The 1,079,847-nt window shown below is 53.9% G+C and overlaps 336 protein-coding genes across 336 annotated transcripts; 175 read left to right on the forward strand and 161 right to left on the reverse strand.

Moving 5' to 3' along the window:
- Positions 1-3,070: 3,070 nt before the first annotated feature.
- Positions 3,071-4,810, forward strand: JN550_000001 (uncharacterized protein; the record flags this gene model as incomplete). The annotated part of the gene is made up of 1 exon (XM_049308145.1): positions 3,071-4,810. One exon carries the CDS (start codon positions 3,071-3,073, stop codon positions 4,808-4,810), a length of 1,740 nt encoding a protein of 579 aa, XP_049177290.1.
- Positions 4,811-6,027: 1,217 nt separating this feature from the next.
- On the reverse strand, positions 6,028-7,382 carry JN550_000002 (uncharacterized protein; the record flags this gene model as incomplete). The annotated part of the gene is made up of 2 exons (XM_049313235.1): positions 6,028-6,435; positions 6,498-7,382. The coding sequence occupies 2 exons, from the start codon at positions 7,380-7,382 to the stop codon at positions 6,028-6,030; spliced, it is 1,293 nt and encodes a 430-aa protein (XP_049177291.1).
- Positions 7,383-8,988: 1,606 nt separating this feature from the next.
- On the reverse strand, positions 8,989-10,437 carry JN550_000003 (uncharacterized protein; the record flags this gene model as incomplete). The annotated part of the gene is made up of 1 exon (XM_049314338.1): positions 8,989-10,437. The coding sequence occupies one exon, from the start codon at positions 10,435-10,437 to the stop codon at positions 8,989-8,991; it is 1,449 nt and encodes a 482-aa protein (XP_049177292.1).
- A 962-nt stretch (positions 10,438-11,399) lies between these two features.
- JN550_000004 (uncharacterized protein) lies at positions 11,400-16,016 on the reverse strand (the record flags this gene model as incomplete). Its single annotated transcript, XM_049315444.1, has 3 exons — positions 11,400-15,630; positions 15,725-15,877; positions 15,955-16,016. The coding sequence occupies 3 exons, from the start codon at positions 16,014-16,016 to the stop codon at positions 11,400-11,402; spliced, it is 4,446 nt and encodes a 1,481-aa protein (XP_049177293.1).
- Positions 16,017-17,448: 1,432 nt separating this feature from the next.
- Positions 17,449-18,665, forward strand: JN550_000005 (uncharacterized protein; the record flags this gene model as incomplete). Its single annotated transcript, XM_049316549.1, has 2 exons — positions 17,449-18,406; positions 18,553-18,665. The coding sequence occupies 2 exons, from the start codon at positions 17,449-17,451 to the stop codon at positions 18,663-18,665; spliced, it is 1,071 nt and encodes a 356-aa protein (XP_049177294.1).
- Positions 18,666-21,965: 3,300 nt separating this feature from the next.
- JN550_000006 (uncharacterized protein) lies at positions 21,966-23,803 on the forward strand (the record flags this gene model as incomplete). The annotated part of the gene is made up of 4 exons (XM_049317655.1): positions 21,966-22,079; positions 22,216-22,702; positions 22,772-23,523; positions 23,579-23,803. The coding sequence occupies 4 exons, from the start codon at positions 21,966-21,968 to the stop codon at positions 23,801-23,803; spliced, it is 1,578 nt and encodes a 525-aa protein (XP_049177295.1).
- Positions 23,804-24,984: 1,181 nt separating this feature from the next.
- JN550_000007 (uncharacterized protein) lies at positions 24,985-29,579 on the forward strand (the record flags this gene model as incomplete). Its single annotated transcript, XM_049318760.1, has 3 exons — positions 24,985-25,778; positions 25,836-28,355; positions 28,409-29,579. The coding sequence occupies 3 exons, from the start codon at positions 24,985-24,987 to the stop codon at positions 29,577-29,579; spliced, it is 4,485 nt and encodes a 1,494-aa protein (XP_049177296.1).
- An 833-nt stretch (positions 29,580-30,412) lies between these two features.
- On the reverse strand, positions 30,413-32,560 carry JN550_000008 (uncharacterized protein; the record flags this gene model as incomplete). Its single annotated transcript, XM_049319866.1, has 1 exon — positions 30,413-32,560. The coding sequence occupies one exon, from the start codon at positions 32,558-32,560 to the stop codon at positions 30,413-30,415; it is 2,148 nt and encodes a 715-aa protein (XP_049177297.1).
- Positions 32,561-33,785: 1,225 nt separating this feature from the next.
- JN550_000009 (uncharacterized protein) lies at positions 33,786-36,184 on the reverse strand (the record flags this gene model as incomplete). The annotated part of the gene is made up of 3 exons (XM_049320970.1): positions 33,786-35,653; positions 35,713-35,968; positions 36,074-36,184. 3 exons carry the CDS (start codon positions 36,182-36,184, stop codon positions 33,786-33,788), a joined length of 2,235 nt encoding a protein of 744 aa, XP_049177298.1.
- A 2,731-nt stretch (positions 36,185-38,915) lies between these two features.
- Positions 38,916-40,711, reverse strand: JN550_000010 (uncharacterized protein; the record flags this gene model as incomplete). The annotated part of the gene is made up of 2 exons (XM_049308146.1): positions 38,916-40,481; positions 40,544-40,711. 2 exons carry the CDS (start codon positions 40,709-40,711, stop codon positions 38,916-38,918), a joined length of 1,734 nt encoding a protein of 577 aa, XP_049177299.1.
- A 1,968-nt stretch (positions 40,712-42,679) lies between these two features.
- Positions 42,680-45,456, reverse strand: JN550_000011 (uncharacterized protein; the record flags this gene model as incomplete). The annotated part of the gene is made up of 4 exons (XM_049309251.1): positions 42,680-42,727; positions 42,786-43,180; positions 43,233-44,241; positions 44,344-45,456. 4 exons carry the CDS (start codon positions 45,454-45,456, stop codon positions 42,680-42,682), a joined length of 2,565 nt encoding a protein of 854 aa, XP_049177300.1.
- A 6,388-nt stretch (positions 45,457-51,844) lies between these two features.
- On the forward strand, positions 51,845-53,504 carry JN550_000012 (uncharacterized protein; the record flags this gene model as incomplete). Its single annotated transcript, XM_049310356.1, has 3 exons — positions 51,845-52,546; positions 52,601-52,738; positions 52,788-53,504. 3 exons carry the CDS (start codon positions 51,845-51,847, stop codon positions 53,502-53,504), a joined length of 1,557 nt encoding a protein of 518 aa, XP_049177301.1.
- Positions 53,505-55,363: 1,859 nt separating this feature from the next.
- JN550_000013 (uncharacterized protein) lies at positions 55,364-57,386 on the forward strand (the record flags this gene model as incomplete). The annotated part of the gene is made up of 4 exons (XM_049311461.1): positions 55,364-55,536; positions 55,590-56,388; positions 56,564-57,000; positions 57,134-57,386. The coding sequence occupies 4 exons, from the start codon at positions 55,364-55,366 to the stop codon at positions 57,384-57,386; spliced, it is 1,662 nt and encodes a 553-aa protein (XP_049177302.1).
- A 932-nt stretch (positions 57,387-58,318) lies between these two features.
- Positions 58,319-61,103, forward strand: JN550_000014 (uncharacterized protein; the record flags this gene model as incomplete). The annotated part of the gene is made up of 3 exons (XM_049312562.1): positions 58,319-59,595; positions 59,676-59,991; positions 60,048-61,103. The coding sequence occupies 3 exons, from the start codon at positions 58,319-58,321 to the stop codon at positions 61,101-61,103; spliced, it is 2,649 nt and encodes an 882-aa protein (XP_049177303.1).
- A 307-nt stretch (positions 61,104-61,410) lies between these two features.
- On the reverse strand, positions 61,411-64,641 carry JN550_000015 (uncharacterized protein; the record flags this gene model as incomplete). The annotated part of the gene is made up of 6 exons (XM_049312681.1): positions 61,411-61,497; positions 61,553-62,547; positions 62,600-62,692; positions 62,750-63,318; positions 63,420-64,008; positions 64,062-64,641. The coding sequence occupies 6 exons, from the start codon at positions 64,639-64,641 to the stop codon at positions 61,411-61,413; spliced, it is 2,913 nt and encodes a 970-aa protein (XP_049177304.1).
- Positions 64,642-65,154: 513 nt separating this feature from the next.
- JN550_000016 (uncharacterized protein) lies at positions 65,155-66,099 on the forward strand (the record flags this gene model as incomplete). The annotated part of the gene is made up of 2 exons (XM_049312792.1): positions 65,155-65,479; positions 65,549-66,099. 2 exons carry the CDS (start codon positions 65,155-65,157, stop codon positions 66,097-66,099), a joined length of 876 nt encoding a protein of 291 aa, XP_049177305.1.
- Positions 66,100-66,689: 590 nt separating this feature from the next.
- On the forward strand, positions 66,690-67,789 carry JN550_000017 (uncharacterized protein; the record flags this gene model as incomplete). The annotated part of the gene is made up of 2 exons (XM_049312903.1): positions 66,690-66,894; positions 66,981-67,789. The coding sequence occupies 2 exons, from the start codon at positions 66,690-66,692 to the stop codon at positions 67,787-67,789; spliced, it is 1,014 nt and encodes a 337-aa protein (XP_049177306.1).
- Positions 67,790-68,178: 389 nt separating this feature from the next.
- On the reverse strand, positions 68,179-70,245 carry JN550_000018 (uncharacterized protein; the record flags this gene model as incomplete). Its single annotated transcript, XM_049313014.1, has 1 exon — positions 68,179-70,245. One exon carries the CDS (start codon positions 70,243-70,245, stop codon positions 68,179-68,181), a length of 2,067 nt encoding a protein of 688 aa, XP_049177307.1.
- A 5,540-nt stretch (positions 70,246-75,785) lies between these two features.
- On the forward strand, positions 75,786-79,808 carry JN550_000019 (uncharacterized protein; the record flags this gene model as incomplete). The annotated part of the gene is made up of 4 exons (XM_049313124.1): positions 75,786-75,819; positions 75,946-76,162; positions 76,377-79,489; positions 79,540-79,808. 4 exons carry the CDS (start codon positions 75,786-75,788, stop codon positions 79,806-79,808), a joined length of 3,633 nt encoding a protein of 1,210 aa, XP_049177308.1.
- Positions 79,809-80,768: 960 nt separating this feature from the next.
- JN550_000020 (uncharacterized protein) lies at positions 80,769-81,572 on the forward strand (the record flags this gene model as incomplete). Its single annotated transcript, XM_049313236.1, has 1 exon — positions 80,769-81,572. One exon carries the CDS (start codon positions 80,769-80,771, stop codon positions 81,570-81,572), a length of 804 nt encoding a protein of 267 aa, XP_049177309.1.
- A 601-nt stretch (positions 81,573-82,173) lies between these two features.
- JN550_000021 (uncharacterized protein) lies at positions 82,174-82,701 on the reverse strand (the record flags this gene model as incomplete). The annotated part of the gene is made up of 2 exons (XM_049313347.1): positions 82,174-82,634; positions 82,689-82,701. The coding sequence occupies 2 exons, from the start codon at positions 82,699-82,701 to the stop codon at positions 82,174-82,176; spliced, it is 474 nt and encodes a 157-aa protein (XP_049177310.1).
- A 991-nt stretch (positions 82,702-83,692) lies between these two features.
- Positions 83,693-86,770, forward strand: JN550_000022 (uncharacterized protein; the record flags this gene model as incomplete). Its single annotated transcript, XM_049313457.1, has 2 exons — positions 83,693-83,863; positions 83,942-86,770. The coding sequence occupies 2 exons, from the start codon at positions 83,693-83,695 to the stop codon at positions 86,768-86,770; spliced, it is 3,000 nt and encodes a 999-aa protein (XP_049177311.1).
- Positions 86,771-88,698: 1,928 nt separating this feature from the next.
- Positions 88,699-90,033, forward strand: JN550_000023 (uncharacterized protein; the record flags this gene model as incomplete). Its single annotated transcript, XM_049313567.1, has 3 exons — positions 88,699-88,734; positions 88,876-89,777; positions 89,886-90,033. 3 exons carry the CDS (start codon positions 88,699-88,701, stop codon positions 90,031-90,033), a joined length of 1,086 nt encoding a protein of 361 aa, XP_049177312.1.
- A 3,682-nt stretch (positions 90,034-93,715) lies between these two features.
- Positions 93,716-94,850, forward strand: JN550_000024 (uncharacterized protein; the record flags this gene model as incomplete). The annotated part of the gene is made up of 2 exons (XM_049313678.1): positions 93,716-94,670; positions 94,729-94,850. 2 exons carry the CDS (start codon positions 93,716-93,718, stop codon positions 94,848-94,850), a joined length of 1,077 nt encoding a protein of 358 aa, XP_049177313.1.
- A 4,828-nt stretch (positions 94,851-99,678) lies between these two features.
- On the reverse strand, positions 99,679-101,136 carry JN550_000025 (uncharacterized protein; the record flags this gene model as incomplete). Its single annotated transcript, XM_049313789.1, has 3 exons — positions 99,679-99,896; positions 99,946-101,013; positions 101,067-101,136. The coding sequence occupies 3 exons, from the start codon at positions 101,134-101,136 to the stop codon at positions 99,679-99,681; spliced, it is 1,356 nt and encodes a 451-aa protein (XP_049177314.1).
- Positions 101,137-101,672: 536 nt separating this feature from the next.
- On the reverse strand, positions 101,673-104,313 carry JN550_000026 (uncharacterized protein; the record flags this gene model as incomplete). The annotated part of the gene is made up of 7 exons (XM_049313900.1): positions 101,673-101,872; positions 101,961-102,233; positions 102,294-102,497; positions 102,592-102,834; positions 102,990-103,260; positions 103,317-103,483; positions 103,542-104,313. The coding sequence occupies 7 exons, from the start codon at positions 104,311-104,313 to the stop codon at positions 101,673-101,675; spliced, it is 2,130 nt and encodes a 709-aa protein (XP_049177315.1).
- A 587-nt stretch (positions 104,314-104,900) lies between these two features.
- JN550_000027 (uncharacterized protein) lies at positions 104,901-106,995 on the forward strand (the record flags this gene model as incomplete). Its single annotated transcript, XM_049314008.1, has 4 exons — positions 104,901-105,100; positions 105,151-105,469; positions 105,516-106,095; positions 106,154-106,995. The coding sequence occupies 4 exons, from the start codon at positions 104,901-104,903 to the stop codon at positions 106,993-106,995; spliced, it is 1,941 nt and encodes a 646-aa protein (XP_049177316.1).
- A 1,995-nt stretch (positions 106,996-108,990) lies between these two features.
- On the forward strand, positions 108,991-110,159 carry JN550_000028 (uncharacterized protein; the record flags this gene model as incomplete). The annotated part of the gene is made up of 2 exons (XM_049314118.1): positions 108,991-109,228; positions 109,282-110,159. The coding sequence occupies 2 exons, from the start codon at positions 108,991-108,993 to the stop codon at positions 110,157-110,159; spliced, it is 1,116 nt and encodes a 371-aa protein (XP_049177317.1).
- Positions 110,160-112,660: 2,501 nt separating this feature from the next.
- JN550_000029 (uncharacterized protein) lies at positions 112,661-116,818 on the reverse strand (the record flags this gene model as incomplete). The annotated part of the gene is made up of 14 exons (XM_049314339.1): positions 112,661-113,226; positions 113,277-113,401; positions 113,460-113,743; positions 113,818-114,396; positions 114,454-114,498; positions 114,616-114,679; positions 114,737-115,142; positions 115,198-115,350; positions 115,407-115,556; positions 115,615-115,815; positions 115,881-115,885; positions 115,939-116,169; positions 116,232-116,371; positions 116,492-116,818. The coding sequence occupies 14 exons, from the start codon at positions 116,816-116,818 to the stop codon at positions 112,661-112,663; spliced, it is 3,276 nt and encodes a 1,091-aa protein (XP_049177318.1).
- Positions 116,819-117,831: 1,013 nt separating this feature from the next.
- JN550_000030 (uncharacterized protein) lies at positions 117,832-119,772 on the forward strand (the record flags this gene model as incomplete). The annotated part of the gene is made up of 1 exon (XM_049314450.1): positions 117,832-119,772. The coding sequence occupies one exon, from the start codon at positions 117,832-117,834 to the stop codon at positions 119,770-119,772; it is 1,941 nt and encodes a 646-aa protein (XP_049177319.1).
- Positions 119,773-120,380: 608 nt separating this feature from the next.
- On the forward strand, positions 120,381-122,189 carry JN550_000031 (uncharacterized protein; the record flags this gene model as incomplete). The annotated part of the gene is made up of 1 exon (XM_049314561.1): positions 120,381-122,189. The coding sequence occupies one exon, from the start codon at positions 120,381-120,383 to the stop codon at positions 122,187-122,189; it is 1,809 nt and encodes a 602-aa protein (XP_049177320.1).
- Positions 122,190-122,737: 548 nt separating this feature from the next.
- JN550_000032 (uncharacterized protein) lies at positions 122,738-123,739 on the reverse strand (the record flags this gene model as incomplete). The annotated part of the gene is made up of 2 exons (XM_049314671.1): positions 122,738-122,869; positions 122,939-123,739. The coding sequence occupies 2 exons, from the start codon at positions 123,737-123,739 to the stop codon at positions 122,738-122,740; spliced, it is 933 nt and encodes a 310-aa protein (XP_049177321.1).
- A 1,149-nt stretch (positions 123,740-124,888) lies between these two features.
- JN550_000033 (uncharacterized protein) lies at positions 124,889-126,475 on the forward strand (the record flags this gene model as incomplete). Its single annotated transcript, XM_049314781.1, has 1 exon — positions 124,889-126,475. The coding sequence occupies one exon, from the start codon at positions 124,889-124,891 to the stop codon at positions 126,473-126,475; it is 1,587 nt and encodes a 528-aa protein (XP_049177322.1).
- A 2,244-nt stretch (positions 126,476-128,719) lies between these two features.
- JN550_000034 (uncharacterized protein) lies at positions 128,720-130,659 on the forward strand (the record flags this gene model as incomplete). Its single annotated transcript, XM_049314891.1, has 3 exons — positions 128,720-129,181; positions 129,308-129,389; positions 129,449-130,659. The coding sequence occupies 3 exons, from the start codon at positions 128,720-128,722 to the stop codon at positions 130,657-130,659; spliced, it is 1,755 nt and encodes a 584-aa protein (XP_049177323.1).
- A 945-nt stretch (positions 130,660-131,604) lies between these two features.
- Positions 131,605-133,272, reverse strand: JN550_000035 (uncharacterized protein; the record flags this gene model as incomplete). Its single annotated transcript, XM_049315001.1, has 1 exon — positions 131,605-133,272. One exon carries the CDS (start codon positions 133,270-133,272, stop codon positions 131,605-131,607), a length of 1,668 nt encoding a protein of 555 aa, XP_049177324.1.
- Positions 133,273-134,929: 1,657 nt separating this feature from the next.
- On the reverse strand, positions 134,930-135,265 carry JN550_000036 (uncharacterized protein; the record flags this gene model as incomplete). The annotated part of the gene is made up of 2 exons (XM_049315112.1): positions 134,930-135,136; positions 135,191-135,265. The coding sequence occupies 2 exons, from the start codon at positions 135,263-135,265 to the stop codon at positions 134,930-134,932; spliced, it is 282 nt and encodes a 93-aa protein (XP_049177325.1).
- A 771-nt stretch (positions 135,266-136,036) lies between these two features.
- On the forward strand, positions 136,037-136,579 carry JN550_000037 (uncharacterized protein; the record flags this gene model as incomplete). The annotated part of the gene is made up of 2 exons (XM_049315223.1): positions 136,037-136,085; positions 136,155-136,579. The coding sequence occupies 2 exons, from the start codon at positions 136,037-136,039 to the stop codon at positions 136,577-136,579; spliced, it is 474 nt and encodes a 157-aa protein (XP_049177326.1).
- Positions 136,580-136,960: 381 nt separating this feature from the next.
- Positions 136,961-137,989, forward strand: JN550_000038 (uncharacterized protein; the record flags this gene model as incomplete). The annotated part of the gene is made up of 1 exon (XM_049315333.1): positions 136,961-137,989. The coding sequence occupies one exon, from the start codon at positions 136,961-136,963 to the stop codon at positions 137,987-137,989; it is 1,029 nt and encodes a 342-aa protein (XP_049177327.1).
- Positions 137,990-140,657: 2,668 nt separating this feature from the next.
- JN550_000039 (uncharacterized protein) lies at positions 140,658-141,709 on the reverse strand (the record flags this gene model as incomplete). Its single annotated transcript, XM_049315445.1, has 2 exons — positions 140,658-141,413; positions 141,470-141,709. 2 exons carry the CDS (start codon positions 141,707-141,709, stop codon positions 140,658-140,660), a joined length of 996 nt encoding a protein of 331 aa, XP_049177328.1.
- Positions 141,710-142,821: 1,112 nt separating this feature from the next.
- Positions 142,822-145,988, reverse strand: JN550_000040 (uncharacterized protein; the record flags this gene model as incomplete). Its single annotated transcript, XM_049315556.1, has 2 exons — positions 142,822-144,690; positions 144,861-145,988. 2 exons carry the CDS (start codon positions 145,986-145,988, stop codon positions 142,822-142,824), a joined length of 2,997 nt encoding a protein of 998 aa, XP_049177329.1.
- A 9,253-nt stretch (positions 145,989-155,241) lies between these two features.
- JN550_000041 (uncharacterized protein) lies at positions 155,242-157,908 on the forward strand (the record flags this gene model as incomplete). The annotated part of the gene is made up of 1 exon (XM_049315666.1): positions 155,242-157,908. One exon carries the CDS (start codon positions 155,242-155,244, stop codon positions 157,906-157,908), a length of 2,667 nt encoding a protein of 888 aa, XP_049177330.1.
- A 1,308-nt stretch (positions 157,909-159,216) lies between these two features.
- Positions 159,217-160,667, reverse strand: JN550_000042 (uncharacterized protein; the record flags this gene model as incomplete). Its single annotated transcript, XM_049315776.1, has 3 exons — positions 159,217-159,452; positions 159,534-160,330; positions 160,423-160,667. 3 exons carry the CDS (start codon positions 160,665-160,667, stop codon positions 159,217-159,219), a joined length of 1,278 nt encoding a protein of 425 aa, XP_049177331.1.
- A 1,673-nt stretch (positions 160,668-162,340) lies between these two features.
- On the reverse strand, positions 162,341-163,665 carry JN550_000043 (uncharacterized protein; the record flags this gene model as incomplete). The annotated part of the gene is made up of 3 exons (XM_049315887.1): positions 162,341-162,478; positions 162,548-163,176; positions 163,260-163,665. The coding sequence occupies 3 exons, from the start codon at positions 163,663-163,665 to the stop codon at positions 162,341-162,343; spliced, it is 1,173 nt and encodes a 390-aa protein (XP_049177332.1).
- A 2,990-nt stretch (positions 163,666-166,655) lies between these two features.
- On the reverse strand, positions 166,656-168,506 carry JN550_000044 (uncharacterized protein; the record flags this gene model as incomplete). The annotated part of the gene is made up of 1 exon (XM_049315997.1): positions 166,656-168,506. The coding sequence occupies one exon, from the start codon at positions 168,504-168,506 to the stop codon at positions 166,656-166,658; it is 1,851 nt and encodes a 616-aa protein (XP_049177333.1).
- A 784-nt stretch (positions 168,507-169,290) lies between these two features.
- On the forward strand, positions 169,291-170,480 carry JN550_000045 (uncharacterized protein; the record flags this gene model as incomplete). The annotated part of the gene is made up of 2 exons (XM_049316108.1): positions 169,291-169,349; positions 169,451-170,480. 2 exons carry the CDS (start codon positions 169,291-169,293, stop codon positions 170,478-170,480), a joined length of 1,089 nt encoding a protein of 362 aa, XP_049177334.1.
- Positions 170,481-170,801: 321 nt separating this feature from the next.
- JN550_000046 (uncharacterized protein) lies at positions 170,802-173,943 on the reverse strand (the record flags this gene model as incomplete). The annotated part of the gene is made up of 7 exons (XM_049316219.1): positions 170,802-171,436; positions 171,526-171,698; positions 171,769-171,779; positions 171,834-171,878; positions 172,246-172,301; positions 172,531-173,484; positions 173,748-173,943. 7 exons carry the CDS (start codon positions 173,941-173,943, stop codon positions 170,802-170,804), a joined length of 2,070 nt encoding a protein of 689 aa, XP_049177335.1.
- Positions 173,944-174,510: 567 nt separating this feature from the next.
- JN550_000047 (uncharacterized protein) lies at positions 174,511-175,370 on the forward strand (the record flags this gene model as incomplete). Its single annotated transcript, XM_049316328.1, has 3 exons — positions 174,511-174,528; positions 174,606-174,777; positions 174,841-175,370. 3 exons carry the CDS (start codon positions 174,511-174,513, stop codon positions 175,368-175,370), a joined length of 720 nt encoding a protein of 239 aa, XP_049177336.1.
- Positions 175,371-175,753: 383 nt separating this feature from the next.
- Positions 175,754-177,031, forward strand: JN550_000048 (uncharacterized protein; the record flags this gene model as incomplete). Its single annotated transcript, XM_049316438.1, has 1 exon — positions 175,754-177,031. The coding sequence occupies one exon, from the start codon at positions 175,754-175,756 to the stop codon at positions 177,029-177,031; it is 1,278 nt and encodes a 425-aa protein (XP_049177337.1).
- Positions 177,032-177,671: 640 nt separating this feature from the next.
- Positions 177,672-180,035, forward strand: JN550_000049 (uncharacterized protein; the record flags this gene model as incomplete). Its single annotated transcript, XM_049316550.1, has 1 exon — positions 177,672-180,035. The coding sequence occupies one exon, from the start codon at positions 177,672-177,674 to the stop codon at positions 180,033-180,035; it is 2,364 nt and encodes a 787-aa protein (XP_049177338.1).
- An 84-nt stretch (positions 180,036-180,119) lies between these two features.
- Positions 180,120-181,098, reverse strand: JN550_000050 (uncharacterized protein; the record flags this gene model as incomplete). Its single annotated transcript, XM_049316660.1, has 2 exons — positions 180,120-180,744; positions 180,911-181,098. 2 exons carry the CDS (start codon positions 181,096-181,098, stop codon positions 180,120-180,122), a joined length of 813 nt encoding a protein of 270 aa, XP_049177339.1.
- A 1,174-nt stretch (positions 181,099-182,272) lies between these two features.
- JN550_000051 (uncharacterized protein) lies at positions 182,273-184,915 on the reverse strand (the record flags this gene model as incomplete). Its single annotated transcript, XM_049316771.1, has 1 exon — positions 182,273-184,915. The coding sequence occupies one exon, from the start codon at positions 184,913-184,915 to the stop codon at positions 182,273-182,275; it is 2,643 nt and encodes an 880-aa protein (XP_049177340.1).
- Positions 184,916-185,994: 1,079 nt separating this feature from the next.
- On the reverse strand, positions 185,995-187,235 carry JN550_000052 (uncharacterized protein; the record flags this gene model as incomplete). Its single annotated transcript, XM_049316882.1, has 3 exons — positions 185,995-186,645; positions 186,725-186,806; positions 186,892-187,235. 3 exons carry the CDS (start codon positions 187,233-187,235, stop codon positions 185,995-185,997), a joined length of 1,077 nt encoding a protein of 358 aa, XP_049177341.1.
- Positions 187,236-189,040: 1,805 nt separating this feature from the next.
- JN550_000053 (uncharacterized protein) lies at positions 189,041-190,575 on the reverse strand (the record flags this gene model as incomplete). Its single annotated transcript, XM_049316992.1, has 2 exons — positions 189,041-189,815; positions 190,013-190,575. 2 exons carry the CDS (start codon positions 190,573-190,575, stop codon positions 189,041-189,043), a joined length of 1,338 nt encoding a protein of 445 aa, XP_049177342.1.
- A 5,425-nt stretch (positions 190,576-196,000) lies between these two features.
- Positions 196,001-196,792, reverse strand: JN550_000054 (uncharacterized protein; the record flags this gene model as incomplete). Its single annotated transcript, XM_049317103.1, has 2 exons — positions 196,001-196,535; positions 196,749-196,792. 2 exons carry the CDS (start codon positions 196,790-196,792, stop codon positions 196,001-196,003), a joined length of 579 nt encoding a protein of 192 aa, XP_049177343.1.
- A 69-nt stretch (positions 196,793-196,861) lies between these two features.
- Positions 196,862-197,497, forward strand: JN550_000055 (uncharacterized protein; the record flags this gene model as incomplete). The annotated part of the gene is made up of 1 exon (XM_049317214.1): positions 196,862-197,497. The coding sequence occupies one exon, from the start codon at positions 196,862-196,864 to the stop codon at positions 197,495-197,497; it is 636 nt and encodes a 211-aa protein (XP_049177344.1).
- A 1,573-nt stretch (positions 197,498-199,070) lies between these two features.
- Positions 199,071-203,643, reverse strand: JN550_000056 (uncharacterized protein; the record flags this gene model as incomplete). The annotated part of the gene is made up of 4 exons (XM_049317325.1): positions 199,071-200,816; positions 200,871-203,123; positions 203,178-203,281; positions 203,349-203,643. 4 exons carry the CDS (start codon positions 203,641-203,643, stop codon positions 199,071-199,073), a joined length of 4,398 nt encoding a protein of 1,465 aa, XP_049177345.1.
- A 497-nt stretch (positions 203,644-204,140) lies between these two features.
- JN550_000057 (uncharacterized protein) lies at positions 204,141-206,105 on the forward strand (the record flags this gene model as incomplete). Its single annotated transcript, XM_049317435.1, has 1 exon — positions 204,141-206,105. One exon carries the CDS (start codon positions 204,141-204,143, stop codon positions 206,103-206,105), a length of 1,965 nt encoding a protein of 654 aa, XP_049177346.1.
- Positions 206,106-206,689: 584 nt separating this feature from the next.
- JN550_000058 (uncharacterized protein) lies at positions 206,690-207,487 on the forward strand (the record flags this gene model as incomplete). Its single annotated transcript, XM_049317546.1, has 1 exon — positions 206,690-207,487. One exon carries the CDS (start codon positions 206,690-206,692, stop codon positions 207,485-207,487), a length of 798 nt encoding a protein of 265 aa, XP_049177347.1.
- Positions 207,488-208,469: 982 nt separating this feature from the next.
- JN550_000059 (uncharacterized protein) lies at positions 208,470-213,762 on the forward strand (the record flags this gene model as incomplete). Its single annotated transcript, XM_049317656.1, has 5 exons — positions 208,470-208,784; positions 208,870-209,676; positions 209,741-212,867; positions 213,011-213,079; positions 213,437-213,762. 5 exons carry the CDS (start codon positions 208,470-208,472, stop codon positions 213,760-213,762), a joined length of 4,644 nt encoding a protein of 1,547 aa, XP_049177348.1.
- Positions 213,763-222,381: 8,619 nt separating this feature from the next.
- Positions 222,382-224,330, forward strand: JN550_000060 (uncharacterized protein; the record flags this gene model as incomplete). The annotated part of the gene is made up of 5 exons (XM_049317767.1): positions 222,382-222,498; positions 222,558-222,735; positions 222,794-223,213; positions 223,267-223,503; positions 223,555-224,330. 5 exons carry the CDS (start codon positions 222,382-222,384, stop codon positions 224,328-224,330), a joined length of 1,728 nt encoding a protein of 575 aa, XP_049177349.1.
- A 3,506-nt stretch (positions 224,331-227,836) lies between these two features.
- JN550_000061 (uncharacterized protein) lies at positions 227,837-229,325 on the reverse strand (the record flags this gene model as incomplete). The annotated part of the gene is made up of 6 exons (XM_049317877.1): positions 227,837-228,020; positions 228,074-228,470; positions 228,562-228,804; positions 228,854-228,979; positions 229,096-229,243; positions 229,299-229,325. 6 exons carry the CDS (start codon positions 229,323-229,325, stop codon positions 227,837-227,839), a joined length of 1,125 nt encoding a protein of 374 aa, XP_049177350.1.
- A 1,291-nt stretch (positions 229,326-230,616) lies between these two features.
- JN550_000062 (uncharacterized protein) lies at positions 230,617-231,827 on the reverse strand (the record flags this gene model as incomplete). The annotated part of the gene is made up of 4 exons (XM_049317987.1): positions 230,617-230,902; positions 230,957-231,207; positions 231,293-231,530; positions 231,715-231,827. 4 exons carry the CDS (start codon positions 231,825-231,827, stop codon positions 230,617-230,619), a joined length of 888 nt encoding a protein of 295 aa, XP_049177351.1.
- Positions 231,828-232,176: 349 nt separating this feature from the next.
- JN550_000063 (uncharacterized protein) lies at positions 232,177-235,458 on the forward strand (the record flags this gene model as incomplete). The annotated part of the gene is made up of 2 exons (XM_049318098.1): positions 232,177-232,221; positions 232,279-235,458. 2 exons carry the CDS (start codon positions 232,177-232,179, stop codon positions 235,456-235,458), a joined length of 3,225 nt encoding a protein of 1,074 aa, XP_049177352.1.
- Positions 235,459-239,888: 4,430 nt separating this feature from the next.
- Positions 239,889-241,631, forward strand: JN550_000064 (uncharacterized protein; the record flags this gene model as incomplete). Its single annotated transcript, XM_049318208.1, has 3 exons — positions 239,889-240,033; positions 240,102-241,339; positions 241,395-241,631. The coding sequence occupies 3 exons, from the start codon at positions 239,889-239,891 to the stop codon at positions 241,629-241,631; spliced, it is 1,620 nt and encodes a 539-aa protein (XP_049177353.1).
- Positions 241,632-242,043: 412 nt separating this feature from the next.
- Positions 242,044-246,714, forward strand: JN550_000065 (uncharacterized protein; the record flags this gene model as incomplete). The annotated part of the gene is made up of 8 exons (XM_049318317.1): positions 242,044-242,251; positions 242,522-242,532; positions 242,591-242,620; positions 242,691-242,749; positions 242,986-243,260; positions 243,322-244,290; positions 244,347-244,444; positions 244,495-246,714. 8 exons carry the CDS (start codon positions 242,044-242,046, stop codon positions 246,712-246,714), a joined length of 3,870 nt encoding a protein of 1,289 aa, XP_049177354.1.
- Positions 246,715-247,196: 482 nt separating this feature from the next.
- On the reverse strand, positions 247,197-249,350 carry JN550_000066 (uncharacterized protein; the record flags this gene model as incomplete). Its single annotated transcript, XM_049318428.1, has 3 exons — positions 247,197-248,503; positions 248,555-248,608; positions 248,666-249,350. 3 exons carry the CDS (start codon positions 249,348-249,350, stop codon positions 247,197-247,199), a joined length of 2,046 nt encoding a protein of 681 aa, XP_049177355.1.
- A 2,004-nt stretch (positions 249,351-251,354) lies between these two features.
- Positions 251,355-253,448, forward strand: JN550_000067 (uncharacterized protein; the record flags this gene model as incomplete). Its single annotated transcript, XM_049318539.1, has 2 exons — positions 251,355-251,397; positions 251,473-253,448. The coding sequence occupies 2 exons, from the start codon at positions 251,355-251,357 to the stop codon at positions 253,446-253,448; spliced, it is 2,019 nt and encodes a 672-aa protein (XP_049177356.1).
- Positions 253,449-254,220: 772 nt separating this feature from the next.
- On the forward strand, positions 254,221-255,299 carry JN550_000068 (uncharacterized protein; the record flags this gene model as incomplete). The annotated part of the gene is made up of 3 exons (XM_049318650.1): positions 254,221-254,350; positions 254,555-254,967; positions 255,054-255,299. The coding sequence occupies 3 exons, from the start codon at positions 254,221-254,223 to the stop codon at positions 255,297-255,299; spliced, it is 789 nt and encodes a 262-aa protein (XP_049177357.1).
- Positions 255,300-255,732: 433 nt separating this feature from the next.
- Positions 255,733-256,068, reverse strand: JN550_000069 (uncharacterized protein; the record flags this gene model as incomplete). The annotated part of the gene is made up of 1 exon (XM_049318761.1): positions 255,733-256,068. One exon carries the CDS (start codon positions 256,066-256,068, stop codon positions 255,733-255,735), a length of 336 nt encoding a protein of 111 aa, XP_049177358.1.
- A 1,577-nt stretch (positions 256,069-257,645) lies between these two features.
- On the reverse strand, positions 257,646-258,411 carry JN550_000070 (uncharacterized protein; the record flags this gene model as incomplete). Its single annotated transcript, XM_049318871.1, has 2 exons — positions 257,646-258,109; positions 258,171-258,411. 2 exons carry the CDS (start codon positions 258,409-258,411, stop codon positions 257,646-257,648), a joined length of 705 nt encoding a protein of 234 aa, XP_049177359.1.
- Positions 258,412-259,140: 729 nt separating this feature from the next.
- Positions 259,141-260,337, reverse strand: JN550_000071 (uncharacterized protein; the record flags this gene model as incomplete). The annotated part of the gene is made up of 3 exons (XM_049318982.1): positions 259,141-260,041; positions 260,092-260,177; positions 260,239-260,337. 3 exons carry the CDS (start codon positions 260,335-260,337, stop codon positions 259,141-259,143), a joined length of 1,086 nt encoding a protein of 361 aa, XP_049177360.1.
- Positions 260,338-261,195: 858 nt separating this feature from the next.
- On the reverse strand, positions 261,196-263,074 carry JN550_000072 (uncharacterized protein; the record flags this gene model as incomplete). The annotated part of the gene is made up of 5 exons (XM_049319092.1): positions 261,196-261,435; positions 261,496-262,572; positions 262,644-262,693; positions 262,794-262,878; positions 263,039-263,074. 5 exons carry the CDS (start codon positions 263,072-263,074, stop codon positions 261,196-261,198), a joined length of 1,488 nt encoding a protein of 495 aa, XP_049177361.1.
- A 2,636-nt stretch (positions 263,075-265,710) lies between these two features.
- On the forward strand, positions 265,711-267,795 carry JN550_000073 (uncharacterized protein; the record flags this gene model as incomplete). The annotated part of the gene is made up of 4 exons (XM_049319203.1): positions 265,711-265,944; positions 266,023-266,192; positions 266,246-266,375; positions 266,473-267,795. The coding sequence occupies 4 exons, from the start codon at positions 265,711-265,713 to the stop codon at positions 267,793-267,795; spliced, it is 1,857 nt and encodes a 618-aa protein (XP_049177362.1).
- A 596-nt stretch (positions 267,796-268,391) lies between these two features.
- Positions 268,392-269,054, reverse strand: JN550_000074 (uncharacterized protein; the record flags this gene model as incomplete). Its single annotated transcript, XM_049319314.1, has 2 exons — positions 268,392-268,562; positions 268,683-269,054. 2 exons carry the CDS (start codon positions 269,052-269,054, stop codon positions 268,392-268,394), a joined length of 543 nt encoding a protein of 180 aa, XP_049177363.1.
- A 782-nt stretch (positions 269,055-269,836) lies between these two features.
- JN550_000075 (uncharacterized protein) lies at positions 269,837-271,354 on the reverse strand (the record flags this gene model as incomplete). Its single annotated transcript, XM_049319424.1, has 4 exons — positions 269,837-270,345; positions 270,414-270,868; positions 270,940-271,073; positions 271,211-271,354. The coding sequence occupies 4 exons, from the start codon at positions 271,352-271,354 to the stop codon at positions 269,837-269,839; spliced, it is 1,242 nt and encodes a 413-aa protein (XP_049177364.1).
- Positions 271,355-272,813: 1,459 nt separating this feature from the next.
- On the reverse strand, positions 272,814-274,175 carry JN550_000076 (uncharacterized protein; the record flags this gene model as incomplete). Its single annotated transcript, XM_049319535.1, has 1 exon — positions 272,814-274,175. One exon carries the CDS (start codon positions 274,173-274,175, stop codon positions 272,814-272,816), a length of 1,362 nt encoding a protein of 453 aa, XP_049177365.1.
- An 8,067-nt stretch (positions 274,176-282,242) lies between these two features.
- On the forward strand, positions 282,243-282,892 carry JN550_000077 (uncharacterized protein; the record flags this gene model as incomplete). The annotated part of the gene is made up of 2 exons (XM_049319646.1): positions 282,243-282,478; positions 282,535-282,892. 2 exons carry the CDS (start codon positions 282,243-282,245, stop codon positions 282,890-282,892), a joined length of 594 nt encoding a protein of 197 aa, XP_049177366.1.
- A 931-nt stretch (positions 282,893-283,823) lies between these two features.
- Positions 283,824-286,506, forward strand: JN550_000078 (uncharacterized protein; the record flags this gene model as incomplete). Its single annotated transcript, XM_049319755.1, has 3 exons — positions 283,824-284,447; positions 284,495-286,395; positions 286,449-286,506. The coding sequence occupies 3 exons, from the start codon at positions 283,824-283,826 to the stop codon at positions 286,504-286,506; spliced, it is 2,583 nt and encodes an 860-aa protein (XP_049177367.1).
- A 2,115-nt stretch (positions 286,507-288,621) lies between these two features.
- JN550_000079 (uncharacterized protein) lies at positions 288,622-291,431 on the reverse strand (the record flags this gene model as incomplete). The annotated part of the gene is made up of 5 exons (XM_049319867.1): positions 288,622-289,654; positions 289,707-289,877; positions 289,935-290,410; positions 290,473-290,761; positions 291,175-291,431. The coding sequence occupies 5 exons, from the start codon at positions 291,429-291,431 to the stop codon at positions 288,622-288,624; spliced, it is 2,226 nt and encodes a 741-aa protein (XP_049177368.1).
- A 488-nt stretch (positions 291,432-291,919) lies between these two features.
- On the forward strand, positions 291,920-293,380 carry JN550_000080 (uncharacterized protein; the record flags this gene model as incomplete). The annotated part of the gene is made up of 3 exons (XM_049319977.1): positions 291,920-292,414; positions 292,464-293,165; positions 293,225-293,380. 3 exons carry the CDS (start codon positions 291,920-291,922, stop codon positions 293,378-293,380), a joined length of 1,353 nt encoding a protein of 450 aa, XP_049177369.1.
- Positions 293,381-297,250: 3,870 nt separating this feature from the next.
- On the forward strand, positions 297,251-300,386 carry JN550_000081 (uncharacterized protein; the record flags this gene model as incomplete). The annotated part of the gene is made up of 3 exons (XM_049320088.1): positions 297,251-297,433; positions 297,572-300,188; positions 300,244-300,386. 3 exons carry the CDS (start codon positions 297,251-297,253, stop codon positions 300,384-300,386), a joined length of 2,943 nt encoding a protein of 980 aa, XP_049177370.1.
- A 4,866-nt stretch (positions 300,387-305,252) lies between these two features.
- Positions 305,253-308,005, forward strand: JN550_000082 (uncharacterized protein; the record flags this gene model as incomplete). The annotated part of the gene is made up of 3 exons (XM_049320198.1): positions 305,253-305,424; positions 305,742-305,897; positions 305,994-308,005. The coding sequence occupies 3 exons, from the start codon at positions 305,253-305,255 to the stop codon at positions 308,003-308,005; spliced, it is 2,340 nt and encodes a 779-aa protein (XP_049177371.1).
- Positions 308,006-309,337: 1,332 nt separating this feature from the next.
- On the forward strand, positions 309,338-311,265 carry JN550_000083 (uncharacterized protein; the record flags this gene model as incomplete). The annotated part of the gene is made up of 4 exons (XM_049320309.1): positions 309,338-309,842; positions 309,892-310,014; positions 310,071-310,326; positions 310,392-311,265. The coding sequence occupies 4 exons, from the start codon at positions 309,338-309,340 to the stop codon at positions 311,263-311,265; spliced, it is 1,758 nt and encodes a 585-aa protein (XP_049177372.1).
- A 389-nt stretch (positions 311,266-311,654) lies between these two features.
- On the reverse strand, positions 311,655-312,341 carry JN550_000084 (uncharacterized protein; the record flags this gene model as incomplete). The annotated part of the gene is made up of 1 exon (XM_049320419.1): positions 311,655-312,341. The coding sequence occupies one exon, from the start codon at positions 312,339-312,341 to the stop codon at positions 311,655-311,657; it is 687 nt and encodes a 228-aa protein (XP_049177373.1).
- Positions 312,342-312,982: 641 nt separating this feature from the next.
- On the forward strand, positions 312,983-315,937 carry JN550_000085 (uncharacterized protein; the record flags this gene model as incomplete). Its single annotated transcript, XM_049320529.1, has 2 exons — positions 312,983-313,404; positions 313,477-315,937. The coding sequence occupies 2 exons, from the start codon at positions 312,983-312,985 to the stop codon at positions 315,935-315,937; spliced, it is 2,883 nt and encodes a 960-aa protein (XP_049177374.1).
- A 1,568-nt stretch (positions 315,938-317,505) lies between these two features.
- JN550_000086 (uncharacterized protein) lies at positions 317,506-318,699 on the forward strand (the record flags this gene model as incomplete). Its single annotated transcript, XM_049320639.1, has 5 exons — positions 317,506-317,712; positions 317,820-317,966; positions 318,151-318,274; positions 318,324-318,428; positions 318,548-318,699. The coding sequence occupies 5 exons, from the start codon at positions 317,506-317,508 to the stop codon at positions 318,697-318,699; spliced, it is 735 nt and encodes a 244-aa protein (XP_049177375.1).
- Positions 318,700-319,378: 679 nt separating this feature from the next.
- JN550_000087 (uncharacterized protein) lies at positions 319,379-321,615 on the reverse strand (the record flags this gene model as incomplete). Its single annotated transcript, XM_049320750.1, has 10 exons — positions 319,379-319,504; positions 319,629-319,777; positions 319,830-319,886; positions 319,941-320,094; positions 320,182-320,712; positions 320,764-320,905; positions 320,956-320,997; positions 321,057-321,106; positions 321,233-321,268; positions 321,346-321,615. The coding sequence occupies 10 exons, from the start codon at positions 321,613-321,615 to the stop codon at positions 319,379-319,381; spliced, it is 1,557 nt and encodes a 518-aa protein (XP_049177376.1).
- Positions 321,616-324,573: 2,958 nt separating this feature from the next.
- On the forward strand, positions 324,574-325,186 carry JN550_000088 (uncharacterized protein; the record flags this gene model as incomplete). The annotated part of the gene is made up of 3 exons (XM_049320861.1): positions 324,574-324,595; positions 324,761-324,929; positions 325,003-325,186. 3 exons carry the CDS (start codon positions 324,574-324,576, stop codon positions 325,184-325,186), a joined length of 375 nt encoding a protein of 124 aa, XP_049177377.1.
- Positions 325,187-325,337: 151 nt separating this feature from the next.
- Positions 325,338-326,784, forward strand: JN550_000089 (uncharacterized protein; the record flags this gene model as incomplete). Its single annotated transcript, XM_049320971.1, has 6 exons — positions 325,338-325,461; positions 325,557-325,664; positions 325,734-325,836; positions 325,889-326,066; positions 326,119-326,159; positions 326,223-326,784. The coding sequence occupies 6 exons, from the start codon at positions 325,338-325,340 to the stop codon at positions 326,782-326,784; spliced, it is 1,116 nt and encodes a 371-aa protein (XP_049177378.1).
- Positions 326,785-327,968: 1,184 nt separating this feature from the next.
- On the forward strand, positions 327,969-328,940 carry JN550_000090 (uncharacterized protein; the record flags this gene model as incomplete). The annotated part of the gene is made up of 2 exons (XM_049321082.1): positions 327,969-328,103; positions 328,155-328,940. The coding sequence occupies 2 exons, from the start codon at positions 327,969-327,971 to the stop codon at positions 328,938-328,940; spliced, it is 921 nt and encodes a 306-aa protein (XP_049177379.1).
- Positions 328,941-329,050: 110 nt separating this feature from the next.
- On the reverse strand, positions 329,051-330,061 carry JN550_000091 (uncharacterized protein; the record flags this gene model as incomplete). Its single annotated transcript, XM_049321193.1, has 1 exon — positions 329,051-330,061. The coding sequence occupies one exon, from the start codon at positions 330,059-330,061 to the stop codon at positions 329,051-329,053; it is 1,011 nt and encodes a 336-aa protein (XP_049177380.1).
- Positions 330,062-330,497: 436 nt separating this feature from the next.
- JN550_000092 (uncharacterized protein) lies at positions 330,498-337,256 on the forward strand (the record flags this gene model as incomplete). Its single annotated transcript, XM_049321303.1, has 13 exons — positions 330,498-330,581; positions 330,750-330,867; positions 330,947-331,065; positions 331,120-331,177; positions 331,228-331,905; positions 331,954-332,055; positions 332,109-332,327; positions 333,320-334,088; positions 334,140-334,380; positions 334,436-334,498; positions 334,555-334,830; positions 334,881-335,063; positions 335,112-337,256. 13 exons carry the CDS (start codon positions 330,498-330,500, stop codon positions 337,254-337,256), a joined length of 5,055 nt encoding a protein of 1,684 aa, XP_049177381.1.
- A 775-nt stretch (positions 337,257-338,031) lies between these two features.
- JN550_000093 (uncharacterized protein) lies at positions 338,032-341,419 on the forward strand (the record flags this gene model as incomplete). The annotated part of the gene is made up of 4 exons (XM_049321414.1): positions 338,032-338,352; positions 338,414-338,585; positions 338,796-338,944; positions 338,990-341,419. The coding sequence occupies 4 exons, from the start codon at positions 338,032-338,034 to the stop codon at positions 341,417-341,419; spliced, it is 3,072 nt and encodes a 1,023-aa protein (XP_049177382.1).
- Positions 341,420-342,577: 1,158 nt separating this feature from the next.
- Positions 342,578-343,175, forward strand: JN550_000094 (uncharacterized protein; the record flags this gene model as incomplete). Its single annotated transcript, XM_049321525.1, has 2 exons — positions 342,578-342,856; positions 342,942-343,175. 2 exons carry the CDS (start codon positions 342,578-342,580, stop codon positions 343,173-343,175), a joined length of 513 nt encoding a protein of 170 aa, XP_049177383.1.
- A 4,963-nt stretch (positions 343,176-348,138) lies between these two features.
- On the forward strand, positions 348,139-351,742 carry JN550_000095 (uncharacterized protein; the record flags this gene model as incomplete). The annotated part of the gene is made up of 12 exons (XM_049321745.1): positions 348,139-348,334; positions 348,591-348,718; positions 348,775-348,942; positions 348,993-349,115; positions 349,169-349,454; positions 349,515-349,749; positions 349,844-350,131; positions 350,186-350,380; positions 350,436-350,483; positions 350,540-351,409; positions 351,459-351,589; positions 351,636-351,742. 12 exons carry the CDS (start codon positions 348,139-348,141, stop codon positions 351,740-351,742), a joined length of 2,775 nt encoding a protein of 924 aa, XP_049177384.1.
- Positions 351,743-352,036: 294 nt separating this feature from the next.
- JN550_000096 (uncharacterized protein) lies at positions 352,037-353,851 on the reverse strand (the record flags this gene model as incomplete). The annotated part of the gene is made up of 5 exons (XM_049321855.1): positions 352,037-352,094; positions 352,147-352,201; positions 352,255-352,398; positions 352,457-353,525; positions 353,579-353,851. The coding sequence occupies 5 exons, from the start codon at positions 353,849-353,851 to the stop codon at positions 352,037-352,039; spliced, it is 1,599 nt and encodes a 532-aa protein (XP_049177385.1).
- A 669-nt stretch (positions 353,852-354,520) lies between these two features.
- On the forward strand, positions 354,521-356,119 carry JN550_000097 (uncharacterized protein; the record flags this gene model as incomplete). Its single annotated transcript, XM_049321965.1, has 4 exons — positions 354,521-354,646; positions 354,696-354,799; positions 354,860-355,907; positions 355,967-356,119. The coding sequence occupies 4 exons, from the start codon at positions 354,521-354,523 to the stop codon at positions 356,117-356,119; spliced, it is 1,431 nt and encodes a 476-aa protein (XP_049177386.1).
- Positions 356,120-357,122: 1,003 nt separating this feature from the next.
- JN550_000098 (uncharacterized protein) lies at positions 357,123-357,691 on the forward strand (the record flags this gene model as incomplete). The annotated part of the gene is made up of 4 exons (XM_049308147.1): positions 357,123-357,284; positions 357,339-357,421; positions 357,472-357,577; positions 357,632-357,691. The coding sequence occupies 4 exons, from the start codon at positions 357,123-357,125 to the stop codon at positions 357,689-357,691; spliced, it is 411 nt and encodes a 136-aa protein (XP_049177387.1).
- Positions 357,692-358,465: 774 nt separating this feature from the next.
- Positions 358,466-359,362, forward strand: JN550_000099 (uncharacterized protein; the record flags this gene model as incomplete). Its single annotated transcript, XM_049308258.1, has 7 exons — positions 358,466-358,468; positions 358,533-358,589; positions 358,647-358,662; positions 358,719-358,847; positions 358,920-358,936; positions 359,042-359,237; positions 359,295-359,362. The coding sequence occupies 7 exons, from the start codon at positions 358,466-358,468 to the stop codon at positions 359,360-359,362; spliced, it is 486 nt and encodes a 161-aa protein (XP_049177388.1).
- A 232-nt stretch (positions 359,363-359,594) lies between these two features.
- Positions 359,595-360,917, reverse strand: JN550_000100 (uncharacterized protein; the record flags this gene model as incomplete). Its single annotated transcript, XM_049308368.1, has 2 exons — positions 359,595-360,103; positions 360,161-360,917. 2 exons carry the CDS (start codon positions 360,915-360,917, stop codon positions 359,595-359,597), a joined length of 1,266 nt encoding a protein of 421 aa, XP_049177389.1.
- A 3,842-nt stretch (positions 360,918-364,759) lies between these two features.
- JN550_000101 (uncharacterized protein) lies at positions 364,760-367,980 on the forward strand (the record flags this gene model as incomplete). The annotated part of the gene is made up of 5 exons (XM_049308479.1): positions 364,760-365,209; positions 365,270-365,543; positions 365,601-365,698; positions 365,749-366,150; positions 366,208-367,980. 5 exons carry the CDS (start codon positions 364,760-364,762, stop codon positions 367,978-367,980), a joined length of 2,997 nt encoding a protein of 998 aa, XP_049177390.1.
- Positions 367,981-368,417: 437 nt separating this feature from the next.
- Positions 368,418-369,285, reverse strand: JN550_000102 (uncharacterized protein; the record flags this gene model as incomplete). Its single annotated transcript, XM_049308590.1, has 2 exons — positions 368,418-368,825; positions 368,908-369,285. 2 exons carry the CDS (start codon positions 369,283-369,285, stop codon positions 368,418-368,420), a joined length of 786 nt encoding a protein of 261 aa, XP_049177391.1.
- A 1,499-nt stretch (positions 369,286-370,784) lies between these two features.
- JN550_000103 (uncharacterized protein) lies at positions 370,785-371,684 on the reverse strand (the record flags this gene model as incomplete). Its single annotated transcript, XM_049308698.1, has 1 exon — positions 370,785-371,684. One exon carries the CDS (start codon positions 371,682-371,684, stop codon positions 370,785-370,787), a length of 900 nt encoding a protein of 299 aa, XP_049177392.1.
- Positions 371,685-372,443: 759 nt separating this feature from the next.
- JN550_000104 (uncharacterized protein) lies at positions 372,444-373,145 on the reverse strand (the record flags this gene model as incomplete). The annotated part of the gene is made up of 1 exon (XM_049308809.1): positions 372,444-373,145. One exon carries the CDS (start codon positions 373,143-373,145, stop codon positions 372,444-372,446), a length of 702 nt encoding a protein of 233 aa, XP_049177393.1.
- Positions 373,146-374,753: 1,608 nt separating this feature from the next.
- Positions 374,754-376,178, reverse strand: JN550_000105 (uncharacterized protein; the record flags this gene model as incomplete). The annotated part of the gene is made up of 3 exons (XM_049308919.1): positions 374,754-375,736; positions 375,804-375,937; positions 376,015-376,178. 3 exons carry the CDS (start codon positions 376,176-376,178, stop codon positions 374,754-374,756), a joined length of 1,281 nt encoding a protein of 426 aa, XP_049177394.1.
- An 867-nt stretch (positions 376,179-377,045) lies between these two features.
- Positions 377,046-381,084, forward strand: JN550_000106 (uncharacterized protein; the record flags this gene model as incomplete). Its single annotated transcript, XM_049309030.1, has 3 exons — positions 377,046-377,486; positions 377,546-378,617; positions 378,758-381,084. 3 exons carry the CDS (start codon positions 377,046-377,048, stop codon positions 381,082-381,084), a joined length of 3,840 nt encoding a protein of 1,279 aa, XP_049177395.1.
- Positions 381,085-382,275: 1,191 nt separating this feature from the next.
- On the reverse strand, positions 382,276-383,417 carry JN550_000107 (uncharacterized protein; the record flags this gene model as incomplete). Its single annotated transcript, XM_049309141.1, has 2 exons — positions 382,276-383,279; positions 383,336-383,417. 2 exons carry the CDS (start codon positions 383,415-383,417, stop codon positions 382,276-382,278), a joined length of 1,086 nt encoding a protein of 361 aa, XP_049177396.1.
- A 4,571-nt stretch (positions 383,418-387,988) lies between these two features.
- JN550_000108 (uncharacterized protein) lies at positions 387,989-388,509 on the forward strand (the record flags this gene model as incomplete). The annotated part of the gene is made up of 2 exons (XM_049309252.1): positions 387,989-388,064; positions 388,193-388,509. 2 exons carry the CDS (start codon positions 387,989-387,991, stop codon positions 388,507-388,509), a joined length of 393 nt encoding a protein of 130 aa, XP_049177397.1.
- Positions 388,510-389,778: 1,269 nt separating this feature from the next.
- JN550_000109 (uncharacterized protein) lies at positions 389,779-390,839 on the forward strand (the record flags this gene model as incomplete). Its single annotated transcript, XM_049309363.1, has 2 exons — positions 389,779-389,916; positions 390,003-390,839. 2 exons carry the CDS (start codon positions 389,779-389,781, stop codon positions 390,837-390,839), a joined length of 975 nt encoding a protein of 324 aa, XP_049177398.1.
- Positions 390,840-391,206: 367 nt separating this feature from the next.
- Positions 391,207-392,326, reverse strand: JN550_000110 (uncharacterized protein; the record flags this gene model as incomplete). The annotated part of the gene is made up of 2 exons (XM_049309474.1): positions 391,207-391,380; positions 391,445-392,326. 2 exons carry the CDS (start codon positions 392,324-392,326, stop codon positions 391,207-391,209), a joined length of 1,056 nt encoding a protein of 351 aa, XP_049177399.1.
- A 5,773-nt stretch (positions 392,327-398,099) lies between these two features.
- JN550_000111 (uncharacterized protein) lies at positions 398,100-398,720 on the forward strand (the record flags this gene model as incomplete). Its single annotated transcript, XM_049309584.1, has 1 exon — positions 398,100-398,720. One exon carries the CDS (start codon positions 398,100-398,102, stop codon positions 398,718-398,720), a length of 621 nt encoding a protein of 206 aa, XP_049177400.1.
- A 481-nt stretch (positions 398,721-399,201) lies between these two features.
- Positions 399,202-401,179, forward strand: JN550_000112 (uncharacterized protein; the record flags this gene model as incomplete). Its single annotated transcript, XM_049309694.1, has 3 exons — positions 399,202-399,318; positions 399,365-400,547; positions 400,605-401,179. 3 exons carry the CDS (start codon positions 399,202-399,204, stop codon positions 401,177-401,179), a joined length of 1,875 nt encoding a protein of 624 aa, XP_049177401.1.
- Positions 401,180-402,238: 1,059 nt separating this feature from the next.
- Positions 402,239-402,710, forward strand: JN550_000113 (uncharacterized protein; the record flags this gene model as incomplete). The annotated part of the gene is made up of 2 exons (XM_049309804.1): positions 402,239-402,459; positions 402,527-402,710. The coding sequence occupies 2 exons, from the start codon at positions 402,239-402,241 to the stop codon at positions 402,708-402,710; spliced, it is 405 nt and encodes a 134-aa protein (XP_049177402.1).
- A 928-nt stretch (positions 402,711-403,638) lies between these two features.
- JN550_000114 (uncharacterized protein) lies at positions 403,639-406,015 on the forward strand (the record flags this gene model as incomplete). The annotated part of the gene is made up of 2 exons (XM_049309915.1): positions 403,639-403,678; positions 403,821-406,015. 2 exons carry the CDS (start codon positions 403,639-403,641, stop codon positions 406,013-406,015), a joined length of 2,235 nt encoding a protein of 744 aa, XP_049177403.1.
- Positions 406,016-407,302: 1,287 nt separating this feature from the next.
- Positions 407,303-413,132, reverse strand: JN550_000115 (uncharacterized protein; the record flags this gene model as incomplete). Its single annotated transcript, XM_049310024.1, has 2 exons — positions 407,303-407,548; positions 407,682-413,132. The coding sequence occupies 2 exons, from the start codon at positions 413,130-413,132 to the stop codon at positions 407,303-407,305; spliced, it is 5,697 nt and encodes a 1,898-aa protein (XP_049177404.1).
- Positions 413,133-414,963: 1,831 nt separating this feature from the next.
- JN550_000116 (uncharacterized protein) lies at positions 414,964-416,637 on the forward strand (the record flags this gene model as incomplete). The annotated part of the gene is made up of 3 exons (XM_049310135.1): positions 414,964-415,250; positions 415,314-415,389; positions 415,453-416,637. The coding sequence occupies 3 exons, from the start codon at positions 414,964-414,966 to the stop codon at positions 416,635-416,637; spliced, it is 1,548 nt and encodes a 515-aa protein (XP_049177405.1).
- Positions 416,638-417,353: 716 nt separating this feature from the next.
- JN550_000117 (uncharacterized protein) lies at positions 417,354-419,577 on the reverse strand (the record flags this gene model as incomplete). Its single annotated transcript, XM_049310246.1, has 3 exons — positions 417,354-417,591; positions 417,653-418,814; positions 418,896-419,577. 3 exons carry the CDS (start codon positions 419,575-419,577, stop codon positions 417,354-417,356), a joined length of 2,082 nt encoding a protein of 693 aa, XP_049177406.1.
- Positions 419,578-422,110: 2,533 nt separating this feature from the next.
- On the reverse strand, positions 422,111-423,096 carry JN550_000118 (uncharacterized protein; the record flags this gene model as incomplete). The annotated part of the gene is made up of 3 exons (XM_049310357.1): positions 422,111-422,538; positions 422,599-423,031; positions 423,094-423,096. 3 exons carry the CDS (start codon positions 423,094-423,096, stop codon positions 422,111-422,113), a joined length of 864 nt encoding a protein of 287 aa, XP_049177407.1.
- Positions 423,097-425,132: 2,036 nt separating this feature from the next.
- Positions 425,133-427,771, forward strand: JN550_000119 (uncharacterized protein; the record flags this gene model as incomplete). The annotated part of the gene is made up of 2 exons (XM_049310468.1): positions 425,133-425,996; positions 426,059-427,771. The coding sequence occupies 2 exons, from the start codon at positions 425,133-425,135 to the stop codon at positions 427,769-427,771; spliced, it is 2,577 nt and encodes an 858-aa protein (XP_049177408.1).
- A 1,014-nt stretch (positions 427,772-428,785) lies between these two features.
- JN550_000120 (uncharacterized protein) lies at positions 428,786-429,869 on the reverse strand (the record flags this gene model as incomplete). Its single annotated transcript, XM_049310579.1, has 3 exons — positions 428,786-428,863; positions 428,975-429,589; positions 429,705-429,869. The coding sequence occupies 3 exons, from the start codon at positions 429,867-429,869 to the stop codon at positions 428,786-428,788; spliced, it is 858 nt and encodes a 285-aa protein (XP_049177409.1).
- A 386-nt stretch (positions 429,870-430,255) lies between these two features.
- On the forward strand, positions 430,256-430,504 carry JN550_000121 (uncharacterized protein; the record flags this gene model as incomplete). Its single annotated transcript, XM_049310687.1, has 1 exon — positions 430,256-430,504. One exon carries the CDS (start codon positions 430,256-430,258, stop codon positions 430,502-430,504), a length of 249 nt encoding a protein of 82 aa, XP_049177410.1.
- Positions 430,505-430,643: 139 nt separating this feature from the next.
- Positions 430,644-431,216, reverse strand: JN550_000122 (uncharacterized protein; the record flags this gene model as incomplete). The annotated part of the gene is made up of 3 exons (XM_049310798.1): positions 430,644-430,809; positions 430,914-431,062; positions 431,121-431,216. 3 exons carry the CDS (start codon positions 431,214-431,216, stop codon positions 430,644-430,646), a joined length of 411 nt encoding a protein of 136 aa, XP_049177411.1.
- A 2,206-nt stretch (positions 431,217-433,422) lies between these two features.
- Positions 433,423-434,041, reverse strand: JN550_000123 (uncharacterized protein; the record flags this gene model as incomplete). The annotated part of the gene is made up of 3 exons (XM_049310908.1): positions 433,423-433,459; positions 433,516-433,911; positions 433,998-434,041. 3 exons carry the CDS (start codon positions 434,039-434,041, stop codon positions 433,423-433,425), a joined length of 477 nt encoding a protein of 158 aa, XP_049177412.1.
- A 505-nt stretch (positions 434,042-434,546) lies between these two features.
- JN550_000124 (uncharacterized protein) lies at positions 434,547-436,100 on the forward strand (the record flags this gene model as incomplete). Its single annotated transcript, XM_049311019.1, has 1 exon — positions 434,547-436,100. One exon carries the CDS (start codon positions 434,547-434,549, stop codon positions 436,098-436,100), a length of 1,554 nt encoding a protein of 517 aa, XP_049177413.1.
- Positions 436,101-436,810: 710 nt separating this feature from the next.
- JN550_000125 (uncharacterized protein) lies at positions 436,811-438,082 on the forward strand (the record flags this gene model as incomplete). Its single annotated transcript, XM_049311129.1, has 1 exon — positions 436,811-438,082. The coding sequence occupies one exon, from the start codon at positions 436,811-436,813 to the stop codon at positions 438,080-438,082; it is 1,272 nt and encodes a 423-aa protein (XP_049177414.1).
- A 25-nt stretch (positions 438,083-438,107) lies between these two features.
- JN550_000126 (uncharacterized protein) lies at positions 438,108-439,790 on the forward strand (the record flags this gene model as incomplete). Its single annotated transcript, XM_049311239.1, has 1 exon — positions 438,108-439,790. The coding sequence occupies one exon, from the start codon at positions 438,108-438,110 to the stop codon at positions 439,788-439,790; it is 1,683 nt and encodes a 560-aa protein (XP_049177415.1).
- A 457-nt stretch (positions 439,791-440,247) lies between these two features.
- Positions 440,248-440,907, reverse strand: JN550_000127 (uncharacterized protein; the record flags this gene model as incomplete). The annotated part of the gene is made up of 1 exon (XM_049311350.1): positions 440,248-440,907. One exon carries the CDS (start codon positions 440,905-440,907, stop codon positions 440,248-440,250), a length of 660 nt encoding a protein of 219 aa, XP_049177416.1.
- Positions 440,908-442,178: 1,271 nt separating this feature from the next.
- Positions 442,179-442,676, forward strand: JN550_000128 (uncharacterized protein; the record flags this gene model as incomplete). Its single annotated transcript, XM_049311462.1, has 2 exons — positions 442,179-442,616; positions 442,674-442,676. The coding sequence occupies 2 exons, from the start codon at positions 442,179-442,181 to the stop codon at positions 442,674-442,676; spliced, it is 441 nt and encodes a 146-aa protein (XP_049177417.1).
- A 2,284-nt stretch (positions 442,677-444,960) lies between these two features.
- On the forward strand, positions 444,961-446,756 carry JN550_000129 (uncharacterized protein; the record flags this gene model as incomplete). Its single annotated transcript, XM_049311571.1, has 3 exons — positions 444,961-445,096; positions 445,168-445,566; positions 445,663-446,756. 3 exons carry the CDS (start codon positions 444,961-444,963, stop codon positions 446,754-446,756), a joined length of 1,629 nt encoding a protein of 542 aa, XP_049177418.1.
- A 1,604-nt stretch (positions 446,757-448,360) lies between these two features.
- On the reverse strand, positions 448,361-449,806 carry JN550_000130 (uncharacterized protein; the record flags this gene model as incomplete). Its single annotated transcript, XM_049311681.1, has 6 exons — positions 448,361-448,940; positions 448,995-449,052; positions 449,123-449,227; positions 449,302-449,457; positions 449,550-449,568; positions 449,789-449,806. The coding sequence occupies 6 exons, from the start codon at positions 449,804-449,806 to the stop codon at positions 448,361-448,363; spliced, it is 936 nt and encodes a 311-aa protein (XP_049177419.1).
- A 5,253-nt stretch (positions 449,807-455,059) lies between these two features.
- On the reverse strand, positions 455,060-456,393 carry JN550_000131 (uncharacterized protein; the record flags this gene model as incomplete). Its single annotated transcript, XM_049311792.1, has 3 exons — positions 455,060-455,383; positions 455,494-456,135; positions 456,259-456,393. 3 exons carry the CDS (start codon positions 456,391-456,393, stop codon positions 455,060-455,062), a joined length of 1,101 nt encoding a protein of 366 aa, XP_049177420.1.
- A 4,094-nt stretch (positions 456,394-460,487) lies between these two features.
- On the reverse strand, positions 460,488-462,296 carry JN550_000132 (uncharacterized protein; the record flags this gene model as incomplete). The annotated part of the gene is made up of 1 exon (XM_049311903.1): positions 460,488-462,296. The coding sequence occupies one exon, from the start codon at positions 462,294-462,296 to the stop codon at positions 460,488-460,490; it is 1,809 nt and encodes a 602-aa protein (XP_049177421.1).
- Positions 462,297-462,908: 612 nt separating this feature from the next.
- JN550_000133 (uncharacterized protein) lies at positions 462,909-464,607 on the reverse strand (the record flags this gene model as incomplete). Its single annotated transcript, XM_049312013.1, has 4 exons — positions 462,909-463,135; positions 463,188-464,199; positions 464,254-464,294; positions 464,349-464,607. The coding sequence occupies 4 exons, from the start codon at positions 464,605-464,607 to the stop codon at positions 462,909-462,911; spliced, it is 1,539 nt and encodes a 512-aa protein (XP_049177422.1).
- Positions 464,608-466,274: 1,667 nt separating this feature from the next.
- JN550_000134 (uncharacterized protein) lies at positions 466,275-468,179 on the forward strand (the record flags this gene model as incomplete). Its single annotated transcript, XM_049312124.1, has 2 exons — positions 466,275-466,463; positions 466,524-468,179. The coding sequence occupies 2 exons, from the start codon at positions 466,275-466,277 to the stop codon at positions 468,177-468,179; spliced, it is 1,845 nt and encodes a 614-aa protein (XP_049177423.1).
- A 538-nt stretch (positions 468,180-468,717) lies between these two features.
- JN550_000135 (uncharacterized protein) lies at positions 468,718-469,824 on the reverse strand (the record flags this gene model as incomplete). Its single annotated transcript, XM_049312235.1, has 1 exon — positions 468,718-469,824. The coding sequence occupies one exon, from the start codon at positions 469,822-469,824 to the stop codon at positions 468,718-468,720; it is 1,107 nt and encodes a 368-aa protein (XP_049177424.1).
- Positions 469,825-471,943: 2,119 nt separating this feature from the next.
- JN550_000136 (uncharacterized protein) lies at positions 471,944-473,626 on the forward strand (the record flags this gene model as incomplete). Its single annotated transcript, XM_049312345.1, has 3 exons — positions 471,944-472,007; positions 472,069-472,199; positions 472,268-473,626. The coding sequence occupies 3 exons, from the start codon at positions 471,944-471,946 to the stop codon at positions 473,624-473,626; spliced, it is 1,554 nt and encodes a 517-aa protein (XP_049177425.1).
- A 2,383-nt stretch (positions 473,627-476,009) lies between these two features.
- Positions 476,010-477,293, reverse strand: JN550_000137 (uncharacterized protein; the record flags this gene model as incomplete). Its single annotated transcript, XM_049312451.1, has 3 exons — positions 476,010-476,855; positions 476,908-477,185; positions 477,236-477,293. The coding sequence occupies 3 exons, from the start codon at positions 477,291-477,293 to the stop codon at positions 476,010-476,012; spliced, it is 1,182 nt and encodes a 393-aa protein (XP_049177426.1).
- Positions 477,294-479,801: 2,508 nt separating this feature from the next.
- Positions 479,802-480,320, forward strand: JN550_000138 (uncharacterized protein; the record flags this gene model as incomplete). The annotated part of the gene is made up of 1 exon (XM_049312563.1): positions 479,802-480,320. One exon carries the CDS (start codon positions 479,802-479,804, stop codon positions 480,318-480,320), a length of 519 nt encoding a protein of 172 aa, XP_049177427.1.
- Positions 480,321-480,807: 487 nt separating this feature from the next.
- JN550_000139 (uncharacterized protein) lies at positions 480,808-481,572 on the reverse strand (the record flags this gene model as incomplete). The annotated part of the gene is made up of 2 exons (XM_049312582.1): positions 480,808-481,251; positions 481,312-481,572. 2 exons carry the CDS (start codon positions 481,570-481,572, stop codon positions 480,808-480,810), a joined length of 705 nt encoding a protein of 234 aa, XP_049177428.1.
- A 2,358-nt stretch (positions 481,573-483,930) lies between these two features.
- JN550_000140 (uncharacterized protein) lies at positions 483,931-484,694 on the forward strand (the record flags this gene model as incomplete). The annotated part of the gene is made up of 2 exons (XM_049312593.1): positions 483,931-484,519; positions 484,582-484,694. 2 exons carry the CDS (start codon positions 483,931-483,933, stop codon positions 484,692-484,694), a joined length of 702 nt encoding a protein of 233 aa, XP_049177429.1.
- Positions 484,695-492,813: 8,119 nt separating this feature from the next.
- On the forward strand, positions 492,814-496,236 carry JN550_000141 (uncharacterized protein; the record flags this gene model as incomplete). The annotated part of the gene is made up of 2 exons (XM_049312604.1): positions 492,814-493,955; positions 494,013-496,236. 2 exons carry the CDS (start codon positions 492,814-492,816, stop codon positions 496,234-496,236), a joined length of 3,366 nt encoding a protein of 1,121 aa, XP_049177430.1.
- Positions 496,237-497,970: 1,734 nt separating this feature from the next.
- On the reverse strand, positions 497,971-499,935 carry JN550_000142 (uncharacterized protein; the record flags this gene model as incomplete). The annotated part of the gene is made up of 1 exon (XM_049312615.1): positions 497,971-499,935. One exon carries the CDS (start codon positions 499,933-499,935, stop codon positions 497,971-497,973), a length of 1,965 nt encoding a protein of 654 aa, XP_049177431.1.
- Positions 499,936-501,954: 2,019 nt separating this feature from the next.
- Positions 501,955-503,056, reverse strand: JN550_000143 (uncharacterized protein; the record flags this gene model as incomplete). Its single annotated transcript, XM_049312626.1, has 4 exons — positions 501,955-502,104; positions 502,158-502,701; positions 502,752-502,833; positions 502,894-503,056. 4 exons carry the CDS (start codon positions 503,054-503,056, stop codon positions 501,955-501,957), a joined length of 939 nt encoding a protein of 312 aa, XP_049177432.1.
- Positions 503,057-503,876: 820 nt separating this feature from the next.
- JN550_000144 (uncharacterized protein) lies at positions 503,877-504,586 on the forward strand (the record flags this gene model as incomplete). Its single annotated transcript, XM_049312637.1, has 2 exons — positions 503,877-504,000; positions 504,075-504,586. The coding sequence occupies 2 exons, from the start codon at positions 503,877-503,879 to the stop codon at positions 504,584-504,586; spliced, it is 636 nt and encodes a 211-aa protein (XP_049177433.1).
- Positions 504,587-504,722: 136 nt separating this feature from the next.
- On the reverse strand, positions 504,723-505,202 carry JN550_000145 (uncharacterized protein; the record flags this gene model as incomplete). The annotated part of the gene is made up of 1 exon (XM_049312648.1): positions 504,723-505,202. One exon carries the CDS (start codon positions 505,200-505,202, stop codon positions 504,723-504,725), a length of 480 nt encoding a protein of 159 aa, XP_049177434.1.
- A 1,094-nt stretch (positions 505,203-506,296) lies between these two features.
- JN550_000146 (uncharacterized protein) lies at positions 506,297-508,834 on the forward strand (the record flags this gene model as incomplete). The annotated part of the gene is made up of 2 exons (XM_049312659.1): positions 506,297-508,702; positions 508,760-508,834. The coding sequence occupies 2 exons, from the start codon at positions 506,297-506,299 to the stop codon at positions 508,832-508,834; spliced, it is 2,481 nt and encodes an 826-aa protein (XP_049177435.1).
- A 1,288-nt stretch (positions 508,835-510,122) lies between these two features.
- JN550_000147 (uncharacterized protein) lies at positions 510,123-510,768 on the forward strand (the record flags this gene model as incomplete). The annotated part of the gene is made up of 3 exons (XM_049312670.1): positions 510,123-510,132; positions 510,388-510,525; positions 510,605-510,768. The coding sequence occupies 3 exons, from the start codon at positions 510,123-510,125 to the stop codon at positions 510,766-510,768; spliced, it is 312 nt and encodes a 103-aa protein (XP_049177436.1).
- Positions 510,769-511,362: 594 nt separating this feature from the next.
- JN550_000148 (uncharacterized protein) lies at positions 511,363-512,114 on the reverse strand (the record flags this gene model as incomplete). Its single annotated transcript, XM_049312682.1, has 2 exons — positions 511,363-511,708; positions 511,930-512,114. 2 exons carry the CDS (start codon positions 512,112-512,114, stop codon positions 511,363-511,365), a joined length of 531 nt encoding a protein of 176 aa, XP_049177437.1.
- A 265-nt stretch (positions 512,115-512,379) lies between these two features.
- Positions 512,380-513,255, forward strand: JN550_000149 (uncharacterized protein; the record flags this gene model as incomplete). Its single annotated transcript, XM_049312693.1, has 3 exons — positions 512,380-512,736; positions 512,799-513,063; positions 513,203-513,255. The coding sequence occupies 3 exons, from the start codon at positions 512,380-512,382 to the stop codon at positions 513,253-513,255; spliced, it is 675 nt and encodes a 224-aa protein (XP_049177438.1).
- Positions 513,256-513,837: 582 nt separating this feature from the next.
- On the reverse strand, positions 513,838-514,629 carry JN550_000150 (uncharacterized protein; the record flags this gene model as incomplete). The annotated part of the gene is made up of 3 exons (XM_049312704.1): positions 513,838-514,237; positions 514,334-514,461; positions 514,564-514,629. 3 exons carry the CDS (start codon positions 514,627-514,629, stop codon positions 513,838-513,840), a joined length of 594 nt encoding a protein of 197 aa, XP_049177439.1.
- Positions 514,630-515,186: 557 nt separating this feature from the next.
- On the forward strand, positions 515,187-517,944 carry JN550_000151 (uncharacterized protein; the record flags this gene model as incomplete). Its single annotated transcript, XM_049312715.1, has 2 exons — positions 515,187-515,531; positions 515,599-517,944. 2 exons carry the CDS (start codon positions 515,187-515,189, stop codon positions 517,942-517,944), a joined length of 2,691 nt encoding a protein of 896 aa, XP_049177440.1.
- Positions 517,945-522,861: 4,917 nt separating this feature from the next.
- JN550_000152 (uncharacterized protein) lies at positions 522,862-525,901 on the reverse strand (the record flags this gene model as incomplete). Its single annotated transcript, XM_049312726.1, has 6 exons — positions 522,862-523,816; positions 523,952-524,855; positions 524,910-525,207; positions 525,263-525,612; positions 525,678-525,787; positions 525,864-525,901. The coding sequence occupies 6 exons, from the start codon at positions 525,899-525,901 to the stop codon at positions 522,862-522,864; spliced, it is 2,655 nt and encodes an 884-aa protein (XP_049177441.1).
- A 125-nt stretch (positions 525,902-526,026) lies between these two features.
- Positions 526,027-526,311, reverse strand: JN550_000153 (uncharacterized protein; the record flags this gene model as incomplete). The annotated part of the gene is made up of 1 exon (XM_049312737.1): positions 526,027-526,311. One exon carries the CDS (start codon positions 526,309-526,311, stop codon positions 526,027-526,029), a length of 285 nt encoding a protein of 94 aa, XP_049177442.1.
- A 603-nt stretch (positions 526,312-526,914) lies between these two features.
- Positions 526,915-528,468, forward strand: JN550_000154 (uncharacterized protein; the record flags this gene model as incomplete). The annotated part of the gene is made up of 2 exons (XM_049312748.1): positions 526,915-527,274; positions 527,329-528,468. The coding sequence occupies 2 exons, from the start codon at positions 526,915-526,917 to the stop codon at positions 528,466-528,468; spliced, it is 1,500 nt and encodes a 499-aa protein (XP_049177443.1).
- A 240-nt stretch (positions 528,469-528,708) lies between these two features.
- JN550_000155 (uncharacterized protein) lies at positions 528,709-529,919 on the forward strand (the record flags this gene model as incomplete). The annotated part of the gene is made up of 3 exons (XM_049312759.1): positions 528,709-528,983; positions 529,229-529,513; positions 529,604-529,919. The coding sequence occupies 3 exons, from the start codon at positions 528,709-528,711 to the stop codon at positions 529,917-529,919; spliced, it is 876 nt and encodes a 291-aa protein (XP_049177444.1).
- A 3,365-nt stretch (positions 529,920-533,284) lies between these two features.
- On the forward strand, positions 533,285-534,831 carry JN550_000156 (uncharacterized protein; the record flags this gene model as incomplete). Its single annotated transcript, XM_049312770.1, has 4 exons — positions 533,285-533,347; positions 533,407-533,589; positions 533,853-534,614; positions 534,694-534,831. The coding sequence occupies 4 exons, from the start codon at positions 533,285-533,287 to the stop codon at positions 534,829-534,831; spliced, it is 1,146 nt and encodes a 381-aa protein (XP_049177445.1).
- A 220-nt stretch (positions 534,832-535,051) lies between these two features.
- JN550_000157 (uncharacterized protein) lies at positions 535,052-536,070 on the reverse strand (the record flags this gene model as incomplete). The annotated part of the gene is made up of 2 exons (XM_049312781.1): positions 535,052-535,714; positions 535,855-536,070. 2 exons carry the CDS (start codon positions 536,068-536,070, stop codon positions 535,052-535,054), a joined length of 879 nt encoding a protein of 292 aa, XP_049177446.1.
- Positions 536,071-537,216: 1,146 nt separating this feature from the next.
- On the forward strand, positions 537,217-539,988 carry JN550_000158 (uncharacterized protein; the record flags this gene model as incomplete). The annotated part of the gene is made up of 1 exon (XM_049312793.1): positions 537,217-539,988. One exon carries the CDS (start codon positions 537,217-537,219, stop codon positions 539,986-539,988), a length of 2,772 nt encoding a protein of 923 aa, XP_049177447.1.
- A 784-nt stretch (positions 539,989-540,772) lies between these two features.
- On the forward strand, positions 540,773-542,440 carry JN550_000159 (uncharacterized protein; the record flags this gene model as incomplete). The annotated part of the gene is made up of 1 exon (XM_049312804.1): positions 540,773-542,440. One exon carries the CDS (start codon positions 540,773-540,775, stop codon positions 542,438-542,440), a length of 1,668 nt encoding a protein of 555 aa, XP_049177448.1.
- Positions 542,441-542,963: 523 nt separating this feature from the next.
- JN550_000160 (uncharacterized protein) lies at positions 542,964-544,046 on the reverse strand (the record flags this gene model as incomplete). The annotated part of the gene is made up of 1 exon (XM_049312815.1): positions 542,964-544,046. One exon carries the CDS (start codon positions 544,044-544,046, stop codon positions 542,964-542,966), a length of 1,083 nt encoding a protein of 360 aa, XP_049177449.1.
- A 1,692-nt stretch (positions 544,047-545,738) lies between these two features.
- Positions 545,739-547,115, reverse strand: JN550_000161 (uncharacterized protein; the record flags this gene model as incomplete). Its single annotated transcript, XM_049312826.1, has 4 exons — positions 545,739-546,493; positions 546,547-546,619; positions 546,675-546,925; positions 546,989-547,115. The coding sequence occupies 4 exons, from the start codon at positions 547,113-547,115 to the stop codon at positions 545,739-545,741; spliced, it is 1,206 nt and encodes a 401-aa protein (XP_049177450.1).
- An 850-nt stretch (positions 547,116-547,965) lies between these two features.
- On the reverse strand, positions 547,966-549,861 carry JN550_000162 (uncharacterized protein; the record flags this gene model as incomplete). Its single annotated transcript, XM_049312837.1, has 3 exons — positions 547,966-549,168; positions 549,246-549,691; positions 549,837-549,861. 3 exons carry the CDS (start codon positions 549,859-549,861, stop codon positions 547,966-547,968), a joined length of 1,674 nt encoding a protein of 557 aa, XP_049177451.1.
- Positions 549,862-550,393: 532 nt separating this feature from the next.
- JN550_000163 (uncharacterized protein) lies at positions 550,394-551,440 on the forward strand (the record flags this gene model as incomplete). Its single annotated transcript, XM_049312848.1, has 3 exons — positions 550,394-550,678; positions 550,733-551,101; positions 551,168-551,440. The coding sequence occupies 3 exons, from the start codon at positions 550,394-550,396 to the stop codon at positions 551,438-551,440; spliced, it is 927 nt and encodes a 308-aa protein (XP_049177452.1).
- Positions 551,441-552,413: 973 nt separating this feature from the next.
- On the reverse strand, positions 552,414-553,946 carry JN550_000164 (uncharacterized protein; the record flags this gene model as incomplete). Its single annotated transcript, XM_049312859.1, has 2 exons — positions 552,414-553,045; positions 553,127-553,946. 2 exons carry the CDS (start codon positions 553,944-553,946, stop codon positions 552,414-552,416), a joined length of 1,452 nt encoding a protein of 483 aa, XP_049177453.1.
- Positions 553,947-555,139: 1,193 nt separating this feature from the next.
- Positions 555,140-556,345, forward strand: JN550_000165 (uncharacterized protein; the record flags this gene model as incomplete). The annotated part of the gene is made up of 1 exon (XM_049312870.1): positions 555,140-556,345. One exon carries the CDS (start codon positions 555,140-555,142, stop codon positions 556,343-556,345), a length of 1,206 nt encoding a protein of 401 aa, XP_049177454.1.
- A 57-nt stretch (positions 556,346-556,402) lies between these two features.
- On the reverse strand, positions 556,403-557,107 carry JN550_000166 (uncharacterized protein; the record flags this gene model as incomplete). Its single annotated transcript, XM_049312881.1, has 1 exon — positions 556,403-557,107. The coding sequence occupies one exon, from the start codon at positions 557,105-557,107 to the stop codon at positions 556,403-556,405; it is 705 nt and encodes a 234-aa protein (XP_049177455.1).
- A 498-nt stretch (positions 557,108-557,605) lies between these two features.
- JN550_000167 (uncharacterized protein) lies at positions 557,606-563,908 on the forward strand (the record flags this gene model as incomplete). Its single annotated transcript, XM_049312892.1, has 1 exon — positions 557,606-563,908. One exon carries the CDS (start codon positions 557,606-557,608, stop codon positions 563,906-563,908), a length of 6,303 nt encoding a protein of 2,100 aa, XP_049177456.1.
- Positions 563,909-564,807: 899 nt separating this feature from the next.
- On the forward strand, positions 564,808-567,989 carry JN550_000168 (uncharacterized protein; the record flags this gene model as incomplete). The annotated part of the gene is made up of 6 exons (XM_049312904.1): positions 564,808-565,062; positions 565,137-565,444; positions 565,495-565,524; positions 565,584-566,823; positions 566,873-567,430; positions 567,486-567,989. 6 exons carry the CDS (start codon positions 564,808-564,810, stop codon positions 567,987-567,989), a joined length of 2,895 nt encoding a protein of 964 aa, XP_049177457.1.
- A 12,312-nt stretch (positions 567,990-580,301) lies between these two features.
- Positions 580,302-581,684, forward strand: JN550_000169 (uncharacterized protein; the record flags this gene model as incomplete). Its single annotated transcript, XM_049312915.1, has 4 exons — positions 580,302-580,442; positions 580,494-581,082; positions 581,290-581,334; positions 581,422-581,684. The coding sequence occupies 4 exons, from the start codon at positions 580,302-580,304 to the stop codon at positions 581,682-581,684; spliced, it is 1,038 nt and encodes a 345-aa protein (XP_049177458.1).
- A 4,004-nt stretch (positions 581,685-585,688) lies between these two features.
- Positions 585,689-588,534, forward strand: JN550_000170 (uncharacterized protein; the record flags this gene model as incomplete). Its single annotated transcript, XM_049312926.1, has 6 exons — positions 585,689-585,732; positions 585,792-586,304; positions 586,360-586,576; positions 586,626-586,928; positions 587,121-587,465; positions 587,515-588,534. The coding sequence occupies 6 exons, from the start codon at positions 585,689-585,691 to the stop codon at positions 588,532-588,534; spliced, it is 2,442 nt and encodes an 813-aa protein (XP_049177459.1).
- An 858-nt stretch (positions 588,535-589,392) lies between these two features.
- Positions 589,393-590,551, reverse strand: JN550_000171 (uncharacterized protein; the record flags this gene model as incomplete). Its single annotated transcript, XM_049312937.1, has 3 exons — positions 589,393-589,742; positions 589,796-590,134; positions 590,260-590,551. The coding sequence occupies 3 exons, from the start codon at positions 590,549-590,551 to the stop codon at positions 589,393-589,395; spliced, it is 981 nt and encodes a 326-aa protein (XP_049177460.1).
- Positions 590,552-591,166: 615 nt separating this feature from the next.
- On the reverse strand, positions 591,167-592,765 carry JN550_000172 (uncharacterized protein; the record flags this gene model as incomplete). The annotated part of the gene is made up of 4 exons (XM_049312948.1): positions 591,167-591,332; positions 591,635-591,674; positions 591,739-592,292; positions 592,347-592,765. 4 exons carry the CDS (start codon positions 592,763-592,765, stop codon positions 591,167-591,169), a joined length of 1,179 nt encoding a protein of 392 aa, XP_049177461.1.
- A 2,139-nt stretch (positions 592,766-594,904) lies between these two features.
- Positions 594,905-598,143, reverse strand: JN550_000173 (uncharacterized protein; the record flags this gene model as incomplete). Its single annotated transcript, XM_049312959.1, has 5 exons — positions 594,905-594,944; positions 595,011-595,215; positions 595,277-597,746; positions 597,806-597,992; positions 598,064-598,143. 5 exons carry the CDS (start codon positions 598,141-598,143, stop codon positions 594,905-594,907), a joined length of 2,982 nt encoding a protein of 993 aa, XP_049177462.1.
- Positions 598,144-599,640: 1,497 nt separating this feature from the next.
- JN550_000174 (uncharacterized protein) lies at positions 599,641-600,654 on the reverse strand (the record flags this gene model as incomplete). Its single annotated transcript, XM_049312970.1, has 3 exons — positions 599,641-600,223; positions 600,295-600,362; positions 600,430-600,654. 3 exons carry the CDS (start codon positions 600,652-600,654, stop codon positions 599,641-599,643), a joined length of 876 nt encoding a protein of 291 aa, XP_049177463.1.
- Positions 600,655-601,221: 567 nt separating this feature from the next.
- JN550_000175 (uncharacterized protein) lies at positions 601,222-603,174 on the forward strand (the record flags this gene model as incomplete). Its single annotated transcript, XM_049312981.1, has 1 exon — positions 601,222-603,174. The coding sequence occupies one exon, from the start codon at positions 601,222-601,224 to the stop codon at positions 603,172-603,174; it is 1,953 nt and encodes a 650-aa protein (XP_049177464.1).
- Positions 603,175-605,853: 2,679 nt separating this feature from the next.
- JN550_000176 (uncharacterized protein) lies at positions 605,854-607,706 on the forward strand (the record flags this gene model as incomplete). The annotated part of the gene is made up of 6 exons (XM_049312992.1): positions 605,854-605,949; positions 606,036-606,171; positions 606,286-606,530; positions 606,587-606,969; positions 607,022-607,089; positions 607,198-607,706. 6 exons carry the CDS (start codon positions 605,854-605,856, stop codon positions 607,704-607,706), a joined length of 1,437 nt encoding a protein of 478 aa, XP_049177465.1.
- Positions 607,707-609,739: 2,033 nt separating this feature from the next.
- On the reverse strand, positions 609,740-610,949 carry JN550_000177 (uncharacterized protein; the record flags this gene model as incomplete). The annotated part of the gene is made up of 2 exons (XM_049313003.1): positions 609,740-610,776; positions 610,892-610,949. The coding sequence occupies 2 exons, from the start codon at positions 610,947-610,949 to the stop codon at positions 609,740-609,742; spliced, it is 1,095 nt and encodes a 364-aa protein (XP_049177466.1).
- Positions 610,950-613,745: 2,796 nt separating this feature from the next.
- JN550_000178 (uncharacterized protein) lies at positions 613,746-615,980 on the reverse strand (the record flags this gene model as incomplete). The annotated part of the gene is made up of 6 exons (XM_049313015.1): positions 613,746-613,905; positions 613,962-615,327; positions 615,380-615,481; positions 615,535-615,610; positions 615,667-615,729; positions 615,789-615,980. 6 exons carry the CDS (start codon positions 615,978-615,980, stop codon positions 613,746-613,748), a joined length of 1,959 nt encoding a protein of 652 aa, XP_049177467.1.
- A 924-nt stretch (positions 615,981-616,904) lies between these two features.
- JN550_000179 (uncharacterized protein) lies at positions 616,905-618,038 on the reverse strand (the record flags this gene model as incomplete). Its single annotated transcript, XM_049313026.1, has 2 exons — positions 616,905-616,936; positions 616,994-618,038. 2 exons carry the CDS (start codon positions 618,036-618,038, stop codon positions 616,905-616,907), a joined length of 1,077 nt encoding a protein of 358 aa, XP_049177468.1.
- Positions 618,039-618,516: 478 nt separating this feature from the next.
- JN550_000180 (uncharacterized protein) lies at positions 618,517-619,745 on the reverse strand (the record flags this gene model as incomplete). The annotated part of the gene is made up of 2 exons (XM_049313037.1): positions 618,517-619,499; positions 619,589-619,745. 2 exons carry the CDS (start codon positions 619,743-619,745, stop codon positions 618,517-618,519), a joined length of 1,140 nt encoding a protein of 379 aa, XP_049177469.1.
- Positions 619,746-620,332: 587 nt separating this feature from the next.
- JN550_000181 (uncharacterized protein) lies at positions 620,333-622,257 on the forward strand (the record flags this gene model as incomplete). The annotated part of the gene is made up of 3 exons (XM_049313048.1): positions 620,333-620,457; positions 620,515-620,617; positions 620,674-622,257. 3 exons carry the CDS (start codon positions 620,333-620,335, stop codon positions 622,255-622,257), a joined length of 1,812 nt encoding a protein of 603 aa, XP_049177470.1.
- Positions 622,258-622,468: 211 nt separating this feature from the next.
- On the reverse strand, positions 622,469-623,407 carry JN550_000182 (uncharacterized protein; the record flags this gene model as incomplete). Its single annotated transcript, XM_049313059.1, has 2 exons — positions 622,469-623,188; positions 623,252-623,407. The coding sequence occupies 2 exons, from the start codon at positions 623,405-623,407 to the stop codon at positions 622,469-622,471; spliced, it is 876 nt and encodes a 291-aa protein (XP_049177471.1).
- A 1,017-nt stretch (positions 623,408-624,424) lies between these two features.
- JN550_000183 (uncharacterized protein) lies at positions 624,425-625,608 on the forward strand (the record flags this gene model as incomplete). Its single annotated transcript, XM_049313069.1, has 4 exons — positions 624,425-625,195; positions 625,249-625,312; positions 625,375-625,526; positions 625,585-625,608. The coding sequence occupies 4 exons, from the start codon at positions 624,425-624,427 to the stop codon at positions 625,606-625,608; spliced, it is 1,011 nt and encodes a 336-aa protein (XP_049177472.1).
- Positions 625,609-625,950: 342 nt separating this feature from the next.
- Positions 625,951-626,949, reverse strand: JN550_000184 (uncharacterized protein; the record flags this gene model as incomplete). The annotated part of the gene is made up of 1 exon (XM_049313080.1): positions 625,951-626,949. One exon carries the CDS (start codon positions 626,947-626,949, stop codon positions 625,951-625,953), a length of 999 nt encoding a protein of 332 aa, XP_049177473.1.
- A 1,016-nt stretch (positions 626,950-627,965) lies between these two features.
- Positions 627,966-629,434, forward strand: JN550_000185 (uncharacterized protein; the record flags this gene model as incomplete). Its single annotated transcript, XM_049313091.1, has 2 exons — positions 627,966-628,173; positions 628,224-629,434. The coding sequence occupies 2 exons, from the start codon at positions 627,966-627,968 to the stop codon at positions 629,432-629,434; spliced, it is 1,419 nt and encodes a 472-aa protein (XP_049177474.1).
- A 2,674-nt stretch (positions 629,435-632,108) lies between these two features.
- On the forward strand, positions 632,109-635,798 carry JN550_000186 (uncharacterized protein; the record flags this gene model as incomplete). Its single annotated transcript, XM_049313102.1, has 2 exons — positions 632,109-634,703; positions 634,755-635,798. The coding sequence occupies 2 exons, from the start codon at positions 632,109-632,111 to the stop codon at positions 635,796-635,798; spliced, it is 3,639 nt and encodes a 1,212-aa protein (XP_049177475.1).
- Positions 635,799-637,398: 1,600 nt separating this feature from the next.
- JN550_000187 (uncharacterized protein) lies at positions 637,399-638,847 on the reverse strand (the record flags this gene model as incomplete). The annotated part of the gene is made up of 3 exons (XM_049313113.1): positions 637,399-637,861; positions 637,917-638,043; positions 638,100-638,847. 3 exons carry the CDS (start codon positions 638,845-638,847, stop codon positions 637,399-637,401), a joined length of 1,338 nt encoding a protein of 445 aa, XP_049177476.1.
- A 1,798-nt stretch (positions 638,848-640,645) lies between these two features.
- Positions 640,646-642,018, reverse strand: JN550_000188 (uncharacterized protein; the record flags this gene model as incomplete). The annotated part of the gene is made up of 2 exons (XM_049313125.1): positions 640,646-641,839; positions 641,890-642,018. The coding sequence occupies 2 exons, from the start codon at positions 642,016-642,018 to the stop codon at positions 640,646-640,648; spliced, it is 1,323 nt and encodes a 440-aa protein (XP_049177477.1).
- A 5,053-nt stretch (positions 642,019-647,071) lies between these two features.
- Positions 647,072-648,658, forward strand: JN550_000189 (uncharacterized protein; the record flags this gene model as incomplete). Its single annotated transcript, XM_049313136.1, has 1 exon — positions 647,072-648,658. One exon carries the CDS (start codon positions 647,072-647,074, stop codon positions 648,656-648,658), a length of 1,587 nt encoding a protein of 528 aa, XP_049177478.1.
- Positions 648,659-648,866: 208 nt separating this feature from the next.
- JN550_000190 (uncharacterized protein) lies at positions 648,867-652,510 on the reverse strand (the record flags this gene model as incomplete). The annotated part of the gene is made up of 5 exons (XM_049313147.1): positions 648,867-650,180; positions 650,244-650,566; positions 650,626-650,919; positions 650,973-651,439; positions 651,495-652,510. 5 exons carry the CDS (start codon positions 652,508-652,510, stop codon positions 648,867-648,869), a joined length of 3,414 nt encoding a protein of 1,137 aa, XP_049177479.1.
- Positions 652,511-657,126: 4,616 nt separating this feature from the next.
- Positions 657,127-659,973, forward strand: JN550_000191 (uncharacterized protein; the record flags this gene model as incomplete). The annotated part of the gene is made up of 3 exons (XM_049313158.1): positions 657,127-657,534; positions 657,622-657,954; positions 658,018-659,973. 3 exons carry the CDS (start codon positions 657,127-657,129, stop codon positions 659,971-659,973), a joined length of 2,697 nt encoding a protein of 898 aa, XP_049177480.1.
- A 733-nt stretch (positions 659,974-660,706) lies between these two features.
- On the reverse strand, positions 660,707-661,881 carry JN550_000192 (uncharacterized protein; the record flags this gene model as incomplete). The annotated part of the gene is made up of 2 exons (XM_049313169.1): positions 660,707-661,101; positions 661,185-661,881. The coding sequence occupies 2 exons, from the start codon at positions 661,879-661,881 to the stop codon at positions 660,707-660,709; spliced, it is 1,092 nt and encodes a 363-aa protein (XP_049177481.1).
- Positions 661,882-662,482: 601 nt separating this feature from the next.
- Positions 662,483-665,342, forward strand: JN550_000193 (uncharacterized protein; the record flags this gene model as incomplete). Its single annotated transcript, XM_049313180.1, has 4 exons — positions 662,483-662,538; positions 662,604-663,932; positions 663,985-664,687; positions 664,806-665,342. The coding sequence occupies 4 exons, from the start codon at positions 662,483-662,485 to the stop codon at positions 665,340-665,342; spliced, it is 2,625 nt and encodes an 874-aa protein (XP_049177482.1).
- A 761-nt stretch (positions 665,343-666,103) lies between these two features.
- On the forward strand, positions 666,104-667,027 carry JN550_000194 (uncharacterized protein; the record flags this gene model as incomplete). Its single annotated transcript, XM_049313191.1, has 1 exon — positions 666,104-667,027. The coding sequence occupies one exon, from the start codon at positions 666,104-666,106 to the stop codon at positions 667,025-667,027; it is 924 nt and encodes a 307-aa protein (XP_049177483.1).
- A 695-nt stretch (positions 667,028-667,722) lies between these two features.
- Positions 667,723-668,227, reverse strand: JN550_000195 (uncharacterized protein; the record flags this gene model as incomplete). The annotated part of the gene is made up of 2 exons (XM_049313202.1): positions 667,723-668,036; positions 668,089-668,227. 2 exons carry the CDS (start codon positions 668,225-668,227, stop codon positions 667,723-667,725), a joined length of 453 nt encoding a protein of 150 aa, XP_049177484.1.
- Positions 668,228-671,357: 3,130 nt separating this feature from the next.
- Positions 671,358-672,376, forward strand: JN550_000196 (uncharacterized protein; the record flags this gene model as incomplete). The annotated part of the gene is made up of 3 exons (XM_049313213.1): positions 671,358-671,390; positions 671,457-671,876; positions 671,930-672,376. The coding sequence occupies 3 exons, from the start codon at positions 671,358-671,360 to the stop codon at positions 672,374-672,376; spliced, it is 900 nt and encodes a 299-aa protein (XP_049177485.1).
- A 2,211-nt stretch (positions 672,377-674,587) lies between these two features.
- On the forward strand, positions 674,588-676,348 carry JN550_000197 (uncharacterized protein; the record flags this gene model as incomplete). The annotated part of the gene is made up of 3 exons (XM_049313224.1): positions 674,588-674,719; positions 674,794-675,708; positions 675,764-676,348. 3 exons carry the CDS (start codon positions 674,588-674,590, stop codon positions 676,346-676,348), a joined length of 1,632 nt encoding a protein of 543 aa, XP_049177486.1.
- A 246-nt stretch (positions 676,349-676,594) lies between these two features.
- JN550_000198 (uncharacterized protein) lies at positions 676,595-677,947 on the reverse strand (the record flags this gene model as incomplete). The annotated part of the gene is made up of 1 exon (XM_049313237.1): positions 676,595-677,947. The coding sequence occupies one exon, from the start codon at positions 677,945-677,947 to the stop codon at positions 676,595-676,597; it is 1,353 nt and encodes a 450-aa protein (XP_049177487.1).
- Positions 677,948-678,955: 1,008 nt separating this feature from the next.
- Positions 678,956-680,533, forward strand: JN550_000199 (uncharacterized protein; the record flags this gene model as incomplete). Its single annotated transcript, XM_049313248.1, has 1 exon — positions 678,956-680,533. One exon carries the CDS (start codon positions 678,956-678,958, stop codon positions 680,531-680,533), a length of 1,578 nt encoding a protein of 525 aa, XP_049177488.1.
- Positions 680,534-681,148: 615 nt separating this feature from the next.
- Positions 681,149-683,131, forward strand: JN550_000200 (uncharacterized protein; the record flags this gene model as incomplete). Its single annotated transcript, XM_049313259.1, has 2 exons — positions 681,149-681,427; positions 681,491-683,131. The coding sequence occupies 2 exons, from the start codon at positions 681,149-681,151 to the stop codon at positions 683,129-683,131; spliced, it is 1,920 nt and encodes a 639-aa protein (XP_049177489.1).
- A 520-nt stretch (positions 683,132-683,651) lies between these two features.
- JN550_000201 (uncharacterized protein) lies at positions 683,652-685,885 on the reverse strand (the record flags this gene model as incomplete). Its single annotated transcript, XM_049313270.1, has 4 exons — positions 683,652-683,654; positions 683,709-683,773; positions 683,830-683,923; positions 683,996-685,885. 4 exons carry the CDS (start codon positions 685,883-685,885, stop codon positions 683,652-683,654), a joined length of 2,052 nt encoding a protein of 683 aa, XP_049177490.1.
- A 1,181-nt stretch (positions 685,886-687,066) lies between these two features.
- Positions 687,067-688,266, reverse strand: JN550_000202 (uncharacterized protein; the record flags this gene model as incomplete). The annotated part of the gene is made up of 1 exon (XM_049313281.1): positions 687,067-688,266. The coding sequence occupies one exon, from the start codon at positions 688,264-688,266 to the stop codon at positions 687,067-687,069; it is 1,200 nt and encodes a 399-aa protein (XP_049177491.1).
- A 1,320-nt stretch (positions 688,267-689,586) lies between these two features.
- Positions 689,587-691,512, forward strand: JN550_000203 (uncharacterized protein; the record flags this gene model as incomplete). The annotated part of the gene is made up of 1 exon (XM_049313292.1): positions 689,587-691,512. One exon carries the CDS (start codon positions 689,587-689,589, stop codon positions 691,510-691,512), a length of 1,926 nt encoding a protein of 641 aa, XP_049177492.1.
- Positions 691,513-691,793: 281 nt separating this feature from the next.
- JN550_000204 (uncharacterized protein) lies at positions 691,794-692,876 on the reverse strand (the record flags this gene model as incomplete). The annotated part of the gene is made up of 1 exon (XM_049313303.1): positions 691,794-692,876. The coding sequence occupies one exon, from the start codon at positions 692,874-692,876 to the stop codon at positions 691,794-691,796; it is 1,083 nt and encodes a 360-aa protein (XP_049177493.1).
- Positions 692,877-693,300: 424 nt separating this feature from the next.
- On the reverse strand, positions 693,301-694,078 carry JN550_000205 (uncharacterized protein; the record flags this gene model as incomplete). The annotated part of the gene is made up of 2 exons (XM_049313314.1): positions 693,301-693,971; positions 694,021-694,078. The coding sequence occupies 2 exons, from the start codon at positions 694,076-694,078 to the stop codon at positions 693,301-693,303; spliced, it is 729 nt and encodes a 242-aa protein (XP_049177494.1).
- A 719-nt stretch (positions 694,079-694,797) lies between these two features.
- JN550_000206 (uncharacterized protein) lies at positions 694,798-695,379 on the reverse strand (the record flags this gene model as incomplete). Its single annotated transcript, XM_049313325.1, has 1 exon — positions 694,798-695,379. One exon carries the CDS (start codon positions 695,377-695,379, stop codon positions 694,798-694,800), a length of 582 nt encoding a protein of 193 aa, XP_049177495.1.
- A 699-nt stretch (positions 695,380-696,078) lies between these two features.
- On the reverse strand, positions 696,079-696,714 carry JN550_000207 (uncharacterized protein; the record flags this gene model as incomplete). The annotated part of the gene is made up of 1 exon (XM_049313336.1): positions 696,079-696,714. One exon carries the CDS (start codon positions 696,712-696,714, stop codon positions 696,079-696,081), a length of 636 nt encoding a protein of 211 aa, XP_049177496.1.
- An 846-nt stretch (positions 696,715-697,560) lies between these two features.
- JN550_000208 (uncharacterized protein) lies at positions 697,561-698,415 on the reverse strand (the record flags this gene model as incomplete). Its single annotated transcript, XM_049313348.1, has 1 exon — positions 697,561-698,415. The coding sequence occupies one exon, from the start codon at positions 698,413-698,415 to the stop codon at positions 697,561-697,563; it is 855 nt and encodes a 284-aa protein (XP_049177497.1).
- Positions 698,416-699,122: 707 nt separating this feature from the next.
- Positions 699,123-701,507, forward strand: JN550_000209 (uncharacterized protein; the record flags this gene model as incomplete). The annotated part of the gene is made up of 5 exons (XM_049313359.1): positions 699,123-699,374; positions 699,430-700,239; positions 700,293-700,365; positions 700,419-700,683; positions 700,733-701,507. The coding sequence occupies 5 exons, from the start codon at positions 699,123-699,125 to the stop codon at positions 701,505-701,507; spliced, it is 2,175 nt and encodes a 724-aa protein (XP_049177498.1).
- A 288-nt stretch (positions 701,508-701,795) lies between these two features.
- JN550_000210 (uncharacterized protein) lies at positions 701,796-703,205 on the reverse strand (the record flags this gene model as incomplete). Its single annotated transcript, XM_049313370.1, has 3 exons — positions 701,796-702,274; positions 702,363-702,867; positions 702,933-703,205. The coding sequence occupies 3 exons, from the start codon at positions 703,203-703,205 to the stop codon at positions 701,796-701,798; spliced, it is 1,257 nt and encodes a 418-aa protein (XP_049177499.1).
- Positions 703,206-704,149: 944 nt separating this feature from the next.
- JN550_000211 (uncharacterized protein) lies at positions 704,150-705,103 on the forward strand (the record flags this gene model as incomplete). The annotated part of the gene is made up of 1 exon (XM_049313381.1): positions 704,150-705,103. One exon carries the CDS (start codon positions 704,150-704,152, stop codon positions 705,101-705,103), a length of 954 nt encoding a protein of 317 aa, XP_049177500.1.
- Positions 705,104-705,870: 767 nt separating this feature from the next.
- On the reverse strand, positions 705,871-707,256 carry JN550_000212 (uncharacterized protein; the record flags this gene model as incomplete). Its single annotated transcript, XM_049313392.1, has 1 exon — positions 705,871-707,256. One exon carries the CDS (start codon positions 707,254-707,256, stop codon positions 705,871-705,873), a length of 1,386 nt encoding a protein of 461 aa, XP_049177501.1.
- Positions 707,257-708,245: 989 nt separating this feature from the next.
- On the forward strand, positions 708,246-709,671 carry JN550_000213 (uncharacterized protein; the record flags this gene model as incomplete). Its single annotated transcript, XM_049313403.1, has 3 exons — positions 708,246-708,740; positions 708,802-708,877; positions 708,932-709,671. 3 exons carry the CDS (start codon positions 708,246-708,248, stop codon positions 709,669-709,671), a joined length of 1,311 nt encoding a protein of 436 aa, XP_049177502.1.
- Positions 709,672-709,826: 155 nt separating this feature from the next.
- Positions 709,827-711,634, reverse strand: JN550_000214 (uncharacterized protein; the record flags this gene model as incomplete). Its single annotated transcript, XM_049313414.1, has 3 exons — positions 709,827-710,503; positions 710,571-711,298; positions 711,555-711,634. 3 exons carry the CDS (start codon positions 711,632-711,634, stop codon positions 709,827-709,829), a joined length of 1,485 nt encoding a protein of 494 aa, XP_049177503.1.
- Positions 711,635-712,544: 910 nt separating this feature from the next.
- JN550_000215 (uncharacterized protein) lies at positions 712,545-713,683 on the reverse strand (the record flags this gene model as incomplete). The annotated part of the gene is made up of 3 exons (XM_049313425.1): positions 712,545-712,797; positions 712,849-713,498; positions 713,672-713,683. 3 exons carry the CDS (start codon positions 713,681-713,683, stop codon positions 712,545-712,547), a joined length of 915 nt encoding a protein of 304 aa, XP_049177504.1.
- A 1,178-nt stretch (positions 713,684-714,861) lies between these two features.
- Positions 714,862-716,721, reverse strand: JN550_000216 (uncharacterized protein; the record flags this gene model as incomplete). Its single annotated transcript, XM_049313436.1, has 3 exons — positions 714,862-715,342; positions 715,389-715,849; positions 715,924-716,721. The coding sequence occupies 3 exons, from the start codon at positions 716,719-716,721 to the stop codon at positions 714,862-714,864; spliced, it is 1,740 nt and encodes a 579-aa protein (XP_049177505.1).
- An 835-nt stretch (positions 716,722-717,556) lies between these two features.
- JN550_000217 (uncharacterized protein) lies at positions 717,557-719,304 on the reverse strand (the record flags this gene model as incomplete). Its single annotated transcript, XM_049313447.1, has 3 exons — positions 717,557-718,294; positions 718,409-718,658; positions 718,724-719,304. The coding sequence occupies 3 exons, from the start codon at positions 719,302-719,304 to the stop codon at positions 717,557-717,559; spliced, it is 1,569 nt and encodes a 522-aa protein (XP_049177506.1).
- A 920-nt stretch (positions 719,305-720,224) lies between these two features.
- On the reverse strand, positions 720,225-723,526 carry JN550_000218 (uncharacterized protein; the record flags this gene model as incomplete). Its single annotated transcript, XM_049313458.1, has 2 exons — positions 720,225-720,660; positions 720,753-723,526. The coding sequence occupies 2 exons, from the start codon at positions 723,524-723,526 to the stop codon at positions 720,225-720,227; spliced, it is 3,210 nt and encodes a 1,069-aa protein (XP_049177507.1).
- Positions 723,527-726,176: 2,650 nt separating this feature from the next.
- JN550_000219 (uncharacterized protein) lies at positions 726,177-727,709 on the forward strand (the record flags this gene model as incomplete). The annotated part of the gene is made up of 2 exons (XM_049313469.1): positions 726,177-726,727; positions 726,785-727,709. The coding sequence occupies 2 exons, from the start codon at positions 726,177-726,179 to the stop codon at positions 727,707-727,709; spliced, it is 1,476 nt and encodes a 491-aa protein (XP_049177508.1).
- Positions 727,710-728,017: 308 nt separating this feature from the next.
- Positions 728,018-728,745, reverse strand: JN550_000220 (uncharacterized protein; the record flags this gene model as incomplete). Its single annotated transcript, XM_049313480.1, has 2 exons — positions 728,018-728,574; positions 728,661-728,745. The coding sequence occupies 2 exons, from the start codon at positions 728,743-728,745 to the stop codon at positions 728,018-728,020; spliced, it is 642 nt and encodes a 213-aa protein (XP_049177509.1).
- Positions 728,746-729,896: 1,151 nt separating this feature from the next.
- Positions 729,897-731,434, reverse strand: JN550_000221 (uncharacterized protein; the record flags this gene model as incomplete). Its single annotated transcript, XM_049313491.1, has 3 exons — positions 729,897-730,692; positions 730,749-731,178; positions 731,251-731,434. The coding sequence occupies 3 exons, from the start codon at positions 731,432-731,434 to the stop codon at positions 729,897-729,899; spliced, it is 1,410 nt and encodes a 469-aa protein (XP_049177510.1).
- An 821-nt stretch (positions 731,435-732,255) lies between these two features.
- On the reverse strand, positions 732,256-733,358 carry JN550_000222 (uncharacterized protein; the record flags this gene model as incomplete). The annotated part of the gene is made up of 4 exons (XM_049313501.1): positions 732,256-732,394; positions 732,452-732,856; positions 732,926-733,202; positions 733,253-733,358. 4 exons carry the CDS (start codon positions 733,356-733,358, stop codon positions 732,256-732,258), a joined length of 927 nt encoding a protein of 308 aa, XP_049177511.1.
- Positions 733,359-734,019: 661 nt separating this feature from the next.
- JN550_000223 (uncharacterized protein) lies at positions 734,020-735,228 on the forward strand (the record flags this gene model as incomplete). Its single annotated transcript, XM_049313512.1, has 3 exons — positions 734,020-734,070; positions 734,128-734,571; positions 734,632-735,228. The coding sequence occupies 3 exons, from the start codon at positions 734,020-734,022 to the stop codon at positions 735,226-735,228; spliced, it is 1,092 nt and encodes a 363-aa protein (XP_049177512.1).
- Positions 735,229-736,293: 1,065 nt separating this feature from the next.
- JN550_000224 (uncharacterized protein) lies at positions 736,294-736,859 on the forward strand (the record flags this gene model as incomplete). The annotated part of the gene is made up of 2 exons (XM_049313523.1): positions 736,294-736,392; positions 736,470-736,859. The coding sequence occupies 2 exons, from the start codon at positions 736,294-736,296 to the stop codon at positions 736,857-736,859; spliced, it is 489 nt and encodes a 162-aa protein (XP_049177513.1).
- A 749-nt stretch (positions 736,860-737,608) lies between these two features.
- JN550_000225 (uncharacterized protein) lies at positions 737,609-742,168 on the forward strand (the record flags this gene model as incomplete). Its single annotated transcript, XM_049313534.1, has 7 exons — positions 737,609-737,637; positions 737,693-738,315; positions 738,368-739,386; positions 739,661-739,766; positions 739,838-741,279; positions 741,357-741,848; positions 742,106-742,168. The coding sequence occupies 7 exons, from the start codon at positions 737,609-737,611 to the stop codon at positions 742,166-742,168; spliced, it is 3,774 nt and encodes a 1,257-aa protein (XP_049177514.1).
- Positions 742,169-742,357: 189 nt separating this feature from the next.
- Positions 742,358-743,213, reverse strand: JN550_000226 (uncharacterized protein; the record flags this gene model as incomplete). Its single annotated transcript, XM_049313545.1, has 2 exons — positions 742,358-743,097; positions 743,156-743,213. The coding sequence occupies 2 exons, from the start codon at positions 743,211-743,213 to the stop codon at positions 742,358-742,360; spliced, it is 798 nt and encodes a 265-aa protein (XP_049177515.1).
- A 437-nt stretch (positions 743,214-743,650) lies between these two features.
- On the forward strand, positions 743,651-746,671 carry JN550_000227 (uncharacterized protein; the record flags this gene model as incomplete). Its single annotated transcript, XM_049313556.1, has 6 exons — positions 743,651-743,798; positions 743,989-744,306; positions 744,357-744,611; positions 744,866-745,901; positions 745,956-746,371; positions 746,424-746,671. 6 exons carry the CDS (start codon positions 743,651-743,653, stop codon positions 746,669-746,671), a joined length of 2,421 nt encoding a protein of 806 aa, XP_049177516.1.
- A 1,536-nt stretch (positions 746,672-748,207) lies between these two features.
- JN550_000228 (uncharacterized protein) lies at positions 748,208-749,128 on the forward strand (the record flags this gene model as incomplete). Its single annotated transcript, XM_049313568.1, has 1 exon — positions 748,208-749,128. The coding sequence occupies one exon, from the start codon at positions 748,208-748,210 to the stop codon at positions 749,126-749,128; it is 921 nt and encodes a 306-aa protein (XP_049177517.1).
- A 3,572-nt stretch (positions 749,129-752,700) lies between these two features.
- On the forward strand, positions 752,701-754,980 carry JN550_000229 (uncharacterized protein; the record flags this gene model as incomplete). The annotated part of the gene is made up of 1 exon (XM_049313579.1): positions 752,701-754,980. One exon carries the CDS (start codon positions 752,701-752,703, stop codon positions 754,978-754,980), a length of 2,280 nt encoding a protein of 759 aa, XP_049177518.1.
- Positions 754,981-755,924: 944 nt separating this feature from the next.
- Positions 755,925-756,749, forward strand: JN550_000230 (uncharacterized protein; the record flags this gene model as incomplete). The annotated part of the gene is made up of 2 exons (XM_049313590.1): positions 755,925-756,270; positions 756,493-756,749. 2 exons carry the CDS (start codon positions 755,925-755,927, stop codon positions 756,747-756,749), a joined length of 603 nt encoding a protein of 200 aa, XP_049177519.1.
- A 2,104-nt stretch (positions 756,750-758,853) lies between these two features.
- Positions 758,854-760,416, reverse strand: JN550_000231 (uncharacterized protein; the record flags this gene model as incomplete). The annotated part of the gene is made up of 2 exons (XM_049313601.1): positions 758,854-758,985; positions 759,046-760,416. The coding sequence occupies 2 exons, from the start codon at positions 760,414-760,416 to the stop codon at positions 758,854-758,856; spliced, it is 1,503 nt and encodes a 500-aa protein (XP_049177520.1).
- A 6,091-nt stretch (positions 760,417-766,507) lies between these two features.
- Positions 766,508-769,182, reverse strand: JN550_000232 (uncharacterized protein; the record flags this gene model as incomplete). The annotated part of the gene is made up of 7 exons (XM_049313612.1): positions 766,508-767,344; positions 767,397-767,534; positions 767,592-768,004; positions 768,072-768,474; positions 768,539-768,685; positions 768,765-768,843; positions 768,986-769,182. The coding sequence occupies 7 exons, from the start codon at positions 769,180-769,182 to the stop codon at positions 766,508-766,510; spliced, it is 2,214 nt and encodes a 737-aa protein (XP_049177521.1).
- Positions 769,183-769,204: 22 nt separating this feature from the next.
- On the forward strand, positions 769,205-769,550 carry JN550_000233 (uncharacterized protein; the record flags this gene model as incomplete). The annotated part of the gene is made up of 2 exons (XM_049313623.1): positions 769,205-769,286; positions 769,372-769,550. The coding sequence occupies 2 exons, from the start codon at positions 769,205-769,207 to the stop codon at positions 769,548-769,550; spliced, it is 261 nt and encodes an 86-aa protein (XP_049177522.1).
- Positions 769,551-770,250: 700 nt separating this feature from the next.
- On the forward strand, positions 770,251-771,050 carry JN550_000234 (uncharacterized protein; the record flags this gene model as incomplete). Its single annotated transcript, XM_049313634.1, has 3 exons — positions 770,251-770,293; positions 770,415-770,819; positions 770,947-771,050. The coding sequence occupies 3 exons, from the start codon at positions 770,251-770,253 to the stop codon at positions 771,048-771,050; spliced, it is 552 nt and encodes a 183-aa protein (XP_049177523.1).
- A 520-nt stretch (positions 771,051-771,570) lies between these two features.
- JN550_000235 (uncharacterized protein) lies at positions 771,571-773,348 on the reverse strand (the record flags this gene model as incomplete). The annotated part of the gene is made up of 3 exons (XM_049313645.1): positions 771,571-772,658; positions 772,717-773,126; positions 773,191-773,348. The coding sequence occupies 3 exons, from the start codon at positions 773,346-773,348 to the stop codon at positions 771,571-771,573; spliced, it is 1,656 nt and encodes a 551-aa protein (XP_049177524.1).
- Positions 773,349-774,132: 784 nt separating this feature from the next.
- JN550_000236 (uncharacterized protein) lies at positions 774,133-775,048 on the forward strand (the record flags this gene model as incomplete). The annotated part of the gene is made up of 3 exons (XM_049313656.1): positions 774,133-774,235; positions 774,413-774,799; positions 774,861-775,048. 3 exons carry the CDS (start codon positions 774,133-774,135, stop codon positions 775,046-775,048), a joined length of 678 nt encoding a protein of 225 aa, XP_049177525.1.
- Positions 775,049-776,783: 1,735 nt separating this feature from the next.
- Positions 776,784-778,847, forward strand: JN550_000237 (uncharacterized protein; the record flags this gene model as incomplete). Its single annotated transcript, XM_049313667.1, has 5 exons — positions 776,784-778,351; positions 778,410-778,438; positions 778,489-778,556; positions 778,614-778,671; positions 778,744-778,847. The coding sequence occupies 5 exons, from the start codon at positions 776,784-776,786 to the stop codon at positions 778,845-778,847; spliced, it is 1,827 nt and encodes a 608-aa protein (XP_049177526.1).
- A 1,990-nt stretch (positions 778,848-780,837) lies between these two features.
- On the reverse strand, positions 780,838-782,256 carry JN550_000238 (uncharacterized protein; the record flags this gene model as incomplete). The annotated part of the gene is made up of 2 exons (XM_049313679.1): positions 780,838-781,927; positions 782,003-782,256. The coding sequence occupies 2 exons, from the start codon at positions 782,254-782,256 to the stop codon at positions 780,838-780,840; spliced, it is 1,344 nt and encodes a 447-aa protein (XP_049177527.1).
- Positions 782,257-786,386: 4,130 nt separating this feature from the next.
- JN550_000239 (uncharacterized protein) lies at positions 786,387-786,842 on the reverse strand (the record flags this gene model as incomplete). The annotated part of the gene is made up of 2 exons (XM_049313690.1): positions 786,387-786,713; positions 786,795-786,842. The coding sequence occupies 2 exons, from the start codon at positions 786,840-786,842 to the stop codon at positions 786,387-786,389; spliced, it is 375 nt and encodes a 124-aa protein (XP_049177528.1).
- Positions 786,843-787,815: 973 nt separating this feature from the next.
- JN550_000240 (uncharacterized protein) lies at positions 787,816-788,466 on the forward strand (the record flags this gene model as incomplete). Its single annotated transcript, XM_049313701.1, has 4 exons — positions 787,816-787,992; positions 788,062-788,153; positions 788,211-788,287; positions 788,336-788,466. The coding sequence occupies 4 exons, from the start codon at positions 787,816-787,818 to the stop codon at positions 788,464-788,466; spliced, it is 477 nt and encodes a 158-aa protein (XP_049177529.1).
- A 153-nt stretch (positions 788,467-788,619) lies between these two features.
- On the reverse strand, positions 788,620-789,355 carry JN550_000241 (uncharacterized protein; the record flags this gene model as incomplete). The annotated part of the gene is made up of 5 exons (XM_049313712.1): positions 788,620-788,631; positions 788,688-788,834; positions 788,932-789,078; positions 789,199-789,260; positions 789,313-789,355. 5 exons carry the CDS (start codon positions 789,353-789,355, stop codon positions 788,620-788,622), a joined length of 411 nt encoding a protein of 136 aa, XP_049177530.1.
- Positions 789,356-789,702: 347 nt separating this feature from the next.
- JN550_000242 (uncharacterized protein) lies at positions 789,703-790,220 on the forward strand (the record flags this gene model as incomplete). The annotated part of the gene is made up of 2 exons (XM_049313723.1): positions 789,703-790,011; positions 790,074-790,220. The coding sequence occupies 2 exons, from the start codon at positions 789,703-789,705 to the stop codon at positions 790,218-790,220; spliced, it is 456 nt and encodes a 151-aa protein (XP_049177531.1).
- Positions 790,221-790,646: 426 nt separating this feature from the next.
- Positions 790,647-791,535, reverse strand: JN550_000243 (uncharacterized protein; the record flags this gene model as incomplete). The annotated part of the gene is made up of 2 exons (XM_049313734.1): positions 790,647-791,087; positions 791,161-791,535. The coding sequence occupies 2 exons, from the start codon at positions 791,533-791,535 to the stop codon at positions 790,647-790,649; spliced, it is 816 nt and encodes a 271-aa protein (XP_049177532.1).
- Positions 791,536-792,622: 1,087 nt separating this feature from the next.
- JN550_000244 (uncharacterized protein) lies at positions 792,623-796,138 on the forward strand (the record flags this gene model as incomplete). Its single annotated transcript, XM_049313745.1, has 4 exons — positions 792,623-792,666; positions 792,800-792,931; positions 792,988-793,877; positions 793,944-796,138. The coding sequence occupies 4 exons, from the start codon at positions 792,623-792,625 to the stop codon at positions 796,136-796,138; spliced, it is 3,261 nt and encodes a 1,086-aa protein (XP_049177533.1).
- A 1,364-nt stretch (positions 796,139-797,502) lies between these two features.
- Positions 797,503-798,989, reverse strand: JN550_000245 (uncharacterized protein; the record flags this gene model as incomplete). The annotated part of the gene is made up of 4 exons (XM_049313756.1): positions 797,503-797,539; positions 797,655-798,156; positions 798,225-798,683; positions 798,938-798,989. 4 exons carry the CDS (start codon positions 798,987-798,989, stop codon positions 797,503-797,505), a joined length of 1,050 nt encoding a protein of 349 aa, XP_049177534.1.
- Positions 798,990-800,510: 1,521 nt separating this feature from the next.
- On the reverse strand, positions 800,511-801,704 carry JN550_000246 (uncharacterized protein; the record flags this gene model as incomplete). Its single annotated transcript, XM_049313767.1, has 4 exons — positions 800,511-800,636; positions 800,693-801,282; positions 801,589-801,625; positions 801,693-801,704. The coding sequence occupies 4 exons, from the start codon at positions 801,702-801,704 to the stop codon at positions 800,511-800,513; spliced, it is 765 nt and encodes a 254-aa protein (XP_049177535.1).
- A 795-nt stretch (positions 801,705-802,499) lies between these two features.
- Positions 802,500-803,724, forward strand: JN550_000247 (uncharacterized protein; the record flags this gene model as incomplete). Its single annotated transcript, XM_049313778.1, has 4 exons — positions 802,500-802,542; positions 802,622-802,749; positions 802,857-803,372; positions 803,449-803,724. 4 exons carry the CDS (start codon positions 802,500-802,502, stop codon positions 803,722-803,724), a joined length of 963 nt encoding a protein of 320 aa, XP_049177536.1.
- Positions 803,725-805,214: 1,490 nt separating this feature from the next.
- JN550_000248 (uncharacterized protein) lies at positions 805,215-808,018 on the reverse strand (the record flags this gene model as incomplete). The annotated part of the gene is made up of 4 exons (XM_049313790.1): positions 805,215-806,026; positions 806,080-806,978; positions 807,041-807,240; positions 807,299-808,018. The coding sequence occupies 4 exons, from the start codon at positions 808,016-808,018 to the stop codon at positions 805,215-805,217; spliced, it is 2,631 nt and encodes an 876-aa protein (XP_049177537.1).
- A 2,752-nt stretch (positions 808,019-810,770) lies between these two features.
- JN550_000249 (uncharacterized protein) lies at positions 810,771-811,154 on the forward strand (the record flags this gene model as incomplete). The annotated part of the gene is made up of 1 exon (XM_049313801.1): positions 810,771-811,154. One exon carries the CDS (start codon positions 810,771-810,773, stop codon positions 811,152-811,154), a length of 384 nt encoding a protein of 127 aa, XP_049177538.1.
- A 480-nt stretch (positions 811,155-811,634) lies between these two features.
- Positions 811,635-813,009, reverse strand: JN550_000250 (uncharacterized protein; the record flags this gene model as incomplete). The annotated part of the gene is made up of 4 exons (XM_049313812.1): positions 811,635-812,038; positions 812,137-812,443; positions 812,499-812,745; positions 812,804-813,009. The coding sequence occupies 4 exons, from the start codon at positions 813,007-813,009 to the stop codon at positions 811,635-811,637; spliced, it is 1,164 nt and encodes a 387-aa protein (XP_049177539.1).
- Positions 813,010-814,415: 1,406 nt separating this feature from the next.
- On the forward strand, positions 814,416-815,858 carry JN550_000251 (uncharacterized protein; the record flags this gene model as incomplete). The annotated part of the gene is made up of 6 exons (XM_049313823.1): positions 814,416-814,622; positions 814,692-814,929; positions 814,985-815,125; positions 815,184-815,301; positions 815,362-815,430; positions 815,579-815,858. The coding sequence occupies 6 exons, from the start codon at positions 814,416-814,418 to the stop codon at positions 815,856-815,858; spliced, it is 1,053 nt and encodes a 350-aa protein (XP_049177540.1).
- A 1,077-nt stretch (positions 815,859-816,935) lies between these two features.
- Positions 816,936-818,635, reverse strand: JN550_000252 (uncharacterized protein; the record flags this gene model as incomplete). The annotated part of the gene is made up of 5 exons (XM_049313834.1): positions 816,936-817,144; positions 817,196-817,328; positions 817,389-818,036; positions 818,110-818,205; positions 818,264-818,635. The coding sequence occupies 5 exons, from the start codon at positions 818,633-818,635 to the stop codon at positions 816,936-816,938; spliced, it is 1,458 nt and encodes a 485-aa protein (XP_049177541.1).
- A 3,092-nt stretch (positions 818,636-821,727) lies between these two features.
- Positions 821,728-823,042, forward strand: JN550_000253 (uncharacterized protein; the record flags this gene model as incomplete). Its single annotated transcript, XM_049313845.1, has 3 exons — positions 821,728-821,787; positions 821,836-821,979; positions 822,035-823,042. The coding sequence occupies 3 exons, from the start codon at positions 821,728-821,730 to the stop codon at positions 823,040-823,042; spliced, it is 1,212 nt and encodes a 403-aa protein (XP_049177542.1).
- A 5,564-nt stretch (positions 823,043-828,606) lies between these two features.
- JN550_000254 (uncharacterized protein) lies at positions 828,607-829,903 on the reverse strand (the record flags this gene model as incomplete). The annotated part of the gene is made up of 2 exons (XM_049313856.1): positions 828,607-829,367; positions 829,423-829,903. The coding sequence occupies 2 exons, from the start codon at positions 829,901-829,903 to the stop codon at positions 828,607-828,609; spliced, it is 1,242 nt and encodes a 413-aa protein (XP_049177543.1).
- A 1,616-nt stretch (positions 829,904-831,519) lies between these two features.
- Positions 831,520-832,865, reverse strand: JN550_000255 (uncharacterized protein; the record flags this gene model as incomplete). The annotated part of the gene is made up of 2 exons (XM_049313867.1): positions 831,520-832,560; positions 832,623-832,865. 2 exons carry the CDS (start codon positions 832,863-832,865, stop codon positions 831,520-831,522), a joined length of 1,284 nt encoding a protein of 427 aa, XP_049177544.1.
- Positions 832,866-834,981: 2,116 nt separating this feature from the next.
- On the reverse strand, positions 834,982-836,961 carry JN550_000256 (uncharacterized protein; the record flags this gene model as incomplete). The annotated part of the gene is made up of 1 exon (XM_049313878.1): positions 834,982-836,961. The coding sequence occupies one exon, from the start codon at positions 836,959-836,961 to the stop codon at positions 834,982-834,984; it is 1,980 nt and encodes a 659-aa protein (XP_049177545.1).
- Positions 836,962-838,539: 1,578 nt separating this feature from the next.
- On the reverse strand, positions 838,540-842,945 carry JN550_000257 (uncharacterized protein; the record flags this gene model as incomplete). The annotated part of the gene is made up of 2 exons (XM_049313889.1): positions 838,540-839,036; positions 839,090-842,945. The coding sequence occupies 2 exons, from the start codon at positions 842,943-842,945 to the stop codon at positions 838,540-838,542; spliced, it is 4,353 nt and encodes a 1,450-aa protein (XP_049177546.1).
- Positions 842,946-843,796: 851 nt separating this feature from the next.
- Positions 843,797-846,356, forward strand: JN550_000258 (uncharacterized protein; the record flags this gene model as incomplete). The annotated part of the gene is made up of 2 exons (XM_049313901.1): positions 843,797-845,935; positions 845,988-846,356. 2 exons carry the CDS (start codon positions 843,797-843,799, stop codon positions 846,354-846,356), a joined length of 2,508 nt encoding a protein of 835 aa, XP_049177547.1.
- Positions 846,357-851,422: 5,066 nt separating this feature from the next.
- On the forward strand, positions 851,423-856,071 carry JN550_000259 (uncharacterized protein; the record flags this gene model as incomplete). Its single annotated transcript, XM_049313912.1, has 3 exons — positions 851,423-851,977; positions 852,032-855,900; positions 855,966-856,071. The coding sequence occupies 3 exons, from the start codon at positions 851,423-851,425 to the stop codon at positions 856,069-856,071; spliced, it is 4,530 nt and encodes a 1,509-aa protein (XP_049177548.1).
- Positions 856,072-858,630: 2,559 nt separating this feature from the next.
- On the reverse strand, positions 858,631-859,292 carry JN550_000260 (uncharacterized protein; the record flags this gene model as incomplete). Its single annotated transcript, XM_049313923.1, has 2 exons — positions 858,631-859,092; positions 859,197-859,292. 2 exons carry the CDS (start codon positions 859,290-859,292, stop codon positions 858,631-858,633), a joined length of 558 nt encoding a protein of 185 aa, XP_049177549.1.
- A 62-nt stretch (positions 859,293-859,354) lies between these two features.
- JN550_000261 (uncharacterized protein) lies at positions 859,355-860,469 on the forward strand (the record flags this gene model as incomplete). Its single annotated transcript, XM_049313933.1, has 3 exons — positions 859,355-860,059; positions 860,123-860,286; positions 860,331-860,469. 3 exons carry the CDS (start codon positions 859,355-859,357, stop codon positions 860,467-860,469), a joined length of 1,008 nt encoding a protein of 335 aa, XP_049177550.1.
- A 397-nt stretch (positions 860,470-860,866) lies between these two features.
- On the reverse strand, positions 860,867-863,234 carry JN550_000262 (uncharacterized protein; the record flags this gene model as incomplete). Its single annotated transcript, XM_049313943.1, has 8 exons — positions 860,867-860,907; positions 860,957-861,033; positions 861,089-861,487; positions 861,537-861,822; positions 861,896-862,344; positions 862,617-862,666; positions 862,717-862,892; positions 862,958-863,234. The coding sequence occupies 8 exons, from the start codon at positions 863,232-863,234 to the stop codon at positions 860,867-860,869; spliced, it is 1,755 nt and encodes a 584-aa protein (XP_049177551.1).
- A 1,052-nt stretch (positions 863,235-864,286) lies between these two features.
- JN550_000263 (uncharacterized protein) lies at positions 864,287-866,640 on the reverse strand (the record flags this gene model as incomplete). Its single annotated transcript, XM_049313954.1, has 4 exons — positions 864,287-864,301; positions 864,356-864,828; positions 864,881-866,085; positions 866,144-866,640. 4 exons carry the CDS (start codon positions 866,638-866,640, stop codon positions 864,287-864,289), a joined length of 2,190 nt encoding a protein of 729 aa, XP_049177552.1.
- A 612-nt stretch (positions 866,641-867,252) lies between these two features.
- Positions 867,253-868,020, forward strand: JN550_000264 (uncharacterized protein; the record flags this gene model as incomplete). Its single annotated transcript, XM_049313964.1, has 4 exons — positions 867,253-867,299; positions 867,369-867,402; positions 867,482-867,773; positions 867,854-868,020. The coding sequence occupies 4 exons, from the start codon at positions 867,253-867,255 to the stop codon at positions 868,018-868,020; spliced, it is 540 nt and encodes a 179-aa protein (XP_049177553.1).
- Positions 868,021-868,362: 342 nt separating this feature from the next.
- JN550_000265 (uncharacterized protein) lies at positions 868,363-868,812 on the reverse strand (the record flags this gene model as incomplete). The annotated part of the gene is made up of 1 exon (XM_049313975.1): positions 868,363-868,812. The coding sequence occupies one exon, from the start codon at positions 868,810-868,812 to the stop codon at positions 868,363-868,365; it is 450 nt and encodes a 149-aa protein (XP_049177554.1).
- A 1,456-nt stretch (positions 868,813-870,268) lies between these two features.
- JN550_000266 (uncharacterized protein) lies at positions 870,269-871,503 on the reverse strand (the record flags this gene model as incomplete). Its single annotated transcript, XM_049313986.1, has 4 exons — positions 870,269-870,681; positions 870,750-870,973; positions 871,026-871,090; positions 871,144-871,503. 4 exons carry the CDS (start codon positions 871,501-871,503, stop codon positions 870,269-870,271), a joined length of 1,062 nt encoding a protein of 353 aa, XP_049177555.1.
- Positions 871,504-872,124: 621 nt separating this feature from the next.
- JN550_000267 (uncharacterized protein) lies at positions 872,125-874,389 on the forward strand (the record flags this gene model as incomplete). The annotated part of the gene is made up of 6 exons (XM_049313997.1): positions 872,125-872,205; positions 872,260-872,457; positions 872,513-872,691; positions 872,740-872,909; positions 872,964-874,282; positions 874,351-874,389. 6 exons carry the CDS (start codon positions 872,125-872,127, stop codon positions 874,387-874,389), a joined length of 1,986 nt encoding a protein of 661 aa, XP_049177556.1.
- A 3,153-nt stretch (positions 874,390-877,542) lies between these two features.
- JN550_000268 (uncharacterized protein) lies at positions 877,543-878,628 on the forward strand (the record flags this gene model as incomplete). Its single annotated transcript, XM_049314009.1, has 1 exon — positions 877,543-878,628. One exon carries the CDS (start codon positions 877,543-877,545, stop codon positions 878,626-878,628), a length of 1,086 nt encoding a protein of 361 aa, XP_049177557.1.
- A 1,715-nt stretch (positions 878,629-880,343) lies between these two features.
- On the reverse strand, positions 880,344-883,316 carry JN550_000269 (uncharacterized protein; the record flags this gene model as incomplete). Its single annotated transcript, XM_049314020.1, has 1 exon — positions 880,344-883,316. One exon carries the CDS (start codon positions 883,314-883,316, stop codon positions 880,344-880,346), a length of 2,973 nt encoding a protein of 990 aa, XP_049177558.1.
- A 1,855-nt stretch (positions 883,317-885,171) lies between these two features.
- On the reverse strand, positions 885,172-886,716 carry JN550_000270 (uncharacterized protein; the record flags this gene model as incomplete). Its single annotated transcript, XM_049314031.1, has 1 exon — positions 885,172-886,716. One exon carries the CDS (start codon positions 886,714-886,716, stop codon positions 885,172-885,174), a length of 1,545 nt encoding a protein of 514 aa, XP_049177559.1.
- A 745-nt stretch (positions 886,717-887,461) lies between these two features.
- Positions 887,462-889,586, reverse strand: JN550_000271 (uncharacterized protein; the record flags this gene model as incomplete). Its single annotated transcript, XM_049314042.1, has 6 exons — positions 887,462-887,950; positions 888,008-888,600; positions 888,672-888,853; positions 888,914-888,975; positions 889,246-889,317; positions 889,500-889,586. The coding sequence occupies 6 exons, from the start codon at positions 889,584-889,586 to the stop codon at positions 887,462-887,464; spliced, it is 1,485 nt and encodes a 494-aa protein (XP_049177560.1).
- Positions 889,587-890,487: 901 nt separating this feature from the next.
- On the reverse strand, positions 890,488-892,149 carry JN550_000272 (uncharacterized protein; the record flags this gene model as incomplete). Its single annotated transcript, XM_049314053.1, has 5 exons — positions 890,488-890,515; positions 890,571-890,945; positions 891,004-891,257; positions 891,316-891,707; positions 891,762-892,149. The coding sequence occupies 5 exons, from the start codon at positions 892,147-892,149 to the stop codon at positions 890,488-890,490; spliced, it is 1,437 nt and encodes a 478-aa protein (XP_049177561.1).
- Positions 892,150-894,795: 2,646 nt separating this feature from the next.
- Positions 894,796-895,872, reverse strand: JN550_000273 (uncharacterized protein; the record flags this gene model as incomplete). The annotated part of the gene is made up of 3 exons (XM_049314064.1): positions 894,796-895,558; positions 895,621-895,715; positions 895,777-895,872. 3 exons carry the CDS (start codon positions 895,870-895,872, stop codon positions 894,796-894,798), a joined length of 954 nt encoding a protein of 317 aa, XP_049177562.1.
- A 943-nt stretch (positions 895,873-896,815) lies between these two features.
- Positions 896,816-897,198, forward strand: JN550_000274 (uncharacterized protein; the record flags this gene model as incomplete). Its single annotated transcript, XM_049314075.1, has 2 exons — positions 896,816-896,899; positions 897,040-897,198. 2 exons carry the CDS (start codon positions 896,816-896,818, stop codon positions 897,196-897,198), a joined length of 243 nt encoding a protein of 80 aa, XP_049177563.1.
- A 234-nt stretch (positions 897,199-897,432) lies between these two features.
- Positions 897,433-898,851, reverse strand: JN550_000275 (uncharacterized protein; the record flags this gene model as incomplete). The annotated part of the gene is made up of 1 exon (XM_049314086.1): positions 897,433-898,851. The coding sequence occupies one exon, from the start codon at positions 898,849-898,851 to the stop codon at positions 897,433-897,435; it is 1,419 nt and encodes a 472-aa protein (XP_049177564.1).
- Positions 898,852-899,032: 181 nt separating this feature from the next.
- JN550_000276 (uncharacterized protein) lies at positions 899,033-900,124 on the forward strand (the record flags this gene model as incomplete). The annotated part of the gene is made up of 1 exon (XM_049314097.1): positions 899,033-900,124. The coding sequence occupies one exon, from the start codon at positions 899,033-899,035 to the stop codon at positions 900,122-900,124; it is 1,092 nt and encodes a 363-aa protein (XP_049177565.1).
- A 2,099-nt stretch (positions 900,125-902,223) lies between these two features.
- Positions 902,224-903,291, reverse strand: JN550_000277 (uncharacterized protein; the record flags this gene model as incomplete). The annotated part of the gene is made up of 5 exons (XM_049314119.1): positions 902,224-902,317; positions 902,397-902,895; positions 903,025-903,065; positions 903,119-903,197; positions 903,258-903,291. The coding sequence occupies 5 exons, from the start codon at positions 903,289-903,291 to the stop codon at positions 902,224-902,226; spliced, it is 747 nt and encodes a 248-aa protein (XP_049177566.1).
- A 399-nt stretch (positions 903,292-903,690) lies between these two features.
- JN550_000278 (uncharacterized protein) lies at positions 903,691-904,672 on the forward strand (the record flags this gene model as incomplete). The annotated part of the gene is made up of 2 exons (XM_049314130.1): positions 903,691-903,781; positions 903,831-904,672. 2 exons carry the CDS (start codon positions 903,691-903,693, stop codon positions 904,670-904,672), a joined length of 933 nt encoding a protein of 310 aa, XP_049177567.1.
- A 363-nt stretch (positions 904,673-905,035) lies between these two features.
- On the reverse strand, positions 905,036-906,581 carry JN550_000279 (uncharacterized protein; the record flags this gene model as incomplete). Its single annotated transcript, XM_049314141.1, has 4 exons — positions 905,036-906,225; positions 906,284-906,331; positions 906,391-906,447; positions 906,500-906,581. The coding sequence occupies 4 exons, from the start codon at positions 906,579-906,581 to the stop codon at positions 905,036-905,038; spliced, it is 1,377 nt and encodes a 458-aa protein (XP_049177568.1).
- Positions 906,582-908,456: 1,875 nt separating this feature from the next.
- JN550_000280 (uncharacterized protein) lies at positions 908,457-909,506 on the forward strand (the record flags this gene model as incomplete). Its single annotated transcript, XM_049314152.1, has 2 exons — positions 908,457-909,069; positions 909,211-909,506. The coding sequence occupies 2 exons, from the start codon at positions 908,457-908,459 to the stop codon at positions 909,504-909,506; spliced, it is 909 nt and encodes a 302-aa protein (XP_049177569.1).
- Positions 909,507-912,845: 3,339 nt separating this feature from the next.
- Positions 912,846-914,849, forward strand: JN550_000281 (uncharacterized protein; the record flags this gene model as incomplete). Its single annotated transcript, XM_049314163.1, has 1 exon — positions 912,846-914,849. The coding sequence occupies one exon, from the start codon at positions 912,846-912,848 to the stop codon at positions 914,847-914,849; it is 2,004 nt and encodes a 667-aa protein (XP_049177570.1).
- Positions 914,850-915,422: 573 nt separating this feature from the next.
- JN550_000282 (uncharacterized protein) lies at positions 915,423-917,840 on the reverse strand (the record flags this gene model as incomplete). Its single annotated transcript, XM_049314174.1, has 2 exons — positions 915,423-915,740; positions 915,906-917,840. The coding sequence occupies 2 exons, from the start codon at positions 917,838-917,840 to the stop codon at positions 915,423-915,425; spliced, it is 2,253 nt and encodes a 750-aa protein (XP_049177571.1).
- Positions 917,841-922,297: 4,457 nt separating this feature from the next.
- Positions 922,298-926,316, forward strand: JN550_000283 (uncharacterized protein; the record flags this gene model as incomplete). The annotated part of the gene is made up of 6 exons (XM_049314195.1): positions 922,298-924,426; positions 924,679-924,769; positions 924,976-925,304; positions 925,363-925,809; positions 925,867-926,029; positions 926,086-926,316. 6 exons carry the CDS (start codon positions 922,298-922,300, stop codon positions 926,314-926,316), a joined length of 3,390 nt encoding a protein of 1,129 aa, XP_049177572.1.
- A 1,825-nt stretch (positions 926,317-928,141) lies between these two features.
- JN550_000284 (uncharacterized protein) lies at positions 928,142-931,701 on the reverse strand (the record flags this gene model as incomplete). The annotated part of the gene is made up of 2 exons (XM_049314206.1): positions 928,142-931,403; positions 931,463-931,701. The coding sequence occupies 2 exons, from the start codon at positions 931,699-931,701 to the stop codon at positions 928,142-928,144; spliced, it is 3,501 nt and encodes a 1,166-aa protein (XP_049177573.1).
- Positions 931,702-936,873: 5,172 nt separating this feature from the next.
- Positions 936,874-938,610, reverse strand: JN550_000285 (uncharacterized protein; the record flags this gene model as incomplete). The annotated part of the gene is made up of 2 exons (XM_049314217.1): positions 936,874-937,755; positions 938,203-938,610. The coding sequence occupies 2 exons, from the start codon at positions 938,608-938,610 to the stop codon at positions 936,874-936,876; spliced, it is 1,290 nt and encodes a 429-aa protein (XP_049177574.1).
- A 473-nt stretch (positions 938,611-939,083) lies between these two features.
- On the reverse strand, positions 939,084-942,064 carry JN550_000286 (uncharacterized protein; the record flags this gene model as incomplete). Its single annotated transcript, XM_049314228.1, has 2 exons — positions 939,084-939,168; positions 939,234-942,064. The coding sequence occupies 2 exons, from the start codon at positions 942,062-942,064 to the stop codon at positions 939,084-939,086; spliced, it is 2,916 nt and encodes a 971-aa protein (XP_049177575.1).
- An 825-nt stretch (positions 942,065-942,889) lies between these two features.
- Positions 942,890-944,835, reverse strand: JN550_000287 (uncharacterized protein; the record flags this gene model as incomplete). The annotated part of the gene is made up of 3 exons (XM_049314239.1): positions 942,890-943,978; positions 944,137-944,338; positions 944,399-944,835. The coding sequence occupies 3 exons, from the start codon at positions 944,833-944,835 to the stop codon at positions 942,890-942,892; spliced, it is 1,728 nt and encodes a 575-aa protein (XP_049177576.1).
- A 1,793-nt stretch (positions 944,836-946,628) lies between these two features.
- Positions 946,629-948,071, reverse strand: JN550_000288 (uncharacterized protein; the record flags this gene model as incomplete). Its single annotated transcript, XM_049314250.1, has 4 exons — positions 946,629-947,188; positions 947,240-947,775; positions 947,845-947,980; positions 948,041-948,071. The coding sequence occupies 4 exons, from the start codon at positions 948,069-948,071 to the stop codon at positions 946,629-946,631; spliced, it is 1,263 nt and encodes a 420-aa protein (XP_049177577.1).
- Positions 948,072-951,245: 3,174 nt separating this feature from the next.
- On the forward strand, positions 951,246-952,497 carry JN550_000289 (uncharacterized protein; the record flags this gene model as incomplete). The annotated part of the gene is made up of 3 exons (XM_049314261.1): positions 951,246-952,145; positions 952,201-952,391; positions 952,446-952,497. The coding sequence occupies 3 exons, from the start codon at positions 951,246-951,248 to the stop codon at positions 952,495-952,497; spliced, it is 1,143 nt and encodes a 380-aa protein (XP_049177578.1).
- A 916-nt stretch (positions 952,498-953,413) lies between these two features.
- Positions 953,414-954,403, forward strand: JN550_000290 (uncharacterized protein; the record flags this gene model as incomplete). The annotated part of the gene is made up of 1 exon (XM_049314272.1): positions 953,414-954,403. One exon carries the CDS (start codon positions 953,414-953,416, stop codon positions 954,401-954,403), a length of 990 nt encoding a protein of 329 aa, XP_049177579.1.
- A 427-nt stretch (positions 954,404-954,830) lies between these two features.
- JN550_000291 (uncharacterized protein) lies at positions 954,831-956,468 on the forward strand (the record flags this gene model as incomplete). Its single annotated transcript, XM_049314283.1, has 6 exons — positions 954,831-954,989; positions 955,049-955,264; positions 955,438-955,583; positions 955,710-955,800; positions 955,866-956,119; positions 956,168-956,468. 6 exons carry the CDS (start codon positions 954,831-954,833, stop codon positions 956,466-956,468), a joined length of 1,167 nt encoding a protein of 388 aa, XP_049177580.1.
- Positions 956,469-957,524: 1,056 nt separating this feature from the next.
- Positions 957,525-959,662, forward strand: JN550_000292 (uncharacterized protein; the record flags this gene model as incomplete). The annotated part of the gene is made up of 4 exons (XM_049314294.1): positions 957,525-957,630; positions 957,727-958,046; positions 958,112-959,518; positions 959,567-959,662. The coding sequence occupies 4 exons, from the start codon at positions 957,525-957,527 to the stop codon at positions 959,660-959,662; spliced, it is 1,929 nt and encodes a 642-aa protein (XP_049177581.1).
- Positions 959,663-960,006: 344 nt separating this feature from the next.
- Positions 960,007-961,528, reverse strand: JN550_000293 (uncharacterized protein; the record flags this gene model as incomplete). Its single annotated transcript, XM_049314305.1, has 4 exons — positions 960,007-960,375; positions 960,476-961,131; positions 961,296-961,363; positions 961,440-961,528. The coding sequence occupies 4 exons, from the start codon at positions 961,526-961,528 to the stop codon at positions 960,007-960,009; spliced, it is 1,182 nt and encodes a 393-aa protein (XP_049177582.1).
- A 1,364-nt stretch (positions 961,529-962,892) lies between these two features.
- JN550_000294 (uncharacterized protein) lies at positions 962,893-964,538 on the reverse strand (the record flags this gene model as incomplete). Its single annotated transcript, XM_049314316.1, has 2 exons — positions 962,893-963,749; positions 963,803-964,538. 2 exons carry the CDS (start codon positions 964,536-964,538, stop codon positions 962,893-962,895), a joined length of 1,593 nt encoding a protein of 530 aa, XP_049177583.1.
- Positions 964,539-965,645: 1,107 nt separating this feature from the next.
- On the reverse strand, positions 965,646-966,859 carry JN550_000295 (uncharacterized protein; the record flags this gene model as incomplete). The annotated part of the gene is made up of 4 exons (XM_049314327.1): positions 965,646-965,865; positions 965,951-966,352; positions 966,418-966,501; positions 966,561-966,859. 4 exons carry the CDS (start codon positions 966,857-966,859, stop codon positions 965,646-965,648), a joined length of 1,005 nt encoding a protein of 334 aa, XP_049177584.1.
- Positions 966,860-968,107: 1,248 nt separating this feature from the next.
- On the forward strand, positions 968,108-969,204 carry JN550_000296 (uncharacterized protein; the record flags this gene model as incomplete). The annotated part of the gene is made up of 3 exons (XM_049314340.1): positions 968,108-968,159; positions 968,215-968,814; positions 968,882-969,204. 3 exons carry the CDS (start codon positions 968,108-968,110, stop codon positions 969,202-969,204), a joined length of 975 nt encoding a protein of 324 aa, XP_049177585.1.
- A 3,033-nt stretch (positions 969,205-972,237) lies between these two features.
- Positions 972,238-973,134, reverse strand: JN550_000297 (uncharacterized protein; the record flags this gene model as incomplete). The annotated part of the gene is made up of 6 exons (XM_049314351.1): positions 972,238-972,380; positions 972,442-972,492; positions 972,643-972,776; positions 972,837-972,970; positions 973,039-973,051; positions 973,109-973,134. 6 exons carry the CDS (start codon positions 973,132-973,134, stop codon positions 972,238-972,240), a joined length of 501 nt encoding a protein of 166 aa, XP_049177586.1.
- A 2,379-nt stretch (positions 973,135-975,513) lies between these two features.
- On the forward strand, positions 975,514-976,995 carry JN550_000298 (uncharacterized protein; the record flags this gene model as incomplete). The annotated part of the gene is made up of 2 exons (XM_049314362.1): positions 975,514-975,708; positions 975,763-976,995. The coding sequence occupies 2 exons, from the start codon at positions 975,514-975,516 to the stop codon at positions 976,993-976,995; spliced, it is 1,428 nt and encodes a 475-aa protein (XP_049177587.1).
- Positions 976,996-978,564: 1,569 nt separating this feature from the next.
- Positions 978,565-978,960, forward strand: JN550_000299 (uncharacterized protein; the record flags this gene model as incomplete). Its single annotated transcript, XM_049314373.1, has 1 exon — positions 978,565-978,960. The coding sequence occupies one exon, from the start codon at positions 978,565-978,567 to the stop codon at positions 978,958-978,960; it is 396 nt and encodes a 131-aa protein (XP_049177588.1).
- Positions 978,961-979,974: 1,014 nt separating this feature from the next.
- JN550_000300 (uncharacterized protein) lies at positions 979,975-980,941 on the forward strand (the record flags this gene model as incomplete). The annotated part of the gene is made up of 2 exons (XM_049314384.1): positions 979,975-980,689; positions 980,748-980,941. 2 exons carry the CDS (start codon positions 979,975-979,977, stop codon positions 980,939-980,941), a joined length of 909 nt encoding a protein of 302 aa, XP_049177589.1.
- Positions 980,942-982,912: 1,971 nt separating this feature from the next.
- On the forward strand, positions 982,913-983,817 carry JN550_000301 (uncharacterized protein; the record flags this gene model as incomplete). The annotated part of the gene is made up of 2 exons (XM_049314395.1): positions 982,913-982,936; positions 982,990-983,817. The coding sequence occupies 2 exons, from the start codon at positions 982,913-982,915 to the stop codon at positions 983,815-983,817; spliced, it is 852 nt and encodes a 283-aa protein (XP_049177590.1).
- A 596-nt stretch (positions 983,818-984,413) lies between these two features.
- JN550_000302 (uncharacterized protein) lies at positions 984,414-986,568 on the forward strand (the record flags this gene model as incomplete). The annotated part of the gene is made up of 2 exons (XM_049314406.1): positions 984,414-984,724; positions 984,780-986,568. 2 exons carry the CDS (start codon positions 984,414-984,416, stop codon positions 986,566-986,568), a joined length of 2,100 nt encoding a protein of 699 aa, XP_049177591.1.
- A 1,632-nt stretch (positions 986,569-988,200) lies between these two features.
- On the forward strand, positions 988,201-990,153 carry JN550_000303 (uncharacterized protein; the record flags this gene model as incomplete). Its single annotated transcript, XM_049314417.1, has 8 exons — positions 988,201-988,453; positions 988,522-988,610; positions 988,665-988,758; positions 988,811-989,312; positions 989,368-989,534; positions 989,592-989,719; positions 989,777-989,913; positions 989,979-990,153. 8 exons carry the CDS (start codon positions 988,201-988,203, stop codon positions 990,151-990,153), a joined length of 1,545 nt encoding a protein of 514 aa, XP_049177592.1.
- A 652-nt stretch (positions 990,154-990,805) lies between these two features.
- On the forward strand, positions 990,806-992,091 carry JN550_000304 (uncharacterized protein; the record flags this gene model as incomplete). The annotated part of the gene is made up of 3 exons (XM_049314428.1): positions 990,806-990,901; positions 990,959-991,915; positions 991,975-992,091. The coding sequence occupies 3 exons, from the start codon at positions 990,806-990,808 to the stop codon at positions 992,089-992,091; spliced, it is 1,170 nt and encodes a 389-aa protein (XP_049177593.1).
- A 252-nt stretch (positions 992,092-992,343) lies between these two features.
- JN550_000305 (uncharacterized protein) lies at positions 992,344-993,227 on the reverse strand (the record flags this gene model as incomplete). The annotated part of the gene is made up of 2 exons (XM_049314439.1): positions 992,344-992,571; positions 992,652-993,227. 2 exons carry the CDS (start codon positions 993,225-993,227, stop codon positions 992,344-992,346), a joined length of 804 nt encoding a protein of 267 aa, XP_049177594.1.
- Positions 993,228-993,748: 521 nt separating this feature from the next.
- JN550_000306 (uncharacterized protein) lies at positions 993,749-995,237 on the forward strand (the record flags this gene model as incomplete). The annotated part of the gene is made up of 3 exons (XM_049314451.1): positions 993,749-994,192; positions 994,252-994,522; positions 994,573-995,237. The coding sequence occupies 3 exons, from the start codon at positions 993,749-993,751 to the stop codon at positions 995,235-995,237; spliced, it is 1,380 nt and encodes a 459-aa protein (XP_049177595.1).
- Positions 995,238-996,224: 987 nt separating this feature from the next.
- On the forward strand, positions 996,225-996,989 carry JN550_000307 (uncharacterized protein; the record flags this gene model as incomplete). The annotated part of the gene is made up of 1 exon (XM_049314462.1): positions 996,225-996,989. One exon carries the CDS (start codon positions 996,225-996,227, stop codon positions 996,987-996,989), a length of 765 nt encoding a protein of 254 aa, XP_049177596.1.
- Positions 996,990-997,353: 364 nt separating this feature from the next.
- Positions 997,354-997,994, reverse strand: JN550_000308 (uncharacterized protein; the record flags this gene model as incomplete). Its single annotated transcript, XM_049314473.1, has 2 exons — positions 997,354-997,691; positions 997,778-997,994. The coding sequence occupies 2 exons, from the start codon at positions 997,992-997,994 to the stop codon at positions 997,354-997,356; spliced, it is 555 nt and encodes a 184-aa protein (XP_049177597.1).
- A 301-nt stretch (positions 997,995-998,295) lies between these two features.
- Positions 998,296-1,000,335, forward strand: JN550_000309 (uncharacterized protein; the record flags this gene model as incomplete). The annotated part of the gene is made up of 1 exon (XM_049314484.1): positions 998,296-1,000,335. One exon carries the CDS (start codon positions 998,296-998,298, stop codon positions 1,000,333-1,000,335), a length of 2,040 nt encoding a protein of 679 aa, XP_049177598.1.
- Positions 1,000,336-1,001,211: 876 nt separating this feature from the next.
- JN550_000310 (uncharacterized protein) lies at positions 1,001,212-1,002,319 on the forward strand (the record flags this gene model as incomplete). Its single annotated transcript, XM_049314495.1, has 2 exons — positions 1,001,212-1,002,036; positions 1,002,095-1,002,319. 2 exons carry the CDS (start codon positions 1,001,212-1,001,214, stop codon positions 1,002,317-1,002,319), a joined length of 1,050 nt encoding a protein of 349 aa, XP_049177599.1.
- Positions 1,002,320-1,002,732: 413 nt separating this feature from the next.
- On the reverse strand, positions 1,002,733-1,003,616 carry JN550_000311 (uncharacterized protein; the record flags this gene model as incomplete). The annotated part of the gene is made up of 3 exons (XM_049314506.1): positions 1,002,733-1,003,330; positions 1,003,446-1,003,496; positions 1,003,561-1,003,616. The coding sequence occupies 3 exons, from the start codon at positions 1,003,614-1,003,616 to the stop codon at positions 1,002,733-1,002,735; spliced, it is 705 nt and encodes a 234-aa protein (XP_049177600.1).
- Positions 1,003,617-1,005,785: 2,169 nt separating this feature from the next.
- On the forward strand, positions 1,005,786-1,013,802 carry JN550_000312 (uncharacterized protein; the record flags this gene model as incomplete). Its single annotated transcript, XM_049314517.1, has 6 exons — positions 1,005,786-1,006,473; positions 1,006,524-1,006,692; positions 1,006,745-1,009,469; positions 1,009,522-1,013,536; positions 1,013,593-1,013,646; positions 1,013,714-1,013,802. 6 exons carry the CDS (start codon positions 1,005,786-1,005,788, stop codon positions 1,013,800-1,013,802), a joined length of 7,740 nt encoding a protein of 2,579 aa, XP_049177601.1.
- Positions 1,013,803-1,016,526: 2,724 nt separating this feature from the next.
- Positions 1,016,527-1,018,167, forward strand: JN550_000313 (uncharacterized protein; the record flags this gene model as incomplete). The annotated part of the gene is made up of 1 exon (XM_049314528.1): positions 1,016,527-1,018,167. The coding sequence occupies one exon, from the start codon at positions 1,016,527-1,016,529 to the stop codon at positions 1,018,165-1,018,167; it is 1,641 nt and encodes a 546-aa protein (XP_049177602.1).
- A 275-nt stretch (positions 1,018,168-1,018,442) lies between these two features.
- On the reverse strand, positions 1,018,443-1,019,621 carry JN550_000314 (uncharacterized protein; the record flags this gene model as incomplete). The annotated part of the gene is made up of 1 exon (XM_049314539.1): positions 1,018,443-1,019,621. The coding sequence occupies one exon, from the start codon at positions 1,019,619-1,019,621 to the stop codon at positions 1,018,443-1,018,445; it is 1,179 nt and encodes a 392-aa protein (XP_049177603.1).
- A 797-nt stretch (positions 1,019,622-1,020,418) lies between these two features.
- On the forward strand, positions 1,020,419-1,023,055 carry JN550_000315 (uncharacterized protein; the record flags this gene model as incomplete). The annotated part of the gene is made up of 3 exons (XM_049314550.1): positions 1,020,419-1,020,441; positions 1,020,499-1,022,803; positions 1,022,936-1,023,055. The coding sequence occupies 3 exons, from the start codon at positions 1,020,419-1,020,421 to the stop codon at positions 1,023,053-1,023,055; spliced, it is 2,448 nt and encodes an 815-aa protein (XP_049177604.1).
- A 545-nt stretch (positions 1,023,056-1,023,600) lies between these two features.
- On the reverse strand, positions 1,023,601-1,024,363 carry JN550_000316 (uncharacterized protein; the record flags this gene model as incomplete). The annotated part of the gene is made up of 2 exons (XM_049314562.1): positions 1,023,601-1,024,164; positions 1,024,313-1,024,363. 2 exons carry the CDS (start codon positions 1,024,361-1,024,363, stop codon positions 1,023,601-1,023,603), a joined length of 615 nt encoding a protein of 204 aa, XP_049177605.1.
- Positions 1,024,364-1,027,709: 3,346 nt separating this feature from the next.
- Positions 1,027,710-1,028,327, forward strand: JN550_000317 (uncharacterized protein; the record flags this gene model as incomplete). Its single annotated transcript, XM_049314573.1, has 2 exons — positions 1,027,710-1,028,121; positions 1,028,182-1,028,327. The coding sequence occupies 2 exons, from the start codon at positions 1,027,710-1,027,712 to the stop codon at positions 1,028,325-1,028,327; spliced, it is 558 nt and encodes a 185-aa protein (XP_049177606.1).
- Positions 1,028,328-1,030,209: 1,882 nt separating this feature from the next.
- On the forward strand, positions 1,030,210-1,031,503 carry JN550_000318 (uncharacterized protein; the record flags this gene model as incomplete). The annotated part of the gene is made up of 4 exons (XM_049314584.1): positions 1,030,210-1,030,324; positions 1,030,381-1,030,731; positions 1,030,827-1,031,128; positions 1,031,456-1,031,503. 4 exons carry the CDS (start codon positions 1,030,210-1,030,212, stop codon positions 1,031,501-1,031,503), a joined length of 816 nt encoding a protein of 271 aa, XP_049177607.1.
- A 605-nt stretch (positions 1,031,504-1,032,108) lies between these two features.
- On the reverse strand, positions 1,032,109-1,033,242 carry JN550_000319 (uncharacterized protein; the record flags this gene model as incomplete). The annotated part of the gene is made up of 1 exon (XM_049314595.1): positions 1,032,109-1,033,242. One exon carries the CDS (start codon positions 1,033,240-1,033,242, stop codon positions 1,032,109-1,032,111), a length of 1,134 nt encoding a protein of 377 aa, XP_049177608.1.
- A 773-nt stretch (positions 1,033,243-1,034,015) lies between these two features.
- JN550_000320 (uncharacterized protein) lies at positions 1,034,016-1,035,138 on the forward strand (the record flags this gene model as incomplete). The annotated part of the gene is made up of 3 exons (XM_049314606.1): positions 1,034,016-1,034,057; positions 1,034,110-1,034,939; positions 1,035,006-1,035,138. The coding sequence occupies 3 exons, from the start codon at positions 1,034,016-1,034,018 to the stop codon at positions 1,035,136-1,035,138; spliced, it is 1,005 nt and encodes a 334-aa protein (XP_049177609.1).
- A 535-nt stretch (positions 1,035,139-1,035,673) lies between these two features.
- JN550_000321 (uncharacterized protein) lies at positions 1,035,674-1,036,843 on the forward strand (the record flags this gene model as incomplete). The annotated part of the gene is made up of 1 exon (XM_049314616.1): positions 1,035,674-1,036,843. The coding sequence occupies one exon, from the start codon at positions 1,035,674-1,035,676 to the stop codon at positions 1,036,841-1,036,843; it is 1,170 nt and encodes a 389-aa protein (XP_049177610.1).
- A 241-nt stretch (positions 1,036,844-1,037,084) lies between these two features.
- JN550_000322 (uncharacterized protein) lies at positions 1,037,085-1,037,834 on the reverse strand (the record flags this gene model as incomplete). Its single annotated transcript, XM_049314627.1, has 2 exons — positions 1,037,085-1,037,530; positions 1,037,612-1,037,834. 2 exons carry the CDS (start codon positions 1,037,832-1,037,834, stop codon positions 1,037,085-1,037,087), a joined length of 669 nt encoding a protein of 222 aa, XP_049177611.1.
- A 1,235-nt stretch (positions 1,037,835-1,039,069) lies between these two features.
- JN550_000323 (uncharacterized protein) lies at positions 1,039,070-1,040,134 on the forward strand (the record flags this gene model as incomplete). Its single annotated transcript, XM_049314638.1, has 1 exon — positions 1,039,070-1,040,134. The coding sequence occupies one exon, from the start codon at positions 1,039,070-1,039,072 to the stop codon at positions 1,040,132-1,040,134; it is 1,065 nt and encodes a 354-aa protein (XP_049177612.1).
- A 2,491-nt stretch (positions 1,040,135-1,042,625) lies between these two features.
- On the forward strand, positions 1,042,626-1,043,988 carry JN550_000324 (uncharacterized protein; the record flags this gene model as incomplete). The annotated part of the gene is made up of 4 exons (XM_049314649.1): positions 1,042,626-1,042,821; positions 1,042,885-1,042,947; positions 1,043,007-1,043,454; positions 1,043,538-1,043,988. The coding sequence occupies 4 exons, from the start codon at positions 1,042,626-1,042,628 to the stop codon at positions 1,043,986-1,043,988; spliced, it is 1,158 nt and encodes a 385-aa protein (XP_049177613.1).
- A 4,166-nt stretch (positions 1,043,989-1,048,154) lies between these two features.
- On the forward strand, positions 1,048,155-1,049,702 carry JN550_000325 (uncharacterized protein; the record flags this gene model as incomplete). Its single annotated transcript, XM_049314660.1, has 1 exon — positions 1,048,155-1,049,702. One exon carries the CDS (start codon positions 1,048,155-1,048,157, stop codon positions 1,049,700-1,049,702), a length of 1,548 nt encoding a protein of 515 aa, XP_049177614.1.
- A 4,441-nt stretch (positions 1,049,703-1,054,143) lies between these two features.
- Positions 1,054,144-1,055,631, forward strand: JN550_000326 (uncharacterized protein; the record flags this gene model as incomplete). Its single annotated transcript, XM_049314672.1, has 4 exons — positions 1,054,144-1,054,422; positions 1,054,487-1,054,783; positions 1,054,930-1,055,478; positions 1,055,533-1,055,631. The coding sequence occupies 4 exons, from the start codon at positions 1,054,144-1,054,146 to the stop codon at positions 1,055,629-1,055,631; spliced, it is 1,224 nt and encodes a 407-aa protein (XP_049177615.1).
- A 986-nt stretch (positions 1,055,632-1,056,617) lies between these two features.
- On the forward strand, positions 1,056,618-1,057,689 carry JN550_000327 (uncharacterized protein; the record flags this gene model as incomplete). The annotated part of the gene is made up of 3 exons (XM_049314682.1): positions 1,056,618-1,057,137; positions 1,057,185-1,057,603; positions 1,057,651-1,057,689. 3 exons carry the CDS (start codon positions 1,056,618-1,056,620, stop codon positions 1,057,687-1,057,689), a joined length of 978 nt encoding a protein of 325 aa, XP_049177616.1.
- An 840-nt stretch (positions 1,057,690-1,058,529) lies between these two features.
- Positions 1,058,530-1,059,662, forward strand: JN550_000328 (uncharacterized protein; the record flags this gene model as incomplete). The annotated part of the gene is made up of 6 exons (XM_049314693.1): positions 1,058,530-1,058,824; positions 1,058,885-1,059,114; positions 1,059,166-1,059,255; positions 1,059,341-1,059,413; positions 1,059,493-1,059,529; positions 1,059,593-1,059,662. The coding sequence occupies 6 exons, from the start codon at positions 1,058,530-1,058,532 to the stop codon at positions 1,059,660-1,059,662; spliced, it is 795 nt and encodes a 264-aa protein (XP_049177617.1).
- A 736-nt stretch (positions 1,059,663-1,060,398) lies between these two features.
- JN550_000329 (uncharacterized protein) lies at positions 1,060,399-1,061,783 on the forward strand (the record flags this gene model as incomplete). The annotated part of the gene is made up of 3 exons (XM_049314704.1): positions 1,060,399-1,060,866; positions 1,061,002-1,061,415; positions 1,061,526-1,061,783. 3 exons carry the CDS (start codon positions 1,060,399-1,060,401, stop codon positions 1,061,781-1,061,783), a joined length of 1,140 nt encoding a protein of 379 aa, XP_049177618.1.
- A 689-nt stretch (positions 1,061,784-1,062,472) lies between these two features.
- On the forward strand, positions 1,062,473-1,064,359 carry JN550_000330 (uncharacterized protein; the record flags this gene model as incomplete). The annotated part of the gene is made up of 3 exons (XM_049314715.1): positions 1,062,473-1,062,551; positions 1,062,610-1,062,688; positions 1,062,742-1,064,359. The coding sequence occupies 3 exons, from the start codon at positions 1,062,473-1,062,475 to the stop codon at positions 1,064,357-1,064,359; spliced, it is 1,776 nt and encodes a 591-aa protein (XP_049177619.1).
- Positions 1,064,360-1,064,686: 327 nt separating this feature from the next.
- On the forward strand, positions 1,064,687-1,066,180 carry JN550_000331 (uncharacterized protein; the record flags this gene model as incomplete). The annotated part of the gene is made up of 1 exon (XM_049314726.1): positions 1,064,687-1,066,180. The coding sequence occupies one exon, from the start codon at positions 1,064,687-1,064,689 to the stop codon at positions 1,066,178-1,066,180; it is 1,494 nt and encodes a 497-aa protein (XP_049177620.1).
- A 203-nt stretch (positions 1,066,181-1,066,383) lies between these two features.
- JN550_000332 (uncharacterized protein) lies at positions 1,066,384-1,068,001 on the reverse strand (the record flags this gene model as incomplete). Its single annotated transcript, XM_049314737.1, has 4 exons — positions 1,066,384-1,067,497; positions 1,067,565-1,067,608; positions 1,067,660-1,067,806; positions 1,067,864-1,068,001. 4 exons carry the CDS (start codon positions 1,067,999-1,068,001, stop codon positions 1,066,384-1,066,386), a joined length of 1,443 nt encoding a protein of 480 aa, XP_049177621.1.
- Positions 1,068,002-1,069,576: 1,575 nt separating this feature from the next.
- Positions 1,069,577-1,071,291, reverse strand: JN550_000333 (uncharacterized protein; the record flags this gene model as incomplete). The annotated part of the gene is made up of 3 exons (XM_049314748.1): positions 1,069,577-1,070,550; positions 1,070,608-1,070,673; positions 1,070,724-1,071,291. The coding sequence occupies 3 exons, from the start codon at positions 1,071,289-1,071,291 to the stop codon at positions 1,069,577-1,069,579; spliced, it is 1,608 nt and encodes a 535-aa protein (XP_049177622.1).
- A 1,016-nt stretch (positions 1,071,292-1,072,307) lies between these two features.
- On the forward strand, positions 1,072,308-1,074,211 carry JN550_000334 (uncharacterized protein; the record flags this gene model as incomplete). The annotated part of the gene is made up of 5 exons (XM_049314759.1): positions 1,072,308-1,072,812; positions 1,072,863-1,073,377; positions 1,073,436-1,073,757; positions 1,073,807-1,073,949; positions 1,074,023-1,074,211. 5 exons carry the CDS (start codon positions 1,072,308-1,072,310, stop codon positions 1,074,209-1,074,211), a joined length of 1,674 nt encoding a protein of 557 aa, XP_049177623.1.
- Positions 1,074,212-1,074,599: 388 nt separating this feature from the next.
- JN550_000335 (uncharacterized protein) lies at positions 1,074,600-1,076,489 on the reverse strand (the record flags this gene model as incomplete). Its single annotated transcript, XM_049314770.1, has 4 exons — positions 1,074,600-1,075,415; positions 1,075,495-1,075,510; positions 1,075,642-1,076,169; positions 1,076,218-1,076,489. 4 exons carry the CDS (start codon positions 1,076,487-1,076,489, stop codon positions 1,074,600-1,074,602), a joined length of 1,632 nt encoding a protein of 543 aa, XP_049177624.1.
- An 871-nt stretch (positions 1,076,490-1,077,360) lies between these two features.
- On the reverse strand, positions 1,077,361-1,079,623 carry JN550_000336 (uncharacterized protein; the record flags this gene model as incomplete). Its single annotated transcript, XM_049314782.1, has 5 exons — positions 1,077,361-1,077,541; positions 1,077,603-1,077,657; positions 1,077,766-1,078,769; positions 1,078,835-1,079,202; positions 1,079,357-1,079,623. The coding sequence occupies 5 exons, from the start codon at positions 1,079,621-1,079,623 to the stop codon at positions 1,077,361-1,077,363; spliced, it is 1,875 nt and encodes a 624-aa protein (XP_049177625.1).
- Between the last annotated feature and the right edge of the window lie 224 nt (positions 1,079,624-1,079,847).

Genomic DNA, 1,079,847 nt, shown 5'->3' on the forward strand with positions numbered 1-1,079,847 from the left:
CCCAATATCCACGCAATGAAGATAAAGAGCAAGTATACTGCCTAGTACGAAACAAGCATTTTGCTCCCTGTGGCAATGCTGGACTTGGACTATTCATCCTTTGCACACAAAGTGCTGAATTTTTCCAACGGGCGGCGTAATGTTCTGATCATAGATGGCGGCAGGATTGGAAATACTCAACGTGAGCCTTCGTTGATGAGGCTCCTGTATATCCTCCTGTTTCATAGGATCTCGGCCGAACCCACTTCTCCCAATATATTATTTGTAGCAATCCATTCGGTATACAGGCTGTGTGCGGAAGAGGAGAACAGCCGTACCTCCTACCCATGAAAGCTGCATAGACTCCAGTGCGTTGCGCGAAATGGGAGGGTGTTCACTTCTGATTACAAAGGCTCTGCGATGCAGAGTATCAAACAGTGACAAGCTGCACTAAGTCGTGCCATGTCGATAGTAAAGATAGTTTGCGGGATACGAACTCAAAACGCATGTGCCATGTGAGCGCAAACTACCACTGAATCAATCTAGTGAGACTAATGGCTGGGCGCATTTCTCGATTGAGTGAGTCTAATGAAGCTATCATTCCAAGACAGCGTGGCGCCATGCATACCCACACGCACTCGGCCGAGTATGTATAGAATAAAGGGCCATATGGCAGGCGAAAGGGGTTCCCAGGATACTTTGCGAAATGTTGAAGAGGCTACGACCCAGAGTTAGAAGATTGAGACCGCGGCGGCGCATAGATACAACACTGAGCCGATGTTGGCAGGCTTGGAGATCCATAACGTCTGTTTAAGCGTCATAGGTGAGGCTGAAAACGCATTTAGGGATGGGTTAGGTGATTTTGACCTGCTAATAAGTTAGCGGCTACCGGCATAGGACCATACCGAGGTGCCGGGTGGTGCGCAGGCGGACGGCAAGTTGACGAGCCGAGAGAGTCGGTCTGCCCCAGAGATTGCCCGTGGCAGACGCGTTCGCTAGTACGGTCCAGCAAGCTGGTCACGAAGGATGCTGTCTCAGCGAATAGGATAGCGTGGTGCGGCGAATTGTCCAAGTCTATGAGCTCATGTCCCAGGGTGGAGTCATTTCTACCCATTCGCACGCATTCGCACAGAGGAGGACCCGCGGGATAATACCCAATACTGCCCAGCGTCGATTGACTGTCGATTTGCCGTGCTCACCCGAAGTCCGCTCATCGATAGCAGGCTGCTTGGATCAGAGTTGCCCGGCCGCTAGTCACAGTCTCAAGAGTTAACGGGCCTGCCAATGCTCAGCTGGAGATGTACCGGTACCCTCCCTGAAAGCGGCCTGTTATCCTACTCGAGAGCAAGCCACTCTCTGCCGAAGAGCTCGTGCCCTGGGCTGTACGCGGTGCATTATCAGGTTGCGCGTCGAGCCCCAGTACGGCAAGTCGTTCTGGCAAGTCTGGACAGAGAGATGCAAATGAAAACACTGAGGACTTGTCCTGTGGCAGCTGTGAGACAAAACCCAGGTGGGCGCCTTGGCAAGGGAGGGTCCCCTGCGACCACAAGTCGTGACGCATTCGAAAGGTCCCTGCAAATTCTAGAATATCCAGCGCCTTAGCTGTCCCACTGCACGCACGCAAACTCTATATTCAATCCCCTCGCGCCTGATTATCCTTCTGTCCTGTGTGGGCTGCCCTCCTTTGCTGTTCAAGCAAACTCTCCCACCTATTGAGCCAACCCGTCCTGATCTCCAACATCCTACTGGTAAATGCCAGCACTCAGATAGTCAGTATCTGCCCCTAACTTAGGTTTCTGAGATGAACACGAGTTAGTCGTGTATGATCTTGGCTGGACCCCACACGGCAAGCTACGTCAGAGTCTGAATGCGCGGGGCCTTAATGTGTTCCTGGGAACGCCGCACTCAAGCAGGACACTTTTACGTCCGGTACACGGCATGTCAGCTGTGTTGCTAGCTGAAGAAGCCTGGGCCACCATGTCCCGTGGTATTATGAAAGTTTTTGGCTCTTTCGAGGTACAGCAGCTCTCTGAGCGCACAACTCGCAGGCTGTAACTTTTCTGTCCTGGGCCGGTTGGGGATCTGGCGCTGGACGTTTTCAATTAGATGTGTCAATTACAGTAGTAGATACCCTTGAAATTGGCACCTGCAGCAACCATGAACTATAAACTAGTTATCTGACACCAAAACACCCAAGCTAGATCCAAGGGTCCTGCACTACTGGAACTGTGGTTGAAGCGGCTCGGGAAGCACGCTCAAGACTCGCTCGCATTTTGGACATGGCAAGAGCTTGCCAATTGCCAGATGCCAGGCCTGCCCATTACTTGCAGCGTGTGTTGTGTCTCCTACGGCGGCGTAGGGGGCCCCCTTGGGCCCTTGGGGGGACACAGACAGTTCCAGGTTAGTGGCATCGAGATCGCCGTCTCTTGCTCCCCCCGTCGTCGGCCAATGGCAACCTGGTGCCGTCTGCAACAGTGGCCGTTGAGGTACCAGTACTGACGCAGACCATTTCTAGCTCGCTTAAAGGATGGGACCAGACCCCTCCACACCTCTCAGTCGGGACGCACCACTTGATCTGCGGATACATGTATGATGACCTCCTACATCTCTGCCTGTCAAACTCGGTCCTGCGCGGCTGAGCTCCAATTCCTCCCTCCAGCAGCTTGTTCACTAAACGCTATTAGGCGTCCGAGTCCCGCTCCTTCCAATCAGAGTCGTCGCCGTCACTTGCATCTTCTGCGGACACGAATAGCATCACACCTAATGACACCGACGACGCCTACATGATCTCCCGTGCGCCGTCCTCCGTACTGCAATCACTCACTGGCAGCTACATCCGAGGCCAACATCTGTTGAACCACGCCTGATACCACACTCACCTCCTCCAGGCCTGGCCCAATAGCTCCCTTGGATCATTTTCAATCATTTCCCTGAAGCACTCTGGTATAAGCCTGCATGCGCCCGCAACTACCTCCTAGGAAAGTTATATACCGACGGCAAGACAGCTTCGCAGTTGTCCGCCGAGAGAGAGCCACAAATCGCTCCAGAACTACCTCCTCCCAGCAACGGGTTGGGTGCTAGATTTACTTTCATGTCCTCACTCCAGACTGACACGAGCCCGACCATACCTGCACCATCGACGCCGTCTGACGGCCCAACTTCGCGCTCGCACTCCGAGAAGGGCGACTCCCCGGCCAGTCATCCGGCCGGGCTCGATAGTACTGCGTCTCCCGCCGAGCTACTGTTGAGCGCCACCAAGGATGCTCGACAGATCATAAGGCTGGTGCAATGCAGCACATGCTCCCGTATACTGCGAGACCCCATCACGCTGCCATGCGGGCAGACATTGTGCAAGACATGTATCCCCGAGACGCACCTACGGACCAACATCTCCTGGCCTGCCACCGCGAACCGGTTACAGGGGTTCAACTGTCCCTTTGAGGATTGTAGGAAGGAGCATGCCATTGGGGACTGCAGTGTTGATGTTACGTTAAACAAGGTTCTGGACATTGTGCGGACAGCTGTTGAACAAGCGCGGGCTCTCACGGAGGGCGCCGCGGTTTCCACACATGTTGCGATTCAGAATCCTTGGGAAGTTGCCGGACTTCCCACCTTGGAGGAGAAGGACGCCTTGTCGCAGGTGGTGAGAGGTGGCCGGATCGTGTCGACTTACACGCTGGCCGAAACCGGAAGCTTGAGATATGAGTGCGAGGTATCGTATACCGCCGTCGGCGCATCTGAGGAGGAAGTCACCCAGATCGATTCAGATGCTTTCTTAAGATTGAAAGAGTGCGTACGGACGGAGATGGACTGCCAAATATGCTACGCCCTATATCTGGACCCGTTCACTACCACATGTGGCCACACTTTTTGCCGGCACTGTATACACCAAGTGCTTAGCAGTTCGGAGCATTGTCCCATATGCCGGAGGGCTCTGCTCATCCAGCGACAAGTAAACTCGGCTTCGGCACCCGCCAACGCCCGTCTGACAAGGATGATCAACGGCTTCTGGGCGGACGTCGTTTCGGTACGAGCAGAGACGGTTCGAGCTGAGCGGCAGGCGGAACTGGTCGGCGAGTATGACATACCGATCTTTGTGTGCACACTGGCGTTTCCCGCTATGCCAACATTCTTACACGTTTTTGAACCACGATATCGTCTCATGATGCGACGTGTCGTCGACGCAGATAGAACCTTCGGAATGGTACGTCCCGAGAGACCCTCGGTTGCCGGAGGTGCCCCTTTCAGCGAGATCGGAACTCTGCTGCGCATAGTCAACATCGAATTCTTCCCGGACGGCCGGAGTCTACTGGAAACGGTCGGGGTATCGCGGTTCAGGGTCACTCGCCATGGCGTCTTGGATGGGTACGTCGTTGGCCAGGTCGAGCAGATCGATGATGTCGGCCTGGCCGAAGAGGAAGCCATGGAGATTTCGGAGACAATGCGCGGACAGGGTGTGCAAGACTTCACGCAACGAGGCGAGCGGGAAGCCTCGGCGACACCGCTGTCACCGCAGTCGCCCGCAACTCCGACTCACTCAACAGTGCTCACCCTCGCAGACCTAGACACGAAGTCGACCCGCGACTTGCTGGACATCGGCATCGGCTTCGTCACCAGGATGCGTGGGCAGAGCGTCTCGTGGCTCGCAGGCCGGGTCCTGGCCGTGTTCGGGGAGTGCCCGACCGACCCGACACTCTTCCCCTGGTGGTTCGCCAGCGTGCTCCCCGTCAGCGACGACGAAAAGTGCCGCCTCCTGGGCACATCCAGCGTCCGGCAGCGCATGAAGATCTGCTGCCGGTGGATTGTCGAGTGGGAGTCAAGCAGATGGTGAGCATTTTCCTCGATGCTCCTCTCCGGACACGCACAAAACCCACACACAATCCAAATCCTCTTGTTTGTCTTTCCTAATATAAACTCGTGTGGGGCATGGATCTCTATCCGAGAGAGACCCCCTTCCCCCCTTACCTTGAAAACCATCATCCCGCTACGAACACTTTGCATTGACGGAATGAAAAACCCTCCAGGTCCGTTTCAGATTGTCTTGTTTTATGACTCGCCCTCGTCGCGGGGCTCGTTTTCCTGGGCATCGCTTTTGTCATGACCCCAGATTCCTAGATTTGGGACGGAAGAAGAAGAAGAAGAAGATAGTGGGAGGAAAAGAAAAGAAAATTTATCCCCTTGGCTGGTGGGGGGGAAACCTCATATATCGCATGGCGTTCTTGGGCGGGATGGGAAATCTCTTGCTGCATTTCAAACATGATCTCGATCATCATACTAGTGATACCAACATCGGCGGAATTCTTCTCGTTTTTTATATTCCTGTCACTTTTGTCGATTTTATCTGCTGTCCTCCTGTTCCTTAGATCAGCCAGTGGCCTGCGGTTTGCGCCGTCTACTGGATCTTCTCCGTATTCTGCTTCTCTTGTGGCATAGTTACATAGCATCGCATCTCGGGCGGGCCAAATTTGTGGCCCCCTCGTCAATCGAGATCTTGTCACCTCGTACCCATCGACGGCCAATTGCATATTCAGAGATTAAGATATGATAATATTGTAGCCCAGGTCCGTACAACAGGCTTGGGAACCTGTTAGATATAAAATCATGTTCCCCCACAATTTACGGGAAACCGCTGACAATGATCATTAGTAGATCGAAGAGGCATGCTTCCCATTCATAACCATAACTGGGAGCTCCATATGCAGTCATGGCAGACTCTTGACCCAAGTCCCCGAGTTTTGTCCCTGAATGCCACCAGACTAAGGAGTCGGTACAGATCGAGCTATACCAAATGCAACAACATGAATTGGGTATAATTCCCTTGATGCAATCCCAACCCGCAGGTCCCAATTTTCAATGTTTGTCAAGCCAGTTCCATAACCATGCACACACAGACCATAACACACACTGTCCATGTCCCAGAAGAATGCAGTTTTTGAAGCACATGCCTAGCCCTGAAATACAGGCCGGGTACCCGCGATACACACACACACACCCTATCGGCCTTCGTTCGCTCTTTCTTTCTTGCTTTCCTCCTCCTCGGGACGGTCATCAGCCGGCCTTTTGCTCGGCCCAGCGCCCCTTGATGGTGCCGGACTGGTTCATGGCCAGCCGGCGCCCGATGTTGCCGAAGCAGACGCAGCAGCAGAACAGGATGCTGAGCATCCAGATGCCCGTCTCGACCGTCTCCTGGCTGGCCAGGCCGCCGAGGATCATAGTCGGCGACGACCCCAGGGGCGTGGCCGATGCGTTGGTGGCGTAGCTGTCGAAGGGCCCGTGGCCGGCGGGCGTGGGCACCATGTCGGGCTTGAGGCCCAGCAGGATGGCCGACCCGGCGAGGCCGACGGCCGCCGACAGCAGGAAGCCCGGTTTGGACCGGTCGATGAGGTACCACAAACAAGGGTTGACCAGAGCCAGGGCCAGGGACACCTGGAGCGTCGAGGTCCATTGGAGCTTGCGCTGGAGATATATTGGTCAGTCCACAGTTATCCGGAACGTCAGAAGAGCGGGGGAAAACGTACGAGGGCAAAAACAATGCCGACAAAAGCCCCGATTCCTCTGATGGCCAAGGACCAGTCGGTCCCTTGTGGGCTGTCCTCGGCTTCCTCAGAGCCCATTGAGTGGTCGACGGCCGATTCCGTCTCGTCGTCCTGCCCGAATACACCCTCCCACACGCCGTCGAACCAGGGGAGCAGAGCCCCCATGACCACGCCCGAGACGCCCCAGAAAGCCAGGTACCTCGCATCCGGCACTATCGGCGGCTCTGCTTCATCGATCTGGAGGCCGCGGAACCTGTGACTGTCTTGGAACCTGGCCACCAACGCGCCGTACAGCATGCCCAGCCCGAACAGCAGGAGGCCCCTGATGCCGACGTGGAAGACCACGGCGGGCCTGGACAGCGGTGGCGGTCGCTGGGGCGGGTGCAGCGAGGACCGCCGCCGCATGTGTCTCCCCCGCTCCTTCTGGACCTCGTACATGGGCTCGTCGGCGCGCAGCTTCTTGGCGGGGGTCTCGGCGCCGGTGCCCCAGGGCGTCGAGGGCTCGTCCTGGTCTGCGTAGAACCTGTCCTTGCCGTACGTGGTCGGGGAGTAGATGCCGAACAGCGTCGAGCTGGTGAGGTTCAGGTACGACTGGGCGCGGCTGATGCTGGTCGAGGGCGAGCCCGGCAGGGAGTCGAACCGCGGGGTGCCCTCCCGCGGGTCGAGGAGCCGCCGGTTGAGGGAGTCGAGGTTCAGCCCGCCGCCCGAGGTGCGCGCCGGGGGGTGCGGCGGCGGCGGCTCCGGCTGTGACTGCTCCTCCTGCGCTTCGCCTTCGTCCTCGGGGGGTGTTGGCCCCATGAGGTTGATGTTGAACGGACGGCGAGGGATGGGCCGCAGTATATGGGGGCTGTCTTGGCTGGCAGACATGGCGAACGGGGTTGATATTCGTGTTTCGTCAAAGCCTTCCAGGTTGTGTCTAGCTAGGGGCGGACGGCACAAGCACGACCAGCAATCGCTACGCTAGATGCTGTGGAGAGTTCGGCCAAAGCTGCTTCGATGTTGGGTATACGCATTCAGAGATGGAGCTTGGGCGGTTCGGACGAGGGAGCGCAGCACTAATATACCACCGCAGGGCCGAATACCGTGCTGTCGGAAAGATATTGGTTCCTGTCTGGTTCCCAGGCTGAGCTCAGAGCTTGTTTTGGCTGCTACCAAGGCAGCACGCAAACTCTAAGAACGCCACGCACGCCCGCTGTTCGTCTTCGGCGGGTACAGAGTTTCGAGGGGAGCTGAGATGGAAGAGGAGGTCGAAGGGGGAGAGGTTGAGGTGGACCCTGGAACGGGATGTGTTGTAATAGAAGGTGCAGGAGATTTGAATTCCGAGATTGGACAGGCGGACGCTGGTGTGTGTAAGACAGGAAAAGCCATGGAACTGCAGCCAGCTCCTCTCGTTGTCGACAGACTCGACCAGATAGATGAACACACGCACATACAGACACACACACACTACTTACATACACACAGGTCCACGTAGCAGTGGCTCCGCATTGGACGTTTCTGCTTCGGTGCCTCGTGCGAGGAAAGGCGTCTTCCCCATGCAGGTGAGAAGTCGAGCTGCTGCCGGCTGCAGTAGCTCGGCGCCCCAGGGTGGAGTCTCGTGTGCCCCCCGGCGCCAGTTGAGCAGTCTCCCCGCGGACCGGGCTGCCACGATTGCCTCTGGGCTGACAATGCCCTGATCTTTCAGTGGTCCAATCCGCCGTGACCCCTCGCCCTTCCTGGCTCCGGCGGGTGCCCTTCAGGCGTTTCGCCGGCGGCTGGGCCCCCCCCCCTCCCCAACTCCACCCCCTTGTTCTTTGTTTCCCCCCCTCTCTCCCCCTCAAACCCCTGTGCTTGCTTGTCTGGCTCGGGATTTTTTTTGCCTGTCACGCCGCCAACTGTGGACGATAGAAGGAGATCACATGCCGCGGGACCGCTGGAGCGATCAGCGCGAGCAGCGCCGGCGGCCCCCGGTTGCAGGTCTTGCCTGCTTGCCTGCAGGCTTGCTTGCAGGTCTTGCTCGCACATCTCAACAGAAAATCCAATCTCGTGCAACCCGCATGACTGGCCCTTCGCGCCCACCGATTCGCATCGCCTATCCCCACACTCCAAGACACGGCCTGAGCAGTGTGGCCGCATCTCGTGTCCATTGGCTGCGTCGTGCCATTTCCCGGTGCCATTGCTCGTGTGTCGTTCCGTCCAAACGTTGGCCGGCCATGCAAGATGCAATGCATTGCCAGGCGCCGCTTTTTGCCGTACTTACTGTCGCATCTGGCTGTCGATCGGACGACACGACACGATCTCAAGTCGGGATGCGATCAATAATAACACGGCATCTCTTGAGCTCGATTCATACCCACAATTGCAATACTGGTGGATACCTTTGACTATAAGATGCATATCACGGGTATTTCCTAAAAGCGGCAGTAGAGAGACACTGTTTGGCAAGACGACAGTCATGGTATAGTCAATTATTATATATCCCCAAAGTATATTCTTATTCGTCGTCATCCTCCTCGTCTTCGTCTTCGTCCTGGTCGTCCGCCTCGTCATCGTCACTGGACACGTCCTCGAACTCATCCTCGCTTTCCTCCACTCCCTCGGGTCTGGGTATCATCACGAAAGCCTCCAAGCACGTTATCCTGTTCTGCGTCTCATATGTCCCCAGCGACTTGCCAACCCGCTTCGCCTCCTTGCCCTTCTTGGCCTTGTTCAGCTCGCCCACGCTGGTCTTGAAGATCCGGATCTTGCCGTCGCTGCTGCCGCAGGTAAAGTAGAGCGACTCCGGGTCGTGCGATGGCCTCAGCACCGAGAAGTCCTTGATCCGCCCCTGCACGCCCGCTTCCTTGCCGCCCATCTGCGCCACGAACTTCGCGACTTGTAATTGTGGTGCCTTCTTGTCGCCTGAGGACTTGCTCTCCATCAGATCCTCTGGGCTGGTGGAGAAGAACATGATCCTGCCGTCTTCGGTTGCGACGGCGAGCAGGACAGACTCTTCATCGTCCGTAGTGATGTAGCAGAACTCGTGTATCTTGGTCTTGTGGTCCGGCATGACCCGGCATTTCGAGGTGCCGTCCATGCCAAAGACCAGGATATCTCTGTCGAACCCCACACAGAACTCGTCACCGTTCTGCGAAGGGTGCCACAGGATCGACCTGCCCTCGCCGGACGAATGCCTCGCCTCCCCAATCTCCTGCAGGATATCCCGGCCAAAGTTCAGAACACCCGCCTTCCTGGCCGTCATGAGGTTCCAGAGACGCATGCTTCGCTCGCCCTTGCTGACGCTGATCATGAGCTTCATGCTCGGGTGCACCGCGAAATCGTTCACGCCCGCCGGGGTGGCGCCCAGTGCCGCCGTGTCTCCGCTAGGCCGCCCGAGCGGCTTCGGTATCGGGACCTTGATGCTGCTGAGCAGCGTCATGTCTCTTATGCGCGTGACGCCGATCGTAGAGTCCTCCGAGGCAGAGATGAGCTTCGACTTGGTCGGGAAGGAGAGCTTGGTGACGGTGGACGAGTGGTGCAGCAGCGTGCCGACTTCTCGGTTCCTGGGGTTCTCGAGGATCTTGCGCGGGGCTATCACGGACAGCAAGTCCTTGTCCTGCTTCTTCGGTGGGTGTGCTGAGATGTTGAAGACGTTGATCCGTTCGTCGGTGCTCCCCGTGGCCAGCATCACCTTCTGGCCCTTGCCGGGCTCGGGCGCCGACACGGGGGAGAGGGCGAGACATCGTATTGCCGAGTTGTGAGCGTTGAAGAGGAACGTGTCGGCGAACTCGACCTCGTCGTCGGGGGAGACGGTCGCGGTGACGCCGTGCAGCACCCGGTCGTAGGAGCCGGCTACTATCTGGATCGTGAACGGCTCTGCTGCCGTCTTTGACTTTTTCGTGACGGCGGGCTCCTCTTTCGCCGCGGCGCCCGAAGGCTCGGCTCTCTTTCGTTTGCTGCCCATTGCTCGTATAAGCCTCGTAAAGAAACCGCTTGTTTATACAATGGCGGTGGAAAAAGTGGTATAACTACGGGCAGATGCTGCTTATGAGAAAAGTCGGGCGGCCGCCAGTGCTCGGAGTTGAGCAGTCAACCACGACCAAAAAAAAGTTGGAGAGTGGGGCGGCCAGAATTCTGCCGCTCACCGATAAGCACTTATCAGTAGCGGGCAACCTATAGCCCCCGTCACCTCCAAGACCTCCACACTTTGTACCTAGGTGCTTAATATGTATATAGTCAAGCAGGTCTGTATGATCGGACACCCAGTATCACGGGCCGGACCAGGTTGCCCAACCCGGTAAGTTGGCGTTCGCAGCTCCTAGACGAGTGCTATCATAGCTATGGGCTTACGGCAAGGTCACCTAGTACATCGCAACTTCGATTGTGTGCAATTAAATATTTTGTATTCATATGTGTTACGAGGTCTCCGTGGAGGCCCTGGAGTAGAGCAGTCTTGTGGCTACTACTCGGGTCAATCCTGCCTAGTGAAAGTAGAATTTGTAGGATCCCGACTTTCTCGGGTCCCCCTTCCGTCGCTTCGGGGCCTTGTTCCACGGACAGCACGCATGCTGCCCTCGGTAGCGCGTTTCGCTACTCCCAAAACTTGCTGCTCTCCAGTCTCGGCAAAATGCAATCGCTCTTTTAAGGCTGTCGATACAAGTGACAATGCGAATACACTGCTCCATAATCATAATTCGTCAACAACCGTACTTCATGGTACCGTAATCCTAGTCTGCCGTGAGACTTCGCAGTGCGCCCTGTTCTAGAACCTATAGGCTCGCGAGGGATTGCGCTGCCGGCTCCAGAGTGACAGTGTAGGTAAGTCGTGGCTGAGTTTTCCGCCAACCGAGAGGTAACAAGCGTCTCAGTAGACATTTGACTCGTCTTGCTCTCTCAGAGTACGGGGCTACCCATGTATGCTTTGCATCACTTTGGCATTGTCGGCACGGGTGGCGTCGCACTGCCAGCACTCGAGTTACGTTGATGTTGCTGTTGCTGTTGGTGCTGCTGCTGTTGGGCTTGCTGCTGCTGTTGGGCTTGGGCGCTGGCCGCAGCTTGAGCCTGGGCTTGCTGCTGTGCTCTTAGCAACTGGGCGTATTGGTGAGGACCATGGGCTATCGCTGTCTGGGCCTGCCCTCCCGCTGCCGCGTTCATTGCAGACTGCGCCAGATTATTTTGACGGTTCTGGAGCAGCTGGGTCGCCATTTGACGCACTACGTCTTGCGGCGTATTCGGATGTGTTGCTCGAATGTGACTTTCAATGCTCTGTAGCTGCGAAACAAATGTCTGGTGGATCTGGGGAGTCATGGTTGGGTTTGGTCTGGGCGACCCAGACTGACCCGCAGGCATGTTGAGTCCTGCGGCAGGTGGAGTAGACAGCCCTCCAGAATTCGATGCCCCGTTGAACTGAGCCATGATGGCTTGCGCGTTGTTCATGTAGCTCTTCTGGTTGACCCCATTGGCCACGGCTGCTGCTCGCATGGCAGCTGGCGGGGACGTCTGGAGAGCCGGGCTGCCTTGCTGCGGTGTATGCGTCTGTTGTTGCTGTGCTTGCCTCATCTGCACCGCCTGGCGCTGTTGCTCCGAGATACGCTGCGCCTGTATGACAAGGTTGAGGTCGGGTTGCGTGGGTATCGTCATCCTTGCTTGTCCGTTGACTACGGGCATCTGCACTTGGCCGCTGTTGTTTACCGTCATAGGCGGGACTAGGCCACCGGCAACGTGGCCCTGAGCCGCGTTGCCGTTTGGCGTTCCCTGCATCGGTACCCGCGGTCGGGCTTGTCCATTCATTGCCATCTGGTTGGCGGCGTTGACACGGTTGACACCAGCGAGAGGATGGGTAGCTCCCATCTGCGGGGCGTTTTGCGGCATCGGTGTGTTCTGTCCGTTGGCCATTTGGGCAGCTGGGCCTTGCTGCGCTCTGGCTTGCATCACGGCCTGCGTCTGAGGGTTAGCATTGCTTGACGATCCATTAGTGGTAGCTCGTACTCGGCGCTGTGCTTCCATGCGCTGTTGCTGGTGCTGTGCCATCCGCTCCGCCAGTTTCTCCGCCATCGCTTGATCCCGCTCCCAACGCATGATGGAGTATTCCCGTGGTGTCTTGATAGAGCCGACTCTTGGCTGCGGTTGCTCTTGTTGTTTCCGCATCTGCGCGAGGTTGGCAGCGTGTTGCTGTTTCTGGAGGTGTGTCTCTCGTTTCTTGGCCAGCTTTCTCATGGCATCGATCATTGTGAGATGCTTCTGGTTACGGCGGCGTTCGACCTTGACCGGCAGTGACAACCGCCGGCGAACGATAGGTGTCGCCGGTGCAGGCGTAGGTGCAGTCTGACCGGCTTGCTGTTGTTGCTGCGCTTGTTGGGTCAAAGCATTCGCATTTTGCTGGCGGATAATTGCCTGAGCAGAGTCGATGCGGTTCTGCCACAGCTTGAAGTACTGGGTCTTTTGCATGTCGTGCGGTAAACCCTCGAGCATGACCCACCGCTCAAAGCATTCCCAGGGCGTCCGCCTCTCCGCGCCTGATGCAAACGATGATTTGCTAGAAAGCATACTGGAAATCAAAGACCAGTTATACGAAAACTCGCGAACCAGCGACTTCAGCTCGTCGTCTTCACCCACCGTCCACTGAGAACAGCTACGCGATTCGTAGAAACTCTGGAACGGCATGGTATGCTCATTTGGCGGTCGGAATTGATGACCGGCATGCAGCCTGTCTCGCATGGGTTTGTTCTCGGGTTGGAACAACGCTACGTTCGGGTTCTGAGGTCCAAGTCGGAATGGGGTGCTTGGCTGATCAAACAGTGCTTCCTCGTCCTCGTCCTCTTGGAGATACTGGTAACGACTCCGCTTCCTCGGTGGCTCGTTCGATACCAGCTCCATGCGGCCTTGCACATATTTGCTCAAAGGCAAGGCTTCCCGCTTCCAATGAGCATCAGGATCGTACTTGGGTGCAACGACATCCGACTCCGGCACTTTCAGTGGAGATCCATAGAGTGGCAACTCGTCTAGCAATCTATCTGTGTTTGGAGAAGGATTGAGCCCAAATACCACTTCGTCTGGGTCCAGTGTGAAGATGGCCGAAGGCGCCACCGTGTCCAGGAAAGCGTCCGAAGGCTCATCGTCATGTTCTAAGGGCGAGTCGGTGTCCGCTGAAGAAATCAGATCTGGAGTTGCATGATTCTCCGGTGCATGTACCTCATCGACTTCCATGTCGACGTCCCGGTCAAACACTACGTCCCCATCGAGCCATCGTCCCCGGGGAGGATTTTGTGGAATGACAGCATTCACCTGCAGCTCTGCCCGTTCTTCAGGGTAGGCTACCCACTCGGCGCATGCGTACGCTAGATTCCGGGCAATTGTCGATTTCCACTTCCGTTCTTGACGAAAATCGGTTCTCATCCATTTCATTTCTTGCAACATCACGTCCCAGTGAGAGGCTTGTCTCGTCGGTTCGGGGCATCTTTTGGGTTGCCTCAAGGACCACTTGTCGTGCTGTTGGAGACCATAGACAACTTTGAGCACCTTGCAAGCCTGGTTTTCTTGAATCTGCATGTAGGCATCGGGTGTTGAAACTGTCTTATGTGCGTGGTGCAATATCTGATGCAATGGCTTCATCCATTTTGTTCCATTGGAGAACCCCTGGATGAAAAGAGGCGTGAAGTAATCATCTGTAGGCAGAGCGCCGGCGGACTTGGGGCGACTCGAAATCACAGACTTATCTGAATCAGTAGCTGCTTGGGGTTGCTTGCCAAAGATCACACCAGATAACCTGCTCTTCTCCTTTAATCTGGACTTATCGGTGAAACTACGCCCTCGCGGTCTCGGAGACTGCGAGGTTGGAGTGATAGGTATCAGAGAACTTGGGTCAGCCTCAGACTGAGTGGGTACCGACAAACCCTTTGGAGGTTCGCCCGAAAGTATCTCTGCGACCGACTTCTGCCTGATGGTTCCCGTGGATACTCGCGTGCGAGCTCTCTCTGCAACCACGGGTGTAGAGACCTTGGGCCCATCCGAGGGTACTCGGTTGGCGTTGTCCACAGTCTTTTGCCCGGCGCCTGCCTCAGGTTGAGGTTTAGGGGCTGGCGTTGCAGAAGCAGTCGCAGCTATTTCGGCCTTTGGAGCAGCAGTGGAGTTGGCGGTCGGTAGAGTCGCCTTCGCTGGCGGCGGAACGTCAGGTAGATGCGGCTTCTCGCCGTTCGGCTTGGCGGGTCGAGGCAATGCCGGAGAACCAACGGTGGAGGGTTGGGTATTTGCGGCACTGGCTGAATCGCGGAGGAGTTGTGCCTCTACCTCCTTGGAGGTGGAAGTCAGGCTTGCAACCTCCTCTGCAGGAGGTTCTTTGCGCTGTGGCTGACTACTGAGTTTCACGTCTCCTGGCCTCTCTTCCACCCGCAGGCCGTCACGATCGGGGCTCGTTGTGGTTGATGTTTCCAGTACAGCTGGCGTAGTGGCCGTTTGAGCAGTAGAACTGGGCGATGACAGAGTATCTACCGGTCGTGAGTCTTGGGCAGCGTTGATGGACAGGCCACCGTTGACCTGTGAACTATGCACTTCATCCACTTCCATTCTCTGAGACTCGGGCTCACCCTCTGCGCGTGCGGCTTCCTTCTCCGTCTTTTGAGACCCATCGATCCTCGGCTGCCCTATTTCGATAGTACTGGCTGCAGGCACGGGTGCAGTTACAGCAGGTGTAGGCTGGGCAGGCCGAGGACGCACGTTTATCTGCGAAGCGACTGGAGGTGCCGAGTTCTCAGGCTGCACAAGGTCTCCATTTTGCCTGACACCTTGCGGTTGGCCTGGGGCTTCCCGAGTTCCTGACTGTTGCGGCGCTGGACGCGTCGAACCATCCGAGACATCCGTAGGTTGAGGCTGTTGAATGATAGCGTCGGATGCTGTGGTGGTTGGTTTCGGAGTTGCAGGCGCTTCGGTCTTTGGCGGTGGAATCGAAACTGGTGTTTGCTGAACCTCTATAGGCGCGTTGTGCTTTTCTGCGGGTGGTGCTGGCTTCGTAGGCTTCGATGCATCGCGCACCACGGGCTTTGCAGACGGTGTTGTCGCATTTTTGTTGACCGAAGACTGCCCGCCGGAGTGAGATAGCTTGAAGGCATCAGATCGAAGCCGGGGCCGCGGCGGAATGTTCAATTCATTAAGTCTGCGTCCCCTAGTGCACAAGTTAGCGACGCCCTGATTGCGCGACGCGTCGACGGCACGCTTTCATGGCATGAAAAATACAGATACAGGCAGAGCAGACTTACTGTAAGATGTCGCACCCCTCAAGAAACTTGATTTCGGCGGTGTTGGCGGGCGACGCGTCGGTGATTGCGAGATTGAAATTTGGGAGGCCATCTGCAGTGGTTGCGACCGCAAACAGCTCCTTCAACTTGCGTTTCCGCGACGTGGCAATTGACCTGGGCATCGTCAGCACGCCGAATCGCACATCGTTGGGATCGGAAAAGCGCGCTCTACAAGATGGCATAGGACTCACCTGCATTCATCCCGCTTTGATTGAAGGAGTCGCGTGCGGTCGGCGGGCACGACCTCAGTCATAGCATCGGCGACAGCAACATCCGCTTTTTGTGGAAGCGGATGATGCAGATCAATCTTAATGGGCCTCGGGGAGATGGAATACGGTGTTTTTGGCGATGGAAAGGCCGGTGTTGAGGTGGTGGATTGACGAGATGGGCCGTCGAGTCTGAGTTTTCAAGCACCGAAAATCGTGATGTGATGCTGCTACAGTACGACACAGCGTCGATAGGGAAGTCCTGGCACCATGGGCAGGCCCTCTGCTCGCTGTAGGCTGCAAATTTGTCGGGTTAGCCTGCACGCCGCTAAGCTACGTGCCTCTTAGGCCCAGCCAAGGTCAGGTCAAGGCAAAGTAACTCCCTTGGGCATCGGATTTCAGCAGGGAGTCGCGGTACGTACTCCACTCCAGATTGTCCATGGGGGTCGCTAGAGTGCTGCCCCTCATCACCCTGGGCTTGCCTGGGGCACCGAAATGCAGGCCGCAGGAGCTGCTCGCCCCCCTACTGGACAGCTGCAGAACGCGTTATCTTACGATAAGCCACCACGCTAGGAGGAAATGGGGGAAACGGGCTTTGCATGCGCATCCGAGGTGGTATGATGGGTCAACCGAAGGCCATGATGGTATCATGACCGCACAGCGTACAGACAGTATGAGATCTGGCCCTGAGGTCGTGGAGACAGCCTGCCTACCTCGTGGCATCTACCGGGGCAAGAGGGCTGACAGATCAGCGCTCCAGGCTTCACTCAGCTCGCGAACCAAGCTGAGTAAAAGGGACCAAACCTTAGATACGGAAATGACTCGGCCATCGAGCCCTGTCGGTGAGGCGACCTGACAGGCTCCTGCAGCATTCAGGCAAGGAATACTATGGGTAGCAGGAGAGGGCACATGGTTTCTTTCCAGATACTGTCGACGAGTCTGTCGCAAGGTCGGAGCGTGTGGTGCGATGTCTTCATACTAGCCGGGCGAGACCAGGCATGGCATGGCTGGCTGAACGTAGCCAGACGATATGGGGAGAGCCCAGATGGATAGACCCAGGAGCTACAGGGCTTCGTCCTTCAAATCCCCTGGACCTGAAAACGCGCCGTGTAGATGACCGAGAACTTGAGAATGCATAGCTTGCAGAGCAAGCCGGAGAGTGTTGCAAGTTGGGAGGTGATATGGTTGCTGAGATCTGAGCCTCCCTTTGTGCGCATGTGAGCTGTGAGCTCGACAGCGCTCGAGAGCTCCAACTCTAACTAACAAAGTCGGTGTAAGTCAAGCCACATCAATCAACAGCCAAGCCCCATCCAATGACTAAGCTTTTCTTTCCGCCACACTAGTGCCAGTAGGCGCCAACTTTCGTCCGAGTGACAACTGCGGCTGGGTTCTGGGTCGTCATCTGCCTCTTTTTGCTGCCATGTTGTCGCCCATCTGAATGCTGGATGCGATCACCCAATCCACCCATACGCCTCCCAAATGTCAGAACCAACGTCTGCGTCGCCGGCGCCACGGATTGCCATCAGGTTTGGCGCTCCGTCGTCCTCATCAAAGCCACCAAACGGTTCGAAACGCCCGGCACAGTCGCAGCCACCATCTACGCTCGGCAAACGCCCTCGACCACATGCCCTGAACCAAGACTCGGATTCCGACGACGATGACAGCTCTCATGGCAGGCACGAAGTAGTGACGTCGTTTGGCGACAAAGGCGCTGTCAACGACGTCAAACGGAGAGAAGCGAAAGCTGCTCGGGACGCACAAAAGCCCTTGACAATCGCATGCCAGGCAAATCGCGACTGGAAGGCAGAGACTCGGGCTCAGCGGGGTGAGCTTTTGCCCCACGAGCGCGAGAACCGTTTCAAGGGTCAGAATCAGGAGACAGAACCTGCGGACCAGGACAAGGGAATCAAGTGGGGTCTTACTGTGACCAAGAAAGCTTCCGGCGACGAACAACCTATCACCGAGGCCAACGACGAGTCCCCTACAGACCAGGAAGGAGACCGACGAGCGGAGCCGGCTGGTCAGCAACACGCGCAGAACGTTGACCAGGATGCCATAGACGCTCTACTCGGGAAGGATAACGGAAAGAAAAGGAAGCTGGTCATCTCGGAAGATGATGCGTTGAAGCGTGATTACAGTGCCGTTGGCGAAGTCTCAACCCTGGAGGAATACGACCAGATACCAGATGGCGAGTTTGGCCTGGCTATGCTTCGTGGCATGGGCTACGACGGCAAGAACCAAGGATCGAAACCCAAAGAGGTCCGCCGAAGGCCAGCCCTCCTAGGGCTCGGAGCCAAGGAGGACGAAGAGATCAAGAAGGCCGAGCTTGCCAAGAAGTATGGACATCGCGAGCGCCGACCGCGCCTAGACGAATATCGAAGGGACAAGGAAAAGGAGCGCCAGCAGCGAGAAGAGCGGCACTCATCCAGTTACAAGAGTGAGCGTGAGCGAGACCGAAGAAGCCACAGTCATAGGAGGCATGATGATCGAGATCGTGATAGAGACCGACATCGAGATCGGGACCGGGATAGGGATGGTGGACGATATCACGACAGGCACTCAAGACGTTGACGAATTAACCAGAACATGGCCACGCTGGACCAAAGGCTCTACCTTCTGCACGCTCGCCTGCCGCTTTGCCCAGTATGAGAGACACCGTCATCAGACAGTCTGTTATTCCTGTGTACGGCGGATAACTTTCACGTATTCGGTTCAAGATGTGAGGTAACACAATCCCACTTCAACGAATAGTCACTTTAGTACTAATTCATGACTGAATGAAGACAACCCACCAGATCTCCAATTATCTCCTTGGGGCAACGCCCCTGGACATGGCTCCTTCTAGCTAGTACCCTGCATGATCTGTGTTGGACGTAGTCTCAACCACCCTGCAACTAACACCCGGGTGACCTTCGTCAGGAACTTTGCAAGCAGACCCCAATACCTTCACTCCCTCGTCTAGCACCCGAACCTGCGATAGAGGCAGTCTTACATATAGGTGATCGGAGATGAACTGATCCACCACTGTTCTCTTGAAGTGTATTGCTTTCACCTGAAGTCGAAAAAGAAAGTCCAGCTCCCCTTGGTTTCTTCTCCTCGGCTCTGGCAGCCGATAGACTGCCGAGAAGAAACAGGCTAAGCAAAGCCCGGCCCAAAGCAGCGCGGGTTTGGCAGCCCAAATCTCAAGAGGATGCACTGAGCTTGAACGGGTTCAAGATCACGCTGAAGATTCATGCATCTGTCAGCTGGATACCTCTGCTCAGTTCTGCTCAGGGATATACAACCTACCGCAAAATTGTAACATATCCTAGCGAGCGCGACGGTGGGTGCTCTTAGCCGGTCTGAAGGGATTTTTGTCACGATACTGTAGCAACACGGACCGACTGAAGTATCATATACAACGATGTAAAGCGCCAACTGGAGCCTTGTCACCATACGTAGACCTGGAGTATACAACCGGGTGACTTACCAACACAAGCAATGGCCAACGGGACCTTGGTTCCTTCACCGAACCCAGGAAGACCGATGACGAATAAGAGCACGCGCAACATTACAACCCTGAACACATGTACGGTTCGCCGGTCAGCTTGATTTATGAGAAACGAAGCAGCAACTGCTCCTCCTGCACCAAGGACCAGGCCAAGCAAGGCTATTGTAAATGAGCTCTCTTCGCTCAGTCCGGCTTTCTGGGAGAAAAGGGGCGCAAAGGCGATTAAATTCGATCCGCATAGCGACTGACTTATCCACGTCCCGCCACTGATCTCAGTACGCCGCCTGTTGACACCCTGTAGGCATTCCTTGTAAGTGCCCAGCGTTTCTTTAACCTTTATCCACGCAGTATGTGACTGTCTGCCTTAAGTCTTATCTATTATCTTCATTTTGTTCTATAAGTGTTGTCTGTTTTATGAAGTCCAACCCCCTGTCAATATCCTCAGGCTCATAATCAGAGGTTTGTTCGTTCTTGGCGAATACCAGAATCAAGTTGAAGGCAATCATCAAGGCTAGGGGTGCCATCATAGTGAGCTTGTAGCCGATCGTCTGCGTTGCAAGGCCAGCAACAGATAGGCCTATGATCTGTCTAATCTGAGCCCCTGAGAATAAAGCAGTGTGCCATCCCTCTGGCACCTCATACTGGTCCAGCCCAAGGGGATCTTTCGCGCCTTTTGATATTAGTATTCCGGATTGTTGCTGTAGTGCGTCAATATACGTTATAAAGTACGCTCATAATTCGGTGCACCTTAAAGCAGGAAAGGCATAAAAGCCCGACAGGAGGGCCGGGTCAAAGCCTTCCATCATTATAGCAAGCGTGAAGACGATGGACCAAAGGACTACTTCGCTGAGAGAGGCTTGAATACTTGGCTTGATATATAAGTCTATGATTCACCAGTGCGGAAGATATATAAACACCAAGTTGTTGAGCTCTAAGACTTAAAGCTTCTTAATTCTACTTCTCGGCTCTACTACGTGATCTCGAGTTTGTCCAATCCCCCACCCGGGTTACTGGTCAACACCTTGAATATGTCTATGATAATGCTGTGCTTGAGTACGGGTGTTGGGGCTAGCGACTTGGTGTCTACGAATGAAGTTACGCGAGAGCTACCTAGGTGACCGTGACACGGCCCTCAAGGTTACATGGGTTGCTCAACGGCCTGGGAACATCGAACCTTGAGATTTTAATCTCGTTAGTTCCATTAAGGGGCATTGATAGGATCTGCGTTCAAGAGAACCAATTGCGAAAAGGAATAAGACTTTCGGTCCAGCCACTTCCAGAAATGACACTTGCGAAAGGGCGGAGTGCGCAAACCTTGCAATGAAGTATTGCCAGTCTGCCAGTCTGGGGTGCAGCCAGAAATGACAGCCAGTGATCTCAGCGTTGACGTTCAGATACGCAGATGTGTCGTTGCAGTCCCCCAGTTCTCTAGCATCCCGGCTGCTGTGGTGGCTATGGGTCAACTCTCTCTCCACAAGCCTGGGCACTAGTACGACTCGACCAAACCAAGTGCCAACTATGCCATCGAAAGGGGAACACCATAATTACGTGGCAGCTTTTGCAGACAGGCAAGGCAGTTCACGAAACTAAGATCTGGGGCTCGAAGTCTCGAAAGACATGTTCACGGAAACAATATGCCCCGGTACCAAAACTATGCTACAAAGCTTTGGGAGAAATCGGTGATATACTGTGCTGTATGTAGTGTTGGATAACGCCCATCTCTAGCCGCTAAGAAAGCCAGTGCCATCGAACAAGAGATTGCACCTTGGCAAGAGGACAGATATTCAGCGGCCCCTGAGTCTAATGGACTGTACTGTAGCTACCTTGTTACAGCACAGTAGTAGGTAATCCGACGGCCCGCTTTTATCTTATCTGGCTCTACTGTGCATTCAGACCTGTCGTTTCGACCCTCTACACTAAGTCGGGAGTCTGCGTGTTGGGTGAGGCCCAGTTTGGTACATGTCAGTAGACACCTTGGCTGGCTAGAAGAGTCACAGCTAGACACGGCAAGACTCGCATGCCGAACGGATGCAACAGATACTGATCATTGTACGCTGTGCTGGCCACTTGGCGGCATGGGTGCAATAGTAAACAATGTGATTTTGGCAGCGTGCCTCGTACCAGCATCTGCTGAAGATTCAGGGGGGTTTGGGCTTTCCAGCACGTGCATTACCAGTGTTCGTTGTCGACTCTGAAGCGGCGGAGCTAACGGCAATTCGCCAACTGGTCGCCTGGCGGATCGGCGTCCCATTGGCTCCCAGGGCGTCCCCCCAAATGGAGCCTCAGGGTCTCCAGCGGCGCCCAGCCACTCACACACGCCAATTCGAAGATTGAAACGTAAACCCAGGGCAGGGCCGAGGCGGTCAAAAGTGCGAACCCAAGACGGTGCGCTATCTCCCCCCCAAAGACGCAAGTGTCCTCAACACACTTTTCCCCCTCCTCGACATCTGCAAACTTAGCCAACGCTGCAGGCTGAGCGGACGAGGAGAGAACAACGCCCCTCAACATGTCGAAGCCCGTGAGCACCAACGGGAGCGAGTCCGAGTTCGAGTTCGTCGAGACTCCCAAGGCTCCCACCCCCACCGAGAAGCCCTTCGACTGCGGTGTGCGAACTACGTCGGTAAGGTTCACCCCATTCTTCTTCTTGACGGCAGCGGCCCAGCCCTTGGCCTTGGGGGAGTCGGCTTATGCGTCTCTCTCTACTCGGCCTCTGCCTCTTTGTGTACTTCAGACGCGCTGACTGCCGGGCCAAACAGTACCCAGCCATCAAGAATGGCCCCCTCCCCGCCGACTCTGCCAGCAATGACAGCTTCTCCAACACCCTCCTCTTCTCCCTGCTCGGCGGCGTGCCGCTGTGGCTCTCGTGGAAGGTCGGAGGAGGCCTGAAGACGGCCATCTTCTTCGCCCTCTTCACCAGCATCCCCATCCTCGCCGGCTTCTGGATCACCGTCTCGGCCGTCTCCCCCCGCAAGAACGAGAAGGCCAAGTACCCCGGCCGCCCCGTCGAGCACTACCTCACCTTCAAGAAGCAGTCCGACCGCGCCAAGTACCATGGAAAGAACAGAATCCCTCTCGAGACCTTCTACGAGATGTACTTTGACGGCGACGTCGACTTCAACGGCGACTGCCTCGAGGCCCTGGAGTACCGACACGACTGGGCCAGCTTCCGCTTCACCTGGGGACTGTGCAAGTTCTTCCTGTTTGGCATGATGCCCGAAGTCATCATGCACAGCCGATCTCAAGGTCCGTCCCTAACTGACGCCTGTTCGTTCTCCGTTCTTGGGCCCCTTTGCTGACTTTGATCTTCTCTAGACGAGGAGCAGGTCCGTGACCACTACGACCGCGGTGATGACTTCTACGGTTGGTTCTTGGGCCCCCGTATGATCTACACCTCCGGTGTCATCAGCGACATCGAGCAGGAGGAGAGCTTGGAGCAGCTCCAGGACAACAAGCTGGCCATCGTCTGCGAGAAGATCGAGCTCAAGGAGGGCGAGTCTCTCCTGGACATCGGCTGCGGTTGGGGTACCCTGGCCCGCTTTGCCAGTGTCAACTTTGGCGCTCGCGCGACTGGTATCACTCTCGGCCGCAACCAGACTGCCTGGGGTAACAAGGCTCTCCGCAACGCCGGCATCCCCGAGGAGCAGAGCAACATTCTGTGCATGGACTACCGTGACATCCCCGTTCCCGAGGGCGGTTACGACAAGATCACCTGTCTGGAGATGGCTGAGCACGTCGGTGTCCGCAAGTTCCAGGGCTTCCTGAAGCAGGTCAACGAGATGATGAACGACGACGGTACCTTCTTCCTCCAGATTGCCGGTCTGCGCAAGCCGTGGCAGTACGACGACCTGATCTGGGGTCTGTTCATGAACAAGTACATCTTCCCCGGTGCCGACGCCTCGACCCCTCTCGGATTCTTCGTGGACAAGCTCGAGGGTGCCGGCTGGGAGATCAAGAGCATCGACACCATCGGTGTCCACTACTCCGCCACTCTCTGGCGCTGGTACAGAAACTGGCTGGCCAACAAGGACAAGGTCATTGCCAAGTACGGCAACCGCTGGTACCGAGTAAGTAGCAGCCTCACATCCCCCGCAAGACTTTGGCACTGACCCCGGCGCCTAGATTTGGGAGTACTTCCTTGCCTCGTCGACCATCATCTCCCGCCAGGGTAGCGCAACCTGCTACCAGATTGTGCTGGTCAAGAACATCAACTCGACCCACCGTGTCGAGGGTATTCCTAGCCAGTACGGACTGAGCGGAGCCCTCAACGCGGCCAAGGGCAAGATGGACTTTGCCGCTTGGGCCAAGAAGAACGCGGACCAGTTCCCCACTAGCAGCACGGCCTAGGTGAACGATGATTTCTAGATGGAGGTTTCCTGCTCGCACGGATGTGTGAGTTGGGGACACTGTCAGACACTTGTCAGACACAACGTAGTGTGGTTGTAGTAGCAATTGTTGTACTACTACGAGTCAATTGCGCAGCGCAGCTATACGAGGATGCGCGCGTGTTGCAGGAGATGTTCGATCGGAGGGGGAGTAATGGCAGATGTTGCTATAACGTGGAGTTTGAGGGGCGGCCTGCAAAAGTGCATTACCTATCCGGGGCGGAATAAGGGGGCGGGTTGCTTGAAAATAGAGAGTATTAATGATTTATAGAGAAAAGCAGCCCGCAGTGGGTGGTGTGTAATTTTGCCTTGCCTCCTCGAGTCTCTGGAGAGATGACGTCGTTACGTAATTGGTGAAGCAGAATCGACAGTAGAATGGAACAGGTGAACAGCAGCAGTTGTAGTCAGCAGTACTGGATGATCTAACATCCCCATGGGTGCACAGTTTTGTAGGACACTCACAGCAACCTGAAGGGTCCAACCAGGCTGGTGGTGGTTGGAGGTGTACGAGTTACTCCCGTCCATATTGAGTGCACTGTATACAAGCAATGGCTGGGGTGCTGCAACAGCTGCCTTAACTAACCCCTGAGCGCCAATGAGGTAACCCAAGGGAGGAGGGCCAGGGGGTTGTAGGCTCAGGTCGCTGTCGGCCCGTGCTCTTTGCATGCTAGTTCGCTTTGGGAGCTCTCTGATCCTGTCTCATGATGCCCGACTTCCGACTCGGCCCAGCCTCCAGCCAGGCGCGCGCATCCACTTTCAGGTTCCAGCTTGCCAGCTTGGGGAGTTTTGGGCCCCCCAGAGACAGAGCCCCCCCAAGAGACAGAGCCCACCGAAGCGCCCCAAGAGCCCAGAGCCCAGAGACGGCCTGGCAAGCCAGCCAACGAGCAGTGGAAGTGGGCAGCGAAATTGACCCCAAGCCACTCCTTGCCCGACTGCAGGTGGCTAGTTAGAGGAGCTTCGTCATCTGCACCAGACCTGCACCAGCACCTGCACTGCACAACGCCCTCCACATTCATTCACACTCTTTCCCTTTGCCTCCATCGCCATTGAGGAGCCTTGTCGCTCCACGCGTGCTTTTCCCTTCTGACCCCGACAGTCCCTCAGGAGTGCATCTGGTGTTGGACCACCCCGTCGCCAGTCATCATGTACTCCAATTCAAACTCGTATCTGGGCGGCAACACCCTGCGACCCGGGCCTCAGCAGTATGGCAGCTCCTTCGGCATGGGCCAGCAGCAGCCCCAACAGCAGCAGGGACAGCCGGGACAGCAACAGAGCCCATTCGCGCCCCAGCCGACGGGCTTCGGCCAGTCTCCCTTGAGCCAGCAGTACACGGGCTTCCCGGGCCAGCAGGGCATGATGCAGCCGCAGGCCACCGGAATGCCTCAACAGCAGGGCATGATGCAATCGCAGCCCACGGGCATGCCTCAGCAGCAGCCGGGCCAGCAGGGCCTACAGCCGCAGTACACCGGCTTCCCAGGCCAGCCGCAACCCCAGCAGAGCTTCCAGACCGGTGCGCCGCCGATGCCACAGATTCCCCAGCAGTACCAGCAGCAGTTCAACCAGCAGCAGCAGCAACAGCAGCAACAGCAGCAGCAGCAGCCCCAGAACAGCTTCTCCCCGGGGGGCCAGGCGCCGCCGACCATCCCGCCCCCTCCGGCCAAGCCCATGGCCGCCCAACCGACCGGCTTCAGTGCCATGGCCGCATCGTTCAAGACGGGCGGCGCCCAGGCCCAGCCCACGGGGCGCCGAGCCGAGAAGAAGCCGGCCAACAAGATCCCCAACATCCGTCTGTCGTTCATCACGGCACAGGACCAGTCCAAGTTCGAGACCCTCTTCAAGTCGGCTGTCGGCGACGGCCAGACCACAATGTCTGGAGAAAAAGCTAGGGATCTGCTCATGAGGTCCAGACTGGATGGTGATGCCCTGTCACACATTTGGTACGTGCTTCTTGTTCTGGCCACAAGACCTGGGCAACTTCTAACATAAACCCGCAGGACCCTTGCAGACACGACGCGATCAGGAGAGCTGCATTTCCCCGAGTTTGCTCTGGCCATGTACCTGTGCAATCTGAAGCTTGTCGGGAAGACCTTGCCTCCGAACTTGCCCGACAACATCAAGAACGAGGTGTCGAGCATGGTGGACATAATCAACTTCAGTATCGCCGACGATGCCGCTGCCTCTGGGCCTAGCGCAACCAACGCGCCGGACTTTACTGGGCAGAACACGGCCAACACGCCGACTATCCAGCAGCCCCAGCCGCAGCACTCGAACTCGCAGCTCCTGAGTGCGCAGATGACGGGATACCCCGGCCCACAACTCGGTTCCCAGCCCACTGGGTTCCCGGGCCAGAACCAGGGCATGCAGTCGCAGCAAACCGGCTTCCCTGGGATGAACAACCCGCAAGCCACTGGGTATAATGGTCCGCGGCCACCAATGCCTCCTATGCCCACCGGCTTTGCGGGTGGTCTGGGTGCTCCGGCAGCTCCCCTGAACGCACAGCCAACCGGCAGGCCGGGGCAGTGGGGGTTGGTCAACGCACCGGCCAGCGGCTTGCCCAATATTGACGCCCTGCAAGCTCGTATGATGCCCCAGCAAGGCCGCGAGCAGCAGGACTACACCACTGCCGGCTTGTCAGGAAATGCTGTTATTCCCTGGGCCATTACGAAGGACGAGAAGAAGCGTTACGACGAATTGTTCCGCGCATGGGACGGCCTGCACAAGGGTTACATCGGAGGCGACCAAGCTATCGAAATCATGGGGCAGAGTGGTTTGGACAAGCCTGACCTGGAGAGAATCTGGACTCTCGCGGATAATGGGAACAAGGGCCGCCTTGACCTCGACGAGTTCGCCGTCGGCATGCATCTTATCTACAGAAAACTTAACGGCTACCCCATCCCCCACCAGCTTCCCGCCGAGTTGGTACCTCCGTCTACGCGAAACTTCAACAGCGCTTTGGGCACAATGAAGGGAATGCTGAACCAGGAAGCCGAATATCGAAAGTCTTCCGGCGCTTCATTGTTGCCTCAGAAGACCGGAGTGAGCTATCTCAAGAGTCACTCGCTACGTGGCGGGCCTGCCGGTGGGCGGAAGGATGCCACAGTGTTCAAGAACAATGACGACGATGTCGGCTATAAATCCAGTGCTCGCCGCAGGATGGCTGCAGGATCTCCACGGCCTGAGTCGCCCGCCTCGGTGGCGTCCAATGACGATCTAACCCTCGATCAGCTACGGAAAAAGATTCGAGAAAAGCAAGTTCTCCTGGATGCTATGGACTTCAAGGACGAGTCTGCGCTGGAAGAGGACGACATCCTGGACAGAAGAGACCGACGCGAAGCTGAAGAGCTGTATCGCAGAATCCGACGCATCCAAGAAGATATCGATGGTCATCCCGATGCTGCCTTGGCAAGCGGCGATTCGGAGGCTGAGAAGAGATCGCTCAACCGCCAGCTCCAGAACCTGACCGACAAGATCCCTCAGGTCGCATCCGAGGTTCGCCGGGTTGAGAAGGCCATCGCTGATGCGAAACTCGAACTTTTCCGTCTCAAGGATGCCAAGGCTCACCCAGGAAGTGCCTCCAACATTGTCGGAACTGGTCCTGGCGGTTCCATCACCGAGTCGGACCGTCTCAAGGCTAGGGCCAAGGCTATGATGCAGCAGCGTACGGCTGCTCTCACTGGCAAGAAGATCGATGTTGGCACCGAAGATCTGGATGCGCCTAAGCGATTGGAGGAGGAGAACATCAAGGTCAGAAACGAGAAAGAGAACAATGAACGCATGGTACGCGACGTAGAGGACAGCGTCGGCGAATTTGCCCGTGGCATCGAGGACACCCTCAAAGAAGGGACCAAGACTTCTGCCAACGAACACGAGAAGCGCCGTTGGGAAGATGCTTTGGGTGTTGAAGATGAGGTGCGAGACTTCATCTTCGACCTGCAACGCTCCAGCCGTGCTGCTCGCATCCGCACTCAGGACCGCAGCGGAGGTCGACAGGCCACTGCTGAACCAGTCAAGGCCGAGGCTCCTCCCCGATTCGACAGCCCGAGCTCAACGTCTCGTACTGCTACGCCCCCGGCTGCATCTGCTGCCGGTGGTGGGTCTTACTCGTCATACAAGACACCAGAGGAGCGTGCTGCCTTCATTAAGCAACAAGCTGAGCAGCGCATGGCCGAGCGTCTTGCTGCTCTTGGAATCAAGGCTCCTACGAAGTCCGGCGAGACTGCAGCCCAGCGTATGGAGCGCGAGAAAGCCGAGCGTGCTGCTAAGCTCCGCCAGGCAGAGGAGGAGGATGCTCGCCGTGAGAGCGAGCGACAGGCCAGGATCGCCGAGGAGCAGGGTGTTGCTCCACCGGCACCCAAGACTGAGAACAAGAAGCCACCGCCCCCGCCTTCAAGAAAGGGCAAGGCCGATGATGGTGCCGCAAGACAGGCTGCCGAGGACGAGACCGCCAAGAAGGCCGAGCACGATCGTCTTGAGAAAGAACAGGAAGAGGAAAGAAAAGCTACCCAGGAGCTAGAGTAAGTCACCCATACTTTTCAGCTTAGTTGAGCAACAAATTGACAAGAACCAGGGCACAAGCAAGAGAGCAAGAAGATGAGCTCGCAAAGGAGCGCAACGCCGCTTCGGATCGTCTCAAGGCCCTCGAGGAGCAGGTCCGCCAAGGCAAGATCAAGAAGGAGGAAGAGAAGAAGAGAAAGAAGGCTGCTATGGCAGAGGCCAAGGAGAAGGAGGCCAAGCTAGCGGCACAACGGGCTGAGATTGAAGCCGCACGCCAGCGCGAGCTGGAACTCCAGCGCCAGCTTGAAGCCATGGAAGGCGAAGACTCCTCTTCAGATGACGACGAGGGCCCTCAACAGATTACACCCCAGGCCTCCACACCTACCCACGGTGGCAGCCAGTTGGGCAGCCAGGAGTTGGAGCGCAAGGCCTCGCCACCTCCGGCGTCTCCCGTGCCTACCGTTGTGACTAGCCCGCCCGCCCCTGAGGCCGAAAGCCGCAACCCCTATTTCCGCATGATGTCTTCGGACTCGACCGCATCCGGGGCTACACCCTCGACTTCGGTCGCCTCGCCGCCTGCTCCTCCCGCAGCGCAGCCCGAGGTCTCCACCAACCCTTTCCACCGGATGACACAGGACAAGGCCGCGGCTCCTGCCGCCCCTGCCGCCCCTGTCATGCCCCAGCCAACTGGTAACTTCTCCCGCAAGCGTCCCGACACCGACGATGAGTGGGGTTCGGATAACGAGGAAGAAGAAGACTCGGACGACGACCGCCCTGCCGCTGGCGCCGCCCAGCTGGCCTCCCTCCTCTTTGGTTCCATGGGCCCTCCCCGGCCGCTGTCTGCTGCCGGAAACAAGTCCGAGACTGCCTCGCCTGCCGCCCAGTCCCCAGCGTTCGCACCCCCTCCGGCAAGCCCGCCCCCGTCGGCCCCGGCTGGAGACGCCCCTGGTGCACCTCCGCCGCCCCCGCCACCCATGCCGGAGTCGAGCCCCTCGGCTCCCCCTCCCCCTCCTCCCATGCCCCCGACCGGCGCTCCGGCTGCTCCGCCGCCGCCGCCTCCCATTCCCGGCATGGCTCCTCCGCCTCCACCTCCGCCGCCACCCGCCGGCGATGTGCCAGCTCCGCCATCCGGCGGCGGCCGGCCGTCCGGGTTCCTGGGTGAGATCCAGATGGGCAAGTCGCTCAAGAAGACGGTCACGAAGGACAGGAGCGTCTCGGCCACCGCCGGGCGCGTTCTGGACTAAAGGTGCGGAGCCGTCGGCAGGTGTTAGCGAGACGGGGAAAGGAAGGACGGGACTGCTTTCCGTGCCGAAGGCAGCGTGGTGTGCAAGCGAGAGGGGCATTGTAATGATGAGTGTGTCTGGATGTCGTATATGTACCTGGGTAGCCCGGGTCTTTTAGCACGGGCTTCCCCCTCTTTTAGATAGGTGACCTCGCTACTTCAATACAAGTGGTGGCGTCGTAGTTTGAGTTTGATATTCATTTTTATTTCCCATAATGGCAGTTTTCCACGCTATCGCACTTGACGTGCTGTGAATGAAACGCCTCTCAACCTCTCATATGTTTACGAGGGAAGCAGAGTAATTCACGTATCGACTATATATCTCTCTATTCAGGCCACAGCTAATGAACCGCTAGTCGAAGTGTCATGGCTTACTACGCTTTCATGCCATAAGACTGAGTTCAGTTCAAATATTCAAAACAAAACTACCACCCTTTGTCAGGGCAAAGAGTCCTGTGCTCATCGCGACTCTCTCGGGGACGTGATGGATCGATATGAAAACAGGGAGAGGTCAAGGCAGCATCAGGTACGCACTGAAAAACTGAAGTGGGATAGGACTGCGGGTAACCCTTTGAGCAACCCCGGGACCCAACTCGAGGGAGGTCCTCTGAACAGTCGGTAACTGAATTGGTATCTATAATTCTCAGCGTACCGCCCATATACACGCACGACTATATAACTGGGTCTTATGCACAATTGCCGTCCTTCGCGCGGGTGACAGCCCCCGTCAGCATCAACCATCAACCATCGCCATCTAAGCACTAGTTTCATCCACCGTCTCCGCGTGCTTTTGTCTCAATGGTGCTTCCTCCCCCTGCCCTTCACCTTGGGCGGCTCCATGACCCTGAGGCCCTTGGCGCTCGCCCACACGCTGTCCATGACCTTCTGGGGGATCTTGCGGCCGCGGAGCCGCTGGTCGATGAGCCACATGCCGACGACGAACTCGGCCTTGTCCAGCACGCCGCGGCCCTGCAGGTCGACCAGGTCCCAGACCTCGGCCAGCTCGTCAAAGGGCAGCCGGCTGCGCGACCAGACGTCGCGCACCACGACGTTGGCGACGTAGTTGTTGCCGCTGCCGCTGCCGTTGCCGTTGCCGCTGCCGCTGCTGTTGTTCGCCGGCGTGCCGTTGCGCGAGCTGCTCGAGCTGGACTCGGGCGACGACAGGGCGACGAGCAGGCCGCGGTTGCTGGCCCACACGCCCTCGTACCGCTTGCGCTCGCGGGGCGTGATCTCCTCGCGCCAGCGGCGGCGCGCCCCCTCGTGGTGCGAGTGCTTGGACTTCTGCAGCGGCTTCTTGCGGTGGCGCGACTTGTTGCGGCGCGTCTCCTCGTCGTCGGACTTGGTGGTGGGCTGGCGCAGCGTCTGCCGCATGTGGAACGGGGGGTTGTGCTTGCGCGAGGGGAGCAGCGGGGGCGGGGAGCTGGCCGGCAGGGAGGTCGGGGTGGCGCGCGACGACGCGAGGATCCCGGCCATGGTCGCGTCCGTCAGGGAGCTGAGGGCCAGGTTCGACGAGGACGCCTGGCTGCGTCGGGGAGGCGGCGGGACCGGGTTCCGCCGCTTGGGCACGATGTCGATGGGCAGGCTCTGGGCCGAGGCGGGACGGGCCTGGCGCCGCAGCTCGTGTATTGGGGCACGCGAGCGGCCTCGCTCGGGCGACCCGGGCTCAGGCGACTGGGCTGAAGACGCCGAGACGAAGGTGTCGTTGGAGGACGCCGTCGAAACCTTGCGCAGCGGCATCACCGGAGACCTCGGTTCGCTCCTGAGTGTGATAGGAGAGATGCTATGGATAGACTGAGGGCGTGGCTTTGGCTTCACAGCCGGTGGAGGCGGCTTCTTTGAAGTGACCTTGGGCCCCTTGCCCGGCGGCGCCTCTGGACGTACCATCTTATGAGACGCCGCTCTTCTAGGCTGCGGTGACAGGATGACAGTATTGGCCCTGCTAATAGGCCGTGGCGGGGTGACAGCTCGCGGCTTGCTCTTCGCTACAGCCTGGGTGGACTCTCGCTTCTCGAGCTCCGGCCGCGAGGCTCTCGGGACCGGCGGCGTGGGAAGCCGCCTCTTTGATTCTATAGCTGTCACAGCTGATCGCCCTGAGGTATGGTGTCTAACCTCAATAGAAGAACTCGGTGGGGAGGCTGCTCCCTCCCACGCCACACCGCCCCCAAGCCGTGATGGCGATAAATCCGGCTGCTTGGCGGGGGACGCAGGTCTCTGTGGTGTAACCGGGCGTAACTTGGGTCCTCTCTTAATCGGGTCCGTGTCGACCCCATCGCCCTTCTTCTCGAACATGGAGATGAGGGAGTTCGCCGGCGGTATCGACGTCGTATCCGTCAGATCCAGGCTCGCAACCGAGCTAGCCGCGCTCTGCGCTCCCACGCTGTTCTTCCGCCTGATCCGCGTGGCCGCGTGCTGGGCGTACGGGTGGACCTGCGGTAGCTGGCTCGGGCTGGGACTGGCCGACCTGCTGGCGGCGAGGGTGGCAGCGATGAACGAGGGCGAGGAGCGAGGGTCGGCGGCCATGTTGGACTTGCCGGGCGGCTTGAGGAATGCGGCGTTCTGGCCCTGGAGGCTCTGAACGGTCGGGGGCGGCTGGGCGTGGTGCAGCTGGGCCAGTCGCTGGCTGACAGTCCCGTGATGCACGTCGTGGCCGTAGCTGCCATCCTGCACGCTGCCGCCGGTCGTCTGGCGGCTGATGGCCCTCGAGGCGTTCTGTGCGCGGGAGGGCGAGCGCGAGAGGCTGTGGTCGCGTGAGGCCGAGGCAGCGGCGATCAGGGCGCCATTGTTCCGCAGGACGGTGGTGCTGGACTTGGGAGACGGGCCCGTCCGCTGGAAGGCGAGAGAGGCGCCCCTCAAGGCCGTCTGGTAGGCAGCGCCATCGTGGGCAGGAGAGGAGGAGTTGGGAAGGCGGCGGCTCGGGGTACTAGGGGTGCCTGGCTGGTGCATGGAGTTGCAGAAAGGCGCGAGTGGCCGCCGTGGAATGGGTTCCGAGGTGGATTGAAATCATCTAAGCGCACGATGCCGCAGGTCGGACGTTTGGACGTTTGGACGTTTGCGAGACACGGGACAGGAGCTCAGGCGCGCGGTTTCTAGTTGCAGTGCATACGGTTGCCGGCTGACGAGATTCGCGGCATTGTTTTGCAATGGTCCAACAAAGTGGCTCGTCTTGTTTCGCCCGTTGGAGGGTCGTATCAGTAAGGCTGAGACACACCCGTGGACCAGATCCCACGCTGATCCATTACGCTATGCGGGTTCAAGGTCGCTTCGGGACGCGGGCGGTGCGCTAGGCCATGCCATCTAAAGTGAACTTGACACTCGTCTGCAGGGGTGGCCGCAGGAACTGGAGGCCCCTCCAGTTACTCCGTAACTTAGCAGGTCTGGCCTGTCTGGGTTTCCACTCGTGTGCTGAAATGAACTACTGTCCATGTAGTTATGATGTAAGCCAATGACCTCCATACCGTTCCCAGGCTTACGTCGAGGCCTTCGTAATCCTCCAGGGAAGGGCCTCCAGACTCACACTATCCACCACGTGGATGGCACTCGTTCAGCAGCGCGTCAGACATTATATGCGTAGAAATTTTGTCAATTGGGTGACTTTTGATACACAAGCATCTAGCAATCAGGTATGTGCCTCTCAAAACGCCGTGACCGGACGCCGACATATGAGCTTTCCTTCTCCCCCCTTGTCCACCAACAACCATTCTTCGCCGCCGCTGCCCCCCTTTGAGTTATTATCTGACGAGAAAAGTCCATACGGCTGAATAGAGTGCAGCCGACACAGGCAGGCCATATAAAAAGGGAGAGAGATTCCCTTTCGAATGCAGGCCAGGCCGTCAAAGCTGGCCGAGACGCAGTCTTCAGGCCAGCCCAAGGCCCACAACCTTTCTTCTAGCCTTGCGGCACCAGAGTACTATGCAATAAGAGAAGAGAAAAGTACAGGAACAGAACAGAGCCATCCATGTGCAAGAGCCGAGTATAAAATAGAGACAGAAAAAAAAAATGAAAGGATCCAACTCGGTCGAGTCGTCGCCCGCTAATAACGCCGTAGACGGGAATCATCCAAGCATGAGACATGAGCTGTGCTCGTCATCGTGAGAACGTGCCAAACATGAATGACTTAGGAACTTCGTGATTCGTCCAGGAACGGCGTCTCGATCAGCACCGAAATACATTAGAACGCGTCTTCGTCAGTCCACTCGCTCCCCGAGATGATCCGGTTGCCCTCGACATCCACCGTGCCGTGGCCAGCATGCGACATGGCCGGGGGAATGCCTCGCATCCGCTTGGATTGACTTGACTGCAGGCGGGAGTACTGGTCCTCGGGCGTGATGCGCTTGCCATGTGCCGCTCGCACCTTGGCATAGTACATGTCAGAGGCGTCAATTTCCGGCTCCGAGGCGTCGTCGTACGTCTCCCAGTTTTCCGATCCCGAGATCACCGTCGAAGTATTGGAAATTTGCCTCGGCGGAGGAGCTTGAGGATAGTCGGGACGGCCAACTTGCCGTACAGACCCATGAGAAACGTACGAGTCGTGTGACCGCGGGCGACCGTAGTCCTGGTCAGAATACCGGTCGTCGTACACATCCTCGGGCTCTATAGGGCGAATGATGACGCTTGAGCCAAGGCCCATCCGCTTATAGGGGTTGGCGGGGGTCTCAAGGGCCGGCGCCTGCACGAGCTCTCTCATCTTAGGCGGGGGAGCTCGCGTCAGTGGTGGTCCGGGTCGCAATGTGCCGCCCATGCGGGACTCGGGCCTTACCCTCTCGGGGGAGTTGCCGCCATGCTGCAGGTTGGAGAGAGGTGCGCGGACAGGGACCCGCGACGGGCTTTTGAGGCTTGCCGGCTGGTTTGACGGTGGGGCGCGCCTGATGGTACCATTGCCGTTGAAGTTGGCTGTGGGCGTCTTGGACCTTGGGAGAGTACCGGCTCTGCTTGCGGTGCTGTTCGCTCGGCTCGGTGGAGCTGCCGGCGCCTTCTTCGTGGTTGGAGGCGGTCCGGCTGGCGTCTTTGACCTCGGGCCTGGGACAGCCCGTCCCTCGGCTTCCTCTAGGACGTCCAGATAACGCTCTCCGTGGACAAGGAATGGACGGCCAAACTCGTCCTCCCAGCACTCGAGCATGCTACGGAGTTCGGCTGCGACTTTGGGCAACTCCTTTGCGATCCTCTTTCGCATCTTCTCCTCGCGCAGAAGCTTGCCGGGATCTCGCTTCTCTCCCTTCTGGCCGCGCATCATGAGACGCGATGCATCCTGGCTGGATGCTTGGAGCTCATCACGGTCATGGACCAGAGTGCGATGCTTGTCGACGAGGGCCAGCGTGGGGGCGCGTTGTTCCCTCAGGGCTTCCAGCCGACCAATCTCGCGCTCATGAGCCTCGAGCAGGGCGTCACTGTAAACATCCGAAAACGCCGGGGTGAAGTCCAGCATCTCGTCTTCAGAGAAGTACAGGGCATCCCAGAGCCCCTGCAGCTTGTCTCGGGCGTCCTCGACAAACAGGTGAAGGTTCTGGCGCTTGAGCTCCTTTAGACGCCCCAACTCGTCCTCGAACTCATTGATTTGCCGGACGCCACAGCCTCGGTTGCCATTCAGGAACGCCTTACGTTCCGATTCTTCGATGCCAAGCTTCTCCCATAGCCCCTCTACAGCTTGCTTCAGGTCCTTGAGACGCTTCTCTCGGTTTTTCTTCTCATCGGCCAGCTTATCTCGCTTGCCCCTTAGTCTGGCGATGTCCTCTGCATGCAGACCGAGCTGCTCAGGTGAGTCGCGATAGTACTTGACAATGCCAGCGTCAGTCTGGGCTTGTGGCGTGCCCAACTCAGCCCAAAGCTGAATAATGTTTTCCGAGAGAGCCTTGACTGTGGCTATGCGGCGGGTATACTCCTCGTAGACTCGGGTGAACTCATCGTCCAGCTTGTCTACATAGGAGGGCGAGAGATCAAAAGTAGGGGGAAGAGACTGGTTGGGCCCAGTCGGGGGAAGGGCAATCCTGACAAACGACGGCTCAAGATGGGATGAGTACGACTCGAGCGCTTGAACAAGTTCTAAGACGGATGTTAGCCTGGGCTGCCTAAGTTCGAGTGCGAATATGGGGTCAACATACTCTTGACTTGCTCGAACCTCTCGCGGTGCAGGCGGGTTACTTGTGTGTGCTTCTCCTTAAGCACCATCAAGCACCGCGACAGGGGATACGTGATCTTCAGGTCGCCCTCGCGGGTGTGGGACTCTGCATCGTCCAAGGACGTCTCCATCTGGCGAATGACGGTGATGATGCGGTTGGCCTCATCGACCAGTTCATCCTTCTCGGCCGTGACGGCCTTGACTTGGTTGTTCAGCGTCTCTGACAGAGCCGAGAACAGCTAACGGTGCGCAGCAGCGGGTTAGCATGTGGAGCTGTACAGAAGCAGGCGAGTGGGCGAGGATGATGACGTGCAGTAGGCTGCATATCGGGTAGCATTACACACCTCTGTCTCGCGGGCTTCGCGATCATGGTTCGGCACGCCAATCTCGTCGAAGAGGCCATGCAACTGGCCGATGATGGTGTTGACTTGTTGCGAAAGATAGCCTGCGTCCATGTTTGGGAGCTGCTATCGCGCAGCGCAACGTGTGTAGAGAGCGAGGCTGTGTCTGTGTGTGTTTCTCTTGGTCGCTTCCCGGTGTTATCCAGCGACTGGGAACATGTGGTGGGAAGTTGCGCGGGGTCCAAGATGCGGTATGTGGGTGACAGGCGACGAGTCCGCAGGTTGGTATCGCCGTCGTCGTTGTGGATAGTCTGGCGTCGCAAGTTGTGGGTTGCCGACGGAGGCGGTGCGGAGCGGATCGAGTAGTTTAGGGGTGTCAGGAGATGGTCAGGCTGCGGTGATGCATCTCAGACGGGACAAGGAAGGACAAAAAACACACACCCGGCCTTCACAGATAGGCGCGACTGCGACTGCGACTGCGATTGCGAGGCGAGGCGAAGGAAAGAGGGAGGTGAAGCTATTCCGGCGCAATGCTACGATCCAAGCTCGATGGAGGGGTGGTGAGAGGCAGATGAGCTCGAGGCGAGGCAGACGGCATCAACAATAGCAGGGCTGGGCTATTAATTTTGGCGAGCGCCTTTCCCATTGCGAGAGTCCGATGCGTCGCAGACCGGGAAGCCGTCGCCACGGCAACCGATAAGTTGGCTGTGGCTCCTGTGGAGCGCGCGTCCTCTCACGCTCTCACGCTTATTTTAGAGCACTGCACAGCACACAGCTGGCTGGAGCTTTGGAGCTGGCTGGTTGGCTGGCTGGCTGGCGCCCCAATGCCTGCAAATGCCTGCAATGCTCCTCGCCATGCCCGTCCAGCCCGTGTTTCACCTCCGCCGCCTACCCCGCTGTTCCACTCTCGATAACAAATCGACGCCAGGCCAGACTTGCGAGACGCTGCCCGCCGCCCGCTGCCCAATCAGGACTGCCCAACGACCCAGAAATGGCCTCATCCCATCCTCACGAATCCTCATCAATCCTTGCGCCGCGTCGATGGCTCGCAGGAAATCCTGGAAGCCCGTGCGGGCGACGCATGGAATATCCCGTCTTGCCGTCCCTCTCGCGCGCTATCCTATGGGGGATGTCCAGTAGGAGATCCACGATGTGTATGGGGTAGTTGCTTATTGCCATGATGATCCTTGAATGTTTACCACCCCATCTTGGCCGTCCGTCGAGCTTTTGGCTGGGGGCTGCTTCGTGTGCACCAACAGCCAAGCGGCATGCGACTGCGACTGCGACTGCAACTGCATAACGTTTCGACGGCGTTCGGCCAGCTCGATGCGTCCGCCATGCTATAGCCAAAGCAAAGTCCTGCGTCTGTAGCGCATTCATCCCAGCATTCAGTGAATGCGCCACTCACAAGACACGGCAGTTTTGCACGCATCAACATTCTGCTGTTGACTTTGCCTCGGTCGTGCGGCAACGTAGGACTCTCTTACCTTGTGACACAATCCACTTACCTTTCCCCGTAAGCTTCGTGATCACCACAAACCACGTCCCAGCTTCGCCACTTCTTTGAGGTGCTCTGCCGTAACCCTTCAGGTTCACTATGTAGGTTTGAGGTCTGAGCCAGGCACTCCTCACTTAAACACGTATGATACACGTACCCAAGAGACGGTGGCACATGAAATAATTCACCAACTCAACACCTGTGTTTTCCGGAATATGGGATTCAGGTGGCCCAGCTCGAGATGGATACGAAAATTCTCTACAACATACTTGGTAGTGAATTATCACGGAGCAAACGCCGTTGGTGATGTATATAGTATAGGAGCAAGACTGGGTTCGTCAACTGCTGGTCGCAGGCCGACTCACTTCTAGTCATCAAGGAAGCTTCCAAACCATATCTCAGTTTTCAAAGGGACTCGCGAATTCAATGGACCTCCATGAACCGCCCGGAATTCCTAGCCAAGTTGCAACTTTCCAGCCCCACGGCAAAGCCTTTACGTCCCTACTGTAATGGCACTGGGCCAACCAAGCAGCACCCCCCAACAGGTAGCACACTACAGACAGCATCGGCGGTCCTTTTAGATCCGACGACGGTGCGTGACGGTGAACCGAGCCAACACGCACTCAAGTCGAGGATCACGACACTGGCAAGCCGACCCTCTGTCTAGCTATGGACCCAGGCCAGAACGGATTGGCCCAGCGTATCTGCGTATGGTGGAGCAATCAGCTCTAAGTGGTGGTTCATCGACACTCACATGTGTGTAGCTCTCTTTTCGAGATGTATCCAGGGAGATTAAAAGTGTTTGTCCATAGCGGGCCCGTCCCGAGTTCCTGTATATCGAGAGATGGTTTGCATAGTCTCAGAAGCATCGACAACAAACTGACCGATTGTCTCGTCATCCTCTATTCCTGCGGCAAACTCACCAGGATCTGGTCTAGCCCACTTGCTAAGAACTCGTTGCGGTTTCCAATGACAATGCTCCCATCGCTTACATCAAATAAGGAGGCACTTCGGATATCGGTATCATCTGCCATTTCCCGTACATCTTGTTAGCCTCATAGTCGTAGTTGCTTATCAACTATTTGCGCGGCGCCGGGTTTGCACTATATCGGCGTTATTGCAGCCCACTATACAACTTCATCGCATTGGTGCATAACAGCCCCGGGCTATATCATATAGCCGTCCGGGACAGACGAAGTAGAAGCAGCTACGCCGATTTGATGAATCCAGGAATGGGGCGCTGCCACTCTAATACCCAACGCCAAATCATGGCAAAAATCGCTTCCTTATGGTACTGTGTGAATTTCTAATTTGTTTTGAGTGGCCAAAGTATATCTACACTGGTATCTATCCACAAACGAGCTCCTCGCTCGTGAGGCCTTTCTGCTTGTCGTCCATCTTGGGCTCCTTGACGCCATCTGTGCCGTCTGGCGCGGGCAGTTCCTGCTCGGCCGCAGTCTTGCCGGCCGACCCCGCTGCCGCGGCCGCTGCTGCCTCCTCTTCCTCCAGCTTCTTCTTGTCCTTCTTGCTCAGGCTCAGGGCGCCCTTGGCCAGTGCCTCCTTGGGCAGCGGTCGGATGATGGGCTGGGCCACCCACCACGGCCGCTTGCACGCCTTCACCGTGGCGGCCGAGCTCTCGGGATCCTCTTCGGCGCCCGCGTCTTCCGCCGCGACGGCCTCGGAGGTGGCCGGTTGCGTCTCGGGCTCCTCCTCGGCGCTCTTGCCGCCGGTCTTCTCGTACTCGATCAGGCCCTCGGCGACCCGGCGCTCTACCATCTCGAGCACGTTCTCGAAAGCAGCCACGTCTCCGGGGCGGCTCTTGGCGAGGGCGTCCCGAATATCCGTGTGCTTGGAGATGAAGTGCCGTAGGACGTGGAATAAATGAGGACGCATGGCTACCAGGTTGGGGTCGACGCATCTCTCCAGCCTGGGACCGCCGTCCTTCTTCCTCTTCTTCCTTGCCGGGCCTTCCTCTGCTTCTTCGGCACCACCAGACTCGCGGAGCCAGCCTTCGTCGTCACCAACAACGAACAATGGTCTTCTGGTGGGTGGATCATGCTGTAGGACATATTTATGGATGATGTCCATGTAACGCCTGAAGACGGCATCGACCCGATAACCGCCCTTTCCATCTTTCCCACGCCAGTACTCCCTGCCTTCTTCACCCTCGGCAGGCGGCTTGGCGAAGATGGATGGATCACTGAGGTTGCCCTCGGCGCTCATGATCGCATCGGCACCAGTGGCTTCCAAGCACTTTTCGATGTCTCCGTACTGCAGAATGTTGCCGTTGGCGAAGATGACGGTCTCCTTGGGCAGGTTTTCTCTCAGGTAACGTATGTAGCTCCAGTCGGCAACGCCCGTCAGGTGGCCCTTCTGTTCCCTTCTCCGGCCGTGAACAGTAATGATGCTGGCGCCAGCAGCCAGCACATTCTTGGCATAGGCTAGCGTCTTCTCCTTGTCTTCGAGGATCCTGATCTTGGCCGTAACGGGGACGGGCAGGCTGACGTGCAGTGTGTTGATGAGCTTGTAGATGAGCTCCTGGTCTTCTTGCAAGAATGCGCCATAGTGACCCTTCCGCGCAATGCCCTGAGGGCAGCCCAGGTTCAGATCGACAGCATCACAGTAGGGTGCGGCATGCTGGGCAGCGGCCAGGAGGTGGGCCGGTTCGTTGGCGCAGAACTGTACGGTGAGGGGACGATCGAAGGCGGTGTTCCCGTCGAGCCAGGGCGCGGTGTCTACTGGGGGCTCAGGTTCGCCCTTCTTGACGGGCGGCGCTGGCCGCGTGGCCTGGAAATGCGACTCTCGATATTTGGTGGTCTCCTCGAAGAGACGGGCGTGGAACATGGGCGTGTACGCAAGCAGCTTTGCGTTCTCGGCCGGGGTCATAAAGGATCGTGTGAGCATGCGCCAGGCCTGCGGGTTTGGTTAGTGGTCCGCCTGCGTTTTGCGATGACCTTGGCCGGGAGAAGACGTACGAACTCGGATTGGTCGACCATGGGGGCGACGACAAACTTGGGACTGCCGATGCTCTCGTAGAAAGCGCGGCCGTGGAGCTTGGGTTTGGTCGCCATGGCCACTGCTCCAGGCGACGGCGCCGCTGTGGTCGCCGCCGCAGTCGTGGTTGGGGTGCTCGAAGAAGCCATGCGGGCGTAGCCTCTGACCACCAGAAATCCCCAGCCTGGAGACCTCCAGCACCGTGACCCTTGGCGCGCGATATCCAGCGTGAACGAGGCGCTTCCTGCGGTGGCGAGCGCAGTTCTGTGCTGTAGCTCGGAGCGGTGGAATTCGGGACCTTGGGGGACTTTTTCTCTCAGAGCGCCGCCGCTCCAGGTCCGGATTCCCAAAAATTTGGTAGGGGTCCCTGTTAGCGTTGGACAGGGCGCGGCGGAAAGTTAGATAGGCGCAGATGCGGGAGATGCTAGGAGCGCCATCTCGCAGCCTTGCATAATCTTGACAAGGCTGGATGATCTGCAGGACCGTCGTCCGGATTCGGCCGCCGTCAGCTTAGTGTCATGGGAAGCCTATCGCACCATCAGGGCCCGGACTTAGCGCATCGCTACTGGCCTGCCGTCTCCCGCCAAGGCGCACCAAGCCCGCAGGCCAGCTTCCCTAATAGCTCCCGTACCACAATACCCAAGTTGAGTTGACCTCTGAAGAAGTAGGTCCCTAGTGTGCCACCTGTTCGTTGAGGAGGGGATGCCCTATAACGATGGAAGATTTCGAGACAGCCACAGCCAGGCAGACGTTGCCTCGCGCTGCGGTCCGCTAGGCTAGCCTCTCTGCAGCTCTCCTGCAAGCTCGTCAATGGAAGAAGTTGGTGGTGCCATCCAAGTCTCCGCGCCCGTGGCCGAACGGGACTGAAGGGGAACCCTGACTACAGAAAGAAAAGCAATCCAAGCTAGAGGGGGACACGCCTCGTATTGGCGGACAAGTACCAGTACTCAAACCCACGCTGGACCACAAGCGCGACCCCACGCAATGCCAGTGAAAACAACGCACCTGACTTTCCACTTTGCCCTCCATGCGGACCATCGCGAAGCAGGCGTTGGATCTAAACAGATGGGCCGAGTCGTTTGGTCCAACGGCTGTGCATCCATCTTACGAGCTCCGCCAAGTTTCAGCAAACCTTGTCGACTCTGATTCCGACGTCGCGGCTCGCCATTCACATGCTCAGAGAAGAATCCATCAGCGAATGTCCTTGTGTGTGTATAGAGCAGTCCTCTCTTTATGCTAAGTTACGTATTACTCTCACGCTGTCGCTTTGCCAAAATATTGCTAGAAAGAGCCCGCCACAAAGCTCCAAAATGAAAAGACGCTTTCTTCCCCCAAGAAAATCCACATCCCAGATACAAGTACATCCAGTCGCCGCCTGTCGTGAGCATGCTATGACATGATTGCCGTCCCAGCTTGTGGGTTTCTTTCGCCTGCAGCGCCAATTTCGCTTGCAGTGGAAATATTCCTAGTCTAACCATCTGAAGAGCTGCTTCTTGGTGCGAAACTAGTGAACCCCCCTTGGTGCAGTTGCACCCACACACTTCCATTGTGCTGCAAGGTCTAAGCCTATCGGGTGCGATATTCCCCTCGGTTGCTGAGCACCCCTCCTCGTGGTGCGTGATAACGCCATGTATCATTCCCGTATTCCGTGCAACCGTGGAACCGGGTTTAGATAAGCCAACGTTGTGCGACTGTATCGTGACCAGTGAGGAGAACCGAAGCCGATTGAAAAATCCTGTCATGACAGCTTCAGGAACTGCACGATTTTTTTTTTATCGGGCCAAAGCATTCATTCCGTGCTTGCGAGTCAGTTCACTCACTCCATGAAACAAAAATCTATCTTGGATCGAGGGACTGCTGCATGAGCACAGGGCGTGAGAATCTACGACCGAAGTTGTGGTGTGTTGAGTGTGTAGATTCGACAGACAGAATGCAATCGACCATACAGCCATTGGCCGGTTCGAGAGACTGAGCCGAAGTGCGGAATGAACAAATAATTGGAAACGCCGTTGACACCTTACTATGCTGACCCAGTCCAACGCCTTCAGAGTATAAGAAGAGTCTGTCGAAAATACATGATTGCCAGGCTGAAATATGACTGAAAATGCTCGTAGTCATCAGAAAAAGTGCGTGTAGATTTTGGACGTCTCGTGAACTTCCATTTCCTAACCCGAGAGTAAGCAAGGTTGCGAGAGACTAGAATAATTGGCATCGGCGACTTACCATCTTGAAGCTATTGAGTTCTTCCTTGATTTGCTGAGCCAGCATTGGAGTCAGACGATTGCATGTGGCAATTTCTCCTCGTCGGTCGTACTCTTGCGGCGGCCAGGTGTCGTGGAATATCAGGCGAGGGCTAAAGGTAGCATTCCGTTTCCCGAGTCCTCCCTGAGGTGTTCCGGGAGCGCTCTTGCTGTCTTGTCGAAGTCGCAACGCCGACATGAAGTAGTCTTCATTCCCGATGGTGACCGACCCATTCCGCCTGTGGCCCTGAGCTTCTTCGCCGGGCGTGCTCGGTGCACTTGAGCTCGGCGAATCGCTAACATTGGGAATCATAGGAAGCTCAAAGGTAGGCGGTGTCTTGCCGGTTTGCGGCGAAGGACTGGGTGAATTGCTGCGGGCTGCGTCATGTTAGACTTCACTATCCCAATCTTGATCATCTTGTTGACTTACTCTTGAGAATGCCTTTCCTGATGGCACCGAGAACTTCGGCCCGCTCCTTCTCGCCACCAACAATGCTCTTTCTCGCATTTGAATCCGTCCCGGAGCTGCCAAGACGTTCAGACGTCAGGCTGTCCACGTGCACAGCATCCTTTGCATCTAGCGAGTTTCGCTCCAAACGAGGAAAGCCGGTCCCTCCCATGTGTTGACCCAAGTCGGCGTTCGAGTTCACGTTGACGCGCTCCCTCTCGGCTTCCACCGTAATCATGGAGACGGTGGCTTGGCTGGCCTCGGGTGTTGCAACTTCACCGATGGGGGCCCCGATGATCGACTTCGGTCGGAACAGTCCCACAAGAGAGCGACCGCCCTTCTTCATGCCTTTGCCCATCTTTCTTAACATGATCGATGCAGAAGAGGCTGTGGAAGAGATGGACAGGTTGTCGGTTGAACCAGCAAAGATCTTGGTTCCGGAGTAGATACTGTTACCAAGACCGCTGGCCTCCTGCTTCTGGGCGATTCGGGCCTGTTCCTGCTCATACAGATCATCGGCATCGGGCTCCTTTCGCAATTTTGCCGGGTCATTGTGTGCAGAAGTCTTTCCATCATCGTCCTGGTCGGCTGCCTTCTTGAAGTCGGCAGCACTGCCAAAGGAAAATGCTCGACGAAGACGCGAGGTTTTGCCTTTGGGACGGCCACCCTTCTCGTTGATAGCGGCGAGCTGCTTGGCTGCGGGGCTGCTGGCGACGGTAGAACCGTGGGACGAGCCCGAGGGTTTGGCTGGCGACGAGGCGGCAGCCTTGCCCGACGACGGCCTGTTTACATTGTCCGATGCCATGGTTGCCGGCTTAGACAACGGCGACGGGGTGAGCACACGCTTCGCAGCTTCCGACGACGAGCTCCTCGGCGGTACATTCACCGACTTGGGAGCATCCGCCTTGTTGGACTTTTCATCCGTGGAGTTCGTGACGGCGGAGGCGGGGCTGGTTGTGGGGACGACTGTATTGGGGTTTCGATTGGTAGACTGGAATGGGACAATGCATCAGTACAGCGAGGGGATGTGACAGGGGCGGATGATTGGACAATCGACCGGCTGGCCTGCTTGATTGCGATTGGGGGCACTTACCGAAGACGGCCGAGAGTTGCTGCTTCTACTCGAAACAAGGCTTTCAGAACTGCCATTCCGGGTATGGGCAGTGGTGGCGTGGTTGACGGTCAGCGTGTTTCTGCTGTCGGGCACAGCAGCAGGCGCGGGAACGGGAACAACCCGTGGTGCAGCCTTCTGGTGCTTATCAGGAATGCTAAACCTCTTTCCACGGAGTGCATCTTCCGTTTGCTGCTTGAACTCTTGCGGGGTCAGGGGCGTGGGATAATCGGAAGAATCAAATGAGTGCATGCTACGCCGGCGCATCCTCTTCAGCTCCTCGTCCGTGGGCTGGCGCGGGACAACCATGTCGTCTACCGCCATCCCAGGTATATAGGTGCTGTGCGGTCTCGGTGCCAGCGTTGCTGAGTTTCTAGGGATAGGTGCCAAGTTGGGCATGGCGCGAGGGTTGTACAGATGAACGACAGTTGCCATGCCCGAACCTGAAGGCAACGCAGAGCCTGATCCCTGTGACTGTGACGACTGGCTAGACGAAGAGTCCGTGGCAGACGCTGTCCGCGGTGATGTTCGTCGGTACCTCTCAGGCGCGGCTTTCCCGCTCACCACCTGAGCAAACGTCAGCTGACCAGCTGCACTCCCGTGGGTCGATGACTGTTGTCCAGTGGCAAGTGATGGTAGTGACATGTCGTCTCTGGAGGCTCCATGCCTCACAGCTGGCGCCATCCTGGCATTGCTTGGCAGGTTGTTTGTGGAGGCGGTGGTCTGGTACTGCGGGCGGGCGGCCACGAGAGAACCTCCCATTTGCATGGTCGGCAGACTGGGGGTGGATGTTGTTCTGAGAGCGCCGTAGGTCTGCCACTGCCCGCCATTTCCCAGGGCAGGCGTGGATGTGAAGGCGTATGGCTGCACTGGCCCCCCAGATATGCCTCTATAGCTGGTCTGGCCCCCGACTGCTCCAGGAACACCGTAAGAACTATTCCGGTGCACCTGGGGGTTTGCCCCATACTGCTGGCCAGGCTGTGGTTGAGAATGTTGGGAGTGTCCCGGCATGATTCCGGATGCCGAGCTTGGTCTGGTCTGAAGCAGAGTAATTGTTCCTGTCTGTTGAGGAAACGTCTGGATCATAGCAGCCATGATCAGACGAGACAGACTTCCGGGTGATTGGTAGGATGAAGGATCACTCTCTAGAACAGCTTCGAAACAAGTTGGTGCGAATAAGGAACCTGGGTTGGAAATCAGACCAAGAGGGAATCCCTAAATTGGGCTGCGATTGTTTTTGTAGGCAGGTCGAACGAACGCGGTAGTCCTATTCGCTGTGTGGTCAGTTCTCAGTTGCACAGTCTCAGTGGAAGAAATGAAGAATAGGATCACAAGCGACGCTGACACAGATATCAATGCATGCCATCGGTGATTGACACGACGACAGCCGCCATCTACAGTTATTCTTATAAGGAAGGCTGCGAAACGGGGGGATGCCCACCTTTGAATATGGCCCAATACAACGATGTTCAATGGCAAGGCTCGGTCGGGAAAGATGGTGGTTCGTGACGAAATAAGAGAAAGCGATTGAAGTTGCTGGATTTGAAATCGAAGGACGCCTGCGACCAGGGGGAGATTAAAACGAGTGGTGATTTTTGCCGAAAGCAGTCCACTGCTACCGTAGAGAGCTTCTTTTTGCTTGCCGGGTGTCGAGTATCTCTCACGACGAGCCGGTGTCGAAGATGGCAAAGAATCGGGGCCGAGAGGGGGGGAGGGCGATGTTCCAGTGCCACAGAAGGACACGATGAAAGGTGCACTTTTGCCTAGGAGAACATTGAGGCTGGTGGTTCACGTCCGAATGCTTCTTTCGGGCCAACGAGAGCAGGATGATGTTTTCGAGTTCTTTTTTGTATCTTTTTTTTGTCTTCTGGGTTTCCCCTTCCCTCGCGAGGGTTTTGTGAAGAGATGAATGGCGAGGGCCGTCGGGGTGGGTGTTGGAAAGGTCTGAGACAGACGCAGCAACAAGAAAGGGGGGGGGAGACGAGGATATCAGCCGCGGAAAATAAAAAAGGGAGCGGCGAACAGGAATCTCGGACTTTAGCGGGAGAATTAAGGAGGAACCATACGAGGATGATATGTACTAGGAAATAAGGGCAGAAAGAATGGGAGGGGAAAGAGGGAAGATAGGGCTGGGGGAAGGATGGGGTGACGATGAGGGTATTCCAAGGTGTCGAGTGGTGGAAAGGATGGGACGGGAGGCAGGTGAAGGGCGATTGGGAAGACAGACGATGCTTTGAGATTCCGACGGGAAGGCGAGAGGACTAGAGGCGGCTTAGTGAGTTGGGCCAGGACGACTGTGCGCGCTCAGTCTCCTCCTTCAGTGGGATGGGATGGGACGGAAGGGGGATGGGATCCAATATGGGATGGGGAGGGATGCATAGGACCCTACCTCCTACCCTTTACTCACCTAGTACACTGAGCTACCTACCTAGACAGGACCCGGCACGCTCGCTCCACAGCCGTTCGTGCTGCTCGGGGCCGGGGGGTCGATGATCAGGGGAGAGGCTACTGAGGCTCTGGTGGGTTAACGCCCGCGATGCGCTAACAGCCAAGGAGAAACCACCTGCTGAGAGCGCTGTGGAGGCCCTGCGTGCGCTAGAACGGTGCGCTGAAGCAGTCTCTGGGCCCCCAGGGAGCAGCGCTGGACCCGGACGCGGGGGAGCAGGCCCGACCAAGAACAGCCAGCGAGACGACCCAGGTTAGTTGGGTGTTTGGGTGCCACAGTGCCATGGCTCCAGGCCCCCCAGCTCCTGGTCCAGGTACCGCGACCTTTGCCCTTGCCTGGCCTGCTGCGCGCTATCGCTGTACTCTGCATTGGCCAGCAGATTCTAGCAGCGCGCCGCGTACTCTGGCCTGCTCCAGTCCGTGCTCATTGGCCGCCCATGCCTGTGGGATAACAACAGGCGTATGGGTCGCGCTAGGGCGCCATTGGACAGGTCGAAACGGTGGCGGTCGACAGGCATTGATCACGGTCGCGCTACATTGATCAATTGTCGCGCTAGACAAGCAATGTGCAGGGGGTTTACGCGGCTGCTTGACGAAATGCGATGCATTTCATTTCTCTGCCACCACTCCACTGGACCTTTCTCGGCCTGCATTGATTCAAGAACACGAGAACGGTGTGTCGTGTTTGTTGTTGTCGTTTTAGGATGCCATCTCTTTCGAGCTTTCGACTCTCACCGCTGCAGCACATCTACTGACTGCCCGTGGAATGGATTGCTGCCGTCGAGACTGAAGACTGTGCCAATGTGCCGGTTGACAGTGTGCTTCTCTGCCTCCTCTTTTCGCTGGCCAGTGCTTTCGGTCTACATAGTGATTGCAGGGTACCGGGTACATATTTACTGGATTCCCATGACGTCTTACCAGCAGCTCTGAATTCTAAATTTCTATGACAGCTTGGAGCTTCTGGATGTCGATGACTGAAATGGCTCTGGCGTGTCGGACTCTTTCTAAACCCCGACTGCATCCCGTCTGGGTAGCCTCGGTCGCATCCACACGCGTGGCCGAAATCTGGCATCACTGCCCCAAGTGGAAACTTTCAAGTACGTGGCCGAATTGATCGACTTGCTCTGGTAGAGCAGAAGAAGACGGCGACGAACAGTGACAGTAGGTATCCCGGTGGCATTGTACTGTAACGGGCAGAGAGCCAAGAGGTCGGCCTTGTCGTCCAAGACTGCATGCAATTCGAACTCTCTTGGTCGCTTGGCTATCCTGTCGGCGGGAAAAAAAAGTCCAAAGGGCAGATCAGGGGTCCAAGATTACGGGTTAGCTCCGCTTTATGCATTTAGAGCGTGGCTTGTCACCCATCCCCTGTCCTCCCCTTGCAAATGGGATGATGGAACTACTGCAGAACCTCAGGAGAATTTAATGCTGAGTAAACAGCCATTCCAATGCTGCGGCTAATTCAAATCTGTTGAGCAGTTCCCGTGGCATCTTGGTTGCTTGCTTGTTTGGGGCGCCTGCAGGCTGTGATCTCGTGCAGCAGCTCTGGCCAGTGGCCAGTCGCGAGCAACGCTCCAAGAGATCCTTTGGAGCGCCTTCAGATGCCCATTCGACGATCTCACGACTCCACCCTGCAGGCACAGAGATTGTCCAAGTTGGAACTCCGGATCTGCAGTGGCCTGAGCTTCGTTGAACGAGATTGAGGGGGCGGATGGCGCTGCCAACTTTAGAAGCCGTTCCGATTTCAAACAGACCAGTCCTTGGAGAAGGGGACGCGAATGTTTTACATTGGCTCTTGTTCTTTCCCTACAGTACATGATGTGCCAATACGGATGGTTTTCACGGTGCATTCATCGCTTGCTGCAATCCAGAAGCGTTTGACGACGCTACTAAAAGTGCCCGCTGCGCTGTATGCAACGCATGTGCATAAATTGCACGTTTCGGGCCATTCGTGCAGCAAGATTGAAAATCGAGTTTATCTGTAAACTCTCTGCTTCCCCATAAAAGCATGGGTGCCCCCGACTGCTCAAAAAGTTGTTCTCGTGGCAAGCTGCCCAGTATCCAAGATTCCAAGCTGCCATCTCGAGAAGATCTGTGGTCATTTCTGTCAGCGGTGAGCGGTGATCGGCAAGAATCATCTCGTATCGTTAACAAGGCAATGATGTGCTACGTAAGGTAGGTAGGTACTCATACATACTTGCCTTTTTGTTTATTTTTGTGTTTGTCCAACCACAAATACTCCCGCCTGAATGCGCGCTAACGTTCGAAATAACTGACGCAGCGTCCCTGCAACATCACATGCTCTACGATGCAGATGTTTCCCGCAATGGTTGAGGACCACACTGTGATTCATCGATTCTTCCCTACCATTACACTTCATTTCGTACTGCTGTCTTTCTTTTGCAGCCAGTCTTGGATCAAGTGATAAAAGAGTTCCCTCCGCCGAGCGATCTGGATCTATACTTTTGCCGAGAAAGACTCAGGTGGGTTGTCTCCAGAATATGATTATTTAATTTGAGGCCACGGACTCTTCACTGTACTATGTAGTTGCGACCCCTGTCTTGATGAAAGACGTATACGTACATACATAGGTAGATGCCTCGTCCCCGCTACACAAGGCAAAGACTTGTCTTCAAGGGTGTGCTTTCTCATTTCGTCTCATTTTGCTTATTCGGCTGAACTACGCCTGTCAACACCTTTTGAGGCAGAGCTAGCCTGCTAGGATGTAAGCAGCAAATATCTTCGGTTTTCCGGTGACGATGTCATCCCGGAGAAGGTGATGCAATAGCAGACGGACACATGGTCTACACGGACGCTCGGAGGTGGCGATAAGGCGCATACTCTATCGGCTGGGAACACGACTTGATTTTGTGCATTAAAGCATAGTGCAATGTAACAATAAGCCGGGCAGGATAGCAGAAATGGCATATTGTCTCCGCGCCAGCCCCTCACCCACACAGCACGGGTTTTCTGATTATTGTACCGCAGTGTTCGTCGCGACAAGACTCCCTACCCGGACTCCGGCAATGCTATCACCGACCCTTTGGTTCGGCTAACATCGAGATAAAGTAAGCCCTCATGCAATCTTGGAAACATGTCTTCCCAGTCATGCCCAACTCGGATCACTTCCACTTGCGATGGTCACAGCCTCGTTTACTCTGGAGACGCGTTCGCGCACATACTGTTGACGAGTTGGAAGAGACAGCGGGGGGTGTGAAAAAGCTTTAGGACAGTCTTCAATGGGCTGGTATACGGTATAGGGAACTCCTAAGTAAGACAGAACCTTGTTCAGATTCAAACATTACACAACGCTCTCCATGGATAGTTCAGGCCTTGATCTGAATTCTGACAAGGGCGGCAGAGTTCGATGTCACGCATTAATTTCAGTTGTCACTCAAGTAGGTCACTGAGGCTATCCTTGTAGGTGAGCTGCACGAGCCTCACGACGGCTTACACCCAAGCGCCATCATAAAAGAAATTTCAAGGCCGCCGTTTCGGGAGCTGTAGAATACTGCGTTGTGAGAATCTGTGCTTTGAAACATGTCCAAGCCTCGCAATCGAAGACCAATGTCGGCTTTTGACTTGCATCTGACATTACCGTGGACAGTCGTCTATCACGTTGTCCTCAGGCGGTGAGGTTGCCAGCCGATATATCCAGACATCGAGTGGAAACAGACGCGGTAAAGATGGCAACGTATGGTTTACCGCTGTTGAAGAAGCCACTGCGCTCCTCCTGCTGTGCCGAGCCTCGCATTGCCCGAAGTTGTACATCGAGATGTAGCGGGCCCGAAGCGGGCTCTTTGGCCAGTTTTCCTACTGCACGGCAGACGCGGTCTCTTCTCTTGCAGGTAGCTATATCCCTGGCAGCACATTCCTGTTCGCCAGCTGCAGAATAGACTTTGGAGTGGTCCCGGGTTTATTGGCACACGTCGCCAACGCGAAAATAATGGGACGTCTTCGGTGTCTCAGATGACCGTCCCGATGGTCAGGTGCCAGCACATCTTTCAGGACACACGAGGAAGTATTGAGTCAGGCACTCAGGCACGATCGGATTTTGGGAAGAATCTAGATCCCCTCCCTTGCAGATTATAGTTCGATCCTCGGGGGCCGAACCCGTGGTTAGCTATAGTTAATCCAAGCCATAGGAGCCCTTCATAGGCTGACCTACAGACGAGGCTCTACCAAGCCGATTCCCAGGGCAGTGCAACAGCCCTAAGTTGATACACTTTGTCACACAGCAGGGCTAGACTAGAGGTTTGTGGAAACCCATGGGAATTGGGTTTCTAACAATCAGGCCTCGCAGCTGATGGGACGTTTCAGAACAAGCCTATCTACTTATGGGGCCGAGAGTTTTGACCACTAAGTGCCGTGTTCAGAATGAAAGGCACCAACGGCGGAATTTCCGGTTGACCTTTCATATTTGCATCCTCTCTCGAGTCAATCGCCAAGATGAGCACTACTGTGGTACGGTAAGTCGCATCCACTCGGCCCTCGAAGTGGAGTCGCACCGGCGAAGTTTCACGGCTTCAACGCCGGCACCCGAGTGAGCACATGCCGAGTTGCCATACCCCTCACGATTACAGAGCACTGCACTCCAAACTCCTGACGCGATATCCCTGCCCCAAGAGCGAGTCCAGAGTAAAGCTCTGTGTTCGCTTCTGTCGCTTCTCGGCAGCAAAAGCCAAACACACGGTCTTGATCCGACCCCTGCCCCCACCACAGGTGGCAAGACTAGTCTGTTGCCTAAGAGCTGAAAGAAAGTCAGCAGGTCCGGCATCGTGCGCATGGCTAGGGTTGCCTTCAATATCTGACCCGCGAGAAAATTCGGCCTTCGGTGCTTACTTACAAACTAATGTGATATACCAACTATACTCAATCTTAATTACTTCCGGTATCGATACTTTAGAGCTACATAGACATACAAGCAGCTCTCCCTGGCTGCCCACCAGCACTAGCCGCGGTCCCGCTTATCCACTATATCGTTCACGCCCGCCTCCTCGACCTTGAGTTCGACACTCTCATATAAATCTGCCAAGCGGGCATGGTCGGTGTCCCTCGAAGCAAGGGGTGTCAGACATGTCTACAGAGGAGGACAAAGTGTGATGAGACCCGGCCCGCCTGTCGTAACTGTGTGAAGTATGGTGTCGTGTGCCCAGGGTACGACCGCGAGCTCAAGTTTGTGGCCGGCAAGCATGTTGTGAGGCCACGCGGGAGGCGGCAGCCAAGAGGTGGCGCCTCCTTGCCGAGTGCCGCAGACGCCAGGCGGTCTCGGCCGGGTACCGACGCTGCGATCCCGGGCAGTCAGGATGCTGTACCCGCAGAGCAGCCTCCTCAAGACGGCGCCGTGGTCGGAAGCCCGGCGCTTCCCATTCGTGAGAGGATCCAGTCGGTGCTTGGACGGGCCCGCTCCATGCCCTATACCCCGAGGCATAACACGGCTCTCTTTGTGGGCACGTTGATGGATTCGCTGCGGCATGCTCAGCCCAAGGATGAGTCTGTTGCCTTCGGGACTTGGATCTATAGCGTAGCGGGTCGCGTAGACAATTCATCTGCCCTAGATACCGCAATATGCACTTTCACGCTTCATCTCCTTGGTAAAATACACCAAGATGAACAAGTCATTGCACAGTCGCGGACGCTCTATGGACAATCCCTATGGTGTCTGCAGAGATCACTGAATCATCCACAAGAATGGAGAACTCCTGAGACTCTAGGTGCTTCAATGATTCTCTGTCTCTTCGAGGTAATGTTGCGCCCTATACTAAGAACACAGATAGCCCTTTGCTAAGAGTCGCAGCTTTTTGCAGGAACGTCCGCGCCCAACAGCTGGATGACCCACGCTACTGGAGTTGGCCGACTTATACAGCTCAGGGGGCCCAGAGCCTACGAAGGGGATTTTGAAAGAGATTTTCTGCTCTCCTTCCGCCCCATCATCGTAAGTCGAACTCCCTTCGACCAAGTGAGGCCGAATATTAATCTCATAGATAATGAATGCTCTTTTCCTGGGCCAAGATTGTTTCCTGGCAGAACGCCCTTGGCAAGCCGTCATAGTCCACAAACCAAAAGTGAGTAGTAGAACGATTGGCGGCTCAACGTTCGCCAGGGATAGTCTCAGCATTGTCGACCGGTATTTCCAGCTGTTGGCTAAACTCCCTTCCATTCTACGTCATGGATACGCGTTGCGGGAGGCTCGTCAGTGTGGAATGCCAATCGATGTCACCAGAGCTATATTGCTCGCCCAAAGGGCTGAAGAAATCCACAGTGACTTCCTAGTTTGGTATCCTACAATGCTGGCCATGAACCCAGTCCCAATTGAGGTACCTAGTACTGACCCCTTTTCTATCTTCCCGACCGTCTTGCAGTTCACCCACCCTTGGTTTGGTTCGCTGCACATGGGATATTGGGCATCCATGCTTGTCCTCCAAGAGACGTTAAATGTCTGCGGGTACCACATCAACTACACGGAAAGCAATCGAATCCTTATGCTCAACATCCTCAGGTCCATCGAGACTGTCAGTAAGGGTTTCATGGGTGCGTACCGATGTGGCTACAGCATCAGGATTGCGGTGGAGTTTGCGGATGACACTCAAAAGGCCTGGATCGCCATGTGGCTTCATCGCTTGGAGAAGACTTATGCAGCCACGAGTATGAAAAGCTTTCCCCTCGGACTTGAGGAGGAAGGACACCACACTGGACCTTGAAACAGCCCTTGGGTATAAGATGAGAATTTATATCATACCCTTTACTTGAGACGTATGCAACCGTCTCCCTTCGTATTTGGGTCTGCAGGAATCATAGCTTTCAATGCCCAACTCGAGCCAATGGCAATTTCAAGAAACACTAGACCTACAATCGTTCACCCAAATGCCTTCACAGCATGCATCCATCCCACCTTAGGGTTTTACATCTTGATACGTTTATCGTAGATTGGACCTGCAGTCTGGGTAGTAGCTAGGGTCTATCAAGCACATGCATTGTGACGCGACTCCTCCATTCCCAAAAATATATATATATATATATATATATATATATATATAAGAAATAAAATACAAAGGAGCATATATCAGTTAGCCCAAGTATCATGAGCATTGACTGTGTGAATACTCCTCCACTAGACGGCCGCAACATGGAGCCAAACAGCTCCATTATTATGCCGACTCGTTGTTTCCTGGGTGGAGATCGCTAGACTTCTTCACTCAATTGCAATATAGATCTCGAGGTGCCAACGTCCCCTTGCGGGATTAAGAGTCAGAAACTAAGGGATGCGAGGTACTGGATAGGGAACGCTACACTTGTCAAAGTGTAACAAGAAGATCAAGACGCATATAGGAAACTCGAGAGTGGCAAGAGATCTGGGTTAAACCACTCAGCGAAACAACTGCTCTCTCATCCGTAAGGTTAGATGGTGAAGAAGTCCAGGTTTTACGTTTGCGACTGTGTGTTCCAACTCGCAGCTGGTTGGAAGAATGGGACTATGAAGGCAAGTCATGGCCTGGTTGCTCGCGAATTTCATGGTAGAAGTGCTCGTCTCTGTCGCCAGTCCCAGTATCGTTTGAAGAAGGCGATGATTATCGGAAGTCTCGGGCCACAACTAAATTTTGTCATGCTGCTGTAACCCTCTATCCGGGAACAATACACCAGCTCTCCACTCTCTCTAGATACTTCACCACTAGTTTTAGGCTGTGAACTTCATGAGCGTAAAAATCCCGCGCCTCGCCGCTGTTGCACGCCCTAAGGAAAAGGCGTTATCTGTGTTTATACTGGACCACGGAGCCTGGGAGCTTATCCACAGCAGGCTGAGAGATCAACAGGATATTTTGCCTTCGTGGGCAGATTTCCCGATCATGTATGACAATTCGGGTTTTGAGCATACCACGATGGCAATCCGAAGCGCGATTCGGTCCGTTGACACAAGTCTGACCGGAGTGACTCGTTGTGAAACACTGCATTCCTCCACCTCTCCGCGCTTTAGCGGATGGAGAAAGGTGGGAGAAGGACCGATTGTCCCCAGAAAGATGTCGGTTTTGTTCTCTGGAGATTGGCGGTGCCGCAAAAGCTCGTCTCTGGGGGAGGACGGTTGTGGAGTCTGGAGATAATGGGCGGAGGTGACGTACGGTGAGACGGACCCATTATGACGTTGCTGGGCGTCTTCTTCCCCCGATCGGGATCCGCCTTAGGCACGGGGTCCGGGGCTACCGGGGCGCCTCCAGACTCTCCAGCCTACCACGATAGCCCCCACCACCAATCGCGTCTCGCGACTCACGACTCACGACTGTGCCTTTGGTCAGGCCCAGGAAAATTTGCCGTTTTGGCTTTGTGCTATGCCGGGATGGATTCCATGTCAGTTCCCTATGTGGCATGGGTCGCTTCCCGCCTTGGAAGGATCCATTCCCATGGAACCTGAGCCGCAAGCCAAAGGTCATGACGACAGACCGATGTACAGCCAGAATTCCTACTTTCTTTAAAGGGACCGCAGCCGGCACTTCAAATTGAGTTCGGTTTAGTTTCGACCTGTGTAATTTTTCCATCTCATCTCGGAAAGGAAAAAAAGTTGCCCATCATGTTGGGCATGAGATCCCATATCGAGTTTCACGACTCTAATCCCTCCGAGGCTGAGAAGCCTAGACATATCGATGGACCGGAGGCATCACTCGACTATTCCCCGCTGCCACGCTTTACTGGACGCTCACTGGCAATGGGTGCCTTAGTATCCATGGGCGGCTTAATCTTTGGGTTGGTCTAAGATCTATTCTGGAAAGGGTTTCGTGTTCTAACGGGTGTAACAGATACGACACTGGTCAGATTTCTGGTTTCTTGGAAATGCCAGATTTCTTGAGCCGATTTGGCGAGCTTGACAGCGATGGTGTCACGTATCACTTCACTAACGTCAGGTCTGGTCTCGTTGTCGGTCTTCTGTCAATTGGTACGCTCGTTGGTGCACTCGTCTCTGCGCCCATTGCCGATAAGATTGGCCGACGTATATCCATCTGCTTGTGGTGTCTTGTCGTCTCTGTCGGTTTTGTTATCCAAGTTGCCGCTATAACCTCGTGGGAACAGATCATGATAGGCAGATTAGTGGCTGGCTTTGGTGTTGGCGCACTAAGCTTGCTCGTCCCGATGTACCAAGCCGAGACAGCGCCCCCGTGGATCCGTGGCGCTCTGGTGTGCACCTATCAACTATTCATCACACTCGGCATCTTCCTGGCTGCTTGTTTCAACTATGGAACATACACGCACCAGAAAGACAACGCTTCATCGTGGCGCATCGTCGTTGGCTTGGGATGGATTTGGACGTTGATCCTTGGTGTGGGAATTCTGGCTTTCAACGAAACCCCACGATTCGATTATCGCCGGGGAAGAATCGATCAAGCAAAGCAAACGCTTATGCGGGTCTATGGCGCGCCGGCGAACCACTACGCCATCCATGTGCAACTCGAGGAGATTGCCAGCAAACTCCGTGCTGAGACGCAAGCCAAATCGGGGATTTTCGAAATGTTCAAGGCACCACGGATGACCTATCGTATCATCCTCGGCGTGCTTCTGCAGATGTTTCAGCAACTGACAGGCGCCAACTTCTTTTTCTACGTGCGTACTCCCAGTATCCTGTTTTGTCTGTTTTCTCTAGATGCTGTGTCGATGGCTGCGGTTGGAGTCATGTGGGATTTTAACTAGGCTTTCGACACATCTAACACAAGTGTCGACGATTATCTTCTGCACAAAATAGTGAAAGATGGAAGACTAACGTATACCCTTTCTACAGTACGGAACCACGATTTTCGCATCGGTTCAGATCAGTTCTTTTGTAACTCAGATGATCTTGAACGGCATCAACTTTGGCGTTACGTTTATCGGACTGTACCTCGTTGAGCATTACGGACGGCGAAAGTCGCTCATTGTTGGCAGTGTATGGATGTTTGCCTGCTTTATGGTCTTTGCATCGGTTGGCCACTTCCTTTTGGATCAGGAGACACCGACAAACACACCCACGGCTGGTATAATTCTGATCGTCTTTGCTTGTATCTTTGTCCTGGGCTACGCAACTACTTGGGGTCCCATGGTTTGGACTCTGATCGCCGAGTTATACCCATCGAGATACCGTGCGAGAGCAATGGCACTTGCCACCGCCAGCAACTGGACCTGGAACTTTCTTATCGCATTCTTCTCGCCCTTTATCACCTCTGCGATCGACTTCCGATAGTGAGTTACGCTCCGAGTCCCTGTTTTGCTACTTTGGGCATTCCCATTCGCACGGTCTAGAAATCTGTGCCCCTTTGAGTCTAATGTTTACAAACTTGTCTGGGGAATAGTTTACTGACTTTGTGTACTTTAGTGGTTATGTCTTTGCCGCATGTAACTTGGTCGCTGGCGCGATGGTCTATTTCTTTGTCCTCGAAGGCCAGGGGCGGTCACTGGAGGAAATCGACACCATGTATGTTGAGCATGTTAAGCCCACCAAGTCATCGCAGTGGGAGCCACCGTCACCAGAAGAAATGGCTAGAATACGCAGAGAGGCGGGTACAGAAGTTGATGCCCCACCTGTCAACGAGGGCAGTACTTATAGTGGGGAGACTGCGGGCAGGTGATTGATTATTGAGGAACCTGGGCTTCCAACCGCAAACAGCAGAAGTTTGATATCAAGATAGATCATTATCGAAGAAAAAATGAATAAAAATCATAAAATGAGATAACTAGGGCCGTTGTGAAAAACGTCGCATCCTCGGGGATTGACAGTATCCGGCGTAAATCGATTAAAACAAGAAAGTCTCGACAGTTGAGGAGTATTACTACATCTCGATACTGTTAACGTGTTAATATATTGGATGACATATTAAATTTATAGGCGCTTACACCCAGGTGTCCGAGATGGAACTAGAGAGGCTTTATGTCAGTTTGTACACCTCAATAATGTACATTTCATGTCGCCATAAACAATGTGTTAATACTGAAAATTATGAATCGTCTGTCATCTTTTAGACCATCAGGCTCATCCTAAAACAGGGAGTAATTATTTATTTACTGCAAGGAACTTTGAAGCCCGTTGTGCTAGGGCCAAGGATTGCGCGTAGCCCACATTTGCTCTATTGGAGGTTGGTACGATGCCTGCTGCCCCGTTACACTGTTGGAAAGCAATCAAGGGACATTGCATTCATGCCTATTGAATCCTTGCTGTAAGCACCAATGGTCGTTTGACAACGAAACTAGGCAGAGCGGCTGAAATAGAAAGTGGACTGTCGTCAGCGGATAGTCGGCTTGATCTGTCGCTCTCATTGGACACCAGTACGACGGCGTGTTTGATCCTGCATTGGGGGCGGAAACTGACCGAACAGGAGGCTGGCGCCTATGTGCCACAAGGCTTCAGGAGTCCGCATAAATGGGACTCAGTTTGCTTCAAGGTGATGATAATATAGATGCTCTCGTATGGACTCTTTTCATGGTGTCAGTCAGACTTGACTATAGAATTGCAGAAACTATTTATTGATACCCTTTGGCGAGGCTAAATCCAGTCCCGCCTATAATGGAGGTATTCGGAGGTCCGCCCCCACCTCTGCCTATTGGCCCTATGCCGTCCAAGAAGGGCAAGAAAACTCCCCAAGAGGTCTTGTCCGAGTTCTGGGAAAAGTTTCACACGAAGAAGCCCGGCAAGGTAACTTCGATCTTCCCGCGCAGTCTCTATCAGAACATCCTCCCCCCAACCCACCCGGCTGGGGCTAGGTCATCTCGCAATGCCCGCGAGAGCTACGAGGCGGCAGCCAAGGAGTGCCGCGAAAAGGTCAAGCGCATCATCCGGGAATGTGAGCGTACCAATGAGAAGTTCACAGACCCGGATTTCGACATCGAGCGGGACGATGACAACAACTGCCTGAATGGCCTCGTCAGGGACAGCGGGAGCTCTACTAATGAAGCTCCCGTGTCCCAGCCGGCCGTAAGTGCTTGGGATGTCAAGAATAGCCTCGAGACTCTCGCGCAAAGTCAGGTGCTCGGCGGTAGCGGTCGGATCCACGTGGATGCCAATGCACTGAGCCGAATCATGGCCTCTGATTCGAATAACTACTATGACGGCGTATCTGCTGGCGAGTATTATAGCCCGGGATCTGTGCACCGTGTCGACTGGATCTTCGAATCGCCCCAGTTCTCCGTGGGTGGTTTCTCCAGCACCGATATCAAGCAAGGCGCAAACGGCGATTGCTGGTGGCTTGCTGCCGTGGCCACGATTGCGCACCGCAAAGACCTCATGAACAAGGTCTGCGTTGCCAGGGACGAGGAGTGTGGCGTGTACGGCTTCGTGTTCCAAAGAGACGGCGAGTGGCTTTCGACTGTCATTGATGATAATCTGTACCTGAAATCGCCCGACTTTGATGCGTACGGCGACATGTATGACGCCACCGGCAGGAAAGCGAAGAAGCACAGGAAGGCAGAGCAGACAGGCTCAGACGCGCTCTACTTTGCTCGCTGCGAGGACCCCAATGAGACTTGGCTGCCCTTGCTGGAGAAAGCTTACGCCAAGATCCACGGCGACTACGAGGCGATCTCCGGCGGGTGGCCAGGTGAAGCTGTAGAAGACATGACTGGAGGCGTTACAACCACTATTGCGTCTAACCGTGTTCTCAGAAAAGACAAGCTTTGGAAGGAGCTTGTGAACAGTGATGGCGAGTTTGTCTTTGCTCTAGCTGCATTCGGAACCGGTTGGGACTGGCAGAAGAGCGGACTAGCGCTCGGACATGCCTATAGCATCCTCGAAGCCCGCGAAGAAGTGGATGAAGACGGCAACAAAGTTCGCCTTGTGAAGATTCGGTAAGTCAACTATTGGAACAACCACATCCCCCTTCGTGGGAAACAATACCCCAGTGTATTTGGCTGATATGAGTGACTAGCAATCCTTGGGGAGAGCGAGCTTGGAATGGAGTTGGCGAATGGAATGGCCCTTGGTCGGATGGCTCTAGAGAATGGACGCCGTATTGGCTCAAGAAGATAGGCCACACATTCGGCGACGACGGAATTTTCTGGATGTCCTATAAGGACATGCTGGAGACTTTCATGTTTCTCCACCGCACACGCCTATTCGATGAGAAATGGACCGTTGTTCAACAGTGGACAAGCGCCAATGTCTCATGGGTTACCGGCTACCTGCGGAACAAGTTTGAAATCGAAGTCAAGAAGGCCGGGCCAGTGATCATTGTCCTGACCCAAGTAAGTGTTGCCCTTCCGCCTCTAGCGTTCTTGCTCCTGCTGACTTAAGTAACTAGCTGGATGAGCGGTATTTCCGTGGTTTCCAAGGAGAATACTATTTTGAGCTCCACTTCATCCTCCAAGAGGTCGGTGCTGCAGCTAGCGACCACATCTGCCGTGTTCGCCCTGTACACAAGTGGGAGAACCGCTCCGTGACCTGTGAAGTCGAGCTCGAACCCGGAAAGTACGAGGTACTCCCCAAGATCACTGCAACTCGCGAAAGTTCGTCCAAGCCTGTTGAAGATATCGTCAAGGAGTATGCGGACAAGAATCCCCAGAAGCTGCGACAAGTGGGCATGGCCTATGATCTAGCCCACGCCAAGGGCGGCCTGCCCAACGAAGACGATCTTCTTGAAAAGAAGAAGGCCGACGAGAAGCGGAAGAAAGAAGAAGAGAAGCGTAAGAGAAAGGTCAAAGCTAAGCGTCGAAAGGCTGTCGGCAAGGCCGCCGAGGCTTTGGCGTCAGCTGCGGATGCCATGAAGGAGATTGCCCAGTCCGACTCCACTGAGGGCAAGAAGGATGCCAAATCTAGCGAGGAGCAGACTGGGTCCAATGACAAGGAAAAGCCTGATGTGGCGGGTGGACCAACGACGGAACCAAAGGAGCAAGCTGTTCAAGAACCCAAGTCTGCGGCGGATTCGAAGCCAAATCCTACACCCTCGAGCAGACCGACTTCGTCAACGCCTGCCCTGGAGTCAAATAAAGAGGAGCCACCGGCTACGTCAAGTGGCCTGAAAGATGCGCCTCTGCCTCCCGATAACAAGGACGACCCCAAAGAATCCGAAGCCAAAGAGTCTGATCTGAAGGAAGAAGCGGATGGCGTGGAAGAGAAAGACGAGAAGAAGAATGATAACGTCGACGACGGGGATGAAGAAGAATCTGAATCCGAGTCAGAGTCGGAATCAGATGACGATGACGACGACCAGAATGCCAACCCCTGGAACGCTGTAGCCGTAGTCGGACTGCGGGTCTACGCCCGCGATCCTGAGGTTAGCATTACCCTGAAGGCTGCCACTACAGAAGAGGCTACGACCTTGGTAGTAGAGGGACAACCCGCAGGCGCTACCATCTGAGAAGGAGGACAGGGCAGTAACGTTCATGAAGTGTAATGAATGATGGACAGTGTCTTATGATGATGTAGACATGTCATAATCTCAACTCTCGGACCAGGATCCTTCAGTAGCTCCTATATCTAAGTCACGAATCCCTGTTCGATAATTATATACTACTATGTAATAAGTGTGACGAGCCCTCTTCAGTGATAACTCAGATCAGGATTCGCCCGGATATTACACTTACACCGGCATTCGGGAACAGGACACTCGACATGCCTCGTGAACCACTGCCTTGCATGGTCCAGATGGGTTACATGCTCGCACTTCAAACAGAATGTCGGGAACCGAGCAGCCACTCGCTTCTCGGGATCAACGGGTACGCCAGGCCTGTCACTTCGGGGGACGCCGACCACTTCCAAGCACACAACACACCGGGGCAAGTGGCGGCCACAGTTCGGACAACTCACGCCGGCGTTGATGTTGGTCGCCATCAGAGGATTTCTCTGGCTTGAAGCTGGCGGCGGGCCATTCCCAGTCTTGGTCAATTCGTACTCAGCATCGCAGTACACACAGCGGAGTGCTATCTGCCGGGAAGAGGGCTTGACGGTAGGCACACCGTCCCGTTTGCTTCGCTTCGTACTCTCCACCTCAAATTTGGTCCGCTGGAAAAACGCCTTGTGTCGTTGCAGGTAGGCCCGATATGCATTTCTCCAGACAAGGCAACGATAGTCGTCGATGTAACGTGGCGCACATATTGAGAGGACGAGCGTTGCCGTCTGAACATCATTGAACTTTTCGATGTACGTGGCAAAGATATCTACTAGCTTGTCCGTTATGCCAGTAAGAATTATGCCCTCAATGTCGCCAGTGTGCATGGCTTTGGTGACTTGCTTATCCAGCCACTTCGTAAGTTTGTCATCGTCAAAGTAGCGGAAAGCCACGAATGTCCGCTCTCTGAGCGGCAATGACTCCTGATTGGCTATGATTTCCCAATCGCCAGTAGCAATGAGAGACGAAATGGCACGCAGGTAAGGGTCAGTCTTGGATGCAACGGCGTCGTCGAAATCAAGCTGCTCTTTGGCGAGACCAGCATCTCCCCTTCCGACCAGTTGTAAAGCCAAGGACACAAACAGGAGCTCAGGGTACTCTGTGCTTGCTTTCTTCAGTAGCTGAATAGCCTGGTCGGTATTTCCTTGAAACAATGCGTGCGCCGTGGCCATCGTGTGCCAAGATGAGTTCCGTTCGGATGCTGGTGTTTTCGCATAGTCACTCAAGGCTGTCTGCGACGTTCTTCCCAATCCGCATATCCTTATGCAAGCTTGTCGATGCGAAGGCCATTTTGTCTCCGCCCCGTCGTACTTGGGCAGTCTCAGCTTTTGGCTAATGGTCTGCAGACAACGTTCCCATGTTCTTCGATCAGGAATTGCCACCCCTTCTGTTAATCGCGTTGATGCTTCTTCGCCTTTGATTTGATTAGCACACAAACAAAAATGCAGTACTGGGCAAGGAATTACCGAGATCGTTGGCCCAGATGGTTCGAGCACCCATGTAACTCAAGTCCAAGCCCTGGGCAGTCATGTCGCCGTCAGTAGCGTCCCGTTCGGCTCCTATACATGTATCAGAACCACGAGCCATGAGATATGGTCAAACGGGAAAATACGAACCAGCAACCCAGTCCCATAAGTCCCGCAGCCATGGATCGTCCGAGACAACATCCCTATTGATCGTGAAATCAAACAGGTATCTGCTGTTAGCGCGGAACAAAGCAACGTGATCCAGTATTATCTGGGCCTGCTGAGGAAATCCTCGAGTATCTAGGCCTGATGTCAAGAGCTTCTCATGCAATTGCCGATTAGAAGGCGGCGCGGATCGTCCTGATAGCAGGTCATCCATGCTCTGCGTCAAGTCTTCAATACTCTCATGCTGTCGATCTTTCTGAGACTGTGACTTAGACGACCTCAAGTTATTTTTCGAGAAGCTGCGCAAGTCTTGTAGTTTCTGCGCAATAGAAGTCCCCTTACTAATCGATTCAGGTAACATTTCCGTGGTGGCAATGGCATCTTGGACAAGATCTCGAGGTGTCGTACTGGGCTGGATAGCTTTCTGTATAAGCTCGTCGACGTCCACCTTGTGCTCTCCAAAAATGGGTATGTCAGAGAGCGCTTGCTGGACCAACATAGGGCCTAACATGGTGGGTTCCTGTTGTTGTTCAAAACGCATCAGGCCATGATAGCTGCTGCCTTCTGTTAAAAGTTAGTCGCTCATGATAATTTTCCTAGATGGAAAGGAAGTCTACCTTCGAGCCCCCGATATGGTGCTTGCCACGGAACTAACTTGTATATATGATCTGTGGAATTTGTAGGCTTCTCAAGAATGTCGAAAGCGCCATTGGCACGGAGTACTAAAGCACGAGGTTTGAGCGCTGGTGATTCAAGCGTGACCCAATCAAAGGACACTATCCGATCGTTCTTCTTGTCCTGACTGGAATGGTTCAGATCGAGCTCGTACGATCTCCTGGCTTGCAAGAGTTCAGGGCTGCCTTCAAATTCGACTTCGCTTGTTGTGAATTCTTTCTGCGTATCGATGACGCGGAGTTGCCCAGTCCGCGACAGTACTGCGAGTGAACCTCTTTGATCCCGACAAAACCTCAACGACCGGATCAGAGAGTGCTTATCTTCAAACTGCTCGGGTCGAACATCGATTGCTTTGTCGATCCTTAAGGATGCTCCCCAGGGCAAGTGATCGTTGTCTAGTGCGTCAACATAGACTTGTGACGATAACTGGCGTGACATGGCTCGACGATCCCATATAATCACGCCAGGGTGATCCAAGGCGGATGACGCAAAGTAGTTCTGATCAGCATAGTCAATGGCTAGGTTGTTATTCAGCCTCGTTTGATAGTTGATCACCGATCCATGTGGGTCTTCGTGGGATAGTCAGTAACGAAACGCCCAGACATATGACGGGTGAAGGTACCTCGCAGATCATAGACACGTATGCCCTGATTCTTGATGCCAACAGCTAGGGTTTGAGGGCTGTCTTCGAAAAATTTAACGCTCGATACAGCCACGCTTGGCTCCAGGCGCTGGTAAGGCTCCAAGATGGTCGAGTTATCCAGAGGGAATCCAGGGGTGTTGGGGTCCAAGGACGACACCCGGTTCACATCCCAAATGTGCAGACACTGGTCGTTGCGGACTCGCTCCAACCCAACGGCAAGCAGATTCCCCGTGTTAAAGGCTACTGCATGACAAAGACGTGAGACCCGCAAGTTGAGCTCCATGTAGGCATTCGAATTGTCATCGATCCTCAGCAGGTTGACAATACCGGATGCCGTGCCAACAGCCACAAGGCCAGGAATGGATGGCGACCAGTCGTAGGTGGTCAACGGAGGGAAGTCATCGTGCTTGGACAACTTCTTGAAGTCGAATCGCCCATGTTGTGCGTGACCCGTCGGTTCGTAAACCTGCACAACACGGTGGGTCAGGTTGACGTGTAGGAAATTATTGTACGCCGGATTTGGGGACCATTTGATGAGACCTGGCTCCGGGCGGTCCATCGCCGTTGTGAGCTGCCCCCTGGCAGCAGCGGCAGAGTTAGCAGCAGGATGTCGTCGCTCTTATCATTTGTGCACCTGGTCAACCTTGAAGTGAGAGGCGTGGGTCGGAATAGCTTATGTGATGAGGGTGCCGACACGCAACACGCAGAGAGCAGCACAAATGTATCAAGAATCCGCAAGCTTGGCGACTCCCAGTCTAGGACTCATACTCAGCTCCATGTTACGAGCGTTACGTGCATACTCAAGTGAGCAGTGATGCGGGTCGCGTTGAATCAAGTCAGTCCTCATTGGCCATCTCTCGGCTCTTGAGCACTTCAGCTGGCGCTCAGCTGGTCGACATCTGTGAGAAGGGTGGGGTTGGTATCGTTATCGGCGCCAACTTTCTTATCAGGCCCGCCTGCTCCATCTTTTTTTTCTATCCGTCAAGTTGCCCAAGCGCAATTCGACATTTCCAAAAACGAATCACCCCCAGCAGGTCGAACAGCACCCTCCGAGGGTTTACGGCACGCAACCATGGGCTTTTCAAAGCGAAAGTTCTCGGACTTCAAGACGGAACCTGTGGAGGGCGGCGAGACCGAAGCGCGCGACAACGATGGGTTCAAACGACAGAAGAGCAAACATGTGAAGAAGGTCAAAGCCAAACCCGACAATCTCAACTGGGTGAAGAAGCGAGCGAGAACCATAGAGCGGCGGTTCCGAACCGGGCAGAACCTCCCGGCGGACGCGAAGAATGACATGGAGCGAGAACTGGTCCACCACAAGCAGAAGATTGCCGAGGCCGAGGAGGAGAAGAAGACCAAGCAGATGATCAAGAAATACCACATGGTCCGCTTTTTCGGTATGTTACTCGCTTACCTCGCAAATTAGCAACTCAGTCACGGATACAGTCTTCTGACATACTGCACAGAGAGAAAGAAGGCCGATCGACTGGCCAAGCAAATCGAAAAGCAGATTGAGCAATCGAAGGACCCCGAGGAGATCAAGAAGTTGAAGGACGATCTACACATAGCGCAGATCGATAGTCTCTACGCCAAGTTCTTTCCATACCGCGAGCGATATGTCAGTCTTTATCCCGTGGCGGCGACTCAAGGTGGCGAGGAGGCAGAGACCGCAAGCTCTGCCGCGAAGGCCCTCAAGACCGACAGACCAAAGCTCTGGGCAACTGTAGAGAAACTGTCCAAGAAGGGCGTCCCGGCACTTATCGAGTTCAGGGATCGCAAACTGGGAAGCGATTCCCGAAGCAAGGCACCCAAGGAACGACCCTCGAAACACTCGTTTGCGGCCAAGGCCGAGGCCTTGAAGGCCAAGAGCTCTCTCATCGCTGGACCCTCCACCACCAAGGCCGGCGAAGGGAGAATGGCGCTCAAAAACCCAAAGAACTCAAAGCGTGCAGCTGAGTCATCCGATGATAACGATAGCGACAGCGACGGCGGGTTCTTTGAGGCGGACGATGAATGAACGTGAGAACCGGCATGGAGTCAAGCTTTGATACCCCTTAGAATAAAGCAGCATTTCCGTCGGCTCATGCGAGCTGCTTCGAAAACGCCGCGAATGCGTGGTTTCGTCCTCTGGTCCGAGGAGGCAAAAGACAATTGCGTTGGAGCATTGATGATTACAAAAGAGACATAGCAAGGAACATTTCAATGAAGGGCTGCCCATGGGGTTGCTTTTGCATCAGGCTCGGAGTCTAGATCTGCTTTGAAGGCGTTGCTGTTCAAGATATGATTACTTTTTTTGCCCCCTCTTCAGTATCTTGCCCACTTCTGTATCGCTACGCAATCCAATACACTGGAGTTTTTACACCTGCAAGCCGAGCCTCACTCAATTTTATTGGTTCTTGGTGTGCACTCTTGCCATCTCTCACTTCTGCATCTCAAAGGCACCTTTTGCCTTGCTGTAGGTCGCCTTTGCGGAGGGTCGGTCGCAAGAGCTGCCCCGCCCACGCAAGTTGTATAAACCTCCTCCTCTCTCTTCTTCCCGCCCGACATCAGACTTCGCCTCGAGGGCTCTACAGAGTAGGCAATAATAGTGAATCTGCCTCAGCTACCATGGCCGTCCCGTCGAATATCTACCAGGACGTCATCAATTGGGCCCTCGCCCAGCAAGGGCACGAGGCGGCCAACGGCAGTCCCGTCACCCTACCTCCAGCACAAAGAAGGGCGCTCCTCGACTTACACCAGCTCACCAGACCTGCATCGGCCATCCCGACCGAGCCTGAAATCGGTGATACCAACTGGGTTGGCTTGCTCTTTCGTAAGTCGTTCTGAACTGCGTCGGATTGCGTCAGAAGTCCGACCGACACATTCTCTGCTATTCCCAATCACTGACAAGCCTCGCAGGCTACCGCCAGGCCAACCCACTGACCCCTGGCTCGGCAGACCCGCACGACATGGCCTTCATTGACGAGCCTGTCGAGCACTCGCCGGCCCCGCGCTGGGCATGCTACGTCTCGATCGCGGAGAGCGACGGGCCGTTTCCGGGCCCCGCCGGCGGCCTGGACCCGGCGACCGGTGCAACGCCGTCTTTTGCCCGCAAGATGAACGCCAAGCAGTATGCCGCCCGGTGCGCCGCCGAGTGGCTGATGGCCCAGAACCTGATGCCCTCGAACGGGAGGGACGTCAAGTTCCCGCGACCGACGGCACCTGCCAGGGAGAGCCCCGGCGCGATGGAGGAAGAGGGGGGGATGTCGTCGGATTCGTCCTCGCCATCTGTCTCGGCGTCCGTCTCTGCTCCGTCGCCAGGAGGAGCAGGAGGAGAAGTAGGAGGGGCAGGGGGCGGCGCAACGTTAAATCCCAAGAACACTACACCCCCGGTATTCTTCGATGACGTCGATGGCGACGAGCCGCGATCGACACAACTGGTTTCGGACCTGTGCCAGACGCTCGGCTGGAGCCCGCCTTCGTACAAGCTTCTGCAGGAGGGAACGAGCGGCTACTGGTCTGGCTACCCGATCTCTGACGATATCAACTACCGGCGATTCCCGCAGAACCTAGGCTACGTCAGCAACGTCCTGGGCAAAGAGAACGCCAGGGAGAAGATTGCCGATGCGGTACTTGGGGAGCTGCGGAAGATGGTGACCAAAAGGCAGGCCACGATGCCTAAGTTCACGCCGACTGAGGATGGTTCCTATCGGAGATTGAGTCATTAGAATGATGGCAAGCGCGAGTTCAAGGCCGTGGGAGGAGACTCTAAGAAAGTAGGTTGATACATGGACATCAACGATGGCAGCTCTCAGTGCTATAGGTTGCTATACCGTGAGCTTTATGCACACCTGAGGCGCGGGAGCATAGCACTCGTGACTCGGGAATGCAAATCCAGTGACAAAAGACATCAGCGGGAAATAGGATATGAATATGTTCATGTTCGTCAGGTACATCGTGAATCTGTATGATCGAAAGCCCTTCGTATACACGCGAAGCAGCACCAAGAAAACTGACCGCTCCCGAACGCCCCAGGTGCCGAAAATGGCAAATGCCTTCGCCCTACCATGCAATAGAAAAACGCCAATATCCGACATGACAGTCATACATAAGAAGCTCACATGATCGCGCAGGATGATGCTACCGTTCTTGCCCGGCGCCGTCCTGCGCCCGTGCCTCCCTCTTCCTCATCCGCATGCAACATCTGGGCCTCCCGTGCTCTGCGTCTCCTCCGGCGGTAGCCCGCTCCCGTCACGCCCGCCTCCTCGATCGCTTGCATGTAGTCTGCCCACTTTCGCTCCAAGCGTCCTGCCGAGGCGAAGTCCCCTCGCAGGACTCGCTGGGTATGCTGGTCAACAGTCTGCTGCCAACCGTAGAAGCACTTAAGCCCGATGATCTCCGTGGGGTATGTAGTCGAGTTACCAGAGGGTTGTCTGATCTCGGCATTCCACGAAAGCACTTCGCGGATACCCGTCCACGTGATCATCTGGCAATCATATACAACCAGGCGAAGGCCAATCCGTGGCCGTGAATCCCGACATGAGGTGCGGCTGGCACGAGACCGGACCATGGCGGCTGCTTCCGCCAGAACAAGGTCCCCAATGCGGGTGTTATCCATATCAACACTCTGGAGGCTCACACAGCTTTTGATAACAGGAAGCATGCCCGTGTCGCTGAGGTTCTCGCAGTAGCTGACAGACAGATGTTCCAATGTCGAAGCGCAAGGTGCCTTAGCCAAATGCTGAGATAGAAGGTCATTGGTAAGCTCTGACAAGTCCTCCAGCTCCAGGTGAGTAAGGCGCGGTGCGCTAGCAAGTATAGGCTCGAGCGCTGAATCTGTCACCTGCGAACACCCACTCAGCTGCAGGCCTTCTAGGTCAGGGACCATGTAACCGAGCGTTTCAATACCCCGATTGGTGAGGTGACGACACCGACTGAGATTGAGGTGCCGCAGCTTCCTAGCTGGCACAATAGGCCTGTTTGACAGAATGTCGATTTGGGGATCGACGCCGTGAATCATGACCTTCAGAGCATCGTCTGTGAGATCGACACAGCCATTCAAGACCAACCTCTCCAGACGGTTGGTCTCAAATATGGCCTTAGCAACATCAAGACTGTCGAAACCCTTGATTTCGCCGGCTCGCACATCCCTGAGTTTGGGACAGCCGAGGATAACCATCTTGACTCCACGTGCGTCCATGTGCTTGCACCAAGAAACGTTGAATGTCTCCAGCTGCGGGCAGTGTTGGGAGATGATCTTGCAAGTGCTGTTGGACACAGCAGGCAACCCGGTGAGGTTCAGATTGGCCAGCTTTTCGTTGGCTTTGATGAGGCTGTGAAGTGTTGACTTTTGAAAGTTGCGGCAGCCCTCCAGCGTTGCGTTGATCAGGTTTCTACAAGCCTTGGCAAGGACCTCGGCCCTCTTATAATGCTCGACTTGGATGCACCCACGCAGGTTTAGATCTTTAACAAACGGACCGGCAGCCACAATGATTTTAGCCAGAGATTCGGCCGGGATGTCCTGATGAAAGTCCGAGGCATCGAGCATCGTCCACAGTTGGCCATCAAAGCAGTAGGTGTGAAACTCCTTGCTCACGCGAGAAGCCCTTACAAGCTCTTTCGGGTGAAGATACGAAAATATATGTAACCGGATTTCGTCAGGCATATTTGCCCAAAAGTCGTACAGGGGCTTGCGAGCCGTGCCGGATCGGGATCGTGTCTTGAGCTCGGGAGGTAGGCCAACGGTGGCCGGGGTCAAACAGGGAGTCGACGCATTGTCAACCTTTCGAATGGCGAGTCGAGTTTCTATGCCTTCAAACGCGGGAAACTCAACTGTCGGACTGCCAGGAATGGACGGTTGCCCGTTGGAGTAGTAGCTGGGAGTAGAGGTCCCAGGGGTGTATTGGGCGAATGGCGAAGTTGCTGCTAAACTGACACATGACAGACTGCCCCGTGTGCTATACGGAGAGCTCGAAGAACGTGCGCGTCCAATTTGTGCCAGCGAAGGGGAAGAGGAAATTCTCTGAATGCCGCGAAGAAGCCTCTGTCGTCGCCTTTCTTTGGGCGCTTCTTCAAAACGGACTTCTTCGAAGGGCGCTGCAGCTGTCTCATGTATAGAACTAGGCGGGGTAGTCGACGACGATGATGTCGTCGTCGTCGTCGTTTCTACCAGTGTCTCGGCCATGGTTGGGTCTGCCGCTCGCGGCCTCGTCAATCAAGGTGAAAATAGAACCGGGTGCATACAAGAGCAAAGACCAGCGCTCGTGTTGATCGATCAGCAAGGGCAGTATGGCAAGGCCGTACCTGTAAAGCTCTGTTGCTGTACGAATCCGTCTGGAGCTTCAAAGGTGGCTGCAGATGCGGGGCGTATTCGAAGATGGGGAACAAGCTCAAGCTTGATCACAAGACGTACGTGGACGTCAATTGTGTAGAGGTTGGAACATCACAGAGTAAGGTTAAGGGCCAGAAATTTTGCCTGATACACACTCCTGCTCGCTAGTCGACGGTTCTGACTTGTGAGTAGGTGATGTAGCGAGTGTGGGCCGACTTGGTACCAAGATGGCGGGATGGCTTGGGGAGTAAACGACTGCAGGGCCCCGAGTGCGAGAGCTCGATGGGTTGGGGAGACTCTTCCCTCTCACGTTCTCAATCAAATCCGAGGGGCAGGTTGGCCAGCTTAAACCTGGGGCGAGGCCGCCGAACTGGGCCAAAAGATTTCCTGTTTAGCGGCTACCTAAGACTTCCCGGTCAGCGTTGACTCGTGTCAAGTGTAGGTGAGAACGGGCATAGCGATGCGTTTGACTAACAGTAAACTTTCGGGTTCGCTGGGTCCAGTAGCTAGTCGTAACCCATTCGGTTGCATCTCCAGGACGCGCGCCTTTCTTTCGGGATCAAGTTCCAAACACGAGAGCTGTGCATCTCACGGCTAAGAGCCCGGTTTTGATAATCGGGAAAAGCACAACTCTTATGAGCGTCGCTCGTGAACCATAAGATCAGTCTCATCTGACCACCCGACCCCCCGGCCGAGGGACTCCTTATCAATGAGGAGCACGACTTTATCGGCACGAGCACAGGCGGGACCCACCCACCCACCGAGCTACGAGACCCTGGGATCTTGGCGCCACTACTCCACGCTGCCCATCCCTGTCTCTGTTTGCCCGTTGGGTCTTTGGTTGCGTGCTTTCTTGACTATCTTGGAGTCAAACATAGTCCTGACCGACCTTTTCTCGTCCGGTTCGACACTTGGCATTAACACTCGGGCGGCTCAGGTAGGTATTAAGGGATTTATTTGCTTTGGTAGGTTATTCGTGGCACGCTACTTGATAGTCGGACCCAGTATTGGTGCTGCACTGGCTCTGGCTGTACCCAGGTGCTGGCGAACGACGGTGGAGAGCGTCGGCTGAATGGCAGGCTGTGCAGGTTGCGCAGCTTGTTGGTTGGGTTTGTTCTGTTGGCCAACACAGCCGGAGACGCTGCAACTCCCGATTCCTCACCAAGGGACTATGATTGAAGCACGACGAGATGGCGCTGTTCTGGACCACTCTACGCCACAATGTACATGATCCGACCAGCTGGGTTGCTTCGTTATATCGAGTAAGCGGCACGTAGCGCCGATATGCTGCAGCAAACGCATGGGAGCATGGCATATTACCCGAAGCGTTCACGGTCAGCCTCTAGGTCAGAGACCCCTTTCAACCCCAGCCCCGAACCCCCGGGTTCCAGTGCTCTTGGCTGCGAGAGCTGAGTTTCTCCGCCAGGCGAATACGCATGATGGGGACTCTAATGCGTTTTCTCCGTACCTTAAGTTACTCAAGTATGCAGTAGGCTCCTAGGCTAACGACAGGCCATCGAGTGCGACTCTGCATAGCGTTGCAGAAGCCCAAGGGCAATTGACGGTCCCTTCGTACATACTGCGCTACTCAATAGCCCCAAGGGTCAATCATACGCGCCACGCGCCACGCGCACACTCCTACCACACTTCGCTAAAGGGCACCCAATACCCGTTATCAGGAAACGCCATTCTTCGCTACATTCGGAATGCAGCTCAGAAGGTTCCTAATTAATTATGCACTTCTCCCGCTTGGTTTGCTTCCAGGCCTCAGCCCAATCCGGGGCGGACATGTCAAAATTGTTCTTGCTTACCCTTATCCTGTTGACGCTCCAGGCCTCGTCGAACCCCGCCAAGAGGTTGCGTGACGATCAACGGGCGGGTGCCCGGCAGCAGGGGTCTCTCCACTTTCTCTTAAGCGACCGCGACCTGCCTGCTCCACAAGGTGTCTTGACCCCAACCCGAAGAGAGGGGAAGAGGGGCAGCGCAGCGCAAATGCGTCTTCGGAGGTACGGGACGTACATACCCGTCGCGATATGTACTCCATTCCCTCCCCAAAATTGCGGCACGGTCCCGAGAGGAAACAACATCCAGTGTCTTGCGATCCTACTACAGTGTAGGACTGGATGGGACGTGGGAGACGCTAGGGGCAGCAAATCTTATCATCTCTCGTCACCTCTTAGACCACTCCCTGACATCTTATCCAGTGGGGTAGCCCTGCTGACGATGGCCAGTTGTACACCTGGGCGGGAGATCAGGACCACGTGCACCAGGTTGCACTACCAGCTGACAAGATGCATATAAGTCACAAGGAATCCCAACTTGGTGATACACGCAAAATCATCCATCAAAAACGCCAGCACAAACTTCGGACAACCAATGCGAAGACTAACATTAACCAGTGGCAGCTCAGAAGCTGGGTGTCGTTGTGTCTGTATGCCTTGACCCATTGAGGGCAGTGCATTTAAGAAGGAGCCCTTCTCATGACTCGCAAATGGTGCAATCCCCCGTTGCGCGCCAAACAAGATGTACGCAACTGACTCTCGCACTTCAGGATTTGACATCATAGCGGATTGAATGTCTACTACATTTGTCAAAGTCGGGCGGGAGGGCCCAGTACTAACTACCAGGGTGTCGGTAAGCATTCCGACAGCTTGTTAGATATCGTCAAAGATCAAACCGAGTACGAGGTTCTTCCCCGTGCCTGTTGCGTGGATTCTCCGTCCTACAGTAGCACCCGGTTTTAAGTGGACGTTGACCTCGTATTTGATTACCGCTAGCAGCAAGGAGAATCGAGCTTAGAGATGACCGAAGTAGACCCTAAAGATATGGCGTTTGTTTTCGCTTTAAAGTTATCCTGAGCGATATAATCATCGCTATGGGCACTTCCTTTTCGACAGATCTTGGTTGAAACGGAAAAGTCGCTGGATACCATGGTAAAAGTAGTTAGTTCCAAGTTGCGAGTCATGAACCTTTAACTTATAGCAAATTCCCTAACCACTATAAGACGAGCCGGTCAATCAGCCACTCACATGAGTCTCAATTTCTCTGTGAATTTCCAATTTCTATCCGGCGAGTAATTACCAGTGACTAGTGAACGATCTGACGTTGGGTGTAGAACCGCGTTGGTCAATATTGTATAGGGAGTATATGATCTTGCAATGTAGTTCGAATAGATTTGCGGCTGTCGTATTTAAGCTCCTTGCAGGTCTTCCTAGATTTAGGGCGTGCTCTTTTCTTTCCACCTTTACTGGATCCGCTTCGAGATTTCATACCAGTAAGACAGATCACATCAGCAATGTACTCTACGCAAGACCCTCGAATAGACTGTAGGCCATGTTGTCTCATTCAAACCTATCTAGGCGTCGTCCAACTCTTACCAGCTAGACGAGCCACATGCATTGATTTCTGCTCTCCACATTCGTTCTTAACCTATGGAACAGACCAAGTCTTCAAAATTCGGTGCGCAGGCTATGCCAATGCCACACCTTCTCTTAAACTGTCCAGCAACTTTAGGTGAAGCTGAAGGTATGATGATGTGTGATCTGCAACAGTGAGATGTTACGCATGCTCTGATGAAAAGTCCAGTGAATGAATCCTAGGAGCCATCGCATAACCTGCTAAGCTTATAAGTTCTTGTCGGTGACTCGAGATATGAGTACGGATTGTTGTGAGTGTGAGCCAGTATAAACGTTCCCTGCCGGCCTACAAGCTGCTTTAGGAAGTTTTAGGTAATCGAGCAGGAGTTGATTGGATCCGGTCGATGCCCGCACCGGCCGGCGTCGATTGCCCTCAACTTTCGGGTATGATTTTCTGTTCTTATACTCTACCTGTGGTGGCCCCGGCGATCCATTACTCCAAACAGCAAAAGAGGGAAGCCGAGCTGCTTTGGAAACAACCCCCACTCTTCACGATATCCGGCCGCGGGTAATGATGCGTGACACTGCAGGCTTGCTGCAAGTCTCCGCAATCAGGCCATTGGGATGCTACAATCACGGCCCATGATGCTCTAACAAGTGGGTCGCGGAACTCGCGTTCGCGATCCTACTGGCGAGATGCCCTCCAAGAAGCTTGCAGCACGGAGAGATATTGTACGAAGAGCACTTCTCTTGTCACAAGCGAAGCAGCAGCAGCAGCTCTTGGCGTTCAACAGGCTGTGGAGAAACTCGGACCTGATTAGTTTCGCGGATGGGCGGAGAGTGCAGTCTTCCGAATGCTAGCAGTGACATCATAAGCCTCAAGCTGACAGTTCAATTGTCAAGATTCGTACAATATCCCAGGTCGCAAGTGCAGCGAAAGGATGCCTTCGACGCAACTACATGTTTTGTTGTTTGACATGGCGAAGATTCAGCCCCAGCAAATACGAGTCTGCAAATTTCCGTCCTTGAGACTTAAAGTGAGTTCCACCTCAATTTGTCAATCCAATCATGGACAATCCTTGTCTTTTCCAAGTGGTCACTGGCTGGTGGGTAGTTTCACCCCCACTACGGGCGGGAGTTGTACAGGAACAGAGACATGAAGTCCTATCGTCTCGAAATTGTGTCCCCGTCCATAGTGTTTATGAGACTTTTGGCAATTTTGCGTTTCCCGAATGGCCGCTCCATTGGTTTTTGGCTATTATTTCTTATTTTAATGTGTATGTCGTTGAAGAGACGCCACTCAGTGCCGCGTCTGCATACCAGGCGGGCGCCGTGACTCTACATGAGCCTAGCGGTGTCAGTTTGGAACAACTCCCGGCGGTATCCCGCTTCCTGGTCTACTTCAATTCTGTGAATGCCAGTCACGGGGCACATGTAGCAAGGTGTCCGCAACCACTTTTCATATCAGCTAACTTTCTATTCAATCGCCGCAGCACTGGCAATAAGAACTTGACTCTGCTCCTGAGTAGTTAGTTGCAGAGTCCCTTCTAACGGGACCGAGCGCAATAGAGACACTTGCTACCTTGGCCAAGAACGGCCCACCAGGGTTCCCCAGCTTTTTTTCGCCTCGATTTTAGTCCAGTCACTGGCGCTGGGCACCCAACTTTTGAAGAAAAGAAAGGCATTCATTTCAATCACATCCTCGAAGGCAACTCAAATGGTCATTGGCAGCCCGAGCCTACCGCCCTCCCCCCGTGTGTCAGCTCCAACATCAGGCGACAGCTTCCCGTGATCGCTCCAACGTACGAGCCTGCTTCGCTTCACCTGATCCCTCCGAGTCAACCCCCCCAGGTCACGCCGCAACCCCGCGCGCGACGCCCTGCTAAACCATCGGCGGCCTTCTGAAGCACCGAGTCCCAAGTCGAGTCGCGAGCTCGCCAGCACCGGAGCCTTGTCCGTGGCAACATCCTCAGCGAGCCTGTCCAGCTTCCCTCCACGTCTCGCCCGGCACCGTGACCACGACCATCGCCATCAATTATGAAAAATAATCATGGTGGATATCAGGAACACGGTGAGTCTTCAGAAGAGCCACGACTCGGGCGCATACGACCCAGACGCGAGCCGCCCCTCTTCTCTTGCAGCTGCTTCCGCCGCGGTCACAGGACGAGTCCGTACTGACCCAACCCTCTGACAAAAGCCGCCGATGCCGACGACAACACATATCACGATGGGGAGCCGCCCCGTGGACGCGGCCGGAGCAAGCTCTCCCCCGCGCTCCAGATCCCCAAGAACCGTAGCACCGGGAACCTTGCCGTGGTGTCTGAGGCATCAGAGCCGCAGCAATCGACGTCGCGGATCAGATTCTCGCTAGATGCTGGGTCAGGTGCTAACGCCGACTATGATTCAATCACAAGGTATGAAGTCACTTACTGCGTGCTGGGGATGATTGCTTCTTGTACCTCGCGACCTATCTCACCTCGCACACGGCTTGCATGTCACATGCTGTTAGATCCCTCGTCTCTGCCTAGCTTACCCTGCTTACGCATATGTTACACCTACTATCCTCAGTGCTGCGCGTACACAGTGACCCTTGTAGACGCGGGAGTCAGTATTAATCCTTCTGGTTAGATCTCCCCTCGTAACAGACCATGACCACGGGCTCGGCCTGTCCGGTCTGCGCCGCATTCGCCAGAACCATCCGATCCGCGCACCGACACTGCCATCTTCCGCCGCGTCTTCTCGAAGCCCTTCCACCAGTCTCGCGAGGTCTACCTCGATGGTGATGCTGCCATCTGGCCATCAGATGCCATTGTCGCCAGGGCCATCGTCTCCCAACTTTACAGAGGACCTCACACGTTTCCCGTCAGAGTCGCTACACTCGTTTTCCTTCGCACACCAATCCGAAGACTTTATACAGAACCGCCAGAGTGTACTCAAACGCTCCATAGAGTTTATGAAAGACCGCATGGGATGGGCCGTCTCGTCGAATGCTGCACTCGCCAGTGCTCAAGCCAGAGTGACTGGCGATGTCGAGACACAAACCATGCTCGATCTCTTGGCAAGAGCACAACTGATTGGTGCTGGAAACCTCCCACATGGAGAGTCGGCTTTTGTTCCTGGGCCTCTCACTGGGCCTGCCGAGATGTCTGCCGACAACGTCTTCGAGAGAGACTTCATTCCGAGGACGAGCAGTCCGGATTCATACTCGACAGCAATGCTTTCCCCGACTAATACGAGGGAATCCCACCCAGGGAGTCTGGCGGCGGAGAACAGAATAGATGAGAATTTAGCTGTCTCGCCCAGTTCAAGATATTTGCAAGTTGTAAAGGACCAGCCAGGTTCTGAAGAGTCTTCGAGGGCGTCGACGAACGAGAGTGGGACAACGGCAAAGTCCTCGCCGCCAGCATCGGTCAAACCCAGCTTGAAGAGGACCTATACAGACGTGGCACCAATGACGATGCAGCAGAAGCTGATGGACGCCATGTCTCAACCGTTTGTCACTGGTCAGCCAGGCATATACCCTGATTCGCTGGTATCCCCGACTCTGCCCACACAGCTTGGCTCGTCACTTAATGTTCCCGGGGCCATCGGTCCCGCTGTGCATGGCCATTCAACCCGGTGGGTGCCGGCGGCTCAGGCTATCTTCACCACAGAGGCCAAACCGCCATGGACCATTCTCGCCGCAAACGATCTCGCATGTCTGGTCTTCGGTGTCACTAAGGCCGAGGTACGGAAGATGGGCATTCTTGAAGTTGTGCAAGAAGAGCGCCGGGCATGGTTAGAGAACAAGCTCACAGGTTCTGATGTTGACGAGATGGTGCAGCCGCCTGCCCAAAGGGAGGCCCCTTCGCCACCCCAGGCCTCGAGTGGCTCTGCTTTCCTCGGAGGCAGGGGAGGCATCACAGCTCAGCTATTGAGCAAGCCAAACTCGAGAACGCAGCCACCCAAGGCTCCCGAACGTCGGGCACAAACCGTCCATAATGCGGATTTGACTCCTTCGAAGTCCCGTGTAGGTTCACACCATAATAGCACGAAATCCAGGGGCGTCTTGCTTTGTGGAGACGTAGTACCAATTCAGAAGCGCAATGGGGCCACAGGCGCTGCTAGTATATGGGTCAAGGAGAAGCGAGTTGGACTAATCTGGGTGCTGGAAGAAATCCACGAGGATGTCGCGTTCCTAACTCTAGATGAAGACGGCATGGTGACCAAAATCACTGGCGAGACCGTCCCCATCTGGGGAGAGAACACCCCTCAGGGTGGTATCGATGTGGGAAAGCTCATAACACGTATTCCGCGCCAAGGAATCGATCCACGAGAAGGTGCCATTGACTATGCTCAGATTGCAAGGCGAAAATATTTTACTTGCCGCAACAGTAGCAAGATCAACATCCCTGCAACGATTTCTCAGACAAGAGGGCAGACCGAGCTACGTGTTTCAAGCTATCCACATATTGCCGGCATTGTGGTCGTTGAAACAGCGTCTCTGAAGATCAAGAGCTCAAACTCGGTGTTCTGCGGAGCGCTGTTTGGCTACGAAAAGCCCGACGGCCTTCCCATCAATTCTCTGATACCCGATTTCGATAGGATTCTGAAGATACTCACCGAACAAGAAGGTGTCGACCTTCACGATGGTATTGTTATCCCCGAGCACAACTTCAGGAGAGCTGCGGCTTTCTTTGCCATTCGGGAGGGTAGGCCTGATGCCGCAACAAACTTCCTGAATCCAGAGGGTCTGCCCGCTAAGCACCGTGATGGTACTGAACTCAAAATCGATCTCCAGATGAGAGTAGTAAAGAGTGAGAAACAATCGGCACACGACTCAGGGGCAAGCGACGATGAATTATCCCCAATAGAAGAAGCGGTTTCTCAAAAGGAATCCGAGATGGTGTTCGCGTTGTGGATAACCTATTCAAGACATCTTCACGTTCCAAGGACTGCCTCTATCATTCCCAGCTCACCAATTATGTCTGGTGCAGCTACACCTCTACACCAGCCCTCTCCAGGCCAAACACCAGCACACACGCCCCAAGAAGTGGCGTCTGATTCCGACGAACCTCGAAAGGTCTCGACAGCGTCCGCATTGACGCAACAGCTCAAAGACGTGGCCAAGAATGCAGTAGGGAGGATTACTGGCTCTACAAAAGCCGACGAAAAGACTGTGCAATCTGCCTCCAAGCCAGCCGAAGCACCGAAAGGGAAAAAGACGATCAACGATTTCGTGATCCTAGAAGATATGGGCCAAGGAGCGTACGGTCAGGTCAAACTCGCTCGTTACAAGCATAACGGAGGTCGGAAAGTCGTTCTGAAGTACGTGACTAAACGACGCATCCTGGTGGACACCTGGACGCGAGATCGCCGCCTGGGTACCATTCCCCTGGAGATTCACGTTCTCAACTATCTCCGACGGGAGGACTTGAAGCACCCGAACATCGTCGAAATGGAAGACTTTTTCGAGGATGAGACGAACTACTACATCGAAATGGCGCCTCACGGCCTGCCTGGGATGGATTTATTTGACTACATTGAGCTTCGAGCCAACATGGAAGAAGACGAATGCCGCAGCATATTCGTACAGGTTGCAAAGGCTGTGCATCACCTGCACACGAAGGCGACTGTGGTGCACCGAGACATTAAAGACGAGAACGTTATTCTTGATGGCGAGGGTCACATCAAGCTTATTGACTTCGGCAGCGCAGCTTATATCAAAAGTGGGCCTTTCGATGTTTTCGTGGGCACGATTGGTGAGTCCCTTGGCATAGCAGTTGAGTCTATCACTCTAACAAACGTACAGATTATGCGGCTCCCGAAGTCCTCGCAGGCAAACCGTATGGAGGTAAAGAACAAGATGTGTGGGCTCTGGGCATTCTGCTCTACACTATCATTTACAAAGAGAACCCGTTTTACAGCATTGACGAGATAATGGATCGTGATCTGCGGGTACCATATACGATCAGCGACGACAGCATCGATCTCATCCGTTGCATGCTCAATCGTGACGTATCCCAGCGGTTCAATATCGAGCAAGTCATGAAGCACCCTTGGTGCCAGGTGGAGGAATAGAAGGTCTATTGGACCTCGAAAGGCAACAACGAGGTGCGATGGGAACAGTTGGGTGGGATACTCGGGTAATGAAGGAATTCGGTAGTTGGTGGCGATGAGTGGTGACGAATATTGGGGCAGGTACTCATGGAGAAGAGATTTGGCGCGTGATACCCTCGAACAGCAATCTGCACTTCAGCGAATACGAGATCCTGCAAAGTAGAACAGCAAAAAGACTTTGGGAGTCGGCATGTAGTGTTTCTGGCACGGAGTTATAGAAGATCGGGACCGGCTGCATACTTGAGCATCATGGGTAGACTGCAAATGTTGCATTATGTCCATAAATGAGTTGGGTGGCGGAAGTATAGATTTACGATATACAACGCAACTACCAACCAACAATAAGAAGTTGAGACCTCACTGTAAAAGCGCTAGTGTCATTAAGAAGAGGATATCTCTAGCGAATGACTGTCGAATCAGACAATGGACTTAACGATCGTAGCCTACATGGAGAAAGCAAATACTATTGTACTTGTTATTCCAAGGGTATTAAATCACGTAATGACTGCTCAAGGGAAACCTCACGTGGCCCAAGAGGCTATCTAGGCCGTAGACAAGATTTCTTTGTGCATACGCAACATTGCATGCATTGTATCTCACGGAAAATCAAGGAATCAGAGGGGCTGTGTATCATTGTCTAAGTTTGGTACCTAACGAATTCAACGGAATTGACTGGAAGTGACGCGCCAGTAATTCGTGCACTAACAAAGCCGGCATTTGGAACAAAACATTGTGAGGTATTTGGTTCAACGCCGTTGTTGAGCGTCTGAATACAAAGTCCGGTGTCTGGCCTCGTCTAGCCCTCCATACAGAGAAGCGCTTCAGATATCCACTTCAACTGATACGTGTGCTCAGACACATCAAGTACATACCGAGTTCAGGAAACTCGGTGGCTTACTTTCGCTTTGGCTGACATTTGACATGGCTCCTATGGCTGCGATCAAGTTCATTGTAAAGAGGCAGGATGTGGAGCCACATGGCGTCGCATCGCCTCCTGCAACGGACAACACGATGCTGATCGTTGGCATCGTACTTACCGTCGTTGCCGTAGCTATGTTCTGCGGGCTCTGGGCCTGCTGGCACAAGAAGAAGAAGAAGGCATTGGAAAAGTCCAAGGCTTCGAGCGCCAGACGTGCAACGCACCACCGCCACCATGACCGGTCATCGTCGCGCCCACACAGCAGCTCACCGAAGGGTTCGTCCAAGGACCGCAAAGAGAGAACGAAGGCGACCCGCCCCTTCCCGGTCAAGCCGTCTGGCAATCATGTCATGCGATCTGTTGAGGATAAAGGTAGGTCCGACAAATCGGGCAGCCCCAAGCGCGACCCCAAGCCTGCCAACGCTCCTAAGGAAGCTGGCCCCTACGACCAGTCGGGAGACGACTTCGTGGAAACGGGACACACCGCCCCAGCACCTATCCCGGTCGTTCACGCACAGATCTTGACATCCCCCGAGAAAGGTGAGTACAAGTTCGGGGCGGACGACCGAGAGGTTCGCCGCAAGCCGAGGTTTGACCCAACTTCTATCGAGAGGCAGGTTGTCGACGATGAGCCCACCGCGATCCGAATGTCGCTCGATAGCGACGATGACGAAGGGGAGGAGGAGACAGAGGTGGACTATGAGGCGGAAATGGCTGCACTGAGACAGATAACGCTGCCCGAGATTCCCCGCGTGGCAAGTCTTGAGGGGGAGGACCGCAAGGGCAAGAAGGCAGCCCGTGAGTAAGACGGGCATAGTGTGAGGTAAGACTCGGAGGGATATTATCAGATGCTACTGGCTAGTATGATAGCTATCCAACGTTCCTGAGGTAGTATATTCATAGTTTTATGCATGACACCTCCCCCTCACCGAACAAATCATGTGAATTGGTTGAAGTAGAACAAGCAGCACTCACGAGATATTCTTTGGCTGCTTTAAAAGCACTAATATTGATCCGCTCCCGTTTGTATTCTGCACCTTCGTTCCGGCTCGAGACTCTATCTTTTCCACAGTAGGTCATTTCAATTTCAGCGTCATAAGTCCTCCAGTCAAGATGAACAAGTAGGAATAAATCATTATTATGGCGCACAAATATCGACAGTTGGGAGAATGGCTGGTCTTTGTCATTCGTCCAAGGTGTCTCCAAGTAGTTTTCTGCTTGTAGCTGTATCGTCCTTGGTGAGTAATTATCAGCCATCCACGAGCTTTCTCGGTTCATCAGCGCCGGCGGTCTTCGGCTCTTAAGGGGAAAACATAGGTTGGAGAAAGAAATATGCTTACACTATTACTGTTGTCTCTCCATTCATAATCTCCTTGTTCCATTTGCCATTAGTGATATCAGTGAGATTTACAGGAGCCCAGACCAAAGCGGCGGGCTGAACCAGTCGCAAACGACCTGCTTGACGGGGACGTTACACCTGACGGTGAAGACGAGACTATGTTCGTCCACCTCCAGGAAGCCTCGGCCGCCGTGCCCTTCGATGACCTGGAAGCCCTCCTGGCGGAGTACGTGTTTGGAGGCACTGTCGTACCAAGGGTCCTCTGCTAGCAGCTTGACCATGTTGCCGGTCTTCAGCCTGAGAACCTCAGCCATCGTCACTGCGGCAGCGTGCTGTGTGGTGGAGCTGAACCTCTGATTGTTTGGATTATCGTTGTCGAGACAGTGGAGGTCATACGTGAGGGACACCGGACCGAAGCAGACGATCTTGTTGGTCTCCCGCGGGACTGGTGCTTCCATGAGCTTCTGTTTCAGCTCGGCACATCTGGTGCTGGTCTCCCACACACTGTCTTCCGCTCCTGGTAGAATCTCTGCACTTGCTGTGGGTCCATGTCTGCGGTGAGCCCTTTGCTAAAGACTCTTACGGTAAGAGGACATGATTCCTGCAGCAACTTTGGAGACATATGGCTCCAATTGAAGTGCTGGTAGAGATTGAAACCCACCAAAGAAACGCTGTGAATCTAGTAAGCCGACCTTTCTGTTTGGAGGAGTCGTTCACCTTTGGGTGTTCCCTTCTGTACTCAATGTCATATAGTTCTTTGAAGGGGTCGTAAGCCTCTGGGGAGGCCGTTCTGTACTCTTCGCTATATAGCTGTTTGAATTTCTCTTACGCTTTCGCGTTTCTGCACTTTTTATCTTCCTCCTCTTCCGCCAGGCCTCCTTGCGTAGAAAGGGATTGAGCTTGGTCGACTACATCCATCATCGTACCAGGGACTGGGGATTTTAGGGCGAACTCAGTCTTGCTAATTCACAGATACTGAGTTTGATATCAACGTTGTGCTGGCAAAAAGGAGACTAGACCAAGACCGAGAAGAAGTTACGGAATATACAGTGAGGGAGTTGCTTGCTAACCTGGTGAGCGACTTGCAAAACTAAGGCAACCGGCCCATCGCTTCAAGGGGTGAGGTCATCTTGAAAAAGCCGCCCCACCAGCCAGCTCTTTCCGTCACAACCTGCTGCTTTCCTGCGTCAAGTGTCTGGCGCCTCTACGATTCATCTGCAAGTGTATATGAGTATACGTTATAAACCCTCAACCAGCCAATCTAAAGCCACAGCAGTGACCATTATTGTTATCCTTGCTGCTGTATTGGAGATACAGGAGCTGAGTGCATGATGGGACAGCCGGAGACCGCGCAGCATGCTCCATGTAAACGGAATGCGTATGCACTTGAGAGACCTCTCGTCTTGAATTTAGTTAACACAGATTACATGGAGTGTGCAGAATGCTTGCTGCACCGCACGGTCCCCTTTCATACCCCACCAAGCCAATGCGGGCCAGGTAATGCGACGTTGTCATCTACAAACGGCTTACACAGACGACCATCTCCGGCAAGAACCAGCTGTGAAAGGTGCCGAATACCACTTCCAGATGGCGGGCCACAATGCCTACCTCACGTACAAGCGTGAGACGGCAGAGCTTCTGTACTGGGTCATCCAGGCGTCCAACAGCATCATCCAGAAGACTGGTGCTGAAGATGAAGATGGCTTAAGCTTGCTGAACACCACTGGCAAGACTACGGTTTACGGCCTGGTATCTATGGTACGTCGGACATCGACCCTTTTATGAACCGATACACATTTGGCTGTCCGGACGGCATGAGTGCTCACAATGTCGCAGGCCAAGCTCATCGCAGAGCATATCGGAAGGCAGACAGTCCCGCCCATCGTATACCGCTTGTTCAAATCCGTCATCAAAGCGCGCGAGGAGGCCCACGAAGCCTTTAAGCAGCTGGCGGCTGAGAACTCTGACCCAGAGGTCAAGAAGAACAACGCGTCGCACAAGCACTTCATCGATGCCCTCAAGGAGGCCTTCAAGGCATTGGGCGGTGAATCAGAGACTGCGAAGAGGGAAGCTGACGCCGGCTCCCTCCACGAGGCTCAAGCGGCTGAGACTAATATAATTCTCCTGGCCAACAAGTTTGCCTCTCTGAACCTTGGGACAGTCAATGACGAGGCGCAGGACGATGCAGAAGCTGCCAGTGATGCATCTGACGGCCCCGCGGCTGCGCAGAGGCCCCAGAAGAAGTATTCTGGTAAAGGCAAGAAAGGCAAACGCGGCAAGAAACCCAAGCAGAAGCAGAAAAAACAAGTCGCCAACGAGCCGCCTCTTGTCGGCGTGCCGATTGAAAGCTACCGCATCATCGCGGACAAGGAAGGCATCATGACGGACTACCTGATGGCCACCTACGCACTAGCCCGGGAGTGGATTGATCTTCGAGGCTTCATGCAGAAGACCTGGCGCCAGGTTGCATACGATGGCCTCAATGCCGCGGTCGCTGGTACACTTAGCAACGTGGCTGTATCCATGTTGAAACGATCGGAGCTAGCCATGCACCTCGACTTTCCGGGCCATGATTCTTTCCACACGATCATGAACACCATCACGCGTGGGGATGTGGAGAAGATACAAGGAAACTTCAAGCTACGGTTGATCAAGTATTATAAAGCCCAAGCTCAAACCCGCGTGGAAGAGGCGGCGCTTGATGTCAAGGAGCAGTTGATGATACACACCTACAATGATCTTCTTGACTTTGTGGCCGATTACCAGAAGACACGCAGTGGAAAGCCAACTAAGTCCATGCTTGCCGAGATACAGAACTGGGACCCTACTTTCAATTTGCAGCAGGCAACCCCCGAGCAGAGACTGAAATGGCGCCGGTCTTACACCATCAACTGGCTTTATGATCTTGTCAACCTCTTTTCGTCAGTTGTTGTTCAACGCAACACTCTCAAGGGCCAGAACTGGGCTCTTGAGAAGGTTGACTGGTCTGAAGACGGTCCGTGGAGCGTACATAGAAGACTCTTTGGCCTGAATGAGTTCGCTGGTTGGGTCACCTCCCTCGCCACGCAAAAGCAGGGCACGGATGTCCGCAATAAAGTCCAGCCTCATTCCATATTTCAGCTTCAGTGTATCGTCGACTCGTTGATGGTCTCCCGCGGGTTCTCCACAAGCACTTTCAGAGGCCACGTAATGAGACCACCGGCGCACCAGTTTCGACCAAGACGCGATGTGGACCTGTTTCTAGATCGTGAAAACGAGCGGGGTGGTTCTGGATTTCTGCAGGCAGTCGACATTCTGGAGCAATTGTTCGAGAGGGATGCCCAAACGCATGGAAACCCAAAACGCCACACTAAACACATGGAAGTTCTCAAGATAGCACAACAGGACTTTATCGATTGGCTAGGGGAGTCCAAGTATGGGTACGTTCTGAAATCAATTCCGCCTTCTCAGTTTAGCAACTCAAACGCAAACGGGCTTTGGGAATACTCACCCTTCTTATGTGGCTTGGGGCTGATGGAGGGCCTCGAGATCTCGTACTTGTTTGGTATGATGATCTGGGATCGGATCCCAGAGCCGTTTCTGCTAATTCACCTTCACAACATGCTTGTACAAAGAGGCTACATTGCTCAACCCGTCGGCTTGTACGCGAGCCTACAGAGTCTTTTCACGGACGCCTTTTTCATTGACGGCAAAGTTCCAACCTCCAACTTTCTGGAAGCCTTAGTAGCCAAAGTCGATGCGTACAACACCGCCCGTGCCAGAGCCACACAACAGGCCGCAAGGAGGTCAAATGCCCAGGCCAGTGACGTCCATGGAATGCTAGACGTGAACGCGAATAAGTTTTTCAAGACACCTACTACTCTGGTGTCGTACCGCAAGGCGGACTGGAATTACGAGCGCGTTGCAGACAGTGACATCAAGCCGATCAGCATGCTGGCGATGCTTCGCGTAGCGCAGACAGAACTCGTCGTCGACCCAGAGACCGGCAAGTTACGGCCTGCCGAGACAGAGTTGACCAGTCGTATGCGCGCTGCCAAGCTGAGTGAAGAGATACTGGCGGGTATGTCATCAATGGTCCGCCGGATGAACAACAAGAATCACGAGGATCCTGCCATGATGGCGAGATTTGCTGCCATGGCAGAGCCAGGCTATATGACGGAGTCCGGTGGGCTACGTGAGCTCAGCAAGAAACTCAAGACGGGCGGCCAGGCCGGGTCTGAGAGCAAAGTTCAGCACGAGGAGCTGGACTTGGACGGCGTTGACGTACTTGAGTTCCTCAAGTGGGACATCCACGCCGACGTGTGCGGGCGCGAGCCGCTGTCGAGCCTCAATTTTGTCTGGGTGACGGCCCGCTTCTTCATACAGTTCATGCAGATGGAGGATGAGCTGCGGAAGCTGCGGAACCCGACGTACGTCCGGGCGTACGAGGTCGACCCGACGCTGATGCGGGAAAAGAGGCTCAGCCTCGCGGTAGGTGCCCTGCGTGGCGGCGACGAGCAGTGTCTGCGCATCATGGCGGAGCAGTTCCAGAACCCCCGCGCGGGCTTCATGGACCACATCTACTGGAAGGACTTGGAGACGGAGCTCAAGACGGACAAGGAGATTCCACGAAAGGAGGACGATGAGTTTAATGATCAAGCGGACACGGCCTGTTCCGTTATGTAGATATAACGATACTACATGGTAAATAATGTGAAAATAGTGACGAAAAGCTCAATATTGCTGGACTTCAGCCTTCTCCCTCAAGGATTTCCTTCGTAGGTTTGGGTTACAGTGTCGCGCTGGTTGTGCCAACGATATGGTGGGGTTGCGTCATATAAACCTTTATACATGAGATGATTGATACTTTATGATTGATTCCAAATCTGATATTGGGAGTGGTTTGTATGACACGGGTCGAAGTTATGGAAACGCTTGAATAGGTCACTGCGAGCCTCATGAGGCCGTCTTCGCCACGCTATCACCGAAAGGGTAATCACCCACTCTCGCTACGGAGTAAGTTAGAGTCTGTCTACCATTTTATCCATAGGAGAGAACACTTGACCCCGAGTTTCCTAATATATGTGTTTCTTCTCCTTATACTTAATACTACCTGTAGGCGCCTGCGAAGCCTCTCCGTGCGTTCACTCCCGTGTTCCATATTTGCGATTAGACCTCGTAGCAACATGAAAATGCTTCTTCGCAGGGTTAAGTCAAGTCTGACCCTTCAAAATGCTAACCTCATGTTCGCTTTTCGCGCTCAGGGCCATCATCTCACCGTCCCCAACCAAGAAAAAAAAATAAAAGAAATAAAAGACCATCCAAAGATGCAAAAACATACAACACCGGGTATTCGCTGGTGGTCACCCACCCAACTACTAATCCAGCGGTTACCAGTTTATCTATGGGAGAGCGGACGGGATCCCGAGTTCTCTAGTACCTATGGTCGTATGTGCTTGGTTAGTTTCTATTTAGGGTAGAAGTAAGCACTTCTCTTGTGTCTATATCCTTCTTGCAATCTACCTTTCGTTATCTATACTTGCGGATAGGTCTCAGGTGTTTATTCTGTAGCAACTAGTGAACTCTTCTTTGCAGAAAGGTGTCGAGAATATGTTGCAGAGTATCACTCCCGTGTCTCGGTGGTGATGCGCCAGCGTGGCATATTTTTCATCCCTTGCTTCGTGGAGGTCGGCTGACCATTCTGATGCGAAGTACTAGTACTTGCAAGGGGACTGCCGTAATTTGAGCTTAGGTAGAGCAGCATATTTCAAGACGGCTGTATGCAAGCCGCCTTGGTTGAATATTGCCCCTAATGGCAACCTGAGTGATTGCTGCCTCTTCGTCGTGGCTTCATTCAGCCGTGTTCATTTACGGAAAAGCGACAATCCACCGGTATCCAGCCATGTGTGGTCAATTGGAGGAAGGGATCTTTCCTTCAAACTCACGAACATTGAATCGAGGCATTTCATGCATATCCCATCAAGGTGTGTAGGTGTGTTTACGATGAAACTGTGCCGCAGATTGCAATTTGCCTCAACCTTCTCGTGGTGTTAGGCCAAATCAGAAATCCCTGCACACTCTTCATTTGGGAACACTTCCTCCTCCTTTGAGGTTTCTGCGATCCATACTGTTTTCAATTGCAGATTGAACATGCTGTACGAGTATAACCACTCGTGATTGAACACGACGTTGTGCTAAGGTTTCTTCAACGGATACCTGCATCAAGCAATTTCGTCTGGATGCTGATTGGTCGAGCATAGAATCTGGAGAGCCGAGGTCAAGCGGCACGTGAGCAGAGGGTCTCTCTGGTGGCCTATCAGATATCAAGGATGCTGCTCCCCTTGATCTGCCCCAATGTTCACTCAACACAATAGACAGGGGCGGAGCTGAGTGACTCGCGCGCAACTGACCTGCAGATCAACGAACGCTTGAAAAGAAAAGTCGCAGTGCCGTGTCCGACAAGGATTGCCCAAGCAAATCTCACAAACGTCCATCACTGGTGACATTGGACTCAGTCGCTCGTCCATACCCTCGCAAGATCATCATCCATATCCGAAAGGTGACGAAAGCCGCGAAGAGGTCTCCCGCGCTTTGACAGCGCCCCTGCATTTCCGATGCCGCTCGAGTTCATCTATGTGACTCGTCATGGGGTAAGACGCCAATTAGAGTTTGGAGGCCAGCATTGCTATTCAGCCGCAAGTCACGCCTTCTGGGCTTAGCACTCTTATCTGGCAGCCCCTCATGCAAAAATCATGTCAAGAATTAGCTGGATCTGAGCTGACTTCCGTCAGTTCCGTCCTGCTTTCACTGTTGATCCGGCATCAGGAACCTATACGACTGCGATTCTTTCCCCAACGGGTGTGCCTACAGATCCTCCCCTGACCTCGTATGGTGTCGAGCAGGCCAATGAGCTGGCACAGCGTCTTTTGAAACTTGACCCGCCCATCGGACGGATCTACTCTAGTCCCTACTATCGATGCTTGCAGACGATAAACCCGTTCGTGGCAAAGTACAATGAGACCTCGGAGACAGTGTCAAACTCTAAAGCGCATCTGGCAGCGATTCGTGTAGAGAAAGGTATTGGCGAGTGGTTTGGCCTAGCACCATGGAATCACCCAGCATCTGCACCCCTGAGCAAGCTGCAGGAGCTCTTCCCGGACATCGATGCGAACTATGTCTCTCAAGTTACGCCTCCAAGCCATGGGGAGTCTCTGTCAGAGCTGCACGACCGGGTCGCCAGCGCTATGGATGCGATCATCGCTCAGTGCGACAAGGAGGGTATCAGAGCTATCGTACTGAGTAGTCACGCAGCTGTGGTTATTGCCTTGGGCCGAGTATTGACTGGACGCATGCCCGAACATGTGGAGGAGGAAGACTTCGCCGCCTTCACCTGCGGCCTAAGCATCTACCGACGTCGCAATAGCCACAGTGGACGTCAGACAGATACTTCGGAACGGCAACCGATGGCAGCTCCAGATCGCTTAGCTGACGATTCTGCGATCTCAGGGATCACGCAGATGTCAGGGGCGGGAGCTGCTGCCGGAGCAGATATGCAAGCTGCAGGCACCAGCGATCATCCGTCGGGGTGCAGTCCGGGGCCCAGTTGGAGGGGAGGCTTAGGGGTTCAGGGCGGCTGGGATTGCGAGTTGGACTCGGATTGTTCGTTCCTGAAAGGAGGACCAGAGAGAGGCTGGTGAGTGATTGCGTTGCCCCCTTGGCGGTTCCCCCGGCGACACATTGCTTCTTCGGCTACAACTCGCCTAATTCTGCGATGAACGTATGATTTCTGACTAGCACAAAGGCGATTTTCCGGGGACGAGTCCTTCAGCGCCGTCGGCCGGCAAAACCTAGCAGGGTCCAACGCTGGCCTCGGCGTTGATGTCGAGGTACCGAAATCCGAGCGTAGGGGTAAACACGATCAACCCATTGTGGACAGCTCCAAACTCTGAGTAGGACGTCCGAATTTTGGATTGAAACATCAGACCACTCTCAAGGACAGGTCATCTCTTCATGCAGTGTCTCCAGAGTATGTTTTACCTGTTGTTCTCGGAGGATGATACATACCTTCAAGAGACGACCTCGGGAGCTATACAAGTGGTGCCACTATTCTCTACACCCTCCCAACTACGGCTCACTAGGTGATCGTGTAACAGCGTTATACGAACCGGTTCGTGTACGCTAAGATGGGTTAGTCTAGTTATACGTGCCGAACTTGCGCCAACTGTTGCTGAGTCTGGCCGGTTTAGAGTCCGTCTTCTATCAAAATAATGTTCTGCATGTCTCAGCCACTCTGTCACCGATGCCCCCTGATCACCCCGAGTACCCAGCTACAGTGATGCAAGATCGGGCGGTCCTGCAGCTTTGTGAAAAACAAATGAAGACCACCTTGGCCTGATTAGGCGTTACCCTGCAGGACCGGACTCTGGTGTTGACTTTGATCCATCTCAGCCTCGCGCATCAGGACCAATCAACCCAGATCAGCGTTGTCTCTCGCACTCTCGCTCACGAATGCGCTCTACGAACTTAGAGTTCAGTCCGGGTATTGGTATCTAGACAAGCAGACAAGCCAGATTGACAAGCTCAAAGAGCTTGCGTACCGTGGCTGCGAGACGTAATGGGCCAAGATCAACTTGGAGAACCCTGTATGTTTCAAGTCACGTAGGACGGGCTACTACTCGTCATAACGACTAGATCCAGATGACGATCGGTTCACTCAGCCGTCTCCTCAAAGTCGGAGCCGACCGTTCAGCTAGATATAAGAAGCTGCTTGCACGAGCCCTCATTGGCCAAATATATAAAAGCGTTCCCCGAAAAGAAATATAGCCCCTTTGACGTTGTACAAAACGCCTGCAAGGCCGCGGTCGTGCTGAACCGTAACCGCGTTGAGTTAGATCTAGAAGCAGCTTATGTAGTTGACCCAACGATAAACACATAGGAGGAGTGCGGCTCCTCCGTGAATCGTCATGATTGTGCGAACGGGGTTGCCAAAAGTCCGCGAAAAGCAGCGCGCAGGCCATGAGGCCCTCAGCACTTCAAGGCCTCCCAATAAACTTTGATAGTGGCATAAGGTTGAGATCTACTCGAGCTGTGCCGTACACCAAATCGAGAACTGATTTCCGAGCTGTCAAGGTCCGTGACCTCCAGAAACAGAAGCACAGCGGCCCCTAGGGTGCACGCCGTGACGGACAGGGTCGGCGGATCTGGGCGGGGGTGTTTTCTGGACGGACAATCTTCAGGCCTTGGCAATGCACCACCATGCTGATAGTCACATCTGCCATGTCACCTCGACATGCACGTCCAGCATAACTTCAACCAGGCGTGACATGCTCCCGCCAGCAGCCCTTCCCGTTCACGGGAACATGAGCATTCGGCAGGGCTCGCCATAGACAAAGGACAACCCAAGGTAGGTAGAGGGTCAAGCTGCAGCGCACCTCCTGCACAATGGCCTACATCAAGCGTTACGTACGACGATCAGCCTCGTTGCTTTTGTTCCGCCCTAGACTCTAATGTGTCAGGGTCGGAGTTGACGGACGACTAGCGCCCGGGGTGAGGTGACTCTGTTGTCCCCAAAGTTTGCCATTGTGCAAGCCAAGGACAGCGACTCGGAAAACGGAAAAATTGGGCGTCGCCTGCATAAAGTGTTGGGGTCCGCGGCTCAGGCCCTGCTCAACCTGTTTATTTGTCGCCTGGCTGCCGAAATTCTGCAAGGAATGTATGGGGACTCCTGTGTACAAGGTTCTGGTAGCCGACCAACCACCCACTTCGCGCCGGCCCGAGAAGGGAGGGTCAGCGAGTGAGGCCAGTCAAGACTGGTCAGAATGCCCATCCCTCCCCCCCTCTCGCTGCTCGGGCGACCCAATCGCCGCCCAGGCCCTCCTCTACCGCCGCGCTTGACGATACCCCGGGCTTGCCAGGAGCAAACAAACATGCTTACCGCGCGCCATTGTGCTGTGTTGGCCATCCAAGCCCCTCGCCGTGGCTCAGGACCAACCTAGCCATCTTGCCTCCTGGAGCCCGCGGCTCGGCTACGAGGCCACGGCTGTGAATGGAGGCTCTGACGCCGTGCTCGGCTGTGGTTGGGGCGGCCACTCGGCCTGGCAGGTTTCTGTCTGAGTTACCTTACCCTGACCTCTGTAGCCCAGGGATTTTTGTCGTGTTTTTTTCGGACCAACAGCAGATCTGTCAGATCATATCATATACTGCATAACGCTCCACAACGGCGCAGCGCCTCCTTGGACAGAACTGCACGCCCGCCGGCGACTGTGCCCCCTCTCCGCTGGCCATGCCTGCCATCTCCATGAATATCCGGCTCCCTGATTGGCCGCTTCGACCCAACTGCTTGGAAACCACTCACGGTGGTTTTCTGTAATCACACAATCAATGAAGAATGCTTGCCACAGTGTCAACCCACCGCCGAAAGGATCATGATTGCAATGCGCTGTCCTGCCGGTGGCGAGCAGGGCTTTCCCCCCCCCCCCATCAGTCTGGCCACCGAGCGGACGACGGAGCAACTCGTCGTGAAATCTACCTATCCATCCAGCGACTCCATCATGGCTCCTCCAGCTAATGCGAGGTATACATTGTGGTACATGCGGCCCCTTGGGGCTAGGCGATTTGTGCTAGTCAATTGTGCTCGAATAAGCATGCAGGAGCGGCCACTACCTGACAGATAAAGTTGTCAGTTTTGAGACACTGTATTCAGTATGCCGACCTGGATGGGATAGTCCAGGGTCACCCTCGAACCAGACCCCCCTTGCAGCCATGATGTGGGACCACCTGGCGCTCTGCCTCGCCCGTATATCGCCATTGGGGACTTTACCCTTTCTCCTATGCTGATTGCGTTGGCGGTACGAATACATTCCTTCCCCCCGCTCCCCACCCGTCAGTGGCCTTCACTTATACTGAACATGTCTTGGACCCTAGTGTACCAGGTGGCTGCTTCTCGAACGCCTCTTGCACTATCGCTGCTGTATGTATCTCGACGGCCTGCTGGCCTAGGTACCTTGTTGCTGTCCTTTGTATCGCGGCTTGTGGAGCCCAGAAGCCCAGAAGCCATTGCATAAGGCTCTCATCGCCGCACACTACCAGCACCCCGGGGTTCGCCTTCTGCTTGTCTGCAAGAAACCATCTTTCGAGTCACAACCATCCTCTTCGGGTTGATCTGGTCCTCTCCTGCTCGGGACGCCGTTGGTATATTAGACATTGTGGATTGACAGACCCCACATCGCTACCTTGGTCGACTTACACTGGTCATCCTGTTCATAAATAAGCTGGCACCTGTTTCTTCATTACCACGATTGGCGCTCCATCCTGTCTAAGTCTATTCACTCTGTCTTCACACACTCGCAGAACCCAGGAAGCAACTCTAGTTCCGGGCAACTCGACAACGTGATTATATACGACGACTTCCCAAGGACGATGGCAACAGCGGCCGCCCCTCTGACCACAACGCAACCTCTTGCTCTACATTTCCGTCACTCAGAGACTCGAAACATGTACAGCGCCGGTTGTTCAACGCCAAAACAAAGATGGCACGGTAGCTCTGTATCGGCTACCACCGCGGAACCATCACTGCGCTCGCCAACGACGTCTTGCTGCTCGCATGACTCCTTCACAGAATCAGAAGTGACAATGTCAACCGCGCCATCATCGCCACCTCGCTCCCCTCTACGGAAGAGCGAGCCCATGGAGGCTCAACTACAAAGAGTGCCGTGGAGAAGACCGTCGCTCCAGCCTGACGCGACTCCAGCCGCGGGGATCGCGAAACTACCACCCATGATGCGCCGGGCGTCAGCAGAAAGTGTTCTACCTGGTCTCAGCAGTATCCTCAATGTCCCGCGCACCACGGTCACACAAGCGCCAAATCTGCAGAGCCCTCCAACACATTACACATACAGCACATCCCCGGAGCCCTCGGCTTGCGCAGACTACGTTCTGTCGCGATACCATGGCGATCTAGGTGACGATGATCCGATTACTGGCTTCTTGAATGAACAACGACGGAGACAAAGCAGGGATGGCCGGCAGTGGAGAGAAAGCCCGTTGCCAGAAGCTCTTCATCCTCCTGCACTTGCACGCCGATTGCACATCAAGGTTGAATATCCGCAGCCGAGTCCCAGTCGGAGCCCTGGCTACGACCATCGGCTAGTCAACCACGCCCGGAAAGCTGACTCCTTAAGGCATATCCGACATGGAGGCATCCGGAAGAAGCCCAAGGACACACCTCACTGCAACAAGAGGTACACTAGGGAGCAGATGGACTTCATCAGGTACCTCAAGGTTGACGTCATTCTCACCTGGAATGAGATCGCACACCAAGTTCAGCAGTACTTTCCGGACAGTGAGTTTGAGCGTGGCACCCAAGGAGTGCAAGGAGTATACTATCGGCAGAACAAGAACTTGCCGGTTGTCGACCTTGAGACGAACGCTCTCAAGTATCTGCCAAACGGTCACATTGACCGTTGGGAGAAGAAGTGTCGAGACCAACCAGACAAGAAGGTCTATGGGCTCATCAACATCTGGCCAGAGGTTGCCCTAACCTACCCTTGGGTCAAGGAGGAGCATAAACAACTAGCTGCTAAACTAGGTACGAACCCTCATTCTTATTGATCAAATAAGCTCCTTGGAATTAACTCGCAATGCAGCACCCAGACGATGTGGAGAACGCGAAGATGCGTATAGGCACGCAGTCGACAATGGTCTCTGGAAGGAGACATTGCCAGAGAATGAATGCGCGTGCTGCTGCTACCAGAAGCGCGAAAAATGATCTCTCGACAGCTGATACATGTCGCGCATTCCATCACTCAACAAGTCGACAATAGATGTACAACATGCTTTTTTTTTTTTTTTTTTTTTTTTTTTTTTTTTTTTTTTTTTTTTTTTTGGCGCGGTCCTCTTCAGGAAGAGCCACCGTTTGCGCGGTTCCCTCATCATCAATACTACCCCTCGCATCTGAGATTGGCTCTCAGTATACTCACCAGCAACGGATCTTTGCAATACTGGATATTATACACGCTATCAGGCTGTGCCTCATAGCAGCTGCTATCACTTTTGGCGGGTGCTATCCATTTAACACTATTTTCAAAAAGAAAATTAGGATACCGTGAGTCGTTGTATCGACGGCAACTCAAGACTTGTGTGTATTTCAAAGGCGTTATCCCGGGCATTATGTTACAAGGTTGGAGAAGCAAGGCGTTTAAAGCTCCCAAGGGAAGCTGGTGGTTGGAAAAACAGAACCCCCAAGACAGTTGCACTTGGTGCCTGTCACTCATTGTATATGTGAAATCTGCACATAGCTGGACGAAAATAAATAGCGAGCCAATTAACCATTTCAATACATATGCGAAATAGTCATGATGATGGTTCCCGGGGCAAATCTACTGAATGTGGTATTCGGCGAGGGTTCCCAAACCCAGGCCAGCGATGACTGGGGTACGGGTACAACACCCGGAATAATACCAGTTTTCCAATATTTTCATGGCCAACACACGGATTGAGAAGTCTAAGCCGCTTTGCTCTCTCCCTTCGGCCCGGGGCATAGTCACCAGAAGTACGGTAGCCGCTGGGCCGGGCGAGCAGGCATCTCGGGTCCAAATTATCATGGACCAGGGTTACCATGGCGCAATGTCCTATCGAGCGATGTCCGGGGTGTCATTGCTCCAGAATCTGCACCATGGTTGTGTGTTTGGGGACCAACACTCCAAAGAGGGCTGGTAGCAGTGTTCCCCCTGTGATGCCTCATATCTGCACCACCTAAGCGCGAGCAGAAGGCACCACGGATGCCTACAGCCCACAGGGACGATTGGTTGGTCTCGATCGAATAATGCCTCCCAGGGTACAATACTCCATCTTGCTAGTCAAATGGACCCCTCCGTGAAATCCACTTATTTGCTGACCACCCCCGGCGTTGCCTGAGCAGGCAGATCTCGGTTTGGCACATGTAGAGGGAACCTCTAAGCTTATTTCAGGTGTCTCTTGAACTTTCAAGCCATCTGTCGTCTCCGTCAGATTGTGTACGTCGAAGGTGATGTGTCCAGTCCTCTCTTTAACGCTAGTACGCAGATCTCACAGGTCCAACTCTAAGCATCACCTTTTTTTCGAATGCGGGAACGAAACAACGCCATCGCTTCTTGTCGACACCATACTTTCAAGACTGCATCTTGCAACTACGGCGAAGCAACCGCCCAGCGGGAATACTAACTAAGGTGGCAGAAATGGCGCGCATGACGTTCAGGCCGCCTCACCCCACAAGCCGACACGACCAGAGTTATCGAGCCGCATGACAGTCCTTAGATGTATACCTCCCGCGAGTCAGATTCGGCGGACGAGCAAGACATGCTTGTGCACTAATGACTATGCTGTCTCCGATAACCCGTATCTACTAAAGCGCTCGCTGCCAGGTGAGACATTGCGACCCCGACAGGCTAGTGGTGGCGCCGTCTGTTGGCCGGTCGGGCCAGATCTGCCCACAATGGCGCCGGAGAGACATTCCCCTATTCTATACTTGACGGTGCGGCGGAGGCCCAAAAGATATGTCACACTAAGGCGAGACAAGACCTCTGATCGCATCCTATAGCCGGACATTTTAACTTCAGGAGTGCTTGCGTCCAAATTGAGGGGACTCAGAGAGAGGATACCCTCACGGTAACCTTCGACCCTGAGACATAGTCTAAACACCTCGTCGAGGTGGTGACAAGTTACGATTACTAGATACTTGTTGCGTTTCGAGACCTCACAATCAAGACCGTCACATCCACCCAGGCTCTAGTGACACTCCACGTCATCAGCCCTTCCTGCAGGCCTAAGGTCTGCATAGCTACTCCTATCGTGCTTGACTTACACCATCGCGACGCACTGCGACACTACGCACCACACATCGTAGCTTTCGTACTGAAACAAGACAATGGTTTAATCTCGTTACCAAATGATCACTCTTTTATTACTCTCCCCTTTTGCCGCCAGAACCGAAGCCGTCATCGTGAATGGCCCGGTGGCCCCCTGAGTCGTGACGGACAATCTGCAGCCTCGTCCTCTCTCCTCCTGTTTCGCACAAACGTTGCTCCTCTGCAACGTTGTTGACGACTACCAACTGTATAAACTCATTGACTCGGTTGACGCCCATGTAACCATTTGCGGTGATTTGCGCAAGCGTGTACGTAGCTACCTCAAGAGGCCTCTCGGTACTCAGGACAGGGGGAGGCGTGAGGAGCAGTACAACGCGGAAAAATGACATGTAGACCTGGCACTCCGCTGCTACTCCACCCAACTCATAGTTTCTGACAGCGATGGAGACCTATTTCCAAGCAGATTCTATGTTACTACTTGAGAACGATTTATCACCGCAGACCAACATGCAACACTTTTTCAATATCCACCTATGTGTTCCCTTGCGTTCGAGTAATCCCTGAACGGCATATTTACAAGCGAAGGTAGAATTCAACTCCCGTCGGGAGGAGAAGAGAACATGGTGTTAGTCTAAGAAAATTTACAAGGCGTAGCCAACAACCAACCTCTTATTTCTTGCGTAGCCACATGTGACTCAAACAACTTTTGACCTTCATTTAACTTTGACACAGGGCCAAAATGTATCCTGCTACGAAGACAATATTTCTGCAAGTCAAGACCTGTGACCTCTGGTATCTTGTTATCATGCACAAGCAATGTGAAACTTAGCCGTGACCAGAGATATGTACGTCGCGAATGATCATCGCGATATCTACACGGACCCTTGGATATCATTTATCCCTTTGGGATGGAGGTCCACCAACGAACAACGCCTTGTTGTATGTCCCATCAAGGCAAAGTCCCCTCAATACCGAATGCAGCTCATCTTGATGGAAATTTGCCTGTGAGCTGCCGACCCTACTTCCCTGTCTCAATGGCCACCAAGGAACCAACAAATAGCCGAGATGAGGCCTGGAGGAACTGTGCGTACGGACTCCTCTAAATGTTTCTCCGTCGCAAAATATTGCCAGAGACATTGCCACACCTGGGTCTTCAGCCCAAGCCGTTCTTCACAATGGCGCTCCCGTCAGCCCGTTCAGGAGCCCATCGAGCCCACACAACAACACGCGCACACACGCTCCCTGGTACGCCTCGCGCTACCTACCAACAGCGACCTAAGCGCAGAGGGCGCGATGCCTGTCAATCCGGACGAGCAGTCCTAAGCGCACCTCCCTTGCTGCCCGTTATCCGCGCAGAAGGCCTCGTCGGTCAGCCTGGACTGTCGGCAGTCACACGCTACGCTTGGCAAGCCTGTGCTCCATACCCAACGACACGGTTCAGTTCCCCCCTTACGCAGCATCTTGACGTGTGCTAGGCCCTTGTCACCCAGCACATGATACGTCCTGTCACACTCACCAGCCTTTACCCGAAGGGCAGAAAGGGAGCACGTTGAGGTTTCTTTGACGAAATTGCCTCTCTGGGTCGCAGAGGGTTGTCTGGGTACCAGCGGATACTTGTCGACGCGGTGGCGTTGTGTTTGCCTGCTGCGGATTTGCAGGCACTCTCACGAGACCTCTGTAGTAATCATTAGAGTTTGGGGTGTGTTGTCTGCGCTGGCAAGGAATTGTTGAGGATTCCTTCCTTCACGCCCCCTCCCTCCCCCTTCTGAAAAGGAGGGCAGATGTATCTACAGTACATAGCGGGACAAGGTGAAGACTCGAGACGTCGAGACATTCTGTATGCAGACAGAATGTCCACACGCCCCCTCCTTGTGCCTCTGCGTGCCTCGCAAGCGGGTTTCGATGTATTCTTGGAAGGAGGTCGCAACCAATGAGACCGCCCAGCCCGCCCATTTCATGACTTCGCGTCCAATGTAGGCTAAACCGGGGCGAACTCCGGACAAGGCGTTACATACAAGGTGCGCCGATGAAAGTTCAAGACTGAGATCTGCATGCGCAGTACCCGTTCCAGAGGATGCAGATGCCCTCATTCGTCGTCTTCGTGACCTGCGTATCTGTACCCCTTCTATGCCTGTGTACCCCTGAGACGCCGGCGTTCAGCCTCAGGTATGCGTTGTTCACGAAGGCTTCCAGTTTCCTGCAGCCAGGCGGGTTCGAAATGTCACGGGAAGATTCGTCAAACTCTGTCTGCGTCAGAGACCCATACCTGTTTCGTGAGCCGAGGATTCTCGGGTTTGCAGACTGGTTCAAGACATTTCTCGGCAAAGCGACATCGAAGGAGAAAGGGGACTTCCTTCGACAGGAGAAGATGAGACATCCAGACATCGTGATCGCACTAAAGATTCGCAAGCAGACACCGTATCATACATGATTCATGGGCAATAACTACGCAATAAACCTCTTACCACAATGGCCAGCTCGTTTTATAGAGCACTTCAGCTTGGTTTTGTGATTATGGACGGCATAGAGGCCCCCTCACCAGAGGATCACTGCCTGGTCTCATTGGGCACCCAGTGATATGACCTTGAATACACATTGGCCTCGCCATGGTCGTGGATGGAGCACATACAGAACTTCTGCACTGAGGCATCTAAAAGGCGCTCAACTGTATAGTACGAGGCAATCGTTGAGACTGAAATTTTAAAACAGCCTTGACCCTCAAATCATATCAGCCACATGGAAGCTGGTCGATCAAAGATGTCGTCTAACGCGGCCATCCCTCCCTACGAAAGACTTGAAGCCGTCCTTATCGGTCGAGTCTTCATCAGGGCTACTGTCTAGATAGCCGTTGACATCATACTCCTCAAGATCAGAGGCATTGCCAGTTCTGTAGGCATAAGCATTGTGTCCAAACTCATCGTCGGAGGCCACCTCTTCGTCAGGATAGTCGGCCGTGTAATAGTTTTCGGCTGTTTGCAAGTTAGTCAAGGCACACGCAGATGTCACCCAGAGGCCTACCATTTTCGTCTTCCTGCTCTTCCGCCCACTCGTCTTCGCTGTCGCTGTTTTCTCCGTAGAAGAACTCCAGATCCGGCTCCTCGTCAAACACTAGCAAGCCGATGCTTTGTGGCGCTACCTGCTGCTTCTCCATGGTACTAACGGGCACACGAACATAGGTCTCGATGATATACTCGTCGTCATCGGTATCACTAGCACCGACAGCGGGCGTAGCTGTTTCTTGATCAACCTGATTCACTTGGGCCTCTCCGGGATGCCGCTCGGCGTATCTCTTGGCCGGGGCTTTCGGCTTGAATCTAGATGGCGACTGCGGGGCCTGCCGGGCCTGTGATACAGCATATTTTGGTTGACGCGCTGCTTTCTCTCTTCTCTGATTCTCTTCCTCAGCACGCTGAAGGTTCAGTCCTATCTGTTCCATGGCGAAAGCATTCATGTCAGCGGTCAACTGATCCAAGTCGACATTCCATCGGTTCGTCATGCTGGCAGGCAACTCGGCCTTCTTGGGCGTGTCAGTCCCCCGAGCCTCTTTTGCCAGTCCGGGCTTCTTGAGCTTCTTGGAATCGGTCGTGTCTACTTCCATATCCCCTGGTTGGGCAGATTGCTGCACAGAAGGCGGGGGTTCGGCCGAGGAGTCTCTCGAGACGTGCTCATTGAGCCCACGTGCAACGCTCCTGATGGTGGTGGAAGGCAATCTCTTGATCTTGCGCTCAACGAACAGTGCAGGCGCTGCGCGTTTCTTGGAGACGCCGCCATGGTTGCGTTGGCTTGGGTAGTTCGAAGTGGCTAGCATCATGTCGGCTCTTGACATATGGAAACGCCGCTGCTCTGTCGGAGAGATAGGCGCACCAGCGGCGTTGCCTGGCGGCGCCGAGTCCTTCCCATTGCCCTCCTTTCTCGCTTCGAGGGTGTTTTTGTCCCTGGGACTCTGGAATGTGGTGTCATCTTGCAGGGGGGCGGACGTATGAATGATGGGTCGCTGGACAGAGGGAATGTCGGCGAATGCGGCCTCCTGCTTCTGGCGCTGGTACACAAAGGCCTCGGTAAAATGGCGCTTGTGCTCTTGGACGCCTAGGTGAAAGCTGTCAGTTGAAGCGGCGGCCGTTGCCGTGGATGCGACTCACGGAGGAATGAGACGGGCTCGTCCTCTGTCGCTTTGCGCTTGACGCGAATGAGCTGAGGGGGGAGCGACATTGTGATTCTGTGCGGACAGCACCGGTCCAGCGGATTGTTTATCTGCACAGAATGAGGCGCCCTGATCTTCCGCCGCTTGTTGGGCAAGCCAGGCGCAAGATGTAGATGTCGGTTCGCGATGCCGCAAACGGAGGATGATGTAATTCGTGCATCGCACTCAAGGCCTTCTACCTAGGTATTTTTTAGAGGAGCATCATTGCGCCCCGCATGGCTGGCCTCCCTCCAATCAGAACCCGCTTCTAGGACAGCGCCAATACTACTGTAGCTACAAGTTACTGCCCTGCTTCACGGTAACGGGCGGTCAACGGCCGACAACAAATATTTCATGCTGCCATACTGGTCTCCCACAGGACCTCACATCTCTTGGGAGCATAGTACACTATGTTGTGTTCACCAATGCATAATGATGGGAATGCAATGCTTGCAGTGCGTCAGCGTCCGCTAGTCCATTCCTGGTCCTCAACGCCATAAGGAGTATTCGAGCCCCCAAAATCTTTCTTCATTATGTATCACACATAGCATCAACTAACGTCACGTTACTGTTTATAACCATCGAGCCTGGCATACGTCCTTTCCGCCCTCTTTGCCTCGTCACCCATATGTAGTTCTTCCAGATATTTCTTGAAGCTTTGCGACATCTCTAGGATCGGCTTGAAGTGTGCATCTGTCACACGGATCCTGCCATCTTCGTCTTTTTCTCCGTCGTATTCTGCCAGAGCTACTGCTGTTTGAAAAGCTGTTTCTCCATGGTTAGTTGACATCCGCTGAACGTGTTGGGGAGGCAAAGATGTTCCAAGACCAACTTAGGGGCTTCCCAGACTTACCATTGCGGATTTCTCTTCCGTTCCACTTGACTGCTTTGACCTTGACACTCTCAATGTATTCTTTGGCAGCTATAGTCAAGCGGATGGAGCTCCGCCGCTCGCGGTCTAATCGGTCCATGAAGGTCTTCCAAATCTTCTGCCGCTGGTTGTCATCGAAATCCGAATAGTACAACTGAAGATGAACTCTTGAGATGAAGGCATCATCGAATGTTCCGACCCGGTTCGTTGTCAGAAACAGGATACCGTTGTAGTACTCAAGTGCTCGTAGAAAGGCTGGGTAGATAATTGTCAGTGCCACTCCTGGTTCGCTAGTTGGGACCATATTTGGATTACCTGCGACCAAGCTGTTCCTAATCAAGTTGTCAGATGTCCTTTGCTCCATGAAAACGTCAGCCTCGTCGATCAGTAACACGGCCCCCCAACTTTTTGCTAACTTGAAGTTCTTTGTCAAGTTTGCTTCTACTCGGACCGGGTCCGTGCCAATATCGCTCGAGGTCAGAACCATCAGCGGTCGTCTGGTGAATGCCGCGATACATTCTGGCATTATCGGATAAGTTAGCCTCTCGGCCATAGAACGTGCAGAATCATTTTCATGCGTTTTTGAAACAGGAATTAAAGCGTTCAGGCTTACCGGCAGTACAAGTTTTCCCGACACCGGGCTTCCCATGAAGCAACAGAACCAGACCTTGACCCTTCCCTTTGACAAAGTCGGCAGCCCACATGTCCCTTAGCATCTCGTTGCCATCTTTATCGATCCTCGCGAAACTTTTGGCGAGAGCTTTGAGTGTTTTCTTCCGGTCCTCTTCCATGACTAGGTTGTTGATCATGTCCTCATCAAACTTTGGTTCTGCCAAGTTCTTGACGTGCAACGTTTCTAGACTAGATCAGCTGAATGATCGTAGATAGAACGAGATAATTTCCATGTACTCAGGGGAGGTGACGAAAAGTTGAAGCGCCGCCGTTGTCTCCACCGTTCTTGCTCCGGTTCTCCAACATAAAGCATTTGAAATATATATATTGTACACTTACCCCAGTGGCGGGTTGCGAAAATGAATGCCATGACCTCGTACTGGCACAAAAGGTATTGATGGGAAGTCAACTGTTCTTCTAGCGTGATGTAATTGTACTTGCTGAAGGCAGATGCTGGTTTTCCTCGCGCTGTTGGCTTGTATTGGCGGCAGAAGGAGCACACACAATCAGTCGCCCAATTTCGACAGTCATCATCTCCCATCAACACCGGTCTATCATATCCACGCTCCATGTATTGGGCTGCGAGGTCTATCATCACAAGACCTTCGACCTGTAATACTTTGTCAGCGGACCTGGAAGCCTTTATCGTGATAAAACAGAACTCACTTCGTTGTAAGGAAAATCACAACTTGTGCCCTTGTGATACTTGCATTGCTTTTGAAGAAGTTCCCAATATACCTTGCCGTATTGATATTGTTGAGCCACAGCTCCCTCTCCACTTGTAAGAGACTCCTCGCTTAGGTCTTCATCCGATACAAGCCGATGACGGATACCTTCTTCCCCATCAAACTTGGCCACAATCAATATGCTGATATCTTCCCAGAAAACTACCATCATAGCATAAGTCCCAATATATAATCTCCCATTGTTCTGGTCGATCGCCGAAGGTTCCACCAACGACCGAGTGTATGACTTTAGCAGACTTATCAGTAGCATCCGACAAGTCCACCAAGACTGTGGTGCCGGGCTTCATGGCTACCCATGCATAATCGAAAGTGTAGAAGCCATTCCTGTTACGCTCTTGCTCAGCGCGCACATCCTTCATGATGTTGTCGTCAAGAAATTTCAGGAGAATGCCCAAATGTTCGTCTGCATCCTTCTCTCGGATGCACATGTCGCTAGCTTTTTTGTTGGCGCAAGTGGTTCGAAATGCGGTCAGCTCATCGTAATGGTGGACAAGCACCGGGTATGGCCAGTATACATCTACAAAGTCGCCGGCGAGATTTTGCGATGGGTAGTATTTAACAACTGATTGCAAGGCATTGATGATGGCCGGCGAGTAGATGTTCATGCGGAAAGTAGGTGCCGAAAATGTTGTCAGGGGCGGGGCCTCGTCTGTTGAACTCCAGGATGAATATCTGTAGCTTGTCTTATAAGTTCCGACTACTTCGAACACGGGAACATTGGGTTCTGCTTCTAAACTTCCAACGGTGAAGTCGTCCACATTCTGGCTGTTGATGAGTCCATCCGTGTCAGCATGGCGATGTTCCACTCGATACCTCACCCAAGCTCTACGCCTGTTAGAAGCAGTAACATTGAGGATGTGACCCGTATCTCCGCTCTCTGCCCCCAAGGTTGTGTTCTCCGGTCGGCTTTCACACATGGTGGTCATAAATCAGGTCAATACGACACCAGCGGCCAAGAAGATGTCGATGCTGCAACTTTATACCTCCACTAGGAGAGAAATGGTGAATGCTAAAGACGTGGCCCCTATAAGCCCAGGTCAATGTCCTTTGATGCCGAGTAAATATACTCATTCGGGGACGCGAGGCTGGGAAAATCCCCGCCCTGTCCGGCTCTTATTCTGACAGGAGCAGGCTCGCCAGTCCAAAAATAGCAGGCCAGCAGCAGGCTGTATGCAGTCAAGCATCATCAGCCAGTGGTACTTCTCTCTTCATTTGGCTCGGATGAGCTGAGAAATGATACTCACTTCGCCATTCTTAGCCGGCCCAATAGGACTACGGAACTGTCAAGTGATGATGCAGTAAGACTGCGAATGGTTTGGGTCCCATAGTCAAGAAGGCAACCTCAAGGCTGCGTTGTCGCCTAGTTTCCAATGTAACAGAGAGGTGTGCCATTGCAGCCCCCATGGAAACAAGCCAGCGTTTTCTTGCGGATTGCATTACTGACTCAACTTGTGGGATCGCAGCCCAAAGACATACTTGCAAGTCTTATTGCCAGGAAGACATCATGAGCAGCGCTCTTGAAAGGCAATCAAACAGGCTCACCCGAGCCCACAGCCTCGATGCAGCGCAAAATTTGGATCTTGACAGCGATGGTTATGCCCTGGGTCAGGTTCTCAGACAGGGGAGCAGTGGCGAGAGCCAAGTATATCTGGCGGATCCCTGGCGTAGGTTCTACGAATGGGAAGAGCCACCGCCCGAGCATAAGTACGTAGAGGTGATCAGCTCGAGGGTGACGCGTGGCTGACATTATGTAGAGATCCGCTGACGCAGGTCATCTCGACTGAAGCGAAAATGCTCATTAATAAATGGATACATTTTCGTGACCAATGCCCCAAGGACGATCAGCTAGATCTTGAAGACTATGAGCCCAATATGGAGAGTGTTCTCCTGATGGTGGAGAGGATGAACAGTCGATGGAACAGCGATAGAGAGTCCGGAAAAGGAGGCAAGACCAAGAAATTATTCCACAGTGCTTGTGAGACATTGGACGCACATAGCTCAATCATGAAGATGCTTCCTAATGGGAATGAATATGTATCAATCTTCACAGGAGCATTGAACACTGTCATCCAGGTATGCCAATCTGCCACAAGCTCCGACGCATCTAATTCCCCTCCAGGCGAGTGTGAACCATGAGAGCATTGCGGGAATTCTGTCAGAAGCGCTGGATGCTTCACTCCGGAATCGTGTCATTGATTGCAACCTCGACCTGGAAATATTCAAAACAGAGGAGATGCTCAAGCTTGTCGCCGATTTGTATGCTTCACTGTTTGCATTACTATCCGATATCATGGACTGGCTCATGCTCAAATGGCATAAACGAATGCTAAGGTCTTTCAATGAGAAGTGTGGCAAGAAGTTTGAGGGCATGATAGAACATGTCAAAGTTAAGGCAGACAATGTTAAGCGCAAGGCGGAACAGAGTTCTCGTGCTGAGGGGAGAGTCACCAGGCTGCTAGCAGAAAGAACTCTTCTCGAGACCCAGCAGATGCGGCTCGACTTAAGAATTGGAAGAGAAGGAGAAGCGAGGCGATTGGCCGAGCTCACGAACAAGGCCGATCGTCTAAGTCAACAGACTTCCCAAGACATGATTGATAGACGGGAGCAGTCAAGCAAGATCGACCAGATCCATTCCTATCTCATAGCTCTCTTGCAATCCAACGCGGGTGCTTATATCATTTCCCAAGAGAACGACAGCGGTAAGCCAAGTACAGCTACTACATCAATCATGTAAGACTAACATCAGAACGGTTGTAGGATTGCCATCCAGCGTCTCAGCGCAGCTCCTCATGGCTTCTGGTCACTTAAATGTGGCCAAAGGCATCGCGGAGATGCCCACAAGTCGCTATATGGCCGACGACGTAGCCATCAACTCCGCCCAACTCGAAGACTATTTCTCTCGCGACCGCGTGCGGCTGCCTCACGATCCTCAAGGGCCTATAGTCGCATCGCAGGAGACAATTCGGCGGCTCGTCGAGTTTACCGGGGAGAAGTCGCCTCATACACTCTGGATTGACGGATCAGCAATGCGTGCAGATGACACGAGCAACCCACTAACGGCAGTGTCGATGAAATTCATTCATCTAAACGCACAATTTGGAGTGCCCGTAATATCATATTTCTGCCAGCTAAGCCGCAGTGGAGGGTTGCTTCCGGGGAACACGAGAGAAATGCAAGGTCTGATTGCCCTCTGCTACTCATTGACTCGCCAAATGATTGAGCTCTTGCTATCGACCTTCGAGAGCAATGCGGACTTTTCCGGGGAACGTTTCGCGCGCCTGGATGGCACAGCAAGCTCGTGGGAAGAGTGGGTGGCGCTGTTCGGAGACCTGGTGGAAGAGATGCCCAACAGGTTGTTCTGTGTCATAGATGGCGTTCACCTGGTCGATGATCGGAGCACAGAGAACTATATGGGGGAGTTGATCACGGTGCTGGCGAACGAGAGGCTACGAGTCCTGTTCACCACGACTGGCCGCTCTCCAACTCTACGGCGGGAGATTGGAAAAATCAACACACTTTCTCTGAACATGAATCAGTTCTCGCGTGGCGGAAGACTCAATGTCAAATCCTTCGGGCCAGAAGTACAGCAAGGAAGATAAATAATATAGCGTCACGCTGGGCCTCAAACAGATAAATGCCAAGTATTAAGCGTTAAGTTGTGTTGTCGAGTCGTAGCAACAGGCACTCGCAGCTTTGAGCATCGCGCTTATGGGACTAGTACCCATCGGCCTACTATAGTCGGTTGTGACGGATCGCATTGTCAGCCCAAGACGGCTCGTATAGTACGTAGTTGTATGAATCAACATTGGGCTGCGCTGGAAATACAGGTAGTCCGTCGTCCCGTACTAACACCTGGACCTGAGCGAACTGTTCACCAATTAGTGAACAACTCTCTCAGTATGTTTTACATGACGGCGGCATTTGTTGCCATCTGCCCGAGCAGATAAGAGGGGCAGAATCAGATACCGGAGCTCGAGGCCCAGCCCAGCGTTAAGCTCCCCCCTTTGTCTTCAGAGCTCCCCATGGAGTCTAGACCCCTCCATCACTGCAGCCACCGCAAGCGCTGATCTGCCGTCTTTCGCTCCGCTGCCGTAGGGATTTCGGGAGCAGTGTCATATCACATTGAGTTCACTCTAGCGTGGCGCTGATCCAATCGGACACATCAGCAGCAGCATTTGAGACAGAGCCACTGGCGTGTCTAGTACCTGTGCTGGATAGAGGGCTGGAGCTTGGAGGCGAGCTCTAGCTCAAGTTAGGTACCTAGCGCACGCTTCTTGCGGGGTAGACACCCCTCCACATGGTACCCAGGTGCCCACTTATATCCATCTTTAGCTGGCAGGCTCATCGGTCTCCGTCAGAACATGCCTATACCTTCCGTCAATGCGTTTCTTTCTGGGAAAGCTGGTGACAATTGACAGCATCTCAGCTCTGCCTGTGTCTCTGCACCGCTGTCAAGAGCCGGATTTCTTGGACAGGGCATAGTTGAAGGTGCAGAGCAACCCGGAGCTCCCACTCCCATCCCTGTCTGACACCCTTTCTTACTTTAACCATCTTTCCTAGCGCTACATCATGCAGTTCGGCGTCGTCGGCGTCGATGGCCCGGATGGCTCGTACCGCCACTCTTCCCAGTCTCGCCAGGTTTCCGGGCTTTTCTTGGACGGTTTGAGCGCCATTGGGCGCTCAAGTCACCGCAGAGCCTACCACCTTCATGCAAGCAGGCTCGAACTGCACAGCTTTCTTTTACCTTACGTTCGGTTGACATCATCCCAAAGATAAGGGCGCAGGACTGAGTGGGCTCTTGCAAGGTAAGGGCCAGAACGTGTGGCGAGATCCCCTCGTCCCTCGTCCCTCATCCCTCGCAGCTGCCCCCAAAGTGTGACAACGGCACACTGTTAGAATGCCTATGGTCTTGTTCGCCAGCGCTAGTCTGGTCGTTCTTCAGCACGTAGTTAAAAGGCTGATTTGGAGGCTAAGAAGCGCGATGGATGCGTCAGCCCTGTGAGACTGATGGTGTGACGAAATCATCCGTGCCTTGTTGAGCCTGGAATACGTTGATACTTATCTTGAACCTTGCCCTGCCGGTTCATCTTTCCTCCTCAACATTGGAAAGAATTGTTCGGTCGATTTGCTTCAGATGAATGCAATTCGCCGCATTCACCCTTGATATCGAACCATTATTGCCCAGGCAAAAGCTTGTCCACGCAACCTCACTCCGGGACCGCCGGCTTCTCTACCACACCTCTCATCTACAACCGGTTTCCGCCGAGTAATTGAGCAGCACGTTGTTAAGCCTGCATACCAAAAGCTGCCAGCCAGCGTTACAACAGATGCCCGAGACACGAGATCAAGACTCTGCTACTTCATTTTCGAGTGTCACACTGGGCGCTAAGCACAAGCTTCCTTGACCAGTTGACGCTATCGTTGTAGATTTGCTGAAGGAATGACGTTGTCCTGAACAGACTGCCAGAAAACCGTTCCACCGGCGCTCCAGGCCCAGCAGAATTCAGACCGTCACAGTACATCCGCGTGTTGCCTCGTGTCCTGTCTCGACAAGCCAAATACGATCCCTGTTCCACCAACGAATTCCAAGTACGATGCCTCAGCGACAAATCACCATCACCTACCAACGCCCCGGTACGCATCCGCCAATCTTCGTGGCAGGTACCTTCACAGATCCAGCATGGAAACCACAAGAGATGACCCACATAGTTGATGAGCATGGTGAAAACAAATTCGAGAGCACTGTCTCCGTCCAAGAGGGAGCTGAGGTGCTATATAAATTTCGCATTGGGCACGGCGATTGGTGGGCTTGTGACGAAGGGGTTGATACGGGTACCTATTCTTTTTCGCCCTATACGGATGAAAGCTAACGAACCGGAATGCAGTTAGCGACGGCCAAGGAAATGTGAACAACGTGATGCGAATTGAATCTGCAGGTTCCGACGACCAAGACTTCGATGATGTATATGACGATGACGTAGAAGAACCCGGATGCCCTCTGTTTGCCTACGAATCCGTTGGCAGCCAAGAAGCATATCCTCTCTCATCACAAGGCAAACCTTTCAAAGGTGGCCGGTCCCTTGCACCGGACGACCTGTCTCCCTTTTCTGCTCAACGCAACCCTAGCATGGGGAGTGGTAACCGTGATGTCGACCACAATGACCCGCGGGTGGAAGTATTCCCCAATCGAGACCGTCGGTCTATTGTGGAAGCTTTGCTACAACTCCAGAACATCATGCCCGAAGACGAGTCATCTCTCGACATCCCGCCGCCGTCGCCTGTGGTCTCCTCCGGATCCTACGTACTTACTTCCGGTGGACCCCAAGCCGAATCCAAAAGACTCAGCGTGCCTAGGACGTCGCTTGGGTCCATGAACTCGGAACGTTCGCAAGCCTCCCTCGAATCCATCCAAGAAGCTGCCGAGGACGACTCTGCTCGACAACACCAAAACGGATCTGCCATCTACGAGGACTCGGCAAGTAAAGGCGGCATCCCTACTGTAAAGCTCGAAACCCCTGCGGGTGAAGGTCCCGACGTCTCACTAAGTTCTGGCAGCAGCAAGGACGACGAACCCGACAGCCAGTTGCGCCGGCGCAACATTAAGGATCCCCACGAGCGGCCCGTCTCGGCTGCCTCCATGAACTCCTTGCACGAGGTCAGCAGGGGTGGCAACTGGCTTCAGTCCTTCTTACGCGTCATCTTTGTGGACTGGATTGGTGGATTCTTCTCGAATCTTTTCTTCGGCAACAAGCCAAAGGCGTAAGCCATGCACCCGTTTTCTTCATTTTGATTCCTTAGCGTTTGGCCTGGAGGTACATGGAGTTCGGCCGTTAACTGTCTCCCTAGTCTTTTTGCTCTTTGCACTTTAGCATTGCTTGGCGGTGTGTTTTGGAAGGCGTCGAGGGATGGTCAACAAGCTGTAATCCCCTGGTTGAGAACATTAGTATATCAATGATTCGATAGAGGCTGTACGGCACCGTCCGAATTAGTACATCCTTCATGTCAGTTCCGGGTTCGAGGGGATACTCAGCCTAAGTGATCTCAGCCATGCAAAGCGGATATTGATAACATGTAGAGAGCTTGATGTAATGAGACAGAATGCATCTCGAGTGGTTGATGGTGGCAAAGATCTCAACTGTAAAGCCCTACGACTAAACGTCCTTATCTAATTAGCATTGAACATCCGCTTACAGCTAGCCGAGACTTTAGTAACATCGCCGCCGGTTTGATACGATATCGAGCATGTCCACGTATGGTGAACGCTCAGTGTAGAGTCTTTCTTTCGACTACTAACACGAGAATCCTCGAGCGCTGTCCCACGAATGATAGACGTAGAAAATGTGATCGGTTGATGGCGGACCTTGATAGTTAGTGTACGGTGTCATGGTGTAGTGATCCCTTGTATTTTATTTTCTCTGGGTGTAGCGGGAGTAGTTCCATCGACGAGCCGGCGACTACGAGCTGTGAGTTCGTGCAGCAGACTGGAGTATTAACCGCCTGGTATGAGCTCTTATGACCTCCCCCTCGTATTGAGAAGTAGTAGGGATTCGACAACGAAGATTGTGATTTGCTGGATGACATCCGAGTACGATCGTTCTCTTAGATACCTAATGAAAGTATTAACCAAGTGGGCTTCGTTTGTCGGCTAAACAAGCTCTGGACGATGTCCAAGATGGCTCTGAAGGCCCCTTGTTTGGTATGTACTGACGTGTGGTAAGGGTTCTCGATTTTCTACAAAAGCCAGAGTGATAAGAGGCCCGTGTGAGAGGATGTCGCCCGTTTCGAGAATTTCACCCAAGTGTAGGGATCGAATAAACAGCGAAGGAACAATTGGATTCTACTATCCTTCTGGTGAATTGCAGTACTATCAGGAATTACAGGGCAAGTTGACTAAGGAAAGAAAAAAAATCTACCATAAGCTCGGTTAATAAACGCTTGGACGCGCCCGTATTCGATAGCAGCACAAATAGTGCCCTATTCTTCTTCACCCTGCACCACTTAATCAACACTGCTGTCCGATACTGCGAAGATCGGCCACACCCCACCTTCAACTCACACCAAACAAGCCCATCACCAGTCACAACCAACCGAAGATGGCCGATGGCAGTGTAGATGATGCCCTGATCAAGGCGATCGCAGGCGTCGGTCTGACAACATACACCACCGAGGCCTACCCCTTGGGCCAGGTGAAAGATTGGGATCGAGTCCACAAGCGTATGAAAGCCCTTGGCTACACCGCTGACATGACGGCGTACCAGTGAGTAGTGCAAGATGCGGCGCAAAGCCAAAGAACCCTACTGACTGGTGGTTTCCTTGAAGAGCCCGATGGAGCCGTTACTGGCGTAAGGTATTGAAGCCCAGACTTGATGCCAACCCCTACGACCTCAATGCTGGCACCCAAGGGGAGCACCTGCTCACCCTGGCTGGCCTCGATTCCTCAGCCGACACTTCTGGTGCCGTTTCTGGTGATGCCTCCACCTCTGGCGATGCCGCCCTTGAGCCTGCTCTTGATGGTACCGCTCCTACTTTCCTCCCTGCTGCCGGTAGGTTATTTCTATTGTCCTTCGTTTTCCTCCCAATTCTTCTGATAACCCTAGGTCAACCCAGTCCTCCAATCTTTGAAATATCATCCAAAACTCAGAGGAAAAACAAACAATGTAAGCTAACACAAGGAATTTCCATAGACGTTGGAACCCTCCCTCCCGCCACCCCTGCCTCCTTGCCCATCGCAGGCCCCGAGACCCCTCTTGGTGCACCGTTTGGTGAGTACGACCATCTGATGGCCGTCCACCAGGAAGCGGAGTTTTGGATGTCTCAGGACCCATCCCGTTTGGAGCAGGAACTGATGAATCGAGAAACATCTCTCGCCGCAGTGGCCGTGGCAAAGGGCAGACAAGCTGGGGAGGATAATTCTGGTCATGTCGCGGCGCGGGTAGGAAGCTTGATTTACAATGTTTCGGAAAACCTATGGTACTAGCTACTGTTGATTGAGGGGAGGGTTCTGTTCGAGGATGGTTTTAAGGAAACTTGCGCAGCATTGAGTGTCGCCGACTATACAATGAGAGGGTGTTGTCTCATTGGCCAGTCGCGTCGCGCTAGCAATAAAGGGACTGACACTATTGGTTCGCGCCCACTCACGCGCGACCCAATGAGCGTGATGGCCTGCACGGGTCCGTGCGCTAGGAAGAATCGCAGTTTTTAATTCGGTCTGCAAACCCTTTGACAAAAACTCTACGGAGTGATCATGAGGAATTTCCTGATGACTTAGTCCAGCTCCTTGCCAATCTGGTCAAACTCATACCGCCACTCGTTAACCTTCTCGGCCTTCTTAAATGGATCAAAGTTCATGGCCTCGCTGTCCACAAACACACTCTGGCCCAGCTCCAGCGTCCCCTTGCCAAGCTGCTTTCCGCGCTTGCTGTTCGCATACTCAGCGCTGTCATTACCGCGGCCCCGTTCCTCCCACACGCTGATCCTGAAGCGCGCGCCGGGTCGGAAGAAGAAGCCCGAGCCGCGCATCTTTCCACTGCGTGTCTCACTTGTGACGACATCATACCCCTTTTCCGGTGGAGACAAAGAGTCTCCAGCTGAGGTGGGAGCGGGGGCATTGTGGTGTGAGTGCGCGATGATCGCGCCGTGTTTGCTTGCAATCTCGCTGTTGGGTGGGAAGGGCTGCATGGGGGCCTCGTAGACGTCCTCGAGCAGTAGGACCAGTGGCTTCGACCAGAAATCCTTATCTGTCTCTCCTTCGAGCTCTAGCTTGCATCTACCGGCTGAAAGCTGGGTATTGGGAGCCTTGACTATGACATGATCTATGTTCGCCTCGGATGCTGGTGCCAAGGTTAGTACGAGCGGCAGTCGCTGTTGCTGGAAGCCTTACCGGTGCCGTATAGGTAAAAAGGCATGCACTTTGCAGGGTAGTCCTTGAGCCGCCATCGTGAGTTTAGGGGTCGACTGACCACTGTGGCCGTCACGGTAACACTGATGTTCTTGAGTATAATCCCACTGTTTCACGGGTCACTGATCAGCCACTGTACATACAACGATGCAGGTTCATACTCACGATTCCTTCGTCATAATCTGACCCTTGAAAGTGCCGTTGTTCTTGACAATGTCTTGCATGTAGGTCTTGTGCTGAGTGACGAGCATCATGGGCTCTGTGGGGTTGGAGTTCTTCATCTCGAGGTACTTCTCCCGCGACTTATTGTCAAATGTGGCTGAGACAATGAGTTGTTGACGGTGATTCGCAACGTGAAACATCGGTAGGTGGACGAGGTAGATCTGTTCTATACCTTGGATGAGAAAACTGTGGAAATCTTCACCCAACTCATTGCGTTTGCGAACAATCTGTACCAGAGTTCCAATTAGCACTTGCAATCTTGATACATACATGGGCAGAACTTAAGATATGGGGCATTAACCTTTGTTTTAGCCTCGACTGTATCATAGAATGTTTTGGCCAGCCGGTTGATGAAATTGCCGTCTGTAGGAAACGGAGACATGACAACGTTTCGCAAGACCATGAGGTCCTGGGTACTGTCCTCGAGTCCAAGTCTCTTCATGAAGTGCTTCTTACATTTTCCATAGAGCTCGTCGGAGAATTCGGTGGAGGTCAAGTAAAGAGGGATCTTAGTTGGGTCATCCGTGGGACTGTCAACAGATAGCTCCTCGATGACTCGTTGCATGAGGTAGTTGGCTTCTTCCACATCTTCATTGAGTTTACCATTCGCGTGACGGAAGTTGAGGGCAAAGGCGTTGATGTTGAGATCAGAACCCAGGTCGCGCATGAGCTTCATGGCCTTTTGGTCGTCCGGTCGAGACTGATCATCTAAGACAATCTGGGAATTGCTCTTCTGGAGAATATCGCGCCGGATTCGAGCCTTTTCAGCTTCAACACTTTCCGGGGTAAATCCTTCAACAAGCTCCGAGGGCAGTTCGTTGAAAGGCACACATATGAAAGGGCTGGAAGAATCGGTTAAGGCGGCCCATTCTGCGGAAAGCTAGATTTCGCACAATCTTAGTTGCAGTCCAAATACTGTGAGAGAGCATCAGCTTACACGTGTGCAGGTCCAAGTTACTTCAGCGAGTAGAGTGCCATAGCCCTAATGTAAGCTGTCAGTATGTAATTTCCTGCGGACAACGATTCAACCATAGTCCTTCAACATGGCATGATACCAGAACGGCACTGTGACGAACTAAGGAGAAGGACGGCAAAGTACCTTCTGGTCAAGGCCAATCGTCTTGTTGGAAAGCCAAGCGGACATTGCCGCTGCTCCTGGCTTACTGTGAGGTGTTAACAGTGAACAAAATCTTCGTGACGGCATGCTCTTAGGACTTTACCTTCCCTCTACGCCGTAAATTCCGATGCTCGTGACCGAGCCTCGGGAAAGATAAGGACTAGTCCACGTAACTAGGAAGCGCATGCGCCCATCCCTATAGCACAAACCTCCCGCCGGATACGGAATGTAACCAGCCTTGTGTGGGTCGACAGTGATGGAATCTGCGAAACGCATTGCGTATAAGTCCTCTTGCGTCTGTGCCCTCAAACTTGCGTCGGGTACAAAGCCGTCGGCACTACCCATCTCAGTTGGCAGGTTGATCACATCTCCCGGGTGATACTCCTTTGGCAGCATGGAACAGAAGTAGCCGCCCCAGGCGGCATCGGCGTGGACGAGGAACGAGAGTCCCTTGGCCTGGAACTGCTTGCGCAGCGCCAGGATGGAGGACAACGGGTCAACAGCACCCTCTATTATCGAGTAAGGGTCAGCGACGCGTGAATGCAAGTATTTGGTGGCATTTACCCTCAGTTGAGCCGATGATGGCGACGACTGCGTAAACGGGGTGCTCCTCTTGGAGATTCTTCTCGAGTGACTTTTCCAGCTCTTCGAGGTCGACACGTGCTGCATTGTCAACCGGAACACCCACCACATTATCGGACCCAATACCGCAGATTGCTATCATTGGAGAGATCAGTCACATTCGGGTCATGTGTCACTACAGCGATACGTACCAGCACCCTTGGGCCAACTGTAGTGCCTCGTGGTTGCCAACATGTACTGTGCAGGCTTGCCGTTGGTATACTCCTGTTCTAGTACATCCTTGCCAGTAGACTGGATGGTGAACTTGTTCATGACGCTCGAGAGGAAAGAGTTAGAAATGCCTCGGGGGAGTCAGCCTGGTAGAACTCGGCGGAAGTCTCATTACAATGAAAGCCGTACCGTGTTCCTGGTATAATCTATCCGGCAGGTCCAGCACATCCGTCGGTTTGAGATTAAGCAACTCCCAGTTCGAAAGCTCAGAGAAGAGTTTCTGCTGGCCTTTGCAGGTTTCCACGTAGAACCTGGAGCTCAGAAAATCCAGCGGTTGGCCATCTTTCATAGCCTCGCGCAGGGAAACAGGATAGAACTTGAGATTCCGGGCTTGAGTCAAGAATGCAGTCAGTACAATCGTATAATGGGTGCAGCGTCATGAAAATACTACGCACCAACCCTATAATAGTTAGCATGCCTCCTTCATGGTATGTGACTAGCAAGCAGACATACCAGATAGACTCCAGATTGGCAACGGTCCCATCACAAGTGACGTGCCCCCAACCCGTTGGGGTCTCAAGGTTGTCCTCATCGATGTTATAGCCGAAAAGTTCGCAGAGCTGCTCACCAACTTCAATCTCAGCCACTGTCGACAGAGGACTAGCCTCCAGCGCGACGTTGTTGGGATTGTAGATCATGGTCATGAAGTAGCCGAGCAGTGACGCCATGCTCATGTCGGTGCACCTAGTAAATATTGAATTAGTCATTTCGTCAGACAATGTCAGTTGCGCCGACGGTTGACTGACATGTGGGCCTCGTATCGTGGTGACCAAAATGGGATAGATGTACGTCCGAGGATATTGGCTGCCTTCTGGACAGCTCTGCTGAGCTTGTCCATCGACTTCCGGAATGCAGGGGTCTTTTGCACATCTTCGTTGATGAATTTCTAGTTGTGTGTTAGCATCGAAATACCCAGGCTGGAAGTGAGCTATGAAAGCAGATCAGGGCACATGGATAGAGACCCAATGCTCATAGGACCAGGACGGAAATCTGAGGTCAACCATACCCCGTCACAAGGGAAATATTTGGTACGAGCTAACCGAAGCTCTTCAAGGATGGTGCGGATATTCCGTTCAAAGTAGGGAAGGTTCTCGGCCTGAGGGCCGATGAAATAGGAACTGATGATCTGATGAGAAACATCTTCATGGGTGGCTTTCTCGTTCCAACAGGTGTTGTCTGGACACACAGCAGTGACATCCGACGAGGTTGAGCCTGAGCGATCGAGTGGCTCCTGTGGTTTGACTTGGTCGACTTGGGCGGCAGGCTCGGCTTTCTTCGAATGCAAAGCCAGAGGCCCCAAGTCAAAGCTAGGGATTTGGACTTGTGCAGACATGGTAATATTAGCTGTGTAACTATAGGAGTAGCCAGTATTGCAAGGATAAACAATGAAAAAGAAGTAACCTACAGCCGGTCTACCTGCTTATATAGACATTGACGCAAGAAAGACTATTCAGTTGCGGGTCCATATTTGATCTTACCACGATGTCCCGCATTACATGCGAGGTAAAGATCCGCTCTTTTACACAATTCCTTCACCGGCCTCGACGCGATGAAATCATACTTGACGTTGAGTGATGTACGAGGCACTGTGTGCTCTTAGTTGACGGTAAGACAATGGTGCACCTTGCAGGTAATGTGCCGCAGATCCGATGTTGAGGCTCCCTTATTGGTGCCCAGGTTGACCCTCAAGCGGAAAACCGGTGAGACATAATTCTCTAGATGCAGTGGAATGTGGTGATTCTGGAGTTCAAGAAAGCCACACAAGCGGGGCTCATACTCCAAGAGAAAGCAATCAATGTTCAGGTAGAGATGTGAAGTTCTATGGCTGACTGGATGTTGCGAACTCCGTATCGCAAGGCTTACCGCAAGCCCTCAGGTAAAGCCATCTCAAGCTGTTGCGGATATTAAGGCTTGCCTTAACGAGGACCGTTACTGCAGAAAAGGACGATGAAATAGATGTGGACTATACCGAAGGGGCCGTCGTGGCTTGCGGGAACAACCGTTGTGGATATGTGGATTGCGCAGTGAGACGGGAATACAGCAACCGGTAAGACACGGAAGCTACTGCACAACAGCAGAATTACCTCCGGTATTCACTTGAGATCGTGTTCACAGACATTGACCGATGACAAGGCTCATGCGAGATGCGTGTCTCGTTTGCCATTGCCCGATTGGAGGTTACATGGCAACCCGAGTGCTGCCAATCGGCGTCAGGGAGATGCTAGGTTGTCCCTTTGTAGACTCTCATAGCAACTTAGCGGCGACACGCCAAGAGGAAAGCTCGGCGCGCGCTAGACCGCGGGAAGCGCACAGGCCATGGCACCTAAATTGTACGTCATTAGCGCCATGTGCGCGTTATGCTGGGTGCCAAATTTTCTGAGGCGCAAGGCTCGCTGCAGAAGCGGCATCTGCACCATATTGGAGCAGCCAGCAAACAGCAAGATGCGGCCTCTCCTATCAACGCGGATATGCCCCCTGTGCTTGTTCACGACGGGCTCGCGGACAGCACCGGCTCTGTGCCAGCCATGGGCCACACAACGGTCCTATGCCGTGGCCCGAGGCGCCTGGAAGGGCGGCCGCTCCTCCAGCCCATCCCGCATGGTGCTCTCCGATGATGTGAGCAGACCTGCTGCCGCACGAGACGGCCGAGGCCGAGACAGCGAAAAGGCGAGGAGGCGCCCCGGGCCGTTCGGCGGCATGAACCAGACTGAGTTCAGAGGCAGAGACAGGTCTCCCGGCGCCGCGCCGAGGTCCCAGGGCAGCCAGGGCGGTCAGAACAGGGACAGGGGCAAGAAGGACGAGCGGCGAACGAAGGCCATGAAGATGCAGAGCTCACTGGCCACGGTCTCGTACGGCCACAGGACACGGATGAAGGCCAACATTAGCGACGTCGAGTCCTTCGACCAGTTTGAGCTTCTACCGGACGTGAAGAGGGCCGTGACCGACGAGGTCCTCAAGGGCATGACCGACATCAAGCCGACGCCCGTCCAGCGACTTGCGATCCCCGCCCTGCTCGGCCAGTACACCGGGAGAGGACCCAAACCCAAGGCCAACCCCGGGCGACAGGAGTTCCTGCTCGCTGCAGAGACCGGCTCGGGCAAGACTCTTGCGTATCTTGCCCCTGCTGTCCACGCGTTGAAGCAGGCCGAGGCGGCGGATCCAGAGATCGCCAAGTATCGTGAATACTTTGCCCAGCAGAGGGAGGCCATGCAGGCCCCCGACTATACCGGCCCTCGCGAGTTCGAACCCCACCCAACGGCTGCGAGGCCGAAGGTGGTCGTCCTGGTCCCTTCAGCGGAACTCGTTGACCAGATCGGCGCCGTAGCAAAGTCACTGTCGCACGTTGCCAAGTTCAAGTCCGTCACGCTGTCGGCCAACAAGTCGGCCGCCGTGATTGAGCGGGGCATATACAGCCCCGGCGGCGTTGACTTGGTGGTCACTACGCCTCACCTGCTGTCCTCCATTGCAGATTCCGACCCTAATATCCTCTCCCGGGTCAGCCATCTCGTGGTTGACGAGGCCGACTCCCTGTTCGACCGAAGCTTCTCGGCCGTGACCACAGCCATTTTGGACCGCGCACTACCCTCCATTAAGCAACTGGTATTGTGCTCGGCCACGATCCCCAAGAGACTGGACAACTACATGGTCACGCAGTTCCCGGACATGGTACGCATCACGACGCCTAACCTGCATGCTATTCCTCGCCGTGTCCAATTGGGCGTGGTCGACGTATCCAAGGACCCCTACCGCAACAACAAGAACCTTGCATGTGCAGATGCCATCTGGAGCATCGGCAAAGATGCGGCGCGACACGAGACTTCTGTTCCTGGTGAGATCGACGTGAAGCGCATCATGGTTTTTGTCAACGAACGTGAGAAGACGCAGGAGGTAGCCGAGTACTTGGTGTCCAAAGGCATCGACGCCGTGGCCCTGCACCGAGATACTTCGGAGCAGCGGCAGTCGGAGATGCTAGGCTCGTTCACAACGACAGAGCCCATGAAGGCGGCCATCGAGGTGTCCCAGGTCCCGGCAGGCAAGCGATCGTTGCCCAACACCAAGGTCATTGTGGCGACAGATCTCGCGTCCCGAGGCATCGACACGCTCGCAGTGCGCCATGTAATTCTATATGATGTACCACACACTACGATTGATTTCATCCACCGACTCGGTCGGGCGGGGCGCATGGGCAGGAGAGGCAGGGGCGTTGTGTTGGTCGGCAAAGACGACCGACGGGATATCGTCGCTGAGGTTAGAGAGAGCATGTTCATGGGACAGGCGCTGATTTAATCCATGGCCAGCGGATTTGGCAATTCTGTATAACACTGTACGACGTACGCATGGAGGGGAAAATTGTATTATACCAAACAGCGACATAATGTAAGTTAGTATAGACTACATAGACAGATCAGAGATGACGATATCTCTCCTCATGGCAGCCCTAATCGACCTCGAAACAAGCACTCGCCGGCCATCTAGTGCGACAGTTCAAACATGAGATCAGAAGCCAAATATAATGACGAATTGTACCTACATTTGGTATCCTGTGCGAGGACGACCTAGAGCACTCAAGCGAGGGAGGGACAGACCAGACTTGTATCAAACAGAAATAAGTGGGGGCAGGTCCATCGCGACGGGGGGTTATGGTCGTTATTCGGGGTAGCTCTGGTCTCCAAAAACGCGCGACGCGTCAAGGTCCCCATCTGCCCATCTAGCCCGTCCTCCCCTGCCGGCCATGTTTTTCCCTCCCACCCCGACCATATCACAGCCTACAGGACACCGCTGAACGAGCATTGCAGCTGATCACGCAGCTCGCAGTACTTCTTGTTGTTGTGCGATTTGCACGAAATTTGTGCCCCGTCAATTAATCTTCTGCATCTCCCGCCACCGAACCCGCGATGCCGCGCCCAAAGAGGACCCGGGTCGCGTCAACGCGCGCAACCCGCAGCACCAAACAAGCCTCGCCCGAACCCGCGCCTCAGCATGTGCCAGACGCCAACGTCGAGACTGTCGACGCAAGCGAAGGCGGAAATACCGGGCACAGTCTACGCAGAGGAACACGACGTAGCTCCTCGCGAGCAGCTTCCATGACCTCGGCTCAAGCATCAGCACTGCTCGTGTCGCGAAAGAAGCGCGACTCGGCTATGGACCGCCTGGAGAACATGACGTCTACATCTACTGGAAACACAAACACTGCCGACGACGATGACGACGACATTGACGACACTGAGAGCTCCATCGAGCTGGAAATGGGACGTCGCGGGGTCGCGGCAACGCCTGCACATGGACGTTTGAACGAGGTCTCGGGCCTGGATATGGATGACGACATGTTTGACGACCTGAACACGACCTTTGACGACACAGCTCCCCCCGCGAGCGCCTTGAGATCACACGACACCTCGACGCTGTCTATCAGTCACTTCAAGCGTCGACCGCGTGCCGCCAGCTTCCTGAGCAGGGACGACGGACCTCTGCGACCAAGCAGTCGAGCCGGTCCCAACACCCCCGGCATCAGCTCCACCTTCAACATTGGTGTCTTCAAGAGGAGAGCGCGAGAGCCAAGTATTCTCGGAACGGCGCAGAAGCCACGGGCAGAGAGACCTGTGCTGCAGAGCGAGACTGGCGACAAGTCGGACGAAGACCCCGAAGAGGAAGAGGAACAGGAACAGGAGCCGGCAGCAGGCGATGAATTCGAGCCAGAGGCCGAGGGCACGCCACTGCGGCGATCCACCAGGCGATCAGCAGCAGCTGATGCCAACGACGAAGCTCTTCAGACTTCTAGTGTCAACCCACGGAAGCGCAAATCCACGGACGCGCACCAGCAGAGACCAAGGTCGTCTCCCTACGTTGAGAACAACGGTGCTGCAGCAGAAGAGACTGAGGAAGAGGTCCTGTCATCTTCGCCTTCGTTGCCGCGCGTACTGGACGCCCTTGACAGGCCCACGACGCCTTTCAATGACGAGGGCATTGCGCCCCCCGAGAGCAGTGGCTCTGAAAGCGAGGCCGATGTCTGGCCGCCTCTGCAGTCGCTCGCCAAGGGTCGCTCGCGCCGGCCCGCGCCTGTGCTGCGCAGAACTCCCGTCCGCGACGACAGCGGCTCCGACATGTCCTCACCGCCGTCCTTGACCTACTCGCCGAACTACGGTGAGCCGTCGTCGCCGCCTCAACGGGCAGCCAGGCAGACGCGCAGAGCCGCATCCAAGTCCGAACCCAAAATCACCACGGCGGATCTGCAGGGACTGCTGCCCCGCCGCCGCTACAGGAGTGCTAGGAACGATTCCGCAGAGGACTCGGATGCCGAGGTCGACACGGCCGGTCTGGGGGATGACGACGACGAGCTGTCCCACCTCGACGTCAGGACCCGTCGACGGCCAGCACGGCCGCTCTCGCGCGCCGCCACCGGCAACCAGAGCGCCACCCGAGGCCGGTCCACACAGCAGAAGGGCAAGACCCCAGCCTCGGCCAACCCGTCCCGGACCTACGGGCGCTCGTCGGACAAGGAGAACCTCGATGACGAGGAGGCCGGCTCGGACGCGGGCACGGCTGCCGGCCCCGACGACGACGGCGCCTCCGAGAACAGCGAGGACATGGTGGCACGGGTGGGTGAGGAGCTCAAGAACGCCGCACGAAAGTTTGCCGAGGTGGATCGATGGGAGCTCGAATACGAGGAGGTGACGCAGAGCAGCTCGCCTCGGGACGCGAGGTAGCAACGCTTGCGTGTGAATAATTGATGCAGAATAGGGGCAACATTTGATGATTTGACAAGGGTCTTCGCTGGCTTATGTTTGGAGGGGAGTGAAAAATGCCTGGACTGTGAGTGTGGCTCTATGGCTTTTGGCCTTGGTGTTGGTCGGTGGTTCAGAGAACGATTAGGGGTCGGACAGACGTGGTGGATCCTAGGGATGTTGTTTCGCGTACCATTGATACCTCGATGCTTCTTCAATCGAAGTCGTCTATTTGCTCTCTTCCAAGTCTACACTCCTGCTCATGCTTTCTTCCTGGCATAGATTTTGTGATTTCATATCTCAATAGCCGTGTCATGCCCTCATAAAATATCCCAAAACGCCAGCCTTCCTCGATGCTCTAAAGAAACCGTGACACCAGCCATGCAGAACCGGCTCTGTCATTCATTCTACCAGCCATGGGACGGGCACTTGTCAAGTGCCTCCCAGTGTTCTGGTGAAATCTCTAGCACAACGCCTCGCACAATGGGGCTGTCATGGGGAAAAGAACGACAATAATTCATTCCAAACTCCTACGACGTCGCCAATGAAACGCTCTCCATCTTGTAATCCACCACCTTCAGCTCGCGAAGTTCTGCGACCTTGTTGGCATCGCGTAGCGCAACAGTGATCTCATCAGGTCTCAAGCCCGACATGAGAAGTCCCTAATCACCACATAAAGTCAGCGTCTCGGTCTTTCGATTTAAATTGCATACCACTGAGAGAGAACTCACCCTCTTGATGTCCTCGAAGCTGGCCTCCCGAGCCGTGTACTCGCGCATGACCTCGTCGGTGGCAAAGTCGACGTAGACGCGCGTGTCGCGGATGCGGACCAGGACGTTGTCGAGGCGCATGAAGAGGCGGGCCAGCAGCAGCATGCGGCGCTCGTGCACGCGCGTCTTGACGCTGAGCACGCTGATGCCGTTGTCGTCCAGCTCGCTCTCGTACAGCATGACGTCGTCGAAGAACAGGATCGGGTCGCGCCGCTTGAGCAGCTCCAGCGGGATCTGCCGCCCGCTGCCGCCCGCCGCCGGGTCCTCGTCCACGAAGCTTGTCCTCCTCCTCTCCCCGTTCGCGGCTTCCCCTGATCCCTCCGCCGCCACCGCCACCACGGTGCCCCGGTACGTCGTCGAGTAGCTCCAGTCGAAGGGCTTGACGACCTCCTTGACGCCGCTGATCTCGCGCGTGGCGCTCCAGTCGCGGGCGTAGCTGACCTGCAGCATGGACTCGCCCGTCTTGTCGACGGCGTCGAGGGCGTCGCGGGCGGTGAACTCGATGCGCCAGCCCGAGGGCGCGTGGGCGACGGCCACCAGGTTGTCGCCGAAGATCATCTCGGGGATGGGGATGCCGACGTCGGCGGCCATGGCGTCGATGGGGCCCGCCTTGGAGATGGGCAGCTTGCGCGTGCTGATCTCGAAGCGGCCCTGCCGGTGCGTCGTCGTCGCGCTTGCTAGCGAGGCCGGCGACGGGTACGGCTCCTGCGCCGACGTGATGTGGCCCGGCGGCCCCATGGTCGTGGGTGCCGGGATGGACATGGCGGGCGGGCCGTCGGTGGGTCGGTCTGTCGATCAGGTTGGTTCAAAGAGGTTCCCTTTGAGAGCGAACAATCCTCGAGGGAATCGTAGGCGAGGTCGTGACGTTGGCGAGAAAGAAGTTGGGCTGCTCGATCGGACGCTCTTCGTCTGTGGTGGGGGAGGGGCAGTCAATAAGAGGAGTGAGAGCTTTGACTCTGAGGTTGCGAAACCCCGGTGCTGCGGCGGCTGGGTTCCACTTTTCCCAAGAGCTTATGTGGGTCTGCCTATTGGCTTCCTAAGGTAGGTATGCTCAGCCAGTCAGTGTCAAGGGAGGTGCAAGTGTGACATAGTCCTCGGATATTGGAAGCCAAGACTGGGCGCATCCATTCTTTCTGACGGGCTCAAAAGACACGGGGAAATAGTTTCAATTGCACATGGGTAAACTCAAGGTAGCTATAGGCGGCCTTACGCACGACTTGAAACAACGAGCATTTGGGAAAGGGGAGCGGTGACAACAGAGTAACAGGCCTCACATAATCGATAGAACCCAGAGATCGATTTGGTCTAAGTAGTAGGATTGGTAAAGTGCCCCTGCGCTTAAACTTCCTGTACAGGAGAATTATCGACCTCGACGTTGTACATACAGCTTCTATCGGGGAAAGACCTGAGAGGATATATATAATAACCATTCCACACCCAAGTGTTTCAATCTACAAGACCAACAATTCATTTCTATTCTTGTTGAATGTTTTATCCAGAGCGTTTCGCATCCTATACTTTCATACCATTGCCGCGATCTACGGTTGTTGTTCTATAGTTCGGTTTATCGTTGAAGTGCTCTCCGCTTCACCAACCGTTCGGCCAGTCAAGCCCACAAAGCCCAGGATGAACCTCTGTTCTTCGAGAGCTCCGTTTGAGGGAAACGCGCGACAACACCAGCCCTTAGCCAATAGCCCGCTGCTGATGCAGAGACCCGGCTGCAACCCCGGCGCTATGATCTTTTCGCCACCCAGTCGAGATGATCGAGCATCGGTCAGCGCGCACTGGAGATCACGGCCTTACATAACTCTGCTGAACCCACTGCATTCGAATGAAATAAATTCAAATGCCTTGCATTACTCTGAGATATTTGGCAACTTGCTCCCGTCAACACTACAGAGAGCCAACGAGATGAGCCCGATCGTGCCGGAGACGTTCCAACTTGGCGATATGGATATAGCTGCTGTACAACCCTTCATGGATTTCATGTCTCCTCCAGAGTGCTTTTGTCAATTCGCTTCGGCCAGAGAAGCCTCTTCCGCTCGGGGGCTACATTTCGAGCTATATACCTCCAAGAGAGAAGATGGAACCACAGTTGCTCTGCTCCAAAGGGAGCGTCTGACCCGGTCCAGTATGTTTGGGCGAGAGAGACTGTCATTCGGTGAGGTGGCTAGAGAATGGAGTATCGATTTCGACCCTAGGATCCAGCCGTCAGAGAATCTTGAACGTCTACTAAGCCTAGCCTCGAGGCTGCGTCAATTTGCTACCATCTTTACACCGGGCCCTGACGTTCTCGCGCCGCTATTGAAATTCCACGTCAACGCTACCAAATTGGACGCGGTTCTTCAGATGAACCAAGTCTATTTACTGCAGAGTTCTAGCCAGGAACTTGTCCCTGACCGGCAAACCCAGTTCAGGGACGAGATCTTCTATCGTTGCCTGTACATCTACTCCTTTCAGAACTACACGCAGTACGGGCTCACGGCGCAGCACGTCCAGGGCAGCAACCGATATTTTCCATGCCTCGGCCCCAACATCACGTTGGGCTGCTGGATATACGAAATGGGTATCCTGGAGGAGCCAGTTGACGCCCATTTCGCTAGCAACGGCCTGGTCCAGATGCACGGCTTCGGCACCGGGGAGATCCGGTGGCTCCAGAACAACCGCAACCCCACAGAGCGACGGGAGCAGCTGGATACTCTCGAGAAGTACCACATCCTCAGGGCCTGGCTCGGGGAGCCAGCCGTCGCGGATCTCGCCGAGCAGCTGCGCTATTGCTGTCTAACTATCCGCGACTCGAAGGCCGCCGGCAACTGGGGAAACACGGAAAACAACAGGGCAAGGTATCGGAGGCTGTGCGCAGTCCGCGTGCGCGAGTTCAAGATCGCCAAGATCATGGCTGAGCGCATCTGGGACGAGGTCGACGAGACCCGGGGGACACGACGCTCGCGACCCCTTCTGAGGGAACGTGTGGTCTCGCACGACGGGAGGGTCGTGACCATCTCGGGAGGATGGAAGAACCTGCAAATGGAGGACAAAAGCCGCCTGCTGGGCGGGCCGACGGAGTATCATACATGTCACCCGGAGTTCGCGGCTCTGAGTCAGTTCTGGCTGCAGGAGGCAGTAGTCGCGGCTGCACCGGCTCCGACGGAACCGCTCACAGAGCCACCGTCTACACCGGCCCGTATGCTGGTACCGGAGGATCCGGTCATGGCGGTGCCTCGTTTGACACTTTCGGATTCCACACAGTCTACAGAAATTACAGTTCGTGAGCATGGAATACACAGGGGACCCTGGGATCCCGGAGTCGTCGGGTTCATGAAACGTCCTCGTTCACTTCCTACGTTCCCGCCCTCCCCAGCATATCAGGTCCTTCGACAGACGCTCAGACGGGTCGACGAAATGGACAAGAGGCGTGTGCGGGAGAAGAGTCCTCTATGCCCTATGGGACAGTTCATGTATCGCAGGCCAGTGACGTTACAGCGAAATCCATCTTGAACTTTTTCTTTTGGAATGTATTTACTCGTTGGAGTAGCGTCGGTTCATAGCACCTCAGCGATTGTACTTCGCTCTTGATAGCCAATTTAGAAGTGATTGAGAACCAACTGAAGATGCAGCATAGTAAGAATGTCTCAATATTGTGTTGCGCGAGAGTGGCCATCCCAGAAAGCCAAGCTTCCACAAGAAGGACTGCCTCCATCTGCCGAGACTTGAGCCTTTGCGCCAAGGGCGGAGCGAGCCAAGAGTACTGCCTTTCCGACGTCCACTTCTTGGCACAGATATGCCAAGGACTCTTGGCCAGCCTGACTTGGGAGTCTACTCTGGGTTCACGTTTCGTTGGAGCAGACTCCTTTTCCCTTGGCCGTCCGCTCCGTAACATCATCCTATTTCGCTTGGCACAATATACAAGACCTCTGGGCACGGGACAACGGCAATCGCCAGTGCCAATAATTGCTTGTTACCTATTTGCCCCTTGGGATAAGCTTCATGAGCATCTGAGAACTCGGCGTTGCATGATCTCGATGCTTAGGATGAGTGGACCGATATCCAACGAAACCAGTAAACTGCGGTACAGCACAAGCACGGCGTCCTTAACGAGGCCTGGCTATGTTACACATCATCAGCAGCTTTGATAGACAATCAACTATGACGACACATGCAAGGGCGACCCGAGCTATGAAACCCTAAATCATGGCCAGAGGTTGTCGCAGGGCCGCTGTCTTCTCATTCTCAAAGAAGCTGTGCCCGCAAGTCCCAAGCAAGGTCATTGGATAGTTGAAGACGTGCCAGTGCGCGCCGCACTTATAGTAGCACTTATTCTGAAAGCAAGAGGCCTAGCGGTGGGAAAACCATGGGAGAACCATTGGCCTCACCGTAGCTCAGGTGCGTCATTAACAAACATACCGTCACCTACACAGATTCGTATGTCAGCACGAGTGTACGTCCCGGTTCGATATATCGCACACAGGCAAATCACAATTACATGCGACTGTACAAGTTAGCGACGGTTAACTGCGCGTTTCGCTTCTGCATCTGAACAAAAGGCGACACAACGGTTGAACACTCATCCACAAACTGACTCTGGAAATGCAGTGTGTAAGAGTGCCAAGTCAACGCTCGCCCCCCCTTGAGGTGCACTGCCACCAGCGCCAAGGATTTCCGCTCGCTGTCCGCCGTTGCTCCAGCTGCCAAGTAAGTTGCCAAGCGAGAGCCGAGCTGTCGACTATTGTGGAAGCATTGCAGACGACCATCCAGTCTTTATAGACTTGCGAAGTCGACAGGACACGATTTCGACTGGTCAGACAAACCAAGGAGACGAGCTTGCAGGAAGACAAAAAGACGACTTTCGGTAACTGATTCGGTGTCCGTCGCCGCGAATTGTGCAAGTATTCCCTCAATGCCGCGCTGTTATTAGTCTTCCCCCTTCCTCGCCGACCAGACGGGCAGGTGAGCGTTTGGGGCGATTCTCCGGCTGAAGCCAAGAAGCCAAGAAATCCCGGAGCCAAGAAAACGAGGAGCCAAGAGAGGGCCAAGACAGCCAAGGAGTGCTCCGCCTCAGCACCGTTTGGCATTGGGAGACAGCCAAGTATCATCGTGTCGCTGCTTTATGAAGCCAGATTACTGTGGTATTTCAATCAGCTGATCAGCCTATTGTCGGTTTCGTCAAGGTCTCATGCTCCTTGCGATCCGGAGCTCTGCAGCAACGAAATCGCACAAATAGCCCGGAAGGACAGCACACGGGGGAGAATGATAAAGGTGGGAAAGCCAAGCTGACTCTGTTCGCATTGGCATCGGAGAGGGATCGCGGACGCTCGCCTGCTGAGCGTTTTAAACCGGGGCCAAGGGTCTTGGCGGGCGGGGAGCGGTACTTTTCCGCCACCAGAAGTTGTGTGTCGGGCCATGTACAGAGTCTTGGCATTTCAGAAATCCAATGAAATCCGAACGCCAAGGCCTTGGCAGTCTTGGCAGAAACTTTCCGCTGATTGTCATGAGTTTGAATGCCATTTTAAGGAGACCAGAGCCCCTTCAACGGGGGCGCGTCTCTCTCCCTCTTGCAAAGTTTGCAGAAGCCGTGAATAATCCATCGTTATCCCATTATTTTTAATTCCATTATTGGATTTGTTGTTCCATCGGGCACTGGAAAAGGCCATCATCCATCACCCGTCCCCCATCGGCATTTACCGCGGCCTTGCACTTACCAGGTACCAGGTCTTGGCACCACCCCAACTCCACTGCTACGCCATGTCTTCGACAGCTGAGAGCAACCCGCCATCTGGCGAGAGCTCCACGTCAAGTGGCACAACACCAGCACCCTCAACAGCAACCACCGCCACCACCGGATCTCAGACGAGCTCAACGGCTGCGCCTGCCACCACCGCGGCGCCTGCTGCCGCTTCTACTGCTGCCGCGCCGGCGGCATCGTCCTCGTCCTCGGATGAGACCCTTGTCTGCCGCTGGGGAAGCTGTAACGACCGCTTCACTGCCGCTGAGTCGCTCTACGAGCACATCTGCGAACGCCATGTAGGCCGCAAGAGCACAAACAACCTCAATCTTACCTGCCAGTGGAACTCGTGTCGCACCACTACCGTCAAGCGCGACCATATCACCTCCCACATCCGTGTGCACGTTCCCCTCAAGCCGCACAAGTGCGACTTCTGCGGCAAGTCGTTCAAGCGTCCCCAGGACCTGAAGAAGCATGTCAAGGTAAGTTGAAACCAAGACTCACCTCCATCTCGTGTTATACAAAACACAAAACACCGCAAGAACGAAGGACTCTTTGGCAGTCGTTTCCAACGAAGAGCGAACAAACGACTAACTCGAGTGCTCTAGACTCACGCAGATGACTCTGTCTTGGTCCGCTCTCCTGACCAGCACGCCGGACTAGGCGGCGGCTACAGAACCCAGGCCAAAGGTATGTCACAGTTCGGTTTGACGCCCCCAGATTTCCTTCGAGGCTAATTTCGCCTCCAGCTCCCTCCAGCTACTATGATCACAATGGCCAGATCCGTACTAACTCGGCTGCCTTTGGCCAGCCACACCAAAACGGCCATCCTAGCAGCTACTACCAGCACCAGGCGCCCTCGTTCGGCGGTCCCATGTACTACCAGCCCCTGGGCAGCCGTGGTGACCACCACATTGGCTACAACACGGCTGCTGCTGAGTACGACAGCCGCAAGCGCACCTACGATGTGCTGAACGAGTTCTTTGGAGATGCTAAGCGCCGTCACCTGGACCCGGCCTCGTACGCACAGGTTGGCCAGCGCCTCATGCCGCTGCACGGCGCCCTCCCCATTCACACCGGATCCCTGGCCACCGAGTACATGCCGGCGTCTGTTGCCGTCGGTGGTGGTGGCGGCGGTGCTGGTGCTCACGACCCTTACGCCCAGCACTACTCCCTGCCTCCCATGCCCAGCATTCGCACCAAGAGCGATCTCGTCCAGATCGACCAGATCCTGGAGCAAATGCAGAGCACTGTCTATGAGAACTCGAACACCGCCGCTGCCGCCGGAGTCCACCAGCCTGGCTCGCACTACATTCCTCTGGGCTTCAGACACAGCCACTCGCCACCTCACACGACTGGTGCGTCGCAGTCGGCGTTGCCCGCCTACTCCCAGGCGGCTGTGGCATCCCCCCTGACCGCTGTGTCCTCCACCCACTCCAATGGCACCCCTGCCGTCACTCCGCCTAGCAGCAACCTGTCCTACACATCTGGACACTCGCCCAGCGCGTCCTCGTCTGGTCTGTCGCCAACTTCGCGCCACAGCTCGACAGCCTCCCAGCTGTACCCCACACTGCCAGCCGTGACCTCGGGCTACCCCGGCCAGTCCGCCACCTCGACTCTGGGTCCTACCTTTGACCCTGACCCTCGTCGTCGTTACTCTGGCGGCATGCTGCAGCGCGCCAACGCCGGGCCCAGACAGCTGGAGGACCGTGACAGCACTCCCAAGCCTTCCGAGTCCGTCGTCAGCTCGCCGTCTGCTGACTCCGAGTCCGGTGGTGAGGACCAAGTGTACGAGTCTTGGCTGGAGAACATCCGTGTGATTGAGTACTTGCGCGAGTACGTCATCGACCGCCTCAAGCGCGAGGACTACGATGCCGACTCCCCTGCCTCGTCGGACTCCATGGACGTCGACTCGCCCCCAAGACAGCCTGCTTATCCTACCCTTCCGTTGGACGCGTGAACCGCTAAGGGAAAAGATGACTTCTCTTTTGGGGTCTCTAGGGCATTTCATGTACATACGTAACTTATCTTTGGAGCGGCGTTCTGGGCGGATGAATCTCTTGACATGCGATATCATCGTTATGCACTGAATGTGGTTTTAACGCGGGGATGAAATGAGGCAACGAGTCTGTAGTTTCTTATAGGAAATCAAAATTCCCCATGATGTACATGATCATAATATGCAGAGTCCACGATGCACAAGTGCATAAAGACTTACACGCCAAGCTTATTACATGTCACGATTATTTCTGTCTCGATCGCCCTGGTTGAACGGGGGCGGCAAGGCAAATGCGGGATTCTTCTGAAGAAAAGTTTATGTGTTTTGCGATTGTTTTTGCGTAATCCTACTCTGGCTATTTCTAGTATTCCTTCGTGTATGAACCTCACTTCGTTCTTTCGGGCTTTCGATGGTAGGAGAGAAGATACGACATATATTCGTGTGCGGAAGGAGAAAAGGGAGGTTTCAAATAAGGAGTCAAAACGGCCTTTGTAGTAAAATTGTGTGTCAGATCATGACCTCCGTGGGCATCCATGCTGCGTGACATTGCTATTGCTGTCCTGTTGTTGCCAGCGGGCGCTGCAAAAGACACACGTTCCGTTGCGTGGCGTCTCTTTTGTGTCCTCTTGGCTTGCTTCTTGACGCTAACCGCGTCCCGTGTATATTCTCTGCAGCGCTTTTTCAGGACGCAACCTGCAACCCATGATGCTTGCTTGGTCGGCCATGATCCTTTTTTGAAGGATCTGCCATCCGGTTCAAAGGGTTGACCGGACGGCGCTGTTGCTGGTGCTGATCAAGAATCGGCAACCGTGGCACGTGTATAACCACGGAAGAACCAGATTCTTGAATGTTTGTGGCCTAGGCGTTTTTGGACACTTTTGGCGTACTGAAAGCGCCTCGAGGGCTCTAATGGGTTTGCCATCCGTTTGTGTCGGCCGTTGCGCTGCCTGCTTCTGCTCGGCACCGGGCGCACATACACCATCCGCCTAAGCTCCCACGAGCCCATTCTCTTCGCTCGTGGACCGGCAAGGTTACGTCGCAATAGTGATTTAAAATTTCCTCTCCTTTCTTAATCCCGCCGGGCTTGTCGCCAACGACCCGTTTCTCCCGTGCAGTAAGGATCATGCGCCCCGCCCATTCCCAAGTGACATTGGGATCACAATCATGGTTCGCCAAGCACCAGAAGGGGTGCACAGCAGCTACATCGGGTCTTCCGTCGCGGGGGTTCTTTCGAGCCGAAGCTGTGCCTCTAAACTTGCTGTAAAGTGTATTTAAAACCCACAGGTCGTATTGCTCCGCATTGGCAAATATATCAATGTCCATCTTCTCTAGAATGTGGAGAGGGGTTTCGATGTTGAACTGGAAAGAGAATGGCAAGGTCCATTCTGGCGGTGGTCCGGCGTTGGGCGACAAGTCGATCTCGTTCTCCTTGGAAGATACAAAGTCCCCCCATATGTACTTGATTTGACTCACATCCAAAGGATGTATCTCCTGGTGTGCCGCCATGGCGAGAATTCGGGCTAGCAGGAGCAGGTGAAGAGCCTCATCCGCGTCTTTGGCCTCGGTATCCTTGGCTATGGAGTCAACGTCCTTCTCGCAAACGGCAGGATGGTAGAGGTTTTGCGCCTTATCAAAACAGTATTGGCTGCAGAATACGGTGTCGTAGCACTCGGGGCAATTAATCGCCTGTGATTCGCTGCCTAGGGGTGGAAGCTCCTCACTGCATGCATCGCAAACTGATTCCTTCAGGCGATTGTTGGCAGTGACAAGTGAGTACTCCTCGAGCACAGTCTCTCCAGCTGCAATGTCCTCCTTCGCAAAGACACCAAGTTGTTTGCAGGTTGGGATGATCTCGTAGCCATCTGTATCGCTGGCCGATTCGAGCAGTATCGGCAAGGTGGCCACTTGGACCGCACACTTTGGAGCCATTGTTGACAACTCTTTGTTCAGGAAATCGAGCGACTCCTGCGCGAATCGGTCTGGCTCGTGGGTGTTCCATGGATAGACCTCACGCCGAACCATACCCCACTCCGGAAGCCGGCTCGGATCATTGAGACTCTGCGGCGCTCGGCGCTGAGCGACAGTTTGAATATAGCCACGGACATTAAGAAGCTCCTGATTTTCTGGGGCCAACGCAAGCCCACGTGCGCAGAAGGTATACGCGCTCTTCAAGCAGCCGACCAGAAGCAGACCCAGGCTGAGGACCTGGTAGGAGCGGACGGAACCTATGAGGGCGAGAATGTTTGCGTCCAGGACAGTTTCGCTGCCAACCATCTGGCTCAAAAGGCCATGGTCAAGAGCAGCCGGGAAGGGCGCATCGCGGTACCTCTGCAGGGCTTCCAGCGCCTGTTCGTGATACTCGAAGCTCTCGTCACGGACTTCATCGGTAAGTAGCAAGGCTCGGTACGCATCCCCGGCAGCGAGATCAGGGTAACCCAGGTCGGCATGTACAATAGCTCGGTTGAGGTAGACAATGAAATCGTAGGGACTCTGGCTGAGCTGGTCCGTCAGCTGCTGTCGCGCCGACAGGAGAGCCTCAACGCGAGACGCATCCTCCTGTGACGAGTCGTCCATCGTATGACAGTGAGCTCGTGGGAGATTCAACAGTCAACAGTCGAGCCGCCAGCCGAACGACGATCTTGTGCTCATCCCAGTTCGTCTTGGAAGTCGCAAGGATGGGAATGCGGTTATCTCCCCGCGTCGTACGCTAGGCCCAAGGGAGGAATGGTATTGGAGTAGGAAAGAAGGTACACGGAGCGAGAGAGAGAGAGAGGGAGAGGGAGAGAGAGGGACCTCCGATGGGCGTAGATCAATCCTCCAGTGAGAACGGCAATGGCTGCAAATGGTCAAGGTGACGTTTCCGGGAAATGTGTCCAACGGATAGTCGAGCCTGCAGACTCTTGCGTCGTTGCTCAGTACTGGGAGACGCGAAGAGGGGCACGAGGTCGCTTGAGCCTTGTGGTGGTGGGAACTCGACCGTGGGGCCCTCGGAAGCGCCGCTGAAAATGCGACAAAAATCTGCGGCGGGCAGACGTCCTCGACCACGCGGGATCGGGAAAAGGGTGCGAGAATGGCGTTTCCCAACGACACAAGATGGGAAATCTTAGTTCGAGGCCAGGTTTCTGCCCAGGTAGGGGGGAGGGGCCTAGACGCGGACTGTTTGTGGGAAAGCTGACAGGTCCAGGGACTCCAGGGCCAGCCTTCCAAGGTTGCGGACGCTCTTGCAGGTCCCCTGATTCGCAGTTGGACCCTTGGTGCTTCCGCGAATTTTCAGGGTCTCCAGGAGGGGTTCGGGGTCCACGCCCGTGCCAATCAGTGGCGCTGATGGCTGCGCTCCGGGCCTCTGCCTGCGTGCCCCATCCCTGCGCCGCTGTTATTAGGGTTTCCTCGTCACGGTAGCACGCCTATTTCACTTGCCGATGGGCTTTTGTCTGCTCGACGCCGTCGATCGGCTGCCATGCGACCAGACCTCCCTCCTGATTTCGTTGCAGGGTACGTCTAGGCCTTGACGTCATGGCTGCGCATAGACTACCTAGGTATCTATGGTGCCCCAGCTTCACATACGGTAGTGTCGTCGGCGATATTCAAGAATGCAGTGCTTCTCAGAGCCATCGGGCTTTATGTAGCATGGCGATCACGGCTCATATAAATCCAGGTTACTTATTGCACGTATGTACATACTGGCGTCACTCGTACTGTAGATCAGATGGAAGAGGCACTTTGAGTTTGCGGGAGTCCGCCTACTGGCAGCTGGCTTCGGTTACAAGGGTAGCAACCAGCGTGGTGGTGCGATTTTCAGGAGTGTGCATTGCTTTTACGTTTCAAGTCACCATCCTGCCCACGTGGTATGATTTGACAATTTTCCTCTCGTCTCCAGGGCTATTGTTGAGGGTGTGACATACAGGAACTGAACGTGCGCCCCGGAGACGCGAGCAAGGGGGGCTTGTCGTTCTGCCACACGCGCGGAGTAAAGGCACTGTCACTGATTCGCTCAAGACACTAGACGCTGCAGTGCACCAATATACGGCATGCACACCTGCCAAATTACAGGTTCAATCAGGAGCCCTGCGTTGAGTTACCCGGGCTGCGATGGCACGGTGCAAGACAAACGATCCAATATCGTTGTTGACAATGGAGATCTGCCAATACCCTATCAAATCATTTCCCTCCCTGCCATCCCATTTCTCCCAAATGCCTTGTCGAGAATCAGATACCATACGACGTCGAGGTTCTACTCGGGCTTCTTGCTGGCAGTACCCTCTTTCACCATGCCTTCGCAGCCTGTGACCTTGCCAGCGACTTCCTCCACCTTGCCGAATCCCTGTGTTGCCGGGTCGCGAGTCTCACTGGCTGCTTTCATAACGTCGGCACCGTGGGCCTTTGCCTGCTCGCCCGAACTTTTCCAAGCATGTGATCCGGTCAAGTCTCCAATGGTCGCCTGAATGTCTGTGGTAAGTGTTTGATCTTGCGAGGCGGTCCAGCATTCACGTACCTGTGCAGCGCCCTTGACATACTCGGCGTGGCCGCCAACTAGACTGGGCTGCTGGGTGTTGCTGTTCTGAGACATGTTGAGTTGATGGCCTGGGGTTAGCTTAATAGTATAATAGACAGTGGCTTGTGATTTACTTGAATCTTTACAATAGTGGAACACATTCAACAGTATAACTACCTGGTTTATCTCGCCCGCTCTGTGTCTTTATTGCACTTGCTCGGTTGGGTGTTGTGGTCATGACGTAGACGCTATGACGTCACGAGTCTGGGGAAGGTCTTACATGAGGGGACAGCTCCGAAGCACAGGACGGAATGGGTGCTTAGGTGCAATGGAACGACGGCAGTAAAACCAACACGCAATGGAGTTGTTCGTGAGAGTGAGATGTTGTCTTGACAGTCTCCCGATTGTTTACTTGGTGTCCTGTGAACTACCACGATGTCAGTATACTGTTGAGCAGCCAATGGAGCTATCTGTGCCTGACCGCCGGGCCACCTCTGACGTGCAGTGTAACATGCTTAACACTTAAGTTGACATGTCCTGGGAGCTATCACCTCGCAGATCGCGCCTTTCCGTGACAGGTGGGATGGTTCTACGCCTTGGGCTCCTCCATTAACCAATCCCAGAGGGCCGGGTGAGCATGTATGATCATCTACAGATAGCCCAAGCTAATGAAGGCTGATGATGTAAATTCGGAGCTTACGCCGTTCCCCCACAGGGGTGTGTGGGCGGCTTAAAGAATGGAACATCGCCTGCAACGATCAACTGTTTGCGCTTCCTCCTTAGCAATTCCCTCAACAATCCATCTACCCATACGTCCTAACTATCGTGTCGCATCCATCAATCACGATGTCGTCTACCATCGGACTCAACTACCCGGTCTTGGCACCCCTGCTGCGTAAGTCGCTCTAGATCACTGAACTGCTGCCATCGCTCTTCCGTCCGCTGACAGCTCTCTGCTCTCCAGCCGTCACAGGAACCTTCGCTGTCCCCTTCACAGCCTACTTCTCTTGGCTGAGCCTGCGCGTCGTGCGCCACCGTGTCAACGACGAGCACTACCTCGGCGACAACTCGGCAAAGGTCGCCGACGCATCGTCGCAGAAGACCAACAAGCTATACCTGTCCAGCCGCGCTCACGCCAACTTTGCCGAGAACGTGCCTCTTGCCTTTGCTCTGGCTGCCGTCGCCGAGCTCAACGGCGGAAACCGCAAGATCTTGACCAGTGCCTTGAGCGCGCTGCTGGCATTCCGCATTCTTCACACTGAGCTAGGCATCGTGAAGCCCGAGGGTATGGGCTTGGGACGGCCTATCGGATACTTCGGCACCATCGGCACCATGTTGGGATTGGCCGGCTATGCTGCCTTCTTGGTCCGGGGATACTGGGGAGTATAAAAGTGTTGTGCTTCATGGCGAATGCAGACATACAAAAACTATAGTATAGCAGTGTATAATTACCTGAGCGCATGATATCTCAAAAATTGTAGTTAACAATTCCATCACCGCGACTCTTGTCTGTTTTCTATGATTGATATGCGAGAACATCAAACGAGATTCCAATGCGCATATCTTAAGGATTGTCTGATGATTTTACCAAGGGGCATAAAAGTATATCAAGCCTGCTGGGACGACTTAGCGACAAGGCAGGCAGCTGCTGATTGAGTGAGCCAACCCCTGCACGTTTTAGTGCAGATGCGCCCCAAAATTTAGAGCTCGAACGCTAGAGTGCGCAACCGTACGTTCTACAAATTCCACCCATCACCGAGACCACGCACCATGTCTGCAGATCCGCTCATAGACGACGAGTACGCCTCGGAAGAGGACTCGGACTTTGCGCCAGATGCTGCGGTCGCGAACGATGCGTCAGAAGCCTCAGAATCCGAGGACGATAGCGCCCCCGCCCCCGGCGCGGCTGCCAAGCGGAAACGCGCCGCGGGCGACACTGCCGACAACGACGACGGCTACGACAACTCGGGAGACGAGGCAATCATCACAAAAGGCAAGAAGCGCCAAAGGAAGAAGGAGAAGCGGAAAGATGGCGCTGGCGATGACGATGACGACGGCGGTGAGGGCGGCCTCGTCAAGACGAGAAGCATGCGGGCGAACGAGAAGGCCGAACGCAAAGTGGCTGCCGTCACTGGGCCTGTGACTGTCGATGTCGACGATCTCTGGGCGAAGATGATGGCAGGTCCGGTCGTGCCATCCAAAGAGGATCCAGAGAACCCAGCAGCCAGCCAGCCAGCGGCGCCGGGCGGCCTGGAGGATCACAACAAGGATGCAGAAGCACCGCGGCCCGAGAAGCAGGCTGAGAAGGAGCCTTCAGATATGATCAAGATAAAGCGGACTTACAACTTCGCCGGGAAGGTGCACACGGAGGAGAAGATCGTACCGCGAGACTCGGCGGAAGCCAAGGTCTATCTGGCATCGCTCGGCGAGAACGCCGAGGACGCGCTCGCGCTCGATGCCGAAGACGACGAGCCCACGAAGCGCAAGCCGCGCAAGGCCTTTCGTTCCATCTTCGAGCCCGTCTCGGACCTGGGCCTGTCCCAGCGTTCGGACCTGAACCTGGGCATGGCGGTCCGGCTACAGATGCGCGAGCAGGCCAAGGCCAAGAAGCTCAACGTCGTCGAGAAGAGCCGCATGGACTGGGCCGGCTTCGTCGACAAGGAGGGGATCAAGGACGAGCTCGAGCTGGCCGGGAAGTCGAAGCAGTCCTTCGCCCACCGCCAGGACTTCCTGGCCAGGGTCGAGGCCAAGAGGGAGGAAGACGCGCGCAAAGCACGAATGGCGGGGCGCGTTGTGTAGCGCGTTGTATCAACTTTTCAACTGGCACTTGTACGGTATTGATTTGCATTTGGATGAGATATGTTGCATTGCTTCGGCGTTCAGGAGGGACAAATCCAGGGATCAGCCATAGAGAAAGCTGTTTTGTGTCTCAACGAGACGCTTACGTTCATGGAGTCCGGGATGGTGCTACGACATTACCAATTATCAAGGTTTTCAGACGATATCTTACTGAAGTTGAGCGTACTAAACGACAACCTCAAGCTAGGTATATACAACGCTGGTTTCTCGCAAAGAACCTTTGTGAAAGTCTTGTGTCCACTCAATCCAAATTGCTGTTAGCAGAATGAGTGTCCCGAACGGTGAACGCATAGACGGCCACCAGCTGAGTATGATTCAAGACGACCAGCTCAGTAAATTAGATTCCCCAACACTTTGTCTTTCCCATAACTCGGCATGGGTGGTGCAACTTGAAGCCAACAGTTTCCGCAGGAGTTGTATGCATCCTCAGTAACCCCTTGAACCCAAGTGGGATGTGAATGTTGACCCGCTTGTGTTTTGTATCTATGCTGAAGCGGAGCCAGCAGGTTGAAGAGATCGATCCCGTCTTTGCTGGACTTGTTCATTCCATCAGACGCTGACTCTTAAGGCTTCGCGAGTTTCACAGGCCAGTAAAGATTCTCTGCAGCGTCGGGCGTCTGGCTCATGCGCGCGCGACCTAATTCACCAATGAGACTGAGCCTCATATGTAGACTATTGTTTCTTTTATATCCCCCCCCTCTAGGCAGCCAGCGGGCAGGTAAACTCTCCTATGCTCAACCTCTTGAGGTCACCTGGTGTATGGACGCCAGCTCACACATGCTTCTCAGGGCACGGGCAGTGCTGAATCGATGACCAAAATCCAGAGCTGGCTGTCAGATTGCTTGGAAAACCACCCCCATTGCGGTGGAGGGGATGATCGACCTCTTCCGAATCGCGTCCTCGAGATCATCGACTCCAACTCCGGCACCGTGCGACTGATCGATAGCAGGCACATGCAGGGTAGATACGCAGCCCTCAGCCATCGATGGAGAACCTTGACAAAGTTTGTGTCTCTCGAGAGACACAACGAGGCAGAGTACAGAGAAAACAGAGGCCGTGGCATGTGTTGTACCCACTCCTCCAGCAGTTCATCCTCGTGACTGGTTGGCTTGGCCTGCGGTATATTTGGATTGACTGCTTATGCATCGTCCAGGATGACCAGGAAGATTGGAACACCGAAGCAGCAACGATGACTGCGGTCTACGAGAACGCGTATCTCACAATCATGGGAAATCGAGGCAAACTTGGGGATGATCTCTTCAGCAACCCCCGGCCGAACGCCGCTAGAGAGAATTACCATCCGGTTCAAGACCCGGTCTCCAATAACCTCGATTTTGGGCATCTTGGAAACCCCCTATTACGTCGGGGTTGGACGTTTCAGGAACGAGCTCTGTCGAGTCGACTCCTTCACTTCACTGACAATGAGATCCTGTGGGAGTGCATAGAGGATTGTCGGTGCCAATGCGGCTACGATCGACATCAAATGCACGGAGGTGCGACTCGTAGCATATTTACACGTGAATGGCGGGAACTGGTAAGTGAATACAGCGGCATGCAGCTCTCCTTCCTGACCGACCGCCTGCCCGGCATAGCAGGGATTGCAAGGGGATATGCAGCGCGTCATGGGAAGACATACCTAGCTGGCCTGTGGCGGGAATCGATCTCTCGTGATTTACTATGGTACAGATACGGGCAACCCAAATTACGGCCGAACCCGCGCTCTGGGCCTACGTGGTCGTGGTCTTCGATATCTAACGAGGTCGATTTCTATAACCGGTCAGACTCGTTGAGTCTTGTAGGATTGATTCATTTCAATTTCGAGCGTGTGGCTGGTGGTGATACTTACAGTCAACCGCGGAGAGCCTTGCTTACATTAGCAGCGCCCATGGCCTTCGGGACCTTTGCTGGATATGACAGCGTATGGATAGGCCAGCGCAAATTAGACTTCACCGAAGACTACAATCTGGTCCAGTCCCGAAGTGGAGACAATGTCGGTGTAGGAGATGCCATTGCCATTTTTGTAGTACTACGGCGTTCTGATTTAAAATACATGGCTCTTGCTCTTAGACCTGTTAATAGCGGCAACTGCTTCGAAAGAATTGGCATTTTCTTTGGACTCGAGGGCAGCGAGTGGGAGCGTTTACCAAGATCAAGGTGTAACTTGATCTGACAGCCTGATTTCATTGGTAGCATCGATCTTGCAAGTAGGATCATGACCTCAACTGAACACTACTAGCCTAGGCAGCAACTACTGGTGCAAAACTACGGAGAAATATTCAGTGATAGTGCAATCTTTGCATGGTACTTGGACACTGTTATTGCACGGCTAGACCCCTGGTTGAGATGAATGAAATTTTACCTGGCTCAACCATACGAATGTAAAGTAGATCTAAGAAGAAGTCCGTGTACCATCTCTCGAGTCACATTAGGCTCTGAGCGTCACCATCGAGTCGATTTCTATAGGTTTTTCATGCTCACATGCGCGGTCGAGGTTATATCGCGTTTGGTGTCTCTTGAGAAGAGCTCACGAACGACTATCAAGTCTCAAAGGACAACCTTGCAGGTAGTTGGCCTAGAACGATGCCGTTGTCTATTAATGGTAGTTTCGTTACGCTGCAGTTTTCCCTCCAGTCTTCTTGCCCCCTCGGCCACGACCTGCGCCGCCCTGTGCTCTCTTCCCTTGCGGCACCTTCGCGACAACACTTGGCGGCAGGTCGGCAACCTTCTCGCCATCCTTCCACAGCTCGCCAACGCCTTGCCTGCGCCCCCGAACCTCCTTAAAGTACTTCAGGGGTACGACACCATCGGCGTTGCCCTCGGTCAAGACCACGCCATTCGAGCTCAACCACCATTTCATCTCGCCATCGTTGATGCTCTTTGCCACATCAACGAAGACCAACAGCTCGGCATCGTTTCTCATGCCGCTGATAACCTTGGGCTGGCCTTGCTCCTTGGCAGCATCGGCGGCCGCCTCATCGCCGGCGTCATGAACTTGTGATTCCTTGGCGTCCTTGGAAATTTCTTGCCTGTCTTCAGGAATTCCAGTGCCAAAATGAACGTGCGTACGGGTCATCTTCTTCAGCCCACCGCTCTCGACGATCTGGGGCCAGAAGGCGAAGTAGGTACCGTGAACGACGACCTCTGGGATGTTGTCAAGGGTGATAGGTGTGTGCAAGCCCTCGCTCTCCAGCTTGATGCTGTGGCCCTGGTTGGCACGGATGAGCCAATCCGCTGGGTTGGTAGACTCGGGGTCATCTGAGCCTGGGGCGGGCTTCATGCTGAAGCGCTGCTTGGCGTTATCTGTTACCGCAGCCTTGATCTCCGCGAATGTTGGCTTGAGTGAGCGGATGCGTTGCCATTGAAGCTGCAATGTGTTAGTAATGTGATCATATTCTCGTCATAGTAGACTGGACAACTGACCACCTTGTCCAAGCCGGCGAAACCCTCTGCGTCCAGCTCGACCCCAGCGTCCGCGGCCTGGTGCCGCAACAGCTTCGACAGCGCCTTGCTGATGATCATCTCTCTGTTCTGCTCGCCTCCGCCACGGCCACCTCCACCACCCCGTTTGCCCGCGGCACCACCACCGCCACCGCGGCCCTTGCCCTTGAGGGCGAGGGACTCCAGGCGCTCAGCTGTATCCTCGTACGCCCCGTCAGCCATCTTGGCGCACGCACGATGAATTACGGAACTGATAGTCTGAAGCGGACGTTGAGAATATGACCGAGACGGGGAAATCGCCCTGTACACCGAGGTGCAAACAGCTGGTCTGATGAGGGGACGAATGGTCAAAAGCGGCAGCGAGGCCAGCTGTTTGGTCGTGAATGTGTGGAACTTAGGACTAGGGTGGTACAAGAAATCCCTGTGAAGACCTAGATCCCAAATCGAATGGGGATTTGGTAACTTGTGAATGTTGGCTCCCTGGGCTAGGTGACTTTTGAGGTTGGCCGTTTGAGATGCCCAAGTGAGCGTTGGTACAAAAATGCTGAACTAGTGCGCCGCACGTATCCGCTTCAATTGTGGGTGGAAGGCGCAAACGCAGACCAGACTGCCCCCAGCCGGCCTGACTCATTCATTCACTCGACTCATTCATAACACAGTACCTAGACATTCATGGAATCATTCTGTATCACACTGCATCATATAGCACTATTTAAAACTGCGCATCAAGCTACAGTGGCGATATGAAAGATAAGCACCAACACATAAAATGAAAGGTTCTCGATGTATACACCCAAGCTAAGTAGTTATACATTACTGCCTATCGCCCAGACTTGTAATCACAGTACAGTTCATACCTCAACACTTGTGCCGCCATCAGCAGAGAGTCCGCGATGAAGCATGACAGAAAATGCCGGGTCCAGTATCCATTTGAGGCTGAGAAGTCCCTCTCCGCATGTGAGTGCAGATGCATCTTCTCATTTTCTTCTTCAGTGCTGTACTTGATATTCCTAGCCCCCTTGTAACTCATGAAGGGTGTCTGGCTGCCTCGCGATATTCCACGCTCCTTCAAATGTCAGATTTCGTATGCACCCGTTCCGAATAATATACAAAGTGACGATGATTGTCGACGCTGGTACTCCATGAAAAAGGTAAGAAATATATACGGGGATTCGCAAGTGCGAGGGTATTTGAGGTGGAAAGGGAGTAATACAAAACTCCGAGAAATCGACAAGCACAACTCCTTCTCATGCATAAACATCGACCTTGTCGAAAGTGCGCTGAAAGCAGTCTATCAAGTACAAGAACATGGCCGTAAGATGTCGTGATAATCGTTATCGGTAGCTCCCCGTCTGCGCCATCATGGAGCTATTCGTCAACGTGCTGTCGCGATTCGTTCGCTTGCTCAGACTGTCCGAGCGGCTCAGCATGCTGTTATTCGACAGGGTGAACTGCCGCTGGCCGCGGTCTTCTGCCAATTTCTGGGCAACATTGTTGGTGTTGGACTCTCGATCTGGTGTTGTTCTCTCGATATACCGTCGTGCTGTGAGACTGCTCGGAGCAGACGGCTGTACGAGGCGTGTATTTTGGGTTGAGGTTGTCTGCCGTCGCCTCGGCAGAGCTGACGAACCCATGGACGTGGTCTCAATAGACGGCAAAGCAACTTCGGGCCTGAAATCGCGCGCAACTGGGACCCTGGGGCTGGTAAGCTCGGTTACAGCGCGAGAAGGCGCTCTGAAGCGGAAAGTTGAGTCTTCGTCCTCTTGATCCACAGTTCCCCTGCGGGTGCGCAATAGGGCCGAGGATCTGCGGCCCGGTGCCTCCTCTGGTTCCTCCGTACCAGCCCGGCGTGTTCTGAGCAGCAGAGACGACTTCCGTCCAGCTTGTTCCTCTGGATCCTCGGTCCCGGCTCTCCGCGTCCGAGGGATTAGGAGTGACGTCCGACGACCTGTCCCCTCGGTCGGAGTGGGCGGCATTTGATAAGTCAAGCGAGTGCTAGGGCTCGGAAGCGCGCTAGAAAGAAGCATGCTATTGCGCCTCTCCTCGAGTCGGGTCATTGCTCGGGGACTAACTGCAGCAGATGCCGGACTTCGATCGACGAGTGCGGCGCTCGGGCGGCGTTGCGCAGCGATACCAGAGAACCTTGTGATCGTAGGGCTGGTGGGTTCTTCCTTGGGCGCAGGAGCTCTGCTCTCTTGCGGTTTGATTTGAGCAGCGTTCTCGCTGAGAGCCAGGCACAGCTCCGTCAAGTTGCGGCAGATGCTTTCGGCTTTTCGCCTGAGCTGTCGATCAGTGACGGCCGAGCCGCCAACGTTGCTCGCTGCACTAGATACCGGGCCGGGTTGCCCAATGGTACCAATCATGGTCGACAAATTCATAGCATCATTGGCTGCGGACTCCAAAGCGCTATACACGTCAGGGGCTAGGAACGGTCTGGACTTGGTTATGGCCGAGCGGAGTAGAGGTTGGCCTTCCTTTTGGGTTACAGAGGATACGGTGCTGGCTGCATCAGCTTGCGGCGCATTGCTCCCAGAACCGCGCTTAGGGGAGGCGGACATGGTTGTCGCATTTGTCGTGGCGGTTGGGGGTCGTTCGTCTGTGGCGTGAGATATCGCTGCGCCTGACGTAGGAGGTAGCTTGCCCGTAAGCTCAAGTCGACGCATCCGTGATTTCAGATCCTCCAGCTCGTCCCACACTGTCGATGGCGCCGCTGTCGAGGCCGAAGACTCCGTGTGATGGTCACCCTGATGGTTATCGGGCTTTGGAGGGTCCGTTGACTTGGGAACCAGGGGGGATGAATTATACAAGCGTCCTTGGTTGTACGCAGACCCGGCGGGTTGCTTCATGGACGACATTCGGGATGGGAGTGCAGACCCGCCATCTGTAATGGACTGCCTCCTACGGCTATAGGCAGAACTTGACTCCGGTGTACCATCTTGAAAAGTCAGGGACCTAGGTGTTAATGGTGACGCTCTCAAGCCGAAGGCTCTGGGTTTCGTATCCTCCGTAGCCTTGTCCCCGGTAGCACCCCGAAATGTGAAGGGACGTGCCAACCTTTCACTAGACTGATCATCTCCTGCAGTTCTAGACTTGACTGTTGCCTGGTCAGACAACCGGCGCGATACCTGGGGCGGGGACATGGGTTGGTAGGAAGGGATAACGGAGGAGAGTGGTCGACGATGGTTGGATCTGACGATCCGCGACTGTTCAGCGTTAGCAGATGCACACTTAATAGAGTGATCAATTCTTTCAAGATGTCTTCGTCACACGAATTTGTCGGCCTTGGCAACAGGCGCTCGAGATGCTCAGCATCAAAAGCATTCCGAACCGCATCGCGCGGAGGGGAGAAATAGGAGGTTTGACGATTACTTACCACTGCAGATGGTGGTTCAGGCTCTTCGCGTGCCATCCTGAGAAATATATCTCCGCTGTCGTCGTCTAGACGATCCACGGCAGAGTCAGGCGGCGTAAATCGGGAGGGCTCGTCGTCTTGCCTGCCTTCCAAGGCTCTTAACGTACGGTCGCGGTGGTTGGGGTCACCGAACCGGTCGTCGTAATTAGTTGGTGATCGCAGGTTCATGTCGAGACCCAGAGACTTTCTGTCGCCCGAGGATCTGAAAGACCGGATCGGAGGAATAGAAGCTGTGACGCCTGAAGAGGTGGACGGGGCGGCGGGCGGCCGGAAGGATATGGGCGGGCGTCTCGCTACCGAGCTTCTCTTCTCATTTGAGTCCGTCCTCTGAATAGACTTGGGCAAAAGTAGTTCCCGCTGGCCCTGTGCCCACTCCTTGGTGACGTCGTCTACGGGTGTTGCGGCCAGGCTGTCGTGCGATTGCCGCTCGTCCTTGGTGGCAGACGTCGACTCGCTGTAGGAGGGCGCGCGTCTCTGCTGCGACCGCGCCGGCACTATGGTGGTTGTGGACTCTGAAGCTGCTGGATTTCGTGCGATCGCGAGCGCCAGGGTCGAGTCCAGGGAAGTGGATCGCTTAGGGTTGCCGGGATGCGTTGCGGACGTGGTTGTCTTGGATGAAGTCTGAAATGTCAATGCCCGAGACCTGTCAGGGCTTGGTTCTGGCGACGCGTCGGCAGCGCTGTTGGGGGGTTCGGCATCAATGGCAGCTGAAGACAGCTCAGGTGAGACACGAACGCGGTTGTTATGAGGCGCTGTCGTCGGTGTGGATTGCTTCTGTGTCGCGTCGAGTGCTTCTGCTGATGGATCCGTGCCAGGTGAGACAAATGACGGTGGGACCGGGTGGTTCTGGTCCTGGCTCTGGTTCAGGTTCAGGTTCAGGTTCAGGTTCAGGCTCTGGGTCTGGTCCGGGGTAAGCAGCGGCGGGAGCGCCAGCTTCTCCTTTCTCAAATCAGCGAAGCGAAAGGTCGGCAACTTGGAGGGATTGTGACTTTGGCGATGGTTGTGGTAGTTGGTCGAGGAGGGTGTAAAGTCGAAGCGCAGGCCTGTGTCCTGCGTCGTTGTGACATGGTTATTAGGTGTTTCCGCCATGGTCAAGGTCGCTTGTGTTTCCAGTCAAACGACGGCCGTCAATGCCAATGGGCCCCCCCGGAAGCTGTGCCCACCACTTCAAAACTTTTGGATGGCCTGCTCTTCCGCGCTTCTTTCGCCCTGCGATTCTCCTTGTTCCGCTCTTGTCAGTGGAGTTTTGGGGAGATTCTTTTCTGCTTTGCCGTCGGTCTGAGTTGGGTTTGTTCCCAGCAACATCCATGTGCAAGTTTCGGCCTCGGCGTCCGGCGTTCGTGCGAAGCTCCAGGCCAGGTCAGGTCGATGATGGGAGCATGAACCTCGCTGCGGGAGCAGATCAGACGAGCTGGGAATTTCAAATCGGTTGCCCGTCACAAAAGGTGCAGAGGCTAGTCTGTCCGAATCAGCGCTCAACAACCAAATAAATTGGAAAGAGTGCAAATACTCCAAGGGGAAAGTGTCGAGTTGTTCTGCTTCCTTCGAGTCCTGCGAGTCGGGCTGGGATGCATGGGTAGCTGGCTACTGGTAGGTCACGACACCGCTGGTGGACGGGGCGAGGGGCCTGGGAAATCCACTATCACCGTGTTGGTCAAGGTCAACGGTCTCTCGTCTCCTTCCTGGGCCTGGTCAAGGGCGGGTTCCAACTAGCTAGCTAGCACTTCACTTACGGCCACCGGTTCATTTGCAGATGGCTGGGGGGATTGGGTGGTGACGGGCGAGTTCGACAGGGGATCATGTAAGTTGAAAGTGACATGTACGGGGTATTCCTGCAGTGATGAGGCACGTTTTCCACGGCCGCAGATGCACCTCCACGCGAAGAGTGATTTCATTTATAACTCTGCTGAGAGCAGCCAACCATCCACACGCCGGATCAATCAGTCAGTCAGTCGGTCGGTCGGTGCACATCACCCAGCCCGTCTCCCCAATGCCAACCACCACCACATGGGCAAAGCGCGTGGGGATACACCGGGCCCGCGAGCGACGCTACGCAGCCGACGTGGACCTCGCTCGTCCGTCGTTCGGACAATATTCCAGGCTGGCTAGCCTATGGGATAGCTTGACCTGGCTTGAGCTTAACTGAATGAGGATACCTCTCGAGAACCCAAAGATAGCGGTGAACCATCGGACTGTGTGGTGGTCTACAGTAGGTTCTGCAGAGACTGATTATAACATCATGGTCCGATCTCCCTCATAACTAACATGACATGGTCTTCAAGTTGGGATGGAAGGTGAGGAGACGAAAAGCCCAAACCACAAAGTGAGGCCGGGTATAATGCCATTGGACATCTCAAGAGCCCATCGGAGACGCTAGTTAAACGGTAGCCGCTGTTCTCGGGAGGCTGGGTTCAAGCGAAGGCACGCTTTGACAAGCCTTGGGAGTCCTGAAGGAGGCTCTTCCTGTACAGCGACTTGCACACAACAGGAATAGAGCAATTCCAGTATCTAGGCCCAGCGCCATCCATTCCGCATTCTACCATCTGTGGGACCATTGTAAGCTGTGCTCGTTACGGGGCATCCAGCTCGCGACCAGGATCGGCTTGTCTTATTGCTAGTATTGCCCTTGCTTGTAGAGCACCCGCACGGCCACAAATGTGATTTCTGAGCGGATAGAATGCCGTTCGAAACTCGGCATGGAAGACAAAGAAAAGGAAGATTTTCTTTAGTATCCGAGACATGGTCTTGGACCCTACGCCGGGCATCACAGATTTTTAGCAGCCATTAGCTGCAGACTCGAGCTTGCAGTGCATACATGGTGCGACCGGCCGAACAAGTATCGAAAGGTTGATCTCGCTTGTGGCTGTTTAGCTGCATGCCTGCAGCTACTGGCGCACAATCGCACTGCCAATCACCAATTGGCACCCGCCCGCAACCCCAAGGTGATAGCCAGATCGCTTCTGCAGGTCATCAGGGGCAATGCAGATTTCAATAAGGGAGACATCACCAAGTGGATACGTCCAGTCGACGTAAGGACGCTGCTGTATCGCGCCTTGCACCTTGCGAAGCCCCTGACTTCCTGATCTCGGCGACACGAGGTAGTGCCATGCAGGCAGGTCGAGAGTAATTCCCGATGTCCTAGGGCTGCTGAAATGTCGTCGCGCCCACTTCAGAAGTTTCTTGGTTGTCATGCATCATCACTTCCCGCGTCCACGTAATCTTTGGGAATGGAACGATGGGACATCCCGCAGCTCCGGATGTCGTCTTCGGTCGTTCGGGCCCTGGTCTAATCCTTGTCATGCGGTTCGGAAAGGGTAATATTAGAAGCGTATCATGAAAGTTAAAAGAACTGGAAGGAGTCTGCTCATCAGCGAGAGCCGCAACGTACCATCAATACTCCGTCCGAACCCGTGTGCTAGCGGGGTTGTAGGGATCCAGTGGAGAGTCGAAACATCGCTCTCTGTGTTAGTCGGAATTATATACGATTGGGCCTTGATCGCAAATGCTATACTATACTAGAACGGCCGACATTACTTTCGTCGTGGAAAATACAAGTAATCACTATATCAATACTGATGCAAGAGGAGCTTTCATTGAGTTCATTCACTATGTCTGCAGCGAAAGAACTTCGTAGCAGACACTGGGTTGGGAGACCGAGCCCTTGTGCACAAGTCATAGAACGTCAAATATCTACAACGTAATCCAACTTACGTAGAAATAGAGTTGCGTGCCCGAATGTAATTTCTTACACATCTCCCTTTGGTACGCTTTTAGCACTCTATATCCATAATGCACTGTCACTCAAGGTCGAACAGTGCAATCAAAAGGGCTTTACTGCCACATTGAGAGGGACAACAGCTCCCAGCGGAACAACGCATAGACTCATGTTGCGATGGCATCTTCGGCAGTTTCAAGAACATCTTGCCAGATATCGTAAGTGTACCTCTGTGGCTACCATACGGTGGCTGCATCGATCTCAATTGACTAAAGTCTACACGCAATGCAATTCGTTCCTTGCCGATCGAGTTCACGAGATCATCACGTATTTTCGACACGCGAGAGAGCCGGTCTTGTCCCCCAATTCCATCTCCATCTCGGCACGCTTTCTGCCTCCATACGGTACATTTCTGCGTCCAAGGAACCAGGAGTCAGTCTACGCCGGGTTGCAACATGTCACTCTCAAGTTCATAGCCACCAGCCTCGATATCCACCTGACATGGCATGCATGGTTACAGGCACTATGCCATGAACAGATTTAAGTGTATACGAACTAGTTAAAAACTCAGCTAGCTCAGAAACATCTAGTTCTGGTCTTGCAGGCACGGTATTGCATCCATAACAGCTAAAGTGCAGTCAAACCAACTGAGTTCCTTTGCCACTTACGGTGATCTACGCTGGCATCGTTGTCTCCCCCATGTGACTTCCACAAGTCACCTAGAGACATGTTAATCTACACATTGTCTTGTACCGCAATGTATCTCCTAGTGTATAATTGTCGCATCAGGAATGCGCTTCGTGGTTGTTTCACGGTAGAGCCAAGACGAGCGTTATAGATTATTAATTACGTCGAGTGGTCTTTAAACTGGACGGTTGGCCGAGACCACGGTGGTGCCGTCCTTTCGTCGGGGTACCTCGTGTATGGCCTCAAGAGCTTTTCCAGCTTGGTGTTGCTTGCCATCTAACGTCAATAATTACTCGACTGGCACTGAAGGGGGATCAAATCCGCATCAGCGTATCATATTGGAGATCGCCCCAAAGCACAGTGAATATAGCCCGGTCATAAAATGTGGTTATGTTATTGAGCTAACGGTACCTCTTGTTTCGTGAAGTGCGGTGTTTGGGCTCGACTTACATGATCATTTTCGCTGACTTTAGCGAGTCAGAAGGCCATGACATCCGCGGCAGTGTGAGAGGAGCCAGAGCTTGGGCAAAATCTCCATTAAGAGGTGCCACGGACTAGAAGAGTAAAATTATTCAATGTAATGCCACAGATGTTGAGCCGTCCGGGCACTCAATAATATTCTAGTGTAGCCTTGGAGCTCACAGCGCATAGTTGGAAGCATAATATGTCTAGTAATGTGGTGTGCCTGACTTTAATTGTATGATCGTACGCGGACATCGATGAAGCGTTGGACAAAGCAACGGTCTAGGTACATGAGGTATGCTTTGGAAGACCAGTTCCACCCACCACTCTCACATTATTGGAAACCGGTGCGAAGATTCCGGTGGATTAGAACCACTACTTGGAAGACTATGGAGCCCGGGAATAAGAGGTGAGCCTCCGGGTTGTAAACAGAAATGCCGTTATATAGAATTTAGAAGCCACGCTGCTGCTACTGATTCAAGGCCTTGACCCAGTTTCTTGAATGCGAATCAGTCATTCTTTAAACCTGGATCCAGTCTGTCGGTATCCGCTGCGGGCCATGACTCTTAAGAACCGATCGGAGGTGAATCCGGCAGCCTCTTAGTGCGCTCTACCCGATCTCAGGGAGGCCGAGCAGTAAGTCGCCCCCTGCTAGAGGCTTTATTATTATGAAGTGGATAGGTTACTGCCGATGCTAGATCTTAAACTCTCTTTTTTTTTTTTTTTTAACTGTCTGGTGTTAATTTATCGCCCCTGGCCGGTGAACTTCCCGGACATGATAGCTTGGAAGGAGTGCTTGATGCTAAATATATAGATCGTGTAGCCTTGGCGAGTCATTCTAGCAGACAACGAAAATAGGTGCGAACGGGGTTGCAGTAAACCGCTGGCCCGTCTGGTATTGTGGCATCATTTGCAATGTTTTCCAAGCTTTCTTGGTCTACTTCGGATATGTGGCTAGGCAACCAAGCTCGATCTTGGACAGGGATGGGCGGAGCAAATGGTTTCAAGAATCCGCTTCGGGATGCGGAGAGAGTGTACACAAAGCGAACGGCCGGCGGATAGATGAACACGTATTCTACAAGGCAAATTGATATTTACACCGGCTTAGGGCGCTGCTTAACATATCTCAAGGGAGGAGGAGGGCTTTCGTAGTGCATTGATGCTCGAGTTGAGCATCTCAGCTGAGACGGCGCTCTTCATGCGCGGTCGTCTTGCAGCGCACGTGAACCAGTATGAGGCATACTCTACCCCACAGCGTCGGACATTAACGATCGCTTTCGCATCTTGCAGCAAAGGATGAGCAGGGAGACACCGGAAGGTCGAGCTTGCTGCCTCCGTCTCCGAGGGGCTGACTTCGTCGTCGAGATGAGACGGGTCTGGGGAAATAGCCCGAGACCAGGTGCTACTATTGGAGATGCGAACCCAAGGGCTACGTACGAGCTACGGCATCCGTCAACAATAACAAGCACGATCCTCTGGCGTACACGTCTCGAGAAGACGGCCCCGGCCAAGAAACAATACGTACGTGTGTATATATCTTTAGAAGTTGCGTGCGCATGAACTCGGCCAGGCTGCATGCAATACCTACGTGGTCAAGCTCGCGTCGAGTTGAGCCGCATCCCACGGACCACCACGACCATTTGCTGACAAGAACTGGGTGATGCGGAACTTGTCTTGTTGCAGTTGGGATGAAAGGAGCGAGCGCTAGCAGGGCGCTAGCGGTAGCGGTGAATCGAGGGGCCCTGGGGCCCAACCGTGGACATGGGAATTGTGGGACGGGCTGTTTCAGATTCCTGCCAAGAGCGCGACTCAAAATAGAAGGAGCCACCGACGCGACCACGTCCGCTTTCGGCCTAGTGCCTGCAGGTCGTGATCTCCACTAGTCGACATTTGTCCCATGCCCAGGTGCCACGGTGCTCACTGCCAAACTGCTACGCAATTGACCTGCATCAAGGCAGCAAGGTTTTCGAGGGCCGAGCTGTCTGTTTTCGGAATCTGTACGGCGCCGTGTATGTCTTGAGAGGTGCGTTGTTTCAGTGTCAGGTTTAAACAACGACGCACCGTGTCTAACAAGTCTGGTTCACCAGCCTTGGACCCCTGACATACTACTGACAAGCCGGGTGGTACGTATCACGTCCACAGGGGCCATGGTCGCCAGATGTCAAAAGTTGGAAGCCGTGCCGTGGTCGTAGAGCCAACCGCGGTTGTTTCGTTTCAAAAATTACTACTCCGTACCTCGAGGCATGCAGGCAGCCTTGTGCAATGTTGACGTTGGGCCTGGTCAGGGTCGGCGAGAGATGCGGCTCCTCTAATCTAAACATGAGACAGACGCTGAACGTAAAACGACACTCTCAACATAACGATGTCACGTTGTTGCTGGGTTTGGGTATTCTCCACATGAGTAACGCGAGCACGGGGCGACGTGACTCCATCTTGCTGGAGTAGGTTTGTATCAAATCCGGGGTTGTGTTGTCCAGCCACCTTTCGGAGGGTTTTGCTATCGTCATCAAAATAGCGTTTCTTCTGGCCGCATGCGAGGTTGCTGTGTCACGGCAAGCGGCGAAGGATTCAGCGAAGTTAGTCCTTTGGTTGCTGGATTTGACGGAGTCCGTCCTTCGCGCAAATGCTAGGAAGGTGATCCAAGGAGCCAAGGACAAGGGACGGAGAGCATTCGGCGATAAGTAGGGATCCGAAGTGCATGTTTACTTGGATGCTGGTTGAGGATACTCGGTGCACTATTACCGTTCCTGACATTATAGTCTTACCAAGCACGGCCATTGTGGTAACATCGCCGAATTAAGGGACTATCGAGCAAACTGTCTTTTCTCGCGTTGCATTGAAGAGTTATGTTACTGGGTCATGGCATAACACATGTTAGATTGTGTCCTCGTCTGAGCTTTGCTAACACGAACGCCCTGTCAACCAGGGAGCGCAGAGGTGGACAATGCGAGAACAGGGCGATCGAGACTATCCATAGCACAGACCTCTCCATGAACAATGACAGCAAGGTTCGGGTGGAAACGTGCAGACAACGTGGAATTTTTTGACGCGACAGCAAGGCTGAACTGACGTAAGTCAATTGATGCTCTTGCTATCCCACATATTTCGAATGGTATGAACCTCGGATTGTTCGTATATCTAATTGTCAACTGTTCCATCTCCGGGCGATCGACTGTATACGGATTGCCCCGATTGGCGACCTCGAAGCCCCATAGATGGCAAATCTGACAATAAAATGCTCTTCCATATCGCCCCAACATCCCAGCACCCAGCTACATAAGTACCTGAGAGTGTACCTACCCTAGTTAGATCTGCACGTGTAAGCCCAACGTGAAGTGCAGTATGAACCAGGCTTTGGCTTCCCTTCTCGACACATGTCAGAACCGGGCTCGTTGGTGCCTCGAGCGTACTGTACTCCCCGTAGACGAAGCCTGAGATCCGTGATAAAACCACGACCCTTCTGCAGCTCGCTCACCATTGTTGTCTGTCGTGGTCTGGACGTTGACCACGTCGCCCGTCGCCGGTGGCTCGACTATAGCGCAACGTCGGCCACTATTAGCAGAGGTTCCTAGTCGACAAACCCCAGCGGCCCAGGTGGTGCTAAATTAGCGATCGGAAAGAGGACCCAGAGGCCAACGCGGCGAATCTCCAGTACGGCCTCGACGGTGCGATTCTGCAAGGAATGCTCGGGCTATCCTACATTGGCGCGGGACGCTGATTGGCGACTCGAAATTATCAGCTGCACGACCGGGTTTGGCGAGGGGCCCGTGATTGGCGGGCTTCGCGCTGGCGGCGATCTATTCTTAGAAGGACTATACCCGTCGCTCGTTTCGCAAACACCAACCCACAAGGGGCCACGGACCAGTCACAAGCACGCGGGCAGGCGGGCAGGGCCAGTTGCTGTGCGAGCCTGGCGCAACTGTCCACCCACACAGCTGCCCGCTCGCCGCTCTGCGCTGCAGCGCGGTAGCAGTTGCAGCAGCGGCGGCAGGGTTCCTGTCTCGGTCGTCTAGGCAGTTGCTGGCCACTGGAGGGGCTTGCTCGATCCACCCGGGCAGCCCTGAGCAACTGAGGGGGGCAGATGGTTCACAAGCTGACCGGACGGCGGACGAACTCGAACTTATGGCTGGTCCATGGATGCCATGGATGCCATGGGTGGGCGCGCGGGCGCTGCTCGCTGCTCGCTAATGACTGACGCTGCCAGCCTGCTGCTACGTGCACCCTCTGCCGTCCGCCGCGGCGCTCGCACTGCCAGGGCCTCACGGCCTCGGGGCCTCTGGGCCTCCTGTGGGTACTCGCAGGTCCCTGACACAGCCATTGTCCGCGGAGGCTGTACCCCAGCTGTACCGGCTATTGTCGTCTGGCCCTAGCAAATCCCAGCGCCGGGGGAGAGAATGGCGGGACGTGATTGATTGATTCAGAGGGGAGCGAACCTGTCCTCAGGCGCCAGGCGCTCGCCCGCCGCCGCCCACAGTCCACAGTCCACAGTCCACAGTTCCAGAGTCCTCCCACCACAGTGGACTGGACAATCCGACCACCCACACACCCCCCCCCCTCCTCACACTCTCCCTCGCCCACACCCCCCAATTCCCTTGTCAACCCCCCCCCCAGGTAGGTGCCTCTCTTCGACTCTTGTCTCTCTGGCTGTCCAGTGTCTCTTGTCATTTTGTCGGGACTTGGGACCCAACCGCTTCTTTCTCCCTCCCCTCAACACCGCACACATTCTTGACGGCCGTCTGTATCGCCAACCGCCGCACTGCCTACTGCCTCCCGCCAGCATTTCAATTCTTCCCTTGTATCTATTATGGGATTTGCAGTCAAGAGCATGTGCTGACACCCAATGGCCGCCGTCCGATAGTTGTTGTTTGGAAACGAGACACTCTTACCCGCCGCCGCCCTTCTCCATTCAACCCATACATTCCGCTTCACACTCATTCATTCTCTTTTACCGCCTCCTCTGGCTTTCCTTTCCCGGTCTTTATCAACGTCACCAAACCGTCGCAAACACCCACCCCTCGACAGGAGCGTTGTTACCGATCAACACGCAGCCGAATCCGTATTACTGTGCGCCTGTGCCAGCAGCGCAAGCCGTGTGTCGGGTCTCTCACGTCCAGTAATACTCCCGCGAGAAGTTGTGCAGGCGAAAGAGAGAGGGATCATCGACCGGTCTCTTGTTTGCTACCGTCAGCCCAGCCCTGACGGACGAGCAGAGGGAATAGCAGTCCCGAGGAGACGACAGGATTCAGCAGCGCTGTCCACCTTTCTGGCTTTGACTGCCACCAACAACACCACCATTACCTCCGCCGATTCCAGACCATTGCAATTGCCGTGGTCTTCTCTGATTGAAAGAAACATTCGCAGTACTGGTTCCGCGAGGCCATCCGACTGGGAGAGGGGAAGCAGGCAAACGAACAAGAAGTTTCGTGGGAGTTTGCCGTGGTGAAAGAGCAAGGAGACTTAATACTTGGAAGAAAAAACATGCCGTCTGCCGCAGCTCGACGACTGTATGAGGACCAAATACCCTCGTTCATGTCCATAATAGACCCCGACTCAGAAAACTACGACGACACGGCCGGAATCATTCCCGTGGTGGACTCCAAGTTTATGGCGATGGATTCGACGTATGGTGTGCCGCCTTTCCCAGGCCAGACACCGCAGCTTTCGCAGCATCTCTCCGCTATGCCTGCCGACGCCTTACACCGGCACCACGACAGCACTTCGACACATAACTCTGCTGACTCGTCACCTACGACAACCCTGACCACAGACACATCTTCGTTGTCAGATCCGTCACCGTCCTCATCCCCAGACTCGCCAGTCAATCTGATACCACTGAACAACTACCCGGGAACTACTTTTGGCAGCCTCTCGACCACCATGAACACACTTACTGTGAACGAGCCTAGTGCCAACAACCACTTTCAGCGACCAATGACATCGCCCTCACCAAGGCGACGCAACATGAAGGGTCTCTCGATACAGCCTCCGTTTGCAGCTTCGCTTTCCACGACCCTGGTCTCAGAACCTTCCTCGCCCTCCTTCATCAAGCCCAAGATTCCAGGCATGAAGCGCAAGCCAAGTCAGTTGAGTCTCAAGACTGACACTCAAGGGTTGAACATCCGCCCGACGACCATCGAGGCACCAGGTTCGCCGAGTGTTGTGCCTATCTTGCAGCGGCGAGCACTCAAACACTCGACTTCATCGCCGCACATGCTCTCTGGCATGAAGTCGGCGACATTCGGTCCTGCTGGTGGAATGACCTTTCCTACTCTCTCCGAGAGAGGACAGTCGGGCTTGTCCGAGGTCCTTCGACCCTCCAGACTCAACAGCTCGGGCAGTAGCAGCAACAACAATAGCAATAACAACCGGGTATCGCTCATCATGGAAGAAGACTCGTCTCCAATCCGAGCTCAGCATGCAAGCTGTGCCGCCATGGATTTTGAGCCCTTCCGTGACGAGAGCGAGGCCAACGAGGACCAAAAGTCGCCTGGGTACCCTGACGGGCCGATCGCCATATACGATGATAACGTGTACCTGTATCTCGAACCGACAGCGGACGAGGCAGCCAAGTTTGACGTTGTGATTAACGTCGCGCGGGAGGTTCACAACCCCTTTGACGACACTTTCGGCAAACGCAGGGCGTCAGATGTAGAGTCCCCGATACCAGACACTGCTCTCACAACTGATAGCTTTGCCACTGCCTTTGAATACCCCATGGAAGACCGCGTTGAGACGCCTACCACTCCGAAGGCAGCCAATACTCTGAAGGAACCCGAGTACATTCACATGCCCTGGGACCACAACACAGATATCGCGACTGATTTGATGAGCCTCTGTGAGACGATTGAGAAGCGGACGAAGGAAGGCAAGAAGGTACTCGTACATTGCCAGCAGGGTGCTAGCCGATCCGCCAGTTTGATCATCGCATACGGCCTCTACCAGAACCCGGGCATCAGTGTGAACGACGCCTACTATCGCGCCCAAACCAAGAGTCGTTGGATCAGCCCGAACATGAGGCTTATGTATTGCCTGCAAGATTTCCAGAAGGAGGTGATGAAGAAAAGGTTACCACGATCAGCTGCGGGCCCACGAAGCGGGAGAAGTCCTACAAAGCATCGGCTTACCTTGTCTGCCGATGCTATCGAGATCAAACCTAAGGAGCCTCTCTCTGCTCCACTACCCGAAGAAAGTCCCAAGGATGCGCAGGCAACCAGTCCGCAACGCAGCCCGCAACATTCCCGCGGAAAGTCGACCCCCAACTTGGAGGCAATTTCGCCTGGTCCTTCGTCCGCCCCATCGAGCTTTTCGTGGTCTGAGCAGGACGTCAACAAATCGGCTGGAGAGCCTGGCAAGTTCAATCTGGACAAGCTGTTGAACCCGCCCAGGTTTTTCGAGTCCGAGTCGGAAGAAACATTCCCACCACGTGGATCATCTTTCTTCAAAGCTCCTCCGTCTCCCGGTTTAAAACCACCGGCGACCTCCCTAGGATTTACGCAAGCCCCGAAGCTCAGCTTCAACTCGGTTCCGTCACTGGCATTCCAGCCCCCTCCATCTCCCGGCTTCCCGTCCATGTCCCAGGGTTTCAAACCCCCGCCGTCGCCTGGATTTCCTCCCGTCTCTCAGAGCTTCAGACCTCCTCCATCGCCGGGTTTCCCACCTGTATCGCAGAGCTTTAGACCCCCGCCGTCGCCTGGTTTCCCCCCCGTCTCCCAGGAGTTCAAGCCTCCGCCTTCACCCGGGTTTGGGGCGCATCGGTTCGGGAACGGCCCGCAAAGTTTTGGTTTCTCGAGTCTAAACTTCGGCAGTATGGAAGCCTCGCTCGACAGCCAACTGCATGAGTCCGCTCAGCAGGATGTCCACGTCACCCGTGCCCTGCCTGACGACGATGCCTTGATGTCACCAAGAGCTGAGACTATGACAAACAATCCCTTGCATGACTCATTTGGCGAAATGGCGGGTATGAAGTTCGTGGAGGTGCCACCGACCCCTAACGAGGAGCAACTCGGCTTATTCTCGCCACGTGAGACCATGTTTCCTAGGGACCCTTTCTACCCCTTTGGGAGACCAACCCAGGTCACGGATCCCAGGAGTCCTCCGACCAAAGGAGAGACTCCCATTGTGCGATCAATCGACGAGGTGTTATAGGCGACCATCGTCAAGCCATTACATCATGAGCGTATGAATTTTACGATAATAACCCTACGATTCTTATGCCTTCGAAGTGTAGCGACGTGTCTCGGCTCACGAGCAACCTGCGAAGGCGAGATATTTGATTTCAGATCCATCTTTGCCGAGATATCTACTGGCGTTTCTTACTTGGACTGGCGGTCTCCAGCCTTGGACAACAACTTGGCCAGGATCGCGGAGTTGACCTACCGCACTTGCGACGTCTTTTCCGCAATGCCAGTTTAGCAACGTCCCACACCCTAATCAGGGCGCATTACCAAACTAAAACCAACCTTTTCTTTGTCAAGATCCCGACGACCATGTCTTGTCGATATTCCTTTGGTTCATCTTTTCTCTCTCGTTCCTGCGAGCATAGCACAGCATTGTGGGGGACCCACGGCGAAACCGGATACCCCGGAGATGGCTCTGAGTTTTATCACGATCATCCATTGTGCGAAAAGGGGGCGTCTTGGACGTGATGGGGAGTGGTTCTTTTTTCTTTTCCAATTTAGCAGGCAAGGGCGTTCTATCTACGCACCCAAACCGTGGGTCAGAAATGTGTAATTTACAAAGGCATCCGAAAAATATGCCCCGGGGGGACGGCCGAAAGAACAAGGGCACAGAAGGTGCAAGGCGTGTAGGCGAGGAGAGGCCAAGATCAACAGGGGAAGGGGAAGAGGAGCTCTTGGGCCCGATGGCTGTACATAATGTAGAGGATGCGGATTCGATACGAAATCAGACTGGCGACCGTGCAATCGATGCGGCGTCTTTCGATACACAAATACCCGTGTGTTCCTATCTCTCGTGCAAGTGAATGAATTGAATGACTGAACCAACGAAGGGGCTGCCGGATATTTGCTAAACGTAGTAAGTCCAATACCGAGTTGCCCAGCAAAAGAGCTCCGCAGATTCTCAAAAAGTTCCTAATGCCTCTGTGAGCCTTGGGGTGAACGGGACGAGGAAAAGGGGGCGTCAAGGGCCAAGGACCAGTCGTATCAAAGACGACTATCTGGCCCATACAGTAGCAAATTATCAAGATGCCGGTGGTTTCGACTATATTGGTCTTTTCCGAATGTTTTTCTTTTATTCTTGATGTGTCGCTTACAGACAGGATCACCGTGATAAATAGCGTGTCTTCTACATGACATTGACACACATCATCTGCCCCCGGAAAGCGGAGGGAGCGTGGAGCGTGCCCATAGCTTGTGCATCTGTTTCCACTTCTAGTTGTGCTTCTTCGGCTCGGCCCCGCTATCTCTATATAGGCCTGTTCTTCCCCCCGGTATGCTACGACTCCTTCTTGCCCTCGACGGCGCGCCGCTTGGCGTCCTCCTTGGCCAGCTTCTCCTGGCGCGCAATGGCAGCCTCGACACCGATGCCGCCAAAGACAAGGCCGACGCCCAGGAGCTGCATCTGGCTCAGCTTGTGGCCAAAGGCCACGACGGACAGGATCATGGTGAACATCTTGCGCGTGACGGTGACCGTCACTAGGAGGACCGACGAGAAGGTGGACAGGGTGTAGACTGGGAGATCTCCTGTGTTAGTGGAAACTGTCTCTGGGGCAGAGGGGTCTGGGGGAAAAGGGAAGGCGGAAAAAGACGTACAGATGAATACCTGGCCGACGGCACCACAGGCGGCGAAGCCCAGCACGTCGGTCCAGACCTTGGGGTGGCGGGCCATGAAGGCCAGGGCCTCGCGCAGCTCGCCGGCGTTGCCGGTGACGTCCATGCCGAGCCACTCGCCGACGCCGGTGTGGACGAGCCAGGGGCTGACGACCAGGTAGGCGGCGGTGACGGCGGTGCTCATGATGTTGTTGGCGCACATCATCTGGGGGCCCGAGTAGGGGCGGAAGGCGCCGAAGATGTAGTCCTGGGTGCTGTTGGTGAGGCCGTCGAACAGCAGGTTGATGGCCAGCAGCAGCATGCCCCAGGGCACGTTGCGCTCGTGCTCCGGGGTCGCGTGCTTGCGGCCCTTCTTGCCCGAGTGCAGCGTGAAGACGGCGACGCCCGCCGTCACGGCCGCCACCACCAGGTACTTGTACAGCGGGTAGCGCTTGCGGAAGATGGTGATGTGCAGGAACATGACGGGCAGCAGCTTGCACGACTTGGCCAGCAGGAACGTGATGTAGTCGATGTGGGCCAGGCTGGCGTAGCCAAAGGGCGAGGCGAGCGACTGGGTCAGGGCGACGAGGACCAGGGGCCCGAGGATGCGGCGCGAGGGGAAGATGGGCGGGATGGCCGACCCCCGCGGCGTGCTGAAGTAGAGGTAGATGGCGCCCGTGGTCGCGGCGAAGAGCGACTGGATCGTGTTGAGGAAGACGGGGTACTTGAAGACCTCGGTCGCGCCGGGAGGGCCGTGAGGCGTCGTGGTGAGGCGCTCCTGCAGGAAGGCCCAGGTCAAGCTGGCGAAGAGATCATGTTAGCCTACGGGCCGATTCTGCCACGGAACCTGTTGTACGTGGTATGGGCTGGGGTAGGGGGGGAAGGCACATACAAGGAGCCATAGATACCGGCGACGGCGATGACGAGCTGCACGATGCCGGCCTCGGCGCGGTCTGCCGTCGCCGGGGCGCTCCTGCTTTCACGCAGGGCGCCGTTCCCTTTGCCGTTGCCATTGGCTACGGTCTCGTCGGCCACATCGAAGCTGACCTTGCGCTTCGCCGGGGTCCCAGTCTGGCGCGTGACATACTCCGACGACGGTTGGCGCTCGACCGGTCTGGCTTGCTTTGTGCGGGCCATTTATCTGGCGCCAGGCGAGGAGGACGACGAGGAAGACGATGTGCACCCGGGTATGACGAAGTTGCAGGTGTGGGAAGTAGTATGTAAGGAAAGGAGTGGGTATAGATAGAGAAGCAACAAAATATGAAGAGAAAAGAGAATACAAAAGCAAGTCGTGGGCCGAACGTGTATCAACAGTTAATGCGAAGGAGTGTGAGACAGGAATCGAAGAGAAGCCCCGGATGTCCTAGAGGCAGAATGGACCCTGAGATGGTCATCATAATTAACTTAAGCTCTGGATGCGCGCCGTTGATGACAGATTGGCACTGGCAGAATCTCGCAGATGACATCCCGAGCCCCAAATCGAGAGGCCGCTACCGAAGGCGGTGACAAGGGGGTGCACAGGGGGGGAGGGGGGGGGGGATGAGGTCCTGTGAGGGGCTAAACGTGGCCCACGACAGGGGGCACGTTAGTGGGCTGGGGCCGGCGATGGGGGGGTCCACGGGCACCCGTGGTTTGCGTGGGACTCGTGCAGCATGAGGTACTGTAGCTAGGCACCGCCTTAGACCCCTAACTACCTAGGTACGACTTAAGTAGATAGCTTCAAAGTCAGTTGCCGACCTACCTTGCCTACTACTGCCAGGTACCATGCACTGCAACTTACTACGGACGGCCAATTCATGTACGTGTGTGTATGCACCAGAGGAAGACCAAAGGGGGACAGAAAGTAAAGTCGTTCGGCTCGTGGGTCTTCAATTGTCATAAGCTCTGATTTTGCCTGATAGATAACCCCCCTTCCCCAGCGTCATTCATTCCTTAGGAGAGTTCCAGCTGCAGCCAGCCTCAAAGAGTTAATTGTAGGCGACTATCTGTTTCTGTTCAGGCCAATCGGAACCACCTGCCGCCGAGCTTCCAGGGAAGCCTCTCCGTCATTTGTCGTGGTAAACATGGTCTTCAGGTCCAAGGTGAGAAGCGTATGTGACGGGTGCAAAGCGGCACTATCCGACTAGAGGAATACCGTCTCGCTATTTATTTAGTGACAGTATTGTAGTCCGGCGCTGGGGGGTCGGCCCACCCAACGTCTGCGACTGGGAGAGAGGGAGAGGAGGAGATGAACCAAGACCTTGGCAGAGCTCCAATGTCGTGAAAAGAAATAGAGAGGCTGAGAGATGGTGGTGCCGGGCGCAATTTGGGCGCCGTGCAACGAGATTGGGTCGTTTCTCGTCCAGAGGGAGAGAGAGAGGAGGAGAGAGAAGTTGCGTGGTGAGTTTTCGTGCGTCGTTCCCGGTCAAGCATCGAGCCCACCAATGTGCGTCCGTACGCCAGGCAAGTCTGGCGCTGCTGCTCTAGCTCCAGCAACAGAAGAGGACCGTGTGCGGTTGCCTTGATGGTGAAGATGACGACGGGGGTGATGATGGTGATGACTGTGGCTGGGGATGATTAAGAAAAGGCGTAGTGAGAGAGAAGGCAGTCTCGGCGGACTGGTTTTGGGAAAATAAAAAACAAGAAACTTTGTCATCGTCACGTCGTGTCGTAGAGACCTCCCATAATCAGAGGTCAGCCTTGCGGCAAGTCAGATCTGGTGTTTCGTCGCCAAATCCGACCAACATTAGGAAATACTCCGACAGATGTACCAAATTCTACTGCACCCCATCGCCATCAAGGCGAGAGGCCGGGCGAGCAAATGCTGGCATTTACTCGGGTGATTGGGCCTGGCTCCGTCGCATCTTCTCCGCCTCGAGGTTCTCGTAGAGGAGGAACAGGGCCGACTCGTTGGCCTTGGCCGTTCCCATGATGGTGAACATGCGCTCTCCCGTCTCATCATGAGGTGCCTATGTACACGGTGTCAGTCTCGTCTGCTACAACGGATTTCATTTCAAGTGTCGGTCGCGCAATCTTACCTTTGCGATCGAGATACGGGCACCCGAGGTCTTGCGGATCTCTGTAATCTTGCTGCCGGCGCGACCAATGATGCAGCCAACCATGTCGGCGGGGATGCTGATGTTCTGCGTCTGGATCTCCTCGCCGTTCTCGTCGTGCGTCGGGGGCCCTTGGCGATCCCGGTTGCCCGCGTCCGAGTCTGAGCGGCGGTACGGTCGAGAGCCAGCGCCGTTGCTGAAGTCGGCACCGTTCCCAGTGCGCGTGACACGGGGGCCACCATAGTCGCCTCTGGATGAGTAGCCGTATCCTCCTACCCCGCCGACAGGGCCAGCGCCAGCGGCAGGAGGCGAAGCGGCACCACCACCAAGGGACCCCGCACCGCCCGGTTGGGTGCGGACAACAGGATTGTACAGCACAGTGCCGGTGCCGCGCTGCCAGTCGTCGACCAGGCATTTGCAGATCTCCCAGATGGCGCGCTGGATGCCCTCGGGCGTCCCCTGCACCTCGACGATTCTCTCGGTCGATTGCGGGAGCATTTCCTTCTGTGCCACCATGCGGACGCCGGACGAATCTTGGATGTGCTTGATCTTGAGGCCCTGCCGGCCGATGATGGTGCCCATCTGGTTGTGCGAGATGAGGAGCTTGATGGCTAGATGAGTAGACAGGTTAGCGACGCGATCGGGGGGTGGCGCCCCGGCACTGGGCCGAGCGGGAGGGGAGCTTGTCGCATACGATGTGTGCCGTTATTCTGGATAACTCCACCCATGCCCATGGCGGGCGCACCCTCGAGCAGGGCGCGGGCGACGATGGCATAGGCCCTCGAGATGGCCTCGCATCCTCCAGTAATAGTCAGGACGCGATCGTGCACACCCTGGACGACCTTGCTCACGCCGGCCTTGACGCCGGTCTCGTCGCGCAGGTCGGCGACGTTCTTGCCTCCCTTGCCGATGATGACACCGGCCTCCTTGGACGAGACAATGGCGCGCAGGGTCAGGTTGGCGACGGCGTACTCCTCGTCCGTCTTGGGCGCGGGCTGGCCGTCGGGGCCCAGGCCGAGATCGCCGTCGAGCTTGAGGTTGTCGAGGCCCTGGTCGAGCTCGGTCTCGCCGTTGGGCGGGAGGTCTTGGGGAGCGGACATGATGGGAGAAAGAGGGGAGACGGTGGGTGGGGAGAAGTTGGGAGGATGCGGGATGGAGTGGAGGGACGGGTGGGTGGAGGAGAGCGGCCGTCGTCAGTCAATTCACGGAAATGATGTTGGCGATGGCGGGGTGTGTGTGGGTGCTTGGGTGCTGTTGTTGTTTGGCGGCAGCGGGGGAGGGGAGGTGGGAGGTGGGAACTAAAGTTAGGTAGAGACGGGGGACGGGGACGGAGACGCGAGAGGTAGAGGTGGAAGGGGGAGGGAGAGAGAGCGAGAGAGAGAGAGAGAGAGGTGTGAAGTGGGAAGAGAAGGGAGGAGGAGACTTTGGAGACGGTTGGAGCGACTTGGACGGTTGGGAAAGCTCGTTTCGACGTCTGTGAGTGGTGAGTGGTGAGTGGTGCGTGGGCGCATTTTGAATGGAGAGTGATGCGCCAGTAGCAGCATCCCATCCCAGATCCCAATCCCAATCCCAATCCCATCCATCCCATACCACGGCTGCTAGTCAAACTAGCCACTGCCGTGAAAGACGGGCAAAAATAAAATACAAAATCACCACATCCAGTGCTACTCAGGCACCTGCCTGCCTAGCTCTCGAAAGCCTTCTTGCTGAATCAACGCCGTCAGGATTTGTCGTCCATCAGTCATGTAGCACATTCAACTTGGACCTAGATAGTCATCGGGTGACGGTGGTTCGGTCGTATTCGGGCCAAACTGTATACCAAGTCACTATGTGTATATTGCCATTCCCAGTCCGCCAGTCAGCACTTGACTTGACTTGACCTGACCTGCGGTTCACTCCGGGCCTGCTTATAGAGCCGTGCTACGTTGGGGGCCGATTGCGCTCCAAAGGAGACAAGGGCGCAAGTCGGCCACCGAGCGTGATGCTATCTCGCACCACTTAAGCCGTGGAGAGCATCATGCCATCGACCTGAAGATCTGCTGCACCGGCCTGGAGAAATGGACGAGGCAGAGATAATCGAAAAGTGGGCTACCATGTGCGGTGCTAACAATCTTAGCGCGAACGATGGACTACAGGACAGGGACGCAGTCGTATCCCTGGTACGGAGTGGGCGTCCTTACACCCTTCTATCAACCGACAGGTATTCCTGCAGAGTTCATTGCCTACAGAAATGCATTGGGACAGAGCGGCAGTCTTATTTTCAAGCTTCTCGGGGTTGACAACCGGTCTTGCAATTCTCTACTTCACTTTGATAGTCCCTGATACAAGACCAGACAATCATGATTCTCGGTACATGGTGGAGTACAGGGTGCGACAGAGATGGCCCGGCGCAAAAGCAATGACGCCAACAGAAACATGGGCAGTCGCATTGTCATAGACCCCCCGCGGGTACGTTCTCGGACAGGTCGGTTTGCCAACCTGACCTGATGAACCGCACATTCGAGGATCGCCTGCAGCCCACGTTCGGAGGCTGGCGACCTCAAGAGCTGAACACATGGGCGTCGGAGCTGGGACCGTTGCGATAGGCGGTCAGAAGCTTCCCCCCTCCCCTCCCTGCCCCATGACAGGAACGTCCCCAGTGGTTGCACGGGTGGTGCTGGTGCAGCGAAGCTTGTGTGGGGAGCTCTGCAGGATGCGACGACGCCGTTCTGCTGTGTCCCGTTCTCATCGGTCGTCTCGGGGTCCCCTGGTCGTTCGGCTCTCCCTGCCTGCCTTGCAACTAGGTATCGGTCGCTTTGATGCGGTTTGTCAACCGATACCAGGACCACCACCCCAGCCCTCAAAATACTCTGCAGTGACTAAACCCGGGCGGGGTTGCCACGCATATCAACCCACGGACGGCACATTGCATGCGGCAGTACATTCTTGGATACACATACCTACATGTGCAGCGTCTCATATGATCACTGGGTCTTGTCCCGCTCTTTAGCTGTTTTGCTGCGAAGAGCAGAAGCGGCGGCATATCTCACCACGCGGGAGGAAACAGGGGTGCTAACTTATATCCTAGTCTCGCCCTCAAGCTATACTCGATGAGAACAGCTTCTATACAGTTGCGGTGCCGTTCAACACGGATCAGCGCCGATGAAGTTTGTAAGCCGACATCCGGTTAGCAGGCCCATCCTCTGTCAGATTTAGGCTTCATATCTCGCATCAGCCAAATGCAGCTTCTTGGTTTGCCAGAAAAGCCATTGTCCAATCATCCCGTAATTTTGGGAACAGTCGTGTCTGGCATCGCTATTGGCAGAGCAGCGTCCAATGATCAAGTCGATCGGTACGACCACCGACAGCATCATACACACTTACGTATTTAGAACTTCATTTGTTGTAGCCTGGGCAGAATTGAGTTGTGTTCTCAAAAATGTTTCGCTCCTGGTGTAGATATACAGATGTTTGGATTCGCGGTGCTCGACCATCAACGGGGCCGAACGACTAGAAGCATGCTCTCGGCCATTAGTCGACGCAGCACTTAACGCTACAGAGTCTATGAGGACACTGCGAAGTCAAGGCGATGGTACACTGACAGGTCGGCGAGCTACAAGGTCAAGTACCTGAACCTCTACACACATTTGCCAGAGGAGCACGAACGGTGGAATCATGTGCCAGCAGTTCCTATTGGCCAAACACATGTGTCTTCGGCTGGTCGACTACATACTATGCATGCAGGTGGGGCCAAGAACGATCCACAAACGGACTATGCGCAGTCTTCACCATTCCAGAGCATACCCAGCGGCGGGAGATCCGTCCAGTGCAACCCAACACCAAACTATGAAGAGTGGGCTGATCCCAGTCCCTCTTCGTCACGCACAAGACATCGGCGTGCTGCCACAGAAAACCGCAATCACCAACGACCACTCGTTCAGGCCTAGAGCCTTACACCCGGCCATTATATGTACGAATACGCAATATGCGCCTTGCGCATGTACTGCCTACCTTTGCAATGCGGTCATGTGTTCCTGCCTCCATGCTGACAAGTCCAGTCTATCTAAGTGTCTCTACGTTGAGGGAAGGGGAGTCGCGACTTGATTCGGACTCATCGCTGTCGTAAATCGTTCTCATGCTTGAGCCAGAACCGCTTACACGCAGTGTGACCCCAGTGATCTGTCCACCACTCGCCAAAGCTGTCCTCGACGCTGAAATCGATGCGCGGAAGGCGCTCGTCGCGTTTGAGCCCACAAATGATGCAAGCCTTTGGGGCGGTGAGGACGCCCTTTGCCATCTGGATCTGTATGTTTTCCCGCAGCTCGGGGATCTTGAGTTGCTGCGAAGTGTCCTTGATGGTAGAATTCGCCGCAGCCACCGACGACCGAAGGCGGCCGACATGCTCTTTCCAGAGGTCGAGTATGTCGCCTGCCTCGCGATCCTCCCTAGCTGCTTGCGTCTTGTCAACACCAGCAAGTTTCATCCCTTTGCTGCCAGCTGCCGAGATTGACATGCTCTGGGACAGAAATTTGTCTCGATGCCACCGCTGTTTTCGTCCGGCAATGACGCGACCAGCGACGGTTGCGAGAACCAGGTAGCCTCGTAGGAACTCGATGGTTTTTGGATCAGATAGAATTCGATTCTTAATGGAGAATGCCTGTCCGCCTACGGGCTTAAAGAGTGATTCGTTTGCCTGGCCAAGCAGTTGCGGAAATATGGACAAAAGAACCGACGGTGGCGGAACGTTGATAGGAGGTGCCTTGCTCTCATCTTCTTTGGTCGGCAAGTCACCTGTTATATCTGCCGAATCCCATGCCCAGGATGAGTCTGTGTCATGGGCCGCAACAGAAGCAGGCTGCGGCTTAGTAGATGTAGCAGGTGGCTGATCGTCGAATGCATCCCAATCCCAGTTGTCACCAGTGGCCTTGGTTTGTTTGTTCACGGTCTGTGGCTTCTCAGGGAGATCATCGAAGGAAGCCCAGTCATCTTCCATCTTGTTACTCCCGGCAGAACCTTGGTCTATCGTCGGCCACGCGGTAACAGGCGATGTAATGGGGTTGTCACTTGACGGCGCTTTGGGTTCAGTAGGTGTGTGCAGCGCCAGCCCTGGAAATGGGTTTCTTTCTTGAAATGACGGGGACCTTGGCGCCCTCGGATACGACGACGTCGGCTCGCTCAAGGTGAGACCAGACAACATGTCGGCCGGGGGCTTGTGAGCGGTTGCTGGCGGAGTAAACAGATCTTCAGACATGATGTCCTTGGGAGGCTGTGCAGGCGAGGCAACAGTCTCAAACTCTCCGAAGTCGTCATCATCATCGCTGGCCCCTACATCTTGTCCGTCAAATTCGTCGGCATCAAATAGCACATTTGGGTCCGCTTTGACAGGCTTGGTCTGAGGCTTGGGCTTCAGCGGCGGCTTCGGCTCAGATAGGTTCGTCCTTTGTGTGTTTGTTTGCTGTTGGGCGAAGGACTGGCGCATCCAAGGTGGCGATCTCACTTCTTCAGGCAGAGCATTGGCGCCGGGGAGGTCGATGAGGTTGTTCGTCATTAGCTCAATGGTCGGGGCCCTCACTATCCGGGTTCTTTGTATGGCCGGATGCTGGGGCGGCTGTTGACTCGTCGGCACGTCGACATTGGGTGCTGGCTTGGACGCAGGCTCTGCTGTCTCAAAGTCGCCCCAGCCATCCTCATCTTCACCATCGTCACCCAAGGTGTTCTTCGCTGCGGGTTGACTTGGCACACCGCCAGTTGAGAGACCGCCCCACGGGTCGTTGGCTACCGACTGCGGCAGTGAAGGCCATGGCTGGGTCTGTTGACTGGCTGTGTTCGAGAGGGTAGAGCCAAGGAAGGAGAAGGGATCGGTAGCCGTCGAGGCGGGCAAAGGAGACGGCTTGGGTGGTTGCGCCTGGTTGGGCTTTGGAGGCGGGGGATCGTCAAAAGCAGCGAAGAGGTCGGCCGACATGTTGCTGGTTCACACGGCGTCTACGTAGGATATAGAAAGCATGATCAGGCTTGCCTCTACAGGGGCTGTGGATGCACCCGTGGGGTTGTCGTCGGGAGCTGAGGTCGCGAAACGGGACGACTTATCTTTCTTTTTCGGTTGTTTACCGGATTGGGCGGGCTTGACGGGGGCAAGGTGGCATTGATTGATCGGCCTGATCACCGGAAGCTTGCAACGTTCTAGCGCCGCGACGGCCAGAACCCAGCCGAGACCCAGCGCGGCCCAGCGTGGCCCAGCAGTCTGAAATCCAACGACAGCCAACCAAGCTTCCCCGCAAAGAGTCGCTGCGCAGGCCCGCCGGACTTGGCCCCCGGGCGCACTTTGGTTGCATGGCATGACATGACATGGGACGTGGGGCAGTCGCTGGCGCGTCATGAAGTCATTTTCAGGGCACATGGGCACTTGGATTCCAGCGCATCCAGTGCCGCGGCTGGAAGCGGGCGCGGCGCAAAACTCGACATAGGCCGACCAACCAACCTTTGCCATCGCTGGGAGCTCACCTCCAAAAAAATCCCTCCACAACAATGACTCTTCTTCGATCGTAAAGCTTGCTCCGGCCAGTCTGTCTATTTCCATGCATATGCATATGCAATAATATTATCCTCATACATTTTTGACCAGCTTCTACGAGCCCACTTTCTGTCTTCTGGAGGGACTTCACCAAAACGCTTTTAGCTGTCGAGGCGCATCTCTCTGGCCGTCCTTTGGCCTTGCTCACCCTGCTCACCCCAGGCCGGCTGTCAAAATGGCACCCCCAACAGGGCCATTGAATCTGGATGTCGAGGCCATCTCCGGCATATGCGGGTGAGTAGAATTCCATCTTTCCAGGGGAATGCGTGGTAGCTCCGAACAGACGCAATATTCTGCCCCAGTCAATTTGGCCGTGCTGATCATTTCCTCCCCAGTTCCATCTCTATCGCAGCATGGGTTGTGGTCTTCAGCCCACAGATCCTCGAGAACTTCCGCCGGAGCTCAGCTGACGGCCTTTCGCTGCAATTCATCATAGCATGGTTATTGGGCGATGTCTTCAATATTCTGGGCGCCGTCTTTCAGGGCGTCTTGCCCACCATGCTCATCCTCGCCATCTACTACACGATTGCCGACGTGGTGCTGCTGGCCCAGTGCTTCTACTACCGGGGCTTTACTTGGAAGGACGAGGTTGTGCCTCCTCCCCCCAAGCCCGCGAGGGTGCTTGTAACAGGCGAGCCAAATGAAAGGACGGGCTTGCTTGATGGGCATGGGCCCCTTGCCCATGAGCGTGAGAGGAGAGGCAGTGGCCAGAGTTGGACCCATTTCTCCCCAGCTGTGCCCATGCTGCCCGAAGAACCTACTACACCTCCGCCCGTGTCCACCCGCCTGCAGGTCGTCTTCAGGAATGCAGTCGCCATTCTGATGGTCTGCGTGGCCGGCGTGGCTGGCTGGTACCTGAGCCGCCGCTATGCAAGCAGTGGCCCTTCTACTCCCGCCGAAGAGAATCTCCCTCAGTTCGACACCTTGGGCCAGGTTTTTGGCTGGCTTTGTGCTGTACTTTATCTTGGTTCCCGCCTGCCCCAGCTGATCCTCAATTGGCGGCGCAAGTCTGTTGAGGGAGTTTCCATGCTGTTCTTCCTCTTCGCTTGCCTGGGAAACCTTACCTATGTCCTATCTATATTGGCCTATGAGCCAACCTGTGCTCGGCCGAACCGCTGCCGCCCCGGCGAAGTCGGCAAAATCTACGGGCGGTACATACTTGTGAACCTCTCGTGGTTGGCTGGCAGTTTCGGTACCCTGCTTCTCGACCTGGCCATCTTCGCCCAGTTCTTCATCTACAGCTCAGAAGGTTCCGTAGACCAAGACGACGACGACGAAGGTTTCGAGGATGAGGAGAGCAGCATCGACGAAGACCGCTGGGATCAGCGTCCCGTGCTTCAGCGTCTGGGATCTGGACATACTTGAAACATCCCATCAATTTACAGTTCACGAAATATCTACGGCGTCGGTTTGCTTCCGCCAGGGGACCATTGTCTGGCATCAGCTGTGCTAGCTTCGCATTGGGATTTGGGTCGGTAAAAAAAGGGAGAGATATGCATATTTGGGCGGCGTTGTGCAGGAAAACCAAAATATCAAAAGAGAACCTCAGATACCGTATATACTTACACTTTGTCGCACACTATCCATCTTTACACAGGATTGGATCCTGCGACTACTCAACAGGTTCCTATACATGGGTCACCAGCACCCAATCAGATATAAACCAATACAGCTAAATTTGTGTGGCTACCATTTGCTCTGCACATTATCTAGAGGACTCGTCGTTGGATCCCACGTGCAAGGCGCATACTCTGTCGTCTCCAACGTCGCCATATCTTCTTCGGACAGCTCGAAGTCGTAGATTTGAGCATTCTCCCGGATCCTCGACGTGGTGACGCTCTTGGGCAACGGAATGTAGCCCTTCTGCAGCGACCATCGCAGCAGAACCTGCGCCCCGGTCTTCCCGTGCTTCTCCGCCAGCCGCTGCAGAGCAGGCTCGCCCCAGCGCTCCCCCCTCACCAGCGGGCAGTAGGCCTGGATGGCGACACCGTGCGCCCGCGCCCACGACACGATGTCGTTGCGCGGCAGCCACGGGTGGATCTCCCACTGGCCCACGGACACGACGCCGCCGCCGCCCGGGCGCTCGGCCTCCAGCTCGGCCATGTGCCGCGAGAGCTCCTGCAGGTGGTGCACCCCGTAGTTGCTGACGCCGATGCTGCGCACCTTGCCCGCCTCCACCGCCTCCACCAGGCCCTTCCACGCGCCCTTGCGCGCCGCCGACCCCCCGTACGGCGCGTGCAGGAGCATCAGGTCGATGTGGCCCAGCCCCGTCAGCCGGAGCGTCTCGTCGACGGTGGCCTTGGCGCTCTCGTAGGACATTCCTGCACCATGTCGTGTCTGATTAGTATACGACCCTTTCTGCAAGAGGAGTCGGGAGGATTTAGCCTGAGGGTAACTGTTGACTACATACCCTTGGTGCGGACCTTGGACGTAAAGAAGACCTCAGATCTGGGGATCTTCGAGGCCAAGGCTCGTATGCCACTGCCGCATGGCTCTTCGTTCCGGTACGCCGCAGCCGAGTCGACGTGTCGGTAGCCGGCCTCTAGGGCGTCCTTGACACAACGTTCGGCCTCTTCCGCCGGTCTTGTGTGGTCTGGGTTTAGCTATATGTCCCCTAGGTATTCTGACCTCCAATGAGGTTGGGAAAGCTTACGTTTGGTACACCTAATTTGATTCAGTACATTGGCGCCAAGTAGATTAAGACATTCTCTCACTTACGCCAAAGCCCAGCAGCGGGATCTCATAGCCGCTGGCTAGCTTGACCTTGGATTCCAACGTGAATTTTGACATTTTCCTGGTTTCCGGGCCGTATTAGTCAACTTTAGAGAACCAAGGTTTCGACAAGAGAGAGAAAGAGAGCGTGATAGAAGTTCTAGAGTTACACAAGCTTCTCATTCGAACGAAGGCGTTCTCGGCGTTAAGATGCGAAGTGGATAGGCCCACCTTTGGCTAAACACCCGAGCTGGACTGCGTGCGGGGCTAACAAGGCCTTTATAAGCCTGACGAATACTGCAAGCTGCGGAGATGGGCTTCATGAAGCATGCCGGGGTGTTTCTTGTCCTTCGGCAGTTGTAGTTCTCGACATTACGGTCGGGCAAAGGTGAGATGATTCTGATAACGAACGACTTACGTCATCGAGGGGCACTGGGCCCTTGTAGGTCAAGGCTATAAACATGTGAAATTTGGCTATACACAAGTCAGTGACGCCAATTGCGAACAAAGGACTGTGATATTTCATCAAAATGTATTTATTCATAGTCCGATAGTATCATTCCTGAGACGGTGCATCGTAAAATGACTTTTCTGATGGAATCCCTATAGCACGATCACTGAACTCATAAGAAGCCCAGATGTTTCCAGACAAAGCTGCTCCCCCCAAGCAGAGCAGTGATACCAGTGTATACAATCAACGCACCATAGCCACTTCCAAACCCGGCGCTCACACGACCAACCCAGGTGCTACCTCCCGTCAACAGCAAGCCGCTCAGGGGGCCTGACGCGATGTTTCCGATGCCGCGGCCCACGCACAACCAACCAAAGACCATGGTCGGGTCAACGTACTGACCAGTTACCTCGCCTTGGCGGGTCATCTCCTTCATGATCGCAGGCCAGATGGTCGTCCAGCACCCGGCAAAGAGACCGTATACAACACAGAACACATACAGCACCGGAAGCGACGAGGACAGGCCCCAGAGCAGAAACACGCCTACTGCGGCACCCATCGTAGAGATTATGATACAAGTAGTAGTGTGGAGTCTATCGGTCATTGAGCCCATGGCAACTGACCCAACAGTCGAAGCTATGTTGACAAGCAGCACGGTAAGCGCCGACAAGAAGGTTGAGGCGTCAAACTCCATCCGTGCGTACGAGGGGAGATAGATGGCCGGCAGGAAATACCCCGTGGCCTGGACTGTGTTAGCGACCTGGTGCAGGGCGAAGAACCTTGTGAGGACGTAGCGCATATCGAACGGCCTGGTATGGGCCGCCGCCGCGACGGGGAGCCTGGGCCTGACGAAGAAGGCGAGCGGGAACGAGGCGGCGAACAGGATGCCGGCCCAGATGCGCATCGTGGCGCGGAAGCCGTAGGCATCCAGGAGCGACCCGAGCAGCAGCGGCAGTACGACGCCGCCGAACCCGGCCGCGCTCCACATGATGCCGTACGCCAGGCCCTTGCGCGCCGCGAACCACTCGTCGATGTACAGCACGCACGGCGTGTAGGCGAAGCACCCGCCGATCCCGAACAGCACCCCCTGCGTGGCGACCAGCTGCGGCACCGTCGTGCAGAACGAGCTCAGGGCTATCGTGAGCGCGGCCGCGAAGAGCCCGGCCTGCGTGAACCAGCGGGCCTGCCGGGCGTAGAGCCGGCAGACTATTATCACGATGGGAGTCCCTATATACATGGTTCCCTGGCCCCAGTTAGACTGATTGGTCTTTTCTAACTCCATAGGAAGAGAATGGATATAATTCACCAGTGTGGATGTACCGATCACGGCAATATTCCCTGCCCCCACGAATGGTTCATGGGTGCTATAGTAATCTTGGAAGACTCCGAATGAGAAGCCAAAGCCTAGCTTTCGGCTCAATCAAAGGCTCAGGCGTCAGGCACTGTGTGGTGTATTGAAGATGGCTTACCCCATACAAGCGCCTCGACGACCCAACATGCCGCCAAGAAGAGCCATGCATCCTTGCCCGAGTCCACTGGAGGCAGAGTGAATTCTTGACGGGAGCTCTCGGTTCCGTTGCTCTGTCCATGGCCAATTTGGGCTTCTGGAGGAGCTATTAAGGGCCCGTTGCCCGTTGAAACAAGCTCGACCACAACTTGGTTCATATTGGCAATCTATACAAGATCAGACCTATTAAGATTTCGCTTGGTACTGGGGCCTTCAGTTCCTTCTCTTGCAAGTGTTCAGGTGTTTTTTTAAGTGCTTGGAAGAGCCGCTGTTACCCTAGCGCTGGCCTGCGCCTTTCGAACGACAGCTAAAAGACGGCCCACCTTACCTACACCAGCTGGAGGTGAGCGAAAGGGCTGTCCCGTCGGTTCTGCTGCGGTTACGGGACCGTACCATATTCCATTTATGGACCACTATATCCTCAATCACTGGCGTTGGAGCAAGCATGGATCCATGTATTGATGTGGGTATGTTCTTTTGCATCTATTTTCAGCCGCACTGACAGTCTTGAAAGCGTACAAGGCCAGACCAATAAAGTCTATTTAGTTGACTAACACATGTCTAAATCCTAAATGGTTGACCTGTTCCGGATTCGTGGCCCGCAGAGCCGGACGAAGGGCTTACAGAGCTGCGAAAGTCGCATCATTACTGGCAACCACAGGGGAGCGCAGGCGGGTCAAATCCTATAGAGTTGGGGACGTCGGTTCATCATCGGGAATGACACAATGCTACAGGGAGGAAGGGTATATACAAAGTTGGGGAAGTCGGGTCATCATCGGCAATGACACAATGGCACATGGGGGGTTGACATCGTATAAAGATTGACGTGACCGACATCACCGCTCGCTCCAGAGAAGCTGCTTGGTCACAATACTATTACCCGGTCAACTCGGTGTCAGCTAGGATGGATGTGACCCATGATTCTTTCGAACTGGAAGCTCCTGCTGGGACGGATATCTGGAAAAAGCCGCCTAGCACCGACGTATGGAACGGTACAGCACCATAGCTCATGTGGTTCTTCCCATATGGACAGATCTTGTACTAATGCGGACCAGCACCAATAACCCGGGCGTCATCTGGCCTCCTTCAGAAATTCCAGTCCGCCCGTGTGACGTTCTGGGCCGACTGGACGGAACGCTACGATCAAGCAGGCCTGCTCCTGGCGCTTCAGCGCACGTCGTCCACCACCTCCCCCTCCCCGGTGGAGAAGTGGGTGAAGACGGGCATCGAGTTCTACAACGGCAAGCCGCACCTCAGCACGGTCGGGTGTGACCGTTGGGCCGATTGGAGCATCTTGCCCCTCACCGAGGGGAAGACCGAAAAGGGGGTGACGCTCGAGGTCGTGCGCGAGAGCGACGAGAACGGCAAGAGCGCTTGGATCTATCAAGTGATTCTCGATGGCGCCGGCAACGTAAAGGAGAAGCTGCCGCTTAGAGAGATTTGCTGGATCTTTGCAGACGAAGATGAGAAAGGAGGCGAAGAGTGGGTTCTCGATGTTAGCCCACTAGTTGCGAGGCCGGAAAAGTCAGCTAAGGAGTCATTGAAAGCCAGATTTGACGAATTTGAGGTCAAATGGCTGGTTTGAGTATGGTGTAAGGCCTATGTGATCTCATGGAAATGGGGACATTCTACACGTAATGACTAGTGCGGTACTACCCGCTGTTTGTTCCACTGCGCTTCTCCGTAGGCAGTCCACTATCTCTCCATACGAGATGCTTGCGAACTTCCAACTTCTGAAAATAATGTAATCAGAATTATTGTGTCAATTTGCTGACCGACTTCCTTGGTAATCGTGAAGGAGTATAGTAACACGGCCGGACCGGCAGTTGCGAGGTCAGCTGGCAAGCCTGTGCTCCTTCTCGGGCCAAACACCTCGGTCCGGCATGACCTGAAATCTTGTGGCGACTTACAACTATTGGGACCCGTGAATCAACACTGCCTCCGAGACAATGCTCAGATAAACCCGTCATGGACAGAATCCCCTTGGAGATTCTACATCTCGTCTGCTCGAAGCTCGACCTAGAAGATGTCTACCCGTTTCGCCTCATAAACAGACGGTGTGCAGAGGTAGGCGCGAGCCGGACGTTTGAGGAGGTCGTCTTCTACCTACACCCAGACGACTTTCAGCAGCTTCGAAACATTGCGCAGAACTATCCTCATTATGTGAAGTCCCTCATCTGCAAGAACACGATTCTGAAAGATGGGGTGACTTTCCAGGAATTTGAGCGGAGCTTCAATGTTGACTCTGGAGGCCGTAAAAGGCGTGTCGCCCCGTCCATGAGCCAGGAGCGGCTTCGTGAAGAGTACGCAAAGTACATTTCGAGCTGGAAAGACCAGGACGGCTGGCTGAAGGATGGCGACGACATTGGGTATTTGGCAGAGGTCATATCGAACTTTACCCAGCTCAAGTCTATCTATCCAATAGCGAGCGGCCGCTTTGCGGTGCTTCCCGGGAAGAGCCCCTTTGACCAGATCTTGTCAATATTTCATACCGAGGCACAGCCCATCGGCTGCCGGCCTATGGCTTTGCTCTTGTCAGGTCTCCGGAACTCGGAGGCCCGATTGGAAACCATCCATGCGAGAAATACGAACCCTTTATTCTTCGACATGTACTCTGAGCTCCTGCAGCAACCCATAGCGGCCCTCTGCTGTCTGAAATGCCTCGAACTCTTTCTATCCGAGAAAACCACACCTATGGAGCTACGCCCCTTTAAACTTTTCCTCACAGGCCTTCCACTCCTCGAGGTATTGAGTGTCGAGTTTTACTCGCCAGTAAACTTGGCGGACGCCATCCCTCTGGGCTACACGTGGAAACACCTGCGCAGCCTAGCACTGAGAGGCTTTTTGGGCGAACAGGAGGAGTTTGTGGAAATCACAGACCGCCACAGGAGCACTTTGAAAGAACTCTGTCTGGGCCATTTCGTGCTCAAGTTTACGTCATTTCGGGGCCTATTACTCCATATCCGGGAGAATTTGCAACTGGATTACGCATGCATATGTGGCATCATCTGTGGCACCCAAAAGAATGGCGAATCTGAAGGCTGGCTTATCGGCCATCCATACGACCGAGCTGGCCCTGAGAACAGATGGGTTTCCATCAGTGCCTACTGTTGTAACAAGGGCTCGCCAGGGGGAGAACCGTGCCCAGATCGACCCAGCTTGAAGTGGTTCGATGAGTACGATGACTATGATGCCGAGGCAATACTGCACTATAACCCAGAATTCACCGCGTGGGCACTGGCCTGAGTACTACCTACGCCTTTGGAACAGGTGCCAAAGGGAGAGATGGAGAACGGGTATTCAGCATGTGGGCAGTTCGGGATACACGCCAGGGCTTCAGCCGACTGCACATAGGCTTGAGGATTCACGCCAAGGCAAGCATGCCATGCTCTCTGTGTATGCTGGAAGCATTGGTCGGTTTGACCGGAGTCACCGCCTTAAACGGATGTTCAGTCTCTCGGGAGACAGCCAGCAGATTTTCAGAGGTGCATCGCGCCATACTTCCCAATTCGATCTTTACCCATTCTCGCAGTCCAATATCGGCCTTCTGAGGTCGCGAAGACTACTATTGTATTGAGCAAGTCATGTATTAGTGGGTGAGACTACAAATCGATGCAATATGGCCTGGTGCTTGCAATTACTGTGGTCAGAGGGCTCAGCTGGCCGCCAGCCGCCCACCAAGCTACATGAACCCCACTAGGCGTGTTGTCTGCAGTGCAGTGGTCAAGCAACCAATAGTTCCGTGTCAACTATTTGTCCTCAGAGTCCAACTACACAAGTAAATCGTCGAGCATCCATGCCTTGACAAGCTCCGAATGCTACCAATGCGCAAGAACCAGTGTTGCTCTTGACCCATCCGTCCCATACCAACCTCAAGGTCGCCAAAATGGCTGCGCCCGACACCTCCAACTTGACCACGTCTTCTCAAGTCTTCGAGACCTACACGCTCCCCCAGATCCGCGCGATCCACAAGTCGCTCCATGTCCAGATCGACGAGAAGGCTGCGCGCCTGCGCACACAGGTCGGCAACAGCTACCGTGAGCTGCTGGGAACCGCCGATACCATTGTGCAGATGCGCCAGGATATGAGCAATGTGCAGCACTCGTTGGGGCGCATGGGCGGTACGTGCGGACGCACTGTCGTAGAAGGCAAGGTGACTGGGCTGGGCAGGTTCCGCGGTCGCGAAGCTGTCGAGACGGAGATGGGGGAGGTTGCTAGGGTGAAGCTGCTGGAAGCCTCTGCGTTGGCTGTGGCACGGCTGTTGAGAGGCGGCAAGGAGGGCAGAGGCGAGAGACTGGTCCTTGCGGCCAAGGTCCTCGTCTTGATCCGTCTCTTGATCGCGAGCTTTGGCACATTGACCACAGTGGATCACAGCCTTCGGGTCTCAATTGAGGCCGCAAAGAAGACGCAGCGAGCTTTGAAGAGCAGACTGCTGCGAGGCATTGGGAAGATCCTTGACAACATCAGTAGCGAGGTCCAGCAAAGCGACATCTTGAAGGCACTATGCGCCTATAGTCTGACAGAGAATTATGGGGCAAAAGACGTGCTGCAGCACTTCCTGCGTGTCAGAGCAGAGGCAATGGTGCTCGAGTTCGATATCGAGGAGCACGAGAGGGACAGGGGTACGGCAAATGTCCTGCGAGGCCTGGATCTGTATACACGAACTCTCTTGGACGTCCAAGCATTGGTCCCATCGAAGCTTGCCGACGCTCTTGCCAGCCTCAAGAAGATCCCATTGCTGACCGACGAGTCACTAAGGACACTCGAAGGTCTGCGCCTGGACGTCTACGAAAAGTGGTGTGGAGAAGATATCCAATATTTCACCCCTTTCATACGCCATGACGACCTGGATGGCAAGCAAGCCAAGTCAATGCTCACGAATTGGGCCAAGAAAGGAGGCGAGACTCTTCTCGAAGGACTCACCAAGACGCTCGGCCACGTGACTGAGTTCAAGGCGATTGTGGATTTGCGGACAAGCGTGTTGCAACACTGGATAAGGGATGGCGGAAAGGCAAGAGGCTTTGATCCGTCGGTCATGCTCGATGGTCTGAGAAGTTCCATCAACACACGATTGCTCGACGTGATAGATACCAAAGTCTCCAAACTCCGCCTTGTCGGTTCCGAGGTCGCAGCTACCCTTGGCACATGGCAATCTGCAACATCCGGTGTATACCAAAGCCTATGGGATGAGCAGATGCTAGAAATGGATGTAGCAAGTGGTGCACCGCAAGTCACTCACGAAGTTCTATCCCGTCTATATGGCAAGAATGACGTAGTGTCTCGGGCGGTCACAAGCTACGAATCCTGGTATCATCTCATTGACGATGTTGGAGAAGTCGTCGAGCAGCTGCGACGTCAAAGATGGGACAACGATGTGGAAGAAATCGAGGACGAGGAGACGATTGAGGCTCGTCAAGAGCTTCTCAGCAAAAACGACCCAAAGGCAATCGAGATTCAACTGAACAAGGCTCTATCTAAAGCTTACCAAAGCCTGGACGAACAAGTCAGCGAGGTCTGGGCCCAGCACAAGGAGGGTGCTAATAATGGCGAAATCGCCATGTATCTGCTGAGAGTCGTGAGAAGCATTCGCGGCCAGTTGCCAAAACTTGAGACCGTCAAGGCGTTTGGCCTGAACAGTGTCTCCTCTCTACACGAGTCAATAGTGGCACATGTTGTGGCGGCTCCTCTTGAGCAGTTCACTAGCAGCGCCCTGACCAAGGCAAAAGTCACTGGCCGAGGACTTTGGGAAGGCGAACCTGCTCTGCCCTCCCAACCATCACCCGGTTCCTTCAGGCTGCTGCGCAATCTAGTCACATCCATGAGCGACGCAGGTTTAGATCTATGGAGCCCGGCGGCTGTTGCTTTGCTAAAGCAAACGTTTGGTGCTCGGCTGAGTGACGCGTGGCGAAGCAAGCTGGAGGCAACAGCAAAGCCTCAAGATGTTAACACTTCGTCAGACGGGGCGGGCGACGACGATGAGGACCGTGCAGAACAGAAGGCTGAAGAAGAAGTCAAACAAAACTCTACGGAGTCTGATGGAAACAAGGATCTCCTAGTACAGTGGCTGTACGATATCTACCTACTCCAAGTCTATCTAGGCACTCCCCAGGACGCTAATGAGAGTTGCGCAAAGTTGGCTGAGGAGGTCTTTGAAAAGACCGGCCTCCAGAAGGGAGCCAAAGAGCGCATGATCAAGACATCACAGGACTACTGGAAGAGAACAAGCCTCCTGTTTGGACTTCTTGCATGATACCCGGGACTGACGAGAACACGAACGTATGAGCTTCCATAGACGTCGTTAATAATCAAATGCCTGCTGCCAACACACTCCTCTTTACAACTTGTGACGCTTCTTCCCGCTCGCAATCTTGGCGAACTCCTCCTGCGGCACGCCGCTCATGAACCTGCCCAGCCCAGCAAACACCTCGTTCGTGTTCTGCAGGTCCAGCACGTCCCTCTCGGGCCGGCGGATCAGGGCCTTGATGCCCGTCAGGCTGTCGCCGATCAGGTGCTCGCCCAGGCGGTCGTCGATCTCGCGCAACACGAGCTCGCGGAACTTTGCGTCCTCGCCCTTGGCGCAGTCGAAGATCTTGTTGACGAAGCCCGTCGCCAGCAGCTCGTCGCTGGGGATGCGCTTGCTCATGATGAGGGCCTCGTTGGCCTTGCTGATGCCGAGGCGCTGCACCAGGGCGCGGCTGGCGCCGCCCTCGGCCACCAGGCCCAGCGACGAGAAGGGCGTCAGCAGGAAGGCGTGCGGCGCCGCGTACACAAAGTCGGCAAACGACACCAGCGCCGCCGACAGCCCGATCACCGGCCCGTTCAGCCCCACCACCAGGATCTTGGGGTGCGTGTAGAAGGCCTGCGTCGCGTTCAGGTTGTTGGCCACGAACGACCGCATCCACTCAAAGTACGGGTCCGAGCCCTCGGGCACGCTCTTGCCGAACGAGACGTCGGCGCCTCTGTTGTCGGGGGACCGAGTGCCACGTCAGCCGAGTTCATTATATACATTGATTGAATCGTCTGGTGGGATTTTCTGGGGTATTCTCGAAGAGGGAAAGACCAATATGTTGAAAAGGTCGACGGGGGAGGAGAGCTTTCATGGGTTGGTGCTGGGACTATACTCACGCGGAAAAGTAGCGGCCCTTGCCCGTCAGGAACGTGATGTAGACCTCGTCGTGGGTCGCGATCTCGCGCAGGATCTGCGACAGCTCAAAGTACTGCAGGCCCGAGAGCGCGTTCAGCTTCTTCTCGTTGGTGATGGTCACGATGGCCACCCGCCCCGTGTACTCGACCGAGAACGCTTCCGAAGGCATTCTATCTGTGGATCTGTGCCTGTACGTATGGATGTATACTTGGGTGTGGTTTTGTTTTTGCCGGCTGAGTGTGCCACCGTATATTTCCTCACTTGTAGCGTTGTGAGATGGCAATATCAATTGTGACAAGAGCTCCCCGATTGGAAACTTTCTGTTCAGCCGCCGACTTGGATCGTACAATAAAGTACCCTGGACTTGGGAGCGTGGGACAGTAGGCTATCGCAACTAGACGTAAGCGACCCCCTGGGTTTCTTCAACCCGATGTGAAAGAGCCTCGGCTCCTCCAGGTGGAGACGGTCCAAACTGCGGGCGCGGTGGCCTACCCCAGCTTGTCGAATATGCGGAGTCTCGGATCGTTACCCCACGATCCTAGTTGTCCCTAGGTACGTGTTTTGGGGAAGGCTGCTTGGAGGCGGTGCAATTGTCCAATCACGCTTACTAGCTCCAGCAATAGCAATAGTACCATGGCGTAGGATTCACGATGTCTGCTAGTCCTTTCCAGCAGCGACAACGTCCCTGCGATGCCTGCCGAGCAGCCGCATTATTGGACCCGCTCGGCTTAGGGGGCCTCTATACTAATAACTCGGGAGCACTTGGTCAAGGCATCTATATGGAACGTCAACCTGTCAGAGTTTAGATACATGCGTGCTTCTCCGGCGCTGTTTGATCCTTTAAAATTGCGCCATAGACTCGGCACGGCTATATATAATATAACCCACATACCAAGTTGAAACAAGACTTGCAGAAAGCTCCCCAACAAGAGAGCGTCTGTGGGAGACGGTCACAATCTACTTCCCAAGACTTGCCCAGTTACAAGCAATTCACTTGGATTTCTACACACAACTGCTACTATAGTAAGAACCTAGCTCACTCAATAGAGGCGGCTCCGAATCGCATTCAATAAGCCATGAAACCAAACCGATGTATAATCTAGAGCAAGGCCCCATCCATCAAACTCCACAGTATGACTGGCCGTGTTAGCCGTCTCAATGAAACTCCATCCCCCTGCTAGAGCAAGAAACAAAAAAAAGTCCGGCGTTGTCTGGGTATATCAGCTGTATAGGATAGCCGGACGCCGAGACATCTGCTGGTGCAGAACGATTGCGTGCCACCGTTCCAGCGCATGGCCACGCCCTCAGGCCCCTTCAGTAATGTACACTTGCCTCCGACCTGATCACATCTTCACGCCCCGTGAGGTCACCTCGCCGCGCCCGCCGATGTTGAGCAGCACACGACAGTCCGGGCAGTACCACTTGGTGGTGCGTGCCGGGATCTCGGTCAGTCCCACGCACTCGAGGTGGAACCACTCCTGTTTGCAGTTCTGTACGGGTTGTTCAGTCAGTTTGGGCCTCTTACGTGCTCTGGTTGCAGGAGCGGCAGCAGCGGATGTAGACAAAGTAGACATGGACGAAGACAAAGAAGATGAGGAGTTGCCGGCGGTCTTGCTCACATCAACGTTATCGCACTGGATCATGGTGCCGAAGCTGACCCCGTTGCAGATGCAGTATCTCGGTTCGTTGGGGTCAATCACGTTGCCGTCGTCGTCCACCTCGACTTCGGCGTCCTGTTCGACTTGTTGGCTCTGGGCATTCTTCTTGATCCGAGGTCGCTTGCGGGGTGCCGCCTTGCGCTTTCCGACGGCGCTGGTGCCGCCCGACGTCGTGCTCACGACACCCGGTGCCGGTCGCTTGGAACGCTTGCTGGGCTGGCGGAGCTCGGGAGCTGGTGTGTTTCGCGCGGTACTAGTGCGTCGAGGTCTATCAGCTGCCAGCGTCATGGGCGGCTCAACACTACTGGCTTTACCACGAGAGGCTGGCCGCCGTGTGTTCATTGAAGGTTGGTCCAGGCTGGGTGTGGTCACGGGTGTGCTAGGCCGAGATGCACTGGACGGCTTCGCATTAGTAGCAATAGGCTGTAGGTTCTTTTGAGCATCCTTCCTGGTTTCCCTCTTGCCGAGACTGTTAGTAGGCGGAGGTACGGGGGTGACAGTAGTAGGTTTGGGAGGAGGAACCGGCGTTGTGGCCGGCGGCTTGGTAGGAACCGTCGTAGTCACTGTGCTGGCTTGGGGAGGGACAGGACTTGTGCCTGAAGAAGGTGAAGCATTGGGTCTGGCGGAAGCGGCTGATCCTTCCGCGGTGGGTTGCACAGGAACGGGTACAGGCGTGGTAGACGTGACATGCGCAGAAGCAGCCTGGCCGACATGGGGCGGAGGAATCGGCGTCTCAACCGGAGGCGGCACTGACGTCGGCCTGGGTGTGAGCTGGGGAGGCGGAACAGGCGTCTCCGTCTTGGTGCGCTTCAGCTGGGGCTTCGCAGGTGGGTTGGCCCCGGACGCTGTGTTCTCGGGAGCCTCGGTCTTGATCTCGGGCTGGCCAGGCTCTGACGCCGAGTCACGCTTGCGCTTCTTGGACTTGGACTTGCCGGAAGCCTTGTTCTGAGATGATGACTGTGTGTTTGGTTGCGAGGACGGCTCCGTCTCTGCGACGCTCTCCGCGACCGAAGGGCTGGCCTCGTGGCTGAAAAACATTCTAGCACGCTCCGCCATCTTCCTGGCGGATTCTTCTGCCTCCTCGACGGCCTGCTTCGCCAGCTGCTCCCTCTTGAGCTTCTTAGCCTCGTTCAGCTTCATGCCGCGGTTGCTGAGCTTCACCTCTTCAGCCCCCAGCGCCTCAGAGCTGATGGCTCCCACGGGGGGATGCTGAGTACCAGATGCAGCGTCGGTGACGGGGGTGGGCAGGGCAGGCTCGAAAGGTTTGCCTTCTTCCTTGGCCTTCTGCATGGCAGCCCTGTAGGCCTCGACGCCGCGTCCGAGTGTCTTCAGCTCCCGGGCAATCATAGTGTCACTGGGGTTCCAGACAGCGTTCTTCTTCATGCGCTTCCTGAGCTTGGCCAGCTCGTAGGGCGTGAGCTGGAGCCAAGGGGCGTCCGGACCACCAAGCACAGCGTTCTCGGGAGGCGGCTGAAGCTTGGCCAGGGCGGAGCTGGTGGAGGGGATGGGCATGCCGTCGTTGAGCAGCTGGCGAGGCTGGCGAGGGGGCTTGGGGATCTTTTGCTTGGGGACCTTGGAGCTTTTGATGAGCTTGATGCGAGGCGCCGGGGTGGTCCTCGGCGGCGAATCGGACATGTCATCCTCGGAACTCTCCTCGCTGGACGAGGTGTAGGCGTTGAAGTCGACCTCGTAGGGAGCCAGGACCTCGCCGGGGACGGTGATCCTGGGCGGCTGGCGAACCCTTTGGCCGTTCTTGTCGAGGCGCAGGGCGACCTTGGGGGTGCGGCTCATCTGCGGCGACCGCGTCTGCGTCGGGCTCTTCTGCTCCTCGGTGGGATAGTTGTCGCGCATGTGCTGGAGCTTGGCGAGGATGGTCTTGGCCCGGTTGACGTGCCGGTTGACATAGTCGGCCATGCGCTGGGCCTCGGACCAGGACGAGGTGCGCGAGCTCACAGCCTGGCTCAGGTTCTCGGAGATGTCGGCGCGCAGCTGGACGGGGTCGGCGCGCTGGTCGAGGGGGAGGGCGGGCAGCTTGCCCCATTGCGTGGTGAGGTCGTGGACGAGGCTGGAGGCGTCGATGTAGGACTGGTCCAGCTTGCCGATCAGGGTCAAGCTGCGGTTGACGTCGGCGGGCAGGTACTCGGTGAAGTCAAGGTAGTCGGTGACGGTGGCCTGGGCATCCGGGTCGGCGCGCATGCTGAGCGACTCGAGCGGGTTGTTGGGGGGCAGCGGGGGCGCGGCGGCCGTCTTGGTGGTGGGCGAGACGGGGTGGTCGTCGTCCACCGGCCTCGCGCCGCCATTCGCGTTTGCATCCGCAGCAGTCGCCATTGTTGCTGGTGGGAATCACAGAGTCCAGAGCGGCGACGTTATCATGGTGGCCTGCAGACACCCGTGGCCAGAGGCGCGCAGCACAGCTCGGTCCCAGCGCGACGGCGAGGTGTGAGGGGCCACGGCGACCGAGCGACAACGAGGAAGAGGAGGAGGTCGATCTCGTGGATGGAAGCCGTCGATGACTGATCGCTAACCTGGCAGGCTTGCGAACAGCTCGTTCGTTTGATGGGGGCGAGCTGCAACGCGCGCAAGGACCGTCGATTGACTGGAGTTGTCGCAACCGCGTTCCCGTCGTTCCATGTGCCAAGCTTTGGTGGGCCCCCTGCCTGTGCTAATGGGCATCAACGGTCAGTCGACCCCGGCGCGGCTAAACCACGGTCCTCTCCCGTGACACTTGCAACGTCTTACAGCCAACAGCCAACGTCCATACTACATACACCTAAGTTAGGTACCGTGTAGTTTATGTAGGTCGTCAGAATGAGCTCTTACATGCACACCAAGTATAGATGATAAAGGAAAAAAAAAATTCAGTTTCAGCAGCTTTTGAATTCCAGGTTGTTGCCGCCGCATTACTCATGAGATAATATCTGCGTAGATCCTGCCCCCATGCTGAAGCACCCCAGACTCCAGACTTAAACATGTAATCTCTAGAGCCCACCCTTAGGACTCGCCAGCTCATTCTATACGACCCGTCCATGTACCAATAAACAACAAGTGTAACAAGTGTAACATTATGTTATGTTAAATGGTTTTTTCTTATTTATTACTTGTATGAGGTCTCCACGCAATGAAATCAAACCAGTGGTATCGTGCCTCCATCCAGCCTGCCCAGAACTCCTCCGTTCCAAGAATTACTAAAGCCAACCTTTGCTTTTGAGGCAGCTAAATTTGCCTTTCTAGGTTCCGCTATACATACAGCACCCGACATGCGATTCCTTCTTGCGGGACATAGTCTTTGCGAGAAAGCCAACTGACGAACAGCATCTTCCGAGGTGGATATCCTCTCGTGAGGTCAAATGATGCATTTGGGCCCTTGCCCGCCCTCAGAACAGCACTCATTCTTTTCGTACTGCAATTTACTCGCTTCCGACAGCACCGAGACCCAACCCCGTGATGGCGGCTGCGATGACCCAGACCGAAGCCCACGCCATGGCACCCTTGGTCTCGGCCCCGGCCACGGTAAGAGAGGTCTGAAGCGTCGTGCTGACCCCAGTCACGATCATGATGGTGGCCGTGCGCTTGATGATCATCTTGGCCCTCTTGCTCCATCCCCAGAAGTTCCACGACACGGTCTCCTTCAGCGATGCGTTGGCAGGATCGAAATCCCTGGGCTTCTCGTTCTCCTCGGCTTCCGCAGGGGTGAAGATGAAGAAGGTGGCCGCGAAGCCGAGCGTCACCGTGACAGGGAGGAGGTTGACGTAGGTGCTCTCGTGCGCGGCCGCGATCGATGGCAGACTGTCGAAGTAGACAATCATGGCCGTGGGCAGGTAGGTCGCGTACGCCGCGAAGAGGGTCACGGTGTAGATGGCGCCCGACAGGAGGGATGTCAACAGCTGGATCGGCTTGTCCGTCAAGAGGTCGGCATTGTGCGCTTGCGATGGATCCCTGTGCGCGTCCGAGAGAGGACGGAGCAGCCTGAAGGGCAGGTAGGTGGCAAAAGTCTCGATCGCAAGCGTCAGGAGCAGGGCGGAAGGCGGCGTGTTGTAGAAAGCCGCCAAGAGATACAACTTCGGGATAGTCAGTTCAAGTTCTGCGTCTGACGCGTGACGCGAGAAGCTTCTGGCTCTGCTGTAGATTCAGACTTACCGGCGGGCCATGCGACAACAAATTGAGCGCCGCAAGATCATAGCCATCGTAATTACCAAACCAGCCAAGGCCTAGTTCGATACTGCAGTTCAAGATCACACGTTAGCCCTTCAGAACTGATGATAAGAGGCCCGGCGAACGCGACCAGAAGAAAGGGCAAGACTTACACCTTCCAGCCCACCAGCGCGCCCAGCTCGGCCCAGGTGTCCAGGCTCCTCGCATGCGCGGCCAGCACGGCCTTGGTATAGGGGTGCGTGATCGAGTACAGAATGGCCGACGTCGCGATGTTCAGCACGACGACCAGCGGGAACTGGACCGGGGCCGGCAGTTTCGACTTGGCTGCGGCGGCCGCTGCGCCCTTGCTCTTCACCGGCACGCCGACGGTCGGGCTCTCGACCTTGGTGATGGAGTAGACGGTCGGCGAGGACGGCGCGGTGCCGCGCTCCTCGGAGCGGGTCGAGGCAGGCTCGGCCGGCCCGGCCGCGGGCTTGTCCTGTCGTCGGGTGCGCATGGTTGCTTCGCGTTGCTGGATAGCTCGGGGACGAAAAATAACCCACGTCGATGGGTGCTGCAGCAGTTTCTTGGCCGTTGGTGTGCGGCAGAGGGAGATGGGGGAGATGGGAGGTCCAAGGCGCGGGAGGCCGGGCGATGCAAAGGGGTGGGTGGGTTGTTGGGCCTTGGTCGAGTGCACTTTTGTTTACAAAACTCTGCAGCAGCAGAGCGATGCGATGCGATGACGGTAGGACAGGGACGTCAATAGTGGATTTGCAAGGGCTGCAGGCGGCAGGCGGCAGCGGCGGGCGTGGGGAGCTCCTATGGGTCCTGGGCGCTAGAGGGCAGCACTCATGGGGCCGTGACGTCGCTTACTTATGTAGCACCTACCTAGGTACGGAGGTAGGTATTAGTGCTCCTCTGAACCCCCTGCTGTATCTGAGGTACCGCACCAATAGCAAGAGACAGACAGGTCGAGTCGCGACTGGGAACGACGACACCCAGCATCCTCGAACCAAATTGTCCCAGCTGGGGGCTGTCTGTTCTCCAGGTTGCTAGGGATTGGCGAGGCTGCCAGGCTGTCAGGCTGCTACCAACCGCAACCTCTCTTCTGATGCCCCGAGATCGTATGGCAGAAGGACCCAGATTCTGCCCTACCTAGGTAGTTATGTACCTGAGCTACAGCTATAAGGCTGAGGCTGCTGTAGACTCCCAGCGATTGGTTCCCTTCCACGAACTTCCTGATCCATCATCGCTTTCCAGCTTGCTACAGCAAGGTTGTCTTGACTCTCGCGTCTCCGTTCTCTAGCACCGATGATCGTCGGCCTGGCTCCCCCCCTGGCGGCGTGCAAGCGTGCTCCAAGCTGCCCCTCGAGTGCACCACGCACCCCACACAACGTGTCGAACAGCACCCGTCCGCCCGCGCGATCGTCCTGATGCTTTCTTTTCCCAGCAGGTCGTTCAGCCCAGTTGACGTTACCTCTCGTCCCAGCTAGTCGGTTTCATTTTAACCTTGGTGACGTCCCTCGCGCACCCCCAGATCGATCGATTGGCTGCATTGAAAAGAGGTAGAAAGCCTCACTGCCCGCCTGCCTGCCTCCCGGTCTGATTCCTTCAAGCCACCCTCCTCCCTTCTTCATGGCTGCCATATTTCTACGCTGTGCAGACGCCTCAGATGCGTCGAGTCGTCCCCCGAGACTTGACGCGTAGAGGCTCCATGCATATCAGTTGGATCTGACGCTAGATCGCTTGCCTTGCCCTTGAGCATGTTTGTGCCTACCTGTTCCCGGCTGACGTACTGGGCTTGCCCGTCCCAGACTTCGCCGGCATTCTGGACTACTTGACTATACATCCATCCCGAGGTCAAGGCAAATCACCAAGACTGAGCACAGGTAATACGGGGTGCGTTTTTAATCGTTTGATTTCATTTGATTCATACAGAGGGCAAAGGAGCGTCATGTCCTGTATTAGGCCTCCTTCTCGTTTGCCTCGTAAACCCTTGGCCGGATTTAGTCTGAATATTCTTATTCGGGCGTTTGCTCGACGCTTCCCCCGAATCCTCACTTTAACCTCGTGGACTGTGCTTCTTCTGCCCGTTCCTGTTCTCTTTCTTTTTCTTGAAGTGTCAAGCCCGGGCCCGGAAGTTATCCACTCTTCGGTGCTGAGGTTTCGGTAGCGGAGCGAACCACCACATTTACAAGGTTGGTATATAGGTTGGTGTCAAACAAAGGAAACAACAAAGGCCAAGAGTACGTTCATGTCGTTCGTTCCGCGTAGCAGGCTAGGGGCCACGTGGAGCAGCGAGGCGTCGAATCAGACGTGAGTTCACTCCTCCATACGGCCGAACACGCCGTCGTCGTCGTCCTCGCTGCGGACACGGGAACGTCTGTCGTCCTCGTCGTCATCCATCTCGCTGTCTTCCATCTTCACATCTTCAGTGTGACGGAATTCGCCGCGAGTGAAACTCTCGGGCATCTGTCGTGCCGAGTAGCTGTTCAGGAAGCTTGTGCTGGTGAAGGCCGCTTGGTCGAGGTATTGAGCAGGCAATGGTGGGACAGGCGGGGCGTCCTCTGGGAGCCTCGAGTCCCGAGGTCCTCCGCTGCTGCCGAAGCTGCAACTAAGCAGTTCTACGGCGGCCGCAAGGTCCTGATCTTCCTGGCCAGACCCGCCAAGTCCGGACGATGGAGGGCGGCGATCCGTGCTGCCGTGGCGGTTGTGGCCAAATCCGGCGCCGTTAGGGATGCTGCCGGCCTGAGAGCCATTCCATGCGCCAGATTGGTACGATCGCGAGTAGCCGCTGCCGTTGCTGTACCTCTTGGGTGCGTTGCGGTAGGCAAAGCCGCCGTGGTAAGCCTCAGCTTGAGGCGGCGGCGTTGTGTCGGCTGAGCTACGACCATCGAACTGGTCCGAGTATCCCGACGCAGCTGGAGATCCAGCAGACTCCGGTTCACTGGCAAAATCGCGCGCAGAGTCCGGAGGAGTGGAACCGTCCTTGATGTTCATCTGCACCAACACGGATGCAGCTTCCAGGAGCTGGACCTGTTGGTGCTTGGAGATAAGCAGCTTGGACGTGTACGACCACTCGGGAGTATGCTCCCACCTGGCCAGCAAATCGTCAACACATGAATTCCTTCGGAACGGGTGCAAGCTTAAGGGGGTGGTGGTTCGGTGTGGGGTCATCAGATATGATCCATCGGTCTTCACTTGGAGCCCGCAAGGATGTATATGAGACATCACCCAGCAGCCGGGACGGGAGATACGAAGGAGGAGGAAGTGAGCAAGGAAAAGGGCACCAACAAATGCTTGGTCAAGCAACTGCTGTGCTTGTATGCTTTCCCGCACTTGTCGCAGCGAAGCTCGATGCGGTTGCTCTTCTTGCCCTCCTTAGCCAAGGGTTGGCCGTCACTAGCACGGCGAACGCGGGCCTTCTGGGGGTCGTTCTCGCCTTCCTCGGCCGACATCTCGTTCGAGTCATCGTCGATGGCGCTCTCCTGCCCCTCCGGCTTTCCGGTCATGACGAACTTGTGCGTGGGCATGCTTGCGGGCGGGGAGGGCAGGCTGCCGGCCATGGACGACCTGGCAGCTACCGACTTGCGGCGCGAGCTGATGGCCATGGGGAGCGGAGTCATCTTGTCACCAGCCTCGGTCAGGGCGGCGGCCACGGCTGCCACATTGGCGGCGTTGGTTATGCTCTTGCGGCGGCTGACGCGGTGGGAGGCATTGAGGGCACCGGACAGAGCCGAGTGGGCGTGGGAGTGGGAGCTGTTGCGCGAGTGCGACGGTAGGCGTGTGGCACCTAGGGGGTTCGTAGAGCCTGATATCGATTGACGGTGGAGCAACGGCCTCGTCGATGTTGACATTTCCTGTAGAGAAGACGAGGGTGATCAGCAATGCTTGCTCTGTTCCTGGAAGCGTAAATCGCGCCGGGGTTCGGGAGGGTGACGGGGGGAAGACTGTAAGCAAGCAGCAGGTTACCTTTGAAGAGGCCATTCCCAGGTGGAGGTGATAGACCCAATGCGGTCCTTAAGGCGGTCTTTATACAAGCAGCCGCTGGCGAGTCGAGCAAGAGCAAGTAGCGAAGCTGCAGGAAGCAAGCAAAGACGGTTGCGAGCGAGATACAAGCACGAGAGGGATCAGGTAGGTGGAGGAGGAGGCATGTGTGGTGCAAGTGTAAGGCGTGATGTGGTGTGGTGTGGAAATTGGGAGACCCGGGCTTAGGTCAGGTCAGGTGTGTAAGTGGTGGTAGAGCAGAGCGTGGTGTGAGGGAAAAGGCCGCCCGCCAGAACAGGTCAATAGAATAAATTATTTTTTTTAAACCCTGAGGATCGGGAACTTGCTAAGGTCGCCAGAGGAATTGGGAACAAAGGTCAAGTGGCCCGACTGCGCCTTCGTAGTCCCAGAGGCCAGCGCGAGCGAGCGGGCGTGGATGGAAAGTGTGTCTTGTCTGCCTCCCCCCAGAGGCCAGGCCAAGCCAAGCAAGCGATCAAGGAGGGGGTGTGACTCGAGAGAGAGGGGGGGAGTTGCGTTGCCAAATGGAAATGGAAGTGGAGGGAAGCCCGGGACAGGTGGACGGGGGGGGGGGGGGGACAGAGGGCAGCACGTCCATCCTGGCAAGTCGCAGCCAGTCTAGTCCGCTGTGGGCGGCATCTTGCCTTTACTGTGGTAGTCTGCTGGCCTGCCTGCCACGCCAGACACCGGTCCTCGCTCCCTGGGAGTGCTCCACGCGCCGATGCTGGCTGGCCTGGCTGGGTCTCTTCACTTTCAGCACGCACTGATGACCGTTCGCCCATCCACATGTCTATAATAAGTAAGGACGGCCTGCGCGCCGCCCGATACACGGTGCGCGCGGCACCGACGACAACTGTCCTGCGCTTGGCCCTCACCTGGGCACGCTCTGCCTGGGCGTGTAGCTCAAGCTTTCGGTCCGGCGCCAGGAACAGGAATCCACCGATCAGTTGATGCGACAGCGCGTGGAAGGCCACGGAAGCGCCAGCGACTATGTACACATAGTTAGTAGAACGAGTAAGATTTGTCCAGCTGCCCAGGGCAGTCAGCCATCAGTCATGAGCCATACGGCTCCAACACTGGGCTGTAGGTCCTGACGAATTTCCCCGTCCCCATCCCATCCCATCCCCAATAGCTGGGATCCGCCTGATAGGCATTTTAGGGCTCTCGACCGCGCTGCTCCTGTATGATGAGTCGTTGCCTCCCTTATCTCCCCGGCTTCCTTGTGGGGGAGGATAGGGGCACGTGAATCGGACCAAGCGCAGTGCTCTCTGCTTTGCCCTAATCAGGCTGAACGTGGTGCTTTGCTTTCTGCCTTTGGAAATTGGGACATGAGATGATCGAGAAGGCCTCTCGCGCGCCTCGAGGGCAACCTGCAATGGAAAGCCGTGTGTGAGACGACCATTGTTTGACCTGCCTTGGATGGAGCAAGGAGCCAGGAAGGGTCGGGAATAATGGATGTGCAAGCGATCGGGCAGGGCCCCCGGACAGTTGGTCGCATCGCATCGCATAAGCTACAGTCCATACATACCATCGTGGCTTTCCCCAGGTTACTTTCCCATGTCCATAAAATAGAGGCGCGCCGCGAAAGATGTGCAGCCTTGCACAAAGTGCGTACCTTGTCGGACTAGTGAACTGCACCGTGGTGGCCCTCGATAGGGTTAGGGGACAAAGCAAGATGCCCCAGCACATGCCGCTGGAGCCCTGTCTGTACTTCTCAATGGCCTTGCGTCAAATTGGGACAGCTCGGAAATGTCGACGTGTGTTGTCCTCGATCTCCTGTCATTTGTCGAGAGCGGATATTAAAGAAGCGCTCGCTATAGCCGTCTGCATTCGACGCGGAGTCGTGTTGGACAGTTGGACGGTCATTGTCCACGAACGGTTGGTTGGAGCGATGGCTAGGTTCCATGAGGTATGTGCTGTACACAGTAAAGAGGAACATGGACAGTATCACCTGTGACTTGGTTACTGTCCAGCAGGTGTTGGGCCCGTGGACTGCCATTGGCTGAACGCTCAGAGGGCGTTGAATGCTGAGAGGGGTGGAGGTGTCCCGAGAGAGGAGGTCCACAGATTCCACTGCCCACTGCCACAACCTCGAGTACGGTACGTACATTCGTCGTATCGGCGCGTTCATTGCCGCTCTCCTCCTCCTCCTCCCGTCAGACCACATTTTCGGTCGTGTATACATACCGTACCTCAAGTAACCTTGCACTTCGACAGGAAATATTGGGTCACAATGTTTGATGAGTTGGTTTCTACCCTCCTCTCCTGATTCTGGGCTCGGCCACCCTTACTAGCCGCTCGCTGGCTGGCCTGGATAATTACGCGAATGTGGAAGTACGAAACTACTGTGTATTATGCCTACCACCTGATGTTGCCAATCTATTAATGATTTCGGCGCGTCTCTTGGTAGCGTGCCTGGCTGGACACATGCCTGGGGGGGCCTGGGAGGTCCGTCCTTTTGCCCTGCGGGATACTAGAGGTAGCCCCCACCAGCTGCACGAAAGGGTCGGGGCGGCATAGCAAGATGCCCCGACATGTTTCTGCAAGAAAGAATGCCGAAACTTGAAACTTTGAAGCTGCTGAGACAATGGTGTTGTTTTTCTCTCCTGGTCACAGTGTTGGACTCGGATCATGGTCTAGGTAGGTATCATGGTTCCTCGAGCTGCTGCCAGGCACGTCCAGACGCACGCCGTCGAACAAGGTCAAGGATTCGTGAAGTGAGGAGGGGTAGCAGAGCGGAGCAAGCATCTAACTCACTGTACTTGTTGATGCGACCTCAGAATTTCGTGCGACGATACCTAGCTCCCCACAACCAAGATACGCTGGTGATCGTTGCGATATGGGGATTTCAATAGTTCCGGATTCCCTGCTCGGATCCCCGTTAGAGCATCCCGTCTTCGGCACTCGACTGCTCAAATCATCAGTTTCAATACATACCGTCGAGCCTGCCTGGCCGTCTTCAGCTCCCCAGCAGCAGTCGCGTCGTCCGAGGCGTGTCTTTTGGGGTTTGCCCAGCTGATGAGAACCACAGCATGTACAGTATGTACGTACACAATTCTCACAGGGCAGTCAGCAGATCAGTTGACTATTCCTCCTGCAGGTACTCTGACTTTATGCGTGGCCCCTAGGCTGCATTTGGTTGAATTGACCACAACCCCAGCGGCCACAGGGAACTTATGCACGAAAATTGTATCCACACCCTCGAGGACATCACGAGTCCCATGCCCATTGGACGAATGGAAAGGAGGGGTTAATTCCCTTAGCTCGATTTCGTGCGCCAGCTTTATGTTGGTTCCCTCCACACCAAGAAGACAGCTCAAAATTTGGCAGCTCTCCCAATTGCGAATGTTCCAAAAATACGAATCAACGTCCATTGAGAGGCAATAAAGCATGGGGTGTCGCTCTCGAGGAAGAGATGGGGGATTCAAAAGTTTCATGATCCGACATTTATCGAACACTAACCGATTCCTTCAGGTCGACAGTGCGCGCGTATAATAAATGCAGCTCCCACATGTAGCCGAGACTGGGTGCCGGATATATTTGTGTACATGGCCAGCCTTCGCTTGTAGGCAGCACAAAGATTGAACCGATTGATCTGGACCACGAGATCGTCCGTCCATTGATGTGGTACGAACAGTTACACACCATCAATCATGTTCTACCTGACCGGGAGGGTCTACACACATCACGCGGCCTTCCCGTGGCCTTACCAAATCCCCGGATACGTTGACTACTGCACCTAATCATGCGATGGACTCTTCCGAAGCAAGGCGCCTTCCGATCTCGAACTAATCTGCCCGCCAGTTTGTCAGGAACTCTATCTATGAACTGGCCCAGTAGATGGTCCCTACGGTGAGGCGCTCGTTTGGCATTGCCGTCAGCACTCAACTCCGATGTTGCCACTTGCTTCCTTTCACGGGTCCTGTTTCGGCCCTCTCATCAGACCTGAGGATTGCGGGTCCGCCAATTTGGAGGTGGTGGCACTCTACTCTTGCGTATCTGGGTATCGATGACTTGTTGGTCTTACACAGTATGCCGGCCTTCTGATACCATCACGATCTAGGCAAGCTACGTGCCGCAAGTGAAGTATCCATAGAAGGCACGAGCATGCACTTGTCATCAATGGCTTATGTGGCTACTTGGGTCGGCGCCGGACCGAGAGAACTACCCCGCGGCCCTCCCCGGCCGCATCGTCGTGATAGAAATTGTGCTTGGTTCCAGTTGAGAGAGACACCGTCTGATGGTGCCGTGACTACTGGCTACCAAGACCCGTAGTTGCATACCAGACAGCTGGATATGGGTCAACCGTCTGACTTGTCGGTTTCGGCGCGTTCCCAAGGAGTAAGGTCGGCCACGAAATGGATACTGCCAAATCGGTGACTGGAAGCATTATTGAACTTTGACGTCATCCTGACGGATACCTCGCAGAAATCGCCAATTGCGCATAGATCGGGTCTCTGCAACCTGGTCCCGGACTCCGGGTCGATTCGAGGACGTATCCATTGCGTTCGCTTGTCTGCTCGGCGGCCTGGACCTGAACGCGTGGTGCTTATGCGCCGTGGTGCGCAGTTTACAACAGGCAGAACGCGTCGAAACCCTAAGCGGTCCAGACCATTTGATCAACACTTGCAATACCGAACGTGCCGGATTTGTGATCTTGAGACTTGACAGCTACCCAGTAAACCTAGGTAGCTGGCCAGGGCGTCGACACCCCAGTCAACGGCCCCCAGGCGTTTTTCCCAGTTTCACAAAAATAGCACCATTCAGAGGCGGCATCTGCGGGCTGGGGTCACGGTTCCTGGCATCAAACGATCAACACTGCCCTACCCGCCCTGCAAGATACATAAATGCCGGTTTGGGCCGGTGTATCAAGTTGGCAGCGATCTGACTCGGCAAAACAATGAACCCAAACTGCCCCGAACGGACAATGTGAGCGTGGTGGCTTGAAGGTCAGTAAGCGCTGGCCAAACAATAACAATAATAAGCAGCTGTGTTCTTCGGTGCTTACTGTAATCCGGCGCCTCTGGGCGCGGATTACTGTGTACAGCCTTGATATCCCAGGTCTTGGCTGGCGCTCTTGTGGGCTTGTGCTGCCCCAGATCCCTGGGTAGAGTAAACTTAAGGTTGTCTGGCTGTTGAGCAAATTTAATGCTCTCGACCTGCAATTCGCTGCAGGTACGCACCTACGAGAGAAAGCTGAGTTTCAAGCTATTCCCGTGGTTAATTGGGGCCCAAATATTTCCCGTTGAATATCAATTTGGGTACCTCGTCGCACACTCATGTTTGGGACTCCTTCTCACGAACTCTGTATTTAATTAAGGGACATAGCCCTTCCGGAAAACCAGCTGGAAGAAGTTCACACACGCAACTGTCAGCGGGCTTCCTACTGCCAAAGGTGTCTTGATAGCACTGGAGACCAGACGATCGTGATCGAGCCGCGTGGTTCAAGGAATCCCCATGCTCGCTGTTAAATGATTCTATCCTCACACCCTGCCCTAAATGGGCCGTCCGCAAGACATCGTGAGCGGTGACCAGCCTCCAAGCCGTGTCGGTCACGCCTGGTCTGGCGGCCGCCAAAAACTCACGAACTTGACCCACAGTGGAGATGTCGAAACCCAAGAGCCCCTCGATGACGTCGCCGGCCAGTTCCGCGGGTAGAGTGGCCTCAAGCTGTAGACAGCCGAGACCGAGATCCGAACTACAGCCCGCTAGGTTACCCTCGGGCCTTGCTGTGCCCTCGAGAACTTGTCGAGACATGGGATTGTCGAATTGTGCATTATGGATAGTTGTGCTAGTGCCGTGATCGCCGGTTCTGGAGATCCTGTTAGTAGTTTCAAGCCAACGTGACACTCTAGCTACAGTAGCAGGCACGCACTCGCCTGGAACGGGGGGTGCCAGCCGACCCCGCGAGGTCTTGGCGCAACGCTCCTGATTATAGCAGGATAGCTGTAGCGAAAGGAAAAGGGAGCTTCACAGTTGCTTGACAACTTCTAGAGCAAAGCAGAATATCAAACAAGAGTCTTACCTACCAGTTTCCCACCTGCGACTACCCTCATTGGCGACATACATATCCCAGCTTCAAGCCGTAACTTGACCTCGCCGCCGCTCCCCAGCCCGGTCAACCCCTCCCTGCACGCAATGGCCGATGCCTATCGCAAAGTAGGCCGTGGCGGCGCCGGCAACTTTTACTCCAAGCAGGATATCGAACAGGCCGCCAAGTCGACGTCCCCATCGGACCTCGAGGCCCAGAAGCCCGCTCCCCCGGCCGACGAGCCGCCCTCCGACCCGGCGCAACCCCCGGCCCCGGGACCCCCGTCCTCCAGCACCCCGGCCTACGCGCGCACCGGCCGCGGCGGCGCCGGGAACTACGTCGACTCCTCGACCGCCGCGGCGGCCTCGGCCGGCATCTCGTCGCAGGCGCAGGCGCGGCCCGCCACCGTCCACACGACGGGCAACCAGTCGTTCGCCCAGCCGACCACCGGCAGCGGCAACACCACCGGCGGCGGTCCCGTCTTCTCCACCAGCACGGAGCGGCCCCCCAGGACAGGTGGCGGCCTGACGGGCCGCGGGGGCGCGGGCAACTGGACCGCGGACGAGAGCCAGCGGGTCTTCGACGAGGAGCAGGACCGCAAGCGCCGCGAGGCCCTCGACGCCAAGGTCTTCGACGACGTGCGCGCCGGCCTGCAGGAGCCTGGGCGCGCGCACACGAGGGTGCACCCCCACCGAGGGGTGCCCGGGAAGGGGGCGGGACAGGGAGGATTCGAAGATATCTGAGAGTGCGGCGAGTAGCCCGGACCTTTGAGGCGTGCCGTTGGGCGGGAAAGGTGGGTAGTCGGATGATGAAAGAGATGGAATATAGGCGCAGGATCTCCTGCCTTATAGCTAGCAGCTGCCGCGCTCGGGCAATTTGGAAGGGGTGTAAGTTTTGCAAGAGGAGGAATGCTTGCAGGTCAGACAGTTGCTCTTCGCTTTTCCTATCACTGCGTATGGACTCTTGGGGCACAGCCTTGTGCTTAGCAACCAGGCTATAAGGAATGAATGAAACGTTGTACGAATATGTAGTAAATTAGATGGTATACGAGCGTGGCGTGAATAAACAAACAAACTTCGAGACTTGCTTGGGACGATCCCTGGACAGTTCTGCGCTGTGCTTGTGCGTTAGAATAGCACGCCTCTATATGGACACAGTATATGACGATCTTGAAGGCACAAGTACTTAGATGGTGCTGCCGACTTTATCACTCCCACACATTTCCAATACCCTTGTATGTAATTGAAGCAGCAGGGCCCGTACTAAAGTGATATCATCCAGAACTTCAAGGAGTATGTGGAAAGAAATGTGATTCGGTTGGCTACTATTCGATTAGCATTAACGAGGTTCTTTTACCTAAAGCATGGAACTCTCTCAATGCTATATTTCTAACGCAGGCACGTACACCATCACTGGCTCAGGTCCTGCAATGGTAAACACTTATACCGGAACAACTAGCAATCCCATCACGGCGGGGAGAGCTCGGTAGCGCCTATGGGTTGTTTGTTGGCAATATATACAGGCTATAAGAATGTGAATGCCCCCCCCTCTTTGATATTTTCCTACGAAGGTCAGGAAATCCTAAGAACGTCACTGATCCCGAAGAGTCCCTATTATCTGGAGGCTTTCCGCCTTGATCAAAGCTCCATCCGGGCCGTGCTGAGCAAGCGATGAGGCTGAGCGCCTAGTGACCCGGTTTCCGGCGCATCATAATGGAAATGATATGGCCCAGACGAGACACCTCGAGACATCGTTCCACGGCAGAGTTTAGGTCCTCCAAATGATGATTTGCTCGGTAGTTGTAAGCGTACCAGACTACGCCCGTTCAAGTGCCCCATTTGCTGTAACCGCTGATTGCTTACCTCCTGGTATGGGACGAGCTGGTTCCGAGGCAGACTATACTGTCCGAATGTCTGACAAAGGTGCTGCTGAGAAAATACAATAGAGCCCAACATTGTTCACATAGAAGGGTCATCGAATGCATCAAGGGATACTGGGTTTGGCATGAGTTCGACACCTCCAGACAAGAAACCCTGGCAACTCCATCATTTTAGGTACGGGAAGAGCATCGTCGCGACATACGAACACGACAATGGGAAGTTTCAGTGTGAATGCGTATAATTCATCATTATATCTCGATGCCATGCCAAACACCATACGCCAACCCAATATTACAGGTGCAATGAAGCCAATAATCCATCCATCCAGCGCTCAACGGATATCCAGCCATGATTCATACTCTCTGACCAAGACATGACATCCTTTGGTCCATCATCCATCCATCCATCCATCCATCCATCCAAGCTACTGCGCGGCTCATGAGGCAACAAAACCGAGCTTTCCAAACAAGGTGTCCATGGCGACCCATCTGCGTCCACACTTGTCTAGGTACTTCTCCACGCAGCTCTGAACGGTTCCGAACCTCGCCTGGTTGTGCACCGCGAGCGCAAGCATCATCTCCTTGTCCGCCTCGGGCAGCTTCTCCGCGCCGTCACCGGCACCTTCGCCGTTCTTCACCTTGGCCTTGGCCTTCTCCACGTCCCAGAGGCTCGCGAAGTACACCAGCTGGTTGTACACGTCCCTCTCGCCGAACTCGTACCGCATCCTGCCGAGGCAGCCAGAAGCCAGGCCCTTGGGTCCAAGACATCGGTGCCCGTAGACGCTCATCTGACGAGTGCGGGCACCACACGACGAGTCATCGCAGACCAGCCAGCCTTCGTAGTAGCGCGCTGTCTGCTTGCGGATGGCGGCCTCAACCTGCGCAACGATGCTGAGGTTAGGGATGACTGCAGAGCATGCAGCACAGCAGACACCCTGAGGTGTAATGTTCTTGCTGCCAAGCAGGCCCTCGAACGTGGATGAAGTGCGACATTTGCGGCAGCGCAGCTGGAGACGGGCACAATCACTAAAGCGGATAGAGTCGGGGATTTGCGACTCTAGAGGGTGGATCTCGAGGTCGTTGCTGTTTTGGCCGTGAGAAGAAGAGTTGTTGGCGTACCGTCGCACGTCAAGCCCGAGCTGCTCAGCTAGCTGCGACGTAGATGTGCCGGTGATATTTGCACACAGACGCTCCACAGGAGGGAATATCTGCTTGCCAATATACCATTCAACATCAACCTTGAGCCCCGAATCGTTCTTCATGACGTCCTGAGGGGTGTAGGCTCGCTTGGCTACGGGCTCAGATGTCGACTTGCTATCGCCCGTGACGACGTACGATATCACGTCGCCACGGCGGACGTTCTTGCCTCTGGCGATTTCTCGCAGGGCTACTTGCACCTGAGGCATCGAGTCGGCGTTGGGGTATTCCTTTGGCGCCTTGCCAAGCTGTGTGAAAATGATGTACTTCTGCACGGGAATCGTATGTTCGCGCATCTTGGCTGAAATCTCACGCAGATATTCGTGAATACGCTGGATGGAGACTTCTGTGTCGTCACCAGAGAGAATGTCGTTCAGAATACGCGATGAGATTTCCTTGGACAGGCCACAGTACTCTCGGCGCTTCATGTCCAGACCCTTGACTTCCATCTTCTCCTCCCATTTGCCACCGGGTACCTCGATCAGGTTAATGGCGGCGTACTTCTTCTTGGCTTGTAACAAGATGCGGCGGAAGATGTTGTCGATATCAATCTCAAGAAGTCGGTATCTCTCGTTAACGGCCTTCTTGAACTCCTGACCAACCTTGAGCGCATCCGCTACGGAGTTGACGTTGGCGTTGATCATCACAGAGTCGGTGTCACCGTAGATGACCTGGAGGGAATTGGACTCGGCCAAGTCCTTTGTGCTGCGCAGAATCTCTCGACCCTTGAAGGTTGTGAGAACTGCAAGAGGGCGAGCGTAGAATCGGGACTTGGTATAACCAAGACATCCGTACATGGAATTGGCAGTAAGTTTCAGGGCAAGCTGCTTGATATCCCAGGTTGCAAGCTGCTCAGGGGTGGCATTCTTATCCTTCATGTTGGACTTGACAGCTCTACGACGGCTGACCAATGTCGCAATGAGCTTTGGGAGAATGCCCTGCGTTTGATCGGTTGGCACCTCAGGAACAGCGTCGTCATCGTCAGACTAGAAGACCCGTTAGAAACCTTTTCCACTGACAATCACTAGCGGCCAACTTACCATTCCAGCTCGATCAACGGTCGTGAAGCAAATATTGTACTCCTGGATGATGGACGGATATAGGGAGTTGAAGTCCATGACGAGGACAAACTTGTCATAAAGACCCTTCTCCGGCTCAAAAACTAGACCTCCCTTGTACTTGTCCTTCTTTTTGGTGTCACTGGCCTCTTCCTCATTCTCATCGTCGGCCTTGACTTTGCCCCTGAAGACTTGCTTGTCCGGAACGATATACTTGTTGCGGTGGAACTCGTGCAGCAAAATGTATTCGTTTCGCTCAGCACGAGTACCAGTCAGGGTTCGTGCCCAGGAGTTGCCCGCCAAATTGGTGAGCACCTTGGTCAAAGGAAGTATCTGGGTTCTTAGGGCAAGAGCCGCAATATAGTGTGTGTCAGCCTCCATGTGTGTGATGTAGTCCATCAGACCGGTCTTCTCCGTTGCCCATGTCTTGAGAGCCGCCTCATTGTCAACGTCTCTTCGTTTTTCTCCACCGAGGTAGAGACTGCACATCTCCGTCAAACTCCAAGATTGACACTTGAACATGACGGATTTTCCTGCATCATTGGCGAGATCACACAACAGACGGCCGGCGATGATCTGGCGCTCGGCGAAGACGTTTCCGCCAACCTTGCCTATGGATTGCGGCCATACACTTCTTCGCAACCGTCCGAGACGAGACCACTGCGGAGTTTTTCTTTCGTGCAACCGGTTGAGCAAGATGCTGTAGTCAACACCCTCGAGCTGGTGCCCCATTATGACATCAGGATCTACAACGTCAACTTGAGCCAAGAAGAAAGAGAGAATCTCGGCCTCTTGTTTCATGAGCTTGATCAAGCCCTTCTTTCGCTCCTTGGCCAGCTTCTCGAAACCAAGCGGGAACGATGCACCATTTGGTCTGATCAGAGTGAATGTTCGACAAGGCAGTTTCTCAGCCGGCGTAGTGTCGCTTAGGAGGACATTTTCGTAGATACGGGCGCTGATCGAGAGGATTTCTTGTTTGTTGTCCTTGGCGTTGAACGTGGTGCGCATCGCCACACTCATCATGGTCAATGGGGGAGCATCTAGGTTATCTGACTCGCTCATGGACGAGACCATGTTGGGATGTTCAACCAATACTTCCAACTTGGCGTGCGACGCATTCTTGATGGCGCCAAAGTCGGCGTCCTTGATCTTCAGCCAGCAGGGACCCTTGATGTCCTTCCACAGAACAAACTGCTCAAACAAGGCGGTGTTGGTGCCGAAGATGTGGGAGAAGGTCTCACCAGTGGTCTCTGGTGCAATCTGAGGCTTGTTGTAGGGATAGAAGAGTTTGAGGTACTGGCCCTCCTTGGGTATGTCGGGCAATTCAAAAGCATACTTTCTGGTGCACGCCTTGATCTTGTGCATGCCAACGTTCATCTTGGTCATGATCTCGTCCACCTCGGAATAGACATCCATCATCTCGACCTCGTCATCTGTAATAACGCCGCCCCGCTTGCGATGTTGGCGTGGCAGGAAGTACAGTTTCCGAAGGATGTTGTCGACTTTGACGAAACAGCTTACGTACGACTTTGTCTTCTTGTTCAAGACTTTGCCGAACAGACACAGACTACCGTTCGCCTCGGTGTAATCGGTCCAGAAGAAGTTGAGGCTGCCATCCTCCTCGATCGCGTCCTTGTAGTCCATCTTGCCGATGGATCGAGTCTCAGTAGCAGGGGAGCTCACGACATTGAGTTTGCTGGTTAGGTCGTTCCATGACGATGCGTCGACAGAAGTCTCTGGCGCCTTCGCCGGGGAACTGTTGGCCGGAGAAGGATATGGGTCTGGCTTCACTAGCTTCTTGATCGGCCTCGAGGCAGACATGTTGACACTGGCGGCATTGATGGTGCCGGCGTGGGCGACCTCCATGATATCGTCATCCTCGTCTTCTACAGGCTCGGTCTTAACTTGAATCTTGCGTTCAAAGGCCTTTGCGGTCGGCGATGAAGGTGCGGGTTCCGGATCGCTCATGGGGACGTCTGCCGAAGGGGGCAGGGGCAGGTCGTCGTCCATTGGCGCCATGAAGTCGTCGCCGTCGAAGGCATCGGGTGACGGCAAGGAAGGCTCTGTTATCTTTGCTTTCTTGCTGGCTGGCTGGCGGACTGGGGACAGGACGCGGGCTTTCCTCCTTTCCGGGGTGATCTTCTTCTGAGCGCGCGATACGGGGGCAGGGATGTTGGCGTCGACCTCGCCGAGGAGGTCAGCCAGAAACTGGTCGTCGGCCTCGGTCTTGACAGCCTGTGTAGGATCTGTTAGCTAGGCACTTGTCTTGCCGCGGAGTACAGGCGGTACCTTTGGCTTCGGCTGTGGGGCGGTGCGGCCTTTCATGAAGTACTCGCTGATGTCGCGGTCATTCGCGTCTTTCTTGGCCTTGTCTTCCTCGCGCTTGCGCTTGTCTGCTCGTGGTCAGTAGGGCAATGATCAGAGAGGCTGAAGAAGAGGTCTCTGCTCTGGCGGACGTACCTGTCTTGCGGTCGTGGCCACCAAGGACGCGTTCGTCCTCGCTGTCGCTGCCATAGTGGTGAACGCGGTCCCAGTCCTCGCGGCCGTCGTCGGCATAGCCCTCGCCATTGTCGTCGACGACGAAATCGTCCTGGTTCAGACGATCACGGACGATCTTCTTGTACTGATTCTCGTCGACCTCCTCGTAGAGGTCCTGCTCCTGCTCGACCTCGTAGGCATCGAAGGCTTTCTTGCCCGAGGCCTTGAGGGCCTTGAGCTCGGCGAGCTTGGCGCGTCTGCTGGCAACCTTGGACATGGCGGGCGTCTTTTGGATATTCAGTTCCAAGTGAAGAGGCAGATATCACCAGGAACCGACCATGGCCTGTCGGGCAGAAGTAGTCCAATCTGATCAATTGGTGTAAAGTGTGATGTTGTCGGGTGTCAGTCAACGGGTGACGAGGGGAGCTAGCTCTTTCAATTTAGCAACGAGGCGGGAGGGAAGACGCGGGCGCGGGCGCGGGCGCGGACGCGTGTTGGACGCGCTGGGGACCCGCGAACCCCTGTCGCTCCTCTAACCACAACCTGGAACCTAATTGACACCGACTTCCAGTGGGCCCGGGATCTGCTACAGGTGGTACCTAGGTTGTGGCCGGGCGGGGCCAGTGCCAACGTTGTCAGTGGCCACACCCGATAAGCCAGCCCGATAGCGCGACAGCTCCTGATTAGGAGGGAAAAAAAGTCGTCCCAGCACCTTTGCGATCTGGTGCTTTACAACAAGGAATCCGCAGTCATTCTTGCACTGCTCCCAACATCATGCTCACCTGCCGCGCCTGTACACGGCGGGCTCTGGCCTCCCTCCTGGAGGCTGCTTTGCCTGCAGAACCCCGAGCGACGTCGCTGCGCCCGCCTGTCTCGTGGACGTCTTCGCCTGCTCCAGCGAGGACATATGCCACGACTGCCACGACTGCCACGACTGCTGCCCCCGCGAATGAATCCAGCTTTCGAGACCTAGACCTCAAAGATGGCCGGCCCAAAGTCCCTGGCAAGAAGCCGAAGCGCACAGTCTCCAAGTCCACAGAGTGGGCCGTAAATAAGCAGCTCGAGTACATCGACGATCCCTATCACATTGCGAAAGAGGTCGAGAGGACACTGGCCCGGGATCGCCTGGAAGAGGCCACCCTCCTCGTCCACAAGGCGAGCAAGACTGCTCAGGTCCCTGTCAGTTGGAACCATCTTATCGACTACCAGATGCGGAAACACCGCCTGCATGCCGCCATCAAGCTCTACAACGACATGAAGAAGCGCGGCCAGTTGCCCACCGCCCAGACATACACCGTTATATTCCGGGGCTGCGCCGCCTCTCCCCATTCCAAGCTCGCCGTCAGCGAGGCGCAACGCATCTACAACAACATGATCGCCAGCGAGCGCATCACTCCGAATGTTGTCCACATGAATGCTGTACTGCACGTCTGCGCCCGAGCTCAAGACTTTGACACCATGTTTACAGTGCTCAAGACGGCCGACAACAAGCTGCGCAGTCCGAACAACCTCACATTCACCACCGTACTCAACGCTCTGCGTGCCAGCGTCAGCGGTTCCAAGGACCGGGACGCCACCGAGAAAGATGTGGCACAGGCCAAGACCCAGACCGTACAGCGAGCCAAGACGATATGGGACGATGTCATGGCCAAGTGGCGCTCCGCCAGCATGTTCGTGGATGAAGAGCTCGTATGCGCCATGGGCAGAATCCTTTTGCTGGGAAGTTACCACGATAACAACGACATCTTCTCCCTGATCGAGCAGACCATGAATATCCCAAAAGAGCCAGAGCAGCTTAGCAGTCTGGCGTGGAAAGGAGTCAAGGACGACAGCCCATCCGCGCCTCCCCCCGAGGGCGATAGCACGCCATCCACGAAGGCTGTCTCTCGAATTGACGCGAGGCCTTCCGGCAGTTCCAAAGCATTCGCGCGACCCGGCAAAAACTCGCTTTCACTGGTTATGACTGCCATCCACAACACTGGGAAGGCTAATTTGGCACGCCGCTACTGGATCATCTTCACCAAGAACCATGGTGTCGTCCCCGATGCAGAGAACTGGCGTGCCTTGTTTCGAGCCCTCTGCCGCGGCAAGAGTAGTACCAAGGCTGTTGAGTACCTGTCCGAGGTACCCAAGCAGATGACAACCCCGAGTATCTTTCAGTATGCCATGACTACTTGCCTGCGAGACAACCTCAACAGGTCCGCTTTCAACAACGCCACAGGCATACTCGAGATCATGCTGACCTCGCTTCGTATCCCGGACCTATACGTCTTGCGCACCTACCTGCGCGTTGCTTATGCCAACAAGCGCTTCTTCGAGGAGACCGCCCAAAAGGACCCTGAAAAGGCCAAGTTGATGTGGGGACGTCAGATGTGCACCGCTCTCGAGAATCTGTGGGAGCCTTACCAGATCGTCGCCAAGCAGTTCTCCCTCCGCAAACTAGATTCTCTCGCGGATAGAAATGTCGTGGACGACGCAGACCGCGTGGCCTGGGAAAAAGAAAAGGCACAGATCGCGGACCTGGCCGCTCTGGCGAGGAAGATGATCGCAGCGCACGATCGCATCATATTTGACAACATGGCCCCTGTTGATGTCGCCAAGAGGATCGCTCCTAGGAGGAACCTCTTGAATCGGTTTGTGGTGAGATACTTTGAAGATCGGGCGAAGTTTGAGCCGTCCTTCAATCGCAAGACCGAGGAGGACAGTATGGCGTTGGAGACGGAATCATTTTCATCATAGCATAAAGTGGATCAGCGGGCGTCACGCCCGTGTATATTATTGTAACTGACAAACGGTATATACACCTGTACAAATACGTATCTATCCCTTCTCCCCACATTGACGCGGGACAGAGATGAAGTCGAAAATATATTCTTCTCAGATTCAACCTCAGATGTACTCATTCGCTTAAGTGTTTATTCAGCGGATATCAAACCCTTTGAGACCTTGCTAAAGATGATGACAAGCATCGCTATATTGATTTGTGGTATGACGCGCCCGCATAAAACAGACACATCAAGCCGGGGCGGCGGGGTCACAGCAGAAATACGAAATACGGACGTTCTTCAGCCTCACTCACCGAGACTGCTGCACGTGGATGAAATCGGGCGCCCAGAGATAGTTTGCAATCCACCAAATCGCACGTATAAGAGCTCAGGGCTACCCGCGGCGAGTCCTCGAAGCCCATTTCAATCTGTAGCTACATCTGTCTCTTTACTGAAGGGTTGACGGAGTTGATGTTTTGGAAAATATAATAATTTGACGCCTTGAAGATTTCGAGTACTGACCTGTACACAACTTCTCCTCTCTCAGCGCTGGGCACCATGGAAGCAGCGAAATACTCAGCGTCCAGCAAATTTGCAACCCTGTCTCTGAGCAAGTCCGACCGCATCCGTTTCCTCGCATTCCCGGAGCCCATCTGCCGCCAGGCCGAGCCGGTGCTCCGGCGTGCCTGGCCCCCGGGGATCAAGGCCGAAGGCCTGTACGCCGGGTCCTACGAGTACCAGCTGAAGGGTCGGCCGTGGGGAATGATGGGCAAGTCCGAGGCGATCGGCTCGCGGGTGCTGCTGCGCGACATCCTGGCCTTCCTGTACGGCCGCGGCTGGGTCCTGGCCACGGCCATCAACCTCAGCGAGAAGATCGGGTCCAAGGACACGCTGCTGTTCCGGGACGCAGCGGCCGGACGGGGGACGGACCACCCGCCGGCGCTGCCCGCGGTGGACTGGCTGGTCGTGCAGTTCTACCACTCCAAGACGATCTATTTGCACGGGGTCGGCGCCGATGGCGACGCGGCCGAGCAGCAGCCTATGCTAAAGGCGTTCCGCGAGATGCTGGCGAGCACGGGCTACCTGGACAAGGGCGGGTGGAGTCACGATGCGTACGAGTTCGTCCTCCAGGGCCGGCCCTGGCGGTGCCACGGCGAGAAGTCCATGAAGGCGCGCGAGCTCCTGCTGGGCATCATGGGGGTGCTAGACGGGCACGGGTGGGAGCCGTACGGCACCATCCGGCAGAGGACCGACTCGGACGATTGGAGGCATTGCGACTCGTGGTATCTGATCCGGAAGACGGGGAAAGGCTGCGAGGGTTTGATTGGTGATCACACTGTCGGTGAGGGCGCATAGGCACTTACATTGATTTCTAAGGCACAATCCTGGGCGGCGGGGAGGCTTGGTCTTGGCGGCTCTATACTACCTAGTATACATGACTAATAACGTTGTTTGAACTGGAGCACAGGTCCCTAACTAACGCAGCCGACATCAGCCAGTCGCCAGTCTCCGACGGCTTGGGGAATTCGTCGCATTGTACTGTGTACAGTAGTTGCACTTCTTCCCGAGCACTTGGTAGCTTCTGGCGGAACAGGAGCAGACGGAGAAGATTTCAAACAGCGTGCGATAGAGTTCAACGTGTCTCTCCCTGTGACGGTGTGAAACCTGGCGGTCTTGATTGGCCGCTGGATAAGTTGAACAGAGGGCTGCAGCCGATGCATTGGCGCTGCAGATGCGCGCGATAAGGTAAGCCGAACCCTGCAACCAAAGGTGGGGTTACGGGATCACCCAAACAGCTCTCCTGTCCCTATGCTAGGTAAGCTGTGCTGTGGAAAGTTCCAGTGTCTCCCCCTCTGTTGCGTATGTCCCTGGGTGCCTGCGCGCAGGTCCACGAGTGTTACCCGTTCTGCCGTTCCAAGAGGATCGATGAGGGTCTGCGTCTTGGTCAACCCCGAGGGATTCCATGGACTGGTCATTGAAATTGCTGGAATTGGCCAGTGACGTGTTAGTTCGCGCAGTGCTGACAAAGGATCCTCGGGGCCTTCGGCGATAAGTGGCTAACTACTCCGTAGGTGCTAGTTAGTGAGCATAGTAGTGGAAGCGGTACGGCAAGGGTGCGGCTGCAGGCCGACGCGAGCTTCCCTCACCCAAAACACTTCCCCCAGAGAAAAAAAACCCCCCAAGGACGACATCATCAACAGTAGGATCGCCTCTGTCCGCGTCGCTGTCACAAAATTCCGCCACAAACCCTCCCGATCGCGCAATCTTCCTTCTCCCGCACGAACCCCCCTATTATGAGCCGCGTGGTCGTCCGTCCCTGCAGCAGCTAACTCTGGTCATGCGATTCAGTGACCATTCGCAGCAGGTCCTACACTCGACCGGCTCCTTCACCGGATACCGGCCGCAACACCACCAGCTCGGCCACGGCTACCTGAGCGCCTCGGAGCGCTTCGTCCAGCCGCTATGCGGTAACGAGGAGGGCTGGGGCCCGCTGAGCCCCTTCCGCTACGACTTTACGCCCTGCTTCATCGACGTCTGGGTCTCGCTGGTCGCCGCCTTCGGCATCGTCTGCGGAGCTCTGGCGCTCTGGTATGTCCTGAGGAAGTCCAAGGCTGCCGACGTGCCCAAGGACTGGCACTTCTGGACCAAGCAAGTGAGTCGTCTTCCCCCCTCCGACAACGACCCGGCACTGCCAGAGTAGAAGAATTACCGGGTTCTGACAGCCTTTGTCCGCTTAGACACTTCTGGTTGCCGTTATCGCCGATATCGTCGCCCAGCTCGTTATTCAGATCATCAACCTCCCCGGCATTTGGTACGGCGATTTTCGAGTCCTGACTACCTTCTTGACTTTCCTCTCTCTCGGTGTCGTTTTCGCGATCCAATGGGTCGAGCATGCCCGGTCCCGAAACGCCAATGGCGTTGTGTTGTTCTACTGGCTGTTTCTGCTGCTGGCATACGCCGTCAAGCTCCGATCCCTGGTCTCTCAGCAGATTTACATTACCAATCTCCCATACTTCGTAACCTACACTGTTGGCTTCGGGTTGTCGGTGGCCGAATTCCTCTTTGAGTGGCTATGGCCAAAGCGAGCCAGTGCATACGAAGCATTGGTGGATGACGAGGGGATCGAGTGTCCCGCCGAGTACGCGACCATCTTTTCCCGGCTTGCTTTCTCATGGATGACCCCCATGATGAGATATGGTTACAAAGAGTATCTCACCGAGGAAGACCTATGGGGCCTTGGACCAAACGACAAGTCATCCACGACTGGCGAACAATTCGACAAGGCATGGAAGTACGAGCTGAAGCACCGGAAACACCCATCCTTATGGATTGCTCTTTTCAGGTCCTACGGTGGCCCTTACCTCGTCGCCACTGTCTTCAAGGTGTTCAACGACCTGTCGGCCTTTGCCCAGCCTCAGTTGCTGCGTTTTCTCATCTCGTTCGTCGATTCTTACCGGGAGGGGAATGAGCCCCAGCCCGTGATAAAGGGTGCTTCCATTGCAATTGCCATGTTTCTTGTTGCCTGTCTACAGACGAGCATGATTGTGAGTGCATCATGAACCCAAAATTATAGAGACTGGAATCTGGACCTTGGCTAACGCAGTGCAGCATCAATACTTTCAGCTTGCATTCGTTACTGGCATGCGGATCAAGGCTGGACTGACCTCAGCGATCTACAAGAAGGCCTTGAAGCTCTCAAACGAGGGTAGATCTTCCAAGACGACTGGCGATATTGTCAACTACATGGCCGTCGATGCTCAGCGCCTTCAGGACTTGACTCAGTTCGCCCAGCAAGTATGGTCTGCCCCGTTTCAGATCATCATCTGCATGGTTTCTCTGTACCAGTTGGTCGGATGGTCTATGCTCGCGGGCATCGGTGTCATGATCATCATGATTCCAATCAATGGGTTCATTGCCAGATTTATGAAGCGTCTGCAAAAGCAGCAGATGAAGAACAAGGATGCTCGCAGCCGCCTGATTGCCGAGATCATCAACAACATGAAGAGCATCAAGTTGTATGCGTGGGGCACTGCCTTCATGAACAAGCTTAATCACGTTAGAAATGACCAGGAGCTCCACAACCTTCGGAAGATTGGAGCTGGTCAGGCAGTTGCCAACTTTACTTGGTCTACGACGCCGTTCTTGGTGTCCTGCTCAACCTTCGCTGTCTTTGTTTGGACTCGTGATGTCCCGTTGACCACGGACATCGTCTTCCCTGCGCTCACCTTATTCAACTTGCTCACGTTCCCTCTGGCAGTCCTTCCCATGGTCATTACGTCAATAATCGAGGCGTCGGTGGCTGTAGGTCGACTGACAGAGTATCTCACGGCCGAGGAAATCCAGCCTGACGCCATTGAAATTGGCCCGGCAGCTGAGGAACGTGGGGAGGAGACGGTCGTCATCCAGGATGGCAACTTCTCTTGGAACCGTCATGAGTCAAAGAGCGTCCTCAGGGATATCCACTTCGTTGCGCACAAAGGAGAATTGACCTGTGTTGTTGGCAGGGTAGGGTCCGGAAAGTCATCCCTCCTACAGAGCGTTCTGGGTGACCTATGGAAAGAGAAGGGTGAGGTGAGAGTCAAGGGCAACGTAGCCTATGTGGCTCAGCAACCATGGATCATGAATGCTACGGTCAAAGAGAACATCATCTTTGGTCACAGATATGATTCCAACTTCTACGAAAAGACCGTCAAAGCCTGCGCTCTCCTCGACGACTTCGTCCAACTTCCTGACGGAGATGAGACAGTCGTGGGAGAACGAGGTATCTCGCTGAGCGGAGGCCAAAAAGCACGTGTCGCGCTTGCTCGAGGCGTTTACGCACGCGCTGATATCTATCTGTTGGATGACGTTCTATCCGCAGTCGACTCTCACGTCGGCCGACATATCATCGACAATGTCTTGGGCTCTAAGGGGCTTTTAAGCTCTAAGTGCCGTATCTTGGCCACCAATGCGATCTCAGTTCTGACTTCTGCAGACTACATCTATCAATTAAGGGATGGAGAAATTGTCGAGAAGGGTACATTCCCGCAGTTGATCGCCATGAAGGGAGGTATTTCGGATCTCATCAAATCAACCGGCCAAGATTCAGGCCCAGCGTCGGAAGATGCCAGTCCTGAAGGGTCTTCAAGCGAGGCTTCCTCGACATACATCGAGCCAGATGCAGCCAGGGACAAGGAAGAAATCGAGGAAGCCCAAGAAAATGTACCTGAACTGGCTCCCATCAAGACTGGTGCATCGTCAAGCATGCAGAAGCGAAGCGGTAGTATGTCAACTCTTCGACGCGCGAGTGCAGCCAGTTTCAAAGGCCCGCGCGGTAAGCTCTCTGATGAGGAGGATCCCAGCAGCAAGACGAGGCAGGCCAAGGAGCACTCTGAGCAAGGCAAGGTCAAATGGGATGTCTACCTTGAGTACGCCAAAACGAGCAATCTCTTTGCAGTCATTATCTACCTGGGCACCTTGATTGCAGCACAGACCGCGCAAATTGCTGGCGGCTTCTGGTTGAAAGATTGGGCGGAGAGAAACGACGCAGCTGGCGGTAACCCTGAGGTCGGGAAGTACCTTGGCATCTACTTTGCCATCGGAGTTGGCTCGTCTGCCCTGACTGTAATTCAGACCCTCATCCTTTGGATCTTCTGCTCTATCGAAGCCTCCAGGAAACTGCACGAGAGAATGGCAACGGCTATCTTCAGATCGCCAATGTCTTTCTTTGACACTACCCCTGCTGGCCGAATCCTGAACCGGTTTTCTAGCGACATCTACCGCTTGGATGAGGTTCTCGCGCGCACCTTCAACATGCTCTTCGTTAATCTCGCGCGCTCGGGCTTCACTCTAGCCGTCATCTCTGTTACTACGCCCGCTTTCGTAGCGCTGATCTTTCCTCTGGGTGCGGTGTACTACTGGGTCCAGCGATACTACTTGAGAACATCACGAGAACTCAAGCGATTGGACAGTGTCAGTCGCAGTCCCATCTATGCCCACTTCCAAGAGTCACTTGGAGGAATCAGCACCATCCGGGCATACCGACAGACAGACAGGTTTGAGCTTGAGAACGAGTGGCGAGTCGACTCCAACCTGCGTGCTTACTATCCGTCAATTAGCGCGAACAGATGGTTGGCTATTCGCTTGGAATTTATCGGGGCCATCATCATTCTTGCAGCTGCGGGATTCGCAGTCATCTCCGTGAGCAACTACAGCGGCATCACCGGCGGCTCGGTCGGCTTGGCCATGTCGTATGCTCTTCAGATTACCACGTCGCTCAATTGGATTGTGCGTCAGACCGTGGAGGTGGAGACCAATATTGTGTCTGTAGAACGTGTTCTTGAATATGCACGCCTCCCGAGTGAAGCTCCTGAGATTATTCACCGACACCGACCGCCTGTGGCATGGCCTGCAAATGGCGCTGTCCAGTTCCACAACTACAGCACACGTTACCGAGCTGGCCTGGACCTGGTGTTGAAGAACATTAATTTGGACATCAAGTCGCATGAGAAAATCGGTGTGGTGGGACGGACTGGTGCAGGAAAGTCGTCATTGACACTTTCGCTCTTCCGTCTCATCGAGCCGGATACAGGCAATATCAGCATCGACGATCTGAACACGTCGACAATCGGCTTGCTGGATCTCCGAAGGCGGCTTGCCATCATTCCACAAGACGCGGCTCTTTTCGAGGGTACTGTTCGGGACAACCTGGACCCTGGCCACGTACACGACGACACGGAGTTATGGAGCGTTCTAGGTACGTGGGTTACACAATGCTGACAGACCCAAAAATTACCCGCAGGACGGGAAGAGCACATGCTCTCGCTTAGCTGATTGTCAAAGCCCATTCGCATTTTGCCGTCTCACTAGTTCTAATAGCTAACGCATTTCTACACGCAGAACACGCTCGACTCAAGGACCATGTGGCCACCATGGACGGAGGACTGGAGGCTAAAATAAACGAAGGAGGTGAGTCTTGAATTTTGATATGCTGCGCTTGTCGTCGGCTTGTCTGTCACAACTCCATTTCCCATCGTATTCTCGGGTATCTGCATGCTTGTTCGTGGTTGCATGGGCTGCAAGTGACACCAATACTGGCTATCTTGGCCATTTACCTCCGGTGGCTGATCTGCTTGTGTCTGCAATCTTCGCCGAGACCCTGCATGATCTTCGCCGCATGCACCTACATCGTGAAGATGGCAGCGCACATCCTCCCAACCGATTTTCTACATCAACACCAAACCACATTGTTGCCCCCCATCCTCTACCCAATTGCCGCAGCCCAGCGCATATGCATGTTGAGCCTAATCTGATCCTCAATCACAGGTTCGAACCTATCACAGGGCCAGCGCCAGCTTATATCCTTGGCTCGTGCCATGCTCACGCCGTCCAACATCTTGGTCCTGGATGAGGCAACCGCAGCCGTAGACGTCGAGACGGACGCCGCACTGCAGACCACGCTGCGCAGCCCGCTATTCGCTCACCGTACCATAATCACCGTGGCTCACCGCATCAACACGATCCTGGACTCGGACCGTGTCGTGGTCCTCGACAAGGGTGAGGTCGTGGAATTCGACACCCCTCAGGAGTTGATCAAGCGCAAGGGCATTTTCTACGGCTTGGTCAAGCAGTCTGGTCTTGATACGGAATAGATTGCTCCTCCCGAGCTGGAACAGATGTCAACAACGGTGTGAGGCACCAAATGTACTCCGAGGAATTGTAGCCTCCATGCCTAGGTAGATAGCTGCGGCACTGTGGAAGAGGGAAGGAAAATAGACACAATAGAATAACACGCCTGAATGTGCATATTAACTATACACCCCGATGAGACTGAAAAGCATGGCGACGATGCATTGCTAAGTACACAGGTTGGCATACTCAGTTATTGACCAGTATACAGGTAGGTCTGCGCCGAGTCGCGAAAACACCTTTGTAGAAGGTTTTCTGCTATACCCGTGGTCCAGCACTCATTTCCAAGAGATGACTGAGCTGCGGCAGTCCACTCTAAACCTGATCGTGTGCCAAGCTATTCCTACCAATCCCTAAAGTGTATGCATGCCCTCCAGCGAGGCAATGGCAGCCTCGCTGCAGACAGGGGTATGCGGCATGTCAGCCCGTCGTCTGAAAGTACAGACGTGTGCCGTGTTTCCTCCAAATCACCAGATGGCTTCCGCCGGCTCAAGACGGCATTCCTACCCTCCTCATAGACATGTTGCGTCCCATCCGTCAATGGATGCCTTCTCTTATCTACAAGGGATGGCTGGGCCCAGCCAGGTAGCAGTCTGTGCCGCCCGGACTTGGCCGACTATGCTGGGACCGAATATAAGCTCACGTGTGAGAATGCCGTGATGTGGGTGGTGTCGTGATATGCACCAAAATAGCAGCAACGGCACCGAGCACCGCAGAGCAAGCATCCTCCGCATGTCATTATCTGCATCTAAATTGCTAACTGATACTGATGTAGCTTTGTGTGTAAGTATGAAACGGCGCACAGCCGAGGCGGCTTCAATGATGACGGCATCCCTTCCTTCACCAAGAAACGTAATCGTCCTCCAAATGGGCAGATGGCGGAGGAGCCAGGTGTCGCGCAACGTCGATGGCCACTTGGCCATTCTCAACAAGTGCGCTCCAGACGAATGAATAACCCTGGGACTCTGGATAGGCCATCATTTTCCTGCTCCGTGTGCTCCTTTGGATTTGCTGAGATTATGGGTAAGATGCAGAGTGTCACATAGTCTAGACCCTTTACCTCCTGGTGCCGTTCGGTCTGTGACTGCAACGGTAATGCAACGTCATCAGGCGCCAGGACTTGTTTCCTGGCAAGACGGCGTCAGTATCACTCGCCGCCCGGGGGGAAATTGCAATCACATCACAACACAGCCGATGGCGGATGTCCGGGTTCCGCTTCATGTCAACATTGTGTGTGTGTGTGTGTGGTGGGCAGGGCGGGCAGGTCTGGTGCAACGTGAGACAACGAGGAGCTAGCTCGAAATAGGGGATCATGCGGGTTGTTTTCCCTACGACACGCCAAAGGGGGCCGAGCAAGAGCGCCAGAATGCTTGTGTGTCGTTGTTGCGTTACTCAGCTTCCATCGAATGTCCCCTCCTTCTGGCTGCCGGCTAGATACATCTGCGTGCGGCATGCGCCAAACGGGAGGGTGGGTGAGGAGGAAAAGGGTGTATATGTTCCAGCGTTGTAATGGAGGGGCGCCACCCATGTAGGGTAACACATTGCGGGGACGAATCAGCATCGACTGCTGTTCCGCGTGGGTTTTGCGAGGCATAAATAGTTGCACCGCGGAGCAAGATGCGCGAGGAAGGAGATGTCGGCCATGTAGGATTGTGTCGAGCGGCAGTTGTTTGTTGTACTTGCCCCTTGGGTATATCCGGGTATATCACCGTGTTCCAATGGACTGTGGTCCAAGTAAGCTTTGATTCACCAGGAAACTTTGAATAGTACCACGCATTATTGGGCCTAGGAGGCATAGCTCGCCCTTGGTTGGACGATCTGATTACTAACGTCCGTCGGTGCTCTTTTCTTCGGAAAACATGGCAAGGACACAGGTTGCTATGATAGGCTCTTTGGTGTTCAGCTCCAGGCCAACGACCTTGATACTCCCTGACGCCACGGTCGTACTAACTAAAACGTCGGAGTGCGTCGCGGAGTGTGGGCTAAGACATAGATTATGCATAGAAGATCGAAAAGGGACTGGGCTGTCAGCACTTGAGTCCCTTCTGCATATGTTTGTGTTACCTGACTTCTGCCAGGAGGGGTTTAGATGGCAAAAGGACGAAACTTATTCATTTCGCTCAACGTCGAAACGGGGCTAAGACAGCCGTATGGACGGAGCTTGGGAATATAACAAGACTTAATGGGACGGGATCGGCATCCTAAATCATGGCGCCGTCGCGGAAACTGTGCAAGAAAGAGCACGTCGTGACGAGACGCCTTGCCAGGAGGGGCTTTCCCTGTAACTATTGAGGACTGGCTAGGGCAGGGAGCTTGTTGATGATACCGAGCAGGGTATTTCAACCGTTCGCGTTGCGCTTGGGCTGGGTGGCTTGGTGCTGAACACACACTCGCGCAGATCATCGGCCTTCAATGTTACCCCAGAAGCTCCAAAACGGGAATAACACAGGGCGCCCCCAATGCAATGTTGAAGGCATGGCTAGTCGAAGCCGGCCCGGTTCGCGACTCGGAGAACGTACCGAAGAGCTTCAATAGCGGACTTGATCTGCTTCGAAACCTGCAGTAGCCGGAAACCGTCTACACTTGCCATGCCATGCCAAGGCAAAGACGCGGGTTGCGAAAAGCGGCAGCTACCCCGGGCTGAGATCTTAGTACTGTGTATGGTACACGTTCACGGGACCAGAGCTCGGCCAAAAGTCCCTTGATCGAGTTGGCTGGCTGTGAGCAATACCGTATCACGGTTCGAGCGACGGCAGCGCTTGTTCTGTTATCTTGGCCCTTGCATCTGGCTCTGCCAGATCCATGGCATGCATATGTCAACGCAAGGTCGTGCGTGAGAAAGTCGGCTTCGCTGGCAAGGGTTGCGTGCGGCGCAGTTGCCGAAAGGCAAATACACGTTTCGAAATGACAACGTGACACTGGCCATCCGCCATGTGGATCGCCGCCTGCGAACTGGAGGATACCATACGGCCCACGGTAGCTTGGGCTTTCAGCCCTCTCTGTCGGTCGCATCCTGCTGTGACGTCCAGAAATAGAGTTGGTTAGGGGGTGTCAGCCGCGCAAGCAAGTACCTGACCCGGGAAGTTGGGTCGCCCGCAATGGACCGAGCGACTCCGTCCAACTTGGTGTAAGTCCAGTGCTGGCAAACATTGCTCTCTGCCTCGCTGGCCCGGCATGGGCACTGCCTAGCTCTGCAGTAGTTGCAAGCCTGTCCTGAGCGCAGCCAAAATGCTGCCTGCGAGTCACCCAACAGGACTTCCACCGCTGTCGCCGGAACGGCCGGAATTGCTTGCCTTGACGGGCCCACGTCTCTGCATGCTGCTATCACCAAGTTAATTATTGAACGGGGCAAGCCTGGCCAGACACAGAGCGTGGAAACGGGCCCGACGGGGAACTTTGGCGACGTCAAAAGTTCGTGATCCCTAATTCTGAATGTGGTTAGTGGGGACAACCAAGAAACCCAACAGTCTGGGTCTGGTAGGAGCTGCCGCTGAAACTCGCCCAAATAGGTACGAAAGCCTCTCGTGCATGTTTAATCGCCCAGAGTCCTGGGTTTCCACGCAGTACCAGTTCGTGAACCCTGGAACCTCATTAGTAACCCGAGGTCACTGGCCGCCAAGACAAACCAGCGACGATGTCAGTACTTAGCGCAGCTTGTAGCAACGGACAGTCTGTTGTGCCAGCGTTCAGAGTATATTTAAAAATTCGAGTCGAGCCAACTCGAATTGTTCCATCACCAGTCCAGAATTTTTGCCTAGCGAGGACTGATCTTCTCCGTAGAGATCAATAATTCGATAGATTACACAGGTAGTATCACCAAGAGGCAATGGGCAATACGATACTCTCCATCTCTCCACTCTGTAAGGTCCGTCAGAACGAAATCGAGGGCAAGGTGGGCCTACGCTTGGCTCCTGTGTGTCAACATCCGCTGAGGCAACCAGAGTCGTCAATACCCAGGTTCTCCGTGATACCAGGCACTACGCAAACCACCTTTTATGCTGTGTAGCAAACAAGCCATGAACGTGGATGGCTTCCTCACGTCACGACCGCTGCCACTCGGATCCAAAGACTTGATGCGGGTCAGAGCACACTGTTAGGCAGCTATGAGAGGAGAGATCAAGATGGGAATCTTTTTGGGGGGACGGAGTCGACAACCGGTACGCAAACAGTTTAAATGAGATGCAGTGTCTTCTTCTTTCGGTTGTCCGGTATTGGCAGAACATTGTTAGAAAGCCGATGGATTATCGACAACTTCTGAATCAGCAGCAACTGTGCAAAGACCTGCTGGTTCATCCCAATCTCTCGAAACCCGGACGACGATGAGGCTAGTTCTGTCTCAATCAGGACGGAATTTCGTGCCTGTTACAGAGACCACCGCCTTGTCCCCCGGACGGAGAAATTGAACATGATGATACTAGGGCCTGCCTTTCAAAGTGGGCAGCCTGGCATATATAAAGATTCAGCTTAAGGCCCGCGGTGTGACGGCGTGATTTGTAACGAGGTGTGAGTGTGATGGGAGTGGTCTGACAAGGTCTCTAGCCTGTCATCGCAAATAACGATGTGCTCCGCAATGGTGAAGTGAACCAGAGACGAGCGCAAGTTGGAACCGTGCTAAGGCGGTATCCGCGTGGGGGAACCGTAGCGGCATTCATCATGACATCCGTGCTTCCGGAGCAGCTTCATGACTGCAAGGGCCCCTGAAACGGTAGTGACAAAGGCATCAAGCTAATGTAGAGGGCTGGTTCAGGCTCTCATAAGCCATTGGCCAGCCAGCCTTCACGGGTCTGAATAGGGCCCAGCATCAGTGGTGATAACCCCTGAACCCAGAGGCGGTTGAGACGGCTCTGCTTGAAATTTGCTAACTTCAGAAGTGTTGGTAGGAGAACCTAACGACATCTGTGAGTGAATACTGGCCTCAATCACAAGTGCACTCACCAATTCAAACGTATGAATATTCCCGCGTCACAAATTACTTACCTTCGAAACAAACATTCAAGAGTAGATAAAATGTATCGATGTCATGCCACTTCCATGCAACCGTATCGCGTGCTGGATCTGCGATGGCGGGTTGCCATATTACAATGTCACACGCAAGCCTATCTATGACCCCCACCCAAGCAAAGATACAGGCTTTCGGCCCCCAGCTCGTCAGGCGTCGAAAGGATACGCAGACTGGTATTTGATATCGTTGCCGTGTGAGTGTTTCCTTGATGCAGTTCAAGTGACTTCGGCAGTGTCGAGCGGATCATGGTTCGGATTCGAGTTAAGCACGCGGTGGCAAGCATGCTCTCCCGTAGCATGATACAGGATTACACAAATACTCGACAGCTCCACTTGCCGGCGCAGTCAAGGTGCAACAACCCCTCGGGACTTTTATGAGACTTGTATCGCTACACGAACCGTCGGCCATGCCATGCTTCGCGATATCTCAACGTTACTGAGCAGCAGGAGATGTCGCTATAGCAGCCAAACTCCTTAGACGGTAGGCTGGTGACAAGTCAGCGAACTCCATCACGATCGCAACCGATGTCGCACTCATAACTGGGTAGCCATGCGTGTACTCCAACGAGTCACATGGCAGGCGGGGTTCATCTCCTCTGCAGGTGCTTTCTAGGCCATGCGCTTTACGGTGAATTGTGCAGTAAATCCAGAGGGGTGTGACCCCCGGACGGTACTACCTGATCTAGATCTCGGGTACCCCATAGTTAACCCCTTGAGGTTAACAAGGATTCCCGGAAACTAAAGCAGACAACTGGGACACGCTGGCTGAGTGGCTCCGACGAAGCCAGAGGCCCTGTAGATTGAATACTAATCAGAGTTTCGAAAGTGCCGGGTTTTATACCTGGTATTGTGTCAAGGTTTCAACCACTATACATAGTAATTGCCCAGGTACACCGATGACTTATACAACTCTAGAGCGGGGCAGCCTGTGCTGTGGGTGCTATGTACCTAGATACGCACACAAATCGCCATCGAAACAGCTGAGAAAGAGCCGGCGAGGGCAAAAAGCAAAAACTGCTGGAAACATGTGGGCATCGCTTATTCCTCCAAGCATCGCTTAGAGGGCGCATGCAGCGAGCACTGCCTGTTCAAGAGGTTGCTGAAACTTCATTTCACCTAGTAGTCATCTCTCTCTCTGGGAGTCCTCCCATAACTGACTCGTCCGTCACGGCGATAGAGAAGAATGCACAGACTGGTAAGTGTGGCGCCTGTTTCTTCTCTCTAGCAAACGGGCGGTAGGACCGCCCAGAGGACTGGGCTGGCTGGCTGGCTGGCTTAGTTCAGCGCCGTCTTCTCCATCCACTAGCAACTAGCAACCCGCTGGCCTACCCGAGCCCACGCTCTCCAAGACTTCATTTCAGTCCACAGTCGCGCACTAGACCCCTTGTCACTGACATGGGTGAGTTCCCACACATCATGCACTTCATCACTGGTCTTTACTTTTCTTGCTTGCTTTTTCTGTGCTTCCGTCCCAGTGCCCCCCTCGCAAACTGCCTCCCACCATTCACTGTCCCGAGCTTGCCCATTTGCTGATCGTCGGCGCAAGCGAGGCGGGTACTTGATAGATTTGCGGATCCCCAACGAGGGCGTCGAGCGATCGTAGAATACGTGACAAGATACCAAACGGGGCAAAACTGCTTGCCAACATTCATGGCTTAGAAGATGAGATTCTCCGTAGTCCTCGCGAGGCCAACTCGTCGAAACGAATTACATTACGTGGATAACTGAGAGATAGCACAGATACTGCGACGCTGCTGCATGGCTACCCGCTACCAAGACGTGATGTGGCCTACCTCCCTGCCATGCCCATGGAGTACTGGTGTCCCTTGTACACTGTCCTCCTTGCTCGCGCAGGACAAAAACACCATGGCCCTGTCGGCCGCCTGGCCTGCGAAAAGCGAAACCTACGGCGTACATAGCTACTGCGGCACCCACACAGCCCTCCCCAGCCTGTGAATCACTCGAGACTGGAGTAATGTCGCTCCCCTTCCAGCTAATCGAGGACCGGGAGGGGGGGCAGGGGTCTTTCCTATTGCTCCCACCAATCCCTGCAACTGTTTCCGTACGGAGTACATCATAGGCGAGGTACTTGTCCGCCAGTGGGAACTACGACACACAGTGGCTCTCCACCACAGCTGTCCAACAAATATCTAGCAGACCCTTTCTTTTTCCTACTTCATCTAGAACGTATTAATGGATTGGGTAAGCGCGATTCGTGGCTGTCTTGACGAGTCGCTGCAACGTATTCCTCCGGTCCAGTAGTTCATTTTCCCACCTCTTCGTTCAGATGGACGTTTGCCTCCACACAGGGCCCTCCACCATATAGTTCTATCAACCTCTGAAGATACTACTCTGAAGGGGTGTGTGACAAGACTCGCAGTTCACCGGTCCTTGGATTTGACACTCGAAGCTCAGAGGCTGCTCGTTCTGCACCGCAGTCGCCAGCGAACTTCCCCGGTATCATATCTCGACAGGCCGTTGGCCTGTAACTACCCGCCCAGCCGACGCAATCACTTTTCTTGGATGCTGTGCTGGGGGACGCCGCCCACAACCTGAGGTCTGACTGGAGCTCCTCGTTGAGCCCTCGTGCTCCAGAACACGAAACTCCCACCGGGCTTGTTCTTCTGGCTCCGAGACAGCTTTGCTATCTCATCGCAAGACGAGCGCAGGCATTTCGCTGATGTCTCAGGATCGTGCAAAATTCACAGAGGGCTTTGAGGTCCTGTTCCGTGCAATCCTTGCGCCTGGGTGTTAGTATTGTGTGGGACTCCCCTGCGAATCTGCTCAAGCCATATTACGACCTTCGACCTCTGACAACACCTATATTGGCTTCTTTGTTCCTGCTGGCGCCGTCTCCACCTGGTTCCTCATAGCTCGCCATACCAGGCGCCGTATACTTGCTGAGACCTTACCACGTCGTTTGGCGCTGTCCCGTCTGCACCAACCTCGCCGCGAAGCAGGCTCCCGCAGCCGTCTGTCAACAAAGAAATCTCGTCTCGTCTTATTGCCATCAACCTCGATGTGCGTTCTGCATGCCTGCTGGGATTCTCCACCGTGTTAACTAAATACGACTACCTCCCGGTAGCCATTCGATTCGTCGACACAGAGGAAGTACGTCCAGACTCCCACGTTTCCTTCTACAGTCACCCTTGCACATATACCGAAGTCTGCCACACGCGGACCAGCATCTCACGGCATGGACCAGTGACCATTATTACATGACGACCTGCCAGTTCTCTCTTTTTTTCCAGTTTTCGGACCTTGCACATCCTCCACCACCAATCGAATCATCTACCTCTGTTCTCAGCCAAGAGCTTTGTCTCACACACACTGACCTCAGCAATACGACAGGCTACAACAGCGAGGATCCTATAATTTATATAGGAAGGGTAAGAGTGGAGGTTTCCAAGAAATTTGCTACGTTTCGGTGGCTGACATGGTCAGGAACGTGCCCTTGCGGCTCCGCTGCATGCCATCGCTCATTTACACATTACCAGCACCTGGGAGAGAAAATAACTGATAGGATTGACCGGCTCAAGCCGTGAGACGTGGACAGGGAGAACCTGTCACAAATTTCCGATATGGGACAGCAAGACAGGTTCAGTAGAGAAAGCTACGCTTGGGGTTGGGAGAATCGCATGCAGCCTGTCGAAGGCAGTACACATCAACAGTTCGTACCAAGAGAAGGTCGTCCTCTTGTGAGTTGATCTGGCTTTTCTTCGTTTCAGACCAAGGGTACTGACATGAACTGGTCAAGCCTATCCATCAAGCACTCCGAGAGTACGCCGGCATTGATGCCACGGACTTTTTCGTTGCTGCATTCAGGCCAGAGGGAGTGGTCACCTTTTCTTCGCCTGGAACACTATCACAAGAGCAGATCGATAGATTTTTCTTACCCAAAGAGTACCAAAAATGCCGGTCATCCTCTACGTCTGGTGAGTACCTCCGTTTCAGTAATTTGCTCCACACTCGTCTAACGTTGAGAAGTACCAGTCAGTCTGAACGATGAGCCGCGAATCCCATTTCGCCGCCCCGGTCAAGGTATCGAGGCCTTCGATGACTACAGCCCTCAAAAACCAGCAAGAAAGCGATTGAGGCAGACCAGCAACCGCCTTGACGGCAAACTGGGTGAAGAGGACATTCCGACCGCTGTCGTTACGAAAAAGAGATCTATCGAAGTTGGGAATGCCGCACAATTGCAGGAATTTTACGAACTGAGGTTCAGAAACTGTCAGCAGTCTGCTTGCAAGCTCATCGCGAAGGCTTGGATCAAGGCAGTCGAGCCTAAGAAGCAGTCTACCCATCCTTATACAGGAAAGGACGAGAAGGCACCAGGCTGGTGGCCCGAGCCCTGGGGTGAGCTCAGAGATCAGAAAGTCCGACACAAGGAGCCAGACCATCTTTACAAAAAAGGTAATCTTGGTTTTAAACACTCGAGAGGGACTCAGACTAAACAGATTTCATAGAGCGGGTCCACCTTCTTTGCCATATCCTGCGACTGGTGATGCAACCCAACGAGTACCAGCACAGAGACATCAGGAAACTGCAATTGAACATCGCGAAGTTGGAGGAGGTTACTAATGAGGCTCTGTCTTCATGGTTTGCAGATTCCACCAATCCCGGAAATCGCCAGAAGAAGCCGTATCTGAAGGAGATTTTCAAGGTAGCTCACCAGGAGGAGAGGTTCCTTGCTGGTGGGATAGGTACCTAACCTCTCCTTCTTATTTGGTTGAGGCGTGACTAACACTATCCAGACGCTAAGACGAAAATCCATGTCATGTCTGATGAAAGAGTCGCCGAAGGATACGCATCTGACAACGAGGACAGCAGCCCGTCAAGAATTGATGAAGACCAGGAACGAAAGACCTCTTCTAGGAGTATGACGCCTTCCAGAGGATCTATTCAGAATATGGTACCATACGGCAATGTTCATGGCCCTTTAGACCACCCAGACAACCACATGCAAGGATCGTCTTACGTAGGCGACATGGTCATGAGAGGGCAACACTTTAGCCAGCCGGTCATGGGCTCTGATATTCACACGGGGCAACACAGCTACAGCGACGTAGGTAATATGCCTGTTGCAGCACCGCTCAATTCTGCTGGATCGATGCCGCTCTCCGAAATATACACAAGCACCCATGATACTGGAAGGAGGCCATCGATACCCAACTCTCATTCAGACTTCAACACACCAACGACGCCTGGCGTGTACTCACCGTGGACTTCTGGTGCTTCGGCTCCAAACAATACTTCGATATATTCTGTGCCTGGCCAGCACTCCAGCGCTCACAACTCGTACGGACAAGCGAATGCGCCTATGGCCCAGACTCAATCTTGGTTTGATTACGGAGATGGTATACCAAGAGGCCATGATCTGGGCCATCCGAATGTGCTGAGAGGTGTAGGTCCGGGTACAATGCCTCACCAATCAGGGTATTCGGACTACATGCATCAGAGTGGAAGACCGGGACAAGGGCCTGACATGAAGCAAGAAGCTCAAGTTCTCGCGCGGAACATACTCCAGTAAGCGGAGACAGCTTCTGTTGGTTATGTCAGCCGAATACAGCATAGTGGTCTGTATTCTTCATGAGCCAAAGATGCTGGCGTATAATAAATATTTCCTGGCATGAGCTCGCCATGGACGGATATATGGACTGGAGATATACCGAGGACAAATCGATGATATGTGCGAACTATTACAACACTTTCCGGACGATGAAACTGTCGTATGTTCATCACATATGTTTCTCAGTTGGATGGAAACTCGACCTTCTACAACTTCTTTACTACGCATTATAACATTCAGGCGGTGGCTTCAGTGCTCCTCTTGGTCCTCATTCATCACGGTGCTGTTGGTTGGTCTCTATAGAACGATATAAAGCGACATGAAAAGACACGGATGTCGTGGGTTAGGCGGTGGCGAGGCATTTCTACTTTCCCTTTTTCTTTTGTCTACCTGGTGAGAAGGGTTTTCGCTTCTTTGCTTTGCCAAGCCAGCGGTCTTTCAAGGCTTGGCTCGGCGAGTGTGCGTGTCCCCAGGTCTTTCCAACGAGAAACGAAAAGCATCACACACGGCGGGCGGTTACGTGCTTCGAGTATGATACCACACATTGGGTAACTCGACTCTATTTGCATAGTTGGTGGTTATTGTCTTCTGCGTCAAGGGTCATTGGTGGTTTTCTGATTTATTTGCCTTTATTTACCCTGTTTCCAAGCTCCGGCTTGTCAAGGGCGGAGTAGACCTCGAAGGCGAAGCACAAGGTGGCTGTTTGGATTACTTCGTTTTGAGCTCATGCTGTTACGATCATGTCTTTTTCCTTACCGTCGCTACATTAATGTTATTGAGGTATCAAGTGTCTTCCACCAATCAGCGCTTCTGCCATTTGAACACGGGAGAACTCGAAAGCGTTCTCCTTGATTCGTGCTTTATGTTGCCGACTCGTGGTTGTATCTGGATCAGGCCACGGACTGGCGTCCGAGAGACGGCCCGGGAAGAGAAAGCGGTCGTTCGTCCGAAGTTGAGATATCATATCTTACCTGGCTCACTTGACGAGTGCATTCTCTGGGCGTTGCAATACATCCAAGTACATCGCGGCACCGTGAGAACCACAGTGCCATAATGAGGAACCCTGTAAGCCTTTATTCGATGGATAATGACGTCTGAGTACTTGGCCGGCGTGAGCCCAGACGCATGCACGTTTTCAGATGCTGTGCATATCTTCAACCTGTCAAACAGACAAGAGGCAACGCCGGAGCGAGCAAACACCCGATGCATGCGCTGGGTTGGTGGGCGTAGGGTAGGGTTGCCCAGTTCTGATCTATCATGCGTTTCTGCCTTTATGGGCCGTCCCGCAAGGCTGTCTGCAGTGAATGCAACCCTATCTGTACCATAGTATCTTGGGTCTCTCCGGGATGTCCTTTCCGTTCCCGTCCGCCCGGGTGCCTGTCTCTTCCCACGATGCCCTGCCCCCTGGTTTCGCTAGATTGCCAACGACCTACCCCTGCTCGGGAGATGACCTGACGATGGTGGACGAATTGGCTCTGTTCAATTGTGTGTGCAAGTCAGAGAAATACTCAAAACGGTAGCCAGTTCCAGGCAAGAGGCCCTGGTTTCTCTCGCGACCCATGCGCGGCCCTGTCACATTTCACATTATGCAGTTGTATATCTGTCTCCTTTGGCAATAGAGGGGGGCACGTTTGCGGGGCAGACGACAGGCCATTCGTCGCCTACATACCTAGTCGGCTGCAGCTCGTATGAGAGAGTTTTCCAATACATAAGACCCATATGCCCGCAGGATGGCGACCGGAACCTTGGGTTTCCCGGGCGTCTGGCTATGATCTTGGAGACATCTAAGATGATCGATCTGACTAGTCGTTTTCTTCGATGTCCCCTTCCCTCAGAAGCGTGGAAGCGAGCTTCACATGCAGCGCTCTCATCCTTGGCCCCCGGTACTTCTGCGTCGAACAGAAACTTGTTTGCATGCAGCTCGTTGTCGGTCTAGAATATTGACCGTGCCAACGTTTTGCCAACTCTGCATCGCGTAGGCGCACAGGAGTGAGACGTTGCGCACTCGTTGTCATCGAGGATGGAGAAGCGCATACCTTGCCCTTGTTGGCCATCCCGCTTGAAAGCGGTTCCACATACCAGATCATCCTATTAGTTACTAGCTTGGGACAGGGGCAAAGAGGTTTTCTGCAGCGGGAGTTGAGTTCCGGGGCGCAATCCCCGTTTTTACTTCTTGGTCGCATTTGCATACTATTCCGTGACCTGGCTGGTATTGGCCAATTCACCCCTCAACTAAGCTAAGTGGTTCCCAGTAACCTGGTCAGCAGACCTCTCAACGAGTGGGCTGCAGACATAGCTCAAAGATGACGAGGAAGCTCTCATTGTGTCATGGTGCTAGCCTCGTGCTATTTCCTATGCAGCATAGGTGGCATGCAAATCAGCGGCCCTTGGTTAGGTTCTCTTGGAGTTCAAGATAGACCTGCGGCGCTGTCAAGATTGGAGGAATGCATGGGATCCACCTATGGTACAACTATACATCTGTAGAAGGGTCTAATTAATGATGATTACGTTGCCGGCTGAGATTGCGTCCGGGAGCGCATACAACTTCCAACGTAATTGATTCTCTTAAAACAATGACAGACTGAGATGATATCCATAATTGCTGCAACGATCTTTCGCAAACGTACCTTGAACTTTTCCTTTTGCCTCTGAGTGACATGGGGAGCATTGATTCTCGTCAGTCGCCTCTATGCGAGTATGATGCAGGTTGAGAGACTGATCGGACCACGGGCTGGAGACACATTCTGTGGTACCCTTGCTATTATCTGCATCGAAGCATATCTGAATTATTACTGTGGTTCACACGACCATGTCGAGACGCATCGTGAGTCGTGGCTTAATCCTTGACAGCCAGAATGTACGATGTTACAGTATATCAGTGCATAAGGCGGTGACCGGCCGCAGCTGCCAACGCCCTCCAGACTTGGCGTCGAGATACCTCTGGACTAAGTACCGGATGGACAGAGCCAAGTTCGCCTACGGAATTCTAACCAGAGTGGGTTTGCGGATACGCCTCACACCAGAAGTGTTTGTTTTGCTCCGAAATAGGTGTTTGTCTCTGCTGAATTGCCCGAGGCATACATGACTTGGCGACTTCTCATGACTTGCTGCATATCAAACCCTGTCTAGATGTTTATATACCTCTCCCCACCTTATAAGCTCTCATGTAAAGGAACCTACTCGCGATTTTCGAGTTTTCCTGGGGTTATGGTTCAGGAGGTAGGTTGTTCCCCGTAGGTAGTGTCACTTTGGACGTTTTGTATGGCCGTGCTGTGTCAAAGACGTGGACGCGAGCTTCAGAAACTGCTGGCTGTGCCACATATTCATGCCAATTCCTACTGCATCACATTTTGTTACGGTGCTTTCAACTTCTTGGATGTTTATAATTGTTTTAGCTGTATGAAATGAAGTCTTGCAGTCCAGTTGAAGCTGCGCTTGTCTGCTTCGTTGGCCTCGCCGTGCTGAAGTCATGAATTTCCACCTCCTTCGGTCAGTGGAACGAACCGCATCAAACATTTTTGGCCGAGTGGTTGCGACGAAATAATCTGGTCTGACATGGCCATCATATCTGCGCTCATCGACTCGTCGGGTACTGTCGAAAACTGAGAGTAGACATCTACCAACAACGTCTTCATCTCGGCAAGTGCCAGACTGCGCACTATATTAGTTTTTAGTATATAATGAAATATTGCTCAGGAACTTACTGCTTGCCGACACACCCGCGGCCGCCACTGGCAAACGCGAAGAACATTCGTTTCCTGTCTGCATCTCCAGTCTCTTCAAGCCATCTGTCCGGATTGAATCGGTCGGGCTCCGGGAACACCTTCTCGTCGATACGATGAATCGAGTAGGGCTGGGTGCTGACAATTGTTGCCTCAGGGACGAAATAGCCGTCAATAGTACGCCCTCCGCTTGGAACATATCGAGGGAGTGACATAGGAATCGCAGGAAAGCATCGCAGTCCTTCAAGCACCACGGCGTCAAGATATGGCAGCTTGTCCGGGCTCACACCTTCATTTGATCGAATTTCCTCTTGAAGCCGCTTCTGAACATGGAGCGATGATGGTTGCGAGATTTCCCACATAAGAAAACAAAGCGCGTCTGAAAACTCGTGTTAAAAATACAATTATGATTTAGAGAGGGTTGAGACTCCATTTCTATACGAAGGGATGGGCATTGCGCGTTTACTTACCTCCGGTGGTATCAATACCTGCGGCCATATGATCTAGGCATTCCGCGGCCATATCCATCTGTTCCATGTTGTATGTTTTCTCCTGCATCCGGCTTAGTAGAGTGAAGGGAGCAGGTTCCGTTTTAGAACTGGCATTCAGAACTAGATCATCCGCCAATGGCGTCTCTCGCGGTTTGGCAAAGAGCGATAACACGTTTCCAATTAGGCCATGTAGGGTAGGGTTGTAGTATTTAATCAGACGATCTATAATTGTCAGAACAATTATCGAGAACGGGGTGTTTCTCTTGCTCACTTTGAAGGCTATCATCGAAGGTGACCTGCCTCATGATCTCTTCATCTTCAGTGCTCCGAAGGGAATCGGATCCGTAAGGATGAAAGAGATGATGGGTTATGCAGTCGAATGCATATGAGTGAAGGCCTACAAATCGTGTAAGCATGATCGTCAGTATTGGGAATTGACAATAATCAGGTTTCCTCACAGATCTAACCAGCTATGTCAGTTAAGATACCAAGCATAATTATTGAAGGTATTACATACGAATAAGTCCAAGGTGCCTCCGACAGACTGCGAGCAACGGTCAATGAATCTGTTGGATCGTTCTTTGATGCCTTCCACGGATGCAGAGCGCATGACGTTCGTATTGGCGTAGCGATCGGCAAGTACGCGTTTTCTCTTCGCGTGCTATATAGAGCCGTATTAACAAGATGAAAACCTACCGATCACTCATTGCACTTACATCGGTCTTATTGAGAGTGCTGAACATTGTTCTGAGAACTCAAGGGTTAGCCGTAGGCCGTTCCACGATTCCTTAGGGAGCAAGTGTGTATACCTCCTGCCGTATACTCGAAATAGGTTGTAGAATTCTGTTTTATCATAACCGCTGCCTCCCGAACCATAAATCTCTTTTACACCTTCCATGGAAGCAAAGGAGACCTCATTCGGCGCTATTCGAACAACTGGCCCATAGGTTTGATGCAGCTGGTGGATATCTGGGGAGCAACTTCGGTCAGTATCACGATTATGACTTAGTCTCGACTCCACTGGCACTTCCGTTTGTTCTCTGTGTTGTTAAGGTAGGACGCATAGCCCCTCAACCTTGAGCCGAATCCAAGGGAGTACGCAGTGTATTGTAGACTCACATCTGGTCCGATTGGCCTGAAACTCGTGCCACTTGAGTACCCATGATATAAATAGTGAGTGCCTTGGTCCTGGTATTCTTCTGAGAGGAGATGAAAGGCCTGACCAGACCAAAGTCGCCACAATGATTGATAGCAAACCCACTGCGGAATAGGGGTTTATGAGGGCCATGTTCGACAGAATTGACAGGGCGATAGATCTTATCCGGAAGTTCCTACCACCTCACCAGCCAGTACAGGACTCAGAAAGCCTGGCAAGATGAAGCTACGACTCCTACAGCGCCTGGTTGGAAACAGTGAACCCTCAGCTGGTTCTGGTGCGAGTATCGGAGGGCTAAGTCATAGAGCTGACTCGATCTCGGCTTATCAGTGAGGAGACACGGGCATTGGGCGGGGTGGCTGCTGTGGGGCGGGTATACCCACTAGCACCAGCTACGAAAGAGGCTCGGAACCGCCAGTGATAATCTGATTGTTAATAATCAGAGGCATACTTAGCAGACTGCCAAGTCTACTAAAAATGTAAGTTGGAGGCTCCATTGAAATTACGTATCAACAAGTGTGCTGAAGAAATGGTCAAAGTCACACAATCTTGACACGCGCCCTTCGTCTGTCAATGTCGAGATTATAAGGTCTACTGATTGATATACTCCGGCGCCGCGGCACGATGATGCGTTTCTCTTTGAGAATGTTAATGGAACGTGGATCTCGACACGTCGTCATATCGATGAGCTCTATAATAACACCCAGGGCCTCTGAGTGTGAGCGTCAAAAGTCTGGTATAGAGGCTATCATTCTCATCGAGATAGCAAACGAATGACTGCAAATTATTGATCTAAGTGACGCCTATCACGAGGGCGATGTTTGACCTAGGGGACTTCTATATATAGCAGCAGAATTGCATGAAGATTTACTCCAGGTTCATAGACTGGTTTTGAGAAATTCGACCACTGTCTTGGTGAGCCATTTCTCTGAATTCGGCTGTTCAACTCTGTGATTAGCCCCAGGTATGCAACCTGACAAGTCGCTGGCAACCCCTGAACGACACATCGCTTTCCACTCATCAATCAATTTGACCTTTTCAACTGACGGCGGAATATACTCGTCTTCACCAGACTGAAGGATGAGAAGTGGCTTATTAATTCTCTGCCAGTAGGGACCAGCAACCTCCTTGGGGAGATCAGGAGAAAAATAGTTGTCCTCGCCACTATTGGTTTTCAAAGGTCAGTACTCGGTCGTTCAGGCATGAAGATGAACTTACTCGGTAGCCGCAAGGGCATACCAGCGATGGACAGAGATAGGACCGAACCCTTTGATGACATGTTCTATAGGCATGCGCTCGTGGGCTTTTCCAGAAGCGATCAAGTCCCTGGCTATTTGGATGCTCTTGTCCAGCCCGTCTTTGCCCATCTCTAGCTCGAGCGCTCCCCGATCAGCAACAGGTGCCTGAAGAATCAAGGCATCGACTGGAGCATTCTCTGTGTAGGAAGGAGAAGTGTACTCCATAATGTCCTTAAGGTAGCGTTAGCTTTGGCGTGTCAGAGCGACCTAAGGGCCTTTCTTTGGTCGTCTGATACTCAAGGTTACTGGCACTTACCTGACAACCGGTAGAATGGCCCATCAACACAATTTTCTCCTTACCAATACCTCGGAGGTACTTGACAAGTGCGGATATATCGGCGACGTCATCTGCCAAGCGAGCGAAACCGAAGCCAGAGAAGGAGCTTGTTAGCCTGAACTCGAAGACAGAAAACCCCAGCTCTGCAGATTCTTCAAGTGCTTTCGCGATAGCTCGAGGATAGGGAACCGTGTGTGGCCCGTCACCTAGTCCACCGCTGAAAGATTCAACATTAGCATTCGATCTCGTACCGAGTTATGGGAGGACGAAGATAGGATCAAGAGGTTGCCAGGACCTGGTGTTATTCTGAGGTGAGGATACGCTAGTGCGACTGCGCACTACTCATCTGCTTTGATAATAGAAGGGGGACAGAAAGGATGAGATGCCAAATGATTACGTACATGAATACGAAGGCATTCTTGGCAGAGGGCAGGCCAAGCTCATAGGCACAAGCGTGTGCCGTAGGTGACGGAAAGGGATGCACCGTAGTGGTGAACGCAGCGGATGATGTCATGTTCGAGGGTTTGGAGTTGGGGAGCCTATACTTTCACCCAATGTGAAAACGATAAAACCGCGAAGAGACTAGAGACTATATAAAAGATGTCTCAATTGCGCCAACCAATGTTATTTTGTTTTCGCCGGCAGATTCACAGATGCTCAGGCACGGGACGCCTAAATCAGCTTGTGGGATGGCGGTCCGGAGAATTTAGTGGAGACGAACTTGCACCCGCATTTACGGAGCGCGCATTCGCCGTGGTGACTCAGGCCGCAATTCATCCGCTGCCGAACCCAGCAGCGCCGAAGCCTACACAGGTTTCCACCACCACCTTGACCTTCTGGTGCCATGATGGTGTTGCATTAAGATGTCTTCCACGTCATCCTCGGCCCGGACTGATTTTTTCAAAGAGGTATGCCACCTTATACGGTGCAATCTTTTGGGAGCGACCCACTGAATTTGTGAGCAGCTCAAACCGAGATGCGTTGCCATCAACGATCTTGCCGTTCGCTCGTCGGACAGGAGGGCAAGCGCCAGGCAGCTATTGGTCGTGACCGAGGACCTCTCGAATGTCCTGCTTGATCAGGTCAAACGAGATCCATCCATCTTGGATGAGAAGATTGCGGATTACGTATCCTTCCCGCTCTCTAATATTCTGAGGAACCATCAGGATTTCCCGATACGGCTCACCGAGCTCACCATCAAGTGCATGGGAATTCTGATTCAGCAAGGCTGGAAAGGGAAAATTTCCAAAGAGCTCTCTCAGCAGCTCCTCATTTTCCTCACCTACGTTATTGGCGGTGTTCCAGGGTCGACGCGAGCGGAACCAGTCCCCGAGGAGACGACAGTAGAAGCCTTGAAAGCCCTTACGGCTCTCATCACGGCTTCGAGCTCCTCAATATCCGGAGCAAAATCCCTTGTGGAAGACAAAAACCTTCCCGCCCTAAGCCACACGATAACTGTCGTCCTAGACACCATCACTGATGGTGAGAGTACGAATATCCAAGTTGAAGCACTCAAGACACTAGGCGCTACGTTTGCAGGGCTCAAGGAGCCCGAATCACTTGCAAATTTTCTACCAGGAGTAGTTTCTTCGCTCAGCAAACTCCTCACCCCGCCTTCGGCTTGGAAACATCCTAGGAAAGTCCTTGAAGGAGGTGTTGCAGTGCTGAGGAGCGTTCTCGTCGGTATTTTAGGAGATGTCAAGGTCACTGGCCTTCTGAAGAAGGTGGCCAAAGTCGACGAAAGTGCAGAGAATGAAGGCCAAGTGTTTACTGAGGCCTGGCTTAAAGCCACAACTGAGCAGATCAAGGTTGCTCTTTCTAGTGTGCTGAAACTGCGCGTCCACAAATCTGAGGATGTAAAGGCCGCCCTGGAAAGATTCTGCATCGCCTTATTGGATGAATGTCATCGATCACTCGCAACATGCGCTCCGATTCTCGTCGAAACAGCCATGATGCTTACTCCAGACACTGAAAATAGGTCCTTGATAAGTGCAGGCCTGAGTACGGACCTTTCAGACCTCACGAGCATCTACCCAGAGCTTGTTGATACGGTTAAAACCACAGTTTACAACTGGGTCACGAGTTTACCGCGCATCACACAATCAAGCGACGAAGAGGCAAAGCAGCAAGCGATCCGCAATCTGCTCAAAGGACAACGTTTCATGAACACGCTTAGGATCGACTCATCCACCTTGAGTAACTCTCTCGCCACCTCCCTTAGGGACAGTGTAGCTTCTTTGCTTGCCTCGTACGACAGTTCCAGCAGCTTGGCTGAGGTTTTGCCCTCAAATGAGATAGTATTGCAAGCTGGTGGTACTGAGAAGTTGGGTGACTCTCGCCAGTTCCGACCACTCCTCATGGACCACACGAATCAACGATCTACACGCGCTGAGCTGACAGCTCTTATATCTGGGAGCGGTGCTCTCCTGTACCATGGAAGACTCGCAAGAGATATGCTTGACTACTTACGGGAATCTGCTGGCATCACTCAGATCGCCTCATACTGGCTAGCCTTCGAGCTCGTAAAATCAGGTCTGGAACAGTCTTCGGACCTCGATGAGTTTCTTGACTTTGGCTCGATGGGTGATTCCACCGCGCAACATGATGAGCTCCTTCAGGAGTTGTACGCATTTTCAGTGTCAATCCTCGATTCAACAGAAGAAGCGGAGGGTGTTGACTGGAGGGCCCAGTCACTAGCCCTTGAGGTTGCAGCTTACACGGCGTCAAGACTGAGTGTCGACTTTCGCCCTGAACTGATCGATATCCTGTACCCGATTGCAACATACCTAGGCTCCAGGACCCCTCAGCTGCGAGAACATGCTGTGGTAGCTCTCAACAGCATTGCTGCATCGTGTGGGTATTCCAATGTTGCAGACCTCGTTATCGACAACGTCGACTACATGCTGAATTCCATCTCACTAAGACTGAACACCTTTGATATTTCCCCAGCCTCGACGCAGGTGCTGCAGATGATGATCCGGCTCACCGGTCCCAAGCTGGTTCCCTTCATGGACGATGTAGTCGCTTCGATTTTCAGTGCACTAGAGAACTACCACGGGTATCCTCTGTTTGTGGAAAGTCTCTTCAATGTGCTGGCTGAGGTTGTGAACCAAGGTGCCAAATCGGATCTCCTACTCATCGATGATGGCTCAAAGAAGGCCGCGGACCATCAGAAGACGGCGCCGAATATAGCAAGGATTGAGGACATCAGTCAGTTTCTAGAGTCTCGTTCAGAGAGGAAAAGAAAGAGACTTGAAGAGGACGATATCGAATTAACCAGCCATCCAAAGAAGCCGTGGAAGGCTATGGCTGATGGAACAGAGCAAGAAGACGATGACGATGACGATGGCGACGAGGCAGGGCAGCAAGTTGAGAAGAAGCCGCCACCAAAAACCCCAACATATATGCTGCTCGCACGGATTACAGATCTCACGCAGCATTACCTTACGTCGCCCTCGCCGACGCTGCGGAAATCACTCCTTGACCTGCTCGCAAAGGTGTGTCCTGCACTTTCACCCGACGAGGAGGCTTTCCTGCCTATCGTCAATGCCATATGGCCCGTCTTGCTGTCGCGTCTATATGACCCTGAACCGTTCGTCGTGGTAGCAGCTTGCGACGCGCTCACTGCGCTCTGCAGCAGCGCCGGGGATTTCCTCAGTACCAGAATCAAGACCGAATGGTGGGATAGCCTTGGCAAGTGGTGTGTGAAAGCGAAAGCAAGTGCGGTGCAGAGATCACGACCTGGTCGAAGTGCTCGACCGAGCCAACCTACCTCAAAGAGCAATAGCCTCGTGATCCCTATCAGATCAGCAGATGGGCTCCAAGCAAAAGAGTCGCTGCAAAGGGGGGATGGAACACTGGTCTCGGAAACTGGAGCATTGGGAGAATTTACTCAGGTTGCACAAGTCTGGGAAGCAGTCCAGAAATTCCTTGTCGGCATCGTAAGATACGTTCGAGTTGACGACGATGTCTTTGACCAGGTTCTTGGCTTAATTAGCGACAGCCTGGCGCACCAGTCGGAAGCCAGGAAAGCATTCGACGCCGTTAACGCGGACGCAGTATGGCTGGCCATGTACGAGGCTGGAAGGGTACAATTGGAGGAGCGCCGTCCGACATCCCAGCGGGTCGCGTTCGTAGAAGTGTAATCGAAATGACCAATGCCCTCGCTTGCAGACCCTGTATTCTAACCACGACGACGATCGTACTGTACTGTACTGTACGTTGATCCTTCGTAGCAGTCGCCTACCCAAAATGTGTAATCATAATGCCATGAGGTAACATCAACAACTCTATCTTGGACCCAGTAATTCGAGACCCATCCGCCCATTGTTCTTCCAAGACTGGCTCTGGAGACGCAATGGGTCATCTTACTTAACGCGCGCCGGTGGATGATCCCCGCGAGCTAGCGACACGCTGGGCGACCCAGGCAGGCCAGGGACCAACGGTGCTGGGCTGCTAAGCTGAGAGCGGCAGGCAAAGCCGCTCCAGGGTGTAGGGACACGCCTCAAGTCGACACACAAGGTTTTCAGCTCTGGCGAGCGTTCAAGCTTTGACCGGCTCGGTGGCCCAAGAGGTTTAGTGCGGTCTTGGAGAGCTTGATAGGCGAAATACACGTCCCCAAAAGCTGCCGAGGCCGTCACGGCGGAAGCTAGCAAATAGGCTGCTTTCTAGAACACTTCGACGCAATCCTCCCTTCCCACACACACACAAACTCTCTCAGTAGACTGACGACGGGGGGGGGGGGGGGGGCTTGTCGCGCCTTCAGCCCAGGATTGGCTGCAGTCCACCACGTCAGAAGTGTGTCGCGTGCCAATCTTAAGCTTTGAGGGGGCGAGTCGTGACAGCCAACCGCGTGCTCTGCGCACGTGCAAGTCACTATTGCGCTCTTTTTGACAGTCCAGTCTGCATGCTATAGTCTGGTTCCAGCAGTTGGTGCGAAATGAGGCATCCTGCCGAGCCAAGGAGTCCAGACTGCCCTGAGTGTAGGAATATTGATGAGATGCCTACTCTGCGCGGCTTCCCAAGAGTTTCCAAGACACTTGGCACCCTTAGGGATTACCTCTGCCCAAAGGACCCCGCATCTCGTTTCGTTTCACAGGCGCTGTGCTGCTGTCGTATGCTCCTAAGCTTCACATCCCGGGCCTTTGCCCTTTCTTGGGTGAACAAGCATTCGATTCCTCCTGCGAAGGGGCCCTGGTCTGCCCGACGCATGCGGAAGTCAAGCTCAACATGCAGCTAGGGGTTTCTTGGGGTGCTTGACTCGAGACTAACAGGCCCCGGGCCGGGTAGCGGTCGTCTCTTCCTGTTAGGCGCTGCAGTAGTATGGGGCTCACTTGCGTTTTGACTAGAGGGAAGGCGAAGTAGCTCCTGACGGCCAACTCAGCTGAGGAGGTCCGAGTAACGTTGTCGATGTTGAGAAACCGAATGCGGGAGTGCAACAATGCGGCGAAAATGGCTGTTCTGATGGCCCTAACCTGCCGTGAACCACCCGGTAGGTGTTTCTACCATCTCGGCAGGTTGGGATCCCTCGCGCTTAGGCCAGATAACGAACACTGTCTCTATAGGGAAATGGTGATTGCGGCTGTCATATACGGGAGCTACTCTAAACACGATGGGGACTATCTCGTCGTGGACTTATTACAGACAACTCTACGTTAGCATCATCAGTGGACAACAATGACGCTGGGCCCGCTGAAATCGACCCATCGACCCATCAACCCCAGACTGACAATGCTGACAATGTGGGCATTTGTCAACGAATGTCTCTCGTAATAGCTCGGGAGCCGATAAGACGGTATCCATAACGATGTCCGTTATAATGATCCCACGATCTTTATCGTCCGCTTGCGTCAGCGTTGTACGTTTTACTTGCCCCCACGATGTGTTTTGTTGTTTTCAGCCGTCAGATAAGCCCTGTTAGCAACTTCAAACGCACTTGAATAGTCAACGGTTTGCATCGGCAACACCGAATATGAAGAAGCTAGGTAATCGAGGGATTGGATATCGGATAAACGCGGATCTCGGTAGAGACAATAACGCGGCGCAAGATAGAAGCTAAGGCCCACGTCGTTGATGCGTTCTCGGTGTTATCCAACGCCACCATGAGACAAGTAAAAGCACCGGCCCCAGGGTGGCTTCGTTTTTGCGAAACATGCGTTCTCTATCGAGACAAGGCTAATTATAAACATACCTGGCCCGTCCGATAGTCTACGGATCTAGCGTCTGGGGAACGAGATACGTATTCCTGGGAAACAGGCGAGTTGCCAAGCTATACTCGTTGTAAACGGAGGCTTATACTCCCTGCTGGGATGGCCGATGCTGTCGCCAGAGTGCCGACAAGCTACGGCAAGCCAGCGGTTTGGTCCGGTCTGCTCTGCCCTGCACTTGCATGCGGGAGGATGAGGAAAGGATTTCATCGTGATCTTGAGGAATCACACCACTTCGTTCAAGAGGGAATAACGAATAAGACTGGCAGACCCAACCAGTCGGTATCCACTTGCACCCAATCTGCGCTCTTTCAAGACAACCTGGTACCAGTACATAGGAGCATGAGCGTCAGACGCGCAGATGCTGGGGATGCAACTCCTGAACCAGCAATATTCTAGAAGCGCTAGAAGCCTGATCCGAGGCAGCCCAAGAAGGGGGCACATGCGCATTAGATTGGACGATGAGGGCTGTGGTTCATATACCTGCCCCGCTCGCGAGACTTTGGAGGGTTGCTCTGCATAGTGAATGGGTGGTGGGTGGCAACTGATCCTGGCCTTGTGGCTGGCGGGTGCTGTACGCCGCGATACAGGCAGAACGGGCTTTGAGGGGCTTACTACGTACAGCTAGAGTCGTCTCTCGCTTTCGGCAGCCTATCAGGGGGACGCAATCAAAGCTCCGAAGCCTTGGAAGCTTTGGAGTCCCATACTATTGGTAAAGGGCCAAGCCGGCCGCATTGCAACTGGGATAGCAACCCGTAACGAAGGGCTCTCCGCTGGTGGAAGGTCCCCCAACTGCAGATGGCTCGATTCCCTCTTTAGTAGGTTAGGCCGCAGGTAATGAGCGGCCGCCAACTCTAACGACAAAGGATTCGGGGGAATGGCTCGAGACTTGGCGTTCCCAGCAATATGGCGCAACGTCGTAGTCCTGCACGAGTTGAGCAGATCCGGTCGGCGGAATCTTTCCAATTAGGAAACAGAGGAGAAGACGGACCATTTCCAGAACGCCCTGGGCGTGGTGAGATCTGGAACCCTGAGAAACGACGCTCACGCGATTCAAGGCGATCGCCCAGCGCGCCGTGGCCAGTTAAGCATAGCCAAGGCGTATAGCACGCATCGCTCCAGCACAGACCGAGTCTTGTGTCTCGTGCCCGCATCTGCCCACGTCGTGAGATCTCTGCCAGCCGTTAGATACATACATAAACCACAGATTGCCGTAGGAGCCGTAGGTAGGCATGTGTGTACGGATTGAGTGGATGGCGATCACTGGCGACCACAATCGCAGTACAGACTCCAGTCAGACAGCAATGATGCTTACTGTGTCGGCGGACAGGATCCCTCAAGGCAGCCCAGGGTGCGATGCACGAAACTGGCGTCCAGCTCTCGGTGGGTACAGGGGTGCCAGGGAGCCTTGTCCGCGCGCCGTCCGCCCACCTTCCCCATTGGTCTGGGCGGCTTATCAGTACGCTAGGGACAAGGGCGATGGGGCTAGCGCAGCTTGTGGGCCCGTGTATCACCGAAAACCCGCTAAACGGTGGCAGGGGCTGTCACTGGCTCGGCCGGATCTGGGGTTGGCCACCCAATCACCCGCGCCCCAAAGATCGAGACTCTCGAGGGGGGCCACCAGGTCCGTCTGCGGTGGGTTGCGCGGAGCGACCGCGCCTCGACTATCAGCATCTTGATCGTTTCGCTAGGCCTTAGCTGGCAGCATGGTCGGGGAGCCGCTGCGCTCGAGACTCGCCGTGCTTGACTGGTGCAAGCAGGCTAACCAAGGCGAGCTGCCGTCGAGCGCTGTAATAAGCTGTTGTCATCACTATCACGTCGAACGTTACTAAGTTATGGCACATGCGTCTCCTCCTGTGGCGGCCGGGCGTCTTGTCAGTCGTGATGGGACCGCACCACATCTAGTCAGCCGGCCAGCCCAGCCCAGCCTGGGAGGCTGCCCGGGGGTCGTTGTCTGAAGCGAAGGACTTCCCAGTAATATTGTCCCTACACCATGTCTGCAAGTACCGCCCAATCACGGACTTCAGATGTGCAATTGTACTAGTACGGGAGACCCTGGGCGATATTGAAATGCAGGTCGTGCTACGATTCTGCGGTAGCTCCGTTGGCTCCCCGTCCCGCAGCATGGGCGTTTTCGAGAAGCCAGAGCTGGGTAGTCCCTAGAGCGATCTTCGAGGAGGCTGCTGCTGCTGCTGCTGTGAATGGCACACCCGCGCCCTCGTATATATCCTTGAGACACCTCCCACCCACATCCGCTCCGGCCTCTCGTCCTTTCCCCTCCTACATCTGCCTCAACCCATACCGAGTCGCAGACTGCGCCGATCTCTTCCCATTCGCGCGCGTGCCTCTTGACGAGAGCAAGACTCAACATGTCGGACCTCGAGAAGAACAGCAAGGCGGTTGACCCGCACCTCTACACCAATGAGCCGGTGGACGAGGAGGTCGGTGTCACCAAGAGGGGTGAGCCCTTGAAGAAGGACCTCAAGAGCAGACACATGCAGATGATTGCCATCGGTACGAATCCCTCGCCGCCCACCGTGGCCGTCTGTTCTCAACGCCGTTTCTAACCCGACTGCTTTTAGGTGGTGCCATTGGTGCTGGTCTCTTCATCGGTTCTGGTAGCGCTCTGAGAAACGGTGGTCCCGCCTCGCTGGTCATCTGTTATCTCATCGTCGGTTTCATGCTTCTGTTCACCATGCAGGCCCTGGCCGAGATGGCTGTTCTGTACCCCGTCAACGGTGCCTTCTACACTTACATTGTCCGATTCGTCGACCCTTCGTGGGGTTTTGCCATGGGTATCGACTACGCCTTGTCCTGGCTCACTGTCTTGCCCTTCGAGTTGACTGCCGCGAGTTTGACGATTCGGTTCTGGAGAGAAGACGTCAACGTCGCCGTCTGGATTACCGTCTTCTTGGTCGTTCTGATTATCATCCAGTTCTTCGGTGTCCGTGGCTACGGTGAGGTTGAGTTCATTCTCTCCGTCATCAAGATTGCCGCCTGTACCGGTTTCATCATCTTCGGTATCGTCTACAACTGTGGCGGTGTTGGCGACAAGGGTTACATTGGTGCCAAGTACTGGTACGACCCTGGTGCTTTCAACAACGGCTTCAACGGATTTGCTGGTGTCTTCACCGTCGCCGCCTTCGCCTTCGCCGGTACCGAGCTGAGCGGTCTGGCTGCCGCCGAATCTGAGAACCCCCGCAAGGCCATCCCCCAGGCCACCAAGCAGGTGTTCTGGCGTATCCTGTTCTTCTACGTCCTGAACCTCTTCATCCTCGGACTTGTCATGCCCTACAACGATGAGCGTCTCAAGAACGCCAGTGGCTCCAACTCGCGGTACTCACCCTTCGTCCTGGCCATCCAGGACGCCGGCGTTGATGTCCTCCCGTCCATCTTCAACGCTGTCATCACCATCTCCGTCATCAGTGTTGCCAACTCTTGTACCTACGGTTCTACCCGTACCCTCCAGGCCATGTCTGAGCGTGGTATGGCTCCCGCCTTCCTTGCCTACATTGACAAGGCCGGACGGCCTCTCTGGTGTGTCGTTCTCCAGCTCGCCTTCGGTCTGCTGGCCTACATTGGTGTTGCTGGAAACCAGGGTGACATCTTCACCTGGCTGCTGGCTCTGTCCGGTCTGTCGTACTTCTTCGTCTGGGGCTCCATCTGCCTGGCTCACATTCGATTCCGTGCTGGCTGGAAGGCCCAGGGCTACACCTTGGCCCAGCTCCCTTACAAGGCTCCCCTCGGTATCTGGGGTAGCGCTATGGGCTTGACTATCACCATTCTGGCCATCATGGCTACTTTCTACACCTCTCTCTACGTAAGTTTTCTACAAGCAGAGTCATCTATTGGACGAGTACTGACATTTACTGCAGCCGAGCACCGACGCTGAGCCCGATGCCGAGTACTTCTTCTCCCAATTCCTCGCCGCTTTCGTCGTCCTATTCCTGTACATCTTCTGGAAGGTCTACACCCGCGACTGGAGATTCTTTGTCAAGGCCCACGAGATGGACCTCAAGTCTGGAGCTCGCATCTTGGAGCCGACCGACGAGCCCATGCCCGTCAAGACCTGGGCCAACCTTCCCATGCGTGCGGTTCGCGCCCTGTTCTAAGGGATTTAGACAGACGCCACGCCTGTGAGAAATATCAGTGGCCCTCCCGATGGAGGAGTATACATAGTGTATAGATTTTGCACGATTTTGCGTCGCACTTCGATGCAGTCAACCATGATACCAGTACAACTTGGTTGTGCCTATCTAGCTTCCTTTTGAGATACCAAATAATCTTTTCCACCAAACAATTCACTCTTCTTCGTACGCGGGCGACCGATTTTAACTTGTGATTACTACACGTATACCTTCTGACACGGGGGACACTATCCAAGCAGATACGAGGACCAACTCTTGGCCACCCTGAACCGAAAGCCACGTTTGGTGCTTCTTGTCATTGTCTGGAGGAATCATTGTTGGCTTGACTCATGCTCACTAGGTAGGGCGGCTGCATGACAACGGCACAGGGCCAAACATGGAAACACCTGAGCCTGCTCTTCTTCAGCGCGCTGAGATGTGCGGACAGTATGCTAAACTCGACAAGACCACAGGCGTGACGCGATGTGCAACGTTGATACAAGCAAATAGGCCAAGCGCCGAGGTTTGCACTATGCACTTGGCGGAAAGCCTTGGAAACTGGCAGGTCTTGTCCGTGGGCGGAGTCGGAAACATGGGATCAACAGGTTGGTTTGAAGACGGGTAGCCTTGGCAAATGCACAGATTCCAGTCCGTGGGATCGGTCTTGGCAGCCAAAATGGAATGCAAACGCCCAGTACGTCGCAATGTAAGCGAGCTGCCCGTTCGACTTGGTAAATGCACAATAGCATTGTCCGAGATGAATGGCATGAAGCAGTCGAGGAGAGAGCGGCATAGTTGCCAAAATTCAGCCTCGGACTACTTTTGGTGTCATGGTACAAAGTCCCAAACCCACTTGAGTATTGTTCCAAATAAAGCAGCGACGCCTGTACGTATTTAGTATATTACGTGGAAACATTTTACTGAGTATACTCACCCCTAACTAGTTGAGTCTCTGCGATGAGACAGGAACATTGGTGAGACCCCGTAACTTGTGAGCATGGTGGGGTTAATGGTGGACTTGTCCCCACTAACCCGTTATAACAGCGTTACTCATGCGGTATCGCAGCAGGCCGGTTCTTTGACACGACCTTCTCATGGAGGCGGTAGGAAACGAAATGGGGAGTTGAGAAAACCCGCCCTGTGTGTATGCAAACTCTGGACAGTTTGTTGCTGCAACAAATGGGCTATAATAAGTACGCAGTGGCACCAGCAGGATTTGTCCTGTGCAGTGCACCGGCTGAGCCACTGTTTGGCTGTGCCCCAGAATTGGATGGGACTCACTACCGGTACTCACTGTGTAGAGAGGTGTCGGCCACCGCCAAAGGGGGCCCCGCCCAAGGTTTTTCCGGCTGGTCTTGATTGCGGTAACTCCTGAGGATTGGCGTCGCGAGATTGACGACATTGGACTGCAGCCCAGCTTGGAGCGCCGCGCTGCCTGTTCGACTCCCTCTCTTGTGGTACGGTCCCGTCGTTGCTCCATCTGCAGCATCAGCCTTGTCGCCGTCTCTGCCCGCTCGCTCCAACATGCAACGACGGCCCTGATTCTCGCCATTGCCGAAGCGTCTCTCGTCTCTCGTCTCCCCGATGCCGTCACCCCCCGATTAGGGACAGACTGTAGACCCCCCCCTGCTGCCAACTTCACCTATCGCCCCGTCCCACTCCCAACCGACGACAGATAGGCTCCAGCTCGAACCTCGCGCCCGCCGCACGTATCGAGACACAACACCAGCCGCTGACATGGCTCAGTACGGGGGCGCGATGCCAATGGCCGCTCCTCGCGCTGGCCAGCCGGCTGCCTACTCCAACCCTCTGCCCATGCACGCCCCAACGGCCCCGGCCGGCACCTTCTCGCCCGGCACCAAGATCCAGGTTGGCGACCATCGGGTCGTGATCCAGAAGTACCTGTCCGAGGGCGGCTTTGCGCACGTCTACCTGGTCAAGATGCCCAAGTCCGTCGACGGCACCGACCTGGCCGTGCTCAAGAGGGTCGCCGTTCCCGACAGGGACACGCTGCGCGGCATGAGGACCGAGGTCGAGACCATGAAGCGCCTGAAGGGCCACCGCCCCATTGTCACCTACATCGACTCGCATGCGTCCGAGCTGAAGGGCGGCGGCTACGAGGTCTTTCTCCTCATGGAATACTGTGACGGAGGCGGCCTGATCGACTTCATGAACACCCGGCTGCAGCACCGCCTCACCGAACCCGAGATCCTCAACATCTTCACCGATATCGCCGAGGGCGTGGCATGCATGCACTACCTCGAGCCCCCGCTGCTGCATAGGGATTTGAAGGTCGAGAACGTTCTGATCACCATGGTCGGGTCCAGAAGGAAATTCAAGCTCTGTGATTTTGGCTCGGCCGCAGCCCCCAAACCTGCGCCGCAGAGCATAGTCGAGTGTCGGCTGATGGACGAGGACGTGCAACGACACACAACTATGCAGTACCGCAGCCCAGAGATGATCGATGTCTATCGAAAACTGCCGATCGACGAGAAATCCGACATTTGGGCTCTGGGTGTTCTCCTATACAAGCTCTGCTACTATACTACCCCCTTTGAGGATCAGGGGCAGCTGGCAATTCTAAACGCAAGCTACAAGTTCCCTAGCTATCCTGCCTTTTCTGATAAGTTAAAACGACTGATAGGTGAGTTCACGTACTCATGAAGACACGTTTGACGGCCAGCGCTAACAGCCCACCAGCCTCAATGCTGCAAGAAAACCAGTATTCGAGACCTAACATTTACCAAGTACTGCGCGAGGGCTGCGCACTGCAGGGCCGCGAAGTACCAGTACAAGATGTTCGTCATTCTGCATGCTGCATCGTAGTCCATTTACTAACATGTTTCAGATTTACTCCAATCGGTCGAAGTCTGACCCCAGGGGGCAAGATACGCACCCTGGCCCAGACCAGAAGGGGAAGAGCACACCTGTCGTTGGTGCCGTGTTCTCGCCGCCGCCACAACAGGAGCAGAAGATCCCGGAGGTTGTGCCTATGAGACGGGGAAGACTGCCAGCCGCTTCGAACCAGCCTCAACCCCAAGCCCAGCCTAAACCGCAGGCTTCTAGGCCGAGTCCATCCCCAATGAGGGTGACCAATGGAGACCCATTCGCTGCACTGGATTCAAAATCGGCTATCAAGGTCAACACCGACGAGCTCTCGTCGAGATTTCCCACCTTGGACCAGTTTGCAATCTTGCATGATCAGGGCGCCAAATTTGAGTTTGACAGCCCGGTATCACCGCCAGGCGACTTCAATCAGCGGGTGAAGGACAAGGCAGTAGACGATGCATTTGCCAGTGCTCCAGTATCCCAACCAGCGCAAAGGCAATCTGCTGACCTCAGTCGGGTCAAGTCGCTTGCAAATGCAGCCGAGCTGCAAAAGGCGTCGCCGCCGCCTGGTTCCGTGAACAAACCAGCATCTGCTCCTCCTAAACCTGACGGTACAGCTATGAGCCGTGCCTCAGCTATTATTTCAAACAACCCTGAACTGCAAGCTATCGCGTCACCTCCACCGCAATCGATCCAGGCGACTCCTAGCCGGCCGTCCATGGTTTCCACTGGTACCATGACAAGCACCCCGCCACCTCAAGAGATTCCTACACGGGACTATCCACCTATATATCGCTTCCCTTCTTCGGATCATCACCGATCGTCAAGTCTGCCAAGGCAGCCGGAGACGCCTGGTTCAGGACACCCTTTCAGAGTTGGAACGCCACAGCAGCAAAGACCTGGCGCAACCCAACGTGTCTCGTCATTCCAGTCCCCCGCAGGCCACGCCCGGCAGCCGTCATCGTCGAGGCCATCGCTTGAAGGTGGTCGCCCGAGTGCCGATCTACTGGATCCGCTCACGAAGTCGTCTTCCCAATCAGGACGTCCCAGACCTGCTAGTACGTACCTGGAGTCCAACCTGGACTTCTTGCGGGAAAAAGAAGCGGCGCCCCGGCCTTTGCGATCTCCCGGCCTCACCGGCACCAAGTTTCCGGAGAAAGCAGCGTCCCCGGCTTTGGAGCCTCAGGAAGACCCCATCGAGTCCAACGTTGAATTCCTTCGGTCAATGGAGGAGACAGACAACAGGAAGAGAGATAAGAGTAGCAAACATGGAAAGAAGTCTAGCCTCAGCTCTCTGTCTGGGACCAAAAACATACTGGCCAGCAGGTTTGGCGATGCTTTCAAGAGATTTGAAGGCAGTGGTAACAATCCACCACCAGCACGCACACCGTCGCCTCTGAAGGATCTGGAACGCCGTGATTTGACGCCCATAGCTGGGTCCGAGGCAACAGATAGCAAGAGTGATGATGGTAGGTTACTCGGCGATCAGGAGGAAATGACCCCTGAGATGCGGAGAGATCTTGAGGCGCAAGCCCTGGCGGAAGAGGAGCGGCGCGTCGAGGCAGCTGCAGCAGAATATCGCCAGCGCATGGCACAGCGCGGTGGCGGCAGCTCCGCCCCTCCGCCGAGGAGCATTGGCGGTGTCTCGCGCGCCGTCAGCATCCAGAACAGGGTGCAGAACCTTCTCAGCGAGAGCCAGAAGCCCCCGGCCGTACCCAAAACCGCAGAGGGATATGGCCGCTTCACGGACGCGGCATCGGCTGCGAGCCGCGTCGACAAGGCCTTGCCGGAACTGCCGCGGAAGCCCGTCGGCATCAGCCGTGGTGCCGCGCCACCCGCGAAACCAGCCACCAGCTCCGTCGACGCGATGGCGAGGGCGAGGCACACGAGCTCCATGCCGGCTGCCATACCGGACGCGTCGTCGAACAGCCGACCCGCTCTTCCGCCCAAGCCGAGCGCGCCACCAAAGCCCACGCATCTCAACAACATCCCCACCGGGGGCAGGAGGTCCCCGTCCAAGCCGCAGCAGCTGCAGCAGCAGCAGCGGCCGCCGGCCCTACCCGTAAACACGGAGCAGCTGGTCGGCGTCGGGCTTCCCGGGCGGCCGACCCTCGACATGAGCCCCCAGGAGAAGGAGGACTACCTCCGGGACTTCAGCAAGCGGTTCCCGAGCCTCAGCGCCATCGAGATGGTGGAGCGCGACCTGGGGGCCGAGGCGGAGCGGAAGGGCGGCCGGTGAAGCAACGAGAAAAGGTCCATAGATAATGAACCGGAAAAAAGAGAAGAAGAAACGCCTAGGTCTGGATAGAGAAGGAGACACTCTAGAGACGCACAGCCGCACTCCGGTTGTGATGCAGTTGACTTCACGTCCCCTCACCCTGTCGCGGGCGGCGAGGAACACCCGGGGGCTTTACATCTAGAACTAGATACGGAGTGGCGGGCATTTCGCGGCCTTGTGCTGGTTGTATAATCTGGAGAAGAATAGAATTGAAAGCATTCAAAATCACAATGAGGCGTGTCCTCATGAATTGGTGAAACCCCTCTGGGCGTTGGGTGAAAGTAAGAGAAATGCAATCCATATGAATGTGGCTGTAGGCTCCTGCTGAGGATCCAAGCTCTATGATGCTCCTTACCAACCCCGGCATGTGTAGCCCACCATATCTACATGTTATTCATGCAATCCCGACAATAGAATTGCATCATCATGACGCATCTGCGATTCTAGTACTCCAAACCCGTGCCAAAGCTGGTGCTCCTAGCCAGCGTGGCGCGCTTCATGCCGTCCCGGCCCGTCGTGGTGCTCTTCCTCCTGTCCAGGCCCGGGCGGCCGGCCGCGGGCCCGTCGCCCGCCTCGACGGCGGCCACGACCTCGGCGGGCGGGATGTCGTCGTCGATGCGGTAGATGAAGTAGGTGGCGATGAGCACGAAGATGCCGCCGAGCGCGAAGACGATGCCGATGCTGTGGTCGCCGGGGACGCCGCGGGGCTTCTGGAAGATGCGGAAGACGACGCTGGAGCCGACGGTGGCGAGCATCTGGGGCGCGGCGATGGCCATGTTGTGGATGCCGAGAATCACGCCGGCCTTGTCCACCTCCTCCTCGTCGCCGTGCAGGCGGCGCTCCTGGTCGAGGAGCGCTTCCGTCTCGCCGTCCGCGGCCGGGGCCCGGCCCGCGGCGTGGAGCTGGGACTTTCTCCTGGCGCGTATGATGGCGTCGCGGCGGCTGACCTCGGCGCTGATGATGGCCCACGGCGCCCAGAGGGTGAGAGCCCAGGTGATTCCCACGAGCCCGATGAGCACGGTCGCTGCCTCGACGGTGCGGACGAGGACGGCGCAAAACATGGCGACTACGAAGATGAGGTTGGACAAGATCCACGCCCAGCGCAGCGTAAACCCCGGGATGACCAGGTAGTCGAGCCAGGTCTTCTTTTCCGACTTGTGATCGTCCGTGACGCCACCGGGTCCCTCACCTGGCACGCCGTTCGTGATCGGAGCTTCGTAGGTTGGCGCGATGAAGAAAGGTAATAGCACGTTAGTCGCCAAACTCGTCAATGCGAATATCAGCAACGCAAACGTGCCAACGCGTGTTCCCCTCTCGTACAAGTCGTCCAGCTCTTCGGGTGTCATGTGTGGATTTTCCTCCAGATACGGCTCGATGTATATCTCGCTGATGTAGGATGACGTATAGAAGAGCATGGGGAAGAACCCAATCCATGCAAAGAACTGGACAGTACAGACCTTGGCGACCTGAGGCGGCAGGCGTTTGATGGAAGTGAAGATGGTGCGGAAGAAGGCAATAACGCCAGGCTGATTCTTTGGTGGTGGCCCATCAAGTCGAGGATCTCTCTCCTTCACCAGTATTGTGCTGAGCAGGACCGTCCCACAGAGTGCGATGCTAGCTATCGAGCAGAGCACCTTGAACTGAGTGTTGCCGAGCCACCATACATACTTGGGGAGATTGACAAAGCCAAAGCAGTAGCCAAGTATGTTTCCCACACCCACAATCCTGCTGGCCATAGAGTTGGCTTGTTCTGATGCGGATGTTAGTCAGAGTTGTGCTCAGAATGCCTGGTCTGACTTACCCTGCTGATGGACAGGTGCGCAGTCCACAATGAAGGCTCGAATTGCAGCCTGAACTGAAGTTGAGAATTAGACATTAGGCTTGGAAGGTGGGTTTCCAAAGAACGACATACCAGTGTTGATTGCAAAATCCAGGATGTATACCCAGAGAACGGCCACCACGATGATGGTCACTTTGGCACCCTCGCTCTTTGGGTCAGTGCCAAACAGGCCGAGGAGCCCTCCGACAATCTCCTTGGTCCAAGCAAGAAACATCAGCGAGATGGAAGTAGCAAGAGCACCGCCTAGCATGAAGGGTTTGCGTCTGCCCCAAGGTACCCGGCAGTTGTCGCTTCGCATACCAACGTAGGGCTGCACAAGTGTCCCGCTGAGTGGCCCGGCTATCCACACCAGAGCCATCAGGGACTTGCTCAAGCCAAGAGACAGCAGGTACGGTGAGCCATTCGATAACTCAACGGACCATGCAATCTGTAGGCCACCGATGCTGATCGTCAGTAGGATAATGTACCACAGGCTCTTTGTAGACTGCCCATCATCCTCTGTCTGCGCGTCAGGCACACCATGCCGCTCGGGGCTGGCGGTGGGTGCTGATGCCCCTAACAGACGCGTCTGCTCGTCATAGCCATCTGGACCGAGATGTACCGGGGTTTCCTGCTGCAGTGTGCTGCTGCCCGACAGACTCACGGCGCCATCGCTGTTCGAATCGGGTCGAAAATCGCCGTTTCTGTACTTGGGCGACGGAGGTTCGCGGCTTGAGGCAGAGGAGGAAGAGGAGGAGCTCGACAGTGACGACGTCATGCCACTGTGGTGTAGGTACGCAATGCGTCTGTCCCCTGGAATGGTGCTCTGTCGGGAGGGTGCGGAAGCTGCGAGCAGAGTTGCTCGAGGAGATGATCGAGGATAGGATCGAATACTCGGTCGAGTCTATTAGACTCACTCGGGTTTGGACGTGGGGTATCTTGGTCGTGATAAGCTGTCTCGTCCCGAACCAGATTGAGTTGGCAGGTAACGATAAAGTAGGTTGACACTATCTTAGCGCACAGGTATGGGAAGCCGATCGTCACCCAGGCAGTATGGATGCACGCCAGAAGTATAACCCAGTAACCAGCTGGCTGTACGCAGGGGGTGGACGGTGTTACGCTTGAAGGCAACGGCGAGAAGTCAAAAGTGTTGAACTCGTAAAGATCACTGTTGAGATGTATGATTGAATATTCAGAATTTCCCTATGGGGTTTTTTGGTTGATATCTCGAGACGTCAGGCGGTCGAGTCAAAGGGTGCCACGAGACCCAAGGTTGGAGTAGAGGGGCCACGCGATATCGTGGGGTTGGAAGTTGGTGTCATGGCCTTCCCCAGGATTGGGGAGCTGACAGGAGCGAGGCTGAGCTCACTCGCGAAACATGGGAGGAATACCTATATCACCAGATGTGGCTGAGGAGTGCGGTTGAGGGCAAGGCGGTGCCCTGCATTCTTCCGGCGCACCTCAATCGCAAGAAGCCATCTTGCCTCGGAGTCTGGCATCGTCATGGCCAACATGGAATTTGATGCTGCCATTACATCAGTGCTAACTGGGGCATGCAGGTACGGAAGCTCGGGGGTCCCGTCCCCATGGTGGGTTGGAGGGGGGGTCGGCAGTCGGTAGCACATGGACAGAGTGCTCCCCCTTCCGCGGCAGCCTGGCATTCGACGCTTAGACGCGGGTACAGTACAGACCTCTCTGAACTTGCTCTGCTCTCTCTCCCTCTCTTGATAGAGACAAGGCTGACAAGACTTAAGCCGACGAACATTACTTTGTAGGCCCTCTATTTGAGGAGGACGCAGATGCTTTTCTTGTGCCGCAACGTCATGTGTTTTGTAGTCTACTCTATTACCGTAGTAAATGGCTAACTGATAACTCGCAACTTTAAGCAAGACTTGCGTCTTATTAGGTCCCTACCCTGGTGTAACCACTAACCAACTGGCATCTCCTATCCACGCGATGGCACGTCTTGTCCCGCTTCGTCTCCAGCGCCGCTCTAACATGACCCGGCAAGCATCCTTGTTCAGCACGTCCGTGTCGCCAGAGTGCAGCGTTGATCGCGTCGAAATGAAGCCGATGGGGTGTTTCATGGTGAAAAGTAATCAGTGAAACAAGCATTAAATAGTCGGGGTCTGGGTAGCTTGGCTACATGCACGCCACAGAGCTGGGAGGGATGGACTGGTCCACGGCTCTACACAGTCCATACGGCAGACGACGAGAAGAGGCCCAGCACTTGGCCAGCAGACAGGGGGCCTGCTATGTCCAGTCCAGCAGTGTCAGTGACAGCGTTATCGATAACCGCTCCACGACCCGAAGGGCAGGCCTAGCAGGCCTCAGCAGGCATCTGATCTCTCATCTCAACCTGGAAGCCTGGTCTCGGGTGTGGCGGCGCAGGCCCGCAGGTTGGCAGGCAGGAGAGGTGTCAACTAGTTAGTCCCTACTTTTAGAACCGGGTCTGCCGCAACCACCTGCAGGCCGACCAAGGCCCAAGACTGCACAGCTTCCGGACGTAGATGATAGCTGGCAAGACGACTTCGAGCCCAGCTCCGAATGCGCATATTTCCCTGGGCAACCACCGAACCAACCCAGCGCCGCGCATCGTTGCTCGCGACCGAGCCCAGCCCACGCGCCGAATTCCCGCCCTCGCAATTGATGTCATTTCCGTCCTGACATGCCACACCCTGCCCGCGTCGCATCGAGACCTTCCTCAGGCTTCACCATCTGAAGGACAAAGGACTCCCCCTCCCACCCCTTGGAAGCCCTGGAGGGCAGCAGGAGCACCACTATGCTGTCAACCATCACCAACGCGGCGGTGCAGCACCTCGCCCGTATGTCGTCCCGACGGTCGCCCTGGCGCCGTGTTGCGCTGCACCAACTCTCATGCTAACATAAACCCATCGCAGGCCGCGCCGACGACGACGACTCAGACCCAGGCGGCGACCATGCCGAGCAGGAAGTCGAGGCATCATGGGCCTTGTTCATCCTGCTGATGCTGCTGATCATATCCTTCTTCACGAGCTACATGCTGCAGCAGAAGAAGGTCCAGGCCGTACACGAGACCGTCATCTCCATCTTTGCCGGCATGACGGTCGGCTTGCTTCTCCGAGTCACGACCGGCCACTCCCTGCAGCAGCTCGTCAGTTTCGACTACCAGATCTTCTTCAACCTGCTGCTCCCGCCCATCATCCTGAACTCGGGCTACGAGCTCCACCAGGCCAACTTCTTCCGGAACATCGGCGTCATCCTGACCTTTGCCTTTGCCGGCACTTTCCTCTCCGCCGTCGTCATTGGCGTGCTGGTCTGGCTGTACACCCGGCTGCCTCTCGAGGGGCTTGAGCTGAACTTTGTCGACGCCATCTCTGTCGGCGCAACGCTGTCGGCCACCGACCCCGTCACCATCCTGGCCATCTTCAACACCTACAAGGTCGATCCGAAGCTGTACACCATCATCTTTGGCGAGTCCATCCTCAACGATGCCATCGCCATCGTCATCTTCGAGACGGCTCAGGGCTACAAGAGCGGCACGGATTCCTACGGCTTCTTCAGCTTCATCGAAGGTGTCGGCATCTTCATGCTCTCCTTCTTCGGCAGCTTGCTCATTGGCGTCCTGGTTGGCGTCGGCACCGCTCTCATCCTCAAGTTCACCTACGTGAGGCGCTACCCCCAGATCGAGAGCTCTCTGGTGGTCTTGATCGCATACGCGACTTACTTCCTGGCACAAGCGCTGCCCAAGATGTCTGGTATCGTGTCTCTGCTGTTCTGCGGCATCACGTTGAAGCACTACGCCTACTTCAATATGTCGAGACGGACACAGCTCAGTACCAAGTATATTTTCCAGGTCCTGGCTCAGTTGTCCGAGAACTTTATCTTTATCTATCTGGGTCTATCGCTGTTTACAGACACCGACCTGCGATTTCAACCCCTCTTGATTATTGTCACCGTGATCTCGGTCTGTGCCGCAAGATATGTTGCCGTCTTCCCCCTGTCCAAGGCCATCAATTGGTTCATCCGCTATAGGGCACGGCGCCGGAACGAGACCGTCAGCGACGAGCTGCCTCATAACTATCAGGCAATGTTGTTTTGGGCCGGCTTGCGTGGTGCTGTCGGCGTGGCTTTGGCTGCTTTGCTGGTGGGAGAGAAATCATATGCCCTGAAGGCGACTGTCCTAGTCGTCGTCGTGCTCACCGTCATCATTTTCGGAGGTACCACTGCCCGGATGCTGGAAATCCTCGGCATTCGTACTGGCGTGGTGGATGAAGTCGACAGCGATGACGAGTTCGACATTGAAGCCGCTCCTGGTGGCTCGTATTATAAACGCTCGGGGACGGGTATTGGCTACACACCACGGGCACGCAACGGCTCGGTTGGCCTGTCCAGGATGAAGTCCAAGAACGAACCCGAGCGTGGCAGCTATGTCTCCGGGCACCACTCACCATCATTCAGTGGTGGGGTCCGGCCATCGAGCTTGAGCCGAAAGGGCTCGCGTATCCAGGTGTCCGGCGACGAAGCGGAGCGGACCGATCTTTTGGGCGGCCGCAGCGGCAGCATGACGGAAGATTCCGATTTTGGCAGTGATGTTGATACCTCAGACCTACCGCCGCCGGCGCGTAGGCCGCGGCCCAGGAGGAAATCGAGTCCCATGCTCACCCCTAGCGGGACCTCCGAGGGTGACAGCGACGGCGTGTTTGCCTATCCAACGTCGGGTCACCGGGATTCCCAGCCAGTGTCCGCGTCTACAGCCATCAGACAGCTGTTTACGGCGCAAGACCCTCAGGCGTTATTCCGCCAGCTGGACGAAGACTTTATCAAGCCCAAGCTGTTGCTAGACGGATCCGGGGGTCCGAGAGGGAATGGAGAGGGAGGCTCAGGGTCGAGCTAGATTTTTAAGGTTTGGGTGCATGTTCAATATAATAGGACCATATCAAATAAAGTCGAATGCAGTATTATATACTTAGCTACCGGCGCTATATTAGAACACCCCGTGCGAGTCTTTCGGCAGTGCATTAGTAACCTTCAGGTCGATTCCAGCGGCGCCCTTGAGCCTCAGACATTCAAGGCTTCTGCATTGCTAAGCAGGTACGTGTTAGCTTTTTCAAAGTCAGGGCTCTGGTCAATGCTACTTTTGAGCCTGCACGCATCTTGTTTTTTGTATCCTGGGACTACAACGCATACCGCTACCTGAACATGGATGCTTACAGGTCTCTCTACCTATAACAGGCTAATTAGGAGGCCCCAGCCCATCTCCCCATTCTCAATCTAAGTGCGCCTCTGTTGCGGCAAGCGGAGGCTGCAGTCCGCGGTTCTCTAATACTACGCACCGCGAAGTCCAAGAATCACGTTTGCTGCCCGCGGTCCGCCCTGCCTGCCCTATATTGCATCTGGCCCTGGCTTAGATCCGTGGCCATACCAGGATGGGGTCCCTGGTGGCACTCCTGCATCGAGGGTCTATTCGGATTGGCAATGCTTATTACCCCTCGGCGAGTTGCGACAGCTTGAGCTGAGGGCGTATATAATGGACACCAGAGACCCGGGTTGCTCCCACCTCCGTTGCGAAGGCTTGTTCCCTCTTCTCGTTGTAGTGCCTGGGGAAAATCTGGTGCTCGTTAGTCTCCTTGCTCGTTCAGAATCGTCCTGTAAATCGTTATCTGAAGATGAAGTCGGCTCTGCTGCTCGCCCCCCTCGCCCACGCGGCCGTCATTTGGGATGGCCGCTTCAACGACTTCAGTTCGGCGGCTGACCTCAACAAGTGGAGTTGGTCGAATCAAGTCGGACCTTATCAGTGTGAGTCTTTGGACTGTTCTATTTCCTGATACATGCCGCTGGGGTAATAAATTGGAGATTGGGGGCATAATGATGGCTAGAGGGCAAGATATCAGAAGTGTAGCCCTAGACATCTACGCACGGGTTTGCCTCATATAGTAGGAAAGGGCATTACGTGCAGGAGTACCGGTCCAGCTCTCCTATGCTGACTAACCCCTTCTACAGACTATATCCACGGGTCCGGCAGCGTGGACAAGTACATCAACCTCAGCGCCGACTACAAGAACCCGAACGACACGGTGAGCAAGCAGGGGGCGCGCTTCACGCTGGACTCGACGGCCTTCTGGAACGGGCAGAACATGCGGCGCACCGAGCTGATCCCGCAGACGACGGCCGGCATCAACAAGGGAAAGGTCTGGTACCACTTCAGCCTGATGCGCAAGGATACCAACGCCCCCAGCCCCAACCGCGAGCACCAGATCTGCTTCTTCGAGAGCCACTTCGTCGAGCTCAAGTACGGCTGGATCAGCGGCGAGCAGGGCACCAGCAACCCGAACCTCCAGTTCATGATCAGCCAGAACTCCAAGTGGAAGACGGAGTGGAAGGCGGGCGTTTGGCACAACGTTGCCTTTGAGGTTGTGAGTATTTCTGCTGAATCCTTGTCCCGTTTAAATAAGCAGTGCTCGGAAACTCCCCAACGCAAGTCTCAGCTGGCTGACCACAGTTGCCTTCCCCCAACCAGGACTTCTCCGGCAACAAGGTGGGCTTCTGGCACTCGGAGGGCGGGGCGCCGCTCAAGCAGGAGGTGGCGCCGCAGTCGGCCTCGACGTCGTCCAACGGCGCCGACTGGCACCTGGGCGTGCTGGAGCTGCCACGGTCCGGCTACAGCGACTCGACCGAGGATTTCTACTTCTCGGGCGTCTACATCGAGGACGGGTCCCTGACCACGACCATCGGCGGGCCGAAATAAGCGACGACTGGCTGCCGTGGGAAACCCCAGGAGTGTATGGAACGGATGAAGAGGGCAGAGTGAAGGTAACGTTCGCACGGTAAATGTGTGGAAGGAGGGAGGGAGATTTACACGTATAGCATATGAGACGCGATCAGTCATGTAGATAGTTCAGGTAAGCATGGGAAAGTATATATGAGAATCGAAAACCCGTCCATGAGTCCCTTGCTCATCCCAGTGGGTTGGCAACTGAACCTCCGGCCCCTGGTCTTATTCTGCCTGCTTCTTGCAAGTAATACAATGACAGCAGTCCAAATTCCGCCCTGCAGTATCCTTTCTTGACGCTATTAGAAATATTGGACAATTCCTTAGCTGTTTATCTCAGGTATACCAGTCCACCTGATATAGCACCACGGACTATACCTGGATACCCTCTCCTATTACACTACAGAACTCAGCCTGCCGTGCATGACCCCAGATGCGTCACCGTCTCGCCAGGCAGCGGTCCTCGCGAGATGTCCCAGCCCGTGACGCCGGCCCAGTAGTGGCACCAGATGGACCCATTACTGCAGTAGCTCAAGTCGCAGTGCTTTGTGAAGGACGTTGCCAACGTTGTTGGGTTTGGGGCAGGAGTCACCGGAGCCGTTGTTGCAGGGGTTGGCGGTGGAGGTGGCGCCGCCTCGGCCGTCGCTGGCACGGAGGCCTGGACCGTGGTCGTGTGTGTGATGGTGACCGTGATCAAGGCGAGCGCCGTCGGGCTGAATGTGAGGAAGAACAAGAGTATCAGCATGATTTGTTTCTTGTTTCCTCCTTGGTGTAGTTCTAACGACAGGTGGAGTTTGCAAGATGCTCATAAGACTTCGACAAGTATCTCCGTGCTAATCTTTTATTTTCAGAGTTAGTATCTGGAATATCTGAATCGCATCTTTCGGTATAAGCCAACATAGAAGGTACGCTGACAAGAACCGCCGACTGCTCTTATATCACGAGACGGCCCACTCTGGAGGTGGTTCGGGCCGTCGTCAGCACGTGGAACACAATGTGCTATCAAACACATCCTGCATGTTTGCTACAGGCTCGTGGCCTTTCCGCTCCCAGCCAGGGGCCTCTCTTCCGTGACTCGAGCAAACACAAAGGGGCACGAGAGAATACGAGGCGGACCTAATCTTAGATATGGGTCGATCGACTCTTCGTTATCTTGTGGAGTCAGATACAGAGCGGTGTCCATCCATTCCTGGAGAATCTAGAAGAGAGATGGATCGTTACACAAGGGCATTCGTCTCCCGTATTATGAATGTGTACCTCATTGAAAGAAGATGTTTGTCAAGTTACGTAATGTATTCGCAACCCATTGAAAGGTCGTGGAACTTAGACCTGGCGAATCTTGATCATGAGACCCGATCAAGTGGTACTCGGAGCTATTCAGATTAGAAAACGTCTGATGTAGAGGAGCACAGGCGAGTCCTGACAAGGGAAAAGAAAGAAAGAGATTAGAGCATAACCGCAGCCCTTCGGAGATTTGTACAACAGGTCAGAAACTACGTCTATAGCCTCGGATACAGCAACTTGAAAGTGTGAGTTAGACATCGGTTTGGTCTTGGAGGTATCCTCCTGATATATCTGTGGCATACGTTCAGATTATTGCCGTTGTAAGTAATTACTGTTGACGATTAACCGGGCCGAATCCATATATCTTGGATCATTGTGCCCATCCTTCACCCTTTCTCGATGAGGCTTCATCCATGGTTCAATGTACCACCGTTGGGTCAAACAAGAAGTCTCTTCGGAAATGATACTAGTCTTCGGTTGTCCAAAGTTAAGCATATTATCACCACGTGCTTCCAATCTTGAAGACGCGTCCACAGAACGGTATCAGGGCCGGGGAGGAGAAAAGAACTACTCTTGAGCAGCGAACAAGAAGAGTAATCGTTAGACTGCCCAACGTGTGATCCTCATATTTTATTTTTTTTATTTTCTTATAGGAATTAAGTAGAGTGCTACTAAGTTGCTAAAGTAATAGGATGTGAGTGATGCAGCAGATGAAGTTCGTGGTGGACACAAAGTATTACCAGATTTGTCAGCTCATGAAACCCTCGAGATTAGCGTTCATCTGGACGTTCATACAAAATATAGCCCTTGAAACACCTAGAATCAGTATATCACTGTTACCTCTGATTGAGGTCAACTTCCTCAGATCATGCTGGTCGAAAGGAAAAAGCCTGTATTGTAATAATCTAGCCCTAAACGAGAGTGGTATACTAAGGTCCCACCACAATGTTCTGCTTCCCGCTAGCACAAAACCCTGACTCTAGTGAACGAAAGACCACGAATAGTAGTAACTGCCACCTTGGCCTTTTCCTAGCGGCCTTAGGAGCTGAGCCTCAGCGCCATGTCCTTGTCCTCTGAATCTGTAAGTATCGACTCCTCTGACCACTGGTCCACAACGCTCGCTTTACCCAGGGATACTACCGAGATACTATCCTCTTGGTGAGGCTTGGCGCTGTCGTAGCCTGGCGTTGCAAACGTGATAGCTGGGTGATCTTCGGGCGCTTCCGACTGCTTCAGCGTGATGAAAACCGGTCGCCGCACTCGGAGAGATGTCTCGAGGATCTTGTCTATCCAATGAATTGGTACGCGCCACGTGTCTTTGGACGTGGGAATCGAAGTGGGAGTAGCATTGCAAGGGGCATCGGTTCGGCAGGGTATGGGACTGTCTGACCGAGGAAGCTCTTTTCTGTGCTCGCTTGGCCGCTTGATGATCCTGACCGGTTTCCGAATGGGCGGTGGCGCGGCTGTATCGGTGAGGATTTCGTCAAGACCGTATCGCGTCTCTGGTTGAGTTGTCAGTCCAGAATGCATGCCAACACGAGAGAGAGAGATGAAGTGATTTACGAAACATCTTGAAGCTATCATCATTGCGAAACTCAAGCTGCGGCAATGTGACAGGCTTTATGGGTTGAGCCGGAGGATCGGCGACACTTGGGGGATCTGAGAGACTGGTGGACGTAGATCTCCGGGGAATGAGGGAGTCGATAGAAGTGTTGGAGCTTCTCTTTGACGATGCTCTGCTCGAAAGCGTCTTGAATTTACGACGGAACGACCCGACGAGCCCGGAATGCTTTTTGGTATCCATGCTTGCGGAAACACGATTCAAGAAAGTGCCAAATGATGTTTGTTGCAGACGAGAAATGGCCGAGGCCGGTTGAGTGGTAGACGTGGCTTGGGATGGCTCTGTCACTGCTCTATGATATGTGACAACAGGGAAGGGGCGATCCAGCCAGCTGTAATTTCAGTCGATGATAGCGATATCATAATGATAAAGTCTTATGCTGGCAGGAGGCACATGGTCTTGTTTGGTGCCGACGCCGCCTACTCTCAATGCTATCTAACGTGCCTCTTTCGCGGGTCTTGGGCCTGGGTTGAAGACTCAGAATTGGTCATCCTACTATATAACTTTTAGTCGGCCGGTTCTGTCCACAGAGGTAAGCACCTGGCAAAATCATATAGAGTGCAAATAGATGGAATATCTAGTTGAAGATTTGTGGTCTGTTTCGAGCTAGGAAACCAGAAAGACACTCTCCGGCTCGGGACTTTGATGAATAACCCCGTGACCACCACAAATGCGTCTCATACAAGTTGAATAAGATGTGGCCTATTCGTTACCCTTTTCGACTATATCTATTTCCCCCCTTGGCCAGTAACTAATCCACATTGTATTTTCCGGTAGGCTGTCTCAGGAACTACTGATCGCCTTCAATTGACCATGAAAGCCAATTCTTTTTCAGTAACGACTCCCAGTCGAGTGCCCAACCGACCATGCGCCCACAGCTGAACCACTCCATGATCCAGATCCTCCCCCCTTTCACACCCTCATGTTCACCCAGCTGCCCAGCCACCGCCAGCTCTGCGCGACGCGGCCCACGCCCTCGAGCACGTCCCGGACGCGGCCGTTGGGGTCCTCGAGCCGGTGGCCCTCGAACTCGACGAAGAAGACGTACTGGAAGGGCTCGATCAGGCTGGGCCGGCTGTTGATGCTGGTCAGGTTCAGCCCGCCCTGGCGGAAGCACTCGAGCACGCCCGCCAGCGCCCCGGGCGCCGTGTGCGGCACCGTGAACGAGGCCAGCGACTTGGTCTTGCGCCCCGCCGGCCGCCTCCACCACGCATCGCCGGCATCATCGCCGGCGGCATCAGCATCGGCACCCAGCTTCCTCAGGACGAAGAACCGCGTCGTGTTGTCGTCGCGGTCCTCGATGTCGCGCGCCAGGAACCCGAGCCCGTTGGCCTCGCCGGCCAGCGCACTGCTGATGGCGGCGCTGGTCCCGGAGGCGTCCGTGGCCGCGAGCTCGGCGGCCCGGCTCGTCGAGCTGACGTCGATGGTCTCGATGCCCCGGAGGTGCGCGCCCATGAAGCGCGTGCACTGGCCCCAGGCCTGCGGGTGGCTGTAGATGCGCTGGACGTGGGCGAGGCTCGCCAGCGGCTGTCCCTTCGGACCCGCTGGCAGCGAGGACGACTCGGGACCCGCACCGTCTGCAGCGGCAGCGTTGGGAAGGCGGCCTAGGAGGCAGTGGTGCACGTCCAGGTACGCCTCGCCGCACACGGAGAGGTCGCCGTACCGGCCCTCGCGGTCCGCGAAGTGGTCCAGGGTGAAGACCACGGAGCCGTTGGTCGAGTTCTCAAACGGGACCACGCCGTAGGCGGCGCGGCCGGACTGGGTGGTCTCGAAGACATCTGTTGTTCGCCGTCCCCAGTCGTGAGCCCGACCACTCAGAGGAATAGTACAAAGGAGTGAAAGATCAGAAATCTTCTCACGCACGCAGCGTGGAGCAGGAGGCACATACCCTTGATAGTCACGACAGGCAGCAGCTCGTACCTATCGGGCGAGAAGGTCTGCATTGCCGCCTGATGCAATGCGTTAGCTAGGAGTGTCCATGGGAGTATAGGATGAGCGGGCATGGCGTACCTGGTGTGTATAAGATGTGACGGGACCAAGGAAACAGACGACCGGTTTCGAGCCCTGTGTGGCGGTCTCGCCCTCTGCTCCCTGCTGGCTCGCTTCCATCATGACTAGGCCTTGCGATTATCCAGCTCTCGGGTGGTTTCAATTGCTTGCATGGAATCCACGTTGAGTTCTACGAGGAATGAAACGTACTTAGAGGGGGATTTAGAAAGTTGCAACTGCGATTCCGGACTAGGCCCACCCTAAGTCGGCGCCCTATGAACGACTTTGACAACTAGGTACGATTGGCCTCACCTCCTCGCCCTTTTGCACCTTCAGATCGACTGGGATTACCCTCATGCACCCCCTCCTGCTCTGCATTAGTTGATTGGATAGGAGTTTTCTTCTTTCACACCTGGGTTGCGTCTATGAGGTCGTTGGCATTGCAGCCTTTCGCTCGATGTGGTTGTACTACTGACATGGAGTGTAATTACTTATATTAGCCGCGGAAGCCGTTAAAGAAAATCTCGTCTATATTATTGAGAGGACTCCATTGCATGTAGTGTTTCACGTATGTTGGCTTCCAGGAAGATGTTGAGAGGGAATCGCAGAGTAGACGACATAACAAACGAGCGACTTTTTTTTTTCATGTGATCAATCTACCGAGTACGTTAAGGCAAAATCTGACGAATTGACTTGCTCCCTCGAGTCCTACGTCCACGAAGAATACGAAGACAACCTCAACCTGAGGTGGTTCGTGGCTAGGAATCCTTGACTAAATGGAAGCAGACCAAACACTATCAAAACCTCCCCCTCCGAGCTCCGACACAACGAAAGGCCCCATAGCGAACTCAGGGTCTTGATTTCCGGTAGCACCCGGAAAGTATCTTCTCGATCTGACGAGAAGTACAGTTAGCCTGTGTTCTGTGCTACTCATCATACAGAGAATGGACTTACCTCCTTTCGAGCTGTTGAATCAACTCAAGATGCCGTCATCATATCGCGAAGCGGGCTGGGTCGGGCAACCTGTTTAGCCGTGTGCAGAGAGGTCGCTGGCCCCGTCTTGAGCTGGCGCCGCTCTTTGAAGGACAGATGTTCTGCCTTTGGCTCTGACGTGGGTACGGGGCTGGGCGGCGGCGGACACTCGGTCCCTTTGCCAACAGGTGCCGGCTTTGATGCGATGGCTTGAGTCTGTCCCTCGGTAGAGTCGAGGGCATCAAACTGTCAATCGTCGTAGTAGTCATCATCGTCGTCTACTTCGGCTAACTGCTCGAAGTTCACCTTGTAGCGGAGAATGCCGCCAATGCCACCGAAACCCTTGACGAACTGGTTACCCTCGGTCGACCGATCCGAGACGAACTCCAGATTCGTTCCAAAGTCCTTGTAGTGTTCGGCGATCCACTCGATGAAGGAATCCTGGGAGACGACTTCCATCTCCTGACCAGTCTCCTTGTCCATGAACTGCTCACGGTTCTGCTCCTGCTGCTTGGTGACGTGGAGCTGGATCTCACTTCCATTGCTGTCCTTCAGGACCCAGCGAGTAATTTCCAGGTTCTCGAAAACAATCAGGGTCTCGACAGCACCAAGCTCCAGAGCCTTGAGCGTATCCTCAATACCGTAGCAGACCTTGCCGGTATCTTGGCTGATCTCCTCGAAGTACTTGCCAATCAGCTTCTTCTCCTGGATGAACTTGACGTTGCCCAGGGTCTCGGAGGACAACTCGATGGCCTGGTTGAATCCGTTCTCGCCGCCGTACGAGACGTCGACGACCTTGATGACCTTGGTGGCCAGACGGTTGTCGAACATGTCGGAGGCATTCAGGTCGTTCTTGAAATCGGCCGAACCAGCCAGGATGATACCGGCGACGTTGACCTTGTCGTTGGTGATGAAGTTCTGCACGGCCAACTCGGCGACCTTGCGGACGTAGTTGTGTCGCTTTTCCTCTCGCAGACGGGCGAAACGCAGGGCGGACTGACCACCACGGCCGTGCTTCTTGGGGAGATCGACGGAGAACTTGTGGACGACGTCTCTGGTGTTGCCGCTGAGGGTACCGAACAGGGCGCCGTTTCCGTCCATGACGATGAAACCGAACTTCTGGTCCGACTCGAGCAGCTCGGCCAAGGCCTCGGTGTGGAACTTGTTGTCACAGAGGTACAGGGACGTGTTGATGGGCTTGAAGGGCTCGAAGTCGATGTTGACCTTTCGCTCCTTGCCTTCCGAGGTCAAGATTTCACCACAGTAGACGACGAGGCCATTGGGAGGGACCTTGTTGTAGAGCTTGAGTCTCTGTTGGGTCGAGGTGATGGCCGAGAGCACGGACTGTCTGTTGACACGCGACTTGATGTTCGAGGCAGTACCCTGTAGGGAGCGTTAGTCAGCCGGGAGCGGTTCGCAGGGCCGGTTGGATCGTGGCAAGGACGACAACATACGTATTCTTCTGCCAACATCTTGGCCGCTCGGGAGACCTGATCCTTGGGAGCTGTACACTGAAGTCAGTCTTTGACCGCCCCTCATTCTGCTCACGAGGCGCGCATGGGCAGGCATGGCGGGGTAAGGGAGAGAGGGCCGCGGAGACGTACGGATAATGAGCGAAATCATGGAGGTGCCGTTACCACGGGCCGCCTCGAGGCGTTTGATCAGCTTCTTCACCTTCCATATCTCAATCTGTGGGCATCGCCGAGGTCAGCTACGGTTCAGTCGAGCGCAGGTGGGCGTGTTGCCCGGGCTGGGCTGGGCAGCTAGCCTGGGTGCAGGGCGGGGTGACGTCTCTGGGTGTGTTTTTGGTGCAGAGAGGAGCCGGAAGACAGCGCTGGGAAACACTCACGTTCTTCTCCGCCTCGCTTGCTTGGGCGTCACTCATGGTGGGCTACTTTGCAAAGAGCGATCGATTCGAAAATGAAAGTAAGAAGTAAAAGGAGAGGATTGGCAAACAACGCTCCCTTGGGCAGAAACCAACGCAGGCGTCGGTCGGGAGTGGAATTTTTGGCAGGAATTAAAATGGACTCGGTTCGTGGTGGAGGTCGCAAGAGCCAGGTGCGCTTTTGGTCGGGGGGGTCGCGCGTGTGAAATTCACCCCGTACCCTGGCGCTGGGGCGGGCAGAAGCCTGGCAGCTAATGGCAGGCTGGCAGGCTGGCAGGCCGTCAGGTTGCAATAGCGTCACTCGCTGGGGGGTCAACGCCGCAACATTTCGCCGCCCGCACACGCCCAGCGGTGACAAGCACCACCTGGGCATGGAATTCTCTCGCCCGCCCGACTCGCCCCGGCCCCACGACTCAGCACTCGGCGCTGACTCCCGAGTTCCGTCTCACTCACTCACTCACTCAATCCGTCCCTGAACCTTGGAACCCATCGAGCCATTCACTTCATTTACTATCCAGCGCAGGCAAGACAGGCAGCCAGGATGTGACTGGAGGTGGTCGCAGAAGCTGCGGCGCAGAGTTGGGTTGTGACTCTTCTGAAGAATCAGAAAATACAGCCTAGACGAGCCACGGCTGTGGCAGAATCCAACTGTGACACCGACCCGGCGGAGTCATCCAAAGAAGCCCCTTCAGTCTAGTTTCTTATCCTTAGGCTCAACACAAGGTCGCAGTTCAGCGGACATCGACGTTACGCTGGGAGCGCTGGGGCAATGAAGAATCCCCATCGCGTCCTCCAAGCTGATTCGGCTTGATTGGGTGGCAGATGGACTCAGCGTCTCGCGGGTCGGCCTCAGGCCCAAAATCTAAAAGTGGCGTTGCATGGCCCGTGCCGTGGTTCTTTTCTTTTGGGTGGCGCCAAACGGGCAAGGCGCTTGAGCCTTGGCCTCCACCTCAATTCTCACAACAACACTCTGGTCCGCCCTCGCCGAGTCACGTCCGGTCCCTCGCCGCTCGTCTACCCCAGCACTCATGCCCTCGACTCCGCGTTGCTGCAAGTCAATGGGCACACTTTTTCCTGATCACTGACAGGTCGTGCATTTACTGAGCTCGTTTTACAGTTCCTGCACGCAGCATCATGCATACGCTCGCAGCCCAGAAGTGCCTTGCAGTTCAGACTGCGCCGCCGGCTTGATTGAAATGCCCGTGTTCTGCTTGTCGAAGCGCAGCTTTATCAAAGTGTGGGTGTGGATATCCATTTTACAAGGTTGGTTGGTGTCTTGACACCTTTGCCGTGTTGGTCAGGCACGCAGGAGTGACCAGTGTCCGCAACACCCAGAATAGTCTCCGGACACTTCTGCCACGGGAGATCCGATGTCTTACGGACTGCAGGGCCTGGCTTAAGATGGACGATGTACCACGAGCACAGGACCATCTGCGAAGAAACACTGCTCACTTGAGAGGAGCCTGGCGGCGATTCGGTCATCCTGGCTGCCAGGCACTATCGACTGCCCGAGCCAGTATCAGAGGACGCAGCGCCATGAGATGACAGACATGGGCTTATTTGCACCCATGTGGAAAATCCAAGGCTTCGGAAAAGACCGGTTTGCAGTGCCTTCATGGGCTCAGGCTGCCAGGCTTTGTGCGCGCTACTCGAAGTCCCCGGTCGACGCAGAGCGGGGGAGCAGAGCAGTTCTCAACTTCGCTCAGAACGCTGTTTGGAAAGGCTTCGGTCTTGGTGATGACTTCATTTCGGGAGTTGCCGATCAAATCCTCAGGGCTGGGCTGGGGTGCTGTGCCAATCCGCGGTGGAGCATATGGCGCGCAAGCACGTGGACGGCAATCATTCTACCCTGCTAAGAGCAGGACACCCACGTTGGGACACCACCTATTTCGCGGGAATGAGAGCATTGGTTTCTGCAGGTTCTTGATGCGTGGCAGAGGTATTTGGGTTTGTCCCTTCTGGCGGTGGTGGTCAGCCATCTTTTGGGACTACCACTGGGTGTGGCGCAGGCTCTATCTGAGGCGCCCGAGTTCACCACCTCTTCTCTGTCCGACAACATGTTTTCGGGCTTTCGCAGCGCAATCCAGCCGAGCCATTATGGCGCAAAATGATTGTGAAGGCTGGTTACAGGTGAGTTTTTGACTCCCGTGGGGTCTGTACGCTGCCTTGCTTGGCTGCGGATAATGGGGGAGAGAGGTGAGGCCTGCACGAGCCACTATCCCTGGCCCCAAGAACGCGGAGGACCAATGTATCAACGGTTGTGACGAGCTTTGATATGAGGTTTGATAGATGGACGAAGGGTTTTCGAGCCTCTGTCTTCCATGGATCAGGTGTAGAGACCGAGCGGTCTCCAACGCGGTCTGGGCAGTGACTTGGGGTCTCTGGGACGTCTGCCGTAGTTGCCTAGTAGTTTTTATATCTTTACCTATCAAAGTCATCTCATGCCCGATATGCGGCTCGTGGCCAGGGGTGCCCGTGGCTTTTAGTGCGGCCCAATTTGTGTGGGTGACTGCCGGTCGCCCTGGAGCCGTTCACCTCGCACCTGGACCTTACTCTGACCTCCACACTCCACATCCACCAAGACTTGACCTGCCCGGCCGTCCACCTCACAACCACCCCCATTGCACCTCGACAAAATGGCCGACGACGAGTCTAGCGAGCTGTCGTCGCTCTCCTCCTTGTCTCCTGCCCCGTCCGACGATGAGAACGACGTCGAGCTGAAGCAGGACAAGGGCATCCTCAAGTTCTTCCACAAGCTGCCCAAGGGCTCCAAGCCAGCGGCCGTGGCCAGAGAGCCCTCCCCTCCGCCGCGCAAGAGGTCGCCCTCACCACCTCATGACTATGTCCTGGCGGACAACCCGGCCATCGCGGTATGTAGCCACGCCAGAGGCGCGTCGAAAACGCGAAATGTCGCGTAGGTTCGCGATGCTAACCTGACTTACATGCAGTTCATTGTCATGTTCCGAAGCCGCTTCAACGACGCCTTCCCCAAATCGCTTTCCAACTTCGGGCCACAAGAACTCGAGCGCGATGTCACGGAATCCGTTCCCGGCGACCGTGCCGAGCATTTCCTCTGCGCAGTGCTGGGCCTGCTGCTGAACCGCAAGCAAGATGTCAAGTATGACGCAATGATCCGCCCAACTTCGACTTGCCGGTAGCTAACTGGTACAGACCTGGCCATTACAACCGAGCTCTGGAAGACGCCATATCTACACACAAGAGCCAATGGCCCAAGGATTGGCAGGACAAGAACCCACTGTCCGGCGGCGCGACTTTCACCTCGATGAACCCAACCGAACGAGTACGTACATGACTGCTCCTGTCTCCCACCAATTTCTCTTTCGCTACTCCTCCCCACCGTTGCAAAAAATCTCTGGTAGCTTACAATCGTGCTTCAGATCACACTATTGCGAACGCTCGTCTTGTGGAGTCTGTCCTCATCCGATGCAGTCAAGGGCATCATCAACCAATCCTACAAGGGAAACCGGCACGACGACGACCTGAACCAGCCCCTCTCGGTCCAGCCGTGGGGCTCTGATAGCGACAAGCGCAGGTACTTCCTCATCGAGGGCCTGGACGACACAAACTTCCGGGTCTATCGTGAAAGCAACCCTGCCGGTTTCAATAGAACGTGGTGGAGCGTCGCGGGAAGCATCGAGGAGCTCAATGCTCTCGTCGACAAGCTCCAGGTGCAAGATACCGGTCCCAAGGCCAAGAAGCTGGCGCAGAAGATGCTGGCTGCTATTCCCCGGTTTGAGGCATCGGAGGAGAAGCGCAAGAGGCGCGAGTACCGCCAGATGCAGCGCGAGCGTTTCAAACGCCCCGAGCCGGGTTTCTCCATGTACGAGGGAAGGACGAGGGGCAAGCGCATGAAGTACACATACTCGGACGACGAGGACTTCTTGACAGACTCTACCGGTGTGCGACGCTCGGCGCGCAACACCGGGACCAACACCCCCGCTGAGCCGTCCGGACCAGTCACGACGGCGAGCGGACGCCAGATCAAGGCTCCGTCCCGTATGACAGTAGATGCATCCAACAACATTGTGACCACCGAACCCGACCAGGATCAGTCATCCACTAGGGCTGCCTCAAATCGTGGGTCGTCCAAGGAGTCCTCCGTAGGGCCTACAGGTCGCCCGCGCCGTAGTGCAGCCGTCAACCACGGCACCAATGGCTGGTCGGCATCGCGCAGCAGGAGGGGCTACAACTCCATGGACGAGGACGAGGACGACAGCGAGCCTGATCTGGGCGATGACGAAGAGGAGGACCACGTGCCCGACGAGAGCGAGGAAGAAGAGGAGTTCGACGAGGACGAGGACATGGCAGACGACGACAACGACTTGGAGGACAGTCCCAAGAGTATGGTAGTCAAGTTGAAGGTGCCGGGCAAAGACGGGCCCAAGATCGATCTCGACAAGTTTCGGTACAATGGTTCTGAAGCGAAGGCCTCATCCAAGGCGCAGGCTGAACCTGACTCGGAACCAGAAAAGGAAGAGAAGACCGAGGACTCCATCTCCGTTGCGCCCAAGAAGCAGAGGACCCCTGAGCCCCAGCCCTCGGGGACCATCGCATCTTCACTGGACCCTGCCCACCGACCGCCCTTGACTCCTTCTGCTGCTGCTCTGCAATCCAAGAGTCTGGCTTATAGGGAGAGCCCAGACAAACTGCAAGGCGCAGCGGCGGTACCGCCAGCAGTGCCCTCGCAAGCTGGAGACTGAAACCTGGTGGTTTGTTGACCGTCAAATCAACTACGAAGGTGCATTGGCGTTGTTGCGTGTATGGTCGTGTGCTTCTTGTGTTCGGGGGTGTGTTGTGGCGTTTTTGGACGGCCCTGAAGGTCATGGCCTTGCCAAAGGGAAGGAAAAGATATCATGAATGATTAGAAGCGGCAGGGGAAGGGATCACCGCTGAGTTACGCTTATAATTTGCTTGCTAGACAAGGGGTGTAGTACATTATCTGTGATGTACGCTGCGCGTGCTGCCTCCCGGGCACAGGATCTCTGACAAGATCGTCAGACATACACGCCCTCTTGGCATGCTATAGTACAAATAGGTGACAGATTCAGTCTATCTATCAGACCCCGTGCCCACCCTAACGAATTCGTTTGCTGTATTCGCACCTCCTATTTCCGAAGTGCTCTGAACTCGTAACATTGTGTTCATGTATCCTCGCCACTGCTGTGGTCCTCTGTAGCCAGCCCGCGCATATATCAAGCGTGACGCCTCCTCGGATTGCCACCCTCTTGGTAGTCCTCACAACACACTGAGGCTGGTCTTGTTCACCCTTTCGTCTCCCAGATTAAACACCCCCCGCTCACGCCGCCTTGGCCTTCTTCGGCGGTATGGGCCAGTTGTTGACGCTGTACCACCACCGCCGCAGGCGGGCCCCGGCCGACCCGCCGCTGTACTGCGCGTTGCGGTTCCAGAACTGCCAGCCGCAGATGGCCAGGTTGTACAGGACGCCCTGCGCGAGCGGCATCATGACCTGGTTTGTTGCGGGTTTGTCAGTTTACTAGTTTCTCTTCTTTCGGCGCTCCCGTCCGAAGGGAGGGGAGGGAAGGGAGCTAGACATAGGAAGGAGGTAGGGAAAAAAAGAGACACCAACCTGATCTCGCACCGTGATCCACACCACCCGCCCCCAGCCCTCGGCGTCCTGTATCGAGTGCAGGTAGCTCTGCTCGAAGCGCAGGTCGGGCATGGGCGGGAAGCTGGTGCGGCGGCGGTGGGGGCGCAGCACGCTGATGGGGATCTCGTCGTCCTCGTCGTCTGATATCGCGGCTACATCGTCGTCGTGCTCATGGTCGTCATCCGGGCCGTGGTGCTGCCGGCGCCCGCGCTGGTACTCGGCCGCGGTCGAGGCGCGCACGGGTTCCTTGGCCGAGGCCGACGTCGACGGGTTGGCGTCGTGGTGCGGCGACGGGTCGCGCTTGATGTGCGCCGTCTGGATCGTCTCGGCGATCTGTGTTGGGATGGACATGGTGGGAGCTGCTGCTGCTGTTGCCGTAGCTCTGTGCGGATTCCTCGTGCCTAGTCCTGCTCTGCCCGCCTTTGAAGTGACCGAGTGTCGGTGAGGCGGTGTGGCGAGGAGATCAAGAAGGTTGATGGATCGTGGTGCAGTTGGATGGATGGTTGCACGAATGCCCCGAGCGCGGCGGTGGTTAGCGAGTGCTGGGCCTGGGGGAAGCTTGGATCATGGATGCGGCATGAGGTCAGTAGCGCCCGGGGTCGCGCAGCTGACGGACAGCTGGACCATGCCTAACCAGCTTGACTACGAGCCAAACCACTGTATAGTCTTCGTATGTAACACGTAGTCAGGTTGATTATGTGTATTAATTGCCGCGTGATTGTATTACTCGTCAGACTATGGCTACTGAAACCTTTATAAGCCCTTGATTCGCATACCATTTCACTTCTTGATTATCACCGACAGAGACCAGGTGGCATCTCCAGAGCCAAAGGTGGCCCCCTCTGCTTGACAGAAATTTCAATTATTGGGTGCAGTACGCGTTCTATCTGCTATAGACTTCGCATATCATGGGAGACAAATGAGAAGTATCAGCTTCCAGTGATTTCGCTCTAGAGACACAGTGTTCTGAAGCCGTCGTTTCATCTTCACTCGGATCGAGCCCAAGGTCTTACACAGCTATAGGCGATGTGCTTTAAACAAGTCTTGATTCCTACCAACAAGACCAATTCCGTTCCCCACCTTCTAAATATGATACAGGAGAGTGACTATACGAAATTGAGACGCCGCATTTCTTAGTTGAAGTAGAAGTTCTCATCGGGCGTTCTGCCACGGATGAACTGGGGCTCGGTGCCCTTGACGTAGATGTCCTCGTACAGAATCTGGGGGGTCGTGTCGGGCACGGCCATGGCCTCGGCAGCGGCCACCTCGTCGTTGACGTGCTTGCGGGCCTCCTTGTCGATCGACTTGAGCTCCTCCTCGGTGACGACGGACCAGTCCAGCATCTTGGTCTTGAGGCCGGCGATGGGGTCGTTGGTCGAGCGCATGCGCTGGATCTCCTCACGGGTTCTGTAGGTGGTACCGGGGTCGGACATGGAGTGACCACCATATCTGTAGGTGACGTACTCGAGGACGAGGGGGCCGTTGTCGTTGGTAGTCCACTGCTTTCCGTACTGGACGGCGGCCTTGACGGCGAGGACGTCCATACCGTTGACCTTGAGACCGGGGATGTACTGGCCACGCTTGTAGTAGTCCGTCAGGGCAGACGAACGGGCGGCGGCAGTACCCATACCATACTTGTTGTCTAGCCGGAGTTGTCAGCAAAAATGTGATGGGAGATGTCACGGGGCGCAATGTTTCGGGGAAACTCACTCTCGCAACCGAAGAGCGCGGGCAGGTTCCAGAGCTTGGCCATGTTGAAAGCCTCAAAGACCTGGCCCTGGTTGCTGGCTCCGTCACCGTACAGGATAACGGTGGCCTGCTTGCGGCCGGTGTACTTGTGTGCGAAAGCCAGACCGGCGCCGACGGGGACCTGGGCACCGACGATACCGTTTCCACCGTAGAAGCCCTTGGAGAACATGTGCATGGAGCCACCCTTGCCGTAGGCAATACCCTCGCGGCGGCCCAGCAGCTCACCGATGATGGATCGGACGGTGGCGCCGCGCATCAGGGCGTAACCGTGGCATCGGTAGGCTGTGATAACGTCGTCCTCCTTGTTCAGGGCGTGCTCGATACCGGTGGCGACGGCCTCCTGGCCGGTGGACAAGTGGCAGAAACCTCGGATCTTCTTCTCCTTGTATAGTCTGTCGGCGGCCATCTCCATTTGTCTGCGATACCTGGTCAGCTCCGGCGCCGGTGGAAAACCCCCCCTCATCTGCCCGTCGCGGTTAGTGCGTACCTGGTGACCACCATGTCGTAGTACATCTGCTTGAGCTCCTTCTTGGTGACATCGAGGGTATAGGGCGGGGGGTCGAGCTCGTAGGTCTCGAAGCTCTCGTCGCTCAGGTTGACCTGGAAGGGCTTATCGTCTTCCTACACAAGGGGGGAGGCGTACACGGTCAGCATGCTCGAGTCTCTCTCAGGGGAAATGGTCGGCGAAGAGGGGGCCCAATTGCGACAAGGCTGAGCCTCGTGACAGCTGGATTCGAAGGGGCGCGTGGCGTGCATACCTCCGGGACGCCCTTCTCGAGCGAGGCTGATGCGGCATCGGTGGTGACGGATCTGAAGGCGGCGACGGTGGGAGCGCGGGCGGCACGAGCAGCGCGCAGCGACGGGGCCGCAGCCCGCGGTACCCTCAAGGCACGAGAGAACATGATGTGCGGCCGGCGGTGGGATGAGGGCGGACGGAGGGCAGGACGACGAAGGGGGAGGGGGCAGAGATGAGGTGAGAGGGAATTGAAGCTGCTCTGCTTTGGGATTTGGATATGGGGTTCCTCCGAAGCCAGCAACAAATTAATTTGTCGTTGGGATTTTCGCTGGGAGGGTACGGAGGTACATGGCCGCCAAATCGCTCCTTGGCTCCGAGATTTCCCTCACCAAGCAGCCAGCCGCCCGATCCCCGAACGGGCTTAGCCCCTCGGAGCTTTGGTGGATCTCCCCTTAGCTTGTTGGGTGCGAGAGAAAAAAAAATAATAAGGCCGACGACAAAGACAAGAGAACGTGAATTGATTCCAGGCAATCAAGGCAATCAATTCAGCCTTCAGCCCTGCCAAGCACTTACAATCTTTCTCTCATTGACTCTGATAAGAGGTTCAGTTGTGCCCCTTACGCATAGCCGAATGAGTGAGTGAGTGAGTGGGTGGGTGAGCAGTTTCCGTGACCCAGCATTCCTGCTTCAGACCGTCCCTATGCACCCAGACGGCCAGCCGGTTTACCAGCTCCCTATCTGGCCGATTGACCAAGTTGGCATTTCATTGGTCGCAGGGCTGACGGGTCACCAAGTCAGGGTTCCGAAAGCAGGGGTCACCTTCCCAACCCCAGTCCAGTCTCGATAGGATTCTGGTGCCACTTCCTCAAGTCAAATCGAAATGCCTGGTTTATCCTCAGTTACTTGTTTATGATCGTAAAGAGGCCGAGTTGCCACAGCCAAGTTCTGACGTTTTGTGTGCGCCTGGAAGGCATTCAGGCGCTTCCTCTAAACGCCTCTGAGATGGCCCCCCAAACCGGGAACTGCCGAGTCTCTGCACGTCTATCACAAAGATCACGAGTGCGTCAATTCTCGTTGCTGCGGGCACAGGTCGAAACAGGTAGGTGTAAACAGACTTGTTGGTCAATTCGACGAGCAAGGGTGCACGCCAGGCATATACTCCCTTCATCGACTCGATCCTAGCAAACGAGCCGGTTGTATATGTATCCCTTGGCCATCCCATCATAAAAAGACATTAGAACGAACTCACTCTAGCGAGCGATAGCCAGTCCGTGTTCTGAAATCCAAACCGTCGTCGGCCCTCACCAGGACGCGAAGGTCCTTGGCTCAGAGCAGCAGTAGAAACAAAGCTCTGATGACCCCCTTTTTTTACCTCTTGTACCCCCTTGAACCATGATGCCAACCAGATCTTGACCAATGCCGAATATTCTTGCCGCTGAGACAACGCCGCCATCTCTTGCCCATTCTAAAATTCACCCATGGTATACTATCCGTTGTAAAGCACCCGCCAGGTATATATAATCCTTTCAAAACGCCTCGCTATCATCCATCATGCCCCTTCGTGTAATAACTTGGCAGGTATGCCGGAGCAACCGTGAACATCTGTTCCAGACTGGTTTTCCCCATTACGATTTTCTGTGCTTCTTGCGCCTGCCGCCCGACGATCCGCCGTCGTCATGGTCGTCATAGTCGTCGTCGCTCTCATCACGGTCGTTTTTGGAGCCACCCTTCTCATTCCCCTTCTTGATCGAGATGAGACAGCCCTGCTCCTTGAGTCTCTTGGTCAGCGGTGTGCTGGCCTGCATCCCAGGAAAGTCCTTGGCATTGTAAACGGTAAACACGCTGCTCATGGCCTCTGCACGAACTGGGTGTTTGGACCCCGGGACATGGTTGGTGGGGTCCAAGATGAGCAGCGAGAACTTGAGCCGAAATGATCCTGGTGTTCGGCACGAAAGATCTGGAAAGCAGAAGAAACTCCCCTCCTCCCCGTTTTCATCAGTCCCAACGAATGATGACGCGACCAGACTTCCCATGAGCCTCCTTTGCTGCCGGTAGTCCTCGGGCATCAGGGAGCAGTCCACATCGCCGTTCTCGCTCCAGATGGTGCAGTGCATCACGGCAAATAGGCTCCGGAATCTCTCGCCCCGTTCCTCGGGCGTTACGCTGGGGTCGTCGATCTTGAGCTGCACAATGGGTGGCGGATCTATGACCCGACGGTCTCTCTCGCCGAAACCGCAGGACCTGGCTGCTGCTGGCTGCTGGCGGACCGTGATACTATACTGCTGTCTCCCGATCGAAGCAGTCGGCGACGGAGACGGCGCCATCGGCGCTTTGGAGAGGCTCCTAGAGCTGGGCCTCGGTTCCCCACTGAGAAGATCTGATATCTTCATCCTCTCGGGCGGTCGGGTATCTGACCTTGGCGACCAGACTGTGTTTGGAGGCGTTGTGGTCTGGGGCGACTGTTCGTGCCGCACATCTCTATTTCTATATGCCGGATTTGGTCTTACTTGATGAGGGTCGGGATATGCTCGTGGCGATTCTGGAGGGAATTCCGTATGTGGTCGCGTGGGAGGATGGATTCTGGGTAACTGGGATGAACTCTGTTCCCTCACCAGCTGACGGAGTCTCAGAGACTCAGACATCTCTTCTGACCGATCGCCCGTAGCCGATAAGTTACCTGGAGACATCCGGGGAGGTCTGTCCTCTCTATATCGGTTGATAAGAGTCGACGCAGCATATGGCTCACTGGTAGGCGTCGGCAACTGTGGAGCCGCACGGTGACTATAGGCCGATGTCGTAACGTAATGATCAGGATAGGAGCTTTGCTTGCTGGCGATCTCCTGAGAATTTGCTGGATATCTCCCAGTCACGAGACTGGACGGCGGAGGGAGTCGCACGCCCGGACTGGGACGCTCTTGTGGATAGTATCTGCCATGGTAAGATTCGGGGCCCCAAGCATTAAGCGGTCTCGTCATGGGATCGCCCATCCTATGACCAAATCCGTGCTGTAAAGTGTCTACCGCGATTGCTGACATGAATGCCGTTGTGCTGGAGGAAGGGTGGAGAGGAAGGTGTATATGATGGTCGTCCTCGAGTTGCCTTCCGATAGGTAACTCCGGCAAAGCAACCCGCAGCTGACTGTGCAGATACCGGCTACCGACAGCGTGGTAGAGCTGCTGAATTGTCCAAAAAGCAAATGGTGGCTGAGACAGTAACGTCGACAGGCGGCAAAGATCGATGTGCCGCCAAGCGTCGCCCACACTGAAGCTTCAAAGCTAGGTGCTATACTCAGACCGGTCAGGGCGATTCACGTTCGCTCGGTCCAATGGTGTAGCAGAGGGGTTCAAGGTTATGCAACGCCTGAAAACCTGGAAGCGGGCGCTGCAGCACCTGTGTACGTGCTTGGTGGGATCTTAACGGAGTGTGGTACGTCTCTCCCAGTTAGCCCTTGCAAGACATGCCAGCCACGGTGACGGGTGATGGGTGTCTCCTTGTGACTGTGTGTTGCTGAAATACTCATAGGAAAGTTGGGTTGGGCTGACACACCAGGATAGAGAGTCGGTGGGGCGCTGCATAGGTTTTATCTTGAGGAGATTGGAAGTATAAGACCAAAACGCGAAATTTGATATTATATCAAATCAGCGGGGTATGGTACTTTGAATACTTGGTAGATTTCTCAGCTGCTGTGACGCCCGGGACATGGGCTACCGTGTTCCCGGCCGAATCCCACTGATCTGATCAGCGCCAGCAGATGCCCCTCGCTGCAGCAGTACAGGGTCGCCAGCCCAGTCGCGAACCACGGATGGGTGGCGGACCAGGGTCATGCCTTGTGGTCGGTGCTTGTATCGATGTACAGAGTGGTACATTGAGGCATGGCGAAAAGTTTATGTACGCGCCTCTGATGAACAGGAATAGGCCTCCCTTCACATCGTCCCAAGTGGCGGGACCGAACGCGATCCAGGAGACCGGTCGACGGGATGAGGCGTCAGGCCCATTGGTACTGACTTCTTCTGCTGACGACGCCCGTTCGTGGGTGGTCTCATGGGGGTGAAAAGTTCAGAGGCTATTCGGCCCCCCATGTCTCGCCATCGTACATGGCAGCTGCACCGTCCACAAGCGAGCCTGGCATTGTGACACGGTGAGCCCATAAGTTACATTGCAAAATGTTGAACCCGAGTATCTGGACCCAGTCGAGCCCTGGGGGGTGTGGTGTTCATTCCCGCTTCCTGGAAGCGGGCTAGGCGAACTATGGGGCATGGCATGCGGAGCACAACCTCAAACAGTCCCGCATCAACGTTAAATTCATCCTGCTTTCTTCCACCTCTTCCTCATTGATTCATGTTAAATATCCGTGCCGCCTCTCGATGCCGGAACGGTCATTTCTCTGCCCAGAAGGGATATACGGTGCTCCTTATGCTCTGAGCACTGCAGAATCAATGCTACCGTGACCTGTGCCATCTGGAACATCCTCTTCGTCATGTGTCGTATATTCTGCCCACAGACTCTCGGTGCGCGTGCGGAAGGCTTCGTGTATGAATCGTCTGCCGTTGGTTTCGTACACCTAGGTAGGCCGTTTTACCGGAGGAGGCCTTGATCGACAAGTTCGGATGACAGTCAGCCTAGACCCTGCCCGCACCGTACGGGAGCCAGTGAATTACTAACTTAGAAAGAAGCACCTCACACGCGGATCTACAGCATCCTCGGGTACAACTTGGCATTCAATGTCATAGTCCCCACTCACAGCTTGGGCGTGCTATAGCGGACTGCGCATCGCGCCCAAAGAATCGAGGATGTTCCCGGCCGGGGCACTGGCCTTTTCTGGCAAGTCTGGCTCTCCTATACCTGCAGTGGACTTATTTGAGGGTCGCTAAGGACTTGGGCGAGAGACCTGTACCCTATTGTCCCTACCGAACTACATGTCACTGTGCGAAATCGGGATGCCAATAGCAAACTCACGATTGCACACCACCGGTGATCCAGGCCCTTGGCCCATCTAGAGATGGTGAAAGCCCGGGTACTGCCAGGTCACTACAGGCGAGGGATCCCTTGAAAGATGGCGACGCTCTGTTCCACGGCGCTCTCTACGTGGCTCGGAGGAACGAAGCTTGGACGGTAGCATTCGCTGCCGCCGTGACATTGTTGTGGGGCTGCATCAATGCCAGCAACAAGTGCTCAAACTCGACATTGTGACTTAGCAATCACCCATAAGCTCAAGTGCCCAGCAACCTTCGCATTGCTTTTCTGGTTGGAAGGTCAGCGTCAGAGCAGCGCCTGCACGATGCCTTCGAAAGGCACGATTCTGCGCTTTGGGGCTTGGATTAAACTCTTAAGAAACGGCTAGTCGCATCGGACGGCAGTTCGCATCCTGGACGCCTGAAGTTGCCTACTATGTACATCTTGCGGGGACATCCGTTGTAACTAACATGCGTCGACAATTCCACAATCACTGGTTTCGCTGGTTACTTGAATTTGGGGAAACAGCAGAATGATGATTCTAACGTCTCAAGGAGCTGGTGTTCCACTTGAACCTGGGTTTTCTTTTCCACCTCCTCTGTCTGAACAAGGGCTCCTGGTGAGCTGTCATTCTCGGGAGGTTTGGCGATGACAGGGACGACAGGGGTCAGGACGCAGGGAGGACTCCCAGCTAACGCCATCGAGATTTGGATGAGATTGGGCGCTGTGTGTGCAAGGGGGCCTGTCGTGTGCTGCACAATACTACCCTGATTCCGGGTTTACTCTTTCGTACATTGAACGCCCCTAAGCCTACGTTGATCAGAGGTTCAGAACTTGCTCAACATACTCTTGCCTCTCTATTAGACATAATGGTGGTAGCAAGCCTCTTTGCTTGGAGATGCAAATAGTCGCCAGTTCATCATTTGCTGGCTCCTGTCATCGTAACTGGTTGGTCAAAATGTGCTGGGCTACGGGAGGTAATTCTTGGGCGACTACGCTGTCAGTCAACCACACCAAAGCAGCCCTTTGCGAATATGAGCTTCCAAATCAAAGTGTCGATGAATGTCTAGATCCATACAAGGTCGCAGTCTAATCAATATATCCTAATCTGGAAAACCATCAACTCTTTAGTTGTCATAGACACTAGTAAATGCAAGAACCCATATATCAATTCAACCCCAAGACTCAGCTCCAAGTTACATATGTGGCATGAGTTCAAGATGGCCAAGTGAACGGAGCCGTACCGAATCTATGTAGCCTCCGTATTACACAACATTCGAAGATGGACTGGTGATAATTTATTTCTGCAGCCCGCGTATGCGAAGATACCAGAACATTAACGATGGCTCAAACACGGCAAGCTAAAAGGACCACCACGGGAAAAGTCACATGGCACACAGCTCATCCTAGCTACGGCACGGGTCGGATCCGGACGCTTTGTGCGTTGACAGTGCTACATAGTAGGCTCCATCTTTACATCTACATGCGCGTGTTACCCCCTGCCCAACTGCCGCGCGACTGTCTTTAGAACGCAGCACTCCCATCATACGATGGCCCCGTTGAACGTAAGCTTGGGGAAAGATCCGCAAGCCTCTTTCGATAGTTCGGGACAAAAAGCTGGATGCCGATTATGTACGCTCATCGATGCAATCAACCATATGCAGAAGAGCTGGACCAGTGGCATCAATGCGAAGTACCCTACAGGCTTGGATTCAAGATTTAAGTTCAGATCTGGCAGAAGACAGCGAGGCGTCTTGAGTGCTGTGGATGGCCAAGCGAATCAAAAATTCCCCGATGAGGATGTAACTGCCGATGATGGGGATCGGCTCAACATCCGCCCACAGAACTCCACAAGGAACTTTTGACAAGCCCGTGCAATTCCAGCTTGGAGAAGCCAACTAAGATGTCCAACAACCGGGACGAACCATAGTTGGCAGAGGTTTCACTCAGACCCACGCCGGTTAAAATGTTTCTTGCTCGGGTGTTCAGAGCCCCCTGTTGGGGATCCAGTAGTCAGAATCCCGCGTCCCGCCCATCCTTGCAAGACGCCAGTCATTGGGGCTGCTTGCATGGGCAGCAGACTATGGGACCCACTTGCCGCGTGCTATAATAATACCCGGCTCTCTATACCCTCCCCTAGGAGGATTCGAGTCGGGTGCAAAGCCCTGCACGCAAATCAGAATCTGTTCCGAGTTTGAAGCAAAAGCGGACGTCAGGATTCTTTGATCTTCGGTTGGTGCATAGGTTCGCCAGCCCGTGTCATTTGCCGCAAATGATGGAGGGACATTTGGCTCCGTAAGGCGCTCTCTGGAGGGAAGGCATAAACTTTGGATAATAGTTTGTTTCATGTCCATGCAGAATCCTGGGCTCTTTCACACTTCTTGGTTTCCCAACTACGCAAGACGCTACAGGAGAATATTGTCTACTCTCTCGATGTCTGAAATCTCCGACTTCTCGGAGCCCCAGCCGAGCAGCCCAGCGATACTGCAACGGTGTGAGCCCGCTGGAAATGATATGTCATTTTTCTCCCGGCAAACCACTAGCGGACTTGTTCTTGAGCTATTGTTACGATATAGTCAGGAACGGTAACATCAGAGGCGGGCCTCGTGGGCTTCGTCAAATGCTACACATGGCCTGCCATCAACAACCCATGATTGACGCATGCAACTCGACAAGCCATCCACGGTGATCACTCTGTGAGCTCTTGACCCATGACGACCAGAGAATGGACCCCAACCGTACCAGGTTCATGCAAATCAGGCTCCGCAAAAACCTTAAGATAACTCCTTCCACATATTACCCCGACACCACACAATCCACACTTCCACACTTCCAACGATCTACTAACCTGATCGAATGATCGTAGCGGACACGTCGGGATTAGTGTCATCCGGATTTAAAGAGTAGGTGAAGACGACGGTGGCTAATTCGGCCTGACTGCTACCAAAATGAGACACAACGCTTGTCCTGGTTGTAGGATATCAACGGGATGCGTCTGGGTGAAACCGTGTGAACCTAGTCAGAGATATTCTCGAATGTCGATCCTGAAAATCGAACTCTGCACAGTGTTATGACTACGATGGTCTCTTAATCTTGTCTCAGTCGTTCTTCTACAATTCGTCAACGATTCGCTCTGAACACGGACAGTTCATCCCAAGTCTCGCAGATCAATGATAGACGTAGATCAAACACCTGACTATATGGATGGCTTGATGCAAGCTTTTAGCCTCTCTCGGATTTGACACTTCCGCTTCCCGCCATTCTTCTAGAATGTTGAAAAGTGTCATTTCAGACGGCAATTCCAAGGAAGTGCATGCTTCAGATGCTCGCGACTACGTAAAACTTGACGCCGGGTAAAACGGAGGTATCACGTTGTTGTTCAGCGACTCGCAGGCTCCAAATATCTCGTCTGACAAGCCACAGGTTGATTGATTACTTTGCCTTTGCGGAGTCCAGATAACCCGGCGGCTTCATATCGGACTGATCCTGTCGCCGTCTAGCGAGCCCACTCGGCAGCACTCGCTTGAGCCGGCCAGCGACGAGGCGTCGACCCCGATTCCAGGAAATGGCCTCGCTGGGGCAAAGTCGTAACGGCCCATTTCCCGCCAGAGAGCCCCTTGCCTACACCCACAATCTCCTCAGGCGAATGGCACCTGACGCGCCTGATCCGCACGCCTGGCAGAGGTCGATATTGAGGGTCCCCCTTCGCTTGCCTGGAACTTCCCGGGCACCCTACGAGCTCGCGCCTGCATCTGCCAGGGCCGTACGTCAGCCTGCAACGTTACGGCACTGTATACCCGGTATTGGGCCCTGGTTTAGTTATTGCAGCTTCGTTTATTCCCTTAAGGCGGTATCTGTGCAATCGTGTACTGTGAGTTCACACGTGCTGCATGTTCCCAAGTCATTGAGCTACATTGCTGACTCGATTCCAAGATTTAGCATTGTTATAGTCCATTTTGCAGTACATTTTGCGTAGCTGGCGCATGGAACATCGGAGAATACTCTTTAGTAGCACAACAAGGCCAATTGTGAGTTTACTTCACGTATTGGTACCAGAGGTACAGTCCCCAGGCACGGTCGCGACTGCAAGGACGGCACCGAGACCGCAACCTCCTAAGGGTCCTGGAACTTTCCATATTGAAAACGGGCCACTGGGAAAATTCAGTTTCTCGGCACTCAAAACATAAAGGGCTTCATATATCCAACAATGCCGCTGATAACCTCCAATATGACGTGAGAGCTACGAGCCTCTGCATTGTGCGCCTAATGAAAAGTGGCGTTGCCGATAGTGAGTTCCCCCTATATCGGCATCTATAGTGAGAAAATACTGACAACTTAGCCCGGTGGTACGTAAGAAAACGGCTTCGGAAATGAGGGCAAGAAACATCTGAGACGCGACGCGTTGCCGCTTCCCGGGAAGGGGCAGTCCCCTATTCTCCCGACCTCGGCAGGAATCCAGGGACGAGACTGGGTAAAGGCCACGGGTGTCACACGTCCGTCTCGCGACATCTGGAGGAGACTTCAGGCCTTCTTCAAGGTTTGCCGAGCCTCGCTGAACAAAAGGCTCTTCTCCTTTTGCCTCGTCAGCAATACCCGGGCCACATGTAGCCATGCCCCTCTCGCCTCCGGGCGTACCTGTCTATCATGTTCCTCCAAGTTCCTATATGACGCGCGACAAGGCATACAGATCGATAATGGGGAGTACTTCGACTGTATATTGACGGGACTCTATTCGAGACTCGGCTACCAGCTGACACAAGTCGCCGCAGCGTCGGGAGCATTATGACACGCCAGACCTTGTACCTCTCGTCGTAAAACACCGAAGCACGCCAAATATCCTTGCCTAAGAGTACGGGAGAGCAGGGCGACTTTGGCGAAACGGCAATTTTTTCCCTGATGGAATAGTAACACCGACAAGCTGAGTTAGGCCAGATGATCTGAATGTCGGCTGGAAGGGAGGTTTCTCTCTATCAATGCCGAGATGTACTCCTTTAGAAAGGACAACCTAGATGCTCTTGACTATGCCGTAGCAACGCTTGGAGTGCTCACATATAGATCTCAATATCCGGCAAGGCAACATCTCACTGGACTTTGCTCTTATCGTTAACCTTAATCTTAACACGCAAATCAGTCAGCAGCCGGAAACCTTCCGGTTCCCTCCGGCGTTGATTCTCTCTTGGTATGAGAGCTCTCGGTAGCTCATGTCTAAACAGGTCTGCGTCATGGGATAGAAAGAAAGCCCTACGAATTTATTCGGTGGTCGTGCAAGGTTGCAGGGCATCATGTTTCACGGCTTTAACGTTTGATGTGTCCGAAAAGTTTTCGTAAGAACAGTCATTATGGAGAATATACTATACTTTCTGTCTCGAAAACCTCCACATCAGAGGGAGGCGGACTTTCCGCTTAGTCTACACCGCAGGAAAAACACTAATCAAGCTGACAGAAAGACAGGACTTAGACTACAAAGAGCAAATCTCTACCCCTCTAGTGTGCAACATGAACTCAAAGCAATGCTGTCATGTTGCAGAATTTTCGCAATACCAAATGCGCTTGAGTAAGTTGTTACTTAGCATGTTATCCACAGGCATGATGTGCTCACGCACCGAGTTGGTACAGCCAAGACTGGTCTGAGTATAGGGTGGAGACGATCGCGTTGGGACTTACTCACTAGGGGAACCCACTTGCAGAGCCGCCGGAGCATTTGGTGCGCGATTGGGATCGGATTGCATCATGGCTTCTTCAGGTCGCTACAAATCAACTGGAGATTTTGGGAAATTGATTGCAACACTGGTTGCAATCGGGATGGCAAGCCTAGATCTTGTCATCGGAATGTAGCAGACCTGTTAGGCCACTCGGGCGCGTATGAGATAATTGGAGATATGATTTCATCATGAAGTCAAGTAAAAGTCAGAAGCTATACTGATGCCAACCAACCTCCATGACGTACCCTACATTGTCGAAGCGCATATATATAACTTCATAAAGCCGGTCAAAGTCAATTGGGCTCGTTTCAGACCCATATTCTCCCGCCAGCACACTTTCAAAGCTATCAAAACACACGAAATATTTCAACCGCTGACCAATACATACACATACACAAAATGGCGCCCGGAGATAAACTGCGCAATATTGCCGAGCAGGCTGAGCGTGACCTCAACACCTACGAAGCGAAGACGGGCCACAGGTCAACCGCTACCGACGATGCCGGTGTCGACACTCGAGTTGAGCAGAAGTTCCCTGGTGCGGAAGTCCGATACGGCGATGACTTGAGCACAAACCGTGGTTACAACAAGAGAATTCCTCCCGAGGAGGGAGGTGACCTGGATGCCCGTGGAAGGTGAGTTTCGGTTTTCTCTGTGAAATACCACAAGCATATGCTAAGAATGCTCAAAGACAAACCCGTGGCGAGCACTTCGAAGGTCACGGTGGCCCTGACGACAAGTTTGCGGACCAGGCTCGTGACTTCGGCGGTGAACAGACGTACGACCCTAGCGGAAGGCATCAACCACAATACGAGTACAGCGCCCAAGAATCCTCCGTCCCCGTTGGGCACTCTGGTCGCGATGTGATGCCCCAAGGCAAGGAGGCAGCCCAATCCAACATGCAGAGCAAGGGCATGCCGCGAGGGAAGCAGCAGTTCAAGGGCTCAGATTACTACACTCCGGAGTCTGTCCCTGGATCCATCTCTGCGGAGGGATATGAGGCGCCTGAGTCGACCACCCAGGCATCTCGTGAGTCGGAGCAGTTCTAGATGGATTATCTCTCCGAAACTTGTATTATAGTGCTAGGCAGAGAAGCTAGGCATTGTGACAATGTAATGAAACTAGTCAAGTCATTTGTAACCATGGTGCTTGTTCTCACGGATTTGGATGTGATAATTCGTCCAGAATTATGTCGAGCAATTTGACACTCTGGCAAGTCGTGTCATATATACAGGCGGCTTTCTTCGACGGTTGATATCAAGTGGCGGGTTCAGCGGGTGTTCCCACCGATAAGTGGAATATACACAATACTTTCGTCTCGTAATGGATAAACCTGGGGAGCATTCCGTCGATGGGTTCAACATATAAAGGTACATTGGGGTGGGAGGTTTAGTGCAGAGAAGTGAACTCAAACATCGGCTTCGTCATATGATAGGTACAGGGCCCATTGAAAATGACAATACTCGTTCAAAGAGGCGCGAACAGCTCTTGGTGCCCAAAATGGTGTAAAACTGCTGTTCATGCTAGATGATAGCAAGTCGAACACATCAGGACAAAGGGGTCACGATTGTTCTGAAAAGCGCGCCGACAGGTAGATAGACAATTCACCTGGACAGCCTTGTAAGTTAACCTACATTAGCGACGTCGGGTCGTCGTTGGTGGTGATGGGAGGGGCACGCCATTAGTTAAGTGCAGTGCCTCCCCCGCGTCGGATGGCTCCAGGGCTGTGTCCAGCAGCAAATCGGACTTAAGCGCGACTGGGCCGACGCGCGCTACAGGCGGCTTGCATCATCATGGAGAGATAAAGCTCCCGGAGCTCGTTCACCTCGCTCGGTAGCTTCTACTAAGGTAGTAAGCTGATAACCGGCATTCGCGATAGAATTGAACGCCTGCCAACCTCTGGGCGCCCCCGAGAAAGCCGTCGGTCTACATTCGCTCCAAGGTCCGTGTGACACTGTTGCATGGCCTGCCATCAAGTCCATGCCTCCACCTCCATCCTCGATATCGCCACAGAACGGATCGGCCAGTGCTTCAGGAGCCCAGTCGAGGCACAAGTCGGCTGGCGGCGTCCTCCCGCATAAACGACCACCGTCCGAAAGCAGGCCGTCCACCCAAGACTCCAAACGCCTCAAGGACAACGTCGCCCCGAGCCCCGCGGCTGCTCTCAGGATGAGCAAAGTCCAGGGCAAACGACCCGAACCCGTCGATCTGATCGACCTGACCAAACCCTCCGGTCCCTCCGGTCCCTCTCTCCCCCAGCGCGGCACAAAGAAGCTCGTCATCAAGAACCTGCGGACCGCCTCCAGGACGAGCGACCTCGAGGACTTCTACCGGAAGACATGGGCCGATTTAGACGCAGCCTTGAAGGCATTCTTTGCCAGGCAGCTGCCGAACAAGCCGCTCGAAACCATATATAGGGGTGTAGAGAACATCTGCATGCGCGGGGAGCCAGAGTCGAGAAAGCTGTACGAATTTCTGAGGCAAAAATGTGAGGCGTACCTGAACGAGGATATGGCAAAGGCCATCAAGAGCCAAGCCGGGGCCTCCAACATCGAAGTTCTGCGCAGTGTTCACAAATACTGGGTGATCTGGGGCCAACAATCGGTAGGTTCCTCAACGCTCGGATAGTCCCAGCCGCTCACAGGATCCAGGCTATGATTAGATCCACCTTCAGTTTCCTCGACAGGACATTTCTCTTGAAGTTCAAGGACCTGCAAATGATCAATGACATGGCAATAACCCTATTCAGGAGGATGGTTTTCCTGTCTTCCAAATTCGGCCCAACCGTTCTGGCAGGTATGTGCGATCTCATCGACTACGATCGGAGGGGAGATTCCCGTTTTGATGCCTCGTTACTGCGTGAGTCTGTGTCGATGCTTCACGTGCTCAACATCTACGGCAAGTCATTCGAGCCTCGCTTTCTGGAGACGTCCAGGGCCTACTTCGAAGAATTTGCGGAGGAGCAAAGCGCATCGTCGTTGAAGTCGTATATCTCTGCTTGCAAGCGATTGCTGGCTGCGGAAGACTTCAGATGCAACGCCTACAATTTTGACAGTTTATCGAAGCGGCAACTTATGCTTGACGCCCACACCTTGTTGATTGAAAGCTACTCCGAAAAGCTGCTCGACAGCGGCAGCGTAAGCAAGTTACTGGATGAACAAGATGTTGAGTCCATGCAGGCGTTATACGAGCTATTGCGGCTGTCGGCCATACAGAAGCGGCTAAGGGGTCCGTGGGAAGAGTATATAAGAAAGGCAGGCGCCGCTATCGTCAACGATACTGACAGGGGGGATGAAATGGTGGTTCGGCTGCTCGAGTTCCGAAGAGCCTTGGACATCATGGTGCGGGATGCCTTCAACCAAGACGAAGATTTCACATACGGCCTGAGAGAGGCATTTGGAGGCTTCATCAATGACAAGAAGATCCTATCTGCCTGGAAGACCGGAACTTCCAAGGTGGGCGAGATGATAGCCAAGTATATCGACTTGTTGCTTAGAGGCGGTCTCAAAACCATTCCGAAGTCGTTACTATCGGATCTCAAGGACCGAGCTGCAGCTGAGAAGAGTGGTCAAGCGAGCACAGGAGACGAAGACGCAGAGCTCGACAGACAGCTTGACCAGGCTCTGGAACTGTTCAGATTCATCGAGGGCAAAGACGTCTTTGAGGCCTTCTACAAACAGGACCTGGCTCGCCGGCTCTTGATGAACCGCAGTGCCAGTGCAGATGCCGAACGAAGCATGCTCACCAAGCTCAAGAGCGAATGCGGTTCTAGTTTCACCCACAACCTTGAGCAAATGTTCAAGGACAAGGAGCTTGCGCGTGAGGAGATGAACGCCTACAAATCCTACCGAGAAAACACTGGCCGCGACAAGAGTTCCGTGGACCTTAACGTTGATATATTATCTGCTGCGGCTTGGCCTACGTATCCGGATTCACGTATTGGCTTGCCCTCGGAGGTCGCGAAACAGATCGAGCAGTTCGAATCATACTACACCGGCAAACATACGGGACGGAGACTGACATGGAAACATTCGTTGGCGCATTGCACTGTGAAGGCGAAATTCAACAAAGGTTCGAAGGAACTTCTCGTCAGCGCGTTTCAGGCTATCGTCCTCGAGCTGTTCAATCAGGTTGAAGACAACCCGGATGGATTTCTTTCCTATTCTCAAATCTCTGAAGCGTCAGGCTTGACCGGAAAGGACCTGGACCGCACACTGCAGTCATTAGCGTGTGGCAAAGCCCGTGTGCTCACCAAGCACCCCAAAGGCAAGGACGTCAAGAACACCGATACGTTCACTGTCAACAAGGCGTTTACAGATCCAAAGTATCGGGTGAAGATCAACCAGATCCAGCTCAAGGAGACAAAAGAGGAGAACGAGGCGACACACCAGAAGGTCGCCGTCGACAGGCAGTTCGAGACTCAGGCGGCCATCGTCCGCATCATGAAGAGCCGCAAGAACATGACACACGCCAACCTGGTGGCAGAGGTCATCAACCAGACGAAGAGCCGTGGCGCGGTTGATACAGCTGAGATCAAGAAGAATATTGAGAAGTACGTGGCCCTCCGCATTTTTGTTGTGATGCCGATTTACTGACCAGCTGCAGGCTTATTGAGAAGGACTACCTCGAGAGAGATGGCAACTCTTACGAGTACTTGGCATAATGCTACCGGGCCGGCTGTTGCTTGTTGGCTGTTGTGGAGATCACGAGTTTTATGAACGACGGGCTACAAACAAAGGAGTCTGTGCCTAGTCAGCATGTGAAAGGGCAATCCTTTGCGATATGCGATAGATGGAAATGCAACTATATAATCATACCGAATAAAGCAACATGTTGGAATGTTCAATCCTCCAAATCTATGATTACTGATCAACATAAAGCTGGCTACGATGGTGGAACTCCGATCCCATGACATGGTGCTTCGGGGGAGCTTGTAATCACTGGATATTCTAATCATTTATGTTGGAACGTGACAGGCCTATGGTGGCTCATGGACTGAAATTGGGCGATTGCCTTTGTTGACTTCAAGTTGTTGGTTATCATGTCCAAGCTCACCAAACAATGAACAAAGGAGCCCTTTGCGACTGATCTCACTGGTGAGCTAATAACCGGAATCATACCATTTTCTGGGTAGCATGACCCTATCAGAGCGGGTCAGGTGGTGGAATGACCGTATGCCAGGAAGACGCGGCGTTGTCGAAATGTTTTCCATCCACAAGGCGTTTGGTGTCATTGGGCGCAGCTATAACTATATTAAGGTGTGAAATCGGCTTCAACTTGCCTCCTTGTCTACATTGGATGAGAGCAAGAATTATCCTCTTATATGTCTTTCCTCATGTACAGTTCGATATTCGTCTCTACCTCTACAGACCCTTTTCGGCAAGCATACTCATAAGTGTGGATAGCGGAGGCATAAATCCAAACGCAAGAAGTGTGAGTAACCCACGTCGGAACCCATAGCTGGACAATCAACTCCTTTTACCGAGGGAACATTTGAGGAACAAATGGGGAAACCTGACCGGAAGAACAGACATCCTGCGTTCCGCAGTAGACCACCGGTGCAATACCAGGCGAATGGTGGTGAGCAGAAACGATAGAACACTCTTGAAATACCGCGCAGAACTTTGCCATCCCGTAGAAATACCACGGCAACTGAGCAACGATTCGTCGCGCCACATGCAGCGTTCAAGGAATGTGCGTGGGTCCATTTATCCTTCGGACGTTTATAAGGAACATCCATCACCAAATCGAACTAGAGAGAGGCCCATGTCAAGAAGCCAGAAGGCTAACGAATCATCTCATTTTGGTGCGCATTACGATCAGAGAGATCACGCTGTAGAGGACTAACAACGGCCCATGTCAGAAAGTGAGATCGATGAGGAGACGCCCTATTATGGAGTGCAGCGCCGTCAAGTAGTTCAACCGAGGGAGGACCGGCAACGGCAGATATCTAAGTCAGAACTAGCCCGCGAGCACCATCCGGTAGGCGTTGGATCTCCACATCCACATCATCGGGAGACTTCAAGCCCTTATCTTCGAGGATTCGTGGAAGTCCCTCGAAATTATGTGTCGAATGTAAGATATCCTACCTATCTCATCACAACACTCACCTAACAATCAAAGGCCTCAATTAGACAGTCAGGATCTGGAGATGACGAATCGACATTCTCTATAGCGATGACTTCGGATGTAACAAGTGACTATTCTGATGCTGAAAGATCAACAATTTCAACAGTGACGGGGTCAGTCGCGTCATATCAGCACGGCAGACTTCCACGCAATTCGTCACACGGACAACAAACTATACCCCGCGGTCGTCGCATTGAAGCGGCCCCTTCGCAGGCATATTTTGGTTCAGGGGACTATGTAACCACAGATAATGGTATGCGAGCACCTACTTCTGAACACGGAACAGTTGGACATTCCAGGCGACATGGGCGTCAGGATGAAAAACAATCGCTGACTCTCAGAGAACAATACCTTCAGCGCTCTGGATCTGATTTGGATGAAACCGAGTATTTGTATGAAACCGAAGATGAAGAACAGCGTCAGCCTTTTGAGATTAACTGCAACGGAGTTAGAATTACGACTAGAAAATTTTCAATGCGTATTTAGCCTGAGAAAGTCATATCAACACCGCGCATACGCAAAGCTGGACTAGTGCCTCTCGGGAGGGAAGACACGGGGTTGAACTGTGGAGGAAGACTGTATTCGAAAATAGATAAATTAATTAAAATTCTAGGTAGTGATCAAGACCAGACTCAGCTAACTGGCCTGGTCAGTAGATACCTGTTTCCCAGACACGGATCTCTCCGGCCTTTCGGTCGTCATCTGTGAACAGACCATTCCATTCGCTCCAAGTCTGCTTCAACGTAACACCTTTGTCTGCCCCTGGACCCGCTGGCCCGAAGTAGGTCCTCAGCGCGTCCTCAATGCCTTCGAAACCAATGATGTAGCGTGGCAGCTCCTCGCCCTTTCCGCCGGTAGGCCATAGCTCATTGGCCAGGAAGCCCACCTTGTCGGCGTCGAATCGCCAGCCTTCATCGACGTAGGCAGCTCTCTCAGGCGAACCTGGAGCGGTGTGGAGCGGTGGCTCACAGGTCAATGCCCTTGCCCTGAGGGCCGGATAGATCAGGTGCGAGCGCCACGGTGTGGTGTGGCACGGAGTGAGGAACAACGCGAATAGTTCGAGCGGCTCCGCTGTCTCGTTCTTGAACAAGAAAGGTGTCGCGACTGTCATGTTCTCTGGGTGAATCCTCTCGAATTCGCCGCGCAGGTAACTCATCACAGATATTGGCGCAGCTGCATGGAAATACGACAGGTAGGAGGCAATGATGAGATTGACAAGTAGTCCCAGGACGAGGAGAGGCTTTCTTCGTGCGCCGATCGGGCCATTTGCAGTTGGAATCCCGCCTTCCTCAGGTTGGGTGAAGAACGAAGTGATATGTGGAGCAGCCAGGATATGGAGAATGGGTATGAGGGGATAGATGAAGCGAACTTCTTTATGGACGATGAAAGACAAGGTAGAGATGGTTATCAAAACCGCGAAGCTTAGGGCCTTGAGAGCGTTCTTGGTTGTGACCGAGTGGAGAGCAGCCTCAGGTACTGACCACAGACCCAGAACCGCAAAAGGGGTTATGGTGGTGCAAGACAAGGTGATGCCTTGCGAGAGGTAGTAGTGCCAGTCATTTTGGCCATAGAAAATGGCCAAAGATTGAGAAATGTTGTAATACAACGTATTCAAGGGCGGAAAGGTCCATTCGCCAAAGTATTGCTTATCGGCATACAATGACAGCCCCAACACGAGAGACCTAATCGGGTGAGTTATGTTCACCAGAGCGTGCATAACATGGATGGACTTACCCGCAAAGAAGAGCCTCCCTTATGAGAACGAAAATCGTATTCCCAGTCAGTGGTGAGACTCCATCAAGTGTAAGCCTGGTCACAGCAAGGGTCCCCACGGCGAGCCAGATCAGGACGTTCGTGGGACGCAGCAGAACCGCCAGTGTCGCAAATATGATGGACAGGCGGAGGCTATAGTGTGTGTTAGCGTAATACTTGTCGTGTCGGCCAAGAGGAGTTTCATATTACCTATTGACAGAACCCCTTTTCTTGAAGACCTCTGGAGATCCTGCATTCCCCGGACTCTGACCTTGGGTGCCAAGCAACTCCCAAGGAAAGTAGAAAAGTGCAGCTATGGTCAAGGTACCCTCCAGAGAGTTAGAGAAGGTCCTTGTAGAGCAATACCATTGCCAGGGGTTCACAATGCTCATGACTAGCTGCAGGAGACGGTTAGGGTGGTTCTTCTCGATTGGGTAGTGGGAAACGTCACTTGCCACAGACCAGGCAGAAGCAGTGTTCTGTCCGAATAGCCTCTCGCCAAGCCTCCAGGCAAACCAGTCACTCAAGGCAGCAAAGCCAGCTTGCATGACCTTGGGTACTGCCAGGAAAGCATAGGCCCCGTAGTGAGCAGGCATGGGGATTGAGGAGACATAGTTTCCCATGATGGTGTAGCCAACCGCGAAGACGCCAGGATGAAGCGAGGAGCGCAGTTGGTTCTGCCATTCCTACGCGATTGTTAGATGATGCGATGGGTGTGTCATGATGTGAGGTTCCCCTGATGACATACCCAGGTCATCCAGGCACCACTATCTGGCCCGAATACCATCTGCCATGCCGGCTCGAGGGCTTGGAAGTACTCATCAGGCTGGAAGAAGGTACGAACACACAGCGCATTGATGAGGCGTATAGCGAACAACACAGCGAGCGCATCTTTGAGCTGTGAAGCTACTGCGTTTTGCCGCATTGGACATGCTGGCGCGTCTTGGGCTTGGTCTGGGGCGGCGGCAGACACGCCCTGAACCACACCTTCAGTGGCATCCTCCTTGACCATTTTCTTGACGAGAGCTACAAGCGAGCTGCGAAGTTGGACAATGAGAAAGAATAGGAGAGTCCCCGTAGATAAGTCTCGTCGCAATCATTGAACGTCTCGAGCTATCGCCTTCAATGAACGGTTTGGACTGGTTGCTTGATTGGTCTTCGCCAATCTAGTGCTCGGTACGTACCGGACACCGGCGGACCTGCGCAACTGGGGCGCCGCGACTAATCTAACCCCAGGCAGGCCTGAGGCTGACAAGCACTGGAGCTGGAGGCCAGCTGGAACAGGGAGTGGGCCCCCACTTCGGCTCAGCACTCCCACAAGGGGGTTTGGGGGCCGCCCGAGGGGCACTTTCGACCGAAATCGCCCAGGCGTTGACGAACACCAACGCCAACGGGGTCTGGCCAGCCCTATCCACCCTATCCAGCGGCGTCCGCAGTGTCAGGGTGTCACCTGGGCAGTGTCAGTCGAGGCCGCATGTGCTCCGTCCAGACAGATGGACTCCGCGCTGCTTTCTCGTCCAACATGACAATACCCGGGCTCTGATTGGTCTGCCGCAGGCTGGCTCCAAGGCATATCCGCCCCTCGGGTTGCGACTCCGTGCCGTATGCCGTATGCCGCCCGCCGTAGCCCGCCGCGCTTTCCTTCTCCCCAGGGCCGATGAGCTGGTCGAGCGACCAAGGCGGTCTCCCGACATGCATTCCCATCATCGTATGAGGCGGCGGCAAGCCTCCGAGTTAGGAACAAAAACGCTTCCTTGTTTTCACGGACTACCCACGCGGCCGCTTTGCTTCGGCTTCCAGGTTGCATGTGACCTGGTCCGCTACGTCAAGCTCCTACGAATTGCCCTCCTCCGATTGCAGGAGCCGCATCGACTTGCACTTAGAGGCTTAGTGGCCGGCCGTCTTCCCACGCAATGCACGCTTGGCCAGTGTATTATTACCTAAAGTTCACCCCGCCTACAGCCGATTCTCTCCCTTTCCCTCGACCGTTATAATCGACAGCAGCAACTTGAGGTCGTCTGGAGATCCTGCATCGTATCACCACCTGTCTGCTGCCTCTTGCCCATGGCCTGTTGCCCAAGAGAATACCACATCTTCGTATACCTTGCTACTGTAGCCTCAATTGACACCAACGCTCCCACCTGAGCACCCCGCCATCCCACCATCACCACCACCACCACCACCACCAAACCAACATGGCACCCCACGCTGACGAGACCTCCCGCAACGGGTCGTCTGCCTCCTCCAGGTATCATGCCTCCTCGACCAAGGGTGCAATTGACGCCGAGCAGAAGTTTGCCGCTCACAATTACCACCCTCTGCCTGTCGTCTTCTCACGTGCCTCAGGTGTCGACGTTTGGGATCCCGAGGGCAAGCAGTACCTCGACTTCCTGTCCGCCTACAGCGCCGTGAACCAGGGCCACTGCCACCCTGAGCTCGTCAAGGCCCTCACAGAGCAGGCCGGCCGATTGACGCTGAGCTCGCGCGCCTTCTACAACGATGTCTTCCCCAAGTGGGCCGAGAAGGTCCAGCAGATGTTCGGCTACGACATGGTACTGCCCATGAACACCGGAGCCGAGGCCGTCGAGACCGCCATCAAGATTGCTCGCAAGTGGGCCTACAAGGTCAAGGGAGTCCCCCAGGGCAAGGCCTTGGTATTTGGCGTCGAGGAAAACTTCCACGGCCGAACGGTAAGTTTCATCGCAGCCCCCGCGGAGAACTGATCCTGATATATTATAGATGACTGCTGTCACCCTTTCTACTGATCCCGAGTCCAAGGACAACTACGGTCCTTATATTCCCAACATTGGCGCCATCTCCCCCTCGACCGGCAAGCCCATCCGATACAACAACTTGAAGGATCTCGAGGAAGTGTTCGAGGCGCATGGCAAGGAGACTGCTGCCTTCATCGTCGAGCCCATCCAGGGTGAAGCAGGTGTCGTCGTCCCTGACGCCCATTACCTGGCCAAGGTCCAAGACCTGTGCAAGAAGCACAATGTTCTATTGATCTGCGACGAGATCCAGACCGGCATCGGCCGTACCGGAAGGATGCTGTGCTCCGAGTGGGCAGGGATCAAGCCTGACATGGTCACTCTCGGCAAGGCCATCTCCGGCGGCCTCTACCCCGTGAGTGCGGTTCTCAGCAGCAAGGAGATTATGCTGGTCGTTGAGCCTGGTACCCATGGATCGACCTATGGCGGAAACCCCCTGGGTTGCGCAGTCTCCATCCGTGCCCTGGAAATCATGGAGGAGGAGCAACTGACTCAAAAGGCCGAGAAGCTGGGCAACATTTTCCGCGAGGGAATTGCCGCCTTCAACTCGCCGCTCGTCAGCCTCGTCCGTGGCAAGGGCTTGCTCAATGCCGTTGTCATTGACGAATCGCAGGCCAACGGCCACTCGGCCTGGGACCTCTGCATCCTGCTCAAGGAGAAGGGCCTTCTGGTACGTAGGAATGAATTTGATTGGTAGTATGCAAGATGTGAGACTGACTGGCGCTATAGGCTAAACCAACTCACGGTAACATTATCCGTTTCGCACCGCCACTAGTCATCTCTGAGGCTCAACTGCGAAAGGCGATCGGCATTATTGGCGAGGCCCTTCACGAGCTCCCTAAAATGAAGCAGCACGAAGATGTCCACGTCAACATTGACAACTGAGTCCAGCTGCTTTCATTTCGTGTTCCCAATGAGAAGTGCGCAGTAGTGGCAGGCAAAGGAACGGTCCGGCTATGCTCTGATCGGAATTGCCTAATCAGAGTAGGGCTTACATGATCGGACACAAGCTGGGTGCTATGCAGCGAGGCTATCAGGCCCTGGACGAGGTTGGTGGTGTAGACCCAACACCTACCAACAGGGTCCCCTCCACCCTGCCTGGCACAACAGTGTGGTAGCCTAGGGGAAATATTGGTCGGTGTGGGATGTTGGCCGCCGGCTTGTCATGTGTGTACTCTGTTGTTGGCCAGAAACTGATGTCTTGGGCCCAATGCTTTCAGGTGCAAGGTTCTGGAGTAGCTGGCATGTTCACAATGGTCGAATTGGCCTATCTAGTGCAGAATTGACATCCCAATGCTATACACGATGATCAGGACCTGATTGGGAGGCCCGCAAGACCCTGGCAGTCTCGGGTCTGGACTTTTTACTGAATGTGGCACTCCGGACGTCTGTGCCTTTCTGTATGGCTATCTGGCCGCATGCCGGATGCATGCCCCCATGCATGTCGCGTCGCCCGGTGACTGTTTGCCTACATGCTCGGAAACAGACGTGGCTGCATGGACAGCGCTAGGCAGGCTGGTGAATAAGGTGGAACTGTTGCCGGCTGTGTCGATCTTGTCAGAGTTCCCGCCTGTCAGATCCCGAAGCAAATGACGGGCGGTTTCGAGGTTGTGGTGTGACTTGTGTATATAATAGGACTTTTTGCGATATCGAGCTGTTGGCTCGAGGTGGACCTGCAACACCTACGCAAGCTGATCAAGGTTCTAGTGAGGGTAAGAGTGTTCCTGTCCGGCAACGGGCACATGCACGGCGCCAGGGGCAGTCTTTTCGGTGTGTACCTCCAGGGCGTTTTTGCCTTTTCATAGACCTGCAGAAGCTCCAAAGCCAAAGAACTTGCCAATCATGATGACCCATCAAAACCCCAGTTTGCCTGATCAGGCTGTAACAGAGCCCGCGGACGTCACCATGGTTCCTCAAATCCGCATTCATCGCATCAGGCCAGCAGGTTTGGGTTGGGAAGCTGGGTTTATGCAACATAATCTAACTTGTGCACAATGGATCACGTCAAGCAAGATACGACAACCGCAATCGGCCATATGCACCTATTCTTAGGACTGTGCATCGTTTCGCTAGCCTCCATACACAGACAGAGTGGTTCACACTCGGCTGTCCTGTCCTGTCCTGTCCTGTCCTACACCCGATATCCTGTAGGCAGACAAACCTGCACACCAACAACAAAATCGCGGGGAACCCCTAGAGCTCCGATAAGGGAAAAGTAGGGGACCTGCTCAAGGTGGGTTACAATCCACTCCGTTTCAAGTGATGGAGGGAGCAAATCGAGGGAATCACGGACAAGCGCTAAATGCGCTGGCTGGTCCTCTATAGTTCAGAATGCATGTATGTGCCACCTAATCATGTAGGTACCGCTGTATCCTTATACAGTACATACATATGTGCATATCGGCGGGTCCTTATCTTGCGATCATCTATCTACTGCGCATACTGTATCTTATCGTCAAGCACCGTCCTCCCCAGTTGGGGTGTCTGAGACCAGTATAGACAAAGGCTCTTTTGTTGCAAGAGACTCGCAATAAGACAGGCGTCATAGCAACGTGCTCCTGTCTTCATTCCAGAAGGTCTCGTGGAATTCATGACGTTTTTGGCACCTGTATTATTCTAGGTTTGAGCCGCCTCTTGTCATCTGAAAGAACAACCTCCCCCAGAAGCACTGACGAAACAATGGAAGTGTAAAAGGACGTGGAGGTACCGACTAGTCGGGGCTAGCGCAACGGTATCGGACTCAGCTGTCATATGACAGATCTTAGCTAGCACTGCTCTTGGTGCCCATGGTGCCATTCGGCCGTCCGCGGGTGGGAGAGCAACGTGGGTGACCTGCTTGGGCCCCGAGCGCTTATGGACATACGAGCTCGCGCCGTCTTGTTGATCGCCTGCGATAGTCAGTCCACCACGGAGCACCCTGACGACGCAGCCTGAGGAGCCATGCACGGATCTCGGTGACTCACGGCCTCACAAAGCGATCGTCTTGCTGGTACGGGACATGCAGATGCAACATGGCCAACAAGGCCCAAGTGGAGAAGAGCGAGATCTGGGAAGTACATGGCAGCTTGGTAGCGGCTAGCTAACCTCAGACGGGGCTCAAGGGCTCTCCTCAGCCATGCACAAAAGCGGTAGCTCATCCACCGGATGTGGTGAGGCGATGCAGGGTTTCCGCCGGCGTCATGCTGTAACTGGACGTTATCGGACCTAGAGTGCCTGGACTCGCAGCTCTTATCGCGGCGTCCCTTGTCCCCCCCAAGGCGCCCCCCAGGTGGCCCCCCGTCCCGTCCAATGCGCGGCCCAGACTGCACTTGACCTGGGCCCAGCGAGGGGACGTGTCACGCATGTCACGAGCCACGAGCAACAATGCATTGGGACTGGGTTGGATGGGTGAATCAAATCAATGAATCGAACATCTGGACAGTCTGGTGCACTTGTTCAGGACTGTGGTGAGGGAATGAGTACGAGAGTCCTGCCCAACAACCAGGAAGTCAACCAGTCGCCCAGTCCGCCTGGAGGTCCTATTACCCACTTTCACGTCGTCCCCTTCCCCATCCATGGATCCAGCCCATCGAACCCCCATCCCATCACTTGCCGCCTCATCACGTCTTCTCTTCTCATCGCCCGGTCATCTGATACGATACCTACTCCAGCACGACCCAGCTTAGGCCCAGCTGCTGCCGTCGCCCCGTCGCTTTCCTCATCTCTTCTTCTTATCACCTCATCGCCGCCTTTATTCTTCTCCCATTCCCTCGAACCCGCTCTGTTTAACATCTTGGACGCTTCTTCGTTGTACATCTTCCTGTTCTTTTCCTGCTCTTTGGAGACCCTCTCCCCCCCAGCCATCTTCGTCGACTCATCGAAAGTAGTCGCTTAACGGGGGTTTGCTTTGTGTCATCGCCGAGTCATTCAGTTGATATCGGACAGCCAACCACAGCTTGCTACCCTCCACCCTGAGGACGGCCTGGCACCTGCAGCTCCCAGCTCTGACACTAGAACGACCACCACCCAACGGCCCAGTATCGTCGGTGGATCATCTGCTGGCCCCCAGTCGCATATCACGTACAGTCAACCCCTTCCCATCTCTCGCGCCTGCCCTTCCCGACCCAGGCATCATTTGCGTCCCCGGGCTCGAGTCGAGAGCTTTTTCACTTTCTCGGTGTCTCGACAACCTTTCAGGCCTGCCCTGTAGCACCATCCCCGCCTTTTCTCAAGGTTCCCTCGACCGTACCCAGGTCGCCTCCAACTTTGAACCTATCGGATACCTGCCGCCCGGGTGCTGTTGTAAGTACCATCATCCACTTCCCAACCAGCCGCTCTCGCCAACACCCAGGTGCGCACTTCCTTCTTGCAGCCTCCTCCGGGTAGCCTGCTTTCCATTCAACTGCCTGGCGGCTTCTGCCTCGTATATAGTGGCCTACCAAGTGGGCGACGCCGCGGCAGCTGCCAAACGTGTGCTTGGCAGCGCTCCTCTCTCGACCACCCCAGCTCCCGCCAGACCTACATATCCTCACTACCTACTAATACCGAACCGCCCTGCAGGACCCTGAACAACCTCAACGGCACTCAATCTCATCGCACGCTTTGGTGGAATAGACTGGCATCCAGTCTTCATCTCACCTACCTCTATTCTGATACGCCGGAACTTCCGAGAGCTTACATGATACCTCGAATCGCATCGCCGTCTTCGATCCCCTTATAAGCCCCCGGGCTCCGAGACCAAGCTTCCTGTCCAAGTCAACCATCCCACAGGAAGCCATGGCCGATCGACATTCATCAGCGTCGTCGTCCCGGCGGACGCGGACTGGCGATGGCGCCATCGGCCAGTTCATTATCGGCTCCGAGATTGGTAAAGGCAGCTTTGCGCAGGTCTATATGGGAAAGCATCAGGTCCGAAACCCCGTTCCTCGTCGTCCTACCCTCTGGAGCACAGTCGCTGCTGTTCTTGCCGAGCTTCACAGCTTGTATGGCTGAGCTCGCATGCCTGCGACCTCTGACCGCTATTCCTCCCATCAACTCGAGCTTTGAGTCATCGTTTCGCCATCCCAAGTAGGCTTTGCTGACTATTGTTTACCACAGACTTCTGGCGCTGCTGTCGCTATCAAATCTGTTGAACTCGGCCGGTTGAACAAAAAGCTGAAGGAGAATCTCTATAGTGAGATCAACATTCTCAAGAAGCTCCGCCATCCCCATATAGTCGCCCTTCATGACTGCCTTGAATCGTCGACTCACATCAACCTCATCATGGAGTATTGCGAGCTGGGTGATCTCTCCCTGTTCATAAAAAAGAGGGAGAAGTTAGTCACGCATCCCGCCACTTGCGATATGGCCCGAAAGTACCCCAGCGTGCCAAATGCTGGCCTCAACGAGGTCGTCATTCGGCATTTTCTCAAGCAGCTTGCTTCTGCATTACGTTTCCTCCGGGAGGGAAACTTCGTACATCGCGACGTCAAACCACAGAATCTACTGCTCCTTCCATCGGTGCAGTACAGGGAGAGCAATAAGGACGCGCGACCTGTGCTCAGTGCCAGCCAAGATTCGTTGATCCCGGCGGTTGGCCTGGAGTCCTTGCCGATGTTGAAGCTGGCAGATTTCGGCTTTGCCCGCGTTCTTCCCTCGACATCTCTAGCCGAAACCCTTTGTGGTTCGCCGCTATACATGGCACCCGAGATTCTACGTTACGAGCGGTACGATGCCAAGGCCGATCTGTGGTCTGTGGGCACGGTCTTATACGAGATGGTTTCCGGCAAGCCACCTTTCAGGGCAAGTAATCATGTTGAACTGCTGAGAAAGATCGAAAATGCCGAGGATCAGATCAAATTTTCGAGAGATTGCCAGGTCAGTTCAGATCTTAAGGGGTTGATTCGTGGCCTATTGAAGCGGCAGCCGGTGGAGCGGATGAGCTTCGAGAACTTTTTCAACCATACCGTTGTCACGGAACAGATACCTGGCCTGGTTGAGGATGATGTCCCCAAAGTGCAGAGGACATTGTCCAAGACTGAGAGCCGAAACGTCAACAAGAGCGATGAACCGCGTCCGGCACGGCGCCTGTCTTTCCGTCGTCGCGATTACATGACTGATCAAGGTCCCGAGCCTGGCCCTTCACCCCCACGCGAAAAGCCGTTAAGGTCTTCGCCCTTGGCCAGCCCCGCTGAGTTTCCTGGTGACGAACCCGCGAAGCCTGTATCACGCGTGTCTCGCTCACCACGGGATGACATTGCCCCTGGTCTCGGCATCCGACGGCCGCAGCCAGTACCTTCAACATCAGCCCCAACAGGGCCCGCGCTTCTAGGAGAAAGACGCCGACGTGGACTCTCCAACGTATCTTTGACCAACCATCCACGTGAGGGGGCAACCCCGTCATCTTCAGCACCCAAGGAGTATGCTACTAAAGGCAAAGGCCGGGGTGGTGCACTAGACGAGGGGGAGGAAGTCGCTCAAGATATCGCTTTTATGAGAGACTATGTGGTAGTTGAGAAGAGGCATGTCGAGGTCAACGCTTTTGCCGACCAGTTGGCAGCTCAGGGCGCGCAGGCTCAAGCTATGTCACCCAAAGCTGGTCAAATCGTTCGTAGGGCAACACAACAAGGTGTACCTACGTCCACGACAGGCGCCATTCCGGCGGAGCGATCCAAAGCCCTACAAATTGCCCAGGGCGTCCGTCCGGACCCTTACAGACGAGGCTCATACGACAAGAACCTTTCCGGTAGTCCAAAGTCGACAACTTCAGTCATCTCCAAAGCCATTCAAGATGCGAGTCTGAGACTGTTTGGCTTCAAGTACCCAGCTCACCTTCTTGGCAAAGGCGCCTCTCCGCCGCATTTGTATAACCCCTTCCCGGTTTACCCGACGCCGAACGCTAACCCGGGACTGCTTACTGATGGCCGCCAAAGCGGAGTTATCGACGAGGACGCACGAGTAGCGCAATGTATCGAGGACTTTGCCACTCGCAGTGATGTTGTATGGGGCTTTGCGGAAGTAAAGTATAAGCAGCTAGTTCCCATGGCTCCATCACAAGATCATCTCCTCGGCGGCGCACCAGCAGACCAGCTTACTTCGGATGATGACGACGGTCTCACCGTGGAGGCTGTGGTGGTACTCTCCGAGGAAGCATTGGTACTTTATGTGAAGGCGTTGTCCCTGCTTGCCAAGTCAATGGACATTGCCAGCATCTGGTGGGGACGAAAGGCTAGGGGCGACCCCATGACTGCCCGTGACCATATTGCTACGCAGAATATCGTCTCACGAATCAACTCAGCGGTTCAGTGGGTGCGCAGACGCTTCAACGAGACTCTAGAGAAGGCTGAAATCGTGAGGTTGAAGTTAGTCGAGGCACAGAAGCAGCTACCAGAGGACCACCCAAGCCATCCTAACAACAACCAGCAAGAAAAAGCGGCAACGAGCACGTCGAGTGCAGAAGGCATAGTCCTTACTGCCGGCCTCAGCGCTGAAAAGCTAATGTATGAGCGAGCACTGGAGATGAGTCGCGCCGCGGCGATCAACGAGATCGCGAACGAAGATCTTAATGGTTGCGAACTCTCATATATTACTGCTATTCGCATGCTTGAGGCTGTACTGGACAACGATGAAGATTTGTCCAAACGGAAGATCACCAGCAACACCAAAGAACAGCGTGACCTCATTCGTGAAGGGGCGTCGGAAATGAATCAGGACGACCAACAGGCTGTTCATAAGAGTGAGCCCCCCATCCATCAAATCACACCCTGAATGCACGCTAAATTTTCTTCCAGTGATACAAATGATTACCACTAGATTGACGAGCCTTCGCAAGAAGATGCAGATGATTGCCAATGCGTCTCAGGTTCAACAGCACAGCCTGCCTCGGAAACGAAGCGGTGACATCACGTCGCGAAGTGCTCCCAAGCACACATGATGCATATAGCCTCTCCTTTACGACTCACGAAGATACGCATAAGATTGCATTACTACTGCTCCAGGCCCCGCGGCTTTTGGGTGATCTGGTTGGTTTGGTTTACTGGAGTTAGACCTGAGCCAACCTTTCACAAATTATTTCCCAGGGGGGGCATTCATGGTCAGGCGTTTGGATGGGGAATTGGGGTTGGGATTTTATTTGTTTTGTTTGTTTTCCTCTTTGCCTTGTTAATCTTATACCAGCGAACTCGCTTGGATGTCGTGAAGTCGCCTCACGATTGGCGACCAGATCATTACTGATCAGCTGTTACGACAACTGAGGTTCGTGTTCATACGGACCTTTGGGGGAAGCTGTACTTTTGTGCCCTAACGGCAAAGGGCAGAGGCGTTTCCGGCACTTGGAGGGCAGCGAGGCAAAGGTCCACAGTACCGTCCGCACAGCTTGGCCTGATGATGGCGCCGTCGTGATTGCCAGGGGATTTGTTTGAATTCGCCAAATACCCCATTTTGGAAGCGTTCAAGTCTTCAGATAACTGGAGTACTTCAGATACGTTTATTTGGTGCCCGAGGAGAGGACCGGGTTTTCCTTGCCAATGCCAACTTAAGCCGGTGGCTGCTACAGTTGAGCATTTAAGGAGTTTTGCAGGGAACTCAGGGATCTGGGTTCGGTCTGGGCGTCTCTCTTCCTGAACTTACTGCCTTCTCTTCCTCAGCATCACATCGTTGTGTGTCTAGCTGGTTTTTATTGATGGACCCTTGGGCCAGAAGACATGAGAGGAGAAGGCAAAGGGTATCTGCTATTCGTACGCGATAGAGGAGAAGAGCACAGCCTACATAGTCCACTCCACGATAGTGGATAAATTGAAAGAAAGTAAAAACGGCAATTGGTACCACCTATTTGGCATGTGCATGACAGACAGGCTGGACTTCTGAGGCTCCATATTGCATGCATATGATGTATACGGCTACCCAGAACCGTGGACTGGCCTACTTACGAACGTCATGGTACACTAAACCCTAGGCCGTGATGGTACTTCACTTCAAGTCATTGAGTATCTAGGTTGCTTGCGCCGAGTATTTCCAGGGTTGGGGCATCTTCAAAGAACTGATAAGGCTGGCATGTCTCTCTCTCTCTCTCTCTCCACATCCACCCCGTATCTGCACGAACGGCGTCGTCTGTTGCAATGCCATGCCAAGAACCCAAGCAGGCGACGTCTAACTTTTGTTTGCCTTGCCCGTGGAGGTTGCGGTGGCGAAAAAGGCAGCGGGGGCCGCGGGGGTTGAAGAAGCAGGTAGTAGCTATTAGGTTGCGCGACCTTGCATGACCTGACATGCCCATCCCGCATAGCTTATAGCTAATTATAGGAACTATTCGTTCACGGTGCAGGAAGAGCAGGAACAACAGGAAGCGAGTGAGTAGGTAGCATGTGGGTAAGGAGCAGCACGGTGAACCCCGGGGAAAGGGTTCGCATGTCGCGCCGCGTGGACTCGTGGACTGCTGCTCTCAGCCGCCCAAAGGAACAGGCGGCGCAAACGAATTGCACATTGTCAAGGCAGGGTCATCTGTAATTTCGGTCAGTTGGCCCATTTCTGACCAGAGATGCCTCTCCCGTAACAAGGGGACGCTTGCACGCCTGCAATCCGCCTCGTCACAACCCAGCCGGCTCTGTCGGGCCTATGGCCAGGGGGGAAGAACCCATACCCGCCGTCGTGACAGCGAATGGGAAGCTTGGTTAGTCAACACATGCAGCGCAGGGTCTAGTTTTCAGTTATTCCAGAAGCTGGTCACAGCTGCAGGCGAGGAGGGGAGGAGGGCGGATGGGCAGTTGTGCAGGGCGCAGACGTCATTTCGCAGCTGCAGCTTGTGACCCCTGGTCACACACCTGGGCCTACACATACACACACACACACACACACACACACACACACACACACGCACGGCTTTGGCCGAGCGTGGATCTCGAGGATGCAAGCAAAAGCTGGCAGACGGGCAGACGGGCAGGCCTGTCGTGACTTGGCAGTCTAGGTAGCAATGACGCAGCACCGCTGGATGTGCCCTTTTGAGGGGTTTCTTTCTATAAACAGTAGGCCCACCGTAGGCTGCGAGGACAGATCTGTGCAGGCACAAGTGCCTATTTGCATCGGAGTCCTTCCAAGTCAGGGCCGCCTCAGGTACCATTGGCGGCGGAATATCAAGGGTATTTGCCTGCTTGGTTGCGTACGCATGGCGGTTAGGATGTGTGCGCGAGAGACCATGTGGGGCTGCGGGAAGTGGGCTCGGTGGTTTTCTTGGAAAGGAGCTTGGTTGGGGTATAAGTTAGGTTAGGGACTGAAGCTCGGATCTGCCAGGGCCATACAGCATGGCATATGGCATGGCAGGTCAGGGTTGGTGGCAGGTGTGTGGTGCAAAGTTATGTGGGCATGGCATCGAAAGCCAGTCATCGCAGGCTTCAGGCGTCAATGTTCATCCCCTAATAAGTCTGTCTACTGTGACTTCCATGGCAAACCACGGCGCAGCCAAAGGCTGAGAAATGCCGAGCGAATGTCGAGAGCCGTGTTGGAAGTTCTAGGCCTTTAAGCGTCGAGTGATCCCCGACCTTTTGTACCTGATCTGGCGGGATCGACGCGATGCAGAGATTATCAACGGGCTAGAACTCTGCCATCCCAGTCGACACGATGACACGATGGAGCTGTGTGTGATGCACTGTGACCAGGAGCGCCAAAGCGCCAGACAGATGGGTAAGGTTTCGAGTTTTTCTGGAGTCTGCGGGAGAAGAACAGAAAGAGGCACGGATTGCCCATAACCAACCAGTAACAAAGTGCAGCGCCGCCGAGAAACAAAGGACACGAAAGAGTCGCCGCGAGCTTGCCCTGCTGTCAGTCAGCCTTATTGGGGACCAGCGGGAGCACCGTTGAACTTTGCCAGAGGTAGCGCCTCCAAGCATTCGGTGACAGCCAGGGGTTACAGGACGAGCTTCATTCTCCCCAAGGCCCAAGGTGCAACAAAGACGTAAGTCGCCGTGAGACAGCCAGGAGCCCGCAAGCAGCACGTAGTATGATTCTTTGATAACCTACCTTTCACCTGGGACACTTCCAGGTTCCATTACCTTTGAGGCGGTTTAGTTGGCGGTGGCCGAAAGGGGGGAGGGGGATAGCGCGGCGGGCAGGGGAAACCGGCAACGTTTGTCCTAATAGGCGTTTCTTGTCGGTCGCCAGGCTTGAAACAGTCGCTGATCTTCAGGGGAGGCCTGTGGCGGCCGGGAGCTGGGCGACCTGGACGGGTGGACCTCAAGGGGTCGACGGCCCACGTCGTAGAATTGAGTTTGGGCCTAGCAAGAAGCAAGAAGCAAGATGGCACTGGGCAGAGCAGTCAGTGAGCGATGAAACCTCAAGGTTCGCACATACATACACGACGGAGTCTCTCGTCCCCGGCGAAGCTTCCCACGGCAGGTTGAGTTGTGCTGGGCCCGGAACTTCGCTTTGGGCCCAGGGGTGGGAAACAGTTGGATGCGTCCAGTCCTAGGCCCAGCACGCTTGACCCCTGTCGGCTTGGCTCCAAAGCCACATGATGAAAGGCAGAGGAAGCAGCACTGGGGACGGGGGGACATCGACTTCTGGGACCGTCCTCCCGCTGCTGAGGCAAGTTTACAGTGTAGTATGTATGGTAAGGTAGCTAGTTGTGTACGGAGTACTGTAGCTGTGCAGCAGTAAGACCTGCATCGTATCGGCTGGGCATACATGATACCTAGGTAGTAGACACACACCGGAAAACCTGGGGGGGTGGCCCAGTCATTACCTGCACCTAGGTGGTCTGTTACATCGCTGGAGGTCTCTTTTGACCCCTGGGCCTAGGGCCTGCCTGGGGCCTGGGAGGTGTGCAGGCGGGCGAGCAGGAAGTAGCGAAAAGGCTCCAGGTCCCGACGTCAAAGGGCCCTGGGCCTGGACTTGGGGCTGGCTGGGGGGTGGGCGGCCTGGGGCTTTGGGCCTTTTCTCTCTTCTCTTCTCTCTCTCTTCTCGGTATGGCGGGCTGACGGATAGTTACCTACCAGTCTGGTGTCACTCGATCCATCCGTCCACCCACCTGCACCCAACCCCATCCCGTCCACTCATCATCTTCTACCTTCTCCGGCAGCTTCACCTCGCCCATCTGCCCATTCCCCCCTCCAACCCACGACGACAGCCTCGGGGGCCCAGCTAATGTAATCAATCCAATCAACCAGACCCTTCTCCATCAGCCAACCAGCACCCAGGCAGGCAGCCGGCCCAGTCAATCAAACCGCATGTGGCGCTGACGTCCCCAAATTTGGTCCCAAAATAGTCGCGGGCGGGATATCCACTCCATCGATCACATTACCTACTGTATCGCAACAACCCAGGCCAAGGCCGTTTCGATTCGCTGCCGATCACCGCCAGGGGAGTCGCAGCGCTGGCCCAGCCCTTTTCCCTCTTGCGCCCAGGACTCCAGTCTCCAGCAGGCCTAAGTCCCTCTGGCGTGTCCATCCGCGCTGCACTGGCCCTCACCTCGTCCACCTGGTCATCCATTGCCTTGGTCTGTCTAAGTTAGTCGACTGGCTTAGGTCCAACTGGGTCGGTACGGTACGGCATCTGCTCCCGCGCACAGAGCAACAACAACACCACCGCCGCCAGCCCGCCACTTGTCGCAACTCATCGCACCGCCGTCGTGTGCCTCCAACGCTGCTCCTGCGCAGTCCTCCTGCTGTCATTCCGTCCACACCACGCCACCCCGCGACGGCCCATCGCAGCGCCCCCGACAACCCTCGCTCCGCCCGCCCGCCCGTCCAGCGAAGCGACGACAGTCTAACCCCGTCGCCGCGGTCGCCCGCGCGTCCCCGTCATCGTTTCCGCCATGACGTCCGCTGCCACCCCCTCGAAGCCTCCACCGCACCACCCCGCCAGCCCGCCGCAACAGCAGCAGCATGCCTCGCCCTCGAATGCCCAGTCGCCCCCGAGCAAGCGGGATCTGAAGTCATGGTGGAAGCGCTTCCAGGTCCAGTCGTCGAAACACCAAGAAGCCCAAGGTAAGGCTCTCCCGGCACGTACACCACCTGACTCCACCCTGAGGCCAATGTCGATCGTGAACGTTGGAGCCGGGGCAAGGTGCCTTGATTGCGGTTGTGAAGGCATTCCGGAGCAGGCAGGACCGGCCGTGACTAGCACTTTCAGTGCGCCAGGCTTGGGTTTGCTCGCACAAAGAGCCTGCCTGACGGGCATTGTCGTGGGAGGTCCTGTCTCTTGTCATAGCCTAAGCCTGCGTGCGACGGATCATGGTCTCCTGCTAGTCAAACCGCAAAGCACGTAAATCAAATCAGAAGCATGGCTAATCTCCTCGGTGCAGAATCAAGGCCTCAAGGCATATTCGGTGTCCCGCTGCGGCAGAGCATCACCTATGCAAATGTAGCCATTTCGCTGGTTGATGATGACGGCAAGAGCTATATCTACGGCTATGTGCCTATTGTTGTTGCCAAATGCGGTGTCTTCCTGAAGGAAAAAGGTGCGTCGAACCCGGACGAGGAGAGCAAGTAACAGGACTCTGTTCTCGCTCGCTCTATTGACTGTTCTGGTGCCCGATGGCTAATTCATCCCACAGCCACCGGCATAGAGGGTATATTTCGCCTGAGCGGTTCGGAGAAGCGTATCAAGGAACTGAAACTTGCATTCGACTCGCCTGACCGATATGGCAAGGGGCTTGTCTGGGATGGTTACACGGTGCACGATGCGGCTAACGTTCTTCGGCGCTACCTGAACGACCTTCCTGAGCCCGTAGTACCCCTTGATCTCTATGAGAAGTTCCGCGCCCCCTTGAAGGGAAACACCAGACAGGCAGTGGGCGACGCCGAGGGTGCACAGCTGGCGGAGAACTTCAACGAAGAGGAGGCCATTGACAAGTACCAGGAACTGATCAAGATTCTTCCTCCGTTGAACCGACAGCTACTTCTCTACATCCTCGATCTGCTTGCCGTCTTTGCTGCCAAGGCCGACGAGAATCGCATGACAGCACAGAACTTGGCTGCCATCTTCCAACCGGGGATGCTCTCACATCCCAACCACGCCATGGCCCCCGAAGAATACCGTCTGAATCAATGCGTCATCATCTTCTTGATTGAAAACCAGGACCACTTTCTGATTGGAATGCAAGGGACGGCCGCCGATGAGAAGACACAACGGGACATCTTGAAGGGTACGCCACCGGTGATAGTGGCGCCGGCGACGCCAAGCAAAAGCCGCAGCTCAGGAGTTACCAGGTCCGCGTCAAACGCAAGTGCTGGCGCGGAAAGTGTCAGCAGAGATGGCAAGATTCGCCGGAACCGGTCTGTGTCGTCAAGGCATTCACGACACTCCAATGGTGCTTCCACCCCCGGCAGCCCTGCTCTGGCAGCCACCCCGGGCAGTGGTCTGGGTAGAAGCAATACCGTTCCGTCCAAAAAGTCGCCTCACATCGCCTCCTCACGCTTTCAACGGGACGAGTCCCCAAACGTAACCGTGGCACCGGCCTCCCCATCACCTGCCGGCTCGACGGTAGTCCCTCCGCCAACTGTGACCGAAGAGCCAGCCCACTCAACCGAGCAAACACCCGCTCCTGCCTCCGCTGCACAACCTGCGGTAACTCACTTGGCACCGGGGCCCAATGCCGCAGGGAGAAGCCAAGATAAACTCTTGGATCCAGCCTCGGCTGCGGAAGTCACCACACCGTCGAAGGAGAGGACCCTTCCCAGTTTATTCAACCTTTCGCCAGCTTCCGACGCCGATAAAAGGCAGCCAAATAAGCTTCGGAAGAAGCGGATACCAGGTAGTGCTAATCCTAGTGCACAAAGCTCTACCGTGTCCCTCACTCATTCTGGAGCCGTTTCGCCTGCTTTAGAAGCGTCTAATCCAATGGAGAGGGCGGTTCAGCCTGAGCCTACAGTGCCTGAGCACAGCTCCTTGGCAGAGACGCCCACGCCCTCGGAACCCACGCCGAAGGCGTCGGCAGGCCCTTCTGAGAGTACATTGCCAGCATCTCAACCGGAAGGCAGCAGGACGCTGAAACCAAAAGCTTCACCAACCACGTCTCTGCACTCATCATTCAATGAAGGCTCCGATCTCGATCAGGTAGATGACCAGCTTCCAGGTCCTAGTGGGGATCAGCCCGAGAAGGAAAGGAAACGACGCTGGAGAATTTCCCGGAGGAAAGAGGATATTCCGGGCATGTCAGCACCCATAGGCGCCAACAGCCATGCAGAGGCGAGCACGTCGACGATTGGGAGTGGTGGGCACCGGCCTCGAAAAAGCTGGACAGGAGAATCGTCTGATGCCGCGATTGCTTTGGCCGAGAGCGAGTCTGCAGGCAAAGATAGCAAAGATGAACCACGGGGTCCTCTCGGATGGATCAAGACAAAGTACCGGGAGGCAAAGGACAATGTTGACCAGAAGCGGACAAAATCACCGCCTGAAGAACACAGCCACAAGTTCTTGCCTCGACGGGGTAAGAGTATCGACATCAAGCGGAACCAGGAACAGGGTCAAGGTGCGGATTCGAATACGGAGCCACACAACGTACCTCTACCAACATCACCGCCCCCGGTACCAATGACGCACGAGGAGAAGTCAAAGGCTCCGTAGAAAGGGACTATATCATGGGGCTGTGGATTATGACACGGGATATGGGTTGAACGATGGCAAATGGCGGATTTGGATGAGTTGAATGATGTATCCGATTCCGACAGCGATTGCGAAGGGTTTGAGGTCTTTTCTCTTTTTCTTGTTTTTGAAAAGGGAGAATCAAAAGGGATTCAATAATGTTATTTTGTTTCGAAAGACAATTCACCCAATTTTGGAGTCTTAGGGAATTTACCAATCAGTACAGAGAGGATGGAAAGAGAGAAAACGGGAAGCGGGTCACTCACTTGATGGATACCCCCTTTACATCGGCTCGTCACTACATCACTACAATGTTGTAATGTCATTTACCCCTTCATGTTTGTTTCGGCCTGGAGTGACTTCAGGCCACTCTACTACAAGACCCCAGCTTGGAGCCGTTGAGTTGTACTGGGCATAGCATTGTAGAGCCAAGATCAGACGGGTGCTGCCTTCTAGTCGGGTCTTTTACTGCTTTCTTCCAGATGGAGACGAAGGTTCAATACAAAGGCGGATTTTCAGACCGTCTTCAAGTCCCTTGAGAAATACGTCCGAGGCCTTGCCTTACACAGGTTATTCGTTAGAACTAGTGAAGTACAGAAGTTTCAACCAACGATAGCACCATCTTGCGCGACAGACGCTCTTGCACCGTCATACTTAGGGAAAAATTCTAGCCATTTTCGAATGTCTTCTGATTCTCACCATAAAGGAAAACGGTATTGATCTACACTGTCACAGGATTGTCAGCACAGTAAATGATAGTAGACTCTTAAGTTAAGGTTGGGCGCCAAGTCACACTAAGAGCCATGCTAGCCGTCGTATTTCGCATTCGTCGTTTGCGGGATAGACGTCCCGCCCGGTGCCCGCATCTGAGGTTGGTGCTACTGCATCTGTGGTTGGCACAAACTCTCCAAGCAGAGGAGACTCATGGCGCGTTCCAAGGCTTAGCATTGATGGCATATTGAGTAGTATGTCACGAAGTGGCTTGGACTCCAATGCGAAAAATACGGCCCAATGGCGACACATGAAAGAATTCAGATCGTCACTGTTGATGCTGATTTCCTCTCTAGAGTATGCCTCGAGGCTGTGTTAGCTCGTCGCATTCCTCGTACTCGATTGAAGGCACCAATCTCCAATAACTTGAGCCACGGAATAATCGATTCAATATCATCATCTAGGGTGGCATGATCCATTACACGGCAGCCTCAAGTTGCAGTATATATATTCAGTCAATACTCTCACTGATGGCCGTTGAGAGTGCAAGGAGAACTCCTCTTATTAATGCAGTAGTGGAGAAAGTCTTTGATTGTCGCCATTATGTATACTACAACAATACTATCTTCTTTGATACTTCTTGGCAATGCCGTTGCCATTGACTGTCGGCCGCCAGGTCCAGTCGTGCCCAAGCCGAGAAATCTCCACGCGAATGAGCTCTTCGCCCAAGCCACGGCCAACTTAACCGGCGCTCTGGAGTCGGCGCTGAACGGCGCTATAGTGGCCGGGTGGCCTGTGGAAAATACCTCCTTCTCTATCGGCCTCGTCTCCTGGGACCAGCCTGAGAAAGCCGTCCCGACTTGGGAATACCACCATCTAGCCCCAACCAACGTAAACGGCACCAAGCATCTCACCAGAGACTCCCAGTACCTCATCGGGTCCATCTCCAAAGTCTTTACAGACTATATCCTGCTGCAGAGTGGGCTGGAGCTGGACAGCCCCATAACCGAGTACTTATCCGTGCTCCAAGATGAGGCGAACTTGATACACTGGAGGAATATCACGTTGCGACATCTTGCAAGCCAAGTTGCCGGTATCCCGCCAAACTGTAGGTCGGCGACTTGATATTCGAAATTATGCGACTGACTGATTTACAGATGGGTTCTCAGAATACTATTATCTCAAAGAGTATTTTGTAGCCCTTGGTTTCCCTCTGTTGCCCGATAGTGACTATCCGCCATGCGGCGTCCTGGAACTCAATGGAGGGTGCACCAAAGATCGTGCGTTACTTGATATTAACCATATTGCGGTATGTACTAACTCAAAGAAATGACAGAGTTCTTCCAGGGGATGTTGAGTTCCTACCCGGTTGCTGCCCCTGAGTCGCGACCCGTCTATTCCAATATCGCGTTCAACTTAATTGTATACGCGATTCAGGAACAGACGGGCCAAAACTACACGGAGCTATTGCGAGATTTCGTCACCACGCCACTGGGTCTGTCGAACACCATGGTGAGTCCCGGAGATGATAGTAAGGCTGTTATTCCTCCAGTGGATAATTCTTGGGGCAGCGACTATGGAGACAATGCACCGTAAGTCAGACACTTTTACATGAAGGCGGAGAAGAAGATGACCTGACATAACTTGCAATCAACAGAGGCGGCGGATTGGTATCCTCTCTCTCAGACCTCTCCATCTTCATTCGAGGAATCCTAGACCACAGCATCCTTGAAAGCGAGACAGAAGTCCTGCAGTGGCTCAAGCCGAGTTCCAGCACCGGCTCCCCCAGCTCCCTCGTCGGGATGCCGTGGGAGATCTACCGGACGCAGGAATTGACACCCGCGCACCCACACACGATCGACATCTACGCCAAAGCGGGCTCGGCGTACGGCTACCAGTCGCACATGGCCGTGATCGACGAGTACGGCGTGGCCGTGGTAGTCCTGACGGCCGGGTCTGCCAAGGCCACCGACATCATCTACGGCACGGTGCTCTCGACGCTCATCCCGGCCATTGACGAGATAGCCCGGTCACAGGCCGCGCAGTACACGGGCAGCTTCGTCAGCGTCGCCGATGGCGGAGTCAACGCCACGTTGGTCCAGGACGACGACAGCCTCGTGCTGGCGGGCCTGCGACGCAACGGCACCGATGTGCTCGAGGGGCTGTTCGAGATCAACCGGGTGGCCATCGGCGGGTTCCTGAACGTCGAGCCCTCGCGGGCGCGGCTGTACCCCGTCGGGGTCGAGGCGCCAGGCTCGCGCCCGCGGCCCGACGGCTCGAACGGGACCGTCGTCCTGCAGGACTGGCGCGTCGACTGGGTGTTCGAGATGCGGTCCGACTCAGAGCTGCCCGGCGCGGCGCTGACCGCGGGCGACTGCCTGACGTGGACGCTGGCGGACTGGATTCACTACGGCTCGGAGCCGCTCGACCGCGTCGTGTTCGTGCTGGACCCGCAGACCCGGCAGGTCCTGGGTGTTGAGGTGCCTTTCATTCGCTCCGGTGTCCTGGGGAAGAGTGAAAGCGGTGACTAGACTACGAGCGGCACTACCTAGACCCGGACGACGGGGCGTTTATTATAGGCATGTAGTTTGCATAGGTATAATTATAGGTTCAAAGGAAGAATTCAAAATTTAAAGTATTTCAAAGTGTACGTAGAATATCGGTCTCGTAAATAAGATTTCAGGTGTGTAAGTGAATTTGGTTAGTTTGGATTCACTGTTCTTCCCATTCATCAACTTATAGGCAGTGGAATTTACTAGACCGGCACACGATTAAGACGTAGAGAATTTGCATCAAACCTCTGGAACTCAAGCGCTCATTAGCTTGGACATGATGGAGCATTTGTTATGGTCGCACGTAGCCGGAGTCCGTTGCATCGCGATCTTGATGAGTATGGTCTACACCTCCCTTGTGATGGAAACTACGGGAGATGACTTTTGTACCCCGCCTCAATGAGACGGCACCCTGCTTGCCAAACATCATCTGGAATGTCTTGGTGTATCTGAAATCCCCTTGCTGGGTAGTCTCGAATACGTATGAGATCACCGACCATGATATTGATCACCAGTCCCTTGGGGTTGTTCTGATTTGGATACTCCTCCCACTCGAACTGCGGTGACGTGACGACGATTCTGGTGTCTTCGTCGGGCCACTGCTTCTTGAATGTAGCGTATGTTCTCCGCTCCATGTAGGGCTTCTGGACCAAAATAAAAGACTTCAGGCGAAGACCTTTGCTGGAAAGAAGTTGCCACGTGAAGCGGACATTCTCGCCCGTGTTGGTGGACGCAGGCTCGGTAAGAATCTTGTCAGATGGGACGCCCAGAGTCCGAGCGCGGTCTGCAAAGACCTCCGCCTCTGGTCTATCAAAGCGGCCCTGGGTCAGCCTTCCAGTGCCGCCCGAGAAGATGAGGTACTCTCCGTGACCATCCATGAAGAGTTGCGCGGCTCGGTCCGCGACCCGAAGGTCCAGACTGCAGAGGCAGAACACAGCATCGACAGGAGATGCCAACGGCATACGCATTCGGTGATAGTCATATACCACCTTGGCGTCCCGTTCGATAGGAGAAGAGCCCCCTTCGAGATCCTTTTCTTCCACTATTTCGCCCATGATCCCTTTTATTCACAGGCTGAGTGCTTTTGTACTTGAGTAAAGATACAGGCGCCGTTTGGAATGGAACTCCTCGGGGATGGTCCTATGTCGCGAGCCTTCAGTGTTATGCCCAAGGTAACGAACGATACTAAACTGCCTCACGGGTACATATCCCTACAAGAATTGATGAGTCAAGCGAGAAGGGGTCGTCGCCGGTGTTGTCATCAATTTCCAGCCTTTGCAATGAGTACTCTATGGGTATCCATTCTTTCGTGATAGCAGCCCGCACAGGCTTTACTCTGCAAAGTAAAACCGTCAAATCTCAGTGCTGCCTTTAGGAAACGCGCCGTGCCGCATGGCCCGTGCATTCCCTCAACAGCCTTAGCGCCGAGGTGTGAGGACGCCAAGCCCCCGTGGGCTTAGCTATCTGCCAGTTGTATTCTCGGGTGGTACACCCTGAGTGTAGGCTGTGCTGCCCAATACTTTTGCTTATGCCTCTGCTGCGAATCGCGGATTCCTTCAATGTGGTCCACACTAGACGCTGCCCATTGCCAATACCTTTTGAGATACATTTGCCGAGGAAGTCTCTGCGTGGGCGGACACTGCTCCTACCCGCTTGCAAGCCTATATCCCTATATCGTATCGTAGTGCTGTACATCATGGCTGAAGCATTGGCAGCTATTGGGCTCGCAAGCAACATTCTACAATTCGTCGAGGTTGGCATCACAGCAGTGCGGTCTGCACATAAGCTTTACAAAGGTGCCGATGACCTGTCCAAGGCAGACAAGGAGCTGGAGCTGCTCACGCGAAACGTAAAGTTGACTCTCCATCGGATCCAACACAATGCACATGTCAAACTTCCTGACGATCTACGGGCGCTGATCACGATTTGTGGTCCGCTCGCAGATGAACTCCTCAGTCTCCTAGATAATCTAAAGATTGACCCTGAAAAGGACAAGAGGGTTGAGAGCATGAAGAAGACCTTCAAGGCCTACCGAACACGGCATGAAATCAAGGACCTTTCTGAGCGTATTGAGAAAATCCGCATTCGCATTTGTGATCATATGAACGTCGAGTTCATGTATGTGTATAGGCCTAGCTGCATGGATTTTGTGGGTTTGGGACTTCTTCGGCTGACATTCGTTGCGTTCAGGACAAACCTTGTTTGCAAGGAGGTCAATGTTCTCGTCTTTGAGGACGAACAAGCCAAGTTGCAGAGGACTGCATGGTCTATCACTGATCTTGCAACCGAACGGCCTTGGGAGGCAGTTGACGACAGCAACACGGACAGTCAGCTCATGTCCAACGTTCCGGCTCGAGCACCAACTTCGTCCCGCGGGCATTCAAATCTGAACGGCAAGCAGCTGACTGGTCGCGAATCTAGAAAACTTGCAGTTCATGGCCCGACATTCGGCGAAGGTGTGCGGCAGGCTTTTCAAGATGACAGACCCCAAGGCTTCCATGACTTGGTTCGCCTTACAGCAGAGTTCTCCTCCCAATTACGTTTCCACCGGCCCGCTAATCGAGTACTGAGAAGTCTACATTTTAATGAGATCAAAGAGCGTCAAGCCGATGTAACTTCAGCATACAAGAATACCTTTGAGTGGATATTCGACGATGGTTCTACTGTGACATTCCACGAATGGCTTCGCTCCTCGAAGGATGATGGTGTTTACTGGATTGCGGGGGATCCTGGGTCAGGGAAGTCCACGTTGATGAAGTTCCTATTGAACCACCAAGGGACAACTCGGATCCTGGATGAATGGGCTGGGAAAACCCACTTGGCAACAGGGAACGTCATCCAAGTCGGACACTTCTTTTGGTCGGCTGGTACCTCGGTACAAAAGTCACAAGAGGGTTTGTTCAGGACGCTCTTGTTCCAAATCTTTCTGAAGCGGCCGAAGCTAATCCCTAAACTTTGCCCTCAAAGCTGGGCAGATGACGAATTGGCCGGCACGTTCCAAACATGGACAAGGAGTGAACTTTTTGCCACCATGAAGAGATTAACTGAAATCCTCAGTCCAGACTGTCGAATATGCATGTTTATTGACGGTCTCGACGAATACTATGGCAACCACAAGGAGCTTATCGACGTCCTCCGTGAGATAGGATCCTCGCCCTATCTGAAAATATGCGTCTCGAGCAGGCCGTGGATAGAATTCCGGAATGCTTTCGAACGAGGTCGATGGAAACTTCAAGTGCAAGATCTAACACAGAGAGATATTCGCAATTTTGTTACGGGCCAATTCGATTCTGTGGAGATTGTTGAGCTGCCTGAGGATGACGATTCTTGGACAACAGAGGCTTTGATTGAGGAGATCTGTAGAAGAGCTCAGGGCGTCTTTCTGTGGGTCTTTCTCGTGACCAGGTCTCTGATTAGAGGAGCAGGAAACGGCGACAACATGCGCGATCTCCAAAAACGTCTGAACGAGCTGCCAACCGACCTGGAGAAGTACTTCGAAGTCATGTTTGACTCCATCGAGGACTTATACCGGCAGCGGACGGCAAGGATATTCAGCAGCCTAGTCCACGTCGACACGACCTTACCCATTCTCATCTTCCACTTCTTTGACGTGGAGGAACATTGCCCTGATTATGCCTACCGGAAGGACAAGATCAAACCTATGACCGAAAGCCAGGTGCTTCGGATCGTGAAGCCTAAAAGGCACCAGCTCATTGCACAATGTAGAGATCTCCTGAAACTCTCCGTCGATCAACATGAGCCGGCTATGCTCAGGGACCGTGCAGGCTTCTTGCATCGAACGGTCTGGGATTTCCTCAGAACGGAAAATATGACACAACTGCTGAGCCATCGATCCGGGCCGGGTTTTGAACCCCGCCTCTCCCTATCCAACGCATTTCTCGCCATGTGCAAGATCATACCTCACGAGTGGGTTTCAAGTGGTTTGATACAAATGAGTCGCATCATGCGCTTTGTTCTTGGCGCCGTATCGTACTCACAACAGCTCGAAGCGATGAATGACTGCGCCGATGAGCCCATGCTTGACGAGCTGCAATCAACCGTGAAGGTGCTGGTATCTTCGACGAGCTGGCAAAGGTTTACCCCAACCGAAATGCATATCCTTTCTATCGAGGATCTGGCCGTGCGCTGTGGTTTGTACCACTATATCGGCCTGAAAGTTCCCAAAGCGACAGCCAAAGACAGGGCTCGCCTCCTCCACCAGGCTCTACGTCCTTCACTGAACGTTCACGGAGAAGGGGGGCTCATCACTTCTGCAGGCACTGGCATCGACTTGAAAATGCTCCGCTTGCTCCTCGATCTCGGCGTCTCTCCAAATGTTCCGTCCGCTGGCGCGAGGTCTGTCTGGGAACTATTCATAACGGAAGTCAGTTCGGCTGCGACTGGTTCTGGGTCACCCCAAGGAGCATCCACGTTCGAGGCTTGCAGGCTGATGCTCTCCCATGGAGCGGACAGGATTGTAACTATCAACAATTCGGAGATCGATGTCACTCAGTTCTTGCGCGATCGATTTCCAGACCAAGAGCAGTACATACCGGGGCCGTGCAATGACAGTCACAGCGATGATCAAGGCGTAGCATCAGGCTTAGTGAGCGCTCTCGGCTCTCTTATGAAGGGGATGTGGGGATATTGATGATTTCATATATATCCTGAGGATTTGCCAGGGTTTCATGATATACCTTTCTGTATTTATATAAATATGTATGCATACGAATCCTGAGATATTAACACACGTACATCTCCACACTTTTATGGGTACACCTAGCTGATGTTACACTTGGACTGCGTACTTACTGCATATTCAGCCTCTCATGACATCGAATGTTAGCAAGTGTCGGGAAAGAAGGCCTAGGTATCCAAGGGCCGAGCAGTCATATGTGTGGTGTTCACAATTATCACAGCATGGCAGATACCAAGGCAAACAGAACTGGAACGCCAGTGTGAACGGTAGCTTTCTTCTTCGGGATTCCCTCTGCGAACTTCTACACGGAGTTATCTATGTATGCTGAGCTAGTCTAGGGCATTACATCAGCATTGTCTTACTAATATAAACGTCATCCCGACGATAACTTGCATAAGTATAACATACTTGAAGACGGGGTTTACCATATGGCCGTGGGGTTAATTATAGTAGACTCCCGCAGGCCCCGTACGCCCCGCGGAGTAGCCCGGCTAGTGGACCAAGTTGCTCGAGATCTACATCACAATTCCAAGTATCTCTAATGCGAATGGGGCCCACACAAGGTTTAGAGTTAGCTCGGGGTAAGAAAAGTCCCATAATTGCGGGCAAATACTCCGAGACATTGGCTCGTCCTCGGGTTATCGACATGCCAGCTTGCGATACATGGACTACATGATGTACAAGTACCTCCCGTTGAAGAGCAAGCTCCCGAGAGATCCTTTGCCCGTCAACTTTGAACGGTGCTCTTGAGATTTGCATCTTTGCTCTGAAGATGGGATTGTGGAAGCACAGCCTTCAAGGCAATGCCTTGGTCTTCGCCATCACTGCAGCATCATGCCAGGCCATTCTCCTACTGGGTTACGATCAGGGTAAGTGGTAGTTGACTTGCCCATGGTTTCCCCCCTATAAAGACGAATAATCCATCCAGAGACATCACCTCTGGCAATATCAGGGCGTGATGGCCGGTATCATCGGGGCGAATAATCGCTACGGAGTCGACTTCAACAACCCAAACGCCGACATGCAAGGCACATCACGGCGCTGTATGACATCGGTTGTGTCCTGGGGTCAATCATCTGCTACTTTGTCTGTGAGCGTCTTGGAAGGCGCACTATGCTCATGTTGGGAGGGTTCATCATGATCATCGGCGCGGCCATCTCAGGGTCCTCGTTCACGGTCGCCCAGCTGATCACGGGGCGAATCATTACAGGCGTCGGCAACGGCATGAACTCGTCCACAGCCCCTGTCTATTAGAGCGAGTGCTCGCCTGCAAGGATTCGGGGAGCCCTGTCGACGCATCAAGGCACTGTCACGATTCTGGGCGTCGTCATCGCCTATTGGACCGACTACGGCACTGCGGCGTATGATATAGGGTTTTAATGGCGCTTCCCTCTTGCCTTCCAGGCCGTGTTCGCCTTGTTTCTGATTCTCCAGATAGTCGGACTCCCGGAGACACCACGATGGCCGGTTGCACATGACCGCACGAGGAAGCCTGATCTGTCATCGCGGCCATCACGGCCATGCCGGAGGACGATGCACAAGTGTCGCAGGTCCTGCTGGACATCCAGTCTGGGCTCGAAGAGGAACACAAGGGCGGCCCTGTCAGATTCAAAGAGCTGTTGGCATGGGGTCCAGAGCAGAACCTGCGGCGAATGCTGTTTACGATATCAGTGCAACCCGGCCAGCAATCTAGTGGCTCGAATACGTCGGTACTCCCAACATCTCGTGTATTTCACTTTCTTGCTATATCCCAGATGCTTCTAGTTGAAGCTATATAACCTAAATTTACGACTAAATAGAGGAAGAGAAAACTAACAGTGTTTGCGCTCTCCAGTATGCTCCGACAATATTTGAAGGAAGCATGGGATTGAACAGAAACCTCTTCCTCATCCTCGGAGGCGCAGCCCAGATTACATACCTGATTGGAAGCGCGATCCCCATTTTCTTAATGGACCGCTATGGGCGGCGAATCTTGCTGATGGTCTGTTCGGCGGGCTTCTGTTTCTGTTTCTTCATGGTCGCTATACTACTGTCTTTGGGAACGACTGGGCCGGCCTACGGGGCTACCGCGTTCATCTTCCTGTTTTAGCTGTTCTATGGAATCGAGTGGCTGCCGGCCAGATTCTCCAATATACCCTGTGATCATGTCCGCTCATGGTAGGCAGATCCCCTGGTTTCATCCCAGCGAGATCAACACGGCGAGAGTCAGAGCTAGGATGCAATCGATTGCTTCTGGCTGGAATTGGATGGCCATTTTCGCTGTGGTGAAGATCAACCCGACTGCTTTCGGTAAGTTGATTACCATACCGCAGAGAGCAGCTCACTTAAGATTTCCCAGAGAATATCGGATGGAAGACATTTATCATATTCGCCATCCTGAATGCCCTTTTTATCCCAATGGTCTACGTCCTCTACCCTGAAACTAAAGGTCTCGAGTTAGAGGGTACGTGTTATCGAATACTCCGGTGTTACATTCACTGCCCGTGGAACACAGACAAGTGTGTGCAAGATCACAGGGCTATCCCATACAAATGGTAATAGTTGCTAACCATCTCTATACAGATATTCCATTGCTATTCCATAAGGGCGGCGTCACTGGTGGTCTTCTCAGCTCTCGCGGCAGGGCTGAGACTCCGGGCCGGCATGCACAGGAAACCAACATCGACGACAAACAGGGAGGGGTTATGGATGAGGTGGAGAGCGTAATTCGATAGCTTGTAAGGAGCATGGGCAAAGGCTAAAGAAGATATACACAGCCCAGTAATGTTAAAATATGTGATATGATGTGCCATGTTACAACGCTCGAGGGAGACAGATTCCCGTAACTCTTGGGTATTCCCAGTCTGCTTACCTGATTCTTTGCCGATCACAATGTAGCTTGGAGTCGAATTGGTTAGCAAAGTAAATTCGTTTCCAATGTCATTCAGTGACAGGAAATGTTATAGGCGTGAAGAAGGCAATGGAGGAAACTGCGGAGGAGGGGTCGTGATCTGTGTGAGAGTTAGGTCTGTGAAGTAAGTCAGCTTGAACTGCAGGATTCTTTGAAAGCAAAAGTTGCAAGGCAAAGCGAGACAGCTGGTGCCTGGGTTTGCGTCAGAAGCATCCACTGGATGCATTGCAGGGCAGTTGATCTTGAGAAGACCACTTGCAAGTGTGTCTTCTCTTTCATTACTATGCTGACACAATGATTGTTGATCATAGGCCGCCGTGAGTGAACCCAATTCCCGAATACCAGAAATCCAAGTATTGTACTCTTCCATCTCCTAATCCGTGTACTCGTAGGTTCGTACTCCCGTCCCAAGTGGTATATCCGATTCGTGCCCTTGTTATCAGCAGTTGCTCTTTAGTTGCATCCCCAATCGTAAGCCACAATATATGATAGCAGCATATCTCCTAGATGCCATTACTTTTGCACTGGAATACAGATCCAACTGTGCCAGCCTCGAATTCTAGGATGATGCCCTCCACGGAGGCATATGTTCCAACTGTTAGGAAGAATATTCCAGTAAGAATAATGACCTAATGTAGTTAGCGACCATGGTTGTACATTTGGATCATAGGTTCAAAGCGTCCCGTATTTGAAGATCATAGGTCGAGTGATGCAACAAACAACGCACGGCAAGGAATCTACAGATATACTCACAATATTCAGGATACCCTCGAACCACCCACGTATAGAGCGATCCTTGACGAGTGCGACAGAGCCGTCTGCCTTCCGCATGCGGAAATAAGCAACGCCCCAGAAGATGAAGCCGAAGAACGAGTCGAACAGTGACGACATCAAGGACAAGACTAGTGAAAAGTCAGTAGGCTATACCTCTACCAAGAATATGGTAATACTAACGTGAGGAGAAGAAGGGAATCACTTCCGCAATGATATAGGCGAGAATCCAGGTAGCCACTGTCTTTCTGTTAGCTGCAATCGACGCAAGGATGGGGAGTCAGTTAAACTTACGCAAAATCAATGCCCAACTTCCCCAACCGACCAAAGTGTGCTCATTCTTGTGACGAGAATTCTGGAAAATTCGGAAGAATATAAATCGGGCCGAGACCGACGCATACAGGACTCCGAGGAAGATCAGAGTGGGTATCATGAACGAAAACGAGACCTGCAGTTGATTAGTATAACTGTTGTTGCAAAGGGTAACACTACCAGATCCACATTAACCAGGAGTGTGTTCTGGAGAGCTGCTGACCTTCTTGTACAAGTCCTCGAGCGAGCCAAACGCTGGAGCAGTCATGTACTGATTGCCCACGTAAGCATAGACTACTGCGCCCACAACGCTAAAGACTAGAATCTCGAGAATGGTGCAAGCCCACAGAGCCTTGGGGAAATCTCTCGGGTCCTTCATTTCGGCGATGAAGCTGGGTAGGGTAATTTGTCCGATAAATGTGTAGCTGATGTTCAAGAATGCATTGAGCCCTGAGACAAAAGTAGTTCCAGCAACTGGCACTGCTGTCACAATGGGTGCACCGAGCGCTTCGGTGAAACCAGCAGGTTGAGATTGAATAGCGGCAAAGATCGTGGCAAGAATAACGGAGATGAAGGTGAAGATGGCCGACGCGGTTCCCAGCTTCGAGAGCATGTCGAATGTTCGCGGAAGGGAGCAAACCCAGGAGATGATAGCCATGATGATGCCGAATGAGACAGTCTGGCAATTGACACCCGAAGGATCAACACCAGCCATCGTGTTGATATATTTCGCCCCCACAAGAACATGAAGGCCCTGATGTTGGTCAGAAAATACTGTACATAGGCAAGTACTGGGGCGACTCACTTGGATGAACGTGTTGTTCAGGATGAACATAACAGCAGTAAAGTACCATGCCCATTTCTGGCCCCAGAAAAGCATTTGACCAATGTCGCAGACATCGCGGACTTCAGGATGCCTCAAGCAGAACTCCCACAGGATAAGAGAACTGAATACAACGTTAGAGTATACCGGCAGGGCTCGAAACAGGTCACATACGTGTAGAGTACCAGCAAAGCCTGAACAGCTGTGAGGATAAGTCTAATGTTCAAGTCAGCATAGCGTCCTTCGACTCGATACCAGGAATGGGGCTGTCTCACCCAGGTACAAGGCCCAAAATACTGTAGGACCATGGAAAGCTCATGATAGCCTATCGGCGCGTTAGCTCGTCCTGGTGGCAACCGGTCGCATACTCGAATTGCGACACCTCAAACGTGCACAGCGGTGCGCAACATCAAGCGCGCTCGATTTCTGTAGAAAGCCAAGAAATCCTTACCAAACAGATGTATTCGGAGAATAGCAATGCGGCCGTCTGTGAGATTCCCTGTTAGCGCATGCCAATGTGCTTGGCTCCCGTCTGGGCAGCCGTGAGGCTCAGATCAGTCGAACCTTCTGCCAACTACAGGTGCGATACTGGATGGCGCAGTCGGCCTCGCTCTCTTTTTGCTTGAGGAGGATCTCATCGCTGCTCAGGTCGCTCTCCGAGCCGCCGGATGAGCCAATGGGCGCGACGACTGGGGCGATTCGCGGTCCGATCTTGACACCCGGGCCGCCGAACCAAGCGGACCAGCCTCGAGGGATCGTAGGTTCGGGGTCGAAATCGGCTCCACGCTCGTCGGGGACCGTCTTGGGCGGGTCGGACGCATTATCGAATGCCATGTCGGGGGAGTGGTTATTTCGGATGGCCGAAATAGGACCAGTGGCAAAAGGTCGAGAGCAAGTAAAACCACCAGGCAATTGAGAGTACGGGATGTGGATGTATTAGTGTAATATGACCGGACACTACTACACAAGGGCCAATGTGGCAGGAGATCGGAGACTGGCGAGGTAGTAAAAGGTGAAGCTTGGGAAATCTACAAGCGCGCGCAAAGCCTGGGACACAGCGAACTTTAAGAGATCGCCAGCCATCGTGCTACATACCCGCATCAGAAGTGACGCGCAGGGTTGTCTATTGCCCTGGTACGTAAGTCAGCCCGCAGAAACTCGGTCTAGCCGTGGACTGCAGGATCTTCAGACTGGGATCCGACATTTCCTCAGCCTCGTAGCACCGCAATCACGCAAGGCACGTTAAGGCACATTGATCGTAGCGTTGATGACTAGCACCGCCAAGTCGGGATTCGCCAGCAGTCCAATAGTGGAAAATGCTTGTCGAAGCTTGTCAATTCACGAGGCTGTGACACAGAGAAATCTGGCACAGATAGACTTTCGACGATGACGTGCTGGAACCTTGTGGGGGGTCATCCAATCGCTTGTCGAGGACTCAGGACACTACCAAACTGCGGCACAGTAGTTGTGACGGTTGAGCATGCTGGGATAAGATGTGGCGCATCGGATTGTTAGGATACACCATCCCTTAGTCGAGATACTAGCGGGCTGTAGCAGGGGCGGATGGTGACGTTTGGCGGCAGTGAGAGAACAGGTTTGCGAGTCAAATGAGGCCGAGCGGCCGGGATCAGATGCTAGTACTATGTACCTGGCGTGCAATTTGTTCCCGGCTGTTTTGGCTGCTGCGCGATTCTCAACGTCCTATGTACGGGCTGCCTGGTTGTTGTATTGATATTGGTGTGTACGGTTATTTAGGTTGAGCCTCTCTGAAGGACATTAACTAAACTGGAACGTCATGAATACTATTCACATAGCGCCGATAATTTGAGTCTCGACAATGAAGACTACCTAGGTATGGTCTTCGGAATTCGGTGCCGGTAGTCGGTCCACTTCTCTGAACCTGGTATTTATGGAGCAGCTGTATTCGATCAAATACGACCTCCACAATATTTACCACTCAACTGGAAAGTCGTGAACGATGATCTCAAGCAAATCGATGCAACCAGCATAAACAGTTCTGAGTAGACAGCGCCTGCTTACGGAGTTTATCTAGGTGCCTTGCCCACATCACTGCAACCTCAACGGACGGTGCAGAATACAGCGCTGAAAGAAGCCCATGTGGATTTTTGAATTATTATATTAAAATTTGCAAGGACGACAGGGCATCCAGGTGGAAGCACTCAACAACCGAGTATCAACGTATAGACACTACATGGTATTGAACGAAGCAAATTGACTCAATCACTACAAATGCCCAGTTGATGAGATGAGTGGCAGACGGCCTCAACTACATTGGACCTGCGATTTCCCCACACGAGACTGCCTCCTTTTCTTGCGGCTCCGTATCCTGCTCGCTTAATGACTGCAGCTGCAAGGACGCTGGGTTGTTACTGTAATATGAGACGTTTCTTTCCAGGCCGTTTCCAGGCCGTGCATGCAACAGAGGCGCAGTGTCTTTGAATCGGTACATCACTAACGCTGAAGGCGGGATTCCGCTCTCCCTACGACAGGTGTAACCTCAAGTAACCGATGTCTCCGGACACCATCATGAGAAAGCCACAAAATCAAGCATCAGCTGAGCAGCCCAGAACCACGGCGGCTATCCTGTATTGGCAAGTGCACACCACAGACAAATCGTTGGCGCAAGAGCCACTCAGCCACCGTCCTTCCCGCACGAGCCGTTCCCCGCATTTGATCTCGGGGGGGCTTACAGCCATCATTCCTGTTGGCTGACGCCAAAATTTGGGGATGGCGGGGAACCGCGGGCGCTGGATCCTGCTGAAAAACCTCGCTGCTCGGATTGGGTCAAATCGCTCTGTATCGTGAACGTTCGTGGGCAAGGTTCTGTGTCACAGTATGGCGGCTTGCGGTCTAGACTCGCTGATCTACAATGAAGGCAGACACGACTCTGGCGGCTACCCAAATTTCATGCTATCTTTAAGTATTACCCGCGGCCATGGGAATTGTGATCGTGTAGCAGCTTAGACGACTACCGCGGGCCAAGCTCTGGGTGGGCAGCTAGTAGTGATCTACAACTAGAAGGCCTTGGGGTCGGCAGTAGCTTCTTTGCTCCCTGCCTACCCAGGTAGCCCCTAGAAACGCATGCATTGGAGCTACTCGGTTACTGATGGTCCCAAAATCCTGAGCAAGCGCGGGCTACATAGGTAATGACTGTAAAATTGGATTGTCGCGTGCCGCCCACCGAAGTCCAAAGCCGCCGAACACCGCTTACAACAGAGCTCCGGTAAGGAACCGTGTGGAGAAGCAATGTATGGATTCGGCAAAGTGGTCAGCGCCGGTACCTTGCAAGAATGGGTCAGGACCGCGAGATCGGCATCTGTGTCAACTCGCTCGCGTCAGATGTCCAGAGATAGAATGTGAAATCGTGAAAGCAGATGAACGAGACTCCCAAGCTCGGGCTGAGGAGGGTGATATGTGTTGTGCATTGCTTCGTACTGGGCGTATGGCGTCTGGCAGAGTGACTGTCAGGCGTTGCGCTGATCTGCAGGGCCCTAGAAAGTACCTGGAGTTAACGTTCAACTTTGGCTCGCCATTCGCGTGCAAGGGTCCCAACGTCCCCGTAACGCCGAGGTCTCCTGCCTGGATCTAACTCCCTCCAGCCGCCGATCCGGACTCCGACAGCGACCTGCCAGCGTCCTGCCAGCGTATTAATAAAGTCTTCGTGACATACGGCGCTCCCTTGGTCAGACGCTTACCTTTGTCAAATTGCCGCCTTGTTTCTGTGTTTCTGCTGCCGTTGCTTTGCGCTTGGCTTCGACTCGATCAGGCAAGATGTTGAGTAAAGCTTCCAAAGGTACGTGTGCGTGCTCCTTTTAGGCTGGCGTTGCACCGTGTGTTGCTTAAACAGTCGCATGTTCAACGATACGATCGCTGTGACTCGATTCGTACGAACAACATTGCGCAAAGCCATCGCCGTGCCACATCTTTCCTCCCGCCGCATGCTAACCGCTTTTCCTAGCCAAAGTCGTGGACGACAAGGTAGAAAATGGGGGTCCCATCAGCGGGAACAATACCTACCATCCCGGGGTTGGCGATGGTGTCGAGGATGTCGAGTTCGACGAGCTCCATGTTGTGTGCCCCCCTCACACAACAGAGCGGAAAATTGTCTCTCGCATCGACCTCCGCCTGTAAGATGACATACCCTACTGTCAGCCAGTCCATCGACAAACGACCGCTAACATGTTTTTTGCCCCCCGAAAGAATGCCATTCATTTGCATCATGTATCTTTTGGCATTTTTGGACCGAGTCAATATCGCAAATGCCAAGTCTTTTTCGCTGGTGGCTGATCTTGGCCTGACTGGCACGGAGTACAACACGGGTACGGTGCCTGGCCTCGACTTGGTCTACGAGACTGAACGTAGCACTCAAACTGACCCTGATTAGCTTTGACCATGTTCTTCATACCATACGTCTGCTTCGAGATACCTAGTAACATCCTTTTGAAACGACTGTCACCTAGAATATGATAAGTATAGCCCTTGCTCCAACTCTTGCTCAATCCTCTAACCGTCCGTGAACGCTCCCAGGCTGCATGATGGGTTTCGGTATTGTATCAGTCTGCCAAGGCCTTGTGCAGAACTACTCTGGACTTTTGGCAACAAGATTTTTCCTGGGCTTGTTTGAGACAGGAATGTTTCCGGGTTGCTTCTATTTGCTAGGTGAGTCGCGGTCCATTCAAGTCGAGGTGAAGAGCTGTCTTGCGCTGTGCTGGCTGCAAGCTCGAGGCACTTAGCTGACTTTGTTTGACATCCAGGCATGTGGTATAGGCGCAGTGAAGCACAGAAGCGTTACAGTCTGTTCTTCTCATCCACGAGTCTCGCAGGAGCCTTCGGCGGACTGCTGGCGTCCGCAATAGGCAAGAGTGAGTTTAACAGTCTTTTCAAAACGAATCGAAAATCCTGTCCAGGCCCTAATCATACGTGCATCGCAGTGGACGGAGTCGCCGGATATCATGGTTGGCGGTGGATCTTCATTCTTGAAGGGTGCCTCACAGTTGTGGTTGCGTTCATCTTCTTCTTCACGTTCCCATCCTTGTAGGTGTACAAGATCCATCGGTTCGACAAACAGTTGCTGACTATAGGCCAGCCCTGAACAAGCCCTCTGGCTCCAAGAAGACGAGCGTAATTATGTCAAGGCCCGACTGCAAGCAGATCAAGGACGCAGTGCCGCCGAACGCAAAGTCGGCTTCCGAGATGCCTTGACAGTCATGAAGGACTATCGCGTTTGGCTCGGTGGCTTGATGTATTTTGGCTTGATTGTCCCGGTAAGCTTTCTGAAGAGCACTTCGGCGGTCTTAGCTGACAAACTATTTTCAGGCGTACGGGTACGCTTTCTTTGCACCACAAATCATCAAAACGTACGTCCTTCTTGTGACGCGAAATTGCAAGATGTATGAGATGATCACTTACACTGAGACCAGGTACAATTACGACGCAATCCAAACCCAGCTGCACTCTGTGCCTCCTTGGGCCGTTTCATTCTGCTTCTCACTTATCATCGCCGCCTTTTCGGACTGGTTCCGGCACCGTGCTGCTTTCGCTATTGTTCCACTTTGCCTTTCCATTACCGGCTTTGGCATTCTCTTGTCGGTCCATAATAACACCAACCTTCAATATGGCGCGCTATTCTTGGTTGTTATGGGGACGTACGGCGCGATGCCCATCATTGTCTGCTGGTTCAACATGAATCTAGGTGGGCACCACAGACGGTCGATTGGAACTGCCTGGCAGGTTGGTTTCGGAAACATTGGCGGCATCATTGCCACCTACGCCTTCCTGGACACGGACGCTCCATATTACAGAAAGGGATATGCCATCTCTATCGCCTTCACCGCGCTAAGTGGGTGTGCCTCAGTCGCTTATCTCGCCGCTTTGATGATCGAGAACAGAAGGAGAGCCAAGTCCGTCAGGAATGTTGGGTTATCAGAATACGAGAAGACGGAACTTGGAGATCTGAACCCTGAGTTCAAGTACATGTTGTAGGCAATGGCCGAGGTGATGCCACTGGACTTCAGCTAGAACATGGGCCATACGTTCTGTTATGAGAAGTTCGAGATAAGGAATGCAAAAACGGACGAGCAGGTGCAGCAGGATCTCATCATAGGTCTTACTTGTAACAAATGCTTTGCCCCTGCCCTGATCTTTCCGACGCAAAGCGCCTCCACCCGAGCCCAAAGATGCCACGCCGTAAGCGCTTACACAACCGATCTACAATATTGCCCACACAAGCCACCACTACGAAACTGAGTTTACTTTCCATAACATGCTGTGACATTGTGGTTATCTTGCAATTCAGACTGGCCTAGACAAGATTCAGCCGCGCTCATCTATCAAGGGGGCTTGTTGCATCTACACGAATACCTGTGAGGATCTGTCAAGTCATAATCTGTAAAACGTATGTCTCCAATTGTGAATGGTTAAATGTAGCCAAAGCCGGGCAAGATCATCGCGCAAATCGGTCCCACAACGTCATAACGTGTTTTGACATTCTTGACGTTCAGCCTTACGTGGTGCGTGGTTGCGTGGGTCTTCACTATACATTTACCATAGTATAGCAGAAGTTGATTTATGCTCCATGCACTGACGGTGGCAAGCTCCCGGGCCTTAGGCTCCGGCAGCCAGCCGTCGGCACCCCGCAAAACAGTCCCGTCATCGGCAGCGTCTGTCCCGAGGCTCTCCACCAGCCGATCCAGCGGCGCTATTCCCGTGGTATGCCCCCACCTGTTGCACCTGTGAATGATGTTGTTATCCTGCTGTTCTGAGACTCTATATAGCATTAAACCTTCAATCTCGAGTCTAAAATATATTCCAAAGTCCAAGAAGCCAAAGACCATTATGTCGTGAGAATCCCATAGCATGACGTAGCTTATCATCCGTGAGGCGGACCCTCCGATGGGAAAATTACCAAGCAGTCCAGTTATCTCCACAACTGCGAGGCGCTCGAGGCGGCTTTTGGACCCGCGTCTGATGAATCGCCCCTCCCGAACATATTTCGAGGCTGCCGATTCCGAGAACGGAGCGGCGGAGTTGTAGACTGCCGGACTATATATACCATCGGCTGCCTCGGTAGAGTTATCTCCTAAGTCATTGCACGTTTCCGGTCGCGACTCAGTCACTATCCTCGACACCAGTACCTCAGCTCCCTTCAGCAACGTAAAAAAGACGAAATGGCACAGGCTAAGGGCGCAGCGAAGCTCCGACAGTGGCTTTCCGACCCGGACAAGATTGTCGTTGCCCCTGGTGTTCACGATGGTCTTACGGCACGGATGGCCCTGAGCGTTGGCTTTGATGCTTTGTACATGGTAAGAAGTATCATTGTGCCAACCCGCGAACTGCACGCTAACTCTGGGTAGACCGGCGCTGGCACAGCTGTTTCGCGCCTCGGCCAACCGGACCTCGGCCTTACGAGCGTTGACGACATGGCCACCAATGCCGGCATGATCGCCGGACTGGACCGGGACGTTCCGGTCATTGCAGACGCAGACACTGGTTTCGGCGGCCCGTTGATGGTCGCCCGCACGACGGAAAAGTACATCCTCCAGGGCGTCGCCGGCTTCCACCTTGAGGACCAGATCACCACCAAGCGGTGCGGCCATCTGCTCGGCAAGGAGCTGGTCGACGTCAACACGTACACGGCACGCATCAAGGCCGCCGCACACGCCCGTGAGCGCATGGGCCAGGATATCGTCATCATCGCACGGACGGACGCCCTGCAGTCCCTGGGCTACGACGAGGCCATCCTCAGGCTCAAGGCCGCAGTTGCGGCTGGCGCCGACGTGGCCTTCTTGGAAGGTATGGACAGCAAGGAGCAGATGTCGAAGGTGGTGAAGGAGCTGGCCCCGACGCCGTGCTTCTTGAACATGGTCGGAGGCGGCGTGACGCCGCTGATCAACTCCAAGGAGGCAAAGGAGCTCGGTTTCAAGATCGTCATCTGGCCCATGGTCGGCATGACCTCGGTCTACCTGGCCACGCGGGAGTTCTGTAGGGAACTGAAGGAGACGGGCGAGATCAAGGATCGCCACGATAAGGATGGGAAGATTGACGGCGGCGTGAGAGACGTTTTCGAAGTCTGCGGGCTGTCGAAATGCAGCGAGTTTGACAAAGAGATGGGTGGCTCCAGCTTTCTTAAGGGTGCTTGAAGGAGCCGTCACGCAACATTAAATTAAGTAAAAGATACCACAAACAAAAACAATGAAGTAAATATAACTTTCGAAAGTCACCAGCTACTCATGTGACGTGGTACCTTGTTTCATTGATTATCCGCAATCGTTCCAAGAGTTAGATCCAAATTGACATCATAGGAGTGACCAGCAACCCCTATATCGGGCAGTACTAATAGTCTTAGCGGGGGAGCGTGAGTATTGTTGTTTTCATCCATCAATGGTCCCAGGAGACTTTCGATCTCCTCAAGCTGTGGCGGTAACTCTGGAATAGCCAAACCTCTCAGGTTTTCGATATCTTTTCTGGCAATGGACAGCTCCTTGGGAAGACAGCGATCCCTTTGTTCCATGAGGGACTTTCTTGTTGCCGCTGCACGTTTCCACGAACCGTTTACTCTCTCGTTAGCATACGCCACCGCATGATCCCTACGCACGACGACGATCTGGTCCACTGCAGAAGATTCATCCACAAAGACTGCAGCGTCGAGAAGCCCTTCATACGAATCGGCATGCACCTTCGTTGGTGTCAGTCGCGGAGGCAAATTTCGTGACCCCGCCTCTGGCAGTCGCTCGTAGAACCGTGTGAGAATGCCAAGGCGACTAAGACCCTCAGGCACAGCCATGATGGCTACCTCTACTCTGTACCCGGCATCATGGAAAGCTTGAGCCAAATCGGCGAAGTCCGCCGGGTTTCTGCAGGCCGACTCGAGGAGGACGTCTATACCTCGGCCGATGGCATGCTCTGCCGCCATAGCGAGCCAGCGGCGTGCATCAGTACCCGTGGCGGGAGATGCCAAAGCCGGCGCTTCTACCACGAGACGTGGATAGGCCGGGTGATATGTTTTGTAGGTGTCGGCTATAAAATGCGCCGGCTGCCCACGGTGAGATTGCATGACCACCTTGATCGCCGGTGCTGTACGGGTCTTGCCGGCGCCGGTCTGACCCACCACGAAAACGGCAACCGGCTTGATGTTTCCATCGGTGGTTTTCGAGCTCCCGAGTGAGCCAAGTTCAGCCGGTACGATATCTCGATCAAATATTCGCTGCGACTCTGCAATAGGAAGTACATATGAATGCGGGTCAGATTTAGCCGCTGCCATCATTTGCTAAGACTTCTGGAATTCCGCTTTCGAAGAGTCAAACAGTCGGAACCCCGCTGTCTTTGATGATACCCATTCAGACGACGAATCTTATCAAGTCCCTGTGATGCTTGCGATAGTTGGACTCACTTGTTGATGATGAGAAAAGATGGTTACTAAGGAAGTTGCCGAGCATTCGGGTTCACTAATGTCGCGCTGTCATGCAGGCGCGGGGGCAGGAAATCAATTCTTCCTGCATCTCCTCTGCACAAAAGAGGAAAGGTTCCTATTTCCATACTCCATGCTCCGAGCACCAAGTAAGTTTCCTCATTGAAGGACTACTTCCTTGATTCTTCCGTGGAAACCGGCGAGGGAACTTCGTCATAAAATTAAAACTTTGTTGAGGTACTGGCAGGTCGTCCTTGTCGTCCCGATGGGGAATTTTGAAAGTATCAACATGGTGGGTACCCTGGCTCAGACAGATCTCCTATGGAGGATACCGCCATGCGACGAATACGATACCAAGGCACATAATATTCTGGTATAGAGGAGATAATATGGGAGATGCCTGCCCAAAGGTTGATCAAAAGAGGTTGCCCATTTGGTTGGTTCTTGACCAACGACTTCGACGTACCCGGTATGAGACTTTACGCTACCAGCAGATAGACATTACGGCTGCGTGTTTGTCCAGGAGCTGAGGCCATTGCAGTGCAATACCACGGCTTTGTATTACTTCCGTGTTTTGCGGTGGTGTGACCGCATTCGAAGGCACCGAGAAGCCTGTAGAACACGGGGTTTGAAGGAAGTTCGTCGCCTTCCGATATATGGTAAGCAATAAGCAAGTAAAGAGGCAGAGCACCAACGAGACTCGGCTACCCCGCGTGGGCGACAGGCTAACCCTCACAGGGCTCCCCGTTACGAATTTTAGCATCGAAGAGGATGACAGTAATGTCACAATTGAATGGTCCCATTTCAACAATGTGCGGTCTGTTGACACTGGAAATTACCATAGATACTATTGGCTTGTGAGTGCTCTTTTACTGGTGGGCGATATACCGGTTGCTGAACACAAACTACAGGGGCCAGATCCAACTTGGCCAAATCGAAGACTTGGTATCCGCTTCAGCTCTCGTGCCGGTAAGAAGCGCCAACCTCGTACAACTAAGACCGTTACTAATATATACCAGACGCTGAAGATTTCAGGACTAGTCTAAGTTCAAACAGCTACCCACCCCCAGATTGCATCCACTTGTCAGATGCACATTATCTCGTCCCAACTCGGATTGGGAATCAGGTTCTTCGCAATCTTTCTCGACTCCCAGATATACGCATGATAGATCGGGAGGAGTTAGATGAATACGAGGCAAATCCAGATGAGGAGCCTGAGTTTGTGTCTTGCTTTACCAGCGTCCGGGATCAACAGGAACTTAACGTCGGCGCGCAAGCAAGGGGCATCCCCATGCCTGAAATGCACACCCTCTATCTAGTGCGCAAGTCACTAACGAGGAAAATTCCGAAGCTCATTAGTAAGCCTCTTGGTCTGGTTTTTGAAAAAGATCTGAAAGTACGCATTAGCGGATTGGAGTCAGTGGCCTATGAGGCCACGGAGCGACTGAATGGGCCACCCGAGGAGAAAACCGCTCGTAAAATTCGAAAAAGGCGCTGCTTTGACCATGACCTCGACATGAGCATCCCCCCCGGAGCTTTGACCTCGGTGGATGATGGTTCCAGATTGTTGATCATCGACGACGGCGATCGCGCGAAAGCTGACGGGGCTGCTGGCATCTTGAATTTCCTGAAATGGTTGACAGGCTGGCAAGTGCGTCTGTTATGTCACGTGTCGGGCATACAGTGCTTTATGAAACGTACGTTGGGAGTTCTTAAGAGAGAGAGAACTAAAGAGCTCGGACAAGGCCTACTGTTAATCTGGGAGGACTCTGAAAGAGGCGAGCGGTGGGTCACAATGCATCCCGACAAGGCCAATTCCGGATCAAAACGTTGGATGCATGGCAAATGTAGGTGTTCCAGTTGACGTTCGATCATTGATACTGACCAAGACCTGTTGAAGTATGGCCGGTCCCTGTGCGAAGCAGCGACAGCCACGAATTGACTTGCGACTTCACTGTCTCACACTTTTGGAAGTGCGAAGGACTTGACATAGCTCACTTTGCGGATGAGAGACATTCGAGCTCTAGTAGGGCCAGCTCACGAGAAACAAGTTCATCGACTCAAGAAGAAGACAATTCGGAATACATGAAATTCCGCATCAAATTTTGTGGTGTTGATGGTAAGTCTTCCCTTCTGGCCTGATGGAGACGTAATTCTTACACTAGCCTCAATAGAGTACAGATTCTTCCGGAACTTGGATATGAAATGATATCAAGTAGATAGTCAGTTGATCGTCTTTGTCTAGAGACTCTAAAGAATATAGATGTGTACATCAAGCTTTGTGGGCGAGTCAGAGCTCAATAGCGGGTGCCTGAAGGATGGGTAGTTTAATATCCATTTCAAATCTCACTGACTCTTGGGTTATGATGGCTCGCTTCCTAACGCTGGGGAATTTGTTTTCTAAAGAATCTCCCTTCGTGGCGAGTGCGTTTGTCACGGAACGTAGGTATCGTTATCCCCCCAACTGAGGTTGGTACAGAGTACCACCGTGTGTATTAGTAGTGCGCCTTGTTTTGCCCAGTCCAACGCAAAGAATTGTCAAGCCTGCATGTTGTGGTTCGCATGCACTGCCCCGCCAAACACCACGAGGGGGGTGCGCCACCACCATCATCCATATATGTACGTCACAGACCTAGCCCCTGTGTACAGCAGGTGGGCACTGGAAACCTGGGGATGTTCAAGCACGCACTTTACACTGCCTACTCAGTATTCCGTAGTTTAAGTACGTAGATGGTATAGGGGCCAGCCCTGCGAATAAACCCGGTAATACGCCTATGTTCTAGCATTTGATACCCATACAAATCTGTTCAGGAGGCTGCTCATGCTTGGCTACTCTGCACCTCGGAACCATTGCGGACCGGGCCAAATTAGGCACAATTTGTGCTGGTAAAATGTGATACGCATGCTCGACTCATCATGTGGGCGCCACTGTAGATCAAGTTTAAATAGGTGATGCTGACCAAATCCTTGGCTCACCGAAAACCTTCGGAGGGGTTATTTACGCACAGATGAGTGCCCAGACAACGACCTTTTTTGATTCGCAGCGTATTTCGGAAAGAATGAATGGCACCCATGGGAGTTACCGGCAAGTTTGAACGATGATAATCTTAGATATCTACCAGTGCCTTGCATATGCGGGATTCATCGCCGCCTTGCTTTGGCTCCAGGCATTTAGAAACCAACGAAGAGATCGCGCTCGAGCACAGTACCGCGAGCCTGAGAAGGCAATCCCACGACGCAACGATCCGCAAGCGTTTCAAGACAAAAGCGATACGCCTGTAACAGGCGAAATACTTCATAAGACATGGCCACTTAAACAACAGAGTACACTGGAGCTTGAAAAGGGCCTGCTGATTCATGGCGAGAAGGAAGAGCCGCAAAATCCAGCGTCCGAGGCCAAAGGTGGGAGACTACCTCACGACATAGAAAATGATCCTCCAACTTCGGGGATTGAGCCTCAGAATACAGAACAACGGTGTGCAGTAGACCCAAATTCTGCCGCCGCTGAAAAGTTGCCGCCTGTCTCTGTGACATTGCGTCTGCGTAACCTACCAGCGTCCATGACGAAGCTGGAGCTTGGTAAGGTTCTTGCACAACTGTGGCCAGTAGAAGATCACGGCAACACAGCCGAAGCAAGTAGCCGTCTTCTCAGAGTGTCATTGATCCCGTCAGTCGAAGCCAAGGGTTTGGCTCACAGGCAAACTGCTACCGTCTGCCTTGCTCAGCCTCGCCCGCGGCTGGAAGCACACCTGAAGAAAGTAGTAGGTTTCCTTGAAGGCGAGGTTCAGATACGACATGCAGGACACAATCATGAAATCTTCGTTGACGACCATTTTCACGGCTTGACGCCGCTCTACTCGCGTGGAAATCGACATATTGAGTAAAAGCCATGTTCCCCCCTTTCTTTCGGACGACAATGACGCATGTAAAGCATTGTAGCTGTTACAGGATGGCATGGCAGAGCCTTCTGGTCTTGGAAACCTGCCGATGCTGGACACATGTGGCTCCGCGACTGGTTGGGGCCGGACCTAAGCAACCAGAATTGTCTAGCTCGGGTATACACTTACGGCTATCCATCGCAGGTTGCTGCAAGCGACAGTGACGCGAGCGTCCGAGACTATGGCCAGACCTTGCTGCATCATCTTGTGGCTGCACGATCAGGCGATATCAAAGTCAGTAGGACGTCATCTCTTCGTTGTGAAAGGGCAGCGCTCATATCATATCCAGGCTGGACATAGTACACCTTTGGTATTCATTGGCCATAGCCTGGGAGGCCTAGTTATCAAACAGGTGGCTTCCTACTACTCTATCATTCTTCCGTATCATACTTATGAATTTCATTGCAGGCCTTGAAAGACGCAGCGCAGAGTGTTAAACCAGCTGAAAAGGATGTTGCACAATCTTTGCTTGGGTGTATCATGTTCGGTGTACCAAACTTGGGAATGCACAACGGGTCACTGCTTCCGATGACTGAGGGTCGCCCAAACGAGACTTTCGCGCGGACTCTTGGTGTTGAATCCCACTATCTCCCGGTACTGGACGAAGACTTCTCCATCCAGTTCACTCAGCAAAAAGTACCGATGATCGCGATCTATGAGACTTTGGATAGCCCATCTGTCATAGTGAGTTCCTGAGCTTGTTTTCATTTGGATGCACACTAATGATCCAAAAGAAGAAGGGTCTTAAATGGTCGCGCACTGGGCCCAAAGTCCGCAGTGTCTCCCGAACGTCTGCTTGCAGCCGAAGCACTGAACAGGTCCCGTCACACACTGACCATTCCGACTTGGCGAAATTCAAGAATCCGTATAGTGAAGTCTATCAGACTGTTGTAGCGAGAATAATTGAATTCTCACAGGTGAGGTGCACCATGAGGGTGCCAAGTCTAGCGCTAACAAATGTGTAGCGTCGCGTGCGCAATTCCATATCGCACATTGGGGTGCCGTCTTCCCTAGACAGACATTTCCTGGGGAGAGATTCGGTACTCGCAGAGATAGAAGATTGTCTCGTGTCAGCCGAGGGCCCCCAGGTTTTTGTTCTTGTCGGCACTGGCGGAATGGGTAAAACCCAGATTGCCCTTAAGCACATCTCGATGCGGTCAGATATGTATAGTCGAGTGCTCTGGATTCGATCTGACACAGAACAAAACTTGAAGGAAAGCTTTGAAGGTTTCGCGGTAGCTCTGGGCTTGTCTCACGATAATGATTGTACGCAAGCTGTATTGCGGCACCTTGCGAGTACTGGACAAAAGTTCTTGTTGGTATATGACAACCTCGATGATGCGGCACTTGTACGAACAATTGGAGACAGTCACCGCAATCTTTGGTTGGCAGATTGCAGAGTTATGATCACCACCAGAAACAGGGAGTACCTTACTTTTCAAACAGAGCATTGCAATTTGGAGCCGCTTCAACGCTCCGATGCCTACACTCTACTTGGTAGGCTCCTTGCTGGTGGGAGGACCAATCCATATGGGAAATCGTCAGCACTGGAGGATATCTGCACTGCTTTGGGTAATCTGCCGCTGGGAATCCAGCAAGCAGCAGCATACTTAAATTACAGCGAAATGGACCCTAGCACTTATCTCAATCAGCTGAGAAGAGACCCAGGCCTCACACTAAAATATGTCGGTAGATGGTGGCCTTACAAGTTGACTCTGTTGGAAGCCTGGGAGACAAGTCTAGCACAGGTTTGTCAGCAAACATATGCAAGCAAATGGTTCTCACTGTGCTCTCTACTCGACAAGCAAATACCCACCCGCATCTTCGATTTATCACGCCGGCGCTTGTCCAGGGACCCGGGCGCACTCGACGATGATCTTCGTCAGCAGATCGATTGGCTGTATTCTGTGCCAGAGTTTAAGTCATGGTCGGCTGACTGCTTACGGAACCACTTACTGCCACTCACTGGTCTTTCGTTAGTGAAGGCCCGCGAACAGGACGGGGGCACGTTGTTTGACTTATATCCACTTATACGGGAATGGGCGAGGCTTCGATTAGCGCCGGCAGAGAAGCGCCATTATCTCATTCAAGCAGCGGTCCTATTGCAGTATTGTCTCGAGGAGCTCGCCTACGATGTGCAGTCCGAACAAGACCAGAGTACGGCATTTCTGAACCAACGGTGGTTACTGCCGCATGTTCATTCCTGCATTGAGTTCTCAACCCGTTATCTCGGAATTGACATCGCTAAAGTGATTCCACTGCAGTCCTCTGCTGCTTTTGCAATGCTGTTGATACACGAGAGCAAGTATGCTTTGGCACAATCTATGCTGGAGAAAGCTCTTCCCAGTGTGCCACTCTATCAACCACGAGAGCTCGTAGCTCGCCGGGTGCTGGCATTAGCACTTCGGAGACAGGACAAGTTGGAAGACGCCTTGAAAATTCAGCAAGTGGTTGTGCAGGAAATGACGTCAAATTCGACCTTGCCCCAGTCTCAGCTTGAGGACGTGCTGCTTGCGGAAGAAGAACTTGCAACTATCTACCGCGACCTGAAAAGGTATGATATTGCATGTGCTATTCAGATAGGAGTTGTCCAGAGGTCTGACAGCCATTTTGGGGCCAACCACCTGCGAAGCCTCCACGGACAGGCTTGCCTGGCCACGATTCTTTCAAGAACCCGACGGTACGTTGAGGCCGCCGACATTGAAAGCCGAATCTTGGAAGTCTATGAAACCATGTATCCCGACAGACCAGAGATATTTACGAAGAAAAGAAATCTTGCCGTGTCTTACTACAACCTCGACAGATTTGATGATGCTGTCGAATTGGAGTGCGACGTTCTTAATGGCATACGAGATCTGTACGGGGACGATCATTTGGAGACGGCCGCTGCAATGCATAACCTGGGCGCAACGTATTTTGAGCTTGGGCATATGCGGGAAGCCAAATCGCATTTGTCGAACGCCCTCTCCATCAGGCGCATAACCTTGGGCGAGTCTCATAGGCGTACTCTCAAAACAGCGGAACTTCTCAAGAGGGCAGAAACGCATGATGTGGCGCATCACCTACCGAAAGAGTTAAGGTCTCTGCAACGAGACTCAGGCATTGGATAACGACCACAGCAGATCAATCCGAATGCATTGCACTGCTCGTGATTGCATTGTATTAACTCGCCCGGAAACCTGCTCGTAGGCACTCTGAATCGATCAACCAGAGCTTATGGTGCAGGCGAATTCGCCTCAAAGCCTGCATACAGTAGCAACGCATGATCACACGTCAGACCCCAATCGTTTGCTTATTGGGCAGCCTAAATGCTTGCGTCGCACACCCTGTCAGTGTGCTTCAATCGATTCGGAGAACACAACACAGGATGTCATCCTCCAATCCTTCAAGCGCCATGTCTAAGATACGCAGACATATAAGGCTATGTGATGTCAATTAGACAATCTTTCACGGTCAACTCAACAACCGTCACATCTTCAAGTACTTGCTACCAAGTAATTTCACTCAGAATGGCAGGCGACACATCTTCAAAGGAAACCAAGAAACCGCCTCCGAAGGATGGCTCTGAGACTCAGGAGCGTAGCTAATTGGCCGGGTATGTTCCCCCACCCTCGATCGACATCTTTTCGGAGCTGATTGGCCATGATGACAGCATGACTTGCTGCCACATTTCGCCCGGGAGTGGCTGTGTTGTATGTCTAGATGCCTTGTCACCGGTGTGTGCTCAGAGAGTTGTGTGACACTGGTTAGCGGCAGATGGGTTTGCCAAAATTATGCCTTGCACGGTCTATGTGTTTTATATTGGGGTTCGTGGTCAACCTGTATCAGGAAGAATGTCTAGGAAAAACTCTTCGAACTTCTCGCATCGTCTGTAGATCTGCTATCATGACGGTAATACAGACTCAAGTCCTTCCTTCTACATCTTTCCATCTTGCATTAGAAAACTACTCGCGGAGTCAAGACAAGAACAATGTCCTCGGATTCCGGGAGTGCTCGCTTCAAGATGTACTCGACGAGATTACTCAAGTTGAAAGCTTACACGAGGAGAAATGGGTTTCTAAGTACCGTATCAGGTCTCGGCTGAATCATCTCATCAGCTTTGTGGATCGGTATGCCAAGGCTGTTGACTGCCTTGTACAGACTGCGAATGGATCTGGTGTCAACCCAGCGGCATTCATCTGGGGGCTTTTGCGGGTGCTTCTAGAAGTAAGCGGAATATACTTGATCAAATACAGTTACCGTCCGATAATTGACATATCCGTAACAGACGGCTTCCTCAGCAGTCAAGTACTTCGCAAGCCTCATGGACCTGCTGGAGGATCTGGGCAGAGCAGCGTCGCTTTACACGCAGTACGACAATATGTATTCACATCATCCACGGTTCCAAAATGCACTTGTGAATGTGTATGTGGATATCATGCTTGTCCTGCAGAAGGCCCGTAAGATGTTTAGCAAAAGCAGTATGTGTTTGCCGCTCCCTCAAATCCAAAATTGCGTTGTGTCTTTGAGAGGCGTATCCCCATACAAAATGCAGGCGCCGTAGTCAACAAACTTTGCTGTTTTTGTACTGCAACATCGACTTAACCCTAGCTGATCATTGGTAGAGTATTCCATGCTGTTGAGGTGCTTCAAAACCAATTTCGAAATAGATTTCAGGGATGATATTGTCCTCGTCAAACGACACTTGTCCTCCCTCGAGCAAGAGACAACTCTCGCACATCGCTCGGAGGTTCATATACTTGCACTGGCCACTAAACAAGCAGTTATCGTCCCTGAAACTGACTCTAATATTGTTGAGGTAATAGCATACATACCGAACACGATATCGACTAACAGCGCCCAGAAAGTGACACGATGGCTTGCGCCGATAGATTGCTACAGTCGGCTCGATGATATCACTGCGACACGAGATACAGGATCGGGAACTTGGCTGTTAGAGAACGAAACATACTCGGAGTGGAAGAACAGCTTCTCGGAGCCTATTATTTGGATCACAGGGCAGCCCGGTATTGGCAAGACAGTCTTGAGCTCCACTATTATAACCAACAACAGACGCCAGGACTCAAACCTAAACTCGATAGTGGGATTCTTCCATTGTGATGCGGGCAACGCACGTGCAAAAACTGCCAATGATGTCCTGTCCAACATAATCTTCCAGATCCTCGAGGGCTTAAGATCGAAAGATGGATCTATTGATTTGCCGCAGTGCATCGTGAGATCTTATCATCGGTCAACGACGTTCGGCCGACAGTCTATAACCAACGACGACTCCCCTGGAGATCTGCTGCTCGAGCTTGTTCCTGAAAACGCGCAGCTTATACTGATAATAGATGGGATCGACGAGCTGGACAACCCCGAAGAGTTAATAATGGTACTAGATGGCCTTGTACTTCAAACCACCAGGATACAAATCGCGTTTCTGGGGCGAGAGCTTCCACAATTTGAACAGCATGTTGGCTCAAAACCTCACATCAGGATATCAACAGACGCCTCTCAGCACGATATAGCCTCTTATGTCGCTAGGAATTCAGGAATAATACCGGTGGATGATGATCATTTAAGGCAGGAGATTGTCAAAGAGATCACCTCACGGGCTGAGGGTATGTTTCTTTGGGCGCACCTCGTACTAGAAGACATCTCTACATCTACAAGCATCACTTCCTTGAAAGGCACGATGCGGCATTGTCCCGCTGGGCTCGACGCGATATATGCACGATTCTTGGATAAACTGGCTTCTCAGACGCGGCATCGACGCACACTGGCTTCAGACATCTTAAATTGGATATGCTGTGCAGCTCGGCCATTGACGCTGAACGAATTGGAGGCAGCACTCTCCACGAGCGTCACAAAGGGAATTGTTGATGATGACGACAAGCCGTTTCGCAGAACTATACTTGACATCTGTGGGCCATTTATTGCCATCTCACCAGGTAGCAATCTCATCCGACCGGTTCATCACTCATTCCGAGAATATATGCTAGGCCCTAGGATGACCATGTCCTTAAATGATGAGGCAAAGAAATTTTTGATCGTCCAACGACAAGCCCATGCACAATTGGCTATTCGCTGCCTGATATACTCTCAATTAAGGCTGCCAAGCGAACTTGGGAGGAATGATGAGCCGGGCAGCTTCTATCGATACGCTATCAATACGTGGTGCCACCATGCGCTCTCAAGCGACTACGACGAAGCTCTGGAGCAGCGGATTTTGAACTTTCTTTCAATAGATAAACAGCGACAGACATGGCTGTATTGGATGCTTTTCAAGTCACACGAACCATTCCCGTTCGCGAAAGTTATCTGGTTGCAGAAGTTCCTGGCAGAGTGGTTGGCAAATGGCAAGGAAACAAAACCCAGAGATCCCGAGTGGAGCGGAAAGGATTGGTCAATCAATACATTATCGCTTATCTTGGATGTTCCGGATGACACATTCGAAGTCACGTACTTTGGAAAGATGATGGTAATAAGGGATCTTGCTAGGAGACTTAACCATACCAAACAACTCTCTGCAGCTGTGGATCTCTTAGAAAAGCTTCAATCAACAGAAAAGGACTACCAAACAGAGGGAGCCATCAAGACCATGCTACTTCTGAACTCACTTGGAATCTTGTACGACCAACAGGGGCGCTTTGACCTAGCGATCCACACGCATCGGGAAGCTCTTGCAATCCAAACATTCCATCTGGGAGAATCACACCCAAAGTCCCTCTGGAGCCTCAACGAGATGGGACGAATGTACCGCCACCTTGGCTTGCTCGAAGAATCCGAAAAGATGCACTCACGTGCCTTGGAACACTTATCAATCGCCCTTCCTGACGACCATCCGGAGATGATCTGGACCATAAACACCCTTGCCACCACCCTGAGGAAGATGCGGCGGCCTGAGGAGGCTCTCAAACTACACATGAAAGCATATGAAGCGCGAGCAAGAAGCCTCGGTGACTTACACGTGCATACTTTGTGGTCGGCTGGAGACGTAGCCAAATGCTATCGTGACCAGAACCTTGCTCACGACGCGCTGGAGTGGTACCGCAAGGCCTACAACGGTCGTTCAAGGACGCTAGGGCCCGAGCATCCCGATACACTATGGTCGATGAACGACCTGGGAAACGTGCTACAGGAACTTGGCAGAAGCACTGAGGCATACGACACACAAACGCGCGCGCGTGAAGCGCAGAAAAGAGTCTTGGGAGTCGACCACGAGCATACAATGTGGACCATGAAAAAGGTTAAGTGCTTCCGTAATGAACTGAGAATGGTTGACTGTGGTTAAGTGAAGTCATAGGGGACGGTATTAAGACTCGATGGAGGGATTGGGGACCCTGTATTATATGCTCAAAGACATAGTATAGCTGGCGAGGAAACATCTAAATACGCAAATGGTACAGTTTGAAACGAAATAGTTCTAAATTAGGGTATTAGGTTTAAAGACGTAGCGGATTCCCTGTGGATAGCAGCGAGCTTGAAAGGAGTGAATCTGGTACAGAGGGATGGAATACGGAGAGTATCCATTAGAAGGCAGCGCAAAGCCCAAACTAGGTTGGCCGTCTACGATGAAACCTCGCGGCAGACGAAGTTACCCCGTGACTCTCACCCTAGGAATCGAACTTGTACGAATGAGTTTTTGACGAAACGGGGCTTCGACCGAAGAATACAGTGTTCAGACTCATATTTCTATGATGCGATGCTATAGGTGGTCTTAGCTCATCCTCATCGTTGTGCGTTTCGCGATTGGATACTCAATTTCTTTGGTTATGCACCACGGCTTCGAGTTTTCTGGAAGCTGTAAAGTTTGAAACCCACACAAACCTGAGAAACACCTAGTATGAGATTTGACACGATTTTACTACCGACCCTTGGCAATATTACGTGGCTGAAGCATTGAAACTCTATTTACGAGTGGATCCAGTAGGGGAGCTGATGTTTCGTGAATAAAACGAGGCTAGCTTAGTCAACAGCCTTGTTTTGAGCTTGTTTGTTCCTTTGGTACCTCAGCATAATGATGGTCTTGGCAAAGCTTGGCAAATGGATCTCAAGACAGTCGCCTGCCTTGTCACATCGCCTCAGCTGGATGTGCCCATACTTCTGCATTTAGATGCGGGGGGTCAATACAGGCTATATCCAGGTTTCAAATCTAAGCGAGCAACAATTAAGGTTAAGTATTCCCAAGGACCGAACCACTTGCCCCTTGCCAGAGCTTGCTCTGCGACTCAGGGACTCTAGTACTCGCGTATACCAGCCTACTATACAGCGGCCACATCAACAGCATGTTCTTGCTTGAGCCCAGATTGATATAAAAGGTCCACGTTGGACACGCCTGACAATGGCTTCGAAATCCCAATCACCATCTCCACTCAATCAAGTTCACAATCTTCCTTAAAGACTTTCCTCGACGAGTGCTCCCGTAGGCCACAGCAAACCCGGCTCCAAAATGGTTGTCAAAGTCAAATTCGTCTTCATCGTGGCCTCTGCCATTGCCGTCCAGGCACTAGTAACACCCAGTTCAACTTCTGAGGCAGATGCAGCTCGACATCTGCTCAAGCGAGAATCCCCTTCCACCCTACAAGTCTTCAACGGAAAGAAGCCCGATGGAGACCGTGTGGAGAAGGATAATCCGGTAGCTGGTGACGTGCTGACAGACGACCTCGACTGCGGCACCATCTCAGTAACTATCAACAAAGCAAACGACGCTCAATGCAACTTCCAGTTGGTAGGTACACCCCGCCCCCATATTGATATGTCATAAAGCGATCATTGCAAGAGCTCGGTTAAGCTGACACCCTGTGAACTACAAGCCCAACAATCTTGTGGCAGGAACTACGTACACCGGCTCGCCCGCAGCGGGCTTCTTTGGGCTCTCCGTCGCCGGCGGCTGTTCTGGCCGGTTGGTCGAGATCGCAAGGAACTGCGACTCCTGCACAACCTTGGGTGAGAATTTCAATGGCCTGGACTGTGTGGGTAAGGCTGGCGGCATAAAGAACGATGTGAATTTGTGCATCTCGGGAACGACGAATTTGGTAGCATGTTAAGGCGATCACGCAGTGTCAGTTGTATGGCGGGCATTAAGCAGCGATAGCAGTGAAGATAGATGGCGAGCTGATAGGAATAGATGGTGGTGTACGCGTTCTGCAAATTGGACAGGTGTCAAAAATGCCATTTACGGCGATAAAATGGTAGTAATCACTCATTTTTCTTGGGCTGGAATAGTTCGCTATATACGACCCTTGCTCACTTAGCCAATTCTTCTGTTGGATTTTAGCTGACTTTGGCTTTTCTTACAACATCATACTAACTTGATCTCTATCTTGAAGAGCAGGAATTTTCCGAGGTTTGCACCGGAGAGCCTATCTTATAGGTATGCCATTAGACATACATGGGGAATGAGAAGCCAGCGCCTCAAAGAATCAAGAAAATACGTACTCGATAGTCCGAGGTCAGCAACACTTGCTATACCATACATCGCTGATACCTCTGCAGGCTTTTGGTACGGAAAAGATTGCACAGCATATAACGCAGTATTACTTCTCTTGTATACCCTCCTGCGATGTCAAGTTGAATCAGAGACAAGGGCGTCCTATTCCGGAATGATGACTTTCGTCCATAGCACATCACATCACACAGCGCCTATGGCCAAGTCTTCCGAAAATCTTGTCATAAAGTCATTATCTTTCTCGTCTCTCAAAAAAAAAAGCTTTGAGCCGTATCAACAACTTTCGTCCATCGATCACGGTGAGTCTATACCAGCGGTCTCTCTAGCGGATTGCCAGAGGTCCATGAGTCGTCGTCGTCACCGTCTTCTTCTATATCATTAAATTGTGCAAAACGAGTATTGACATACTTCGCGTCCGCCTTGAGTGCCGCGTAGATTGGGCCGATGATTTGTGTGATAGGCCCGCTCTTCGAGGATCGAGCTTTCAGTGCTTGAAGCTCTGATCCAATGATCCACCATATGAATGGCGTTTTGTGGTGTATTTTGAAATACGTTGATGCTCTCAGCAGATCCTACTGCGTGTGTTGATTGCCTGAATTCCCAATGCTCAAAATGTCCCTGACAGTGCCGGAGAATCCATCTGGCTGAATGGACCGGAACAACTCAAATGCTTGCCATACCTTGGCTTCGAAGGACAGTTTATCGTTTGACATTGCTTCCATAGTCTTGCTATGAAAATTGCCGAGGTTATTCTGCAGCATTTTCATTCCGTGAGCCACGCGACGATTATTTGCGATGCGGAGTTCATTGAACTTGTCGAAATACAACGCCAAATCTTTATCCCAGTGTCCGCATTGCTGGCCTTGAATCATGCTGTGCAGTCGCGCGAGCTCAGCTTCAACCGCAGGTACCATCACGCAGAACTTGAGATAGTCAATGATATGCGTTGGCCGTCCCTTTCCTGTCCATACCTCGGACTTGTAGTGCGGTTTTGGCGGTTCTGCTTTTTGGCGTAGGAGCTGCTTTTTGAAGAGACTGAAATCCTTGTTTGTAAAATCAATTCCTTGCTTCTCTTGATCGACAAGGTTGCTAAGCATAGTACTCAACCGTACTGCAACATCGTCGCTTACCGACTTGCGCTGGTAACAAAGGTTCTCCTTGAATGCCGTACATCGCGCTAAAAGCGTTGGTTGCATATTGAAATCGAAGCCCGTTTCTAGGAATGCCGATGTTGCCTCGCTTCCGTGCTTCTCAATCAAGGCCTGGTACTTCTCGGTTCGCTTTGTCAAAACCCCGTCGTGGAACAGGTCTGGGCCCGTTGGGACAGGTGCTGAAACAAAATTTCGGACGATATTATCATCCCAGCAAACCCAAGCCTTGTCTCCATCGTAGTCACCACCGCTTAACTTATCCGCAAGAGGAATACGTCCATTCATCGGGAAGACAATGACATCCTTTAGGAATCCCAATTCGGGTTTAAATACAGCCCTCACTTTCTGAACGTCACTTACAAAATGTGCTGGCGATCGAGCGACAAGAACGTCCATGCCGTGCAGGAAAGTCGCAGAAAAGCCCGATAAGGTATCTTGGAAGTTCGACGAAAATCCAAGATGCACCTGATCCTCGGCAAGGATCCCTTCAAAGTCAATGACCATCAGAGCGTAAACGGAACGCCCTACTTTGATATTCATACGGGTCTTCAACTCCTCACATTTCTCTTTGCAAAGTCTCCAGGTGGTATCCCAGAGAAACTTCTGTCTCAACGGTTCAAACCCGCCAGCGAGCAAAAATTGGACCCGGTCCTCCTCAGATCTAGGAAGACTTCCTAGCCGAGGGATTTCGCCGCTCTTTAATCGATCAAGCCGCCGTGAGGTTGACTTTCGGTCGACCCAGAGCCAACACTGTAGAGGGTCTTGCAACGCAGCGCGTTGAGCGTTGATCTCCTCATTGAGAGTCTCGGTAAGTAGTCTACCAATGTAATTTTTGAGTGCTTCCTTAGCCTCGCGGTTCGGAGCTCGATCTTCAAGGATTGGCAGAAATTGTGTGTTCAGCGAGGCAGGCTCGAGAGCTTTAGGCCAGCTGCTAACCTCGAAGGTGCGGTGATCCTCGTCTTGAAGGTTACATTTCCACTTCCGCTGGGATGGGTATGTTTCAATCCATATGTCGTCACTCTGATCGGCCACATCACGAACCCAAACACCTTTCGCACTTCCAATTCGACCTTGGAACGCAGAAGGTGTATCCGATAGACCAAGGATGCCACTAACCTTTCTTGCAAGAGCTGGCGACATTCGGCCGATGCCATCGTTCATCACCTTCCCACTTGGGGAGCTTACGTCACCAAGCATATGACGAATCTGACCCGGCTTCAGCACGACTGTGGGCGAAGTACGGCTGAGCCCAAGGGTTATTCTAGAGAATAACTTGAGAACGGGCTGATCTGGGTTATTTGATGGTTCCAGAAGCCATTCAATGAGCTCCTTCACGGTCATTTGCGTATGAGAATCTACCGGCTCCCCTTTCAAGGAGCAGGACTTTGTGGTACCATGGAAGTCGTTTCCATCTTCAGCAAACAAGTACAGTCTGTCTTTCACTGTTGCTCTCGGTTCGGGCTCATACCGTTCGCTTTTATTTGTGGACCTTTTGGTCACTGTTTCTCGGTATGAGCGGATTGCAAATGACGCCCACAGACGACCGAGCAAGGGGTGGCGCTTAGTATGAACCCAACGTCTAATATGAACAACCGCATCATTTGAGAGCGTTTTGAGCTGCGGGATATTCTGCTGGTCAATCGTGGGAACGGTCATCTTGATGAACCTATCCGGGCTAAACCGACGACTGAGCCTGTAAGTATTGTCGATCTTAAGAGGATGCAAATCTAGGAGGAAGAATGGCCCTGAAGCAGATGAAGATAGCTCCAGAGACATGGTCAATGAAACAGCCCTCGGGCCATCAAAGAAGTTGCCCAGCGCTGCATCCCAAGCCCGCGGGTCGGATTTTTCAGGTAGAGAATCAACACAGAGCCTGGTGCGAAGGACATCCCAGAGTTGTTTCTGGTCCCTCCAAGATGTATCGTATTCGAGATCAAACTCCAGAGGGTCAAGTTTGCAGTGCAAGAGGACCCGAACCACTTCCCAAATGATGGCAAACGGGGCGTCAGATAGCGAAGAAGGTAGCCGAGCTACGGCGGTCAGCACAGATACATCACAGATATAGGTGTCCTTACTTACGCCAAGAAGCGTCCAGGCGGTCATCGAGCTCTATGAAAGCGGATTGCTGTTTGTGGCCAGTCTTTTTATTACACTGATCCAAGCCTGCTGGATCCTGCTCCGAAACCAGGCTGCTCAAGTTGGAGTAGGGATAGGTTGGGGAGCTCCTATCAAGATAGCGGCGGACATTATCATGCAACTCTTGGTTGTTTTCAAACTGGTCAAAGGATTCCGTGAGGGCCTGGATAGAACCTGATGATATGGGAAATGAATCCTGTGTAGTACGCCGCCGGCGGCCCGGCGCTTGATATCTGGCTTTCTCTTGCGTGCCGGCCTCGACAGTCGTCTGTGTCCCATGGGAAAATCGTGGAGGCGCGTCAGTATCAGAGAAGACGACTGTCTCCCGGCTTGAGTCTGTGGAGAGGCCATAGAAACTGCGGTTCCGGGGCCTATGGGGTTCCGAGTACGGGGCCTCGGGGGGAGAGTACCCAGAGGTGATGCTTTTTGGGCGCTTCGTCGTTAAGGTATTATGGTCCCAATCATTCGAAGGACGTTTTGGTCGTGGTTGTGGGATGATCGGCAGAGATTTCTCGATAGGTACAGTAGTGCGACCGTTCCTCAGGGTCATGCCAGGACTGTTCGGGTTGAACTCATTGAGAACGTCCTCAAAGAGTTTCCGCAGATCCTGTTTCTCCACTGCATTGGTCGCTTTGGGCAGGCCTGTGACGGAAGGGGTAACATCGAGCTCGCCTCCTGGCTTATGAACCCATTTTTTGGAAACCAAGATGGCGCGGTCACGATAGGTTTGGAGGGCCGTGTCCAGAGTCTTGTGGAAGTAAAGAATCCGAGTCTTGTTGAAGAGCCGGTAATCCTCATCTCGAGACTGTCGTGACTTCATGGGCGACTGGAGAGTTTGCGCCCTTTCCGGAACCCGCAGTCCCAAACCATACGTCTCAGAGACAAGCTGGAAGGTTTTTGCTATAGGAAGGTATGAATCGAGAGCGTTGATCCTTCGGTCTTTGCTTGGTGTTACCGGGTCCATGGCTGCAGTGGCCTATGAACCCCGACTCTAGGGATTCATCCGCGATCAAATACCGTACTATGCAGGGGAGGCCTATCACCGGTAAGTTTACACGTATGCATTGCAGGCACATGATATGCACCTTTGATACTTGGAGTCAATTGGATGGATTGCCACCCGCAACGACCACCAGGAACTTCACTGGCGTAACTCGGCCCGAAGAAGAAGCAAGCACGGAGAGGGAGAGATAGGGCTTGAGACGCTGGTTGTCGACCCGCATCCAATGGCAGAAGCCTTGGCGGCTGCAGCGACTGAGACGAGAGTAACACGAGATGGACGCGAGCGAAGCACAAGCAAAGGACCGTTTTGCTGCTCGAGTCGAAACTGGAGCTGGACGACGAAGAGGACGAATGGGTTGGATGGACGGAGAGGGAGGGGTCACGTCTGGCGTTACCCTCGGGAGAGTGGATGGGCCTGCAGTTTGTAGTCAATTGGATACGGACGCTGAAGACAGGGAGCTGAGGGTGGGTGAGTGCAACCAGAGCCCACTGCAGAGCCACCTACAGAGCCAGAGCCAGGTTGTCTCTGGTGCCGCAACCGCTAAAGTCGAACGGCTGCTCCCGCCCGCCTGCCACTAAAAGTGTAACTGGGTGGCACCTAACGTACCCGACCCCCAGCTGCCGGGCTACCCAGGTTAGGTAACTACCCACGCACCCAGGTCCACGGGGTACCTAACCTAGGTATCTGGAGCCCAGGGGACGGGGCCGGATTAACAATTTCACAGCTCCCGACGATGGACCTCAGGACCTCATTCGAAAGTTCGGCATGCTCGGCGTTGGAGCTCCACCACACCCGGCCACTCGTTCGCCTCACATCCGCCCCGCAACCGCTCCAGATGCTGGTCTAATGGGAGTTGCGCACTTCGGTCTTCGCTGAGACTTCGGCATTCCATCTCGAATCTCTTACAGCTGCAGCCGTGCCCGGCTCGAAACTCTCAACCAGGCCAAGGAAGTCTCTCCGTTAAGCACGGGGACCCGATTGCGATTGAGCCTCTGGCTCGCAGCATACGCGCGGTTCCTAGCCCTGCCACCCGCTTGACCGCCAAGCGGGGCAGCCGCATGCCCGTCCGAGGCAGAGTCGCCGGAGAACCTTTGTGTCCATGTCGAAGGCTCAAGACATCGATCAGGTCCCTGTAGAGGATCTGACCCCGGAAGAAGCTAGTCGCATTATACACTCACACCGCAAGGTCCGATATGGTGAGTGGTTCGATTTCTCATCTGCCGGTGGCCCGCCCATGCGGCTCCCGCGTGTTAGTTGCTCGGATGTGACCATGGACGAGTCGTATTGCATTGTACTATACAGTGCACAAGCGGGACTCCTGCTGATAAAGGGAACCCTACAGGGACCGCGTGCTGGCCTTGCCGCCAGCGGAAGGTCAAATGCGACAATCAACAGCCTTGCGAGAACTGTGTGAAGAGAGAGCACCCGCAGCTTTGCTCTTACAAGCCAAATCGTTCCAATGCCGCCAAGTCTGGTTCCATCGATGCTGGGTCTGTTCAGGGAAAGAAACGGCCCCATTCCCCTGATAGCAGCGTCGATTATGATCATGGAAACGACCACCAGCCGTCCGGCTGGCCGCGAGCACTAGGTACGTTTGTTGTCGTGTCTTATACTTGACCGACGTTGTAACTCAGACGATGCCATCCAGACCAGTCAGAATCTGGAGAGATCCCTCGTTATATTGGGCAGAACAGTATCCCCGCCATTCTAAGAGATCAGCCGTCCCCAATCGAAGCCAAGAACGGCATTGATATTCGGCGAGACATGCGTCCAATTTGGGGTTTGGACAACTCTGCCCCCTTTCCTCTCATGTCTACACATCACCTTGATAAGATGACTCGGGACATCTCCGCTGAGCTGCCGTCGGACCGTGAAATTTTAAAGTAAGTTACTGCCCGTGTTCAGCTCAGCTCCAGCCAGAGCGCCTATTTTCAAGTTGGCATTAGGCACGCACCAGCTGATTCAAGGTGCCCACAGGCTTTTCAAAACCTACAAGGAGGTGCCACATCCCTTCTGGGGATTCGTCATTGACGTAGAAGATCTTGAGTCTCGACTGATGATCTATCTTGAAGAACGAGCTAGGCACGCAAAAGACAATACGCCCACTGCCCGGCCAGTGTCGGCATCCTGGCTTGCTATCCTGTTTGCTGTCCTGGCTGTTGGCTCTCAATATCACGATTCACCTTACCATATCAGAACAAGGGATTCGCAGAAGTACATTCAAGTCTCCGTCCACTTCCTTCGGCTTGGCAATTTCTTGCTTCGGTTAGTGGCGTTTGGGTCGTGTGTACTCAAAAATTGTACTGATCGTTCTTGCAGGCCTAATCTTGACTCCATCCAAGCCCTCTTGATGACTAGTTTCGTTTTACTAAATGACATGAAAGCAGAAGGCTCGTGGGCCCTCCTCGCACTGACTTGTCGCCTGGCCCAATCACTTGGACTTCATCGCGGTTCTTCACAAGAGGTTAGCTCCACTGAGCTCTCTTTGAAGGACTATGTTCGGAGAAAGCTCTGGTATAATCCCAATCTTCCACTGCTCAAGTTCATTCGGTCCGCTAATCCGAAAAAGGTGGACGTGCCAGTGGCATGACACACTTACCTCCCTGTCTTTTGACCGGTAGGTGGATACCTCGAAATGAATAAATCGTTTGTAGCTCGCTAATGGCGTCGCAGTCCAAACATGACCAACATTCCCTGCTGCCCGATTCCGCTGTCTCCAAGTGCAACGGTTCAGGGCCTCTCTTATCTTGAGGCCATGTATCACCTCTGCCAATTAATATCAGAGAAGCTGAACCCAGATGCCGTTGCTTCTGCATCGTATGACACGATCGTAGACAACTGCTCACGCGCGCTTTCCCTTCGAGAGAAGGTGTACCCCCAGCTGCGAAACAAGGAAGCTTTGAAGACAGCTGTGGATCGGCTACAACATTACGCACTTCGACTGCACACAGCTTTCGTTGTCTCTGTCTGTTGTCGGCCAGCTCTACGGAGCGATTGCAATACTCTCACTGCAGGCGAAAAGAAGGCCTTATCCGATAAGTGCAAGATCAATCTTACCGAGACAGTCCGCATGTTTCTGGCCATGCACAACATCTCTGTTATCCCAACTCGTAGCTGGGCTTTCACTTACCACGGGCTGTCATCAGCCGTCCTACTTGGCTTGCTCTGCGAGGCCAAGGCAGATTCTGAAGTCCGCCGACTACAGGGTGACCTGATATACGCGCTTTCCGCAGCTGCTGCCAAAGATAGGTCGAGTCCTCCACCAGGGCACATATTCGTGAGCGACAAAGACATTGAGCTATCTGGCCCTCTTTCGAGAGCTTTGACGGCTTTGAAGCATATCTATGATTACGGATCATTGAATGGCCTTTCCGGTCTCAAAAGCGAAGTGCCATCTGGTTCTAGGACTCCGACGGCATCTGTTCAGGCTGCACCTCAGGCAAACGCTCAGCAGAGAATGCAATCCGCACTCGATCCGCATCAAGATGCAGCTCTTGCCATGACAGCACTCCAGAACGGCTCAAATATACCTGATTTCTCAACGTAAGGAGGTTCTTGCAGATCAAGGCAACTAGTTCTGACAGTCTATCAGGAATTTACCTTATCAAGCGTCCCTACAACAGCCAATGAATATGCACGGGATGCCTGATATGTCGCAAATCGACCCTGCAACCTATATGTCGAACATGTCTCCGATGGACCTCTACGACTCGATTTTCTGGGGTATGTCACTCATTCCGTAATGCTCGCATCGCTAACGACGGCGCAGAATCACCAGATCCTTTCTACACGGGAACGGATTTGATGAATTTTGATATTCTGGGGCAACCACCGCCAGATCAACCTCAACAACAATTTTATCCACCTGGGTTTTGATTCTGCCCTGCACATAGTATACTACAATTGAATTTTGTCGGGCTGAGATATGGAGTATGTATGGTGTTGGTGTCGGGCATTTACAGCGGGAACAAAATTTTCACGAGATTGAAGAGAGCGTATCTGAGCAATCTTCGGACAGATTTCGCACGTCCGAGCTGGTGATGGAATTTGATATGGTGAATTGAGATGACACCTCCAAGAAATGCATAGTGCTTATGGACAAATTGTTCCCAAGGTGATCGATCATATAGATAATCGGGCTGCTGATAAGGGAACCCAAGTTGTTTAACATCAGGATAATGTGTCCAACATAGTCTTGACCATTGCGACAACTTTCTCTTCTTCGAGCCTGTAGCAGGAGGTCAGTAATCAGCTAAAACATGTTTCAAGGGAGACCGTACCTCCTGCCAACCAATTGCAAGTTGATTGGCATTCCGTGAACAGCATCTGGATTATCTACGATAGTTAGCACAGCTCACAAGCGTATATCATTTGGACCAGTAACTCACATTCCGCCTGTATTGTTCTGTCAAGATCTGTCATAGGCTTATATGAATCCCCAGTGGGTTTGTCAATGCTCTTGTCAACCAGAACGCCTGAGGGAAAGGATATGCACGAGTAATCCAAAACGTTATACACGCCAGTGTAGCCAACTTTAAACAAGCGGTCAGTAGGTGAACATGAGGTTCATGCTGGCCAACATTGACTTACCATGCCTAAATTTGCCGTTTTCCACGCTGCTATAGGGTGTGGTGGGACATAAGATCGCGTCGATGCCCGCCTTATTCCAGCGATCGAGATACCGCTTTTGAAACTCGACACGATCCAGGTGGAGCTGCCACATTTCCGAAGTGCCGAGCTCTTCAGCAACTTCGTATGCGCCCATCTCGGTCCTCCAGGGCTCACCGGAGCGCTCCAGCTCCTTGCGGATTGCCTTTCCTCCGTCGGCCACGAACATCCGGTCGAGTAAACGAGCGCCTGTTTGCTGGTCCTCCGACGACCACACGGTGATCTCATGCCCTGCCGCCCGTAATTTCTCGACAGCCTCCTTGAGCGCGCGAGTCACCGGTGGCGTTGGAAGAGCCATGCCATCATCCCACATAACGGCGATTTTGAGGGTCTTCGGTAGCTCAACATCCCGCCACGGGACAGGCAAGCACCGCGGGTCTGCGAGCCAGGGTTCCGCGCCGACGACTGTTTTGCAGTAGAACTCGAGATCGTCCAAAGTCCGCGTCATGGGCCCGTTCACGCTCTGCACGGCCTCTTGGCCCGGCATGCCAGACCGGCACCGCAGCGTCGGGAAGCGGCCAAAACTCGGCCGGAGCGTGAAGATGCCAGTGCATGCCGCCGGGATGCGCAGCGAGCCCCCTATGTCTGTGCCCACGCCCCAAGGACTGCCGCGGAACGTGATCAGGGCCGACTCTCCGCCGGAGGACCCTCCGCTAGTTACCTTCCGGTTGAGGGGATTTACCGTGCGGCCAAAGACATTGTTCACGGATTCAGCAATCATCATGGCCGTCGGCACGTTGGTCTTGACGTAAAAGACGGCACCGGCTTCACGCAGCAGGTCCGCCAGCACAGACTCATAAGTTGCCGCATCGCCAATATGGCTCACGAAGCCTACCGTGGAGTCGAGGCCGACAAGGTGGAAGTTGTCCTTAAGCGAGATAGGGAGCCCATGTAGTGGTCCGACAGGTTTTCCCGTTCGTGCAAGGTGCTCGTCAAGTTTCTTGGCAGTCTCCAGGCCACGAGCGAAGCAGGTCTCGGAGAGGCAGTTTGTCTATGCTCGGCTATTAGTTACCGAGTAGAACGCAAGTGTGGAGAGGGGCATACCAGCTGATGCGCCGCCGCAGCGCGCTTGCAGAAAGCCCGTGTTACGGTCTCAGATTTGAGTTCGCCAGAAGCAAGTTTGGGCAATAACTCCAAGGCATTGGAGTTGGTGATGGCCAGCTCCTCGGGAGTAAACCACCCCGATGCCTCGGGGAAGCCAGTCACATCGTCTACAGAGTCGGCCGGCAATAGGTCTTCAGGGATGACCCATTCAGGAGGAATCGAGTCCTTGAGGGTCTGGCGCTTCTTGGCCGCGATCTCTTCCCAATTTGCCATGATAAAAAAAACTCCTTGAACTTCTGAGCGAATAGGCTTTCTGCGTAACTCGTACACTTTTGATATAGCTTGGCCCTGGGGTCCTTGCATTACCAACCATCTATATACCCCAATTCTAAGTAACTAGGCCCCCGGCATGGCATCATCGGCCCCGTCCGATGCTTGCCGCTAAGGGCATAATGAATTCATGGTCCAATCCCCGCACCGGACTTGGCGCGCTTCATCCATCGTTGGGAAAATGCGCTCCGACAACCGGTGGTTCACCATATCCGGTAACCCATCAGGACCGAGTCAACATCTGGTGGGGAACCCTTGAATCCCCCGGATCCATAAGCGGAGACGTTGCGACAAGCTTATCTATCAAACCTCACTTTTTGGAAGCCTTATCTACGCGATCTGCAGGCCTCTGGAATGAGCTGACGACAAACCATCGGTTCATCGGGCTTGGTAGAGCCATTTCGGAACAGAAAACAACTGGTCGCCAGGACCCTTATCGCAAGCGACTAGGTTCCTTGTCCAACAGCCATACCGTAATGTCATGACATAAATCGGTGCGGTATCCCTCGAAGACTCGCTACCATCGCGGCCGATTCTTGAACGTGCAGCAGCTCGGACCCGCTACCTTAGCAGGACAATACTCTCCCTTACAGTCATCTTCCGACTGCCATCATGGCGGCCAGGTCCAAACTCAGGGAATACTTCCATACGGAGTACCAGCCTGGAGAACGGAAACTGGTCCAGAAGATAGATTTCTTCATATTGACATTCTGCTGCTTGAGCTACTTCACCAACTACGTAGGTATATGACAAAAATGATGAGAGCAGTCGTTGACCCTTTGGATAGCTTGACCGGTCAAATCTCAGCAATGCATATGTGTCTGGGATGAAGGAGGACCTTGGCTTCGTTGGAGACCAGCTTAACCAGATAAATACCTGCTTCACTGTCGGGTATGTTAGCGGTCATTGTCACCTACCCTTGCTGTACTTTGACTGACATGTTTCTGATAGATATGTCATTGGGCAAATTCCAGCAAACCTGTCCCTGCATTATGTGAAGCCACGGCTATTCTTCCCCTCGATGATGGTGATTTGGGCTTGCCTCACGATGGTGACAGCCTCGGTCCATCGTCCGGAGTCCATCATGGCAATTCGATTCTTCCAGGGTATAGCAGAGGCCACGACGTTTGTTGGAACGCACTACATCCTCGGCTCCTGGTACACCGAGCGTGAGCTTGGCAAGCGAAGCGGAATCTTTACTGCGTCAGGCCTTGCCGGAACCATGATTGGAGGATTCATCCAAACCGGGATCTACTCTTCGCTCCATAACAAGCACGGTTTGACTGGTTGGCGCTGGCTGTTCATCGTTGACGGTTTGATCACTATCCCGGTGGCGATTTACGGCTACATCTTTTTTCCCGACACGCCACAAACAACAACCGCCTTTTATTTGACTGATTCAGAGAAGACTCTGGCACTAGCTCGTGTGCCTAAGGTTGAAGAAAAGTCTCCCATCACCTGGAGCTTTGCAAAGAAGGTGCTCACTTCATGGTACTGGTGGGGATTCGTAGTCCTCTGGATCATCGCGGGCGAAACCGAGTCTTTCAGTACCAACACTTTGCTGGCCTTATACATGAAGAGCCACCCGACGAACAAGTATACCGTAACGCAACTGAACAACTATCCCACGGGGGTTCCAGCGGTCGGCATCATCTCGACGATTGTCTGGGCTACACTGACTGACTTCTTAAATGGGAAACGTTATTTGGTCGGGTACTTCATCGGCGCTACGGGAGTCATAACTTCTGCCATGATTCTCGCAGCCTCGAAGGACCCAACCAACCCAGCTTCCACTGCAACGGTATTTGGTGCTTACTACTGGGCCGGCGCAGTCTACGCATGCCAAGCCACCTTTTTCGCCTGGTGCAATGATGCCATGAGATACGAGGACCCTGTATATCGTGGGGTTGTTCTTGCTGGCATGAATGTCGGGTCCAACGCTGTGAACGCATGGTGGTCGATCATCTTCTATGGCGCATCAATGGCGCCATGGTTTAACGTAAGTCTCCTTCATCCTGAGTTCTCATCAGCTCACACTAATCATGGCATTCTTGACAGCGAGGCATGTGGGCAATGATTGCTTGCTCCATCGCCTTAGCGATCTGGACGGGCGGGCTATCATATCTAACGGGCAAAAATGAGAAGAGGCGGAGAGCAGAGCAGGATAACCTGGTACAGGAGGACGGGAAGGTCATCTATGAACAAGCATAAAAGCCAATCAGCGTTAAGAAGGTATTTCCCTCATGTTACTAGCACTTGGTTAGCTATTCCCAAAGCTGATTATAAGTCAATGTTCCAACGAGTCACACCGTATAGCGCAGCTAGTAAAGAATGATTGCTTAAACCCACTGATTGGGTACTGATCCATCTCGGCAACCACTTCGCGATCCATGTCAGAGGATCGAAAGTCCTTTATATTCGATAAACAAACATTTGTGCGGCAATTTCTCACTAGCTATCGCTGTTTTTCCACGTAGGATGACCAGCCGTTCTGTAGGGGTACAGAAGTGGTGCCATTCGGCGTAGGTGGCGTGGCCACTGCGAAGAACCGACAGGTACGCTAGTTGGCCTCCGAACAATAGTTTCAGCACTGTTCAGGGAAGAAGCCGCCAAAAGCACAGCGCAGAGACCCTGCCCCGCGCCAATTATGGCCCATCGGGCAATATTGTACTCTGGCGTTCGATGGGTGTTGAATTAGTCTACCTAAGTAGATGACTGATTTCTCTGATGCCGAAAGATCAGTCGCCTGCGTATTGAAGCTAGTTACTCAGCCTCCTGAAGCACCTTAATCCGTCCGCTCTACGGCTATGGATTAGGCATCGGCAGAGGTGCTTGTCGTACAGCAAGGCGGGATACGAAGCTCCATGGCCAACTGACTTTCGCAACGAATCAGGTAATTTTGTGGTTCAGAAGCTCGGGTTGGGAAACCAGGTTCTCTGTGTCGATCATCCGGCAGCGACGGGATGACCTCACAACTAGGCCCGGAACCTCGTATCTACCGGTGCCCGTTGCGCGTCTATGTAACGCTATGAATGAGCAGGATTTGGCGTGACCAGGGCAGTTTAACAACTACATATACCCCAAGAAGTCACTTCTCCTCCATTCGCTAGCTGGTCCATATCTCCTTGGCTAGGCATCACCTGAACATCACCTATATCGTCTTGTTCACAATTTGGCTCTAGGTTGATCACACCAAACCCAACGTAAGGTCGAGATGGGTTTCTTCAAGACTCTTGCATGTGCTGCTCTCGCAGCAATCCCCATAACTTCCGCCTACATCAATAACCTGAGTTCTCCTGACACTGCGGTCGCCGGCAGCAAAATCACGGCAACCCTCACTACGTCTATCTACGTACAGAACTTCATTGATTATTCTGTAAGCGTATCCTAGTCCTAATGCGTTAGCTCTCTTCGGGCTAACAAGCGTTAGATTATCTGGGGTCTTGCTCCAGCCGCCTGGGACTGCGGTGAAACTATCTGCATTGGGCAGCAGATCGACTACACGTCAATCTAGTAAGCATTAGTATTGCCCGATGGTCAGGAGGTGTTCTAACCTTCTTCAGCCCTGGTTCAGTCCCATTGAATAGCTTCACTGTCAACCTCACAATTCCTGACAGCATTTCTGCGGGTGACTACAAGCTCGTGGCAGCTGTTCCTTACTTGGTTGGCGTAAGTAACTTTCTGTCCAAGATCATTGCTCGACAATTCTCACATCACCAACAGGCTTCAGGTACCATTGGGACCAATGCTTTCTACACCAACCTAACTGTCGCCGCTGCTTAGTGTCGATATCTCTGTGCGTGATACAAAGAGACGGGTGCCGCAGATTTAGGAGTATCACCTACAACATTGCATAACGGAAGGCATTGGCTGTGAGTTACTTTGATGTTATATCTCTCGAGGTCAATTGATGTTTCTTATCGCCCATTTGACTCTGGGCCATTGAAATTGCTGGAAATTCCACTGCGGCCAAGTTCCAGGTGCCCTTCAGGAGGTTTTCCACTCCTCACGCTAGCACGAGCAAATGAAGCTATCCTGCATTAATATTTGAGTGCGGGCGGGTCCCATTGAAAGTGTGCCTGCCCCTTTTCACCCACCCACACTTGATGTCGGCAGCGATAGTCCGGCAACAGCGTACGCAGTGGTGACGGATGAACCAATATCTCTAGCATTTTAGGTCCCAATTAGCTCTTGGCGCGGCGCTTTTGATGTGCGAAGCCTTCAAATCGAATTAAGAGCACTATTCCCACTGCGTCCTCTCTTGGCGCTTGCGTGTACCAGGGTGAGGACCGACGGGGCGGGGTGGAGAGGCCACTGCGGGCCCGTGTCAACCCTCGTGTTGATCATGCAGTTCGCTCAGAGCGATGCCCAGGAGATTGTTTCATCCACGGGACGAGCTTGCTGTCAAACCGGCTCCCCCTTGCACATAAGTATCGCGCTCACCACGGCTTGTCGAAATTTGTTCATCGTTCATTGTCTCGTCCGAGGAGCCGGTAACGCCTTAGATCGTCGCACGAAAGCGTCCTGAACAACCCCGCAAGCAGAAAAGCTGAGAAGATGGTGGGTTCAGCAACTCACCGTGGTACTGATACGGGACATGCAGCCAGCTAACTCGCATGCGCAGGCTCGTGAATTGTCCCCAGAAGAAATTCAAGTCTTCAAAGACCTCTTTGATTCATACGTAAGGGTTCACCACCACGTTTCTCCATCTACGGCTTGAGCGCTGACTGCTACCTAGGATCCCGACAAAGATGGTAGGCTTCTTTCCAGGGCTTCTGTAATCAAGGGATCTTTCTAACAATCCAGGAAGGCAGCATCACAGTCGAAGAGTTCGCCAAAGTGATGTCCTCGGCTCCAGGAAAGCAACCCACTCAAGCAGAAGTAGAGCAGATCATCAAGGAAGTTGATCTTGATGGTGACGGAACCATTAACTTCAACGGTAAGATTGTACACCACAATAAGAACTTTCGCTTTAATATCTGGACCTAAAATGCTAACTCTCTTTTACCAGAATTCATCACCATGATGGTATGGCACTCCCAGAGTTCCAATTTCCGTCTCTGAGTTACTTCCGATGTTGCCACAAGACGTATATCTTTGGACAAGAAAAGCTGACCTCTGATTGTCGCACAGACGGGACAACCTTACCCTCCCAAGGACGAGGAAGATGCCGAATATTCCAAAGCATGGAAGGAATATGAGCCGTCTCTAAACGGTTCGATTACTGCAAGCCAGTTCCGGCAACTCATGAACGGACTGGGAGACCCGGTCACTGATGTCGAGGTTGAGCAGCTGCTCAACAATGTTGATGGCGAAGGGAAACTGTCCTGTAAGCATTTACGCGCTGGATCGTCGAAGAAGAAAAAAACAGGCTGACCATGCTTAGACAAGGATTATGTTCATTTCATGAAGAACAGGAACATCGAAGACGATATCGTGAGCGGATACCAATGATAAATGCCAATAGATTCATGTCTCGCATCTTGAGCTGAGTTTAGATTATGAATACAACTTTCTAGACATGTACCATGAGGACTTGAGTTACCGAATCTGGCGATATCAATGCAATTCTATGAGGTCAAGTCACCCGTCTCCAGCGCGAACCTTGCAACTTATTCCTATCTATTTTCTTCTACCTCTATCTTGTACTTGGTACCGTATCATGCCGGCTTTCATTGTGGCGATCTCAGCTAAGGCCAATAGATGTATGCGTTTCTGAGGGTTTCTGCTTGCCAGGCGATGGTTTTGAATGCTCTACCGAGTCTCTCGGTTCCGCCGGAGCATATTCTGCTTCAGAAGATTCAATCAGAGCAGGGGTCCGCTCAAGATCGTCTTCCAAATCATTCGAAGGAAGCTGACGTGCCCGGCGGCGCTCCATCCTGCGCCGCCAAGGCTTGTAAAGAAAGACTGAACCAAGTCCAACCACGAGAAACAAGCCACATATGCTGCCTCCGATAATCTCGAAGTTGTCTCCGATTGCACTCACCCCATCCCAGAAGCTGCCTTCGGGCTCCGCTACGTTTTGCGCAAGCGATAGCACCTGAACTATCCCTATAAATGCGGATACAAAGACCGTGATGCCGGTCAGAACGATCGAGTAATACAGGATGGCGACAGTGTCTCGTGCGAAGGCCTTGGACGTGTATAGCGCCATCATCAAGGCACCATCAGTAGTATCCAGCATACACATACCAGCTGTGTTTGTCAGCCTTGAGACATTACGAAAAAGCTGCGAGGATAGGCTCAACTTACCGGTGAAGAGCAGGGGGAAGATGAGGATGATCCACAAGCTCGTTCCTTGTGCTCCCTGGATGCTGGCGATTCCCAGCACGGCAATTTCGGAACTCGTATCGAACCCCAGACCAAAGAGAACACCCAAGGGATACATTTTCCACGGTCGATCCACGATACGAAACAGCTTGCGGAAGATCGTAGCCATGAAACCAGCGCCTTCCAGTTGCAGATTTGCAGCTGCTTCATCTCCGTCCGTGGAACCCGCTGCATCGTGTGGATAAGGCTGGTTCAAAACCTGACGCAACCGCTTCACCAGGCGGTACAGCACCCAGCCATTTCCGAGGGAGAGCAAGATCAAGAATGCCGCACTAACACTTGTGCCGATGATGCCGCCGATGTATTCGAAGTTGTCAAACCGATCGCGCAGTGCTCCCGAAGTAGCTGCCACCACAATACAGGTGATGATCACGATTGTTGAATGACCCAGGCTGAAGAACGTGCCTACTGTAACTGGGCGTTGGCCAGAGGCGATCAAGCGCCGCGTCATGAGGTCGATGGCGGAAATGTGGTCAGCATCAAGCGCGTGTCTCAACCCCAGGGTATAAGACAGCACAGCTGGTGAAATCATGGATGGGTAGTAGTGCAAGACCACGCCCACTGCCGCCCATACCACCGCATTCGCCAACACCAGAAGCGCGATCACTCGAATAACAGGCAAAGGCAATGCCTTCGCCCGGGCTAAGGGGCCGAGGCCCGGAAGCTCTAGGCGGGGCATTTCTGGGGACGCCGCACCGTGATCGTTTCGAGTTGGCAGTAATATAAGTCTTACGGTCTATGCCATTCCGCCCTCGAAACATTCAGAGAAAAGCACGTTCAGGCATCTAAAAATTCCACTGACTTGAGGTTATTTTCGAGCAAAAATTTATTGCGTGCTCTGCAACCCCTCCTCGTACCCCACAGCCACATGCAGCTTCGTCGACCAAGGTGCCGCTATTAAACGTTTCCCGCAGGCTAGTACACATGTAGGCGTAGACGCTGCAGATAAGATGATAACGTTCTGCCATGGTATTACACGCCGGAACGATTCGAAACGCTTTATTGGCCGATGAACATACAGTTGATATTAATCTCTGTGCAGTAGGCAAGCCAGGCAGAATGCATGTTATTTGAATTGGGCTTCGAAGCTTGGTCAGGGACTTGTCAGGTCCGCCACGTTCATCGGGAGGCCTTAGGCCCTTGACAAATCAGATCACAGGAGTAATGGGAAAAGTTGTGTATACTCACTCGCCAGTGTATATTTTCGAGTTACACAACCATTTATATATCAGATGGCTGAAATTAAGGTGATCAACTGACACGTTACCATGATTCATATTACGACGGCTACGAGGAAAAAAAGTTAGTACCTTAACTTGCCATGAGGCGGATGAGCTTCATGGCAATCACGCTCAACCAAGGCTTATTTAACATATACGGAGGGGGATATGTGCGACTAGTTAACCACCAGCAACCCCGTTAGCTATTAGACGATATAGCTCAGACTGTGCTCTTGTATGCCAAGCAAGTTCGCGCAACCTCAAATCTACGTAGTATAATGGAAGAATGCTGGTGCCGCACTCGGAATTGTTCACCTCTATACGCTACGCGCCTATCTCAGGAAGATAGTGGCGCGGTCGTGACGCTTACAAAGTGTGATTCGATGAGTCAGTTGCTCATGCAGCGTCGATTTCTGAGTAAGTCGTTGCATCGGCAAATCCCTTGGGCCAACGGCGTTACCGACTACGGATGTCTAAAACATGTCGCAGACCCGGCGTTACCGGCCGGCTGGGTGCTGACCGTCAACTATCAGACCGAACGGTTGAAAATCCCATACGGGGGTTTCATTTCCAGAAGACGATGGCGTGGCGATCTGAAGATCGCCATCTTGAACCTTATTGGATAGTCCGAAGTGTACCTGTCGCCATGGTGGTCCATGCCGGTGGAGAAACCAAGCTTTAAGTGAGCCGGATTATCGGCATTGATGGCGGGCTACTGTGACAGCTTCCGGAAATCTTGCGTACCAGCCAGCCCTGTTGAAAAGGCAGCGTAGGCAACACTGGCTTTCAAGCACCCGCGTGTCGATATGCTTCAAGGCAACAAGGCGTGTACTATCAAACACAAGGCCCACTAGCCCTGTAGCCTTGGGCTGGATATGTCTTTGGGGGTATTTGACATTCGCGATGATTTTTATGCGGCTTTCTCGGTGATCGAAAGGGTCTCCGTCTCTGGCGACGCTGGGGCGCATGGCTCTGCGGTGTCTCGGTTCTGATGAGACACTCCTTATCATCCCTATCTCTGGGGCACTCAATTAGCAAAGATCGGCTAGGGGTCCATCCACGCCGATTGAGGAGGATGCACGATGGAGCTGTAAACTAGACCCACGCCGCCACGGAAGTACCTTCCCCAGACCTTTACCCATGGCTACTGGCAGCCCCCCAGTTGCCCAGCGCATCGCACCACGTATCCATGAATCAGTCCCAACTCGCCCTCACCGGGACCACGAGTTGCAGATAGCTGGCAATCGGTCGGGACGTGGGGAATGCCACTCGCTCGAGGTGCAGAAACACGTCTGCAGCTCGCGGAGGACCTGATTTGTTGTGGTTCGTGTAAGCAGGTCGGATGGGTTCATGAAGCCAAGGCCAATACAGCAAGAGGATGACTGAGCCGTGTCCTACAGTCGAGTAGGCACTGGCTTCCAGCGTTTCGGACCACTCGGCTGCAGGCTGCCATCAGGCTACTGGTCCATCTCCCCACCAGATGAGGCGGCCGCAATTGTGCGGCTGGCGGCTCTCCGCGTGTCTCCACGCAACCGCGCCTCGAGTCGTGCGCACGTCCGGTTCGCCATCTGTGAAGGTGAACCTCTCTCGCATCCCACGTTTCGAACGCAGAGTGGCCAAAGCAGACTCGCGCAGATATATACCGTAGTACGGTATGTGTGCTGCATAGCAAATCATGTGTGTGTGGAGGGGTTGCTCGGAGTATGCAGCGTAGAGTATGGGGAGCATGTGCCGACGTCGAAGTGAGGACGGCATATCGTCCACCAACAGACCTTCTGCATGCAGTAGCCAACCCGCAGCAGAGACAAGATCAGGCACAGGGAGCAGAGCGCAACTGTCCTTCTGTTGTGGCTGTGGTTAATACACTCTGCGATGCATCTGCCACTCTGGCCAAGTTGAATTCATAGCTGTCTACAAGGCAGCACTAGCACTGCCTTCGCCATCCCTACCCCGAGAAAAAGTCTATATCGCATTGAAAGGCAACCAGGCTGCGCCGAACTGAGTCGCGGCCAAGCTTGCCAGGCTGGGGGTGGTGTGCCGCCTGACTTTGAAGGACACGGCGTTGGGGGCCGAGACTGCCAAAGCCAATGACGATCCCCCAAGCAAGGCCTTATCGGGGACAATTGCGCGATGTGGTCAGCAAGCTTACATACGTGCGGACGCAGCTCATTGTTGACAAATTAATTGCTCTGTTGGACGATCCATCTGACCGTTTCGAATCATTGAACTGCGGCGTGGATCAATTCGCGAAAGACACAGACGGTGAATGCTCTGTGCTGCTCGAGCGCTGTTCTGGTGAGGTTCTCGCCAGTCGGTGAAACACTCCAGCGGGGACACACGGTGCAGATTACCACATCTCGTGCCCCCGAATCCCCAGTGATTGAAGGCCCGGCCCCCCGACCGTGGCGAGGACCCTGAATTCTCGAAATGGAAAAACAACGAATCCAGCCCTGCGTTTAGTGGTACGAGGTTCCCACCCGGGGGCCGGGGCCAGCTTATCCCCCCCAACCGAATCAAGCGACAGGCCCGCCAATGCGCCACGGGTCGGGCGCGACAGGGGTCTCCTGACAGCGTGCAGGCGTGCCTCTCCCAAAACAGCGCTTGCCATGCAGGGTCGCACGGGGTCACAACTGTTCAGTACCACGACTATTGCGCTGATCCAGGGTCCACGGGTGCTGTTGGCTTCCCTAGCTTACACCTCGACTCTCTCCACGGTACCAGTGGCCACGGCCCCGGCGAGATCGCCTCGTTGCGCCATCCCTCCATCGCCAATCACGGCCGGGATATGGCTGTCTGGATCCGGCTTCGCTTGTTCTCCTATCAGTACTGGCCTGGCCTCTTATACCTAGTCATTCCGCCCTCTCCAAAGTCGGTGAGTTTTGGTCCTCTCGCATTTCCTCCTCTTGATGTGTATGCCTTCCTCCACATCCCCTGCCTTCTTTCAAACGTTCTTGCTTTGAGGGAACCAACCCATTGGTTCTGTGCCTATCTTTAAACTTGTAGAGTTACCGTTCAAGACTGCGGGCCACTGTATCTTGCTTTGAGCCTGCCGAGGTTGTCAACAACCCGTTCTTGGACTGTGTGTGAATACTCGTATAAGGTGAGCTCCCCAGCCTTGTTGTCGAGCAGTCCTTGCTGCCTTGTTCTGCACCCACGATCTTAGTCGTTGGACCATCGCTGGTTCTGGTCTTATCAGTAACACTGGCGCTAACAACGAGCCAAGCCCGCAGTCCTTCGCTATCTCATCAGTCGAACGATTTATACCAAACGCCCCAGACTTTCATTACGAACGCGACGAATCATGCCTCGCCCACGCTCCCGGAGAGAGATCTCTGACTACAGCTCCTCGGACTCTGAGGAGGAGATTCCACGTAGAACGACCAGGCCCAAAACGAGAAAGAACCTTGATGCATTCGGATACAGCTCCTCGTCCGGATCCGAGGACGACAGAAATCGGAAATCGGCCGGCTCGAACACCAACCAGAACCAGAAGAAGAAGAAGAAGCGCAAGCCTAGCCCCCAGCGGAGCATCAACAGAATTTGGAGACACTTTGCCGCAAAGAAGTTTACCAAGGCGCTTTCTATCTTGCCCTTCGACCCAGTGCCATTGCCGACCAACCAAGACCGACCAAATGAGTTGCTTAGCGCAGGATACGAGCGCGCTGTTGAAGAGTGCAGACGGAAAGTGAAGAAAATCATTCAAGAATGCCGGAGGGTGAACACAAGATACCGAGATCCTGGTTGGGACATTGTAAGTTTAAATCTACAAACCTTGGGTTATAGAGAAGACAGCATTGACAATACCATCCAGGACTGGGACTTGAAAATGGTTAAGGGCAATTGTCTCAACTATCTCGGTTCCAACAAGTTCGACATTGCTGGACCTCGTCTTAGCTCAAGCACGTCGATTCCCAAATCTGTCAAGCGTGTCCATGAAATTTACCCCAATCCGACATTCATGGAAGACTTGGACGCGGGCGATGTGAAACAGGGCAATCTTGGCAACTGCTGGCTGATTGCAAGTTTGAGCGCCTTGGCTAACGTAGAGGACGGCATCAAGAGAATGTGTGTGGAGTACGATACTCGTAAGCCTATCGCATAGACCTGTTTAGGCTTGGTGCAGCTGCTAATGACCGAGCTAGGCATTGGAATATATGGGTTTGTCTTCTATCGCGATGGAGAATGGGTCTACTCTATCGTCGACGACAAGCTTTTCCTGACCTCTCCAAACTGGGATTCGGTAAGCCCCTCGGTGTCCACAAATCGAGCAGCCGCTAATTCGATGCATAGCCAAGTCTCCAACGTGATCTGCTGTCGCAGATTGACCGTGAAAATGAGGACGCCGAACAGGTCTACCGTAAGACATATCAAACCGGGTCCAAGGCACTCTTCTTTGGCTCGAACAAGAACCAGAACGAGACCTGGGTCCCACTGATCGAGAAGGCTTTTGCAAAAGTCCACGGCGACTTTTCTTCCTTGATTGGTGGTTGGATTGGTGAAGGCCTGGAAGATCTCAGTGGTGGTGTGACTACCGAGCTCCTTGGCAGTGACATCCTAGACTTGGACGGTTTCTGGGAGAATGATCTGTGCAAGGTAAACCAGGAGTTCATGTTTGGTTGCTCCACCGGCCTGCTTGACGGCGGGTATGGCGAGAGAAATGGCATCCGAGAAGGCCATGCTTACGTTGTTATGGTGGGTGTTCCCATAAATGTGCAGTAACGTTGATAGCACCCACTAACTTTTGCATAGGACGCAAGAACTTTGAAGAATGGAGAGCGCCTTGTCAAATTGAGGAACCCTTGGGGTAAGCTCAAGAAAGGCATCTGGGATGGCCCATGGTCCGATGGCTCCAAGGAGTGGACCAACGAAGCCAAGGAAGAGCTCGGGCATCAGTTTGGCAACGACTCGGTCTTCTGGATCAGGTACGAAGACCTGCTTCGGAAGTTCCAACACTTCGATCGCACCCGTCTCTTCAGAGATCCCGATTGGCGTTGTTGCCAAAGATGGATCGGTGTTGATGTGCCGTGGAAGCCTCAGTACAACGAGAAGTTTCACATCACTTTGACCAAGGAGTCACCTTTGGTTCTCGTCCTGTCTCAGCTGGACAACAGGTACTACAAGGGTCTCCACGGTCAATATAGCTTCCGGTTGCATTTCCGTCTTCACGAGCAGGGGCGACCCGAGTCTGAGGACTACATTGTCAGATCCCACGGAAACTACCTCATGGATCGCTCGGTATCGATCGAGCTGCCGTGCATGGAGCCAGGAAAATACTCGGTCTTCGTCAGTGTAGTTGGTGAGAGAGACACTGACGTCTCTACCGTCGAAGATGTCGTTAAGCGTGAGTGCAAGAAACGACAGGAACACGACAAGCTTGCCTCGGTTGGATACGCCTACGACCTCGCACACGCCAAGGGAGTTGCACATCTGGAGCAAGTCGCTCAACTTCGCAAGCAGTCTGATGCAAAGAAGGCCAGCTCTTCGAGGAAGCAGGAGCGTCGCAAGCTTTGGGAGAAGCGCCACCTCAACCGCGACATCTCCAAGAAGCAACAGAAGAAGAATTCCGAGAAGCGCGACCGTAACCGCGAAGCCCGTGAAGCTGAGCGCAAGAAGAAAGAAGAAGCGGAAGCCGCTGTGCGCAAGAAGGAAGAGGAAGCTGAGGCTGCCGAGCGCAAGAAGAAAGAAGAGGCCGAGGAAGCTGAACGGAAGAAGCAGGAGGCAGAGAAGCCCCAAGACAAGGCTGTCCAGACCGACAAGAATGATGCGTCTGCAGAGAACTCTCACACCAAGGCCGACTCGTCTAGCTCTGGCCAAGATGCTGCAAAGAGTGAAGAAACCAAGGATTCGCAGGCAGCCGGCCAAGAAGAGCAGACGAAGCCTGAGGATAAGCTGGCCGAGGCCAAGTCTGCCCCTCCACCTCCTCCCTCAGAGACCAAGCGCGACTACTCGTCAGACAATGATTCTTCTGATAGTCCTGTTTCGGACTGGGAGGAGCTCTACAGCAGCGACGACATGTCGAAGAAGCCTCGCATGGCGCCACCTCCACCTCCGCCTGCTAACAACGACAAGACCGTGGAGACTGACGACGAAGCTGGCCTGCCGGATCCCTGGAATGCCATCTGCATTGTTGGTTTCCGAGTCTACTCCAAGGATGAAAACTTGGACCTACGCGTTGTGATCGAAGGCGGTGAGCTCGCCGAGGGCGGTATGGGTGAGAAGGGTGCGCAGGACATCGACAACGCCCAGATCAACGCTGCCGGCGAGCGGGAGAAGAACAACGAGAACGAGAAGGTCAAGGACGAGGTCGAGATCATCGACGGCGCCCCCGTTGTCAGGGCGAAGGTGCAGCCTGAAGAGAACACCGAGAAGGCGGACGCGAACATCGCCGACGATAATAAGCCGGATGCTCCAGAGTATGATGTCCAGTCTATCAACTCGGACGAGTCCTCCAGTCCTGTGCCAACCCCGGGTGAAGAACACGACGACCCGAGTCAGAATTGCACCCCACAGGGAGTGTCATAGACACTATGGCAAGAACACGAAATGCCACATTAGATCTGCTTCTCATCGTTTTGATGTTTTTTATGACGAGAGCATCGCGCAGCGAAGAAGATTGACTAGAGATCAGTTCGCTAGATTCTGTTTTACCCGGCGTACTAATACGTCTTGCTTTTATTACGGGCATTTTCACGATGGTGGTTCTTGAATTTGGGCAGAGTTCGATCACGGTTGCTTTATGGTCTGCAGATTTGGCGATACCTTTCGTTTGGACATCATGACAAGAGAATTTGCCTTTGATATATACTACAGACTAGATCTGAGAATAACAGAACACCCCATACCTATATTGAACAGCCAGAAGGTTAAAGACAGTGACACTTCAGATTCTCCGAGAAAACAAAACTTGGCAGTGAGCCACGCCGCCTGGATATCAACACCATCAAGTCAGATAATCACAGTCACATCTTTAACTCCCGGCCCATCCTCATACCAGACCCAAGAACGGGCTCATCAATCCATTCCAGGATTCGCTGCCATATGATTTGACCTTCATGCTCTGATTCTATCTGAGCATCAAGCTTGGCCCAGGACTTTTCGTCCAATGCATCAAATCCGTACCACCGCATTGAATCATGCATCCGCAGTCTCGCTGTCTGTGCATCCTTCTCAGGATGCCCCTGCAGAGTCAGGATGGAATTCTTCTCGTTGATGAGAACCTGATTCTCAAAAGCTAGTTGCCGAAAGCCCTTCCCTGGCAAGGCGACTTCGCGCCTGTGATGTTGATGAATGGACAGCACGCCACTGCTGGTGGCGTGGGGGAAGAACTGCCTCCCCGCGTCCGTGAGCTCGATCGTGGTCACGCCCATCTCAGAATCTAGTCAGCCCCAACCTCTCTCAATGTACCAAACTGGCTGGCAAAAGCATCTTCTCGGGAGGTAGATGACTTACCTCTGGTACATCCATGTCGGCGATCTCACCACCGAAGACCCGGGCAATAGTTTGGTGACCCCAGCAGATACCAAGCACCTTCTTATTAGGATGTCGCAGGACCAGTTCACGCAGGAAATCATGCAGCTTCAAGATCCAAGGGTGGGACCTCCTCGCATCGACGTTGGCGCCCCCAAAGACGATCAGATCGAACGATGCCGGGTCTGGGAACTCACCCTTGTTGGCGGGCTCGAAGAAACTGAGCTCGGCGTCCGGCGCGACCGCGGATATCGTCCTGACATAAGATGCCTGTATCGCGGGCAGGAATCTCGACTTATACGAGTTGAGGAGGATAGCGATGCTCAACGGCCTTGGTGGTGCCGGTGGGACGGAAGACATAACGCTAGCAATGCAAGTAAACAAACCCCCACAAGAAACTCAAGTCTCACTATACACGGCGAGCCTTCATGAAGATGTCTGTTGAAGACACTTCTGCGATATGGTGATTGTTGAAGACGGTGTGCGGTACCGTGTCCACGCGTGCTGCTGATGGAGAAAAGGTCACGAAGTCCGAAACTCAGCTGTCTCATGACGACGTTGGCGCCTTCGCAGCGCTAGGACCACGCTGGGCGCCATCCCGGCCCGCTGTCCAATCGGCACCTGAACAGTTCAGCGCATCAATAAACTAGGATCATACCGGCCTAACCATGCGAAAACAAGTACTCTATGTACTTTGGGAATTTATTAATGTGAACTTGACTTCTGTAAAGACCTGTTCACAGCATTGACTCCGGCTTTGACTAGATATGTTCACTACTACTTAATTGATGTTAAAAGAACGAGAAACTGACTAGAATCAAGTATATCCATAATCTTCTCTCAGCCTCGACTTTGCTGGGAGTATTCTTGGGGAGTAGTCCCTGTGTGTATGCCGCCGCCGCCGATACCCTTGGCACGCCTTGTTCTTATGCGAGCTCGCGTCGTTACACGAACCTCGAGTGGCCAGACATGGACAATGGTTGATTGAGCCGGTCGCTTCCATCTCGAAGCAGAGCACGTCCTCCTCTTGTGCAAGCTTATCGCGGATGTATACAACCTTGATGAACTGGTTGGCCGGTACAAGGAGACCGTAGTGCGCAGTCAAAATATCTCTATACTCGTCGCTGGTTAAGCATGGAACCCAATTCGTAGGCTGGCAATCACAGCAGCCGGTCGCTATCGGAATCCTGTCGCTGATAATTCTGTCGAAGTTGTGGTTAATTTAGAAGTCCTTGGTTGATTATATCTTCTAGTTGAGCGCCGTCTATCTCGTGCGCTGCCCTGAGGCTGCTGACCGCCGTCCGAGGCACGTTAGGCACCTGACTGAGAAAGCCTGCTATCTGAGACTTCTGCTCTTGCATTGTCTTGCCAAAGTCATTTTGAAGCAGACCGCTCTTCGCACCCCGTGGAGAGCTCACAACAACGTCCCCAGGACGAAGTCAGTCGATATAGCGCAAATCAAGCCAACAGTGTACCCAATAGGATCAGTCATGCTTAATATTGAAAGACGAGCTGGCGACAGTATGGATGCTTATTGTCGTACATACGGTAGGTTAGGTGCAGGCAGAGAGAGTTAGGTGTTGTAAAGGCTGAATCTTGCTTCCTTAGCCGTTAGACAGCCAGGAATGCAATTATAGATCCCCGGGGCCTGGTTGTAGCCAGCGGTCCATCATAGCACTTATGCTATTATAACGACGAGAACGTGGTTGTCACCAGCATTACTCCTCAGCAGGGCTGTCCAATCCCCAATCCGCTGTTTATCATCCGCTGGTTTAACCCAATGAGATATGCCTTACTGCCAGCCTCAGGAAGACGGCGGCACAGATTAGGCCAACTTATCAATACTCCTCGAGGTGTAGTTACAAGCAGCTCCAAAGGCTCTCAAGGTTGTCCCGCAATTGAATTTGCTTCCACCCTGGCGCAGTAAGCTTGGTTGTCCCCTCGCCCAGACTGACCGAGATACGACAACCGCCTTTCGAAATCACCTCTGCCTCTGTTGGCAGGCGATTTTTGTTGCAATGTCTAACATCTGGCTCAATGGCGATGGAGTTGATACGACTGAGTATCCACTCAAAGTCCTCTGGGTCTCGGCATTTGCTTTCTATCTTGGGAAAGTTGACGTTCAAGAAGGTATTGTCGGGAAGATACGGTTCTCCAATATCTAGGACTCGACTTGTGAGAAATTCGGCCAGTTCTGTGTAGACTACACTACTTTCTGGGATTGCAGTAGTGTTCCAGGGTAAGTCGGCTTCTGAAGCCCCTGAGAAGGCGAGAGCTGGGAGGAATAGTGCCTCGGCCGCATACGCAGCAGCACCTATGGTACCAGAGGAAAGGACCTGTGAACCCAATGTCGTACCACTGTGAGGTCCGGAGATAACGAGATCGGCCCGCTTCCCAAACCAGAAGTTCTCTACGATACGTGTGACAGCAACCCTCAGAGACGTGATGGGAAAAGAATTTACCCAATACAAACGTTGCTGAGTCTTATTTTCCCCAAATGTCTCAGGAACTTGAGGCGATACTGTGCAACTATTGAAGTGGCAGCTTTCGAGACGGGTTCTTGGTTGTTCATCACGAGAACCTGATCCTGTCTTGTTTTCTGCTGGTGCTACGAGGACCAGATCATGTCCCGAAGCTTTGAGAGCGTTAAAGAGCGATCTAAGGTAGAGCGCGGCCCAACCATCCTCATTGGTTTGCAAGATGCGATAACCGTGTGCGATGAGTAGAGAGAGTGTCAGTAGGGCGATTTGGGGACGCATTGTGACATTGGTTGGTCTGGATACAGGAGTCGGATATTTGTGTGCAGAAGTGAATTCAAATATATCCTCCTGTCCAAATTGGCTTGGCCAGCTGCCCTTATGTGTCTATTTACTTGCGCAGGTCTTTAGACTTTGGCGGAATTCACCACAAGCAACTTAACGTTTGGTATGCCGAACAAAATTGCGCGTTACCGACGAAAGAATTCAAGAAGCATTCATTCAACTGAGGAAAAGAAAAGCTTGACTCGAGATTGCAGTAATAAAATGCCAAACTGCAGAGCATCTACATAGGTATTTTCGCAGGGTTATGCCAACATGATACCAGCTTATTGATACCTTGACCCGTTCCATAGTACACTCCTCGACCGGGGCGCAAATTTCAACGTGGAAGGGGGAGAATACGGCAGTGCTCTATAGTCTGCTTCTTCAGAAGAGCACGAGAAGACTTTAGAGATGCTTCTAGAGGGCCATCCCACGCTAGGCCGTAGGCTAGGGGACTACGGCAATCTTTTCACGATCAGAACATCTGCATGACACGTCTGCCTACTCTGTGCAACTATGGGTCGATATTTCTCCCTGAGAAGCTTGCAGACATGCTAATGCGGTCCGTCTCCCTGCTAAAACGTAGAGAAATTCGAGTGCCGCTTCTGGCCTCGTGTCGATCTGTGTAGCAAGACAATGTCTTCTCGAGCCTAATCAGGTGCTCCGAACACAGCATAGCATATCCGTAATGCGTGTATGCCGATTGCCTGTCAGAGTCTATGGCCTGCGAGCCAAAGCAATGCAGCTAAAACCAAGGTTCTCCCCTCCGTCATCCGCATTCAACTTGATGATTCTCTTGATGCCCATGTCAAGTGCTCGCGGACTGAGAACGTCCTCGTCATCGGAAAGACTTCCTCTCTCTAGAGGACCATTTCTCGACCCTTCAAGCTCCCAGAGCTTCCCACCGCTCTTGACAAAACTCACAAAATGCCCACCATCACGCCCATCCGTCGGATCCGCATAGCTGTCGCCAGCCTGCTCGACCGACTTGTGAGCAAGTTCGAATGGCTCGCTGTTATACAGCATTTCGGCGCGTTTGGTCATATCCAGCGGAATGGCAAGGCTCCGGATCGCCGCGAGATCTGAATCATGCCTGATAAAGTCGACGGCCGGACCGTTGATCAAGCTATGGAGCACCCCGATCGAGCCGCAGGCGTGGCCGATGGTCTGCTTGAACCAGATGACTGGCTCGTCAGGGCCAGAGCCAGTGTAGGGTTCTTTGTTAGCATCCTCAGCCTTGCGACTCCGATCCCAAGCTGGTGTAAGTGGAATGATAACCAGCAAGGCCATGACAGGTCGAGGGATATGTGCGAGTAGTTCGGGTTCATCCAAGGAATAGACGTCGTAGAATTGGAGCTCGGACGATAGACCCAATTTCGTTGCCAATTGGTTCATTACATCGGGGTTATTCTCTGCCATTTGCGATAAGTTTCTATTCAAAGGTAAGTGGTCCATGAGGGCTAAGGTCTCTTACCAAGCATTACCCATGTCTTCCCTTCCATTTTGGAGAACAATAGATGGAAATGTCGAAAAGTCAGAAATGTTGGCAGGAAGGAGATGGTGTAGAGATTTCAGGATCCAATATTTCAGAGCTCTCACAAAATAGGGTACCCGACAAAAGCTATGAGAAGATCAAAGACTACCAATGCAGGAAGCTGGATGTCGTGATACAAGCGGACGTACTGTGCTGGCGGGGCGATATTTATCCGCGCCGGTCTCCGCCTTGATGCCTTGAGTTTGCCTTGAGTTTACGCAAGGCCTTCTTCAGATACCCAAAAATGGTCCGTGTGCCTCCCTAGATTGGCATGGTGCATTTGAATATAAAATGGTCTGTGAAGGAGAGGTGGCGAAAGGGGGAGGGCTCGCCTTAAGGTTGTTTCTGATTTAGGTATAATTGATTTGGGACCGGGGTTTGTATAGCGTATAACATGTATGGCGTGAGTGTGGCGCGTATTAAGGGCGGGAGGAGAATTGTGTTTAAATTGGGTATAATAAAGCTTGGTGTAGACGCTAGGGGTGGAGCGCCGGCGCCAGCCTAGTTAACATTCATACCACCCCACAGCAGACACCATCGTTCTAGGCTGTATAGGCTCGAGAATACGCTGTTGAGAGATATTCGGTGATTACTCGAGGTTCCTCGCATGTTTGCATCGTGGTTCGTGGTCCCACAGCAAACATAACTTTGGATGATTGGACTAAATTATTTGTAGAGATAGCTTTACGGAGTGGTCAATCTGGTTGACCCGTATTCATTGATTGGCTCCGAATCGTCAGTATGAATAAGTAGGATACGTATACCAACAAGTCTAGGGCTGGGTCTCAAACATTATTGCTCTATTTGGCGGTCGTGGGGTGCCGAGCCTTTGGCAAGCACGAGGCCTGGGCCGTGACAATCCCCGGACGACGACTTGGGATTGACCAACACATCATGACCTGGGATCAACGCTGAATGATCGACATCCTCCTTATGATCGCTTTCGTATCGTGCTATGCTCTTACAGTCTTGCAATACTTGTTGAAGCGAAGTATAACCAAATTTCCCACCAGCCTACTTCTGCCTCTTTCACATACCTGGATTTTCCCCCGTTGGTTAATTGGCCATCTGGAGAAATCAGACTACATTATTACATCGCCTTCCGCATTGTTGTGATTGGTGCTGATTGGTGCCTCCATGTAAGAATCAACTAGCACTCAAGTATCATTGCACCGTGCGAAGGAAAATGCAAAGAAGGAAATCACAACGCATGATCACATGGGAATTCCTCGTATCCCCTGAAGCGTGCTGAAGCAAAATGAGAGAAAGTCTGTTGGCGTTGCATTTACACGTTCATCTAAGACCCCAGATTTGTCAACAATACCGTAGTCGCTGCATCAGAGTGTCGAATATGTTGCCAATAGCGGCGCTGGCATTGAGCAAGCGCCTTCGAACTCTCCTCGCTTAAGTTTATATGCTGTATTTATGGTGAAATCTATGGTCTGCTGAGGCGATAATGTTCCCTTTCAAATGCTTCATATACACGCTGATTATCATCGAGCTCGATCCTTGAAATGTGCTTGTACTACACGATCCAGAACATTGATGAATGTTTGGACGTCTTGAAGGTTATTGTAGTGGACCAGGCTCACACGAAGCACACCGTCCTCACCCAGTCCAAGGACGTCATGCACCGGTCTGAGAGAATAAGCGCTCCCTGCCAAGATACGGCATGGTGACGACTCGTGAATTATTTTGGCGATCACCTTGGAGGGCACTCCGTTGACTGTGAACGAAACAAGAGACACTCGAAGCTTCGGATCGGACGACTTTTCGCCGTAAAGGGTGAACCATTCCGGGTGTGAATTAAGGTATTCAAGCAGAGGCCGGACAAGGACTACCTCATGTGCAATGATGTTATCCCAACCGATGCGCTGAATGTACCGTACTATCTCAAGTACACCATCCTCGAACTCGAAGCAGTTTGTTCCCAGGCGGACTTTGACGTCAAGGGGTGTGGGATCGATATGGTAATGATTCAGACTCGTCATGTATCGTTGCTGTACGGAGCTGCGGGCGTACACTTGCGCGAAGTGCGGCCCGAACAACTTGTACCAGCTGAAGAAGTAGAAGTCAACGTCCATTGCTTTGACATCAATGGGCCGGTGAGGAGCCCATGCTACTCCGTCAACCGAGAGCATGGCACCCGGAATCGTGTGGACAACATCTGCAACTGCACGAATGTCATGGATGGTACCGAATATGTTTGATACATGGCCACAAGCGACAAGTCTAGTCTTGGGGGAAAGCAGCGGTTTCAGAGTCTCGATGCTGAGTTTGGCAGCAGTATCGCCTTTCCCACCAGGCGGTGGCCACCATTTTATTTCGATGCCCAAGGAGCGTGCAAGAGCCACCCACGATGTCACGCCGGCTTCATGACACAATTCAGAAACAATCATTTCCGAGTCGGAATTGAGCAACGGACGCAAGGAGGTAGTCACATTGCGAATGAGGCCACTGGTCGAGGGTCCGAAAGCTGCACAGGGCTGTCAGATAGCGTTTTGGCATACATTGCAATCTTGCTGATGCCAGCTACAACGTACCAATTTCGTCGGGCTCGGCGTTCATGAAAGCTGCCAGTTCCACGTACTTCGACTTCCGCTGGTCAATGTAAAGCTGGCTGATTGTATCACCACCGATGAAGTCAAGTTGATAGGTTGACATAGCGTTTGCGATGCTGACTTAATCATTAGCTCCGCCTCCGGCTTCTAGGTGTGGACTATGTACACTGAAAGGTAAATGAACCATACTTACGCCTTGACAGCGCCTTCATACACCAAGCTACCTGTGGCGTTATTGAGAGGAATCCTCTCTCCCCGCAAAGCTGGAAAGTGTTGTCGAACGCTCTCGACATCGTAGGGGACCGTTGCGGGGTGTATGCGACGATCATCATCACGTCTGGAGACATCGGCCGTCATGGTGGCGAAGGGTTATTTAGAGAGGTACAAGAGTGATGGGCAATTATTACCACATGGGCACGTTCTTCTAGAGACGCAGGCTGACTATATATGCGTGTTTCGTACTTCCAAAAAGCGAAGGTCAGAGCATTGGGTTGCAGATCGCCAATCTGTAGCATCCATGAAGCCTTTGACGAGATCCGGGACCTGATTTCATGCTGGCAGTCTGTCCAATATCTCCGTTTGTTGTAAGCTGACCTTGCAGGGCTGATCTTGCAGGAAGTTGTGTAAGCTGATCTTGCAGGTATGATAGCTGCGCTGCTTTGCCTTTACGTGTCTTCCTGAAAAGCAGGCCGTTCATTGCGCAGCCTGCAATCGCGACATGAAATGAGACTATACCGCGAAAGTGGGGAATATCTAATCCTTGTCTGAGGTTTGCTAAGCTTTCAGTATCCCTGTACCTTATGTACTGCCCTTGCAGGAAGGGATGTAAGCTGCTGACCTTGCAGGCAGGGATGTAAGCTGTCGGCACCTCGTCATGGGCGCCACCTGCTGCACATGAAGTTGCTCATGATACTAGTCGAACTTGGCAGCCTTTCATTCTCATCGAGCAATAGCCCGGCGTTGTCCTTGACTTTTACTCGCTTCAGTAAAGACCCAAGATAGGTGGGGCTGTGTCTGTTGAAAGAGTTTGCTGTGGTAAGAAAGGTAAGTCGGACTCACTCCTGATATTATCAGTGTCGATGCCGGGCACAGGTATTACTGTTGTCTGCCCACCTCAACTCAGACCGGCTCTCCCTCGTATTCTATTGACCACACGAAATAGTGCCACAATCCCCCTCTTTCAGTCTTTTTGTTTTGTTGTGGAGACTAAAGATCAGAACAATCATGCCGTCCTCGATTGCCATCACGGTGCCCTCAAAGAGCACGCTGGATGTCTTCTGTTCAACCAACAAGGTTTCGCCGGCATCAATAGTAAAGCTAGCGTTTGCAACAGTGGTTCATCGATACTTCGATCTTCCCGAGTTCACCTGCGCCGAAGTTCTTTCAAAAGACCATGATGACCACACACGCGACACAATAATCAGGAGCCGGCAGGTGCAATACGTCCCAGAGCTCGCCTCTACCACCTCAATCCGCGCGGCTTTCTCTCTCAGAGAGACAGACCTGCCGTCCGACAATGACTTGGCGCCGCTCCTGGTCAATCTTACTCTCGCTGCAACGCCAAACGGCGGACTGCTCGCCAATAAGCCCACAGCAAGCCTCGTCCTCACGAAAATTGTTTTCACTCCAATGGAGGCATTATGTTCTAGCCTTGCTGCACAGAAAGTAAGTTGCCTGGGGATATAGAGCTCCTCAAATGCGTCTCGCTGACCAAGTCTTTATAGAACGGCCAAGGCCTTGTTGTATGCTTTGACGAAGTGTCACTGTCGGCACATATGCTCTACAATATCGATCAAGTCTCTGAATTTATGGCCACAGGGTTCGCGGACGCCTTTTCTGCATCTCTTCAATGCATATCCTCCATCCCAATCGATACGGTCATTGCAGACTTGGATATCTGCGGAGCGCAAAGCCGAGCAACTATATCCAAGTGGAACCAGCATTCCACAAGTGTTCACAATAAACTGCTCCATGACTTGGTAGGACAGGGTTTCATCCACAAGCCTGATGCAATAGCCATTCTATCCTGGGATGGGCAAATGTCGTATTCGGAGCTGGATAAGCGCTCTTCTGCCCTTGCAGCATATCTCATGGACACGTATGATTTGAAGCTGGGTAAAAAAGTGGCTATATGCTTCGAGAAATGTACCTGGGCCATCGTTTCCATGCTGGCAATACTCAAAGCTGGAGCGGCATATTGCTGTCTCGATCCGAGCCATCCACGCGCCCGTCACGATTCCATTATCCACACGCTCAAAGCACCGCTCGTACTCACGTCTACTCTATACGAAGGCTGTTTTGATGGGCACTGCGTGTTGGTCCCGACTGTGGAGCTTGTCCGCCAACAACGTCACTACCGGCCAACAAACGTCCAGCCGAGCGATATATGCATCGTGGCCTTCACTTCCGGTAGCACTGGAAATCCCAAAGGCATCGTGCATACACACAACTCTCTGGTCACGGGTATTATTTCCAATGCCACTCCGCAGTATCTCGATCGGGAAGGTGTTTCAACCTATCAGTGGTCGAGTTTCACCTTCGATGTCAGCATGATAGAGATCTATGCACCTTTGATCTATGGCGGACGGATTTGTATTCCCTCAGACGAAGAGCGCCTCAACAATGTGGAGGAGAGCATGAATCGAATGGCCGTCAACTGGGCCTACTTCACTCCATCCTTTGCGCGCTTATTCGCACAGTATAACCTTCCCAGTCTGCAGACCTTGCTCATGGGAGGCGAGGTCGTTACTTCCGATGATATCAATGCGTGGAACGATCGCGTCAAGGTCATTCATTGTAAGTTCTTGGTGGGGACATGTACCCCTTTTTCCATTTTCGCACCATTCTCAAGAAAGCGTCATACGTAGTTCTAGAACTCCAGAAGAAGGTTTTGATTGTCGCAATATAGACCTGCTCTGCTAACCGCCGAAATCCAGCATATGGACCGGCCGAGTCGGCTACTTTTTTCCTGGCCGAGTTCAATGGTCCTTGCCCCAAAATTGTACCTATCGGACCAGCCCCTAACACATATGCTTGGATCGTGGACCCTGACAATCCTGAGCTTCTGTCGCCTCTAGGTGCAATCGGAGAGATGCTCTATGAGGGCCCTGGTCTCCTGAAAGAATATCTCGGGGACCCCAAGAAGACGAAGGAAGTCTTAATCGACGCCCCTTCGTGGAGGCGGAATCTTGATGCTCCGGCCTCGTTGTTCAAGCTCTACAAAAGCGGTGATCTTGTGCGCTATCTGCCTGATGGTACAATGATGTATATTGGACGGAAAGACACGATGGTCAAAGTGAGAGGACAGAAGCTCGAAGTCGAAGAAGTAGAATCGGTCATACGCAAAAGCCTAGGTCGATCAAGGCAATTGGCTGTCGACGTGGTCTCGTCGGTTGAGAAGGATCAACAGGTTGATGCAAATATCAAATCGAGGCTTCCAATAACTGGTGATGTCGCCGTTGACTTGGTGGAATTGCACGATAGTGGACCCAGGCTGGTAGCGTTCCTAAAATGCTCAGAGGATCGAGATTTGGGTGGAAACAACAACGGCGGAGGCTCTGGTACGCTTCAGTCGAGCTCTGTATCGGATGAGAAGTTGAGCATACTGATTGCCCAAATCCGCTCTCGTCTCAACGAGACTCTGCCTGAATATATGGTTCCTCGGATATACATACCTCTCGCCACGCTTCCAATCAATTCGAATGGAAAGGTCGACCGTAAGAAGCTCAAGGAGCATGCTCGGAGCCTTTCGACAAGCGAGCTGTTCAAGTACACTGAATCTGGTTCGAGCGAGGAAGTCCTGACCGAGATACCCCAGGATGATACAGTCGCGCTCGAGGTCAGTGAGATACTTGTCAATGTCCTCCGCAGGCCAGAGTCAAAGGGAGAGAGTCCTCTAAAGGGAAAGAATGCCACATTGGAAAATTTAGGCCTCGACTCGCTACGAACTGTTTCACTTGCAAGGTCAATTAACGATTTTTATGGCCTCAACATCCCAGTCAAGACTTTTAGGAGGGCCAACCTGAACGTTCGGGATATCGCCGAGATTGTACGCAGCTGGGACCAGGTTGTCCCGCAATCTGAAGAACAAGCCAGAGCGGCCAATATCTTGCAAGACATCGAGGAGCTTGACAAAGAAATGGCAGAAGTGCAGCCCAACCAACACGTCCTGCCAAAGATAAGGTTGCAAACAGGTAAAAGTGTGGTATTCTTGACAGGGGCGACGGGTTTCCTTGGCAGCCAAATCCTTCGACAGCTGCTGGCTCTTGCCAGCGTATCGAAAGTGATCGTGCTAGTTCGGGCGAGAGATGCCAGTGTCGGCTTTCAACGGATCGTGGCAGCCGGCACCACCGCTAGATGGTGGTCACCTGCGCTGGCAAGCCGTGTTGAAGTCTGGCCAGGAGACCTTGCACAGCCGCGGCTGGGTGTTTCCATGGATCAGTGGGCACGCCTCGAGGGCACATGTGTCCAGGAGTCAGAAGGAGTCACCGCCATCATACATAACGGAGCCGTTGTGAACTGGTCCTCGAGCTATGAGCGACTGCGTGTGACGAACGTCCTCAGCACTATGCAACTCTTGAAGCTCGCGTTGGTGGGATCTGGACCCCTGCAACACTTCACCTACATCTCGGGCGGCGATATGCACCTTTCAGAGATCGCAGTAAGAGACGACTCCTCTCATCTCTCATCCGCAAACGGCTATTCGCAATCCAAATTTGCATCTGGTGTTCTAGTTGATCGGTGCATGGCTCGGGCTCCCGCTGGCCAGCGTATCAACACGGTCAAGCCCGGCATTATCATCGGAACAGCGACCGAAGGTATCGCTAACACAGATGACTTCATCTGGCGGCTAGTCGCAGGGGCATGTGAAGCCGGGGCCTTCGTTGATGGCGAGCAGGACGCGATAGTTTCCCTCGCGGGGGCAGATCATGTCGCGCAACGCATCATCCATGCGTGCCTCGGTAGCCAATGCGAGCGCGATAGCGCACCCGAGGCTCTGAAAATGACTGAAGGAATCCCCGTGCGCGAATTCTGGAGGGTAGTCTCGGAGGGTACTGGACTGAAGCTGCGCGCGATAGACTCCGACGAGTGGCTCCGGGTGGTGAACGCGAATGTGTCCCGGCAAGGGTCTTCACATCTCCTCTGGCCTGTCATGGAATGGGTGGAACAGCGCAAAGGAAGAATCGGCGATGCCCGTCTGACGATGTGTAACGCAAGCAGCTGCAGTGGTCACTGTCTCGATCCGGGTTATATCGCAGCATGAATCTTGCCCGCCAGGAAGTTTCCAACTTTTTAGCATTAATCGTTCGCAAACATGATCCTTACCAAGGCCGGAGCGGCCAGGAGCTAGAGATTTACAATGCAACACGTTAGCGTCACATCGATGTAAACAGGGGTATAATTATCCTATTTGCGCCTCATTGAAGCAACGAGTTTGAGTACACAACTAGTCAGGACAGAAACAGCATCATACATATAATCCCAGAATTTAACTGTCATTCTTGCACAATGACTAAAAGCAAGACCGTAGATTCGATAGTAAGCAATACTGAAAGAAATGTCTAAATGTAATGGTTTTCGCTGTGACATCTGAATTTTGCAGTACATATACGCTGTGTTGTGGTAATCGGATAGAGCTTTCAATTACAGTCATTGACAAGGACAAAAACTTGACGAGTTGCACAGTCAAAATCGGGTCAATCTGCCATCACATACACACATGTATTTCAGGCCATTGGTGGTCACCCGGCCGGGCAGAGTGGACCGTACAGCTCACCGCTTATTTTCGAAGCATATCAGTTGCCTTTTATGAACCGCCTTCACATTTGAACTGAATTCTAATTAAGGAACTTGACAACCAGGCCTTTTTTTCCATGATTTCTGGGCTTTTTATCTCTATTCTCGGCAGGCACACATTCTATATGGACTTGGAGGTGGTCTGCTATATACGCTGAGCATGGGCTCAACCCTGACTGCGGCAATCCGCTTCCAAATTCTGCTGGGTGCCGGGTAGGGTATTTTCACACAAGCCCCAGTCATTGTCGCACATGCGGCATCAAGGCTGGAGGATATCCCAGCCTTTACGGCAACGGTTCTGTTTGGGCAACTCCCGCTAACCGCATGCTTCTCATAATGACTCGGCTCCCTTCGCAGTTTTCCATACGACTGGCGGCGCTGTCTGCATATCAAGTAGCCGGTCTATCTTTTAGAACCAGCTGATTGTCAGCCTACAGAGGCTAGTTCCTGTTCTACTGTATTCGATCAGTACTGTGTATAATGGAGTAAAAGCCCTCTTGTTCTTCCTGACCAAACGAATGAACGCCAAGGAGACCCGGAGCAACGCCAAGACAAGACAGAAAAAGAGTTGTGACTACAGGAAAAGGAAGAGAAAGACCTTTGAAATCTAATCAGCACGAATAAAGTCTCTGATAGGTCTTCCCATGACAGGATTGCCTTAGACAGCCGGGGCAGGGCTCGGACCCTTGGCGTACGGACCCTTGTGCGCCTTGGTATGCACATTTGCGCCGTGACCCAGCAGCAGGACGACGCCGGCCTCAAACCCACGGTCGATGGCCATATGCAGCGGACTCCACCCCGCATCGTCGCAGGCGTTGATGTCACAAGACCGGGCGGCGCTTTTCTCAGAGTAGTAATCCAGCAGCACTTCGAGGGCGCTGTGTCGGCGGCACAGCACAGCCCAGTGCAGACTCGAGCGGCTCTCGTTGTCGGTATCGCCAATACGCGCTCCATGGGCCAGCAACGTCCGCATGGAACCGACGTGGTCGCACATAGTAGCGTGCATCAGTGGCGTGCGGCCGTCGCTGTCCTTGTCGTTGGCATTGCTGTGATGCTGCAGGAGCAGCCGCAATATCCGCTCGTTCCCCTTCTGCGCTGCAATGTGCAACGAGCCAACGCTGCCGAGATGGCGAGGTCTGGCATGCTCGTACGGCGCCGGATTTAGGCCGTCGTCGAGCCAAGGTGTGGCCGATTTGCCTGTGGTAGTCAGGGCCGTGGCGGCGCTATCATTCCACGCGCTGGCCGTTCCGCCCACCAAGTCGGGGGTGGACGTTGTGTCGGCGGCGGCGACGCTTGACAGCAGCTGCACTAGGTAGTCCTCGCTAGCAAAGGCCGTATTAGGCTGGTTCTCAAAAGCTAAGAGGCTAGCAAAGTTGACCTCTTCAATGGGTGGCGGGTTTGTAGGCTGCCCATGGGGTTCGTGGTTTGGGTCGACGACGGCAGGTGTAGCCGATTTGCTCCATGCGCTGGCCGCGTCGGGGCCCAGGTAGTCCTCACCCGCAAATGCTGCATCAGGCTGGTGCGTGAAAGCCAAGAGGCTAGTAAAGGTGGCCTCTCCAATGGGCTGGGGGTCGATGCTTGAATCGACGACAGCAGGGGCCGCCAGTGGAGACGAGCCACACGCAGCACGGCTCGTGGCCGCCAGATTCTGGTCTCTTTTTTCTGTAACGCCTGTCAACCCAGGCAATGCCTACCTACAAGTATGGCGGTGGACTCACGGCGGAACTTCCTCTGGGCGATGCGGTTCTGGTGCCGGCGGCGGTCCACCGGGTTCGTAGGCGGCTGGATTGTGAATTCCATGACGTCGGCCTGGTGGGCACCCAATTCCGTAGGGAGGCCACCAACAAGATTCAGGAGCGTAGGTATTCAGTTCGACTTGGGTGAGGTCCGGGGACTGACAGGTCAATTATTGGGTTTGTTTAAAGACCGGCAGCCTCCCACCGGCTCTAGCAGGCTCGCACACGCGGTTCAAAGCCGTGTCTTGGCGAACGGCAGGCTGCCTCGTTGACCGATCTCAAGTGGAGGAGCATGTAGAATTCAGTGTCATGTCCGTCTGTCTCTATCAGCAAAGAGGGGCAAGCAAACGGTCGCAGCACCCGGGGGTCAGCAAATTGCACCATCCGGTCGGCATGGAATTGTTAGCATGCATCCCATCGGCTCTTCTAATATAAAAAGTGGTGGGAGGATGTGGGCCGCCTAGTGCAGAAACCCCCCTGCACGTAGTATGACGATCGAGTATGGGGTTGAGACCCTGGTGCAGTTGAGGTGAGATGAGATTCGGCATCCAGTTCATCGACATCCTGCCGCTCTTGTTACCGTCCTTGGAGCAGAAAACATACCGCGCAAGCGAGTGATAAAACAGCGCTTTACTAAAGCCCCGGGTTATTATATACTCAATACTCTGTAAAAGTGGTTTTAACGAGTAGTCATAAGTTAATAAATGGTTAGGTCCTTGAACCCCTATTCAACCGACGCAAGATGTCGATATACCAAATTGTTGGTGCAAGTCCTGTTAAGAGTTGAGGCTGGTGGCTCTATCCATAAAGGGTATACCGTTGAAGCCCAAAAGGTTCCTACGCTTTGACACGAACCAAATACTAGAAGATATCCAATCAGATAATTACAACTTACTATTATTCCTAGAAAAGTCTCTTTTCCCTCGCTATTATCGGCCTTCCTATACCAATAAGTACTGGACAGTGCTTTTTGCTTCTATGGGAGCCTGTCCGTGTCAACGGTAGAAATTCTCAGAGTTTCAACGGTAGTTACGGCATCTTACGATCTGATCGCGAGTTGTTCGGGTTCCCACTTTCGACTTAATAGTTACGTAACTTGCAAATAAGCTTTTTCTTGCTGCACAAAAGGCGGGAGATACATTCCGACCTGTGCCTCCGGGGGAGACGGATCAGCCGCGATTGGCTGTCATGATTAGAGTTCTGCTCAGTCCGGCAATGCTCATGTCGATCTCACGGGAGGAGCCGTCGGCTAGCCTAGTGGCCATGCAACCTCGACAGGGCTCGACTCATGACTCGAGCATCCTTGTAAGCTCGCCAGCATCGCGCGACAGTTGTACCGATAGCCGAAGAACCACCTTCCTTGATTCTACATGATACGCAGGCAAAGCCTATCGTATGACTTTATGGTCACCAATGCCTTACTAACCGATGTGGTTTGAGATCTGCTGGGCGCTCCCTGACCCAAAGTGCATCTTGGGACTCATTCGGCTTCAAGCACGGTAGTGCATTCCTGGTAACTAATGTCGGAGCAGTAAGAGATCTGATGCTATGTCGAGCGAATATCAATTGTCATGGAGCATATTATTTAAGTATACTAACATTTCCCATCACCTGGAAGTTGTTGCATTCTCCCTAGATCCCTGCGTCCAATTACAGTATCCCCTCCGCGACTTTTTCGTTGATTTTCTTATGATTTTCCTCGTTGCGGTCGAATGTTTCCGGTTTTCATACTTGTTGGTGCCGGCAAACGTTTGGAGGTAACCTATACCCACCTGACTTGCCAAGGGTACCTCAAACACACAAGAGGAGTGTGTAAAAAATACTATCAGTCATCGAGCAGCGGGAGCACTTATCCAGTTTCGATCGTTACCTTAATAGTTGCAGCTGTGGCGCCTGCTATATCCTTCCAAGATGCTGTCCGGCTGAACCAGTCTACCTCGATCTCGCTGGCACAGGCCGCAAATAGTTTCCGCTTCCCATTGGCATCGGCGCAGACTTCTACGCAGCTAGGGCTAATCAGCCTATCCATCGTTGACTTAGACCTAGCTCATCCATCCCTAGTCTGTGCAAGGTCAGTTTTTACAAGACAACCATCAAAACAATTCACGGTATAGGCCGTCTTGCCGTCCGAGCACCTGTGGAACCTGTCGCAAGCTGACAGTACATCCGCCACCATCTCCACCCAAATTATGCGTAGCGGCTTGTTGGATCGCTTTGAGTGGCATATGGTACCCGTCGTATTGATTCCGCACTGAAATTCGAGTACCACAAATAGCCACCGTCAATATCCAACCGGTCGACGCCAGATACCACATTTCTATCCGAAGGCTATACCGAGCTCTTGTCCGTGAGCAGGGCCGAGCTTCGGCACATCTTCGTGTGTAGACTTAAACTTATGACATTTATTGCCCGGATCTGCGACTAAGATGGCATTCTCGTTGACCGGGCAGAGTCCAAGTGGTATGCCAGTATTCCGTACCTCACCCTGCCTAATCGCTGCCGTGTATCTCGCTCGTTTACGTCCAGGTGTCAGGAACAAAACCCGCTCCACCTATATCCGGCCGGATCACTAAGATCGGAAGTGAGGACGGTATAGAGATCGCGTTGAGTAATGCGTAGTAAGATGTGTGGCCCGGCCTCAGGGCTTTCAGGATCGAGGTCGTAGCACGCGGGCGCGTTTGGGCAAGTTATTAATATATGTTTATTCGGGCAGAATGCCAAGGACTCGTACCACCCATCCTGCTGCAGCTCCGTGATAAGGATAACGCCCACGACGGGGTCATCACTGGTCAAGATCGTTCCGGTACCAGGAAACTTGACTATTGGTAGCGTATGAGGGTGGAAAGGTTGCAATGATTGGCGATAAGGGCTGAGTAGCAGCGGTTGAAACCCCAAGTAGACGGTGCCAAGGCCGTCGCCGCAAGGCAACTGGCAGTGGCTAATACCCACCCACGCTGATCAGCTGGATAATCGCCGCTGGTAGTAGTGTGCCGGGATGCTCAAATCGCTAAGGCGCCCCGCGCGTCGAGGCCCTTAACCAATGCTTAGTGATACAAATCATACTCGGCGGGCAGCGCTGGGAAGGCGACAAGTTGCATCTTCCTTCACTGCTGGTGTACACGCAGTCATAAAGGGATAGTCGGCCGTCAGCCTCCCGACCCGGGACCCGCTTTAAGCAGCACGACGCGTGTCTCGACGGACTCCGAGCCGAAATGGAACTCACTGCCCACCAGCGTTGCGAGTCCCTCATTATATTCCGGGTACGCTCCGTGGACGAACCATGAAGGCGATGTCAGTAAAACCAGAAGCAGCACGGCCACTGTTTGCGAGTCAGGGTCATGTGGCTCCTGAGTTGATTGGACCTTTCCTATAGGTTTGTCACCGTCGATGTACTCGAAGGTTATTCAGCAAAGTCGAAGAGATTGGCTCAGCTGAGTGTTTAGGTTCGCGCTAGGGCTTGTACCGTAGCCGCGACAAGTACCAAAGCAAGCGAATGCCAACCTCGCTGCATGCAACTTGAAATCGGAAATGCAGGGGGGTTTCATTTGCAAAAAGGCGCATCGATTCGTCCGATTCACAGATTGTCGAGTTTCCAAGCCAGGATACCGCTAAAAACTCAGATACTTGGAACGGGTCCACACGGACCAGCTTCCGTTAGAGCATAAAAGTACTGGCCAATTTTTATTGAATGGACCCGCCGGTAATAGCGAGGGAGATAGGGTACTATCTTAGGTATAGGAGGCAGCTTCCTCCATTTGATTGGACATGCTGTATTACTTGGTCCGTGAAGACCCGTTCCAAGTTTCTGAGCTTCACCGGTTCCTATAGTAGTGCTCATGTCCGGTAAGATGTCACATCAATAATGCAACATAGTCACACGGGTTGCATGCCACTGTCTGCAAGTACTTTCATCTTTCTCCGGGGCGGCACAACCGCCGCATACGTAGGAAAGACCAGGAAAGGGCTCAAACAGCGTCCGAAGAGCCCTTTACAAAGCCCAAGGCTAGTTGCAAAAGACTGGGTGCGACCCACTACGGGGTACGAGTTACAGTAACTACAGACTGGCTCGCTCGAGATTGCCCCGAGCCCCAGATTTGGCGAGGTTAATCGGGCCTGAGGGACCCCACTATTCAGACTCCGAAGTTGCATATAATGTTGTTGACATACTAGTCGCACTCACTGCGACTCAACGCTTTCTGACTGGTCCGCGGGAGGAAGATCTGCTACCATAAGGGGAGTTCAAGACTGTCGATCTTCGTTGCGTCCTTTTCCATGGAATGTTGAACTACCAACTGGGAACGTATCTGCGTCCTGACAAGCGGGATTCGAATGCGGGATCAGCCGGGCGCTTGTCTCTGACTGTGTTGTAAATCGGCTGAAAGTTTGAATGAACGCTGGAAGTCCCGCCAATACGGCAACTATTGGCTATTAGCACAGGTTTTATGGTATTTCTTACTTATGAAACCTGCCGGCAGGAACGTATGGCTCGGCACATCTGTAAATGAGAAGAGTTGGAGAGTTGCGCCACGTAAGAGAGTTACGTGGCGCAATCACGAGGAGTTTCCTAGCAAGTGGCCCGCTGAGTCCGTCATCCCAGCGTTCCGTACTTTCTTGCAAAGACATCTGAATATCTGCATGGAGGTGGCGCGGAACATCTTGGCTGTCATCTGGACCGGGTTGGAGCTCCCGGCCTGCGCGCTGGTAGGACGTTGTTCGTCTCGAGCCGACGAGATCAGACCCAACTATATCCGCCGCCGCCCATAAAGAAGCTAGCGTCTGGTAAGCAGAAGCGCGGGTAGCCACACACGGACTTTAGAGTGATCAATATACTCTCCCAAGGCGCTCCAGGTGGCCTCAAGGTGGAGGATCGTGAGCATCCTGGCAAGTCCGTTCCGAATTACAGCGAATCTCCCACCGAAGCTGGCGTCTATGTGAGCGACAGCCTGGCCCAGCCGATCAATTATTATCTGCGTGCCTGCGTGCACCAGGTTGTGTCACCGATTCTCATGCAGGACAAGGCCTCAAACGCTCTCCTCGAGAGGTGCTTCCCCATCCCCACGTTCGACAATTCTGTCTTCCATAGCAGCGTCGGGCCTTTCGAAAAGTACGTTTTGTCCGAAAGCGAGCGGCAGTACGGAGAATTGAAAGCACTGTAGCTGCACAGAAAGCGGGATGCAGAAATTGTACGAGACTGCAATCTACTAGATGCATCTTGCCGTTGGTCTGGCTCTGCTGAATAAATCCAGGCCATTTGTTCCTAGGTCTTTAACGGTCTAGTTCGGCTTCATCTATAAGGGCCCTGGCCTTCGACACATTCAGTTAGAATGACCTCGGCCAGGTTTATCATTCTTGCAAAAGCAAATAGTTTCCCAATAGCTTAGACGAGTGAAATCTCCCCAAGATCGCGTGGCTGCACAGCATGATTTGCGTGGTGTCCCTTGCAGCATATATATCAGCTTAACAAAGCTTCCCTTATAATCCGTCGACAAGTTTCCTCTATTCAAAAAGCAACCATTACTGTCCATAAATGCATGTATGCCAAATAATGTAGAACGGAGAAAGGAGAGCGGACGAGGAGCCTGAATTCTGCGCCGCGCTTTCTCAGTTGAAAAAAAAAAAGTTGAAAAAAAAAAAAAAAAAAAAAAAAAAAAAAAAAAAAACCTCGGCTCTCTTTCTTTGGCGATGAAACAGGTTATTTGGATGATTCAAATCCTGGGCCAATCTCCGGGAAGCTACTCGGAGGAGGACCAGATGGTTGTCTGTATCATATACAATTCACATTGGATCATCGCAAACCCGCTGGAAGAGCATCCTCGAAATCCCGTGCACTAGGCCGGCGGGCAGCTCTTCGCTGAAGACCCTTCAACCTTAAGAGAAAACCGTGAGGCACTGTCTAGACTTCTCCATCGGCATCGATAGGGTCTTGAGATCCAAATCAGCAACCTCCAGAACCACGCAGAAACCGACGACGATATCCAGTTCTACAATTTTGACAGATAGGAAAGGAATTGGTAGCAAAACTTGAGGCAACTGCCTATAAAGAAGTTTTGTGCGTGGATTGAGAGGATCCCTTGCCATATACAGGAGCCGATTCTACTTGAGCGTGGCAACGAATACTTGAAAGGACGGCCAATTCGTGCTAACAAGCCCAATACATAATGGACAGATCCATCAGGGAACTCAATCGTGGACAAAAATAGGTCTGGTTGGGTGCAAATGAATAAGTAACTACAATTAGTCAACTCAAGGTGTTGTGGTCCATCAAGTCACGGTTCATTTGCACAGGTGGCGGCCAACTGACGATGTAGTCCCTGCTGTGCTGACGGCTGGATACTTTTGGTAGCGTTCTCCGTAACTTGGCCTAGGACGCCTATTCCATTCGCACCACTCACATCATCGACTCCAGGTAGCAACTTTCAGCCGCCATGGCCGACATGTTCCATATACGCGCACCATCAAACCTCCCGAGCCTGGTGAAGTCGGCATTTTCCAAGGCAAAGGCCAGTGGCGATTTGACGTACTACCCCACACGGGTTGCGCTCTTGGAACTGAGCTCGATACCCGTACGTTGCCCATAGACCGCAGCAGGCGTAAACTTGTTGTCCCTGCCGATGAATGTGCACTTACAGTATGATGACTCCCTGTGTAGTTCCAACTGCGCTTCTCCCCATCCCTGGCCTCCAAGCCAAAGGCACCCAAGCCCAAGGAGCCTGGTGCCAAGCCCTTCAACCCCTTCGAGAACCCCCTTCCGTCTATGACGGTCTCGGAGTTGCCCCCTTCCCACGCTTTAGTTCTGAACAAGTTCGCAATAGTACCGGAACACTTTATCCTCATCACTAAGTCGGCAAAGCCGCAGACCCACGTGCTAGAGCAGGACGACATCGCAGCGACGTATGCCTGCATCAAGGCGTACCGCGATAACGGGAAAGAGTTATTCGCATTTTTCAACTCTGGCCCGCACTCAGGCGCCAGTCAGCCCCATAGACATCTTCAACTCCTGCCTGTCGACGAGATGAGAGCTGGGCTTGAAGACATCAAGGGGGAGCCGCAATGGGGCATTCTTGCAGAGGAGGTTCAGAGGCGGACGAGCGACCTGCCTTTTGCTGTCCTCACTGAAACTATAGCTCCAGAAATGGCACCTGAGGAACTTCACAGAAAGTACTTGAGTCTGTATAGGCGGGCCGTGAATCTGGTACTCCCGAATAGCGACGCACCTGCGGAAGGTGAGGCAAAGATCAGCTATAACATGGCCATGACGAGCACGACGTTGGCTGTATGCCCTAGGCGTGCCGAGGGGGCCTCGATACAAAGCAAGACTGGGGATGATGCCGGTTTCGTGGCTCTCAATGGAACGCTACTTGCCGGTACTGCCTTGGTAAAGAATGAGTCGGAGTGGGATGCCCTCAGAGAAAGTCCGGAGAAGCTACTCGGCGTGCTCAACCAGATCGGCATTCCATCTCATGATACGATCAATGGCAACTTGTGAGGTGCAAGTAAGAAGCTTGTTACGAAAGGGAATTAGACTATGGACTACCTAGACTCAAAGTGTAGACCGAGCGGTCAGGAGATGTTGTTTCCCCTGCCAGAAACTCTTGAGACGAGAAAAGGAACGCCGACTTTACCAACAATGCTAGACAAAAACAAAATTGAATGGGTTGTCCCCACGTAAGTACAGTCGCGTCTTTTCCTTTACAAGTAAGGCCTTTCCACAAGTCATCCATGATCGTCATGCTATGCTCCATACTCGTACATTCATGTCCGAAGCCATCATGGCGTGTGGCCCTCGACACACTTTAGCTTGCCATGGAGATATGATCGGATCTTCTTTCTCCAGTGTTGATGGCTTGTTGTGCTTACTCTCCTTGGTCAACGAGCTCGTCCCATCGCCGGCGGCAAGTCGCGTTGCCGAATTGGTACGAGCCACCATGGGTGGTGATGTACTCGGAAACCTGCTTCCAGGGGATCTTGCTCGGCGTGACATCCTCGCCCTTGGCGAACTTTCGCACAGCCTTCTTGAGAAGGCGAATCTGTTGCGTACAAGAGTCAGCAAGGACACCACGATGAAAGTGATGTGTGAGACGAGAGACTTACATCTGTGTCGGTCCACTCGGGCTTGCGAACTCTCGCTTCCTTGTTCTTGGTCAGGGTTCGAAAGCGGCCGCGCAGTGTCGACTCGGCCTCTGTGAAGCCGCCCTTGCGTCGTATCTCCTTGTAAGTCATACCAGCCAGCTTGGAGTCGACAAGGAACTTGTCCTTCTTGTTGCGCTCAATGGCTTGGGGCGGCAGTTCTGCAGCTGGCGACTCGACCACAGCACTGCGTGCAGGTTTGGGCTTGATTTCGACCAGACTTTTGGGGTGGCAGGTCAAGGCCTGCTGCTCTGCGGGCTGATTCTGGCGCGACGAGCCTCTGCTTCTAGCCGACGGAGCTGGTACGTCGGTGTTGCTTGATTTTCTCGGCTTGTCTGGAAGCTGCTTGCGACCCTTGGCGTTGAGTCTCTTGGATGAAGAAGTCGGAACGGTCGGCAGGTAGGACTGGTCGAAGGATGATGAGCTCGATAGCTGGCTATCGCTAGCAGAATAGAGTGCGGCATGTACCGACTCGGATGAGGATGTCGGGGCAGGGGAAGGGTTGATGCGGAGAACCTTGGGTGATACGGTTGAGGGGCAAGAGATGATCATGTCTGAGGGTCTGGCATGGTTCAACATGGGAGTATCAAGGCTCATCGAGGCCATGGCGTCCGATGCTCCGGACGACGAGAAGCTGCTGTATGCAGTGCCGGCGGGACTGACACGGGGGTTGCCCGGAGCGGCATCCGGCAGGTAGGACATTCCCTGGTTAGAAGACCAGCCGTTGCCGGCCAGGTCATGCTGCAAGCCCAGGTAGTTGGCAGTAGAAGTGTCGCCAAAAATGGCCGGCATTGAGTACTGGCTGGGGTAGTCGTTGTCGAAAGTAAAATGGGGAGGGGAATACATGTTGGTGTGAGCTGTCTGGAACGTGGGCCAATACATGTGCTGAGAGGTGCTGTTGTTGTTGTTGCCGCTGCTGTTGCTTTCTGCAGTTCCTTTGTTGAGGAGTTGATGGTCCAGATGGTTATTATGGGTGTGACTCGGATCCGCTGTCCGTCCTGAGACAACATAGCCGCCTGGTGTTTGATGGGCTGTGTGGTTAGGCGCCGGCAGGCCGTCGAACACGGGGAAGTAGTCACCGCTGTACATGTCTTCGGTCTGTACCGTCTCTGCGGTCAGTTCATCATTGCAAAGAGGGTTTTCTAAGGCGATCCCATGACATGTTGGAGGAGTGATTCAGGCTAGAGCGGGGGGCTTTTGACATCGGATGATACGTACGAGATAATTCTCATCGCCGCCATCGATGACTTGAGGTACACACTGTCCTGTCTCCATCATCACTTGTCCTCGGTGAAGTGTGAAGTGGTGTCGGACTTCGCTGTGATGTCGTGGTTCTTGTGCTTGATGCTGGTGTAGGCCGTGGGTCTGGACTTGGCGAGGGCAATGAGACAAGGCTTTACTCCAAGCCCTTAGATCTTGTGGTGTGAGATGATTGAGATGGCCGGAGAGGAGATTCTCTGCAAGCTGTTGCCTTCTTCTGGTCCTGTCTTGCTGCCTCTGTCGCAGCTGAGACCTAAGCTCACCTACAGCTCCAGTATTCACCTCAATGTTGTTGCAATTATTCAAGCAGCCGAGCTGTCCACCCCGCAATGAATAATCGTCCCATACATTATGAACTTGGGGCTGGGTCTCGCAGATAAACATTGTGACCCTTAACCTTGATCAAGATCCAGTTCAGTGCCTCCTGCGCGTCTGTCTTCTGGCAGGGTTCAGTTTGTATCTGCAAGCTGTGGTCTAGCTTGGCGTTGCAGTCGTTCCCCCCCTTTCGCGCCGCAATATTCGCCTCTACTACTGCTTTATTCCCGTCTCCCACAGTTTGTTCCGATCGATTGTCAGGCAGTAGACCAACGAGATGAGAAGCGAGACTTCACCGCTGATTCTCTTCACTTCCGAACAAGGCCTTGGCCAGCCAAGGAATACCGATGCCGATGGTACCGAGGACCCGCTCTTGAAGGTTGAAAGGGGAGATGTTGGGTAGACACACAGTCGGCACCTTGAGACCTGGCGGTCAGGAACCGCAGGTGATGTTGCAGCAGATTTGGTGCGGGTTCCCGTTAGGCTGGGAGTCACGAACTGGTTTCCGGATGATCTGGAGTGTTACAGCTGGGCAGCATGAACAGGCTTGGGGAGGGAGTCAAGGTTGGGCTCCGAGTGGCGACACTACCACGATAGCAACTAGCTATTGATCTGTGAGCAAGGACAGTTGCAACGAATCTCTGGAAGTTGGCCACTCACGCAGAATTCTGGACAGGAAGGATGACCACGGTTATATCTCTTGTTGTCAAGCAGCACGACTTACAAGAGCAAGGACAACGCAGAAAATATACACTAGATACTGTATATTGTTCCAAAAGGTGTTCTGATGATGGAATAAAGTTTCAAGATGCAAGCAAGCTTTAGACATAATCATCTCCATCTCAGCTCGATCTCTTCGATATATTCTGTTCCTCAGGAAAACCCGCCATTGTCCTTTTCCGAGTCCCGCCCCAACCACAAGATACCCGCAGTTTCCGTCACCAGAAGAGTTCAATGAGTGGGTAGATATGGGGAAGTGGAGGCTCGGGAAGGCAGGTCTTTCTGAATTCGTCCCATGATTGCCCAATGTGTCCGGACAGAGCCGTCGAGTAATCTTGTCTCCCGCTTCACCTGATCGTACATGGGTCTTGACAGCAAAGTTGAACAGCCAGAAAGATGATTCGAAACGTCAAGTTTTTTGCTATATCGCATTACGTCGAAAGTCTATCACATATGACATCTGCGGCTCTTCTTGAAAACGGTAGCGAGACACCATTGACGGCAGGATGGGCAACTGATATGATTGGTTCCCGCAATGAATGCAAACCATATGAAGCGCGACCCTATGGGCTTAGCTAAGGTGCGTTGCAGAATGCGTGCCAAGCCCTTCAGAGGGGGTTCTGGAGGTCACAAGATCATTGCAGCCGCCGTCACTGCAAGGCTGCAAGTAAGCAACGTGTGGTCGAGTGTTTGGTACCATATACATCCCATTAGATAGCCCCCACCATGTCCGTCTTTGAGCCGCAGACAGCCAAGCATCTTAACGTCGTTAGGTATTGGCTTAAAAAAAGGCGGCCTGTTGCAGAATGATGTATCTTATTGGTTCTCTTCCCTTCGAATCTACACAGATCCTGGTGGAGTATGCTCTCCGCAATCCGGGAAGCTGCTCACTGCCAACATCCCATGACTTTCTGGGCCTGTCGTTGGTCCAAAGAGTAGAGACTTGCTTGACTTCCGAGACAAGGACGTGGATTGAAGTGGGTTGAAATTTGGGCAGATACACGCTTGTCTTGGTACCGATCAGCAGGGTAAGATACTCGCAATATCGTACGAGGCCGTTGCCTCTAAGGCTCTACCTCTACCATGCTCCATCCTCTTTGCGCGGATCCGATCCGTGGCACTTGGGAGAAAATGACAAAACTATGAGATATCATATTGATAGATGATGATCTTCGACAAGGTTTATCCTAGATTCTAGATCCATATCACTATATGCCGGCAGGGGTCCGCACCAACCGACTACCCGTTTGGGCTCTACACATGTAACCCGTTCTGCACATGCATGAGCTGCGGGGGCCAAACTGGGTTGCTACCACAGATTGAGCTGCCAGGTAATTTGACGTTGGAATCTGACGTGCGAACACTGCAGGTTGTATGCAAGCTGGGTCCAGGCCAGTACCTACGTCGACAGGGCAGACTTTGTCCACAACGCGGCATATTCCGAGTGGAAATTGCTAAATCCTGGAGATAGGCTGGATAAATCACCTCTGTTGGGTTTGCGTTGGAGCAATGACGGGAATGACTGCGATAATCTCGGCTCCTTCGGAAAGCTATTCAGAAGCGACATTGACTTGGATGTTTTGCTAGGTCAGATACGCCATACTTTGGCTTGAAGAGAAAAGTCTTCAGCACTTGGACGAAGACATGCACGTCATCTCCGTTATGTCCCTCAGCCAATAACCAACGAGCCGGTAGGGTTGCATATGCACATGTAGCATATGTATTGGCTGCGTGAACAGCTGGCGAGTGGCGACGCCAAGTTCGTTTCCGTCACTTGCTCTGCAGTTCTAGGCGCAACACAGTCGAAGATGTTCGTTTGAGACAAGTCATATTTGCTGCCGATGACGGAACCAAGTATACAAACCGCTGGGAACTTGGGTGTATGTGTGTCCTTATTGGTTCATGGTAGGTAGACAGCCATACTCAAGGCGATGGCTGTGCACGGAGTCGACGGCCTGGTGACCTCGGCGGCATGGCTGGATCTACAGCAAATCTGGCCAGCACGGGACCTGTCATATGTTTGACAGCTGCTTCTCGATGCAATGACACACTAGCACATCTGGATAATCCTGGCTGCATAATACTGTAGTTCGGCATCCTTGCTCTTATTGCAGGTCCATCTCCTTCTATTCTTGTACGGTTCCACTAGGGTGATCTGTATTCAGAAACGCGACAGTGACGTGGGCATAGTATTATGATTTGTATCTTATAATGCATACTTGCGACCACAAAATCAAAGTCCCATGGACACCTTGTGAGATAACGGGCAATGAGAAATTAAATACGGGTATGGAACCGCCGTCGAATATCTACACGTAACGCTCTGATGCCTTTCAAGTGCCCACTCAGATTTAGCGTCCCAACACGTTTATATGAGGCAGAATTCAACACGTATCTGCAGCTTGATCCTTTCGAGGAACCGACTTTCGCGTAATTATGAGAGATCCTGTTAGAACAAGAGATCGGACTCCTTTGTGTATCGCAAATGATATATCATTTCAATAAACAAATAGACCCAGCAGGCTGTTCATCTGCTTTGTTTGCATCGATGCGAATGATCCTGCTCTCCAGCCCAATGCCCATGTCGGGAGATATTTGCCCAAAGGTGTAACACTGGCATGTCGCTTTTTGCTTGTTTTTCATTTTCATCATCTTTCTCTGAGGCCCCTCCGGAATATCTCTATGCTGTGGGTGGCACGGGAAAGACTCTGCAGTTAGGAGACCACGGAGGACACCAGTAGGTGGAAATGAGTTACATTTATCCACTGCCAGTTTGGGACGGGACATATGATTGGATATGCTCTGAGGGGAACTCTATTTGCTTTACTCGGGTTTTCAATTCCACAATGTGAGATACTCATCACCTTTAGGACTCCAGGCAGCTGGTGGCAATTAACGCTCTAGACGAAAGACCTCCCACTATGTAATCGTCAATCTGCAGGTTGTTTAGAGGTAAAAGTGCCGGACGAGGGTGTTGCATTTATCAGATAGCTTGTTGAGCCCACTCTCCATCTCGCTTAGGTCAGTGCTTGTGATAGTCAGTTCGGGTCCCGATTTACATGAGATACTTGATCAGGGATGCAATCCGATACCGAGCTAGAGTCGCCGTACAAGTGGCATCCCCTAGGACTTACTTGCACATTTGGCTGAGCAACGATTATTGTGCACAAGTGGTCGAATTTCATATCGCTCTCCTCTCCATTCCTTGGGCTAGTCCAATCGGGATCTTGGACATTCCCTTTCAGTGCTATGAAGTACTCCATGTCTCGCGGACTAAGCTACACAGCAGTAGCACAAATAGCAACTACATGTTGCGATAGATACGTCACTTCAGTGCTGGCTGACTGAAACACAAGTCACTGCCACGGTTATCACTTTGATTGCGACTATGAAACCTACTCGCTTCTCAAACGTATAATGAAGACGCCACCACTGCATAGGACAGAAACTTTCACACCTTATGAGCAGCCGGAGCACAGTTTTCTGACAAAGCAATTCAGGCTTTCGCTCGTCTTCATTGTGTGGTAACTGGCGTGGTATGTGCTATTCGCCCTTTCCTAGCTGGGCTATGATTACTGACCCAGCTGCTCATAGTCTGCCGAGTGTCGATTCAATGGTACTCCCGATCAGATCGTTAAAGGACTGCAGTATGTATCTGCGTTACGATAGCCTATATCAGTAAGTTTCAAGTATCTCATCATTTTCAGTAAGCCTTAAAATATTGCGGCCAACACAATGAAGGCTGGAGAGCTGGTTGCGCAACCTTCTTACTCTCGCACGCTCTCGTGACACACTATGCAATGAACAAGACACGTTTTGGTCACTGTGACCTCGCCATAGATGCAGGGCTTTCCACCCGAAGGGGTAGAATTGTATTTTCAATCGTGTTCCCTCGACAACTCATCTTTGGATATCTTGAAGACGAACACTGCATAGCTAATTGTCAGTGTCCACTCAGCGTAATCTCTAACACCGTGGTCACCTACCCAATGGCATCGTCGACTTTCAGTACTTTAGCGGCATCGAACACGGCCTTTTCCCCGGCACAAATAACCCAATATTCTCCAGTAAGTCCACAGGACTGTGATGTGCACCGGCATGACCTCTGGTGTCCAGCCTTCCCCAATGGCGCCGACTGCTTTGCTGGAGACTTCTACGCGGACTGTTCTTCCGAATTCTATCGTCCGTCATGTTTTCCGCCTCAATATACAGAGATCTACAGCTCGGAAGGGCTCTAGTGTAGTCCCATGACTAGGTGGTCTGGTCATATCTATACTGACCTACAACCAGCAGATTACTTATAATACGCATTCCCTGGCACGGCATGTGCGGACGGCTGGACTGCGGCCTGCACGGTGACGGTATGCATAGAGGCAGCCAACTCGACGCAGACGTGGTGCTGTCCCAAGAGCTACGACGCTGGACGAGCGTTGGTGAAGCGATACTATCTACTGATGGCAACGTGCGCGTCTGTGCGAGTGCGATCGCCTGGAAGGAGGTCATATGGGTTAATTCGGAGGCGAATCTTTCATTATGGTCTCCCGGTCCCCTTGATGCGTTGGCAACGTCGTTCCACACGACGCTGCCATCGCTGACTGCGCTCCGTCCTGTATTCCCTCTCTCAGGCGAGACAATCCCTCCCGCTACCATTACCAGGGCACATCTGGCTGGGGCAATTGCCGGAGGAGTGGCCGGGTTTCTCCTGCTCATCGCTGTCGCTGTCTCTATGCGGCAGCAGGCACTTGTTAGACGGGAAAGGCAAACTTGCGAGTTCACGTATGAAAGGGCATTAGCACCAGGCGAGAGCCATGCCATGAGCGGGGAGAGAGGATTAGTGTTGGATTTGACGGGAAAGCTGAGCCACATGCGAGCGAGGTGCCCGAGCTGCCAGAACGATCGGAAAGACAGCATGAACTTCATGCTTACTCCAGACCGCATACCATAATGTTGGGCAGGGGTCGCCAGTGGTCGCCAAGCCCAGTGAAATGGAGGCGTGAAGCACTTCCTTAGAGTCGCTTTGTATGATCCTTGGCGGGCGCCCACCATGCACCGAGAGGAGACCTATGGCAGAATCCTTCGGTATTTAGTATAGAGCATGACTAGAGGATATTTATACGGCAGTCGTTCGTATCACCAACCTTGTGGTGAAGTGCAGCGGCAGTTGTTGTTCTTGTTGGTAGATCTCCGTAAGCATTGTGTGCAGCTACGGCGTATACCCCGGATTATGACATCAGGCTAGCGTCGGCGCGATGCAACGCCCACGTACCGTAGTACCTACACCCCCCTGCAGAAACGCCAAGCGAGAGCTCCCCTTGTGACAAAGATAAGCGTCACAAGGCTCAGTGACGACTTGACCTCGCCCGTCTGGAGCACGTCCCTGTGGCACTTGTTCTCCCAAGTCCAAGTTCACAAACCCACCATACACAATGGTGAGTGCGATATACCCGCTACCTCATGCTGCCGGGCTTCTACGCTCTTCAACAGCCTGCTACAAGATGCTCGCCCTGCGGAAGCTGCTCCCAGCCTCCCCGTCGCTAGGGCACGTGAGCAATGCTGGGAGGACCGAGAGCTGACCAGAGACATTCCCAGGCTTCCGCAACGACTCCGCTGTTAGCAGACGACCGGCGCCGGTTGTCTGCCGACTCGGCAATGTCCGACTCCGAAGACGATGCCCTCCGCGGCGACGCCCCTTCCACCCACTCCGGCCGGTCGTGGCACCTCCGACTGCGCGAGACCCTGATCTTCATCTGGGCGCTTCTCGCCACCGCCGGGGTGCTCATCCTGGCCGTCTGGATGTCCCACAAGTCGCAGACCAACCTCGAGAAGCCCAGCGGCAAGCGGAACCTGATCTTCATGGTCTCGGACGGCATGGGCCCCGCCTCGCTCTCGCTCACACGGTCCTTCCGGCAGTACACCGAGGGCCTGGAGTTCGGGGATACCTTGACCCTGGACAAGCACTTCTGGGGCAGCAGTCGCACCCGCAGCGCCTCATCCCTGGTTACAGATTCGGCCGCCGGGGCCACAGCCTTCAGCTGCGCCCGGAAGAGCTACAACGGCGCCATCTCCATGCTGCCAGATCAGACTCCCTGCGGCACAGTCCTGGAGGCTGCCAAGCGAGCTGGTTTCATGACCGGCCTCGTAGTGACGACCGACATCACCGACGCGACCCCCGCTTGCTTCTCGGCGCACGTGGACGTGCGCGAGCAGGAGGACGAGATCGCGCTCCAGCAGGTCGGCGAGGGTCCTCTCGGTCGAGTGGTGGATTTGATGTTCGGTGGCGGAAGATGCCATTTCCTCCCCAACACCACTCAGGGGAGTTGCCGAGCCGACGACATTGATGTCGTGGGCATTGCTCAGGAGAAGCACGAGTTCACCTACGTCGATGACCGTGCTGGATTCGACGAGTTCTGGGAGGGCAGAAGCGACGTCCCCCTCCCAATGCTAGGACTCTTTGCGCCCACCGACATTCCTTTCGAGCTAGACCGCCGCAACATGGACGATGTGTACCCGAGCTTGAGTGAGATGGCCAAGACCGCCATTAAGGCCCTGGAGAAGGCGACGGCCAACAGCGACAAGGGATTCTTTCTCATGATTGAAGGCAGCAGGATTGACCATGCAGGCCACATCAACGACCCGGCCGCTCAGGTTCGAGAGGTCCTCGAGTACGACAAGGCATTCAAAATTGTTGTAGATTATCTGGAAGAGAGCAAGACACCGGGCGTTTTGGTTGCAACAAGTGACCATGAGACTGGTGGCCTCTCCGTTGCCAGACGTAAGTAATCTTTTCAAGCCGTCTTGTCTTCGTTTTTGTTGCTGACTTCTTCTCCAGAGCTCACCCCAGAGTACCCGGATTACCTGTGGTATCCTGCCGTTCTGGCCAATGCCTCGTCATCTTCGCTATATCTTGCACACAAACTACATGAACATTTGGCATCACTTCCCGCAAGCGACGCGCAATCAGATAAAGATCTCAAGACTTACATCAAAGAGTTGATTGTTTCAGATTTGGGCATTCTGGATGCCTCGGACGAAGAGGTTTCCACGATTGCCAAGTACCCGGTGGCCGCGCAACCGTTGTTTGCGAGGATGGTCAGCACTCGCGCGCAGATTGGCTGGAGCACCCACGGCCATTCAGCCGTAGATGTCAACATCTACAGCTCGGGCGGGCCTGGCACAGACGCAATCAGAGGAAACGTTGAGAACACAGACGTCGGCAAGTTTTTGCGAGAATATATCGATGTAGACGTCGACGCCATCACTCTGGAGCTGCGGGAGAAGATGGAGCGTAGACCGAAGACCACCGCGGCTGCGGCTGCCAAGGTTGAGAGTTTGGGGCAGGACCATTGGGCCAGTCATGAGGATATGGTCCGGCACCTGGAGCAGGAGGGAGTCGAGCTGTTTTGAGAGTCTTCTGTTTTCATCTCGTTGTGAATCCCAAGGTCGCATTGCATTCGAGGAACGGCTCCTCCAGGCTGGCACGGGTGGTTAATGGGCAGGCTCTTGGAAATCATATGTTCATGCATTGTTCTCTCCCCGGGCACGGTCTGGATAATAGCCGCGTACATAAGATACCCAATCCATGGTAGTGTTTGAACAATGGTTCTGCAACGTAGCGCAGCGACAAATGTTAATCCTGCGTCAGAAAGTTCCAGGCTTGCGCCTCTAAGGGGCAATCTACCCAGCTATACGTTTTGCCAACGTTCCAAAAAGTCGCAATCAGTGGGCGGCAAACAGAGACAAATGGCATCAAACTCTTGCAACGGATACAGTCACCACTGGGATGGGATCTCTGTGCCACCCTTCTTCTTTTCTCTGTTCTTCTTCTATCGAAATCTAAGTCGTGATATTGCTCTTAGCTCATCATATCTTGCCTGGTATTCCCACCGAGAATCTGGCAATGGGCGCGTGGTGGGCATAAACAATCAGTTGTTAGTCCAACTCCTATATACAGTCGCTCTCCCATCAATCAATGATAGACAAGCGATTGCTCGCTGGCCTCCTGGGGTGGAATGTGAAGAATGTTTCCAGAGGGGAAAACTCTCTTCGGAACTGGAAGCTGTTTGGACACGTCGGCCGGCTGCCGGATGTTCTCACCACATAGTCTGCCTCTTTACCAAACATCCCGGAGTCGTCCGTGACACCGTCGTATATAGCCCCAGTTCCCATCTCCGGCAGGCTTTATACTGACTGACACATACATCGGAATGACGAAGATTCACCAAGATTTTGCCTAACTCGTGAGCCTATCGTCTTCTATTCATCTACCGTGTATCAACAGTTATACCGCTCGCCTTTGCACTTTAGGAACTCTCTGGCACCGTCTAGCCTGCGTCAAGCACGGAACGGCGAACTGCTGGATGTAGCCTACCTTGAGATTTTGGCAGAGGATCTGGTAGGACACGGCAGGCACATGGCGCTACTCCTTGGATATCCAACTCTACCATAGCCGGCAAAATTTGTATCATGTGCTGGTTTGTTCTACAACACGCACTCTGCGGTCACCACGAGCCGAAGCTTTTGGCAGGACCGTCGTGCCGCCCTATATTCGAACAGCTCCAGCGCATCCACGACGCGATTTCCGGGACGCCGGGCTCAGTTCCGCAGACAGATATTCAGATCCCGTTCCAGATGGACCCACGGACGTGTGAGCCTAATGCAGGAAACACGGTGGTTGTGGGGATGTGGTAAGTTCGACGTGCTCCCCTTTCGCAAGAGGGTGTGTACAAGGCACTCATGCCCGCGTGTTGACAGGTGCGGCTGGGAGTGCCGCAACACGTTCGATCCCATGGGCGTGATCGAAGGCATGGGTATGCGGTGGTCCCACTCGGAATTGCTGGAGGGCGGAGGGGAGGAAGTCGTCAGTGCTCATGCCGGGATGGGAGAGCCGGGGGCTAGGTTTGGGGAGCCCAGGCTGGGCATTGGCTGGCGGGATTGAGTTCCTAAAAAAGGCCTTTCGTTCTGGTTGAGTGAGTATCGGATTGTATTATCGACACGTTCAAGGCAGATGAGGGCAGACTTGGGAGTTGTAGACTGCGTCTTGGGCATAAACAGGACGGATAGACATAGTTGTACATAGCAGATCGAGGTGCACATATTAGATAGCGTGGTTTTAATACGTTTCTGCTGCAGAAGATTTTGACCATTTTCGCGGTATAAAAGGATAGCATTTTGACCATATTTCGTATACAGCTATGTTGAAAGAGGCGGCAACTTATATTAGACATGTACCACCTTGACCAGACACCTTTGACCCGGGGTGCAACATCTTTGCAGACCCAAAGAAAGAATTTCGATGTGTAATTGATTTGACATGACAGAGGATAGTTGGAAGTTCAGCGTAACGGAGATCGCAGATGGTTACAATCATGAGCACGAGATACTCGATACATGGAGACTCTCAGGTCTGGAGCTCCATCTACAGGACCTTGAAGCAGGTAGGTAGGTAGGTATCCTTGGAAAGCTAATCCCCAGTGGGGTAGGTTGCTAAGTTTACTAGAGCTTGGGTCTCCAGGCGCCACAATTGGACGGATGGGGCGGGAATGCAGGGGGGCCTACTTCCGGGCTAGGCCGGTATGGGCATTGGGGTCCGCTGGACGGCAGCGCTTGGATTGACGAAGCGCAGGGCTGCCCGTCTGTAGTCTGCGGTCTGCGGTCTGTGGTCTGCGGTCTGCGGCTCGGCTGGATTGCGCCTCCATTCGGTTGGTGGTGAGAACGAGAAAGAATCCGGCGGCCAGGACAAACCAGGTTTTCGCGACAGGACCGTCCGTCGTCCTCACTCAACACATACCAGATGCTGCTGTGACAGCCACCAGCCGCGTTGCACAGTATCACACACCCACACATCCAGCCGTACAACCGTCATCATGGTCGGCAAAGTCAGCGAGCGCGTCCTCCTGCGGGAAGGTGAGTTGGTCCCCAGCGTCGTTGTCGGTTTTCTCTATCGCAATCTGCGCTGCCACCTCGGTCGCGGTATTGTTCGATAGGCGGCCTGACGCCCCCTTGCTACATACGCATGTGAGAATGGCTGCTTACTGGTGGTATCCAGGGCTCGAGCGAACCGACAATGGCATGAAGCTCACCAACTGGCCCGATGTGTCTGCCATCAACCAGAAGAACTACTACACCGACTACATGAAGCGCGATGACCAGGTTCTCGCCCTCAGACTCCAGGCCGAAGCTGCCCGCGACCGCCTGGTGCAGAACGCCAAGGATCGCGACCGCGCCCTGGCACGGAACGGCCACGCCGAGGTGCCCATTGCCCTGCCCGAGGCCGACGCCGAGCAAGACGAAGGCGCTGCCACGGCCCCCGATGGATCTGCCGACGGCCTGCTCGACCCGAACAAGATCATCGTCATCCACCCCGGCAGTCAGAACCTGAGGATAGGCTTTGCCGGCGATGCCCTGCCCAGGACCATCCCCACCACCCTGGCCACCAGGTTCCCCCAGACCGAGTCCGAGATGTACGAGGCCCTGCCGCGCCGCAAGTTCGAGGGCAAGAACCAAGACGAGATCCACGGCGACGAGTGGGCCAAGAGATACCAGAAGCAGTGCGGCGACCTCAAGACCGACATGCGCGCCAACAAGCGCAAGGTCCTCCCCAACTCCAAGGAGCTGGTCGTCAACTACAACCGGAGGACGGAGCCCGAGAAGATACCAACCCACAACGACCCCCTGCAGATTGAGTGGACCGACCTCAACACGCTCGAGGACCCCGACTCGCCCGCCTCGGCCTTCCTTGGCCAGGCTGCCCTCAGGGTCCCGGACGACTCGAATCCCAAGTTCAAGCTGTGGTGGCCCATCCAGCACGGCTGGCTGAACGAGGACGAGTACTCCACCCAGGAGCATCTATACGATGACCTCGAAACCCTTCTCGACAAGGCCATCAGAGAGGAGCTGGGTTTGACCAAGAACAGCGTGTGGAAGAACTACAGCTGTGTTTTCGTCATCCCGGATCTCTACGACAAGCGTTACGTCGAGGCCGTGCTCAAATCATGTATGACCTGGTTCGAGTTCAGCCGGATATGCTTCATCCAGGAGAGCATGGCTGCCAGCTTCGGCGCCGGCTATACGCAGGCCTGTGTGGTTGATATTGGCGCCCAGAAGACATCTATCGCCTGCGTGGAGGACGGGCTCATGCTCGAGGACTCGCGCATCAACATGAAGTACGGCGGCTTCGACGTGACCGAGACGTTCATCAAGATGATGCTATACGACAATTTCCCCTACCAGGAGATTAACCTGCGGAGGCGTTATGACTTCCTCCTCGCCGAGGAACTCAAGATCAAGCACTGCACCATGTCCCAGGCCGACATATCCGTGCAGCTCTACCAGTTCCACCTCCGCGCCCCTAATCAACCAACCCACAAGTACCAGTTCAAGACCTACGATGAAGTCATATTGGCACCCATGGGCTTCTATGATCCCACCATCTTTGATAACAGTACAAAGCTCCGCGGCCGCCGGAAACTGATCGACCGTTCGTATAATGCCTACGACGTTGAGGTGCCAGACGACCCGCAATCGGCGGCTCAGTTCGCCATTCTCGCCCTGGTGCAGCCGTCTGTGGCCTCATCAGGAGCAGCCACGAACGGCTTCCAACCCTCGGCTTCAGACCCCAACCTCGCCACTCCCAGCAAGGAGAAGACTCAGCCTTTCAACTTCCTCTCGCGGAACGAGGGCACCCCCATGGGCTCGAAGGCCGCCTCGCCCGCCCCAGAAGGCGCTTCAACCCCCGTACCACCGCCTTTCCTGTTTGGCACCAACGGGACCGTCACTGGCGCCGGCTCTCCAGCACCGCCCGGCGCGTCGCCCGCGCCGCCACCGCCGGGCATGTTTGTCGACCCGCAAGCGCGGACAGCCAAGCAGATCGCGGCGGAGCGGGACTCGGTCCTGCCCGTGGCGCCGCTGGACATCGCCATCCTGACGTCGATCCAGAACGCGGCGCGGGGCGACGAGAAGAAGCTGCGCGAGTTCCTCGGCAGCATCATGGTCATCGGCGGCGGCGCCAAGACCCCGGGCTTCACCCAGGTGCTCGAGGAGCGCCTGCGCGCCAAGCGGCCCGACCTCTTCGACCGCATCCTCGTGTCGCGCAGCGCCCGCGACATGGACGAGCAGGTCGTCACCTGGAAGGGCGCCAGCGTCTTCGCCAAGCTGCCCACCAACGACAGCTGGATCACCCCCTTCGAGTTCGAGCGCCTCGGCTGCAGGGTCCTGCACCACAAGGTCCTGTGGGCCTGGTAGACGGCCTGCTGTGAAGGGGACATAGAGCCCTGCGTCCAAACCACGGCAAACTGCTCTCGCGAATGACCCGCCGAGTATACAGGGCTGCGGACTTTACTCGTGCTGGATGCCATTTGGTGGTTGGTCGTCGGTGTTATTGGGGCCAAGGCACCGCGTCCTCGGGCGTGGCGCCTGGCGTTCTGATTTTGATTTTCCTGGAGCCTCTCTCTATCTAGATGCGAGTGCTTTGTTCCATGGCGTTGGTAGGAAGAGGAACGGCGATTTGGCCCTGCCCATCACACGAGGGCAAACACTGACAGAGATTGGGCACGGGAGGGTTTTTCCTGGTTGACTGCTTGGGATCTGCGGCAACGCCCGCTTGTAGACGACAAAAGGAGTAATAAAATGATGTGGCAAATTCGTCAAGCCTTCTGACATACCTACCATACAGTAGAGATTACCATGAGCGTTTTTCGAACCGTGGCTTTCTTGAGCGTTAGCTCTTGGGCTACACTATGCGGCCTTCAAACGTCCCATGCCGTCTGCGAGGCGTTTCATGGAACTATGTCCGATGATGTGACCGCGCCGTGGGTCTACACACTCAAGGAAGCCGAGGAAAGTGAAGGAGGCAAGGCATGCATACACCCAGGGGAAGTTGCGTGTGTCGCTTATTGTGGTCATCAGTCACAGACATTCAAAATCCACCCCAACCGTAGTAAATGTGCAATTTTCATTTCCTCGATTGCCGCGTGCACGCGCATGCAAGGCAGGCCATCTCAAGCTCAACGCCAATGCATCGTAGTAGACTATACTATCTCGCATTGGCTGCAGCAGTAGATCAGCCCCTCCTAGAATCCAGAGGAAAAGTACCTGTACGTCCCAAAGAGCCAGTGTGCTCTGTATATCTACAATCCGTGCCATTTTTTTGTGTCTCTTTTCTTTTTCTCTTCCATCCCTGCCTGTACATCATTGCCTGCTCCTTTACCCACTGCTCTAGGCTGACTTTTCTCTTTTTTGTCCTGTTTCCCATGTCCAAACATGGGGTTGTGTATAGGCCCTCATCAATGACGCCCGTCAAAGAAACCGAGGCAAAATTGCAAATCGCAAACTCGCAAAATCCGTTGGTCTGCCGTTGGGTATCTTGTGAAAAACATGCGTGAATGCTGGAAAAAGAGGAACGCCTTGAGCCACCGTGAAACGCCTAACGATGCTGTGTAAATGAACCGAAAATAATCAGACTTTGGGCCTATACGCCGTGCCATCCTGCTCCGGGATTAGACGAAAATCCAACTGCAACGATTGCGAAGATTAAAGAAAGGGGTTCTTCGCCCGCCTTGGTGCAGTAAACGACGGTCCAGGTGACATAGATGATGAGGGAGCATGTCTGCCTTGGCTCGCAACCGCTTCTCTAGCCCAGGTTGGCAATCGAGGCTCCTTGCCTCTAACGTCTCTACGTTCTCTGAGCTCCTGTAAGGCGACCTGGTCGTCGTCTTTGTGTGATTTGCGCTTCGAGGGTTCTCCTTCGTTGGTAGCGGGAGTGTCTCGGGGTGCGTTCTGTTTTTCCCAATTTCGTCAGTCAGATGTGTGGTCCATAATATCACAGGTTTGGTGTCCAGGTGTATTAGGTAACCCCCCGCTAAAGGACGGGGAAGAAAGGACAACGCAAATGATTGTACGGTGTACATACTTCAGCTTCTGGATCAGACTGAACGGCCGGCTGTGTTGCTGGCTGACCATCTGTATGAGCCTGAGATTGATTCTGTGGTCTAGATTGAGCCTGAGGCTGCTCCTGCGATTGGGATTGAGTGCAAGTGCCCGGCTTGTTTCCTATGTGTTGCGTAACAGTGGCCGACAAGCTGGCAGTGTTTATTTGAGTTTGTTCATGGCCAAACTCGAAAGAACGCCACTGTTCATCTGACATATTGTCACAACGCTGTCTCAGTTCATTGATGGCGCGGGGGTTGCATGAAGCAAGGACCGGAGGATATATTTTCCCGTCCACAATCGCCTCGACGAAACGGTGTGACTTGGCGTTGTCTACCAAAGCCCATTTGACCTGTGATAGCTGATCACGATCTTGGTCGCTTGCAAACTGGTTTATGACAGCGGCAACGTTGTGGGCTGTCTGTCGCCTCCGGTTCTTCTCTGGTTCATCTGCTGCGCTAGCCGAGAACATTCTCCCAAGCTCTCCCTTAAATGCTTGGGGGCTATCCCAAAAACCCGACGGAAGGTTACCGTGGTTCTGATCTTGAAGCTGGCGAACATGGGTGGAAGGGCCAAGAATAGGCTGCACTGCTCCAGCCTGGAATGATGGATGTGGTGCACCTGTCAAGTTCCTCACCTGTGCCGTGTGCTGTGTTATGTTTGAAGACCTACCAAGTGATTTATGACCACTAATGTGGTCAGGCACACCATTCGAGGGGACAAGCGGCGTGTGGCCGTCGACCTGGTTCGGTACCCCGTTTGACAGTGCGCTTGAACTAGGTGCAGAAGCTACTGGGAGGAATCCTGGGCCAACAGGCAGGCTTACGTCCACCAGGGGGTCCAAAGCCTTGCCAGTAATGCGAGCCTTGTGCTCAGCAATGAGTCTCTGGGCTTCAGCTTGTTCCTCCTGAGTCAAGTTCTCTTCTTCCAAGTTTTCTTCCTCAAAAGTATCTGCCATGACAATCGAGCGGATGCCCTGACCCAACTCGGAATCGAGCACACTGTCAAGTACCTTGTCTTTGCCTCTGAAAGGATCAAGATCTTTCTGCAACGGGGTCTCTGGCTTCGCAAACAGCTCACTGAACTTCTGGCCTCTGGGTATCGGGTTCTTCTTGTCGACGACGCGCTGAGCGAGTTGCATCTTGAAGACACCGTTCGAGTGCAATTTCTCCTCAAATGTGCCACCGCAAATGAATTTATACACGAAGACAGGCTTCGTCTGGCCAAGGCGGAACGCGCGTCCAACCGCCTGCTGTTCATGCTGGGGGTTGAACTTGAAGTCGAATATGATTACCCGATTGGCTCCAGTGATGTTCAGGCCCATGCCTCCAGCTGTCGTTGAGATCAAGAAAACGACCGAGGTTTTCTGGTTAAATTCCTTGACCATGGACTGACGTAAGCCCATTTGCGTTCTCCCATCCAGTCGATGACATTCAAACCTGTGGCGTCTAATAACCTGCTCGAGGTAATCGAGAGTCGATATCGATTGAGAAAAGACGAGGACGCTGTCGCCTTGTTTCCGGCATTCCTCAAGGATCGCAACGAGAAGAGGTATTTTCCATGACTTGTTCTCATGTTCAGTAGACTTGATTGCAGTATGGGGTATCTTGGACAGTGCTTCGCCAACGAGCTGAGACGGCAACCTGACCCCCGCTGTCAGTTCGTCTTGGACTTCTTTGTTGTCCCTTTCTTGCACCATGCGTTGACGGAAGCATGCGGGATGGTTGCAGAGTAAAGTAAGCACCCCCAGAGTAGCAAAGAGCTTTGCTGTGGTGGTCTCATACATGCCCTGTGCTATGTATGCCTCATAGTGCTCAAATTGCATGTCTGTCAATGGAACAGAGATGACGAACTCTACTTTGGGAGGCAGTTCATCTTTCAGTGAATGGATCGTTCTTCGATGAACCTTGGGTGCAACGGTCTCCTTCAGCGATCTCAGCTTCACCAGCGCCTTCCTTCGATCATAAGGCGTGCTGTCGACCGTCAGTCCAGTTTCAATGGGTATAGCGTAGTCGTGTCGGAACTCTCTCAGATTTGAAAGGTAATTGGGCGCAACCCAATTGATCATGGAATGGTATTCCTGAACGTTGTTGGCCAGGGGTGAGCCTGTCAACGCAATGCGAATTTGCGTCCTGAACTTCTCGGTGACCTGGTGAACTTTTGAGTTTGGGTTCTTCAGCATATGTGCCTCGTCTGCTACCACTACATTCGGACTTTCCAAGAGCGTTTCCGCGAGGGATGGAGTGTTCAACAAGGATTTAAACATTTGATAGCCGATCACCAGTATGCCACCATGATCGGACCAATCGTCAACGATGTCGTGTCGCCCCTGCTTGTTATGCTTTGAATGAATAGTGAAGAATTCTCCCAAGTGGTGACCGGACTCATTGGTCCAGATGAGTAGTTCGTCCATCCAGTTCTCCACGAGACTAGGAGGAGCGAGAATCAGAGTTCTGGACTCCTTAAGATCATCCGGAATCTGAGAGGACACTGCCGGATTATTGGAGGCGGCAGAGTCGGCGATTGCCATGAGCAGAGTGATGATCTGCATGGTCTTGCCAAGTCCCATGGTATGAGCAAGAAGACAGCCTTGTCGAACCTGAGCGTCAATAACGACTTGATTCCACAAAAATCGAACTCCCGAGATCTGATGATCCTTGATGTGGGCCGCGATATTATCAGGGACATACACGAAAGCTTGGTCGTCCTCTTTGCTCTCGTTGATGATGAGACGGCTCCTCTGGCTGACAGTAGGACCAAGGAGTGCAATCTTGGCTCGCATCGCCTCTCTCCGTTCGGCTTGTTCCTTGACACGTTGGACGTCGCTTTCTCTGAGACTCATAGCGGCCTTATTCCGGACAATAACCGGTTTCCGCTTCTTTGCTTTTGAGCGGCCAGCAGCTTCACCCTTCTCGTCGAGTTCAAAATCAGAGTCTTGCAGCCCGTCTGAAGAGGCTGTCCGACGTGTATCCTTTCGGTCTGCTTCATTGGTAACAGACACTTCGTTGACGGGGACTTTGCTCAGCTGGTAAGAAAGGGACAGGTCACGGAGAAAGTGAACGAATTCAGTAAATTGATCACGCATCTCCTTCAGTTCGTGCTTGCGCGAGGCTTGAAGGTGAGCAAACCATTGTCTCCAATGACTTGGCTTCTGTCCGAGAAATGTGTCCCAAAGCTTGATAATGAGCAGTCCATGGAAGATATCCTTCTCCTTATCACTCTGGAACGGGGCTTTGGGCAACTTGTCTGCCTCAAGAGCCTGGAGAATACAACCTCCCCATAGGTCGTCTACGTCCCAGGCGGCGAAGGAAAGAATTGAGTCCCGGTATTCAGTGGCGTTATTCAACTCTTCATGAACCAATCTCTTCGATTTGCTCAATCCTTTCAGTTGCATGGGTGAGAGCTCGAGAAACGGAAGTCGCTGGAAGGAAAGGCGCTTTGCCGACGTGGACAGGTTTCGTGAAGCGCTGCTTTGACGAGAGACCTGTTTGCCTTTCTCAGGAGTGACGAGATCAATGACTGTAATGTTCTTCTTCCGCCCCTTGTCCGCTGGTGTACCTTTGGAGGAGGATGGCTCCTCTTTGACCAGTGGCTCCAGCTGGGTGAGATCAATAAACTCAGCGGCGTCGGGCACAGTCCTGTTGCTAGCGCTGGCCATAGGTGTATCGAAGTCAGTCCTCTTGGCTGTGTTCTGGCTGGGCGTCAACTTGACACCGTTCGGTTTGCTTGTCGCATCACTTTGTACATCGGGTTGGAAAGGTCGATCGGTCATGGGTTCGTCTCGTGAGGACTCTTCATGACTGCGAGAGCCAGGCGTCCTTGCAGACTCTGTCACACCGATGCCAGCCATGGGCTCAACAGGCGCATCATCACCAGCGTCGAGCATGGACGTGTCTTGGCTTTCCGGATCATCGTCTACAATGAAGTTTCTCAGATGGTAGTCCTCGGTGTCAGAATCACTGGTCAAGATCTCTTCATCATCTCCGGCAGTTGGACGTTCCCGGTTCGCCTTGGGCTTGCGAGGGGCTTGGGGAAGTTTCTTGGGCTCGGTTGGGGACTTCAACATTCCAAGCATCCACGTAGTGTGCTGGAGGTCCTCGACGGTCTGATCAAAAATTCCACTAATCTTTCTGATCTCTGCCTCGGTCGCCCACTGCTGATGAACAATCTCTCTTCGATACTTCTCCATGCGCTCCTCGTACTCTTGTAGAAGCCGGGTCTGTCGACTGATGGCGAGTTTAAGGCCTTGTCTGCGAGCCCTGTTCCAGATGCGGTTGGCTCTGCGCTCGAGCTTCGGTAGCTTGTCTTCTGTCCAAGCAGACTTCCTCTCCGAGATGATCTGATCCAAAACAGCGCCTTTTTGTTCGTCGCTGAGTGCCTTGTTGCGTGTATGGGCATTCTTCCGCTCGTCTTCTTCTTTCTGGATCTCGTTCCAGGTGTCCGAGTCGTATTCATCATCAGACTCGCCGTAGGCGGGTAAAACATTGTAGTGCTCGGGATCGTGGCTGCCCGGAACCATGTCTGCCTTGGCAGGCCGGAAGGTATGCTGCCATTTGGCAAGCCGGCGCTTCAGCAGACGGCCACGCTGGCGGCGTCGTCCCTGTGGCTCTGGCTCTGCGACGAACACAAATGTTTGGTCCTCTTGGGACAGAGGCTCGGCATCGAAGTCAATCTCATAGATATCAGCTCGGTTGAAGACATCAGTGCCTAGGTAACCGCCGGCTAGCTTGCTTGAACTGGTTGTTTCTGCCGGCACGACCTCCGACACGAGATTGCCGACTGGCATGGTACGAATAGCATCAGCACTGACATCGCTGGAGAGAGAGATTGGAGCAATTCGGCGCTTCTTGCGGACGGGCGGCGCGTCTAGGTTTGTGCCAGCGTCGGTGCTAGACCCGCCAGTAGTGGTCAATGGTAGAGCTGTCGGGATGTGGGAGGACCCAGGTCTTGATACTGTAGGCGTGGCAGTCCGTCGTGCAGCAGTCGATATCGCCGACTCAAAAGCCAGGGCTGGCGGAGTGCTGTAGACGGATTCCCCGTCGTCGTCCCTGCGCTCGTCGGCAAGCTTTCTCTTCCGGCTCTCTTGGTCGAGCGGTTCGATGTCGTCATCCGACTCGTCGGAGTCGTGGTTTCGTCGCAGCTTGAAGATCTTGTACTTGCGGCTGCGGCGGCGCCACTGTGTGATGGCGGACCGGATCGTCTCCTTGTGCTTGATGGCTTTGACGCCGAGATCGGTATAGAAGTCCGGCGCGTCGGACCCCGCACCGAGGAATGTCTCGCCGTCTACCTCATTGTCGCGAAGGCTGGCTTCGAGTCGCTCGAGGTTGGGCAGCTTCGGGGGCTGGCTGGGCGGGTTCCACGATCGAGTGTCGGTACACAGCTCCTGCACCACCTTGTCGGTGTCCCAATCCCAAGGATCAGACGAGTCCGGCATTGTGTCGGCGAGTAAACTTCTTCGTGGACGACATTCACTTGGATCCCTAGTAGAGCTGCGGTTCGTGGGAGTCAGTAAGGCGCATGGGTGCGAGTTGGATCACAAGTGTGGATGAACGAATGGAGAGACTGTAACGCGGGATGAACACGTCGGAACGCAAGCAGGCCGCAGCTGCGTGAAAGATCTGAGGAACTGAGTGCCTTAACAAGGAAGCCTGTGCTTGTGAATATAGAGAGGTTTTCTGCGATGTGCCCTTGATCCCCGTCGCCGAACGCCTGCGGTGTGCGCAGCAGTTGCTTTTCGAGCGTGAACGTCGGGAACAAGGGCGGGGGCGGGATTCTGGACTGTTGGGTTCGTAGCAGAACAGGCGATGGGTTCGTGAGGATGCTCGAGTGCGGAAGCAGAGTGTGTGTGTAAAGGTAAAGTGAGCCTGAATCGGCGACGCCGGGTTTGTGGTGAAGGGAAAAGTGAAGCCTAAGGGTCGCGTCAAGCAAGGCGGGGGGAAACAACAGCTGAGCTTCGATTGTGGCCGCAGGTTTCTATCGAGCTCCGTAGTGGCCAATGAATCAAGCTTGCATTCGAATAATCACTCGTACGCGGGCGGGCTCGAGCGATCGTAAAGGCATCAATGGCGACGCAGAGTCTCCCAAAACACCAAAGGACAGCATCGGTCGTCGCTCCGCAGTTGGCTGGAAACCGGGGCTGGACGTTTGTTATACTGTGCGCGAGCGAATGACAATCAGCTATTCGGGCGGAGTCATGTCATAAGGCATGCGCACGAAGGAGCGAGGGCCAGTGTCGGGAGGCCAAAGTGACGGTTCTATAAAGCACCATATCTTCAAGCGCTTCGACAACTCCCCTCGATTCGAGATGGAAAATGCTGCCGTGTGCAGGCCGGCGGCGCAAAGGCGATGTCTCTCTTTGGTCGAGCTTGACGTCGGAAGCCTTGGGGGTCCTTGGGGGCTAGAGCGCAGCAGTACGCGCCGAGCGGCAGCGGGGCGCGACACAAGCGAGCCGCTAAACTAGCGTGTCCCCACGTGATGGGAGCCGCCCTGGCCAGCGAGCAAGCAAGGGTCTGCCAGGGTCGAAGCGTGCTGTCCGTCGTCACAGGGGAGCATACTCTAGGTGGGGGCGGGGTAGTTTTTTTCGTCGACTGTGGTGTTCAGACAAGAGACCATCTAGAAGCAGTCGAGAGGATAACAACAAGTCCTGGGCTACCACACATGAACCTGTGACTGCTCTTTTTCACATCATCTACCTACCCTCACCCATAGGTCCATATGACAAAGGAACTCTCCCAGGGCCTCTTCCATGGTCTCGATTGGAACTACCTTTTTTCCGCTTCAGAAACAGTACTTAGAGTGACGCAATAGGACCATAATATATTCTTCCTCTGTCTACGCACCTGTGAATGATTCATGTCCGTCAATGCTTTATGTGCACTTCACGAGTTACCTCTGCGACATCCATGGATGTTCTTGAGGTTCTCCAACGACCACCAACCTAGCATCATACAAGCTTGGTAATCACGATCCCGCGGAATATTCGGGACTGCCCGACCAAGCTCCGTGATCGCGTCAACGGGCCTCAAGTGGGGCAGAGAGCTTTCTCAGATCGACTCGACCACCTGAGTCGCATCGTGAATAGAGCGCTTCTAATAAGACTTCGACTATTAAGACTAGGAGGTTCCCCGCGTGTTCGTCTCGACTGCCATTATAGACAAGGGTGTGCAGACAGTCAGACATAAGCTATCTTTGCACACTCCGTTTCAAGTCGCCTTCTGTCTCTCGGCCCCTCTCTCGTGTCCCAAGACATATATATACGAGCGACCATGGCAGCATACCCGCCCGAGATTACGGGCCCCGAGAGTGAGCGGCTCACCGAGGTCGTCAAGGACTGGTCCATAGCACATGGCCTCACTGTGCGCCCGCCTCCCGCCGTTCTTGCCGCAGACGCAGACCCGGGGAACATTCTGGCAACAGCCGTCCCGGTCACCCTGTTCCCCAGCCCCTTTCCGCGTGTGTGTTTCGAGCAGGGCGTTCACGTCCAGAAGACCTACAACGAGCTGTATGCGTCGATAAGTCAAGACGAGGAGTTCTTGACTCAGATCGTCAAGGAGTAGGTTTCATACCCCCTCGAAGTCATGTCCTATACATCAACAGTATTCTAACAGCGTCACAGGATTGGGAATAGTGATGAGTTCACACAAGCACTGTGGAAGGTGCACTTGCGAGTCAAGGAAGAAGGCTACGTTCAAGTAGGCAGTACCCTATTCGGAGAGAAGGGGTAGTTCTATGCATATCTAACCATATTACCCCAGAACCTTTCCCTTGGCCTTTTCAGGTCGGACTACATGGTGCACCAAGAGTCGGCCAGCTCCCACCCGCAGGTCAAGCAGGTCGAGTTCAACACGATCGCCGCGTCCTTCGGCGGGCTGTCGGCGCAGACCTCGCAGCTGCACAAGTACCTGTCGTCGGCCGAGTACCCGCTGCTCTCGGCATCGTCCATCGGCAAAGGCCACCTGACGCTGCCGGACAACAAGAGCGTGCGCGGCCTGGCCGCAGGCATCCGCCACGCCTTCACGGCGTACGGCGAGTCCACCACCGGCCACCCCAAGTGCGTCGTGTTCCTGGTCCAGGGCGGCGAGCGCAACATCTTCGACCAGAAGCACCTGGAGTACGAGGTGGCGGGCCCGCCGCAGTCGGTGCCCGTGTTCCGGCTGCCGTTCGCGCAGGCGACGCAGCACACGCGGCTGGCCGACGGCGGCCCGGGCCGCCAGCTCCTGTACACGCCGCCGCAGCTGCCGCACCTGACGTTCGAGGTGGCGGTCGTGTACATGCGGTGCGGGTACGGGCCGGACGACTACCCGGACGCGGGGGCCTGGGAGGCGCGGTACCAGATCGAGCGGTCGGCGGCCATCAAGTGCCCGTCGGTGCTGACGCAGGTGGCGGGGACCAAGAAGGTGCAGCAGGTGCTGGCGACGCCGGTGGGCGCGGGCCAGGCGCCGGTGCTGCACCGGTTCCTGTCGCCGGCGTCGCACGCGGCGCTGGGCGACCTCGAGGCCACCTTCACCAACATCTACCCGCTGGACACGTCGGCGGCGGGCCGCAAGGCGCGCGAGCTGGCGCTGGACCCGGAGCAGTGCAAGCGGTACGTGCTGAAGCCGCAGCGCGAGGGCGGCGGCAACAACGTCTACCGCGCCGCGATCCCGGGCTTCCTGCGCTCCATCCCCGAGTCGCACTGGGACGCCCACATTCTGATGGAGCTGATCACGCCGCCGGCCGTGCGCAACACCATCCTGCGGAACGGGGCGCTGGAGAGCGGCGGCGTCATCTGCGAGCTGGGCATCTACGGCACGTGTCTTTGGGACCAGCGCGAGCGCGAGGGACGGGGCGTGCGTCACAATGAGATGGCCGGGTACCTGCTGAGGACCAAGGGGGATCAGAGTGAGGAGGGCGGTGTTGCCGCCGGGTTCGGGTGTATGGACAGCATCGCGCTGGTATGATTCGATGCTTCACGATAGCAGGATAAAGTATCAAGTATACACAAGCGGAAGGCTGGGAAGACATATTCATCGAACCTTGACAAGGAGCAAGGGCCGGCAGTGAATGAGATGTTTGATGATGTTCCAAGTCTACATGAATCTATCCGTTGAGTTATCAATTCCAAGCACTCACTGACCATGCAGCCTACAACGTCTGGCCCACCAACCACACCCCCCACAGGCCATGAGTCTCATTACCCCAAGGTTCTACGGATGTCAAGATTCGTAGAACTCCCAAAACGCCTGTAAATGATGATCTGTCGTGTCGGTGTGGATCTGATGAATGAAATCTATCCGCCCTAGCTCTTTTCAATCCACTGTCGCTTACATGACGTGAGAACTTCAGCCCATGCTCATGCAAATGCTGGTTGTCCCGAGCAAGTCGAGATCACTGACTAGGAAAACACGGCAACACACGTATACACAGCCACCAGCAGTATAACCACCGTCACCGCAAGTGGTCGAGGGAGGAAAACCAAAGCGGCCAAGACAAACATACCCCACCTCCGCAATTGTGTGACCCGACCGTCAAGATCGGTGTTGCGAGACGAGGCGTTGCGATCCGGACTTGTATCCGACGCCGCGTGCCTATGGCCGCCACGACGTCTACGCGAGCCTCGCGCCTTCCTTGGCTTCCGGTTCCGGGCCACACCCTCGTCGTTTTCGGACTCGGATTGTCAACCAAACTGGAATCCCTGGAAGCCTCCAGGGTATCCACCAGCTGATCGACCGCCGGTCGAGAAACGAGCACCAGGGAATCCGCCGCCGCCACCGCCGCCGAAAGAGGCGCCTCCGTTCATCATGCTAAACAAGATTTCGGGGTCGATGCCGCCCATGCCGCCGCCCATGCCGCCGCCAGAGAACATGTCCGATGGGTCGATGAGATCCTCGCCACTATCGTAACGAGCTCGCTTCCTATGAGGTGGTTAGTACAAGAATGTCACACGGTTTTTACCACGCCCAGGGTGCAACGTACTGAGAATCGCTCAATGTTTCGTAAGCTTCACCAATATCCTTGAAGCGTTCAGCGGCAGCTTCGTCGCCAGGGTTCTTGTCCGGGTGGTGAACGATGGCGGCCTTGCGGTAGGCCTTCTTGATGGCATTATCATCAGCGTCCTTAGCAACGCCAAGAATCTTGTAGTAGTCCTTGCGTTGACTCTTCTTCAGCTCAAGCTCAGCATTGCGAATCTCCTTCGCAATGTTGCGATCCTCGGGGTCCATCTCCTGAACAGACTTCCATTCCCGAGCCGCATCTTCCCAACGCTCCGCCTGGCCCAGAGCATTCGCCTTGGTTTTGCGGGCTTTGAGATAGCTGGCGTCCAGGCTGATGGCCTTGTCGCAATCGGCGATAGCCTCATCGTATTGCTTGAGCCTCAGACGACAAAGTGCACGGTTCTGGAAGAGCTTCGAGTTGGTACCTCGGTTGGTAGGGTCGACTTCCAGAGCTTGAGTATACTTGTCGAAAGCAGCTTGCCAGCGGCCTGCCTTGTAGTCTGTGTTGCCTTCTTCCTTCATGCGATCCAGCTTCTGGACAATTCTGAGCCATTTAACGGCGTCCCTGAAATCGGGGTCGCCACTTAATGCCTTGCGGAAGTGCTGGATGGCCTTGTCGTTCTCGCCTTGCGCATAGAGCGCACGGCCCCGCAGAACCAAAGCTTCGGGGTCCTGGCTGTTTTGTCTCAAAAGGGACATGGCGGCGTTCTGAGCCTCGCCCAAGGAGTTGACTCCTCCCATCTTAAGGTATGCTGAGCCCCTCATCAATTGCCATTTGCGAGGCTTGGGAGCGCCGAGGCCTAGGAATCTCTCAGCCTGGTCCAGGGCGTGCAGCACCATGGAGCCTGACGTCCCAGATTCGAGAGCGCTTTCGGCGGCCTTGATGTGGTTCTGCATCTCCTTTGCGGGTGCCACATCCTTCGCCGAGGGAGGCGGCTGAATGCGACTAAAGGTTGTCAGGGCTTCCTCTGGCCGTCCCAGGCTGGTGTAGATGCGGGCGAGTCGCAGCAGAAACTTGGCGTTGGAGGGATCAAGGTCGACCGCCCGGGAGCAGTCTTCCAATGCAGCTGCGTACTGGCCATTGGACATGTAAGCTGCAGCGCGGTTGCTCAGGTAGGTAGCAGAGTCAGGCATCAACTCGACAGCTAGCAGTACAGTTAGTGATGACCTCATCACCTACGCGGAGAACGGACAGTCGACCGTGGATAAAGAGACAGGATACATACCTTTGGAGTACTGCACAATGGCATTTTTGTAATCCTTCTCCTTGAAGAATTTGTTGCCGGCGTTCTTGTATGCCTCAGCCTCGTCGGCGGCTGAGGGCACGGGGCTGGAGGGGTTGGACCGATGAGGGGGTGGGACGGGCCCCTCGCCGTTTGTGGGCGTCTTTCTGCCATTCGTCGGCGAGCTCACGGGGACGGTGAAGCCGTTGGGCTGCTGCTGCTGCTGCTGCTGCGGTGGAGAGGACGGCGGGGCGGCCGAGGGCTCCCGGTCGACGTCCATCTTGTCCATGGAGCTGCGGTTGCTCATGTTGGACAGAGCAGAGAGGCGCTTGTACTCGTCGGGGTGGAGATTGAGGGGGTGAGTGTTAGGGTCGTGCTTCTTGCGGCGCGAGGACGACGACGACGAAGAATCGGGGGCGTGTTTGCCAAAGGACCGGGAGCTGCGCGGCTTGGAGGGCGGCTGCTCCCTCGATGCGGGCGACGATGCGGGCGATGCGGGTCGGGCAGATTTTCTGGGCGAGTCCCGTTCCCTGTCCCTCTTTGGGGCGGCGGGCGAGGAGTGGGTAGCACTGGGCTGCTTGACGGGAGAGGGGGGCTCTGAGCCGTGACGAGGGTTGCGGTTCTCGTCGTTCTCGCCGGTCGCGTGCTTTTTGGGGGACGAGGATTTCTTTGAAAAGAAGTTCATTTGGGGAACGCAGCGGATGGCAGGCAAACTTTTGGTTTAAGGCCGACTCCGATCCTCCAGATGTTCCCACACCACCGGCGGCTGATAGCGCAAGACCCAGCGGTAGGGTTGTGTCTAGGAAACGCCCCCAGTCCGTCCGGGTACGGTGCCAAAAAAGTTCAGCGCACGCCGTGCGTGGGCGCAAGGTTCGCTAGCTGGGCTGGAAAATGGCACTCAGGCGACGATTTCCATGTGCATGAGTCGCTGTCCGCGGATAGTGGTCGCAAGAATAGTGTACCTACTGTAGGCAGGCAGAGAGAAAAAAAGCAGACCGGCACGAGACAGTGTCCTGTATCTTTTTGACTCAGGTTGGAGTGAGACCTGTGGCGTGCGACTTAAGCTGCCTCCCAGCTTGATTCTTCAGCCAGACGAACAGGTGCGTGGCTCTATACCTGGGTACGGGTAGGCTCAAGATGAATATCCCCAACCGCTGCAATGAGTGTCTGAGATCACGGCTGCGACGAGACGAGTCTACTGTAGGTGCGGACCCAAAGTACTGCACTTCCTGCGTCTTGCTTTCTCGCCGGCACTGGACGGGGCGTTGCGATTTAGCACGGCGCGACTTCCGCACTGCGAGAGGGACCGTCGGTCGCAACTCTTAGTCAGAGTTGCTCTGAGCGTTGGTCTCTGGGCCGGGAGCTAGAGGGTAGAGAGGACGTTGGTTGCAGTGGGCATCCAAGGAATAGGCTTTGGGACTGGGACCCGACAAAAGGCAACTGAGGACAGGATGAGGCCCGAGGCGCGGAGTGGGAACAGGGAGATAGACTGATGTGTACGAGTTCCTGTGAGATAGATGGGAGGAGAGGAGCAAGCGCTTGTCAACGGTCCGGACAGCTGGAGAGATATTGGGCAATGTGACAGACTGCCTATCCTCCTCGAGCTGTTATTATTCCGATTCATCAGCGAGCATACTCCCCATGCACAACAGTTGTGATGTGCTGTTCACGGGGAGCTTTTTTTTTTGTGAAATTTGCGGCGTCGCCATTCGAGGTCGCGGGTACTTTCACCCCAGGCGACTGCAGACTGCCAATCCAGGTCTCGAGTACTTGTAGCCAACCCCCACAGACGAGGTTCAATATCCAAACAGAAGAGCGGTTCGTCCAATAGACACAGGCAATTTTTGTTCTCTACATGGCGCTGCGTCTAGAGGTGCAGAGCAGTGTCCTCAGTGGTTGTTCGGGCTGTACCGCACTGCTGAGACCCATAGTGGCCATCCAATCGACCCCGTTACTACAGAAATCGGGGAGGCTGAACCTGCATTGGGACGACGCTGCGGTGCGTTGTGCATTTCGATCAGCCCAAGCCTCTCGCCGGCGATGGTGCTCCGATGCTGTGTGTGCCAACTGCCCCGTTCAACCCTTTCCATTTGTGACATGCCAAGCAGGCATGGTCCTCCAAGGGTCGCTCCGCAGCCTCCGACGGGCGGCAGCACAGGCACTGCCTTGTCTCCCACGGGCCAAGATCGTCGAATTGTGAAAAGGCAGAGGGCTCATGGTCCCATGTTTCTCGAAGCTTCTGTGGGGGGCGATTGAGTGATCAGCTTGACGCTCGGGCCAGTATAGCCCTCCAAGGTAGGGGATCACTAGAGATGACGTTGGACAAGACGCGGACACGGCCAGCGATCCACAATAATGGCAAATGTGCAATTAGCGAGCGTGATCCTTTGGAGTGCCAGGATCTGGTTACTTTATGAAACAATCCTAAGCGCCAAGTGTGGTTGGTATACTCCGCTACATCTCGAAAAACATTTCAGTAGACAGCGGCTTTCTGCTTGTGTCAAGAGAAGCGTCCAACTATTTAGTGACCATTTCTACAACCTCCGCAAGACAACACCACTCGACACGATTCATTCTGCAGTTGATGGTTTGGGTTCCTTGGTCTCTCGGCTGGGAATGTGATTCGAGGGCCAGTTATATAGGTTGTCGATGGCTCGCTTACGCACGCCAGCCAATGAGGAACATGGAAGATCCAACTAGCCATCAAACACCACCAGCCTCTTGCGTGGCAGGACCTCCCACCTACCCCTACAGTCCTACTGTTGGCGATATGCTTTGCTTTCATGAAAGGCTCTCCGGCCCTTCGCCTATCTCGGTGTGCAATGAGCAAAAGTGTCGCATGTCTCATATTGTGGAAGTTTGGAGTGACTTTATGTCACAATGTCGACCAATGGCTTGCATAATGCTGTGCAACGGATCACGATGGACTACATGTTCTCCAAGACAGTGCGTTGGTGCAAGTATGCTCGTGAATGTGCTCATATATAATGTACAGGCGGCGCAGTGGCGCAAGCGGTTATCGTACTGCTCGACCTTGTGCTCAATCACACCCTTTCAGTCGCGTCTCGTTGCGCTGAGAACATCTAACTCCATTAATTCAGACCGCCCGATGCCAAACCTTCTACCCGCCAGTGATGTCTCATTCATGACGCTCATGCACGCTCGTCAACCAGATTGTTTGACCGACTCCCCAACGCCTTCCGAGTGTGTGCAAATCATTATTCTTCGTCTGACGAGGACCGCTCATTCGCCGCAGGTTCTGCTGGGCCGTTTCCACCTACGATCGAGTTGACAAAATCTTGGTATTTGAAAACCTCGCCTCTCTTTCCGAGACCCCCAGCCATCGCGCTTTTGCTGAATGCTCTCCGGCCACTAAAGCCAGCCATGATCTTCTCCACCTCAATCGCCGAGAGCGCTCTCTCGCCTGGCTCGGGTGCGGTATTGAGGAGAGCATCTCGCAGCTCGGCAAGGTCGACCTGGCCACTGTCGTCGTCGTCAAAGGCTGAGAATGCGGATAATAATTCGGCGCTCGGCGACATGGCGGCAAGGGTGTTTGCTATGTTGTTCAGGAATACCGCGAGGGTCATTGTTTGAGGGCTGCCAGCTGGGAAGAACTGCGATATTTCGGATTGACTCGACGAAAGGCCTTGAGGGGAACTTGTCAGAAGAGCTGGGCGGGCCACAAGGACAAGAGAAGTTCGCATACCTAGTTGGTTCATCATGTCGGCCACGTCTTCTCTATTGACGACTCCGTCACTATCCCTATCCAGGATTTGGAAGCCGTCTCTCAGCACTTGAAGCTGGGCAGGCTTCAGATGTGACAATGCATTGCCGCCTGCGATGGACTGTGCTGCTGGCTGCGTTCGGATATGCGCCGGTGATCCCAATGGTTGGGATGCCATTGTGTCGGACTTGCCAAAGGTACGGGACCGCGAGGTCTCGGGCGATAGGGGCGTAGAAGAGGGGGGGTCGTTTGCGAAGCGCGACGGTGTCCGGAGAGGGCCAGGTCTCGAGGGCGAGGCGGGTGGTGTAGACTGTCGTATTGGCGATACCGCAGCTGGGGATTCGGGTCTGCGAAAGGGAGAACTTCGTGGCGATCCGTAGCCCAGAGGAGAAGGTTTGTATCCGGCTTGCATGGCCTAAATAATGAAAGAGCGCCTTAGTATATTTGGCATGAAAAGCTCCACTGAAGTGCCCGTACCATGATGTAAGCTGTTTGGGGATGTTGCGACTAGGCGCTTTGGTCAACGACCCAGTGTAAACAAACGGGTGGGAGGAGGTGTCAATCGTGCAGATACGATCCGGTGGGCGACCTTGGAGTCACAAAGTGCACTCTTGCTCATATAGTGATTTCTGCTATCGTCGGCATGCAAAATAGAGAGGTGCAGAGCTTAAGGCTGTGTTGGAGGCTGTCGGGGATGCGTGTTTGGCGATGATAGAGCAAAGCGATAGGCCGAGATAAACACAGCGGCCAGGCAACGGCAACCCGTCGTCGGACTGGTGGGAAACGTGGCGAGCACGGATCACCCCTGTAATCTGGGGTCGATTCTGGGGGCCGAAGCGCCATGAGAGTCCGTGCCCTGACGGCTTGGCGCCGATTCAGGGGACGGAGACCCTGAGGTTCGAGGGTCTTGTGAGCCTTGCAAGTCGTGCCTGGCCTGTTCGCGCCGGTGCCTGCGATGAGTAAGTGTACCTTGGATATATAGAAAACATATAAAGATGCCTCTGATTTCAGTGATTCCGCTCAGTGGACTACTCCATACCGTTTGTCTTTGCCAGATATTGGATGAGCTTGGAGATGGAGCAGGCACGGGCGATTCCACAAGATGGTCGAATACCGCAGCGTAGGATTCAGCTGCGCACGCACTGTTGCGGAGGGCATGCCTGTGCTGGAGGCGATAGCTCGCTTTCTTCTTGCTCCTCGCGGTCATCTCACAAACCCGAGCATCAGGCTAAACGTGAGCACGCAAGCTCTTAGCGCAGCCCTCCAGGTGCCGGATCGCCAAGCAGGCAACTTCTAGTTCTCGCAGTAGTCGCCCATTCCAGTGGTAGCGAAGGCAGCCCCTGAAAGAGCGTCGTCCAGAGTGGGTGTGCTAACTGTGGATGTAGGCATGTGGGTGAGTGTGCGTGTGTGACATGCACCACATCCCACCCACACCACCAAATCCCGCCTAAGTTAGCGCTTGGCGCTAGAATGACGAGATTCAATTCCCCAAATTGGACTGTAACCTTTTCGCCAGCCATCGAGACCAGTGGCAGAACTTAGAAGCCTTCCAAGAGTCTTCCATTTCAATCGTTACAGATACCTAGCCCAGCCTTGGAGTCAGGGGGGCCCCTCATCACAGAAACGATCTTGTCTCCCCCCCCAAGGAAGGGTACGCCAGATTACCCACTCACTGACGAATGATCCCGCCTGGTCCTTACTGTACAGCAGTGTCGTCCTGTTTGGTCTTGCCAATCGCACATACAGACAGACACCTGGACCTGTTCAAATCCGACTGAGGCAAGTGTTCGACGGGTGATCCACCCGTTCTCCTTCAAAACTACCGGTCCCATCTCCAAGAAAGCCAGCCGGAAAAGGATGGCTGCGTAGCAGATCATGTCTCGCGTCCCCAGTCTGACGGTGCCCCTCAACACACCAAGTACCCCGTATCTCCTATCGGCTTTTTAATTTTTGTTTCATCCCACTGGCCGCCCCCTGGCACATTACATGAACACCGCCAGGAGAACGACGGGATTGTTCGACGAGACGAGAGGCGAAGAGCAAGGCGAACTTGCAGGCAGTATAAATTATAACCACAGTACGTACGTGCTTGATGAATCATAGCCCGAGAGCGTGCCGCTCCAGGAACCAGACGTTCAGAGCCCACTCGCCTTGCCCGCCAACGGCAACGAAACGCGCCGATCTCGAAACCCCCTTTACATGGGCACAAGCGCCCTCCAATTGACTTTCCCACTCGACGAGGTGCGCTCAGCGCTGCACTTATCACGGTGACACGAGAGCCTGGGCGCCTCGCAACCACATTCTTTCCACCCGGCAAGCCAGAACTCGAACATTTCTCTGGAAACGTCAGGCCCACGCGGATCTGCATCTTCCCAGTCACAAATCTTGGGCAATCCTGCGGATACGACAGTATCAGACGCACATACGGAACCGGCCCCATCCCCCGCCGTCGACCGTCCCTCCACTCGCCCTCGCCCTGGCCCTGGGCTTGGAAGGGCCGTCCCTGAACCTAGAATATGACTTCGATATCTGGCGGTCTGCCATACCACCTGAGCAGGACCAACACCGGCCAATCTCTCGCCAACGTCCAGTCCAATGGCTCGTCTGGGCCGGTGAACCCTCGCGCATCACTCTCGTCCTTCCCGTCTTCACGGTCGCCCTCGCAGATGTCGCACCACTCGCGACCTTCCCGGTCACCGCAGCCGCCTCTGCAGGTCGACACAGATCGTACGTCGGACCCGAGCTCAAAGTCGAACAAGACCTCGTCCATTGGCAGCCGCACGGCCGCATCATCACAGCACTCGTCGCTCTCGGCGCCCAAGCGGTACAACCCCGACGCACATCCACCCAGGAAACTGCGATCCCAGTATCCTCGAGGTTCCAACGAGAATCATGTCGAGTACATTCTGGTGGCGTCTTTCGACATTGACCGGGGCCCGGTCATGGAGCACCAATTCCCTGTTGCCATAACCGGTGACGAGCACATGTTGGCAGAGTTGATGTTACCAGACCAGGCGCATGCACGCAACCAGGACTGGACAATCTTTTTTCTACACAAGGACACTACCCAAGAGGAGGACGAAGAAGAGGCGAAGAGACGAAAGGCACGGAGAGAAAGAAGAAAACGGAGACGGGATCGGGCCGCTGGGATCATTGGCGAGGATGACGAGGACACAATCAACGAGGGCGACGATGAAGAAGATGATGATGATCAGTATGATGACGACACAAGTGACGAGGAGCCAGAAGGCGGCGAGGGGCCGCCTCTCGTATACGTGCTCAACCTGGTCAACACCAAACACGACAAGACGGTGAAGCGAGGCGCAATAGTAAAAGCTATGGCGATATGCACACGGCACCCATTCCTGCATATATACAAGGTCAGTGGGAATCGTCTCAGGATCCCCTCACTCGGACCGTGAAATTGCTGACCCAAAGACAGCCCCTGTTATTACTTGCGCTCGAAGAATACTTCAAATCTCCAGTCCCAGAGACCTTGTCTTTGCTATACGATGCAGTCAACAACATGGATCTCTCCCTCATGCCGAAGTTGAGCATCCTTGAGAGACACCTGCTGCTGGCAAGCGACAACAAGGATCTTTTTGTAGAGAAATTCGCCCAGATGATTGAGATGCGCATGGCTGAGGACAAGGCGGGCCAGGTCACGGAGCCGTTTGATGCGAGTAGGAGCCCACCAAAACGACCTGGAATATCCCGGGCTGGAACAAAGGCACACCTCGAGGCCGCCTCTGGCTACTCGATACCCCGCGACACCCACGAGTTTGAGAGCAAGGTGCTTTACAAGGGGATCCCTATCCCCGTCAAGGTCCCTACGGCCGTCATGCCAGAGACGGTGGGAGACTTTTCCATCATCAAGCTGATCCAGACGTTCTCGGAACCGCATGCAAAATCGCCCCAACCCTTCCCGGTCCACCCTCATCTCACCACAAATGGTCCTAACACCCACCCAGTCATTGTCCTGGCCAACGCTCTGCTGACTCAGAAGAGGATCATTTTTCTGGGTCATAACATGCCCTCGGGAGATGTTGCTGAGGCGGTTCTTGCGGCTTGTGCTCTGGCATCAGGCGGTATACTGAGGGGTTTCACGAGACACGCATTCCCATACACAGATCTGACAAAGATCGACGACTTACTGAAGGTTCCGGGCTTCATCGCGGGAGTCACGAACCCAACCTTTGAGCTTCATCCAGAATGGTGGGACGTCCTTTGCGATATTCCCAGCGGACGTGTCAAGATCAGCAGCAAAATCGAGAATGCACCCATCACTGAAGGTCTTGTGTACTTTCAACAACAGCATCCTGCTTTTGCCAACCTGATTGGTGGCTCGTCAGCCTCCTCTACCGACCTGACTGGCGATGCTGCTTTTATGAACGATATCTTGAAGGGCATCGGGTCGCGACAGGGCGAACGAGTCATTCGCGCGAAATGGCGAGACTGGGTGGTTAAATTCACTAGGATAGCCGCGGCGTTCGAGGAGAGCGTCTATGGCGCTAGCGCACTATACATCGGCGGTGACGACGTCGAGAACAATTCCATCGGTCTTAGCGGCCACGGCTATGTGTGGGCGGACGAAACAGCCAAGCACAAGGAGCTTGCGGGCAATGTCTGTAGGATCGAGGGGTGGAGAAACACACGGAGCTACTACAGCTTCATCCAGGTAAGACTCGGTCCCATACGCCATACCCTGGGAGATGAGGCTAACGTGGAAGCAAAGGACCTTGCCCAGATCTACACGATAAAACCCCTGAAGGGCCTTGACTTGCACCATATGCATGACCGCTTGCGCACCCAGAAGCTCACTCCGACCCAAAGCCGCGAGATCTATATGGCGTTCGCGAAGCACGTCTTCTCGTACGATGAGACCTGCCTCCTACTAACCGTGGCCCCCGAGTCGCACGCCGGCCTCTTCTACCTCGCCCTTGGCCTGTTCCACCGAGACAAAGACGTGCGCATCAAGACGACGGATCTCCTGGAGCGCATCAGCGAGCACGAGGCCGGCCAGCACTGGTGGAAGGGTCTCAGCAAGTTCGAGAAGCTGGCGTACCACCGCATCAGGCGGGAGGCCGAAGCTGAGATGCGGAGCAAACTGGAGAAGGAGGGGCTCAGCCCAGAGGTTGAGAAGAGAATCAGTTAAGGGGGAGAAAGAAATGAGGACATTAATGGCGGAGGCCAGCAAGTAGACGATGCGGTGGTTCGCACGCACGACGAGGGACGAAGTCCACACACACACACACACAGAGAGAGAGAGAGAGAGAGCAGAGGTGTCATGGAAGTAAAGACGCAACATGTGTGTTTTGCGCCAGACAAGTCTTTTCAATCTGTCAACTAGATATCCCCCCTTCACAGGCTGTTTTTGTTTTGGTTTTTGCCCTGCTTGGCTACCTCGCATTGAGGGTTGTTGTTCATGGATTTCCCGCCTAGCTAGCTTTTGCTTTGATCACGTACGTTCCCCCGTTTGGATGCATTACCGTTCCTCTTATGCAGAACGGTCGGCGTTTAGCTTCATGCCGCATTGTGGTTCGCATTCATTCATAGGCAAGAAAGACAGAAGAAACCAGTTTTAATCTTGTGGCTACATCTGGAGCTCTCTCAACTCTTTGATTTGCGTGACCACCCCAAGACTTTGTCCTTTTTCACATGTAGAAATTGGTTGATGCCGAAGTCTGGGATGCCAGTGTGGCGGATGGTAAAACACCATAAAAACCATGATACTGGTCAAGACGAGAGACAGGGGCCAGGGTGTTGATCTGCCTTTTCTTTTCCGTATTGAATATGGTTTCTCTCTCTCTCGCTACTCGACTACACGACAGATGACCTTCCAGTGGAATTAAATCACACCAACAATCTCAAGATCATTCTAGCCCGTAGTCGTCTTCCCCGCTGTGCTGCTCCCGATGTACGCAAAAACGCCCAGCCCGTAAGTCTTTATTTCTGCACCGGATGCTCGATCACACGCATACCGTCCCAAGAGTATATGTTACCAAACCATTTATCGACATGCGATCATACACCGCACACCGCAAGCAGCGCTCGTCCAGGTTTATACCTCGGCCACCCCATATCACGCTTGAGACTGTGTCCCCCTCGTCCCCGGGGAGTGTCAGCAGAGCCAACGAGGCATTCCTGCCGACATTGTCCTCGAGACGTCTTACAACAGGTACTTGGCAGCGTGCTTGACGTGATCGGCGGCAAAGGTGGAGATGAAGAAGTATGAGTGGTCGTAGTCCTGTGGATAAGAAACACACGAGTTTGTTAGTCTGACCGAGACACGCCTCTCGCCCTTCGTCTAGTAGGAAGAGAGAGGAGGGATGAATTGAGTCAAGGAACAAAAACTCACCTCCTGGTATCTGACCTCTACGCCCTTAACGCCGGCCTCCTTGACGGCCTTCTCCAGGTTCTCGGGCAGCAGCTGGCCCTGCTTGTAGAAGTTGTCGCCGGTGCCGACGTCGATGAGCGCGGGGACCTCCTTGCCGGCCCAGCCCTTGACGAGCTCGGTGGCGTCGTGCTTGGCCCACTCGTCGCGCTGGTCCTTGCCGAGGTAGCCGCCGAAGGCCTTCTCGCCCCAGGGGCAGCGGCTGGGGTTGGAGATGGGCGCGAGGGCGCTGACGCTGCGGTACTTGCCCGGGTTCTTGAGGAACAGGGTCAGGGCGCCGTGGCCGCCCATGCTGTGGCCGGTGATGCTGACGCGCGCGGCGTCCAGCCGGTCGCCGAACTCGGCGAAGATGGCCTCCGGCAGCTCCCGCGTCACGTAGCTCTCCATCTGGTAGTGCTTGCTCCACGGCTCCTGCGTCGCGTTGACGTAGAAGCCCGCGCCCGCGCCAAAGTCCCAGCTGTCCGTCTCGCCCGGCAGGTCGGCCCCACGCGGCGACGTGTCCGGGTACAGCACCGCGATGCCCGCCTCCGAGGCCGCGGCGTGGAAGAAGCCCTTCTCGGAGCAGTTCTGCGGCGTGCACTACGGGCGTTGATGTTAGCCGGCGGGGGGGGGGGGGGGGGGTTTTTTTTCTTCGGATACCCTGTGTGGGCCCTGCAATAGAAGGCACGGGAAGAACATGGAGGGAAATACTCACGGTCAGGCCCGACAGGAAGATGAGTACGGGGACCTTCTTGGTCTTAGACGCGGGAGGAAGGTACAAATTGACGTCCATGGGCGTCTTCGTGGACGAGGACTCGTGGGAGAGCTTCAGCAGCTTCCCGCCGAAGGTGGCGATCGTGGCCTTTGTCTCGAACGGCATCTTGAAAAGTGTGCTGGTGTGAACGAATCGATGAGAAGTGGTAAACGGCTGGGGAAAGAGTCGGACAGCCTGGCGCATATAATGATTTGCGATTGGGCCAACAAGGTACCGGTTGTCGGGTAAGGCTGGAATATAGCAAGGGCGAGAGCTCTATAAAGCTACGGTTCGGTTACCAGTTCAGTAGTTGTCGCCAAGAAAGGCACTACAGCGATCAGGTGGCGGAGTGGTCAATTATATTAGTGGCGTACACCTTGGATATGTACAGAAGAAAGCCGGGAACGACGGAGATGTCTCGTCGACTTTATGAATGCTCCACGACGACGGCATCAGCACCTCATTTGCTCTTTTTCCCCTCCCGGCAGATACAGGCGTTAGTTTACCCCGCCATGAAGCTCCCGCCTGGCGCCCCTGGGAGATACCAGACAGCTGAGGACCCCACCAACAGCGCCCGCCGGGACTGGCGTCATAGGGCCGCCAACGCCGAACCCCCGAAGCTCGTCCTCCTAGCGCTCCCGAGCTCCAATTCCGACGCCCTGGGCTGGGCCTTGGCTGCCCATGTAGTTAAGAAAGAGCCGAGCTTTCCCTTGCGGGAGCTTGCCGACATTTGCGCATCGCAGAGGACCAGGAATCGTTGATTCATATCAGACATGCAGTGCTTAGCCCCATCCCTTAAAACAAACCGCAACGCCGGGGTTTTGCCAATTAATCTGTTGCCTGTCTCATTATCGTGTACATGCGCATATCGTCGTAACAGCTGGGAAGCTGGAAATAACTTCAAGCTTTGGTCGTGGCCGTCGCGGTCTGGTTCAGTTGGCAGCGGAACGACTGGATCAAGTGGTCCCACTGTATCGAGCTGAGGTCGTACTTGACGGGGCTGTTGAAGTCGACAGCGCCGAAGGTGCAGCCCGTCGGCGACGTGCAGATCGATGCGCAGTTTCCTCTGTTTTGTCGCATGCCATGTCAGTCAAAGCTCGCCCTCTTGACGCTCAGAAACAGGCGGGCAGTAATGGACCGCGCGTGAGTAAGTGGCTTGGTAAAACTTACACCTTGGGGAAGCAGAAGAAGTTGTCACCATCCGGTGCAAACGTCGATGCGTTGCCAGACAGATCTGTGGGCAGGTCGTGGCATTCATCCAGCGTGTATTTCTCGTAGTGGCATGTCCCGGTTGCGTTTGCGCCCTGGCAGATGAGGACCTAGTTACGAATGTCAGCAACGACAAGACCCTGACTGTGAGGGTAGATATCTGCTTACACCGCCGACGTCTCTCTTCGCCACAGTCTCCATCGGTGCTGCTGACACCGAGGCAGCTACGGTGAGCAGGCCAGTGAACGTCGTGAGGAGCTGCATGGTTGCTGCTTTGTACGAGTACGTCGAGTTCTGGAGGATATGTGATTCGCTACTTGTCAAGCACGAATGCCTTAGGTCGTTCAGAGAAATATGGTGAAGGCGCTGCGATTCGGAATAGGTTGATACGGTCAGACTTCAAAGGGAAGGGGTTTCTGAGGAATGCAGATCTATTTGTATATGTTGCGTTGTATTCACTGAGGTGCTGCCGTGAGTGAGACCTTGGGAATAAGTAACACAAGATTTGCCTTTTATAAACTTAGGTACTTGAGTAGTCAGCGGCCCGAAAAGCAAGATGACGGGCTGTGAGGCATACGACATAACACGCCTGCCATGCCACTCAACGACGTCTCCATATTGGTGGTCCCCGAGGGCCATACCCTGGTGAATCCATCTACAAAAAGCGCCCGAAGGAATACAACAGACCAACAAGACATCATCGTCGTGGGACCGCAGCCTGCAAGGCGTGGGCCTGGGCCGTTTAGCAGCGGTCCAAGCCACCCCAACCTTTTCGCCTGTATAACAGAGGAGGTCTAGCGAATCAGAGACGGCCTGTCGCCGCCCAAGGGGTGGTTGGAACCTGGTCGCCAGGGCTCCCTGTGAGAGGCGGGCAGCTGCATGCGCAAGCCCGTCAGCACGCGGGATCGCTGCAACGGCCGCCGGCGTGCGCGGTCCCCATTGGCGGGCGCCGGCAGCTCCTGCTCGCTTCCTGGCGGTCAGAATAGAGTCGGATCTCGTGTTCGAGGCAGACAATCTGCATCGTTGCTATAGCGTGCTGCATGCTCTCTATTCTTCTCTACGACCATCTTTGCCGTATCACCGTTTCTGCTACCATACGTGCTTTGCCCACCTCTACTGCAACAAAGTGCCGACGCGCAATTATGTCATCTTCACGGTCCCCCTAATGAGCAGCGCTGATGTTTCATTTGACACAGGCTAGACGTCATGGCCCGTCCAGGGCGCTGCGGTGATTAGCTTGCTGATGGACACTTTCTCAGCCTACTGTGTAGTTTAATCGTCTGATATGCGCTGTCCAGCGTCGCAATTGGCTCGTGGGTCACAACCAGCCAACCACCCCAACTCAGCAATACGAGGATCATCACTTGCCTGAATACTTAGAGTTAGACACTCTGGCACACGCCGATCGTCGGGTTCAAGGTTGTTGGGATGCGACAACAATGGTCGGACAGCATACAGCACAGTGATCACGGGTCATTTGATTGCAATCTCGTAGATGCGGATCAATGGGACTCCTGGCTAAGAATGTCTTGGTGGAATAATTGTCCGCTAGGTCCCGGCATGATGTGAGAGAGTCCGCGCAAAAGACCGACGCGAGCACAGCCGTCAAAACCAAGTGGCTTTATTAGGGAAGGATCCTTCGTCAGCAAGGGAGCTGCAATCATCGTGTATGGACTCTCCAGAGGATCCATTGTCCTACGACAAGTTTGGCTGCCTGCTGACCCTGGATCTCCTCTACTACTTGGCTCCACAGGTTGTGGATCATTCACAGGCATGGCCTTATACCAACCAGGCTATAGATCGCATGCTCCTACATTAATGCCCGGACTTGTCTCCGATAGGTGAGCTGCAGCTTGTAAATGCTCCAATGAGTAGGCCAGGTGCGCAATACAATTGTTCACAATAACCTGAAAATAATAACAGGAGGGTATATTTGTGATGATTTGATTTATTGCAGTGCAACCATGAGCGGGCCTCCAAACTCCAATGCATTGTGGCTCTATACTCGCCCCGGTCCAGTGCTTGGTTGGCGACAGTGTACGGGCAGATGGCTCGAAAGCTAAGAGTTCGACGATCCAGGTGCAAACCCGCTTCTCTTTCTGCTCCCGGGCCGTACCATTTCGAATTAGAAACAACTGCATCTAGCAGAAGTGCAGAGCTTGGGTCGTGTTGAGCACAATTGACCAAGTCCCGATTTACCAGAGCCCATTCTGGTGCTGCGGGCACCGCCTTGTTGTTTGACATTGTGGCGTCGTATATGAGGCAATCGCTGGTATAATTTGAGCAGATGCACGCGGTAGCAAGTCGGGAAATCTGATATATTCCGAGAAGCAACCAAAAGAACGAACGCCACGCTTGATGCACTTTTCTGTCTCATATCCACTTGGCCTCTTCCAGTGGCCGGGGGACAAGACATTGATCGCTTGACATCCCGCGGTGACCCTGGAGGGGCGCTACTAAATAGCCTTCCTCATTGCAACAACTCCTCGCAAGTCCAGTCCTCGTAGCTGTAATTAATTCCGGTCAGTATCAGAGGAGCACTGTAGGGGCGTAATGGACGTACAACCCGTCGGGCATGTATCGCCGGACGATGAGGGGGATCTTCTTCTCCCGCAGCTCCTTGATGGCGATCTGGAGGGGGTCTGTCTCGCCTTCGAGGTCGACGAGGACGGGTGCGTTCATGCTGATCTGCAGGGCGCGGGTGCCCAAGATACGGGCCTTCTCGTACTTTGTCATGTACGGAGTCGTTATCCGCTCCTCGTTGGGGATCTTCTTGTCCTTGTGGGCCTTCTCGGCGGGCTTCTGGCGGTTGGCGGCGGCCGAGGGGTCGCCCGAGATGACAATGTTCTCCTCCTCCTCGGCGGCGCGCGACTTGCCGTACTCGTCTTCGTCGACGGGGGCCTCATCCTCGAAGTCATCTATGGGCTCATCCTCTTCCTGGTCGAACATGGGCTCGTCCCTGCGATGTTGATGTGTCAGCCCCTCGCTGTGGACCTGGGCGTATGTTTTGTGCAGGCCTCATCCTTCAGATTGGGGGGAACTTACGCGCCCACGTCCTCTCTGTCGTCATCACCGCCGTAGTCAGACATCTTGACAGTGCCCTGGTGGTCTGCGAAGTCGGGTGCGTCCTATGGGGCCTGGGCACAGCGGTCGTGGTGGGCTGCGGGAGGGTGGTTGAGAGAGGCTGATAGACGGAATGCAAAATTTCAGTTCGGCCTTCAGCCTTGCGCATGCGGGCGGATGAAGGAAAGAAAGAAACTGGACAACACGACCGGGGTGTGGCGGGTGGGCGGCTCTGATTGGCCGGGCTCCCCATCTCTGATCGGCCCACTAAAATTTTCCAGAAATTGGGCAGGCTAGTGGTGAATTTATTCGGCAGGACCCTGTGAGGCCGGGCCATCGTCGTCCATGCTCGCATGAAATTTACCGGCACCGCTGAATGGTTTTCTCGTCTGCATGTCTCCTTGCCTCTTGCCTGCACGGATTTCTCTCGTCGAGTTGGCCCCCTGTTCTCCTCTCTAGACGCTGTCCTGCGAGCGAGTGCACTATAATATGATAGCCTGATCCTGATCCATCACGGCGACATTCGGCACCATGAAGCGAAAGGCGGGCGACGAGGACCACGCTCGGCCCAAGCGAGGCCGCCTTGACACCTCGGACGACTATCCCGACATCGTCGACCAGGACGATGCAAACGACTCGGACTATTCCGACCACGACAATGCCTCCTCGTCGGCAAACACTGCCCACACCCCGCTCACCCCCATGTCTGGCATGTCCCCAAGCAAGCCCAGATTCCCTTCCGACCTCAAAACCATCCGATGCACCTGGCCCGGCTGTGAGAAGGCCTTCAACCGCCCAGCCCGCCTGACCGCCCACCTGCGCTCCCACACCAACGAGCGGCCCTTCAAGTGCGCCGAGCCCGGCTGTGACAAGGCATACATTGAGGAGAAACACCTGAAGCAGCACACCAAGAGCGTCCACTCCACTGAACGCCAGTATACTTGCCAGCAGCCGGGTTGCGGCAAGAGCTTCCTGACGAGCACTCGCCTGAACCGCCACCAGCTCGTCCACGAGGGCCAGGAACGCTTCCGGTGCCGTGACTTTCCGCCCTGCAGCGAGTCCTTCCGCAAGCACACCACCCTTCAACGCCATATCCGCGCCGCTCATCTCAACGCACCCGCCTTCCAATGTACGCTTGACGACTGCAAGGCTGGCTTCGATACGGCCAATTCATTGAAGCGGCACATTGAGCGAGAACACGGCGACAAGAAGTTCTACTGCGAGGACTGCAGCCAGGGGACGGGCGCCGACGCCAGCGGCGCCCAAGTCGGTTTCCCGACTTTGGAGCTCCTCCAGCACCATGTGCGGAAAGCGCACATCAGCTGTACCTTCTGCGACCGTAGCTTCTCCACCAGAGACGAGATGGAGGGCCATATAGAGGCTGAACACTCCAAGCACACCCTTGACGACCGCAAGAAGTTCACATGCACCTGGGAGGCATGCGGCAAGTCCTTCGTCAAGCAGTCCAACCTCGCAGCCCATGTGCGAAGCGTACATGAGGGAGTACGATTCGTATGTGGCCGAGTGGATGTCAGTGGCGTTGAAGACTTGGCCGACTGGCCTCTATCCGATGGCTGTGGTGATAGTTTCACTACCAAGGGCAACTTGGAGAAACACATTCGCCATGTGCACAAACGCATTCCGCGTCCCCTGTCGGACAAACCTGAGAAGAGACTCCCTCAAGATGCCCTCGGCCAACTTACTGGTACAAGCGACGTGGCTCGGCGTACCATACCCTGTTCTTGGCAAGGTTGTTCGCACAAGTTCGCCCAGTTGGCCGATATGCAGGATCATCTTCAGACCCACTTCGAGCAGACTCTGGGATCAGATCTCGCGGAGGACTTCGCCATGCCGACTATCTCCGAGTCAGGCATGATCGATTTCAGCTTGCCTTCGCCATTTGGTAGCCACCCTGTCACTCCTGGACTAGGTGAGGAATGGGGCTACGCCCCGGTCGAGGAGGGCTTCCCGGTTCCTGAGTACTTCCCCGTTGCTGAGCGGGAGTGGATGCACGACGAGGCCGAGATGAGACAGCTCATTGGGCCCGGTGAGCTTGATGGCTTCATCGACCCTGCTCTGAGATAGACAACGACGGTGGAGGGTAGTATAGCGACCCGGATGAAAATTTGCATGGATGGCGTTCTTGGTTCAGCATGGCGAAGCAATTCAATTTTCGGAGAATGACTGAGAGATCACGATGATATGTAAGATATGGCAACTAAAGGTAACCAAAAGTACTGATACCCTTTGCTTTCGGGTATAGATAGAGAGACACAAAAAGGATGGCAGGCCAGGACTAAGACTACTCTATAGACCTTCGATCTTGCTGAATGAAATGGCTACAAAACAACATGAGTAAATCTTCGACATCAATTGATTCAAAGTCCAATGTCAACCGAAAAGATGGCCACGATAACGAAAGTTACGAAAGAGATATAGTGAAGAGTACGATGACTACTCCCTGTCATCGAAAAGCATGAACGACAACTGTTATGTAATCTTGAAGCCGTGCTTCGGGGCTGAGCATGCTGTCAGATGAGGAGGGGCATTGCATTTCGGTCAGGGCTAATTGCCAATGATCAGCCTTGCATTTGATGTATGCAGACGAAGAGCTACGGCATCGAGAAGACCGTCCGACGAAGTCTTTGGTTCGCCCGGCGCTGGACGATACGGCGCAGACCATAATCTGCGCAGCAAAAGGCCGGTGTGTTGCCCCTTAGATAAGAGAGTAGACAAAAAGGACCAGTCTCCGAACTGCACCATCGAGGTTGCTGAACACTGTGCCGACTGTGATGATGGAGCCTCTCACAGCATTGTGGGTCGCAAGCAGTGTCATCACTTTTGTGGACTTCGGCGGCAAGCTGGTGTCAAACACCAGGAAACTATACAGGTCGGCCACCGGGATGTTGAGCTCGGCTATCGATGTCGAAGTTTTGACAATGGATCTCATGACTATCTCGCACGGCCTGCGAAGACAACTACCAGAGCACCGTATTTTGTCTGACTCCACCTCATCCAACGGTCGGAAGAGGTCTCTAGAGGATGAGGCCCTCGATGATCTCTGTGTTCGATGTGTCAGTATTGCACAAATCCTCTCGAATCGCCTTGGGCGGCCAAAAGTCGAGCCTCGCAAAGAGAGTGAAGAAGTAGGGGAGCCCACCACAGGCCGGCTGAAAGGGTTGGAAGTCGAGCTCCCGGATGACCCTGCAACAGTTCAAGACCCGCACGGCGGGAACATGCTCTCGAAGCTACGACACAAGTCGACGCGTGCAATAACAGGATTCGATGATACTGCTGCGGATGAGCGACCGAAATCGAGACGGTTCAGAAAATGGGACAGTTTCCGCAAGGCACTGGAGAGTGTATGGAGCAAGCACGAAATAGACGTGCTTGCTGCTACCCTACGAGACTTTCGAAGTGAGATAGAATTTCGCATCCTTGTCTCTTTCCGGTACTTTTCTCCTTTTTCTCTTCCCATTGTTTCATTCCCTATCTACTCGCTAGGACTGAAATATGTTCAGAGAATCATTGAACGGCCTCGCTGCCCAGCAAACCGACACGTCGTGACAGCTTGCTCGTCTACGCGGTTGATACTCGACGCTTTTCTCACAACAAGAGACTCTTTTTCCACGGAGCTGCTTGTTCAAGCTGAGACATTGATCAAGATACAGGAAGCGCAGAATGACTGGCGAGTGGAAGCGGGCAGGCAGAAACTCGAGAGGCTTACCCATGGGGACCTCAAGCCGACTGGCACGCTAGAATCTCCTAAAGGAACGAATGCTTCCAGCATCCAAGCCTCTGAGATACATCCAAAGGACTTGGAAGTGGAACAGCAACTACGATTGCTCATGGTGGAGAATGGGGTACTTGGGAGCCTGGCGTTCGCCACCATGGCGGAACGTCGACAGAGTCTGGAGCAGTGGAAATGGGGAGCAGAGATCACAACGTGGCCTTCTGAGGTCGTTACTATTCGACATTTTACAGAACCACCGCGATCTCATCCCCAGTATACTACCCGGGGCCTGGGAACATTGGTCCGCCCGCGCAACAGCAGTCATATCCAGTAGACTGCCTCCCGACTCGCCCTTCTTAATGGCCGAACCGGCGCCACCTACTATACCCTTTCTGAAACAGGCGTTCCTCAAGCTCCTCGAGGCACTTGGAGGAAAAGCCAGAGTGTGTCTGTTTATGGATGGGCTGGATGAGTACGCCCGTGAGCACCTGGACATGATCAACTTATTTCGCAGCTGCGCCAGACTGCCTTATGTCAAGCTCTGCCTATCCAGTCGGCCATTGACTGTCTTCGAACAAGCATTTTCGGCACTTCCTAGAATGAAATTGCAGAACTTTACTAAGGGTGACATACGCCACTACGTCAAATCTAACTTATATGGCCACCCTCACATGGAGCAGCTATCGAGGAGGTACCCTAAGCACGGGCCGCAGTTGCCTAATGAGATTGTGGAAAAGTCTATGGGCGTGTTCTTATGGGTAAAACTTGTTGTGAGATCCTTGCTGCAAGGCTTGTGTGACTTCAACCGTATATCGGACCTCAAGAAACGGGTGCAGTATCTCCCCGAAGATCTCGAGGCCCTTTCCGCTCATATCTTGAGGAACATTGACCCATTATACCACGCTCAGGCCTCAAGAATCTTCCAGATCGTGCGCCTGGCCCAGAGACACTCACCCGACCGGGTCACACTGCTCAATCTCTCCTGGGCCGACGACGAAGAAGACGAGTGGGCCGAAGCCGCCCCAATGCAGCCACTCCCCGAAGATGACATATCGTTCCGCTGTGAGACGACGGATGCCCGATTGAAGAGCGTCTGCGCCGGCCTTCTGGAATCCAACGATGTCCGCTTCTCAGATTTAAGGCCAGATGTGTGGGATGGGCTCATCTCCCGAACATCAGGGACTGGGTTTAGTCCACACCTCGCGATGCTGAAATCAAGCATCTTGCACTTGAAAGCCCTAGATACCAGCTTCCGCTTACCAAGACATGCAACGGAAGATACGGAACACTGCTTGTCGTGGCTGGACATGAGAATCATCGCCGAGGCGTTGCAATATGCCAAAGTCGCCGAAGACGATCTGGGAGTGGAATTCCCCGGATTGCTAGATCAGCTGGACATTGTTGCTTCGCAGCAGTGGTTTGTATTGAATAAGTCTGCCGTGCACTGGTCGTATGGCATTGATCTCCCAGGCATCAAGCCAATTGGAAAAGCGAGCACGTTCTACGAGGTCGCCAAGTGCATGGGCCTGGAGCACTATACCAGGCTCAAATACGAAACGGCTGAGATTGTTGACCAGCAGGTGAACCAGCACCTACTCATGCAATCTATTCCGTTTACATCGGGGGTTGGCAATCCTCAGACATACTGCCCCGACCTCGAGCGGATGCGCTATGCGCTTCGGAACGGCACGAGTCCTAATTTGAGCCCGAGTGGGATCACACCTTGGGAAGCAGTCCTCCTCGACGCGACAGAGTGCTTTCATACGAGGCCTCACAGTTTTGCCAACCAACTGTTGCCATCACCTTGGGAGCAGGTGGCTGCCTCTTGGGCGTGTATTATCAGGCTGTTCGCAGAATACGGGGCAGACCCGACTTTAGTGACCAGAAGACACCCCAGGCTTCCCGGTCATCCACGGCTGACGCCAAACGACGTAGCCGAGACTCTTTTCCCCGAATTCCTAGCCACAGAATCTGCAGAAGTGAGCAGATTATTGAGCGAAGCGAGGAGGAGAGCAAAGGACAGGCTTGACCATAAAGCATAGAGCTCACGAAGTCACAATGCTGGTAACAAAGGCCCCATCGCGAGTAGCGATAACTCGTTGGGGAACAATGAGTAAGCGGAGAAGGAAAGTATCGGCTCTGAGCAAGGGGTTGGACCCATCAGGTGGATGTTGTCTTGGTTCAGAATTTCGGCAATCCACTGAGTAGCATCTGCGGAGTTGCTCTTGCAACCTAGCGGATGCTATAGCGGTCAGAATGCCTTCACTCGCTTTCAGGCCACAGATCCGGGCAAGAATAAACACAACATTTCACAATTACCAAAAGAGCAAAAGCCGTTGGCTAGTCGAAGACTAACGATGATCATCAATTCCCATTGCCCTGCTACTATTCAAAGTCTAATTTTTGTGTGCGTATATACATACAGTAGCACACTACAAATCACCACCCTCTTGAGAAGGCCTTGGGCACAGGTGCGGCATCCGTAAACTTACCGGACATTCAAACCCTCTCGAAAGCCTCCTCGTGTTCCCAGCTCCCAACTCTCAGCGTCCTTGACGGAGAGCGCAGAACCTGAGCGTCCTCGTCATAGTAATCCACAACCAGCCAGCCGCTGCCGGATCCCAACGTCTCTTCTGCTGGACTCAGGAGAACCATGGGTGTTTCAACATACGGCGATTCCTGGAGATGATGCTCGTCGATGGACGCGTCGCTCGGCGCCCCTTCGACCTCGGTGCGGGGTGACATGACGTCTTCGTCAAGCAACGGGACGTGTTTTCTCGGAACCAGGATGCGCGGGGTGCACTCCTCCATATCCAGCTCGTCTACCACCAGCGGCGCGCGTCCATACTCACCCCCGACCGCACGGGGCCGCGGCCCAACCATGGCGTCCTCACGTTGGAATGTAGGCAAAAGACGGTCCTCGCCGGCCGGCCGGCGCCGTGGCACGAGTTCCTCTGCAAAATTCTGGCTGGCGTTCTGGTTCTTCGCCTGTGGTGAGGACACGCTGCCTTCGGACTGCACTTGCAGGGATTGTAGGCGCTTCTTAGTCCTGGAAGAGTGGGAGGGGGTGGTTTCGGCATCCTTGCCGGTACGCTCACGGGCCTCGAGGACCATTTTCATCATCTCCTCGTAGCTAGAGGTTGCTTTGCTGCTGGCCATATCGATACGATAAAGTACAAGAATCGATAGTCTTAACCTCAAGCGAAAATCTTTCGAGTGTTGATTGCTGTGTTTAAACTTACAGGTATCAAAATCAGATTTCGACTCCGATTCTTGCCTTGATTGTTATGAATGTTTTGTTTGCTGTGATAGGGAGCAGTCTCCAACTGTAGCAGGATCTAGAAACCGCTTATATACTTGCTCTTCCTTTGTCTCTCATGGGACATAGGATAGTAAACATAAGATTATTGTTGAGCATAATGGTCATTCAAGCCGCGTAACCGGTCACTTGACGCATCTGGACTGTTTCTTTGATTACGACCGGACCGTAGGAAAGACACATTGACTCGTTGCAGGGCCTGGGAACAATGACACCAGGCTTAGGATTATACTGCATTGAAAGAGTGGGAGTATGATGTACATGGACGTAGCGAGCATTATCAATATCCTGAGACGATATTGTAATCGTAGCTCCTTTACTCGTTGAGACAAAGCTCAGCATGCTCCCAAGAGCTTATGATATCATGGAAACCAGTTCTCAAATTCAAACATATTTTATTGTATAGTACGTTCACGGGATGTGGCTAGAGTGCATAGATGCTCCATGAGTGGCTACCCACCATCCATATTCAGTCAGATAGCAGGGCTGCCCTACAACCGAAGGGATCGTTCTCTTTCCGCATCAAGTGCTTACCGTATAATCCTATTTACATACGCATTCTTACCAAAATATCATCTTAATCTCAATCTTCTCCCCACACTTTTCCTAATAGCCAATGATAAGTTCGTGATCCTTCCTGTGGATATGCCAAGATTGTGCTACGCATTGGATCGGGTTGGGCTTATATGGTAGGGGAGTGAGGCAGGATCTCCGTTTCCATCATTCACCGCCGCTTTGTTATTGCCCGCAAGCGAGCTCCATAGCTCGAAAAGGTAAGCTATTGGAATCTGGGCATACTATGCAGAAGTCGACTGTAGCTTTGACGTGTGGAACATACGGTGCTTATGCTTACACATTTTGTAAGGTTTGCAAGGGCCACGGCCGAGAGTCAGCTTATACGAGCTGTGCAGGACTCAGCTCGAAAAGTCAACAGCCCAATCACCGTGAAAAGCATGAGCAAATACTCCACGATTCATATACAATCTGCAGTCCAGACGAACTCATTATTTCTTTTACACTCCGCCAAATGTTATATAAAGTGTGCCAGTTCTCCCCCAGGACTTTCATAAGTCTTGTTCACTCCCATCAATTGAGCTGCTCGCTATAAACCATGCTATATCCCCAAATCCTCCTCGGCCTCGCCGCCACCGCCTCGGCCATCGATGCCTACTTCCACTTAGGCGGCGACTGCGACGGCCCGGCGACTCTCTGCAAGGACTTGAACCCTGGTGTCTGCTGCACCTCGTCCGGAAGCAATACCGTCGGCTACCGCGGTATTCCAACCGACTGGAGGCTCTCCATGACCGCCTACTTTGGCGGCGGATGCTCCATTGTTGCATACACAAACCCCGCCGTCAATACAAACTATGTTTGCATCAGGCCTTTTTCTGGGGACCCCCCCTTCACTGGGACCAGATATTTCTTTGATTCCAAGAAACGGGCCGAGGACGAGCCGTGCACGTCAACGCAGAAGCCAGACGAGTTGATACTGGCGGACGGAACCAGATATAACATTGCTGGCTTGGAGGACAATGTTCTCAACCAATTGGTATGCTATCTTTCTCTAACTTACATCTTGATGACATTTTGAGCTAATAAGCCACAGTAAGCAATTTACATCTCTTCCGAAATACCCAAGAGGACAAGAGATACATATCAGTCATATCTATCCCACGTTCTTATCTCAGATCTGCTGTACGTTTTATTAATCGATATTGTCTAGGATTGAATATGCACGCAACGGAACTGGGAAAGTGGATATTCCAGAGCAATTCCAAGCCCTCCAAATCTAGAGATAGCTAGAGTATACAAACGGTAACGCGCGCAATGGTAAAATTGGTTGTGCAGGTACGCCAGAATAAAACACAGCGGAATCCCCAACTAGGCTGCAGGTAGGAAGACGGATCTGCAGATGGTCGACCAGAATATAGCGAGGGAATTGTGCTAACGCATTTGGAGTATAAGAGGCCCTTACGGTGACCGCTTCAGGGCTGTGGTAGCCTTCATCGGCGTGTCAGGATTGGTGTTAAGTTTCGAATGGTCAGGCGGCCAGTTGCGGGATTATCTTGGAAAGAGAAGCCACAATTAAGTGAAATGATCAACTGAGCTTGCCAAGCAACATATAATTTAACTGATTAGCTCAATCTGCAACACTTTTCACGTCCTTCAACTTGTTGCAACGCAACATCCTCTTATCTGTGCCGTTCATCAGCAGTCTCCGAGCTCAAGTTATAAGCTGCCCTTATGTATACAGAAAACAGAGTGCTTCTTCAACCCTCGGGGTACGGACACTACCAAGGTTCATACAGCTGGAGTCTTACGGAAGCGGCGAAGGTAATTCTCGAAACCCTATGCATACCATGCATCCTCCTGACAAAGGACAGATGTTTTGCGAGTTCAACAACTTTGGGCGATGGCAAGATATCATCAAGAAGGTGGATGCAGGCACTGTAATAGAGATCATCGAGCATGCCTGTGACAATTATATAATTACTCCAAGGGGCACGCACATGGAGTATTTCTCCAGTACCTGCAGCTCTATATAGACATAAAAGACCACTATATGGACAGGAATGGCTCCATGGCGATCAAGAACGAACAGCATCTGTCTTCTTGCGAGATCTGTAACCTCGCGCGCCAGATAGATACGAAGATGGACAACACGGCAAGGGTGGGACAAGGTATGTGCCTTGTACTACTTCCAAAACGGCCAGACCTCCTCGCCTTCCTCGTAAAGAAGACGAGTTGTCTCGACTAGTTCGGCGATGAGAGGCCAGTGCTCGAGGATTGGACCTCTAAGTACTGCCAACCAACCGTGGCAAACGACCACTTTCAGGACGATTACGCGGAGGCGAATGAGCGTGCCGAGTGTGCCGGTCACCGTATTATGTACGAACGTCCTAAATATAAGTGCCAAGTGGAGCTGTGACCTTGAATGACTCCACGGATCACGTTGAATCGGTCCATGCAGCCTCACTCCGAGACCTCAGCGCAGGTCAAGTATAGGCCCAAGCTCAGAAGGGCATGGGTTGTCGGCCACGAAGTCGTCCCAGTCACGCGGCAGGAGAGCCAGCGCCACCAGCGTGAAGGTGGACGTAACCAGCCGATGGACCAGGCCGCAGCCCTGTAGCCGCGACTTCTGGAGCAGTATGGGATCAAGGAAATAGCGGGCCTAATGGCTGTGTAGGCTTCGTCGGCTTCTTCATTAACCAAAAGAGACACACGATCTCGTAGAAATTCAACGAGAAGGCCAATATTGACGCAAAGTATATCGCCGCTGAGTGGCAGCGCGCGCTATGCTTGACAATACCCAAAACGAGAAATGCAAAATATTTGATTGGTTGCTATGGAACACTAGTAGCATCAGCCTAGACAGCGCCTTTCGCGCAACGCAGACAAGCCTAGAGGACTGCCATATTGCTATTAATAAGCACTTCCTTGCAACCTTATTTTTATGTTTATTTTATTCTGTGTACGATAAGTCAAGGTAACCCAGCAAACCGCCAAGATTCGCTTAGGGTGGGTTGACCCGTCGCACCCACCGAGTCGCTTAGCAATGCATCAACTTCTGTTAATGAGAGGGAGCACGGAGCCAATGGCGATCAACCAAACTAAGCATTTAGAGAAGGTAGCCCCGGTACATGCTCGTATTCAGCCATCCCGCTCGTAACACGACCTCCGCAGTTACATTTTCCAAGATCATCGAACACAGGCGGTTGTTGTTAGCGTAGAATTCAAGGGGCGCGCCCAGCATACATCAAAACCATGTAAAAGTCGTCCCTTTAAAGCAGATACTTCAGTTTCCAAGGCCTTTGACGCGGCCCTTCCGAGTTGACTCTACATTGGACTGAAGTTGCTGGGGGTTGGATCCTATTCTCTATAATATTTTCAAGATGCATATACCATCTGCTATTATCTTGGGTCTTCTGGGCCAGGCCACGAGCTCATATGTTTGGCCGTCCAAGTATGACCACTTGGAAGATCTACTGGCCATGCACTCTGGCTATTTGAGATTTGGGTTTTCGGACTGTTAGTTGGCTGCTTCTGCTTTCCCTGTGACGCTTTCCCCTACAGCTTGCTAACTTTGACTTTGCGCGAAGTGGTTGTGCCGTGTGGGTTTGGCTCAGGTTTGCCCGGCGTTCAAAATGCAGCAGAATGGGTTCGCTCGGTATTCCATGACATCGCCACGTTTGATGCGTCCACCGGCGTAGGGGGCCTTGATGCATCTCTCCAGTTCGAGCTCGACAGACCGGAAAACGTTGGGTCTGCGTTCAACAACACTTTTGCGGCTATGTATGATTTCATCACGCCACAGTCCTCAGTGTCAGACCTGCTCGCCCTTAGTCTCGTGGCCGCATTGGCCGCGTGCGATGGACCAAAAGTCCCTCTTCGTGCAGGCCGCGTGGATGCAACAGAGGCGGGCCCGGCTGGCGTCCCCAAGCCAGAGGATGACCTTGAGAGCACCCGAAAGGCATTTCTCAGAGCTGGATTCAACGATGGTAAGCTTCTTCAACCTTGCGGCTGTCTTGCTTTCTCTCCGTCCCTGCTTCTCTGGATATACGCATGTCACTGAAAATACTAATTCTGTAAAATAGAGGACATGATTACGATGGTAGCTTGCGGCCACAGTCTCGGCAACGTTCATAGCGTCAACTTCCCGGAGTTGGTTTCTGGCGAGGCCACGGAGGAGAACGTTGCGCCGTTCGACTCCTCGCCCACAAATTTTGACAACACAGTGGTAACGGAGTATCTTGACGACAGCACGTCAAACCCACTCATAGTCGGGGCCAATGACACAATGAAGTCAGACAAGCGCGTTTTCGGTGCCGATGGCAACGCAACCATGTCCGCCCTTGCTGACCCCGCCAACTTCCAGGCCAAATGTGCCGATATCTTCGAGCGCATGCTCGACACTGTTCCATCGACAGTCACCCTGAGTGATCCGATAGAGATCGTCGATGTGAAGCCTTACATCGATCCTCTGCACTTGCAAGAGGATGGTTCCGTCTTGCTGCAGGGGCGCGTCAGAGTGCGGAACAACCCAGAACTGAAGATCAACGGCGACGACCTTGAGGTGTCTCTTAGCTACCGGGACCTCTCCGGGGCCAGCATCTCAGAGCCCGTCGTAGCTAACCGAGCCCGCGCAAGAGGTGGGCAGTCGTTTGGATTCTGGGACAATACGTTCACCTGGTTTGAATTCTCCCAGTCCCTCAACGCCACTGCGTCCATCCGCGACTTCGACATTCATCTTAAGACCCCGTCAAGTGGCGCTCTGTTGGTGCTGGACAACGAAGGCACTGGAGGCTATGCCGTGACGTCCGATCTGTTGTATCAACAACCGGAATCTTGCCTCATCAACAATGGGGCAGCAATGGCTTTATCCGTGACTGCGGCTCTGCGGAACGACCTGGTGGATGCTAACAGCCCACCCGTTCTGCACCTCGCTCACCGTGTTGCTCGACCTGGAGTGATGCTCCCAAGATTGCAGCTTGAGACGATCGCCTTTGAGCCGATTCCCGGCGTGGAGAAGAGCGGGTATCAATATTTCCGGGCCAACGCGACCGTTGAGGCGAGTGGTTGGAGTACAACTTTCGACATCGAGGCCGGGGCGGGTGCAGGCGGGAAAGTACATCGTCTTGAATTGTTGAAAACCAACGCGCTGTCAGATACATGTGGATCGATATCTTAGAAGAGTCGCGGAAAGTAAATAAACAGTCCACCATCCATTTGTCCATTCACCTCTTGCATGCTGTTACCTAACAGTGATATTCCTTCTCCAGACCTCGTCTCAACAACTTGTGCCAAGGATCAGCACTTTCCTAGCAAGAGTGAAAGGCGCTTTGCAATCATTTCTTTCTCTCCTGCAACCGATTCAATCGTCTGGAAATATCGTCAAAATATCTACACAACAATCATTAATCTGCTCCGCCGTGAACTTCCAGGACGAATCTGATTCCCGTGGTTGGTCAGTAGGTAACTTAGCAACGAGACATTCAACCGCCCAATAGCAATGTAGAAGGCCGTTGCGGCACCGCATCGGGGCGAGGGAAGCAGTCCTGTGGGTCTCCGTGAGTCCTTTAATGCCATCGGCGTTCAGTATCGCAGGCTACAATGCCACCAAGGGCATGGTCTTCCGCTTTGCCACTGACAAGACGGATCCGCTCTCCAGTTTATCTAGGTGAGATCGGCCGGGATCCCGAGTGATCTAGGAGGCATAGTCAGTCGTATGCGATGGTAAGAGTGCGAGGGCCCAGTTTTATATGCATAACCACTCACCAAGCAACGGCGCGTATACTCAACTCGAGCGGCTGGTCCGCATCCCAGGAAAGGAAACCTCTCAAAATAAATTGACTTAAACCGCCACCGTGACACAGAAGTCATTGAACTCCAGTGACTTCAGCTTGTTGAGTTTCGTGATCGCAAGTTTCTCTCGTCTTCACAGACGTCGAGTTTCTCGATCATCGCTCGGCAGCATATGGACACGGCCCGATTGGCTCAGCGGTAGAGCGCCTCACTAGTAATGAGGAGGCGATCGGTTCGACTCCGATATTGGGCATAGTAGCTCCTGGCCAAGCCAGGAGATTGGTTGGTTTTTTGCCCATTGAAACTCGGAAAAGCTTGCAGTATACGCGATAATCCCGAGGGGATCCCATGTGGTTAATTTTTGCTGGCCCTGAAGTGGCGTTACTCTCTGACTTCCCGCCAATGAGCCCAGTCCACGCGCGTACAGGTTTATACGCAAGCTGGCCCTAAGACAGAAGCGACGCAGACTTTAGGGAGCAGAGTACCAGCGATCTACGGCCCGGGATTAATTCGTAGCTAGCAAATCAAGAGTCGAATGACTTTGGTTTCGGCTATACTTCAGTATCAAATTACAGGCAAATAACAATAACAAAACACTTGACGAGGCCTGTGATATCCTCAAGTTGTTCTTCACAGAGGATATTTGAATGCCGACCGGATTGAGGGAATTTTGCGATCAATTGACAAGCCGTGAGAGACTCTACCGTACAATGCAAACGAAAATGGCCTCCTGAACGGCCAACCATTTTTTTCCACACCAGGCTCGGGTAGTCAGAGGAAGGAAACTTTTTCTCATTTCTTCAGAGGAACCTCCGGACCTCTCATATGCTGCACGTGGCCGGGTTCGAAATACATTCCAAGGACCAGATCCATCTCGACGTCCGGGTCCAGATCCCCTTGGTACTTAGCAAACTACCACCATTTTGGGAACAATCCCGTGCTTGTCTTTCGGGTAGACAAGAACCACTATCGGTCAATGCTGAGATTGACTTATGCGCCCAGGCTGGGGAAGGCAGACTCGTCCTTGGGGTTGAGGGTGACGTTGTCACGACCACCGCGGCCGCCACGGGGGGCACCACGACCCTCACCGCGTCCACCACGAGCGTCACCGCGACCGCCACGGGGGCCGCCGCGTCCACCACGGCCACCTCCACGGGGGCGGTCAGACGACTGCTCGACGAAGCCGTGGTCGATGTCGACGACCTGCTTCTCCTTGCGCTCACGCTCACGCTTGGTCTTGCTGGCGGTGGCGGCAATGAAATCCTCGGACTCATCCTTGACAAGAGCCTTGGCGCTGGCCCACTTCTTGTCCTGCTTGCTACCCTCGTTGGCCTGGCGGATGGCGAGGTTCTCGCCGAGGGCGGCCTTCTTCTCGGCCAGCTGGGCGAGGTAGTCGGTGTACGAGATGCTCTTGTTCTCGGGCTCACCGGGGGTCTCGGGACCCTGGGCATCCTCAGCGGTGGCGTCCTTCAGCTCGGACTGGGCAATGGCCTCGCCGGCCTGCTCGTCCTTGCGCTCGGCATCACCCTCGGTGGCGCCCCAGGACTGGGCAGCCTGCTTGTCAGATCCACTGAGCCATCATTAGTTTACAGTGAACCCAGTGTGGGCAGGATGCGATAATTACCTGGCAATGCCCCTGGAGTGGCGGTCATCGCGTTCGCGGGGGAAGCGACCTCCGCGGCCTTTTGGTCAAGTTAGTCAAGGTCAACTTCACGGATTGAACCAGCTGTCAGCTGTGACGTGGAGACTCACCACCTCGCTCACGAGCGCCGCGGCCACCTCGGGGGCCGCCACGCGAGTTCTCCTCGGTAGGCCTTCGCTGGTTGGCGCTGTGGCCGGCAGCCCTGTCGCGGAAAGCTGTACGAAGCTCGAGTTAGTCCCCTGGTAAGATCATTGGGGGGTTGGGACGTCTCTTGCGAGGGCCTACGTACCTCCCTCGTTGCCTCCGGGGCCGCGGCGAGCACCGGTGTTAGCGGCGCCAGCAGGCTTGGCCGGAGCTACGGGCTCGACATTGCGCTTGGTGGTGCGGGGGGCGTTCTTGTCGACGGTCTTGACGGGACCCGAGGGGGCTTCTTCCTCGTCGTTGCCTGTGAGATGGGGAGCAGGGTTAGTGATGTCATGGCCACCAAGCACGGGCAGAGTTTTCACTGCCGGGGTAGCATCAAATGAGGCTTCGTACCGAGGAGGGCGAACAGGTTCTGTCGAGGTAGGGTCAGCTCTGGTTCAGGTCTCTTGGAGGTGTGCAATGGGCTGGAGGCAGCGTGATGCACCGCCCCATCCAGGATGATGGCGATGGTGGATTGGGTCGAGGTCTGACAGCGACGGCGGAGGACGAGCCCCAGCGACACGGGACGCAGCCGACGGCATCGAGGAAAAACAATAGCCAGTACACAGAGAGGCAAGATGAACATGACATACCTTTGAGGCGACCGACATTGTGCCGCCGATTTAATCGCCTTTCAGCAAGGCGTAGCTGTTAAGGACGACTATCGGTCAATGGGCTGGAGGTGCGACGTTGGGAAAGGATACGGCCTAGCAGGTCATATCCTTCTGGCAGAAATTGAAGCGTCGTCGAACGAACAGGAGTCAACGGGGGGAGTCGACGCCGGAATGGGATTGGCAGGGTGAGGAGTAGGGTGGATGTCCACAGACTTGGACGGGATGGAGATTATTTCTCTGGCTGGGTCGAAATCACAGCCCTGGAACTTGGGAGCTCTTTCGCTCTGCGTGGTGCGTGGTGCGTGGGGACCGGGTCCTGGACCTGTGGGTGGGCTGTCTGGGCTGCCTAGGTCCTAACCTCTGCCTACCCGTGGACCTACCCTACTGGACCTAAAGCTGTAGGCCTGTATTTTTCCGACCAGCCCAGGTGCTGGCCCAAGCTTTGCCGTGCTATTCCGTGCTGTTTTGTGCTGTTCTGTGCTGCGCTGGGTGCTCTTTTGGGCTGCCAGCTACCCTCCCAACCTACCAAAGCCGGCTACCCCCCAGGCAAATGTGCTCCGTGCGCCTCTCTCCCTCTGGTTTTTACTCCTGGCCAGTCCACCCCTCGCTTATGCGGAGCTAGATCAATATTGTTTTGATTCTGTGCCCGAATTGCCGGCCGTTAGGGTTCAACCTTACCGCGCATACGCACTCCGTACCTCTCTCGTCGCCAAGCCAGCTCCCGAGCCGGGCCCATCGTCAGTCAATCGAGCCAGTCAAAGCTACGTCTCTTCTGCCCCGAGCTTCTCCATCAATTAACCTTGTCATCGTGTCGAGACTTTGTCACTGCAGGTACGAGGCCACCAGTGACTAGAAGCATTGGGATAATTATGTTGTCGCGGAACCCAACATCGCATTTCCATCTGATATTGGTCGCATAGTCATGTTGGTCTCCATGCTTGCCGTCTCCTCATTCCTGTCACTGGCCATGCATACAGCTCTCGAGCGTAGACAGTAGTTAGATGTGCCGTTGCCCAGCTTACTCGAAGCTTGAGCACGGATCAAGCTCTGACACCACAAAAGTGCACAAGGGCCTGGAGCTATGTCCACGTCCAGATTTGTCCCCTTCACCAATCTGGACTTACGGCTTGGCTTGCTGGCCCATGCACTGGCTGTCTGTGGAAAAAAAAAAAAAAAGTCAATGACAAGCAAATCCGACCGTGACGCGTTTTCTTTCAAGTCGTATGCAAGCCGAGGTTGACCTCACAGGGACCAGCAAATTCAATTCCTGCCAAACTGCTTCCGGCCGCGGTTTGAATGCTTGTACGATGGTATACACTCTGTCTGGAGGAACGTAGGCCACAACGGGATGCGTGTTGGCTGCCTTCGAGATGCCACAGATACGATATCGGTGTTACGGAATTGATCACATATTGTTCACAGCGATATGCTCGTCTTCAAATGCCTCCATCGTGTGTAGCAATCCGGCCAGAGGGACTCGGCAATTCCCATTTGCTACCATGTGCTTTTACACAGGCTCATCTGGAGTTAGGTTTTCCTCCCTCGACCGGTCAGAGGTGAGCAGAATCAGCCCTACGTCGCCTGTGTACCCCGGATCGGCATAGTCTGGAGTCCCCAGCTCGGTCCGGGTATGGCTTTCGAGATCGATGGCGACTCGTCGTCGATGATGACAAACTGTTATGCCAGGTTGAATCCAGATTTACATGCTGCTATTAGTCACGGCCACGTCTCAACTCCGCGGCCAAGCCCAAGGGTTCTTGTCCTTCCTGTTTGCCCCATGGGGACAAATGCCTGCGGAAAGAACCTCCATTACCTTGTAGTTTTCAATCGTCTCTTGGCCAATCCAGGCCATGAAAATAGTAATACCGATAAACAATGGTCATGACGAAGGGTATGGCCAATGGCCTTTCAGTTTCCCGCGGGCTTTGCATTGCAGCAATAGAGGGAAAAAAGTAACAAGTTTCTCGTGGGGTGCCGGTTATCCCGCGGCGATTGTCAATCTGTTAATAATCGCTTCCTCTTCCTTATCTCTCTGCATCACCTCGCCGCCTTCAAGGAGGCATCCGACCCCCTTTCGGAAGCGAGATAAGAGACCGAAAGACACCACGCATACATAATACATATATGAATGGCCGCCTTTCTCCCAACCAGTCCCTGTAGATAGTTTTCTGGACCTTTGCCTGTTGTACGCATCAACTGGCACATACCATTTGCAAGTGCTTTCCCGCGTGGTCTCTATACTCGCTCTGTTGAAGAGCTGAAACTCGAGACCTGCTGGTTTATGTAAGAGTTATTACATGTTCTTCTTTATCTCTCGATTCAAGATACAAAACGCCACTGCGATCTGCGAATTCCAAGTGGGATTTCCCTGCAGCTCTGTCGAGTTGGTCTTCCAGTCTTCGACAACTTCCTAATCGTGTCGCGATGAAACATGTGGAAGTCCACCTGCAAGCATCACAAGAGACGTTACCTGGGCCGTTTTTCGACCTCTTTACGGGAGCGATTTGCCCCTCGATCAAGTCGATCGTAGTTCAGGGGCTTCGCATGTTCATCGAATATCATGCATCAAGTCATCCGACTTGTGCCATGTGGCAGTTTGACTTCACCTGGGCCATTCGCAACCGTATGCGTGTATCCAACTGCTCACCGACATGAATCCTTGCCAGCGGAGGCTGCACCCACAACGACCTGAGCATCGACAGCCACGACCATCGGATAGATGCATACGACTCGAGGCCGTTTGGAGACCCGACAAACTACTGCAGTAGCACCTACATGCTTGGAGGAGTTGGAGATCGTGTGTTGGAGACTACGATTTACGGTTCCGAGTCCCTGGAGAACGACGAGTTGGAGAACGACAGAGACTATTGAAATTGTCGCCCGCCCACATGACCTTGCTTGGCCTTGCTCCACCGAGCGAGCATTGTTGGCACGCTGCGATCCACAGGAATCTAGGCCACGAGCAAGGAAAAGCGCGAGACCCGGAGCCACGATAACCGTCGGGGCTGCTGGGGCTGGCGCACGGAGGGGGCAAATGTCACGATACCCTCATGAGCGGTCTGGAAGGGTGTGTCACGGGAACAACTTTACACTTCCCCGTCAGCGATCCGTTGGGGAGGCCGGTAACGTTGGGCGCGACACACATACACACACACAGTCTGGAAAGCCGCCATGAACGCTAAAAGAAACCCTGAGCTGGAAGAGCGCAAGAAAGCGACGAATGCCGAGACAAATCGACGATGGCCCGGCGCGGGAGATTGAGCAGAAAATAGAACCTCAGTTTCGTCCGGAGACCTCTGGTTGGGCTAGCGCCGCTCCATGGAACGGGCGGCACGCAAGAAAATGTGTCTCCAACTCTCTCACCTCCGCTAGAACCCCGCCCGCCCTCGAAACCAAGCACTAGTCGCCAGCACTTTCCTGTTGCAGTTTTTTCCCAGGGCCCCTCCATTGTGCCAGGAGACCCCTACGCGCGCATTCTAACACGGAAGTACTGTACATGGCCGCACCAAAGACATCGAGAGCGCTCCACATGGGCTGCGACTACCGAGGCGGTGATCTGGCCTGGCACCAGCCAGTGCGGTGAAGAAGATGAGGATAATCAGTGCCTGGCAGAGGGCGAAGAGCAGTATGTGTGAGCAACTGGGCAAAGCCAAAGGATCAGCGGGCGGTCGAAATGGGGGACCGCCGGAAAAGCAGCCCTCGAATTAACAGGTCATCTGCTACGACGGCCGCTGAACAGGTGAATGTGCCCGCCCATGCAGGCAACAGATTCCGAGGCTTATGTGGGGCCTGGCCTTGCCAACCCCGAGGAACGCATAATGCTGCCAGCGAGAAGAGGTGGGCGGACCGCCGAAGAAGGGACGATGCTAGCTCGGGAACAAGAGAGATCCACCACATGTCTCTTTATTCCCACAGCGGTCTTCGTTCCGCCGAGGGGAGGGACGCGGCTGTCTGGATTCGCGTGCCAATCTGCGCACAGCACGATGGAATTGTACAACGGATGGGACGCGAACCGTATTGATGTCGCAAAGGCGACGCCTTCCAGCGGCCGGCGTACCTTATCCTTCCGGGCTTTGACGTCGGGGTTTGCGAGCTTTGCCCACCTGCGCGTCTTTGAGTTCCAATTGGAGCCGCTTCCTAGTCTGGCGTTTCGGCAAGCCTAGCGAAAGCATGCCGACTCGTTTATTGAATAATCTGGGGTCTGCCCTCCTCGGAGATGCTTGAATCACGGTGCGGGCGCTGCATGACGACTTCAACGTCTTTCCTTTTCCAATCCGCATTGGATTCAAAGGGTGCTAGGCTACCTAGAAGTATATCTACATCGACCTCCAGTATCCCTTGGCTTGGCTATTCCGCAGCAAGCCGGACCCGGGTCATATTCAAGCCACAACATCCAACACGTGAACCATGCACCACCAAATGGGTATATACACAAATCTGGAAGTGCTCCGACCGGAACACTTGTCCGGGGACATACTGTAGGAAGAGATCCATCACGCCATCGCCAGTCGATGCTTGCTAGAGAGAATTGAAGAACGAGAAAACACGATAGACACCTTTTTAAGAGACCTCTTTGAAACCCTGCTTGCCCTTAGAGAATATATACAGATAGATGTTTCCCCGTGAGGCGTTGGCCAGCGGGGGTTACCTGAAAGCAATATGAACCTCGGAAGGTGTGCCTGTAATTGTAAAGCAGCTTCGGCCACGCGCGGCTATCTCACCATGGTCTTTTTTCAACAAGTGAATTGTCGTTTGGTGTCGACCATATGGGGTTCTCCGGGTCTCCATTTGCCGTCGTCCGCGTCGTTGAATTTAAGCGATGAACCAGTAACTTTTCTCTTGTTTCCCCCCCAACCATCCGAACGCCAAATGCTTACTGAACCAGTCGCCCGCCGTGCCTTTTTGGGTATAATGCATTTTTCCTGTCCTTGCTGCGATCGTGTCGAAGGTCAAGTCGTCTTAGATCCAGGTCCTCCGAAGTTCGAGATTCACCCGACAATGTTTGCCCGTAACAATCCAAACCGGGTCCCAGGCCCCCGGGTCCCCGGTTCTCGCCTTGACGTACTGTCGTGACATTAGAGTCATTTCGTGGCTGGGGTCCGACTCTTCGCCTAGGTTGCTAAACTGCCGCGTAGCATCAGAAAACGGGCACCAAACAATTGAAATGTCTAATCATTCCCGCTCGATCAGTGCACCATGGAGTTGTCCTCATCCTGCGGCGTGCAAGGTATAATCCCATGCATGCTGCAATCATCGCATACTGCTCGTGTCGAAGGAGAACTGCGTCGGGAAAGCCATCGAGGCACTCAGGCCAAAAGGATCCCAGTCCAGTGCCGGATCTAGTAGTTGAGTCATGGACGGATAACCTTGGCCTGATGTCTGGCCAGACTCTTGTTCCTCCGCCATCGCATGCTGAGCCGGTGGACCAGTCGTTCCCGGCTGCATTGGCATGTTTGGTTGCTGGCCTCCGGCGAATTGGGTCGGATACGGGCCGGGGCCAGGAGTCTCGGGCTCCACGTCGTCGATCATGTCGTTTGGAGCATCGTACTCCTGTTCTGTACTCACGGAATAAGCCTAGGACGCCAAAGTTCTATTAAAGGGAATGTATGGGTCAACTTGCCGAGCTGCTTGATATGGTTTTGGAAAGACGGGGTCGGGTAATAGTTGTTTGGCCGTTGCCCAACACTCTGGCCATGCTGCATCATCTGCTGTCGCGCTGCCGCCGCGGCAACGGGTCCCTGCATTGGAGGCAGGTGCCTCATCGGTTGAGGAACGCCTGGTCTCATGTTAGGAGCTTCGCTGGTGTTCGGCGAAACGGCCGAAGCTCCAAATCCTGGGTTGGGGTTGGTAGGAGAGTTGGCATGCGAGGGCGGCGTCGGCCGCGACTTCGGCGATGTTACAGTCTGTAGGCCGTGGATTGATGGTGGCATAGAACCGGCACCTGGCTCCATCTTGGGCGCGATGCTGGAAGCAGATCTGCGCGAGTGGTGGTGTCTGTTCAAGATGGCTCTCTGGATGGGTGGCGGTTGAACCATATTCTGTGGCATGTGTGTAGGACCAAGGTTTGGGCTACCCGTCTTGGCCTGAAGCTCCGCTTGGACGTCGATGCCTTTCTCCAAGAGAATTCGTTCCAACAGCGAGTTCTTATACCGCAGCATCAAGCATTCATCCGCAGCACTGCGGTGAGCGGCTTGCAGGTTGGACAGGTTAGACTCATGGACCCTGATGGTCTCCTCGAGCTGTTTGATATATTCTGTCCGTCGTTCCCGAAAGGCAGCTTGGGCCTGACGGTTCCTCTGCTTCCTCTCCTCTGAGGTCGCGTAGATCTACGGTCAAGTTAGTTGGACTGAAGATTCTGTACCACAACATGAGGGGTACTTGGTAAAGTCCGATGACAAGGTAGGTGAGGTATAGCGGAGGGGTGGTGTAGATGATCGGGTCATACGTACAGGTTTGCGCCCGCCTTTGCGCTTGGCGGGTTGCGCCTCTTGCGGTGCAGATGGGCTGTGCTCATCGTCAGGCGTCGACACCTTGGAGTCCGCAGGTGTGCTTTCCTTGGACGGTTCTTTCTGGTCAATGGACATCTTGTCCGACATGACAGTCTCAGGTAAAGGAGACGGTTGCCGATAAGGGGCGGCAATCGCCTCTCACAGACGACTTAGTAAACGTTGGCAAAGTGTGGGTGTAATGCCAACCCCGGACTATGCGATACCCAACGGCGGGGGGTTTCGATTGTGTAAAGGTTTCCAGGTGTAAGTGATGTCGTGATAGTATACAACGACCCCAGACTATTACCACATCCGCACAGGCGAGTCCCCGAAACAAGCGTCTCCGGCACTCAAGCACGTGTATGCAAGCTAATCAGAACATAATCTGGGGGACCGGAGATCCGACAGGCTGGGACGGGATGCGAACTGATCTTCGACAGATAAGGGTGATCCAAGCGGTTCCAGGGGGGTTAGGTTGGACACAGTAGCAGGTCAAGATAAGTGATGACCAGCGGTGTCTCGTAAGAACAAACAGAAGCTGTGTGGCTTCTTATGTAATTGTTTGTTAAAAGTTGAACGCGAAGGTGGTTCTGACGGTGGATGGTGGCTTTTTAGAGTATCAAGAAGGACTCGACCAGATGGAAGAAGTTAAGGGAGACCAGTGGTAAGATCAGTCTGCTGACAGCGCTCGCCGGGCTGTTTGAAAATTAGATGAAAGTATGGCTTTGCTGTGGAGAGGTTTGGAAAGCTCTTCTCTCGGGACTCCAGCAAAGAGACGACCGTCTACCGCACTTCGGCTAGCTAGGTACTCGGCCTTGGAAGTCTGTGCATGCGTGGTGTGGGCTGGTACAGGTACTTCCGTCTGCTGGAGCTGAGTCGTGAAGGGACCGATCCAAGCGTTTCCTAATTTGCTCTGCCTCCAGTTTCGCCGTCTCACAGAAACGTGGCCCACCACTAACTAGCCTTGCAAGTTCAGGCCAAGGTCTTTTTGAGGCGGTCTCCTTCAAACTTTCAGTGGTTATGGAGGTTGCAAGGACGACTGGGCTAGGGACCAAGATTGACGTCGACGTCAGCACTGGACCGTGTAGAAGTTGCAGAGAGACAACAGCATTGGACGCGGTAACGGTAACTCGGGCTTGTGACCTGCGTAAGGCCTAGACAACTCGATGCAACAAGGAAAACACACGATGCTGCTGTCGTGCGAGGAAGGACGACGAGCTTGCAGGAGTGGAGAAGCCAGTCGAGCCCTGGTTATTATAGAGTAATCGAAATGGGTACGGAGTTACTTTGTATATGCTTTAGGTGCATAAACCCCGCGAGATCAGTGTGCGAGCTGGGGCCCCTGGCTTGGCTGCACTTCTCTGCCCTGGACCTGGATGGCAGCTACCAGGTATATTCGTCCTAACGCTGATCCCCAGTCGGACGGGTTTTTATCAGATTTATCAACAGTCCTGTTCATGCGTGTTGATGCAAGCCAACTTTTGGTTCTCCTGCGGATATCTTTCCGTTTCTCACGCGCAATTACCCCACGGACGAGGAGCTCGACGGAGATCTGGTACGCTGCACAATGGAGAGAAAAATTTTGCGCTAAACTGCTGCCATATTCTTACACGACCAAAGTATTCCTTATGGCTGAGTTACATCAAAGGCGTTGCGTGTTATCAGTCTGGTGGCCTCCAGAGGGGCACGCTCTCCAAGTCAAGTTTTGATAAGGGTGCCCAGCGTTGTCGCCTGTTGGTCTGCTTGCCTGCCGGCACCTTACCGTCGCCTTCAAAATGATAGATCAGCGACTCTAGCGAATTCGGCTCCTGCACTCTCACAACCATGCCCAGAGATCTGGGACACACAGGCACCCTTGATAGGTCGCCGGTGAGTATGTGACGTTAGAAAGCAACTCCAGGCTTTGGGACATCTACCGCTGTTCAAGTCGGACTCTCCGAGTGAGCCATGGCGGATCACGGGCTGCGAGCCTACAAATTCTTGTGCTGTTGGCCGGAAATGAAGATGCCCTTGACTACGAGCCTCTCAGAACTCCAGGTCATCTGAGCATCTTAAACCAGTCAAGAAGCCTTGTGGCTACGGTACCCCCTCATGGTCAACCCCGCTGTGCGACTGCGCCTACGGCTTCGGAATCTCTCACCACTTCATGGCAGGCTCCTCGAGTCCATCATGCAAATATTGGCCATGACATGTAATAGATCCTGGAACTGTACACGAGCTCTGCGCGATATCCTAGAAGCCCACGTCCCCCAGACGAATTGAGCACAACCCCAGTTTCTGAGGCTGATAGCACATCAATTCCGCTAATGTTAAAGACTAGTTCCGCGATGACGGCAGACGCAGCGGGATGTTTTTGCTCAAAGCGGAAAGGCTAGCCACCATTCGCCTCAAGTACCGTTGGCTTCAACAGGGGGCTGAAACGCCCTGTATTCGTTAGACGCACATGTGCGCCAAGTATGCATATAAGAAGGTGACGACGCTGCTCTAGCACAGGATCCTGGTAGGCCAATATCTGCATCTCCGAGGAGCACTTCTGGAAGCTTGGAGGGAAGCGACCAGCTACCCTTGGCGCCCGGCGCCGGCCATCAAGTCTTCGCCTTTATAGAAAGTCCTGGCGATCTATTTGGGAGCGAACCAAGACTTACCCGAACGGCGCAGCCCGTTCAAAGGGTCTTCTTTCCTTAGGGCGTTCAATCCCATGGATCGTTACAACGACCGCCCGCAGTAGGCTCAAACCGCAAACAATAGTTACAGGCTTAGTACATATATAATATGAGGATAACCACGGAACTACAGCACCATTCATGAGCTTTGACACCACAGCTCTAACCTGCCCGCGTTGATTCGGGGCAGTGGCATGCCAAGGTAGCTACACACTCAAAGGTAAAGAGACTTATAGTGATCTCTCGACTGCAGTTGGTTTACATTATGAAAGCCGTACATCGGACATAGAGCCCTCGCCGAGCCTTTCAATATCTGCATGCGCACGAATCACATCTTCAATTCCAATTAGCCCTACTTGACTGCTGGTGACGTACAGCGTACCAATTATGATTTACGGCCTGGGAAGACGACGGGTTCTAGCCTGAACTGAGGCTCTTAGAAGACCGGGCGGTCTTTTCACAGCGTCTCCACAAAGTCGTGGCCATACGCATCGTCGAGGTGGCATCGGACAAGCCTCCGGGCTTTTTTGGTTTTGGGGCATGACCTTCTAGAAATTTTCTAGTGGCTTGCAAACCCCGCATCCCTGCAACATTGCCTGCGTCTTTTATGCGAGCATCCCTGGCATCTGCAGGTGTAACCATCCAATTCGCAGAGTTCGGGCTGGGATCGCCCATGAACTGTTGGACGCCTCCCGAGACCGGTTTCGCAACTGGCCGCCAAGTAGCTGCATTCGCTCACCGAAGGGCCTTGGAAACGCCTCGGACAATTTTTTCTCTTCTCTCAGCAAGTTAGCAGCGGACCGCGCGTACCTGGGGAGCGCATCTGCTTCGTATCTCTAACGCGGCAAGCCAAGGGTGAAAATTCTAGCTCAGCCAGGCGAGTCATGATTCGTGCCGGACATCCCGACTGGTCTGTAGCACATGCCGGCTAGCCAGCCCTATTGATCTCGTCGAATGCCCCCCGGTATTGGATCACGATCTTGAAATCCCAGCCTGGACGAGTTCGCGAGCAATGCTGTACCGCTGCGGGAAATATCGAACAAGACTGGCGCGCAAATCTGGTTGGGTACCTCGATTTGTGCATATACACAGCTTTTTCAATGGAGATAAATCAAATGATGCGTGATTTTTGGCTATAGACACTCAATTTGAATCTAGGTAAGATATGAATTGGTGTGCCAGCTCCAGGTACCATCAGCGTGTATAAAGTTTCGTATAGATTGGCGGTGGTGATAACTTCTCATGTCTCCTCTTGTCCTTGTCGACTATACGTAAATGGTGTATGCAGGGCCATTCAGTAAGTACACCCTACCCCGGCATGGACATTGCCAACTATATTATCTAGTCGTTTCCACATCACCTTTTTCCAAGGTTCACGCATCGATGATAGGCTAAGCCTATACTATGTTACTGAATTTCCTCTATCAGATCACACCCTACGATGTCCCTAATGCCAGAAATTTCACGTGACATATCCCGTGCCTGAGCAAAGTGAACGGAAAATGAAAATATATTTGCCTAGACTGTTTATCTGTCCAAACCTCTTGCCCTGCTCTGAAAGCCCCTGCCGAGATCAATCCCCAGGCTGGCGACCAGCAACAGCGCGTTGAAGCCCGCCATAAGGTAGAACGGCGCGCCCCTGCTCGTGACATCGAACAGATATCCGCCCAGTTTCGTGAGTAGCAGGATTGCGGCTCCCCCACACCACGAGTATACACCAGCCACGGAGCCCTTCAGCTGGACCCGAGAGACGGCGCGCTCGCCGTTACCCGACGGGGTGGAGCCCCCGTTCTCGAGCAGTGGCGCCGTCTCACCTGCCTGCTCCGCGGTGGGCGTTTGAGAAGAGGTGGACGTCGTACTTGGTATATCTGTGCTCAGCACGCCCCGGCCTAGAGAGCCGAGACTGCATACAATGGCCCCGATCTGGCTTATCCCTAACAGAGCCACAACGGGGAAGATAATACCGTTGCCGCCCCGGCCGTCGATGTCCTTGTACTCCGGGCTCTGCAGTCTCGGGAAGGCAATGTAGCCTACGATGCCACAGAGCGTCGACACAAGTATCGGGAGGTTGACGCCCCTCCATCGCCTCGAGCTGAGATATCCAAAGACGGGCGCGCAGAGGAGTGCAATCATCTGCGCCACGCCGCTCAAGATCGAGGACAGAATGTAGGCCGCGCGGCATTCCTTCTTCAGCTCAGGGGAGGGGTCATGCGGCGAACCTTGGCAGAAGCCGTTGCTGATGAAGTAGGTATTGATATAGAGCGGGATGAAGAGACTGATAGCCACGGTGCTGGCGCGGGCGACGAAACCTCCTAGATAGCCTATGGCGATGTGCGGGTCAGTTACGCCGAGACGCAGTGATGACAGCAAGAGATGGCGGTAGGCCAGTGGTTTGTGAGGCTTGGAATCTGCCGCTGATCCATCTTCGTGTGCCGCGTGTGCCTCCTTCCTGCCGAGCCCAAGCAGGAGACGCCACCCTTTCTCCTCTTCTCCCTTCAGCCCCCTCAGACCAAAGAAGACGAAAATGGCGACAAGGAAGGCCACCGCCGCCACAACGTAGAAGCTCTTCGTGATGGCCTGGGCGGGCGTCACGCCCTCGGTCTTGGAGAATTGAGCCGGTAGCGGGAGAAACAATGTCAGTGCGACCAGCGCTCCGCACCCGGTGAACAAACCCACGTATCCCGCCAGCACCGCGGGCTTCCTCCCTTGGCCGTCCGTCCTGTTGTTCTCTGCACCATCCTCATCGTTCGCGCTCTGCCTGCTGCCGTTCGACATGCTCCTGGAGAAGCGCTCGGGCGTGATGGTGGCATCGCTCTCAAAACTCATGGCCACACTGTCGCGGTTGCTGTGACCGTGCTGTTTCCTGCCGCGGCTCCCCTCCGCCCCGTCTCCTATGTATCCCTCGTCATCGGTCAGCACCGGTAAAACTGCGGTGACCATCGTTGCGGCGGCAGTGGCGCCGACGGCAAACAGAATCCGGACGAGTATAAGGCTCGGGTAGACATCCCTCGCCTGTACGAAGCAGATCAGGGCGAGGCCGATGACGGCGTACCCGAGAACGGCTACCCAGCGCACGCCCAGCCTGTCGGAGGCCAGCCCCCAGACGGGGCAGGCGACCAGGGCAACGATCTCATCGACGAAGCCGAGGGTGCCGACGATGTCGCCAATGTTGCGCTTGATGTCCAGCAGGTCGGTGATGAGGAAGGAGACGGCCGAGTTGAGGAAGACGAGGAAGGAGATGCTGAAGAGCGAGATGCCGAGGAGGTACGTCGTTGCCTGCAGCGGCGTCGTCGAGGCGCTGAATGGCAGCAGCCGGGCGAAGCGGTTGCTCGCCATGATTGGCGACCGGGGGTGGTGATGGCGATGACGGCACTGGGCGTCGGCGGTGGGGTGACGGGACCTAATACGCGAAACCGCGGAAGGCGTTGCAACTTGGGTTCCGGGTACTGGATGCGATGGCTACAAGACGTCTCACATCTTCAGGTGGTCAGGAAGTAAACAGTCCGGAGAGACCGGGCTTGCCGACATGTTTGTTGTTTAGGTGTCGACTAAGCTCGTCCGATCGAAGCTCGAGCTTCCCAGCGATAGCACAGGGATGTGCCGGCTTCGCTAGCCGATGCCTACTTTAATGCCCAACTACCCAAGCCATGGGGGTTTTGCGGAGGAACTTCGCCGGAGTAAATAAACACTACCCTATTGAGATACTCACTCGTAAAAACCACTCTACAATACCAATGCAAAGCGATGATCCCGTCCAAACGACACCAATCACTAGAATACTCAATGCTCTATGTTGTTAATCCTATGTTTTTGCATCTAGGCCTAGTGCAGTATACATTAATTACGGTGCTGTCGTGGTTGCCCCATTGACGTCAACTCCAACTATACCTATTAAAGGCGCGCTCGCGTCAAGACTCACTGCTCTCTTCTTTACCCCCAACGCGTTTGTCAATGAGAAGGTATATAAGTGGTGACTTGCTTGCTCACACTTCCATACTTGGCCTGCCATGCATAATAGTAGATCAAGGCGGCGAGCGGCTGTCCCAGGATCGTGAACGTAACCCAGAATACGCAATTACCAATTATCTTTCCCCTGGGTTCACCTACGGCCCTCTTGACCCAGTCTGTCACCACAATGAGGGGGAGCTGGAACATCATACCCAGGAATGCCACACCTGCTCAGCTTGTTAGATGTCAATGTTTCAAATTTGGAGCCGGGGAACGTACCCAGAATATTGTGAGTCGGTACGCCGACTGCCATCTCGTGCAATATCGCCGAGACAGTGAAGACGGCAAGGAAGCTCAGGTTTTGGCCGTACCCTCGTCCCATCATTGGAGAGTACACATGTCTTCTCATGAAGGCATGGACTGGCTTGTTCCATAGGTTCCAGTAATCACGCAAGCTGGTAGCATTCCACCAGTCGGCATAGAAAGTTCTGTCCCCGAATCTCGTTATCTCAGCGAGCGCATTCAGTGCGGACTGGAATATGGCAAAGAACCCGGCCAGCCAGATGACCAAAGATATCGTCGACAGTTTCAAGATCCGCTCGACGATAGATGCAAACTTCAGTGTTTCGATGCTGGCGAGAGAGTTTTCCAAGACCGGAGCTGCGTATTGGGCACTGCAGAACCAGATGAAGACGCTCAGGCATACAACCTCGCCAAGTCGCTTGAGCACGTACTTCCATCTGATATTTTCCGTCCGCGGATACACTGGCTGGTAGATCAAGGTAGGTGCCCACCAGAAGTACGCCAAGTTTTCCATGGTGATATTTTGTGGATACGGACACTGGGCGTATATCTCTGGCAGGGCCGCCAGTTCTCCCTTGACGGGGTGCAGATACGCATGTCGCAGGTCTCTGTTTGTAAGCGCGTATGACGCCGTCTTCAGCCAAACAATTATGGCATGTATCTCGGTAGCAGTGCCAATCAGTGGGTGGTGAATGTAGTTGTACACCACCCAGCTCGTGATACTCAAGGCGAGGGATGCATTGATGCCATGCAGCCACCGAACTCGAATCCACATGGCCCGGAAGACCTGAGTCTGGTCCACGGTCGGACTGGCTGTGCCGCCTTGACGGGCACTCAAGGCCCGCGATGCCTTCGCCTGCTGTGCAGCGAACAGCTCGATCGAGAGTGCAACCCAGAGGAAGCATGGAATCAAGAAGTAGAGCCCGAGCCCGAGGAGGAGGTCGTGTCGGCGAATATCATGGCAAGTCAAACATATCAAATTGCCATACTAGACAAGCATTAGTCGGGTGGCTGTACTGGGTGAAACATGTGGTGGTTCTACTTTTTGAAGATTCTCAATGACCAATCTGAGGTTGCCAGCGACTAACAGTGGTGGTGAGCGACGTCGTCAAATTCACAAGGGCCGCAGAAGCCTACCAAGAACTATCACCATGAGATTTCGGAATCCTAGAAAGCTCGGGGTGCTGTCTGAGTCATGGCTCAAGGTCGACGGCCGAGATTTGGAGTGAACGGCAGCGACGTGCCTGTATTTCCAGATTCTCGTGGCGCCCTCGGCCGCCTTGCCATTGGATGCTGCAGCTGCATTGGAAGCAATGTCACTTGCAGCCGGATTGGATCGACGCAGCGAGGCGGGAACGGTGGCGGTCTCCACGCCCGTCGTCGTTGCAGACTCCATCACGGCGTATGTCTCTTATCGAGCAACTACCTGGATGTGAAGGGCCTCTTGCGGCCGTCAGAACGCATCTAGGGACGAAGAACGGGGACAAATTGCTCGGTCGGGGAGGATACGGGATGGCCTCGGACCACAGGACCCGATGCGTTAGTTCTGTAGAGCTGCTTGAAGTGCCAACTCTATTTGACGGTGCTTATCGAGAGAAGCTTGGAAGGTCGTTGTAGACGGGGGCTAAAGTCAAAGCGTTGCGATCTAGATCCTCGGCGATGTGTGCCTCGAGGTACGGGGTCTGTACAAGTGACCAGTAGCTAGATAGAGAGAAGAGCGAAGCGACTTGTGCAACTTGGGCGGCGGAGAGATTATATAGCATCTGTCACCATACGACGCAGGAAGCCCGAAATCCGGTTGAACGAACAGCCAAGGTGAACCCAGCTCTCTCTGTGAGCTCCCCGAGACCTGGGGTGAGGAGGGGATGACGGGCTAGGTGCTACAATGACGATAGGCGATGGAGGGGGAGCCGCATTGGGGCCTGCAGCTGGAAGCGACTTGTGTTGGGATTGATAGCATCCATTGGCTCGATTGGAATGCAGAATGCAGAAGTTGACCGTGGTCGCACCGACTGCAGCTAGCATAAACATTCGACGAAGTTTTGCGCCGCCAAGTCGAGTGCCTATCGCCGTCATTGCCGTCCACGGGCATGCCATTTCCGGGATAGGCCAGGGGACCAGGGGACCAGGGGGCCCAGCGGCCCAGCTGGGGGGAGCTTTTAGGGCCCTGGGGGAGCGCTCCACGGCTGGACCCGGTCGAGTAACGGGGGAAACCGGTCTTGGGGTAGCAATTCATGAGATCTCGTGGAGTCTAGACGACGCCTTCGACGCAACTGTAAGGTGCCTAGCAAGATAGCTCTGCAACTTTCGTACGATCGGAAAAGATAAGTGCTGATAAATTTACCGAGAAAATTTCAATTTGGATGTTTGAATACTTTTCTTCTGCCTGCCGCACTTCCAGGTCCGTTGGTCTTGGGCTTGGTACGCCCGAATCCATGGGAGCAGTGCTGTGGGCATCGTTGTACAATGTGCCATCCAGACTGCTCTCAGAAAGGTTTTGCTTAGTAACAAGTAGTTTATCTAAGCATTATGTGCCTACAAATTAAGGGGCTTTGCCAAGCAAGGTTTAGGGTCGTTCATTGTTGTCTCTGCAAGGTCGGACAGAAGTTGTGACTGGAGACTTGAGCCAACATAGAATCGCGTGTCGATGACAAGTAACGAGCAACTGTGGCCAGCCAAAGGCGCATACTACTGTGTATGGTCCAAACCAGGTAGGCGCCTCAACGGGCTCCGGCTACCCTTGAACGAGCCCGACAGATTGTTCCGCGCCGGTGTTGCCCAGGTGCGCGTTGATCCCACGGGTCGTTTTTAGCGCTTCAGTGTGGGGCATTCGCGCCTGCATCAAAGAAGTCCAGCACCCACGCTAACGTAATTCACTGCAGGGAGCTGCCAGGGCTGCGGTGCTACCTTAGCTTGAGGTGAATCAATCGTCTTTGCCCTGTCTCGCGAGCTCATGTGACCAGAAGCGCATCCTTCAAGGAACATCTCCATGGTCATTCGCGCAACCGCTCAACCCAGCCCGCACATGACTACGACCTAGCACTCTGCTGGCATATCGACACGATGGCCTACGATCCACGTGGTGGAGGGGATCATGGGGGTGATGGCGCGGGCTTCATGAGGTCGAGAGGCCGCCGCCCCGTGACCGACTATGGCGCGACCATGGCTCACTGGATACGGAACCGCACGCCGCGGTACAAGGGCTCCTTCAAGGGCGAGGCTGAGCGGCCCAGTGCCAGCTATATCGTCGATGTGCGTTGCGACGGCCGCCATCTGGCCCTGCTGTATGTATGGTATGCTGACACCCGATAGATGCTTCCGCCCCTGGCCAGAGTGACCAGTCCGGCGGACTCGGTGCCCGCAAAGCACCTTCACTCGTCCCTCAACAAGATCAAACATCCCGTCAACGTTGTGCGGTGGACGCCAGAGGGCCGCAGGTTGTTGACTGCTTCCAGCAGCGGCGAGTTCACGCTATGGAACGGCACCGGCTTCAATTTCGAGACCATCATGCAGGCACATGATGTTGCTATCCGGGCCATGGCATATTCGCACAGCGACGACTGGCTCATCTCGGCAGACCACGACGGTACCATCAAGTACTGGCAACCCAACTTCAACAACGTGCAAGTCATCCAGGGCCATCATGACCCCATCAGAGATCTCGCCTTTAGCCCAAACGACTCCAAGTTCGTGACGGCCTCGGATGACTCGACCCTCAAGATCTTTGACTTCACCGGCGGCGTCGAGGAACGCTCTCTGAAGGGCCACGGATGGGATGCCAAGAGTTGCGACTGGCATCCCACCATGGGACTCATTGTGTCTGGTTCAAAAGACCATCTGGTAAAGCTATGGGATCCCCGAGCCCAGGGCCGGTGTCTGGCAACCCTGCACGGCCATAAGAACAACGTGACAAAAACGCTGTTTGAGCGTGTCCGGGGCATGTGTCTGGCTACATCGGCCCGCGATCAGACGGCTAGAGTCTTCGACCTGCGTATGATGCGCGACATTTGCTTACTGAAGGGCCATGAGAAGGATGTTTCCACCATTGCGTGGCATCCGGTGCATTCCAACCTTCTCAGTACTGGTGGTTCTGATGGCGCTCTGTTCCATTATCTTTTGGACGAACCGCACACCCCGGCTGGCCAACCGATCAGTCTGAGCCCTTACGAGAGCGCCGACCCGTCATCGGCGCCAGCCCAGACCATCTTCCCAGCTCACAAAGTACCGTACGCACATGACTTTGCTATATGGTCACTGGACTGGCATCCTCTGGGTCACATCTTGGCGTCAGGGTCGAACGACCGAATAACCAGATTCTGGTCGCGCGCCCGGCCCGGTGAAGCAGACATATTTCAGGACAGATATCACATCGGCGAGGCCGCCGCCGAGGCCCAAGGAACGTGGCATCGTCGCGATGCACGTCGGCAGCGGCAAGAGGAGGAGGAGCAGGAGCTGGAGGACGAGGCAGAAGGTCTGGTCGACCAGAAGATGCCGACTAAGCTTCAGCATCCCGCTGGGTTCCCCGGCCTACCAGGCTTGCCTGGTCTTACTCTGCCTACTACCGGCGCACCCATACCTCCGCCTCAGATCCCCGGCGTTGGCGGCGCGCCAGCCTCTGGCGCTGCGCCTCACTTGCCCTTCCCCATGCCCCCCGCGCTCAACGGAGCCGCACCGCCTCTACCTCTGCCAGGCATAGATCCCAACAACCCGGCAGACTTTGCCAAAATCACCGAGATGATGCAGAAAGCCGGCGTTCCTCTCCCTCCGCCGCCAGGCATGCTCCCGCCGGGTATGGTTCCGCCCCCGAACTTCCAGCTACCTCCGGGCTTTCCCCCTCCGCCTATGCCGCCTCATGGAGGTGGCGACATGGGCCTCGATAGCAACGGTCGTAGGAGAGCCCCTCTCCCCAGCCAGGAGGAGAGTCTGCGAGCAGAGCAGCGAAAGGGTCACTACACTCGCGTTCGCTAGCCAGACAAGGAAGGGGGGAGGGGGAAGCGATGAAGGAAGGAAAGGACATGATGTCTTCATCGGTCAACTAGCCTGCCTGATTTCAGCGTTGTACTTGTAGGTGTACTTGGAAAATACTTCTTGGAAATGGGTTCACATGATACCCAGGCGTTGTCGGTGCGCAATGAAAGCGAGCCCGAGGGAGAAATGATTCATTATGCTTTATTGACGACCATATGTGCTTGCGCCGGCCCTGCCTCTAGTAGACGGGATGCTGATGATGCTGATGCTAATGCTATGCTACGCTGAACCAATCCATCCATGAGTTCCCCGATGTCCAACCAAGGGGAGCTGCTGTACAAGATGACCCTGAAGCGGCCGTAGCAGAATAAAAACAAGAAAACGAAGATCCAAATCAGCGCATATGTCCTGAAGTCCATGCCCTCCTACAATTACAAGATTGGGAGCGCCTCTCTATGGCTAACTTGTCTCCCTGGCCCTGCACCCCTTATGTACCAGGTCCGTCAAATACATGCCCTTGTCTCTGTCCGTAGTCCTATCACCGCTTCGCAACAACTGCCGCCGCGCCGGGCTTCGCAAACGCCTTCTGCCTGTCGGCGTAGTCCTTGATGACCAAGGCGCAGGTGGTATCGGCGCAGAGCCTCTTGCGGCGGGCGACGGGCAGCTTGCTGGCGAACTCGAGGCCGCTGGCGCGCTCGACGGCCTCGATGGGGACCTCGAAGTCGGTGATGGGCTTCTCGTTGGGGATCGGGGCGTTGGGCAGCACGAAGGCGCCGATGGCGACCTGGCCGGCGCCCGGGGGCGCGCCCGGCGGGGCGGGCGCCGCGTCCTCGGCGAAGATGACCTTGTAGAAGTGCGTGGGCACGGCGACGTTGGGCGGGTTGCCGATCATCTCGTAGCGCACGTACCACTTGTTGTCGACGGGGTCCTTCTTGGGCAGGTACAGCGGCCCCGTCACGATGCGCACCGAGGGGTAGCGCACCGTCAGGCGGCGGCAGAAGTCCTCGAGGTGAGCCCAGTAGTCGCGGTTGAAGCCCTCGCCGACCTGGGGGCACATGTTGGTCAGGTAGAAGGTCTCGTCCATGGCGGCCTGCGCCCACTTGGCGTCGGCGGCGGGCACCTGGTGGCCGCGGTCGTAGCCCGAGCGGAAGTAGTCCTTGAGCTTGGCCCGGAACTTGTCGGGCACCGCGCCGTCCTCGAGGAAGACGCTGTGCTTGCGGTCGCCGCCCCGCTGCGCCAGCGACGCCGGCGTGATGTGTTCGACCACCCAGTGCGGGTTGCGCGTGCGCCGGTCGTACGACGACACCAGCGCCGTCCGCGTGGCGATGTCGGACACGGGGCCCGGGAAGCCGTACTCGAAGACGCCGGACGGGTCGACGGGCGCGCCGACGCCCAGGGCGGCCGGGGCCGAGGTGGAGAGGCCGCCCGGCTGCGACGAGGACGGGGCGAAGATCTGTTTCGCGGGCACGGGGATGGGCGCGGATACGGCCGAGGGAGAGGTGGACATGGTCGTCGTGGTTGTGGATATAGTCTTTGCTTCGAGCTTGCGCTCATTGCCTGAGCGGAGCGAGTACATTCCTGCGGTGAGGGCAGCGCCAGCTCCTGCGCTTGCTGCTGCGATGACTGCGAGAGTTGTCTTGGACATCTTGACGACGTGCTGGGGGCTCCCTCCGGGAGCGACCTTGGCTCGTTGGGGTTTTATATCAAGTTGGAAAAAACGACTCGGGACGTCGCGGGCAAGAAGACAAGTCAGGCGTGGGCTGTATGAGCAAGACGTAGGCCACGCGGGGGGGTTGCGGCGCCCTCGTGGGTGGTGAGGGTGTAGTGGCAGTTGATCGATTTGTCTTACCCGTCGATCTGGAAATTTTCCAGGGGACTTGTTCAGCCTCGGGGCAGGGCTGAGGGGAGGGAATGGGTTGGCTGCTGCAAGGTACTCCCCTAACGTATGGCAATCGGGTTGGTCGGCGTGGATCTTCAGCAGCTGGGGGCGTCTTGGGCCTCTGAACTACTGTAGGTCACCTTAGCTGGTTAGTTCCATGGCCATGAGGCTCACCGGGCCGTTGGCGACAGACGGCTTGTCACCTGGAGGGGGCTTGACTCTTCATCTCTTAGCGCAGTCCACAGTAGGTCGATACAGTAGCTATATTTCCGTGCACGGGTTGCAGTCATGAGCCGTCTATGGACTCGGAGCCCGCGCGTGCACAGCATTCAATCTACACATCAGTCCAAGTTTTCCAACATGCAAGAAGGGCAGGCATCCATATGGTATAGCGAATCAAAGCGAGTCAAAGCCAGAGGCTACTCAGGCCTTGGACAGTCTCGTCGGTGGTGATCTCAAGAGAGAGAGAATACGAAGTGTCGCTTTTCCTTTAACTGCTTATGGCACAGAGCATGACCTCGGAGCGCCAGTCATTCATTCACGCACGTTTGGTGTCTCCCACGGTACGAATATGGAGCGGGTCGTAAAGGTACGCTGCGTTCTGCCATACTCTGTGATGCATGAACAAGGCAGGATGCTAGAGTCCTCATGTTGTCAGGGCCGCTAGGAGAAACCCCGTGTTAATAAGGACAGAGGTCTCTCTCTCCACCCTCTCGGCAGGTCAGTAGGTGGTAGAAACGCAATAAGGATACCTGGGAACAAAATCAGGAGGTAAAGCCCGTGCAGCCCACAACGATCAGTCATACATTACGCACGACGGGATTCCGACATGAAAGCATTTATACTATGTTAGTCCTACACTGAGCGCGGTGGAAGAGAAGCGGGCGCTTACAGTACAGTGTACCCCCACGGCCGGCAGATTAAACGCCGATGCAGCTCTCGGTGCTGACCAAAGGGTCCCTGCTCATTAGTGCAAGATTCGAGATCCTGGTTTCGACGCGATTTCCGTCAACTGGAAACAAGATCATGGTCGAGCATCAGCAGCAGGCTGGAGAGTCGATTTGAGTCAGATGCCGCGTGACAAAGCCATTCTCGAGCCAAGCTACATCGGTCGGCCGGTGGACAAGTGACCACGGGTCTTTGGGACATGCTCTGTTTGGCCCACAACCATCAAGGTAGGCTTCTAACTTAGGTTGTCTGTCTGAGGCTCCAAGCCGATGGGTCGGGCCCCCAGCCCAGCCAAGTGCGGCGGAGGACAAGGGCTGGGCGGGTATGCACCTTTTGTCAGATTGCGCCGTGTACCCTGAGGTGTCCCATTGTTCCTGCATGGGCGCGACGGTTTAGGAATTTTAGAATAGAGTGAAAGACTGTGACTATAGCGAGTGCACGTCTTGGCCTGGGAGCAACACAGCGTCCCCTAATCCACACGCCTTGAACTCGCAACGAGGCAACACTTTCCGTCGCCTACTTCCTTCGTACAACAAGCCGCAACACGCAGCGCCAACGGCGTGCATGAAAGTCACCCAACAGGGTGGTCCATCAAGGTCCTCAAGCCACCCTAGACTCCCCGACCGGGTTGTTCTTGGCAGCCCGTGGATGCCATCATAGCTAGCCCCGTCACGCCGTCACCGCCTGCCACAACTACCTATATTGCCGGCCCTCTGCTCGCCTTGTTCCTGCGTCCCGGCTGGCGAGCTGGGCTCTCTTACTTTGATGCACCTTGAATCGCCTGAGAATCGCCTTTGAACTACGAGACCGTATCGACAATTGCATGCTGCAGCACACTGACACCTTTGCACGTGCGTGGGAGGTGGTCCCGCTGCAGTTGTAGACAGACGTTGACGTGTCCCGTCCGTCGAGCCATCCTTGGGCTATCGTGCCCGCCATGGACACCATGGGCGTCGACAATGATACGCGAGGCTGGATCATGGCCCTCGTGAGCGGCATCGGTGCGTAGCCCAACAACAACGTTTCATTTCCGTCATGGATGACTGACCTGCGCTGTAACAGCTTGCGTCCTCGGAGCCAGTGTCATATGTGTCGACAAGCTCGTCCGACTGTTCCCAGGCAAGAAGAACTTCCGGATACAAGAGAGTAGTGCCTTTCTTGCGTCTTCCCTGAGCCTCAGTTTTGGCGTCATGGTAAGCAATCCTCGCTCCCTAGCCATGCCAACCAGGTTGGAGGGCCCCGCGCTCACCAACACATGCAGATATTCATGTCGCTGTACAGCATGCTGCCGGAGGCGAAGGGCTACCTTAAGAAGGGAGGATTCGATGAGCAGGCCGCCGGCTTCCTCCTGATGGGCTGTTTTATAGGCGGCTTCGTTGGGATCCAGGTCATATCACGCCTATTCCACCGATTCCTGCCATCGCACGTCGTCGACTGCGACCACACCCACGACGAGCCGAGTGAGGACACACACTCCCACGTCGATGGTGCCAACCACAGGCATGCTACCCGGCCGAGGAGCCACGACAAGCACTCCCACACGACAACCCGCCATTCGAGTGTGTCCAAGAACGGTATACTAAGCAACGACCAAGCTACTGAATCTACCCCTTTGCTGCCTACAGAAACCGGAAATGGCCACACGCATGCCTCCAAGGGGCCTGATACTGGTGCCAGCGATACGGTAACGCAGGCACAGACGCCTCGCCGCGGACGGAGCAGAACTAGCATTACGGAACGCAGACCATCCATGGCCCAGATCTCACAGAGAGTCAAGTCGTTCGTTACGGACTCCAAAGCGTACTGCGATGAAGCTGGTTCGTGCCATGGATACTCGGATCCATGTGGGCAGGAATGCTTCAAACATATCAGTAGTCGTTCGACGTTCAACCTCTCGAGGGCACCCACGGCGCCGACATTCATGCGCACAACCACTGGTGTACATGCGATCGAGACGGTCGAGGAGGATGCGGTTGGTGACGTAGCACAGCGCCCAATGCCGCAACGCCGCACAAGCCGCGCACGATCTCGTGACCCGATGCATCATGAACTTGAGCATCATCACGGACCAGCCGACGATGGCGCATCCGACTTTTCTGGAGACTTGGAGGCTCAACATCATCACCATGTTCCCGAGAATGCTTTCCTCTCTATCGGGCTCCAGACGTCCATTGCGATTGCTCTTCATAAGTTTCCCGAAGGTTTCATCACGTATGCATCAAATCACGCGAATCCTTCCCTGGGCTTTAACGTATTCTTGGCATTGTTCGTGCACAACATCTCGGAAGGGTTTGCCATGGCCCTACCCCTCTATATGGCTCTGAACAATCGTCTCAAGGCAATGCTGTGGTCCTTCGTCCTTGGTGGTCTCAGTCAACCGCTGGGGGCTGGTATCGCGGTCCTCTGGTTTAGGGTCGCTAAGCACACACACATGACTCCGGACGATGTTGCCTACGGTTGTCTGTTTGCGATCACGGCGGGAATCATGGCCAGCGTTGCGCTGCAGTTGTTCGTGGAGAGTCTAAGTTTGAACCACAACCGCAATTTGAGCATTGTATTTGCGTTCTTGGGCATGGCATTACTGGGGCTCAGCAGCGCATTTACGTCGGACGCGCATTAAGAAGGGCCTGTCTCTGTTGGGCGTTGGGTTTCTCATAGACATTGGCATGGGCATACGGCTGCATGACGTTACGACTTGGCGGCAATCATACGGCGTTAATGGTATATACATTCTTGGCAGGCATGGTAACACAGGCATCGCACAGGCTGGAGGGCTGGACCGCGTGGATCGCACAGAATACATAAGTTATAACGTACATGAGGCCACCGTGCCTCTTTGGCATGATCGGCCAAGAATCAAAGTCATTTATGTCCAGCGAGCTAGGTTTCCAATAAGCAGAACTGGTGCTCTTCCCAACCTTACTGATTGGCAGGGGCCCGCATAATCCGTCGTTCCCTCAGCGTCCACAGTGTCGAAATTCCTCCCAGGACAGCGCATTTGCCATGGCTGCTGCAGAAGCGCGCAGCGGAACCGTTTGTAAGCGAGAGTTACGAATCAATACGAAAAAGAGGATGCAAGAAGTTGGGGGGCTTTCAAACCTTCGCTGCGCGTTCCGCAAGGGTGCATGCAGATGCTGCGGACAACCCCTGTCAGCACCGCCATCCGCGTTGGTGTGGCTCTCCTGGGGCCTTTTTAAAGAGGATTTATTGTAAGGACTCAGCCTATATTTGGATGACATGACGTATTCGTGAGAATATTCCTGGGGCTGAATGGTGTGTAGAGAAAGACTCAATCTCTCTTCTTTCAAAAACCATTAGGAAAGCCGGATTGATACTGTTCTCATGGATCGAGTCGCAACAGCAGCGCCGCTCACGATGCCGAGCCCGCCGGCCCCGGCCATGGTCTACGGGATCGAACGGGGAAGGGCCAGTCTCGAGCAGCCGGTACGGTCTAAATCCGCCCAGCTGCCGATGTTATGATTCGCGGCACCCTAGCTGACTACAGAGCAAGCAGCCGACACGGCCAATGACTGTCGATCGTACAGATGAAGTCGGACTTCGCGGCGGGTTTATAGGTGTAAGTCAAACCTCCGAACGACAGATGGCTAAAGCCATGTTCCAAAGACACGTGCTGACGCTGGAAGCCGTTTAGACGATGCTCTGTGGGATATGTGCCGGGTTCTGCTGCCTGGAAATCTGTGATTGTTGCGGCTGCTGTTGATGCCGACAGTGTCCGTCAGTCTGGTACACACATCGGTTCCTGCCTCGAATTCTCTAAGAATATTTTTTTTCTACGAACACTACCATTCGCTAGCGGTTGTTAAACTATTACAGGTCATTTTTCTCAGGTGGGGGTCAAGCACACTACAGGACTATATATAGATAGGGTAAAGACGAGGGTTCCGCATGACAGCCATCGGGGTTTCGAACCCAACGAGGCCTATGGGCTTTGGGCTATAGTCTCACAAGCAGGATTGATCAGGATTAGCTGCTGGATGGTTTTATATATAGATACCAAGAACTTGGTATTGATAGATCCTACATGATTGGAATAGGCTCCATGTATGTCAGGCGATGAAGAAAGTAGATCAAATCGTTACCTAGCGCGGCCGGCCAGTCTTTGGAATAGAGTATTTCGATACACGTTCTCTCGGCATGGACATTGTTTCGAAACGGGTTCGGACTGTGATAAAGCGAACGTGTGCCCTCGACAGTAGATCAGGAGTTCTCTGTAAGTCCTAGCATTGACCCCATCGTAATGGGAGAAGTAGCCGGTGGCGCTGTCATACGGTAATAAGCGAATCCCTTGCGAATTATTTTAAGCATGAAACCTTGTTTCTACAACTATCTACACCACCTGGCCAAGGGCTCGGCGTTCTGAAACACTGAGTATCGTCCCTCGGGGTTGGTCAGCGAAACTCTCCCTTGTCCGGTCCGAGCTGAAGAACATGAACACCCTTCACCCTGTTTGGACGGAATAGTCCCAAACTGTGCATCAAACAGGGGCCAACCCAACATGCCCGAAAAGCTTGTGTGAACGTGATTATGTGCAAGTCTATCACGGCAGGAAAATCATAGGCGGATTAGGCTTGGCTCTCCTATATTTTTTGTATTTTTTCCCTTCTTCTCCCAGTGGTGGGTATCGGCTATTTCGGCACGGATAGACTACCTCCTCTCTTAAAACACATCTCGTCGTGGCTCATGGCCTGGCTCAAAAGTTGATGATGTTGATCATGGAAATCATCGCAGATCCCGATGTTTCTACACCCCCTTAAGATCTCCAGGCTTCTTGGCTTCTCGCGGATAAACAACAAAGATAGAAATAGACAAAATTGTGCATGAACGGATCTACCGTCAGCATCTGATCACCCACTCCATAAACCCGGTACGACCTGCCTAGACTCTTGAGAACGCCGCCATGCCATAGTATGGAACAATTACCAAACAAAGTCCCGTCTCGACGATTATGTACAGTCAAGCTTAAACATCATCATGGCAATGCCTTACTGCGGTGCTGGTACCAGCGTGATGAACCCAGATGCCGGAGCCGCCGCTGCTGGTGCTGCCGCTGGCGCTGCCGTCGCAGCTGGTGCGGCAGCCGGTTGCGCGGCCGAGGTGGCAGCAGGGGCAGCAGCAGCAGGTGGCTGGGCGGCCGAGGTGGCGGCCGGAGCAGCAGGGGCGGCGACAACGGCTGCAGCCGAGGAGGCCGCTGCCTGTGCGGCGGAGGAAGCGGCGGCGGCTTCTGCGGCCTTGGAGGCCTGGGCTGCGGCGTCACCGCCGTTCTTCTTGCCATCGTTGTTCTTGTTGCCCTTGTTGTTGCCATTGTTGTTGTTGTTATTGTTACCACCGTTGTTGTTATTGATGATGATCACCGCACCAGCCTGGGCAGCAGCAAGCTGCTGGAAGTTTTGGAAGATCTGCGCAGCCTGGAGCTGGAAGAAGGCACTCTGTTGAGCGCAGTCGGCGAGGAAAGCGCCGGAGTCCTCGACGAATAGGTTGTTCTGGTTGGGCAAGATAATGGCCGCAGGATCAGCGAACACCTGGTTGACCTGGGGCGCTTGGGCACCGAGCGGAAGGATGACCTGCTGGTTGAGCTGGCCAAAGGGGGCGTTCGGGTCGAAGTTGGCAAGAACTGGGGTGGCCGTCGGGGCAGACTCCGCGCTGGCACCATTGACGGCGGCCGTCTGTTGTGCACCAACGGTCATGGTGGCGGCATCTGAGACCATGACAACGATTTGGGACTCGGGCTTTCCATTGTCTGCCAACAGCTGGTTGATGAGATATCTGTTCTGTGCTTGCTGGCCTTGTGTCTGGTCGACCAGGGTCTGTACCGTGACAATAACCGTATTCTGTAGAGGATATTAGCGTGAGTCTGGCAAATCTTTATTGGGCTCGACTTACAACTTGGCTGAAGCGCGCTTTGAAGTGGTTGACACGGATGTTGTTCTTGATGGTGTCCAGCTGGGTTGCCAGAGCCACCTGTGCCTGGACGAGAGCTGCAAACTGCTGCTCAGCAACCTGTTGTAGTTGGGCGATCTGATCGAGGTTCTCCTGAACGATAATCAAGGTCGGCTCCTGAACTTGTTGAACGATCTCCAGAGGCATCCTCTTGTGTGCCCTCGGTGTCCACTTCAGTCCTCGCTCAGCAGGCTGCAGAACATCCCTTTCGACAGCAGGTGCTAATATCTTGTCAGTTACTGTCGTGTCATGCAGGAGCCGGAGCACTGACCAGAAGCAACGAGTGACGAAAACCCTAAGAGGGCGGCACTTGTATATGTCAACTGCATGATGATGGTTGTATTGAACACTCTTCAAGAGGTAATAAGAATTAGAAGTGAAAACGTCCTATCAAAGGAGTGAGATTGAACTAGAGTTTGGTAGTATAAAAAGGAACGATGCTGCCGCTGGGGCGCTTGTGCGAGAAGTGAAGGAAAGTTCAAGCGACAGAGACAGGACGCCGAGAGGACACCGATCATACGATAAACAGTAAGACGATCACCAACCTGCGAAGGAGATCTTTTGGTTATATAGCCGCTTGAAGATCGGCCTCTACACCGTCTACGATCGCACCGGATGATTGCCATCCGCTCGTTTCCCAGGTCCTTGGCACCGTGACTCCTGTGTCCCGGAGTAGACTATAGGGCTTCCCGCAGTCTCAATTAAGCTTGGAAAGAAGCTTTCTGGGTATGGAGTCAGCTGCAGGCGAAGTGCAGGCGTCCCCCTGAGACTCCGGGACTTGGAGAAGTTCTACTCCTGGAGGGGTACCTAGGAGAGTAGAAACTACATTGATTACGTCGAGCGTTGCCGTGAGGAGTCAAGTAGCACTACTTGTGAGGCTCTCCTGCACGATGCTGCACGTCTGAAATATGGGCCCGGCTGTGAGATACCCTACCAAAGTAGGCTTGACAGCCGTTGCTGAAGTGGTCTTGCGACGAATCATCCGAAAGGAATTTGGATGGCAGCCCTTGACAGCAGTATCCGTGCCCTGGCCAGTCTTGCCAATAAAGGAAGGGCAGGGGGGTATGCAGCCAATGGGAGGCCTTTAGACCCCTGTCAAACCGTCGCCGAACCTGAGAATTTGTGAGGGACCCTGGCAAGACTTGAGACCTACGCGAAACGGGCCCCGTCTTGAATACCTCAATGGGCACCATGCACCAAGTCGACGATGAATGATGCGAGACGGAATCCGTGCTCATACGGGTTGATAATCTGGTAAAAAGCTGGTTTGGACCGCTCAATGACCTCGGATCATGAGCATCATAAGATGATCAGAGCATTTATAGACCGTTACGACTTTCCTCGCATCCCCGCGAGAGAGCAAGTTCGGATCAGACTACGGTGCAATGTTTGTGATTGACTCAACATCACCACCCTAGGTATTGAGCCTCACCTGGGCCGCAAGAAGGCAATGCGCTATAGAATCCGGTGGTAGCTTCAAGGCTGGCCTCTCGGCATGGCGGGGTTAAGCTAATAACTCTATTCACCGGGTCACTTCAGACACTGAGCGTGAGACAATGGACGGTCCACTCAGACACTTCCTTGCCAAGGTGACAAGGCAAGAGGGCCATTGGCAGGCTTGCATACCCCAGAGGAGTTTCCTCAGGGTTGTTTTTGAAATCTTCTCCATCCCGTCGAAAGGCTGTGCAAGTGTCAGAACACGACGCGTGCAAAATGCCGTCTGAAAGATATCGGGACAATGAAACTGAATGGTAAGAAACCCGGCCGCACGTGTTCATCCTTCATTTCCTAAGCCACTTTACAACATAAGCACCACGGTGTGACGATGTTTGGACACTCTTTGGTTCTCAACATACCCTTTCAGCCGGTTGTCCGTCCCAAGTCATTGGTGTTTCATGATACCGGATAGATAGCGGTGACAGCTTGCGTTCGACGAACGTTGACAAAAAAAAAAGTAGTTCCTCTGCATCTGTGCTGAACGCATTCGGCGCGACCCCCCTCAATGTGCAGTAAGCACGATGATCCCGCTTGGCGGGCTGTGGCAATCCTTGGGGAGCTTACACGCTGACTGGCTGTCAGCACACGTTGCTCAAGGGTCTGCGGTGGCATGACACCAAGCATCCAAGGCCGGTAGATGGACAGGGCATGGATGTTCACAGCCTTGGCAACGGCAACAGATCTGATCGTCGCTGTTGGTATTGTCAACCACGGTTGGACCCTCGGTGCTTTGGTTCGCAGCAAACTCGGAGCTGACCTAGGGTCAACTTGGCAAGCATAGTAGCCACTTATTAGTTCGTAGCAGAGTTCCAAGGTTCTGTGCAAGCGCGCAAGTGCTCGGCAAGCTGCAGGCTGCAAGCCAAATCAACCGCTCAATTGCTCGCGACAGGTAAACGTTAGGTCGACTGTCATCTAGCGTGGCATTGCCGCCCCGCGGCCAGCGCCGCCCAGAGCTAGGTGGTGACGTCTTTCCTGCGAAGCCTGTTCTGGGGTCGTCGGCTCCCCCGCGTTTCCCATTTCAGCGAGGTCGGAGGGGGGTGTGGATGACGACGGTTTGGCCGGGCCTAGTGCTAGGTAGATAGCGATCTCCACGGCAGAGACGACTACGGTAACTCTATTGGAGATGCGACGTGAGGGACTGGGCCTTTGTTCTGAGAAGCCAAGCGTTTCTCTTTTTGACTTCTATATTCAAACGGTCTTCTGTATCCCCACCAGTTCGCACCGACCATTGCTCTTTGCATCGTCCAGACCCACGGAGATACTCGCAGACTGCTAGTATCTAGTATCCACATTCGACGACGATCTGAGGATCTGGGGAATCCGGCAGAACGATGGCGATCATGGGAAGATGGCGCAGGAAGCAGTCGGGCAGCTCCGGCGACAGCAACACGCTCTCCGAATCGACAACGACAGAGGGCAGCGAGAGCCGAGACCTTACCAAGACCTCGTCAGGTATCATGAGAGCATTGACCGGCGGTTTTCGGTCATCCAGCAAACCGAAGAAGAGCAAAGAATCACCCGAAGACGCTCGTCTCAATCGTCCCTTCACCCACCAAAACTTGGAACACCAGAAGATATTGAACGCCTTTGCCTTCAACTTTGGCAAGCGGAAACTGAGCCACGGGGCGCGGAGCAGTGTGAGTGGCGTTAGCCCTGGGGCCTCGAGAAATGCCAGTTTCGATTCGCATCATCTACCGCCCACCGGCTTGTCACATCATCACGGGGATCGGAGGGATACACATCCGCGGTTCAACAGCTCCCTAGCCGGACAAGCACCACGTGAAGTGCCCGGGGAGGAGTCAGACAAAGAGCAAACCGAGGCTCCCACTGATGTGCTTACCCAAATACCTCATCATTGAGCATCCTGGAATTCACTGTCGTGTGGAGACATCACTCCCCAATGTTAATACACACCGCTCATGTCCTACAATCATTTAGTAGGAAGGATCAGAGTCTTGACAGGGAGCGGCCAAGACTTGTTACGAAGTAATGTAATCATGTACGAATCAGGTGTGATTCTATTTAAACATATCTTGGGGCATTGGGCTGGCGTCTACTCTTGTTTTCGCCAGAAGGGCTGGCTGTTATATGGGTAAAACACGCTGCTTGGACTCATGGACGGCGGCGTTTGGATTTGTAGCATTTGTCGTTTACATCCGCATAAGGGCAGATACCAATCATTTACAGACTTGCTCTCCCTTTCCGGACTCTTGTTGAATGCTTCACCCAACTTGGGGTCTCAGTCGTGGCCAGAAAGAGCCTTCTCATACGCATTTACCATTGTGACAAGTGAGGTCACCTGAACAATCATCATAACTCACACAAGTTGCCCCTAGAAGCATACAGTTAATCATCGGTGGTGAAATGGCTTAAGCACAGCTCTATCCTGCGAAAACACTTACCAGCACAATGTCCACTCCAAGCACATGCCTGCGCCGGTTCTGAGTATGAGGCAGCGCTGGAGGTCGAGGTCGGTACCTGTGTGGTTGGGTCTGGCTCTGAGTCTCCTGTTGAATTCCCCGTCGAACCGATGCGTTTGATCAGCTTGTCCCCCAAGGACTGAATGCTGCTAGCGAAGTCTGCCTGACTCTTCGCTCCCCAGTCAGCGCCATCGGCGCCAGGGACAGCGTCGGAACCAGGGAATGCAATGTACAGTACATCATCTTCGTCATGTCCGCTGTTGCCATTGACGCCTTGACCAAAACATGCGGTGGCTAGCGATATTGAGGCCTCGCCAACCATCGGGTGGTCCCCATCATCGCCATTCTCATCGCCCCAGATGCCATATACCTAACCATAAAGGTGAGTTTCGTAACCACCAACACTTCTAGAACAAAATTCAATACATACCAGCTTCTCACCACAAACAACAGCCATGACACTCAACGGCTCGATTCCATATTGTTCAGGGTCGAAGTTGGTATACCCAGACTTCGTCCCGGTATTTCCAAAGACAACGTAAGGGTGGATCTTTGCATCGAGGTCGCTCACTCCCTTCTTATAACTTGCGATTACGTCCTTGAATGAAGTCTGGGATTGAGTATCGGTTGACTTTCCGCATCGCCCATCGTCGGCTGGGCCTCCTTGGGTACCATCGCAGTCGATGTCCATGTTTGCTAGTTTCCCACTGGGTCCTTGGATATAGACCACTCGATAATCATCAACGTGGTCACCACAGTACGACCATGCTGCGCAAAAGCCTCCGTTAGCCTCGTGCTTTCGTCTCGAGAGCGTGGTGGAAGGGACTTCGATGTCGTGATACATACAGTTTGGCCCACCCTCTTGACAGTAGAACCCATCAGCAAGTTTTCTCTTGCATTCGCCTTTCTTCACAGTTTGATAGAAGTCATTCACGCTGCTCGGAATGCTGCCCGAAATTACATGGTCCGCAAGGAGGCCGACACATATGAGAGCTCGTCGATACATGTCGAAAACTTCGTACTCGGCAGCTACCAGTAGACAAATCACGAGACAGCAGGAAGCCTGTCAAATCAGTGTGGTCAAACGACCGGCCAACACACAGGTATTTGTATTAGAAGGCTACCAAGGACCAGTCGTTGCGCCGGCTGAGCATGCATGGAACGCCGCCACTGATGCCGAATACTTTCCATCTGAGCAGACCCCAATTCCACTCAAACCCAAACGAGGCCAAATTACAAGAGCCTCATCGTCGTATGATAGAATAGGGACCAATGTCAGTTGGGTTCCCGGGTTACTCGTGTTAGTCAGGGTCATCATTCAGGGGCCAGCCAATAGCCTCATTTGTTTCGACAACCAACAAGCCTCAGCTTGTTTCACGTAACTGAACAGGGCTATAGGATTGCGCCGAATGATACTCCAGAGGAGTGGGTGTATGCCACTGAAGGATCCGAACCCCTGCAGAATGCGGCCGAAAATGTTAGCGTGAGAGTTGGGAAAGGGGCCATTTCATAGGCGAGCTGGTCCTCCGCTGGCCAGACCAATCATGTGACCCAGAAATCGCAACAATGAGATGCCATGCTACTTCCCGAAGAGGATAACCATCTGCTGCGGTAGCTTGGCTGGAATCCTGCTCGCGATGGCAACGTGTTAGGTTCGGGCGATGATGAGATGGCAAAGTGCAACGCCGCCGAGGCGCAGGTTCGTTGGCATCAGAATGCTCTCAGCCCCAGGCTGATCAAAAAGCCACTGATAAAGGTGGCACACGCCAACATAATCATGTGGCACATTTGCGTATGTCAATTGTCAAAACTACTTTACTGCCATCATTTGCCATGTGGACATCTCGAGCTTCGATCCACATAAACTCCAAAACGCAAAGAAGCGCGATGGATTGAAACGGGCCTTCCAATCTTACTTCCTTGTTAGTTTGTCAGATGTCAAATTATACTAGAGATATACGTTACACCACCCGCGAGTCATCAATATGACACGCTTGAGGGTTGGAACGTTGCACTCTTTTCTATATGGAAGTGTCGGATCCAGTTTTGTGTCTGGATAGAGCAAAACTTTCCGAACATGCAGGCGGAAGCTGAAGACTTCAAATCTGTGTAAGCCTCCAAAGGCGCCTGAGTTTCTCAACGTTTAGAACAGATCCAGTAGACAAAGTAGCCTACGGTTTGTCATCTGAACTGGTGTACTGAGAACAAAGAGACATCTGGCATATTCCATGCATGAAACACTCATTAGCGCTTGAGTCAGAGAAAGAAAATAGCAGGCTCATAGATAGTGGACATCGTTGAAGTCAGGCAAGCCCGGTTACCTGATCAGGCGACACGCGATAAATGCCATACATACAGTGCTATAATTTCTGTACGAGTATGCAATAGAATGACTGACCCTTCAACACTCAACGTTGGACGTATTTATGTGTTTACCTGGCTTCCAAGAACCCATGGATACATCCAAACCAGTAGATATGGCACTGCTGCAGCCTGATCGGTCGCATGGCGAAAGCCAGCTCGATCGAAAACATATGGAAAAGAGATATGAAGATCTGCATGTGCATGTTCTGGAGAATCTTGAGAGATACAGAAGGCATGGATTCCATCCTGTTCATCTAGGAGATTACTTGGACGAGACATACGAAGTCGTTCACAAGCTTGGTCATGGAGTACATTCAACGGTCTGGCTCTGTCGGGACCAACAGTCCACCAATTGGAGAGCGGTCAAGATCGTGGCTGCCAGAGTGTCTACAAAAGAACATGCTAATTGCGCACATGAGGGATGCTAAAGGCGCAATCAGCCCCTGAGGAGATATCACAGTATCATACTCACTTGCCATCAGACCGCTTCTGGCTTAAGGGCCCAAACGGTATTCAATACTGTTTTGTTTCCACTGTTCTAGGTTAAACATTGGAGCGGATAATTTTCAGATGTGCCAAAGATCCCTCACCAATTGCCAGCTTGTGCGGGCAGATGGCTCACGGCCTACGTTATCTACACAGTCATGATGTCGTTCATGGCGATTTTAGGCCCAGGAACATACTGATGAAGCTCAAGAATCTAAGCCATATAGACAAGGAGGGTTTGCTTCAGATAACAGGTACACCGGAGATCGAAGAGCTTCGCCTTTGCTTGGGAGGGCCACTGGGTAATAAAGCACCGAGATATCTGGTTCGCCCAGCTGACCTCAGTCAGCTTGCGACCGTAGACGAGGTGGCAATCATCAATTTTGGAGGAGCTTTCGACGCATCTAGTCCCCCAGATTTCATGACTCCGCTACCCTCTTACTCTTCCCCAGAAATACTCAACGGAAATAGAACAAGTTTCCCAAGTGATGTATGGGCGCTGGGATGTAAGATAGCCGAGATACGAGCCGGACAACCACTATATGATGGCAGTGTTGGGTTATTGAAGCATATCTTAGGACCAATACCCCAGCATTCGCTCTGTCTCGTGGAGGAATACGAAGACGAAATCGTCAGAGAAGAAAATGCTCCAGGCCATCAGTCGTTGGAGAAAGATGACGATATTATGCCACTGATCAATAATGGTAACCCTTTAGACGACATTGACAGGGAGAAAGCAGAACTAGTCGAGACAGGTTTCTGCACGAATCTTCAACTTAGTCTCGCTTGTGAGCGCACAGGATCGGCAGCTGTCACGGGTACCGATGGGAAAATAGAGACGTGAAAATAGATCTGACGATACCACAGGACGAAGTCTACACGCTGGCGGAGCTACTTGAGAGAATCTTCAAATACGATCCAGAAGAACGCCTGTCGCTCAACACTATCATTGACCATGAGTGAACCCAAGGATTATGCATACAGCGATATCTTTGCGCAAGACGCTTCTACAACTCTGGAGATCGAGCGTCGAGGCGTGGACTAGAACAGCTGTCACTACTGGGGCCCGGGGAAACGAAGAAGCTATTTAGAAGATGTAAGAGATACTACGTTCGGAGGATGACTGTGTTTCTGGAGAGACGAATGGCGTGGGAAGTTTATTTCGTTGTGTATACCATCGGGATGCAAGTCTTCACTGGGATCGCGTCTCTCCATTCTGCTACTGGGTCTGCTTGGCTTCAGGGGTGCAACGCCTCGAAGATTGCCACTTCAGTTCAATTCGCCCTTAACACTCTTGGTCTACATTCCAGCCAATAACTCGCTGCCCTTAGCAAGCAGCTTTGAGGAGCTCTACGTTTATTTATTTTGACGTGATGTACATTACTTTTGCCCCCAGGCTCCAGATTGATTCAGTCGGAGCTCTATGATGGAGGGCTAGGCTCGAGCCAATACGGCCGAAGAGCTGCAGTACGCATGCATCATACAGGGTGCAGCGATAGCAGATAATCGATAGAGATGCTCATAATTTCGCTCACCCGTACTAGATATGGTATTGGAATACTGGGCCGTGACGTACTGTGATCAAAGGAAGGTGGTATGGAAGGTGGGAATTGACGTATTCAACAATCGTCGATGCGTATCTCGGAGGGGTTCCTAAAGCCCGAGTGTTTAACAAAACGCCGGGAGCCAAGGACAGACACCTCGTATAATGATGTCTTACTATCATTCTGATTGATAGAGAAACTCAAGACGTCGGACAAATATTACAAAGCAAAAGACGCTTAGGAACAAGTAACTGTGGACCTGGAGATTTCTTCGGCTCACCACCCACCGCATTGTGAAGGAAACGTTTCATCTTCAGTGATATGGCAATCATGGAGCCTCAGATTACCGGTGATAGAGATTGTCTTTGAAGGTTTGTATTAGTTCAAAGACTTCAAGTCGCCGCCCAAGCCGAGGCTACTGGGAGGGATATGCAGCTCCAGTCCGGAATACAATCCGGTGGCTAAAAATCCCCACGTCAATGCAACCGTAGGGCATAGACTGCATGTCGAAGTTGATCGAAGGCCAGCATTTCCCTAGTTGGAAATACTAGTAGGGCATTGCACAGTCCATTTGTCAGCTGTAAGGCAGCTTGTCCGGGGTTGCAGACCGGTGAATTTTTTAGATTCCGAACCTGGGAACTGTGCTTGGACGTTTTTTTCTCTGACTTACGGGCTTGCTCCTTTGCTCACATTTTCTGCATACCCTGGCCTTGTTTCTGTGATTGCAGTTTTGGCACAGTGTACAGGAGGGACCGTACTTTTGAATTGCACTGCATGGGATGATCTTGGGAAGTTAGCGACTGTGCGCTTCGCTCGAGGATGGAGAACTCTTTTGGTCTAACCTGGTGGACAGGCTTGTCGCATTAAGACGACCATGCCAAATTTGGTCGACTTCAGGCCTCCAAACTGACCCTTTGCGTCAAGTTGAGAGAGCAGACAGAGCCCACTTGTACGTATATAGATAATTAGAGTTGGGCGATCAGGAGGCCAGACGCGGATCACCGCGAGGGTCCCGGTGTGACGACGTTTCTAGCTGATCTAGCCAGGGCATGAAACAGCTCCTTGGTCTGAACTTTGGGAAGAAAGTCTGCTGTGAGGAACTCCTGGTGACTCAGCTCCGTAGACGCACTTGCTACACATTACGATGCCCTGCCAATGTATTCTATGAAGGCTCCCGTTGTGGACCACCAGCCAAGCCCTTCGGCGCTTTGGCGCCAAGCTGGATTCGTTGAGCATGGCCTTCGGCCGGAGCAATGGAGGAGAAGCAACGAGATCGCCACGTCCACATGCTTTCTGATGCAGCATTAGTGGGAGGCATACTCTAGTTTGGCTCTGCGGAGCTCCAATGGCTGATACAGCGTCACATTTGTCATGATTAGCCGTAGATGTCTTTCCCACGTGGCTTCTGGGGTCGCGTATAACGACAGGTGTGTGGTATTTCTCGTGGGTTTCCTGAAGCGAGTCCTGCATGCATGAGACTCGCCTAAGTATATTGCGAAGAAAGAGGGCAGCCGCGGCTCCGTATACACAGGAAGCTACTACAAATTGGAGGTACTGAGTGTTGCGAATGCAAGTGACGGCGAGGAGAAAGGGTACTGTATACTGGCATGAAACGGAGTACTGTGGTACAGGTATTTCACTAATTAGTTGGTTGCCCTTGAGAATGGGGTGGGATTTGGAAGCTCATTGTGGACATTGTCAGCTAATGTTGAAAGGCTACTGTAGTTATCTACGGTTTGTCGGTTTTATCTGTCTTTATTACCCAATGTTGCAAATGATATATGTAGTTATTGTCCTGGAAGTTCATCTGGTCATGAGGGAATCGCCTCGGTAAGGACACAGACCTAGCGGATTCTTTGCCCAAATTCGGAACACTATCTGCGCCCCTGCGTACGCAACGCTTGAGGTGACTGAGCGACAAAGTCGTGCTGAATTGGCAGCGGATATGAGACTAAATGGTGCCCTTGCTCAGATCTTGATACCCACGTAGCACCGGTCGATCATGAATGTGACGAGGAGCCACTCGCATCGAAAGCATATTTACGGGGCCGCATATGTGACTGACGATCTACTGTGGTATGTGGCCTGTCACATTCGTGCGAACGCCATCCCCTGCGGCGTTGGCAAGATCTGTACATGGAAGGTTTGGTTCGCCGTACTGAGGTAGCACCAGGCGGCGGCTCGACCAAGTTTACATGCCTGCCTCACCGGCGCGACATCTGATGTAAGGTTTTGACCTTCAGGGGGGGCCTTATAGTGACTTGGACATGGGTTGTTCGGGTTTCTTCCGGCGAGCCTACCAAGCCCACTTGAAACGACTTCTTTGAAGTCAGGGTCAATAAAGTTGACAGAGCGGGTAATTCCTGATCCCGTTATTCAAAGCATATTTGGCCCCTGTAATAGGGCTAGGGTAAGTTCCGTGATGTTTTCGATAGTATTAGCCCCGCCAGAGCGTCGCTTTCCCATGATACCCCATTCGCTACCAGGGTGCCAGATAGATGCAGCGGCCCAACGGCTCCACGGCGAAGCGTGGTGCGCAACCACATTGGGATGGGCGGGCGTCCGCGCGAGCCGTCAGCTGCAGTCCTGGCGGCAGAATACGCGTTGAAAATTGCGTCGCACACGTGCAACACCCGTTTCGGGGAATTGGGATTCTTCAATCTGGATGTTCTCCCCAGATTCGTTTCTCGAACGGGCCGAGCTGACGTGGGTTGTCTCGGATGCGTACCTGCAACAAAGTGTTTCCAATGGCAAGTCGGCGTCTTTCCAGGCGCGTGGTTGCATGTGTATGGCTGCAAGAACCGAGCGAGAAAACATGACCCTGATAACGCTGTGATACCGTCTCACCAGCGCACCTCGTCTCGCTTGTTCATCTTGAGGAACTTGACAATTATGACTGTCGATGGGACGAAGCATTTCGAACGCTGGTTCATCTGCAGATAGGCCCCAAGGGTTGATCCCTACACAACATAAAGTACTGCGCCGAACCCTGCAGTAGCTACATAGCACATAACAATAGCAGTTCGGGGACAACCACTGCAACAATATGATGCGCATGGACTTCATGGATGAGGTGGATACGTGTATGATTTGGTGCTATCAACCAGGTGTCATCAATACCATTGGCCTCTTGCGTTCACAATCCGCGGCCAAACTGCTCCAGAGGCACTTACAATCATCAACCGTAATGGTGTGGTAAATTTGTGTACATGCTCAATGGTAGACTCTTGTTCAAGACGGGTGAACGAGGAAGGACCAGGTTCGTGATGCATGATGATGATCAATACGCAAGGCACTGGCGGGTCCGGGGGCGGCTGGCAAGTTGCGATGCACGAAAAAAACTCCGATTATAGTATCTGTGTTATTGGTACATCTTCCAAGAAGCGGCAGACCAAGCTTAGCGTTACCATAGCGAATGAACAGAGAGGGTGCGATCCAGCCACAAGAAGAAATCGACTTTCGAGATGAAATTCGTTGAATCAAGAGTCTGTCGCTCGCTCGCACTGGCGGATGTAACGGTACCCTCGGTGTTAATGGCCTTAGGCAATGGCATGCTAAGGCGGGTGACTTGCTGCCACCTGGTGGTTATGCCAGGATCTGACGCTTCTAGAATTCAGCCCGGAGATTACTTTTGATCAAGGCAACGGAGAGAGCTCTGAGAGCCTCTAGATGGCGAGTGACTATTGGCGCACGCCCATGAGGTTCTTGATTGAGCGGGCAGGTTGGCACTGGGATCGGTGGCTTGGTGCTGTCACTTTGAAACCATGATCGTGTTGGGCTCGCGGTTGACAATGCTCCAGGGCCAGGCGCTGGCTGAACCTTTTAATTTGTTATCTGGGCGTCTGCTGAGCTCTAAGCTTGGCGTCCAAGCCAGTTGAGAGAAAGGCATTGTGGCACCAGGCCTAACTTAATAGAGGCAGCCTCATGCTGCACAAGCCAGCTGGCTCTCTGATCGGTCGACACTGACGATTTGGACCCCTGCCCGGCTGTTGATAGATGGTGATTTGCTAGTTACGCTGGGTGGTTGGTTGGGGGTGCATGGTTCATGGAAGTCAACAAGTAGGACCTGTTGTGGATGATGGGACGGCAGGGCTGGCAGGCTGGAGCGCTCAACCCCCTGCGATACTGGCCATGTTGATCGGAATCAGCAACGATCTTCAAATATTCCTGGGTGACTTGTGTGCCATGGCATCTAGGCGCGTGGATCGTCCTGACAATCCGCAGCCCAAGCAGCCCAAGTCGATTGCCCAATGACACGCGAGACTTTTTAAAGTTTTCCGGTCTCGGGCAATCCTTTGTGGCCGACGGGCTTGACGGGGTCTTGAAAGGGGATAGCAAGCCGTCGAAGGAGGAGGCCCGACAGAGCAGCCTCTGTAAGTCGTTCAGTGGTGCCTGTCGGTTCGATCAGGCGCTGCGCTGAGACGGAGCAAGAGCAGGCCATTCGTGGACAGTGCCACTAAGGCGACACTGGACCATCAACAGACGTCGCGCGAGGGAGGCCAGTGAGGTTGACCAATGCTTACCAAACCATTCACACGGGCATCCTTGACTCCATGCACGCAAGCAACAAGCAAGCATTGAGCATCGAAAATCAGGACAAGGGTAAGGATATGATATCTTCCGCGCCAGAACCTGAAAAGCGGGTCGGCAGCAATCCGCCGAGAGATGTCGGCCAATCAGACTGGCCACAGCATCGACAGGGGGGTTGGCTGCCTTCTTCAACGAGGGTGCCAGAACAGGTTTAGCCGATCCAGAGCAGAAATGCGACCCCAATGGCCCCCTACCAGAGTACCAGTCTGTCAGTCTGCATAGTGCTCTCCTCCTTGCCTACGAGTTACCACTGCTTGTACTACCCACCAGGCGCCATGACGGATTCAAGGGGTGCTCGTAACAAATGTATTTCCCAGGGCATATCATTTGTTTTCTTAATAATAGAGTTTCCCGTCGCCGTTTCCTTTGCTTCCGCTGCAGAAAGGTACGTATGCCATGACCGCTGCGTCAGCGCAGTGGCGTCAAGGTCCAACATGGACCAGCACCAGGGTTGGACCGCGGATGGCGGTGCACAAGATCCGTCTGTCCTGACACTCGAGTTGTTCAACAATGAGGTTCGGACGATGAGGGGGCAAGGTACAGAATGTGACGGAGAGCTGCCATACTATGTACACCACAGCGCATAATAAGCGCACCGCGCAGCGCAGTCCACCATTTCTGGTGCCCCGGACTTGCTGGCTCCACCGGGGCTATCAAGGCAGCTCCACCGGACTGGATTTTTATTTTGGACTCAAGGACACACTGCAGCTTTGGAGGCCGCTGTCTGTCGAAACTGTCATCATAGACACTGGAGGCCGTCTTTAGTCACCGACCGACGCGGATACACATATCTCGAGCAAAGCATTAAGGGGAGTCACTGTCACTTTAGACGGCCAAGAGGCACTGTCCTCGCCCAGCACCTCGTACATTGTACACTGCCTGCAACGCGACCACCCCCCACACTAGCCACGCCGTTCAGAAATGGAACCTTTCTCGAAGCAACTAGAGTGGCTTGGGTGGTGATGATCTGACGCAGATCACAACGTGAGCTTGGGGGCTTAATGGCACTAGCTTTTCCTCCCACCACCACCTGTCAGGTGCGTTGAGAGAGCCCGGAGAGAGTGTCAGGCTTGCCAGGTTGTCAGGATCGGAGGCACGAGTCATTACCACCACCAACGCCGTGCTGCGCTGTGCTGTGCTACGAGGTGTCGCATGCATTGTATGCATCGGCCGCGGAACGCATGGCTTACATACAGGAAGTGACATGGGACCCGGCCTGGCGAATGTGTAGCATTAACAACGCTACAGGAGACAGGTAACGCGCGGTGAGAGTGCGAATCGCGGTTATGGACCTCACTCGATATGCACGTAACTTTATGGGCGCCTGTCAGTATGCAGTCAGCAGGGCTCGCTCGATGGAAGCGTCTGGCGCCGAGCGATCAGAAGCAGAGACGTCTACCTCATGGTATGCGCTCTTGTGAGTCGGGAAGTGGGAGAGATCATCTGGACGGATAGAGTCAATTCAAATCATGGCTTGGCAGCTTGGCGGGTTCGGGCCCCCCAGATAGTTAACGTGGTCGACCAAGGTACTGTAGCTAGCGACTTAGTTAGGTACCTAAGCTAGGTGCGCTCGAGAGTATACGAACGGCTTGTACCTATAGATGAGGCGGGGCAATCTCGGACAGTCTGAATGGCCACAAGGGTCACCCTCCTCCTTTGGGAACCAGGGCCCTGCAGAAGCTGCAGCATCGAATTCCCAATCTCTATGTCCCCCCCGGCCGTGCTGCTGTCTCGCCTGTACGCTGTACCATAGTACTGAATGTAGTAGCTGCAATCCAGTGCACCGTAGTGGAGGCCGGGCGGCCAAGCCCATTCAACCCTTGAACCCATCGGCGGCGCTCTGGCTGGTCAAGGGTCAGCGTGACCCACTCATACAGCAGATCCCCGGCTGCTAGCAGACCAGGACCCCAGTCGGGTCCGCTTTGGTCCGCACTGGGATTGGATCGAGGGGGGAGAGAGAGCGAATCTGGATTCTGGATGCTCTTGGGCTTGCGCCGTCCGTGTGGGAAACAAGAACGAGGTCGAACGCTCATCTTGTCTTCACTGTCCTGTGAATACATCAAGCTCACCCCCGACTGATCCTCGACACACACGTGCATACAAATACATACACATACATACGTAGAGTCGAGTGAGGAGGGTCGCACACGCTGTATCCTGTGGCATCGCATCGCGAGCAAGACGGCTCGACTCCTCGACACACTCCCAACCTCACCCGGGCGCCTAGAAATCCCCCGGGGACGACCCAGCACTCCGCACGAAGCCCATACTCTTCTCTCTCGGACCACACCATCCACCTGTCTGTTGCGCGCCTCCCCAAGCCAGCTGTCCAGCTGTCTCCGGTGTTCGTGTCTTGCCTGGTCCCTGTCCTTCAGCGGCTTCCGAGACATCTAGAGATCTGGCATTGGTTCGGCAGCCAACCTTCCAGTCGCGGCCGGAGGGCAGACGAATGGTATCACGGGGAGATCTGCTGAGTGCCGACACCACGGGCTGCTTTTCTTCCCCTTCGTCTTCCCCACAATTCGCTCGCCGACCACGCTTCGTGCCCTTGCCTCTCTGTGCAGGGCCAGGAGACGCCGTCTGACGAGCCGCGGCAGACCCCGGTTGCACTACCACCAACCTTCAGTCCCAAGCGCATCTCAGACCTCTCCCACTCCTCGATCACGAATCTCTCCATCACCGCCCTCTCCCGTAGCATTTCGTACAGGTCCCCAAGACGCTTTCCATGCCCGATAGATACGAGCTCACGGCGCTAGCGCTTCTGGCATCTGTTTCTGGAAGGCCGAAGTTGTTGCTCCAGTATACGGCCGTGCAGGGTCCGGCTGCGCAATAGTATCCGACGACCCAGCCGAGACAATCAACGACGCACTCCCGTGCCTGCCTCCCGCGCTTAGTCTACCGGTTCTTGATTCACTTGCTCTCTCATACATCTCGAGTTGTGGTCAGCGATGCCACCCGATCAAATCCAAATTAACCTGCAGTCATTTCCGGTTGTGCCGCCTGCGGGTTCCCGTCACCATGTCGACTCGGAACCTCCTGTAGCTCATCCCGGATCCACCGACTTGAACGGCTTCACTATCGGCGCCATGCAGGACGGTCTCCCCAGCTCTGGGGCGCCGCACAGCCTGATGGAAGCCCCCGAGTTTCCCGATTTCACTTTCACGTACCAGGACCTGGCAGAGGGGCCCCAGATGACGGGGCTGGAGGATCACGGCGCCGACTTGTTTGCCAACTCAGGTGGAGGTTCAATCTCATCGCTTGGTGACCGGAAAGACTCTATAGCATCTGGTCCCAACTACGCAATGAATGACCAGACTGCAAAGTCGCAAACTCACGACGGGTCTGATGATGGTTCTCCAGACAGCAACCAGCAAGGCGCTAATTCTCTCGAGGACAACATGTCTGACGAGTTTGGGCTGTCAAATGCTCCCCGAGGCGAAGGCGCTGACCATGGCGCCCAACTCAGAGAGTCAAAGGCCGACACAATACCGGCTTGGAGTGACCTGAAGACGAAGGCAGGAAAGGAACGAAAACGTTTGCCTCTGGCTTGTATCGTGTGTCGACGCAAGAAAATACGCTGCTCCGGAGAGAAGCCGTCATGCAAGCACTGCATGCGATCCCGCATCCCCTGTGTATACAAGGTCACCACACGCAAAGCTGCCCCACGCACGGATTACATGGCCATGCTAGATAAGCGGCTGAAGAGAATGGAGGATCGTATTATCAAGATCGTTCCCAAGTCAGAGCAGGACCCGGCGGCGGCAAACGTTGTCCGGGCGCAGGTCAAACCCCAGATTCCCAGCTCAGCCCCGACCGCGAAGCAGGGCGCAAAGAAACGTGCGGCCGATGAGGCCTTCGGTGCAGATTTGGACAGTTGGGCGAGGCACCCGCAGAAGGCGAAACCGGAGGATTCTAATAAACCAGCATCGTTGCAAGTTCAGGAACGGGAAGACGGCAAACTGCTAAATGAGGGACGGGAAGCGCTCCCTTCCATGGAAATCCAGACGCACTTGGCGGACGTGTTTTTCGAAAACATATATGGCCAAGCTTACCACCTCTTGCACAAGCCAAGTTACATGAGGAAGCTGAAGTATGTTCTCTTGCGAAGTAGCTAAAGGGATATGGTAAGATTGCTGACATACTACAGAGCCGATGCCTTGCCACCTGTCCTGGTGCTTTCTGTCTGCGCGGTCTCTGCGCGTTTCTCGAGCCATCCTATTTTCACCAACAAACCTCATTTTCTGCGCGGCGAAGAATGGGCGGCACACGCACGCGATATTGTCACAAGGCGGTACGAATGGCCAAACATCACCATCTTAACCTGTCTGCTTATCCTTGGGCTTCACGAATTTGGCACATGTCACGGAGGGAGGAGCTGGTCGTTGGGCGGCCAGGCCATCAGAATGGCATTTGCCCTACAGTTGCACAAAGACCTGGAATACGATCCGACGAGACCGAGCCCGGATACCCGCCTCAGCTTCATTGACCGGGAGATCCGACGGAGGACCATGTGGGCGTGCTTTTTGATGGATCGATTTAATTCCTCCGGAACGGATCGTCCGATGTTTATCAAAGAGGAGACCATCAGAATTCAACTCCCCATCAAGGAAAAGTTATTTCAGCTTGACATGCCGGGTCCTACCGAGGATCTCGATGGCAAAGTGCCGCACCCCGTACCCGAGGACGAAGGACAATTGTCGAGTGCCAAGGATAACATGGGAGTCGCGGCTTACATGATCAAATCGATTGCATTATGGGGCAAGATCATCAACTTCTTGAACCAGGGCGGGAAGGACGCTGACCGTCATGCCATGTGGGATACTAGCTCGGAATACACGACTTTACTGCAGCAGGCCGAGGACTTTGCAGGAGGGCTCCCAGCTGGGCTGAAATACACATCGGAAAACTTACACTTACATGATACGGAAGGAATGGCCAACCAGTTTCTCTTCTTGCACATTTCGATCCAGCAGAACATCCTGTTCATGAACCGCTTCGCAGTCTCGTCTCCGGCCGGCCTGTCCCAAACCGATGTCCCCAGTGCTTTTGTGACAAAAGCTGGTGCCAAGGCGTTTGCTGCTGCAAACAGGATTTCGGACCTCCTGAGAGACGCAGACTCATACCTCATAGCTGCGCCATTTGTGGGTTACTGCGCCTTTCTCTCCGGCACCGTTCACATCTTTGGGATTTTCTCGGGCAATGCGGCCGTAGAACAATCGTCAAAGAGAAATCTGGCAACAAATGTCAAGTTTCTCCAGAAAATGAAACGACACTGGGGGATGTTCCATTTCATGTCGGAAAATTTAAGGGACCAGTACCGGACCTGTGCAGACGCCGCACAAAGAGGGTCGCTGGCGGCAGACACCGCGAGCGTCTCCCCCATATTCCAATATGGCGATTGGTTTGATCGCTACCCGCACGGCGTCTCACAGTCTGATTTCCTCGACCCGGCATCTGCCAAGAAGAAGGAAACTGGCGGTGATGCCGTGCTCGAGCAGAAGCCAGAAACCTATACTGTTGAGGAGTTCTTCAATAGTCTGTCGCCACCACAGAGCTCTGAAGGCCGCGATGCTGCTGGGGGGCCGAATCGAGCAACAGCAGCCAAACGTAAGTCTTTCGCCGGGCCTAGCAAGAAGGGCAGTGTGCCCTCTCGTACTGGCGGAACACAACATCTCGAGCCTCTCTTGACCGATCTCCCGTCGTCTTTACCGGAGCATATCCAGCAGCGTATTCAGGCCCAGCGCCAGCAATACGCATCCCGCTTAGGCGGACAAACAAGTGGGCCGACCTCTCTGCACCCTCACATCTCGCGTAACATGCGCAACTCACAACTGAATGCAGGAGCCGCTTCCGCAAACGCAGCCTACCACGCGTTGTCGCCGATTAGCCCCGTCACTCATGGTCTCGGCCACCAGTTTGGCGCTGGCCACCATGCCCATGGGGCCCAAGGTGCCGGGCACCCGGGTTTCTACAACAACCCCGACCTCGTCGCCCTCGGGCTCACGAACAACGCGGGAATGCTCCCGCAGCTTGACCGCCAGTTAGTATTCAACGCATATGGCGGCATAGATCCGACCACCATCAGTGGACCAGAGGGTATGATAGACTGGGATGCGTTGGCTGGTGCCAATCGAGGTGGTAATACGGGTGCTCCTGCGCGGGACACCCCAGCGGACGGGCTACCCGCGGGGTTCGGGTCCGAGCCCTCGAGTGCTTGGTTTATGCCATTCAATCTGGAGGCCCCGGAGCTTGGACAAGAGCTCAACGCTGGCAGCATGAGCGCTGTTGACGGCTTCGGTGTGTTCAGCCCTGGAGGCATGGGGACGCCAACCCCAGGCGGCCTGGGCCTGCGCCGAGGTTCTCATCGATAAGAGGGCCTGGAAGAAAGGCGATTGGGCAGGCGACTTCATGCGCCATCAGTCTGTTTCCCCCTTTCCATGAGGGCACAACCACGAGCAAGGCGTTCAACCCGGACATTCGCTAGACATTAGCGTTCATTTCGCAGGGACACGATCACCACTAGGTGCTCAAGAGTCACCTCTTGCGTGGATATTTTGTTTACATACGTACTTATACTGTCCCTTTTGAGTGTATATGGGAGAAATTTGGAGCATAGCATGGCGCGCCCGGGATATAGGATCATAAGGTGTATAGGGCCGGAAGCTCTGGGCTCGAGATGTCAGGGAAAATCTTAACTTAGCGTGTTTGCCTGTTCGGAGAAAATACGGATAGGCGTCAAAATCAGTGGCGTTTTCGCGGAATCCCAGTGGACTGGCTTGACTGGACATGGGAAGACGCTGTCTAGGCTGCGATGCCGAGAGAGTTGTGGGCGTAGGCCTTGGTTTGTATAGTTGAGACCCGAGTGTCTTACTCAGGGCGCTCAACTCCCTCCCGCTAGAGCATCGCGGCCCTGCCCGCATAGCCACTCGGAATATAACAAAGGGGTTCCTTCCACGCCGCTCGAAAAGCTTGTGATTATCTGCACATCAAGATTGCGTGTGTATATGTGAACCAGGAACGTGCTTCATGGGGTTTTCTTGGAAGAGAGGAAGGATAAAAATAAGCTTCAAAAGTGGCAATTTCTGCACACTACCCGTCCGACTTTGCCGGCCGTCGCGATCCTGGCTGTTGCTCTTACGATGTCGTATGATGCCCGGCCACGGCCCGACGGCCGCGTCTCGAGTCCATGCCTTCCCTTGCCGGCAGGGGCAGGGCCCGGCCATGCAGTGTGCGGAACCCATGCTGCTGACATGTCACAAAGGAAAAAAGAGTTCGCGGGAGAGCGAGCAGACGGTTGTGTATATCGGCATGGCATGTCGGACGACCTCACTTGGAAAACCCCCCGGGGCCCCACCGGAGCCCCGTCCCGAAGCGAATGCCGCCTCCGGGGCCAAAATGACCCCCAGCTGGCCTGCCCGCGTGCTCGCTCACCGTATCCCGTCATATGTTGCCTTTGGGACAAGTTAATTAGATGACCCGGGACAGCGGGATCCGTGAATGTGCGCTGGTTAATATATTTAAACTCATGGCATCCCCACGCCACGCGGCCAGGGCAAGTGCTCCGGGAAGGGCGAGGATGCGCACCTCATGCCGGCGCTGACACGTCTGCCTGCTAGCTCCCGGGGGACTGCTATACTTTGCACACACCTGAGAAGAGACGTTTTGAAGACGGGCGACGCGGGGCCGCAACAAGAACGGTACTGGCAAACAGAGAACGCGGTGCGCCGCGGAGTCGATGGATGCAATACGTATAACATAGATTTTCTCACCAGCTCGGTTTCAAGACAAGATAGCAAAAATGCAATCCGGTATTATTTGTCCCTCGCGGATGATTATGTGTGACCAGTGATCCTGTTCCTGCACACACATGTCAAGGCCTTCAGATCTGTACGTGCAACTACAGCGAGAAACGTAGTAGACATTATCATAGATTGCCAAAATGCCGGGTCCTGCCTTTGCTCAGAGGCCAATGCTACCGTGTCCTCTCAACGCCGTGACCAATGCAATGTGTTTTTCCCTCCCTCCCAACAAATCCGTCTCCCTCCGAGCTGTGTACACTGCCCGGGGAGAGCCTGGCAATTAAAGACATCCTCGCTTGAAATCATTTACTTGCTGACATTATCTTTCGGTGATTGGTTCCTCGCCTCGGCCAAATCCTCCATCATCATCCGCTCGCTAAGGCTCTTGGGAGTTCCATCAAAGAGTCTAGCATCCGGACGATAGCTGGTTGATTCGTCGACGCCGCTGCGGCCGTCGACACTGCCAACAAAAGAATACACGTCTCCCATTTTCGCAGCCCTCTCGAGTATAGAGTGGTCTTTGACGCTGGACATAGTGAAAGGGCGTCCATTGTAAGAGCCCACCGCAGCATTCGTAGCACGCGGCGGCGCTGGAGCTTGTGGGGGCGCGGGCCGGGTGATTGCGATCCCAGGAGAGGCTGAATACAAGTTCGTAAGAGTCGACTGCGAGTTTTGGGCCTTTGGCGTCGTTGCCGTGGATTCATCGTCGGACCCGTCATCCTCAGTCTCTTGGAGGTATTTTGGAAGCGCTTTCAACTTGTCATCCAGTGCCTTGGTCATCGAGGGGCCGCCTTCTCCGTCCTCATCGAACTCATACTCGAAAAAGTCCTCATCCTCCTCTATGCCATGATGCGATGTGTCGACACGTTCAGAGCTAACTTCAGGGGGTGATTTCTGACCTGGGCTCCCAGCGGTGGGGGCAGTCTCTGCCGGTTTTGACGTATCATGCACAGTGATGGTCGGCTTAGGCGGAGAGAATTGCTTTTTGCCCTTGAATGAACTGAGTGCAGGCATCTCAAGGAGATCCTCATCCTCGTCCTCATCCTCATCCTCAACCTCGCCCATGTCGATGGGCTCGTCCTTGCCCTTAATCACCTCAGTGTGTTGTCCATTGCGAATGGGAACCGGTGCCGAAGTAAAGTTTGGAGCTGGCTGCAGTGCGGGTCCAGATTTTGCGCGACCGCCCATGATCAGCGCTTCCTCGTCCTCATCCATGTTCTGCAGATCACCAACCATGGTCCATTTCGAAGTGTCCTCATTAGAACTTCGCGCCAACGCCTTCAGCCGATCAGTAGACGTAACCTTCTTGGGCAATGGCGGCGAAGTGCCGAGCAAGTCCATGTTGTCCCTTTCACCCTCAGCTGGCGCAGAATCAGGGACCGAATCCATGAGGTTGGTGGGATTGGCAAGTGGAGACAAGGGGTGATCGGATAGTCTGGGTGAAGTTGGAGGCGACGCGGTAGGCAGCACCTCCCCTCCCTCGACTTCAAAGCGCACGCGGCGAGGGCTCTGTGTCTTGGTGGAAGAGCTGGAGGAACGACGCAGAGCACTTCGTCGGTTCTTTGTGACTGTGCTATCATCCGAGGTGACGGAGGACAGTGTATCTTCGGTAGGTCGCCTGATGGGATCCGGTCGCAGGTTGGCCACAGGCGGCGGCGGCGGCGAGGCTGGCTGTTCAGCCTCAGCTTTGGTCGAGTCTCTAGTTAGCTCTCCGCTTTCGACTTGACGCAAAGGCAATGCTGTGGGCAAAGGCGACAGGTTGACGTCCCGGCCATCAAGCAAGGGCAGGTAACTCGGTGTGAACAAACCCTGGAACTCTCTCTCGCGCGCGTGTGGGCTCCGGGGACTGTCGTCGGGCGGGGTGTCCGAGTTGTAAGGCAGCAGGGGCGGCGGTGAGCGCGTGCCTTGCAATTGTCTGCCGGCGCGGCCTGAGGCAGTGTCGACGTTGTTGCCGCCGATCTCCTGCTTCTTGCCGTCGTTGCCATGTCCGTGGCCGTGAGTGTGACCGAGCGGTGGCGGTGACGGTGACGGTGACTCATGCCTGATAGGGTTGGCCTGATCCAGCGCCGGGGTGAGAGCAGGGTAGTTGCGCATGGAGTCGGTAATGGCCTTCTCGACTTTGGCCGAAACATCGTCAGAGACATTGCGCAGCAGCTCGTGCGAGTACCTGCGGAACTCGGTGGCCATGTCTTGGCGATGAAGCTCGACCTTGTGCTCGAGCTCCGAGAGCTTCTGCAGCAGCTCCGAGACGAGGCTGGCGGCGTCGTGCATCGCCATTGCCCCCTTGTTCACGCACCCGGTGCAAGTCGCGCAGCAGTAACCAACAAGGCCGACTCGATTATCCTACAGAGTCGAAAACAGCGCCCAATGGACAAAGGACCCCGTGCATCCTTGTGCAGGTTGTGCGCGGGTGTCAATGGGCTATCTGCGCGATCGGAGCGGGGATGCCGTGTGTGTACGTGCGTGGGCGCGCGTGATCACGAGGCGTTTGGCTGATGGCTGATGGCTGATTTTGGTCTGGGACGTGGTGAAGGTGAAGGCGTTGCCCTTCTGTGGGACGGAGGGTTGATGCAAAGAAAGAGAAAAAAAAAAAACAAGCCGCCTGTCCAGATAGCTAAAACTAGGCCGGCGGTAGAGATAGGTGGTAGTCCCGAGAACAAGTCGGAGCGAGTGAGGGCCAAAATGGTCGTCCTGCTTCCCGATAATGACAAGCTTGAAGCTCCGACGGCCTGGGTCTGGGCAGGGCCTAGAATCGCGGTGCTGGAAATGATGTGCTTGGATGAGGCTGTTCGGCTGCCGGCCGGGAGGTTCAGTAGGGCAGGGTGGGCAGGGTTGGCAGATAGACAACCATGGAAATGATCGATCTGCTCGTGGGGGACGGGGTTTGGGTCTTCCCAGGTTGTGTGCGTGTGTGCGTGTGTCTGTCTTAGCAGCTGTCTCCCGTATGTATGTGCCAAGACAACTCAAGAGCAGGGAGAGCTACCCCAACTTCCTTTCCTGGCCTGCTTGGGGAGAACCAATTGGCAGCTTGCGATCAATCTGCGAGCTTCATGGGAGCTCTTGGGGGAAAACTTGAGTTTCGTCACCGAAGAAAGACCCCGTATCCGCCGTAGTGATCTGTCCAACGCAGCTGTATCAAAAAAAAGACTCCAGATAGCAGTGCAATTGACAGTCTTAGCCTTGAAAATCCGGCCTGTGTCTGGGCCCGAACCGGTCCCCACCCCCAAGCAGACGGCCAGACAGCTTGACATATGCGTTCGTGTCGGCTCCTAGCCTCAACTCAATGGGGCTCCTAGCGCGGGCATATGAGCAGACGTGATCTGCGTATGACATCCACCGCGGGTTGCTGTGTATTGCCCTATAGCTATGTGACACCTTCGAATGCGCAATGTCCCACTGATATCCATACGATTCCATCCCAGGATCCCTCTAACGACCTGCTTGACGGCTGGGAGAAGGGAAAAATCAACACGATGCTACATGGGTGGGCACAGGTCGAATCCTTGAGTTGTTGAGCCTTATCGCGCTGCGACATGTCCGAAGTCGGCAACTTCCGATGGTCCGGATTCATAGGTTGGAGATAAATCTGTAGCTTCACCAATATGGCTATCAAGATCTCTGTGCCTGCCTGGTGTCTCCTGTACCTGGTTCACTCGTCTCAACTTCGGACATCATATCATGACAAGAAATCTAAAAGACCGATAACGTCATTTGCGGATCGGGGTTTTGGATGAGAATCATCACCAATTGATTATATTTCAGAAGAATATATACAAGCACAAGTGTTCGTAGTTGTCATCGGGAGACAGCAAGTATGGTTTTCATTTGTTTCCGTTTTCGATACATAGTAAAATCCATAGATAACTGGAGCGTCGGTTAGAACACAGCATGGGCAGAGGCACATATGTGGCAGTCGTCGGCCGAACCAAGTTTATGAGTTTGGTACTGTTTTTAAGCTTGGCTTATCTGGTGTAGCTATCAAAATTTCCCCTCTTATATAGCAGTGACGCAGACTCCAATGGATCTGGTACCCAAGTACCACCCAACAGACACCAAGTTCACTTGTATTATGCCCTAGAACGCTCTGTCCACGCAGACCTGCAGTTGTCCCCGGCGTATATCATTCACGGGTATCTGCTACGGCAGTGGCATGAGGAAGCCCTGGACTATCCGGCTGCACTGAATCCCAAGTTCGTATACATGCATCGGAACCATAAGTCTCAAGGCAACCTCCTTGCATCGTCGTGAATCGGTCCCACGTCAAAGGTCGGTCAGACTCCGATAATGCGTCTAGAAAGCAAAGACCTGGTCTTCCAGCTTGCTCACTGGCCGAGCCTTCTTGAAGCCCAGGCTCTCAGCGGCCTTCTTCAGGCCGCTAACCATGGGCGGGGGACCGCACATCAGAAGCTTCACATCATCCGCGGGCTTGGGCAGCAATTTCTGGAAACCTCGTGTTAGCTAGGTCCTTCACAGGAGAAACAAAGAGAGCATACGGTAACCATGTCGGCGGTGACGTATCCAACGCCGCCGGTCCATCCCTCCGGGGGCTTGTCGAGCACGTAGTGGACCCTGAAGCCGCTGTCCTCTGCGGCAAGAGCGTCAAGGTCCTCCTTCAAGAGGATATCCTGAGGGGAGACGTTGGCAAAGATGAGGTCGATCTGGGTCTTGTCGCCGGTGGGTCGTCCTCGGATCACAGCCCGGATGATCTGGAGCATGGGTGTAATGCCAGTACCGCCGGCCACCATGCCAAAGTGTCGTACCATGTTGGGAGTGTAGACGAAGGCACCCTTGGGGCCCTTGACCTTGATTGTCTGACCCACGGTCAAGGAAGCCATGTGCTTGGAGATGTTTCCGGTAGGGTACGACTTGATCAGCAGATCAATGTAGCCAGGCTGGTGGTCGCCAGAGATGGGAGTGTAAGATCGCACAATCTCCTTGGTGCTGCCATCGGGCTGGGGGCAGGCGGCACCAATGGAGATGTGTTGGCCGATGGGGAGACCGAGAATCGAGGTCGGGGTGGGGAGGTTGAAGCGGTAACTGCAGATGTTAGGAAAGACTTAATGGAAATCAGTCAATGCAATGCTCACATGGCCGTGTTGTGCGACAGTATCGTCTTCTCCTTGAGTTCGAGGTCTTGGAACACATCCGGCTTAAGGAACTTCTTGGGAACTATCGGCGCGCACTGTCAGATCGATGTAGTCTTGCAGGGGACCCAAGAAGCACACTCACGTCCTGTAAAGTATCTGAATGCACCGAGGACAAGTCCCAGAATAGCCGCAAAGGGGGCCCATTCCTTCTTCACGATCACGGTGCCGAAAATCAAGAGACCAACGGGAATGATGATCCCGTTGATGTTCTGACTCGAGGTCAGCGAGGCGGCGGGAGAAGTCATGTTGCAAAGCTCGCCCAGGCGTCAATTGACAGAAAGAGTCCAGCTGAAAACAGGGAGGTAGTGGCAGGATGCAACCCGATCAAGAACTGAGTCGGGCAAGAATCGCAGGTCGCAACGGCGCAGCGAGTTGGTGAAGTGCTCCGCTAGCTCGGGGGGAGAGATGGGCGCAAAAAGAAGGGGACGGGAAATATTTCATACTGATCAGCCCACTCGAGCCCGAACTGTTGAGAGCTCCCACTCTTGGCAGGACGGTGGGAGTCGGAACCTGACGGGAAGCCCTTGGAAAGCGCCCGAACCCCCGCAATCCAGTCCAGTGCGGTGCGGCAGACCCCCATCCCTGCCAACTGGAATCTACCGTGCGTGGCTAGCATGTCGAAACAGAGTTTAGCTTTCCAGGGGCCAGCGTCACCAAGGGTTGTGTTACCCAGCGTGGCCTTTCAAAGCATTGATATGTGTATTTTTAGAAGGGAGCGTGAAGTGACACAAAAGGCCATATAGTTCGGGCTTTATGGATCTGGTTATAGGAATGCTGCGAGAACGAGTCTCCCATTTCGAGTAAGCGCATGTAGAAGAAGGCCATCTCACTTACACGCGCCGTGCCCCGAATCAGGTGACCAGGGGGCCGGTGCGGCGTACCCAGGAACCCCGATGGTGGGCTGTTTTGTCCCGCGACCTGGAGTTATTCCCCGAACGGCTCCCGCTCGCAGTCCAAGGTGCACCTTGCAGTTGACGTGGCGCCTGTTTGTCTGCTCGGCATTCTGGAATTCGGCATTTCGCCTAAGGGCGCCTCTCGAGTTGACTCCAAGTCGCCATTCCCAACATGGGCGACCTTCCACCCGAGGCCGAGGCCCCGTTCCCTCTCACCGATGTGGACAAGTGGGTTCTCTCACAGACGGATGAGGAGTACAAGTATCACGACTGGAATGAGTTACGTCAAATTATAGGTCAGTGGACCTGTCAGTGTTGCCTGGCGAACATCTCCATTTTTGACATTGTGACTATGGCTGAAGCATCGTAGGGGAGAACAACCTTTCCGTGTTGAAGCGTAAACCATCAGACCTCCGCAAATACATGAAATGGACGGCGGAGACGAAAGCCGAGTACGGATCTATGACCCAGTATCTGCTCGTCCATCGCCTCCCAAAGGCCTGGGGCGTCCCTCCTTTCACGCCACGCTCGAGTACGCCATTTAATGACCCTTCTGACTACCGCGTACTGGTGAATGACTGGCCGTACGGTCTCACACCTGACATATCACACATTGTGGTCTGGTCAAGAACCAGCATTGAGACGGATCCGGTGACGGGTGACATGACACCCAGGAGTCGACAGACAATTGAGGATTTTGTGAAGCGATTCTTTATTGACAGGCTCGACCCGGACGGGGAGGATCGAGTCTTGTGGTTCAAGAACTGGGTCGCACTTCAAAGCGTCCGCGCCCTGGAGCACATCCACGTCATGGTCCGCAACGCCAGCCCCGAGCTTCTGGCCGAATGGGCACAGGAACTGGATTGCCACCGCTTGCCATAGAAGGGGATGAATTCGACTCAATATTAGACAGCCCGTTGTTGCCAGCCTAGACCTCCAGAAATTATAGATTGACTGATTCCCTTGAGGGACCGTGTCGCCAAGCACATGCAAAGAGTCGTGAGATGCACAACTAGAATCAGGCAGCCCGGCGCTGCTTGCGGTTTCCGGCTTGCGGCTGAGGTGCGTCTTCCTGCTGCGGCATGCCGCCCGCCATGCCTCGCGCCGCACTCAGAAGCCCCCAGCCCTTGATGACAGCAAAGACGGGGACAACGGCCCAGAGAAACCAGCCCCAGTTGCCGAAGAAGCCGACGGCGAGCACGCATGCCCAGGTGACCCAGACGATATCCCACATGTACTCGGTCAGACCAGGGGCGCTCAGGTCCTCGCCGGCAGTCTTGAGGGTGTGGCCGTCATACTTGGGGCGGCCGGTTGACTCCAGGATGTACTCGCAGACAAAAGCCGGGATCGAGAGCACAACGTAGAGCAGCAGAGACCGCCTCCGGAAGAGCAGGTTGAGAAGCACAAATAGCGAGTTGACGATCAGGGTCCCGAGATGCAGGTTCTTCAGCGCCTCGGCGTTGGACTTGGCCCTGTCCTTTCTTGCCTTCTGAGCCATAATGAGATTGGTGCGCGAGGTGAGCGTGCAGATATCCTTGGGCTGCGGCAGGTGACGAGGGGAGTTCCAGAAGCAGAACGTAAGGCAGTTGGTTGCGGGGTTTTCCTTGTGTCAACAGAGGTGTGAGATGCCACAGTTGAGTAGGTATCACAATGTGCGCCACTGGAAGCAGGTTGCTGCGCCGTACACAGGTTGACTAAGGTACAGTAGAGAGGTATGGATGAGGCTGAGGATCGAGCACGAGGTCCAAGTGGTGGCTGGACCCGGGGCCCGAGTGGCTATCGGGGCTACCAGGGGGCTATCCAGTGGCTATCCAGTGACGGTTGGAGGCTAGGCGCTGCTGTTGCTCCGCCAGGCGTAGCGGCCCTGGTCGGCTGGCCTGAACGAAACCGCCTGACCAATCACAGCGCCCGCTCAGCCTACAACCACAACATCGCGAAGCTCGGACGACAACCAGGAAACGCCTGTCACATCCCACCTTGTGTGAACTTCGTCGAGCCTCACAAGTTCTCGTGGCCTGGTCTTTGTGTGCCGCCCCGACAGACCGTCTCTCCGAGGGATTCCAAAGACTGCATTCCTCCCCCGACAGGATCACCGCTGGCGTGGCCCGTCTGCCTGTGCCTTTGCCATCCGCGAGCACGCCATGTGTTGAGAGGAGCGTCGTATCGATCCCAACCTTTCCATTTCCTTTCACGCCCACGCCCACGCCCAGTCAAATGCCCGTTCAACGCAGCCACGACCCGGACGCTGCGCCAGCCTTCTCTTCTCTCCACTGCACCGGGCCTCTGCCACCCTGCAGGGCTACCGCTTGAAGCCTTTACTTTGGTTCCCGAAAAATCAGTTCATCATTCTTCGAGCATCGTAATTCCAACAACAGACTGCCCCTTGGCCATTCTCCGTGAGCCCAGCCCGCCCTCCATTTACTACGATCAGTCGGCCGCACCTGAGGGCCGCAAAGACTGCCTGCATCCAAACCTATATTGCGGGCCACGATTAGCACCTCCTACACCGACAGTTTCCACTGGCACCTCATGGCCATATCCATATAGCTGCCGCTTGCACGCACTGCGATCCTTGGGAGGCTGACTGCCAGCATGGCCCCGACAAGCGCTGCCGTTACTGGCCAGCTGAGGCAGCTTGTCTACTACCACCTCGACAACATATCCTACGACAACGCGCTCTTCTTTGCTGAGAGGCTCGCCGCGCACGATCCCCGTTCGAGCGAGTCCGCCTATCTCCTCGCCTTTAGCCACTTCCGACTGGGAGACTACCGGTCGGCGTACGAGGTGAGCAAGGCCGCCGGGTATCGAGGGGTGCATCTCGGCTGTGCCTATATATTTGCGCAGACCTGCCTGGCCTTGGAACGCTACAAGGATGGAATCACCGCCCTAGAGAAGTCGAGAGGCCTGTGGACCAACAAATTCAGCTTTGGCAGGCACAACGGATCTACTCGCTCGCCCAACCCGGATGCTGCCAGCGTCGCCTGTCTCCTCGCCAGACTGTACCGGGCGTATGACGACAAGAAGAAGGCGATTCTGTGTTTTGAAGAGTCTCTAAAGATCAACCCTTTCATGTGGGATGCCTTTACTGCCCTGTCCGATATGGGCGTCAATGTTAGAGCGTCGAATATCTTCAAGCTGAACGAGTCCTTGTTGGGTGGCCTGGACTCGGAGTTACCGAACGGCATACTGTCGGAACAGAAGGACAACGGCCCGGTGAACCCTTTGGAGCCGTTGCATAAGAAATCCTCGCTTCGACCTACCGTCTACGAGGCCGCGGACCCATTTGACACGCAGCGCCAGATGTCTGGAAACGATGTGCTGAGCGCGAACAACCTGCTGTCCGCGTCAACTACAGAAAATGACTTCATGTCAAAGATCAACGCGGCGCGTTCTAGGATGGCTGCCAGCGTTGTCCCGACGGCGGATGGCATGGACACGCCGCCTTCCATGCACAGCGATCACCCTCCTGCTGCGCGAACCGGGTTTCACCCGGAGCCTGCCCAGGGCGCGCCAAGGAAGACCAGGAACGCGCAGGCCGTCGAGCCCAATCTGCTAGAGGCACCCCCTAAGATGAGCTACCGCCTGGGATCACGAAGGAACCAACGCGTCCAAGAGAAAGGGCAGGATGAGCCGTTGGCTGAGCCCATCCCCAGCATGTTACGAGCATCGGCGTCCGCAGTGGCGGGAATAGAGAGGAAAAGGACTGTATCTGGCCACCCTGTGCAGCCACGGCACCAATCCGAGGAGCCGGGCGCTCCCCCGCGGAGAAGCACAAGGATAAATATGTTCAAGGGCACCAATACCAAGGCCAATTCCGGAGCGGCGACCGTTGGACCGGGCGCAACGCGAGAGCTAAAGAAGGCTAGACCCCCAATCTCGCGGATCATGAGACCAAATTCGGCCGCCGGTGCCAGTGTCGGCCGAGCTGTGAGTGGAAACCGGAAACCTGTCGAGGACCATGGGATGGACGTGGATCATGCGGAAGCACCGCGAGTTAAGGAGCCGCCCCCACAGCCGCCCATACCCAAAGCGGTCGAGCCAGATACTATCAAGGTGGAGGAGAGTTTGAAGTACTTGCTCGACTTGCTGAAGAAGTTCGCCTCTGGCTATCTCTCACTGTCACAATATCAGTGTCACGATGCCTTGGCTATCTTCGGGTCTCTACCACGAGCCCATCAGGACACTCCATGGGTGTTGTCACACGTTGGGCGGTCATACTACGAGCAGGCAGCGTACGCGGAAGCCGAGAAGTACTATAGGAGGTTGCGCATCCTGGCACCCACGCGGCTCGAAGATATGGAGGTCTACTCAACCATTCTGTGGTTCTTGAAGAGGGAGACGGACCTGTCATTCCTCGCGCATGAGCTTATTGACTCATCCTGGCACTCTCCACAGGCATGGTGTGCCCTCGGCAACGCGTGGTCCCTCGCCCGAGACCACGAGCAAGCCTTGCGGTGTTTCAAGCGGGCAACGCAGCTCAACCCCAAGTTTGCCTATGCATTCACCCTGCAAGGCCATGAGCACGTGTCAAACGAAGAGTACGACAAGGCTCTTACTGCGTACCGCCAGGCGATATCAGCGGACCGACGCCATTATAATGCATACTACGGCATCGGCCGGGTGTACGAGAAACTAGGCAATTATGACAAGGCGTACACCCACTTCCACTCGGCGTCGGTCATCAACCCCACCAACGCTGTCCTCATCTGCTGTATCGGCAACGTGCTGGAGAAGCAGCGACAGACTGTGCAAGCGTTGCAGTATTTCACCAAAGCGACGGAGCTGGCGCCGAACGCGGCACAGACGCGGTACAAGAAGGCACGCGCGCTCCTCGCCTTGAACCAGCTCGACGCTGCCCAGAAGGAACTGGAGATCCTCAAGAACCTTGCACCCGACGAGGCGACGGTACACTTCCTACTGGGCAAGCTCTACAAGACCCTGGATGACAAGAGCTCTGCCGTGCGCCACTTCACGATTGCTCTGAATCTTGACCCCAAGGTTTGTTCCTGCACCTCTTCCTCGATGCGGCTCCAGAATAACTAACTGGCAACGTAGGCAAGTCAACAAATCAAGGAAGCAATTGAGAGTCTAGAGGACGACGACAGTTACGAAGATTCAATGATGCAATGATCCCTGTTTTCGGCAGGGAAAGCGGCTCCTTTTTGACATTCAAACATTTACAGCGGCATGAGACGAGTCGGCCTCGGGCATAGTCAAGGCGTACTCGAGGAGTCTGCGAGTCGTTCCCGACAAGCAAAAAAGTTATACCGGTGGGATACGAGACGATGAGACCAGGCAGCATGATTTTTATCAGTCGAGCATGAAATCGATGCGGCATGGCAATTGGCGTTCAGGGACAAACATTCACGAGGAGGAGTGCACAGCAAACGGCTGGATTAGGCTGCCCCGAGTTCAGGCAACCAAAGTGATTTTGTGTATAGGCAGTCGTACCGTACCGCATAGGAGGGTATGGATATGTACATTAGGCAGGATAGATGAAGTTGGGCCTGAAGCTGGGATACGGAGAGAGGTGCCAAGAGTCTTGTCTCTCTGGATTATCGTAATGAAAGGATACCCACAGTTACCAACACAAACAGTTTGCGCTCTTTTGGGGGGGATGATGAGTCTGTGATATAAATGTGGAGTGTAGTCGTCCTCACCGTAGCCCGGAGGAGCTAGGTCGCTTGGTGTTCCATGACGAATTGCCATCTCCGTGGGGATTAGCGGTGTTGGCAGTATCACGGTAGGAGCATTGTGTTCTTGCCTTCGGTGACAGCACCTTTGGTCAGCTAGCATGCCAGGTACCTGTGTACATGTGTAGTCACGAATATACCTAGGTACCTATGTAGGTAGTATAACAACGTAGGAAGTAACAGCCTCGACTCTGGACTGGAACAAAAAGGAGCGCACGGACCGCCCGGCCAATAGCGCCTTGGCGCCTTGTCAGATATCGATGCGTTCCTAGCTTCTAGCGCGGGGCACGGGCCATTTTTTAACTCGGGCTGCTTGGCCTAACGAACCACCCGCAGAAAAACATGGAGTAAAGCGCAGCGTTCCGGCGGCCAGATCAGACGCCCAAATGCGAATTAAAAAATCACCCCAGGAGAGCGCATTATTATCCCAAATCAGCCAGGCAATGGCCACCCCCGAAACGGACTAGCGTCTCAGCACAGCACACCCGCACCGCAAGGCACGCCCACCCCCGGGGCACCAGATCAGCCAGCGCAATCAGTAACCGCCCCGTTGGTCACAAATAAATACGCACTCCCCGATACCTCGACTTTGTCCCTTTCCCCCCTCCTTTCCCCTTTACAGCAAGCCAGCAACTTCATCAACAAAACCATCGCGTCATCCGGCATCTTCATCAACTTTCATCAACCATCTCCATCTACATCCACACCCAACCTCTACATTCAAGATGACTGGACGTAAGTTGCATCCCATGCATTTCCATCCATGCACACCTTGCCGACGCGTTCTCGCATCGCGCCGGGTCGGCATCGCGTGTGTTTATAGTGGTGGTGGGGTTTTCGGCGGTGGTGATGGCTTCACACTACCCACGTGACGCGTCTCACCTCAGGTCCCCACACTCCAATACCACAACGCGACATCGCGATTATATCCTCGCCTCCCCATACCAATTTTCTTGTACTCCAGACAACTGACATGTCTTCTCATCACAGGCGGCAAGGGCGGCAAGGGCCTCGGAAAGGGTGGTGCCAAGCGTCACCGCAAGATTCTACGTGACAACATCCAGGGTATCACTAAGCCCGCCATCCGTCGTCTCGCTCGTCGTGGTGGTGTCAAGCGTATCTCTGCCAGTAAGTCTCTTCACCTCGTGGTCCCGCATCACAATACTCCGATACAGACAACAGTATCTAACATGCTCCCTCCCTGCAGTGATCTACGAGGAGACCCGTGGTGTCCTGAAGTCCTTCCTCGAGGGTGTCATCCGTGACGCCGTCACCTACACCGAGCACGCCAAGCGCAAGACCGTCACGTCGCTCGACGTCGTCTACGCCCTCAAGCGCCAGGGCCGCACCCTGTACGGTTTCGGTGGTTAAGCGGCTCCCTCTCGGCTGCATGGACTGCACACTCGATCCCTCCCCACTCAGCCCAACCATGGTACCGGTATGGGCGGTGGAGGATCGGCTTCTACTTTTGATTTACGGAACTTCTGGCATGATACACTTTCTCACAACGGCGTTTTGGTGGTAATTCACACTCGGAATAAGGGTCACGCGTATGATTTGACTTTGCGAATGGCGTATCGAGTTAATCCGGCGCGGCGCGCGTCTGGATGGAGGAACTGAACAAGATAGCCCGCATGCTACATGACACTGAATATATTTGCGCATTGCCCAACGGCGATGCTGCTATGAACAACAGTTTGACGCGTCTTCCTTCTGTGATATCACTTTCGATCGTCAACCATAACGTAACTCAGTCTCTGGCTTAAGTCAAGTTGTATGTGCAAGTGATGTGATCTTCTATTCCTTGCCTCGACATGTAGTAGTAAATCCAAAGGTATCTACACAGGACAGATGCATGACATGCCCCCCAAAAAACGCCAAGAACGCCTCTGATCTCTCTGTGCCCGTGAAGATCTCTACCTTTCCTCCTTTCTCTGCGTTCCCGGTCCCCCGCATTCGACTGCCCTACAAGTACTTGCGGCCGGCGGCGGCGACGCGCTGGCGGAAGACGGGGCTGGTGACCTCCATGTTGACGCGGTAGAAGGGGCTCATGGTGGCCTTGACCCAGTTCTCGTAGACCTCGACGAAGAAGCTGCGCACGGCCTCCTCGGTCTGCGGGCTGGTCGGGTTGGCGGCGATGCTGGTCGAGGCCCGCGACGACGACACGGCCGCCGCCCCCGCCGCCGCCCCCGACGACGACGAGCCCGAGTTCGGCAGGATCGGCTGGTGCAGCAGCAGGAACTTGGCGTTGCTCGGCGTGATGAAGCACGACATGTACGAGTTGAAGAACCGGTCCACGTGCTTGAGATACCTGCGGAGGGAGAGGCCTTGGTGTCAGCAGATGATGAGGTGTGTAGGTGTGTGCGTGGTTCATGGTTATATGGACTCTTGGAGCGCTTGCGGGAATGGGTTTCTGGGAGTAGCGCTCTTTGTCCCGTCTCGGCATGCCAAAGCGAGTTTGCGTGCTTCTTCCACCTCGCAAGAACAGCACTTGGGTAGGGAAGGGATATATAGGGTGTGCATGTCTCTTACATCTGTCCGGTCCCCCACTGCACCTCCTCGACAATGTCCAGGCTCGAGTGGGCGATGAACTGGTTCATGTGGCGGGCCTCGTCGCTGAACCGCGACTGGCCGTCGCCGCCCTGCTTGGACGTGCCGAACTCGTGCTCGAACAGCGGGTTGTCCTGCGTCCCGATGATGACGAAGTAGTACGACATGCTGGGCGGTGTCTGTGTATGTGTGTGTGTATGTGTGTATGTATGTGGCTGTCGTCGCCGTTTCTGTCCGTCCGTCTCGCGATCGTCTTCCCCCGCGCGCGCCCCCTTGGCGCCTCGAGTTCCGGGATGTTAGAGAATCGCAGAGTCCGCCGTGGCTTCCGGTCTCCCTCTTGCTGATCTCTGGGCCCTTGCGCCGGGGGGGTGTGAGTTGTGAATCGGGTCGTCTGTTGCGCGGACGGGGGGGGGGGGGCGGCCGTCTCCAGGGATGCGCTACGATGGACGGACGTATGAGGCCGGGCGCCCGCCGAGACAGCTGGAAGAGGTGAGCTGGAGTTTTAGCGGGGCCACAGCCCAGGGGACAGGCGGCCAGGCGGCCAGGCGGCGCCCCGGGGAAAGAGAGCGCTGGTGGACAAAGTGGAGTCTCGGGATGCAGGGTGGCTCGTGCACCGGATGGCCCGACTCTGTGGTGAACTTTTTGAGCTCCAGCGCCGGAAGACGTCTGAGAGACGCCCCCTTCGAACCCGGAGCGCTGTACACGAAGACACCTCTGGACATCCACGCACACCATGTTCGGATTCGGCGCATTCAGGGCGACGAGCCCCATGTCGGGAGGGCTGCTATGGTGAGTCTCCCTCGTTCCCTCCATCGCTTCCACCACCCACACCGAACCACCACCGCGACCAGAAGCCACTGACCGTTGTGCCCCCCCTCGCGTGCAGGAAGATCCCCTGGCGCCTCTCGCGCTTCCAGAAGGCCCGCCAGCGCCAGCGGCTCCGGGCCGTCGACTCGGTGGTCGCGACCCTCGACGCGGCGCTGGCCAAGCGCGGCGAGTCGCTCAAGAGCCTCAAGCTCTGGAAGGAGACCATGCCCACCGAGGCCGAGATGATCCCCCGCGACAAGTACACCATGTTCGACCGCAAGGAGAAGAGGTATCGGAAGGGCATCCACAGTGAGTCTCTCCTTTCTAGGCTTTCCTATGGGGATGGACTGCGGACAGACGTTGGGGCCGGACGAGATGAGATCTGGGGTCCAGTGGGACGGGCAAACGCTTCATCAGGGGAACATTCTACTGACGTTATCTATTCCAGAGCTTCCGAAGTGGACGAGAGTATCGCAGAGAGTCAACCCCCCGGGTTACTAAGGCAATTACGGAGTATTGGGCATTGGGGAACTTGGTGGTGGCAGCAGCAGCATATTTGTGACGCTTCATGGTCAGCGTTCAACCACGGACACTGCCATAGACAATGGGCGGAAGCGGACTCGATCCAGGACGACGCGGGAAACAACAGACACAATAGACTTTGGCGTTGGTTCTTGGCTGTACAATACTTGTAACTCACATCTAGAGCTTGGAGAAGCAAGAGCTCTCGTGTACATGAAATGAGATGGATTCTACTATCAAGCTGGCCTATGTCACACATGTGTAAGCTTGGCATCTCCGCTTCAAGCCCACTAGACGAGATACGGGGCTCGACAACTGGTCAGATTCATGTGCGTTGATACCAAACGGTAATTTGCTTGAATTGCTCAGATAGACACAGCGTGTGCACATGTGACATTCTGTTTCGGTCTTCCTGTTGTGCCTAATACATGAACGCTTTCACCATATACCATCCAATGATGGCCAGGACGCCTCCAGCCAAGATGCACCTTTTGAGGGTATCTCAATATCATACATTCCCATTCACTTTTCGCCCACTCGCATAGCCATACTCAGAGCGACCTATCTCGTCTTGCCGTAGTCATCCTCCATGCGCTGGTCGGCCTCGCGATGGCGGTCGACCTCGCGCATGCGCTCGCTCTGGATGGCACGGCCGAGACCGCCGCGGCCCTCGTCAAAGTCGTCGCGGTACTCGTCGCGGACCTGGCCGCCCGACTTGCCGCGGCCGTACTGGCGGCCCTCCTCGAAGCCCGGATCCAGGTCGGTGCGGATGATGCGCTCGTCCAGCTTGGTGCCGCCGATGTACTTGAGGCAGTCCAGGGCGTCCTGGTGCGTGTAGTACTCGACGAAGCAGAAGCCGCAGGGGGTCTTCTGGAACCGGTCCAGCCCCATGATCAGCCGCTTGACCTCGCCGCACCGCGAGAAGAGGTCGTAGACCTGCTCCTCGGTGGTGTAGAATGAGCTGTGGGGGTGTGTTAACATCTTGTGAGATATCTTGATCTGCCGAGAGTGACGAGATCATGAAACGAGAGGAGAAAACCAAAAGGGGCGGTCTTACAGGTTGCCAACGTAGAGGGTGGTCGCATTGGCCAGAGGGTCCTCCTCGGGCTTCTCCTCGGGCTTGTCGGCCATCTCTGCGTCCCCATCGCGATCCTCTCGACCGCGATCCGGCCTTCTGCGCTTGTTCTGCGGCTGGTCTGTTAGCCTGGTCTTTGGTTTTCATCAAAGGCGTGTGGCGGGCCCGAGTCTTGGGGTTCCCCAGATGGCCCAGATGGGCTAGAAACTCACCCTGCCCTGATAGTAGGCACTGGGCCTGTCCAGTCTCTCGACTGTGCTTCTGTATCCTCCACGCATTTCTGGCCAGTCTCTTTATGCCGTTTCCTGTGGCAGATTATGAGACTGATGTAGGCAGCTTAATCAATTGGGGCTCTCTGAGGACGCAGCTCGAAGTTGTGGAGAGGCTGTGTGAGACTGGACGGCGATGCTGAGTGGATGGATTGATTGATTGATTGAATGAATATGAGAGGCTGACGATGTCAAGATGGAGCTCGGGCCTCTCCAGACAAAGCAGCACCTGAGCTGAGGCTTCGCGCGTTGGAACTTTGGCGCGCTGGAAAATGCAAGGTGCAGGGTGCAGGGATCCCGCCGGACGGATCTGCCCAATCGAAGCTGGCCCGCCTAAAAAAGTCCCGGGTGCGTTGCCCAGCGGCGGCGGCAGCGACCAGCTCCAGCTCCCACGTCGAGGCAGCTCGCCAGGCTCTAGCAGGCCGCCAGGAATCCTCAAGCTACCAACAACCTCACCTTATTAGGCCGGGACAGCTGCTCTTGTTCTCCCTCGAGGCAGACAGACAGACATGTACTTTCGGTGAACCCTGCCACTCGATCCAGCTCACCAGATCCTCCCGCCCACCATGCCCAAGATCAAGGGCTTCGACGCCGCCTGGCTCGCCGACAAGACGGCACCAGGCCACAAGCTGTTCGCGCCATCCAACGATGCCCCCAAGAGCTCGCCCTTCTCCTCCAAGGCCAAGGTCAAGCCGGGCCCGACGCGCACCATCGCCCGCTCCGGCTCCCAGGTCTTCGTCGCCGTGGGCAAGGAGATCCGATGGGCCGACCTCATCGACCTGAGGGAGCGATGGGCGGAAAAGACGACACGGGGCCGCTCCGGCGTGCGCATCAAGCGCGAGGACTCGGCCAGTCTCGGCGACGAGGACGCTATACGGTCTGCCGCTGAAGATGGATATGTAGGGTTTCGTGTAAGTCTATCTGCCTGCTTGCGCGCCACACCTGGAGTCAACCATCACCAACACGCTCACTTCCCAGACATTGAACGTCCCCGTTGGATCCGACATCAAGCAGCTGGTCATATCGCCCTTTTCAGACTACTTGGCTGTTCTCACGACACACACGGTGCGCATCTGCGCCGTGCCGGACCTCGCAAACCTCTCACAGCCCACCAACGATGTAATCAAGCCCAGGTCGTGGACCCTCGGCCCTACCACACATGTGGTCGACCGCTCGCCCATCGCCTCTGCGCTTTGGCACCCGCTGGGCGTCAATGGCTCTGCTCTTGTAACCGTCACCACCGATGCCGTCGTGAGGGTTTGGGAGCTCTCACCCACCGACCGCTGGAGCTTTGATCAGCCCTCGCTTACTATTGACTTGATTAAACTCGCAGACGGTACTTCCCTCGACCAGAATTTCTCCGCCTCGGCCGACACCACTCGTAAAGGCTTCTCGGCCGATTCTTTTGAGATGGATGTTGCTTCCGCTTGCTTTGCTGGTCGCGGATCCGGCGGCTGGGCTCCCATGACGCTCTGGGTCGCCATGCGAGAAGGCGACGTCTACGCCCTGTGTCCTCTGCTCCCAAGCCGATGGTCCCCCCCTCCTACTTTAATTCCGTCTCTTTCGGTTGCCATTGTTGGGAACCTGGCAGCTATCGAAGATGACCCAAATGTGTCACCGGCTGCAAAGCTCTTGGCTCAGCAGCAGCTAGACTGGATGACAGATCTAGACAACCAAGAGCCCGCCGAGGTCAAAGGGCCTCCTGGAGAGATCACCCCAGAAGTATACTCCAGGCCCGAAAGACCAGGCATCGTGCCACGATTGCAAGGACCATTTGAGCTGGATATGAGCGTCGACACCGAGGTGGACATGGACGTGGAGCTGACCGATATTTTTGCCATTGGGCAGAAACTCGACACTGACGAACTTATGATGGGAGAGGATGAGGAACTGGATATCGATGATATTGACCAAGAAGGGCTATCGTTGAACGTCATCTGCCTTCTGTCTTCCAGCGGTCAGTTGCGCATATGCTTAGACCTGGCTGGAGTCGAGGCTCAATGGTTACCACCTCGGAATAGGTTGAGGTTCATCAGGCCTTCAGTGGAAGATGAACGCGTTCCTACTCTTCTCACGTTCCAGACCTTGGACACCTTGAGTAACCTGGAGATGACAGAGGATGCTTGGCCCATGTTCAGCCCCGATGTCACTTCACGCTATGCGTTCTACGTTACCCATCCGTCCAGCATCACCTATGTCTCGTTGGCTCCTTGGGTCTTCCGCCTAGAAAGTGAGCTCCAAGGCGATTCGGAAGCCGGTCTGGACTTCAGGATCGACCTACTCGTCAAGGGGCAAAGCTCCACAAGGCAAAGACTCCACACCGTCCAGGGCGAGAGCTCACATCCCATTCCCGCAGTGGTGGCCATCCGAGATCCTGACCTGGGCTACCTACTATTAACGGCCACCCCTTACGAACCCTTTACTATTTTCTTCGACTCTCCCGAGTATAACCTCGATCCCGTCTATTCTCCTTCGCCCAGCCCTGATAAGGAGGTCGACGTTCAGCCTCTGGACTTCTACGAACCGCGCCCGGCTTTCCAGGCACCACATGCCTTCGAGGAGAACTCGGCCCTGCCGGAGCTACTGGAACGACTGCGGTCAAGTCGGCATAAATCCATTGTCGGCCAGGAGGTGCGCCTGTCGCCAGTGACACTCCAAATATTCACCGATGCCCACCAGCTCCTGAGTGGAGAGACACACCGGTTGGGTAGCGCAGCCTCTGAACTGTTTAGGAGGCTGGAGAGTCTGCAGGTGGAACTCAGGCGACAGATCACCAAAGCCAATGAAGTCAAGGCCCGAGTGGACGCCATCACAGGACAGGATCAGGACCAGGACGGCCAGCCCGAGTCCAGCAACGCCGCCATCGAGCGGAGGCTGCGCGCGGCCAAGGACAGGGGAGAGGCGCTCAGCCAGCGGCTGGAGAGGATGCGCCGCACCGTGAGCAAGGCGACGAGCCGCGAGCTGAGCGACAAGGAGAAGGCGTGGATCCACGAGGTCAAGAGCCTGGACGCTAATATCTCGGGCTCGGCGGCCAGCAGCGTCGCCGTCCCGGCAGAGGGGTCCTCACGCCTCAAGCAGCTTGGGAAGCGCTACGAGGAGGCCCTGTCGCTCAGGGACGAGCTGGTGCCTCAGGCTGAGAGCTTTGGCAGCAAGGCGGCCGAGGACGCAGATGATACCGGTGCTGCTGCCGCGTCCCCCGACATTCGCATCCCCTCGGATCTCAGGAGGGCCAAGATCAACCAGGTCACCAAGTTGCTCGAGCGCGAGACAGCCCTGGTTGATGCGGTGAAGTCCAGGCTCGAGCGGCTGGCTGTGGGTAGCTAGGTTGTCGCGCGGGACGGCGAGGCAGGGGTCATGGGGGCTGTGCAAGAAGTGTTACACTAGATTCGTCGGCCAGACAAATGAAAATCATAGTTCAACAAAGACTGCAGAATCATGGGCATGTCCGACTTGTTAACGGTTGTCACTATGTTTTCCAAGGATTTTCCGCATCCTTGCAAGATATGCAAGATATGCAGGGCACGTTGCTCGCAAGCAACAGGTGCCTCTTTAGTTTACTAGGGTTAGGCATGGACCTGTAATAATGCTGAGGGCCGACGTGCTACATACATGTCGCGTTTCTTTTCGGCGGGGCTTGCATCCAGATAACAATAGGATGTTCTATTTCCTCTTTGGGACACACCATTCTTCCCCAAACCCGGAACCAAGTGCAGAGCTGTACCAGCCGATATACTACACATAGTACATTGAGAGCCTTCCTCGCGCAAACAATAAAATCAAGCTCTGGGCAGTATTACTTGATCAGTTAAAAGAAAGTATGATGGGCTCGAGCGATTATGTATTCCGCCCTTCTCCGACTCGTCCTGGCCAGGTCTTGCCGCTTTTTTTGGGGTGTTGTTCCGGGCGAACGTTTACAGGGGGTCCCACCCAACTACGGTAGCGCAATCTTGAATATGCAGCTAGCATTGGACACGCTTTTTCTTACCTTCATATATTAAGCTGAACGAGCTCATGAGCTCCACGCATTCCACTGAGCTCATGACATTGTGACGAGCTCAAGCATTGCTACCCCGCCCAGGCCGCTGGCCATTCATAGTACACGGACAGACAGACTACGAGTGACTTCAAGGTAGACCTAGCACCGCACCCAGCCTCGTTGATCCTGTATGGCAGGCTTTTGGTCTATAGCAGCCGAAGTTTATAAAAGCCTCTATCTTCTCCCATGTGTAGGGGAAACCTGCGTCTTTCTGCACCTTATCTTGACATGCAGTTGCTGTCAGCTTTTTGAATGCAGTCCACGTTCACTTCCGCCAAGCAATGCGACCCTTTGCTACATTGAAACTCAACACCACACTCTCCCTGTTTTTATAGACTTGATGGAAATCTCGCTCGAAGCAATCATTGCTATTGTCGGCGTGATCGTGGCGCTACCGCCTGTGGTTCTTGTCCTATGCAATTGTCACAGGTCCCGGGCTGCACATGGTATGGAGATGCTGTCCGTTAGTATCTATTTGGTCAAGGAGTGCAAAGCTAATTAGGTTCAACCCGTTTAGGTCAAGGTGCGGTTGGCGCTATACCCGCAGCGTTGGATCTCTATACCATCAGCGCTAAGTTCAAGATCCGCCGGCGCCAATAACATGCGAGGCGCGCTGTAGAGTGTGCTGCAAGATCGAAGAAGGTACTTTTTTGGGTCCGCAGCCAGGTTGGTAGTGCGACCGTCTTACGGCTTGGGAGAGGCGACAGATCACTTTGCTTAGTAGCAATATTTGAGGGTGGAGCAGGTCTTATTACTATAGCAAGAACATGTCGTTGATATCTTTTCTTACGAGGAAGTCTGTGGCATGAATAAACGCTTCCATATTGCATTCCTATGCAACGAAGCTCATAATCGACGGTTGGGCGTCGAAGTGCCACATTCGTAAGATACTATGGGTAGGACCGTAAGAGAAGAACACGAGCTGTTCCACCAGACACTTGCAACCCGAAATGAGAGATATCTTGCAGAAATAGGCACCCGCTGTTCTTTTCCGGCTTCTTGGTAAGTAAGCTTAGAACCCCAAATTCCTAGTATAGATATCACTGCTTCCAACCAGGTACATACACGTGCTTCTCTTGTGGAGAAGCACAAATCGGGGTCCTACACACTGTGCAAGCCTGCAGACAGAAACGGTTACTACCAAGGGGTGGCTTGGCTAATCATGTACTCTATACGCCTGGTCCCAGCAACCACCGCCATCATTCTTTGCGACTCTCTATGATCCTGACGCTTCCGGTCTGCTCGTCTTGTTCGAGATTGAGAAAGGTCCACCAGTCATCAATTGGTCCTTCAGCATGCTGGCGTCGCCATGCATCTCGGTTCTTCATTATTGGATCAACCCCCTTGTCAGGGACTACGTGTTCTTGGGCCTTCGACTGCTTATCCCTGAAATTTACTGTACCTCTGAGTTTTGAACCTGATCTGGCTGATAGAGAGGTGCCATTGGCGTGGCCTCTATTTGGTCACTCGATCGCCCGACTTGCGAGAAGAGCAGTCCATCAATTGCATTCCGCCCCATACATCTTGGTTTGGGTCAGGTCCCCACCCCTGCCAACAAGGTCTGATAGGCACAATTCCACTGAAATAGTTGGCCCTGCGCTACCCCACACGCTTTGCGTGCATAAGGACGGAGATGCGCTATGCATACTACGATTTTCAACAACTTTGGATTGCCATTCTGCAGTAAGTGATGGGATATGAGTACCTCAATCTCTCGACACTGATAAGGACGGAAGTCTTACACCCCATCCTTCCTGGAGTCAAAGCTTCAGCCAACCTGATCCAAAGGGACAAAGCCGCAAGCCCGTCCCGTCCCCCAAATCCATCCTCTTGGCCTTGAATCTCGGTGACCAATACCTTGGATTCAATGGAAGTATCCCTCGAAGCATTAGTAGGCCTCAAAGGGGTACTCGTGGGACTGCCACCTGTACTTCTCATTCTCTACAACTGCTGGAGGTCTCGGGTAATACGTGGTGAGTTGTGGCAATGCTATGTCAAATTAGATACACCAAATACTATTCGTGATCTGACCGGCACTTCACAAACAGACTCCACCCGTTTAATTGAGAGCGGAACTAAGACCATTACCCGGCCCTCGGTGTTAGGTTGCGACATGATCAGCGCGAAATTCAAAGTCCGCCGTCGTTAGTAATACCGGAGGCTATATGTGTTGATCTAGGTACGCGTTTGGTCTATGAGGGAAATAAATGGTGTCGTTGGCCCAAGGGCGAACACACAAGAAAAATACAATGAAGAAGATCCATTTTCACGTGATTGGTTGTTTGCGGAGAACAGGTCTTCGAAGCGCCCACGAGTGCACAAGCGTCTGAGTGACTCTGCTGGAATATATTAAATACATCAGTCTTATTGGTATATCGTAAAGAACCCAGGAGGGCAGGCACTTCACTTCTCGTGCCGCCGAAGGGCCTACCCTTTAGCAGGGTCTTGCCCTGGGAACTGCATGGTACACAAGGCTGCTTCTGTTGCAGTCTTAAGACGAATGAGCTGAGGCTCCACGTGGGGTCAATCCTCCTCAGGCTGCTTCTGTTGCAGTCTTAAGACGAATGAGCTGAGGCTCCGCGCGGGGTCGATCCTCCTTCACCTTCATTCTTCTTCCAAGTAGGCTGCATTACCGAACTTGCTCCAATTTCGCGGGGTTGCCCGCAGCATGACATTGAATTTGTTGTGAGAGCTGCTGTCTTAGCACGAAAATGCCTTGGAAAACACCCATCGTCGTCGAGAGAACACGCAAGCGTGTCGGATTGAGGTTCATGGTACCTGTACCACCGTTTCTACTTGGTGTGGTCCAGATCTGACTTATAGTCAATTAGGTTCGACTCGTTTAAGTGAAGGTGGAGCTATGCCTACACACGCTGCGGAGGACTTCTATACGATTAGTGCTGACCTTAAGATTCATCGCCGCCGGTGAAAGTTAGGGACGCAGTGAATTGCATCGTTGGGTGATGGAGTGCACCTGTACGTTTCCCAGCAGTACTTAATAACACGATAGAAGCTACACTAAAAGATACGTTCTGAAAATGGCGAGGCTAATACAGAGCTGCCCGACCAATGGCAGAGCGAATGAGTTGTCCATGGTGCCGCAAAGGTTACCCCCGCAGCTGCATGATACATGGCTGATAGTGAGAACTGGGCTATGCCACATCCAACGATAGATATAAATTCTTGCGTCGACGTCCACGAAAAATTAGTTCTCTCATTCTTCGTCCATGGGTTTGTAGCTTGAACTTCAATCAGGCTTGATCTATTCACACAGTCGCCTCTTCTCTGGAGATACAACCCCTGCCACTTTTGAGTATCTCCATTAGACTACAGTCTTTCTTCTCCTGTCGGCTTTAATGGAGTTCTCGCTCGAAGCAATTATCGCAGCGGTTGGGATTATTGTGGCACTGCCGCCTATGGCCCTGGTTCTTCATAACTGCTGGAGGGCTCGACGAGCAACGCGTGGTAAGACATCTGTATCCCACTTACATGTGTCAGGCGTGAGCATCGACATCTAACCTCATACCCAGGTTCAACCCATATGGACAGACCTATGCCCGCATCCTTGGATTCCTATATCATCAACGCCGAGTTCAGAATCCGCCGTCGTCAGTGAACCGAACCGTTGAAACGCCATGGGCTTAGAGAAACCGATGACACTCAGGGATATCAAAGAAGGTGATTGGATGATAGCTAGAGCCAGAACACACAGGAGACATCCTTCTTTTCAAAGATATATATTCATTGATGCTACTGCATTATCGCCTGGGCGAGGCGAGGGACCAGTCTCTGTCACGCAAGTTGCCCTGCTTCAGACGGCCATGTACTGTATGGCAGCTAAACAGACTGAAGCCCATACGCATTCTTTTACTTCTTCCCCTTTCCATTCCAAAATCGGTGATGCTCTTGTTCCTCCATCTAGCGGAAGCACCTGGCGTGATGTGATTGCTCCTTTGGGTGATACTCGAATCTTGGGTGTTTCCCGCGCCGGTACCCCCTTCGGCGCGTGCTGTAGATGCAAATACGAATTATTACTCATCCTTCAAGAAACCAAGCAGGCTCCGTCACGGCTTGTCAACAATGCCAGCAAAAGTTTGCTTCCGTCGACGATAGATATAACCTGAAGCGGGATCGAGATCCTGCTGCCGTGGCCGTCTGTTTCGTGGTCTCAGTGGGGAGGACCTTGGCTCTGGACGGGGACGTCTCTAATCCCATCGTCCACCCTCCCGCTCCTCCTCTAGACGCTTCATGCGCTCCTCCGCGTCGCCGTAGACGGCCTCGCTGCGACGGTTCTTACGGCGGCCGCCGCGGTCGTCACTGGACTCTCGCCCCCGCTTGAGGCCGGCAGCTCCACCGAGGCCGGCCATACGTTGAGCCTCTTTCAACAGTCGCTCGCGATCACGCGCCTCGCGCTCTAGAGTATGGGGATCCTTGGCGGGCCCGGTAGGGGCCCCCTTTGGTGCGTTGCTGGTGGAAGCATGGGAGCCGCGGCGTGGGGCAGACATCTCGCTGTCCCGTCGGGATGGCCTCGACTTGGAGCTCGCACCCTTAATGGAGAACTCGCCCTTTGAGCCGCCGCCCCTGCTAGATAAGTTGGTGCTTGCACGAGGGCCGGTTGGGGGGTTGAATTCCTTCCCACTAGACTCGACGGGCGTAGGAGGCTCAGGCGACGCTTTCCGACTGCTTCTCTGGCGGTGGTCACGGTCCCGATCACGCTCCCGGTCGCGGTCCTTTCTGCGGTCCTTATCCCGAGCTCTATCGCGGTCTCGCTCCCTCTCCCTATCTCTGTCACGTTCCCGATCGTAGTCATGGTGTGAGCGGTGGCTCGACTTCTTGCGGTAGTCGCGATCGCTGTCCCGGTCCCGATCCCGGTCCCTATCCCGGTCACGATGACTACGATGTCCGGAGCGCTTGTGGTCGCGGTCCCGGTCTGGGGACGCGGAGCGGGATCTGTCATCATGTTTGTCGTCCCTGGAACGGCCCTTGTAGTCATCCTCGTCCCTTGTCGACCGCCTACTTCTATGTCTGCGACGTCGGCTGTCATCGTCGCGGTCGTCGCCGGAGGCTGATTCGGATCGGTGCCGCCTGTGTCGACGGGTCTCTTTACGATCCTTGCTGCGGCTCCGACTTCGGCTGCGGCTACGACCTTTGGAGTGGGATCTAGATTGATCATGGTCTCTGTCATGGTCTCCATCTCCTCCCTTCTCCTGATCGTGATCATGCTCCTTGTCATGTTCGGAGCGACGCTGGTCTGCCTCCTGAGTAGTATGACGAGAACTGTGTCGGGAGGCTGACCTGCCGTCCTGAATAGGGCTCTCCACAACCGGGGACTTGGTGAGAGTAGGGACTGGGTCTTGAATGAAGCCTCGAGCGCGAAGGTGAAGGGTACTGGTGTTTGGTAAGCCCTGACGCATCGCCTTGGGTCCGGTTGGTGCATTCAGCGGTGCAGCTGGTGCAGCAGGCGCAGTGGGGGGCATGACGCCCATGCCATACGAAGGGCCATGTGAGCGTGAATACGGAGCTGCAGGGAGAACATCACCATTGGCCACGGCAGAGTCATCATGAGCTTCTCCTGGGGCATTGCTTGTAGGTACTTGTCCTGTGCTGTCCTGGATACCGTTGCCCGTGTCACCACTCTCCGCGTGCTCCCCGTTCTGCCCGTCGGTTCCAGCCTGGTCCTCTCCTGAGCGGATTGCCCTTCCAAATTCGTCGGTATTGGCACCCTTCTGTACCTCGCCGGACCCCTCGGCGTCGTTCTGCTGTTCCTCGTAGCCGGCAGACTGCTGGGCGATCTTGCCAGCCCACATCTGCTGGCCCTGGTGGCGAGGGCCGTATCCCTGGTTGTAGCCGGCATGGCCGAAGCCCTGGTTATTGTACCAGCGGCCACGTCCGCCTCGTCCACGGTAGTTTCCTCGGCCGAAGGCGTTGTACTGGTTATTGCCATAGTTACCTTGATTGTAGCCTCCACGGTAGCCAGGGTTAAAATTGTTGCCAAAGTCACCATTGCCCATGCCAGAAGCATTTGGATTGAAATTATCTTGCCAGGATTGCTGATCGTTCCAGCCATTGTTGCCCCCATTGAAGCCATTCATGCCCATATTCATCATGTTCATGCCGCTCATGCCCATGCCTTGCGCCCCGAAGCCTCCGTTCATGTACATGTTCTGCATCGCCGACGGGTCCATGTTCATACCCATTCCTACGGCGGCTTTAGTGGAAGGTTGAGAGGTAAAAGGGGGGGCGAGTGGCTTACCCATCATCGGAAACCCCCCGAAGGCGCCGGGGTTCATTCCGTTCTGCATCATCATCATCTGGAGTTGCATGGGGTTCATCTCGCCTGCGTTGAAGTTCATTCCGCTGTAGTCGCCGTTCATGTCGGACTCCTCGTCCAAGCCTTGCCCCTCCTGGTCTTCGGGATCCTGGCCATCCGCACCCTCGTTGATGCTATCCAGGGGCTGGGCATCGGCATCATCCTGACCACTGGGCACCAGAGCTTGCTCCTCTCCACCACTGGCACCTTGATCGCCTGACTGTTCCGACGTAGGCTGGCCCTAGAAAAGATATTAGAACGAGCATTCAAACCCCAATAATCAAGAAGTAGCCTACATGTTGCGTGGGGATGTCGCTAGGTTTGTCGCGGGCGATTTGGTCATCTGCCGTCGCGGACTGGTCAGGCTCGGTTGGTGCGGGCGTGTGCTCGTCCTTGACCGGAGCAGGAGACTCTTGGATTGGTCCGGCGGGAGGTTTTGCGAGGGCCGGGGTGGGTGTGGGTGTTGGCTCGACGGGGGTGGGAGGTGCAGAGCCGTTGGCCTTGGGGCGGGCAGCCTCGCGCTTCTTCTCTTCGGTCTTCAGGAAGACTCTGATAGTGGTTCGGAGCGACTTGTAGACGGTGCAGTCGTCGCCAGAGACAGGCGAGTGCTCGCATACGGGACACGAAGACGGCAGTGTGGATTGGCCTGGAGAGAGTCAGCGGGGGAAGTTCGAGTGTGTCTCGGGGACGACGCCCGGTCATGTCACATACAGCTCTCGCATATGGCAGTCTCGCAGCAGGGCAGTCGGAAAGCGTTGACTGCGAGCTTGCTGCAGATTGCGCATCGCAGTTTCGTAGGCAGCTCGTCCTGGGTCAGGGAGCTAGACGGGAGACGGTCAGTATCGTGGGTGACGTTGTCAATTCCGGCGGCGTGCGCTGCGCCAGACATGGGCATACCTTGCAAGCTCGACCTGGGCGGGCGTGAGGGCGGCCATGTTGGCTGACTTGGTTCGTTTGCGATGCACGGCAATGCGGCCGGACCAAGACAGGTGTGCCGATGGTGTCGTCGAACGGTCGATGGGCAGCGAGAAAGCGTCGAGACTGGGAAATCTCTCGGCTGTTAATGCTGTTGCTGGACCATGGCCAGGATACGGGTGCGCGTGTCAACCTTGGTTGGGGCCGGGGCGACGAGAAGGAGCAGCGGTGCGTGGAAGATGTTGTGGTACGGTAGTGATTCTGATGAGGTGGAGTCGGCCTGGTTGCAAAGTGCACGATTCTTCAACGCGCGATGCGACTCACGAGGGCGTTGGCCTTTGGCTGGGGTCTGGCGGGTCTGGTCGCTGGTCGACTGCTCGCTAGCCCGAATTTTTGCATGGTCTGTGCTGGCCGCTCCATTCCATTTCATCCGGTCCCTGGGTTTTACATACTACGGTTACGGTACCATAGTATACAGGTATCCGTCTGGCTGGCAGGCAACATTCCCTGAACCACTCAGATGCGCACTCCAAGGCTCCCGGCACGATCAGTCGCCGTAGCCTTGTTGATCACTGCAGTATCTTGACTGCCAGGAAAGGCGTTGAAGTTTTCTGCCAGATGCAGCCACGGCCCCCAACCTGGAAGTCACTGTAACCCTTCCGATCGTACTGCGCATCCGTGGGAGCTTGGGCCCACGCGCCTGCGCCTGCGCCTGCACCAGGGATGGATCCAATGTCACTGCCTGACCTTACCTAGGCAAGTTAGGTCCCTAGGGGTTGCTTTGGCGCCCCGTAGCCTAGGTACCTAGGTTCAGTAGCCTCGCCGAATACCTACCCCCCCTACCTGCAGCTACGTAGTTCCAGGGTCCCTCAACCACCAGACCAGCTTCAGGACCATCAACAACTAGCAGATATACAACAGCCAACGCCAACTGGTCCTGTATACACTTACGCCGCCCTCGAGGACCGAGGACCGAGAAAGCCGGCGGTTTCCCAGCACTAGATCTCATTGTTGCAATTTACCATAATCCACAATGCGCCAAAGGACCACGTTCTTCCACCGCGACGAGGACGCTATACAGCCGTCTTCCATCAAGGTCAAGGGCCGCTCCATCTCCGGACCCGATATCACCGCTGTTCGCGAGGACCGCTTCACCCTAGGCCTTGACGAGCTTCCCTCCGACCTCAAGGAGCTGCTGACCAACATCAGCGAGCTGCACCTACGCTGGGCCAGCCCAGCTCGCTATGACACCTTGGGCCCATGGACCTCGAGGCTCCCCCCCGGCCTGCACGTCTTCTACACCCCACAGCACGACGACGCGACCGGCCCCAGAGATCCCATCTGCGCCTTTCTCCGTGGCTTCATGCCCCAAGAGAACTGCACTGATTCACTAGTAAGCCGCCCACCAATGTCACCACCCTGATCGCTTCTGCTCACTCCATACTAGGACCACTTCTCTCAACTTCCATACGACCGCTTCTCCCATGCAACCGCCTATCAGTCATACTACCCGTCCCGCTCTCTATCTGCCTTTGCCGAATATGCGTCGCAGTACCTATGCTCTGCATCCGACGACGGCTGCAAGACACGCATGCGTGCGCTTGACCAGGCCAAATCCTTTGACTTTTCATACGACACCATATCACATGTAGTTAAGGTCACCGTGCTATGGGGTCACCAGAAGCAGCCGCTTGATATCACCTCGCATTCCGACCACAGAGTCGAGGTGGGCCTGCTCGTTCCAGATAGCACCGGTGCTATCGAAGACCACGAGCTCGGTGTTGCTGGCCTGCTCACCATCCTGGGCGAGGATTCGAACCCATCGCCGGTTCTCTTCTCCTTCCCAGCCCGGCACAAGTCGGCCGGAGCCACCTTCTCGGCCGAGTTTCTCTCTCCACTCGGCCTGCACCCAACCATGCAACTGCAAGTCGATTCGTCTGAGCCTCCAATGAAGGACTCCTTCTGCTCTCTTCACGCCTATTTCACGCTACCAAACACCATCTTTGCGGATAAATATCAGCTCGATGACCCCCTCTTCCTGGCTTCCAAAAACCTGACAGCATTACGTTACATTAGTCAGCCCATCGATTTGGAGGCGCCGAGCTACGTCATGAAACTCTGGGGTTCAAGCCTTTTGCTGGAGCTGAAGCCGCCAGCAGAGGATGAAGCCGTTGCATTCACCGCTGAGGTGCCGCTTCACTTGCGCTACCAGGTGCCGCAAGACGGCGGCGAAGAATCTGTCACAACACCCTACCCCGCCGTCTTCTGGGCTTGTGCAGCTGAGGAAGGCACCAAGTTTCCGAACAGCCCCTTTGACCGGGTAAATATTGGCTATGACGGACTGTTCGGGCCAAGGACATTGTTCTGGCACCTAGACCCTGCCCCACAGGAAGGTGTCAAGGACCTTATGTTGACTGATTCTGTACCTGTGCTGGACCTGGGGCAGGCATTACTGATCAGCCCGCTCACTGCTGCTGTAGTAGTGGCGGGTTTTGCTTGGGTCGTATGGAAGCTCGTAGCTGTTTTCATGAAATCTGGGTACGGTGCACAGCAAAGCCCCGGAAGGGAAGTCAAGAAGACGCAATAAGTAACTACAAGCAGTATCGCGCATCCAATAGTTGACAACTCAAGTCCTCGTTATAGAACAGCCATAGACATGATGGGGGTCGTTATGTAATACAGCCGCTAATCCCTGCCAGTATTTAGTAAAACCTAGGGGCGTCATTGGCCAATCACCTGATGGTACGACAGTCGTTCCTCGTCAACTGTATGAAGCACTCGGGCATTTACAATGAACCTTACATGACAGCACCCATCCAGGTAAACAATGTTTCCTTACATAGTAGGAGGCTTCGCCATCCTCCTCTTCTTCTATCAGCCCGTGGTTGAGTTTTTCTCTCCAGACTCGGGCCGCGTCATCCCGCACACGCCGCGTCCTGCCATCAATGAGTCCCTCTTAGCCATAGACGCAGCCAATGAGACGGCGCCGCTCAACTGTCCCGAAGATGCATACTCGGTGCATATCCTCTCCAAGGCGCCACTGGTCATCTATGTAGAGAATTTTATATCCAAGGCGGAAAGAGACAACTTGCTCGAACTCAGGTATGTAGGCTCGAGCTCCTCGAAGTCATCTGCATTTTCGAGCCTCCGTCATCTTGGCCCAAAGCCCTCCCAGCAGTTGGTCACCCTTTACAGCACAGCCCGCTTCTATGTATCAGTATAGCTCCAGGACTAGTCCAAAGCAGTAGCAATGATAACTCCCACCTCATCCCGCCCTTCCGGTCCCCCCAACCCTCACCATAGTTACCAAACGCTGGACTGACACTTGGGCCCCCTCGACCCCCCAGCGAGCCGCTCTTCACGCCCTCGACCCTGACCAGCGACGGGCGCACGACGTACCAGGACGCCTCGGTGCGCGACTCGGCCGTGGCGCTGCTGCCGCGCACCGACGCCGTGCGGTGCGTCGAGCGGCGCGCCCTCGCGCTGCAGGGCTGGCGCCGCGACCTCTGGGTCGAGCGCCTGCGCACCCAGCGCTACGTCGCCGCCGGCCACTACGCCCACCACTTCGACTGGGGCTCCGGCGCCCGCGGCTGGGGCCGCGTCAGCAGCATGATGGTCTGGGTCGCTGCTGAGTGAGTCCCCCGCCCTTTTTCTTGGTTCTTGGTTCGATTTCTTCTGGGGATGACTGCGTGACTGGCTAGTGGCTGACTATATCCACGTAGGAATCTCGAGGGCGGAGGCACGGAGTTCCCGCTACTGAGGAAGAACGGCGACGGGGATAAGTGGTGTCGATGGGTTGAATGTCCCGGTGGGTCAGAGGGCAGACCTAGCGATGAGTCTCGCGAAGATCGGGTCCCAGAGGAGGAGGACGGGCTCGGCGTCACGTTCAAGCCAGTGGCAGGAAATGCCGTGTTCTGGGAAAACTTCAGACCCGATGGCACGGGCAGGGGGTGGGAGGAGACTTGGCACGCCGGGCTGCCGGTCAAGTCCGGGGTTAAGGTCGGCCTAAACATCTGGAGCTGGGGTCGGTTGGACTAAGATCAGGACTGCCAATGCTCAAAGGATGTACTGTAGCCTGTTTAAGATTGTAAATCTTCATTTTCACATCAGTGTTGTACTTCGCTTAGGTCTGCACCTGTGCTACTACTCCGGGCATGCTGACTACGACTCTTTCAACCGCATCCAGCAGGCACTATGCCGTTTACTGCTGGTGTTGGGAAAGCCGTGGTCGCTACATCATTTCAATGGTTAGATGACAGCCATAAAACGCTTATAATCTTATTTCAAGAAAAAGTGTAAGAATAGGAACAATCTTTGTAGTGTGGGTTAGGCAGGTATGCGCGCGTGATAATGGAAGATCTATAGCCTAACTTAGCGGCAAATACCTTCCCACTGTCAGTAATTTGAGAACTCTCTTGTTCCAAGGATTTACAGGCATTTTCATAGACTTTAAAGTCAGAGCGGTGCTGTATTCGCCGTATTCGGAGTATAATTTCCAGAGCTCCTAGCGTTATCGAGACTCAAGGTCACGAGGAGCTACTCGGGAATAACCTCGAAAGGATTTGCCTTGGTTCTAACAGAAAATAGTGGAGATACTACTAAGAAGGCACATTGCAAGAAGACATATTGCGAAGAAACCCTCGAGAACTTCTGAAATAAACTTTCTCGTTTGCACACCTTCATGTGGAGTTAGGCCTGGCTGCAGTCTCGGCAGTGAGGCCCGTGCTGCGTGTTGGCAGGGTGGTAGAAGGCGAGAGGTCATGCGTTGCAGCTGGATAGGATCAGCACTGGAGCATGTGAGCCTTGGTGACCTGGCACTTGCTTTCTAACGAAGGGCAGTCTCACTGCCGCAGACGCAGACGCCGGGTTTGTTGCCCCACGTACGTACCGGTACGTTATAAGCTACCAGCGTATAAGCCAAGACGGGTCGATGCGCGTGTAACTCCATCGGTCCGTATCAAGTAGCGCTGGGTCTCAAGTGATTAGGTAAAAAGCTCGCTGTCCAAGTCGCTGCAGCCAGAGACAAGCCGCAGTGCATTCCGATTCGCTGGTCGTGGGTGTCCGACCTGAGACTTGGTCATCACGGGGGAGAAGTGCGAGTCCCTATCAAGCGCTACGACCGATCTGCCCGCTGGGCCCGCTGCTTCTTTATCTATCGAAAATAAGGTGTGCGGGCATGACACTTGGACCAAGGCTGGGTCTTTAAAACGACGTCCACCCCTCTTCCTTCAGAGGGCCTCTTGGCTAGAAACTCTCACTCTCATATTCTGCAGCTCTCGTGTTGAGACAGGACCAGCAAGTGCCAGCCTCCTCGCCCGGACACGGGCAGTCACCCGCAAGTGGCAATGCATTCGACACCACTACTACAAGTGTAGTCTCTCCCAACAGTATTCCTTGTATTACAAGTATTGAAAGACTGCGTGGCTTCTCGAACAATGTTGACGTGGGTCAAGAGCCCTATCTTGCAAATGTTGAGCAAGGCGGACAACCACGAACCAAGTCGACAACAAGACAGACAAAAGTCAGTGGGGCAGGCGGTTCTATTGCATTGCTGCAGGTGAAGGCTCTTTATAATCCTTTCACAATTTCTACTTTCATTCTCTACAGCTCGCTCCATGGCTCGGACTCGGTCGCCTACTCAAGAAGGACTGGACTTGAAGAGCAGCATGACAGCCTCTTGTATGCAACGGCGAAGCACCACCAAGAGGTTCTGCTCGCAACAGCAGGTTCGCGGAAGATGGGTGCTGAAAACCAGCAGGAACCGATGAACTACCAACTGTAGTTCTGTCCCGAGATAACGAAGATCAACAATCACCCAGCAGCCAGTTTGGATATAACGGAGATCACCCAAAGACGTCATGCGGCTCGAGGGTCTGTATCAGATCGTGCCATCACGATGATGAAACATGCACTGGTCACAGCGCAAGACAAAAGCTCTTTGCCGCCGCTCTTTGCAAGTACCATTCCACAACTCTCCGGGTCAGGCGCGGCAGAGAAAGTACGCCCATCCAAGCCAGCGGCTGACGGTTGCCACTTTTCATCCACCAAGCACCTGGGAGCGGCGGGTCGAACGTTGGGGCGTGGATTCGAGCAGGACTGCTGTGGACGCCTCGAACGCGGGCGACAGGCCCACAACACGGCGGTTGAGCGGCTCCTTATGATCTGCCAATGCATCCGGCAGCACGGCATGGGTGGGGCATTTCCCACGGCCGAGCACGGTTGTCGGACATGCTAGCAGGGTTCGAGGGAGTCGGGAGGGCAGTCGGCGCCGATGGCCGCAAGTACCTGTTCCTCGCCAGGCATGGTGATGTCATATTAGCAGAGACTTTGGATTGGGGCGGTCTTGGGCCGTGGGCTGAGTTCCAATCGCTGCAAGCTTGTCGGGAAATTCTCTTCGATTGTCGGACACGCGTGCGAAAAGCGGATGCAACCCCGGCCAATCACCAGTTGAGAAGCTCTTATCCGCGGGGTGCCCGTATGCTGGAACCAACCGATGGCAACCTATTGCGTTGCACCTGGCACCCACGCCGCAGGAACTGTCTGGGTTGTTCCTCAGGGAATAAGCAAGACAAGAGATAGTCCATCCGAGTTGCGAGTGTTTCTGACCACAAGCCTAAACCCAGAAAGTCGACACATGCCCACGCCAATACTCATCACGCCACCTTGTTGAGACCAGACTGGCTCAGCCCGACCACACTATTAACCTTCTGTCGCGATCGAGAGCAGGTTTCGGGGCCGCCCAAAACCACTGTGGCATCCCATGGCATCCCACTCAAAGAGTTCCAGCCCAATTGCGGCGTTTCGCTTGGCCCTATGCAGGTGCCACTATTCTAGTGTTTCTCTTATCAACCGCCTCTCCGGCATCCGGGGGCCAAGCTGCCGTTGCCGTGCGGACTCCACAGGGCTAGCCCCGTAGCAGACACCTTGCGCGGCTGTCGAGGACGCACAAGTGACGTGGAGACGATCCTCGGGTTTCCTTGGTCGGCAACCGGTGTTTCCCAAGCTATAAAAATACATATCCGCAAAGGCGAAAGATGGTGTGTGGTCTAGGTACCCTGGGTACCTAGACCACACCGGCGTGGGGCGGCGTCATGCGGGCACTTTCGACCTTGGTACATTGGCTAAGTCTCACTTTTTAGTTGGATCGTACGCCGTGGTAAGTAGAGGATGGCTTGGTGGTCAGGAACGATTGCCGTTCGGGTTCTTTTCTGGTATAAAAACTCAAATCGTCCGTGATTCAAGACGCTCGAGTTTCTGTCATACCATTTCCCCCCCTTTCGGCACTCATCTGCGACCTTGGGCGGCGCACTGCTATAGCTTGAACAACAGGCTCCATATTTTCCATCTCACAAGTTTGAATCGAGATTTTGTGATCAAAGTCCACTTGTTGTGTGTCCGCAATCATGTCTTCCAAGCCGATCTTCCTGGCGACGCACCCGCGCGCGTGCTCTACGGCTTTTGAACGGGTGAGTGGCACAGAATGCTCATGAGAGAATCACCCTGCTGACGCTACCGCTTGGTATAGGTTTTCATGACCCGCCGGGACACTCTAAACTGTGCCCATGAGCCATTTGGTGATGCTTTCTACTACGGCCCAGAGAGGCTCAGTGAGAGATATGAAAACGACGAGACCACCAGAATCAAGAGTGGCTTCTCCAAAACCACATACCGCGATGTCTTAAATCGACTTGAGAAGGACGGCAGCGAGGTTCGCCACTTCTCCTTTTTCTCCCCCTGATTTCCTGCATTCACCTCAGGGCTTGGAGCTGTGTGATGACTCCTCTCTCATTTTTGAGTTGATGAATCTTGGTCCATCTACCTATTTGCCGGCCTCCACATGGCACGCACTCTACCTATTGATAAGCACATGCCACTATCTCGAGTAACCCGTCGTACACGTTACACAAGGAGACATGCTGCAGATGCATCCCGCAAGCTGCTGTAGCATACACTTTACTCACTGCAAATCAGGGTAAACGAGTTTTCATCAAGGATATGGCCTATTACCTAATGGCCCCGGAAGGAAAATCCACTACCATTGCACCCTCGTTCTGCAGCGAGAAGCCCAACGGCCATGCCAACGGCACCACCAATGGCGTCAACGGCGTCAACGGTAACCACACAAATGGCCATGGAACGAATGGTTACACCAATGGCGCCGTCAACGGCCATGCCAACAGTGTCAAGAAGGGCGTGGGCACCGCCAGCACTGAGCCTGGCAACCCTACGGTCCTGCCTCTGGACGAGTTGAAGAAGTATCACTTCACCTTCCTCATCCGTCACCCCCGGCGCGGGATCCCGTCCTTCTACCGGTGCACCGTCCCGCCGCTGGACGACGTCACGGGGTTCAAGGACTTCATGTCCAACGAGGCCGGCTACGTCGAGCTGCGCGTGCTGTTCGACTACCTGCGGGAGCAGAAGCTCGTCGGGCCGCGCCTGGCCGAGGCGGCCCAGGACGGCCAGTCCAACGGGCTCAGCAACGGCAACGGCCACACCAACGGCCAAAAGGAGGGCGAGGTCACCATCACCGTGATCGACGCCGACGACCTGCTGGACCACCCGCACGAGGTCGTCGAGGCCTTCTGCAAGGAGACCGGCATCCCCTTCACCCCGGAGATGCTGAACTGGGACAACCCCGAGGACCAGAAGCACGTCGAGGACGCGTTTGCCAAGTGGATTGGATTCCACAACGATGCCATCAAGAGCACGTGCCTCTCCGCCAGGACACACCATGTACGTTTCTCCTCCTCCGCAGCTCTCCCCTAAAAAGAGAGCACTGCGTGCCAGTCACTAACCTGGACTTTTTTTGCAGAAAACTATTACGGAGGAGTCTGAGAACGCGGAATGGCTCGAGAAGTACGGTGAGGAGGGCCAGAAGGCCATCCGGGACTGCGTGAACGAGAACATCCCGCATTATGAGTATTTGAAACAATTCTGCATCAAGGTCTAGCTAGCATGAACCGCACGCGCGGTGTGGGATGCATTTTGAGTCTGTTGCATTCTATGGCGTATGATACATAGTGGCGTACATTTATAACGTACAGTACATCTCCAAACCCGCAGGGAGCACGGGAGATGGATGGGAATATGAGTACACTCGAGATCTAGCTTTAATGGGAAAAGCATCAATCTTCATCTGAATCATCCGCTGCATTTTTCACTCCCCCGGCTTAATTCCTCGGTCGCTGCTGCTGCTCACTCTGACGAGCCTGCTCCTCTGCCACCAGTTCCACTGGCACTTCTGGTGCTTTTCCATCTTCGCCGTTCTCGCCCGCCTCTAGTACTATCTCCTCCTCCACTTCGATAGGCACAGCGACCGAATCCGCAAAGGTGCTGTGCGTGACGTTGGTCGGCCACTGCTTGGCGTAGTTCTTGTCCAGCTCGTCCGCCCAGAACACGGTGGTCGGGACCAGATCGCTGGGGGAGACGGCACTCTGATCCGCCGGCTGGGGCTCAGTGGTGGTCTCGGCGGCGCCCTCAATGGTGGGTGTCTCGGCGGCCACGGTGGTCCACATCTTGTTGCCCTTGCCGGCGCCGGCCAGCACGGCGGCCATGTCGGCGATGGCGTTGGGCTTCTGGCTGCGGTTGAGCTTCTCGCCGCGCTCGTGGCGGGTCAGCACGCGGTTCGTCTCGTCGTCGCGGAACATGCTGTCCTCCCAGGCCAGGTCGTGCACCTGGCGGAACTCGCGCATGATGTGGAAGACGGACCGGCCGACGTGGCCCATGCCCTCGGGGAACTGGATCATGGCCAGCGGCCGCCAGTAGTCCTTGCGGATCTTGGCGGGCTTCAGCTTCTTGCCGTTGTACGGGAGCTGGCGGAGCGCCTTGTTGGCCTGGAGGAGGGAGGGGGACCCGTTAGCAATGCTGATCTGACTGTTATAACTCCTTTTTCCATAGCAAGACGGCGGGCGGGAGCGTCTGGGCGCCGGAAGCCGTGGTGGAACTCTGATGGGCAGAACAGTAAAGAAGTTACCTTTAAGACGGGATTATGAGAGTATACGGTCGTCCCGTTCACCAGATGGCTGAATATCCAGATCTTCTCGCCATGGCCGGGCACAAAGTCGGGCTCGATCCGTTCTCTCCTCTTGCGCTTGGACGAGGCGAGGCGCACCGTCGTCCTCGAGACGCCGATGGACAGGCGGCCCAATTGGGCTGCTAATGAGCGGAACGGACTGCTGCTGATGTTCATGGCGCTGGCTGTGACTGTCACCTCCGGGCACCCAGTGTTCGTCGCCTCGTCTCCTTGACGGCGATCCGCGATTGAGCTGTCTGCCCCCAAAAACTTCTGGGGTGCACGGGCCCGGTCGGCCCTGGGACGGCAGGACGCGACCGGGGGGGTTCTGGTTCTGGTTGCTTATCGTTATCGGCCAGGCAGGTCAAGTCTTTCAGCTCCAGTACCTGTGCCGTGTCAGCTCCTCCAAAAGCCCCCCCGCCCTGCCCGCCAGTCAACTACTGAGACCGCTGAAAAGCTTGTGCTACGCTGGACCGGAGCGCATACTAATCCATCGTGGATGTCATCTATCTGGTTGGGATACAACCGTAGTGGGATTTTAGTTGAACCTTGCCTGCCCAGCACTTGACGGCCTTGGGGATGTTTCTTTCGCTCGACCAGGTTTTTACAATGATATACCTTGACACACAACCTTGACCCAATTGCAGCACATACTGCAGTACTGTTTGGCCTCTCTGAGAACAATGACGTACTTATGCATCTAAACGGACGAGTATAGACTTGCCCAGCTGGCCTACCTAGACCAGGCGAACTCGCCAAAACCTGACCAAAAAGAGCCCGTGCACGCCTTCATAATTGTAGCTTGCTGGCACGTAGTTGATACCCTTTTGATGCATACCCGCGGTAGAAGACTAGACCCTCCTCGCAGCTTCTAGCGCCTTCTGCGATACTCTTGCATCATCGGGCAGGTGCGGGAAGTCACGACGGACAGCAGGTGGGAGCTCGATCATGCGAGTTGGCGAGAGATGAGCCCATGTCCAACTTCCAGGTTCCAGGACCGTGTTTCTCTTCACTTCCAAGTCTCCACTGGACTCAAACGCAAACGAGGATAAAGCTCGTGTGGGTGTCTGAGGTCGTCTTCGTCTTGTTCTTCTCCTGCCCTCTGCATCTACACTTCAGTTTCTACCCAATCCATTCGTGATACCCAACCCTCACTAGTGGTCTTGAAGCAGAACCACAACTTCCCAAAGCAAGCTTCACTTGCGAACGCAAGTTTCACTCACCAACACATAATACTATACTTTTCATTTCCCACCTTCCGATAGATACTACCAGCGCTCTATTGGGACACAGCACACACCGACCACCACACACACCACAACCATGACTTCACGCATGGAGTTTACCGACCGGGGCAAGAAGGCCCTGGAGGATGCCATGAGTCTGGCCGAGCAATACGCCCACTCGCAACTTCTGCCAGTCCACCTTGCAGTCTCGCTGCTGGACCCGCCCCCGGACCAGTCCAAGGACCAGCAGAACAACCCCCCGCCGAACAACAGCCTCTTCCGCCAGGTTGTCGAGAGAGCCCATGGCGACCCGCAACTCTTCGACCGAGCTCTCAAGAAGCGCCTGGTGCGCATGCCCAGTCAAGACCCCCCGCCCGAGAATGTATCCATGGCCCCTACCTTCAGCGCCGTCCTCCGGAAGGCACAGGACCTGCAAAAGACACAGAAGGATGCCTACGTCGCAGTGGACCATCTGATCGCCGCCCTGTCCGAAGACCCGGGCGTCTCCGAGGCGCTGAAGGAAGCCAACATCCCCAAGCCTAAGATGGTTCAGGATGCCATTCAGGCGATTCGCGGCACCAAGAGAGTGGACTCCAAGACGGCAGACACCGAGGAGGAGCACGAGAACTTGGCCAAGTTCACCATCGACATGACGGCCATGGCGAGAGAAGGCAAGATCGATCCCGTCATCGGCAGAGAAGAAGAGATCAGACGGGTTGTCCGTATCCTGTCCCGACGAACCAAGAACAACCCGGTCCTGATCGGTGAACCCGGTGTGGGAAAGACAACAGTCGTGGAAGGATTGGCGCAACGTATTGTGAACGCCGATGTCCCCGACAACCTGGCTGCTTGCAAGCTCCTATCCCTCGATGTCGGTGCCTTGGTTGCCGGAAGCAAGTACCGCGGTGAATTTGAGGAGAGAATGAAGGGAGTTTTGAAGGAGATCTCGGAGGCCAAGGAGATGATCGTCCTGTTCGTCGACGAAATCCACTTGTTGATGGGCGCGGGTTCTTCAGGCGAGGGCGGAATGGACGCGGCCAACCTCCTGAAGCCCATGCTAGCTCGAGGTCAGTTACACTGCATTGGTGCAACCACCCTCGCCGAGTACCGAAAGTACATTGAGAAGGATGCCGCGTTCGAGCGGAGATTTCAACAAGTCATTGTCAAGGAGCCCACCATTCCCGAGACAGTGTCCATTCTTCGAGGTCTCAAGGAGAAATATGAAGTTCACCATGGTGTCACCATCGCCGATAGCGCCATTGTGGCTTCTGCCACCCTAGCTGCACGCTACCTCACGTCCAGACGACTTCCCGACTCGGCGGTCGACTTGATAGATGAAGCTGCCGCAGCCGTACGAGTTGCCAGAGAGTCCCAACCCGAAATTATTGATTCGCTTGAGCGAAGACTGCGACAGCTCAAGATCGAGATTCACGCACTCAGCCGAGAGAAGGACGATGCCTCCAAGGCTCGGCTCCAGCAAGCCAAGCAAGACGCCGAGAATGTTGAGGAAGAGCTTCGGCCGCTGAGAGAGAAGTACGAGAGTGAGAGGCGTCGGGGCAAGGATATCCAGGAAGCAAAGGTCAAGTTGGACCAGCTCAAAGTCAAGGCTGAGGACGCGGCAAGAATGGGCGACCATGCTCGTGCTGCCGACCTGCAGTACTATGCACTTCCAGAGCAAGAGGAGGCCATTAAGAAGTTGGAGAAGGAGAAAGCGATGGCCGATGCTGCTCTGAACCAGAACGATGTTGGTGGCTCCATGGTCACTGACGTCGTCGGCCCGGAACAAATCAACGAGATTGTCTCCCGCTGGACCGGCATTCCCGTCACCCGGCTCAAGACCAGCGAAAAGGAAAAATTGATAAGGATGGAGGGTGCTTTGGGCAAGCTCGTGGTTGGCCAAAAGGAGGCTGTTACCGCCGTCTCCAATGCAATCCGACTACAACGATCTGGCCTGAGCAACCCCAACCAGCCGCCCAGCTTCTTGTTCTGCGGTCCTTCAGGCACCGGTAAGACGTTACTTACCAAGGCGCTTGCCGAGTTCCTGTTCGATGATCCAAAGGCCATGATCCGATTCGACATGTCAGAGTACCAAGAGCGTCACGCCCTCAGCCGCATGATCGGTGCTCCGCCTGGCTATGTTGGGCATGACGCGGGCGGCCAGCTTACCGAGGCACTACGGCGCAAGCCCTTCTCTATCTTGCTATTCGATGAGGTAGAGAAGGCTGCGAAGGAGGTCTTGACAGTGCTCCTTCAGCTGATGGATGACGGTCGAATCACCGATGGACAAGGTCGTGTCGTTGACGCAAGAAACTGCATTGTCGTCATGACGTCCAACTTGGGTGCCGAGTTCCTGGCTCGCCCTGCTGGTCGTGACGGCAAGATCGACGCAACGACTCGGGAACTCGTCAACAACGCCCTTCGCAACTACTTCCTACCCGAGTTCTTGAACCGCATCAGCTCGGTTGTCATCTTCAACCGTCTGACACGCAAGGAAATCCGCAAGATTGTTGACCTACGTGTCGGCGAAATCCAGAAGCGATTGTACGACAATGATCGCAATGTCCGCATTGAGATTTCGGAGGAGGCCAAGGACTACCTCGGCAATGCTGGATACTCACCGGCGTATGGCGCTCGACCCCTCGCAAGACTTATCGAAAAGGAGGTCCTTAACAGGATGGCTGTTCTCATCCTGCGCGGCGCCATTCAGGACGGCGAGACAGCAAGAATCGTCATGGTCAACAACAAGATCCAGGTCCTGCCCAACCACACGGACAGTGAGCTTGGTGATGAGGAAGACATGTTAATCGACGATGAGGATGCAGTGGAGGACCTTGTCCCAGATGATATGGACGAGGATATCTACGATTAAAAGGTTTTGGTTGGACATTAATGGGTTCATGAATTACGAGGAATGAGTTTTGGCGTCAGGAGAGGCGTGAATGGTTCATGTATATACAGGATAGAAATCCGCGCAGAAATTGTTGAGCTCCAGAGCTTCACAAGTTTGATAAAAGTTCATTACATGTAGTGTTTGGACAAAAATAATCAGCAAATACATAAAACAATCAAGCTCTTACACAGTATCTTATGTGATTAAGTTATTAACATGTTCTGGATGGATTGAAGTATCACCATCGACTCCATACGCATGAGTTGATTTAACATGATGCACCATTGAAAGCACGGCAGAGCAATACCTACGAAGCCCTCATGTCTGAGAGAGAGGAAAACTGGAGAAATGTTACCTTCTGCTTAGCGCTCTGCTGAAATGCACTTTAGCTTTGAATAGTGGGTGTCTTAGATCTTGAAGATCCAGCTCCTTGCAACTCTTCTACGTCATTGATATTTCCGCAGACGCGAAATAAGCAACTACTAGTACCAAGACGCCAGCAACCGAAACCGCTGGGCAACAAACAATAGATAGAGACGTTTGCAACTTCAATTGCGGTAATCAACGCAAACTTGGATGTCAATTGATTTGTGAATGGATGCCTCCTAGAACATATCTCGTAAACTTCCTATGCCGTCCCAAAGCAGCCTTCTATAGTTCACCTATCCTGGCCACTTACACGATCTCAACCACCACTGCCCCAGCCACCAGTCGCCCATTCTCATCTACCGTGCCCTGTCACCAGGCCAAGAAGAAAGCCAGCATGGCGGGCAAGAAACACGAGCGCACCGCCTCGCAGGAGGACGTCCTGAAGCACCCGTCCACCAAGCGCGCCAAGGAGATCGACGGGCCTGATAACCCGTACGACGAGCTCCTGGAGCGCATATCATCACCACCATCCTCGGGCGCGAGCGCGGGAGACGGCAAGGACGGCGCAGCGAAGCCCAGGAACGTCCTGCACTGGTTCCGCAGCAAGGACCTGCGCGCCGACGACAACCGCGCGCTGCACGCGGCGTCGCAGAAAGCCCAAGAGGGCGCCGGCGCCCTGCTGGCCTGCTTCCTGTTCTCGCCCGAGGACCTCGAGTGGCACGGCACCAGCCCCGCGCGCGTCGACTTCATGCTCGAGAGCCTGCGCCTGCTGCAGGAGCAGCTGGAGGGCCTGAACATCCCGCTCGTGCAGCTGACGGCCGAGAAGCGGGCCGACAAGGGAGAGACGATCTTGGGGCTGGTGCGGGAGCACGACGTAAGCCACGTGTTTGCGAACATCGAATACGAGGTCGACGAGCTGCGGCGGGACCTCGACCTCTTCGAGCGGCTGGGCGGGGAGGAGAACGGCGTCCAGTTCGTCCTCCACCATGACCAGACCATTGTCGAGCCCAGGACGCTCACCACGGGCGCAGGCGGACCGCTCAAGGTGTTCACACCGTATCACAAGGCCTGGCTGGCCGAGGTGTCGGGCGATCCTAGCCTGCTCGATACGGTGCCAACCCCTGACGCCAACGACAAGTCCGTCAAGTCTGGCGACCTCAAGAAGCTCTTTGGCCAGCCGGTGCCCAAGGTGCCCGAGTCGAAACAGTTCCCGTCGACCAAGGACCGCGACCGCATCCGCAAGCTGTGGCCCGCCGGGCACGCGGCCGGCATGCAGCGGCTGCGCGAGTTCCTGGGCGACAAGGTGCAGACGTACGCGCAGAACCGGTCCACGCCGGCGGCCGACAACTCCAGCCGCTTGTCTGCGTACTTCTCGGCGGGGGTCATCTCAGTGCGCGAGGCGCTGGGCGCGGCACGCAAGACCAACGGGGGCAGCGCCGACTTCTCGCAGTCGGGCGCGGAGGCGGGCGTGGCGTCGTGGGTGCGCGAGCTCGTGTTCCGCGAGTTCTACCGGCACATGATGGCGGTGACGCCGCACGGGTCGATGAACCTGCCGCAGAACCTCAAGTTCGACTTTGTGCAGTGGGAGGCGGACGACGAGGGCTGGCGCAAGTGGTGCGCGGGCACGACGGGGGTGCCGTTCGTGGACGCGGGCATGCGGCAGCTGGCCGCCGAGGCCTACATGCACAACCGGCTGCGCATGAACGTGTCGAGCTACCTCAGCCGGTCGCTGCTGCTCGACTACCGGCGCGGCGAGCGCTGGTTCGCCGAGACCCTCGTCGACTGGGACCTGTGCAACAACACGCAGGGCTGGGAGCCCAGCTACACCGTCTTCAACCCTGTGGCTCAGGCCGAGAAGTGCGACCCGCGTGGCGAGTACATCCGCAAGTGGGTGCCGGAGCTCAGGGACGTCGAGGGCAAGGCCGTCTTCGACCCGTACCACCGGCTGAGTCGCGAGGAGTTTGACAAGCTGGACTACCCGCCGCCGCATGTAGATTTCAAGGAGAGCAAGGAGCGGTGCATCCAGAGGTACAAGCAGGACATGGCGGATGCGGATCCGTGAATTGTTGCTGTATTCTGTATGCCGAAAGAATATTCAAGCGGTTTGCGAGGACTTCACAGAACGGAACTAGCAAGAGATAATCAACTGTGATTGATCTGGGAAGTCAGTCAAACTTGGTATTTACTTCTGATTCAAGACAGTGGAAAGAGGTGATACCAAAAGAAGAGATTGTGTTATATCGCGCCTGATTAGCATAGTACACGCGAGATATAAAAGTGAAGCGCTTGTCAACGTAGGAACGGTGTGAGATCAAGTTGCCAGGGGCATATTGTATTGATCTGTAAAATGTAGCTCAGTCAGATGATCCATGAGCGCCAGTCGCCATTGGAGCTGTGAAGCGGAAGCAAAAGAACCAAATTCAACGCTCTCTGTGGACCTCAAAACGCCAGTATATGCTTTCCGCAGCCTCTTCAACGCCTGGCAATAGATAGTCCGCCGATCATAAAATCCCATTTCCTTTCGTGTCCTCGTGATGCCTTGTATTATGAGCCTGACGGAGTCAGTAGAGCAGTAGAGCACCCCCTCACGAGGCGGCTTTCTTCTTCCTGCCGCCTCTCGCCTTCTTCTTGGGCTCGGCATCCGGATCCTCGTCGCTATCGGTCTCCTGTTTCGCCTTGCTCGCCTTGGCCGCGTCCTCCTTCTCGCTGACTTTTGCGACAATGTCCTGCAGAAAGTCCCACTGCGGGTTGGTGGCGACGGCGTGCTTCAGCATCTGGGCGCTGATGCGCTTGGAGTTCTTTTCCTTGGCCACATCTGCACTCTTAGTCACGATCTGGACCATGAACAGCTCGAGGGCCTTGCCGACGGCGATTGGGGTCTGTTGAGCGACCTTGCCGACCTCCTCATCGGCCTGCATTATCCTCTTGATGCGAGCCGTGGGGAACTTGGTCCGCACAGGTGACTCCATGATCTCAGGCTGTTGAGCCGCCTGGGCAGCGGCCGACTTCCGGGGCGGCATGGGACTTGCTGGGTCCACGGCGCTGTTTCGATCGTAGGCGGGCGGCAGGTGTGTCTGCGCCGGTAGGGGCTGGTAATGGTTTTGCTGGGTATCGGTGTAGGCGGAATAGTAGGGCTGGGGCCCGCCGTGACCGGATATGGGCGGGGATATGGCGTATCCTAGCTGTTGGGCCTGGAGCGGGCTCTGACCGTACTGGTCGTGGGGTTGCTGGGGAGGGAAGTAGGGCTGCTGTTGGAGAGGTCGAGGAGCGCCGGGGGACTGGGCGCTATAGGAATCGAAGTTGTTATAGGTGTCGGGAGAATAAGAGTTGTGGTGGTAGTGCTGGTGGGGCTGCGGTGGTTGTGGCTGACCGTACGGCAGCCCAGACCCAGGGTGAGGCTGCGGCTGGGTCAGAGTGGATGTGGAAGTGGATGCGGTGGATGAGGACGGATGCGGTGGTGCATGTGGTTGTGGTTGATATCCGGACAATGACGATGATGATCCTGGAGCTGGTCCAAGTGCGGGATTCGGGGCAGAGGTTGGCTGTGGTTGTGCAGCAGAAGCAGAAGCAGAAGCAGACGCAGAGGTGAAGGCGGACTCGGGTCCACTCGAGAAGAAAGAAGAAAGATCGGGCGACTTGGGCGCGTAGGTGCCTTCGTCGGTGGACATTTCTTTGATCAGAATTGTCTCACAGACGTCCTCGGGGCTACAATCGGGTTTGCTGTCGTTCGTTCAAGGGTCAGACACCGCCAGGCCGAGCTATGCCTCGCCGTCCGCGCCCAACAATGGCTTGTGTGTTCTTGGAAGAGGGAAAAAAAGTCGACAGGGGGTGGGCTGTCGAGCGAGGGGCTAATGCAAGCTCGATATAGCTTTCTGGAAGGAAATGCGACTTTAATGCAAGCGCACAAACCGAACACGGGGGGACTCTGCCGTTCCTCTGGAATGGCGTGTGTCGACAAGCCCCCTTTTCTCAGAGGAAATCACTAGGTCGGACGGAGTACGTAGCCTGGTAGCCCGAGCCCAGATCCTCCGCTCTTTCTTTTACAACAACAAGTCCTGGGCAAGTCTGGGTCTGCTGTCGTGCGTCCTCGACGGATGCTTGTTTGTCTGGCGGTGATGGCGGGGTGCTTGTATGCGTCTACCGGCTGCCGGGGGGCTGACTGGAAGTGGAATAGGCGGGGACTGCAGCTCACTAACTACTGTACAGTAAGTAGCTGGGAGCTGTTGGGTGCTGGTGCTGGTGAGAGCTGGGTCTATCCGGAATAACTAATAGAGCGGCCGAGTGCTGTGTCTTTGCTGTCGAGAAATTGTGGGGTCACAGAGTGTCTTTTTGCTGCTCTCAGCCCTTCGAGCTCTGGTCGGTCTGGACAGCGGGTGGTGGCCACTGGGCGGCGCTTGAGCTTTTTTAAATACCCATCCCCGAACGCTCTTGAACAAAAACGGTCAGGGGTCGGGCGCCGGCCTGCGATTCACATTCTGAGATCCAACGCACAGCCACCCAGATTATTTTTCTCACCACTCACCACTCATCACCCTCGCACTCAGGAGCTTTTGATGCAGATCACCCGCCTGCCTGCCCATCCCTGCAACCCACAAATCAGCGGGTCCCAGGTCCGTCCCATGCCACCACCACCACCTACCACCACCCAGTAGCTTAGGCTCGCTTTGTGTCTTCCGCTTGCAGCCTTGTCATCATCATTCACACCACAGGGCACTTCGTTCCTGTGTGCACTGGATCGCCGTCGCTGTCTGCACTTGCTATCTTTGCTTATGAGCCACCGGGCGCCGACTTCTTTCCGTCTGTAATCTCCGGCTCCTTTAGACGCCGCAAGCCGTGCTTCCCTGCCTGTATCCTGGTCCCTGGTCTGGCCAGCCTGCGCGTGAAGGACGGACGCGCTAAAGAAGCAGACTCATCAAGCGGACACGCCCGATACTGCATAAAGCTCCTCAGCTCATGCGAGAGACCAACAGGTACACCGTTCAACTGACGAGGCTTTGCCTATAGTCGTAGTCCGACCGCGCCTACGGATGCAGTTTGGTGAACCCGGCTACTGTGTGGCAGTGACACCGTCGCTCCCTACACGTACTGTAATTCCTACCCCAGCCTCGATGACAAGTGTTCTTCAACAGGCTCCAGAGTCGAAGTCGAGCCTCGCCCACGTGTTTGGTCTGCGGCGGCACATGGTCATGGGTGATGACAGCGAATCAAAGAGCTTTATTTCACGGAGATCGTCTATACTGGAGAGCTAAGAAGCCGAGTGCATCTGCGCTAAGGTATCTTCTGCGCTCCTGCGGTCTATGAAGGTTTACTTGATCTAATCTGACATGACGTGCCGCTGCCCACACGATGCCAGCTCTTCTCTATGAGATTGGTAGCGTTTCTCCGATGTGCTGCACTATACTCTTTAGGCCCTTCTGTCTATCCTCGATTGAGCTGCTGAGAAATAAAGAAGCCACTGGCCATGCGTGAATCCCCCCTGCCTCTTCTCGACTGCTGACTTGAATGTCGTTCTTCTTCAGAAACGCCACCAAGCCTTCTATCTCGGGCGCAAACACCTCCTCGGCGCCGTATGCAAAGTACATACCGCCCGCTGGACAAGCCTTTGTCCACCACTTCGCATCTCTGCAGTTCCCCGGCGATACCAGCGGGTCGTTTGTTTCGACCTGCTCACCGGCATACTCACGTGCGTAGAGATGCAGGCTTCCTTCGTCGAGGTAATCACTCGCCGTGTTCTGATGCCTTTCCGATATGAGTGTGACCCAAGGCGAGATGAAGGCAGCCATCCCAGGCTTCTCCAGTCGCCAGGCACCCGTTCCATCCATCTTGCCAGAGTCGAACGCCAGATTTGCCAGGTGCAGCAATAGACTCAGCATGATGGTTGCCCCTGCACTGTCCCCGCTCACACAGATCTTGGATGCATCGCCCACCGTCGAAATCACATGGTTGTAACCGGCAATGGCCTCCTGGAGCTGCGTAGGGAATGCGCCGTCCGGCACCAGTGTGTATTCCAAGGCGAATATGGCAGGGTTCTGGTAACCACGGTCACCAAGCATGCCCAACCAAGTCAAGAGAAACTCGAGGTAGAAATAGGATGATCCCATGCTGAAGCCGCCGCCTGGACTCATGTCAGCGGAAGCACATTTGTGATGCCACGTCGGGCTAGCTCACCATGGGCATAGTAGATGCAGACATCTGGCTTCTTCATTGGATCCTTGATAATCCACACTCCCTTGAATCGTCTCTATAAACCACAATGAGTGTCTGGGCCGCATCGCACTGGTCGTAATAAAACCTACGTTGGTGTACTCGTGCCAATGCACTGGCGACTTGAGGAACCCGTGCCGCAACATCCGGAACCTCAGAAACGGCAATGCCACGGGCTTCGAGAAGAAGACCCTCCCCACCTTGGGCGGCAGATTTGCAAACGCATACCGTACGCAGCGAATCACAAAGTCCTCGAACGGTGACGCGATCTGCACGAACGCACTCTGCTTCTTGCGAGAAACGAAGAAGCGTTCGTTGATGAAGCCCAAGGGAAGTTGGAACACTAATGAAATGATCGGTCAGAGTCATGCCAATGGTGCAAGACAGATAGGTGCATTCCACATACGCAGAAACGGAAGACACTGTAGCACCACCCCCACGGTTTCAAACAGGCCAACGTGGACCAGCAGCTGCGGCGCCAGGAAGACGCAGAAGACGATGCAGTCGAGAAACGAGATGGGCCCGAGTTTCATGATAAGTGGTGGTGAATTGAGTGGTTGTTTGATCATCAATTCACCAGTGAGGCGATTAGTCGTGCGATTGCTCAGGTCGAATGTCCGTGCCTGCATGCACTGAACGAGTCAAATCGGCGCAGTTCCCAACCTCGCTGTCCAGTAGAAACGGGCGATCTTGTGACACGAGAAACATTCGAGCTGGTATAGCAAAGGTGCATACGCTTGGGAAGGGTTGAGTTGTAGTAGCTGGCGACTTGCCTCGTTAGCTTTTGGATGGCTCTATGGTGACGTCGAGGATGCACTTGTTGCCAACCAAGCCATCCAAGCCACTGGTGGATCCCCACTACGGGAGTGCTTGGAGCTAGCTGTGTAAATAATGTACCTACGTGAGATTCTAGCCCTGGATCTTACACATTATATTCTGCCTTCTCTTCCTGTTTCGTATTTCCGGGACTAACAACGGATGATGGACTACGTTTGTTGTTGTGTGATATACTTTGAACAGTAGGTGCCGGCGAAAGTCTGATATAGGGAAGTGCGTATAGGGAACCCCCGCACATGTTCTATAACCCCAACATCCACAGATCCTAGGAAGTCAAATAGATAGCAATGTTGTCTTTCTCTTGTTCTGTTCTGTCCGGCTCGCAATATCCGGCTAAGTCGCCAGTATAGCATCCTCTGCCTGAGGAAGTCGAATCATGACCGGCGCATAGAACACAGCGTGTGCAGGAACACCAAGCATAAGCGAGCCCAGCTGGCTTTACACGCCATTTTCCCACTCAAAACTCCAGTCCATCTCGTACTTTCGACCCCTTCTTCCCCGTGACAGACCCGTCATCCTGATCGGTACTCTCCCCCTGCGCCCGACTTAGTTATGAGCAACCTCCAGAATCCTGCGCTCCATCTCGCCAAACGCAGGCAGCACATCGCCGTACCGCTCGAACACGCCCTCGCGGTAGCCGTCGTCGACGCGCTCGATGGCGCCCTCCTCGGTCCAGCGGCGGCTGATGAGCTCGTCGAAGCTCTCGGCGGGGTCGCGGCGCTCGAGCGCCCAGACGGCCTTGTAGGCGCCGCCGAGCGCGCAGGCGTTGCCGCCGACGTCGAGCTTGTACACGCCGTCAACGGCGCCCAGCACGTCGCCGATAACGCGCGCGATGGCCGGGTTGAGCGACCCGCCGCCCACGAGGTAGATGCGCCGCGGCTGCGGCGGCACGCCCGGCCGCGGCGCCGCCACCAGGTTCTGGCTGCGCAGCCGCATCGATAGCGCCTGCGACTCGACGATGATGCGCGGGTCCTTCGCCGCGTCCCACGCGCCTTCTTCCGCGCGCAGGTCGCCCCCGTCCGCCTTGCACGTGTACCGCCACGTGCCGGCCTTGATGTTAGGCACGATCTCAGGCAACGGGAAGTAGAGGCCAAGCTTCGCTCTGTCACCAGTGGACGCCGAATCCACATCCAGGGCCGGCGTCTGCAGGACGTGCTTGTTAAAGTTCTCCCAGAGATCTGAGCCTGAGCTCGCGGTCCCTGGGAGAGCATCACGTACCTTCTCGCGCGCCAGCCCACCGTTCTTGTAGCACAGCATGAACATAAAGTGACCTGGGTTGGCCGGGTGATTCATGAAGTGGTAGCTTGGATCGGGCTTGTACGTCGGCGTGACCATGAGGAATGTAGTCGACGTACCAAGCGACACGATGGCATCGTGCGGCCGCAGCGGCAGCGCCAGGATTGTGGCCGGGTTGTCGCCCGTGAACGGCACAATCTGACAGTCCTTGCTGAAGCCGTACTTCTGCACGAAATAGCTCGAGATGGGCCCGATGCTACCGCCACCGTCCTGGCGCACGTCGCCGAGTTTCTTCAAGAGGTCCGGGATGCCTTCCTTGCCCCCTGCGGTGAGCTCGAGCAGTGGCTCGCTCCAACGCTGCGACAGGATATCCCAGAGGTTCATCCCCGTGACATCGCCGATGTCGATGGGCGCGATGGCGCCGAGGAAGAGCGAGGCGAGGAACGACGACACCAGCGAAATCCGGGCCGTCTTCGAATAGACCTCCGGCCGCTTCCTCCGCATCCGCATGATCTGAGTGCCTGTAAACCGCTTCTCGAGGTTAATACGCTCTAGGCTGCGGTCTAACAGGTCAGAAGGAGACGACTTACATGGTGCGCCGCACTCCCCGTGACCTCGGCCAGCTTCTCCGCCGACCCCAGATGAGCATCGAACAGGTCGCACTCGGCCTGTGTGCTGTGGTCCTGCCAGTTCGGCCCGTACTTGTATGCGAGCGTCCCGCTCAACTGGGCGAGGAGGTCGCCGCCTCCGTCGAGCCGGCCCAGCGCCGCCTCGGCCTCGGCGTTCCAGAACACGCTGCCATGCTGCTGGCACGAGCCGCTGATGCCGCGGATGCGCTCGACGGGGCACTTGTTGGCCTTGAGGCGGGCGAGCACCAGATCCACGGCCTCGAGCCACATGGCCACGGGGGCGAAAACCTCACCCTCATCTTCGTTGGTGAGCACGCCCTTCTTGATGCCGTACTTGGCTGCGAAGTCGGCGTCGAAGTCGACCTTGGCCTCCGAGACGACTTGGAGGTCCGACGAGACAACAATCGCTGTAATTGCAGCTTCAGGTCAGCAAGCTGTTATTGCGCCGTCTTGCGCGTTTTGCGACATGGAGGATAGGACCGGTGGTGCGCGGGAAATCAGAAAGCTACTAGGGTTACATGCCTTTGAGCTGCTGGGTCGACAGGTCGAAACCCAGGTATAGAGGTCCGGAGCTCATCTTGCTATCTTGCGACGTGATGAACAGCACTTCCAGCAGTCAGAATTGACACTCGAGGAACGTGTGAGAGAAGACATCGTACCGAAAAGCAGGATGTGGGATCGTGAGTTCTTCCCGCAGCGCCTCTCGGAACAGGGGGATCCTCTTGATGCAAGCTTGACGTGGGGTTACCCGCTATTGATGTTAGGTATACTTGATAGCGGGGCAGCTAACTATCAGCCTCGCAGGAAAACCACATTCAGCCTAAATGGAAGCGCTCCAATCAGGATCGTCCAGGAGCACAAAGACGCTGTCTCTAACAATACCGCAGTCTCTTGTGTTGGCTCTTGTGTTGGAAGGCCTAGACGCATGTTCGGATTCCTAGGTAGATGCACCTAATTAGATTGAGCACCACATGATGAGATTGGTGCGCTTGCAATAGCTGCTATGAAAGGCACTGTTCTTGCACTACTGCAATATCGGCACTAACTATATGCTCGTTTGACAGGACGGAGTACTTTTTGGGTATTGTTCGAACTTCCTTCGCGTGAGGATGCCAACGTCGGATTCCATCTCATGTGACACACTCGACGACTTGCACCGCGATGCACTCTTTCACGCCATCAGCAACGTCCTTGCAACTGATCTCGCCCTGACAACTTACGCCCAGATTATCGATGGCCTGCCGGTTACTAATGTTGCCTGGGACCAGTACTCATCAAAAATCCACCGGAGGCATCCGGTCAATGATCATGTTGGTTTATGCCCAGGCGCTTTGGATAGAACCAAAGAATTTCGGGTGGACTTTGATATCAAAAGCCTCAGATTCAACCCAGCTGTAAGTAACAACGTCCATTCATAGCGACTCTACAGTGACTTAAACTGCTTTTAGCTACTGAGGGCGTTTGAGTCAGCTCCCTCGCCTTCCACACGGGCCTTTGGTCTCCGGCTTATAGAGTTGACCGCCAGCGCACTCCATCAGATTGCGGTGCTATTATTGCAACTAGATCTCTGCATGCATGATCGCAGCACGACACGAGGTTTGGACATCCAGTTCGTCACGCTCTGGGAACCGGGCCAGAATCCCTTTGCCCGTGTCGTACCAGATCCCACACTGTTTGCACACCCGCATTTCATGGCCCAAGAGCAATACCCAGACGGTCTGGCCGACGTTGTGGGATACTGGGCTGAGAATCGTATCCTGGGAGGCGTGGTTCTATTTGACCGGTCGCAAGACTGGGAGCACGACAAGGAACCAAACGTTTTCATACAATGTTGTCGACGAAATGTCACCTATCGAATATGCCAGCTGCTAAACGAACAACAGGATGCACTACTGGGCTTTCTGCAAAATCCGGACGGCAAAACTACGACCTGCCCGCTCCCAATCTTGCCGACTTCAAACAACCGGGAACGGATTGATCCATGGGACGCAATTCCTGTCCACAAAGTATACCGGGACCCCTGGGAAAGAGAACCACCGCGGAAGCGCCTGCGTATGCAGGAATTCATGGGTCGAGACGTTATTAGCTCCCTGGACTTCCCAGAATATGATGTAGATGAGGAACTCAAAAGTCTGAGGGAGAGATTCCCGCCGTAAGGCTTCATTAGCCGTCCACGGTTCGGTGGCAGTACCAGGAGCATATGGAATCCGTCCCATCCCTAACCGACCATAGTTCATTGCATGTTGCCAGACTGCCTTTAGACCAGAGAAAACACCTGTCTCGATTGGCCGTTGGAGAATGACAAGTTGTCTTATAGGCCTGTAACGGATATGATGCAGCCATTTCGCATGTCTTCGGTATCATCACTCAGCTTGAAGACTGAGTAATAGGGTGCCTCTGGGGGCGGCCGGCTATCGACTCTCCGGTCCGAATCCGTGTATTGGTAGAATCGACGAGAAACACGATACATTCACACGAAACATCTGACGATGGTGTTTGCCAATGCAGCCTTGTTTTTTTGGGGTGTTCCTGGAATCACCCTGTTTATGTGCTGCATCATACATGGAAGCAGGTTTGGACGAAAACTGAACAATCCACGTTAGTCTGTAACTGCACTCGGACTGTTTCTTACTCGGTTTATCATAACAGTTCAATGAATTCTTAGGACTCCGGTTGCCGAGGCCACGCGGGTGACATTTGGCTGAGCCGCCGGATATGGCCTCAAAGCGCTACCGTGGATATCCAACTATACTTAGGTACATGTCTACCCTGTAGACCCTAGGCTAGCATACCTGCCTTGCGCCAAGTTGGTTTCCTATCCATTTCCGAATGTGATGGGTCGGTTCTCTGCAAACAGCATTTATGCTTCCTACTTTCCAGTAACGCCCATCTGATGCAAACGCCTTTGTGGCTGGAGGCTGAGACTACTGTACATACAGAAAAAAACCGTCTTGTCAAAAAGAACATCTCTTAGCTTCTCTTTTCTCTCTCTCTCTCACCGCTCTCAAAAATCTCTCGGTCCAATGGTATCATAGTTGTGCCCTTTTTTAATACGCAGAACATGCCTCCTGTATTCGCTCAAAACGCCAAGTAGTGTAGCAGTCAAATGAACTTTGAAGATCCCGTCTCCTAGTGGGACTTGTGGTGTCCGTTACCGTTGCCGTTACCGTTACCGTTGCCGTTGTCGTGCTCGTCCTCGGGCTCAGGGCTTGATTTCGGGCTGACGTCGCCAGGGACGAACTCGTCAAACTTGGGGGCTACGGTGGCTGTCTTGGGCAAGAAGCGGACGCGGATGCGCCGGGCACCGCGGACTTTGCTTCCAACCCGAGTTCGCACCTTCTCCTCGATATCTCGGACCTGCTCCACGGTCCAGTTATTGGGGACGGCAACCTCCAGGTCAATCAGGTAGTTCTGGCCCGACTTCATGCCCGACACATCTCGAAGCTCGATCTCGTGGCCATTGGGGATATCCGAGAACGTGCTGCGAAGGTGCTTGCGGACCGAGCCCTTGACCTCATCGTCAATGCTACCATCTGCCAGCTCCAACAGAGAAGCATAGGTGTTCTCGAGTCCAGCCTTGATCACCGGCACGGAGATGGCGAGCCCGCCAGCAGGGTCGATCCACGCCGAGTTGGTGAAGAAGCCCGAGTTCGCAGCTAGGATCACGGCGAGGGTGACAAACCCGGTGAGACTGTCGATTCGGTGGTGGATCGCATTGGAGGCGAGGACGGAAGACTTCCGCTCCCGAGCCACTTTCATAGCTGTGGAAGTATAGGAGTCAGCAAATTGAGGCACCTGGGTTAGAGACATGCGCGCCCCCAATGGCAAGTTGTTGCACTTACTTGCGTGATAGAGCCACTCCTTAATCGCAATGGTCCCGGCGGCAAGCCAAGCGGCGTGGATGCTAGGAATCGAGCCGGCGGCACCGTGATCGTGGCCGTGAGAGTGACCGTGAGAATGAACGTGAGAGAGCATCTCTGCAGCGGCAGCCGGATCGAGGAAGAATTGGCCGTACAAGGTCAACAAGCTGCTGTAGCCCATCCACAATCCACCAAACAGCAGAATGCTGGATACACCAAGCGAACCCAAGCTCTCAACCTTGCCGAACCCGGTGGGGAACTCGTTCGTCGGCGGCTTCAAGCTCCAGGAGATGGTCGCCAGGGTGAGGATGTCGGAGGCCAGGTCGGTGACGCTGTGCACGGCATCTGCAACCATGGCCTGGGAGTTGAAGACGACGCCGCCGATGCCTTTGGAGATGGCCATGCCCAGGTTGGAGTAGAGGCCCAGGCGGGTGATACGCACGCCGGCATCGCTCTTGTTGGAGGAGGTCAGATAGACGTTGTCGTGGTGGTGGTGGTGGTGGCCGTGGTGGTGGCCGCCGTGCGCCCTGGTCTGGGAGGCCATGATGGGGAATGAACGGTTGCGTCGGCGGCGCGAGGAGAGGAACGAAGGAGTGACTGGAGATGAGGCAGAGTTGGGCTGTGGATGGGCCGAAGTCTGCAGCACGCGACACAGGTAATATACGTTGGGGCTAGGTGTCCTCAAGGGGCAATCACGGCGCAGGGCTGCGAGGTGCAGAGTTGATGAAGGATGGCCGCCGTTTTGGGTGGTTACGCGGCCCAGCCCCAGCGAGCTCAGGCCTGCGCAACGTCGGCCAGACATGGCGGTGGCAGCACAGCACAGAGGGAGGGCATGGGAGTCGGGCGCCTTCAGCCGCCGTGTCCAGGTCCAGGCCGGCTTTTTTTTTTTCCTCCCTCTGCTGGTGGAGGGGGGGACGGGGGGCTTGAGTGCGTAGTGAATGCAAACGACCAGCGAGGGCGCACTGCAGCTCTGCTCTCTGCCGGTGGGACGGTCGCGCGCGGGAGAATCCAAAGGTAGAAAAAGTTGAAGATGCCCTCCGCTGCAGCAAGTTAGATCCCGACTCTGTGTCGGCGGCAGGCAGGTTGGCAGGCAAGGCAAGGCAGGCTCCGGGGTGCGCAGGTGCATGTGGTTCTGGGGCCGGTACGTCAATGGCGACGACATCGGACGGGGGCTCCAGCTTGCATTGAAACGCGCGACACACACGCCTGCGTAAGCGGAACAGCCCGAGGCACACTCCAGCGGCACTGGCACTTGTCGGCCTAGGGCTTTCCTGGGCGTCCAATCCACGTATTTGGTTCCCGGAGAAGTCTAAGAGAGCTGATGCAGAGAATGACAAGGAGGTGGATAGGGGATATCTATCACCAGACTTTGCAAGGTCGCCTTCACGTTGTTGTTCGGATGGCCACAGGTATCACAGGACTGCACGGTAAGCACGCTGACCGTGCAGTACGGCGTGCTTACAGTGCAGCTCACGAAGGCCAGAGGGTGACCGCCGCTAACGCCCTTAGGCCTGTTCAGGTAGTTGACTCGGTTCCCTGCAGAACTCCAGCCAGAGGCGACGTGCAAACCTCAGCCAAGAAGGCCCACAGACTCACACAAAGTACACCGGCCCTTAATGGTAGTAGATATTGTACAGTAGCTGAAATCAGACTCGAGATATTGCGACCAGATATCTATCTAGGTACCGATTACCTATGCTGGTTTTTGGGAATGGCACTGTAAGCCTCCAAGAGAGCTCCACCCGGGGCTTAGCACTTTCCAACGTCCTATGTATGTAGTCCTGACAAGGCTACGGTAATTTTAGCGCCGATGGTGACGACGTTCACTTGCAGGCATTGACGAGTGAAGGGCCCCGAGGCGAGGCCTGTTCATGCAGCCAAACGTCCACAGAGCCCCAAGACGACGCTGGAAAGTGAGCATCTTGTCACCTCGAGTCTCGTGCGAGCAGCCAAGTCCTGGAACCCCGGCTCGGCAGGCGTGCTATCCATACCCAGATGTTGCGCAAACCGTACATGCGCATTCCCTACACGGATGTATTAGCACCGCCGACCGTCACGCCCCGGAGCGCCAACACGCTGAGGGGCGCCGTCGCTGCCCTGCACGACTTCTTCGCCGCACCCACGCCCCGCGGGTCTCCGGCCTCGGCCTTGGTCCTCACAGGTGCCGGCATCTCGGTGGCTAGTGGCCTGGCCGATTACAGGGGCACCAACGGCACGTACCGTGTGAACAAGACATACCGGCCGATATACTACTCAGAGTTCTTGCAGAATCACGAGGCGAGGAAGAGGTATTGGGCGAGAAGTTTCCTGGGGTGGACGACGTTGCACAAGGCCAAACCCAACGCTGGGCATTATGCCGTAAAGCACCTGGGCGACCTGGGCCTGGTCCAGAAAGTCATCACGCAGAATGTGGACTCGTTCCATCCGAAAGCACATCCTCAAATTCCAACCATCGAGCTACATGGATATCTAAGGGCGCTAGTGTGTGTCTCGTGCCATCATGAGCTTCCCCGAGACGTCTTCCAGGACGAGCTGGCGCGGCTCAACCCAGCCTGGGCCTCTTTCCTGCAAGAGATAATCGCATCTGGTGCGCTCGACACGGAGAATCCCGAAGAGCGCCGCAAAAGAGGCATGCGGACGAACCCCGACGGTGACGTCGACCTCCCGGACGCACCTTACACGACCTTCCGGTACCCGGCCTGCCCGCGTTGTCTGGCCCACCCCCCCAAGCTGACAGACGGCACGAGGGCTACCGTTGAGGTCGATACCGACGGGGCCTGGAAGTCGGGCAGCAACGCCGGCATCTTGAAGCCGGCAGTGACCATGTTTGGGGAGAGCATCCGTGGCCAAACCAAGATCGACGCAGACCACGCCGTGGAGGCGGCGGACAAACTCCTCGTGCTGGGGACCTCGCTGGCCACGTATTCTGCCTGGAGGCTCGCGAAGAGGGCGAAAGACAGAGGTATACCAATTGCCATTGTCAACCTGGGAGGTGTGAGGGGAGAGGAGACCTTTTTCACCAATCTAGATGCTCTTCAGAAAGGTGCCCAAGGTGCCAGGATTGACATGTCAACCGATGCACTGCTGCCGGCTCTCGTAGAAGAGCTGCGACTCGGTGCACGTGCTCAGCAAGCACAGGAAAGCATAGATCATAGCCCCGAAGAGCATGGCGCTTCGGTCTTCAAGGACATGATGTCCTGAGAAGGACAGCGCACCGCCTTATCTTCGTGTGTATGATATCTGTATATAGACCGAGGATCAGAAGAATCCAGAATAATTTACAGTAGCAGCCTTTGGCTTGTCGGATGTTGCGTTCTGCTGCGAGCCCGGGGCATCAGCCTTTGGCTCCTTGGCCTCTGCTTTTGCGCCGGACGAATGCTTAGGTCGGTCGCTCTTCTTGGCAGCCCGGATGGCATCGTCTCGTTCGATTTCCTTGAGTACTGCTTTTGTGTCAATGACCCGGGACTCGGGAACGGTGCCCTTGGCCTTGGGTTCCAACCAACCTTGTTCCCATTCCTGCTCCTTCTCGGCGTCGCCGGTGCCCAGCTCCTTCTCCACATCCACCTCCTCTCCCCTCTGCAGCTTTTCTATCACCTCGCGCAGGATGCCGATGCGGGTCTCGGCCCTCCTCATGTGTGTGTTGAAGTCGTTCCTCAGAGAGATCATCTGTATCGACATGGAGCCAATGAAGAGGAATATGACAATGTAGAACGTGGCGGGGTTCCAGTCCTTCTTGGGCTTCTTCAGGGTCTTGGGCGGGCCAAAGTAGACATCGGGCCGCTTCTCACGGGGTCGCCAGGGTTTGGGAATCAGGGACTTCCAGAACGAGGTCTGCGCGATCGTCGGAGCCGAGCTATAGCTGCGGGCCAGCGGCGGCAGTATGGCGGTCCTCGCTTGGTGCGCGACGGCACTGCGGGTGCCAACCGGTGCTCTGAGAGCTTGCCTCCTGAGGGCCTGCTTCATTTTGTGTCCGGAAAGAGTGTCGGTTCCTGGTGTTTCTGGTGGACAGACAGACAAGAGATGGGCAGTGTCGCAAAGACAGACAGACGAGCAAGCAGAGTGCCCGAGTACAGGAAAAGAAAAGGTCGCGACTAGAACGGCGGGAGCACGGACCCCAAAGCCATGGCCTGGCCACACGCAGTGACCACGTACCGGGGGCGAGCCGGCCGGCCGGTGGGAGTTGCTGTGCCAACGTCGCTTGACTAAATTTGGTAGCGAGTCCACATTTTGGCAGGGCGGCTCGGTCGTGCGCCGTGAGCCCGCGTGAATCCCAATCCGTCATCGTCGGCAGCTACTGACTTTTTGAAGCCCAATCGAGCTGAAGAACATACAATAGTCTTTTCACGACGAAGCATCGGCTTGGAGTTCGCATTTCTTGCTTTTGTTCTGGGGAGGCTTCCTGCTTTGGTTCTTACTACGCGACCTTGCCCACGACGATATGATTAGTAGTCATCGCATTACATGGCTTCAATAACAACACAGGCCGATGCCGTCCGGAGCGCGGTCGCCTCCGTCCAGACGTGCACTCCCACCATTTCGGCGACGCTCAAGGAGCTTCTGCAGACACAAGACGGCCGACATGACGAGGCAGCGTCGGCCGCGAGACCGAAAGCGACAAAACCCACTGCCGCAACGCGGAAACCGACGACAAACACGAAACGCGCCCCCCCGGCCAAATCGCAAGCTGCATGGACGGAGACAGGCCTCGCAGAGAAGGACAAAATAGTCCTGGCGACACAAGTCATCAATGCGACTCTCAAGGCCCTGGGGGAGGCCGCAAAGAACCAGCCACCACCGTCCGCGGCACCTCGGTCTCGGAATGGACTCCGGCGCTCCAACTCGTCGCCCATGACCCCTCTACAGCCCCGATCGCTCAACCGGGTCTCTACATCACCCGCTGTCACCAAAGCCACCAAGACCCCTTCATCGTCGACGGCATCCACCGGGTGTTTGGCGACGGTAGAATGCGCTCGGGCGGCCTTCTCAGCATTGCGGACCCTCTCCAGTGCTGGGAAGACTGCGCTTCCTGACTTGCAGCTGGAGTCTGGCATGTCATCCTTCATAAACAAGCTCATTGCCTTGAGTTTGTACGAGCATGCATTGAGGGAATTGCGCCTCCTCAAGCGCCGGCTGGAGGGAATAGCAGCTGGAAAGGATACCAGAAAGGCCAAGGCGCCCTCCGAACCCAGCTCGACCTCGAAAACCCTCTCCGACTTATTCGACTATACCGAGACCAACGTACCCGGCCCGGTTCTGGCCTTGATAATATCTAGCCAGCTTCAGGCCTTGCGCGTCATGCACGGCTTAAAGAAGTCGTCTCATCTGGATACTGTTCTCCCCTTTCTCCAACCGTCGCGGCCTTCCTCTCCGCTAGCTCTGCTGTTACTCTCAAAGAAGGGCGAGAAGTCAGATCAGATCAAGTGTGCAAAACAACTCGAAAGCTTAGCTCAAAGCCTCTTGTCGCTGTCACCCAGTCTATCGCCAAGAGATGACGCGGTGGCGATGGAGCCCCGGCTCAGTCCATCCCCAGAAACCTCGGTTCAGATGCAAACTCTTGCCTTAATTACCAGACTTCACTCTTGGAGTTTGTCCGGGCACAAAGGAAATGTTGACAAGGACATTCTGTTTCCGCTGTCCGTGTGTTTGTCAGCCTATTCCCGGCGGAGCTCATCTGATGCGGCATCGAAATGCGAAATCGCAAACTCCGCTTTTCTTCAGGTCTGGGAGCGAATCGACAATCAATCGCTCCAGCCGGCAGAGTCTTCAAAGTCTCCGTTGGCCACCATCTATCAGGTTCTCAGCACCACCTCGCGAGAGGCAGGCATCGTTAAGGAAGCAATAAAGTGGATGAGAAAGCTGAAGTTGCTCACGACAACACAGGAGGATTCGGTAGCTCGTTGTTGCTCTGTAACAGCTCAGCTGCTAGCCCTTTCTCTAAAAACTACCACAAAGATTGACGAAAGTCTCATAAGCGAAGTCCTAGACGGTATGCGTGGCCCTCTCAGCGGCAGCACAACGGAGCTGGACGAATTGCTGGCTAGCGTTTGCTTGGTTCGGAAGGCTGCCATAAACATGGTAGTTGGAGATGCGAAGGAGCCGGACGATCCAGGTTCGGCAAGGGAGCTATTGGGAACAGTGATACTGCAAATACCTCGCTTCGCCTTGAGATGGCTAGGAAAGCCCCCTGCATCCGGCAACGACAGCTCAGCCAAAGATCTCCTACGCTTCGAACAGCGGCGCCAAATTCTGTCCAAACAAATACAGTTAATGCTCGACTCGGCTTTGATGCTCACAAAAGTCATGCTGGATAGGGGGAAGATGCCTTGGGATCTCATGGACCCTATCCTCCAAGACAGCTCAGCCCTCCTTGACGTGATGGGGGACATGGCTGCAAGCGTCAAGAGTAACCCTTCCGCATCGTACCACGTCAAGATATCTCATTTCTACTACCAGCAGCATATTATGCTACGGCAGGCATCAAACTCCAAAGAGTCTCAGTTCTTGCGTGCTCTGCGCCGTTCTATTGACGCGGTCAAGCTTCGCCCAGAAGGCGAGCAAGCACGGGCACAACTTCTGTTCAAGCAAGAACGACTAGCAGAACTGTGTCGGGCTTGCGGTAGAAAGGATGATGCGGCTGATGCTTTACGATCCATCAGAGACTCGCTAGTCCGAGAGGATATTGTACCTAGCATCACAGCGGCTCTATCAACCCAGGGTGTGGTACAAGCATGGAAGTCGAACCCCAGGGCTGAGTCGCTATCGAGAGCTGTTTGTAGTTTGGCCAAGGTGGACTACACGCCATGCGACTGGACCTGGCTGCTCACTGGGTCGGACAAGGCTACTGCGCTAGAGCATGATCTGTACTTTGTCTATGCGAGCAAGCCCCTTGTACCAGGCGATCAGTTGGTGGACAAGCTTCTCCTAACATTCTCAGTCTCCGACCATCCGATCAGACGACTCAGAACCCTGCTTCAGCTCCTATCAGCCAATTTAGAGTCTCGTGAGGAGTTTGGCAACTGGATCACAGAGATCAAGTCCCTGCTCGAGTTGTTGCATTGCAAGAATCTTGGGCAGGATTCCGGTCTTGAGCAATTCATTCCTCACCTGCAGGGATTGGCCACCTGCCTGGTGACTCTTTACGACGCTGATCCGAAGATCAACTCCGACGGCGTTGAGAAAGCTCTACATACATGGGCTGGAATAGTCCAGGGGTCTGCATCCGCGGAAGAGCTCTACACCAGCATCGACAACCCCCCTCAGTTGGCAACGGTTCTTCAAGCCCTGTCCGACTTTTCGAGGATGAAGGGCCAAGATACCATGTTGGGATCAATTTTGCAACTATCGGCAGACCTCTCGCGACTCATCTGCACCAACAACCCCGAGTTATTCGTCTCCCAGAACACGGCTCTTTGTCTGCAATATCTCACTGTCGGAAATTCCTCGAAGGTCGAAAACATCTTGAAAGCTACCCAGGAGTTCACTGAGCAGCAGTCTGTATCCCCTTTTGTAAATGCACGTTTTCATCTTTGCTCAGCTGAGTATCACATGGCTGTTGGCAACTTTGACCTTGCTGAACGGCATTTGACTGATGCACAATCATCTGCGACAAGCACTCCGACTGAGAAGTACCCAAAGACGAGCAGGCTGACCAAGAAGCTGTCGATTGCTCATGCATCTTTCTTGCATTCGGTTCTGGCTCTGGAACGAGGTGACGCTCACCACGCACTTTATCACGCCAAGATTGCGGTGCGTATCCTCTTCCACGACTGGTCCAACCTTGAGAGTTTGAGAAGCTCGATATCGGCCCAAGGTGACGAACCGTCTCAAGTCGATGTTTCCGGATGTGAATCAAGTTTCGCCAGCTCAAGGTTATCCCAAGCAGACTTCACACGCGCGAACACCGGACCCGAGTTTTGGGCCATGGTCTACCCTCTCTTTCGGTTCACTCTACAGTTGTCGGCGGTGTATGCACATGTCGGCATGTACCAAGAAACAATGTATTACGCCGAACAAGCCCAAAAAGTCGCAGCAACCACCTATTCGGAGAGTTATCTCGCGCAGTCCCAGGCCTGGTTGGCCTCGGTGTACTTCACTGCAGGCAAAACCCAAGATGCACTTCAGCTAGCCACCGAGGCCAAGCGGGCATTGCCTACCCTTGAACCGACTTGTTCAAACATCGAAATGGCTTGCCAACTGAGTCGTATCTTTCACGATTCTGAGGATCGCGAGGGTGAACTGAGTTTGATGAGCATTGCAGATTCTATGCTGCAGCGGTTAGGTGGTCATGTTTCTTCCGAGGGGCTTGGCATAGAAGAAACCATGGAGAAGCTCACTATCAAGGAGAAGCCTGCATCAAGGGCTACAGGCCGACAGACAAAAGCGAGAGCGACTGCCGCGACCAAAAAGGTGGTTCCGAAGCGAGGAGCAGTCCCAGGACGAGCGAAGACTCCTGTTGAAGCAGCACCTATAGCTACTAAGGATGATTTACAGCTATCATTTCTCCGTGCTTCGGTATTGCGCCATCAGTCCTTGTCTATGCTTGAAGATAAGGATTGGAGCTCGGCCGTCAGCGCTCTGCAGACCGCGTACGATCTCTCAAAACTATCTACCGACATCACGCAGGAGCGCCTGCTCATGGCCGTGGCCCTCGTTGGTCAAAGTCTGGAGCAGATGGGACGCGACTCCGTCTTTTCCGTTATCCAGGATTCCACCCTCTCCTTTCCAGCTGTTGCGGCATCCAAGAGCAAATCAGAAACACTATCACTCACGAAGTCAACACCGCCCCGGAAGGCACGAGCAGCATCTCCATCGTCTCCTGGGTTCCTTGAGAACCTGCGACAAGCTCAAGACTACCTCCTCGAGGCTCACTCGATCGCAAGCCTCAACGGAAATGGCAGACTTGTCCACCGCATTGCTATTCTGCTCCAAAACGTGTTTCTGCTCTTGTCAACAACTAGCCCTTCAAAGACTGCTGTAGGACATCCTGCTCATGCTACTTGTTCGGTCGAGCTGGCCCGGAACCTCGTCTGGCGCCGAGAACGCAAGACACTGAAGATTGATCATGACAAGGCCGGGAAGGCGGAGTGGCCGTTGCTCGCACAGACTACTGATCCCAGGCGCTCTAGCCTTGGCTTCTCCATCGACATGAACCGATTTCAGAGGGAATACGTGGATATCATTCCTAAATCATGGAATGTTGTCTCCATATCCTTGAGTGACAACAAGCACGATCTCTGTATCACAAAGTTGCAGGCTGGCCATAGTCCTTTCGCTATCCGTTTGCCTCTTGAACGAGCTAGTTCGCGTGATGCCGATTGTGAGGTCTTCAATTTCGAGCAAGGCCGGGCTGAAATGCTAGATATTATCGAAGCGACCAACCGAACCTGCCACAATGCTCGTGATATGAGCGCGAAGGGTGGAAAGTCAACTTGGTGGGCAGAGCGAGAAGCCCTCGATGAGCGAATGAAAGATCTTCTGGAAAACATGGAACAGATATGGCTCGGTGGCTTCAAGGGTATCTTCGCGCAGCACCATCGCCGGTCTGACTTGCTTGCCAGGTTTCAGAAGAGTTTCCAAAACATCCTCGATAAGCATCTGCCATCCAGACAGCAGGTTCGGGGTAAACGCACCAAGACGACAGCAACCAAAGTTTCTCTGGATCCGAGAATCCTGGACCTCTTCATCGGGCTCGGTGATGCCACCATCCCTGAATGCGACCTTGATGAGCCCCTGACGGATCTACTCTATTTCGTTGTGGACATCCTGCAGTTCCACGGCGAACGCAATGCGTATGACGAGATCGACTTTGACTCTATGGTGGTGGAGACATTTGATGCTCTGCACGCTTACCACGCCTCGTTGAAGAGCAACAAGGACGCAGAAGGGGATGTGCACACCATTCTCATTCTGGACAAGGCATTCCATATTTTCCCCTGGGAATCCATTCCCTGCATGCAGGGCCTAGCTGTGTCTCGGATCCCGTCGCTTGCCTGCCTTCGACGTTCCATTCTTGAGCAAAACTCGCCACACGCCCAGTCGTTCGATGACGGAGACGAGGAAGAACCATATGTCCAGGGTGCGCGCGAGGGCCATCACATCTCCATGAACTCCGGCACATACATCCTGAATCCAAGCACAGATCTCAAATCCACTCAATCAACCTTCGGCAGGCCCCTCGCCTCCCTACCCCCAGCGTGGACCAGCATCGAGACACGGGTACCTACCGAGGACGAGTTCGAGGGCGCACTCACCAAATCAGACCTGCTACTCTATTTTGGACACGGCAGCGGTGCCCAATACATCCGAGGTCGCACCATACGAAAACTCGACAAGTGCCGTGCCGTCGCCTTGCTCATGGGCTGCTCGTCTGCATCTCTAGCGGATGTGGGCGATTTTGAGAACCATGGCACCGTCTGGAACTACATGCTTGCTGGTAGCCCCGCGGTTGTTGGCACACTCTGGGATGTCACGGATAGAGACATTGATCGCTATGCGGGACGAGTATTCGAGGAATGGGGGCTAATGCCCAAGGGCACATTTGCAGAGGACGGCACCACCGTCGGGAAAGGGAAAGGCAAGGCCACTGCTGGAGGGAGCAGTAAGGGAAGGAAGAAGGCCAAGGTGGTCGAAGCGTCGGAGGACAATGCTGAGAAGGCGACGAGCCTGGTAGAGGCCGTAGCCAAGGCCAAGGACGCATGCCGCCTGCGCTACCTCACGGCCGCGGCGGTCGTGGTCTACGGCATTCCGGTGTACATCAACAAGTGAGGCCGGCGGCGTGTCTGTTGTATATATGCATCTGTACGGTGTTTGGATTTTGTCGAAAGGGGTGTTTGTCGATGGTGTTGGATTAGACATGATTGGCATTGCAAGGCGTTTTCGGCGTTGGTAAAGCTGTCTCTCGAAGACAAGAGGTTTCACGACCGATCCCTCGAATTGCATACATTGATACCAATCACAAGAAGAAGTCCTATGAATCGTGTGAAATGGGTTACGTGAGCATATAGTCTAGCTGCCCGTGCCAAGCGCAAGTCGAACCATCAGAAAGTCTTTGGGATTGACTTAAACAGTACCAAAGTTAATGAGTCCCTGCTGGACACATTTAACCATCACCTCGAAGTAAAACTTCGACCGCCAAAGGACTTGCCTCTCTGCAGGCTCCTGGCACTACTGTAAGTATTGACTAGTCTTGCTGATCCTCTATCTGCTGTAGGACTCAGCTCAGCCCCGCCACGTTGCTCGACCCCTCTCTGTGTTCGCATGCCATCTCGCCGGCTAAGGCTGAAATCAATCCCCCACGAGAGACAGCCGCTAAACCCGATTCTGCCACCGAGCGGCCTCGATATGCGCCCTCAGCCCGACGACGCCGCCCTGCACAACGTCCTGCATCTCCAGCCTGTTCTCATGCTGTCCGCGGGGCCTCTGGTGTGAGTAAAGAAATGATGCTGATTTGACCCTGTCCCGCCACTCCTCATCTCCAAACTGTTCGCGACGTGACTTTTCGCTCTGGTTTCTCCCCCCCTTTGCGCCCGACAAGTGCGATTGCCGCTAGATGTCGAATAAGAGGATGTGATGCGCGCGGTCGCCTGCATTGACTATTTTGCCCTGACTTCTCTTGACTTCTTGCCCCTTCGCTCCTCGGCCGGTCCCGGGCCTGAGACGTAGCAATGGGGGATCAGCAGCCCTACGTGACAATACGGACAAGGAGGCCCACGGATGGCGGGAGCATGAGCAGCGGGGATTCAACCGTACGTGGAGAGAACCGTCGAGTGAACCCTCGGTACAGGTCCGGCCTACTCACGTCTGACCAGTATGGCTCGAGCGCTGGCGATGACAGGGCGCCGCCGGCCAAGACCCACGACACCAGCCTCGTGAACTACCATGTCAAGCATATATCCGACTTTGCCAAAACACTGGAGGATGTGGGTGATACCTATGCTGCGGCGCAAGCCCCCGCGTCGACGGTTTGAGATGAAAGAGGCTGATGTAGTCGCAGTCTGCTGCGCGAGCTTTCCCGAACCGTGGCCGATCGCAGAGGTACAAAAAGGTTCAGGCGCTGCTTCTTCACTGGAGGTCTGACGACCTGTTCGTGCTCCCCGAGCTCGAGGACCTCGAGCAGTGTCTTCGTGAAGACTATAGCTTCGAGACCGAGACTTTCGCCATCCCGTCTGATAACCCTCACCTGGACTTGATGATGAAGGTTGGTCAGATGATCAAAGAGCACGAGTCCACTGAAACGCTATTCATCATCTACTACGGTGGTCATGCGAGGATCGACGAATCGAGGCAGAGTACCTGGTGCGCGTAAGTAGTATAGTGCCCCTAGTTTGGCAGCTTGTCTGACTATTGAGCAGTAATCGCAGTTCAGACTCACCTTGGCTCCAGTAAGTCAATTTTTCACCGTTCGGCCACTCACCCAGCCATATTATACTAACATGAGCAGGTGGTCCGCGATCCAAACTCTATTGGAACGATCATTGTCAGATGTGTTGATCCTTCTTGACTGTTGTGCCGGTGCTGCAAGCGCTACTTTCCCGAACGGAAACAGTATCACAGAGACGATATCAGCAAGTAGCTGGGACGCCATTGCCCCGGACCCGGGGAGGTACTCTTTCACCAATGCGTTGATTGAGGTCCTCCAGGAGTGGAAGCACAGGACGTACTCGGCGGCTATGCTCCACGCAGAAATATTGGCTCGGCTCAAGCATCCTCGGCCCATCATGTTGAACGGGAAGCACTTCGAAGCTCGGTCCACACCAGTGCACTTCATGATGACCTCCAACCACAGGGCGCCGAGCATCGAGATGGCGCGGAGACTGTCCGATGACAGAATACCTCCTTCGCCACCGATGGAGCCGGAGATCGATACACAAGTTGCAACAGGTCGATCTGGGGCTGCTCAGGACATTGTCGGCTCAGAGCCCAATGAAGACGTCCCCCACGTCATGATATCTCTAGCTCTGGAAGACGATCAAAGGCTGGATGTCAACGCGTGGGAAAACTGGCTCGCGGCATTCCCAGCGATTGCAAAGTACGTCAAAGTACAAGGCGTGTTTAAGAGCCATTCCACCCTTCTTCTCTTATCCTTGCCGGTAATGGTCTGGGACTTGCTGCCCGAGAATCTTGCTTGCAATTTCATTGCTTTCGTGCGGTCGAACAACCTCGCAATGCAGAGCCAGGAAGCAAGCCGGCCACCGCCAGTTGCAGTCCCGAGCGGGTCGGAAGAGGAAGCCAGATCTATCTTGTCTGGGTCAACAGCGTTGTCAGGTTACTGGCCTCATCATATGGCTACTGTTGCGAGTGTACCAGTTCGCGCTGCGACGGAAGCTTTGTCTTCCAGCCACGGGGCTCATCTGCCCGGCACGCAATCAGACGCAGCTTCCCAAGAACCATTCACGTCTGGGTCATTCTCAGCACCACTGAGTCGGCAACAGACTGCGCCAGCATCTGTCTCGACTAGAGCCAACTCTAACGATGCCATAACGAACCAGATGATTCTCAATCAGTCGCGAAACTCCAGGAGAACCTTCCTGGTTTCTAGCGACAACATACCCAGCAGGCCCAGTTTGGCTGCACACGTCCAGAGGCGATTGGAAGAATACTTCCAGGAAGATCCCATGCCGACTGTTGCTGTAAAAGAGTTCTTAGCATCCAATCTCGGCATCGAGACGGCAGACATAGACGTAAGAACCACGAAGTACTCTTCAAGTGAGACGCTAATATGGTGTATAGCTTTGGTTCTATCATCGTCGAGAACATCAAGAAGTTGCTAACAAACTACAAAGCTTGCGAATAGATGACCATCGACAAGAGCCGTCGAGAGAAGGCCCACGAATGATTCTTCCGGGGCATCTCAACGGCTTACTGGAACTTGTCACCCCAAGTCAAATACTTCTAGTTGACCTACGTTCTCCCACGGAATACGACAGGTCTCACATCCATGGGTCCATCAACCTCAGAGCACCTGCTTCTTTTGTCCACAGAGCCTCGCCGGATATGATCGAGAGGGCGTTCGTCGATGATACTAGCCGCGAGGTTTTCAACAAGTGGTACACATCTAGATGTGTAGTCTTCTACGACAGACATGTAGAGTTTACATGGGAATGCCCGACAGCCGAGGCCTTGATCCAGAAATTCAGGAGTAAAGGCTGGGCTGGCCAGGGCTTCATCTTGAAAGGTCACTACCGCGAGTTCTCGGGATCATTCGATAAGTTCATCGGCGGCCAGAAGATGAGCGGGCACGCTAGGAAACACCTGGAAAGCCTGCAAGATAAGTCAAATCAGAAGGATGTAGGTTTTCTCCCTTCCTGGGTCACAAATCAATGGAGCTAATGATCTACCTCAGAAGGACAATCAGGAACAGTATGACGAGTGGTTGAAGCTGCTTCAAAGCGAAGACCGAGTCGCCCCTGTGGAACTTGTACCCACAGTGAAGACTACTCGCATCGAAGCCACGATTCAACACCAGAAGGACTTGGAAGACGAGTTTGAGAGGCATTTCCCTTCTCTGTATCGGAAGGCTCTAGACCTCAAGCCCGACAATAACTGGGACGTCAAGGCACCCATGGTTGAGCATCTCTCGCGTGGCCTGACCAAGATGCATGAGGTTACAAGGACGGGCGCAGGCTCGAAACCGGGCCACTCGGGATATGCCGAAAAACGACATATCGAAAAGCGAGCCTCCGAGGAGTACGATCTGATCGACTCCGACGACGAGCTAGTGGCCAAGGGCGAGGCAACGCAGAAGGCAGATGCCAAGTCCCCGGAAGAGCCCGGTGGGCCCAGCACGGATGCCGTCAAGAAGGGCCGGCGGAACATTTTGAACAGGATGTTGCGAAGCGGACGATGATCCGCCTTGTATCAGGACTGGGAGACGTTGTACCAGTACCTAGAGCGCCATACTATCGGTCAGGACGTGTTGGTGGAAAGGAGAAGGGATCAGCGATGTCCTAGAGTGGGGGTATTTCCCGTTGCGTTTGCTTTGATGCTTTCGTGCAGAGTACCTCTAGTGTAGATTTGGAATGTTCCGGGCTCTTAGGGGACTTTTCAAGGGAGCCGGAAGATCAGGGAGATCCCGATCATAGACGGATCGTCGGACAGGCATCGTGGTTCCCTGGAATACTTGTTGGTGCCGTCTTTGGGTTACATTGTTGAGCACCAAGCACAGATGCGCTTGCGAGCAGTGAATGATATGCAAGATAGAGTTACTGTCAGAATTGTTCTACATATTTGTCAGATCCGAGAATTTGGTTCGAAACCATGCGGTGTACGTGACAGGCGTCGGCTCCTCAGGTGTTTCCAGCAGCAGCTAAAAAATCGCTATGACTGCTCCTTTCGACATAGAGTTGCGAATAGCTTCATAATGCCTGCCATCGTTACAACGGAACGCCTGCTAGTGAAGCCACCTGCAGCCGTCTGAACTGCTGTGCGGCTTCGGCTGACACAATGGTTCAGTGCTCCCCCCAGGACTGACACACGAACGTGAATGGTCCGGTGGTAGTTGAAACATTTTAGTGTTTACCACTGGCACGGGATGCGCCATCAACGTCAAAGCTCTCGGGGTGTGTCGCAATTGCTTCCGAGTCGTCCCAATCGAGTAGTGCTTGCTTGACAGCTACCATTGTATACCACCCAGGATCTATAGTAGCAGCAGCAGGACGTCTGGCAATCCCCCTCCAAGTGCCGAGGTCCCGGCACATGGGGCTGCGAAAGCTAGAGGCTCTGGAGTCGGGGAAACCAGGGGAGTCGTAAAACGTCTAAGCCCGATTGTCAACAATGCGTGCGCATGGCAAGTCAACTCTAGCCGCGCGCTCTGCGATTCTGCTGCGCCTTCGGTGACCCGTCTCGACCGCAGTCAAGTCAAGTATCAAGACCGTCTCCTCGGCGTGTCAAGTCTACGTCAATTGTCTGATTGATTGATTGATTGATTGATTGATTGATTGATTGGAAAGGCCAGGAACATGGCGCTAGATGCAGCTTCTCGGGTGGCGGAAACGCATGGCATCTCGTCAATCACCAGTGTTGTCCTGCAAGCTGACAAGCCTCATGCTGTTTGGCGAGATTGGACAACCCCCGTACATGGCGTTGGGAGCGACCTAGCTATGTAAATGGTGGGCAGCGCGGCCCGCATCCAAGGGCCACCCTCACTCACCCAGACACCAGCGAAGACTGGTTCGCTGGAGTCGCGCAACACGTTTTGCTTTTTGCGGCGGACTCTTGCCCTGGCCGTTGATGGGCGAGACATGGGTAACGTGGAAGGCCAGCACGTGGTTCAGAAACATGCCAGGCCAGAGTACAGCAAAAGAAAAGAGAGAGCAACCACCCCCGGTCTCTCTCTCTTCCCAAAGCCGAACACGAGTCGAGGAGGAGAATAACAAACATGAGGAATAAGCAACAGCCCGGTGTAGAGTGAAATGAGTTTTCCGTTCGATACAACCCCCCCTCAACAAGGTATGCATCACGTCGTCACCGTCGCCGTCGGACAACGAGAAAGAGAGAGAGAGAGCGAGCGAGATGCGGGCTCCTCTTCGATCCCGTCCCCTGTCAGATACCGACATCGTGCATCGAGAACCGCCCACGGACAGTGGTGTCAAGCAAGATCGATGATGTGAGCCCTTGCGCCAGAACCCCCAGCAGGCAGGCCCGACAGGTACATTGGGCTTGCTGACAGGGCACCGTCATTACCGCATTCGCACATTAGCTGCTGCTACGTATAGTAGCTGGTAGATATCGACGAGGGGCCCGCGGAGGAGAGGGGTATAAGAGCAGAAAAGAGGGTCGTCCCAAAGATCCAGGTCGATTCTAGCCGATGAGAATCGGCGGCGATCCCAACGGACATCGTGTGGGTATCAACGTGTGTGCAGGGTCTAAGCGAAACCCAGGCCTGCCAGGCTTGTGCTTGTGCCATCCACCACGCCCCGCCACGGTGCTTCGCTTGGAGGTCTGGAAGGGGAGCCGTCGTGAAGTACGATTCGGCCGTGGGGCTGCTTGTGACAGCGGCCAGGGGGCCCTGCTTTTCTCCCCGGGAGACTCCCCTGAACGACAAAGGTTGGAAGGGGGAGAAAGCAGACGACCAAGTCCACCAAAGTTGATGACAGGCGCTTGGGCCAGGTATCGGGTACGCGTGGAGTGGATGGGGAGCAGGGGGGGTGGACCAGGAGAGGGGATCCCTAGCTTTCCGGCCTAAGGTCCCGGCTTCGACCAGGCATCGGGACCCCTGAAAAAGGCTCAGCGCTGATCACCTTTGGGACGGTGCTTGATGGTCGCACACGGTGCCGACCTTGACCTTCATCTCACTCCAGATTGGAACTCATAAACTATTGTCAGGCGAGCTTCAAATATAGTCAATGCTGTACTGTGTATTTCTTCTGGCTTCCAGCCCTGGTCTCGATATCCACCCTGCCCACCGTAGACGTTGGCATGGGCGTGGAGACCCTAGGCACGATGGAGCCGCGGAACATGGAATCAACAACGGGGTGGAGCCGACAAAGGGGCTGACCTGGGTCGTGGAAGCCCGGGATCTCGTGAATCTTGATCTTCGTCCAAAAAGATCCCCTGGCCGACCGTCGAGGTGGGGGGTTTTGTTAAGTACCCTGGGCTTACTTACCCGTCTAGGTATGCACCAAGTCCTCGGGATGCTTGTCAGGCATTCTGTGCAGGACCTCAGGCTCAACATCCGTCGGTCGACGACAAATGAGGCCCCTGTCTGTCAGGCCCCTGAGGCTGTCAAAATGTCAGAACTCGGCCGATGGCCCACATAGGTTGATATTGACAGGGCCGTTTGAGTTATAACCATGTTCCAGGGAATAATTACGCATGTGGCATGATACGGCAATTGGGACAATACGCAATCTGAGGAACAGATTCCGGTTTAACTTGACTTACCTTGTGCCATAAGTATCCATCGGAGCAAGAGATCAAAATAAAATGAGTGGCTATTAACATTGATCTGTCATAGCAGTTATAGGCACGGGTTTGCTTACATTCTTGTGTCCTGAGCCACCCGGAGTGTTCCATGTGAATACAGGGAAGCATCCCAGCCTACAGACAGGAAGACCTGGTATGATACGAAAACGAGTCTGATTATTCTGCTCAGTTGCGAGGATGTGTGGTAGGGGTTTGTGTTGGTACATAGCGCCGATGCAACATTCAATGACCTCAGAAACTTGCCAACTGTAAGCCGATAGAAGGCACTCTAAGCGTTGGAGTCAACGACCCTTTGCAGCTTTCTCCGTAGCTAACTTATTAGTAACCAGCCGTGGGGATTCGCTATAGGATCTTAATGTCAACATCGACTGGTACGTCGCCCCAGCTTCCTGTCGCTCGCTGGCCTCATATCGATATACTTCCAGCTTCACAAAGCTGTCATCACATGAGTTACTCGGGATGGAAGTTCCGCAATCCCCTCGGGTCATTCCGATGCATGATCAAGGCTTTGCACATCACTACAGACCAGGGTGGGAATCTCGGAGCATTTCATACCGGACTTGATACCCTTTGGGTGAGTTGAGGCGAAAATTGACGTCTCTGTTGAGGACATCTTCCAAGGCCAAATGCAGAAGGCATCCCGGGGACCAGGATTGAAAGACTGATATTGCACAAATCTTTGTCAGACCCTCACCAGAGCAGGAGCAGAAACAGGTAAACCAGCGGTTCTGTACTGTGTGCGTTCTGCAACGGACGAGTACCTAAGTAGTATATGCACCCTAGGGTGTTAATGCACGTCTAGGGTGTGGCAGCCACAGATCTTCGGCGCCGCCATCGGCTATGATGCCTTAATTGCTTTTCTCCGCAAGGCGCGAATAATGGTAAAACGTGTCTTTGAGGCTAAGAGAATCAAAAGCAAGTAGTACCAGGGTCCTTTGATGAGTTCCCGCCTCTTGAGATAGGTGAGACATGCTGTGATAAAAGTGAGGCGTGGCGCTCCTAGCGACCGTTGGAGGACCGTTATGCGGGCAAGCAGTTGATAGTCACAGTGGCTGTCAGAAGAAACACGAAGTCTTTGACCCCTTGTTTAGGTGATACGCCTGGTCTGCTGCTTTGCCGTGCTGGTACTTTGTGTTGCGATAGCGGACATGGTTGAGTATTTTGCAGACTTCGGGCTCAAGTTTCTTTGAAGTTGCTTTTACGTTCGTGACACAGTCAGGGCTGATGTTTCCAACTTTCCGGATCTGTGCCATCTTCGGATAAACAGGGAGGATTGGTTGGATAGAGTCCGCACCGGTAGCAAAAATTCGAAGATTCGACATCTGACAACTTCTTATGTTACGGCGTACAACCTCGACGGCAAACCACCTATTCAGAGAAAGCAAAACAAAGTTGACGGCTGACACTAGAGTCACACGGAGACAAGCTACGCCAGGCAGAGGCCACCATACTTCGGACGAGTGCCTGTTGAGCGGTAGCATGCCCCGCTCGAGTATGCGTGATCCCGTCTGTGTAGTGAGCAAGACTGGCGGTGGAAGGTCCGTTCAGGGGACGAGTCCAGAGCATTGGGAGTCTTCAGGTCAGCTGGGAAGCGTACTCTGGCCAACTCTGGTCGCACAGCAGCGTCTTAATGCAAGCAAGTATAAGTCTTCTGCCAGACCTTTCCCTATGGGGTCGTGGCGGCATATCTTGTGAAATACCCCGTCCCGCAAGGGAGTTCTATACGTACATAGGTCCCTGTGATGCCCAGGGCCGTCTGCAAGATTGGCGACGTTGTGCGAGAAGTCACAGCTTAGGGGTTTGTACATCCTGGAGGATGCCCGGGTATCGTGAGAGAAAACCTGTCGACATTGTACCGTACCGGCTCTGCGAGTGATTATTCCAAATCTAATATCGAGAAGGTCACTCAACGACACCATGGATACACATTGCGATCAACCAGGGTTGGTCCTGAGAGGCTGTGCAGTTTTGCTTCTTCCCGTGTGACAGCCTGACACGATGCCATTGGGTCGATGCTAGCTCGGCTACAATTAAGACGTACACGACCGGTTCGAGGTTATTGGCACCATCACGCAAGCCAGGATTGCCAGATGGCTGCTGGGGATACGCGCCATAAGCGTGGTTTCCTCTGGTACATCATATCTCTTCCAGCAACTTGGTAGAGAGGTGACGGCTGACTGCATGTGCGGAGTTGCCTTCTGGTGAGGGTGTTGAGAGGTTATCCAGCGCAAGCAAACACTGTATGTGAAGACTGACCGGGGTGGTCTCTTGCTCAGCAGAGCAGAGCCGCTTTGACGCACTGACAAAGCGATCCAGCTGCCGCTCATGTACGATGAGGATCCGGGCATAAGGGTTCTGGAAACTAATAAGGCCCGCAGTCCCGGGGACATGCGTCGATCAAAGGGAACCCTGGGCCGGGGCCGCGACAAGGACACTTGGTAGATCTCAGTTGTCCTTACCTGATCCAGGAACTGTCGCGAGTGCTGTCCGATGGACTGTGCGGTAGGGTAGCATGCTACCAGTCTCCTTTGGGCTTCGGCATATGGAACACGCGATCTTGTAGCTAGGCGTTGGAGGATTGCATGCACGTCCAGGTAAGGAGGTTTGGTAAATATCAGAAAAGCAGGCGGACCGTCAGTAGCGGGAGCCTGGAGGTGGGTACGATGCACGCCGTGGCAGCTGGCTGCATGCATTTAGAATACACGTTCTCTGCATCTCCCATGTCGAAGAGTTGCTGAGAAGTCAATTCGACGCCGGTGGGTAGCCGCATGGCGACCAGGGTCCGGAAACCTCCTTATTGTCAACTGTACGTAGTACCATCCCCACGGCTCAAGGCTCAGGGGCCTGGGCTGGGGGGAATGAACCCGGGTCGAGCTCACTCAGCCATCAAGAACCTGACAGACCACTGTCCCGTGGAAGTACCGTCCGTACCTTGTCGTTGTTGATGCAGGGAAACTCCACACCTGAAGTACGTAGCTCGAATCTCGTGTTCGGTCAACTCTAGCACTGCATATGTATACGGTTTGGTTCGGGATGCGTTAATTTATTCGTCATTGCATCACTCTACCAGACCGGTCCCAGCGACAATTCATCGGTGCCAGGGGCACGCACACCGTAGAAGAGCGAGTACCTAGCAATCGCCGTCTATCATGGCCTGCACACCTTAAACTGGTCTGTCTAGGTCGACGAAGGGATGGACTGATCATTTAGATGTTGACTGGCCATGAGCAGCACTGAGCGGACCCCGGAGACCACCTAGTCTCTGTATTCTGCTTCCCCTACTCTGTAGCACACTGTAGCATCGACGCTGGCCGGGCCATTGTACTCCATGGATCAGCTACCAGGCACGGGTTCGCTGTACCCAGGGCGACGGCGCGGAACTACGCCCAGCGGCGGCGTGCATTTCAAATGGCCAGACTGTCGTATGCTTTGGACGAGTGCAGAAACCAAGGAATGCAACGGCTTGTGTACTATGTATGTTAAGACTAGTCAGCGTGTAGGATCTGGGGAGATTTGAAGGCAAGGTACATTGCATCTTAACGCGGCACCTGAAACGCACGATGCAGCCCACCTGGTCCTGGTCAGCTTTGCGGCACTTGTGCCTGGACCGTGCGCATTGGCAGTGTCGAGCGGGAAGCTTGTCAGATCAGATCTGGATCCTGGAGATCGAGCATACAGGTATCTATGTAAGCAACTGTATACATACAAAACCCAAATGTGAATGCAGCTCCCTCTCGATCCGGTGCTCTTGTACGGCCCCGAACCCGTCTACCGGCGGCAGCTTTTGTCAAAGCGCTAGTATTAACCAACTAATGGGTAAAGACCCCGACCGTCAAAGTTAGGTATGTCTATAAGTAATTGGCAGTTTGCGACGCCGAGAACAGCAGCACCGACTGATCGGTTAATGAAGACTTATGAAAGCCGACACGAGCTACCCAGCGCGGCACAGTATACTGTGGTAGAAGGTGGACATAATAATGTGCACCTCTTAGCTCTATTAGTAGTTATGTAATGCGTACGTACATTGTGTGCGGTAATAAGTTAGCTGTTCCAAGCAGAGCGATCTGCCCGAGACTCCACTTGGGTCACTGCACGCATCTCGGGACCACTGACAGCCGCTTGTCGCTCGGAGAATAGGATCTGACACCCCTGACAGGCCTGCATTAGCAAGACGGTTCCGCCAACCGGAAATAACCAATCAGACCCGCTCACCCATTATAGCAGCTGCACAGGTTGCATGGCAGATTGGCAGAGCGTCCTTGGGCAAGGAGCAAACCGTTCAGCAACGGGTCCATTTATTAACAAAGGGATACAGAGCATATAAATACATGTATATATTTATATCCGAATCTAAATTGCTTCGTCTATTTGAAGTGTGTCCGTATTTGAAGGATTCTCCGCCCCTGGAATGCCACCTCCCACGTTGGATTGTTGCTCGCCCCGGCTGGTCGGCTCTTAGGTAGGCTAGCAGCGACTCACTCACATCGGGGGCTTAGTCGAGCATGCTTCGTGCTTTACTAACACTTCATCACCGATCGGGCGCTATAATGCCACTGGGCCCTAGCGCTGCAACGGGTAAACCAAAGCGGGCGGCCTTTATTGAGTCGCGCTGTCATTAAATAATTCAACGTTATAGTCAAAATGCCAGCGAGCCACTCCGTCTCAACTACTTAATTCGAGGTTTCAGGCCACTTTAAGTTTTGCCTAGCCTTGGCTCCTGGCCTGTGCCTCCGTGACAGGACTCACCCCTGCCTGGTTACTTCGTTCCTGGCTTAGTCCGACGCCGTGTTGTCCTATTCAGGAGGTATGAGGAGCCAAACTCCCCAGAGGACAGGTTCCAAGTTCGGAGACCGCATTGAAGTTGAAGACTTGACAAGCCGACCTTGATGCATCCCTGCTTCTGATCGCGAGCGTGGAACCTAGATAGATCAGCAGTTCGCCGGCCTCGTCCAGACCTCAGCACCCCAGAGTCGATCAGACGGCCTTCCTTGGGGGTCTATCCTTGAATTACCATAGACATTCACCCAAATCGTAAGTTAATGACCTCACAATTGGAGGGATAGAATTGGCGCGCGAATCCCGAAACGAAGGACCCATTGATTCCGTGTGCTTGTTCTGTCAAGCGCCTATGTATATGCCGTGCCTTATGAGTAACCCGTACGTATTCCCACAGATATGCAAATACCTAATCACGTTACACCGCCGCAGTGTGTTTGCACCAAGCCCTGAAGCCGTCAAACTGAAAGCTAGGCCGAAACCAGCGCCTCAGGGGGAAGAAGTTGATACCGGAGGACTGGTACATATGGAAGAGCCTTGAGCATTGAAGCTGCAAGTGTCGCTGACAAGAAACCCCCCTGGCTGACTAGTTACCTAAGCTGCCTGGGCACCCAATTGCGATCGACCCGGCAGAGGGGTTTGCGGTTTTCGATTATGTTGGGTGCGACCGTGCTCACTTCACCCGTCGTCGGAGGCGCAGCACTTGGGAGAGGTGACAGAAGGTAGTTGGGTGACAGATCTTGGAGAGCCAATCGCAAGCTCAGGACAGCCACTTAGTGTGTGCCAGATCAGCCTTGCGGCTGGTCCTGCGCAGAGCTGCTTGCAGATCTTGAATTCCGAGATCGTGTCCGTTCGCCCTGCCCCTGAGTCAACTCCAGAGCGTCTCGCTCACACTCACTCAAAGCAACACATGATCTGGTTCGCGACAATGCCACATCTTGCAGGAAGATCTAAACGTAACATGTTTCCAACACTGCTTCGACCAGATTGCTGTTGCCCACTGCATGAACCTCTCAATTCGGCTACATCACACTGCCACTTTGTGATTCTGGCAATCCCAGGAGCATTTTCCCAATCCATACAGTTTGGCAACATGGCCGCGAGCTAGACTCTAGTCCGAGGCGGGTCGTCGTCCACTGGGCTCCAAAACCCATCTCGGCGGAGTCGCCACAAGCGGTTGGCTCCCGAATCGTCAGCAGTGGGCAGCGAGCCTAAGGACATGGCGAACCTTGCAGTACCTGGCCGTTGTCTAACACGACCCGAGCATAAGGTCCTGGCTAGTTTCTCCGGGGGTCGCAGCGCCGGTACCTCCACTGAACTAAGCGAAGCCCTCTCCATGACTCGAGCGGGTCCGTCGGCCGAGTGAACGGGTCAGAACTCTTCCAGCAGTCGCGCAGAGGCCCGACAGGTCCTTTTGACAATTGTTATTGAACACTATTGATACGTTGCTCACCCGGCAGGAGAACTTAGCGGGCGAGCGCTGTGCTTGTGTCTTATTCGAGAAGGTAAAGAAGGCACTATAGCCCAACAATTGCCATCTGCGCAGTGGCCGATGTATGATTGGATGACGGGACCGCCGTATCGCAACTCTAACTCAAAAATCGGTCTGATATCGGCACCGCCGCCAGGGCCCCTGAGCTTGCGATCTTAGGTGATCATCACTTACAAAGGTTCAAGACCTGTATGCTGTTTCAAATCCTCAAGCAAAGGACCGTGACGACTCCTGGTTGATCGCGGTGGTGATGATAGCAGCCGTTTGGCGGCCATGAAACATGACAGGCCCGCGCCAAACAAGGCGGGCCGGAGAGCCAGTAATGTGTCGCCGCTGAACAGATTCCCAAGCTCAGATCTGTCACCCGTCACTGCAAGATCTGGATACCAACCTCATCCGCGTTCCGACCCTGGCTGTCTTCTACACGGCGATTGGTGCCAGAGATCAAGGCAGAAGGGGTCACACGCATGCGGCTGTCTCCGTCCTCTTGGGGACTGGCCCATCGTCGCTGGATCGGAAGAAGTTTGAATCAATATGATCAATAATTCCATCATTATACACAGATTTTCTACGGCGAGAATTAGAGTTGCGTCGGCTCGTTGCTTGGGCTTGTCAGTGGCGGGTGCCATAACCGCTCTAGCGTACGCCGCTAGGTGCTAGCCATCCTGAGAAAATGTGCACACATCCCACTTGAATTTCATCGGGCACACACTTCGCGACGAATGTACTGGCAAACTCCATCCGCCATAGCTGCCGCACACCACCACGAACTGGCACTGCCCATGCAAGGTAGGGAGAGCATGGATGTCTAGATCTGCCATCCCACAGTGATTCATCACGCCAGGACGATCATCTGCAGCGAGCCCGTGAGTGCCAGCCCTCTCGGCCTCGTCTTTGCCGTCCCCCGAGACAAGCTGGCCTTCCACCCATTCGTTCTCCATGAGACAGGCACGGCCAAAAAGGCTTGGGGAGGGGGCCCAGATGGGGAACGAGACAATATATCTCACTAAACCCCGTGGTCTAGTGTAGTGGCACCAGACGATGAGAACCTTAGGTTTTCCACCACGTACCCGCACTGGCTGTTGGCCGCCAATATACTGGTAACGCCTTTGCGCGAACCTCTGCTGCCAGTGGCTGCAAATCACATTACGGCCTTGTCCCACAGTAACCCAACTCATGGACGGATCCAAGGTCTCGGGGCACCTCTGCATCCTACTATTATCCGGCCTCCAATTGAGACCATTTACCGAGAATCTTGGGCGGAAACCTTCACTTGGGTCGGAAGCTTGCACTGGCGGTTGACACTGGACCCAGTGACCCTAGCATCTGCAACCCGTCGGCCACGATCTCCGTAGTCACTGGACAATGTACATGGTAGCTATGAGTTCAACCGCCGTACGCCTCTATTTCGGGGGTTTCTTCTCGTGCCAGGTTCTGACCTTGAAGATCTCAGAGATGCATGTACGGCACCGCAGTAGAGTCTCGTCGTCATAACGACAGGACTCAGCAAACTGACTGTTGATGACCAAAAGTCTGCCCTTCACGGAACCCTGCAAAAGGCCCTTGTCGGCACACATGCAATGGTACGTAGGCGTGGAAGGTGAACCCTGGTAACTTTCGCCGTTCCATCGGGCAATTTCATCTAGACGTGCTGGGTCTGAGCGAGAACCGTCCTGGCCCGGGGTCCGCACCCCTGCTGGAGTTCCCTAGTGGCAGAGTGGATGTACCTACACTTTCCCTAGTGACCCTCCGTGTCACTTCGTCTCCTCCCCCTTCGCGTCTGGTCACCTTTGCAGGTACGTAGTTACTTACATACTCGTTGTCAGACCCATAACCATGCCCATGCTTGAACATCCCAGTGCCACCACGAGCCTGGCAGTCTCATGAAGTCCGTCCCCAGTGCCCACTAAAGGAAACGCCACAAGCAGCCAGTTAAACCTGCCTGTGGAGATGTGGGAACTGTACGTCGTTCAAGGTATTCTTTTCCCTCCCTTCCAATCCAAACACCTGCATTCGGTTGATGTACCGTCTCTACCTGCCCGTGCCTCGCTCTTGAGGCTGCTTGTGGGTTAGTCCTTTTCCGTCCTAAACCGTCACTCCACCATTGAAGGGGTGGACTTCAACAGTCAAAAGCACTTAGACTCCCTGCTTCATGTGCTCTCCTTCCATCTCTAATCACCTCAACTGCTCCTTGCCCATAGACCTACGGTCACTTGTATGACACCCCTCCGTCCGAGGCTTTGTTTGTAACATTTGTTCATGAGACCAATTATCTCAAATTCGTCCTCGAGCGCTATATGTTTCCATCGTTTCCGGGCTCTCTGCCATTGCCTCTTTGGGTACGCCATCCGTGCGTTTCGTCTTATTGATCCACCATCGTCGAGGTTATGAAAGAGGTCACAGCACTGGTCTTACAAAAGGAAACTGGCCACCACACTTCCATCTGACCTTTAGCTTCCACCAAGCCTTTTGTCACATACATACCCACCTGGAAAGTTCAGTGCGAAGAGGAGGAGAGGTCTCACAAACACCGCACGAACACTGCCCACTTGGCTGTCGACCCCGTGTATAGAAGACGACACTTCCTGCCCCAAAGCCTTTCTCCATTCAGATTGCAGGGAACCAGCATCGAACCACACTTCCAAGAGCATATTTTTTCATTCAAAGAACCATTTCAAGAATAGCAACGGTTCTATTTCTATCTCTTCCACCGGAAACAGTCCATGTCGGCACCAGTCCGCGTCAACTGAACAAATTCAGCTTGTATCAACCCCAGTTGCCCTCTGCTTCAAGGCGAGGTATGTTGTTCTTTGTCCACGCAGGACGTATTAGTTCATGCATCTTGTTTGTGGAAGACTGACTTGCATTCTACAGGATTCACTAGTTATTTTCATACTTGGTATGGAATATAGTCTACTATCATCTGCAAGAATAGATCGATCACACAGAGCACAAGAACCTCACAAGATGTCTACCCTCACTATGCCTTTCCCCAACCCTCACACTGGATTCCACCGCGAGTTTGCCTGGCAGGAGCCTCGCCCTTCCGAGCCCATGCACCGACCCCGCCATGAACCAGAGAAGGTTGCGTTGCCATCAATTCGCCAGGTACAAGAAACACAAATGACTTCTGTAGAATGCCCCACTGACAAATCCTAGGCTATTCCAGAGCTCCATTTACGCATTCAACAAGATGGTGCTACCCGGACACCATCCGTCACTTCGCCGATCTCTGGGCCGAGTCAGGTCATGACTCCTCCAGAGTACGTTCACTCACCGAATCAAAACAAGAGGCGCCGCCTGTCATTCGACGATGAAAGAGACAGCGAGAGACCAAGCCAAATTCCTCGTCTCTATGCTAGTCCATCACGGGCCTATTCTCGACACCAATCTCCTCCTCTGACACACCGACCAGCCCCGGAGCCTTGGAATTCGTCAGGGAGGACAAGCCCATATATGAAACACGGTACTCTGCCGTCAATGGTATCTCCGGGAGCTGCTGAAGTTAGAGAACGCATGGAACCACGGCTCAGCCTACCAAGTCTTCCCCAGCTAGACTTTGAGCGCAATGCCGATCAAATGCCTCGTATGAGGAGCCTTTCTCGCGATGACTACGTGCAAGAGCACACGAGGCCTCCATTGGGTCACCCGACCGGGCCGCCAATGGAAACTGCCACACCTATTTATCGTCAAGCCGGTTATGACTACGCCTATCACCACCCCACCCGAGTACAGTCGTTATCATTGGGTTCGTTACATCCATTCGATCGGACGCCATTTGCACCAGTAGGGTACGGTCACCATTTCCAGGACACGTACATGCGTATTGGAGAGTTGGGAATGGGAATCGGCGGTGACAACAAGCAAAGAAAGAGAAGAGGAAACCTCCCCAAAGAAACGACCGATAAATTGCGCGCATGGTTCGTGGCTCACTTGAACCACCCATATCCCACAGAGGACGAGAAACAGGAACTCATGCGGCAAACCGGGCTGCAGATGAGTAAGTCTTGTCTTGTTTTGTGCTGCGGGTCAACTCGTGGCCAAGGCAGCATGGCGCCGTTCCAGACTAACCTGTCTTTCTCATCAGATCAAATCTCCAACTGGTTCATCAACGCTCGCCGCCGGCAATTGCCCACGTTGATCAACAACGCTACTGCTGAGTCTAATGCTATGGCTGGTCGCAGCAGCAACGGCAAAGTTCTTCCATCAACTGAGAGAGTGGATTTCGAACACGACAGCAAGCGCAGCAGCGTACCTCTGAGCGACGGAGACGGCAGCAACTTCGACGATGTTGACATGGACACGCTTTCTCGGCGCAGATCCGCCAATATGAAGCGTGGCAGCGTTTGAGCTCTCACCCCTTGTACTTCTCGACTGTGTGTTATCTTTCTTCAACTTTACATTGGACATGACTTTTGGGTTTCAAAAGAGAGCATGCTACAGGCGTCTGGTTTGGCACCGGTCGTGCCACTGTTTAGCATTATTATGGGGCCAAAATGGGAATTTCTGCGGCATCACAGAGGGCTATCCTGAGATAGCCATGTATCACTAAAAGTGCTTGGGACTTTAGAGTGGGTGGGCACCGCATAACAAATATTATTAGACTTGGGCAACCTATATTGTTAGGATCTATATAGTCCGGAGACGGGTCATTTGCATCATGGCTCAAATCAAAATCAAAACAGATACAACAATCTTGATATTCTTGTGCATCTCCCCCATTCTCGTCCAGAATGAGTTATTTGTGGTTTTTAGAGTCATGGAGCAGTGGGGGAACGACTTTCGTGGCGGTGGACGACCGTTGCCTATCTGCACCGTTGATGGTTCACATGCGCTTCTATCTGCCACATGTGGATGTACGAGGGCCTTTGCTTTTGCCGGTGGTGCAGCGGTCTTACAGGGTCTCTTCCGACCAATATACTACTATGCAGATCTCCTTGAGGGCATGCTTCAAGTCCACTTCTTCCGGCATTTTGGTTACACGGTGGATTCTTCCAGCAAACCACGCCATCCGAGCTGCAGGCAAGCTGTGCGTGCCCACCATTGGGTACCCAATTGTTGATCAGAACCCGCCAGCCGGCTCTCCGGTGAGTAGGAAAAGCCAGATGCCCATCTGCTTAGCGAGATCTGTGCATCTAAAACTCTGCAGATCTGGGATCCGGCGTGGCCTCCTAAGGAAGAGTTCAGAACTAACGCGGGTGTCGTTGCGTTACGCAGATTAAGTTGCTGCAATAGGGTTCAGCCAGCCTGGTTTGGGATGATGGAAGCCTGCTGGAGGGGGACGCCCCTCCTGCGAGAGACAGGATACGTCTATTCGGGGCAGGATAGTTTCACGTCGGCATCATAGAAAGCGTTGGGTTCTCCCATTGTTTGCCCACAGTCACATCTCTACATTATATGCTGCTTGCCACTGCTGGACCTTATTTTGTCGGTTACTATTGAGCTTCAGGACTTGGACACCTGACAACGACAGCCGTCGTTGCTTGAACTGCGACCCTGTCTCTTTTTGCCTGAGGAATTTAACTACGGGCTGAAGGTTGTAACTAATATTGGAGTGGAATCGACGGGAATAGTTCAATCTGATCTCCGTGCAGATAATTCGTACCATGTGGCATGTCGTAAGGCCTATTTCTTTCATGATACCTGAAACATGTAGCACGCTGGTTCAAGCGGCACGCCCGAGATGAACGTTTCTCCAGTTGAGGATGACCCAAGATGATCCTTGAAGAAGAACTATTGATAGGGTTGGCCTAGACGGTACCCACTGTCCCCTACATTAGGTGGATGGTTATACAGACCAGGACAAGTCTGCACGAACTGCATACCTGATTAGAGTCGAACTTGACGCATCTGCGGATCCCAAGAGTTCGATGGGGTTGGCTACGGTCATTTCGGCCTTTTCAAGAGGAGCGAAACTGAGGGTCTGGGTTTGCCTCGCTGCACATAACAGGCCCTCGGGTCACAAAACATGCAGTATCACAGTAGATCCTACATACCCGCCTGTCTTGTATCCATAGTCTTGAATCCTTGGCGCCCCTTCCCAAAGGCTTGGTCGGCCAGTCGGATTGAATATCTGACTCCATGGCGGCTGATAGATTAATTACTCAAGGCCTTGCACAGGTGAGGCTTTGAAGCAAAACGGGCAAGCTCTGGCTTGGGACCGAGCACACGCCCTGAGCTTAAGCGTTGCACGCCCAAGTACCACACGCTATGTATCAATCATGGGCACACTTCGGCCTTGCCAGGGCCATTGAACGGTTGACAGCCCGAGGTTATTTGAATATCCTACAGTTGCAACGTAATCGAAATTTCCTGGCCACCAAGAGGGACTAGACTAGACCCTTTAGTCACGTACTGACAGGGTCCAGATGAAGCTTCGTCCCTCCCTTCAAGCAGCTTTTGCCGGATGAACCAGGACGAACACATGACAGATCAGAACATCTGCATGTGAACCCATGTTGACTCATCTTCCTCGGAACGTGATTTTACTCTGCACACATGTGTGTTGGCATTAGCATTGACAGGTGGTGCTCACACCCTCACGGTAATAGTCGACGTTTGCTGTATTAGCCCATCGGCTATGTGTCTCGTGCGCAGCGGTTATCTGCCATTTACGACTAATTGTACTCGACTTGTTGACTTGACAGTGCCGGCCGGCGGATCGTCAAGCCGCAGGTTTGAGTTTGACGTGGCGTACCTGTCAGTCAACGCGTCAAACCCGCTTTGTTGGACCAGTCGCAGGGCATACCGAGCGAGACTTGTCGCCGATCACTATCGGGTGGGCAGCCCAGAGGCGTCTAGGTTGTAAGGTCAGCGATCCGGAGCTTGGGGAATTAGCGTCAGCCAGTTTGGGTCGCTTGCGCCATGGTAACGTCCCATTTTAACCCTTTTGGCGCATGTGTCTAAGGGGACTGCGAGAGTTAAATCGCGTCTATTGGCTGATCTACAAGAACTATGTATACAGCCACCGCTAGGTGACGGGTCGTCGTTTCGATGCTCAAGGTTCTCTTCGGGCCAAGGCAGGATCGACGGCCGTTCCGCCAGACTTGTCCATCCAATCTCTTGATAGGAATAATGGAGCGCAAAATCTTCATTGGTTTAGTCCGGCCTTTTAATGCCTGTCACGTCGGTCACCTAGAGCAGACTTTCGGTGGAACCGCGATGATAGTACCCAGGTACTCATGAAAGTGCCACCGTATTCGGTTGACATAGACGGCAACTGTAGTTGTGAGGAGAGACGTAATACTTAGTTACTACTACTTGGGAGGTCTCCACGCAGAAACAGGTGCACTGGGCCCGAAGCCGCGGAACGAGTGATTGATTCAGCTTTGACTCTACACTTTCGATCGCTGCGGAATGTCCAATTTTGAACCAGCGTACCAGGTTATTGGACGTGGCTAAATTCTAAAGCCGGCCAGACTCAAATGTATGCCACGCAAGTTCAGCGCCTTTTCAACGTTCCAAGCTCCACACTTCGCTAGTTTCCTCGCAACCTTACGGCGCACTGATAATTGCATGTCTATTACTACACTTCCGGAGGCCACCACCAGCTGCGAGGTGAAGACATCTGATACGTGGTCTTTCACGTTGGTGTTGCGATATGCCTGAGGCTCTTTGATATCCTTTGGCAAACAAATAGATAGGGCCGATAGGGCCGCAACAGGGGAGTTCGTGGCCGACCACAAGCACCATGTTCATCCAGCAATTGATCGATGGAGAGGCTGAGTCTTGATGGCGGGGCTGCTGTTGGCCTTCATGTCCATGAACTGAGGAACTTCCTGGCTGAGACCCGCAAAATCATAACTCCACCGGAGACGTGATACTTGCTGAAATTCCTCGGTAACTTGTGGATTGGTCTCTCAAACGAGGTCGTACTGCGCACTGCCTGGCGGTCGCAGTCCGACATTCTAGCGCCAGTAATACTCGTCGTATATGAAGCGAATTACCTCGCAAGCATTATTATAGTCCCGCATGGAAATGCAGAACCGACTCCACTTAGCATGGCGATCAGATACTTCGCGGAATTTATGTGGCTTGTCAGGTTAGGGACGGTGGAGCCTGGAAAGTGCAGCCGAAACCCAAGGATTTGAAGATGCAGGTGCTGTCATCAGATTAGAGTTTCGGACTTCGGAGTAACATCACACCGGCCGACCTCGAGCCCGGGCCTCGGAGGGAGCCGAGGGGTGCGCGGCACGGGACCGAGAAGACGTCAGGGGAAACTGTTGTCGAGAGCCGCAAGGCCGGGTGACGCTGATGACAGCCGCATACGTGGTCTGAAGACGGCACTCAGGTAGCGAAACCAAACCAATACATGCTGTAGTAATCTCCTTCGGTCGGACCCAGGTGTACCGAGGATGCCGGACGATACCTCTGCTGAACCTGCATCAGCCAGCGAGCTGTGAGTTTGTGCGCGCTGTTACGTAGTCGCGCCAGAGCGCCCTGCTGATCAACCATAAGGGCCTGTACCGCATGCCGGAACCGTAAGCTCAAATGTGATCGTGCAAAACCTGCCTGTACTCGGTGCACGAGGATCAAGGGCGATTGTACCTATCCCGAGTCCCGAAGAAAGCCTGCTTTCAAGCGTAGGAACGTGCGAGAACTTGAAGCTCGCCTGGGTAATTACGTCCCCTACACCCGAATCTGCATTGCCTGTGTGCTGAGTTTCGTAGCGCAAGTGGAAGATCTCCTGAAGAAGGCTGATGGCAAAGAGCCCGCCGAGGAGGTAGTTGAAGAAGTGGCTGATTTCGACTTTGCCGACTTTGCCCCTCTTACCGAAGATGTATTATTTCAGGGGATGGACTATACCGTGCCCACGGGCTCGGGTGGTGACCCAATGTTGTCAATGCCCCAAGGCGACTCTTTCAATGCTGCATTCAACTTGGGGCCAACCCCGGGAGAGGCTTTTGGTGGCGAGTTGGTGGGATTAGGCATGTCCGAACCATTGCCCCCCTTTGAGCTCATGGAGGAACTGTGAGTAGTCAGGAGCCTTTCTACCATATTGCAGGACTGAATTCATGGAATACAGCAACAGGATATTTTTCGAGCGGCAACAAATGTTTATGCCCGTCCTGCATCCTGCGCGATATTTGCAGTCTTTCTACTCTGCACCACACATGAAACCTCCCATGTGCCTTCAGTACGGGATATGGGCGATTGCATCCAATGGCAATGAAAAGTACCATCATTTGCATGATGTATTCTATCAGCGTGCAAGACAATACGCCGAAGCTGATGAGATGAAGGTAGTACAAGTATTATTGGTTGGTTAATGCCAGACTAACATTTCTGCAGGGGTACGGGGAACACTTCATTACACTTCAACATGCACAAGCATGGTGTCTTATTACTGTGGACGAGGCCAAGTCAATGTTGTTCACTAGAGCTGCGATGAGTTCTGCAAAAGCCGTGCGGCTTTGCGAGATGTTGGGGCTTCATCGACTAGATATACCACCCGAAGAAATATCACCTACTTTGTTACCGCCTAAAGATTGGTTAGAACTAGAAGAGCGCCGCCGGACCTTCTGGGGTACCTTCTGCATTGACAGCCACTGTGCTATATCTACCGGTTGGCCGCATCTCATCGATAGCTCCGAGGTACAAATTCTTCATTCTTCCTGACCGATGTCCAATAACCAATTACTCCAGGTAACCACTCATCTTCCTGCCCCCGAATCTGCATTTATATCTGGGCAAGCCATCGAAACATGTAGGTTAGATCAAGCGTTCAAAGGGCCTAGGTACTCCTCCTTCGCTGGAGCGATCCTTGTTTGCCATCTTTTCAACCAGATCCTCAAGCATGTCCACCGACCAAAGCCGGATGACAACCCCCAGAACTACGAGTACGGAGACTTTTGGAAGCGCCATCGAGAATTAGACAATACACTGTCTAGTGCTTTTATGTTCCTCCCAGAAGACTATCGGCTACCTGAGAACTACCAGGATCCTACCGCCATAAATCTGAATCTCAATTACCATGCTTCTATCATCTGCCTCCATCTTGCGGCGTTTGAAAAGATGGACCAATACAAGCTTCCCCTCTTCGCCAAAAAGGCAAGCGAGAGTCGACTGATGACAGCAGCACAAGAGATCGTGAATATTGTCAAAATGGCAAGCCATTTAAAATCAAGCTTTGTGAGTCTGGCAATGCTCCACCAAGTGTACAAAAACTAAACAACACAAGCGGAGTCCCATGACCGCCATATCGTTGTATTGTGCAGCGTCGGTATATATATTCCAGAGCCTAGAGACGCAATCGCCCAAGGGGATCGATAACCTTGACTTCGTCATTGCTGCTATGGATGCCATTGGACGTGAGCACATGGTAACCAGAGCTTTCTTGAAGCAAGTCATGTTGGACATCGAACGGAATGACCTTACCCATATTGTTCGATTGCCCAGGCTCGACGACATGCCGCATGTCGTCGCGGTAGCGAACCACAATATTCCTCTACTGGTTCGATCCAAAGTCTCACGGCACTCGAGAATGCAACCACCTCTCCCGGGCCGTCTGCCGCTCGGGAACCCCTCCGGCAATATAAGCCACAACAGGATGCGCAATTGTGGGATCGGATTTGGTCACGGAATCAAAGACAATGAGCTTACATCTAGCGGGGATGACGGAAGCGCGACGAAACGAATGCGGCCCTCGTCTGTAGAGTCGGGACCTGCATCCAATGCCCCAGTCGAGACCGGAGACAGTCCCAGCTGGACACAGAATGAGACGGGTTCTTCGATGTCGACATCGTCAGCTGCCAATGCAGAGTCTCAGCAGCATTCGATTCAGAACCAGGACCAATCCCAGGTACCGGGTCTGCTATGGTCTGGCCGCACCCAAAACTTGCCCCATCGGACAGATTCCCCAGCGGTTTTCTCGGGTACAGCGCCGGCACGGACACCAAGCTCGCATGCAAGTATTGCCACCGGGCCGGGCATGTCGAATGGCACAGCCATCTCCCCCGATGCTCCTGGCGGTGAAGCCGCGTTCGAAGGAAGTCACACTTGGGGCTTGGCCAACGAGTGCTCGTACCGGCAGTCTCTTGATGCTGGCGGAACCGGATCTACGCTCGGGTCAGGACCCTGGAGTACTGGGGGACAGGACGAGAATGTGGACTGGGCGGCAATTGCAGCCGCCTCTGGAGTCAACCTGGCCACTCTGGCTGCTATCGGCAATGCCGGACACGGTAGAGGCAACGCCAGGTAAAGGTTGTATGTAAGATAAGACCAGCATTTCTAATTTTGAGTGTGGAAATGCGAGACATGACAAAATAACATCCAGGGATATCCATATTGACCTTCCGGCTGCGTAGCCCCAGTCTCGGGCGAAGAGAGGCCAAGGAGATACCGCATGTGGCAGGGTGACTGGAAAGATAAAAGAGAGATACAATATTGGGCTTTAAAGATACCACTCTTCTCGTATGAGCTATTCCAAAGAGTTTAGATAAATCAAAGGGAGACAATACTACCCAAGGAGTGCGGCTTTTTGCCAACCTAATCGTAGATTCCAGTACCGAGCAAGATTTGGCCTCACTCTTACTACACTATCAACCCTCAAGCTGCACATTGCGTCTGGGAACCGTCCAATATTTGGTGGAATAGAACTATACCATTTGTTTTACAAAACTACGGGGCGGGACGATTGCCCAGGATTCATATGTGGGTTTCCTAGTAGAAACCATGCTATGCCCATTGCGTAGAGGCTGGCTTGACGCTCACATCCCCAAGTAATATGGAGCTCTCAAGATATTAAAAGCACCATTAACCTCTGAGTCTACGCAGATGATCACATGCAGTCGGCATCGCTGTTTGTTTGACTGGCTTGAGCTCGCTCCTTACAAGGAAATTGTTAATACGCGTCCTCCTATGTTCTGGAACGTGCAGGCTTTGTATATCATTATAGCCTTTTCCATAACTCGCATGCAAAGGTTCAGAAAACATGCTGCATTCTACTCTGCTCAAGTCCACTCGTGATATGATACTAATAGGTGGAATGGGCGAGGGACAGTCGCAAGTGCGCGCGTCGCGTGCCACTTGCACCCACAGACATCGTGGTTGAGCAATATCACTGACTTCTTCTGACTTGGTCGCGGTAACGAGGTGGCTGAGACTGCCAGGGTCTTGCGTTGGCCTGCTCAAACGAGGGAGGTGGAGGAGGTCGAGATCGATCAGGAGCCATGTTTTCCTGGCCCCATCCTGAAGAGCCTCGGGTCTGATGAGCGCTCGGTGCCTGCGCGGCAGCTGAGGTGATGCTATCGATCTTGGCTTGGACATCATCATACTCGAGCCAGGGTGTGCCTTGGGGATTTGTTGATGTAGTTCCTGTTGTAGGAACCGTTGAGAGCGGAGCACCCCAACCGGGAGTGAGAGGAGTGGCTGCTGAGCCAAAAGCGTGGGCTCCAGGACGGGACAAAGCTGAATAAAGTCAGCTCTGTAATATTTTAGTGAATCGGTCGCGGATCGCTCACCTTGGCCAAATGAGCCGTTGCGACTCGCAGTACTCATGGAGACAGCATGTGAAGCTTGGCTGTTTGTGCGGTTCGAGAAGGGCTGATCAGCAATCCCAGTGCCAGTTATATCCATTCTTCCATGATATCGAAGGTCAGGAACGCCGTTGGGACCAACAGGGGCCCATCTCTCGATCTGAACACCCTGATTGTTGGTGAAGATAGTCTGCTGCCCATCGCTCGGGGCTTGTCTCGCTTCTTTCTTGGCCATGACCTGCTCCTTACGGCCCGTCTCCCACTCTTCCTTGCTGCCGTCGAATGCCATGCTGCGCTCAAATGCCCTTTTCTTGGCTCGAGTTACTGAAAGTCAGTTGTCAGTGCTGTTCTCACCGTGCCTGGTATCTTGAAGGGGCATGCCTTGCAAGGTCAAATTTCTTGCAAGTGGATGGGAAGATGTCGATGAATATTCCCCGCGTGGTACTTACGAACATGAGGTGCAGGCTGTCTCTCAATGAAGGCCAAGGCACCCTTCTTTTCCGTCTTGATGTGATGAAGCAGCGCCTTAACGTCTGCAACGGGGATATCGCGGTCATAGGCACTACGGCTTAAGCCTCCGCCTTCGCCGTTGAGCGTTTCGTTAAGCTTGGTCGTGAAATCGAGAGGACTGAGGCGAAGGTGATCGCGTTTGCAGATCAGGGCCAGCACGGCGTTCAGCTCAAAGTGTGTCCATTGATGTCCTCTGCGGTAGTCGCCGCCATAATCCTGGGGTGCGGGCATTGTTGCTGTTGTGGGAAGGAAATATTGCTTGCGGTGACTTATTCTTCCGCGGAAAGCCTGTGGGCAAAAGTTGACCAACGATGATGTGTCTTGGGTTCTGCAGGACGTAGTCGATGGTGGGGTGTTGGATAGAAGGCGTTGATCTATGTTGGCATTGCATCAGAGCGGGTCGTTGTACTTGGATGTGCCATCAGGTCATCTAGAAGGAGTCGAGATTGTAGAGACATCTATTTCTCGAATTCACTCGTCGTGCCTAGCGTAACAAAAATTACAGGCCGCGGTGAATGTTGGTGACATGCAATGAGAGGTGGGAACTGCGTCAATATTACAGCTGGGAAACATTATTGGATTCACGCTCACCCAGTCCTACCAGGTAGCGGGGACAACGAAGGGCAACTATGGTCTCTAGATGGAGGACGTGACCAAACGGCCGAGACCAACAAATCATCGCTCCAAGATTCCCGTCGGGGAGAAGGAAGGAGCTGATCATGGACGTGGCTCCCTCTTTTGGTTCTGACCAAGCACCAGCGAAGCAGCGACGGATTTGAGAGCGCCGGGACTACAATGTAATTTACAGGAAATAGAAACCGAATAGTACTCATTGTATTCATTCAATTAGTCGAGGAGTGTCGTGGCTTCGCTAAGAGTCGGGTTGAGTTTCTTGAGACTGAGTTTTGAAGACTCATCCGGAATTCTCTCAGCGTCATGGAGTTTAACAAGCTTGATTATGTGACCTCTCTTGGCCATTGCCTCCGGACATTCCTCGCAAAGGATTCCTTCTCTGTTTTCGGTATGGTCAGGACCCATTGCCTTGGCCAAACAGTCGTGACAGCGGCCACACTCATGACAATAGAAGTCGGTCCTTGTGCGATAGGCGAGATTCTGGACTCGTTTCCCGCAGTTAGCACAATCGCAAATGCAGCGACTGCAAAACAACGGCCCGTCGTCTAGCATGAGAAAACGTTCATCATTTTGATGTATGTGGTTCTGACATCGGCTGCAGTTGAAACATTTATCATGCCATTGAGCATCATCTGCACCCATTAGAATAGAGACAGTCTTCTGGGTGGCAGGGTTGCTTACATGCGAGAAGCATAGTCACCATACGCCCGCTCGAGATCGGCTAGATGATCAACGTCAGCAGCTGTAGACTGGACCAATTCGATGCGCATTGCTTCCCTTATGACACTCTCTGCAGACCTTGGTCTCTGCTTCTGCTGGGGTGGAATCCCGCGAATCGCGAGTAGCACTCGATAAAAACTCTGTGGAGGACTGGACGGTTGAAGTATCTCCTGGATCTTCGTAGAACTTGCGATGTACGAGGTTATTGGTAGAGATTGGCATCGCTATCACGGATAAGATCGAAATATTGGCGAGAGAATATCCAGAGAATATTGACCAGGCATGCGATCGTTGCGCTGTACTGATGAACGAAGCGTCGCATTCATTGAGTTCGTTCCTGCGATACACCCAGGTGCTCTCCAGAGTGGGTTCAAAGGTGAATCGAAATGTGCTCTGCCCAGATAGCAGTATCACCCGCTCAGGAGCGATGCTGGGTGTTCTGATGCTCGTATACTTGGAACTGGGTTCTTCACCATTTGGCCATCTGAAAGTGCTCTGCGCATCAAAAGAATCTTGTAGTTGGCTCATCTTCGACCTCAGCGATCTATTCTCGTAGAGAATGCTCTGGACCATTGCTTGAAGTTCCCCTTGAGATCGGGATGCTTCCCGGTCGGATTCACTGTTCAGACGTCAGCGCCAAGTTGATTCGGAATCTGATTGCCTAGATAAGTACCATTGGAGGATGTTTAGCATTAAGCTCAAGGACGATTTGTGTCGCTGTATCTTGCTGATGCGTTCTTCGATCTGCTTAGAATATCGAAACCAGATTATTCGAACCATAACAGTCGCGGAGCGAGCAAGCTGCTGCAGCAGGCCATAAAACTCATCAAACACGATCATCGCATCTGAAAGAGTGGCAATCAAGTCGTCGAGCCGAATGAAACCAGCTCGTCGCTGGTATACCGGATCCATTGACGTCAAATACTCTTGAATTCCCCGAAGTGCGATCTCGATGTGCTTCACCTCAGTCTCAGCCTCTTGAACAGCCGTTGGTGCGTTTTTAACTGAGGATATATAGCCAAGGAGCTTGATGACTTGCGCTGCCGCGCCAAGCAAGCCGGCAATCGACGCCGACAGACTCAGAGGGTCCATTCCTGGCAAACGTGAGTGGAAGAGATGGGTTGCGATCTCAAGTCATTCAGGCTGCCTGCCATTGCTTGATATGTGTGCTGATGATCTGCTGCATCAGGAGGGGCTCAGCCGTCCGGTGGTGGCTGTTCTGGCCCAATCGACAACTTTGCTGTAGGAAGGCGGCAAGGCAGAATGCGCATCGGGTTGTCTGACACGCGCCACCTTTACCAACTCGGAATGGCTCTGTGGCTTCAGGTGCAATCCATCAATTTCGACCCCAACTTTGGTGTAGACCTACAAGCAGAAAGGGGCCCGCCTTCAACCTTTGCAGCCCAATTTCCTGCATGATACAGATAGGTTCATATCATCCGTGTGGTCCTATTTGACAGATGTTGTATCAGCTGACTCGTTTCGAGGTAACCGGCCTGAGTATATTGTAGAAATAGAAGTCGGAAATAAAGCACGCTCGGACACCCGTAGGATAATGGTATTACTGCGTTATTCGCTTGATTTAGGTTGCGATGGCCTCACAAGATTCTTGATATGCCTCGGTATCTGTGAGGAACTAGTGAACCGGACATAGCGCTGACTTACTGACAAGGTATTAGTTCTTGATATTCCGTAGAGAGGTATATTGAAATTGGAACGGGCTGTGCAAGTCTATGTGCTATTGCGTTCCGTACGTCCGGCCGTGCGTGGGTCACACCACGGTGGACGACGAGACGGAAAGGTGGGTACAAGTAGCCGACACACGGAAGCTGAAGCCGGGGAAACCCTCACACAAGGACCGACAAGCCTCACAGCATTGCCGGAGCTGTCAAACGCAACTTTTCCAAGGTTGAACCATCCATTACCTGCTCAACTCCACTTCCGCCCATCTCCAAGTCAATCTCTGGATGGGTTAGCTGGAGGGATCAAGCAGATTCGCTGTAGTATTGCTCCAGAATAACGTCGCTCGAGCGCCTGGGTAAGGCGCTGGTGGTAGTCGCGGCCCAGAGTACATTAGTCTTAGGACCTGTATATCAGAGAACCATTTTGCTAACTGAAATATAGATGACCCGGGTGTACTCTCTTTCTGAAGAGCGTAATGAGTGGCCAATGAATAGAAACAGTTCAGCCTGTGAGGGGCTCAGCTCATAGCGGGGGTTGTGATCAGACACGGGCACTGTCGGCCCAGCCTCCCGCCTGATCTGGGGTTTGCCTTGTCACGTTCTGTGCAGCAGCTCCCTTTTCATCTGGGATAGAACCCTCATTCACAGTACGTTCGTCAGTAGTCTCGATGTCCACGGAATGGGCTCAATGTCTCCAGTGGAACTGGCGCCGCTCCAATTTGGAGGTGTGTCGCTGAGGCCGATTCAAGGAGATCCAGGGGCGAAAGGTTGCCTCCTCCACCCACTCTGTCTCCACGTCCAAAACAGCAGCCAATGTCGAAGAGCCGGGGGCACTTTAATAGACCAATGTACACAAGTCTAGTTGTGCACGACTATTTACATCCCATGCGCTGGATGCGGTCACTGTACGGAGTTTGGCCAGTTACTAGCTTATTCTCGAGAGCGGACGGCGTGTTGACGTCTTTGGTGCCTCTGGGCGTTTGTGTGGAAGGTATGCTATGAAATACTATAATTGTAGGGGGAAATCTTGGAGCGGCTTCGCACACAGTATCGTAGTCTAATGAAGCATAGAATGCCAAGAATTATGCTGGCAAGTAACAGTAGATGAAGAGATGAGAATAGGTCACCCGAACTTCGAAGCATCTACAAGTGATCATCCAGCATACCGAAGGGTGTATTCTTGTCACTTCGTGGTAGATACAGGAGGAACAGGTCCTCCCCAGTACTTCATTTTTTTGTAATATTCGGACTTGTATTCACACGGGGTTGTATCCGCTCCGAGTACGCTCTCTCAACTCCATCTAAGTGCACACTGCTAATGCTGCATCAGTGCTGCCTGACTAGTTTCCCAGGTAGCACTCGAGGAAACTGGCCATCCCAACATCAGTTGTCCTTCATCTGTCCTAGGCGGAGATTATCCTGGTATAATGTGTCGTCGTGAGTCTATGTGTTTGGTGCCGTCAACGCCGCCCGATGCCATTCAATGCACGTTTGTTTTCCTCCACCCCCGCGAAAAGTCTAGTCTGCCAGTGTCTATCAAGCCGCCGGTTTAGTATATACCTTGGGTTCGGTATTGGAAGGTATCGTAACTAGGCTGGGGTTAGCGACCGCATAAAGCGAGTTGTCGGACACGATAGGGGACCTGGGGGACTCACAGTCGTGTGTAATAGCTGCCCAACGACTTGGCAATCAAGTCTGTTTCCACAAAGCTCTCGGCCTCGTCAGCGCTCAGATGCAGCTGGAATCTTTGCCTTAAGGTATTTGTGGCTTGCAAAACGCCGACTGCAAAGCAAGGCATGTTGGAATCTCGACCCATCATACTGACAAGGTCAATGATGTTATCGGCTGAACGGCGCAGGGCTATGACCAAATTGTGAGCAAAGTGAATTCGTGTTTTGCGGGGCGCTTATCTGCCGCTCACCTTGGAATGCCTGCTTGCACAGCTTTTTGAAGTCATCATAGTCTGGCGACCCAACTCCACCAAGAACCTCGAGATACTCGTACGTGAATTTGAACGGGGCGGCCTCGAAACCAACCGAGCCAGGCGAGTTTGACAGCATAAAGCCAAAATCGATGTGAATAATGTGTCCTTCATTGTCGATGAGAACATTCCCGTTGTGGCGATCCTTCAACTGGAGAACGTAAGAAATCATGCTGTAGGCCGCAAGCGAGCGCTTGAATGCGTCCACGGCAGCCTTGTATGGTTCGCTGTCTGTTGCACCAAAGGTCTTGACGAAGTGGTCTTTCAGGGTTGCGATTCGCCGTCTCGGATTTTGTCCCGATTCGATCAAGGCAAGCGTCAGACTCCTCTTCAGAGAGTGAAGCGACACGCCATTGGTAATGGTCTCGATGAGACCGGAAGACTCTCCAGTGACCAGGATGCGCATAAGCTTGACCCAGACGGGCACACCAGCGTCGGTCCAAATCTTGTCGCAGACTTGGATTAGTTGACATGCAAACGCTTCTTGCCGCAGGTCTGCTCCCGTCTTGATGATGACACTGACGAGATCCCAGTTCTTCATCCATCCATAAGGCGACGATTTCCGGATGCGTTCCTTCTTCTGTTGCCATGCCTCACCAAAGACCGCCGCGCTTGGATCATCACGATCTCCTTTTCGCTGAACACCTCCTGTCATGGCATCATTCTCCATTCTAGCCTGACCAGCGCTTTCATTCATCGCAGGCTCCAACTCATGATCAACATCAGGGTTCGCGGCAGCTTCCGAGGCAGCGTTCGCAGCGCTTGCTTTCGCTATGATCATGTCGAATGTCGGCCCTTGACTATCATTGACCTCAAAGTTCTGCTCCTCAAGATTTTGCATGCTCGCGATGATCTTGGCTCTAATGGCGGCAACCTCCTGGCGTGGTCGCTTCCCACTAGTCGCCTCGAGTTGCGCGAGCATCTGCGAAGCCGTTCTCATGTGCGTAGCCAAAGCTGAAAAGTCAGGTTGCTCAACAGAATTGTTGCGCGGATTTGTAATGGTCATCTTCCGGAGACCGCCAGGACTACTTGATCTCGACGTCGACGTTGCTGAGGTCCGGGGCGTCGTCAAGTCGGACAGACTGGAAAGGGTGGTTGTATCGCTAGGCAAACGCGTCGGCCGCGATGGCACCTTTCCACTCTTCTTATTAGCAGCCTCATCGTCCACGGGTTTCAACATTGGCGAGCTTCCCAAGTCACCTGAAGAAGGCTCGAAAACACTATCGACCTTCTCGTCCAGTGAGACGGGCTCCACTATGCGCTCACTGGTAGATATCCGGGGGGCGTCTGTAAGATCGAACAATCGTTTGCGGCTTCCCTGCTCAGCGAGTAACGTTGCAAGCAACCTCTGATTATCTGCGGAGTTAGGATCGAAAGTGAAATCATCACGGAGGATCTCAACCATGAGGAGATATGGCACCTTTTCGGCACTGTTAAGAACCGTAGACTCGGCCGGGTTCACTCTCACTATCCTGTGATGCCGGCTCTTGGAGGGGGAGCCGTCTACCAAAGTTGGCGGACAGATGATGGGGATATCTACTTCGGCCGGCAGATCCCTGGTGATAAGTGCCAGCTCCGCACGTAGAGCACTAAGACGGGCTTGCTTTGGCACGATTACCAATCGATTCGAGATGTCTTCCAGTGCCGTCAAAAAAGCCGTCTGACAGCGGAAGTAGTTCTGTCGCAACAACTTGGCCTTCTGAGCCGTGGTCATCTCAGCCTGGCTTAGTAGCGTTTTGACATGGTGAGAATGTCTTCGCGACAGACTATCGTTTGGGCGAGGTAGGCCAGCAGAAACAGGGGTTGCCGGGCGGGTGACAGTCTTGGGGGATCGAACATCCGGCAAGGGCAGGGATGAAGAGCTTAGGCGGGCATCGAGCATCTTGCTGTCGATATATGCTGGTTTACGCGGCTTCTCAGGGGTATCCTTCGATTTCGAACTCGAAGACTGGGGGCGAGAGACTGCGACGTGCGGCGGTTTTGGTGATTGCGGCAGTTCCTTGATGGATTGGTTTTCTTGCGAGCCCGTCGTCGGCGCGCTGATGACTCGGTTCGGATCGCGACGTCTCGATCTCGTCGTCTGCGCGGTCATGGTCTGGCTCCTGGTGATCTTGGCGGCCTGGGAGGTTTCGGAAATGACATCGCCGTCCGAGTTCTCTCGTCTCGCTTGCGCGACAGCAAGAGGGCCAGCCCATTGCGGCAGGAGCGGGACACCAATGCCCGCGAGCACGAAGCTCGCCAGGACCGTGACAGGGAGCACATTGTCCTTGATCTTTTCGTGCCTCGCCGAGTCCGAGAGGCCAAAGACGATGTGCTGCACCTTGTTGTAGACTCTCCTACATGTCTTGAACGCTTGTGCCTGCGGCGTCGCAGCGAGATCGTGCAAGTAGGTCTGGAACAGCCAGAAGGTCTGTGTATTATTCAGCACATGAGGCCATAATGCTCACGACCAACGGGGGGGCCACGAACCAGTAGGGCCGCCGTGACGGATTCCTCGCACAGGTCCAGAAGGAACTCCTCCAGAGCCATGGACTCATTGTCGATGCTGATTATAAGGTGGCATAGCTGCGGCAGGAAGAACTCGATGTCCTCGTAGGGGAACTGGCGGAGCTTGGAGCAGAGCACATAGTGGATGCCGACGTGGTCCGCATATCGCCTGGGAGGGAGGGAGGCATCTGGGTTAGAACGGCGCAGGCATGATCAGACAAGGCGGTGGGAGCAGCTCACGAGAGATACGAGACCGAGAGGAAGGGGTTCTGGTTGAAGACGTCACTCTCGAGGAAGCGCTGCAGCAGGTCCCACGACATAGCGAATTGTCGTCACAGGTCGGAGGGGAGGGGAAAGCGTGTCATGTCACGAGGCGGAGGGCCTCATCGGATCTCGACGTGCAGAGTTGGCTCAGGCAACGGCTGGACCATGGCTGTCGGGCACAGCTCAGCTCTGGTGTCGTTCGAATCCGGCGGCTGGATTAAGGAGAATCGGGGCCCCTCCGGCGAAATTGTCGTGTTGTCTGTTTGCGATGGCCCCCCGGGACGAATTGACCACTCACTCGAGCAAATGTGCCTTTGGTCCCCTTCTGGCAGCCCGGGACTCGGCGTAGCGGGAGTGGGGCTCTCCTGGTCTCTCCATTTACGCACTAGGTACGCCTGCCACGGGGTGCCTGGGTTACCTGTAGCCACTTCTGCCACCGTAGCTTCAGCGAGTAACCAACGGCCAAAGGGCGGCGCCCCCTGGCAGTCCTGGTTGCGTCCTTTTATTAGCGAGCGCAATCAGCCCTGGAGCCCAGGAGGGACTAATTGCGACCGGCCATGGAATCGAGTTCCATCCTGTTGCAGGCAGGCACCTTGACATTGCGAGATAAGATACCTCCATTGGTCTGTCCTGCTACAGGACCTCTTCGACTACCGTCGGTGTTCTTTGCGCGCGCCCACTGCTGGTTGATGGCGGATGACAGCTAGGGGACCCCCTGAACCTGTCTCTAGCTAGGGTTGCAGCGGGGTTAAGCTCCCCAGATACTTTTTAACCAGCTGGACTCAAGTCAGCTCTTACCGAACCGACCGAGACATCTCTAGCAAATGCTGGACGAGCTCGAATTAGGGCGACCCGCTTCGCACTCGTCCTTCCGTCACAGGTATAGTGCTGGTAAGTAGCCGGCGTGCTCTCACCTGTTGTCGATATCTAGGTACGCAAATCCCAGGGGCGCCTCTCGATACGGGCTCCGTTCTTTTTGATAGATCTTCAGTAGCCCTTCCGTTCAGAGTTCCTGGTCACCCAATTTTTATCCTGTCGACGAGTCTGCCTGACCTGAAACAAATCCACATGGAAGAACTGCCATGGCCAACGTCGGGTGTATCATCATAGTGTAGACCCAGAATTGGTAAATATAATCGACAGTACTATACCGCTGCCAAACTGCAGACACGTATGCATGCGGTACGCAACGGCTCCCACAACGTAATCCGTCGAAAATTGTCAACTCGGCTTAGCCGGTCGTATTCGTTCATGTTCCATAGACACTGATCAGGTGCTCTCGTCTCACTGGAATCTCTAACATGGAAATCCCGTAAATTATCTGCTGAATATGGCATGTCCCGCAAGCGATAGAACGTTGCCACAAAAAAAAAAAAAAAAAAAACACAAAACACATTTGCGCTGAGACTGAGCCCGAACCCCTGGATCAATGCCTCCAAAAAAACAAAACCAAGCAAAAACAAAGCGCGGGCGAATATGGCCCGGCATACAGCACATGATAACTTTGACCAACCAACCCTTCTACCTCGGACTGCCTGCCCGAAAGTCCTCAATCAGCACGCGCAGCCCTCCTTGGCAGCCTCCCTCGGCCCGTTGAGATTCACCCGCTGCTCATCGCCACCCCGGCTTACAGCGTTCGCGGCGCCCGGGCCTCTCGTGCTCTTCAACGACGTCTCTGGGATTGCGTTTGCGATGGCCGTGAAGACCTCGGAGACGTTGTGGCCCGTCTTTGCACTTGTCTCGAAGAACAGCAGGCTCTCCTCCTCGGCGTATGCCTGGGCCTCCTCGGTCGATATCTTCCTAGCATCGCCGGACTCGTCGCCGTCTGCCGCCTCGCTGTCTGCGTCGCCGGACTCGTTGGTCAGATCCAACTTGTTGCCCACGAGGGCGATGACGATGCCGGGCGAGGCTTGGCGCTGCAGCTCGGCAACCCAGTGCTTTGCCTTGACGAGGGACGTGGGCTTGGTCAGGTCGTAGACGACGAGGGCGGCTTGGGCGTTGCGGTAGTACATGGGAGCTAACGAGGCGAAGCGCTCCTGGCCGGCGGTATCCCAGATCTCGAACTTGATGGTCCGCGTGGGCAGGTTGCACTTCTGGGTCAGGAAGGCGGCTGCGGTGGCATGCCAGGTTAGCGTCCTGTGAGGTTGATGTCGGGGATGGGGATGGGGATGGCAAGGGCATGTGTGTATCTGGTTTCGGGGAATGACTCGCCTCCGATCGTGGGCTCCTTGTTCTCCTGGAAGTCATTGTTGACGAACCGCAGTACGAGGGAGGACTGCGACGGAGTGTTAGCGGTGCGTGTCCGTCAGTATGTGTCGGTGGCCATGCATGAGCCAACGGACCTTTCCAACCGCTGCCTCTCCCAGCAGCACTAGCTTGACGCTGCTGCTCGGTTTCGGAGCTTCGGCCATGGTGTGGTCGTTGTGTGCCTGCAGCTGTGGGTGTGAAGATGTCGGTGCTGCTGGTTTCTCGTTGTCGGGGGATTGCTGTCGCGGATCAAGGATGGAGGTTGGATGAGGTTCTGCTCCGGCGTGATAGGTGGGACAGGCAGAGAGATTCGCTTCCATGTATGTAGCATGACGACGTCCCGGGTCGACCTGTCTGCTGGGTGCTTAGGCCCTGCCGGCGGCTGCTGGGGGGGGGGGCAAGCGCCATCCTTGGGCCATGGGCCATGGGGACGCCCGCGACAGCCCGCATTAAGCCCGTAACGGACTAGTGCGGGCCCCCGTGGACGCTCTGGGAATTTGGAACTGGCCGTCCAGCATCACGGAACATCTTGTCACCGACGCTGCCACCGACGCTGTCACCGCCTAAATTCTCGCTACCCTTTTTCACGCGTTAGTGAGCTAAAGCGCCCCGCCAGCCCGTGGCAGAAAAAAAAGTTCCAGAGCTTGGGAAATCCGCTGCCAGCCAAATTTGCGGTCGTCGAACGGCCAGTCAGTGTCTGCAGCTCTGCGAACAAGATCCCACGTTTGGAACCCCGACACGGACAGACAGCGGGCCGATACGTCCTTCGCAGTGTTGGATTTTTGCTGCCGCTGACTTGTAGACATTTCAAGTTAAGCTCGAACTACACCCGACCCGAGTACGGGCACCCGGAGAATCCCTCTACATTTTCTTACACCTCTTCCACCATGGCGCCCAACGCCAAGAGCCAAAAGGCCTTGTTCGACGACAGCGAAGACGAGTCCGATGGCGGCGCACAGCTCAAGGTCAACGACGAGTACGCCCAGCGATTTGAGTACAACAAGAAGCGCGAAGAGCGCCACAGACTAGAAGAAAAGTACAAGGGCCAGGCCAACGGCAGGGCCGGGGAGGAGGACGACGATGACGATTCCTCGGATGACGAGACCGAGGACGAGGATGGCTATCTCGCCACCGAAGAGCTCGATGCTGAGCTGAACGCCACCCTCGAGGCCATCCGTAACAAGGACCCCCGCATATACGACGGCAAGACCAGCTTCTACACTCCTGCTGAGGCCGCAGCCGCCGCAGCCGCCGCCGCCGCCGCCCAGCCCCAACCCAAGAAGGAGAAGCCTGTGTACCTGCAAGACTATCACCGCGAGAGGATTCTGGCCGGTGACATCGGCTCAGATGACGACGAGGATAAGCCCCGGACCTATGCGCAAGAACAAGGCGACCTCCAGAAGTCTATCGTCGATGAGATCCAGGCACAGATCAAGAATGAGGGAGCAGCCGGAGAAAAGGACGACGATGGCGACGACAACTTCATCAAACCCAAGAAGGGAGAGGCAGCACGCGTCAAGGCCGAGCTCCACGACGGCATGCATCCCTCCCGGGCCGCCAACGTGAAGAAGTCCAAGTCCAGGCCCGCGGTGAAGCTCGACGTCGCGAACGCCGACAAGGATCCTCAGCTTTACTTGTCCAATTTCTTGGCTGCTCGTGCCTGGGTCGAGCCCACGCAAAACAAGTGGCAAGCATTCGAGTCGGATGACGAGGAAGAACCCGACAAGGCCGACGAATGGGAGGTTGCATATAACCTGCGCTTCGAGGATCCCAGCAAGAGCAACGAGGTTCTGAAGTCTTATGCAAGAGACGTGGCCGCTGCCAAGTCAGTCCGTCGCGACGAGAAGACGGCCCGACAGAAGAAGCGAGACGCCGAGCGTGAGAGCAAGGAGGCTGAGAAGCAGGAACGTCGGGAGGAGCGCGCCCGCCTGCGCAAGCTCAAGATCGAGGAGGCTGAGACCAGGCTCAAGCAGATCAAGAAGGCCGCTGGCCTTTCCGGCAAGGACCTGAAGGACGAGGACTGGGTGCGCTTCCTTGATGATGCATGGGATGATAACAAATGGGAGGAGGAGATGAACAAGAGATTCGGCGAGCAATACTATGCAGAAGGAGAAGGTCCTTCTGACGACGACGATGATGAAGCTGGCGGCAAAAAGCGCAAGATCAAGAAGCCGAAGTGGGATGATGATATCGATATCAAGGATCTAATCCCTGATTTCGAGGACGAAGAACAACCGAAGGTCACCCTTTCAGACGTGGAAGAGGGCACTGAAGAAGGGGGAGAGGAGGAGGACGACGACGACGAAGACGGCCCATCCCGCAAACGCCAGAAGACCTCCAAGGATCGCAAGAAGGAGCGTTTGGCAAGCCAAAAGGAGGCTCGACAGGAGCGTTCCAAGATCGAAGCGCTCGTCGACGCCAAGATGGACCTGGATGACCCGGACGTTCTCGCCGGCTCTTCCAAGGCCAAGGACCAGTCCAAGTTCGCATACCGCGAGACGTGGCCGGCATCGTATGGTCTAACGGCCACGGATATTCTGATGGCCCCATCTGATGCCGCCCTCAACGAGTTCGTCGGCCTAAAGAAACTGGCCCATTTCCGACCTGATGACAAGAGAGCCAAGGACAAGAAGAGGCTAGGCAAGAAGGCCCGTTTACGGCAGTGGCGTAAGGACAACTTCGGTGCCGAGGCCGAGAGGGAGGGCCCGGCGTTCGCGTTTGGAGGCGATGCGCCTACGGGGGGCAAAGATCAGGCTGAGGCTGAGAACGATGTCATCGAGGGCAAGTCGAAGAAGCGCAAGAAGCGGTCTGGGCGAGGCAAGAACAAGGAGGATGCTTGAGTCTAGATACCTTGATAGAGATCATTTCAGGCGTTGAGGGGTCAATACCAAACAAGGGTTAACTTGCGTTCTGACCTTTCTCTTACTCGCATTAGTTATGGCTGAACTGAACCAGAGTGTGCAAGTGTCCTGGCATCTGATAGGAAGTCAAAACGGAGAAACATCTCGACGAATCTATACTTGAATGTGGTCTACGTCTTCCCGCGTCCAGCCTTTGCTCCTTCTATTTAAGACTTTGGTCCATTCGTCGTGTAAAAACAAAGGCATACATTCTGTACTGGCTGACTAACAGCATCTTCTGCTATATACAAGACCAATGGAAGACATACCGCAAGCTTCAGGCCCGTTTACGGCGGGCTTTACCTGCCGGAGTACTCTTCGTCTAGTGCTGGAGTCTACGATATCTGTTGGCTGATCGTCACCTTTCATTTATCAGAGAAGCGTTAGGCTTCGATAGTGGTATCCGTTACCATCAAGCTGCGCGAAGCCAGTGTCGTGTCGGTTGTCACGGCCGGAACCCTCATGGATGAACCAACAGACCGTGGCTGCACATCTCGCAATAGTCAGTCGTTCGAGCACTGGCGAAATACGAATGGCCGTGTGGCAGAAGACAAAAGGTGTGTACGAACATCAACTTAGTCCTCGTAATTTTATTAGGGGGGAGAAAAGTGCGGTGCCACGTGGGATTGTCTATTCGTGGTGGCAAAGCTTATTTCTTACAGGTAGTGCCGGGTGTAGTCACGATCGGCAATGGGCTTGCTAGAATCCCAACCAAAGAAACTAGACGAGGACAGGGCTAGGCTGCTATATTACACAGCTTCTAGACTTGCTCGATCTGTCGTAGGTTGGCCCGGGTGCTGGAGCCATGAAGCTTCTCATCGTGGACGCACAATGGCGGCATGCTGTGACCGAAAGGTACCAGATGCCTACCCCGCAAGTTTGTCAGATATTCCATGGCTAACTACTATATCACTAACAGCAGTGTCAGTCGAGCTGGCTCATTGAGCTAAAACTGATCTGCAGAACTGGTAGTCATCCGTAGCTAGGGCTTCACCCTTTTGGGCAGAGCGATTAACTGCAGTAGCCTGCCAAAGGGAACGTGCAGAGAGGTCTCATCTTACGCGCGAGCCCGTGAGATCTACATCCGATATTTTCTCCAGGAAAGTGTCCAGAAGGACTTTCTCGACGTGATTTCATGATAGCGCGCCATCTAACTTATTAATGATGGACGATTCGTGCAAGGATATTCCCCGCATGCGGGTCGAAATCGAATCTCCACCTCGTGAGATCTCATTGTAACCCACTATCGCGATCTCTGCGGCTCTGCTCGACAACGAAGGCTCTGTTGTTACACATTACCAAAAAGGCGTGCTGGACAGACTGGCACTTGAAGAAACTGCAGATCCAACTTTTCAGGTGGTACTGGGTGTCCAAGCACCAAGAGGGCCATTAGTTCAGAATTTGCTAGATCCGGCAGTTCTCAAGCTGCAGCTAATGTCAACGCCAAGCTTTACTAAGTTGGCTTTTCCAAGTGCGGAATAATTCTTACCGTAGAGACGTTACTTGAACAAGCCATCATCTGCCCTATCTCGAGTTGCAGTCGCAGATCATCAGCAAAACACTTATTTCCCCAGGGTGGAATCATTTTGCCGATCTACCTGATCAGACCACAGGGATCTCTCGGCGAAATCGAGCTAGACGTGGGCAGGTATTCGTCGTCGTGACTCCGCGTCAGCAGCATTAGTTACCGCACAGGCATGATTGCATCCGAATCTAGTACCACCATCCGGGCGGCCCTTGCAGGCGAGGCTGATGTGATCCCGGCACCGTACCCTGTTCTAGATATACTGCGCGGATAGTTCGTCCCGTTTAGTGTCGCCCTGCATGCGAGCCTAGGTGTACTGTAGGTGGGGTATAGGATGCATGTTCACTCATCACAGTTTGACAGTGACAGGGTTCGCCTGGATGCTACGATTGGTTAGGTACAGTGCTCGTGTATCTTGTCGGCCGTATCTCTCGGTGCCATTCCCTACGAGTTCAACCTCTCTTCCAAGAGCATTCGCGTGAAGCAGTCGAATTGGATGAATGTGAATTCCATACCGCCGGGCTGGCGAATATCATGGGAGATATACAGGCCCAGTTTTTACACCTTTGAATAACGACCATAGCGTCTCCTATCCGCCTTGATCGCCTCTGAATACTCTTGCATCCGTGGCCCAGTCCGGATCCTGGGAATCCCGTACCACGTTCAGCGATTCAGCAGATTGGGAATCAAAGATGATTCTCTTTGGGGCAAGGGCATGACAATCTGGCGTCTAACCTGGTTAGCAGGCATGAAGGGTAGCCAGGGTAGTATCCATCACACGCAGATTCGCACGTACGATGTAGTAGACGACTATCCGATGGGTTCCCCACAAGCCGACCTTGCCTCGAACACGACCCAGAGGCTACTTCGACTTAAAGCCACCCCACTCCCAAATGCAAGGGGGTGCTACTCTGATGGAAACAAACCCGTCTATTCGGGTTCTCTTATAAGCGTCAACCGGGCCCCCTGTCACTGCCGGAGGAACTGCTGTCCCGTGCTTTCGCTCTCCAAACACTTCTGTGGTGTGTATGAACTTTTGATGCTGGTACAAGTTATGACAGTGCATACGGGCTCCGTCACGAATTGGAGATGAGATGAAGGTTCTCACGTTGGTATCATTGTTATTGCTTCGTGCTGTGGTTGCATCAGCTACCACGACCTTAGGTAACCTGACGGTGCCCGCCTGTGGAGTAAGTTGATCAAACTTTTGCGATACATGTTCGTATGGTACAGATGTAAACGAAGCGGGATAGCTGCTGACACAACTGATAAACAGTCAACCTGTATATACGGCGAAGCCGCTCAATCAGCTTGCTCGATCAGCAATATAACATGTATCTGCACCAACAGTACGCTCAAAGCCAAGATCCAGACTTGCATCTTGTCAAACTGCTCGATCCGGGAAGCCCTACGTAAGAAACACCGTCGAATCGATTGTCTACACGCATAAGTCTGGGGTTACTGACTTTGGTTCTTCTTCGCAAAAGAGGCCGAGAAGTATTCCTATAATACATGCGGTATCACAGGCGAGGACAGAACGGGACTGGTATGGCATCTCGGTCTAGCATTTATGATCATAGGCCTAGTGGCATTCTTCATAAGATGTCTGGAAAGACTACGCGCGCGCACATGGGGCATGGACGATTCTGTTATCTCGGTAGTGGCGGCCATTCTGATACCTATGGGTGCCTTAACGATACCTCTTTCCAACTACGGCCTCGGGTTGGATATGTGGAACGTGTCGTCGGATGACATCAATTCCATCCTCTACGTATGTATTCCCGTCACCAATGTACGATGAGCTTGCCTGCTGACGATGTCGGAAAGCACTTCTATTGGGAGGAGATACTCTACGCCGTGGCGCTTGGGCTCAACAAGATCTCTATATTATTCTTCTACCTACGTGTGTTCCCGCAGACGAGCTTCCGTGTCGCCGTCTACATTCTTCTAGGACTGAACGCAGGCTACGCAATTGCCTACAGTCTGGCTGTGGTTTTCCAGTGTTCACCCATTGAAGGGGCCTGGCGTGCGTGGGATGGCGAGTACACGGCCGAGTGCGTCAACATCAACTACCTTGGATGGTCTGGTGCTGCGGTGAATATCGCATTGGACATTGCAACTTTGATACTTCCCATGTATCTCCTGGTCGGTCTGACCATGTCCATAAAGAAGAAGATTCAGATCATTGCCATGTTCATGGTCGGGTTCTTGTAGGTTGTACCTTGCAAAGGGCTTCAACTTCGCTTCTAACAGATTTCTCAGTGTTACTTTGGTCAGCATACTTCGCCTCAGATCCTTGATCGAGTTTGGTTCAACCAAGAACGTAACCCGTAAGTTTTATTACCATAAGCCGAAACAACAGAGGACAGCTTCACGGGGCGCCGGACAAGAAGGAACAAATTTGACTTCACTCGGAGTGATACTGATGCCGTTCCTAGAGGATTACGTTGAGGTGGGCTATTGGTCGACGATCGAAATCTCTATCGGCATCGTATGTGCATGTATGCCTGCAATAAGAGCCCTTCTATCCAAGGTCTTTCCACTTGTCTTCGGTTCACAAAACCGGACAACTCGCGGTCCACAAACGTATCCATACACAAGCGCTAAATCCGGTATAAGTCACCGTCTATTCAACTCTAAATCGTCTGCAGCTATTGGGCCAAATGAAAAGGGAGAAGCGGGAGGTATGGAGTTCTTTGGGGTGAAACGAAAACCAAAGTTCAGCAAGTACGGCACAAGCAACGAGATAACGGTCCAAAACGAGTGGACTGTCGCAGGGCACACTGCCAATCGCAGCGACGTCGAGCTTGTCGCCTTGGAGAAGAAGCTCCCATTTCGTGGCGGCGACACCGGATATGTCGGCGACCGTCTCCCAGACCAATGGAGTGGAGAGAATGACCGAGCGATGGTGTTGCCAATTCAGGGGCATCTAGGCGGATCATTGTGACAGAACTACTCAGAAAAAGAAACAGCAAATTATATACGACACTTAGCTAGATGCTCAATGATGCTCGTCAAGTTGAAGAAATAATAGACCCATGGTCAAATGGAGCTGAAAATAAAGACTCGATGCTAGTATGCTTTCGAGGGTGATGTAATCAACGGTTCAGACCACTTGTTTGATAGATACCCAGGCGGCATAGAGGATATCTGTTTCAGTCAGGTACCTTCCTAAGAAGCAGGACATCACTCAGATCACAATCATACCTTCTGCTGCGAACTTCTTATGGCCGAATCGTGATCCGAATCCCTCGAGTACCCCGAGGCGTAAGGTCCTTCACCAGAACGGAGCGGCGACATTGAAGCGGGATCGATAATTGGTCGGTTTACGTAGACAAGTTAAACCTTGTCGGCAGAGCAGTCACTTTGCCTGTAATGAAGAGAGGCTGCATACAGAAGGATAGTTTTGAATGCACTGAGGTGAACCATGCAGATGTGATGCAAGCCACGGACGTATCTCGTGGGTTCCGGTACAACATCATCATAAGAGCCGGGCGGTCAGCTTATGTAAATGTAGACTCTGGGCATTCATTGGCGTACCCTAATCGGTCAGATCAGTTTGGAATCATTTTGGTGTTGTATCGAATCTAGGATCAGCCAGTAAAACATAGAGATCAATTTACTTTAGTGGTGCATGAGTGAAACTGTGTCATTCAAGGTTGGCCTGGCTCCTCTGGCCAGGAGGAGACAATCATTGCTACTCCTGCAGCTTATAATTCCACGTCGGATTTCGACTCAGACGAAGTCCCATACAATACAGCGGTCAATAATATGAGTGATCAAGTCACCATGTAGAAACAGCACTCATGGGGGAGAGAATTCTAACCGATGCCGGCCCACAAGGAAGGAACTACTGGGGTGCACTGGCCTGGAGGCTGCCGCAACCGCAGCCGGTGAGATTATTGGTCGCTTCACCGAGTCTTCACCGCCCCTGACAATGCAACACGTTGGTTTTCAACCCGAGTCGATACCGCCGCTACTGGGCCGGGTCAATTTGTCGCATGCTCAGAAGCTTTACAAGGCTCTGCAATATTGGACAGGGGGAGGACTGACTAGCTTTACCGACCAGTTGATAATGATATTAATGGAACAATACCAAAACTTCCAAGAAAATGAACACTAAATCTAAATATATCAAAGCGCAACTAGTGGCCCTAGATTTTCTGATTATAATGCCCCAACGAACAGGGCCATTACAAGGCCGACTTTGAATGCTTTAGGACATATGGCCAAAGTTCTGTTCACAGTCGAGCCGGACGGAGGGGAAGATGAAGAAACAGGGAATATTGACCCAACGATAGGGAACAACTCACCCCAAGCAAAAGCTGTCCCTGGTCCTCCTCATGACGTGCAGACATTTCTGCCAAGCTAAACCCCACGAAAGGATTGGTCCAGGAACATAGCCCGGGACACGGCAGATAAATGCAGAACCCGAGTTTGCACCACTCTGAATGATTCAGAATCGGTTGATGAACCATAGGAACCAACACGGTGGAGCATGCAACAGCTTATGCTGCAGATTACACGTCAGAGAACCGGCACGATCACGGAATGAGTGCAGGGGCATATGGCCGAAAGAACGGAGTGTGAACGAATGGCGTGGAGTTTACAAGTTACACAATAGACCAATCCACCCCCAAATATGCAACCAAATATTGAATAGAGACGCACACTAGCACTCCGAGTCTACCACAGAAACCGGATCTGCTTGCTCCATTACTTCTTGTCCTACCTAGCTCGGCATGCAAGTAGTTCGGAGTCACTGACAGGCCAGGGGCTCGAGAGAAACGTTTCGGCCAATACAATCCCACAGCCATTGAAGTTGGCCTTGATATTCTCAACCGCTTATCACCGCCTTTTGAGTCCGAGCCCGCTTGTCCGTTATAGTAGACCCCGAAGCAACCAGAAGTCCAGTCCCCGCTCGCAGCTGCAGCTGCAGCCGCCTCATTTAGAGAGTCGCTGGGTTCGATGATTGGTCAATCAATCGTCGAAAACACCGGATGGGGTGACGATAACAGGTGGCGTAGGCCTGACATAGTCCACTTCAACTTCGAATCGGGGAATGTCATTCTTCCCAACAACGTTGAACAGCTTTGTGAGATCGTCACCTCGGTAGCCACTCATGTCGTACTTCTCGGGGCCGAAAAATGCCTGCCTGACGTTGGCACGCAAGGCCCAAACCTTGTTGGGCGAGTGATCCAGTGGTGTGACATTGTTAAACGCATCCATATGGCTTCGGATGTAAGTCAGTGAGGCGTCCTGTAGAGCTCGGATGGAGGCACGGCAAGACTCAAAAACCCGTTGCTCACTATGATGGAGCCATCTGATGGTTAGTCGAACGTCGTACACGCGTACTGGCCCCCCAGGTCGTATTCCCGGTGGTGGCGGCGGCGGCGAAAGATTGGGGAACCCGGCGCCGAATGGGCGACCTCCCATGCCTGGAGGAGGCGGAGGAGGCGGATTCTGCATAGGCATCATTCCAACGCCACGATATGTAGGTGGAGGCGGAGGAGGGTGACAGTCAGGGGAAGGAGCGGCAGGGTATCGAGAGCCTCCAGGTGGACGCACAGTGCTCACGATGCACCGGGGAGCGTCTAGATTGTCGTCCGAGTCTTCACCCTTGCAATCTCGGGGTTGCCGCGTCTTGGCACTCTTGTGGCCTTTGCGAATGACCTTGGTAGCTGGGCGGCCGCCTTTCGGTGATGAAGAGGCTGGTGTTATGAGCTCCTCATCAGAGCTTGACCATACAGAGAGGGCGGCAGTGGATGACGCAGAGCGCTCGGATACCACGGATGCAGTCTCGTCATCGTCCGTGTCGGTATCGCCCTTCTTCAGATCCCGCAACAGGGCGAAACCATTGGTCTTGATGTAGACAGCGGTAGCCTCGGCGGATTTGATGTAAAGAGACTCTTTTGCTTTTTCTTCAGAGTCGCAAGGCTCGGAAGACAACAGTGCCTCGCGGTTGTCGTCACTCGATCGTAATGCCACGGCCTTCCACTCGCCAGTAGCCTCTTTGGCTGTGATTACAGTAATATAGTCATTTTTGCTGGAGATGAACTCGCAATTCTCTACAATAGACAAATATAATTAGGGCCGGCGGCTCGGCTATCGGGAACAAGATATAAGACTTACCAATGATCTGCCCTCTGTAATCGACGGCGCTTGGTAATTGCTGTATTATGGAAGGCATAGTCTTCGTTGCAAGAGGGAATGGAGTAATTGCCGTGGTCAAAGGGTAAAACAGAGGGACTAACATGGGATATCGCTACTTGTCATTGGCATAAAGTGACAAGACGACAGTCATCTTTTTGTATGTCTTTAGGGTTTCTTATTCTGCCAGAGGAGGCGAACCCCCGACTCCGGGTAGAAAGTGAGGCGTGCTGCATTGGCCGAGGGCGCCAAAGTATCACAGTGCAGACTTCTGCAGTGTATATCATGCACGCGGTAAGCCGAGCAGCATCTGTCTTGAAAACGTCTGAATACCGGCTGCAGTGTCAATTGGCGCCCGCTTTTACGAGAGACCTGGGGCCTCTTCGGCAGGTACTTCCTGTCGCATTGCACCTCGATTGGAGAGTTGAAACTGAACCCGTGCCCCGTCTGTTTGCAACGCTGTTGTCGTGCTTCTGGGCTTTGGGGTTGGCTCGTATGACATCGGGCCTGTTTCTCGTGATAAGCTGCTGTGGAGGTGCCAAGTCAGAAACAAGGTGTGACAACATGCTCGAGTGCCGTGGCCAAGGTAGGATCCCGACTAGAAGGTGTGACGGGTAGACTTTGGGGCTCTCCATTGCCTGCTGGGCCTCAAACCCTGTCCCCCAAGCACGAAGTCGTCCAATCCATGTATTAGAAGGATTGTGGAACTATATGTGAACCTTCATGCCGCATTGAATGGTTAATTGGTTCATAAGTCCCTGATAAAGACCCCGAATCCTTGAAGGGGAATAATTCCAGCTTTGTTTAAGGTGCAGTGAGGCTTTGCCCCTCAGCCAATTGGGTGAGGACGCGGAACGCCAAGGGGTTCATCGAGTTTGCCTGCCGCTGCCGATCATTGAACGAAACAATGTGATCACTTGGACATCGTATCTGTCGAAAGCCACCGTGCCTACGGATCTCCAAAGGAGATAAATGGTCTTTATATATTCTGTGCTATGACTCTGACTCATTCGGAGACTTCGGGCTATTGGCACACTTGATGTATCACATTGATTCATCACATGCATCGAGTGCAAATGGTACGTAGCTGCGATCCCCGATTGCCAGCTTTTGAAGCGGCCTTTTACTTGTGAAGTTTCCTGTCAAATCGGGGATTTTTCAATCGCTTAGTTTTAGAGAATATCGGATTTTCACTCATGGTTCAATTGTATAATCATACTGGCATATAGCTTGGTCTCCGAGATGCAAGGCTGCCAATAAGCTGTCCCAGACTCCCGCTGTCACTCCATCTAGCCTCGAGGCCCAGAAGACTACGGAGTCCTATCAACTGTACAGGCTGCAAGTCCCCGTTCAATGAACTCGTACAGAGGAGTGATCGTCGGAATCACGAAGATCTGCACACGGTACCGAACAAGGCCTAGGTGTTCTGCAACGATAACCTTGCGGTGTAAGGCCCATCCACACGGACAACAAGCGCTAAAACTGGGCGTACCATGTGCGCGTAGCACGACCTTGGCAAGACCGGAACCCGGAACCCAGCCGGCAAATGCTGTAGTGCATCCGAAGGTCAATGTTCACAACTCCTTGTAAGAGAAACAATCTGCCTTTGCAGTAGAATTGCAGAGTAACATTAAGCTTCGCATCTCAACCGTCCACAAATATATAGAATCCACCTCATCATACAGATTTAAGGACCAAGGCGATGAGGTACGCCTTGGTCCATGTATCCATGTTAGGATTGCCATCTAAAGATCTGTGACATTAAAAATTGCGACGAACGTCAAAGTTCAACCTGAGCTGATGTCAACAATCAAGAGTCAGCCTTCGAACGTGAATCGACATATGTTTGATAGCATTCATCCACCGAGGGTTACGATGGCATTTGCCACAACTTCTCTTGCGGTCTAGCATACTTCGATGAAGCCAGGGAGAAGGCAGTGTTGCTATTTGCCTTCATAATGAGGCTAAGCAGGATTTGCGTGGAATACTTCGTACAGTGTTATAGTGCAGGTATAGATTCCAGGTAGTGCAAGCCCGTAACTAAGAGCAGGGCAAGCGTTCAGCCTTCCACGAGTCCCTCTATGCCAGCACACTGGCATCAAACTCTATGCTTTCGGGCGAAAAGAAGAAAATAATAGAACAAATACACAAGGAAGAAGAAAATATATGTTGTGTCGTGCTGGCATCAGACTGGATTGCCACTATTTAGTCATTAGATAGCCTTGCAAGGTGGTATTCGACGAGTTCTATGAGTTGTTCTCCGTCCCTCTAGAGCCACCCTCCTATTTGATAGACTACATACGCTTAATTAGTTACGTGGCGACCTAACTTAAAGTGAGGCCTACGCTCTGGATGACTTGGATAGGTGGGCTAGTCAGGCTAACAAGGCATCCAATGGTCAATAGTCTTTTCTGCAAGATGACTAGATGCTTCGCGGCAGAGACCCAAGGTATGTACTCTACCTCCAAGCCCGATTGAAGATCATGTGTGACTTGCATTCTCAGGGAGTTGAAAATCCATAAACAGTGGTTCGGTAGAGTTACATCACACATTATCTCGCCCTAAAATTGCCCGGAGTTGTTTCCAGTCTATGGCCAGGCTCGGCAACATATTCGTCGCAGCTCGTGCGCGACACTTCTGAACACCCCGATTCAGGTGGGGCTTTGGTCTCCGGGAGCCTGTTAGGACAACATGCAAATATCCAAGGCATAATGGCGAGCGTGGCCCGGCTTTATCGAACAGTGAGAACTAAACACGGCCATAGTCTTCGAGGGTAGCAATATGTGCATGATCATTTAAACAGTATTATGAATTAGAATTAAGAGCACCGTGTATACTATGAGGTTGTGCAGTTGGGCATCCCTGATTGGAAGAGATCGGACTGCTCGACGAATAGAGGTAAGTAATCCCGGGTTGTGAATGTGGAGTTAATATAGTAGCCCACGTCGCTGGCGCTATAACCTGACCCTAGGATGGCGAGAACATCGCTTTGAATACTGTCGACCTGTTAGCAACTAGGCTTGGTACATAACCAAGACAGACCAGAACTTACAAGTCAAGGAAGATCAAATCAGCCGTGCCCGAGCACCCGCCCTCATCGAAGCCGCCTTCGCCCTGGAAGAAATCGGGAACACTATAGTGAGGGATCTCGCTGTGTGCAGTGTCGTCACCATCTGTTCCAAAATCATCTTTGGTGGTGTAGCCTGCAACCAAATCGACGACCTGTCGTCGTGTCACAGCCGCATCACTATGGACGTGGTCGAAGACGTCTCTGGCACCCAGGGGGGCGGTGATTGGATCAACGCAGATGTCCCGCTCGATCGGCATGTAGCCCAAGTTGCGTTTCTCGTTGGCACCAGCCTTGTTTAGCCTACCCAGTACGGAGCTGGCCAAGCTACACGGAACGTCGGGAACGTACATGAACACGTCAGTGAAAGGCGATACGATAAAGAAGTCGTCGTAGGTGAATGGGCCTTTGTACAGATCAAATCGAATACTCCCAGTGTTGGCAATGATGTACCTGGGAATCTCTTTTCGGGTCTCGTTGACAACAACTGTGGCCAGTGCGTTCGCAAGCAGTGGATAGATGTTTCCGGTACTGTTGAAATCCGTACAAGTCATACAGTAGCTCTGAGGGGCACACCCGTAGATTTTGTTCAAGTTGAGCTGCTCACGGTACGTGGTGATCGCCGAAGTCGTCTCTTCACCAAGAGGCGTGTCGAATGATGCCTCGTGCTTTCCGCTCACGGCGTGGAAATCAAAGGTCGCACGGTTCCAGTCCAAATATCTTCGCGCATACTTGTATGGAGAAGTAGAGTTGACTGTTGCTTTGCGGGAAGGATTGGGCACGCCCTTGGGATTTGATGTGCTTCTCCACCCGCTGCTGCACTTCGTAAAGCCGCTCATGCTCAGCCATCCCAAAGTTTCGCAGTAACGACCAGATTCGAGCGAAGTGGTGCTATCATCCAGGACGGCGAAGTCTCGAATGTGGCTGTGGCCTCCGAAGAATTGGACTGGGGTCCTTGGGTGAGCCTTTCGGATGGCATCATGGATTATACCGAACGTGCTCCCGGAGCTCTGGCCAACCCGTGCTGGGTTGTGACCAAGAACCAGGAACAAGTCTACAGGTTCTGTGTAGTTGACAGCATCCTGGAACCAGTCTTGAGCCACCAAAGTATCGGCATGGATGACTTTTGATATGTTGGCATTGCCCTTAAAGTCAAATAGAACTCCAAAGGCCATGATGCGGAGGCCATGCTCTGTAGTGAAGTATTTATACTTCTGCCCAATGAATTCCCATTCATTAGTCTCGTTGTTCAAGATCTGAACATTGGATGTCAGATACTTGTCGCCCCAGAACTTTGAGAACTGGGAGAATGTCTGATAAGCAACTTCAGCTACGTAAAGCTCATGGTTGCCTGTACCACGTTAGTCGGCAGGCCTCAGAAAGCCGATCACCGTATGACCTACCTATAGTGAGAAGATCGTAGTCAACTTTCTCAAAAACATTGTTTGAGACTGCGCCATCAGGAGTTGTAGCGTCACTCAAGCCAGCACCGTCGTGGAGGTCACCTTGAACCCTGTCAGAATTATGAACCCGAGGTCTCTTTTTCCAATCACCTCACCAGTGTCAACTAGGAGAAGATCCACGCCGATCTCTCTGGCCTTTTGTTTCATGTACTTGGAGAAAGAAACAAAATCCTTGAACATAAAGTAAGCAAAACGATAGCAAGACAGTCTTGCCACCTGAGACTTACCCCCCAATCCGCCCCATAATTGCCCTCCTTCAGGTGTCCTTCTAGCCACCCATGGGTATCGGTCTGCCTGTTGGTTAACCCACCAAGCTGACTTGATAACAATCGTAGATTACTTAGCATACGGTGTGTAAGAAGTTCAATTGACCCCATTCGAGCTCACGCGTCGGTCCGTATGACGCATTTGAAGCACTGGGCTGCATACGCTTGACATGTCGAACATGCTCGACATGAGTTGTGGGTCCGTAGCAACCACCGCATGCCAGACTGCTTGTTGCAAAGGCGATCAAGGTAGCGATGGAGTTGATGGTCTTCATCTTGGCGGATTAGTTCCTACCAATCGGGTTGTCCCAGATTCAAGGTAGTGTCAATGGTGCCTTGATCCAAGAACACCCAAGAGAAGCCAAGAGCATACCCGAAAGCTTGGTATGCGGGCCATCTTTGGGATTTAAAGGTTATGGGCCACAGTTACACTGCGTTAACTATCGCCTATCTGTGCCCAATCTCCTGGGACTCTCGGCCGCAAGCCTAGGCGAGGACGCCATAAAGAAGCGATGAGCTGCCGTTGGCTGTTTAGGGCCATAAACGCGTCAATATCCGGGGCTGCCAGGGGGATGACCCCGGTGAATAGTCAAGTCAGACCTGGAGATTCACCTTCGCGAACCGTCGGCCTCTCAGAATCGGCACCAATCATGCTGTATTGGCTTCGCACGCGGCCTTGCAGACAGCGCATCCGACAAAGAATCTAATTTCCGCAATACTGTACACTCCATGTCCCAACAACTTTGAGAACTAAAGGCAGCAGGCCACGGAAATCGCTGATAACCACACGTGCAGCGAGATTCAACCGGCTCGCCTTCCTTAAGCAGCAGGTGCCTTGTCAGCGCTGAGCCTAGCTCCGCATAAGCTCAATGCACTAAAATAGGCGATAAGCAGCCCTGCCGAATGCCGGGTTATCTGCCAAAAACCAGACCTGCGTTGGTTCATTACTGCAAAATCGTGCTATTTTGAACGTCACAGCACCCATGCGCTTTTCTTCTTTTTTCTCCCTGATATTGTCCGTGTCGCCCTGCCACTGGACGGAAATTCTTTACAATGTGTTTAAGGGAAGAAAACCCACAGTCACAAAAAGTTTGAGACAACTTTCGGATGACAAATTTGTGGGGAAACTCACCACTAGACCGGCGCCCTTTCGATGCGACGTAAGAGCAATGATCGCAAGAATAACCACTATCCATAGGTCAAGTTTCACCAAAGTACCCGAGGTAGAACGCTGAGAAGTGGTCAGTGATACAGCCGCCTAAAGACCAAGTATTGCATCGATACGTACCACCAGGGATGAGAGCTGCAGCGTACATGACGAGAGTGATTGCGAAGAGGTCTTCTGGTGTCGTTTCATACATGACCTCCTCCCACGAGCCGAGGAGCGCATGTGTACCTTGGATGAGTTGTTTGTCCTCATAGCATTTTACCCCTAGACAAGCGCCAAACTCTCGGAACGCCAGGCGGTAGCTCATGCGCCTGCCCAAGGCCCCAGGCTTTCCTCGCAGAAAGATGTGTTGAGCAATACTGAGGCCATCCTGGGAGAGTTCGCGGGACCATTGCGCGTCACGGTCGAAATGGGAGATCCAGAGACTCATGCCGAGATCTAACATATCAGAGGAAGAATGCAATTCGCCTTCACTAGCTATCATTCCTCGGTATTGGTCCATCTCCTTCTGCAATGTGATATTCTGCTGGCCAAACTTTTTGGCAGTGTTTTCAAGGAGCTGAAATATGGCCAATCCAGTCACGTCATCCAAATGGCCTTTCGAGTTGACCAAGGGCTGGGTCATATCCGTTGAGATCTTCCAAGACATGGTCTCTTGCCCGTTGCGGACCATGATGAACCTTGGGTGTATAGCTCGGGCCAGCTGAACCGCTAGATCGTTGAAGGTGCTGTCTTTGGCGGCAACGGAGAGGCGATTGAGCGCAAACATCCACAACGTCAGGTAATGGTGATACTGGCCGTCGGCATTTGGCCCATATTCATCTGTTTTCCCGATGCGCAGACCTCCTTTCAAGGGTTCCTCGTCGGTCGCTCCAGGAAGACGTGATGTCTCGTCTCTTGTCCTGCCAAGCACGTCGTGCACTGATTGCACGAGTCGCTTCGCGAGACCCAGGTACCGCGGTTCTGCCGTTTCATGGAAGAGCGTCAGAAAGTTAACAACCCCAAATGCGTCAGTCCACAAGTAACGACCTCGATGACCAGCATTCCCAGGCTGGGGAGGGGGCTTCCAAGTTGCCAGATCCTGTTGCGGAATTCTATCAAATTCGCCGTAGACTGCTACCATGGCCTGTCGAAAAGCTTGTAGCTGGTTAGATCCTGAAGCCATGCTGGATGTAAATGTCCTCCGAACGTTGAAACCCTTGGTAGAAAGAATTAGGTCACGAACGCAGGTGCGCCTAAGGATATGCGGGCAACATGGTGTTTCATTCACTGTACTCAGTAGTCTCCTTGTGAGGGGTTGCATGGCGTTGATGCGAACGAAACTATGACATCAGAAATTGAACAGCAGAAGTCACAATCTTTCGAGGTACCGCTAGCATCACATCAGTTCCAGTTGATGCCAGCAATTATCGACGCTAATCGGAATAGGATTGGAAGAAACTTTGGCCAGAAAACAACCCAAGGTTAGCAACGTGACGTGTAGTCACGGGTAGCCTGTGAGTGTCAGTGGCAGGTCTTTTTCAGTCGCAAGAATTGGCAGCAAAATCTTTTGATACACTCCAATGTGATGATTGTGTCTCGCTTGAAGTGATATCACCCAAGGACCAATGGATGGCCACTATTGTTGAGAGCTCTTCCCCCAGTTAGTAAAATACGTCGCCTTTCATCAATAGCCTGGCTGTGCGGTGCAATTCCGCTGAAATGACCTGCCCATTCTCCATTGTCGTCCCAACCTCGACTTTGCCGCTAGGGTGCCCAATCACAACTGATGTTTTTCCTTCCTCCCGATGCCGGATCTGTTCAGCAGCTATAGTTCCAGAGATGTTGGCTGCTGCGCCTAGACACAAAGCAAGTGTCAAAGGTACGGCTTTATGCGCCTGGCCCATGGACAAGGCTAGGCAGCGGATATCGACTGCCGAGCTCCCGGGATCAGGGAAAAGGATTACAATCTTTGGCACGCTCTCGATGCTGGGATCTAAGCCCATCTTCATTGCTCCCGCCCGTCGTATTTCTTCAAGCCGAGCTTTGAGCCTGGCGTCTGCTTCCACAACTTGAGGCGTGAAAGTTCTTGCAAGAGTCTCTGGCTGCGAGATATCAACACCCACATCCTGAAGTCTGACGAAGACGCCAGGGTTTGATACGTCGATTAGGGAAGCAGCGATCTTGCTTCCATCTGATAGTGCCAATTCATCCACGGCTTTACCCGTTGGCAGAGCCTTTCCAGTCTTTGCACCAGCTGGCCTCAGAAAGCTCAGCGTGATTCGCGACTGGGTTCCAGGAACACCTTCCATCTCGAAGTCGCCTCGAGGGCAATATTCAGGTGGCGTGCCTGCAACTCGAAAGCGAGAATGTACCACCTTAGAAGTATTTGTGTTGAAGAATCTCACGGTAGCTTCCTGATATCCAGTTTGGCCGTCTAGTTGGGATATTTTGCCTTCCTTGTCCATAACGAGGCCACTGTCCCAGGCCATGGGCCCAACTGCTGAGGACATGTTCCCACAGTTGCCCGCCATATCCAATGAGCCATCTTTGATCCCAACTTGGACAAAGGTGAAGTCAATATCTGCATCTGGTCGTGATGATGTGGATAAGACGCATATCTTGGATGTAGAAGAGATTCCTCCTCCTAGAAGTTTGTTAGTGATTCTGCCCGAAAGATGTGGTAATTATGTGAGTGCACAGAGATGCCACTGGTGATGAAATCAGGATGCATACCCATGCCGTTGAGCTGTCGACCATAATGATCAGGAGAACCCATAGCCGTAGGTAGAATATTGTGCCACTCGCCTTCCGGAGGCAGGTCTTTACGTTGTATTACCAGCCCATTGGAAGTACCACCTCGGACGAACAAAGCCGGGAAGCTCCTATCCATTCCGTGATGTGGGATATAAGTTCTAGCAGCAGCCCACACGCGATTTGACCGAATCGATCTAATCGCAGGAGGTGGGCATGGAAATCCTACTGGAAAGCCGCGCTTGAGAGGCCGCGATGCCTGCACACGCATCTCTTGACTCCTTGGCTCTTGTCAAGTTCTGACACAAATCTTGAAAAGAAGAACTCGATATGACAATCGGGACGTCGACATCGTATCCTCGAAGCATTTCAGTTGCGTATAGCATATTGCCGAGACTCGGTGACTGGCCGAGCTGTGGAGACCTCACGGCTACACCGCACAGGGTCTAGCGGGTCGCGTCTGGCGTTCAAATCACCTAACCACATGGGTAAAGTTACTTACCCGGAGGTGGTTAGCCCCCCTGCTGGAACCCACCGTAGCTTCTTACGCGTATCACATGTAACCTACTCCGTACCTCAGGTAGGTAGGGGAGCCAAGGGTGAAGTGCTATCAGACCGACGCATACTCCCCGAGGCTGAGGCCACAGCTCACACCTGTCTGCTCTGCATTCCGTTGTCTTCTACATTGAGTCGAGTTGCAATTGTAAGCAATAGTGTGCATCAATAATGGCTCCCGCGCAACGCTTCGTAGGGTACCCGAAAGCCAGAGAAGGACCGGCGACTCCTTACTTAGGAACAGAGGAGAACGTTCCTGTCCTGAGAGGCTGGCTACTGGTCGCTTTTGCCAACCTGTGAAGACCCTGATCCCGTTCTGGACACTCACTAGGCCGTCGCTGACAATTCCGAAGCATCACCCGGTCTTCTTGGCTTGCGAGGACAACATGGAGGGATGCAAACTTTGGAGCTGCGAAAGACATCCCGAGCCTCGATGAGTACGATTATAGGTTCCAGGTAGGGCTACACTTAGAATCCTCACACCTACACTACTAGGCACTGATAGCGAACAGCCTCTCGTGACGCCACTTTCTACAGAAGATCCACCCAGAACACCAGAGATCACAACTGATTTGATGCTGCCGCAACCCAACGACCGTGCTGGCCGTTTTTACTCGGCCGCAGACTATCATGAGCTGTACAAGTCGGGCAAGCTCACGCCGCTGCAAGTAGCGGAGGCTTTGTTCCCTCTGATATCTAGAGGGCAGAATCCACCCGCAAAGTACGAGTCTGCCTGGGCGGTTACGCAACAGGATATTGCCCTTAGGGCTGCGAAGGCATCAACTGAGCGATACGCCAAAGGCCAACCACTCAGTGTCTTGGACGGCGTACCATTCGGAGTCAAGGATGATTTGGACGTTGAAGGCTATGTTTCGCATAAAGGTCTCGCCTATACGGAAAGCCATCCGTTCTTCAGACCTGCAAATAAGACCATTTGGCCTGTGGCACAACTTGAAGCTGCCGGTGCTGTCATGATTAGCACGCTCGCCATGCATGAACTTGGTTCCGATGTCAGCGGTTGCAGTCCTCGATGGGGCACGCCAGTCAACTGGAACAACCCATCTTATTATCCCGGCGCTTCTTCGTCTGGCGCTGGATCAGCCTTGAGCGCTGGATTGGTCCCCATAGCAATCGGGACTGATGCAGGAGGCAGCATTCGTATACCATCCGCGTTCTGTGGACAGTATGGTCTCAAGCCTACCCTTCATCGAACGCACACTATGAAATCCTCGATTTGCGTCATCGGTCCTATGGCTTCAACGGTTGCCGATCTCACCATTGCCTACAGACTGATGTCAGCGTCGAATCCCGACGATGCGACTCAATCCGCATTTGCGCCGTCCATTCCGCCTACTCCAACTGCGAAGAAGTACATTGGCATCTATGACGCCTGGTTTAACCAGGCATCACCCGTGGTTCTGAAAAAGACCAAAGAGGCCGTTGCATATCTCACAGAGAAGCTCGGGTATGAACTCATAGATATTACGATCCCCTATTTGCAGGAAGGCCAGGCAGCGCACAGCGCCTGGGCCCTCGTTGAATCTGTAGATCACCAGCGCACCCGCGCTCCGCCAGGAAGCGGGCTCGATCATATGGCCATGGTCAATCACTGCAATAAGTGCCTTCAGACCATGGGTGCCTTGACCTCCGGCGTGGATATGGTCAAGTGTGGCCAGCTCCGCGAGCTACTGATGGGGCACCTCGCATTCATTTTCAAGAAGTATCCTGGGCTTCTAATCCTTACACCGACGGTCCCAGATGCTGGATGGAAAATCCATCCAGGCGACCAAGCTTATGGGTTCATTGATGGACCCATGACGTTCCGCACCATGATGTATATCTGGCTTGCAAATTCGACTGGCTGCCCTGCTGTGACAGCGCCTATCGGGTATGCTGACCCAGAGGTAGGGGAAGGAAAGCTACCGGTAGGGCTGATGGCCACCGGCGAATGGGGTGCTGAAGAGCAATTGCTGGCCTTTGCCAAGGATGCAGAATCCTACCTTAACGAGGCATTGGACGGCGGCCGGAGTAGATCCAAGGACTGGGCCGATATCATCGGGTTAGCGAGCGGTAGTGTCACCGCCCAAGCCGAATAAGACGGCTGAGTCTGCTCCTTTGTATCATACACCCGGTCATGAGATAATATCGGCAAAAACTTATTTCTCGTTTGCATTCAAGCTCTTAGCCTATAAGCCTACACAAGTCACGGTACATTGCTGGATGAACGCCATCGTCTCGTTTTTATTGCAGCCCGCTTTGGCAAGTGTTACGTATCTACAGGGCTGCAGCGTTCTTAAAGAAGTAGAATTACGTCAACAGACCGAAGAACCTCAGCATGTTCTGCTCGTTGACTGGCGCGGTATGTCCTACTCCTTGGCCAAAGTATCCGACCACTTGACTTCCATCGCCGTATAGAATCTGCGTGTACGCTGAGCTCGGTACGCCGGTGTTGTTCTTCGTGTTCTGCAAACCCCAAACGGTACCCCACTGCTTCAGTGCCTCATAGCCGGCCTGTGGGTAGACCAGGTTGTCTGCAAGCCCGTGCCAGATCTGCATACGCGGGTATTTGCCGGTGTAGCCCGGATAAGAGTTGTGAACGAAGTTTGCCCACTCGGCACCGGTGTGCGTCAAACCTCGCGCACAGGTCTGATTTGAGCCGAACGGGGTGCTGGTTGCGCTGCCGTAGAAACAGGCGTGTGCGACGCCGCTATACGCCGACCCGGCCGCGAATACATCTGGGTATGAACCGGCCATAACGTTGGTCATCATCGCGCCTGATGAACTGCCCATGACAAAGACCTTGGATGCATCCCCGGAGTATTTGTTGAGGGTGTAGTTTACCATGCTAACAATACCAGCCGCATCACCACCGCCGTTGTGCCTCAACGATGCAGAGTTGTTCACATCCCAGCAGTTTGAATTATGAGGCGTGCCGGGGTAAATCAAAATGAAACCTCCTGAATCAGCATATGATGGTAGCTTGGTACCAGAATACCATTGTGGTCCTGTCCCGCCACAGGGGTGAAGCTTGAGGTTTAAAGAAATCAGTCTAATCAAGTTGGAAATCTCTCCAAGTCATATTCAACTTACAGCGACGATAATTGCTGGCTTAGTAGCAACCTTGTCAGGTACGTATATGTACATATTAATACTTGTCGGATTGCTACCAAAACTTGTTACTTGCTGCAGCGAAGCGGCTGACGTCAAAGACGCCGCCGCGAGGAGGAGGAAACTTGGAATCTTCATCTTGCGGTCTCGATGCTTGAAAGGACTAAGCCATGATGTTTGATACTAGGACTGTCTCTTGCCCCCTTTTATATCCTCAACATTACGGTTTCTCGACTCAAACAGCTTCCGCCAATGAACCTCTTGCATTTCTATCCATATACTCACGGGATGTCCAGGTTTGTGCTTTTCCTAGAAGAGGCTTTACCATTACGTTGGATTGCATAGTAATCTCCGAGTTTTGATTGACCAGATTGGGTAAGCACTTCTTAGCCGACGGGGTAAAGACGACGCCCAGCCGACGGCAGCGTAACACGGCACCCAAAAAGTCACGTGAAAGAGGTGCCGGGAAACAATAAATGAACACAGCTGCGTTGCCTGCATCAAGGAACATCTTAAGTGCGCTTGATATTCTATATTAAATGTGTAATCCTGTGTTCCGGCCCGTTCTGGATATGTGGCCCCGATAGCCTCCAGGACTGCACAAGCCCGTTTGGGGGCCTTAATGGCCAAGACTGGGCCAAGACTGCAGGCAGGCTCGATTTCGCGCTAAAAGCTCCAAATTCCAGCAAACTCGCAAGAAAAGCATGAAAAGGTATTCGGAAGGTTACTGTTGAACACCTCCGGCGATCAAATTTGATCGCCGAACGAATGCGCGGGGCGGGAAATCGCAACGAGACTGGGGATTGTACTATAGGCGGAAAATAACACGGAGACTAGAACAAACACTATGCGGAAGGTGGCAGTTCTCCGCATACCCCGACCGCTGCTCAATTGACTTAACCGCTTTATAGTGAACTCCGGCGTCACCGCAGCGTCCAATAAGATAATTACGACTTGGCAAGCGAGCCGTCTTGATCAATATAGCACTGCCGACCTTCATTGCCGGCTGCAGAATATACATAGGCCGTTTGGACATCAGGGGATCGGCCTCACAAGCTGTCGCTTATAGTCAGAAGACATCGATTATTACTTAATGGGGGACCCACGTTCGGGAATAACATCAATCCAGGAGAGCAAAGGGAAGAAACCGCCACGATGAAGAGAATTTCCAGTGCAGCCGTCGCCGTGCTCCTGGGAGCACATCAAGTGTTCGCCGGGCCAGTCGCCGCAGGCCCGCTGGCGCTGCGACAATCAGGAACTTTCGTTCCTAAGCCTGGTTACTTTCCCGAGAAGGGTGATGACACTATTGCTGGGGGGATCTTCTGCATCTCCCTCAGCGACCTGGCGACGTACCTCCAGCGAACAGGTAACAACCCAGGAGCAACAGGTTCGGAGTCTCCAAAGGGAGCTGGTGCAGTTACTTCTGGTTCTGGGCCTTATCCGGCGGCGATGGTGAGCGATTCCAGCCTTCCGAATCACACGATTTACGCACCCAAGTCACCACCGGCCAACATCACCTTGCCCTTCATTTCGTGGGGCAACGGCGGTTGCGCGCCGAGCAGCTCATCGTACCGCAACATGCTTACCGAGATTGCGTCGTATGGATACGTGATTGCTGCAGACGGCCCGGCAACTGGCTCGGGATCTGGACAGACTAAGGTGCAAGATCAGCGTGACAGTCTCGACTGGGCCATGAAAGGTGGAGCAAGCAAGTATGGTAATATCAACCTTGAAAATATCACCACGGCCGGACATAGTTGCGGTGGTCTTGAGGCTATGAGTACCGCCTATCATGACACACGCGTGAAGAGGATCATGATGTTTGATATCGCAATTTTCCAAGACGACAGACGATATCTCCTGCAAGAAATTAAAGTGCCTGTCGCTTGGTTTGTAGGTGGGCCGAAAGACATGGGCTACCCTAATGTGAGTCTATTAATCGCAATGGGGATGGAACAAATAGCTGACAATATTTGAAGGCAGAGAAAGATTATGCCCTCCTGAATGCAGGCCTCCCTGCGTACAAGGCGTCTCTGGATACAGGTATGATGTTGAAATCGGGTTTTCAATGTGAGGGTGGCATGTGCTAACGAATGGCTGTGTAGGCCATGGCGGTACCTATGGCGCAACCAACGGCGGAAAGTTTGGGAAAGCAGCGGTAGCGTATCTTCAATGGCAGTATCGCAATGATGCCAAGTCAAAAGCCGTACTGCTGGATCCGGCGTCGCAAGGCAGTCTGGTCTCAGACCATTGGAACGTGAGTTTACAGCTAGTATCTACATTACCTCGTAACAAGTCCGCTGACATTACTCAAGGTTACTTATAAGAATTGGACGTGAGCCATGAGCAGGAGGCGAGTTTAAGAACGGGAACATAAGGTCATTCATGAACTTACCATTCAATGTGTAACATATTGCTACCTCACTGAGTAACTGGCAGTCAAGTAGCTGTCCACTACGAGAGTGTTAAAACTATTCCCCGATTTCACTAATCGGCCGAGGGCATCTTGGACTCAGCTGGCTTCGAAGTCTTTTGACCATCTTGGCGCTGTTGACATGGATATTGAGAATCCTGGATCAAGGAATCCAGTAATGCACGTTGCCTCCACACGCTGCGTATTATTTTGATGTTTGCTGGGCGCGTATCATACAGTACCTGGCATACCACTCCTAACAGAACGCTCAAATCAGGTTCAGCTTTTGCAATAGGGAAAAAGCGAACTTCCGTGCCGGCTTCCATAGATGGTTCTTTCCATCAAAATGTACGTAAGCCGCACCAACCGCCAGGCCCGCCAGATGAGCTGTATGGGCCCACCGCAGGAATGGGATTCCAAAAACCATCCCGTAGGCCTCAAAAGCTGCGATCCATCCCAATGCCTCTTGCGCTGGGAGCGAACCAGGCAGCAGTATAATGCCAATGCGAGAATCCGGATTCGACATTCCGAACACCCCTATAAACGCCATGATGGCTCCGCTAGCCCCGAGACTGGCCCCAAACCGACGCCTTGGAAAGACAGTCTCTAGATGCTGCGCCAAGCTAGTGACCACACCAGATGAAAGATAGAAGGCGGCCAAATGGCTGCCGCTGCCCTCAAACGTGCGACTGTAGGCCACATCCCCTCCGAAATTGTACAGACATGCCATGTTGAAAAAGAGGTGCAGGCCTGACGCGTGTCCAAATACGGACGTGAGCATGGTATAATTACGTCCTACGACAGGTACGTGATGGAAGAATGAGAAATGTGTCGACGTCAGCCGCTGAGAGAGCCATATGGATGAGTTCAAGGCAATGTTGCCCACGATCATTTTCTCTGCTTCAGGGAGGCCCTTCCATAGGCTCAACACATCAGCAGGTGAACCATAAGAGACCTGCGAAAGCGTTCGGCCCCTGTGGCCCCTGTGGTCCGCTTTTGGAAGCTGGTCGTAGGAATCTAACGTGCGTCGAGTGCCCCAGCCATGTTGGGTCGAGAAAGATTTGGCATCCCCCTTGACCTCATAGGCTGCACAGGCGATGTATATGGTGCTCACGGCGGCGAGAGACCACAAAACCGGGCGCACGATCCGGACAGGAGGCAGCTCGTGTTCATACCCATGCTGTGTTGAAAACCTGCATCTTGGATTGCGGGCTGCTCGGGATGCGATGCGGGGTAGAGCACGACGCCCAAGCTGAGGACGGAGCATCGCGTAAATCACGGCCAGGTCAATGCCGTTTGGGCATCGTTCATATGACAGAGAGATGGATCAGTCTGTCGAGGCTGGAGGCAATGTTACAAACCAAGTAAGCGAGTGCCGGCAAGGCGCGGCTGGCCTCCCACAAACCGCCCCTGCAGTGTGGCTCTGTGGCGGTGTCACCAAAGTCTGTGCCGATTTAACGCCCCTAGAGCCAGCACACCAGTCGTCTTGAATGCATCTCTCAATGACACCAATGTAACTCCTCTTGACTTCGACCGAATTATTCTTAATGATCGGAAATATACGAGCAAGGGGCCGCCATGTTGTCCCCCAGACTCCTTGTCCGATCTCAAGTCCCGAAGTTTACATTCGTCCTGCTTGCTGTTGACTGGCCAGGCAAAGGTCGAGGTCTTAAGTTAGCTAGCTACTCCACCCAGCTAAGCGTCATCACAACTACTTGAAGCACCTCCATAGCGACAAAGCTAATCAACACGGAACGAAGACAAACTAACTACTATCGTGTTCAAAGCTAATGCAGCTATACGCGCAATCTGTCGATTCCCTCACGTCGATCCCGCCCTCTGACAGCTGCGGGCCAAGACTATGCGAACCGGTCGATGCTCCATTCGGCAGTTATGAATAAAGCTGTCGGGTCTCAACCGGGTTAGCTTGGCTTTATGCCGCTCCTCTTTGGTCCAACAACCTGGGTCACTGATCCAACTTGAGACTCTACACGTTTGATCCCCTAGCCGCAACATCAGCACAGCTGGCGTGAGTGTGGGAGCACCGCATATGGGGGTCAACGAATGGGCACTGTCCTTGAACAGAGTCCTTGGTGCTCAGCACCACGCAGCCAGTTTTATGGATGGATCATCGTGGGACGCTTGAGTTAAGCTACCTTTTCCCTTCTTCCACCTGTTGCTCGTGTCCATCTCCAGCACAGCTGTTGGCAATGTTCTAAGCAGAATAGCCTCTCGTTAGCACACCACATTCGTTTCTTCTTCACTCATTTTATTCATTTCTCAATGCCGGTCATTTCACTTGTTGTTTTGCTGCTGGGACTGGCCTCCTTCGCACTGGCGAAAGTCCAATACCTAGGCGTCGCCATCGCCGGAGAAGACTTCGGGTGTCAGATCGACGGCTCATGTCCAACCTTATCAGTCCAGTTTGCTGGAGATGCTACTGATCAGATGAAACATTTCGTTGGTGAGGGCCTCAATATGATAAGGATCCGTACGTGTTATTGCTCGCAACCCGCGTATGCCTCAAGCTAATGTGCGTAGCAACATCATGGCAGTTCTTAGTCAACAACCAATTAGGTTCAACGCTCAACGCCAACAACCTGGCGAAATACGATCAGTTGATGCAGGCATGCTTAGACACCGGCGCTCACTGCATGATTGACATACACAACTTTGCTCGCTGGAACGGAGGAATTATTGGACAGGGCGGTCCAACGGACGACCAGTTTACCAGCCTTTGGACCCAGCTCGCAACAAAGTACGCAGCGAACGACAACGTTGTATTTGAGCTCATGAACGAGCCACATGATCTCGACATCGGCATCTGGACACAGACGTGCCAGAAAGTGGTCACTGCGATCAGAAATGCCGGCGCTGTTAACCAGATGATTCTTCTCCCGGGAACCAACTTCGATAGTGCGGCAACCCTAGTTTCGAGCGGCTCGGCGGCTGCTCTTCTAGGCATTACGAATCCTGACGGAACCACCAACGGCCTTGTCCTGGACATACACAAGTACCTTGACGAGGATAATTCAGGAACCCATGCAGAATGTGTTACCGACAACGTGGCAGCGTTCACGGAAGTGGCCCAGTTCTTGAGAGACAGCGGCAGACAAGGTCTGATCAGCGAAAGCGGTGCCTCAAGCGCGAGTTCCTGCTTCACGAACTTTTGCTCACAGAATGCATTCATCAATAAGAATTCAGATGTCTTTCTTGGCTTCGTTGCTTGGGCCGCCGGAAGTTTCTCGACGTCGTACGTCTTGAGCTTGACACCTTCAAAGAACAATGGGCAGTACGTGGACAATAATCTCATGACCCAGTGTGTTATTGCCCCTTGGGTCAACTCGAATGGAACCGCTTTCACATCGCCAACTTCCCGCGCCCCGTCATCGACCGCTTTCTCATCACCAACGTCCCAAGCCCCACCGTCAACGCCTTCCACCGAGTCTAGTATTATTGCATCCATGGTCGTCTCAGGGACGAGCATTGTCGAACCCTCCACGTGGAGTTTGATGACATTGACGACACTGATGATGGCTACGGGGACCCCGACAGCCGCTGCAACGAAGGCTCTCACTGCTGCAGATTCTCCCCTCTCTACTACGACAAGCGGGCAGGTTGCAACCAGCTCCAGCACAGCGAGCTCAGACTCGGGCTTTGCGCCGGCAACGTCTACCGCTGCTGCTATCTCTACAGTCCCTTCTGAGAAACTGTTGCTATACGGGATTTTAGCCTTGGTACTTCTGTGGTAAATGAACATGAAAACAGCAGTTTGGACTAAGCAACAAGAGGTTGTACCTGATGACAAAATCGAGCTCGGCACGGAGACTGAGGTAGTCAGCTTTCCTGCTCTCCGCAGGAACACGATCAGGTTTTCATGAGGTCTCCTAACGCATTTGTATTGATGATGTGATACCCAAATAGATGTATATTGGCTTTGTGCAAACTTGGTGTACGGGCCTTTTTGATCTCGATTTGCAGTGATTCAGTATTTCAAATTGGTGATCGCGAGCCATATACTCCCACGAATCAAAAGGGACGTGATCATGAAAAAGAAAAAAGAAGTCAGCAGTACATGTCCAAGCCACAAGAAAGTAGGTATCAAGCTACCCTTCCGAGCCTCGCCGTGCTGCAGTAGTGGTTACGTCCTGCTATGCCCTGCAGGGAGACCTGCTGGTTGTTTAAACATCTGAGGTTACCAATCATACCCTAATCGCAGCTTGTACTCTCACCTATCGCCATGGCTTGCTGAGATATTATTGTCATGTGTGTGTTGACATTAGTTTTACCTTCAAACCTCAACGACTGCGAATGCTCTTTCTTAGTTGAATTAACTTGCCATGCGATTTATTTTCAGAGCCTGCATGGGAAGGAGCGGAAGTGAGGAGGAGGGGGAGGGAGACGAAGAAGAAAAGAAACCCAAGCAAGAAGAGGATACTGGAGGCATCACCTTCAATACATACTTGCCTCGAGACTGTCTGATGATAGATGTGTAGTCTTGAGCTTCCAGTGACTTCGTGCTAGGAGGCGTGCAGCATGCACGCTAGCTGTGGCCTGGATACCTCCTAGTGGTCAGGATCATAAGGCAGGGTACTTATTACTTTATCTAGATACCTATATAGGTGTTTATGTAGTAATGTGCGCCACAGCCATAACAATAGGTAGACGGATGTGTCAATTGCTACTGTGTTTCTATAATTGACAACAACAATTAGCCGTTCAGCTGATCAACGGTTGTCGTCAGACAATACCACTTGGAGCTGTCGCCGCAACCGGATATCTGTACGCAACACACCGCCCACTATACAGCTCCACGTCCCCCCTGAAATAATGGCCGCGGAGCTATAATTTATCAACGATACTGTTCTAGAAAGCGAGGTGGATGAAGCGAGTGACTAATAGTCTACGTACATTGCCCACTCTGCTCGTGCCCGACCACACTGTATATCGAACTCTCGTGTAATCGCGAGCAGTAAAACATGACATTGTCTGCCGAACAGATATACTACCAGCGGGGATAGCTCAGTTGGGAGAGCGCCAGACTGAAGTCACACTTCCGTCTCGATATCTGGAGGTCAGGTGTTCGATCCACCTTCACCGCAAGCATTGTGTCATCTGTAAAAGATGAATGAAGACGCCCTCCGACAATCTTTTTGCTGGCCATCCATGTCTCCCATTTGGGCTTCATATGTTACGACTGCGATCAAACGGACGTATACAAAGGTACTCCCTTGTCGCGCGTCTAAACTCAGACGTGGTGGGAACAGCCGTGGCCATAACACTGCCCCAGGTGCCACGACGATATCCACATGCAAGAGAGTACCATCGTGACTTGTTCTGTGTCTGAACCACCTAAGATGGGATTCGTCAGAGTTTCAACTCAAAGCCTCAACTGAAATCCAAAGGCTGAATTGTCGGAGTCTCCAAGGGTGACTGACCTCAGTGACTCTCGGTATGTGCCACAGTATCATCCGCTGAGTCTTGTCTCTTGCAGCTGAGGCCACATCAAAGGAACACTGTTCCGGGAAGCGGTGGTGTCCAATCATATCTAGGCGAGTAACGAATCATGATGAATCGTCGCTGTCGCAATATGTTTCGGGACGATAGTCGAGAGCTGCGAATGCAGACGTCGTGTATTCATCTCCGGGTCATGTAACTTGCGACGTAGATTATGTCAACCCAGGTTTATATCTGCCTAGAACCTATCGATTGAAGATATGGGGCTACAACCGAGTTCCGCTGCGCAACCTCCTCTGTCTTCCATTATTAGTGGCAGCTGTCTTGGGAATGTTGGTCGTACTCCGTGTGTTAAGTGCTGGCCATCGGATGCTTCAGCCGCCGCACCTCAGCAACGTATGCCTTCTCGGGCCCAATATGTGCCTTCCACGGGAAAACAGAAGGCGACGGCCAATGGACGGCGCTTTCAGGTGCACATAGAGAGGTCGAGAAAAGAATGCCTTGGCTGGAGAAGCAGAAAGCCGTGGGCTCGACTCGATGGCGCTAGCCCGGACAGGGATTAGACCGTGTGGCGCGCAGTGGCAGAGAGTGCCTCCCAGCCCACGTTGACTTTAGTTCGAGCTCGTTGACAGGGGCCTGTGGATTTTTGAGATGCTGAGATGCCAGGCCTTCAGCCTCATCCAAGCTCCCCATCGTGTACAAAGGCATCTCAAGCCTCGCGTCTCATCATCGTGCACCACGGCGCATCGCATCACAATTGCTCAGGGTGTCGCTTCCATCACCCCGCGGTGGTCGAGCACTTGGAAATGACTGCTGGGTTTTGACCAAGACCACCGACCTTTGCTTCCTCACTTCCTACTTCCTAACTCCTACCTACCTACCTCGGCTGCCTGCCACCTCGAGCCACTCCGCGCGTCGCAACCGACGTGCCCGCCCAACCATTGTCACTACCGGTCGACAACCCCCAACATGGCGGCTGTTCACAACGGTCACATCAATGGCGGTGGTGCCAACGGCGCCTACGTCAGCAAGCGCTTCTCCGACATCCCTCAGAACCTCGATGTGCCCTTCTCCGGCGACCAGGAGGATGAGGTCGTGGAACTCAACCTCGAGGAACTGGGCGACGACCCGACCGAGCTGTGTACCCTATTCGAGAACGAGCACGTTGCCCGCACCTACTGGATGACGGTGGCCATCGCCTATGCCAAACAGAACAACATCGACCATGCCATTGAGATGCTCATCCGCGGCGGCAGCGCCATGGCCACCAACAACCCCAAGGAGAAGCTGAGCATGGTTTGCGGTCTTTGCTGGATGTACCTCTGGAAGAGTCGCGAGGCACCGCGTGTTCCCTCTGATGGCGCCCTGGCCTCCGAGACCAAGACCAAGGAGTACTATCTGAACCAGGCGACCCAGTCCCTCAATGAAGCTCTCCGCATCAACCCGGCCTTCCCTCCGCTGTTCCTCGCGCGCGGCGTCATCTACCTTCTCCGGGCTTCCCTCGTGTCGCCATCCAAGGCCGCGGGCCCCAGCAGCATCGATCCCGAGAAGGCAGATCTTCTACGTAATGCGCTGAAGTGCTTCGAGGATGCGATTCGCGTGTCCCATGGCAAGAACGTGCTGGCCCTGATGGGCAAGGCAAGAGCGTTATTCTCTCTAGGGAAATATCCCGAAGCCTGCTCGCTATACCAGGACGTCCTGCGCAAGATGCCAGATATGGTCGATCCAGATCCCCGCATTGGTATCGGAGCTTGTTTCTGGCAGCTCGGCTTCAAAGATGACGCCAAGCAGGCCTGGGAGCGAAGTTTGGAGCTCAATCCCGAGTCCAAAATTGCCAACATCCTGCTCGGCCTCTACTACCTCGACTCCAGCGCAAAGGTGCCAACAAATAGCCCCGACTTCATCCGTCTTTACAAGAAGGCCATGACCGAGTTTACACAAAAGTCTTTCAAGATGGACAAGAACCAGCCGCTGACTTGCGCTACTTTTGCCGGTTATTTCTTATCCCGAAAGCAGTTGTCAAATGTTGAGTCACTTGCCAACAAGGCCCTTCAATATACCGATGTCAACAACGTCGCCAGTGACAGTTGGTACCTACTTGCGCGGAAGGAGCATGTCGAGGGCAACGTCGAGAAAGCCACCGACTACTACCGCCGTGCCGACGAGGCTAGAGGAGGCATCGACAGAGGATATCTTCCCGCTAAATTTGGTGTTGCACAGCTGTCCGTGTTGAACAATGATCTTGGCGAGGCCAAGCTACGCCTAGAGAAGATGATCCAACAGTCCAAGAACTATGAAGCAATGGTTCTTCTCGGTACCCTGTATGCCGAGGAAGTTTTCATGAACCAGTATGCCGCCGTCAAGGAGGACAAGACCACGGAAATGGCCAAGGCTATTCAGTACCTCGAAAACGTTCGTGCAATCTGGAAGGACCCGAAGAAGAGCCAGCTGCCGGATGCCTCGGTGCTACTGAACCTTGCTCGATTGTACGAGAATGACCAGCCCGCAAAGGCTCTTGAGTGCCTACAGCAGGTGGAGCAGCTTGAACTAGACCGAATACCACCCTCTGGCCGCCCATCAGATGCCGAGGATGAATCGGCTATGCGCAGTGCCCTACGCAAGAATCTTCCGCCCCAACTTCTTAACAATATCGGGTGTTTTTACTCGCAAGCTGAAAAGCATAGCACTGCGAGCGAGATGTTCGAGGCCGCATTGGGAGCCTGCATGCAAATCGGGGAGAAGGACCAAGACATGGACACCGATGCATTGGTTACCACCATCAGTTTCAACCTTGGCCGGAGCTACGAGGCTCAAGGCCTCACGGACGGGGCAGTCGAGGTGTATGAACGATTGACCGCGCGACACAGCGATTACACTGATGCCCAGGCTCGACTTGCTTACATCAAGCTGCGCCGAAACCCTAACAAGGAGGGCCCCGACGCTGTTGCCAAGCTCTACCAGGAGAGCCCATCCGACCTAGATGTTAGAGCCCTCTATGGTTGGTATTTGGGCAAGGTTCAGTCTAGGAAACGACCTGCCAATGTGAACGAGGACCCAGAGCTGCGACACTACAAGCACACCCTCCAACAGTATGACAAGCACGATCGATACGCGTTGGTAGGCATGGGCAATCTTTACATGATGGCGGCCCGCGAGATGCGCCGAGAGACGGACCACGAGAAGCAGAAACGATCTGCCATGTACAGCCGCGCTGTGGAGTTCTTCGAGAAAGCCCTGCAGCTAGACCCTAAGAACGCTTACGCTGCGCAAGGTATTGCAATCTCTCTTATCGAGGACAAGAAGGACTTGAAGTCTGCATTGCCGATCTTCCTCAAGATCCGCGACACAGTGAAAGATTCCCTCGTCTTCGTCAACCTGGGCCATATCTACGCCGAACTCCGTCAATTCTCGAAAGCCATTGAGAGCTACGAGATTGCATTGTCAAAGGAAAGCAAGACTAATGATACGGGCATCTTGGCATGCCTCGGGCGAACTTGGTTAAACAAGGCGAGACATGAAAAGGACATGGACGCCTACAGGACTGCCCTCGATTATGCCAAAAAGGTAAAGAATTTGTCCTATCCACGAAATGACGTCGCTGACCAGTATGATTAGGCCTTGGAAATTGCTCCAGATCAGGTCCATTTCAAGTTCAACGTTGCATTTGTGCAAATTCAGCAGGTGCAAGCAATCTCCAATGTCCCTGAAGCACAACGGACATCTTTCCAGTTGCAGGATGCTCTGGAGGAGTTGGAGGCAGCCATCAAATCTCTTGAGGAGATTGCTGCTCACCCTCAGCCTCCTTATCCCAAGTCAGACCTGGAACAGCGAGCGAGCTTTGCAAAGACGCAGCGCAACCAGCTCTCCAGGAAGATTGAGGAGCAGAAAGAGTACGAGGAGAAAAACAAAGAGAAGCTACAGGCAGCAATGGAGATGCGCCAAGCAGAGATGAAGCGTCGCGAAGAGCAGCGTGAAAAGGCTTTAGCCATCGAACGTGAACGTCAAGAAAAGATTCGCAAGCAGCGTGAAGAGATTGCTGCCAAGGATGCCGAACTGACGAAGCAGCGTATCGAGGAGGAGAAGGCTCGCCAGGAAGCCGAGATGACCACTGACAGTGAGACTGGCGAAAAGGTGAAGCGGAAGAAGAAGAGCAGACCGAGGGTTGAAGGCAAGCCCAAGAGTCGCCCCAGAAAGAAGAAGGGTGAGGACGACGATGAGTCTGGCTCAGAAGAGGAGCAGCCCAAGAAGAAGCGCCGTCTCACCAAGAAAGAGACCAAACCAAGCGGCAAGTACAAGTCAGCCGAAATCATTGTCGACAGCGACGAATCGGACAACGATGATGCCTTGGAGCGAGCTGAGCGCGCCATCGGCAGCGATTCGGGTCGCTCTGATGCTGGCGACCGATCAAAGGCTGGCAGTGACGACGAGGATCGCATGGAGGTCGATAACGGTGCTGGTGGAGTGGACGAGGACGAGGAGGCAGCAGGCACTTCCAGACGCCGTGCCCGGCAACGTGGGAGAGTCCTCGATGACAGTGACGAGGACGAGGATGACGGAGGCGCAGAGCCTGGCGCCGATAAGTCTGGAGCAGAAGATGAAGAGGCACCGGCCGTAGACACTAGCATGGCCGATGCTGCCGACGATGACGACGAGGAGTAGAGTCGTCAGTTGTACCATCTCCATCCAAGCTTTGCATGATTACGGGCGTTGTGGTCAAGGAATGGATATCAAGAAGACCTCGGTCGGCAGGGTTCAGTTAGTATTCCACAAATGCTATCAAAGTTGACTGTATACACTATAGACCGTGATAACGGTAGAGTTGAAAATACCTTGATAAGAGAAAGATATCATATCAAGAAATCGTATGCCATTATATATCGAGTGACAGAACCCCATACCGTGTGATTTGGACATTATTGCAATCAAGCACACCATCCCACTCGCCACCCTCAACCATTAAACCTTCGAAAGAGTCCAGCAATACCTCCCTTGTGTACCACGTCTAGCAGTGCTAAGCCTACACGTTCCACACGTCACCATAACCCATGACTCCCAGTGTTCGTGGAGATTGCGCTAATCATTGTTTGTTCACGCATTGGGTTCCTCCGCCGCTCGAGTCGCTGCACGTCTGGTTCTTCTTGTAGTCGCACTCGCCGCTGCGCACGAGCTTGTTGTCGTGGCATTGTCCATATATGAGGTGGTTCCTGTGTGTTTCGATAGTCAGCCACCTCCTGAACCCATCACGGAGGGGAGGACCCGGGCACATAACGCTCAGAGCCATTAGAGGAGACGAAGTCTTGAAGGAAAGGCAGAGATGCCGGGTGCCCGATAGCTAGCGAAACGAACTCACCAGCACCAGTCCAAGTCTTTGGCTTTGCCGTCGCAGTAAACGCCCTCGATCGGCCCCGCGAGGCTGAGCAGCACGAGAAGGGGGACGAGGGGCTTCATCGCAGGTTCGCAAGTACCAATTTTGATCCTTTGAACCGCGCTCTTCCAACTTCGTAGTATGTCAATATCGCCAGGTCACCAGATCACTGCTTGTTCCGAAGGCACGGCGAAAATGACGAAGCGTGAGACTGGTTTGAAGACTTCTCACGGAGCGTCGTTGCGAGGCTTTGCCCACACCTCGCAGAGATGTCAGCTTCGCCACCCTGTGCTACGGGCCGGATTTGGTGGGTGGGTGGGTGAGTTGTCGATATGCACCACACGCGGGTGGGTGCATATGCAGGACTTGGTCAGCGCGAGCGTAGATTCGCTGGGGTAATTACGGATGGTTTATATGTCAGCCACCAGTGTAACCCCATGCTGAGAGCACCGAGAATGAGGTGGAGAGTCGAGGCTGGGCCCGTTGCTGCAGGTGGATCTCGACTCCAAAGTCAAAAGACCGTTATGAATATTTGACTTATATACATGTATAGAGCTGGTTTCAATGGCGACTGTACTGACATCTCGGCTGCCAGTGGGGCTAAAGCCATCAGTTGCTACATTTCGCACCTACCAGTATTGCATGCCTGAAAAGAAGGGAGAAACGCATGGATAGAGAAAATTGTGCTGTTCTTCAAAGGTCTATTACTATTGCTTGAAAAACACTCAATCGGTTTATTCGCCTACGATAGACTGGCTTAAGACACTTCGCTGGTGTCGACTTACGTTACAATATATCACGATGTCGCTATCCAAACCCTCGGACTTCTAGAAATCCTAAATAATCGTGTTTCTACCGTACTCCAATAACGCCCTAATATCAAACAAAGTGAGCTCATTCGTCTACCTTGGCGCCCCAGTTCATACGCTTTTTAGTCCTCAGCATCCAAGACCAGTGTTCCCAAGGGTCCTTCGCCAGGCTCGTCATCTCAATGACATCAGAATCCTTCGGTCCACCAACGGCCAGTCCGTGGTGAATTGCGAGCCTTGCATACTTGGTCGCCATCCACGGGTCGCCCGCCCCGTTGTACTCAATGGCTGCGTACGTATAGGCCTCGTAGAGATTGGACCATAACCTCTCCTCTTCGTACAGTGATACCAGAAGCTCGGCCATGGAGGGAGTCGCCTGAGAGTAAGGATCCCAATTGCGCAACTGCTTGCGAAGCTCTAGGATTTGCTGGATGCGAGCATCAGAGGCTGCCGTGAAGTGCTTGTTCTGTGTGCATGCGCTACAAGAGCAAGGAAAATGCCACGAGTTGTTCAGCCGGTTCAGACGGTCCTTTTGTGTTTGTATCGGGCTACGAAACGATGAGACACCTAGCAAGCAATGAGAGGGAACTGAGCCGGACTTACTCGATGTATGATATGGTGATCTCTTCGCCTGCCGCTATTCGGCGAACTGCATGCACATGCTGTGTATACGTCTCTGGGTCAAATTGATAGTCGGCGTTAGGCCGGCAGTCATGGTTCATTCGAGAGACTGTATAACGTTAGCTATCTACACTCGACTTGCAAAACGCTTTGTGAGGAACTCACTCTCTGGGAAAACTGTGTAGAAATTCTCCTCTTCATCGTCATTCTTCTTGGTGACGAGGCCGGTATCTTGAATGTCGAACGCGTTCGTGAGAATGACCTTTGAGACTTGTGTCTGGTAGTTCTCAGCATGGTCGTGAGTGGAAAGGTTGAGGAAGGCCGTTCTGTGCCTCTTAGGCAGATTTTCCACTGCCGCGGCCTGCATTTCAAGAAGCTGGGCTTCTGTGACCTCATAAAAGACGCTGTAATCGATCATGACCGACGCCGATGTGCTCATGATATGGTCTCCCATCTCCAGGTTTTGCGTCGCTATTAAGCCCATGCCCTTTCCTGGCACCTCTGCAACCATCCACCGTGGACTCTCCTCGGCATTCAATTCATCAATCGCTTCCGATACTTCCGGATCGTTGAAGACCTTTGATTTGGCAATCTCAATTGCTCGCTCTGGACTGGTAAGAATCCCAATACCCCTTCCCGCAAATTCTGGGTCAGAATACACGCAGAACTCCTTGGTACCATTCCGAGCACAAGGCGTCGCATGAGGCCATAACGCCGCTGCTTGAGCGCGATCCTCAGCAATAGGATCTTCTAGTATGGCAACTGGATGCTCGTTGGAGCATAGCGGACTTTCGCAGACGCCTAGTAGGTCTTGCGATTTGGCTGCGCCGTAATCGACAAGGTGAGCCACCGGATCTTTAGCGAGCACTGCTGCCACATACGGATAACACAGGATGAACCGTGATGACCTCATTTTGGAGATGGTGGATTCTAGGGGGATGCTATTAAGTCAAGTAAAGAATGCGCAGCAAATGGCTTGCAGCGCAAACCAGGTTATAAGTCATTTCATTGAAGGTGTTCCGCACCATTTCGGGCACGGAAGCTAAGGCGCAGCTCAAGGAATTGTCGCGTTTCAACATGATCGCCCTCTCTTGTTTGAAGTGAACTTGCTTTGACCAGGGGGTGGGCAATATGGAAACAAACGATCCAATGCCCCAGGGTTCTCCAACCCAAACCGTCCCACTGTCTGACCGGATAGCACGCTCAGCACTTGCAGGTCCCTAATTCTGGGGATTGCTCAGCGTCGCGGGGAACACGGAGTATGTAGCATCATATACAGGCCGATCCAATGTGGGGCACTGAATCCCAACATGGTGTCGTATCAGATCTGTCGCAGCTTCTGGGCTGCGAGAAATTGGCAAGGTAATTTGGCTCTGTGCACCCTTCGTGGCTGTCGCGCTGGCCTACGCATCATGGTAACCCTACATCTAGTAAAGCATATTTGAAAATGTAGTGATTGGCATTGACTGGTACGATCGCAGGGCTGGCACCCAGGGCGGAACATATGAATAGTAAGAGAACCTGCGACTTGGCCTTCCGAAATACCAGGGTAGTGGAGGACGAGCACCTGAGCAGTTTGGGATGATGCAGGGGCCGCCAGTAAGCGAATAGGCTAAATATCTCAGCCTGCAGTTCTCCACACCAGGGACCTTAAACTTAACCTTCTAACACAGCAGATGCTACCGGATGAGAAGTTGGTATCGACTTATGTAATATGCATACTGTCATTGAGACGTGGCCTTGCAGTATAGGTGGTTTAGAGCCTCATCCTGCATTCTCGTATCTACGATGAGACAATCTGCCCTGTCTACAATTGTAGGTGAGGTAGGAGCAGTTCAATCTTGAAACCAATCTCAGGGTAGCTCTAGCTGTGAAGAACAGACAAATTCGTCGAGCAGAGAGTATCGACCAGCGCTTCTTCCAATGTCTCAAACCGAGATGCTTCTTGTGCTCAATCAACTGAAAAGTCACGTCAGGCGCAGCTTCATCACTAGGGATAGGAGACCATATGTAAGCACCACGACTTTGTAAGAGAGTATTGTCACTTCGACAGTGGCCACGTGAACCGACGTATTGCTGATCTAGAGGGAAGATCTTAACGGTGGTGGAATACGTCAGTTTCTGCTACGACGACCTCGCCTTGGGCTCTCCCGATCTTCGCGAAGGCGTAGATCCTAGTGGATGAAAACAAGCGTGGATTGGACAGACTAGATGCAAAGTCGGATTACATGCATCGTGCCCTGCAAAATATACCTGTCTAAGAAGTTGACCTACTTGATGATTGACTGTGGCGGCTTGTTGGCAAGTTCAGATCTGATAAGTGACTAAGTCGGTTGAGTGCTCGGAGGTGGACACAAGAGCTATCAAGGCGAACATGTTCTGCAGAAAGATTCAATCCCTCTCATTAGCTAAGCCATTTGAATGGCGAGTACTATTTTTACAAGCGCACTAGGCGGCTTATTGATCCTGAAGAAGTCGCTCCATGTAAATGCAAAGGGTATATATAAAGTGATCCCAACCGAGCCCGACAAGTGTCCATGTCGCGCGAGACCGTCTATAACCCCAGAACGCCACTAATGCAAATGCAGATTCCAAGTCCTATTTCCCCAATATCCTGTTCCTCCGGGGGCTAAGCCGGGTATAGCTCCCGCCTCCTGTTCCTTTTCCATGTTGTAACCGGTCCGTCATTTCAGTACGCCCGCGCGCATCTTTCAGATAGCGTTGGCAATCCAGCTGATCTCATCAGTCAGCTCATTGAGACCTGCGTCCAGGCCATTCAGACTCAGAAGCGAAGTGTTTCCAATCGGGACGTCACTTTCATTCCGAGTAACGACGTCTGGGTAACCAAACGCACACGTTGATCTGTTTGTCGCAGGGTACTTCTGACCACTGGTTGCTGGCTGTGGCAGGCTATAGCCTGCAAAGGGCTGGTGACGATGCTGGCCGTTCATAGCATCATTTGGACCGGAATGAGGCAGATCATCCTCGTTCGACTCATCAAAGAATGAGAAGTTGACGTTTGCGGGTGAGCTGACGAATTGAGGGGAGATAGGAGATGCAACGCTTGATGAAGTTGCGGAAAAAGACAAGTATGATCGAGAAGTATCTAGCATGACAACTGGCTTTGGGCCTGTCATACCAGTGTCGGATGAGCTCACTTCTCCTGCGTGCCGCTCTGGCACGAGCGTGGTCATCGACTCGTTGTTGCCATTGACCGACGACGAGGATAAGCTCCGCTGAAACGGGGGAGGCGAAAGCGTCGTGAAAGGCGCGGTCTCCGAGACCGTAGAGGTAGCAAAGTTGTCGTCGTCCTCGATATCCTCTACTATCTCGTCTGGTATAGTGAGTTTATGGGCTTGGCCCGGAAGGAATTGTGGCATTGGCGTGTCTTCAGAGAGGAACCTTCGAAGAGACTCCGGAGAGAGGTCGCGTGAACGGCAACTATCGGAAGGCGTGGTGCTGCGGCTCTCACCGAGCCTGGCACCTAGGCCGGCACCGAAAGGCACATCCTCAGAGTCTCGGCTATTGAGAGATCTACTGCCATCACTCGAACGGCTGGACGGTCTCAACCCCAAAAAGCGCCGGGCCACACCGGCCCAGCTTGGTGAAGGCGATAACGAACGGGCCGATGCCTTGTGTCTCAATTGGATCGGATGCGATGTTGGTATCCTTGGTCCGAATGAGTCGGGAACAGGTGGAGCTGGTCTCGGAGTAGTGAACTTGTCTCGAGGATCCATTGTCTTGAAGTCGGTAGCATGTAGTGAGTTCATTGAGGCGCTCCTAGACCTCGACGAGAATTCGACCGGCACCTCAAGCGTGTTGACTGTCTGACCTGGAAGATAAGGACAAACATTTGTACTCGGCCTGCTCGGATCGTGTGTCTCAGTGGAGCCATCCACCTCATACTAGCATCATCAGTACAACTCGTCCCCATCCCAGGGTGAAAAATACTCACATAGTAGTAATATGTCTCTCCCATTTTGAGACCTCCACTACGCTTCTGGATCCCGCCTCCACTACCGATCTCTTGAAAAGTGTGACACCCGCGCCATTGGCCCGGGTCGCGTCTACCGTCACGTTCCATTCTGTAGCAGTTGGAAAAGTTGTCCCAAGAACCCAAGAGTTGTACCGAGCTCACTGATGGGTGGGTGCGCCTACATATGGAAAAGGTGAGCCTTATGTCCGACGGAGTGATCAAGAACTGCGCAGAAGAAGAAAGGAGCTGAGCAACACGTTGTCCCAGTAATCACCGGAAAGCAACATGAGCAGCGAGCGATACGAAGTAATCCCATTCATCTGACAGCTGTCATCATGGTCTATGCGCAAGCTGGATTAGGAAGAAAAAAGCAAGGAGTTGACGGGGCACTTGCTCCCAATGCTCTGGGTAACAGGGATGTTAGGGCATTCCATGCAGCATTGTCAGGTACCATGACTGCCGATGCCGATAATCTGACCATTCCCCCTTGCGCTGTTCCTGGCCAGCGTGGCAGGGCTGACGGGGAAAGATGTGTCGGAGCATGGGTTTTTTTTCTGGGTGAGATCTGACCTGCGCGTGGCCCCCCTGTGGACCGTGGAAGGGAATTTCACTGCAATTGGCAACCCAGCCTGCAAGAATCGTTGGCTGCCAACCCAGGTGACTGGGACAGGCCCTATGCGTTACGTGCGCAATGGCTGAACCAAGTGTGAAATCCGAAATGAGGATGTTGCATGAAAAAAGAAAGAATAAACTCTGTCTTAAGACCCAAGGATTGGAGATGAACCACCAAGGACCTCTGAACAAATGAAAAGCGCCAGGCCCAAACAAGACGCAACCAGTGCAAAACGAGTGAGACTCACAGCAAAAAAGTAAAGAGTGTCATCGTGGGATCCACCACAAGATCTCGAGACGGAGTCGACTCCATGATTGCAGGTGGATGAGGATAGGTATATATTTTGAACCCGCCAGTGCAGACGCCAGGGCCCGATAGTTAGCCGCGCCTGCTGCGTCTCAGTCCCCCTAGAATAGCAATGCGAGATTCCTATCCTGGTTCGGCGACATGTTACAGATGCCACAGGAAGTTTCTTTGATTGCTCAGTCCCGTGTGATGGAAGAGGACCGGAATGGCCAATGGTGTTTGTGGTGGTCAGGTCGGAAGCGCCGAGATGACCAGATCCGGTCGTCGTCGAAGTGGGCGGCGCTTACAGGACCGGGCACGTTCAGGGGTCCCGGCCAAGAAGGTCTTCTGGTGCGTCTGAGCAGTGCACGAGAAAGGACACCCAAAGTGTGGCGGCCAGAATGAGAGACAAGGCCACGCCAGATTTCTTCTTCAAGAACGATAAGATGTAGTGCTTTTGTAGGAGAGATTGTCAGTCTGAAAGCCTTCGATCGTGGGATGCGGCTGACACCAGCGTGGGTACGGCGATATTAAGCTCCCCCAGAGCGAACGCTAAAGCCCCAATAGCTTGGACCGCAACCAACGGGTCCTAAGCCACTATGGCCTGTAATCTTGCGAACGGGGCTTGGTCTGATCTGAGATTGGCTATTTCAGGCCTCCGCTAACTTATTGCAAGGTTTAGGTCGTGCACGGAGTTAATTGGCGCCCCAGCCCTCCCACGGCATTCCGAAATAGATGGGCAAGATGGGATGAAAGGCTGAAGAAACCTAGTTACGGCAAAGTTGGTTCGTGAATGAGGAAGTCGAGATAACATCAGCACTTCTCAATAAAGAGGAAAAAGTAATGATGACGGACGAACTGCAGGAGATGGGCTGAGGGCTCTGGGTGAAGAGGGAGATCTTCCCTCCTTCGGTGCTTGGTGAGCTGCGGATTCGTACCTAGTTTGGGCTATCACGTCGAGCACGATGATGGGCAGCGGGCATGCATGATGCATCACGACGAACGTACATATCATTAGACCGTGCATGATGCAGGTTCATCCGTGACATACCAGACGAACCATGCTACAGTCTCATCCACGCAAATGCGGGCATCTTCCCGAGAGCGTTATCTCAATGGAGTTTGCGTGCAACACGCCAACACCTATTCAACGCAGCACGCAATGCTGCACTGTATGCCCATGAGAGAGTGGTGACATGCATCCGCTATTAGTCGGCCTATTGGCAGGCTGTGTGACGAAAACGGCCAAGGCCAGTGCGCTGTGGCCGCATGTTACAAGTCTATGAGAGGCTGACGACGCACGTGTTGGCGCTTCCTCTGGCAACAAATCGTCCAATGGGAGCCCCAAGCGCGAAGGGAGCTGCAAGTTTCTCCGGAAGCCTTGACTCGGGAGCTTCGACCCTGCATGCGGCGTCGTCCTATTACGGATTATTGAGACCACAAAGCCTAGCTCTTCGGCAGACTCAGGAGCGGTATTCCCTGGTCTTCGGCGCCGCAGAACGTGGGCGGAGACGACATGTTGTCATTGAATTGTCATCGTCGTGTGGTTCCAGTGCATCAAAACCAGGTTTTCATGGTCCACGAAAAATTTCGCTCAAGTTCATGGGATGGACCCTGAAAGCGAAGTGGACGTCGGGCACCGACAATTGATCTATTACAGACAGAGCTGCAGGTGCCGAATGAGGCTCACCACATTATCAGCAAGGAGTCACAAATGTGCTCCCTGCTGAACCTCAAGAAAGGGAGCAGTCCGACGATGGATCTTTGCGGGCGGAACCACAATTTGCATTCTATTACACAGACAATGGTTTCGGCTCGGTATTTGGGATCGGACGGCAGATGGTGATCTAGATTTAATCCGTGCAAGTTTAACCTTGCCGCTCCCCATGGCCCCATTCGCGTCGCGCTACCTTGCATCATCCTACGATCCAGTTCTCATAGACACGAGAAAGATACTCCATCCTACTCATTCATTGCCGGGGAAACCTTTCAAAGATAACTGCTTAGTCAAGCGACCAAACTTCACGGCTCAAGCATGACCATTATCCACTCGGCCTCATTGATTGCAGGTGCTCAATCGGCCGTAGGCACCGTACTCCGACCAATGTTGGTGCGTTGCCGTGAGTCCCTGGTAGGAATTCAGCTCAGCGCCAGCACAGGCCTGAGCGCCCCACGATTCAGCTGGGCTTAGGGGAGTGGACCATGGCACCTCAGCAGAATTGAGAACGGGTGATTTCCGAAGTAGAATACCAGCTGGTTCTCGTCAAAGGCGTGCATAATCAATCGATTCGATCGAGCACGGCATGGAGCAATGACCCAACCCTTCGTGTACATGGCAGTTGGTAAGCAGGCTCTCATCTCATCTCTCCAGGAAGAAGATGGTGTGGTATGCCATCAGACTGCCACGTTGGGCCCAGTAGCACGGAACAGTGTGGGTCAAGTCCATCTTGGGGCGCGTCTGGCCAGGGACTTGAACGCCTCGGCTACTATATTTAGGCATACTTGATGACGGCAACATAGACAGAGAGAGAGATGTATCTTACCAGTGGCTTGGGTATTTGATGACATATTTTACAACATACAACTGTTGGTGGAACGGGTCTTCTTCAACCCTGTAGTAGCCCCACAGGCTACACGCCAAATTGTTTACCTTGTTGATGTTTGTCTAATGCCCTTACGGTGTGCCACGACAGCAATCGAGTAGCACAGCTGTCCGAAAACAGGTTCCATGAATCCAGCTGAGTGGCACATGCATGCTTACGCCTGGGGCTTTATTGATTGCCGATGTCCCAGGTGGCACATATTTTCACCGTATTGGTAAAGCTTTGTTGTAGATGTGGCACGTAGCCAGGCTTGTTCAGCCAAGCAATCCTACCGTATTGCGGTCGGAAATGTGATAGTTCTGAACTGTATCCATTGACTAGGTAAGAGGCAGCGAGGTGTATTCGATTGCAGGAAGCGCATAAAGATGGAGAAATTTGTTGCCATTCTCGAGGAGCATGCATGATATGATGTAGGACAAACTGGGTTGTTGTGAGTGCGCATCCGCCTCTAAGGTTTTATGGTCGGGGCTCGAAGAAAACTTCCACCAGATGGTTCGCAACATCTCCGTACATGTGACTTATCTGCAGATGACTTTGACTTGAAGATGCTACTAGGTATGCCGACGTTGTCTTCCTCAGTATTTTGAGACTAGGGGCTCTGCTAGTATGCATCACAATGTTGACCACTATCTTTCGATAATACACATACACTCTGATTGAGTCTGGCATAGGCTTCACATATACTAACCAACTATCTCTTAGAACTGAGCATTCTGACCACGCGTCAGCTGGGATGCAGGAGTCGAGAACTGGCGCTAGCCCCAAGGTTGGGGATCGATGATAGTCAATCGACAGGCGTTGCTCTCTGATGATATGCCGCCGGAACTATTGGGTTCGCCATGCTAGTCACAATGTCAACAATTGACTTATTGTCTCGAAATTGAATCTGAACATTCAATTTCGCCCCTTCCAGACCACATAACGCGTTTGTGATATTCCTGTCATCATGTCACATTATAAGCTGTGAATTGCTCCAATCTATAGCAAAACTCGTCGCATCCCTCTGTGCACCAGTCCAAAATAGCTCAAGATACCTTTGAACGAAATGACATCTCCATCTTCGCAAGAGTAGTTTGTTAGCTCATTGGAAGCTGCCTTGGAAGCTTAGAGCAACATGTACCAGAGCCAACGTTCTCTTTCCGTCTTCCGAAGGAATTGGAAGCACCTCGGTAGCCTTGAAGAAACTGGCAGTAGGAGGCCACTGGTAGTGATCACAGGATTGATTGTTCTGGTGGTATAGAAACCTATATCAAGGCTCCCTTGTCTATCGCATGCATCACTTCATGCACCCAAATGTTACTTCATTGATAAGATGCACGTTCCTACTTTGACATCGAACCTACTGGCTGATGTGGAATATAGCTATATTCAGGGCTATATGGCAGATTACGTGCTAGACCCTAGCGTCAGACTATGTTATGGACTGAAATGACATATTCTACTTGCATCATGTCATTCACGAAGGACATGGACTGCGTTCGTCCAGTCTTTAAGCATTCAGATTGGTTTGGGGCCAGAGGTCCTGACCAATGCAGCATAGCCGCAAATGCCTCCATCGGCAGGGGTATCTGCATAGGAACCCCAATTTTCGGAAATTCAGAATGTTGTCAGCCTCACCTAATTCGTACGCGTATCAATCTGTTTGGCATGCGTGCGTACTATGCGACTGATCAATATCGACTCATTTGAGCTTCACGAGTTCGTTGAAAATGAGCTCCCACTGTACGCGATACTGTCACATACTTGGGGTGACGAGGAGGTGTCGCTGAGCGACTTAGCCGATCTGAGCAAGGCACGGACAAAACAGGGGTTTCAGAAGATACAGTTATGCTGCAGGGAAACCAGAGACTACGGGCTTAGCTGGGCCTGGGTAGATACTTGCTGTATCGACAAGACGTCCAGCGCAGAGCTTGCAGAGGCCATCAACTCCATGTACAGATGGTACAGTGAAGCCGTGGTCTGCTTCGCCTGGCTTTGTGACGTCTCAGACCTGACGGATTTCGAACAGCCGATCCGCGAGGCGCCACGGTGGTTCTCTAGGGGTTGGACGCTCCAGGAGCTAATCGCTCCCTCGACAGTAATCTTCTTCTCGAGAAGCCGGGAGCGATTAGGCACGAAAGATGACCTGCGGGTGCCAATATCCGCCCTCACAGGCATAGAAGGTCCCGTTCTGTTGAACTTAGTCTCTATGGATAGGATTCCCGTGGCGAAGAAAATGTTTTGGGCAGCCCGTCGTACCACCACAAGGGCAGAAGACCTCGCGTATTGTTTGCTGGGGATATTCGACATAACCATGCCGTTGCTGTATGGTGAAGGCAAGAGAGCGTTCACGCGCTTACAAGAAGAGATCCTGAAACGCACAGACGATCATACAATATTCCTTGGAGGGCTCTTGACCAAACGAAAGCTAGGGGAATATGGCGTTGGAATGTTCTCAGAGAGCCCTTCGGATTTCGACCTCCAGTGGGAATGCCAGAAAACTGAAGTTCCGTCCTCGGATATCCCGCCAAGACTAGTGGGAAATCAGTTGCATATTACCTTGCCCATCACCTTGATACATTCGCCCAGGCTCGCGAAAGCAGAGATCATAGGCGCAGGCTGGGTCTTGGACCGAGACTATAGTGACGGTTTCCTCGTACAGGGGGCACTCGACTGCCATCTTGGCGATAGCCAACTAACGAGATACTTTCTCCTGGCAACTGCAGATGACCTACACAGCCCATGTCTGCGATTGTTGCCAGTTCCGAACAGTATGCAGTGGGTTCCTTTGCAAGACGTTCAAAGTTGGACCAAGAGGAAATGTATCGTTGCATCGTGCGAACCTCGAGAGAAACTGCAGCCTGACTTGAAGTTTCATGACGACTTTGACAGATGGAGGTCCCTAAGGCTGGCAGAAGAGCACTCCGGGATAGCGTCCACTCGAATTCTCGTGGATCTGATCTTTCACAACGAGAGGTTTCGCACAGAGTCGGTGATAGTCGCGTGGGGACTCAAGGGGCATTCTGCTATCTGTAGAGTGACCGATAGTATGCCTGGTGGCGAAAACATGCACCATCTAGACTTGGATTCGCTTTACGAACGCGGCCAGGATATTATCGATGAGATTCTCACTTATGATCTGGACACTGACAAAATATCACGGAGGCGAAATGTTAACATTCGATTTTCTCGAAATTATGAGTCTGGGAGCAAGTTAATGGTTGTGGTGCGTCGTACAGATGTCCTGCAGGTGCACATTCATGCATGAACCGCGTCGTAGGGGGAAGGGTTTGCACAAGAAGCCAAGGCGGACTATAATGCATCATATTTCCAGTCAAGATGAAATATATTCAATAAGCCATTGAAAACTATCCCTATGTTGCTGAAGGGGGTATCTCTAAGTTGCAAAATACCAAACTCCGATGCTTTACCAAACCATGTTGTTTCTACTCAATTCTATACCAATGCCCCACTTTCTATCCCATCATGTTCATCGTAAAACTGCCTGTTCTGGCACCACCGAGGATTTGCTGACCTTCCATTGGGTTTGTCCTTGGTAGTATAGCCCTACGACCCTCTTCGACCGGTGTTGCGTCGCTATCGGGACTCTCGATGGCGGGAGAAGGGGTAGAGTCCGATGTGGAAGACTCCTCCTCAATTGTGTAAGTCTTCATATTGGACTCTGCATAGCTGAAATGGCGGCCAGGAACCCCTGGCTGGGTAGGAGATTCAGCGGTGTCAGTATCGAAGAGACCGGATTGTAGTGCCGCAGATGATCTTGTTGTTTCCGTCCCCTTCCCTCGTTGACGAACACTGAGGCTGGATCTCAATGAGGCTGGTAGACTATCATCTTCCCACGCCTTCCAACATTCGGCGTCCAAATCTAGCATCTGATTTGTGAGGTAGTCTCTGTTCCGTTTCAAAGTCTCGGTCGCCTTTTTCACCTCTGTATCCCAATGGTCCCTTAGCCATTTGAGTAAGCCATCCAGACGGGCTTCCTCTGACTTCGAAAGAGCTTTGTGCGGTGCCTTCTTCAACTGCTTCCTAAATAGCTGTCTCTCTTTCTCTAAAGCGTAATCGCGATCAGTTTGCGAGATGGGAAAGGACACGATGTGGCCATTGTGGCTCAAGGCATGGACAAGCTTCGAAAACTGATGATGATCGAAATTGTTGCTCTGAATGTCGAGCATTGCAAGGCTGCTGTTTGCCGCAATCACGCGACAAAGCTCAGTAATGTCCTCAGCGGCGCCGATGTCGTGGTTGCGGATACGCAGCTGGCGCAGCGTGCTATTCTGTTTGAGCCCGCCTAGTGCGCCAGACAAGCCCCAGCCGAGATGAGCATCCTCAAGCTTACCACTGTAACCAGATAAATCCAGGAATTGCAAAGTTGTGTTACTCTCAAGGAACTTGGATAAGAGCTCCGAGGTGGCTGGTGTGGCACGATCGGGTGGACCTGTACCCACTAGACTCAGATACTCAATCGTTGAATTGTGTGAGAGTGCTGTCAAAAGTTTGTTGAAGTTAGACTCGTGTCTAAATTGGATCATATCGAGATGTAGCCTTTTAGGAGCCTCATTACCATGGATAAGGTCAATCCAGTCGGTGGACCCATCCTCAAGTGGGTTGCTGTTTAAATGCAGATGTATATCGCGGCCTTTGCCTATTCGGCAAAAGATCGCCGTTGCAACTTCCCCGGATATCCCACAGTGGTTAAGAGCAAGTTGTCTGAGTGAATTGGACTCTTCTGACTCCATGTACCGTAGGAACGCAGTGATGGTATCGAAATTGATCTTAAGAGACAGATTAGCACGGGGTCTTCGTACGGATCCGTTCAATAACACGGTTTTGCTCACCTTCCAGCCCGAGAGATTGACCTCCTCGAGCCTCCATGCGTCACTGTATGGGGATGTATTCCAAGGACGGAAGAGTGGGCCATCCATGTGTCCCTTTAGACAGTATGCCATATCTAGCCGGCGTAGCTTACTCGATTCCCTGAGAGTCTGAGACACTCGACCTGCCTCGAGACAGCTGAGATTGTTTGAGAGTTCGAGTGTTTCTAGGCTATGTCGCTGCTCATGAATACCTTCCCAAAGAGTTATGTTCGCCATTTCGTCAAGCTGGCAACGAGAAAAACTCAGACCCTTCATACAGTCCGGGTGGCTCTGGAATGTTTGATCTGTTCGCATGTCAGATCCATGATATCTCAAGTAATACAACTCTTTACGGTTCACTTACACAACTCTGAGATATCAGTGGCATCCAGTGCATTCCCGTTGAGGACTACCGATTTGCACCGTGTCTGTAGCGATCTCACAAGTAAAATGATTGGTGGTACGATATCGCAGCCTTGAAAGATAAGGGAAGGGGTTGAGACTTCTGTTGTTGGTCGTCTGGATGCTTTTGGCAGAACGTCACTAAAGTCCACATGCCTTATCGATTCAGACCCCAACAACATGGCCACAACCTCCTGGAACAGGATGGAGGACTTCTCTGCGACTTCGAACTCATCACGCGTCAAGCTTCGTTTCCCTAGACTTCTGTTAGCGTTCCATCGTAGCTATCCATGTTCGATCCGACCTCACCTGTCCGCGAGAGCCATACTGTCGGCTCAAAGCGGTATGTATTATCAAAAACGTGTGAGAGTGCTTCAAAACTGACGCCGCGGAAGGACAGAGACTTGAAGAAATCATTGAACCGTAAAGCTCGGAAAACAGCCAGTAGCTGATAAGCGGTGTACTCTTTACCGCTTGGCGGAGGTAGCAGCTGGAACTCAGGTGCATGCTTCACATCTCTCCAGTTAACCTTCCACTCTACTGATGCAGAGTGATATGCCTCGAGGAATGCCTCAAGGGTTCTCTTGAACCCGCCGTAATCATCACCTTCCGGGAGCGGTATCTTCTGTGATTCGCCCTCGATGACGAATATCTCGCGGCGTGTCCACAGCGGCCAGGCAGGTTTCAAGAAGGTATCTGCCCTAAAGAAACGGGATAAAACGTTCCTCTGGTGCCGACTAGAGAGTTCAAGCTTGCTAGGTCTGTCAAGGGGTAGGCTAGAACAATTCAGCTTAGTGCTCCTCCAGAAGAGAAGACAGGAATTTCACTTACCGAAAGATGAGATCAAACCGCTCGTCGTTACGACTGGCGCTGACTTTTGAGAGTGCAGCGAGTCCAAACTGAACAATGCTGGGATTGATCCTTTGGCCGGATGGGGAGCGTGTGAATTGGGCCAAGAGACACGTGTTTTTGCTAAAGGCCAAGTAGAATGACGAACCTTCCCTCCAGCCTCTCTTGACCTCTCCCGAATTCACCATTAGGCGTGTGTATGGCCTGCGTGGTACGACGGGGAAAATGTCCAGATGAGCACCCTGTTGCGGGTATTTGGCTTCAAGAATCTGAACCAAATCGATCTCCACATCCGACGGCGTCCTTTCTTCCAAGGTTACTCTCATTCTCTGTTTCACAGCATGCTGAATTTCCTTCAACCAGTCGTCTCGGTCACCCGGAAGAGCAAAATTAAGCTCTATGCTCGTGAAAGCTGATGCTGGGCTGGAGTCCTTCCACCATACTTCAATGCCGAAGCACGGCTTGGTCCCCTCATCTCTGAAAACTGAAACCACTTTCTCTAGTGGTATGTGGACTTCAGCCCCGGCACCGAGGTCCTTGAAAGAAGCCACAGAATTCACCGGCGACAGAGCCTCGATAGCACTGGTTGGCACTGAGACCTGGGGGAACTGTTCCGTAGCAGCAGATCGATTCTTGAACTTGTAAAGCCCGACCGGTGTCAGGACGACGTATTCGCGCTTGTTCTTGAGGAGGGATGTTTCTTCCTGCAGAGGGCCAGACTTGAGAATAGTGCTAGCGTCACCAGAGATGCTTGTTCCTTGGCTGCCGCTTCCCGATGGAGTCGTAGGTCTCGTAGAATTAGATGTACACTCATTGTAATCCTCAGAAGATGCCTTGGAAGGTCGCCGGACAAGATCCTCCTTTCCTTTTCCGTATGGGTTGAGTTTGCGAAGAGTTGACCTGCGCCTTTCCGACAAAGGTGAGGCGAGATCGGTGTCTGAGGCATTGGACAACTGTGACGTCTGAGAACTGATGCTCAGGCTCCTAAGAGCCCTCATAGGTGCCCTAATTGGCGAGAAGGATGAACGTCTTTGCGCCTTGGACGTTCCCTTTCCTTCGAAGATTTGTTGAGCCGCATTTTTGGGTTCCATTTGACAGTGTGGGTTGGTAAAGCAGATGATCGGTCTCAAAGAGACAGTCTCACCTCTTGGTCCACATCGAACGATACGAAGCTAAATGGTATCATGCATACGAAAAGTGAAGAATCGACCCTGGGCCTCTATCGCAACGCTTGTACTCAGCTCTTCCACTGGGTATCAAGTAAATGGAATGTCCCTGTGGGATGCGTTCACTAGTGTCTCAACACGTTACCCGCCCGCGCTGGTCGGAAATGCGTCGACGGCGATGCTGGGAGGTTCTGGGCGACGAAAATTCCCACGCTGCCGAATGGCTGATGTTGAGATAAGCTACCACCAAGGTAAACGAGACTACATGCGTTGCTCTGTGTGATCGGCCAGGATGAGTGCTGAGAACCGGTTTTCCTTGGTGAACCATCCAATGAGAGCGTGGAGGGGCTGCTTGGACTTGGACGACGAGCGAACAGCAATGACCAATAAGAAGCGATTGTCTCGACTGTGGGATCTTGATTCTTACGCAGTGAATCTAACATGCAGCAGTAGTCCCCGTAACCTAAATCGCAGTGCCTTATTCTATCTGCAGAGCAGATGGCGTGAGGATTGAGGTTCGTGAGAGCTTCATGTCGAAGTTCCAAAGTGGAGTTGCTGGGCTAACGACGTCATAGAGTTGGTTATCTGGGACTAAAGAGTGCACGACCCTCACGCTGGATCAATCAACGTTAGTGCAGCGAATGCAACGTCAAGATTAACAAACAGTAGTAGTATATGGACAGGCTTGCTTCACCTCAGGCCTCGCGAGTTGGTACGACCATAGACTTTGTGGGCTCTTACACGAACCCCTATACTCCTATATCATCTGGCCCACTTCCTGGATAAGGTTCAACAGGTCGGCATGTTTCCCTCAAGACAATGACGAAAGGTTGATTACGATCATCGACCGAGACAGCAGGGTGAAACTCGGATGGGTAATAATGTTTGGACCCAATCAAGCCATTCCAGTCAACGATAGGAGATCTACAAACATACCGAAGCACACATCTCTAGCCCCAGAGTGCTAATCCTTCTGCTGGAGGATGTGGAGGTCCTGAAGGAGCTCGTGGCAATTGCCCACAGGGCCACAGGCCTGGCAAGCCTGACAAAGGGGAATGGAGCCGCTCATTGAACCCTGCAAGCGTCCGCAATACCCAGTCCAGTGGAGGGAGATGCTAGTCTAAAGGTTCTGCTCTGAGAGGATCCAAGTTGCTGGAGCGAGATGCTGCAGATGCCAAGGTGTGGACCGAGATCAGTGGATTGATGATCGAAAACCTTGCAAAATGCCGTGACAAGCAGCAAACTCCATGTCCCTGACTGTCCATGTCTTACACCATGTAGGCAACTCCCTCGGGCCAAAGCTACAGAAACTAGCAGTGACTTCACGCTGTACCCAACCGTCTGCACGTTTCCATGTCTCATTTGTGAATCATATACCCACAGCATCTGAAGTCTGCCGTTGCAGATCGCATGGCTCACCTGACCCGAGTCTCAAAGTAGGCCACTGTATGTGGACGCAGTGTACCATAGGATTTTGCCCGTATATGCACTTGGGGGATTGCCTTGTCATACGCTAGCTTGTGCTTTCCCCAGTCCCATTCATGCTGTCGGCGGGAAAAAGCAAGTTCACTCTTCTGGGAGACGGAAGGCGAGCTAGTGCCATCCTTCGATCCCGCGATAGCTTCCTAGCGGCGCATGACAGCTCAAGAATTTGATTCGTGTAGGTCGTCCCGGGCCATTAGGAGCAGATTGGTAAATTGTCGAGGCACGCATTCCCACCGGTGAGTGGAGTGGTTTGATACGCCGCTGCCCTGGCTTGCTGGCCGGAGACGCCCGCCTGCCCAACAGCTGAAAATCAGTTCGGAGCCCTGTTATTGGTGATAATAATTGATCGGATAACGAAATGCGTCTCTCTGATTCCTTCCCGGGTCAAAGTGCACCCCACGTCCTTGATTAACGAGACATGCTCAACATTGCCAAATACCGATCTGATGTTTGCCCTCGAAACATTGCGACGGGGATTGCGTCGTCGTCCGCACATCCTGCCGAAGTAGCTGACCGCTCAGTCCGCCCCCCGGCCCCCATCGTGAAGTTGGGAACTTTAGATCCAAAATGGGTTGAAACGCGGCGGGTTTCAAGTTGGAGATCGTTTGGCCACCCCCTGTCTCTGGTTGCAGGGGCGGCCCCTCGCCTGGCTGATCTGGGCCCACCTTTTACATCTGCAGATGGCGCCCGTGTTGACTTCAGGGACCGCTGGTTCCGAGATCACGACTCCATTGGCTTATCAGCAATCCAAGCTATGCAGCACCCAATCAACTTGATGTTTTGCCGGACCTTGCCCGTTGGTTTTGAGCGCTGACCGTGCCGTTGCAATGGGCAATGTTGGTTTGTTTCCTCGATTCCCGTGAAGATCTGCTTCCTGAAAAATGAGTTTCTTGTCTCTGCCAGTGAGAGAGTGCCCAGAGGATGGCACTGTACTCGGAGGAGCTGAGACCTGGCCCTGCTGGCTTCTGGGCTGGGAGTGCTCACACTCGCGCTCACGAAAGCTGAAAGTAGCACTCAATCTGACCGGTGGCGGTTGTTGTCATAATTACACAATAATAGTATGGCCTATTATCGGCGGTGAAGGAATGGTGAGATGAACCGGAGGACGACCCATTATGCAGAAACCAGTGCCATATCAAACATGGACCACTTGGTTACCGAGCCAGAGGAACCAAAAGCCTAGTTCGTCCTTAGCAACCACACGCGGCAGACGGGCGCTAGAACAACGCGCAAGTGAGGATGCACATCGCAATTCATTGCTGCATTAGGAGGGGGATGATGCCATAGTCTGTCGGCTTCAGGCCAGCCGTTATGCCGGCTAGAACACACGGAACACTGTTCTGCTTTGCATGCTTTTGCTAAGCTGCTGTGTCCCGTCATTTCCAGGTCGATCTGAGTCGATCTGACAGTGTCTTTGGGGACGATAGCCACAAGATCAACGTCTCAGACGCCTCAGCCAGCGCCCTCCCATTGGGGATCCTGGGCCTCGATTACGGGGACTTGGTACATGGGCAAATGGGCACCGCGACGGCAAGGCAGACAACGCGCTCTGGCCCACTTTTACCGAGTTTCACACCAGCTGCCGCCGTGATGCTCGGCTACAGGGGGTGAAGCCAATCAGCATCTGCCATCGTTGCAACGATGCGAGGAACAACTGATCATCGTCCCAGGCATCGCAAGCCGTGAGCGTGAAGCTGGGGAGGCCCCTTGGTTCTGCCCCCAGCAATTGCGAGTTAGCATGGCTTGGGGGGAATTGTCGACACCAACTCTGCCATCCTCTGGCCCCATCCAGCGCGTCTGGGGAGACGAGAGGGGGCAAGCCCAAGGGGGATGGCAAGATGGAATCGACAAAGACCGCTGGAAGGTGACTGATGGTCCAACCCAACCCGGTCGACAAACTATTGTGGTAGAGCACATCCATGATTGAATCTCCATTTGAATGAGCGCCCGTCCGCCTGAACGACCGAGGAGTGGTGTAGCTTGTGGCACACTGGCAGGCCCCTAACCCACTGAAACCCGAACCTCTCGTCCACCAACCAGAAGCGGCAGCTCGATCCCCTCTTTTGTCTATTTCTCACCATAGCACCGCACCGCGCCGCTCTGGCTTACACTTGGCCCGCGCAGCACTCAATTCTCCTGTCATCCCGAGTTCTCGTTTTTTAATTTTGAGTTCTCCCAATCTACCTCCTGCCAGGTCAGGGGTCTTGGCTCTCGTTCGAAACCCGAACTCAGTCAGCGAGCGAAGGGTGCAAACTCTATTCCTGCGACAGACGCTGCTGTGACTTGCGCGTGGGAAATGATAGGGTGAAGGGCCGGCCTGTGTGTAAGTGAGTGCACCCGGGATCCCGACACTGTCCTGTGCAGTCCCAAGAGCCAAGAGGACGGTGGGTCAACGCTTCACCTGCCCTGGGTTCCCACTTGTTTGGGTGGCTCGTCTTCCTCTGCTCGTTCATCGCCTAGCCCGAATAGTGCGTCCACTGCATCTCTGGTCGACGCGGCCAACGCTATTTGAAACCGCCAGCGGACCCAGCACTTGCGCTGCTTGCAAGCAGAGCCGCTTCGTGTTCGTCGTCGTCGCAGGCGGTCAAATTACCACTCGGCACCGCCCAAAACGACGCTATTCCCACCTGCTCGAGCCGCCGCGAGACCTCGACACCTCGAGCCACCCCATAAGTGGACGCATTCTTGCGCCTTGTCCACCGCTCTACGCCCAGCTAACGGCATCCTTCATTCTCATTCACCTCGAGTAGCCTCGGAACGACTCAGGCCAGCTCAATCCCGCCGCAGGTCCCGACTCGAGACCGCGACGCTGTCAGCTGCCCTCACTAAGCGCTAGAGCAAGCTTGCGGACCTGATCTATCAGCAAGTGCTTGGGGGCGCTTCCATAATTCGCTTCGCCAACAATCGTCTCATGTGGGCCTGGCAAGACAAAGAACCCTTCTTTTCACGGCGTCGGGAACACAATGGCCATGCTTGCCTCCAAGTCACCCTATCCAGCATCGCTGGGATCATCGGGCTCTACGCTCGTCAACACACCGTCGAACATGCCTCCGAGACGAGTACCAGCCATGCCGCCGTCGGGCCAGGGCTTTGGCAGCCCAACCGAGTCCGAATTCTCAGACGTTGATGGCCCCGATGCAGTCAAGAACTGGAATGAGGACCAGGTCTGTGAATATCTTAGGAGCGTCAAGTGCGGGGAATACGAGAAGCTGTTCAGGAAGAACCACATCAACGGCGAGAACCTGCTCGAGATGGACAAGGAGGTTCTGAAGGAGATGGGCATTGACAAGGTCGGCGATCGAGTACGCCTGTTCCTAGGCATTAAGAAGCTACGTACGAAGGCATACGCGAACATTAAGAAACGGAATAGGGTGAGTTGCTATGTTGTCGAATCCCCCGCGCGTCGATTCGACGGTGGGGAACCTATCTGGATGTCATGATCTGATGCAATACCGCAGGACTCGTTTGGTGTACTCGACTCCCAGTATACGCCGTCGACTGGGTCACCAAGACCACCTCACTCCGGCAGCAGCAGAGCCATGCCAACTCCGCCTTCCACCAAGCGGTACTCGCGACAGATCGACCTCTCCAGCTTCGGAGGTCTCAGTGCCCCCATGGACGCTGCAAGGTCTACCTCGCGGCCCAGCTCTCCTCTTCCGAGTGCAGATATTCGAGCTGTGCGGACGCAGCGGTATCCCAACCAGCAACATCCGCACATGAGCAATGCCACCCCTAGCTCTGCCGGCAGGCTACCCAGTTCACCCCCCGACCAGCCCCAGTCCGGACGCCTGGTAAATACCCATACGAGAAATCAATCTAGTATGGATGGCTCGCTGATGGCTGCGCTCCCACAGGGTCAAGGTGTAATTCGAGTCATCTCGACAGGCGGCGTCACCAAAGTCGTAAAGATCTCTGGATGCAACACTTGCGAAGAGGTCATGAGGGTAACGTTACGGAAATTCGCCCTACGAGAAGATCACGACCGGAATTACTGCTTCTGGGTTCTGGCCGGTGTCGACCCCGACCCTAAGCAATGTCGGCGGCTTGGCGACACTGAGCTCTGGCGCATCATTAAGGACCAGAAGCGGCCAGAGAGAAACCGCCTTATTCTCAGACGTGTACCTTCAGGCGAGCCTGGCGATTCCGAGCTTCAGAGAGCCGCAGCTATCGCCATGGAGGAGGCTCAACAGAACCACGCCCGTGCTCTGGAGACGGTACCAGGCAGAAGCCAGCTCAAGGTTCAGAAACTCCTTGGTGAAACCTGGGACGAGGGCCTCCAACAACCGCTTTCCCCGTTATCATTTCAGGATCGCGAGAGGAATTTCCAGAACGCAGCGCGGGACTTGGAGCGGCCAGCGTCTAGTGATACCAGACCAACCCCACGGAAGAAGGGGATCTTGAGGCAGTTTGGCGGCCTCAGACCCCCGAGCGAGCTTATCACTTCTGATTTGACATCGTACTTCCCTGATCACCCGAGAGAGGATATTGACCGCACAGCACGTTTATCCATGCGCCGCTCAACACGTCTCAGCCGGGTCAACAGCCGGTTGAGTGTGGCGAGCAACCTCAGCTTCGCGTCTAGCATCCAAGATGCACCCCCAATCCCCACCATTGCCGACAACTGGCTCAGCGCTACTAGCCAGGTGGCAAAGGTTCGGCCTAGAGATCCTAGCCGTCTACAACACCAATACCGAGACTCGGTTGCCTCGTCTGTGCTCGGCACCTTACAAGAGGAGTCGCCCATCGAGCCCAATCGGAAATCGTATGTTTCCTTCGCTGATAGTGGATCTGACAGCGCTGGCATCAGCGTTACCGATCCTGATGGCCACAGCCACGTCATGCGACAGAGCTACTTCGACGAAACAAGCACGCAAGGCTCTGGATCGCTCAAAGAGATATCACAGGCCCTTGAACAGGACGGCGAGGATGCTGACGAGGAACTGCAGAGTTTCCTTGCAGGCGAGTCTTGGGATGACAATAAATGGATGAAGGGTGCTCTCATTGGCCAAGGTTCCTTCGGCTGTGTCTATCTTGCACTTCACGCGGTGACTGGTGAGCTTCTTGCCGTGAAGCAGGTTGAGGCTCCTTCGCCAGGCGCCAACAGTGCAACCGATGCTCGCAAGAAGAGCATGATTGAGGCCCTCAAGCGAGAGATTGGCCTTCTGCGCGACCTACAACATCCGAACATTGTGCAGTACCTGGGATGCAGTTCATCCACAGAATACTTGAACATTTTCCTCGAGTATGTCCCGGGTGGCTCGGTCCAGACCATGCTCAATTCCTACGGTGCACTGCCCGAACCTCTGGTGCGGAGTTTCGTTCGACAAATTCTCAACGGTCTGTCTTACTTGCACAACCGAGACATCATCCACCGTGATATCAAAGGCGCCAATATTCTTGTTGATAACAAAGGAACCATCAAGATCTCTGATTTCGGAATCAGCAAGAAACTCGAGGCTACTAACATCCTTAATGGCGCCAACAACAACAAGCATCGCCCTTCGCTACAGGGTTCCGTGTTTTGGATGGCACCCGAGGTAGTCAAGCAGACGTCGTACACACGTAAAGCCGACATCTGGTCGCTTGGCTGCTTGGTCGTTGAGATGATGACGGGCAATCATCCATTCCCAGACTGCTCCCAACTGCAGGCCATCTTCAAGATCGGAGGAGGCAAGGCGGCGCCGACCATTCCCGAAGGCGCCAGCCCTGAAGCCGTTCAGTTCCTGACTGGAACTTTCGAAATCGACCACAACCTCCGACCCAGCGCAGACGACTTGATGCTTAGCCCGTTCCTAACTCCTATCACGTAGGACGTGAAGGAGGTCAACGATTACAAAACGAGGTATTCCGCCCTGACCCGCTAAGGGTCGACCGTACCATATTGGCCGCTCTCGAGCGCGCACGATCGATGATGAGCATTATGCGCATGCGCCCTCATCTACTTCAGACTTGTTGTTCCATATCATGACCGGGATCTCCGTCATCTCGAGAATATGCGATCCGAAGGACAAATCCCAGAAATAAACGAATTAATACAGGAGGCATGGCAGGGAAGGGACTTTTTGGTGGACCGGACCGAGGATATAATAGGCATGGATGAAGACAAATGGATATGGAGCTGCCTTCCCCCTTGTTTTCTCTTCCCTACCCCTCGTTGCTGCTTTTCTCCTTCAGGGGAGCTCGCAATGGAGGTGGGTGGGCCAATTCTGTAACATAGATCGAGAAAGACAGCGACGAAACGGAACGAGACTCATGAACACATACATACCATATAGCGAGCTTGCAGAAAGGGAGCTGGCTGGCTTGGCTTCTGGCGGATGGGTACTAGCGCGCCGTGTGAAGGGTTGTAAAGGCAAATAGAGCATCTGACATACCCCATTCTCACTTTTCAATCTTCCATACCTGGTTACTTGCGAAGAATGTGACTATTGGACCAGTGCTTGCTGCTGTAGACAAATTTAAAGCAACTCCACTAGGGGTATCACGAACCATACTTGCACGTTGAAACCAACCTGGCGTGCCCGGCCTTCTCCACGTTATTGCTCATGCAGGCCCAACAACCACAGTTCCCTTGACGCTCAAATCCCCATCCTTGTTCTCAACCCAGACGTTCCACTTCTTCCCGTCTGTCCCTGCCGCAGTACCGGATGCAGGCTTGACGCACACCGTCAATGGCTCGCCCACATACAGCGGTGCCACATTCCGGTAGTCGATGCTCTTTATCCTCTCGCCGGTGATGGTCAGCTGTGAGCGCACCACGGCGAGCATTAGCGTCAAAGACAGGGGTCCGTGGACCAACAAGTCCCGGTGACCCTCAACCTCACGGCAATACTGGGGGTTGAGGTGGATTTGGTGCGCGTTGTAGCTCAGTGCGCTGTAGTTAAAGAGTAGTGATGGCGTTGGCGTCAGGGTGTGGGAGAAACTTGGGTCTTTTGGAGCTGCATGATTTGGATTACTTGTTAGTCTTGCTCCAACGCGTTTCAAGATGTCAATCACCCATGATGACAGCATTGTTTCTTACCTCTGATCGGCCTCCGATCCGTGACCGCTGCCCCGGCCTTGGCCTCCTCGGCGCTCTGATTCTTCAGGAACACCAGTGTCCGGATCTCCGTGATGGCCTCCTGGCCGTCGACAAAGCCATCGTCGCCATACCGCCGCTCTACGTCGACGAAGATCTTCTCGTCGCCCTTGTAGTGCCGGATGCTGACGTCCTCGATGCGCTCCCGGCAAACCGCCCGCTGGCCCCGCGTGTGCAGTGGCGTGTGCCAGACGATCCGGCCGCCAGCCCACATGCGCCGTTCGAACGGCGCCCCGGGCAGGCAGTAAGGGTCCGTCCCGTCTGGGACCAGCAGCGAGGGCGGGAGCTGCAGCGGGAAGTGGACAAGGTGGTATGCCTCGGGGAGGGCGTGGCCGCCACCATCGGACTGGATGGAGGAGGGGGGCAGGGCCGCCGGCGGCAAATAGTCAGATAGGGCGATATTGAGCAGATGACTTGGCATGGGCGAGAGGATGTCGTAGGTTAGGTTTTCCGGGCGCGACACCATGGCGGCCCGGAGATTATCTACGTGAGACGGGACGGGCGGGATTGACGACAGCGTCACGGCGGGCGAAACATATACATTATGCCCGGTTGCCGTGGTCGCAGCTGAACTGGACGGCCGGGCCAGATGCGATGAGAGTTGGCCGAGGCGCCGGAGGGAGGTGCGTGAGTATGTCATGGCTTGTTCATATCACCAGAGGGCCAGGCTGAGACGGGCGCTCTTGTACATCCAACGGCGGCGCCGAATTTGACGTACACTAGTCGATTGAACAAGCAAAAGCAACCCGAGAAGAAAAACGAAGGCTGCGATCTCGCTTCCCCGACGCGGCGGGTAACTGGCGGTCCGGGATCGTGCTCTAGGTGACCTAGGACCGACCCACTGCGAGCGAGCCTCGGGATATTATCAGTCGGGATCTATACAGTTAACTGATCGTCACGCACTGTGATCCCAACACTGTACGTATCGTCCTCGCGTCACGACTTGGGCCAATTTACACGGTCCGCCAGGGTAAGCGCGTCCCTAGCTCGAGCTGGTCGCGACTTCTGCCTACGAAGAGTTGCCGGCATTGGAAAACGACAAACCGAGAATCAGGCAACACAGGCCAGAAAGATCACAGGCCTGCATTTATTGTCGTCGGCTTTCTCTTTTACGCTTTCTCTCCAGCCGGTCAACCATTGCAGCAGAAGTAGTTGCCATTCTGGCTTCTCGTCGCCTCCTCCTCCTCCGCATTGCGACGGGTACGCCTCGCAGACTGCTCAGCACCACCGCCGTCGCCGCCATGCCGCCCAAGCAGGCCACTTTGGGGTACGTCAAGTCCTCGCAGACCACCTTGGGGTGGGTCGCCTCCTGAGAACCCAGATTACCTGAAAGTTACGACAGTTTACTGACCCCCGGCGCAGCAAGTTCTTCGGAAACCCGAACGGCTCCAAGCCCGCCCCCCAGCAGACCAAGCTATCATTCGCCACGAAGTCGGCAAAGAAGCCCAAGGAAGAAGCTGAAGAAGATGCTACGCCCAGCAGCAGCGCAGAGGTGCCAGATACCAGCTCCAAAGTGAAGGATGAACCAGACGCGAAAGAGAATGCGGACCCAGCGGACTCGAAAAAGCGCGATCGCTCTGGCCTGTCGCCGAAAGATAAAGTGAAGAAGAAGGCATCCGCCAAAGTCAAGACCGAAGAAGTCGAGGACGAGGAAGAATATGCGCCGGTGTCCAAGCGACCGCGCAGGAATCGCAAGACAATTGAGGAGGACGATGAAGATGAAGTCATGGCCGATGCTGCACCTGCAAACCCAATAAAATCTACAACCACCAAAAGGGGCTCTCCGAAGAAGGCTTCTCCCCCTGCTATCAAGAAGAAGCAACAACCTGAAGCCACAAAAGCCGAAGATGACGTCAAGGAAGAGGCTACCGCATCAGAGTCTGCCTCTGAAGTTGAAGAGGACGCGGACGAGGAAGAAGAGAAGCCTGAAGTCGCAGCAAAGGCACGTGAAAAGGTACAAACGAAGCTGAAGGCAAAGGCGAAGGATCCGTTTCCGGATTGGAAAGAAGGCACTCCAGTACCGTACTTGGCACTATGCACGACCTTCTCTCTCATTGAGCTCACCACGAAGCGGTTGGAGATCATTGAGCACTGCTCCCTGTTCTTGCGCCAGGTACTCCGCCTGACTCCAGACGATTTTCTCCCAACCGTTCTCTTGATGATCAACAAACTTGCCCCTGATTATGCAGGCATTGAACTAGGTATCGGCGAATCCCTTATCATGAAGGCCATCGGCGAGACGACTGGGCGCAGTCTTCAGGTTATCAAGAACGATCAAAAGGAGATTGGCGATCTTGGACTTGTCGCCGTCAAGAGTCGCTCGACACAGCCTACCATGTTCAAGCCTAAGCCTCTGACGGTGAAAGGTGTACACAAGGGTCTTATGGATATCGCAACAGTGTCCGGCAATGGAGCGCAAGGTCGCAAGGTCGATGGAATCAAGAAGCTGCTTTCCGCGGCTGACTCTCATTCTACTGGCAAAGTTGACATTTACAAAGATAAGGGTGGCCCGAGCGAGGCCAAGTACCTTGTCCGCTTCTTGGAAGGCAAACTTCGCCTGGGCCTCGCGGAAAAGTCAGTGCTGGTCTCTGTTGGGCAAGCTATGATTATCCACGAGAAGGATAAGAGCGGCAAGGTCCCGAGTACGGATGAGATGGAGCAGGCCGAGTCCGTCCTCAAGACAGTCTACAGGTCAGTGGACATTGCATCACCGGAACACGAACTGCTAGCTAACAAGAACCAGCGAATTGCCCAGCTGGGATGTCATCATACCAGCAATGCTCAACAACGGCATCATGAAGTTGCGGGAAAGCTGCAAACTTCGACCGGGTGTTCCACTTAAGCCTATGCTTGCGAAGCCAACCAAGGCTATTACGGAAGTGCTTGACCGATTCGAGAACCAAAAGTTTACTTGCGAGTACAAGTACGACGGGGAGCGAGCTCAGATACACTACGTTGCCAAGGAACACCAGGATGAGTACATTGACGGTGTTCCTGGAGCCACCAAAGAGGCGGCAGCCGGAATTGCATCCATTTTTTCGAGAAACTCGGAAGACTTGTCGAAGAAATATCCCGACATCCTTGACAAGCTCCATACCTGGGTCAAGGAAGGAACAAAGAGTTTTGTGCTCGACTGTGAGACAGTTGCCTGGGATGTGACAGATAAGAAGGTCCTCCCGTTCCAACAGCTGATGACAAGGAAGAAGAAGGATGTCAAGATCGAAGACGTCAAGGTCAAGGTCTGTGTGTTTGCTTTCGACCTGCTGTTTCTCAATGGCGATGCCGTGGTCGAGAAGTCACTGCGTGAACGTCGCGAGCTTCTGCATTCGGCTTTCAGTCCAGTTGAAGGAGAGTTCGCTTTCGCTACGCACATGGACGGTCAGGAGCTCGAGGAAATTCAGACATTCCTCGATGAGAGTGTCAAGGCATCGTGTGAAGGTCTCATGGTGAAGATGCTTGATGGTACCGAGAGCGGATATGAGCCTAGCAAACGCAGTCGCAACTGGCTCAAGGCAAGTTCCTTGGCGACCTCGAACTTGAAGCGCGTTACTAACTTGACTGTAGATCAAAAAGGACTATCTTGCAGGAGTTGGCGACTCTCTGGATTTAGTTGTCTTGGGGGCTTATTATGGAAAGGGGAAGCGTACATCAGTCTACGGTGCCTTCTTGCTAGCCTGCTACAACTCGGCATCTGACACTTACGAAACCGTGTGCAACATCGGAACCGGCTTCTCTGAGCAAGTCCTTGAGGAACTCCACTCGTCATTGTCTGAGATCGTCATAGACCGCCCCAAACCTTTCTATAAGCACTCAACCGATAAGCCACATCAGCCAGATGTTTGGTTCGAACCGCGGTATGTCTGGGAGGTGAAGACAGCCGACCTAACCCTGAGCCCGAGATACAAAGCAGCGTGCAAGGAGGGACTAGATCCAAGCGGTGAGAAGGGTATTAGTCTTCGATTCCCCCGATTCATCAAGATCCGTGACGACAAGAAGCCTGATGAGGCTACCGGGAGCAGACAGGTGGCCGAGATGTACAGGAAGCAAGAGAGTGTGACAAAGAACAAGGGGCCTAGTGTGGATGATGATTTCGAGTATTAAAGATTCATGCAACCTGGACACACTATTTTTCATGGGATGCGGCATGATACCTGGTTCCAAATAGGGTTGTTTGCATGAAAGAAGAGCCGGCTTTGTCCCACTCTCTATGTTAACTGGGTGGCATATTGTGTTTCATAGGCGTGCATAGGTCTACCAATTCAACGCTTTCTGAGTCTCTACATCTGTCAGGTGCCTGGGCCAGGGCATTTGCTTCTATAATATGTGGCCGTGTTAGCGTGTACGTTGCTCAAGCCGTCATACCTCGGAAGGGGTTATGTTAAGTCGCCCTCATCAGCCACTCAGGTCTCGCAGGGGGTCGCTCGACTTTGACTTACCCGATATCCAGTTACTTACCGAGCTTTTCAACCTCTAATATGATTGCCACAGCTATATTGTAACCGTTCCGGTGCTGACCAATCTACACGGCAATAGGTCAGGACAACAATTTTTGTTTAGGCTTCAAATTCAAATACATACACCCCACGGTTACAATACCAGTGGTCCCTCTTTGCCTAATAAATCGTGCGCTGAATAGCTCACCTGCCTGAGGACTTTCGGTGCTTCACGTGTCTGAGGCATCACTTAGCAGGTGCTAGTATTCAAGCTTCTCTGCCAATATTCTACAATTCCAATAGCACAACATTACCTTAAGAACATTCATACATGTCAAGTTGCGTGACGGATGGGTCACTTCGGTATTCACTGACTCTATATTAAAGGCATATCCGATCAAGACCGTTTCGGAGCCACCAATCCATGCTATGGCACCCACTCGAACGCAACCGCAGCCAGCTCGCGAGCTCCACAACTTTCCCAGGCTCCCCAAGGAGATCCAACTGCTGATTTGGGATTTCTGGCGTCAGCACGCCCCTATCATCCGACATTACTTCGTCCTCCATTTAAGCGGCCGCGCATATGCCGCGTTCAACTGTCAAACCAAGAACTGGGTGCAGACCGCCACCAGAACTGCAGAGCCCAGTCATGACGATCCTTTGGATCCTATGGAGCACAAGATTCTCTTCACCAATGCAATAAACGTTGCACTACCTGGTACATTGTCTCCAGCCCCTGTTTCTTGGGCCCATGAGTCCGCTCATGGGAGCGTCTATTCGCATATTCATCAGATCCTCAGCGGCAATTACTTCTTCGATCGAGGTAACACACTTCGTCCCGCGCACGCCTCAGTCAACTTTCGAAAGGACGTCTTCTTCATTGATAACATTGGGTACAGACTCCCCGGAAGAATGCGCTTTCTATTCCACAGAATTGGCGCTAGGCGGCCACGGTGGGTGGAAAATCATTGGGCTACCAAGATTGAAAAGCTTGCCTTTTACGTCAATGGATCACAACAATCAGAACTGAATGGGTTTTGGGGCGAAATCGACATTGAAGCTTTGGCAAATATGAGATTGCTCAAGAAAGTATATCTTGTTTTTCGGTGCAGCGGTTGCTCGGTCGAACATCAGCATCGCGCCGACTCGCATGGATTCGTCCACGATCTTCCTAACAATGGGATGCACTCACCCGATGTTGGTATTCTTGATGAATTTGGAAACATTTCAACTCTGTGTCGGATGTCATCAGCCAAAGCACAACAACAGAAGGCGGAAATGGCGAGCCGCTTTACTAAAGCGGGTAGACATGCTGTTGAGGTCGAGGTTGTGGCTGATGTCGGCTTTGTATGAAAAATGCATGAGGCTCATCTTATGGGCTATGTCTAGTCGCCGAGCCCTAACATTGATTTTGATTTTGGCTTTCACCCTGGACACTTTTCGCTACTCAGATAGTGCTCTGCACCAATAGACCTTATCAATGCACGCGACTCCGAGCTGGCTTGCTATGGGTAGGTGCATTCTTGTCGATGACCCAAGTTCAAGCATTAACTTGCCTGCTTCAACTTCGGTAACCAAGCAATGTTATTGTTATGTCCCCTTCGTGATCTTCGCTACATTTTGTGATCACCCCCAGCTCTTTCATGAATGGATCGCCGATGTCATAGACCCCGTATATCTGCTGCTGAACTTTCGGGACTTTGAGCAGAATCAACGTATGGGCTCCTGCTTGTGACTTTCCGCCAACGTTCTCGTCACTCTTGTTGCTCAGCCGGCATAAATCGGCATAATATATACGATATCATGAAATACAGACACGCAAGACACGCAACCTCTGATAGGCAAAATATCTGTTGTATGAAGGAATTTCAGTTAATGGTTGACGTTAGCTAATAGAAATTACAAAAAAAAAAAAACTAATAAGGAAAGTGAACCCCCAAAATTATCCTCTCTACATATCAAGTCCCGCCCTAGCCTTTCGCATCCATACCCGAGCTGCCAGATGTTCAATACGTTCCCAACTCTTGCGCAATGTGGGCATTACCGGCTTAGCAGTCAAACTGGCAATACCATTCGTGCTCATCTCTCAAACCGTTGCTAATACCGGCTGCCTTGAAGGTGTATTTGAAACAGTCCCTAGAGTTCCACCTCTGCGTGTTGTAACCAAGAGTAAGCGCATCATGGCTATTACCAAATCTCTCCCGACCACCGATCCACAACTCTAACTCAGTTTTAAGTGGTATCTTGATGGTTCCTGCCGGGTTCGTGGCGGCCCAGTGGCCGATCTGGGCTCCCTGATGGTTAATTATGTCAACCGCCCATTGGTGCATGGATGTCGCAGCCGATGCTGCGCTGTTGGACGCTGGCGGTAGTTATCAGCCATGTGTCTGCTATGATAGGAGCTAATGCCTTACCATCGATGTGTATGTGAGCTTGGCACTTGCCGTCCTGCCATTCTGCGCGGGATTTGAGATCAGTTCTCTCGGATATTGCTGGTGCAGAAAAAGCGCCTCCAATGAAAGCCAAAGAGAGGAGGGTGGTCTTGGCGAGCATTTTAAAGGAATAGAATTAATGGATGAATTATAAGTTAACCCTAAATGCGAGGGTAGTCTAGATGCGTTATGGGTGAAGTAAGAAGACAAGACAAAGAAGAATATTCAGCCGGTGTGAAGTTGCACGTTGACAATTCCAATCAGAATTGGCTGAATCATGGCTGGCCATTTGTTTATATACCAGTCAGTAGAACGGGGAAAAGCCAGATCTGCTGCACAGCAGCGGCCATTCCGGCGGCCTGCTTCACAGTATACGAAGTGCCAAGGCCGGATGGCTTAACATTTGTTCTATATATTGTCGTTTGCAGACGCCATTGGCTCGGTGCCAGACATAGCCCTGGTTTTGTTTGAAACTAAATTCTGTCTGACTTTAAATCATGGCTTATGAAGCCGGAGATGCTCATTATCCAGAATGTGGGCGCCTGAGCGGACCGGCATGGTACAGACGAAGGTAAGCTGAGTAGGCTATTTGCAAGCCTCGTCCACTTGAGTGCGGCGGCCCTACGATCAAGCGGCCGCCGGAACCTGATTTTACCTCTTAAAAGCGCATTTTCGTGAACGCTTTCTGCTTCAAACGCTCACACGTCACCAACGTGAAGGCTGACAACACACCACCCAGGTCCGAAGAGTGCAATCATACGGTGCCAAGAATTAAAATGAGTCTTGTATCAAAACTTACCTCATGTGGAAGTGAATGACACGATCGTAAGCGCATGGCTTGCCACGAATAGATATCCCTAGCTGAAATCAGACTTTCTTCGGATATCTCTAGAGACTCACGGAAAGTGTATATCCGGGATTCCTTATCGATCCTTGTTTGTCCGGCTGAGGTGATGAATCAAGTTGAATGAGAATCAATGGGTACTATCATAGGAACGCACTTATCATTGTTTTGCAGGTGCCAGCTCGCTTCTGATGATATCTCCGTATGAGATCCTCGAAGGCTCCGTACCTAGTCTATTTCATCCAGACTGGTCTAAACGTACGTATTAAGAAAAATGCCCTGTTTAAACAATGACCTACCTATAGATATCTCTGGAAGGTAGAGTCACCATTTGTTGGGTCGTGGTTATATAAATAACAACTTTCAGCGTTCTTTAGTCAAGCTGTGTATATCTTGCAAAACATCAATGCGTCGAAGTCCTTCGAAAGCGTCTTACACTGAGCGTAACAGCGTCAGACTTATGATAGCTGGTTTCCAGTCTCCCAGGCCACTCATTCACTTCTAGAGTTGCCCCATCGCGAAACCATCCGCGACTTCTCGTCTCTTTACCTATCTCCATCTCACCAAGATAGTTGGCCAACGTAGAGCTTCCAAAGGTGCAAATTATCCGATGGAGCAGATGGACTAGGCTGCCTTCCACTCTCATAAAGATGTTATTCCCTTCCCTGCTCGTAGGGGAACGTTTGTCGCGTACCCCGTAGCTCCCAAGCCATTCGAGATACGACTTACCTCGAGCACAGTTTTCAGTCGCCATTGCGGATCTGTTCCATTTGCCTTGTCCTTGGAGCCCCTTTCTAAGGGATACGCATTGTGCCAACCATCATGCCTGATATTTTGTTGATAACTAGTTGTTGGATGGTGTTTCCATATCTTACGCTCTAGCTCAAAACCTCCCGCCTGTTCTTAAGGGCTGCAATTGGTTTTCACATGAACGACTTCGTGCTTGGCTGTTCTTCGTTTCTAATATTGTTTATCTTTATTATCTCAGAGATGGTTTCATAGAGGCTGCCAAGCTGGTTGATTGTAGATCTGTTGATGTCTCCTTCGCAACTTCTATTTTGCGTCGCCCCTTGCCTAGCTTGCCTATGAGTAGGCCGACCTGTTACTGCCCAAGTTGTAGGCGAAGATCCGGCAAGTGGTGAACCATGTGGCTCACATTCCTATATGGCATCCCACTAATACACTCAGGGGTTAGTCCAATATGCTTGAGCTAATGGCATCTGTAGTTACTGACTCCTTAGATGAAGCTACATGAAGTTCTTAGAATGCTGACGGTAGTTATATGGAAACCACCACCAGATGATATCTAGCGCACCGACTTGTTGTTTTCTTGTCACCAATCCCCTGGAGAGTGGGCATTTGATTCATCTTTAGGTGTCCCTCTGTTCAGTATGTGTTCAGGATAGCTGGTAGAAATGGGGCAAAAAGAGATGTAAGTGTATGGGGGTTTGAATTGATGGCAGATGTGGTGCATAAGGTTCTGCTCGTTTTTCGACGTGCAGCACGGCCAAGTTGACTTTTGCTACCTAGAGCTCGTCGGAGAATGCTTGTAGCTCTTTTGCTATAGGCCAAAGTTGAAGCCAAGGTTAGTGTTCTAAGGAGCGATGAAACTCGGATTCGTGAATTTGGGCAGGCACAATCCGAAACCCTACATATCACAAAATGCACTTCATTCGTCACAGACTTGATTGAAACCAACCGCTATATGTTACGATAGGGTTTGATTACATTAAATATCGACCTGGCTAACAGTCTCGATTGGCCTAAGCAGTGGTCAGAGTGAGGGACGCGAGGTTCGAGACGCTGACACCGTCGAGCTCTTGCAGTTGTGGTCTGTGCGGAACCAGACGCTACAAGCTATGCAACTACTAGAAGTCAATAATGTATACTTCCATAAGCATATGTATTGAGCACGCCGCGCACCATTTGGTATAAATAATTACTCAATTGGTTCAATGACGAGGGCCCGAACGCTGTCTGGTAGGTTTAGTGGTCTGCCTCATGTGGAGATGCCGGTATATGACTGGCGAATGAGCTTGCTCGACATCTGCCGGAACGAGATTGCCCAAGACCCCGCAGATATGGCGAGAGCCTTTCTCCCCAACCTGAGCTCTGAAGAAGGCGATCGACGCAATTTGACACAATGGCGACGTCGCCTTGCTGCAGCTGGTCGTCTTATAAATCATGCGCTATTATGGCGCGATTGGTTCCCCTCCTCCACATCCCGCAATGATATTTAAAGGTAGACCCCGCCGCATTCCGATAACACCGAACGAACACGATGAACTTCAAAGTTGTCTTGAGTGTACTGCTTTTGTTCACTGGTTTTGCACAATCTCTACTTGATTTCTCTCCCAACCCAAGACTCGTTTTCGACAACTATTGGACTAAGCTGAGTTGCGCTACCATGACTACTATCAAGAATGTTGCTGTCGTTGGAGTAAGTGGGGCCGAAATCCTTATACGTAAGATCAAGGGAGCATGGTAGGCTGATAATGTCTAATAGGGCTCTGGGAATGTCGGGAAGCCTATCGTGGCAGGCTTATTAGCCGCCGGGTTCAATGTTACGGCTTTGACCCGCGAGTCCTCTTCTTCCACGTTCCCTGACGGCGTGAAAGTCAAGAAAGTGGATTACGAGTCGGTAGACTCCATTAAGGAGGCACTGCAAGGCCAAGATGCCGTTGTTTCGGCAGCAGCCACCATTGCTGTGGGGAAACAGTATCCTATTGTTGATGCTGCCGTCGCTGCTGGCGTTAAGCGCTTCATTCCCTCTGAGTTTGGCATCAATACCCGAACAGTTAGCAGTCAGGGCCTGAAGACGATCTTGCAGGGCAAGATCAAGGCCCTGGATTATATCATTGAGAAGTCAAAAGCAAACCCCGACTTTACCTGGTCAGGCGTCACCACAGGGCTCTTCTTCGACTGGGTATGTGTCAGTAACAAATTACCACGGTAAACACTAATCGTGTAAAATCGCAGGGCTTCAGGACAAGCGGACTTGGATTTAACAAGGATACTAAGAGCGTGGGGATCGTCGATTCGGGCAACACCCCCTATTTTGCCTCCAACCTGCCCTTCATCGGGAAGGCTGTCGCAGCCATCTTGGCCAATCCAGACAAGACTGCGAACCAGTATTTGTCCGTTGCCTCCTTTACCGTATCTCAAAACAAGCTTTTGAAGATCGTCGAGGAAGAATCAGGCGCAAAATGGACTACCAAGCCCGTCAAGTCTCCCGATCTCGTTAAGGCTGGCGACGAGAAGCTGAGCAAGGGAGACTTCAGTGCATTCAGAGATTTTCTGCAGGCCTACCTCTTTGCAGATGGGGGCGACAGTACGAAGGGTGTAGAGCTTGCAAATGGGTTGCTAGGGCTCCAGGAAGAGGATCCTCGGCCTACTATCAAGGCTTTCCTTGAGGGCAAGTTGTAGATAGCATGCTTAGTACAAAAATGTCCCGCAAATAAAACGACGAGGGAGAGAATACAATACATCTGTTATGAAATGATGTATCGCAGACAGGAAATGTGGGATGAGGCTCGCAGTAGATATCAACCTTCCGTTCGGAACACAGTATATTTCAGCCCAAGACAAACTTGGCTTTCTCAAATCTTGCATCTGGTCTCGTGCCTACTGCCGATTTATTTGTACGGAAACAGTTTCAATCTTGGTGCCATTAGCTAGCCTTGGCTTGCTGAGACTATCTTGTTTAGGCATGCTTCCCTCGTCCTTGAATATGACAGCTATGATACACAGGCCTTGACGCCGAACATATAACTCACCTATAATTCCTTTTCGGGTATACTATAGTTGTGTCTGACGCAAGAAGTAAGCGGGAACATAATTGCTCCAATACTCATGGTGCTTGCTTTATCTATAGTCCCAGCAGAGACTTTTGTAGTGAAAAAAATATCTTTAGGATAAACTTAAAGACTCCTTTAGCCAGAACGAAGTGCATCAAGGTAAAAGTATTGAATACAACGCAGTCGTTGAACACGTAAACTCATGAATCGCGGCCTTAGTGAGTGCTATCCTGAGCAGAGAGACATATATGGCCAACCATGTATAGAGTCACATGCCAGTATTCCCCGTAGAGAACTTTAGCACCAAGATCTACTCATTGCAGTCGGAAACTGAACTGTGGCTACGAAGTCGTGCAATTCCGGCAGCGGTCTTTTCACTTGCTCAATTGAATTAATATTTTGCTAAGGCGCCTTAGGGTTTTGCTCATGACGACACGGACCGCTCGGGTTTGTTGACCGAGCAATGAACTCTAAAATACGAGGGGATGTAGTTTCTCCAATACAGAATGCACTACCTGTCGTCTTCTCAACGGATACCTGGCTGAAAAGGGAAGGCAGGTGAAGCTTGGCCTAACCTCAAGAAAGTACGGATGGTACTGGACGCTAATTGAGGTTAGAGGAAGCTGAAGATTCGCACTATTTCATGCAGCGCTAGTGACTAGTATATGTATTGCTCGACCTGTGTGCTGCTCCAAGATGCTTGTTTGAACAACAGCCGAGGGAAAGCATAGTTGCACGCACATTGCGTTGCGCGTCTGGGTGGAAAAGGGCCCACTTATCGTTGCCTCATAGTATGCATGTCAAATTAGTCTTCAAGTTCATGCAGGGACAGATAAGCGATGGGATGCTCACGGCCTCAATGTCGCCGGAAGACCTACCGAACAAGATGCAAATGCATTTGGCACACCGGAGCTTTAACTGTTTGTTGAGAAATATTGAGGCGGCGCAGAAACTATCGAATATACCAAGTAGTGGCGAATGCTGAGCCTCGTGCCAGTGCATATGCATCTGTTACATCGGAGATATGCCACAACATCAGGGAATGTAATATTATGCAGACAAGAAAACGTGGCCACCATCCGTCAGTGGCCGGATTTATAGCCATTTTGAGGGTGGTAGCTGGGCTTCGGCCGATCCATCACCATGTTTCTCGAGCTTTGGCATGTCTGCAACGAAGCACGGTGGCATCACTACATGTCCCCGCTCATTCCACGCCCTATATCAGACACTCTTCCGCCAATCGACGCTACCGTAGAACCTGCAGGCGCGCGAAGGAGACTAACGCACGGAAAAGTTCCGAGTTTCGCGAGTCCAGACCCGAAGATAATACACACCGAGATCCTTCCATCGAAGGATCAGCCCACGTGTGAACATACCCTGCGCGGCTCGCTCTTATACCCTAAAATGGTTCCGCCCACCACTCCGCTGTTGTACCCTGCAAGCCCTGCAGATTATCATACCCTTCTGGGTCCAAGCCTGCCAAGAGCCGGGCGCCCCGCATATCAACGTTGCACCTAGGCCTGTTTTCGCGTAAGCGCACGGAAAACTTGCCGCATTCGACAAGCAGGTCGGCCCTGAGATGGGATGAACGGTATCGCGAACCCGCCGCATCGCGTCAAGGATCTGTAGATCTTCCCAGCTTATGCGTGCTTTACCGGCCACGCTGGCGCTAGCCTTCGGCAAGATGGCCAGGCTCGACGAGGAAAACCCGCAATGATATAAAGATAGACAAGTCCGAAGATGGACTGGTTATCATCGGTCCAAGAGCTCCTCAAGCTCTCCTGTCCCTGGCGCGTTAACTTGCTCTCTGCAACAGTTCGCTGCCAGCGAGATTGACAAGATGCGGACGTCTCTATCAGTATGTTTCGCTTCGATCGCCAGCTCGGTTTTGGCCGCGCCGAGCAGCCTCCGAGCAAGACAAGATACGCCCACCGTTGATCTTGGCTACGAGCTCCATTCGTCGACATACAACGTGAGTGATCACTATCCTTCGTTTTTGCACACAGATTTCCGTCCCCGGGTCACTAATGAGATTATATCTTTTAGAGCACTGGGGACTATTACATTTTTAAGAATGTCCCTTATGCTGAACAACCGATCGGAGACTTTCGCTTTCAAAAGTCCGTACTCCCGACAGGCGCGAGCTCGTCGGTCAATGATGGCGGCTCAGCCGATCTCGAGTGTATGCAAGCGTATCCGGGCTGGGTTGTAGAGCTTCAGGCTGCGGCATATGGCGTCGATGTTGCAACCATGGCTTACATCCTATACAACGCCGGCAACCAGACTGAGTCGTGCTTGCTCCTGGATATCTATGTACCAGCCTCCATATACGATCTTGGCATTGCTGCAGAAGCACCAGTTCTCGTCTGGACACACGGCGGAGGATTCACGTACGGCTCTAAGACCTCAGACTTTGCTGGGCTGCTCTCACGATCCAACAACACTTCAATTATCGTATCGCTCAACTACCGCTTGGGCGTGTTCGGCTGGCTAGACGGTTCCGACGTTACGCCTAACTTGGGCTTGTACGATCAGCGCCTGGCATTTGACTGGATCAAGGAATACATCGGTCGCTTCGGTGGCAGCGCTAGCAGGATTACTGCCATGGGTGAAAGTGCTGGTGCTTCTAGTATGTTGCATCACATTACTGCCTCCGGGGGCGCGGAGAAAGCACCCTTCGAACAGGCCGTGATCCTGAGCCCTGCATATCAGTTCAATCTTGATGGCGCCAATGGATACAAGTTGACCATGGAAGAGGCAACAAGCCAGACTGGGGGAACGGTCGACAGCGTCGAAGAACTGAAAAATCTCACCTCGGAACAGCTCAAGTCTATCAATCAGGCTGTGGTCTACGCATCCGCCATTGGTGGTTTCAATTACGGACCAGTGGTGGATGACACATACGTACCAAATCACCCTCAGGTACTTTTATTAGAAGGGAAATTTGACCACTCTGTCAACGTAAGCCATATCTACCAGCTATCGTCGTGTTCTACGGAAGCTAACATGCATACAGTTGCTGGTCAGTCATACGTCCAATGAATCGGTGCCCTTCACTCCCAGCAACATATCTACGGCCGAGGACGTTCACGCACATATCAGCCAGCTCTTCCCAGAGGCGTCGCCAGAGACTATTGAATACATGCTCACCGAGATCTGGCCTGACGTTCTCGATGGGACATATCCCTGGACCACCGAGTTCGCTCGGGCTGTCAAGATCGGCACCGAGGTCCACTTTTCCTGCTCATCCCGCTACCTTTCTGTGGCCTTTGACAACCATACGTACGATAGCATTTTCAGCTACATGCCTGGCTACCATGCTCAGGATGTCCCATTCTACTTCTTCAATGGAGACACGAGTACACCCAACAATGGCCAGCTCACCAACCCAACCATTGCATACGCGATGCAAGATCATGTCATGACTTTCACGCTCACTGGAAATCCAAACTACTTGGGCGCATCCGTTGAATGGCCAATCTACGGTTCTGATGCTCAGGTCCTGGACTACACCTTCACCGGCCCTGATGTGGGAACAGACGACTTGAAGAATCCCCGCTGTGACTGGATACAGCAAGCAATGGCTGACGGAATACTGTAAATGAATGGTGCAGAAGAATGTACATTAGTATCACCTACATGTTGACGAATTGATTGATGGTGCTTGAGATGGAGAATTCTCAATGTGCTGACAGCCGGGCAAGGCAATCATTAAGGGGACCTGGGAACTGAGACAATAAGGTCGAAAGCTCGGATGCAGGCTATTGCTGATAGCACTTTAAGGCTGTATATATATCTGAATACATAATCGATGTAAACGTATTTTGAGCTGCCTGTTCCAGGGGTGTTACCACTCATGAGGCCCGTCGCGGCCACCTCTAGCTTCCATGGGTAATGGGCCCGTGTCTGGAAATGCAAGGGTCGCCATAGCTCTGATGCCCACCCGATTGTCGAGAGCAAGATCTAAATCAAATTGTTCCAAGTAGATCTCTTTTCCTCGCTTGACGGTGTCCTCGTGCCATATAGTCCGCCACTCGTAGATGGGATTGAACAGTGGCCAAGCGACCCACCTGATAATAAATCTGAGAGAACGTCGGAGCACCAAGTGAGTACTTAGGGTAAGGAAGCCAACTAACATGGAACATTTGAGGCATTCCATGAGCATAGTACCTTGAGAGTGCAAATCCACTCCGTTCGCTCTGTAGCTGCGAATCAAATCCCACCACGGTATGGCCTGCTGTATGTCGCTCATATCCAATGTCGCCATCATGAACCGCGTGAGCTGGTAAGCAGTGTACGACAAAAGATGGAAAGCAGTCGATCGCAGCGCCAGGGCACGAGGCCTGATCTCGTCTGCCAGGTCAGAGTCCTTGTGCACTTCACACGCTTCCTGCACGCGGTATCGATAGAGGAACATGAAAAGCAATAGCAGCACAGTTACCGAGAGCTGAAGAGCTATCTGACCCAGGAATTTCTTGTGTGGAAGCCACGGATCTGTTGGATCAGGCCTGTAATCAACCCACATCTTACCCCCCTGGACGAACGAGATGATTTCCTCGTATCCCCATACCTGGAAGAATCGAATGGCATAAAGAAATCCTTCACGCAGACACCAGCGGAGGAGCTCATAGATAAGGACCAACAGTACGCACGAGAATGTGTCTGATATCGCGGCAAACATCTCAAAGAGTGCCACCGGGACCTGCCACGAACCGTTCGGCAGCACGAGTCTCGTCTTCTTCCATTCAAGGATGAATTCCTCGTCGAGTTCCTGCTGAGGGACATTCTCATGCGGCACAGTAGTGTCCAGATCCCAGCTCCTGGCGATGCGCTCCAGGACTCGCAGTTGCAAGTTCATGACGCCGACCTCACGAACCTCCTCGGCATCGTGCAGCGCGTACTCGAATATGAGAGTACTAGCTATAGACATGCCTGTAGTAAGGGCAGCGCGGAAGGTAACATAGCCCAGGTGGTGCCAAATATGGCGCTCTTGGGCCCACTGGTACTGAACCTCGAGGTTGCCAATTATGATCAGCAGAACTGCCACGGCATACGCCCATTCCAGGCCGAGGGTGAAGAGCAGAGGAGGAGCTTTCTGTTCAAATGTCCAGTCTTGTACATAGACTATTTCTGGCCCTGCTGCTGGTTCTGCGGCCTTTACAGGGTTAATTGAAGTGTTGTTGCGCAACTTGAGAGTCATCTCACATCTTGGTCTTCAAACGGGCCATTCGGCAGGTTTCCCTCGAACCCGATATCTGGGTGATCTCTTTCGCCCTGGCGTTGGTCCATCGGATTGGATACGATGCTATGTATGTAATTGGAATGAAAAGTCCCACAAGATCTGGCCAGGGTGAGATTGTTTTGAAACAAGACAGTGTTCTTGTTAGTTTTCATTGCGCCAGCGTCGCCCGGATGCGGAAGGCACAAAGCGACATAGTATAGTCCGGCATTAAATGGGAAGAGAGACTGCGCCGCCCCGCTTGATAACTGTCGCGAGGTAAAAAATTACGCTACAAGTGCAATGGCCATTGTAAGAGATACAATCGACGCTTGGAATTGGTGGTTCAAGACTAGACCGATCCGTGTGGAAGACTTTTTGGTCTTTTATTGACTTATGTTTACGTGTAACCGTGGAAACCGACAATCAGATCCCCAAAGCTATTTAGTAAACCACTTTCTGTATGCGTACTGGAAGTCTACAAAGTTTTGAGTGCTGGGTTGGCAACAACAAGGCTGAGTATTGTACCCAAGAGCTCCTCAATCATCATCATCATCATCATCATCATCATCAGGGAAAAAGGAAGTCAATGAGAAAAAAAAAGAAGAATAAAGAAAAGTGGAAGTAAACTGTGGAGTTTCGGGCCATACCTAGCAGTTAGGACTTGGAATTCAGGTCCATGGGTGTGCATAAGTCTGTGCTTGACCACAGGAATGCTCAGGCGGCGCTTGTATACTAGTTAAATTTACTTTCGGAAATCGCCTCATCTTGGGCGGGGGCGCCTACCGTCGGCTTTGGTGGGGCCAAAATCACAAGCGACCTTGCAAGACCGCAAAAGGCCGAAGAAAACTTGCGACATTCCTCTTCTGACTCGCGGCATCACAGGACACATTACGGTCAGCAACGTCTGACTTTGGGCCATACTCATTAACTCGACGTCCTGGTTGCTTCCAACACCTCAAACCCCCTTCCAAGTCTACTTGCGCCACGATGACAGCTACGAATGGCACCAACGGTGCCTCGTCCCTCCCCCACCGCCCGCCTCCGCCAGCGACTGCTCTGTCCGCCACCGAGTTGATCGGCAACACGCCTCTGGTACGGCTGAACAAGATCCCGCAGTCCCTTGGTATCGAGTGCGATGTCTACGCCAAGGTGGAGCTGTTCAATGCTGGCGGTTCGGTCAAGGACCGCATTGCCCTGCGCATGATCGAGGAAGCCGAACGCTCCGGTCGAATCAAGCCAGGCGACACCCTGATCGAGCCCACGAGCGGCAACACAGGTATCGGTCTGGCACTTGTAGGCGCCATCAAGGGATACAAGACTATCATCACGCTGCCCGAGAAGATGTCAGCCGAGAAGGTCAGCGTCCTTCGAGCCCTGGGCGCCACCATCATCCGAACACCCACCCAAGCTGCATGGGACGCGCCGGAGTCCCACATTGGGGTTGCCAGACGCCTGGTCAAAGAGATCCCGAATGCGCACATCCTGGACCAGTACTCGAACCAGGACAACCCGCTCGCCCACGAGTTTGGCACCGCCGAGGAGATCTGGACACAAACTGGTGGCAAGTTGAGCTGTGTGGTAGCTGGTGCTGGAACAGGTGGCACCATCTCTGGATTGGCCAAGGGTATCAGGAAGCACAGCAAGGATGTCAAGATCGTCGCAGCAGACCCACAGGGAAGCATCTTGGCACTACCGGAAGCACTCAACGAAGAACACCGGGATCAGCCCTACAAGGTTGAAGGCATCGGCTACGACTTCATCCCCGATGTCTTGACTAGAGAATTGGTTGACAAGTGGTACAAGACTGAAGATCGCGAGAGCTTCAAGTTTGCCCGCCGCCTTATTGCTGAGGAAGGTCTCCTTGTCGGTGGCAGCTCCGGAAGCGCCATGGCTGCGATGGTGCAGGCTGTGAAGGATCTCGGCCTCGGCAAAGGCGATGTTGTCGTTGTCATCCTGCCGGACAGCATTAGAAGTTACCTGAGCAAGTTCGCTGACGATGACTGGCTCGCCGCGAACGATCTTCTACCAGAGGCCGACAAGGCTGCCAAGGACGCCGCTATTATTGGGGACGCTAAGAAGGTTGCGGATCCCTATGCCGGTGCCACTGTCGGCGCGTTGAGATTGAAGCCGGTTACCTCGGTAATCTCCACTCAGCTTTGTGCTGAGGCTATCGAGACTATGCGGGAGAAGGGCTTCGACCAACTGCCTGTCTTGGCTGGACCGGGCGGAAAACTCGTAGGATTGGTCACACTCGGTAACCTGCTCAGTTACATCTCTCGCGGCCGTGCCACCGGCCAGAGCCCGGTGAAGGACGTCATGTTCGACTTTGGCCGCCTTGATGAAGTTGTGACCGACCCCAGAGAAGGTCGCGGCAAGCAGCGCCGCAAGTTTGTGGAGATCACCGTCGACACACCGTTGACCGAGCTGAGCCACTTCTTCGAGTGGAACAGTGCGGCGGTTGTCACGGAGCCGGGCGTAGGCAAGGACAAGGCATTGAGCAAACCGGTGGCTATTGCCACGAAGGTCGACCTGTTGACCTGGATGGTAAAGCAGGTAAAGCACTAAGAAGACTCATCGCATCAGCATCGTGGAGTACTTGCATTTATCGGGTTGGGCGTTTGGGGAAGTCTGGATAGATTTCGTAGGATGTTATCACTCGGATACATTGGCATGGGCTTGGAGGAAAGACTAGGTAGGCTCAACGTCTATAGAGGTCAGAAGGGATCAACTCCCGAGTTTTGGGGGAACTTGAACAGGCACAGATTCGTGTTCCTCAGTCCAAGGATACCAAGGGTAACTTCGTTTGCCGGTGATGCCCTGTCCATATGTATTTGGGGCGGAGTGCCAGCTCCAGCTGATGGCCCTCCCAGAGAATGCAAACGCCGTGGCCGCCTGGACAATCCGAGTAGCTGCTCAACTTGAGTAGGGCACAGAATTCAATGCACAAAGGGAGAGGGCAATCGCCCTGCGCGTCCCTGCCTACCTTGAGCGCCGCAGTAGGCCCTGAGGTCCCTCTTCGGACAATCCATTTGGCAACAATCCCACAACACGTCGATTGTTGCTTTGAGCAATCGGATGACCTGGTTGCTCCTAGGCTCCCCTGTTGCCAGAGCCCACTCTCTTCATACCATCTCATCTCCATCCCTCCTATCCCATGTCTTCGTCCTGCCGTGCTGCATAATGGACGACATCACGAACTTGGATCGTGCGATCCAGACAGACATCAACGATCCCCGCAAGGAGGACTCGACCCTCGCTACCGATGGTGGTGCTTCTAGTCCTCTCTCTGAGGCTGTTACCAACACTTGCGACGTCCCCGATGTTGACAAGTTGAGCGTCACTGACTCGAAGCGATCAGACGATGAACTGCCAAACATCGTGACAACCCACCCCATCGTCCACCAGTACCTCCTCGACAACGCCCCCGAGTACAGGGATGTAGACATTCTGCGAAGAAAGGTAGGCAACTGAATTAATTACGGCTACCGTACTCTATTGTGGTCGTTTGCTCATTCACATCAGGGCTGGGGAAGTGAGTTGGGCGATAAGCATTTCCAGACCCAGCGAGAGCGAGCCGACAATGCAGACAAGCATACCCGTAACATCTTCTATCACATGATGTGTGAGATCGCGGAAGAGCTCGACAAAGTTTCCGGCATTCTCGCAGACCTCAAACAGGTCGGTGGGCCCAAGGCTCTTGACCTCTGCATGGCTCCAGGTGGCTTCGCCGGTTCAGTGTTGAGACTCATCCGCGGTTCCAGCGTCTGTGGAATCACCCTGCCCGTTGAGGAAGGAGGACATCCGATGACGATGCCGTTCTGGGAGCTGAAGGCTAATCTCAAAACGCTTTGGCTGGACATCACAATGCTTGCAACCGAGATGGGACTTACTGACATCCCGTCCGAACATCCTGAAGCAGCCAAATTCTCCACAGTCCGGCCTTTCGAGGGCGAGGCCTTCGATCTCGTCTTCTGTGATGGACAAGTTCTTCGCACCCAGCCACGACCATCCTACCGCGAGATCAAGGAACGTGTACGACTCCTGAACAGCCAGCTCGTTTTGGCACTCCAGCGTATAAAGCCTGGTGGCAATCTTGTCATCCGACTACACAAGATTGAGGCTGTCGACACAGCTACTCTGCTCCAGAAATTTAGCAGCTTCTCGACAATCATGCTTCATAAGCCCGCAAAGTGGCACGGAATCCGCTCTTCCTTCTACATGATTGCCAAGAATGTGCAGCCGCAGAGCGCTAAAGCACTCGAGGCTGTCAACGAGTGGAAGAAACAGTGGGTTCAAGCAGCCCTTGACACAGACGAGGCGACGATTCAGAGTGACGCGCTCATCGATGCTCAAGCCGACAGGGCCACCGAGCTGATCCAGACTTTTGGATCGGAGTTGGTTGCACTGGCAAGACCTATCTGGAAAATCCAGGCCAATGCCTTGGACAAATCACCTTTTCTCCGCGACAATAGCGAAAAGCAGATGGCGCCCACCGTTTATCGTCCACCCAAACCCCGTTCGACTGCAGACAACGGAGCAAGCCGCTACCCAGGCCTAAAACCCACAAGCGATCCTTGGAAGTACATGACACCTAGGTCCTTGCTCACCAACGATATCCTTGGAACTACTCCGCAGGAACCCGCTATCCAAGAGAACCAGCCTTTCTCGTCTTCCATCAAGACATCGCCTTCCGCGAAGAGGCCTGCGGTTACAATCAAGGACGCAAACGGAAGCGAGGTAGATTTGAAGACCTTCAAGCCGCTCGAGCGCGCAACCCCTCCTTCTTCGCCCTTCCAGGCTCGCCGACGAGGGAGCAGCTCTGCTGTCAGAATCAAGGATGCATATGGCAACGAGGTCACCTTCACGGACTTGAAAGCACACTCGCCCGAGAGTCGAGCTCTTAGCTCCACCAACTGGAGATACATGACAGGTCAGAGGCCTGTAGTCACTATTAGAGATCAAAGTGGCAATCAGGTCGACATGGCTGATCTCAGGGCGCTACGCGCAGGTGCGGCAAGCAAGCGCGCCGCCGACTCGGCCAGCTGGAGAGCTGATAAGCTAGAACATCCTATGCTTGAGAGCAAGGCTGGTGATAGCAGTGATGTTGGAGACAAAGCTCCGACCCCACCGGCTTCACCCAATGTCACCAGGTTCAACTGGTAGTTTCCTGTATTGCCATTCATATGTAAAGAGATTATGTCGGGTTCACCTGACCCATGACCATTGAAGGAAGTAAATTCTTGTGTCGTGGATACGAGGTAGAAGAAACAAAGGCGTCTGTTGACAGGCAGAGCAAGGAACGCTGCCACTAAATGCTTTCTGTTACTAGGCGCCATAGGGCGTGTGTAGAGGGGAAATCTGCGCCTCGGCCTTGTCACATGCTAGCATTAGACTAGCAAGCTCAGTTGATCTGTGAAATAAGCCGCCGAAGGACTAGGTCTTCAAGACCTGTCAACACTGTTTATGGCCTGGCTTACGCTATGTTCATCACCTTTTGTTCGAGACTTGACACGATACTATTAATACCGGAAGTGCTTTATGGTGAATTTGACATGTGTTTCAATATGCTTGTTATTGTCTTTCTAAGTCAATTTTCTATACACGTAAGGTCATCATTACTCGTAATTATATCGTAATGGAGAACGACATGTAGGCCTCTAGATCCGAACCAGATTTTATATTATTACTGAATATGTTAGTATTTCCTGCTGTTCATCTTCAAGGGCATGAGCTGACTTACAACATCGATCCATCTCGCCATCCACTTCTGATTGGCAGCCTTTGCCTCATCCACTAAGCCGAGTTCTACACCAAGAATTAGCCAAGAGAAGTCGAACCATGTTGGGGAGCTTTTCACTTACCTAGCATCAGCTGGATGGCACCGCGGACGCCAGACTCAAGCGCCGACGCAATCCATGCGTGGGTGTAGGAAGTCTGCTCGCCAACAAAGATCATCTGCGCCACGGTTAGAACGTGTCCAAAGCAACGCTTTCACCATCAGGATGCGTATGCAAGGGCCAAACTCACGTTGTTGTAGGTCTTGAAGTACTCCGGAATGTAGAGCTCATGCTGGCCAATCTTGGGACTGGCCCAAGAACCCTTGGTGTACGGGTCCTGGGCCCAACATCGCCGGTTGTAGTTCCCGGTGTACTGCTCCGCGGCAACCTCGCCGTGGATCTCAATCATGGTGTCTAGGACATACTGCACATGCTCCTCCTCGGTGGCAGACACCCAGTACTGGCCCCAGTCATTTCCAGAGATGTACGAGCCGATGATGGATGCGGGGCCTGTGCCGTTGATGTTGTACGACGGGTAGCAGATACTGCCGATGCCGGGAATGTCGGTGCTAGTCGAGCAGCCACCATAGATCGGGTTCTCGTAGTGCTCCCAGAAACGTGTGCCGAACTCCAGCGCCACCTTGCATGCCGCTGTGAACGGTAGCTCGTCGATAGCGTTGGAGATGGTGGCGGGGAGCGAAGGTAGGCGCCAGCCCTTGATGACGGAGAACGGAAGCGCCAACACAGTATAGTCAAAGGTCTCGTTCTTCCACACGTAGTTGCCGTTCTTCCTCTTGTCCTTCCACTCGAGCTGGACCTTCTGGGTGTCCTCCAACCAGTTGACGCGCTCGATGGCACGGTTCATGGTGGTGACGTTGTCGACCAGGGGGTGGAACGAAGCAGGCAGTCTGCTCAGGCCACCATCGATGGTCTTCCATGTCGATGCCTCGAAGTACATGCCCTCGTAGAACGAATCCCAGAACGAGGTCTGGAAGGAGCCTCCGGCAACAATGTCGGTATCGTTCAGGTTGGCTTTCATATAGTTCACCAAGTACGCAAACTCCGACCATTCGTCGCCTGCCAAGCCGTTGGTCGGGCCACCCTCGAGAAAGTCCTTGTGTGCCTTGTGCATATTGAGAGCCATCTCGATCAGGAAAGTGTCGTTGTTGATCATGGTGTCAATCGAGTCCGAGAGCGCCTGGGTGGAAGGGTTCATTTCAGCTGATGCAGACAGCGACGAGTTCTCAGATACTTGGCTGACGGTGGGAGGGAGCCCCGAGTCAAGCTTGATGCCATTGTGGTAGTAAAGTCCGTTCTTGCTGGACTGGTACCACGGAATGAAATCTACACTCCAGTTCTTGCTGTAGACGTTGAGCATGTTCATCTCGTCGGCCAGTTGATAGACCATTTGGTGGTCAGTGATGTTGTATGTCTCATTAGCGACCGTCAGAGTGTTGGGGAATCTCATGGGACCCATCTCCTGGTAAGAGTAGTCGAACGGCCCGCCCGAGAGGTACTCAGTATGGACTCGGCCGCCGAGTCGCTGGGCAGCCTCGATGATTTTGACATTCTCAAAGCCGGATTGGTGGAGGACCAAGTAAGTCATCAGGCCAGCCATACCAGCACCCACAATGGCAATCTCCTTGCCCTTCGCCGCATCCACATCCACCGTGCTCAGGTTCTTACTCTCAAGCAGTGCGACACCGTCGAACCATGGACCCCAGGTGTCGATACCCGTCGCATTGGTCATCTCGATGCTGTCCTCGCCACGCTTCTTCAGGCTCCTATTCGTGGGCTCAAAGTTCTGAGCATCGCTGCGGCCAACGAGAGAACCGTTGGCATCCCAGGCTGAGACACAGCCACCGGTCGAGACTTCTCTGGGCATCACCCAGACGAGTCTCGAATCCGCCGAGCTGGTACTGCGACCAACCTCATGGTGCGCATCTCTTAGCTCCACGCTCGAACACGGGCCATAAGTGTAAGTGACGGTTCCCTCCACATCCTCAGCGAAGCGGAGATGGATGTTGGCAAGATTCGTGTCCAGCTTGGATCGAGTCTCGATCTTGACCGGTAGGGACGACAGAGGGCCGGCAAGCGCTCGGCTCGCGAGGAGACCAAGAGCGAGTTGAAGCTTGTGCATGGCGGAGGCCCTTGTCGATCAACGTCGAATTGTCTAGTTACCGGGAGTTGCCTAGGTACACCAGGACCTGAAACCAAGCGTTCCATCTTGGCGGTTATATTCTTCACTGCATCTACACGCATCGCTACGACCTTCCTATCGATCTGATCGGAGAGCTGCCGGTAGACCACCTATCGGGACCATGTCTAGTGGACATGCGAATGCGGAGGGCGCGCCATTGTTGCGAAGCGGCTAGCTCCTCGCTGTCTTCGATTGCTAGGTCCAATGGGATCGCGAGGAGGTGACTGTAAACGGATGCTGCATACATCATCGTTCTTGGATCGTGGTTGCAGGTTGGCAGGTATCTCTGCAAAAGAGGCCAGTAGATAAGCTAATTGGGATCGACGGGTGTTCGAGATACCAGGTCTCTATCTTATGGTGGGCCCCCATGTACCCCATGCCGGAGAGATATCAGTCGGATCGCATGCGACTGAGCCAATCACAACGAATCCCCACACGGAGCTCACCCTAAATCGGCCGGAGCCGGTATGCGGGCCGACGCCTTGGCACGATAGCGATATACCGAGCGAGCAGTTGCGGATGTCGGTGTCATAAAAATTCTGTCATCGTCATGACAAGCTTTGCCGTGGTGTGAGGGCGCTTTTGCGGGGATTGCGGTCGGAAGCTTCGGGGGTCCCACTTGAGTCCTGAACCGCAGCCTAGCAACCAGGTATACGTAGTACACCCGAGCGCCGGTGATAAAGGGCAATGTGTCAAGGGTTGAAGAAGGGTATGGCAAGACCGTTTGTCATCCTTCTTTGTAAATAGAATCTATGCATGTAGAATAAGTACGCTGCCCGATACGGCACCCTGCAGGTTTAGATTTGACTAGATATGGATAGTACGCCCTATAGTCACGCCCAAACCCAGCCACGGCTGATACACGAATGAAGCCGGTATATCAAGGCAGATCAGATCAGATAGAAGTTGAATCACACATATACCAGGTTAAATTTGTGGTTCAATGTCTTTGTTCCGTTCATTTCGAAAACTTCGCGGACTTGATTTGGCCCCGATGGTCGTCCGGAAGGAACCAAAACTCTTTGTTTATAGATAGACGATTGATCTGCTAAAGCTAAAACTAGCTTCGGTATGTCTTGATGCATACTCTTTGTAGATGTTGAGAAATAGGCACTGTCTTCTTAGATAGTGACTTCCTCCAGACCAAGCGATCGACTCGCGTCACCATAAGCTCGTACGAAGAGAACCTGTCGGAAATGAGGCAGGCTATCCAAGACGTCCTGCTTCCAGGCAGCAAAGTTCTTCTTTGGCGACTTTTGGCGCCTTTGCCAGACGTAAGCTAGAAACTCGTTCTTGAATGACTCGATGTCTCCTTTCCATTCTTCAACACTGCGACAGTGTTCGTGATACTGCACACTGAGAAGATCCCAATCGGCCCAAGATGTTGAGTCGCCACGGGGATCAGCGACGCCATGTATGATGCGGGAGTGTCGCTGGAGGCGTTTCCAAGTGAGTCGATCACTTTCGGGAAACCTATTCATAAACCTGCTGACCCTCCGTTTCTGCGCCTTGTTCTTGAGGTCCAGTAGAGCGCACAATGGCCTTTGAATCTCTTGTGTTTTTGTCTCATATATGGATATCCCACCCACAAGGACGCTGATGAGCTCTATATTGGGGAAGAGCTTCAGAATCTCAACGAGGTCCCAGAAACCGTGAGAAAATCGATCTGCGCGAACCATCACGTGTTTGACTGAACGCTTGTCAAAGCCCTCCAGGCTCCGTGTCGGGACTTCGCTAGACTTGGTGGTCTTTTCCAGCGCCCCCTTGTCGGCCCCTTCCACGACTTGGCTTGACCCTTCCCAATCCGCTGTGTCGATATGCTCCCATAATGTCTCGGAACAGCACATTCCGTTCCAGAAGATGATATCTCTTTGCGGTTCAAACCATGCGACCCTATCTTGCAGCTTCCGTGGTAGCCTTATGCAGTCTTTAAGGTCTGCTGAGATGCATAATTCTGAGGACACTTCGGGCGGGAAGCACAGCTCGATTCCTCTGGGTATCACGCTGAATGTCCGATAGGTCTCTTGCCGAGCCTCGTAGCAGACCTTGGGCACGGTGGCGGGCACAAGGCAAGGCCTCTCAAGCACCGCCTCATCGTTGTTTTCGTCAATGGTAATTTGTAAGATGCGTTGGGGCTGGGCCAGCTGCCAGATTGTGTGTCGAATCTCGGGGGGCAGGTTGGGGAAGTTTGCGAACTCTGGCGCCGCCTCCGGGGCGGTTGACTTTGGTGGCGCTTCCGACTCGGCTGACTGATGACATCCGGATGAAAAAAGCAGTAGACTGCCGAGCGCCTTGCTTGTCAGCGCGGACAGCGCCGCCATCTTGCTGAGGAGGGCCGATTCTCACGACGATAGATGAGGCATCGGAGGTCAGCAGGCAGCAGGGCGAACTCGTCCGGAGACGCTTTCTCAAAGTTATCGGCCAGGGTGGGCGCGAATTTGTTGGTGATGTGTCCAGACCCGAGCGTCAATTCCTCAGGTACAAACTCAATTCGGTGGTCTGGGCCCTAGGTCACCCGTTCGAGACGGAGAGTTTATTCAAGGTCTGTCTCCAATTCGAATTATCGGATAAACGATTAAATTCTTCGTAAGAAAGAAGTTTTCACGCGCCTGCTTCCAATTCGAAAGATCCTCCAAACTCTTGAGATACAATGTATTAGCGCATACTGTCACATGAGGGAAAAAAAAAAGCGAACTTTGCTTTCAGTCTGTGCCTAATGTCAGAGGCAGAGGTTCGGGATGAAATATGTACTCTGGCACCTTCGTAAACTGCTCAGGTGATGTCACCCCGTCTTGTCGATGAAGTATTGCGCGAAGCCAGGACGGCTTCACAAGTACACTCATAAAGCACTACGTGAAATATCACCATGGACATAATTTGCTCAAAAAGGGAGGGCGCTGCCCTGCAGGCCCAACCGGGCCTAGAAACCGTTGAGCCCCTTTCTTTGATTGCACGACTACGAATAAATGAGTTGCATGGTGGTTGCTTTCGTGTACTTGCTGTGTAGGTACTTGGGCATCACATAGGAGTTTACTGCTTGTTAACTAAGACCGCGACGATAAAGGACTGGAGTCAGGAGACAAGGGATTGTTCAACGGAATGTCCATTGTGGTCCTCTGTTCGTGCTTAGATAATATTATGAGAGTTGTAGCAGTCTTGAATAGTGATTCGTGGAAGCTGTGGGGTTGCAACAGAGGATGGCGTAAGCGAGCCAAGGATTCTGACGACGACTAGTTGAGGGTCTGACAACATCCCCGCCTGTCAGAAACAATCGTTCTCTACAGCCTTCGGAACAGTCCGCCACAGTCCAATCATCGCAATACCATTTATAACCCTATCTTTATTGCAACTCTGTTTAAAGAACACGAATGGAGGGCCTAGAGAGCTCCCCCGATATATCGTCAACTCCGCGTTGGTGCTCAGACTGCAGAACTTGCAAGAGTATTTGGAAGCTATTCTCCGATCCCAGCTCGACCCATAAAGTTGATCTCGGGTCTTTCGAAGAGGCCCTTTCCACTCCCTGTGTTGCGCACAAGTTCTTAGTACAATCCTTTGTGGCACACTGCCGAGACATTGAGTATGCAAATGTACATACACGGGACATGGGACTTCTTTCTCGGGGCGTGGCTAATAGCGTCGTCATGGCCGACTCTATCTCCCATGGGCTCTGCGCGTGGAGTTTAGTTCTAGTCAAAGATATTGCGAAACAGAATCACCCAGGTATAGGTCGCATTCTTGATCCCGACTGGGTGGATGTAGATATGGCAAAAGAATGGAAACACGATTGCTTGAAACTCCATGGCAAGTCGTGTGATAACCCCATGAAGATTTGGCATACACGTCCAGCATGGCTCATCGACGTCAGACAGAGGTGTCTTGTCCCAGGACAGGTACCTCAAAATTATGTAGCACTAAGCTACACTTACGGCAACCATAGGGCGAAGCATATTGACGCCGACATGCTGGCAAGTCTTCAAAAGCCACTAGCTCTCGACGCGCCGGAGTTCGCTCAAATAGTACCACCCATTATCCAGCAAGCGGTCTATCTGACATCTATCATTGGCGAGCAGTATCTATGGGTAGATGCACTTTGTATCCCCCACTACAACTCTGAGGTCACCACAGAGCAACTAGAGATGATGGGAGCTATCTATGCTACTGCCATCGTGACTATTATTGCTGCTGATGGTGATGCCAACAGTGGTCTGGAGGGTTTTCGAGGCGTCTCTACGACTCGAAGCTTAGACCAAGAAGTTATTCCGTTCGGTGACGAGCAACTCATTGTTAGGAACACCGGAAGGGTTGACATGGACCAGGGCCTTCCATACTACGATCGCGGCTGGACCTATCAGGAGTATAAGATGTCCCCACGTCGAATTCTCTTCAACAACCAAGAGGTGCATTGGGAGTGCTCCTGTAGTGTCTGGCATGAGGAGCTCGTGCACCTCGCTGAGGTCGACAAGTATGTTGACCCACGCTTGAATATTATACTGGCCGGGTTTCCTGATCTGGGTTCTCTTGGCCATATTATCGGGAGCTACAACAACCGCACACTACGACATGAGGAAGATGCGCTTCCAGGCATCTCTGGTTTGCTTTCGGTGCTCAGTCGCTCTTTCCTTGGAGGCTTTCTATATGGAATTCCTACCATGTTCTTCGACAGATTACTGGGTTGGCACCCGCAATGGTCACACACTAACCTCCACCGCCGAGTTGCATCAAAGAGACCCGCAAAAGATCGTCTATCACCATCTGGTCTCCCCTCGTGGTCTTGGATCGGCTGGCAAGGACTGGTAGCCTGTGGTCAATTCGAGGCGGTGCACATCAACCCGATAAGCTCTCGGACTGAAGAAACCATCCCCATTACCGACTGGTATGCGGGCCATTCACCCCAGACTCCACCGCCAGAGAGACGAAGAATAAAACCGATTTGGTTTGAGAACCGTGAGATATACAAAGATGTCACCAAACCCTTACCCCGGGGCTGGACGCGGCACGACGCGCCCACGACAGTAATCCACGACATGCCTTTTCTCTACCCCGATGGTTGTGAGCACTATATTTTCAGTCACGGGGCGATTCCATCAAAGCCCAATAGAAATTACACTTGGTATTATCCCTTTCCCATCAAAGAAATACAGGAGTCGACACTTCCTTCCATGCCTGAACAAATGGAATATCTCTTCTGTGAGACCACGAGAACTTGGCTCTGGGGACACCAATCTGGCGATTACAATATCGTAAATTTGCTCAACAGTCAAAAGATTGTGATTGGCTCGCTACACCTACATAACGAAGAATCATTAGTCCGCTTTCCGAGGGATACTAACAAAGGGGAGGCGGGTTTGCTGGTTGAGCTGGTCGCCATTTATGAGTCAAGGATATATTCTAGGACATGGAACGAACAGAAAAAGCGGTACACGCTCCCACTAAGTCGACACAACGAGTACGTTGTTCTTTGGATAGAATGGATAGATGGAGTCGCGTATCGGAAGGCAAGTGGTAAAGTGGCAGCAGATGAATGGGCCAGCCTGGAACAAGAAAAGGTGTCTTTGATTCTTGGTTAGGAAGTTAGAATTAAGAATTGTTGATTTAAAGTAGTATGGATGTTAAGATGGTCACAGTCACGCGAAATGGAATCAGGAACATTGTCTCTTTTTTGTGAGGTGTGACCGCACCTCTCGACGACGGACCAAGGTCAGTTCAGATAAACAGTTCATTTTTCATATCTTGAGCTATTGAAATAATATCCTTAGGGGGTTGGGGGGAATAAACATAAACCCTTAATCCCTCGTTGTTGACTTCACATGCTTCTGATATCCCACAGATCCCCGGGACCTAGCGGCAGCTAAGAAGTTTCCCATCCTGACATAGGTGGGATGAGAGCTTTCACCCCATGCCATGTTGCGGCAAACGGCATATGCAGACCATGCAGATCAACTTCCTCGACCGGGACCCATACAAGATCAACAGATTTGTCGGAAGCCAATGGCTCGAATGTTTCGTCGATGAGCTCTCCATAGACGGTGGTATACTCCAAGCCGTCGGCGGTCGATGCAAACTCATCATCAAGCAACTCGAATTGAGTCAGCCCGAGGCCGGTCTTCTCTACGGCCGCGCGCATCGCGCAAAGTCTGGAGTCTTCTCCATCCTTGAGGCGAGATGAAGGTATTCCCCAAGAATTGTCCAAGCGCTGCTGCATCAGCACCGACACAGGGCCATCAAAGTACGAGATTAGCAGCATCCCAGCAGCGCGGTCCCTGACAGCTCGCTTTGGTGCAGGTTTCTGAACACCATGTCTTGGGCCTCGTGGGCGCCGAGGATTTCTTCCGCGAGTGCCGCCTCGGCCAGCACCTGGAGCGTGTCTACCCGGTGCGTTGACTGGCGCTGGTGGCTGGTCATGCTCGTCATGCTCATCGTGCTCGTCATGCTCGTCATCGGCGTCCGAAGCGTGAGAATCATCTTCATTGCGCACATTCTGTCTGGCCAGCTGCACCAGTGCCCAGAGATCGCACTTGCCCATCGCTTGTCTTGGTATTATCCCAAAGGCGCGCAGCTCTCGCTTGAGCTGTCGTATAGTGGCAGTTCGGAACTCATGAAGTTGAATGATCGGCATTTTGCTCTCACAGCGACTCGGGGGCCCAGCTCTAGGGCGCTTGCGCATGTAATCGTATGCGAGTCTCGGTGGCAATGGATACTCATCAACATTCAACAAGCCCCGAAGTCTTCTCCAATATGCAAGCTTGGTGTATCCGGTCCTCACTGGCAATCCTGCGGCAAGGAGCTTGGCTTTGATTTCGTCGACCGTGGTCGTCTGGAACTCGTAAAGTTGGTCTGCGGGAACTTGCTCTTCACCAATAGCCCTAGGGCCGGCGATGGGCCGCCTGCGGGGCGCAGAGCCTCCCCTCTTATTGTGATTCTTGATAGCCATAATGTCTTGATGTAGAAGATAGAAGTACTCGGTAGAAATTGCTGAACGACACAGGAGCTATCGACAACTTTCTATGTTGGTGAGAAAGGACCTTCTAGAGGGTGGGCCTGGTGTTATATATATGCAAGAAGGAATCACCTGGGCTTCATGGTGTATCACTGTGACAAAGCAATGTGTCGTACCTTCCTGGGGTTTCATCTATCTAGCTGTGCAACACCATGTACTTGTTATTCTTCTCCTTTCTGACCTGGGTGATATCCTCATTGTCTTGAGAAGGTCACAATTACCTCAGTATACAATATCGTCCATGTAAAAGGCCATGTATTGTAGTATAACAATTCACTGTCCTCTATCCTAAGATGTACAAACCTCCAACCACTTAGTTCATCATGGCTTTGTCCCAAGATGGCGATAAGAAGACTCTCTATTCTCTTTGCTTCTGGCTGGCACATCCCTTATTAACGACTTTTTTAACCCCTTTGAACCACACATTTGCCATCTTCCTGTACCCGCCGTCATTCGGGTGTATGTCGTTAGGACCAAAGTCGTCCGTCTTCAATGCAGAGTGCATGTCCACCAGTGTGATCTTCTTTCCCTGCGCCGACCTGTCCTCAATTACCTTTTTGACACCTTTGTTGTACTCTATAGCCTTTTTGTCTTTGGCAGAGTCGTGAACAAAGGGGGTAATTTGTGCAACAATCACCGAAGTGTCTGTAACATTTCCGAAGATCCAGTCGACGAGCTCTCCAAGACGTTTTGGGGCCAGCGCCAACTCATCCGGCGTGTTCTTGCCAATGTCGTTGGTGCCAGCCATAAGGAGTACAATATCGGGCTTTTGCTCAGCAATCTTGGCGGGGTAAGGTGATAGCTGCTGGATAGTATAACCAGGATGACCGTCATTGTCACCATCGTCCATGGAGTCACTCTTCTGCGAGCCAACAAAATCCACTTGAAGCGAGGCCTTAGTTAATAGATCTCGCAGGTCTTTGCGGTATCCATTGCCATCTGTAGATGAAGTTCCGAAGGTGATGGAATCTCCGAGCGGCCATATTCTGAGGGTCTGAGACGCGTGGGTTGTACGTGGCGGGATGGTCGCTGGTGATCATGTTAGCCGTGTGGTGTCAACGGACAACTTTTGCTTTACCAGATGTGGTCAATCCTAGCAACGTGAAGGTAGTTGCAAGTAGCGAATGAGTATGCATTTTCTAACTATATAAGGGCCTGGACTCGCTTGACAGAAAGGAAGGGAGAGAAAACGTGCTTGATAGGAATGAGTCTGCAGCGACGTACCAGTGAAACTCAATAATTGTTATAGACTGAGACAGCACCAGTGTTGAACCGGCCTAGTTTATACCTTCAACGGCTTTGGCACTTCGTACACGATGCAGCGCTACATCCATGCCAAGATTGCCTAATTAGGCATCGCAGATAAAAATAGTCAGGATCAACATGGGGCGCAGCGCTCCTGATGTCAGCCCTACATAACACGGCCACTCTTAGCATGCCTGTAAATGCGGGACCTTGGGGCTTTTTAACAGCCTCGTGTAATTTATTACCAAGGCGAAGTATTATACGGAGATTGCCCGCCGCAGCTGAGTCTTACCGTACCCGGTTCTTCGGTCAGCAAATGCCCACTGCGAGCCGCAATCGATACGCGCTGCGAGTAGGGGTTTCAAAGAAAACATGTCACTATTTCTTTATCTCATTACCTCGCTCAGATTCATTGGGGGCTAAATTCTTTTCCTCTTTTTCCTCTTCCCTTTTCGCTGCAACAAAGACTTTGGTCTTAAACGAGCTTCTTCATTCACATCAGATAAAGATACAGTGCATTGAACTAAGAATATGTACTCTATTCAAGTCAGTTTCCTTCAAGAGCCCCAATGGCCTACCAGCAGGAAGACAAGCTTCGGGTGCATCTTATTTATCGACCACGGACAGATACCCTTGTCCAAACATTTGCAAGATAGACTCTTTGTGGTACAGTGAGGGCCCTTGGTGATTCCTCCGAAGACTGTGAAGAGTCGTCTGACATATTCTGAAGCTCAAAAGACTCAAGCTTCTTCATGTTGCCCTTCTGTTTGTATAAAACGCCAGTAAACTTTGTCAAGCCTTGGTTCCAGATGGATTTCGCCTCTGTCTCGATTTCACTCGAAGCGTAGTCCGTAGTGGAGATGCCGTCGTGGTGTTCGTCTGCTGCGTCCTTGGCAGTAGTATATCGCAGCCATTCTAGGCCTCTCACAGTGTCTGATATGTCTAGTCTTGGTAGGTCGGCGGTTAAGGCTGTTTGAAGGCCATAGCAGTTGCCCGTCTTGATGCAGTGATTGCAAAGGGCGCCGCGCTCGGTAACGTACTCTTTTTCGCAACCTTCTTTTCTGTTGCAGCTGTTTTCGTGGGCCTTGCGGGTGGCACAGAAGACGACAACTTTATCTTTGCTGTTACCGCCGTACCAGTTGTCTTTACCGCAGCTGCGGCAGACTTCGGTGATGTACTTGACACGGCACATCTTGGTGATGTATTATGGAGACTTTGTTGAACGCGCAAGTTGGTCGGTATATAACCTAATGCAAGCGTGTCAGGTTATCGCGTTGAGTAGTGGCAGATGAGTTGGAACGGTCTTTGGTAACTATTTGCTCTTCAAAGTATTGCCCATCATGGAACGCATCCGACGCTCCTTAAGTATTCCCCTACAGTTGTTCCGGAGATTGCAATGCTTGATATGCTTTGGTGACAAGTGTCTAAGTTTTGAAGCTGAAGGCAGAGACCCGTTCGTTTTTAACTTTTCAAGTATATCCAGTTTTTTATGAAGGCTAATTATTGACTCAACTCAGGACAGTTCCAGCATATCGAATGATGTGAGCAAGCCTACAAATACGCTGTATGAGGACGTTATCAATCATGGGAAGACTGGTATCGGTCACCTGGGCTTATTTAAGTAACTCAGGTATGGAATGCATGCATGTGATCCCCATAGTCTACCGATTAAGCGAGGACTGTAATTATTCCCTGCATATGAGAAGTCTACCTGGATACATAGATGCCGATACAAATCCATTCGCGCAGGCTTGGCCAATTGGATCTAATGGTCCGCATCAGTCGACCAGACCGAGCATATAGTACATAATATTACATCGTGAGTCCCAGAATGTGCCCTACCCGCGAACCCAGGCGAGATCACCACTTGGAGTCTTGACACTCCTATTTCCTAACTCCTGGCCTCGCTGGCGGCCGAATTCGAGTCAACTCCATCTTCCACTTCCCTTTCTCGCGCTGCGGATATCTCTTCGCCCTTCTTCGCGTCTCTCTTTTCCCTAAACGGCCAGACGCGACATATCAATTCGCCTGTCGCCCCCTTCTCTAGTGCCTCCCGACTCTCCATCACCTCCGCTGTGCCCGTCCGCAAGAACAATGCCTGCCCATTGTTCAGCTCACTAAACTCCCGGCCTTCCAGCGTCACCTTCTCCCCTCCAAGCAGGCGCTCCAGTTCTGACGGTCCGATGCGCGGCGCCTTGTTGACGCCCAGGATCTTGCCGATGGCCGGCACGCGGGGGTGAAGCGCATCATGATCCGCATAGCGCAGGCCCATCCACAGCTGCTTCTTCAGCGGGTTCCCCCTGAACGACAGGTTCATGTCCAACAGCTCCTCAGGCGTGAACGACTTCACGATGGACGGGTCCGGCGCGCGGGGCCCGGACGACGTGGCCCAGGCGATGAAATTGGCACGGTACAGGGCGTGCGCCAACGCCTTGTTCAGCGCCGAGAACTTGCAGGTTGCCGCGCGGGCGCGCGACCACACGGCATGCTGGAGCGGAATGCAGGGGCTGCGGCTCAGAGGTGGCATTTGTTGCTCCGTCACCAGGGCCACTGGGCTTCTTTTGGGGTTGAAGGCGAAGCAATTTGCGTGAATGCACGACAGAATATGCGAGCGTTGTATGCTCAATGGACTTTCTGGTCGTTCCAGGCAAACCTGTTCGGGTCTGCTTGTGTTGATATGCTGGGTGTAATCCGTTATGTGATGAGAAGTGTAGCATCGATTATGTGCCTAAGACGGTAGCCAGCAGGTGCAGTTTGAACTTTTTAGCGGCGCTTATGATTGGTGCAGAGATCAACTAGTGGGGCAACCCCCTTGCGTATACAACTCAGCATCGGCACGTAATTATGAATGGCTCCCTGCTGATCGGTACACGTACTTAGAATATACATATATTTTCATAATGCTTGGGATATGATAGTTGAGAATAGGATGAAAATACCAACATTCTACAGACGCATACGATATATTTCAAAGCGAAATGATCTTTAGTTATCGACAACCTTGCCTCCACGATAGAATGCTTGTCGCCAATGACGATGTGCCAATTCCGCGAGAGGAGGGATTACACAGCCGAGAGATACTTCCATTAGGACCTTTGAAATCAAGTATCAGATGATGGAATGTCGCGGGGGTGCCCCAAGCGTGATTGCCCACCCCTGAGGCCAGTCAACGCTATGTTGGTCATCTACTTTTGGCCATGTTTCTGTTCCTTGCAACTCATTCAGGTGCGAAGACAGAGATGTATGCAACCCATGAGTTGAGCCCTGGAAGATGTCAGACGTACACGTCGCACTTGCGAGTCGAAAACGTCGTTTTGTATGCTTCACAACCCGTGGAATTAATTTATGTATTATTATTGTCAAGCTGGGACGGTTACACTCGTTCTGAGATCCAATCCCACCACTTGTCGACCTTGCCCTCGAGCACACTACCGCCGACAACGTCAACCTCGACATCAAACTCGCGCATCTGGCTGAAGGCAAACTTCTCGGCGCCGTACTCTCCCAGCCAATCTTCGTTGTCTTCGTCATCCATCTCGCCAACAGCCACACCAGAGGCTTTGAGGCCCTTGCTCCTGCTCTGCCGTATCCTGCCGAGCTCGGCTTCCAGGTTGCTCTTCACCAAAGATGCAGGCAGGGCAGTGAACAGGTCGGCCTTGTTGGCGGCTAGGAGGAGGTGGACGGCATGGGGGGCCTTGGACGTCTTCCCTACGCCCATGCGCTTCTGGAGCGCCAGCAGCACGTCGAAGAGGTAGTTGGCCATGGCCTGGAGGTTCTCGTCCAGCGCGGAGGCATCGAGCACAAACACGACGCCCTTCAGGGGGTCGTTCGCATTGATCTTGGCCATGGCGGATTCGCGCAGCTTTCCGTGGCCTGGGGTGTCGACCAACATGAACTTCTTGTGGCTGCCGGGTGCGTCATCTCTGGCGGCGTCACGGAAGGACTGGATGCCGCCGTCGGTCGAGACGGTCAGTTCCACGGACTGGGTGATCTGAGATGTGTGGGTGGGGACTGCATTGTCGCCGCGCTCGAGCAGCGTCAACAGCGAAGTCTTGCCTGCGCCGGGAGGGCCGATGAGTAGGATCGAGGGCAAGTTGGTGTAGGGCGTCGCGCTGGATATGTAGAAGTGGACGAGGATGGGGACCAGCAGCACAATCAGCGCGCCCACGACGAAGACGGGCGTCGACGGGGTGAGGATGTACTCGAGGTAGTGCTTGAGGTCGTCCATGGTGGCCGGATGGTCGACTGAATCAGTGCTGAGGCCTCACGTTGGACTTTATGCGCGGCCGTTGGGTGAGCTGGAGCTCCGAGGCAATTTCGCAGTCGAAAGATGATGGCCTGTCGACAGTGGTGCTACCGGAGCAGACAGCTGCCGTCATTTTTGGCTCTGGTGCCGCCCCATGTGCCCCTAGAAAGCCAAGCCTTGGGGTCTCTGTTGGGGGGCCCTGGGGGGGCATTCGTGCACCTTCTAGCGCAGGAGAACGGAAACCCGGGACAGACCTTGTCGATCGGAGATTTATGTCCAATCAGACGGCGCGTTGGCCCCTAGTGCCGCCAGTGTGGCTCAGCGTCCTGGACTCGATGTTTGACAGCCGTGATGAAGGGCCCCCAGGCCAAGGGCTGACGAGGGAGGCATTGCGCTCTGCTTTCCCATCGTCCTCGAGCAGGGTCCACCCGAACCATTCGCGACGTGCCGTCTTTGCCGCTCTTCTTCTCGTCGTGTCTTCCTATTGTTGGCTTTGACTTTTCAGCATCGCTGTGTACTGCCTGTAATAATCACCCATCCTGATCTCGGCGGCGTCGGTTCATAATCGAGAGAATCCTGGACACGTCCCCTAGCCACGGCGCACCACACTAGACTACGACGCAAACCGACGACGAGGACAGATACCCGACGGGCACACCAGCACACGAACACGAGAGCTGTAGCCGCTGATGTCGACGGACACGCAAAATAATGGCACCACCGGCGCGCCCATCCAGCCCTCCAGTAAAGCGACTGCCGCCGCCCCGAAGCTGAACTCGGCCGACATGGAGATGGGCAGCATGCCCGGGGCCGATACTCCCGCCGAGGAAGATATCATGCAGCTGGCAAGAGTGGGCAACGTACCCTCCATGGAAAAGCTCTTTGAGAAGGGCGAATATGATGCGACGTACACAGACGATGAGGGCATCACCCCCTTACATGTATGCGCGCGTGAGCTCGTTGAAAGGAGGTCCCGAAAAGCTGACAGTGTGACAGTGGGCCGCAATTAACAACCAGTATGCCATGGCCAAGTTCTTGATCGAGAAGGGCGCGGATCTGAACAAGAAAGGAGGCGAGTCCGTCGCAACGCCGCTACAATGGGCTGCCCAGAGGTCCAATTACTACACCGTCAACCTGCTGCTTCAGCACGGCGCCGACCCACTGATTTCCGATGCCCAGGGATACAACACCCTGCATATCTCGACTTTCAACGGAAACGTTCTGCTCATTACACTTCTGCTGCACCAGGGCATTCCAGTAGACGTGGCGGATAGCTACGGCCACACTGCACTCATGTGGGCGGCGTACAAGGGGTTTCCCTTGTGTGTGGATCTGTTTCTGCGATGGGGCGCCAGCGTCCACGCCACGGACGAGCAAGGCTTCACTGCCCTGCACTGGGCTCTCGTCAAGGGATCGGCCCCGTGCATCCTGAAGCTTATCGAGTACGGCGCGGACCGATTTGCCAAGACGCACACAGGCAAGACACCTGCCATCACCGCCCAAGATCTGAACACGGTGGGTGCCTGGCATAGGGCGCTGAAAGAGTGCGGATACGATGAGGACGCTCATCCCGTCACTCCCTGGTGGCCCGGTGCATCTTATTTCCTCCAAGACAAACGGACGTTCATGAACAGGTTCCTGTTCCTTCTACCGTTCTCCCTCTTATGGATCGAGTTGTTACTTCTGTCGAATCTGCCTGTGTTCCTATCCCTGCCATTCGGGCTTCTGGTGGTTTTTGGGTACCAATGGATTACCACTCAAGTTATTGAGTATGGTCCGCCTGATATGAGACATCTTCACAAAACGGTATGTGCATAGCAACAAACATATGTCACCGGCCGTCACTAACCCTCAATCAGCCCTGGCTGGCTGGCATTTGTGCGGGATCAGTGTTTCTGGTGGGTGTAAGCTGGCTCTTGACCGTACTGCCAGGTAAGCCCTCCAAGTATTTGCTGTGGAGTGTATTTTGATATTGACGATTGCAGCAACATTTTCGGCGCATCCGCTCCTGAATTTCATCTGCATTGGTTTAATCGGCTTGACATCCTACTTCTATGCCACATCCATGGTTTTCGACCCCGGTTTCGTACCAAAGCTGAATGGCATTGCCGAACAGAAGGCCGTCATCGATGAACTTCTCAGCATGTGGAAGTTTGATGAGTCCAACTTTTGCGTTTCTTGTATGATTCGCACTCCTCTCCGAAGCAAACATTGCAAGCGTTGCCAGAGATGCGTTGCAAAACATGACCAGTAAGATTCCCACAACAACTGCTCTGTAGTATTGACTAACGCCCTATAGCCACTGTCCTTGGATCAACAACTGTGTTGGCATCAACAACCACCGTCATTTCTTCTTCTTTCTCATTGGCCTGACTCTCGGTATACTCAGCTTTGATTGGCTGTTGTACTACTACTTCTCGGATATATCGTCCGGTGCTGCCAAAGAATGCACCGTTCTATCCGAGAACCTGTGCCAGGTCCTCAACGCCGACCCCTACGTCATCCTTCTAGGCATCTGGGCTTCACTGCAACTTACCTGGGTCAGCATGCTTCTGTTCGTCCAGTTCGTTCAGGTAGCACGTGCCATGACGACCTACGAGAACATGTATGGCATCAACGACGGCTCGGCCGCAAACCTCATGCACAACTTCACTAGCACTGGAGCGCCTCTCGACCCAAGCCATCCTGATGCTCTTGCCGCACCACCGAGCGCGGCGCATGATCCCTTGGGCAACCGTTCGCATCATGGCCACAAGCACGGTCGAGGCTTCCTGCAACAGTGGAGCCGCATACTCGGAGTTGATACCTTCATCGAGACAGCAACCGGCAGAGGTGCAGCGACAGCCAAGAAGCAGCGCAAGAAGAAGAACCCCTACTCCAGGGGGTACGTTCAAAACTGCAAGGACTTTTGGTGCGACCCGGCCCCCATGTTTGGACGGCGCGAGACTGGTGATGCCGTAGTAGGTGGCCAGCGTGTGAACTGGGCGGAGACGTACGAGAGTCCTGCGGCCATGGAGCTGGGCGGCAGGAGAGGCAGGGGTGGGTATGAGACCGTTGCGGGCGATGAGGTCTAAGGACCATATACGCACCTACCACGGTTTGACGGTTTAGCCATGTCTTTCAACAGCGATGAGCATCGTATGAAGGTGTTCAGGAGCTTGACTTATGTAAAGTAGCGAGGATCCAGTCCTCACTCTATATGATTGTAATGAAGATCACGCAGCTGCGAATATTTTTTTCAAAGCCATAGCAAGGAGACTTCGGGCTGAACGGTTGAGACACGTTCATTTATTAGGGACAACAATATAACACTGCGACAGTAGCCGACAGTCGTTGGATGTCCAGCCCATCTTAATAAATATCTATTTCACCCTGTACTGCTCCAGCAACTCACGGGCTCTCTCGACATTCAAGCCCCTGTGAACGGTGCCATCACACGCCTTGAGATCCTCAGCCTGGCACAAGGAGTTCAGGATCGCCTCCTCCGTCGCCTCAGCCGTCGCAACGAACAGGGCATCGATGGAGCTGTGCACGACTGTCTGCACGGTCTGTGTTTCTACATCCCGCCGGAACCCACCACCGCTGACTTGCCCGTCGGGGGCCGAAGGCCGGCCACCCGCTGTGCTCTTGGTTTCGGGGCTTGGTCGCTGCCACGGCTGCTTCATCAGCACCTGCGGCTCGCAGTCTTTCGAGGTCGACAGGGCGATGATGATGTCGCCGGACGTGTTGTAGCCCGTGCCCAACCCGCCGACGGCCGAAATGCCGAAAGAGGCGCGAGCGGCAACCCGCTTCAGCTGGTGCGGGAGTAGAGGCGCGTTGGTCACGACGCAGACAACGATGCCTGGGTTTCGGTAAGCAGTGTTCGATCGGTGCAGTTTCTACGAAGGTCCATGGACAGCCAAGGTGAAAACAAAAGGACCGTGACTTACTGCCCTCCGATCCCGTTCTCTCCTCCCGGTCTGGATCGCTCCCAGCGTTTCCCTTTTGCACTTCATCGCGGAATAGCAGCTTCCCAATCGGCACTCCGCCAATATTGAACATTGACTTCTCGCCAAAGTTCGTCTGCACCAACACGCCAACGACGAAGTCCTCCTCGCCGTCTCCTGCCCGGGGGACGAGGCGGCTACTGGTGCCAGTGCCGCCCTTGTGGCCCAGGCACAGCATCCCGGTACCACCACCATAGCCGCCTTCGAGGACCCGCTCGCGCGTGGCCGCGTCCTCAATGGCCTCGACAACCTGCTCGTACTTCAGCGTCGACTTGAAGTCGTGGATGTCGGTGTTGCCGCCGCCCCACGTCTCGGCCACGACGGGCCAGCCATGGTGGGAGTACATTGCCTCCGCGGACTCCTTGAGACGCCGCGAGAGCTCGAAGCTGTAGTTGGTCAGAGCCTGGTACACGGCTCCGCAGGACATGGAGTCTGTAAAGGCGATGGGCTGATCGTGGCAACGGTCGTCAGTGCTTTGTATTACATGTGTGGGCTTTCTTGTAGAGAACTCACTGAGCTTGTGAAGCCCCAGTCCTGGATGAAATGGGTCCCCGTCATCTCACCACCGCCATTCAAGGTATGTATGGCGGCGTATGACGGCTGCAGGCGCGTGCTCTTGGTGCCACGAGGGTAGATGAGCGTGACCCCGACATGTACGCCATTGTCATCATCGTGGATTGTTTTCTGGCCGACTTGGACTCCCGGTACATCAAGGATTGAGTTCTTTGCTCCTGGCGTGTAGTAGCCCGGTCCGTATCCGAGGTCGCGGATGTGGGGGCGAACCATAGTGAAGGTGTGTCTTCTCGAAGTTAAGAGAGTGAGTGTACTATAAGGGCAGGTAAGAAAACTGCTGCAGAAATATCTGATTGGCCAGCGTGTCAGCCATGATTATCTTGGCTTTGAGTAGCTTCGAGGTGCCAACTTTATACAACTGCTCTAACTACCCATTCCCCGCATTGGAAAGTTCCCCACTTCCTAAATGGTTCGGACCCGCGAAACCTGCATGCCCGGTGTGACTCAGTGGTCCACTGGTCCTTGATAATCCATAGGATACTGTCGTAAGCCAAGTTCGGAAGGACTCAAGACTAGGCCGGAATCTCTATTTAATGCCTGCAAATCTTGTGAGGAAACAGCTTGCGAGATGAGGTCGACCGGCGCGCGGCAATATTCTCAACCCCCGGGGAGTGGGTATCGGTGGGCCCGTAGACAATCACCGGATGACAGAACAGTCTTGAATCATCAAATATCGGGTAATCATGGTAGGTTCGGATGCTATGGGTCTTTTGGATAGGAGGATCTACAGCCTGACGTTCTATGCGAATGAAGTATATCCGCAGGCCCAAGAGTCCCGGGGCTCAGGACAATGCGATCTCTGCAAGAGTCACGACAACCCAAAACATCGAGAGTAGACGAAAGACAGGTAATTAAAAGAGGTCTTTGTCTCCTTGAATGTTAAAGACGATCTCATGGCTTTATATCTCACTTAACTGCACAGGTCAACAGTGTGTAAAAGCCCTTTGTATACTAGAGGCATCTTGGGACAAGCCCCTGAAAATCCAGTCACAATGCTTTATTTACAGCATTGTCGGCTCAACGTCTATATAGCATGCGCTCGTCACCTGCAACGAGCTCCAGAAGCAGCTTTATATCATCAAACTTAAGTAATAGTATTTCCACATCAGATCAATTAACCACCTCATCAAATGGACTCCACAAACTCAATCAAAGAAATGATCGAAGAGGGCCTGAATCTCACGCCAGAAGAGGCTCTCTCACGGTCGCGAGACATGTTAGAAAAGTCCCTGGAAGCCGTCGAACGGCGTCGTAATCTGATACTCGAAGACATTGCAAACATGAGCCAGCGGACAGGGGATTTGACGTGGCTCCATCGGCATCAGCAGTGGGTAAGTTTCGACAACAGCAAAATGCTGAGGTTTATCGAAAGTTGCGACAAGATCCAAAGGTTTGCAAGCGTCCCTGTGTTTGCCTCAACGGCAACCCAGGATCTGGTGGAGATAGTGCTCGACGTGAAGAAAGCTCTATTTGTGAGCGAGGGCTTCTTGCATAGCCTTGAGTCACTCCTAAAAGGTGGTCTCGCGTCCCGGAAGGCTGAGATGACTGCTGTGCAGATGCAGATCGACGAGCTATTGTTACTGCTCGAGTACGACGCTCTGCTCCGTGAACACAGAATATACCGCCCACCAATGAGTGCGCTGTCCAAAGTTCAGAAAGCAGAGATTTTCTGCGAGGAGCGTGAAGAACTGCTGAGACGGTATGGCATGCCGCCAATCAGTGGATATTTTGGCTACCTGCTGGAGGCTAAAGAAACGCTTAACCAGGTCTATGGCATGTGGAACGATGTTGAGCGCGAGCGCGCACGTCTCAAGTTTCTCAGGGAGTCGTCGGATGTGTGCCTCGAGCCTGAGAACCATAGAGATCTCAATGCGCAGATCGATGAATTCGAGGCTCAGGATCGGACGTCCTTGGCAGAACTGTACAGCTTGCTCTTAACACCATTGAGGCAAGCCCAAACTGAGTTCATGAATAAGCCGTTCGTTCGCGCCGAGGAGGAGACGGTGTTGAAGATCGTGGGGCTGATTCACGATGCTGAGGCACATATTTATCAGGATCGAGGCGCGCTTGATTTCTACAAGCGCCTTATCGAAAGTGGTTCTCTTCAATGAGGGAGTTACCTGAGGGGTTAGTAAGATAGGCTCTGGTAAATCGCACTCCAACTGTTGAACTTTGTCCTACTGTGGTCTTTCTCCCTTGGTGCTCCTTTTGTGTGGACGAGAGAGTGTGCCTTTGCCAGCCGTTAATAAAACTATTTATGAATTGTGTTAGATTGATTTGCTGGGGCTACTATAGGGCTTGGCCGCTCACGAATCTATTTGCTTTGGATGATCCCCTAATATCCACCTTCAGGGGTGAATTCTTGACCTGAGATCAAGTTCTAAATGCGCCCTTCGCGCTCCATACATACGATCGTATTCCCAAGTCCCTTGTCTTATAAGTTGTCATGAATATTTCGAGTATATTAAACTATACCGTATATCAAGCGCTACATAGAACAGAGACCGAAAGCACCAATTGCCAAAGGTTATCGCCTGGGCTGCCAGTGCGGAGTTGGCAGCTACCTATGATACTTACGTAGAACCCGCGACCTCCTGAACGGTAGCTCCTTGAGCTATGTCCTGTTAATAGAGCCTACCGGTACTTACGAGGAAGCTCTACTAGAACTGTTGTCATAAACCGATAAGGAATACCGATACCGCCTGTCCGCCTGTCCGCCTGCCTGTGGCAGGGCTTTGAATTCTCAGGAGATAAGTGTGTTGGCGTGCTGCTACGCCTCGACTCGGTCACAAACTTGAGGGACTCGAAGTTAAGTTAAGGGATTCAAACATATATATCAAAAAGGTTATATTATTGCATCACTGTTCATATAAAACTCCTAGGTGGGTTTGGCCGATGGAGCCTGAGCCGTCACTTCATTCTCTGTTTTGGCTTTTGCTGCGATTGCAAGTCTCCGTTTTCGTGCCTCAAAAAGAGGATAGACACAAAGGCAAGAAGCAAAGAGGATTGTCACGCCATTCCACAATTGAGCACCTAGAAATGCACGATTATGCTGGCCACCATAGGCGGCATCTGCGGCCAGGCCCACTGGAGCACCAATGAGAGCACCAAAGCCCGCTGCACCATATACAATTCCCATCCGAGTGCCAATGACTGCCAGAGACGGGGAAAGATAAGGTATAATGAATGCCGGAAGCGTAGTCACAGCACCGGAAAAGAATCCGTAAAGGACGAGAAAGGCTGCGAAACCGCCCAGGTTGTGAACAGCAATCCAGCATAGTGCCAAGATTCCAGTCACTGCGGCGTTAAACATAAGAATAGTTTCCGCCCCCAGAAATTTGTGATCCACAAGCGCTGCCGGTATGATCCTCCCAAGCATTTGTGCAGCGTTCGGAACAGCTAGCATATAGTATGCGATATCCTCAGAGACAGGATGATCGAGACCCACGAGACAGAACGACGGCGTCAGGATGTAAGGGACCAGAAAGCCAAGCCACATGAAGAATGATGCTACGGTAAAAGTAGCAAAAGCTCGGTCTTTGATGATAGACTTGTCAAAAAGCTGCCTCGTCGGTTTCCTCGCGGCTTGAGCACTTGGCTTGAGGAGGACCGTGGCGACGCTGAGGGTAAAGAGTGCGATGAATGCAATAGCACGACAAGCCCATCCAAAGCCGGCGACGTCCAATAAGCGGCGGACAACTATGGGATAGATCACGCCGCCGAAAGATCCTCCCGCAGTTGCACAACCAAGAGCAAGGCCACGACGAGATGTGAAGTACAAAGGGATCATGGCAACGCTAGGGATGTATAAGAAGCCCGTGCATATACCGCCCAACACACCCCAAGTCAGCATGACTTGGTAGTATTGTGTTGCTAAACTCAGCATCATGAGTGAAAAAGTGAGCGTGAGAGTAGAGGCGACCAAGATAGGATAGAAGTAGCCCAGGTCGAATAAGGGGCCCGAGATGACGCCTATGATGAGGATCAATGATACCTGGAGTGTCCCGATCCATGAAATCGAAGATGAACTATATTGTCGCAGAAGATTGCTCTCATAATATGTCTGGAATACCCCGAAGCTGTTGGCGAGGCCAAAGTTGTTGAGATTGATAAGAAAGGACGCAAGAACTTGAAGCCAAGCAGTAAGTCCACCGTCTGGCGGTGGTTGACTTGGCACAGATCGGGTCCAGTATTGGAACAATCCTGAATTTGTTTTCGATTCTTTCGATTTAGTGGAGTTCGATACTTCGTCTCGAAATGCCATGATGAACGGACTATAGCGGTGCTCGCCTTTGTAGTAGAGAAACGTCAGTAAGTTCGAAAATACGTTGCAGAAGCACCGTATGGCTTTAGGCTCATACTGCCAGGACAAAACCTATATATGTATATACAGGCACGACTTACGTCTGAATCCACAAAGTTGCAACTTTGACTTCAGGCAAGTGGTCGGCACAAGACTTCGCACACGCCCCACTGAGATCTGCCTCCAGGTGCGCGAACTGTTGTGTCAGCCACTTGTCATGTGGCCAGGGGTCGACTCAGCAATGTTGGTCTTAACCGAAGTGACAATATTTGGAAGCCCCATAACACTTAATGTTGACTATCGGTTCAGCTCCGGCACGAAGGATGCCTCTAGCATTAGTAGTTGTCTAAAAAACAGCACTAAAATTGCAGATCTCCCCAGACCCACCTGACTATGAGGTCATTTTCATTATACTGCACAACGAATGGAAATGTCGAATTCAGGCCAACCAGCGTCATTTATTTTTAGCCTTCCAAATCTGGATGTCAAATACGTGCGCTACAGCAAATCTGTAAGGTGACTAGTGGTACATCATGATGTGTCAGTGTCAGCACGAGGGTCGAAGCCCAGTAGCTCATGTATCGTGTGCTTCGGACCAAGGCGGTGACTGTTCCGCGATATAAAAATCCACAGATCTAAACTGGTCAGGGGTACCCCCCACCCTGGTTCTATTTTAGTCATTACAGCCGGCTCATTGATGCCAACTATCTTGTCTGGATAACTCTAAACCTCGCCTCGTACTAGCTCCGGGATTAGAACCAGCTAGGTTGGCCTCTGGATGCACAGGCTATGCGGCACAGTGGCTGTTACTGTGTATTTACCAAGTTGAGGTTCGCTCGTTTGATAGGGTAAAGACCGGACTTACAAAGATGCCCGCTCCAGCTAACGTGCTCTTTATTCAATGTTCCAATGATCATACACCCCGAATATCTGCGAAGGAAAAAGACAATATGAGCTTTGAACTTGTGACGTCGTATAAACGGTCGTTGCTACGTCCGCTCGTTGTGCCTGCCGGCGATCTTCTACAAGATTCAACAAATCTGTATCTAGACCCACAATCTTTTCAGTCCCAGTCATGGCGCGCCTCGACACACATTTTCTCCGGAACTGATGACCGCGACGAGTCTACCGCATGGCCGCCGACTAATTTCAGAGATGATCCAGCAAGGATTCCCAACGATGAAGCACACGACATACCATACGATGCGTCGAGCCTCAAAGCCAGAAACGAGGGAAATTTCAAGTTGTACGCCGACCAAGCAAAGAATTCGGAGGCTTCAAAGGTGCCGCCACCTAGACTGGTCGCCAAGCGATACCTTCCAACAGACCAAGCAAATGATTCGGAACAAGGCATCACGCTGCTTATCTTGACGGGGATGGGAGCGCCCAAGGAGGCAAGGACCACGACTCTAAAGTTGCTCGAGCGTGCGGTAACTGACTTTCAAGTAGATGTTTGAACCCATGCTCGGAGACCTACTTCCTCGGCTACGAAAAGCCGGAGTCAAGGTAGAAGAGGCTTGGGCCGTGGATATGCCTCTCAGCGGAGAGACAGCCAAAGTCAACCCCATCGGCTACCTCTACGGTCTGCTAGCCCTCATCCTTTCCACTCTGTTCGTATTGAGCTAACATTGCGTAGCCAACGAGAAAGATGTTGCTCGAGACCTTCTGCTCTTCATCACGGCCTACCTCCCGGTATGCCCTGGACAAACCCTTCCGCAGCATCTCGAAGCTCGCAGACCAACATCCCAACCCCGTCAGACCACGCGACAAAACCTCCACGTCGTTGCACACAGCCTCGGCGCTCAATCTGCCATCCTTGCATCCGTTCATGCCCCAAAAATATTCAGCAGTCTGACCGTGATCGACCCAGCCATGATTCCTGCTGGCAAGATTAACGATGCCATGGCCAAGCTTCCCAAAGAGACTCTTTGCCTCGGCCTTTCAGAGCGATATCCCGATCGTGCGTCGGTCGAAAAGGAGCTACGCGCAAACAAGCGCACTCGGTGTTGGGACGAGCGGGTGGTGCGGATTTTCGCGCAGCATGGCGTGATGCCGGACAGGAGCGGCAGAGGGTTCCAGCTGGTTGCTCGCCCACGCCTTGAGTGGGCGCTGTACTACGACAAACAGACGCCTGCCGAATGCTACGATCGTTTGACGGACATCAGCGTTCCTTTACATGCGATCATGCCCGCGAGACCTTTTGCCGTGCCGCCGAAGATGTTTGAGGCCGATGTGCGGAAGATGAAACAGCAAACCGAGGTGCGGTGGTTACAAGGGACAACGCATCAAATCGTGTACGAGAAGATAGATGCGTGCACAATGTTTGTGGCAGACTGGTTGATTAAGCTGACTGGCGAGAAAAGGGCTCGCTTGTGAGTACAGCAATGGGGTCTGCAGCTTTCAATCTCTTGGTATAACGGTAGACATATCGTGAATAATATTCCGTGAGATCTACTCTATTTCTATAATTCTATATCACCTCCCGCTCTATCCGTCAAATCTGTCTGAATTCTATAAACGTAATGTGATGGTCAATGAGAGCACCGTCTGGATATTTTCGTAGTCTTGATGTGTAGACCATCCGCCGGTCGAGCTGTTAGTCCACCTTTGATATCTAGGTTACCTTCGTCCATCAATGCACTTTCCTGGAGCCCGAACTCGAAACTCCCAACCCACACCGCCAGTAAGCATGCTAATTCCGCCCTGGCAAAGCCCTGGCCTATACACGCGCGGGTCCCGTGCAGGAACGACAAAAATCCGTATTTGCTGTATGCACCGCCGCTGGATCGTGTGCCATAGTCCTTGTTGCTGTCGCCACTATGTTCGTCATCATCTTGCTGCTCACACAACCAACGATCTGGATTGAAGATGTGCGCATCTGGTCCCCAAATACGCGGGTCACGGTTTGTAGCCCACGGCGCGACGATAATTCGGGCTCCTTTCGGAATGAATTGACCGACGATGGTAGTATCGTGGGCTGCTTCGCGGAGAGTTTGTGGTACTGGAGCGTAGAAGCGAAGTACTTCGCTGCATACGGCTTGTAGATATGGCATCGAGTCGATGTCGACGCTACAAATCAGTGATTCATTTGCCGCATCCAATGGTGGTAACCGTTGTTGAATTTCCTGCCTTAGCTTATCTTGCACATCACAATGTCGAGCAAGCAAATAGACGCCCCATGTGAATGCCGAACCCGTCGTATCGTGACCTACAAACCATGTTAGCTCTCATCGTTTCGTGAGATGCGGTGGAAAACTAAAGTGATCATTACTAACCAGCCGCAAGCAAAGTCATAGCCTGGTCAATAAGCTCGTGTTCGGTAAATGTTTCCGTCCGGATGGCTGAAGATAAAATATCCAGGTCGTTCAATTCCTTCTTTGCTAGCTTCCTCTGCTTGGCCGCAATCGTCTCCCTGCACAACTCGCGTATCGATCCAGCTGCCTGGCCAATATCGGAATTCAGCTTGATGGGCAGGGCATTGAGTACCCACGCTGGTACAAAACTCTCGATGAGATGCAGCATGCGAGCCTGATGGGACGGCTGAAAGATGATATTGTATGTCTGCACCAGCTCGTTCTTCTCGTCTCGTATCGCGCCAAAGTCCCTTCCAAGACCTGCTAGCCCGATGAGATCGAGAGTGATTCTCGACGCCCACTTCACCACCTCTATCGTGCCATTGTTGCTCTTAGCCTCATCCGCTGTGATCGCTTCAACCATCTCCCGCGCCTTGTCCCAGAAGAGCGGATACAGTGCCTTGATTTGCCGTGGGGCAAATGCAGGGTTCATATTTCGCCTTTGCGTCTTGTGCGCGTTGCCTTCAGAAAGGATCAACCCAAGGCCCAGGAAGCGCCCTGCCGTTTCTCGAAGGCTCGCTGGCTTGGGAAAAGAGTAATTTTTCGTGACGAGAACCTCGTGCAGCGCCTCCGGAGACGTAAGAACAATGCGTTCCGCGTTGAAGAAGCCCAGGTACCGAAGTAAACCATTATTGGGGGTTGTCTTGGTCCTAGTAGAATATACTGTGAGATGGATGCAACTAGGAGCGAGTGTTTATGTTTGAGCTGGCATACCATTCCCTTGCCGGCGAACAGTACGGTTCCTGGTACAGCCGCATGCCATGGCCCCAAAGCCAATGATTGCCTTTGGGCGTTGGTATATGGCGGAGGGGCGACAAGAACCGAGGACGAAGGATAATTACGTAGAGACACCAAGATGCAATTTCTAGAAATACAGTTCCTAAGAACGCTATCCAAAAAACGAACCATTGGTTCTCTCGATGTAAGGCCAGCAAATATGCGGCAAGGGCAGCACCGGCCAGAAGGAATTGCCATGCGCCAGCCATAACATTTGCGTACTAACGCTTTTGAGTGGACTGCTAATTGCTAATGCCCGAGAGGAAAGTAATTGCGTTTATCACAGTGCACTATATCAACTCCGAATTCCGTGGACAAGTTGTGTCTAGATCTGCAGATCTGATGGTATATATACAGGTCCAATATCCCTTCCTTCCTGAAGACGATCGCCACACCTGAATCAGGCCGCATTTTCAGGGAGTGTGTGATGCTCTCGTGGAGACCGACGCCTCAGTTGGCAGCAGATCGGTACAGTAGCAAGGTCGAGCGCCTGATAGCGCCAAGTGTCTGTAGCCGAAATTAACCTAGTATCATCTAAGAGCCCTCCGCTCAAGGGCTTCAATTGCATCATAGCTTTTCGACATAGCCCACATCGAGTAGTCGCTGTCGCCACATCCCATTGGATTGGCTTACACTAATGTCCGGTCTTACTGTCTTGAGTACTAGGGCAAATTAATACGATCTTTGATTATGAGTTTTGCAGCACTTAGCGCCGCTTCATGGGCTACCTGGTGCAGGGGGTCACTGTGGTGGGCCATGACCCACGCGTAAAAATAGCAAACGCGACGATCATGGGGAGAACTTCCTGCTGAACAAGGAGGCAGATCTGGGGGACATGAATGGTCGTAGGCACGAAGGCACACTATGCTACATTAGACTGCTTTTACACTGTGCTCTCACCACGGGATCACGTAGATCCGAAAAAGGACAACAAAGCGGTTCCACTCTCCTCCGTACTCTGATGCTATGGTTGCAAAGAAAAGAAAGGAAAAATCAAAGAGACCAATTCAGTTACAGCCGAGTTGTCAAGCAACTCCTAGGACCAACAGGCAGCTTTTTAAGAATATTTTTATTAAAATTTTATGGTTTGCTACGCGGCGTCCAAGCTGAAGCACCAACTTAAGCTGAAAGAAATGCTTCCAGATGTCCAATATACTTGGTTCTTTGATCCACATGCGCGAAGTGTGCAGCGTTATCTAATGTGATCCACCTAACCTTCTCGATGTGGTCGAAGAACGGTTGCATCGCGGGGTCCTGTGCCTCGTCCTCTGTGCCGTTGATCAAGAGTGTTGGGACTTGAATGCTGTTTAACCGAGGAACACATGTCCAATCCCGGAGGGAGCCCGAAATGTAAAGCTCACTCGGGCCGTACCTAAACATCTGTAAGTTCTGTAACATACACCCGGGTACATTATTTCCGTACATAGTGCTGTATGTGGTGGAATCCTTAGCAAACCAATCTAGGGCGGATTGAACCTCCTTTGCCGGCCAGGGCCTTGCGAGGCTCAGATGCCTTTTATAGAAGACCTCTACTGCGGCCTCGTACTCTGGACTTTCGAAGTCCTTGGTTTCATCAGCACGGTCGAGTACCTTCTGTACATCATCGGGCAACTTCTTCCTTAGGGCTGAAATACCCACACGCCAAGCATCCATGCTTGCCAGACTGTTGGACAGGACTAGGCGGCGAAGGTTTACCGAGCTGGACGGCGTTGCCGCCCACTCAGCTGCAAGCATGCCGCCCCAGGAGTGTCCGTAAACGTCAATAGGACGCTCTTGTAGGCCCAGATGGGATATAAGGTTATCCAGCTCACGTTGGAACAGGGACACAGTCCAGAATTCCTCGTCACCAGCCTTTTCTGCCAAGTGGGTTGACCTGCCATTGCCGATCTGGTCGTAGAATATCAGGGGTCTGTGGACCGCCAAGTCTGCCAACGGCAGCAAATACTCGTGACATGCCCCTGGGCCTCCATGGAGGACGATCAAAGGCACATTGGTCTTATCAAGGCTTCCAATGACCTTATACCACGTCTTGCAAGGTTGTTCGAGGCCCGGCACAACAAATTCGGCTATTCCCTGCTCAGACACCGGTATTAGCATTTCATGTAGTACCTTTCGAGTGCAGCGGGTGCCAGGTTAATCCCTTCATCCACTACTAATTGAGCTCGGAGCTGGGAAAATATCGTTTTTCATCCACACAAGGGTTTTCGAAGAAATTATATATTAGGACGCTGAGTTGCGAATCTCACCTCTGTTGTCATGATTACCGTCATTGGCTACTGCTCAAAAGACTGCCGTTGAAATTTTACGCTTTGGCTAGCGCGTGCGGTATGGTGTTGAAAATGGAGCTTGCTTACTTTGTGGTCATGAACACAGAGAATGCGCTACTTTAATACCCCGCCTTTCTAATCTGTCAGACGGATGCGAGCTTGGCGTGGTGCAACTGCATTACGTTGCTCAACCAGGTTCGAATGATACCATGGTGCGTAAGCAGGGATAGGAGGGGGCGGAAGGGAATTATGAGGCGGGCAGCTCTATGATGCATCCGTAGAGATTATACTCCATTGTTTTCCAGATGTCGCTCTAGCCCATTTAATTCCAACGATCCCACTCCGTAGTTCGGACGTAATGTCTAGTCTCTTAGTACTGCCAACGTTTCCGAATTGGCTGTGGCCTTGATCTATACTTGACCACAAGAATCGACATCTAAGGGACCAGCCAATCATAGAAAGCTGTTCTGTACGAAATAGGAATAAGGTGGGGCTACTTCCATAAGTGGGTAGAGTCACGGTGTCTGGCGAAAGATTCGGTTTTTGGTTCCGAAATCAGATTATGTTCCGACATGTATCGGGCCGTCCGGAACCGTCTACTTACTTTTCCTTGGCACCCGAATCATACGATTGATCCCGCGGCTCTCGAGCTGGGTAAATGCTATCAGCATGAAAATAGGTTGTTGGCCACGGGACCTAGCTGAAATTTTCGAGCCATTCACCCTTCAACCTCATGGTTCCGAACGATGCTATTGCGGTCGGCTTTTATGAAAGCTCTTTACATTACAAGGGCGAAGGAAAACGTTTCATAATGGAGCAGCTTAGCACGCGCAGGACTCTAGTGTCTTGTGGAAGCTTACTGATGACTACGTTATTTTAAAGTTACTAACGTCCCTGGATGAAGCCCTCTAGGATGTTATGGAGTCATGCGTAACCGAGTCGAAGAAAGGAATATACTCTTGTATCGTACAAGTTCGAACTGCATACCGGCAATGACTTTTCTTGATGCACTATACTCACCATCACGAGGTTTCACCACATACTTAGGCTGGTCTTGATCACAATTGTAATTATATTGCGTTCGACATAAGCTCTCTACTGACAAAGTGTCGATTAGGTTGCGACTGTTGAGTCCCATCTTCTGACCGCAGTGATATGGTGGTGCTGATTCAGGCGAACAGCTTCCACCCTCCAGGAACACCTTTCTGAAAGATTCCTTCGGGATCGAATTTCCTACTAACTCCCTGCAGATGTTTCTTGTTCTCTGCTCCATAAGAGGCGATTGGATCCTGGAAGTTGAACGAGTAGTTCATGTAGACAAAATCGATAAGCTGACCCTTCGATGAAGCCTCCGCCCTCATCTTTTCCAAGGCGCTTTTAAAGGTTCCCAAGATTTTCTCATCGTCACTCTTCGAGTTCCAATACATTAAGAACGCCACGGAGACGATAGGACTGCTAGGATCAAGACCCAACGAGTTTCCGCCCTTTTTGGCCGAGGCTTGAAGCTGAGAGCGTGCGTATGGCTGAAGGGTGTAAGAGCATATCAGACCCTCGCAGTCTTTGACAGGCTCAAGTGCGGCTTTCCAGATCTCGCCACCAGCCACGAGGGTGGCTACGTCGGCCTTGACATGAAGATTCATGTAGGCAGACCTAATAGATGTTAGCTTGTTCGAAAGGTTGTTACAAGCGTATGTACCGTTGGTTTGGCGGAATGTCTCCGGCTTGTTCTCGTGAAGCCTCCGCAAGGTTCATCATACGCATGGTATTCAGTCCACCAATCTGTGGCTCCACAGAAGTAAAAACGTCCAGAACAGGGGGCTTTTCAACCTCTTGGGTGTAATACATCTGATTCATTCCAACTGCCTCAGGGCCGAACATGGCAGTATAACCCAGGCTCATCATCAAATGGGTATCTGCCGTCGCGTCGGGCTTTTGGAGTTCGTGAACCAGTGCTTCGACTTGACCAGGGAAGCTAGGGCTGAAGTAGTACAAGGCACCTCCCCAAAATGGCCCTTGCTTGAAAGTCCTCATGTCGTAGCGTGTCACGACACCGAAGTTGTTACCTCCACCTCGCAAGGCCTTCCAGAGATCGGCGTTCTCGTTGGAATTTGCATTGACAATCTCACCTGAGCCAAGAACTATCTCGTAGTTCAAGACCTAAATGACACGGGTAAGTACAACTTCGGAGTCTCCACCTACCTTCCAGCAAAATTCGGATCCATGGAACTTACATCATCACATATGAATCCTTCTCGCGACGAGAAGATTGATAGGCCACCTGATAATGCTAATCCTCCAATTCCACCCTTGGACGACCGCGAGCCGGAACAGCCAAGTCCTATCTCAACCAGTTTATCGAAGACGGGACCCCAGGTCTCCCCGGCAGCGATAGAGACAACACCATTCTCAATGTCAATTTGAATGCCTCTCAAGAGGCCTAGATTCAGAGTAATACCATCTTGAATATTAGAACAGCCTGGCGCAGGCTGGCGACCACCGCCGACAATAGCAAAGGCTGCTTCGTCAGCGACAACGAATGGTCTAATCGTCTTAACAAACGTCGAGATATCCGACTTGGACCTGGGCCGGACAATGCAAGCAGGAACTATATCCGATTGCAGAGCTGATTGGAAGAAGCCCCGATTGAGTGTTTGGTGCTCCTGGGTACCCTCCATGGCGAACTCAACCTCGGGCAGGGCCAGTTTCAAGGCCTTGATAGCTTTAGACATGTCCATCTTCGCTGATGAAGTCGTCTGGCAAAATATCCAGAGCGGTGCGGTCGTCAGGATGAAGCGCCTAGAAGGGCACAATTCACTTAGGTATGGAACGAATTCGGCCAAGCGCAACCGGTCGCCCAGATGATCAGACCGAAGGAGAAATTCGGGAGTCTCGATCTTGCGGGTCTTCTTAGGTTCTGGGAATCTTTGTGAGCTGCGGCGCAGTCGACGCTGCGCCGGCGTTTGGGAGCCAACTGCATTCATGTGTAGATGCGAGCCTGTAGCTCGAAGAGGAGGGGTAAAGCCGTGCATATCGAACGCCGCCCACGAATTCTGCCTGGCTCCCCGGAGGTACAAACTAGTAGATACTTCCAGGAAATACATGTTTGCCGCAAGAATGCGCGAGCTGTTCATACTGTGTTGAGCAAGAGCAGCAGCCAACAATATCTCGCGCGTCTGCGGCACGGTACGCGATTCAGCAAGACAGATGCGGCGCTGCAAGGAAGGTGGTATTTGCTGGACCGCGCAGATCATGTACTTCTCTCGGGTTCTATAGAAGGGTGAAGTCCTACATGGTAGCACAAGGCAATACCCAATCTGGGAACCAATGCTTGTCGGGAAATGAACAATGACCGAGATGTATTCTACTCACAGCCTACTCCTCATAACAGCCGCTGGTCTGAAGTCTTTGCCCCCGCTTGGGTCGTAGTCTAGCCTTGAAGCTCCCAAGGCTGCAGCCCGTATTTGGTCAGGATGCAATCCCCTGCGTGTTAGTCAGACTACGCCTCTAACATTGCGAAAGGAACACTTGCGTTGGGGTCTACGAACGATTAGATCCATGCATTTTACCTGGCGCCATCTCGAGCCTTGACGACTTGATCGTTCTAGCCGGCGCACCGGATGAATGAAAAGAAAGTTTGAAATTAAGTAAGAAGCATGGGATTGTATAACTTTCATGATGTAATTTGTTCGAATGTCTCAAAATGGATGTTTCGTTGAGTATGGTGATTACGAATCTACTTCTACGGGATAGATTTACATACAAACTACATACGTTAGGCACTAACCTTGACATCGCGAAATGGCACTTGAGCAGAGAAGGTTTGGTCGCTTGCGTTCCTGGTGGGGATCGAAGTCATGCCTTTGGTCACGTTGTTGTTGTTGCTTTCTTCTCATTCTCTCTAAGTCCATATTCTGTCTCCAGTTCGCTCCTGAGCTCATGCGCTCTCTCGCCGAAGGCAAGAAGGAGTCCGACGAGGCTGAAACCCAACCCTACCCACCAGATTGTCCGCAGACTCCGCGTATATACTTGGGCAATCTCTTTCCAGATTTCGGGAGAGTACGCGCTTGCCTCCCGCAGCCCGTGCACCTCACTTGCAAATGCATACGCCTGGCTGTCTCTCAGCCGATCACGTACAGCAGGGTCAGAGACGAGGTCAAGGTTTGCGTTGATTGCAGCATTAAAGATGATTGAGGCAATTGTAACGCCCCATACATATCCGAACGTCTTGATGAAAGAGTATGCCGCAGTGCTGAATGCAACGTCCGCTTCAGCAAGAGCTGACATGATAGCAGGTAACATGGTGGAAACCGTGATGCCCAAGCCTGCGCTTGAGACCAGCTCGATAAAAACCCAGGCCACTTTGGATGTTTCGCTGTCGAGGAGCGGGTACGAACCAATACCGAGCGAAGACAAGGCAAAGGCGACGAAATGTAAAATTTTGTAATTACCGAGCTTAGCCAGGAGTACACCCCCCAGTACAGCGAAGAACAGACTCCCGATGGCATATTGTAAATAAAACGTTCCAGATTTCAAGACTGTGGTTCCTTTGGCGGCTTGAAAGTAGACTGGAAAGAAATAGCCAATCGCCTGGATCAATACCGACTAAATAAAGGTGAGAATATAGCCTATCGCTGAGGTACGGTGACTAAACAGGCGATTCGGCAGGCTAGGGTGTGTTGCACACCTCTGTTGGACATGGAATATGATCCAGCCTACACTACCCATCGCGAGGGGTAGGATCACCCTCCAAGAGGACCATGGGTGTTCGATACCGCCCATTACAAGTCCGAGCAGGACGGCGAATGTGCTGGGTACGAAGAGCATATTGCCAACGAAGTTGATACGACGCAACTTGGACTTGCCCGTGTGGTGACCCGGCGATCCCATTTTCATTCGCATGAACAGAAAGATCCCGCACAGCGCAAGGCCGCAAGTAGGGATGTTGAGGTAGAAGATCCAGCGCCATCTAAAAGCAAGGAAGGTCAGTTGGGGGAATACTTTGCTAGTCCTCGATCAAAGACGGCTACTTACTCAACCTGCGCGATGGCACCGCCCACGGGAGGCCCCAGCGCGGCAGCAACGCCAGCAAACGAGTTCATGAGGTCGACATACTTGCCGCGCTCGCGGAGAGGAACCAAATCGCAGCACACGATGTCGAGGAGCACGTAGAGGCCACCTGCGCCGACTCCTTGTACCGTCCGGCCACCGATCAGCATGGCGGGGGACGTGGCGCCACCGGCTATGCCGCTACCGAGGACAAACAGCGCCGTGGACGTAACCAAGGGATTCTGGCGCCCGAAGATGTCGGCGAGCTGGCCAACTAGTGGCTGCACGACGGCCGAGGCGACGATGAACGTGTTGGCGAACCATATGTAGTGAGAGGCGCCTCCGATGGCTGCTGTGATGGTAGGTAGCGCCGTGCTGATGATGATGGCGTCTAGGGCACATATGAAGGCTAGAATGCACAGCGATGTGAATAAACCCCAGAAGCGCGGGGAATGGCCACCACTGGTAGGCAGCCGGGGTTGGTCAAGATCTGGAGCTAGACCGTCGTCGTCTGGGCTTGAGACGATATGGACGTTGCCAGAGTCGGCACTTGTACTGTGAGCCATGTTTGAGGGCGAATGAGGGCTGGAAACCTGAACAGACTGCATCTGCAGTTCATTGTTTTACATGACAAGGGCTTCAGCAGAATCGATCGGAGCAGGGAGCAGCATCCAGAGACCCCAGAGGTAGCTTCACCCAGCGGCGCAAGGGACGGGTTTGGATTCAACAGCGACCAACAAGGTGGGCCGCAGTTTGTCGCGTCTCGTATTGATCCGGACTTTGATGCATTGGACTTTGATCCCTTGCTTTCCGACAGGTTGTGCTGTGCCATATGCATGATATTTCCCCCCAACCCGCTCAATTTCTAACAAACTGCACAGTGCAGTTGAGTGGACGGTGTGACAGCTGTATATATGTAAACATACTATGTACTGTGATTTTGCCCGTACACCTCTTGTCAGCCATCCAACGGGCAGACGGGTTGCATGCATCTACGTAGGACTTTGGGTTCCTTGCAGTTCGCATATGCTTGTGCCGTCTCGGTGGGTACCTCGGTGGAAGGGGAACGGCTCGATCACACCTTCAAACTCTGGGCGCCCTTCTGGAAAGGGTTGCTTGTTGAGAGATTTAGTAACACTACTGATTTGGATCGACCAACAGAAGCATCGGGTTGTCAAGGGCTCATGGAAAATTAGATGGCTGGCTTCAGTTACGCATCTTGAGATAGCCTTACCTGTATCGCAATATCCGGTGGAGTACAGACATTTCTTCAGAAGTGGGAAATTTCTTTCAGGAAAAGGTATTAAAGAGAACGCGTAGCATCTACATTTATCAACATAGCTAACTCATCTGAGCCCTTCTGAACAAAATGTATATGCCGAAGTAGAAATAGCAAAAAATATGCATTCAAGACATGATAGTATGGGTATCGTAGAAAAGAAATAAAATAAATGGCCCGGCCCCCATCTTATGACCTCCACATATTTCAGCCATGGACATGCCTCCTATGCCCGCCATGGACGTGAGCGTGTGCATGCTCAGGTGTCCGCCTGAACCACCTTCGATACGGCATTGCCATGGACATCGATGCAGATGTTGAAAACGTGTCGGTCGTCTCTGGCATCGGCGCCGAGTCCGTGCTCGTTGTTGGCATATCCATGCTCAGCTGGCCGGTACCGCCAATAAAGCCAGTCCCGTAGCTCGAGCCAGTCCCGTATGATGGGAAAGGTGGCTCAACCGTCACGGTGACTGGGTCTGGAGTCACCGTGATATAGCTGGTTATTGGCTCGCAGAACGGCAGGTTAGCTGCCGAGGCCTGGGCGCCGGTCATGTAGACGGTTTGCATATTCGTAATTGTGCTGGTCATATGGGTCGCCGCACCAGCTTCTGCTGTAGGCGGTGGCGCAGCTGGGATCACCGGGCTTGGTATAATAGTTAGCAACGAGACTACCGTAAGGCTTGGGGGAGGTTCGAATATATAAACTTGAGGAGATAAGGGATGAGAGGCTCTAACCTTGGTGACGAGCTCGCTTGGACGAGTGAGGTGGGCTGAGCAGCCATGGGCGCTGTGCTTGACGCTGCTGAATCAAAACTATAGCTAGGCACATCAGATTGAGGTGGAGCAACTGGCGCCGACGCAGGCGAACTCGCGGGTCCAGGCTCAACAGTGGCCGCCGTTGGAGCATCAAGTGTTGGGACTGCATCTGTAGGGCTTGCCTGAGTGTCCAAGTTACCTGATCCGGCTGCAATGACAGCTGCAGGAGATGACTCGGGCGACGATGCTGCAATGCCACTACCCGCTGGGGTTTCAGTCACAGGGCACACCGTAGTCGAAACCGCAACAATTTCTGTCGTCACTACAGGGCTTTCTCGGGCTGGACAGTCGGTAACTTCGGGCGCACAAGAGGTGACAGTATAGACGTTTGTCGAGTAGACCGTCGATGTCGTGTATGAAAGGGGCTGACTTGGCGCATCACTGGACATCAGCTCGGCGCTGTTACTGACAGATGACAAAAGCAAGCTGGACGGCAGCGGCTGGCTCGGTGCGTCGCTGGGCATCGCCTCAACGCTATTAGATGACACAGGCATGGTGGATGAAGGTGCACCTTCAGCGGCCAGAGGCACACTCGTTTCAGCTGCGAAAGGGGTACTTGGGATGAGCGAACCAGAAGACTCTGGCATGGCGCTAGTTTTCTCTACCTCAGCCACCGCTGTGACAGGGCAGATGGTGGTATACAGTGGCACCATCTCCGTAGTCACACTTCCAAGCTGAGACGAGCAGTCAGGGGCGTCAGCGGCGCACGAGCTAATCGTGTAAACATTGCTTGTGAATACGGTCGACGTAGTAAACTCCTGGCTCGATGAAGTTGCATTGCTTGGAAGCGCGCTTGCGGTAATCGGTGTGGAGTCTGAGCTGACGGGTGATACTGAAGGAGTGCCAGCGACCTCTGTCGTGGCTGTCGCCTTATCTGACACAGGACAGACAGTAGTTGACACAGCAACGATCTCAGTGGTCACTTGTCCTTTGCCAGGGCAGTCTTTGACGTCCGGTGGGCAAGAAGTGACTGTATAAGTGTTTGTCGAGTAGATTGTGGAAGTTGTCATCTCTATTGGCGTCGTTGGAGCAGCAAGTGGAGACGATGAATTTGTCGAAGAAACAATAGATACAGTCTGGTTGGATAACGTCAATGAGAATGAGCTTGGAGTGTCAGACGACAGAATACTCTCTGGCGCACTGCTTGAGGCATTTGCCGCCGCAGTGCTGCCAGGAGAAGTAGTCTCAGCAGCAGGCAGAGACTGGGCCGCGATAACTTGGGTCGGACTGTACGTAATTCCATCCAAAACTGTGGCGGTGATGGGGCATATAGTTGTGTACAACGAAACAAGCTCAGTTGTGACACTGCCCTTCTTCCCAGGACAATCTTTAACCGTGGGCGCACAAGATGTGATCGTATAAATGCTGGTGGAAAAGACGGTTGAGATCGTTGACGTCGTGATTTCGCTACTAATGCTATATGTCGTTGGCATTGTCAAAGAATCTACACTTGGCGGAGCGCTCGACGGCGTATCCGCAGTGAGACTTGCATTTGTTAGGGATGACAGACTTGGTACAGCAGACGAAACAGAGGACGTGAATGAAGACACGGCACTGCTGATACCAGAGTTGGCCGATTCGATGGCAGATGAGAATTCCGAAGCAAAGCTGGAAAGAGTACTTGAATCTTCCGGGGACAAAGATGTTAGTAAAGTTGCGGATGCCGACTGGACGGCTGTCACAGGACAGACTGTGGTTCCTATAGAAACTAACTCCGTAGTGACGCTGCCTTTCTTTGCGGGACAATCCTTGACCTCGGGAGGGCATGACGTAATGGTATAGATATTAGTCGAAAAGATCGTGGATGTTGTCAGTTCGGTAAGTGATCCGATACTTGGCCCAGTGTTTTCGGGGGCGCTACTGGATACGGCACTCGAGATGTTGCTCGAAATAATGCCCGAAGTGCCACTGGTAGGTTCTGGTGAAGAGCTGGCGGCGGTGGCCGAACCTTCAGATACTGCAGATGTAGACGCAGCAGCACTTTCTGATCCTACAGCCGTGACAGGGCACACCGTTGTACCAATGGATATCAACTCCGTTGTCACGCTTCCTTTCTTTTCAGGGCAGTCCTTAACCTCAGGAGGGCACGAAGTGATGGTATATATGTTTGTTGAATAGATCGTAGAGGTTGTCAGCTCGGTGATGCTAGCACTGGCCATTATAGATCCATCAGTGCCGCTGGAAACGATTGTGGAGTTGGGTGCGGATGAGGTTTCATTCGAGTTCGGAGCCGGTGATGAATACTCTAGTGTATTAGATACACTTGTTGCGGATCCAGTAGATGTTTCCATAGATGATGAGGAGCTCGTTCCAAGTATCATGGAACTGAGGCTACTCAGAATACCCCCGGTTGACGCCAGAAGGGTAGCGGACGAGTCAACCAAGGTTGGCGATGACACTAGGGAGGACGGCAGGACTGACGTCGTCCCAGATCCTGAGTCTGTAGTAGAACCGACGCTTATAGTCCCTTCGGTGAGGGAAGTCGTAAGCGACGGTAATTCCAAAGACGTAGACGACATGAATGTGTCCGGGGATGTGTCAGGTGCTGTAGGTGATGACATTGGGCTTGCCACATAGGTAGGCATGTCCATAGAACTGGGAGATGACGAAATTATCGACGTTTCTAGCGTACTGGCAACGCTCAAGGGTGGTGCCGTAGGGGTGTCTGATGAGGCAGATTGGGCGCTGGCCATCCGGGCCGAGAGACCCAGGAAAACAACCAAGCCATATGATTTTCTTCTTAGCATTATAAAGCTGTTAGATGACCACGGAGATGTATACGAAGGAGATACTAGCTAGGATGCCCCCGGTACACTTGTTCACGGAGTCATGCCGCCGCACATATCATCTGCTTGGTGGATAAAGAGTCATTGTGTCCTTTCTTACCAGACAGTGCCATGACAGTATGAAAGAGGATGTCAAAGCACGTTCAATTTGGCTGCCACATCCGGGGCAGTCAATACTTGATTGTGAGCATAGCCAAGGGCCGTCATTATGGGTATCAAATTGCTCTTGACACCGCAGTCAATGAGAAGACATAGAACTGAGATGAGCATATGTGCTAACAATGCTATGCTTTTTTGATCGATATCTAGGCGCAATGTCACTGACTGCTGAGCCACAACAGTTGTGGTAGCGTCTATCAACTGACAGCGGAGGAGGCGGGACTTTTCAATGACCTTGACGCGGTGCGCGAAGAGGCATTGTGTTGACCTGCCAATCGTTTGGGCGAATTGGAATGTTAGGGTCACGATTGATACTGATCGCCGGATGATGCATGAGAAATGTGTAGACAAGTACAGGACAAAGGAAGTCAGCTTGCGGACTCGGCTCTCAATTCACCTTCTTGTCGAGAGAGCTAATGATTGGGATAGTCTTTTCCATTTGGCGGCCAGAAACCTGAAATCCGTTGATTCATGCATAGAGCCAGACTGGTGGAGTTGCAACAGATGTTGTGAGTATGACTTCACGCTTCGGACTTCCGGGAGAGGGCGGCCAACTACTGTAATCTCGTCTAGATAGGAAAGATTTGCGTACATGGAGGACATGGTTTCTGTCAGGCTGCATATGCACCTAAGCAACCTAGCTTCAGGGTCCAAAGTAACGCATCGTTGGGCCTTAGCAAGGGGCGATCTGCAGGGACCTGAACCACGCCAATCTACAACCTCAGCTTGGCTAAGTTGTACCCCGCTGCCCCCCACTGCGAAACTATTAACAACCATGCACCCCATTCAGTCGGCTCTGTCGTAATGGAGGCTTTCTTCAGCGAGTCTCTGTTCGCATTTCATAGCTTGAGAGTAAGCAAGGAAGTTTGACCCTGAAATCCATGGTTTCTATGCAGTTTTCTGTCCACGCACTTATTTCCCCGAATAAGTCTTGATTGATATTCTTCTCACCCCCTCACGTGGTGCGTGACTACATTACGGCCGCGACCTAGAGGATAGTTAATGAACTGTACGTCACTCAGTTTTCAGAAGCTCCGGGCTTGGTTTCAACATCCTCCAGATCCTGTCTTGTGGTGACTGACAGCGTCCAAGATTGGTGGTATTCGAGCATAGTGATCTGCCAATTAGCTTCGCCGCGTGCGGGCTTCTGGTGCGGTCCAGCTTCATACCAGTGACGCAAGCTGTGCGGTGTAGTCCATGCTCTTTTACGAGCGGTCGCTTGCACAGGTTTCGGCGGTCTTTCACATGCATCAGCCCGCTCGATGGTGATCTAAGCAGCAGTCGAAGCATCTGGCGGTCACCAGGACGAAGTTTGACTCCTCATTTACGAATGGGGCATAAAAAGCATTGCACGTGGGTGAAAACGTAACAGCCGCTTCGAGGTTGCAGCAAGCTGGTCTACAACCATTGAAGAGCACATCAACTGGCGCACTCGAAAATGGCCTTGAGGAGAGTGTAGTAATGCAGCCAAATCAAGCGAGAGGATGCTTGACTGAAGTAGGTCATTGCAACGGCACATCCACGCGTATAAGAAACGAGTATGATTGAACCTTGTCCCGGAGACACAGAAGGTGACCGGCCCTCCTCTTGGGTCCCCTGCAGAGTGATACCACGACGCTATCTTGCCCCAGCTCGAGAGCACCGAAGCACTTGCCACGGAATGGATTGAGCTCGTTACATAAGTCGTAACGCACTTGCAATCTTTCTCGGAGTCTTGGGCCTTGGGGCTTCCGGCCACGCTGTATACAAGCTGCGCGCAAAGAATGTGAGCGGCCTTGGCTGCATATCCCACCATCTTGCAGTACGTTACTCAAGGCACCCGTACCGCATCGTGCCACTGGGCTGTCCTCGGCCCACATCCGATGGCTTCCAGGCTCCAGGCCCGAGCCCCGTCCTATCAATTGCAGCCGGGCGGCCCCACTAGCCCACCAGCCCACGACTTGGACGCCCCGCCAATGGATCCCAAGGAAAAGTGCCGTCCCCCTTCTAGAAGACCGGGGGGGCTTCATCACTCAGGCTGAGAGAGTCCAAAGTCCTATCCAATCCTGCCGACTCCAGCCCACGACTCGTCTCTCTTCCTCTGCCAGCATTCTTTTTTTTGGCGCAACCCTCCAAGCCCCCAAGTCTAGTCTTTCTGCACCGTTTTTTTGCAGCCTCTCGCCATAGGTTTCGGGCCCGCCATTCTCTTGTCATCTTTTCTTGCGCGGCATCATTCTCTTGGCGCGCTTTTCCGAGCTCCATTAAAATATACTCGAGCCGTACCATACTGTCCCTCCCTCTCATCCGATCCCTCCGTGGCCCGTGAGCTGAGTTTCGATACCCGTGTTCCCGCCACGGCCGAGCCGACTATCGCCTGCTCTGCGCAGCCTCGCGCCCGCCCCGAGCCCGAGACAGGAGTATGCCTCTCCTCAAAGCCAAATCGGCGACGCAGTCTGTGCGCGTCGAGAAGGTAGTCGTGAAGAAGGCCGTCAAGAAGGTTACCGCCCCGACGCCGCGGTCCAGCCTCGCCCCCAACGGCAGTCTGCGCGCGACCTCGGACGCCTCGTCTTCGTCGCCGCGCCTGCTGTCGCCGAACTCCAGGGCCGTCGCCCGCACAAAGAGCGCCTCGCCCTACCCCTCGTCGTCGGACGAGCGCGCCGGCCGCAAGCGCACCCTCACCCAGCGCCGCCAGAACACGCCGCGCGACTCCCCCCACTTCGGCCCCGACGACAGCGACGACGACGACGACGAGGACCCCTTCGCCAAGAAGCGCAAGGTCATCAGCACCTGGAGGGACCCGCACCGCAGGCTGCGGCACAAGAAGGCCTTTGGCGATGACATCAGGTCGCCGAACATCATACACGGCGCCGATCTTGCCTCGGTCAAGACCGGCTGCCCGCCCGCCTTCGGCGCGCCCGAGGACGAGGTAGCCGTCCAGCTGCAATATCCCTCGCGGTGCCGGGCTGAGAGGTAGGACTTCTCTCCTCCCTTCCAATAGGATTTGACGGCAGGCTAACAATCTGGCAGGTACGAACTCGTGTTCAAGAAGGACAGGATAGACGCCGTCAAGGACATCAAACAAGTCGTCAAGCACGTCGCCGAAACATATCTTACGGAGGAGCAAGCGCAACCCTTCATTGATCACAACTCCAGCTTCTACAGAGATTTGGAGAAGGCCGCCAACGAGAAGCGATGCGACGTCCCTGCGTTCAAGGCGGCCCTCAACAGCTACAATACAAGCCTGCTCTCGCTGGTCGAGGATGGCTCGGTAGCCAAGAATCTCGATAATATGCACGGCATCCCTCCCTCCCTGGTCGATTTTATCCTCACCCAAGTGTACGAGCGCACTGTATCTCCGAACGTCGACTCGCTCAATAAATACCAGCCCGGAGGCGACAACGTCTATGGAGAGCTCAATGCTCCCTTTGTCCGCGAGATCCTGCAGGTACACGGCGGACTGACGTCGGAGAAGGTCTTCATCGACCTGGGGTCGGGTGTCGGCAATGTCGTATTGCAGGCCGCTCTCGAGATCGGATGCCGAAGCTATGGCTGTGAGATGGTCGAGAACTCGTGCAATTTCGCCGAGGCGCAAGAAAAGGAGTTCAACGCGCGGTGCCTCCTCTGGGGCATCGGGCCAGGTCGGGTGCGTCTCGAGAGAGGCGACTTCCGGACGAACAAGAAGATCCTCGAGGTCTTGAAGGAAGCCGATTGCATCCTGGTCAACAACAAGGCCTTCACCCCAGCCCTCAACGCGGCCCTGGTGAGCATGTTCCTGGATCTGAAGCCGGGCTGCAAGGTCGTGTCTCTCGTGTCCTTCATTCTCGGCAACGAGAAGAACGCGATCAACGATATTGCAAACAACATCTTTGAGGTCGTCGAAGACACGTACAAGGAAGACTGGGTTAGCTGGTCGCGGGCCCCCGGGCGGTATTTCGTGTCTACTAGGAAGTAAACTGGTCTTTCCGTCAGCCAGTCATCGGGCCGATGTTTTATAGTAAGGATGAGGAAGGCTGGCAAGGCCGGAGTATGTGAGCATTTCCGCGATGTGTTGGCATAGCCTTGCGGGCATTGGAATGCATTCAAGCGAGCGCATTTGCATTGCGGTTAATTGACGAAGAAAGAAAGAGACGTTTTCCACTTACTGTATAAAACATAAGAGCAGTGTTTGTTGTATAGGATACCACAGTCAGGCGTTATTTTTCCCCGTAGCAAAGTCCCAGAATTGGCACATTGTACTACTGCACTGCTCGTTCTGCCGCGTCACCGCTTCTTCCCATTCGTGCGCGTCGCCGGCTCGTTGGCGAGGTTCATGGCGTCGGCCTCCTCGCCCATGCGCTGCATCCAGCGGTCGACCAGCATCTTGTTCTCGTCCTTGACCTTCTGCATGTTGCGCTCGGCCGCGTCCAGGTGGATGTTGAGCGTCAGGTTCTCGTCCTGCACGTCCTTGAGCAGCCGGTTCTTCTCCACCAGCTCCTCGCTACGGTCCCGCAGCCGCGTCGCCAGCGCGCTGCGCTCCGCCGCCAGCTCCCGCACCCGCTTGTCGTCCGTCTGGCCCTTGGCCCGCAGCTTCTGCAGCTCCGCCTCGGCCGTCTTGAACTTGGCCTGCAGCTGGCCCCGCGACCGCAGCGCCTCGGCCAGGTCCAGCCGCAGCTGCGCGACCGCGTCCGTGTCGGTGGCTGTGGCTGGGTCTGAGTTCGCCGACGCGTCCCGGCCGCCGGAGGCCGGGGCCGTCTTGGACGGCGCGGACGAGCTCGCTGATCGTAGCAGGACGGCCTTCTCGGCCTCGAGAGCCGCCACGCGGTCGGCGAGTTGGGAGCCTGGTGGGGGGTGGGCGTCAGAAGTGTTGCACGAAGACAGGCAGGGGGCCAAGCCTAGCGTTTGGGGTAAGAGAAGGGCAACTAACAGGCAGAGACGAGGTCCTTGTTCACGGGGTTGTTGCGCTCTGCCTCGTGCAGGTTCGCGAGGTACTGATTGCGCCAGTCAGGCATGGCCGACGCTGGGGACCGGAGGCACCTTTCCAGTAGTTCTCTGTTCCTCTACTCCCGGCGGGGCATCTGGTAGGTGAGTATAGAGAGCTGTCCCAGGCTGTCGGTCGTCGTGATTGAACTGAGAGTTGGGTTGGGGGAAAGGCATGCGCTGTTTTTCCGCGTTGTTTTCTGCTTCTTTGGGGCGTGTAGCAAGATATTCAGGTGTCTTGCGTGGTGATTCAGTTGCCTGCAAAAGCGAGTGACGGTCAGGTCGGTCGCATCCTGTTTGCTTGAGACATTCCGCTGTGGCTTGCAACCCAGCGGGGTAGCAGACCGGGCTTGTTAATGGGCAGGGGTCCATCTGACGTATCCATCACGCTGCCCGTTTGGTTTCTTGTCTAGAATCAGCTAACTTTAGTTAGAATTGTACTAAGACATGCAGTTCGTTGGGCGTCTTTGTTTCAGCCCTGAAGAAACAATCCGCTAGTTAACAGGCACCAAGGGTACTGCTTCAGAACAGGAATAGTCTTCAGCACTCCAGTGCGTTCGAAAAAAAATGACCCTTTAGGACAGCTTATCGCTATCGAACAAGTGAAGGCCCTCGTTTTCCTGCCATCGTAACGTATCGTTGCAACAGCAAGAGCTCGCTTATAGTGAACCGGATAGTAGGGCATTATTGTTTGGGGGCTCGGTGGCTTTGTGGCTTGCGGTGCATTATAGGCGCTTGTATAAGTCTACAACAGACATCTTGTGTTTGCCTATTACAAAGACGCCCCATTGACCGACGCACTCTTCTAAGACGTGTAAAATGGCAGAACTAAATACTGCACTGCACGTTTAAGGTGTTGAGACTGACGAGAAGGGTTGCATTAGCTGGGAAGTAGTCTCGGGGCAGTATGGCCCCAGTCCATAACTCCGGCTTAACAGGGAGCAGGAAACCATGGGCTTAGTTGAGCACTCATGTAGCATGCAATTTATATGATTCAGGGTTCAGCTCTAGATGTGAATCTGTCAGCAGCAACCGTAGTGAGGATGCCATATATCACCTTCGCTCCTTATTACGACAAGCCATGTTGAACATAACCTATCACACTCGCCTGTTCCAAGTATTATGAATCCACTATTCTATTAAGCGCCATCCCTCAATAAGTTCCTATCTCTTAATTCAAACTCTAAGATGAGTTGCTATTGTCTTTGCAGGAAAATGCCTGGTCAATCTCGCCCCTCGCGTATGCATCAATGATATTTTGAACTACACCATACGTTCCACCGATTGTCAGAAATACAGCCAGCAGAATCATCAGCCAGTTGAGGTAATAGACAATAGTCTGCCACCAGTTGCCTTTGCGGTAGTGTTGGTGATCATAAACCCAGAGATACCCAGGTAACCCAAGTGCCAAAGGCGCAAAAGTCAATGAGCCGGCCAAGGCCAAAAGATAATTGAAGATCGGTATGCCGCTCGAAATTATTAGCGCTATGGCAGACATGCCAAAGGTGCAGGCGAGCCAAATTGACCAGTGGACGACCGAGTTCTTCTGCAGGTGTTCCGAGTTTCGCAGTATGCGGACAAAGATGTACTTGGCCGCAACGTGGATATAAAGACAGGCACTGACCAAGAGACCTATCAATCCAATGCCGTAAGCGACCTTCTTGATGACGTCGCCGGCGCTTCCCAGAGATGGTGAGGCAACCCACTGTCCACACCAGCGGTAGACGACCAGGCTGAATGACAGGTAGGACGCCGTAACGATGCCCATGCAAAGGTAAACAGCCTTGTTGTAATCCCTGGGTCTTTTCATCTCGGAAATCACAGGCAGGAAGGCAGACGTGCCCGCTCCGGAGCAGAAGATCGTGGCTACTGATGTGATACCCGCAACGAATGTAGGGTTGCCGATGACGTGGTATCCCAGATCAAAGTCACCCGTCTGGGGAGCAGCCGCTGGTCTTTCACGAGTAGTAACTCCAACACTGTTGCTGAGTGTAAGTTAACGGTAAAAAAGGGGTTAAGCGTAAAAGTGACTTACACGACAATGAAGACCGCAATGAACACGGACAAGAACCCGGCCCAAGTCAGCCACGCAATCTTCTCAAACTTTCGGGCACTAGCCAGGATAAAAACGGCAACCGTGGCGACCAGCATGAAATAATTGGTGCAGACAGCGTGGTTCGAGAGAGCGTTCAGAGCGACCGACGAGCCGAAGATACCAGAGGCACCGACGATGGCGTAGGTGACCAGGAAGAAAACTCCTACCACCTCCTTCAACCATGTTCCTCCGACGACATACGCCATGTCGGCGATAGAGTGGCAGCCCGCGTGGGCATTGCGGAAGTTGCCTTGGATGATGGCGCAGTACGTGTTCAGGAACTGCCAGCCGAGGACGTTGATTGCGCCCGGAAGAGCTCCCAGAACGTACATGGCCGATGGGATCGTCAACACTCCGGTAGCGAAAATGACTGCAGATGGGCCGTGAGTAACAGCCTCTCGAGCTTCCGAGGAGCCTCAGAGGAGGGTGAGTCAGTACGCACCCTTGAGGAAAATCACTGAAGCGTGGATCCATGAGACAGTGCGGAAGTCCACCTGTCCCTCCTGCTTCTTGAAGACTTCAAAGGCGTCATCATTGGGCTCCAACTTGATGGCTTCGATGCTGCCGCTGCTCCGCGCGGGCATGGGAGCGATGGCATCTCCCTTCTCTGAGGTCTTAGACGACATGTTTGATGACCTGGGATCCAGAAGACCCTTGTGAACGAATGCTGTACCCCGATTGGTAGTGGGAAGAGTCAGTGATGTAGGGTGACGAGAAATGCCGACCGCGCTTCACTTATATGCATCGTCGTATGTTGCTGGAATCCCGGATCATGAGATTGCAACCTTATCATCGGTTAGACACCGTCCTCGAAGATAACGATGGATCATGATGGTCCAAGAGAAGTGGGTTCATGAGCCCATGGCAAGCAGAATCTGGGGATTGTGGATCTTGTCGCTAACTAGGGTGTCAGACGGCAGTGTCTTGGAGGATGTCACTATTATGGAGCCGATATTGGAGTAATAGAGAGTCATGTATAGTCTCTGTACCCAAAAACATGAACTGTCTTGCCTATCACCTGCTCCAACTGGCTCTTTTGGGGTCACAGACAGGGGCTTAACTCCAACAACCAACGCTATCATTGGAGATTCTACGGATTACCCCAAGGGGAGTTTGGAGTCGTTCATTGACGAATGGAGAGTATCGCACAACGGTCTTTTGTCAAGATGGCTATCGCGTCGCTGATTCGCCTTTGTTACCTTTTGCTCTGCGTGTGAGAGGATACCGAAAGGCCGAATTCCAAGGAAATCACAATCGAGGCATGGCCGTGCGTGCTAACCACACACCCGTTCACTCCCCAAGCGACGCAAGGCCGTAGGCCGTCCAGAGCTGCCCTACATCCCATGAAATTGTAGCATTTCGCGTCTACGGATCAGGCAGAACGATATTGAAGATAAGAACAAATTAGGCCTTGATATATTCTTATGTAAATTATTTCATTCGCTGTCTAGTTCTTGAGAATGGATCCTGGCTCAGCGGGTAGTTTTGCCCCAGCTGCAGGCTGGTTCTTGCTCTTGAAATCGTCACATATCTCCTCCATTGTCACGAACTCGACGCCTTCGTGCTTCTTAAAGTGTTCAATAAGCCTAAACACGGTATTAGTAACGCGTTTGCTCAGACTTCTTGCAAACAGTTGAGCTTACCTCTCGTGCATCAGCAGCACTTGCGGGTGTCCCGAGACGTCCGGGTGAATCGTGATGGGGAAGATGAACTCGTCATGCTCTCGGTAAAGGTAGTCGAATTGATCACGCCAGATATCCTCGACGTCGCGTGGGTTGACAAACCCATGGCTGTTCGCTGCGTTTTTGATAAACATCATTGGTGGCAGATCGTCCAGGTACCAGGACGCTGGTATCTCGACGAGACCAGTCTCATCGCCCTTCTCCAGAGGCCGCATCCAGTCCTCGGCCTTCTTCTGGTAATCTATGGGTGTCCATGTATCGCCTGTTCGTAGGTAATAGGCCTGCGAGTCGTGATGCGAGAAAGAGTGGTCGTATAATATTCCATAGTCTAAGAGAAGCTGGCCACCCTCCTTGCTACATTCCCACCTGTGCACCATTTGCGCGCGTCAGTGAGTGCACTTCATGTATCCTGATGTCGTTTGAGATAAGGCTTACCACGGGGCAACGCTGCCTTTCGGCGGCTTGCCGACAAACTCCGTCAGCATGCGGTAAGTCTTGTCCAATACGTCCCTCTGCTGTTCAATCGTCATATCCTTCGGGTTTTCGTGTGAATATCCATGAAGTCCAATCTCGTGGCCGGCATCGCGCACTGCAGCCATGTCCTCAGGGAACGTCTCTAAGGAATGGCCCGGAATGAACCATGTTGTCTTCATGTCATACTTTTTGAAAAGCTTCAAGAGGCGCTGGACTCCAATCGTACCGGCAAAAATTCCTTTCTGGAAGTTAGTATAACTGGCGTCGCAATGTCACGCGTTTCCTCACCTCTACTGATATCGCTCGTCGAGTCCTCGCCGCCATATGATCCGAGCCAACCAGCGACAGCATCGACGTCTACACCGTAGCTGATGAGAACTCTCTTCTTGCCCATTGCGATTGATTTGGTAGAGGCAACTATGTAGAAACAGTGTCACGAAAGACGAGCGGTTTTGGCAGTCAGTCTCGGGGAAAAGGCAGTCTAGTTGCTTGTCGTCTCGAAGGAAAATCAATGCGACTTCGCGAAAACCACACTTGGAGTTCTGTAGCGCTGCGAAGCTATTTACCACGGATCTATTTCGATGCATGCCACTCCGATCAGCAACGAACTACCTTGATCAGGCCCCATTGTGACATGATTCAATCACACATCAACTGCGGGGAAGCCGCATGTGTCAATACCTGCATTAGTTGGTTGCCGAGTACTTTAACCGTTTCAACGAACGTCGGGTGTGATAAGGAGATAGTGGCGGGGTAGTTATTTGGAGTTGCAGATTCCAGGGGTCCAGGTAGTTGGAGTAGATTTATAACGCCCTCCAAGCGGAGAGTCGGCAATTGGAGGTCTAGCACCAACTATCGGCGTCAATTGGAACCTGGAACCGTATGCAAATCCTCCGCGAAGCTCGAAATCAAGTCTAGATCACATCACGTGCCAATAAAGAACGACTGGATTAGGCATCTCTGTCAACAGACTGATTTGGGCTATAGCCTCAAGTCACTGTGTCTCCGCAACCTTATCGGCATTCTCCAACCACAATCGTGTTCCAGCCGCCATCATGTCAAATACTGAGCCTCTACAAGAGATGCGAGCTGCACTATTACGTGAAGTATGCTACTTAGGCAGAGACCGTAACTTAATCCCGAGCTGACAAGACTTGTTGTAGTATAACAAGCCTTACGAACTTGGCAGAAAGGAGACGCCGAAAATAGCTGACCATGAACTGCTCGTCAAGGTCTACGCCGCTGGGTTCTGTCATTCAGACTTGCAAGTCGCACAAGGACAGTTTCATTCAAAAACCCCCATGATTCCATCCCATGAGCCCGCTGGCAAGATTGTACAGGTTGGATCCAATTGCCGGGGCGACTGGAAGGTAGGCGACAGAGTTGGCGTCCTCAACTTCAAAAATGCGTGCACTTCATGCACGGGTTGCAGCCTGTCTAAGCGTGAGTACGGCACGTATGATCCTAGGTTCTGCGAACGAAGGGAGACCGCCGGCTTCCAGCATGACGGTGCATTTGCCGAGTACATGGTGGCAGATCCGGAAACGACAGTCAAGCTGCCTGACTCTTTGTCATTTGAGCAGGCAGCGCCGCTGATGTGTGCGGGCGTAAGTGGCTGCTGTTACGAACTTTTTTATCTTAACGATAGGTCTGACGTTTTGATGTAGGCTACTGTATGGGGAGCTCTTGAGAAGGCGACGTCGGGGCTCAGTGCCGGCAGCACAGTTGCTATCATCGGGATAGGTGGTTTAGGTCACTTGGGTGTGCAGTTTGCGAAGGCCCTCGGCTACCGCACGATAGCAGTTGACAGCCGCCCTGAAGGTAGGCAACTCTCGACGGAGGTGCCAGGCCTGGACTTGGCTCCTGACCTCGTAGTGGACTCAACCGCTCCAGATGCCAAAGAAGGAATCTATGGTTTTACCCAAGGCGAAGGTATTGCGGCGGCTGTTGTGTGCACAGATTCGCTGGCAGCGAACGAGTGGGCCTTGACTCTCTTGAGAATTGGGGGCACCCTGGTGCTTCTCGGCTTGCCTCCCGATAAATGGAGGTTCGATTCGGATATTATTGTATTCAAGGAGTTGATATTGCGTGGGAGTTACGTCGCTAGCAGAGAGTCTACGGAGAGGATGATGGCCATTGTAAAGAAGAGTAATATTCAGTCCCACCTTACCGTGGTCTCCTTTGACGGAATACCAGGCATCATGGACAGATATGTGGAAAAGGGGTTTAGAGGGAGACTAGTCGTTCAACTGGCTGAGGAATAGCTAACTACAAGCTCCATTTCTAGACTTACTGTGATTCTATATTCACGCATGCGCAACATATCTGCTGCCCCATGTACCTCAAGGCTCATTGGTTGCCGATCATTATTCAAGTTACCGGTGCGTGTGTCAAAAGCCTTTCATCCTGAAAAGTCTTCTGCCTTCTATTCTTACAATTTTGGTTTCATTTTGACACTAGGTTTCTGCCTTTGAGTAAACCTCATGTAGTCAAGGACTGTAGGTCTTATACGCATATTAGTCCAGTGACAAAAATCTGAAATGCCCAATTCCTGATGTTAATATATATGAACATACATACATTCGTTACGCGGAAGTCCATATAGAAACTCACGCAGCATGTATTGCCATATGTCGCAGGCACAGCTAAGGCCTGTTGGCTCAGGCCGACATGGGTGGGAAATATCCTCCTCGCTAATGCATAACAGCAGGGACACTGCAATCTTCACTCCACTTACTAAACAGGCACAGCTCTTTGTCCTCTTCAAGAAACGAACAGCCCTACAATGGGCCAATCAAAACCCCTCGGGCCACTTTATTTGAATGCAAGAGTGTCGCCAATGGCCCCCAACCACTCATAGTTGCGTGATCTCACTCCGAAATCAGCAGCATGGCCAGACTATCTGCCTCAGATGACCAGCCCTGAATTATGTGATACTATCAACCATAGATTTTCTATTATTCACCAAAATGTGGTAAGGCTGCGTCAGACGCAACTTGGCGTATATTCGTTCCTCGAAGCCAGCCATTCTACTTGGCCCAGGGAGTATGTCATACAGCAGCCTGCTTCGACGACATTAAGTCACGCTCGAGGCCTTATCATACGACATTTTCTGTCGAGACTTACACTCTGTAGGCGATCCGGCGAAATCACATACTCATAATCGAGAGACACTCCCATATCTGATCAAGCCACAACTCGATCAAGGAAGAGAGATCGTCGTACTGGCCCACTCGTATGGATCTCTTCCTGGTGTCGCTCTTTGTGAGGACCATACAGTACCAGAACGTGACGCTGTTGGTAAGAAGAATAGAATCCGGTTTGTGATCATGGTCAGTTGCGGAGGTGCCATCAGGAAAGGCCAGACACTGCTCGGTGAGGCCGGCGGAGCGTACCCGCCGTACCTGATACCAAAATACGACAAGACAGTACGTAGCATCACATTCAACTACCCGACTCAATCGTTAGATCGCATCGAGCCTTGCTCCATCAAAGCTTGTCCTAGGATGGCCTTGCTTATCCTACCATGGTCGCCAAAGCCCACTTCTATAGTGATCTTACGGACAACCAGGCGGCACCTCTCGTTGCTATGCTGAAGCCGCAATCCATAGCATCTTGTGAAGAGCCAATTGTATTCGGTGCTTCTGACCTCACTATTTCGGTATACTATGTACTCTGCGCGAACGATCAAGCTCTGCCCGTCTTCGTTCAAGAGCGGGCTTGTCAAGGGATTCCCGCTCTGAGACGCAAGCTGACTTGGGCAAGTGGCCACTTCCCGTTTCTGACGGAGCCTGAGACATTCGCGACGGATATGGTAGAAACTATTGGATCAGAGATTGCTCGATCCTGTTTTCTCGGACTTTTCTGTTTGCGGGAGGGGGGCAACACAATGTGAGCCCTTCATGCAAGGTTAAGCTATGGCAAACCCGGCAAGATGCAGGGGTAGTCCATCCCCTTTTGATTGAACAGGAACATTTCTTCCGGGACCGTCAGTTACATCAGCTGTCACAAGATTGGAAGCTGAATCGATTAGTCTTTTTATTTCAGTACAGTGACCTGCATTCTACCAAAACATATACACGTCGTATACACATGTGGAGAGCCGCGTACCGGTCAACAGTCTGTTGCCGCCCGATCCGGACCAAGCCACTATAAACTATTAGCAGTTAACCCAGAATGCATGACTAATAGATACCTTGAATAGCTTTCAGTTATTGAACGCTTCCCCAGCTTGTCGGTTTTCTAGTCTTCTGGGGATCCCACTAACCACTGTCTGGTGGAGCTCTACAAAGAAGCTCCAAGACCCACTCAGTGCGTTGGAGATCACGAGTCCAACTCCAACTCGACCTCAGAGTCCAGTTTGGGGTTTACTCCATTGCAAACCGTGGGTACCTAGGTAGGTTACTTGATAGAATCATCTCATAATTTGTCAACTCATCAACTCCTTGGATGAGTACCAGCTGGCAGCGAACGGCCTGCTTCAATATGGGTCATATTTCGTTCTTCTTTCGCGAGCCCCGGCTTTGTCCTGCTCAGTAAAACTCGTGGACTTAAGTGGTTGTGCTCCAGCTGGATTGACTGCCGCCATAACACCGACTCACGACCTCGCCGCGAAATCGTTGGGAGCCTTGAGGCTTTGAAATAATGTCGGTCTTCTTCAAGGACGTAGGAGAGTATGTTCACTCAATATTCCGGGTAGCCAAACCGCTACTGACCCAATTTCCGTAGAGACAATCCTGTCAAGAAAGGGGACGCCGAAGAGATACTCAAAGGTATTGGTGTCAACATAGATCAGAGCGATTCGGACGATTATCATGTTCTACTAGCGGCGGTGCACGATGTTGCAGAGCATCTCATTAGCCTACCGGATTATCAGCCCATACCCGACAGGAAGAGGTACCCTCGCGAAAATATACATCTCCCCACGTCTTCCGAACAGGCCTTCGGACACGCTTGGGCGCATAAGTTTCTCATAAGGGGCAACAAGGAAGGAATGTACCTCAAGCACAAGACTGTCTGTATAAAAGACTGTATAGCAGTGGCAGATGTGCCGCAGTTCTTCGGCAGTGATGCGTTTCCAGCGTGGACTCCGTCGACAGATGCAACAGTTGTGACCCGGGTTTTGGACGCGGGGGCAGATATCCATGGTACAGCCGTCTGCGAAAGTTTCTGCAACTCTACCTCGTCATTCACAAGTGCCCAGGGGACGATCGAGAATCCCCATAGAGAAGGGTATTCAGCCGGTGGGAGCACTTCGGGAGGCGCTGCTTTGGTCGCTGGTGGAATAATGGATATCGCACTTGGAACAGACCAAGGAGGATCTATCAGGGTCCCCGCCTCCTTGTGTGGTTGTGAGTTTCCACGTCTTGTTCGCTGCTTGGTTTATACTGATATTAGTCTCAGGCGTCGGCTTGAAACCAACACATGGGCTGGTTCCTTATACGGGTGTGACTTCAGGCGATGCCATAGATGATCATGCTGGTCCCATTGCTCGGTCTGTCTCCGAAATTGCTGCCTGTCTTGATGCTATAGCTGGAAATGACGGTATCGATGACCGATCACTCGGCTCGCTACCTCATGGATCCTTCCAGTTCACAGAAAGCCTGACTCTTGAGAGCTCTGAGAGCTTGGCAGGCCTAAGGATAGGCATTCTCAGAGAAGGGATGGAACAGGCTATCGTTCAGCCGGCAGTCAGAGAGCTGGTCCTCAAGGCAGCGAAGAAGCTGGAGCATCTAGGTGCCACCGTGGAGGAAGTGTCGATTCCCATGCATCTAGAAGGTCCTGCGGTATGGACGATCCAACAAAGAATATCGGGCGCTGCCGGTGTGCTTGGCCAATCTCATGGAAGAAGAGGTCTGTGTCTCACGGAATTCGAGCAAGCTCGGCTGCCGTGGACAGCAGAGAATTTCGCCAAGCTCTTCCCATCCACGAAGAACACTGTCATCAACGGCATCTACCTAGCCAAAAACTTTCCTGGGCTCTATGGCAAGGCGGTCAACATTGGCAGACAGATTCGTGACGCCTACGAAGAGAAGTTGGGGCAGTACGACGTCCTCATTATGCCAACGACTCCCTACGTGGCACCCAAACATGGAGTCAGGGACACGCCTCGAACCTGTTTTGAACCCAGCATCGGATTGACGACGAACACAGCTATCTTCAACGTAACGGGGCACCCAGCCATGACCATACCCGTTGGCTTCGCACCAGCCAAAGAAGATCCCGCTGTGATGTTGCCTGTCGGAATGCAGATTGTGGGGGGTCTATGGCAAGAAAGGACAATTCTTCGCATCGGGAATGCTTGGGAAAGTAGCTTTAATTGGAAGGAGACTCGGTTCAGCGATATGGCTGTCTCTCAACAGGACTTGCACGCAAGCTGTGATGGCATCAACGTTAACGGAAAACGGCCGTTAGAAATGGAAGTGGGATCTGCAGCTGTCACAAGTGTTGCTGCATAATATATACATATATTCTAAAATTAAGAAACAAGTCATCAGTTGCGGCTCTTGAGCGTGACATGCCTTTTGGTGATAGTCCGATAGAATGTGTAGGCCTTTTTAAGGGCGGCTGCTGTTGCCCTGCCCCGCGGTGGAGTAGCCTCGCCGCTTCACGACGTACCTCCTGCATTACTCGGCTATCACTTCTTCCACTGTTTGGCCGGCCATGCCAGAATTCCAAGTAACCTCGTTATCATAGATCGCCGCAGGAAAAATGAGTCCGATTCTGTACGCATGCAATTTGTGCGCATGGGTAGTCGCCGATTCGGAAGGGATTGTCTCTTGGTTAAATCAGTTTCGGGGCCGTAAGTGAGAGAGCAATTTCTCTAATGATAGCATGGCAACCGCGCTAACATCGTCCTTTGGGTATTCAAAGTGGTGTCCAATCTTGCAGGAGACACCTATCTGACCGGGGTCGGTCTTTATGATGATGTCGAAAGAGGTTCCTACATCGCCCCGCTCAAAGCTGGCGCGCGTTGGGACGATCCTGGTTATGAACGGCCAGAAAGTGATGAGTTCGGAACTGGCCGCAGGGCTGAGAACGGTCGATACGGTTTCATATTTCATGAATCTTGTTGGTCCATCCTGGAGCTTGCGGCCAATCCCACCGGGATCCCCTACGCCAGGCTTTATGAGATTTGCTTGTCACTACCTCGCCCACTCGAGAGCAGTTGCGTCAGCTGGGGTCATAATTATGGAGGTTTGGTCGTCATAGACGATCAGCACTACTTTCCATGGGAGGAAAGAGAAGCTCAATTTGATTTCAACGGCTCAAGTGTCAGCGATAGCGAAGAGGACGACGACGATGATGATGGTGGTGGCTTTGGTGGTCTTGGGGTTCCCGCAGCTGACAGGCTACCTCTTCCAGATGACGAGGACGAAGACTCCGAAATGACTAAACCCACCATTATGATTGCAGTTCCGAAGGGCGACCCTTTCAGGATCCCTGAGATCCAGTTTCTTCTATCAGAAAAGCCAGAACCGCCACCAGATATTCAACTTCAGGCAACCGCTCTGTCAGCAGGAGACTGTTTTCACAGACTTCCTAAAGAAATCCGCACTCGGATTGCATTACTCCTATCAACTGCGGATGCTTTAAGCACTCGCCTGGCATCTAAAAGCTTTTGGTACATCTTCGATAGTCACCAATTCTGGCTCTCTAGATTCAAGGGCAATTCCGAGCGTTCGTGGCTATTTGAGGCCAAGCAAATCGACGACTTTCGATATTGGAGGTGGCTTTATCGCCGAACTAACAGCGCGAATCTTGCTCCATCACCCATGATTCAGAACAGGAGGCGGGTCTGGGACCTTGCGCAGAATGTCACGGACATTTGGCTGCAACTGAAAGTAAACGCAGCGCTTCTGCAGTCGTCTCCAATTTTCGACTCAGACTTGAGTCCTTGGACTGAGGCATCTGGGGATATCAAATCCGTTCGGCCAGACGCCCCCTACGTTGAATTCTTTGAGGGCTGCCGTATTCTCTACAGACAAAAACAGAACTTGTCACGTCTGGGCTCTCTGTCTCGGATCGCCTTCTCTTTCATTCAAGTTGGCAATACACGATTCCTTACAGGCATACGATTCGTCCCACGAGTTGGAGATTCGGTGCAAGTAGGTTATCAGGCAGAGTCTGAACAGATTTTGGACATTTCAACTCTCCATGGATTCGTACTAGCTTTGGGTTCAAGAGGCATCCATGCCGTTCAGTGCATTACGAACCACCGTGAGCTGCCCTGGTGCGGAAATCCGAGCAACTCGCTAAGAACGAGGCGGTTGGCAATTGGGGACCCGATTGCAGCCCTGGACGCTGGGCTTGATGTGAGTCAATTTGGCTTACTGTACCCTACCACGGAATGGAAGACAAGCCGACTAATATGCTGGCATTTATCTATCAGGGCTTCAAGATTGTTAGTTTGTCGATCGCATCAGACATTTCACATTCCCATGGAGTGGCGCTGAAGGCACCAAAAACTCTTCGAGACTCGGGGATATGGTACCCCGACCTGCCATCATCCCAACTATGCCTTAACGAGGATTTCTACGTACAGCGTGAGTATCATGTCTCGGGATTTCGTCCTCTTATCTGGACGTTATTTGGTGGACCTGGAGGTATATATCTTCCGAATTTGACCGGCATCGCTGTTCATATGGGCGGTTCAATCCCTGGCATCGATTTCAGGTACAATAGTCCTGATATACCAGATGAACATCGCGCCCTGGGTCGACACAAATGTGATAGATATGCACCCGGGTGTAGAATTCCGTGGGAATTCTCCATAGACGGCCCAGGCGGTGAACGAATCAATGGAGTTGAGGTTTATTTGACGTTCATCGATCGAGAAAACTCGTACGAAATATACGATCAAGGGGCTTTAGAGTCATTCAAGGTACGTATTCAGCCTGTGGCCCAAATTTGATATCACGAGGCTAACCTATGGAATCATCAAATACTTGAAGATTTTCACGAATCATGGAAGATCATTTCACTTCAGAGACGAAGCAATGGATGGTTACAAGGACTATAGAATGGTAGTCAAAAAGTTCGATGTTGCTCCTGGGACTACTATTACGGGGTTCTACGCTAGACAAGTACACAACCAACCTCAACCTCATGTCCGACTTCATACTCTAACGTAACGATTAGTTCGGCAACGGCATGAACTATGGCATGGCAAGTCTGGGGGTCATTTCTGAGGCAAGTTCATAACAGTGAATCAGCAAAGAATGGCGCAAGTTGTCCTGAGCTCGTGCTGCTCCGGGTTGGAGTTTTGTATCCGAACGATGAATTTTCTTGGACTACTCCAATATTTTTGCTACACGTTGGGACCTTGATGGGATATGCACCGAGCGCTGTATGCACCACCGTGCTTTGGACGCTGCAGTAGTCACTGTCCTTCTAATTGATCGTATATCCTCCGTCAACCACCAACGCATGACCTTGAATGAATGACGCCTCAGCCGTACATAAGAATAACACCGCATGTGCAACCTCGTCGGGAGTACCCATCCGCCGCATAGGAGCGATATCTATCGCAGGCTTTAAAGTCGCCTTCATCTCTTCGGAGCTGGTGGTCATGGGTGTCTCAATGACTCCGGGGCATACGCAATTGACCCGAATTCCGTCCTGTGAATAATCGATCGCGTCCGAACGGGTCATATTGATGATAGCGGCTTTGGAAGCACAATACGCGGCAGCGCCTGGTCGAGCCACTATTCCTAACTGACTTGCGATGTTCACCACTGCACCCCGTAGCGCCGGGTGTTCAGGTAACGGCTTCTGGTTCAGCATCTGCGCAAGGGCGGCTCGCGAAGAGAGCCAACTCCCCCTATAGTTGATGTTCGTGACTGCATCAAAGACAGACACTGGCGTCTCCGTCGAGCGGAGCGACTCCGTCAAGATACCGGCGCAGTTGATTGCATAGTCGAGTCGAGAGTACGTCTTTGAGATGTCTTTGACGAACGAGTTCACGAAACTCTCGTCGGCTATGTCACCTTCACGGGCAGTCACTTGTGCTTTGGGATTTATAGCCAGGATTGCCTCCTTGGTGCTTTCCAGGGTTCTTCTGTTGATATCCGTAATGGCTATCCGAGAGCATCCAGACTTTGCGAACCCCTTTGCAACAGCGGCACCAATCCCTGAATTCCTTTTAGTCGACAGTGTCGTTCCTGGGAGCTGTACGCGGAACCAACTGACCTGTCCCTCCTGCCCCGGTGATGAAAGCGACACCAGGGAATTTGAAGACTGAAGCCATCGAAAATAATAAATGGAACTTGTCCAATCCTTTGGTACAAGTCTCGTAGCAGTGAATGGAATGAGATAGGTGGAGAAATCGAGGGGAGTTGTTCCAACTTGCACCATCGCTCAATATAGTCCTCCAGCTCTGATAAGGTCCTTTACTCAACCTACAGTACTATCTGTAGGAGGTCCGCGGGTATGACCCAAAAGAGATAACGGCCATCCATGGATTACTGTCGGTAGCCAGAGGTGGCTGGGCTTATTGAGATAAGCGATGCCGGGACCAGGCATTCAAGAGCTCCAGTGCTAAGACCAGCCAGACGCAGCTAGATGCCGCCTGACCAAATAGCAGCTGCAGTACCCCGCACCGGCTTGGAGAGACCCCAATTGGGATTCGCCCCCCGACGACATCATGAGAACCAACTCCCCAACTCCATCAAACAATGCTCCAACATGGAGACACGCGAGGCTGCTGGAATCGCGCGGCCTGGGGCGGTGCGCAAGAGGCGTGGAGCCTCGGACGGGCCTCTGAAGTTGACGTGCGAGTACTGTGGTCGAACCTTCAAGCGCTCCGAGCACAAGGAAAGGCATGTTCGAACGCGTGAGTGCTCCAATATCTCCTCCAACCTGCCAACCCAACCTCGGGATCCCTCCCCACATCTTCTCGGCCCTGGGAATCCACTGCCATGCGCGCAGGACGGACCCAGGCGGATCGGGGCTACGCACTCTACCACCGAATATGCTTGGCACCTTTTGGGTATCAACGTACAGACAACCTAATGACTCGATAGATACCAAGGAGAAGCCATTCGTGTGCCACTGCAGTGCCGCTTTCACTAGGCGAGACCTTCTAACACGTCACCAACGTATTACATCCCACTCGTCCCAAGACAACCGGTCGCAAGACTCGCGGGATCAGGATGCAGGGTCAGAACAGAGCGATCAGCCCGTGGTCGAGGCCGACATGGCTGCCGCCGTCTCTCTTTCAGACATGAGCATGAACCCTTGGAATCACCAGCTCGCCAATGGCCATGCGCCAGACCTGCCCCAGCAGGTGCTAAGTCAGCCTTTCCAACAGCCTCTCCTCCCCCAGGAGTACTTTGATCCAGGTGAGCACGGTCGGTTCCCTGCCGCAGCATAGCATTGACGCGTATATCAGGTCAAGCGATCGCTGGGTATGATCATTTCAGGGATTTTGCCAATTTTCTAGATGGAGTTGGCCTTCCTCCGGAATGGAGCCCTTACTTCTCAGCGCCCGAGCCCGAGGAAGATCTTGTCGATCCGCAGTTGCGAGAACCTGGAACGGACGCGGCCACTCCTATCCCTCGTACTGGCCGCTCTGGCTCGCCGTTCAGCACCTGGCTACCGTCGGCACCCCATGGAAGCAGGATAGCTGAGGTCAATTCGGACAACAGTAAGCATGACCTCTCGGCGCATTGACCTTGTTTTTATTCGCCGCAACTGGATACCCCCATTCGGATTCCCTGGTTCCTGGAGCTCAGAGGGTACGGGACCTGGTGGTCGCCACCATAGGCCGGGTTCAGCGGGTCTCTGTTAGTGTTTTTGACAAAGGCGTGTTCTTGTTTTGGTTGATGCGTATTGCTCAAGAACTCGCAAGCTGTACCATAGTGAAATAGTGTGGCTAACTCATTGCCTGTGTACTTCAAGGACCTCGAGGTGTAGACACGGATTCGCAACCTTTCAGAGTTACCGAAGACCAGCACGCTCGTTTAGCCGTCTACTTGGACTCCTTTCGTGGTGTCGTGAACGATGAATTTGTCCTGCCATCGCGCCATGCCCTGACACGATACATTACCTCCTACTTTCAGGGCTTCCACTTGCACATGCCCTTTATTCATCAACAGACCTGGCGCGTACTCGACTCACCCCTCGAGCTTGTGCTGGCTATTGCAACAATGGGAGCGCAGTATAGCTTCGAACACCGCAATTCCGAGAGGCTCTTCCAAGCTGGCAAGGCTGTTCTGCTAGAGAGACTGCTGCACGAGAGCGAGAAGTTCGGGCCCAAGACCAGCTCGTTCCTAAGTATGCACAACTACTACCCACTCGGAGCCAGGGCGCTGTCATCCTCCAGGCCGAAGAGAGATTCAGGGCCATGGGAACCAGTAGACACGGTCCGCGCGCTCATCATCTTGATGGGCTACGCTACTTGGGAGCGCAAGGAAAAGTTTGTGGCAGAAGCCTTCTCACTTCAAAGTCTTCTGGTACAAGTCTTGCGTGATGTCGGCCTTCTCGAAGGGTCAGATCCAGATAGCCCTATGGAATCCGCTTCGCCACAGACAGCCTGGTTAGCCTGGGTTCGCCAAGAGTCGGTTCGTCGAACCAAGCTGATTGCATTCACATTTCTGCACACTCATAGCGTGGCATACAATGTCTACCCCGTCCTCAGAAGCAATGAGATTCATTTGAGATTGCCTTGCTCAACTGGAGAGTGGAGAGCCTTGAATGCCGTACAGTGGAAGGCGGCCAGGCGCGACCTGCGTAAGGAGCAGCTGAATTTCCAGGACGCATTATCATTACTTTTGAGACACGATGGAAGTGCGCCACTAGATCCTATTCCAACCCCGCTGGGCAATTACTGCCTGCTTCATGGATTGTTGCAGCGCATCCATATCGTGAGAGATTTATCTCTCCCCATCATGGATCACTCCGCATCCTTGCCAGGTGAGGAGGTCAACAAACTGGAGTAAGTCCTACACCCTTTCTGTGTTGCTGTCACCATCCCTGACCGTCGATCTAGGCGTGGGCTTCGTTCCTGGACATCGGGATGGCAGCAGCAGACCGAATCCAGCTTAGATCCGAACAATGAAAATGGCCCTATCCCTTTCACATCTAGCTCTTTGCTCGCACTTGCATACGTTCGCATCTACTTGAATCTCGGCCCCTACCGTCAGCTTGAAACGCGGGACCCAAGTCGTGTCGCGCGGGCACTGTACCGATCACCTAGGGTCGACAGGAGTAACGGCGTCATTTCCGCTCTTCTATACGCTACCCATGCTTTGAGCATCCCAGTCAGACTTGGGGTGGACAGGGTAGCCCGCAGTCAAGCCTTCTTTTGGAGCGTCCGTCATTCACTCTCCGGGCTGGAATGTGCTGTTTTGTTGAGCAAGTGGCTCCATTCTGTCTCGGAATTTGTGGATGAAGTCCCCCTAACTGGTAAGACAGTCCATAATTGCGAATTCGCTACTTGAGGCTAACGTGATATTAGACAGCGAGGACCGTATACTGCACTGGGTGCGATGCGTGGTCGAAGAAGCCTTCGCCGTGGTAGATTTTGAAGAAGACGAGCCCATCCCACAGAGTGATCCCGCCAGCTTGAGCTTGGCAGTACTCAAGATCTGGGCGCATTTCTTCAAGAGCAATACGCAGTGGCCGTTCATCAACATGATAGGCCGGAGTCTGGAGGCATATCGCGAGATGCTTGTTCGAGGCAATACGCAACAGCAGGCTACTTGATAACTCGCTTCGGAGACGAGACTTTGAATTGCTACACTGCGCACACTTCAATGGTACTTACGATGAGAGAGGCAAATACGGTTTGTCGATCAGTATGTGGTCTCGCTGGACCATCTGACAGCCTTGCCCACTCTGAGAGGCCTTCAGAGACTAGCATCGGCCGCCGTTGGGACACACTTTCAAGTTCGTTGGCATGGTTGCCGTTGGTCTTGAGGCGTAATCACTGAAGAGCTATAGTGCTGTGCCCTACAGAACACCTACGACGAATTGTGTAGACTTATCAACTCAAAAAGCGGTTCATTGGAAAACACGGGTGGCACGGAGATGCCTCTGCACATGCTACACATGTTAGCGACTACAACCAGCTTCGCGCTAACCCAGCGGACACCAAACTCAACTAAATCTTCACCAAGTGCGATACTAAGATCTCGCTGTGGGCAATCCTAGAAGAAACCTTGGTTTCCTGCTGAATTCCTGATGTAGAGTTTGGGAAATGAGTCAGCTACGTGATGGAGTCAGCAGCACGTGGTAGGAGAGGGTGTGACGTTCATAGAGCCTAGACACGTTGATTCAATCACGTTTGTTGTAAACCAGTGTACTACCATTTCTTCAAGCTACTCTGGGGCTCTTTAACTCAAGATAGCCCCACAATGGTTCTAAAAGAAAGGTCCTGCGCATGACGTTTTCACCTCGCCAATTCTATCCATAATTGCGAACGGCTCACAGTCCCAAGAAACACTTCCAGATGTGCACTTTCATAGCTGAGCGGACAGATTGTCCCTGGTGCAGAAGGAAACTGGCTGGGAGAATTCGCAAGAAGGAGCAATGCCATCGGTATCCCTATTGCTACGGATACTCCCCCCGAGCCTCATATATACGCTATGAGACGTGTGATGGCTGCGTACAAAATGGGCGACGGTATGGGGTGGACGAATCGCTTGCTCCGTGGAACAGATCTGTCGCAGGGCCGATGCCAGATATCTGTATTATGATGTAGTAAAACCAGAAACTTGAAACGCATACGAAGAACTTGCCCTAATAATTGCTCCACGTGAATGTAGAATTGTGGTAGGGGATGTGTCGAATGCCCAGAGTGGAGCGCCGTTGTCGTTTGGACACTCGGTTAGGGCAATCCCGATATGAGCGGCACTGTGGCTTATATGTCAAGTTTTTGTACAACAGTGTATATCTGAGGTACGTAACGAGGACGGTGCCGCTTTGAAGTCTGCAGATCTGACAAATCCTTAGACCGGCCTTACGTCCCGGGTCAATCGGACTTTACGGTATGGAGCCCCACCTGCCTCCGGCGCCGTCAACTGGTGTCACGAGCTGCCGGCCGACGCCGGGATTACCATCCATCGCCGGTCTTGGCTTACACCTCCGCCTGGCACGTCGACGGCGGGAATACTTTGTGCATTTGTCATCTGCACCTCGCGGGAGAGGGCATTTAAGCCGGCGCGAGGTCCAGAATCTCCTGCATGCAATTGTCGCCTCGCAAAAGGCAACCAGTTTGCCCCTACATTTATTTAACTTACCATGGCATCTCCGTCACCCTCCACGCTCGTTCTCGGCGCGGGCGAGCTCGGCCTGGCCACCCTCAAGGCTCTGGCTGCACACCCAAAGCGCCAAGGGGGGAGCATCACCGTGCTGCTGCGGCCGTCCTCGACCAAAACAGACGACGCCGACAAGCAGAAACAGAACGCCTACCTCGCCTCCCTCGGCGTGGCGTTCGAGGCGGGCGATATCCAAGACAACTCCATCTCGGAGCTGGCCGCCATCTTCAAGCGCTACCACACCATCGTCTCGTGCACGGGCATGTACCAGCCCCGGGGCACGCAGCTCAAGATCAGCCAGGCCGTGCTGGAGGCGGGCGTGCCGCGGTACTTCCCCTGGCAGTACGGCATCGACTACGACACCATCGGCGCGGGCAGCTCGCAGGATCTGTTCGACGAACAGCTGGAGGTGCGGGCGCTGCTATGGGCCCAGACCGCCGTAAACTGGATCATCGTCTCGACAGGTTTGTTCATGAGCTTCCTCTTCGTCCCAGCCTTCGGGCCCGTGGACCTGCAGGGCCGGGTGCTCCGCGGCCTGGGCGGCTGGGACACGCCGGTCTCGGTCACGTCGCCGGCGGACATTGGCAAGATGGTCGCGGAGATCGTCTACGACCCGCGCGACATCGGGCGCCAGGTTGTGTTCGTGGCTGGGGACACGGTGACTTACGGGCGGGTGGCGGAGCTGGTGGAACAGCGGTTCGGCGGCGAGTGGAGGAAGGAGGTCTGGCGGCCCGAATTCCTGCAGAGGAGGCTCGCCGAGGAGCCAGACAACACCATGTTCAAGTACCAGAATGTGTTTGCCGCTGGCAAGGGCGTGGCTTGGGTTATGGCCAAGACGGTGAATGGACAGCGGGGTATTGAGCTGGAAAATCTCCAGGCTTTCCTAAGGAACATGGAGGCGTGATGCACGATTTACGAGAGAAGTCATCTCTCTCAAAACCCCCAAGATGGGGTAGTGATAGTGCCTCTCGATAAGAACTGCCACCTGGTTATGTTTTATCTGTCCTAGTAGGAGTTGCAGTTAATACAATTATGCCGTAGTAATTGACTCGGATGCCTCCACACGGCCACAACTGGAAGCAAATCGCACAGCCCGTCCTGCGTTTTGGTATGCGCAGGAGTTTGTTCAGGGACAGTAGGTGAGGTTCCCCTGGTAGTGGTTGGCCAGGTCCATCACTCTTCATACAGGCCTAGAACGTTGGTAGGAGTATCAAACATGGGTAGCAGAGATTACTTAAGCTTGGCAGACATCACTGCCAGCAAAGAGTTCCATCGGGCACAAGTCGAGGATCCGTGAATCACCAGGTCCCGGCAGATCGACGCTTACCGCGCCTCAACATTCGAAATATACTTTGTTGTTCCCACAGTCCCCATCACTGCTCAAACAAGGACCCGCAATTCTGAGGGCAATAGCTTATCAGTTATCGGAAGCAGACTACGGCTAGTTACAATGGTACGCAATGTTGATTACTCTTTAGTTAGGAACAGAGTTCGCGGTCAAAGCTTGAGGCATCACACAGCCACTATCATGTCTAGTAGAGACTATGCCGACTGGCGACTTATGTGGGTTGACTATGCAAGGCGCCAGAGTTGCGCCGATCGTACATAGACCTGGCGTTCGTGTCTCACGACTGCAGCGTCGAAGTGGTTGCACAGCTGGCGGGAGAGAAGAGCAATTATTCCGCGTTTGATAGAGACGACGAACAAGTAGCGTCAAGGATGCGGGCAACTTTCCCCTTTCGGCATTAAAAGCATGCATTTAGAACAAGGATACGCGATGATTGGCCCGCGGTCGCTTCTCCCGTTTCGAGGAGCGGATGAGCAGTGGTCCGATAGCAGTTGCAAAAACCTGGCAACCTAGCAAGCCTGCAAACCTGCAAGCCTGCGAGCACTTGGACGGCAGTACTGTAGGAAAGATTCGGCAAGTGGGCCGATGTTGCACTAGAAAACCCCGGTGGAAGCAAAAGAGAAGGAGAAAAGCTCGTATGCAGCCTGCGGAACTGGAGAAGGGCAGATCTGGGAAGCCCACCAGGTGCAATGCCTGCCGTCGACCCAATATCGCGACGCTAGCCGACCAACGGCCCAGGGTGGTCAAGGTAAAGTTTGGTTGAACTGGAGTCACGATGAGTTGTCCGCCCTAGCGCATTGAAAGGGAAAAAGAAATCAGATGAGTAGTCGTCCTCTTCCGTCCGACGTGGCCAGGAAGCCCTTGCTAGTCCTGCCCGGGTCGTGACAGCTTCAAGGCACATGTGAAAAAGTTTTGCCCAACGGTGCCGGAGTCTTGGGAAAGTCGGGCGGGTGTCGCAACGCACAGATCTTAGCCTGAGACTGCCGGGGAATGGGGACTGCTAGAGCAGTGCTACACTATGCTAGAGCAGAGCTGGGGTGGGCTTGGTTAAAATTGGACAGCAAACGGTATCGTCGATTCCCCCAGGACTAAGCACTCGCTATGATGTCACGTTCGGGGTCAGCGACGAGGCACTATACTAGTCCAATAAGTTCGGCCGGTAGATAGCAGCGCTTTACACACGCGAGATGCTACTGTCAGTTAGCACGGCAATGCGAGCCTGCAACGAGAGGTCTCGGGCCTGGCAAACGCTCTCCGCCCGCCGCCCTGCCCGACCTTCTCACGAGAACCAGCAGATGAAGCAATTTGCAAGTCATGTTGCGGTATGGCGTGTCTCGGCGCACCAAGTCGGTTGGTCAAGAACGGCCTGGCGCGGCGTCTCGGCTGTGGAGGCGGAATCGAGATCTGATGGACATGGTCTCAGGCTGCTGGCCCATCAAACTTCAAATGGTGTGTTGGATGGTTTACTTCATGCGTTCTTTTTTAACGTTCACGAGCACTCTGGGGGAGGAAGAAGCAGTGGTGGTGGTGGACTGGAAAGCATAGCTTGCATTGGATAGTGCTGGTGCTGGCGGCCAGCCTACATACAGTACTTTGGTAGCTTGTGCGCAACTGTGCCAAGAGGTGAGGTCGAATGGCGGGCACCTGATTGGCCAGACGCGCTCGAGAGGATAAACATGCGACGCGTCCCGGCGCGATGTCTGCGTCGACGCGGTCGGCTGCCAGCCAATCGCTTGGCCGCATCTCATTAATCCTAAACACCACGGATTCCATCGCTGGGCTGCGCGACTGCACACAGGCTGCGCTTCTCCTGTAGAGGGCTTGAATCCTCAGACCTGTATGTAGCAGCGAGCGGGGGCCGTGTAGGCTCACCGATCACATCATTTTGTAACTCACTCGTATGCTGGCAGCGCTTCACGTAAGTTCCAGTCACCCCGTGGGCCAGCAAACGGCCGGCTGCCTCCCTCCCTTTCGTTTCCTCGTCGTAAGACCGACCCAGCTCCGCCAGAGAGAAAGAAAAAAAAGCCACTTTCAGCTGGAGAGAAACCAACTTATGAACTCAATCGAGGTGCCACCAAGAGCGAGAGTGAGAATTGAGTGAGTGCAGCCGGTGGCCGCGCCGCACGGTCAGACCATTCTTCCCTCTTTTTACCCACACCCACACCCACCAGGACCTGGACACAGGTTCACAACCCACACCCACACCCACATTCACACCTCGCAGCCAGACCTTGCAGCGCACCCGTGCAAGCCCGTGTCAGCCGTCGTAGTCGCCGTCCAATCCTCTGCACAGATCGCTGCCTGCAGGGATCCGTTCTTCCGCCATGGTGGATCGCCGCTGAGTTGGCTAGCTGCATTCTCTGGCGTGAAGTCTGTCTTGGACCAGGGTCGGGACCTGGACTGGCGGCAGTGTGGCCCAATCTTGCACCCCATCCCATCCTGCCCACCAATCTGCCTTTCACGCCCGCGCACATCTCGAACACCATCCGCACGACGCAGCACAGCCGGCCAAGGAAGCGGACGTCCTTTCCCCACGTCTGCTGTTACATGTCCCGGCCGTCTCTCCCCCTCCTCATCCGTCTCATTCTCACCCTCATCATCATCATCACCACCACCTTCCATCTCACCCACACGAGCCATCTCGTGTTCTGGAATCGCTACACAATTTCCTGTACTGCGCACACTTGCATTCCTGCCCTTCTCGCCCATTGCCCCATCGCCCAGAGACGGGCCTGTCACCGACAATCGACTAGCCATTGGCACATCCCGAGACGGTCTGGACGAGGCTCGACGATATTCAGGCGCGCCACACCCACCCTTGCTTCCAGGCTCCACTGCTCATTAAAATTGGGAACCCGACCAAGGTGAGTAGATGCACTAGATGGCTTACACGCCCACGAAATCTCCCTCCATCATGCAGCCCACGCCCGCCGAACAAGTCTCTCCACCGCCTATCTTCCACCCAAGAGTACATTACCAGACCAGGGCCTCTGCCATATGACACCCCGAGCCGTTACTGACCACTATCGCGAAGACGTTGGACTCGGACAAGCAACTGTACACCATTCACCAACAACCCCAGCTTCAGCTCCAGCTTCCGCTTTTCTGCGCAGTAGTCATCGGCCGCCATGGCCAAACCGACGCGTTTCGCGTCCAATGCGGAGCCGCCGCTTCTTATCTACCAGGACGACTTCTTCGAGCAGACAGCAAACACGATCAGCCGCGCCCCAATGCCCTCCGTCAGCAGGCAGTTGTCGCCGCGTAGGGCTCTTCAGAGCTCCAGCGGGAACGTGAACGGCGCGTTCAACCCATCCCACGGGCTTGGAAAACAGATGTCGCCCTTCAAGGCTAGCGGGCGCGCGACCACTTCACCCCTCACACCGCTCAAGGGACACGCCACCAACAGCAGGATGAACGCTGTCGCGCTGCAGCCCCCAGCTGGAAACGGACTCTCGACAGACTCGATGCAGAAGAAACAACCGATGATGTCGCGATTCAAGACCGTATTCCAGAAGCCGGTGATGGACGAGAGCATGGGTTATGGGAAAGAGAACGCGCACCCTACACTGTACCCGGCGCCGCCCGCAACTTTCAGTCTGAACTTGGAGAGCTATTACCAGAAACCACCCACAAAGCGCGCATTGCTAGAGGCCGCACCTATTAAAGACTCGCGACCAACGAAGATGGCGCGATTAGACGCCGAGCCGGATGAGACAGAGATCGTGCTTCCGCCGCACGACTCCTTCCCGGCCATAGTGGATGACGGCCAGAAGCCTGCCCACAGCTACGCGGTGCTCATTGCCATGGCCATACTGAGATCCCCTCAACGTCGATTAACCCTGTCACAAATCTACAAGTGGATATCAGACTCATATTCATTCTACGCTGTCAGCGAGGCCTCTGGCTGGCAGAATAGTATTCGACACAACCTCAGTCTCAACAAGGCTTTTATCAAGCAGGAGCGGCCAAAGGGGGACACCGGAAAGGGCCACTACTGGGCCATTGAGCCTGGCATGGAGGGCCAGTTCATCAAGGAAAAGCCGACTCGCAAATCCCAGAACGGCGCCGAGAACATCTCGATCATGTCCATGTCTACGCGCGTTGAGGTTGCCGTCCCGGACGCAACCATCTTTCAAGATGGCCTCCCTTCCTTACCAACGCCAATACTGCCTGCCCAACCCATGATGTACCCCCAATCCGCAGCTCCTATCATGGCCCCCGCCCCGGCCCCGGCTGCCCAAGAGGTTTCATCCGACGCCACCATTCCTCTGTCTGATAGCATTACACCTGAAGACCAGGGCGGCAGAGTTGAGCCCGACAGTGCTGCTGATGGCCACCCTTACTCTCCTGCGATGCACTCATCGCCTCCGATTCCCCGCCACGTGAATCGAAGCAACACGCCACCTCCTGTGTCGCGGGCTCCAGCTTCGTCAGGTGCTCGCACGCACAAGCGTAAGTTCGCTTCCATGGATGACAGCGGGTATATCTCCTCTCTGGAGTCATCCGCAATGCGTCCTCAGGGCTCTCGCAACCTCACATCTGAGACCGACCGCCCCCGCATCAAGCGTGGGCGAGCCGAAGAGGAGATTGCTCGCCTAAGGGCCTCCTCGTACGACAGCCCTACCAAAGTCCGCTCGTATGGCCTCGTTCCACCTTCCTCCTCTCCATTCCGCCATGCGCATGATTCTAACCAGATGCCTCCGCCCTTGACCCCGGCTCTGAGAAAGCGTGCACCAATACTGAAGCCACCTCCGTCGGTTTCGCCAAACACAAACTTGCGGTTGCACCGAGATGAGATGAAGCGCATGTTGGATTCCCCTCTCCGCCGGGCTAGTAATCTCGGAGACGACATGCCTTTCAGCCCCAACTTCAACCTCGACCACACGTTGTATTTCAACGAGTTCGTTCAGGACGGTACCGATTTTGATATTTTCCAGGATGGCGTATTGGATACCTCGTTCTTCAACTTGGCCGATAATGGCTCGCCCATGAAGCGCTCCGCCAAGAGAGTGCGCCTGGACCGTACCCATTCTGCCAGTGCTCTAGCCGACCTCACGAACTCTGTTTCTAGCAAGTCGATCACGTCAGCACCGTTCCTAAAGGTTCCGGATACCTTCCCAATGCCCTACGAGACCCCGAGCAAGGTCTTTGAGGGCATGTCGTCCCCCAGCAAATTCTTCCAGCAGTCGCCGATTGCAGCAAAATCGGCCTCTCCCTTGAAAGACAGTTCTTGGACCGGCTCGCTCCTGGATTTCGGCATCGCCGGCTTCTTCGAGGAGGAAAATGACGAAAACGCCGGTCTGGACATACTCAAAGGCTTTGAGAAGATTGGCAGCACCAAGGCAGCTAACGGGCCCGCGAAGGCCTCGAAACCTGCTCTGGGCAGAAGTCACACCTCAATCTTTTAGGACTGATAGCGAAGCCGCTATAATTTTGCGCAATGCGACGATGATGATTTAACGACTGAACGATTACTGCATACAACACACCTGTCCTCTTCAGCCCTGACTGCCCAAGGGGGTCATGGGTGTTGGGAATCCCCACAGGACTACTATAGATCTCACCACACACCACAACGCCTCGCGGCCTTCTTGTCTATTGTTTGGAATCATAATGACGATACGTGTCTGCGTACATATCACGAAGCGTGCATGGCTTCTTTGGATTGGTTTTGGAGCCAGGGTATGCTTTTGTCCTCTAATCTTTGGGAATGTCCACTGTTTCAGGAGAAAAGGCGTGCAGCGTTCTACGCGTCTGTTTTTAAGGAGGGCACGGGAAATTGAGACCACGAACAAAAGACCCGTCTTGGCACTGGAGTTGACAACCGGTGTTTATTGAGAAAGGAAAGACGGACGAGTAGCTGCATTTCATGGACAACGGTTTAGGTGTCTGATTGGGTTTACTTTTGATTATTGTTTTGGTTTGGCAGCTTCGGTAGCACAATGCAGACTTTGAGTCTTGTTCCGTACACTTGACATCTTTCCTGAACTACGTCTGCTGGATAATGCTATGTTGTCACTTACGATGCCAGAGGCCCATCACAGTGTGTCACTAGAAATGCCGGAGGCCCACCACAGTTGTCGTCAGGCTGGGTCGGGCTGTCGTGGCATGAGAGCCTGAGGGGATCAGAGGCATCTGACTGCTTGCCGCATATGCAGGTCAGGCTAGGCATAATTGTTGGCCATTTAGGAGACCGTGAGATGCGTCTCGCAGCCTCACCTCAGTCCTCGTTGACCGCAATTTAAGTCCCAGTCTAGGCACACTTCCTCTCCTTACCACTCACATCTCAAACCCTGTCAGCGGACTTAGTCAAGACACACTGAAACCAACTTCCCTCTGCTCCATCACCGCAATGTCCTCCCTCGTCCGGAACGCCAACGCCGTCGGCGAGGTCACCCCGTCGTTGTTCTCCAGCGTCCACAGCGGCGCCGCATCCACATGGGGCTTCACCAAGGCGGCCTTCGAGTCCGCCAACGTGCCAGGCCGTCTGTCCCACGCCGCGAACCATACCAAGGAATTCGCAACCGAGCGTGTCGCCCCTGCGGCGGAGCAGGCCGGCCACTGGTGCGCCGAGAACCCCTGGAGGGCCGCCGCCTGCGGTGCTGCGGCCGTCGGTCTCGGGGCCATGGCAGCCCCAGGTGTCGTCGCGGCCCCCCTTTTGGGTGCGGCTGGGTTCGGGGGCCAGGGGATCGTTGGCGGTACGTCTTCCTCGTTGTTTCTTGCCTATACTGGTCTGTTCGGCGGCCGGTCCGGTCTCCGCCCCCTTTTCCCTTTCATGGTGGGAATCTTGATAATTCGAGTCGCATGCTTGCTTTGCGGCCCCTACGTGCTACATAGCCCTGTCTGTGCTGCCACGTAGAAGATCAAGACGGTAAACAACACCGCAGAAAAACATCAGCTAATTGAAGCTCTCTAAACAGGTTCGGTGGCGGCGGGTGCCCAGAGCGTCATAGGCAACGTCGCCGCCTCAAGCCTGTTTGCCACGCTGCAGAGCGCGGGCATGGCCGGCTACGGGGTGGCGGTGGTCAACACGGTGGTTCAGGTTGGTGGCGCGTGCCTGGCGACCGCTTCGGGCGGGTTGCTCTATGCCAAGTCGAAGACCGAAGAAGGCGTGAAGGAGGAAGAAACAGTGGAGGAGGAGAAACAAGAAGAAGAAACTGTGAAGGGTGAATCTTGAGATCCCGCCTTGGGAGGCTTTTGTCCACTGGCCTGTATGCTCTCAAAGCATGTGGATTTAGGCGTTGGCTACGATCGCTCGCCTGAAAGCTGCTTATATCTGGCTCACGCTCAACGAGACCTTTCTAGCTGAGGAGACTGAATACGTTTCTCTTCCCTTCTTATATACTTCTGATATTCTTACAGCAAATTATTGATAAACACGACTTCAAATATGCCTCGTGTCAGCTATTGAACCCGCTAAACTGCAGAATATCATTCATCGCCTTTGACAATGAGTATGGTCACTATGAGTGGCCACAAGACCATGAGAGCGAACTATCGTGTCCAAGCTGACATCCAAGACGAGTGCTAATTTCCCCTGGGTACGTATTGAAGCACTTCAATATGGGGACGACCTGCAGGCCTGCCTTGACCGAAACACTATATTCATATGGGAACTCTACTGATACTGTCTTTCAGACGCAAGGCCCACGCTTAGTCTTACGAAAAGAAGACCCGCCTCGAGCCCTTCGTTCCGTGGGCAATCCATCGGTGATCTGATTCCAGCTCCCCCGGCACTCCAAGCATCATTGGTGTCTCACTTGAAAGGTATCGATTGATCGGTGTGGAGTGATAGCAAATCCTCTAATAACGAGAACGACAGGTTTCTGTTGTTAGAGTTGCAGAATGAAAAAGCCACAGAACCTTGCAATCTCTTGGATCTGAGAGTCTTCGTTGCGAGGATGTACTGCCGGACTGATGTGATGTAAGCTACCAGTACTGAGAGGTCCTGGCTGAGGGTGTGAGTTATTAGAAGACACAGCACAGCGAGCCGTCAAGTCTGGGCTTGTCTATAGCTCTGCATATGTCTGGCTCGTCTACGCAATTGTGTGCTGACGCAATCGTAACGGCCCTACAAGTGCTCGACGATGTGCGCAAATGCTCTTTAGCTGGTTTGATCCTATGTGTCTTGAAGAGCGCTCGGAGCGAGGTACCTTGCTGGTACCAGCGAATTAATTTGCAGTGCTGTATATGTATAATGTGCTGTATTTCCTGCTGTGTGTTGTGTTGTGCTCCGCTGTGTTCAAGCGGTTCCCAGTCGCAACATGGCGAGGATGAAGTGTGACGACCTATATCGATATAGTAAGCTGAACCGAGCTGTTTGAGGTGCCGATCTCAGTTGACGATTTGCTAGTAGTAGCAGGTTGCTCGGAGAGAAAGGGTTTGGGTTCTTGTGCCAAGCATTTATACTCACTCGCTTGCAGTCTGCAAGCGCAAGGGCCACATATATTTGTGACAGAAGCGAGAGCAACCGATAAAAGTAGAGGGCAAAACAGGTGTTTAGACAGTTCTGTATTTTGCTTCTAGATCTAGAGAAATGATCTATTTACCGCCTCATCGACTTTCCCTGATGCACTCTGGTGAGGCCATGCAGAAAACGGATCATCTTGCAAGCCCAGTTTTCCTGTTCTGTTATGCCACTGGGAAAAAGACCCTGACCGGTCGACACCGCTGCCCAGGCGAAATCCCATTGCATTTGGCAGCCTTTCCATTTGTCTTCAGGTTTGCAGCCTTCAGGGAAGCCATGAACGCGAACTGCCTCATACGTCCGAACGAGTGAAAAGGCCCAGTGCCTTTCCGTGAGTTATTCCCAGGGGATGCGAGTATTATCTTTATGCATTCGTAGAGCCGTGGTCGTGAGCTCTCCCTCGCAGTGCGCATGGCGCATCTACTAATCCTATCCTGTGGATGCGCTGCGCGGTAGTGTCCTGGATTTTGTCGCCGAAACCTCCATCAATGTAGAAGACATGTCGTGGGGAAAAAAAAAGGGTAGGTCGAGAAGAGAAAAGGAAATCAAAAGAGTTAACACCTCAACTCCTTTGCTAAAGCATCGAGAAAGCCATTCAGTCATTGAAGCAGGATGCTTGCTCTCATGAACTAGAGCCCCATAGCTCGATACGCTGCGAAAAGCGGACCATTGGCCGCTGTCGGTGAATCATCTTCTGGACGGAGACACCGAAAACACAGGCATCTGAGATACCAGAACGCAGATCTGAACCGGGCTATGAAGGTCGAAAGTTTGGCGGTAATGACGGGACGCCCACCACAGGGCAGATTCATTGTCACAGGCCCTCTTCGCCGGCCTTGCAGAGCTTTATCTCGCGGCCCCATTCCGACTTCAATACCTGCGAGGCGGTGATTCGCCGTGTAGGATTCGGGTCCAGAATAGAGTATATGACGTTCCTACACCGCGCCTATAAATCGACTGTGTTAGTAAACCGTCCCAAAGAGTCATGTGCTCTGTTCAGACTTACCCGGTGCAACGACTCTATCGGACCATAACCCTCCTCATCACGGCGACCCTCGAGGTAGCGTTCGTAGAACTCGTCGTCATCCCGCTTCGCAACACGCCACAGATGCCTGCCGGTTCGCATTGCCATGTAAATAACACCACAAGCCCAGACGTCGACTGCGCGCGCATCGAACTCGCGATCTATGTATTCCTCGGGGGCAATATATGGAGCGGACCCACAGAGACCCGAAACCATGTGCGCATCGTTCTCCCAAGCCATCCGGAAACATTCGCCGTTGCCGAAGTCCGTGATCTTGAGAGCACCGTGGGAGGTCAGGAGCAGGTTCTCAGGCTTCAAATCCCTGTGGGCAACGCCCATTTCGTGCATATACTCCACGCCACGCATCATCTGCTTGAAATAGCAGTCTGCTTCTTGCACCTCCAGCTTGCCGGCGGCCAGGACGAGGGTGTATAGATCGCCACCGGAACAGAATTCCATAACCTCACAGTAGTCGCCCTTGGAATCCTTGAGCAGGTCTAGAGTGTGAATGACGTTGGGGTGGCGCAGGGAGGAAGAGATGCAGAACTCAGCGGTCAGTCGCTTGCTGTATTTCTTCTCCGTCTCCTCGGGCCGGCGACGGAATTCCTTGACGGCAAAGAGTTTCTCCCCATTATCAACCTTCTTGTGCGAAATCCTTACGATGCCGAAAGCACCGCGGCCGACAACCTCCTGACACTTGCCGTACTTCTCGATGAGGGTCGAGGTGGCACTTGGCCCACCTCTCCTGTCGCCAGCGAGCGAATCCTTTTCCTGCTTCAGAGTATCTACCCAGCTGGACACCAGCGACAGGTCAGCCTCGGGGGCCTGCTCGTGTTTCCTGCCGAGCAGCGTCTTCCACATGTCCGACAGCTTCTCTTGGCGCTTGCTGCCCTTGAGGTGGTGCTCGTGGCCGCCTTGCAGGCTGGCGTTGACGACATATCTCTGCGAGGCCGCCGCGGCCTTGGGTGCGCCGGCGGATGCGGTGCTCTGAGGCGCCTTGTCAGTGGTTGACGGCTTGCGGACCGGCAGCGTAGGCGCTCGCGGTGTCGGCGCGCCGTTGGCTACCCTCGCCTGAGCGGCCGCCGATGGCGCTGACGACGAGTCGCCGGCGGCAGTCGTTTTGGGAATCTCGCCCTTGTTGGAAAACATCCTTGTCAGTCTGTCCTTGACTGACGTCTTCTCGGGTGCCTTCAGCTGCCCCTCGGCATTGGCGACAGGCTGGCCATTCTGCGGCTTCAACTTCGGCGACCGAGTCGGCAACTCGACGGACTTGATAGACGAGGGCTGGGAGGCAGGAGGAGTCGTCTTCTCCGAGCCGCTCGTCGTGATGGATGAGTTGGACATGGTAGGCATGGCGGGGTGCACCTGCTCAAGGTGCGTGGTGAACTCAAGCTGAAGCCAAGGCCAAGGACCAAATGGGCGCCCGGGATGCTTGGCCGTGGGGTAGGGCGACTGGGGGGTTGAGAGAGAATGCGACAGGGCCCTCGGGGAGGGGAGTTGGCGATGATGCTTTCAAAGGCCTGTGCGACGGATGATGGCAGTGGTGGCGGCGAGATCGCCAGGTGGGCTGAGCCCGGTATTGGCGACACAAATGAGAGAGCAAAACGGCTGCAGCGGTTCGACGTGGGATTCCCTCGCTGATGAAATCGAGAGGAGGAGGGTGGAAAAGCGGGCTATGATGAATTTGTAGGGCCCGACCTGGGTCAGTAGGGCAGCCCCTCTGTGGGGTGTAACTACTACTGGACGGTAGGCTGGTACCTAGGTAGGCCTGGGTAGGGGGGGCCGGTGGTGGTAACTGGTGGTGGTGGTGCTGGCCGACTGCTGCGTGTTGATTTATTAACTTTTAGTGTCTGCGCAGGCGTGGGTGCAGGGTGCCGCCAAGGAATCGGCAGTAACTATGGCACCGTAGTTGCTATTGTAAGCAGCCCCTTGTGGAATGCGTGTGTGGTGTGTCGTGTATGGTGGTGTATGCTGGGAAGAGGAGGAATTCTAGAAGGCCGGCCGCGGTTCTGGTCTTGTTCTTCTTCGTCCTGCTGCTGTTGCCGCCGCCTTGTCTCGTGACTCTCAGGTTGGTGGTGAATGCTTGCGTGTGCGGGCGCGATCGCCGACCCCTCCAGAACTCTCGAGTCAGATGGAACAAAAAGAGTCTTCTGGACCTGGGACTGGGACTGGGACGAGACAAGAAGTAACAAGGGTCACAAGAAGACTGGTCGCCGTCAGGTCGCTGGTGTTTAGTTTCCGGTACGGATAGGAACCTCGGATTGGTTCCAGTGAATGTTAGAGGACGAGTAACGGGAACTCAGATTGACTCCGTGTGGAGGCGTGGACGGTCATGGTTAGTTGGATGGCGAGTAGGGATAGGTTATACAAGGGAATCAAGAGCGACGGCGGGCGGCGGCGGCTGCTACTGCTTTCTACTACTCTTACGACACGTAGTCTCTTGTCGAGAGAAAAACGGGATTCTGATGCTAGGCCAGGTTTGACTTGATTGACGGCAGCGGTGGAGATGGGGCAAGGTTGGTTGGACGAGCAGCAGAAATAACAACTCCCAAAGGAGGCGGATTCTGGCACTGAATTCGGCTCGACAGGGCGCAGGTCTAGGTATTGCTTGTGCACTGGAAAAGTGGGAATCGATACCTGGCTCTGGCTTGGGGCTCTCGGCGGTGGGATTCGGAAGTGGGAGAGAAGGCCACGGGCGAGAGGCCTCCCTCGGCGCGCGCCCGTCGAGTCCTTTTAGTATCTAGGGGACCACGTACAAAGCGGCCATCTGGTTGGGGCAGAGCTGCCTTGCGTCTTTCTCACTCATCAGTCCATCGCTGGAAGTACTATGGTATGCAACTCCAAAGAGGGGGGCAAGGGCACATGCGGCCAGGGCCTTGTGTCCACAGCTTGGCGTGGGAGACTCTATTCAGATACATGCACACAAGACCTCGGAGTACTTTGCGCGGCTCCCCCCCTCTGCAGATTATGGCCAAGGTAAAACTACTGTACTGTACTGTACTAAAGTTAACTTACCAACAAGGGGGGTCGCAGCGGCCACTTGCGCCTTTGTGCGCCAGCCCAGCAAGTCAGACGGTGAGGCGGTTTGCTCCTCATCACTCAGAATTACTAATACGCTTTGTCTCTTGGTGGCCACTGACCCCCGGCGAGACGTTTAACGTTGCTCGGCTTCCACAAAGAAAATTTCTGGCCTGGTCTCAGCTAATCCTCTTTGTCAGCCTGTTGTTACCCACTGGTGGCTGTTGACTTTTAAATTTTTTTTTTCTAATGGTTCTCTTTTTGCCAATTGTCGCAGTGGATAAGGCTTGACTCTCCAGAATTTCGCCGCGTCTGGTCTCTTAGTCGCGCATCGGTAATATCGTGATTCAGGCGAGGCCTGCAGCCCTGACCGGTGTGTCATGTCCAAAGCAATGGCATGACGGTCTTGCACCAGTCAACTGATCTGGTTTGGGCCACCAAGAAAAGTGTTACGTTGATGAAAGCCCATCATTGCATGCCCATGGCCCAGAGCTTAGCTCACGGCTGTTCCCATGTCTCACAGTAGGTCTATGCATTGGTCTATAGAACATGTGTCCTCGCATGTGGCTTTGTGACTGTCTACCGTACTTTGCAGTCGGAATGCTGCCGAAGTGGACAAGGGCAGGTTGGCAGGGCCCATCCATGAAGCGACATCCGGGATGTTCGAAAAGAGCCCAGGTTACCAGTTCAAGGGACACTATCCTGTACAGACGCCGCTGAGCAACATGCTGTAATATGCCCTAATCTCAATCTTGAAGATCCACTTGATAGCCGCTCTTCGAACGGCTACGGGGCACCCGCGCGGGCGGAGAGAAGGCGGCTGCCCATTTCCCCCCGCCCATCGGATCGTGTCCAGCGAATGCAGAACTCTCCGAGACGAGCCGAATTCGAATTAATTTTGTCGACTATTAGGTACATCTGACGCCGACGGCTCTGAAACGTATGAGGCATTTCTGGCAGTCGGCTGGACTCCCAAGCCAGGGCGCACGCATCCGCAGAAACATTGGCTCTTGGGAGGGGCTGATCTCGCGGCGCATACGAGTTGCTGTACCCAACTGGCAACTTACCGCCAGTGGCAGTCCTTCCCGGGTCTGCTGCAGTAGAATAGGAAGACACCACATGCGGCGCTCACCGCTCGCTCTGGCCACGTTCTGATGTCAGATGCAGACTGGCAACCGCGAAACACAGTCCTGTGCTGGTGATTTGGCAATGCATCCCAACATGCAGCAATACCCTGTTGATTGCGGTCGTCTTTTCCAAGTCGCATATGCCGATAGGGCACCGTAGAGAGCTTTATGCAGTTGAAGCTTCAGAAGCTATCATAACTGATAGCTTCAGTTTCATGTGCGACAAAGACTATCTACTATATTGCTACCTGCAGATACCTACCCTTGCTTGCAGCTTACATGCCTCGAGCTCCCGCTTCAGTATCTGAGCTTCCGGTTGGCCCAATGCCCGCCATGTATGCATGTCCGCACGGTCACGACTATTTGCATGCGGCCAGGCTCGTACAAGAGATCCGTTCTCTTTGGGCCGATTCGCACGCATCCGCGGTACCACGTCGTCTAGAGGAGGGGTCATGTCGTGCGACGCAGCTCACGGCTCTTTTGGCGGCGCGTAGACCTTGCGGCCAGCCCATACACAGCCTTTCATGAGCTAAGGAGCCTTACTCAGACTGGACCCGGTGATTTGGGAGCATACTGAAAAGTACTGCCCTGGGGAATATGTTGTTTGAGGACCCCTCATGACCTCATGATGAGGATCACCTGCGGCGTGTTCCTCCGGCCGCTCCTAAGCAAGGCTGATGAACTTTAGGACACCTCTTCGGTGATGTGATCCGTTGCTCATGAGCCCCCCTTACGGGTACCTTTGGCGTTGGGTAACATCAGGAAGGACGTTGGGCTAGAGAGATTGCCGGGCATCTCGTGGCTCTGATAACCCCGAAGCCAGGCGTTCCTGGGAACTGCGCTCGCTTGTTTGACGTCACTCGCCAGCCCAAGCCAACCAACACCCCTGGTGTTTCAAGTCTTACCGTGCATCGTTTCTAAACTTATACCTCATGCCTGGGACTGCGCATCATCAGCAAAAGCTAATCTTCACCAATGAACCAGCTCGTGCCCGGGCTCGCTGTAGTCAGTGGTTCGACCCCGTTTACAAAGCGGTGTCGCGGGGCCGTCCTCGGGCCCCTGCCAAGTTCCCGCGGGTTGCCGTCTAACTATGCAACTCTCCATTTTGCTCCCGTTACCCCAGCGCTGCAACATGTCGGTCTTGCGTCAATGGCGCCTGGCGGCCAAGGATGAGTCGCTAGGACGCCCGCCAAGCTTGTGGCATCTTACTTGCCAGGCTTACATCCCCTCCTTGGCAAGATGATCCCCTTATTAGCCTGCACTAACGGACGTCCTGTCGACGCAGAGCAGTGAGGGGGGAAATGCATGTGTTCGTGTGTCTCAGACGTAGGGACATTTAGATCTCCCCGGTCCATCCCGAGGACGCCCAGGATTGGCTGCAGACGTGCCCTATAGCCAGAATAGTCGCCTGGTCCCCCAGACTAAGGCATGCAGTCGACCCCGTGACAGCATGGCATAGTGGGACTATGCTGCGTGCTCCTCACTCCTATAACTGGAGTGCTCTGCCAGAGGCCTCCAAAAATTCAATCAGCCAAGAAGTCAGGCACCGTGATATCCGGGGTGGTTTTTGTCGCGCGGTCGTGAAAGATCACGAAGTCGAGAGGCGGGACTATAGTGTCTAAGTCTATGGAACACGTGCCGTTGTATAAGCCGACCGGGTTGTCCATGCAAAAATTGCTTCTCCCGACTTGGCAGAGCCTCTTAACACCAACCACTATCGTCTGCGACACGGCACTTTCCATCGCTTCTATTGGGATGTGCTGCGAAACGCTCCCATGGATCCTATAGGCGGCGCACTAGTTGACATGGAGCAACCAAGGCGTTTGGCTTGTCGCGCCCGCTTCCTCGGCCCAACGGGAATAATCCAGACAAGTTTCTGGAAATATGACGTCTTTCTCCCTGTGGTTTCGGCGCCGTAGGGTCTTCTGGGCAGTGATAGGCTCGAAACCCATAAGCCGGTCATTCTCCGTGCTTTGGAAGACGGCGTGGCCTGCTTGAATTAGTCCAACCACAGACGAGACAAACTTAACTTGGATGATACCGTGAGCCTCAGCTGCGACGGAGACCATGCGACTTCACACGGCAGACCGGGCGCCTCCGCCCAGGAGGATCTGACCGGGTGAGAGCATCCATCTGAAACCTGTGTAGGCTCAGTCGGCGAGTCGGACACCTTCCATGTCCTATCCCCTTTCCCATGTCCATTAACTCACAATTTCTATATCAGAAACATCTGAAGTAAATTCTTGTGGTCTAAGCCCAGCTGATTGATTATTCAGTCTTCATGCTGTATAAATAGACACAGGCAACTTTCCGCCCGCGCCTTGCATTCGTCTTCCAGAATGTTACATCAGCCCCATTCCTCCATACGCACGCCACTTTGACTCCATGTCTTTATTCTCAACCCCAGGAGTCGCACGTCCTCGGTATTCGCACCCTAACCGACCAACCAGCCATCTTTTCTATTGATAGAAGTCCGGGCTGGTCCGTCTCTAAAAGAGTTTCTCTGCCTTTTATGCACATAAACGTCCTCCTCTAGCTGGAATGTCGCAGCGTCCAAAACTGCGGATTTACCCTGGGGATGGCACTGTTCACGGCACAATCCCCGTCCTGAAACAAGAACATGCCAACAAAAATACAGAACAGAGTTTCCCTCTTTGGAGGAGACGAAACTGGCAAAAGTGAAGCATAGTTGCTCAGCCACAGGATTGAACTGAGGACCTTCGCATAAACTTGATATTTCTCCCGCAAGCGGGAAAGATATTAGTACGACGCTCTAACCAACTGAGCTAGCCGAGCAGGCTTTGCATTTGGTGATGGGTATGTGTCACTATCGTGTGATAATAATTACATGGTCGGCGTCGAGGTTCAAAGGCAGGCAGTCGCCTCAGCAAGGCAAGCTAAAAGTCTATAGGTAGTTAGGTGGGACACGACTATAGCCCGACGGTCTAGTTGTTGAATAATATACTTTTCTTGGCAGGTGTCACGATATGGCAAGAGAATGCGCCCCGTGTCTATTTTTCTCTTGTTGCTACTACTACCCCCTAGGCCCTTTCAATATTACCGGATCACTAGCCAAGAAGAAGGATATCGAACCGCGAACCGCTGTCGTATGTTGTGTAGTCTAAGTGCTGCGCCCAAAAACCAAAACGCCGGCTGCCGTGCAACTGTGGTATATTGTCGCCCTCTCATCGTCTCAGATATTTATGGTTATCCCTGGATTGAAGACTATAAAGCCGGGTCGCAAGTTCCCAACTCTAGTAAAGTCATTTGGAAACGGCTTGCTTCGCTTGGCTTTCCCCTCACTCCGATTCTTTTGACGCCCCAGTGGCCTTGGTTTTGGCACTTTGCATGGTGCCCATAACCAATTCCGCGAATTTTTGCCCCTTCTCCTTGATGGTCTCGATAGATTCGTAACTTTGGGTTCTCTTGGCGTCGACCGCCTCTCTCATTTGCTGCATCCGCGAACTCTCGTTCTCCTCACCGTCGACAGGGTCTCGGTGCGGGAAGCCCACGTGCTCCAGAGTCTTTGCCGCTGCGGAGCCAGCCTTGTTCACACTAGAGGAGGCCAGAGATGGCAGGCTACGCCCTGCCTCCAGTATCATGCACTCATCGCCAAAGTACTTCTCCTTCTCGTTTACAAACTTGGTAAGATAGGTCGTCTTTCGGTGGCTGTGCTTCTCGGAACGGATGCGCGACATCTCAGCCTCAAAGGCACGGTCATATATGTTGAAGTCGATGCCGGTTGGGGAATCAGAGACTACGGCTGTAGGAACCTTCGGTGTGCCGAAGTCATCGCGACCGCCGACTCCGATGCCCAAGAAATGTGAACTGGCATCCGATGACTCTTCGGCGTCATTTTCCCCATCCGCTGTCGTCTGGCGGCCAAGCTTGTCGGAAGACGCGAGGTAGGCCTTCCTGGCTTCAACCAGCTCAGCAGCCTCTTCGGCGATCGACTTGTGGCGTGGCCGACCATCGAATGCGGGTGGTTCAGTAGTGACAGCTGGTGAGGTGTCTCTGGAGGTCTCAGAAACATGGTCTGGGATCTCCAAGGTCTTGGGGGTTCGTGGCGATGTCAACCTGGGGGTGCTGGAACGGCTCTTGAAGACCAACCCCTTGAACTTGTTGATTGCTTTCATCTAGGCATTGTGTTAGCCCCGATTTGACCTGCTCGCTGCACATGGCACGTACCACTGTCATGATGTGATCCATCTTTCGCGTAAAAGCATGGTTCACCTCAAGCTCATTCGGTGGTTCAACGAGCTGAGAGCAGTTACTCTCCTCAGACAGCAGAGGGTCGTCACCTCCTTTAGTCACCCACGGATGGTTCTGTTCTTGATTAGTTTCGCCGCAAGCTACCCTAGGCGCTGGCTTGGACAAACTCACCCTGAGATCATGCATGCTTATCCGAGTATTCGGGTCCTTGTCAAGCACGCGTGTGATGAGATCGACGAAATTAGGGTCCTCCTCTGGGAGTATGGGGAGTTCGTCGGTGCGAATCGACTCGTACATCTCGAGGACGTTGTTCCGGTGAAATGGTAGCTTTCCGTATTTGAGACAGTACAGAGAAACCCCCATGGACCATATGTCTGCCGACTTTCCGTTTATGTCGCCGTGCCTGGCCATGCACAATTCTGGGGGTAAAAATGCCGGCGAGCCTGCAGACTTGGCCGTCATCATCTGATCTGGCTTCTCAAACATCTCGGAAACGCCAAAATCCACGATCTTCAAGCAGTCATCTTCAGTGAGCAGCAGGTTATCCGGCTTGATATCCCGATGTATGATGCCCTGCGCGTGCACTTGAAGAAACACAGAGTTAGTACTGGCCCTGTGAGATACAATTGGTTCCCCGGGACAAGAGCTCACAGTATTCAATTCCCAGAATCAAGTCACGAAACCAATATCGACACTGCTCGTCAGGATAGGGGTTGGCGTGGTCCTCGAGCCCCACGTTCATGACAACCCCCTTTTTGCACATCTCCAACACCATCCAGAGGGAGTCCTCCTCGGGGTCGTCCAGAACCTCGATCAGCGACACCAGATTCGGGTGGTTCAGCTTCTTCATGATGGCGATCTCCTCACGGATGAGGAAAAGGGAGTCCTTGGCCTCGGCGGCATCCTGGTTACTGAGCTGGCGCTGGTGCTGCGCCCAAGGAGAACGCAGGCCGCGCCCAGGGGGAAAACGACCTGGTCTTTCGCCTTGAGGACGCCTCAAGATGTTGGATTGCGCCCGTTTGCGCAGACGAGTCTTGGAAAACTCTTTGATCGCCTGCAAGGCAGATTGTCAGTCTTAGTAATGTTGGGTTATACAGTGGAAGCGGAAGCCCGCGTACATATTCATTGCCAAACTGGTCAGTCGCAATGTGCACGGCACCATACGATCCTCTGCCAATCTCTTCTCTGATGACATATTGATTTATCCTGAGTTTCGTGCCGTCGGCGTCGTCGCTGGTGTACTCGGATCTGGCGTTGAGGGTTTCCTGCCGCGAGAGTCTTTAGTCTCCAAATGTGCTTGGCAACGGTCCCAGCAGACGGCTAGGGTGTCTGGCAGCTACCCACCTTGACTTCACGATGCTGAGACGGCGTCCTCTTGTGCTGTCGCATGGGGCTGTGGAACTGCTGAGCAGCCGGGGCCGATCTGGAACTATTAGCCAAATGCTCGCCAGCGCCACGCATTCTCTTGCGGCCTGCTTCCTGTTTTCTCGTTGTCCCCCCTCCATGTTGCGGGTGTGTTTGTGTGTGTGCGGAGATTGGCGGGGTTCTGATATGAGCCTTCTTACATGTGAGAGAGCATGGACGGGCGCTGCTGATTGCTTTCGGCGGCGTCCTCGTGTATAGCAATCTGCGGCGAGGGCAAGCTCCGGGTGCTTGCCAGTCCCGGACCAGCAGGCCGCAGATTCGCATCGTCCGGTTGATCACTGGGCGGCACCGTGGGGGAGGCGGTCGCGGTCACGGCTGGGGCCTGGATATCGGCCATGGTTGCGTGGTTGCAGCGCAATATGCGCCCTGGCCGGTCGGTCGAGGATGCGGGACAGAAACAGAGCGGTGCTGCAGCGCTGGGATCGGAGGAGACAGGAGGAAGTGAGAATGCAAGAGAAGAAGCCCTGGCCTGACCCGGGCAGGAGAAAGAGAGAAAAGTCTGATAGATAGCCTCAAGTTTTTACAGAAAAGCGCATCCACCCAAGCTACCGCACTGCCGTCTTGCCGTCCACGGCGAGCTCGAACCAGTTATTACACACAGAGGGCACCGCAGCACACAACACGTTTGGATGGGCAGATTGTCACTGCACCACTTCAGGCCCAGAGCCCCAGAAGAAGCCCTCACCTCAGCCCAACCAACAATAAGTTTAAATAGACTCATTCCGCAAAGCAGCGAATCACCATGCCCACTCTACGTGCTCCATCCCTGCCACAGCTCTCCTACCCCGGCAGCCCGGCTCCCCCCCAAGATTCTGCCCGTCGATAACGAGTGGACAGCTGAACGAGGGAGCGGCAGGCCGTGGGAAAAAGCTTAGCATAGCATTGGACCTATCCATGGATGTACACTGCCCTACCGAGCCATGGGAATCTCGAAGAACCCCGCCATGCCATCAAAACCCACTGCATCGGGTGCAGATTGTAAGACACCAATGGGTGGCCTGGTGCCGGTGGGTGGGTGTGGTTCCATAGTGGGCGGTGGCCCCGTTGGATCCCCCCCGGTTCCCCCTTTCTTAGTGGATAAGCGGCTCAAAACGAGAGCGCCCTGGCAGCCCGAAGTGCAGGGACACGACACAGATCGAGCTGTCTGTCTAGTTATCCATTTATTGACTTTCTAGATCTACCTGCCCAACGGTCACAATTCCCGGGGCCGGCTTACACGAGCTCTACCTTTGCACAGACAACGACGACGACGACCGACAGACCGACACCCCGATACGAATTGCATACCTTGCGGCCTGGCCTCCCTCTCTCCACCAACACCACGCCCCCCGGCCTCCATCCTCCGTGGACTCAACCGACCGCTTCGGTGCCGGCATGTGAATGCCAGCATCGCCCGACCTGAGCCATGCCGGTCCAGGTGTTTTCCTTCTACATCTTCGATAGACATAGTGAGTCGCCTGCTTCGCTCCGCCAGCTGACGCCTCCTCCCTCCCTCAGCCCCCTCCTCCTCCTCATAGTAATAATCGCACCATGCCTCTCTTGGTCCCCATGCTGACCTCTGCCACGCAGCCGAGTGCGTCTACACCAAGCTCTGGATCGCGCCGCCACCGGCGCTGCCCCCGTCGTCGTCCTCGCCCGCGTCCGACCTCGCCGCGCCGGCGTCCGCATCGCACGCGACGGGCGGCGGCAGCGGCGCCAACGGGCTGCTCTCGGCGGCGGCGGCGGCCTCGGCGGCCAGCCGGCGGGCCTCGGACGACGCCAAGCTGATCTTCGGCACCGTCTTCAGCCTGCGCAACATGGCGCGCAAGCTGGGCGGCGACGACGACGCCTTCATCAGCTACCGCACCGCCCAGTACAAGCTGCACTACTACGAGACGCCCAGCAACCTGCGCTTCGCCATGCTGACCGAGCCGGGCGCCCCCGGCATGCGCAACGTGCTGCACCAGATCTACATCAACCTGTGGGTTGAATATGGTGAGTCTTTCTGGTTCTCCTCATATCTGGAAGGGTTGTCTGCGGAGCCGGGGACACCGTTATCCAAGGGAGAATATCACCTTCCGGTTATGAACAGAACAATGGCTGACATGTGTGGGTTTTACAGTCGTCAAGAACCCCCTGTCGCCAGTCGAGCACAAGGGCGGCGAGGGCGTCAGGAACGAGATGTTCGAGATGGGCTTGGACAAGTTCGTCAGGGGCTTGATGTGAGGAGTCTCACGATATCCAATATATTGCACTTCAGCACTTCTGGCAACCGAGGGGCCTCGCAACCGGCAGTCATAAAAGGGTGCTATGATGCCGCGCCGCCAAATCAAATGCCATGTAGCCCGATGGGTATAGGCCTCCTGAAATAGGCCACGAATAAGGCCGGGAATGCAGGCCGCGGGGGGTTCAGCAAAATCTCAACACAGGAATCTAGGGTGGAGCAACTGAGAAGTGCAAATTGTAGATGCACAAAGGCTCGTCTCTATACTGCCAAGATCTATCCCGGCCTTGATATGTAGTACACGCCGACTGGCACGTGCCGTCCAGTCAGCACAAGTTAGACTCCTGATATAGGCTCCCCCGATCCCTTGGTACGAGATAGCATGCCAAAACAAACATTAAATGAACCCGCAATCAGAAACCACATGACGCCCTCCTATGATGTGCCCGTTGAACCCAGCCACTGTACCCCAGAATCAATGCACATATGTTTACCGAAACCCCAGAGCGACCAAGGGGGTTTCTACTTCTGCTCCACGGCCTTCTCCCACGCGCTCTCGAACGAGAACTGCGTCGACGGGTCTCGGTCGACCAAGACCACGCTCTCGTCCGCGAGCCCCGTGGACGAGACCTGGCTCGGCTTCACGCTCTCGGGCGACAGGAGGCTCTCGACCGCGGGGCTCGCGCCCTCGGGCCGGGCGACGTTGACGAAGCCGTCGTCCTGGATCTCGTTCTCCCAGTTGCTCGAGTAGACGAGGGCGGCGAAGGCCTCGAGGTCGCGCACCTGCTCCATCTCCTGCAGGTACTCGTTGGGCATGCCGTTGCCGATCGAGTGCGCCTGGCGCGTCAGCACCGACAGGATCTTGGGGAGCAGCACGGCCTTGGTGGTGGGCTGGTCCTCGTCGCCGCGGACCTCCTCGAGCTCGGGGATGGCGGTCGGCAGGTCGAAGGCCCCCTGCAGCAGCTTCTTGGACAGCAGCACAGAGAAGCCGGCGTCGAGCAGGCGGGTCAGCACGTGCGCGAAGGCCGGAGACTCGATAAGGTCCGACGTCTCGTCCAGCATGCGTCGGAGCGCCGAGGGGGTGGGCGAGGCCGGCGGCGTCGAGGTGCCGGTTGCCGTCTCGGCGGTGGCGCTGTCGCCGAGGACCCCGGATTCCCTCAGCACAAAGTCCTCCTGGTCGGCCGGGGGCAGGATCAGGGGCAGCCACTTCGACCCCTTTGCCTCGCCGTCGGCCTGTGCCTCTACTTTCCGCCGGACTTCGATGACGAGCTGGGAGAAGGTATCGAAGCTCAGGACGTCGCGCGGGCTGAGATGTCCGAACACCTCGCGGACGGCCTCCTCGACGCGCTTCATAATCTCGACCCATCCCCTGTTCAGTAGCCACCAGCTGAAGGTAAGGTACTTTCGGTTGATATCAAAGTCGTTTCCGTAGTCCTGCTCTGCATTATCATCATCATTATTTTCCAGGCTTATGCCGGACTGGCCGGTCCCCGTGGCCAGCGAGATGACGCTCGATAGATAGCTTCGGCGGCCGAGGAGGTTGAGCTGGACTCTCGTCAACATGGTAAGGAGGGTCAGTGTGTAGATCAGGGTTATGGCCCGTGTTATTGCTGGCAAAGTCAGTGAGCGGGGGAGGCCTGGTAGATGCCCGGCTGTTAGGCAACTCACAGCTTATCGTCAAGTCGTCCCAGAGCTGTCTCTTTGTCCTCCTCGGTTTCTGGGGCGCCTGGGCCGTCTGGGCAGCCTGGCCGCCGTCTTGGTTACCTTCGCCGGCTCCGGCTGCGGCTGCGGCTGCGGCCGGGGGTGGCAAGGCAACCTGGCTCGCGTGGACGCCGCTGTCACTCTGCAAGCTCATGGTGCTCCTGCCCTCGTCCTCGGTCATGGTGGTGTCGGCAATGCTCGGCGGGGTGGCGGATGGCTCGCCGGTCCGCGTGGCCTTGACAGACTTCATCTGCTGGATCTCCAGCGTGATCTTCTCGGTGTTCATGGCCTCGAGGATGTTGGTGGTGACGGTGGGCAGCAGGGCCAGGACGGTGAAGGTGCAGTCCTCCTGGTTCTGCTCGAAACGGCGGCGCAGACTTGCAGGGCATGTAAGTAAGTGAGGGCAGGAGGCAGGAGACCGGGAGGCAGGACGTAACGTACTTCTCCTTGGCGATGCGGTCGCTGCTCATGCGCTCGCGGGCATCATTGATCTTGGCCAGCACATACTGGGTGGCCAGATAGCCAGCACCTATGACGCCGGCGCCAATGGCAATGGGGGTCCGGTTGCGCTGGAACCATCTTCGCGTGGCCGAGAACATGGTTGGCGGCTACGGGGGGAGCATGAGCTGCGCAGGTGAGCTGTGCCCGGGGCGAGAGTGCAAGTATTGTGTGCAGCGCCAAGAGAAGACGAAGAAGAAGTCTTGGGTCGCCTGGTGCAGTGTGAAATGTGAATTATTGAACAAGAGGCAGGCCAGGTATGTACCGTGACAAGGGACCTAGGTAAGTCGAGGGAACCTTGAACTTAGCTTTCCCCAGCCCGTCTCTCGCGTCTTTGCCTCGGTACAGCTGATTCGCGCACCCCTACCACTGGACACCCCCTTCTAAGAGTTGCCGACGTGGGGACCGCTTAATAAGTATAAGCCAACTAAGGTAATAAATGCCGTTCAAGCCACAGTTTGGCAGTGAATCGACAGTGCCCCCCAGGCTCCCGCCACGAATCGTCCCGCCGGGGGTTACCTTGGGTGCCGCTTTCCCAGGCTGGGCTTAGCCATGGCTTGAGCTGGACCCGAAGGATTCCCACGCTGACGCAACGTCTCTCTCTGTGTGGCCCCTCCAGCCCCTCAGGCCCCTCAGGCCCCTCAAGCCCCTGCCCCTCCCCCCCGGCGCAACTGACCCGAAATGTGCTGCTGCTGCTGCTGCTGCTGCTGCTGCTGCCCCTCCAAGGCGGGAGAGAGGGTGGGAGGGTGCATGGAAAGCTTCTCCAGAGGCTTTGCTCTAAACTCTAGCGGCTTTGAAACCCAGATGCTCATGTGGCTCAGGTGGCCCCATCACGACTCTCTCTCTCTTTTCCAATACGTAACAAACCCGCTCCCGCTGCCAGACATGGTGTCGCAAACCAACTTGGCCATCATGGAACAGCAGAACCCCCAAGAGTTCATTCTCGACGTCTTCACCGACCCGGCCTCCGTTCGCGATGTCGTCAGAGGTGCGTGACATTTCCCCCCTCCAGTGCGAATTTGGAACCTCCCTGCTCCCGGTCCCGCTCCCCGCATCGCTTTGTCGACAAAGGGAAATCGAGTCTCGCGAGGACACGGCAATCGCTGCGCAACCATGTGGCATGCATGACGAGAAGACATGGGCCGAGTACTGACCTGAGCTGCAGCCATCCTCCATACCATCTTCTTCCATCGCTTCTTCCCCTCCATCACCCCGCAGTCGCGCGAGGTCCTCGACATCACCCTACCCTATGTCTCCAACCAGGAGCTCGACACCATGATCGAGAACCGCACCGCCGAGCTGGACCGTGAGCTGAGCGCCGAGCGGACACACGCCCCCAACCCTGCCGGCGGCGTGGGTGCTGGCGGAGGGCCAGGAGGCGGCGGAGGGGGAGGTGGCGGCGGCGGGAGGGGAAACATCTCGGTGCAGTTTTTCGAGAAGAAGCGCAGGAAGACGTGGTACATGCGCGCTGCATACGGAGGCGGCGACGAGGAGATCTGTTGGGAGAGCTGGACCGTCAAGGTCACCGTCGCCGAGCCGAGGACCGAGAGTGGTGAGTCTATTGCGCATCCCTTTGCTGGCAGCGGCAGGCAGTATACTGAAGCGCCACACAGAGAGGGCCAAGGTGCGGAAAGCCATGGAGCAGACCCTGCTCACGACCGTCATGAAGATCATCACCTGCGTCAACCAGAACAAGGACCATATTCTGCCCATCACCACGAGCGAGACAAACCCTTTCCCGTACCAGATCCACGTCAACCAGAAGGACGACGGCTGGGCCAAGCGGATCGGCATCTACTGAGTTTTAGCGTTCTGGGACTATCAGGGAGCATTGCACTTCCTTCACCCCTGGTTGAGGTAATATGGCGTCACGGTTTGCGGCGTTTGGTTTGGCTGGCTCTTGGGATAGAGATGGCACTTCACGGATTTCCAACTTCCTTCATAGAAACGGCTCCAGGCGATAATCGATACCCCCGTTAAATGATTTTCCCCATCTTGTTTAGTATGTCCGCATACCTCTTGAATCACTGCCAAATATTGGACGGGTGTAACATGTGCGCTGTCTGTGGGAGTTTACAACCAAGCGCTGAATGGATACCGAAGATGAATGCCAAAACAAGTCATCCTGTGTACCATTTGCCCACGAAGGCTTGTACTAGTCCGGCCGGGGCTTACATTATATATGCGAGATGCAAGAAAGGGAAAGCGGTTCTCAAGACGACAGCGTCGTGTTCCTCCCAATTTACCTAGCCCCATACCAACGTAGAAAGCTTGCTAGTAAGGACTTGACAAGTCCTTAATTCAAATATATAGGAGGCGCCAGACCTACGCAGAGGATGAACCGATATAGCAACTCTTGCTGTCAGTCAGAATCCTCGTCCGTGGACATACTTCAGATAGCTCGAGGGCTTGTATCGCTGACCAGCTCTCCTTCCGCGGGTTGGAAAACGTGGACTGAGACATCCTACTTGAATGTGCAGAGCTTCTAGCTGTGTCTAAATCGTGATTCCCATCCTTCTTCGTCTGTCTGTGCTGTTGCACATTAGCCGCGTAATTCACTACCGTTACATTAGTATGTATGCGCTCAACATCCTCTTTTACGAACAGCACCCATACTCGGTACTGAAGACCCATACATTTTCAAGAGTCTAGATAACACTCTATCATGTAAGTCAGGTGGGTGTGCCAAGCCAGCCCATGTCCAATCACGAACGCTGTTGCAACATACCTAGACTCGGAAACCATGGTGGCTGTTTTCCTTCAGCATCATGTAACTCTCATCACTCTTTGACTTGAGTCATTCATAGCCCAAGTCAATCACAACCTAACTTCTGTCGACATACTGAGGTCGCGATTATCTCGAACCTAACTATCACACCCTTATATCAAACCTGTTTAGTTTTATTTCCTAGTGAAGAAGCAATCCGGAACACCCCCATGCAGCCCCAACCATATCTACTAACAAAAAATAAAATACCTTGGCCTTGCCCCTGCCCCTGCCCACATTACTAGCAAAATGACGGCAACGTAAATACAGTTCTTCTGTCAAGCGGTCTCGATCGGGAGCTTGCGCCCCAAGTTTCGCAAGCATGGGGCTAGCGTGCAATTCCCGTGAAGCTGCCTGCCCGTTACTAGTTGTTGTGACCTCTCAATTCCTCTCTGCAGCCACAACGGAGATATTGAACTTTCCTTCAGGCACTAGGGCGGCATGTCGCAAGATAGCTTTGTTGGCTGAACACCTATACGGTCGGGATATCAACACACCGAGATAACAACACATACTCGCGTAGATCTGGTCCTTCTATACTTGTTCATCAAAGGGACCTCCCGTAGCATCATCAATTAGGAAGAGAAATGGTAAGACATGGCTGGCAATAGAAAGTGTTCAGGGGATGGTCCTCATAGGCGGTGGTATTGCTGCTAACGAGTCCTACATAATCGATACAAGAGCAAGCTATTCTTAGGAAATACAGTCAGTCACTCCAGCATATTCATTCTTTACACTTCTTCGTGTGTCGCTGGCCAAGTTGGCCAAAATGCACCCTCTCACGCTCCTTCTCTTTACCTCTCCTTTCGTCACCGGCCTCGCCATCCGCGATATCCAATGCGGAGCCCCTGGCATCGACAAGGGGTATCCCACCCCGTTTCTAAGGCGCGATTTCAACTGCGAGACGGTCTTGTCCGACTGCTCCAAGCTGTGCCATGACACGCCAAGTTGTGAAAGCATCGCCGCGGGCAAGAATGCGTGCTTTCTATACTCCTCGGCCGTGGCGGCGAACTTCAAGCCAGACGCAAGCTCCCCGCTGAAGTATTATGATGCAGGTTGCTTCCCGCCTAGTTACCCAGTGGCATCGACTTCCAAGGTGCTCCCAGGTAGCACGTCCACTCCCTACCCGACAAAAGTCGTCAGCTCGACTTCGGAGGCCGAGCCCACGACAACGTCCACTCCAACGTTGCCTGTATACCCAACCACAACATCGCAAGTCACACCACCAACATTCACTTCGACTGTGCCAGTGACCACCGAGCCGAGCACTTCCACGCCGGAAACCAGTATTTCCACTGTAGCTCCAGCTACCACTGAAACCAGTACATCTACGACTGAGGCAGGCACTTCTACGACCGAAGTTAGCACCTCAACTGTAGCTCCAATTACTTCTGAAACCAGCACTTCGAGTATAGCACCGGCTACTACTGAAACCAGTACATCCACAACAGAGGCCAGCACCTCGACTGTAGCACCCGTTACTACAGAAACGACTACTTCATTCTCGACTTCGGTCTTCACCTCTCTGTCTACTAGCGGAACGAGCACGTCTACAACCTTTTCGACAACCACGTTTTCCTTTACTGAGACCAGCTCCCCTACTACCGAGACAAGCGCCTCCACGTCCGAGACCAGCACTTCATTCTCAACTTCGGTGATCACCTCCGTATCTACTAGTGGAACGAGCACGTCTACTTCCTTATCAACGACCACGTTCTCCACCGAAGCCAGTACTTCTACATCTGAGCTAACTACCTCATCTGAGACAAGTACTTCATCCATGGAGCCGGTTTCGACGTCGGTAACCACCTCCCTATCCACCAGCGGCACGAGTACTTCGACCACATTGTCGACAATCACATTCTCTTCCGCTGTGACAAGCACCACATTCTCGACGACAGTCATTACCTCCTTATCCACGAGTGACACAAGCACATTTACAAGCCTGTCCACGTCGACCTTCTCTCCTAGTGAGACAAGCACTGAGTTCTCAACGACAGTGATTACCTCATTCTCCACCAGCGACACAAGCACATCCACTAGCTTGTCCACATCAACGTTCTCTACCTCTACAACACCCACCGCAACACCTACTCCGGCTCTCATTTCAGTCACAGATCAAAATGGCACCTTTGTCGGCTATGTAGGCCAGGGTGACGATGGCTTCCTCACCACTGACGCTCTGTTTGACACTGCATTGAGGTTTCAATTTGATCTCCAGGGCCCTCTTCTGCAATTGCAGTCGAACCTGTATACTCTCGCGGGCGACGTTATCGGTGGCCTTTTTGAAACCCCCTTCCCTTCTGATCAAGTAAATCTTGAAACTTTGTCGGGCATGTGAGTTCTCCTCGATCAACGCGGGACCATAATCCCGACCTAACTTGGCTCTACCCAGATTCGTATACTTCACCGACGTACAGCCTAGTAAGTCCCCCTCAGACCAATCGCAGACGGCTTCATAACCAGAGCTATAGCCCCCCCCGGAAGTTTGCCTGTCTATGAGCTCCTACCGCTTTTCAATGGATTTGCCGAGAGCGCGATCGTAAGCACCGGTCCTCAAGATGTGAATGATTTTTCATGTTTCTTACACGCAGTTCAGTTCACGATCGACTTGGTGGCCAATTCAATCACAGCGCAGTGGATCAATTCAGACGGCAGTAAGTCGATCGTGTTAAACATCCAATGAACCACCCAATGGCTTGCGACTAAAGTACTGATCGAGTCTCCAGGCACAGCACCAAATCTGTTTTTCAAGGGCGGCATAGGGAATGTATTAGGCTTGTCGGGCAACCCTCTCAACCCACTAGTGACCTTGTCAATTCAGGTAATTTGACAGCAGAGAGCTATCGGTTTCACTTAATGTGTATCAAGAATTTGGCCAGGTCCTCCAGGGCGGTGATTCTGTCTGGCCAGTGTGTAGCACTAGGCTCGTAATCATTAATAGAACTGTAAGAACATCCAAGTCGTTATACCAGAATGGAGTGATATCACAATAGGTGATTTATCACACTAGGAGGGAATAAAAGGTTTATTGAGAGAGCGAAGACATACGACGCAGGCGTTGTAATGACGGTTAGCCAAGCAACCACCAATCTAGCACTTTTAACAAGTTTTCTCTATAATAATGACCATCTAAGTCAGAAGGGTTTGAAAAATAACACTGGGATACCTTGATAGGGTATCTTTCTCATGTATAGCTTATGTGAATGAGGCTGAAGCTCTGTAAATCTTGGTTCTCTGATGTTGAGTGCATTACGTTTATCAAGATATTATTACTATACATGGGACTAAGACAAAAATGTATCATGCTTCCAACTCTAGAACGAACAAATTGAGTGCAAATACCCCCCAATAGGACTCCAACATGAATAATACAGCTACCGATGCAGGCAACATTCAGCTCAGCATAGACTCCGAAACTCACGGCAGGCGTAAGCCCGCCGATGGACACTACAGTTTCCACATACAATGAACCCCCGGTCGAGACGTCACGGGGAGGCCTGCTGGTCGGCTTGGCGAGGTCGATGTCCAAAGTTGACCCTAAAATACTTAACAGGTATACTGCCTCGATATCTACTTTTTTTTTTTTTTTTTTTTTTTTTTTTTTTTTTTTTTTTCAAATGCATGTCATGAAAACGTCCTCCTCCGATTCACCCATGCCGCCCTGCGCAGCGAATCCCCTATAGCTTCTATCGTCTTGGTTGGTGGTAGCATTCATCAAAACTGAGTCGGTATATATGACTATGCGCGAACACCTCAATTGATTGATTTGGCCACATGAGGAGACGTTAGGAGACCTGTAATATATTGAGTGGGCCAGTCCATAGTAAACATAGTACAATGTCTGATGGGTCACTGCGTGGCCGTTCTCCACAGCAAGAGATCTGTTGATTAGCTCATATTTGAACCATGGCTTTGGATCAGCCCTACCGAGCCCCAGTGGCCCAGACGATCACTCGATGCACGGCTCACTTGGTACACCCTAGTTCATACGTGGGAGAGCGCGGGCAGTCCCGGCTGAGTATCGAGATCACGTCACAAGTTGGAATTTTGGAGACGGAGTTATTTCTGATAGTATGAAGCTCTTCGCATTATGTATGCCACCACCCGGAGTCCTGTCACCTGAGCCTACCGCCCTTTCCCATTTCCCGATACCCTTACCCATGCTCTGCCATACACCCTCGTTCCCTCTCGCGGCTTGCCCCTGAAACCTCGGCCATCTGCAGAGCCAAGTCACCGTAGGGACGGCTCTGAACTCATAACTTCATTTTCCCACCCCTCCTTCCAAGTCAGAGCCCCCCGATCATGAAAAAAAAAAAGAAGATCCCAAGAGGGTGAAGAAGAAAACGCTGCCCTCCGAAGAAAGAAACTCGGGGGTTGCGCCTGCCACAGATCTGCATCGAGATCGCGGGAAATGTCTCGGCCAGACGGTTTAGAGACGCGGCCCGACAGCTCATTATGAACCGAAGTAGCTGACGCCTAGAACCGCTTTCCAATGTTGAAGCCATCCCAAAGATGGCTGCCATTTAGCCGGCGACATAGTAAATACATTATATCCTCGGGTACCGTATCGATGCCCCCTTGAAGGATGAACTGCCGGGCAAATGTAGCGTGTGCTTTGCACGAAACCAGATAGAAAAACGATATGGTCGTCATATCCGTAGGAGAGTGGCGCAAGAGACGCATCCAATGTCCGTAAACTGCCCACCCAATGCATCCGCCGATGTTCTTAAGAAAAAAGATTCATGTCGTTGCATCATTGTCATAGGATGGTACATGTACATGGGCCGAAGCCATCACAGCCTTTGTTTGATGCTGCTACCTCACGAATGGAATAGATCCCAAGCTCTTTCACAGAGCTTAAGGAACTCGTCTCTCTTGGCGCGTTGCGTCTCGGGGCTGTCTCTTCCAGCACCGAAAGGTCCAGATCTTCTCGTTGCAGCAGGTCCATGGCCTAACGGCGGGCTGGCACCCTCTTCATACTCCGCTCGTGTTCTTCGCTTGCTGGCGCTTCGGTTGTAGTCCTGCATCGGGACTCCAGTGCGCGGGGACGGAGGTGTAGGTGGCTGGTGACCGGTATAATGAACAATCTTGGGCAAGAGCTCGGGCCGCCCACCAGTCAATTCTTGCTGGACATCTTCGGCCGATTTGTATTCCCTAGGTCTGCTAGACAAGGGCGGCTGCGAGTGCTGCGGAGCCTGACCTGGAGAGGCGGGCGGGCCGTGGCTTGAACCTGGATACAAGGGGCGAGCGCCGTTGGAGTCCTGGTGAGAGATACCTGAGCCAAACACGTCGGCAATGGGGGGCAGACGGTTTGCCGTCTGTTGCGCGGGCACATGGTGAATGTGAGATGTGCTCGACAAGTTAGATGGCTGGTTGGCAATGTGCCTGGTCAAGGGGTGGGGGTTGTGTCTGCCAGTGAAAGTCTGACCCAGAGGGGCAGACTGGATGACACGCTCGTGGGCAAACTGCTCGTGAGATGGTGCAACAATGCTCAAACCAGGGGGCGCCTTGTTACGCCTCGACATGCCTGGGGTCTTGGCTGCGAACTGGCCGAGACCGTCCTTGTCCTTTCCAGTCTCTGGTCCCTCTCCCTTGGCTGACTGCTGCAACCGCGCTTCAATGATCTGTCGCTGCTGCTCCCGCACGTTCATGCTGCGTTGCAATTGCTCCTTCATCACAGGGTCTTGTGTCATGAAACCGGGAGACAGACAGGCGATGCCGACCTCCATAATGCCGAGCCCGTCTCGCTCACCGGGGAGGCGCGCCGTTTGGGCGCCCGACCCGGCCAGACCGCCTTTGGACAGGTCCAGCTTTCGAGGTCTGTGGCGGGTAGGCGGAAGTACTGGAGATCCTGGCTCCTTCTTCACAACAATCTTGGGCGCAGAAGACGAACCAGGCGCATTTCGACTCCTGAAGGTATGCATTTGTCAGCATCGCTACCGAGGCAGTGTGGGAGATAGTTTGTCTCTGGAGGGTTCTACTTACGCGCTAGGAGAAGACTTCGCAACCTGGCCGGGCCTTGTAGGGCTGCCACTGCCGTTGCGTCGTGCAGCCGTGGTATTTGGTGTGGCAGAGGCGGCCGGGGCTCGAGGCACTGAGGGCGAGGATGCAGACTGGGGAGGAGCAGGCGCCACTGCTACGGCTGGCGGTGCACTTGCTGTAGTGGCGGGCGCAAGCTCAGTATAGGCCGGCCTGTCGTGAGGGGCCGGGGAGGGAGCCATGGCAATTGCTGCGCTCATCGTGAGAAGGAAACTGCAGGGGAAAGAGGAGATTGGTGGTGTTGACTGTTGACCCTGGCTTTTTCGCCGGCTGAATTAATGATGTGTCCCGGGGTCAGGGATTGATTGAATTGAATTGATTGATTGATTGAGTGCTGGACGCGGAGCGGCACAGCGTGCGGTGCGAATATGCAGGTCGGCGAACAGATACTGTCCGACCTTGGCGAGTTCGTATCTCCTGCCTCTGGCCCGTCTTTCTGGAGAGCTGGGATTATCCTGCTATTGCCAGGCCACACCCGCTTGTCAGCGACTAATGGGCTGCAATTAGTCTGCGGTACGGCGGAGTAAGTTGTCCGCACAGCAAAACGCTGTACTTTGCTGGTGTCCTGGGAAGCGCAACTATAATGCAGCAGCTCAAAGGGTATGCGCTGCGAACACTCAAGTCTGGCCGGTATTAAAGCGATGCACGGCTCTGCGCGTCGCGATGGAGGGAGGCCTGGGAGGGTGTAGTGGACCCAGGAATTGGAGATCAACCTCCAGATGGCCCAAATCGGAAACCGAAGGTGAGTTGATGTCGATAACTGAGCTGGATATACCTTTGAGGTCCCAGCGATGTCTTCGAGCCGCCCCGAATATCGGCTGTCAGGTCTGGTCGCAACCTTCCCCCTCAATCAAAGTAGCGAAGTGCCGGGTATGCTGAACGGGTTTGGGTTCCCTTGCGTCGACTCCAAGGACCGACTCTTTCCTTTCCGCAGGTGTTACAAGCCCGTCTGATGGGTTTCTTGCTCCTCTTTGGTCCTGTGCACCCTGTGGGATGGCGGTTGCACGGCTGGGCGAACTGCTGAGACGAGATGTCTCTGGTTCGTCGCTATATAGCTGGGGTAAGGGTCGAAGGTGGCTGATTAAAGCGGGCTTTCGCGATTCGCTGGAAGTTCCACGGGGGTTAAGAGAGGCAGTGGACTCGAGAGATGCCGAGGGGAGGGGAATGCGACGGCGGGCGATGTTGTCGTCGACTTTGGCCACCCTTCGAAGAAAGGAAATAGACAGTACAGAAACAGAAGCGAAAGACTCGAGCACGCGAGCGGTGGGTAGAGAGAGGGAAGGGGAAGGGAAGTTTCAAGTGCTGCGCGAGGGTGTCTGGGCTGCGCGAGGTAGAAAAGGAAAAGTTCCAGGCTGGGAGGTCGGCCGCAGGTGTGTGAGCGCAGCCAGTGGTTAGTGAAGACGAGCGCGAGCGTGCAGTTGTATGTGAAGGTACATCGATCCCATACGAGTTACGAGGCCCAGGAGACAGGGACCCAGGTACCTCGCTCCACTACGGATCCCAAGAAACAGCAGGCCACGTCCAGGATCCCAGGATCCCCTCGACCATGATGAAAGGGGAAGCGGAATCCCTAGGGAGTGACACAGCTCTGTGTGTGAGAAGTGTGGGCTCGACCTGGGACTCGACCCCTGTCGCCCGCCCACCGCACAGCGGGGACGGTGCTGTATCGAGAGGGGTGGCGCCGTCACAGCGTCCCCTGGTCTGCCTGCTTTGGAAAGACACCAAGGCGCCTGTCTGCTCTGTTGAAGAAGTGCTCGGTAAGGAGCCGATAGTATCAGAACGCTCCTAGCGTCCAGCCCGTTGATTCCCATGTCGTGTAGCCACAGATGCGGCGCGAATCAAGCAAACGTTATCGTCGATGCCAACCCCGAGGGCAGAAGGGCCCGAGAGTCCTGCGCTCCAGCTGTCTCGAGGTACAGCGCACCACCACCCACGTAGACTAGCGATACCATGTATATACTCTCTATACGGTAACCTCTACTGCTCTGGTATCAAAAACTATACCGGCAAGATTGCCAGAAGGGCTGGTTTTCGCCCCTCCGACAGGGCCAGCGTGGCTATGGGTCGCGACAGGATCATCGCCAACAACAGCCAGGATCGTGAGAAAAACCCATCAGCACGCGATCTGACTCTGAAGGAGTAGCCCACCAGCCCACCAGCCCACGCAGTACCAACGGGACACAGATTCGGGCTCGCAGGCCAGAGCTGGTAACGACGGTGGATCGGTGAGGTGGCCCTAGGGCCTCCAAGAGCCCATCAGACTGGAGAAGGGGGCTCGTCGCTCAGTCTCCGTGCTCCGTAGGCTGTTTTACATTGATGCTAAAAGGTCGCCTAGAGGAGTGGTGCTGCGGTGCACCTGCCAGCCGCGCATCCGCTCCAGCCAGGTATCCCGCCCTGATTGGACACCGCACCACCAGCCCGACACCGATCCAACTCTGGAGCCGTCAGATGCGACGAGCACGACAGGCCCAGAGCTGCTCGCAAGACAGTCCAGCTCGTCCGGCATCGCGCACTATCGATTCCCACCGACGAGGCCGCAGCCTACCAGACGTGCCAGCGTATGTCTCTGTGTTACGAGCGTGGGTGCTGTTGTCAGCGACCCGGTGCCCAGTGGTGGACGAATACGTCTTCACTTTTCGAGTATTCCGCATCCGCAGCCCTGTCACAAGGTCGCGCGACCGCCAAGAGGCTTGTAACCTCAAACCGCCCCAGAGTACTTGCAGGTCAATTAGAGTTTTCAGGTGGTGGTACTTGGAAAGTTAGGGATTATGGTCCAGGGGGGGAGACATTTGACAGGGAGGGGTGACCCGCACCAAAGGGGGCCAGAGAGCGGCCCATGACTCCAGATATCTCCCAGACGGCGCTGACGAAGTGGGCGTCTGGAGAAAGCAGATGTGCAAGTTCGTTGATAATCGCAATGAATCTTTAGAGCTGCTGTCGTCACGCTGAATGGCATTCCTACTTCCCTCACCTTCAGATCGCCCATGCGCTCGGTCTAGCCAGTCCACACGCCCACTTGGAGTTCGGATGAAAAACCTCCCCTGGCCTTTACTCGACTGGGAGTTCCGTCGAGGAATTGGTGTGTTTCCCTCCTGCCTTAGCGCTGTCCGATCCCTTTAGGGCCAACCTTCCCCGCCAAAGGTTCGAGGCGGTTGCTTTGGAAAAAGCCTGGTCGCGAGCCAGCGATCCAGAGTAGTATCCGCCGTAGCTAAGAAGGCTAAGTATCAGATATGTAGGGACGTCAATATTTCAGGTATATTATTAACTATGTCCCGCTCGTTTGGAATTCTTGTTTACCCGTTTGGTCCAAAACGACACAGCCGCGAGCCTTGCTATGCGAGCTTTTTATTATTAATTGAGCTTCGTTCGCCCCTGCAGCTTCCAAGCGGCACAGGGAGATAAGCACCGTTACGGCTCAGCATGTGTGCACGCCGTATCCGCGGTACGCAGTAAAATACCTGGGTGACTTGGCAGCACTTTGTCTTGCAGGTCAGCCGCCAGAGGCGTCGGTAGACAAGCACCTTGCATGTTTCAATGCATGGGTCTCGCGAGTAACGTGTGTATTTGGTAGTATTGTGTAGCCTGTCAAGCCTGTCTTCTGTTATGGAGAACGTTGCGAATGCACGGGAGGTAGCTTTGGGGAAGCTCTTCATAGTCCCCGGCCGAGGGCAACTCGACCCTGATGATCTCCCACTTGTACTGCGGTAAATAGTTATGTACCTTCTGCGTTACCCGAATCGACTTTGGCTACACGGCGAGGCAGGTCGACATCCTTGTCGAGAACGGACTTAAATGGCATCATATGGGGGTTTTGAGGCAGCATGAATATTGAAGGGTACAAGCTGCGTGATGGGAATCGGGCGCAGGCTTCAAGATTGTAATGACCTCAATGCTGTGATTATATGCGATAGCCAGCAGTATTGGTTCAGCATGCGTCTCTGTTCGATCAATTTGGGTTGAAGCGCTGATGGTCTTGGGGCATGATCCTATGGGCACGCTGGTGGCCACGGGACTCCGTCTTGGCTTATTTCTCTCTTTCGTCTGAAGATCCGAGGCTTAGGATGTTTCTGCCGACCGGGTTCATTATCATGTGAATCTACGCCTGCCCGCCCTGTCTTTTTTCGAGGACATGTACATATCTGGCTGCTCGAAATATATCCGAGATGCTCTTGCTCGGCCCAGGCGGCGATGGATGGAGTAGCTCACGGGTAGCAGTAAGGTTGCATAGGCACAGACCTCTTCCATACCCTTATGAGGGCTTTACTGTTCAGGGTTAGATTGTAGATGTTGTCGCTGTTCGTGGGAGAATACAATGACTATACCTAGCTGCCTAGCTGCCCAGGATAGCGACCCGTTCTGTTGAAGTTTCCGAGTAAAGGATTTGGGGGCATGCCGGGCTACCGGGCACTACTGCTCCACCCAAGGGCCAAGCGGGAGCCCACCCATCTTGACTCTTTCGGCTGACATAGTCAGTGTTTGAGACGCCTGCGTTGCCAATCAGAGGCGCAGCGATGTTTCGAAAGCGCTCAGGATCTGCTTCGTTGCAGCCAATGATGTATTCCCCCGTCAGTGACAAAGCCACGTCGGGGATTTGACTAAACGATTTTCGTCCAATCTCGTGTACCTGGCTGATCAGTGTATTCAGGCTCTGTCCATCCTGCTACAGCACAGTAATACAGTCACCACACGAATACCTGGAGGCCGTTGTCGCTGTCGAAGGCTTTAAGCTTTGTCTCACGTCGTGGAGGCCGGTGACAATCATGTCGTCACCGAAGCCCTCTGGCATCCTGCAATGAAAATCGCATCCCGCGATGGGCAGTGCATCTGCGCATCATTCCTGACAAAGTTCAATGCCGAAACGGCTGTCAAGTCGATCACTGTCAAGACGCCCCTCAATCTCTGTTGCGCCATGGAGCGTGAAGTGTGTGTGTATACCTATCACTTGTTCAATTTTCAGGTGACAGGCGTGACGTGATTGCGAGTCTGCTATTCGCCAGCCCGAATTGTTGGTGTCGACGGAAATCAATAAGGGTTGTTATAGCGATATACCTAAGCATATGGGCTGAGGGAGTCATGCTGCACGTAGCCGCGCGGCAGCAGTTCAAAGCATTGGCCACGGATGCTTGGCAATGCCAACTTCACATTAAAGACCCTGCGTACCTACCTTTGACATCATAATCTCAGGTGAAGCTCGATATGCACGTTGGTACCGTCATGCGTCGAAGGCGTCTAAGTCATGAGAATTACGCTCGGTAGATGATACCTTGACAAGCGACTCAAGTATGCCTCTTATCACCCGCAAAATCGCACCAGTGCAGCAAGTCGTCAAACCAAGATGCCGAAGCTGAATGAGAGATTAAATACCAAAAGGCGATATAAGAGTCCAGAAGGAGAAGGAAGGAGGTCGCGGTATGCATTTATCTAGAGGAACTAAACTGCCGATAGCTTCACGGTGACAGCCCGTCGGTAGTTATACTGCAGTGGACGCTTTGGTGAACATTAAGGATATGGCATATCACCGGCAGTTGGCGGTACAGGGCGACCAGCTGGCGAAACCCGCCCGAGTGTCCAAGCCTATCATGAATTTTTATCGCAGCTCATCTGCAGCTGCGCGCCCCGCCAAAACTTTTTGGACCAGCGCTCGATAGACCGTCACGCCGTTGAGCAAAGCCGACTCTGCCTCACTTATCTGCGCAAGACCTCCAATCCTCGTCAAAAAGGTTCGCAAGTTTCCGGCGTTACCGCCATACAGATCTACAATGCCCAGCCGAACGAAGAAAACCGAGCAGCCGGAAGACGCCAGCATGGAGGACGTCCCTACGTCTGCGCAACCAGACCAAGAGACTGGAGACGCCATGCAAGAGGATGAATTTGCCGAGAATGGTGGTAGCGGCAATGGAGAAGAGGAGGAAGATACGGTGCAACGGGTCAGAATTGTGAGTGTCCTTGAGGCCTTAGGCTTTTCGTACTGCGATGCGACTGGCTAATATGCTATGGCTGCGCAGCTTCCCGGCTCGTCACCCACAGCAGCGTCGTTTGAATTCCTCGAGGAGGGCCACACGCTTGGGAACGCACTGCGATACATCATCATGAAGAAGTAGGTTGTGTTGTACGGGGAGGGTGGTTGTGGCCGGGTGTGCTAACGAGGTGGTAGTCCTGATGTGGAATTTTGCGCCTACTCCATCCCGCATCCCTCGGAAGCGAAGATGAACATTCGTATCCAGACATATGGTAATACTTGCCCATAGAGCACTACGGCAGGATGACTGACTGTCGCAGATACCACCACCGCTACTGCGGCATTGGCGAAGGGCCTGAAGGATTTGGAGGATCTATGTGACGTAGTTGCGGACAAGTTCTGGACTGAGAGAAACAGGTTCACCGAGGCTGGACGTATGGAGAGCGACTGATATGGAATCGGTCATCAGAGAAAAGAGGAGATGCCAAAGGCATGGCTATGGCATTTTCACGGCGTTCGGTGCATTATAGATGGGTCTAAAAAGGATCTCTTTTCCGGTTCTGCAGTTCTGATATGTACACAAGGAATGATACCCCTTTCCTTTCTAATTGCGGCCCTGTTGCGATTTTGTCAGCACATGCCCTGCCCAGGACGGAATAACGTGAATCTTACCTCCAAGAATCCTTGCATGAAGTTCTTCGGTAATCTTTCGTGTCCACGGAAGTTCTCCTCGGGGAAGTACGACATGACGTGAGTCGATTGCTTCCAGAAGTTCATCATCTCCTGCTCGGTGCACCAAATGTCAGCACGCCGGTAATGCTGCATGGCAAGTACTGCCTTGAAGCCCCCGCGATAACCACTGAATCCTTCCCCTCATCCCAACGTCCAAGCTAGGCTTCGTAAAGCTGTGACTGACCTGATATTCGGCATTGTTCTGCATGAGAAGGACATCGATGACTGGAAGCTTGTTCACGAATCGGTGTCGTTCAAACTCTGCCCGCATCCGTGTCCGGATGACCGAGACCGGGAAAGGAACGGAGTACATGGTCTGGATCTCGGGCGCCTGTTTTTCACGACTGATCAGCAAGGGATCACTGGATGTCTTTCGTTGACCTCAAATCTGCCGAGGGTCTGGAGAGCAGCAGATCAGCCGTCGGCGTAGGTCGGCATCGTGGGCACGTACAGCTCGAATCCATTCTCTGTACGCCGCGAGTACTCGTCGCTTCGCATCGTTCCAATTGGCCGCTGGAGTCCCCGATTAGCTCTGGTCTGCGCTTGTCATGAGAAGGCCACATACACTGCGCAGTCGTCTTGGCAAATTGGGTCGGTGTCACCGCCATGGCGAGTGTCTCTGCTGGGTCTTGTTGTGCTTGGTACGGCTGCAATGGACGTTGGAGCTTCGGGATCTCCAAGTGGGAAATGGGTGCACGGCCACAGGCACAATGCGCGGTGTGCCACACGTGTTAGTAATCGGCGCCGATCTTAAGTGGCGTTCGTGTTTTCCCAAGGCGCAAGCTCCAACTTCTGGGTGGCAGAATCTCAGCCTTGCCCCACTACGATTTCGCAGTCAAACAGGTCCCCGAGCCAACCTCGCCCCCCCGAATCCAAGAGACTGCAACGTCTCCTCGAGCGGTCGGACCTCGCATCATACTGTACGGGCGATCAAAGAACTTGCAGGACCTCGAACATGCCTGCGATACGCGGCCACGCAGCACGGGGCGCTAAGAAGCCGCCGGCGGGCTTCGACGACATCCGGGACGACTTGGAGGTCTTCAGCATCAAGATGAAGGATGCGCAGAACACGCCGACAGCCAACATCCCCAAGCACCAGGCGCAGTGGCCCATCTTCCAGATCGCCCACCAGCGCTCGCGCTACGTCTACGAGTTGTACTACGAGAAGGAGGCCATCAGCAAGCAGCTGTACGAGTGGCTACTCAAGAACGGCTATGCCGACGCCATGCTCATCGCCAAGTGGAAGAAACAGGGTTACGAGAAGGTTTGTTGTACAAGTCTTTACATCCGAGACGTATAAGGCTTATGCTAACTTTTATTCATCAGTTGTGTTGCTTGAGATGCGTACAGACGAAGGAGACCAACTTCAACTCGACATGTGTTTGCCGAGTGCCGAAAGCGCAGTTGAAAGATGATTCGCAAGATGTGCAGTGCGTCAGCTGTGGGTGTAGAGGCTGTGCTTCAAGCGACTGAGCGCTTGCCTGTTGTTTTTGGGTACATAAATCATGAGAGTCATGCATGGTATAGGCGTTTGCGGTTACACGGCGTTTGTATGACAGCAGTCGTTTTTAAGGTGTCGATGAGGATCATTGGTCCCTTCGTAGAACGTTGGAAAATGATACCAGGAGCCAGAAGAAGCTCTCCAGCAAGTGCAATTGCACGACAGACATGTCCCATATTTCCCACTGTTTCCCACAAGATTTGGTATATTTGTGCTACTGGAGTTTGGCGCCGCAGATCGAATGCTACGACGACCTTACTCGACACTTCATGTTCTCTCCTTGCAGGCCGTATTCTTGTCGTCATCCCATCATTTCTCATCATCCCATCCTGTGGGTCACGAACATGAGCTCTTCTTGTTGGCCCTATCCCAGGAACCCCAGGCTCAAGACTCGTAGGTCACGTTCTGGAGAACCCAGCTCTACCCCTGCCTCGGCCGAAACGGACACTTGTGGGCACAAATTGAAGAGAGGACATAGCACTCGCCAAATCAGCCATCTCGGTGTCAACGCTCTCCTTGTTGCCTGGCGTATCGTGAGGTGCTTCTTCCTCAGGGCTCTGCTTTGATGGGTGTCCTCGCTCCTCTAGACTGGCCTGCGCTGTGTCTGGCTGACGAAGACTATGTCTGCGCGCTCCTGCATATGACCCACCAGCCTGGCTTGCGGAAGACCGTCGGCGATGGTGACCGCCTTCCAGGAGAAGTGAACTTCTGCCATCGATCCCCTCCTTCGAAACCGCAAAGAAGTAGTGCTTTGGGTACATGTGCTTGTCTATGAGGTGCATACGCCGCTTCTGCGGTGTGCCGCATTTGCGGTCACATCCCTCAACAAAGCAGGAGTACTGGCACACTGTCAGCGATGCCTTGCATAGTAAAGTAACAAAGCATGAAGGGTGCAGAGAACCCGAAACTCACTGTGTGTTCGCCCTTCTCCCTCAGCACAGCCGCAAAAGCATCATGGCATTCCTCAATGTGAACATTTAGAATATGCTCCGATGGGAAGTTCTTCCTGCATTCGTTGCAACGGTTTGTATGGGCCTTGTTGTAGTGTGCCTCATACTCGGCGTACGACCTGAAAGACAGTGGCTCCTTGTGGCCCGGCAGCGAGCATCTCATTGCAATGGGTGAAGGCGTATCATCTATGGCGGACTCATCCAGCCCGGTGATCTTTGGAGCGGGAAGATCTACTGCTGGCGGTGGCGCAGAGGCTGTACTGCCCGTCTCATCACCGTATGTGGCTGCTGAGTCGGTTGTGGGTGCTTCTTGCTCAGGCTCGCGTGAGCGCTTCATCTCAAGGACTTAAGTTCTAAAAGGGGGGCAATTACATTGAGACCAAAATTGCCCAACAGTCCTTGTTCTGAAGCTGATGATCAGGCGACGCGGGGTGAGGTACAGTCGTGACTATGAATAAGATTAGAGACTGGAGGGGATTTCCAATGTCAGTGACGAGGCCTTGGACTTCAAATCGAACGAGAAGTTGAACTGAAGAGGCGTTGCAGATGCTATTGAACCGTTTGTTTAAAAGATAACCTGAGAAGGCTGACCGTTGGTGCTATAGAGCCATCACAGAGTTAAACCCGTTCTACAAGGCGGTCAAGGGAATCAAACACCCCTCCATGGGCGTGGGCGTGGGCTCAAGTCGCCAAAGTCTCCGAGATCTGAGCATGGACAGGGGCCGGTTTAGTGGGCGTTGGCTGGTTGGACCCCTAAAGTTCAGCACGGACGAGGCTCGAATAGTGGCTAGACCCAAGCGGAAAGGCTCCTGCTAGCGGGGAGAGCGCGTCGGTGGTGCGGCGCAGGGGCCTCCCGGGTGCCCGCGCCCCACAGCCCACGCAGCCTTTCGTCCCCCAACGTCAGTCGGGTTGGAATGGGCATGGCTCCAGGGCTCTTTATCATGGAGAAAGACCCTTGCCGCGTGCAGTCATTCGACTCCCCTCCCGCAGACCATCGCCGACCTCGTTGTCCACCCGCTTAACGACGTCGCCTCGCACCGCCTTCCCACAGCGCATAATCCTCTTCTCTCCCTCTCTCGCCGCCTCCCCTTTGTCCCCCCCGCCGTCGCCAATGTTTTCGCCGTCTTGCGCCGACTCAGCTCTTGTTGCTCCAACTTGCGCAAAGGCCCGCCTGCCCCGACCACAGAACAAGGCCTGCTTCCCGAGCTATGGAATTCGGTTCAACCCTCACACCTACGACGGTTTTATGTGAGGGTCGGCGACGGCTGTGAGCTTTCTCGGAAAGCCAGCAGTCTAGCTGCCATCCCGCCCAGACGCTAGAAAGAACAAACAACCGAATTGGCTCTATATACTAAGCAACCGAGCTCGTCTCACCGGCCAGCTCTTCCGCGCATAGTGCGGCGCACCGCCCGCTGCTCCTCATCATGGAGCAACCGAATGCTCGAGAGGTAGCCAGGGCAAGCTTGGAGTAAGTGAGGTGAACTGCAGTCGCGCTTGGATCGGCATTGTGAATAAATCAGAGACGCCTCGGATGTGGCCATTGTGACCTATGGTACACCAAGTGCCGTGCAGGGCCTTTACTGACTTATATTTTTGTGCAGCAAGGCTCGCAAAATACACAAGGCTATCTTGCAGAGGGTCAAAGATTTGAAAGCAAGTCTGGGCGATGCTCAACGCAGCAAGAATGTCAATCTTACGGCGAGCCTCGAGCAGATCGAGAACCTCATGAAAGAGTAAGCCTCACTGCATACACGCGGTCACACTGCGTATCTGTATTAACACCCCGTAGACTTCGCCTGGCTAGCATGGCAGTCACTTTTTGTGACTTCGAGTATGCTCACGAGAAGGATGTTGAAGGTACCCTCTGGCAGGCACACGTCTCCTTTAATGGGGAGTATCGGCAGATTGTATCACGCGTCAACTCCCAGAACCAGGTAGTTCTGAAGCGCAAAGTCGACAAGTTGTACCGCGACTTTCTCAAGACCGCCCAGGACTTCTATCGTGGATACATACAGCGACTCTCGGCTCAGTTTTGGATCCCAGAGCTACAACAGGCTGCTCGCGGGCTAGACATTCAATCACCGCAGATCCCTCAACAAGAACAAGCTCCACCAGCCGCGCTGCGGACAAAGCTGCTGGGTTCTTGCTACTTGACCCTTGTTCGCCTTGGAGACCTGGCTCGATACCGCTGTCAAGCGTCGGACAAGCCCCCAAAGGCCAGCTTTGAGATCGCATTGACCTACTATGGCCTAGCCCACGAACTAGATCCTGATGATGGTGCATCCCACCATCAGACTGCCGTCCTGTATCAGCCTTCGGCAAATCATCTAGAAATCATTTACTATTTCCTGCGATCTATCTCTGTCGCGAAGCCCCATAAACTCGGGGCCGGGAATCTCGAGAGGGCATACAAGAGTCTTCTTGATAACCAGCCGGGCTCTCGATCAAACGCAAAGAACGCAGCCGCCAGAGATGCCTTTGAGCCCCTGACCACATGGCTCCTGAAGCTGCATGCTCATTATTACCAAGGCGCACAATTCTCGGCTCGCGAAGAGCTCGAGAAGGAGGTGTTGCACCGTTGGCAAGTGTGCCTCAAGACGGAAGGGAGCGAAGAATTTGCTCTCAAGATGCTGCTTCTGAATATTGCGGCATGTGATGTTGCATTCGATAAAGTCAAAGGTAGGTGTCGGAGGCTTGTCCTTGTTATTCTTCGTGCAGAACGCGCACACTGACTGGATCACACAGATATCTCGACCTGGACGATAGAGGGATCTCGGTCGTGCAATCATTTATTGGTTTTCAAAGTACGTGTTGCTGTGGTGTTGTTCCGGACTGTCAAGTCGGTCCTCGAAGACGAAGCCGCCAAATTTGCCGGCGACGAACAGCAAAGTGACATGAGCACAAACGAACTGTCTCCAACCCTGGCACGACTGCTTCCTCTCACTCGCATCTACTTTGCCTGGATCTATGCCTCCAGAGCATATCTGGTTCGGTTTCAAGAGTGGCTTGAGCCTTACGTTTGGGAGCTTCACGGCCTTCTCGCGGATGTATTGACTTTACTGTTGCCCCTCGCGATCTCGAACGAGGACCTTGTTGAATCAAAATATCTTCTACCTGAAGATAGAAAGGCGCTTGGTCTCAGGCCCCTCTTGGATCGCAAATTGCCACTTTTCTTTGATGTCCAGATTGTTCCAGGCTTGAACCCGCCCAAGTGCCGCAAATCTGTAAAGTTGCGGAAAGAGGCCCTGGGACTTGACTGCGGTTCTCACACTGAGAACATCTGGCGCATTCGGGACATCCTCTGCTGCGGTATCTACCTAGCCGGCAGCGGCAAATCCCCTCTGACCATCACGACAAAGGGCGACGGAGCTGTTGCTTGGGTGTATCCCCAGGACGGAGCCGGCGAAAATCGGTTTGATGATATCAGCGTCACGCGGATGCTTGGAAGACTGAAAATCAGCGCGCTCAAAGCTCCCGCAATGGTCGAGGACTCAGTCGAAGGAAGTGCTTTTGCACCCAACCAGGCCGCTTCGTCTGCACACCGCGGACAAAATGTCAGCGTGTCATCGTTTCAGCTGGGACCAGAGGGGCGACGACCAGACGTCGAGCCAACTGCCACAAGTGCCGCATGGCAACCGAAGGATAATGGCGGTGGCGCTTTGGATGAGGAGTTTGGTGCCGATAGTGCCATGGCCGACATGGTGAACAAGCTCATCGATGATGACGATGAAGACGAGAATACCCGACCCCGATCGAGCAAGGCGCATATCGACACAACCTACGGCCTGGATTCATCTGCAGCAAACGACATTTTTGCCAACTTGGTCCCCACCCCGGGCGCTCAGAAGTTGGCAGCGAGCGCTTCGTGGGCCCAATCTAATGCAAAGGCCCTCCCAAGTCTCCCCTGGAACTACTTCTACAGCCCTGCGCCCAACGATCCCGGAACTGATCACACTAGTGGACACGGTCACGATGTACCGCGAACCGTTCAAGGACAGCTTGGAGGATCTGTATATGGCCGTTCACCAGGCCAGGATACACACCCCACTGGTCCCTACACTCCAAATGTCGGTAATTTTCCAATGTACGGCAATCAGCAGGAAGCTCGCACCGCCCAGGGACCGGTCGTTAACCCAGGCGCGCAGCGCCCTAACCCGAGCAGCCCAAGCTACTCATCCGACCAGCGTAATTCCGCGCTTGATAATCTCAAGTCCGCATTGTACGCGCAGTACGGTCCAGGTGCAAGTGGCAACGTAGTGTCGCCCAGCTTTGGGTACCGGCAGCCAGTGTCGCCGGATCAGGGCAACTCAAGACGCTCTGTTCACGGTCATCCATCCAGAGCATCCATCTCCTCCTCATCCGCCGACCTCAGAGGTTCCCGCGATTTTGGAGCTCAGAACAAGGACGCCATTACTCAAGGCTTAACGAGTCTCCAGCTCGATCGAGGCTTTGGCAGTGGCGTCAACCAATCACCCCTTCTTGGCGGGACCAACGGTGCCAGAGGAGGTGCTCAAGCCCAAGCAAGTACAATCAGCCCTCTCAGCACCGGGCACGGCTTCAACCGTCCCGGTAGTCAAGGCCTCGGACAAGATAGGTGGAACAGCTCGCCAGAGGGCAGCACGGGTTTGTTCGCCCAGCAGGTCGCAGCCTTCCCTGGCAATGACACGTCTCTGGCCTTCTCCAACCCCGGCAGCCTCTGGAGCAGCACGCCGGCGATAACTGACGGCCCACGAGGTACGGTTGCCTGCAACGGGAACTTCTTCAATGCAACCACGCCGTTTGGTCGAAGCGGCGACGTGAACAACAGAGATGACCCGACGCACTTCCGCAACAAGCTGAAGGAGCTCGGCGCGGGACAGTCGCTCGCCACCAACTACGACCGAGCCATCCTCGAGTCGGCGTACGCAGAGAATCCCAGTACCCGGTCTCGTCAGCAGTGAGCCGGCGATTCGCCTGTGCACTTTTCTGGGCACATGCGCTTTTGTGTTGTCTTATATCCAAAGCTCAGAGCCCCTTACCCCTCGCCTTGTCGACAGAGATGCACACAGGCGATGGATTTCCCCTTGCCCCGTAGCAGACAGATGTCAGTACTCAGCCTTGAACTCTAGTCTGTAGCACATTCTGCCCCTTTGGATCAAAGGAGGCCATCCACCCACCTGGCGAAGCTGTCGCTGCAACACATGGCACCTCAATATTGCCCTTAAAGTGGAACCCTGTCCGGAATGCTCAAGCAAGTCATATTACTGCATGGTATGTGTCTACCCTCCTGCAACCACCATGGAAACCTTGGAAACCTTGTCTAACGAGCACGGGTCACAGTTTTTTTCGTTCTCTCCGTCGGGCTGCCCCGTTCTGCGCGCTCGCCTCACACACCCTTGCTTCCTTTCACAGTGGACTCTTGCGTACAAGTCAGGGTCATCCAAGGGGAATGCGATGACCACCCCCTTTTTGTTTTTCACGTTGCGACGTCTCGTCGATACACACAGCCTGTGTACGAGCCGTCTAGAACACAAGTTTCATTTCCCCCGAGGACCGAATCTGCCACTGGCGTTTCTGATCCCGCTGGCTACTTGCAGTCGTGTTTCGTCCTCGTTTGAGGAGCTGGCGCATGTGCCTTAGGAAATCGTCGGTGGTCTGCCAGGCTCCGGGGCATGGCATGGCATGGCATGGACTGGCCCAGGCAGATTGGGTGACCTACCAGCTGGTCTCCTAGACGTCTACCGGAGCAAATAGTGCCAGCGAGGCACTGCCGTGAGCGGATGGCTGCGGCATTGTGACGTACGATTGCACAAGACAGTCATTACTTCTCAGGCAATAAAAGCTTCGCTGCAGCTCTGAAACAGGAATTCTCGTGTGTACATGCTCCTATTCGACTTTGAAAGCCAGTAATATATGTGTGACACACATGTCGTTCGTGATTCTCGATTCTCAATTCTCAATTCTCAATTCTACATGAGTTTGCTCATCCGTTGAAGTAAACCAATAAACAGACCGGACCGGACCGGACAGGAAGGGTCCCGGTATATGAATGCCCTTGTTGTTGAAACCCGTTTTCCCCTTCTGTTGAACGCCATGCCTGGGGGGAAAACCAGTAACTAGAAATGCACCCTTTGCGCTATGTTGAGAAACGACAAAGTTGGATCTTTTGTTTGCACCTGCACCTGCATAATGCCATGACCGGCCCTCATTATCTCTATCGAGGATCCAGTAGTACGTCCTCCGCCTCATCCCTGGGCAGGCCGCACTCGACCGATGGCTGTTCGTCCAGCATACGGCTCATGTGGCTTTGGGCCATTTTGGCCCTCTATGCCTTGGCGTAGGTCTGCTTGGGGAAGGGGTATCTGGTCGAGTTTGTTAGTATGCTGTATGCTTCCTCGACGGTTCGATCCGGTGGTACAGGGGAGACGAGAAAGCACAATTCCCGTAAGTGGCAGGGAAATGGGAGGGAAAACTTACGAAGGGCCCAACTCCTGGATGCTCAGACGTGCCAGCCACTGGCCCATATCCACGGACTCCTCCAGAGACTTGCCCTGGACCAGGCCGGCGACGAAGCCACCGGCGAAAGCGTCACCGGCGCCGTTGGTGTCGTTGATCTGCTCCTTGGCAATGGCGTGGACGGGGAACTGCTTGACGTCGTCGCTGCCCTGCTGGGCGACGATTGTGGGCTCGGTGCCCTGGGTGATGACGGCGACACGGGCGCGCTTGGAGTTCTCCTTGGGCAGGTTGGCCAGGTGCTTGGCGATGGCGGCGACGTCAGTCTCGGCGTAGGGCAGGGCGTGCGACTTGGCGTAGGAGGCGGCCTCGGTCTCGTTGCAGATGACGTAGTCCCAGTACTTGGAGGAGGCGTCGAGCGGGTCCTTGAAGAACTCGGCGATGAAGGGCGCCGACACGTTGACAATGAAGGCCTTGTTGGCGGCGGCGGCCTCCTCGCCGAGGGTCTGGATAGCCTGGGGGCATACTGCAGGCAGGCTAGGGGTTAGCACGGTGAAAGTCTGGGTACCGTGAAGGAGAACAGCGGAAACGTACCGGTGAAGTGGTATCCTCCGACGTAGAAGTACTCGGCGCCCTGGACCAGCTTCCAGATGTCGTCCCTCTTCAAGTGCTCGAGGTCGTAGTGGTTGGCGGCGCCCAGATCGGTGACCAGGCTTCGGTTGTGCCCGGTGATGACGACACCGCAGCGTCCGGTGGGGATCTTGGGGTCGACACGGTACTCGACGCGGAGGCCGACCTGCTTGACGGCGTCGCGCAGGGTGGCGGCGTACTTGTCGTCGCCGACACCGCCGAAGTAGACGACGCTGTTGGGGGGCAGGATGTACTGGGCACCACGGGCCGTGTTCTGGGCGGCGCCTCCGGCGATGAGCTTGGCGTCGTAGTTGCTCAGCAGGTCCTCGTAGATGGGGATGTGCTTCTCCTCGGCCAGGATGGCGTCGTTGTCCTTGAGGCCATACTTGTCGAGCAGGGCCTTGTCGCCGACTGCCTGGATGTCTGGTCGGGAGGGTTAGCAGCTGAACTGGGATACGAGTGAACACGAGCAAGGGTCTCAGGAAAGAGGCTGCAAAAGATGTAGGCCATATCTCCTACGCAAAGGCCTGTGTTGTCAACAGGGTTTGGCGTTTGGTCTTATAGGGGGGAGGACCCTTAGACCGCAGTATGCCCCTCATCCTCATCAGGAGGGGCAATACCGGGCGAGATGCCGTGGCAATTGACGGGCGCTGGCGATTCAGGCGGACAATACGTACCAAGCAGAGGGTTCTCGAGGCAGACGAGAGCGTATTCCTTGGTGGCGGCCATGGTGGACTGTGATCTGGAGAAGGGAGGGCTGAGGAGGGATGCGGTCTTGGTTGTGTATAACAAGCTGGGATGGCGGGGTGAGACGGGGGATAATTTCTGAGGGAAGAGGATGGTGGGGTAGGACCTGGATTTGCTGCTGTTGGTGCTGTTGGCGCTGGTGGTGCTGGTGGTGGGGCCGCCCCCGAAACAGCGCGCATAGGAAGAAAACGAATGGCGGCACTTGAGCTGGCGTGGGATGGCCGCCACGGCCCCCAGGGCCTCCAGGGTCCTCCGAGCCGTGGCATTCGGCATTGCGACGACGATGGATGCTGTGGCCATCATGGAGTCATTCTTCCTGCTTTCTTAGGTCTCGGGTTGTCGCTGTCCGGTGTCTTGTTCAGAGAGCTTGCTCTGTCTGAGGATTGCTCTCGCCTTTTTGTCTCGGGATCTCAGTCCAATCAGTCATTCATTGGCTTGGAATTACGTCAAAAAGTCAAAACATACATCCAGCCCATCGGATCACACCATTTCTCCCAAGTCTGGTGATTGTCACACGAACCTCTGAAAAGCCCATCCCACGGCATGACGGACCCGTAACAGCCTGGCAATCGCCAATCCGGGTCCAGTACCTACCAACTACGTCTGTCAGCCTAGTTGTCCAAGGCAAGCCGAGCACAGTGGCTGCGCAAAAGATGTATACTCAGGCCATGAGTGGCCTTGGTGGACTCTTTCTCCTTCCTTCTCTTTCTCCCTAGTAGACTCACTTTCGCGCAGCTTGTATCAGGTTGCACAAGATGATTGAAAGACGCTTATGTGGAACTTGATGCCCTCCAGTATTCCGGGCTGTGACCGAGCGTACTTGATTCGTCTCTGGCTCATCGAAGGACGTTTGCAGGCAAGGGGTAAGCACCCACTTTGACCCGATGCTTTCACAGTTCCCACACCATTCAACGCAGCCGGGTCGGTCAGTCCAGTTAGTATGCAAAGGTGATGGGCGAGGATTGAGTTTTGTATAGCTGGAGGATCGTAGGCTTGAATCATGAGTCTTGAACAACGGACCACGTCGTCCAGCAGGAAAGACCATGCACATCGAACCGTATACTGTTCCACTCCGGTGTTTGTCGGCTCGCGGATCGTACCTCTGACCACGTGCAGTTATCACTACCTCGGTGACGACGATGGCCGCCGTATCAACATTGTCCAACCGCCTAGTCGAACTCATGAACTGGAACTGGGACTGGGACTGGGACCGGGACTAGACGCAGTTCCTTCATCCCACTATACCCTCTCCTCCTTGTCAAGCTGTTCGTTGCCGAAAAATCATGCATCACTCATGCCACACACAGATATACACACACACACGTGGAGCCCGCATATCATCATAACGTCAGAAGAAATGTGTGTCTTGACCGGGTACTTCCATTGAGCCTTTTTCTCATGACTAGCTCAAACCTGTACCTACAGATGCAAAGAAGTAACGAAGCAACTCCGAACCCACTGTGATATGGAACCACCAAATGTGCATGCCCTGGAGAATTACCCTTACTCCTTCGTCTTCTGAGTACCACGCAGCAGACCAGTTCTTCTCGCAGCAATGAGACCCGCCTTTTGACCCTGTGCAGCGTACCTCGAGATGGTCGAGGCCTTACCGATATGTTGGTGGTTACCCTGTGCGCGCCTGTCAGCATCCGGTGTCTGGGGTGGGGGGCAAGAGCAAAACGTACACCACCGTGAGGGTGATCGACGGGGTTCATGGCAACACCACGAGTCTTGGGCCAGCTGTTGCGCTTGACGGCGAACTTGTGCTTGGCACGCGAGGCCTTGAGGAGGGGCTTGTCGGTTCTGCCACCACCGGCGACGATTCCGATCATGCCACGGGCGCTGCTGGAGACGACCTTCTTGGCACCGGAGGGGAGCTTGATGCGGGTCTTGCCCTCGTCGGGGTTGTGGCCGACGATGGTGATGTAGTTGCCGGAGGTGCGGCCCAGGGTGCCACGGTCACCGACCTTGCCCTCGACGTTGGAGACGACGGTACCCTCGGGCATGGAGCCCAGGGGCAGGACGTTACCGACGGTCAGAGCGGCGTTCTTGCCGGCGTAGACGAACTGGCCGGTGTACATGCCCTCGTTGGCGATGAAGGTCTCGACGACCTGCTTGAACTTGTACTGGGATCGGAAGGCGACCTTGGCGAGGGGAGCGCCACGACCGGGGTCGTGGACGATGTCCTTCACGATACCGCGGACGTAACCATGACGCTCGGCGTAGTCGAGGGATCGGAACTTGGCCGGGGCCTTTCGCAAGTGGGAGTTGGAGGCTGGGGAGGACGATTAGTATCTCTGTGCCATCATCTGCCGCGATGTCCCTCTCTCTCTCCTTCTCTCGTCCCCCAAGATTCAATGATGGTCGATGATGGATAAAGCCCCAGCCCAATCCCCCTTCCCGGTCGCTCTCCCACAGATCGACAGATAGACAGACAGGCACGCCTTCAGGTCTCACCAAGTCGAGGCCGGGGGACCGAGCCGGGAATCCAGGATCGGGTGTTGTTTCTGCTGGTGCTGGTGCTGGTGCTGGGCTGGAACTGGGACATGCTGGATGGAGGGTGCGTTTGTGGTCGACTTACTGAAGATACCACCCTGACCCTTTCTCTGGTTACGAATCTGGAGGGAGGAGCGTCAGCATCGCGTCGGGCAGGACTCGAGAGGGTGTCGGTGACCGGGTACTTACCACGCGACCCATCTTGACGGTCTACTGGGCGTAACTCGTGATGGTGGTTGCTGTGTTGGTTAGTTGGGTGGTGAGAATGGAAATTCTGAGGCGTCGAAAAATAGCCCACCCGAAAACGCAATTTTCCCTGGTGAATGTTCGGGTTTGTGTGGGCTGCGGCCTTCCCTGCTAATTCGAGGCCCTAACGGCGATTGGCCCAATGGAGGACAGAGAAGTGGAGACTTTTTCCGGGTGACCCTAGCGGCCTGAGGCCACAAGGTCTTCATTTTTTGGGCTCCAGCTCAGCCCAGCCTGCCCAGCCTGCCCAGCCTGCCCAGCCACAGCTTAAGACCGAGTTATCAACTACTCAGAATATCAGCCACACCTGGGGTGGGGAGAACGGAAAAGACGCGCCTTTTCCACGCTCCACGCTACTGCATCCCTACTGCATCCCCTTGGCTCCCCCCTGCGTCGCGCGCGCCGCCGACTTTAACAGATTCCTCCGACTTCAGATTCGCCTAAAGGTCCGACCCCCAGTCTGCCAGTCTGCCAGTCTGCCAGTCCGCATTCTCTCAGCCTCGTCTCGCACCCACGTTACTTGCGCACTTACGCACCTCTCGCGCTCGACTACCGACCCTGACCGCCCTAACTAGGCCTTTGGTTTTGTTCGTCCTGTCCTCGAGTGAGCCCAACTCAAACCGCTCTCGCCGACATCTCCGACCTCTGGACTTGTTGCTTTTGCCCCGGCGACCGAGCTGCCATCTCACTCTCCTCCGAAAGCCCAACCAAGCTCCGCCGAGGCAGACGACAGGTAGACAGCTAGACACCATGGCCAAGATCGCCACCGACTTCGAGAAGATCATCAATGCCGGTACGTCTCTCACTCATTGGCATCCCGTCCCCTGTATCCAGGTTTCCCTTATCGAGCCACATCCTAACCCACACCTCAGGCCGAGAGCGCAAGCACAACGAGGCACTGGCGGCCAAGATCTTCGGCACCAAGGACAACCGCCGCTCCAGCGCCCCCGGCAAGCCCTCCCTCGGCAGCTCCCTAGCCAGCAGAGTCGGAGTCACCAAGGTATATATATCTGATGCGCTGCCCGCCGCACGCGTGCACTATCCACGGCCTGCGCCCAGGACGAAAGACTGAACAGATCGCTCTAACTCTCCTTCCTCCCCCAGCAGCGAGGATCCTCCGCCGCCCGCATACCACCCGGCGACATCAACCGCGAGTGGACCCACGACCTGCACAACTCGAGGTCGACACCGAACCTGCGCGCCCAAAGCCAGAGGCAGCAGCAGCAGCCCAAGCCCAACTCGCTGGCGGCGCGCATCCATGCGCCCGGTCAGAAGCCCGCCGTCAAGCAGGCCCCCGCCGGCGCCGGCAATGGCCGCGGCAACAATCGCGCCGCCAAGCTGGCCAGCGCCGTGTCGCGCGCCTCGACCGCCCAGATGAACATCGCGCAGGCTCCGCCCGCGCGAGGCCTCACCATCCGCGGCCTGGCCGGACCCTTCGCCGTCATAGCCCAGAACTTTGCCCCGGGCACCACGGCGGCCGATATCGAGAGCGCCGTGACGCCCATCGGCGGCATCGTCAGCAGCTGCCGCCTGATCAAGACGCACCCCCTCGTTATTGCCGAGGTCGTGTTTGAGAGCAAGGAGGGCGCCGACAGGGTCATTGAGACATTCAACAACCAGACCGTAAGCGCACGCCCTGCCATCCCCAGATCCTGTGGTACTGTCGATCTTTTGTACTGACCAAAATGCTCCCTCGCAGGCCGACGGGCGCCTCCTCCACGTATACCACAAACCCGGCGGCTACAGCCCGCCCACGGGACCTCGGGCCCAGCGCCTCCAGGAGACGCGGCCAGGCGGCAACACGGTCATCGTCGACGGCTCCAACGGTTTCGGCGAGCCCATGGAGACGGCCGACGCGGGCTTCGGCGGCGGCGGCAGCGGCCTGTACAGCGACTCCCTGGTTGCCGGCGGCAACAACCGCAGGGGCCGGGGCTTCCAGAGCCGCGGTGGCGGCGGTCGCAACGCCGCCCGGTAGGAGCGCGCAGCGTACGGCTACAGCTCGGCGGGCGACAGCTACTAGAGTCTCGGGGTTTTCGTGTGTGTTCGGCGGGGTTGCAAAGCAAGGAGCATGGCGTTTACTCGGTATTGATTTTTTGCAGAAAGGGGGGAAATGGAGACATGAAAGAAGCATCGATCTCCCCCGTACGGCGCAGTATATACGCCGGGCTTTGTATGATCATGGTTGGATGGCCGCGCCTTTGAGGCGGCCGGCCAAAGCCATTTGCAAAAGGAATAAATTTGCATACAGCTGCTATTTCGCCATATGCGCATTAAGCCACATCTCCGTGAGCACCTTATGTATTGCAAATTCGTGATCTGGCTGCTTGAGTATCCCGTAAATATATATATATATATATTCACGGTGCATTTTTCACATTGTATTGTTCCATGTCAACGTGGCAGTGCATGCATAGCATCAGATTCGCCACGGTTCACGTTGATAGTCGAAACCTTCCGGTCAAGGGAGTTTATCGCCAGTGTATTATTCCTGGTCTAGGGCGTAGGTGTCGCTTTCCTATTTCCCCCCAATCTGACACCACCGCCCATGCTCAAGCAGCTCCTATCCCACACAGGTCTATTACGCATGGGCAGTTATAGTAACAAGTCGACCCGGCCGCCTCCTCCTCCTACTCCTCCTCCTTGTAGCCTAGTCCTTCATAGCCCTTGAAAACGGTACAGAAAACCTCCACCGCGTTCGCCCTGAGATGCACCCTCCGATGACCTGCCCTTTGCCTACCACCGCCGTCCTCATGCCCCGGTATGTCCGTCGTCACTTTGGAGGGGAATCAAAAGTACCCAGCAAATGACAAGTAGGAGCTAAACCTCGCCGCCATACTGCCAGCCGACCTGCCAGCCAAGCCTTGTTGAAAAAAGTCAAAATATCGAAAAAAGCGCGTCAGCCCTGTGCAAAAACCATAATCGACCGTACTTATGCAGTCATAACCAGGTCTTCGCGGGGCTAGGTGAAACGAGGTTCAATCTTCGCGATGTCAGAAGCGGGAAGCTGCCATCATGTATTTGCACATCCGGCTGTGCATTTCGAGGTGGTACTGCTGTAAACAGGTCCGATCCTCCTTGCCGTTTGTCATTTTTGTCGTGGAACATATGGGGCTGGATCGCTCTGTGCGCTTAGCCTACAGGAGGGGAAGGAAATCCTCATGGGCGCTTTCGCGTCGTACCAGCCAAACGCCCATAAGCCCATCCTGCCGCAGTGTTCCATTAGGCCAAGCTGGAGTGGGCTCCAAATTTCGTCGCTAGTCCGTCAAAGGTAAAACGGGGTGCATATTGTAGACAAGAATATGGGTCCCAACTCGTATTTGCAGGTTTGCCCAGTCTGGTTGGTGCCGAAGTCTGTCCAAAATCATACCAAGATTAGGACCATGAATGAGTCTTTCTCTCCTCGTGCCGAAACAGGGAAGCACTGGAGTCGGTAGGGGTTGGGCGGTGGTGCATGTAGACATCTCTTCAATGCCAAGGACTCTGACCGCTTCCCATGAATCCCTCCTCGAGTGTTCGCTCCTCCAGGTTGCGGATAAAGTCGCGGTTGCCTCTGGCGCCACCGCGCTGTGCCCTGCTGTCTCTCCTCCCGGCTACTCTACCCGCACCGGGGTCGGGTATGCCCATGCCATCGGCAGGCGGTGGGTAGTATGCCGGGCTGGGCTGAAGCCGGATGGGTTGGTTCGGGTCAAGGTGGCTGGCAACCCTCTGGATGGTAGCCGGAATTCCATTCTGCTGCTGATCCATGGTCGAGGCACGCTGCCGGCCAGCTCGGACGGTAGCCTGCTGGTACAGGTTGGGTTGCGCCGGCACACCTGCGTAGTTGGCGGCGGGCATTTGGGCGGGTTGTTGGCCCATGACCATCTGGCCGTAACCCCCTTGTTGGGGTGTGCCGTAGGCAGGTGGTGCACCAACGTGAGAGCCCCCAGGCGAATACATGTTGTTAGGATACATGGAGGGCTGTCCGTGGGGTGACTGGGGATATCCTGGACTTTGTTGCATGGAGTAAGCTCCCTGCGCCGCGGCCTGAGCCTGGGCTTGTGCTGCTTGCGCCCTTTGCTTGCTAAGTTCAGCCGCTTGCTGCTGCTGCTGGGTCCCGGGAGCTGGCGTCCGGTTCAGAGAGCTGGCCTTCAAGTTCATCGGCGGTACAAATGGACCAGTGAACTTCTGCTGGGTGATAAAGGGGTGGAGTTTGGCCTGCTGAGGCGACCATCTCTCCAGAGGGCTGATCGTCAGCAAGCCCCTGACAAAATCGATGAAAGCGATTCGATTATTCATCTCTGTAGAACTGCGATTAGCTATTGGACATTAACGCACAGTGCTTCGGACATACCTCTGTCGATTTCACTCTGCTTCATGTTCTTCCGCGGCATTGGGTAAGACTTGATGATCTCCGGGAGCGTGTTGGCTTGGAAGTACTTCTTGCTTGGTTGTTCCTTGGTACCGCGCTCTCTAGAGTACTGCTCCATACTCTTGAGATGATACGTTTTGCGACCAAACTCATCCTGGCGCTTCTCGAAAAAGTCACCGGCCTGCTTACCGACCTCAATCATCCAGTTCGGAGGGTTGCCGAGCATCTCGACGATTCGCGAGACCTGGTTGTACTCCGAAGATCCAGGGAACAAGGGCAATCCGAGGAACAGCTCGACTACGATACAGCCGAGCGACCACATGTCGATTGCGGATGAGTAGGGGAGACCGAGCAGGACCTCGGGAGATCTGTAAAACCTGGACTGAATATAGGTGTAAACGGTCTGTCTCTCATCACATGCCGAGCCAAAATCAATAATTTTGATGATCGGGCTCTCCAGGTTCTTCAGCAGGATGTTTTCTGGCTTCAGATCGCAATGAATGAGGCGGGCTTTGTTCAACAAGGCAAGCCCATTAAGCAGCTGCTGGGCGAAGACCCTAACCAAAGTTGTGCTAAGCCCGCGGAACTGGTTCTGCTTGATAAGCTCGTAAAGGTTGACGCTTAATAGTTCAAAGACCAAGCAGAGATGCTGTCGGTGAATGAAGGTGTCCTTGAGCCGCAGCAAGTGATGATCGTCGTTCTTGTCCAGCTTGGTGTTGAGCAGGTCAAGAACCGAGACCTCCATCATGCTCTGGTTGAAGTACGCCGTCCTGTTCTTGATGACCTTGACGGCCACAACCTCCTGGGTCTTCAAGTTCTGACACTTGACGACCTGTCCAAAAGTACCCTGGCCTAGCACGTCGAGGATCAGGTAACGGTTCCTACGCGCAGATGAGTTAGCGGGATTGTCCAGTTCAGCTTGATGGGCGGGCCTCGCTCATACTTGTGTCCTGCCTCTTCCGAGCCCAAGATATCGTTTACGTATAAAATGTAGTCGCTGTCTTCATTATCGTATCCATCGTTCTTGACTCCCTTGCTCGGCTTGGTGAGCACGCGGCGTGGGTTGCGAGACGATTCGTATTTGAAACTGGGGTTGCAGATGCGATATGTTGCTGGTAGTTGCGTGGTAAGAGCTTTGAGGGGCTACGAGATACAGTCAGCTACTGGCGGGGTTTCTTCCGCAGATTAGGAGCGGACCTACGCTGATGAAGCCTCCCTCCGGGTCAGCCCTGCGAAAAGCCGGTTGGTTGTTGACCTTGGGCCTCAGGTCATTGACGCCTCTGACCTTCTTGAACTCCGGCACAGGTCGCAGCTCCGGCGGTCCGGCCGGCTGGTACCCGCGTCTGGGCGACTTGGGGTCGTTAACGGCGCCGTCGAGTGCGGACACAGTCGACGATTGATGACCGTCCTGATAAGAGGCGAGAGGCGGCAGTTGCGAGCCTTGCCTGCTGTTGTAGTAGGGGCTCGAGGCGTAATCGCTACCGGCTCGGGTGGGCGACTGTCGATGAGGCGAGAACTGGCCGCCGGCCGACTTGGGCGGGTAGGGCGAGGTTGGGGAGAGGACCTCCATGGGCGAGTAGCGCTGGGCGGCGGCCGAGGGCTCTGACGAGTGCAGGTTCATAGCGGCAGGACGGCCGCCAGAGAGCTGAGTCTGGTGATGGGGGCGCATGGGGTACTTCATGGCGCCGTAGGCATCGTGGGCGTCGGCCATGGGGACGTCGCCGTTGCCGTCGCGCAACTGCGGGGTGGACATGGGCGACGATGCGCTACTTTGGGTCAGGTTCCCGTACTGGTCGTATCTCAAACCCCCGGGGGACTGTTGGACCTGGCTGGGGTGCTGGCCATAGTCTCGCTGTCCGTTGCCGTTGTACCTCCGCTGCGAAGCGCCGGCCGCTTCTGGGTAGCCCTGCCATTGATCCATGGTCGCGAGGGACGATGATCGAATGGGCGAGGGGCGGGTTGCGGAAGGTTGATGCTGGAGGGAGGTTGTGTGGTCGAGGTGCTGTAGTAATCTGCAAAACTAAAAACGGGCAGAGTTCAGGTTTCTAGGAAGAGGGTTGACCGGAATGGTCGAGGGGGGTGGTGGTTGTTGGCGCCTCTTGTGTCCGTCAGACTCAGAGACACGCGTTAGAAGTCAGGCCCAAGGCCCAAGGCCAAGCTGGGCAAAGCGGACAGCGGTGGTGCGGTGCGGTAGAGGCTCGGCTTCGGGGCTGGGTTTGGCCCAGCACCTGGCGCAGCGGTCCGACTCGCAACGCAACAACGAACGACCAGAGGCAGAGGCAGAGGCAGAGGCAGAGGCAGAGGCAGAGGGCAGATGAGCGACGATTGCAGGGCCAAACGAGGCCCAGAAAATGGATGGGGGTTGGCAGAATAGTGGTAGACTGCCTCAGGAACTCATGATCGGAAGAAGATGCATGTACAACGGACTGGCGACCCGTAGCTAGCTCTGCGAGGTAAATGCGGCGTCCGTTTCGAAGGTTGTGTGAAGGAGGTATGATGATAGCTGGGGCTGGTTCCTCTTTGTGTCCATCTACGTCAGGCCGGCCGGGCTGGCGTGCTGGGCTTACTTCCAATGGATGCTTGGATGCTTGCTGCTTGCTTGCTTGCTGCTAACCGTGAACCCGAGCGCACTGGACTGCACTCACTGCCCAGTGCCCAGAGCAGTGGATCAGATGTCGACGAAGCGGGATTGGATTGGATTGGATCGAGGACTGGGGGGAGAGCAGGATGGAGGGGAATCTGGTGCCGTCGCCGCCGCCGACGATCCAGTACCTGCCCAACTACAACTAGAGCGGCCTCTAGGTAATCACTTGCGGGTGGATACCACAGGACGACCAAGACCACCAAAGGTAAACGTCCCGTGTCGGGTCGAAAGAGTGATTGATCACAGTCGGGTAGACATGTATGTTATGTATGTATGTATGTATGTATGTGCGTACGTCTGCCTGGCTGTCCATCCACCCATCCATCTTTCTGTCTGTATCCTATCAGGATTCCAACCTGTCCGCCCAGACTTCCCGCGACGAGATGATGACTGCCAAACAACCTTTGGGTTCTGCTTGTGCCTCTGTCCTTTGGGCGCCAGTGGTCGGCGCCGCCGCCGTGTCTTGTGGAAGAATGGTTCGTACTAGAAAAGGTGAGCTCCTCGCCCAGTAGGTTGCGCCTGTTGCTACAGAACGAACTGCATTTCACGCTACCTCACGTCTGGCATGTGGCTTACTCCCTCAAAATCCCTACCCCAGCATCTATGTACCCAAGTGACAGGCCATTCCAGTGTACGTACTAGTAGTACCCTCACGACACTGCTCCTTGTAGGTGCGCTCACACGCCAGCGCTCTCTCATTTCATCACTCTCCATGGATGGCGATCCAAAGGGGCCGGGGAGGACCCATCAAGTTTGGATCGGCTAAGCTTTTCAGTCGTGTTGGGTTGGGACGCGACAAGTCAGAGCCTGATCTTCACGGCCCAATCTAATGCTTGTACCCCCGACCTGCCGACCTGCCGGCCTCTGGTGAGGAATGAGGAACATGTTGAGGCTCCGAGGTGCAGGCCGCCGCAGATGCAGTCACAGAAAGAAACTACTGCAGTCTGCAATAGGATGCAGGTATGTAGAGAGACAAGACAGACAGCAGCATTTTAGTCAGGGAGCTGCCGCATTCATGCTCCTGGAATGACTCGAGTAGGCCGCTTTGGTTTCCTGGGGTATTTAGATCCGGTTAGCATGGCAGCCTCCGAGACAGCCCATGGTGGGAGAGCTTTCGCAGATCCGCTCCATTTGTTTTAGCAATTCCTGAATCAAGCTGCCGCGCCCAAGCGTCCTCATTCCGCTTTCATGGCCACCCGGTCATGATCCAGCCCGTCCCTTTGTGCCACACTCACACTTCATGAGACATGGACAGCCTGAGTGGAGAGACAGAAGAGCAGAAGTATGGGTTCGATGTTTGTCCCTCATCGTGATGTTTCAACGGCAGCTGCGAGCCAGCCGGCTGGTCAGTCTGGTAGCTCCTTCTCTGCCTTCTTATCCTGCAAACCATACTCATTCGGTCAATCGCCTCTGCAGCGTCTCTGGCATGGCGACATTCGTGGCCAATGGGCGCTACTGAAGTCGAGCTGTCCTGACGAGATTGGAGATCTTACTATAGCAACTCAAAAGTCGAAGCCGGCCATTGAGAGGCTGTCGACATCTGCGCACTATCTCCGTACAGTGGGGGAGCCTGGCCCCCGGTCAGCACAGACGCAGCTTAGTAAACTCAGAGCTGTAGGACTATACTTGAGCCGATCTCTGTGGGGGGGGGAATTGCTATTCCCATGTCTACTATCAGAATGCCTGAACAACCATAACCTTTTAGTGCATGGCCACGCACTGCTTATCCGTAGTGCGCTGGCCAGTGGCCAGTATAGACGCCCTGCACAAGAGCTTGGATCGTGGTTGTTGCTTTACTTCGCGAGTCGCCACTCACATTTGTATGCCACCACTGGAGATGTATATCGAGGCCAGAGTGGATCTGACGTCACCGTGATATAGTATTAATAACAGAACCACTGAATTCCTCATTCGTCCGTCCTGTTTTTGATCCATTATTGTATCCTTCATACTTAATCACGCTCGTTTCGGCCGCCTGTTCCCGGCCAGTCCGAACCCCTTGGCTTGGTTCTCAATCCCTCCGATCAGGATGCTGGAGAGAATCCAAGTCTACCAGATCTGCCCAATTCCCGAGGAGAAAGTTAAGAATATTCTGTATATCTGCAACAACCCCGAGGATAGTCCTCAGCCTGATCACTTCCAGCTGTCGCCACTCGACGAAGCCAACTGGCTCGCCACAATCGAAGTGTGGCAGCCGCATTGGTACTCACTCCATCGCCGAAGAGTCAAGGTCGCTGGAAACCCCATCCTCCTACTCGACGCACAGACCTTAGTAGATGACCCTGTACTCGTTCTAACCTGCCGTCCGGAGGGCGATGATGGAATAGGAGCAGAGAGCGACGCACCCCTGTGGCTCAGGTTCATACCCGAGAAGATCCCAGCTGCAGCTGTTACTCTCCAGATCGGAAGCTAGACTTTGGATTCGGTAAGTCTTGTGGAACCTATTTACTGGTAAGTACCTAGTACTAATAAATTGCTAGTATCTGAGGACTTAAGATGAAGACGGCATGTGGAGAAGGTTTCACCGAGGAAGATATCGCAGCCGGTCGTTGGCAGAAACATATTCGCTGATATGACAACACTTCCAGGTCGGTGTATATGTGATATATCCGACGAGTACCTGTAGTCCGCGCGAGTTAACCTGCAATAATTATATGCAGGATTTAAAATATAGGGGCCATGGCGTCACGCTTCCGGGTTTGTACTGTGGTTGGTTATATCTGCACCTAAGGCGCATGTATAAGACGCCAAAACGCGAAGAGAAAGTCGCCAGAATGAGCTGCCTGGGAATGGAGAGATATCACATTTCCACACCTTGAAAATTCCACCGTGAACAGTCAAAGCTACAACTGCTATAAACGATAGACTTTGTTGTCACTACTCCCAGAGGTGCTCACGCATATATATAACAAAGGGGCCCTTCTCCAAGCGTGTTGAACACTTCTTTCAAAGCCACCAGTGGAGACAAGCCCTTGGTGTCCAGAGCATCGTCAATCGTAGCAAGACGGCTTGGAGGGTTGTTGTTCATAGTGATGGTCCCGTCAATATCGCCAGCCTCGGCCGGATGCAGCGCCTGCCATATCCACCAGAGCCGATCAAGCTGCGCATGATGAAGCCAGAAGGCCGGGTCGTTCGGAGAAGAGAACAGATCCGTCCCGTCGCCTCCGAGCGTGAAGTGCCCCGCGGCATGGAGACCAAGGTGGCCGGGATAGCGCCCGCCCTGAAGCTCTTCCTGGAACAGTTTGATGCTCTTCGAAGCCTCTCCCACCGTGAGATTGAGCAAATGGTATGTTTGCACTTCGGCCATCGTTAGTCGCCAGCCTTTCGGGAATAATTTGCTAGGTAAATCTGTGAAGACAGAAGTGGAGGCAGTGCTTGAACGGCAGTTTGCTTACTGTAGTTTGTGGATGCATAGCTGTTCAGATCTCGACGAATGCAATGCGTATTCTCGATGAATATACCGCTGACCGTCGGGAACCCTGGAAATACGCTTGCCATCGGCCCCATGTGGACGTCCTGGCCCTTGAATGGGCCACTCTTCATGCAGCCACCCCCTTTACCGCTAGGCAGTGGGATTTTTAGGATACCTGCGAGGGTGCCGTTGTGCCAGAAGAACTCCCCGTCGCCCCCCAAGCTCGTCTCGCTGCCGTCAAAGACTGGCGACTTTGTGACGTCGTCCCTATATTTGAACCAATTCCAGTACTAAATGCTTATTAGTCAAGAGAAAGCGGTCTGATAGACGTGGTTCACTCTTTACCGGTGTGTAACCTTTATAGCCACACTCGTCGCGGAGGGCTGTTTCATATGTGTGTAGGAGGTACCTGTGATAGCCCAAGAAGTTGCCAGTGTTGTGGATGGTAGTCGTCATATTGATGTGGACACCGACAAAATCATCATAACGATTCTTCGTCGGCCAGCCGAATTCGGTGAGTTTGGATCGCGAAGAAAACATACATCGGACTGCCTGAACATAGTTCTTCCTTTCGTCTTTGCTCATGAACTCCCTATTCGGCGTAAGAACGCTGCTAATCAGAACGCTATACAGAAAAAAAGTGTACTCACCAATCTCTGCGTACTTGAGCCTTTTCGATAGAGCACGTTGGATCAGTCCTGAACGTGCTCTGTAACAAGGCCTGGATTGCTTCACTCTGGAGATTGCCCATGACCTCGTTGGCATCTCGGTGGAGCATATCAGGCGTAACGTTAGCACCAGCGATGATTGAGCCACTCAAGAAGCTCAGCGAGCCGAGTACTCCTGACACTTGCATCTTAAGAATGTGGCACCCTCAGACCAATGCAGCAGCACGACGAAAGAAGGTGACCAAGTCAACATAAACCATAGACACACTTCACAGGGAATTTCTCCCCAGCACGGCTTTTTTTAAAGAGAGCAAGCCCGCGGAACCTGCACCCGCCACCCGTTCCACGACAGGCCATCTCTTCTTGCATCTATAGTTCTCCATATGTTGTGGAGACTCCGCTAGGGGCCTTGTCCGCCAAGAAGCATTATTGCAGCAGACGCTGATTGGCACAAACTTGATATACTTCGGACCTCTGCGCCAATCCTGACTTCAATGAGAACACTGGGCCCATATCTATTGCAGTGTGATGTCGCGGGAGATAGAACCCACAGGCTACTTTTGACCTTTTCTCTTCCACTTTCTCTTTTCAACGAAGGCCACCTGGGCAACATTACTGGCCCTGCGGATTTTCATGTGGATGCGGCACGGTATAGATAACCACAAACAGCGCTCCAAATGAACCCGACAGGCTGGAACCGACCCAGTCTTTGCGGCCATCATTCCGGGAATATTCCGATAATGGTCACCTGAGCGAGCAACCCTAGAAACTACCGCCAGGTTCGGCGTGATGGTAATTTGGAACCAAGGACTCGAATCTAGTACGATATTCAATAAATGCGAGTGGAACAAGCTAGGCCGTTGGGCTGCTTGTGGTTATCTTAGTTATTTCTAGGAAATATGCTAGAAAACGATGGCTTTCGTGATCCACAGCCTACAAGGAAGGTCATCATCGCCTTGATTCTTGCCATATTCCCACTCTTCGCCCGAAACTTTTGACAGAACCCTGCAATGGAATGGGTCAGATCCTGGGCCGAGGTCCACAATGCCAGGTACTACGGTCTGGAGACTTCTGTCAGAAAGCTGATCTGTACGCAGCTTATAGAGACTGTACGGATTGCAGACCGCTTGGCCCGTTCGCCGAATGGTTGATTCTTCAGGGTCAACAAACCGCTCGATGTATACCCCCTCTTATTATTTTGTGGCCACAGTGACTTTTACAACAGCATAATGGGATGTTGCGGCTATAGTCCTTGGCGTAAAGAAAGGCAAAGCTCTTCACCGTGTTGCACAAGCGAAGGTCATGTGGGATTTTTTGGTCTTACCTGGGAGAGCTGTCTGTGGTAAACTGACCATGTTTGATGGTGTAGAGTCCCAAGGCCCCAGCCGTACGCTCACCTACATGGAATAGGCCATGTGCGAACCAGGGGTAACGCCGACCCAGTTTCCCGGATGCGATGCTTTGAGCTCATGCAGCTACTCAGGACGAGACTTCGACTAAATTGCGATGCGAATGGCAATATAACTAACAGCAGCGTCCCATCTCGTTGCCGTTATGACCGTTGTCAAATCCCGTACAGTATCTTACCAACATCATGTCCACTGCTGGCCAAGTCAATGGCGCTCTTTTCCCGGATCAGATTGACCCGGAGCGGGCAGTCGAGAGCCGTCTTCTGTGGATGATGAGCATCTATGCTGTGTTGCATCTTCTGGCCATCGTCTTTGTTGCGTTGCGTGTCTATACGCGACTCTTCAAAATCAGGGAATTTGGGATAGACGATGCGTTCATGGTCTGCGCCGGAGTGAGTATCTTGACTCTTTCAAACATTGTACGAGACGTTTTTGGAAAGGAACCCATCTAACTCAGACAGGCTCTAGGGTTCGGCGGCGGGCTAGTGGTTCTCATAGTCATGGGGACTCGAGGTGGGCTGGGCAGGCATATCGATACACTATCGCAAGATGAGATCACGATATTCTTCAAGATGAATTTCTTACAGTTGGTGACATCAACTCTTGTCGGCATAGCCTGCGTCAAGATCTCCATCGGAGTCTCGCTTCTCAGACTGATTCCCATCGGCTGGCACCCAAGAGTGATCTTGGTAACTATAGGTGCCGTCGACGCCTTTTTATGTCAGGCTGATGGCCTCACTCACGCATTTTATAGGATTCGTCGTGGCGTACACAATCATGGCTCTTCTAAGCGCTTTCTTATACTGCACTCCGCTTGCAGGTTTTTGGGATAGGAGAATCCCGAGTACCTGCTTCGACAGAAACCTCTGGGTTTTCTTTGCCTACTTCAACTCATGTCGGTCAGCCTTTATATATCTGCTTCTCTAAGATCTCACCAACAGCTTGGGACACAGGCTCCAACGTCCTGACGGACTTCATCTTTGCCACCCTTCCGATCTCCGTCATCTCAACACTTCAGCTGCGGCGAAAACTACGATACTACTTGATTTATATAATGGGCTTGGGATACATGTGAGTCTGTTCTGTACGATGGTCTTTCATTGCTCGAGGTCGGCTAACTTTTCAATGCAGTGCGGGCTGCTGCGGAATTGCGAAAGCAGCGTGCCAGACTATTTTCAGATCGAATCCTGATCAGACATAGTAAGAGAAGAGACTACGTAACCGACTTTCTCTGGGGGGCAAGGCTAATAGTAGACAAGCAACAACTTCATTTCTTTCTTTGCATTGTGCGTGCACTTTTCACTTGAGCTCCCTCTAGCAATTCGAGTCGAGGCTGACATCATTATAGTGTCGAACTCAATATTGGCATCATTGCCGGCTGCGCCCCTACACTTGGACCTCTTCTTCGCGGTCGGCTAGGACTCAGTAATAGGGATAACGAAGAAAACATCTACACTCAGCGGTCGGGAGTGCCAAGAAGTACGCACGGTTTACCGGCTAGCAAGTTCGGCTATGTCAAGGCAGCAAGCCTCTACGAACAACACGAACTAGACAGTGGTGCCAGCCATTTCAGTAGCCAAAAAGGACCATGCGTAGCCAGCACAAGTCTCCCAGGACACGACAGCTGAACGGAATTCCGACACAACAATGACAACTACACACGCCGTTGCGAGCAGGTCGATGATAGACAGGAGAAGTGAAGAATGCTCAACTGCAAAAGGCGAGCAGAATAGGATCGAACGCTCAAGCGTCTACCAGTCTAGAGAAAATTAGGAGCACCGCAGAACAACCTGAGAAGGAGATAAGCGTACAGATGACATAGAGTTCTTCTGACAGCTTTGGACGAGCGTCTTTCCATGAGGCTGCTTTATGAAGACAACGCAAATATCACGGATAAGGTAGATCTATAATTCAAAGATCCAACACATGCTATTCGATCGTTCAAGTAGTTCATGCCCCACACCCGCACTGTCGAAGTATTCGACTTCGTGGGTTTATCACAAGCTTGCAGAGTTTGTCATAGAGTGGCGTTTTACACGGTGTACTAGACAGGTTTCAACCCTGCCTAGGCATGCTTCCTTGATCTCTATGAGAATGGCTTCAGCTACTGCCTGCCACATTCCACCGCGCCTGAGACCCTGCCGTGTACGACGAATCCGCCTCTTCAGGAAAAAAACAACCGGCGGACCCTGTCCTGCCTTGTAGTGAATAATAATCCCCCCGGAGAAGGAAACATGTCCTCTTGAACAAGGTTGTACAGAAAGGGCAAATGCAGAGCAAGGAGAACATAGGATTCTGACGTAACTTCGTATCGGCTGTACCCGCACATGCAGGGAGGTATCAAATAAGGAACAACTTGACTAGCCCAAACTTTTGAAGAACGAGGCTCGAAAATGAGACAATCACGCAAATACAAAGAGCCTTGTATGCCATCACAACCACATCGATCAGAAAACACAAAAGGAAGACGAAAAAATGAGACGTCAGATACGAAGCTAGAGAAATGGATCCCTCAGCACAATTGAGCCCAACATGGTGGCCTTGATCTCTCACGATCAGCAAGGCTGTCGTGGCATTCGTCAAGGTATAAGACACGATCTCTCAGACTTTTCCTTCCTCCTTCATGTCAAAATCTCCCAAGTCGGCATGCATGATAAATCGAAGCGGGAAAATGTATCAAATTGCTCCAACGCCGAGAAGTCCAATTATCCTTGGTAGCCGGTGAAACCGTTGTTAAAGTTCTGTCCCTGAGGAGGAGGCGAAGTCCATTGCGGGTTAGGAGGCTGCTGGCCACGACCGTAACCTCCGGCGCTGGGTGGGCCGGTAGGATAGCCCATGGGTTGATGGTTGTAGCCGGCAGGGGACTGCGCAGGAGGGCCAGCATAGCCCTGCTGCGGCTGACCACCGTATTGACCTATTCTACTATTAGCAACTATATAACTAAGGCGCGCAGGGTACGACTTACCGCCATACTGAGGGAAGTAGGTCGAAGGAGTGCCGGGGTAGCCACCAGGAGCGTGAGCGCTCTGAGGGCTGTAAGCCTGCTGAGAAGGGTCGAAACCGCTAGTAGCGGAATTGGGAGTCTTGTCCTTGCCCCACTGTCGGTTGGCGTGAGTAAGAGTACAAAAGTCAAGGTTTGGGTAGGGGTTTTAACTCACGCTGCACTTGAGAGGTCTGCCATTCACCTGATACCCGTTAAGTTGACAGATGGCCATTGCAGCATTCTCGTGCGAGTCCATCTTGATGAAGGCGAATCCTCGGTCTGCCTGCATTCTCGACTCTGCGACGTAGCCGAAGTTGGAGAAGAGGGGAACCAGGTCGTTCTGGGTGGTGTAAGGAGTCAAGTTTCCGACGTAGCAAGTGGTCTGCCACGCAGGGGTCTGGGCTACAATCATGTCATAGCTCTGGATACCGTGCGTGGGGAAGTGATGGTGGCCATAGGGAGTGGTCGGGGTCATTCCCATGGCGGCCATGGCCTGCTGCTGAGCAATCGAGGGCTGTCCCTTCTGGTTGGCCCAGTTGCATCGAATGGCTCGAGAACCCAACCACTCGCCGTCCATGGAGCTAAGCGCCTTCTCGGCGTCGGCGCGGTCGCGGAAGGCAACAAAGCCGTAGCCTCGGGAACGGCCGGTCTTCATATCCCACATGACACGGGCCTCAGAGATGGTGCCGAAGGCAGAGAAAGCCTGCAGAAGGACTTCATCGTTGACCTCGTTGGACAGGTCGCCGACAAAGATGTGAAAGTGGCCAGAGGTGTCCTCCTTATTCGTCGTGTTGGACTGGTAGGCCCAGTTCACTCGGATCTCCTGCGGGCAAAAGAAAGGTGAGCAAGTCTTCGGCTGCTTCGGTCTGCGGCTGTGAGCGGAGTGAGGTACATACGGCTTGGTGGACACGGCGGCCGTTCAGCGTCTGCAACGCACGCTCAGCAGCACCGGGATCGTCATACTCAATGAATCCATAGTTATACCCCTTTTGCTTTGGAACATCAATCAGTAAGTGGGCAGGTGACAGGCCACGCGTTTTTGGGACTCACGTTCTTGTCGGGGATGATCTTGACGTTCTGGACGTGGCCAGTGGTCTCGAAGATCTGGCGCAAGACCTCCTCGGTCACGCGAGGGTCGAGCCCGCCGACGTAGAGCGCCCGCTTGTTAGGCTCGGGCGCCATGCGACGGGGAAAGGGGCCGCCACTGGTAGGGGACATCATGCCGCCCTGGTCGCCGGAGAGGGGGGAGGTGATGGCGGTAGGGATCGGGTTGTTGTTCTGCGGAATGTGCAAGGGCGGCGGCGGCATGTGCGAGGGGTTCGCCTGGCCGTTCTGGCTGTTGTCGAAGCCCGGAGCGCCAGCGTTCGGCTGCGGCGGCGGGGGCAGCTGGCCGGTGGCCGAGGGAGGGCCGTTGTCAGCCATGTCGATGGTGTGCGGTGATGAGGATGGGAGACGACGGGTCGAGGGTGCGGTTGCGGTGAGTGGGGAGCGGCGTGGATGGGTTGAGCTGGGAGGAGAGGTGCGTCGCTCGGAGCCAGGCGCAAAGCGACAGTCTGGCAGACAGAACACAGGAGTCGGGGGACCAATCAAACTTGGTCGCAAACAGTAACAGAAACGTCGAACTGGGCCTCCAGGTGGCCGCGGTTGGTGAATCCAAGTGCAAGTCTGGGGAGGAAAACAGAGGCAATCGCAGCTTCTGCGACCTTGGTCCGACCCAACGTTGCGGTGGGGCGGGAGGATGGATTAAATGAGCTGGATAAGATTGGGTATCTTATCGCCGTCTAGACCGTTCAAGAGATGGGCAGGTGAATGGAGATTCAGCTGCCGGAAAGCTCAGGAAATCGTAACGTCGTGGCCGCAATTCACCGTCGTGTACTTGGTAGCGCAGAGCAGAGAAGATGGACGAATAGACGGGGTTGCGCGCGCGCGAGACGAGACGAGACGAGACGAGACGAGATGAGGCAGACGAGGAGAGATGGATGCGCGAGCCAACTGAGTCTCTAAGCGCCACGACACCACAAATGATGGAAGATGACGCCGACGCCGAGAGTATGCGATCTGACTGGACTCGACCGAACTGAGCGCTCTAGGAGAGAGAAGACGGGGCAGGAGAGTTGCTGGAGCCGGGCCACGCAGACGAGAGAGATAGCGATCAGACGGCCGTGAGAAGCAGCAGTAGCAGCAGCAGCAGCAGCAGCAACGAAGCAGACAGGAAACGACGACGACAAGGACGACAACAATGTGTGGGTTTGACTGGAGAAGACGACCAAAGGACACAATAGGGAAGAAAAAAAGGAAACTGCCTCTGGAGGAGTCCCCCGATTTTTCGACGCACAAAGTCACCGGCGATGCGTGATTCAGTCTACCGATGCGGAAGATGGGGAGGAGAGGAAGGGCAAACGGGGCTCTGCTGTCGCGCAATGGAAGATGGCGGCTTGGGGTTTTTTTTCCTTTGATCAACGGGCGCCAAGCGAGCTTCCTCTCCGCGCGCCGTGTCTTGCTTGGGATCCATGGGGGGATTGGGGGATGGTGCCCCCCGTCTGCCCGTCTCCCCTCAGGCCCCTCAGGCCCCTCAGAATCACCACAGGCGCTGCTCCAGCCTCCAGCCAACCAGCACACTCCGGCCTGGGAAGCGGGAAGGGGTCCAATAAGGGGTCTGGTGCCTTTTTAGCGTTGGCCGCAGCTGTGGGAGCGGACCTTGGAACTGTGGGGAATGCAAGTGTTCGGGTGCCTATGAGATGGGATGAGACCTCAACGCCCAGAATGGCTTGAGTGACCATGGTAACGATCATTAGGTAACGCCCGACACAATGCATTCCTTCTTTCGGTTCTGCTCGAGAGAGTTGAGGTTGGCATTCCATCCTGGCACTTGTTGTGCATTTTGCAGTTGCCTGCGCAGTGTGGACAAGCCTCTCTAACTTAGACGACAGCCACCCGGTAGAGGGCGTCTCTGGCTGGATGTCATCAGCCCCCACGTGTCTAGTGCCCCGACTTTTAAACTCTTCACGTAACATTCAAGACGCAACTCGGTCCGGCTGCACGGAGTATGTTACCATCTGTACGATGAGCGATGCATAATCGACAGCACCTCGACCGCTTACATGTGGCTTCTCTGATGGTCCATGAGATGGGTGATGCGTCCAAGAACATGGGATCCTGTCTTGGCACGTGTTTGGAAGACCCAATGCCTATCGTGTGGTCCATGGTCAAGCGGCAGCATGGATAGATGCAAGCTCGTTATAAGTAAAGCCTGTGAAGTTCGTGTGTCAGGTTCACGTCGTACTCGGGTAGCGGCAACTAGATCTGTCCTTGGCGTGAGGGAAGCTTCATGGGATATCTTCAGGCAATCTCAGTTACCACAAGTGTGGGCTCGCAAACAAGCCAAGTCTAATACTAACAGAGAATCAATTTCTGAATGTCTTCACCGGCCGCTTTGCTTTCGGCCAATTTAGTTCCGTCTCCGCAATCCACACCGCTCAAGTTCGATTGGACATTTATAATGCTATAATTCCTGCATCGCCCGCCGTCGAGCCATACACAGGTGCAATCTCGCATCAGTTCGAAGCCCCAGGGAAGACATGGTGCATGTATCCGTAGAGCGCGATAGGTTCGCCCGCTTGGCAAGTCCCCTGGACAGCGGAGAGGGGTTTGCCGAGTCGCAAGCGACAACCCTTCAATCACCGAGTATGCAGTCTCGTGTGGTTCATGGGTCAGATTGAGTGATCGCGAAGCAGGCTAACGTAGTTGAGCACATTCGTTGTCAACAAATTTCAAAAAACATGGCCACCTCGCATTGAGAAGATAGGGCTACTGGCTGCGCAAGTATGCTGAAGCAGCGAGGTCTCGTTGAACGCATAGCGAAGGCACTGGCTGCGGATGAACTGGCTTCAGGACTATATTCGTCAACTTGGGGTTAAGCTGCTTGTAGATCTTTCCCTACGAAAATCTGTGCTCGTGGCGGTTCATTCCAGAACAGTGTTGCTGTAGATCCTGTGTCTCATCTAGCGCATACCCGAATGCTTGGTTGACGTGTCTTTTTCGGCCCTGCAAGATCTAACTCCAATCTTCAGATGACAGACGGACGGATAGGCAGGCCCCACGATGCTTATCCTGGTAGGGCCCAAGGGTCCAGTGCATTACTGTAGGAAAGTAACTTCAAAGGCTAGGTCTAGGAATGTAGCGTAAGGGGCGCTGGCGCCGTAGATTCGGGAGACTGCGACGTGGGGCCAGTCCCGCCGATCCTGGTAGCGCACATGGGGCCCAGTGGGCTCGCAGCTAGGGCCACTCCCGCCCGTGCGGCCTAACTAAACTTATTCTGACTTCACCCCAATCGATGGCAAGCTTGCCTTCAGCCTCAGCCGGCCGCCTCTGTCAGCCTGGGCATCACCATCGTGTTCGACTCCATATTGGTAGCCAGTAGCCCATTTGACGTAGTTCGTACCCGTCGAAAACCCGTCTCGCGCCTTCTTTGACCTCCCCTGCAACCTGTCTGCGGCTTCCGCAAGACACCCACGATGGCTACCGGAGCGCTGAAAGACCCGTTAGATGTGCTTCAGGCCATGTTCAACGAAGTCGTACGTCCATTGGAGCCCAAGCACCATGCTGAGTACTGATATTCCAAGCTTGTGCAAACAGGGAAGGCTCTCAAGCAGTCGCAGAAAGATGGCATCCAGAATGCTAATGGCCCAATGCCCCTGGGTCGCTCAAAGATGCCTGAGATATTGAAGTCGTATCACTACGCTCTAGACGATCTGGAGAGCGAGATAGTAAAGCCAACAAATTCTCTTGTAATCCCCAAGTGAAAATGCTAACGACCACTAGACCAGAGCCAAGGCAGTGCTGTCGCGGGACCTAGAGAAGCTGCAAGCAGCTCGCGCACCTTCCCCTGTCCCGTCACCCGTGGCTCCACCTGCTCCGATGATGGACGAGCCCCGACGGCCGGCAGCCGTGATGATGGACATGCCGTCGGCTGCTGCTCACACGGTAAACTCGAACGCCATTTTTACAGAACCCCAGGATGAAATCAAGAGGCAGCCCTTCCCTGACATGGGCATGGGTCTATCCGGCGATGTCGTCGACTTGACGTCAAACGAGAAGCCCCCAACAGCCTCACCACAAGTGACAGCTGATGCTGCGAAACCTGGAACTGAGGCCGGAGCCGGAACTGGGCCGCATGCTAGTCCTTCTATCAAGCAGTCCCCGCAGCCTGCGTCGGCCACCACCAGAATCACCCCCGTGCCAGCACCACAAGTCCCTCCGCAACCTACAGCTCTCGGTTCTTCAGCCCAGAAAGCACCAACCCCGAATCAGCAACCTCCTGCTGCACAGGCTGCTCAGGATAGCACCCTCGATGCCACGCTGACTCTGCCGCCGACGAGCGGAGCCGCAACGGCCGACATGACCGGCGGCGAGCTTAACTTCACAAACATGGAGTTCACATTGGCACCTGCTTCTGATGCCCCTTCGCAGGTTGCGCCTCCAGCACCTATGCAGGACTTCGATTTGAGTGCCTTCACAACCGGCGACGGGACTTCCGACCTGTTATCGATGGACAACCTGAACGAAGGAACCGCATCTACCAGCGCACCCGCAGATGCTCCAGTGCCAGCTCAGGAGAAAGAGCCCGAGACGACAGCTACAGACACCAACATGGATTCAATGTACGATCTAGGCGCTGTTGGTGGCGGAAATATGGACAGCATGAATCTGGACTTGAGTCTCGGCGATACTGGCGGCGTCAGCGACAATACTTTCGACGACCTGTTCTTTGATACCACCACAGACGCCGATATGGGGCAATTTAATGATGCATACTTTGGGCTAGAGTAGGGTCACCATGATCTAGGCCGGCGGAAGCATGTAAAGCCATAGACTTCACATAGTATGTCGAGCAGATTTTATCATGCGCCAGAACGAACCATCTTCCAATGAGACTGACTCCTAAGCCAAGGCTTAAGGGGGTAGGTGGATAATACATCTATCTACATGTTCTTCTCATGGGAACATGCCGATAGAAAAATTTTCAAAGCATCATAACCTTCACGTTCGCCTGGAACGAACAGTCTTGTAAGAGTCGGTAAAGTAAATCTGTAGGAAGTTGGCGGGGATCGGGAGGGCACCCGGGCTGCAGCAATGTCCGCTTCTGCGCAAGTAGGTCACAACCCGCGCAGCCGAGGCGAGGCATTTCGAGGAATGGGTAGGGTTCACAGGTTGATAACCGACCCTCTCGATCAACTGATGCAGCCCATCCATCACGTAATATCATGATAAAGACCCAGATTGGCGAAGGCAGTCGTCAGGGATGCGCGTGCAGAATCGAATCTGAGATGGGCTATGCAATGCTGACAGGTCCACCAGTATCTGCCGCGGTCTCGGTAGGCTGCCAACGGCCGAAGCGACGGGATTTACGAGTCGCCGCTTTTAGGTGAGTGGGCTAAGCTCATTTACGAATTTCCATTTTGGGCAATGCACCTACGACAGTGGGCAAATGGAACAAAATGCTCACGTAGGGCTGGCCGCTCGCAGAGGGCTGGGCTGGCTGCTCTCTACATGTCCGTAAGAGGCAAAAGGCCCTAAACCAGCCCCACGGCGCGAGCCTGTTGGGCAAAATACAATAAGCCTGGTGTGTATATGGGCTAAAAGAGCGTGGCTCTCAATCACCGACCTAACTCCTAGTGTACTAAACTGCATGCGTGCCCCGAAGCCCGACTTTGGGGCCCACGTCCCTGCCTGCAATGTGCAGAAACACCACACATCGCATTGGCGGTAGACGGCGTCGCTGGAGGGCAAATATCATGCCTTGGAAGTGTCTCATTCCTTTCTTCGCATGCAACCTTGGCTTCTGCTCCTCGGAGTTTATTGTATCAAAGTAGACTTCGGTGCAGTCGAAGCTCGCTTGAGTTTCTATATCCAGCAGATATCTGCTGGATGCGTGTGGCGTCCAAGAAAAAGCCTTGGATGCACCCCCTCTAAGCCTGATGCAAGCGATCCTACCTGCGCGAGGAAACTTTTTAGTTTAGTAGAGTCGACTTATCAAGAGAAATGCGCGCTTACACGACCAAACACTCCTTGACTCTTGCCACTGAAGGCTGCGTACTGCTTCTTCCGCCGAGAGACGGGACGAATAAGGACATTAATCCCATTTTCCCTACCTCTGCGCAGGTTGGGAGGAATGGCCTGCATTGGTAGGTTGGATCGTATCAGACGCAGTAGCTGTCAGCATCGTAAATCAAAACAGGGATCTTGTGCATGTAGGAGGCAAAATACTTGCTGTAGACTTCGAGCATTCCCGACCACTCACGTGCGAACGTCCAGTTTTGAGTAGTGAGCTAAGCTGAGACCTGTTCCATATAGGGCTGTGACGAGTATCGCGTCTAAGCAAGCTGTTTCTTTCCCTAGTGCCTAGCACCCGACAATACCGAGACTCTTGGCGCCGACTAAATCTATTACCTGCCCTTGCACCAGAGCCCATGCCTTCAAACTACAAAGCACTTATATGCCCCGAGCTTTTCTGATAAAATCGCATTCGTTGACTCAGTTCTTGATTTTTCGTCCGAAGTCAATCAAAAATCTAGATCTTCAGCGAACCACCTATAAGCAGTAGGTGGTAAAGCACAAAGTCCACCCCCTCTGGACCTAGTAAGGTCGAACCGAAGGTACTATCCATGTCCTTTCAAACTCATTCTCAGGCAGTTCTACCTGTAATTATTTACTTACGGGTACAGGTATCGTGTATGCTGATTCGATTCGATCAAAGCTTGCATCGCTATACGTCGGCCTAGTTGTTATTCTCGAGATGGATCAGCAACAAGACATTCCCCAGCCAGACCAGGTCGCAGTACGGCCTGTACTACAAATAACCCTCTTTCGCGCAGGCATTGAACTACATCCGTTTCCCGTTACTCTTCAGATGTGTTCAAGTCTCATGGTTAGTCTCTGGCATCGCATAAGTCTTCTTGGGGGAGTATGCCGGAAGAACGTCGTCGCCATCCTTCTTGGCCTCCTCTGCACTGGACAAGTTGTAGTATCGTGTTTGGTAGAGCAGAATTCTATCACCCTTATTTTGTGGCTGTAGGTCTCTTTATCAATTCTCTTTGTCCACTGGTCAATAGACTGATCGTATCAGGGGAATGTGCTTCACGATATCCTGGGCAGTTATACTGATATACCCATTGCGTCGACTATTCAGAGAGTTCAGGAGAAACAACACCTCCGAGTCGTAAGTGACACTTCTAGTTGTTTGAGGCCTATGTGACTCAAGAGGGACTTAGGTTTACTGTGCGTGCAGTGCTACTGTCCTTCGTGTTCATCAAAGCATTCGCATTGCTAGACTCTTATGGCCTCGCCGTTCTCTTGCGGGTGCCTCCTTGCGTTACCTTGGGTATATGGATAGCAACCCAATGGACAAAATCCGAGACCAAGGCAGGAGCTGAGATTAATATTGCGATCAGCCCTTGAGGATCAGTGCAAGGATCTTGTGAGGCTTAATCAATCTTACTCGGCCGAGGAAACGACACCGATTCCTATGGATAGTCGGGATTTGATTGATTACACATTGGTATCTAAGACACTATCTGGATTCCACAAAGTAAAACAACTTGAGTGTAGTCCTGCGCTGAAGAGGCTATAATATGAATATAACCCTTACACGTACATTTGCCTAGGATACGAAGGGACTATGCATTATGCTTTTCGTACAGTGAATTCCAGAACCATGACCTACCACTTACTCACAAACTGTAGATATGAGTTCGAACAGCTTCCAAAGGCAACATAAAGCGTATCTACCATGTGACTCTGGAGCCTTTGCACGGAGATAATCAATTCGGAATTTGTTCTTCACCCAAACTTCATTTGTTTCTTTACAACTCTTGTACGTCAGAGTTTGGGGTCAAATATCGGGCAGCTACCTGCCAAACATAGGATTCATGCCCCATACTGTATTATCTGTAGCTACTTCTAGAATGTTGGTTTTGCCCCCATCGCATCTTGCTAACACGCTTCAGGTCCGGGGGTTCTACATATTTTGGTCAAAACGCAAAACCCCTGCACGTATATCCCGGCTAGTCTCCGTAATGCTAAGTCTACGGATTGATCTTTGTTTGACTAAACAAAAGTCAGCTGCGCTTCATTATAATTGGAGTCCCATTCGCTTGAGGCTTTCACATTCAGAATGACTTTTCTACCGGACCACTCCACTGTGCCTGGTGCCTTCTTCATTTCCATGGCCATGCAGTCGCCAGAGGCTTCGAAATCCACGACCAGGAATGCGTGTGGATGTCGGTACGCCTGGGAGGTGCTACCGGATTGCACTGCAGTGCGGTAGATCATAGTTCATCCAATGACTATGGCGTATGCCGATCGTGTTCCGACAAGGCTTTCCGCGAAGCAGATGGTCGGGTTTTCGTGAGGCGACTTGCCCCATTAAGGTGGCCAGCCCTCAGCATATGTGCCCATTTTGACTATCCTCACAAGCCAGCTAGGCTATTGGAATGCAAGTAGAGAGAAAACAGAGAACTCGAGCGAAGTCCGCCATCTGTCCATGACTTGGTCTGAATCAGGAGATCGTCCATGAAAACACGCATCCACAAATGCAACCAGATTTCGGAGTAGTAACATTCTGGTGCAGCTCCTTTGCTTTGGCCACTGAGTCTTGTATCCTAGGATTTGGACTTAGACAGTTCTAGTCTCATTATCACGGCTCGTAATCGAATTTGCACTCCGACAGGTGCTGCTTTGTAGAGGTATAGGCATGGACCAGGGCATCGCATGCTGGGTAGATCACTTCTATGCTGTGCAGATCACTGTGGTGGTGAGTAGATCACATCCTAGTTCAGAGCTGACAAGATGGATTGGCTCCCCCACTACACCCTCCAACAAAGTTTCGCAACCAATCATGGAGTTCTAGACAATGGGAAAGATGGGTTATGGATCACAGGGATTTTATCACTGGAGGGAGGACTCATCAACCTTTGACGCTGAACTGCGGATTTGTGGAACCATGCGGTACACAGTAGAAATACCTTGTTGATGTCCCGTCTCCCCATGGGAAAGTGCTTATAATCGCGGAGTATGGCACGTTTTCAGTTTTCCGGGACCTTTGCTGAATTCCTTACCAAGAAACAGATCATACCGTCTCCTAAATATGTCTCATTTGATGACCATACTACTTCTTTGGAAAGCATGGTTACCTCAGGTGACCGTAGCACTCGAGCCATGCCAACAGACAGGGGGTCAGCCACAGCTTTCACTTCAACTGTCTTCCGCCAGCACCATTGAAAACCAGCCCTCGTTCCCGGAAGCCGTACGCCCCATGATCGCCCAATCCTTACCCACGGTTGTCATCGAAAGCCTGCGGCTCGGCTTGATCACCATCGCCTTGGCTTGCCGGAGAAATCCGCTGACGATAGTAACCGCGCTGATTTGCAGTGCTCTCGTCACCGCCTCCTGCGTTGTGGAACAAAAATCAAGGCCAGTGCGGCTATGGGTGTAGGTTCATGTCTCTAATAATATGTAAGAAGTTCCTTTGACGCTTTGAAAGTGCTCTCTGCCTGGTAATGACTTGGGTGCTGCCGACTATCTTTCACCTCAACATGCTCGTCAAGAGATATACGAGGGCAGGACGCATTGATTCGTAAGTAGAGTCCTTCCGCCATGACACAAAACTCGGCTTAGGAAAACCTAGCTTTATCGTGACTACGGCATTGCTGTCATTTGTCTTCGTCAAAGCCTTTGCCTTATTGGACAAGTACGACCTCGTCGTCCTCCTCAGGGTACCACCCTGCATCACGCTCGCGGTTTGGATTTCCAGCCGTTGGGTCAATTTCAAAGGGGTGCCAGAGGTCCAGCTCGCTGTTTGAAATTCGGAGCCACAAAGGTGGCCAGGTATGAGGTTGGGGCGGACTCTTGAACCGAGTATAGGCAGGACTAGGACAGGGATACTAGGCGTTGGGCTAAGGTTTGGAAAACTGGGGCTAAACCTTGACTGTTATATAAGTACATAGGGTTAGAAGGCGAGGAGCATCAGGGGCTCTTAGAACGCACCAACTACATCCCCTCGTTATCGCAATGTAGACCTTCAATCAGATGTTGATTCATGGTTCTGTGTAGTGGAAGTCCCACGTCTCTAATGTCCAACGCAACTTCCATTCACCACCATTTAACGATGGGAACAGCGACTCAGCGTCAAACTCTCGCCAAACGACTAGGATTGACGCAGGCCAAATAGAAAACTATATAGATGTTTCAATGTAGCCAGATAGTATCTGACTACTATGTGGGTATCATTAGCATTGAGAGTTGATATAACGCACCAGAAGACCGTTCCACAAATCTCCGTTCGATAATACACCAACATCAAGCTACCCCTCCCCCTTTCCGCCTTCACACAGCATTCAAGGACCCTGCGTCACCTTGAACAGATCCGCCATCATGGGCAAGAAGGCCTCATTCCGCAAGCCGTCCCAGTTCGCATTGAGCAGGCCCCAGGTCTCCTCGACGTCGGCGGCGCCCTCGCGGATGTAGTAGGAGCCCTGGACGGCCCACAGGGCCCAGTCGGCGTCGTTGCCGCCGAGCCACTCCTTGATGCAGTCAAAGTACTTCTTGTCGGCGTCGCCGAGGCCGTCGTTGGGCCCGCCCGTCAGGCCGACGCCGAACTCGGAGACGAAGAGCGGCGCGGTCCAGGGCTGGCCCTGCTCGAGCAGGAAGCCGTCGAGGGCGCCGTACTCGGCCTGCACGACGTCGCAGCTGTCGAACAGGCGCGGGAACGTCACGGTGAAGCTGTACGCGTGCATCTCCCACACGTGCTTGCCGGCCCACGCGCCGTAGTCGAGGTTCTCGACCCGGATGAAGGACAGGTCCGTCGCCGACTGCGAGCCGCCGGCGATGATCAGCACGTCCGGGTTGGCCTCGTGCACCCGCTCGCCGCCCTGCCGCACGTAGTTGTACCAGTCTGCGTGGCCGTTGAAGTCCTGCAGGACGGGAAACGGGCGCAGCTCGTTGCGCAGCGACATGGCCACCACGCCTGGCTGGCTCGTCGCCCAGGTCGCCATGGCGGAGAGGCCATTGAGCCAGTTGTCTGTGTTGAAAAAGCGGCTGTTAGACTCAACATAGGCTAGGGCTTTATCCCACCAGCCGTTGCCATCATCCAGGTTGCCTATGTCATGTTAGGCACTATGCATGTGAAGGTGGGCGAGACAAGATTGACTTACAGCACCAACTCGCTTTGCTGACATGGTTGTCAAGAACAGTCATGATTTTTCTGTCCCAAAGTGCCTTGATAACGGCACTAAAGACATCCTGGGTGGTCCCTGTCTCAGTGAACGGATTCTTCTCGACGACCTGAGAATACATGTCGTTCAACGTCTCGACTGCAATGCCCGAAGCGCCCGCAGCGGCCGTGAAGGAATCCTTGACTGTGACTCCCGGGTTCAAGGCATGATCGATAGAATACGTGAGTCGAACACAATTAAACCCCTGTGCCTGAATTAAGTCGGCGATGGTGTCGATAGACTGCTTGTGCAGGCCCTCCGGGATATTGGTCTCCATATGGCCGGCCCAGTTGATGCAGCGAAACTTGACCCGATTTCCAGCATCGTCCAGAATCCATCTGCTGTCTGTCTTGAGAGGGAGTTGCTGGGCGAGAGCTCCAAGCGCGAGGCTCGAAGCTCCCATGAAGGAGGCGAGCTTCATGGTGAATTACACTAGTAAAGCGAAGGGCGAATTAGGACAATTATTAACGAGCAGCTCGGGGATATGTAGGTCGTGAAAGCGAATGCGGCCGTGGCGCCGGCGACGGGACGCCGTATACGAGTTCACTTTGGTATTAAAGATAATAAATCAAAGAAAGTAAATGCGGCACCCTGGGGAAGCACAAGCAGCCTCCCAGCACCCTTTTATTGATTCGAATGAATACTCGGCACGAACCCTGGGCAGGCTCAGGGTCTGCTGCAGATGTGTGGCAACGGACTAGGTCAAGCGGGCAGCTCGAACAGATCGGATGACAAGAGCGACAGCCAGAAAACACAGGGTATTGGGCTGGTTCGACTCTGGGCGGACATCGCATACATGTTGATGTCATGGCGTGTGCCGGCACATATAGCCAATTACAATTGTTTCTTGACCATCCGCCCATAGGGGCCCCAGGTATTGCAGCAGGTCAAGACTGCTTGGTCTCCTGTGGTGTACCATGATAAGGCACTTGGCGGGCAAAGGAGCATTCTTTCCCGCCCACTCGAACTCCGCATCTCATTTCAGCATTATCGAAGGTCCAGGTCCCCATCTGATATGATGCCCCGTCAGGGTGTTTCATGGGGCCCGCGAATCAGCATGATACAACAGGAGGAAGTGGCTGTGGGGTTACTGGAGCGAAATCAAGATGCAGCAGCAGCTCTCCGCCGAAGAGTAGGGGTACCAGAAGGCGAACGCATGACTGGGACATGTGATTGGGCGAGTTGCACGGGACCTGGTCGAGTGAAGTCGGATTGGTGTGTGGTCTAGGTGCCTCCCCTGGCTCTCATCAGGCCCGAAGAGGAAAATCAAGGGAGTTGCAAAAGCTTGGCAGAGTACGATCTGCCGCCGTTGTGGGGTAGACGCCACAGCGCATCCCCGAGGTGCAGCCACAGAAAACAGCTGTTCAGAGCTCCCATTGGCAGTCAGATGAGATACCCCTGACAATAGTGCCTCAAGTCGTTGATAACTGATCAGAGTCCGGCCGAGCTGGGCGTGTTACCGTCGACATATCTTCACGCGACGCCCTTATTCTCATCTCCGGCATACTTATCCTTCTAGACTAATGGAACGACTCAGAATACTCTAACCTCAACAAAGCCGCCGTGGAGGCATGGGATCGATCCATTTCGGGACTAGCAGCGTGACTAGACAATACCCCAGATGCACACTGCGAGTAGGCGCATGAGTTGCCGTTGAACCGAACACAGCAGGTCATTCAGCAACAAGCAGCGCGACAGCCTCGGAGCAACCCGGTAATTCACACTCTGCAAAGCCCCGGTTATGGCAGTCTTTCTTTCTGGACAAATGTGTGAGAGACAGGGCACTGATATATAGTATCAAATATTGACCGATGTGGTAATCGAACACCAAGGCACGTTGTATGCTTCTATGCTTTCGAGTCGTCGAGATCGTGATGCATGAGCTGTGTACCGCTATCCCTAGCCTTCAAGCTACTCGATCCTCCCAAAATTCAACAAGCCTTCCAATACAGGTGGGCGTCGTAAAATTGACGCTCCAACCTGACCAAACTCCGGGGTATCAATTCTTGTAATCTGCCTTGCGGCTTAGCATGTTGCTCATGATGGAGAAGATGCAGCATTTCCACCAGCAGCGGCAGCAGTAGTGGCGGCGGCGGCAGTATGCCGAGCTTCGAGATCTTTCCGCCTGGAGAGCAAGCTCTTAAAGGCACCTAAGCACTGCACCAGAGCCTCCTCGTCGTGGGCACAAAAGCGGTAGCTCTTCTCGTCCGTAATAATCTGCATGCAGTGCAGCTTATTCTTGTTGACGGGATCGATGTCCACCACGTTCACGACAGTCGAGAGTGCCATGATGAATGCAGCTGTATACTCCGACTCGTCTTTGTATAGGATCAGGTTGCGTGGTCGTAGCACAGCCCAGCAGTTCTTCCACTGTCTAACGCCGCGCTTCGTCTTTAGCAACTGCAGCCACCCTTGCCAGACAACTCGGTCAGGGTCGTTTTCCATGTTCAGTCCGCTGAGTTGGCTCAAGTTCCGGCCCCCGAGCACTGGCCGAAGCTGTCCAGAAGTGGACGGAGACCGAACGGCAAGATTCTCGAAGGAAGCACCAACCCGTGGAGCTTCGGAATCGGAGAAGTCAGAGTGCGAGACAAAGTCATTGCTGGAGAAGCCCGACGAGTCCAGTTGTGAGGGCCGTCTTGCCGATGAGGAGGACATCGGTTTCGGCGGCAGGGATTCGACAGGCTCTGGTGAACTCGACGCGAGCCTCTCATGGTCCAAGGATGTGTCCTTGAGGACTCCAGACGTATTGTTCCCCAGCACACCAACGGCAGCATACGATTGCCGGCGTACGATGGGGCTTGCCAGGAACATGTCTTCCTCCTCTTCTTCTATCCTCGCGTCCTGCCTGATGAGCTCAATCCATTCCTGCGCATCCTTGGCGCTCGGTGCTTGAAAGTGGAAGTTCCTCGCCGGGGAGAACAGGCCAAACAGATTATGGCGCTTTTGTTTCGGGTCCTTGAGGAGAGTCACGGCCGACAGGTCGGAGAGGTAGATCTTGTGCCGCAGTTTGCTTTCCTTGTCCGACTTGTAGATAGATAACGCGTTCGGCCGTAGTACGAGGTATACCGTCTTCCAGGCCTGGATCAGGAACGTGATCAGCTTCTGGCTCAGTCTCAACTTCGATTCTCGGAACCACTCACTTTTGTCTTCTGGGTGCGCTTCTGCACATACCCGGACTTGATCACCCGGTCAAATTCGAAGCTGCCATTCTGATTGACGGGGCTCGGGGTCGTCAGTCCCAGCTGGTGTCGCAAGCGACTTGTTACGCTGGAGGACAAGGCGGCGGCGTTCGTAGGGATCGTGATTCTCGCACCTCGCCCCGGGATCTTGGTGGCTGACGAGGGACGCAACTCGGTGGCAGGTGGACTCGCTGTTTCGGCCATGTCGGACGGAAGAGAAGCGCCGTGGGCGTGGTCAGGACCGGACGGAAAGGGGTGGCCAGCGTCGAGGGTGGTTGTGTATTAATTATTAGCGACGCGGATCGTGTCGGACCAGGCTCGAACTGCCGGAGTCTGAGTGGTCGCCGTGAGAGTCGGTGTCTTGGCAATTAAAAAAGTATGGTATGTCTCTAAGAAATGAGGACGCTGATCATCCACGGGTGTGTCGAGTAGGTGTCGGTGGTTGTACAGTAGTGGTAGAGTCGTCGACGGACCAAGGCCAGCGGGGTCTGTCTGGGTCACGGCCCGATTTGCAGCGGTGTCGAAGCTGGCGGCAGAGCTCCCACATAAGATGGATGGGATCGACGTGTCTGCGATTGATTGCCGCTGTCCTGGGCGGTGCGGGCGTGCGTTTGGGGAACTCCCAAGTAAGCCACACGGCTAGTATCGTGAGGCTTGGATTTAGACTTTGGAGGAAGAAGGACGTATTGGGAAACTGGGCCAAGGAGTGATGAGAAGGAAACCCTAAAATGCAACGCTGTGTTTGCAAAGGGGGGAAGAGGCGGAGGAGATATTAAGCCCGGTCAGAGAAGCGCGGAGGATGTACGTGTGGGAACGAGATGGGAGAGAGAGAGGGAGAGGGAGGGCGAGCGAGCGAGTGATGTGCAGAAGATTAATAACTGGAGAGAAGGAGAGAAGAAGATCAGATCAGATCCGATCAACAACAAATGCCGGGCACAGCGACGGGAAGGAGCTAAGAGGCAAGGAAATAAGGCCCGAGGGGGTGGAGTGTGGAGGCCGGAGAAGACGATGCGACGCGCGACGTCGGTATGTGATGCGGGCGCAGCGGTGCAGGCACTCAGGGTATTGTATGGTGCTCCATTAATCAGGAGAAGAAGACGACGTCGAAGAGGAGCCCTTTTGGGTCAAGCTTTGTCCTGTCCAGACTCCAGCGTCGCGCCGTGGGGGAAGATCGCCAGACGGGGCGTCGCAGGTCGTGAACCACCACCACCACCACCTCCTGAGTCAAAAGTCGGTGCTCGCAGCACAGGCGTCAGGCGTGACGGGCAAGACAGCCCTGGAGGCTGACCACCTCCCTAAATTAGGCTGTCCGTCGTTCATGTCACGTTTTGCATTCCCATTATGCATGCAATTCCACCCCTCTCGTCTGGCCTGTCTGGCCTGTCTGCATCTGGACCAGCCGCAACGAGTCTGACGATTTGCATTGTGTAATTAGTGTGCCAAGCCCCGACAACTTTCTTGCATTCCCGACTTCTTCGCAAGGTCCCGCGGCCCCCCCTACCTACGTGAGTTACTATGTACACAGTAACTACCAATGTGTACACGCCGCCCAATGGGGTTTCATCGTCCCATGCCGTTCCACACCAGATGCGATGACAGATGCCGAATGAGAATGGGACCCCAGCCAGGTAAACAATAAATACTGCAGTTGGCGCCCGCCGCTATTATGCCGAATCGTGCCAGCGTCATTCCATGTCCGCCGTGCTGCGAATCGAACAGCTGGAACGGACGAACTAGTAGATCAAGGCTAATATTTCCCATGGTTGAACTCCAACTCCAACCCCACTCCCCAACTTCGGACCGTTCCCGTCTCTAGATGCCCCTTTTCTCAAGTCACGGTACGACTTTCCGGGAGCTCTTGAAGGGCGCACACATCAGGATTTCTTGTTACAGAATGATTTGCTACTTCTTTGTGCTATCCCCTCCTGACATCGGACCCATTCCCATATCCAGGGCGGCCTTAGTGGCATGAATCAAAACGTGCCGCCGGCCCTCATACGGTCCCAGCGCCTCTCATTAGTTGTGTCTTGAAACGCTACGACGTTGGCTTGTTTTGATTGTTTTGACAACATGCAGAGCGACCGAAAGTCGGCGAGGGAGAAATGGGAGGGACGACTTGACGATTAGGAAACCAGTACGAATTTCGACTACCTAGGTATCTATGTGCTCTCCTTGAAAGCTATAAAACACATGCCACGAGCTCCTTGCTCGATTCACACCGGGGGCCCCAGTCAATATCAAGCACCCCCAACGCGCCTCGCTTGAAATCCCAAAAGATGACCAAAAAACTGGGGAAAATAAGAAGGATTATTCTGATTGTCTACCACGAGCCCGGTCCATGCCGAGCACCTTGTCTCTGCGCTTCGCTTTGGCCGGAGACATAGGTTGAGGTTGCGCTGTTGTACGTCGGTTCTGCACTGCTGAGTGTGCCGTGACTGTAGTGTTCGTGTCCCTGCTGGGAATTATAGGCGGTATGTGGCACCTGCTGCGCATTGTTGTACTGATCCGGGGTGTGATGTTGGTAGTACTGTTGCGGATCGCTTGGTAACTCCGCCGTGGGATATCCGCTGAGCTCCGCGGCGTTGACCTCTGTCGGCAGCTCCATAGGCGCTTGCTGCTGGTACTTGGGGTCGTAGTAGCTCATAGGTTGTGCGGCGGGTGGCGGCGCCGGCGACGACAGCGGTTGTTCGTGATAATACTGCTGTTGCTCGACTGGTTTCTCAGCTTCTTGGCGCTTCCTTCTCCTCAAGAAGAACAGAGCGGCGAAGGCAATCAAGACAACCCCGCCACCCAGACCGGCCGCCAGACCAGCAATGAGCGGCGTCTTGGAAGAAGATTCTGTTGTGCCGGAACCACTGTCTTCGGTGCCCGAAGAACTCGTGCCATTCAGAGACGTGGCGTTGGTTTCGCCATGAAGAGCCCAGAAGCCATCCCAGCTCTTGACCAGATCGTTATGGCTGGCTGCGACGGTGTCATTTCCATGGATCGAAACAATGTTCTCGGTCTTGGCATTTGGCCCGGGGCCCTGGGCCAGGTACATTACTGCATTTTCGAAGTTTGTACCGAAAAATGCATCCTGGAGAAACGCCCTTCCGAGAGAGTAGCTGCCTGTCGATGCCCCGTTGCACGGGAAGTAGGGAGTAGGGGTGGACACAAGAGGTTCCTCGAGGGTGAGGTTCAGATGGCGGAAAGGAACCGAAATATTGACGGTCCTGGCGTTGTTATCGGGGTCAGGGAAGCTAAAGGTGAGCGCCGCCGCCGATGTGACGATACGCTTATAGTCGCTTGAGCCGGTGTTCCACATATACAGTCCAAGCCCTGCATCGTATGTAACCGGCAGATTGCTTGCGACGGCATCGCAGGTGCTCTTCGGAAGGTTGAGGTACGGAACGCAAGCTTCGATTCCTACCTCCAGTGAACTTCCTATCGTCGTGTTGCCCGAGGACAAGAGCCCTGTCTTCGAGGTGAACGAGAACGGCGAATCGCCGGCAAGTGTAGTTATCGAGATGTCGGACAGTTCCGCACTGTATTTGAGATAGTCAGGCTGGATGGGCACCGCCAGTACCTCCCCCAGGACTCTGTTCTGGTCGTATCCACCGTACCAGAGGGATCCGGGGACAGCTGGCGTCGCACCCGTGCCCATGTGCATGCCGAAGGAGTTCGAGTCGATCTTGCTGTGACTGGCCAGTTGACCAGCGACCAGACTGACATTCTTGGCGCCGGCCAAGGTCCCTGCGCTCACCTGAAAGGTCTGGTTGATTCCTCTAGGCCCAGCGCCGAACGACATACAGCCCGCGAATAGAGGATAGGACTTGCCATTGGGGTAGACCAGTTGTGTGTCGCTCAGCACCGCCATTGACACGTTCGAGATGACTCCCACCCCCCACCGCGATGTGTCGTCGGAGATATATAAATCGTCGGCCCAGCGCATAGCTTCGCTGCCATTGGTGGTGACACTCGAAGACCAGAAGTCGGGCGGCGAGAATGAGATCCCCATGCTGCTGCCGGTTCCCTGTCTTTCGTTGTATATCGCCCCCTTCTCCGCCGCGTAGCATCGTTGACTGCCGGTCGTCGTCGCCTTGCAGTAGTTGTTGCCCAGGAAGTACGACTCCCACATCTTGCCTCCGTACACTGTCACGGACTGGTCGGTTCCCAACGTAACCTCGAGCGCGTTCCACGGCCCATCGGGGCCGAGGGTTCTGCCGGACCATTGCCCACGCACGGCTCCGTGGACACCAGTCGCGTATAATGCTGAGAACATCCAGCCCAGCCAGGCCGGATGCCTTCGGTGGCTCTCCATGATGTGAGGCCTTGTAGTTCGAGCCTTGAGCCCTTGATTATGTAGTATGACAAGCGTGAATTTGGTATGAAGCGAAGCGTACTCAAATGGTCATATCCGCATGTCTGCCGATCATCGGGGCGTGCAGTGCCTGTCGTAAGATGACATAACGCAGGGACCCGTGGACTTTGGTGATTTTCTCTACTACGAGGGAGCAAGAGTTGAGCGAAGGAAGAGACGGGGATATTGACCTGGCAATGTCATAATTTCTTTCCTCCTCCTTCCCACGGATCCTACCGAGTCCGCCCAACGAACCCCGTCCAAGCCCCCCCGGGCGCTTGACAGACAGCCATGGGTTCATTTCGTCTCCATCGTAAGCCAGTACCGTGGTCTACTGCGGGTGCCGGGGGGGATCTGTATGGGCGGCGAGGGCAGGATGCCGCCTGTGCCACGGCGAGCTGAAGAAATGCTCGTCTGCTAGCCTGCGGCACAGTTGATCCTTCAACCGCGAAACCGCTTCGCCCGCCAATGGCCTTCGTCCCTGGATTACTGGCGCGCTGCAGATCTCCACAATCTGGAATTAGAGGCTTGGTTTTGCCAGGGGCAGTGATAGACTGAACAAGGAACGCATGAGTATGTGGATTTCGTATACGTTCCGGCTCCGGCAGTGTTTGTGACTTCAGCCCTGAGCACACTGGCGCGATAGCAACATGGTACAAACGCTTCTAAAACGAAAGACTGTCCATCGTGTTTTCCCCGAGAACGTAGTCACTCAATCGGTCGTTCAATCAACCAGAGGAAAATACGTCATCCTCTGCGAATTCTTGCCATATTTTTCGTGAGGAGGATCCGGATGGGTGAGCATCCCAAGCATCCGGATCCTGCATGGACATTGCAGGAGCATGGTTGAATTTTCCCTCTTTTCCCTCTCTTTTCCCTTGGCAAGCATTGGGCTCGAGCACCACACTTGGGGCCAATAATAGAACCAGGTTTCCGGGAGGCTGCTCGCCTCATCGTCACAGCCCCCATGCAACTCCAGGGTCCTTTTACATCGCGCTAACCCCCCTTCGCAAAATAGGCAGCGCGCTTACAGTGGGTGGGAGCAATAGTGTTGGTGATCAGCGGTCGCCATGTGTTTCCCAAAGTGCCATGCAAATCCTTAGCGTCATCGCACACCGTGCGGTGCTCTGGTTCTAGTGTAGCAAAGCCAATCAAAGAGGCTCATGAGTGTGGACGGCCATGGTCACTAGAGATACGTCTAGCCTGACTGCCGTGCCTTTGCCGACGATGTAACTGCATTGCGCGCATGTCTTGTCGAGCGATTCCCTTTATCGACTAGTATGCCGGCAATTATATTGATAGTCGTAACTATAGTATTCGCCCGCTCTAGCAAGAATTGCATTTTAGCTCGCAGTGGGTATAGGAAATCACATGGAGATAGTGTCGTTCATATCAGTGTGGATACAACACAAATAAAGTGAGAAGCTTGATAGTCCCCATACAATATGAAGCTCTTGTTTGCTTTTTTGTATCCTTATGGTATCTTGACGCATCCAATATCTACACCTCCTCCCTTCCCATACCTGCCGGACGCCAAACCTAGTCATCTTCCTCCTCAGCCTCAAAGCCCTCCTTGACCTCCTGGGCAACTTCTTCGGCGTCCTCCTCGGTGCCCTTGACGCCTTCGACATACTCGCTCTCGTCCTCTTCGTTGACCGGTTCCATGACCTCGACGATCTGCGCTTGAGGCAACCCGTTTTCCTCCTGAAGTTGCTTGATCCGCGAGTTTGTCATCTCGAAGACGAATTGACCAAGGTGCTCAACGCCTTCCATGACAGCCTCGCCCGGAACCGTAGCACCGTCCTCGCTAGCTAGCAGACGCTCCGAGGGCCAGAGCTCGCCAGTGGCGAGAGCAAGTTTGTCGGGCCGCTGGAGGAGCAGTTCGAAGGCCGGCTTCAGCTCATAACAAGACTCGAAAACTTCACGTCTGCCAAGGATATAGAGACCAAGCCGGGCACGGGACAGTGCTACAGTAAGACGGCGAATATCTCGTAAATAGCCAACGCGCGACGTGCGAGTCAGTGAGAGAATGATGTCTATAAACTTATTAGCAATCTGAGACGGCTCGGCTGCAATGGATGTGACCTACAGTCGTTCTGTTCGCCCTGATACTTGTCGACCGTTGTCACGATCTTGGGCAAACCAAAGATGGAGTTCTTTGCACACCGATGGGAGAGGACGTCTTTCACAAGGGCACGCTGGCCGGCATAAGTGGTGAGGATGCTGATCTTATCTGCAGGGTATCCGAGCAGACGCATGTACTGGTAGATCGCGACCGCATACTCAGCCTCGCCTAGGTTCTGAATGAAGTGGGGCGTCGGTTCCATCTCACCGCGGCCCTTATAATCGGGCACATTGATGAATTGGAAATCGTACTTGAAGCCAGCATTCGCGGTTTGAAACTCTGGGAGACTTTCCACGTGGGGCAAGTTGCCGAGACTCGGGTATCGCCATTGATATAGTGCTGCAATGGAGGGACGAGCGCGACCTTGTTGATCCAGCGTGATCACAGGAATTCCAAGGCGAACCAGACGAGAGAATAGAGACTGCTCGAGATTCGCAAAGTGTCTGAAAGCAAAGTTCTGGATGACTGGCGAGTTCTGGTAATGATCACCGCAAAGAACCACCCTCTGTAAAGGTGTTTGACCATCCTTGGGCTTCTGCATGGCGAGCGGGATGAAGTTCTCGACTTCGGTAATCTGGGCGGCTTCTTCCATGACCACATTGTCGTATTGGAAGCCAAGGTTGGCTATTTCGCTTCGCCTCATAGCAGCGTGGGTTGAGGTCATGGCGATTATGCGCGCCTCGTTCGTCAGAAGGTAGTTGGCCTTGTCCTTTTCCCTTTTGAGGATTTCGAATGGCTGAACATCCTTCAGCTCAGAAAAGATCTTGGATATGTGGTGGTAGCAGCCATTGGCAATATCCAGGACTGTAGGACTGTCTGCATCCGCAGGAAACAGTGGCTGGGGCGCGTTGGAAAAGTATTGGTGAAAAGGAAATGCATGGACAATATCCGAAGGTGAGGCATCCGCTGCCTTCGTGGCCTCTGTAAACTTGGTCCACGCAGGTTCAATGTAGACAGAGTTGAAGTACCCAGCGGTCTCGGCGGAGTTACCGTGGGCTCCTGGAGCGCCAATGCTCGCTGCTAGGCGATTGACTTCCTGAAGATATTGATCGCGGTTCTCCATGAATGACTCTACCCGGCCATGTTTGCTGAAACTACCTTGCAGCTCCAGCTCCTCTTCGCCGTGACCAAGACGAAGCAGGTGGCGTTGGTCAATGTCTAAAGCTGCTATCTTGGCGAAGAGTTGGTTTAACGCCTGGTTGGAATGTGCAATGAGAAGTGTCCGCTGCTCCGGGAAGTTGTGGTATATGTTGTTAATGATTTGGGTGGCTACATCTGTTTTTCCAGTTCCAGGTGGACCGACAATGACTGTGAGACCTGGCTGTGTACCGGAGATGATGGCATCGATTTGAGTAGCTGTGAAACGAACGGAGTTCCATTTGGGCGCATCAATGGGATACGGCCCCGTGTTCGGAGGCTTGTATGTGGAAACATGATACGTCTCCACCTCGGCCAGGAGAGCAGGTTCAGCGTCCCTTCTTCTCTTCTTGGACGGCTTGGTTTGAGGCACTTCTGTCGCTTTGTCGACCGACTCGAGCACGTATGGAGGTCCAAAGCTGCCCGAGACATTGAAACCAGGCTCGACAGCCTTCCCGGGCATGCTCTCCACGAGATGTTGCCAGTTCAGGAACGTGTCTCGGTAATCTATCTTCTTCACTCGGTTTGGTAGGTTCTTGTAGGTTGCGGCCGCTGGATCACCGTAACCAAGGAATACTTCATGCAGCCAAGGTGCCAGAGGCACCTCAGACTGGACGAGATTGCAGATCGACTCCAAGACCGGCTTGAAGTTGTTCTCGCGCCCGCTTCTTCGGATGATGAGGTTGATTCTGTCGTATACTTCTAACTTGCCCGATGAATGACGTTGTGTATCTTGCTGATAAGTCTCCGCGTCAAGTTTCAACTGAACCCTACGCGAAGATGAACGAATCCCCCCATTCAGATGAGCATTAGGGTCTTTGATTGAACGGCCTTTGTCGTCGGTGATTTGGACGACCTCGGCCGTTCGCACAGCTACTATTCCAAGCCTCTCGGCCTCCGACGTGGGTTTACTGTCCCCATTCGATGTGCTCTTCATAAGGGAAGCATCTACCGAGACCAGGAACACAATATCGTTTGGCCGCAGAGAGTCCCACTCGTAACGCACACGGTCGGAGAGACGACGAAGATCCAGAGATATCTCGGCGCGGACAGCTGAGGGCTTTCGCTCCCCAACCAAGGGCGGCACAACCTCAAGGATAGAGACCTTGGAAGTGGGTAACGCCATCTTGGAGGAACCAGCAAACCTCGTTTCACCAGATCTCCCAACCTCGGGGCGTAGCCGCCTGAGAGCAGTTTCAATGTCATTCCGGATTCCATGGAAGGACTCAGCTCGATAAAGTACCATGGCTCGCCATAGGAAATCCACAACAGACAGGTACTGCAGGTTCAGCTTGGGCAGGGCAAGAGGCTTTGAACCGTCGTAGTCATCGGTCGTGGACATGAGCACATTCCACAATTCGACTTCCGTTGGCAAGTTCGCGGCTGCGAACTGTTGGAATGTTTTCCTGCGCTCAAAAGTGGTGACGATTGCCTCAATCAGGAAAGCTCGGTCTACTGTGACATTGGACGACGGAGGGTATTCCGTCCTCAAATCCAGGAACACGGCCAAATTCAAGACTTCATTGTCTTGTAGCGGCTCCAACAGACTCTTGAGCTCGGCGCCCTTCTCAATAGAGCCATAGTTGGAGAGCGCCAGCACGGCCAGCTTGTCCTTGAAATGGCGAAATGCTACCTGCTGCAGCTTCTTCAGAGCGTTACAGTGGCGCTCATACGTTTCTGATTGACTGAGCTGAATACCCGTTTGATCGTCAATGTTGAAGTAGGTGTAGTCGCGCAACAAGAACCATTGCCTACGCAGGAGGGTGCTTTCTTCAGCATTGTACATGGGTGACAAGCTGATGGCTACCAGCAGATGCAGGTCCTGGAGCAAGGTGTTGACGTATCTCCTGGTCGGCAATGAGCTCTGGAGGTCAATGAGAAGCTCCATGAAGCGTGAGGCGTAGAGAAGATGCTCGGCGGAGAATTTGGGCTGGTGGAGCATGCTCATGAAATGCAGAGTCAGGGCGAGAAGCCATTGCCTTTCAAAGCGCAGGCGGGTCTGTGTCTCCTCGTCGGCGGACTCGTATCTCCTGGCTGCAGCCTTCCATGCCTTCTTGAGGTGCGCATTATCTGCGAGCCTGGCGTCGCGCTTCGTCTCAGATGATAAGCCGTGCCAGATGGAGATGGACACCAAGGGCGCGCATTCCTTTCTCACAATGGCGCAGTCCAGGCTCTGGAAGGCGTTGATGATGAAGCATAGAAGATGGGTCCGGATGGTGAGGGAGAGGGTCTGGTCCAGGGCCATGGACAAGATGCGGCGGAACAACAGGGAGAAATCGTCGGGACGGTCCTCGAAGATGGGCCAAGTCTCGAGGCGCTCGCGGGCCTTGACATTGGTGATGAGGGCGATCAGCAAGACATGGAAGTTGGAGGCGTCGTCCGAGTAGCCGGGCCACAGGTAGCTTTCCAGGACCTGGAGGCCCTCGAGCACCAGTAGGGCCTTGTACTGGAAGCCGTCCTTCTCCAAGGCGTCCCACAGGTCCTGCTTGACGACATTCTGCTTGACCTTGACCTTGGCCTTGGACTTGGCGCCGCGCTTGGTGGTCTTCAGCCAGTGCTGGCGGGCGAGCTGGGCGAACTCGGACTCGCCCTCGATGTCGGCGGCCGTCGGGCGGGCGGTGTCTGGCTTCGGGGCTTGCGACTTAGGCTCACGGTTGCTCTTGAGGCGCTTGGCCGTCGACATGGTTCCTCGCTAGGGGCCGAGCAGGCGGGACATGTGCGTGGGATCCCGACGACTGCGCGCGCGTGCAGCTGGACGTGTGCGATGGGCGGGCGCGTGACCGTGGAGGAGGGTCCTGTGTGACGGACGGCGTTGCTTGGAGGAGCTTCTGCGGCTGGGTGAAGCTGTCTCTTGGAATTTTTGGTTGATCGAGGTTAAGAGGTTAGTTGGAGCTGCGGGTCGATCTGTGGCGTCGAGTGGATGGCGCAGGCCCGGCGGACCAATGGCGCGTGCTGTCAGGGCGCGCCGATTCTCTGTAGCCGATGGTCCCATCCCATCCCATCCCATCCCATGCCCCATGTCGCGTGTCCCCCAGGCCGGGCCGCCCTCTGTTCTTTAGCGCGTCCCTCCTTCTGATTCACAGGCCTCACAGGGCCAACGGGCCAACACGGCGGACAGGGGTGCCTGTTTTAGCGCATGAAGTCACCCAAGGCGCGCCCAAGGTCAGCTCCAGGGCAGCCATTTTCTGGCGGTGACCGGCGGCAGAATGCGCGCCAGCTCCAGCCCGTTCATTGTGCTGGCTGGTCTTACTGTCGTTAGCCTTCATTGCGGAAGTGACTGTGCGATGCGAGGTCTTGAATTGAGCGCCGAAAGCACGCCAGCCCCGACAACAAAGACCCTTATGCGCTTCAGCTCCGTGTAGACAACACCGCCCGGACCTTCGAATGCCCCATTGATGACGCTATAGCATGACTTAGCACCTTCACCTGCATCCTTGGTGCGCCGTGACCTGTTGCGACACCGAGGCCATCCTGCCTCAAGTGCGACCTGACCCTTGCTTGGCTCCCAACTCGCAAGCCACGCCGCAGGCCACGATGCCTTCCTTCGAAGACTACGTCGCAGACGTACCGCAAGTCGTCCGCTTTGATGAGGCCCTCGCCGAGGCCCTCGGCCATGCCCAGGTCGTCAAGCCCGCTTCCTCGGTCGAGCCCGCCCTGACCAAGCCCGACTTCGCCCTCCTCTTCTCCCAACTGCCCACCATCTTCCCCGACAGCTCGGCGCAGGACCCTGGCGCCGATGGAGCGCAGAAGGCGCGTCAGTTCCTGGCCGTTGAAACCGTGATGCGCCGCCGCTTCGACACCCTGCTCGCATCCACCCCCATCCAAGCTCCCGAATTCGTCGAGGTCTGGAACATTCTTGACGTCGTGACCGCCCTGGCCGAGAGCGAGCAATGCGACTCCTCCCTCCCCTTCCAGCTCATTGAGGTGCTCATAGACAGCCAGACGATACAAGGATGTCACATTGTCTTCGACTACCTCGAGTCACGCCGCGAGCGCCTCGTCAAGGACTGGACCAAGAACAAGAGCATGGTCATTCTGCGGACTTGCAACGAGCTCCTGCGCCGTCTTTCGCGCGCCGAGGATATCTCTTTCAGCGGCCGTGTCTTCATCTTCATGTTTCAGAGTTTTCCCATGGGCGACAAAGGAACCGTGAACCTGAGGGGAATATATCACACTGAGAATGTCACTACGTGGGAGGAGATCCCCCCAAAATCCGAGCTGGAGGCGGCGGATAGCATGGAGGTAGATACGAAGGAGGAGGCGACCCCTAAACCAGTCTCAACTGGCACCAAGGCTGTGTCCTTCGACGCCAAGGACAAGGCTGCACCGGAAAAGGCCCTCGGCCCCGACGCGCTGTATCCCATATTTTGGTCGATGCAGCAGTACTATAGCCAGCCGACAAAGTTGTTTGACTCTGAGAACATGGCCAAGTTCAAGTCTGGCTTGGAAGCCACGGTGGCCGCATTCGACTCGGTTGCCCAGGGGCAGCGCACGTCGAAAGCCCCAGATGAGACCAAAGATCCATCCAAGAAGCGGAAGAGACTCGATGTCGAGACGTCCGACAGCAGCAACTTCAACCCCAAGTATTTGACTAGTAGGGACCTCTTCGAGTTGGAGATGAGCGACTTGTTCTTCAGGCGACACATTCTCATACAGGCCATCATAGTTCTCGACTTTCTGAGGTCACTGACGGCGGCAGCCAAGGCCAAGTCTGCCACCATCCAACATCCCAACAAATCCGTCATGTATCACGACAAGACGACCTCGGAAGAAGATGACAAATGGGCCGAGGCTATGAGAAACAGGATCTACGAGTATATCTGGGCTGGGCCGGACGGCCAATATGTTCACCGCATAATACAGGCAGTCACTCAACGGGACAAAGGCTGGTCACGGTGGAAGCAGGAAACGTGCCCCAATATCGAACGGCCAGCGGTCACGCCCGATGCATTCAACGAGGCGAAAGCATCAGCGAAGAGGATGGCTACAAACAAGAGGCTGAGACCACACCCCATGGCATCCCTGAGTCTCGACTTTCTGAAAGTGGAAGACGAAGAAACAGCCATGGGGAAGTTCAAGGACGCGGCTAGGTGGAAATTGCCAGAGCTTGCTTCGTTCAAGGACAAGATTTCTGAGGACGACTTGGAACTTGATTTCGCGAAGAGCGAGAAGGAGAAGACCCATATCATTGAGGCGAAAGCCAGCAAAACCTGGAGAGCATTGAGGATAGCGAGCAGATCGAGGCTTGCTGCGTTTGACAAAATCGATGACTGGCAAGATATCAGCGCCGTCTTCGCAGACCCAAACGCACCTGGTGTGAAGGAAGAGGATGAAGAAGAAGGGGAGGTAGGCCGCAAGCCGGAAGATACACTCCCGATCATTATATCCGGGCCAACGGGCGTTGGAAAGTCAGCCTTGATCGCCATGCTCCAGGAAAAGCAGCCCCGCGTATTTCAGAAGCTGCTGCAGCATACTACACGACAGCCGAACGAGGGCGAGATTGATGGCCAAGACTACCATTTCGTAGACTCGGCTACATTCAACCGGATGTCGGACAACGACCAGATTGCTTTCATGAGCTCAAAAGAAGACGTCGACTTTGGCATCAGCAATAAACTCGCAGGCTCGATCCAGGAAGCTGGGAAGGTTCCGATCTTGGAGCTGGATCACGAGGTAAGTTTGATGCAAATCCACATGTCTCGGTCGTGTGCTAAGTATTCTGTAGTCTGTTCTGAGCGCCAAAGAATGGGATTATAAGGCCCGCGTGGTCCTCATCTCCCCTCCCACCATCGAAGAGCTTGAGACGCGATTGAAAAGCTCGGGAAAGCACGCCGGGGACACCATTCCGGATCTCCTCAAAGCCGCACAGGAAGAGGGGGAGAAGTGGAAAGCTAACCACTCTCTCTACAGTATTGAGATCACCAACGGTGACCAAGACAGAGCTTACAAGGCCCTGGAGGAGTTTATCTATGGCTCTGCCACAGAGACGAACGGTATCAATGGCGAAAGCACGGCCAAGGAGGACGACGTCACCATGGACGATGCTGGTGTTGAAATGAACGGAGAGGCAAAGCCGGAGACGAACGGCAGCTAGACGTTGCAAGGCATGTTTCATCCATCCACCTTCTAGGTGCAAGCCGAGCATAACGACACCGACCTTCGAGTGAGACACAGTTGGTTTTCGTAACGAGTATACTGGCATCTGTAGATATCATGGGGCAGTCGTCGACAGAATCTTCGCCTTCGGAGCTCTCTGGGCTGACAGCCCCTCAGCGGGCAGGGCTGAGCAGTTCATCCTCACGAGCACAGAGGATAGATTAGACGAGTTTCGACATTGTACAAGATACCCATTATATTGGATCAAACCATGTCCCAGATGTCTTTGGCCTGGTGTGATATGACTGTGAACAAGCGTTGTATGAGAAAACGTGCTTCTATTGACGTAACGTCTATATCTACGTGCTGATTATACACAGCAGTATGTGCGTGACACACCTATTATACAACTTACTATACTGATGAGGTACCGCATGTCCCGTTCATCAAGTGATGAACCCTATACGCAAGACAGCGCCACACAGAACCATTGGCTATTCTCCGCAGGTGGAAAGGGACCGGCACTGCACGCGAAGAAAAAAAAATATCTCAAAGAAACGAACACATTGGCTCTTCGGTGGTTGCCCACCCGAGCGCTGAGGTCATTCTGCATACACCACATAGTCTGCTGCATCCATGGTGGGGGGGTTTTGGAAGACCGAGAGAAAAAAAATCTGGAAGACAGGCAAGATCGGCGGCCAATGGGCGCAGGCGGCTCTGCGGCATCGAACAGGGTTCGCGAGGGCGGGCGTGCGGGCGCTGTTCTAAAATAGGGATGCCGGTACGTGCCAGGCTTTGTGGAATTAGGGGGGGAATGAGACATTTGGGCAGCCATGTGTGACTACGTCAAACTCCTTTTGGGGGGCGCTTCATTCCTAGCAAGATGATTCGAGCGCAGTGTCATACTTGCCGCGGCGGCGCATGAAGGGCTATGCTGCTGCGATTGTGCTTCCGCAACTGATGGGGTGAGCCCAGCGACCCAGATTGCCAGAGACCCGTGCAGGGCGAGGTGAAAGGAAAACCACCGTCGTTGGTCAAGTCAGGGTCTATCGAATGTGGCGAGGACGACTGGGTTAGGAACCTCCTTTCGCGGGCATAAGCCGTAAACCCCGTCGCCTCTGGGCGAGTAGCTTCCCCTCGAGGCATGATGAAGCGATAGCCTGGCAGCCTGGATAGGGAACTGCCCCAATCCGAAAGAGATGCGTCATCTATGTATGCTGACCTTGAGATGAGTCAATCGGCTTGGCTTGGCTTGTCTTGGATAGGCGAGTCTGCACATGTATGCTTATTGCTGTCGCTGGGTGGCAAAGGAGTCACGTTGACTGGGTCCTCGTACGTCCGTCGACACGGCCCTCCGTTGCATCCGGATACCCTCTTTCCTTTCGGCCGTTCATCTAAGAGATCGTGGTTGAAGGATTCGTTCGTGTGACTCTATAGGTGACAAATGTGTCATCAAAAGACCAGCACTACGAGAAGTGCTACATCGCCATCCACTCGATACCTTCTTGAGAAGACTTAGGGAAAAGTCGACCAGGCCGGGTTGACCAGTAGTTTAGGCTCGATTTAACAACAACTAGTTTAGCGGGATTTTGGGCTATAGCCACAGGACGACACCAAGTGCCAACCGAGCTCTGTGATTGACTTTTATCCAATTATCCGCACTCGCCCATGCTGGCTATTGGGCTGTTCGAAGTTCATCCCAAGATATTATTTAATGATTGTATACTTTGCAGAAATGTCGCTCGCGAGGATCTTGCGGCAGGAGAGTATTTAGGTCTTGAACTATGCAAATCGTACTAGGCAAGAGGACAATGTCCCCATTCCGTTTCTAGGACAGTGATTGACCTGCCAAGTAGAACACCACTAAGAAAGAACCTAACTGAAGGCGTTGCGTCTTCTTCCTTTCGGGTTTAGCGCCGTCGCTCTCAGACGCTTTCGGGGCGCATCTGTGACGCCTGTGAACCTTGGAAAATCGCCGCGACTGCAGCGAAGAGGCAGATGCCCTGAACTGTAGAGTAGAGTAGAGAGGTGCAGGTCGCATATCACCTTACGCTCCACCTGGCAAGCAGTAAGCATGATGGCAAGCGCTGAAGTACTAATGTGTATAATCGCCGTTGCATATCAGCCTTCTCATGATTGGTAGAAGCGGTCCAAAAGCTGCTGTTGGGAGGATGAGTTCGGATGAGACGATTTTGGTATCCGGGTACGGTGTCTGAACCTGTACAAGGGTCTTTGCAACCCAAGGCAAGCAATCTGGCAATCTCGCGTGGGCGACATGGGGTGACACGCTCTGAGGGACCGGGAGCGTGTTTCGAAACACAACTCTATCGCCGAGATGGCCGCGGGAAGTACGAACCAGCAGGGTGAACTGCAGCAAGGCGGGAGAATGCAACAGAATTCGCCGAAGCTGCAAAGCATTCGTCGACGCTTCCATGTCGATCGCTGCACACAGCCTTGGACCATTGCCCTGAAAGAGGCGCTGAAAAGGACGGCCGGTCTCCTACGTACTGTGGGAGGCGTACGCCTCGCATGTATGTATCTGTGACACGGCCGATATACCAGGGCTGTTAATTGCATGCAGCCACTGCGGTTGCATTAATTAAACGCGCCTGGCCTGAACATGGCACATGGGAATCTCGAAAATTGCCATACTGATAACAACGGGGCGGCGTTCGCGACACCCGGGCCAACAAAAGGCTAGCGATCGATAGAGCGAGCATATGAACCCAGCTCGCCCAGGTATGGGAGAAACAAATGTGCAAAACCGTTTCTGGTCTAGTCAGCCATGTCTGAGTCGCTGGGAGAGAAAAGGGATGACGTTGCACGCCCCCAAGGAGAAAAAAAAAAGGTTGATCCGTAGAAGGGCAGCTTTCACGCGGAGAGCATTCATACGCTCGCACGGAATAGAAGATGGCTGTTCGTGCGTACCTAGTAGGGCGCATCTTGTCAGGTTGCTAGAAATTTAGTAGACATGCCGCCTGCGTATTCTGACAAGTTGCCGTCCAAAACGGCCGACGCTGACGCGAGCAAGCAGCGACTTTGGGTGACAAGTTACGATGCGGCTGCGGTCATATCGATGTTTGCTGTCCAAGCCATGCTGGCCCTTGGTGTACAGGATCCATCATTTTCTTGCGGATCCATCTGTGACTATTCTTATTTGTACAGTATATGCGACGCAAGATAATGAATATTGTCCCGGGATTTGAGATCCACAGCAGAAGCCGTCCGACATGCATTCCTGTGGGCGACGCCAGGTTGCCAGGCCGATAATGCTAATCGGAAGGCGTCGCCAACCGTCGAAGCTCTAGGGCAATTAGTTAAAGTAGAACTGTTGCTAGTCTGATGGTTAATAGAGTAGTTGCGCTTCTCTCGTATCAGCTTTGCTTCCCCGGCCCTGGTTACTGCAGTGTAGCTCTGCCGTCATCGTGAGGGAGCTGCGTACAGTGCCTATACCATATTTTTTTTGTGTCCAGGTGAAAGGCACATGCAGAGAAGATTCACTAGCTCGCCTTGACTCTCTGCTCCGTTGCTGCAAGTTACCTGACTCCGGAGCCGGTCAGCTCCTGTGACAGAAATTGTGCGGTCGCAGCCATCTTACGGGACCGAGGGGTTCTAGAGGAATAGGCAGCAGCACTGCCGCAGATGGCGGGCTCAAACGGCGCAAGTCCAAGCACCATCGTGTCGACCTCAGAGAATGTGTGGTGAAGAGGAGACGGGGACAGACAGAGAGCATGGGGTTGCTGGGCAGTGGGCACTGGGCACTGGGTCCTAAGTTGGAGGGAAGGGCACAAGGTAGAAGAAGTACCTGGGCCATAGAGTTTGGGCTGCACAGGTACAGAGGTTTAGCGGCCCAAAAATACATCAGACCGGACCAATTTACTCGCACACGGGCTGGAGAGAGCGAGAGAGGGCGAGAGAGGGAGAGAGGAACCTTGGAAGGGGAGGGAGTGTGAGGAGCGGGCCGGCTCTACAGAGTGATGGAGGTAACTAGTCACACAGTAACACACTGGGTGCTGGCTCTGGCTCCGGGGCTCTGACGCTCTGGCGGCCAAGCAGCAACGCAGCGCAGCAACGCAACACAACGCTACCCACCCCCCCGGGCACACCAGCGGCCCAGCCCAGCAGCCCAGCCGGCCAGCCAGCCCTTTTCCCCCTTGGGCTGCTCTCAAATTTTTTTGAAAAAGTTCTCCTCCTTCCACCACCCACGATCACGATAAGTGACTGACCAGAAGAACTCCATCCTTCTAGGTCATCCCCCCCTCTACCCGTTGGATTTCATCGAGGTAGAATCCCCCCTAGAGTCTCTCTGATCCCACGCAGAGCAGACATCTCTCCACTCTTGTACTTCTAGTCCCTTTCTCCTCATCCCCGAGAAGAGAAGGCGAAGTCAAGTCGAGCGACCTGTCCGGATCCAGATCTCACGATTTCGATCTCCCGGCAGACGAGGACAACCTCCCACCACCCACGGCCAACCCAGGACACAGACAGACGGCACTTCTCCGGACGGCCCTGCATCTGTTCCGCCTGCGCCTTCATTGTTGCGACAGCTTAATCGTTTCCGCCGTGCCTGCGATACCCCCATCTGGTTCATTGCTTTTCTCGCATCTGCAGGACCACCCGAGCATCGACAGACAGCCCAGCCGCCGTCCGCCCTACGCCCTACCTTGTTCGCGAGACCCGCATCTTGTGTGTTTGTGTTCTCGAAGAAAAAAGACTTTGGGACGCGTGCAAAGGAAGAAAAGTCAGAAGGACTGAGCAACTTAATCTAATTGAATTGTCGAAAGCACAAGCCACCTACGACTTAATTTTCGTGTCTGGCATCCATTCACTTCTGATTCTTCACCACCCCGGCAACAATCGAGTTTGACATTCGATTGTCTTTTCCCACCCATCCTCGCATTGGTCTCCGGTCAAGACACGGCTCTTTTCTTTTTCCTTCGAGCGCGCACTTTTCCTGCAAGCACGAAGGCAAAATAAAAAAGAGGTTTCATCTTCGACAGCCCCATCGCACAACTACACAACCAACCTCACGAACTCACGCGCGACGACCGTCCATACACACATATGACTTCCACCGCAAACCAGCAAACGCCCAGTCCCGCACCAAACGCCTCGACCACTTCGTACGCATCCGCCGCCGGCGCGCAAAAGAAGCAGTCGACGCCGCTGGTCGCGACAGGCACGAACGCGCCTCTGGTAGCTACCGGCTCGTCGCAACATGCCAAGTCGAACTCAGTTTCGCCCGTAAACGGCCGCAACCCCATCATGCCGGCTGTCCCTGCCGTCGCCCACGGCACTTCCAACGGAGAGAACCACGCCCGAAAGCCCTCTGTCACTATGAGCGCAACCGGCCCCAACAGCTATTCCGCCAACAACGGCGGCGCCGCTGGACCCAAGATCCAGTTTGGCTTCAACCCGTCGCCTGCCGTCTCGCACAGCACTCCTCAGGGCGCCAGCGCCCCGATCCCCATCCCCAACAGCAACAACCAGCGCGTGCCTTCGCCCCAGAACTCGCCCTCTCCCATCCCCCAGCCTTCGGCTAGTGGTGGCCGCCCCCCGTCCAGCGCCCAACCCGGCGGTGCCGTCACATTCGGCAGCTTCGGTGCCAACAGCGGCGAGGTTGGTCAAGCCTCCAGGGTCCTGTCGGCTCCTCATGCTAACGTAGATTTGCAGACACACATGCGCCGCACTTCGGCAGCCTCGCAGAACGCCTCGCACATCCGGAACGAGTCCAACCAGTCTTTGGCCAGCGACCCCAACAACCAGGGCGGCCCACCCGGCCGTGGAGGTTTCTCGCAGGGAGGACGTGGCCGTGGTGGATACAACCCGAACTACAACGGTTCTCACCAGGCCATGGGCTACCCCCCGAACGGGACGCCGCCCTTCCGTCCAGGCCACCCGGCCGGCCAAGGCCGCGGTGGTATGCCACCGAACTTCACTCCCCGACAGTCGTACGGACCCGGCACTCCTCCGATGGGACGTGCTAGCCCAGCAATGGCACCCGCCATGCCTCAGCCGACCGCCCAACCTTTCTTCTACCAGCCGCCGAACATGAACGGCCCCATGCAGCCGGCTATGCAACCTGTAAATACCCCTCCCCTCTATGATACGTACGACTGCACGTCAAACAAGCAAGGCAAGAGAAGGAGTCAACGTGGTCGTGATGTGGATAAGTTTTCCACCGGACGACACCGCTCTCAGTCGAACGATTTTTCCCGAGAAGGCGGCAGAACTCGGCGCTACAGCAAGCGCATGGATTCACGCTTCCCTCAGGGTCTATCATGGCAAGAACCTCGCCGTGGCCAGTTGCCAGCGGAGAGAGGAGAGCGGATTGACATGCACCCCCCTGAGCAACCTCCTCCTGTCCCCTTTCCCCCACCCCATTTCTCTTCTGTCCAAAAGATGCGTCCCTCGAAAGGAGGCCTCGACATCTCTCTGTCTCCTGAGAGTGGTAATTTTGAGCGTTTGCTAATAGGACTTCAACAACAGCAGTACTATCCTCAACAGTATGACCCACGCATGGCCCCGCCTTACATGTACCCCATGGGCCAGGCACATTCCCCTGCCCCTGGATATCCGGCTCCCTTCAACGGCCCTCCTCAGCCTTTTGCTCCCAGCATGTCGCGTAACCCGTCGCAGGCTTCGGAGCCCAGACCTGCCTCGAGCACTGGGCCTACTCAGGCTTCTCAGGGTACTCCCCAACAGATTCCAGCCCAGATGAAGGGCGCGCCCGTCGTCGCGTCGGGATCCTCCGCACAGTTCACCCGCCCAAAGAAGAGCGCCGCTGTGACGATCCGAAACGCAGCCGGTGAGGTTGTCGACTTGGCTAACCTGAAGGCACCGGCATCGCCGGCTCCGAGTGCGCAATCCAAGACACCACCCGTCATTGCGTCTACTCCTCCCCCTCCGCCCAAGTCAGCTACACCCAAGACCACGGCTCCCGCTCACGTCCGAACCGACAGCACCGCCACCAAGACACAGGAAGAAGTGCAGAACGAGTTCAAGGCCAAGATCGCCAAGCAGCTCGCTGATGGTGAGAAGGCCAAGACCGTTGATGCCCCTGCAGCCAAGGAGGCACCTGCTGCCGACGTCAAGGCAGACGAAGAGGCCAAGCCTGCCGAGGAGCCCAAGGCCGAGGAGAAGAAGGAGGTCGCCGAGGAGGTCAAGCCAAAGGAGGAGCCCAAGGCTGAGCCCAAGGCCGAGCCTGAGCCGGCTGCTGCCCCTGCTGCCGCCGTCGATGAGGAAGACGAGATGGAGCGCATGATCCGCGAGATGGAAGAGGAAGACGCCAGGCGCGAGGCTGAGCAGGCAAAGATCACTCAGCGCAAGGCCGAAGAGAAGGCGGCCAAGAAGGCGGCGGAAGATGCGGCTGCTAAGGAGGCCAACTCGGATGCCAAGCTGCGCGAGGCTGAAAAGGAGGCCGAACGCCTCGAAGAGGAGAAGGAGCGTCGCCGAAAGGAAGCCGAAGGCAAGGCCGCCGGCGCCACCCCTGACGCCTTGGCCGGCAAGCTGGGCAGCATGAGCATTTCAGACAAGGACAGCTCTGCAGGCGAGGGTGCAGGCAAACCTGCCAACCTCACTATCAACGACAAGCCTGTGGCCGGTGCCAAGGTCAGCCCAGGTGATAAGCGCGGTACCAAGCCTGCTCCTCTCAACCTGAACACCAGTGTTGGAGTTGAGCCCCCTCAGCCTTCTGCCGCGCTGCAGTCGCTTCAGACCGCCAGGCTTATGGACCATGCTGATCTCAAGCGCCTGTCATACCCCGCAAGCGTCGCCTCCCCTAACCCGGCCCTCAACGCCGCTGTTTCCAAGAAGGGTACGTCGTTCAAGTACGACACAAGCTTCCTTCTTCAATTCAAGGGCGTGTACACCGACTCGCCGTCACTGGAGTTTGGCCAGCAAGTCAAGACCCTGATTGGCGATGGCGACGGTGGCCGTTCCGCATCAGCCAGAACACCCGCAGGATCTGGCCGGACCAACTCTAGAACCGGCGCCGGTGGTTTCCAGATGGGCCAGTTCGGTGCAGCAAAGACGCTGCCCCCTGGTACGACCTCGGAGCAACGCTTTGCCATGTCTACTGGACAGGCGGCGCGCCCTCAGCTGGGCGGTGCCATGAGCAGCTTCCAGCGACCTGGTGGCGCTTTCCCGGGAGGCAACATCATGTCGCGCACTCCCTCGAGCTCCAACTTGGGCCCCAACTCGCCCAGGACTGCCAGCTCGCGTCGGAATGCTAGCAAGCGTGATTACAACCCCAAGGCTGAGGCTCAGGCTGCTAAGACCATGCCCTTGACTGCCAACATGAAGATCGAAGCTTTGCAGGTATCGCAGACCGGCTGGAAGCCAACCAGCATTGGTGCGAAGCCAGCAGCACAAGTTACGGTCGCTGGTAACATGGATCCTCAGATGGTCCAACGTAAGGTCAAGGCAAACTTGAACAAGATGACACCCGAGAACTTTGACAGAGTATCTCAGGCCATCTTGGACATCGCCGCGCAGTCCAAGGAGGAGTCTGACGGCCGTACTCTGCGACAAGTCATTCAGCTCACGTTCGAAAAGGCCTGTGACGAAGCCCACTGGGCCTCCATGTACGCCCGTTTCGCTCAGCGCATGCTGCAGACCATGAGCCCCGAGATCCGTGATGAGAACATCAAGGATAAGAGCGGCAATGTCGTCGGTGGTGGAGCACTTTTCCGCAAGTACCTCCTGAACCGCTGTCAAGAGGAGTTTGAGCGCGGCTGGAAGACCAACCTGCCGGAACCAAAGGAGGGCGAGTCCAAGGAGGCCGCTCTCCTGTCCGACGAGTACTACGCTGCCGCTGCTGCCAAGCGTAAGGGTCTCGGTCTGGTTCAGTTCATTGGTGAGCTGTACAAGCTTGGTATGCTGACTGAGCGTATCATGCACGAGTGTGTGCTGAAGCTGGTGGATTTCAGCGGTACACCCGATGAGGCCGAGGTTGAATCGCTGTCTAAGCTCCTGCGCACCATTGGTGGCAACCTCGACTCTACCGAGAAGGGCAAGCTTATGATGGACGCCTACTTCCAGCGTATCCAGACCATGATCGATCTTCCCGAGCTGCCGAGCAGACTGCAGTTCATGCTCATGGACGTCTTCGACCTGCGCAAGGCTCGTTGGCAGTCCAAGGAGGCCAACAAGGGCCCCAAGACACTCGACGAGATCCGCGCCGAAGCCGAAGCTGCGGCTGCACAGAAGGCCGCCGAGGCAGCCAGGGGCAGCCAGCGAGGTGGTGGCCGCGCTCCCATGGGTCGTGGTGACGCTCGCCAGTTCTCGTCGGGCGGCTTCCCTCAGCAGGCTCCCAACCAAGTTGGAATGGATGATTTGAGACGCCTCAAGGGATCGGCCAACCGTACATCCAGCCAGAACATCTCATTGGGCCCTACTTCGATGTTCTCTTCGCGAAGCAACAGTGGCCGGCGACTAGGTCCGGGTGGTGCTTTGAGCCGCGGCAACGAGGACTCTGCCGCTTCTTCTCGCACCGGAACCCCTCCTACCAGGGAGGCACAAAGCAGCACCAATGCTTTCAGGTTAGTTCCACACCCCTTGCTCTTGATTGCTCATCGAACGGAATTTGATTGCTAACTCCCAACAGCCTCTTAGCCAACATGGAAGACAACCCGGCTTCACCTCCCTCGACGGCGGTTTCTCCCGCCTTGGCCAAGGTGACTCCTGACACCGCCGCAGCGGGCAAGGAGTAGTCGGTGAATTTTCCTTAACGTTTGTCACATTTGCTGCCTGCAAATCTGCATAGACTGGGAGGGGGCTGCTTTGCATTTACAAGGTTACTAAAATGTTTCCAAAAGTTACATCATCTCATGATACCTGGCTCCCATAGAGTCTTTCTCACCCTACTTGTCTCAATGGCATTTGTGTATTGGACTGCCTTTTTCACTTCTTCGCCTGTGTTCTCAGTACATTTTCCCAGCAAAACTCGGCGATGCATTGGTTCAGGGTCGTTAGTGAGGGGTTCTTTCCTATCCTGCACTGAGTCACGTTTTCCCGGTTTCAGGCGCACTTTTTTCCCACAATGAGAGGATGCAGATACGTGATGAAAGAAGACACGAAAGGGGCCGAGTGTATGACAGGGATCAGCCTGTCGTGGAGGGCGTTAAGTGTGCTCTCCCCTCCTGCCAACGTGTTAGAGGCGGGTGATAGGAGTGCATGTAAATACGAGGCAGAGACCGAGGGAAGGCGGAATGAGGCTGCGGAAGCTTGCTGTGTCCGATACTTGCATCCAGGACGCTGTGAGTCTCGCTCGTTGCTGAAGAGGTCCCATATGTTGCTTGCGCTGCGCACAAGAGGCTGCGGACCGCAGAGGGGGAGAAAGCAATTATGGGCCAAACTGTACATCATTTAATCTTTAGACGCCCTTGGGCCCGCAGCCAAGGGCAGAAGCAATTGATATTTCATGAAAGCAAAACACGGTCTCAGGTGATATATGTGTCCCAGTCGATGTGCCACTTCAACAGACAATGTGACTTGTTTCCCCTCCACTGATCAAGCAAGCAATGTGGTATAAGCTGCCTTGGCAAGCAAGGAAAGACTGTCCCTCCCAGGAGTGCTTGACATCCTCTGCAGCACATGGCCGCGGCCCAGACGGCCCCGTGCTACGTGACTCCGGCAGTCTGCGTATCTGTAAAATACGGCGATCTAACGACTCACTCTGTAGCGGCTCCAGGCAATCAGCAAACGGCAGGGCAAACCACCGACCAGGTCCCCCTGTCGTAGGGCCGCCTCGCACATGAGTGGGCTAAGAGCAAACGTTTACAGAAACAGACTTGCATTCAGTCTTCACTTCCGTCAAAGTACGGACAGGACAAACCGCTCGGCGTCCAAGCCCTTGAGACCCCTTCGCTCGTCCCCACGGCAGGCCAGGACGCTTTCACGGGGGTGAGCCACTGTGGCTGCATCAACAAGATGCAGCGGCGAGTCTGGAGAATGGAAGGGAGCATGGAAACCCGCTGAGTTCGGGGGGAAGAGAGTCCGCCGTGGTGTGGGTAGGAGGAGAAGAGTCTGTTAGTCGATAAGGGCGCTGGCGGCGCGTTTGACAAATACGCCGCTTAGGACAAGGAGCGAGCGCCCCCGTGTCCATACTTGTCATGTTGATCCCAGGGAACTCGGATGCGGCCTGCTGTTCACAGCCCTTGTTACTTGCCGAGACATGATCCACGATCGATGCATGTACAATAGAGACAGAGGCACGGGTTTGGCGCCTGTCTATCCGAGATCATAGATTTGGGTCGAGGCAAAGCCCAAGTGAAGCAGCGAAGCCATAAAGTACCACCTGTAGGAGACGCACCACCCCGACTAATCAGAGAGCCTAGAGTGAACGGCTCTTTGGAGGGCCGCTTGGCAAAGCAGCTCGTCTGCCACGGGGTATTTCTCCTGGTTGTAGGAGGCGGGTTGTCAGGCAAATGGCTGACTACCACATGAACGTTATCTTAGCCAATGATGAGAGAGAGATGCTTCCTTATAGTACCTCTTTTCCTTGTTATGCTATACACCATCACACAGACAGGAGCAGAGAAGATGATACGAGTGTGTGTGATTCGCTGAGCTGGGATCGGGCTCAGGATTGGATCATGTTGGTATAACGACAACATAGTAATTCTAGAACTGTCATAGTCAACCAGCTGGGGTTATCAAGGTCTTTCTCGAAGAATGATTCCAGTTATATTCTCTAAGCTAGTAAACACCAAATATTGCATTACTGGGTCCCTTGGCTCTATCACGGTCCATTCACTTTGAGAGGTCTGGGGCAGTTCCTGGTATGCAATGTATTGCCATTGGAAAGATTACGATTCTGTTACTCAATGGTCCTACTGAACGAGACAGAGTGGCATCGGGGATCTGAAGCAATGGCTCTGAACGACGTCTCTCTTCCCAGAGATACAGAGACGCAAAAAGACCAGAGGACTAGGCGTTCAGCAACGACATTTACAAACGTCCTAACAAGGAGCCTCGAGTCTTGAAACATGAGCCCAGTGGCGGTGTATCTATTTTTGTATGAAACCAAACGACTTTTTTTGTGGTAGACCCCACCTCGACCAGTAGATCTAGACATACCCCCAACGCCAGTAGATGCCGAAGTGCAGAAGCGAAGTCCGTAGAACGCCGTACTCTCGTCGGTCCCGGCTGTCGTGGCTGCAGTAGCCGTAATAGCAGCAGCAGCAGCAGTAGTAGTAGCAGCCAGGACCGTGAAACCATCCTCCCCCAACAGCTGCTCATCATCCACCCGTCCTCGCGCCCATGCCTCTTCAGTCGGAGTCGACCTCCATGCCCTCCTGGGCGGGCGGGGCGGCAAAGTCGAAGCCGCCGTCGACGCGGACCTTCTGGCGGATCTTCTCCTTGCCGAAGACCTTCTTGGTCTCGGAGGGCAGGACGTTCTGCTGCTCGAGGCGGGCGATCTCCTCCTGGTCGAGGCCCTGCTCGAGGGCGAGGCGGCGCTTCTCGGAGCCGCGCATGCGCGGGAGCAGGTGGCTGTGGGTATGGACGAGCTTGCGGGCGTCGGCGAGCTCGCGGGCGCGCTTGCCGGCCATGCGGCGCTTGTAGAAGACGCGCTCGCGCTTCTGGCGGATCTCCGAGATGCGCTCCATGGCCTTGAGCGTCTTCTGCACCAGGTCGCGGTTGTAGCGCACGGGGACGTTGCGGCGCTGGGCGAACTGCAGCGTCGAGTCGACCGTCATCTCCTTGCCGGCGGCCTTGCGGAACGCTTTGGTCTGTAGGGGGGAGATACAGCGTTAGCTCTTCTTGTTCTTGTTCTACTTGTCTCTCTCTCTCTCTCTCTCGCAAGATGGAGCGCGGGCGTGTGTGGACGACTTACCCAGGCCAGCTTCCTGGGGTTTCTCTTCATCTTGAAGTTCTTATGGCACTTGGACCTGCAGAAGCGGAACTGCTTGGCGTCGTTGCGCACGAACATGATGCCCTTGCCGGGGTCTGCGGTGAAGAGAAGACACAGTCAGTCAATCAATCCGTCCTGGCATGCTTGCCCTGCGTGCTCGACACAGCGGCGTAGTCACAACTCTCCTCGGTGAAGAGCGAACTTCTCGCCGGGCACGAGTGCAGGGGAAAGAAAAACTCACAGGCCGGCCTGCTGCAGAAATAACATGTCTCGATGCGGACCATGTTGGCGACGGGGGCGACAGCGTCTGGCTGCCTCGGGTCCTGTCGTGGGTGTTGGGCGGCGGTGGGAGATTGGTCGTGGGCGAAGACGGCAGAAGTCTGTCTTGTTTCAACTTCCCAGCAGCCTTTTGCGCAATAATCTTTTGCACCGCTACTACAAAAAATTTGGGGACCCTGGGCACCCGGCCGCCTGCCACCGTGGGGCCCGGCGGGCGAAGTGGGAGGTGGGCTGCGGCCACACGGCCCGCTGATTGGCCCGCCCGGAAAATCCTGCTCGCCGGAGCACCCTCGGTGCAGGTCGGGTGGAGCCCATGCGGTCCAGGGAGGCCCGTGCGTCGAGAAATTCATCGGCCGGCTCTCAGCTCTCAGAGGCTCAGAGGCTCAGGCTCAGGTTCAGAGTCGCGAACCGATATATACCATCACGGTGCTGTCGCCAGCTTGCAGTCCTACCCTCGTCGGATCAAAGCCCCTCTCCCTTCGTCACTCTCAAGACCCTCGTCACCCTACCTCAGCATGGCATCCGTATTGGCTATCGGAACCGGCGTGGCCGTGGCCGCCTTCCTGGTAAGTACTGCCTCTTCCCCGTGAGAGAGCCATCCGTCCATCCCGTCTAACACAAATCTCTAGGGCCGAGCTGGACTGGTCGCATTCCGGCGCTCTCGCGGCGGTGTCGGCGCCCTGGGCAAGGCCTTCTACAAGGGCGGCTTCGAGCCGCGCATGAACAAGCGGGAGGCTTCGTTGATCCTGTCGCTCAAGTACGACCTCACTCCCCCTGCCCGCACACTCTGGCGGTTCGCAGTCACATGAAACTAACCCGCGCTTTTCTCCCCAACAGTGAACGCGCCCTGACCAAGGAAAAGGTCCGCAAGGCTCACCGAACCCTCATGCTCCTGAACCACCCGGACCGCGGCGGTAGCCCCTACCTGGCCACCAAGGTCAACGAGGCCAAGGAGTTTCTCGAGAAGAACTCATGATCCCTGCCCCTGCGACGGGACATGACAGGATATGACGGGACATAATCACGGCCAAGGGGGTCTAAGGAGGGAGGAATGTAAATAACTTGTACAACTACACCACTGGCATGTACAAAAGCGACGGCGTTTACGGATTATCAGGCATACTGCATGGTCATGGGGTCTGCTTTCGGGCCGCAGGGGCCTTATTCACCTGACGAAATAGAAAGTACTGCCTCCAGAAGGGGGGCGACATCTCTTCTCAGCCATCTTCTCCGCCATTAGCTATCTGCTTGGATATTGCTACCGTACCTCCAAGCTCTCGCGCGATTACGTGACCAGTCGATGGAAAACAGCCCGCTTGCTCGCTCAGGAACTCTCCGGGTGCAGCCTTGGCGCTTGGGTAGCTTATGCAACCCTACCACCTCTGCGGCGTATAAGAATCTTGGGTTTGACGAGCTGCTCAAATTAGCACGAGCTCGTAGCTAACATTGTTTAGGGAGCGTACGGGGTTGAATAACAGGCTCAACCGACTTCAAAGCACCACTTCCGTCGTCCAGCTCCCCATCGCTCCATTCGTCCAATCTGACGTAGTTAGTAACTGCGCTGGTAGCTATATGCTCTTGGGGACATGGCTCACTTGACCTCGGGTGCCGTGCTGCTCCACTTCTCGGATTCCGTCTGTGGCCCACCGACTTTCTTCTTCACGGCCATGGCGACCATGGCACGTAGCGTATACACCGCATCGTTTCCGGCGTTGTGAAAGTTGCGGCCGGGGATGCCTAGCTCGCTGCAGACGAACCGAAGCGCTCGGCCGTCCCCGGAACACTGCACGCGCTGGAACATGGCCTTGGTGTCCACCTCGTCCAAGAACTGCGGCAGGCGCCAGACGTTGTAGCCCACCTTCTGGAGATACTTCAGGTCTGTGATGGTGTCGTGTCCTACCATGACGACGGGACTCTTGTCGCTCGAGTTGGAATCGCCAATCAGCGACCCTACACGGCGGGCCACGTCCTTGATCGGGATGAATTCGCTTTTACTGTGCCATCGTTAGTACGGCAACACATACTCATATACAGGTTCCTGACCCAAAATCGAAGGCATCCGGGCATCCTTGTACAAACTCCCTGTTCACGATGCCTCGGTGTTCAGAAATGCGAATGTGGTGTGCATGGATGAACGAGAACCAGTTCTCGCCATGCTGCCCCGGAGGGACTTCTTCAATATCATCGGTATCAAGAATGGCGAGACCGATCTCGGTGATCATGTTGCTGTCTCTCTCGTAAGCCTCAACATCGACGCATACGAATCTGACTCGCAACTCCATCGGGAAGGGAGCAGGGAGAACCGCGCTCCAGGCATTATCAGATGCACCTGATTAAGAGTACCAAGTCAGCCCGTCTATACTGTCCTTTAGAATCAGTCCTTGAGTATCCAATATACACACCTGAGAAAGCGGCATAGGCTGTCCGCTGGCGGAGGCCAAGATATCTTTGAACGCGTTTGATCACTTGGCCATGGCTTTTCTGCCTGTTCACCATCTTCAGATGCTGATTGGCAGGATTCTTCTTTGATGGCTTGAACGAGTTGTAAATGCCATCTATTGTGTCTTTAAAGAACTGCAAGGACTTGGCGTCGATCCCTCTCGTGTCGTCCATCGAGTTACCAAGTCGGTCTTTGAGCTCTCTGTACGTCTCATCGCTGCTCGCGTGACCCATGAATCTGGGACGCGGGCTGCCGCCGAACGTGACGTTGAACCTCTCGCCGTTTTCTCCTCCGGGAATGGCCAGGTTGGTATGCAATTCCGAGTTCGCGGCTGTCAAGAAATCTTCCAGTTGCGTAGTGGGAACCAGGATGAGTGGATCTCTTCGCATATATGGATCGTGGATGTAATACCTGTTCCCCGTCAGTAGAAACATCAAGATAAGCAATCAGCATAAGTATTATGACCAAGAGCAAAGGTGCAAGGACAGTATTGAACCAGCTCCGGACTCTTGAAGGTGTATCCAGAAGGCCCGGGGCGGAATGCACCCGAGGCTTCCACTTGACCACGAATAACACCCGAAGCACATTGCTTCGTAATCCATGTTGGGCATTATATAGAGAAAGATCAATCCGTTGTCGTCATCACCGATAAGAATTGGGGAGCACCTATATGTGTCACTCACATTTCCCATGAACGTTGGTTGAATAGATTGGTCTTGAACCATGCGCCAACCTTCAAACAGGGTTAGAGTTGTCTTGGAAAAGAGCAATACGAACACGCACCTTGCCTTGGTTGTTCCTTCCCACGTACTTATAAGGGTACACTTGTATGAGCTTGAATGGACAGAGGGCTAGGTATCCCTGAACCATTTCGTTTCTGGACGGATTGGAGCTCACAGAGCCGTCCGTTGGGGCTGCTGGGGGCTCCATTGCGCGATACTCCCAGGCTCGGGAAGAATCTGTTATTGAATTGCTTAGCATGGCGAGTCTATTTTGGGATGATCATGATGCTATAAAGACTCACTAGGGTTCAGCGTCTCTTTTCTCCGCGCTTCGTGTGAGTCGCTCGGATTTTCAATGGTGATGAGATCGTCATTATCATTGTCAACATAATCATCTTCATTGTTTCTTTCCGGTCGCATCTGACGGTACTGCTGCATAAGACCATCAAGGTCTGGAGCCCGAGGGTGAATCCGGGATGCAGGCAGGGCTCGCTGGGCCGGCTGGGCCTGCAAGTCGCGCTGGCGTTCATTCGAGATGCGCACGCCTCTCATGCGAGACTCGAGCTCGTGTTCTGCCATGGTAACTACTTCGGTGACTGGGCGTAGGCGCGACTGTAATCTGTGGACCTAACTTGTAAGGCGTACTCAAGAACGGGCTTTGTTCTGGGGTAAGTGTTTCTCAAGTTCACCTTGGCAGAATAATGGCAGAGATCGGTACGTACCGCCAGGCAAAGATACGTAGAAGAATAATGGCGTTCCAAGTGAATCGTAGCACAAAACGAAGACATGGGCCCAACTGGGATACTTACGAGTAGAACTTAGAGGGATTCAACAGGCAGCTCAGAAGAGGTCGTTTGCGGATGGGCAAACGAACATGAGCATCCGACACGAAGTTTGGGAAACTAGATGCAAATCCAACTAGTCTGGTCCGTGTGACAGAGAAAATCATCACACAATTTCTCCTGATCAAAAGACCATCACTCGTTCCTTCCATTCGCTCATTAGAACGTTGGGCTGCCGCGAGTGACAGTGCTTGCTACTCTAGTGGCGTCGCTCTACACAAGCAGCCTGGCCTCTAGAATTGATCCATTTATTCCACGCTTAGACAGTAAAATATATGTCACCGAAAAATAACGGGCCACCGGCATTGGACAAGTGATGACGAGCGCTTGTCATTTCTTCTGCTCAACACCGTTCTACTCGAGCAGTATCCTGCAATGCATCCTAACTCTCCGGTAGCCTGCCGAGCATGTTGCTGCTAATATTCTTACACACTAGGCGCAATTCCATCAGAACCTTGTTTGCACAAACTTTGTCTCCTAGTACGGCACGCCTGATAGAGCCAGCCAACATGGCATATCTGACTGACTGGAAACTCGCAAGATTTGCCATCAGTCCTTTGGCGTGGTGAGCCAATGAGCCCCAGATACATTGAAACTCACAGATGCTCAGAACACCACCACCCCTTGCCAGCAAGTCTTTGACAGCCAAGCGTGGCGAAGACTACATGGGGCTTCAGTGGCCATAGCCTTCAATCGCGAACGGGCAAATACGCAATAACTGACCAAGTACTTGCTCTGGCCTAGTCTGGCATCTACTCAAGCAACTTGACAATTGTTCGTACGGGAGTTTTACTTCTTCCAGAACTGTACATGATTAGTGACAGGTAAGGGAAATGGAAGGGCATAGATCTAGCTTACCTCGGCAGCCTCTTCCCGAGTGATCTTGGACTCTTCAGATGCCTCTTTGTCGATGAGGCCGATCCTGGCACCCTTCAGCTGCCACCACAACTCTCGTCTATCGCCGCCCAGCTCGCCGGAAAGAAGCCTCTTCTTGAAGTCTCCCATGAAATCGTTATACAACATGGGCTCTTCATAGTTGATCATGAATTCACGGAAAACGCCCAGGTTCTCAATGACGCGGTCAAAGTTTCTGTCGCCGAAGCTGTCGGTCACGAGCTGACGCACAATCTGTCCCAGCTGCTTAGCAGCCTCGGAAAAGTCCGACACGTCATTGGCATTGCTCATCATCTGCTTGAACGACGGGATGGCGTTGTCTGGGTCAATCTTCGTGCGCTTGTTGTCGGGCATCTTGAGCAGAGCATCAACATCCAGTCCGGAGATGGGACGGGCTCTTTCGTGCTGTCTCTTCTTGCCCGTAGCTTTAGGTGGAACTGGAATGCTGTTAGTATATCTGGGACTGGCGGTTGGGGACTCTTGGCCTACCTTTCTTCACTTCTGCCGTTTCAATGAGATCATCCAACCTCGTTTTGGCTGCTTCGACCAAGTCGCGGTCAGGCTGAGCGTACTTCAGCAGGATATGAGGGATTGGGGGCACTGGCTTGTCGGGATGAATGGCACGGTGGCGGACGACTTGGTTGATGCGATGCAATGATGGACTGTAGGTATCGTCTACCGCCGCATACTCAAACGTTCGCTCACCCTCGTCATCCAGGGCGTAAGTTGAGATATCCATGGCATCGACATATTCACTCATTGTCTCCTCCAGATCTTGAGATGGCAGGTATCGATGCTTCGTCAAAGTCTTGTTGTTCACAGTTATGACCTTGTCTAGCGGAGGAAACGGGTAATGCCGAACATCCTCCGCAAAGGGCAGTGGCACGTCGTAGAGGCATTCGAAATCTGGATCGATATGGGGCGCCAGGAGGACCAGGATTGGATCCTTTCCATCTTTTACCACCAGCCGAGCTAGGGCATACGACTCAAGCTCGTGGAGGGAGTGAATCAAGGACGACAGCTTCATGCTGTCTGCGGTGCTGTTCTTTTGGGCTACTGTGAAGCAGCTCTCGCCAAAATTCAGGAATGGCTCGTACTTGTCCTGTTGGATGAAGCCAATGATGGAGAAGCCCTTCGTCGTCTCGAGCTTGGTGATGTTGAATTCAGCCTCGCTGATGTGTACAGCAGTCCTGCCGTATTCATAACCCTTGGCTAACGAATCGAATTCAACGTCCCGCTTGCCACCGGGTGCGTCCGGGTCATTGACCTTGTAGGTGCGGGCATTCTTGACAGCAGCAAATTCACCACCGCCGTACTCTACACCCTGCATCTCATCGCCGTCCTCCAGAGTTGAGGTAGATTGAGTGCCGTGATCCGTCCGCACTACGACATTGCTGGCTGTTGGAGGGTTGGCTTTCTTTGTCTTGAAATATCTCTCAACATTGATCCGCATGGCTCTTGGGTCTACTTCAGGATCACCAAGGGTCAGAGGTCCGTCATAGGGCTTGTAAGGCTTTGTGGCCTTCAATCTCGGCGTGTCAAGCTCATCGATGGCTTCCGCTATGGTGCCGAAGGTGCCGAGATCCTCACCGCAGGCCTCGGTCAGACTCCGAAGAAGGGCCTCGTTTGCGGCTTTGACCTCTGTCTTGTTTTCTTCCTTAAAGCCGAATTCAGCATCATCAAAGTCAATGCCCCTATCATGTTATAAGCAAAGATGGAACCAAGGTGGGAAATGTTCCCCAAACGACGTACAGGATCGTCAAAGCAATATTATTTGACTTCAGCTTGTCAGCTATGCTCTGAATATCATCCGGGTCGAGATCAAGCGGGGCCTCTCCTGACGTGACCATGAAGATCTTCCGGTTGAACTTGAGTCTCTGGGGCGCGACGGTGTCGATCATGTCAATGGCCGGGATGAGGGCCGAAATGCAATCGCCCTCAAGCGTGTTGCTCGGCTTAATCGAGTCCCGGAGGTTCCTCATCTTGGGCAGGTCCATTGGCTCGAGGTCCTGAAGAACGGAGATGTGCTCGTAGCCGTCCTGATCCTCCATGGCGTTCTTGGTCTCATCTGTTCTGACGCCGATGACGCCAACGTGCCACGTCTTCCTGGATGCGGCTGCTGTGGTAGATATCTTGTCCCAGACCCAGCGCATCGACCAATCCAGGTCGGACTCTGTTCTACCATTGTGGCAATCTGCCATCGATGACCCAAGGTCCAGGATGTAGATGGTGGTCTCCTTGTCGGCCATGATAGCAAACGAGACGGCAGACGCAAGTTGTATTTGCTTGGATAGACTGGTCACCAAACCTGCAACGATATCATGCTGAGAAGGAGAGAGCGGACGAGACAGCCACGAAAAGCCAATTGGTCCCAGGCTTCATTCCTTTAAGATCGTCCAAAGACTCAGCCATAGGCCAGGATCAATTTAGGCAGGCTTCGAGTTCCCAGCGCGTCGGCGGCCAGGGAGTGAGCTGGGGTGGGGTCCTGGGAACGCGAACAATGAGCGAAGTCACACTTCTGCAGGCAACGACACGGCCTAGTGAGTGCCTAGCAAGCCTAGGTGCTACCAGGCAGCCCAGCCCGTCTGCCCGTTAGTGCGAATCGCTGGGGCCCAAGCTCCCTGCAGATGCTGGGGTAGAGGAATGCGAATGCCCGCTAGCTCTAGACGCCGCGACTTGAAACCGTCATTGATGGCCGCCCAAGTGGACCGAGGTCTGCCAGTGCCGTCCAACTATATTCTTCTTATTTGCAGCCATAGCGGACGCTGGTGACTTTCCCATATCACACCACACTCGTGAGGCCATCGCAGCCGATATAGCAACCGATATACACAACTCCTACGCCCGTAGAAACAGTCACCATGGCGGGGTCTTTGATCTTCTCGCCCGGTCCATACCACATCCTCTCGTACGATTGATACACACCTGTCCCTGAGGGCTATCAAGGCGACGTGCTTGAGTGCTAACGTCTCAAAAGCTATGGAACCCTTCTTGGGACGACAGTGTTCCATGTAGGTCCTGCTTCCAAACGCCGGACTGCCTACAGCCACCGAATGCAGTAATCACTAACAAGCCTCTTCCCCTTATCAGTCCTTCGTCAACGCAACGGCATCCTTCAAGACCCTCGAGCGGCCACAGTTCGCCACCCTCCAGCGCGCCATCTTCCCCGTATACTTTGGCATGCAGACCATCTTGCCTGCTGTCATGGCATTGACGTACCCGGGCAGCCGCATTACTGCCGCCGGCATCCAGGGCGTTTTGGACGAGGCGAACCGATGGGACGTGCTGGCGCCGATCGCAACGATATTCGTGACGGGGCTGGTGAACTGGGCATACTGCCTGTCGGCCACGAACGCCGTCACCGATAAACGGAGAGCGCAGGGTAAGTCAATTGCATCCACTCATGGGTTCTAGATGACTTTGGCATGAGACTGGCGCACTAACGTGGAACCGTTCGAGCAGAGAAGAAGGATGGCAAGAACAGCTGGGATGCACCACCACATTCCCAAGAGATGGTTGCATTGAACAAGCAGTTCGGGAAGATACACGGAATTTCGTCGTTGCTCAACATGTTTACGTTGATTGCTACGATCAACTACGGTTTCCATCTGGCGGCAAGGATTCAGTAATGACATATTCACAAACTGTGAAGTAACAAGTATAAAGTCATTCAACGGAGCGGAAGTAATGTATCACTTTCTAAAGTGTGCCATTGTCGCTTCAAGCACAAGTTGCAACCGGACGAGGTTCGAAATCCCAATTTGATAATAACCCCTCGATCTGCGGCGAAACGACTTTTTAATTCCAAAAACGCCAGCTATTGGAATGCTTCATCATTCCCTCAGCGCCATTGTGGCTGAGTCCCAGGGTATAGTGCATGCATGGTTCGCAAAATCCACGGCCTGCTAAGTAAAATATACAACGAATATGGACCTAAAATGCTGGTACTGTAGCAAACAGGCTCAGGTCTCTCAAGCCTTCTCGGCCAGTGCGAGGATTCGAGCCTTGGCGGCCGCCAGCTTCTTCGCCTTGGTCTCTGCATCGTCGACTGTTCGTGCGAGCTCGTAAGTCGCGGCACGCTTGATCGAGTGGTGCAGTGAGCGCTGGCGTGGCTCCAGAGCCAGCTGCCGTGCAACGTCGACCTCCATGCTCGGAGCTGGGTAGTCACGCGACAGAGGATCCTGGGGGTAGGCCGGCGATTGTGACTGCGGTGTCTTCAGGGCATCGGATTCCTGCGAACTGGTTGACGAGGAGACCGAAGAGCGGCGAGAACCGGCATCCGGAAAGTAACTCTGGCTGACTTCCGTCGGCTTCTTTGGGTGGCCGCTCTTCGCCTTTGACTCCGGCTCCTGGGTGGGCGAGCCCGTGAAGGGCGTGAAGAGCCCAGTGACATATGAGATGGCTTGTCCGATGGCTGACATGATGGAAGCGGGTGACTCCAAGCAACACGAGAGTACAGTCAGAGATATTTCAAGCCGTAGGAGGAATATGTGTATGAGTTGGTCGAGGATGATATCCACCGGTATAGCCGGTAGCTGTTGTGGACTTCCGAAGATCAATATCTACCGAGTTTGTGAATTGAGTTTCGAGTAAACCCAGAACTTCGGATCGAGAAACGCAAGGAAAGAGACGGAGTGGAGAGGAGAGAGATGATAAGACTTAGGGTCTCGGTGAGAAGAGATTAGCATACATTAGCGGGAAATCCACCGCCTTTTATTTCTCACGATGCCCTCAAGGCGGGGAGGGTCCCTGGACGCCAGGGGGATCTTAAAACAACTCGATAATACTCCTCCCCCACTCTGATCGTGCGCGTTTTCCCGCATATTCGCACAGAGAATGAAGGATCTGCAATTCCATGCTTACCCGAAAGATGCACTCGCTCACCGCACTGCAAGTCGAGCGAAGCGCAGGCGAATATGACTCGGCGGGCGACAGCGGGCGCTGCAGATAGGGTCCTTGCGGCTCCACTCTGTCGCGCGGGATGCATCGTGAGATCCGGCGGAGCCAATGGTTGTGCGCGGGGTGGGCCGGAACTGTCACCCTTTGCGGACGTAGTCCAAGGGAAGCGCAGCGAGTTGCCATGCACAAGGCCGTCATGGTCACAGTTGTCAGATCACCCCCGCGTTGCCACCCAGTCAGAAATTGTCAAGAAGACGACAATCAAGCCCGAAAGGAAGTTTTTCTGCTTCGAATCAGAATTGAATAGCAAGGTCAAAGATCGTCACCAGATCGTCCGGCTTCAATGTGTCTCGAGGCCCAGAAGAGTGACCGTGGGCTAGCTGGTAGACAAGCCTTCGCAGACAGCCCTGGAGCCTTACGGGAATGCAGCTACTACGTAGCCGCCGGAGGAGGCTTCTTTAGAGTTTGCACTTCAGCCTCCTTTAACTGCCCTCGATGCCGACACGAGGAATAGTTACCAAACAGGGAGACAATGAATGGAGTGAGACTGTGACATGGTCCAAGTGGCATGGCTCAGTGTATAGTGGTATGAATCGTTACCACCAGTCACTTATCTCTTGTTGCTTGGCGGTTAAGTGCAGTCATGTGCCACATTGCCACTTAGGACACGCTTACAGCAATGCGGGGGACGCTCTCAACTCAGGGTCTTGAAGGATCATGGTCTTGCCCCTTACTCCGAGCATCTTGCTACATGACGTACATGTCCGAATGAAATATGTATCATCCGATTTCTTGGCTTGCACAGATTCCGCCTCCTATAACCCCCGACAGGGAAGTCTCACCACCCTCCAAAGTCACCCTCGCCCGTAGACGAATGCATTTCCGCGTCATGGTGCAGCCAACGCCAGTCCCGTGCTGCCCGCCAATGCATCCCATGGTGCACTAGCAGTTGGTTGCAAACCAGCTGCCCATCCTTGCCTATGTTTGCTTCGACTTCGCCTGTTGTTTCTTTGCCAACTCGCTCGTGCGAATCACCTTTGGGTCGGGCGTTTTGTATGGCGTGAGACTGGGGATTTGCATACCGACGTGGCGTTGGTAATGTTTGTACTCCGGATACTTTCCTGCTGTGATCAGCTCGGTGAGCCATGTCGAACCCTGGAACAGAAGAATCAGGCAGAAGGATCCAGTTCCGGTCCAGCTGTATAGGACCTTGCTAGCGTAGCAACTCCACTGATACAGAACGAACCAGATCGTCTGCTCGGCGGTGAAGTTTGGGTGTCGGCAGTAGGCCCAGAGCCCAGAGGCAATGAATCCGCGATCGAGGTCCTCTTGCTTGAATCCCTGAGGCAACTTCGCTGTCTTCTGATATTCCTTCTTGGCCAATTGGTAGTCTATATAACGATGTTAGTGCCTGCGTGGGAAACGAAAAGCCCCCAGCGGTGCCATCGATGTATCTTACCCCACTGCTGCTGGTCACTGAACCATTCAGTCACTACTAAAGCAAGCTGTATGGTGGTGAAAGCAATATCTGCTGTCGTGATCTGTTGCTCGTGCTGAGAAGCAAGCAGGACTGCGTAAGTTGGCGCCGCAATAAGGAAGAGTAGCACGCTCTGGATAAACGAGATGAAGGTAACGTTCAAGACGAAGAAGATGATAGGATGAACGTGGGCCCGGACGATTTCCCTATACCCGGGTCAGTACTTGTGGGACCTGTAAAGTGGCGATCCGAACGAACCATCTATAGTCCTCAGACCCAACAGTATAGCCGCCCTTCCGCCAGTAGTTGAAAGTCAATCTGGCCTACACCAAACCAGGTCAGCATGTGATCCAGCGCGGAAATTGTGGCTACATACGCTCCAGAAGACGCTCCATAGCGTAATGAGATCGAGCCTCTGGCTTGGGAGGCCATTCAAATGCGACCAGACCGTGAAGTGCGCATTGTAGACGGTCGGCAGCAGACTCCACAGGCGGTCTACTTGCGAGTAATTGCGGTTTATTTCGGACACCACCAAGACGACGACGCCCACGAATAGGGAGAAAGCGAAACCCGTGACCAAGGGGTTGGTCTGTTGGTAAAGCTCCAGTGCATTCTGCGAACCCGACACAGAGTCAAGCAGCTTTTGCGGCAGCTCGTAGAGTTGTGGTAAGAATGGCTCGACGGTCTTGGACCAGTCGGCGCAGTCTTCCAGCGCCTTGAGACTTGGAATCGCCATTATCGAGTCGGAAAACCCACGAAGGCTGCTCGGGCAAGTTATGCCGGAGACTGTTGGATCAAGGCGTGGAGGGAAGAGCGACGACGGGCCCTATTTACGCGCGTCTGTTGCAAGGTCACCAGAACGTCATTGACTTCACGAGCGTAGATCTACCTAGAGTAATCTTTAGCGCCTAATTTAGGGCGGAGCTGCAGGGACGGATGGGACCTGGCCCGAGAAGCACGGTCCCTGAGCTGAGAGCGTGGGGCTTTGTTGACTTCAAGCCTGATAGCTCTCTGTAGCGTAGCTGTGCAGCTTCGAACACCAAATACGCTGAGAGGCCGGGCTGCAAATTCTCCCGGGAGACAGTCCCTGATTTGGATGCGAGCGTGTTAGGAATAATTAGGGGCAGAGGACCTCTTGCGAGTCTTTTAGGAAGTCTTGTTTCGAAGACGTCTCCATGTTGATTGCATCTGGCGGTCTCGTAATGCGGCAGCAGTCTGCCCGTCGAACTCTGGCACGCGCCTTCCCGCGTTGACACTGATGCTCTGGCTTCAACACACGAGATTTTCCCTTTGTCAGACCAGGCCGCACGCTTCAGTTGCCAATATCACAACCCTCGGGGTTCGATTCCAGTCCAGGATGAGGATACTATGCGTGGCTGAGAAGCCCTCTATTGCCAAAGCCGTTTCCGAGCATCTCGCTGGGGGCCGTGTCCAAGTGGTATGCAACAGGAACCTTCCCACTCTCACATACGCATACTAATGGGCTCTGTAGCGCAATACGCAGAACAAGTACATCAAGAATTACTGCTTTGACTATGACTTTGGCCAGGGATGGGGCAACTGCAGTGTGACCATGACCGCGGTGCTCGGCCATCTCACCTCTACACAGTTTCCTCCTCAGTACAAGGATTGGAAACATCCACCCCCTGACCGCTTGTTCGACGCTCCGGTCCAAACAATCATTGCTGAGGTATTAGTGGAAAGCCAACATGGTTCTGTTGAAGCCTCGCTCATCATAGTAACAGGATAAAACCGATGTCGCCGCCAATATTGAACAGCAGGCGAAGTATTGTCAAGGACTATGCATTTGGACGGATTGTGACCGCGAAGGCGAACACATTGGCCATGAGATCTGCGAGGCGGCGAAGAAGGGGAACAGCCGCCTCAATATCAGACGGGCTAGGTTCAGCAACATCGAGAGAGCGTAGGATAGTCTGGCCCTTCCATCGCTTGCACGCTGACCAGACGATAGGCACGTCCTGAATGCTGCTAGGAATCTCGTTGCTTTAGATGAAAAACAGGTCAACGCCGTGTCCGCCCGCATCGAACTGGACCTCCGGATCGGGTATGCCTTCACCAGGTTTTTATCCAACAACCTCAAGCCAATGGGGGAACCCCTGACCAGTAAGGTCATCAGCTATGGTCTGTGAATTCATGTATCCAAGACCAGTTTTCCTTGTGGCTAATCCGACCCAGGATCATGTCAATTTCCCACCTTGGGTTTTGTCGTGGACAGGTACTTCCGGGTCAAAAACTTCAAGCCCGAACCTTTCTGGAGCATCAAGGTGTTGCACAAGCGAGAGGGAATTGACGTCCACTTCGCGTGGGCGCGGAACCGCTTATTTGACCGAGCTGCAGTCATCATCCTCTATGAGCGCTGCCTTTCAGCCAAGATGGCAGAGGTGACAAAAGTCCAAGAGAAGCCAACGAAGAAGTGGAAACCGCTCCCTCTAACCACTGTCGAGTTACAGAAAATGGCAACGCGTTTCTTGCGACTGACCGGTCAGCAGGCCATGACGGCAGCTGAGAGCCTGTACAATAAGGGTTTCATCAGTTACCCCAGAACAGAGACCGATCGCTTTGATAAGGGCATGAATCTTCAAGCCTTGGTCCAAAAGCAGACACCGGACAATCGATGGGGCCAGTTCGCGCAAGATCTACTTAACGGCGGGTTTTCCCAACCGAGACAAGGACGCAACGATGACAAAGCTCACCCTCCCATCCATCCCATTACGTATGCTGCTCCCTCTGTCCTGGGCGAAGACGAGAAAAAGGTGTACGAGTTCGTTGTTCGTCGCTTCTTAGCCTGTTGCTCAGAGGACGCAAAGGGCGTCGCAACAGACATTGATATTATGTACGGCGAGGAAGCCTTCCACGCCCATGGTGTCGTTGTCCTAGAGCGCAACTACCTGGATGTGTACGTCTACGACAAATGGACTGGCACTGCCCAGCTACCCAAGTTCACAGTTGGCGAACGTTTCGAGCCATTCGAAGCTATCATGACTGACGGAAAAACTACGGCGCCAAGCTACTTGACTGAGGCGGACTTGATTGCGCTCATGGATGCCAATGGCATAGGTACAGATGCCACGATGGCAGAACACATCCAGAAGATCCAGGACCGTGAGTATGTAAGCACTGTCCCCAGAGCTTCTCGTCCAGCAGATGACGGCGACGATGGCGGCGATCCACCAGCCAGAGGAGCTCGTGGAGGACGCGGCAGCCGCGGCGGTGGTCGTGGCCGTGGCGGTCGAGGGGGCGCAAGCACGACGGCTTCAAGAGGAGGGGTGATGGAATTCATTCCAACCAAGCTGGGTGTGGCCCTAATTGAGGGTTTCGATAGGATGAACTTTGAGACCAGCCTTGGCAAACCATTCCTGCGGAAAGAGATGGAATTGAAAATGAAGGCCATATGCGAGGGACGCACTACCCGACAAGCTGTGCTCAACGAAAGCATTGGCCAATATCGGCAGGTATATAACCAGTCACAGGAGAAGCTGCAAGTGCTTAAGGCTGTAAGTCGCCTCTTGGGCAGCAAAGAAGTCTAGGCATGGCCTTTCATACTCGGCTAACACATATACAGGCCTGCAGACAGTATCTGTTCGAGAATGGGGTTGGCTGATATATCATGCATATACCAACAATTCCTCAACCCCCTCCCGCATTTTTCCACAGCTTTAGCGATTGTAAAGCAATCTGCAAATCAACTCTGAGCTATTTGTCGAATATTGTCGCGTCTCACGGAAAGAACTTAGCTCGCTGGGCTACCGTGGGCCGCATTATCCAGGTATGAAAGCTTGATGCTAGCTTAGACCGTGTCTCGCAGTGCCACCAGGGCACAATGGTGCGGCTTCTGCAACAGCCTCGGCCAGTGAACCCAATCGCACCCGTTCATCCCGCGAGCTAGTCACGAACAACACCGGCGGGGGACCAAGGAAGGTTGACAAATGGTGGTATAAGCTGGGTATACTGAGACATATTGATCGCACATGTCCGAATAGTCTACACAAAAGACATCTGCCGAATTAGATAGAGCCCACACGTACTCGCTCAAAGTGGGTTGTTTGACGCTGGAAAATTGGTTGGGTTGCGGGGAATGTCGGGAGTGTTACTCCCTCTGAGGAAGCTCGTTACAACATGTCAGTCCACGACATGACCAAATACGACGGCACCACGACGGACCAGAGGATCTATTGCACTGAAACGTGCGGAGCCATTGCAGAGTTCAAATGCTAAATGTTGAGCATCTGCACAAGCATTTATCGACCGATGTGGCTGCTAGTAGTTGATGTCTGATCGGAGAACTCTGATATCGCCTCATTCTACAACGTGGGGGCTACTGCAGAGGATGATGGGATAAAGGGCACCCAAGATCATCACGAGATGGACATCACTATTCGAACTTGATAGCGGGGTAGTGCAGTTCAACGTCGAATGGGACTCGGCCTGAATTCGGAAAGCACCTGCACGATGGACAAAACCCCTCAATGTGCCACCACTCAGCGTCGCTCAAGGAGCAACGCGCACCAGCTGATAAGTACAACCCCGGTACGCGAGGTTGTCCTTACCACATACACATCGTGCTTATTTTGGCGGGGCGTGGAGGTTGCAACGCCAACCCTCAACGGGGCGCTGCTCAAGTCAGGTGGGCAGCATGGTGGAAGTTAGCAAGCCAGCCAATCAGGCCAAGCTCTCGTCGGAACGTGAAGAGACCTGTTGGATATCCGGGGCTGCAGCTAATGGGTGACAGCTCGAATTTAGGTGCTCCCCAGCGTTTTGAAACGGAACTCTGACAGTGCGAGTCAGTGGGATTTCTGGAGATCGACCGCCAACGTGCAGAACCCAGATAGACTAGCACAGTCAAATGTAGGTACGCGAGAGTATCGCGGACGCGAAATCAAACTAGTCCATGCGCCGGACAGCCAATTTGTTGGTGGGAGTACCAAATTTGCGGATTCAGGGTCTCAAGCCCTCGCGGCCGACTAGTTTTCGACTCAATCCAAGGTTCGTGTGGAGTGGTGTAGCGTGGTGATGGTCAGAAGGCCGCTAATTCCTAGCTGATGAAGAGGCGCGTTACTCCGGGGCCTCAGGCTTGGCTGGTTGTTGCTAAAGATACATACAAGAGCAATCCAGTCAGCACAAGCCCGGGCACTGCTGCTCAGCTCCTTTTCGCCATCCATCGTCTGACGTGGGACGTCAAGACCGAAATCGCTGCGCTGGACTTGCTGCGGAATAGAGCACATAAGTAGACTCTTGTGCGTATGAGAGGGCTGACGCGACACGCTACGAGCTGATGGCCAACTTTAATGAGCTTACGATACGGTACAGCCCATCGTGTCTTTCCGGATCGCCCTGATCAGTTTCGGATCAATGGACTAGTTGTGCGTAAAGTGGCTCTCTAGAGCCACACCCGCCGGCGAGTGGAGTCCCACGCTCTGGAAGGTGCTCAGGGCTGGCTGCATCCTCTGGGCCATGTGCAGGCGCTTTGGGGCGCATTATGATGGAATGGAAAGGAAGACAGGCCTGATGCCGTTGCCGGCCCTTCCAAACCGCGCGACCACGCGTTCAAACCGCATGGTGCTGTTGGTCCTTGTTGGGTTTCAAGAAACTCCAGGCTCTCAAACATGCAGGCCGGTGCTCGTCACCACGACTAATGACGTAGCTTATGAATCCACAATAGCTACCCATCGGCCGCTGCGCAGGGCACTATGCATGTGTAAAACACGGCGGATTGCATAGCGCACAACGAGACGCAGAGAGGCTTGCTGCTTCGCATGGAGTCGCTATGGGGTTGTTGACCTGGGGATTCATTCCTGAAATTGGGAGGTATTTCCCGTGGGCGACAGGAGCAGAAAGGAGCGTTCAGCGCAATCTTGACCCCCCTGCCTCGACAGTCTCGCTCTGGCTGATAAGGCCGCCGTGTGGCCATGACTCTGTATTGGGTAGGACCCAGACAGGAGACACGGGCGGGCATGGGTACCAGGCCGGTACTTGCGCAGTCTCGGGACGCTACGGGTTCTGGGGGCCGGGTCAGGCCAAACACCAAAAGGTGGCCAAGCGTGGTCGTCTGGTTGTCTGGTTGTCTGGGCTGCTGGGCCAATTCCTGGGGCACGGGCAGCCCTAACGACACGCCCCCCTATCTGCGCCAAGGCCCCCATGGCCCACGAACGAGCGAGCGAATGCGACGGCAGCAGATAACCTGCTGGATGCCGGATCCCTGTCCGCTAGGCTGGCCGGTGCCATCCCATTGCCCGTCCAGCGTTCCCCAGCAAGCCAGCGGCGCCCTGCAGCGAGCCAGTGTGTGTGCGCGCAGGAGACACCTGGGCTTGCTGGGCTTGCTGGGCAGGCAGGCAGGCAGGCAGTCAGTCAGTCAGTCAGTCGGTAATGTATGTAAGTGCTGTCGTCGCTCCTTTCCCACCTGGGCCTCCTCCCCTTCCCCCAACCAACATCAACAAAGAGAACAACAACACGCATTCTTGCACCCAAGAGTCATCTTCCTGTCACAGTCACGGTAATCGCGTCAGCGCTGCTATTTTGCCCATATCGTTTTTGTGTCTTTGCACCATCTGCTCCAAGCACAAATCCATCGCCATCAACACCCGCGACAAGTGCCTACTTCGGATGTAAGTCGCCCTCTGACTCAAACCTCGCCCCCAGTGACTCGATCGTCCACGACGCTCGCGTCGCACCGCCAACCCCCGTCTTCAGCGATCAAGAGTACTTATTCCGTGTCGCTTCGCCCTACAGACTTCCTCCCAAGTAAGCTGCAATCAACATGGCTTCTCTGGCAACCGCTGCTGCTGCGCGCGATATCCCAAAGACCTCCTTCGGCCGAGACAACTTAACTGCTGTAGCGGCCGCCAGGAGCGTCCCTGTGACACGAACTCATCCCCTCCCGACTCCTCCAAACTCCATATCCCCTGCGCTCCCCCCTCACGGCCTGAGGGCACAGCTGCAGAAGGCCTCCAAGCTCGAGCCCATCGACTCAGACCTCGACCTGCACGATGGTACCGAGTCCGACACGGCCGGCTCGCCGCCCTTCGAGTCCGCCGGCGCCATCACCCCAGTCCTGCTTTCCAAGTACCACCTCCCGGAGATCCTGTTGAACCACGGTCCTCTGGCCATCCGTCACATCATGGGTTACTTGACGACGTCGGTGCCCGGCTTCGCCGGTATCCCACCCCCCAAGGCCCGCAGGTTGGTCGTGGCAGCGCTGGAAGGACGGGGACACGGACACGGAGTTGAGGGCGGAGGCGTAAACGGTGACGTGGAATTTGAAAAGGTTGGCTGGGGAAGGTGGGATGCGAAGCGACGTGGTCACGCTACTCGGGGTGCCATCCCCCGATCGTCGCCCGACGCTGCCCCCTACCCTACCAGCATCCCCATCATCAAGGGCGGAAGAGGCATCGACCGGTCCAGGTTGAATGCCCGCGCCTCTAGCATCGGCGATTCGGCGGCCTTCTCTCACGACGATCGCGACGTGACCATGATGGAGCACGAGGCAGATAAGATGTCCATCGACTCCCTCGATGGTCCAGCCTCGGCCTCTTGCTCCGAAGCTGGTGACGACGACGACATGATCATGAATGACGACCCCGAAGATGCGACTGACGACGAAGACTGGGCCGCGGTGGGAGCGGCCGCTCTGCGCGCCGGCTCCTACTCGAGCCCGGCCGAGGCCCGTCAGGGCTTCCTCTCCTCATCCAATGTATATAGGCCTGGCGGCTTCCACTCCTACTCTGGAACCGGCATGCTCCGCGAGCCCAGGTTGGACAACATCGACCTGGCTGCGCTGGCTGCCTCACCCAACACCCAGGAGCGAGATGCCATCCAGGCACTTCTGCAACTCGGTTCTGTATAATCATCTTGCATTGGCGGCGTTTAGGGACAGCACACTCCCTGGTTTGGTTTGGTTGACGGGTTGGCGGGTTGGCGGGCTGGTGGGACAGGTATAAGTGTTATCAACGGTCGAGGCGGCGTTCCTCTTGATCTTACCCGGTTACTCATCGACACGCGGCGTCTCTGGCATATACGATCTGGAGGAAAGGTTTTGGGACACTCTCCACAACACTATGCATGGTATAAGCATGCTCACAACCCTGGAGGTTTTCGATCCAACATTCCTCCTTGGTAGCGGGCCTTCTTTTGGAGTCGATTCTTTTCGCTTCATTATACGAATTACGAACCTTTTGCAGATGGTCCACAACGGACACGTCTGTCGACCCGGGAGGGTTTTTGGCAACCTTTGAGACCGCGGTTCTTCCTGGTGTGCTCGGTCTCCATATACCCTCTTGCGTCACGATTTCATCTCAACATTATACCCCTTTTTGCACATATTCATCCCCCGCTATTTTCCGCTGGCAGAAAATACTCCCCATTTCAACATTGTGGGGAGGCGTCTCACGGAATATGGACGCAACTATTTCCGCGTCAATATCCCTTACATTATTTCGATAGCGCTTGCTGCGTTCTCGCATTTAGACCTTTTTAATATCTGGAGGAAGTCTTGGAGCGCGACTCGGACTGGGATGGAAGTTGGGCGAGGGAAGCTGGTAGGCTAGCACGTTAAGCTGGACATTCATACCGAGCGACGAGCAACCAGCGCTCTTGGCATGTGGTTGACACGGAGGAAAAAAAGAGATCAAGTGGGCGTCATCTTACGTCTGCCGTAGATGCTAAGAGCGAAAGGAAAATATTATGTCCAGCTTGATCACGCAGAAAGAAAGGAGCACAAAGCAGATACTTTTTTTTTTCGAGGGATTGCTTGATTAGGTGTCTGTCTAGTTGTGGAGGCTTGCCACTCACAGAATGAACTCTTGATCGTCTTTCCCAAGGTCGATGCCTTCAGTCCTCTTGTGCAAATGTGATGTCCCGCGTCGAGCTAGGGGGGCAATTATTAAAGGCAAATCGATCGACTGTCCGTGTAAGTCTTCCAAAACAACAAAAAGCAGTCTGCCTGTCTAACTTTGACGGCCTTTTCACAGAATTATTAAACCAGAACCAAACCCCTTTCGGCCTTTGTGAGCATCCACAGAATATTGAAGTGAAACCGGTTCTCGACTTTGTGACTCACACCCGACGAAGATGGACCTCAAGTTGGTGCCGTCGTATGTGGTGCGATTGCATTTGCTTCCATGAAGTCCAGACCAAATCCTGCACACGATCGTGCTAGTCAAATCCTCAGTACTGCCAAGACAGGGTTCGCATCACCTTCGTCGAACGCATCTCTGTCGGTAACTTCTCTTGGTGTTGCTTGGATTCTGCCGCTGATTTTCGCCTGGCCGAGCAGTGTGCTTGTCACGACCAACGCAACAGAAAGGATGGACGCAAACTGATCGTCCGTCTAAAGCAGCAGCTCTTTTTCTCTCTTCGCCCCTCGTCTTTCCAAATCAAAACCATCCGAGGCGCGTCTGAAGGGTAAATAGGATTGTCCTCATCTCTGCTGTGCGTGGGCTTCTGCCTCATCGTCGGTTAGACGTCGACGTCCGCCTCAGAATCTCGTTCGCCTTCATCCTTCATCTTGTCTTCTTGGTCTTCAACCCCGGCTTCTTCGTCCCCGATCTTATCTTCCTCATCCTACATATCGTCATCCCAATACTCATCCTCAGAATCCGTGTCGACAATCTCCCCACGCTCTCTCCTCTCCTGCCTGAGCATGTATTGGTAATTCTTGCACTCGTCAAAGGGAAGTAGCGCGCATCCGCACAGACAGAGGCCGGAGTAGGGGTCCCTGTATCCGAATCTCCACGAGGGCACCAGCAGATCCTCGACGGTTTCGCCTCCCAGATCATCGTCGTCCGGGAGGTCCAGTGGCCACCATCCCACTTGCTCGTACATCTTCTCGGCCCGTTCGCTGTCAGACATGATGGACTGCGGCACAATCGTCGCAGCGACAGGCTGTCCATCCGGGCCGTGCTCAATGCGGACGTCTTGCGCCAGACACCATGATTTGGCTTTGATCGCCGCTCTCTCGCGTTGTTGGTAGTCACACCACTTTTTGGTCCATTCATCCAGCTTGCTCAGCAGCGTGGTGCACTTCAAGCGGCCATCGATGAGCCTCGCCAGACGAGCCATCGTGCTGATGATGCTGTCCATCCTGCTGAAGCTATACACACGCGCAACCTTGAGGTGCGAGACAACGATCTCAATGAACAGCTCTACATTTGCGCGCAAGATGGAGCGGCGTCGAGCGTTCGCGGCGTGGAACACGGCGCCAAGTGAGGACTCGCAGTCCCCGTCGATGAGTGAACGTGCCAGTCGGTCACGGACCTTACCGAGTGTCAGGTGTGTTAAGACAAAACGTGAGTATACGTATGCCTTTTTGGTTTCAACAAGATCATCGTCTTGCTCACAGGTATCAGAATTGCCTCCATGGATCGAGTCTTTGTTGTCACCACAAAGGGCTTTTCCATCACTACTAGCTTCAACATCTGAGGTTGTGTCGGAATCTTCGCCTTTATCACATCTACTGTGGGTACCGGTTTCGTCGATGCTCGTGATAATCTCGTCATCCTGACGGATTTTGTCGACGCTTTGAATGCTGGTACAAACTCCGGTGACCTCGCCAGAATCTTGGTCGGCCCGTGGGACTGGCTGCAAGACAGCGCCATGGTCCAGGAGGAGCTCAACGACTGGCTTCGGCGAAAGGTATATAAACGCAAGGAGAAGTGGACAAAATATGCCGCCGCCGATGGACATGTTTGGATCTGCGCCCCCCTCGAGGAAATTCTTGATGACACGCGGCTCGGCTTCGGATTCGAGGGCTGCGTATAGAAGATGCGTCTTTGAGGCGGGGGGTAATTTGCGAACGACCTCAGGTGCGATGCTCTTGCTCACAGCATCATAGTACTCTTGCGACACTTTGGGCACTGCAGGGATGTAGGGCATGCCCCGAGAATCTTCCTCCTCGTCTGGCTCCCCTTCTGTCGGCTTCGATGAGTCTGGTATTGTGACAGGCTCTGACATGAACTGGAAAGGCCATTTGAACAGCTTTGATGCATAACCGAGGTCCTGGCAAAGATAATGGTGTACGTCTAGGTCCACCACCAGGGCCAAACCATCCGGCGTCTCCCGCTCCACAACGGTTGCGAAGAAATCCAAGATGGTTTCTCGATCTATGGTCTCCTTCTTGCACGAAGGTGCTAAAACTTTGGCGATGGTTGTATCCTTGTCTACAATCGCAGTCATGAGTGGTGACCGGCGATGGCGGTTGTCCAACGGGTCTGCACCATACCGCAACAGGATACCGATGCAATCCAGGAGCTGGCTATCCCGGTCCCTGGAGCGCTCACAAGCCAAACCGAGGGCTGTTGATCCGTCCGAATCTACATCATCAACTCTTGCACCAGACTCGAGCAGCAAGCGGACCGGGCCACTTGGTCGACATGAGCTACTTGCAGCGTTCATGAGCGCCGTTCGTTGCCGTTCATTTCTTGCTTGGACGTTTGCATCAGCGTCCAAGAGTATCTGGATAGCCTGCGTATCGGCATTTGCAGCTGCCAGCATCAGGGGCGTGCTGCCTTCATTGGCGGAACGCAATTCTGGATTTCTGCCTTGAGACCACGGATGTTCCACGTCAGCCCCGTTTCGAACCAGATAATGCACCATGCGCAGCCCATACGCTACCTCTTCGTCCGGCCAAGGAGCTTGCAGGCAGATGTTCAGTAGAGGATTAAGTAGCCCCCTGTGACCATAAGGCGAAGATGTGTCGACGGCGAACTTGACCAACATCATGGCGTCAGCGAAACGACGTGAGACGCAGGCCCGGCTCATCAATTTCTGATGTCCCGAGTCGTCGATTCCAGTATGGATGTTGGCGCCGTGTCTCACGAGCCACATAAAACAGTCCATATGACGTTCCCGGAAAGCGAGATCTAGAGGCGTTTCATTGGAGTTGTCGCCCTTGTCGAGGTTGGTCTCGAGCCCTCGCTCAACTAAATACTTCACGAGGGAAAGCTGACCAAAGGAGCATGCGTCGTGGAGCACAGTTCGTCCTTGGTTGTCCACGCGGCTGGCATTAGGGTTGCTGAATGTATGCTCAATCAGCACTTGGGCCGTGGAGACCTGGTTACAGCACATGGCGAGATGCAACGGAGTCGGAGCCGGATTGTGGCACCCGCATGCCGTCTTCGCGGTGCTGTTGATATTCGCACCTCCCTTGAGGAGAGTTTCGACGATGGCGCGGTAACCCATTTTGGCTGCCAGGTGAAGCGCCGTGTAAGTGTATTTGTTCCAGCCGCGATCTAGGTTGGTGGAGTCGAGGTACAGATATGAACCCGTCCAAGCGTCCACAATCCAATACTCACTGCTGGGATCCTGTCCAGCACCCAGCATCAGCTCCACCGATCTCAAGTGGGCTTTGCTGATTGCTTTGTGCAGAACGTCTCCTCCGCGTCCGGTTGCGAAGGCTCGCGCGTAGAGCTCTGCAATGACGCATGCATAGATGCCTCTGTTCGCCAAGGCGAGTCTGAAGATGTCGCGGCATGCCGATATCTTGGCTGCGACCAACGTCACCAGCTCAGCTGGGAGAGCGTTGAATGAGGCGGGCATGTTGTCGTATGAACGAGGCGAAGTGGTGTTTGGAACGATAAAGTCAAGAGGAAAATTGATACGTCGTTCGTGCTTGCGTTCGTCTCGAAGATCGCACAGAGAGGATTCTCTCCGCTCTCGTCAACGACGCCGTGACGAGATAAAATGAAGGGAAAGGGCGAACCTCTACGCGGAGAGTGATATATTTTGCGCGATCCCTTACGAGTGGTGTTCAAGTGATGAGAGGAGGGGGTACAGTGTGCTCTTTTCTGAATGTTGAGCGGAAAGGTGCTCCCTGCGAGGATCTCCACCGCGGGATGATGCGGATGACGGTTGATGGTCTAGGATTGTAGATGGAGATGTGTTTGGGCTTTCTGTGACGGTTGGTGCAGGTATGACGGTGGGTTGGTGATTGGGATGATGGGGGAATGATGAGGTTATCAACTGATGAAATTACGAACAGAAGAACGTGGGGGTAAGGGTTTTGACCATGACTGAGTCTCCGCTCTTACCCTATCTTGGTATTCTAAACACGACAGCGAGCGAATCGAAATAGCTTTCCATTCGAGGAAGGTATCCGCAGGCTCAGCCGCGGTGCGGCTCGTCAAGGCAGCGATGTGTGGCACTGGGCCCGGACCTTCTTGGCGACTAATGTCATGATAATAATGATGGTTCCCCAAGAGGTATAATCAGATATTCAATACTGGAAATAGGCTTATAAATAGTGGTAGTACACACTTTCATCGCGCGAACCAACGAAGGCTGCACATGTAGGACTGTCTATCACCAGGTTCTGTGCAGCCATGGGTCCTACGGCATCTTAAACAAGCGATACAAGTCGAACAGTTAGAACAAAAGGGGTGTTTCGTAAATTATTAGGAAGACGACAATAGGTTACACTAATCATCATAGTTGACTTTCAATGTGACTAGCCCAAAGGTTAGGCAGTCTGGCTCCTAGTCTGACTCCTAGTCTGACTCCTGGCCTGAGTTGTTGATGTAGTAAATGTACACCAGATTGTCAAGCTAGATACCTGTTTGCAGGTGCTTCATGGTTGGGGATTTATGGCAAACGAGTACCAAGCTTTGCGCTGCTACATCAAAGCAAGACAGTATTGCATGTGGAAAGGACGCAGAGACAGGCGTCTTATTGCAAAAATGACTAGATTTTCTTTGGACTGACCATACTGACTTCGCGGACGTAAGGCGTTCTGTGTCCACAAGGAGAAAATATGAAGGTAAGTCCTCGAGTGCGTGAAAAGATATTCTTTATGGTGTCAGTAACATGAGTCCTTCATTCGTGCCGCAATAAAGTACGCCCAGCAGTTCTTGATTCAAAGACTTACGTATCTGGATTACACCCCAGCGCAGCACCACAGTCGAAGGGCTTGCAAATATCACCAAGAAGCAACATCTATTTCTCCGAGACCAACATTAGCCTTGAAGAATGGCCCGTCATGGCCCATATAAGGGTCATAGTTAGACAAGGGGCAGTAATCCTCGAACTCAGCGGCAAACGATCGGGTTTCTTGAGTGACCCGTTGGCGCTCCAACTATTCCATGGTATCTTTACATACACCACTATCTTTTACATTTAAATTGCACAATAGACAAGATATGATCTCTTGAGCTCTGTATATCATCTTCGGTTGCTATTTTCTGCTTGTTTATGCTATCTAAGGCAAAGAGATTTCATCTTCCATCCACGCTGGCCTTCTTGAACCAATAAACATGCACTGAGCATCCATATCCGCAATATGTGAGGAAGACTTTGACCAAACCAGATCTCCAGAAATGCTTGACGGTCATCATCCCTGCTGATTAGTGCTACTTGACTTGTGGCCGGAGAAAGCGCCTTTGAAGCCTTAGTCGCAAAGTCACTTGAGCCGTACCAAGTAGTCGTGAAACTCCTTGCTCACATGGTGTTGGGCGTAATATAAGGGAGTCTTATCCCAAATATCAGTCGCTGTCTTGCATGCTCCATGTCCCACAAGAAGTTTGGCAATACATATTCGTTTCCGCGCAACCATCTTTCCCTCGGGCTCGTTCTGGCGTGGCGTTCTCGTGGCGCCACAAAGATAGTGAAAGGGTGTTCGATGCTTTGAATCACGCACATCAATGTGGTCAGGGGACGTAGCCTGCAGTAAATATCTCGTCTGGGAAAGGAGCTTGAGGTCACACGCGATATGCAGGGGCGTGACGTTACCTTCCTTGCCAACCTGTGAAGGTGAGGCTCCATGAGACAAAAAAAGCCGGACCAGCTTCCCAGTCTTGAGGAAAGGACCCTCCAGAGCCAGAATTCTGCATAAAGGGGTCTCATTTCGCATATTATGTTTCGCGTCTTTGCGATTAGGAGAGGCCCCTTCATCGAGGAGAAGTTCGAGGATCTGATAGAAACGCGCGGTGGCGAGTCCATTATCCTCAAATTGAAGAGGCCCGCTTGGGTGCCCCTCCGCTTGTTCCTGCGCAGCCCATGACTCTAGGCACTCTAGGACCAAGGAAAGCGATGCGTTAATAGGAGCGCCGCCAGAGATGAAGATCTTGGCTAGTTCGACATCCTCGTCGGTGATTTCATCACACAAATGATAGCTCATTGGAGGGATACAAGAGTCAAGCAACTCTCCCCAGACGCCACATCTTGAGAGCAGGCGGAGCTTTTGCTTAATATCATCCGTGAGTTCATTGTGATATTGATATTCGAAGAATAAGTTCATATCATAATTGGAGAAGGCAAGACGGCTGATACCTAAGTCTTGAATGCGGTGAACGACGTGTTGAAAGGTGTCGAAGGGTGCGTCTTCCCTAATCAAAGACGTATAGATCGGAGATTCCCTGTCGGGCGAGGACTGGCCTTCCTCTGGACGAGGCTTGGGTAGGAGCAAATCGATAATGGCTCTGCGGTTGGCGAAAGACATGACTTCGGAATCAATCATTGCGTTGCCAAGAACAGCAATGTTGAGTGGGTGTTCATCCCAAATATATTCAGAGTGAGCGTCCGGATCGGCTCCACGCGAAATAAGGACCGTCACAACCTTCACTTGCTGCGCAATTATGGCAGTTACGAGAGGAGTGAGCTTGGTATTCGCGGAGTTAGGGACACGCGGTAACTCTTTGGTACCTGCCGGCAGTTCGTCGCCCGGCCAGGTCTGGTTGATGTCGGCGCCATGGTCCAGCAAGCTCTTCACCAAAGAAAGGTGGCCAGCGGCACAGGCCCATCGTAGTATGGTTCCTGATCCCAGAGCGTTCTGCTTCAGCAGGTGGTCATTGGCGAGGTGGTGGAATTTTCGAGAAGTCAGGATGATGCTCCTCAGATCCTGGTCGTCACCGAGATTCTCGAAGATTCCTAGAATCAATTCATTCGGCAGGCGTGAGATGCGATCGGCTGCAGCCAGCGGAGGTTGCGCAATTTGGGTGGAAGCCATCGCTTGTATATGTATGATATGTTGCGATTGCTTGTAGGTTGATCGTGACGAAGTGTGGATTGAAGTTTGCGTTGATGACTATGAAGTGAGTTTGTCGCTGGTGCGTGTGTACAGAAGAAGTATCGCGCCATGCAGCTGCAACCTCAAGACCGTGAGTCAGGTGGTTGATGGTGACGATGGAGTGAGGTTGTTGCTGGATGGCCTGCGAAGTTGAGGGCTATAGCGGCCGGCGTTTGTCACAATGGAAACAATGCCTGATGCAAGAACCGTTGCAACGCTGAAAAATCGTGGACCAGATACTGGGCCAGCAAATCCTCAAAAGTGGAATGAGAAGGCAGTGTTTGCAACGGCAGAGGAGGAAACGTCGTTGAACCGTGCCAAATGATAGTCCGCTGCTTGGACGAACAGGCGTCAGGAATGGCGACACCTCAGATGTTGCCTTCTCATAGTTTGTTCTTTCCTTTGGGCGCTCTGATTCAGCTCGTATTAATTTGATGCTATCTATGTACGGTGTAGAATATTAGGTATGTACTTCAGTAATTGGCCATGCCGATGGTTCTTGTCATGAAGTCGTAGCGTCATAAGATCTCTATCCGCTCCTCAACCACATCCCCCAATGACTCCTCCTCATCGCACCCCATTCTATGACCCTTTGCCGTGCTCTTTGTTTTTTGTGGCAGTTATGCCCCGGATCTCCAGGCCCTGTCCCTAGAACAGCTCCACGCCCGCCCCAATGTGATAGAGATCATCCCTCCTTGTCCTTCTTCAGCAGCGATATGCTGGGCGGGTTGCCCGAGTTCCAGGTGGTCGCCTTGTTCATCGTCTTCTTGCGCATGATGGCCATGATCTCGGACTCCATGCGGTCGATGCCCTTCTCGATCTCGACGTCCTCGGCGGCGTACTCGCGCTGCCGCCGCTTGTCCATCCACCACCACGACCCGACGATGACCAGCGTCAGCGGGATCGTCACCACAAAGTACACCCACAGATACTCGGACACCTGGGCGCCGGCGCCGCTGCTGTCGCCCGAGCCATCGGACGGCCCGACGTTGAAGTCGAAGAAGGTCATGCTGAAGAGCGACGCCAGGAACGTCCCCGGCAGGAACACGGCACCCAGGAGCGACAGCGTCTTCATGGCGGTGCTGTCGCGCTTGCTGGCGTGTGCGAGACGCCGCTGCTGCGCGGCCATCTCGAGGTTCAGTTTGGATTCCTTTTGGGCAATAATGTTATACAGCTGGCGAATGTTAGTACAGGATTAGACTAGCAAAAGGTTGAAAGTCTTCAAGCTTACAGCTTGTCGCTGGATGTTCAGCCGCTCCAGCGTCGTGTGCGCATAGTTCTCAACGCCTAGGAGCTTGATGCGGTAGAAATCCAGGCGGCTCTCCATGCTGCCGTGCAGAGCCTCGAGCTCGCCGCGGTGGAGTTCGGGTCGCGAGGTCTGGTGGAACTTGACCATGGCCTCCTTCATCTCCTTGATGATCTCCTGGTAGGCCTGGGGCCGCTTCCAGAGGACCTGGGAGTGGCACTCGACGAGGTCACGGTTGATGGCGTCGAGGTCGAAGTCCATGTAGGTCTCGCGCTCCTCGATCTCGTTGCGCATGGTGACGGCGTTCTCCAGCCGGCGCAGCCAGGCACGCGCGTCGCGCTGCTTCTGGTCCGTCTTGGCCGACAGGTCGTGCGACAGGATGATGACCGGCAGCAGCATCGGGTGTGCGATCTGGTTGGCGCACGCGCGCAGGTGGTGGATCGACTCCTCAATGTCCGACGACGGCGTGCCCTTCACGTAGCCCGTCGTGATGCCCGTGTTGAACGAGTGCGAGAGCATGATCTCCCACCCGCGGGTCTTGCCCTTCTTGCGCACGTCCGACTTGCGGAAGATGATCTCTGCGCCGCCGTTAGCAAATGCATCGCCTCAGGTGAGCACCGGTGATGGTCTACACGTCGGAAAGACGTACGCAGGTGAGGATCGTGTGCATCCTGATCAAAAGCAGCCCAGAAGAAGGGCCCTACAACACTGGTTGACTCGATCGCCCGAAAGGGCAACCGCATGCTCCTAACCATGACCTCATATTCAGTCGGCGTCAGTGTGATGTAGTTTGGCGTGAAAGTCTCTGGCTGTTTCGCATTCTTCTGAAGCCTAATTCCATCAGTTAGTATATCATGCCTCACATGGGCGATAGATGTGGGCTTCACCTACACTAATCGGAGGCCATCGCGAATCTTGACGCCTTCCCTCAACTTTGGTGGTTCAAAAGCCCCCTGAGACGCAGAATAGAACAGTCAGTATGCTTCCTTTCGGTTCACGTGTATAAAAGCGCCAGCACTCCATCCCAATAGGAGATGCTTGAGTCCCGGAGTGCGGCTCAGACTCGCCGTTCCCCGCCGCCCGGGCGCCATGAAACTCCACCCGCAGGACTCGGAAAACCGGCAGGCGACCTCAGGTCAGGGGCACCAACGCCAGCCAAGGGGGCGAGCGCCGGGCCGCGGCGGCGCAACGGGGTGCAATTAAAACCGGCCAATGAGACTTACCCGGCGGTAGAGGAAGTTCTCGAACTCATCGGGCGTGAGTGGATGCTCCTCGTCCGTGTTATACTCGGGGTCCTGGGTTCGAGCGCCGCGGGTTAGCCTTTTTTTTTTTTTCCAGCCTGTCCCACGATGCGCTTAGGGAGCGGTGTGAGCTGGGGAGCTGAGTTGAACAGCCGCATTTTCTGCACTGCCCTCTCTCTCTCGCGCCCGCTACCCACGGCCAACGCACCCAATTGCGGAAGAGGAATGAAACATACCGTGTAATTAAATATCTCCAGGTAGCTAGTGGCCTCGGGCACGTATTTGCAGCTGTTCACATAGCTGCGGAACATGTAATCGTCCATCTTCCTTTTCGGCGCGAGGCAGTCAAGTCTCCAGAGACCTGCCGGAGAAAGGGTTTATAAGAAATGGAGAAGAGCAGCCAAAAAGGCAACGACGAAATGGGCAGTATAACACTCTAGTTCTCTTTTTTTAAGCGAGCATGCAGAATTGAAGAAATGTCTCACAGCAGCATCAGCAGCAGCTTCATTGGACTAACACCGGACAAGTCTGACGTGCAGAGCGAGCGAGACTCTGCGGAGAAAGATGGGCTGCCTTTTCGCAGGACTTTTTGCAGGACCGAGACGCTTGGCCAGCGGGAGCCCCGTGGGCCTCGTTCGTTTCGCACCCGCGGCGGGCTCGAGGGAAAAGGGTCTAGCCGAATTAATGGAGATGGCGGGTGTTTGACGGATCAGCCATGCGAAGAGCTATCCCCTGTAGAGTATGCACGGGCGGGGGGTGAGATATGACAAGGGCACGGTTATAGCGTGCATAGTGAGCGTATCGACCCCGACCGTGTCGGCAAGCCAGCATAAACTTGATCGGCCGCTTGTCGCGGCCTGAGAACGGTTCCATTGGCCGTGTAGATCTCCGACACACAAGGGATGGAAAAATCCCGGTTGGGGTGCTGCAATTCCATATAGTTAATCTGCACAATAGTTATTCTTCCTGAGTAATGCTAGCTTGACCTGTTGCTATGCTAGCCTTGGCAAGAGAGGTCTATGCCTGAAGACCCTGACACACGATAACTCCGTCGAGCACTCGACTATAATGCAATGACAACTAATACCCAAACCTGCAGCTGTGCTTCCTCTGGCCGATTTTTTGGCCCATCCTACAAGCCGGGCCTGTCTTGTCATGACCCGTGAAACCCGTCCCAATCCCAATCATATCCCCAATCCTAGGTAATTCAAAGAGGGGCGGCGGTTAGAAGTCAACAAACATGTGGCCGAGCCTACAAGTCATTCATTAGTAATCATCGAGTCCGGGAGGCTCAAGTTGCAACTCACTCATCATGACCCCCTTGCCCGTACTTCTCCGTCTCTTCAGGGTACCTGTCAAACTGGCTCGCATCTCCCGCGCCAGCCTTGACCGGGGGCGTATATGGAGCATCAATGTCCTTCCTCGACAGACGATCCCAGGTGACTTCGGCGAACCAAGGGTGGTTCTTCACATCCTGCGATCCGCCGTACAAGTTACCCAGACGCTTGGTCAGATCGTGCGTGATGAGCCTCTCCAGCAGATCCTGCGCATCTGGGTGAACGTACTGCGGGTACTTGACTTTACCCCTCAGAATATTCTCATATATTTTCATTGGCGAGCCACTGTCCCAGAACGGCGTGTATCCACAAAGCATTTCGTAGATTAAGATGCCCAATGACCACCTTGGCAACACTGTTAGACCGGGTACCGACTCCACTCTCTAATGAAAATGCAACTTACCAATCGACTGATTTATTGTACCCCTTGTTGGACACAACTTCCGGTGCCAGATAGTCCGGGGTACCACACAGTGTCCAGGTCTTGTCCGGGACTCGCTTTGCGAAACCAAAATCTGTTATTTTGAGGTGTCCGTGGCGATCCAGGAGCAGGTTCTCAGGCTTGAGATCCCGATAGATGATGTGTTTGGCGTGCAAGTATTCCAGCGCCAGAGTGACCTCGGCAGCGTAGAACTTGGCCACCGGGTTAGGGAATCGCTGCGGGAGTATAAGCCACACATGTTCAGGGAAGTTTAACAAAGGTGCAGTCACTTACGCCTGATTTTCGTAGCAACGAAAACAGCTCGCCTCCCTCGACAAAGTCCATGACCATGTAAAGATTCTTCGAATCCTGGAACGTCCCCCACAACGTAATGAGGAAAGGGTGTTTGACTTCTCCCAGCATACGCCGTTCATCGTTGGTGTGTTCGACTTGCTTCATCTTCACAACCTGCGCTTTCTTGAGGACCTTCACGGCATAGAACCGTTGGTTGTGTTTGGACTGGACCAGGTGAACACGGCCGAAACTTCCGGTGCCCAACGTCCGCAGGATATCGAAGTCATTCAGCGAGTATTTGCCCTTCGTCACTCGTGTGTCCGACGTCGCTTGGCCATGTTGCTGCTGATTCTGTGGCGGAGCTTGCTGAGACGCCCCATGATGGCCGGCACCTACGCTTCTGTCAGTGGACTCAAGGAAGCAGTCCGAGGTAGCTCAAGACGTACCATCGGTCTGCGGGGGATGTATGAGGTTGTTGATGCTCGGCAGGCTCTGCGGCGTCCCAACCTGGCCCGGACTTGGCGTGGGCTGAATCCCAAAGGGCGGTTGCTGTTGCTGCTGGGGTTGGGCTACGGTATTCATTGATTGTGATCCACCAGCCGAAGCTGGTGCCTTTGCGTCTTGGCTTCCAGGGTGGTTTTGGGACGAGGTCGTTCGGGTATGGGAGACGGAGCTCGCGGCCGTGGTCTGGGTTGGTGTGTGTGTGAGCTGGCTGTCGAAACTCTGGGAGATGGTAGGTGTGATCGGGGTTACGGGACTCGTGGGTTGGCTGGAGGAGGGATCGGTCTTTTCTTCCCTCGTCCGCTTCTTCTTGAGGAAGCCGAGAGTCGGCATATGATATATCTGTCTTGAGGCTAAAGGGTTCCGACCCTGATAAGTGCCAATGAGGTCAGGATGCACTGCAGACGAGGACGTCTCCAGTGAGGGGAGCTGCAAGATGGCGGTGCGACTTCTGAGGCTATCGGGAGCAGGCTTTCGGGCCGATCAGACTGGTCTTGACTGCTTCGGCGGGCGATCGCGAATGGTAGACGTAGACGTAGACGCGGAAGGTACAAGGTAGGGTTCACTCAGAGATGGCGCATTCCAAGCCAAGTGACGAGCGCGGATAGTTGTTCTCCCTCTGAGCGTTTCGGAGCCACAGCGCAGGATGCGTGGGAAGTAATACCTTGGGCTAGACCCGAGCTGCAGCCACGAGGCACGAGAAAGAGCCAAGCGAGTACAGTAGTCGGTCAATCGTGATAACTCGCCGTGGCTGGTGTTATCAACGTCGACGGCCCCCGGAAGCTGGTCACTGACTGACGACGCTTGGTGCCGACACTGTGGTTCAATCGTTTCCGGCTACTCCAAAGAAAGGGCTGCGACACAAAGAGATTCAGCTCATGTACGCGGGTGAGGTGAATTGAGTCGTCGCAAGTTCCCCTCGTTTTTCCTTTCTTTGGCCCGTGGGAGGATGACGGCAACCTTGGGTAGGGGGCCGTACGGGTACGGGTAGCAAAGCTCAAAGAGGGGTCGCAGAGGCTGCTGGCTAGGCGCTGAGTGCGAGAAAGTTGCGCAATTGCAACAGCTGGGCCCTGACGTCGATGGAGTTCTCAGCTCCTTAGTTTTAGGTCCTGGCTGACTGGGCACCGGGGGGGATGAACAACAACTACTAGTACGAATAGCTTGGTACCTGGGCGCTGGGTAGGGGGACAGATCGTCGGGTGGCTACAACAGAGGGCTGAATGGAGGCTTCAGGCGTCCGTGGTTCGAAGAGGTTGACTTCAATTGGGAATTGCGTGCAAGGGATCAATTGGAAAAGGGATCAGGATGCGTGAGGAGACGGGAGGGGGATGGCAAGCGCAGCGTAGCTGGAATAAGGTTCCGCAGCGTGCGAAACTCTGCTGGCGCCGAAGGAAAGCTGTACCGTAGTAGCTGTGAGACGAGACTCACGCACACGCACGAGCAAGCATCAGGCGAGGCATCTTGACGACGATGGATCACAAGGTGGGGTTTTTCTCGTCGATGTTGTAACTACAGCCCAAGATCGGCCTGCGGGCTTGCTGGGTTGGCCTGAAGACGACAAGGATCCAGTTCTGCCAATAGCGGGCCGCTCGCGGGGTCAGAGACATGCCCAGCGCGCACTAAAGACCACCTTCAGCTCTTTGTTCCTTTTCCTAGGTAGCTAGCTTGCAAGCAAGCTCCGAGGTGCAAGCAACGTCCAGTGGGACTGACGATATCTGTCGTAGGGCCTGCTGGACCAAATGGCCAGCGTTTTGAGCTGCCCGTAGCGATGCTGGTCTAGTCCATGTCTGCACCCGGCTGTGTGTGGGAAGAGGCCGTACGTTGTTGCGTGTCACACTGGTGACGAGCTAACTAAAGTCGTCCTACCTATATCCGCAAGCTCGGTACTGCAAGTTCACTGTAGCTAGTCTCAGTGGCTGAGAAGCTCGACCTGAAATCAGCCCCTAAACTAGGCAGGCTGGTAGGCTGGTAGGCTCTGGCACTGGGAACGGGCCAGGTCGAAGCAACGTGAACCCATCGCCGTGCTCGTCTGTCACATATTCAATATAATTCCCTGCCTCTGCTCGCTGGCCGGCGAGATCCGTGATTTGTCGAATTGACTGTTCGCTTCCACCTCCCCTAGACCATTTCCCTGCGATCGATTGAGGGCATAGTAAAGGTAAAGGTAGTGAGTGTGGGGTAGCAAGGCGAGACCCAGCCGACTCTCCCGCAATTCAATGCGTCATACCCTTGCTCGGTCTTTCATTGGACAATTGGACATCCGCGCCAGAGTTTCCTCCAGGCCAGGTTTTGCCCAAGGGCTTGCCAGGATGACTCCGGGGTTAGCAGGGGGGGCTCATTCGATATGCGTAGTAATAAGACAAACATATATTATATTCACGTACTTGATTCTCGCTCCTGCTCGTTTGAGATTGGCCTCGCTGCATTCAGTCCATGGGACAAATGCTCGATGGGATCTGTCATGTGTTATGTGGCAAAGAGACACATCCGACCTCGCCGGCCGCAGGTGAAGCGACACCGAGTTTCCACTGCAAACTTCGGCTTATATTTTTTTTCAGTAGGCTTAGTGAAAGTCAGCGGAGAGCTAGCGAATCAACACGTTGCACTCACTGCTGGCCTATCTAGTCCAGATACGTTGTTGGCCTTTCGAACAGGTCAATGTCATGATTGATCTATCTTCAACATACAAGTGGTCAGGGGCGTACTGTAGTTTACCGAGTCACGGCGACGGCGACGGCAGGCGTAGGCATAAGCTAATTCATTGGCTTTTAATGTATCGAGAGATGATTATACACGACCTTTTGCGCCCGACCTCCTCACAAAACCTAGGAGAGAAAGAAGTTGCGAGGCTCCACGAAAAACGGGTACAAAATCCAGTCCCCAACAATGCAGATGGTATATACGGTTCATCTCGCCCCCTCATCATTGGCGCGTAGCATGGTGAGTATCAAAACCTGTGCCACCCGGGGCCCGGTCCGCTTAGAAACGGTGTGTTCTCCTCTTGCTGGACCTGTAAGCCGTGTAGCCAACGTAGCCACCGCCAACGACCATACCGAACAGGAGGAACTTGATCAGGAACCATCCCCAGCCGCCGCTCTTGTTGGGTGGCTGGTTCCTGTTCTTGCGACCGCCACCTGGCGAGGACTTGCCGGCTTGGCCGCCCGAGGTGTAGAGGTTCTTTGCCTTGACCGAGATGATGTCGTGGTTGTCGCTCAGCTCGCCCGTCTCGGCGCTGAAGCCGAGGTAGGTCACAGAGGGGATCTGCGGGGGCTCGCTCGTCTCGAAGCAGAGGGCCCACTCGTCCTCGGACTTGTACTGGAGCTCCAGCTTCAGGGACTTGTCCTGGAAGTAGGTCAGCCGGAGCTTGGTGGGCACGCTGGCGTGGCGGATGCCACGAGCGGAGCAGCCGGCGAACTCGGTGTCCTTCCCGTCCGTGTTCTTGTTGTAGGACGTCTTGCCGTCGCCGTACATGGCCATGACGTAAGGGAAGACGACGCCGGGACGGTTGTTCTTGTACGTGTCGACAAAGAGGCCGAGGCCTTCAAAGTTGTCCGAGTGCCCGAAGACGTTTCCTTGCTTCCCGCGCTCTTTCGTAAGCCACATGGCGAAGCCGTCGCCGTACAGCTGGTTCTTGCCGTGGATCTTGAACTCGACCTCGATTTCCCAGTTGGTCGCCGTCAGCGGGACGCGGGAGAATAGCCAGCCATTTTGCGAAGGTCGGTCTGACGTCAAGCGGATGTATCTGTGCCCGTGTTAGCGACTTGGCTGATGACGGCCTCCCTGGGGAGAGGGCGGTGGGCGTACGAGTCGGTCCGGACAATGGTGTCGCCTCCAAAGTCATACCACCGACTGGCCATATCCGAGTCCAGGTATGGCTGTTGAAGGGTGTGCGTTCGCAGCTAGGTGGTGTCAGTCACCGTGCCCCAGTACCTCGGCATCATGGTGCGGATCGGGACTCACAGCAATGCTTCGCACATTGCCATCGTCGTCGTGGCTTACGGCGCCTCTGACGCTCGCGGCCAGCCAGAGGGCCGACAGGGACGACAGCCACCTCATCTTTCAGGTCTGACAGAGGGCAGAAGGCGAAAGGCGGCTGGGTAGAAGGGAAGCGGGTCGAAAGAATAGGGGGGAAACGTGTGCGCAAAGAGAATCGAAGGGAACAGGCGAGCGGAAGAACAGGTAAGGGAAGTGCTTGTCAGAGCGTATGCGGCGCAAAGGGCCTCGTGCAGTTTGCTGCGTTGTGCAAACCGACTACAATGTCGTGTGCTTTTAGGAGCGAGTACCTGGCCTCAGCCTGCGACTTCACGGGGTGGCCAAGGACGGCACTAGTGCAGCAAAACCGCGTAGCCCTCTATCCGAGGCGGGCGTGCAGCTCTGGTACAATATACTATTTAGAGCCCGAATACCACCCGCTCGAGAATTGAAATATCCGCCAGTGAATACAAGTATGGAGATCCGACAGTATCTCACAATGCTGCCGCTGAAGAAAATCGAAGAAGCAACGCTGGTCGTGCCCGGCATCGAAGAGGCCCGCCCCCAGGGCCGCGAGGAGTGCCAGAGTGTGCTCAATGCATAACTGCTTAAGTTGAGTTGAGTTAGACTTTATCGTCTTAGACCGTATTGGCCCCTTCTCCAAAAAGTTCAAAGTGGCCAGCTTGCGAGCTGCGTTTCACAGAGAGCTACCCCTGCACGCCTTGGGGCCCCGTCCACACCCGTCTGATCCATTTAATTGGGGCTGGCTAGAGTGGACGGACAGAACGGGCAGACGGGCTGCGTGAGGCTGGCCGCCTGGTAGCTTGGTAGCTGCTAGCCTTGCGCTAAAGAAATAATCTTGAGAGCCCTTGACATCAATGACAGCTTCGAGTCGACACATCTCTTGCGATAGACAACCAACAACCATCCCCTCCTACCACAGCCTACCGTTCTGCCCACGACCGCTCGGAGGCGACAATCGGACACCGCCTTTCAGTCTTTCACTACACAGAAGTCAGCACCCACCATGGATTCCGAGAGCGTCAAGGCCGAGGTCATCAAGCAGGTCCGCCAGCAATATGCCATGACCAATGCTAGAGAGTTGATCGAGGTATGTATATGGCTCAACAGGCTGTCTCGCGGCACTTTGCACCAATGCGGCACTCCCTCTCGATAAGTCAAGAAGAAGAAGAAGAAGAAGAAGAAGAAGAAGAAGAAGAAGAAGAAAGGAGACTGACCCGCGCCTTGCAGAAAGTCAACGAGCACTGCTTCGAAAAGTGCGTCCCCAAGCCCGGGTCTTCGTTATCGAGCGGCGAGCAGACCTGCTTCACCCACTGCATGGAGAAGTACATGGCGGCGTGGAACCAGGTCAGCACAACCTACATCACCCGGATACAACGGGGTGACTAGATGGGGAGAGAGTCGAACGGCTTGGCATGGTAGATAGATCTCTCCTCGGCATGCGCCGTGTATAATATCACCTGTACAACAAGAACGGCGAATGGGTCCGAGCATGGTGCAGAGGTGTAGCATCATGACTTCTAGGCCAACACGATTACAAATATACATGGGCGGTATACAGCAGAGGCAGTTGGAACAAGTCCGCTCACAGCTGCGCAATAGCATTTGATTCAGATGATAAAGCTACGAGGCACCGTTCTTCTTCTTCTCCTCTTCCGCCGCCCTCTTGCGGGCCAAGTACCTCTCTTTGGCGCTCGATATGTCCGACTCCGTCTTCCGGCTCTTGGCCGCACGCTCGACCTTCTGTCTCTCCTCTTCCTCTTCCTCCAGCGACCGCTTCAGGGCCTGCTCCAGCTGCGCTTCCATCATGCGCGACTGCCGTTCCCGCATGGCGTTCTTGCCACCGCCGGCGCCTACGAACCCTCTGGGCTGCCGGTCGTCCCTGCGGTCCGATCTGCTCGCGTCCTTAGGTACTTCGACCTTCTTCTTCGCGCCGAGATTCAGACCGCCCCGGAGCAGCTCTCGCTTGTCGACCACTTCCCCATCCTCGTTGATGGCGATGGACCCTCCTTTGGCATTGATCTCCTTGGCCCTATCCGTCTCTGTCGTGGTGTTCTTCTTCTCTGTGGATTCCGCCTCGTCTGCCTGGGGGCCGTTCTTGGACCGCTCTTCGACTGCCTTGACCATCTCCGTATGCCGTTCGTCGCCCCTGTTCAGTAGATCCTTGTAGAAGGCCGTCATGCCGCCGCCTTTATTCTTTTTGGCTTCTTCCTCCTCGCGCCGCCTCTCCTCCTCTTCCAATTTCCTGTTCTCTTCTTGCTGCTGCTTGTAGGCCTCGGTGACGAACTTCTCCTTGTCGGCGAACTCCTCGCCCTCGGCCTCGCGCTCCCGCGCGATCTTCTTCTCCTCGGCGATCAGCGCGTCCCGCTTCCGCACGGCCGCCGATGCGATCAGGTTCTTCATGTATTTGGGCCGCCTCTCGGCATCCTCCTGCGAGACCTTCTTCTCGGGCTTCATCGAGTCGTAGACGCCGTCGTAGTCGTAGATGGACGGGTCCAGCTCCTCGGCGGCCTCCTGGTTCTTGCGCGACTCGAGCGCACTCGAGAGGTCCCCGTACATGGAGATCTGGGGCTTCTTGGACTTGGGCGGCGCGGACGGCGGCGCGCCAGCCCGCGATTTCGACTTGGATGTCGGCTTGGAAAACGGCTGTGCGGCGCCTTGTTCGCCATTGTCTGAGTCGGAATCATCGCCGCCGAATATACCACCTCCTCCTCTTGGCTTTGGAGGCGCGGGTTTCGCACCGGGCTTCTTGGTCAAGTTGAGACCATACGACATGCCGGGTTTGTTCATGGTGCCAGTCGTGGGGGGTGGGTGTTGTCGCAGGTGACAGGTTGGTCCCCGGGCATTGGCAACAGCGATGACAACACTTTGATTCAGGGCAAGCGGGTTGATGTGAAGGCACCTGGCGTTATTTGGAGCTGTGTCCTGGGTCTCCCTTAACTCGACCGCGAATAGGCGGAACAGAATGGAGTTGGGCCCCGGTCTTTCGTCACCTGCATAAACTGGAGTCTGGGCTCTCGGCCGGCGGCAGGCCCCAGCCATCGATAAGCCTTATCGGCCATTTTTCAGGGTCCCGCCGTCCCAGACGTCATTTCAGCCTCCAAGCAACTAAGAACAAAGCAGTCCACAGAAGACATCACGGACCGCCGGCGCTTTCTGACGGCGATAAGGCCTACGACGTCGTCGCGCCCCCAACTGAGGATTGCGCCATGGTTTTGCAGCGATGACAGCCGAGCCGTCGTCGCCCAGGAGGCGGCACATTCTGTCCTCGTACAATCCTGAGGATCGACGTCCGACCCCGAGACACGACGACCAAGATGCCATCCTCACAGAGCCTCCCCCGCCGAAGGAGCGCTCCCCGTTAGAAGCCGATGCTGCTACCGCGCAGTCCGAGTCTACAGAGCGCAGATCCTCCAAGTTCCGCTTCAAGTCAAAGCGTCGCTCGCATCGCACGTCGCGGCACCGTGAACGAGATTACAACGACGGCCATCATGAAGATGGTGACCGCGACGACGGCGAAGGCGAAGACCAAGACAGGAGCGAGGATCGCCATCGCCGCCATAGAAGACACAGGCATCACCATCGGCACAGGAGGCGCCGCTCCCGAACGCGCTCTCCCACGCCTCCCAATCCCCACGAGCCACCGCCCCTGAGTCCCGAGACGGCCTTCCGCGAGTCGCTCTTCGACGCCATGGCCGACGACGAAGGCGCCGCGTACTGGGAGGGCGTGTACGGGCAGCCGATACACGTGTACAGCAACGCCAAGGCGAACCCGCAGGGCGGTGCGCTCGAGCAGATGGACGACGACGAGTACGCGGCCTACGTGCGCCAGAAGATGTGGGAGAAGACGCACCAAGGCCTGCTGGAGGAGCGCGCGAGGAGGGAGGAGAAGCGCAAGGCACAGGACGAAAAGGCGCGGGAGGCCAGGAGGCTGACCAAGGAGATGGAGGAAAGCCTGCGCAGGGGCGAGGAGAGGCGGCGGCGCCGGGGTTGGAAGTCCAAGTGGGAAGCCTATGCGCAGGCCTGGTCCGGATGGGACGGTGAGGTCGATAACATGAGCTGGCCCGTTCACAGTGAGCGGCGTGAGGACATCACAAGCGAGAACGTTCGGGATTTCTTCGTCAACGGGCTCGATCCGTTGGAAATTGGCGAGAAGGAGTTCGTGGCCAAGCTCAAGGAGGAACGAGTCCGGTGGCACCCGGACAAGATCCAGCAGAGGCTGGGAAGCAACTTTGATGAGTCTGTCCGCCGTGATGTTACGGCCGTGTTCCAGATTATCGACAAGCTGTGGTCAGATACCCGTTCCAAGAAGTAAGGGAGCAAGCAGCGGGCTTGTCAAGGTCTTATGATAACGATAATGGTGTACAATTCTGCTACAACTCATACAATATGATACCCAACCGTCTTTCTTAAGACACACAAGAAACCCAATTCTCCCCCTGCCCTACGCTATGACCGGAAGATGCTACCAATATGCCAACATACTCGAAAACGGCAAATGCAAAAATCCTACCAATATCCCAGACGAACGCCACCCAGTTCTCCCTCCTTTCCGGTATGTCATGAACCAACATCATATCTTTTCATCGTCAAAGGTGCGTAGACCATGCTTGGGCTTGGTAGACATACCAGCCAAGAGCATGCATCCATCAGAACGCCAGCACCTGCGCCCGGCGAAACACGTCAGGCCTGGCTCGTCTACTCCTCGTCTCCCCCCGCCTCCCCGTTCTGTTCCTTCTCCTCCTCCTCCTTGACCGTATCCTGCACGAGCTTGACCCAGGGGCCGTGCACGGCGCCCGTGCCGGCACCGATCAGGATGCCCAGGCCCGTGGTGGGGATGGCGGTGACGCCGCCGACAATGCTGCCGACGAGGGTGCCGAGGCCGCCGGCGATGCCGGCCCCGATGCCGGCCCCCGCGGCGCCGCCCTGGAAGGCGCCGTTCTGCATGCGCTGGGCGGTGCGGATCAGCTTCTTGGCCTTCTCCTCGAGCTCGAAGGCCTCGCGCCGCAGGCCCTCGGCCTCGTCCGGGTTCTCGTCGCCCATCTTGTCCGCCCGCTCCCGCAGCTGCGTCGCCTGCTCCTCCAGCCCCTTGGACTCCTCCAGCTTGGCCGTCAGGTCCTTGAGCAGCTTGTCGCGCGCCCCGCCCATCTTGCTGCTGCTGCCGCCGGGCGATGTCGGCTCGTTGGTGGTCGTCGCGCTGTCGTCACCGTCGGGGGGCGGCGCCGGGTTTTGGGGGTTTGCGTCTGACATTGTGCAAAGTGGGTGGTGGTGGTGGGTGTGGCTTTTTTGTTATATAGGTACGTGGGTTGCCAAGGGGTGCGAACTCGTTTCCCAAATCCTTGGTTGCTTTGTGCTGTACAGCTGGGGTCTACCTGGTATAATTCCTGGAAGGCGAATGCAATCGTCAACTCTATTTTCCTGGATCTCTGGGAACTTGGGATGGCAGTTTTAGAGATATAGCGAGCTGCAACGAATATGTTTCGCCATGATGCCGTAGCCGACTGGGATAGGAGGGTCACTCATACTGCTTTCGGAAAGGATGATCGCCGTTTAGTGGTGGGTGAAGTCTAAATACCCTGTTTCGAGGGATTGACAGGGTGGGGCTGTATATGACGTACAGTTTTAGCTGGTGGTGACAATATCATAGTACTAAAGATGCCTGGTACGGAGCTGCTCGCCCCTAGGTGGCCCTTTAGGCTGCACTTGGTAGCAAGCCTGGCAAAAGTCTCGGACAGCTGCCCACCAGGAATCGCTTATTGCACAATACCTAAGCTGTTGGTAGAAATGAGGAAAGTGGACGAGTAGTTGCATGGCCTCATTCGTTTTTATAGGGCTTGCTAACACTTGGGACAGCCAGTGGTGAATTATAGCCTTGAACCTCGAAACTATGAGTTTAAACTCTCAATTACGCAAAATTGGGGCTGAGGAAACGTGTCTGTCTGCTTCGATATTCCCGGAGCAAGTGTTTAACAAGGCCAGTGCCTTACAGAGAGATCACTGCTCGCTGCCATGATGATTGATAAGATGTCGGCAAGATTCGACTACTGCCTCACGTCGCTCCCCACGGTTCACCCAGTTTCTCGGATTTGTAATATTCTTTACATCTGCTTCGAGGAAATAGCCTTGCCCCGTGCTATTCATCAGCCAATATATTGGACATAGTATACAAGTTTGAAGCATGCACCCTATAGCACTTAAAGGAGGACTTCTTTCTCAACATTTGTCTGCTCTGTCGTATCAGTCTGTTTGGTCGGGGGAAAGGTACTGGGTCTTTTACAACGCCGCCTTGAAGCCGAGTTCGAATTTAATTACGCATTTCTCCAACCAACTTTGTCAATGCTATGTTCATATGTTTACTCGATAGACTTGAGCCCGCCAGTAACAATGTACAAATTCCAGGCCACCAAGTATGCACTACAGCTTTGCCTTGCCCGTCGATTGATCTCCAGGTGCTAACAGCGTGACCTCTTGATATGGCAATTCCAGGAACTCGTATACGTAATGCCACCTACAAGGCTGTCAGCTTCAGTCAAATTCATCTAACCAGAGCCAAAACTCGACCGAGTTTCGTCGAACACAGCACTCACCTATCACTTCCAAAGAACGGCTCGCTCTTCCCTTTGCTGTTCGTGACCCACAGCCATGGGGCTCCGAAGGCCCCTCTCTCCAACGCTTCGTCGACTGCGTTCTTCAGGCCTTCTTTCCACTTGGCCTCTCCCGCAGCCTTGATGATACTTTCGACATCTTGGCTTGTAAACAAGGGCTTTCCATCTCCCTCGCTGCCCGGCCCGCTGAACCCAACCGGGACTTTCCCCAGTGCAGCAGCCAGCTCGCTGGCCTCAGTGAGATTCCGCTTCGTGGGCCCCCAGAATAGATGGAAGAAGTAGTGCCACGTGGTAAGGTATGCATCGAGTGGGTAGCTGGCTTTAATGTAGTGCAAGGCTCTGAGTGACAGAATCGTCCGTGCAACAGCCATGAGGTCCTCCGGCGCCGACACCTCCGGGATGCCGACCGCCTTTTTGGTTCGGTTGAAATCAAATCCGCCATAGACGGCTTTTGCCGGAAGAGTCCAAGGAGGCTTGTTCCCTGTTGCTGATCAGCCGTGCTTTCGAATCCATCGACAAGAATAGATTGAAGCAACGCCACGCCATCGGGCTGTCTTGATACAGGCCAATGCCCGAATCGCGCCAGACTAATAACGAGGAAAGGGCTTACCTGACCCAGCATTAATAGCACCTAGGAAAACGGGTTTGATACTGTGTAGTCCGGTCAGGTTTGTGAGAGCAGCTGTTGGGCGTGTCTGACCTACTCGACTTCTACTCCATGAGCCTCTAGGATGGGCCGCGTCTTGAGGAGTTGCTTGAATGCTACATAGCTGTAGAATGACACTGATGGTGTTCAATTAGCTCCTGGCGCCTGTGCCTGAGGAAGCCACATTGCCTGCTCACCGACGTCAAGATAGATCTCAATTCGTCCGGCCATGGTGCAGCTAGTGACGCCGACCTGTCGGTTGAGCCGCCCTGTGTCTCAGTTTCGTGTGCGGCTAGTGCACAAATGGAAAGAAACTGGCTCCACTGCTTTCCTCGAAGATTCTCAGCACAGCGATTTCGCAATCAAAGCCTCGACTGCGGGTTGAGATAAAGTAGTTGGATGCTTTCTTGAAGTGAGTAACGAAAGGACGGCAAGCTGAAGGTCCGTGATGCCTCGGCTCGCATCGCGGCCCCACAAAAGCTCCGGGACAAGTGGATTAGTGATCCGGGAATCTGACCGGGGTAACGTATAAACCCCAGTCGCTATACCACTCTCTACACTTATCTCTTTCTCGAAACGCGTTGGCCTGGTATTGGACTCACCACATTGCAGCTGCTACGGACTATCGCGATGGGAGACAGAAAAGTTGCACTTGTCGTAGGAGGATCGAGAGGCATCGGACGACAGATCGCTATTGACCTTGCCAAAAATCAATACGCAGGTGAGTCTGCCCGGCTCTTGGAACCAGCATCAGTGCTAACTCAACAAAGTCGTCGTCGCCGCAAGATCTACTAGCGATGCGACAACAGTCAACCCTTTTCCGCCAGACCCTAACTCTCCAGAGTCTACAATATCAACCGTGACCCGGGAAATATCAGAAGCTGGCGGCCATGCAACAGCCATCGCTGTAGATACTCGAGACTACTCGAGCATCAAGTCTCTGGTAGCCAAGACCATTGATATATATGGCCAGCTCGATGTGCTAGTCTACAACTCCGGGGCTATATGGTGGGCGTCCGTGGAGGACACGCCCATGAAGCGATTTCAGTTAATGCAACGCGTCAACATCGAGGGCCTCTATGGTACGGTCCAGGCCGCCTTGCCGCATCTTAAACGGCATCGGCGAGGCAGGATCATCGTGGTGAGCCCACCCATATACTCCCGGTTCTTCAGAGGCAAGACGGCATATGCCATGGGCAAGGTGGGAATGAGCGTTTTGACCAAGGGGTTGGCCATGGACTTCCAGAGACAAGGCCTCACCGACATGGCCATCACGAGCATCTGGCCCGCGGCGGCGATCGAGAGCGGCGCGACACGGAAAATGACGGAAAAGAACCCAGAAGAGGCGCGAGATCTCCGGAAGGCGACGATCTTCTCGGACGCCATCTTGGCTATGCTTAAGGCACCCGCCGAGAGAGTCAATGGCCGGCTAGAGCTGGACGAGGACTTCCTCAGGACCGATGCTGGAGTCGTGGACTTTGCAAAATATGCTGTCATACCTGGCGCGACGCCCAGGCGAATTATGCCCGCAAAATTGCCCGATTTGACGGTGGCAGAGCAAGATGACGAAGGGAAGCGCATGAACAGCGCAAAAGATAAAGCGAAGCTATAGCCAATATTATATGATGACAGCTTGATGATGGTGTTTGCGCGCGGCCTTACAACAGGGCTCACGCAGTATGGCTGGCCCGCGTATAAAGCAACGTGAGCAAACTTATGGTGCTAGCTGTGAATAACAATCCAGGCCGGAACTGCCATTCGTAGATCCGTAGTTGTATGATAGTTCCGGTCGACGAATCTACATCGAAAATTGGTCTTGAACACTAGCTCCTAATCTGATCGCCACGTTACTTGCAACATAATACATTGTATTTATGCATCTCTTAGTAAACAGGCGTGCCACATTTTCTGCAGTGCAACACCCGGGGACAAATATATGCAAAATCAGACAGACTCCACCTCGCATTCTACAGCATCACTCCTTTATCATCAGCACTACAGATGCCAACAAGGACGCTATAATTGTTGTCGTCAATATGCCTGCCCCTATCCTGTCCCCTGTGGTGATGGGCGCTGGGTCGAGGTTGTCAGAGTTGGTGTTGGAGCCCGCATTTGCGTTGCCGACCGAGCTCCCTCCTGTCGTCGACGTGTATGGGGCGGCAGCCTCGGAAAGAAGTTGCGTCATGATGACCGACATGGCGTTCATCTGCTCACCCACTCCATAGTTCCCGTCCCAGGTCGAGTTCTTCAGCCAGCTGAAGCCGCAGGCCGTACCGGAGTGGCCCTTCCAATCAGAGGTAGGAGACCCTGAGCATTGCTCAGCCGCAGCCACGCCTGAGGACTTAAGAAGGGGCATGAATTCGTCGTACGTGAAGTCTGCTAACTTGGCGGTGAGGGCCATCCAGCGCGCCAGGTGCCCCTTGAAGGCCTGTTGGTCAGTGTCACAAGCGGTGGCCTCGCAGGGCGGTTCCCACATGATTCCGTCCTTGAAGAACGTGGTCGTGATGCTAGTTGCCAGGCCTGTGACACGTTGTTTCCAGGTATCAGACGAGGTGAGATTATACATGTGTGCCGCACCGTAGAGGAAGATTCCGGCATTATACGTGAATAGAGCACCATTAATTTGCGTGCAATTCTCCGTACCAGCATTTCCTGCACCGTCAAGCACCTGCCAATCCGTATTAATAAAATTCACTCCGCGCTCCCAGGAAAAGATCTTCTCGGCCCAGTCTGAATACGTCGTATTACCGGTATATCTGGCCAGGCGCGCTGCGATATTGAAAAAGCACCCGTTGGCGATAGAATTCTTATAATTATATCCGTTGTTGAAGGTGTAGATCTGCCATCGCAAGCCGCCGCCGCACGTATCGTCTGCATCATCCCACCGGCTGACGTACTCGTTAAAGCCAGCCTGTGCGAGAGCTAGCCATTGTGCCTGATTTGAGGCCGGGTTGGTAAAGTTATTTTCGGCTGCTGTCATGGCAGCCATAAGCCAGAATCCCTGATCGTCGTTACCTAAACTCCGTGTTTGGTTCTGGGGCATGTAATCGTCGTTATCTCCAACTTGATGTTGCATGGCTTGGAAGGTAATGGTGTTATACGAATCGTCGCCCGTGAATACCCAGTAGTCGATCAAAGCTCCAAACATAGCACCGGCTTCCCACCCTTAAATAAACGTCAGCAAGATACTGAAGAGTGTTACAGTGCACCGTGGTGAACCTACAATAATATGGGTCAGGTAGATTGCCTGGGGTATCACCAGTGTTGTTGCCTTGGAAAAGCTGATCAGATCGAGAGGCCACTGTTAGCGTGGGTGTACAGAAACCATACCAGTGTAATAGCGGACCATATTCCAAGCAGCCTCGCCTGCGCCTTTCTTGATTGATTCTACTGCCGATCAACTATGAGATCATTATCGTGAGACAATGCCGGAGCCTACCAGTTTGAGTGAAGTCCACCGTCATGGCCAGGGCCCGGCTCAGGATGAGGCCGGACAGTCCGGCTACTCGCATGACACTCATCCTGATTTGATAGAAAAGCTGGCAATGAGGGACTCCAGCGAGGTAGATAGACCTTCACAGGATTCGAGGTTTACGCATGCGTGGTCGGACGCGAGGGATACGAGAGGAGAGACGTTTTTCACCGTGGGATAAAATGGAAAGGTCGTAATCTCGACAACATCTTTGTATATGACAAGCAAAGAGGAAAAAAGGAGACCTAGAAGGTACAGAAGGCGAGGTAGGGTCTAAATGGCCTAAATGAGCTTGAGGCAGTGCAACGACCGATTAACCAGATAAGTTACTAGAGAGATCGATCTGAACAAGGGCCCGGGAGCGCAATCGTACTGTGTACGTGCCCCGTTTCTGAGCCGATGACGGGCCCATGTTACTGATAGGCGTGGATCTCTTCGCGAGACGACCGGACTTATCCCCATGACTAGGAGCGGCTGGTCAGTAAGTGGTGCTCTGCTACCGCCCACACTGGCAGGGAGACTGGTGGGGAGTGCTGGGAGCCGCCGTCACAGCAGCGTTCACTCCACACGCGACCGCGCGTCACGCCCGTGAGCCATCCATGTGAAGCCTGGAGCTCCCTCCCAGTTCCTTCAAGACTGTCAGTGTACTGGGGCACTTCCTTTGCGAGGTCTGCGAAGTTTGCATAACCGGCCAACAATAGACTTAGCCCGATGTCAGATGCAGACCACTTACGTACTGCTGGCGTGGACTTGGCGTTTGGTGCCGGGTATAATTAGTATTTCCAATACGGGCGACGGTGCAGCACCACAGACTAGCAGGGTCTCCCGGGGAATCGAGTGGAGCCGCTCTGCTGACCTGCGCCCCCATTCCAAAAAGCTTGATTCAATGTCAAGTCGCACCAGATTCCCCAGGCGGCCCCCTGAGACCAGCGATCTGGCCGGCGGGTACGAATCCTCGCCCTCGCAGAGTGCCGCTTTTCCGCTTGGCACGGTTGGACCCGCGGGCCTTGGCGAACTGCCGCGCTTGTGAACGACGACTGAGCATGGCGTGGCCCCGAAGTCCCCGTGGGGACCGGAACTCGTCTCAAGCAGACGTTTCAAGAAACCGGACACAACGGCCTGTAGATTGCAGTGTATGTATGGCATGCCGGATGGACAACCTCGCTATGCCCAGTTTCCTCATACATCAGCGTGGTCTCAAGGATATTGTCCATGTCGTAGAGTCACGCTGGCACGCCGGGTGCTTGGGGTTCGCGGATATTCCCGTGAACTCGCCAAACACAAGGGCCCCCTCTCAGCGACACTAACAGACACCATGGGTCAGGACCCCTAGATACCTACTGTGTAGTCAGCGCGGCCGTGGCTTCTTGCGGCGGAACCTGGATATGCCCGTTGTCCTCGAGGTCACCTCCTGTGCACGGCATGGATGGATTTGGCAGATTTGGCAGCGCCTCACAAAAAAAGGTACACTACTAATCTGGGCCCGAACTCTGCTGGACAGGGCACCAATCAACGCCTTCCCATGGGTCTATCAGCAAATTTCACAGATGCCAATCCTCAGATTGCCGCTTACCCGGCTGTAGTAAGTTGGGTTGATTATCGTTAATTGACTAGGTACTGTAGTTATTGCCTTGACACGCTGGCACCGCCCGTCAAGGCGTGCCTTCCAGCACTTCTGTCAGGCAGTCAATTTCAACTTCTCGTTCTTCTCGTTCTTCTCGTTCAAGGAGCGCCGGTACCTGCATCGACATCTCGGTGAATGGATTGACCGTTTCTCGGACATGACAGCATGGCATTGAACTCCGATACCTGCTGCCATTTCATCCCTTCTTTTTTCTCGTCTCTCGCTTAGGACTTCTTCAAGGACGCCTCTTGCCGGTGGAAGCTTCGTTGGAATCTGAAACTTTCTTCGCCCGTTGTCACGATGCCGCTCCTTTTCCCCCACGTGGCACATGCCCACAGAGATTCTGCTTCTCTCGCGTCCCGAGAATCCGAAAGCCATGCCAAAATTGCTCTCATGCAACCGTCGCAGATTGCGAGAGATGGCACTGATCTGGCTCTCATCCTAACATGCGCTCTGATTCTTTACTCGCTGTTTGCAGGCGTGCTACAGCGCGGACTACTGCGCAAACTGTACGGCGGCGCTTACGATGGCCTAGAGGATACTGCCTCCTCGAAAGGCAATGAGCGCCAGCGCATCTCCTTCACTTATCACCATGTCGCCTCTATCAGCTTCGGAATAATATTGCTGATCGGCGCGTACCCGGCCATCTCCTTCACGTGTGGCAGCGGCACCTTGCCGACTCCGCTCAACGGTACCAGCGGAATCACGATAGGTGACATACTGTCAATTTTGGTCCAGGTGTACTGCGGTTACTACCTGTTCGAGGTCACATTCCGGTCTAGGTACATCAGCTTTGTCGCATTGGCTCATCACATCGGATTGCTGATCATCGCTCAAACCGCCGCGGTCCTCGGTTCCCGCGCCTCGAAAAGTGCAGAGGCAACTAAAGAATTCTACTTGTGTGTTGTCTGGGGTAAGTCTGGATCTGCTAACGATCATGCTGGCGATCAAAATGACCAAATACTGCCAATGCTGGTCAATCTAGCGTCCTGGACTAGGCTATATTGATCACAGACCTGAATCTTCGAGAAGAAATGTTAACACTAGTTTTTAGGCGCATTCGATATCGTGACGGAGTTTCCATTGCATATTGTTTTGATCATCTGGAGAATAAAGCGCAGAAACAGTAGACTTTGCTACAAGATAGCATGTGGATGTACTGCTTGGGTTCTGGCCATGGCCTTCACCGAAACCATCATCACGGCCTGGCTTCTGGCGCAGTCATGGGCAGGTTGGCAACTGCAGTGGCAGATCATAACACCCACGATCTTTACGCTTTGGATCTGCACACAACTGTACGGAGCCGCGATATTCTTGAGGATGGCGCGGCAGCAACGGACATTACAATAAGCATTCGAGGGAGTTGCACTGCTATCGCTTTGTCTTTTAATCAAGTATATTATTGTAATTTGAACCCTTGGTTCTTGATAAGCCTGGTTCTGTAATCTATCTTTGGTCATTATAATGAGTATAGTATATACTGTAAGAAGCAGGACCCTTGCTACTCACAAGGCAATCTTCCTATTGCCATCGGAGATATGACACCAAACCAGCCCAAGGGTGTATACTAATGTAGTCTCTCATCGCCCCAACTGAGGTACCGTATCACTGATCTAACCTAGGCTTTTCAAGCTAATACCATGTGTAGCTTGCACGGACGTAAACGGATCAGCCGCGCACGACCTGGTTTCTTTCATGTCTCGAGCATCTTACTAGGATCAGGGTCTACAAGAATGATATCGTGCATACGTGCAAGTTAGTTTCTAGGTGGTTTGGGGCTGGAGATCAGTTGTCATTGGAAAATGTATAATATTCCATCTGCTCTCGAATAATTGGCAAAGACTGTGGTGAAGATCAGCCATGCGTTACAGTATGCGAATAGTTCTGTGGTCATACGCCTAGGTGGGTGCCACGGATACTTGCATTCTTCATCCTAATACATCACACATCGCACCCCATAAGTATCGCATCACTACCCTCAGGAGAACTGTAATACAGCATTTAAGCCACAACATGGTTGTCTTTTCGACGTCGGAACATGAATATTGGACAGGCTCCAGGCTGTGGCAAACGCTCGTAGATTGGGACCCGTGAGCTAGACCGCAGTGGTGGGAAAGTTGCCGCTGCAGCAGTGGGAGAGCAGAGATATATCTGCATGATGCTGGGCCGTATGAGAGAAATAACGAGGGTAAGACCGAAGATAAGGACAACAACAATGACAGCCGAAATACTAGTTAATGCAGACAGGTGCCGTCGGTCGAAGTCGTCAAGATCCTCTGCTGGCCAATCTATAGCCAGATGTGGTACATCCGGAGAAGTTCGCCAAGGCCACCGAGGACCAGAAGGAACGATGTGCTCTCTTCTCGTGTCCCTGGAGAGCGATTAGTCGGCATGCAGACGTACTAGAAAACCGGACACGGCGAAATCAGCCAAACGCTACACCACAGGCTGCAAGAACAGTCTCCTAGTACGTCTGTGGGTCAGGAATCCGTCATAGGCGGAACCCTTCCGGGCTTGTCTTGCAGCTGAATAACTTGCATGAACTTCCTGCACGGTATCTCCAGTCATATGCAGAAACATCTTGGCTCGAGTGTTCCGCCAATGGTTGACCTCCAAGCTTCCTGCTGTCAATTTACTCATTCTGTTTCTCTGCAATGCAAATTAATTTCCTTGCTTCTTGCTCCAGCCATGTACAGTAGCACAGGAGTTCCATATCTGAGGCGCTGTAGCAATTCGCCGTCACGAAAGCGCTACGAAAGGGGCAAGCTGTGGCGCGCGCGAGATATCAGGAAGTCGACATTAGTTGACAATTTAGAGTTAATTAGAGTTGCGCCACCGAGTTCATTATACACAACTAAGGTGCGTCAGAGCCTCGGGCGAATGCGGACCAGGCGGACCTCGGCCCTGTTGGGCTGCTGGGCTGAGGAAAAGCAATGCTTAGACTTTGTTGCTGCATGCAATAATCTGTCTCCGGTAGTGATAAGGCTGTCATCGGACAAAAGTTCACGGTATAGATTTGGCCCATGCACTGCCCAGTCGTCATTTACCCGCATGGGCTTGTACGAGCCCAGGACGATCAGCTGAGTGGCCATCTGCTCCTTTTACACACGTCCTGAGGGTCGCGAACTTGGCGTGGCGCAATATGTCGCCACTAGCCTCGTCTGTACCTGAGGCCCGATTCCCCTAGAGCCGCGCCAACATTTACTCCTGTTATCTTTCGAAGCCTATCCTACTGTAGGGAAACATTCAGAGTTGTAACAGATAGAACTAGAGAGGCGTGGATCAGGAGACACGTGTACATGATCAAGTTGTCTTCTACTCCCCATGGCACACCTGAAGCGTCTCGCTTTGTACGATCTGTCCGAGACCGTAGCTGGGAAGTCCCAAGGCTCGCCAGATACCCGCGGAGGCTGCGCGTGGGACCATGTGATACTAATGTAATACTATCTAATATAGTGCGTGCCGTAGTTGTCCCGACCACACCACGATCTAAGACAACCTCCAAAGCGCGTCGATGGGCTAGCCAACTCTCGGCATCGAGTTCCACACAGATGTACTCGTCAGGAGTAGTATCACCTTCCGACTGGCCCACGTACCTTGGTAGTCAGGGAAGTTGATTAATAAGAAATGACAGCGTGCATATTTTCATTAGTACTTTGGCAGTACATCGAGGTATCACAGGATAATCGAATCAGCCGGTTTAGCTAATTGGAATTCTCACTAATACACCTCATAATGCTGCTCTGTAACACAACACGCGTCTTTCAACTTGTTACAGTTCCTCCACGATTTAAGAACTTTTTTCGTCGTGAATAATCGCGTTTTTAAAACCGTAAAAGCCTAGGGCGTGGACCGTTTTAAACACCATCTAATTAAGGGGGACCAATTTATAAATTCAGTGTTGCTATATGGTTATCCAACTACGCAGATGATGACTCGCGTGTTAATTACAGGAGCGGTTTGCTGAATAAGAAAAAGAGTCGTTATTGTAAAATCTCGTAATATGTACCTATACAGCACTACATATGTTAACTACCAAACCAGGTGGGTAGGGATGTACTACACATTTTTACCAATCAGCGTGCTTTTTACCGATCAACGTCCCTGACTACCAGAGGTACGTGGTCCAGTAATACCCCTGACGAGTATTGGAAAACCGGACACTTCCAGGGCACTTCTCAACCACGGAATTCAATCTTTCACAACAACTCTACATCAAGAGTTATGGAAACACGGGGGAGAAGGTAACAGACCACAGATCACCTTCTTGTGATTCTCTTGCTATTTTTGAGTAATTTCAACGTACACTTGCGTCAAGTTATTTGGCATAGAATGGGCAAGGTGCATTTGAGAAGTGTCCGGTTTTCTAATACTTCTGTGTGTTCCACCTCTCGCTCCTTGTTGACATGAACTCTCGTGTACCATTTGCTTTTCTCTCTCTCTTGAACTGTAATCTTGAGCGAGGCAGGTGCCAACTACAAATGAAACAGTGTCTTGATAACCGGAGTACACAGACCTGTCAACCCGCTCGCGTGGGACTTTTTGCCCCTGAACGCGAACGCCATGTATTGATCAAAAAGAGCGGTTGTCCCCGGGGAGTTGCGTTGCGAGAAGGAGAGAGCCAATTCTGTTGCTGGTTCAGTCACTCTCTAGCGAACAGCCAGAGCGTGAATATAATCCACTCCGACGATGGGTTTCCGCACTCCCGAACAGCTCTCGGCGCAGGACCCGGAGGCCTACCGAGACCCCGAGACGTACGGCCGCAGCGAGGACTTTGAGCCTCTCCTGAGCGAGAAGCCGTATCGACGCCAGATCTCCAGCTGGGGCGACCTGCTCACGCTGCGAAAGACGCCGGCCCAATTCTCGCAACCCACGGCATCCAGGGGCGGCGTGCTCGGGCTGCCAGGCCTCCTCCTTCGTCTCGCGTTTCACCATTTTTTCTCTGTCTTCAGCTTCGTCGTTCCTTCTTTCCTCGTCTCGTTGATCTCGCATTTACGCAATGGGTCCTCGTCTTCCGCGCAGTCAAATCCCAAGAAACCGCTCCACCCCACAGCCTATCTTGACGGCCTCCGTGGCGTCGCCGCCTTCGTGGTTTACATCTTCCACTGGTCGTATCTATGGTTCCCCTTCCTCCGGAATGGCTGGTACTATTCCGAGGAGGATCCCGAGTGTAAATACTGGATCCAGATGCCCATCATCCGCGCCGTGCACTCGGGCCGCGCCAGCGTCACCATCTTCTTCATCATTTCCGGATACGTCATCACCATCAAGACGCTCTCTCTGATCTACGCCTCGCGGCGGCAGCAACAGCAGCAGCAGGGCCAGGGCCAGTCCCCGGGCCCCAGCAACCCCAGCACCAGCGAGGCCAAGGTCCTGGACGCGCTGGCGGGCAGTCTGTTCCGCCGGCCATTCCGGCTGTACCTGCCCATCATCGCGTCGACACTCTTAGTCATCGTTTGCATCCGATACAACCTCTTCGTCATGGACCCGATGGGCGGCGGGCAGATGCCGCACGCCGGCAACTTGAGCGAGCAGCTGCAGCACTGGTGGGAGAACCTTGTCTTCACGGTGAACCCGTTCCGCAACATCAACGGTCGTCACAATATCTATGGCAACCCGTACGACGGCCACCTGTGGACCATCCCCATCGAGTTCAAGGGCTCCCTCATGGTGTTCACGTTCCTGCTTGCGTTCGCCCGCGCCAAGCGCTGGATACACATAGCCTTTGTCGCTGGCTGTACGTGGTGGTTGGTGGAGCTCGGGGACATCGACCAGGCGCTCTTCAACGTCGGGCTGCTGCTCGCCGAGCTGTCCCTCATCTGCCCGACCGACAATCGTGTCAGCAGGTCAAGGGAGCCTTCGCCCCATGAAAATGGACACGAGAACGGGACCACCATGGCCAAGACTCCCAAGCCGCGCCGTTCCTTCGTCCTGCTCCGCCATGGAGTTACCCTCGTTCTGTTCGTCGTGGCATTGCACCTCTTCAGCTACCCCGAGCAGCACGGGACTGATTCCCCAGGCTACAAGACGCTGTTCACGTGGTTGCCCGAGTACTACCGGGGCGAGAACGACAACCAGCAGCTGTTCTGGCTCGCGGTAGGGTCGGTGCTGTTCATGCTGGCACTGATGTACTCGCCGGCCACGACACGGTCGTTCAACATCTTCACGCCCGCGGTGTACTGCGTGCGGCGCGTGCTGCAGGCGTGCACGAGCCGGCTGCGGCCGCGGGCACAGAAGCGCAGCGAGGGCATCATGCTGCCGCACAGCGGGCCGTCGTCGCCGGCGCTGCCGGGCGACGTGCCGCCGCTGAGCCTGGACGCCCCGGCGTCGGAGCCGCTCCTGCAGAAGCCCTTCACCACCGCCTTCGCCCAGTACCTCGGCCAGGTCTCGTACTCGCTGTACCTGGCGCACGGCACCGTCAACCACACCGTCGGGACCCGGTACATCATACCGGCGCTCGGCGCGTGGTCCAGCGCGCAGCAGCAGGCGGAGCAGATGCGCGAGGGCGGCGATGGCGACGGCGCCGATGCGTTGCTGCGGAGCGCGTGGTCCACGTATATGCTCATGGCGCTCTGGGGCTCCATCGTCAACACGTTCGTTCTGTTCTGGGTCAGCGACATGTTCTGGAGGGGTGTCGATGTCAAGTGTGTCACGCTCACCAGGTGGATAGGCCAGAAAGCTTGGAGTAGTTGACTAACCGGCGATCGCAAGGAGAAATTGGTTTAAGGCTGGATGTTTGTCTCGAGACATTGCTTGATACATGTGTGCCTTGGAAAGGTGCTGGATCTGCGAGAGCGAGGGCGAGGACCTAACTGCATTAATGACTTGATCATTTTCAATGTACATTGTTTATCCGGGGCACCGCAAGCATAGATACTGAAACTGAGGAGCGTATCAAAATAATAGTGGTAATGACAATAATGCCCATTGACGTACTCCAACGACTATACAACTTCGGCTCCCTTGCCGTTTGTGCGCTCCAGAGAACGCCCTAGACCCGTGTAGAAATCATGTCTGCCGCAGCGAGGTCAGTCTTCGTGAAATGCCGACTTTTCTACAACTGTCCGCGCCAGACGCCTAGCCTCAAAACCTTATGTACATGAAACTCCGAGCAGTGAATTGTAGTATAGCAAGCATACCCCCGGTAGTCGCCGGGAACGCAGACGAGGACAAGATGAATGCCGGTTCTGTTAACGGGTCTTTATTCGTGGGTATACGCTTGAATTTGAGTGGTAAACTGCAGACTCCGACGTGGTTACTCGCCTTCTAACCCTGGCTTGAACGCAAGCGTGCTTCCACCTTTTCCCGATGTGCACGATTCTTCAGGTGCACTTCGAAGTTGACCGTGGACATGTCAGGGCCAGGGGTATATAGCTTGCCCGGGCAATCTAGACACCTGATGCGCGGAAGGAAGTAGAACTTGACGTTTGATGGTACATTACCAGGTTGCGGCATGGCAACCGGCGAGCCGGTCGTGCCGTCAACCGCACTGTAGCGCATGAGTCCCTCGAACTGGTCGTTGGCGTACGTTTCGTTTTGCTTCCAATTTTCTAGCGACTGTGAAAGCCACGAGGGAGGTGAGGGCTATTTGGGACGTGAGTATTAAATCAATAACGTGAGACTGAGTGGAATAAATGGTAAGGATGCACAGGGTTCAAGAAAGTCGTGCACTCAAAGATCGTAGAGGCTGCTCGAGTACAGGAGATAGGGTTTTCTGTGCTGATCAAGGGGATGGGGAGAGGGTCTTACAAGAGGGGGTTGCGGAGTGGTTGCCGTTGGAGGAGGTGCTTCCAGACGGCCAATCTGTCCTGGGGGAATGCCATTATTGGTGACGGTCGGAGTGCGAACAGGCGCGGCTGCAGTAGCAGTAGCAGTAGCAGAAGCGGTATTTACAGCGCCAGGAGTAGAGGGAGGTGGCATAGAAGCCCGAGCTGAAGCACTTGGGGCTCGAGCATGGGCTATTGAGGGTGTTTGAGATCCAGACGGCGTGCTGTGCTTCATTTTCTGGTCTCGGAAGAACTTCCTTAACCTCTCCCGACCGACCTTCAAGGTGACAACCATGTGTTGTGGCTCTTCTGTCGCCTCTCTCGTAAGTTCGCGCCCGAACCTCCTGGACGTCCGGGTCTCATGATGGTGTATCGTCGCTTCAGGCGTCTCAGAACGACCAATGTTCGCCATCCGTGACACAGCAGCCGTCGCTGCGCCACGCATGCCTCGTGTCCTGGCAGTACCTGCCAATTGAGAGGCTGCGGGCGAATCAGGCGAAGAGTCGTCGCTCTCATCGGACTCGGAGAGGTCGTCTCTGGCTCCACGTCCCTTACGAGGGGCACCGGCGACTCGTTTGTACAAGGTGGTATCCTCGATATTGGTAGCCGCACCCGGTAAAGTAGACGACACGACCAAGGTGCGGATGGTTCTTTGCCGCTCCTTCAGGTCAGGCAACGAGGGGCCTCCTCTCCTGTTGACAGTGGCTCTCTTCTGCCGCCGTTGCTCTCGCTGGAAAATGACCTCGTTCTTCTCCAATTCCTGCTCGCTGAGTTCGTACAGGTAAGGCGCGTACTCCTTGGCTTGCTGCTGGGGCCGGAAGACGCTGGGCAGAGGTGAGGGGAGAAATGCGGCGACAAGATCCGGATCCTCGATCGGCCGTCCATCAAATGGATGCCCTATGCTGTACAGACTCCGAGTGAACAGCTGGCTCTGTTCCCGAATGCAATGGGCAATAGCGGTTGTGAACTCGCCGCTGAGGGACAATTCCTTGGCCATGCTCGCGGCAAATTCCTCGGGCGAGTTCAGCGGGTTGTTGATTTCCCACTCGAATTGGTCGACAAGGGTGTGCTGGCCGATTGTTATGTTCAGCTTGACCAGGATGCGCATCTCATCATTCTTCCAGGCCGAGTAGGGAAGTTCGGGGTCGAGGGCGTCTTCGTCCGAGAAGACAAAGGGGTAAAAGTCGTTGAGTTGTTCGTGGACCTGCTGGATGACCTGTTCGTAGACAGGCTGGGCGGCGGGCGCTTTCAGGCCCATGTCTTCGATCAATTGAGCGGCGAATAGCTCGGGGGCGGCTAGTCGTTCGTGGAGATTCCAGGTGAAGGTGTCGCGAAGTCTGATCTTGTCCCAGTCGACATCCACGCGTACGGGGACGAGCTCCTCGTGCTGTTCGGCCTGCTGCTTCATATCCTTCCTCTTCCACTTCAGAGCAGGCGTCGTGCGCTTGCCCGGGCGCGGCTTCTGCTGTGGGTACAGCAAGCGCGAGGGGCCACCAATCTCGGTTCGGCCATTGGCATAGCCGGCGTACCCTTCGCCGTACAGCCTGCTCGGGGTGAACCACGGGCGGTATTCGTTCCTCACCAGCTTGTAGTCGGCAATCATCTTGTAGCTGCGCTTGCTGTGGTTGTTGATGCGTTCCTGGTCGCCGATCATGGCAGCCGAGTGCAGGTGATCCCTCTCGATGTACTGCTGTATCAGGAGCTGGTTGAACGAGTCCTTGTCGCGCACGGGCAGGGTGCTCGTGTTGTCATCGGGCCCGTCTGGCTTATCCTTTGGCGTCGACGTGGACGAGCGCTCCGACTTGGTGGTCGATGCCCGGGACGAGGCCGGAGCAGAGGCAGAGGTAGCGACCGCGCCCGCGCCCAGGCCAGCGCCAGCGCCGGAAGAGGCCGTCTCGGGTTCCTGCTGGGTCGCCATGGTGCTATGAGGCCGGGAGGCGCATGCAGCAACTCGTCGTCGGCGACGGGGCAAGATGCGATGGATGCCGGGCGGATGCGCGCGCGTTGCGGTGGGCCCGGGGGGGGAGTGGGAAGCGAAGGGCTGGGGCTGGGGCGGCGATGAGGTTGATGAGGCTTTCGGTCGCGATTGATTTGATGGGGAAAAAGAAGACTGGCTCACTGACGGGCCGGCTGTCGAATGAGCAGCGGCCCCCGGGGCCCAAGGCCCAAGGCCACCCAGCACCCAGCACCCAGCACCCAGCACTAGCCAACTACGGGATACGCGATTCGCGCCGCGCTTGTCCACTTCGAGCCATGTACTTGGCGTCCGGAGGCCAGCGGTGCGACACCCAAGGTACCCCCCAAAAAGAGGGACGTGCGTCTCTTCTGTTTTCCCACCTTTGGCTGGAGGAATGGACAGGAAGAGACAAGCGTGTCATGCTATGTAGTCGCATAGCTAGTCCCGAAGACAGCACTATGGTATGTGACCGCATTTGCACAAGGTACCTAGATACTAATAGTACAGCAGTATACAACACGGCTGGATGTCTGTATTTGTGTAAAACTGCCAATACACGGCGGAGAGGAACCCGCTCAAGGCAACGATCGCCAAGAGCCACAAACAGTACTGTCGAATTAGCCCAGGACTCATTGGGACTTTGGGTCCGGATGAACTCCTAATTCGCAGGAACCGGACTCTTGTCGCATAGTAACTACAAAATACCGTACTGTCGGTGTAAGCTGAGTATAGCCGTGGCGCTGACTGGTTTCGCACTCAGGCCACATAGCCAGGGGGGAGATGAATGACCTCTACAACAACGGAGCAAGGCGAGGCTGTGAATGCCATCTACGTAGGTACCTGGAAATCTACCTTGTACGGACCGTGACATTGCGGGCTGGGAGGATACGCAGAACATGTCCATAGAAAAGGGACTAAAGGCTGGGTTCGAGTTATATATCTGCCCTTCCATGCGTGTGGCCGATTAAGATTAGAGCAGACGGGTGGGCTTGTGTTTGGCAACCAGTCAGAAGGGTGGCTTGTTCGAGGAGAATATGGGAGACCTGCGGGCTACGCGCCTAACTTGGGTGGTGCAGCACTTGATCGCCGTGAGTGACTTGGTTCAGAAACTCCCGTCAGGGCTGGCGGTAGAAGTGGAACGAGGGGGGTGGATCGTCAACGGGCAGAGATCGGGAGCTGGGAGCTGGGAGCTGGAAGGAAGACGTCACCCTGGCTAGAGGCTAGGCGAGGCAGGCCTGTACCTTATCATGACCTCGGGACCTGGGCTTGTGAAAAGGCACCCGGATGCGCGCTCGATTCTGACTTACGTACGGTACGGATCGCTGGGCTGAGAGCCGGGCTGGGCTTTTGGCTGGGTACGCCGGGGCGGGAAAGCTGGGTACGTTGGATCTGGGCCTGGGTGCATGCGCTGCTGGGCACTGCTCGCACAATGCGGGGCAAAATAGGGTAGCAAATAATGCAAAACCGACCAAAACACCTTGAACCCGGACTTCCACTCTTCCCTCACTCCCCTCTTACGACTGCACAAAGTCCCGAACCTCCCAGTCCATTCTCTTGATTCCTCATATCATATACCGCCCAAGATGGCCGACAAGGAGACCGTCGGTATGTATCCAACCCGCTCTGACTCGAGCTCTGCTCTGCCCTCCAGTCCCTCACCCCACCTTGACCTCCGTCGCCGTTGCCAGCTTCGCTGAAAAACTACCCCGCTATACATCATCATCATCATCATAACACGCGCTGCCCCGACCTCTACTTACACATACACACACACATTGCGTGCGCACACATTGGTACTGCAGGGCCCGCTCTCCTGACTGACCTCTCTGCCCATCCAGACTACTCCCTCAACAACCCGGACACCCTCACCAAGTACAAGACCGCCGGTACCATCTCCGAGAAGGTGCTTGCTGCCGTGTCCAAGCTATGTGTCGCCGGTGAGAAGGTCGTCACCATCTGCGAGAAGGGCGACAAGCTCCTCGAGGAGGAAGTCTCCAAGGTCTTTGCCAAGACCAAGCTCAAGGGTACGTCTCCCCCTGCCGGTGCCCACGCTGCTGCGACTTACACAATCTCGCTGCTACAGGTTTCGCCCACCCCGTCACCGTCTCCCCGGCTTCTTTCGTTACCCCATACACTCCCCTCACCTCCGATGAGGCCGAGGCCAGCGTTGTTCTGCAAGCCGGCGAGCCCGTCAAGATCCAGCTTGGTGCCCAGATCGATGGCTTCGGCACCATCGTCTGTGGGACCGTCATCGTCAAGGCCGACGATGTCGTCACTGGCCGTCCCGCCGACCTAGTCCTGGCAACCCACTACGCCAACGAGCTGCTGCTCCGCCTCATGCTCCCGCCCGGAACCCTGGGCTCTGACGAGGAGAAGGCCAAGGCCCCCAAGGCCCCTTCGCAGACCCAGATCACGTCTCTGCTGGAGAAGGTCGTCCAGAGCTACGACTGCAGCCTGGTCGAGAGCACCACCTCGTGGCTGTTCGACCGCAATGAGATTGAGGGCAAGAAGAAGCTCGTCATTGCGCCCGGTGAGGGTACCAAGGGAGACGGCACCCCGGATGTCGGCGAGGTATGGGGTGTTGAGATGGGTGTCAGTCTGGGCAGCGGCAAGGTCAAGAAGTACGAGCAGAGAGCAACCCTCCACCGCCTCATCAACGACAACGGTATTGCCAAGCGGCCATCGTCCAAGAAGCTGCTCCACGACGTCAAGACCAAGTACCACACCTTCCCCTTCAGTCTGAGGCAGCTCGAGAGCGAGCGTGATGCCAAGCTCGGAGTCCTGGAGTGTGTCCGCAACGGCTTCTTCCGCGAGTACGAAGTTGTCGGTGACAAGGAGAATGCCCCTGTCGCCAGACTCCTCACCACCATTGGTAAGCCACAATTGCGAGACTCCTATCTTCTGTTTTCCTTTTCTCATCTTTTGCCCCTCCCTGCCTGTCTCTTTGTCTGGGAGATTCTAACACATTTTTTTTTAGCCATTACCAAGAACGGTATCACCAAGCTTGGTGGACCCCCTGAGCTGGATCTCTCCAAGTTCAAGTCTGACAAGAAGATCACGGATGAGGAGGTCTTGAAGATTCTCGAGCAGCCCCTGGCCAGAAACAAGGGCAAGAAGCAGAACAAGAAGAAGAAGAAGCCCGCCAAGAAGGCCGCTAAGAAGGCGGAGGAGGAGGAGAGCGAGGAGGAGAGCGACGACGAGTAAGAGCAGCAAAGGGGGCTCAAAGAAGTGCACGTGACCCCAGAAACAATCTCGGGGAAGTCAACTGTCAAGTGTTTTTGAAGAGCAATTATACTTGAAGTGGATGGGCACCACTGCGAGTAGCCCAGGTTAAGGGGGCGGAGGCAGCAGCCGCCTCCGCTCGCTTGTGTGCTGACTGGAGGGAGTACCTGCAGGCTCGTAAAGCGTTACTCCCCCTGGAAAATGGCTTTTCGAGAGACAGGCCGACGCTCCAAGCGCAGATAGTGCTAGAGATCCCAAAATGAGAAAAATGCACCAAATGTCACCAAACGTACCTGGGCACCCAAGTTCTGGCGAGCATGTTGTGTTCAGCATACTTTCAACTACAGACTCACTGTGGTGTGCGTGAAGTTGAGTCGGCCGGATGAGTGAGTGAGCGGGCAATGGGGGGCGGAAGGCCAGAGCCAGAGCCCAGCAACCCAGAGCCACGTTCGTCCCCCCTTACCGTCCCCATTTCGCCGGTCCTATGACTGCAAGCCGGAGCCTCTCCAGTGACCCTTCGAACCCGAGAAGCGCACCTGATATTTTGAATGCAAGATGAACTGATCAGAGAGGGCTCGTTGCTTTTTCCTCATCTGACGCGGGATTCTTCATGCTCCGCCCGCAACTGGTTGGCCCTTCCTGTCGTGCTCAAAGTAAGGCTTGCATGATCCGCGCGGACGCCTCGGAGTCGGACAGCTCGTAGACCAGCCCCTGCGAGGACTCGGCCCTGTAGACAGACAGCAACGGGCGATGCACACACACTGAAATGCCGCACCCGCGGACCTGATGTCAATATTCTCGATAGAAGATTCCACGCTCCTCGTAGGCCTCTCAGCAGGGCGGAACAGGCACGTTCGGTGGCCGTATTACACTTTGGTGGCAGGGGGTCTCGAGTTTGCGGACCCTCTTGGAATGAGCCCCCCTTGTCCCCTAGCGCCTACGCTGCATGCCACTCCGACTTTTTGGCAGCCCATCCTCCCTCCCCCATACCCTTTGCACCGCGTTGGAGCTCCGACCAGACGCGCCGGCCCATCTTGGAGAGAGCTACTGTCCGGAGCAAGAGGTACAGGATCCCCCATGGTCGTCGCAAGCAGCCAGGCTAACATTCGACCCAGGTGCGACGCGATTCTGTGCATGCCCATTGTGGTCGAGGCGATAGGGGGCAAACGCCCGCGGCCACGCGTGAAGCCAACGCCATGATGCCTTCCACCTCAAAGTCCGGACGCTCGCGCTTCTCGAGCCCGCTGCACCTCTCGAGCTCTCCCTCAAGCCACAACAAGGGCGTCACCACCGAAGGACAAAGGAAGTTTCTGCAGCGCTGGCTGGAACCCCCGGTGCAGGTCAAGCCCAGCTATCAGGAGGCGGGACTGGTGCGCTCGGGCGTGGTCGAGAACATGGCACCCTTGGGAACGCTGCCGAAAGCTGTCAAGAGACAGCCAGGGACGCCGAGCGAGGGAACACCGGCTCCTGCGGTGAGGCGGATTGTTGTCAAGAAGTCGGCTACGAGGGTGACGCCTGTCGAGGCTGAGGAGGGCATGCCCTATCTTGCCGCAGCCTCAGAGTCGCCAGGCAGGGAGCTGATGTCCTCCCCGACGCGTCCGGTTTTCCCTGTGAATGGACTGGACGACGACGAGGATGAGGATTACACGCCCATGCCAAAGAAGCCTGCAAAGGGTCGTCGCTCGTCACTTGCTGGGAGTGCCAGTGGGAGCGCGCGTCCTGTCCGCGCTGGTCGCCGCAGCACCGCAGCCCGCCAAAAAAGCCCTTCACCCTCCCCCACCATCACCACCACAACAAACGACAACACGAACACGAGTAATATTCACAACTTGGAATTACCCGTACCTGCACGGGCATCTACTCCCACACCCACTCCCGCACGCGCTCCCGCACCCTCACGGCAGGAACCACGCTCTCGCACCATGCCCAAGTTCAAGGCACCCCTCTCGTGCCAGAGAGAGCCCGACGACCCCGAGCTGGTTGATCGGGCCGTGGAAGCTTCTGTTGACGAGGCCCTTCGTCACTTTCGCTACCCTACTGCTTGGGCCCTGAGGCTCCTCTACGATGAGAACTCATCTAACCCGCACTTTGTCTCGATGATCGAGGACATATTCAATCAGAGAGCAGATGATGAGGCGCTGCACGAGTTTAGTAGGCTCGTCTCGGCCCGAAAACGTGAGGGCAAGGTCGAGGACAAAGGCTACGAATACTTTGTTCCCCCCACCACCAATGCTCGTCAGAGTCCCTACCAGCCCAGGCCTGCGCCGTACGCGGATCTGCTCACTATGGACCTCACTCCTGCCAAGGACCGGGGCGAAGACGTCGACCAGCACGTGGCCAAGAGGCAGAGGCTGGAGGACAACAACCAGACGCCCACCCCGACAGGTCCTGCCGAGGGCAGCGGCGCAGGCGCAAACGGCATCAGCGGCATGAACGGCACGGGCAGCGGCGCCGGCACGGACGGGCTCAAGGTGCAGCGATCGCCGCACAAGTCACCTCACAAGTCACCTCACAAGTCACCGCACAAGCCGGCCCACAAGTCGCCTCACAAATCACCGCACAAGTCCCCTGGCAAAGGCAAGGGGCGACGACGGCACGGATCGGTCAGCAGCGACTCGTCACTCTCTAGCGTGCCTGACGACGTCCTAGATGACTACGATGAATTTATGGACCAGGAGCTGGGCGTTTCGCGCCCTAGTACTGCCGAGCCAAATAATGCGCCAACCCCGGCCCCCTCGTTCCAGCCAATCAACGCCCGCCAGAAGAAACCCGCGTCCAAAAAGAAGAATGCGTCGCCCAAACCTGGCTCATCCCAGAACACCACCACCCATCCTTTGCCCGCGCAGGACCCGGACATGCCAGCCGCCATCGCGGTCAACGGCGCATCTCATCAACGCAACAGCCACACGCCATCGGCGTCATCCAAGTCGGCCGGCCAGTCTGCTGCTGACTTCGCCAGCCTCGACAGTCTCATTGAGAGAAAGGCAAGAGCCCGCCTCGAGACGCAGCGCAAGACCAAGGGGCACGTTGTCGAGAGTTTCAGTCGTGATCCTCTCGGTTCGGACCCGCTGGACGACGAGGTGCCGACCCTGGCGCCCGTCGAGTCAGCCCGTTCTACTCGGACCCCGGCGCCGCCTTTGTCCCTGCGAGCAGCCAGGGCGGCGAAGCGGAATAATGAAAATGTGGATGAGTCCGTCTCGCCCACGACCGCGTCCCTCAGGGCAGACTTTGAGCCACCCTCCTCTGCACGCAGCTCGAGGGCGGCGACGCCATCGAACCTGCGTGCGACAAAGAAGCCGCGGACCGGCTTGCGTGTCAAGACCTCGTAAGTGAATTCTCATTGCGCCCTCTTCGTGTTCTCGCGGTTTTTCCGTTGTGTGTTTGCAGTCGACGCTCGCGGCCCAACAGGTTGTCTTGTTGCCCTGGAACCAACAGCTCCTTCCAGTGGCAATCTGGCAACACGTGAGCCTGCGTCTGTCCGGAAACTCATGATAACAAACAAAAAAATCACTTTTGCCATTTGATTCACTCATGAAAACACTATCTGCATTTGCTGACAAAAAAAACTTCTGCGCAGGCCGATGAAGAAGAAGGGGACATCTGCGGGAATTCCTCGTCCTAGCGGAGAGCGTCCCAGCCCTGTGTTCAACGGGACTTCACATGACAAGGTGAGACTTTTTTTTTCCTTTCCCTCTTCTTACGCAGCTCAGACTGCACTAATCCTCGGATGAATGCTCCTCGCTATTATTGCCAGGTGTCTTCCTGGTTATTATCGGCGACGGTGGCAATATTTGGGTTGTCGCCTGTGTCAGACTCCGAAGCAGATCTCTTTTTCACTCAGTTAGGCGCTCACTTTACTGACCAGGCCCGCTAGGACGATAATGACGATTCTTGCTATACCTGCGGCGGTAGCGGTGAGCTCGTTTGCTGCGATGGATGCAATTACTCGTTCCATTTTCTCTGCATCGATCCTCCTATGGACGAGAATGTCATGCCAGATGACTGGTTCTGCAATGAATGCATGCACAAGTACTTCCCGGCCACGTTCACAGGCCACAGAGGTGCGTTTGGAACATTGCTAGATGCCCTCGACAAGAAGAATCCTCGAGCCTTCCGCTTGCCGGTGAACATACGCGAGCACTTTGAGGGCGTGAAGACTGGCCCAGAGGGTGAGTACGAGGAGACGACCAGCACAAAACCCAAGTAAGTCCTGCATTCCCCGCACGTGGAACGCCTATCGGCTGACATGCGCAACCTCTAGGGCCAACAAGAAGGGCTATGAGGAGACGTTTGACTTCTTCAAGGTCCGCAGTACCGAGGGCAATGCTGTGCTCTGCTTCAAATGCCACCAAGGCGTCACTTCCAGCAGGCCGATTATTCCCTGTTCCGTCTGTGGGCTGAACTGGCATCTGGAGTGCTTAGACCCGCCCTTGGCAGTGCCTCCCGTTCTTCGCAACTGGCGGTGTCCCTGTCACGTTGAGGATGCCTTCATGGCCAACCTCGCTCCTGCGCACAAGTACCGCAAGGTCAAGAATGCGCCGATTATCGAGCAGGCGTATAGCCGTGGTATGGCTAACAACGGCTGGATCGAGATCGAAGAGGATGACGAGGAGGAGGATGCATCAGAGAACACGCATATGACCCGCAAGGATTTTGGCCGTGTCTACAGGCTGCCCGAGAAGGGCATCAAGCTGGACTTCATCTCTCGGTAGGTCACTCCAGAAGGCGAGCCGGCAGTTTCGCTGAGACGCTAATCTTGTCGCAGTGTGCACCAGGATCGAGCCAGAGCAGCACAGTCCCGCTCTTCCAACCCCGCTTTGTCGGTTGTACCTCGTGTCCACACCATCGAGGAGCAACAGGCCGCCCTCAACCTGTCTTCCCTCGCTGGCAGCGGTAACGGCGTCAACCAGCTGGTTGGAGCTCTGATCGTAAGTCTCGCATACAGGAGGCAGACCGAACCCCAAATACTGACCACCGTGAACAGTCGGAAGCCACGCCAGCCGCTCTCTCGCTGATGGCCCGAGGCGATGCCACACGCATAGCTGGTGGCGACCTGACTCAGCTTGACTCCGCCTCGCTCGAGGCCATGCTCTCTCAGGCCGAAACGCTTCGTGCAGGTATTGCCAAGATTCTCCAGGGCCGGGAAGCCGGACCTACACCCCAACGTACGCCCATGAAAGACGAGGCCGAAGACTCCGCTATGCAGATGGACTGAGTCTCTCTACATGTCCTATAATGCCATCTATTCCCGTCGCTGTATAATACCCTTCACCTGTTCATGGACAACCCAAGCACGGGCTGCGTTCCATGAACACCCAACAGAGAAATACTCTTTCCGGCGGCGAGCAAGCAGAACGAAAACGCAACGGTAAACGCGTTTCGTTCATACTTTGCCGCTGGCATCCTAGACCCCCGAACCAATGAGCCCTTTAGAGAAAAAGGCCAAGCGAATATACCATCTTGCTTTGTTTGTATGATTAGTGAGATAAGCGCTGTGCTCGATTTCCTACCACCCTCAGAACATCCGGCAGAACGAGGCGCCCTCCTACTAGAGCAGAGGACCTTTCTTCATTGCCCGGAACTCTTTGTCTCACAGACGAGACAACACACCCACACCGATGTGCTCCTTTCTTCACTTTGTCTTCGCAACCGAGGTCCACAAGGCCGTCGGAAGCTTCAAACAAGAGAGAGGGAAAGAGAGCAAACGAGAGACTGCGAAATTCAGCCTTGCCACCCCTGGACGGAAATCGGAAATGGCGTTTAGGACCGGCTGGATCGTGCGACGACGAAGACGGGGAGGGCCGTCTCCCGGCTCGCCGTAGTAGTGGTAGCAACAGTAGTAGATAAATACATCGGTATTCTTCCGTACAAAAACTGCCCGTGCCCATGTAATTGCCTCACTCCCCGCCCTCGGTGCTGTGCCTGGATTCCTCGCTGGCTCACTGCTATGATCGTATTCCCGTAAGCTATCAGTGCTCAGAGAAAGGCTTTCCCATGATTCCGTTCGGGTGAGTAGACCCCGGTCTCCAGATTCTACGCGAGATTCTCCGCGTCCCCTCTGCCTCCTCTCAAGTAGTGTGGCTTACTTGTGTCAACACCATGCTGACCACACGTGGCACGTCGCATCAGCCGCCGCAGTCCTTTGGTGGGAAGCATCCCATCCAACGGCAGGCGCGGGGGTATTGTCCTGTCGGGCGGCTGGCTCCAGAACGGGGTTGCATTGCCACACTACAGTCCATGTGTAAATTCCTTCATACCAGCTCGGTGTATACGAAGGGGGAGGGGGAATATCCCCAATGACTACACAGCGAGCAGTGGTCGCCCAGTCCAGCGGAAGCCGGGGAGGGCCAGCCAGAGCACGAGCGAGCATCGCAGCACGCAATTAGGCAGAGCAGGCAACGAGAAAAGAGTATAACACTTCTAAAAAACTGATTCGCCTATCCATTCGCACCCTAAGCATACAGGTATATCTACTACTGCGTGGCGACCGACCTCCCCGTTCGTGCCGTGCCCCCTTCCAGTTGAGTTCCAGACCTTCCAGAATAAAAGCACTCCCTCTTTTTCATTCCAGGGGGGCCCCGAAGCCATCTTCCGTGAGAAATAGAAGTTTGAGAGGGACCTCCAGGTCCCCGGCCTGGTAGTGCCCATAGCTTGAGCTTGCAGAGGGGGAGGCAGACCATGCCCGTCGTTTCCCTCAGCTCAAATCGATACGTGTCCCAAGAGAGTGCCCCGCGGGACTAGTTTCGTCCGCGTGCAAAAGTTTCATACAAGAAAAGTTCATGGCGTTAAGTCTCGGCAGAAACAGCATGTCAGTGTCACAACCATCATGTCAGTCCCCCATTGAAGTAAAGTCCGTAAAACTCCTATGCCTTCAATCGCAATCCACCAGTCCTCAAAACAAACAAGGGCGTGGTTCGAAACAAGTGACCCCGAGTGGAATGCCGAATATGCTCGCAAGTGAAAATTGATTTTGTCTACCAAACAGCCGGCTGAGAGAATGAGCTGATCATCTCTGTATTGTTGATGTCAGCGCTGGCACGTTACGGTCGAGGTGATTTTCTGCCTCTGTGGGTGGGTTGACCTACGCGTCCGCGCCGAGCGTTGACGGGTTGCTCTTGCATGTAGGGCATATTTTGCATTCCACCCATCCCGCCGTAAGGGTAACCGCCCATACCCATACCCATGTTGAAACCCGGAGGGCCAAAGCCAGCGGGAGCACCGGGAGGCTGAATAGGACTGCCATTGGACAGATTCTGGTTGCGGTACTGGTCGATCGAAGGACTGGGGCTGTTGTAACCGTTGAAACCAGCCTGCATGGGAGGGTAGAAGTTGTTCATGGGCTGATTTCCACGAGGCAACATGTTTTGCTGGTACTGCATCTGCTGTAGGTTGGGGACCATGGATGAGTTGTTGCCGTTGAACAGAGGGCCCTGCTGCCCGTATTGCGGGAAAGGAGGCATAGGGGGTTCGACGCTATCGCTCCGAGGAATACCGAAGCCCATGTCGTAGTTTCCGGGGCCGCTCGCAGGATTCAGAGGGTTCAAGTATTGGCTGCCATACTGGGCGTTTTGCTGGACGGCCGCAGCATTAGCTTGCGCATGCGCTTGTCTTGAAGCAGGTCGTTGACGCTCAGAAGCAGCGGTCGAGTGGTCTCGGGAACCGCCACCTCCGTTGCGCGTAGACAAGCCAACTTCATCCATGAGGCGCTTGTATCCCTGGTTTGGCTGAGCCTTGATCCTGACGAGAACGTTCTTGACATTCTCGACGACTTGGCTCCTTATGCTCTCATCGAAGAAAGGTGTCGTGAGAACCTTGAATATCAAGGTGGCACCGCACGCATGATCGCTCAAGATTGCCTCCAGGACCTGATCCTTCGGAGTAAAGAACAGAGCTTTGAGAATGGTGTCCCGTGCTTCGGCCTCCGCTTTTTGGTTGATGACTTTTAGAACCGTCAGGTAAGCGACCTTGTGTGTGCAGAGGTGGACCAAGTATGGCACGAGCTGGGGCGCCAGCACACTTCGGCGCTGGGGGAAGGTGCAGGTATCCAAGAACCACGTCAGCAGTAGAGCGCCGTTGGCATTGGTCGCCAACTGAACACTGTGCAATGCAATAGCAGCTGCAAGCATTCGCTGCTGGTCTTTGGTCGCGTGGTGACTCTCAAGACAAGCTCGCATGGCCCTTGCGCCATACCTGCCCTGTGCGATGTCCCACATCTTGCTAAGCATCGTCTCAAAGATAAAGTCGTTGAACGGTGAGTTGAACTTCAGGCAACCCTGGAGCACATAGTTGCCGTACTGGTCCAGGAACAACGGGACAGTGTATGGCCTGAGATGCTCGACTATCAGAGCCAATTGAGTCGGTGTCTTACACACATCAATGATCTTCTGCGCGGCCCATGTGCCGTTCTTGTGGACACCGATTTCTGCCAGGTGAGGGGCAATCTCGGCCAACATGGCATCCCGAACCTCGTCAGAGCAGTGCTCAAACAGCTTCTGGACAACCGTGTTGCCAAGATAGTCCGACGCGAGCTCGGCAATCTCGGGGAGCATGTCAATGGCGATGTTCTCAATCTCCGCTTGAGACAAGGTCTGGTTATCGATGCGCTTGCGGATGTCTCTGAGCTTCGGTGCGTCATGGACACGAGTATGAGTGGGCTCTCGGATTGGAGGGATCTCATCAGCGAAGTTTGTGAACTGGATAGCAGAGTTCAAGCTGTGAGAGATCCTGTACGAATCCTCTTCTGAAGCACCAAATGACTTCACTATTTGCATGATGTCCGAGGTCATCTCATGCAGGGGAGGGATCGTAGGGGCAGCGTTTGTCTGCGTCGCAGTGGCATTTCCTTCCCCAGAGGCAGCTGCAGAGTTGGACACACCAGCGTCTCCTCCTTTGGCGAATGGGTCGGGACTAGGAGATGGGAATATACCATCGGGGCCAGGAGTGTTGGACGCTGAGGGTGGCTTGGCAAAGTTGATGCGGATTGGGCCAGCTCCTGGGAAGATTTCCTTGCCGTTCATGGCCGCCTTTGCAGAGATGGCACTGTCGACTCGCTCAAAGTTGACAAATCCGCAGTTCTTGTGAGTCAGGACTCGTACCGACGCGATAGGTCCGTACTGCTTGAACATCTCGGTTAGAGTGGACGTTGTCGTGGAAGTCGGAATACTGCCGAGCCACAAGGCGCTCGTAGGGCCTTCGAGGCCAGCTTCTTCTGCGGTCAGAAGCCCGTTGTTACGGCTACTTGACCTCCCCAAGTTCATGGCTGCCACGGCCTGGGGAAGATCGTCGAAATCCTTCTCGTCTGGCAGGCGGATCTCCGCAGTCGTCATAGAGTTGTCAAGGCGAGACGGCGTGGGGTAATAATTCCGCAGACCCCTAGAGCCAGCACCGGTGAGATCCATACCACCGACGGTCCTAGCTCGTGGCCGGCTCATCGATTGAGCGGCAAACTGAAGGTTCTGCACAGCAATGTTGTGGCTGTGAATCGCGGCGTTGGTCTGGGCGATCTGATTTTGAAGTAATGCGGCGTACTGGCTTTCGTCCAAATCATCGTAGTCTTCGTCCTCATCGGCATACTTGTCTTTGTTGTTCACCGAGTACGAGCGGAAGCGGTTTGCTTGTTTCGTGAAGTCTGCCAAGCCAGGCAGGTAGGGAGTTGCCAATTGGGCGCGGGCAGGTTGGGGGGTCTCAGCCAGACCTAGGTAGTCGAGTGTCCTCATATGAACGTCGTTGTCTCCGGTTCCCTCCTTGGAGAAGGCTGATTGCGCGGGGGAGCTGGGGCCGTTGGATCCAACACTCGCGATGCTAGCAAGAGTGTTTCCACGCTCGCGGCCCGAGGGGTTCCAGCTGCCACTAAACAGGGTCGGGCCAAAAGGAGAGCTGGTACCAGGGATGTTGGAGAAGGGGCTACGCTGCGGCATGGAGCCGGCCCTCAACCTCGACAGGAGAGACGCAGAGCGCGATGCGTCAGAGGGCGGTTCGGCCAATCCAGGAGAGGGCGACTTGTTGAATGGACTTTGGGAAGGACTAGTTCGCAAAGACTGGGCGTTGAGTGTGGGAATGCTCAGCAGCCCATTGCCAACCGCAGCACCAGGGAACCTCGAGGGGACGGTGCCAGCACGAGCACGTCGTCCTGTCGACGGCAGGCTGTCGGGGGTCGGTAGCTGGGCAAAGTCGGGGAATCCGTCTGTCGGGGATTCTGGGATGTTTTCACGTAGAGGGGTCGAGTTCCCGCTTGTTGGCGGGCCGCCCCAGGGGTTAAGAGGCAGGCCCGGAACGCCCTCTTGAGCTTGGATCTCTCTTGCCCTACACAGATGTCAGTGATTCGCCAGGCTCAGAGGGGAGCCGGTACGGCATAAGCTCACCTTTTAGAGAATAGCCTGCTCGAGCCAGGCAGGTCGTGCGAGGGAGAGCCGGCTCCCGATCGCGTGGTGCCTGCCATCTTGCTGCCAGGAGGGTTCAGAGTGCCCGACATGCCGAAGGGTGATCTGATGCTTGACTCGATAGGAGACTGAGATTTGGTGGTGGTAGTTGGCGAAGTAGAGCGACCTTGGTTGGGGTTGGCAAAACCAAGAGTCAGGTGGTCTGATCTAGCACTTGACATTATCGATTATTCATCCGACCCTCGTCAAGAGAAGCAAGCTGGTAGATAGCAGTTGCTTCCCGGGGATGGGCGGTCGCTGGTTGAGAACACGAGGTCGAAGAGAAGGTCAACCTTGTCCGATCGGGGGACTGTGACTCAAAGGCAGGTCCTTGGGAACGTCGAAGGGCAGGTGACAGGAGTATGTATATTATGTCGTCACACAGCGACTCGAGCGGTCGTGGGAGAGAAAACTGTCAAAGGAGTGACAATGTCGAAGAGAGTAATCCCAGGCAGTGAAGCTGGGCGATTACAAGGTGCACGGCAGGGCCAGGACGCTGTCTAGAGGTCAACTGGACTCGAGGGCCGCGGCAGGGGCTGGTTGGTCTCGTAAGGTATGAATGAAAGAGTCTGAACCTGGTGGTTTGCAGAAGAGGGATGCAAGGAGTGGTCGAGGCCGGGTCCAGCGAGGATCTGGCGCGGGCGGCGGGTGAGGCAAAGTCTTGGGCCCGAGCTCACGATCGATTACCCGGATGATCGGTGCGACTGTTGAGACAATTGGACCTCGAGCTGGCTCGCTTTCTTTTTTTCCTTTCTCTCTCGCAATCCGATAGCTCAATCCGCCTTCCACGTCTCTGCGACTTCTCAAGAAGCGGACAGAGTTGAGAGAGGCAACGAGGAAGAAAAAAAAGTTTCGGCAACTGCTGAGACCGTCGGGGCGGTGGGAATAAAAAAAAAAGAGACCAAGCCAATGAATCAATATACAGGCTGCATTAGTTGATTTCCAGCACGCAGTTGGGTTGGAGCAGAGAAGCCTGGAGAAGGGAGTAAAAGACGAGAGAGGGGGAAAGAGGATGAGAGTGTACTGGACTGGATTACGGGACGTGATGTGATGTGGGAAGAGGAGAGGTGGATGTATGTGGATAGATGTCCTTGATCTCACTTCCAGGAACAGGTCCAGATCCAGGATAGCAGCACAGGAGACAGAACAGGGCAAGCAGCAGAGCAGGTCTGGTACCTACCGGCGTCCAGTAGCAGTCCGCCGACCTGGAAGTCCCTGAGTTACAGCCTACACAGTACCTGCTGTAACTAGCGACCGGCCGGAGGGGATGGGGGACGGGGGACGGGGGATGGGCAACGCAGCTGGATCTGGGTGATGTGAAGCAGGGGCAGGAGTGGCAGCAGGACCCCAGGGCCCCAGCCAGCACAGCGCCCAGCAGAGGCCCGGCAAGAGCCCGGGTTGGGTGCTGCGCGACCATGGGTGGGGGCCTTGGGGCCTTCTACCTAGTCAGCCAACGTCACGCAAACTTGGCCCTGGTGGATGGGACTTGCTGCGCCCGCCACCCGCCGCCTGACAGCCGGGTACCTCGTACAACCCGCCCGTTAGCGGACCCAGGGGGAGACGCCCCCCTCTCTCGACCCCCTTCTCTCTGGGCGGCGCTTTTTTGGAAGGATGAAACAAGGTGGTCGATTTAGGGGGCTGCGCATCGTGCATTGAACGACGACTGAGAGCGCGCGAGCGAGCCAGCCTCCCTTCATCAACCACCGACCGACCTAGCGTCCGCCGCCAACCAGGGACTGGCAGGGCCCATGCCGCTTGGTTTTCTATTCTAGATCTTCATGCTGCTTATCAACTAAGTCAGGCTAATGTAGAAGCTTCGGACGAAAAGTCACTCGTGCTCGTCACGCTCTGCTCCGCGCGAGATCGATCTATCAACCAGTTGTGTGACCGTGTGTTTCGTTTGAGGCCTGCACCGGGCATCTGTAGCATCGTCGAATGTCTTGCGTTGCTTGCTGGACAGGGGCCCCAGATCCTACTCCATGTAACCCGTAAGTTACTAGTTAGCTTCCTGGACCCTCAAGAAAACTGGCCGCTCGCGCACTCGTCGATCTGACCGACTAGTAATTATCAAGTCAACCAGTGTCAGACCACACACTGCTCAATCCTCTTGATGCTCCTTGCTCTTCGAGACCGCAAGGATTCCACCGCCTTGGAGAGCCTGGGAGCGCGGCTCGGGAAGCTGTGACCTTCTGATACTTTTTCCCTCGACATGTCTTTATCTTGTCCTTGTTACCGAATTGTGGGCGAGAAGCTTGGCGCCCTCGATTGGACGTCGCAAGAGTCGCAGTCTCAGACCGAGCGGCATCCAAAGACACTCTTCAACGGTGCCGACGGCTCCACACTGTCACTGATGAATCGATCTGGTCTGTACTGTATTTAGATGCCATGCGGTGACCTCGACCACAGGCAAACGCGTCGTCTCTAGCTATGCGTGCCTTGCGTGCCGGGGCACTAGCCCGTCTCGGCGAGATGGCACCTGTGATCATCCGAAACTGCCGTGATACCAACAGCCTGGATGGCAGTGTGCGCACGCTCACATCGCACTTCCCACCAATCGCTTCTCGGAAGGGTGCACATCTCGGGGCTGGCTCCTTCGCAGATCACTAAATTTGCACGCCGACCAGGTAATCTGGCAGTCTGGCAGTCAACCAACCCAACACTTCTCACAGCTTTTGATAGAAAACGCCCCGTCCTGCAGGCCACGCATGTCAGCGACCCGATCCTGAATAATGCGCTCTGCTCGCCCGCGCTGGAAAGTCAGGATCTAACTTTCAACGCCCGCCCGCTGACGCACGTCGGCTCTTGAAGCTATTTTCGGCTTCCCGTGGCTAGAGCCAGGCTGATAATAAAGCCCCATGCCCTTATTAGCTTATTTTGGCTGCGATGGAGGTTCTCGAGTTTACAAGGGCATAGCGGCACCTGGGGTTCAGATATATGAGCCTACACACTTGAATTTGCTTCTGCGGTACCGCCAACGTCGCATTCCCCGGCTCCACTATGACGCTTTGGGCAGTATAGCAGTAACTGTCATGTTCTCGAATGATTGTAGAACATACGACGCAGGCTTCTAGCCATCAATTTACTCGACAACGGCGCCCATCACTGTAGTGCGACGGCGGTATCACGGCCCAATCGGATGAGAGCGTGCGACTGTGGAGTGAACCACGGTAGCTAACAAGTCAGTCCTCTGTCCTGGTTAAATTGGCCAACGCTGGGGACGATCGTTGAAACGCCGAGTTTAGAGCTCTTGCCTCAACTGTGCATATGATCCCTAATGTAGATTGCAGGGGAATAAATCATCTCCTCTCAGTTCCCCTGCCTGAGTTCCTGAATTCTCAGAATAAACTGTCTACCGCAGACACATCGAGACGGGTGAAGCTGCCAACCTCTTGTAGACACGCGTCCGATCAATGCCTCGGGCTCCGATGCGGGAAGCAGGGCGGAGGCACTGTAGGATCTGTGTAAGTGGACACGAATCACTCAGTTTGCGGGCTCCCAGACCGTGGTTTGCTGTGGTCCTTGGTCTTCGCCTTCAAACGCCGAGAATCCACAGGGATCGGCGCAAGCATTGTTCACTCTGGCCCCAAAAGAGCAGCCAGCAGGCCAGCATGTTCCGATTTCCACGGTAGACCAGCTTTCGTGCCCTGGATGACGAGGACTTCCCCGGGAGGCGATGCGCTCTAAGGATCTGTCACTTTTGGGTAGTGCGACCCCTGTCGATTGGCTTTGCTTCGGGTTGGTACTAATCCAATCACGGCGTTGGACGGCACCTCAGAGAAATCTGAAACGCCGCCTGAACTGCCCCAAGGTGACGTGAAATGCAAGCCTTCGACTAGCTTGGAGTCCCCTACACCAATTACCTCATCCGGCACCCAACTGACATCCTCCAGCTGGCGATTGACTTTCTTATGGGCGTCGAAGACAACAACCAAATACGTTGTCGTGTCCCGCCCTCCTTTGATTCCCTTGGAGAGGGCCAGGGTTCTGAAGTAATCTACTTGGTGTTTAGTTGATCCCGTCACTATCCACCTCGGTACGGAGTACTTCAATCCCAGTGCTCAAAGGAAGTCCGAGTTACATTCGAGGTTATCCGCATCGTCACTTGGTGTCGCCACGACTTGCCTCAGGGGCCGGCCGCTACACTAACGAGCCAGTCCTGGGGAAGATCGGCAGACAAATCCCGGAGTATACGGGGACATGCATTGAGACTTCGCACTCTGGAGAAGCCGCGGGTTCACAGCGTCCATGGTGAGAAACGGCCTTGCTTCCCCAGCATTTTGGTCGCGCAGGGGGTTTCATGCGCATAATCGATCAAGCGAGGCTCGAGAGGTGATATAGGGGCTGCCTGTCCACCCGCACCTCTCTATCTTCGGCTAGCCACCACTAATCACCCACCCACAACGGGAGATCTACCCAACGCTGGGCCGCGTCGGTCCAATTATAGCGCTATACAGAAGATCCCACGGCTATATATATCCTTATACCCACGATCCTCACATTCAGGGCCTGAACCTGTAAGTGGCGCATTTGGGAGCCGCATATGTAAGACGCAAGCTTACAGTTCAGACGAAAAGTTACCCAATTCGACTATTTGCATTCCTCATGAGTGCTGGCGTCGCCGGTTAGGCAGTTTCGCATGAAATTTTACCGCGGCATCGTGGTGACCTGATTCGTGTCCTTATGCCAACCGAGTCAGACTGAAGTTGACTTTCAGCTCCTTTGATGCGCCGCACCATGCCGCGGTAAACATTTCTCGTTACCGTTACAGCCCACTTGTAGGCATCGTCGATTATTGCCAGGATCCCGGATTTCGCATTGACAGAACATTCCATCAAAGTTCCACGCGACGTCGGCGGCTCACACCGATGCTGTCTGAAATCGAACGACGTCGTGAGGTCTGCCCGACTACGCAACTGCGGTGAACCCCATGAGTGAAACCTTTACTGGTTGCTATATTCTTCGTGCGAAATATGAATAATTGATATGCCAGGCGCATGTTTTCCTCACTTCGCAAGCTATAGACGATCAAAGAGTAGGGGCACATCAAAATTAACAGGCTTCAGAAATAACCTAATGCTATGTGTATACAACCAGTCAAGTAGTACCCACGAATGACTTCGTTTCAATCCATGCTCGTGTCTCACATTGAGAATATATATAGCAGTGGAACCAGATTTTTGTTCAGTCTTGTTACTTCATGTTGTGAAAGGCAGACACCCAGTATAAGCCAAGAACCAATCTGAAACCTACATCTCCAGCCCCCACAAAGAAAGGCATGGTATGCAGAAACGCCAAGTTACCATCTACCGCCCAATATAGACATCGAGTGAAGCTTTCCGCTGTATCCACCCCACCTAGAAGAATGCCGCGCCGCTGATCATGCCGACCTCGGGGCAGTACTGCACGATCTTCTCCATGTTGTCCTTCTGCCACCGCACGGGCTGGTGGAAGCCAAAGGGGCGGTCCTGCCACACGGTCTCGACGGCGAAGGACCCCGCGACCTCGTCGCTGGGGAGCCGGGCGGCGGGCGAGCCGTCGGGCCGCGGCGGCAGCTGCTGCATGCGCGTGTACAGCCACTGGTCCTCGAACTGCATGTTGGCCGGGGCGCCGGGCACGGCGCTGTCGTTGGCGTAGCTGAAGCGGGCCAGCAGATCGAGCACCAGGGCGCGGCTGCGGATCGACAGCCCGCCGTTGTAGCCCTGGCCGTAGTACGGGGCGATGGGCGCCCCGATCAGGTCGTACTCGAGGAAGTCGTCGGCGCGCGCCCCCGACGCCGAGCAGATGATGCTGTCGTCCTGGAACATGAGGATCTTGTCGTACGGCGCCAGGTCCGCCCAGAGCCACGGCTCCGTCAGGAACAGCGACACGGCGCGGTGGTTGCTGAACGACACCTCGGGCGGCAGGTACCGGATCATGATGCGCCCCTCGTCCACGGCGCGTGAGAACGGCGCCGACGCCATCAGCGCGTCCGACGTCGTGGGTATGGTGTAGAAGATCAGGGGCCACTCGGGGCCGAGAACACTGTGGAAGTGCAGCATCACAGGAATCAGGTTCTCAAGCGGCCGGTTCTCGATGATCACCGCGGCGCGGTCCATATGTTGTTTTATCTTTGGTGTCTTCTGTAAGTCTGCCTGTGACGGCGTCGTCGTGTCGATATGTCCATCTCCTCCAACGCCTAACAAGGCAGAGTCCGTTGTTTCCTGGCCCACGGATGGGGTAGCAAGGTTGCTGATAGACTTGACATCGTGTTAGTAGGTATCCTCTTTACAACCTGAGAGATTAGGACGAGTGATGCCCTACCGGCAAGCGTGTGAAAGCGGCCAGTATCCATATGAACAACAGCACTGTTATGGCCTTGAGGAAGACAGGCCGACTTATACCAACAGAGGGAAAACTTGAAGAGGTAGGAGAGGATGGCGGTTGGGAATACATATTTAATGAGTAACTGAGATTTACAAAAGCACGCAAGATAGATATCGTCAAAGGAGTGGCGGCAGAGCCTCAGACTCTGCTTACAGCATTCTGGGAGCAGGAAAGGGGAGAAACCGATGGCCTAAGGGATGGACGCGCAAAGCAGTCCCAGAAGATAAGCCACAGGAAAGAAATGAACCAACCGACACAATAAGCCTCGGTGGTCCAAGCTGGGAAAAGGCATGTAGGAGGCGATCCAGAACTTAGCGTACATATTCCCCGAATGGACGAGGCCTCGTGGGTATCACGAATCTCTCCCAGAGGCGCGGCGGGCGCAATGTGCCAGGGGGCCCAGAAACCGTGTCATCAACCAGAACGCCAGAAGGTCTCAGACATATCGAGTAGTGAGCCAGCTTCCGACTAGCGGCATGATACAAAAAGCAAGAATGCGAGCTATAGGCCGTGTAGTGCACGCCCAGCTGGAATTCGGACCCATGTCTCAGCTCCGACTTACATGTACCCTCTTCGTTGCGCCCAAACGAGGGAAATGTCTCGTGGAGGATGTTGCTCGTGGTTGTCCTGTCCTCATCTGAAATCTTCAACTTTGCGCACACATCAGACCATGTTGCAGGGTGCATGGGTGCACCTCCGCGGTTCTCGAGTGAAGATAGACCGCCCATCATGAAGTGGACCCCGAGCCGCGCAACTCCCGCGCCTTTGAAAAGCCGCCATCCAGGTCCGTCCCCACATGTGCCGCGCAACTCTATTGCGTGTGCCTCGAACGCCTTGGCTGAGGGTACCCAAGATGTTTAGCCTGCAAGGCTAGATTTCAGATGCCAAACAAGTCGTAGGTTAGTCAGGAAAAAGCTTGTCTGGTACGGCTTGAGCTTTGAAGGACCCACGTTGCAGCTGGGGGAGAGAAACAAGTGGCGCGTTTCGCTCCGGATGGCAGGTTCTGGGCACCAGCCCGAACCCATGGAGGCGGAAGAGAAGCCATAAAGGGATTTACGCTAGATAATGCAGGTTGGGTAGATGAAGAATGGGTATCAAATTGTGTCCAATATCTACAGCACCGATCTAGATATACAGTATTTGCAAGGCCCAATATTTTCGATAGCATCAGAGCCTGAAAGGCCAGCCTATGTATACCGATCTATATTGCCCATTCATTCCTGTCATCATCGGCAGCGATGAAGGGCTCATCAATACGCTTGATTGCGAATTCGCTGCATAGAATACTGCGGATAATCGTTAGTGATAGGCCACCTCGTGTCTCCGTGCAGAAAGCGTGAGGTGAACTTACCAAGCAGACGCCACAAGTGCATCCAACTCCGCGACCATGGCATCCTTCTTGGCACCACTGACGAGGCCCTTACTGATTTGGATCTGGCACTCCTTGATCCTCTTGCTTTTACCAACACCCGCCTGTTCAAGCACTTTCTTTCCTAGACAGTCAGAATGGAAGGCATGTTGGCAGGGAAACACAAAGAATTGCCTGCTGAGAAGCGGCAGCCCGCAGACGTAGCATTTCTCCCCGGGCTCGACAATGGCGTAACGATGATCGAGAGCAGCAATGTCAATCTTTATGTTTGCCGCTGTCTGTGAGCTTTCATCCATCTCCTTCTTGAGCCCATCAATGTTACGGCTATAATCCTCCAGCGCATTGCAGATCTCGTCCTTGAAGTCATCGATGACGACAAAGTCTGGGAAGAAAGGAATCAAATCCTCAATCTTCAGCAAGTCGCACCTCTTGAGGAAGTCGATAGCGGCCTTGATGCCATTGGATTGGGAAATAACCTTGCGTGCAACAGCGAGCCAAAGCTTCTTGCGAAGTGCCGGATTATCCATAGGCCTATCGGCGATGATGGAGGCATATTCTATCTCATTATGTGACAAGGCCAGGTCGACAGCCTGAACGTACTGTCCCATGTTTGTGTAGATATGAACACAAGCCAATGTTCGCTTGTGCTGGATACATAACCGTAGAGCAAAATCAGGGTCAAACCGGGGCTCTTCACCCTGCGACTCAAGATAGCTTAAGAGAGCTGACTCGTCTTTGTTTGGATGTTTTGCGTAGATCGACACGAGCGTGTTGTGGACGGCAGGATCGGTTGAGTGGAGCTGGTTGATAGCAAACTGAAGGTACCGGATGGCTTGGTTTTGCAAGAGCGATCCCGAGAAGTTTCGGTCATAATCAAGAAGTGCCGGTATTATATTCCTTGGCTTAAGATTCGGGTGTCTTGTCATGATCTCAACCAGTTCGTGGCCGACATGCGTCATCAAGACACTGCTGTACCGATAGAACACTTCTGGGTCCGTCTGCTTCTTCAAGACGTTCAGGGTTTCAGACCACCGCTCCCTTTGCACCCAGTAAGATAGGACATAGTTGTAGTCATTCACAGCGTTCGCGAAAAACAAAAGCTCTTCCTCTCTGGCATGGCTGCTGATGACGTCGTATATTGTTTTCCGGTCCAGATCCGACTTGTGTTTGGTGACAAAAGTTTGGAATTCTCCTCTGATGGTACTCAATTGCTCCTTTGACTGATCTGTGCTCAGATTTTCGACGAGCTCTGCTTCCGTCTTGATCGTGTCCTCGAGAGAGTTCAGCTTTGCCATGAATATCTCGACCAGCCAGGTGGCGATCATCATCCTCTGCATGATTGATGCTTTCTTGTACGTCGTAAGCTTTGTCAGCAGATATTGGCGCAAAGCATCACTCTGGTTGTTGTCAATAAACGCGAGGGCTACCTCCTCGAACGGCTTGCTGCTTTTTCCATAGACGCCGGCCGCTTCGACATACTGGCCTTTGGATGCGAGATAGTCTCCAGAAGCCATTGCGATTACGTCTTTTTGGCTTGCGGTGTGAGCATATTGCAAAGCCTGGTCGAACTGCTGCCTCTCAAGCATTATGCGCCATATATCCCGGTCTTCGTCTCTGACCACGATCTCAAAGATTTCCTGGGCGGTGAAGAGCCAGAAAGTATTCTTCTGTTGGTCGACATACAGGCCGAGTCCCTTTTGGCCCTGGTCGAGAACGACTTGGTCGTAAACGATGGACCCAGTCAATCGGTTTGCCGCGACAACCCTTCCGCCGACCAGACTGACAATATGCCACTGGGTCAAAATGGACGTGTCAATGAAATCCCCTGCTGTCTTCTTCCGAGAGGTAGCGTCAGTTGACACCACTTGCGCCCTAGGCAGCAGCTTAGAGTCTCCATAGACCTTGACACCTAGGTCTGACGTAGCCGGCACTGTGAGCAGCTTTCCGTGGTAAATTCCATGAGAGGATAGCCACGCAAAAGCACGGTCATCGGCTGCGTCGTCATATGATTTTGCATCTGGCGCGTCTGGCGTAATAGCTAGCCCCGAGGGTGCGGCGCCGGAGCCGCGGGACAACTCGTGGATTGTAGGCTGTTCGGCGTCGAATAACTTGGTATAAATAGAGCCGCTGCCCTCGTGATGACTTCGGCCAACTTTGCCAACCATGTGGAACAACCTGCTCTGGGTGCTGATGAGCACTCTCCTGAGGTCTGCCTTGCCTCCCAGGTTGTCCACCCAGAGGCCCGTGACGGGGCCATCCGGTAACTTCTGGAGATTTTTGAGATACTTCTCCTCCTTCCTGTAGAACTCATTGGTGCTCTCGATGAAGGTTTCGTATATGTTGCCATCGCTGGCGCCAACTAATATCTCTCGGGTCGAGGCGGTTGGCAGTGACGGGTTCCAGGCAATGGACTCGATACTGACACCGCGCAGGCGGCTTAGGGGCCGCGGCTGGCGCGACTGGGAATGTAGGTAGTAGTTCTCGCCGAGGCTCGTGCAGACCAGGAGATGCGAGGCCGTGGGGTCGAGGAACAGGCGGCGGATGACGCCGACCTCGGACGGCTTCTTGGGCAGGTCGATGTCGTCAATGTCCTCGGGTCGGTTGAGGTCGATGCGCAGGATGCGGCCATTGGAGAGGGCCAGGACCAGCACGTTGTTTGCGACCTGGGCGGCGACAAAGTCGGCGGCGATGCTGAACTGCAGCTGCACGCGCTCGACGTCGAAGATGGGCAAGGCTACCTCGTCGGCCAGGTCGGGGACGCCGTTCGCTACCGACGCCATGGCAGAGAAGCCGTTCGATCCGTCAAGCGCCATCTGAGCTCCTCTCAGCTTATCATGTCGGAAGAGGGAGATGGAGCCCGTAGGAGATGGTCCTTTGCAACCGGAGCTTTGTCGTTGTGGGCGAGCTCCGAGCTGTTGTTGGACTGGCTGGTAACTAAGTCAGGTTGCTTGGTTGAGCAGTGCGCCCCAAGCGGCTGGAACTGATTGGGCTGGGGTCGCGGGGCTTATGCTTCTATCGGAGTGAGCGTGACGTCGATCGACCTAGGTACACTCTATCAACTAAGTAACCCGCTAAGTTAGCCAGTCATTGAAAGGTAAGGCCCCCTACTTGATCTCCGCTATGTTGTGTCGATCTAGATATTGCAAGGGTTGTTTAGAGGCAAGGCGCAAGATTGGCACTGCACGAGTTTTGACGGGCTTTGGTTGTTTTACAGGGGAATTGATATCCTGTCTCCTTTGGTAGTCTAAGTCTTTTAGCTGAGGGAACACGAAGCTTGGCTTATAACATATCAGACCAGCACTCGCTTCATTTGTCGCACTCAACTGGAGTACACCTAGAATTTAATTGATAGTTAAAATATCCAAGAGAAAAAAAAAGTAATGCTCGCTATATATGGATCGTCATACATTATCCCACGCACAAGCAAGTTCAAGGCTGGGTAATTACTGATGGGTATCAATTATGCACAGTGGCATCGCGCTTCCCCGACATCCTTCCTCTGCTGTTGTTTTGGAACAGGTCTGGTGAGGCCCAGGGAAGACATCTGATCACACCGAGAGACTCGACTTTCAACCTCTAGGCTCTTCCAGAGTGTGATACGTCATGGTCGAGCTCTGTTGAAGCTGACAAGGGCAGCCTCATGTAGAGGATCTTCTCATGATGCTCGCCGGCTCTGATATAATGGCTACACTCTTGGGTCGTGCGTGGGTGCTCGTCTGGGGCAGCTCTGGCCTAGGCTCTGAAGCCTGGCTCTCGGTTGCGCCGTCAGTTCCCAGAAGCTCCATCGGTTTCGTTGGCTCGTCATCGGGAGCCACGACATCATTCTGGTCTACAGAAGATGCTGCCTCGGCATGCAATGTGCTGCTACCGTCGCCCGATGGAATACCTGCGGGCGGGTCTGGAGTGGAGGCCATATCACCAGGAGTAGCCTCTGTGCCGACTTGGCAAGTCGCTCCCCCATTGGCTTCGTTGGTCTCAATATCCATGGCGGTACTGTGTCCCGCTGAAGGGTCAGTTTCCCAAAACGATGCGCCGTCCGGTTTTCTTCCCGTGAGGACTATGAACTTGACCACGAAGCCCTTCGACCTTTCACGGTCCAGCGCGATTCCTTTCATCTCTTCTTGTAGTAGCACCCCGATATTGCGCACCTCATCCGCTGTGTATCCTTTGTATTTCGTCAACAACCTCAACGCAGATGACTCGATGGCTGTAAGCAGCGCCTTTAAGAACAAGTGGCCGGTTTCCAGATCCCTTGGGCTTATAGGCACAACCCTTTCAGACAAGTTCACATCCACAAATCCAGCATCGCGCAGCAGTTGCGGATCCAGGTGGTGAATCCCCACCGGCCTCCCGGCCTCGACAGAGGCGGCCTTCCAGTCGCGCGCAGTCTTGTGTATCACAGAGTCAGGCCCAAAGAATGATGGAAATTGGCCAACGTTGGAAAGGTCCTCTTTGTCCGAGAGCTCAATCCAGCCTCCAGGTTTGCATACTTTGAAAGCTTGCTGGTATACGAACGGCCAGTCGGCAAAAGCCCCTGCCATGTCTCGAAAGTGGACCAAATCGTAGGTGTCAGACGGCCGAAGCCATTCCAATTCGGCGTTGTCCACTTCCCAGAATAGGTTCGGGGCAACGAACCTCGGAAAGATGTCTGATATGTCAAAGCCAGTCACCTCGCAGTCCGGGAAGCGATCTGCCAGGTCAATGGCCCATTCTCCAGTGGCCGCACCCTGCAGCGTCCAGAGTCAGCAAGTGTCCTGTTTGAGCCGTTTGGAAGTGCTCAAGCGAATGTTGATATCCCTTTATCGTGACTACGACCTCAGAGGCACGAGGAAATTCGCGATCTGGAAATTGCAGGAGGTGTAGGGTATGGTAGTTGACTACTTACCACGTCTAATATCGCTGACGGGTTCTCCAGCGGGATAGTGGTCGGCTCATCTCCAAAGGCGCTCTTATAGACCTCATGCACGAGTAAAAGGCGATCTTGCTCAACCTTGTCGTTCGGCATGTAGTAGGTATGGCCGCAATAACGTCGGTCGTTTTCCCATACATTTTCCGTATCTTGCGGGGCAAGGGAGCGATTGGAGTTGCTTGATGCGAGGTCAGCGCCTGGACGATCAATACACTGCCCGTTCGGCTTCTGTGCTTACAATGTAGCTCCATCGTCGAATGGTTTCGGCGCGCGACGATGGCTCGACAGGGACAGCATCTGGCTGGGCGCGTGCAGTGACGACACGTCGTCACTAAGTCCAAACCGCCGCATCTCGGCATCCCGCATCGGCGGAGGATCCAGATGATCATCGGTAGAGTCTCCGTTGTCGAGCTCGGGCATGTCACACACAGGGGCATATACGTGCGCAGGTCCGCTTTCAGAGTCCAAATTGGCCTCCGCATGCGGTGCTGAAGGCGCCTCACGACCACCCGCCGCCGATCCCTCCATAGCCAGGTCAGGTTCGTCATGCATGGCCACGGACCGTGGTCGTTGCTTTCCTATGCTCATAGCTCTTCCGTCGCGGGCTTCCAGGACGTCGTCGGACTGGGGATGGCGCTCTCTCCACCGAGGCTGGGTCGCATCGTCACAAACCATCGAGCGCCAGCAGTGAAAGGTTTGCGATTGGGCGTGGGCCGTTGCACTGGGTCCGCCGGTCCTGTCGCGGCAGCGCACGCTTGAGGATCAATTTGACTAGGCGGGCCGCGCGCGTGGTGCGGACGTCCCCTTCGGAGGTACTGGACTGGATTACAAGCGTCCACTGCGAGGATTGAGGCGGGCACCGAGTGCAGGCCGGGCCTTTGTCTGCGGGCCCTGGGATGTTTCGAAACTGCGACGATATGAGATGATGTGTAAGGAAGTCAAAAGTCGGACCCGAGACTTTGGGTGAGGAGATCCGGGGAAAGGCGAGTCGAGGCCCTCGCAGTTATCTACTGGGCGCCCCCCCAGCCTGTAATGGCACGGTGACACTGCTGAAGAGCCAAGGCCAAGCTTTGGGGTCTTCCCCTTTCGAATCCGCCCAGGTCCAGAAGTCATCGGCCCAGGGCCTGGCAACTGGGCGTCTGGGACCCAGGATTCTCGAGCGGGGGGGCACGCACCTCGAGCAGGCACCCGACAGCACTGGCAGACTGCCCGGGTGGACTGGACTGGACTGGACACTCTCGAGCTGCATCCCACCATGCCAGAGAGGGCTTAGGGGGCTTGGAGGGCTGGTGCGTTAGGCTTAGCTCCCAACCAACCGGGCCCAATTGGGCTGCGAAGGAGGGAGGAGCTAGGACAGCCGGTTCGCTGCGCCGTGGCTACGCAGCTTGGGCGTCCTGGGTCCTGGGTCCTGGGGCCTGGGGCCTGGGGTCTGGGGCCGGTAGGTATTTCGTATACCCCCCTCCGGATCACCAACTCGAGGACTGCCTCAGGGTCGGCTCTGGGCCTTAGTGCTCAACCAGTCCGTACGCGGCAGTAGGTACTTCATGACCATTGCTTGCTAAATCTGTTACCGCGCTCAACTGCTCCAGCAGGAACTCGTATATACTGCCCCACCCAATCAAGATAACATGTACAGCGCAAACCTACGAGGGTATGTGTCATCCCAGACTACCCCTCCAACTCTTTTGCCATGTGTTAAGCGGGCACAGCATTGCTCGCCTCCAATTTGAGATGGAAAGTTAAAATAGAGGGTAGGCTCATTTACAGGGGTTAGCAAGATCCATCACGCAGAGAAGTCTGGGACGTAACCCCCACGACTATCTCCACCGTCTTGTTGGTCACACCCCATGCCTCGCGTGGCTCACAGACACATCAGAAGACGGGAAGGGCACATGTGAGCGCGCGCAGTCTGCTGATGGAGTTGATATGTATGTATGTATGTATGTAGGTGTTGCATGCCTGGATACTTCGTCACGCACACGTTCCGTGATGAGATGCAGGGAACGAGGAAGGTCGAAGCAGCGGGGGAGGTCCGCTTTAGCCGGGAGCCATGCACCTGTACCCTGGCCAAGTTGGGGGCTTGCAGGTACATATTCGATAGTCTTCGAGAATGTCGCTTAGTCTGGACCTCACAGCAGCCTTGCGGAGTGCCAGGGCAGTATACACACAAAGCTTACACTATCTACTGCTGACTCCTGTTGCAGGTTGACTGTTACATTACATGCCCTGAACACGCTCATCAATGGTCTCATGAAACCCCTCGAAATTGTTTGGCTTGTAAATCCACAGCCATGCATGGCTCCCGTTTACCACCCAAATGCATAGAGCGAATGTATCTCGTCTTTGAGCCCGTTGTCTAATGGTGGCCGCAAGATGTCATCCATCCTTCTGGCCCCGGTGCTCGACGCGGAATGCGTCAAACCCCTACTGTGAAGGGCGATAATCATACACAAACGTCCCCATGCCACTCAAACCACTTCCTGAGCAGGGCTGAATGTGCTGGCCCTGTCCTTTGCCGGTTGAGGTTGCTCGCTAATCTCTTCGTGATCCGATACGACCTCAGGCGCTTCGCCTGTCCTATCGACGATTGGGAAGGGGCTGAGTACACTGCTGATGTTACCCCACCACTTCTCTCCATATACCCTGTACCAGTCCACCGTGATCTTCAAACCCTTCTCGAACGGCGTCTTCTGATCCCAGCCCAGCTGCCGAAGCTTCGTGCCGTCAACTGCATAACGGTGGTCGTTGAATGGTCTGTCATGGGTGTATTTCACCCACTTGTCAAAGTCGGCCTTGGTGTCGTTGGGGATCCCCATCTCCTTCAGAAGCCTGACGCATAGCTCCATGTTGGAGATCTCGTCGTAGGAGCCAACGTTGTAGACGTGGCCGAGTGTACCTTTGTGAAGAATTGTGTCAAAGGCATCAGCCGCATCTCCCGCAAAGAGATATCTACGAGTAGGACTGCCGTCCCCGTGGAGGACCACAGGCCTACCACGGTGAAGGAGAGAGGTAAACTTGGGGATGATCTCTGCTCATGTGTTAGCCGTGGCAATGCGGGAATAATCAGCGGCATACTAACTCTCGGGGAACTGGTGTGGGCCGTAGACGTTGTTACTGCGTACGATAATGACTGGAAGCTTGAAACTCTTCATGTAAGAGTGTACAAGCATTTCCGCGGCGGCTTTGCTAGCAGCATATGGGTTGGTGGGTGCCAGGATGCTAGTCTCCAGAAGGTCATCATCGTCATCCTTCACTTCGCCGTAGACCTCGTCTGTCGAAATGTGGATGAATCGTTTGATCCCGACCTTCTTCGCACTCTCGAGCATAACATGGGTTCCATACACATTTGTGTGCGTGAATCCGTAGGAGTTGCCGAAACTCAGGTCGACATGTGACTGAGCTGCGAAGTGAAAGACGGTGTCGATATTGTAACGTTCCATACATTCGAGCACCTCCTTTGGGTTGGTGATATCACCATGGTAGAATGTGAAGTTCCGCTTTTCATTGAGCATTCGTGTGTTGTTTAGCGATGCGCAGTAGTCCAGCTTGTCAAAAGACACAATGTTGTAGGCGTTGGGATATGTCACGGTCAAATGGCGAACCAACCAACACGCACTGCAGCAGAGGTCAGTTTACCGGCGCGGCGGCGTCGATGATGGAACGGCAGTGAGATGCTCAGCTTACATGAATCCGGCTCCACCGGTGATCATGATATTCTTGACATCCGGCAAAGGCTCAAACTTGGTGCTGCCGGTAAGCACCGGTGCGTCTTTCCAGATGCCGGAATCGTGATAGTACCCATTGGTGCCATTTGCGGTAGCTGAACAGATCCTCCAATCAGCAGGGTTTCAATGGACAGAAATGGGACACTCCAACTCACCAGGGTGGTTTCCATTGGTTGCGACAGTCATCTTGAAGGTCTGCACGATTGGTGCTACTTGCTCCAACACAAAAAAATTGAGGCCAGAAGGCAGAATGTGAGTGTGATTGGGAATGAGAAGGAGGCCGACCTCTCCAGGAGTCCGGTTGGTGGCTAGAAGAAGCTCAACAAGACAGGGCAGCAGTCCCCAATTGTCCCTTTCGCCGGAATTGCCTCAAGTAGGGAGGGAAGGCGATGACAGATATGCGACAATTCCAGATGTCCAGATGTCTCAGATGGCTTCGCAGTCCAACGAATGAAGGAAGTGATTGTGTGCAGATGCTGTCTTATTTGAAGGTGAACTTCGGGGCTTCAAGATCAACATCCCACACACCCTTCCTTCCAAGCCCTGGTACGGTCCAGTCCAAGTCCAGGTCAATGGATGGTGCCTTCCGCAACGTTCCTTTTTCCCCCTGCTTGGAGGTACAGGTGAAAGCGGCTGAGAGATGAGGAGGAGCTGGGTGACAAAAGCACTGGTAGCACTAAAAGATCACGGGAGATTTTGGCTTTACATCCATCACGTCGTTGGAGACCCACGCGCGGTTCGCCGGAGACAGGGCGGTTCGCTGATGCGAGTTCGCTTTTCAAGGCCTGCCGGAGGACAGGTGGGCCCAGCTACCCGGCGCCGCGTACAAGGCAAATGGCGCAGCTAGTGAGGTATTGCGCGGCCACTAGAACCGCCTGCCTACCTCCAGTGCGCTGAGGGCCAAGGTATCTTGTCTTATTAGGAACCAGCAGTAGGCACCCACTAGGCAATGTATGATGCAGCTGCTTTCTTTCCCAATTCCGAGCACCCTTGGGGTACAACATCGCCCGATGAGCGGCATGAAGCTGTCCTAAAACATTGCATGAGCGACCAACACTGTCCTCTGATCCAAAGGTGCCGTTCTCCGAGTTCAGTCCCCAGCACAGACGCCCGGGATTTTGGTGATTCGAGAACGGGCACTAGTTCTGTAAGACTTCAGACCAGGTTGGACAAGAATGAGTTCATTCTGGACCTTTCATGTTCTATGGTTAGAGGGCAAGCGTGATTCTACCCGCGCCGATGTGCTCTCGAATCTATGTAATTCGGTCGCCGTACTCTGCGTAGTTCGGATGTGATGCCGTTGACGTGCACGGCCAGGGGAGGAGCTCACACAACAGAGTCAGACACCTCGACACCTATCTGACATCCAACTAACTGTATGCGACCCCTGCCAAGGATCACCATCAGCCAAGTTTTGGAAAGGTTTCTGTGCTTGCTGGGGACAAGCAACTGGGCGTTTGGGAGCACGTGGGACGACAAACATCGGGTGCCGGTTGGTTGTCCCTGAAGACTGCTCCACCTGCTGCTAATTCTGATACACGTCCACATCACCCCAAATCACCCGGTCGGGCTCGCAGCGGGAACGAACAGTTGGTGCTTCGGTCGCAAACTCGTCCAAAGCCACGTAACCCTCGCCAGCGCCACGATTCGCGCGCGCTCCCAGCATGAACGACGCAATAGGCACTGCGCGCTACCATGTCAAGCATGTGTCCCGAATACCCCGTGCTATGCCATGCGGAAGGAGGCCTTGCGATCTAAAAAGGCCCAACATATTAAGGTTTGAGACACCACGCTGGGGGCCTCTTGTTCTCGTGTTGCCATCCAGCAGTATGGCGATACGAGAACATGAAGATTGGGATTGCTCCCGTCAGCACCACTTTCGGCCGAGGTAAACGAAGGCCAAGTCGGGGAGCAATGTGAGCGCGAACTCTAGTGGCATTCCATATCTCGCTTGTAATTGCAAGACGAGCTGTATCGCGCTTGTCACGTTATACGGGGAAAGTATAGTCGTACCGCATGTGAAAGTTTAGTGGCGCAAGCCGTCAGCGACGATAAGCAAGCACATTGCAGGTGCATCCCTTGGGATTGAATTAAGCTGCTGATGGCATGTCTAAGTAATCATGTCAGTCAGACTTACCTGCATTCCATCGGAGGTGCTGTAAGTGATTGCTTGTGTCAGCCACAGTTGCTATACCTTTAAACACTTGAGGTATAGGCTGGCTTGGCGAGCGCAGTACACGAAACACAGCTGGACGAAACGGAGAGACATGCTAGTAAAGGGCGCATCTTGTCTATCGCTTGACCTACATGAGAATATTAACTGGCATGTGGAGATTGTCATGGCTGGCAATTGCAGGAGTCTCCCGAGGTCGAGCCCCGTTCCCTGCCTTGATGCAGGCTGAGGAGAAAAGTGATTGACTGTTGACTGGTCGCTTACACATGAACCTTTCTGTCTCGGAAAGGCTTATTAGTGTGATGGCAATCTTGTGAAGCCGAGGGAGCCTGTGCTTCCCCGCCAAGGACATTGTTACCGTGAAAATGGTGTACAGTAATGAGCCCTTTGGCTGCAAGTTCGATGATCCTTGCGTCATGAGGCCTGTGGTCATGATCTGCAGCTGCCCCTCAAACAAGGACGCAAGGCGGATTCTTCGGGTACCAGTACCTACCTAGCCGTACACCACGGTCCACGACCGAGTGCACGAGACTGGGTATATCTCGGGCGACATCGGTCTAGGCCTGCCAGAACAGAGCGGCAAAAGAAAAGCCGATCAGCTCTCCATCGTCTTCTAGGGCTCGAACCAGGCGTCACGAACGCAAGCAGCAAACGGAAGATGAACAAAAGGCTCTCTCTTTGTGGGCCCTGGGTATGACGGGCCAGGTACCTCGTCGTCAACCAAACGTCCAGGGGCCCCATTAGCCGGTACAGTGGAGTACCTTGCCGTTACGCCACATGTGCCAGGCTCCCTGCTAGGGGGCTGCACGCCTGCACCATTGCGCAGCCCAGCGCAAGCCCATGGTTTCCCCCCATCTCATTAACCCGTGCCAAGCCAGCTTAGCGGCGGTCTTCCACCCAAGCCCTCCAAATGCGTGCCGGCCGCCGACCAGACGTTTGAGTGGTTCACTTCAACCCGTAGCCCTTCACTTCCAGCATCGTCTTGCCTACAAGACGCACTCGTTCCGCTTTCCAGGCCGGCGCCGATCCCACACCTCCCAAGCTTCCGTTGCTCTCGATGGTCGAGAGAACACTCACTACTCCATCCTCGGGGCCCTAGAGATCCGTCGACGCTCTCTCCAACTCCCGCCAGACTTTGAGGCCGGACTCCAAAGTCAAAGAGGACCTCCGAGGCACCAACCGTCACGATGGCGTCCAGCGCACGCCCAGCATCTATCGCATCGTCGATCACCGAGGGACATGACGACAACGAGAAGTATAGAAGCAGCTACGAAGAGTCGGACAACGACCGTGTCTCCCAGCACACGGCCGTCGAGGAAAGAGATGGGGGCGAGGACGAGGGACTGCTGGAGAAGGCCCCGGTCTCGTCGCCAGCTCAGACGCCGGGGAAGGACAGTAGCAGCATGACCGCTGCCATTCTATGGATGATCATCAACACGTTGGCCACCATTGGTATCGTCTTCACCAACAAGGCCATCTTCTCCGACCCGTCATTGAAGCTCGCCCAGCTCAGCTTCGCCTGCTTCCACTTCTTCGTTACATGGCTCACCCTGTACACGCTCTCGCGACCGAAGCTCGCCTTCTTCACGCCGCGCCGGACCACGATCCGCGAGATCATCCCGCTCTCTGTGGCCATGTCGCTGAATGTCATATTGCCGAATCTGTCGCTGGCCTTCTCCTCGGTGACCTTTTACCAGGTGGCCCGTATTCTCCTCACGCCTACAGTCGCGCTCATGAACTATGTACTCTACAAGTCAACCCTGCCGCAGAGTGCTCTGGTGACCCTGGTTCCGGCCTGCCTGGGAGTCGGTATGGTCTCCTACTACGACTCGCTCCCCACGGATGACGCCAATGTCAAGACGACATCAGGATTGGGCGTCATCTTCGCGTTCGCTGGCATCTTTGCCTCGTCTCTGTACACTGTGTGGATTGCAAGCTACCACCGAAAGCTGCAAATGACCAGTATGCAACTCCTCTTTAACCAGGCTCCCGTGTCGGCTTTCCTGCTACTCTACGTCATCCCATTTGTCGACACCTTCCCCGTCTGGACCGAAGTACCGCTTAACAGATGGGTGATGATTCTCATGGTACGCATAACCTGACAGATGTTATCATGCTCCATCTCATACTAACACCGCACAGTCTGGCGTCTTCGCCTCCCTTATCAATATCTCTCAGTTTTTCATCATTGCCAAAACCGGCCCTGTTTCAAGCACGGTGGTGGGACATCTCAAGACATGCACCATCGTCGCCCTGGGCTGGGCAACGTCAGGCAGGTCCGTCGGCGATAAGTCTGTTCTTGGCGTTTTCATTGCTGTTGGAGGCATTATTGCGTAAGTAACGTACTATGACCGTACGACGAAGTTCAACCAACTGACTGCGTACAGCTATTCCATCGTAATGATTCGTCATAACGCTCGAGGAGGAGGCAAGGCATAGAATGATTTCGACCATATCCAAGGCGTTAAAGGCGTATTTTGCACCGCATCGAGAAAAGGAGTCAATTGTTGTCCTAGTCTGCCATGAGCAGCAGAGATATTGTACAGGGCACTGTAAAAGACCCGGAGTTCAGGCGTGCTTATCGGGCAGCCGCCGTTCCTATCAATTCAGCAAGTTAATATATATGGCACTGCAGGTCGATATGTTGTCGCTGGCTAGCCTACGCGCAGAAAATCTATTTACTGGTCCCTAAATGCTCACAGAATGCCAGCTCTGTGTTATCAATCATGCTTTAGCCAGCTGTGTGCTTCTCACTCATTCAGCGTATCTGCATCTTTTTGGGCAAACTCCCGACTAACATGGTATACAGTGGCAAGAGACCGATTGTGGCAGGCCATTTTCACCATCTTCACCATCTTCACCATCTTCACAATTTTCGCTGTGCTCCGCGTCGACAGCAAATACTGCCACGGTACAGTGCAAGCTCTTAAAAAGCACGCACCAGGGCGTTCTGCTAGTCAAGCCACCGGACCAGCAAAGGGATGGGCTGACCCGCTGAGTCGCACAGGTCGAGACTTCAGCGCGCGTTGCTTATTGCAATGTTCCACTTACATATCCAGCGCCGCCTCCTGTCTTAGCCACGATCCCTAAGACATCGAGGCAGGCTAATAAAACTATTCTCAGGGGTACGCGATGGATGTATGACTGCGATGCACATCAAGGGAGGACATATGCTCCCTATCTTCTTCGCGAAGCACCGCGTGTTCAGCTGGTATAGCCAATTGGTTGGTGGGGCTGCGTTCGTCACCCGCTTCGTCACCAAGTAGACTAAGGCTCGACGACCCCCATATTCCTCGAGGGTCTAAGAGTGCACGCTCTGAGCGACTACCGTCGCCGCTGTGATAGTTTGCTGGCCATGGCAGTCCTCAGAGGGACGTACTCGTCCGGTCGTCTGCTCACCACTTGTGTGCTACTCTGCATTCTCCTCTCGGCCCTGACCTTATACGGCAAGCCCTCGCCGGATCATGGTGGCAGCACTGGTTCAAGCCTCATCCAGGCGCTCAAATCACCCTTTGCAACATTCTTGCCAAAGGGACAGAAGCGCGATGAATATCTAGCCATTTGCATGGCTGTACGGAACCAGGGGCCCGACCTCCCTGAGTTCTTACAGCACCACTACTATAGGATGGGCATCAAGCGCATTTACATCCTGGACGACGGCTCGACGCCGCCAATGTCGGAATTTGTGGACACTTTCGGCGTGCCCAAGTCTGCAGTCACCTTTGTCTACTACAACGAGACGCAGCGCGTCGGATCCATGCAGTACCACATGTACAACGAGTGTGCCGGCGTCTACGGCACGAACCACACGTGGCTGGCCTTCATCGACACGGACGAGTTCTTCGACGCGCCCGGCGGCGAGAGCATCGAGACCGTGCTCCGGCAGCTGGAGCTGCGGGACGAGGTCGGCGGCCTCGGGGTCAACTGGCAGATGCACACGTCCAACGGGCACCTGACGCGGCCCGAGTCCGTCCGCGAGGCCTACACGCAGTGCATCTACGACGACGCCGAGCACAACGGCGAGGCCTCGGACAACAAGCACGTCAAGTCCATCGTGCGCGTGCGCGACTACGCCGGCCCCATCAACCCGCACATGTTCAACCTGGCCCCGGGCAAGATCACCGTCGGCGAGGACGGCGTCGACATTGCCCACTGGGCCTTCCGCCAGCCCATCTCCCGCAACCGGCTCAGCCTGCACCACTACGCCGTCAAGAGCCGCGAGGACTACCTGCAGAAGATGAACCGGAGCAACGCCATGGATCAGCCCAAGGGCTGGGAGTTCTGGAACCACGTCGAGCACGAGCTGCCGCACGTGCTGTGCGATGACATGCTGCGCTGGTTGTAGGGGCTGGTATACATTAGCTTTCACGATCCAGTCGTGTCCCTAGATATGAATATGAATCACAATCGAACCTTGCAGCGTCCCAATGAGTTACCGCGATGAGTTGAACATCAAAATTTCCCTTCAACCTTGTTGTGATTCGATGGCCATGCTGACAACAGCCGAATTCAGTGATGATCAGATAAGCTGATGTTGGTGGGCTGCGTCGTCGATGAGTCAGGTCTTGGCGTCTCCCAAATGGGGAGCATGCATTTACCGCCCAAAGCTGAAAACCTGGCTTATAACATTGGGCTGTCGGGAGGAACTGGTTACGGTTGTTGCCCTCCAAGTGGTCCTAGTAAACCATAAGTCAAAGCTGTAGTACGATATTTCTCTATTTTATTGCCAGACGACTTGTCCCAAGAAAGCCACTGGCGAGCAGGCTATCGTGATGGCCACTACCTTCACATTTGGTGCTCTCGGAGATATCATCTCCCTCTGCCAGCTCTCAATCCAGCTCAGCACGGCTCTCAGCAGTTCGCGAGGCAGCTCAAAGCAGTATCAAGATCTGCGCAAAGACCTTGATCAGTTTATCAGCAGCTTGTCAGAGGTAAGTTCGTGCCACGATGCAGAAATCTATTTCGGCAACTGAGCGGCCGTTATGCGTAGGTCATCGCAACTTTTCAAGGATACGAGGTATCGCCGATTTTGGATACGCTCAACCGTGTTTCAACAGAGATTGCAGAGGAATGTGGCATTCTTGTGCAGGAAACCCTTGACCGTGTGACTAATCGCTACGATGCGTCTTTAAGCAGTGGCAAGTCACAGGGCCGACTCAAGGACGGCCTGAAGAAGCTTGAATGGGCTATCCGGGAGAGAGACAAGGTCAGTGAGTTGCAGGAGAAGCTGGTCAGAGATTCGGCCAGGCTATCGATGCTTGCGTCTCTTGCGGCTATGTTAGACCCCTTCTTTCCTTCAGACGATGGGCTGAACTAAGCAGGCGGCGATGTAGTAAATCCTCCCGGGCTGACAATGGAACCATACAAACCCGCATAAAGGCGACCGAGGAGTTGCTTTCTCGCATTGCGGAGGACCATCGATTGAGTGTCCAAACACAGATCCAGGACTCTTCCAGCGGGCAGTCACATGCATTGCAGCTAGGAATCATGAACGATCATCTGGTGAATCAGCAAGAATCCATATGGTCAGTTCTCGACGCTACAACGAAAATTGCGTCGTGCTCCTTGAATGTGAGCTCAATGATTCAAACCATTCACCAGATAGTGGTTGAACAACACTATAATCGTACCAACACACAATTTTTCACTAGTCCGGATCCTTGTCGCAACGAGCCTGTCGTCCTCGAGGATGCACTGGGGAATATCTTGGAAATAAACTGGGGCTTGATCCATCATTGGGAGGTATGCGAGCCGGTCTGAATGATTTGATAAGTAGTAAATCATCTTATGTTGCTAACGGTGCTTAGTTCTTCTACAAGTTTCTGGAACATCAATTTGAGGGATTGAGAGGTTATGAAATGGTCGTCGAGCGTTCTTTCATGTTGGAAGATGGTCTTAGCGGGGCGCAAATTAGTCAAGAAGTTCCTTGGAAGGCGGCAGTCAGGGAGGGTATGAAGATCAATATGATCATGGTGTTTAAACGCAACGTTTGGAGCACCTCGTACTTATGCCCGGCATGCAAGACTACTTGCTGCGATGACAGAGGGAGCCGTTCGCAATGGTAAGCGCGGAGCATTACTGCAATCTATCTTTGCTGACCTCCAGACAGTGAGAGCAGACTATGCGGTTTGCCAGTCAACATCTCAGAGGTCTCTGGGGTGCGGTGGAGACATGAAGCTATCGTGGAGATTGGATCACTGTCTAGAACAGTCCGCGGTGAAACACAGCAAATCACTGAACATCCCAAGGCCTTCCGGCGGGTCCGGTTTCTTCAAGGGCACCATCCTTTGGCGGACCCGTCCAAGCTGCCCGAATATTATTCTCACTTGAGCCAAGAGTCTTTCAACAGATACTTTGAGCAAGCTGCCAACCAAGCTGAAGGAGAGATAGTATGCGACGAGTTCTTCTGATAGGTACCTATGTATGATTACGAGAGCGGGCTTTGTGTTGGATAATAACCGGCACGATGGATAGGCCAATGGAAGAAAGAACCACGGTCTGGCGAACGAAAGCATTATACAGCACATACATACATGCCATTGCCTGACAAGAAAACATGTAGCGTGTCGGATTGATGGGCCATGTTCTATGATTGTAAGCACTTGCGGCTTCGTGCTGGATATCACGTATCCATGTCAAAGCAATGCATTCTCCTTGGCATGCGAGCTACACACTTCCAAATTCGAACTACATCAGCGTTCAAAGAAGCAGGATGTCACCTACCGCAAGAGCTGTCGTCGAAAGCCAGACGCCCATTGAGCATGGAGTGGTGCCTGACATTGTGCCAAGCCTGCCGCACTACCTTGAGATGGCTAGTGCCCCCTGAAGGACAGCCCCGGGGGCCCGGGGGGCTGGCGAATGATAGGCATTGGCGCTGGCGCTGGCGCTGGCTCTGGCACTGGCAGATGGGTGCGGTATGCAATCCGCAGCCGCACCTGGGCAGTACAGTTCATAACTAACCTTACGTACTTTCGGGTGGTACAGGGGCCCGGCAGCTTGTGAGGCCCGTGCGTCATACGTCGTCATTGGTGAGCAGCGCTGGGTCTGGACGTCGACGGCACGGAGCTTCCAACTTGCCTTCAGGCTCCCAGATTCGAGCTTCAGCTTCGCCTTCGCCGCCGCCGCCGCCGCCGATACCCAGAACCGAAACACCACGATAGACTCTTCGCACACGCCGCCGCCCCGGTACCCTGAACGGACCTCGGAGCCCAGAGGTGCAGAGTCAATGATCTCACACACATACGTCTAGGTCTTACCCGTTCCGACTGCGCGACCGCGGGCCCGTCATCCCCCTCCCCCGCCTTACGTCCGGACTCGCCGCCATCGTCACGTCAGCCAACGCTTGCGACCTCAGGTCGTGACTTGATTCACCTCTCGCGTCTCCGTCGCCGACCCCCGTGACTGAATCCGACTGGCCCCGACTGGCAGCCAGCCTTGTTTGACGCACACGCACCCCAACCGCCAGCATGTGGAACGACGAGGACGACAACAACCCGTACGGGACCAGCTTCGACCGCCGGGACTCCATCACCTCGTCCTCCGCAAATCCCACCTCGCCCACCTCGCGAGACTGTAAGTAGTCCATCCTCGGGTGCCTCTGCGCATCTGCTCCTCTTTCCACTGCCTTTCCCCCCCTCGGTCGCGGATACATAATGTGGGAATCGATAGCGTTGGATGACTCTCCGGATGAGGCTGATGCAGAGTGGGACTTTGTAGACCCTCGATACGATGCCCCCCATACCCCCTCGACTACCAGCGAAGAGGCCCCGCCGCCCCGTCCCTACGGTCAGGAAGCGAGCGATGTCGACAGCGACGAAGAGTATGCGGCGCAAGCCCGGAGCCAGGTTCCGAGAAGGAAGCCCGGCGGCTATGACAGTCGCATCGAACAGATCCTCTACGAGAACCCCGAGCTGGACATACTGATCACGGATGCCGGCAAGAGTTTGGAGAACGGCGGCAGATACATCGTCTACACCATTCGAACAGGCGTATGTCCTTGCTTCATCGCTTACCGATCGAACCACATGAACTAACCGTGACCACCAACGAACAGGATCTCGAGGTACGGCGCCGTTACTCAGAGTTCGCCTCACTACGAGATGCCCTCACCCGGCTTCACCCTACCCTCATCATTCCGCCCATCCCCGAGAAGCACACCATGGCAGATTACGCAGCGAACCCCACGAATGCGAAGCAGGACCAGCAAATCATCGACTTGCGAAAGCGCATGCTGGCCGTCTTCCTGAACCGCTGTCGGCGCATGGAGCAGGTCAGGAACGACGGTGTTTGGTGGAGATTCTTGGACCCCAACGCAAGCTGGAACGAGGTGCTTCACACCCATCCCGTCGCATCCATCCCGAAACATGTCCTGAAGGCGCCGCCCTTGGATACGGCCAATGCGTCAGCAGGACACTCGTATCTCCCAGTTCCTGCCGCCTCAGCCAAGCTTCGCACAGGCGCATCAGGAGGCTACGATGGCTCCGGTAGCATGGTTGGATCGCAAGTACTGCGTCGTTTCCCTGCGGACACGAACGAGTTAAGCGAGCAGGACCTCGATCCCTATTTCATCAGCTTCGAGGCCTCGATCAAGGAACTTGAGAAGTTGCTGATGGGACCGATGGAGAAGGTCAACAGGCGCACGCTCAACCACCTCACATCGCTGTCTACCGATCTTTCCGATCTCGGCGCAAAGTACAACGCTTTCGCCCTGTCCGAGCAATCACACACGCTGGCTGCTGCAATCGAGCGCATTGGCCAGGCGGCAGACTCATCGTACATTGCGACAGAGGAGCTGGCAGGGTCGCTCGGCGCCAGCTTCGCGGAGCCCATGAGGGAGAACGCGCAGTTTGCCAGTGTCGTCAGGAGTGTGTTGCAGTACAGGCTGCTGAAGAGAGTGCAACAAGAGATGACGAATGACGACCTGCACAAGAAGCGCGCTCTGCTCGATCAACTTGAGAGAAGTGAGGCCGAGGCGAAAAGAATCGAGCAGTACCTGAGCAGTTCACAACAGATCAGTGGCAATCAACAACACCATCCGCCTCGGAGATCATCAAGCATGAAGGAAACGTCCACGCAGCACCATAGGGAGGGCAGCGGGGAGGACACGGCTTCCATTGACTCTGACTTCGCTCCCACCCATGGTGACTTCTCGTCTGCCCCGTCGGCTAGGGTTGGCGCACCTGAGTACTCCAACCCTAGTCCATCCCACAAGAAGGCACCCAGCGGCAACTCGATTACAAACAAGATCTTTGGGCCGATCCGGCACGCCGTGCAGGGTGTGGTTGATGTTGATCCGGAACGGACGCGGCGTGATACCATTGGCAAGACAAAGGAAAGCATAGAGCAACTCGAGCAGGCTCAAGTTGTGTCAGCGCAGGACGTTAAGGATGCAAGCGCAAGCATTCTCAAGGATCTGAAGAGATTCCAAGGCGAGAAGGAGGATGACCTCAAGCGATACATGGTAAGAGAGCCGCTCCTGACAGACGTACAGTTATGCTGACCTGACAAGCTTGCGTATGCCAAAAGCCAGATCGAGTGGGCGAAGAAGTCCAAAGAGACCTGGGAGGAGGCCAAGGCCGAGGTTGAGAAGATCGACGAGGCTTAGGGTAACACCCGGGAGGATACCAGAGCGACCGTGGATGTGATCAGGAGAGAACAGGCCCGATAAGGCTTGTCCACGTTACGCTGTAATGCATGTAATGGATAGCCCATAGAGACGAGCATGATCACGATCTTCGGTTATGGCATTATACAGTAATTGAGCAAAGCTACGTTGATGATTCCATTTCCCTCAAGAACTCCTAGACTTAATATCTTGAAACAAAACAAAACAAAACCATGCCTGATATTCGATGCCCAATGCCCAGGAATGCATTCAAACCAGGTATATGCCAAATCCCTTCCCAATTTCCTTAACTCCACTTCAGGGCAACCATAGACAGACTGACTTCACTTGGAAGCCGCTGCATTTTCCCTTTCCGCCGCCCCGACCACTTCTTCCTTGGGCTCAGTCTCACCCCTCTCGACATCAGAAAGCCTCGGATCACTCGATGGGACCGTCTCATAGGGGGAGGTGAAGAGGTTTCTGACCCGACCTCCGTTGGTATTCTCTCTCAGCCACGCTTTGCAGGCTTCCAGATGGCTCCTTGCGGCCTCGGGCCCCATCGAGTAGTACATCATGCCTAGAAGCGCAATGGCGTAACCAAGCGTCTGAAGCATCGTGACGGGCGTGTTCCAGATCATCATCGACACCACCACAAGCAGAATGCTCTTGAAGATGCCGGTCAGATTCATGGCGAGAGCCGAGGTGCGGCCGATCTGCGGTTGCTGTTAGTATACACAGTTTCGCTGCTGTTTTGCGATATACTCCAAGCGCATGAAAAGGACAGGTGAATGGATAGCGGGGGCCAACACTTACCAAAAATACGCTCGCAACATTGAGCATGAAGGCCACCAGTCCGCTCAATGCCAGCAGGCCCCAGCCGACCCTCTCCAGGTCCGACCAGTCGAACGTGGGCACTTCAGTCACGAGCGCCACAAACCCATTCAGCACGGCGCACACGGGGGCGTAGTAGTATAGCCCCACCAGGGGGTCCATGCCGATGCCCTTGACGGCGCCGCCGGCCTCGCCGTCGCCGTCCTTGCTCAGCAGGCCCTGGATGAGCAGCAGGCGCAGGCTCTCGGCGACGGTGCCGCCCATCTGGAAGGCGAAGCCGAGCCAGCTGAAGCGGACCTCGCCGAGGCTGCTGAGCAGGACGCCCGCGGCGATGACGAGCACGTTGCCCAGCACGCTGACGCGCGGGTTGGCCAGCCCCAGCCCGAAGCTCAGGAACAGCGTCGACACGGGCGCGAACGCCTTGAGCATCTGGATGAACGGCACCGACAGGTACAGGTACGCCAGGTTGCTGCACACCAGCGACAGCATGTACAGCACCCCGATGGGCAGGATCGTCCGCAGGTACACCCGCCCCGTGAGCCGGATGTTGTGCCGCGAGTCCAGCAGAGTGGAGAACCGCGACAGCAGCTGCGTCAGCAGCGTCGCCATCGCGAGGTGGATCGTCGTGAGAATGATGGCTGTTTGCACATGGCGTTAGTCCAGCATTTCGTGCGGTGCAAGAAGGGCGCAGGGAACTGAGAAGGGGGTGCGCAATTAGAGGGGGAACTTGCGGTATCCTGAGAGTTGGTGTTAGTCAACTTGTGCACTGAGTCGAACCCAACAACGGGGTATAGGAACTTACGAAACCCGGCAGTATCGAGAAGCCATTTGTTAAACAAAATTGTGACATTACTGAAGAATATCCACGCTCTGTTTGTCCCATTCTCGTAGATTAGATCTCAATCATCCGAAAGCTCTTTTCTGGTATATGAAGGGAAGAGCTCACGCGATGTAGAAGGCCGGGTGAAGCTCCGGCATCTTCGTCCCCGAGGCCCACAGCGGCCGGGGAAAGGTCGCAGATCTTGGCGTCTGCATTGTCGTGGCCGTCTTTGTCTTCGGCAGCCGAATGAAGAGGTCGCAACCGGTCAAGTTTACATACAGACGGCGAGAGAAAGGTGCAGAAAAGATACAAAAGGCACGAGTGGGTGTGAGAGGGAGACGTCGAACTGGCGCCCGCCACTGGGCCAAAGGAACGTCTGGTGTCAAGAGCTTAGGACTTGGGAGGAGAGAGGGATGCGGTCCACGACAGACTAGCGCGTCCTGGCTGTGAGACAGGCACTCAGGATCTATCGATGAAATGTCTCAAAGCTCGCCGGGCCACAAGAGCATGAGCAATCATTAAAAAAGAAACGGTCATCCAGGAGGAAGCCGTATGGGCTGCAGTGAGCTGACACGCTGACATCTCAGCTGTCTGCGCCTCACCAAAGTGCCTTCAGAGGGGTATATACGAATCCAAAGCCGGCTCGTATGCCCGCACTAGCTCAGGAATGCATTTCATTGCGCCTCTGCCCTACCCCAGCAATTACGGTGTAGCGCGCGCGCCACGTGGTGCATTCCGTTCAGTCCTACCAATTAGCCTGTACGAGGGGGTGTCGTCACGACAATTGTTGTCGGAGTTCGGCTTGCTTGTGAACATAGAAGAGAGATCAAACCCATCCAGTTCAAATCAAACCTACCACACCCTGGTGGTCTGCATATAGAGTTGCGGTAACCCTCAGAGATTCTTGGCAGGCTCAAGTGTCGTCCGATTTTTGGACGTATAACGGCACGGTCCGGCAGAAGTCAGATAGCTCTGGAAGGTTACCGAGACGTGGGCACAAAACAGTCAGCAAGCAGGATTGGCATTACGGTTTCAGGAACTATACGGCATTCTCACAGTCAATCGCGCCGGGTTGCAGCAATTGGCAAACACTCACCACCTGTGCGCGCGCGCCAACTCGGGGCCCAATTGAGACAGACCACCTTCCGGCGTTCCGGATGGGCAGTCTAAGTTGTGCTAGCCCCGCAGTCCATCTTGGTCTAATTCTCTTATACGAACAGTGGAGTTGTCGAGCTAGTTACATAACTGAATTGATCTTTCCGTGGTTCCAACTTAGATTAGTGGCCCACTTCGTCGGATGGTATACTATGTGGAGTGATAGCACCTTGCGCGAGTTATTTGAGTCTTGTATCATGAAAGGGAGTGTGCTTAGGGCAAAATAAATAGTATAGATGTGTATAGAGACTCAAGCCAGTGCCCGCATCCACGACGACTGGGCTTAGAGACTATTTAGATCGCCTTAGCAGAGAAGATCTCCACCAGACAGAAGAGATCCTATTTTTCGGGACAAGGCAATCCCAACTAGATGATCTGCCACCGACAGAGCTTCCTTGTCTACAGTATCGGCCTTGGCTGGTAGTTACTGGCACACAAATGACGAAGCCTGGTTCGGATCCGGGCCGATGTATGTCAATACTTTGGGATAGGGACACAGATTGATCTCCCGCGTGCCACTCGCACCTACTGCAGGGCCTCTTCCAGGCACCGTCTCGGGCGTGATCTCATTCTCAACCCATGCGACCACCGAGTCGAAGATGGTGCTGGAGGGATCCAACCCTGGCCCACCGCCGCAATGCTCAACGCCCGGGGCCGCGAAAAACTTGTAGTAAGAATCCAGGCTGTCGTCGAACTGCTTCGCTCTCTTATAGTAGTCATACGTGCCCAAGGGGGTTACGACGAGATCTGCCAGACCGTGCCACACGATCATCTTTCCTCCAGACCTTCTGAAACTGGTCAGGTCCGGATTGTCAGTGCCAATGACTGAGGCATACTGATCTACGGATAAGCGGAAAAGTCGATCGAAGTCCTCCCGCGTCAGGCTGTTGTAGTCCAAGGAAGCGTTCCTGGCCAAGAATACCGCGATCCAGTCGGTGCTGACGGGGAATGGGATGGGCACACAGTGATCAACGCTCTCGCAAGTCGTATTGAGAAGCGCTCTTAAAGAGGTTCCCTTGGTTAACCCATACCACTCAAAGGCACCTTCAACAGACCTGGGGCCGTCCCAGATAGCATTGACGAGCTGAGCATGCTTTTCCGTGAGGGTTATTATTCCTTCGGGTTTCGTGCACTGAACAGTCTGGCCAACTATGGATGAAGCATTGAACTGGCATTTGTCTGGCGTGGCAATGACATTATCCTTAACACCGTCCAGCTCATCGCATCCGCTGATGGAAGCGTTGGTGAACGCATCAAGTACGCACAACGGCGGTACAGTCTCTATAACGAGTCAAAATCAGGGCAGCCCAGCCGAGAAAAGTAGCGTCACTCACCCAAAATATTGGCCACCAGAACTGGCCAGAACATCCCTATTATAAAAGTCTGCCAGGCGATAGCAGGGGCACCAGACAGGATTCCGTCAAATTGATCAGGATACCGCTGAGCCATGATATGCCCTTGCCTGCCGCCCGTGGAGCAGCCATTGAAATAGGAATACTTGGGAGGCGAGCCAAAGTAAAGTTGCGTGGCTAGTTTCCCGAGTGTCGCAGCTTCGTCTAGCGCAACCGCTGCAAAGTCCCAGAGCGCTGGCCAGTTCGTGTTGCCGGGACTGACCAAGCCCCAATCAGCTGCTGTTTCATTCTCGGTGTGGCCGGCGTCCGTTGAAGTTGAGGCATATCCAGCTGCTACTGGACCGTATATCAAAAGCAGATTGCCGGCCGTCCAGCCACCGCCGCCTGGCATTTGAAAACGGCCGTTCCACGCGCTGGCATTCAGAGGCAAGCCAATAAATGTGTTGATGACGTCGTTCTGACCCGGATGGGTGTACTGGATTGTGACTTGGCAGAACTGTGTGGCAGCAGCCGTCTCCTCGGGCGTAGCATTACCTGCAAGTTCAGTGAACTGGCCATCGGGCCCTGCCACGATGTGCGCAACCGTGGCCGCCGTGGATGTGACTTCGATGTTGAATAAAGTGAGAGATTTAAACGTGGATGCATCACACACAGGAGCAGCGCTTGCAACTCCTATAAGGCAGACCAGACCGGTCAGAAGTGTTGAGTGAATTGGCATTGTGTAAATATACTATAGCCTTCCAAGAGTAGGTGCCTTCAGAAGACCAAGGAATGACCATTGCTGATACTTTGGAGAACATGAATAATATATGAAGTTGAAATCTGCTCTAAATGATGCCTTGCGTTCGCGTATGTGCCTTTCGTAAGTATGATCACGGGTCGCCTAAATAGTACTTTCCTTTTTCATATTCTGCTGCCTGAGATAAAGTATAGGATTCGCCTACTCTAGTACGGTTACATCGTTCCATTCATATATATGCAACTTCAAGTGGCACGGTGCGAGGCCCCAGAGGCGTGTAGTATTGTGTGGAGAAACCAGCTCACTTAACCGAGCGGCATGCTGACAATGCGCTCATTTGAGTGGATTAGGATAGGGCCCCACACGAGTTTTGTGAAAGCATACGACTCAAGCAAGGAGAAGAATCTTTTCGTGCTGCATAGAGGTAAGGCTAGATGTGGGCTCGATCCTGCTGTGTAGTCTTCATTGAGATTACAGATCTGACAAGTAATGCCCTCATATTACCTCGTATTATGTATCATGGCAAAACCTGAGGTCTTGCATGTATACTATCCACCAGGTATAAAGTCGTCAAAAGGTTGTGTTATAGAAGGGAACATGCTTACGTGCATTCTCAATACAAACTCATAAAATTTGCGAATTTGAGGGATTAGTAAGAACGGCTTCTATATGTATCTGTTTCCGCCTCCCCTTTTCTTCATACTAAGATCTGCCTTTTATTAGGCCATATGTAGTCTCTTGTCGTTCGAGTTGTCCCACTTGCTTAAAGACAAACAAAAATTTGATTAATTCGGGAAACGAGTGTCATAGGCTATGCCAGACGAGTAAGCTGTAATACCGAAATAGTTCTACCTTCATAAGAACATCCACGATCTCAACAGTAATATGGATGGCGAGAGAGAAGTCGAAAAGATTCAAAGAAGAGACGAAATCGCCCTTGATATCTTCATCCCAATCACACAATGCTACGCAAATGGCGTCCAGTGAAGTCGCAACGAGACTGTGACCTCACCGTGTTTGATAATTATATCTAATTAAAATTCAAGGCTCAAAACCACGTCAGATAAGGCGAATATTTTGTACTTCTCAAGCAGCCAATCCGTCGAGCATCTTTGAGAAATGGCTCATAGGAGTCCTTCGTAAACTCTCTGGGTTTCCAAACTCTACCAGGCATCCTGCGTCCATTACGGCAACGTGATCAAAGTCAAGAATACTAGAAAGTCGGTGTGCAATCATGACAATCGTGTGGTCCTTGAACTCGGCACGGATGATCCCTTGCATTTTTATGTCCATCTGGGTATCGACGCTAGGCTGGCCGTTAGCTGGCTACTCTCGCATTTCTTCGAACGGTACATGCTGTAACAAGTTAGAGATGATGTGGTAGTACTGACCTGCTGGTAGGTTCGTCAAGAATCAATACCTTCCCGGGTTTGAGCATGGCTCGAGCGAGACAGAAAAGCTGTCGCTGGCCGTGGGAGAGCGAGTCAGTGTCCATCATGCTGCTCAGTATGTTGGATGTCCCTGATGTCTTGTCGCCGGCCTTGCTCTCCAGCAGTGTCCACAAGTCGACTTTCTTTAGGGCAGAAACGATAGCCTCATCCGTTGCTTCCTCTGTGGGATCCATGTTACTGCGCAACGTGCCAGGGAAGAGGAAGGCATCCTGCGTCAAGCAATTCAGTCGTCGCCTGACTACCGATGCTTCTACAGTCGCCAGATTGATGCCGTCAAGGCTTATTTCACCGGAGTTAACATCAATCATACGAAGGATAGCAAGCGTAGATGAGCTCTTGCCACTGAAAACATCATGTTAGCCACTTTCAGTCTAAACATTAGAAAACTGAGGACAGTTTGCACACACCTCCCGGTTCTTCCGACTATGGCCAATTTCTGACCACCTTTAATGGAAAAGCTTATATCCTTGATAACAGGAGGCAACGATTCGCTGTTCAAAACTGTCAGTGATGGATCATCTGCAGAACGGAGTGATTGGATCACACTTACCTATATGAAGCACTCACTTGTCGGAACATCAACGTACCAATGCTGGGCCACTCGTCGCTGGGTTGCGTCTTTGGTTCAGCCGGCGGCCTTTCAGCCGGGGTTCGTTCCGAAAAATTCTTGATACGTGCAATCGCACCTAGTGAGGTCTCCAAAATGGTCCAGTGTTGAACGAGATTCGTTAGTGAATGAGAGAGTGACATCATATTGACCAAAGCAATGCCCAGCAGACCGGGGCTCATGCGGGCGCGGAGAGCGACGGCAAGGCCGACCAACACGACCGCGAGCCCAGCTACAATCATGTCGAGAACGAACACGAGCCATCGCTGAATGCAAAAGAGGAGGTAATAGGGCGCGGCTCCGAGTAATACGTATCTTCATTCATGCATGAGTTACCCGGTTATATACAACTAGTCCCCTCTGTCGATTGTCATCGAGTATTGCATTAGGACTAGTGGACCCTTCGGGAGCCGAGAAAACTGCCAAACGCCATAATTTACTATGCATGTCTATTCAGGATCAGCGCGTTAAAAGACTATCGAGGAACTCTCAAAGCATCAACAGGTACGGACAGTCACTGACATGGATAAGCCATGAAGTAGCCGAAATTATTAACCTTGCCAGATGTTACAAGGATATAAAACATATACATTACGTGACAGGTTTATCAAAAGGTAATCTAATACTGTGCGTCGTGTCTAGCATGCTCATTCTTGCAACACAGGTGGATGGTGACCTGTTTTTGGGTCTCGACTCAAGAGACTACACCCCAAGGGTTTCGGGTTTATGAGAAGAAATCTACCTCTAGAGTTACCATACCATTGGAAAAGTTGTGGAACCTCAGCAAGACCTTTCGAGGGTACTTGCTGATGTGCTTGCACCCCGCCAGAGAATGACCTCAAAACTTAACCCCGTTTACCTCATCGCCTGTACCAGGAGGTGGCGGGCTAACCCCTGAGGGTTTTCCAACATAATTGACCGGCTTGTCGATCAATATTCGTATGTCGCATTTCCGTATCACCAACGAGCGAGTTGCATGACTGTAGGGCGCTTTGATAGGCAGCTGACCTATCAACTAAGCAAACCAAGGCTCCCTTCGCTTTGTAACCCCGCCCTCTGCAGCAATAGACTGTACAGGTTTCGAATTGGCAGCAAATTCTCCTTCTAGTTTTCTCATTATCTACAGCCATTGAAGATTGGACACAAAATATGGGGGTTTTCAGCGCACTCATCGTCGCCATCGGGTATATTAGTTGCATTTTGATTCCTCATGTAAGCTTCCACGGGTGCGGCCTATTTCCTTCTGACCGAAGCCTTTAGTGCATCTTCCAGGCCACTTACTATTTGGCTTTCCATCCTCTCAGGGGATACCCTGGACCCCTTTTGGCACGGATCTCCGATTGCTATGCCGGTTTTTATGTTTTGCGAAGGTGCCTTCACCTAGCCACGTGGGAAGATCACCGGCGATATGGTAATAATCTGTTTCATCACTTGGATGTCGGTTGTAGTCGACAAGGTTAACAAGACGGTAACTGATTTCAGGAAATGTGATGCGTTATGGGCCCAATCGACTGATATTCAACAGCGCCGCTGCGCTTCGTGGTGAGTCTTACGTTGCCGGACCAATAGGATTTAGGATCCTTACTTACTGTGATAGACATCTATCAAAACCCCAAGGTCACCAAATCCCGTCTCTACTTGTTCTCTCTCAACGATGGTGTCCCTTTCATCTTCAACTCGCTTGACAGAATTGTGCACCTCCGAAAGCGCAAGATCATCGGTCCAGCGCTATCAGAACGATCCATGCGACTCTTTGAACCCACACTGGCCGAGCAAATGGACATATTTCTGAAGCAGCTCCTTGCTGCTCATTCGAGTCCAATAAATCTCACAGAGCGCTGTAGACGACTCGCTATGGATGTGGTTGGCCATTTGGCCTTCGGTTTCCCACTTGACTTGCAGACCAAAGATGAACACTATTATGTGTTAAGTGGGTTTTCCATTGCAAATTTCCGCATCAATTCATACATGAACTTTCCGTTTTTGTCAAAGCTTGGCCTGGATCATCTGTTCAATAGAAGCCCGTTCCGGCGAAAACTGCGCAGTGTAGTCCAGAAAATGATCACAACACGCCTTGCACAGGATAGGAAAGAAACTCCCGACTTTTATTCTATCGTCATGGACAACCTGGAGACCAAATCCGTCAACTTTCAGCGAAGTGAGCTTTTCACAGAGAGTCTCTTTTTCATCTCAGCCGGTACGTATATCATATGACCTTGAGCGGGTGATAACATAGATGCTGACTGGCGAAAACTTCAAAATAGGTGGCGACACTGTATCGACCGCTATGGCGTCTCTATTCTTCTATTTGTCAAGGAACAAGCACTGTTATAATAAACTTTCGAACGAAATTCGCACCACCTTCAAGTCGGGCAACGAGATTCGTAGTGGTCCGCAACTTGCAAGATGCGGTTACTTGCGTGCGTGTATCGATGAGACTTTGCGGATGTCCCCTCCTATCGGTGGCACATTGTGGCGTGAGCAATCAAATCAAGAGGACGGAGAACCCTTCGTGGTCGACGGCCATGTTATCCCACGAGGCACCCACGTTGGTGTCAATATATTCTCAATCCACCACAACGAGTAATACTTCCCCGAACCCTTCACATTCAAACCAGAGCGTTGGCTTAACCGCGATGGCAAGCAAGTTGCTCCAGAAGCTTCTGTAGCCGTCCCGTCAGACGCACAGACAGCCTTCACACCGTTCTCGGTTGGTGCCAGATCGTGTGTCGGAAAGCCAATGGCATACCTAGAATCCAGCCTTCTAGTAGCCAAAACGCTATGGTATTTTGATTTCGAGACGTGTAGGGGAAGCCTAAGTGAGATTGGTTCTGGGAAGGAAGGTGCGAGGGGCGGCAGGGGACGGGTTAGCGAGTTCCAACTCTACGATGTCATCACATCCCGGCATGATGGGCCATACTTGACGTTTGTACCACGAGGTGATTACTGTGAAGAATTGCAGTAATTGTCTTCGTTCAGGTTGAATATATGCGATACGCCGTATTGCTTGATCGGAAGTTGTCGCAGAAAGCTGTTGACATTTTTAGACCTGATCCCTGAAAGCTCACACACGAGTACTCTCGACCTAAACCAAACCTTGGCTAATGTTCGTAATCCCTACAAACGAGTGCCGTTGCTCCATGTACAACGACTCTTACTTAACCAGTATAAAGCAATATTTCATTGTTTCAAGGGTTGTGAAGACGCAGAAAGCGTTCCGGAGCCTAACCTCTTTCGCTGTTGAAACATCTTAGCTCTCAATGGTGAATGTTTCCTGTCGACTTGACGTAACGAGCTCAAGATAGTCAAGAAAATATGGCGACCAAATTTGATGAAGAAGTTGTTTGGATGGAGAAGGTCCATTATTTGCACCAGTTATACTAGAAATATGATGATCCAGCCACCGTCACAGGCATGGCGAGTGCCCTACAATATTTCGAACGGTACAACTTAGTACTTTTGCTGGTCCTGACTCACTTTCCTCTATGTAAAAGCGGGAATCTCGCGCCCGTTCACATTAAGTTTTTAGGTTATTATTCCATCAATCTTGTACCCCATACATGAGCATTGCCTTTTGTACCATGAAAGACATTGATACGGAAGAAAAAAAAAAGAAAGAAGAAAAAACAGGGGTGCTAAAGTATTTCTCACTGCAGCTTTAACGCCTGCAAAGTACCAGAAAATTGAGATCTTCACCTTCCCGGCGAGAACCTGTAATTATAAGGCCCAGCCGCTGATTCAGGCGTAGCATTGACCGCAAAGCACCGCATCAGGGCAAGCGGCAGCTTATGCCATCTACTACATCGTTGCCCTTTTGACAGCTCGCTCTAGATTGGATAGATCCTTTCCTGAGGTCTTATTAAAGTAGCTTGTGTCTCCTGATCCTGAATTGCTAGCTGTAATGAATATCGATTTTTGAAGACCATGAGACTTCAGAGTGTCTAACCTCAGCTAATTGAAATTTAGAAAATAGAATGGAGAGTAAACAAATTTACCTACTTGATGAAAGCCCCGTAAATCTAATAATATTTTGTACCGCCTGGTTGTCTCCATCCACAGTGTTCTGCAACTCTTCATCTACCCATCCTTCTGACCAACCTCCTCCGAAGTCAATAAGCCAGGCGTCTCTATTGTTGTCAATGACTACGTTGGACGACTTCCCATCTCCCCAAATGACGTCGATCTCATGTAGTTGTTCTACCGTCTCGCGAATTTGCATCGCCCATTTGCCTCTAAGTTCCTTTGACACCGGTTCCTTCATGACCTCCTTCAACTTATCTCCATTCGGGCCGTGTGGAATCCAGTCACGCAACAGTCCAATGATAGCACCTGTCTTAGCATGGACAATATAGCCTCGAAGTTGCGGTACCCGTAAAGGGGCCCTAGCGGTCAAGTGTTGATCGCGAACCTTCTGTAAGATAGCTAGCTCTCGCTGCAGATTGGGGTCAAGAAGTCCCGTCTTAGAAGCCTTAGACAACAGTTTTTGGCCACGAACTTGAACGCAAGCGACTAGGCCGAACCCTTGGACGAAGACATCCGAACAGATCACGTCTTTGGATGAGAAGCGGGAAAGTCGATTGTCCGTGGAATTCCGTGCGAATACCCACGCCATCTTGTTCAACGATTGTGGCCATAAATGATTCGTCTAACTAATCGGAAAGAACCTGGGGTTGCCGTCGACAGTCTTGAGGCAGAACTCGTACCGGCATGATCGCCATCGTCGGTATCAAATTGAATGATTCAGATGTCAAGATCATCTTTGCGCTCCATGTATCCCATCTACTCAGACGATACCTCAGACCCAGGGTCGTGGAGGTTAATGGAATCAGACATCCAAAAATGTTATGCTTTCTAGAAGGCTGTCTATATTCAAGAGATAACGTGGATAGATCGTATAAGCCCGGATGGTGAGCAGGTAATGGTTGTTCATGCATTGAAGCAGTGTGGTGAATTGAAGTAGTCTGGTGCCTGCGAACGTGAGGTGTTTGACGACGCGATAGATCGACGTGTCCGTTCAATCCTCGAGTTCTGAACCCAGGTCAGGGCCCTCGACAAGGATAACTGGACAGATCAGGCGAGGCGTGCACGTAACTGGCCAGAGCGTAGGGCCTTGATTTGAGATGCGGGATCACGGGGGGCAATGTTGCTCAGTTGAACCAGTTTCGGTGATCTATAGATACGCCAATTCGGCCTCTTCCCCTTCGGAGCCACAAGAATCGTTGTAGAAGATCCAGGAAATTTAAAAATCACGATATTGTATTACCGTTAATTTATCGGCAAGGAGGCCAGCATTGCAAAACTATTAGTAAAGCGAGAGATAGTACATGGTTATTGCTGTGCTGGGCCCACTGGAGCGGGTATGCATCCGTGCCATGATCTCTGGTGAATATTGCCAAAAGTGCACTCGTACGCAGTTGGCGTGATTTACTGTCTCGGTAATGATATATAATTCTTTGAGCATTCTCTAGGCCAAGCAGCATTCTTCTACGTAACGTGATTCCGTAAAGGCGTGGTGCATCTGATTCCCCAGTTCCGTGGACTATCTGCTATGATGCTAGTACAGTTTCTTCAGGAAGTTCGGTATTGTTCAAGTATAATCAATATCTTCTTCGTCTTTCTATCAATATATGCATGTAGTAGCATCTCGGGAGCTTGTAAGCATCATTATGCTGATGACGACTCCATAGAGACCCAGAACCTCTGCGAAGATGAGAATGAGTACCATGCCCACGTATAGGCGTGGTTGCTGCGTGCTTGCTCGTACTATATATTGAGCAAGGTTAGTCGTCTCGATTTCTCATAGGGTCTCACTTGAAATACTCACCTCCAGCGTCACCCACAATGCCGATGGAAAACCCGGCGGCAAGGCCACATACTGATCTCGGCAGTCAGTGAATGTCTTCTCCATTTTCGATTTCCAGTGATCGGTGGCCATCTGAATCCCCTTTCTAAATTGTGGGCCTCCGAACAAAAGTCTTTGAACTGCAGGTTTGAAAAGGGGGAGGATGGCCCCGAGGGCACTTACGACCAACAGTAATACCAGCCCCCAGTTGCAAGAAACCCTGGAAAAGTGGCATTTTCTCTTTCAAATCGCCAGAGATGATGGAGCTCGCTACGAAGCCGTAGATGCCCAAAATCTGGGCCATGATTGCGCAGATCCTGTGATCACATCAGTCTCCTGGTTTAGTAACAAATGGAACCGAGGTATGTTTGGCATACGCATTCTGCATCAAACGGTCTGGGCGGAGAACACCCGAGGAGAATATGGCTCCACTTGACTTGGCTGTGCCATATGACGCGCCAAAGACTGTGAAGATAATGGACGCTGCGCATCCCATAGCTCCGAAGAAAGACTTCAAGGTTCTCGCGAATTAGTGACATGCATTACAAAAGGTTATTCGTAGCGATCAACTCGACGTACGGCGTACACAGGACTAGAAGTTACTCCACATTAGCAACTAAGATATCCTAAAATTGTGTAGAATACACACCATCTGTCAGGATTGTAGTCGGCCATGGTGCTCATCGTGTAGCGGCGGCACTATTGTCGATTGATGGTTTCACGCAAAGCAAGTATGCTCTGATATGACCCGAATATTCTGCTTCTAAGTAAGAACAGGGCTTTTTACATGGCCACAGGTGGATATAAGTAGCTTCAGGCAGCCACTTAATGCTGCTAGGCAGACTTCGCCCTGACCTGGCCGGGTACATCACCCAAGTGCTCAGCAGGGTCATATCTGACAGTGCCATTCACCATCTTTAGAATTGTGTAGATAGGACCAATAAGATGCTATGCATCACCACCAGGCAGAAAGATACCACCGTGATTGATTGGTTGAACATCAACGTTCCGAAAGAGCGAGATAGCTGCATCCGAACCATTCAAATCTCCGAGACCTGGCGACATTGGTGTACCATACTGTCAAAAGATCAACCGGTGTAATTGACATACTTGCCTCCTGCTCTCCACTGAGGTTGGTACAGCATAGTCCTAGCACGGAGTGTGATGGTGTCACGTGATCACACTCTGCTGAAGATGTCTATCTTGCACGGCGGGGTTACACAGTATACCCGTCTAGAATCAGGTTCGGAGTATGGTGCGCTAGGACTCTTGAGGACAGCTTCTCGAGGTAGAGGCAGCTGGGCTATGTTTAATGCAAGGCGTTGGCCATCAGACGATATTGGGCCTGTTGATTTCCCTTTCGTCTAATTTAAGTGCATGAAACATTGCCCGCATCTCATAATGCCATGGGAGCCGATCCAAAGACGGGCCTCCAGGTGTGAAACTTGGGTAGTGCTGGCCCGTGGCGGCCACCCAGCTGGCCGCCGTCTGGCTTAGAGATGCATCCCGAAGATAGAGAAATGCTGAGTCAGGTCAAGAGCCGAGCTAGCCAGGTCCAGACCCTCCACTGGCAACGTGATGGCTAGCTGCGGGCCTGCGTGACGATTCTGGTTCGGCATCCGTGAAGTTTCATTGCACAAGTGTTTCACAGCAGCTTGGGACAACGCGCACAGGGCTGGTGGGCAGGGTGGGTAGGGTGCGCAACGCAACGCAACGCATCGCAACGCTATGATGTTTCCAACGTGGCTTGGGCTGGTTGAATAACTTTGGCCTGATGCAGCCGGCCCCTAGGCCATGTCCCAAGAGGCTCCATAGCACCAATAAACGCTTCTATTTCAGGAACGGGGACGACGACTGCCGCTCCCCACCCAAGACCGCCTGGTGCCACATTCGTCGTCGATTGCGACGCCAGCTGCACTACGAAGTCGCCGCATTGCCTGCAGGTTGGGCTCTCGGGGATTTCCCGTCGTCTATCGTCTTGGCCAGCATGGCCGGCACCGACAACCGCAGTCTGCTCACTGCTCGCTGTCAGGCGCCGAGAAAGCATTTCTGAGGGCGAAGAGAGGAGGCGTCGTCTTACCGTCGTCCGGAGTCCGGCTCACTCGCAAAGGAAGATCTGACTTTGGCAGGACAACAGTAGGTAAGTTTCTCAAGCGTGTGATCTTCGTCTGTTTTCCTCTTGGCCGAGCATGGCGCATCCCCACACTTGACACATCCAAACGTCTCAGGAGCCCTGTAGAGTTGCGAAAGCTGCGCGGGGGGGGCCTGCCCGGGGGCACTCGGCAACAGGACCTGGCGCTGTCATGCCCTCGACTGGGCCAGTCGTCTGTGGTCTCGCAGTCTTGGGCGCGCCTCGACAAGAGCGCCACGGCGAACCAAGCCGCTGGGATGCGCAAAACATCTTGTCCCCTTCCGGCCTCTGCGGTGCCTGGTGGGGACAACCCCGGCGACGACGTTGCTGGCCGCGCGTCAGATCGTGCCAAGCCCTTCCCCTTCTGGTGTGGGTCCCCACCCGATATGGACGCTGTAAGTCGACACCCGCAGCCTCAGACACCGACTTGGGGCAGCGTACATCAGGTACATAGATATTCCCTTCTCCATCTTGAGACTCCAAGCAGTCTTGGCACCACTACTCTCAATCACGGATTCAACTTGGCGCCGTATGCAAACCTCGAGGATCCTCTGTTCTGAAAGAACCCAGCACCGCATCCCGGACTGTTCCCGTCCTCTCTTATACACTTGTTTCGCCACTACATCCATCCCAGCTTCGTTGCCCTTGCTTTCCATAGACTTTGGCCCCCTCTTGCCATTGTATACCTAAGCACCTTAGCCCCAAAGGACGCGCACGAGTGACGATAGCATTCCACTTAATCTTACGGGTCAACGGTTCGTTCGGCTCCCAACCCGCCTCATATAATCGGACGCCACGGCGCAACACGGGGAGAGAAGAGTTTCAATGTCAAGGTTATAGCGACTTTTAAGCATCGAGGATATCGTCGACGGACAGGAAGGGTCATTTGAAAACCTCCAGGGTCGGGCGGTAGCAAGGACAACATGAAGTCAACTACAGTGGCCGCCCTAGTGGCAGGCGTCCTCTCGGCATCTTCGGAAGCGCTGACTCTGCGGGAAAGGAGTACGGTGCCGTCTAGGGTGGTTGGAATGGACGTGCAAAGGAAAAAGGTGTCCGACCCGGTAAATCGAGACCGTTTACGGAGGAGAGGCACAGCCCAAGCCTCTCTGGATAACGAGGTAGGTGAACTTGTCGAGGCCATTCATGGTAGCGCTTGCTAAGTCATTGGACAGGAAACACTATATTTCGTGAATGCCACAGTCGGCACACCAAGCCAGTCGGTTAGGCTCCATCTCGATACTGGTAGCAGCGATCTTTGGCTCAATACACCAAGCTCGTCATTATGCCTCGGGAGGTCAAAGCCGTGTTCATTTGCGGGAACCTACTCCGCGAACTCATCATCCACATACCAGTACGTTGGGAGTTGGTTCAACATATCTTATGTAGATGGATCCGGCGCCAGTGGAGATTATGTGTCAGACACGGTCACTATCGGAAGCACTAAGGTGGACAACCTTCAGTTTGGTATTGGATATAAGAGCTCGTCAGCGCAGGGCATCTTGGGAGTGGGCTATCCGATCAATGAGGTACAGGTTGGCAGAGCGAACAAGGACCCCTACGACAATCTTCCGGCCAAGTTGGTGTCCGACGGAGCTATCCAGTCTAACGCGTACAGCCTGTGGCTCAACGACCTGGACGCAAGCACTGGAAGCATCTTGTTTGGAGGAGTGGACACGGCGCAGTACACCGGATCATTGGAAACATTGCCCATTCAGGCATCTGGAGGCGTTTATTCCGAATTCATGATCACCCTCACCAGCGTGATGCTGGATGGTTCTTCCATTGCCACGGATCAGGCGTTAGCCGTTCTGTTGGATTCCGGCTCGTCTTTAACTTACCTGCCGGACGCTTGGGTCGAACAGATCTACACCCTCACCAATGCAACCTACGATGCTAGCGAAGGCGCCGCCTACGTTCCATGCTCGCTAGCCCAGGACACGAGAACTCTGGACTTTACCTTCTCATCGCCGACGATCAAGGTGGACATGAACGAGCTGGTGTTGGATCTCATCACCACAAGCGGGAAACGCCCGACTTTTTCGAATGGAGTGACTGCGTGTCTCTTCGGAATCGCACCAGCCGGGTCGGGCACGAATGTCCTGGGTGACACATTCCTCCGGTCTGCCTACGTGGTCTACGACATTGCCAACAACGAAATTTCCATCGCGCAAACCAACTTCAACGCAACGGAGTCGAACGTCCTGGAAATCAGTACTGGTACCAGCGCGGTCCCGGATGCCACCGCCGTTGCCAATGCCGTTGCGGCGACCGCTGGTATTTCGACCAGCTCTGGTACCAGCGGGCTCGGAGTCGATGATTCAAGTGCCGCGATGCCATCCTCAACATCATCATTGACACTGCTCATCGTACTTGTCGGCGTAGGTGCCGTGTTTACACTGCTGTAAACACGGTGGTGGAGTGGTGGATCTAATATTATCTTGAGAGAAGACGAAGACATCTGGACCTTGTACATTTGACATTTGGGCATTTGATTTTATCAGCAGCATTGCATGGCGTTGGGGGCGGGGTCACGATGTCATTCAGCACGACTGGATGCTTTGGTTTTAATGCATAAGCTTAGGTATTGACGACCTACTTGCGAAGGATTGCATCATGGGGAAGGGTTCATATTGAGCGTCGCGACAACGTGTGAGGAGACAGACCGTCATGGCTCGAGAGTGTGGGCACCCACGTGCCATAGATCTGGGAGCATTAGAAAAGACCATTATTGACTGGCGCAATCTATGCGTCGTTTTGAACTCCAACTACATGAATATTGTCGACGAATGCGTGAAACAGTGTTAGTACCGATGTATTCCGGCAACATGCCTTAACTAACGTTCGGGCAGCTCGACAACGGGAGGTCCATAGCCGTGAAACAACTGATAAGCCACGATCTCCATGATCCTCAAGTGACAGCATTGAAGGTCCCACTATACCGAAACCGATGACTACGACGTTCAAGACGCTGGCCTGGCTCCCGGTGAACATCCGAAATGAGCCCAGGGCCTTGCTTGCGTCAGCGCCAACTGCATGTAAACACATCATTGCATGGGGCCAACGACACATACTGCGAGGCTGAGCCTGACACCAAAATACAAGATACGCACTGTCACGAGAAGCTGTCTGCGGACAGTATACAATCCTCGGTGATGTTGGTCCTAGGGTGTGACTCATCTCTCACGAGTGATCACGGCGCAATGTCACCTTGTATGATACACGAAACATCATTAAAGGATTGCCTCTGGGACTCGGCCCCTTTTTCTTCTCTATGGAATGATTTGTGGCTGAGCCTTAGAGAAAAGCAGGAGAGACTCTAGATACGCCACCTGAGTGCGGACCTGGGCATTATTTTGCGATCAGGCCATTCGTGCTTACGACTTGATGATACGGGTGCCTATAGGTACCTTTCATGAATAGTTTTGATCTTGCAATGTGGAGTATAGGAATTAGATGGAATCGTTCAAATAACTGATGCCTCTTTGGCATCGCGTGTTAAAAATGTGAACCTGGCCACGTTCTTGCCCTTAGGACAGCCGTCCTACCTAACAAGCCAACCCTGTACAAGGTATATCAGATGTTTGACTCCCATTTGACTACTCTGATGACAGAAGGTCATAGTCTACTCTGTCTATCAAGTTTCGTATGAACAATGTTGGCTAGTGCATGGAAGCCAAACAGGGGGCTCGTACAAATACCATGTACAAGGTGTTCAAGACTATAGCCCTTGTTCATTGTTGATCGCACATTGTCGGCTTTCTCAATCTAAACAAGGATGCGACAAAGGCAATGGGGGATATAACAATGTCCATGACTAAGCCATTGTCTAGGTCTAAGGAGTACTTATATGGGGCCGGGCCAAGTTGCATCGGATTAGCATCAGTATGGCTCGCTACTGACCGCAAGGATCTACTGCAAGAACCGCATTGCGAGCCTCATACTGACATTGTCTAGTATTGCATCCTCGTACCCTGATGGGTGGTTTAGAGGCGATCCGTCGTGCCATCGCCAAGGTGATTCTCAAGGTAACTAATGCTACCAAGTCACGCCGGCAACTGAACAGCTACAGCAAACCCAGGTCCTCGAAAGCCCGCAGGCGCAAGGCCAAGGCAAGCTCGAAAAGGCGGAACAAGAATGCAGGGCCGGTCTTTGTGAGGAAGAAGGGCTCTAACAAGGTGTGGGTCGAGAACCGCAACAAGTCTGGCAAGCGGACTAGAAACCATTCGGCGAACCACCACGGCCGTAAGCCAAAATCCAGGAATCGTGAAAGAGCCTATGCTGCTGATCCCACAACCAGGCAGGTCTCTGCCAGACCCGTGGGCACATCGGGTTATACTGGATATGGTTCGTCAGTGTATTCCACGGATTAAGGTGCATTTGGAGTGGGGAATGAGGGTATATCTCTGGGCTGCACATAAGTCCTTAGCCGAGGCTTAGCTGCCGTTATATTACATCCAGCGTTGAGTTAGGTGAACAAACCCCTGGGCCGATCTTCATAGCGATACAGTTAATCATGCAAGAAATCAACTATTGCTCGAGAATAATACTAAGCCTGAGTGATTTGATTTGACATGTGATCGAGGTACAGCTCGGCGGCAGACACAGTGTTACATATTTTCACTTGGTGATCCTAGGTTTCTTGTTGGAATGACTTCAGCCTTTCCTCCAGATCCGTAGCAGTTGCTCGAGTGGGAGGATGAGGTGGGTTTGGCGTGGGCACACGAGTGTCGGCGCTAGAACTGGGACTTGCGCTATCAGTGTTCTCGAAGGCGGTGAAGGACACACGACACGCCAACCGAAGCTAATCTCGGACGCCACTTCAGATTGACGCGGTACCTGCGTGCCCCCTTCGTGTGCCGTCCCTGGACTGTCACGACGAGTATAATGGGCACGAAACCCACTCTCGTGAAGTCCGCACGGGGCACCCGAGGTTCAGGCCTCGGCCGGTTACAGGTGAAAAGCAAGGGCGGGAATCTGTTGAAGAAAATGGGCCACCCCGTGTCGTCCGAAGTCCGGGGTGGTTAGCGATTAAGGTTAGTGGGGTCACATGTGCTTGAGGTCTGTCAGTGTCAGTGTCAGCGGGTTCAGCCAAGACCCCAAGACCCCAAGACCCCAAGACCCCCAAGACGGGCGCCCCCAGTGGCCGTTCCTCCCACCATGGGACTAAGTTAGCTGCCCCTCAACAAATCAGGTGCCGCGGTCGGTGGGCCGGCTCGTGGGCGGGAAAATCCCCCAATTTCACCATCTCGGAACCCAAGATTCAATACCGCCTGGTCCACGAGCCCGCCTCCTCGACTCTGACACGCCACGCCAGCGCCCCCCTCCGCGAAGAGAAGAGAAGAGAAGAGAAGACGAGACCAGACTCCCGACACCGACCTCTCGACATGGCCGTCCTACAGTTCCTCGCCTACCTCATCGGCGGGCAGATCGCCTTGACCGTCGCCTTCTACATGCTGTCCCTCGTCGTGCCCAAGGCCGCCTTCGCGGCGCGCTCGCTCGCCTCCTACATGTCCCTAGTCGTCGTCGCCCTGTACGGTGTCTTCGCCTCCATAGCGCTGCGCATCGTCGGCATGCAGCAGATCGCCCAATGGACCACCGGCCGTGCCTTCAAGTACGCCATGGCTGCCACCACGGGCATCAGCTTCGAGATCATTGACCCCGGACGCCACCTCGACACCGTGCGCCCGGCCGTCTTCATCGGCAACCACCAGACCGAGCTCGACGTCCTCATGCTGGGAACCATGTTCCCCAAGTACTGCAGCGTCACTGCCAAGAAGTCGCTGAAGAGCTGGCCGTTCTTGGGCTGGTTCATGGCCCTGAGCGGAACCGTCTTCATCGACCGCAAGAACACCCAGGACGCACGACAGGCCATGGCTGGTGCCGCCGAGGAGATCAAGAACCGCAAGCAGAGTGTCTACATGTTCCCCGAGGGTACCCGTAGTTATACCAAGGACCCCACTCTCCTGCCTTTCAAGAAGGGCGCTTTCCACCTGGCCGTCCAGGCTGGTGTGCCCATTGTCCCCGTTGTCGTCGCCAACTACTCGCATGTTCTCTACTTGAAGAGCTTTGTCTTCAACTCGGGAAAGATCCCCTGCAAAGGTATACTCCAAGCCTCGGCTCGACAATATCTGGGCGCACCTACTGACCATGCTGCTAGTTCTCGACCCTATCCCTACCGCCGGCCTGACGGCTGCCGACGTGGACGAGCTTACCCGATCCACGCGAGATCTCATGCTCAAGGAGCTCATATCGCTCACCGAGAAGGCGCAGGGCCGCCCCATCGCACTGCCTGCTACGAACGGCACGGACGGCGTCGTTAAGGCTAGCGGTGCTGAAGCAACTCTATCATAGCCACTGAAGAGCTGCCATCTCTTACCAGGTTCGAATTCCAATTCTTGAATGAGCTACGTGCAACGAGAGAGAGAGAGAGAGAGAGAGAGAAAGAAAGAGATACTCGTGGGGAGGGTTGCGTTTTTCGACTATAGCATTGCGTGCGCATTTGATACCCTTAGACCAGATCACGTTGGGGCGCCAGACAAGCTTTGAGCCGTCTGAGCAGTCGTCTACTCGCTGTGGACTAGCCCGTTCTACATTGCTCGGCATTGGGAAGCTGACTACCCTAGGGCGTCTGCCCACGGGTTGAAGCCAGAATTGCGGACAGGCGTTGCATCGGTCGGGATTAGATAGAGCTAGAGAAAGACTCTGGTGTTGGGCTTTGAATTGGATCATTGAGAACATTCAGCAAGAGATGAAGTATCCCTGCTTATCACAAGCAACACAAGCAAGTCTGAACATGTAGAAAGTAGGACCTATTCGGCCGATCGGTCCCCGACAGAATGCCGGAAGTTGACTTCGGCCGTATGCAAAATCCACTCAAAGTCACGAATATTGCACCCACTCTCGCGACTATCCGTGCGGTTTGGTGTCCATTGATGCGATTCCTCCAGTGCCACCGGTGGAGAGGAAGGGCGGCAAGTCCACAGCGACTCGACCCAGCATGTGTGACGGATTGGCGATCCTCACTGGCGGGAAACAACATACCGGTGTGCATCAGGATCGTGATGATCGGGGTCAGTGACTTTTACCCCTCCTGGATGGAGCCCTCTTTCGAGGACTATTGCTTTTGACGTAAGCGGGGTAATTCTGTCGGGCTGTCCGGCACCTCTACCAAGTACATTTGTACCTTGAAGGGCATGGAAACATACGGCATACCCACTATGTATGTACGCATTCGATCTGGGAACCAATCTCGGAAAGCCACAGCAAGAGACAGGAACCCCAAGGCGTCGCAAGCAAGGGGCCGGAGTTCTAGATTTCTTGGCTTTGCCAGCATTAGCTCGTTACCTTATTCGTAAGTAGGGGTCAGAGGCCGCCAATGAAAAGTCAAGCCTAGAGAGCTGCTCCAAACTACCGGTTCCGGATCTGTATCCCATCACGATCTTCAATGACGCAACCGTTCGTCGCTGAAAGCACTCCCATCGAGGAGGACAATCGGGGCTCATTCGCTCAATGTACCGTAGTGTGGATGGTGAATTGGAGTCTTCATGGTGCAATCAGCTTTTCACCTCCAACGTGTCGTCGAGGAACACGTTATCAAGGGATGTGCGAATCGATCTGTGACCCCAGAAGAGCTACGAAAGCATCGGCCCCTCTACCCCGTCTTGCCCATCCACTAGCCTTGTACGCGCTGTCCAAGAATTGACGTCTTGACTACCCGGATGAAACCTTACAGCTATGCAGGAAATGACGAGCTTAGCTACCATGTTCAGCTGCTGCAGCTGAGCTACTTCTTCTGGAAGTAGACCTCGATAGTGTCGCTAGTGTGCCCCGTTAGACACTCGTCGCCCACTTGGCCACTTGGTCGGCGAACTCTACGAACAATACAAGTCGATCCCAATGCTGGCGGCCTCGGCAGCTTGACATTTGGTACGTAGAGCCGACGTGTATCACCGTTGCAGTCTAGACTTTATTCCGCTATCCACGGCGCGGCGCAGCTGCCGGCGCCTATCGGACACTTCCATTATGAGACAAGCCTGTTGGAGTTGCCGTACGAGCTTGGACTGCAAGTGACGTCGCCCCTCCCAGCCATAGGTTGCGGTTCAGCTTGTTGGAGTTCAAGCTCGAGGACCGAAAAGAGGGAGCCGGCTACTGTGTTCAGAAAACCGGCTTTGGCAGTTCAAGCCGCATATAAGACCAACTCCGGCTCTGTTCCCAAGAGTTCTGTTGACATACTCATCAATACACCCTTTCCCCACCAAGCCCATATAAGACAAAGCCTTCGTGCCTTATACACATATCTACTTCTCACACCACACACTCAAGATGTCTGGCTACGGTAACGACAACGTAAGATAACTATATTCTCCTCGCTGACTGATTGATGCTAACAAGACGTTCAGAGCTACGGCGGTGACGATAGCTACGGCTCAAGCGGCCGCACTGGCGGTACTTCTGGCCGCGACAACGACTCTTACGGTTCCGGTGGCAGAGACAACGACTCGTACGGCTCCAGCGGACGAGGAAACACTGACAGCTACGGCTCGTCCGGCCGTGACAACAACGACAGCTACGGATCCAGTGGCCGAGACAATGATACCTATGGCTCCTCTAGGACTAGTGGCCTAGGCTCAAGCGGTCGTGACAACGACAGCTACGGCTCCAGTGACCGCGACAATGACACCTACGGTTCCAGCAACACCAGCGGTCTAGGGTCCCGCCGTGACGACGTCTTCGGAACCGGCAAGTCTAGTGGACTAGGATCCAGCACTCGTGACAACGACACCTATGGTTCGGGAACATCCGGCGGCTTCGGCTCGTCTCGCAACGATGACGACTCGTACGGCTCCTCCGGTCGTAAGGACAACGATTCTTACGGCTCCAGCAACACCTCGGGCGGCCTCGGTGGTCGCTCCGGAGACAATGACTTCGGCAGCAGCGGCACCACCGGTGCGTACGGCTCCAGCGGCAACACCGACAGCTACGGCTCCGGAAACAAGTCGAGCTCGTACGGGCGTTCGGACAACGACGATAGCTACGGCTCGAGCGGCCGCGGGTCGGGTGGCTACGGTGACGATGATAACAACCGCCGCTCGGGAGGCAAGGGTGATTCCACCGTCGGCAAGCTGATGGAGAAGGCGGGCGACTTGCTGAACAACGACAAGATCGCCGGGAGCGGGCGCGAGAAGCGCGAGAACAAGGGCTATGGCAACAACGATAATGACTACTAGGCTTTTCTCTGCTAGTTGACAGATCTTGGCGGATTCTAAGAGCTCTACTCATCTAATATTGTCTGTCTCTCTAAATAATGAACTGAAGAAAAATCGACTCGATTGACATGATCGGCTTTTGTGATGTTCGCATATGTTTATTTCCCTTATACTAGCTATGCGCCTAGTGAAACTGTAGACCCCGCCCAAGATTCTTTAGCCTTCAGCGCACCGGACCCTGGTTGGAATACATCAGTTCCATGCTGAGCGAGATATGTCTTTGAACATCAGACGTATTTATTATCGTTCTGAAGAAATACAAGAAGCGTGAATGGCATCCAAATATACTTGACCGTCGGACTATTAACAAACGCACAGACTCGGCGGACAAGGACCCCCTGCGGCGGCGTCGCGGGAGTGGCAGAGTGGGGCACCCGGCAGCCCGACAGACAAGCAGGGGCCTACGTCAGTCATTTCCGAGTTTGTCTGCTGCGTTGCAGGATCCGTCGCATCCCCCCAAGCCCAGAGAGCCATTCCTACAGCTTCGTTCAGCGTGTTGCCCGAATACACAAAACTTCACACCTCTTGATGGAGTATACTGCACCCTGCGATCGAACATGGCGCACGTCTTGACCGCCGCGTCCGCCGTCGGCTCCGAGGTCTTCGCGGCCATCGCCCTGCTCGTCATCTCCTTTATCGTCCTCCTTATCCTCCGGTACTACCTGCCCCTGCGCACGACGCCCGCCTACATCCTCGTCCCCATCTTCTTTGCGCTGTGGCTGCCGGCCTTCATAGTCCTTCTCGTCCCCATCGATCTCGCCTCCAGCGCTGCCACCGACGATGAGGCTGCCCGGGGCATCTGGTTCCCGCCGCGCCTGCTGCTGGTGTCGTGGCGCATCACGTACTGGCTGACCTTTGTCCTCACGTGGTAAGGAGTTCTCTTTCTGTCGAGTGATATGCTTGCCTCTGACCAGAATCCTCAGGTTCATCTTGCCCATCCTTGCCGAGTACTCCGACGCCGGATATCGCGAACCGAAAGACCGCCTTCTCTACTCCTTGCGCGAGAATGCGCAGTACCACGCGATCGTCCTCGGATCTGGCATTCTCGGGCTTATATACGTTTTCATATCATATGGCATTTCATTCAACTCGATGAAAGGCTTGGTCATGGCCCTGGCGTACTGCTGGGGCCTGGTCCTCGCCATCTACCTGATGGGACACGGACTTGTTTCGATACCGCGAAGTCTGATTAGGAAGGGAAGCATCAGCGGCCGGCTACGACAACTCCAGACCAGGGCGCCCAAGGTCTACGAGAAGATGGAGGATTCGCTCGCAAACTTGGAGGAGCTCGAAATCCAGGTTTCGGAGCTCAGTAAGCGCAAAACAGGCAGTGCCAGGATCTACCAGGACTGGATCGAAGAGCTGGCCGACATGTGTAGTGTTCCGGAAAGCAGGCCAAGCAGCGTCCTACCGAGAGTGGGAGACGAGAGTCGCATCCTGCCAACCGTCATTACCGAGAAGTACTTGGCCGACCTTACGCGACAGCTTGATTCGGCACGACATGCTCGGTCTAGATACGTCGATGAGTGGAACCGTCTCCTGGAACATGCGTCGAGGACACAGGCAATCTTGGATTCGGGACCTTCGAAGAAGCTAGATTTCGGCCGGCCCAGTCCAGGATCTTCTATGTTCGGCAGCCTAACTCTGCTCACGCCATACAGCCGTTACTTGCTACATTTCCATGTCAAGCCTGTACTGAGTGTCATTCTCGGTGGATTCCTTGCCATGGCGTCTGCTTGCATCATTTGGTCAGAGCTGGTCAAGGCCGCCTTGCCTTCACTGTCAGTGATCCGTCTTACGGTGGTCCACCACTGGACAGGAGACAAGGGTCAGGTCGGCTTCGCCGGCCAGGTCATTGCTGCCCTCTGGATCTTGTACATGTGCACGGCTGCTCTGGTTTCGATGACAGAAGTCAAAGTCTGGAGAGGTCGAGCTCTGGTTCGACGCAATACCGCCTATGAATCCGCCTTTTGGTACGCCGGTCAAGTCGCTCGACTCAGCGTTCCACTCTCGTACAATTTCTTGACGTTCCAATCTCCGAAGATTTACACGCAAACTACATTCTACGACTTTCTTGGAGACAAGATCGACCTCACACCTCTTGGAAAATGGTTCGACTATTTGTTCCCGATCCTTGTGTTACTACCGGTGTGCGCTACACTTTTTGGACTTTACGGGAAAGTCAAGCGCATGTTTGGCTTCGACATGGAGCTGGTGACCGACGATGAGGACGAGCCTGCATACAGCTCTGGGTCGTGGCGCGAGGGCAGGGACTTGATCGAGCGCGAGCTGAATGGAGCCTCCATCTCCAGACGAGAGGCCGTGACGGGACGGGCGGTGGGATCTCGAGCAGCGCCGATCCTGTCCGTGCCGGCGGCTAGGACCGATGGTACACGGACGCCGTTTGCCACTTCACCTTCGTACCGGGATAACCCTGCGCGCCCGGGCCAGTCATCAAGAGGTGCAGCGGCTGGTCCCGACCCCGAGGACGACAACTTCTTTGCGTCTTTCGGTCATCGCTTCAAGAATACAATAGACAGCATCGATACCCCGAAGTGGATCCAGGAGATCGGGGACGGCTTCAAGAAGCCCAAGTGGATGGGCGGAGATGACGATGACGGTGGTGCGGACGCCAGCGGATCGGCCGCTGGTGGTACCGACAACTCCGATGTCAGGAGGTGGTTCGGAGGAGAAAGTCGGATAAGGCTGTGACAGCGATTATAGACATGATGATATCACGATAGATTAATTTTTAATAGACTCCACGATGTACATGAATTTTTCACCTTGATCACCCTTGACGTCGTCCAAATTAACATGATTCCAATGAACTACACGTTTGGTTATGCCCCGGCAGATAATACAGTATTTAGAGCAGCCGTGACATTTATTGGGCTCCCGCGATCATTATGGTTTCCTTGCCGCGGGCTATACCTGACAGCCTCGCGGAGTTGGCTACTCCGGTAAGTCTTCGGCTCGCGCCCCACTTAACTCGTACTCGTGATCGTTATATGTATACGGATTTGTGAATGACGATCAACAGCGGGGTCCCACGACCGGAACAAGTTCATTTGAAGAAGATTAGTGCCGTCTCGCAGAGAGGCACAATCCAGTCTCGCGTGCCATGGTGATTCTGGACTGTAAAGCGATTGTACAATGTAGGAGTTGGGCACAATGCCTTAATTTTGTGTACTCGGCATTGCTCCAGGGAATACTTGAATTGCTGCCTATACTAATTTCAATGAGAAGCGCCGATGCCCCGGTTTGAATCCTGTCATACGATTTTGACCGGAGGATAATGGAGAAGGATTTCTAGCTAGTGTTAGCTCTTACGATAGCATTTCAATGATAGGTTTTATGACTTCTTCGTTTGGAACACATCCACCCATTTTAGGTTCCACTGTGCTCCGTAGCAGGGCTGGATATGAGACTAGGAGTGCGATGAGTCCATTCGTACGGCTGTGATATGTAAGCACTTGTGCGACTACCATAGTACCTATTGCTGCTGATTAGCAGGGTCCAGCTCCTCGCATTTCAATTGGTCGATCATGGCAGGCTCGGCAAGTAACCCTGGTCAAATTGAGAAACAAAAGAGGTTTGGTCTCCTAAATCGAAGGATCATGCAAGATCAAACCCAGTCAACTACATATTAATCCCAGCCTACAGACCCTGGGAAGTGCAGTATAATTCTTGGCCGATGCGACGAAATACACCATGCTCCATTTACCAAGAGCAAGGAATTTTCGGGAACTAGTTACGTGTGAGAAGCGGAAAGAGCAAGCGAGCCTGTCAGCTGGGCGAACAGCGCGGCACCGTTTAACTTTGACTTCACGTTAGCGCAATGGCGACGGTGACGTTTCAAGTCAGCTACTGCGCAGAGGGGGGAACAGGATATGGGACAAGGCGGCGCCGGCACGTTGATCACCAATAGAGCTAATCACTCGCTTGCAACTATGCGTCGTCTAATCCTTTGGTCTGTCGCAGTTGGCCGCAGGGTCGTCGACGAGCGCGCTCGTAGCCCATGGCGGTGCTTGGTAATAGGGGCCAGCTGGCAGATGAGCCTCTACCGAAGGAACTAGCGCCTTAAGTGATCGTCGCTATATTCTCCACCTCCACGGGTCCCAGCAGTTCCGTCTCAGCACGGACAGGAACTGTACATGGGAGTCCATGATGGGCCGGAGTAGGGAGTTCATAGCGATTTGGCGGCTGTGTGCCGGTGGGAGTGGCAGCTAAAATAGGGTGACCCGTTGTTTGTGTTATAACATCACACCGACTCGCTTCCCTCCATTGCTCGACTTTCTGTTTCCTATACGCATAGCACATACTCTGCTGGCTACGGGTATAATGGATCAGGTTTCGAATCTCCTCGCCGAACGGGGCCCCGTCGTGGCATCTGTCGCCCTGCTACTGGCTGGTGTCTTTGTCTTGTCCAGCCTAGGTCTTTTCAGCAATGGCGCCGCCAAATTACCCTTGGTAGGACAGGAGATAGGTAGCGCCGAGAAACGTAGGAAAGCCTTCATTGCGAATGCTCGCGACCTGTACGCCAGGGGCTACAAGCAGTTCCAGAACAAGGCCTGGAGACTAACAGACACCGATGGTAAGACTCGGACATCGTTCTTTGGTTTGTAACACGTGATGTAGATGTATACTAAAGCACTGGAACAGGCGAGAGAATCGTCCTACCCCGTCACCTCGTCGATGAGGCTCGACGCATTCCGGATAGCCACATCGACATCAACAAAGCATTCGAGAAGGTATTGTTGACACACCACACATGGAGCACATAGAATTAGCCCTAACGGTCACAGGCGAACGAGATCAAGTATACTGGTCTTGGTGGCAACCAGCAACATACTGATTTCCTGATCCATCTGATTCGCAGCGACCTCACCCGCGGTCTCAGTAGGTAACCATTGCTTTGGTGTACAGAACGGGGGAGTTAACTGGTGAGCAGACCGTATCAACACGCGCCTGAGTGCAGAAACCGCCGCAACAGTCATCCGGGAACTAGGACCATGTGAAGACTGGACCCCTGCTGTTGTCTATTCGAAGCTCCTGCGGATAGTCGCCATCGTCTCTGGTAACATCTTTTTGGGCCCCGAACTGTGCCAGCAGGACGAGTGGACCAACCCCGCCATCACCTACACCGTGGACCTCTTCACGGCCATCGGCAAGTTGAAGCAGTGGTCGCCATGGACGCGGCCCATCGGGCAGTACTTCATCCCCGAGCTCAAGAGTATCAAGCAAAAGAGAAAGCAGGCTCGCGCGTGGTTGGCACCAGTCATTGCAGAACGGAGGAAGCTGATGAAGGAGGGCAAGGAGCTGCCGGATGATATGCTGCAGTGGATGATGAACAAATCTGCGGAATTCAATATCTCCGACGATGATCTGTCCCTGATCCAACTTAACTTGAGTCTGGCAGCGATCCACACCACTACTTTGACGACTACTATGACGTGAGTACTCTGTTCCAGCACCCCTGAGTCCCATTCGCTGATTAGGTTTTCGTAGCCTGTACGATCTTGTTGTCCGTCCGGACCTCGTAAAAGAGCTGCGACATGAGATTAAAACAGTCCTCGCAGCCAATGATAACGTGTTGACCACTCAGGCGCTCTTCCAGATGAAGCTGCTTGATAGCGTTATGAAGGAGTCGCAGAGATTGAACCCTGGGAGCCTAGGTCCGCCCCAACCGTCGACGTGCTAATACGCGCTTGCCATGCTGACGATAATTGCAGTGCGATTTGTGCGTTACGTTGAGAAGCCGGTCACCCTCAGCGACGGCACGCATTTGCCATCCGGTTCCATGATCGAGTCTCCATACGGATCAATCGTGCAAGATCCCACACTCTACACCAACCCTCAGGTAAGCAGCTGCGCGGTGGTCCAGGGAACAGGTTGCAGATGCTGATGTGCTATATAGACATTTGACGCCCACCGCTTCTTGAACCTACGCAATGGAACAGTCCCCGATCCCTTGGAGTACAAAAACCGGGAGCAGTACCAATTCGTCACCGTCACCAAGGATTTCATGCACTTCGGGTACGGACGGCACGCTTGGTAGGTCCCCTTGTTGTCTTCACTATCGCTCGTGCCTTGATGGACTACTGACTGACGGTGTGCAGCCCTGGTCGTTTCTTCGCCGCCAATGAAATCAAGCTGATCTTGGCCCGCATTCTGCTTGACTACGACATCAAGATGCCCGACGGAGTGACAGAGCGCTACCCGAACTTGAAGATGGGTCTTGACGACCTCCCAGATCCCACGAGAGAAATAATGTTCAAGAGGGCAAAGGCGTGAGCTTTAGTCTGTTTGGCCAGATACAGCGTGTAGTTGATGGATATAGATTAGAATACCTAGAGATTGAGGGCTCTTCACACAGTCTACTGATTTAGCGAAGTCACGAATCATTGCTAGATCCCGAACAATGCCATTGCCTCTCTGTGTGTGACTCGTATCTTGTATCTGGCAGGAAGACTTAGCATTACCCCGTCTACAAGCGCTCCCATTGGTTGATGACATTATGTGGAAAGTCGTGCTCTCCGCTGTACTGCGAAACCAGGTGTTTAGCATGGTCAATCTCACGACATTGAGCCGGGCTGCAGTCGAGTCGCGTACTCGATGATTCTATCAAAGTAACAAAATAATATGGTACTGTAATTATTGACCATTCCCAATGTTCGATTGCCACGATGTGGTAACTTATGGGGGCTAAGACGAAACCGATCGCAGGAGTGGGCGACCCGATCCCCGACGTTTTGGTTGCCTTGACAACAACCCTCTTAGCGCCAAAACACAGCCGGCTTGCTGGGTCTCTCACCACACAACCCAGCAAGAACTGGGACACCTTATTCAAATTGAATCTTCAGTGAAGCTTGATTGATCTCTTCTGCACTCACTACTTTCCTCACCCCGACTTCTACTTGCTGCATTTGTGGGATCACTAGGGATCATGGCTGCCAGGGCTTTAGAAGCGCGCTTCCAGCGCATGTCGGTCAACGATGAGAACGACCCCGGCGATGCCAGCAAGCTGTACCAGAAGTCCAAGGTATGTTCGTTCCGCCGTGCTTGTCGAGAAGTGATTGCTAACAGCAGTGTGTTGCAGGCCACCGTTACCGCTACGCAGTTGACTCATAGCACCAGCCGGCCGAACCTGTACAAAGTCGCCTTACAAACCCAGAATACCAACACTGTCACAGCCGTCACTCTTCCCTCACAACAAGCCCAATTGAAGGGCTCGCAACCTTCTTCCCCGGCACGGAAACCCCTGCCTGGCTCTCGGTCATCTGTCGAAGTCGTCGAGGAGCGCAAGTCGGTCGTGCTGATCGAGCAGCCCACGATCAAGCAGTTCCATCTTGGCATGTTCGAGATCGGCAGGCCGCTGGGTAAGGGCAAGTTCGGACGTGTGTACCTGGCAAGGGAGCGCAGCAATGGCTTCATCTGCGCCCTAAAGGTGCTGCACAAGAACGAGCTCCAGCAGGGCCGCGTCGAGAAGCAGGTGCGCCGCGAGATCGAAATCCAGAGCAACCTGCGCCACCCCAACATCCTGCAGCTGTACGGCCACTTCCACGACAGCAAGCGGGTCTTCCTGATCCTCGAGTTCGCCGGGAAGGGTGAGTTGTACAAGCATCTGCGCAAGGAGAACCGCTTCCCCGAGTGGAAGGCCGCCCAGTACGTTGCCCAGATGGCCAGCGCCTTGAGGTACCTGCACCGCAAGCACGTCATTCATCGGGATATTAAGCCCGAGAACATCCTTGTCGGCATCCATGGCGAGCTCAAGGTCTCGGATTTCGGCTGGAGTGTGCATGCGCCGAACAACAGGAGAGCGACCATGTGTGGAACACTAGACTACCTGCCTCCGGAGATGATCAAGCCCGGCAGCAAGGATAACTACTACGACGAAAAGGTCGATCTGTGGTCGCTAGGCGTCTTGACATATGAGTTTCTGGTGGGTGAAGCTCCTTTCGAGGACACGCCCGTCATGACGCAAAGGAGGATTGCCAGGGCAGACATGACGATTCCTTCGTTTGTAAGCCCCGAGGCCAGGGATCTGATCAAGAAGGTAAGTCTACTTCACTGCTCAGACCTGCATGGCAACGAATGCTGACATTTATGCCTCAGTTGCTTGTCCTTGACCCCGAGAAGAGAATACCGCTGGACCAGGTCCAGCAACACCCGTGGATCATCAAGCATTGCCTCAAGGGTGAGCGTGCGGCAAACCGTGAGAAGGGAGTATAATGACTATGACGACGTAATGACAGGGATTTCATTGGCACTGTATCATTAAACAGCAGGCGTTCAGGGCAGGCACATCTGGCTACCAAAGGGAGTTTTGCATCAGAAAGAGTTGGTTTCTCCATTGCGTACCAACGAAATACAATCAATATACTGTTCATGGCAAATCTTGACTCCAAACGCCCCCCCTTCGCCTCATAATATTGTACAAGCTCGGATCTTCCAGAGGATGGGAAGAATGAGCCCAAGCTTCGTCTACCTATACACTTCGTCGAAAGGCCTCGTATCTGCGAAACACGAGTCCCAGACCTGATTCACCACCTTGACGGCCTGCACATCGTCCTTGCATGCCGGTCTCGCGAGCACCGACTGCACAGCTCGCTTCCGTACACATTCCTGGAACTGCTGTGTCAACGTCCAGTTCCCTCTTGTGATGGCCTCCTTCGTCCATCTGCACTCGCCACTCAACATCGATGCCCGTATCTGTGCCGCAGGTTAGCTTCCCGGTTCCCACGTCCAACATCGTGTACTGCCGTTGGCAACCTCCGGCGTTAGCCACGTACCTCGGTGCAGGCGGCATGCTTCAGGTCCTTGCCGCCGGCCCAGTCGACCTTCCATCTCAGGTGGTCCCAGGCGTGTACCATCTCGTGCGCCAGTGTGTCCTCGAGGTGCTTGCGGTCGCGGACCTCGTTGGCGCAGATGAGGATGCCGTGTCCGGGGGAGAAGCCGCCGCTCTGGCGGTGGACCTCGCCGTCGGCGGTCAGGCGGGCGGGGCAGCGGCGGCAGACGACGTTGTCGGCGTCGAGGCGGCCGTTGAGGGCCTCGATCTTCTCGCGCATGAAGCGCACCGTTGGCGAGTGCGCGAACGCCCAGTCCCGGTAGCCCTCGCACGTCTTGCAGTCGCGCTCCTCGTTGGCCACGTACCGCGACTCCCGGTAGTGGAACGCGCCCTCGGTCGTGATCTGCCCCGACAGGATCTTGAAGTAGTTCATCCACCACTTGGTCGCCGGGTCGAAGCCGGTCCGCGCCGGGTCGTTCTTGACTATGGCCGGGAGCTCGGGCGACGTCGCAGCGGCCGATGAGGATGGCGTGGGCGTGGGGGCTGCAGCCTCCGGTGTCTGGGTTGTTGACGGAGCCATGGTGGGCAAGCTGGTGCGCAGATGGTCTCCGTTGCCTGAAGTATGTCACCTCGTGCTAGTGTGCTCACTTAGAAACCGCCCTCAATCACTAGAGTGCAAAGGTCGCTACCCTTTTTACCGACGTAAGGCTACACCGCCCGGCAATTCGGTGAGCTGCTAAGTTGCCCGGGTTTTCAGTTCTCCACCGGCTGAAGACCGTGGATACATCCAATCAGAAGGCCCTCTTTTGCATGAATTGACCCTACTTAAGTACTTACAGGCTCACAGCCAGTGCGGAGTTCCACTGCCGTCCAAATCGTCCTTTTGCATGGTTCATTCCGCCCTTCCGCCCCTTGCTATGGCCGACGCCGGTGACGCAGCGCCCTGTATGACACTCCCGATCCACGCCCAACTACAGTTGAGATATTGCGTAGATATGTTGCGATCTTGTTCTCGCTCTGTGTCTTCTTGTGCTCCTGAGTGACGAGTCAGCTTTTTACAGTATTTGGGTTCCAACTAATTCGTGTGCGACGTCCGCAGATATGAAGGTTGTTAAGCCGCTCACTGTGGTTATAAAACTTGGTAAGTCATTTGGTGCCCAGAGACTCCTTGATGAGTCGGCGACAAGCACTGGAAAAGCCGAAGCGCAACAACTCAAGAAAGGACTTGAACTCATACTCGAAATAGGAACCAGTTCCATTGTTGATGAGAAGACCCATGAGCCACTACTCCCCATCCTGAGCCTGATAGTCTCCACTGCAGTCAAGCTGCGTAAAGATGGCCACAGGGTTGTTATTGTGTCGTCTGGAGCCATCGGCGTAGGCCTACAGCGTATGGATATTGAGCGACGGCCCAAGCATCTGTCACAGTTGCAGGCCTTGGCTGCAATCGGCCAATGCCGTCTGATCAGTCTCTGGGATCAACTCTTCGGCCACTACCGCCAGCCTGTGGCCCAGATCCTTCTGACCAGGAACGATATTGCAGATGTAAGTAACACATGTTCTCCCGTTTTCCACATCAACGACCTCACTAACTTTGGTGAAAGCGCCAAAGATATCTAAATGCTCAGAACACGGTGGCCGAGCTGCTAGAGCTCGGCGTCATCCCAATCGTCAACGAGAACGACACCTTAGCTGTGGCTGAGATCAAGTTCGGTGACAACGACACCCTGTCAGCCATCACAGCCGCCATGGTCCACGCCGATTTTCTCTTCTTGATGACGGACGTGGATTGTCTGTACGACAAGAACCCTCGCACCAACCCTGACGCCCAACCAATACAGGTAGTTGAAGATATCAACTCTATTCAAGCAGATGGTCTGTAAAACTCTTCTCAAGCGGGTTCTGTAAATACTGATTATGTGCAGTCTCGAGTGCTGGTTCATCACTTGGAACGGGCGGCATGAGTACCAAGATAGTAGCCGCAAAACTTGCGACGTCAGCGGGTGTGACGACTGTCATAACACGTTCCTCGAGCCCAGATAACATCCACCAGATCGTGCGATATGTACAGGCTACCAAGGTGTCAGATGGCCAAGAAGATCCCCTTTCTCGATCTACAGCCTCACTAGCGCTCAATGTCCAAGAGCCACCGCTTCATACGAGGTTCCTACCGCTGTCGCAACCTATACGCGATCGGTACTTTTGGTTGCTTCATGGTCTGGCACCTCATGGCACGCTTTACATCGACAGCGGTGCCCACCAAGCGCTGGCCGATAAAGCCGGCCTGCTACCTGTAGGCATCCTAGATGTGGAAGGCTCTTTCGCCCAGCATGAATCGGTGCGCTTGGTCGTGGTGGAGCGGAGCTCAGAGCCGGCCGCATATGGTAAATCATGGCAAGGTACGCCGGTGGAGGTGGGACGGGCTCTCGTGAACTACGCGGCCCCCGAGATTGTTCGGATAAAGGGCCGCCGAAGCAAACAGATCGAGGGGCTGCTGGGATACGCCGACAGCCAGTATGTTGCTGATAGAGACAACGTGAGCTTGTTCCTTCACGAAAGTCGTCCAGTCACTCCCACACCAGATATCTGAGATCCAGCGGCCTAGACAAGTATGACTGTCGATAGAGCGCTGGTATTGGTATTTTAGTAAACACGGCGTATAGGGCAAGGAGAGTCATTGTGTGTATCCTCTCTGTGCTTAAAATTACACAAGTGGCACTTACTGTCGTGGCATCAAGAGAGCGCTCTCATTCGGGAGCAGTCACAAGATTTAGATTGGATGTTAAGGGATTTTACCCCCTGAGACAGGACCTATGTCTTGAAATAAGACTTCCCAAACCCTGACACCTACGTGCTAATTGTGAAGGAAACTCACTTCAGATGGGAGACACAGCTGCAGCGAAATTAGAGTGACTTTGGAAACGCAGTCGCGGATTGTTGTTCTAGATAAAGCACTCATTCCATGGGATCAGGAATGGGCTGAAATGGACCGACTGAATCATGTCAATACTCCGTTTAAGAAAACAAGACTATGCTATAGTCAGCTAAAGCAACATTATCTGTGTAACCTGTCCCAAACACATGTATAGCTCTAATTGGAACGGGCGCACATAATATTAGCCTGCCAAGCTCATCTCAGTTACCCTGGCTAACCCTAGAATAGGATAATAGGTTTCTCCAGCCTTGCATATCCGAAGATCAGCACGCCACCGCCCCTTTGAATTGTTGGATTGACTCGTGTAACCTTTGACGGTATGTATTCGACGGACCGCGCCGAAAATTTGGGGGGCTGTCAGCACCATGTTTGACGATGACCTGCCATTCCTGGCTGTGAGGCTGAGCACCCCTGTCCATCGATGTGCATACCAAGACCGTTCGTAGACCAACCACCGTCGACGAGACTTCCTTGGGGAGGCCTCGGGCTCAGCACCGCCATTTGGAAATGCGGCCAGTGCATTCACGCAAATATATACAATGAGTTTGTGAGACACATCTCATCGGCCTCGCATTCGTGGACTCCCGTCAAAGACGAGGCACGCCAATAACTCAGCGCATTGGTACAATGCACTTCATCAGTATGCCAGCACCGCTCACGGAGCTTGTACTGCTCCCTCTGCTATTCTTGTCAGGCGCCCATGCTGCGACAACGACTACAAAGACAAGCACTACATCAATCTTCCTGCCCTCGCGCTCCACATCCTCAGGCTACCACATCTACGCCACGGCGCTGACCTCGGATGCCTCATCAACCGAGTACCTCCTCGCGTGCCAGACCATCTTCACCGCGCCGTACTCGTGTGGCGGTGACTTCACGGGTGTGACACTGACCGTGGCGCCGACGTCGTTGCACCTGAACCTAGGCCCGTCCGCAGGCGTCGAGTTCGACTGCAAGCTGTCGTCAACATCTGCCAATCCGGGCGGCGCCGTGTGCACGACGACCAGCTCGGGCATCGTGGCTACGAGCACGGTGGCAACGCTTGCCAGTGCCGAGACTGCGCGGCGCGCGACCGCCATCACCATCCTGGACGACGGCCGCAAGAAGGGGAGCAGCACTACGGGCACTAGGAGCACTACAACCTCGAGCCGGATCACCGGTGCGGGCTCGTCGACGACCACCACGGCGGCGGCCGGGAACGGGCTGTGTAAGCGCAAGGTCACAGGAGGGTCAGGAGGGAGCGGAGGCGATGGCGCTACTACGGATGGTGACACCTCAGGTGGGAGTGCTACCACGACGAAGGGTTCCGGAGGTGATGGCTGCTCAGGAGGAAGCAAGGCGGAAGCTGGGATGGTGGTGATGGGCTTGCTGACATTAGGCACGGTGGTTGGAATGATTATGTTATAATCAACCTGTCAGGGAGAGAATCCATGAATCTCGGAATCAACATGGGGGATGTGCCAAAGCACGCCTGGAGAAAGGATAAGAGGGTAAATGCAAATCTAAACACGAATTGACCTTTGACTTGGCTCGCTTATGTTGAGTGTTCGCCGATTCTTACTCTTCAGCCGCATGGCTGGCAGTCATCACCTGGCGCAAGCCGCCTCCTGAAGCACATAAAGCAGAGTTCTGAGGCAAGATGATATCAATTGAAAACCTGCCAGGGTATCCCCCTTTTTGGTGGACAACCGAAGAACTCCAAACTCCATTTCCATGCTAGATCCGCAACCTCCCCTTCACTTATATGCCCTCTCCCGTTCAAGAAGCCCTCTTAACTAGCAAACAGGGTATCCTCATCTCTCAAGAACTCTCCACAATCGGCCTGGCGGAAACACACAACTCCAGTCGGATCCAGCTTGCGCGCCTCGCCGGTAGACCTTGCCGTGACGCCGAAGCCGAGAGGAGTGTCGTTCATGTCGTAGACTACAACTCCCTGGTGCTCCGGGCAGTCATCAGACCAGCGCCCCACGTGGGCCTTGACAATGTTGCCGCCGTATAGGAACGGCATCGTACCGTTGGGACGGATCCAGATCTTGTATCTTGCGTGGGCAGCCAGGACGGGCAGACTGGTAATGTGCAGACGGAATTTGCCAGTCTTGCTGAACTTGCCTGTGTTGATGGTTGTTTGTTAGAATCTGTGTGGTATAGATCACTATTGACCAATTGGATGTGCAAGAGAAGCGACCCAAACGTACCTAGACAAGTTCCCACAGACAACAGCTTGTCGCGACCTATCGAGGTGGCCAGGTTCGCTATCGACAGTAAAACGTAGTACACACGATCGCGCTGCAGGCGGAAGACATAGCGGTCGCCGTCCTCGAGGGGAGCGATGAGGTTGTTGAGCGACGAGCCGGTGTAGTTCGCCAGCTTGGCGAAAAGCGTCTTGGTTTCTTCTTCCGTAAGGGGACGCATCGTGGTGGTGCCGTCGTCGCTTTGCTCTGCTCGTTAGACGTGGTGGTCTGCAGGCTGTAGAAATCTCCAACTTTTCCCAGAAATTTTGGCGGAGAAGAGGCTATCGATAAGGCCGCGGCGGAATTGGCCCCGCGTTAGTGGGCGTGGGGCGGCGCTAGGATCCCTGCAGAAGTCGCGGCGGCTTATGAAATTTTAGTTTTGACATGTCCTGACATTTGCGACCGAGAAACGACAGACAGGTCATCAAGAGGTTCAAGGGCTCAGCGCGGCTCTCACCAGATTCACACCCATGACCCTCGCAATGGCGTCACGACCAGCCAAGAAGAGGAGGCTCACCCCTCCCCAATCAGAGGACGAGGGCAGCTCCCGCCAGAACGCCAAAGTGCAGAAGGCCTTCTTCAAGAGCGCCTCCACTTGGGACCTTGAGCAGGACTATGAGACCAAGGCCAGGAAGGGGCAGAACAAGAAGGGCAAGGAGAGCACCCGCCTGCCCATCAAGCTTTCTGACGGTCGACTGCAGCATCATGTCCAAGCCGTAGATGATGACGTGCAGTCTGTGGATGATGAGGACTGGCTCGACGGTAAAGACTTGTCCGACGACGACGAGCAGGATGATGAGCCCGTCCGCGAGGAACCCCAGATCCCTGTGCAGCAGCAGATTCTCGAGGCCAAGGAAGAGCTCGCCAAGATAGCTCTCGCGCTCAATGAGAATCCCGAGGAGAACGGCGCTGCGTTCAAGGCTTTGGCTAAGGTCGGTCAGTCGAAGATCGTTGCTATCCAGAAACTGGCGCTGGCAACTCAGCTTGCCGTCTACAAAGATGTCATCCCTGGGTACCGGATACGGCAGGCAACGGAAGATGGACCGGAGGAGAAGCTATCCAAGGACGTCAGAAGCTTGCGGTCTTACGAACAAGCTTTGGTCTCCGGCTACCAGAAGTATGTTCGGGAGCTCGCGAGATACGCCAAGACGGGCAGAAACAAGGAGCCTTCCAAAGGCCAGAGCGTGGCCAGTGTTGCGATAACATGCGCCTGCACTCTCATAATGTCGGTACCGCATTTCAACTTCCGCGGAGATCTGCTCAAGATCCTCGTCGGCAAGTTGAGCACGAGGAGAGTCGACGAGGACTTCGACAAGTGTCTCAAGGCGCTCGAGACCCTATTCCAGGACGATGAGGAAGGCCGACCGGCTATGGAGGCTGTTTCGCTTCTCTCAAAAATGATGAAGGCACGAGAGTACCAGGTTGATGAGAGTGTCCTAAACCTCTTTCTACACCTGCGTCTCCTGTCTGAGTTCTCCGGCAAAGCCTCCAAGGACCATGTTGAGCACGACAACATGGGACCCAATGGAAAGAAGCTCAAGCAAAAGAAGGAATTCCGAACCAAGAACCAGCGCAAGGCCATGCGAGAGCAAAAAGCCATTGAGAAAGACATGGCACACGCCGACGCGCTTGTCAGCCACGAAGAGCGGGAGCGCATGCAGTCAGAAACGCTGAAGCTTGTATTCGCGAGCTACTTCCGCATTCTCAAGGTCCGCATGCCACACTTGATGGGAGCAGTGCTGGAAGGCCTGTCGAAATACGCACACCTTATCAATCAGGATTTCTTCGGAGACCTCCTTGAAGCCTTGAAGGATCTGATCCGGCACAGTGACGCTGACCAGGAGGGCGAGGATGGAGAAGACGAACCGGCCTTCAACACCGCCCGCAATCCGACCCGCGAGGCTCTCCTCTGCACTGTGACGGCCTTTGCTCTGCTTGCTGGTCAGGACGCACACAACGCCAGGGCAGATCTCCATCTGGACTTATCATTCTTCACCACACATCTTTACCAAACTCTCCTCCCGCTCTCTATCCACGCAGATCTAGAACTTGGTGCCAAGTCTCTCCACCTTCCAGACCCGGATGCTCCAGTTTCTCAACAAAAAGCGAGCACCTCGCGCAACAAGGTTAACTTGCAGACGACGACGGTTCTCTTGATCCGCTGCCTGACTGATATCCTCCTTCCACCGTGGAATATTCGTTCAGTCCCCCCGCTGCGCCTTGCCGCTTTCACGAAGCAGCTCATGACCGCTTCTCTGCACACGCCCGAGAAATCAACGCAGGCCATACTCGCACTCCTTGCGGACGTCGGTGGCACGCACGGGCAAAAAGTGTCTGCTTTGTGGAATACCGAGGAACGCAAGGGCGACGGGTCTTTCAATCCAATCAGCGAGAGTGTGGAGGGCAGCAATCCATTTGCGACCACGGTGTGGGAGGGTGAGATTCTGAGGCGGCACTATTGCCCCAAGGTTCGGGATGGAGTAAAGATGGTGGAGAAGATCTTTGCACCGCAACGGAGATGAGACTGTCACTTAGACTTGCTTGGGAAAATAGAGTGTACAAGTTTGAATCATATAGAAGTATATGGTAGACCGGACGTCAGAATGAATGCAACGTATAAAGCCGAACCTACGTTGAGATCGTCTATGGACAGGTATGACACATTACCGATTTCGTAACAGTGAGCCCTACTTGAGGACAATTTTTGCGGGAAATAATTGTTTGTTCCGTTGCTGTCACTGCTCAATTATGTCCTGCATTTAAACTAACCATGTCTTGGTCTGTCCATTTGCCTTGACTGGATTTATTTGTAATCCTAAGGTGAGAGATATTGGCTGACACAAACACGATGAGACAAGCAAGGCTAACCAACGGTCTTTATGTGGAGAGAGGCCAGTGAAAGTAAACTTCCTTGATGCGTTCACGATTTATATACATACCGAGATGATGTTAATGTGCATAAAGGAGACGTGTAATTCTAATGAAGTTCGCTCGCTGGTATAGCTACCGGCAGTCCCGAGCCCAGCCGTCTCAGCTCCCCATCCCGTGCCGCTCGTCGATAGTCCTGGCCAAAATCTCGGCGACTATATTGTCCCCCATCGTCGCGGCGAACGGCCGGCCGTTCGCGGATATGCCAGGCAGTCGCGGACAACAACGGAAACCTCGCAGTTACCTTGACGGCACCAACACATGGCTGCATCGTCGTCCTTTCCTTTTGTCCAGTCGATAGTCAGCCGGCTTTGCCCTAGAGTTTTCAGTCCACGACCCACGATCTTTTTGCGCTGCGTCTTCTGCCTCCATCACAGCTGAAGCAACCTGCTTCTCGACACCTTTTCCCTGACAACCATCTCACACCCTTCTCACCTCCCTATCTTGTATTCTCACAACCCGCAGACGAGATGTCTCGAACTTCGGGTGAACAATTCTCTCTCGAGGAGAAATTGCAGGCTGCTCGTGAGCTTCGTGCCATGTTTGGCACGGAGAATCGCCGCGGCCAAGGCCGTGGTGGCCGAGGCGGCAGCAGCTCGGGCCGTGGTCGTGTCCCCCAAGGCCGTCCCTATCCCGGAAGTGGTGGCTTCGCCCCGGGCAGCACTTCTACCCCCTCGATGTTCCACCGTTCGCTGGCCTCGGCCAATCCGGCTGCTGTTTCGACTCCCATCTCGCGAACTCCTGCCGCCGCCGCCCAGACTGCTACAGCGTCGGGTACTTCGACCGCACCCAACCGACCCAAGACTTCCTCGCAACTCACCTTCCTTAACTCGGCTGCAGACACCAAGCCCATTGGTAGTATCACCCTCCAGGGCTTCGGCGGTAATGTCGGCCATGGAACTGCTGTCATTTCGCCCCAGACAGCGCCCGCCGTACTCCGAGACGCTACGAACCAGCACGGTCCTGTCAACAATGTCCTAACCAAGCAAGTTGAGAACAAGTCGGCGTCTTTTGTTGCAGCTGGTCAACCTCGCCTGCCGGGTCTTGATGCCAGCCGTTTTGCCAAGGCGAATGCAGAGCCGAGTAACAAGTCTGCTACTAGTCACACTCGCAAGGCTTCATTCGCAAGCGATGTGGAGATGACTGATGTCACAGCCTTGCTGACTCAAGGTATGGGTGGACTGACAATCGGTCGTTCTGGCCACAATGCTTCCCAGGCCGCGGAGAACGCGACTCTGAAGGAGTCCCAGCGCGGTCAGAGGCCTCAGCCGCAGGATATGGAAGATCGCTATGCCGTAAGTAACCCCTTAAGTCAACGAGATACACCTTGCATGTTGCTGACAGTCTGAGTAGAGGATGGAGAACTGGGTTCCCGCCTGGGTTGTCGCTTCGGCTTCCTCTGGCTCGACCAACCAGTCTGCGGTCCCGCGATCTGCCCAGCCCGCGGCCCAGCCCAGCACTGCAGCGTCTAACACCACCCGCCAGGGCGGCAGCGGTCCGCGTCGTGGCCACGGAGGCTTGATGGATTCTCGACACAACAGCAACAAGAAGCCGGCAACTTGTCCCAAGAGCATGTAAAGCTTGAATGTGCAGCTTGGCATTGAGGCCTTGATTATGGTTGCGATTTTGTTTCAGGGAGTTCTGATGGCCACTGTTCATATAGGCACGGAACTTGTTATGTGGATAACGTTTGTCGAAGCCCATCGTCAGTTTTAGCGACTGTGATGGCTAGAAGTGCCAGTTTGTCTTGTGCCGTGTGGTTAGGTACCTAGTTGATAGGCAGTTCTTGATGGCAACAACCGAGTTCCGATACCCTTGGATTCTTTCTATTGTGTCCGTGTCAAATATCCTCTGTCCAATGTGTTGCTTGAAAGATGTGAGTGGCGAGCCAAGAAGTCGGACACAGACTGGCCAAGACGATGGAATGACTTCAATTCTTTTCTTCCATTACGGTCGTGCATTATGCCTCGAGACTGGCTCAGGTGCCTACATCATTTGCGACTGGGTTTCTTAGAACCTATGACAGTTTCGACCGTCTTGATCTTTGTCTCCCTGAACTCTGCCTTCTGAGCTTCCTTCAACCACGTAACCTCGATCGGAGGCGCACGTTGGCGGGCAAAGTCCACAAGCGCCTTGCTGTTCGGTGCCCCTTCCCGTAGCCCAACGCACGAGACGCGAGGTATGCCCAATGCTTCGCATAGCCGGTCCTGACAGGCTTTTGAGATTCCAACGAGTCGGATGGGTTCTGTCGAGGGATGCGTCTCTGATGCCACGGCCACGATCTGAGGCAGATGACTGTGAAGAATGTTGGGTTGGCCGGAGCGAGCCACAACGATCACCGAATACAAGCTCGTTTTAGATGCATCTGCATCTGTCTTGGCACCATCGACGCCCTCCGCGATGGAACTCTGTAGGTTGCGTGTGATGGTCGAAAGACCAACGTCAACGTACGAGCTGATCTCCGGTGCTGGCGGTGGCGCAGGAGCAGCGTCTGGCTTCTCTGCTTCCCTACGCTTTCTCTTCTTGTCGCCCTTCCCCCTGGACGGCTGCTTGTGTTGTGTACGGTGGCGGCCGATAGGCGACAGTAGACTTGATCAGAAATGTCAGACATACCACTGGAAGAAGCTTGGTGACAAAGGACTCTGTCTTTGGCAAACAATGCCAGAATAATATAGCAGCCTGTCATACTTCTTGACGGACGTACCTGCATAGAAGCTCCAGTATTGTGTCTTGATCCTCAGCTGTGACCTGTGGCCTATGCTCAGTTGTTAGTCATGGACGCTGACAGGCGGGTAGCTGAAGCCTATCGGAAGACGTACCAATCGACCGATGAGTACGGGGTGTCAAGTTGAAACGTGAGCCTTTTCTTCTCCATCGTATCGGTATCGTCCGGAATGCCTCGGCGTTTTATGGTGGTGTCTGTGATCTGTATTTTGTAGGTCCCGGGTCACAAGTCATGATTGAAAATTGCCAATGCGGCTCAGAACCATGAGAATCGGACCCACACAAGGATCTTGACCTCGGGGACGTAATGGGCATTCCAGGACTTCGGTCAGGATCAGCTGCAGCATGGACTTGGCAACGTTACGACTGAGTGTCATGCAATATCATTAAGAGTAAGACTCTTGGTACCAAGTATTTCACATATGCGTAGACGTAGGATACAGCTTCCATGCCTCGCATCAAAGCCCAGCACAAAATACCTACCATATCGGACCCAGTTTTTAGCCTGTACAGGGGGTTTGCTGAGCACTTTGATGGAGGAGGGGTGACTGAAAAGTCGCGTCTAGCGGAACGCGCGGTGCACTGCTCCTTGGCGTGCGTTCACACAGCACTTAGCGAGCTTGAGTTATGGATGGATCAGGGATCCAGGGAGTATAGTGGCACCCATTAGGTCCCCAAGTGAGTCCATGGAGCTCATGGATGTGGTGCAAACAGCGCCATGAGGACTCTAGACGATTCACATGCTGCAGCCATAGACAGTAGATCAAAGAAACAATCGAGTGGCCTGACAATCGATACTGTAGATTTTCAGGCAGCCGCAAGACAGTATGGACGCCGTCAGTGGGCAGGAAATTCACGTACCTGCATAGGCACTGAAAGGATCTATTTGCATCAGGATCATAAATACTGAGGTCAATAACAGCCTTCCTTGAGCACATACATATCTCTCAAATCCTGGAAGCCGACATCTCATTGGACGCGATTGTGCTGGTCTTCACACTCACCACTACAGCCAACATCTCTCCTCCCGCCAACAAGTATCACCGCCTTCAGATCCCTGCGGTGTCTCTCTGACTTCTGCAACTATTCCTTGCGAGCTACGCCGCATGGGCACTTGAGCAAACACTTCACACAACTCGTTGATCGCGACCACAGGCCAGTAAGTAAATATTCGCCTACCCTCTCATCAGGTTTCTCGACGTCATTGCGCACTCCAACCCGCTCCTCTGGCTTCTTATGCAGAGCCTCACCCAAAGCAGCAGCTGCACGCACGGTTCCTTTTTTCCTTCACCCGACTGGACTGGGATCGGGACCGCCTGCATGTATTAGACCATATGGTGCAATTGTTTCCTCCATGCCCGTCGCTGATGGTTCTATGCCCTACGCGGAAAAGTCAAGGGTCTCGCCTGTCCAAGTATTTTGGTCGGACCGTGGGATCGCATAGTCTTCGCGACGGAGCGTCTTGGGCAGCCGGAACGCTCTTTCTGCGCCTGGTCTCATCTTTCTCACACTCGCCCGCCAAGAACCACCGAACCTGCCTTACTCACTTTTCCGTCTGCAGTCGTCTTCTTGTCCAGCGGATAAGCAGTCTCTCGGGCGCTAAATCTGGAGAGGCCAGATAGCGATCAACCGTCCCGGAGGTTCGGCACACACTTGATCCCAAGCCAACGCGGTGCAAGTGCTCAGATTCACTCGTCGGCTTAAAAGGTAAATTCTATCCGGTCTCTTTCTACTCAAGCCACCGCAGGCCTCGGATCGGACGATTACAGTGGACTCAGCCCTGGCAGGGGACTGCCAACTCAGCCTTAGCGCTCTAGCGTTACCACCTAGTCGCGCCTTAGCAGTGGTAAACCTTGGGCGGCTAAGTTGCCGTTTCCAGGGTAGGGGGGTAGCTGAGCTCCTTGCATCCCTCCCCGCGGCACATCTCCACTGGCCTTCTAGACACGCCCCTCACCCCACTTCTAGCGGCCCCCAACTTCGTCACTGCCTGCCTATCACCACCAAAAAAGTAGCTGCAGAGCTTCCCACGATCACCGAGACAGCTTCAGCTTCAGCCTAGTCCACCTCACTAGCACAAGTTATCCTGGACGCGTGCGTCGAGGCACACGTCTGCGTCTGCCGTGCTCCTCCTCGATCGGCATCTCTTCTCTGCCTCTCCCTCCTCTCCCCGACCTCACACTCTCTCGCGCTCCTCCCATCTGGCCCCGCACATTCCAGTCAACCCACATGCTAATTCTGACGCCCGCCAGCCGCCGAGCCTTCTCGCGCGAACGACTCAAGCTTCGAACTTGTCTGGGGCTGTCACATCTCCACCAGCCAGATGGAACAAGATTCGAGATCCGACGAGTCGCGAGAACGTGCCGTCTCTTCTGAGCCCAGCTCGACGCGTCCGAACCCCTTCGTTGACGCCGACCCCTCGGCCAGGAAGCGCCGGAGAACGTCGCTGGCCGGCTCCCGCAGCCGATCTGTCGAGACTCTGCCGCCCCAACCGGAGACCGAGCTCGAAGACGAAGCTGGGGCTGCGGCCGCAGTTGAGAACGAGTCCACCATGAAGGTCGACAGCCCAGAGCCTCCGGTCCCGAGCACTCCGCCGCACTCAGACCCTTCTTCCGAACCGCCTAGTACGGAGCCTCATTCTAGTAAGGTGACCATCAACCTCCGTAATGCTATGGGCCTCGACGCAGCTCCTGCTTCTCCCCCTTCTCCGACCAAGCTGCCACCGTCCAGCGAAGATATCAAGATCAGTGTAGAGGAGTCCGAGACAGATTCAGCACAGCTGCCGCCTATAGCAGACGACACTTCGTCTTCGACGTCAGTGGCGACCGGCTCCGACTATCCCAGCGCGGCCCTTGACGAGGATGACGACGAGGATGAGCTTGAGCGTGTCGCTCCGAGACAAGCTCCGACCTCTCATGACTTCGCGGCCTTGCTGGTCAATTTCCCATACCACTCTGTCGAGCAGCCTTATTTCGAGACAATTCAGCGTCTGGTTGGATTCTTTATGACGCGTAAGTCAATGATGGCCAGGTCGCTGATGCCCACTGACAATTTATCGCAGCATCCCAGTTTGACGAAGTCCTCTTCCTACTGGGCAGTTGGTGTAAAGAATATCTAAAGCAGGCGTACGTAGATGCCTATGCTATCGAAGCGGCGATAAGGCCGTCCTTCGAAGCCCGATTCCTCTGGCATACGCTACCAGAATTGTTCTGGACCATATTTTCGCGAAGGTACGTGCGCCGTGGCCACGACTCCTTACTGAACCCACTGACACTGCGCCAGGGTAATACTTACCAAGAGTGATGATACTCGAAAGCTCACAACCGAGTTGTTCCTCCAGCTTCCAAGACTGGCGGCTCACTTGTTGAAACTGGATATTCGGCTTATTCATAACTTGCCGAATCCCGACGATGTCGAGAATGTAGACTTTTTGTCTCCTGGCATGCTACAATGTTTGGGGAACATCGCCCGCCAGGATGAACCGCAGTCACACAATAGCTATGTCATGGATCCATTTCTGGATAATTCTGAGCTGCTTTCCATCTTCCAGTGGGAATCTTGCCGGGAGCCTGGCCAGAAGACTGCTTCGACGCTTAGCGGGTCCATGATGAAGCTTGTTCGCTTTGTTGAATCATTAGCGAGCATGGTCCCTCGAATTCCAAGGAAAGCCCTGGACTACATGGCTAAATGTTGCAGCTTGGTAGACAGCATCGTGTACGACAGTTACCAACAAGTTGCTCACTCGTACGGGCCCTCGAACGCGCGCGTTTCACGGTCCGAACGAAACCTGGCTGCTGCCGTTCGACTCTTCAACGGTGTATCGCCTGCCTTGGACTGGGTTGTTGACAAGTCTATCAACAATCTGGCGGCTGACGTCGCTTCTCAACTCATAGTATCCCTGACTCTAATTCTCGCTCGCGGCTTGAGAGGATCAGCCAAGGACGCTGTAGAGATGATCAACGCCCACCGCAAGCAGAACCCCTCGCTGCCAGAAGCATGCACGGTAGATGCTATCGCCAACGAATGGCGATTCGGCTTGCTAAGTAAACTCATCATGTCGCGTCAGATGCAACTGCGCGTGAGCGCTGTCACCTTGTTGTGCGGTGACCTCGTAGCCGAATGGAAGAAAGGCTCAGAAGCTCAAGAGGAGGGCAACGAGTACCTGCAGCACATATCGAAGTTCTTGACGGGAACGGGTCTCGTCGACTACCTGTTGGGGCCTACTTGCCACCCAGAGATTACCATGGAGAGCTACAACATACTTGGCTTCTTAGCCGTCACCCAAACATTTGGCCCAGCGCAGACCGATCTGTTCTGGCAAACGTTGACATCAACTCAGGATCCAAGAATAGCCGAAGCCCTCGCTCGGATGATGGCAAAGACGGCTCCCAACATGCACCAGGAGCCACTGGTTTATCTAGTCGAGAAGCTTGAGAGTCTACCCGTTGAAGCTTTCACGCTCCATGTAAGAGATCTTTGTGAGTCAGTCACGAAAGCATTGTCTGTACGATACGGGTACATTCAAGGTGCACCCACACATATGCTTTATTTGCGACTGGTTCAACAGGCTTCAGTATTTGGTGCTCAAGGCACTATCGAGCATGCGGATATCTACTCCTTCGCTACGGCACGGCTCAGAGACATTGTGCAATACAGCATCAACTTTCAAAGTCGCCAAGATCTCCTTGAAAGTTGCCTGCAAGATATACGTGAAAAGACGGCAACGACCACCGGCAGTCTGAATGCCCTGCATGTACTCATGCGCTCGACGATGGGCCGGGATCTCACTTCGCTAGTCACTGAAAGGAAGTTTGCCAGTCTCCTTGTTGAAGAACTAGAGTCTACAATCTCGATAGCTCAAAAAGTAGGCTTCACTCCGGTCTATGCGTCTGCTCTAGGCACCGCCCGTCGGGAGTTCATTGAAAACATCATAGCAGAACACGGAAATTCGATCGAGTCCCAGCACATCCAGCTTCTGTGGCACCTCCTAGTCGGCGATGGCGCGGCTTGTCAGGAGGACAGAGCGGCCGGCTGGGCTTCATTGAACTACGCGGTCAGTAAGACACGACTAGCAAACAGGTTTCTGGAGTCGTGCTTGCAGGAACATCTTCCCCACCTAGCACCGAATCTCTATTGCATTGGTGCATTGCGGTTTGTCCGTGAAGCCCTAGGACCATTCACAAATGACACAAGTGGTACAGCATTGGATGAGCAGAACGCAACTCAGCCCGGCGGCCCCTTGGAACTACTCTGGCGTATCATCTTGACGGCCCCCCCTCAGTCCATTGAGGAACAAGCGATCCAACTATTAGTCAATGACATCTACGTGAACGGAAATTCGATAAATTCCTTCCCTCTGCACCGAGCTCGGAAGGTGCACTTCGCGCTGGTGAATCGATGCCTTCGGCAAATGGCGGACGCTGCTAGAGAGTTACAATCCGCCGATGGTGATGAGGTTATGCAGAGCAGTGGTGAATCAGAATCTGCTGCTACTACGGGAGATCTCAACGAGCAGGAGCTCAAGTTCATTCGATCACTGGCTGTGCTTCAGTCCTTCTTTAGGACTCTGCAAGGCAAAGCCCACGCCTTCGCAGCTCCAGATATGAGGTCATTGATGCTCCAGTCTGCCAGCATTATAGAAGGAGAATCGGCAGAGCTCAAATTCCAGTCGTTTGATGGCAACCAACAGACAGATGTTAAACCCCTCGCTATTGGTCGACAGAACACAGCCGCATCGTTGTTAGCCAGCATAAGAGAGGCAACTGGATTTGATAACTACCGGATATTCTATCGTGGAGCACCACTCACACCCACGGAAGACCAGATCTGCAAATCTTTGGAGGACCTTAACATACAGAACGGCCTTCTCTTGGTGAAAAGAGAGTCAGATGTGGTGTCTTCACCTGTCAAGGTGAAACCTGGTGCATCGCCATTGGATATTGAGATCCTGAGCCACTTCAAGGAGCTGTGGGAATACCTTAGTATGGACGAGAAGCTTGCGAGAGAGGTAAGATAACAGTATCTTACGTGACTGAAGAAGGCTAACTCGGCTACTCTAGATATACAACTTCCTCGTCAAACTTCCGGCGGACGAGTCTATCATGGAAGCTTTCGAAAATGCAGACACATCGTACCTCAAGGTGTTCCCTCTGGGGGAGCCCTTCAAGTGTTTGTATACGGTGCATGCTCTCCGTGAATATTTGAGTACTCGGCGCCTGAAATCCCAGGTTATGCAAACAAACTTGCAGAGTGCCGAAACCCGACAAAAGACAGTATCAGACCAGGAAGCCGTCCTCTTGAAGGCGATGTCGCTCCTTGTCGCAGCCATTTGCGATCCGAATGTCGTTGATCACTGTACCAGCGCCTCTCTCCAGGTGACACTCAGCTTTCACCTCGTGGACAACCTGCTTCAGCTGCTGATCAGTGAGATCTTACCGGTGTGTCGCAGCATGCCCGACGCCACCAGTTCTGGTGAAACGCAAGAATCTTGCAATGGACAGAACATCATCCAGTTCCTCAACCCCAAACTCCAAGAACGTCTATTGACTCTGCTGGCTTCGGCAGCGGCATCACCTCCGCACCAGTACAGCATCGACCTGATCGGTCGGTCTCTAGAAGCATTACTGGAGTGCTGTGCTAGGAGCAACGATTTTTGGACTTCTTTTGAGCAACAACCGGCCGCCGCCAACGTACTGCAAGGCCTTCTTTTCACGGATGATCGCCTCTTTGTGAGAAAAAGTGTCGCGAAGATCATCAAAGACAGGTGCTTGTTCAGCGCTGGTGATGCCGGCGCGACTTCCCTGCGCTTCGCGGAAATGTTTTGGCCAGTCGTGTTCGAGCTTCTGCCCGAAGCTACAGCCCAGCCCACCAAGTGCGAAGAGGTGTTCAACCTGATAATCATGCTTATGAGACGATTGTCAGACGCCGACTCTCCCGCATTAAACCTGCAGGCCTGTTTGATACGCTGCGGCGAACTTCTTCTGTCTCACACAAGCACTGAGGACATATCGCATGCTGACCGAGTGGACTTCGTGTCACACGGATTGGTGTCCATCTTGCATTGTGGAATCAAGTTCTATGCCGGCGAACAGCAGGTTCGCTTTCCTGCAAATTTTGCGAGGAAACTATTCCACAGGCACCTCTTTCCGCGTCCGGATGTCAACGGTCCTTTGGTACCACGCGTGATTCTGAACCCGCAGACCCGCACCATGCTAAATGACATCATCCTCATTCTGTCCAAGAGGGCCCCAGATCAGTATTTGGCTTTGCTTCAGGCTCTTGATGGCTTGACGACCTATACGAAAACCGACGAGTCGACTCTTAGTCCGTACAGATATGAGCTCTCTCCGCAATATGAGAGGTTGAGGGCTGTCCGGTCTCCATGTGGCTACCCTGGTCTTCGAAACCTCTCCAACACCTGCTATCTGAATTCTTTATTCACTCAGCTATTTATGAACCCTCATTTCCGAAAGTTCATGATGGAAGTCCCGATTCTGGACCCCGATACACACCAGCTTCTACACGAAACCCAGATCCTATTTTCAGAGCTACAGGATAGTATCCGCAGGTTCGTTGACCCTCAATCACTTGTTGGGCAGATCATGACCTATGATGAGTCGCTTATCGATATTCACACTCAGATGGACGTGGATGAGTTCTATAATCTCTTGTTCGACCGCTGGGAATTCCAAATGCCAAGTACACGTGCTAAGAAGACCTTCAAATCTATCTACGGCGGACAACTGGTCCAACAGATCAAGTCAAAAGAGTGTGAACACATTTCTGAGCGCATTGAACCGTTCTCGGCCATCCAGTGTGACATCAAAGGCATCGCAAACTTGGAGGAGAGTCTCCAGGCCTATGTTGACGGTGAAATTATGGAGGGAGACAACAAGTACAAGTGCGAGACTTGCGACCGTCATGTAGACGCAGTCAAAAGAGCGTGCCTTAAGGACATACCCGACAGTGTGATCTTTCACTTGAAGAGATTCGAATTCAATCTGAGGACACTTCAGCGCAGCAAGATCAATGACCACTTTGCATTCCCGACAAAAATCAACATGCAGCCCTACACGGTTGGGCACCTCAGCGACCCTTCAGGCGAAGCTGAGCCTGATGAATTCGAGCTTGTGGGCGTATTGGTTCACTCTGGAACCGCAGAGTCGGGTCACTACTACTCATACATCCGTCAACATCCGAGTGCCACCGGCCAGGACCCCTGGGTTGAGTTCAACGATGACTCGGTCACACCATGGGATCCAACGCACCTCGAAGGTTCTTGTTTTGGTGGGAAGGACATGACACAACGGTTCGACGGCACACTCGGTTTCGAGAAGGTTTATAGCGCCTATATGCTCTTCTACCAGAGGTCATCATCTCTCAAGAGAGATCAAGAGGTACTCAGTCTGTCGGGCCAACCCTGTCCCATCAGATTCGACCTCAAGCCTGATATTGAGTTCGCTATCAAAGAGGGGAACTGGGGTATCGTCCACCGATACTGCACCAACGATGCCTCACATATCCCGTTTGTGAAGCAAGTTCTCTCTCACAAATGGGATTCAGAATGCTCGGAAGACCACAAGGTTGAGAACTTGGCTATGTTCGTTGCCATTGGCCATCTTGATCAAATCGCCTCACGCACCAAAGACCAGCCGGACTTTCAGCAGCTTCACGAGACAATTCTGCAAGTGTGCCAGCGATGTCCACTGTGTTGTCTGTGCTACCTCAATTACCTGAAAGACCGGCCCGAGGCAATGCGCATGCTTCTGTTGAGAAACGTGGACGGTACTGCACGGCAACAAACCGGGAGGCTTCTCATACATGCGCTGAAGCACATCAAAGAGAGCCTGCCGGAAGAATACGAAGTTCCAAGCGAGGAGAAAGACATACTTCTTTATGATCTGTCGGTTGCCCGCCCTTGCGCCTTGACTTCAGCGGTGCAGATTTTCAGCAATCTCTGGGAATCATTTCACATCAGCCTACGAGCTTGGCCCGAGCTCTTTGGCACCATGGTTGATTTTGCTTCAATGGGCAAAATCGAGGGCGCTGCACTACTGGAAGAAGACTTCCTCATCAAACTTCTCACAATTATTACTGCAGAGTCTAGTGATCGTGAGCTCGGTCCACAGTACGCTCGGCTCGCTACAACACTCTCGAGGCGGCAGCGAGCACCAAGCTACGATAATATCCTGGCTTTGATCGAAATTCTGATGAAGCTGTTGGACACCGAAATGGAGACTCAACAATTCCTCGAGAATTCGTACGGTCGATTGCAGCTTGCTCTGGATGATGAGTGTGTTCCATGGACCACAGAAGAGGTCAACGAGATTCACAAAGGCTGGGCTAGGAGCACGAGCATATTCGTCGATAAGTTGATACAGATCAACCAGAATCCCCCGGTGACAGAGAGAATTATTGAGCATCTTCTGACTCTGGGTCCTCAGGTGGACCGGAAGATTTTTGGCGTTGTCCAACTTGGTATCACTGATTCTCACTCTCAGCAGCAGCAGACTCCTGTCAGCTCGTATTTGCGGGCAGCTGCTTGGTACGTCCAGCACAGTGCGGACTCGACCCTTGTGCAGCAATTAATCGTGCACGCTGGCCTCCAGTGCAAGTTGCTGGTAGGAATGGAAGGACTGGCTTACTTCTACTTCTTCAAGAAGATTTTTGAAATGCCGAGAAAGACTGAAGAGGATATCAACACAGTCCTGGTCAAGGGTTATCAAGAAGTGCCGAGATGGGTCCCAGGCCTGCTTGGTTACATGGATCGCAACGTGAGCTACCAGGTGGAGCTGTTCCTGGAGGAGACTCTTTGGCGATGGGTCACCGGCCCAGAACTGCTGGAAGATATGGCTGGCATGGAGAGAGCTCATGAGATGATCGCCACAGCAAAGAGACTCGGTGTCGCTTGTCTTTTGTATCTACGCGATACGTATGTTGCCCGTACCGCGCAGGCCCCGAGGGATAGCTTCCAGCCACTGGAGAAGACTGTGAAACGTTGCAACACATTCTTTAGTCCCGAGAATGTCGCCATTGCTGCGGACATGGACCGCCAGTTTCAGGACCTCCTTCCAGGTGAGCATTATGGCTGACCAGAACATAGTGAATACCAACTAACTTGGCGGTTGTAGTCATTGACCAAACCAGACGACTGGTTGTAGACGAGATTGAGGAAGATGTTTCTGGTACGTGGAGCGACTATTCCACGTCTGCTACTATGGACGCAGATGATTCTGAACTGATGTTTTAAAGATTGGGACAACTCGATTGGGTCCTCAGAGCCAATGGATATGGCAGACTTACAACCCACCGGGGATCTGAACGACGTGGATGTTCAGTGATGTACTGAAGGTCATCATGACTCGACGCCAACCAACCAACGGGCGACGATGAACCGCTTCTGACTCTGTTCATCTCATCAACGAATAAAGCATTTCGACGGCGAAGCGAGCACGATCATTTCATACTGCAGGATCAAGGCATAGCACCGGCGTGTGGCGTAAGCGTGGCGTCTTTGGAGGGCAAGAATCATCCATTGCAACCAGACTTGTTTCATCTTTATTCATTTCCTTTTCTTTTGGCGAGCCGCTCCGATGCTTTGCGGAACGGGTCGTGAGTTGTATGAGATACGTCAATGCATAAGGAAACGAAGCCGCCTCGTATGAACCAGAGGTATGACTGCATCATGAGAAGGGGAACAAACTACAGGACTGTCCGATACGCAGTCCAGTCTATTCTCGATAGCATAGATTGTAGTCTTTAATTAGACTTGACGAACCCCAGACGCTCGCCTCCCGCCATGATGTGAAAGAAGATTGATATTCTTAGAGCTCGGCGGCTATATGTGATTGGAAAGGGGTAGTGCATCTGAAAATGAGGCCATCACAGAGGCACGATACCGTTCTTGCTAAAAATAATGTGTTGCGAAGTCCCCCTTGGTTGACTTGGTCGGTGGGTGGCCTTGCCTGGATATCAAGTCCCGAGCGTAGATCCCAACAGCTGAGGTAATCACACGGTGACGGAAGAGGCATGTACACCATCCAGTCGTGATTGGCTACGATATTAAAAGAATACACATGGAGTTCATGGATGCTGGACAAGACACGACGAGGAGAGGCGCTGATTGGCAAGCTGATGATGTATGTTTAAGGTCGGACCCGAAAGAGCCTTGAGCATCCCCCTGTTTACCTGTTCTTCTTAGCCCTGGGTTCAGCGGATCAAGACCGAGCCGAGAAGGTCGACAGAATATGATGGATGGAGAACTCTATTTTGGGTCTGCCAGCGGTGTATGCAACTCTGGTTGAACTCATCACACAACCTACCATCCCGTGCCCGGCCGGGGAAGCGGGTCTATAGCCTGTATATACATGGTCGCAACTGGACCAAGGTCCCACCATCACCTACTGTGAGCAAGCAACGAGCGGTCACGAAGGGCCCAGCCGGCCAGTCGCGTGCGTGCGTCCGTGGGGTTTGGACGTGCTGTCGAGATGGCAGATCTGGATCTGGTGATGCTTCTATTTATTGCCTGCATGCCGGGCTAGGCGCACATAAGCGAGAGCGCTAGGCCTCTTTTGAGCCCTGATCGTCCCAACATGACCCCGGTCCCAGCTACCAAGATGTGATGATGTGCCGCGGGGAGGGCATTCCCTGGTCGATGGAGTCCCATCCGGCAGCTATTTTTGGCCTCTAACCGCCCAGCCCCAGCTGATCCAACAGCGTGCTTGGTGGAGATGGGCACACGTCTGCCCTTCATTTTGCCCCTCAGCTGGTCTCCCTTCTGGTCGCCGGAACCAGCCAGGGGAGCTTCTTAGAGAACGGGAGAATGTGAGGATGTGAGAATGGTCATCTGGGTTTCGCCCGAGATTGGAAGATCTAGTGAGTAGTAGCCTCCCCTGCTATTGCTGCTGCTATACTTGGGGCGATCCGCAAACGGGCCAATTCCTGTCGCTCCCCTATTTCCCCCATCGAGCAGAACCCTGCCAATTACCAATTACGGCCACGACCCTGGAGCACATCACACTTACCTCATCTACCACATGCATCTCATTCCCGAGGGATAACAAAGCATACATCATAGGCCCATCGCTCAAGGAATCTTGAAACGGGGCCATTGGGGCAATTGGAACCGCGCCCAGCCCTCTACGGTTTCTGAGCACATAGACACGTAGCAGGTAGACGGCGACACGTTAGGTTCGTACGAGGTGGTGCTGGCGTTCGTCAACCCCACGGACGCTGGGAGGTTTCAGAGTCGCCAGCTGCGGGAAATGAGGACCGGGGGAAATAGAGTTGTGTGTGTGTGTGCGTGTGTATGTGATGGCTTGGCTTCTATACAGGGAGAAGAGCTAGGTAAGCGGTCGTAGCCGCCCAGGAAAGGCTATTTTTTGTGATCGTGTGTGCGTGGTTGCGTGCGTCGCAACGACACCCCATTCCATTACCGGTACACGCACAGAGAAGACCCCCCCCTTGTCCGTCGGCGTGGGCAAGCAAGTGCAAGGGTCTACGCCTGGGCGTGCTGGCGTGGTACTGCTGGACGCAAGGCCGCCGCCGAGGGCAGCCCACGCGTGCGCCGTTTCCGATGCATCTGATGTATATTGCCCAGATCAGCGCGTCGTTGTTTCAAGTTTCAGGAACCTGCAGCGCGGGCTTCTGAAACAATCCATTTTGGGTAACGCGGGTTTTCTTTTCTGGGCCCTATCCCTATCCCTTGCCTTCCCCCCATCCCTGACACCCCTGCTCTCTGCAACGGTCGCCCGCAGCATGGGATGTGGCCGCGGCCGGCTTCGATATATTTACACTCGTTGCCGGTCCCCGTTTCTTCTGGCTCCTGGGGAGGCTCAGTCAACATACACCATAATAGACTAGATCGTCGAACTTTGCCCTGCGGAAGACTGGACATCCGGTATCGTCTTTGTCTTGGTTCCTATTCTTACTGCCATTCAGAGTTTCGTCTCTTTCGGCATCTTGCATTTGCATCCACTCGGCTTCGACAGTCGTGTCTTCTGTTTTACTGTTTGCGTCTGATACCCACAAGCGTGCATATTCTATTCCAATATCCTACACGAACCATGTCGTCGCTGCTGAAGCAACGGATATCCTCGCCTCTGGAGGCTGGGACATCCATCCTGGACTCGCAGAACCTGCCACCACATCTCACGCAGGCCCTCGAGTACGCCTCCAAGAGGCTGTCTCGGAAGGCACTGCACATCACCCTCGTGGTGATCCGCAAAGAATACCAGATTCCGTCCTCCACAGTGCCTAGTGCAACCCCAACATCGGCCGTCTCCTCTTCGCCAGCATCCCCTGGCTTCGGGGTGGCGTCCTCGGGCCCTCTGTCGCCTTCGCGCTTCACATCGCCTGTAGCTGGGCTCAGGCAACTCGTCCGCCGGGGCACCGGCAGTTCCATCGCCTCCACATCCTCCAGCGTCTCTGAGGCATCTTCCATCCGCAGCGCTGGAGCCTCGCCCACCTTCTCACCTCCACCTTCGGAAGGGTTCAGCAGCCCCCGGCGCTGGCCCATGACACCCTGCACGCCGATGACGCCGCACACACCTTCTTCGACCACGACCAGCACATCGACCTCGTCCAGTGCTTCCTCAGCCCTCGGACCCAACCCCTTCGGGATCCACCTCCTTTACACACACGCTCTGGACGCCCGAGCTGAGAAGACTCTGCGCCACACTATCGCCAAGGCCGAACGCAAGTTCCAGACGGGGACAGGGTTCCTGCCTGCAGCCGCGTCGACAGCCTCGGCTGCCGGGCTTAGCGGAGACTTGGTCAGGCGCTCACTCCAGCAAAACGAAGTGCTCTTCAGTGGTGAGGGCCTGACCCTGCTAGGCCTCGACCGGCTCTACACATTCAAGTCGGCACTGGCAGCGTATGCCCGCACCACACTACCCCCGGGAAGCCTAAACTCTCCTGTGGGTGAGGGGGAGCGAGCCGCCAGGATCGAGGATGCGGTCGATGAGCTCCGGCGGCTGGTCTTGTCAAGGGGCGGGAAACTCCTGGAGAGGCGAGAGCTGTACCGCTGGTATGGCTGGATCGGTGTCAGTGCCGGTGCTCTAGGCGACGTCGAGAAGATGTATCGAAGAGCATACGGGGGCGTAGACCGTATTGGGGCGTTCGAGGATTACACACCTGTCGCGAGTCCCGTGCCTGCCGCTTCGAGTAATGAGACGAAGGCGAGCGAGAAATCAGACAAGAAACAGGACGACTGGCCGCTGAAAGAAACTACCGTGGAGGCCCCGAGGAGCATTTCAGCAGGGATTATCAAGATCGGCACACCACCAGGATCCAAGGGTCCAGCGCTGAAGCTGCAAACCACGTTTGCGAAGCCGGTGGCTCAGAGGCCCGTAATCAAAGAGCCTGTGCAGAAACCGCTAGGCGAAGTCATGGAGCTCGAGATCAAGATCGAGGAGCTCGAGGCCAACGAAGAAGACGACGACCTGACAGCCAAACCTGCACTTCCGGGCATGTCGTTCTGGAACGGACTTGGCGCATCCATCGATGGGATGATGCTGAACGGCCACGACCACCAGCAAGAAGTCATCTCGCCCGTGATCGAAAGGATCTCGCGGACCAGCCGGATGGGGCCGGTCACCCCTAACGGCTATGATGACATTTCACCTGTCACGAGAGGTGAATGGGGCTTTCTGTTCTCGGGTGACGGATGGAAAAGGGGCAAGACAGCCGCGGTGGAGACATGCTGATGCGGAAATTCTTGAGAGGCGGATAGCTCCACACAGTTATATAGATCGATGGGGTGCCACAAGAGCGATCTTGTTATTATTAGCGTAGCATTTACTCGGTGTTTTGTCATTTAGCGTGGTGTTGAATTCAGGATATCCGATATTCTTTCCAAGTCGCTCATAATCCATTGCGTCAGTGATCCCTCCCAAATCCGTGCCAGCGCTAGGTACTCTGCTATGCTCGTGAGACGCAGCATGTAGGTAGGCATTTCATGGCCAACAGCAGTGACACTTGATCACCAGCCATACCTTGACCTAGCTGCGTTCTGGTTGCTCTTGCCCTTGGCGAAGCTCTCCTCGAGGGCATCCTTCTGGTTGTGGACTTGGGTGACCAGCTGCCGCAGACTGTGCTTACCCGGCGCAATGGCCCGCACAGGGTTGTAGATCTGCTGCTCGCCCGAGGCGCGGAGCTCCTCGTTGTGGGCGTATTCCTGGTCCGTGTTGAAGTTGATGACCTTGGTGGCAGACTGCGAGGGCGCGGGAGCACCACGACGGCCGAACAACTCTCGCCGCGCCGCAGCGGACAGGTTCATGTCTGATGCTATCGTGTCTAGCGACTCGGCCTTGGAGGCGCCGGCGGCGGGCTGACTGTATGCACTGGAGTTCTGCGCGTCGTATGCGGAGAAATCCTCAGGGACGCCTGGCGCATCCTCCATAAACATGGGCTCATAGGCACCCGAGTTCGGCGTAGTGTCCGACGCGGCGTCGGCATCAGTCTCAGCGGATATGGAGAAGAGAGAGACCTTCTTCTTCTTGGCTGGCGGCGGTTCATTCTTAAGTTGCTGTTCGGGTATTGTAGACGCGGTTGGAAATGCGCTTGGTGTTGTTGCCACATTCTTGGTTGCTTTCCCTGCTGTGTTTGCGGCCTTCTTGGGCTTTCTTGATACGGATAGCGGCCTGAACATCAACGGCTTCCCAACAAGCTTGACTTCCTCGGCCGGCTTCTGTCCCTCGGGTATGGAGGGCTGCTTGGATGCAGACTCCCCGTCTTCTGTATAACCGTCGTCCCCATTGCTCCTGCTGAAACCAGGAGCCGCGCCGGTCTTAAGATTCACGCCCACACGAGGCGGCGCGCTCTTTCCGACGCTTGCACTGGCTCCGCCTGCGCTGCTGGCCGCTGCGGGCTTGCTCGGGTTTTTGGGTGGCGGGAGCAGGGAGGCAAATCCACCGAATGCGCCGCCGCCGGTCCTGGCGCGCTTCGCAGGCGGCTCGTCGCCCTTCTCTCGAGGCTTCTGATCATCATGTCCACCAGCGCCCGACAGGCTCACGACGATCCTGCGCGGGTTGGAGCGGTCGACTACTCTCTGGATGGGTTTCTTCGCTGTCGCAGACGCCGGCGCTGGCGCTGGCTTCGGGGGAGGTTGGACGACGGCCTCTGAATCGGATTCCGAGTCGGAGTAGTCTACCAAGGCCATCTTGGTTGCTTCAGCTGCCGTTGTTGTTACCGTGGACCTTAGTAGCCGGGAATCTTCGCTTTGCGGTCGTGAATAGCTCGTCGAGATCAGGCAATGTCAAGCGTTGAGGTGAAGGAAGCAGACAGGGTATTACGTAGTGGTTGCTTGTCTGTCCAGCAGATTTGTTGGAGCTCCTCTATGGACAGCACCCGACGTCAGTTAGGTAGAAACTTTGGCTGGTCTAGGCGCCATAAGTCGCGACGCGGTTCCGCTGTATGAGCGCCTAGGCAGGCTGGGCTGCTGGGGTTCTCCCCCACAGGGTCCCCCCTAACCCCTCAGCCAGAGCCCACTGATAACGATAAAGGAGTTGCCGTACTGAACGCCAGTTGGTCTGAAGTCGCGGCGCCTGTTTCACGATAAGATACCTACGAACTATACCGAGCTGCTTGTTGGCCGATCGCTGTACTGTACATCAGCATTTATTGAGAGTCACTCATTCGCCTGTGTTCCGCGCAACAAAGGGACCAGGCCTCCCAGTGTCTATTACCCGGCACCGGCGATTGACGCAGGTCATGGGCATGTGTCCCTGGCGTCCCGTAGCGTCCTGGATTACTCTTCGCTGAGCAGTGCGCCGCAGCGCGATAGCCTCCCTCCTTCCCGGTGCCATCGCTACATTGCGGCAAGGCTGCTTCCGGGGTTGGACGGCTTCCAAGGCTGGACCGAGCCGTTCATCGTGTCCTCGGCGGGCATCGACGTGTCCCAATCCCTTTGGGCATCCCCTCCGCTGGTCCGAGTCAATGCTCTCGCTGTAACCCAACATGTCACTCATTCAGGTGGAAGAGTATGTCTCCCGACATGGCCAAGCAACTTCGTTATGCTGATCAGAACCTCCTTCCAGTCTTGTCTCGTACCAATTGCGCACCAGCTACCTCAGCGAGGTCGCTGATGGCGTTGGAGAGCGCTTGATCACCTTGAACGACAGCTTCCTCAACACTGCCCCCTTCAAGGCCGCTGGCTGGCGCCCAAATCCTGCCATTATCAAACGCACCCATTCGCCTCCCATACCGACCGCCATAGCCTCCGAATACTTCCAGGCTGCACCTCGGTCCGTCGGCCTAACGCTCGAGGATGATGTGGAGGAAGGCGGCATGCTGACCGGCGCTGGAGGGGAGACCCCAGGGCCCGGCATTGCAACGAGGCGGCGGCGGGAGAGGCGGCGTGAGCAATTAGAGGAAGACGACAGCAGCGATCTCAGCGATGAAAGCGACGAGGATGCCGATCAGAGGGCTGCCCAGCAGATAAGATTCGCCAAGATGCCCGTCAGGAACCGATCTGGCTCCTCGCCCATCCAGAACTCCACACTACGCCAGACTCCCACCACGTCCTCCCCCAGGGCTGCCCCCGGTGCCAGGAGAGGCTCGCAATCTGCGTTGGAAACGGTCAAGGAGAGAGCCAGAAGGGACACCGTCACAAGCAGCGAAGTATCCTCAGACAATGAGGTGGAGGGGTCCGGTATTCGCCGGCACAGAGAGGCTGCGAGAGCTGCGGCAAAGACAGCCAAACTACACGCCAGAATTGCCGAGGAGCCAACTCAAGGTGTCAACAGGGTGCAGAGCGATCTCCTTGCTGAGGAGGAGGAAGACGACTCGGATCTCTCTGACGCTTCGTCCTTCGTGGAGAGCGTAGATTCGGCTTCCATCCTTGCCGATGTAGAGAATCCAGCTGTACCTGCCTCCCCTGGCCAGCAGGTGGTCGGTACACCACCGAAACAGCTCCTACGACAGTCCACTATACGCAGACCCCCGACAGCACCCCAGTCATCACTCCTTCAGGCGCTGCCTCCACCCAGACCCATGAGTACTATCCGGCCATTGAGCATGATACAACCTAGAAGTCTGTTGTCGGACGCATTCAAGGCCAAGCAGACTAAGCCCGCTATGCCCTTTGAGAAGTTTGCTTCTCTTTCTGGCCAGGGCGACCCTGACCCGCTGTCGATACGGATCTATGCCCCCTTTTCCAAGACGTCATCTAAACCCTTCGAAGTTTTGATACGAAAAAACATCCAAGAGAAAGATGGCAGTAGCACTCTTAGACCCGTCACTGTAGCCGAGCTGATCGGTCTGAGTCTTTGGCGATATCATGAAGAAAAGCTGGAGCCCCCTATTCCGAACGACAAGCTCAACGTCAATTGGTGGACCTTGAGGATGGTCGATGGCGATGAGGTTGACGATGACTTTCCGCCCTTGGAACGGAAGAAGCCGGTCAACTCCTTCACCACAGCCAACAACAGGGCTGCAAGATCGCGCTCAGCTTCCAAGACATATGATGACTTTGGCTTAGTTCAAGCATCTGCTAGCGGGTTTGAAGAGAACCAAAAGCTCACGCCACAGTTCGACCAGCAGGAGGTCGCCGAAGAGACAACAGCAGAGGTCACACCCACTGACACGCCTCAACCACAACTGCCTCTTCCAACCCCGCCAGCGAGGCCACGAGGAAACCCTATCACGAACACCACATTCCGCTCAGATGCGCCCGCAGATAAACCAGCTGCTCCTGCTCCTGCTCCCCAGTCTGTCAGTCGCGGACAACGGAAGCTCTTGCGGGTCCATATCATGTCAGCGGATGTGGCCCCCGGACAGATGGTCACTGTGGACGTCACTACAGATATGTACCTTGCCGAGGTGCTCGACATGGTCTGCAAGAAGCGGCAAATCGACAAAAATACGCACGTCCTCAAGCTTCCGGGGTCTGGGTCCGTCGTCTTCGTGGACCGTGCCGTCTCTTCCATCGGCAACATGACCGACCTGGAGCTGCACCGCCGGCGCTTCGCCACCGACGGCCCCCTGACCATCACCGGCTCGCCCATCGGGTCCTCCCCCAAGGCACACGTGTGGGACAGCAACCCGGCGCCGGCCAAGAAGAAGAAGGACAAGGGCGCGGCGCCCCACCCGCTGGCCCAGGAGGCCGTCAAGCTCGACGAGGCCGGCAGCAGCGACGTCAGCCTCAAGCGCTACGTGGTCTGGAAGAAGCAGACCATGCGCTTCGTCGGCAACGAGCGCCTGCTGACCATCGACGGCGAGTACGTCTACATCCAGCCGTCGTCGGGCGGCAAGCCGACGCGCGAGAGCGGCAAGACCTCGAGCGTGCACTTCAGCAACATCCTGGGTGCGAGCCTGTCCAGGAAGCACCCGGGCACTTTCAAGGTAAGTTTACTGCTGCTCCTCTCCTTGCTCGCGTCGTGAACCTTGGCCACCGTATTGCAACGGATGATCGGTGGAAATCTATGCGCAAGGTGTGAAAACAAAATCCAAATGCTAACGTTGCCCCGCTCGTAGTTCTATATCTTCAAGGACAACGCCACCAAGAGGACCGATTATGAGACGAAGACCCCTCAGGAGGCGGCCGAGATCGTGCAGGAGATCAAGAAGGGGGTTGCGCCGTACGCTACAAGTTAGGAGACTGAAGCAGATCGGTTGCGACAACGCTTGCTCGCAGACGACTGGGGGCTGGAATGATAGGCTGTGTATAATATGGGCAGGCGCACTCATGCCCAGCCACGGTATGTTGTTTACCTCACTCACCTGGCGTCAAGGCCTCGGTACCCAGGATGGGAAATGGAGGACGTACTTGACCGTCATTTTGGATAGTTTAAATTTTGGCTCCATGATGGTCATGGCATGGCCTGCCAAGCTGCAGGTATCAAGTATCCAGCCGATAGGACGTACAGAAGACGGGAAATGACAACAAAGCGAAACAATATTTTCAAACTCGAAGACGTGGAATTATCAGAGTGGTCAAGGCTGTTCATTACTTCCTTATGACTGACGATACCATCCTAGTATGCAATCCATTACCGGGGGAAGAGTTCCTGACCTTTGGGTCGCCGTGTCATCCTCGACTAATCCATGAAAAAGAGGTAGAAGTACAGTGTTCCTTCACCTGCCAAAACCATATCAAAACCCCGCCTTCCCCGTTTCTGCTTCCCTTCGCAACTATCCGCTTAGATGATCAAGGCGAGGGCGCCACCAAGAAGGGCGAGGCCGACGGCACCTGTTGCGTGGGCAGCACCGGCGGTGGGGCTGGGAGGGGCCTCGGTCGAGGATGCCGGGGGCTGCGACTCGGTGTCAGTGCTGGAAGGTCCGCTGGACGTGCCGCTGACGGTGGTGGTCGAGCCCGAGTGGCTGACAGTGGTACCCGTGCCCGTGCCAGTCGTGCCAGAAGGGTGGGCGCCAGGGGTCGTGGTGGTGGTAGTAGAGACGGCAGGCGGGGTGCCTGAGCCCGAACCACCGTTGCCGCCACCGCTGGGAGTGGGAGCGCCAGGAGGTGTGGCGATGCTAGTCTGAGTGGTGACGGGAGGGACGCCAGCGGGGATAGTGCCGGTGCCGGTGCTGGTGTCGGTGCAGGAGGACGAGGTGGTCGCAGCCGGGGGTACGCCGGCGGCGGTGGGCGAGGTCAGAGTGGTGGTGCCCGAGACAACAGTGACGGTCTGGGTGCAGCTGCAACTCTGGTCGAAGACTGCCTTGACGACGACGTCGTTGTCGGCCTTGGGCGCGGCGACGGCGGTCTATGGGAAGAGGAGGGGAAATGTCAGCTCGCGAACAGCAAACGGAGAAGGAGGGAGGGCAGTCTGTCACATATGACCGACGGCGAGACGGATGCTTGCTTGAACGAGTCCGAAGGTTCGACGAGGAGGAAGCAGGAAAAACACTTACCATGCCAACGGTCGCGGTGGCGAGGACGAGGAGGGTCTTGATGAACTGCATCGTGACGACTGTTTGCGTAGTGGATGTTGCGCGCGTGGGGTATCGACAAAGAGAAGAAGGGAGGTTGAGAGGTTCTCGATGGGGATGTTCGTTCAGTCTGCACGAAGAATACAGGGGATTCAAGGATGCCGACGGTAGGAATGAGGCAAGGACGACGATGGAGAGGTTTTGGTCCAGCGGTCTTGAGCTTGGTGTTGGGGAGGGGAAACGGTGGATGGGTGTTTGCAGGTTGGCGTCGAGGAGTGAAATAAAAAATAAAAAAATAAAAAAAATCCGGGGACGCGGTTGGGGTGATTTTGAGCAATGGGGACAATCGGGATCAGCAGCAACCAGGCAACGGGGCCGGACTGATCTGGGTCAAAAATGGAATACACAATCGAAATGATGGCAGTTTCCCGTTTGCTTATCCAACCCTGATAGAGTACTAGAGTACCTATGTACCTGAGCTGGAGGTCATCCAGGTTCACTTCACTGCTTGTCCCGCCCCGTCACTGAGGAGACTTGCATACATTCACTTTCCCCCCCAAGGCAACGAGCCTCCACGGCCGGTTGTGGTCCGCCATCGCTCTCGCTTGTACGTAGCTATCCGTTGAGGACCTGTTTGCCCCTCGCTCGGCGAATGCGCCGTTTCGTATGGAGAACGTCCGGTTGTACGGAGCTCGATGTCGTTACTACACCTCGTCCAACGGGTGCCACCTCGTCTCTTAGATCTCGCTCCATGATGGTGATGGGAGAGTAGCAGTGATATGTAGTCGCGAATTATCTGACAACACCACCGGCTGTCGAGCGGTTCTCATGATTTTCCCCGCCTGGCAATCTAAACAATTACCCGTGGTGTTCTCATCTCTACCCATCTACAGTCCTGTGTATTATCGTTGAGTGTCAGCAGGGCATAAATACCAGAACATCCAGCAAGGTAACAATGCGATGAAATGCTCTGCCACTACCGGGCTTGGTGCGTTTCAACATCGACGGGCTGGCAGCACCATGATAATGGATCGATATCGTAGGCTTTGATGACAGCAATGAAATCAGGGTATCCTCCGTTGATAGGGCAGGTTTCTGAATCGCTCCGTTACGCCTCCGGAAGCAGACTGGTGTGCAAACCGATGGCATACCAGACGGGCCGATGCATCGTCTCCTGGTGCGACGGCAAGCCAAATTCTGTGCTTCAGATCTTTAGCCTGCCAGCTTGTCAATTCAAGCACCTGAAGAAGCAGTGTCGACACGAGCCCATAAACTCGAGGCCTCGTCAAGTCCAATGATGACTTCTCATGTGTGCAACTTACCCCTACCCAGCATCAGGCCTGACTGGCGTGCTCTAAATAAGAAAAGTTGAACACGATAACTATCATATTTCCGTCGCTGTTAAAGAAACTGTGCTCTCTTTCCTGGCTCATACCGATACTCACTGAATTTGCCAAGCTATGACAATAGCATGATGCCTTGAGTCACGACGCCAAGAGGCGATACGGACGCGAGAGTAACTATGAGCTTATGTTTAAAATAGGGTGCAGAAGTCATCTCGGACCTGGCGTGTGGTCGATTGGATTAGACATTCAAACAATCATCTTTCAGTCACTGTTTTCTCGAATCGTCTATAATTCTCGAACATTTTTGTGCAATTCTTCTTTTTTCATGTGTTGGGAGCTTACCATGACACTGGTTCGCTCATGGCACTGTTTTGATCAACTCGTACTTACACGACCCAGCTTCATGATTCTGAGGGGAAAATCAGTCCAACCTCATTCTCACCGGCCAGGGGCTTTTAATATTGAGCTCTATCATGGACATTGTTGCCTTTTGCCCAAAACTTCACGTACAATATCAGACCTCACGTGAATGTGTACTACTGTTTCTTACCCTTGAAGATTCAACAAGGCTGAGCCTCCTAGGTGACGACGGGACGCGCGTTCGCCTGCATGAAATGACTGCTAAACGGCCAGCCTACCACCAACAGGGTCATACAATGCCTGCTTGATCTGATTTGCTTGGTGACATTCGAGGCAGAAGGTCAGCCTATATTTAGGCGTCCGCCTGCTTGGACGCACGCCAGAGGCCAAATTGTACACGGCCTTCAGCCGCCTCGAGGCTTCTCAGTTCTCATGATGTGAGCACGGTAAGCTTCTAGGGTGAACATTCAGCCCGAAGGAGTACTAGAACACTGTCGGCATTAGGCCGACGTCGGGTTGGCTTCTCAATCTAAAAGATGACTTATGCGTTGGCGCCAGCTCATTTGGCTGTCATGAGTTGTTTGATCATATCATTGGACAAATCGTGCTTTCAGGGGGGTGAGCATGCTGCTAAGAAAGGCGTGCTATAACACAAATGTAATATGACTGCCGGAGAATCCTGAAGTCCTTACAAAAGCTGATAATGAAGACTATCGAAGAGGCATCTTAGAATATGCACCTAATACTGATTCCTGTGAAGGTGAAGAGGGTGCAAAATCAGCTTAGACAAGGTGTTTCCCTCAAATCAGTGAATTACAAGGGCAGGATAGTCCCGACCGCACTTGTACTCATGAGATGCTATACCGTATATCGCATGCGCCGTTGGCGTCGTAGTTGTGCCCAAGGGTTACCGGGCTTCGCTATGATACTGGCGCCTTTCACGAAGGCACGGTCGCATGATTGTAAACGTTGCACCAACCCATAAAGGTGGAGGTCAAGAGGCTTTGCCAGTTCGGAGAATTTTCGAGCAAGGCTAGAGGTGCATCTTATTTTGCTGACGCCTCGAGTCGCTGATGCATCAAGCAACTCGGCCAACAACTGGGTAGCTGGATTGTAGGGCTGTGCTGGAAACAAACTCACCCGGCCGGCTGGCCGCACAGCCCTACCAACCATAAGCAGGAAGGAAGTAGGGCCAACCAATCCCAGCGCTTGTTTTTACAGAGAAGCTCACATTAGCGCGAGGATCACTCTCGGTAGTCTACCGGTCGGCTGGGTCAACGGCCGGATGGTGAGGGCGCCGGGCGAGAGGCGCAGTTAGGCTCGCACTATTTCGCTTTCCCAAAATGGGTCTCAATTCTCGGCCCGGGTGTTAGTCGACCGGCACTTTGGCGCAGCAGGATTGGCATCTATTTCGAGACGCGGAACAAACAAAGTCGAGAAACATCACAAAAATGAAGCTGACGCCAACATCGTGAGGCCTGTCACTGGCCATGGAGCGGGATATGTATATAAGCCTGCGATGTCTTCGTTTCAAAGGGAGTCTTTCAATATCGAGCAATTATCATCAACCTCATCATCACAATAACAGCCCAGATCAATAGACTCTCTGGTTTTCTGCTTTCACTATCTCTTAAAATCCACTTAGACCTCCTTTCCAAGCACTCGAGTTAAAAATGTTCACCACCGTAGCAGCCGCTCTTCTCCTCGCTGTCAGCATCACCGCTGCTCCTACTGCCACTACCGGCTCCAATATCCCAGCACGCACACTTCCACGAACCGGTGTCACTCACACCATCGCCGCGGGGAGAGGAGCTCTCTCGTTCGAGCCTGCAAATGTCGTTGCGCAAAAAGGAGAGGTGATCGAGTGGCATTTCGCTCCTAAGAACCACTCCGTGGCCCAGTCCTCCTTCGGCAACCCCTGCAACCCCCTCGAGGACGGTACTGGTTTCTTCGCGGGCTTCAACTTCCGCACCGACAACGTCCAGGCCGACAACGTCTTTCAGCTCGTCATCGAAGATCCCACCAAGCCAATCTGGTATTACTGCCCCCAGACGGAAGGTGATCATTGCCAGAAGGGCATGGTTGGTAAGTCAAGCTATGACCGCAATCTTCGTTTCCATCCACTAACTTGACCCTCCTCGCTAGGCGTCATCAACCAGAACTTCAACTCCAACGACGCAACTCTGGCCAAGTACAGGGCAAAGGCAGCCGAATCTGGCCACAGCGTTGTTCCAAGTGTTGAGCAAGGCGGCAAGGTCATTCCTGTCCCTGACCCTCTTGCTGGGTTCTAAGCCGAGACTGGGCTATCAGAGAGCTTTTCCCGGTGCTCGAAGGGAGCTTTGAGGCGAAGCTTGGTTTTGTTTTTGAATGCATAGCGGTACAGCTTCGACTGTGTCTGCATTGGGCGGCGTTATTTGATATTTGAGCGATGCATGCAAATTCTCATCATCAGGAGTCGAAGGGGAAACTTATCAACCGATTTACTAAAACGGCGAGGCAAAGGCCAATCAGAGTTGACTAATTCTCCTTCCATACCCGGAGGAAGTCTGTTCCCTTCCTTCATAGACCATAGACCATAGACCCTCCTTCCTAGCACCAATTACTATGATTCCCAAGACCCACATGTCGGAATAACAGTGCCCTGTCCGATGCAAACTTTCCTTGACTGCGGGCTTTGCTGCCTTGACCAACATGCGAATCAGGCCAAGAGAAAGCTCTACCTCGAACAGCACAACCGCAGTAAACACTAGATGGTTCAGTTTGGTAGCGTCATGACAGTCTCAACAGAGACATACACTTCTTGCCTAGAGAGGGCTTCTAAGAACACTTTGGGAGTACTCTCACGAATGAGCCCTCCACTTTGAGTTTAGCGACAAGTACATCGTACTTATGATTCTACGTTGGCCAACATACTGGCACTGTGGCTTTGTCAAGATGTCATGAGTTCAAAACTGTTGCACAATGAGCATGGCCTATCCATGTAACAACAGCTTTTGTGTTACGTACGAGAACTTATCCTCGACTATGCACTGATAATCACCCAAACTGAGCAGGGTAAATATACTACCTCTGTGTGCTGGTAGTACTGTCACGAACGAAGGGCGGGTTGGCTCCTGCATCGCTCAGCATGGCTGCCTTTACGTGTTGGATGGCTAGCAAATTTCGGGACGCTGGATGCCCGGAGGCGAAGTATAGTTATGTGTTCTTGAAGATGGAGCATCCCAACTTGCAAGAGACCGAGTCATACAGCCGTGAACTTCGCCGTATTAAAGGTAGCGCTGCTTGTCTGCCTGAGCACCTGCAACGAGGCTCCACTCACAACGACAGGGGCTCTACTGCCACCTGGAGGTCTGCCAAGACATCAGATCAGCCCACTGATGTTTTCGATTGTCCGGGAATAACCAAGGAAACACCCTCGCCTGGTCTTCCTGCTCAAAGCGATGGGTCGATGGATCTTGTCTTTGAAGCAGGTGTGACACTCGCAAGGGGATTTTCGACCAAGCTGTCGAGGACTCCGTGTGAGCATATTTGCTTTGAAAAACATCCACGCCTTTGGAGTGATTTGCGCCATTATGTAGGACCTTGTGTTCTTATACTTGAGTTTGAGAGGTGCAGATTATACCCTGAGTTTACCAACGACAGCAACCATCGCTGAAAAAAGCATAGTAATAGCGGTGCCGAGCAGCACTCAAAAAATAGAGTTAAGCGCCAGCCCTCTGCATACGAGCCTCAATGGGGCCACAACGACCCTGTAGTTGTCGCGGGCCGGTGGATCTCGGTAGATTCCCCCAACTTCATGACCCCCGTCCCCACCGAATGGGTCTCCACCACTGCAGCGGCTCTAACGGGAGGTGTAGCAGATGATCGTCGCAGATGATTTTCGCAACCCCCTGGGTGGATCCGATGTTTGGTAGGCCGGTTGACTTGTCTGATGGGAGGGATGAAGTCAATGTCAAGATGGGTCTCGATATAAGAGTTTGAGAACTGCAGGAAGCATGTGTGCTCTTGGGGTGCTGCCATCTGCCACTCGTCTTCATTTCTGTATACAGCAGCCGGTCTGGTTCTGTTTTCCTTTACCATTCTCCTTCTTTTCGCCTGTATAGTTCGTTTCTTCGTCGTGCTGTGCACAAGTTTTAACCCTACTTCATTCTACTCATCTTATAGAAATAAAAAATGCCTTCGCTTTACCGGGCTTGCCTCGCCGTGCCCGCCTTCTTGGCTCTTGCTCACGCACAAGCTGTCATCGTTTCTGCAAAGGGTGACAAGGGAACGAGTCTGCCGCTTCAGGGTATGTTGTTCTCAAAGAATATCACCAAAGAATCCCATTCCTAACATTTACGACAGTCGACACTACCAAGTCCGACGCCAATGTAATAAATACACAAGAGATTACCGACAATGTGGTCAACGAGTGCGGGAGGACCTTGCTCGCGGGTAACATTGACATTGGAGAGCAGACAGAGATCCAGCTCTCCAACAAGACCGTGACTCAGGTTACCAAAGGCAGCAAAGTGGCAGTCACAATCAACCAACTGACCGCCGATGGTGCCGGTCCATTTACATGCGACATGGATCAGGCCAGCAATATCCAAGGTGCTACGGGTCAGACTCCTCTGGATGTCACCGAGAAGGATGCCGGAAACGGAGTCACACAGCTGACTGTGACCATGCCACAAGACATGACATGCATCGGTGGTAAGTACAACCGGTTTTACACCATTATGACATCCCCCGGCTGCTCTTGAGTAGGGTGGTCCAGCTATGCAAGACCTCACTAACTCGTTCGTCAGCTTCGACCGGCAATGTATGCACAGTCAGATGCTTCAACGCAGCAAAGGCTGGTCCGTTCGGCGGCTGCTTCGCAGTACAACAGACAGACGTTACTCCAAACCAGAACACGCCGCAGAACATTGCTACGGCCCAGACACTCCAGGGAATCACGGCCCAGGTCCTCCAGAACCAAAAGGACCTCGGAGTCGCCGTCAAGGCCAACGCAGACGCACCAACACAGGCTGACCAGGGCGTTCTCGCCGTGGATGAACTCCTGAACACCGACTCGAAGGCTCAGGCCACCGCAGGCGCTGCTAATGCGGTGGCGACGGGCGGTGCCACCACTGGCAATGGCAACAACAATGGAAATGGTCGTGGCAACCGTGGCAAGGGCAATGGCCGTGGAAATGCCGGTAATGCCAATGGCAATGCTGGCAATGCCAATGCTAACACCGGCAACGCTGGCAATGCCAACGCTAACACTGGCAACGCTGGTAATGCGAATGCTAATACTGGCAACGCTGGTAATGCCAATGGAAATGCTAACGGAAACGCCAATGGTAACGCCCGTGGAAATGCCAATGGTAACGCAAACGCCAATGGTAATGCCAATGGCAATGCTAACGCCAACGGTAATGCCAACGCCCAGACAGGCAGAAATGGCCAGAACAAGAATGCAAGAGCCTTTGCTGCTTAAGCGAGATGTTGCTGTCCTGGACTGGAAGACCATGCCGACTGGAAAGGACTACTCCTTGACATCCCTGCCAGGGCTTCCAAGCCAAGTTGTATATCGACCGGTTCATTACATAAATAGCTAGTAAACTTATAACGAAAAGAGATATGGCATATCAATAGGGGCATTCCCAGTGACCACTTCCTATACCATGTCGGCTGTGATTAGCTTGTTTCATATTGTACGATGAGACAGCACCTCTGATCAGAGATTCATCCGTTTGGACTCACTGATGCTGCTTGACTCCGTACATTGACAGAGCTAATGGTCCCGTCAGCCAACATCATACCAGGATGATTCCTTCGTGAAAGCCAGGCAGAGCTGAGGCTTCACAAACGATGTTACTACGACCACACGAATATATGCTGGTCGAATTCTCCTCAAATCCCTTATCATCCGAGATCAATTGACTGAGTGGTCACACTTCACGTGGGAGGTAGTCCCAGTGATAGAAAATGTGTAACTTATTCATATGCTGTCTATATGCTTCCTCTAGACGAAACATGTAATCGTCCAGTATGTCCAAGTCTAAGCCTTCAGAGCGCCAACGAGTTATCCACTATATTGCATTATGCGTCCTCACTCAATCGCAATATCTTAACCGCGTTGCCCCCCATCACAGCCTTGGTGCCTTCACTCCCCTCGCCGAGCGCCTTTTCAACGGCTGTCTTATTCCACGTCATGCTCTCCCATTCTCCCTGCTCGTCGCTCGTCAGGGGCGGGAAGAAGGGGTGATCAGTACCAAACATCAACCTGTCGACACCGCTGGCGTCAATGGCGGCCTTGAGTCCGACCTCTGAATAGATCACCGCATCGAGGTAGATCTGCTCCTTCAGTACCTGCCACACTGTACGTCGGCCGGAGCCGACCTTGCCCTCCCGCACCAGGTGGCCATCGTGTACGATGCAGCTCTCAATACGTCCCGCGAGAAACGGCAGTGTGCCACCACTGTGCGCGAGCAGCATCCGAAGATCTGGCACCTCGTCGAACACTCCCGCAAGGTACATCCGTGCCACGGCAATGGTGGTCTCGAGAGGGAACCCAAGAGCCAGGGGCAGAACATGACCGTACTCGGCCGTAGCCCGCGGGCCCCAGACCTCGCTTGGCAGACCGTAGTGCGGGTGCAGGAAGATCGTCAACCCATTCTTTGCCAGCGCCTTGAACACCGGGATCAGCTCTGGGTCGTCGAGGCCCTTGCCCAGCCCCGAAGTCCCCAGGATCACGCCCCGGCAGTGCTTGAGCCCCTTGACGAAATCTATGGCGGATAGGAGCTCTCCTTGAGGTGCCGTCAGCGGCAGCGTTGCGAAGAAGTACAGCCGTCCCGGCTGCGAGGCGCACATGCTCTCGAACTCCTCGTTAACGCTCACAGCTGTCGAGGCAGCCTCGGAGGTGGCAACGAAGTCAAGCCAGGGGTTGGCGAGGGAGATGACCGAGATGTCGATCCTGTGCGTGTCCATGAAGTGGATTTTCTGCTGCAGCGAAGAGTAGTGGCTTGTCACCGGCCGGCCGGGCAGCGGTGCGCCATCCTCCCCGGCCTTGTCCAGCGACTCGGCCTCGGCAGGCAGGATGATATACCGCGGGTCTTTGGCACCGGCGAACCGCCTGATCAAAGGAATATCCGAGCGGTTTTCTAGGATCTTCACGTACTCTGGCGGGTACATGTGCGTGTGTATGTCCACCACGGGAAAGGGGTTGGAAGTCATCTTGAAGGAGTGTATTGCCTTGAAAGGGGCTAAAGGGTGGATGAATGTGGTAAGAGATGCCCGATTGTATATATCCGTGTCTCACGATAGCATCCACTCGGTCTCTACAGAGCATCGATCAGTTGATGTATGGAGGAGGAAGGTGTGTTTCAAGTGGTCTCGATGAATTCGTGGGGCTGCTGTAGTGCCAAGAGGGGGGTCATTGACTAAGTTGGGAAGTATACGCACCCGCTAGCCTAGTGACCACACTAGAGAAGATGAACAAGGTAGGCTGGTAGGATCTTGGTAGTTATCTTAGCAGTGGAAGTGAGCTTAGGATTCTGAAGAAGAGCACACTCCAAGATACTCCTGCTGTGAAGTTCTCGTGACGATCACCGGCGGTTATCGTATCTCGACCGGACCTAGCCGTCGGAGCCTAGACCCCACATTGGCCGTGAAGCTAAGACAGCTTATCTAGCGGGGTATTATTCGTTCGGTTTATTAACACTGTTGACTGCACTTTTGAGGTGGAATACTACTTGATGCACAAGAGTGTTTTAAAATTGAATTAAGGCCTGCCAGCCAGTACATTCTGGCTCCGTCGCACGAGACTCGCATTTCAGATCCGAGCTTGCGAGCAAGAGCGAACCTCAGTAGGTATCCCAAAAAACCGTCGTGTATAAGTCAAGGAGCGTTGAAAACCAGACGTCGTATCTCTTACTCGACGACAGACTTCGTGATACTCGTTCAAACACCTGACGTATTTGGACGCCCCGACGCTCATCACAGTAAAGATGGAAAAAGCAGCAGTTGAAAATGAGGGTCTCATGATCCCGGTACCTATACTCCTCCATTCGACGACGTCCGCGAGGTACTAAGTTTGAGCAGCTCATTGACTTTTCGGTGTTTCTGAATGGAAACCCAGAGGAGAGAAAGGAGACTGCCAATGCTGTCCTCCATGGCTTTCAAACTGCGGGTTTTATCTACCTGAAGGGTCTGCCATTCTCATCAGACTACCGCCAGCATATCTTCAACACTTCCGCCAAGTACTTTCGGCTGCCTGTAGACACGAAGATGTCACACTGCTGGACGACCCCGGCGGCAAACCGCGGCTACTCGGCGCCTGGTCGTGAGAAGACAACGGAGCTTACCAACATTGAGGATATCAAGAAACTACGCGAGGGCAACCCAGACTTGAAGGAGTCTCTAGAGATTGGCCGTGAGGGGGTCCCGGATCACCCAAATCACTGGCCAGAGGAAAAGGGCGAACTGGAGGGGTTCAAATCCATCATGACAAAGTTCCACGATCAGTGCAAGGAGCTGCATATGGAAGTCATGCGCGCCATTGCGGTAGGCATGGGTTTAGACGAGACCTTTTTTGACACCTTCACGGACGAGGGCGACAACACTCTGCGCCTCCTGCATTACCCCGAGGTGCGCAAGGATGTTTTCACGATCAACCCAGGACAGGTTCGCGCTGGTGCCCACAGCGATTATGGCAGCATCACGCTGCTCTTCCAAGATATGCGGGGCGGGCTACAGGTCAAGAGCCCGAATGGGACGTTTGTAGACGCCACGCCGATCCAGGACACATGCGTGGTGAACGCAGGTGACCTCCTTGCGAGATGGAGCAATGACACAATCAAGAGTACTATTCACCGCGTCGTCGAACCGCCAAGCGGTGATGGACCGGTGCATCCGGCCAGATACAGCATTGCGTAAGTTGAAGCTTTTTTTATCCACGTCAAGAGTGTTGCAAGCACTGGCTAACCTTGGGTGCACAGATACTTCTGCAATCCCAACTTCAAGAGCCACATCGAGGCGATCCCGGGAACCTTCTCAGGAGAGAGCGAGAAGAAATACCCAGGTATCAACAGCGGAGACTACCTGGTTCAGAGACTGGCTGCGACTTACTAGATAAAAAATCGTTCCTTCATGTAGAGAGGAAGATACGAGAAATTGGCGGCGAACCTTGGTGACGAGAATGTATGATGTGATGATGGTGTTGGTAGAATTATGACTAGACGACAATGCTATACGCAAGAATCCAAACGTTGACCAATGAAACTGAATTATGCAAACCGGAAGAACCATATCCAAGGATGCCGTTTTGACTTAATTGACTTGCAACTTGAGAAACAGTTATGGTGGACAGAACGCTCAAGAGTTGATGCTACATCGACGGATGGCAGTGGTCGTGCCTCCGTCAGTGGAAGCTGGGGTAACTCGTGAAGTGCCTGAAGCGGAGCCCTTCGGCTGGTGTCCCACTAACATAGCCCCCCGCCATGCACGTCACTGCTGACCGGCGGCTCAGCTGCATAATGCCATCTATCCCATAACTCTCACGCTATGCCTGGTGCTAGACACTGAGCGGCAGGCATTGTCGCATTCTCGAATCTCGTCGATACTACTTCTTCTCCTTCAAGTCGATGGATCGCCTTCCCTGCCCAAGATGAAGAAAACGCTTCTCCTCACGTACATCCACGGCTTCAAAGGCGGCGAGGACACCTTTGGCACCACGGGCGACTTCGCCGAGCACCTGGCCGCCCTGGTCGGCGCCGAGCTGCCCAAGGTGCAGATCCGTACCCTCGTGTACCCCAAATATGAGACGCGCGGCGACCTCACCGAGTGCGTCGCCCGCTTCCGCGACTGGTTGTTGGAGAAAGTCATCGACCTCGAGGTGGCCGCCGGCACCCCGAGCCCCACCGTCGACCCCAGCGTCCGGACCATCCTGATAGGGCACTCGATGGGCGGCATCGTGGCGGCGGACACGGCCATCGCGCTGGCCAATGAGAAAGTCATACCCTCAACCGCTGAGGAAGAAGGCGACGGAGAGAAGGAAGTGGGTGGGCATGCGGTCAATAGCCTCATGTTCCCGTATATTCAAGGCGTCCTCGCCTTCGACACACCGTACCTGGGTATCGCTCCTGGCGTCGTTGCCCATGGAGCCGAGGGGCATTGGCAGACCGCCTCGGCCGCTATATCACAACTGAGTGGACTGGGCGCTATCTGGAGTGGAGGGAAGGCTGCCGAGAAAGCGACGGCGCAACCGGAGAGGAAGCCTGTTGCGGCTCTCGAGGCGCCCCCGTCGAAGGACAATAAGAAGGGCGGGCTCTGGAATAACTGGAGCCAAATGGCCATGTATGCTGGGGGCGCTGCTGCCCTCGCCGCCGGGGGTGCCGCAGCGTACATGAAGAGGCAGCAGATCTCGGAGGGCTGGGGCTGGATCGGCAGCCATCTGGAATTCGTAGGGTGCCTGGCGCGAGGCGAGGACCTAAGGAAGCGGATGGCGAACATGATGCGCCTCAACAAGGAGCTGGATGTCGGGTTCGCTAACCTGTACACCAGGCTCGGCCGCGCAGCCGACTCGAAGCAAGTCAGCACGGTTGGGCTGGTCATGGGCAATCAGAGGACCTTCTGCAATCTGCCGACCCGCGGGGCCGCCGGTGAATGGAGGGAGGCCGTGAACGACGCGGCGAAAGACGAGACGGGCGCGCATATGGCCATGTTTGAATCCGCGCAGAACCCTGGCTACATTCAACTCTCAGAGGACGCAAAGAATTTGATCGTAAGCTGGGCGAAGAATGAGTGGTACGAGACAAGCAACATAGAACTGGAATGAAGGAACTCTTCGGCAGGCTGGGTTTGGCTGATTTGTCTTGCGCCATATGATACCTCTTTTGCTTTTGGCTGGTCGGCGTTCGGTATTATATAGAACAACATTACTATATGTGCAGCGTATGTCTAAGTATTACGATATATCGCGCGGATTCCAACCACGCCTGTGTGGTCAGTCCTCTAGTGGTATCCATGATCGCGCAAGTATTCCCCCTCTTCTCTCACGTTGTGCTGCAGCCCGCCCTCTACTGTGTAGCCTTCGTGTCCTGCGCCTTCGCAGCCTTCAGGACTTTTCTCCTCTGTCGGTTCATGTGGCCAATTAGGATATATGCGCCGGCGGGCCAGATGATGAACAAGCAAGCCATGAGGAACAGCTGGTACAGCTGCCCAAACTTCTGCGCCGCCGGTACCAGGGCGAGGTACATCATGCCCATCTCGCTCAGAATGCCGATGGGGTACAGGATGCGGTACGAGCTGTAGCGCACCCAGAAGAATGGGTATGGCTCCCATCCCATGAGCTTGACAGCCAGGTACCCGTAACGGATGACCTCGGTCAGCGACCAGGCGAACAGCATGGACGAGTAGATGGGCGAGGAGCAGAGGGCCGGGAACGGGTACTGGACGGCCCAGACGGCGACGTAGCGCGAGCCGACCTGGAGGGCGGCCGTGACGGGGTCGGAGCGTACGATGCCTGCGAGAAACCCGTGTTAGTCAAACTGCTTTCAGGAGCCAACCATTTCGCGTCAAAGAGGGGCTCAGAGGGGAGATATACCGAATAGCCCGTGCAAGACGTCCAAGATCATCAGCGTCTGCGTCCAAAGCACAAAGTTGCCCGTGGAGAGGTAGACGAAGGCCGGGCCCCTGATAATGTTGGTGCCGACAGTCCGCCCGAGCACAGTGGCCCAGAGGATGGTGGAGACGGCATTGTAGAGGATCAGGTACCCGTTCTTGACGGGCGACGATCGCTTGACGGGCTTTGCTGCGTCCGAAGCCATTTTGACGCGATCGCTGTACGGGGCGCTGTCTTGGGAGTGATGGGAAAAGCTCGCGATGGTTGATGCCGGTTCAAATTTTGGCGTTGACCTTGCCCGAGGTGTCATCACCCGCTGTGGACCCCTGGAAAACGTTGGGGTCTAGCGGCATCTTGGGGCAGGGGGTGGATCGGCAGGTACCGCATGGTTGGCATGTGCAAATGCCACTAAACAATGGCCCATCCATGGCTCAAAAGCAACCTACCTAGCCGCAGTGGACCGACCCATCAGCACCGCTCTCCAAGTCCTTCTCTCTATCGATGGCTGAAGCTCTGTGATGCCCCCATCCACTTCTTAAGGCGTCATGGATCTAACAGCATTCCCTGCCTGTTCGTACCCAAAGCACGTTTGCTACGTTCATTGGTATCGCGAGCATTCGGGCAAGCAGGATCCGATGTTTGACGCTGACGTTTCGTTACATTCGTCCGCCATGGCACAGTTGGAAACATTGATTCAGCTGCATTATCAGCCGAGTCATATAGAGCCTTCCTCACCTTGCGCGTAGGAGTGCCTAGTGACGAAATGAGAGAAGATGATGGATTGCACTCACAGAAATCTAACCGGGTCAGTTCCAGAGTCGACTGGGGCAGGGTCATGAGGCATGCAAGTGTCATGTCAGCGACCTGGAACGTGCCAAGGGTTTTGCCCGATGTTCTGGGTCACTCTACGCACTGGAAACACCACTCAAAGCCCAAAGGAGCGTTTTCAGTCACGAAGCCAAGAGAGTATTTAAAGAAAAATTTCAATGCTTATATTCTAGTGCTACCATAGTACAGTTATGCCTGGGCAGGTCTGTGTGTTAGCCAGCAAGGGCTTGTCAGCAGGCATGGGTCAACCTCAAGAGGTGAAAGTGTGGATATACTGCACATCATATCAGCTCAGTTTCTAGGTGCTTCGCCTTCGAGGTTTTTTTTTACAGCATACTATCGACCCGAGTCTTGAAGCTTCAGGTCTCTCCTTTTTTTTTTTTTTTTTTCTCTTCTTTAGTCCAGCTTGTACTAATCTTTCGAGGGGCGGGCTCCTCTTTAATCGCGAATATGCGTATTACATCTCTTCTTCTGGGGGCTCTTTCTATTGCCAATCTGGTGTCATGCGAGAGTACTCGGCATTCTGTAAGCAATCAATGATCTACACCAGGGAATATCACGGGACTGATCACGCGAGGCTTATAGGGCAGTTTGGCTAGCCGAGCAAAAGCCATGATCGGCTTGAGATCAGTCGACACGGAGCAGCCCGCGGATCTGACTAAGCGCCAGATCAGCTTTGCTAACGGCGGCATATCCATCGGTGGACTGACACTTGGTGGGGGAGGGAAGGGCCAGACTGCTGAAGGCGGAGCAAAGGCTGGCGAAGGACAAGGTGCGGCGACCAACAAGACAGCCGAGGGCATCGCTGCTCTTCGCGGCGCGAGGAACAACACTGGCGGCGGTCTCACGGTTGGCGGCGTGACGCTGGGCGGGGCTGGTGGCGGCATCACTTTCAACAACGGTGCTAATAATGCAGAAAAGGGGCAGAAGCAGGGACAACCAGCAGAAGCACAGCCGGCTGAGGGCGTGGCTGCTGCTCCAGGGGCAGGCGAGAAGGCAACACCCGCTGCTGGAGAGAAAGCGGCACCCGCCGAGGGGGAGAAAGCATCGCCCGCCGAGGGAGAGAAAGCAGCGCCTGCTGAGGGTGAAAAAGCTGCTGCTCCTGGAGAAGGTCAAGCCAAGCCGGCTGCTGGTGAGGCAGCCAAGACCCCCGAAGAGATTGCCGCCGTGAAGGAGTCGGAGCAATTCAATGAGAATCTCGGCATCATCACTGACAAGAACGGCAACGCGGTGAACCTGGGTGGCGATCTCGGCATCACCAAGGGCTCGGATGGCAGCACCTCTGTCGGTGGTGAGGCTGGCATCAACATTCTTCCACGAGCTGCTGGGTCCTTGATCGTGACACCGGCACCGGCCAAGGCTCAAGAGGCACCGTCTGTGCCTTCTCTCCCCAAGGTACCCGCAGCTCTGGCCGCACCGTCTCTCCCGGCGTTGCCGAAGGCAGCACCGGCAGCCCCTGCCCCCGTCGCTGTTGCGAGTGTCCCACCGCTGCCGAAGGCCGCTCCTGCGGCTCCGGCTCCGATCCCTGCTGCGACTGTTCCAGCTCTGCCTGCTGTCTTGCCACCCAGCCAGGGGGAAGCTAAGAATCCGGGTGCCCCCGTAATGGCACCTGCTGCGTCTGCGGCCCCTGTTGCCGAGATTCCTGATTTTGTCCCTGGAACGGATCCGACTGCTTGAAATGACAAGCTCATGCAGTGGAGGTCGGAACAGAATAGGGAATAAGAATGTCTCGCTACTCTATAGCAAATATGCCACCTACATGTACTTATCGTCGTACGTTCTTTCAAGGTAGTAATTTACGATCAGAAATAGCGGAATCGCAAGTCAATGGCGTTTCAAGTCTTGGGCTACCCTCACAAGAGGTGGCAGAAATATAGGCATATATAGTGAGTGACCAAAATGTTCGACTAGTGCTATTGCTTACAGTCATCTTGTCTTAAATATGCTTTAGTGTAAAATAAACGGGTATGCTGCTCAACTCCGCCGCGTTGGCGTCATACATGAGAAGGCCACTATACACGCGAATGGCCTCAACCAGCCGCCTTTGTCTTCACCTCTGACGGATCATCAGGCCATACTGCTACCTGACCCTGCGAATCATCACCCGCCTCGGCCCACCAGTTTTCAGCCTGTACAGCAATTGTCTGAGAAACGAAACACACTAAAGACGATGAGCGTAACTTTTGCCGAAATGGCGTTGACCGATTTGCTCAATACTAGAGGGCTGGACCTCATTGCGTGCTATGAGGCTATTGGGCCGCGCGATTGCGATCTCGTCCCCCTCACTGTAGCTCCAACTATATACCACACTGTTCCCCCATTCCAATGCAATGACCTGGGAGTTCACCGCGAAGTCTTATAATTACATTTGGTATCCGGCAAAGGCTCACATGAGAATCTATTGGGTTGTTCGAAGGGAGTTGGATATGCAATGGGTTCGAGGTGGAATATGTGATTTGGCTGTTTGAGGATTTTCTGCAACGCTCGTTCCCGCTGATCGACCCGCGTAAATGCGACCGACTCAGAGTTGGTCTCGCCACGAGATGGGAAGAAGTCATTACCACAACATCGATTATGGCTGGCAAGACAATCACAATAAGGACAGGTTGCTCCAGAGTTGGTTCGCCACGCCCATGCACGGCAGCGCATAGTTGGAATAGCCGGACCACTTCTTCGCCGCAGCTGGATCCGGCTCTAAGCTTTCATCTGAAGATGAAATTTCATCTACACCGATTCTCCAAGGTTGGTCATCCAATCAGCACTGGATGATTGGGCTCTCCAGCGAGCGCTGATCCGTATCCGAGCCGAAGTAATCTGAAACACAGTTGTCTGTTCGCAGAACCAAACTCCTCGGTGTGCCTGGGCGCACCCGACTGGCTACGTCGCACAGGGGAAGGCTTAATCGATTGAGCCGCATGATCTGTCGCCTCCGTCGCTATACTCTGTTCCCACCTCCCCAGACCCAGCCGGATGCTTGGCGGCAGCCGCCCGTCTTGCAGGTCCTCAAACCCGCGTCTGCACTTCTGCGACAGCTCAGCTGCGTTCAGCCGGCGACTCAAACAATGTTCTTGCCGTGCTTCGAGAAGCCTGCGTCGAATGGCCCCGGTGGTCTCGGGAACGCCAACTAGCGGTGGTATGCTCAGTTTGCACGCTCGAGTCGTCGTGGTCAACTAAGCGAGACACCGGCATAGTGCACTGTTTGCATAAAACCCGACCTTCGCCGTCAACTCTATCCTGTGTGATCTACAATCAGCCATTTGGCTTCAAGTCGAGGCCTTTCGTCTGAACTAAGCCTGGACGCTCAGATCGGATCGCCACCTCCCCGTGTTATTCATCCCATTCAACGTCCTCAAAGGGTCTTGACGGAAGATCGCCACCAGAGCAAGCGAGCACAGGGGCATATTTCGATGGCATTTCCTGACAAATTTGCTCCGCTGACTTGGTCCTTCCACTTGAACCTCTCTGTGCTAGTTCATGACGAGCTCTTGTTCCGATGGAGGAATCTACTCATGTCCATATTTTGCAATCGGAATCAAAGGTCGTGCAGCTCAACACGGTAGGTCTAAATGTTTTAGAATCGGGCAGACATCCGAGAAGCACCAAGGCTGTCACTTGCTTGTCGTTTGCCATGCGCTTTCGGGAAGTGGGCCTTCCTCTGCATGCCCGATGCGAGGCAATTGTGGGAGAGGAGGGAGGAAACCATTTCTTTGGTTCATCCCAAGTGCCTTGTCTACGCCTATCCTGCCTCCAGGCAGGGATTCTCCATACAGAGTTCATGGCGATCCTCCACAACGAAAGCCTGACACATGCGGCTGATTTAACCGGCTGGGGTGGGCTCTATCCCGTCAGTGGTCTTTCGAGACATAGTCTCGGGAGGCAACAATTACACATCTTTCGACTTAGCCAAGGCATGGAAGAGGCGTCGACCTGCGTAGGTATCTGTCATCAGTTATGATGTCGTATCGTTCTATATCTCATGACTTATCCCGCTCTTTTATGATATGCCATCGATATCATGACCGGTCTCTCCTTCATATTCCCTCCTTTACACTCAATCTCATATATACGTGTTGCACATCACTTTCGTTTCTAATTTTCTTACGCCCCCAATATTGCTCATCTATGTGAAAACGAATATCAGTCTTCGAGGCAATACTATCTTGAAAGGATGATGAACTTTCGAGATGGTGAGATGGTTCCTAACCGGAACTTCACCTCAGAGTTCCTTACCGACCCAGTCAACTATCCGCCCAGTCCACAGCAGAGTGTTGCGATAGCAATCACTATTGCGTTCCCTGCTGCTGCACTGGTGGTAGTAGTGACGAGAATTGCTGGGAGGTTATCATCACGACAGTTTGGCTGGGGTAAGCAGAAGCACTGGAGTCGAAATAGTTCACCGCGATTCCAGTAGCTGACACTTTCTACAGACGATGGCCTCGTGTGTATTGCCATGGTATTCTCAATCCTTGAGACAGCTGCAAGTTATATGTGTAAGCCCCTTCTGTCCGAGCTACAACCCTTCGAGCAATTTTGATTGACAGTGCCTCAGACATAAAGACAAACTTCATCGGTATATCCTTGAGGAATATCCCGCCACATGACCCGACGCCTGGCGCAATATGGAACTATGCGATTCAGATCCTCTACAACCCGATCCTCGCCCTGGTCAAGACCTCGATCCTCCTGTTCCTGCTTCGGTTGTTTGGACAGAAGCCAGGTGTGCGCCGCTTCATCATCTGGCTGAACACGGCCAACATCCTCAACATGTTCGCCATTTTCTTCGCTATCGTATTCCAATGCTTCCCAATCGAGAAGATATGGGACCCAACGCGGCCTGGGTCTTGCGTCGACAGGCGTGTGCTTTTCGTCACGAGCAGTAGCATCAACATCCTCACGGACTTGCTGGTGCTGGGCCTCCCGCTCCGAATATTTCTTGACCTCAAAATCCCACGCCGAACCAAGATCGCACTGATGGTGGTCTTCTTGTTGGGTTTCACGTACGTATCCCGTCTTTCTCTACGTCTACCTGTCCCTTGTCACAGGGCATGTGATGAATTTGGGTCTAACGACAGCTGTGCAGGGTCACCATCGTCGGCATAATACGGTTGGCGTTACTGATCCAAGGTCTGTTCATGCTGATCGAGCTGCCGGACCCGACGGCCAACATCGGCTTCGTGACCTCGGCCATCGAGACCAACCTGTTCCTGATCACGGCGTCGGCCCCGGCGCTGCGCCCGCTGCTGCGCGCCTGGTTCCCCAAGGTCTTCGGGCTCGGCCGCGACGAGGTCGAGGGCGCCACAGAGCGCCGGGTCATTGGCACCACGGCGGCCACGCAGCTGCAGACGCGCCTCACGCGCATGAAGAGCAGCAGGACCGCCCTGCGGAGCCAGAGCCCCACGCCCAGCGAGGACGACCTGGTCATGTCGTACAACGGCATCATGCGCAGGAGCGACATCATTGTGCGTTACGATCCCAGGCTGACGAGTCGTGATGGGGAGGGCGGAGATGGCAGGATAGAAAAGTGGGTTTGAGAGGATATCAGAAACACAGAGAATTAGGCCATCTTTTGACATTCAACGGGTTCACGACTATGGCGTTTCGGTTTAATGCTTTTGGTGTGGCACTGGGACAGGAACGGCGCCTCCGGATGGGTTTGATTCTCAATAATAGGGTTGCATCTGCTGGAAACAAGTTGGGAGTCTTCAGACACCACAATCCGGGAGCGTTTAGTCTATGACTATAGGGGCTGTTGTACATTTAAGCTCGTGGTCATATGGCATTTGCACGCTCGTCAAAATGGACGTTGTTTGATATCGAAGCTGAGCATATCTTCCATTAGTCTCTCGCGGTGTTGGGTATGAGTGCACCGGTCCATATACAGAGGTTCCGGCGTATACTTATATCGAGCACACTTAAAAATTTCAGGCAGGCTACTCCTATCCTTATAGGGGTTTGGCGTTGGATAAGCTGTCTCTCAACGCGAAGTCACATACGAAGAACCGGTAATACTGGATCCAAGAAATGAAGCAGTGAAATCATGTGTCTATCAAGTCATAATTAAGCCATCATGAAATATTCCAACACGTAGATGCCATTTGTATGAAGTGCAGAAGAGCATTATGCTGGGCGATTCTCATGACTTTTAATAGAAGCACGGGGTAGGTCGCCCGTCCATGCGTGTGTGTGGTCTATCTTCCCACTTGATGCCCATTGCAGTAAAGGCTGGACCCAACTCGCAAATCTTTGGGTTCGTCGTTTTTCCTGATACGTATTTGGTACGCACTGGTTCTAGTGGAAATGTAGCTTCTTGATATGGTCATTGCATCGTCACCACTATCCACGAGGCGCATTTGTTGCTTGCAGTTGTTTTGGGCCTGGATATACTTCTGTGCTCCTGGCTAAGAAGGACCGGTCTAATCTTCCTTGGGCGAGCCTCGTCACTGCCGTACTGCATATTCTATGAGGGTTTGTGCCGTATCATGTGGAAATCTTTAGGCTCTGATGCAAGTGAGCACCAAACGTAGGGTCTCTTTGATGCTAGTGCGATATGTATTTCATCACTGGTTAGCCATGCCGAGGAGGTCAATGGTGTGACTAGTGCCATCGATCATGACGGGGGTAATAAGGTGTCCAGTCCATGACCTTTTGATTCATAGTACTGCTTTGAGTTGAAAGCTGCTGCTGCCAAGCTTATGGGGTCGACGGTAGTCGATAGGTGTTGATTATCGTGATAAAACTAGGTTTAGTCCTACTCCACTTAGTTTGCGGGCGGCACCAGCAGAGAGTGGGATGCCTGCGGGTTTGCTGCGTTGTCTCTGCGGCGAGCCCCATCGAGTAAACCCGCCAAAATTAAGGGTCCAAGACGGAGATAACCGGCACGCGCACTCATAGATCAGACACGGCCGATCAGGGAGACTCGAAGCGGTTCAGAACGAGGAACAGAAATGTACGGATACTGAGCCAATAAATCGTGGATGAGTGACTGAGATACCCATGTGGCTTGTGACAACTGTCGCGTGTGCTATTGATGTCATTCGGTGCATACGTTTGCGGGGAAAGCGAATGGGATGTCGATGATAAGGGATTACCCCATTGACGGACTTGCATTGCGTAAAGGGTGGGTGGAGTTGGGGGTCGGACGAAGCCGCTGGCCGTTGCGCGATAGAGCTTTGGGATCGGATACTTTGTGCAAGCCACGCGGGCGATCGCACAAGCTTCTTCACGAGTTGGATGGGTGACATGGGGTTTTGGGATGAGGACTCTACATAGTAGCTGCCTGGCAGAGCCGAACACGTCAAGATTTTGCCTTGTTTCCGCGGAATGACCGCAAGCGCAGTGTGCGAGTCATGGCCTGGAGAAGCAGACAGGGCAGATCTTGTTCATACTATGTAGTGAGTGACAGCTGGGCCGGTCTGGGTTGGTGCAAGTTTTTGCGCTGTTGAATTCTGCTGCACCTTGGGCAGGCAAATATTACCTAAGACGGCAAGCCGTAGATATAGTAAAGGCACTGGATACAGCCTATTCAACCGTCGCTTGGAGCAAGCTGGCTAACAGGACCTTGTTCACTCCTAGTACTACTGTAGAATCATCAATCGTACCCGACGGGGCTACTGCTCTGGAGTCAGCAGTGTTAGTTGGAGATTCGTATTTCGGTGCTTCTAGTGGGCTTAAGGCGATCTCCTAGCAGCCCAGGTCGTTTTGTGCGACTGACGAAAAGCTGGGATGGAGGGCTGGCTTAGGCGCTCTTTCTACTGCGAGATTCCCAAGCAAGCCAGGGCCGCCAGAAGTTGATGGAGACTGGACGGGGGATGACTACCGTAGTAAGAGTCACAGGCTCACAGCGGGCACTGCGGCATCCACGATGGGTCGTAGAACCGATGGAATATTCTTCAAGCTCCACCCAGTCCCTTTGAACCCACACGGGGGAGAGAGGGTTTCCTTTACTTAAATTGCGGAGTGCGATTTGACATGATATTTGAATGAAGCGTGCAAAATCACTGTCGGTACCATCTCGGAGGACCCTAAAAAGGCGCTGTTTGGGTTGTGCTTCGGTCAAGCTGCTTTGGCTGCTACGAGGGAAAAAAAACCCCCCCGCCAGTCTGCCCACTGCCCAGTCTTCTAGTGAGAGAGTGCCGAGGTCGAATTTCTCAGGGTCCTGGGGTCTGCCGTCTGTGATTGTTGGGAAGGCCTTATTGCAAGGATACGAAGGAAGGGGTCAGGTATGCGGGCAGGGTGTAACACGGGGCAAACGGAGGTGAGAGTTGCCAGCGTGGCCTGGTCGTGATGAAGCATGCTGCATGCCACTGGAAGGGGGAACTAATAATATTCTTGCACAGATTTTGTCTCCTGTTCCCAGCCATGCCGGAAGAGGTGAAGTATTAACTTAAGGCGCGAAAAATGGCGCTGTCTGTCCAGCGGTCAAATAATCAAGTCAACCATGGGGCGTTATATAGGACATCCTTAGTACAGCAAAGTTGCTCAGGCTTTTTCTTAGATTGACTCTTAGACTATGGGCTCTTGTGTAGGTGGAATGTGCAGCCGGTATTGTTGGTTTCCTATCAGCTGCACCCTCAACCTCAACCCTCCCCAAGATCCTAACCTTCCTACGCGTTACTGTACGATAGATGGTTAGTTACTGTACTGTGGTACAAGCTGACGATTGGACGTGGGTGAAGCCCCACTGAGGAGCCTGTGTACTTCCCCCATGCGGCAGGCGACTGCAGTGGTGCCCGGAACGAACCAGGGAGCCAGGGAGCCAGGGAGCCTAATTGTACCCTGGTCCGTTGGTTCGCTCGTGCACGGAATACGTCAGGACGGAAAGCGCGGGATATGCGCCAGGGGGGCAGGGGGGCAGAGCGCAGGCGAGGCGGTCTCCGACCGGGAGTCAGCCCAGCACAATCAGGTCGTCCGTTATCTCGGGGCCCTCTATTGGGTGCTGTACTGTACAGTTCGTACAGACAGCCAGCACCAGACCAGAGTGTCGACTGCAGCTGGCTCTGAATCACAATAGCTCAAGCCTCCCAAATACATGGGTACCTGACATGTTCTATCGCCTCTCTCCGTCTTCTTTTTCTTCCCTCCATCTCCCCAAAGAGCTGTTGTTGCTTTCCACGCCGTCCGCGTAGCACCGCTCTGCGACAGTAAGACAATCCGTCAGCCCACCTGAGTCGCGCCCGGTTTGGACCCTTGGATTGTCAGATGCACTTTGGACAGGGTACCCATCGGCTGAGAGGCGCAACCGCTTGAAAGAGGGAGGACAGAGGCATCTGCGTCACCTTGACCACCGACAAAGTCGAAGGGGACGAGGCCACTCTTTCTTCTCGCCAGTTCATCAACGAACCGAAGGCTGCTTATTATCCTTTGAGCCCACCGCTGTACCTCGTTCGCACACGACATCATCTTTTTTGGGGCGACCCTGTTCCCGCATTGCCGGATTCCGCCCTGCATTCTACGTGGCCGAGACCTGCTAGAGCCGCTCTTTTACGTAAACGGAGCTTTCCTGGTGCAGGACACGATCGAACCGACTCAAGCACCACACGCGACGGATTACCCTTCCCTGCCCTGCAGCGCTCTTTGCAGTGGTTCCTTGCGGAACAGCCCCGCCGCCGCCAGAAACTGGGAACCCCGGTGAGGGCGCCCGTTCCAAGTATTGTTATCCATAGGGCGGGCGCGCGCAGACTATGGAAGGCCGGCCATCATGATGCTGAACCCCAGATCCTACTTGTACTCCCGCCGACAAGTTCCCTCCACCTCACCAACCCTTGCCACGGCAGCCCCAAACACTGGTTTCCCATCCAAACGGAGAGATGAAAACATCACCGTCACTCCCATCAAGAACTCGAATGCAGACCTCACCAGTCGGCCGACCACTGCTATGCCCAAACGCAAGGAATCTAGCAACCTAAGCCGCAGCCCACCAACCACAGGCACAACCATGGCCGCTGCCGTTGCGCGACCAAACACCCCGACGAGCGCAGTCCAGATCCCTGTCAAGAACAAGCAAGAGGCATCTTACTCCCACAACTCCCGATACGATGCTCCACGACGGCAGGCCTCCAGCCAGCGGAGGCGCGATAGGCACTCGCCAGATGGCCTCCCACCCTCGGTGGCTGCTTTGCTTGCCATCACAAGTATCCCGCCGCCCAGTAAACGAGCGGGCTCCCGGCAACGGATGACTGTAGACTCTATTGTCCCACGGTCTCAAGTCTCGGAGAAGGAGCTGAGCCAGGAGCTCAGTCTATCATCGTTCAATCGCACCCCCATGGATGTACTTCTCAGTCCGCCGGATGAGCCTATGGAGGAGGACGCATCTGTTACTAGCGATAGTTGCATGGCTTCTGTTCTTTCCACTCGTGCAGCATCCTTCGATAGTCTGCCATCCCTCGGGGATTCTTTGGGGACAACGCTACCCTCTGTCGATAGTCCCGTTACTCCAAGAAGCAGGCGGTTTCGTCCGCCCCGAAGATCCCTTGAGCCCGTTTCTTCTCCGCCGGGTGAGCAGGCAGAGCACCCTCTCTGGGTCGATCCAGATGTCGAGGTTGATGAAATGGATTTCAGTGTTTTCGATCCGTCGGCAGTATCAACGGACAAGCAGCAGGCCAACGTCTTCTTACCGCTCAAAACGGCGTTCAAGTCGAATCTGACAGCATCGCTCCGCGCATTGCGCTCAGCGGCCCGGTCGTTGTCGACGTTTACGGCTTCTTCGGTCCCGCCGGAAGATCTACTTACGCGCTCTATTCTCACTATGGATCCTCGGGTACCATTTACAGACGAGCGGCGACCGCCTGTGCTTGACGAGGAGCCAAGTGAGGCAATGCGCCGATACCTTAACCCTACAGATAGTGCCCGGCTCGATCTACGGACGACCCCAGCCACGGGACCTACGACACGCAGTTATACGGCGTCCATTCAAATGCAGACATACAAAGTCTCACGTTCTAAGAGCGCCCCGGCCACATCAACCCGCAAAGCATCCTCGCCACCTCCGTCAACAGCCTCAACTAAATCCCCGGTTCCCCCTACGTTCCCCCCAGGTCCTAGGCAAAGAGAAATTCGCGAAAACGCTGATTTTATTCGTATTGCCGTATTGGAACACCTGATGCGCAAGAGGGGCAAGTTCGACAACTCACAAGAAGGGCACGCTCGTTGGCTGTTGCCTCCCAGGAAGCCGAGTGCGAAGCCTTACGAGATTGGGTCTGACGGCATACCTATTCGATGGATTCCGATCTCTCAAGACACCTCTTAGTCACTCGACAAAAATGTTGCAGCAACAAGGTCACAAATCCGCGGTGAAACGAAAAGCGTGGAGCGTCATATTAAAGACTCAGCGCAAGCACCAATCAACAATCAAGGCTCGTGTGCTTTTCTTCACCATTACCCCATGGAAACAGGGTATACTGGCCCCAGCCGACATGCAACTCACGGTTGGGCATGACGACAAAGACTCGACCAGGCCAACGCTCAACACGTGTCAATACCGTTCGAAGCGGAAGCAAGGCGACTTGTGCGTCACTTTTCCTCGGCGACACCCAACCTAACAATTCGGGATCTGACCGACGAATCCGGCGCCTTCCATTTGCACACTCCGCCGAAATCGCAAGCTCCCGACCCGCCGTTTACGTTAAACCACACTAGTCTTCGGCACTCGCGAAAACACGCCGACACGCCTCTTGCGTAAGACGCTTTCAGGGTTCAGATCATTTAACCAGGGGTAGGGCAGCCCTGTGTGTACTACCCGACGTTTCGGTCGGTAGCGATACGGGCAATGCACCAGAAATTTTCTAGAAGATATTGGTCAGGAACAGAGCGGTCCGCTCTCCCGATTCCGTCCGATGAGCCTTTTTTGGGAGGGAGGATTCGCTATTCAGCGCCTAATGTCACGAATTCAGTGACATTCATTTACTATCCATTCTGGAGGGTGTTTGCTGATGGCCCTCAAATCGGGGTCCGGGCTTTTCGGATGTGCGACACAATGGGGAACCTGGGCATTACACAACGCTGTGATTCTCGGAATTCCCATCCTGCGAACTGGAAGCCAGCGCGAGCATCCATACAGCTGGTTCAACACCCGTTAAACCGAGCTGGTGTTGTCGCTCTCTGATTCAGCACGTCCAGGGTCAACGTTCTGGTTAGCAATACTTGTTCCTACTGTTGGCCCTCGGTCAATTTGATTTTCGGGAACACCCTTTTGTTTTTGCGCATTTTGCGGTTCACCAGAAATACCCGGCAAGCGCGCTCATTTTTAGGGCATCATTACCCGTACAAGCCTTACTTTTTCTTTTCCTTTGTTGTGCATGCATCTTGTTTGCAGGGGTCCAATCGAAATGGACAAAGGTTGCATTGGGAAGGTGTTGATCTTTGACTTGGTTTGGCAGATTCAATGAGCATGCATCCTTGGCGTTTGGGTAGGAGCGATCATACAGTTCTCAGATCATTTACAGGTGTAGAAGGGATCGCATGGCTCCTTGTTTTCTGTTTTCCGCAAGGTATCCCGCATTGCAGGTGGGATGTCGAGGACTTGATGCGCAAGACCCTGGGAATTGGTCCCTGCATGACTGCTTAACTTGGGTTATCGTGTTTTGGTTATGAGCGCGCGGTGCGAACCGCAAAGCGCCAGCAGTGCCTAGTACTGCACTTTGAGATGCATAGAAGTGCGGCTAGGGGTCTGGCAGGCGGTGTGATCCGTCCTCTTTTTTGTGCATATATACCCAGTCTATCCCGGTGGGCTGGCTCGCATGGCCGGATGGCCCTCCGATTAGCTAGTTAAGTGAAACTACATTAAGACTACGTCGAAAATATTCTTGTGAATGTGCTCGCATCCGTTTGGGGCATTGAAGTCCAGACTTTCGCCGCAGGGGCCCTTCCTGATCACCTTCCAGATCAGGGAGGATGTGCTGCAACTTACACAGTACTTGTGCGCACTGAAGTGGATTCATGCTTACTGCCTGCGTCTGTAGCCCTTTGTTCCAATAGAGACCAAAATATCCAAGATCCCGAAGAGGAAGTTTTCCACATGCGTCAGCAGGTGAGTGGATTACCCATCGTTCGTTCGTATGCCCTAGGATGCTAGCGGACCTGGTTGCCGATATGAGCAGTCCCAGCCAAATATATAGTCTACTAGCTCGAACTACGTTTCTTCAAGGCAGGAATTGTAACAAGGGGCATTGGATCCGTGGGCAAGACATCACCGCAGTACCTACTGGCTTCCATTGAACGGCTGTCTAGCCGGTATCGAATATGATAGTAAAAGGCGGCGCCTCATAAGGGTTCAGCATGACTATCCAATAAGAGAGTCTGAATAAAACCCATGGATCGATTGTACAGAAGTCTATTCATAAACCTCCATCTCCAACCTTAGCTCTATCTCTGTCCAGCGCGCCGTGCTACCCGATATCTCATAACAACCCTCTGCGTCGTGTTCGCCGTGTTCGCTATACTCGCTATGTTTGTCAGGTAGTCGTGTTTTATCTTGAGGAAGAGCACCACCAGCAGGACATTTGCAAGCAGCCAGACGACACATAGGAGGCCAAGGCAGAGCCAGAACCTGTAGTGCCATGCTATGCGCTGGTAGCTCGGTATCATAATGACTTTCCCTGTGGCTTTGATAGTGATGGTAGTGTGTACGCTCCTGGCCTCACGGCTCATAAGTAGTTGATAGTTGATAGATCGCAATGTCATTGAATAGTCTCTACGCTCGTTTGGTGTCAGCTTCGTGAAGAGGCTGTGAGCGGCTTGCATGGGCTAAGAATGGTTGTAGGACCAAGGACCCTCCGTCTAGACTCAGCTCACAACGGCAAACTATCAGAATTCCTATTTTGTGATACAAGGGTGAGTCAGAAGATGGATGAGAACTCATATGCGGTTGGTTATCTTTTAACTCAATGGAATGTACGCCGTTACAGGCGACCCAGGATGGCTTGGATGGTACAAATTCAATTGCAGATACGACCGTAACGATCTCTCCCAAGCAGCCTGCCGCGTTGTTGGAGAATAATCATAAGCTTGGAACTCAAGAAATTAGTGACCTTCTTCTGCCGGCCGTGACTATCAGCATTGTTTACTATGGGTATTTCTCCTGCAAGATGAATGCGAAGTTTATCATAGCTCTGTGTAATAGCCAATTGATGACGAGTGAAAGGATCAGGATACAGATTCTCCTCGTCCACGATAGAGACCTACAGAGTTTGCTTCACGTGGGGGGTTTACCTAAGGTGAATACAGACATAGCATTAGCCTAATTTGGTTTCTGATATTTTGGCTCCGGAGTTTCCTCTAAAGTATTGAATCATCCTCTAGGCCTACCCTGCCAATCATGTTGGCCCAAAGCCCCGGGGAGGATGAGCGCAAGGTCTTCAAGTCTCACCAATCAGACATTGAGCCAATATTGGCTCCAGCTATAAGTCTTCGCAGAGGTATCTGGAAGTCCACGTATGGGCACGCGGCGCAAGGCGACCGTACTCCACTGGGTAATAAGAGATATAATACTCACCGCGTTGTTGATCGCATTTTGCAGAAACACTGAAACAAACCAGCTCTTTCGGTTTATCAGATTGCGGCCTCCACATCGAAGCAAGACATGTTTATATCACTCTCTTCGCCAGACCGAAAAAGGATTGACTAATTGCTAGCCTCACAAAACGCTGTAACAGTCTTTCTCGCTATAATCCAACTACCGTTCCTCGATGCTGTTCGCCCCAATGAATGTGGCATCTCCCAGTCATTTGAGGTGAGAGGCCTCTAGAGCCCGCTGATCTTGTCCAATTCTGGATATACAGTTGATAGGTGTGAACCTTCGTTCAAAAGCTAAACATGACGAGATAAACTAGCTAGCTGGTCTTCCTTCGGCACTCTCTGACTAAGGATGTTGTACGAGACTACGAGGGCCATGCCCAGATTGAGCTCGGGTTTGATGAAAAGGCCGGCCCGAGGGCGCAATTACATCCCACCGTAGAAGCACAACCGGAGAACCCCAAGGCTGTCATCTGGGGCAGTTGTGCGCCAAGCTGTCGTCTTTGAATTTTCCTATGGTGGAAAAATAAAACCGGCCAGAAAGTTTGTTTGGCAAGGCGCGAACCCCCGTCTCTTGGAAAGAACTTGGCTCTTGGAATTAGCCAAGAGAATTGCATTCAGCGATGTCTCCATATACACGTGGATACCTCCTTGCAACTTAAATGTGCCTAAACGGAAAGACATTATACTTGTCAATCACTGAACTGGTACGTAACAATATAGAAGGTGCAAAGTTGTGAAGGCGCCGTTAAAAGGTGATCCAATGGCACCACTTTGGGGCGTTATACCTGCGTGCGACCACTGAAGCCCCTATTATATGGGGGTTCTCTCACTGGAGCCCATGTCGCCAAGCCCGCCAATGTCGCATTCATAGGGCAATGCTCAGCGAATCGCAAATTGTTGCAGTCCCTTAATCAATTTCCCACCAATTGGTGAGCCGTGAACCGCATCACGGTGAACTATGATAGCCTCTTCAGTAGAGATCACCGCAATCCACCATTGGTCCCTGATATTAGAAAACCAATATATCAGATAAGCCGCAGCCTTGGCTGGGAACGGGGATGGATTGTAAGTTTGCTTTTTGGAGTATAAAGAGCTCTGCCTGTTCGGTGTTTCAGATCAGCCTGATAGACTGCATCCTTCGGTAGTTTCAGTGGACCAGGTACCTGTACTGCAAAATGAAGAGATCACTCCTATCCTTGGCAGCCGGCATTACCGCCGCCGCGGCGGCGCAAACTTCATACCTGGCCTGGGCAACGGACTCCTTCCTCAGGCGCGGCGTCACCCAGGATTTCCACTACACGACGGCAACGTTGTACTTGGGATACGAGGCTGCGTACAGCTTGACCAAGAATGAGACTCTCTATTCGTGGTATCAGAGCCAGATTGACGGAATCCTCAATGATGACGGCACGATCAAGAAGTGGAACTATTCGTTTCACAGCCTTGACGAATACGTAAGTTACATCACTCATCGAGCAATCTGGGGTGTCATTTTTAGTCGCAGAAGATGCACTATAGCAATCACCAAGAGTGCTAGGCTCCTTTGTCCACGAAGCATACCCTGGGGATCTGGCGGCTGACTGGTGTCTCAAGCGCATTGCCAACAACTTCATCTACTGGTACGAAGAGACTGGCGATGAGAAGTACAAGAATGCCGCAGATATCGTTCGAAACCAGATGAACAACCACCCACGCACTCCATCCGGAGGCTTCTGGCACCGCGAGCCCACTTACCCCAACCAGATGTGGTTGGACGGTATCTTCATGGCTGATAGCTTCTACGCGAAGTGGACAAGCCTATATGACGCCGATAACGTAAGTCACTTCCAAAATACGATTGAGACGCATGTCGAGGCCCAGCCTTGCTCCGGCCATGAGGCCCACCGCTCGGCTCGTCCACCAGAGCCATGCTTTGACGCCCCGTCATTCCCAGTTTAGTTTTAGTGCTGATCAATATATAGACCACTGCATGGGACGACATTCTTCTGCAGTTCGATAACATTGAAGCTCATTGCCGCAATGCCACCAGCGGACTACTGGTGCACGGCTATGACGAAAGCAAGAAAGCGGTCTGGGCAGACCCAGTGACCGGGGGAGCTCCTTTGGTTTGGAATCGCGCCGTGGGCTGGTACTTCATCTCCCTTCTCGAGGTCCTTCCCATCTGGCCCCAATCGCACGCAGGATACGCCAAGCTCCTCAACTACTTCACGACACTTGCCGCAGCTCTGAAAACTACACAAGATGAGTCAGGCGGTTGGTGGCTGATCATGAACGAGCCTTACCCCGGAGCCGAAGGGAATTACATTGAGAGCAGCGCATCGGCAATGTTCACACTCGGCTGGCTGAAGGGTATTAGACTTGGATATATCAGCAGTGATGAATATCTCGAGGTCGCGAAGAAGGGCTATGCGCTTCTGACCGAAGACTTTGTGATTCCCAACGCGAACGGAACCATGAGCTGGGATGGTACGGTCGTAGTTGGTTCCCTCAGCAGCAACGGATCATACGAGGTAAGTACAGTCCAAAAAATTTTGCGCAATGATCTACTTGCTAAGAGACCATAGTACTACATCAACGTGCCGATTGCGATGAATGACTACAAGGGTGCTGGGCCTTTCATGTTGGCTGCGTATGAGATGGAAAGCTGGGCCTCAAGTGCATAAATGGCCGAGGTCGGATATTTTCCAGCATGGCTCTGTCTTGCTGAACAATATAAATTAGCTAATAAAGCTCACCATTGAGCTCTAGAGCAAACCAATCTAAAAGATAGCTATTCCAACATTCCTATGCTCGATAACGTCGCCGTAAATTGGCAAAACTAAGGTGGAAGGATTTGCCGTCTGGTTGCTTCACGACCAATTTTACGTTCGAGGCTGCGGGATGCACACCCTCGATGGCTGTGCAGCTGCCATACACAGTTTGGTTTCGTAGAGTATTGCCTTGATCGACTTTAAGGGGAAGACCGGCCCCAGATCTGCAAGGTGGAGTATGTGGCGGGAAACGGTATGGACTGATGTAAGATGTGCGGGGAGCGCAGTAGAATGGAAATTCGGCCCAATGATGTGACGAGGGAATATAATGTATACCTAAAGTAGTTCGAGCCGATAGGCAGTGTTTGGGAGTTGAGACACTTGGTCCTCTCCGTCACAATAGAGTCGCTGAAGGTGGAACGGAATCAAGGGGACGATGGATGTTGTGAAGATAGGGAAGATGCATAATCGAAGTACATCTGCTAGTTCTTGTGCTAGAGCTACTGAATACCAGAACCAGATTTGTTGCTCGTCTGAGCCCGGTTGATACACGTCGAAGACATGAGTGGAAGACTACTCTGCACCAACTCGCAATATCCTTTTCGACTGAGGCTTTCATTCGATAGGTCGACTAATCCAGAATTATGGCCACTAAAAGCAGCTTCGCTCGCCGAAAAGTTTCCCAATAGGCAAGTCTCGGATGGAAGAGACGAAACCGGCCACAGCTAGCGAAGGCAATTGCGGGGTGAGCTAACTAGACTGCCTGGGCAGCCCTTATATTCGATTTATAAGTAGGTGTTCCCCTACTGCCCTATGGGTATTATCAGGTATTTTTTTTTCCTTTCCATCGAACGTCGACGACATTATTTCTTCTAGAGCTTGAACGAGTCTCCTTCAACATGCCACACGCATCAAGCCCGACCCCCGAGGCTCCGTTGTATGTGAATGACGGCCGCTTGCTACCTGAGCAGACCGGCTACTTGCGACCTTCATCACCGGACGAGCCACTTGAAGTGTTGCGTGATCGTTATCATAATGACGGATATCTATTCCTGAAAGGGCTGATTCCAAGGAACGATGTTATCAAAGCCCGAGAGGCATACTTTGAACTTCTATCTCCTAGTGGAGTCCTTGCTCCTGGGACTGCTCCTGCGGACGGCATATTTGACAGTTCTAGAAACAAGCTCGATTTCCCAGGGATAGGAGCCGGTTCTGCGGATGCAAATGGCCGACCGAGTGGTGGGGTCTTCGTTGACCTCGCCCTCAAAGCCCATACTGAACCATTCTATAAGGATGTATTCTGCAAGAACCCTGCGCTTCTAGCCTTCATTTCCAAGTTCACCGGCTGGAATGAGAACACTCTGGCATTGACAAGAACTCTGTTGAGGAATAACACCCCTGGAAATAAGGCCATAGGCGGTGAGTTTTCTCTTGTAACCGTGGTCAATGATCCCTGACTGGTCCAGTCCATTACGATCAGATATTCCTTCGCCACGGCGAGGATACTAGTGTAACAGCTTGGGTTCCGATGGGCGACATCGCATTGGATGGAGGAGGTCTCATATATCTGGAGAAAGGCCAGACACTAGGAGAGGAGATCGAAAGGGACTTTTATCGCAAGGCCACAGAGACCGGGCTGACCGAGTTGGAGGCAAAGGACGCTTTCAACAAAAACATGATGAGTGGCGGCCTTCTCGCCGATGGACCAAAAGACTTTGGAGAACAGTACAAGAGGCGCTGGTTGGTCACTACATACGAAGCTGGAGATGTAGTCCTGCACACTCCATATACCATCCATGCTTCGACAATAAACTATGATGCCAAGAACATCATCAGGCTCGGCACTGATTTGAGGTTTGTGGACTCTTCACGACCGTACGACATGGTAAGCCGCGCTGCCAGACTCACTCTATGTCTACTAACGCTGCGCAGAGGTGGACCAACGATTACAGGTTTGGCGATGGGGTCTAATAGACTGCTTCGGATTCAGTACGAGTTTATTCTATCTTAATCGCATGCATTCAAGCTGAACACTGTGAAGGTGAAACACTATCACTAATGGAAGTCAAGCTCAACACCAGCCATGCGAAGTGAGATGGTACAGGTGGCTATGTTCCGCCCGCGACATTTCGACTTGACCACATGTCGACTTTGCCAGAGAAACATAATTAGAAACAATTAACTCAGGCTCGTCGACTGTACTCAATGCAAGACTACGGCTGCGCCCTGTGCGGGACCCACTTCGTAGATCACGGCACTCGCGAGCTTACGAAGGTTCGCCCCCTTCATGCAACGAACGAATGCAGTAATCATGAATCAAAGCAACCCTCTTCACTCAGCTGGAATAGTTCATCGGAATAATCCATCTGAAGTAAAAACAATATGTTGATCAGAGGATAGGGTGGCGAAGCCCATTCCTCTGGGCAGGGGTCTGATTTCGTTTCAGATTGCCGAGTCCCTTGACTTTGAAACGTCAAGTGCACGATGGCCCCCAGTGCACTCTGCTGACATCGTGTGATCTCAAGTTGAGGAAAACTACACTACAGATAATTTTCAACGATCTCATAGTTTTCAGCTAGATCCGCCTTTCTCCCGCTAATCGGTTGAATACCGACTTTTGATATCCAAGCAGTCCGCTTCCTCGATCCATTCGAACTGTGACAAGGCAGTCCGCAAGTCGACGCCAGACGACAAAGGTCTGCGTTTCATTTGACCAGGCGGCGCGCGACCACGTGGTTTAGCGACTGAAGAATCTACAACAGACCTTGCCCAGTGTCAAGTCAGGGTGGGGTATAAGCATTTGGAGCAGTCATGTCGAACGATAGATACCAGAGTCTTAGACCAGACGACCGCGATGAGATAGACGACCTGGATGCGCATATTGACGATCATATCGATCTAGACGAGAAGGACTACCTCCACACGCCGCGACGTTCGAGGCGAGCTAAAATCCTTGAGGCATTGAATCGCTACCGCTGGGTAATCGATGGGGTACTGATTGGGCTCATTGTGATGCTGCTCTTAGATCGACATTGGGACTGGCGGAGCAACGGCGAAGATGAGGGCCTCGAAGGTGCCGGAGACGTGACAGGCTTTGCGCCTCAGTGTAAGTTTGTGTCACCCGGTCCTCTGGGTTCTATGCACTATGGTACTGATGCCCGACAAGTTTCCCAGAAAATTGTTACTTTCAGTCCAGATCCTATGTTCGTGCCTGAAAACACGTCGGAGTTTTGGTCGGACGAAGTTCGTCAGAAGTGGCTGGGACTTGTCCCTAAGGGCCTGGGATATCTCAACATCGAGCACCCCGAAAAATACCGCGACCTTCCTGCCACACTAGTCGGCTATAAGGGCAAATACGTTGTCACAACATCAATGACCCATCAGTTGCATTGCCTGGTAAGAATTTGAAGCCATGATGACTCATGGACACCATCTAATGCCACCTAGTATTCGATAGCAGAAGTGTTTAGTGCATATACCTCGGGAAACCAATCTCGAATCCCCTTCGAGACACCATGGCATCTCGCACACTGTTTTGTAAGCTCTAGCCCTGAGTAAACTTTTCGTTCCTGAAAGCATACTTACGATGGGCATTTTATGACTGACCGTTATCTCTGCAAAGGACTATATCAGGCAAGGCATCATGTGTGCAGGTGACGTTGCCCTCGAAGGACGGCAAACAACTTTCCCAGAAGGTGAGTCATACTTCGCACAAATGGCTTACGACAAAGCTGTGAGAAGTTGTACGGCGATGGTTCGCTGACCTCATCATAGGATTTGATGGTAGTGATGGTTGGGACGCCAAGCATGTGTAAGTAACGATACTCCTGCACCACCGAGAAGATTAGAGCTAACGGCGTTTCGTACGCACCAGGTGCAAGTCGTATGACGAGGTCCTTGACTATCTCAATAGAAACAGAGCTGATGACGAGGTTTGGATATGAAAGTATGGTTAGGACCACTTGCATTGGTTGGAGTTAAGGTATATGCGATGAGGATAAGAGGTGTTGGCGTACTAAAGTCCCATCAAGACAACCCACGCATTCGCAAACAGTATAGTAGGCTGCGCACGTGCATGGGCGACAAAAATTGAGGACTAGATGTTGCTAGCCACTCAAATCTTGGATCATGATTACTTGAGCGTCACTCCATCTGTTTGCGACAAGCATCCAGACATCTCTGCCTCTGTAAAGGAATTGAACAACCTTCTGCAGCGAATATGGCCCGAATGCAATCAAAGTGTTATCCAGTTTCTGTGTTGGCATTCAAGGGGTGTTATGCCCATGGCTTGGAATTCCGGTGTTGTCTGAAGGAGTTAGCCCAAGTCAATCGTGCCAGCCCAGTGGGTGGAAGTTAAAGCGCCAAACTGCCCAGGTATGCTGATAGCACCACTGCGATACTGAGACATGTATTTGCAGCCAATCTCTCCAACCTGACGCAATCTCATATCTCCGATGGACAATTTTGAGGCTTCTTGTTGGCTCGCGACTATAAAGATGGGCCTTACACCGAGGTCGGCAACTGTCCGATATTGCGTGATTCGTCGTGCGATGATGCCATGCATACAAGATGGAGTTACTCACGCTTATAAATCGAGATCAACTTGATACATTAAAGCCTCGCTTTGCAAGATAAATTATACAAACAAGTACCTCAAACCAAATAATCACAATCGCAAAAATGCCTACCGAGTTCATTAGTGTAACCTTTCCCAACTCAGCAACGGAGATCAACTCGGGACCTAACCCGACTGATATTGATCCGACTTATCTTGTTCGCTACGCAAGAACTCTAGATGACTATGGATTCAACTACACGTTGGTGCCGTACGGCTCGGGGTCATTTGACCCCTTCACCATTGGTGCTACAATAGCGGCAGTGACGAAGCAGATCAAGGTCATCATCGCACTGCGTCCCAATACAATGTACCCAACAGTGGCTGCAAAGGCTTTGGCTACGCTAGATCAGCTCAGTCAAGGACGTGTAGTCGTACATTTCATTGCTGGGGGAAGTGACGCCGAGCAGGCCAAAGAAGGTGACTTCTTGACCAAGGATCAGCGATATGGCCGTTTGGAGGAGTACATCAAGATTCTTCGTCGCGCCTGGGAATCTAAGGAGCCTTTTGATTGGGAAGGGAAGTATTATCAGGTGAGAACCCTAGTGCAAGAATGATTCAAGTGACTCTCGGTAGCTGCTGGGGAATGGCCTGCTTGAGACCAGTTAATGCTTTGCGACATTTCGTCACCACTACAATGAGGAATGATTCGCTAACACAAGGACTAGTTCAAACAATTCAGCAATGGAGTCCAGCCAACCAAAGGGTCGATTCCTGTCTCAGTTGGTGGCTCTTCTGATGAAGCCTACCGCATCGGAGGGTCCCTAGGCGACATATTCGGGTTATGGGGAGAGCCGTTGAAGGAAACCAAAGATCAAATCGATCGCATCTACGCAGAAGCTGAGAAGGCTGGCCGTAAAGACCGCCCAAAGATCTGGGTCACCTTCCGTCCCATCACCGCAGAGACTGATGATCTCGCTTGGGCCAAGGCCCACCGAACGCTGGACGCTCTGAAAGGAGGCAAGCCTCTAGGGGGAATTGTGCCAGCGACCAGTAGTACGCCTCAGAACGTTGGGTCTCAAAGATTACTCGAGATCGCAGCCCGCGGCGAAGTGCAAGATCGTGCCCTCTGGTATCCCACAGTAAGTCTTCCACTCATCAGAATAGATTCATGAGTACAAGCATTGCGAGCGACGAATGGTTTGATCGTGCACACAGATCATGGGGCAATCTACTAACTGCTACCTCGCAGGTCACTGCCACCAATGCGCGAGGAGCATCTACTGCACTGGTTGGCTCTTATCAGACTGTCTCCGATTCCATCTTGGACTATGTCAACCTCGGCTGCGAGCTCATCTCCATTCGTGGGTACGACAACTACAATGATGCCGTTGACTATGGCCGCTACATATTACCAAACGTTCGCGAGGCACTGGTAGAGAAAGAAAAGGGCACAAGCGAAGTCAAGGAGCCTAATGGTTCTAGTACCGTCCAGACCGAATCTGGCTGAGATCGAATTCCCGATGATAATCCCAAATTTCCTTGTTTAAATGTGCGATAAAGTAGAAAGCGAATATTGTGGGAAGGACACTTCCATATGAAGCTATTAGATTGAATACAACGAGATCTACGATTACTTGCCGATGATTTGCAGAAAACATGCCCAGTTCTTACATGTCTACATAGCTTGCACGCATCTCATTTTGCGCGGTGACAGACTTCCGTCTCGTAACATTCTTCATTATGAACGTCGGCGTTGCATTCACTCCGAGTAAGCGAACAGCGCAAAGTGAAAGAATCATATCATATGCTGGAGAGAGTTTTGCGAGCGACGCGCCGTTCACGTCTGCATACCCCGTGAGTGTGCATCGTGAACAAGGGAAAGAAATCGGTCTTGATGTCGTAGGGCCGAGCAGGCATGCTGTGCTAGTCTGGGTCTAGGCTCTATATCGACAGGGGGTCCCCTGGGCGAAACTGGGATACTGATTGGGGTACCACATCTCGAAGCAGGTCCGATGCATGACAGCGCAATTAAAGTGCCCGGCACGCTCTTGACATGTTCCAAGTTTCCTTGCTTTGACAATTGGATAAAATGAGGGGCGCTCCCCAGCTTCGATTGCCGAAGCAACCTTCGATTGAACTGTCAAGCTCGCTTGACTTGACGATGGATCTTGGTGGTGGCTGTCGGTGATTCCAGAAATGCGGTTTTCTACGCTGGCGATTCTGGCCTTTGTCGGGGGAGCATTCGCAAGATGTTCGGACGACAGATGCTTGCGGGGTGAGAATAAACATACAACGCCATCACGATGTGGACTGTGAGGCTAATACCGATTCAGCGGTGAACGGCGCGCCGTCGCGATCCAGAATATCCGACTGTCAGAGCTTCTTTAGAGTTACGGTAACGCCATCAACAAGGTATATCAAAACAGTGTCTGTGTGTATGGTTCCTGTGTCTAATTTTCGCATAGCACCGTCACCACGACGGTCAGTGTCGGAACCACTGATATCACTACAGCCACAGCCACGAGGACCGTCATTGCGACGGAGGTCGCATCGAAGAGATGGGAGAATCAACGTGAGGTTCTCGATATCCTATTGAGGCGTCCTACACGACCTTTAAGTTCTGCGACCTCTGCGGCGCAAAAGACCCCCAGATACGCGGCAGCGTGTGCTTCTGCGGCCGCATACTCGTCCGCATGTTCCTGCTTGGGAGTGAAACACTCTACAATAACTGTCTCCACTGCAAAAGCAACGAAGACAGTCATCGTCTCCAAAGCTACTACCATAACTGCGGTGAAAACCGTCGTAACGACTCAATTATATGTTCCCATCAGTAATAGCTCGGCCATTTTCGCCAACTCCACCAGGGCGATTTTCACAAACTCGACGTCTTTAGGCAATAATGGCACAAGCTCGACCACGCTCTCGATCTCTGGCTCGACACTGACCCAAACTGATTCGATGAGTCTGACGAGCTCCCAGTTGATCCCCAATTCAGTCAGCAGTGCTAGTAGTGATGGCCGCTCTACAAGTTCGGGTGATATAACGTCCAAGGCCGGAACAACGGCTATCACGACAAGCTCTGCAATGTTCGCCAACAGCACGAGAGCGTTCTCACCTTCGAATGCCACAGCTCCATCTCTCAACAGCACCGGCATCGGTCACTTTCCAAACACAACCTCGTTGGTGCCAGCTGCCAATGCAACAAGTACAGGTCGTTTCCTGAATACGACGACCGTTTCAGCTGTAATGAATGCGACAGTGCCGACAACATTGGCGAAGCCCGCTAATATGACATCCGCACCATTCTTGAATGCAACATCAGCTGTGGTGAACAGCACGACCTCTGCCCCGTTCATCAACACAACGGTTGCGGTCTTAAACGCGACAACTTCAGCACCTTTTCTGAACACGACAGCACGACCGTTAAACGCAACGTCCGCGGCACCTTTCCTGAACACCACGACTTCGGCGCCTTTTATGAATGCTACCAGCATTCCGATGTTGAACACCACGAGGCCACCGTTTGCCAATGCAACTACTCGCCCGTTTTTGAACTCAACCTCAGTGCGTTTCAGCAATACAAGCACGTCGGTCGCCACCCCGACTCCAACGACAACGCTCGACCTGACTTGCGGAGAGACCGCAACTCCTTTCATGCTCCAAGTTTCTCAGCCTTCTGGTCTTTTCGACGGATGGTTCCTGAAGATGGTCGGAGATGCTATTCTGTTCAGCTCTTCCGCGAATTACTCGACCAAGTTCAGTGTTGAGAGCTCAGGGCACCTCTGTGCTGTTGGGTACATTGGTGAGAGTGGACACCCCGCCATTGGCATCGCCGAGACCAAAGATGGCCTCACCGGGAGCGCCATATATTTTGTCGACGGGGCAAGGGTCAAAGACATGGGGAAGGTGGGATATGGTGCACTCGACTGTGCTGTAGACGATGATCTTCAGTGCGGCGCCCGAGACATGGAGCACTGGGTTGCCTGCGGGCTCGGCCTTGATATCTCCAGCGATGCAGGGCCGAACGTGGTTGTCGATACATTCAACTGTACCAGCATTAGTTTATCTGCTATTTATGAATAGAACTTTGGTTCTTGCCATGCCAAGAATCCCCAGCACGCCGTTCTGTATGACGAGGGGAGGGCAGATTAGTCATCGCGACCCACAACGTCAGCACGCTTACCCTGAAGGATACCTAGACAGGTCTGGGTTTTTCGGCCTCATTATGTCGACAACGCGTCCTGGGCCTGACAGCAATCCCGCAGAGTGGACATCACAATTCTTTTAGGCGGGCGGTCTGCTGTTGCGAAGGTTGAGCGCTCATCCTGTTCTGCGCGTTGTCTGACGCGACGGGCATCCGATCGTGACCCATATTCTTTCCAGTTGCCGATCAACCTTGGCTTGTGACCAATGGAAACTCAGACAGGGGAACGGCATGAAGAAGCAGTCAATACTATAGCCAGTGTTGTCCGCCTATTCCACGCCACCCAGAGGCCCTTCCGAAATTACCATGGGTCAACCAATAGCACGCGTACCTCTGAGAGGCGGGCGGACAACACTGTCGACACAAGCCAACTGACCCATGTGATCCGGGTCGACCGTGAGAAGAAGGTCGCTTTGGTAGAGCCGAATGTGCCCATGGATATTCTTGTCGAAGCCTGCTTGAAGGAACGTCTGGTGCCGCTTGTTGTCATGGAGTTTCCCAATATCACTGTGGGTGGCGGGTTTTCCGGATCATCCGGAGAAAATAGTTCCTTTCGTTACGGGCCTTTCGACTCAACAATCAACTGGATTGAGATCGTTCTCCCAAACGGAGAGGTCAGAAGGGCCTCCAAGACCAGTAATCCTGATCTGTTCTGGGGAGCAGCGTCAGGCTTCGGGACGTTGGGTGTCGTCACCCTCTTAGAGGTGCAACTGAAGGCGGCAAGGTCATACGTCGAGTTGACATACCACCCTTTTTCGACAGTATCGGATGCTTCCGCCAACATGCAGAAGCAGGCCCAGGATGGCGCTGTTGATTTCCTGGACGGGATTGCGTTCTCTCCCAGTCTCACCGTCGTCTGTTCAGGGCGCTTAGTTGACGAAGTTCCAAGCCCAGCCTCGCCCTTGCGCTTCGCAAGACGTAAAGATCCTTGGTTCTACTCACACGTGAAGCAGCGGATGGGAGGTACTACCAGGCCGACCACGGACTATGTGTGCCTGGTAGACTACCTGTTTAGGTTTGATCGTGGAGGCTTCTGGGTTGCCAAGTACGCTTTTAGTTATTTCTTTACGCCGTTCAACCGCATGACGCGGTCGTTGTTGGACCGTTATCTTCGAGCGAAAGTCATGTACGCTGCGTTGCATAAAAGCCAACTGGCAGACGACTACATAGTCCAGGATGTTGGTGTACCATACGAGCAGGTCGGCGAATTCTCCAGCTGGCTGGATGCAAACCTAAGGACATACCCATTATGGCTTTGCCCCTTACGTGTGCGACGCGATGCGACTGATGCACGACATGGATTGCATGCGGAGTTCGCCGATTCCACCACACCAGAATTCCTCATGAATTTCGGGATCTGGAGGCCTGGTTCTTTGGATCATGACCAATTTGTGCAACAGAACCGCGGTCTCGAGAAGAAAGTACAGGAGCTGGGAGGGAAGAAATGGCTATATGCCCATGCCTACTACACTGAAGATGAATTTTGGGCATCCTATGATAGAGAATCATACGATACTCTGCGTAGGACATATTCGGCGACCTATTTGCCCAGCGTATATGACAAGGTTAAGGTCGATCCTCAGAACCGAGCGAATCGGAAGAAGCCCTTCCACGGAGTCCGTCCACTACAGGGCCTCTATGGAGTATATAAGGCTTGGAGAGGCGGCGATTATTTGCTCGTAAGGAAGCAATCGAATTGAAGGAGTTATTTCAATGTGCTGGGCCTGCACGGTGAATACGAGTTGGCTCAAAAATGAATCAGAAATCCAGGTCGACTCAGCACGATGAAGTTACCGAAGCCTTCTTCAGTTTAAGTTGTACTATAGGGATGGAAAATATAGTAATGGCAGTATATTCTCATCATTAGACATTCCCGTATGTTATGCTAAGTTTTCTCTCTAATTTAGATGCTGCTTCGCTTTACGACGAACGCGCCTCTCTCCATGGTGTTGACGAGGATGTACCCACTCTTGAAGTAGGGGTAGTGAGACCAAGTACCCGAGAACTCGACGATACCGCCATCCTCGGCGTCGTCGTCTTCAGGGTAGATATCAAAGAAGCCAACCTCTTTGACACCGGCGCCAGTGGGATCCTGTGGGATGGATGAGACGTCCAGAATACGGAGACCGGTACCGTAGTTGCTCTGGTATGCGAAGCCGTCGATGACAAACTGGTTGTGGTCGATGCCCTTAGTGGAGCTACGGTACAGACCGGTAAGCTTGGGAGCCTCAAGCGATTTGATGTCCCAGAAGTAGCTGACGGGGTAACCCGCAGCTCCCTCACCGGCCTCGTCGACCTCATCATATTCGTCGTCGAGAACGAGATACTCCTGCCATTGCTTGTCCAGAACCCATCCCTGGTGTGTGTAAGATGCACCCTCGTAGCTGGTACGCGAGATGATGGTGGTTGAGTTCTTGTCGGTGACGTCGAAGATAGTGAGCGTGTCTTCATTGTAGCCATAGCACACTTCACGCTCGTTGTACTTCTCGTCAGGTCCACGGTAGACAAGGCATTGAGCATCGTGGACATAGCCGTCGCCGCCAGCGCAGCCAGGGGAGAAGGGGGCACTGGGGTCCGTCAAGTCAATGAAGATGAGACCGGACTTGCAGCTGCTGTTTCGCGGCTGGGCACCGACGGCAACTGCGTACTGCATCTCCTCGTTAACGACGACATTGTGGGTGCGTCCAACTGGGAGTTCGTTGAAGTGGCCGGTAAGGTCCTCCTTGTTGTTAAAGACCTTAGGGCTTGCTGGGTCAACCTCCAGAAGCTTCGACATGTCGAAGATCTGTACTCCATGGTAGTAAGCCTCGGAGCCGATGACGATGTAGTTCTTGTATCCCCGGATCTCCCTCCAGAGAGAAGGCTCTGCCGTAGTGTATTGGGGCAGGCGTCCAAGGTAAATCAGCTTGCCGTCCTTGTTAATCTCTGCGAAGGCAGCACCGTCACTTTGTGCCACGGCAACAAACTCCCTGCCCTCCGGGCTGGTCCATCCCCAGGAAGAGGAGCCCTCTCCACCGCTATTGCAAGTGTTAGGGGTCATTGACTTCACTTATAGAACGCAGCATGGCTCTGGTCGATACTTACTTTGATCCTAGGTCTGCGTGGCTCTTGAAGTCGTAAAAGTCGATCTGTGTCATGTTAGTCTCTCGAAAAAGAGTATATAGACCAGCTTGACTTACGGCGTTGCAGCGGAAGGTGTTGTTAGCATCACCCGGAATGACAGCAGCTACACCATCTTGGCAAAGCACAGGACCAGCTTCGGCGCTGTAGCTCTTGTACTGAGTGGAGTCATAGACTCCCTGGGCCCGACGAGAGTCCCACAGGGCCTGTTGTGTTGTGTTAGTGACATCGACTCTCTATCTTCTTGATATGTGACGACCTACATGTTTCTTGCTCATGATAGTCTCATGAATCTGCCCACTCTCGTATATTTCTTGCTTGGCCGGGTTGGCAATCTCCTTTGCAATAGCAAGTTGAGATGCCGCCAAGATGGCAAGAGATCCCAGGCTGTGGTACTTCATGATTGCAGCTTGATCAGGTGTATTGAACTGGCGATGAACAGCTGGACGACAAAGTCGTACAAGTCATCCTCCCGTGAGGCAACTTGAGCCTACTTATATCGGCTTCCCGAGCGCTGCCGGCAGTCATTCCATGGGTCATATCACGCTATCTTGCGGTGCATACCGAAAAGGGTAGGCAGATAATACCCATGTCACGGCAACAGTCGTGTGTAGCATTTTTGCCGCTCGGCACAGCTTGGCAAAGGCTTGGCGACCCCAGATGAATCCGGTTCACGATGGACTTACACGCGTGGACCAATCAGATGGCTCGCTGATAAATTCGACAATTATCCCACGATCGGCGAGCCAAGGCGTTAAATGTACGCCAGGACGGTTCGCTGCAATGCTACCTTCTCGTTGTGCGAGCCTCTTCTTGTTGCATAGGCCAAGCGGTAAAGGTTAATCCAGTCATGTGGGGGGCTTTTCGCCATACTCGCATTTGTTGACGCCTTGGATGCCCAAGTCCGGAGATGTCTTGCTGCTGCAAGAGCTATACCCGCTGACTGGCCACTTGTAAGAGTATCAAAACCCGAGTGCTACTGTAGGGGTGAATATGCAAGCCACCATCGCGGCCCCAGTATTACGATCATGTTTGCCTGCGCCTGAACCGATATCCGGTTGAGTTGCATTGAGATCATCCCGGCATGCTGCCATCTGAATAAACACTTGGCTTTTCTAAGCTTTCCCGGCACGGTTAGGAGCGGCCAAGAGTAGAAGCAGAAGCATGTCGGAGCGTCCCGTCGCGTATCTCAAGGGCTTCTAACTCCGAAATGATACTACAGATCTGATTTAAGGCGATGGAGTCAATTTCTGCTTCCAACGGCTTGGCTGGTCTAAAGCAAGTCAAGTAACGCAATATCGTGAGGTGATGATTCTGTTTGCAGCAAACCCGACTTGAGTCTATTCAATGGAACTCTGCCAATGCCTTTGAAATCAATGCCCAACGTAACTCAACTGTAGGGAAACGTCTAGCTCTCAAACACAACATAGCACTCGGAACCGGACTTCGGAGTTCAGCGCAATGAAGTCACGAAAAGGCTCTTTACGGTCCAAGTAGCGCTCATTACGGCCGTCAAGGTTATTCTGGTTCCGTGCCTTCTTAGCATTCGATACAGTTACCCAAGAGGGAAAGTCTGGCAGATATAGAAGAGCCTCGCAAACTTGGAGCTATGCATGGCAAGCTTGGCAGCGGATACCTGTAGGTAGTTCGCTTGCACTTTTGATTAACTATGAATGAATGTAAGACGTAATAGACTCCTTCACTAGTCTAATTTGTGGGCACCCACAACGAAAAAGCCTCAGACCAAGGTAAGCCAAGTGTATACGACGTGAAACTGCCCTAAGCGCTCACTACCCAGGGACGGAGGGCCAAGAGAATGTAATTTGGTTCTGAGCAAACATACCAACCCCGGGATTCCAACATTAAAGAAAGGCAAGAATTGAAGGCCTAAGAAGGAAACTCGATTCAACCACCCTGAATAGATCTCCTGACTTGATTCGCGGAACCGAGTGCTACACACCCGTCAAAAGGTGCTTCTAGACTGCGAAAGGTTTCTGACCGTCGTATCGTCCAATATGGTCGGAGTTCGGCAGGCCGAAAGACCCTCGCAGAGGTGCATAGTCTGGTTCAGCTGCCGCACTGCGTGTCACCCTGAGGATCGTCCCATTTTCGCCGATTGCTTCTGCAAGGGCAAACTTGACTTTCTTCCTCGGGACCCGAAGAGAAGTCTCGAAGCTTTTGCGGTCAACCTCACCTAGGAGCTCCTTGAAACCTTTCCCGTCGGTTGCGTAGAATCGCCAGATGCGCGTTTCGGTATCGCCGTTCCAGCTGACATGGAGCGTAGTACTGTCGCCGGACTCAAGAGCTATGAGGGAAGGCTCTTCGTTGGGAATCCCTGTCCAGTTATATCGGAACGCGCGATAATTTTCAACCCCAGCACCCAGGTCTCCCGAATCCATATATGCGTGAAAGATCGCGGTTCCGTTCGGGAGGAACTCAGTCACAGCACCTTCAGATCCCCAGCCTACTAAAACATTGCCATTGGGGAGAGTCTGGGTTGAACCTTGAGACTTTGATAGCAAGTCATCAGGGGGAAAGAAGCCTTGGACCAGTTCAGCTTCCCACGAAGTCGTATTGAGCCTCACGATCTTCCCGCTGCTTGTTGGCGCCGTGTGAACTTCGTGACCTCCGCCATGCTCAGTGCCATGCGCGCTGTTGTCATAGAAGCTTATAATTTCTATGTCAGCTGACTGCTTCATCCATCGTGCATGGTGCTGAAAGCAGAACTTTGTGTTGTCGGGGACTTTGAAGGTACTGTCTTTCCCATTGAGTTTCCAGATAATGCTTCCGTCGGTGCCGTTAATCTTATGGATGCTACATGCGTCCCTTGCAGAGATCAGATAGTTTCCATCGGCATCCTTATCGACGCTGTTGATGTGGAAATAGTCCCACGCGTCTGAGCTGTTGTATCCGGAGCCGGCTTGTCCAGGGTTAAGAGGCAGAATAGCTTCTGTATTGATCCTTCATCAGTCACCTAAGGCAAATATCATAGGGTGGTATAACATACCGTCTGGGGAAATATGATCAAGACTAGACCATTCGAATAGAAGATCGCCAGTTGTGATATCAAGTTCTGGAAAGGTCAGCTGTCTACGACGTATCAGAACCATTAGCAGCTCATACCCTGAATGATGGCGTTCACAATCCATTGCTGCTCGGAGCTGCCTCCCCAAGGAGCCAAATCTCTGGGTACTGGTTGATAGACTTGTATCAAGCCAGTTTTCTCATTGACAATGTGAAACTCATGTTTGTCGACGAGCTTGTGATTCCCGGCGCGAAGCTCTCTTATGGTCTCGTAATGTGAGTCCATGAATGTGACATGGCCATGACCGTGCCCATAACCTGGGTTATGATCTCCTTCAAAGCTGAAGATGATGTCCTTACCATTCCAGCGCCCGGCCTGGAAATTTGTCGTCCAAATACTGTAGATGCCGTATCCAGACCACACGAGATCGCCATCGTCCCGGAAGATGTATGGCCCTGCCTGTCTGGGACCATGCTGTTCGGTTGGTGTGTCAGGCAACCCGGCGAACGGAGCAAGAAAGAGATATCCCTTCTCGACATCCTGAGTAGCTGGGATCGTGATATTCAGCCGAGGAGGAGCAAGGTCTGAGCGAGACCTGAACTGCCAGTCCGCGTATACTGGGAGGCTTAGGACGGACAGAACTCCGAGATACTGAGCGGGTCTCATGGCGGTAGTGTTCGGATTCGACGGGTACTGGCTATGTCAGAAATCACCTCCATCTTACCAGTGTTGAGGAGGGTACATTAACCTTGGCGAGAGAACATAAGCCCTAGATAACCCTTCTGTATTTTGACAATCCGCAGATGTCCAAGTGAGTCTGCACTCCACGTATTACCAACTGGAAACAGTAGTTTTGGTGTGTAATTGAGCTTTAGTCTTTCCACTCGGTGCTACGAAGTTATTTCATGACTATAAGAGGAGTAGACTACTGGTCAAGACTATGACGACATAAACAGCCAATAGAGGCCCTCTGGCCAGAAGCCGAAGTCGCAATCCTAGCAGGTATGAATTGGCGAATCACTGCTGAGTAGAACATAAATCATGCTTATGAAATGCATTGCGCGAAAACTAAACGGTGCTCCAAACCTTGCAAGAGGGTCTAAGTGTGGTAAAGTGCAGATGCACAACGCAGTGAGTCACCCCGAAACCACATCCGTTTGGACTCTTGAACCCACATCTTCCATGCTTGAGTTCGTTGCGTGCTAATCGAGCTAGATTGCACCACACCTTAGCCTCTAAATCTAGACGCACCAAATCCTTAGAAAGCTCCTTGCCCTTGGCTGCGAGGCTGGCTAAGCTTGGAAATCAGGGGATTTGTGATGAAAATTACATCTTACGTGCTTGGTGATTGTCAAATGGCACCAAACAGATATCCGGCCTGCGGGGTTGCCGAGAAGTTCAAGAGTATACATAGCCAATCGCAGCGACCCGCCATGTAGTCAGCGATCAGGAGCCGAATCACCGGAGTACCACTGTAATTGGTTACATTATTAGTGGCGCACAGTGGCTAGCATTCTAGCCTTATACGATGTATCCCCACTAAGAACAATTTTTTGATATATCGTTGCCCGCCAGACCAGCATTCTGTGTGACCTTGAGGAAGAAATTACTCCCATAGCTGTGCCTAACTCTCTGGAATTGTAAGGCCAGCTTGCTCAGCCCACGTGACGCGGGAATTCCCAATGGCTGCAGTGAAAGGCGCCGCACTAGTGCCAGGTGCCGCTTCCGCCGCTATACGGGATGGAGGAATAGCAACCCAACACCCGGTCGATAGTCAAGGAGTAGAGGCTGCCGAATCTCAGCCTCTTCTCGGACTGACAGCTCCGAGTGAGGACGCATGGAAAGCACCGAAGCACTTTCTCTTTATTGAGACGGCGATCTTCTCAAATGTGTTCTTGTACGGCTTTGACTCGACGATCACTGCAGCAACATATGCCGTGATCAGTTCCGAGTTTGATGCAGTCAATACAGCGTCGTGGTTGACGACATCGTATCTCGTCACCAGTACTGCCTTCCAGCCACTGTATGGCCGCATATCCGACATCTTCGGACGGCGTATCTGCTTCTTTATCTCGACTATTACGTTTGCGCTGGGATGCCTCGGATGCGGTGTTGCTGAAGATTTTATCCTTCTGAACCTGATGCGCGCTCTTACGGGTTTTGGAGGTGGTGGCTTGATGACAATGGGTATGTATCCTAGCTCCTCGACTCTTGATTCTGCTAAGTATCGAAACTAGCCACAATTGTCAACTCGGATATGATCCCATTCAAGAAGCGAGGAATGTATCAGGCATTGCAGAATGCGAGTTTCGGATTTGGGGCTATATGCGGCGCTTCGTTTGGAGGGTCGATTGCAGACAACATCGGGTGGAGGTGGTGTTTCCTACTACAGGTCCCGGTGTCAGCAGTCGCTTTTGTGTTGGGCTACCTTGTGATCAAGAACCCCCAAACGCGCTTTCATGAACAAAGCTTCAGAGAAACATGGCGGGCTGTAGATGTTTCCGGTGCACTCCTACTGGTCACCGCGATATCGGTCCAGCTGGTCGGGCTGAGCCTCGGGGGTAACGAGCTTCCCTGGGGAAGCCCCTGGGTTATAGGGTCTCTCATTGGCAGCGTTATCTTGTTCGTGGTATTCCTCATAGTGGAAGCTCGTACATCAGCAATCCCGGTCATTCCACTGCGGATGCTGAAGGGACGACTTCCTACATCAACTCAGATCACCAATGTTTGTGTTGGGTTATCTGCTTACGCGGTAAGTTAATTGCTGGTCACGGTATGATCGCATTGTCTGGAACTGACTGTTCCCCTAGTATCTCTTCATGTTACCTCTATTCTTTCAGGTTGTATTGCTCGACTCTGCGACGAAAGCAGGAGCTCGCCTAGCGATTCCTTCTCTAGCGAGTCCAATTGGGGGGTTGATTGCAGGTGTTGTCATGTCACGCTATGGAAAACTGACCACCTTGGTGCGGGTCGGAGCTTTTCTAATGGCCGCAGGAAATGCGTTGGTCACTTCACTGCAGTTTGAGGATTCTACCTGGAAGTATTATGCGTACATCTTCCCAGCGAATCTCGGCCAAGGGATCGTGTATCCAGGCTTGCTCTTCACTTCGCTCGCTACATTTGAACATTCCGGTAAATCACACTCCTGTTCTTGTTCGACGTTGCCTCTAATGCATTCTAGATCATGCTGTTTGCGCATCGACCGTCTACCTTATCAGATCCCTGGGCACAGTCTGGGGCGTTTCGATCACTTCGGCAATTCTTCAGACCACTCTCAGCGTCCAATTGCCAAATGCGCTAAATGATGTACCCGATAAATGGACAGTACGACCCTTTTTATACCCGCCTTCTCCCGATACCTGTAGCTGTTCTTGGCACTAATAAGTTATTGTGGTAGATTATCGATGCGATCCGACATTCCGTCGAGGCATTGAAGGAGCTACCTCCCGACATCCAGCTTAAGGCTCGACTCGTGTACTACCGTGGACTCCAGTACTCATTTGCCGCATCAACAGGCATTGCTATTATCGCTCTCGTCACTTCCATGTTGTTGAACGGCAAAGGGTTGCGCAAAACGAGCAGCTAAACAAGCCCAGGGCGGTTTCTTGCTGGCGCGCGTGAATGATGTTGGTCAGCTAACTTACAGCAAAGGACGGGTTTATCTAAGGTTGTATAGTGTGGACAGGAATCTTTCTGTGATGTTTTACCAGTCTAAATAGCGTCAAAGAACCTCAGCTGTCGGTTTTCATTGATATATCGGTGAAAGATGAAGTAATACTCTTGCACAACATAGCGCCTTGTTCTATAGACTTCTAGTTCGTTACAATGCTTCCAAACGGTAATTCATGGAAGCCACAAATCTTGCCAGTGAATATTTTGAATACCAATCTATATGTCGATCCATTTTGCAATGTTGCTCGGCAGATGAACTTACGCAAGGTAAGTCAACCAGGTTGAGGTTTTCCGTGCCCGAGTCAGACAGACACTGTCTTAAACGCGTCTTCATCGTCCGTATCCTCCTCATCCGTTCCTTTCTCCTCCTTAATGCTGGTCCTTTGGTTCGCGATGACCGATAGTTCTGATGCCTCCTTCTTTTCCAAAGCCTCTCGGACTTCGGGTGTCATGTCGAGCTCTCTACGTCGCTCTGCCAGTCGATCTGCCTCACCTAAAAGGCCACGAGCCCTCAACAGCTTCTCCACAGCCGCGGCAAACATCTTCCATACCCCGTCCGGAGCGCCATTCAGTTGGACGGCCGCTCGGCTATGCTCAATCACTTGGTCCAGCCCGCCCTTGGCAAGCCAGTATTTCATGAGCAAGAAGTGACCGCTTCGGTAGATCCAGTTTTCATAGTAGTCGTAGACCCATATCTCCGGAGGCTTCTCGCGATAGCACTTGTACATTTTTGCACATGTTGTACATAATCTCTCGGCTGCCTTCCGGAATGTGTCGTCGAATAACTCGAGATCTGCCCGGAGCGTCAAAGCGACCCCCCAGAGCACTCGAGCGTCGATATTGTCCTCGCCAAGCTCCGCTGAGGCCTGGCGTGCTATTGTCATGAAGTTGCCCATGGACTGGAGTTGTAGATCTCTATCCTGGACCCCATGGGCATAAACCGAGAGCTTGTTCGCCGAAGCAACGTCGAGGCCCCGTAGGCGAACGTATGTGTCATATTGAAGTCGAACTAGTTTTGATATAACCGAAATCACTCGTTGCATGCCGCCGACTGACGCTGCTTCATGCAGGCTGCGTGCAACTGCGGCAATGGGGTGGGCCTTTCTAATAATTGATGACTTTACGGGGTCAGTGATGACTGCCAAATCTGTTTGGACACTTGTTCCCATATGCCACACGAGCGAGTGACACACGTACCTGTTGATATAGATATCTACATCGATCAGAGTCAGCGTTGCGTCAAAACGGCGATGATTGATCAGAACCCAAACTAGATTGGATATCTCCTCTTTTCTTCCCTACTGATTTCGCCCGGTGAGGGATGCAACGAAACTCTGGGCTTACTTGCTATATGCTTTGATAATCTCGTCCCGCAGAGGTTGCTGCAACTTAAAAATCATGAGCGGGCATGCCACAAATAGATCCGTGGCACTTGAGATGTGATCGTCCATGAGAACCTCCTCGATGGCCAGGAATGCAAGCCGCAGGAATCTGCCCCCGGCCGGGTAGTCGCCGGACTCGAGGTAGCTCGTGGCCATGCGAAGGTTGTCCTTCAGTGGGAACTGCTGGACAGAGAGGGAGTCCGACTTGTACCGGGATATCTCGCGCCAACGCGGATCCGTCTCGGCCCAGGACACATTGAAGCTGCGAAAGCCCCGCAGAGCCGCATCCAGGTAGGATGCAGTCCGACTCTCATGCATCAACAAGCGCGTGCTCGGAGCGTAGATTGCGATTGAGCCAGGGGTGGAAGAGCGCGAGCCTCCGCCGATCTGCCTTGCGACTTGTCTCCCCAGTCTCGTGCTCTGCACCGCCTTGGCTTCGCTTGACTTTCTCATGCCCCATCGAGTGAGTCGGGTCTTATACATTCGCTCACTGAAGAGAACTTAGGTTAGGAGCAGGAAACACTTGACAAGGACCAACAATGCGGGTGTGCGCATGACGTGCCTAGCTTTGAAGCCATATTCTGTCCTGATATGATGTACTACGCCCCGGAGTGGGAGGTTCCTTGTAACATAAAGCTCTTCGATAACCGGCCGTAGTGCCTCCCATTCATGCTCACCAGCAGGGAAACGCGGAGCGGTTCCCCCGGGCGAGGATAGACGCGAGGATCCATCACTGTCCGAAGCGATCTTTGCCGTAGGTTGAGGGACTGGATCTCGAAGTCCAGAAGCTTTGTGTTGAGAACTGATCATTCTCGGACCATGCTTACCAATCAGTGCGATGCTGCTGCTCCGATGCACACGGTCGTTGCGAAAACGTGGGCAGATAGGTGCGGAATCCCATTCGGGCAGTAGAAGTACCGTGCATAATGCACAGCTGTAGCCTCTTGTTCTGCAGTCACATGTTTCCCGACAGGGGTCTTGCTTACTGCGGCACAGAGCCTGGTAGAAATAATGGCGAGCTTCCTTGTCTTACTCTGGTGTACTGCATTTCTATGATAACTGGCAGCAATTGATAACTGGCATAAATATCTAATATATTGTCTCTATCTAAAGATGAATGGTATCTTCTAGTCTGTGCTCTTCGTTATGAACTCCAAGGAGCGACCCTGTAGCGGCCGTATAGACAATGCAACCCCTTCCCGCAGTGTGTCCAAGAGGGTTGTCGCTCTGACCCAAGGCACTTTAAGTGTCCTTGGAGCAAGGCGCATAATGATATCTTGTAGTCCGAACGCGTAAAACGCAACGGCATCACAACGACTTGACTTTGGCGGTTACACCAATCAAGGAAGTTGACGGATTCAAGTACAATGATCACTCTCAATGGGGTATCAAGGGGGTCCTTAAGCCATGACTGTGGCTGAGCTACGGTGGATGAGCAGGCGCTATGCTTGACAACCTGAGGCGAGTGACCTTGGAGCCGGATCTGAGGCTCTGGTCTATGGGTATCAAAACGGCGGGTACAGGAACCGCTATGCGTAGCCCAAACTTGGTCAGAATAAGTCGGCTGAACCCAACTCCGTCTATATATCCCGAGGTGGATTGGCCCCGGGCGTCTGAGCCAGGCCGTAGGTATTGTCATTCCTGGAGAACGTTGATGGAAACTGGTGCGGCTGTCTGTGACCTAGAAAGTCCTAGCAACATCAACTTTGCGCAGTGTTTTCGCTCTGTCAACTCTTTCCTTCTTCCTCTTCCGTACAGTCCGCACATGCGTGCGGTCAAAGAATGAGCGGAAGTACTCATAGATAACTAGACGCATGAGAATGAGAATAATTCCGAATGTGACGGGGATCGCGATTTGCCAGCTGTCTTCCAGTTAGTGCGAGTTGCCAGGAGTAAGGCCACAGCCAGGGAATGGAGTCTTACAAGGTAATGACGCTCCCCTGAATTGCATCAAACAAAACAAAGTTCTGGCCGAAATCTGTCCAGAGAAATAAGTTAGCCTGATTCATTACACTTTACACAAGAACATATCAATCTTGTATAACACCGGGTCAAGCAAGAGGATTTGGCGAATTTTGGCACTTACATCCAGTAAGGAAAGTCAACGGTAGGAAAATAATCGTCACTACCGTCAACTGCTTCATGCTCTCGTTCTGATATGCGGAGATAGTGTTGAAAATCAGGTCTATCAAACCATCCGCGGATTTCCTGATCGTGACCAGGTTCTCGGAAATCAAGACACAGTGATCGTACACATCTCCAAGGTACGTGTAAGTCATGGGCGTAATGATGACGCCGCCTAAGGGGTCCTGGAGCTTCATCTCGGCATGATCTTGAGACAGCGTCGTCTTGTGATCGCGCATAGCCGAGATGATGGAGGCGATAGGGTTGATCAAGCCAGCCATTTTGTTGATTTCCGACTGGATAATGTACAGGCTCCTCGTCTGCTTGATGCTGGGTTGCAGAAGAACTTCGAGTTCCAGATCAGCTATGACATCGGCGTAGCAAGCCGATACGGGAATGGCCATGTCGATAACGGCGTCGATAATCGCTTGTCCTACCATTGATGCATCACAAGACTGTCGCAAAATTGTGTCGGGACTGGCAAGTCTTGCGAGAATTGGCCTCTCTACATCATCGGCTGACTGCTCGAAGAAGGCTATGACTGTGTTGTCTGAAGTGACGAACATAGCGACCTGTTCAGCTGTAACGGCCAGGCCTCTGGAAGCAAGCGCACTATGCCTCTCCATGAAGTCATTTCGCGCCTCGTTGGAAGACGCCCGATATCTTTGCAGCGTAGTGAGAGTGTTGGGGTTGAAAACATCCGATAGCCCCGTGGCTTGGTGGGAAAGGATATCATTCAGCGGCGGTATGTTGTTGCCCTTCTCTATGTTACTGGCTGAAGGCGTTGCGGTGTGTTTCTCCTTCGTAGAGGACCACCATCGCTTGATGTTCTTCTTGATGCCTTTCTTGGAGCCGTGACTTCTGACGCTATGGCCGTCGCGCGCATCTTCATCGTCGCTGCTATCGTCATCGATCATGCGTACCAGTTTCTGGCAGGTTAAGATCATGAAAGCGTGGTGTTGGTACCTTTGATAACACATTGTCAGCCTCCTTGCATTGCAAGGAGCAATTCTGGTCTGTGGCGCACTTACCAGTCGACCTTGGTTCGATTCCTTGTATTCATAATGTCTTCAATAGCCAACCTATGCAAGTTCTTGTAGTTGCCCAGGGCTTGTATAACATCCCAGCTTAGCCCGTTGACGTTGATCCAGCGGCACTTGACCCAGTCAGGCTGGGGTTGCTGCAAAAAGTCGACTAACTCTGAGTTGTCCAGTTCGTGGATCGCGAGGTTGTCCTGGCTAAAGTCGACGATAGTAATCTGGCAATTGGCATGCAACCCCATGACTGCGTGGCCTTGTTCGGTTTTGGTGGTATCGACTCCGGGCTCAGCCCCCGGCTGCCACCCGGGCCGGGAGAGTTCCTCGAATTCATCGTACTCTTGGATCGTCTTGAAGGTGTTCTGGTCGAGAGCAAGTCAGCATCTAGTAACGCAACCGATCCTGTTCATCTGCGCCGTGCGGCCATCCTGTTGGTCACCCCTTGGAAGGGACGAGTTTCTCTCACGAAACCCCACCTGCGCCAGGAGAAAGGGAATGCGACGGTCCATTACGTACGGCACGAGTATTGCGTCGCCTCACTCCACTACGCGAGAGCTCGGTGTCCGATCGCGTGACGCCCCCGAACCCAGGACTCCTTGGGGAGAGCGGCGAGGGGCGCGGTGCCGACTGGGGCGCTCGGGTATCGACATTGAGGGCGAAATCGACGTGATGTTGTTGCCGCGAAGGGGGTGAGGTGACTTCGGACAGGCCTGGGGACGAGACTGTCACGTCTAGAGCGGGCGGGAAGGCCTCGGTCGCGGTGTCGTCTGAAGAGTTCGACATGTTTGCCTACGTCCCCATGCCAGACGGAACTAGGACCGCGGCGGGAGCTTGATGTCTTGGCAATGGATGGGAATGGGAGAGATGGAGCTGTTCCCGGGCCGTTGTTGCAGATAAGCTTAAAGCAGTTCGGCCGGCCGAACTAGTCTCGATGCCCAGACGCGATGACGGGCGGTGGATCGCAACCTACCAAGATAAGTATGGAAGTAGTGGTATAAGGCTGAGTT

This window comes from Neoarthrinium moseri, assembly GCF_022829205.1.
Source record: "Neoarthrinium moseri strain CBS 164.80 chromosome Unknown scaffold1_Wmoseri_CBS_16480, whole genome shotgun sequence".
NCBI lineage: Eukaryota > Fungi > Ascomycota > Sordariomycetes > Amphisphaeriales > Apiosporaceae > Neoarthrinium > Neoarthrinium moseri.